The 1,153,433-nt window shown below is 47.0% G+C and overlaps 3 protein-coding genes, 1 non-coding gene and 1 pseudogene across 10 annotated transcripts in view; 2 read left to right on the top strand and 3 right to left on the bottom strand.

Moving 5' to 3' along the window:
- LOC139279636 (C-Jun-amino-terminal kinase-interacting protein 1-like) overlaps nt 1–12,404 on the bottom strand; it is a 260,229-nt gene extending 247,825 nt beyond the window's left edge. The window contains exon 1 of the mRNA XM_070898745.1: nt 11,643–12,404. Coding sequence (XP_070754846.1) covers nt 11,643–11,767 — 125 coding nt within the window. The 5' untranslated portion in view covers nt 11,768–12,404. The remainder of the gene's footprint in view (nt 1–11,642) is intronic.
- Nucleotides 12,405–37,191: 24,787 nt separating this feature from the next.
- Nucleotides 37,192–37,393, bottom strand: LOC139280336 (U2 spliceosomal RNA; annotated as a pseudogene).
- A 246,789-nt stretch (nt 37,394–284,182) lies between these two features.
- On the top strand, nt 284,183–569,530 carry hipk3a (homeodomain interacting protein kinase 3a). 7 transcript variants are annotated; one of them, XM_070899497.1, is made up of 17 exons: nt 284,183–284,568; nt 297,230–297,325; nt 361,656–362,754; nt 506,457–506,580; nt 522,180–522,299; nt 523,726–523,812; nt 525,805–525,989; nt 529,222–529,381; nt 532,613–532,736; nt 535,362–535,486; nt 538,269–538,393; nt 543,143–543,310; nt 546,987–547,292; nt 556,348–556,494; nt 560,749–561,008; nt 565,288–565,415; nt 568,933–569,530. In XM_070899497.1, exons 2-17 carry the CDS (start codon nt 297,301–297,303, stop codon nt 569,407–569,409), a joined length of 3,660 nt encoding a protein of 1,219 aa, XP_070755598.1. In that variant the 5' UTR covers nt 284,183–284,568; nt 297,230–297,300; the 3' UTR covers nt 569,410–569,530. The 7 variants fall into 7 exon arrangements, with proteins under 7 accessions (XP_070755598.1, XP_070755601.1, XP_070755599.1 ...); XM_070899498.1 differs by lacking the exon at nt 284,183–284,568 and adding an exon at nt 286,056–286,387; XM_070899500.1 differs by lacking the exon at nt 297,230–297,325.
- On the bottom strand, nt 320,327–320,408 carry trnas-gcu (transfer RNA serine (anticodon GCU)). Its single transcript has one exon. It is a non-coding gene; the product is annotated as a tRNA-Ser (tRNA).
- A 21,381-nt stretch (nt 569,531–590,911) lies between the features above and the next one.
- Nucleotides 590,912–1,133,333, top strand: kiaa1549la (KIAA1549-like a). The gene is made up of 21 exons (XM_070898600.1): nt 590,912–590,947; nt 760,010–760,411; nt 764,930–765,544; nt 770,323–770,438; nt 783,235–783,454; nt 802,148–802,281; nt 811,627–811,795; nt 828,392–828,451; nt 839,272–839,423; nt 848,202–848,373; nt 855,748–855,911; nt 929,269–929,456; nt 962,540–962,661; nt 973,809–973,993; nt 999,126–999,346; nt 1,014,850–1,014,982; nt 1,092,865–1,093,215; nt 1,101,703–1,101,797; nt 1,114,938–1,115,071; nt 1,131,610–1,131,755; nt 1,133,055–1,133,333. Exons 2-21 carry the CDS (start codon nt 760,018–760,020, stop codon nt 1,133,331–1,133,333), a joined length of 4,050 nt encoding a protein of 1,349 aa, XP_070754701.1. The 5' UTR covers nt 590,912–590,947; nt 760,010–760,017.
- The last annotated feature ends 20,100 nt before the right edge of the window (nt 1,133,334–1,153,433 follow it).

Raw genomic sequence — 1,153,433 nt, 5'->3', positions numbered from 1 at the left:
ATAATGAATAGTCAGCATGTATTTCAAGAGGGAAAATCTTGCTTGACCAACATCATTGAATTTTTTGAAGAGCTATCAGAGAGATTAGACAATGGTAATACATGGATTGAGGATTGGTTAACGGACAGAAAACAGAGAGTAGTAATAAACGGTTTATTTTCAGGTTGGCAGGCTGTAACTACTGAGGTACCCAGAGTCACTATGCGGCTTCCATCTACCAAGGGGTACAACGGACATGATCTTTACCGCGCAACAACTGCAAGAGCAATGCAGGGAACAGCACCAACCCTTGTACATGGCCTTCTTTGACCTCACAAAGGCCTTTGACACTGTCAACCGTGAGGGACTATGGAGCATCCTCCTCCGTTTCGGCTTCCCCAGAAGTTTGTCACCGTCCTCCACCTGCTCTACGACAACATGCAAGCGAGATCCTGACCAATGTATCCACAGACCCAATCCACGTCCGGACCGGGGTCAAGCAGGGCTGCGTCATCGCACCAATACATTCCTTGCTGCAATGCTCCATCTCGAACTCAACAATCTCCCCGCTGGAGTGGAACTAAACTATAGAATCAATGGGAACCTGTCCAGGCTAGATCCAAGGTCGTCCCATCCTCTGTCATCAAACTACAGTATGCGGACGACGCTTGCGTCGGCGCACATTCAGAGGCCGAACTCCAAGCTACCATCAACACCTCCACCGAGGTGTACGAAAGCATGGGCCTTATGCTAAACAACCGTAAGACACAAATCCTCCACCAACCTGACCCCGCCACACAGCACTGCCCCTCGGTCATCAAAATCCACGACTTGGCCTTGGATAATGTAGGCCATTTTCCATACATACATAGAAACATAAAAAATAGGTGCAGGAGTAGGCCATTCGGCCCTTCTAGCCTGCACCACCATTCAATGAGTTCATGGCTGAACATGCAACTTCAGTACCCCATTCCTGCTTTCTCGCCATACCCCTTGATCCCCCTAGTAGTAAGGACTTCATCTAACTCCTTTTTGAATATATTTAATGAATTGGTCTCAACAACTTTCTGTGGTAGAGAATTCCACAGGTTCACCACTCTCTGGGTGAAGAAGTTTCTCCTCATCTCCTTATCCTTAGACTGTGACCCCTGGTTCTGGACTTCCCCAACATTGGGAACATTCTTCCTGCATCTAACCTGTCTAAACCCATCAGGATTTTAAACGTTTCTATGAGGTCCCCTCTCATTTTTCTGAACTCCAGTGAATACAAGCCCAGTTGATCCAGTCTTTCTTGATATGTCAGTCCCGCCATCCCGGGAATCAGTCTGGTGAACCTTCGCTGCACTCCCTCAATAGCAAGAATGTCCTTCCTCAGGTTAGGAGACCAAAATTGTACACAATACTCCAGGTGTGGCCTCACCAAGGCCCTGTACAACTGTAGCAACACCTCCCTGCCCCTGTACTCAAATCCCCTTGCTATGAAGGCCAACATGCCATTTGCTTTCTTAACCGCCTGCTGTACCTGCATGCCAACCTTCAATGACTGATGTACCATGACACCCAGGTCTCGTTGCACCTCCCCTTTTCCTAATCTGTCACCATTCAGATAATAGTCTGTCTCTCTGTTTTTACCACCAAAGTGACTGGCCGGTCTATAATTCCCTGTTTTCTCTCTCCCCCCTTTTTTAAAAAGTGGGGTTACATTGGCTACCCTCCACTCGATAGGAACTGATCCAGAGTCAATGGAATGTTGGAAAATGACTGTCAATGCATCCGCTATTTCCAAGGCCACCTCCTTAAGTACTCTGGGATGCAGTCCCATCAGGCAGTGGGGATTTATCGGCCTTCAATCCCATCAATTTCCCCAACACAATTTCCCGACTAATAAGGATTTCCCTCAGTTCCTCCTCCTTGCTAGACCCTCTGACCCCTTTTATATCCAGAAGGTTGTTTGTGTCCTTTTTAGTGAATACCGAACCAAAGTACTTGTTCAATTGGTCTGCCATATCTCGGGAGTCTACTGTCAACAAGGGCAGACATCGACAAAGAGGTCCAACACCGCCTCCAGTTTGCCAGCGCAGCCTTCAGTCACCTGAGGAAGAGAGTGTTTGAAGACCAGGACCTCAAATCTGACACCAAGCTTATGGTCTACAGAGCAGTAGAGATACCCGTCCTCCTAATTGGCTCAAAGGCATGGACTATATACAGCAGACACCTCAAAGCGCTGGAGAAGTACCACCACCGTTGCCTCCGCAAGATCCTGCAAATCCACTGGGAGGACAGACGCACCAACATCTGTGTTCTCGCTCAGGCCAACATCCCCAGCATCGAAGCACTGACCACACTCGACCAGCTCCGTTGGGCGGGCCACATCGTCCGAATGCCCGACACGAGACTCCCTAAGCAAGCGCTCTACTCGGAACTCCTATACGGCAAGCGAGCTCCAGGTGGGCAGAGGAATCACTTCAAGGACACCCTCAAAGCCTCCCTGTAACATCCTCACCGACACCTGGAAATCCCTGGCCCAAGACCGCCCTAAGTGGAGGAAGAGCATCCGGGAGGGCGCTTTATTCCACAAATTGCTGCTAAATTATGACCCATGCAAAAGTTTAGTATTGGCCTGTGAAGCTTCATCACATGGGGTTGGTTGTGTGCTCCAACAATCCAATGAGTCGGGCAACTTACAACCCGTTGCACACGCGTCGAGAAGCATGCCTAAAGCAGAAAGAGCCTACAGCATGGTAGAGAACGAAGCTTTAACCTGCATATATGGGGTTAAAAAATTGCACCAGTATCTGTTTGGGTTTCATTTCGAGCTTGAAACCGATCACAAGCTGCTAATATCTTTGTTTTCAGAGCATAGAGCTATCAATACCAACGCGTCGTCCCGCATCCAGAGATGGGCGCTGACATTATCTGCCTATGATTATGTCATTCGCCATAGACCTGGCATCGAGAATTGTACCGGTGCATTGAGCCGTTTACCGTTGCCCATGCCGGAGGTGGAAACACCACAGCCCGCAGACCTACTGTTGGTCATGGATGCCTTTGAGAGTGAAGGGTCGCCTGTCACTGCTCAACAAGTTAGGACCTGGACCAGCCGGGATCCGATCTTATCGGTTGTAAAACATTGTGTCCTTAGTGGTGATTGGTCGGCCATTTCTGGTTGGGAAGTGTGTGATGAGACCAAACCTTACAACCATCGCAAAGACGAACTATCCATTCAATCTGATTGTTTGCTATGGGGTAATCGTGTTGTTATGCCCAAGAAAGGCAGGGAGAGATTTGTACGGGATTTACACAGTACCCATCCCGGTATTGTGATGATGAAGGCCATTGCCAGGTCTCACGTTTGGTGGCCTGGCATTGACACTGATTTGGAGTCATGTGTGCATCAGTGCAACACTTGCATGCAGTTAAGCAATGCACCAGTGGAATCTCCGCTAAGTCTGTGGCTATGGCCATCCAAACCATGGTCGAGGATCCATATCGACTATGCGGGTCCTTTTCTGGGAAAAATGTTTTTGGTGGTGGTGGATGCGTATTCCAAATGGATAGAATGTGTAATCATGTCATCCAGGACATCCACAGCCACCATTGAGAGCCTTCGTGCCATGTTCGCCACTCATGGTCTGCCCGACATCGTTGTGAACGACAACGGATCGTGCTTCACGAAATTGGAGTTTCAAGAGTTTATGAAACTCAATGGTATCAAGCACGTAAGGTCAGTACCATTCAAACCTGCGTCCAATGGTCAAGCGGAGCAGGCCGTCCAAACCATCAAGCAGAGCCTGAAACGCGTAACTCACGGTTCTTTGCAGACTCGCTTGTCATGCATACTGCTTAGTTACAGGACGAGACCCCAGACGCTTACCGGGGTTCCCCCTGCTGAACTGTTAATCAAGAGAGGTCTCAAGACCAGGCTCTCGCTTGTCCACCCTGCTCTTAATGATCATGTCGAAAACAGACGTCAACATCAGCAGTGATATCATGATTGCACTGCCGTGTCACGCGACATCTATATTAATGATCCTTTATATGTGCTAAATTATGGTCAAGGCCGCAAATGGGTCACTGGCACTGTTACGGCCAAGGAGGGTAAAAGGTGCTTATTGTCAGGCTCACTAATGGGCAAGCATGCAGGAGGCACATTGATCAGACGAAATTGCGGCACACAGACGAACCGGAACTGCTTGAAGAAGACACCATCAACAACCAACCGATTCATATTCAGCCATCAGAACGTCAATTAATCTGGACCTTCAATCCCCGACATGGACACTGCCACTCACATTAGATCGGCTACCCAGCCTCAAGTCACGAATGACTCGGAGAGCTTACCCAAATCTGGAATTGAACTGAGACGATCAACTCGGGAGCGGAAAGCCCCGGACCGTCTCAATTTGTAAATAGGACTGATACCAAGATCTTGGGAGGGAATGATGTAATGTATGTATGCCTGGGTTTACCTGCCACCAGGGGGAGCGACCATTGGAGATCATTGGGCACAGACATACACGTGCAGCCTTTGTATATAAAGAAAGCCTCCATGTTTAACCCTCACTTTGAGAGCTAATAAAGTAGAGTCAGGTCGCACCTGATTGAGTCCACAGCTCCCTGGGATAGAGAATTCCAAAGATTCACGACCCTCTGAGAGAAGAAATTCCTCCTCATTTCTGTCTTAAATGGGCAACCCCTTATTCTGAAACTATGCCCCCTTGTTCTAGATTCCCTCATGAGTGGAAACATCCTCTCTGCATCTACCCTGTCTTGACCCCTCAGAATCTTCTAAGTTTCAATAAGACCACATCTCATTCTTCTAAACTCCAATGAGTACAGACCCAACCTGTTCAATCTTTCTTCATATGATAACCCCTTCATCTCAGGAATCAACCGAGTGAGCCTTCTCTGAACTGCATTCAATGCAAGTATATCCTTCCTTAAATATAGAGACCAAAACTGTATACAGTACGCCAGGTGTGGTCTTACCAATGCCCTGTACAGTTGAAGCAGGACTTCCCTGCTTTTATACTCCATCCCACTTGCAATAAAGGCCAATATTCCATTTGCCTTCTGATTACTTGCTGTACCTGCATGCTAACTTTTTGTGTTTCATGTACAAGAACCCCCAGATCCCTCTGTACTGCAGCATTTTTTAATCTCTCCCCATTTAAATAGTAATTTTTGCCTTATTATACTCCATCTGCCAAATTTTTGCCCACTCACTGAGGCTATATGTATCCCTTTGTAGATTCTTTGTGTCCTCACAATTTGCTTTCCCATCTATCGTTGTATCATCAGCAAACTTGGCTACATTACACTCGGCCACTTCATCCATGTCATTAATATAAATTGTAAATAGTTGAGGGCCCAGCACTGATCCTTGTGGCACCCCACTAGTTAGTTTGCCAACCTGAAAATTACCCAACTCTCTGTTTTCTGTTAGTTAGCCAATCCTCTATCCATGCTAGTATATTACTCCTAATCCCGTGAGCTCTTATCTTGTGCAGTAACCTTTTATGTGGAACCTTATCGAATGCTTTCTAGAAATCCAAATACACCACATTTACTGGTACCCCTTTATCCACCCTGCTTGTTACATCTTCAAAGAACTTCAGCAAATTTATCAGACATGATTTCCCTTTCATATACCATGCTGACTCTGCTTGACTGTATTATGATTTTCTAAATGTCCTGCTACTACTTCCTTAATGATGGATTCCAATGACAGATGTCAGGCTAACTGGTCTATAGTTCCTGCTTGCTGTCTCCCTCCTTTCTTAAATAGGGGCATTAGATTTGCGGTTTTCCACATAATAGACTAATAAATAAGGTCAGAGGATGCGGAGTCAGGGGACAAGCAGCAGAATGGATAGCTAGCTGACTTCAAGACAGAAAGCAGAGAATAGAGATAAAGGGGAGCTATTCAGAGTGGCAGAACCTAGAAAGTGGAGTTCCGCAAGGATCGGTGCTGGGACCACTGTTGTTCACAAGTAATATTGACAATTAGTCAAAAACACTGGTGTTAAGGCGGTGTCACCGCCTGAGTGCTGATTTTACCGCCGGGCCTAAGTTGCAGGCTCCAATGGCCAAATTCAGTTTTTAACGATGTGGGAGCAGTGCTAAAAGAGGCATTGTACACTCATCCTCGGGCAGGAGCTCAAGAGGCCGAATGAATCTCACATTGGGAGGCTGCCACCACGCTAGCTGGGAAACGGGAAGAAAAGGGAAGGAAGGAGAAAAAAACTCAAACTTCTCCGACCCACACACAAACTTCCCCACTGTTACAACTAATGAAAAAATGAAGAAATAAAGAAAGAAAAAAAACTTACCTTGCTCTCTGGCTGATTCCACCCCAGTTCCGCTGTTTAACCACTGTTTTCAGGTTGTACGGTCGCCTGCCTGTACGGCAGCTGTACAAATTAAATAGCGCGATAGAGGCGCCAAGGAGGTGTTGCACGCGTACTGACGTCATGATTTCCATGACCTTAGCCGGTGGGACATAACGTTTTAACACCCTTAAAAAATGACCACCGAATTACGTGTCGGGCGTGAACAGCACCCAGCACCAATCCCAACCGCCCAACTCCCAGTTAACACCTAACACCGGCATTATTGACAGGCATTAGCAACCAAATTTTGACCCCAAAATTTCTAAATTTGCAGATGATGCCAAATTGGCGGAGGTGGGAGGATACTCAATACTGAGGAGGACTGCAATAAATTACAAGAAGACATTAATAAACTTGCAGAATGGACACTTAAGTAACAAATGAAATTCAACACAGATAAATGTGAGCTACTACGTTTTGGCAATCACATGTCACTTGGAAAATACAAACCTATATGTGGTAGAAGAACAAAGGGATCTCAGAGTACAAATAGACAAATCACTGAAAGTAGCAACGCAGGTTAATAAAGCCATAAATAAGCAAACCAAGCACTAGGGTTTATTTCGAGAGAGATTGAATTGAATTCAAAAGTAGAGAAGTTATGCTAAACTTGTATTGAACTTTGGTTAGACCATACTTGTAGTACTGCGTATAGTTTTGGTCACCATATTAAAAAGAGGATAGAAAGGCACTGGAGTGGGTGCAGAGAAGATTTACAAGGATGATACCAGAAGGACATTACATGTCAGCCATGGCTCAGTGGGTACCACCCTCACCTGAGTCAGAATGCTGTGGGTTCAAGTCCCACTCCAGAGACTTGAGCACAAAAATCTCAGCTGAGGGAGGTGTTGCCTTTTGGATGAGACGCTAAACCTAGGCCCTGTCTGCTCTCTCAGGTGGATGTAAAAGATCCAATGGCACTACAGGCAACTCTCGATTATCTGCACACGGATCCAACGGGAAGCCGTTGTAACGGGATTTAAAATTTCGGCCCGGGAAGGCATCGGGTTTTAACTTTATAATGTCAACCGCTCTAACGGAGAAATCGTTTACCCGGCATAGCCCAATCCCCGAGGGACCCGGATAATCGAGGGACCCGGATATTTCAAAGAAGTTTAACAACAACAACTTTTATTTATATAGCGCCTTTAACATAGTAAAACATCCCAAGGCGTTTCACAGCAGTGTTATAAGACAAAACAGATAAAAGTTCAGGGGAGTTCTCCCTGGATACCAGGCCAATATTTATCCCTCAACCAACATCACAAAAAATAAAGAATTATCTGGTCATTATCATATTTCTGTTTGTTGGAGCCAGCAAATTGGCTGCTGCATTTCCTACATTACAACAGTGATTACACTTCAAAAAGTACTTCATTGGCTGTAAAGCGTTTTGTGAAAGGCGCTATAGAAATGTAAATCTTTCGTTTCTTTCTTTCAAAAATGTGAGTGTATACATATCAGGAAAGGGTGAACAGAGAAGGCTGAGGGGTGATCTAACAGAGGTTTTTAAAATTATGAAAGGTTTTGATAGAGTAGATACAGAGAGAATGTTTCCACTTGTGGGGAAGAGCAAAACTAGAGGCCATCAATATAAGATAGTCACCAACAAATCAAATAGGGAATTCAGACGAAACTTCTTTTCTCAGAGAGTGGTGAGAATGTGGAACTCGCTACCACAGGGAGTAGTTGAAGTCAATAGTATAGGTGTGTTTAAGGGGCGGCTAGACAAGCACATGATGGAGTAGGGAATAGAGGGTTACGCTGATGGATTTAGACAAGGAAAGATGGGAGGAGGCTTGAGTGGAGCATAAACGCCAGCATGGCCTGGTCGGGCCAAATGGCCTGTTTCTGTGCTGTATATCCTAGGTAATCCAATGTAAAGGAGATATGAGCGCAGATGTCCAGAAGCTTGGTTAAAGAGGTAGGTTTTAAAGAGTGTCTTAAAGAAGGAGAGAGAGGAAGATAAGGTGGAGAGGTTTAGGGAGGGAATTCCAGAGCTTCGGCCCTTGGCAGCTGAAGGCACGGCCACCAATGGTAGAGCGATGGAAATTGGGGATGCGCAAGAGGCCAGAATTGGAGGACAGCAGATATCTCGGAGGGTTGTGGGGCTGAAGGAGATGACAGAGAAAAAGAGGGGCGAGGCCGTGGAGAGATTTGAGTTGTGACGAAAGGTCATCGGCCTGAAACGTTAACTCTGTTTCTCTCTCCTGATCTGCTGAGTATTTTCAGCATTTTCTGTTTTTATATGAGGGATTTGAAAACAAGGATGAGAATTTTAAAATCGATACTGAAAAAAAACAGATGATCTGGGTCATTATCACATTGCAGTTCGTGGGAGCTTGCACAAGTTGGCTGCCGCGTTTCCTACATTAAAACAGTGACTGCACTTCAAAAAAGTAGCCCATTGGCTGTAAAGCATTTTGGGACTTCCTGAAGTGGTGAAAGGTGCTATAGAAATGCAAGTCCATTCTTATTTATATGCAGTTAAGAAACTGAGATACTTCGGGGTAAATTTAACCTAAGCAGCCCGTTGGGAATCTGTCAGGATTTTTATTCTCCCACAGACTTCAACAGAGAGTAAGATCTGAGTAGTGGCCGACTTTCAACAGGAACGTGTGAAACGGGCTGTCGATTCGGAAATCGCCCGTTTTGCGCTGTCTGAGATCCATCCCGCCCCCAATAAACATGCTTGCCGTCTCTTTGATGGGAGCTCTGCAGCTGGTCGTCAACTGGTTTTACGCTGGGCCGGTGGGATGGAAAAGGCACAGACGGAGTTGCTGGCACGGTAAGAGGTGCTGTGATGTGACCGGGTGAATCAGATCTTACTCTCTGTTGAAGTCTGTGGGAGAATAAAAATGGGCGAGGTATACATCTGGGGAGACAAACCAATCCTGCCGAAGCCTCTAATATGTGCACTCATTGCAAAGTGTTGCATAGAACTTTACAGCACAGAAACAGGCCATTCGGCCCAACTGGTCTATGCCAGTGTTTATGCTCCACACGAGCCTCCTCCCACCCTCCTGACTCTGTCTTCCTGGTTGTCTTCCATTTACTTCCTCTCTCTCTCTTTCTGTATTTGGGCAGGGGAAGCACCATCAGTCGTGGCTGCTGGCTCGGTTGGGAGGGTGCTTGGCAATGTTCCCACTATGTCAGCTGTGGATCAGTGGATAGCCTCTTGCCTCTGAATCAAAAGGTTGTGGGTTCAATTCCCACACCTGAGACTTGAGCACAAAAATCTAGGCTTAAACTCCCAGTGCAGTGTAGAGGGAGTGCTGCACTGTCAGAGGTGCTGCCTTTTGGATGAGACCTTAAACCGAGGCCCCGTCTGCCATCTCAGGTGGACGTAAAAAACCCCATGGCACCACTTCGAAGATGAGCAAGGAAGTTCAACCATGGATGTCCTGGTCAATATTTATCCCTCAATCAATATCACTAAAAGCTTATGACAATGGGCTCAATTTTCCCCAGTAATTTGCGCCGTATTTTTGGAGCAGGCTGCTTTTTTTGGCCTAAGTTAAACATCCACAGTTTCCCCAATCAATTTGCACCAGCGTAACTCAGTTAGTTATGATTTTTTTAGGTAAGTTATTTTTTCAGCCAAAGGGGGCATAACCAGCCACCTTTGCCAATTCTGGCCACTTAGGGAACTTTGGCCAGCTGAGAGTTACTCCAGTTCTGCTAAGGCCAGCGTATGTGGCCTCTCCAGAAAACTCTTGCTGAGAGTTAAAGAAATTAGCGCAGGTAAGGAAATCAGAGGAGGCCATTTGGCCTGGGCTAGGGGTGGGGAGCGGACTGGGAGTGCACTCGGACTGAGCATGCATGTCCATTGGAGCGACGTCAAAAACGTAAGTTTTTTTCCCGCGCATGCGCAGAAGGCCCGGCTTCGTTTTTCGGCGCAGACAACAGGCTCCACCCCCCGAGACAACTGAACACTCTGCGCGGTTCCGAATTCCATTTACAGAATGGGGAAAGTTTGGACAAATATTTATGGTGCATTTCTGGCCTAGAAAACCCGGCGTAACTCTAGCAATACACCAGAAAATGGGCTTGGGCAAAATTGATCCCATTATCTGGTCATTAGCACATTGCTGTTTTTGGGGAGCTTGCTGTGTGCAATTTGGCTGCCTCGTTTCCTGCACTGACTACCCTTCAAAAGCTTTGTGACATCCGGTGGCCATGAAAGGCAACATGTAAATGCAACTCTTTCTTTTACTTCCTCTGACCCTATCAGCATATCCTTCTCCCTCATGTACTTATCCAGATTCCCCTTAAATGCATCTATACTATTCACCTCGACTACTCCTTGTGGTAGCGAGTTCCACATTCTCACCACTCTCTGGGAAAAGAAGTTTCTCCTGAAATCCCGATTGAATTTATTAGAGGCTATCAATATTTATGGCCTCTAGTTCCAGTCCCGCCCACACAGGATGTGTGCTCCCCGCCATCTTGGTGTAGGCACAGATGTAGGCGTCCAGGGCCCATGCCTGCAACAAGCGGTAAGCTCTTTGCATATGCAAATGAGAGGCATGACGCATGTTTGAGGCCCCCATTGTCCTGAGGCAGCGATGCTGGCTGTGTTCAGGACAACATGCGGCTGAGCGATGCCCACATCAAAACAAAGCAATTTTTAAAATACACTTCGCTGGCTGTGGATCCGGAACTCCTCCCGACCCCACGTTCAAAAGGTCAAGGGCCACTGACAGCTAACACGCCTCTCCCCCAACTGTGGCCTGCGCCCCCTGCCCCCCCCACCCCTCGCCCCACCTGCCATTGGATCTCGGATCGCCGCGGCAACCCTCTCCAATCCAAGTCACCCATTCACCCTACTGATTACACTACTCCCAGCCCACACCCTCTCCCTGCTCCCCCCATCCCCCTCCCAGCCCCCCACCCTCTCCTGGGTTTCCGCACCCCCCCACCCCTACTCTCCCGGTTCAACCCCACACCCTCTACCCGCTCGCCACCCCTCCCCCCAATCTCTCCCAGTCCCCCCCACTCACTCACTCCCTGGTTCCCCCCCCCCCGCCACTCTCTCCCGGTTTCCCCCCTCTCCCCCAATTCACTCCCCGGTTCTGCCCCCACTCACTCCCCGGTTCCGCCCCCCACTCACTCCCTGGTCTCCCCCCCCCACTCTCTCCCGATTCTCCCCCCACTCACTCCCGGTTCTCCCCCTCCCACTCTCTCCTGGTTCGCCACCCCTCCCCACCCCCCACAATCACTGCCCCAACCCCTCCCCCCACTCTTCCCCAACCCTCTTTAAGGACCTACCTGAGAGCGACTTTCGCCAATGCCGGCATGCCCGATCTCCAAGGCCTGTTCAAGGTTCGGTGATGATCAGGCCCCAGTTCCACTCTGTGGTGCACCTCGGGCCTATCGCTCAGGCGCCAGACCATTCACAGGCCCTCTGTTTCTGCGCTCAAACAAATTTACCCCCCTTTGACTTTCCACTATACATCTGGAAAATTCTGTTGAGACTGGTGTGTTTCTTCCTTTCGTTCCTCTGTCTCTGTCTTTGTTTCTGTGTTTCTCTCTGTCTCTCTCTCTCTCTCTCTCTGTCTCTCGCTCTCTCTCTGTCTTCGTCTCTCTTTCCCTGTCTCGTCCTCTCTCCCTCTCTCTGCCTCTCTCTTTGCCTCTCTCTCTGTCTCTGTCTCTCTCTCTCTCTGTCTCTCTGTCTCTCTCTCTCTCTGTCTCTCTGTCTCTCTTTCTTTGCCTCTCTCTCCGTCTCTCCGTCTCTCTCTCTCTCTCTGTCTCTCTCCCTGTCTCTCTTTCTCTCTCCCTATCTCTCTCTGTCTCTGTCTCTCTCTTTCTGTCTCTGTCTCCGTCTCTGGATTTCTGTCTCTCTGCCTGTCTCTTTCCGTCTCTCTCCCTGTCTCTCTCTCAATTAGGCATGGGAGTCAGACAGATGTGGTTTAAAAAAGACTCTTCTTTGCCACCATAGTAATTTCATTGGATCAGCCACACTACAAATAGCAAATAAATCATCTGTTAAAAAAAACGGCATATTCTCAGTATAGCAAACATCATTCAAATTAATATGTACGCTGACGACACCCAGCTCTGCCCCACTACCATCTGTCTCGACTCCTCCACTGCCTCTGATTTGTCACTCTGCTTGTTTGACAGCCAGTATTGGATGAGCAGATATTGTATTAAATATTGGGAAGACCGAAGCTATTGTTTGGTCTGGCAACGCCTCGATTTTAAAATTCTCATCCTTGTTTTCAAATCTCTCCATGGCCTTAGCCCCTCCCTATTTCTGTCACCTCCTTTAGCCTCACAACACTCCAAGATCTCTGCGCTCCTCCAATACTGGCTTCTTGTGCATCCCCGATTTTTAATCGCTCCACCATTGACGGCCGTGCCATCACCTAACTTGGCACTAAGCTCTTGAATTCCCTCCCTAAACCTCTCCACCTCTCCAGCTCTCCCTCTCTCTCTCTTCCTTTTAGACGCTCCTTAAAACTTACCTTTTTGACGAAGCTTTTGGTCACCTGACCTAATATCTCCTTATGCGGCTCGGTGTCAAATGTTGTTTGATAATCGCTCCTGTGAAGCACGTTGGGACATTTTGCTATGGTAAAGGCACTATATAGATACAAGTTGGTGTTGTAGTTAGATGAAATGATTACGAATTACAGCACATTTCAGGAGAGAGAAAAATGAATTCAGGATCCTAACCTACAGTTATGGAATGAACAGATTGTTCCAGCTGGTTAGTGGGTGGGTTTTTACAGTGAGTATCAAAATGCCAAAAAGTAGCATAACTGATGAGCTATCTTGCTGTTCTCCATCTTCAGCAAACATCTCTGCAACAGTTTAAAGACTTCCGGCTTGCATACCATGTCTAAATTCAGCACTTGTTGTCCAGCGATTCCTCACTTGCCAGTACGGTCCATCTAGGACAAGTATTCCTCCTTTAAGTTAACCCTTAACTCCAGTACAGTACCGAGAGAGCGCTGCACTGTCGGAGGTGCAGTCTTTCGGATGAGACATTAAACAGAGGCCCCGGTTGCTCTTTTAGGTGGATGTAAAAGATCCCATGGCACTATTTTGAAGAAGAGCAGGGGAGTTATTCCCCCGGTGTCCTGGCAAATATTTATCCCTCAATCAACATAACAAAAACAGATTTTCTGGACATTATCACATTGCTGTCTGTGGGAGCTTGCTGTGCGCAAATTGGCTGCCGGGTTTCCCACATTACAACAGCGACTACACTCCAAAAGTACTTCAGTGGCTGTAAAGTGCTTTGGGTTGTCCTGAGGTGGTGAAAGGCGCTATAGAAATGCAAGTCTTTCCTTCTTTCTCTGCTGCTCCTATTTTCTGCTCTCTGTCTGCTCTTTCTCAGAGATGCGTGACTCAGTGTTTCGACCTCTCCGTGACCTCATAGACGCACATGAGTAAATAAACAAGCAATGGCAAAATTACCCATGCGAAATTTGACTTGTCACAATCACTTGTGTAAAGCACAACCCAGCACCGACCGACACAGTTACCAAGGCAACGTTAACTGAAGGAGTCTTCAGAACAGTGCACTGGAACCCAGTGGACAGGAAAGACATAAAGTACACGATTCGCCAAGGGGGAGATGAACTGGCCTCATCTTTCCCAGGAGCCAGCAGGCCGTCCCGTCATGATGTTAAAAAAGAAAGACTTGCATTTATACAGCACTTTTCACAACTACCGGACATCCCAAAGTGCTTTACAGCCAATGAATTACTTTTGGAGTGCAGTTACTGTTGTAATATAGGAAATGCGGCATCCAATTTGCGCACAGCAAGCTCCCACAAACAGCAATGTGATAATGATCAGATAATCTGTTTTTTTTGTTTATGTTGATTGAGGGATAAATAATGGCCTCGGACACCCCTTGTTTTTCTTCAAAATCACAATTATGTCTGCCTGAAATGGCAGGCAAGTCCTCAGTTTAACATCTCAATTGAAAGACTGCACCTCCAACAGTGTAGCACTCCCTCAGCACTATACTGGGAGTGTCAGCCTAGATTTATGTGCTCAAGTCTCCAGAATGGGATTTGAACCCACAACCATATGATCCAAAAGTGAGAGTGCTACCCACTGAGCCACAGCTGACATTAGCAAGCAAATCTCACCACGGCAGCTGGGGAATTTAAATCCGTTAATGAAATAAATCCGGAATGAAAAGCTAGTATCAATAACAGTGACCATGTAACTTACTGGATTGTCGTAAAAACCCATCTGGTTCACTAATGCCCTTTAGGGAAGGAAACCTGCCGTCCTTTGCCGGTGTGGGCCTATGTGTGACTCCAGACCCACAGCAATGTGGTTGACTCTGAACTGCCCTCTAAAGTGGCCCAGTGAGACACTCGGTTGTATTGGAATGGGCAATAAATGCTGGGCTTGCCAGTGACACCCACATCCTTAAAAGCCCACATAACAAAAAAGTGGCCTATGTTTCTCCTGTCATGCCATCACAGAAGCCCACTCCAGGGACTTGAGCACATAAATCTAGGCTGACACTCCCAGTGTAGTACTGAGGGAGTGCTGCAATGTCGGAGGAGTTGTCTTTCGGATGAGATGTTAAACCAAGGCCCCGTCTGCCCTCTCAGGTGGATGTAAAAGATCCCATATTTTGAAGATGTGCAGGGAAGTTATCCCTGGTGTCCTGACCAATATTTATCCCTCAATCAACATAATAAAAAAAAAGATTATCTGGTCATTATCACGTTGCTGTTTGTGGGAGCTTGCTGTGCAAATTGGCTGCTGCATTTCCTACACTGCAGCAGTGACTACACTCCAAAAGTACTGCAGTGGCTGTAAAGCGCTTTGAGGCATCCGGTGGATGTGAAAGGCACTATATAAATGCAACTCTTCCTTTCTTTTTACAAATGGACTTATCTTACAAGTTATATAGGAACAAGCAATGGTTTTATGCTGTGGAGCAATTAAGGGAAACATTTAAATATAAAAGAGGCAGCATGATATATTGCCATCCAGCGATGTCCCTGTTACAAATGCTTCATCCTCTCCCCCTATACACCTTTTTAAACGCAGATGTTAATCCATTTCTCTTTGAATGATGAATGCCACTGCTCTAAAGCCCATGCAGTTAGGTTCATAGGGAGTGAAATTCATCTTGGACAAAAAGGCAAAATGGGCGACAGTGAATCGGCTGCCCGCTTTACACTCACTGGATGATACAGCACAGAAGGAAGCCATTTGGCCCATCCTGCTTGAGTCACCTCTTTGATCCAATTAGTCCCCCTGCCCACACACCCCACCCCCCCCCCGCCCCACTCTTTCCCCACAAGGTCTGCAAATTTTTATTTTTCATAAGAGCATAAGAAATAGGAGCAGGAGCAGGCCATACTGCTCCGCCATTCAATAAGATCATGGTTGATCTGATCCTTGCCTCAACTCCACTTCCCTGCCCGCTCTCCATAACCCTTTACTCCTTTATCATTCAAATATCTGTCTATTTCCACCTTAAATATATTCCCTGGGGTAGAGAATTCTAAAGATTCACGAACCACTGAGAGAAGAAATTCCTCCTCATTTCCATATTAAATGGGCGACCCCTTATTCTGAAACTATGTCCCCTAGATTCCTCCACGAGGGGAAACATCCTCCCAGCATCTACCCTGTCAAACCCCCTTAGAATCTTATACATTTCAATAAGATTACCGAATCATTCTTCTAAACTCCAATGAGTACAGGCCCAACCTGCTCAACCTTTATTCATACAACAACCCCTACATCTCAGGAACCAATCTCGTGAATCTTCACTGAACTGCCTTCGATGCAAGGTTTTCAACTATTTATCCAATTCCCTTTTGAAAGTTACTATTGAATCTGCTTTCAACCCAGTTCAGGCAGCTCTTTCCAGGTCATAACTCCCTGCATAAAAAGAATTATCTGGATATTCCTCCCTCTTGATTCTTCTGCTGATTACCTTAAATCTGTGTCCTCTGGTTACTGACCCTGTCATGTATTTTACATTATTATATATAACTGTATGCTAACATGCTATACATGGCTGTAATAAGATATGACCTGTAACCACCAGCATACCTTACCACCAGGGGTGCACTTGCAAGAGACAGGTATATTAGGACAGGTCTCAGGCAAATGCAGCATTCCAGAGTTGTGAAATAAAGGTGCAGGTCCAGAGTGACCTTGACTTCACTACATGCCTCGTGTGAATCTGTACTGAGGGGACAGGACTTTACAGTGGCGACGGGTTACGGGATTACAGAATCCACAGAATGGCAAACAACGGATCAGATGAAAAGTACAATGCGGGAGACAATTGGGAGGACTTTATAGAAAGGCTCCAGCAAAGCTTTGTAACCAAACACTGGTTAGGCGATGATAAGGCAGACAAGAGAAGAGCCCATCTCTTGACCAGCTGTGGCTCGAAATCATACGCTTTAATGAAGGATCTGTTGGCACCCGAGAAACCAGCAAGCAAGTCGTTGGAAGAATTGAGCACACTGGTAAGAGACCACCTGAAGCCAGCGAGCAGCCTACACATGGCCAGACACAGGTTATACAATTACAGATGCTGTGTGGGCCAGAGCATACCCGACTTCGTGGCGCAACTTCGGAGGTATGCTAGTTTATGTGAGTTCTCCGATGAACTGAGGAGAGAAATGCTGAGAGATTTTTTCATTGAAGGAATAGGCCATGCAGGCATATTCCGAAAGCTCATAGAGACCAAGAACCTGACCTTAGAGGCAGCTGCACTGGTTGCACAGACATTCTTGGTCGGGGAAGAAGAAACGAGGTTGATTTACAATGCAGATATCACAACTAACGAAATATTGGAACAAGAAGTTCACAGCACGAAACAAGCTGCTACCCCCACACACAGACAAAACCGGGAGAACAGGTTCTCGACAGCAAGCAGAAGCCATCAAGGGCCACAGGAACGGCTGTTCACACCTCATCAACCCACAATGCGAGCAATCAACTACAAACTGAGAGAAGCTCAAGAGAGATCAGCCAGACGCAGCTCATTCTTTGGAAACTCTTTGAACAATGGAACAGGTCTGTGCTGGAGGTGTGGGGGTGGGCACTCAACAAGGGGATGTTGATTTCAGCAGGCTGTTTGCAGAAATTGTGAATATACAGAGCATTTCGCCCGCATGCGCAAAAAAACGGCAGCTCGGCTGGTATACGAATCGGATGGGTCGGAAAGCGGACCAGAAGATGGTGGGGACAGTACCCGGGACACCGGTGTACAGCGGGTCAACACGATCAATGGCCGTTGCTCCTACAACAGGACGCCTCCTATAATGATGAGGGTCCTACTCAACGGGATATCTGTCAACATGGAGCTGGATACGGGAGCGAGTCAATCTCTCATGGGTGCTCAACAATTTCAACAACTGTGGCCGCATAAAAGAGACAGACCAAAACTCACAAGGGTTGACACCAAACTAAGGACCTACACCAAAGAAATTGTACCAGTCCTCGGCAGCGCCATGCTCTCTGTCACACACAAAGGGACAGTGAACCGACTTCCCCTGTGGATTGTCCCCGGAGACCCCCCAGCACTGCTGGGGAGAAGCTGGCTGGAAAACTAAACTGGAAATGGGATGATGTCCATGCCATGTCATTAGAGAAATGGACCTCCTGCTCAACAGTTATAAAGCGATTTGAACATCTCTTTCAGCCAGGTGTGGGCACTTTCAAAGGAGCCAAAGTCAAAATCTACATCACACAGGATGCTAGACCGGTCCATCACAAGGCCAGAGCTGTACCCTATGTGATGAGGGAAAAGATTGAACACGAACTAGACAGGCTTCTGCGGGAAGACATTATAAGAACATAAGAACATAAGAATTAGGAACAGGAGTAGACCATCTAGCCCCTGGAGCCTGCTCCGCCATTCAATAAGTTCATGGCTGATCTGGTCGTGGACTCAGCTCCACTTACCCACCCGCTCCCCGTCACCCTTAATTCCCTTATTGGTTAAAAATCTATCGATCTTTGACTTGAAAACATTCAATGAGCTAGCCTCAACTGCTTCCTTGGGCAGAGAATTCCACAGATTCACAACCCTCTGGGATAAGAAATTCTTTCTCAACTCGGTTTTAAATTGGCTCCTCCGTATTTTGAGACGGTGCCCCCTAGTTCTAGTCTCCTCTACCATTGGAAACAACCTCTCTGCCTCTATCTTGTCTATCCCTTTCATGATTTTAAATGTTTCTATAAGATCACCCCTCATCCTTCTGAACTCCAATGAGTAAAGACCCAGTCTACTCAATCGATCATCATAAGATAACCCCCTCATTTCTGGAATCAGCCTAGTGTACCCCTTCCAAAGCTAGTATATCCTTCCTTAAGTAAGGTGACCAAAACTGCACGCAGTACTCCAGGTGCGGCCTTACCAATACCTTATACAGTTGCAGCAAGACCTCCCTGCTTTTGTACTCCATCCCTCTCGCAATGAAGGCCAACATTCCATTTGCCTTCCTGATTACCTGCTGCACCTGCAAACTAACCTTTTGGGATTCATGTACAAGGACCCCCAGGTCCCTCTGCACCACAGCATGTTGTAATTTCTCCCCATTCAAATAATATTCCCTTTTACTGTTTTTTTTCCCAAGGTGGATGACCTCACACTTTCCGACATTGTATTCCATCTGCCAAACCTTAGCCCATTCGCTTAACCTATCCAAATCTCCTTGCAGCCTCTCTGAGTCCTCTACACAACCCGCTTTCCCACTAATCTTAGTGTCATCTGCAAATTTTGTTGCACTACACTCTGTCCCCTCTTCTAGGTCATCAATGTATATTGTAAACAGTTGTGGTCCCAGCACTGATCCCTGTGGCACACCACTAACCACTGATTTCCAACCGGAAAAGGACCCATTTATCCCAACTCTCTGCTTTCTGTTCGCCAGCCAATTATCTATCCATGCTAATACATTTCCTCTGACTCCGCGTATCTTTATCTTCTGCAGTAACCTTTTGTGTGGCACCTTATCGAATGCCTTTTGGAAATCTAAATACACCACATCCATCGGTACACCTCTATCCACCATGCTCGTTATATCCTCAAAGAATTCCAGTACGTTGGTTAAACATGATTTCCCTTTCATGAATCCATGCTGCGTCTGCTTGATTGCACTATTCCTATCTAGATGTCCGGCTATTTCTTCCTTAATGATAGTTTCAAGCATTTTCCCCACTACAGATGTTAAACTAACCGGCCTATAGTTACCTGCCTTTTGCCTGCCCCCTTTTTTAAACAGAGGCGTTACATTAGCTGCTTTCCAATCCGCTGGTACCTCCCCAGAGTCCAGAGAATTTTGGTAGATTATAACGAATGCATCTGATATAACTTCCGCCATCTCTTTTAATACCCTGGGATGCATTTCATCAGGACCAGGGGACTTGTCTACCTTCAGTCCCATTAGCCTGTCCAGCACTACCCCCCTAGTGATAGTGATTGTCTCAAGGTCCTCCCTTCCCACATTCCTGTGGCCTGCAAATTTTGGCATGGTTTTTGTGTCTTCCACTGTGAAGACGGAAGCAAAATAATTGTTTAAGGTCTCAGCCATTTCCACATTTCCCATTATTAAATCCCCCTTTTCATCTTCTAAGGAACCAACATTTACTTTAGTCACTCTTTTCCGTTTTATATATCTGTAAAAGCTTTTACTATCTGTTTTTATGTTTTGTGCAAGTTTACCTTCGTAATCTATCTTCCCTTTCTTTATTGCTTTTTTAGTCATTCTTTGCTGTTGCTTAAAATTTTCCCAATCCTCTAGTTTCCCACTAACCTTGGCCACCTTATACGCATTGGTCTTTGATTTGATACTTTCCTTTATTTCCTTGGTTATCCACGACTGGTTATCCCTTCTCTTGCCGCCCTTCTTTTTCACTGGAATATATTTTTGTTGCGAACTATGAAAGAGCTCCTTAAAAGTCCTCCACTGTTCCTCAATTGTGCCACCGTTTAGTCCTTGTTTCCAGTCTACTTTAGCCAACTCTGCCCTCATCCCACTGTAGTCCCCTTTGTTTAAGCATAGTACGCTCGTTTCTGACACAACTTCCTCATCCTCAATCTATATTACAAATTCAACCATATTGTGATCACTCTTTCCGAGAGGATCTTTTACGAGGAGATCGTTTATTTTTCCTGTCTCATTACACAGGACCAGATCTAAGATGGCTTGCTCCCTTGTAGGTTCTGTTACATACTGTTCTAAGAAACAATCCCGTATGCATTCTATGAATTCCTCCTCCAGGCTACCCCATGCAATTTGATTTGACCAATCGATATGTAGGTTAAAATCCCCCATGACTACTGCCGTTCCTTTTTCACATGCCTCCATTATTCCCTTGATTATTGCCCACCCCACCGTGAAGTTATTATTTGGGGGCCTATAAACTACGCCGACCAGTGACTTTTTCCCCTTACTATCTCTAATCTCCACCCACAATGATTCAACATTTTGTTCATTGGAGCCAATATCATCCCTCACAACTGCCTTGATATCATCTTTTATTAACAGAGCTACCGCACCTCCTTTCCCTTCTTGCCTATCTTTCTGAATCGTCAGATACCCCTGTATGTTTAATTCCCAGTCTTGGCCACCTTGCAACCATGTTTCTGTAATGGCCACCAAATCATACCCATTTGTAATGATTTGTGCCGTCAACTCATTTACTTTATTTCGAATGCTGCGTGCATTTAGATAGAGTGTTTTCATCCTAGTTTTTAAACCATGATTTTTAATTTTGACCCCTCCTGCAGCCCTTTTATATTCAGTGGTCCTTTTTGTTTCTTGCCTTTGGTTTCTCTGCCCTCCACTTTTACTCATCTCTTTTCTGTCTTTTGTTTTTGTCTCCTTTTTGTTTCCCTCTGTCTCCCTGTATTGGTTCCCATCCCCCTGCCTTGGTTCCCATCCCCCTGCCATATTAGTTTAACTCCTCCCCAACAGCACTAGCAAACATTCCCCCTAGGACATTGGTTCCGGTCCTGCCCAAGTGCAGACCGTCCAGTTTGTACTGGTCCCACCTCCCCCAGAACCTGTTCCAATGCCCCACGAATTTGAATCCCTCCCTGCTGCACCACTGCTCAAGCCACGTATTCATCTGTGCTATCCTGCGATTCCTACTCTGACTAGCACGTGGCACTGATAGCAATCCCGAGATTACTACTTTTGAGGTCCTACTTTTTAATTTAGCTCCTAGCTCCTTAAATTCGTCTCGTAGGACCTCATCCCTTTTTTTACCTATGTCGTTGGTACCAATGTGCACCACGACAACTGGCTGTTCTCCCTCCCTTTTTAGAATGTCCTGCACTCGCTCAGAGACATCCTTGACCCTTGCACCAGGGAGGCAACATACCATCCTGGAGTCTCGATTGCGGCCGCAGATACGCCTATCTATTCCCCTTATGATTGAATCCCCTATCACTATCGCTCTCCCACTCTTTTTCATGCCCTCCTGTACAACAGAGCCAGCCACGGTGCCATGAACTTGGCTGCTGCTGCTCTCCCCTGATGAGTCATCTCCCTCAACAGCACTCAAAGCAGTGTATCTGTTTTGCAGGGGGATGACCAGATGGGACCCCTGCACTACCTTCTTTGTACTACTCTTCCTGCTGGTCTTCCATTCCCTAGCTGGCTGTGGATCCTTCTCATGCGTTAAGACCAACTCACTACACGTGCCACTTATGTCATTCTCAGCATCGTGGATGCTCCAGAGTGAATCCACCCTCAGCTCCAATTCCGCAACGCGGTCCATCAGGAGATGGAGGCGGATACATTTCTCACACACGTATAGGCAGGGACACCGGAAGTGTCCCTGAGTTCCCACATGGTACAGGAGGAGCATATCACGTGACCGAGCTCTCCTGCCATGCCTTAACCCTTAGATACCCTTAAATTGGTAACAACAATGTTACAGTTTATTTACTGATATAAAAAATAAAAAGAAAAGCTACTCACCAATCACCAGCCAATCACTTACCCCCTTGGCTGTGACGTCATCTTTTGATTCCTTTCTACTTCTTTTTTGCTTTCTCTCCCGCTGCAGCTGCACAAGTCCGCCTTTATAGGCCGCTCCGACGCTGCTCCCGCCTCTCACCAACTGCCGCTGATATATCACCTGTGGAATTTAACGACTGGGCAAGTCCCATCGTCCCAGTCATGAAGCCTGATGGATCCGTACGAATCTGTGGGGACTACAAATCTACCATAAACAGAGTCTTCCTACAGAACCAGTAACCGCTGCCCAGAGCGGAGGACGTATTTGCCACCTTGGCTGGAGGTAAACTTTTCTCAAAATTAGACCTCACATCTGCGTATATGACGCAAGAATTGACCGAGGAATCCACCACCACCATCAAACACACATCGATGCCTTTTCATGTACAATCGATGCCCATTCGGCATCAGGTCGGCAGCTGCCATATTCCAGCGCAACATGGAGAGTCTGCTCAAGTCCATCCTGGGGACGGTTGTATTTCAATACCGACTCCCATCTCCGTAATTTGGAGGAAGTACTAAAGCGGTTGGATTGGGTAGGCCTACGAGTCAAGAAATCCAAGTGCCTGTTTCTCGCACCCGAGGTTGAATTTTTGGGCAGAAGGATTGCCGTAGAGTCCAAAACAGAAGCAATTCACCTGGCACCCAGGCCCAGGAATGTCTCAGAACTGCGCGCCTTTCTCGGGCAACTCAATTACTTTGGGAACTTGATGCAGAACTTAAGCACGCTGCTGGAGCCTCTCCACGTGCTACTCAGGAAGGGGTGCGATTGGTTTTGGGGGGACGCCCAGGAACGCGCCTTCAATAAGGCACGCAACCTTCTGTGTTCCAACAGTGTTTTGACTTTCTTTGACCCAGGTAAAAAGCTAGTTCTCACATGCGATGCGTCAGCATATGGGGTCGGGTGCGTTTTGCAACATGCCAATAGTGCGGGCAAATTACAACCCATAGCTTATGCCTCCAGGTCACTTTCACTGGTGGAGCGCGGGTACGGAATGGTAGAGAAGTAGGCGCTCGCGTGCGTGTACGGTGTCAAAAAGATGCACCAATACCTTTTCGGGGCCAAGTTCGCATTAGAAACCGACCACAAGCCTCTCACGTCCCTCCTATCCGAGAGCAATGCAATAAACGCCAACGCCTCGGTGCGAATTCAACAGTGGGCACTCATGCTGCCGTCCTACGACTATACCATAAGGCACAGACCAGGCACAGACAACTGTGCCAACGTGCTCAGCAGGCTACCCCTGGCGACCACGGAAGGGTCTGACGAACAGGACTGTGAGATAGTCATGGCAATCAATGCCTTTGAGTCCACAGGTTCGCCCATGACGGCTCACCAAATCAGTCCCTGGTCGGCCAGCGACCCCACGTTTTCCTTAGTAAAAAGATGTGTCCTAACCGGTGACTGGGCAGAGGCTCGCGATGCCTGCCCCGAGGAAATAAAACCCTTTCACAGGCGCATGCATGAGTGATCACTACAAGCAGACTGCCTGATGTGGGGCAGCCGAGTAGTCATGCCTCTGCGAGGCAGAGAGGCATTTGTCCGGGAGCTCCACCGCGAGCACCCGGGGATCGTTCTCATGAAGGCCATAGCCAGATCCCACGTCTGGTGGCCTGGTATTGACGCGGACTTGGAGCTCTGCGTCCGAAGGTGCACCATTTGTGCCCAACTCAGCAATGCCCCCAGGGAGGCTCCACTGAGCCCCTGGCCCAGTCCTACCAAACCGTGGTCGCGGGTGCACGTAGACTATGTGGGCCCATTCATGGGCAAAATGTTCCTCGTAGTTGTAGATGCATTTTCAAAGTGGATCGAATGCACCATTTTAAACTTGAGCACAACCTCCACCACTGTGGAGAGCCTCGCAACCATGTTTGCAACGCACGGAATCCCTGACATATTGGTCAGTGACAATGGTCCGTGCTTCACCAGTGCAGAATTCTAAGACTTTATAATTGACCACGGCATAAATCACATCAAGACGGCACCGTTCAAGCCGGCCTCCAACTGCCAGGCGAAGAGAGCAGTGCAAATCATTAAACAAGGCATGCTTAAAATCCAAGGTCCCACGCTGCAGGGTCACCTGTCACGACTGCTGCTGGCATACAGATCTCGTCCGCACTCATTGACTGGGATCCCCCCCGCGCAACTGTTGATGAAAAGGACTTTAAAAACAAGGCTCTCATTAATCCTCCCAGACATGCATGAAATCGTTGAGGCAAAGCGGCGTAAGCTGACTGAGTACCAGAACAGAAATTCGAGGGGGAGATGGAATGAGATAGGGGACAAAGTGTTTGTACTAAACTATGGCAGGGGTCCCAAATGGCTTGCAGGGACAGTAACGGGCAAGGAAGGAAACAGGCTACTGGTAGTACAAATGGACAATAGCAAAACATGCCGGAGGCATGTAGACCAAGTCAAAAGCAGATTTACCAACAGCATTGCGGAACCAGAGGCAGACTACAATGTGGAACTCGCACCAAACCTGGTGGACAGACAGAGGGAACAACCTGAGGAAAGGGCAATCCCAACAGACAGCCCAGGCGAGCCAACAACAATCACACCAATCGAAACAGACAGCCCAGGCGAGATACCAGCAACCACACCCAAAGAAAAACAGACACCAAGGCAAACAACTGAACCACAACTCAGACGCTCCATGCGAGAGCATAGACCACCTGAGAGTCTGAACCTATAAAGACAATAAGACCTTGGGGGAGGGTGATGTCATGTATTTTACATTATTATATATAACTGTATCCTAACATGCTATACATGACTGTAATAAGATATGACCTGTAACCACCAGCATACCTTACCACCAGGGGTGCACTTGCAAGAGACAGGTATATAAGGGCAGGTCTCAGGCAAGTGCAGCATTCCAGAGCTGTGAAATAAAGGTGCAGGTCCAGAGTGACCTTGACTTCACTACATGCCTCGTGTGAATCTGTACTGAGGGGACAGGACTTTACAGACCCTACTGCCAGTGGAAACAGTTTCACCCCATCTCCTCTGTCAAAACCCCTCACAATTTTGAACACCTCTATTAAATCTTCCCCTCAACCTTCTCTGCTCTAAGGAGAACAACCCCAGCTTCTCCAGTCTCTCCACATAACTGAAATCCCTCATCCCTGGTATCATTCTGGTAAATCTCCTCTGCACACCCACTCCAAGGCTTTGACATCATCGCTTTTCTTCTAAGTGCACAAGAGGAGGTTAGTATGAGAGCACAAAACAACCGTACAGGAACAGCACTGGTCACAAAATGAATCCTCATGGTTCTAAAGCCCATCGTAAAACTGTTCGAGCTCTGCCTGTATTTAAACTATTAATTCAAGCCTATCAGTAGCTATATTAAGGGGTGCCCACTTACCATTCCAAAAAGTATTCAGCAAACCTGAGTGTACTTCTGAAGGAAAGTGAATTTCATTTTTGTCACGATCACTCCAAATACCTTGGTCTAAATAAATATTAGTTCTGTCAATTCTCCAGGGCAGTACTGAGGAAGTACTGCATTGTCGGATGAGAAGTTAAACCGTCTGCCCTCTCAGGTGAATGTAAAAGATCCCCTGGGACTATTTTGAAGAGGAGCAGAGCAGGGGAGATCTTCCCATTGACCTGGCCATATTTATCCCTCAAACCAGCACCACTAAGACAGATAATTTGACAGTACTATTTGTGGGAGCTTGCTGTGCGCAAATTGGCTGCCGCGTTTCCTACATTAGAACGGTCACAACACTTCTTAAAGTGCTTCATTGGCTGTGAAGCGCTTTGGGGCATTCGGTGGTCGTATTTACATACAGATGAATAAAAGGTTTGCCAGACACATTTTTATGATAACAGCACCCATTTAACACGTGGCTGCGTGGATGCTGAGATTATGAATGGCTGGTGAGCGAACATTGACTCCTGGGAAAAGGAAACCTGGGCGGAAGTACGAACCTTAAATAATTAAACAGTCGCCATTAAAGAGAAAGAAAGGTAAAAATATAATTCTGAAGAAGGCAGTCTGAACGCTGCTTAACCTCTCACTCATTTTCTGCCCTGAATCCTGTCCTCGGGAACATTATCCGTTCATGTTCCTATCTCTCTCCCTCTGTTGCTGAAAGGCTAATCCATGCCTTTATCATTCTGCAGACTGACATCTCGACTGCCTCCACATTGGCTTTAACCTCCTCCATCCTACACAAACTTCAATTAATCCAAAACTTTGCCGACCAAACTTGTTTGCCCTACAGCTCGCGCACGCTCACGCTTGGACAAGCTACACGTGCTCGCTATTGCTCAGTCTATAAATATCTTCACAGGCTTGATCCCTTCTTACCTGCATGAACATAAGAACATAAGGAATAGGAGCAGGAGTAGACCATACTGCCCCTCGAGCCTGCTCCGCCATTCAATTAGATCATGGCTGATCTTCGACTTCAACTCCACTTTCCCGCCCGATCTCCATATCGCTGAGTCCAAAAATCTATCAACCTCTGTCTTGAATATACTCAATGGCTGAGCATCCTCAGCCCTCTGGGGTAGAGAATTCCAAGATTCACCACCCTCTGAGTGAAGAAATTTCTCGTCATCTCAGTCCTAAATGGCTGACCCCTTAATCTGAGACTGTGACTCCTGGTTCGAGACTCCCCAGCCGGGGGCAATATCTTCCCATCATTTGCCCTGAACCACATGTCCCAGAAGACACTCAGCACCTTGATTCTGGCAGACTGCTTGTCCACCACTCCATCCACACCCTCTATCATCTGTCACAATGTCCTGCCCTCTGAAACTCTCGCTCCTTAAATCATTCCACCTCGCCACTTCCCTCGCCTCCTTCAAGGTCCTTTCAAAAAAATTGTTTTGATTGCTTTCCTTTTGGTCCCTTTCTCCCTCTTAAATCAATCATTTCCTCCCCATCAATCTCTCTCAGCCCTGCTCATTGTCCGCTTGCAGCTCACTGTTAAACACTCCGTGACACTCTATGTGGGGAGACAGTAGTAAGTTGTTGCTGATATAAATGGGCCGACTCATTCTGGTAAAATAATGGCGTGTTGATGATGCACATACCATTATTAATGCACAAAATGACCAGCGACTTCGGGCCATTAAAAAATACGGCGCATTCCTATTCTCCAGAAATCACTGGTCAATTTATGCTATTAGCTTCATACAAACAGCATCTCATCCTTAGGGAGGGAAATTGTCCCCTTCTTTAAGGCCTGTTACCACCTTTCCGCCCGCGGGCAGGCATCGGGGCCAACCCATCCGCAATTGTTCCCGCCGCGCCCTGTGTTTCCACCCCACCCGGCGCGCCGACCCCTTATCGCCCCGGGGGGGGGGGGGGAGTTGTCCCGCGGAAGCGAGGCCTCCACCGGTCGGTGCCCGACAGCTTCGCGCGGTGGGAAGCTGCCGGTGGTTGGGCGGTGTGGCTTGCCCTTAAAGGGGAGGGCACAGTGACGCGGCCGCCTATTTATTTTAATTGTTGGCCGACTCCTGAGTTGGCCCGACAATGGCGGCTGCTGGTTTGGCCGGGCCGCCTCTCTCTTGGGTGCCAGACCATTGCCCTGGCTGAAACCCTCCCTTGGTGGCCCAGTGGGCTCCACGTCCCGCAGCGTCCCTCCCCTTTAAGTGAAGGGGAGGGATGTTGTGTAATCTTTGCAAAATCTAATGGGAGTAGGGTGATCTGCAGAAGACAGGAAAAATGCAATTCAGTTTAGAGAAAGGATCCTGTACACAAATGTCCTTATCGAATTAAAGAATAAATAATAATCAAAATATTTTTACCAGGAACTTGCATTCTTTTATTCGTTCAGGAGATATGGGCGTCGCTGGCAAGGCCCAGCATTTATTGCCCATCTTGAACCGCTGCAGTCCATGAGGTGAAGATGCTTGCAAAGTGCTGTTAGTCGGGGAGTTCCAGGATTTTGACCCAGTGACGTTGAAGGAACGGCGATATATTTCCAAGTCAGGATGGTGTGTGACTCGAAGGGAAACTTGCGCAACACATTCGTGGGCAGGACATCTCAAAGTGTTTTGCAGCCAATGAATTATTTCTGAACTGTAGTGTAGACAAATTATCAGTTACTTTACATTCAGTACGACCACTGGACCCTCCATGCAAAGTGTCCTGACTGAAGTATAAGTAACAATGAAGCATTGGAGCACTTTATGATCAGCGGTCCCACAAAGCAATACTTGGTCAGGTTATGGCCAAGGTGAAGTCTCACTGTTTTACATCAATGTTCACTTAAACTGCACAACCGAACTCCTTTGAGCTCCTTACAGCAGTAATTGGGAGTTGGCGGCTGTGCCTTCAGCCAACTGGGCCCCAAGCTCTGGAATTATGATAATACAACGTAGCAATGCTCAGGCAAAAAGAACATGCACCCGAGTGGGCCTAAAGAGGGACGTTGGTGTGTCTGCCGCCTCCCTCAAGGACCACCCTCCCCGCCACCCCATGATGATTACTGTACAATCGATTTCCACAACTTTATTTTATTTTAAGTTTTCTCTCCATTTATTCTGCCCCCTTGTGCATCCCCAACATTGGTGGCCGTGCCTTCAGCTGCCTGGGCCCCAAGCTCTGGAACTCCCTCCCTAAACCTCTCCTCCTTTAAGACCCCCCTTAAAACCTAGCTCTTTTTCACCTCTCCTAATGTCTCCTTATGTGGCTCAGTGTCAAATTCTGTCTGATAACGCTCCTGTGATGCTCCTTGGGACATTTTGCTATGTTAAAGGCGCTATACAAATGCTGTTGCCGGATATATATATTTGAAAAACAATCATTTGCAGGGCTTTGGAGAAAGAGCAGGGACAGTGGGACTAATTGGATCGCTCTTTCAAAGAGCCGGCACAGGCACAATGGGCCGAATGGCCTCCTTCTGTGCTGTAAGATTCTGTGGTTTGCACTAATGCGACATTGGTGCATTCAGTGCCAATGGGTGTGGAATTAGACGCATGTCTGTACTGTTGAAGAGTTCCTGTTATACTTACACCCTTTCCAGCTGTTACAGACAGAGGTAAGCTGCATCTGTCCCACATAATGTAAACCTACCTCCCAGCGTGAGAGGTCAGGCTTACAACAGATGCACACGCACGAACCGATTCTCATCCCACAATGACCCCACCAGATCTATTCAATTACTTGCTGAATTGTGGCCAATTGATTCTGTTACCATTAATTTCACAGCCATTTAATTTCAATGCTGCTTAAAACCATTCCCTGGTAAACAGCATTAACACAAGATTAACACTGCATCGTTGCCCAATTTCATAGCAACACTCTCACATTGCAAATCGCATCTTCATACTTAATGCAAAAAAAATCTATGGATAGACGCGACAACTTGCGGGGTCGTTGCGCAAAAGCTGAATGTTCTTGTACCGTGTGTGTGTGTGTGTGTGTGTGTGTGTCTTTCTCCATTACTTCATTGAAGGTGTGCAACCCTACGAAAGAGACACAGAGGTTCACTGCAGGCCATTCCAGGCCATTCGGCCCATCAAGTCTGTGCTGGCTCTTTGCTGGAGTAATCCAAATCTAATCCGCTCTCTTCCCAACACCCTGCATTTTCCTCTTCGTATTTTTCCTTAAAAGATTTGACCATTCCTTGTGGCGAAGCATTCCACATTCCAACAAACTTCCGTGTGAAAGAATTTCTCCTCCCCTCTCTCTTCATTCTCTTAGCAGTAACAATTTAAAATTAAGGACCCCTCGTCACTGCCCCCCCACACAAACATAGGAAACATTCTTGCCCTATTCACTCTATCCAACCTCTTCATTTATTTAAACAATCTACCAATTTTCCTCTCTGGTGGAACTAGTTGCACTAAATTTGCAGATAACACCAAATTGGGGCGGGGGGTGCGGGTTACAGCCAATACTGAGGAAGACTGAGGGGGATAGAGTATAAAAGCAGAGAAGTCCTGCTACAACTGTACAGGGTATTGGTGAGACCACACCTGGAGTACTGCATATAGTTTTGGTCTCCGTATTTATGAAAGGATATACTTGCATTGGAGGCATTTCAGGGAAGGTTCACTAGGTTGATTCCGGAGATGAGGGGGTTGACTTATGAAGAAAGGTTGAGTAGATTGGGCCTATACTCATTGGCGTTCAGAAGAATAGGAGGTGATCTTATTGAAACATATAAGATTAAAAAGGGGGCTCGACAAGGTGGATGCAGAGAGGATATTTCCACTCATAGGGGAAACTAAAACTAGGGGAAATAGAATAAGGGGCCACCTATTTAAAACTGAGATGAGGAGGAATTTCTTCTCTCAGAGGGTTGTAAATCTGTGGAATTCTCTGCCCCAGAGAGCTGTGGAGGCTGGGTCATTGAATATATTTAAGGCAGAGATAGACAGATTTTTCAGCGATAAAGGAGTAAAGGGTTATGGGGAGCGGGCAGGGAAGTGGAGCTGAGTCCAGGATCAAATCAGCCACGATCTTATTGAATGGCAGAGCAGGCTCGAGGGGCCAAATGGCCTACTCCTGCTCCTAATTCTTATGTTCTTATGTTCTTATGCAACACATTACAGGAGAACATTAATAAACTTGCAGAATGGGCATATAATTGGAAAATTAAGTTCAACACAGATAAATGTGAGGTGTTACATTTTGGTAAGAAAAATAGGGAGGTCACATAATACTTGGAAAATATGAATCTAAATGGGGTAGAAGAGCAAAGGGATCTGGAATACAAATACAGAAATCATTAAAAGTAGCGACACAGGTTAACAAGATCATTTTAAAAAAGCAAATCAAGCACTAGGGTTTATTTCTAGAGGGATAGAATTGTAAAGCAGATAAGAGGGAATGGGGCTAATTGGACAGCTCATTCACAGAGCCAGCACAGGCACGACGGGCCGATGGTCTCATTCTGTGCAGTATGATTCTGTAACCCATTGAAAACACAGCAGCAATTATGTAAATGACACCAGATGGTCACGGTTGAAGGCTGTCTCTTTGAAAAGTAAAAGCTTTCACCACATTGATAGAGCGGCTGCTTAATAAAGGAGACGATTTCTTGTTGAAGGCAGATACTTGTCCCCTTCCCACCTCTGGCTTTTTCCTTGGAACGTGGAATTCTCCTCTTAAATTGTCCTGCTCTTCAGAGTAAATCGCTGTGTCAGCTTTCCCTCCCCCTCCCCCCGGGGCTCCCTTTCCTCAACAACCTTCCCCATTAATCACATTCTCTGTAGGTCTGTTTGTGTTGAGCTGTCCGGTGCCAGCTCAACGCGTCTCCAAAGGACCCCAGAAATAATAATGGTCTTTGTTCCTTGTTGCTGTGCCATCAGTATCTCCGCGAGCAGGCTGTGCTATTTCAGGCTCTCCGCCGGATCTATCCTCTCCTTCGACCGGAGCCGCCGGTCAGTCACGGTGTCGGTCCAGCAATTCATCCTTAATCCCTTCTCCCTCCTGTTTAACGGAGGCACGCACCCGTTTTAAATATAAAACAAATTGACACCTCAGTTAAAATAGTGAAGTGCAGAAGTTGTCGCAAGCGCATTAAGGGTGCGGGGTGGGAAATTGCGCAGCGCTCCGTTTGGGAGCAGTAACAGCCACAAGGCCCATTCCCCTCCCGCGAGATTTGGGGTTACAGCCCCGTACCCCCCTCTCCTCCAAGAGGAAGTGGACCTCCAAATAACACTCTCCACTTTCTCTGTGGGGCGCAAGCACAGGGAGCGGGGCGCAGTGCTCCACGCTGGGACACGAAGCGCTGCTGTGTCGAAGGGGCCCCCTCCCCTTTATTAATGGGGAGGGCCAAGCTACAGACTCTGCGGGTCCCTTCCTGGGCCACCGGGGAGCGGGGTGCTGTGGCATCAGCCCGACATTTGAGCGGGAGTGCTGGGCTGCCAGATCGCAGCACGGACCCCGCGTCCCACGATAAGTCGGACGATTTTTCGCACCGCACACCATCAGCCGCCGCAGCTTTAGGGAGCGCGCCCGGTTTTTTTTTGCTCCGGGGCGAAAATGGGGTCACTGCGCGCGGTGATGACATCGGGGCGCTACCGGTTACCACCACCGCTAAATCCCCGCAGAATATAGCGGGAGATGTTAGCGGCATCACGCCTGGGAGAAAATTCGTTTGCACTCTGTGCGCTCCATTTGCGTCCCCCCTCTCCCAACGGGTGACGCAACCGGTCCCAATTTCTCCGTACGTGTCTGCGCAGTGACAGTAATTTCTCTGCTTCATGCCCTCTGGATGGATAATTTCTGTCGTTCCGGGAAAATTTTAATTGAATTAGATCAAAACAAACACACACGCGGAATTAGCGCGACTAATGCTAATCCGGCAGCAGAACAGGCAGCTCCACTAAATTGTCAGCACGATTTTAACCCTCTGCCTGGCCTTTGGGAATGGGGCTAAAATGGCGGGCATGATGCGGGCGTAGGGTTTAAAATGGCGGGAGGGTGGGCACTATCCACTGTGCTCCCGACGCGTTTCAAACCCGCCGCTATTTTCTTCCCACCAATTTGGGTCGCATGGGAGTTGCCCACCTCATTAATATTCAAACCTCAGTGTGCGATGATGTAATCCGGACTTGATTTTAACACCGCTCCTCCCACCTCCCCCAACAGCCCACCGAAGCATGCGCCTAACCGGAACCTCCGGCCTGAACCACGGTTCCTTCCTGTTGCCAGCCGGTTTTTGCCTGTCGGTCAGGAGCGGGGAGAACGAGAAGGGAAAATCGACGCAGCCAAGAGTGCTGCCCACTGAGCCAAGACTGCACTAGCTGGCCTCTATTGCTCCAATTCAACACCAAAATAGTTATTGGAAATTCAGTAATTGTAGCATTGATACATTGCAGGCTGAATGTTTGATGGGGGTCTACGTATTGAAGGCTACACACGGTATCGGAAGTATTTATTGGTGAGCTGCAGACACAGGGCCTCAGTTTAACGTCTCATCCAAAAGATGGCTTCTCCAACAGTGCGCCACTCCCTCACTGCGGCAGTGGAATGTCAGCTCAAGGCTCTGGAGCAGGACGAACTCACAACCTTCTGACGCAAGGTGCGAGGGCGCCACCCACTGAGCCACGGCCGATGCCTGACTATTTTAACACAGTTGAATCTGCCACTGACAAAGTCCACGACCGATTGCGAGAGTTTTTATTATGATTCGTCAAATCCGACTACAACCCTCCATTTGACTGAAACAGTAAGAACAACTTGATCTAAAATCCAAAACTAAAACTTGCACAATTGACTTATCACACGGCATTGGGCCAAAAATCTCGTTCTCTACGGGTGATGTGTACGGTGTGCACATGCACCCGTAGAGGGCCCGCACGTGCCGGTTCTCGGCCCATGATGCACATGCGGCGAAATCCAGCAGTTGTGAATTTGCTGAATTCCCCAGGAGAAGGGCCTTCGCGGGCGGAGATTTGGGCTATTTGCCCGACTCCTGCCCAGTGAATGTCCTTCAAACACTCACGCCTGGTAAAAGCAAGCATGAGGCCTGCTTTATCCAGTGTAAGAGTATTATAAGATAGAAAAATAAAATGTTATCAATAATTTTTACATTTAAAAACCCTGTCCATTAAGGTAAGTTTTACCCCTATTAAAATATATATTTTTTTAATTCAAAAAAATAAATTTTTATCTAAAACATTCAATTTCAATTCATTTTAAATATGTGAAGTATTTTTCTTATTTATTTTAAATTTTTGTGTGTTTTTGAGGGTATCCCCATTCATAGAAATAGTGATCTCCGTTGTAAGGTGCGAAAATCCACGGCCGCATTTTCTTTTGGAACACCCTAAGGACAAGAAAACTAATATGGGATTGTCCTATACATTTTAAATGAACATTTTTGGCCAAGTAAAATCCTCAGACCAGGCAGGCTGGGAAACGTGTGGGCGGATACAGACATTGTGGAGTCTGGCTCACAAGCGAGACAGAGGCACTGGCCAATGGGGGAAAAGTGCATTCTGGCAGGCCAATCAGGGTCGAGTCGGGCCTGAAGCAGGGAAATCCTCAACCAATGGGGACTACCTGGCCCAGTTCGAAAATATGACTCAACGCTAATCAAATTATGAATGTGGACCATCATCTACCTGATTAATATGGACAGTGGACAATAGTCCTGAGATCACTGCGGTGATGGCCCATCAAAGGGGAGGCCCAAACCGATTGACTCCCAGGACTGTTACAATGGACCAGCAGACTTTGAGGCACCAATGTGCACTGAAACAATACCCCTGTCCTCACACCTACCTGTACCTGTGACATCTTCTGATTAAATATTCAAAGCTGTCTCCCCGCCCAAACTTACACAATGGACCACCAACTGAGTTTGGGCGCGAAAAGGCCAGAACTAAATTGGATACAAATATAGGACCTACGGAATCACCGAGAAGGGAGAAGCAGCTGGAGCAGTAGGGAAGGAGTCGAGGAGCAGTAGCAGTCACAGACAGACAGAAATAAGAGAGAACGGAGACGGACTGTTACCGGTTGGGAAACCTACCATCGAACGGGCCCTGGACTCGACTTGTGTGCAGAATATACAACCCAACTACCGAGAGGCTCATCGTCGTCTCAAGAAGCCGAGCTGCACACCGAACAATGCTCCGAGGCCAACCAGCTGAAGAACCGGAGACCGAAGTAACTGGGTGAGGCAACATTCACTCCAGCTACTCCGTAAACCAACCATCCTAAGGTAAAAAAATGGAATAACTATCAAAAGGGATCGTAAGTATTATCCTGGGGTTTCTTTTCCCAACTGTCAGCCGAGGTCAGTCAGGTAAAAAAGGGGGGTGGGGATGGTGTTGGAAATGTCTTGTAAAGATAAAATTGTGTAAGATTTTCGTTGTGTCCGTTTCTTCCCATAGATTTTCATAGTTTATAAGTGTGTGTCAGATATGTGTTTTGATGAAGTTTGACCTTGTTGAAAACTTACTGTGGTTAATAAATTAGACTTACCCGGTTTTTTTTCGTTCCAAGGACCACTTGTCTCTGAGTGTTTTGTTTTCCCTTGTGGAAGCTCATAATCCACCAAAATTCTGAGGTTAGAACCAGATAGGGGTGCTAGGGCGCTTCGAAACACCCAGTTTAGTGGTCAGCGAGCCAAAGGCTGCTGGACCGTCCCCTAGAAGGGACAGAGAGGCCCAATACACCAACAGCCACCAAAGACCCCCGTAATTGGGCAGAGCAAAAACTCCCTACAAACGGAACTCACCATTAATCTGAACGGCTGCACATATGCTCCTGGAACACGTGGGCCCCTACACTGGGCTGTGAATGGAGGTCTCGGACCGCAAGTGTTCGCTCCTCCGGGACCACCAGGTACATTCGCAAATATTTCTGTGGTCGGAGGCGTCTGCCCACAGGAAGTCCCTGACCACAATTTCTGGGCCACTGTGTTGTGGGGAACAAATAATTCTAATTCCAGCTATTGAATTCAGCAGCTTTTCAAATAGCTAACTACGCTCTTATATATCTGCAATTTCAGGCTGCTTTGAGCAGCAGCGCTGGCATTTAGATATCACCCAGGCAAAAGTCACATGAATACAGGTTGAATCTCCCTTATCCGGCACCACCCCTCATCCAGCACCATTCCCAGCCACCGGGTGGTGCATGTGCAGAACTCCGACCCGCCCCTCCAGGTTTCCCATTCCCTTTTTAGGCACAACGGTGATATCTTTCCTTTATGATTTAATTAAATCATTCACCTAAAGAGAAAATCCACACACTCACTAGAAAGAAAGTGATCAGCAGTAGCAGAAGCCCCCCTCAACCTTGGGGCCTGCTCGGCCTGTCGACACCTCGGGGCCCGTCGACACCTCGGGGCCCAACAGCCCACCAACACCTCGGGGACTGCTAGCTCACCGATACCACACTGACTGACTAACTATCTAACTGACAGTCGTTCCAGCCAATCGGTGTACACACACACACTGAAAACACGTGACCTCCCCTTATGCGGAGATATCCCTCATTTGGAACTGGCCAAGTCCCGAGGGTGTTGGATAAGGGAGGTTCAACCTGTATTAAGTGCGGATTTTATTTGAAGTGTATAAATCCCAACTCAAACAAAAAATTGCAAACAATTTATCAGTCATGGCTCAGTGAGTAACACTCTCGCCTCTGAGTCAGAAGTTTATGGGTTCAAGTCCCACTCCAGGAACTTGAGCACATAAATCTAGGCTGACACTCCAGTGCAGTACTGAGGGAGTGCTGCACTGTCCAAGGTGCCATCTTTCGGATGAGATGTTAAACTGAGGCCCTGTCTGCTCTCTCAGGTGGACGTATAAAAATTCCATGGCACTATTTCGAGGAAGAGCAGGGGAGTTATCCCTGGTGTCCTGGCCAATATTTATTCTTTCAATCAACATCGCTGAAAAACAGATTATCTGGTCATTATCACGTTGCTGTTTGTGGGAGCTTGCTGTGCGCAAATTGGCTGCAGCGTTACAACAGTGAATATACTCCAAAAGTACTTCATCGGCTGTAAAGTGCTTTGGTACGTCTGGTGATCATGAAAGGCGTTATATAAATGAAAGTCTTTCTGATAAATCTCAGGAAATGATAATGAATCTGTACAAATCACCGGTACAGACACATTAGGAACATAGGAACAGGAGGATGCCTTTCAGCCCCACAAGTCTGTTCTGCCATTCAATGAGATCATAGCTTATCTGCAACCTAGCTCCATATACCTGCTTTTGGCCCATATCCTTTAGTACCTTTGGTTAACAGAAATCCATCAATCTCAGATTTATAATGAACAATTTTTTTTTTTTCGTTGCCAATCTTTCCAATTCTTTGTCAAATCACAAACGCCAGAGGTCACCTTGCACACATCAAGGATCACTCTGCGCCAATGCTCTTAGCCAAAAGGCCTAGAGCCACTGCACCGTTCCTGGAAGTACTGCAATACCAGGTTCGTGCCATGGAGGTGGATGAGTCAAACCACCCCACCCACCTCCTATTTCCAAAAAGCATAGGAGAATCACCTTCCTGATCCAGGGAGAACCACGTTGGGGTCATGGTTACTCCCCTGTCAGGTCAGTTACGCATGATCTTAGCCAAAAGGCCGAGACGCAGATTTATAATGAACAATTTTTTATTTTTTTTTTTTGAAATTCGTAGCCAATCGTTCCAATTCCCTGTCAAATCACAAACGCCAGAGGTCACCTTGCACACGCCAAGGATCACTCTGCGCCAATGCTCCCAGCCAAAAGGCCCAGAGCCACTGCACCGCTCCTGGAAGCACCGCAACACCAGGTTCGTGCCATGGAGGTGGATGGGCCAGGTCCCCCACACACCTCCGTGGAGGCGGATGGGCCAAGCCACCCCACCCACCTCCTGCCTCCAAAAAAGCAAGCATACACCCTCCTGATCCAGGGAGAACCACCCGGAGGTCATGGTGGCCACTCCCCTGTCAGGCCAGCCACGCATGATCCTAGCCAAAAGGCCGAGAAGCAGATTTATAATGAACAATTTTTTTTTTCAGATTTATAATGAACAATTTTTTTTTTTTTTTTATAAATTCGTAGCCAATCGTTCCAATTCTTTGTCAAATCACAAACGCCAGAGATCACCTTGCACATGCCAAGGATCACTCTGCGCCAATGCTCTTAGCCAAAAGGCCTAGAGCCACTGCACCGTTCCTGGAAGTACTGCAATACCAGGTTCGTGCCATGGAGGTGGATGGGTCAAGCCACCCCACACACCTCCGTGGAGGTGGATGGGTCAAGCCACCCCACCCTTCAGATTTATAATGAACAATTGGCACAGCATCAATTGCCGTTTGCGGAAGAGAGTTCCAAACTTCTACCACCCCATTGCGTGTAGAAGTGTTTCCTAACTTCACTTCTGGAATACGGTGTACAATTCTGGTTGCCTGTTACAGGCAGAATACCAGGCCAATGATCCAGCACAGGAGAGGGCATCCAAACTGGTACCCAGCCGAAAACATTGAAGCTGCAAGGAGAGGGTGAAAACCTCAAAACTCTTTACGTTGAACAAGAGAAGGCTCAGGGGGGAGATATTATGGCTGTATTCAAAATCCTTAATGGGACAGGATGAATTGAACCCTGGTAATACCTTATGAGATTGCTATAAACTCTAGGTCTGGGGTGTGGGGAGGGCTAACAGGTTCAACCATAGAAAATAAAGGTGTACAGACAGTCTATATTAATTATGATTAATAATAATAACTTTTATTTATATAGCACCTTTAACATAGTAAAACATCCCAAGACGCTTCACAACAGTGTTACAAGACAAAACAGATAAATTTAACACCGAGCCACAAAAGAGAAAATTAAGGTAGATGACTAAAAGCTTGTTTAAAGAGGCGGGTTTTAAGCAGCGTCTTAAAGGAGGAGAGAGAGATAGCGAGGCTGAGAGGTTTAGGGACGGAGTTCCAGAGCTTGGGGCCCAAACAGCTGAAGGCATGGCCACCAATGGTTGAGCAATTATAATGAGGGATCCTCAAGAGGGCAGAATTTGAGGAGCACTGACATCTTGTGGGGTTGTGAGGCTGAAGGAGATTACAGAGATAGGAAGAGGCGAGGCCATGGAGAGATTTTTAATCAAAGATGGGAATTTTGAAATCGAGGCGTTGTTTAACCGGGAGCCATTCTTATCTATTTAATCGTAGCCAGAATATCTACTACTCTGCCCAGAGGCTGGTGAAGCTGCATCCTGTACGACCTGGGGAGAGAGACTGGGATAGAACTTGGACATTGTTGCACCCCTTTTTACAGGTGTGAAATGGGCGCAACGGGGCCCAGGGATGCCTGAAAGACGTCTGGAGGGTAGCCAATGTAACCCCACTTTTTAAAAAAGGAGGAAGAGAGAAAACAGGGAATTACAGACCGGTCAGCCTGACATCGGTAGTGGGTAAAATGATGGAATCAATTATTAAGGATGTCATAGCAGTGCATTTGGAAAGAGGTAATATGATAGGTCCAAGTCAGCATGGATTTGTGAAAGGGAAATCATGCTTGACAAATCTTCTGGAATTTTTTGAGGATGTTTCCAGTAGAGTGGACAAGGGAGAACCAGTTGATGTGGTATATTTGGACTTTCAGAAGGCTTTCGACAAGGTCCCACACAAGAGATTAATGTGCAAAGTTAAAGCACATGGGATTGGGGGTAGTGTGCTGACATGGATTGAGAACTGGTTGTCAGACAGGAAGCAAAGAGTAGGAGTAAATGGGGACTTTTCAGAATGGCAGGCAGTGACTAGTGGGGTACCGCAAGGTTCTGTGCTGGGGCCCCAGCTGTTTACACTGTACATTAATGATTTAGACGAGGGGATTAAATGTAGTATCTCCAAATTTGCGGATGACACTAAGTTGGGTGGCAGTGTGAGCTGCAAGGAGGATTCTATGAGGCTGCAGAGCGACTTGGATAGGTTAGGTGAGTGGGCAAATGCATGGCAGATGAAGTATAATGTGGATAAATGTGAGGTTATCCACTTTGGTGGTAAAAACAGAGAGACAGACTATTATCTGAATGGTGACAGATTAGGAAAAGGGCAGGTGCAAAGAGACCTGGGTGTCATGGTACATCAGTCATTGAAGGTTGGCATGCAGGTACAGCAGGCGGTTAAGAAAGCAAATGGCATGTTGGCCTTCATAGCGAGGGGATTTGAGTACAAGGGCAGGGAGGTGTTGCTACAATTGTACAGGGCCTTGGTGAGGCCACACCTGGAGTATTGTGTACAGTTTTGGTCTCCTAACCTGAGGAAGGACATTCTTGCTATTGAGGGAGTGCAGCGAAGGTTCACCAGACTGATTCCCGGGATGGCGGGACTGACCTATCAAGAAAGACTGGATCAACTGGGCTTGTATTCACTGGAGTTCAGAAGAATGAGAGGGGACCTCATAGAAACGTTTAAAATTCTGACGGGGTTAGACAGGTTAGATGCAGGAAGAATGTTCCAAATGTTGGGGAAGTCCAGAACCAGGGGACACAGTCTAAGGATAAGGGGGAAGCCATTTAGGACTGAGATGAGGAGGAATTTCTTCACCCAGAGAGTGGTGAACCTGTGGAATTCTCTACCACAGAAAGTTGTTGAGGCCAATTCACTAAATATATTCAAAAAGGAGTTAGATGAAGTCCTTACTACTAGGGGAATCAAGGGATATGGTGAGAAAGCAGGAATGGGGTACTGAAGTTGCATGTTCAGCCATGAACTCATTGAATGGCGGTGCAGGCTAGAAGGGCCGAATGGCCTACTCCTGCACCTATTTTCTATGTTTCTATGTTTCTATGTCTGGCCAGAAATTGGACCGGGCCACTTTTTAGGTGTCTGGGGTAACCACCTAAAACCGGCTTTAGGCCCTTGCCATATGCTAATGAGGACCCCTGTGCCGAAGTGAGCTGCCCTGGGGCTTGCTCCATTCGGGAGTTTCAGGATGTGGAGATGGATGTGGCCTAGTCAACGAAAGGGTAAGATTTGCTATTTTTTTTAATTAAATTGATGAGGAGCAGGAGCATTCCTCCCGGCTACACAGCATTCCTGTCAGCTGCTACCAGTTAAAAAAAAAACACCCCATCCCCCCACCCCCTTACCAGGGGGCTTTTGCGGGGAAGACGTACAGGGAAGGAATAGGCGGGGCCCGATGCTTTGCTTCTCTAGCCACCCTTGCCGCCTGCAGACTGGCCCAGACAATATTCATGAGGCCCAAGGCCAAGTTTCTCGCTCCCTGCGCCGTCTTGGTGCTTCAGAAACTGGCCCAAACAAATTTCTAGTGTGGAAAGATCTACGGGAGAATTTAACAGATATTTGAGGGAGTGGGTGAGTGAAAGGTCGCTGTTTTAGTGTTTGGGATTGGCCAAGGGCCCCTCTTCTATCCTAAGTGACTACTGATCTCTTGCACATCCCCGATTTTAATCGCTCCACCGCTGGTGACCGTGCCTTCAGCTGCCTGGACTCTGAGCTCTGGAATTCCCTCTCTAAATCTCTCCGCCTCTCTCTGGCCTCCTTTAAGACATTCCTTAAAAGCTACCTCTTTGACCACATTTATGGTCACGTGCCCTAATTTCTCCTTCTGCGGTTCGGTGTCAGATCCTGTGAAGCGCCTTGGGACGTTAGAGGCGCAATATAAATACAAATTGTTGTTGTTGTACTGAACTTAAAAAAAATGAATTCTGGGGATGTGGGCATCACTGGCTAGGCCAGCACTTACTGCCCATCACTCGTTGCCGTGGAGAAGGTGCGAGCAACGGTTTTGATACAATCATCTGGCTTGCTAAGCCACTTCGGACGGCACGCAAGAGTCAGTCAGGTTGGGGTGGATCTGGAATCACATATATGACCCAGACCAGGCAAGGATGACAGGCTTCCTTCACCATAGGACATTCGTGAAGGAAACTTGCCGTCTATACCCACTCTGGCCTATATGTGACTCCAGTCCCACACCAACCTGGCTGACTCTTAATAAAACAGCCTTATTGCTAATGGTGATCCTGCAGATTGAGTTCTGGTTTTCATAGAAAATGACAAGGAATCACAAAATGCAATTTCCAAAACACTGGCAGAAAACTACAACAACCTGTACTTGTATAGCGCCTTTAACATAGTAAAACGTCTCAAGGTGCTTCACAGGAGCGTTATCAAAGAAAATGTGACACCGCGCCACATAAGAAGATATTAGGATAGGGAACATGGTCAAAGAGTTAGGTTTTAAGGAGCATCTTAAAAGAGGAAAGAGAGGTAGAGAAGCGGAGAGGTTTAGGGAGGGAATTCTTGAGCTTAGGGCCCAGGTAGTTGAAGGCACGGCCGCCACCAATGAGGCCTCTGTGAAAATCGGAGATGCTCAAGAGGCCAGAATTGGAGGAGCGCAGAGATCTCGGAGCATTGCCGGGCTGGAGGAAAAAACATGTAATCTATGTAATAAAAATGTGATTTGACTTAAACCAATTAACCTGTGGTCCCAATTGCAAATGAGCAGAATAGTGAAACACGATTACCTCACCCACCATCAAATAAATTCCACTGCTTTAATAATCCAGGGAAATCCCATTGTTCCCAGATAATAAGGGAACTTGACTGATTTAAGTCTCTATAAACCGCGGACCTAACTCATAAAGGGACGGAAGTTATTCCTCAAAAAAACACCAGGAAAATCCCATATAAGATCAGAACATATCTCAGTTAGACACTGTACAGCAGATAATTTGACAAAGAAAGACTTGCCTTTCACAACCTCAGGACATCCCAAAGCGCTTTACAGCCAATGAAGTACCCTTTGACGTGTAGTCACCGTTGTAATGTGGGAAACATGGCAGCCAATTTGTGCACAGCAAGCTCCCTCAGACAGCAATGTGATTATGGCCCAGATAATCTGTTTTTGTTATGTTGATTGAGAGATAAATATTGGCCCCAGGACACCGGGGATAACTTCCCTGCTCTTTTTTTGAAATAGTGACATGAAATCTTTTATGTCCACTTGAGAGGACATTGTTACATCCAATTGAGACGGGGCATTGGTTTAATGTCTCATCTGAAAGACAGCTCCTCTGACAGTCCAGCACTCCCTCAATACTGCCCCTCCGACAGTCCAGCGCTCTCTCAGTACTGCCCCTCTGACAGTCCAGCGCTCCCTCAGTACTGCCCTTCCGACAGTCCAGCGCTCTCTCAGTACTGCCCCTGACAGCCAGCGCTCTCTCAGTACTGCCCCTCCGACAGTCCAGTGTTCCCTCAGTACTGCCCCTCCAACAGTCCAGCACTCCCTCAATACTGCTCCTCCGACAGCCAGCGCTCCCTCAGTACTGCCCCTCCGAGAGTGCAGCGCTCCCTCAGTACTGTCCCTCCGATAGTGCAGCGCTCCCTCAGTACTGCTCCTCCGACACTGCAGTGCTCCCTCAGTACTGCCCCTCCGATAGTGCAACACTCCCTCAGTACTGCACTGGAGTGTCAGCCGAGATTTTTTGTGCTGAAGTCTCTAGAGTGGGACTTGAACCCTTGACCTTCTGAGTGGGAGGCCAGAGTGTGAGCCACTGAGCCACAAACGCAAGCAGCCTAGTAAATAGATCCCTTTAAATTTCAGAACAACATAATTTGTTTCTGGGCCGTCGCTTTTCAGAATTGAGCATTTCACTCCTCGATATTTAGCATGTTTTAACACACGCACAAATATATATGTATAACTGGCTCACCAGCCCAATACGACCATCACAATTCCAGATCACCTTACTGTGCGAACTTGAAAATGACAGCTTAATTAAAAAAAATAAACGTTATATCAAAGCGTTTGCATTTTTTTAAATGTTGTAATTTCTATACAAATGCAAATGTTTTAATTTTATGAAATCGACATTTAAAAAAAAAATGCCCCTCAGATTCCGCCTCCCGGTTCATTCCACTGGGAGCTGTCCACGCCCTGAAATAATTCCCTGCAAATAGCACGATAATTTGCAAAACACACACAAATTAATGTGCGAATAATGGCATGAAAATCCCACTGGCAGTATTGTGCATGCAAAAGATATTGCGTGCAAGCTCAGCCCTCGGTGTCTGGTACAAGCAATCGTGGATGTTTGAGCATCTCATGCCCCCCATCCCTTTCACTGCTTTAATCTTCCTCCTTTCTGCCTCCCTGACACGTCGCATCTTTTTTGCACTGAGATCAGACATCGCAGGATAAGCAGCGACAGAACACAAAACCGTCTCTCTGCTGCAGTCTGGGGTTACCTGAAATTGGGAGGCGAGGCCATGTGAAGCCCCAAATAGGGAGAGACAGCCGGTGAGTTCAGTGGCTCTGTATCCGCCATTCTCTCTTCATGTCCCGAAGAGATGCTGAGGTTCCTTCACTACGTCAGGCTAGGGCAGCTCTTTAATGCAAAAAGCGAGGAGAAATCAGCCCAGTTTACACATCATTATCATCGCTCACTGCGAGAAGGTTCAGCCGGGTCCATCAGCTGTATTTTTTTCTTCTCTCTCTCCTCCCTGGTACAACAGACCCTCCCCCCCCCCCCCCCAACCCCAACCCCACCCACCTGAACCACCTTCTTCCCTGTAACTGGAGGAGTTTTCAGTCACAGCATCTGGTGGTGTGTTGCACCGTGAACCGACGTGATGGAGTCACAGCAGACAAGTAGTGTTGGAACAGTTCCCCCCATCACCATCCACCCACTCATTCTTACAGCTGCTGGGACCTATTCAAACCCAGGCACCAGTGAGGGGAGGCTCCCAACCAACCAACCCCTCCTGGATTTTCCTGGTCTCTCCAAGAATTTAAGATTCACCAGGAAAAATTGGATAGGCTGGTGTTTTTCTTTGGAACAGAGGAGGCTGAGGAGGAGATTCGATTGAGGTGTATAAAATTATGAGGGGTCCTAGATAGAGTGTATAGGAAGGACCTATTTCCCCCAGCGGCGAGGTCAATAACCAAGCGGCGTAGATTTAAAGTAATTGGTAAAGAAAGATAGAAAGAAAGACTTGGATTTATATAGCGCCTTTCACGACCACCGGACGTCACAAAGTGCTTTACAGTCAATTAAGAACTTTTGAAGTGTAGTCACTGTTGTAATGTAGGAAATGCGGCAGCAAATTTGCACACAGCAAGCTCCCACACACAGCACTGTGATAATGACCAGATATTCTTTTTTTTTTAATGTCGATTGAAGGATAAGTATTGGCAAGGACACCGGGCTAACTCCCCTGCTGTTCTTCGAAATAGTGGCTTGGGATCTTTTATGTCCACTTGAGAGAGCAGACAGGGCCTCAGGTTAACATCTCAGAAGGATTAGTGGGGAGAATTTTCTTCACCCAGAGGGTGGTGGGGGTCTGGAACGCACTGCCTGAAAGGGTGGTAGAGGCAGAAACCCTCATCTCATTTAAAAAGTACTTCGATATGTACTTTTCCAACATTACAACAGTGTAAGTGCCTTGAGGCATCTGGTGGTGGTGGTGGAAGACACTATATAAATGCAAGTCTTTTTTTTCTTTTTTGAAGTGCTGTAACGAAGAGCCGGAAAGTGGGATTAGGCTGGATGGCTCTTTGTCAGCCGGCATGGACACGAGGGGCCGAACGGCCTCCTTCGGTGCTGCAATTTCTATGATTCTATGATTAACCTCCAGGACTCAGGTGTGAGCAAAACCCAGGAGAAAAGTTACAGGGGGACATTTGAAAAAAAATCATTTTCTTCGAGCATTTTAATTCATGAATTATAAAAATATTGGAAATGGGGAAAATGTATGTTTGATTCAGAGTCCCGATTAAACCAATCGGGTAACAAAAGAATCTGATTGTTTTCCAATTGGCTGTGGGAAGGCAGGATGCTCAGAGGATGAGCCAATGGCAGCGAGGTGGGGAGATTGGAGGTCATGTGATGAAACCTCCAGCAATACACCCAATCAGAGTTGCCAACCCTAACAGGCACACAGATACACAAAAAATTAAATCTACCCCAACAGTACACATGGCCTGCCAACAGATTTTAGTGCAAGGGTTCAGATACAGACTTGCAGTCTGCTGACCAATCTGTTAAATCGCCAATCAAGAAAGAAAGAAAGACTTGCATTTATATAGCGCCTTTCCTGACCACCAGACATTTCAAAGCACTTTACAACTAATGAAATACTTTTGGAGTATAGTCACTGTTGTAAAGGGAGAAGATAGTTTAATGTTTGGGGTGTAGAACTGACAGAGTTGGAAGAGATGTGATTCAATGCTCAGTGGGCGGCACCCTCGTTCTCTGAGTCAGAAGGTGCGTGGGTTCAAGTGCTATGGAGCAGTTCATCAATCTGTGGATGATATCAGTTTCCCACAGCGCCAGCCCCTTCTTAAAGGCCCACCACACTATAGATTGTGAGCCACAGGGCAACAGAGATTACCTTTCGGCCAACGCTTTGGCTCACTTTGAAAGCTTGAGCCATGCGGGATAAAGCTGCTTCCATTCAGAGGTCGCAGAAGGGGGCGAATACTCGAGGGCTGAATCACTAAGCTGCACAAACCTCTTGCTCACTGGCCAGCCCACATAACAAGATGTTTATCAACAAGCAACTCAATTAACGCCATCTAATCTCATCAAACATCAAAAACTCCCCACCATTGATGCAATTCTAAGGTTCTGACTTCATTTATGGCAGAACTAGAAGGTCAGTGTCTTTATAGAGAACACTTGGACCGTGTGATCTCCTGGATTGGATTTCCATCGCCTGAGGGGGACATAAGAATCTAAGACATAAGAAATAGGAACAGGAGTCGGCCATTTGGCCCCTCGCCTGCTCCGCCATTCAATAAGATCCTGGCTGATCTGATCATGGCCTCAACTCCACTTTCTTGCCCGCTCCCCATAACCCTTGACTTCTTTATCATTCAAAAATCTGGCTTTCTCCATCTTAACTCTATTCAATGACCCAGCCTCCACAGCTCTCTGGGGCAGAGAATTCCAAAGATTCATGACCCTCTGAGAGAAGAAATTTCTCCTCATCTCCGTTTTAAATGGGCGACCCCTTATTCTGAAACTATGCCCCCTAGTTCTAAGATTCCCACACGAGGGGAAACAACCTCTCTGCATCTGCCCTGTCAAGCCCCCTCAGTATCTCATACGTTTCAATAAGATCACCTCTCATTCTTCTCAACTCCAATGAGTACAGGTCCAACCTGCTCAACCTTTCTTCATAAATCAACTCCCTCATTTCAGGAATCAACCTAGTGAACCTTCTCTGAACTGCCTCCAATGCAAATATATCCTTCCTTAAATAAGGAGACCAAAACTGTATGCAATACTCTAGGTGTGGTCTCACCAATACCCTGTACAGTTGTAGCAGGACTTCCCTGCTTTTATACTCTATCCCCCTTGCAATAAAGGTCAACATTCCATTGGCCTTCCTAATTACTTGCTGCACCCGCATACTAACTTTTTGTGTTTCATTGACGAGGGCCAGAATGGTCTCCGGGACTAATTTTGAAGTTCCTAACCCACCCAGGGCGGGGGGCGGGAGGAGTGCGGCGGGGTAGCGGAGGTGGTGGGAGGGGGAGGGTGGGGGAATGTGGTAGATCACGAGAAACTGGGAAGTCTGGGTTTCCCCGCATGCTCTGGTGTTTTAACTCGATTGACAGGCCGACTTCCAGTCGGGCGGGGAACAACAACAACAACTTGTTTTTATATAGCGCTTTTAATGTAGTGAAACATCCCAAGGCGCTTCACAGGAGTATTATGCGATAAAAATTTGAAACTGAGCTGCATAAGTAGAAATTAGCGCAGGTGACCAAAAGCTTGAAGGAGGAAAGAGAGGTAGAGAGGCAGAGAGGTTTAGGCAGGGAGTTCCAGAGCTTGGGCCGAGGCAACAGAAGGCACGGCCACCAATGGTTGAGCAGTTATAATCAGGGATGCTCAGGAGGGCAGAATTAGAGGCTGGAGAAGAGGCTGCAGCCACCGGAAGGTGCGAGGGAGGGAGGGTGGGTCTGATTTCCGGGTGGGGTCCGATCACCAACCCCTGGTGGGGTGGATGGTGTTTGTATAGAACGGGCCAATGGTGGGTGAGCTTGAGCCACGAGGAAGCACTCCAGCTCCTCCCGGCCCACAAGGAGTGCTCCCGGAGGCTGTCCTTGCCTCACTGCAACTGCCGGGATCCCCAAGGCCTGGTATCCCCGACCGGGAACAGTTATACCTGCACAGCAGCTTAAATCATAAGACCATAAGACCATAAGAAATAGGAGCAGGAGTAGGCCTTCAGCCTCTCGAGCCTGCTCCTCCATTCAATAAGATCATGGCTGATCTGATCATGGACTCAGCTCCACTTCCCTGCCCGCAACCCATAACCCTTGACTCCCTTATCATTCAAAAATCTGTCTATCTCCACCTTAAATATATTCAATGACCCAGCCTCCATCCGCTATCCGCCTCCAACCCACCCGCTTCTTTCAGGTTAAAATTCCCCCTGTGGTGTCACAAAAGCCATGTTTCAGTCTGATCGCTCTGAAAAACCTGCAATTGCATTTGAACTTCCACCGGTACTGACTATGGGGTCATCAGATTTGACAGTTTGGTAAGAACGATCCTAATACTAATGCTACTTTCCTCTGTTTCCAGGGACTTGAGCACATAAATCCAGACTGACGTTCCAGTACAGTGCTGAGGGGATGCTGCATTGTCGGTGTGTCATATTTCGGATGAGACATTAAACCGAGGCCCCATCTGCTCTCTCATAGGGAAGGTAAAAGATCCCATGGCAACATTTCGAAGAAGAGCAGGGGAGTTCTCCCTGGTGTCCTGGGCTAATATTTATCCCTCAATCAACATAACAACAACAGATTATCTGGTCATTATCACATTGCTGTTTGTGGGAGCTTGCTGTGCACAAATTGACTGCCGCGTTTCCTACATTATAACAGTGACTATACTTCAAGAAAGTACTTCATTGGCTATAAAGCGCTTTGAGACGCCCAGTGGTCATGAAAGGTGCTATATAAATGCAAGTCTTTCTCTGTTGATTTAGATTACATTATTCGTCCTTCAATTATACGTTTAGATATCTGTAATAAGCCACTTTAAATATCACTCTGAAAAATTCCTCACTAATATATTCCAGTGCCAAACATACAGTTGTTCAATATTTGTCATGGGTTTTAGATCAGGTGGTATAATTGTGTTTTAATAATGTGATGAATGACAAAAAAAAAATCAATATTTTATAATAAATATAGGTGTTTGCATTCTTACTCTGTAAATCATTAAACATGAGAGTTTATTACGTGTTAGCCATGGCTCAGTGAGTAGCACTTTCACCTCTGTGTCAGAAGGTTGTGGGTTCAAGTCCTACTCGAGAGACTTGAGCTCATCATCGAGGCTGACACTCCAGTGCAGTGCTGAGGGAGAGCTGGGCTGCTGGAGATGGCATGAGCCATTAAACCATGGTCCTGTCTGCCCAGTGTACAAACAAAAAATCTCAGTGCACTATTTCAAAGAAGAGCAGGAGAGTTCTCCCTGGTGTCCTGGGCTAAAATTTACCCCTCAACCAAAGTCATTAAAAAACAAGCTATAAGAACATAAGTGTTATGTCTGTAATGTACCTACGAATGACTCCACGAGGCAATGTGTTGTACTCAAACTGTAGTGACCTTGGTCCTTTATTCGTAACTCCAGAGTGAGGCACAAGCATGGTGGGCAGCCTTTTATACTGGGCCCTGCAGGTGACCCTCAGGTCTCCCACCACAGTGCCCTCTGATGGACAGCCTCCGCCACAGGGGCAGGAAACCCCGGTCTCCACCAGTTGCACCCTCTAGTCATTGTCCCAGCTTCCACAGCTCTCTGAGGCAGCAAATTCCACAAATTTACAACCCTCTGAGAGACAAAATTTCTCCTCATCTCTGTTTTAAATGGGTGGTCCCTTATTCTAAAATCATGCCCTCTAGTTCTAGTCTCCCCATCAGTGGAAACATCCTCTCTGCATCCACCTTGTCAAGCCCCCTCATAATATTATACGTTTCGATAAGATCACCTCTCATTCTTCTGAGTTCCAATGAGTAGAGGCCCAACCTACTCAACCTTTCCTCATAAGTCAACCCCCTCATCCCCAGAATCAACCTAGTGAACCTTCTCTGAACTGCCTCCAAAGCAAGTATATCCTTTCGTAAATATGGAAACCAAAACTGCACACAGTATTCCAGGTATGGCCTCACCAATACCTTATATAGCTGCAGTAAGACTTCCCTGCTTTTATACTCCATCCCCTTTGCAATAAAGGCCGAGATATCATTGGCCTTCCTGATCACTTGCTGTACCTGCATGCTATCCTTTTGTGTTTCATGCACAAGTACCCCCAGGTCCCGCTGTACTGTGGCACTTTGCAATCTTTCTCCATTTAAATAATAACTTACTCTTTGATTTTTTTAATGTCAAAGTGCATGACCTCACACTTTCCAACATTATACTCCACCTACCAAATTTTTGCCCACTTACTTAGCCTATCAATGTCCTTTTGCAGATTTGTTTGTGCCCTCCCCACACATTGCTTTTCCCCCCATCTTTGTATCATTAGCAAACTTGGCTATGTTATCTGGGCATGATCACATTGCTGTTTGTGGGAGCATGCTGTGCGCAAATTGAATAGCTTGTTTGACTGCACTGTATTTAATGGGCTATAAAGCAGTTTGGGATGTCATGAAAGGTGCTACATAAATGCAAATCATTTCTTTTTTTCTTGCTTTATTAATTCAGTAGCACAGAGATGGTTTTACACATTGGTCCCGATCGTGTTTCTAAAATTTAACAAGACTTTCACCTCCGCACTCCATCGTTAATTCCCAATATATTGCTTTCCCAGTGATGCTTTAACAGGAAGACTACCGCAAGACAATCTTACTGTTAACCTTGGCCAATAAGGTAACAGAGTCCATTGATAAGGAGCTATTAACTGCAATTGATTCCTGTCAAGTTAATCACCTCCTTACCATAGAATCTTGTCCATGTAATTGAAATATATTTGTAACGTGGTGAAGTGTTTCAGAAGGTTAGAGATGAGAAAATGTTTCTTTTCCAAAACGGGATAGCGGACGTTTGGAACAATCCCCCAGAGAGGGGGCAATTAGTACCTTTAAAAGCAGAAGTGAGGTTGAAAGTCATTCAATCGTTAATAGCGCTGCTTGATTCATAGAATTATAGACATTTACAGCACGGAAGGGGGACATTTCGGCCCATCGTGTCCGCGAAGGCCGACCAAGAGCTATCCAGCCTAATCCCACTTTCCAGCTCTAGGTCCGTAGCCCTGTAGGTTACGGCACTTCAAGTGCACATCCAAGTATTTTTTAAATGTGGTGAGGGTTTCTGCCTCAACCACCCTTTCAGGCAGTGAGTTCCAAACCCCCACTACCCTCTGGGTGAAGAAATTTCCCCCTCATATCTCATCTAAACTTTCTCCCAATTACTTTAAATCTATGCCCCCTGGTTGTTGACCCCTCTGCCAAGGGAAACAGGTCCTTCCGATCCACTCTATCCAGGCCCCTCATAATTTTATAGACCTCAATCAGGTCTCCCCTCAGCCTCCTCTGTTCCAAAAAAACAGACACAGCATCTCCAATCTCTCCTCATCGTCAAAATTCTCCAGTCCTGGCAACATTCTTGTAAATCTCCTCTGCACCCGTTCCAGTGCAATCGCATTTTTCCTGTAATGTGGTGACCACAACTGCACGCAGTACTCCAGCTGCGGCCTAACCAGTGTTTTATATACTTCAAGCATAACCTCCTTGCTCTTGTATTCTCGATTAATAAAGGCAAATATTCTATATGCCTTCTTAACCACCTTATCTACCTGGCCTGCTACTTTCAGGGATTTGTGGACATGCACTCCAAGGTCCCTTTGTTCCTCTACGCTTATCATTGTCGTACCATTTAATGTGTACTCCCTTGCCTTGTTAGACCTCCCCAAATGCATTACCTCACACTTATCTAAAATGAATTCTTTTTGCCACTGTTCTGCCCACCTGACCAGTACATTGATATCTTCCTGCAATCCACAGCTTTCTTCTTTATTTTCAACCACACAGCCTACTTTAGTGTCATCTGCAAACTTCTTAATCATACCCCCAACATTCAAGTCCAAGTCATTGATATATGCCACAAAAAGTAAGGGACCCAGCACTGAGCCCTGCGGAACCCCACTGGATACAGCCTTCCAGTCACAAAAACATTAATCAACCATTACCCTTTGCTTCCTGCTTCTGAGCCAATTTTGGATCCAACTTGCCACTTTACCCTGGATCCCATGGGCTTTTACTTTTGTGACCAGTCTGCTTTGTGGGACCTTATCAAAAGCTTTGCTAAAATCATTATACACTACATTATATGCACTGCCTTCATCGACCCTCCTGGTTACCTCCTCGAAAAACTCAATCAAGTTAGTCAGGCACGACCTTCTCTTAACAAATTCATGCTGACGGTCCTTGATTAATCCATGTCTTTCCAAGTGAAGATTTATCTTGCCCCTCAGGATTTTTTCCAATAATTCTCACACCAGTGAGGTTATTCTATTCTATTCTTGGAGAGAGTCAAAGAAAGAAATAAAGACTTGCATTTATATAGCGCCTTTCACAACCACCAGCCCTCTCAAAGCGCTTTACAGCCAATGAAGTAGTTTTGGAGTGCAGTCATTGTTGTAATGTGGGAAACACGGTAGCCAACTTGTGCACAGCAAGCTCCCACAAACAGCAGTGTGATAGTGACCAGATAATCTGTTTTTTTAATGTTGAATGGGGATAAATATTGGCCCAGGTCATCGGTGATAACTGCCCTGCTCTTCTTCGAAATAGTGCCATGGGATCTTTTACATCCACCTGAGAGGGCAGACGGGGCCTCAGTTTAACGTCTCATCCAAAAGACGACACCTCCAACAGTGTGGCACTCCCTCAGAACTACACTGGGAGTGTTAGTTTAGATTTATGTACTCAAGTTCCTGGAGTGGGACTTGAGTCCACAACTTTCTGACTCAGAGGTGAGTGTGCTAAACACTGAGCCACAGCTGATGCATAGGCCTTGAAATTCGATGATACCGCGCCCGTTTTTCAGGCGCAATACGGACACCTAAGCATTGAATAACACTGGTGGAGTGCACGTGCTCATTACGTGCTGGAAATGCGAAGATACGAGTTGTCCGTAGGCATCTAGTTCCCTTTCTGAAAGGAATTATTGAATCTGCTCCCAACACCCTTTCAGGCAGTGCGTTCCAAATCACAACAACTCGTTGCAGAATTTTTTTTTCCCCCTCATCTCCCCTCTGGCTCTTTTGCCAATTACCTTAAATCTGTGTCCTCTGGTTACTGACCCTCCTGTCACTTTATTTACCCTATTAAAACTCATCGTGATTTTGAACACATCTTTCAAATGTCCCCTTAACAGTCTCTGCATTAAGGAGAATTACCATTTTCTCTCGTCCACGTAACTGAAGTCCCTCATCACTGTGTACCATTCCAGTAAAACTCCTCTGTGCCCTCTCTCTAAGGCCTTGACATCCTTCCTAAAGTGGGGTGCCCAGAATTGGCTGCAATACTCCAGTTGGGGCCTAACTAGTGCTTCATAAATGCTGAGCATAACTTCCTTGTTTTTGTATTCTATGCCCCTAAGTATAAAGCCAAGGATCCTGTATATCACATCAACCTTCAAAGATTTGTGTACATATACCCCCAGGTCTCTCTGTTCCTGCACCCCTTTAAAATTGTACCATTTAGTTTATATTGCCCCTCTTCATTCTTCCGACCAAAATGCATAACTTCACACCATGCATTAAATTTCATTTGCCATGTGTTTGCCCATTTTACCTGTCTGTCTATGTCCTCCTGGAGTCTGTTACTATCCTTATCATTGTTTCCGAGTTTCGAGTCATCTGCAAACTTATGCCCCCTATACCCAAGTCCAGGTCACAAATGCGTATCAAAAAGAGCAGTGGTGTTAATACTGTCCCCTGGGAAACACTACGGTATACCTCCCTCCAGTCTGTTAAACAATCACTCACCACTCTCCCTCTTTTCGCACTCACCAGCTTTCTGTCTCTTAGTCAATTCTGTGTCCACACTGCCACTGTCCCTTTAATCCCATGGCCTTCAATTTTATTATGTGGTACTTTGTCAAATGCCTTTAGAAAGTCCATATACACACATTCAACTGCACTCCCCTCATCAACACTTTCCGTTACTTCATCAGAGAACTTGATCAAGTTAGCCAAACACAATTTGCCTTTAACAAATCATCGCTGGGTTTCATTTATTAAACCATATTTTTCCAAGTGCTGATTAATTTTATCCCGGATTATTGTTTCTAAAAGTTTCCCTACCACTGACGTTAGGCTGACTGGCCTGTTTATCCCTCTCTTCAGCTAAAGCAATGGCCACGGAACTCACGCCTGCAAAAGACTCGTAAGTGCCTGTAAACTACCTGATAATTGGGTCGCCCGCTGCTGCCAGTCGGGTCGACTCCGCGATGACAGATATGCCTGAGGGAAAGGCGCGTGGGAGCGAGTTGACAGCGGTTCTCAAACCACCGTCAAACATAATAACTTTCCCACCCGACCTGCCACCGATCTCGCCCGCTACCATCCCGCAAATATCAGCCCCGTATCTTTGATCAATACTGCCACCCATTCCCCTTCTTTAATTCCTTCTCTATCTTTCCTGAATACATTGTAGGCAGGATTATGAAGTACCCATTCCTCCCCTTGTTTGAGCCAGGTCTCTGCTAGTGGCATTAGAAACATAGAAACATAGAAACTAGGTGCAGGAGTAGGCCATTTGGCCCTTCTAGCCTGCACCGCCATTCAATGAGTTCATGGCTGAACTTGCAACTTCAGTACCCCATTCCTGCTTTCTCGCCAGACCCCTTGATCCCCCTAGTAGTAAGGACTATATCTAACTCCTTTTTGAATATATTTAGTGAATTGGCCTCAACAACTTTCTGTGGTAGAGAATTCCACAGGTTCACCACTCTCTGGGTGAAAAAGGTTCTCCTCATCTCGGTCCTAAATGGCTTACCCCTTATCCTTAGACTGTGACCCCTGGTTCTGGTTTCCCCAACATTGGGAACATTCTTCCTGCATCTAACCTGTCTAAACCCGTCAGAATTTTAAACGTTTCTATGAGATCCCCTCTCATTCATCTGAACTCCAGTGAATACAAACCCAGTTGATCCAGTCTTTCTTGATATGTCAGTCCCGCCATCCCGGGAATCAGTCTGGTGAACCTTCGCTGCACTCCCTCAATAGCAAGAACGTCTTTCCTCAAGTTAGGAGACCAAAACTGTACACAATACTCCAGGTGTGGCCTCACCAAGGCCCTGTACAACTGTAGTAACACCTCCCAGCCCCTGTACTCAAATCCCCTCGCTATGAAGGCCAACATGCCATTTGCTTTCTTAACCGCCTGCTGTACCTGCATGCCAACCTTCAATGACTGATGTACCATGACACCCAGGTCTCGTTGCACTTCCTCTTTTCCTAATCTGTCACCATTCAGATAACAGTCTGTCTCTCTGTTTTTACCACCAAAGTGGATAACCTCACATTTATCCACATTATACTTCATCTGCTATGCATTTGCCCACTCACCGAACCTATCCAAGTCACTCTGCAGCCTCATAGCATCCTCCTCGCAGCTCACACTGCCACCCAACTTAGTGTCATCTGCAAATTTGGAGATACTACATTTAATCCCCTCGTCTAAATCATTAATGTACAATGTAAACAGCTGGGGCCCCAGCACAGAACCTTGCGGTATCCCACTAGTCACTGCCTGCCATTCTGAAAAGTACCCATTTACTCCTACTCTTTGCTTCCTGTCTGACAACCAGTTCTCAATCCAAGTCAGCACACTACCCCCAATCCCATGTGCTTTGACTTTGCACATTAATCTCTTGTGTGGGACCTTGTCGAAAGCCTTCTGAAAGTTCAAATACACCACATCAACTGGTTCTCCCTTGTCCACTCTACTGGAAACATCCTCAAAAAATTCCAGAAGCTTTGTCAAGCATGATTTCCCTTTCACAAATCCATGCTGACTTGGACCTATCATGTCACCTCTTTCCAAATGTGCTGCTATGACATCCTTAATAATTGATTCCATCATTTTACCCACTACCGATGTCAGGCTGACCGGTCTGTAATTCCCTGTTTTCTCTCTCCCTCCTTTTTTAAAAAGTGGAGTTACATTGGCTACCCTCCACTCCATCGGAACTGATCCAGAGTCTATGGAATGTTGGAAAATGACTGTCAATGTATCCGCTATTTCCAAGGCCACCTCTTTAAGTACTCTGGGATGCAGACCATCAGGCCCTGGGGATTTATCGGCCTTCAAATCCCATATCATAATCCCATACAGCTACTTGTGCCTGCCACTTACCAGTCTTATTTACCCACATTTGCACACATGGGGGCAGATTTTCTGCTTTGCGCTCTGTTTTTTGCCCCGGAGCGGCGGCAATGTCAGCGGTGAGATGTTCTGGCCGGGCGGTCAGCCTCCAGCGTCCCGCAGCGATCCTCGGGTCCGGTTTAGCGGCGGCGCGGATCAGCACCGCCCGAAAGAGCTGCGGGAGTCAAAACTCGCCCCTGGTTGCGACACCGGCACGAGTTTTGACTCCCGCCCAGTGAATGCCGGGGAAATCGGGTGGTCCATCGATACCGACAGCGGAGAGGTAGGTAATGGACTCCTAAGGCAAGTGTGATTGTTTTTTATTTTATTAATTTTTGCGATTTGTGTTGTGGTGGCGTGGGCAATGCATTCTGAATTTTTGTGGGGGGGAGGGGGTTTCCCCCTCTCCCCCACCCCCAGGCATCTCTGGGAGCGCTCCCGGCCTGGCTCTTTAGCTCTGGAGTTTCCCATGCTAATGCCCTGAGAGAGGTGTACAATGCCTCCCTTAGCGCTGTGCCCCCACTCAGGGCCCAGCTGCCCAATTTTGCTGACAAGCGCAAACTGTTCCTTGGCGCAAACTTTACCGCCCCGCCGCCATTACCGCCTCAAAATCATCACCGCCGAAAATCCAGCCCCATGCACTTCAAACCCATCTTAGTCTGCCTCGCCCTAACCTCTACCCCCGCTCCCCCCCGCAACATTATCTGATCCCTCCTATTTCTAAGCTCTTTGTTCGAATGCTGTTTGTCCTCTGCGCACCTCGTACATCCTCTCTAATGCTTCATCCTGATGCCTCTCCCTCTCTTGTGTCTTTAAGGGGAAGATATTCATGCGTAAAGCCCAAGTTTAGAACTGAAATATAAAATCAAAATGGATAGAAAGAAGTGTGCACCACCTTTACAGAACCACGTTAAACCTCCAGTGATTGTCGCTGCCAGTTATCATTGGGATTGGCAAAGAATTAGTTCTGACTATAGCTCTGGGAAACAAGGGCTGAGCGGAACTGGATGCAGATTTGTTGTGATAGCTGAGCTAAGCAGCAGATGCGACGATGTGATAATGGGTGTCTGGCAATAGGTTGCAAGTCACTAATTCAATACACCAGTTTAGGAGACATCATAAACTGTAAGATCAACCTTCAAGACCATCATCAGGATTAAATTATCATCATCAATTCACCAGCTACACTTTATTATTCTTTTTAATCTCTGATTCTAGAATCATTGGCCCCGATATTGGTGGCCTTACCGACTACTGCCGCCGACTTGCCGCCGAGTTTTGCCACTGGTCTCCCCTCTTTGCCAGTTTCCACTTGGGCTGGAGCGGGCATGAGGGGATTATCGGAGGGAACCGCCCGCTGACGGCCGCTGGCCGAGCTACCAGATTGGTGCGGGCGGGAGTTGGCAGCAGCAGGGGGAAGGACCACTGCGTGGAGGCAGGTCTAACCCCGACAGTAAGTATGAAGACCTGCAATAAATGGTTAGTGAACATCTTTTAAAAACATTTATTTCAGCGACTTACCTGGATGGGGTCCCCTGAAGGTGTTCCGGTGGGTTTTATTGCAATGATTTTTATTTTCAGGTCTTCCACCCTCCCTGGGTCCGACTCCATCCTCGGCGACACTTGGGTGGGCCTTGGCCTTCATCAATTTCAGACCCATTGAATGATACAGCACAGAAGGAGGCCATTCGACCATCATGCCTGTGCCGGCTCTTTGACAAAAGCTATCCAAATACTCCCACACGCCTGCTCTTTCCTCATAGCCGTGTAAATTGTTCCTTTTCAAGTATTTATCCAATTCTCTTTTGAAAGTTGCTATTGAATCTGCTTTCACTACCCTTACAGACAGTGCATCCCATACACCTTTTCTTATTTAGAAATACTGTCTGATCTCCCTTGGCACGACTCATGTTAAGTCAAAGTGAATGCTGATTTACAACGACAGGATGTATTATTCTGCTGCTAATGTGGCTCTGTGTCCCTCCAAGGCTGCCAGGTCCAATTGCTACATTGAGTGGTCAATTAGAGACTAAGTTCCACTCAGAATCCGTGAGATAAGTTAGACCAAAGTTTTTTCTTTATCGTTATACTACGGCACTGCTTGTTAATCGCTTGCTTCTACCCAAGTAGGCTGTCTGGCTTTCTATTTCTTTTCTGAAGATTGTTTGGGGCAGAAATTGCCTTCCACCCGAAACGGGGTGCACCTACCAAATTTGAAGTGCTCCGTCTGCCCCAGTGCATGGGGCGGACAATTTGGGGAAATTCAGCCCTTGGGTTTTTTTTCGGAGCGGGGTGGGTGTGGTGTCATCAGCGAGGTGGAAGTGCAGGTGGGTCGGAGCGGCGCAATGTCCCTCCCCTTCAGTTAAAGGGGAGGGCCGCTGCAAACTCTTCAGCCACTTTAATAGTGCCCACTGGGCTACCAGGGAGGGTTTTAGCCAGGCCAGCAGTCCAGTACCGAAGAAGGGGTTGCCGAAATGCCTGTTAGCGGCCTGCCCAAACCCGTATCCGCCATTGTCGGGCCAACCTTGGAGTCGGCCGACAATTAAAATAAAATGGCGACCCTTTAAAGGCGGACGGCCGCCCAGCCACAAGCAGCTTCCCGCCGGGGAAAGCTGTCGGGGCACCGAGTGATGGTTGATCCACTCTCACGGGGCAATTTCCCGCGGGGCAATTTTACACGGGGCACTTTCCTGCGGGGCAATTTCCTGCTGGGCAATTTTACACGGGGCACTTTCCTGCGGGGCAATTTCCCACGCAGGGCGGAAACGGGGTCAACGGGGCAGCAACACGGGCAGAGCGGAAACGTTCTCCGCCGGGGAAATCCACGAGGGCAATTTGTAAAATGGCGGCTCCTCTGCGCCGACTAAGCGGTGAGTGCTTACCGACCCACGACTGCCTCTTTGAGGAGATCACGGCTCTTATAGAAAGGGGCAATTTCGACCCCTTTGTATCTGTAACTTATCACAACACCCTGAAGTGTGATGTCTAGACAAGGTCAAAACTTTCAGATACACAGAGATAATGTACAGCTTCTTTTTGCATCAGCTCATTTTGTTTTTCACTTAACGATGTGTGGCATGGCAGAGCTGTTGAACATGATAGAGATGTAGACAATGCAAGAAATAAAGACTTGCATTTATATAGCGCCTTTCATGACCACTGGATGTCACAAAGTGCTTTCCAGCCAATGAAGTAATTTTTGAAGTGTAGCAATTCCAGTCACTTACAGCCGTGCGGTCTCCAAACGTGATTGACGGGGAATTATCTCCATTGTGAACGGGACTAGTGGTGTCGCTACATGTAGCTAACATTCCTCCTCTCAACCAATGCCACCAAAAAACAGACAGAAAGAAAGAAAGAAAGAGAAAGAAAGAAAGAGAAAGAAAGAAAGAGAGAGAAAGAAAGAAAGAGAGAGAAAGAAAGAAAGAGAGAGAAAGAAAGAAAGAGAGAGAAAGAAAGAAAGAGAGAGAAAGAGAAAGAAAGAAAGAGAAAGAAAGAAAGAGAAAGAAAGAAAGAGAAAGAAAGAGAAAGAAAGAAAGAGAAAGAAAGAAAGAGAAAGAAAGAGAAAGAAAGAGAAAGAAAGAAAGAAAGAAAGAAAGAAAGAAAGAAAGAAAGAAAGAAAGAAAGAAAGAAAGAAAGAAAGAAAAGGAGTCGGCCATCTGGCCCCTTGAGCCTGCTCCGTCATTCAATAAGATCATGGCTGATCTGATCTTGGCTTCATCTCCATTTCCCTGCCCGCTCCCATAACCCTTGATTCCCTTATCGTTCAACAATCTGTCTATCTCCACCTTAAATATATTCAATGACGCAGCCTCCACAGCTCTCAGGGGTAGAGAATTCCAAAGATTCACAATCCCCTGAGAGAAGAAATTCCTCTTCATCTCCATCTTAAATGGGCGACCCCTTATTCTGAAACTATGCCCGCTAGTTCTAGATTCCCCCATGAGGGGAAACATCCTCTCTGCATCTACACTGTCGAGCCCCCTAAGAATCTCATTTGTTTCAATAAGATCACCTCTCATTCTACTAAACTCCACATGAGTATAGGCCCAACCTGCTCAACCTTTCTTCATAAGACAACCCCTTCATCTCAGGAATCAACCTCATGACCCTTCTCTGAACTGCCTCCAATGCAAGTATATCCTTCCTTAAATAAGAAGACCAAAACTGTGTGCAGTATTCCAGATAGAAAGAAAGGAAGGAAGGAAGGAAAGAATTGCATTTATATTCATAAATATGTTTATTGATTTCAATGGCTGTTGCATTTTATTACATGAGAATAGTAATTGCAAAAAGTAATTTGGGATGGCCTGAGTTTGTGATAAAGGCTTTATACAAATGCAAGCTTGCTTCTTATCTTTTTTTATTTGCCCTATTTATCCCAGCTCCAGCATGTAATCCATCGCACAATACCCAATAAACACTTAGCTATAGAACATTAAATGTTGTTTGGTGCAGTTTGTATCTGGAAATAGATTCAAGCAAGCCGAGTCCAGGATGGGAGAAGAAGGATTTAAATTAAATAATTGAGCACTGTTTATGATTCAGACCCTGTATCTTTAAGATTCCAATGTACCAAGCAATTATTTCTATCAGCTTCTCATGGCAACAAAAGACTCCCCCATCTCTTTATTAAAAAAATAAGATTCCAAATGAACTAGTTTGTCTATAATTTTCAGCTCCAGATTATTCCATCTAGATACTCACTGGGATTTAACTTACTATGAGAAATATGTTAATATGCTCTAATTTCTATATCTTCCAAGAATAGTGAATAATGAAGCTGTGTTTCAATTAAAACTGGATTGCTCGATGCTTGAGGGACAAAAATAGCAGATGAGAGGCAATCTCCCTCACAAGGAGGATCAGGACTTGGAAGAAAATCCTCTTCAATTGGAATGCCATTCGCCATTACTGTGATCCAAGGAAGGAAGGAGCTCTGCGTAGAGCACTTGCTTTGGAAGTCTTGTGTCTGGCATGTGAACTATGTGGCCTGCCCAGCGGAGCTGAACGAGTGTATTCAGTGCTTCAATGCAGGGGATGTTAGCCTGGATGAGGACGCCAACATTGGTGCGTCTATCCTCCCAGGAGATTTGTAGGATCTTGCGGAAACATCGTTGGTGATATTTCTCCAGTGACTTGAGGTGTCTACTGTACATGGTCCATGTCTCTGAGCCATACAAGAGGGTTTGGTGGCAGGTTTGAGGGCCTGGTCTTCAAACACTCTTTTCCTCAGGCGGCCGAAGGCTGTACTGGCGTACTGGAGGCGATGTTGGATCTCGTCATCGATGCCTGCTCTTGTTGATAGGAGGCTCCCGAGATATGGGAAGTGGTCCACGGTGTCCAGGGCCTCGCCGTGGATCTTGATGACTGGGGGGCAGTGCTGTGCGGCGAGGACAGGCCGGTGGAGGACCTTTGTCTTACGGATGTTTAGCATAAGGCCATGCTTTCATACGCCTCAGTGAATATGTCGACCAAGTCCCGGGTGTTCAGCCTCTGTATTTGCGCAGACGCAGGCGTCATCCACGTACTGTAGCTCGACGACAGAGGTTGGGGTGGTCTTGGACCTGGCCTGGAGACGGCGCAAGTTGAACAGGGTCCTTGTAAAGTCTGTCCCCTCAGTACAGATTCACACGAGGCATGTAGTGAAGTCAAGGTCACTCTGGACCTGCACCTTTATTTCACAGCTCTGGAATGCTGCACTTGCCTGAGACCTGTCCTTATATACCTGTTTCTTGCAAGTGCACCCCTGGTGGTAAGGTATGCTGGTGGTTTATTGGTCATATCTTATTACAGTCATGTATAGCATGTTAGGATACAGTTATATATAATAATGTAAAATACATGACATCACCCTTCCCCAAGGTCTTATTGTCTTTATAGGTTCAGTCTCTCAGGTGGTCTATGCTCTCGCATGGAGCGTCTGAGTTGTGGTTCAGTTGTTTGCCTTGGTGTCTGTTTTTCTTTGGATGTGGTTACTGGTATCTCGCCTGGGCTGTCTGTTTTCATTGGTGTGATTGTTGTTGACTCACCTGGGCTGTCTGTTGGGATTGCCCTTTCCTCAGGTTGTTCCCTCTGTCTGTCCACCAGGTGTGGTGCGAGTTCCACCTTGTAGTCTGCCTCTGGTTCCGCAGTGATGTTGGTAAATCTGCTTTTGACTTGGTCTACATGCCTCCGGCAGGTTTTGCCATTGTCCATTTGTACTACCAGTAGCCTGTTTCCTTCCTTGCCCGTTACTGTCCCTGCAAGCCATTTGGGACCCCTGCCATAGTTTAGTACAAACACTTTGTCCCCTATCTCATTCCATCTCCCCCTCGAATTTCTGTCATGGTACTCAGTCAGCTTACGGCGCTTTGCCTCAACGATTTCGTGCATGTCTGGGAGGATTAATGAAAGCCTTGTTTTTAAAGTCCTTTTCATCAACAGTTGCGCGGGGGGGGATCTCAGTCAGTGAGTGCGGACGAGATCTGTATGCCAGCAGCAGTCGCGACAGGCGACCCTGCAGCATGGGACCTTGGATTTTAAGCATGCCTTGTTTAATGATTTGCACTGCTCTCTCCGCCTGGCCGTTGGAGGCCAGCTTGAACAGTGCCGTCTTGATGTGATTTATGCTGTGGTCAATTATAAAGTCTTGGGATTCTGCGCTGGTGAAGCACGGACCATTGTCACTGACCAATATGTCAGGGATTCCCTGCGTTGCAAACATGGTTGCGAGGCTCTCCACAGTGGTGGAGGTTGTGCTCGATTTTAAAATGGTGCATTCGATCCACTTTGAAAATGCATCTACAACTACGAGGAACATTTTGCCCATGAATGGGCATGCATAGTCTACGTGCACCCGTGACCACGGTTTGGTAGGCCAGGGCCGGGGGCTCAGTGGAGTCTCCCCGGGGGCATTGCTGAGTTGGGCACAAATGGTGCACCTTCGGACGCAGAGCTCCAATTCCGCGTCAATACCAGGCCACCAGACGTGGGATCTGGCTATGGCCTTCATGAGAACGATCCCCGGGTGCTCGTGGTGGAGCTCCCGGACAAATGCCTCTCTGCCTCGCAGAGGCATGACTACTCGGCTGCCCCACATCAGGCAGTCTGCTTGTAGTGATAGCTCATGCATGCGCCTGTGAAAGTGTTTTAATTCCTCGGGGCAGGCATCGCAAGCCTCTGCCCAGTCACCGGTTAGGACACAACTTTTTACTAAGGATAACGTGGGGTCGCTGGCCGTCCAGGCTCTGATTTGCTGAGCCATCATGGGCGAACCTGTGGACTCAAAGGCATTGATTGCCATGACTATAACATAGTCCTGTTCATCAGACCCTTCCGTGGTCGCCAGGGGTAGCCTGCTGAGCGCGTCGGCACAGTTGTCTGTGCCTGGTCTGTGCCTTATGGTATAGTCGTAGGACGCCAGCATGAGTGCCCACCGTTGAATTCGCGCCGAGACGTTGGCGTTTATTGCCTTGCTCTTGGATAGGAGGGACGTGAGGGGCTTGTGGTCGGTTTCTAACGCGAACTTGGCCCTGAAAAGGTATTGGTGCATCTTTTTGACACCGTACACCCACGTGAGCGCCTCCTTCTCTACCATTCCGTACCCGCACTCCACCCACAAAAGTGACCTGGAGGCATAAGCTATGGGTTGTAATTTGCCCGCACTGTTGACATGTTGCAAAACGCACCCGACCCCATACGCTGACGCATCGCATGTGAGAACTAGCTTTTTACCTGGGTCAAAGAAAGTCAAAACACTGTTGGAACACAGAAGGTTGCGTGCCTTATTGAAGGCGCGTTCCTGGGCGACCTCCCAAAACCAATCGCACCCCTTCCTGAGTAGCACGTGGAGAGGCTCCAGCAGCGTGCTTAAGTTCTGCATCAAGTTCCCAAAGTAATTGAGTAGCCTGAGAAAGGCGCGCAGTTCTGAGACATTTCGGGGCCTGGGTGCCAGGCGAATTACTTCTGTTTCGGACTCTGTTGGGCGGATTCCATCAGCGGCAATCCTTCTGCCCAAAGATTCAACCTCGGGTGCGAGAAACAGGCACTTGGATTTCTTGACTCGTAGGCCTACCCGATCCAACCGCTTTAGTACTTCCTCCAAATTACGGAGATGGGAGTCGGTGTCCCTGCCCATGATAAGTATGTTGTCTTGAAATACAACTGTCCCCGGGATGGACTTGAGCAGACTCTCCATGTTGCGCTGGAATATTGCAGCTGCCGACCTGATGCCGAATGGGCATCAATTGTATATGAAAAGGCCTCGATGTGTGTTGATGGTGGTGAGTAGCTTGGATTCCTTGGTCAATTCTTGTGTCATATACGCAAGAATATATTTTGAGAAAAGTTTACCTCCAGCCAATGTGGCAAATAAGTCCTCCGCTCTGGGCAGCGGGTACTGGTCCTGTTGGGAGACTCTGTTTATGGTAGATTTGTAGTCCCCACAGATTCATACGGATCCATCAGGCTTCATGACTGGGACGATGGGACTTGCCCAGTTGTTAAATTCCACAGGTGATATAATGCCTTCCCGCAGAAGCCTGTCTAGTTCGTCTTCAATCTTTTCCCTCATGACATAGGGTACAGCTCTGGCCTTGTGATGGACCGGTCTAGCATCCTGTGTGATGTAGAATTTGACTTTGGCCCCTTTGAAAGTGCCCACACCTGGCTGAAAGAGATGTTCAAATCACTTTATAACTGTTGAGCAGGAGGTCCATTCTTCTAATGACATGGCATGGACATCATCCCATTTCCAGTTTAGTTTTGCCAGCCAGCTTCTCCCCAGCAGTGCTGGGGGGTCTCTGGGGACAATCCACAGGGGAAGTCGGTTCACTGTCCCTTTGTGTGTGACATAGAGCATGGCGCTGCCGAGGACTGGTACGATTTCTTTGGTATAGGTCCTTAGTGTGTTGTCGACCCTTGTGAGTTTTGGTCTGTCTCTTTTATGCGGCCACAGTTGTTCAAATTGTTGAGCGCCCATGAGAGATTGACTCGCTCCCGTATCCAGCTCCATGTTGACAGATATCCCGTTGAGTAGGACCCTCATCATTATAGGAGGCGTCCTGTTGTAGGAGCAGCGGCCATTGATCGTGTTGACCCGCTGTACATCGGTGTTCCGGGTACTGTCCCCACCATCTTCTGGTCCGTTTTCCGACCCATCCGATTCGTATACCAGCCGAGCTGCCGTTTTTTTGCACATGCGGGCCAAATGCCCTGTATATTCACAATTTCTGTAAACAGCCTGCTGAAATTGACATCCCCTTGACGAGTGCCCACCCCCACACCTCCAGCACAGGCCTGTTCTATTGTTTAAAGTGTTCCCAAAGAATGAGCTGCATCTGGCTGATCTCTCTTGAGCTTCTCTCAGTTTGTAGTTGATTGCTCGCATTGTGGGTTGATGAGGTGTGAACGGCCATTCCTGTGGCCCTTGATGGCTTCTGCCTGCTGTCGAGAGCCTGTTCTCCCGGTTTTGTCTGTGTGTGGGGGTAGCAGCTTGTTTAGTGCTGTGAACTTCTTGTTCCGATATTTCGTCATTTGTCGTACCTGCATTGTAAATCAACCTCGTTTCTTCTTCCCCTACCAAGAATGTCTGTGCAACCAGTGCAGCTGCCTCTAAGGTCAGGTTCTTGGTCTCTATGAGCTTTCGGAATATACCTGCATGGCCTATTCCTTCAATGAAAAAGTCTCTCAGCATTTCTCTCCTCAGTTTATCGGAGAACTCACATAAACTAGCCAACCTCCGAAGTTGCGCCACGAAGTCGGGTATGCTCTGGCCCACACAGCGTCTGTAGTTGTAGAACCTGTGTCTGGCCATGTGTAGGCTGCTCGCTGGCTTCAGGTGGTCTCTTACCAGTGTGCTCAATTCTTCAAACGACTTGCTTGCTGGTTTCTCAGGTGCCAACAGATCCTTCATTAAAGCGTATGTTTTCGAGCCACAGCTGGTCAAGAGATGGGCTCTTCTCTTGTCTGCCTTATCGTCGCCTAACCAGTGTTTGGTTACAAAGCTTTGCTGGAGCCTTTCTATAAAGTCCTCCCAATTGTCTCCCGCATTGTACTTTTCATGATCCTTTGTTCGCCATTCTGTGGATTCTGTAATCCCGTAACTCATCGCCACTGTATAGTCCTGTCTCCTCAGTACAGATTCACACGAGGCATGTAGTGAAGTCAAGATCACTCTGGACCTGCACCTTTATTTCACAGCTCTGGAATGCTGCACTTGCCTGAGACCTGTCCTTATATACCTGTCTCTTGCAAGTGCACCCCTGGTGGTAAGGTATGCTGGTGGTTACAGATCATATCTTATTAGTCATGTATAGCATGTTAGGATACAGTTATATATAATAATGTAAGATACATGACATCCCCACTGATTCTGTAGTTTAGTTCCACTCCAGTAGGGAGCTTGTTTACTGTGAGGTAGAGCATGGCGGCGAGAAAGATTGAGAAGAGGGTTGGGGCGATGATGCAACCCCGTTTGACCCCGGTCCAGACATGGATAGGGTCTGTGATGGAACCGTTGGTAAGGATCACGGCCTGCATGTCGTCGTGGAACAGGCGGAGGATAGTGACGAGCTTTTGGGGGCATCCGAAACGGAGCAGGACGCTCCATAGACCCTCGCGGTTGATAGTGTTAAAGACCTTTGTCAGGTCGAAGAAGGCCATGTATAAGGGCTGGTGCTGTTCCCTGCATTTTTCCTGTTATTGTCGCGTTGCAAAAATAATGTCTGTTGCTCCGTGTAGGGGACGAAATCCGCACTGTGACTCCGGGAGGAGTTCCGCGGCCACAGGAAGAAGATGGTTGAGGAGGACTCTAGTAACGACTTTCCCAGTGGCTGATAGCAGGGAGATTCCTCTGTAGTTGCTACAGTCGGACTTATCCCCTTTTTTAAAGATGGTCATGATCACTGCATCTCTGAGATCTCCTGGCATACTCTCCTCCCTCCAGATGAGAGAGATGAGGTCGTATATTCGCGCCAACAGTGCCTCTCCGCCATACTTCAATGCCTCAGCAAGGATTGTTGTTTTTAAGCTGTCTTATGGCTTTTTCTACCTCATGCAGTGTTGGGATCTTACTGAGGTGGTGGCGGGTAGCATGCTGCCGGATGGAGTGGAGAACACTCGAGTCAAAGGCAGAGTCTCTATTGAGGCGACCTGACTCAGTGATCTTGATGAGTGCTTCCCCGTTCTTGGCCAGCAGTGGGGTGGGGCCTTGGTTGTTTGACCCGCAGGTGGCCTTGACTGCGATGAAGAATCCTCGCACATCATGGCTGTCGGCCAGCTGCTGTAACTTCTGTGCTCTCTCCATCCACCACCTGATCTTTAGGTCCCGGGTGTTTTGTTGGACCTCAGCCTTGAGCCGTCTGTAATGCTGCTTTGATGCTCCCGCGTTGGGTTGTTGTTTAAGGCTCAGAAACGCCCTGCGCTTGTGATCTATTAGCTCTTGGATCTCCTGATCATTCTCATCAAACCAGTCCTGGTGTTTTCTGTTTGAGTGACCGAGCGTCCCTTTGCAGGCACTGGTTATGGAGGCCTGGAGAGCAGACCAAGCGCTGTGGGCATTCTATGTATCGGGGTCATCAAGGTTAGCCAGATTAGCTGTGAGGCACTGGCTATATAGAGCTCTCTTAGCTGGGTCCTTAAGTGCTCCGGCATTGACTTTTTTACAGCACTGCTTCTGCTGTCCCCTCCGCTTTGGGGCTATGTTGATGCCGATGATGGATCGGATTAGGCGGTGGTCCGTACAGCAGTCATCGGCTCCTGTCATGGCACGGGTGATGCACACATCCTTGCGATCCCTGGCTCGGACGATGACATAGTCGAGCAGGTGCCAGTGTTTGAGCGAGGGTGTTGACATGATGCCTTGTATTTGTCCCTCTGGCGGAACAAGGTGTTGATGATAAGTTCGTGCTCTAGACATTTTGTCAGGAGTAGGGTACTGCTGGAGTTGGCTTTCCCTACCCTCTCTCTGCCAATCACACCTCTCCAGAAGGCTGTGTCCTTGTCAACCCTGGCGTTGAAGTCGCCAAGGAGGATCAGTTTGTCGCCCGCGGGGAAGCAGGACAGGGATTTTTTGAGGTTAGAGTTAAAATCCCCCTTTGGCCTCATCATTTGCATCGAGTGTTGGGGCGTACGCACTGATGACTGTGGTGCACTGGTTCCGGGATAGGGTGAGTCAGAGTCATGAGGCGTTCGTTAGCCCTGCAGGGGGAGTCTTTGAGGCACTCAACCAGCTCGTTTTTGATGGCAAAGCCGACTCCATGGAGGCAGCATTCTTCCTCTGGTTTTCCTTTCCAGAAGAAGGTGTAACCTTGTTCCTTGAGCTGGCCTTCCCCTGCCCGCCGGATGTCGATATCAAAGCGTCTAAGTTCCCGGGCAACTATGACGATGCGGCGTTCCGGCTTGTCGCTGTTGGGGTTATCCATGAGGGTCCTGATGTTCCAGATCCAGAACTTCATGTTAACGGAGTGGAAGATGCTTGTGCATGAGTTCTTTTAACGTGGGGTGGTCGTTGCACACCGGCTACAACACGGGCTTAGCTGAGCAAGGTCTTGATCCAGTGGCAAGGGGGTCCAAGACAACTGGAGACCAGGCACTGCTATGTGGGCCTAGTTGCCTACAGCGAGATGTTGGCCGCAGGCTCGGCGCTGGGTAGCACCCTTGGTGGTAGGTGGTCTGAGGCCTGGTTGGGAGCAGGCATTGGGAGGGTCAGTGGCCCACCGGGGTTCAGGGTGGGAGGTCAGGGGGGGTCACAGCCATGGTACTCACCACGTGTTGGAGGAGGAGAAGAAGAGGCCAGGTCACCAGTGGGGAAGGAGAGCTGAGGGAGAAGGGGAGGCCAACCGCCATCGTAAGAGAGGGGGACCCGGTCGTCGTTGAGGAGGAGGTCATCTGTGGCCACGGGAAGTCCAGCCGTCATCGAGGAGGCCCAGACTCCGTCGTGGAGGAGAGGTCCATCTGCTGTCGCTGGAAGTGGTCCGGTGACCTCTCGTATTGGACTGTTCAGCCATCAAAGAACTCACTTCAGGAGTGGAAGCAAGTCTTCCTCGATTCCGAGGGACTGCCTATGATGATGATGATGATCCAAGGAAAGTCTTGGACACCATCATAAACTAAAGCAGCAGTGAAATTATAATCAAATAGTCATAACATCAGGCCTTTTATGGGAGCTACAGGAGAGAAATAGAAACATAGAAATCTACAGCACAGAAGGAGGCCATTTCGGCCCATCGTGTCCACGCCGGCCGACAAAGAGCCACATGGCCTTCGGTCAGCAGCCCTGAAGGTTACATATAAACCTATGAACAATGAACAATGGCGGACAGGTAAAGAGCATCCAGCCCAACCAGTCCGCCCCACACAACTGCGATACCCCTTGCAGTGCAACATTTTACACTCCACCCCAACCGGAGCCATGTGACCACCTGGGAGAGGCAAAAAAACAGATAAAAACCCAGGCCAATTGAGGAAAGAAATCTGGGAAAATTCCTTTCCGACCCATCCAGGCGATTAAAACTACTCCAAGAGATTACTCTGGCCGTATTAAATTCCCTGAAGTACTTGCCATCGTATCTGCGCCAACCAACAAGAGGTCATCTAGTCTAATCCCACTTACCAGCTCTAGGTCCGTAGACCTGCAGGTTACGGCATTCAAGTGCCCATCCAAGCACCTTTTAAATGTGATGAGGGTTTCTGCATCCACCACCCTTCTAGAGTTCTGGACTCCACAACCCTCTGTGTGAAGAAGCTTTCCCTCAAATCACCTCTAAACCTTCCACCAACTATGGCCCCTCATAATTGACCCCGCCACTAAGGGAAATAGGCCCTTGCTATCCTTTATATCCAGGCCCCTCAATGAGGTCTCCTCTCAGCTTCCTCTGTTCCAAGGAGAACAAACCTAGCCTATCTAATCTGTCCTATAGCTAAGATTCACCATTCCAGGTAGCATCCTCGTAAATCTCCTCTGCACCCTCTCCAGTGCAATCACGTTCTTCCTATAATGCTCTGACCAGAACTGCACACAGTACTCCATCTGTGGCCAAACCAGTGTATTATACAATTTAAGCATAACCTCCCTGCTCTTATATTCTATGCCTCGGCCAATAAAGGCAAGCATTCCATATACCTTCTTAACCACCTTATCCACCTGGCCTGCTACTTTCAGGGATCTGTAGACAACACTCCAAGGTCTCTTTGTTCATCTACACTTCTAAGTGGCCTACCATTTAAAGTGTATAGCTTTTCCTTATTAACCCTTCCCAAGTGCATTACCTCACACTTCTCTGAATTAAATTCCATTTGCCACTGTTCTGCCCACCTGACCAATAGATTGATATCCTCCTGCAGTCCATAACATTCCTCTTTATTATCAACCACATAGCCAATTTTAGTGTCATCTGCAAACTTCTTAATCATACACCCTCTATTCAAATCTAGATCATTGATGTATATCACAAAAAGCAAGGGAGCCAGTACTGAGCCCTGTGGAACCCCACTGGAAACATCCTTCCATTCACAAAAACATCCATCAACCATTAAACTTTGCTTCCTATCTCTAAGCCAATTTTGGACCCAACTTGCCACTTTGCCCTGGATCCCATGGGCTTTTATCTTCATGACCAGTCTGCCATGTGGGACCTTATCAAAAGCTTTGCTAGAGTCCATATACACTACATCGTATGCACTACCCTCATCGACCCTCTGGTTACCTCCTCGAAAAATTCAATCAGTTTAGTCAAGCACGATCTTCCCTTAACAAATCTATACTGATTGTCCCTGATTGATCCTTGCCTTTCTAAATGTAGATTTATCCTGTCCTTCAGGATTTTTTCCAATAATTTTCCCACCACTGAGGTTAGGCTGACAGGCCTGCAATTATTTGGTCTATCCCTTTCTCCCTTCTTAAACAAGGGTACCACATTAGCAGTCCTCCAGTCCTCCGGCACCATGCCTGAATCCAAAGAGGACTGGAAAATGATGGTCAAGGCCTCTGCTATTTTCTCTTTTGCTTTGCTCAACAGCCTGGGATGCAATTCATCCGGGCCTGGGGACTTATCCACTTTCAAAGCTGCTAAACCCCTTATTACCTCTTCCCTCACTATGTTTTATTTCATCCAGAATTTCACACTCCTCCTCGATAGCAGTATCTGCATTGCCCCTTTCCTTTGTGAAAACAGACGCAAAGTATTCTTTAAGAACCATACCCACATCTTCCAGCTCCACACACAGATTACCTTCATGGTCTCTAATAGGCCCTACCCCTTCTTTAGTTATCCTCTTGCTCTTAATATATTTATAGAATATCTTTGGGTTTTCCTTGATTTTACTTACCAAACATTTTTCATGCTCTCTCTTAGCATTCCTAATATTCTTTTTAATTTCATCTCTAAACTTTCTATATTCCTCCAGAGATTCTACAGTATTTAGCCATCGGTATATGACATAAGCTTCCCTAATTTTCTTTATCCTCCCCTGGAAGTCCCTAGCCATCCAGGGGCTCTAAAATTTTTATTCACACCCTTTTTCTTTAAGGGCACATGTTTCCCACTATTCCTACACTGATTTATCCACAGGTAACTGTTTCCAGTGCACTGTGGCCAAATCATTTTTCAACTTAGCAAAGTTAGCTTTTCCCCAATTTGGGACTTTTATTCCTAGTCTATCCTTGTCCTTATCCATAATGTTGTGTATGGAGGAAGAGTCAGACTGAACACTGTGAGCTCAAAGTAAAGTGTGACCTTAGTCTTTTATTGCAGGTCTCCAGAGTGCCCCTCCAACCTTCTTAAATACCTGTGCTCCCAAGGGATTATGGGATCCCTTGGGACTCCAGGGAATGAGCCCTCTGGTGGCTGTACAGAGTAAATACAAGTCCACATATATAACATTCCCCCGCAAAGTCAATAGTGTAACTATTTACAATGTGAGTCGATCTGGGGCCCTTCTTGCCCTGGTTGATCGTCTCGGTGTGAAAGCTGGTGTTGTTGAATCATTTGTTGGGCCCTGCAGGGCTGCTGTGGATGATGGGTTCTGCTTTGTGGTCAACCGTGGTGTCAGTTGCCTCTGGTGTGTGTGCTGGGGATCAAAAAAGGTAGGGTCTAAGGTGGGTTGCTCAGGGTAGTCCATGAATCTGAGTTTGTTTTGGTCCAAGTGTTTCCGGTGAATGAGTCCATTTGAAAGTTTGACCCAAAACACCCTGCTCCCCTCTTTGGCCACGACAGTGCCGGGAAGCCACTTGGGACCTTGTCCATAATTTAATACAAATACAGGATCATTGACTTCAATCTCGCATGACACATTTGCACTATCATGGTATGCACTTTGTTGAAGCCGCCTGCTCTCTACCTGTTCATGTAGTTCAGGGTGAACTAACAAGAGCCTTGTCTTAAGTGCACTTTTCATGAGCAGTTCAGCAGGTGGGATCCCAGTGAGTGAGTGTGGTCTCATGCGGTAGCTAAGCAGGATTCAGGATAGGTGAGTCTGCAGTGAGCCTTCAATTACCCTCTTCAAGCCTTGCTTGATGGTTTGCACTGATCTCTCTGCCTGACCATTGGACGCTGGTTTAAACGGGGCAGATGTGACATGTTTGATCCCATTACGGGTCATGAATTCTTTGAACTCAGCACTGGTAAAACATGGCCCGTTGTTGCTCACCAGGATATCAGGTAAGCCGTGTGTGGCAAACATGGCCCGCAGGCTTTCAGTGGCGGCAGCGGACAGGCTAACCGACATTATCTCACATTCAACCCGCTTGGCGTACGCGTCTGCAACCACAAGGAACATTTTATCCAAGAACGGTGCTGCATAGTCGAAGTGTACCCTAGACCATGGTTTGGAGGGCCAAGACCATAAACTTAACGGCGCCTCCATGGGTACATTGCTTAACTGCGAGCATGTATTACATCTGTGAACACAGTACTCTAAGTCCGCAACGATACCAGGCCACCACACGTGGGATCTGGCTATCGCTTTCATCATTACGATGTCTGGGTGGTACTGTGGAGGTCATTGATAAAGGTGTCTCTGCCCTTCTTGGAGACCATTACTCGATTACCCCACAGAAGGCAGTCTGCCTGTATAGACATTTCATCTTTGCGCCGCTGGAATGGCTTTATCTCTTCCTGCATTTCCACTGGGACACTGGACCAGCTCCCGTGAAGCACACAGCTTTTGCCTAGAGATTTTGGGTCCAAGTTTCCACAAGAAAAAAAATGGGCGCCCCTCCGAGCTGGGCACCCGTTTTTCACGCCTAAAAAAATCCTCGGTATTCTCCACCTACTTACAGGTCCTCTGGCCCTCGGCGCAGCCAGCACGAGCTGTGGGGGGGGCGGAGCCAGGTCCCGGCGCTGAAAACAGTGCCGGGACCTCTGCACATGCGCGCTACAGTCGGCGCGCAAGTGCAGTAGCTCCAGGCGCCGAACTGTGTGGGAGGGGCCCGAAGCACGCAGCCCCTAGCCCTGGCCCAATGGCCTCACTGGGGCTGCGTGAATGAGGCTCCTCCCACGGCCAGCTCCTGCTCCCCGCCCGACCCGAGACCCGACACCCGCTCCCCCCGACCCGAGACTCGCTCCCCCCGCCCCGACCCGACACCCGTTCCCCCCTCCGTCCCGACCCGAGACCCGACACCCGCTCCCCCCCCCGCCCCGACCCGACCCCCGCTCCCCCCCCGCCCCGACCCGACCCGAGACCCGAGACCCGCTCCCCCCGACTGACCCGACCCGCGCTCCTGTTCCCCAACCCGACGGCACCCCCCCCACCCCCACACTCTCTCTCTCTCTCTCCCTCCCCCCTCCCCCTCTCTCCCCCTCCCCCTCTCCCTCTCTCTCTCCCTCCCCCTCCCCCCTCCCTCCCTCCTCCCTCCCCCTCTCTCCCTCCCCCTCCCTCTCTCTCCCTCCCTCTCCCTCTCTCTCCCTCCCTCCCTCTCCCTCCCTTCCCTCCCTCCCCTCTCTCTCCCTCCCTCCCCTCTCTCTCTCCCTCCCTCCCCTCTCTCTCTCTCCCTCCCTCCACTCTCTCTCCCTCCCCCCCTCTCTCCCTCCCCCCCTCTCTCTCTCCTCCCCCTCTCTCTCTCTCTCTCCATCCCTCCCTCCCTCCCATCTCTCTCTCTCTCTCTCTCTCTCCCTCCCTCCCTCCCTCTCTCTCTCTCTCTCTCTCCCCCTCCCGCTCAGCGGCACGAACGGCTGCAGAATTCTCCCTGGCTGAAGCACTTTCACACAGGTAGGAAGATGGTTTATTTAATCTTTTCTTAGCTTATAAATGTTTATTCAGGTTGGATTTATTTGTATAATATTTGTAGAAGTATAAATAAGGATTTATTGTCGAATTTAATGAGTTCCCTTCCCCCCCACCTCGTTCTGGACGCCTAATTTGTAACCTGCGCCTGATTTTTTTAATGTGTAGAACAGGTTTTTTCAGTTCGACAAAAATCTTCACTGGCTCCATTCTACTTTAGTTTGGAGTACATTTTCACTGTGGAAACTTTCAAATCAGACGTCAGTGGCCGGACACGCCCCCTTTTGAAGAAAAAATTCTGTTCTAAACTAGAACTGTTCTACCTGACTAGAACTGCAGAAAAAAAAATGTGGAGAATTGCGATTTCTAAAATAGTCCGTTCTCCACCAGTTGCTCCTAAAAATCAGGCGCGAATCATGTGGAAACTTGGGCCCAATAAGAGGTTCTGGCTTGTCCAGGTTTTGATCTGTTGGGCAGTGACGGGTGATTGCTCACTTTCAAATGCTTCCATAACCATGGCTAGATTTGCGGCTGCGACATTTTCACCCCCGTGGTGGGCAATGGCAGCCTACTGAGAGCATCGGCACAGTTTTCTGTGCCTGGCCTGTGGCGGAAGGCGTAGTTGCATGCGGACAACGTGAGCGCCCATCTCTGGATGCGGGCCGATGCGTTGGTATTTATCCCTTTGCTCTTGGAAAAAAGGGATATAAGTGGTCAGTTTCCAATTTGAATTTTAGCCCAAACAGATATTGAATCATTTTCTTTACCCCATAGACACAGGCTAACGCTTCTTTCTCAATCATGCTGTAGGCTCTCTCGGCCTTAGACTGACTCCTGGATGCATAAGCAACTGGTTGTAGTTTCCCGAAATCATTAGCTTGTTACAATACACACCCGATGCCATATGACGACGCATCACATGCTAGTATCAAATGCTTACATGCATCATACAACACAAGCAATTTGTTTGAGCATAACAATTTTCTCGCTTTTACAAAGGCATTTTCTTGACTTTTGCCCCAAACCCATTTGCCCCCTATTCGTAGTAAGACATGTAGTGGTTCTAACAGTGTGCTGAGACCCAGTAAGAAGTTACCAAAGTAGTTCAAGAGTCCCAGAAACGACCGCAGCTTCGTCACATTCTGTGGCCTCGGTGCGTTCTCGATTGCCTCCGTCTTCGCGTTGGTGGGCCTGATGCTGTCCGCCGCAATCCTCCTTCCCATGAACTCCACTTCAGGCACCAGGAAAACGCACTTTGAGCGTTTTAACCTGAGCCCCACGCGGCTGAGTCGACTAAGAACCTCCTCCAGGTTCTGCAGGTGCTCGAATGTGTTCCGACCTGTGGCCAAGATGTCGTCCTGGAACACCACGGTGTGCGGGACCAATTTCGTAAACTTTCCATGTTTCTCTGGAATATCACCGCCACTGATCGGATTCCAAACGGGCATTGGTTACAAACAAAAAGACCATTGTGGGTGTTGATGCAGGTGAGGGCCTTCGATGATTCCTCCAGTCCCTGCGTCATGTAGGCTGAAGTCAGATCCAGCTTCGTGAACATCTTTCCTCCCGCTAGCATTGCAAAGAGGTTGTCGGCCTTTGGTAGTGGGTATTGGTCCTGCAGGGAGAAACGATTGATAGTTACTTTGTAATCGCCACAGATTCTGATGGCGCCGTCTCCCTTGAGGACTGGGACAATAGCACTGGCCCACTCGCTAAACTCGATCGGTGAAATTATGCCCTCTCTTTGCAGCCGGTCTATCTCGATCTCTACCTGCTCTCATCATGTACGGTACTGCTCTCGCCTTGTGATTGATGGGTCGCGCCCCCGGAATTAGGTGGATCTGTACTTTTGCTCCTTGGAATTTCCCGATGCCTGGTTCGAACAATGAAGGAAATTTGTTTAAGACCTGGGCACACGAAGTGTCATCAGCGGGCGATAGCGTTCGGACGTTGTCCCAGTTCCAGCGTATCTTTCCCAGCCAACTCCTGCCGAGCAGCATTGGATCATCACCCGGTACCACCCAGAGTGGTAGCTTGTGCACCGCTCCATCATAGGAGACCTTTATGGTAGCACTGCTGATTACAGGAATTAGTTCTTCAGTGTAAGTTCTTAGTTTTGTGCGAACTGGAGTTAAGACTGGCCTTGAGCCCTTGTTGCACCACAATCTTTCGAAAGTCTTTTTGCCCATGATGGACTGGCTTGCACAAGTGTCCAGCTCCATTGACACCGGGAGTCTATTTAGTTCAACATTCAGCATTATCGGGGGACAATTCGTGGTGAATGTGTGCACCCTATGTACTTCTGCCTCCTCTGTCTGAGGCTCTGGTTCGTCGTGATCCTCCATGGATCTGTCTTCCTCTGCAACATGGTGGTTTACAGGTTTAACAGGCTTTGCAGCTCACCTGCACACTCGTTGGAGGTGTCCCATTGTTCCACAGCCCTTGCAAACGTACTCTTTGAATTGGCATGAATGGAAACGATGATCACCCCCGCAGCGCCAACAAGATGTTAATAGCCTAACATTCATCACTCTTGGTGGTGGACTCTGAGTCATCTGCGGACATGCAGCTACAGGTATGTGTGACCTGCCCTGTACGTTACAATTCGAAAACAACATCACTTTGTTCACAGTACTTGTAGCAGCACTTGTATGCTGAGAGATTTACTTCGTATTGTCACTGGTGGCAATGAACGCCTGGGCTATCGCTATAGCCTTACTCAAGGTTGGGGTCTCTGCAGTCAAAAGTTTATGAAGTATGGTTTCGTGGCCAATGCCATGTATGAAAAAGTCTCTGAGCATATGCTCCAAATGTCCTTCAAATTCGCAATGTCCTGCAAGGCGTCTTAGCTCAGCTGGCGTTCAGACCTTTTGTAGGTGTAGAATCGGTAGCTCGCCATCAGAACGCTTTCCTTCGGGTTCAAATGCTCTCAGACCAGTGTGCATAAATCGTCGTTTGATTTCTCCATGGGTTTCGCTGGAGTGAACAGATTCTTCATGAGGCCATAGTTGGTGATCCACAGACGGTGAGGAGGATCGCTCTTCATTTGGCAGCACTCTCTTCTCCATCTAGCTTGTTGGCCATGAAGTATTGGTCGAGTCACTCCACAAAAGTTTCCCATCCATCTCCCTCTGAAAATTTCTCCAGGATGCCCACTGTTCTCTGCATCTTTGGATTCGCTATCTGTATCTCGTTGTCAGTTGTTGTGTATGGAGAAAGAGTCAGACTGAACACTGTGAGCTCAAAGTAAAGTGTGACCGTAGTCTTTTATTGCGGGTCTCCAGAATGTCTCTCCAATCTGTGAAGCCTTCTTAAATACCTGTGCTCCCAAGGGATTATGGGATCCCTTCGGACTAAAGAGGATGAGCCCTCTGGTGGCTGTACAGAGTAAATACAAGTCCACATATATAACAGCGGTCATCAGCAATCTTCCCTCAGCCTTGATGACCGATTACGAAATGCTTGGAAGAACTGTGACATATGGAATGGATTCCTTATGGAAGACCCCACAGTACAACGTGTGGAATCAAACCTTCTTCACAAACAGTGCACAATCACCAAACTCTTCAGAACCAGTCATGGTCGATGCTGCCACCTTCTCCACAGGTGGAAGATTAAAGCCCCCCAATAATGCGACTGTGGAGATCCTAATCAGACCTTGGAGCACATCGCTGAGCTTTGCCCTCAGAGGCAATTCGCAGGCAGCCTACAAGATATCCATGCTGTTACACCAGAAGCTTTGGCCTGGATGTCTGACTTAGATATTGATGTTTGATTTGCTTTGCTGCGCCCCTACGAAAGAAGAAGAAGAATGTAAACAGTTGTAGTTGTTTAAACTTACCTGCCCTAAACAAGACTTCCTGATGTAACTGTCCTCAAACGCTTTGATGAAAAAGCCTTACCAACTGTTAGTTTTTCAATCTAGGGCTAATCGATTCTCTACCCATATTTTATTAGCTTAGCCCCATAAGTTACATTTTACTACATGAAAGCTAAACCTTAACGACTCATGGGCGACATCGTTATTGTCTTGTATTTACTCGCACAAGCACTTTACATATCAAAAGGCAACCTTAAAAAAGGAGGGAGAGAGAAAACAGGGAATTATAGACCGGTCAGCCTGACCTCAGTAGTGGGTAAAATGATGGAATCAATTATTAAAGATGTCATAGCAGCGCATTTGGAAAATGGTGACATGATAGGTCCAAGTCAGCATGGATTTGTGAAAGGGAGATCATGCTTGACAAATCTTCTGGAATTCTTTGAGGATGTTTCCAGTAAAGTGGACAAAGGAGAACCAGTTGATGTATATTTGGACTTTCAGAAGGCTTTCGACAAGGTCCCACACAAGAGATTAATGTGCAAAGTTAAAGCACATGGGATTGGGGGTAGTGTGCTGACGTGGATTGAGAACTGGTTGTCAGACAGGAAGCAAAGAGTAGGAGTAAATGGGGACTTTTCAGAATGGCAGGCAGTGACGAGTGGGGTACCGCAAGGTTCTGTGCTGGGGCCCCAGCTGTTTACATTGTACATTAATGATTTAGACGAGGGGATTAAATGTAGTATCTCCAAATTTGCGGATGACACTAAGTTGGGTGGCAGTGTGAGCTGCGAGGAGGATGCTATGAGGCTGCAGAGTGACTTGGATAGGTTAGGTGAGTGGGCAAATGAATGGCAGATGAAGTATAATGTGGATAAATGTGAGGTTATCCACTTTGGTGGTAAAAACAGAGAGACAGACTATTATCTGAATGGTGACAGATTAGGAAAAGGGAAGGTGCAATGAAACCTGGGTGTCATGGTACATCAGTCATTGAAGGTTGGCATGCAGGTACAGCAGGCGGTTAAGAAAGCAAATGGCATGTTGGCCTTCATAGCTAGGGGATTTGAGTACAAGGGCAGGGAGGTATTGCTAAAGTTGTACAGGGCCTTGGTGAGGCTACACCTGGAGTATTGTGTACAGTTTTGGTCTCCTAACTTGAGGAAGGACATTCTTGCTATTGAGGGAGTGCAGCGAAGATTCACCAGACTGATTCCCGGGATGGCAGGACTGACATATCAAGAAAGACTGGATCAACTGGGCTTGTATTCACTGGAGTTCAAAAGAATGAGAGGGGACCTCATAGAAACGTTTAAAATTCTGACGGGTTTAGACAGGTTAGATGCAGGAAGAATGTTCCCAATGTTGGGGAAGTCCAGAACCAGGGGTCACAGTCTAAGGATAAGGGGTAAGCCATTTAGGATCGAGATGAGGAGAAACTTCTTCACCCAGAAAGTGGTGAACCTGTGGAATTCTCTACCACAGAAAGTAGTTGAGGCCAATTCACTAAATATATTCAAAAGGGAGTTAGATGAAGTCCTTACTACTCGGGGGATCAAGGGATATGGCGAGAAAGCAGGAAGGGGGTACTGAAGTTTCATGTTCAGCCATGAACTCATTGAATGGCGGTGCAGGCTAGAAGGGCTGAATGGCCTGCTCCTGCCTATTTTCTATGTTTCTATGTTTCTATTCATTCCTTTTACTCACTTCAAAGTCATTCTCTTTATATTGGAAAGCCTGAAAAGCCTGTTAATCCAAGTTGCAAAGAAGTTTGACAGTTTATCCTTAACGCCCCAAGATGTTCAACAAATATCTGTCCAGGATGTCCAACAGCAACCAGTACATAGCTCAGTATATACAGCCTTGCCCTAAGCTCTCAGCTCCTCTAAACCTCTCTCATCCTTTAAGACACTCCTTAAACCTAATTCTTTGCCCAAGTTTTTGGTCACCTGCCCTAATAAGAATGTGGAACTTGCTACCACAGGAATGGTTGAGGTGAACAACATAAATGCATTTAAGGAGAATCTGGATAAATACATGAAAGTGAAAGGATACAAAGTTTTGCAGATGGGGTGAAAGGAAGTAGAGAGGGAGGTGGCACGTGTGGAGCATAAACACCAGCACGGACCATTTGGGCCAAATGGCCTGTTTCTGTAAATTCTGTGTAATATAAATGCAAGTTCTTTCTTCAACTATTGCTGTGTACAAGATCCTCAACACCGTCAGATGCAGCTCCCTCTGCTGCTGGGATGAATTTAAATGCTGAGAGCCTTTGAGAGAAGGTCCAGTGGTGAAATGACTGCTGTCTAGGATTCTGAAGGGACGAGATAATGTAGACCATGACAAGCTTTTTCGCCTTGTCCAGAACAGTAGAACCAGAGGAGTGGAGGTTGGAAGCGGCGTGGAGTGGAGCTCGGAAGCGGGGAAGAGTGGAGGGAAGGACCGACAAGGAGTGGAGGTCAGGATGGGTGAGGTCCGGAGGTCGGGACGGGCAAGATCCGGAGGTCGGGACCAACAAGGATCGGAGGTCGGGACAGGCGACTTCCATAGGTTGGGACCGGCGAGGTCCGGAGGTCGGGACCGACAAGGCTCAGAGGTTGGGTCGGGCGAGGTCCAGATGGCCAACAGGAAGAGCAGTGGAAGGAAGGTAGTACAGGGGTCCCCTGCAGTCAACCCCTGCAAAACAGATACACCGCTTTGGGTACTGTTGAGGGGGATGACTCACCAGGGGAGGGCAGCAGCAGCCCATGGCACCGTGGGTGAATCTGCTGCACAGGAGGGTAGGAAAAAGAGTGGGAGAGGTATAGTGATAGGGGATTCAATTGTAAGGGGAATAGATAGACGTTTCTGCGGCTGCAACTGAGATTCCAGGATGGTATGTTGCCTCCCTGGTGCAAGGGTCAAGGATGTCTCGGGGCGGGTGCAGGGCATTTTTAAAAGGGAGGGTGAACAGCCAGTTGTCGTGGCGCATATAGGTACCAATGATATAGGTAAAAAAAGGGATGAGGTCCTACAAGATGAATTTAGGGAGCTAGGAACTAAATTAAAAAGCAGGGTCTCAAAAGTAATAACCTCAGGATTGCTACAAGTGCCACGTGCTAGTCACAGTAGGAATCACAGGATAGCTCAGATGAATATGTGGCTTGAGGATTGGTGCAGCAGGGAGGGATTCAAATTCCTGGGACATTGGAACCGGTTCTGGGGGAGGTTGGACTGGTAGAAACCGGATGGTCTGCATCTGGGCAGGACCAGAACCAATGTCCTAGGGGGAGTGTTTGCTAGTGCTGTTTGGGAGGAGTTAAATTAATACAGGAGGGGGATGGGAACCTATGCAGGGAGACAGAGGGAAGTAGAATGGGGGCAGAAGCAAAAGATAGAAAGAAGAAAAGTAAAAGTGGAGGGCAAAGAAACCTAAGGAAAAAGCAAAAAGGGCCACATTACAGCAAAATTCTAAAGGGGCAAAGTGTGTTAGAAAGACAAGCCTGAAGGCTCTGTGCCTCAATGTGAGGAGTATTCGGAATAAGGTGGACAAATTAAATGCGCAGATAGCAGTTAATGGGTATGATGTAATTGAGATCACAGAGACATGGCTCCAGAGTGACCAAGGCTGGGAACTCAACACCCAGGGGTATTCAACATTTTGGAAGGATAGACAGAAAGGAAAAGGAGGCGGGGTGGCATTGCTGGTTAAAAAGGAAATTAATGCAATAGTAAGAAAGGACATTAGCTTGGATGATGTGGAATCGGTATGGGTGGAGCTGCGGAATACCAAGGGGCAGAAAACACAAGTGGGAGTTGTGTACAGACCACCAAACAGTAGTAGTGAGGTTGGGGACAGCATCAAACAAGAAATAAGGGATGCATGCAATAAAAGTATAGCATGGGTGACTTTAATCTACATATTGATTGGGCCAACCAAACTGGTAGCAATGCAGTGGAGGAGGATTTCCTGGAGTGTATTAGGGATGGTTTTCCAGACCAATATGTCGAGGAAACAACCAGGGAGCTGGCCATCCTAGACTGGGTGATGTGTAATGAGAAAGGACTAATTAGCAATCTTGTTGTGCGAGACCCCTTGGGGAAGAGTGACCATAACATGGCAGAATTCTTTATTGGGATGGAGAGTGACACAGTTAATTCAGAAACTAGGGTCCTGAACATAAGGATGATTTGAGGCGTGAATTGGCTAGAGTAGATTGGCAAAGGATACTTAAAGGGTTGACGGTGGATAGGCAATGGCAAACATTTAAAGATCACAAGGATGAACTTCAGCAATTGTACATCCCTGTCTGGAGTAAAAATAAAATGGGGACGGTGGCTCAATTGTGGCTAACAAGGGAAATTAAGGATAGTGTTAAATCCAAGGACGAGGCATATAAATTGGCCAGAAGAAGCAACAAACCTGAGGACTGGGAGAAATTTAGAATTCAGCAGAGGAGGACAAAGGATTTAATCAAGAGGGGGAAAACAGAGTACGAGAAGAAGCTTGCCGGGAACATAAAAACTGACTGCAAAAGCTTCTATAGATATGTGAAGAGAAAAAGATTAGGGAAGACAAACGTAGGTCCCTTGCAGTCGGATTCAGTTGAATTTATAATGGGGCACAAAGAAATGGCAGACCAATTGAACAAATACTTTGGTTCTGTCTTCACGAAGGAAGACACAAATAACCTTCTGAAAGTACTAGGGGACCGAGGGTCGAGTGAGGAGGAGGAACTAAAGGATATCCTTATTAGGCAGGAAATTGTGTTAGGGAAATTGATGGGATTGAAGGCCGATAAATCCATGGGGCCTGATAGTCTGCATCCCAGAGTACTTAAGGAAGTGGCCCTAGAAATAGTGGATGCATTGGTGATCATTTTCCAACAGTCTATCGACTTGGGATCTGTTCCTATGGACTGGAGGGTAGCTAATGTAACACCACTTTTTAAAAAGAGAGGGAGAGAGAAAGCGAGTAATTATAGACCGGTTAGCCTGACATCAGTGGTGGGGAAAATGTTGGAATCAATTATTAAAGATGAAATAGCAGATGAAATTGGATGAAGGAATTGAGTGTAATATCTCCAAGTTTGCAGATGACACTAAACTGGGTGGCGGTGTGAGCTGTGAGAGGGACGCTAAGAGGCTTCAGGGTGACTTAGACAGGTTAGGCAAGTGGGCAAATGCATGGCAGATGCAGTATAATGTGGATAAATGTGAGGTTATCCACTTTGGGGGCAAAATCGCGAAGACAGAATATTATCTGAATGGTGGCAGATTAGGAAAAGGGGAGGTGCAATGAGACCTGGGTGTCATGGTTCATCAGTCATTAAAAGTTGGCATGCAGGTGCAGCAGGCGGTAAAGAAGGCAAATTGGATGTTGGCCTTCATAGCTAGGGGATTTGAGTATAGAAGCAGGGAGGTCTTACAGCAGTTGTACAGGGCCTTAGTGAGGTCTCACCTGGAATATTGTGTTCAATTTTCGTCTCCTAATCTGAGGGAGAGCATTCTTGCTATTGAGGGAGAGCAGCGAAGGTTCACTAGACTGATTCCCGGGATGGCCGGACTGACATATAAGGAGAGACTGGATCAACTGGGTCTTTATACATTGGAGTTTAGAAAGATGAGAGGAGATCTCATAGAAACATACAAGATTCTGACGGGATGGGACAGGTTAGATGCGGGTAGATTGTTCTCGATGTTGGGGAAGTCCAGAACCAGAGGGCACAGTCTTAGGATAAGGGGTAGGCTATTTAGGACTGAGATGAGGAGAAACTTCTTCACTCAGAGAGTTGTTAACCTGTGGAATTCCCTACCGCAGAGAGTTGTTGATGCCAGTTCATTGGATATATTCAAGAGGGAGTTAGATATGGCCCTTACGGTTAAAGGGATCAAGAGGTATGGAGAGAAAGCAGGAAAGGGGTACTGAGGGAATGATCAGCCATGATCTTATCGAATGGTGGTGCAGGCTCGAAGGGCCGAATGGCCTACTCCTGCACCTATTTTCTATGTTTCTATGTTTCTATGTCAGGACCGGCAAGGTCTGGAGGTTGAGACCTGCGAAGTATAAGATCGGAAGCGGAGAGGAGAGGACGGACGAGGCACGGAGGAGTGGAGAGGTTGGAGCTCAGAGATGGAGCAGCGTGGACAAGACCAAGGGAAGGCGCAGCACGGGCAAATAGTAAGGCTGTGAGGTCGTGAGGCCCACATTCCGTACTATGAATTCCATGAAGAAAATTATACGGTTAACACACTTTCACAAAAGGCACAGAAAGAGGCCACAAACTAAAAATGGTTCAAAACAAGCTTTTGGGACTGGCTTTATGGAGAAAAAGGCGCCAGCCTGGGGCAGATGGTGATTAAAAACAATCTCTGCGGTCAAGAGCCAGACCTGATTATGCATCAAAATAAAGGCATTGATACAATCTGAACCAGGAGCCCCTGGATTGATTGGCTGGAGGGGGAAAAACAGTTTCCTCTAGAGACTACAGGTCTGCTAGAAAGCAGGACAACAAAGGATCCACAAGGTGTGCATTTTTGGAGAACGGGGCACTATGGATAAGGAGTTATCTTTTGCCCTGTAGACTCCGTGTGCAAATTGTGGAGATCCAGGTCCAGTACCACAGCCAGGCAAACAAATCGCCACAAACAGCGAAACCGATCCAAGCACATTAACGGAAACCTCAGCTCAGCGGGACATTTGTTCATAAAATGATATATATATATATCTATATGCACAAGCTGGAAGCAGCTCAGAATAAATGGATGGGGGCAGACGAACACGGAAGAAATAGAGAGAAGAGAATGACCAGAAGAGGGAACATTGACAAGGAACAACCGGTCACAGAACCAACGACCATGAACCTACAATCTACAGTTACAGCAACTAACTGGACGGGTGATTGTATGTCTTTGCTCAATTCTCTCAGAAGTCTTATTCTGTAATTTTTAGTTGGTTTTTGCATAATAAAACTGACAATTGGGTAAAGCCTAAACTTTGCATCACATGTAGTCCTTTCCTATATTTCCCGAGGTCTACAAATCAAGGTAGAGTGTAAAACGAACACCCTACAAGAGGTCCTGTGGGAAGGAGGCAGGAGGACTGTAGGAGTAGTATTGAGTTTGTGTGTATGTACTGGGCACATGCGGCGGAGCATGGTTTGTAGGCGTCTTGGATCCCCTTGCCACTGGACCAAGACCTTGCTCCGTCAATCCCGTGTGGTGGCTGGTGTGCAACGGCCACCCCACGTTAAAAGAATTCACGCACAGGCATCTTCCACAGTTTAAAATTAGTTCATCAGTCACCTGAGTACTCATTTTTAGTGTGGAAGCAAGTCACCCTCAATCTCGAGGGACTGCCTGTGATGATGAGAAGCAGAGGACACGGCCTGCGTTCAAAGCCGGGTCAATTAAAAAAGTATTTGTCAAAACAATATTTCAGCGAGCAATTCAGATCAGCCATAATCTAACTGTACAGGCTCGAGGGGCTGGATGGCCTACTCCTGTCCCTATGTTGCTATGAGTGGTCAGTCTTTGGAGCAGACTCGCGAGGGAGACAGTGGATGCAGCTACTCTTGATTAATTCAAATTAAATAGATTTCTATCAGAGATAACACTTTGGGACACAGTATATGAGACGTGGCGTGCAGTGAGTGTAGCGAGCTCGGGAGGGACAGGTGACTTTGGACCTGTGGTTCCCAAAGCTCTCCCCCACTAGGGGTTTTCCTCACCTTGTGTCTGGGTCTGTTCTAAACTCATTGATAGAAACTGATTGCTGTGATTGGTCAACAACTCCATTATCATTGGATCGTGTGACTACTGGGATGGTAGAAGGTGAACTAGATAGACCTTGGACTTATTTTACCCGGTAATTGCTCTGTTCCTGTTTGGCAGTGGATTCTGCCTTTCAACATGGGCACTCCATTAGAAGCATTGAAACATAAAAAATAGGTGCAGGAGTAGGCCATTCGGCCCTTCGAGCTTGCACCACCATTCAATATGATCATGGCTGATCATACATTTTAGTACCCCATTCCTGCGTTCTCTCCATACCCCTTGATCCATTTAGCCGCAAGGGCCACATCTAACTCCCTTTTGAATATATCTAACGAACTGGCCCCAACAACTTTCTGTGGTAGAGAATTCCACAGGTTCACAACTCTCTGATGAAGAAGTTTCTCCTCATCTCGGTCCTAAATGGCTTACCCCTAATCCTTAGACTGTGACCCCTGGTTCTGGACTTCCCCAACATCGGGAACATTCTTCCTGCATCTAATCTGTCCAATCCCGTCAGAATTTTATAAGTTTCTATGAGATCACCTCTCATTCTTCTAAATTCCATTGAATTTATAGTTGTCAAGTATCAACCATCAGGTTGATTTCTTTGCCTTACAACACCGTGGGGTGGAAATTTGGTCACGTCTCTGTTGCGGCGTTAACCCGGGCGAGTCGATAAATTTTGCGCCGGGAAATGGTTTGCGTCTCCCGCCGCAAAATTCACCAGCTGGGCCCCAAGGTGTTCCACACCTCTCTTCGGGCAGTAGACCGGCTGAGCAACTGAAAAGTCCGAGGTAAACAGCCGGCCTCGGGCCACCCTAAGAGAGGCTTCCATGAAAAAATATCTGAAAAAGATCAGCAAAAACATTCCCAATACCTTACTGACACCACATCCACATGAAGCGCAAAAATAAAAACATTAAAAACAATGATACTTACCTGAGGTCGACATTCCTTCCCTCACTGCGGCCGTTACAGCTCGGACCACTCGCTTTTTAGGTGGGCCCACTAGGGGGCGCTGTGGGGCGCTACGGATTGGATGAGTTTCAAATTTTGAGCCTATTATGACTGTAATGTACCTATGAATGACTCCACGAGGCAATGTGTTGTACTCAAATTGTAGTGACCTTGGTCCTCCAGCGTGAGGCAGCCGCATGGTGGCCCCACCAGGGCAGGAAACCCCAGTCTCCACCAGTTGCACGCTCTAGTGGTGCCAACATGTATCTACACAGTGTAAACCTTATTCATAGTACATCAGGTAAACAAGTCTCCATCTTATGCAACTATACAGTGACTACACAGAGAGTATATTTATAGTCTGCATATATAACATCACTCTCCCCCAAGTCCTTTGTGTCAATTACCTTTGCACTATGTGCTCTGGCTTAGCTCTCCCCAGGCTTAAGTGCCAATAGCCCTTGCACCTTGGCTGTGTTTTGGCTTGGCTCTCTCCCTGTTAACCCCCAAGTCCTTTTGCCACAACGTTGGGTAGTGGTTACCAGTTTGGATGGTTCGATGATGCAGTGGAGGTTCCAGAAGGTTCTGGGTGTGATCCATGTGAGTGTCCATGGTTACATACATTCATTTCCCCCCTCCGCCCCCCCCCCCGCCCCCACAGCGAGATCATGCAGCTGGCCCGTTATATTAATATACATGATCAGACACATTGCAAGTACAAAGAAAGGAAGAAAAAAATATTTTTTTTTCAGTTTGTATCATGACACCTTGGTTCAGTGACTTACATTCGTTACATTTTGTGGTTGTGCACCAGGATTGAGTAGATTGCATAATTAGTTCAGTCATGGTCAGTACTGAGGTAGCAGTACAGGTTTGCGAGGATGTTCGTTCCAGAGCAACCGGACGGGTTCCTAGTTGTCTGATGGCAGCGCTGTACCCCGTTGCTAGCAGGGTGGGCTTGGTTCGCTCACCTAGCCAGGACTCAGGGCCTTTGCCGTTGCCTAGTGGTGGGCAGAGCCACAGATGTGTGTGGCCCCCCTGTCCTCCTTTGAGGGCTGCAGAATCTTCTGCCTGCTCTCTAACGATGTTGGGAACCTGGCTGTTCCAGGTCCCATTTGGGGAACTCGTTGGTTCTGATCTTTCGCTCCCAGACATGGCCGAGGTAGCGACTGGGTCTGGGGGCAGTGCTGTCTCCAGCCGGGTGGTGGGCAACGGTGGCCGACTGCGCATATTGGCGCCATTTTCATTTCCAGGTCCGTGGCGAATAGTGCCATCGGGTGCCTGCAATGTGGGATAGACCTGGGGAAGGATATCAGGATCAGTGCCTTCACCCTCCTGAGGTTGCTGGCCTATAACTTGTGGCGACACCTGGGGCAGGGCATCAGGATTAGCGCCTTTACCCTCCTGAATTTGCTCGCTTGCTACTTTTGGGGACACTCTATTCCTGACATCTCGCAACAACATTTTGTTCTTTACATTTTTAATTGGTTCTTTACATTGATTGCCACGCATACAATGTCTCTAAGTTCAGTTGGTTGCAGGTCTCCTTTAAAAGAACCCTGCCACGCCACACTGCACCTCGCTGCAGCAGGGACGGCATCTTGCCTCTGTCCTTGAGGTCGACTGCGTTGATCCTTCTCTCCCGCGATTCTGCCACAAAAGCTGGAAGAGTGCCTGTGAATTCGATCTTCTTCCTCAGGAGTCCTGCCACTGGAGCCGGGAAGGTACTTTTAGGTTGTTTCGGTCGGATCATTGCCATGCAGTCATTATGGACGGTCTGTGCCTCAGGTGCTGTGCTGGCCTGTTCTGTGGTGCCTAGCCCAAGTGAAGGTGAGGTTTTGCTCTGCCTCTGAGCACGGGGGACATCGATTGCTGGAGTGAAGAGGTTTTCCCATTTCCACTGGATCTTCCCCATCTGCCTTCTTCCGAATAACGTTGGACCATCACCTGCAACAATCCATAGAGGTAACTTGTGCACCACGCCATTATGGATTACACTTACATCGGCACTACCAAAGACTGGGATCAGCCCCTTGGTTTAGGTGCGCAACTTTTCCTGTACTGGAACCAGCTCGGGTCGTTTTTCGTTCCATAACCTCTCAAAGCATCCTGGTTCATCACTGACTGGCTCGCTCCCGTGTCCACTTCCATGAAGACTGGAACACCGTTTGTCTCGACTTCCTTCTTCACTGGAGGACAATTGGTGGTGCAGGTATACACTCCATACATTTCTTTTTGGGGCTGAGCTGCCTCTCTGGCCAAATCATCATACTCCCCGCTGGATGCAAAGTCATCTACCGACTCCTCTGCTAGACAATGAGTCGTATTTCTTTTACACATACGCTGGAGGTGGCCCTTCGTGTTACAGGCTTTGCATATGTACTCAGCAAACCGGCACTGGTAAGCCCTGTGGTTTCCTCCGCAACTCCAGCATGGTACTACTCAATTAGCCCCCCTCGCTGGACTCTGAGTTCTGGAACCCTGAGGTCTGTGCTCTCTGCCCTGGGCAGAGCCACATTCTACAGTCTTGCCTGTGAAAGGCACCATTCTGTGTACAGTACTTGCCGGGTTTGAGTCCACAGGATGAATAATTTGCTTGGTGCTGCAGGTCGAGGTCATGAACGCCTGACTGATGCTGATGGCCTTCTGCAGGTTGACTTTGGTGTCGGCAGATAATAGCTTGTGAAGGAGGCCCTCGTGGCCAATTCCTATAACGAAGATGTCTCGCAATTCTTCGTTGAGGTGCGTGCCAAAATCACATGGTGCCCCAAGTCTCCTGAGGTTGGCAGCATATTTTGCAAACTCCTAGCCCTCAGGTCTGCGGTTAATGTAGAATCTGTGCCCAGCTGTGAGGATGCTCTCTTTTGGTTTTAGTTGGTCACGAATTAGTTCAGTCAGCTCATGGTATGTCTTATCCTTGGCCTTTGAGGGTGCCAGCAAGTCCCTGATGAGGCGGTAGACCACGGGCCCACAACTGGTCAGCAATATAGCCTTGCGCTTCTCCGCCAATGTGTCCATCTCCCCTGCCAGGTCGTTTGCCACGAAATATAGCTTGAGCCTTTTCGTGAAGGCATCCCAATCATCACCCTCTGCGATCTTTTAGTGTGGCAAAGGTAGCCATAATCGCGTGAAAGTCCGTACTCTCATTGCCCGTTATTATGTCTGTAATGTATCTATGATTGACTCCATGAGGCAATGTGTTGTACTCAAACTGTAATGACCTTGGTCCTTTATTCGTAACTCCAGAGTGAGGCAGCCACATGGTAGCTCCCCTTTTATACAGCCCCTGCCACCAGGGCAGGAAACCCCACCAGTTGCACCCTCTAGTGGTGCCAGCATGTATATACACCGTGTAAACCTTATTCATAGTACATCGGGTAAACATGTCTCCATCTTATGCAACTATACAGTGTTTACACAGAGAGTATATCTATAGTCTGCATATATAGCACAGCCGGTGTTGCAAGCAGGGGCGTTGCACACCTGCTCGCCTCTCCCGTAAATCTGGCACCGAATGTCCTGGCAGGGTGTTGGAAGCTGGCCGCCCGCCCGGAAATGCTCTCCGCCGCCATTACCGCCCCTCCGGGGCGCGAACAGAGGCGACAACGGACCGAAAATCCAGCCCCATGTTTTAGTCAAAGTGAGACAGCCACGTCTCACAAACATCAAGAGTGTTCTTGGCCTTTTTGCTGTTTCTGCAGTTTACAGTCAGAGTGACATCACCCCAAAAACATCGGGGGGGAGGGGATGTTGAAATTCCAATCACCGGTAATGCCACCACCAATCACGACAGCAATTAGCTCCTTGGCACCGTTCATCGATACATGCTTGGGTGCAGCTTACATAGGATTACATCGGATATACGGCTCAGGAACAGGCCATTCGGCCCAACCAGTCCATGCTGGCGTTTATGCTCCACTCCAGCCTCCTCCCTTTTTTGCTCATCTAACTCTATCAGCATAACCCTCTATTCCCTTCTCCCTCATATGCTTATCTAGCCTCCCCTTAAATGCATCTATACTATTCACTGCAACCACTCCCTGTGGTAGCGAGTTCCACATTCTCACCACTTTTTGGGTAAAGAAGTTTCTTCTGAATTCCCTATTTGATTTTTGGGTGATTATCTTATATTGAAGGCCTCTAGTTATGCTTTTCCCCACAAGTAGAAACATTCTCTCTCTATCCACTCTACCAAAACCTTTCATAATTTTAAAGACCTCTATTAGGTCACCTCTCAGCTTTCTCTTTTCCAGATAAAATAGACCCAGCCTGTTCATCCTTTCCTGATATGTATATCCTTTCATTTCTGGTATCATTCTTGTAAATCTTCTCTACAACCTCTCAAATGCCACTATATCCATTTTATAATATGGCGATCAGAACTGTGCACAGTTTAAAGTTGTAAAATCCTACGGCACAGACAAAGGCCATTTTTGAAAGAGCTCTTTGAAAGAGCTATCCAATTAATTGCGCAAAATTATTTTTGCTCCTATTTTAATGGTGAAACATAGGCGTTAAAAATAAATGGGTGAACACCACTGTCTTAGAGGGGTTGCAACAAAGGTTCACCAGATTGAATCCATGAGATGAGAGGGTTGTTTTATGAGGAGAGGTCGAGTAGAATTGGCCTTGAGCTTTGAAGAATGAGAGGTGATCTCATTGAAACATATAAGATTCTGAGGGGATTGACAGGGTAGATGCTAAGAGGTTGTTTCCCCTGGCTGGAGAGTCTAGAACCTGGGTCACAGTCTCAGGATAAGGGGGCGGCTATTTAAGATGAGGAGGAGACATTTCTTCACTCAGAGGGTCATGAATCTTTAGAATTCTCTACCCCAGAGGGCTGTGGATGCTGAGTCGTTGAGTATATTCAAGACAAAGATCGATAGATTTTTGGACTCTAGGGAATCGAGGGATATGGAGATAAGGTGGGAAAGTGGAGTTGAGGTAGAAGATCAGCCATGATCTTATTGAATGGTGGAGCAGGCTCGAGGGGCCGTATGACCTAGTCCTGCTCCGTATTCTTATGTTCTTATGTTAAACTGTATTTTCTTTTGTAAAGATGCTGACAGACCTGCTGTGCATTTCTTGCACCTTGTGTTTTTGGCCTGGGGGTGTATTTGCTGTTGTAACCTCAGAAAAGTGAGAAGAACAGATTTCCTGAATATCCTGCGGAATTGGATTCCAGGCTCCCTGTAAGTAGAGTTTCCGCCCACAGGCAGCCTTTCGGGCAGGAAGCCTGCTTCACAAGGCCGAAGCCTACGAGAGCAGGGAGGTATATTGGGGGAATGAGAGAGATGAGGGGGTGGGGGTGGGAATGGAGGTAGGGGTAGGGGCTGAATTGAATTGAATTGAATGGTGGAACAGGCTTGAGGGGCCGTATGGCCTATTCCTGCTTTTTTTGTTCTTATGTGAAAATCATAAGCGAGGAATTTCAAATTTCGAGGCTAAATGTTGCTTCTTCAAGTCCAACATTTGAATAATTTACACTTGAGAACCGTCAGCTTTGATTCGATGTGAGGAATGTGTTGCTTAGTTGCAGTGGTAGGGAAGTGGTAATGCTGCGTTTACAGGACCCAGGGAGAGGCCAGCTGTCCCTCATGCAGTGCAGTCCAGGTGGGCGCTGTCACTCAACCCTGTCTAATTATGTTATGTAACGTTCAGAGAATTTTTGGCTCATAGATAAGACCAATCAGGCAGAGATTTGTGTGCAGGAGTAAGATTACATTGTGTGATTTTTTAAATCCTTCTGTGGTGTACAGAACCTGCACCAAAGTTAACTGTTCCTCCGTTCCAACAAATTAATAAGAACATAAGAATTAGAATCAGGCATAGGCCATACTGCCCCTTGAGCCTGTTCCACTATTCAATAAGATCATGGCTGATCTTCGACCTCAACTTGACTTCCCTGCCTGTTGACTCCCCTAGAGAGTGGTGAACCTGTGGAATTCTCTACCACAGAAAGTAGTTGAGGCCAATTCACTAAATATATTCAAAAGGGAGTTAGATGAAGCCCTTACTACTCGGGGGATCAAGGGGTATGGCGAGAAAGCAGGAAGGGGGTACTGAAGTTTCATGTTCAGCCATGAACTCATTGAATGGCGGTGCAGGCTCGAAGGGCCGAATGGCCTGCTCCTGCACCTATTTTCTATGTTTCTATGTTTCTATAGTTCAAGAATCTGTCTATCTCCGTCTTGAATATATTCAATGACCCAGCCCCCACAACGCTCTGGGATAGAGAATTCCAAAGATTCACAACCCTCTGAGAGAAGAAATTCCTCATCATCTCCATTTTAAATGGGCGAGGTCTTATTCTGAAACTGTGCCCCCTAGTTCTAGATTCGCCCACGAGAGGAAACATCCTCTCGGCATGTACTCAGCAGAATCTTATATGTTTCAATAAGATCACCTCTCATTCTTCTAAACTCCAATGAATTTCGGCCCCACCTGTTCAACCTGTCTTCATAAGACAACCCCTTCATCACAGGAATCAATCAAGTGAACCTTCTTTGAACTGCCTCTAATTCAAGTATATCCCTCCTTATAAAAATGGAGACCAAAACTGTACACAGTACTCTAGGTGTGGTCTCAACAATGCCCTGTACAGTTGTAGCAGGACTTCTCTGCTTTTACACTCCATCCCCCTTGCAATAAAGGCCAACATTCCATTTGCCTTGCTAATAACTTGCTGTACCTGCAAACTAAGCTTTTGTGGTTCATGTACGAGGACACTCAGATCCTTCTGTCATCATCATAGGCATCCTCGGGATCAAGGAAGACTTGCTTCCATTCTTAGCATGAGTTCTTAGCTGGCTGTACAGTCCAATACGAGAACCACAGTTTCTGTCACAGGTGGGACAGATAGTCGTTGAGGGAAAGGGTGGGCAGGGAGTCTGGTTTGCCGCACGCTCCTTCTGCTGCCTGCGCTTGATTTCTGCATGCTCTCGGCGATGAGGCTCGAGGAGCTCAGCGCCCTCCTGGATGCACTTCCTCCACTTAGGGTGGTCTATAGCTAAGGACTCCCAGGTGTCAGTGGGGATGTCGCACTTTATCAGGGAGGCTTTGAGGGTGTCCTTGTAACGTTTTCTCTGCCCGCTCCTGGCTCGTTTGCCGTGGACGAATTCCAAGTAGAGCGCCTGCTTTGGGAGTCTCGTGTCTGGCATGCAAACTATGGGGCCTGCCCAGTGGAGCTGATCAAGTGTGGTCAGTGCTTCAATGCTGGGGATGTTGGCCTGGTCGAGGACATTAAGGTTTGTGCATCTGTCCTCCTAGGGGATTTGTAGGATCTTGTGGAGACATCATTGGTGGTATTTCTCCAGCAACTTGAGGTGTCTACTGTACATGGTCCACGTCTCTGAGCCATAAGGAGGGCGGGTATTACTACGGCCCTGTAGACCATGAGCTTGGTGTCAGTTTTGAGGGATTGATCTTCAAATACTCTTTTCCTCAGGCAGCCGAAGGCTGCACTGGCTCACTGGAGGCGATGCTAGATCTCATCATCAATGCCTGCTCTTGTTGATAGGAGGCTCCCGAGATAGGGGAAGTGGTCCACGTTGTCCAGGGCCACGCCGTGGATCTTGATGTTTGAGGGGCAGTGCTATGCGGCGAGGACAGGCTGGTGGAGGAACTTTGTCTTACTAATGTTTAGCGTATGGCCCATGCTTTCATACGGCTCGGTAAATACGTCGACTATGTCCTGGAGTTCAGCCTCTGTGTGTGAACAGACGCAGGCGTTGTCCGCGTACTGTAGTTCGATGACAGAGATTGGAGTGGTCTTGGACCTGGCCTGGAGACGGCGAAGGTTGAACAGCTTCGCACTGGTTCTGTAGTTTAGCTTCACTTCAGCGGGGAGCTATCAACTGTGAGGTGGAGCATCGCAGCGAGGAAGATTGAGAAGAGGGTTGGGGCGATGACGCAGCCCTGCTTGACCCCGGTCCGGACATGAATTGGGTCTGTGATGGATCCGTTGGTAAGGATCACGGCCTGCATGTCGTTGTGGAGCAGGCGGAGTGTGGTGACGTACTTTTGGGGGCATCCGAAATGGAGGAGGACGCTCCATAGACCCTCGCGGTTGACAGTGTCAAAGGCCTTTGTAAGGTCAAAGAAGGCCATGTATAAGGGCTGCCGCTGTTCCCTGCATTTTTTCTGCAGCTGTCGCACTGCAAAAATCATGTCCATTGTGCCCCGGAGGGAACGAAATCCACACTGCGACTCTGGGAGGAGCTCCTCGGCCACGGGAAGAAGACAATTGAGGAGGACTCTAGCGACGACTTTCCCAGTGGTTGATAGCAGGGAGATTCCTCTGTAGTTGCTGCAATCGGACTTGTCCCCTTTTTTAAAGATGGTAATGATCACTGCATCTCTAAGATCTCCCGGCATGCTCTCCTCCCTCCAGATGAGAGAGATGAGGTTGTGTATTCGCGGCAGCAGTGCCTCTCCGCCATACTTCAGTGCCTCAGCAGGGATTCCATCCGCTCCCGTAGCCTTGTTGTTTTTTAGCTGTCTGATGGCCTTTTCTACCTCATGTAGTATTGGCATCTCACTGAGGTGGTGGCGGGTAGCATGCTGCGGAATGGAGTCGAGAACACTCGAGTCAAAGGCAGAGTCTCGGTTGAGGAGATCTTCGAAGTGTTCCTTCCAGTGAGCCCTTACTGCATCGGTGTCCTTGATGAGTGTTTCCCTGTTCTTGGCCAGGAGTGGGGTGGGGCCTTGGGTGTTTGGTCCGTATGTGGCTTTGACTGCGGTGAAGAATCCTCGCACATCATTACTTTGTTATCAGATACCGGAGATGGACGTTGGAGTAGCAGCTCTCTCAGGAGCTCCCCTGCCAAGCAGCTTCTCGGCCCTCAACCTCCCCCCTCCCACTGCCTAAACTTCTCCAAGCCCCAGCCCTAGCCCTAATAGACCCCAATAGGAGGTCTTAAAGACTTAAATCCCCACCCTAACCCCAACCCCGCGATTCGCAAAATTCAGGCCTACCTCAGGCCTTCCGCCACGCCGCACATTGGCGTTTCCCAGCTGGACCTCCTGCAGCGATGCTACACGACCTGGACCTCCCAGCTGGACCTCCTGCGGTGACTGGGTGGCTGGACCTCCCGGCTGGACCTCCTGTGGCTACTCTACGCGACCTGGACCTCCCGGCTGGACCTCCTGCGGCGACTCTACACGACCTGGACCTCCCGGCTGGACCTCCTGCGGTGACTGGGTGGCTGGACCTCCCGGCTGGACCTCCTGCGGCGACTCTACACGACCTGGACCTCCCGGCTGGACCTCCTGCGGTGACTGGGTGGCTGGATCTGGCTATCGGACCTCCACCTCCTCCCCCTGGATCTCTCCTTCCCCACTGATGGCCTGGTTCACCCTCCTCCTCCAGCACCTGGTGAGTACAATGGCTGTGACCACCCCCCCGGCCCCCATTCTGAACCCCAGTGCACTGCTGGCCCCCAATCCTTCTGTACCGCAGCATTCTGTAGTCTCTTTCTATTTAAATAATATGTTGCTTTTCTGTTATTCCTACTAAAGTGGATAACCTCACATTTTCTCACATTTTCCCAATTAAGTCAAAGAATGGAAGGCAGTCTAGCAAGGTGACATTGGGCCCACTGTAGGATACGGGGGAATGTTAACTGGGCATTAGCTCTGCTTCTGAAGCATGATTGAAGTTATCATCCCATAACCTGTTTCCTTAGAGTCAGACCTCAAACTCTATCCAATTATCGAGGTCAGTTGGCAGAATTTGTTTTAATTTTTATTCGTTCATGGGATGTGGCAAGGCCGGCATTTATTACCCATCCCTAATTGCCTGTGAAATGATGGTGGTGAACCTCCTTCTTCAACCGCTGCAGTCCCGTGTGGTGAAGGTGCCCCCACGGTACTCATTAGGGAGTGAGTTCCAGGATTTTGACCGAGCGACGATTAAGGAATGGCCGATATAATTACAAGTCAGGATGGTGTGTGACTTGGAGGGGAATTTGGAGGTAATGCTGTCCCCATGCACCTGCTGCCCTTTTATCTCTCAGCGGCAGAGGTCACGGGTTTGGGAGGTGCTACTGACCTGCGAGTAACCTCTGCGACTGCATCTTAATAGATTAAGCCGCAATCCTCGGCAAGTTTCATCTCCTGTGCTTAAGCATAGAAAGCCGCTTCAAACAATATTCCTTGCCGGTAGTTACGATTTGTACAAGCAGATCTTTCAGGCGGGCAGCTGTTTCGTCGTCAACAACAACAACAACAATTTTTATTTATATAGCACCTTTAATGTAGTAAAATGTCCCAAGGTGCTTCACAGCAGTGTTATAAGACAAAACAAATAAATTTGACACTGAGCCACACAAGAAGAAATTAGGGCAGATGACCAAAAAGAGGTAGGTTTTAAGGAGCGTCTTAAAGGAGGAAAGAGAGGTAGAGAGGCGGAGAGGTTTAGGCAGGGAGTTCCAGAGCTTGGGGCCCAGGCAACAGAAGGCACGGTCACCAATAGTTGAGTGATTATAATCAGGGATGCTCATGACAGCAGAATTTGAGGAGCGCAGACATCTCGGGGGGGTTGTGGGGCTGGAGGAGATTACAGAGATAGGGAGGGGGGAAGCCCCGGAGGGGGTTGTAAACAAGGATTAGAATATTGAAATCGAGGTGTTGTTTAACCGGGAGCCAATGTAGGTCAGCGAGCACAGGGGTGATGGGTGATCGGGACTTGGTGCAAGTTAGGACACGGGCTGCTGAGTTTTGGATGACCTCAAGTATGCGTAGGGTAGAATGTGGGAGGCCAGCCAGGAGTGCGATGGTGCAGTCAAGTCTAGAGGTAACAAAGGCATGGATGAGGGTTTCAGCAGCAGATGAACTTGTCAACACAAGCGCCTGTGAGAGAATCACAGGGCTCAACACACTCATCCATTGCTCTACACAAGATGTACTGGTGTAACCGGGATACAATTTGTGTTCTTTCCAAAAAAAAAGGGCACTCGGGCCTCGCCAGCCCACGCTTGCTGAGTAAAAAGGTCACCAGATAAGGTTACTCCCACACAGTATGGTTGCACGCTCCCCCGTAACTCTCCTATATGTGTGGAATTATTCATTTCAAGCGATGCTGTGAGACAGACGGCACAACACTGTCTTTATACAAACAGTTCCCTGAGTTAGTGACAGGCAAAAGAAAGACTTGCATTTCACGACCACCAGACATCTCCAAAGCACTTTACAGCCAGTGAAGTACTTTTGGAGTGCAGTCACTGTTGTAATGTGGGAAACGTGGCAGCCGAATTGCGCACAGCAAGCTCCCACAAACAGCAATGTGATAATGACCAGATAATCTGTTGGTTTGTTGATTGAGGGTTATATATTGTCCAGAACACCGGGGATAACTCGCCTGCTATTCTTTGAAATAGTGCCATGGGATCTTTTACGTCCACCTGAGAGAGTAGATGGGGCCTTGGTTTAACGTCTCATCCGAAAGACGGCACCTCCAACAGCGCAGCTCTCCCTCAGCATTGCACTGGAGTGTCAGCCTGGATATTTTTGTGCTCAAGTCCCTGGGATGGGACTTGAACCCACAACCTCCTTACTCAGAGGCGAGAGTGCCACCCACTGAGTCACGGCTGACACTATAGAGTTTATACAATAGCAAAGCCTATAGAGCTTGCACATTCTTTTATTGGTGAGCGGAAGTGGTGTCTGAAGCCATGTGCGAATGCGCCAAGTCAAGTGCAAAATTGTTGCCAGCCCTGGCTCAGTGGATAGCAGTCTTCAGAGTCTGAAGACCGCACTCCACCAGCAAAATCTAGGTTGACGCTGAGGGAGTGCTGCACTGTTGGAGGTGCCGTCTTTCGGATGAGGCGTAAAAGATCCTATGGCACTATTTCAAACAATATCTGGGGAGTTATGCCATCCCAAATGTTTTTGCATGGGAATAATTGGGATGGCCTTTACAAGTTAGCCTGGGGAAAGGAAGCTAAAAGAACACTTAATTTCTTGCAAATATACATGTATATATTTTTTTATAAAATAGGCTTTCTTATGATTTGAATTGTGGCCAAACTTTGAATCCTCGCCATCCCATCATTGTTGAAGTCTGCGGGTGTTGTTGGGCGCCATATTTGGTCACAGGATGATAAATAACTTGCCGACTGTTCCCGAGCCTGCAGTAGGCCCCATTCCATGGAATTACAGATTGACGCAGCACATGAGGAGGCTGTTCGGCACATCGTGCCTATGCCGGCTCTTTGGTAGAGCGATCCGATCAATCCCTCTCTCCCATTTCTCCCCTTCAAGTATTTATCCAATTCTCTTGCGAAAGTCACCATTGAATCTGCTTCCACCGTCCTTTCCAGCAGCGTTCGAAAAGAAATGTTTCCTCGTGTCGTCATCGGTTCTTTTGCCAGTACTCGGCAGGTAAGCAGCCAGGCTCGCAGTCGGTGTCAGCAGCCTTGCATCTGCATGCTGTGAGACAGTGCCTGTGAAGCTCATTAAAGTGATGAATGAGAGCGTCAGGGAGCGGGCGTTCACTATTTGTTGCCCAGCTCCTGCGCGGCGCACTTTTGCATTTCGTTATAGAGTGGGCGGCGACTCCTGTGTCTGCTCTGCCTGCACGGCAACCTGCACCATGACCAGCTCTGCCGACGCGCCGACACCGCGATTTGTTATCTCGCTGCTCTCTCCTGGCGACACAATGGCTCCGATACAACGTTCCCCCTAAGCCGCGCGGCCGCGCAGCGACCCGAAAGTCCTGCGCATTCTGCACACCAGCTGCAACGCAGGAAACACCACCGTGCAGCTAACTGACAGGGACTGCACACCGAAAATACAAATTAGAGTGAACGTTGTCCCAATTGTATCATTAAATATATCTAAGGTGGAGATAGACAGATTTTTGAATGATAATGGAGTCAAGGGTTTTGGGGAGCTGGCAGGGACGTGGAGTTGAGGCCAGGATCAGATCAACCATGGTCTTATTGAATGGCGGAGGAGGCTCGAGGGGCCAAATGGCCTACTCCTCCGATTTCTTATGTTCTTATATTATAAGGGGGTGGAGCGGAGACAAAGCGGGGAGATTTCCCAGAGAGCCTGCTGAATTTAACGGCAGGACCTGATTTAAATTTTTCCAATTGGTTTGTGTCAGCCAGTGGCTCAGTGGGCAGTACACTTGCCTCAGAACCAGAAGGTTGTGGGTTCAAGACCCTCTCCAAAGACTTGAACACAAAAATCTAAGTTGACACTCCAGTGCAGTGCTGAGGGAGTGCTGCACTGTTGAAGATGCTGCCTCTTGGATGAAACATAGAAAATAGGTGCAGGAGTAGGCCATTCGGCCCTTCGAGCCTGCACCACCATTCAATAAGATCATGGCTGATCATTCACCTCAGTATTCCTTTCCTGCTTTCTCTCCATACCCCTTGATCCCTTCAGCCGTAAGGGCCATATCTAACTCCCTTTTGAATATATCCAATGAACTGGCATCAACAACTCTCTGTGGCAGGGAATTCCGCAGGTTAACAACTCTCTGAGTGAAGAAGTTTCTCCTCATCTCAGTCCTAAATGGCTTACCTCTTATCCTTAGACTATGTCCCCTGGTTCTGGACTTCCCCAACATCAGGAACATTCTTCCTGCATCTAACCTGTCCAGTCCCGTCAGAATTTTATATGTTTCTATGAGATCCCCTCTCATCCTTCTAAACTCCAGTGAATACAGGCCCAGTCGATCCAGTCTGCCTCACATGTCAGTCCTGCCATCCCAGGGCTCAGTCTGGTGAACCTTTGCTGCACTCCCTCAATAGCAAGAATGTCCTTCCTCAGATTAGGAGACCAAACCTGAACACAATATTCCAGGTGAGGCCTCATAAGGCCCTGTACAACTGCAGTAAGACCTCCCTGCTTCTATAATCAAATCCCCTGGTTATGAAGGCCAACATACCATTCGCCTTCTTCACCGCCTGCTGTACCTGCATGCCAACTTTCAATGACTGATGTACCATGACACTCAGGTCTCGTTGCACCTCCCCTTTTCCTATTCTGCCTTCGTGTTTTTGCCACAAAAGTGGATAACCTCACATTTATCCACATTATACTGCATCTGCCATGCGTTTGCCCACTCACCTAACCTGTCCAAGTCACTCTGCAGCCTCTTGGACGTTAAACCTCTCAGGTGGATGTAAAAGATCCCATGGCACTATTTCGAAGAAGAGCAGGAGAGTTATTCCCGGTGTCCTGGCCAATATTTATCCCTCAATCAACATCACAAAAGACATTATATGGTCTTTATCACATTGCTGTTTGTGGGAGCTTGCTTTGCGCAAGATGGCTGCCGCATTTCCTGCATTATAACAACGACTACACTCCAAAAAAAGAACTTCATTGGCTGTAAAGCACTTTAAGACAGACGTGCAAGGGTCAAGGATGTCTCGGAACGGGTGCAGGACATTCTAAAAAGGGAGGGAGAACAGCCAGTTGTCGTGGTGCACGTTGGTACCAATGACATAGGTAAAAAAAGGGATTAGTTCCTACGAAATGAATTTAAGGAGCTAGGAGCTAAATTAAAAAGTAGGACCTCAAAAGTAGTAATCTCGGGATTGCTACCAGTGCCACGTGCTAGTCAGAGTAGGAATCGCAGGATAGCTCAGATGAATACGTGGCTTGAGCAATGGTGCAGCAGGGAGGAATTCATATTCCTGGGGCATTGGAACCGGTTCTGGGGGAGGTGGGACCAGTACAATCCGGACGGTCTGCACCTGGGCAGAATCGGAACCAATGTCCTCGGGGGAGTGTTTGCTAGTGCTGTTGGGGAGGAGTTAAACTAATATGGCAGGGGGATGGGAACCAATACAGGGAGATAGAGGGAAACAAAAAGGAGGCAAAAACAAAAGACCGAAAGGAGATGAGGAAAAGTGGAGGGCAGAGAAACCCAAGGCAAAGAACAAAAAGGGCCATTGTACAGCAAAATTCTAAAAGGACAGAGGGTGTTAAAAAAACAAGCCTAAAGGCTTTGTATCTTAATGCAAGGAGTATCCGCAATAAGGTGGATGAATTAACTGTGCAAATAGATGTTAACAAATATGATGTGATTGGGATTACGGAGACGTGGCTCCAGGATGATCAGGGCTGGGAACTCAACATCCAGGGGTATTCAACATTCAGGAAGGATAGAATAAAAGGAAAAGGAGGTGGGGTAGCATTGCTGGTTAAGGAGGAGATTAAGGCAATAGTTAGGAAGGACATTAGCTTGGATGATGTGGAATCTATATGGGTAGAGCTGCAGAACACCAAAGGGCAAAAAACGTTAGTGGGAGTTGTGTACAGACCTCCAAACAGTAGTAGTGATGTTGGGGAGGGCATCAAACATGAAATTAGGGGTGCGTGCAATAAAGGTGCAGCAGTTATAATGGGTGACTTTAATATGCACATAGATTGGGCTAACCAAACTGGAAACAATACGGTGGAGGAGGATTTTCTGGAGTGCATAAGGGATGGTTTTTTAGACCAATATGTCGAGGAACCAACTAGGGGGGAGGCCATCTTAGACTGGGTGTTATGTAATGAGAGAGGATTAATTAGCAATCTCGTTGTGCGAGGCCCCTTGGGGAAGAGTGACCATAATATGGTGGAATTCTGCATTAGGATGGAGAATGAAACAGTTAATTCAGAGACCATGGTCCAGAACTTAAAGAAGGCTAACTTTGAAGGTATGAGGCGTGAATTGGCTGGGATGGATTGGCGAATGATACTTAAGGGGTTGACTGTGGATGGGCAATGGCAGACATTTAGAGACCGCATGGATGAACTACAACAATTGTACATTCCTGTCTGGCATAAAAATAAAAAAGGGAAGGTGGCTCAACCGTGGCTATCAAGGGAAATCAGGGATAGTATTAAAGCCAAGGAAGTGGCATACAAATTGGCCAGAAATAGCAGCGAACCTGGGGACGGGGAGAAATTTAGAACTCAGCAGAGGAGGACAAAGGGTTTGATTAGGGCAGGGAAAATGGAGTATGAGAAGAAGCTTGCAGGGAACATTAAGACGGATTGCAAAAGTTTCTATAGATATGTAAAGAGAAAAAGGTTAGTAAAGACAAACGTAGGTCCGCTGCAGTCAGAATCAGGGGAAGTCATAACGGGGAACAAAGAAATGGCGGACCAATTGAACAAGTACTTTGGTTCGGTATTCACGAAGGAGGACACGAACAACCTTCCGGTTATAAAAGGGGTCGGGGGGTCTAGTAAGGAGGAGGAACTGAGGGAAATCCTTATTAGCCGGGAAATTGTGTTGGGGAAATTGATGGGATTGAAGGCCGATAAATCCCCAGGGCCTGATGGACTGCATCCCAGAGTACTTAAGGAGGTGGCCTTGGAAAAAGTGGAAGCGTTGACAGTCATTTTCCAACATTCCATTGACTCTGGATCAGTTCCTATGGAGTGGAGGGTAGCCAATGTAACCCCACTTTTTAAAAAAGGAGGGAGAGAGAAAACAGGGAATTATAGACCGGTTAGCCTGACATCGGTAGTGGGTAAAATGATGGAATCAATTATTAAGGATGTCATAGCAGTGCATTTGGAAAGAGGTGACATGATAGGTCCAAGTCAGCATGGATTTGTGAAAGGGAAATCATGCTTGACAAATCTTCTGGAATTTTTTGAGGATGTTTCCAGTAGAGTGGATAAGGGAGAACCAGTTGATGTGGTATATTTGGACTTTCAGAAGGCGTTCGACAAGGTCCCACACAAGAGATTGATGTGCAAAGTTAGAGCACATGGGATTGGGGGTAGTGTACTGACATGGATTGAGAACTGGTTGTCAGACAGGAAGCAAAGAGTAGGAGTAAATGGGTACTTTTCAGAATGGCAGGCAGTGACTAGTGGGGTACCGCAAGGTTCTGTGCTGGGGCCCCAGCTGTTTACACTGTACATTAATGATTTAGATGAGGGGATTAAATGTAGTATCTCCAAATTTGCGGATGACACTAAGTTGGGTGGCAGTGTGAGCTGCGAGGAGGATGCTGTGAGGCTGCAGAGCGACTTGGATAGGTTAGGTGAGTGGGCAAATGCATGGCAGATGAAGTATAATGTGGATAAATGTGAGGTTATCCACTTTGGTGGTAAAAACAGAGAGACAGACTATTATCTGAATGGTGACAGATTAGGAAAAGGGGAGGTGCAAAGAGACCTGGGTGTCATGGTACATCAGTCATTGAAGGTTGGCATGCAGGTGCAGCAGGCGGTTAAGAAAGCAAATGGCATGTTGGCCTTCATAGCAAGGGGATTTGAGTACAGGGGCAGGGAGGTGTTGCTACAGTTGTACAGGGCATTGGTGAGGCCACACCTGGAGTATTGTGTACAGTTTTGGTCTCCTAACCTGAGGAAGGACATTCTTGCTATTGAGGGAGTGCAGCGAAGGTTCACCAGACTGATTCCCGGGATGGCGGGACTGACCTATCAAGAAAGACTGGATCAACTGGGCTTGTATTCACTGGAGTTCAGAAGAATGAGAGGGGACCTCATAGAAACATTTAAAATTCTGACGGGGTTAGACAGGTTAGATGCAGGAAGAATCTTCCCAATGTTGGGGAAGTCCAGAACCAGAGGTCACAGTCTAAGGATAAGGGGGAAGCCATTTAGGACCGAGATGCGGAGGAACTTCTTCACCCAGAGAGTGGTGAACCTGTGGAATTCTCTACCACAGAAAGTTGTTGAGGCCAATTCACTAAATATATTCAAAAAGGAGTTAGATGAGGTCCTTACTACTAGGGGGATCAAGGGGTATGGCGAGAAAGCAGGAATGGGGTACTGAAGTTGAATGTTCAGCCATGAACTCATTGAATGGCGGTGCAGGCTAGAAGGGCCGAATGGCCTACTCCTGCACCTATTTTCTATGTTTCTATGTTTCTATGTCCGGTGGTCGTGAAAGGCACTATATAAATCCAAGTCTTTCTTTATTTTTAGTTTGCACAGGGTAGAATGTGGGAGGCCAGCCAGCAGTGTGTTGGAATAGTCAAGTCTACAGATGGCATGGATGAGGGCTTCAGCAGTGGATGAGCTGAGGCAGGGGCGGAGATGGGCGACGTTAGGGAGGTGGAATGGTTGTGCAGATTTAGTTATCCCCCTTGTTGAAGGTACTTGTTATAAGCTCCGTACAGCACCAGAGGGCAGCCTACAGCTGTCGAATATATTTTGTTCATCTTCCATGTGCGATTCTTTATCCTGTACAAACTTTTCAATTACTTCAATTTATATTTGTTTTGCACAGTTTCTCCCCTTTTGCCTCCCGGCACTAATGTTCCTTTATCAGACAGAGGAGCGATGTTGCAGAGGCCCAGGATAGTGACCCTGTGCTCTGGTGTCTCGGGTTGCCAACTCTGGTTGGACATATTCCTGGAGGATTCATCACGTGACCTCCTGCCGCCCCACCCCTGCACTGCCACCATTGGTCACCCGACCTGTCCATCCCCACGGCGCCCCCCGCCTTCCCACGGCCAATTGGAAAGCGAACAGATTCTTCGTCGCCCGACTGTCAATCAAACAGCCCTTTTCATCCCGTCTCCAATATTTTTATAATTAATAACTGAAAGGATTCCAAGAAAATGAGCAAAAAAAACTCCACACACAATTATTTTTCATGACCCCTGTAATATATTTGCTTCATGGGTTCTTTGCTTAAGAATTCATAGCAACACATTGCTATCAAGAACTAGTTAGTTTATTAGCAAAGCATTAACAATCACACTACACGTTACCAGTTCATCCGCCAGGCTCACAACCACTTACCTGAACCCAACTGGCTGGGGTTTTATTAAGTCTTGTGAACATCATGTGACTGGCTGAGCCACCCGCAACTCAACAGCTCTACAACTCTTTTAGTTGTTAACTAATAGTCAAGTGCCCCCTGATTAAAGTGGGGGGGACACACCAAACTTTTCAAACAAGTGCCCGCTTGTTTTTTTCTTTTTTTTTAGTTTTTTTTTTCTGGGGGCACCGAGAGGCAAATATTACAAGTGCCCCTTGGCTAAAAGGGAGGTGGGGGGGGCACTAAAACCGGCAATTAAACAAATTAAATTTTAAACAAAGGTAATCAAATTAAAATTTGCTTGCCGGGGGTGATGATGCACACCAGTCCATCTGGTGCCCGCGTCTCGCGGAAGGCCTCGAACGTACCGGTGGACACTGCGTCCTCCATCTCCAGGGACACCCTGGCTTGGATTTCACCGCGGAAGAGAGGCAGGCAGTCAGGCTGAACGACTCTCTCGACCGCCCGCTGCCTGGACCGGCTGATGGCCCCCTTGGCTGTGCCCAGGAGCAGTCGTACAAGGGGGCCCTCAGACCTACCCGCTCCCCTCCACACAGGGTGCCCAAAGATCAAGAGTGTGGGACTGAGTGCAACCAGAATTTGAGGAGCAGCCCCTTCAAATAGTGGAATAGGGGCTGCAACCTCGCACATTCCATAAAAACATGGAACACGGACTCCTCCAGACCGCAGAAATTGCAGGCGGCCTGGGAGCCCATGAACCGACTTAAAAATGTACTGCACGGGACTGCTCCGTGCACCACCCTCCAGGCCAAGTCCCTAATAAATAGTGGGAGGACTCCCGCGTAGAGTGCCCTCCATCGGGGACCCCCGCCTCCTCCAGATGGCAAGACGATGCGCCCAGACAGCAGACGAGGATGGCAAGGTTGAGAGTGTGCAGGAGCAGCCCGTACAGGAAACCCCTCTGCGTAGAACTGAAAGGCACGGAGGGGATTTCCCCGAGGCGGCTCAAGTTGTGAGGCGCCGGCTCCCGAGGGAGGTTTCGGGGTTTGGCACCGATGAGGGATTCCGTCCGGACGGGGGGTCAGTTCGGACGGGATCTCCCCACGTGCTTGAGCCTCCTCGACACACCTAATGGAGTCAGGGCCCAGCTCTGTTTTTAGCGACTCGATGGCATTGGCCGCGCGCCAGACGTCGGCCCAGTTTAGGCGCCGTGCCAGCGTGTCTGGCACCATCCAGCCCGCTCCTCCGCCATCGAGCAGGTCCCTAACCCTGGTCACCTCACCAGCCACAGCCCTCTCGTCCGACTACCACCTAAAACCACGGTCGTGGAGGTACGGATTCCTGAGCAGCGGCTCCTGCAGGACAGCCGCCACTCCAGACGGGGGCGAAAAGTCTGAAGCACCTGGTATTCCCAGTCGTTCTCCCTTCCAAGTACGAACCAGGACGAACTCTACTTCACATCCGAAATCAGACGAGATCGGGCTTTTTCAGACTCAACAGCTCTCCAACTCTTTCGAGAACAATAAATAAACATTAAATCAAGTGCCCCCTTATTAAAGTGGTGGACACTCCAAACAGTTTTCAAGTGCCCTTTTTTTCCGTTTTTGTTTTTTTTGTGTTTTTTTTGTGGGTTTTTTTGGCACTAAAGCCACAAATTATACAAGTGCCCCCTATAATAGTGGAGGGGGACACTAAAACCCGGCAATAAAACAAATTAAACTTTAAAACATATAAAATCAAATTAAAATTTGGTTGCCGGGGGTGATGATGCACTCCAGTCCTTCCAGCGCCCACCTCTCGCGGAAGGCCGCGAGCGTACCGGTGGACACCGCGTGCTCCATCTCTAAGGACACCCTGGCCCGGATGTAGGCGCGGAAGAGAGGCAGGCAGTCAGGCTGAACGACCCCCTCGACCGCCCACTGCCTGGACCGGCTGATGGCACCCTTGGATGTGCCCAGGAGCAGTCCTACGAGGAGGCCTTCGGACCTACCCGCTCCCTTCCGCACAGGGTACCCAAAGATCAGGAGTGTGGGACTGAAGTGCAACCAGAAATTGAGGAGCAGCCCCTTTAAATAATGGAACAGGGGCTGCAACCTCGCACACTCCATAAAAACATGGAACACGGACTCTTCCAGACCGCAGAAATTGCAGGCGGCCTGGGAGCCCGTGAACCGACTTAAAAATTTATTGCACGGGACAGCTCCGTGCACAACCCTCCAGGCCAAGTCCCTGATAAATAGTGGGAGGACTCCCGTGTAGAGTGCCCTCCATCGGGGACCCCCGCCTCCTCCGGACGGCAAGATGTTGCGCCATGGCGTGTCCGGATGGCAGACGAGGATGGCAAGGTTGAGAGTGTGCAGGAGCAGCCCGTACAGGAAACCCATCCGCGCAGGACTGAAAGGCACAGATGGGGATTTCCCCGAGGCAGCTCAAGTTGTGAGGCGCCGGCTCCCGAGGGAGGTTCCGTGGTTTGGCGGGTCAGTTCGGACGGGATCCCCCCACGTGCTTGAGCCTCCTTGACACACCTAACGGAGTCAGGGCCCAGAGATGTTTTTAGCGACTCGATGGCATCGGCCGCGCGGCGGACGTCGGCCCAGTTTAGGCGCTGTGCCAGCACGTCTGGCGCATCCAGCCCGCTCCTCCGCCATCGAGCAGGTCCCAGACCCTGGTCACTTCGCCAACCACAGCCCTCTCATCCGCCTGCCACCTAAAACCACGGTCGTGGAGGTACGGATTCCTGAGCAGCAGCTCCTGCAGGACAGTTGCCACTCCAGACTGAGGAGAAAAGTCTGCAGCACCTGGTATTCCCAGTCGTTCTCCCTTCCAGGTAATAGCCAGGCCTTAATCTGTTTCACATCCGAAATCAGACGAGATCAGGCTTTTTCAGACTAGCATGGTCGTAGGTTCAACAGCTCTACAACTCTTTTGGAGTCTGGGGGACACTCCAAACATTTTTCAAGGCCCTTTTTTTTAAGTTTTTGGGTTTTTTTGTAGTTTTTTTTGGGCACTAAAATCATAATTTTTTCCAAGTGCCCCCTGCAATCCGTCAATGCCACATGGTGTTTTCCCCTCTCGGTAGATGTGCATCTGTCAGATGAGACTAGTTCTGCCAGTTTTTCCTCTGATAAGCTATATCTGTGATATGAAACATTCCTGAATATTTAGCCGCGTTAAACCAAATATTTTTGACCGATCGTGCCCTTTCAGTGGAGAGGCTAACGGCTGTAAGGGGCCATCTGTCATGTAGCTCCCCCTTGTGGGCAACTGCTCCAACTGGTGGACAACCGAAATAATGCAACTACTGATATAAATACAATAAAAGGGTCACGTGGAAAGGTCACATGATGACAGCTAAGAGCCATCTTGTAGAGTGTATTCGTTATTGATGTCGTAAGAACACCATCGAATTGTACACAATTAACAGCACCCACCTCCGTCCCATGTCCCCAAGAGCTAATAGCCATCAATGTTAGACCGAGAAAGGCCTGGAAAAGCATAATCATTGCCTAGTTCAAGACTATTCATAAATCCTAAATCTATAATTAATCCAATAAGGAATTCAGGAGAAACCTCTTTACCCAGAGAGTGGTGAGAATGTGGAACTGGCTGCCACAGGGAGTGGTTGAGGCAAATAGCATAGAAGCATTTGAAGGGAAGCTGGATAAGCTCATGAGGGAGAAAGGAATGGAAGGATACGCTGATGGGATGAGGTGAAGAGGGGTGGGAGGGGGCTCGTGTGGAGCATAAAAAGAAACAAAGACTTGCATTTATAGAGCGCCTTTCACGACCACCGGACATCTCAAAGCGCTTTATAGCCAATGAAGTACTTTTGAAGTGAAGTCACTGTTGTAATGTGGGAAACGTGGCAGCCAATATGTGCACAGCAAGCTCCCACAAACAGCAATATGATAATGACCAGATAAACTGTTTTTGTTATGTTCATTGTAGGATTAATGTTGGCCAGGACACCGGGGAGTACTCCCCTGCTCCTCTTCGAAAGCCTCCTGTTCTACCTTAGCGAAATGGACTGTGGGATTCCCTTTGATGTTAAGTTTTCCCAGCCACTCCACTATCGTTTGGAGCTGAGGAGTTGTGAACGGGACCACATAGTCTTTTTGGAGCGGGCCCGCGTCACCAGTGGGTGCCGGCGGACCACACCTCCGCTGCCGCAATGGACACATGGGTCCCGGTTGCTCCCTGCCCACTGGTGGAGCTACTACTTCCGGTACTGCTACCGGCACTTCTGCTGGGGGTCTCTTCCCGGTCTAACTGGGATCCACATGGCGCCATTAAGCACACCATGCCTCTCGCCCCAACCAAAGCCCTTTGTAGCTTCCTGATCTTTTCCTCGCACTGATCGTAATTACAATCCTCAAAACCCTTACTCCTAGCTAGGTGGTCTTGATGTCATTAAACTGGCTTTCCAGCCTTTCCGCTTTCGCTGCTAGTCATGAATTTTCCTCTCGGAGGACATGCTCATTGAACTTAGCCTCGGTAACCTGGCACTGTAAATACCCCCCGGCCACCCGGGAAGACTCTTCTATAGCTCTCCTTTCCTGCTTTTCTCGAGCTAATTCCTCCACCAATTGCCGACACACTATATCCCATGCGTCAGATTCCCTTTCAGATTCCTCCAGCTGCCCCTGAAGCCTATTTACCTGCTTCCTTAACAGCTGAACTTGTTTTTGCAAGCATATGAGCCAAATTGCCTTTTCTTTGGACTTCTTATGCTCCTTTCCCCCTGTCCACTCAGCTGCCCTATCCTGAGGATTGTCTAACATGTCCAGCATCCACGGCTGGGACACGTTAATTTTGGTGAACATGTAGGACACGGTCCTATCTTCCAAACCTTTCCGAACCATTTCAACCTTAGAGTCAGTTGAACTACCCATGCCCTCGAGTCCCACCGCGGTCATCATTTCTGTGGGGTGTTTTGTATGCCCCATGTCTCTATGCCTCTCCCTTGAGTTGTCCTGTGCTTTAAAACTCCCCAGTTCAGGTTGTTTCCCTTTTGGACGGCAGGAGCTTTCACCAATAGTTCCTGCCTAGCCCGTCAATTAGCGGTTAATCCCACACAGAGAGAGACCAAGGTCAGATAGGTCTTCTCCCATGCCCGATGCGCAGTGTCACCAGTGGGATTACTGTGTAACCCGGCCGTGAGCGGATGCCACCCGGTTGGTCTTCCGAATTATACCGCGAACCACAAGCCCCACAACCCCCAAGTTTGCACCCGAGGAGTTACTATGGATAGATTATAATTGACTCAGACAAAACAAAATGGTTCAGATTGGTCAAAGATCAATTCCTTTTTAATGCACTCACAAAACGACAACACCTACTCCTCTTGCTTACGTCTTAAAGAATAGGTGACTGTGGACACTAGCTTAAAACCTTAGACTACTGTCGGTTACGCCGAACCAAGACCCTTCCCAGAATCTAAGCCTAGATAATGGAAACCCTTCGAACTAAAGCCCTCTCCCGGTTTGGTCACAACCCACACTTGGAAGCTTCCTCACACACATACGTGTTAGCCTGCATCTTGGACACTTGCAGTTCCTCAGCAGCCAAACACGCTGGCGGTCTTGGAGATTTCCAGAGATGTATGCTGGATATAATTACCAGCCCTTGTTATTGATTCATGCGGTCTCGGGTCCGTTTGACTCTGAAGACAAAACCGGCCTAACAGAGGCATGCAATGAGGCCTAGAGAGTTACGTTCAGGCGGTACGGCGAGACACTCCTGGAGAGTTGACGGACGTGTAGCCACGCGGGGAACCCCGTTCCAGATGGTGGAGGAAAGTAAGACACCAAATCCCCCAAATTTCAGCATCTTTATACCCCGTATAATACACAAAATTGGCTGGGCGATTCCTGGTTACCATGGTCGCAGAGATGCTAGTTGGTCTTCCTGATGACATCTCTGTCCTGGATTGGTCATCTTGATCTGCAAATAAGCAGTTCTCGAAGTGCTAATTGTTTGTTCTTGACTGCTCCTTCATTGAAAGAGTCCAGAGGTGTTACATTTGGCCTGCATACCTCATTGTCCATCCAGACATACCGGCTCCATGCACAAAGGTTGTTTTTTCACAAATCACACAAAGTTCGAAATGAAAAGGCCCCTGCCTTTCATGACGTCAGCGTTGAGACTGGTCCCATGACAACCCAAAAGACAGACAGCTCCTTCTATACTTCACAGAAACCAAAAATCAGTCCTTTTAAAGTCCAAACTCCATTTTGAAATGCAGCTCATGTGCGTTTCCATTTTAAAAGGGTACAGATCCATTTTAAAAGTCCAAAAATCTTTCCGGCCCATGCACACACTGATGTTGGCACCGGCCAAATCCTACATCGGTTTAACGTCTCATCCAAAAAATGAAGCCTACTTTGATACATATATATATATCATGTGAAAGGCGTATAAATGCAAGTCTTTCTTTTTTTTAAATCTGCTCAGCTCCATCTGTTTGCAATGTGTCTGGTCCTTTTAGTAACCATATCTAAACCTCACTCCAAACAGCTCCCTGATATTAATGGGCCTGCCAGGAATGCAGGTACCGGTCCAATTATAGTTTCCCGGCAGAACACTTAATACCTGGCGATTAAACAGAAGCCACCTAATGGAGTACGACAGTGCAGAGGTTACGTTACTGGATTTGCAAATCCAGAGATTGTGAGAAAATCGGGGATGTGCAAGAGGCCAGAATTGGAGGAGCGCATAAATCTCAGGGGGTTGCAGATAACGTTCGCTTTAAGCTGGGTGGCTTGTGCAGCACCCTTGAGTTCCCATGCAGCCGGCTCTTAAATTGAACAAACCCGCATGTGCGCAGAATCTTGAATGGGCCGTGCAGCCCAAAAAATTAATAACAGGGAACGTTCGTTGTAGGGCTGGAGGAGGTTACAGAGATAGGGAGGGTTGTGGGGCTGGAGGAGGTTACAGAGATAGGGAGAGTTGCGGGGCTGGAAGAGGTTACAGAGATAGGGAGGGTTGTGGGGCTGAGGGAGGTACAGAGATAGGGAGCGGTGTGGGGTTGGAAGAGATTACAGAGATAGGGAGGGGTGTGAGGTCATGAAGGGATTTGAACAGATACACTGTTTTGAGTGCTGTTGAGGGAGATGACTCATTAGGGGAGAGCAACAGCAGCCAAGTTCATGGCACCGTGGCTGGCTCTGTTGTACAGGAGGGCATAAAAAAGAGTGGGAGAGCGATAGTGATAGGGGATTCAATCATAAGGGGAATAGATAGGCGTATCTGCGGCCGCAATTGAGACTCCAGGATGGTATGTTGCCTCCCTGGTGCAAGGGTCAAGGATGTCTCCGAGCGAGTGCAGGACATTCTGAAAAGGGAGAGAGAACAGCCAGTTGTCGTGGTGCACATTGGTACCAACGACATAGGTAAAAAAAGGGATAAGGTCCGACGAGACGAATTTAAGGAGCTAGGAGTTAAATTAAAAAGTAGGACCTCAAAAGTAGTAATCTCGGGATTGCTACCAGTGCCACGTGCTAGTCAGAGTAGGAATCGCAGGATAGCACAGATGAATACGTGGCTTGAGCAGTGGTGCAGCAGGGAGGGATTCAAATTCCTGGGGCATTGGAACAGGTTCTGGGGGAGGTGGGACCAGTACAAACCGGACGGTCTGCACTTGAGCAGGACCGGAACCAATGTCCTAGGGGGAGTGTTTGCTCGTGCTGTTGGTGAGGAGTTAAACTAATATGGCAGGGGGATGGGAACCAATACAGGGAGACAGAGGGAAACAAAAAGGAGACAAAAACAAAAGACAGAAAAGAGATGAGTAAAAGTGGAGGGCAGAGAAACCAAAGGCAAGAAACAAAAAGGGCCACTGAAAATAAAAGGGCTGCAGGAGAGGTAAAAACTAAAAATCATGGTTTAAAAACTAGGATGAAAACACTCTACCTAAATGCATGCAGCATTAGAAATAAAGTAAATGAGTTGACTGCACAAATCATTACAAATGGGTATGATTTGGTGGCCATTACAGAGACAGGTGGCCAGGACTGGGAATTAAACGTACAGGGGTATCTGACGGTTCGGAAAGATAGGCAGGAAGGGAAGGGAGGTGGGGTAGCTCTGTTAATAAGGGATGATATCAGGGCAGTTGTGAGGGATGATATTGGCTCCAATGAACAAAATGTTGAATCATTGTGGGTGGAGAGTAGAGATAGTAAGGGGAAAAAGTCACCGGTCGGCGTAGTTTATAGGCCCCCAAATAATAACTTCATGGTGGGACGGGCAATAATCAAGGGAATAATGGAGGCATGTGAAAAAGGAACGGCAGTAGTTATGGGGGATTTTAACCTACATATTGATTGGTCAAATCAAATCGCAGGGGGTAGCCTGGAGGAGGAATTCATAGAATGCATACGGGATTGTTTCTTAGAACAGTATGTAACAGAGAGCAAGCCATTTTGGATCTGGTCCTGTGTAACGAGACAGGAAAAATAAACGATCTCCTCGTAAAAGATCCTCTCGGAATGAGTGATCACAATATGGTTGAATTTGTAATACAGATTGAGGATAAGGAAGTTGTGTCAGAAACGAGCGTACTATGCTTAAACAAAGGGGACTACAGTGGGATGAGGGCAGAGTTGGCTAAAGTAGACTGGAAACAAGGACTAAACGGTGGCACAATTGAGGAACAGTGGAGGACTTTTAAGGAGCTCTTTCATAATGCGCAACAAAAATATATTCCAGTGAAAAAGAAGGGCAGCAAGAGAAGAGATAACTAGCCGTGGATAACCAAGGAAATAAAGGAAAGTATCAAATCAAAGACCAATGCGTATAAGGTGGCCAAGGTTAGTGGAAAACTAGAGGATTGGGAAGATTTTAAGCAACAGCAAAGAATGACTAAAAAAGCAATAAAGAAAGGGAAGATAGATTACGAAGGTAAACTTGCGCAAAACATAAAAACAGATAGTAAAAGCTTTTACAGATATATAAAACGGAAAAGAGTGACTAAAGTAAATGTTGGTCCCTTAGAAGATGAAAAGGGGGATTTAATAATGGGAAATGTGGAAATGGCTGAAACCTTAAACAATTATTTTGCTTCCGTCTTCACGGTGGAAGACACAAAAACCATGCCAAAAATTGCTGGTCATAGGAATGTGGGAAGGGAGGACCTTGAGATGAACACTATCACTAGGGAGGTAGTGCTGGACAGACTAATGGGACTGAAGGTAGACAAGTCCGTTGGTCCTGATGAAATGCATCCCAGGGTATTAAAAGAGATGGCGGAAGTTATAGCAGATGCATTTGTTATAATCTACCAAAATTCTCTGGACTCTGGGGAGATACCAGCGGATTGGAGAGCAGCTAATGTAACGCCTCTGTTTAAAAAAGGGGGCAGGCAAAAGGCAGGTAACTATAGGCTGGTTAGTTTAACATCTGTAGTGGGGAAAATTCTTGAAACTATCATCAAGGAAGAAATAGCGGGACATCTGGATAGGAATAGTGCAATCAAGCAGACGCAGCATGGATTCATGAAAGGGAAATCATGTTTAACCAACTTACTGGAATTCTTTGAGGATATAACGAGCATGGTGGATAGAGGTGTACCGATGGATGTGGTGTATTTAGATTTCCAAAAGGCATTCGATAAGGTGCCACACAAAAGGTTACTGCAGAAGATAAAGGTATGCGGAGTCAGAGGAAATGTATTAGCATGGATAGAGAATTGGCTGGCGAACAGAAAGCAGAGAGTCGGGATAAATGGGTCCTTTTCCGGTTCGAAATCAGTGGTTAGTGGTGTGCCACAGGGATCAGTACTGGGACCACAACTGTTTACAATATACATAGATGACCTAGAGGAGGGGACAGAGTGTAGTGCAACAAAATTTGCAGATGACACTAAGATTAGTGGGAAAGCGGGTTGTGTAGAGGACACAGAGAGGCTGCAAGGAGAGTTGGATAGGTTAAGCGAATGGGCTAAGGTTTGGCAGATGGAGTACAATGTCGGAAAGTGTGAGGTCATCCACCTTGGGAAAAAAAACAGTAAAAGGGAATATTATTTGAATGGGGAGAAATTACAACTTGCTGAGGTGCAGAGGGACCTGGGGGTCCTTGTGCATGAATCCCAAAAGGTTAGTTTGCAGGTGCAGCAGGTAATCAGGAAGGCAAATAGAATGTTGGCCTTCATTGCGAAAGGGATGGGGTACAAAAGCAGGGAGGTGTTGCTGCAACTGTATAAGGTATTGGTAAGGCCGCACCTGGAGTACTGCATGCAGTTTTGGTCACCTTACTTAAGGAAGGATATACTAGCTTTGGAAGGGGTACAGAGACGATTCACTAGGCTGATTCGAGAAATGAGGGGGTTACCTTATGATGATAGATTGAGTAGACTGGGTCTTTACTCCTTGGAATTCAGAAGGATGAGGGGTGATCTTATAGAAACATTTAAAATCATGAAAGGGATAGACAAGATAGAGGCAGAGAGGTTGTTTCTATTAGTGGGGGAGACTAGAACTAGGGGGCACAGCCTCAAAATACGGAGGAGCCAATTTAAAACCGAGTTGAGAAAGAATTTCTTCTCCCAGAGGGTTGTGAATCTGTGGAATTCTCTGCCCAAGGAAGCAGTTGAGGCTAGCTCATTGAATGTTTTCAAGTCAAAGATAGATAGATTTTTAAGCAATAAGGGAATTAAGGGTTACGGGGAGAGGGCGGGTAAGTGGAGCTGAGTCCACGACCAGATCAGCCATGATCTTATTGAATGGCGGAGCAGGCTCGAGGGGCTAGATGGCCTACTCCTGTTCCTAATTCTTATGTTCTTATGTTCTTTTTAGCTGACCTAAGTTGTGTACCTTGAGAATACTGACCACAGGGGGCGAACTTGTGGGAGACACTCCTAACCTGGACTTTCCAGTATAAAAGGAGAAGCTCCACCCACCGTCTGCCTCTTGAGGTCTTGGTAATAAAGGTAACTGGTCACAGAGTGATCTTTTCTCAAGTATGGGCCTCGTGCGCATTTATGTTGTATAGTAAGGACATATTAGACAAGAATGTCAACTTTAAATCTGAGGCACTGTCGGATTGGGAGCCAATGCAGATCAGTGAGCACAGAGATGGTGGGTGCACAGGACTTGGTGCAAATTCAGCATTTTTTGCCAACATCCCCTAATTGCCCTCGAGAAGGTGGTGATGAGCCGCCTTCTTGAACCGTTGCAGTCCGTGTGGTGAAAGTGCTCCCACAGTGCAGTTAGGGAGAGAAATCCAGAATTTTGACCCAGCGGAACGGTGATATATTTCTAAGTTAGGATGGTGTGTAACTTGGACGGGAACGTGGAGGTGATGGTGTTCCCATACACCTGTTGCACTTGTCCGTCTAGGTGGTAGAGGTCGCGGGTTTGGGAGGTGCTGCCAAAGAAGCCTTGATGAGTTGCTGCAGGGCCTCTTTTGATGGTACACACTGCAGCCACAATGCGCCGGTGGTGGAGGGAGTGGATGTTTAAAGTGGTGGATGAGGTGTCAATCAAGTGGGCTGCTTTGTCCTGGATGGTGTCGAACTTTTTGAGTATTGTTGGAGCTGCACTCATCCAGACAAGTGGAGAGTATTCCATCACACTCCTGACTTGTGCCTTGTAGATGATGGAAAGGCTTTGGGGAGTCAGGAAGTGAGACACTCGCCACAGAATACCCAGCCTCTGACCTGCTCTTGTTGCCACAGTGTTTATGTAACTGGTCCAGTTAAGTTTCTGGTCAATGGTGACCCCCAGGATGTTGATGATGGGGGATTCGGCGATGGTAATGCCATTGAATATTAAGAGGGGGAGGTGGTTAGACTCTCGCTTGTTGAAGAGGCAGCAAAGTTTTGGATGAGCTGAAGTTAATCGAGGACGGAAAGTGGGAGGCTGGCCAGGAGTGTGTTGGATTGTTGGGTCAAAAGGTAACAAAGGCATGGATGAGGGTTTCAGTAGCCGATGAGCTGAGGCAGGGGTGGAGACGGGCGATGTTACGGAGGTGGAAGATGTTACGGAGGTGGAAGTAGGCAGTCTTGGTGATGGAGATAGAGACAAGAAACTTAGACATTCCTGTCCCAACACCCAATTGTTGGCTAATGTCGTTAATTTATCTGCATAGCGAGAAAGGGTATTTCAACTCTGAGCAACAGGGACATTTACAGCTTGCCTCTGGGTCAGAAGGTTGTGGGTTCAAATCCCACTTTAGGAACTTGAGAACATAAAAAAATGGATGTGTTTATTTGTACTGTAAAAATGGTCACCGTGCTCCACCCTTTGTCTATGATTGGTCCCCTTGGAGGATAAGCCACACCTTGAAGTTTCACAGGAATGTGTTACTGGAACCGCCCATCCCAAGGTCTCACTGGCTTTGCAAATTGTAACTCGATCCACTTTGACTTCCTGAAGTGACAGAGGACAGAGCTCCCCAGAAGACAGCAAGGGCCGGCCAAAGTACCTTATCCCAGTCCAAGTGCAACCTGCACCCAGCCCCCTGCGCCCCCCTCCCACCCCACCATAGATGGGGCAGGCATTGTGTACGGATTGTTAAAGGTTTATTGAATATGAAGTGAATAGTGACAGTGTCGTGACTTCTGGATATTATCCACTCCAACGATGTCCCTTGTAGGGGGTTGGAAGAACGTGATCCGTCTTTCCTGAATTCCCTCTCTCCCCTCCGATTCACCCCCACCCCACCCTCCCAGTCTCTTTCTCTCCCAGTCTCTGTCTCTTACTGTCCCCCCAGCCTCTCACTGTCCCTCCCGATTCTCTCTCTCCCTCTCCCCACCTGACTCTCTTCCCTCCCCCGACTCTCCCACTCTCCTCCCGACTCTCCCACTCTCTCTCCCCCCGCGACTCTCTCTCCCTCCCCCGATTCTCTCCTCCCACCCTGACACTCTCCCCCCCGACTCTCTCTCACCCCCGACTCTCTCTCCCCCGCGACTTCTCCCCCTGATTCTCTCCCCTCACTGACTCTCTCCTCCCCGACTCTCTGCTCCTCCCGACTCTCTCTCCCCCCGCGACTCTCTCTCCCCCCGACTCTCTCTCACCCCCGACTCTCTCTCCCCCGCGACTTCTCCCCCTGATTCTCTCCCCTCACTGACTCTCTCCTCCCCGACTCTCTGCCCCCCTCGACTCTCTCCTCCCCGACTCTCTGCTCCTCCCGACTCTCTCTCCCCCCGCGACTCTCTCTCCCCCCGACTCTCTCTCCCCCGCGACTTCTCCCCCCGATTCTCTCCCCTCACTGACTCTCTCCTCCCCGACTCTCTGCCCCCCTCGACTCTCTCCCTCCCCGACTCTCTTTCCCCCAACTCTCTCCCCCCCGATTCTCTCCCCTCACTGACTCTCTCCCCCCCGACTCTCTCTCCCCCGACTCTCTGCCCCCCAACTCTCTCTCCCCCCCGACTCTCTCCCCTCACTGACTCTCTCCCCCCGACTCTCTCTCTCCCCGATTCTCTCCCCCCGATTCTCTCCCCGCCGATTCTCTCCCCTCACTGACTCTCTCCCCCCCGGCTCTCTCTCCCCCGACTCGCTGCCCCCCCGACTCTCTCTCCCCAACTCTCTCTCCCCCCCGACTCTCTCCCCTCACTGACTCTCTCCCCCCGACTCTCTCCCCCCCGATTCTCTCCCCTCACTGACTCTCTCCCCCCCCGACTCTCTCTCCCCAACTCTCTCTCCCCCCGACTCTCTCCCCTCACTGACTCTCTCCCCCCGACTCTCTCCCCCCCCGATTCTCTCCCCGACTCTCTCCCCCCCCGATTCTCTCCCCTCACTGACTTTCTACCCCCCGACTCTCTCCCCCCCCGACTCTCTCTCCCCCGACTCTCTACCCCCCCGACTCTCTCTCCCCCAACACTCTCTCCCCCCCGACTCTCTCTTCCCCAACTCTCTGCCCCCCGACTCTCTCTCTCCCCCCGACTCTCCCCTCGACTCTCTCTCCTCCGACTCTCTCCCCTCGATTCTCTCTCCCCGAACTCTCTCTGTCCCCCGACTCTCTGTCCCCCACTCTCTCTCCCCCCTGACTCTTTCCCCCCCGACTCTCTCCCCCCCAACTATTTCCCCCCCTGACTCTCTCTCCCCCAACTCTCTTTCCCCCCCCAACTCTCTCTCCCCCCGACTCTCTCTCTCCCCACCGACTCTCTCTCTCCCCACCGACTCTCTCTCCCCCCCGGCTCTCTCTCCCCCCCCACCAACACCACACTCTCCTGTCCCAGCCTCTCTCTCGCTATCAGCTTACCCCACCGCCGCCATCGGCCCCTGGACCACCGCTCTCGGGCCCCCCAGCTGGGGGGGGTGGTGGGGAAGAGAGTCGGAGCCTCAGGTCCTGCTTCTCAACACCACACGCATGGAATGATTCGGCCGGGAGAGGGGGGTTGGAGCTCGACAGGATGTGGGGCTTGTCGTCTGTCGGTCAAAGAAGTGCAGTACCAGCATGGGGGTGGTGGGGGGGGGGCTTGACAGACAGCAAGAAAAGTGCAGTATAAATAGTTACATCTTACCAAAAAACAGATTATCTGGTCATCATCACATTGCTGTTTGTGAGAGCTTGCTGTGCGCAAACTAGCTGCCGTGTTTCCTACAATACAACAGTGACTACACTTCAAAAGTACTTCATTGGCTGTAAAGTGCTTCGTGACATACGGTGGTCATGAAAGGCACTATATAAATGCAAGTCTTTCTCTATTCCCTTCTCCCTCATATGCTGGTCTCGCCTCCCGTTAAATGCATCTTTGGTAGAGCTATCCAACTAATCCCACATCCCCTACTCTTTCCCCGTGGCCCTGCACATTTTTCCTTTTCGAGCTTTTATTCAATTGCCTTTGTAAAGTTACTGTTGAATCTCCTCCCTCCCACCCTTTCAGCAATGCTTTATTTTTCTCAGGAAGTGCAGGAGACCAACAGCAACCCATAACGTGACTGAAGCCGTCTCAACAAGCGCTTTCCAGCAGATGCACCATCGCAGGAATGATAATTACGTTGCTTGGATTGAATGGAGGTTAATTACAGACCCAGCCCAGAAAAGAAACAAAGGCTTTGTTTATACCCATGGCAACACTCCATCGCTGCGCGAGCCACGTCTTAATAATAATTGACTACTCACCGTGCCAGTAACTTACTCCAGTATGGACCCAGCCTTGTCTCCCTATCCATCATCACTGGGATAGAGCCACTTGGAAAATTGCTGAGATTCTGTGTCCCTGGATTCTAATTTCTTCATTTTCTTCTTTGCCAGTCCCCCAGAGTCGAGGATGACTTGCTTCCACACTAAAATGGGTTCTAAGGTGACTGAAGAGTCCAATGAGGGATTTACAGTCTCTGTCACAGGTGGGGCAGGTGGTGGTTGGAGGGACGGGTGGGTGAGGTGCTTGATTTGTCGTGCGCTCCTTCCGCTGTTTGTACTTGGCTTCCGCGTGCTCCCGGCGTAGAGACTCGAGGTGTTCGGCGCCTTGTCGGATGCTTCTCCCCCACTTTGAGTGGTCTTGGGCCAGGGATTCCCAAGAGTCGATGATTTAGTCAGGCCGAGAGCAACGCGCCTCCAATATTTTGGGGGGGGCTGTGCGGCCCATTCGAAATTCCATACATTCGCATTTTTTTTCAATTTCTAAGCCATTGAGCCGGCTGTGCGAGAGCCTCAGAGCGTTGCGCGGGAGTCCCAGAGCACTGCGCGGGAGCCCCAGAGGGCTGCGCGGGAGCCCCAGAGCGCTGCGTGGGAGTCCCAGAGCACTGCGCGGGAGCACCTGAGTGCTGCATGGCCAAGCAGCTTAAAGGGAACATTGTCAGACAGTCAACGCTCCTCAGTTGCTGAATAATTATCGCATTTGTTCCTCGAGGCACACGCCTAGAACTTACTGTTGGTGGTCTGTGAATTACCTCCATGGCCTCGCCCTTCCCTATCTCTGTACCCTCCTCCAGTCCCACAACCCCCTGAGATCTCTGCGCTCCTCCAATTCTGGCCTCCTGCTTTTAATCACTCCACCATCGATGGCCGTGCCTTTAGCTGCTTCAGACCAGATCTCTGGAATTCCCTTCCTAAACCTCTCCGGCTCTCTCACTCATTCTCCTCCTTTATAACACTGGTTAAAACTCTACGGGTTAGAAATTCAGTGCCGCCCACTTTGAGGCGGTGACGGTATCTGGGGGCTACCTTCAGCGCCGGGCGATGGTTACTCCCTCTGTTACGTATGTACTTTTGGGATCACTAGCCACTAGATGGTGTCACTGTTGGAGCCCAAGTATAAAAGTACAGCCATTTTGTATATTACTCACTTTGGGCCTTAATAAAGCAGAGCCAAGGTCATACCTCTTGGAGTTAAACAGTACTCAGTCTAACAGTAATTGCATACACAACATTTGGCGACGAGACAACAAGAACCTTTGCATGCAAAAATGAGCACAATTGGATTGTTGGAGCAATTTGTGGAAGGAGAGGATTGAGCAGACTTTGTGAGCCATTTGAGCCAGTTCTTCGTGGCCAACAAAATGGAGGAGGTCGGCAACGCAGATCAGCGCTGGGCGGTGTTCCTCACGGTTTGTGGTCCAAAAATTTATGGTCTGATAAAGAATCTACTCCTGCCTGTGAGTCCAACAGAGAAGACGTATGAAGAATTGTGTACACTGGTACAGGACCACCTTAAGCCAGACGAAGGTATCATCATCTGGAGATACAGATTTTACACAAACGTTTGCTCAGAGGCCAGAATGCGGCGGAATTCATTGCCGACCTGAGACGTCTAGCGGGATGGTGTAAGTTCGGGGCTCTGTTGGCAGACATGCTGTGGGACTTTTTTGTAATCGGCATCAACCACGAGGTGATCCTGCGTAAACTATTGGCAGTGGAGCCATCACGGTCGCTCAGTCATGCATGACGACAGATAGAAAAATCGAAACTCGGCAAGTACTGTAAATATGATTGATTCGGCGTTTGGCAGAGCAGCACATGACAGGGCCTACCTGACTGCGTATGCGAAACCTGTGGCTGCCCAAAGTCCGCTAGCGGGAATGCATCCGATTTCTCCGTGTTGGCGTTGTGGGGGAAATCACCGGCACCAGCAGTGACGATTTAAATAATATAGTTGCAAAGGCTGTCTGAGAGTGAGGCATCTCCAGCGCAAGTGTCCGCAGATGAGCAAGTGTGATTGGTCTGCCATACCCAAGCAAATGTGCGAGGAGACCAAACCTTACATTCGTCGCAAAGACAAACTGTCTATTCAGTCGGATTGCATAATGTGGGGCAATCGTGTTGTTATGCCCAAGAAAGGGAGAGAGAAATTTGTACGTTAGCTACAAAGCACGCATCCCGGCATTGTAATGATGAAAGCCATCGCCAGGTCTCATGTATGGTGGCCAGGGAATTGACTCTGAGCTGGAATCATGTGTGCATCAGTGCAACACTTGCATGCAGCTCAGCAAAGCACCAGCGGAATCGCCACTGAGTCTGTGGTCGTGGCCATCCAAACCATGGTCCAGGATCCACATAGACTTTGCAAGTCCTTTCCTGGGGAAGATGTTTTTAGTTGTAGTTGCATATTCAAAGTGGATAGAGTGTATAATCATGTCATTCAGCACATCCACAGCTACCATAAGAATCTCAGTGTCATGTTTGCGACATATGGTCTGCCTGACATCGTTGCTAGCGACAACGGATCATGCTTCACCAGTCAGGAGTTTCAAGAGTTCAAGAAACTCAATGGTATCAAACATATAAGGACAGCAGCGTTCAAACCTACATCCAATGGGCAAACAGAACGTGCTGTCCAAATCATAAAGCAGAGTATGAAGCGAGTAACCCAAGGGTCACTGCAGACCCGCCTGTCATACAGGACAAGACTACACACGCTTTCCGGGGTCTCGCCTGCTGAACTAATGATGAAGAGAGGTCTTAAGACCAAGCTATCTCTTGTACACCCTGACTTGAATAATTATGTTGAATATAGGAGACAAAGTCAGCAAGAGTATCACCACCGCGCAGCTATGTCACGCGATATTTCTGTAAATGATCCTGTATATGTTCTGAATTATGGTCAGGGTCCCAAGTGGATCGCTGGTATTGTCATGGCCAAGGAGGGCAATAGAGTATTTATTGTCAAGCTTAAAAATGGGCAAACATGCAGGAAACATATGGATCAGACAAAGCTGCGGCACACAGATGAACCAGAACAGTCGGAGGAAGAGACAATCGACGACCAACCAACCTACCCCCAGTCATCAGAGGACTCAGTGCTCATCAGTGAATCGGGACTTTCAATCACTGCCATGTTCAATCCCTGACATGGCCATTGCCACTCCCACCAGGTCAGCCACCCAGCCACCAGTCACAACAGACTCTGAACACTCACCCAAGGCTGGAGTTGAACTGAGACGGTCAACCCGGGACCGTAAAACACCGGTCTCAATTTGTAAGACTGTGTTAATATCTCAGAGGTGGGTATTGTCATGTATGTACTTTTGGGATCACTAGGCACTAGATGGCGTCACTTTGGAGGCCATTGGGCTGCACGCACGTATGTGCAGCCCAAGTATAAAAGGCCAGCCATTTTGTATATTAGTCACTTTGGGCCTTAATAAAGCAGAGCCAAGGTCATACCTCTTGGAGTTAAACAGTACTCAGTCTAACGGTTGTTGCATACACAACACCTTCAAAGTGCAACATTCAGTTGTTTCGCCCCAAAAGGAGAGCGAAGCGCTAAGGGAAGTGTTCCTCAGTCCTCTTTGGGCGCTGATGGAGCGATAGCGCAGCGGGTCGACTCAATGTTTTTCTCAATGCCGGCATCCTGGCGCCTAAAGATGAAAAAACAAATCCTGGTGAAAATTTCAATGATCTGCACCCACACTTTCTCACTGCTGCATCAAATAAATAGAAGTTTATAAATAAATATATTTTGGACGGTATCGCCCCAGGATCCTCGTGGGACTGACTGCTTTCCCCCGCCGGTCTCAGTGCCGCGCACTACGACAGGCGAAACAGTTAATTTAGCAAACGCGGGACTATGGGGGCATCGCACACTCGGTGACATCATAGAATAGGTGGGGCCGCCGCTAAACCTTCCTGGCCGGAGTTGACAGCATGGCGCTCAGGCGGGAGGTGTTCAACTGCCCCTTAACATCCCTCTCTGGCACTAAAGAACCAAATTTCTCCCCCTGCTTCTTTGACCAAGTTTTTGGTCAGCTGTCCGACTATCTCCTTATGTGGTTTGGTGTCAAATTTTGTTTGATTATCGTTCCTGTGAAACGCTGTTTCTCTACGTTAAAGACGCTATATCAATGCAACTTGCTGTTGTTGTCTTAACAGGCATGCACAAAGTTCTTTTATTCTTTGAAACGTTTAAAAGAAATAAGTCAGATCCGCAGGCAGGAGAACGTAGCATGAACACATCACTCATCCTTCCGCCAATATTGCCAACAGTAACTTCTCGGCTCCCTCCACCCCTGGTGCGCATCTTGCACATTAGTCATTAACTGACCTGCTCGGAATATTGCATCAGCTCTTGGGTTCAAAACCTTGCAAAATCAGCATCTTGCAAGAGCGTTGCCTGCAGCCTCAGATAGGGGGATTAAGCCTGTGCTGAATCAGCTGCTGTATCTGTGGAGATTGCAGGGTGGCGAACTGTCGCTGGACACGCTCATAGTTTACTTTTCTGACAGGGACCCAAACGCTGGGACAGTGTCTAGTGGGCTACCCGCACTGCCATCTTTCGCACGAACTTTTAAAACTACGTCCCGTCTGCTCTCACAGGTGGACGTAAAAGGTCCCACGGTGGGGATTGACATGGTCGTCGCCACGTGACCCGACGTCTCGTCCCTTCCCCACGGTGATGACGGAGGCTGAAAGAGATTATAAGTAGGAGTATTTCAATGCATTTCACTGATACCAAAAAAGCTAAAGGATGGAGTTAAACTCTGTCAGCTACAAACCACCATTTCGAAGAAGAGCCAGGGGACTTCTCCCTGGAGTCCTGCGCCAATATTTTTCCCTCAACCCGTACATGAAATTATCTGCTTATCATCACATTGCTGCTTGTGGGGTCGTGCTGTGCGCAGATTGTCTTCTACGTTGCTTGACATTACAGCTGTGTCTATACTTCAAAAAGTATTTCATTGGCTGTAAAGCACTTTGGGGCATCCTGAGGCCATGAAAGGTGCTCCCCCTGCTCATCGGTGGAGGGATATTGCGACAATGCAACTGGTGACCTGACCAGAGTATAAACCTGACGGCCATCACAAGTAGTTGCGTTGCAGCCTATTTCCACCTCCGTTTCATCGCCCGTCTGTGCCCCTGGCGCAGCTCAACTGCTGCTGAAGCACTCATCCATACATTTGTTACCTCTAGACTTGACTATTCCAATGCACTCCTGGCTGACCTCCCACATAATACCCTACATAAACTAGAGGTGACCCAAAATTCGCCTGCCCATGTCCTAACTCGCTCAGCCATCACCCCTGTGCTCGCTGACCTACATTGACTCCCAGTTAAGCAATGCCTTGATTTCAAAATTCTCATCCTTGTTTAAAAATCTCTCCCTATCTCTGTAATCTCCTCCAGCCCCACAACTCCCTGAGATATCTGTGCTCCTCCAATTCTGCCCTCTTGCGTATTCCTGATTATAATCGTTCAACCATCAGTGGCCGTGCCTTCTGTTGCCTAGGCCCCAAGCTCTGAAACTCCCTCCCTAAACCTCTCCGCCTCTCTACCTCTCTTTCCTCGTTCCTTAAAATCTACCTCTTTGACCAAGCTTTTGGTCACCTGCACTAATTTCTCCTTATGTGGCTCGATGTTAGATTCTTTGTCTCATAGTACACCTGTGAAGTGCCTTGGGATGTTTCATTACGTTAAAGGTGCTATACAAATACAAGTTGTTGTTGTTGCAGCACCCAATCACTGACACCAGCGCAGTATGAGCTCACCTGCCCATTAACGCAGCAACAGTTCCAGAAGGTTTCAAAAACAGCAGGCTGTTTCAGGAACTTGGCTTGTCTACGCACTGCCAAGATGCCAACCATTAATTATTGTGTCCCTTGGCATAATTGAGGTTGTGTGGTCACAGTATAGGCATTCTCGCTTGGACACAAGCCCTGGGTCTTTTACGGCAAGCATGCAGATCCAAGGTGCGATGGGAGTGTTGTCAGATCAGGGCCTGGATGATCGCCCAGACTAGTTTTGATCGCCAAAGGGGGTCGGAAAGGAATTATTCAGATTTTCTTGCTCCCAAATTGGTCTGTGTTCTTATCTGGTGTTCCGCCTCTCCCAAGTGATCACATGGCTGGGGTAGGGAGTGTATATATTGTGATATCACAGTTGTGAGGGGCAGGCTGGATGGACCAGGGATTCCTTTTCTCTCCATCATTTATCATAAGTTCATATGCGCACTTCATATCTGTAGTTCAGTGATGGGAGTTTGTGTCATTCTAGTTTTATAAAGTAATACAAAGTATTTACAGCCACAAAAACAGGCCATTCAGCCCATCAGGTCTGTGCTGGTGTTCATGCTGCACAGCAGCCTCCTCCCACCCTCCTTCCTCTAACCTTAGCCTTCTATTCCTTTCTCCCTCATGTTCGTATCTCACCATAGGCGGTCCCTCGAATCGAGGATGACTTGCTTCCACGCCAAAAAGGAATGAGTTCATAGGTGTTTCAATGAAGGACCTAATATTCCAGGTCCCGAACTATATCCTGAAGGGTCGATGATGCCTGTGCGTGGATTTTTGTAAACGTGCTTGACGTGTTTCACAAGGGCTTGACAGAGCTCGGTCTTGGTCCAGTGGCAAGGATTAACCAAGATGACTGGAGATCAGCTCTGCTGCATGGACCTAGTGCTCACACATACCTCAGTGTGGCCTGGCCCATGCTGCCCCTGGGCCCTCGTCTCTTCTGTGCCCCGAACTCTCGTCTCTCCTGAGTCCCGATCACGAGGCTCGTATCTAGCTTTCCCTTAAGTGCATCTATGCTATTCGCCTGAACTATTCCTTGTGAAAAGAAAAAGATATGCATGTCTACAGCGCCTTTCATGACCACCCAAGGTGCTTTGCAGCCAATGAAATACTTTTTTTTTTTAAAGTGCAGTCACTGTTGCAATGTGGGAAACACGGCCACCAATTTGCACACAAGCAAGCTCTCATAAACAGCAATGTGATAATGACCAGATAGTCTTTTTTTTAGTGATGTTGATTGAGGGATAAATATTGGCCCGGGACACCGGGGATAACTCTGCTGCTCTTCTTCGAAGTAGTGCCATGGTATCTTTTATGTCCACCTGAGAGGGTAGTCGGGGCCTCGGTTTAACGTTTCATCTGAAAGACGGCACCTCCGACAGTGCAGCGCTCCCTCAGCATTGCACTGGAGGGTCAGCCTAGATTTTTGTGCACAAGGATCTGGAGTGGGACTTGAATCATAACCTTTTGACTCAGAGGCGAGGGTGCTACCCACTGAGCCACAGATGACACTGATAGCAAGTCCCATATTCTCACCACTCTTCGGGTAAAGAAGTTTCTCCTGAATTCCACATTGGATTTATTCATGACTGTCTTATATTTATGGCCCCTAGTGCTGGTCTGGCCTGCAAGTGGAAACATCTTCTCTACACCTACCCTATCGAACCCTTTCATAATCTTAAAGACCTCTATTGGGTCTGTTGTGTATCTGTAAAGCATGCACTCCCATGTTTCGCCACCAGGGAGTGCATCCCCTGAAGTCCCAAGGAATCCCAGCATCCCATGGGAGCACTGTATTTAAGCCGGCTCCTAAGGCCTTTTCCTCACTCTGGAGTGTCTTAATAAAGACTAAGGTCACTGTTACTTTAACCTCCCTGTGTGCAGTCTCATCTGTGTTAGGAACACAATAACTGGCGACGAGTGTATGAATCCAACGCAAAGATGCAGCAAACTGTGGGCATCCTGGAGAAGTTCTCAGAGGGTGAGGATTGGAAAGCCTATGTCGACGGCTAGACCAGTACTTTGTAGCCAACAAGCTGGACGAAGAAGGAAGCGCTGCAAAAAGAAGAGCGGTCCTCCTCACAGTGTGCAGGGCACCGACCTACAGCCTCATGAAGAATCTTCTGGCTCCAGTGAAACCCACAGATAAGTCGTAGGAGGAGCTGTGTACACTGTTCGGGAGCATCTTAACCCGAAGGAGAGTGTGCTGTTGGCGAGGTATCGGTTCTACACGTGCCAGCGATCTGAAGGTTAGGAAGTGGCAAGCTATGTCGCCGAGCTAAAGCGACTTGCAGGACAATGTGATTTTGATGGCTACCTGGAGCAGATGCTTAGAGACTTTTATGTACTGGGCATTGGCCACGAGACCATCCTACGAAAACTTTTGGCTGTAGAGACACCGACCCTCAGTAAGGCCATTGCGATAGCACAGGTGTTTATGTCCACCAGTGATAACACCAAACAGATCTCTCAGCACACAAGTGCTAGCAATGTTCTTAAATTAACTGCAACTGTGTGTGTGAGCAGAAATGTACAGGGCAGAAACCATGAGTCTGCAACCGCCAGCAGACCTCAGGTGACCCAGATGAATCAGAATCCGTAACAAAGGATGAATGCAAGGCAATTCATACCTTGTTGGCATTGTGGAGGCTTCCATTCAGCCTATTCATGCCGTTTCAAAGGCTATGTTTGCAAGAGCTGTGGAACAATGGGGCACCTCCAACGAGCTTGCAGACGAGGTGAAATGTCCACCTATAATGCTAAATGTAAAATTGAATGGCTTACCCATAGCCATGGAACTGGACACTGGCGCTAGCCAATCCATCATCAGTAAAAAGATGTTTGAGAGACTGTGGTACAACAAGGCACTCAGACAAGCCCTGAGCCCCATCCACATGAAACTGAGAATGTACACCAAAGACCTCATCACTGTCCTGGGCAGCGCCATGGTCAAGGTCACCTACGAGGGCACGGTGCACGAACTGCCACTCTGGATTGTCCTGGGCGATGACCCCACACTGCTTGGAAGGAGCTGGTTGGGAAAAATCCGTTGGAACTGGGATGACATCCGAGCGCTATCACATGTTGATGAGACCTCATGTATCCAGGTTCTTAAGAAATTTCCTTCCCTTTTTGAGCCAGGCATTGGAAATTTTCCAGGGCAAAGGTGCGGATCCACTTGGTCCCAGAGGCACGACCCATTCACCACAAGGCACGAGCGGTACCTCACATGATGAGGGAGAGAGTGCAAATCGAGCTGGACAGGCTGCAACATGAGGGCATCATCGCCCCAGTGGAGTTCAGCGAGTGAGCCAACCCGATTGTTCCAGTACTCAAAAGTGATGGCACAGTCAGGATTTGCGGCGATTATAAAGTAACGATTAATCGTTTCTCGCTGCAGGATCAATACCCGCTACCTAAGACAGACGACCTATTTGCGGCGCTGGCAGGAGGCAAGACGTTCACCAAGCTCGACCTGACTTTGGCATACATGACGCAGGAGCCGGAGAAGTCTTCGAAGGGCCTCACCTGAATCAACACGCACAAGGGACTGTTCATCTACAACAGATGCCCATTTGGAATTCGGTCGGCTGCAGCGACCTTCCAGAGAAACATGGAGAGTCTACTCAAGTTGGTACCACGCACGGTGGTTTTTCAGGACGACATATTGGTCACGGGTCAGGACACCGCCGAGCACCTACAAAACCTGGAGGAGGTCCTCCAGCGACTGGATCGCATAGGGCTGCGGCTGAAGAGGTCGAAATGCGTCTTCATGACAGGAGAAGTGGAGTTTTTGGGGAGAAAGATCGCGGCGGGTGGCATTTGGCCCACAGACGCCAAGACAGAGGCTATCAGGAACGCACCCAGGCCACAGAACGTCACGGAGCTGCGGTCATTCCTGGGACTCCTCAACTATTTTGGTAACTTCCTACCGGAGTTAAGCATCCTCTTACAGCCCTTACATGTGTTATTGCGTAAAGGTGAGAACTGGGTATGGAGAAAAAACCAAGTAATTGCTTTTGAGAAAGCCAGAAACATTTTATGCTCCAACAAGCTGCTTGTATTGTATAACCCGTGTAAAAGACTTGTGCTAGCATGTGATGCGTCGTCGTACGGAGTCGGGTGTGTATTACAACAAGCTAACGTTGCAGGGAAGTTGCAACCTGTCGCCTATGCCTCCAGAAGCTTGTCTAAGGCCGAGAGGGCCTACAGAATAATTGAGAAAGAGGCATTAGCGTGTGTGCTCGGGGTAAAGACAATGCATCAGTACCTGTTTGGCCTCAAATTTGAGCTGGAAACCGATCACAAGCCCCTCACATCCCTGTTCGCTGAAAACAAGGGGATAAATACTAATGCCTCAGCCCGCATACAAAGGTGGGCACTCGCGCTATCAGCATATAACTATACCATCCGCCACAGGCCTGGCATCGAGAACTGTGCGGATGCTCTCAGTCGGCTACCATTGCCCACCACGGGGGTGGAAATGGCGCAGCCTGCAAACTTGTTGATGGTGGCACAGCCCGCAGACTCATTAATGGTCATGGAAGCGTTTGAAAATGATAAATCATCTGTCACGGCCCACCAGATTAGGACTTGGACCAGTCAAGATCCTCTGCTGTCCCTAGTAAAAAAAACTGTGTACTGCGTGGGAGCTGGGCCAGCATCCCCGTTGAAATGCAAGAGCTAATCAAGCTGTTCCAGTGGCGAAAGGACGAGCTGTCCATTCAGGCAGACTGACTGTTGTGGGGTAACCGAGTAGTGCTACCAAAAAAGGGCAGGGAGACATTCATCTCGGATCTCCACAGCACACACCCGGGTATAGTAATGATGAAAGCAATAGCCAGATCCCACGTATGGTGGCCCGGTATCGACTCTGAATTCGAGTCCTGTGTACGGCAATGCAGTGTGTGTGCTCAGTTGAGCAACGCGCCCAGAGAGGCACCACTAAGTTTATGGTGCTGGACCTCCAGACCATGGTCAAGGATCCATGTCGACTATGGGGACCCGTTTCTCGGTAAAATGTTCCTGGTGATGGTGGATGCTGTCTCAAAATGGATTGAATGTGAAATAATGTCGGGAAGCACCGCCACCGCCACCATTGAAAGCCTAAGGGCCATTTTTGCCATCCATGGCCTGCCTGACACACTGTTCAGTGACAATGGACCATGTTTCACCAGTTCTGCCTCCAATGGGCAGGCAGAGCGGGCAGTACAAACAATCAAACAGCCTTAAACATGTCACAGAAGGCTCACTCCAAACCCGCCTCTCCCGAGTGCTGCTCAGCTATCGCACGAGAGCCCACTTGCTCATAGGGGCGCCCCCGGCTGAGCTACTCATGAAAAGGACACTTTAAACCAGACTCTCGCTGGTTCACGATGTCATGTATTCAACCAGCATTGTGACGCATGTATAATCTGACCTAAGTTGTACACTGTGAGAACAATGACCACTAGGCGGTGAACTTGTGGGAGACACTCCAAACCTGGACCGTCAGAGATAAAAGGGGAAGCTCCATCCACTTCCTTAACACAGTACCTCTCGTCTGTTCTGCTCGTGGCCATGCTCGCGTGGTTTAAATCCCAGTTTCTCGTCGCCATTGATATTCCTTACTATACAGTATAAATGCACACGAGGCCCATGCTTGAGAGAAGGTCAGTCTGTGACCTGTCCTTTATTCCATAACACTCAAGTGAAGGAAGGCCAGGAGGCCAAAATTATCGCCGATTGACGCACAGTTACGGACATACACAAAGGAGATCATTCCGGTGCTAGGCAGCGCCACGGTAGTCGTGACCCACAGGTTGACACTCTGGGTTGTCTCGGGGGACGGTCTCGCACTACTGGGGAGGAGTTGGCTTGCTGTCATGAACTGGAAATGGGGCAATGTCAATGCAATTTCCTCTGTGAAGCGAGTATCATGCTCACAGGTCCTGGACAAATTTGACTCATAATTTCAACCCGGCATTGGCACTTTCATGGAGGCCAAGGTCGTGATTCACATAAGCCCGGACGCCAGGCCAGTACACCACAAGGCCAGAGCGGTGCCGTACGTGATGCGGGAAAAGATAGAAGGCGAATTGGACCGCCTGCTGAGGGAAGGCATCATCTCGCCAGTCGAATTCAGTGACTGGGCGAGCCCAATTGTGCTGGTGCTCAAGGCGGATGGGTCGGTCAGGATATGTGGTGATTACAAGGCCACCATCAATCGGGTGTCACTCCAAGACCAGTACCCGCTACCGAGAGCGGAGGACCTCTTTGCGACGCTATCCGGTGGCAAACTTTTTTCAAAATTGGACCTGACCTCAGCTTACATAACCCAGGAGCTGGCGAGTGAGTCGAAGAAGCTGACCACCATCACGACACACAAGGGGTTGTTTGAGTACAACAGATGTCCGTTCGGGATTCACTCAGCTGCCGCGATCTTCCAACGAAATATGGAAAGCCTCCTCAAGTCAATTCCAGGGACGGTGGTTTTTCAGGACAACATCCTCATCACGGGTTACGATACTGAAGAACACCTCCACAACCTGGAGGAGGTGCTACGCAGACTGGACCAGGTAGGGCTGCGACTGAAAAAGGCGAAGTGCGTCTTCCTAGCTCCAGAGGTAGAATTCCTGGAGATGAGGGGAGCAGCAGACGGGATCAGCTCTACTGCGTCCAAGACAGAAGTGATCCAGAGAGCACCCAGACCCCGTAACACGACGGAGCTGCGTTCATTCCAGGGGCTCCTGAACTATTTTGGTAACTTTCTTCCCAAATTGAGCACGCTGCTGGAGCCGCTACACATGCTCCTACGCAAAGGTCCTGAATGAGGACTGGGCAGCCACGTACAGGGCATGCCCTGAGGAATTTAAACCATTTCACAGGCGCAGTGATGAACTCTCGATTCAGGCCGATTGCCTACTGTGGGGAAACCGCGTAGTCATGCCCCAGATAGGCAGAGAGGTGTTCATCAGAGAACTCCGCATTGAGCACCCGGGCATTGTCACGATGAAGGCAATTGCCAGGTCACACGTTTGGTGGCCAGGGATAGATGCAGATCTGGAACTTTGTGTTCGCAGGTGCAACACGTGTGCCCAGCTGGGCAATGCGCCCAGGGAAACCCCCCTTAGCCCCTGGCCATGGCCCGCCAAGCCTTGGTCACGCATCCATGTGGACTAGGCAGGTCCTTTCATGGAAAAATGTTTTTGGTTGTAGTGGACGCCTACTCCAAATGGATCGAGTGTGACATTTTAAATTCAAGCACATCCTCTGCCACGGTAGAAAGTCTACGGGCAATGTTCACCGCCCACGGTCTACCGGACATCTTGGTCAGCGACAATGGCCCGTGCTTCACAAGCACTGAATTCCAGGACTTCATGGCAGGCAATGGAATTAACCATGTCAGAACGGCACCGTTCAAGCCGGCCTCAAACGGCCAGACGGAATGAGCAGTGCAGATAATCAAACAGGGGATGGTCAGAATCCAAGGGGGTTCCCAACAATGCCGTTTATCACGCCTCCTGTTGGCCTATAGATCCTGACCACACTCGCTCACAGGGGTTCCACCCGCAGAGCTACTAATGAAAAGGACGCTTAAAACCCGGCTATCCCTTATACACCCCACCATGAAAGAAATTGTCGAGAGCAGGCGCCAGTCACAATATCACTACCATGACAAGAATGCGAGGGCACGATGTATTGATGAAAATTACCCTGTTTTTGTCCTCAACTACGCTGCAGGGCCCAAATGGCTCGCAGGCACTGTGGTTGCCAAACAGGGAAATAGAGTTCTGGTAGTTAAACTTACCAATGGACAAATCTGCCGCAAACACGTGGATCAAACAAAAAGGAGATTCAGCAACCCCATAGAAGAATCAGAGGAAGAACATGATATAGAGTTCACTCCTCCACAAGTGACCGAACACAGGAACCAAAGGGAGGAGAGCCCAGTCACTGTGGGCAGTCTGGATAGGCATGAGGCACCACAAACAGCAGACACTCAGGCCAGCGCCCAACAACCGGAGCCCCAACTCAGGCGCTCTACAAGAGAGCATAAACCACCAGAGAGACTCAACCTGTGATCCTGTGATCCCAATAAGACTTTGCGGGGGGAGGTGATGTCATGTATTCAACCAGCATTGTAATCCATGTATAATCTGACCTAAGTTGTACACTGTGAGAACAATGACCACTAGGTGGTGAACTTGTGGGAGACACTCCTAACCTGGACCTTCAGAGATAAAAGGGGAAGCTCCACCCAGTTTCTTCACTTGAGTGCTATGGAATAAAGGACAGGTCACAGACTGACCTTCTCTCAAGCATGGGCCTCGTGTGCATTTATACTGTATAGTAAGGACGTATCACACCCCAAACTGCATGATCAGGTAGAGAGCAGGCGGTAGCAACAAAATGTTAACGATGGTCGCGCCACTGTGTCACGGGAAATTGATCTGAATGACCCTGTGTATGTGCTAAACTATGGACATGGTCCCAAGTGGGTCGCGGGCACGGTGATAGCTAAAGAAGGGAGTAGGGTGTTTGTAGTCAAATTAGACAATGGAAAAATTTGCAGAATGCACCTGAACCAAACGAGGCTGCGGTTCACAGACTGCCCTGAACAACCCACAGCAGACACCACCTTTTTCGAGCCCACAACACACACCCAAAGGATCAACGACACCACGCCGGACCAGGAAATCGAACCCATCACGCCTAACAGCCCAGCAAGGCCAGGCTCACCCAGCAGCCCTGCATGGCCAACAATACGCAAGCCCAGCGAGGGCACAGCCAACACACCAAAACAGATATTTGTACTGAGGCGGTCCACCAGGGAAAGAAAGGCTCCCGACTGCCTCACCTTGTAAATTGTTTTCACTTTGACTTTGAGGGGGAGTGATGTTGTCTATCTGTAAAGCACGCACTCCCATGTTCCGCCACCAGGGAGCGCATCCCCTGGAGTCCCAAGGGATCCCAGCATCCCTTGGGAGCACTGTATATAAGCCGGCCCCTAAGGCCTGTTCCTCACTCTGGAGTGTCTTAATAAAGACTGAGGTCACTGTTGCTTTAACCTCCCTGTGTGCAGTCTCACCTGTGTTCGGAACACAACAGGGTTACCTCTCGGTCTTCTCTTTTCTAGAGAAAAGAGCGCTAGCTTGTTCAGTCTTTACTGATGGCCATAACCTCTCAGGTTTCTTTTATGTGCTTATAAAGAGATGTTGTTCAGGTCCAAATGATTTCATGTGAGACGTAGATCCACAGATTAGGAAATTGTATTGGTTCTGGCTGCACAAAGTACCAGATTGCAGATAGAAAGAACGAAGACTTGCATTTATATAGCACCTTTCATGACCACTGGACGTCTCAAAGCACGTTACAGCTAATGAAGTACTTTTGGAGTGTCGTCACCGTTGTAATTGGCAACAGCCAATCTGCGCACAGCAAGCTCCCACAAACAGCAATGAGATAATGATCAGGTAATCTGTTTTTAGTGCTGTTGATTGAAGGGCAAATATTGTCCAGGACACCAGGCATAATTCCCCTGCTCTTCTTCAAAATAGTGTCATGCCTGAGAAAGCAGACGGGGTCATTGGGTAAACGTCTTATTCGAAAGACAACACCTTCGACAGTGCAGCACTCCCTCAGCAGTGCACTGGAGTGACAGCCTAGATATTTGGCTTGGACCCATAACCTTCTGACTCAGAGATGAGCGTGCTACCCACTGAGCCACAGATGTCATATTGATGTCTCACTGCCTCCCTCCCGACTTTTAAAAGTCTTCTTATCCCCCAGCCTTTCACCATGCTTTGGGCCACCTCAGCTCCCTTACAGCTGCTTGAAGTCCGTGAAGCGCTCGGAACACTTTCTAAATTAAGACCGCTCTATGGGCCCAAGTTTCAGCATCTGGTGAAAACGGCACACCTCTGAGACTTACGTGACCTGCCTGGGCTCGAAGGTGCGCCGGAATATTCTGCAGCAATTCTCCAGTCCTCCTGGACCATGGTGTGGAGTGGCGTAGTCTCCCTGGGGAGGAGACTGCCTGCAGGGGGACGGGGCTAGGGATCATGCCTTCTTCTCAGAGCCGGCAGCATTGCGCAGGAGTGCTGGAGCATGTGCGCCTGCGCAATGGTTCAGGAGAGCGTGGATACCAGGAAGGGAGGGGGCGTGGATACTGGGAGGGGGAGGGGGGGCGTGGATACTGGGAGGGGGAGGGGGGACATGGATACCCGGGAAGGGGGGCGTAGATACCGGGAGGGGAGGGGGCGTGACAACCGGGGGGGGAGGGGGGGAGCTTGGCAACCGGGGGCGGGAGGCGGGGAGCATGGCAACAGATGGAGGGGGGAGCGTGGCAACAGGGATGGAGGCAGGTGCGTGGCAAGGGATAGAGAAGCGTGGGTTGGGGGGCACTCAATGATCGAAGGGCCGGAGGAGAGAGCAGAGGTGCCTCCTTCCAGCCTCTCCCCCACACCCCCCACACACACTCACCCCCCCACATCCCCATCCCCACACACCCACCCCCACACAACCCCCCCCACCCCCACACACACACCCCACCCCCACACGCCCCCCCCCCCCACACACACACACACCCTCCCACCCCCACCACACGCACCACCCTCCCATCCCCCTACACACACCCCCCCCACTCCCACACGCCCCCCCACACACACACACACACCCTCCCACTCCACCCCCCCACACACACAACCCCTCCCACCCACCCCCACACCACCCCCACTCCCACACGCCCCCCCCCCCCCACACACACAGACACACACATACACACACCCGCACCCCTCACTGTCAATTACAGAGAGAGAGAGAGACACTACAGAGAGAGACACTGACAGAGACACCTTCCTTTCACATAAAGGTAGGACTTCTATTTTTTATTGATTGATTACTTATTACTTTGGTCTTGGTGCTTTAGGTGCAGGGTTCCTTCTATTTTTTATTGATTGATTACTTATTACTTTGGTCTTGGTGCTTTAGGTGCAGGGTTCCTTCTATTTTTTATTAATTAATTGCTTATTATTTTTTGTGCTTCGTTTAGTGCTTGGTGCTTTAAGTATACTTTGCTTCTTTAATGTTGTTGTGAAGATGTTTATGGAAAATCCTCTAACTTCCCTTACCCCCCGCTGTTGTGATGTTGATGTGTCCTTTGTGTTTAATGCTTCCCACCCGCCATCTCTGGCTGTGCCTGCACTAAACTTAACTCGAGGTAAGGTTTTCCAGAACTTACAAAAGTGGACACTTACTCCATCCTAAGTTAGTTTGTAGTAAGTTTTCACTGCCGAAACTTGCAAAACAGGCCTGAGTGGCTGGACACACCCCCTTTTGAAAAAAAAGTACCTTACCTAAAGCCAACCTAAACTAACTCACTAGAACTGGAGCAAACTAATATCCGAGAATTGCAATTTCTAACATACTCCAAACTAAACTAGTTGCTCCAAAAAACTAAGAGCAACTCCACCCGAAACTTGGGCCCTACAAATGCATGTTGTGCCTGTTATGTGTCCCAGCACAACATGTTGAATGTGACAGTAGATGTGATAAAAGTCTTGCAGTACTGATGTGGGTCAGAAAGGTGCTACAGAAACACTAGAGGGACCTCCAATGTCAAGCCGTACAGGAACGAACACACACCAGTCCTCGATGTGGCTTGTTGTGTAAGTTCTACTTGATTCACAAAAGAATACTGTTATAAAAGAAAGAAATTTGCATTTCTATAGCGCCTTTCAAGACATCCAATAGCACTTTACAGCCAATTAAGTACTTTTGAAGTGTAGTCACTGTTGTATGCAGGAAACGCAGTGTACTGTAATGTAGAGCTGTTGAGTTGGGAGTGGCTTAGCCAGTCATGTAATGTTCACAAGACTCAATAAAACCCCAGCCAATTGGGTTTGGGGGATCCACGATGAGGCAGTGGTTGTGAGCCTGGTGGATGAACTGGTAATGTGTAGTGTCATTGTTAACCCTTTGTTTAATAAACCAACTAGTTCTTAATTGCAATGTGTTGCTATGAATTCTTAAACAAAGAACCCATGAAGCTAATACATTACAAAATGGCGGCAGCCAAGTTGCGCACAGCAAGTCCCCACAAACAACACTGTGATAATGACCAGATAGTGGGCTAAACTTTCCTTTCATTTTCGGCAGGTTGTCGACGATTTTCTTGGCGGTACAGCTATTTTTCCGCCCGGTGAAAGTTTCCCCCTTCGTTTTTTAAAGGTATCGCCCAAATCTCAAAACGCCTGCCAGGACCAAACTGCCGACGTGCACCGCCGAGAAAATCGAGTAAGTTTAGCCTCAACGGAAGCCCGTCCAGATCACTGAGGTAACTTAAAAGTGGACATTTTCGGCAGCGTTACTTGCAAAATGTTAGCATTTTTTCTGGGTGGGCAATCGGGTGTTGAGGGGCTCTCGGGAAAGTCTAGCCCAATCTGTTTTGGTGATGTTGATTGAGGGATAAATATTAGCCTCTACTAATATCTCTATCTCTTCTTTGAAATAGTGTGTTGGGGCCTTATTACTCCCTCAGCACTGCACTGGGAGTGTCAGCCAAGATTTTATGTTCAAGCCCCTGGAGTGGGGATTTGAACCCCCCAACCATCTGGACTCTGAGGTGAGAGTGCTGCCCATTGAGCCACGGCTGACACTGCGACAGATGAATATCTTGTGCAAAGTCCAGCGAAAGCGTTTGCTTGTATTGTGAAAACTGATTCCCCCCACGGCCAGCCTGCCTGCTCTATGTTTGTTCCATCCAATCCCAGTCACGTGCCCCCTCCCCCCAGCCGTCCTGTTTTGCCAGCATCATCCATAATCACAATGCAGTCGATTGCTCGCCCGTTAGGTACAAAAGTGCTGGCGCAGCACTGCTCTGACAATGGACCAGCAGCTTTAGCAGTAGAATTGTGTAGAGCATTGGCAGAATGCAGAGGGTGAGCACAGAGGGGTCAGAGTTCAATCTGCTCGTTCCATTCCCAGCCGATCAATAATTTCATACAGCTCTCTAAGTTTAGCTTGCTTTAATGTTTGACAGCGGCAGAGACAGGAAAGCAGAACTGGGCATGGTTAAAAAGGTTGTGTGGTGAGACAGGGGATGGACAGATTCGATTGAATTCCCATTGATTTTGGGGAAGGGAAAGGAGATTAATGGTGTAATAAACTGTAACCGGCCCAGTCTAGACAGTTGCAGACCTAAGTAATTGAACGCATTCAACAACTGTCAGTTCGAACTATTGTACCTCAGGAAATCTTAACTTCAGCGTCAAAGCTAACAGGTGCAACGCGGTAAAGATTCTGATGCCGGCCTTTAGCTTGGGTTTCAGAGCAAACGTCAGGCCCATGGAGAGTCATAATAGAGTGCAATGCCTGCCCGGCTCCAGCAGATTTTCCAAACGCTCAATCATTGCGCCTCTCGGAGGTGAGGTCTAAACAAACCTGTCAGCCGCTATAACATCAAAAATCAAAACCATTCCGTCTAGCGGTGAATCGTAGAATCATCGAACAGTACAGGACAGAAGGAGGCCAATCGGCCCATCGAGTCTGTGCTGGCTCTTTCGAAGAGCAATCCAGTTAGCCCCACACCCCCTTACTCTTTCTCTATATCCCTGCAATTTATTCTTCAATTTATCCAAATCCCTTCTGAAGGCTACTATTGAATCTGTGTCCACCACCCGATCAGGCAATGTATTCCAAATCCTAATTACTCGTTGCACAAAAAGTTTTCCCTCATTTCAGCTCTGGTTCTTTTGTCAATCACCTTAAATCTGTACCCTCTGGTTCTCGACCCTACAGTCATTGGAAACTATTTCTCTTTTATTTACTGTATCTAAACCCTTCATGATATTAAACACCTTTAAAATTCCTTTAAAGTCATCAGAAATTAAAATTGGGAGAGATGTAAAACGGGTGGCTGAATTGATATCATCCATTTTATGTTTTGTATTATCGCCAAAGGTTAAAATGACTGCCCAGTGTTACTTAAAGCTGGTGTGAGGATGAAGTTCTATGGTAGAATGTAGATAAACAGAAAGACTTGCTTTTTTATAACGCCTTTCAGGTCCTCAGGATTTCCCAAAGTGCTTTATAGTCAATGAAGTACCTTTTTGAAGTGTAGTCGCTGTTGTAATGTGGGAAACGCGGAAGCCAATTTGCACACAGCAAGCTCCCACAAACAGCAATGTGGTAATGATCAGATAATCTGTTTTTAGTGATGTTGATTGAGGGATAAATATTGGCCCAGGACACTGGGTATAACATCCCTGCTCTCCTTCAAAATAGTGCCATGGAATCTTTTACCACCACCCAACAGAGCAGACAGGGCCTCATTTTAACATCTCATTTGAAAGACATCATCTCCAACAGTGCAGCTCTCCTTCAGTACTGCACTGGGAGTGTCAGCCTGGATTTTTGTGCTCAGGTCTCTGTAGTGGCACTTAAAGCCACATCCTTCGGATGTCAGAGGTGAGAGTGCTGCCCACTGAGCCACAGCTGACAATACTTCATCTCTGGCAGGAGCGGGATTGATGGGCTGAATGGGGGTTTCCGTGCTCCTCTGAAGCAACAAAGCTGGTGATAATTTCTAAATTTTCTTCAAATGCACAAAGCTTAAAATAAAAAACCTCTTTATCCTCACTTAGCCTCCAAGCTACAATTAAATCAAATAAATGAGGTATTAAGTCATTTCTCTCTCGCTCTCTCGTGCTGTTTGATTCAAGAACAGAGACATTGCTGATAGAGGGTCGTTTGCACTGAGCTCTTCACAATGAGCCAGGAGTGTCAGATACCAACTTTTGCAGCAGGTATGTGGCACTCCTACTGTTGGTGACTCGTTACCGATAACCTCAAAACACAACCCTCCGAGATCTCTGCGCTGCTCCAACTCCTTCTCTAAACATCTCCGCCTCTCTACCTCTCTCTCCTCCTTTAAGACACTCCTTCTTTCGGATGAGAGTTTAAACCGAGATCCCGTCTGCTCTCTCAGGTGAATGCAAAAGATCCCATGGCACTATTTCGAAGAAGAGCACGGGAGTTCTCCCCGGTGTCCTGGGGCCAATATTTATCCCTCAATCAACATAACAAAAAAACAGATTATCTGGTCATTATCATGTTGTTGTTGTTTGTCGGAGCTTGCTGTGCGCAAATTGGCTGCCCCATTTCCCACATTACTACAGTGACTACACTCCAAAAGTACTCCATTGGCTGAAAAGCACTTTGAGACGTCCAGTGGTCGTGAAAGGCGCTATATAAATCCAAGTCTTTCTTTAAAACCTACCTCATTGACCAAGCTTTTGGTCACCTGTCCTAATATATGGTTCTACCTCTCTCCTCCTTTAAGACACTCCTTAAAACCTACCTCTTTTACCAAGTTCTTGGCCACGTGTCCCAATTATCTCCTTATGTGGTACGGTGTCAAATTTTGTTTGATAATCGCTCCTGTGAAGCGCCTTGGGATGTTTAAAGGTGCTATATAAATACAAATTGTTGTTGTTAGAATAGGATAATTATACAGTGGCCTCTGGGTGGGGGGTGGGGGAGGAGCAACATATGCCACAAAAGACATCTTCCACACTGTATCTGGGGTGTGGGGATTGACATGGTCATCGCCACATGACTAGATGGCTCAGCTCTTCCCCACTGTGATTACTGAGGCTGAAAGAGATTATAAGTAGGAGTATTTCAATGCATTTCACTGCTACCAAAAAGCTACAGAATTAAACTCCGTCAGCTACAGATCACAACAGACAGCTTTTCCAGAAATAAATCTTTTGGGAAGATAGCTTCCAGATTTAGCAAAAGGAAATTTTTTTTGCTTGACACAACAACAACTACTTGCATTTATATAGTGCCTGTAGCATAGTAAAATATCCCAAGGTGCTTCATAGGAGCGTTATCAAACAAAATTTGACACCAAGCCACATCAGGAGATAATTAGGACACGTGGCCAAGAGCTTGGTAAAAGAGGTAGGTTTTAAGGAGCGTCTTAAAGGAGGAGAGAGATAGAAAGGCAGAAGGTTTAGAGGGAGGGAATTCCAGAAATTAGAGCCGAGGCAGCTGAAGGCACGGCCGTCAATGGTGGAGCAATTAAAATCGGGGATGCAAAAGGGGCCAGAGTGGAGGAGTGCAGAGATCTTGGAGGTTTGTGGGAAGGAAGGAGTTTATAGAGATGGGGAGGGGCGAGGCCACGGAGGGATGTGAAAACAAGGATGAGAATTTTAAAATCGAGGTGTTGCTTAACCGGAAGCCAATGTAGGTCAGGAAGCACAGGAGATAATGGGTGAGCGGGACTTGGCGCGAGTTAGGACATGGGGCTGCAGAATTGAGGTTTCCTCCTCAAACAGCATCATTCAAACAAATGATCTGTTCATGATCACATTGCTGTTTCTGTGACTTTGCTGTGCGCAAATTGGCTGCCTCATTTCCTATATTACAATAGTGACTACATTTCCAAATTATTTCATTGGCTGAATGGCACTATATAAATGGCAGGCCGTTCTTCCTTTAGTACTCTTGCCTCTGACTCAACGATCTTAGGTTGAAGCCCACTCATTGGCTTTAGCATGAAATCTAGGCTGACCATTCAATACAGCACCAAGGGAGAGCTGTATTTCAGATAGACAAAGGCCCCCTCTGCTTGTGCGGAGAGATGTAAACTGAATATACTTTGGGTGGGGGATTTCAATGTCCATCATGAAGAGTGTCTCGGTGGCACCACTACTGACTGAGCTGGCCGAGTCTTGAAGGATATAGCTGCCAGACTAAGCCTGCGGCAGATGGTGAGAGAACCAACACGAGGGAAAACATATTTCACCTCATCCTCAACAATCTACCTGTCGCAGATGCATCTGTCCATGACACCATGGTAGCAGTGACCATGGCACAGTCAATGTGGAGACAAAGTCTCCTTTTCACACTGAGGACAACCTCCATTGTGTCGTGTGGCACTACCACCGTGCTAAATGGGATAGATTCAGAACAGATCTCGCAGCTTAAAACTGAGCATCCATGCAGCACTGTGGGCCATCAGTAGCAGCAGAATTGTATTCCACCACAATCTGTAACCTCATGACCCAGCATATTCTCACGCTACCATTACCACCAACCCTGGTTCAATGAGGAGTGCAGAAGAGTGCAAAAGAGCATTCCAGGAGCAGCACCAGGCGTACATACAAATGAGGTACCAACCTGGGGAAGCTGCAATACAGGACTACATGCATGCTAAACAGCAGAAGCCGCATGTTATAGACAGAGCTAAGCAATCCCACAATCAACGGATCAGATCAAAGCTCTGCAGTCCTGCGACATCTAGTTGTGAATGGTGGTGGACAATGAAACAACTAATGTGAGGAGGAAGCTCCATGAATATCCCTATCCTCAATGATGGCGGAGCCCAGCACGTGAGTGGAAAATACAAGGTTGACGTTCTTGCAACCATCTTCAGTCAGAAGTGCTGAGTGGATGATCCATATCGGCCTCCTCCTGAGGTCCCCACCATCACAGAAACCAATCTTCAGCCAATTCGATTCACTCCACGTGATATCAAGAAACGGCTGAGCGCATTGGATACAGCAAAGGCTATGGGCCCCAAAAACATCCCGGCTGTTGGGCTGAAGACTTGTGCTCCAGAACTAGCTGCGCCTCTAGCCAAGCTGTTCCAGTACAGCTACAACATGGTCTTCAGTGCCATCCGCAACTCTTCGATAATGAAGCAGTCCTTGCCCGCAGACAGCAAGACCTGGACAATATTCAGGCTTGGGCTGATCAGTGGTAAATAACATTCACGTCACACAAGTGCCAGGGAATTATTATTTTGAACAAATGAGGGTCTAATAACAACACAAGAACATAAGAAATAGGAGCAGGAGTGGGCCATTTGGCCCCTCGAGCCTGCTCCACCATTCAATAAGATCATGGCTGATCTGATCATGGACTCAGCTCCACTTCCCTGCTCGCTCTCCATAACCCTTCATTCCCTTATCGCTCAAAAATCTGTATCTCCACCTTAAATATATTCAATGACCCAGCCTCCACAGCTGTGGCAGAGAATTCCACAGAGTTACAACCCTCTGAGAGAAGAAATTCCTCCTCATTTCAGATTTAAATGGGCGACTCCTTATTCTGAAACTATGCCCACTAGTTCTAGATTCCTCCACGAGGGTAAACATCCTCTCTGCATCTACCTTGTCGAACCCCCTCAGTATCTTATATGTTTCAATAAGATCACCATCCCATGATATTAAACGGCATTACCATCGCCGAATCCCCCACCATCAACATCCTGGGGGTCACCATTGACCAGAAACTTAACTGGACTAGCCACATAAATACTGGGACAACAAGAGCAGGTCAGAGGCTGAGTATTCTGCGGTGAGTGTCTCATCTCCTGACTCCCCAAAGTCTTTCTACCAGCTACAAGGCACAAGTCAGGAGTGTGATGGAATACTCTCCACTTGCCTGGACGAGTGCAGCTCCAACAACACTCACGAAGCTCAACACCATCCAGGACAGAGCAGCCTGCATGATTGGCATCCCATCCACCACCTTAAGCATTCACTCCCTCCACCACCAACGCACCTTGGTTGCAGTGTGTACCATCTACAAGGTGCACTGCAGCAACTCGCCAAGGCTTCTTTGGCAGTACCTCCCAAACACGCGACCTCTACCACCTAGAAGGACAAGGGCAGCAGGCGCATGGGAATTCCACCAGCTCCACGTGCCCCTCCCAGTCACACACCATCCTGACTTGGAAATATATCGGCCGTTCCTTCATCGTCGCTGGGTCAAAATCCTGGAACTCCCTCCCTAACAACACTGTGGGAGCACCTTCACCACATGGACTGCAGCGGTTCAAGAAGCTCACCACCACCTTCTCAAGGGCAATTAGGGATGGGCAATAAATGCTGGCCTTGCCAGTGACGCCCACATCCCAGGAATGTATAAAAAGTAAAACTTTCCTCCATCAACCAAAACGACCAAAAATTGATTGCTGTTTGTGGGATCTTGCTGTGTGCAACTTAGCCGTTGCGTTTGGCTACATAACAACAGTGGCTACACTTCAAAAATATTGGATTGGCTGTAAACTGCTTTGGGACCTTCAGAGGACATTTTTTCTTTTCTTTATTAACTTTTCCAAGAAAACTTTGTTCAAACTAATTTCTACCCGTGATAGGTTTAAACTGAATCCATTCCTCCAGCTGACTGCTCTTAGATTACTTTGTAAAAGTCCTACCAATGGCAGCTAAATGACTGTTGTAGATATCTCCAGGGTAGCTGAGTAGGACAAGTAAATAAAACAAATACGCTATACTATTTTTCTGCCGTACTCTGTAACAGGCTCATTCTGAAGTTCAATGTCAGATTGGCCCGTAATAATAATCCTTGTAGCAGTAAGGTGTTAGCCTTGGGTCAATGGCAGAACTCTTGGTAAGACCACCAGCCCCACCTTACCTCGCCCCCAATCCCCTGACCACCAGCCCCTGACCTCCAACCCCTGTCCACGGGCTTCGCATGCTTACTCGCCTTCCGATCTCCTGACCTCCGACCCCACAGTTCCTCGCCCCCAGTCCCCACGGTTCCTCGCCCCCGAACCCCTGACCCCCGACCCCACAGTTCCTCGCCCCCAAACCCCTGACCCACAACCCCACGATTCCTCACCCCTCTGATCTATGGATCCCCAGCCCCAATCTTCCTCACCCCCAATTCCCTGACCCTCAACCCTGGCCTTTCTGGGCTTCCTCGTTCCCGATCCCCTGACCTCTGACCCTGAACTTTCTCACCCCTGATCCTCTGATCTCCGACCCTGGATTGCCAGCCCCGCGTTGCCTTGCCCTCTGACCCCGATCTCCGCACCTTTGCCCCTGCGTTGCCTCGCCCTCCAATCTTCAACTCTGCACCCACTTACCTGAGGCCTGTTTTTACTTTGCCGGCAGGCTGGTGGCATTTATTACATCGATATGAACGAATGAAACACTTTGCAGCAAATGAAGCCAGTCAGAATGAACGGGTGCTCAGCTTTGCGGCTCTGGCTGGTCTCTCAGGGAGTAATCGATTGCACATACGTGTCAAACAAGGCACCCTGCAGAACACCCTGGAGTCTTCATCAACCCCAGGGGCTTCCACTCCATCAATGTTCAGCCCATAAACAACCACAAAAAGATCACCGTGCAGGTGTGTGCAAGATTCAAGGCAGTTGCTATGATGCTTCCATGCTGCGCCAGTCCACCGTCCCAGCGCTCTTTGAGCCTCGAAGCAGAGTTAGCGGCTGGCTCCTTGCCGTGGCTGATGACACCCGTTAGGAGCCCGTACAATGAGGCCAAGGAGGGATACAATCAAAGCCGCGTGACCAAGAGACCTGCCATCGAGCAAGCAATTGGAATGCTGAAGATGAGCTTTAGGTGCCTGAGCAGATAGGAATGGGTGCATCTGCAAGGTAGGTACGTATGAGGAGTAATGTGCTGGAGTCGGCTTGGAAAGAGAATCTCCCTGCGGACCTTTACAGAACGCAGCATCAGCTCGAGGGAGGCACCATGAGACCGCCTTGCCACGTTGGGACTCCTTCCTCTGTTCCCCCACCTGAACAATTCTTCAACATTCAACTTCGCAGGGTCCCTTTATATCGTTGCGCTGAAATAGAAAAAAAGAAAAAAAGACTTGCATTTATATAGCGCCTTTCACGACCAAAGCGCTTCACAGCCAATGAAGTACTTTTTGAAGTGTAGCCACTGCTGTAATGTGGAAAATGCAGCAGCCAATTTGTGCATAGCAAGCTCCCACAAACAGTAATGTGATAATGACCAGATAATCTGTTTTTTCGTTATGTTGATTGAGGGATAAATATTGGTCAGGACACTGGGGATAACTCCGCTGCTTTTCATCAAAATAGTGCTAGGGAATCTTTTATATCCACCCGAGAGAGTAGACAGGGCCTTGGTTTAATGTTTTATCTGAAAAACAGCACCGCACTAGAGTGTCAACCAAGATTTATGTGTTTAAGTTCTTGGAGTGGGACTTGAACCCATGACCTTCTGATTCAGAGACAAGAATGCTACCCACTGAGCCACAGCTGACACTTAAACAATCATGTGAATTATAGGGGAGTCATGGGTTATGGGGAGTACGCAGGAAAGTGGAGTTGAGGCCAAGATCAGATCAGCCATCATCATCATAGGCAGTCCCTCGAAATCGAGGAAGACTTGTCTCCACTCCAAAAGTGAGTTCTCAGGTGACTGTACAGTCCAATACGGGAATTACTGTCTCTATCACAGACTCTGGGGTAGAAAGTGTTTGAAGGAAAGGTTGGGTGGGCCGTCTGGGGTTTGCCGTACACTCCTTCCGCTGCCTGTGCTTGTTTTCTGCATGCTCTTGGCGATGAGATTCGAGGTGCTCAACACCCTCCCAGATGCTCTTCCACCACTTAGGGCGGTCTTTGGCCAGGGACTCCCAGGTGTCATTTGCGATGTTGCACTTTATCAAGGATGCTTTGAGGGTGCCCTTGAAATGTTTCCTCTGCCCAACTGGGGATCGCCTGCCACGTAGGAGTTCCGATTAGAACGCTTGCTTCAGGAGTCTTGTGTCGAGCATGCGGACAATGTGGCCCGCCCAATGGAGCTTGTCGAGTGTGGTCAGTACTTGATGTTATTCAATGGCGGAGCAGGCTCGAGGGGCCGTATGACCTACTCCTGCTCCTATTTCTTATGCTGTTATCTATGCCGTCACCACGTCCGCTTGCGCTATTTAGTCGAGAAACCCGGAAGTAGAATGCTAATGCAGTAACTTAGTTAAAAAGCCGCTGACAAAGGTGCTGCCAAAACATCTGGGATCCCCAGGCGTTCCAGGTCTACCCCACTTCCGTCACCTCGGACAGTGAAAATTCCAGCCAAAGAATATTTTTAATTTCCACATACCAAAGCCTTGGCACTCGTCCAGCGTATAAACCTCGCTCAATCTGAACGACCTCCATTTATCTCCAGCTGGAACATTCTGTGCTAACTCTGCGATCACTCCTTTCTTTGGCCACAGATACATTTTATCCTTTCATGTTCCAGTTGTAGAAGGTTGTACAATGGGAAGCACATATTTCCAATCGTAGGTAGCATAGTGGTGATGTTACTGGCTGAGTAATCCAGAGACATGAGTTCAAATCCCACCACAGCAGCTGGGGAATTTAAATTCAGCTAATGAAATCTTGAATAAAAAGCTAGTATTAGTAATGGTGGTCATCATGAAACTCCTGGATTGTCTCCAAAACTCATCTGGTTCACTCATATCCTTTAGGGAAGGAAATCTGCTGTGCTCACCACCACCTTCTCAAAGGCAGTTAGAGATGGGCAACATCCAATGAATAATTTTTAAAATTGGAGCGGGTACGGCAGTGCCCACACTTACACACACACACACACGCACGCGCGCACGCACACACACACACGCGCGCACGCACACACACACACACACACACACACACACGCACTTACACACACACACACTTACACACACATACACGCACACACACACACACACACATACACACACACACACTTACACACACACACACGCACACACACACACACACACTTACACACACATACACGCACACACACACACACACGCACACACACTTACACACACACACACGCACACACACACACGCACACACACATACACACACACACACACACACTTACACGCACACACACTTACACACACACACACACACACGCACGCACGCACACGCACATACAATTCATGACCTTTAAGATTTATTCCCATTGAAGTTTACTTACTGAATCTGTCTGGTTATATTTTTCTCATTATCGTCTGTTTTGTCGATTTGTTATCCACTGTCGATTTGCTTGAACAATCTTCTGGTCCAACATATTAATATGCATCAAGAATAACGAAGGACCAAATAGTACTCTTGCCTATGAGGCAGAAGGCTGTTGGTTTAATCTCCCCTGCAGGACTCGAGCATGAATTCCAAGCTTATATTGCAGTGCAGTGCTGAGGGAGTGCCGCACTGTCGGTGATGTTGTCTTTCTGATGAGCTGCTAAATTAAGGCTCCATCTACCTGCCCAGGTGGATTTAAGCAATCCCATTTATTTTTTCCAAAGACGTTCTCCTAAACCTTGCCAAATATTTTGGGGGCAGGCTATTTGATATATCGTGTGTGGGTTTGTGACCAAGGTTTCCACCTCCATTAAGGTAACCCACCTTGGGGATGGTGCAAAAGAAAGAAAGACTTGCATTTATATAGCGCCTTTCACGACCACCGGACATCTCAAAGCGCTTTACAGCCAATGAATTGCTTTTGGAGTGTAGTCACTGTTGTAATGTGGGAAATGCGGCAGCCAATTTGCGCACAACAAGCTCCCACAAACATCAATGTGATTATGCTGATTGAGGGATAAAACGGCTGCCTAGGGCCTGTGCCACAGCCAAGTGTAGCCAACAGATTCCAGGTGGGACGTGAAATTATTACTTTTATGTTAAAATTCTCCCTGAATGTTCCTAGTGCCCAGTTGTCTGCATTTTACGGTGAATTATCAGTCCAACAAAACTTTTTCAATTGGTTAATGAACGCCCAATCTCTTCTTGTGATCTGTATGTACAGGAACCGGTCCTGAAGTGAATAACATCGGCCTGGATTTTACCGTCAGTGGTGAAGTAGCGGCGCTCTCCATCCATTACGCTTACAGCTGTCCACAGACTTTTCGTGGGCTTTTGAGTGGCAACTTGCAGTTACTGGAGATCCTTTTCAGCGCATCACCCACTACAGTGGATCTGTGCCATGCATGAGCAGGTCACACAACAGTGTGGTTCTTCAATCAAACAGATTGAAGAATCCTCACTGAGACAGGCAGGTCGGAATTTTATTGGCACTGTGAGGGCGGGATCGGTGGCGAGTCAGCTGTGAAATTTGAAATGATTGACAGCTGGTCGGGACCCCACGGTCAACCCACCTCCACACTAGTCTCCCAGGTGTCGGGTCTGTCAGCACTGAACAAACCCGACACCAAGCGGCGGGGGAGGCAACTTAGATTATTAAGAGCTTGTTAACAGGCACTTAAAAACTATTTTAAGCTCACCTTTAGATTTTAAGAGTTTGCCAATGGCTCCCCCATGGCTCGGGGATCACATCAGGTAAGGAGGTCAGGTGTTGTGTCAGCAAGGGATGATTTGTAACTGGACAGCTGCAAATAGTCTATAAAAACTCCCATTCCATAGATGCTCACTTTCCAAGGTTAGAAGCTGTTGCTTACTGCATTTGGAAGACAGATTGAGCTTTATGCAGGTTGCAAGTATTTGGAGCAAACTCTCTATCCAGTGAGACCTCATTGGAACAAGCTTTCTCACCATTGACAGATTGCTTATGACATCTTAACCTCACCTGCCATCTATTACATCAGCGTCGGTGCCCTTGAAAAAATCTCACCTTGGTCCTCAGAATCCCACCACGATCAGGCCCGACACCAGCATCAGCAGGCTCACCAGCAGCACCGGGCACATCAGCAGCACCAACAACAACACCAACCTTCTCCGCAATCAACTGATGTTGCACAGGACACAGAGCATCAGCAACCTAACACATTGCTGCCCGGGAGGTTAGGGATGGCCACAACATGGCCATATTTACTTCACTTGACGTTGTACACCTTGGCTGCCACATGATGTGCCAGGTTGGCACCACCCCAGACCAGCACCATAAAGCATCCCGACAATGCTCAAGCCATTCCTTTCACACTCATCACCATTGCGGGGGTACCGTTATGTCTCACTGTTCACTGAAACTCACTAAGACACATCCAGAGGTGCACACAAATCTGTCCAAGAAGGCAAAGTGTTGAAAATAAAGATTTCAATGTTTGACAATATATCAACAAAACTTTACATGAACATTGGCAAAAATACCTAAGTGCCTACCCTTGTGTGTTGTTAGTTTGTATGATTGGACTTGGATGAGGGTGAGTGTGGGGGTGGTTAGTGAGATTGGGAAGTGATAATATAGATAGAGAGCACGGTATGGGTGGAGGTGCAAGGTAAGTTTGTGTGAGTAAGGTTGTGCAGGATTGGGGTAGGAAAGGAGAGTGATGGGGATGTGATGAGTGGCACAGCAAGATGAGGTTGAGTATGGCTTTGCAGTAACGTTTCATGATCTACTGAGATCACTGAAAGGTTTGCGCCACTGCAGCCTGGTCCTCCTGAACACATCCCTGCTTGTGCCTTCCTGTGCAATGTGCAACCAGGCTGCGGTGGTCTCCTGGGGAGGACTCATCCACCCATTAAAAGGGAAGAGGACCTCCCTGCGTGTGGTGACTCCCTCCATAAGCATATGGAGGGGGTTATGGGAGAGCCTGGGTGCAGCCGCCCACCTCTGTGCAGTGCTTGTCTGTGTTTGAGGCACCTCAATGCTGCAGAACACTGACAGCACAACTGCCAAAGTAAATTTGGACATGGTCCCTAAGAAAACCAGCTGATGACGCATAATCAAATGACATCATCAGACCCACTTCCTTTTAATTGGCCGAGAACCTCACTTAATAATCATAAAATCACTTAAGCAGAGTGGGATGGAGCAGGCAGCAGGCTGGAATTCACTACAGACCCCGGCCACACCAGACCTGCCTTGGTAAGTGGAATCGCGACCACAGAAAGTGTAAATTAGAATATTTAATTCAGTGTGAAATGATGTACAGAAAGTAAAATTAAGGGATGGACAAGTGGCTTTAAGAGAGAGAGAGATAAAAGAGACAGAAAGAAAAAGTTAAAAGAAATGTATTTTAATTTTTAATTAAAAAAAAAAATTCTCCAACAATAATTGAATTCTGATGGAATGAGACACCACATTTGTAAAATTAAATTTTCGGGGTCAGAGAGTTTTTTTGGCAGTAATTTGGATATATCTCCTCCAGGGGTGCTAACGGGTCGCTGCCACTTACCGACCGGGCGCAGTGAGATGATCGACTCTCGCTAATTCCGGCGGGAGATATGACGTTGCGTACAGTTTTGGACTCCGTACTTAAAGACGGGTATACTTGCATTGGAGCTTCAGAGAAGGTTCTTTAGATTGAGGCCTGAGATGAAGGGGTGACTTATGAAGAAAGATTGAGTAGGTTGGACCTATACTCATTGGAGTTTAGAAGAATGAGAGGTGATCTTATTGAGACATATAAAGTACTGAGGGGGGTTGCCAGGGTAGATGCAGAGAGGATGTTTCTTCTCGTGGGGCAATCTAGAACAAGGAAGCATAGTTTCAGAATAAGGCGTCGCCATTTAGAACGGAAATGAAGAGAAATTTCCTCTCTCAGAGATTCATGAATGTTTGGAATTCTCTACCCCAGAAAGCTGTGGAGGCTGGGTCATTGAATATATTTAAGGTGAGATAGACAGATTTTTGAATGATATCATCATAGCTAGTCCCTCGAAATTGAGGAAGACTTGCTTCCACTCTAAAAGTTGTGTTCTCAGGTGATCCATTACGGGAATTACAGTCTCTGTCACAAGTGGGACAGATAGTGGTTGAAGGAAAGGGTGGGTGGAGAGTGTGGTTTGCTGCACGCTCCTTCCGCTGCCTGCGCTTGTTTTCTGTATGCTCTCGGCGGCAAGACTCGAGGTGCTCAATGCCCTCCCAGATGCCCTTCCTCCACTTAGGGCAGTCTTCGGCCAGGGATTCCCAGATGTCGGTGGGGAAGTTGCAGGTGTCCTTGAAATGTTTCTTCTGAAAAGGGAGTGAAGGGTTATGGGGAGCAGGCGGGAACATGGAGCTGAGGCTTAGATCAGATCAGCCATGATCTTATTGAATGGCGGAGCAAGCTCGAGGGATCAAATGGCCTTCTCCTGCTCCTACTTCTTATGTTCTTAAGATCTCCTGCACCTGGAGATGATGATGTCATTGTCGTGCGCGTCCCCCCAGTAGTGCCCCGGACCCGAACTTTGGTTTCGCCCCCCGTGGCATCGCCGGGTGAAAACACCGGCAGCGGCAGAAAGAGTTGATCGGGAGGACAGATGCTTCGAGTTAAAGGGGAAGCTGGCTGAGGTAAATACAATATTTCAAAAATGGTACTTTTCAACATTATTGCTTCCTCTTCGTCCATGATTGATCAGCCCAACACCCTCCCGCTAATTTCTTCAATTTCTCCCCCAATATCTCCCCTTATTATTTTCTTCGCAACACTTTTATTTGTTCAAAATGTTCATTCCACGTCGGGTCGCCAACTCTGGTTTGATGTTTTCCAGGAGATTCCGTCACATGACCTTCAACCTCCCCACCATTGGTTGCCCAACATATCCATCCTCACTCCCTTCCTGCGATAATTGGAAAATGAACAGACCCGGCCCCAATTTTAACTCCGGGTGGTTTCCCTGCTCAGGCCCGAGTTAACATTACAGTTGGCTCTCAATGATGTCATCAGGCAGCAACATTTATGTGTAAAGAAGGACCCTGTTGGCTCCGGGCACCTGTCCTTGCTGCCTGCTCAGGAGAGCAGGTTATAATTACAGGTGTTGCGATCATGGTTGAGCATAAAAATCTAAGCTGACGCTCTCGTGCAGTACTGAGGATGTGCTGCACTGTCGGAGTTGCCATTAAACCGAGGATTCATCTGCTCTCTCACATGGATGTAAAAGATCCCATGGCACTATTTGAAAGAAGAGCAGGGTAGATCTCTCCTGGTGTCCTGGGCCAATATTTATCCCTCAATCAACATCACTAAAGCAGATTATCTGTTTATTAACACGTTGCTGTATGTGGGAGCTTGCTGTGCGCAAATTTGCTGGCGCGTTTCCTACATTACAACAGTGACTACACTCCAAAAGTACTTCATTGGCTGTAAAGCACTTTGAGACGTCCGGTGGTCGTGAAAGGCGCTATATTAATGCAAGCCTTTCTTTATTTCATGGCGGCTTTCAGCCAGGAAAGAGCCGGGGTGATTTTAACTGCCCATCTGCCAGGAACTAAACATTCGGGTGTATTTGATAATCCGGAAGGACAGACAGAGAAGAAAAGGAGGTGGCATAACTCTGTTGATAAAGGATGGAATCACTGTAATAGTGAGAAACGATATTGGCTCAAATGACCAGGATGCTGAAACAGTTTGGGAAGAGATAAGGAACAATAAGGGGAAAAAGTCACTGGTGGGCGTAATCTATAGGCCCCCTAACAGTAGCAACTCTGTTGGTCGGAGTATAAACCAGGAAATAATGGGGGCTTGTAAAAAGGGAACAGCAATAATCATGGGTGATTTTAACCTCCATATTTGTTGGACAAATCAAATTGGCCAGGGTAGCCTTGAGGAAGAGTTCATAGAGTGCATAAGGGACAGGTTCCTTGAGCAGTATGTAACGGAACCAACCAGGGGGAAGGCTATCTTGTATCTGGTCCTGTGTAATGAGACAGGATTAATAAACAATCTTTTAGTAAATGATCCCCTTGGAATGAGTGATCATACATGGTTGAATTTCAAATTCCGATGGAGGGCGAAAAGGTTGGATATCAAACCAGCGTACTAAGCTTATATAAAGAAGACTACAAAGGTTTGAGGGCAGAGTTAGCTAATGTGGACTGGGAAAATAGATTAAAGTGTAGGACGGTTGATGAACAGGGGCGTACATTTAAGGAGATATTTCACGACTCTCAAGAAAAATATATTCCAGTGAGGAGGAAAGGGAGTAAAAGAAAAGATAGCTGTGGCTAACTAAAGAAATAAAGGACGGTATCCAATTAAAAACAGGGGCATACAAAGTGGCCAAAACTAGTGGACTAAAGTTTGGGAAGCTTTTAAAAGCCAGCAAAGAATGACTAAAAAAATGATTAAGAAAGGGAAGATAGATGATGAAAGTAAACTAGCACAAAATATAAAAACAGATAGCAAGAGTTTCGATAGGTATATAAAAAGGAAAAGAGTGGCTAAAGTAAATGTTGGTCCCTTAGAGGGCAAGACCGGGGAATTAGTAATGGGGAACATGGAGATGGCAGAAACTCTGAATAAATATTTTGTATCAGTCTTTCCAGTAGAGGACACTAAAAATATCCCAACAGTGGATAGTCAATGGGCTATAGGGGGAGAGGAACAATCACTAAGGAGGTGGTACTCAGTAAGAAAATGAAACTAAAGGCAGATAAATCCCCTGGACCTGATGGCTTACATCCTAGTGTCTTAAGAGAAGAAGCGGCAAGGATAGTGGATGATTTGGTTGCAATCGACCAAAGTTCCCTGGATTCTGGGGAGGTACCAGCAGATTGGAAAACTGCAAATATAATGCCCCTATTTAAAAAAGGAGGCAGACAAAAAGCAGGAAACAATGGATGAGTTAGCCTAACATCTGTGGTTGGGAAAATGTTGGAGTCCATTATTAAAGAAGCAGTAGAGGGCATTTGGAAAAACATAATTCAGTCAGACAGAGTCAGCATGGATTTATGAGGGGAAGTCATGTTTGCCAAATTTACTGGAATTCTTTGAGGATGCAATGAACAGGGTGGATAAAGGGGAACCAGTGGCTGTGGTGTATTTGGATTTCCAGAAGGCATTTGAAAAGGTGCCACATAAAAGGTTACTGCACAAGATAAAAGTTCACGGGGTTGGGGGTAATATATTAGCATGGAAAGATTGGCTAACTAACAGAAAACAGAGAGTCGGGATAAGTGGTTCATTCTCGGGTTGGCAATCAGTCATCATCACCATCAAAGGCAGTCCCTCGGAATCGAGGAGGACTTGCTTCCACTCCCAAAGTGAGTTCTTTGATGGCTGAACAGTCCAATACGAGAGCCGCAGACCCTGTTACAGGTGGGACAGACTTTCGTCAAGGGAAGGGGTCGGTGGGGCTGGTTTGCTGCGTGCTCCTTCCGCTGCCTGCGCTTGGCCTCTTCATGCTCTTTGCGTTGAGACTCGAAGAGCTTAACGCCCTCCTAGATGGACTTTCTCGAGCTTTCGAGCCTGCACCACCATTCAATGAGATCATGGCTGATCATCGCCTCAGTACCCCTTCCCTGCTTTCTCTCCATACCCCTTGATCCCTTTAGCCGTAAGGGCCATATCTAACTCCCTCTTGAATATATCCAAGAAAATGGCATCAACAACTCTTTGTGGCAGAGAATTCCACAGGTTAACAACTCTCTGAGTGAAGAAGTTTCTCCTCATCTCCTAAATGGCTTACCCCTTATCCTTAGACTGTGTCCCCTGGTTCTGGACTTCCCTAACATCGGGAACATTCTTCCTGCATCTAACCTGTCCAGTCTCGTCAGAATTTTATATGTTTCTATGAGATCCCCTCTCATTCTTCTAAACTCCAGGGAATACAGGCCCAGTCGATCCAGTCTCTCCTCATATGTCAGTCCTGCCATCCTGGGAATCAGTCTGGTGAACCTTCGCTGCACTCTCTCAATAGGAAGAACATCCTTCCTCAGATTAGGAGACCAAAACTGAAAACAATATTCCAGGTGAGGCCTCACCAATGCCCTGTACAACTGCAGTAAGACCTCCCTGCTCCTATACTCAAATCCTCTAGCTAAGAAGGCCAACATGCCATTTGCCTTCTTCACCGCCTGCTGTATCTGCATGCCAACTTTCAATGACTGATGTATCATGACACCCAGGTCTCGTTGCACCTCCCCTTTTCCTAATCTGCCGCCATTCAGATAATATTCTGCCTTCGTGTTTTTGCCCCCAAAGAGGATAACCTCACATTTATCCACATTATACTGCATCTGCCATGCATTTGCCCACTTACCTAACCTGTCCAAGTCATCCTGCAGCCTTTTAGCATCTGCCTCGCACTCACACCACCACCCAGCTGAGTGTCATCTGCGAACTTGGAGATATTACACTCAATTCCTTCATCTAAATCATTGATGTATATTGTAAATAGCTGGGGTACGAGCACTGAGCCCTGCGGCACCCTACTTGTTACTGCCTGCCATTCTGAAAAGGACCCGTTTATCCTGACTCTCTGTTTCCTGTCTGCCAACGAGTTCCCTATCCACGTCAATACATTACCCCCAATCCCATGTGCTTTAACTTTGCACATTAATCTCTAGTGTGGGACCTTGTCAAAAGTCTTTGAAAGTCCAAATACACCACATCCACTGGTTCTCCCCTGTCCATTCTACTAGTTACATCCTCAAAAAATTCCAGAAGCTTTGTCAAGCATGATTTCCCTTTCATAAATCCATACTGACCTGTCACTGCTTTCTAAGTGCGCTACTATTTCATCTTTAATAATTCATTCCAACATTTTCCCCACCACTGATGTCAGGTTAACCGGTCTATAATTCCCCATTTTCTCTCTCCCTCCTTTCTTAAAAAGTAGTGCTACATTAGCTACCCTCCAGTTCACAGGAACTGATCCAGAGTCGATAGACTGTTGGAAAATGATCACCAATGCATTCACTATTTCGAGGGACACTTCCTTAAGTACTCTGGGATGCAGGCTATCAGGCCCTGAGGATTTATCGGCCTTCAATCCCATCAATTTCCCTAACACAATTTCCTGACTGATACAGATTTCTTTCAGTTCCTCCTTCTCCCTGGGCCCTCTGTCCCCTAGTATTTCCGGAAGGTTATTTGTGTCTTCCTTCGTGAAGACAGAACCAAAGTATTTGATCAATTGGTCTGCCATTTCTTTGTTCCCCATTATAAATTTACCTGGTTCTGACTGCAAGGGACCTATGTTTGTCTTCACTAATCTTTTCCTCTTCACATATCTATAGAAGCTTTTGCAGTCAGTTTTTATGTTCCCAGCAAGCTTCCTCCAATACTCTATTTTCCCCCTCCTAATTAAACCCTTCGTCCTCCTCTGCTGAATTCTAAATTTCTCCCAGTCCTCAGGTTAGCTGCTTTTTCTGACCAATTTATATGCCTCTTCCTTGGATTTAACTCTTTCCTTAATTTCCATTGTTAGCCATGGTTGAGCCACCTTCCCCATTTTATTTTTACTCCAGACCGGGATATACAATTGTTGAAGTTATCCAAGTGATCTTTAAATGTTTGCCATTGCCTATCCACCATCAACCCTTTAAGTATCATTCGCTAGTCTATTCAAGCCAATTCACATCTCATACCATAGAAGTTACCTTTCCCTAAGTTCAGGACCCTAGTCTCTGTGTCACTCTCCATCTTAATGAAGAATTCTACCATATTATGGTCACTCTTTCCCAAGGGGCCTCGTACAACACGATTGCTAATTAGTCCTTTCTCATTACACATCACCCAGTCTAGGATGGCCAGCCCTCTAGTTGGTTCCTCAACATATTGGTTTAGGAAACCATCCCTAATACACTCTGGGAAACCCTCCTCCACCGTATTGCTACCAGTTTGGTTAGCCCAATCTATATGTAGATTAAAGTCGTCCATGATAACTGCTGTATCCTTATTGCATGCATCCCTAATCTCTTGTTTGATGCTGTCCCCAACCTCACGACTACTGTTTGGTGGTCTGTGCACAAATCCCACTGGCGTTTTCTGCCCTTTGGTATTCCATAGCTCTACCCATACAGATTCCACATCATCCAAGCTAATGTCCTCCCTTACTAGGCTGGGACCCCAACTATTTACAATCTTTATTAACGACTTGGAAGAAGGGACCAAGTGTAATGTAGCCAAGTTTGCTGATGATAAAAAGATGGGAGGAAAAGCAATGTGTGAGGACACAAAAAACCTGCAAAAGGACATCGACAGGCTAAGTGAGTGGGCAAAAATTTGGCAGGTGGGGTATAATGCTGCAAAGTGTGAGTTATGCACTTTGGCAGGAAAAATCGAAGAGCAAGTTATTATTTAAATGGAGAAAAATTGCAAAGTGCTGCATTACAGTGGGACCTGGGGGTACTTGTGCATGAAACACAAAAGGATAGTATGCAGGTACAGCACATGATCAGGAAGGCCAATGGAATCTTGGCCTTTATTGCCTATAAAAGCAGGGCAGTCTTGCTACAGCTATATAGGGTATTGGTGAGGCCACACCTGGAATACTGCATACAGTTTTAGTTTTCATATTTAAGAAAGGATTTGGAGGCAGTTCAGAGAAGGTTCACTAGGTTGATTCTGGAGATGAGGGGGTTGACTTATGAGGAAAGGTGGAGTAGGTTGGGCCTATACACATTGAAATTCAGAAGAATGAGAGATGATCTTATCGAAACGTATAAGACTATGAGGGGACTTGACAAGGTGGATGCAGAGAGGATGTTTCCACTGATAAGGGAGACTAGAACTAGGGGGCATAATTTTAGAATAAGGGGCCGCCCATTTAAAACTGAGATAAGGGGGAATTTCTTCTCTCGGGGTTGTAGATCTGTGGAATTCGCTGCCTTAGAGAGCTGTGGAAGCTGGGTCATTGAATATATTTAAGTCAGAGATAGACAGTTTCTTAACCGGTAAGGTTATGGGGAGGGGCAGGGAAGTGGACCTGAGTGCATGATCGGATCAGCCATGATCATTTTAAATGGTGGAGCAGGCTCGAGGGGCCGTATGGCCTACTCCTGCTCCTATTTCTTATCTTCTTATGTTCTTATGTTTCTGCTGAGCGAGTAGGGTTAAAATTTGCTCCAAAATATTTATAACTAATAAATAAAAGAATTCAAAGAGAATGGCCCCGGTTTTCATGAGCTGCAAGGCCCGCCCATTTGCTGCCCAAAGGACCGCTGATGGCCGCTGAGAGACCGGGCGGTACTTTGCCAGAAAGATCCTTCTAAAAGAGGTGGCAGTACCGCCCGGCGGCCAAAAACGGCTTATGTCATCAATCTGAGCGACAGCGGACAGGAACTCTCAATCTCGGTGGTAAATGAGCTTGCCGCTCAAGTGCCACCGAGGATGGAGTTCCCGGACCCAGGGAGGGGGAAACGCTGAAAATTAAAAGACATTACCAAAGGAAAAAACCCCACCGAAACACCTTCAGGGGACCCCATCCAGATAAGTCGCTGTAAAAAATGTTTTTTTAAGAAGTTCACTAACCTTTTCCTTAATGTCTTCATTACCTACCGTCGGGGATAGAACAGCGTCCACGCAGTGATCCCTCCACCTGCTGGTGCCGACTCCCGCCGACTCCCGCCCGCACCAATCGGGCATCTCGGCGGGCGAGAGGCCTCTTATGCGAATTGGCCGCCAGAGGACGTCAGCGGGCGGTTCCCAGCAGTGCTCCCCTCCCACCCGCTCCAGCCCAAGTGGAAACTGGGAGTGAGAGGAAAACAGCAGCAAAACTCGGCGGCAGTCTGCGGCAGCAGGTGGTAAGGCCACCAATATCGGGGCCAATGAAACAAAAGCACACCATTTTTTTTTAATGCCCTTGTGGTTTTTCTCCTGGTTTTTGCTTGCAGCAGTATGCTGGAGATTCACCTTCAATTCCTGGAGAGTCCTGAAGGGTTGGCGACCCTAACTCCAAGTCGTACATTTCGGTTTTCCAATAAGAAGATCAAAATGATTGTCAGCAATGTTACTCTGTAATGCATTCACATCAAAATCTCTCTCCACTATTTTAACAAAAGCATTGACCCATTTAAAATTAATGTTATCCAACTCCTTGGGACTGCTTTTCCCTGGATCCACTCCTACCATTTCCTACACAGCCCATGGCTCTTCGTCCACTGCCTCATGGACACCTCCAGACTTCCCTAAGAATCTATCCCTTGGCCCTCCACTCTTCCTCGTCTTCAGCGACAATAACAACAACTTGCATTTATGTTGCACCTTTAACATAGTAAAACGTCCCAAGACTTCACAGGAGCGATTATCAAGCAAAATTTGACACCGAGTTTCTAAAGGAGATATTAGGTAGATGAAAGAAGTAGGTTTTAAGGAGCATCTTAAAAGAGGAGAGAGAGGTGGAAAGATTAAGGGAGGAAGACCAAAGCTTAGGCCTAGGCAGCTGAAGGCACAGCCGCAAATGGTGGAGCGATTAAAATCAGGGATACGTAAAAGGCCAGAATTGGAGGAGCGCAGATATCTCGGCGGGTTGTGGGGCTGGAGGAGGTTACAGAGATAGGGAGGGGTGAGTTCATGGAGGGATTTGAACACAAGGATAATGTCATGTATTCAACTGTCATTGTAACCCATGTATAAGCTGACCTAAGTTGTATACCTTGAGAACACTGACCACAGGGGGTGAACTTGTGGGAGACACTCCAAACCTGGACTTTCCGGTATAAAAGGGGAAGCTCCACCCACTGTTTGCCTCTTGAGGTCTTGGTAATAAAGCTAACTGGTCACAGAGTGATCTTTTCTCAAGTATGGGCCTCGAGTGCATTTATACTGTATAGTAAGGATATATTATTGGCGACGAGAAACTGGAATTTAAACCACGCGAGCATGGCCACTCGCAGCACAAAAGAGAGGTACTGTGTTGATGATGATTGGGACGACTTTACTGAGAGACTACAGCAAAGGTTTGTCACTAAGGAATGGTTGGGACAGGATTCGGCCGACAAACGCAGGGCTCATCTCCTGACGGTTTGCGGATCCAGAATGTACTCCCTGATGAAGGACCTTCTAGCGCCAGAGAAGCTGGCGGACAAGATGTTCGAAGAGCTCAGTAAGTTGATCGGGGAACACCTTAAACCGGCGAGCAGCATGCACATGGCGAGACATCGGTTTTACACGCACCGGCGGCGAGAAGTGCAAAGCGTTCCAGACTTCGTGGCAGATCTCCAGCGACTGGCGAGCCTATGTAAGTTCCCAGATGCATGTAGAGCAGAGATACTGCGAGACCTTTTTATTGAGGGTATCGGGTACGTTGGGATTTTCAGGAAACTGATTGAGACCAAAGACTTGACCTTGGAAGCGGCGGCTCTGATAGCCCAGACATTTATCTCAGGGGAGGAAGAGACCAGAATGATTTATGGCAAAAATCTTGGCTCAAATGCGGCAAACGGCCAGGAAATCAACATTGTTAACGCGGCACACAGTTCTCTAGGCAGGCAGGGGCAATCGGACATGCCCCAGCATGCAGTCGAATCCAAAGGAGGAATTCAACAGAGACAATGGCTAGCTGAACGGCGATTCATGCCATTGCAATGGACAATGCAGCCAGTAATGGGGCCATCAAAACCTGTTAATGGTGCACTTAAGGACAAATACAGAGACAGCCAGAGACGATCGACTGGTAATGGACCTTTTGTTTCCAACAACGGGGCCTCCAGCTCATGCTGGAGGTGTGGAGGCAAACACCCAGCCAGAGCTTGCAGGTATCAGCAATATACCTGCAGAAACTGCAATGTCAGCGGTCACTTGGTGCGTATGTGCAGGAAACCTGCAGCCAGGTTGATGTACGAGGAGGACCGGCCCGATGTAAGCCTTATGAGGCCAAATGGACACTGGGGGAAATCGCTGGAAGCTGAAGTTCAGCGAGTTCATGTGGAGCACATATACAGTTCATATACCAGGACGCCACTGATAATGATGAAAGTGCTCCTCAATGGCATCCCAGTATTAATGGAGCTAGACACGGGGGCCAGCCAGTCCCTGATGAGTATCAAAAAGTTCAAAAGGTTGTGGGTCCAAGGCCAGGAGGCCAAAATTATTGCTGATTGACGCACAGCTACGGACATATACAAAGGAGATCATTCCGGTGCGAGGCAGCGCCACGGTAGTCGTGACCCAAAAAGATTCGGATAACAAGTTGCCACTCTGGATTATCCCGGGGATGGTCCTGCACTACTGGGGAGGAGTTGGCTTGTTGTCATGAACTGGAAATGGGGCAATGTCAATGCAATTTCTTCTGTGGAGTGAGTATCATGCTCACAGGTCCTGGACAAATTTGACTCATTATTTCAACCCGGCATTGGCACTTTCATGGGGACCAAGGTAGTGATTCACATAAACCCGGATGCCAGGCCAGTACACCACAAGGCCAGAGCGGTGCCGTACGTGATGCGGGAAAAGATAGAATGCGAATTGGACCGCCTGCTGAGGGAAGGCATCATCTCGCCAGTCGAATTCAGTGACTGGGCGAGCCCGATCGTGCCGGTGCTCAAGGCGGATGGGTCGGTCAGGATATGTGGCGATTACAAGGCCACCATCAATCGGGTGTCACTCCAAGACCAGTACCCGCTACCGAGAGCGGAGGACCTCTTTGCGATGCTATCCGGTGGCAAACCTTTTTCAAAATTGGACCTGACCTCAGCTTACATGACCCAGGAGATGGCGAGTGAGTCGAAGAAGCTGACCACCATCACGACAGACAAGGGGTTGTTTGTGTATAACAGATGTCCGTTCGGGATTCATTCAGCTGCAGCGATCTTTCAGCGAAATATGGAAAGCCTCCTCAAATCGATTCCAAGGACGGTGGTTTTTCAAGACGACATCCTCATCACGGGTCGCGATACTGAAGAACATCTCCACAACCTGGAGGAGGTGCTACGCAGACTGGACCAGGTAGGGCTGCGACTGAAAAAGACGAAGTGCGTCTTCTTAGCTCCAGAGGTAGAATTCCTGGGGAGGAGGGTAGCAGCAGACGGGATCAGACCTACAGCGTCCAAAATGGAAGCGATCCAGAGAGCACCCAGACCCCGTAACACGACAGAGCTGCGTTCGTTCCTGGGGCTCCTGAACTATTTTGGCAACTTTCTTCCCAAATTGAGCACGCTGTTAGAGCCGCTCGCTACACGTGCTCCTACGCAAAGGTCATGATTGGGTCTGGAGGACAGCCAGGAAAGGGCTTTTGATAGAGCACGCAGTTTGTTATGCTCCAACAAACTGTTAACGTTATATGACCCATGTAAGAAACTAGTTTTAATGTGTGATGCGTCGTCCTATGGGGTCGGGTGTGTGTTGCAGTATGTGAATACCAATGGTCAGTTACAGCCAGTAGCTTATGCCTCCAGAAGTCTGTCCCAGGCAGAAAGGGGCTATGGGATTGTAGAAAAGGAAGCACTAGCATGTGTATATGCAGTAAACAAAATGCACCAGTCCCTGTTTGGCAGGAAATTTGAGCTGGAGACAGATCACAAACCCCTAACGTCCCTTTTGGCCGACAACAAGGCCATAAATGTGAATGCATCGGCCCGGATATAGAGGTGGGCACTTACATTAGCCGCCTATGACTACACAATTCGGCACAGACTGGGCACTGAAAACTGTGCCGATGCACTGAGCAGGCTACCACTAGCCACCACTGGGGGGGCAGCTGAGCATGATGCTGAGATGGTCATGGCTGTTGAAGCTTTCGAAAGCGAAGGCTCACCTCTGATAGCCGCTCAGATTAATGTCTGAACCAATAAAGACCCACTACTGTCTTTAGTTAAGAAATGTGTCCTGAATGGGGACTGGGCAGCTATGTATGGGGCATGCCCTGAGGAGTTTAAACCGTTTCATAGGCGCAAGGATGAACTCTCGATTCAGGCCGATTGCCTACTGTGGGGAAACCGAGTAGTCATGCCCCAGATGGGCAGAGAGTTGTTTATCAGAGAACTTCACAATGAGCACCCGGGCATTGCCATGATGAAGGCAATTGCCAGGTCACACGTTTGGTGGCCAGGGATAGATGCAGACCTCGAACTTTGTGTTCACAGATGCAACACGTGTGCTCAGCTGGGCAACGCACCCAGGGAAGCCCCCCTTAGATCCTGGCCCTGGCCCGCCAAGCCATGGTCACACATCCATGTGGACTATGCAGGTCCTTTCATGGGAAAAATGTTTTTGGTTGTAGTAGACGCCTACTCCAAATGGATTGAGTGTGCCATTTTAAATTCAAGCACATTCTCTGCCACGGTAGGAAGTCTACGGGCAATGTTTGCCGCCCATGGTCTACCGGATGTCTTGGTCAGCAACAATGGCCCATGCTTCACAAGGACTTCATGGCAGGCAATGGAATCAACCATGTCAGAACGGCACTGTTCAAGCCGGCCTCAAACGGCCAGGCGGAACGAGCAGTGCAGATAATCAAACAGGGGATGCTCAGAATCCAAGGGGGTTCCCTACAAAGCCGCTTATCACGCCTCCTGTTGGCCAATAGATCCCGACCACACTCACTCACAGGGGTTCCACCCGCAGAGCTGCTAATGAAAAGGACACTCAAAACCAGGTTATACCTTATACACCCTACTATGAAAGAAATTGTTGAGAGCAGGCGTCAGTCACAATGTGACTACCATGACAGGAATGCGAGGGCGCAATGTATTGATGTCAATGATCCTGTTTTTGTCCTTCATTACGCTGCAGGGCCCAAATGGGTTGCAGGCACTGTGATTGCCAAAGAGGGGAATAGGGTTTTGGTAGTTAAACTTACCAATGGATAAATCTGCCGCAAACACGTGGATCAAACTAAAAGGAGGTTCAGCAACCCCATAGAAGAAGCAGAGGAAGAACACGACGTTGAGTTTACTCCACCACAGGTGACCGAACACCCGAATCAAGCGGAGGAGAGCCCAGTCACTGTGGGCAGTCCGGACAGGCCTGAGGCACCGCCAGCAGCAGACACTCAGGCCAGCGCCCAACAACCAGAGCCCCAACTCAGGCGCTCTACAAGGGAGCGTAAACCACCAGAGAGACTTAACCTGTGATCCCAATAAGACTTTGGCGGGGAGGTGATGTCATGTATTCAACTGTCATTGTAACACATGCAGATGGAATACAATGTCGGAAAATGTGAGGTCATCCACCTTGGGAAAAAAAACAGTAAAAGGGAATATTATTTGAATGGGGAGAAATTTCAACATGCTGCGGTGCAGAGGGGCCTGGGGGTCCTTGTGCATGAATACCAAAAAATTAGTTTGCAGGTGCAGCAGGTAATCAGGAAGGCGAATGGAATGTTGGCCTTCATTGTGAGAGGGATGGAGTATAAAAGCAGGGAGGTCCTGCTGCAACTATATAGGGTATTGGTGAGGCCGCACCTGGAGTACTGCGTGCAGTTTTGGTCACCTTACTTAAGGAAGGATATACTGGCTTTGGAAGGGGTACAGAGACGATTCACTAGGCTGATTCCGGAGATGAGGGGGTTACCTTATGATGATAGATTGAGTAGACTGGGTCTTTACTCGTTGGAGTTCAGAAGGATGAGGGGTGATCTTATAGAAACATTTAAAATAATGAAAGGGATAGACAAGATCGAGGCAGAGAGGTTGTTTCCACTGGTCGGGGAGACTAGAACTAGGGGGCACAGCCTCAAAATACTGGGGAGCCAATTTAAAACCGAGTTGAGAAGGAATTTCTTCTCCCAGAGGGTTGTGAATCCGTGGAATTCTCTGCCCAAGGTAGTAGTTGAGGCTAGCTCATTGAATGTATTCAAATCACAGATAGATAGATTTTTAACCAATAAGGGAATTAAGGGTTATGGGGAGCGGACTGGTAAGTGGAGCTGAGTCCACGGCCAGATCAGCCATGATCTTGTTGAATGGCAGAGCAGGCTCGATGGGCTAGATGGCCTACTCCTGTTCCTAATTCTTATGTTCTTATGTTCTTATAAGCTGACCTAAGTTGTGTACCTTGAGAATACTGACCACAGGGGGCGAACTTGTGGGAGACACTCCTAACCTGGACTTTCCAGTATAAAAGGAGAAGTTCCACCCACCGTCTGCCTCTTGAGGTCTTGGTAATAAAGGTAACTGGTCACAGAGTGATCTTTTCTCAAGTATGGGCCTCGTGTGCATTTATGTTGTATAGTAAGGACATATTAGATAAGAATTTTGAAATCAAGGCATTGCCAGACTGGGACTCAATGTCGGTCAGCGAGCACAGGGGTCGATGGGTGAGCGGGACTTGGTGCGAGTTGGGACACAGGGCAGCAGAGCTTTCCTTCCCTATCATCACCAATAGGCAGCGGATCACCTTCCACCTCTGTGCGGATGATGCTTTATCTTTTCACCACTTCCCTCGCACCGCAACCACCTTCGTGCTGCGAGATCAAAGCTATTAGTTCCCCCCTCCTGACAAAAAAACTTCCACTCCGATGGCTGTGAGCTTAAGCTGAACCAGATTGCAGATCGACCTTCCTGCTGCCAAGCCTTTCGCTCCCCCACTGGACATGGCTGATTCAGCTGCTCGACCCTATCCCCGACAGCGTCTGGTGAGCCTCCAACCAGCTCCAACCACAGGTTTAGACCCTAGCTTCTCTCTCCGCCCTCACGTTCGGGCCTCCATCCCTGTGGTGATGCTTGGGCCTCCACTCCTCCACCGACGTTTTGGGCCTCCATCCCTCCGGTGACGTCCTGGCCTTCCTTCCTTCCTCCGGTGACATTCTGGCCTCCCCCCAGCCGCTGGCCCCACTCAATCGCAGAGACCCCGGCAAGCACGTGGTGCAACAATGGCTGCGGCCTCTCTGACCTCTCCTCCTACCATAAAATGGACCTCTGGCCATCCCAATGCCTACCCTCAGTTAGGAGCTAATAGCTGGGGGAGGGAAGCATTACCTCAAATCTCTCACCCCCACTCTCCACGCCTCGGATCTCTCATCATCTCATCGAAGGGCGCTGCTCAGCGTCGAGCTTACGGCTCGCATCCCACCGTAGGCAACTAGGCCCTACAGTAGAGCCTGGTCTCCAGTTCCTTCTTCACAAAGGCGCTCGCCTCTATCCCAACTTCAATCCTGCCACTTACAAAATAATATCGATACTTTCATCACCTCTATTGCACAGCTTCCTGGTATCCATCTCCATAAAGTGCTCTTTGCCCAGAAATTAGCCGCCCACGGCCCGACCGACACAAAGTTCTACTCGCCCATGACACCAGGCCCCTCAATGAGCTTGCAATGCTTCCCTATTTTACAAGTCCTTCTTTGTATTTGTATTTGATCATAGCAGGAAGCATCTCCGTGAATCTGCGCTGTCCCCTCTCTATTGCCTCAACATACTTCCGACAGCATGGCTGCACACAGCACTCCAACTGCAGTCTTGTAGATTCACCGTTATATTTTGACTTTTGCAGAACCATAGAATAGTACAGCACAGAAGGAGGCTGTTTGGCCCATCGAGTTTGCGCAGGCTCTTTCAAAGAGCAATTAAGTGAGTCCCACTCCCCCGCTCTCTCCCAATATCCCTGCAATTTTTTTCTCCTTCAAGTCTTTATCCAATTCCCTTTTGAAGGCTACTATTAAAGCTAGATCTACCACTCTATCAGGCAGTGCATTCCAATTTTCCTCATGTCGCCTCTGGTTCTTTTACCATAAATCATCCGCTTGTGATATTCTATAAGGGTGAAAATTCCACTCTGTGGTCGGGAAATGTTTGGAACCTTTAATTAAAGATGAAATTACTAAACAAGCAAAGAAAATAATTAGAAGCAGCCAACATGAATGTCATTATCCCTACTCATCTCCTTGGTCCGTCTACAGATGTTGAAGTTCCTTCCCACGATAAACAACTCTCATTAATGTGACCATCTCTTTTTTAATCTTTGAGCTCTCGCCATCTTAACTCCGTCTGAGCCTGTTTTTATGCACATGTTGCTTCTGCAGCATCTATTTCCTCCTTCACCAATATTGCCACTCTGCGGGCCCGAAATTGATGCACTCACCGCCCACTACCACCGACTGTCGCCCACTGCCGCCGACATTCCTCTTCAAGTTCCGCCCAGTGCCACTTTCGGGGTGGCCTGGAGCGGGCGGGAGGGAAGAGCCGCCGGGAACTGCCCGCCGACGTTAAGTGGCATAAGTGGACTCCCGCCCGCCGAGATGCCAGATTGGTGTGGATGGGAGTCGGCGGGAGTCGGCGCCAGAACGGGACCGTTGCAAGGAGGTTGGTCTGTCCCCAACGGTAGGTATGAAGAACTGAAAAAAAGGTGAGTAAACATTTTTTTTTTTCTTTACAGGGGCTTACCTGGATGGGGTCCCCTGAAGGTGTTCCGATGTTTTTTTTAGTGCTTTTTCTTTGCAGGCCTTCGACCCTCCATGGGCCCGACTCCATCCTCGGCGGCACTTGGGCGGCAAGTACGTTTGCTTACCGAGATTGGGAGCTCCCGCCGGCTGCCTCCCAGATTGGCAGAGTAAGTCCCCCATTTGCCGCCCGTTGCCCTTTGAAGGACCTTTTTGATAAAAACCCCGCCCAAAGTACTGTCAGGTACCTCAGCGGCCATCGGCGATCCTTTGGGCGGCACTTGGGCGGGCGGGGGCCTTCATCAAATTCGGGCCTTGTATCTTTCCTTACCTTATGTGACATTTTAATGGGCCAGATTCGCCTCTCCCACCAAACACCCCTACCGCTCCCCCATGTGCAGAACCTAGCACCTGGAAGCAGAATCACATAGTATTTATATCACAGAAACAGACAGTTTGGCCCAACTGGTCAATGCTGGTGTTAATGCTCCAAATGAGCCTCCTCCCACCCCACTTCATCTCACCCTATCGCCATTTCCTTCTTTCTGTTCCTTTCTCCCTCATGTTTTTATCCAGTTTCCCCTTAAATGCATCGATGCTATTCGCCTCAACCACTCTTTGTGGTAGCGAGTTCCACATTCTCACCACTCTGTCAGCTGTGGCTCAGTGGGTTTCACTCTCACTTCTGAGTCAGAAGGTTATGAGTTCCAATCTCCCTCCAGAGACATGAGCACATAGATCTAGGCTGACACTCCCAGTGAAGTGCTGCATTGCCAGAGGAGCCGTCTTTCAGATAAGATGTTAAAACGAGGCCCCGTCTGCCCTCTGAGGTGGATGTAAAAGATCCCATGCCACAATTTTGAAGAAGAGCAGGGCTGTTATCTCCAGTGTCCTGGCCAATATTTATTCCTCAATCAGTATCACTAAAAAACAGATGATCTGGTCATTCCCCATTGCTGTTTGTGGGAGCTTGCTGTGCGCAAATTGGTGGCTGCATTTCTCACATCACAACGGTGACGACACTCCAAAAGTACTTCATTGCCTGTAAAGTGCTTTGGGACATTGTGAAAGGCGCTATGTAAACGCAAGTCTTTTTAAATGAAGTTTGTCTTGAATTCCTTTTTGGATTTATTAGTGATTATCTTATATTGATGGCCCCTAGTTCTGGTCTCCCCTACAAGTGAAAACATCGTCCGTACGTCTACACTATCAAACCCTTTCTTAATGTTAAACCCCTCTATCAGGTCACCCCTCAGCCTTCTCTTTTCCAGAGAAAAGAGCCCCGTCTTGTTTAGCTTTTCCTAAAGCAACAGAGGAAACTCCCAAGCTTGTAGCGCTCTTGTAGTGCTAGCCTCCGAAAGTCTACCGACCCCAACTCCCACTCCTCTATAACCTCCTCAAACTCGTCATTCCCCAGCCAACTCCCTGCCCCATCTTTCCCAAAACTCCCTATTCGAATCGCTTCCTCCCTACTCACAGCACGCAGGGGAAACAATACAATCCCCATAATTCACGCTTGATAATAAAAATAACTTTTATTGATAAAGCGCATTTAACGAAGTAAAATGTCCCAAGGCTTCACAACAGTGTTACAGACAAACAGATAAATTTGACACCAAGCCACAGAAGAAATTAAGGCAGATGATCAAAACCTTGTTGAAAGAGGTAGGTTTTACCGAGCATCTTAAAGGAGGAGAGAAAGGTAGAGAGGCGTAGAGGTTTAGGGAGGGAGTTCCAGAGCTTGGGGCTTAGACAGCTGAAGGCACGTCCACCGATGGTTGAGCAGTTATAATGAGGGATGTTCAAAAGGACAGAATTTGAGGAGCGCAGACATCTTGTGAGATTGTGAGGCTGAAAAAGATTAGAAATAGGGAGGGGCAAGTCCATGGAGTGATTTGTAAACAAGGATGAGAATTTGGAAACCGAGGCATTGTTTAACTGGGAGCCAATGTAGGTCAGAAAGCACAGGGGTGATGGGTGATCATGACTTGGTGCAGGTTAGTACGCGGGCTGCTGAGTTTTGGATAACCAAGTTTACGTAGTGTGGAATTTTGAAGGCTGTTTCATCCCACTGATGACTGCAACTTTCATTTCATGGAGCAAGACTTTAACCATATGTCTGATCCACCAACAACAACATGCATTTATATAGCACCTTTAACAAAATAAAACATCCCAAGGTGTTTCACAGGAGCGATTATCAAACAAAATTTGACACCGAGCTACGAAAGGAAATATTAGGGCAGATGGCCAAAAGCTTGGTCAAAGAGGTAGGTACAATTTTATATTCCGATAATGGAGTAATTTTCTCCAATTGAATATTGGGAATACCGAAGCCATTGTTTTCAATCCCCGCCACCAACTCCATCCCTCTACCTAACATCTGTCTGAGGCTGAACCACATTGTTCGCAACCTTGGTGTCATATTTAATCCTGAAATGAGCTTCCGACCATATATCTACAGCATAACTAAGACCACCTATTTCCACCTCCATAACATCGCCCGTCTCCGCCCTTGCCTCAGCTCATTCACTGCTGAAACCCTCATCCATGCCTTTGTTACCTCTAGACTTGACTATTCCAACACACTCCTGGCTGGCCTCCCACATTCTACCCTACGTAAACTTGAGGTCATCCAAAACTCTGCTGCCCATGTCCTAACTCACACCAAGTCCCAACTGACACCAAGTCCCGTTCACCCCTGTGCTCACTGATCTACATTGACTCCCGGTTAAACAACGTCTCGATTTCAAAATTCTCATCCTTGTTTTCAAATCTCTCCATGGCCTCGCCCCTCCCTATTTCTTCCAGTCCCACAACACCCCGAAATATCTGCGCTCCTCTAATTCTGCCCTCTTGAGCATTCTTCCCTAATCCTCTCCGCCTCTTTACCTCTCTTTCCTCCTTTAAGACGCTCCTTGAAACCTACCTCTTTGTTTAAGCTTTTGGTCAACTGCCTACTCTCCTCTTATGTGGCTGAGTGTCAATTTTTTTGTCTTATAATACTCCTGTGAAGCACCTTGGGACGTTTTACTACTTTACAGATGCTATATAAATAAAACTTGTTGTTTTTGTTGTAATTACCACATAAGCTGTTTTAGTGATGTTGATTGAGGGATAAGTATTGACCCAGAACACCGGAGAGAACACTCTGCTCTTCTTTAAAATAGAGCCATGGGATCTTTTACATCCACCTGAGAGGGCAGACAGGGCTTCAGTTTAATATCTCATCCGAAAGACGGCACCTCCGACAGTCTAGCACTCCCTCAGCACTTCACTGGAGTGTCAGCCGAGATTTTGTGCTCTAGTTTCTGGAGTGGGATTTGAACCCACAACCTTCTGACTCAGAGTCCACTGAGTCAAGGCTGACACATTTGTTGAAGAGAGAAAGGGCCTTATTTAGTGCATTTAAATATAAGCCTCCGATTGATATGTGGAAATGATTCCCTGTGGCCGTTGATAAAGTGAGTCGTATACAGCAAGCAAATGGTCCCGAACATCAGACAAGATTCGAGTGCTGCATGACTTGGGGATGTTTAAAGACAGAGGGATCCATGCTTTCCAACCTTCTCCTAATAACCCATGTGACTTCACTGATTATTCACCTGGTTTCAGCTTGCAAGTTAGTTGTACATATTTGTATAGCGCTAATAAAGATATTATGAGAGTGTTTCTCCATTGCACCATGGGGCGACTATCTCAAAACACAGACTTTGTACAGTGTGACTGAGGTGTTATCAGGCAGTGAAATGAGAGAGATTATAAAGATAGCACCTACTTTATTACAGACACAGAAAAATCCCTCATGAATAGTCCCTTTAATGCCAGTTTGGCTCAGTTGGTAGTACTCTCCTCTTATAAGTCAGCAGGTTGTGGATTCTAAGCCCTACTACAGATGAGCACCTCATGGAGACCGACACTTCTTCGCAGTGTATTCACTCACGGGATGTGGGTGTCACTGACAAGGCCAGCATTTATTGCCCATCCCTAATTACCCTTGGGAAGATGGTGGTGAGCTGCCTTCTTGAACCGCTGCAGTCCGTGTGGTGAAGGTGCTCTCACAGTGCTGTTCGGAGGGAGTTCCAGGATTTTGACCCAGTGACGATGAAGGAACAGCGATATATTTCCAAGTCAGGAGGGTGTGTGACTTGGAGGGAGCTTGGAGGTGATGGTGTTCCTATATGCCTGCTGCCCTTGTCCTCTAGGTGGTAGAGGTCATGGGCAAACACATGGCAGATGCAGTATAACGTGGATAAATGTGAAGTTATCCACTTTGGTAGGAAAAACATAAAGACAAAGTATTATTTAAATGGTGATAGATTGGGAAATGTTGATGTACAAAGAGACCTGGGTGTCCTTGTACACCAATCATTGAAAGCAAACATGCAGGTGCAGCAAGCAGTTAGGAAGGCAAATGGTATGTTGGCCTTCATTGCAAGAGGATTTGAGTACATGAGCAAGGTTGTCTTACTACAGTTATAAAGGGCCTTGGTGAGACCGCACCTGGAGTATTGTGTGCAGTTTTGGTCTCCTTGCCTAAGAAAGGATATACTTGCCATAGAGGGAGTGCAGCGAAGGTTCACCAGACTGATTCTTGGGATGGCAGGACTGTCGTATGAGGAGAGATTGGGTTGACTAGGCCTGTACTCATTAGAGTTTAGAAGAATGAGAGGTGATCTCATTGAAACGTATAAAATTCTGACGGGGTTGAATAGACTGGATGCGGGGAAAATGTTTCCCCTGGCTGGGAAGTCTAGAACAAGGGGGTCACAGTCTCAGGATATGGGGTAGGAAATTTAGGACCAAGACGAGGAGAAATGTTTTCACTCAGAGGGTGGTGAACCTGTGGAATTCTCTACCACAGAAGGCTGTGTTGGCCACGTCACTGAACATATTTAAGAAGGAGATAGATAGATTTCTAGACACAAAAGGCATCAAGGGGTATGGGGAAAATGTGGGAATATGGTGTTGAGATAGAGGATCAGCTATGATCATATTGAATGGCGGTGCAAGCTCGAAGGGCCGAATGGCCTACTACAGCTCCTATTTTCTATGTTTCTATGTTTCTATGTCATGGGTTTGGGAGATGTTGCCAAAGAAGCCTTGGTGAATTGCTGCATTGCATCTTGAAGATGGTACACACTGCAGCCATAGTGCGCCGGTGGCGGAGGGAGTGAATGTTTAAGGTGGTGGATGGGGTGCCAATCAAGCGGGCTGCTTTGTCCTGGATGGTGTCAAGCTTCTTGACTGTTGGTGGAGCTGTACTCATCCAGGCAAGTGGAAAGTATGCCATCACACTCCTGACTTGTGCCTTGTAGATGGTTGAAAGACTCTGGGGAATCAGGAGGTGAGTCACTCACTGCAAAATACCCAGCCTCTGACCTGCTCTTGTAGTCACAGTATTTGTGTGACTGGTCCAGTTAAGTTTCTGGTCAATGGTGACCCCCAGGATGTAGATGGTAGGGGATTCAATGATGGTAATGCCATTGAATATCAAGGCGAAGTGCCTTGGGATGTTTTGCTACAATTAAGGCACTACACAAATGCAAATTATTGCTGTTTGGAGCTTTACATAGGATTACATAGAAGATATGGCACAGAAACAGGCCATTCGGCCCAACCAGTCCATGCCGGTGTTTGTGCTCCACTCGAGCCTACCTCCATCTTTCCTCATCTAACTCTATCAGCATAACCCTCTATTCCCTTCTCCCTCATGTGCTTATCTAGCCTCCCCTTAAATGCATCTATACTATTCACTTCAACCACTCCCTGTGGTAGCGAGTTCCACATCCTCACCACTCTCTGGGTAAAGAAGTTTCTTCTGAATTCCCTATTTGATTTGGTGACTATCTTATATTGATGGCATTTAGTTATGCTCCTGTATCCACTCTATCAAAACCTTTCATAATTTTAAAGACGTATATTATGTCACCCCTCAGCCTTCTTTTTTCAAGCAAGGACTTTCAGAAGGCATTCGACAAGGTCCCACACAAGAGATTGATGTGCAAAGTTAGAGCACATGGGATTGGGGGTAGTGTACTGACATGGATTGAGAACTGGTTGTCAGACAGGAAGCAAAGAGTAGGAGTAAATGGGTACTTTTCAGAATGGCAGGCAGTGACTAGTGGGGTACCGCAAGGTTCTGTGCTGGGGCCCCAGCTGTTTACACTGTACATTAATGATTTAGATGAGGGGATTAAATGTAGTATCTCCAAATTTGCGGATGACACTAAGTTGGGTGGCAGTGTGAGCTGCGAGGAGGATGCTGTGAGGCTGCAGAGCGACTTGGATAGTTTAGGTGAGTGGGCAAATGCATGGCAGATGAAGTATAATGTGGATAAATGTGAGGTTATCCACTTTGGTGGTAAAAACAGAGAGACAGACTATTATCTGAATGGTGACAGATTAGGAAAAGGGGAGGTGCAAAGAGACCTGGGTGTCATGGTACATCAGTCATTGAAGGTTGGCATGCAGGTGCAGCAGGCGGTTAAGAAAGCAAATGGCATGTTGGCCTTCATAGCAAGGGGATTTGAGTACAGGGGCAGGGAGGTGTTGCTACAGTTGTACAGGGCATTGGTGAGGCCACACCTGGAGTATTGTGTACAGTTTTGGTCTCCTAACCTGAGGAAGGACATTCTTGCTATTGAGGGAGTGCAGCGAAGGTTCACCAGACTGATTCCCGGGATGGCGGGACTGACCTATCAAGAAAGACTGGATCATCTGGGCTTGTATTCACTGGAGTTCAGAAGAATGAGAGGGGACCTCATAGAAACATATAAAATTCTGACGGGGTTAGACAGGTTAGATGCAGGAAGAATGTTCCCAATGTTGGGGAAGTCCAGAACCAGGGGTCAGAGTCTAAGGATAAGGGGTAAGCCATTTAGGACCGAGATGCGGAGGAACTTCTTCACCCAGAGAGTGGTGAACCTGTGGAATTCTCTACCACAGAAAGTTGTTGAGGCCAATTCACTAAATATATTCAAAAAGGAGTTAGATGAGGTCCTTACTGCTAGGGGGATCAAGGGGTATGGCGAGAAAGCAGGAATGGGGTACTGAAGTTGAATGTTCAGCCATGAACTCATTGAATGGCGGTGCAGGCTAGAAGGGCCGAATGGCCTACTCCTGCACCTATTTTCTATGTTTCTATGTTTCTAAAAAGAGACCCAGCCTGCTCATCCTTTCTTGAAAGGTATACCCTTGCATTTCTGGTATCATTCTTGTGAATATTCTCTGCATCTATCCCAGTGCCTCTATATCATTTCTATAATATGGTGACCAGAACTGTACGCAGTACTCCAAGTGTGGTCTAACCAAGGTTCGATACAGGTTTGGCATAACTTCCCTACTTTTCAATTCTATCCCTCTAGAAATAAACCATAGTGCTTGGTTTGCTATTGTATGGCCTTGCTAACCTGTGTAGCAACTTTTAGCAATTTGAGTATTTGTACTCCGAGATCCCTTTTCACCTCTACCCCACCTAGACTCGCACCCTCCAAGTAATAAGTGGCCTCCCTATTCTTCCTACCAAAATATAATACCTCACCTTTATCTGTGTTGAATTCCATTTGTCAATTATATGCCCATTTTGCAAGTTTATTAATGTCCTCCTGTAATTTGTTGCAGTCCTCCTCATTATTGACTATTGAATTATTCCTATAGGTTTAAAAAAAAATCTTATCTTGTCTTGTTAGTTTTTTGTGCCAGTCTTTCCATCCACGCTCTTGTTCATGTCAGAAGGCAATCATTTTCAAGATGCAAAGTTGTTTTGACACTCAGGAATGCAAATTTGATTTATTTTAGAAAATTATTTTGGGGTACAGTATGTGAGTAATTTGAGACATGAAATATAGACAAGTGAAATGTAATGCAGAGAAGTGTGAAGTGATGCATGGCAATATTAATTAAATGGTATACTTTTAAAGGTTTGCAGGAACAGAGAGACCTGGGCATTCATGTACACAAATCTTTGATGGTGGCAGGACAAGTTGAGCAAGCAAAGCAGTCGGGATCCTTGGCTTTATAATTAGAGGCATAGAGTGCAAAAGCAAGGAAGCCTCAGCTGAGCACCGCACTTTAGGAAATATGTCAAGGCCATGGAGAGGGTGCAGAGGAGATTTAGTAGAATGTTACCAGGGATAAGGGATGTCAGTTATGTGGAGAAATTAAAGAAACTGGGATTTTTCTCATTGGGGCAAAGAAGGTTAAGGGGAGATGTTCAAAATTTTGAGCGGTTTTGATTGCAAAGCTTTCGATAAGGTTCCACATGGCAGACTGGTCACGAAAGTAAAAGCCTATGGGATCCAGGGCAAAGTGGCAAGTTGGATCCAAAATTGGCTCAGAGGCAGGAAGCAAAGGGTAATGGTTGATGGGTGTTTTTCTGACTGGAAGGATGTTTCCAGTGGGGTTCCGCAGGGCTCAGTGCTAGATCACTTGCTTTTTGTGGTATACATCAATGATCTAAAGAGTGTTCAAAGATCAGACCCTCAAATCTGCCACCAAGTTCATGGTCTACAGGGCTGTTGTGATACCTGCCTTCCTGTATGACTCAGAGATGTGAACCATATACAGGAGACACCTCAAATCACTGGCGAAATACCACCAACAATGTCTCTGCAAGATCCTACAAATCTCCTGGGAGGACAGACGCACCAACGTTAGCGCCCTCGATCAGGCCAACATCCCCAGCATCGAAGCACTGACCATACTCGACCAGCTCTACTGAGTGGGCCACATTGTTAGCATGCCTGACACAAGACTCCCAAAGCAAGCGCTCTACTCGGAATTCCTACACGGCAGGCAAGCCCAAGGTGGGCAGAGGAAATGTTTCAAAGACATCCTCAAAGCCTCCTTGATAAAGTGCAACATCCCCACCGACACCTGGGAGTCCCTGGCCAAAGTCCGCCCTAAGTGGAGGAAGTGCATCTGGGAGGGCGCTGAGCACCTCGAGTCTCATCGCCGAGAGCATGCAGAAACCAGGTACAGACAGCGGAAAGAGCGTGCGGCAAACCTGTCCCACCCACCTTTTCCCTCAACAACTGCCTGTTCCACCTGTGACAGAGACTGTAATTCCCTTATTTGACTGTTCAGTCACCTAAGAACTCATTTTTAAATTGGAAGCAAGTCTCCCTTGATTTCGAGGAACTGCCTATTGTTATGTCTGCAATTACCATCGAATAACTCCACGAGGCCTTGTACTGTAAGTAAGAGCTGTGTGACTTCAGTCCATTTAATACAACTGTAAAGTGAGGGGCAGCATTGTTGACCGCCTTTTATATGCCCCTGCATACCTGGGCAGGAAATCCCTGGGGCCTCCAACAGCAGCGCCCTCAGGTGGTACAACGTACATAGTTATATAGTGAATACAAAGAGTTTGCATACATGACATCATTCCCCCCAAAAGTCTTTGATGCAAGTTGATTACAGGTTAAGGCGAACCGAAGCCCTGCGCTCCCTGGTTGACTGTCTGAGTGTCGCTTCTGGCCTGGGTGAGTTGGTTGGACCACTGCTATCTTGCAGCGGGACTGATTGGGTTGGACTGTTGGGGATGTTGGGATCATCCTCGTGGTTGGCAGCGAGGTCTGTCGTCAGTGGGTCGCTGAAGATGAGGTCCTCTTCTGGTGGTTCCTGGTTATCTGTAAATCGTAATTTGGTTTGGTCCAAATGTTTTCTGCAAACACTCTATTCCTCTCCTTGGCTAATACAGTGCCGGCGACCGATTTGCAGCCCTGACCGTAATTCAGCACAAACACAGGGTCATTTAAAGTGATGTCGCGTGATACAGCCATGCGATCATGGTATGTGTTTTGCTGGTAACGCCTGGTTTCCATCTGATCAATGAGGTCAGGGTGTACTAAGGAGAGCGTGGTTTTGAGTGCTCGTTTCATTAGTAATTCTACAGGGGGAACCCCGGTAAGTGAGGGGGTCGAGTCCTGTAGCTGAGCAGTACCTGGGACAGGCGGGTTTGTAAGGAGCCTTCCATGACACGTTTCAAGCTCTGCTTTATGGTTTGGACTGCCCGCTCCGCTTGGCCGTTGGATGTGGGCTTGAACGGGGCAGATCTGACATGCTTGATGCCATTACGGGTCATGAATTCATTGAATTCCGAGCTGGTCAAACACAGACTATTGTCATTGACAAGAATGCCGGGTAAGCCGTGGGTGGCGAACATGGCCCTGAGGCTTTCAATGGTGGCTGCGGACCATTATTACACATTCAATCCATTTGGAGTCGGCGTTCACAACAGCCAGGAACATCTTTCCCAGAAAGGGGCCCGCATAATACACATGGATCCTGGACCATGGTTTTGAGGGCCAGGACCAGAGACTAAGTGGAGCCTCCCTGGGAGCATTGCTCAGTTGTGAGCATGTGTTACACTGGTGCACGCACGACTCCAGATCCGAGTCAATGCCGGGCCACCAGACTTGGGACCTGGCGGTAGCCTTCATCATGACAATGCCTGGGTGGGTGCTGTGTAGGTCATGTATGAAGGTTTCCCTGCCTTTCTTTGGCAAGATAGTGCAGTTGCCCCATAATAGGCAATCTGAATGGATCAACATTTCGTCTTTACGACAGTGAAACAGATTGACCTCGTCTTGCATGTCTCTAGGGACTGCTGACCAGCTCCCATTGCGCAACTTTTTACAAGAGATAGCAGAGGATTCTGGCTGGTCCAGGTCTTAATTTGGCGGGCCGTTACGGGTGACCCTTCGCTATCAAAGGTATCCATGGCCAGTAGCAGATCTGCAGGCTGTGCCGTTTCCACGTAGGCAATGGTAGTCGGCTGAGAGCATCAGCGCAGTTTTCAGTGCCTGGCCTGTGGCGGATCACATAGTCGTAGGCAGACAGTGTTAGTGCCCATCTTTGGATTCGAGACGAAGAATTAGTGTTTATGCCTTTGCTTTCTGAAAACAGTGAGATTAGGGGCTTGTGGTCCGTCTCTAACTCGAACCTGAGTCCGAACAAATATTGGTGCATCTTTTTTACACCGTAAACCCAGGCTAAAGCCTCCTTTTCGACCATGCTGTAGCCTCTTTCGGCTTTTGATTGGCTTCTGGACGTATATGCAACCGGTTGGAGCTTGCCCACTACATTGGCTTGCTGCAAAACACACCCGACACCGTACGATAACGCATCACATGCTAAAACTAGACGTTTACATGGGTCATATAATACCAGCAATTTATTCGAACACAGCAGGTTTCTGGCCTTCTCAAAGGCCGCCTCTTGATTTTTACCCCAAGCCCAGTCGTCTCCCTTGTGTAACAGCTTGTACAGCGGTTCTAGCAAGGTGCTCAAACCTGGAAGAAAGTTACCGAAATAGTTGAGGAGTCCCAAGAACGAGCGCAGCTCCGTTACATTTCGTGGTGTGGGTGCATTCTTGATGGCCTCTGTCTTTGCGTCCGTGAGTCTGATGCTGTCTGCCACAATCTTCCTCCCCAAGAATTCTACCTCTGGCGCCAGGAAGACACATTTGGATCATTTCAACCAGAGTCCAACTCTGTTTAGTCGACTTAAAACTTCTTCCAGGTTGTGCAGGTGTTCGGAGGTGTCGCGGCCAGTGATGAGGATGTCGTCCTGAAAGACAACGGTGCGTGAAACCGATTTCAACAGGCTCTCCGTGTTTCTTTGGAATATGGCTGCAGCCGAGCGAATCCTGAATGGGCACCTGTGGTACACGAACAGTCCTTTGTGAGTGTTAATGCGTGTTAATTTTTTCGATGACTCAACCAGCTCCTGGGTCATGTAAACGGAGGTTAGATCCAGTTTGGTGAACACCTTTCCCCCTGCTAATATCGCGAAAAGGTAATCGGCTTTGGGTAATGGGTACTGGTCCTGTAACGAGACTCGGTTGATCGTTACTGATACACTTATAATAAATGGTCAGACTGAGTACTGTGTGTAATGAGCAAGTGTGACCTTAGCTCCTTTATTAAGGTTCCAGAGTGCAGGTACCTCGTGGGTGACCTGCTTATATGCTGTGCTCCCAAGGGATGCTGGGATCCCTTGGGACTCCAACAGGTAGGTCCTCTGGCGGTCAGTTGTGATGCAGGTTACAAGGGGTTAAATACATAACAGTTACTTTGTAGTCGCTGCGGATTCTGATCATGCCATCGCTCTTTAGTACCGGAACAATCGGGCTGGCCCACTCGTTGAACTCGACTGGTGATATGATTCCCTTGCGTTGAAGTCTGTCCAATTCGATCTCCACTTTCTCCCTCATCATGTAGGGGACCGCTTGAGCCTTGTGATGAACAGGCTGTGCCTCGAGGGACCAAGTGGATCTGTACTTTGGCGCCTGTGAAGTTGCCGATGCCTGGTTCAAATAAAGATGGGAACTTGCTCAGCACTTGAGCACAGGAAGCATTGTCCACTGACGATAATACTTTGAAGTCTTCCCAGTTCCACCGAATCTTCCCCATCCAGCTTCTGCCAAGCAGTGTTGGCCCATTGCCTGGTACAATCCACAGTGGCAGCTCGTATGCCTCTCCATCATAGGATACTTTTACGTTCGCACTGCCAATAACTGGTATTAGTTCCTTGGTGTAAGTGCGCAGCTGTATTTGAATCGGGCTCAGCTTGGGTCTTTGTGCTTTGTTGTTGACCCACAGCCTTTCAAATGCCTTCTGGCCCCCGTGTCCAGCTCCATGGATACAGGAACGCCATTTAATTTGACTTTTATCCTCATGGGAGGGCTTTTGGTGATAAAGGTGTGCACCCCGCACACTGCGCCCTTGGGCTGAGTTGCCTCTCTAGCTTGTCCTTTGTGATCCACATTGGATCGGGACTCTTCTGCCAACTCCACTGCCACGTGGTGAGTCGCAGTATGTTTGCACATTCGCTGGAGGTGGCGCCTTGTTCTGCAGCTTTTGCACGCATAGTCTTTAAATCGACATTGATGGGCCCCATGATTACCCCCACAATGCCAGCATTGTGTTAATGATTCATTTTCACCCCTTGGCGGCCTAGCAGCAGCAGGCATGTAGGCTCTGCTCTGTACAGTTCAACAGTTGTGCCTGCAATCGGAGCTATTTTACATACACTACTTGCCAGTGAGCTCCGATTCTGGTAGGAAGTCATCTGTATGGTATCGCGACTCAAGGACATGAACGCCTGGCTTATGGTGATGGCCTTCTTCAGGTCACCGGTTTCGGTAGCCAATAGCTTGCGAAGGATATTCTCGTAGCCTATGCCCATCACAAAAGCATCTCGCAATGCATCGTTCAAAAATCCCGCGAATTAACACAGTCCCGCGAGCCATCTTAAGTCGACGACATACTTCGCCACGTCCTGGCCCTCCGGGCGGCGGTGTGTGTAGAAGCGATACCTGGCCATTAAGATGCTCTCCGTTGGTTTGAGATGTTCCCGAATCAGCGTGTGCAGCTCTGCATATGACTTCTCCGTTGGTTTCACTGGTGCAAGCAGATCCCTGATGAGGCTGTAGACCGTGGACCTGCAGCAAGTCAAAAGAATCGTCCTGTGTTTTCCTTCCAGTGCCTCGCTGTCCAGGTCGTTGGCCTCGAAGTGCTGGTCAAGCCGCTCGATAAAGGCTTCCTAATCTTCACCCTCTGCATACTTTTCTAAAACACCATGACTACGTAAAAGTTCGTGATCTGTAACTTGACGCCAGTGATTATAGAAACATAGAAACATAGAAACATAGAAAATAGGTGCAGGAGTAGGCCATTTGGCCCTTCGAGCCATTCAATGTGATCATGGCTGATCTTGCAACTTTAGTACCCCATTCCTGCTTTCTCTCAATACCCCTTGATCCCTTTAGCCGCAAGGGCCACATCTAACTCCCATTTGAATATATCTAACGAACTGGCCTCAACAACTTTCTGAGGTAGAGAATTCCACAGGTTCACAATTCTCTGAGTGAAGAAGTTTCTCCTCATCTCGGTCCTAAATGGCTTACCCCTTATCCTTAGACTGTGACCCCTTGTTCTGGACTTCCCCAACATCAGGAATATTCTTCCTGCATCTAACCTGTCCAATCCTGTCAGAATTTTATATGTTCCAATGAGATCCCCTCTCATTCTTCTAAATTCCAGTGAATATAAGCCGAGTTGATCTAGTCTTTCTTCATACGTCATTCCTGCCATCTCGGGAATCAGTCTGGTGAACCTTCGCTGCACTTCCTCAATAACAAGATTGTCCTTCCTCAGATTAGGAGACCAAAACTGTACACAATATTCAAGGCCTCACCAAGGCCCTGTACAATTTCAGCAAGACCTCCCTGCTCCTATATTCAAATCCTCTCGCTATGAAGGCCAACATGCCATTTGTCTTCACCGTCTGCTGTACCTGCATGCCAACTTTCAATGACTGATGTACCATGACACCCAGGTCTCGTTGCACCTCCCCTTTTCCTAATCTGTCACCATTCAGAAAATATTCCGCCTTTTTGTTTTTGCCACCAAAGTGGATAACCTCACATTTATCTACATTATACTGCATCTGCCATGCATTTGCCCACTCACCTAACCTGCCCAAGTCACCCTGCAGCCTCTTAGCATCCTCCTCACAGTCCACTCTGCCACCCAGCTTAGTGTCATCTGCAAACTTGGAGATATTACATTCAATTCCTTTGACTAAATCATTAATAAATCAGCACTGAACCTTGCGGTACCCCACTAGTCACTGCCTGCCATTCTGAAAAGGACCCGTTTATTCCTACTCTTTGCTTCCTGTCTGCCAACCAGTTCTCTATCCACGTCAATACATTACCTCCAATACCATGTGCTTTAATTTTGCACACTAATCTCTTGTGTGGGACCTTGTCAAAAGCCTTTTGAAAGTCCATATACACCATAGCCACTGGTTCTCCCTTGTCCACTCTACTAGTTACATCTTCAAAAAATTCTAGAAGATTTGTCAAGCATGATTTCCCTTTCATAAATCCATGCTGACTTGGACCAATCCTGTCACTGCTTTCCAAATGCGCTGCTATTGCATCTTTACTAATTGATTCTAACATTTTCCCCACCACCAATGTCAGACTAACCGGTTTATAATTTTCTCCTTTTTTAAAAAGTGGGGTTACATAAGCTACCCTCCAATCCATAGGAACTGATCCAGAATCTATAGAATGTCGCAAAATGACCACCAATGCATCCATTATTTCTAGGGCCACTGCCTTAAGTACTCTGGGATGCAGACTTTCAGGTCCTGGGGATTTATCGGCTTTCAATCCCATCAATTTCCCAAACACAATTTCCTGACTAATAAGGATTTCCTTCAGTTCCTCCTTCTCGCTAGACCCTCGGTCCCCTAGTATTTCCGGAAGGTTATTTGTGTCTTCTTTCGTGAAGACAGAACCAAAGTATTTGTTCAATTGGTCTGTCATTTATTTATTCCCCACTATAAATTCACCTGATTCTGACTGCAAGGGACCTACATTTGTCTTCACTAATCTTTTTCTCTTCACATATCTATAGAAGCTTTTGCAGTCAGTATTTATGTTTCCTGCAAGCTTACTCTCATACTCGATTTTCCCCCTCCGAATTAAACCCTTTGTCCTCCTCTGCTGAATTCTAAATTTCTCCCAGTCCTCAGGTTTGCTGCTTTTTCTGGCCAATTTTCTGCCTCTTCCTTGGATTTAACACAATTCCTAATTTCCCTTGTTAGCCACGGTTGAGCTACCTTCCCCGTTTTATTTTTGCACCAGACAGAGATGTACAATTGTTGAAGTTCATCCATGTGATCTTTAAATCTCTGCCATTGCTTATCCACCGTTAACCCTTTAAGTATCATTCGCCAGTTTATTCTAGCCAATTCACGCCTCATACCTTTGAAGTTACCTTTCTTTAAGTTCAGGACCCTAGTCTCTGAATTAGCTGTGTCACTCTCCATCTTAATGAAGAATTTTACCATATTATGGTCACTCTTCCCCAAGGGGCCTCGCACAACAAGATTGCTAATTAATCCTCTCTCATTACACAACACCCAGTCTAGGATGGCCAGCTCTCGAGTTGGTTCCTCGACTTATTGGTCTAGAAAACCATCCCTTATACAGTCCAGGAAATCCTCCTCCACCGTATTGCTACCAGTTTGGTTAGCCCAATCTATATGTAGATTAAAGTCACCCATGATAACTGCTATAACTTTATTGCACGCATCCCTAATTTCCTGTTTGATGCCATCCCCAACCTCACTACCACTGTTTGGTGGTCTGTACACAACTTCCACTAGCGTTTTCTTCTCTTTGGTGTTCCGCAGCTCTATCCATACAGATTCCACATCATCCAAGCTAATGGCCTTCCTTACTATTGCATTAATCTCCTCTTTAACCAGCAATGCTACCCCATCTCCTTTTCCTTTCTGTCTATCCTTCCTGAATGTTGAATACCCTTGGATGTTGAGTTCCCAGCCTTGGTCACCCTGGAGCCATGTCTCCGTAATCCCAATTACATCATATCCGTTTACAGCTATCTGCGCAGTTAATTCATCCACCCTCATTACGAATGCTCCTCGCATTGAGATACAATCACCACTGAATAACTCCACTGTGAGTAAGAGCTGTGTGACTTCAGTCCATTTAATACGACTGTAAATTGAGGGGCAGCATGGCTGACCACCTTTTATATGCCCCTGCATACCTGGGCAGGTAACCCCTGGGGCCTCCAACAGCAGCACTCTCAGGTAGTACATCGTACATAGTTACATAGTGAATACAAAGAGTTTGCATACATGGCACCCATGATGATGAGACTTGAATATATGGGGTATGATTAAAAAGTTTGCAGATGATACAAAAATAAGCTGTGTGGTTGATAATGAAGAAGAAAGTTGCGGACTGCAGGAAGATATCAATCAACTGGTCAGGTGGGCAGAACAGTGACAAATGAAATTTAATCCAGTGAAGTGTAAGGTAATTGGGGAGGGCCACAAGGAAAGGGAATACACATTAAATGGTAGGACATTGAAAAGTGTAGAGGAACAAAGGGACCTGGGAGTGCATGTCCACAGATCTCTGAAGGTAGCAGGTCAGGTGGATAATGTGGTTAAGAAGGCATATGGAATGCTTATCTTTATTAGCCGAGGCATAGAATACAAGAGCAGGTGGGTTATGCTTGAACTGTATAAAACACTGGTTAGGCCACAGCTGGAGCACTGCATGCAGTTCTGGTCACCGCATTACAGGAAGGATGTGATTGCACCGGAGAGGGTACAGAGGAGATTTACAAGGATGTTGCCAGGAGTGGAGAATCTTAGCTATGAGGACAGATTGGATAGGCTTGGTTTGTTTTCATTGGAACAGAGGAGGCTGAGGGGGAGACCTCATTGAGGTGTATAATATTATGAAGGGCCTAGATATACTGCATAGAGGCAGAGAGGTTTAGGGAGGGAGTTCCAGAGCTTGGGGCCTTGGCGACAGAAGGCACGGTCACCAATGGTTGAACGATTATAATCAGGGATGCTCAAGAGGGCAGAATTAGAGGAGCGCAGACATCTTGGGGGAGGGGGGGTTGTGGGGCTGGAGGAGATTACAGAGATAGGGAGGGGCGAGGCCAAGGCGGGGTTTGAAAATATTGATGAGAATTTTGAAATCGAGGTGTTGCTTAATCGGGAGCCAATGTAGGTCAGCGAGCAGAGGGGTGACTCGATGCGAGTTAGGACACGAGCAGCCGAGTTTTGGAACTCCCCAAGCTCTGGAACTTCCTCCCTAAACCTCTCTGCCTCTCTACCTCTCTTTTCTCCTTTAAGATGCTCCTTAAAACATACCTCTTTGACCAAGCTTTTGGTCACCTGCGCTAATTTCTACTTATGTGGTTCAGTGTCAAATTTTGTATCTCATAACACTCCTGTGAAACGCCTTGGGAAGTTTCACTATATTAAAGGCGCTATATAAAAACAAGTTGTTGTTGTTTTTTACAGCACAGATGGAGGTCATTCAGCCTATCGCATCTTAAAGATCATGTCTATCATCTCAAGATTATGTAGGGTAGAATGTGGGAGCTCAGCCAGGGCTGCATTGGAATAGTCAAGTCGAGAGGTAACAAAGGCAAGGTTGAGAGCTTCAGCAGCGGATGAGCTCAGGCAGGGGCGGAGATGGGCAATGTTATGGAGGTGGAAACAGGCAGTCTTAGTTTTGCAGCTGATATGTGGTCGGAAGCTCATTTCAGGGTCCAATATGACATCAAGGTAGTTTGTAGTTCCAAGAAAATCAAATGGTGAGGCTTTCTCGAAACTTAGCAAAACACTTGAAAATGTTTTCCTTCAAATTATAACAGTGATACCCGATGTGTGAATTCATGATAAACCCGGCAAATATTCCGACTATATAACCACCTCATTTTTTTTTTAAATTCTTTTTTAATTGAGCTAGTTGCTTAAAATAATCCTGACACGGATACTGTTCTTCAGGTCTGCCGCACGGTAGAGTGCGTGAAAAGAGAGGGAGAAGAATTGGCTGGGTTTATTCATCATTAGTCCATGCCTTGTTATTCATTAATGCTTTATTGACTGTTATTTCAGTATAGAATGTTTTGTAATGTTAATAAGTAGAGCATTTGAATGGAAATGAATGTTCGGGTATGGTTACTGGAGCGTGGTAGAGAAGCGGGCTTTGCAAATAGAGATTCTAATTACTGATAATCCAGAATCAAAGATGTTTAATGGTTGTGCAAGCGAATGAGAGTCTGACCGGCTGTGTGACAAGGCATTATGGAGATGGTATCATGTTTGAACGGCCACAGGTGACTGGTCAGGAGAATCTAATGTACCAGCCGCAGGATTAACTCAAGTGTCATGGTTTCAACTGATGCAATAATTCACACCCAGGGAAGAAAAAGCTGGTGGGACTGACTGGAGCAAAGAAAGACTTGCGTTCATATAGCGCCTTTCATGACCTCAGGACGTTCCAAAGTGCTTCACAGCCAGTGAAGTACTTTTTTCAGGTGTAGTTACTGTCGGAAATGCGGCAGCCAAATTGCACACAGCAAGCTCCCACAAACAGCAATGGGATAATGACCAGATAATCTGTTTTAGTGATGTTGGCTGAGAGATAATTACAGGACAGCGACTGGTGCCAACGGAGTTAAATCAGTTGCGCATGCGCAGTCTCTGTTTTTTTGGGGGGTTGTTCGCTTCGGGGCACATGGGCACTGAGGAAACAAATCAGAAACAGCAGGAATAGCAAAACTACAACAATATACTTTCATACAAAAACCAGATTTTTGAGTAGGACCCTTCTGTGCGGCTTCCAGTCGTTGAATGCAGCTTCAGGTTCGTTGGCAGCAGTCACTCCGTAAATATTGGCCAGGACACCAGGGATAACTCCCCTTCTCTTCTTCCAAATCGTGCAGTGGAATCTTTTACGTACATCTGAGAGAGTGGACGGGGCCTCAGTTTAACGACTAATCCAAAAGACAATGCCTTCAACAATGCAGTGCTCCCTCAGCAATTCCCCACTGACAGTGCAGCACTCCCTCAGTACGGCCCTGGAGTGCCAGCCTAGATTTATGTGCTCAATTCTCTGGAGTGGGATTTGAACCCACAACCTTCGTGCTGCCCACTGAGCCACGGCTGACACACAAAGTGCAAAAGGCTTAGTGGACTATATTATATGGACTAGTTAACCCAAAATTCTACCAAGTAGGTGGGAAAATTGAATTCAAGAAATCTGATAATCTGTGGGCTGGCACTAGAAATATGACCATGGAAACTTGTTGTAGAAACACAACTGGTTCACTAATGCCTTTTAGTGTAAAGGAGTGTTTCATCCTCACCCAGTCTGGCCTACCTATGACTCTAGTCCCACACTATGTGGTTGACTATTAACGCCCTTTGGCCAACTATGGATGGGCAATAAATACTGCCTTGCCTGTGTCGCCACATCCCAGGTACAAATTTTTTTTTAAAAGGGTGCCCGTATGTCAGGTCAACAAAACTCATGTTTAAACATCAGAGACACCTTTCTCTTCTTTAAATAGTGCCATGATTTTTTTACGTCCACCTGAGAGGGCAGATGAGGCCTTTGTTTAATGGCTCATCTAAAAGGCAATGGGGGTTAAATTGGGCTGCATACTGCCCATTTTCCAGGTGCTATGTAGCTTCCTAAAGCCCCAAAATGGCAGGCAGGAAGCTTGGGCGCATTTCATGCTGGAGCTGCGCCATTCGCCATATTGGGAAAGGTCAGACAAAAGGTGTCCTCGACCCAAGCCCGAAGCAGGTGTTAATTACTTTGCCTGTTTCAGATCTCTGCCATTGATTTGCCATCGCTGGTTGCTTTGGAGAAAAGCAACCCTAAAAAAATGGCAAATACTCACCACAATCGCTGCCGCTCCTGATCCCGAGACCCCCAACGTCTGACCCCCTGAGGCCGGCAATCTCCTTCACGACCCCCCCCACAAACAGCACTCCCACAGCCCCCAATCTCCACTCCTGACCCCACACTTCACTTGCAAACAGCATTCCCAATCCCCGATTTACTTACCACTAACAGCAACCCTAAGTTGGAGGATTTACTTGATGCTGTCTCCTCCTGCACCACCTGCACGATGATGAGGTACAAGGCCCAATATCCAACATCCTCAGACCTCACCATTTGGGCACGGGTGGTCTGGGGGGAGGGTAGGGTGTGAGGCAGGGTAATGTTGTGTAGGGAGCACCCTGAAGTGAGCACTGCAGAATTTAGCCACCAACATCCCTGTCAATTCAGCACTCTTAGATTTTGGTGCTGCAAGTGGGGTTTGAACCCACAATCTTCTGACATGCTATCCACTGAGCCGTGGTTCACTCCACAGAGCCTTTCTTATATTTCTACAACACCCCTTCACATGTTGGGAATGGTTTCAAAGTCCTACGCTGAACGATCAACAAGAGTGAACAGCGAACAATGGGAAAGAAAAGGGTTGGGTTGGGGGGGTGGGGGGGGAAGGGGGGTCGAAAGTAAAAAGAAAGAAAGATTTGGATTTCTATCTTCTTCTTAGGCAGTCGCCCGGAATCGAGGATGACTTGCTTCCACACTAACACGAGTTCTCAGGTGACTGATGAGACCAATGCGGGATTTACAGTCTCTGTCACAGGTGGTGGTTAGAGAGACGGGTGGGTGGGGTGCTTGGTTTGTCGTGCGTTCCTTCCGCTGTTTGTATTTTTGGTCCCAACGAAGAGACTCGAGATGTTCAGCGCCTTCTCGGATGCTTCTCCTCCTTTTTGAGCGGTCTTGGGCCAGGGATTCCCAAGAGTCGGTGGCAATGTTACATTTTTCCAAGGATGCTTTGAGGGTGTCCTTGAAGCATTTTCTCTGCCCTCCTGGGGCTCACTTGCCGTGACATAGCTCGGAGTAGAGTGCCTGTTTCGGGAGTCTCGTATCGGGCATGTGAACAATGTGGCCCATCCATTGGAGCTGATCGAGCGTGGTCAATGCCTCGATGCTGGGGACGTTGGCCTGAGAAAGAAGGCTGATGTTGGTGCGCCTACCCAGCCAATAAATTTGCAGGATTCTACGGATGCAGCATTAGTGGTGCTTCCCCGGTGCTTTGAGGTGTCGACTTTACATAGTCCATGTCTCTGAAGCATATCGGAGGGCGGATATCACTACTGCTCTGTAGACCATGAGCTTTGGAACCTCCGTCATCTCCAGTCCAGATCCAAGGATTTCTATAGTGCCTTTCACGACCGGATGTCCCAAAACATTGAAGTACGTTTTTTTAAGTGTAGTCACTGTTGTAATGTAGGAAATGCAATGCGGCAGCCAATTTGCGCATAGCAAACTCCCACAAACAGCAATGTGATAATGACCAGATAATCTGTTTTTTTTGTTGTGTTGATTGAGGGATAAATATTGGCCAGGACACAGGGGATAACTCCTCTTTGAAACAGTGCCATGGGATCTTTTGTGCCAACTGAGAGAGCAGACAGGGCCTTGGTTTAACGTTTTATCCGAAAGACGGTACTTCCGACAGTGCAGTGCTCCAGGGACCATTTCCCATACCTCGGGAGCCTTTTATCAACAAAAGCAGACATTGATGACGAGACTCAACACCGCCTCCAGTGCGCCAGCGCAGCCTTTGGCAGCCTGAGGAAGATCAGGCCCTCAAATCTGCCACCAACTCCTGGTCTACAGGGCTGTAGTAATAGTCGCCCTCCTGTATGGCTCAGAGACATGGACCATGTACAGTAGACACCTCAAGTCGCTGGAGAAATACCACCAACGATGCCTCCGCAAGACCCTAAAAATCCCCTAGGAGGACAGACGCACCAACATCAGTGTCCTCGTCCAGGCCAACATCCCCAGCATTGAAGCACTGACCACACTTGATTAGCTCCGCTGGGCAGGCCACATAGTCCACATGCCAGACACGAGACTCCCAAAAGCAAGCGCTCTACTTGGAACTCCTTCATGGCAAACGAGCCAAAGGTGGACAGAGGAAACGTTACAAGGACACCCTCAAAGCCTCGCTATAAAGTGCAACATCCCCACCGACACCTGGGAGTCCCTGGCCAAAGACCACCCGAAGTGGAGGAAGTGCATCCGGGAGGGCGCTGAGTCTCATCGGCGACTACATGCAGAAGACAAGCGCAGGCAGCAGAAAGAATGTGCATCAAATCTGTCCCAACCTCCCTTACCCTCAACAGCTGTCTGTCCCAACTGTGGCAGGGACTGTGGCTCTCGTATTGGACTGTTCAGCCACCTGAGGACTCATTCTAAGAGTGGAAGCAAGTCTTCCTTGATTCCAAGGGACTTCCTATGATGATGATTATTCTCCAGCCTAGATTTATGTACTCAAGTCCCTGGAGTGGGACTTGAACCCACAACCTTCTGACTCAGAGGCAAGGGTGCTACCCACTAAGCCACAGCTGAGTCAACGAGAAGAATCAGCAACTAGGGAACACAAATTTAAGATCATTTGCAAAAGAATCGGAGGGGGAGATGAGGAAATTTGTTTTATATGCAGTGATTTGGAATGCATTGCCCGAAAGTGTGGACTTTCTAAAGCTTATGATAGCAGCAAGTGAGCCGGCAAGCCAAAAGTACTGAAGGAGAAGGTTTCAGCATCAGTCAGTGAGCGAGGAGGCAGGGTGTGAAATCAAGGAAGGAGTAGCACCTGATAGTGAGCGAGAGAGAGAGAGAACAGGAAGGAATAACTGCTTGAAAGAGAAGAGAAAGTACTGATGACATAACATGCAAATGCTGCATTGATGCAAGTGAATGAGATGTTCATCACCACGTTATCTGTCTGCAGATAAACCAAAGACGGTTTGAATCATCGATCCTAGAATCATAGAATAATACAGTGTAGAAGGAGACCATTTCGGCCCATCATGTCCCCGCCGGCTGACAAAGAGCTATCCAGCCGAATCGCACTTTCCAGCTCTGTAGGTTACGGCACTTCAAGTGCACATCCAAGTTCTTTTTAAATGTGGTGAGGATTTCTGCCTCTACCACCCTTTCAGGTAGTGATTTTCAGACCCCACCACCCTCTGGGTGAAGAAATTTCCCCTCAAATCCCCTCTAAACCTCCTACCACTTAGTATGGTCAATCTCTGCCCCTTGTTTGTTGACCCCTCTGCTAAAGGAAATAGGCCCTTGCTATCCACTACATCCAGCCCCTCATAATTTTATACACCTTAAATCAGGTCTCCCCTCAGACCTGCAATTTATTCCCCTTCAACTATTTATCCAATTCCCTTTGGAAGTTACTTTTGAATCTCCTTCCACTGCCCTTTCAGGCAGCGCGTTCCAGATCACAACAACTCACTGCATTAAAAAAATTCTGCTCTCCTCGCTTCTTTATAGAAAAATAAAGGCAGTGGGGCCGAATTTCAGCTCCCCAAAAAGACCACCGACCGCCAGAAAGCGGCGGCCAGGCGGTGGAGTCGAGTGGCCGCCGACTTCTGTTCCAGTGGCCGCCACAATCGAAATTCACCTCGGGGGATTTTTCTGGCGGTCTCCATTTCCGTCCCACTGCTGACGACCGTCCTAAGCGTGTCATCAAAGCGCGCACCGCCGATCTCCCGCACCTCCAGGGCACCCCACGCAAAACTTAGCGAGAAAAATCATAGGTCCGCCGCCAGCTTTTTCTGTCGGTGCACCTTGTATTGTGTGTGTGAGCCACGGCAGCGCAGCGGCCCTTCAAGGGGAGGGTGCACTGCCGTGGCCGCCCTGCTTTTTGTTTTGCCGGCTGACTTCCCGATCGACCGGACAATTATGGCCCCGGGTTCAGTCGGGCCGCCAACAGGCAGTCTGGCACCCCCTCTTGAGAGCCAGGCCGCTGGCCCGGCCGAAACCCTACCTGGTGGCCCAGTGAACCGAAACTTAATAATCACTTGTTCTCTCCCCTTTAACACGCGCACTGCCGTCACCAACGCTCCGCTACTGACTGACAGCGGCGGAGTCTCCGTCTCGCCCCCACTTCCGCTCCCATTATGACTGACTTTCGCTCAAAAAAATTGCCAAAGTGCTGAAAATGGGTCTGCCTCATCTGACACGATGGTAAAAACACTTAGAAAACGGTCGGTGCGCCAGGTGTCTGCCAGAGACCCCAGTTTCTCTTTAACATAAAGACTCTTTGAACACCTTCTCAATAGCTTGAAAGAAATCTGAACTGCCAGCTCTTCGCAGAAGAGGAACAGGTGACAAACAGTTGGAGGTATTCTAGAATGACTCATGGTATTGGTCACAAAAGGTTTTGTCAATGTAAAATGACCCGAAGAAGACTAATGGGAGAACAGAATCTTCGAGAGGAACAACTGCCGTGAAACTGGAAACCTGATTTTGAATAGGACTTTAAGTTTCTACTTAGATATTAGATAGCAACAACAACTTGTATTTATATAGCTCATTTAATGTAGTGCAAAGTCCCAAAGCACTTTACAGGAGCATTGACAAAAAAAATTGACATCGAGCCACATAAGGAGATGTTAGGGAAGATGACTAAACGCTTAGTCAAAGAGGTAGATTTTAAGGAGCGTCTTAAAGGAGGAAAGAGAGGTAGAGAGGCGGAAAGTTTTAGGGAGGGAATTCCAGAGCTTAGGGCTCAGGCAACAGAAGGTTGAGCAATCAAAATCGGGGATGCGCAAGATGCCAGAATTAGAGGAGCGCAGAGATCTCAAAGGGTTGTGGGGCTGGAGGAGATTACAGAGATAGGGAGGGGCGAGGCCATGGAGGGATTTGAAAACAAGGATGAGAATTTTAAACTCGAGCCATGGTGGAGTTTGCTTGGGAGGGCCCCATGTAAATTAGAGAAACTGGGGTTGTTAAATAAGAACATAAGAACATAAGAAATAGGAGCAGGAATAGGCAATTTAGCATTGCCGGTTGTGTAGCAGTCCAGGGTGCTAACCATGGGACATGCCGCTGTCATGGCAACGCCTCTGCAAACACACAAGCAATTTCCTGGGAGATGATAGTGCCCCCCTCCCCCAAGCAAAAACTGTCTTGTGCCCCGTTAGCACCCGCTGAATGCACGAATGTGGCTTTAAAAAGGGGCAATTTCGCCCCCCAAAACTGTACACCATACTCAAGGTGCGGTCTCACCAGGGCCCGATATAATTGCAGTAAGACATCTTTACTCTTATACTCAAATCCTCTTGTAATAAAAGGTCAACATACATTTGCTTTCTTAATTGCTTGCTGTACCTGCATGTTAACTTTCAGTGATTCGTGTACAAGGACACCCAGGTCCCTCTGAACACCAACATTTCCCAGTCTCTCACCATTCAAAAAATACTCTGCTTTTCTATTTTTCCTACCAAAGTGGATAACTTCACATTTCTCCATATATGTTCTTGCCTCATCATCATAGGTGGTCCCTAGTATAGAGGATGACTTGCTTCCATGACAAAAAGGAATGAATTCACAGGTGTTTCAATGACAGACCTAATATTCCCGGTCCAGAACTACATATTGAAGGGTGGAAGATGCCTGTGCGTGGATTTATTTAACGTGTGGTGGCCGTTGCACACCAGCCACCACACGGGTTTGACGGAGCTAGGTCTTGGTCCAGTGGCAAGGATTAACCACGACGACTGGAGACCAGCTCTGTTGCACGGACCGAGTGCACACATATATCACAGTGCTACCCCTGGGCCCTCGCCTCTTCTGCGCCCCGTAACTCACGCCTATCCTGGCCCCGATCGCGTTGCTCTGCAATCTCACGCTCGGCTGCTCCTTCGCTCCCCGACCTCGCCGCTTCTTCTGTACCTGCCCACGCTCCAATCACCAACCTGGGTTATGGTGATGTCCAATCCTCTCACCCTCTTCACAGCCGTCTCCTTCCTGAACCGGCTTACGCAAGGACCATCAGCAGGTCGGAGCCTTCAAAGAAGCGGTGTGTTGTAATGTGGCAACCATTCTGCGTACAGCAAGGTTCCACAAACTTAGCCTGTCTATATCCCCTTGAAGTCTCTTTGCATCCTCCTCACAACTTACATTCCCACCTAGCTTTGTATCATTAGCAAACGTGGATATATTACATTTGGTCCCCTCATCCAAATCATTGACATAGATCGTGAACAGCTGGGGCCCAAGGACTGATTCTTGCGGCACCCCACTAGTTACAGCCTGCCAACCCAAAAATGACACGTTTTCTCCTACTCTCTGTTTTCTGTCCGTTAACAAATCCTCAATGCATGCAATCCCATGAGCCCTAATTTTGATTAATAACCTCTTGTGTGGCACCTTATCAAATGCCTTCTTGTTCTCCTTAGAGCAGAGAAGGTTAAGGGGAGATTTAATGGAGGCGTTCAAAATCATGAAGGACTTTGACAGAGTGCATAGTGAGAAATTGTTTCCAGTGGCGGGAGGGTCATTAACCAGAGGGCACAGATTGAAGGTAACTGGCAAAAGAACCAGAGGGGGGATGAGGAGAATTGTTTTAATGCAGCGAGTTGTTGTGATCTGGAATACGCTGCCTGAAAGTGCGATGGAAGCAGATTCAATTGTAATTTTCAAAAGGGAATTGGATAAGTACTTGAAAAGGAAATTGTCATGGTGTTTGTAGCCACCAGATGGTGTCATTGTTGGAGATCACCGTGCTGCTCTGGTATAAAAGGCCAGCCATTTTGGAGTCAGGCACTTTGGGCCGAAATAAAGCAGAAGCAAGGTTGTACCTTGCTTAGTTAAACAGTACACAGTTTGAACCTTTATTGCATACATCAAATTTGGGGACGAGAATGCAAGAACCTTTGATTGCAAAGTGAGCACGATTGGATTTTTAGAGCGATTCAAAGAGGGAGAAGATTGGGCAGACTTTGTGAGCTGTTTGAACCAGTACTTCATGGCCAATAAAATGATGCAAATCGGCACCGGGCCGTATTCCTCACTGTGTGCGGTTCAAAGATCTATGGTCTGATAAAGAATCTACTCATGCCTAGTGATCCAACAGAGAAAATGTACGAGGAGTTGTGTACATTGGTACAGGAGCACCTCAAGCCAGACGACGGCATCATCATCTCGAGATACAGGTTTTATACACACGTTCGATCGGAGGGACAGAGCACGGCGAAATTCATTGCCGACCTGAGGCATCTAGCGGGACCGTGCAAGTTCAGGACGGTGTTAGCAGGCATGCTGCGGGACTTCTTTGTTATCGGTACAACCAGGAGGTGATCCTGCGCAAATTCTGGCGGTGGAGGAGTTGGATTTAAAAAGGGCCATCCAGATCGCTCAATCATGTATGACGATGGACACGAGTCTAAAGCAAATAGCGGTGAAGAACCGAACCTCAGCAAGTACTGTAAATGCAATTGATTCGGCGTTCATAGAAACATAGAAACATAGAAACATAGAAAATAGGTGCAGGAGTAGGCCATTCGGCCCTTCAAGCCTGCACCGCCATTCAATAAGATCATGGCTGATCATTCCCTCAGTACCCCTTTCCTGCTTTCTCTCCATACCCCTTGATCCCCTTAGCCGTAAGGGCCATATCTAACTCCCTCTTGAATATATCCAATGAACTGGCATCAACAACTCTCTGCGGCAGGGAATTCCATAGGTTAACAACTCTCTGAGTGAAGAAGTTTCTCCTCCTCTCAGTCCTAAATGGCCTACCCCTTATCCTAAGACGATGTCCCCTGGTTTGGACTTCCCCAACATCGGGAACATTCTTCCCGTATCTAACCTGTCCCGTCCCATCAGAATCTTATACGTTTCTATGAGATCCCCTCTCATCCTTCTAAACTCCAGTGAATAAAGGCCCAGTTGATCCAGTCTCTCCTCATATGACAGTCCAGCCATCCCTGGAATCAGTCTGGTGAACCTTCGCTGCACTCCCTCAATAGCAAGAACGTCCTTCCTCAGATTAGGAGACCAAAACTGAACACAATATTCCATGTGAAGCCTCACTAAGTCCCTGTACAATTGCAGTAAGACCTCCCTGCTTCTGTATTAAATCCCCTAGCTATGAAGGCCAACATACCATTTGCCTTCTTCACCGCCTGCTGTATCTGCATGCCCACTTTCAGTGACTGATGAACCATGACCCCCAAGTCTCGTTGCACCTCCCCTTTTAATAATCTGCCGCCATTCAGATAATATTCTGCCTTCGTGTTTTTGCCCCCAAAGTGGATAACCACACATTTATTCACATTATACTGCATCTGCCATGTATTTGCCCACTCTCCTAACCTGTCCAAGTCATCCTGCAGCTTCTTAGCGTCCTCCTCACAGCTCACACCGCCACCCAGTTTAGTGTCATCTGCAAACTTGGAGATATTACACTCAATTCCATCATCTAAATCATTAATATATATTGTAAAGAGCTGGGTCCGAGCACTGAGCCCTGCGGCACTCCACTAGTCACTGCCTGCCATTCTGAAAAGGACCCGTTTATCCCGACTCTATGCTTCCTGTCTGCCAACCAGTTCTCTATCCACGTCAGTACATTACCCCCAATACCATGTGCTTTGATTTTGCACACCAATCTCTTGTGTGGGACCTTTTCAAAAGCCTTTTGAAAGTCCAAATACACCACATCCACTGGTTCTCCCTTGTCCACTCTACTAGTTACATCATCAAAAAATTCCAGAAGATTTGTCAAGCATGATTTCCCTTTCATAAATCCATGCTGACTTGGACCAATCCGATCACTGCTTTCCAAATGCGCTGCTATTTCATCCTTAATGATTAATTCCAACATTTTGCCCACTACTGATGTCAGGCTAACCGGTCTATAATTACCCGTTTTCTCTCTCCCTCATTTCTTAAAAAGTGGTGTTCCATTAGCAACCCTCCAGTCCAAAGGAACTGATCCAGAGTCGATAGATTGCTGGAAAATTATCACCAATGCATCCACTATTTCTAGGGCCACTTCCTTAAGTACTCTGGGATGTAGAATATCAGGCCCTGAGGATTTATCGGCCTTCAATCCCGTCAATTTCCCTAACACAATTCCCCGCCTAATAAGAATATCCTTCAGTTCCTCCTTCTCACGAGACCATCGGTCCCCTAGTACATCAGGAAGATTATTTGTGTCTTCCTTTGTGAAGACAGAACCGAAGTACTTGTGGAATTTTTTGAAGATGAAACTAGTAGAGTGAACAAGGGAGAACCAGTGGATGTGGTGTATTTGGACTTTCAAAAGGCCTTTGACAAGGTACCAAATAAGAGATTGGTGTGCAAAATCAAGGCACATGGTATCGGGGGTAATGTACTGACGTGGATAGAGAATTGGTTGGCAGGCAGGAAGCAGAGAGTCGGGATAAATGGGTCCTTTTCGGAATGGGGGGCAGTAACTAGTGGAGTACCGCAGGGCTCAGTGCTGGGACCCCAGCTCTTCACAATATACATTAACGATTTGGATGAAGGAATTGAGGGTAATATATCCAAATTTGCAGATGACATTAAACTGGGTGGCGGTGTGAGCTGTGAGGAGGATGCTAAGAGGCTGCAGGGTGATTTGGACAGGTTACGAGAGTGGGCAAATGCATAGCAGATGCAGTATAATGTGGATAAATGTGAGGTTATCCACTTTGGTGGCAAAAACACGAAGGCAGAATATTATCTGAATGAGGGCATAATAGGAAAAGGGGAGGTGCAACGAGACCTGGGTGTCATGGTACATTAGTCATTGAAAGTTGGCATGCAGGAACAGCAGGCGGTGAAGAAGGCAAATGGTATGTTGGCCTTCATAGCTAGGGGATTTGAGTATAGGAGCAGGGAGGTCTTACTGAAGTTGTATAGGGCCTTAGTGAGGCTTCACCTGGAATATTGTGTTCAGTTTTGGTCTCCTAATCTGAGGAAGAACGTTCTTGCTATTGAGGGAGTGCAGTGAAGATTCACCAGACTGATTCCAGGGATGGCTGGACTGACATATGAGGAGAGACTGGATCAACTGGGCCTTTATACACTGGAGTTAAGAAGGATGAGAGGGGATCTCATAGAAACGTATAAGATTCTGATGGGACGGGACAGGTTAGATGCGGGAAGAATGTTCCCGATGTTGGGGAAGTCCAAACTCTTAGGATAAGGGGTAGGCCATTTAGGACTGAGATGAGGAGAAACTTCTTCACTCAGAGAATTGTTAACCTGTGGCATTCCCTGCCGCAGAGAGTTGTTGATGCCAGTTCATTGGATATATTGAAGAGGGAGTTAGATGTGGCCCTTACGGCTAAAGGGATCAAGGGGTATGGAGAGAAAGCGGGAAAGGGGTACTGAGGTGAATGATCAGCCTTGATCATATTGAATGGTGATGCAGGCTTGAAGGGCCGAATGGCCTACTCCTGCACCTATTTTCTATGTTTCTATGTTTCGATGTTCAATTGGTCTGCCATTTCTTTGTTCCCCATTATAAATTCACCCGAATCCGACTGCAAGGGACCTACATTTGTTTTCACTAATCTTTTTCTCTTCATATATCTATGGAAGCTTTTGCAGTCAGTTTTTACGTTTCCGGCAAGGTTCCTCTCGTACTCTATTTTCCCCCTCTTAAGTAAACCCTTTGTCATCCTCTGCTGAATTCTAAATTTCTCCCAGTCCTTCGGTTTGCTGCTTTTTCTGGCTAATTTGTATGCCTCTTCCTTGGATTTAACACTATCCTTAATTTGCCTTGTTAGCCATGATTGAGCCACCTTCCCAGTTTTATTTTTACTTCAGACAGGGATGTACAATTGTTGAAGTTCATCCATGTGATCTTTAAAGATTTGCCATTGCCTATCCACCGTCAACCATTTGCCAGTCTAATCCAGCCAATTCGCGCCTCATACCGTCAAAGTTACCTTTCCTTAAGTTCAGGACCCTAGTTTCTGAATTAACTTTGTCACTCTCCATCTTAAAAAAGAATTCTACCATATTATGGTCACTCTTCAACAAGATTGCTAATTAGTCCCTTCTCATTACACATCACCCAGTCTAGGATGGCCAGCTCTCTGGTTGGTTCCTCGACATATTGGTCGAGAAAACCATCGCTAATACACTCCAGGAAACCCTCCTCCACCGTATTGCTACCAGTTAGGTTAGCCCAATCAACATGTAGATTAAAGTCGGCCATGATTACTGCTGTACCTTTATTGTACACATCCCTTATTTCTTGTTTGATGCTGTCCCCAACCTCAATATAGATTGGGCTAACCAAACTGGAAGCAATACGGTGGAGGAGGATTTCCTGGAGTGCATAAGGGATGGTTTTCGAGACCAATATGTCGAGGAACGAACTAGGGGGGAGGTCATCTTAGACTGGGTGCTGTGTAATGAGAGACGATTAATTAGTAATCTCGTTGTGCGAGGCCCCTTGGGGCAGAGTGACCATAATATGGTGGAATTCTACATTAGGATGGAGAATGAAACAGTTAATTCAGAGACCATGGTCCAGAACTTAAAGAAGGGTAACTTTGAAGGTATGAGGTGTGAATTGGCTAGGATAGATTGGCGAATGATACTTAAGGGATTGACAGCGGATGGGCAATGGCAGACATTTAGATATCGCATGGATGAACTACAACAATTGTACATCCCTGTCTGGCGTAAAAATAAAAAAGGGAAGGTGGCTCAACCGTGGCTATCAAGGGAAATCAGGGATAGTATTAAAGCCAAGGAAGTGGCATACAAATTGGCCAGAAATAGCAGTGAACCTGGCGACTGGGAGAAATTTAGAACTCAGCAGAGGAGGACAAAGGGTTTGGTTAGGGCAGGGAAAATAGAGTACGAGAGGAAGCTTGCAGTGAACATTAAGACGGACTGCAAAAGTTTCTGTCGATATGTAAAGAAAAAAAGGTTAGTAAAGACAAACATAGGTCCCCTGCAGTCAGAATCAGGGGAAGTCATAATGGGAAACAAAGAAGTGGCAGACCAATTGAACAAGTACTTTGGAGGACACAAACAACATTCCGGATATAAAAGGGGTCAGAGGGTCTAGTAAGAAGGAGGAACTGAGGGAAATCCTTATTAGTCAGGAAATTGTGTTGGGGAAATTGATGGGTTGAAGGCCGATAAATCCCCAGGGCCTGATGGACTGCATCCCCCCAGAGTACTTAAGGAGGTGGCCTTGGAAATAGCAGATGCATTGACAGTCATTTTCCAACATTCCATAGATTCTGGATCAGTTCCTATCGAGTGGAGGGTAGCCAATGTAACCCCACTTTTTAAAAAAGGAGGGAAGAGAGAAAACAGGAAATTATAGACCGGTCAGCCTGACATCGGTAGTGGGTAAAATGATGGAATCAATTATTAAGGATGTCATCGCAGCGCATTTGGAAAGAGGTGACATGATAGGTCCAAGTCAGCATGGATTTGTGAAAGGAAAATCATGCTTGACAAATCTTCTGGAATTTTTTGAGGATGTTTCCAGTAGAGTGGACAAGGGAGAACCAGTTGATGTGGTATATTTGGACTTTCAGAAGGCTTTCGACAAGGTCCCACACAAGAGATTAATGTGCAAAGTTAAAGCACATGGGATTGGGGGTAGTGTGCTGACATGGATTGAGAACTGGTTGTCAGACAGGAAGCAAAGAGTAGGAGTAAATGGGTACTTTTCAGAATGGCAGGCAGTGACTAGTGGGGTACCGCAAGGTTCTGTGCTGGGGCCCCAGCTGTTTACATTGTACATTAATGATTTAGACGAGGGGATTAAATGTAGTATCTCCAAATTTGCGGATGACACTAAGTTGGGTGGCAGTGTGAGCTGCGAGGAGGATGCTATGAGGCTGCAGAGTGACTTGGATAGGTTAGGTGAGTGGGCAAATGCATGGCAGATGAAGTATAATGTGGATAAATGTGAGGTTATCCACTTTGGTGGTAAAAACAGAGAGACAGACTATTATCTGAATGGTGACAGATTAGGAAAAGGGGAGGTGCAAAGAGACCTGGGTGTCATGGTACATCAGTCATTGAAGGTTGGCATGCAGGTACAGCAGGCGGTTAAGAAAGTTGGCCTTCATAGCGAGGGGATTTGAGTACAGGGGCAGGGAGGTATTGCTAAAGTTGTACAGGGCCTTGGTGAGGCCACACCTGGAGTATTGTGTACAGTTTTGGTCTCCTAACTTGAGGAAGGACATTCTTGCTATTGAGGGAGTGCAGCGAAGGTTCACCAGACTGATTCCCGGGATGGCAGGACTGACATATCAAGAAAGACTGGATCAACTGGGCTTGTATTCACTGGAGTTCAGAAGAATGAGAGGGGATCTCATAGAAACGTTTAAAATTCTGATGGGTTTAGACAGGTTCGATGCAGTAAGAATGTTCCCAATGTTGGGGAAGTCCAGAACCAGGGGTCACAGTCTAAGGATAAGGGGTAAGCCATTTAGGACTGAGATGAGGAAAAACTTTTTCACCCAGAGAGTGGTGAACCTGTGGAATTCTCTACCACAGAAAGTTGTTGAGGCCAATTCACTAAATATATTCAAAAAGGAGTTAGATATAGTCCTTACTACTAGGGGGATCAAGGGGTATGGCGAGAAAGCAGGAATGGGGTACTGAGGTTGCATGTTCAGCCATGAACTCATTGAATGGTGGTGCAGGCTCGAAGGGCCGAATGGCCTACTCCTGCACCTATTTTCTACGTCTATGTTTCTATGTTTCTATTCTATTCGGTGGCCTGTACACAACTCCCACTTGCGTTTTCTACACTTTGGTATTCCACCCATACCGATTCCACATCATCCAAGCTAATGTCCTTCCTTACAATTGCATTAATTTCCTCTTTAACCAGCAACGCCACCCCGTCTCCTTTTCCTTTCTGTCTATCCTTCCTAAATGCTGAATACCCTTGGATGTTGAGTTCCCAGCCTTGGTCACCCTGGAGTCATGTTTCCGTGATGCCAATCACATCATATTCGTTAACTGTTATCTGCGCAGTTAATTCGTCCACTTTATTCCGAATACTCCTCGCATTGAGGCACAGAGCCTTCAGGCTTGTCTTTTTAACACACTTTGACCCTTTAGAAATTTGCTGTAAAGTGGCCCTTTTTGTTTTTTGTCTTGGGTTTCTCTGGCCTCCTTTTACTATTCTCCTTTCTGTCTGCATTTTATTTCCCTCTGTCTCCCTGCATAGGTTCCCATCCCCCTGCCATATTAGTTTAACTCCTCCCAAACAGCACTAGCAAACACTCCCCCTCGGGTATTGGTTCCAGTCCTGCCCAGGTTTGTACTGGTCCCACCTCCCCCAGAACCGGTTTCAATGCCCCAGGAATTTGAATCCCTCCCTGCTGCAGCACTGCTCAAGCCACGTATTCCTCTGAGCTATCCTGCGATTCCTACTCTGCACTGGTAGCAATCCTGAGATTACTACTTTTGAGGTCCTACTTTTTAATTTAACTCCTAGCTCTCTAAATTCGTCTCGTAGGACCTCATCCCGTTTTTTACCTATATCGTTGGTACCTATATGCACCACGACAACTAGCTGTTCACCCTCCCTTTTTAGAACATCCTGCACCCGCTCCGAGACATCCTTGACCCTTGCACGAGGGAGGCAACATACCATCCTGGTGTCTCGGTTGCGGCCGCAGAAACGTCTATCTATTCCCCTTACGATTGAATCTCCTATCACTATCGCTCTCCAACTCTTTTTCCTGCCTTCCTGTGCAGCAGAGCCACCCATGGTGCCATGAACTTGGCTGCTGCTGCCCTCCCCTGTTGAGTCATCCCCCTCAACAGTACCCAAAGTGGTGTATCTGTTTTGCAGGGGGATGACCACAGGGGACCCCTGCACTATCTTCCTTGCACTGTTCTTCCTGTTGATCTTCCTTTCCCTATCTGGCTGTGTACCCTTTACCTGCGGTAAGACCAACTCGCTAAACGTGCTATTCACGTCATTCTCAGCATCGTGGATGCTCCAGAGTGAATCCACCCGCAGCTTCAGTGCCACAATGCGGTCCGTCAGGAGCTGGAGGCGGATACACTTCCCGCACACGTCGTCGTCAGGGATACCGGAAGCGTCCCTGACTTCCCACATAGTACAGAGGGAGTATAACTCATGTCCGAGCTGTCCTGCCATGATTTAACCCTTAGATAGCCTTAATTTGGCAACAATAATACTGAAGGTTACTTTCTGATACAGGAAAAGAAAAGAAAAACTACTCACCAATCACCAGCCAATCACTTACCCCTTTGGCTGTGACGTCTCCTTTCGATTTCTTTCTACTTCTTTTTTGCCTTCTCTCCCTGCTGCAGCTGCACCGGCTGGCCTTTTGTAGGCCAATGCTGCTCCGATCCCGGAACTCCCGCCTCTCCGACGCTGCTCGCACTCTGGGCCTTTTGTAGGCCACTGCCGCTCCGACCCCGGAACTCCCGCCTCTCCTCGACCTTCCGACGCTGCTCGCACTCTGGGCCTTTTGTAGGCCACTGCCGCTCCGACCCCGGAACTCCCGCCTCTCCTCGACCCTCCGACGCTGCTCGCACTCTGGGCCTTTTGTAGGCCGCTGCCGCTCCGACCCCGGAACTCCCGCCTCTCCTCGACCCTCCGACGCTGCTCGCACTCTGGGCCTTTTGTAGGCCACTGCCGCTCCGACCCCGGAACTCCCGCCTCTCCTCGACCCTCCGACGCTGCTCGCACTCTGGGCCTTTTGTAGGCCGCTGCCGCTCCGACCCTGGAACTCCCGCCTCTCCTCGACTCAGAGCGGCACATGGCAGGACCTCTCCGGCTGCGTTCGCGAAACCCGTGGCTGCCCAAAGTCCGCCAGCGGGAACGTATCCGACTTCTCCATGTTGGCATTGTGGGGGAAATAATCGGCGGCACCAGAAGTGCCGATTTAAGTAATATAGTTACAAAGGCTGTCTGAGAGTGGGGCATCTCCAGCGCAAGTGTCCGCAGATGAGCAAGCGAGCTGCGACACACCATGTGGAGGATGAGAATCAGACTATTGCGGATCCGGATACGCAATCCGAGATGCCAGAAGAGGAAGTGTATGGACTGTACTCTTTCATAACCAAGTGTAAACCAATTTTGATTAACGTGAAGTTTAACGGGATACCGGTATCGATGGAACTGGACACAGGGCCGAGTCAATCGATCATGAACGAGCGGGCATTGAATAAGCTGTGGGATACTAAGACTGTGAGGCCCAGGCTGAGCCCTGCAAGCGCCAAGCTATGCACATACATCAAAGAACTGATAAAGGTGATTGGCAGTGCACAAATTAATGTGTTGTGTAGCGGTGCGGTTCACGAGTTACCGCTGTGGATTGTTCCAGGCAATGGGCCAACGCTGCTCAGCAGGAGCTGGTTGGAGAAAATCAGATGCGACTGGAAAGACATAAAGGCGTTGTCGTTGGAGGAAGATACATGTGCCCAAGTATTGAGCAAGTTCCCCTCACTGTTGGAACCGGGTATTGGCAACTTCACTGGAGCCAAGGTGCAGATCCACGTGGACTCAGATGCAAGACCCGTCCATCATAAAGCTCGGGCAGTGTCGTATGCGATGAGGGAGATAGTCGAAATAGAACTGGACAGACTCCAGCGTGAAGGGATCATGATGTTGTGTATCTGTAAAGCATGCACTCCCATGTTCCACCATCAGGGAGTGCATCCCCTGAAGTCGCAAGGGATCCCAGCATCCCTTGGGAGCACTGTATATAAACCGGCTCCTAAGGCCTGTTCCTCACTCTGGAGTGTCTTAATAAAGACTGAGGTCACTGTTACTTTAACCTCTGTGTGCAGTCTCATCTGTGTCAGGAACACAACACATATCACCGGTCGAATTTAATGAATGGACCAGCCCTATTGTTCCTGTGCTGAAAAGTGATGGCACAGTCAGAATCTGTAGAGACTACAAGGCTACTATCAACAGGGTTTCGAAACTACAAGATCAGTACCCATTACTGAAGGCTGATGACTTGTTTGCGACGCTAGCCAGAGGGAAGTCATTCACAAAACTGGACTTGACATCGGCCTATATGACACAGGAGTTGGTCAAGATGTCGAAGAGACTTACGTGCATTAACACGCACAAAGGACTATTTATTTATCACAGGTGCCCATATGGAATTCGCTCGGCTGCAGCAATATTCCAGAGGAATATGGAAAGTCTGCTGAAGTCCGTTCCCAGAACAATCGTGTTCCAAAAGGACATCCTGATCACCGGTCGTGACTCCAAGGAACATCTGAACAACCTGGAAGAGGTTCTACTGCATTTGGACAGAGTGGGACTCAGACTTAAACACTCGAAGTGCGTCTTCATGGCACCAGAGGTCGAATTCCTCGGGAGGAAAATCGCCGCTGATGGCATCTGACCTACTGACATGAAAACCAAAGCCATCAAGAATGCACCCAAGCCACAGAACGTGATAGAGCTGCGTTCGTTCCTGGGTCTACTCAACTACTTTGATAACTTCCTACCTAAATTGAGCACCTTACTTGAACCACAGCACATGCTATTGAGAAAAGGCAACAACTGGGTGTGGGACACATTGCAAGACAGAGCTTTCAAGAAAGCCACCAATCTGCTTTTCTCGAACAAGCTGCTGGTACATTATGACCCATGTAAACGTTTAGTTTTGGCCTGTGACGCATCGTCATATGGAATTGGTTGCGTGTTACAACAAGCCAATGAGTCAGGGAAACTTCAACCTGTCGCGTATGCATCCAAAAGTCTGTCTAAAGCAGAAAGAGCCTACAGTATGGTAGAAAAAGAAACTTTAGCATTTGTGTATGGTGTTAAAAAGATGCATCAATACCTGTTCGGTCTGAGGTTCGAATTAGAGACTGATCACAAGCTGCTCATTTCGTTGTTTTCCGAGAGCAAAGGTATCAATACCAATGCTTCATCCCGCATCCAAAGGTGGGCACTGACATTATCTGCCTATGATTATGTCATTCACCACAGACCTGGTACAGAGAATTGTGCCGATGCTTTGAGATGGTTGCCGTTGCCCAAACCGGAGGTGGAAACGTCACAACCGGCAGATTTAATGTTAATCATGGATGCTTTTGAGAATGAAGGCACCTCTGTCACGGTTCAACAAGTTAAGACCTGGACCAGCCAGGACCCAATATTATCGATGGTAAAGGGTTGCATCCTCAAAGGGGATTGGTCTGCCACACCCAAGCAAATGTGCGAGGAAGCCAAACCGTACATTCGTCTCAAGGATGAACTGTCTATTCAAGGAGATTGCATATTGTGGAGCAATTGAGTTGTAATGCCTAAAAAAGAGAAGTTTGTGCATGAGTTAGACAGCACACATCCTAGTATAGTGATGATGAAGGCCATCGTCAGGTCCCACATATGGTGGCCAGGAATTGATTCTGAGCTGGAAGCATGCGTGAATCAGTGCAACACCTGCATGCAGCTCAGCAAAGCATCAGCAGAATCGCTGCTGAGTCTGTGGTCATGGCTATCCAAACCTTGGTCCAGGATCCACATAGATTTTGCAGGTTCCTTCCTGGGCAAGAGGTTTTTAGTGGTGGTGGATGCTTATTCGAAGTGGATAGAATGCATAATCATGTCATCCAGTACGTCCACGACAACCATAGAAAATCTCAATGTCATCTTCGCGACACATGGTCTGCCTGACATAGTGGTGAGCGACAATGGGTCGTGCTTCACCAGTCAGGAGTTTCAGGAGTTTGTAAAACTTAATGGCATAAAACATGTAAGGTGAGCACCGTTCAAGCCTGCGTCCAATGGGCAAGCAAAGCGTGCAGTACAAATTATCAAGCAAAGCATGAGGAGAGTAACCCAAGGATCACTGCAGACCCGCTTGTCTTGCCTATGCTGAGACTCAGGACAAGACCCCACACACTCACAGGGGTCTCGCCTGTTGAACTCATGATGAAAAGCGGTCTTAAGACCAAGTTATCTCTTGTACACCCGGATTTAAGTGATCATGTTGAATACAGAAGACAGAGTCAACGAGGGTACCACGATCGCGCAACTGTGTCACGCGAGATTTCTGTTAATGATCCTGTATATGTGTTGAATTATGGTCAGGGTCCCAAATGGATCGCTGGTACGGTCATGGCCAAGGAGGGCAACAGAGTATTTGTTATTAAGCTCAAGAATGGGCAAACTTGCTGAGGCACACAGACAAGCCAGAGCAGTCGGACGAACATCAGAACATAAGAAATAGGAACAGGAGTAGGCCATCTAGCCCCTTGAGCCTGCTCCGCCATTCAATAAGATCATGGCTGATTTGACCGTGGACTCAGCTCCATTTACCCGCCCGCTCCCCGTAACCCATAATTCCCTTATTGGTTAAAAATCTATCTATCTGTGACTTGAATACATTCAATGAGCTAGCCTCAACTGCTTCCTTGGGCAGAGAATTCCACAGATTCACAACCCTCTGGGAGAAGAAATTCCTTTTCAACTCGGTTTTAAATTGGCTCCCCCATATTTTGAGGCTGTGCCCCCTAGTTCTAGTCTCCCCTACCAGTGGAAACAACCTCTCTGCCTCTATCTTGTCTATCCCTTTCATTATTTTAAATGTTTCTATAAGATCACCCCTCATCCTTCTGAACTCCAATGAGTAAGGACCCAGTCTACTCAATCTATCATCATAAGGTAACCTCCTCATCTCCGGAATTAGCCTAGTGAATCGTCTCTGTACTCTCTCCAAAGCTAGTATATCATTCCTTAAGTAAGGTGACCAAAACTGCACGCAGTACTCCAGGTGCGGCCTCACCAATACCCTGTACAGTTGCAGCAGCACCTCCCTGCTTTTGTACTCCATCCCTCTCGCAATGAAGGCCAACATTCCATTCGCCTTCCTGATTACCTGCTGCACCTGCAAACTAACCTTTTGGGATTCATGCACAAGGACCCCCAGGTCCCTCTGCACCTCAGCATATTGTAATTTCTCCCCATTCAAATAATATTCCCTTTTACTGTTTTTTTTCCCAAGGTGGATGACCTCACACTTTCCGACATTGTATTCCATCTGCCAAACCTTAGCCCATTCGCTTAACCTATCCAAATCTCTTTGCAGCCTCTCTGTGTCCTCTGTGTTCGCTTTTCCACTAATCTTAGTGTCATCTGCAAATTTTGTTGCACTACACTCTGTCCCCTCCTCTAGGTCATCTATGTATATTGTAAACAGTTGTGGTCCCAGTACTGATCCCTGTGGCACACCACTGATTTCGAACCGGAAAAGGACCCATTTATCCCGACTCTCTGCTTTCTGTTCACCAGCCAATTCTCTATCCATGCTAATACATTTCCTCTGACTTCGCGTACCTCTATCTTCTGCAGTAACCTTTTGTGTGGCACCTTATCGAATGCCTTTTGGAAATCTAAATACACCACATCCATTGGTACACCTCTATCCATCATGCTTGTTATATCCTCAAAGAATTCCAGTAAATTAGTTAAACATGATTTCCCCTTCATGAATCCATGCTGCGTCTGCTTGATTGCACTATTCCTATCTAGATGTCCCGCTATTTCTTCCTTAATGATAGTTTCAAGCATTTTCCCCACTACAGATGTTAAACTAACCGGCCTATAGTTACCTGCCTTTTGTCTGCCCCCTTTTTTAAACAGAGGCGTTACATTAGCTGCTTTCCAATCTGCTGGTACCTCCCCAGAGTTCAGAGAATTTTGGTAGATTATAACAAATGCATCTGCTATAACTTCCGCCATCTCTTTTAATACCCTGGGATGCACGAAGAAACCGTCGACGACCAACCAACCGACCAGCAGCCTTCAGTGGACTCAAGGGTCATCAGTGAACCCGGAATTTCCATCATGGACTTGTTCAATAAAAATGGACTTGCAATTCCTGTCATGGCCACTGCCACCCCCAACAAGTCAGCCATCCAGCCACCAGCCACAACAGACTCCGCACATTCACCCAAGGCCGGAATTGAACTGAGACGGTCAACCCGGGAGCGTAAAGCACTGGACCGTCTCAACCTGTGAAAGACTGTGATAAGATCTCAGCGGGGCTATTATCATGTATGTACATGCTGTTTGGAGGCCACTGAGCAGCATGCACAGGGTGCTGCTCTGGTATAAAAGGCCAGCCATTTTGGAATCAGGCATTTTGGGCTCAAATAAAGCAGAAACAAGGTTGTATCTTGCTTAGTTAAACAGTACTCAGTTTGAACCTGTTAGCGTGAATGTTTTCTCAGAAGAATCACTCAACACTCAGAGTCGGTTCCAACGCCAATGAGGCCTTTATTTTCGCATGCGGGGAGGAAGCCTCAGGACTGGATCCAGGCACTTCTCTCCGACGAACAAAGAAACTCATCGATATTTATATGTTTTACAATAGTTCTTTACAGTTACTCAGCCCACTTCGGCTGGACACAATCCAATCATACCAATTATAGATTACATATAGGTTTCTTTAACCCAATAGAATTCTCCTGATATCTCTGGGGCTGTATGTTTGGATTTTGTCAGCTCGGGCTGATTAATTACCTCGTTATGTGAGGCAGGTTCTCCCCTTATCTCTGTTCCTCGGGGCTCGGCTGTGTGAAGTCACTGATGATACCAGTGTACTATAATGGTTTGTTATAATTATCTTGTATCCAAGGCATTCCTGGTAGTGGGCCTCACTAGGTCATTGCTCGGTCAGCCTCATTCAGTAGTTCATTACTTGACTAACTGAGCTCCCATCATGCTTGGGCAGCCATTTTATATGTGGCCACTTTAAACCTATATGAGTTTAGATATATTCAGCAGGTGCCTAATGCCTAGTGTTTTGATATATTCAGCAGGTGCCTCATGCCTACAACAAACCTTTGTTGCATACATACCAGAAATATTTGCAGGGTTATGGGGAAAGAGCAGGGGGGATGGGACTAATTGAATAGCTCTTTCAGAGAGCCGGTACAGGCACGATGGGTCAAATGGCCTCCTTCAGTGCTGTATCATTCTATGATTCTATGAAGCCTGGAGCAGACTGACTGAGGACCAGAGGCAGAATGTTTCACTGTCAAATGTGAACTTTTAGAAGTACGACTGGCATGAAATTCTAATGGCGGTTTGCTTGAGTGGACCTTAAACTGGTGTTTGGGACCTTGTTAGCATCGGCAAGAGGCCGAACTCCTGTTGCAGGTGTCCGACCGGGCTGCCTGAAAATCGTCTGAGGTCAATCCGTGGTTTGGGTGTCCTTGAGGCACAGGGCATGACCATATGAAATTGGTCATTGGTGCTCGCGTTTTTGTGCCCCAGTAAATGGGCGCATCGAGGACCAGCTTCTACCCCAGAATTCCTTCTGTGCTTTCCTAATGCCTTCTTAAGCAGAACCCTTCTGAGAGATCATTAAGAGAGTGTTACGCTCTGTGGACCATGGTGGAAGGGTCTCCCGTCATTGGTTACCTTCTCCTTTAGTGTAGCTTTACCCGACCTGCCCTTGTCACTCCCTCTGCCACCGAATGTGTAATCACTGTTGTAAAGTAGGTTCCTGTTCTGCCTCCATTAATAAGGACTTGAATTTCTATAGTGCCTTTCACAACCTCAGGACATTCCAAATTGCTTAACATCCAATGAAGTACTTTTTGAAGCATAGTCACTGTACACAAGGGAGAAAGGAATAGAAGGATATGCTGATAGGGTTAAAAAAAAAAGAAAGATTTACATTGCTATATTGCCTTTCACGACCTCAGCACTGTCCCAAAGCGATTTACAGCCAATGAAGCACTTTTGGAGTGTAGTCACTGTCGTAATGTCGGTAACACGGCAGCCAATTTGTGCACAGCAAGATCCCACAAACAGCATTGTAATACTGACCAGCTAATATGCTTTTGAGTGATGTTGGTTGAGGAATAAATGTTGGCCAGGACACGGGGAGAATTCTTCTGCTCTTCTTCGTGAAGATGAGATTGAACAGGATCATAACCTGCTGAAGAACCATGAGTTTATCTGCCTTTCTATGCAGAATGGTTAGAATTTTATTGCACAGAAGGAGGCCATTCAGTCCACCTTACCTGTGCCAGTTCTTTGAACGAGCTGTCCAATTAGTCCCACTCCCACGCTCGGCTCCGCTCTCGCCCCATGGCCCTGCAAATTTTTCCTTTTTAAGTATATCTCCAATTCTTTTTTGAAAGTTACGATTGAATCTGCTTCCAGCACCCTTTCAGGCAGCGCGTTCCAGATCATAAGAACGTACAAACATAAGAATAGGAGCAGGAGTAGGCCATGCGGCCCTTTGAGCCTGCTCCGCCATTCAATAAGATCTTCCACCTCAACTTCACCTTTCCAATCAGAACAACTTGCTGTGTAAAAAAAATTCTACTTATCTCCACCTGGATTTTTTTGCCAATTATTTTAAATCTGTGTCCTCTGGTTACTCAACCTCCTGCCAGTGGAAACAGTTTGTCCTTTTATACTCAATCTTCTCTAGTCTATCAACATAAAGAAAGAAAGACTGGATTTATATTGCGCCTTTCATGACCACCGGACGTCTCAAAGCACTTTACAGCCAATGAAGTACTTTTGGAGTGTAATCAGAGGCAGTCCCTCAAAATCGAGGAAGACTTGCTTCCACTCTAAAAGTGAGTTCTCAGGTGACTATAGAGTCCAATATGGGAATTACAGTCTCTGTCACAGGTGGGACAGACAGTGGTTGTAGGAAAGAGTGGGTGGGGAGTCTGGTTTGCTGCACGCTCCTTCCGCTGTCTGCACTTGATTTCTGCATGCTCTCGGCAAGGAGACTCGAGGTGCTCAACGCCCTCCCGGATGCTCTTCCTCCACTTAGGGCAGTCTTGGGCCAGAGATTCCCAGGTGACGGTGGGGATGTTGCACTTTATCAAGGAAGCTTTGAGGGTGTCATTGAAATGTTTCCTCTGCCCACCTGGGGCTTGCTTGCTGTGTAGGAGTTCCGAGTAGAGCGCTTGCTTTGGAAGTCTCGCGTCGGGCATGCGGACAATGTGGCCTGCCCAATGGAGCTGGTCGAGTGTGGACAGTGCTTCGATGCTGGAGGTGTTGGCCGGATGAAGAGCACTGACGTTGGTGCATCTATCCTCCCAGTGGATTTGCAGGATCTTGTGGAGGCAGCGCTGGTGGTATTTCTCCAGTGCTTTGACGTATCTACTGTATATCATCATCATCATAGGCAATCCCTCGAAGCGAGGATGACTTGCTTCCACGTCAAAAAGGGATGAGTTCACAGGTTTCAATGAAGGACCTAATATTCCAGATCCTAAACTACATCGTGAAGGGTGGAAGATGCCTGTGCTTGAATTTTTTTAACGTGTGGTGGCCGTTGCACACCAGCCACCACACGGGCTTGACAGAGTTAGGTCTTGGTCCAGTGGCAAGGATTACCCAAGACTAACTGGAGACCAGCTCTGCTGCACAGATCGAACGCGCACACACATAGTGTGGGCTGGCCTGTGCTGCCCCGGGCCCTTGCCTCTTCTGGGCCCCAGATTCACGCCTCTCCTGGGCCCTGGTCACTTCCCTCTACAGATTCTTGCCGTTCCTTCACCCCTCCTGCTGTGCCTGCCCGCGCTGCAATCAGCGACCTGGCTTCGTAGCCGTCGCCCTCCTGCAGCAGCACACGCTGTTCCCTGCAGTGGTATGCCGCTGCACGCTGCTCCCTCCAATGGCCCAGGCCTGCTGATGGTCTTACAGGCCAGGACCATGCTGATTTCCAGGCCGGGCCACCACACGCTGCTCCCTCCCAATGGCCCCAGCCTGCTGCTGGTCTTGCAGGCTGGGACCGCGCCGATTTCCGGGCCGGGCCACCGCACATAGCTCCCTCCAATGGCCCCAGCCACCACTTGTATATGGTCCACATCTCTGACTCATAGAGGAGGGTGGGTATCACTACTGCCATGTAGACCATGAGCTTGGTGCTAGATTTGAGGTCCTGGTCTTCAAACACTCTCTTCCTCAGGTGACTGATGGCTGCGCTCGCACACTGGAGGCGGTGTTGGACCTCGTTGTCGATGTGTGCCATTGTTGATTGTTGGCTCCTGAGGCATGGAAAATGGTCCACGTTATCCAAGGCTACGCCATGGATTTTGATGACTGGGGGGCAGTGCTGTATGACGGGGTCAGATTGGTGGAGGACCTTTGTTTTACGGATGTTTAGTGTAAGGTAGAATATTATCTGAATGGTGACAGATTAGGAAAAGGGGAGGTGCAACGAAACCTGGGTGTCATGGTACATCAGTCATTGAAAGTTGGCATGCAGATACAGCAGGCAGTAAAGAAGGCAAATGGCATGTTGGCATTCATAGCGAGAGGATTTGAGTATAGGAGCAGGGAGGTCTTGCTGCAGTTGTACAGGGCCTTGGTGAGGCCACACTTTGAATATTGAGTACAGTTTTGGTCTTTGAATCTGAGGAAGGTCTTTCTTGTTATTGAGGGAGTGCAGCAAAGGTTCACCAGACTGATTCCTGGGATGGCAGGACTGACATATGAGGAAAGACTGGATCGACTAGGCTTATATTCACTGGATTTTAGAAGAATGAGAGGGGATCTCATAGAAACATATAAAATTCTGACGGGACTGGACAGGTTAGATGCAGGAAGAATGTTCCCAATGTTGGGGAAGTCCAGAACCAGGGGTCACAGTCTAATGATAAGGGGTAAGCCATTTAGGACGAGATGAGGAGAAACGTCTTCACTCACAGAATTGTGAACCTGTGGAATTCTCTACCACAGAAAGTTATTGAGGCCAGTTCATTCGATATATTCGAAAGGGAGTTAGATGTGGCCCTTACGGCTAAAGGGATCAAGGGGTATGGAGAGAAAGCAGAAATGGGGGTACTGAAGTTGCATGATCAGCCATGATCTTATTGAATGGTGGTGCAGGCTCGAAGGGCCGAATGGCCTACTCCTGCACCTATTTTTTATGTTTCTATGTTTCTATGTAAGGTCCATGCTTTCGCACGCCTTGGTGAAGATGTTGACAATGGCTTGGAGTTCAGCCTCTGAATGTGTGCGGACGCAAGCGTAATCCGTGTACTGTAGTTCAATGACAAAGGATGGAACGACCTTGGATCTAGCCTGGAGGTGACGGAGTTTGAACAGGTTCCCATTATTTCTATAGTTTAGTTCCACTCCAGCCTGGAGCTTGTGGAGAGTGAGATGGAGCATTGCAGCAAGGAAGATCGAGAAGAGCGTTGGTGCGATGACGCAGCCCTGCTTGACCCCGGTCCAGACGTGGATTGGTTCTGTGGTGGATCCGTTGGTCAGGATCACAGCTTGCATGTCGTCATGGAGCAGGCGGAGGATGGTGACAAACATCTGGGAGCAGCCAAAACGGAGGAGGACGCTCCATAGTTCCTCATGATCGACAGTGCCAAAGGCCTTTGTGAGGTCAAAGAAGGCCATGTAGAAGGGTTGATGCTGTTCCCTGCATTTCTCTTGTAAATGTCTTGCAGTGATGATCATGTCTGTTGTACTGCTTAGTGGACGGAATCTGCATTGTGACTCTGGGAGGAGCTCTTCAGCCACAGGGAGAAGACGGTTGAGGAGGATTCTAGCGATCACTTTCCCAGTGGCCAACAGCAGGGAGATTCCTCTGTAGTTGCTACAGTCGGACTTGTCCCCTTTTTTAAAGATCGTCATGATTACGGCATCTCTGAGATCTCCAGGCATGCACTCCTCCTGCCAGATGAGAGAGATGAGGTTGTGCATTCGCGCCAATAGTGCTTCTCCGTCATACTTCAATTCCTCTGCAGGGATTCCATCCGCTCCCGTTGCCTTGTTGTTCTTGAGCTGACGGATGGCCTTTTCTGCCTCGTGCAGGGCTGTGGTTTTGCTGAGATGGTGGCGGGTAGCATGCTGCAGGATGGAGTCGAGGACACTTGAGTCAAAGGCAGAGTCTCGATTAAGGAGATCTTCGATGTGCTCCTTCCAGTTGTCCTTAATGAGTGTCTCCCTGTTCTTGGCCATCAGTGGGGTGGGGCCTTGGGTGCTTGGGCCATAGATGGACTTAACTGTGGTGAAGAATCCTCGCATGTCAAGGCTGTCAGCTAACTGCTGGATCTCCTGTGCTTTCTCCACCCACCATCTATTCTTTAGGTCGCAGGCTTTTTGTTGGAACCTCGGCCTTCAGCCATCTGTAAAGCTGCTTTGCTGCTCCCGAATTGGATTGCTGCATTAAGTTCAGAAATGCCTTGCGCACTGGACCACCGGATGTCTCAAAGCACTTTACAGCCAATGAAGTACTTTTGGAGTGTAGTCACTGTTGTAATGTAGGAAACGCCGCAGCCAATTTGTGCACAGCAAGCTCCCACAAACAGCAATGTGATAATGACCAGATAATTTGTTTTTTTTGTTATGTTGATTGAGGGATAAATATTGTCCAGGACACTGGGGAGAACTCCCGTGCTCTTCTTCGAAATAGTGCTATGGGATCTTTTGCGTCCACTTGAGAGAGCATACGGGGCCTCAGTTTAATGTCTCATCTGAAAGACAGCACCTCCGATAGTGCAGCGCTCCCTCAGCACCGCACTAGGAGTGTCAGCCAAGATTTTTTTTGTGCTCAAATCACTGGAGTGGGAACTTGAAGCCATGACCTTCTGATTCAGAGGCGAGGGTGCTACCCACTGAGCCACACTGGTACCATTCTGGTCCCTCTCCAAGACCTTGACATCCTTCCTGAGGTGTGGTGCCCTGAATTAGACTCAATACTCCAACTGGGGTCTAACCAGTGTTTTATAAATGTTTACTATCATTTCCTCAAGAATTACATTACATTAATATCACAAACCATCACTGGAAGTCATGAGTGATATTAATACTTCTGTATGCAAATTAGCAAAAATCTTTTCTACTAGCCTGTTATTATAAAACAAAGTTTAGGAAAATAATTTTTCTGTAGGTTTAAGTAGAGAGGTAAATGTACCTCACCAAGTGAGTTGATAAACATGGACTATTAGTTAAGTCAAACTAGTGCCTTTAAGCATCAGCACATTGGTATCACACTGACACTTGATGTAAAGTACTTCGATATCAACTCTGTCACTGAATTTGGAAATCTGTTGTACACGTAAAGTTGCGAGATTATGTACATGAACATTGCCGAACATCATAGGCGGTCCCTCAAACGAGGATGACTTGCTTCCATGAGTTCACAGGTGTTTCGATGAAGGACCCGATGTTCCAGTCCTGAACTCCAATTGAGGGGGTGGAAGATGCCTGTGCGTGAATTTTTTTAACTTGACAGAGCTAGGTCCAGTGGCAAGGATTAACTAAGACGACTGGAGACCTGCTCTGCTGCACGGACTTCGCGCACACACATATTGCAGTGTGGGCTGACCCGTACTGCCCTTGGGCCCTCGGCTCTTCTGGGCTCCGTACCCTCATCTGTCTCACCTCCGCCACAATTTCTCGCCGCTCCTCCGCCATAAACATTCACCGCATCTCGCCACAAACACTCACCGCTCATCTGCCCCGACTTTCCCATTCCTCTGTACCAGAGTCCTGCCGATGTTCCTGCCCATGCTCCAAAACGGGGACCAGGGTTTTGATGACGTCACCCAGTCGCCCATCTCAAAATCGCACACACTTGAAGCAGCTCGCGCTGGAGGTCGAAGTGGTACTTCGCTGCAGCTCTTTTACTTCCCGACCTGCGGAGCTGTTCTCTCACAGGTCAGGGGCCACGATGTTCCAGGGCCTGCCGCTCAAGCTCTTTTATAGCCCGACCTGCCAAACATACATAGTGGGGGATTCTGGGGAAAGAGCATTCAGAGACAGAGTGGGAAGACATCCTGAATTCTTCAGGGTCAGAGCTTGCAATTAACTATCTGTGGAAGAGTAATATCCTTCTCTCGATATATCACATCACAGCTGGGCTTCACAAGTGGACGGTTAAGTCTCCAATGGTCTGTGACAGAGAATGAGAACGGTTGATATTTTCCTCTGCATCATTCTATCATGTTCACTTTTTCACTCAACTTGGGATCGTAATAGGAAATGGAAAATCGTAAACTTGATCCTGAGTTTGAGCTGAGTTTGCTGCCAAATATCGAGCCGGTGTCGCAACCAAGGTCATTGCATACCGGCTCGCCTCTTCCGGGTGATAATGTTCCGCACCCCCTCGAAACCGGCACCAAGTGTCCCGGCGGGGCACTGGAAGCTGGCTGCCGCCCAGAAGTGCTTACCACTGCCATTGCCGCCCCTCTGAAGTGCTAACAGGGGCAGCAGAAGATCGAAAATTCAGCCCATTATCTTTAAGTAAAAAAACATCCGTGGATAAGCTTAATGCAAATGGACACCAAAGCAAGAAGGAAGGGTGAGCAAAAACTTGGGGGAAAAGATTGGTCGTGAAGAGATAGAAAGGTTTGAAGAAAGTGATCCCAAGGTGACTTAATATTGGGCGTCAAAGGCAGGGGAGGAGATGCACAAAAGTGGGGGTCTGAAGAACAAAGACTTCGGCCTTGAAAGCTGTAATTGACACCTAGTATCCACAGCCATTTGGGGGAGAGAGTTCCAGATTTCTGCTGCACTTTACATGTGAAACAGGTTTTTCTTGATTTAACTCCTGAATAGCTCAGCTCTAATTTTAATATTTTCCAAACAATGTTTCAAGGTGAGGCCCCTCTAACTTGACAGGGCATCACAGGGCAAACCTAACCCTCACATGGCCCCCAACACTGAGATCTGACATCTCAACAGGCTTGTGAACTGGGTCAGTTTGAGGCAGGAGACTGCACATCCAGTTTAAGTGAAGGAGAGAGAGCTGCACTGACCGTGACTAAGAGGCTGATCTATCAAGGAGTGAATGCAGTCGGCTGGAACATCTGAACAGCTTTGATTTGTGAAGAGAATGCAAACAAGGTGTTATGTATTAATGCTTGGGGGTCACCAGACACCAGAAGGCGCTGCGGTCGGAGGTCATCGGGCTGTACGTATGTGGCATGTGTGCTCGGTCACCTGTATATAAGCTGGGTGTCTTTGTCACGCTGGCACTCTTGGGCTGGAATAAAGATGGATCAGGTTAAACCTGAGTGAGTTTACAGTAACCAGACTCTTGAGTCATTACACGAGGAGAATATCATCAACCAGCAGATTCGTCAGAAGATTGTGGACATTGAAAGGTTTGTCCCAATGTGTTCATCTCGTATTATCATTTGTGAAAGTCATTATGAGCAATATGCACAGTTTAACAGATACAGTAACATTGGTAACAACACAGTCAGATGGAATAGTTCATTTTGTTGTTACTGTAGATCTTCCATGGCGTTGCTCATTGGTAGTTTGGGACATGGAGCCAGGTTACTGCTGGTTACTGAACCCCACTCTCAGGACCCTCACTGTTGACCCTCACTGACCAAACCCTGAACTCTTCCCTTAGGTGATTGGAGTCTTGGGGCTAGATTTTAGTTTTTTAGTTATCGGGACAAAAACGGAGGCGGGGCGGGAAACTTACCATCCGGGAATAGTCTGCACTTTGGTAAGGAAGTTTCAGCATCTGGGCCCTGTGTCAGGGAGCGCAGCGCTAAGGGAGGCGTTGTACGCCTCTCGTGGCGAAAGGATGGGAAACTCGTGAACCAAAGAGCTGGGCTGTGTGCGCTCCGAGAGAGGTCTGGGGGGAGGGGGGGGGACCTTAAAAAAACACAAAAGCGTTCCCAAAACATTGCCCACGCCACCACAACATAAATCGCTAAAAAAAAATTAAAAGAACAAACACTTGCATTTACCTTCGGAGTATTTACTTTCCTCTGCCACCGGCATGGCAGGACCGCTCGGATTTCCCAGGCAGTCATTGTGGGCGCACTTCCGGACGGTCATGTCGGGGAATGTCAAAACTCGCGCCGGTGTCGCAACCAAAGGCGTCGCACACCGGGCGCAGCTCTTCCCGGCGGCGCTGAGCAGCACCGCCGCAAAACCCGGCCGGAGGATCGCGGCGGGGCGCTGGAGACCTCACCGCCGCTTTCCACACCACTCTGGGGCGAAGCCTGGAGCGCAACAGACTGGAAAATACAACCCCGACTTTTTTTAACTGAGCTCTGTTCGTTCTGCAGTGTTTCTGTGTGGCAGTCCTGTAGCTTTCTTTCAAAGATGTGCCTTTTGTCATTTGAAAAGGAAGCATGTACGAAGAGACGGGGAATGGCAAGGATTTGGTGGCATCAGTTGAAGAGCTTGTGCCGTTGTGTGCTCATTGCGTAATGGAGCAGCACTAGATGGAGAATGAGCTGGAATGTTGGCTCGGCTGCAGTACTCATTTGTTCCAGTGCTTAGATTGAGCGGATTCTACCGTGTGAACAGTTGAACAGGTCCAATAACGATGAGGCACAGCGGGGTCGAGAGATTCACTCGCCTGGTTCCATTCTTATCTATCTAATCGTAGCCAGAGAATCACCTGCAATGGCTTCTCTTTGAGTCCCCGCATCGTTACCTCTGGTGACCCCCAAGGATCTATCCTTGGCCCCTCCTATTTCTCAATGACATGTTGCCCCTTGGCGACATCATTTGAAAACACAACCAGTTTCCACATGTACGCTAATGACACCCAGCTCTACCTCACTGTAATCTATTCACAGAGCACAGCACACACAGCTCCTAACATGGCAGGCAGCTCTCTTGGAAGCCTTTGGAAATCTGCCTGGTTCTGTTTATTATTAACCCTGCACTTGCAGTACACAATACGTCCACATCCATAGTGCTCTGTGAATATATCACATTTGGCGGCGAGATGGGATTTTTCGGATGATTTAAAGCTTAAATTTTGTTGGGGAAGGATTCAGCCAGCCGACAGAGAGACTTTGGAAGTTTCTGTCTTTGGAAAAAGCTACAAAATCCAAGGTAAAATACAGCACATGGTGTGAACAGCTAGAGATTAAAATGGCAGGTGTAATCGGACAATTGGGGGAATATAGACACGACCGGGAACATTTTAAAGCGTATGTGGATCGGCTGGAAAGGTATTTCACTGCAAATAACATAATCGAAGTTCCAGACAATGCAGCCCAGAACCGGGCTGTGTTGGAACGTAAGAAAGTGATCTTCTTATCGGAGGCGGGTCCAGCATTGTACAAAACCCTTGTAAATCTGTTTGTGCCTGACGAGCCAAAGGACACAATGCTTAAAGAGATTTTAACAAAGCTGGAGCAGCACTATAACCCCAAACCGTTAGAAATTGCTGAAAGCTATAGTTTCGGGATTCGGAATCAAAAGGCTGATGTAACTATCAGTGATTACATCGTAGCATTAAAAAAGCTATCGATGCACTGTAATTTTGGAAACTTTCAAAACCGAGCATTACTGGATCGTTTTGTTTGTGGGGTGAAAAATGATGCAATCAGAAGGAAGTTATTGACGACGGATGACTTGACTTTTGAGATTGCTTGTCAGACAGCGAGGTCAATGGGCATGGCCGAACAATATTCCCGAGAATTAAATAATAATTACGGTCGTCAGTCAACCGAGATAAATCACCTGCAGGTTCAAAGTAAAAGATGGTGGGGGCCCAAAGTCTCAGAAATTGGAAATTCTAACAAAGCGTCAAAGTCATGCTACAGGTGCCTGGGACAACACATTGCTCAAAGTTGTCCATACCTGAAGGCAGAGTGTTTCTTCTGCAGAAAGACTGGGCATCTTGCGAAGGCATGCCAACTGAAGGGTAAACCAGCTTCCAAAGCTATGAGTCCAGCGTTCAAAGCTCTGAGTAGAAATCCCAAGATAGCATGGAAGAACAACAACAGGACGACATCAGGAGCACGAGGTTAACGGACAGCGATTCGGGAAGCATCAAAATCCACATAGACATTGCGGGATTCAAGATACCAATGGAAATTGACACGGGTGCATCCGTGAGTGTAGTACCGGAATCACTGTACCGCGATAAATTGCATGATTTTCAACTTGAGAAATCCAAGATAGAGCTGCGAGGCTATTCGGGAGAGAAAAGTCCTGTGATAGGTCGTATTACCGTACCGGTGAAATATAAAGATCAATTTCAGAACTTGCCTCTAAAGGAGACAAGTCTGCCTTACTAGGCAGAAATTGGTTGAGCTCACTGAAGCTGGATTGGAGTAAGATTTTCGATGTGGAAGCGAGATTTTCATCAATGGATGAGGTTATAAAGAAATATCCGAAGGTGCTCTGCGAAACGGGCAGTCCGATCCAAGGCTTCAAGGCGAGTGTCAGAGTACAGAAGGACGCTAGATCGGTTTACTACAAGCCACGTTCTGTACTATATGCACTCAAGGAGAAAGTTGAGCAAGAACTCAAAAGACTAGAGACTGAGAACATTATTTGTAAGATAGATCGATGTAATTGGGCTACACCCATTGTTGTTGTGCCTAAGTCCGATGGAAAGGTAAGATTGTGTGGTGATTATAAAGTAACTGTAAACCAGGTTCGAGAGGGTAATGTTCCCAATACATTGCCGAATATAGAAGATTTGTCACAACACTGACAGGTGGTCAGATCTTCTCAAAACTGAATCTTACGAATGCCTACTTACAGCTTGAACTAGATGAGGAGTCCAAGTCATGTTTGACTATAAATACTCATCTAGGCCTATATCAATTTAATAGGCTACCATTTGGAGTGTCTTCCGCCCCTGCCATATTCCAAGGGGTGATGAACCAGATTTTGCAAGGTATTGAAGGGGTAGTATGTTATTTGGATGACATACTAATTTCAGCACCAAATAGACAAATTCATAATAACATATTGAATGAAGTCCTCAAATGGTTAGAGAAGCACAGAGTACGAGTGTCTGCTCGTAAGTGTGATTATTTAAAAACTCAGTGGAGTACTTAGGGTACAGAGTAGACAAAGATGGTTTACATCCAACCATGGAAAAATTCAGAAAAATTAGAAATGCATCCACTCCCAGGAATGTCACTGAACTTCGTTCATTCTTGGGTCTTTTGAACTATTATGGGAAGTTCCTACCAAAGTTGGCTGCAGTATTACATCCATTGAATGAACTTTTGAAAAAACAGGTCCATTGGAAGTGGTCAAAAGAATGCGATACAGCATTCAAGGAGTGTGAAAGCAAATTGGTAGAGAGCACCATGTTAGTTCACATATCTAAGGAGATTAAGCTAGCATGTGATGCCTCTCTGTATGGAGATGGGGAAGTAATCTCTCATGTATCAAGTAGTGGAGAGGAGAGACCAATTGCTTTTGCTTCACGCACTCTCAGTGCCAGTGAGAGTAATTTTTTTATGTGCAAATTGAAAGGGAAGCTTTGGCATTAATTTTTGGGGTCAAGAAGTTTCACAAATACTTGTATGGTCGTAAGTTTACCATCGTTACGGACCATAAGCCTCTAACAGCAATCCTCCATCCAAAGTCCCCAGTTCCAACATTAGCTGCAGCCCGAATGCAGAGATGGGCTTTGATTTTGTCAGCATATACATATGATATTGAATACAGACGATCAGCTGATCACAGTAATGCTGATGCAATGTCTAGATTGCCTGCCCCATCACAAGTTACACCCGATAGGGGAGAAGTGTTTTATTTTTCATACATTGATGAACTGCCAGTCACAGCTGAAGAGATTGGTAGAGCAACCAAATGTGACCCAGTGATGTCAAAGGTGTATGAGTTTATTGCAAATGGCTGGCCAAACCAGGTAACAGACAAAGATACACATCCATTCTTCATTCGTAGGAATGAATTATCAGTCGATAAAGATTGTATCATGTGGGGTGCAAGAGTGGTTATACCAAATAAATTCAGGTTCAAATTATTAGGAGACCTCCATGACCAGCACCTGGAATGTGTTTGACCAAGAGTTTTGCACGCAGTTATTTATGGTGGCCAGGTCTTGATAAAGATATAGAGTACATCGTGAGTCAGTGTATGACATGTCAATCGGTAAGCAAGCAACCACCACCAGTACCATTATAGCCATGGAAATGGCCTCCCAGAATGTGGCAAAGCCTACATATTGATTTTGCTGAATTAGAAGGACAACAATTGTTCATTGTGATTGATAGCCATTCAAAGTGGGTTGAGGTGTTCCCAATGTGGAAAATAACAACAAGTAAAGCATTGGACATTTTACGAAAATTATTTTCTTCATTCGGCCTCCCTGAAGAAATTGTTTCGGATAATGGACCACAATTTTGTTCAGAAGAATTTGCACAATTCACGAGCAAAAATGGTGTGAAACATACCAAGGTTCCACTATACCATCCTGCTTCGAATGGGGCAGCAAAGGGCACTGCACAAATTGTAAAATGTGCCCTCATAAAACAAATGTTAGATCCAAATCCAAGGAAACGACATTTGTTATTGGATCACAAATTGGATAATTTTTTGATTACATATCGAAATACTCCTCATACAACTACTGGTAGAACACCAGCAGAGTTGTTTCTCAAACAACAGCCACGAACCAGATTCTCGTTGTTAAAGCCAAATTTGGCACAGTCCGTAGAAGAGACACAATTAAGACAGAAAGAGAATCATGATAGAGGTAGAGTAAAAGAGAGAAGTGTGAAATTGAACCAGAAGGTGAGAGTGAAGAACCATCACCATAAATGGTTAACGTGGTTACTAGGAAGAGTGGTGAAGATATGTGGTCCTCGCGCATATTTGGTAAAGATGTTTGATAATGGATAGGTTAGGTTTGTTCATATTGATCATATTTTACGCACAGACATGGAAGGAGTTGAAGGTGGGAATGACTCAATTATTTCTGACTCATCAGATAGTTTTGATACACCAGTAGCAAATCCTAAATCCAATGTACTGGAAACAAATCCAGGAGAGAAACAGAATGAAAGTCTGAGTCCGAGTCAGGAAAACAAAGAGCCTGAAGTTAGAGTGAGTTCAAATGAAAATCAAGAAAATTCTGTGGAGGAAAACGTTCCTCAGGATGAGCCTCGAATGGGTTTAGATTCGACACCATGTTTGGAAGGTTCTGTTCGAGAGCGAAGGTATCCTCTTCAAAACAGAAAACAAGTGGTGAAGTTAAATTTGTAAATATGGAAAAAAAATAAGTTTATATCCTGTGTTATGTATAAACATGAAAGTTATGTATGATGTTTGTTATAATAACTTCTTAAGGAGGGAGAAGTGTAATGTCTGTAAGCTTGTAATGTTTGTCGCTCGACACTGTGGATGTGGATGTATTGTATACTGCAAATGCAGGGTTAATAATAAACAGAACCAGGCAGATTTCCGGAGGCTTCCGAGAGAGCTGCCTGCCATGTTAGGAGCTGTGTGTGCTGTGCTCTGTGAATATATCACACTCACCACCACTTCTCTCAACCCCTCCACAGTCTATAAGTTGTCAGACTGCTTGTCCGACATCCAGTTCTGGATGAGCAGACATTTTCTCCAATTGAATATTGGGAAGACCGAAGCCAGTTTTTGGTCCCCGCCACAAACTCCGTTCACTCGCCACCAACTCCATCCCGCCCCCCAATCCCTGTCTGAACCAGACCGTTCACAGCCTTGGTGTCATATTTGACCCTGAAATGAACTTTTGACCATATATCTGCAGACCGTCTATTTCCACCTCCTGTAACATCGCCCATCTCTGCACCTACCTCAGCTTATCCGCTGCTGAAACCCTCATCCATGCCTTTGTTACCTCTAGACTTGACTATCCCAACACGCTCTTGCCTGGCCTCTGACATTCTACCCTTTTCGGATGGTGTCTTTGTCAACTGTGCTGTACCTGGATAAGGCTCCAACAAGTCTGGGGGTCCTTTGTGTCTTGAGCACCGACCAATCTTCTTGATCTTTCACTGATTACATGACAAAGGCCCCCGCCCAATAACCATCTTCCTGCCATTTCGGCCATTAATTCCTCCCCACCTGATGTGTATTCCTGTAGGACATGTTTGGACCTGTCCCATGTCATGCTGTCTGCCCTTGTGCAGTAATAGCCAGGTTAAAGCAATGTCCAAAAGTTTAAGTCCAAAAGTATATGCTTTTGCTGTCGATGTTTTCGCCGAATTCGTACAATAAATACAAGCTATTGTTGCTTTTGTCACTGCCAGATCTCCTGTGACTTTACCCACAGGTAGGCCGAGGCCTAGAGTGCGGTTACTGATATTTACTGGAGAGCCCATGTGGACACTTGGGGTTTGGACACATCTCCTGGGCAGTTATGCCACTGGAGCTGTATTGACCAAGCTTGGTACCTGCCCACACAGCTCGACATTGGCCCAGGTATTCACTTCAAAAGGGAATTGGATGCATACTTGTAAAGTAAAAATTTGCAGGGCTATGAAAAAGAAAGACTTGTATTTCTATTGCGTCTTTCACGACCACCAGCGTCTCAAAGCGCTTTACAGCCAACTAAGTACTTTTGAAGTGTAGTCACTGTTGTAATGTGGAAACACGGCAGCTAATTTGCACACAGCAACTCCCACAAACATCATCATAGGCAGTTCCTTGAAATCGAGGAAGACTTGTTTCCACTCTAAAAGTGAGTTCTCAGGTATCAAGCAGGGCTACGTCATCGCGCCAACCCTCTTCTCGATCTTCCTCGCTGCAATACTCCATCTCACGCTCAACAAGCTCCTTGCTGGAGTGGAACTAAACTATAGAACCAGTGGGAACCTATTCAACCTTCGTCGCCTCCAGGCTAGATCCAAGACCGTCCCCTTCTCTGTTGTCGAACTACAGGATGCGGACAATGCTTGCGTCTGCGTACATTCAGAGGCTGAACTCCAAACCATCGTCAACATCTTCACCGAGGCGTACAAAAACATGGTCCTTACACTAAACATCCGCAAGACAAAGGTCCTCCACCAACTTGACCCTGCCACACAGCACTGCCCCTGGTCATCAAAATCCACAGCGGGCCTTGAACAACATGGACCACTTTCCATATTCGGGAGCCTACTATCAGCAAGGCAGACATCGATGACGAGATCCAACACTGCCTCCAGTATGCTAGCAGCCTTCTGTCGCCTGAGAAAGAGAGTGTTCGAGGATCAGACCCTCAAATCTGACACCAAGATTCTGGTCTACAGGGCTGTAGTGACACCCGCCCTCCTGTATGGATCAGAGATGTGGACCATATACAGCAAACACCTCCCACAAACAGCAATGTGATAATGACCAGATAATTTGTTTTTGTTATGATGATTGAGGGATAAATATTGGCCATAAAAACAGAAAATGCTGGAAATCTCAGCAGGTCAAGGCAGTATCTGTGGCGAGGAAGCAGAGTTAACGTTTGGGGCCGATGGTTCTGACGAAGGGTCATCAACCCAAAGCGTTAACTCTGCTTCCCCGCCAGAGATGCTGCCTGACCTGCTGACATTTCCAGCATTTTCTGTTTTTATTCCAGATTCCAGCATCCGCAGTATTCTGCTTTTGTATAAATATTGGCCAGGCACCAAGGGTAACGCCCCTGCTCTTCTTCGAAATAGATCCATGTGATTTTTTTACATCCACTTCGGAGAGCAGGTTTCACGTCTCATCCAAAGGACAACACCTCTGACAGTGTGGCGTTCCCTCAGCACTGCACTGGCGTGTCAGCCTAGATTTTTGTACTCAATCACTGAAGTGGGATAAGAACCCACAACCTTCTGACTCAGGGGCGAGGGTGGTACCCACTGAAGCAGGGGACTGGCACTAATTAGATAGCTCTTTCACAGAAACAATCGGCCGAATGGCCTCCTTCTGTGCTGTATGCTTCTATGATAATAGGTGGGATTTCCTAAATCGATTTTTCCTGAGATACAAAACTTAAAATTCATTTTCCTCATTGGGAAAACCGATTTCAGGTGTTTTAAGTAGAATGAACAGAGCCAGCAGAGTGAGGGAAGGTACAAGTCTTGTAGAATGGGAGAAGGCATTGACAGAGGAAGAGTTGGGGATAGGGAGTATCCCATAACATCAACCCAGGAGGAACACTGATAAGGAGAAAGGTTGGAGAGAAAACAACCAGGACTTGTTTGGAATGTTGGCCTATTGGGAAAGTGCTACTGGGTTGTCAGGTTTAGTTGAGGGTTTATCAGTGTTGATAATGGGTGACTTTAATATGCACATAGATTGGGTTAACCAAACTGGAAGCAATACGGTGGAGGAGGATTTTCTGGAGTGCATAAGGGATGTTTTTTTAGACCAATATGTCGAGGAACCAACTAGGGGGGAGGCCATCTTAGACTGGGTGTTATGTAATGAGAAAGGATTAATTAGCAATCTCGTTGTGCGAGGCCCCTTGGGGAAGAGTGACCATAATATGGTGGAATTCTGCATTAGGATGGAGAATGAAACAGTTAATTCAGAGACCATGGTCCAGAACTTAAAGAAGGCTAACTTTGAAGGTATGAGGCGTGAATTGGCTGAGATGGATTGGCGAATGATACTTAAGGGGTTGACTGTGGATGGGCAATGGCAGACATTTAGAGACCGCATGGATGAACTACAACAATTGTACATTCCTGTCTGGCATAGAAATAAAAAAGGGAAGGTGGCTCAACCGTGGCTATCAAGGGAAATCAGGGATAGTATTAAAGCCAAGGAAGTGGCATACAAATTGGCCAGAAATAGCAGCGAACCTGGGGACTGGGAGAAATTTAGAACTCAGCAGAGGAGGACAAAGGGTTTGATTAGGGCAGGGAAAATGGAGTATGAGAAGAAGCTTGCAAGGAACATTAAGACGGATTGCAAAAGTTTCTATAGATATGTAAAGAGAAAAAGGTTAGTAAAGACAAACGTAGGTCCCCTGCAGTCAGAATCAGGGGAAGTCATAACGGGGAACAAAGAAATGGCGGACCAATTGAACAAGTACTTTGGTTCGGTATTCACGAAGGAGGACACGAACAACCTTCCGGTTATAAAAGGGGTCGGGGGGTCTAGTAAGGAGGAGGAACTGAGGGAAATCCTTATTAGCCGGGAAATTGGGTTGGGGAAATTGATGGGATTGAAGGCCGATAAATCCCCAGGGCCTGATGGACTGCATCCCAGAGTACTTAAGGAGGTGGCCTTGGAAATAGTGGATGCGTTGACAGTCATTTTCCAACATTCCATTGACTCTGGATCAGTTCCTATGGAGTGGAGGGTAGCCAATGTAACCCCACTTTTTAAAAAAGGAGGGAGAGAGAAAACAGGGAATTATAGACCGGTCAGCCTGACATCGGTAGTGGGTAAAATGATGGAATCAATTATTAAGGATGTCATAGCAGTGCATTTGGAAAGAGGTGACATGATAGGTCCAAGTCAGCATGGATTTGTGAAAGGAAAATCATGCTTGACAAATCTTCTGGAATTTTTTGAGGATGTTTCCAGTAGAGTGGATAAGGGAGAACCAGTTGATGTGGTATATTTGGACTTTCAGAAGGCGTTCGACAAGGTCCCACACAAGAGATTAATGTGCAAAGTTAGAGCACATGGGATTGGGGGTAGTGTACTGACATGGATTGAGAACTGGTTGTCAGACAGGAAGCAAAGAGTAGGAGTAAATGGGTACTTTTCAGAATGGCAGGCAGTGACTAGTGGGGTACCGCAAGGTTCTGTGCTGGGGCCCCAGCTGTTTACACTGTACATTAATGATTTAGATGAGGGGATTAAATGTAGTATCTCCAAATTTGCGGATGACACTAAGTTGGGTGGCAGTGTGAGCTGCGAGGAGGATGCTGTGAGGCTGCAGAGCGACTTGGATAGGTTAGGTGAGTGGGCAAATGCATGGCAGATGAAGTATAATGTGGATAAATGTGAGGTTATCCACTTTGGTGGTAAAAACAGAGAGACAGACTATTATCTGAATGGTGACAGATTAGGAAAAGGGGAGGTGCAAAGAGACCTGGGTGTCATGGTACATCAGTCATTGAAGGTTGGCATGCAGGTGCAGCAGGCGGTTAAGAAAGCAAATGGCATGTTGGCCTTCATAGCAAGGGGATTTGAGTACAGGGGCAGGGAGGTGTTGCTACAGTTGTACAGGGCATTGGTGAGGCCACACCTGGAGTATTGTGTACAGTTTTGGTCTCCTAACCTGAGGAAGGACATTCTTGCTATTGAGGGAGTGCAGCGAAGGTTCACCAGACTGATTCCCGGGATGGCGGGACTGACCTATCAAGAAAGACTGGATCAACTGGGCTTGTATTCACTGGAGTTCAGAAGAATGAGAGGGGACCTCATAGAAACATATAAAATTCTGACGGGGTTAGACAGGTTAGATGCAGGAAGAATGTTCCCAATGTTGGGGAAGTCCAGAACCAGGGGTCACAGTCTAAGGATAAGGGGTAAGCCATTTAGGACCGAGATGCGGAGGAACTTCTTCACCCAGAGAGTGGTGAACCTGTGGAATTGTCTACCACAGAAAGTTGTTGAGGCCAATTCACTAAATATATTCAAAAAGGAGTTAGATGAGGTCCTTACTGCTAGGGGGATCAAGGGGTATGGCGAGAAAGCAGGAATGGGGTACTGAAGTTGAATGTTCAGCCATGAACTCATTGAATGGCGGTGCAGGCTAGAAGGGCCGAATGGCCTACTCCTGCACCTATTTTGTATGTTTCTATGTTTCTGTGTTTCTATGTTTCTATGTTTCTATGATACAAGTGTGGCCCTGAGCAGTGTACAAAATACTGCTGAAACCTCGTGCCACATTGCAACATTTGAAGCAGTAACTGGATTAGCTCAGTAACTATCGTAGAGCTATTTCCTCACCCCTGTCCTTGCCCAGTTTCGCTGACCACCTGTCCTCCAGAAAATTGACTCCAAGGTCCTGGTCTGAGAATCGAAATCGCTCCACAGTCTCGCTCCACCCTATCTGAATCAACATCTCTGGCCATTTGCTCCCAACCTGCAGTCTCTGCTCTCCCGACTCTGTATTTACTGCTCACTCCCACACACCCCACCCCAAACCCCCATCCTCCAGCTCCAATACCAGAGGTCAATCTTGCAGTTACTAATCCACTGCTGATTGGAATTCACCCCAAAACATGGTGCTTTGTTACCCCCTTCACCCTACCTTCAGAATCATCTCTCTCCATCCCGTGTTCCGCCCGCCCTTTAATCTGTCCCATAGTCACTCGGTGACCTCCTCTCCCCATTGCTAAAGGGTTTACTACATGAGGGGAGCTATAAAATGCCTTTAGATGTCCTTGTTGCAATATAGTCATCTTTGTGTGTAATTTCTTCTTCTGCCACAGGTACATGGTTGGTGTCAGGATGAGCGAGAGGAAATGGGAGGTTTTATCAAACTACCCACAGACTAAAGTTATGAGGAACAAAACCACAAAGAACAAGTCGATTCAACACAAGAGATAGCGCATCCTGGTCGAAATCAAATCAGTGCCAGCAGAGATACCACAAGGGAGGGAGCAGTGCATGTAACATTCTCCTCACACCATCCCTCTGTGTCCCATCCGTTTCTCAGTGCCAAATCTACATCTTTAAACTTGTTTTTCATTTAACGACCAATAACTAACACCCCACAGACCCAATTAAACGTGCAACTAATTGAGATGGTGTTACATGGAACAACATAGAATATAAAGCACAGAACAGGTCATTCAGCCCAACCATGCCAGCCTCCTCCTGTCTTTCCTCATCCAAATCTATCAGCATTACCCTCTATTCCCTTCTCCTTCATAATATTATCTAGCCTCCCCTTAAATGCATCTATACCATTCGCCTCAACCACTCCCTGTGGTAATGAGTTCTACATTCTCACTACTCACGCAAAGAAGTTTCTTCTAAATTCCCTATTGGATTTCTTGGTGACTACTTTATATTGATGGCCTCTAGGTATGCTCTTCCCCACAAGTGGAAACACTTTCTCAGTGGCTGCTCTATGAAAATCTTCCATAATTTTAAAGACTTCGATTTGGTCACCCCCTCAGCCTCTCTTTTCAAGCAAAAAGAGACCCAACCTGTTCATCCTTTCCTGTTAGGTATAACCTCACAGTTCTGGTATCATCCATGCAAATATTTTTTTTGCACCCTTTCAAGTGCCTCTATTACCTTTTTATAATATGGTGACCAGAACTGCACATATTATTCCAAATGTGATGTAACCAAGATCCAATACAGGTTTAGCATAACCTCTTACTTTTCAATTCTATCCCTCTAGAAATAAACCCAGTACTTGGTTTGCTTTGTATGGCCCTATTGACTTATGTCGCATCTTTCAGTAATTTGTGTATTTGTACTCCCAGATCCCTTTGCTGCTCTACTCCATTTCGATTCTTATTTTCCAACTAATGTGACCTCCCTATTTTTCTTACCAAAGTGTAATACCCAACAATTATCTGTGTTGAAATTCATTTGTTAATTTTCTATCCATCCTGCAAGTTTATTAATGTCTTCTTGTCATCTGTTACACTCCTCCTCCGTATTGACTATCCCCTGAATTTTGTGTCATCGGAAAATTTAGAAATTGTACTTTTGATTCCAAAGTCTAAATCGTTAATATAAACAGCGGTCCCAGCACTGATCCTTGTTGGACCCCACTTCCCACCTTCTGCCACTCTGAATAGCTACCCTTTATCCCTACCCTTTATCCCTACTCTCTGTTTTCTATCTTTCAGCCAGTCAGCTATGCATTCTATTACTTGCAGGGCACTGACTCTACATTCTCTGATCTTATTCATTTGTCTATTATGTCTTCATCGAAATCGAGGAGGACTTGCTTCCACTCCAAAAGTGAGTTCTCAGGTGACTGAACAGTCCAATTCGGGAATTACAGTCTCTGTCGCAGGTGGGACAGACAATCGTTGGAGGAAAGGGTGGATGTGGAGTCTAGTTTGCCGCACGCTCCTTCCGCTACCTGCTCTTGTTTTCTGCATGCTCTTGGCTCAGCGCTCTCCCGAATGCTCTTCCTCCACTTAGAGCGGTCTTTGGCCAGGGACTCCCAGGTGGCATGTTGCCCACCTGGGGCTTGCTTGCCGTGTAGGAGTTCTGAGTAGAGTGCTTGCTTTGGGAGTCTTGTGTCCGGCATGCAGACAATGTGGCCCACCCAACGGAGCTGGTCGAGCGTGGTCAGTGCCTCGATGCTGGGGCTGTTGGCCTGATCGAGAACACTGACGTTGGTGTGTCTGTCCTCCCAGGGAATTTGCAGGATCTTGCGGAGGCATCGTTGGTCGTATTTCTCCAGCGATTTGATGTGTTTACTGTATATAGTCCACGTCTCTGAGCCATAAAAGAGGGCGGGTATCACGACAGCCCTATAGACCATAAGCTTAGTGCCAGATTTGAGGGCCTGATCTTCGAACACTCTCTTCCTCAGGCGGCCGAAGGCGGTGTTGAACCTTGTCGTCGATGTCTGCCCTTGCTGATAATAGGCTCCCGAGGTATGGAAAGTGGTCCACGTTGTCCAGGGCCGCGCTGTGGATCTTGATGACTGGGGGGCAGTGCTGTGTGGCGGGGTCAGCTTAGTGGAGGACCTTTGTCTTACGGATGTTTAGTGTAAGGCCCATGTTTTCATATGCCTCAGTGAAGATGCTGACGATGACTTGGAGTTCAGCCTCTGAATGTGTGCAGACGCAAACGTCGTCCGCATACTGTAGTTCGACAACAGAGGATGGAACAGTCTTGGATCTGGCCTGGAGGCGACGAAGGTTGAACAGGTTCCCACTGGTTCTATAGTTTAGTTCCACTCCAGCGGGGATATCTTATCGAAAGTCTTTTGGAAATCTAGATATGTTACCCTTGTCTACTTTCTCTGCTACCTCTTACTCTCTCCCTTCTGCCGCATTACTTTCACATCCCAGACTCACAATTTAAGCCAAATTTAAGGGCTATCCAATCAGTCTCAATCTCCTCTGCTCACTCCCCACAGCCCTACAAATTTTCCCCCCTGCAAGTATATATCCAATTCCTTTTTTGAAAGTTTATTATTGAATCTGCTTCCGCCAATCATAGAATGCTTACAGCACAGAAGGAGGCCATTTGGCCCATCGTATCCATGCCGGCTCTCATCAAGAGCACTTCAGTTAGTCCCACTCCTGTAGTCCTGCAATTTATTTTCCTTCGGGTACTTATCTAATTCCCTTTTGAAAGCCACAATTGAATCTGCCTCCATCACCCTTTCAAAAAGTGCATTCCAGATCCTAACCACTCACTGCGCTATTTTTTCTTCCTCATGTTGCCTTTGGTTCTTTTGCAAATCACCTTAAATCTGGTTCTCGACCCTTCCACCAATGGGAAGTTTCTCGCTATCTACTATGACTAGACCCGTCATGATTTTGAAAAACTCTATCAAATCTCTTCTCAACTTTCTCTGCTCAAAGGAGTACAATCCCAGCTTCTGCAGTGTCTCCAGATAACGGAAGTCCTTTATCCCTGGTACCATTCCAGTAAATCTCACCTGCGCCCCTCTCTAAGGCCTTTCCTAAAGTGTGATGCTCAGAACTGGACTCAATACTCCAGCTGGGGCCTGACCAGTGATTTGCAACATCCTGGGGGTCACCATTGACCAGAAACTTAATTGGACCAGCCACATAAATACTGTGGCAACAAGAGCGGGTCAGAGGCTGGGTATTCTGTGAGGAGGGTCTCACCTTCTGACTCCCCAAAGCCTTTCCACTATCCAATTTCCACTTTCTACAAGGCACAAGTTAGGAGTGTGATGGAATACTCTCCACTTGCCTGGATGAATGCAGCTCCAACAACACTCAAGACGCTCGACACCATTCAGGACAGAGCAGCTCGCTTGATTGGCATCCCATCCAACACCTTCAATATTTACTTCCTCCACCACTGGCACAGCATGGCTGCAGTGTGTACCATCTACAAGATGCACTGCAGTAACTCACCAAGGCTTCTTTGGGAGCACCTCCCAAACCTGCTGTCATGTATTCAGCGATCATTGTAACCCATGTATAAGCTGACCTAAGTTGTATACCTTGAGAACATTGACCACAAGGGGGTGAACTTGTGGGAGACACTCCTAACCTGGACTTTCAGGTATAAAAGGGGAAGTTCCACCCACCCTCATCACTTGAGATCTTGGTATTAAAGGTAACTGGTCACAGAGTGACTTTCTCTCAAGTATGGGCCTCGTGTGCATTCATACTGTATAGTAAGGACATATCATTGGCGACGAGAAACTGGGATTTAAACCATGCGAGCATGGCCACTAGCAGCACAGAAGAGAGGTACTGTGTTGGTGATGATTGGGATGACTTTATTGAGAGACTACAGCAAAGTTTTGTCACGAAGGAATGGTTGGGGCAGGATTCGGCCGACAAATGCAGGGCTCATCTCCTGACAGTTTGTGGATCCAGAACGTATTTCCTGATGAAGGACCTTCGAGCGCCAGAGAAGCCGGCGGACAAGACGTTCGAAGAGCTCAGTAAGTTGATCGGAGAACACCTTAAACTGGTGAGCAGCATGCACATGGCGAGACACCGGTTTTACACACACCGGTGGCGAGAAGGGCAAAGCGTTCCTGACTTTGTGGCAGATCTCCGGCGACTGGCGAGCCTATGTAAGTTCACAGATGCATGCAGAGCGGAGATGCTGCAAGACTTTTTTATTGAGGGCATCGGGCACGCTGGGGTTTTCAGGAAACTGATTGAGACCAAAGACTTGACCTTGGAAGCGGCGGCTCTGATAGCCCAGACATTCATCTCAGGGGAGGAAGAGACCAGAATGATGTATGATAAAAATCTTGGCTCAAATGCGGCAAACGACCAGGGAATCAACATTGTTAACGCGGCCCACAGTTCTCTAGGCAGACAAGGGCAATCGGACATGCCCCAGCATGTAGTCGAACCCAAAGGGGGAATTCAACAGATACAATGGCTAGCTGAACGGCGATTCATGCCATCGCAATGGACAATGCGGCTAGTAATGGAGCCATCAACTCCTATTAATGGTGCGCTTAAGGACAGGTACAGAGACAGTCAGAGACGATCGACTGGTAATGGACCTTTTGTTTCCAACAACGGGGCATCCAGCTCACGCTGGAGGTGTGGAGGCAAACACCCAGCCAGAGCTTGCAGGTATCAGCAATATACCTGCAGAAACTGCAACGTCAGCGGTCACTTGGCGCGTATGTGCAGGAAGCCTGCAGTCAGGTTGATGTACGAGGAGGACGAGCCCGATGTACGCCCTACGAGGCCAAACGAATACTGGGAGAAATCGCTGGAAGCTGAAGTTCAGCAAGTTCATGTGGAGCACATATACAGTTCATATACCAGGACGCCACCGATAATGATGAAAGTGCTCCTCAATGGCATCCCAGTATTAATGGAGCTAGACACAGGGGCCAGCCAGTCCCTGATGAGTATCAAACAGTTCAAAAGGTTGTGGGTGTCCAAGACCAGGAGGCCAAAATTATTGCCGATTAACGCACAGCTACGGACATAGACAAAGGAGATCATTCCGGTGCTAGGCAGCGCCACGGTAGTCGTGACCCACAAAGATTCGGAGAACAGGTTGCCACTCTGGATTGTCCCGGGGGACGGTCCCTCACTACTAGGGAGGAGTTGGCTTGCTGTCATGAACTAGAAATGGGGCGATGTCAATGCAATTTCTTCTGTGGAGCGAGTATCATGCTCACAGGTCCTGGACAAATTTGACTCATTATTTCAACCCGGCATCGGCACTTTCATGGGGGCCAAGGTAGTGATTCACATAAACCCGGACGCCAGGCCAGTACACCACAAGGCCAGAGCGGTGCCGTACATGATGCGGGAAAAGATAGAATGCGAATTGGACCGCCTGCTGAGGGAAGGCATCATCTCGCCAGTCGAATTCAATGACTGGGCGAGCCCGATCGTGCCGGTGCTCAATGCGGATGGGTCGGTCAGGATATGTGGTGATTACAAGGCCACCATCAATCGGGTGTCACTCCAAGACCAGTACCCGCTACCGAGAGCGGAGGACCTCTTTGCGACGCTATCTGGTGGCAAACTTTTTTCAAAATTGGACCTGACCTCAGCTTACATGACCCAGGAGCTGGCGAGTGAGTCGAAGAAGCTGACCACCATCACGACACACAAGGGACTGTTTGAGTATAACAGATGTCCGTTCGGGATTCATTCGGCTGCCGCGATCTTTCAGCGAAATAGGGAAAGCCTCCTCAAGTCGATTCCAAGGGTGGTGGTTTTTCAAGACAACATCCTCATCACTGGTCGCGATACTGAAGAACACCTCCACAACCTGGAGGAGGTGCTACGCAGACTGACCGGGTAGGGCTGCGACTGAAAAAGGCAAAGTGAGTCTTCTTAGCTCCAGAGGTAGAATTCCAGGGGAGCAGAGTAGCAGCAGACGGGATCAGACCCACTGTGTCCAAAATGGAAGCAATCCAGCGAGCACCGAGACCCCGTAACACGATGGAGCTGTGATCGTTCCTGGGGCTCCTGAACTATTTTGATAACTTTCTTCCCGAATTGAGCACGATGTTGGAGCTCCTACTCAAAGGGTCTGGGGGGACAGCCAGGAAAGGGCTATTAATAGAGCACGCAACTAGTTATGCTCCAACAAACTGTTAACGTTATATGACCCGCGTAAGAAACTAGTTTTAACGTGTGATGCGTTGTCCTATAGGGTCGGATGTATGTTGCAGCATGTGAATGCCAATGTTCAGTTACAGCCGGTAGCTTATGCCTCCAGAAGTCTGTCCCAGGCAGAAAGGGGCTATGGGATGATAGAAAAGGAAGCGCTAGCATGTGTATATGCAGTAAAAAAAATGCACCAGTACCTGTTTGGCAGGAAATTTGAGCTGGAGACAGATCACAAACCCCTAACGTCCCTTTTGGCCGACAACAAGGCCATAAATGCGAATGCATTGGCCTGCATACAGAGGTGGGCACTAACGTTAGCCGCCTATGACTACACAATTCGGCACAGACCAGGCACTGAAAACTGCGCCGATGCACTCAGCAAGCTCTCACGAGCCACCACTGAGGGGGCAACTGATCATGATGCTGAGATGGTCATGGCTGTTGAAGCTTTCGAAAGCGAAGGCTCACCTGTGACAGCCCGTCAGATTCACGTCTGGACAAATAAAGACCCGCTACTGTCTTTAGTTAAGAAATGTGTCCTGAATGGGGACTGGGCAGCCATGTACAGGGCATGCCCTGAGGAATTTAAACCGTTTCATAGGTGCAAGGATGAACTCTCGATTCAGGCCGATTGCCTACTGTGGGGAAACCGAGTAGTCATGCCCCAGATGGGCAGGGAGGTGTTTGTCAGAGAACTTCATAATGAGCACTCGGGCATTGTCATGATGAAGGCAATTGCCAAGTCACACGTTTGGTGGCCAGGGATAGATGCAGACCTGGAACTTTGTGATCGCAGGTGCAACACGTGTGCTCAGCTGGGCAACGCACCCAGGGAAGCCCCCCTTAGCTTCTGGTCCTTGCCCGCCAAGCCATGGTCACGCATCCATGTAAACTACGCAGGTCCTTTCATAGGAAAAATGTTTTTGGTTGTAGTAGACGCCTACTCCAAATGGATTGAGTGTGCCATTTTAAATTCAAGCACATCTTCTGCCACGATAGAAAGTCTACGGGCAATGTTCGCCGCCCATGGTCTATCGAATGTCTTGGCCAGTGACAATGGCCCATGCTTCACAAGCACTGAATTCCAGAACTTCGTGGCAGGCAATGGAATTAACCATGTCAGAATGGCACCGTTCAAGCCGGCCTCAAATGGCCAGACGGAATGAGCAGTACAGATAATCAAACAGGGGATGCTCAGAATCCAAGGGGGTTCCCTACAAAGCCGCTTATCACGCTTCCTGTTGGCCAATAGATCCCGACCACACTCACTCACAGGGGTTCCACCCGCAGAGCTGCTAATGAAAAGGATGCTCAAAACCAGGTTATCCCTTATACACCCTACTATGAAAGAAATTGTTGAGAGCAGGCGTCAGTCACAATGTGACTACCATGACAGGGCACGATGTATTGATGTCAATGACCCTGTTTTTGTTCTTAATTACGCTGCAGGGCCCAAATGGCTTACAGGCACTGCGATTGCCAAAGAGGGGAATAGGGTTTTGGTGGTTAAACTTACCAATGGACAAATCTGCCGCAAACACGTGGATCAAACTAAAAGGAGGTTCAGCAATCCCATAGAAGAAGCAGAGGAAGAACACGACGTAGAGTTTACTCCACCACAGGTGACCGAACACCGGAACCAAGCAGAGGAGAGCCCAGTCACTGTGGGCAGTCGACAGGCCTGAGGCACCGCAAACAGCAGACACTCAGGCCAGCGCCCAACAACCAGAGCCCCAACTCAAGCACTCTACAAGGGAGCGTAAACCACCAGAGAGACTTAACCTGTGATCCCAATAAGACTTTGGAGGGGAGGTGATGTCATGTATTCAACTGTCATTGTAACCCATGTATAAGTTGACCTAAGTTGTCCACCTTGAGAATATTGACCATAAGGGGGTGAACTTGTGGGAGACACTCCTAACCTGGACTTTCAGGTATAAAAGGGGAAGATCCACCCACCTTCATCACTTGAGATCTTGGTAATAAAGGTAACTGGTCACAGAGTGATCTTCTCTCAAGTATGGGCCTCGTGTGCATTTATACTCTTTCGTAAGGACATATTACCTGCGACCTCTACCACCTAGAAGGACAAGGGCAGCAAGCATGTGGGAACACCACCTCCAAGTTCCCCTCCAAGTTACATACCATCCTGATTTGGAAGTATATCGGCCGTTCCTTCATCGTCGCTGGGTCAAAATCCTGGAACTCCCTCGCTAACAGCACTGTGGGAGCACCTTCACCACACGGACTGCAGCGGTTCAAGAAGGCAGCTCACCGCCACCTTCTCAAGGGCAATTAGGGATGGGCAATAAATGATAGCTTTGCCAGCGACGCCCACATTCCAGAACAAATTAAAGTTCAAAAAAAGTTTGTCAAACACAATTTGCCTTTAACAACTTCATGCTGGTTTTCATTTGTCAACCCAGATATTTCCGAGTGACAATTAATTTTGTCTCAGTTCATTGTCTCTAAAAGTTACCCCTGCCCCCACAAAATATCGAAAAACCCACTCCACTTTCTCCTGCCTCTACGCACTCTGCGAACTCGGTATGACTGAAACTTAATCTCTTGCTACTGTTTCAAGAGCAGTCCTTCCATCTGCCAATCCAGCAGCGTCTCAGAATTGTGCCGATCAAACACCCCACCCGCCTCCCAGTTGCTGCCTCGACTCATCAAAATTGGTTTAAAAGTTCGGGGAGTGAGCTGGTGCCTTCGCATGCTGCTTTCCTATCACCGCTCACATTAACCACTGCGTACCAAACGCGCTCATTAACATCCGTGTATTTTACATAGTTTAAAACTTCTGGGGAGAGGGTGTTAGTTGGCATGTCGCCATTGAATAACAGCAGTATATGGGCAGAACTTTAAAAAAAGCAACATTGCAGCAAAGAAAGAAAGACTTGCATTTATACAGCGCCTTTCACGACCATCGGACGTCGCAAAGCACTTTACAGCCAATGAAGTACTATTTTGAAGTATAGTCACTGTTGTAATGTCGGAAATGTGGCAGTCAATTTGCGCACAGCAAGCTCCAACAAACAACAATGTGATAACAACCAGAAAATTTGCTTTCGTGATGTTGCTTGAGGGATAATATTGGCCCAGGACTCAGGATCCTGTTCTTCTTTGAAATAGTGCCGTGGGATCTTTTACATCCACCTGAAAGAGCAGATGGGGCCTCGGTTTAAACACTCATCCGAACTTGAACCCAACAACTTTCTGACTCAGAGGTGAGGGCGCTACCCACTGACTGACAAGTGGTTTCAAATTACTTGTGATTGTAGTCCTAGCCAAACTACCTCTTTTATCTGTGACCTTCAACCTCCCATTAACTTCCATGGAAACTATTTATGACAGTGTAGTAACCAAAATAATCAAAAGCAAAAACACAGAGCAGAGAAACAACATAGAGGTTGTAAATGAACAGGATTGACGTGGGTTTTTTTGAATGAAGGAGTGCAAGAGTTAAAGATTTTTGGGAAAGCAGAGCATGACGAGAGCTTATCAGCTCTAATCACAATGAGTGTAACCCGGTTTCAGTTACTATTACAGAACCCTTCTCTTGTATTTGCACAACAACAAGGTTTTTCAAGGGCATCAATTACGGTGATAGAATCCAACCCGAGATTGTGGAACCTTACTTGAAGAATTAAAAGGCTAGAGTTTTAGAATCGCTAACAGTTGCAGGTTCAGAGTGCTCAAAGTACATCAGTCAGCAGTTACATTACATCATTTATGACAACATCAACTTGCAGTTGTTATGTATGCATACTATAGATATACTCTCTGTGTAGTCACTGGATAGTTGCATAAGATGGAGACTTGTTTCCCGGAGTTACCATCAACAAGATTCACACTGTATACACTAAGCTGGCACCACCAGAGGGCGCAACTGGTGGAGGCCCAGGGGTCACCTGTACACCACAGGTACCCAGGTATAAAAGGGAGTCCACCATGTGGTATCCTCACTCTGGAGTTATATTAAATGGACTAAGGTCACTACAGTTCAAGTGCAATACTTTGCCTCGTGAAGTCATTATCAAAGCATCTAAAGACATAACAACTCGCGACAAGATTATGGACTTTCACGCGAAAATGGCTAACTTTGGTATGTTGCAACAGTTCGCCGATGGGGAAGATTGGGATGCCTTTGTGGAGAGGCTCGACCATTTCTTCACAGCAAATGACCTGGCAGGTGATGATCCGGCCACACTGGCTGATAAGCGCAGAGCTATCCTGCTCACCAGTTGTGGGTCCACCGTCTATGGCCTCGTCAGGGACTTGCTGGCACCAGCGAAGACAACAACCAAGACGTACGAGGAGCTTGTAACGCTGATCCAAGCCCAAAGAGAGCACCGTGTGATTTCAGCGAACACCTCACCGAAGCGTTGCAGGATATCTTTTTCATCGGAATCAGCCACGAGGGCCTTCTTCACAGGCTACTATCTGCAGATACCATAGTAACACTGCAGAAGGCCATCACTATGAGCCAGGCATAGAAAACATAGAAACATAGAAAATAGGTGCAGGAGTAGGCCATTCGGCCCTTCTAGCCTGCACCGCCATTCAATGAGTTCATGGCTGAACATTCAACTTCAGTACCCCATTCCTGCTTTCTCGCCATACCCCTTGATCCCCCTAGCAGTAAGGACCTCATCTAACTCCTTTTTGAATATATTTAGTGAATTGGCCTCAACAACTTTCTGTGGTAGAGAATTCCACAGGTTCACCACTCTCTGGGTGAAGAAGTTCCTCCGCATCTCGGTCCTAAATGGCTTACCCCTTATCCTTAGACTGTGACCCCTGGTTCTGGACTTCCCCAACATTGGGAACATTCTTCCTGCATCTAACCTGTCTAACCCCGTCAGAATTTTATATGTTTCTATGAGGTCCCCTCTCATTCTTCTGAACTCCAGTGAATACAAGCCCAGTTGATCCAGTCTTTCTTGATAGGTCAGTCCCGCCATCCCGGGAATCAGTCTGGTGAACCTTCGCTGCACTCCCTCAATAGCAAGAATGTCCTTCCTCAGGTTAGGAGACCAAAACTGTACACAATACTCCAGGTGTGGCCTCACCAATGCCCTGTACAACTGTAGCAACACCTCCCTGCCCCTGTACTCAAATCCCCTTGCTATGAAGGCCAACATGCCATTTGCTTTCTTAACCGCCTGCTGCACCTGCATGCCAACCTTCAATGACTGATGTACCATGACACCCAGGTCTCTTTGCACCTCCCCTTTTCCTAATCTGTCACCATTCAGATAATAGTCTGTCTCTCTGTTTTTACCACCAAAGTGGATAACCTCACATTTATCCACATTATACTTCATCTGCCATGCATTTGCCCACTCACCTAACCTATCCAAGTCGCTCTGCAGCCTCACAGCATCCTCCTCGCAGCTCACACTGCCACCCAACTTAGTGTCATCCGCAAACTTGGAGATACTACACTCAATCCCCTCATCTAAATCATTAATGTACAGTGTAAACAGCTGGGGCCCCAGCACAGAACCCTGCGGTACCCCACTAGTCACTGCCTGCCATTCTGAAAAGTACCCATTTACTCCTACTCTTTGCTTCCTGTCTGACAACCAGTTCTCAATCCATGTCAGTACACTACCCCCAATCCCATGTGCTCTAACTTTGCACATCAATCTCTTGTGTGGGACCTTGTCGAACGCCTTCTGAAAGTCCAAATATACCACATCAACTGGTTCTCCCTTATCCACTCTACTGGAAACATCCTCAAAAAATTCCAGAAGATTTGTCAAGCATGATTTCCCTTTCACAAATCCATGCTGACTTGGACCTATCATGTCACCTCTTTCCAAATGCACTGCTATGACATCCTTAATAATTGATTCCATCATTTTACCCACTACCGATGTCAGGCTGACCGGTCTATAATTCCCTGTTTTCTCTCTCCCTCCTTTTTTAAAAAGTGGGGTTACATTGGCTACCCTCCACTCCATAGGAACTGATCCAGAGTCAATGGAATGTTGGAAAATGACTGTCAACGCATCCACTATTTCCAAGGCCACCTCCTTAAGTACTCTGGGATGCAGTCCATCAGGCCCTGGGGATTTATCGGCCTTCAATCCCATCAATTTCCCCAACACAATTTCCCGGCTAATAAGGATTTCCCTCAGTTCCTCCTCCTTACTAGACCCCCCGACCCCTTTTATAACCGGAAGGTTGTTCGTGTCCTCCTTCGTGAATACCGAACCAAAGTACTTGTTCAATTGGTCCGCCATTTCTTTGTTCCCCGTTATGACTTCCCCTGATTCTGACTGCAGGGGACCTACGTTTGTCTTTACTAACCTTTTTCTCTTTACATATCTATAGAAACTTTTGCAATCCGTCTTAATGTTCCCTGCAAGCTTCTTCTCATACTCCATTTTCCCTGCCCTAATCAAACCCTTTGTCCTCCTCTGCTGAGTTCTAAATTTCTCCCAGTCCCCAGGTTCGCTGCTATTTCTGGCCAATTTGTATGCCACTTCCTTGGCTTTAATACTATCCCTGATTTCCCTTGATAGCCACGGTTGAGCCACCTTCCCTTTTTTATTTCTATGCCAGACAGGAATGTACAATTGTTGTAGTTCATCCATGCGGTCTCTAAATGTCTGCCATTGCCCATCCACAGTCAACCCCTTAAGTATCATTCGCCAATCCATCTCAGCCAATTCACGCCTCATACCTTCAAAGTTAGCCTTCTTTAAGTTCTGGACCATGGTCTCTGAATTAACTGTTTCATTCTCCATCCTAATGCAGAATTCCACCATATTATGGTCACTCTTCCCCAAGGGGCCTCGCACAACGAGATTGCTAATTAATCCTTTCTCATTACATAACACCCAGTCTAAGATGGCCTCCCCCCTAGTTGGTTCCTCGACATATTGGTCTAAAAAACCATCCCTTATGCACTCCAGAAAATCCTCCTCCACCGTATTGCTTCCAGTTTGGTTAGCCCAATCTATGTGCATATTAAAGTCACCCATTATAACTGCTGCACCATTATTGCACGCACCCCTAATTTCCTGTTTGATGCCCTCCCCAACATCACTACTACTGTTTGGAGGTCTGTACACAACTCCCACTAACGTTTTTTGCCCTTTGGTGTTCTGCAGCTCTACCCATATAGATTCCACATCATCCAAGCTAATGTCCTTCCTAACTATTGCCTTAATCTCCTCCTTAACCAGCAATGCTACCCCACCTCCTTTTCCTTTTATTCTATCCTTCCTGAATGTTGAATACCCCTGGATGTTGAGTTCCCAGCCCTGCTCATCCTGGAGCCACGTCTCCGTAATCCCAATCACATCATATTTGTTAACATCTATTTGCACAGTTAATTCATCCACCTTATTGCGGATACTCCTTGCATTAAGACACAAAGCCTTTAGGCTTGTTTTTTTAACACCCTCTGTCCTTTTAGAATTTTGCTGTACACTGGCCCTTTTTGTTCTTTGCCTTGGGTTTCTCTGCCCTCCACTTTTCCTCATCTCCTTTCTGTCTTTTGTTTTTGCCTCCTTTTTGTTTCCCTCTATCTCCCTGCATTGGTTCCCATCCCCCTGCCATATTAGTTTAACTCCTCCCCAACAGCACTAGCAAACACTCCCCCGAGGACATTGGTTCCGATTCTGCCCAAGTGCAGACCGTCCGGATTGTACTGGTCCCACCTCCCCCAGAACCGGTTCCAATGCCCCAGGAATTTGAATCCCTCCCTGCTGCACCATTGCTCAAGCCACGTATTCATCTGAGCTATCCTGCGATTCCTACTCTGACTAGCACGTGGCACTGGTAGCAATCCCGAGATTACTACTTTTGAGGTCCTACTTTTTAATTTAGCTCCTAGCTCCTTAAATTCATTTCGTAGGAACTCATCCCTTTTTTTACCTATGTCATTGGTACCAACGTGCACCACGACAACTGGCTGTTCTCCCTCCCTTTTTAGAATGTCCTCCACCCGCTCCGAGACATCCTTGACCCTTGCACCAGGGAGGCAACATACCATCCTGGAGTCTCGGTTGCGGCCGCAGAAACGCCTATCTATTCCCCTTACAATTGAATCCCCTATCACTATCGCTCTTCCACTCTTTTTCCTGCCCTCCTGTGCAACAGAGCCAGCCACGGTGCCATGAACTTGGCTGCTGCTGCCCTCCCCTGATGAGTCATCCCCCTCAACAGTACTCAAAGCGGTGTATCTGTTTTGCAGGGGGATGACCACAGGGGACCCCTGCACTACCTTCCTTGCACTACTCTTCCTGCTGGTCTTCCATTCCCTCGCTGGCTGTGGACCCTTCTCCTGCAGTAAGACCAACTCGCTACACGTGATACTCACGTCATTCTCAGCATCGTGGATGCTCCAGAGTGAATCCACCTTCAGCTCCAACTCCGCAACGCGGACCGTCAGTAGCCGGAGGTGGACACACTTCCCGCACATGTAGTCGTCAGGGACACTGGTGTTGTCCCCGTGTTCCCACATGGTACAGGAGGAGCATATCACGTGACCGAGCTGTCCTGCCATGACTTAACCCTTAGATACACTTAAATTGCCGACAACAATGTTAAAAGTTACTGACTAATAAAGAAAAAGAAAAACTACTCACCAATCAGCAGCCAATCACTTACCACGTTGGCTGTGACGTCACCTTTTGATTTCCTTCTACTTCTTTTTTGCCTTCTCTCCCAGCTGGAGCTGCACCGCTACGCCTCTCTCGACGCTCCCCGGACTGCTGAGCCTTTTATCGGCCGCTGCCTCTCTGGACTCCCGCCTCTCTCGACGCTCCCCGGACTGCTGAGCCTTTTACAGGCCGCTGCCTCTCTGGACTCCCGCCTCTCTCGACGCTCCCCGGACTGCTGAGCCTTTTATAGGCCGCTGCCTCTCTGGACTCCCGCCTCTCTCGACGCTCCCCGGACTGCTGAGCCTTTTATAGGCCGCTGCCTCTCTGGACTCCCGCCTCTCTCGACGCTCCCCGGACTGCTGAGCCTTTTATCGGCCGCTGCCTCTCTGGACTCCCGCCTCTCTCGACGCTCCCCGGACTGCTGAGCCTTTTATAGGCCGCTGCCTCTCTGGACTCCCGCCTCTCTCGACGCTCCCCGGACTGCTGAGCCTTTTATCGGCCGCTGCCTCTCTGGACTCCCGCCTCTCTCGACTCTCCCCGGACTGCTGAGCCTTTTATAGGCCGCTGCCTCTCTGGACTCCCGCCTCTCTCGACTCTCCCCGGACTGCTGAGCCTTTTATCGGCCGCTGCCTCTCTGGACTCCCGCCTCTGACCTCGACCTGCGGCTCTAGGCGGATGACTCATCCTCAGGACTCAAAACCGGCAAGTACTGTACACAGACTGGCGCCTTTTAGAGGCTGGTCTGTAGAACGTGAATCTCCTCAGGGGAAAGAGAACAGGCCCCCGAGTCCCTTAATTCTGAGTCCGCCGAGGGGGGCTAATCGGTTAGCACCATGCTGGTGTTGCGGAGGAAATCACCGTGCTCACCAGTATCGTTTTAAGGACTATGTGTGCAAAGGGTGCAGCACAAAGGGCCACCTCCAATAAATGTGTCAAAGAAATAGGACTCACCGTGTTGATGAAGAGTCTGCAGAGGGCCATGAATCCAGCGCAGTCTATGACGATGCGGTCAGAGAGGCAACTCAGCCCCACGATGAGGTGTACGGAATGTTTACCTGCACCACAGAATGTTCCCCGTTGAGAACGGAAGTCAAGATAAATGGTCCTCCAGTCTTCATGGAGGTAGACACGGGGGCGAGCCAGTCAGTAATGAATCAAGAAGCCTTTGAGAGGCTATAGGACAATCAAACTGAACGACCCAAGTTGGTCCCGGTTCAAGCAAAGCTGCTCACCTGCATCAATGAACTCATCCCAGTCGTTGGTAGTGCGGATGTAAAGGTACTCCATGATGGCGCAGTGCACAAGTTACCTCTGTGGATTGTTGCAGGTGATGGACCAACGCTACTCGGAAGAAGGTGGATGGAGAAGATCCATTGGAGTTGGGAAGATTTCATCCCTCCAGCGATCGACATCCCCCACGCTCAGAGGCAAAGCAAGCCCACACCTGAGGGTGGACCCAGCACCAGAGAGCAGACCAGCACAGCTCCCGAGGCACAGACCCGCTCAGCACGACTGCGCGGAGATGATCCAGCTGAGACGACCCGAACGCACCTTCCAGGCTCCAGTGGCAGGACTCCGGAGGAAGAAAATCGGATCCAAAGGCAACTTCCCAGCTTCGGTGGCAGAACCCGGGGAGAAGAGGATCACAGCAGCCGACATCGTGGATGGAAGAAAGATGGCGCCCAAACCACGAGGTGAAGCGCTGAAGGAAAAAATGGCAGCGGCCAGACCACGAGGTGCAGCGCTGATGGAGCAACACGTGGTACAAAGTGAAGAAAAGGTTTGGGGTAAAGATAGCAAGGCTCACTTAAAGGGACAGTCCACATTCTCACTCAATGTAATAACAACTGTGAGCTAAATGTAAAGCTTGTAATTGATGATCAGAGTTTTATACATGTAATAAGCAAAGAAAAGTCGGGCGATTGCAATCGGAGCTACAGTTTATCTACAGTAAGCAATGAAACATTGTGCGATGCAGGATTTCAACTGTATTCTGATTATGTAGCGGGCAAACACCCATCGCAAGCACGCAGGTCCAGCGGGCTACCCAATGCTGTAGCCTGCGTCCCTGGGACCAGAGTGATGCCCCACGGAGTGTGGCCACAAGCAGCTAAAATAGACAAGCTGCAGAGCAAGCGATCTCAGGAGAGTAATGGCACTGGTATCGATACCCTGGCCCTGATCAGCTCCACCTCTCAGGCACCCGATGGCACGAGCCTAAAAGAGCAAACTGCGCTAAGTCGCAGCCCCCGACCCCATCGCCGCCAAGACTACGCCCAAGAACGGGGGTCACCCGCGGCGGTTCTCCCAATTGGGACTGGGACCAGCCAAGATCCCAAACCAAATAACGCCCAGGCAAGCGAGTTAGCAGTTCCCTGTGCACTGCTAGACATCTGCTCCTCTGGGAGCAGCAGCGACCCAGGGCACAAGGAGAGTACAGGGAGGTCACAGACATCTGTGAACCTGCCCGACGCTAGGAGCAACAGCAAGGACCCCGAGAGCGGGCAACTCGAACCAACTGGGTTCCCACTGCCAGCATTAGGCAACGCACCACCACCAGGCTGCCTGGGCACCATCCAACAGCTCTGGAACTAGCTTGTCCTCACGCACTGGTGCTGACCCCAAAGATGTACCATCAATGTATCTCACCAGTCAAATGTACTTGCCTCACAAATGTACCACAAATGCAGTGATGTAAATGCAAATTTCCTTTTCTGGACTTGACTGTATCTGAATGTGATGAGCCACCGGCATGATCTACATGTGGGGAGTAAAATGGATGCATGTAGCCATGGACACACACATGCATGGATCACACCCAGAACCCACTGAAGTCCCACTGCATCATTGAACCATCCCAACTGGTAACCACTGCCCAACGTTGTGGCAATAAGGACTTCGGGGTTAACAGCACAGGTACCCAGGTATAAAAGGGAGTCCACCATATGGTATCCTCACTCTGGAGTTATATTAAACGGATTAAGGTCACTGCAGTCCAAGTGCAATAATTTGCCTCGAGTCATTATCAGAGCATCTAAAGACATAACATCAACTTGCAGTTAACATCGTAAAATGCCCAAGGGCGCTTCTTCTTCTTCTTAGGCAGTCCCCCAAAGTCGAGGATGACTTGCTTCCACACTAAAATGAGTTCTAAGGTGACTAGCAAGGCCAATGCAGGACCTACTGTCTCTGTCACAGGTGGGGCAGGTGGTGGTTGGAGGGACGGGTGGGTGGGGTGCTTGGTTTGTCATGCGCTCCTTCCGCTGTTTGTACTTGGCTTCCACGTGCTCCCGGCAAGGAGACTCGAAGTGTTCGGCGTCTTCTCGGATGCTTCTCCTCCACTTTGAGCCAGGGATTCCCAAGAGTTGGTGGAGATGATAAATTTTTTCAAGGAAACTTTGAGGGTGTCCTTGAAGCGTTTTCTCTGCCCTCTTGGGGCTTGCCTGCCATGACATAGCTTGGAGTGGAGCGCTTGTTTTGGGAGTCTAATATCGGGCATGCGGACAATGTGGCCCGTCCATCAGAGCTGATCAAGTGTGGTCAATGCCTCGATGCTGGGGGTGTTGGCCTGAGTGAGAATGCTGTGTTGGTACGCACATCCTGCCAATTAATTTGCAGGATTTTACGGAGGCAGCATTGGTGGTACTTCTCCAGTGTACATAGTCCATGTTTCTGAAGCATATAGGAGGGTGGGTATCACTACTGCTCTCTAGACCATGAGGTTGGTGCTGGGTTTGAGATCCTGGTCTTCGAACACTCGTTTCCTCTGGCACACTGAAGACGGTGTTGGACTTCGTCATCGATGTCCGTCCTTGCTGATAGTTGGTTCCGAAGGTATGGGAAGTGGTCCACGTTGTCCAAGGTCTCGTCATGGATCTTAATAACCGGGGAGCAGTTCTGTGTGACGAGCGCAGGTTGGTAGAGAACCTTTGTCTTACTTCACAGGAGCGTTATCAAACAAAATTTGACACCGAAACACTTGGAGATAGCAAGACAGGTGACCAAAAGCTTGATCAAAGAGGTAGGTTTTAAAGATGGGTCTTAAAGGGAGAAAGAGAGGACATGAGAAAGAGAGGTCAAGAGGCAGAGAGGTTTAGGGAGGAAATTCCAGAGGTTAGGGCCTAGGTAGCTGAAGGCATGGACGCCAGTGGTTGAGCGATTATAATCAGGGATGCTCATGAGGCCAGAATTGGAGGAATGCAGAGATCTCGGAGGTTGTAGGCCTGGCGGAAATTGGGAGAGGTGAAGCTATGGAGCGATTTGAAACCAAGGATAAGAATTCTTAAATTAATGTGTTGCCCAGTCCAGGAGCCAATGTAGGTCAGTGAGCACAGGGGTGATGGGTGAATGGGATTTGGTGCAAGTTAGGATACGGGCAGCCGAGTTTTGGTTGAACTCAAGTTTATTCAGGCTGCAAGGCTGGCCAGGAGAGCGTTGGAATAGTCGAGGAGGGAGGTAACAAAGGCACTAAAAAAAATGTCGACCTTGTTCAGAAGTATCCAAAACCGTGACCATATCAAACTGGTTATTTTCTAAGCAGGTCAAATAAATACATGCCACGGCAACAATTAAGATGTCAGCTGTGGCTCAGTGAGCAGCACTCTCATCTCTGAATGGGTTCAAGCCCCATTCCAAAGACTTGAGCACAAAAGCTAGGTTGTCACTTCAGTGCTAATACTGAGGGAGTGCCGCATTGTCAGAGGTGACGTCTTTTGGATGAAATGTTAAACTAAAGCCCCGTCTGCCCACTCAGGTGGATGCAAATTATCCCACAGCACAATTTTGAAGAAGAGCAGGGAAGTTCTGCCATAGCCCTGCACAATATTTATGCCTCAAGCAACAACACTAAAAAAACAGATTTTCTGGTCATTATCACATTGCTGTTTGTGGGATATTGCTGTGTGCAAATTGCCTGCCACATTTCCTACATTACAACAGTGTAGTACAAGGCCTCCTGGCAACACCCTCGCACTGGCATCTGCTTGACTATGTCATCATCCGAGCGAGAGACCGCAAGGACGTCTGCATCACTCGCGCCATGACAGGAGCTGACGATTAATGGACTGACCACCGCCTAATCCGCTCTGTTATCTCCATCAATGTAGTCTCAAAACGGCGAAGGCAACAGAAATGCTGCCGCAAAAAGATCAAAGCTGAAGCACTCAAAGACCCTGAAAAGAAAGGCCTACTCAGCCAATGCCTCACAGACAACCTGACGACCTCCAGCAGCAGAGTGTCCACAGTGCCTGGTCTGCCCTCAAGCCTACCATAATTAGTACCTACGAAGAGACTCTCGGTTACTCTACCAGAAAACATCAAGACTGTTTTGATGAGAATGACCAGGAGATCCAGGAGCTAATAAACCGCAAACGCAAGGCATTTCTGAATTGGAAACAACACCACAACTTGAGTGAAAGAAAGCAGACCTACAGACAACTGAAGGCTGAGGTCCAACAAAAAACTCGGGACCTAAAGAACAAATGGTGAGTCGTAAAAGTGCAGGAGATCCAGCATCAAGCCAACAATCACAAAACAGTGGATTTTTTAGCGCAGTCAAGTCCACCTACGGCCTAAGCACTCAAGATGCCATTCCACTGAGAGCCAAGAATGGAAAGGTGCTCATTAAGGACAGAGAGGCAGTCAGTGCCCATTGAAAGGAACACTTTGAGGATCTCCTCAACTGAGGCTCTGTCTTTGACGTGAGTATCCTCGACGCCATTCCGCAGCATGCTACCCGTCACCACCTCGGCACAATCTGAGCCCGGCATGAGGTTGAAAAGGCCATCCGACAACTGAAGAACAGCAAGGCCTCAGGAGCAGATAGAATCCCCGCCAAAGTACTCAAGCATGTCGGAGAAGTACTCTTGGCGTGAATTTATGACCTAATCTCTCAGATTTGGAAGGAGGAGAGCATGCCAGGGGATCTCAGATGCCTTAATCATGACCATCTTCAAGAAAGGGGACAAGACCAACTGCAGTAATTATAGAGTTTTCCTGCAGTCTGCCGCAGGGAAAATCATCGTGAGAATCCTCAATCGTCTCCTCCTAGTGGCTGAAGAGCTCCTCCCAGAGTCGCAATGCGAACTCCGCCCACTAATGGGCACAACAGACATGATCTTCACCGTGTGAGAAATCCAAGAAAAATGTAGGGAGCAGCATCAACCTCTGTACACGGCTTTCTTTGACCTCACAAAGACCTTCGACTCTGTCAACCGCGAAGGATTATGGAGTGTCCCTCTCAAATTCGCTGTCCTCAAAAGTTCGTCACCATCCTCCGCCTGCTTCACGATGACATGCAAGCCGTGAACCTTATCAACGGATCCACCACAGACCCAATACAAGTGCAGACCGGGGTCAAGCAAGGCTGTGTTATTGCACCAAAGCTCTTCTCAATCTTCCTCGCTGCAATGATTCATCTCATCTCACCGTTAACAAGCTCCCTGCTGGAGTGTAGCTAATCTACAGGACAAGCGGCAAATTGTTTAACCTCCGACGCCTCCAGTCCAGGTCCAAGGTTGCTCCAACCTCCGTCATTGAATTATAATATGCAGAAGACACTTGCGTTTGTGCACACTCGGAGTCCGAATTCCAAACCATCGTTGACACCTTCACTAAAGCATACGGTAGTCTGGGTTTTACAATAACCATCAGTAAGACAAAGGTCTTCTACCAACCTGCCCCCGCCACACTGTACTGCTCCCCAGTTATCAAGATCCATAACGAGACTTTGAACAATGTGGATCACTTCCCATACCTTGGGAGCCAACTGTCAGCAAGGACAAACATTGAGACGAAGTCCAACATCGTCTTCAGTATGCCAGTGTAGCCTTCGGCCACCTGAGGAAAAGAGTATTCAAAGACCAGGATCTCAAACCTAGCACCAAGCTCATGGTCTACAGAGCAGTAGTGATACCCGCTCTCCTATATGAGACATGGACTATGTACAGTAAGCACCTCAAAGCACTGGAGAAGTACCACCAACGCTGTATCCATAGAATCCTGCAAATTCATTAGCAGGATAGGCGCACCACTGTCAGCGTTCTCTCTCAGACCAACATCCCCTGCATCGAGGCATTGACCACGCTCGACCAGCTCCGATGGGTGGGCCACATTGTCCGCATGCCCAATGCTAGACTCCCAAAACAAGCGCTCTACTCTGAGCTACGTCATGACTGGCAGAAAAAATGCTTCAAGGAAGCCCTCAAATCTTCCTTGAAAAAATGCAATATCCCACCGAATCTTGGGAATCCCTGGCCCAAGACCGCACAAAGTGGAGGAGAAGCATCCGAGAAGGTACCGAAGATTTCGAGTCTCTTCGCCGGGAGCACACGGAAGCCAAGCACAAGCAATGGATGGAGCGCACGACAAATCAAACACCCCAACCACCCGTCCCTCCAACCACCACCTGCCGCACCTGTGACAGAGTCTGTAGATCCAACATTGCTCTCATCAGTCACCTTACAACTCATGTTAGTGTGGAAGCAAGTCATCCTCGACTCCGGGGGACTGCCTAAGAAGAAGATTACAACAGTGGCTACACTTCAAAAAGTGCTCCGTTGACTGTAAAGTGCATTGGGTCGTCCTAAGGTTGTGAAATGCACCATATAAATCATGTCTTTTTTTCTTTTACTGCATGGAGCAGAATTCGGTTTGAAGTCATCGCGATTCTATTGCTACTGTATGAATAATTTTCTGCCTCAACATAGCCTCAGTAGATCAGGCTGCAGACAACATTACTTTATAATTCAATTGCAATTTGAGTCGAGAGACTTGGATTGATCCAGCACCTTATTGAGTCTCTTGGTAACATTGCAAAATGCTTCACACATTGAATTACTTTTGTTGTGTATCTGTAAAGCATGCACTCCCATGTTCCGCCACCAGGGAGTTCATCCCCTGAAGTCCCAAGGGATCCCAGCATCCCTTGGGAGCACTGTGTTTCAGGCCTGTTTTTCACTCTGGAGTGTCTTATTAAAGACTGAGGTCACTGTTACTTTAACCTCCCTGTGTGCAGCCTCATCTGTGTTAGGAACACAATAACGTTGAAGTGCAGTATGTAGGCAACTCCATTTTGAATACAGCAAGATCCCACAAATAGCACTGAGATGCATGACTAGTTAAACTTTCTGGCAACTAAAGCCCCTGAACTGATTTTCAGCCTCAAAACTAATTTTGCATTGAGGATGACAACAGTGACTCTCTTGTGGACAAACAACAACACCAACAACTTGCATTTATATAGCGGAATGATTATCTGCATGAACATTTTTGTTTCCTTCTGCGCATGTGTGCTGGCACCACCAGGGACCGACTACCGATGCGCAGTACCCCACAGTGCAGTGAAGTGAGGGCCCTTGCTTTGTTCAGCTTCATGGAGCAACGTCCCGCAGAAGCTGGATCGAAAGGGGAGAGACCGGGGATTGGAGAGAGAGAAAGAGATGGGGGGGCGGCGGGGGATCAGAGAGAGAGAGAGAGCGAGAGAGAGAGAGATCGGAGGGAGAGAATTAGACAAGGATGAGAGAGAGGGGGAGAGCTAGACAGGGGAGACAGAGAGAGAGGGGGGAGAGAGAGGGACGGGGGAGAGAGGGAGAGGGAGACGGGGAGGTGGGGGGAGAGACTGGGGGGAGAGAGAGAGGGAGATAGAGAGGGGAAGGGAAAGAGTGGGGGAAATCGGAGAGAGGGGGAGAGCGGGGGAATTGGAGGGTGTAGAGCGAGGAGGTCAGGAACACTTGGGGGGGGTCGGTGTAGTGTAAAGAGTAAACAGAGCACAGTGGGGATGGCTGAAGCAAGTGATCCATTTCTACGGGGGGGGTTTCAGAGCGAGAACGTGATCCAGATGGTAAGACTGGCCAAAATCCGGAAGTCACGTCACTGTCACTATTCACTTCAAACTCAATAAATCCATTAACAATCCATGGCCCACACACAATGCCCCATCTTTGCTGGTGAGGGGGGGAGGGAGAAGGTCAGGAACTGGTTAGGGGGGGGGGGGCGGGGAGAAGGTCAGGAACAGTTTGTGGGGGAGGGAGAAGGTCAGGAACTGGTTGGGGGGGAGGGAGAAGGTCAGGAACTGGTTGGGGGGGGGGGGGAGAAGGTCAGGAACAGGTTGGGGGGGGAGAAGGTCAGGAACTGGTTGGGGGGGGAGAAGGTCAGGAACAGGTTGGGGGGGGAGAAGGTCAGGAACTGGTTGAGGGGGGAGGGAGAAGGTCAGGAACTGGTTGGGGGGGGAGGGAGAAGGTCAGGAACTGGTTGGGGGGGGAGGGAGAAGGTCAGGAACTGGTTGGGGGGGAGAAGGTCAGGAACTGGTTGGGGGGGGAGGGAGAAGGTCAGGAACAGGTTGGGGGGGGGGGAGAAGGTCAGGAACTGGTTGTGGGGGGGAGGGAGAAGGTCAGGAACAGGTTGGGGGGGAGGGAGAAGGTCAGGAACAGGTTGGGGGGGGGAGAAGGTCAGGAACAGGTTGGGGGGGGAGGGAGAAGGTCAGGAACAGGTTGGGGGGGGAGAAGGTCAGGAATTGGTTGGGGGGGAGGGAGAAGGTCAGGAACTGGTTGTGAGGAGGGGAGGGAGAAGGTCAGGAACAGGTTGGGGGTCGGGGGGGAGAAGGTCAGGAACAGGTTGGGGGGGGGAGGGAGAAGGTCAGGAACAGGTTGGGGGGGGCAAAGATCATGCATCCATGGGGGAGGAACTTGGGCAGGGGGAGAAGATCAGGAACCCTGGTTGTGGGGGGCTTGGGGGGGGGTGCTGGTGGGAGGTGGGGGAGGAAGGTCAGGAACTTGGGCAGAGGGTGGTAGGGGTGAGCACAGGAAGGTTTTTGTGGGGTGGGAGAAGGTGTTAACCGGTGTTCCAAGTGAGCTCTGTTCTGTCTGAAGTCAACTGTCAGAGTGACTCGAATTACACTTTGCAAAGAGACACTGCTGGGTGTGTCTTACTCTCCAAGGGGACCAATCAGCAATCAGGACTTGTCATCAAGGGGGTCCAATCGGAGCTTTAGGTGTTGCAAACTAACGCGTCCTTTATATAGCTCATTTAATGTAAAATATCTCATCGAGCATTACAGGAGAGTAATCAGACAAGAACATTGACACAGAGCCAAAGAGGGAGATATTAGGTCAGGTGACCAAACAGAGGTAGGTTTGAAGGCAGAGAGAGGTAGAGAGGAGGAGAGGTTGCAGGAGTGAATTCCAGAGCTTGGGGCCTAGTCAGCTGAAGGCACGGCCACCGATGGTGGAGTAAAGGAAGTCGGGGATGCACCAGAGGCCAGAATTGGAGGAGCGCCGAGATCTCGGAGGGTTGTGGGGCTGGAGGAGGGGACACAGATAGGGAGAGGTGAGGACACGGAGGGGATTGGAATACAAGGATGAGAATTTTAATTGAGGCGTTGGTGGACCAGAAGCCAATGTATGTCGGCGAGCACAGAGATGATGGGTGATCAAGTTGGATAAGATCACAGTCCATTACTGACGATCAGACACACAGGCAGATCGAAATATTTTACTTCCTAATCCAGTTAAGCTGTATCTAAGCTACAACTGGCATCACCAATGTAAAGTAGCTTTGCCTCACATCTACCCTAAAGTTGTACTGTGAATCCCCGAGCAACATTAAAGGCAGACTTTGTTTCCTGATCATAACTGATGCAGTGCTCTTCATGCAGCTTATCCCTGACCACATGTCACTGAGTCAAATACAGTTACATGATGATTTTCACATTAGGGAGGGACAGTTAATTTCATTTTCTTTCTCCAACATTCTACCCTAGGTAAACTTGAGGTCATCCGAAACTCGGCAGCCCGTGTTCTAACTCGCACCATGTCCATGACTTACATTGGCTCCCGGTTAACAAATCCCTCCATGGCCTCGTGCCTCCCTATCTCTGTAATCTCCTTGAGCCTCACAATCCCCCCAAGATGTCTGTGCTCCTCTAATTCTGATTTTAATCGCTCAACCATCGGTGGCTGTGCCTTCTGTTGCCTAGGCCCTAAGCTCTGGAATTCCCTCCATAAACCTCTCTGCCTCTCCACCTCTCTTTTCTCCTTTAAGATGCTCCTTAAAACCAACCTCTTTGACCAAGCTTGTCGTCATCTGACCAAATTTCTCCTTACATGGTTCGCTGCCAAATTGTTTTGTCTCATAACACTCCTGTGAAGCGCCTTGGGATGTTTTGCTGTGTTAAAGGCGGTATATAAATACAAGTTGTTGTTGTACTTCCGATGCGAGAGCACTTCAGTTAACTGAATCAGAATTGAAATCCTAAACTATTTTTGAACCTCACTTCCCATCCTTTGGAACCCTCTATCTGAAAAGGTGCTGGGAGCTTTTTTAAAATGAATAAATCATTTTCAAACAGAGTTGGACAGGTATTTCAGGATGAGGAACTTACAGGATTGTGGACAGAAAGTGGGGACATGGGACTGAGCACAACTGCTCTTTCAAAGAGCCGACACAGGCACAACAGGCCAAATGGCCACCTTCTGTCTTGCAGGTTTCTCTGATTCTATGAATCACTTCAGTTGCCCGAATCAAGTGAATGGTTTGTTCCTTTGGAAAACACTTTGCCCCAAATTGCACACAGGTCACCTGTTGCTATCGTCACAATCTGTCAGATTTGACAGGAATTCAATTTGCGGAGCAATGTGAAACATATTGCGCTTCAGCAATCAAATGCTCTGAGCGGCACGACTGCTCCAGCCTAGTCAGGATGACGGGTGTATCACTTGTAACCAGTCAGGGCTGACTAATAACATATATTAAAATATTAGATTGAGAGGAGATTTGATAGAGCTGTTCAAAATCATCAGTAGCCTAGACAGAGTAGATAGAGAGAAACTGTTCCCGTTGGCGGAAGGGTCGAGAACCAGAGGACAAAGATTAAAGGTGATTGGCAGAAGAACCAAAGGCGACATGAGAAAAAACTTTTTTACGCAGCGAATAGTTATGATCCCTGCCACAGAGCACTGCCTTCCAATCATCAAGATTTACGGCGCGGCCCTCGACAATGTGAACCATTTCCCATATCTCGGGAGCCTCTTATCAACAAAGGCAGACAGTGATGCGGAGATTCAACATCGCCTCCAGTGCGTCAGTGCAGCCTTCGGCCGTCTGAGGAAAAGAGTGTTTGAAGACCTGGCCCTCAAATCTACCACCAAGCTCATGGTCTGCAGAGCTGTAGTAATACCCGCCCTCCTGTATGGATCTGAGGCATGGACGATGTTTAGAAAGCACCTCAAGTCGCTGGAGATATATCACCAACAATGTCTCCGCAAAATCCTGTAAATCCCCTGGGAGGACAGGTGCACGAACAGCAGTGTCGTCATCCAGGCTAACATCCCCAGTAGTGAAGCACTGACCACACTCGATCAGCTTCGCTGGGCAGGCCACATAGTTCGCATGCCAGATACGCGACTCCCTAAGCAAATGCTTTATGCGGAGCTTCTTCATGGTAAACGATCAGCCAAAGGTGGGCAGCGGAAGCATTACAATGACACCCTCAAAGCCTCCCTGATAAAGTGCGACATCTCCATTGACACCTGGGAGTCCCTGGCCAAAGACTGCCCCAAGTGGAGAAAGTACATCTGGGAGGGCGCTCAGCACCTCGAGTCTCAACGCCGAGAGCATGCAGAAATCAAGAACAGGCAGCGGAAAGAGCGTGCGGCAAACCAGTCCCACCCACCCTTTCCCTCAATGACTATCTGTCCCAGCTGTGACAGAGTCTGTGGTTCTCATATTGGACTGTTCAGCCACCAAAGAACTCACTTCAGGAGTGGAAGCAATTCCGAGGGACTGCCTATGATGATGATGGGTTATGGTCTGTAATGCGCTGCCTGAAAGGGTGGTGGAGGTAGACTCAAAAGGGAATTGGATAAGTACCTGGAGGAAAAAAATGTGTAGGGCTACGGGGAAAGGGCGGGGGAGTGGGACAAGCTGAAATGCTCTTGCAGGGAGCCGGCATGGGCTCGACAGACTGAACGGCCTCCTCCTGTGCTGTAACCGTTCTATGATTCTATTCTATGATGCTCTGTGCGGAAACCTTCCAATCTGTGCCAAGCTTACTTTTAGCGTAATTACCCAAAGTTTCTTTTTTTCATATTTCATTTTGAAAAACAGATCAAAGTGACCAATCCACATACAGGTACTGAAATCCATAATTAGGCCAGTCAACATTTTATCTGGAACACATCTTGATTCTGCAAGCAGTCATTTTTCATTTCATATTTATAATATATTCCATTAAAAGTAAACCCAGTTAAAGAAATAACTTGCGTTATATGGCGCCTTTCAGGATGTCCCAAAGCACTTCACACTCAATGACTTAATTTTGAAATGAAGTCTCTATTTTGAAGAACATAAGAAATAGGAGCAGGAGTAGGCATTCGTCCCTCGAGCCTCTCCGCCATTCAATAAGATCATGGCTGAACTGATCTTGGCCGCAACTCCACTTCCCTGCCCGCTCCCCATCACCCTTGACTCCCTTATCATTCAAGAAACTGTCTGTCTCCATTTTAAATATATTCAATGATCCAACCTCCATAGTTCTCTGGGGCAGAGAATTCCACAGATTCACGAATCTCTGAGAGAAGGAATTCCTCCTCATCTCAATTTTAAATGGGCAACCCCTTATTCTGAAACTATGCCCCCTAGTTCTAGATTCCCCCACAAGAGGAAACATCCTCCCAGTATCCAACCTGTGAGGATCCTCATAATCTTATATGTTTCAATAGGATCACCTCTCATTCTTCTAAATTCCAATGAAGGCAAACATGGCAGTCAATCTTCTCACAAACAGTGATGAGATAATAACCAGCTAACCAGATTTTTTGATAGCATTAGAACAAGTAATAGGAGCAGGAATAGGCCATTTGGCCCCTCAAGCCTGCTCCGCCATTTAATAAGATCATGGCCAGTGTTAAGTATGGAAGAACTCCACAAGACTGAGTACTGTGAGCTAAAACTGATGTGACCTTAGTCTCTTTATTACAACTCCAGAGTGCCTACGCAGTATGGCAGACAACCTTTTATACTCCCTTGCACGAGGTGTGCAGGTGACCCTTGGGCCTCCAACAGTTGCGCCCTCTGGTCGCAAGTCTTACACAGTTACAATGTTTACATACATAACAGCCAAGACATTGTGAGATCGCTCCTGCTCTTCTTCAAATAGTGCCAGGGGATCTTTTACAACTGCAGGTAGGGCTTCAGTCCAATGTCTCATCTGAAAGACAACACCCAGGAATGCACTAGATTGTCAGTCTAGATGATGTGCTTAAGTTCTCGACTGGGGCTTGAACTCGTTTGTGACTGTCTGACTCAGAGGGAGGAGTCCATTCACTGAGCCACAGCTTCCATTTGCAATTATTTAGTACCGTAGCTCGTCCTCAGGAAGTCCCAAAGTTCTTCACAACCAAGTAATTACCTTTGAGGAGCAGTAACGGGTGTTATGCGGGTAAACGCCAATTTATGCACAACAAGGTCCCACAACTGAGACGAAGGACCAATTAATCTGTTTTTGGCAGTATTGGTTAGCAGGAAGAAAGTTGGACAGGACACAGTTATTTAAACATTGAGCAAATCAATTATTGGGAACAAACTTTACTTAAAATAGATGTAATTGATATGGGCGTATTGAGGGAATGCATCAAAGGTTCACCAGACTGATTCCTGGGATTGTCCTATGAGGAGAGAGTGAGTGGACTCGGCCTATATTCTCTAGAGTTTAGAAGAATGAGAGGTGATCTCATTGAAACATACAAAATTCTTACAGGGCTTGACAGGATAGATGCAGGAAGGATGTTTCCTCTGGCTGGGAAGCCGTTGAAGGAAAGAGTCTGGTTTGCTGCACGCTCCTTCCGCTGTCTGCGCTTGTTTTCGGCGACGAGACGCGGGGTGCTCAGCGCCCCCCCGGATGCTCTTCCTCCACTTAGGGTGGTCTTGGGCCAGGGATTCCCAGGTGCCGGTGGGGATGTTGCACTTTATCAAGGAAGCTTTGAGGGTATCCTTGAAATGTCTCCTCTGCCCACCTGAGGCTCGCCTGCCTTATAGGAGTTCCGAGTAGAGGGTTTACTTTGGTCTCGAGTCGGGCATGCGGATGATGTGGCCCAGCCAACGGAGCTGGTCGAGTGTGGTCAGTGCTTCGATGCTGGTGATGTTGGCCTGATAGAGAACACTGATGTTGGTGCGTCTATCCTCCCAGTGGATTTGCAGGAATCAAGGGATATGGGGATACTGCAGGAAAGTAGAGTTTCAGTAGGTGATCAGCCATGATCTCATTGAATGGTGGAGCAGGCTCGAGGGACCGAATGGCCTACTCCTGCTCCTACTTCTTCTGCAATTGTATACATTTTTGTGCATTTAATATGCACACTATAAAACATACTTGAAGAAGGGTTTAATATCTGCTGAAGTGGCAATTGTACCTCATAGCGCCTGTTTTACAAGGCATAAAACGGAAGCAACAAGGTCCAATTTCTAGGATCCATGACGCCTGAAAAATATTCGACAACGAAATGGGGTCGGGCCTTATTTCAGGCATGTATGGTGCCTGCCTAAAACTGGCATTAGGTCCATTATATATATAAATGTAGAACCTAACACCTATTTTAAGTCCCTCACAAAAATGGAGCGGGGCAGTCGCTATGTCTGCATGGTTTTTTTTCATTTTGCAGATATTTAAAGTGTAGATCTCTTTTCTTCTTGGACGGTCCCTCGTATCGAGGATAACTTGCTTCCACCAAAAAGGGATGAGTTCATCGGTGTTTCAATATTCCAGGTCCTGAACTACATGTTGAAGGGTGGAAGATGCCTGTGCGTGGATTTTTTTAACGTTACACACCAGCCATCACACGGGCTTGACAGAGTTAGGTCTTGGTCCAATGGCAAGGGTTAACCAAGATGATTGGAGACCAGCTCTGCTGCACGGACCTATTGCGCGCACATATCACAGTGTGGGCTGGCCCGTGCTGCCCCTGGGCCCTCGCCTCTCCAAGGCCCCAATCTATAAAGATCTGTATCGATCTATAAAGTACAGGACAGCATCTATAGGGTTACATAAATGCAGTACATGTGTCAGTTGTGGCTCAGTGGGTAGCACATTCACCTCTAGGTCAGAAGGTTGTGGGTTTAAGTCCCACTCCAGATATTTGAGCACAAAAAAATCGAGACAGACACTCCAATGCAATGCTGACGGAGTGCTGCACTGTCGGAGGTATTGTCTTTCGGATGAGACGTTAAACCGAGGTCTCGTCTGCTCTCTCAGTGGATGTAAAAGATCCCATGATACTATTTTGAAGAAGAGCAGAGGAGTTATCACCAGTGACCTGGCCAAAATTTATCCCTCAATCAACATAATAAAAAAAACAGATTTTATCTGGTCATTATCACATTGCTGTTTGTACGAGCTTGCTGTGCACAAATTGGCTGCTGTGTTTTGCACATTACAACAGTTACTACATTCCAAAAGTACTTCATTGGCTGTAAAGTGCTTTGAGACATCCGGCAATCGTGAAAGGTGCTATATAAATGCAAATCTTTCTTTTTTTTCTTTATGTCCTGCGCCCATTGTCTGTAGCTGAGGTTTGAGGAGCAGTGCTGGCTGTACAGTGTCAGCCGTGGCTCAGTGGGTAGCACTCTTGCCCCTGAGGCAGAAGGTTGTGGGGCTTAAATCCACACGTTGGGCCCAATTTTGCCAGGAGTTGCTCCATTTTTTTTTGGAACAACTTGATTTTTCTGGAGTATATTAAAAATCCCCATTCGGCACATTTAATTTGCACCAGTGTAAGTAAGTTAATTAGAATTTTTTAAAGTTTTTTTTCAAAAGGGGGCGTTACCAGCCACCTACGCCTGTTTTGGCCATTTAATCCAGTTTGGACAGCTAATTGTTGCTCCAAACTAACTTAGACCAGCGTATGTGGCCACTTGTGGCCTCACAGAAAACCCTTGCGGAGAGTTAAGAAATCAGCGCAGGTTGCCAGAGATAGGGGGCACAGAGGACCTTGCAAAGCATTAAACACCTTCACGGCAACTAATACAGATCTTGTACTGTAACATTTGCATAATTTACACATTCCACGATATAAAGCTTCATAAAATATGCACTTTTAATATCATTTATATCAGAAGACAAAGGGTTTCATAAAACCATTTATGAATCAATTAGAGACAACTTTTCTAATTCGAGCAGCTTGTTCTTTTTCTAAATCATTTAAAGAAACTCCTCCTCCCCCCCCGATCAAAACTCCCCCCCCGATCAAAACTCTTCACCCCACCCTTCCCCCCCTTCCCTCCTTTCTCCCCTTTCTCCCCTTTCTACCCCCTTCTTCCCCTTTCCCCCGTTCTCCCCCTTTCCCCCCTTTCTCCCCCCCTTTCTCCCCCCCCTTCCCCCCCTTCTCCACCCTCCCCACACCAACCTGTTTCTTGTAGCCCTCAGCGTGGGAATGCAGCGGCCGGCCTGTACGGCAGGCCACTCGGCCAAGGATAGGGGCGGCAAACATTGGGTCGTCCCTTCGGCCAGGGGTAGGGACGGTGAGCTTTGGGTCCCACTCACAGCCTGCAGAACACGCTGGGAGGGCGAGGAGCTACTGCGCATGGGCGCATACTCCACAACGCATGCGGACAGCTGCCGGCACTGTTTTTGGCGCAGTGCTGTAGCTCCGCTGCCGCCCCCCCCCCCCACCCCCCACTCCATGAGAAACACTGCGCCAGGACCCGGGACACACAGCGGAGTGGCCAGAATCCTTAGTACGTTTTTTGGCGCCGTTTTGAGCGCACAAAGTCGGCGCATCTCGGGAGAGTGCGCCGGAAAAAGAGGTTGGGGAAATTTGGGCCATTAGAAACTTGAGCACAGAAATCCAGGCTGACTCTCCCACTGCTAGTACTGAGGGAGTGCCACACTGTCAGAGGTGCCGTCTTTCGGATGAGACGTTGAACTGCTCTCTCAGGTGGACATAAATGATCCCACGGCACTATTTCAGAGAAGAGCAGGGGAGTTCTCCCCCGTGTCCTGGGCCAATAATTATTCCTTAATCAAAATCACTATAAAACAAATTACCTGGTCATTATTACATTGGTTGTGGGAGCTTGCTGTGCGCAAACTGGCTGCTGCATTTCCCATATTACAACAGTAACTACACTCCAAAAAAGGACTTCATTGGCTGTAAAGCACTTTGGGACGTGCGGTGGTTGTGAAAGGCGTTATATAAATGAAAGTCTTTCCTATTCTCTTTTACATTTTCAGGTGAAATATCTGAGCTTGCACATGTGGTGGCATGATACCTTGAGAATTGTACAATAAATGCTTTTTTTAAAAAAACAATAGAGAGGGCCTTCCTGCTCAACTTCCTTCAGCAGTCTTTGCCATCTAAGTCAACTAAACAATGACAACAACAACTTGTATTTATAGAGCGCCTTTAACGTAGTGAAACATCCCAAGGCACTTCACAGAAGTATTATGAGATAAAAAAATTGACACCGAGCCGCATAAGTAGAAATTATTGCAGGTGACCAAAAGCTTGGTCAAAGAGTTAAGGAGCGTCTTGATGGAAGAAAGAGTGGTAGAGAGGCAGAGAGGTTTAGGCAGGGAGTTCCAGAGCTTGGCAACAGAAGGCACGGCCACAATGGTTGAGCGATTATAATTAGGGATGCTCAAGAGGGCAGAATTCGAGGAGCGCAGACATCTCGGGGGGTTGTGGGGCTGGAGGAGATTACAGAGGTAGGGAGGGACGAGGGCCATGGAGGGATTTGAAAATAAGGAGGAGAATTTTGAAATCGAAGCGCTGCTTAACCAGAAGCCAATGTAGGTCAGCGAGCACAGGGGTGATGGGTGAGCAGACTTGGTGCGAGTTAGGATACGGGCAGCTGAGTTTTGGGCCACCTCTAGTTTATGTAAGGGCAGTGTTTTTAATTTAAAAAAAATCTTTAATAAAAGCCTACATGTGGAACCAGAAGGAGTAGGAGACCTCTCCTGATATCCACAGTCCTCCCAATCGTTTCCACATCCTGCCCCCCTGCCCCCTACCATCACTCCTATCCCATTACTTGCTGCAACCCACCCCTCTCGGGGCTAACCTACACATCTCTGTCTCTCTACAACAGCCCCATATCCTGCCAAAAGTTCAAGGATTCAAAGCACCTTCTTTGTGACATTAAAAGGGTGGAAGATAATAATAAAATCCAGATATTAAAACCCAGAGGATGGTGAAGGTCTGGAACTCATTGTCTGAAAGGGTGGTAGAGGCAGAAACCCTCGTCACATTTAAAAAGTACTTGGATGTGCTCTTGAAGTGCCATAACCTACAGAGCTACGGACCAAGAACTGGAAAGTGGGATTAGGCTGGATAGCTCTTTGTTGGCCAACACAAACACGATGAAAGAAAGTCTTGAAAGACTTGCATTTATATAGCGCCTTTCAACACCACCAGTCGTTTCAAAGCGATTTACAGCCAATTAAGTACTTTTGGAGTGTAGTCACTGTTGTAATGTGGGAAATGGGCCAAATGGCTTCCTTCTGTGCCGTAAACGTTTATGATTCTATAGTATAATTTTCTGAAATATCTCTTTCTTTTACATTAGAGGCAAACAATTGTTGATCTCTGGAGATCTCCGATATTGAACTCAGAAACATCTAAGTCTGGTTTTGAACGTTTTGCTGGTGAGTGTGCCTTTAACCAGCCTGGTCAGGATAGAAATACTGGAGGACACGCCAACGTTACATCATTTTATTGTTACCAGAGAGAAAAGCATAACTAACAGGTCTTCACACAAAAGGACGATTCTCAGCACGTCTGTTGAGAGGCAGTGAAGGAAACACCAACTGAGTGAACAATCCCAGATGTAATGTGAGGTGTGATTTAATTTTGGTTTATTAACCTAATCACTCAGCTAGACATCTTTGTTGTTGACTCCTTTAATCCTCAAGAATATTTCAGGAATCTTGCCTCAGGTACAATCATATAGGTGAGGTAATTTCAGTAAATGCTTTTGACTGACAGTAAGGTTAGATATTCGCGAAGGGTATTGATTCACAAGCCCAAACCCAGTCACGTACTTTCCAGGACCTGCAAAAACTGCTGACTTTTCAAAATTTAAAATAAACCTGATTAAAGCAGCCATAAGGGTAGATTTTCCCGCAGAGGGAGAGCAATGGTTATGGCAGGATCATGCCCGATACTGTCCTCCGGTATAAAAATAGAAAATGCTGGAAATACTCAGCAGGTCAAGCAGCATCTGTGGTGAGTGTAAATAAACCCAGGTCAGTGATCTTTCATCAAAACTGGAAAAAGTTAACCTGCAGATACAGCAAACAATTAAAAAGGTGAATGGCATGTTGGCCTTTGTTGCAAGGGGTTGGAGTACAAGAGTACGGAAGTCTTGCTACAATTGTACAGGGCTTGGGTAAGACCATACCTGGAGTACTGTGCACAGTTTTGGTCTCCATACCTAAGGAAGGATATATTTGCTTTAGAGTTGATTCACTTGATTGATTCCTGGGATGAGAGGACTGTCCTATGAAGAGAGATTGAGTAGATTGGGCCTATATGCTCCAGAGTTTAGAAGAATGGACAGAAGAGGAGGACTAAGGAGGTAGTGCAGGAGTCCTCTGAGTCCATCTTGCTCTCCAACTTGTACTCTGAGTACCGGTGGGGGCGATGGTGGCTTTGGGGAGTGCAGCCAGAGCCAAGTCCACGGCACCACGGGTGGCTCAGCTGCATAGGGGGTGGGGGGCGGGCGGAAAGAATGGAATAGTGGTAGGGGATTCCATAGTCAGGGGAGCAGACAGGCATTTCTGCGGCTGCAGACGTGACTCCAGGATGGTATGTTGCCTCCCTGGTGCCAGGGTCAAGGATGTCATTGAGCGGCTGCAGGGCATTCTGGGGGGAGAGGGCGAACAGCCAGAGGTCATGGTCCATGTCGGTACCAAACACATAGGTAGGAAGAGGGATGAGGTCCTGTAGGCAGAGTTTAGGGAGCTAGGAGAGAGATTAAAAAGCAAGACCTCAAAGGTAGTAATCTCCGGATTACTCCCAGTGCCACGAGCTAGTAAGTTATGTTATGTCTTTAATACTCTTATGAATGACTCCACGAGGTCTAGTATTGTACTTGAGCTGTTGTGACCTTAGTCCCATTTATTGTAACTCCAGAGTGAGGCACAAGCATGGTGGGCAGCCTTTTATACTGGGCCCTGCACACCTATGTAGGTGACCCTCAGGTCTCACACCGCAGTGCCCTCTGGTGGCACACCATATGTGACTATACAGTTCGTATACATGACAAGTACAGAAATAGGAAGATAGAGCAGATGAATATGTGGCTGGAGAGATGGTGCAGGCGGGAGGGCTTTAGATTCCCGAGACATTGGGACCGCTTCTGGGGGAGGTGGGACCTGTACAAGTCAGACGGATTACACCTCAATGGAGCAGGGGCCAATATCCTCTCGGGGGTGCGCGGGGGCGTTGCTAGTGCTGTTGGGGAGGGTTTAACTAGCTTGGCAGGGGAATGGGAACCTGAGAGTTGATTCAGTAGGGACGGGAGGAAAGCGGAAATTAGAAAGCAAAAATAAAGAAAGTGAGTTTGAAGGAGAGAGGAAACAAGCAGGAAAAAAGGGTAAAATAACAAATTGAAAGGCACTTTGGCTAAATGCACATAGCATTTGTAACAAAAGAGATGCGTTGACGGCACAAATTGAGACAAATGGTTATGATCTGATAGCCATTACAGAGATGTGGTTGCAAGGTAACCAGGACTAGGAATTAAATATTCAGGGGTATTTGACAATCCGGAAGGTTAGATAGAAAGGAAAAGGAGGTGGGGTAGCTCTATTATAAAGGATGGAATCACTACAATAGTGAGAAATGATATTGGCTCAAAGGATCAGGATGTTGAAACAGTTTGGGTGGAGATAAGGAATAATAAGGGGAAAAAGTCGTGAGGTATATAGGCCCCCTAACAGTAGCAATTTTGTTGGTCAGAGCATAAACCAGGAAATAGTGGGGGTTTGTAAAAAGGGAACAGCAAAAATCATGGCTGATTTTAACCTCCATATTGATTGGACAAATCAAATTGGTCAGGGTAGCCTTGAGGAAGAGTTCATAGAGTGCATAAGAGACGGGTTCCTTGAGTGGTATGTAATGGAACCTAGATCTGGTCCTGTGTAATGGGACAGGATTAATAAATAATCTCTTAATAAAGGATCCCCTTGGATTGAGTTTCAAATTCAGATGGAGGGTGAGAAAGTTGGATCTCTAACCAGCATACTAAGCTTAAATAAAGGAGACTATGAAGGTATGAGGGCAGAGTTGGCTAAAGTGGACTGGGAAAACAGATTGAAGTGTGGGACAGTTGATGAACAATGGTGTACATTTAAAGAGATATTTCACAACTCTCAAGAAAAATATATTCCAGTAAGGAGGAAAGGGTGCGAGAGAAAAGAGGGCCATCCGTGGCTAACTAAAGAAATAAAGGACGGTATCCAATTAAAAACAAGGACATACAAAGTGGCCATAAGTAATGGGATGACAGAAGATTGGGAAACTTTTAAAAGCCAGCAAAGAATGACTAAAACAATGATTAAGAAAAGGAAGATAGAAAGGGAAGATGAAAGTAAACTAGCACAAAATATAAAATCATATAGCAAGAGTTTCTATAGGTATATAAAAAGAAAAAGAATGGCTAAAGTAAATGTTGGTCCCTTAGAGGACGAGACCGGGGAATTAGTAATGGGGAACATGGAGATGGCAGAAACTCTAAACAAGTGTTTTGTATCAGTTTTTACTGTAGAGGACACTAACAACATTCCAACAGTGGATAGTCAAGGGGCTATGGAGGGGGGTGGGGGGGAGGAACTTAACACAATCACAATCACTAAGGAGGCGGCACTCAGTAAGATAATGGGACTAAAGGCAGATAAATCCCCTGGACCTGGTGGCTTGCATCCTAGGGTCTTAAGAGAGGTAACTGCAGGGATAGTGGATGCATTGGTTGTAATTTACCAAAATTCCCTTGATTCTGGGGAGGTCCCAGCAGATTGGAAAACTGCAGATGTAATGCCCCATTCAAAAAAGGAGGCAGACAAAAAGCAGGAAATTATAGACCAGTTTGCCTAACATCTGTGGTTGGAAAAATGTTGGAGTCCATTATTAAAGAAGCAGTAACAGGATATTTGGAAAAGCAAAATTTGGCTAGGCAAAATCAGCATGGATTTATGAAGGGGAAGTCATGTTTGACAAATTTGCTGGAATTCTTTGAGGATGTAATGGACAGGATGTATTTAGACTTCCAGGAGGCATTTGACAAGGTGCCATACAAAAGGTTACTGCACAAGATAAAAGTTCACGGGGTTGGGGGTAGTACATTAGCATGGATAGGAGATTGGCTAACAAACAGAAAACAGAGAGTCAGGATAAATGGTTCATTTTCTGGTTGGCAATCAGTAACAAATGGGGTGCTGCAGGGGTCAGTTCTGGGACCCCAACTATTTACAATCTATATTAATGACTTGGAAGAGGGGACTGAGTATAACGTAGCCAAGTTTGCTGATGATACAAAGATGGGAGGAAAGGTAATGTGTGAGGAGGACATAAAGAAGCTGCAGGAGGTCAGGCTCAGTGAGTGGGCAAGAATTTGTCAGATGGAGTATAATGTGACGTGATAGTCAGAGTAGGAATCGCAGGATAGCGCAGATGAATACGTGGCTTGAGCAGTGGTGCAGCAGGGAGGGATTCAAATTCCTGGGGCATTGGGACCGGTTCTGGGGGAGGTGGGACCAGTACAAACCGGACGGTCTGCACCTGGGCAGGACCGGAACCAATGTCCTAGGGGGAGTGTTTGCTCGTGCTGTTGGGGAGGATTTAAACTAATATGGCAGGGGGATGGGAACCAATGCAGGGAGACAGAGGGAAACAAAAAGGAGGCAAAAGCAAAAGACAGAAAGGAGATGAGGAAAAGTGGAGGGCAGAGAAACCCAAGGCAAAGAACAAAAAGGGCCACTGTACAGCAAAATTATAAAAGGACAAAGGGTGTTAAAAAAACAAGCCTGAAGGCTTTGTGTCTTAATGCAAGGAGTATCCGCAATAAGGTGGATGAATTAACTGTGCAAATAGATGTTAACAAATATGATGTGATTGGGATTACGGAGACGTGGCTCCAGGAAGATCAGGGCTGGGAACTCAACATTCAGGGGTATTCAACATTCAGGAAAGATAGAATAAAAGGAAAAGGAGGTGGGGTAGCATTGCTGGTTGAGGAGCAAATTAAGGCAATAGTTCGGAAGGACATTAGCTTGGATGATGTGGAATCTATCTGGGTAGAGCTGCAGAATACCAAAGGGCAAAAAACGTTAGTGGGAGTTGTGTACAGACCTCCAAACAGTAGTAGTGATGTTGGGGAGGGCATCAAACATGAAATTAGGGGTGCGTGCAATAAAGGTGCAGCAGTTATAATGGCTGACTTTAATATGCACATAGATTGGGTTAACCAAACTGGAAGCAATACGGTGGAGGAGGATTTCCTGGAGTGCATAAGGGATGGTTTTTTAGACCAATATGTCGAGGAACCAACTAGGGGGGAGGCCATCTTAGACTGGGTGTTGTGTAATGAGAGAGGATTAATTAGCAATCTCGTTGTGCGATACCCCTTGGGGAAGAGTGACCATAATATGGTGGAATTCTGCATTAGGATGGAGAATGAAACAGTTAATTCAGAGACCAGGGTCCAGAACTTAAAGAAGGGTAACTTTGAAAGTATGAGGCGTGAATTGGCTAGGATAGATTGGCGAATGATACTGAAGGGGTTGACTGTGGATGGGCAGTGGCAGACATTTAGAGACCGCATGGATGAACTACAAACAATTGTACATTCCTGTCTGGCGTAAAAATAAAAAAGGGAAGGTGGCTCAACCGTGGCTATCAAGGGAAATCAGGGATAGCATTAAAGCCAAGGAAGTGGCATACAAATTGGCCAGAAATAGCAGCGAACCCGGGGACTGGGAGAAATTTAGAACTCAGCAGAGGAGGACAAAGGGTTTGATTAGGGCAGGGAAAATGGAGTACGAGAAGAAGCTTGCAGGGAACATTAAGACGGATTACAAAAGTTTCGATAGATATGTAAAGAGAAAAAGGTTAGTAAAGACAAACGTAGGTCCCCTGCAGTCAGAATCAGGGGAAGTCATAATGGGGAACAAAGAAATGGCGGACCAATTGAACAAGTACTTTGGTTCGGTATTCACTGAGGAGGACACAAACAACCTTCCGGATATAAAAGGGGTCGGAGGGTCTAGTAAGGAGGAGGAACTGAGGGAAATCCTTATTAGTCGGGAAATTGTGTTGGGGAAATTGATGGGATTGAAGGCCGATAAATCCCCAGGGCCTGATGGACTGCATCCCAGAGTACTTAAGGAGGTGGCCTTGGAAATAGTGGATGCATTGACAGTCATTTTCCAACATTCCATTGACTCTGGATCAGTTCCTATGGAGTGGAGAGTAGCCAATGTAACCCCACTTTTTAAAAAAGGAGGGAGAGAGAAAACAGGGAATTATAGACCGGTCAGCCTGACATCGGTAGTGGGTAAAATGATGGAATCAATTATTAAGGATGTCATAGCAGTGCATTTGGAAAGAGGTAATATGATAGGTCCAAGTCAGCATGGATTTGTGAAAGGGAAATCATGCTTGACAAATCTTCTGGAATTTTTTGAGGATGTTTCCAGTAGAGTGGACAAGGGAGAACCAGTTGATGTGGTATATTTGGACTTTCAGAAGGCTTTCGACAAGGTCCCACACAAGAGATTAATGTGCAAAGTTAAAGCACATGGGATTGGGGGTAGTGTGCTGACATGGATTGAGAACTGGTTGTCAGACAGGAAGCAAAGAGTAGGAGTAAATGGGGACTTTTCAGAATGGCAGGCAGTGACTAGTGGGGTACCGCAAGGTTCTGTGCTGGGGCCCCAGCTGTTTACACTGTACATTAATGATTTAGACATAGAAACATAGAAACATAGAAAATAGGTGCAGGAGTAGACCATTCGGCCCTTCTAGCCTGCACCGCCATTCAATGAGTTCATGGCTGAACATTCAACTTCAGTACCCCATTCCTGCTTTCTCGCCATACCCCTTGATCCCCCTAGTAGTAAGGACCTCATCTAACTCCTTTTTGAATATATTTAGTGAATTGGCCTCAACAACTTTCTGTGGTAGAGAATTCCACAGGTTCACCACTCTCTGGGTGAAGATGTTCCTCCGCATCTCGGTCCTAAATGGCTTACCCCTTATCCTTAGACTGTGACCTCTGGTTCTGGACTTCCCCAACATTGGGAACATTCTTCCTGCATCTAACCTGTCTAACCCCGTCAGAATTTTAAACGTTTCTATGAGGTCCCCTCTCATTCTTCTGAACTCCAGTGAATACAAGCCCAGTTGATCCAGTCTTTCTTGATAGGTCAGTCCCGCCATCCCGGGAATCAGTCTGGTGAACCTTCGCTGCACTCCCTCAATAGCAAGAATGTCCTTCCTCAGGTTAGGAGACCAAAACTGTACACAATACTCCAGGTATGGCCTCACCAATGCCCTGTACAACTGTAGCAACACCTCCCTGCCCCTGTACTCAAATCCCCTTGCTATGAAGGCCAACATGCCATTTGCTTTCTTAACCGCCTGCTGCACCTGCATGCCAACCTTCAATGACTGATGTACCATGACACCCAGGTCTCTTTGCACCTCCCCTTTTCCTAATCTGTCACCATTCAGATAATAGTCTGTCTCTCTGTTTTTACCACCAAAGTGGATAACCTCACATTTATCCACATTATACTTCATCTGCCATGCATTTGCCCACTCACCTAACCTATCCAAGTCGCTCTGCAGCCTCACAGCATCCTCCTCGCAGCTCACACTGCCACCCAACTTAGTGTCATCCGCAAATTTGGAGATACTACATTTAATCCCCTCATCTAAATCATTAATGTACAGTGTAAACAGCTGGGGCCCCAGCACAGAACCTTGCGGTACCCCACTCGTCACTGCCTGCCATTCTGAAAAGTACCCATTTACTCCTACTCTTTGCTTCCTGTATGACAACCAGTTCTCAATCCATGTCAGTACACTACCCCCAATCCCATGTGCTCTAACTTTGCACATCAATCTCTTGTGTGGGACCTTGTCGAACGCCTTCTGAAAGTCCAAATATACCACATCAACTGGTTCTCCCTTATCCACTCTACTGGAAACATCCTCAAAAAATTCCAGAAGATTTGTCAAGCATGATTTCCCTTTCACAAATCCATGCTGACTTGGACCTATCATGTCACCTCTTTCCAAATGCACTGCTATGACATCCTTAATAATTGATTCCATCATTTTACCCACTACCGATGTCAGGCTGACCGAGGGGATTAAATGTAGTATCTCCAAATTTGCGGATGACACTAAGTTGGGTGGCAGTGTGAGCTGCGAGGAGGATGCTATGAGGCTGCAGAGCGACTTGGATAGGTTAGGTGAGTGGGCAAATGCATGGCAGATGAAGTATAATGTGGATAAATGTGAGGTTATCCACTTTGGTGGTAAAAACAGAGAGACAGACTATTATCTGAATGGTGACAGATTAGGAAAAGGGGAGGTGCAAAGAGACCTGGGTGTCATGGTACATCAGTCATTGAAGGCTGGCATGCAGGTACAGCAGGCGGTTAAGAAAGCAAATGGCATGTTGGCCTTCATAGCGAGGGGATTTGAGTACAGGGGCAGGGAGGTGTTGCTACAATTGTACAGGGCCTTGGTGAGGCCACACCTGGAGTATTGTGTACAGTTTTGGTCTCCTAACCTGAGGAAGGACATTCTTGCTATTGAGGGAGTGCAGCGAAGGTTCACCAGACTGATTCCCGGGATGGCGGGACTGACCTATCAAGAAAGACTGGATCAACTGGGCTTGTATTCACTGGAGTTCAGAAGAATGAGAGGGGACCTCATAGAAACGTTTAAAATTCTGACGGGGTTAGACAGGTTAGATGCAGGAAGAATGTTCCCAATGTTGGGGAAGTCCAGAACCAGGGGACACAGTCTAAGGATAAGGGGGAAGCCATTTAGGACTGAGATGAGGAGGAATTTCTTCACCCAGAGAGTGGTGAACCTGTGGAATTCTCTACCACAGAAAGTTGTTGAGGCCAATTCACTAAATATATTCAAAAAGGAGTTAGATGAAGTCCTTACTACTAGGGGAATCAAGGGGTATGGTGAGAAAGCAGGAATGGGGTACTGAAGTTGCATGTTCAGCCATGAACTCATTGAATGGCGGTGCAGGCTAGAAGGGCCGAATGACCTACTTCTGCACCTAGTTTCTATGTTTCTATGTTTCTATGTAATGTTGGAAAGTGTGAGGTCATGCACTTTGGCAGAAAAAAAAAATCAAAGAGCAAGTTATTATTTAAATGGAGAAAGATTGCAAAGTGCTGCAGTACAGCGGGACCTGGGGGGTACTTGTGCATGAAACACAAAAGGATAGTATGCAGGTACAGCAAGTGATGAGGAAGGCCAATGGAATCTTGGCCTTTATTGCAAAAGGGATGGAGTATAAAAGTAGGGAAGTCTTGTTACAGCTGTACAGAGTATTGGTGAGGCCACAGCTGGAATACTGCATGCAGCTTTGGTTTCCATATTTACGAAAGGATATACTTGCTTTGGAGGCAGTTCAGAGAAGGTTCACTAGGCTGATTCCGGAGATGAGGGGGTTGACTTATGAGGAAAGGTTGAGTAAGTTGGGCCTCTACTCATTGGAATTCAGAAGAATGAGAAGTGATCTTATAGAAACGTATAAGATTATGAGGGGGGTTGACAAGGTGGATGCAGAGAGGATGTTTCCACTGGTGGGGGAGACTAGAACTAGAGGGCATAATCTTAGAATAAGGGGCCACCCATTTAGAATTGAGATGAGGAAAAATTTCTTCTCTCAGAGGGTTGTGAATTTGTGGAATTCGTTGCCTCAGAGACCTGTGGAAGCTGGTACATTAAATAAATTTAAGACAGAAATCAACAGTTTCTTAAACGATAAGGGGATAAGGTATTATGGGAAGCAGGCAGGGAAGTGGAGCTGAGTTCATGATCAGATCAGTCATGATCCTATTGAATGGCGGAGCAGGCTCGAGGAGTCTTATGGCCTACTCCTGCTCCTATTTCTTATGTTCTTATGTTCTTATTATGAATGAAAGATTTCTGAAAACAGATTTTTGAATGATAAGGGAGTGAAGGGTTATGGGGAGTGAGCAGGGAAGTGGAGTTGAGGCCAGAATCAGATCAGCCGTGATCTTATTAAATGGTGGATCAGGTTCGAGGGGCCAAATTGCCTACTCCTGTTCCTATTTCTTATGAGAGGTGATCTCTTTGAAACATATAAGATTCTGAGAGGGCTTGACAAGGTAGATTCTGAGAGGTTGTTTCCCCCGGCTGAATTGTCTAGAACTGGGAGTATAGTCTTAGGATAAGGGGTGAGCCATTTAGGACTGACATGAGGAGGAAATTTCTTCATTCAGAGGGTTGTGAATCTTTGGAATTCTCTATCCCCGAGGGCTGTGGATGCTCAGTCGTTGAGTATATTCAAGACTGATATCGATACATTTGTGGATTCTAAGGGGATCAAGGGATATGGGGATTGGGCAGGAAACTGGAGTTGAGGTGGAATTCTCTCTCTACTTCTCTTTCCTCCTTTAAGAAGCTCCTTAAAACCTACTTATTTAACCAAGCTTTTGGTCATCCACCCTAATTTCTCCTTATGTGGCTTGGTGTCTTTTTTTTTTGTCTTTATAATACTCCTGTGATGCGCCTTGGGATGTTTTACTATGTTAAAGGCGGTATATAAATACAAGTTGTTGTTGTCATTGAAGATCAGCCATGATCTTATTGAATAGCGGAGCAGGCTCTCGGGGTTGTAGGGCCTACTCCTGCTCCTATTTCTTGTGTTCTTATGTTCTAAGTTAGAGATGTAACAGGTTTTAAGCAAGTACAGAGTTTGAGGGAAAGGGAGGAGGGGAGGAAAGAACAAAGGGGAAGGTCTGTGATAGGGTGGAAGGCAGGAGAGATCAAATGACAAAAGGGATGATGGGGCGAGGCAAAAGGGGATGGTAATTAGAGAAGTACAGAAATAAAGGATGGGTGTAGAGGAGCTGTAAATGGCAACAGCAGAATCATTATCAGCAACTGCTATCTGGAAAATTGGGGACAGGGGTTATGACCTGAAATTATTGAACTCGATGTTGTAATCAAAAGATGAGGCGCTGTTCCTTGAGCTTCCACTGAGCTTCATTAGAACAGTGTAGGAGACCGAGGATGGAGAGGTCAGAGTGGAAGTGGGGCGGAGAATTAAAATGACAAGCGACCGGAAGCTCGGGGTCACGCTTGTGGGCCAAATGGAGTGCTCACTGGTACTACCTTATTTTATCCTTGGCTCTGTGGGTAGCACTCTCTCTCACCTCTGAGTTGGAAGGTTGTGGGTTCAAGAGACTTGAGCACATAATCTAGACTGACACTCCATAGTGTAGTATCAAGGGAGTGCTGCACTGTTGGAGGTGCTGTCTTTCAGATGAGACGTTAATCCGAGGCCTCGTCTCCTCTCTCAGGTGGATGTAAAAGCACTATTGCGAAGAAGAGCAGGGGAGCTCTCCCCGGTGTCCTGGGGCCAATATTTATCCCTCACCCAACATCATTAAACCAGATTATCTGGTCATTATCACATTGTTGTTTGTGGGAGCTGTAAAGTGCTTTGAGACGTCCCGAGGTTGTGAAAGGTGCTATATAAATGCAAGTATTTCTTTTGTGTGTGTGTGGCGGGAGTTGGCACTCTCCCTAACCCAACTCTCTATTTTTTTTTTCAAAATTAAGATTAATTGTACTAGAAGACTGTATTCAGTTAAACATTAAACATGTTTAATACAGAGGGCTAGAGTTTCCAAACAATCTACCAATGCCGGATTGCCGCCTAAAATACCGCTGAGATTCCCAAAATAATCGCCGGCGAAAAATTCACCCCAAAAAAGAAAAAAATCAGCCCAGCGAAAAAAATGATCCGTACACCCCGATTCTCGGCAAAAATAATTGAATCCTTGGCCAATTGGGCGGTTCTTAAAAATAAATAGGCGAAATTACTAAAATTAATACAAATTTACACCGAGGCTGCTAAGGAGAAAAGCACAAAAAATATTTTTTCAAAAAACACAAAATAAAAAATCAGAAAAACATTCTCAGAACCCTTTTCACTTAAATCACTGCAAGAGAATTTTAAAATAATTCGTAAAAACCCATTTACTTACGCTTTTTTTTTGCACAGCTACTCACCTACCGCCCAGCTCCGCTGATTCTCGTGGGCATTTTTTTTTCAAACTTATCTACGGGTCACCGCTGAGCCAAAGATCGCGCCATAGCGATCTGTGGACGGTGCACGCCGGCGGTCTGCTCCCCAGCGGTACTTCGAAAGCGCCGGCGGAACTCAGCTGTGGAAAATTTCGCCGACCCAGTTCTCGACCGAGAAACTGGGCGGTGAAGCAGTGAAAATTCTAGCTCTATAGGGCTCAATTTTGGCCGAGCCTGTTTTCAGCGTACTTAACCGAGTTGCGCCGCTTATGTACGTCCGCCGATGCGCCGGAATTTTTTTTTCCAATTTTGGCTACTGTCTGGCCTCTTCACTGCAGCCGCGCAGCATGGCCAGTTGACTCGGAGGGTGGAGCCTGCGTTCTGCGCTGGAAAATGTGCCGGGACATCTGCACATGCGCAGTGGAGAATGGTGATGTCCGCGCATGCGCAGTAGCACTGAGAATTGGCAATCAGCTATTTTTAAAGCCAGAAGGAGTGCTGTGTTAGGAAAATCACTGCTGAATGCCAGAAGCAGTGCTCTGTTTGGAAAAATCACTGCTGCATGCAAAATCAGTACTGTGTGTCTAAGAGCATTGCAAAAGTGCTATGAGTGTCTCAGAGCAGCTGCAGCAATTCAGCAATGCAGCAACTTGGACCAAGGACAAAGAATTTCTGAGTTACGCTGGTGCAAATTGATGGGGAAACTGGGGATTTTTAAGTTACGCCAGAAAAAGCAGCCTACTCCAAAAAAAAACGGAGCAACTCCTGGTCAAAATTGAGCCCATAGTCTTTTGCAGAACAAACTGGAGTACATTTAATAAAAAATTATGAAAAATATGTTAATCTCCCATCAAAGAAATGGGTAGAAAAAGAAATATGCAAATGAGGGAATATTTTAAAATTAAAATTGACAAATTATTGCTGTGAAACCTAATAAGAATTTGAATCACAGTTTTAGGATCTAAATTTCTAATTCGTATATTTGAATTTTATTTTGTTCAAAACAGTAGCACATTTTTTTTCACTGGTTCATCCTATAATTCTCTAATCTGTCTATGGCACTATTTTGAAGAAGAGCTGGGGAGTTCTCCCCAGTATCCTGGGCCAACATTTATCCCTCAACCATGATATGTATACTCAATTATTTTGAATTTAAATTTTTCCTCTTTATATTTTACAATACGTGTTGTTTGTAGAATTTCCCAGGAACCACCTGTGGACTTTTCTCGTTAAACCTATAGCCTTGGTGAGACATAGCAACAGGAGGAGGCCATTCAGCCTGACGAGCCTGTTCCGCTATACAATGAGGTAATTGCTGATCTGTATCTTACCTCCTTCTACACGCCTTGGTTTCTTAACCCTTGCCTACAACCCAAACATCTAGTGATCTCAATATTGACATTTTCAATTGATTCCCCTCCCCCCAGCCTCAGCAGCTTTTTGGAGGAGAGTGTTCCATATTTCCACTAACCCTGAATGGCCTAGCTCTAATTTTGGGGTTTCCAACATTACAACAGTGACTGCATTCCAAAAGTACTTCATTGGCTGTAAAGCGCTTTAAGATGTCTGATGGTCGTCAAAGGCCCTCTATAAATCCAAGTCTTTCTTTCTTTTATACCCATTTTGGACTGATCCAAATCGATGAGGAACGTTGTACGTCTAGGATATGGGTGACAGAGATGATTCCTCTTTGCACCAGCTGCTCATCCAGAATGAAAACAGAACCAAATAGAAACCACGGCATAGAGATTCACTGGCACAAAACGGATGTCTATGCCTCCAACATGGCACAGGGGGCACTGCCTGCTCATTACACTCCAAATGTTGCCGCCCGTCACATTGGTTAAAAAATAGAGGCGTCCAGGGCCTGCGCCTGAAACAGGAGTTAGGCTATTTGCATATGCAAATAATGGGCCTAATGAGGACCACTTTGCAAAATTGGGCCCAATATTGGGTGTGTCTTGGGCCTATCCATTCCAGTGCAGGGATCGGTCCCTGCCCCCAGTTCACGCCAGCAGACCCGTGCAAACCAAGTTCTAGGCCAATATCTATCAATCTATTCCCACTTCTTCTTATACAGTTCCTCGGAGTCGAGGATGACTTGCTTCCACAAACATTAGTTCTCAGGTGACTGATGAGTCCAATGCAGAATCTACAGTGTCTGTCACAGGTGGAGCAGAGGGTGGTTGCAAGGACGGCTGGGTGAGGTGCTTGGGTTGTCGTGCGCTCCTTCCGCTATTTGTACTTGGCTTCCACTTGCTCCTGGCGAAGAGACTCGAAGTGTTTGGCGCCATCCCGGATGCTTCTCTTCCACTTTGGGCGGTCTTGGGCCAGATGTTGCAGTTTTTCAAGGAGGCTTTGAGGGTGTCTTTGAAGGGTTTCCTCTGCCCACCTGGGGCTCATTTGCCATGTTGGAACTCTGAGTAGAGCACTTGTTTTTGGATTCTAGTATCGGCCATGCAGACAATGTGATCGAGCTTGGTCAACGGTTCGATGCTGGGGATGTTGGCTTGAGTGAGAACACTGACGTTGTTGCACCTATCCTGCCAATGGAGTTGCAGGGTCTTGTGGAGTCAGCATTGGTGGTACTTCCCCAGTGCTTTGAGGTGCTTGATGTATATAGTCCATGTTTCTGAATGATATAGGAGGGCAGATATCTCTACTGTTCTGTAGACCATGAACTTGTATATGGCCTTCTTGACCTCACAAGGGCCTTTGAGAGATTATGGAATGTCCCTCTCAAATTCGGCTGCCTTCAAACAGTGACTACGCTCCAAAAGTACTTCATTGGCTATAAAGCGCTTTGAGACGTCCGGTGGTCATGAAAAGCGCTATATAAGGCCTTGGACACTGTGAACCACTTCCCATATCTTGGGAGCCTCCTATCAACAAGAGCAGGCATCAACGACGAGATCCAACACTGCCTCCAGTGCAGCCTTCAGCCGCCTGAGGAAAAGAGTGTTTGAAGACCAGGCCCTCAAAACTGCCACCAAGCTCATGGTCTACAGGGCTGTAGTAATACCTGCCCTCCTGTATGGCTCAGAAACATGGACCATGTACATACAGCAGACACCTCAAGTTGCAGGCGAAATATCATCAACTATATCTCCGCAACATCCTACAAATCCCCTGGGAGGATAGGCGCACCAACATCAGTGTCCTCATCCAGGCTAACATCCCCAGCATTGAAGCACTGACCACACTCAATCAGCTCTGCTGGGCAGGCCACATAGTTCACATGCCAGACACGAGACTCCCAAAGCAAGTGCTCTACTCGGAGCTCCTTCACAGCAAACGAGCCAAAGGTAGGCAGTGGAAATGCTACAAGGACACTCTCAAAGCCTCCCTGATAAAGTGCAACATCCCCACTGACACCTTGGAGTCCCTGGCCTAAAACGCCCTAAGTGGAGAAAGTGCATCCGAGAGGGCGCTGAGCACCTCGAGTCTCAACGCTGAGAGCATGCAGAAATCAATGCAGGCAGCGGAGTGAGTGTGCAGCAAACCAGTCCCACCCACCCTTTCCCTCAACGACTATCTGTCCCACCTGTGACAGAGTCTGTGGCTCTTGTATTGGATTGTTCAGCCACCAAAGAACTCACTTCAGAAGTGGAAGCAAGTCTTCCTCGATTCCAAGGGACTGCCTATGATGATGATGATGGTCATGAAAGATGCTATATAAATGCAAAGCTTTCTTTCTATTAAGGGATTGTTTCTATCATGCTCTTCTTCTATGTCACGCTTATTTCTCATTGTAACACTTTTTCTGTTACATTTTTGCTGTAAGACTTTGCTGATTGCTGCAGATTGAACTTGAGTAAACGAGAACTAATAGGGACAGGGAATGTATGAATCGAAAGTGCATAAAGCAGTTAGAATGCTGCCAATGAGAAACAATTCACAAAATTATGCAAAGAATGAATTCTGAATGATTAATCAGTCCAACCCACCAAGATCTAAAATATTAATCACTCAAAATGTTTCTGAAAAGAATTTTGGTGTCAATTTGTCTCATCAGTAACTGAAATTTCTAATATCGATGTTTTAAAGAAAATTAAACATTAAAAAATAAATATTGCAGAATGATGCGATTACTATTAACATTGTATTGTATTTTGTATCTTTTATTAGTTATTACTTCAATTCCTCAAATTATATCTAAGGTCCAAACTGTGACAAGATATTTCCCCACTCTGACCTGCTCCCATTAATTATTACATTTAAACAGGCCTTTGTAACCTGAGCTTTTCCCCTGTCCATTCATATGCACACTTTGGCTGCTGCTCCGGACCCTAGCCATTCAAAACTTTTCCCCCCTTTACGTCTTTGACGAAGCTTTTGGTCACCTGCGCTAATTTCTCCTCATGCAGCCCGGTGTCAAATTTTTATCTCATAATACTCCTGTGAAGCGCCTTGGGACATTTCACTACATTAAAGGCACTATGTAAATACAAGTTGTTATTGTTGTTGTTATAGAATAGTTGAAAGAAGTTCGATGCATTTAAGGAGAAGCTAGATAAACACAAGACGGAGAAAGGAATACAACAAGAAAAACAAAGAAAGACTTGCATTTATATAGCATTTATTTCACATCCTCAGGACCTCCCAAAATGCTTTGCAGGTATTTGAAGTCCAGTCGCTGTTGTAACATAGAGAAATGTGTAAGGCAGTTTACGCACAGCACGGTCCCATAAATAGCAATGGGATAGTCTGCTTTTGGTGGTGTTGATTGAGGGATAAATATCGGTCAGGACACGAGGGAGAAGTCCCCTGTCTTCTTCAAAATAGTATCATGGGATCTTTTACGTCCACCTGAGAGGGCAGACAGGGCCTCGGTTTAACGTCTCATCCGAAAGACAGATGTGTTGATTTGGTTAGATGAAGTCGGGTGGGAGGAGACTTGTGTGGAGCATAAACACCGTCAAGGATCAAATGGGTCTAATGGCCTGTACATTCTATGTCATTCTATGCAAGGTCTGTAGACTATGGATTCTGAGCTTCAGCAGTTTTTGCAAATATCCCAATTGGTCTTGCTGAACCAAGGATTTCAGAGTCCCTTTGCTGTTTCCAACCAATTTCAAAACATACTGGAGGTTGAATTCTCAAGAAACTTTATTTCAGGCAAGTTTTACCTTTTGAATTATTAGCAACTCATCAATTTCTATCACAGAAAGACAACAACTGCGATTAACTGCCCGGGTTGTATCTTACTCCGTGAAAAATACAAACACTATTTCAATTTATTTTCCAAAGTGATCTCGCACTTCACAGCTCGCCATCACCTCCTCCTCCGCGACCCATCTCCCTTCCCCTTTCTGCCTCTTCCCCCTCATCTTCCCCACCTCATGCCTCCTCTCTATTCCTCCTGCCTACTCCCCTCCTACCTCCTTCCCTCTCCCCTCCATCCATGCTCCCTCTCCTCTCCCCAACTTCCCAAATCTCTCCATTCATTACCCTTTCTTCCACTCCTTCCTCCTCCCTTACCCTGCCCCTCCATTCCTCTGTTCTCCCTTCCTCTCCGTTTTCCTTCACCCTCCATCTCCATTCTCTCCTCTTCCATTTCCTCTTTCACCTCCCTCCCTCTGTTTCTTTTCTCCTGTCCTTTCCCTCCCTCCCCTCTCCCCTCCCTCCATCGCCCCCTTCCCACCCTACCCTCGCTTGTCGCTTCCTCATTCACCCCTCTCCCTCCTACCATACCATTCGCTCTCCCCTCATCGTTCCTCCCTCCCTTCATTCATTCCCGCTCCTCTCCTTCCCCTTCACTCCTCCCTTCACCACAATCCTTGCCCTTTTCAATCTTGCCCTTTCCTCTCCCTCCCCATACCACCCCTTTCACATCTATGTTCCCAGCCCCTCCTCTTTCCATTCCCCCTCACCACCCCATATCCTCCCATCCCATCTCCTCCTTGTCATTTTCCCTTCTCTCCATTTCCCTCCACTTTCCTCTCTACTTCTCCTCCCATTTACTGATCCCCTTTCCGCATTCTTCTTTCCTCTTTCCCTCCCCTTCACTCTCCTCTTTCCTCCTTTCCCATTTCTCTGCACTGTTCCCCTTTTCCTCTGTCACCTTTCTCCCGATTCTTCTCGTCTTTCCCTTCTCCCTCCGGCCCCGCCCTCCACGCTGGCCCCGCCCCGTCTTGCTGACTCCGCCCACCTGTCTCGGACCACGCCCCCTACCCCAGGCCCCGCCTCCACACTGGCCCCGCCTATCTCTCCCACTGGCTCCAGCTCAGGCCCCGCCCTCCTCTCACTCTCGTGGCCCCGCCCCGCTCCCTCTGGCCCCGCCCTACTCTCACCCCCGGGGCCCCGCCCCGCTCCCTCTGGCCCCGCCCTCCTCTCACCCCCGGGACTCCGCCCCTCTCCCTTTGGCCCCGCCCCTGCCCTTGCTGGCCCCGCCCCTGCCCTTGCTGGCCCCGCCCCCGGGCCGCAGTGCGCCGGCGCGGTGCGCTCCGCTCACACGGGCCGAGGCGGCGGCCGGACATGTTGTTGTTGTTGTGGCGGCGGTGGCGCGGGCCCACGTCCCCCTGAGCGCAGCGCCCAGTCACCCAGCGAGCGTCCCTCACCCGCCCGCCCACTCGGGCATGGCGCCGCCCCGCCGGCAGCGCGGCTGAGGCGCGGGTCCGGGAGCCGGATCCGGGCCTGCCCTCCTCGCCTCTCCTCTCCCCGGCCGGCCGGCCTTTCACTCACACTCCCCTCCCCACACAACCCACCCCGGGCGGCCTCGATGGCGGCGGCGGGCTGAGCCGAGCCATGGTGCGGGCGCGGCTCGGCTCCGGCTCCACGGCGCGAGATCGGGATCGGCTCCGGGATCGGCAGCGCCGCACCGCTCCGCTCCCCGTCAAGGTAAGAGAGAGAGTGCGATGGTGGGCTTCAGCCGGCCGATTCACCCCCTTCCCCACTAAACGCACCAACACCCCCCTCCCGGAAATCCCCCCCCCCCCCGAAACAGTAAAACTTTCTCTACCTATTCGGCAACATGGGTCGTCACACTTCTGTGTCTGACTCTCCTCCGACCCCCTCTAAACTATATCACCCCCTGAGCCCCCCACACCCTAAACCCCCCCACCCCTAAACCCCCCCAAACTATATCATTCCCTGATCCCTCTTCTACTGGCCCCTGCTCTCCTTCACCCCCTCTGAACTATATCATCCCCTGATTCCCTCGCCCCCGACCCTGCTCCCCCTCACCCCTCTAAACTATATCACCCCTGACCCTCTCGTCCCCGACCCTGCTCCCCCCGACACCCTCTAACCTATAGTATCCCCGACCCCTCTTTCCCCCTGATCCCCTCTAAAGTATATTATCTGCTGACCCCCTCCCCGATCCCTTCTAAACTATATCCTCCGCCTGGCCTCCTCCCCTTCCCTGACCCCCTCAAAAGTATATCCTCCTCCTGACCCTCTCCGTCGACCCTCTCTACACTGTTTCCACTCCTCCTCCCCCCCCCCCCCCCCAGTGCTCTCCGTGACCCCCCTGTAAACATCTGCCCTGAGTCCCTCCTGTAAACGTTACCTACCTGTCCACTCTGTAAACAGTACCCGCTTCGTGCCCCCCCACCGCCCTCCCCAAGATCCTCTGTAAACAATATCCTTCCCACGAATGCCAGTAAACAACACTGTCCGAGAGACCAGTCCACCCCCAAAACATCTCCCCAGGCACCCCCTGTAAATATTTGACATCTCTGCAGGACCTCGTTGTAAATATTAATAGCTCTAAACATGCCCTTCCCCTCCAGGACCCTGTTTAAATGTTAGTGCCCTCCCAGGGACCCTCCTCCCCCCCAGCTCTTGACCTAATAAGGTCGGATTCCCAATGGGAGCCAGTGCTCTGGTTGCAGAAAACATCTGTCAGTGTGCAACAACAGAAATAATGTGTACCAACAAATCACAGAAAGATGGCCAGAAATGTGATGATCTATCTGAACATCTCGGGTCGAGGGGGTCCCTGTTTATCAATCTATGCTAACTGCGTTGCTGCTAAGCGTGTTATCCGGACTCCGAACCATGGTTTCGAACGCATTGTGTATAGAAAGTTTTAAAGTTCTTAAAAAAAAAATACTGTTGGTTTAAACAATGCAGGGTGAGCCCCTGTCCCAAACTGTGAGTCACCTCTTTGACGATGCGATTCCTCCTGACCCCTTCCTCCGCCCCTCATTCCTGGAAACTTGTGATCCCCAAAAGAGCTTGGGAGCAGAGCCCGATCCCTGACTCTTATGAATGTGGGACGTGTTGCTGGCTGACTTTGGAAAATGACCTCATGTGAGCCCACAGCGTCGCGCAGCTTCCAATCGCGTCGCAAAACTGGTTGTTTTGTCAGGTCCCAGCTCCTGGGTGAACTTCACAGTGGTGGTGGGACGGCTGTGTGAGGGTCACTGTGGAGACAATGAACCTTTTAAAAATGTTATTTTGCTGCTTGTGGTGGACCGACTCCAGAGACACGAATGGGGGGCTGTTGGCTGAGTAACTGCAAATGAGTCTCTTTTTTTTTTTAACCCGCCTAGAACATTCCAGAAAGAAACACAAGTCTAAAGTTAGATCAGCCAGCAGGTAGATTTACAAACTGGGGATGTGCCAGCCATTGGTGACCACGTCCTTGGATCCTTCCAAAGCCTGGATAACAGCAAACAGGCGGAGAAAGCTTCTCCTGTGGTGTGACACAGAGGTAAATATCCCCAAGGCCCTTTGAAGGGTGCATATTTATTTTTTTGACCGTACAGCTCCTGGATTTCCTTTTGACTCCCCGGGAGGAACCAGGCTGCGGAGTTAGCAACAGACGCAGGAACTAATTCCAGGGAAGCATTCTTTAAAGATCTGGATCGAATGGGAAGGGAGTGAAGCTCGGAAAGAGCTGTGACTAGTTGAGTTCTCTCCGTCTGCTTTGGTTCGAGCTCTGACTCTTTCTCTCCCTCCCCCGACCTTACTGTGCTCCGCTATGACAACAAGTTCAGGTCTCGGGAGGAAGGAAGTCCATGTGTTTCTTCTGTGAGTTGTGAGCCAGCTGCCTGCTGGGGGAAGGTGGGGGGCGCGGGGGGTGCTGTGCGGCCTATGCCGGTGTTGACATGACAGCTGTGCTTGTCGAACGGTGCCGTTCTTGCAATCGTATCCAGAGGGGCCTCCCGGGGGCTGAGCCAGTTTCTGCGTTGTTGGTGTGTGGCTTGGAGGGGGAGAAATGTCGACGACAGGACCGACCTCACCACCCCCCGCCACACTCTCCCCTCTCTTTCCCCGATGTGCAGCTGTGATGGGGACAGAATATTAAACTGTGAGTTGGTGGAGCTCGCTAATCGCTGTGTTAAGATACTCCACGCCGTGTAAATGTTGTCAGAGCTTCTGGCGGTGAATCGTAAGTTGTTGGGTAGACTTCAGCGAGGTCAAAAGACTAAGCAGTGTAGGCAGAAAACGGCAGCCTGTTTCATGTGTCATGTCACACGTATACACAGATAGTGTTATTCTGGGGATTGTAAAGCAGCGCTGTGTAAAGAGCGTTACGGGGACGGTTAATGTGCCTGTGATTTCTCCACATGGCATATTGCTGACATCACCTGTATCGTCAGCAGAGAGGAGGCGAGGCGCTTGCCCACTTGGGTGGGAAAATCGATTTCCCTCTGGGCAGCTGGCTGCAGGCTCCCCTCCCTGTCATGGAACGGCTTGCCAGAACAGGATCTGAGCAGGAGTAGGAAATGAGTGCAGCTCGGGTCATGGCGAGGAGTTGTTGCATTGATTCACTCGGAAAGGTGCAGAATGTTGCTCGATCACGGTCACTGCTCAATAGACTGCGACCCGCTGACAATGTGAGTGACAAAGGGAGCCATTTCCCCTGTCGTCGGGGGTTTGAAGCTCGAGCCCTCAGACAGCACGCCACAAACAACCTCGGCCAGAATGCCTGTCCCATTACAGTATCACAGTATTTCAGCTCACGGGCTGCACAGCATTGCAGCTGCAAAGTGTGTCACGTGCATTCTCAAACCTTAACTCTTCAGGGCCCATCTAGGAAGGTGATCGTATTCTGGCCTGGTGTCTTCAAGGGGAAGCTGGATGAGTATATGAGGGAGAAAGGAATAGAAGGATATGCTGATAGGGTTTAAAAAAAAGACTTGCATTTCTATAGCGCCTTTCACGATCTCAACACACCCAAAAGCGCTCTCCAGTCAGTGAAGTACTTTTTGAAGTGTTGTCACTGTTGTAATGTAGGAAACGCTGCAGCATCCATAAACAGGAATGTGATAATGACCAAATAATCTGTCTTTGTTATGTAGATTGAAGGCTAAATATTGGCCAGGACAGCAGGGATAACTCTTCTTGGAAATAGTGCCATGAGATCTTTTACATCCACCTGGGAGAGCAGTCGGGGCCTCGGTTTAAAGTCTCATCTGAAAGACGGCACCTCCAACAGTGCAGCACTCCCTCAGCACTGCACTGGAGTGTCAGCCTAGATTTTTGTGGTCAAGTCTCTGGAGTGGGAACCTTCTGACTCCGAGGCGAGAGTGCTGCCAACTGAGCCATGGATGACTTGGGGGTTAGATAAAGTAGGGGTGGGAAGAGGCTCGTGTGTAGTATAAACACCGGCACAGACCTGTTGGGCCAAATGGCCTGTCTTTGTGCTGTAAAATTCTATGATGGTTGGGGTTGTTGTATAATTGCAATGTCTTGACAGGAATGAGAATAGCACTGTTTTTACTGCTTGGGGATAGGCTTAAAGAAAAATTGCTTGCTGGCCGTTTAGTCGGTGTAAAATGATTGGTGCTTTTCATTGTGGGGAAGATAATCTCTTGGATGCATGTCCTACACAGCTGATTTTCTGTCACATAACCTGTGCAGAAGAGATGAGCTGGTGCTGGGTATGTTCAAGTCAAGGTGCGACACGAAGGAACTGAAACGGTCGCAATCTTTATTCCGCACCTGTTTTGCTTTACATAAGAATGTAAGAGTTGAGAAAAAAAAGGGCAGTTGAAAAATGTTTGGAGTGTCCCCCAGATTGGGGGGCACTTGACTTAACTGGTTAATTTTGTCTCCTATTAAGAGTTGTAAGAGTTGAGAGCAGCAGGAGGCTGTACGGCCCCTCGAGCCTGCTCCGCCACTCAATACGATCATGGCTGATCTTCAACCTCAACTCCACTTTCCTGCTCGATCTCCATATCCCTTGATTCCCCTGCAGTCCAAAAACCTATCGATCTCAGCCTTGACTACACTCAACAATTCAGCATCCACAGCCCTCTGGGGTAGAGAATTCCAAAGGTTCACAACCTTCTGAGTGAAGAAATTTCTCCTCATCTCAGTCCTAAGTGGCTGACCCCTTATCCTGAGACTGTGTCCCCGAGTTAGAATTAAAGAATGGTTACAGCATTTAAGAAGGCCATTCGGCCCATCGAACCCGTGCCGGCTCTCTACAAGAGCACCTCGGCTTGTCCCATTCCCCTGCCCTTTCCCAGTAGCCCTGCAATTTGTTTTCTTTCAGGTATATATCCAACTCGTCTTTGAAAGCCGTGATTGAGTCTGCCTCCACCACCCTTTCAGGCAGCGCATTCCAGATCCTAACCACTCGCTGCGTAAAATTTTTTTTTCTTATGTTGCCTTTGATCCTTTTGCCAATCATCTTAAATCTATGTCCTCTGGTTCTAGACCCTTCTATCTGTAGTTCTAGACTCTCCAGCCAGGGGAAACAACCTCTCAGCATCTATCCTGTCAATATTGATCCTGGGACTCGGAGGGTTAAAGAAGCGTTGCTGCGGCTGCCTTCTGCGTTAGCTGAGGTTTCGAACTAGGAAGTGTCTGGTTAAATTGTGGGATGTGTTCAAATGGAAACGCGATGGCGGAACTTCTGCAGCTGATTTGCTTCCGGCTTCCCATAAACGCTGAATTAAATTCAAAATGATTAGTTTTACATCACATTATCTCCATGGGGCTCTCCCTACAGCAGGAGGGAGAATATAAACCATACCGTGCTAACATTGTTATTTGCGGGATGTGGGTGATGCTGGCAAAGCTGGCATTTATTGCCTGTACCTAGTTGTCCTGACAACTGAGTGGCTCGTGGGCCACTTCAGAAAGCAGCTAAGTGCCAACCATGTTGATGTGTGACTGGAGTCACATTTAACCCTAGACCGGGTAAGGACAGCAGGTTTCCTTCCCACATTACAACAGTGACTACACTCCAAAAAGTACTTCATTGGCTGTAAAGCACTTGGAAACGTCTGGTGGTCGTGAAAGACGTTATATAAATGCAAGTCCTTTCCTCTCTTTCCTTTCTTCCCTCTCCCTCTCCTCACCATACCTAACCAGAAGCAGCACTTTTCATATTTTTGTATTACACAGTGTATTAGCCTCATATCCTTAACGTCTTCAAAATTCTAAGAAAGCCTCTTGCCATCTTTCCTGTCTTGCTGGTCAAACTCATCCTGTGCGCCAGTCCTGGCCACACAGCGGTATGCAAGTCCCGTGCAGGCCGCTCAATGAGAAAAACCGCCTGTGCCCGGTTATTTGAATTGACCATGTGGCGCCAAAAAGGGTTGTGCACCCAAAATAAATTAGCGGGCACATTGGCACAGTGGATCAGAAGCGACAGCTCGTACTGGCTCCCTGTCCTACTCTTCCAGTCCTGGACACGTCGGACTGGCCTGGCACTGTTCCTCATGCACCATGTTGAGAGCTACCTCTAAGTCCACTGAATTATGAAGACGTTGAGGTTTTTGCGAACTGGTCAGCCAGTTGAAGGAAGGTGGTGACTCCCTCCCCTTCCCCCTGCTCTTTGATTTGTAGGAGGGGGGAGTTGAGGGACGGGGCCCATGAAGCCAGCACACAAACTCGTGTCCTAAATCTTTAATAACCTCACAACGGGAAGAATATTTTTATTAAAAGATTGATTGCCTCAGCTCCTCTTCTCCTGCCTCAATATTGGCAGCCTGTGGGGCTGACTGGCTGCTTCAGAAGGCAGCTGGGCGCCAACCACATTGATATGGGATTGGAGTCACCTTTAGGCCTAGACTGGGTAAGGACGGTAACTTTCGTCTGTCCATGTCTGGCAACAGCAAATTACCCAGAATCGTCATCCATTCCTGCGGTACACAAATGGATTGCGCCTAAAGTAACAGGTCGATAACTGGAGTGTGTGCACGTGTACACGACGGCATAAAGTGCCTTTGGCCGTGAAGTATTTAAAGGCGGGAATAGAATGCAGACATGTTGTCTTTTTGCCAGCTCGTACTTTGGGGTTGAGAAACGTTTGGTTTCCTAATGAGCTAAGCTGAACTATGTCTTTTGCCTAAATAATGGGGTGGGGGGGGGTAAACATAGATACAGGAGATTGTAAACTTCTTCAGACGGAGAGCTGAGAGGCTGCATTAATGGTTCAGGCAGAAGCTATGACAACATTTGAGATTAGGTTGGAGAGGTGGATGAAGGAAAGGGGTTGAAGAAATATGGGAACAGGGCGGGCAAATAAAAGAAAGACTTGGATTTATACAGCGCATTTTGCGACCATTGGACGTCCCAGAGCGTTTTACAGCCAATAAAATACATTGTGAAGTGTAATCACTGTTGTAATGTAGGAAACATGGCAGCCAATTTGCACACAGCAAGTTCCCACAAACAGTGATAATGACCAGATAGATAATCTGTTTTTTTGTGATGTTGATTAAGGGATAAATATTGGCCCCAGGACACCAGGGATAACTCCCCTGCTCTTCTTCGAAATAGTGCCATGAAATCTTTTACGTCCACCTGAGGGGGCAGATGGGGCCTCGATTTAATGTCGCATCCGAAAGACGGCACTTCCAGCAGTGCAGCACTCTCTCAGCACTGCACTAGAGTGTCAGCCTAGATTTTTATGCTCAAGTTCCTGGAGTGGGACTTGGACCCACAACCTTCTGACTCAGAGGCGAGAGTGCTGTCCACTGAGCCATGGATGACTGGCAATTATGTGATTCGAACTGTTTTCGAGCGTGGAGGGTAATCACTGAGTGGTTGAGCCGAGTGGCCTGAACTGAAAATGTGTGTGTGTGCGTGTGTAACTTGGGCTGTATTTGCACAAGGTGCCAGTGATCCTATGCGCTCTGTAATTGACTGACATATAGTGTGGCACATTGTGTGCTGGTACAAGGATAATCGGATTGCTTGCTTTCCTTTGTTATCAGCTCCCAGCACAGTAGTTGTGATCAATGACCTTGTTTACCCACTGTAGTTGCACAGCAACAGTTTTTGCTGTTGACTGGTTTGTTGAGCAGTTTGTGCTGAACTCTGCCATATGATGACAGAGAGCGGTTGTTCACTCATCAAGGTGGAGGACATATGTTAACGAGCTAAAAAAGCCTCAAGTCATTAAACGACATCACCTCACCAACAGAAAAAAGGAGATTGTGTTTACATTGTGTGGATACATATCAGAAACGGGGAGAGATTTGATTATGTGCATGTGTCGGTGCTAGGAGTTAGACAGGGGTAATGTTTTTGATGGGTCCCCTCGCCAGGGTCCCGTTAACCCATCTTGCTAGTATTTTCGGCGTTGACTTCAGATCCCCAGTGCTTCATTTCATCTCCGCGGGCACTCGTCAGTAAAGGATCAGCTGCAAGCAAAGCTCTTCTGAATCTGATTGATGAGGAGAGTGTCATTATTGACTTCAGGTAACTCGGGGGCGTGTGTGTCTGTGTGCGTGCACGCGTAAGTAGGTGTGTGTGTGTGTGCATCACAGCACGTACTTGGCTACCTGCGATAATCCCATTGTTTTTTGTCTTAGCGACTTTGAACACCAAGTACTGCTGTGCATTCGCTCGGGAGTTAGCAGCCCTTTGTTATACCGAGGCTTGTCTTGTACATTGAGTGGGTTCTCATTGCTTGTGCTCTGAATTAAAACATTAATTAGGCCACAGCTGCAGTACTGCGTGCAGTTCTGGCCACCGCATTACAGGAAAGATGTGATTGCAGTGGAGAGGGTACAGAGGCGATCTCCTCAACTCCCCTCTAATCCTTTCAATTACTTTAAATCTATGCCCCCCGCCTAGTTATTGAACTCTCTAAGAGAAATAGGCCCTTCTTATCCACTCTACCTCAGCTCCTCATAATTTTATACACCTCAATTAAATCTCCCCTCAGCCTCCTCTGCTCCAAAGAGTGCTGGTGTGGCAGAGGATCATGAGGTCTGTAGAACCTCTGCTTGTAATCTGTGGGGGTGCCGTTTGAGCGTGGGATAAATCAGCAAGAGTTCAAATTTGTAGCTGTTGTCACTCATTCGGACTTCGAGCCGAGGTGGGCACCTGGACCCCACGGTGTGGATTCTGCCACTTCTCTCTCTGCTGGTGTGCCTGAGTCTGGCAGAATTCCCCCAAACCAGCAGGTTGCTGGGTGGCAGTCGGGGGTTAACGGTCCCTCTGACCCTGCAGTGAATCATATGGTTCCTACTGGGAGCCTCCCTGTGATATAATGGCAGAGAGGTGGAACAGAGACTTGTGGAGACTTGTGTGTGGAAGAAAAAAAGCAAGGCACGGATTTATATAATGTCATTCACAACAACAATAACCACAACGTTTATTTATATAGTGCCGTTAACGCAGTGAAAAGTCCCCAAGGCACCACAGGGGTATTATGAGATAACAATTTTGACACTGAGCTGCACAAGTAGATATTAGCGGAGGTGACCAAAAGCTTGATCAAAGAGGTAGGTTTTCAGGAATGTCTTGCAGGAGGAAAGAGAGGTAGGGAGGTGGAGAGGTTTAGGGAGGGAGTTCCAGAACTTGGGGCCTAGGCAATAGAAGGCACGGCCACCAATGGTTGAGCGATTCTAATCAGGGTTGGCCAAGAGGGCAGAATTAGAGGAGCGCCGACATCTAGGGGGGCGGGGGGAGATGTTTGTGGGGCTGGAGGCGATTACAGAGATAGAGAGGGGGCGAGGCCACGGAGGGATTTAAAACAAGGATGTGAATTGTGAAATCGAGGTGTTGCTTAACCGGGAGCCAGTGTAGGTCAGTGAGCACAGCGGTGATGGGTGAGTGGGACTTGATGTGAGTTAGGGCACGGTCAGCCGAGTTTTGGCTGATCTCAAGTTTACATAGGGTAGAATGTGGGAGGCCAGCCAGGAGTACGTTGGAATAGTCAAGTCGAGAGCATCAACCTCAGAACAACCCACATTGCCTCACAGCAATGCTGATTCTTGGAGTTGTAGGAAAACACAGCAGCTGAGTTGTGCACAGCAAGCTCCCACAAGCAGCACTGAGATATTGACCAGATAATCTGTTTTAGTGATGCTGGCTGAGGGACATGCATTGACCAGGACACCTGGAGAACTCCCCTGCTCTTCTTCGAATCGTGCCATGGGATATTTTACATTCACCTGAGAGAGCAGCTGGGGCCTGTTTTTAACATCTCATTTGAAAGACACTTCCTTCGACAATGCAGCGCTCCCTTAGTACTGCAGTGAAGTGTCAGCCTAGATTACATGTGCAAGTTTCCAGAGTGGGGTTTGAACTCATGAATGTCTTGATTCAGAGGTGAGGTTGCTACCACTGAGCCAAGACTGACAGCTTTCAGACTGGTCTCTGGTGTGTTAGGGTAGAAGGGAGATGGGTCGTTCCTGGGTGGTGTGATAGGGAGATGGGTCGTTCCAGGGTGGTGTGATAGGGAGATAGGTCGTTCCTGGGTGGTGTGATAGGAAGATGGGTCGTTCCTGGGTGGTGTGATGGGGAGATGGGTTGTTCCAGGGTGGTGTGATGGGGAGATGGATCGTTCCTGGGTGGTGTGATAGGGAGATGAGTCGTTCCTGGGTGGTGTGATAGGAAGATGGGTCGTTCCAGGTTGGTGTGATGGGGAGATGGGTCGTTCCTGGGTGGTGTGATAGGGAGATGGGTTGTTCCTGGGTGGTGTGATGGGGGAGATGGGTCGTTCCTGGGTGGTGCGATGGGGAGATGGGTTGTTCCAGGGTGGTGTGATGGGGAGATGGGTCGTTCCTGGATGGTGTGATGGGGAGATGGGTCGTTCCTGGGTGGTGTGATGGGGAGATGGGTCGTTCCTGGGTGGTGTGATGGGGGAGATGGGTCGTTCCTGGGTGGTGTGATGGGGAGATGGGTCGTTCCTGGGTGGTGTGATGGGGAGATGGGTCGTTCCTGGGTGGTGTGATGGGGAGATGGGTCGTTCCTGGGTGGTGTGATGGGGGAGATGAGTCGTTCCTGGGTGGTGTGATGGGGAGATGGGTCATTCCTGGGTGGTGTGATGGGGAGATGGGTGGTCCTTGGGTGGTATGTTCGGGTTGAAGGGGGAAGATTTATCTTGCAGCTAAAAATAGAATCACGGTGTGATAAATTCAGCAGTCCCTTGTGACTTCTCAACAAAAGTCCTATTAGATTGATGCTCCGAAACATTTGTTCAAAAAAAGCATATATTGTTTGCGAATAGCTGTGCTCAATAAGCAATTATAACTGTAATTGATAATTAATTACTGCCAGGGTGGCCATGGTACCATGTTGGATGTGTAAATCTGTCCTGAATTTATCCCACGGCAACTGGATATACCGAGAAATAGATTGAATTGCTGAGCCGTGCATCTGCTTTTGTTTTATCTAAGCTGTGACCGCGCAGATCCCAACCCTAGGAAGCTCACATGAGTGCTGCCAAACTCCCCTTCCCGCAGAATCTCACTTAATTCAAGCGGGTAGGGACTTTCTAACGCCACCCTCCCACCCCCTACCCTACCCTGCTCCACCGTGACCCGACTGCGGTACGCAAAACTTGAGCAAGCGAGTTTGCCGTTGGAATCCCAGGAGCTCGGAGCCACGTGCTCTCGCTGTCGAGTTTCCTTGCTGAATTTTCAGCACCAACAACAACTTGCATTTATATAGCACCTGTAACATAGTAAAATGTCCCAAGGTGCTTCACAGGAGAAATTATCAAACAAAATTTGACAACGAGCCACATAAGAAGATATTGGGACAGGTGACCAAAAGTTTGGTCTAAGAGATAGGTTTTAAGGATGCGTCTTAAAGGAGGAGAGAGGGGGTAGAGAAGCGGAGAGCCTTAGGGAGGGAGTTCCAGAGCTTAGGGCCTTGGAAGCTGAAACACGACCGCCAATGGTGGAGTGATCAAGCTGTGAAGCTTTGACCTAATCTGCTGTATTATTTTAATTGATCCATTTATTGCACTTGCTTTCAAACTTTTATCTGTCTGGGAGCCCCAGCAGATACTCCTGGGGATCTCCTGTCCTTATCCTGGAAGACCGTGTCAAGTAGCAAAAGTGAAGCAGTGCTATCATTGCAGATACATTTGTATAGGCAGCACCGGAAATATTGTGGTCGTATGTCAACTAATGCAGTAAATTATAGATAAAGACAAACAGAAATCTAACGACCCTCCCCTCGCTCGCTCGACCCTAACTCACACCAAGTCCTGCTCACCCAATGCATTCACTATCTCTGCAGCCACTTCTTTTCAGACGCTAGGATGTAAGCCATCAGGTCCAGGGGACTTGTCCACCTTTAGTCCCATTATTTTACCGAGTACTACTATAGTGATAGTGATTGTATCCCTGATTATAATCGCTCAACCATTGGTGGCCATGCCTTCAGCTGCCTAGGCCCCAAGCTCGGGAATTTCCTGCCTAAACTCTCTGCCTCTCTACCTCTCTTTCCTCCTTTAAGTCGCTCCTTACAACCTACCTCTTTGACCTGCTTTTGGTTACCTGCTGTAATTTCTTCTTCTGTGGCTCGGTGTTCAATGTATTTGTTTTGTCTTAAAACACTCCTGTGAAGCGCCTTGGGACGCTTTACTACGTTAAAGGTGCTATATAAATGCTAGTTATTGTTTTATCCCCTTGCGCACCTATTTTAAGAATCTCTGAAAGGTTGCGAGAAAAATAAAGACTTGCATTTCTATAGCGGCGTTTACGACCACCGGATGTCCCAAAGTGCTTTGCAGCCAATGAGGCACTTTTTTGAAGTGTAGTCACTTTTGTAATGTGGGAAACGCGGCAGCCAATTTGCGCACAGCAAGCTCCCACAAACAGCAATGTGATCATGACCAGATCATCGGTTTTAGCGCGGTAGTCCCAATAGTTTAACGAATCAAAATCATCACCGTGTTCCCCACAATCCGTTGTGGCTAAATGCTGCCACCTTTAAGAGCTGCGTCTGTTTTTATGTGTGGCCTGCTGTTTCTGTGCGGTCGAGCCAGCTGATATGTACACGGCGTGCTCGAGGAAGCACAATCGATCCAAATTATGACTAAGCTACCAAAATTAGACTTTTTCCAAGAGTATTTTTTTAAATAAAAAGGGCTTATCAATTCAATGATCGGACTAATGGGAGCTGAAAAACCTCCACTGCTACCCTGTAATTTCAGAGTGTGGATAATGCTGTATTTGATTACCAATATAATCATTTGGCACGAGTTAACAGTGTGATACACTTTGAAACTGTAATAAGAGCATGGACACTCGCTGTTCCAACTCAGTAATGCATGATAGACAATTCCAGATCCTTTGCAGGCCATTTTAGATAATCTTTTCAATATGTTTCTTTTTCTCTTCAGAGCTCTGAGGAACCACTTGTTAATCGTAGCCAAAAGACTTCTAGTGAGACACTGGGAGCGCTAGATAAACCATGTTTATCCGAATGGACCACTTTGGTAGGGGACACTGCAAACTGTGAATGCGCATCGTTGAGTGCTGAGAGTGAAAGTGATTGTGTTCCAAGCACGAAAGCCATTTGTTTTCACGGCGGGTGAATTTGACTGACCAGTAGCGTGCAGCATGTTCTGTCCAGTGCTGCGATGCTTTCAGCTGTATTGATCCATTTTTTTTTCTGACTATTTTCTTCCGACAATGTTTTGCGGTGTGTACCTATGGGTGAGCTACAGTTTTGCGATGCACTGCCCGAGGAACTCCCGTGCCTTCAGGTTATGCATCTGCTTGGCTCCCTGTTGTATGTAGAATGAAGGGTAGTTTGCAGTGTGTCACCAAGCTGGAAGGCGTTGAGCTGCACAAGCAACATCTGAGCAGTTTATTAATGGCCCAAGAGTATGGTTGTCCCTCAGAACAGCTCCCTGCTATTCCTTATTCGCTGGCCTTCAGCCTTTTTCTTGCTGCAGTCACCAGATTTTCGCTTGCTGCCGTGAGCTTTTGCAATCTGGCTTTGTGTCGGGTACAGGGAGTCGACAAGATTATGCTGCTAAGCCTGGGTGCTTCTCTTGGGAGTCCCGCTTAACAAGAGTGTCACTGAAAGACGTAATACGCCGAAAATGCATGAATTCAACATCCCTTCCTCAACCAATCCCACCAGAAACAGAGTAACCGGCCGTTCAGCTTGTTACCATCTGCACGATCTTGCCGTGTGCAAATATGGCTGTCGAGCTTGTCGACTTAACAACCGCGATCAACTATTCAGAGTAACTTGTTGTAAGTGAAGCGATTCGAGACGTTCCTGAGCGATGTAGTGAGGTACATAGAGACAAGTGCTTGAGCGGTTCTTACTGGGTGTGTGGTTGAAAAGAGCATTACACTGTAAAGGACTGTACAAGCAAATTGCATAGTTTCAGAAAAACAAATGGAAGACAAAGCTGTTAACATTGGGAATGTTGAATGAATTTCTTCAATCCCAGCTACTTTGGAATAGCGGCGTTGTTCTGTATATGGACATAATACCACTGGAACAAACTGTACGCCACCGGTCTGTAATAGATTGATTCCTGGGATGAGAGGTTTGTCCTATGTTGAGAGATTGATTAGATAGGGCCAATATTCTCTGGAGTTTAGAAGAATGAGAGGTGATCTCACTGATGCATATACTGCGGATGCTGGAATTTGGAATAAAAACAGAAAATGCTGACTTCTGACGAGGGGTCATCAACCCGAAACGTTAACTCTGCTTTCTCTCCACAGATAAGAACATAAGAACATAAGAAATAGGAACAGGAGTAGGCCATACGGCCCCTCGAGCCTGCTCTGCCATTCAATAAGATCATGGCTGATCTGATCATGGACTCAGCTCCACTTCCCTGCCCGATACCTATAACCCCTTATCCTCTTATCGTTTAAGAAACTGTCTATTTCTGTCTTAAATTTATTCAATGTCCCAGCTTCCACAACTCTCTGAGGCAGCGAATTCCACAGATTTACAACCCTCTGAGAGAAGAAATTCCTCCTCATCTCTGTTTTAAATGGGCGGCTCCTTATTCTAAGATCGTGCCCTTTAATTCTAGTCTCCCCATCAGTGGAAACATCCTTTCTGCATCCACCCTGTCTAGCTCCCTCATAATCTTATACGTTTCGATAAGATCACCTCTCATTCTTCTGAATTCCAATGAGTAGAGGTCCAACCTACTCAACCTTTCCTTATAAGTCAACCCCCTCATCCCCGGAATCAACCTAGTGAACCTTCTCTGAACTGCCTCCAAAGCAAGTATATCCTTTCGTAAATATGGAAACCAAAACTGCACGCAGTATTCCAGGTGTGGCCTCACCAATACCTTGTATAGCTGTAGCAAGACTTATCTGCTTTTATACGCCATCCCCTTTACAATAAAGTCCAAGGTACCATTGGCCTTCCTGATCACTTCCTGTACCTGCATACTAACCTTTTGTGTTTCATGCACAAGTACCTCCAGGTCCCGCTGTACTGCGGCACTTTGCAATCTTTCTCCATTTAAATAATAACTTGCTTTTTGGTTTTTTTTCTACCAAAGTGTATGACCTCACACGTTCCAACATTATACTCCATCTGCCAAATTTTTGCCCACTCACTTAGCCTGTCTATGTCCTTTTGCAGTTTTTTGTGACCCCCTCACACATGGCTTTTCCTCCCATCTTTGCATCGTCAGCAAATTTGGCTACGATACACTCAGTCCTTTCTTCCAAGTCGATAATGTAGATTGTAAATAGTTGGGGTCCCAGCACTGATCCCTGCGGCACCCCACTAGTTACTGGTTGCCAACCAGAGGATGAACCATTTATCCCGACTCTCTGTTCTCTGTTAGTTAGCCAGTCCTCTATCCATGCGAATATATTCCCCCCAACTCCGTGAACTTGTATCTTGTGCAGTAACCTTTTATGTGGCACCATGTCAAATGCCTTCTGGAAGTCCAAATACACCACATCAGCTGGTTCCCCTATATCCACCCTGTTTGTTACATCCTCAAAGAACTCCAGAACATTTGTCAAACATGACACTCCTTCATAAATCCATGCTGACTCTGCCTGACCGAATTTTGCTTATCCAAATGTCCTGCTACTGCTTCTTTAATAATGGACTCCCAACATTTTCCAACCACAGATGTTAGGCTAACTGGTCTATAGTTTCCTGCTTTTTGTCCGCCTCCTTTTTTAAATAGGGTGCTGCCTGGCCTGCTGAGATTTCCAGCATTTTCTGTTTTTATTCAAGATTCTGAAGGGCATTGACAGGGTAGATGCTGAGAGGTTGTTTCCCCTGGCTGGAGAGTCTAGAACTCGGGGGCATTGTCTCAGAATTAGGGGTCGGCCATTTAAGACCGAGAAAGACCAGAGGGTTGTAAAAACTTTGGAATTCTCTACCCCAGAGAGCTGTGGATGCTGAATCATTGAATACATTCAAGCCTGAGATAGATAGATATTTGGAGTCTAGGGGAATCAAGGGGTATGGAGATTGGGCAGGAAAGTGGAGTTGAGGTCGAAAATCAGCTATGGTCTTATTGAATGGTGGAGCAGGCTCGAGTGGTCGCATGGCCTACTCCTGTTCCTAATTGTTATACTCTTAACGTTGTTATGGAAACAGACATTGCTGGAAATACACAGCAGGCCAGTCAAGAGTAAAGACAGGTTAACATTTTGGGTGTGGACCTACATTCAGGTCTCCACCTTCGAAACATTAACTTGCCTGATTGACCTGCTGTGTAATTCCAGCGTTTTACCAATTTTGTTTGATTTCTAGCCCCTTAAATTGCGCCAAAGAGGATGTTATAAATTGAGGAAGGTGATGGGTACACTTTCGGCAGATACAGCTTTTGGAGAGCATGTGGCATTACAGGAAAGATGTGATTGCACTCGAGAAGGTACAGAGGAGATTTACGAGGATGTTGCCTGGACTGGAGAACTTTAGCTATGAGGAAAGATTGGATAGGCTGGGCTTGTTTTCTTTGAAACAGAGGAGGCTGAAGGGAGACTTTATCGAGGTGGATAAAATTATGAGGGGCCTAGATAGAGTGGAGAGGAAGGATCTATTTCCCTTAGCAGAGGGATCAAGAACCAGGGAGCATAGATTTAAAGTAATTGGTAGAAGGGGATTTGAGGGGAAATTTTTTCACCCGGAGGGCGGTGGGGGTCTGGAACTCACTGCCTGAAAGGGTGGTAGAGGCAGAAACCCTCACCACATTTACAAAGTATTTGGATCTGCATTTGAAGTGCCATAACCTACAGGGCTACGGACCAAGAGCTGGAAAGTGGGATTAGGCTGGGTGGCTCTCTGTCGGCCGGCGAGGACATGATGGGCCGAAATGGCCTCCTTCCGTGCTGTAAATTCCTATGAAATGGGATTAGAAGTCTGACATTTGGAACTGGCTCGATGGATTGTACAGGCCATTGTTCCTGAGGATATTGGGACAAATTAGGGGGAGCTTTGTTAGTTATTTCTAGCAATGTGTCAAGGGTAGCCATAATCTCCATGGTTGTATCAGAGAATTGGGGAGGAAATCCCCCGAGAACTTTTCCTGAAATTGGCCTGGGGATTTTTTTCTTGCGTCATGATGGTGCTTTCTGCCTCCCACAGAGTTGGTATTGCTGCCAATTGGGGATAGATGGTGTGCAAAGTTGCATCTATTTGATGGGGTAGGGTGATGTGCTGGTCTTTAACTGGCCCTTCTTATTGCACGTAGCCATGTAAGGAGCCGATTAACACGCTCGAAGTGCCCAGGCTGCTGCGGCCTGTGCGGGTTTGTTGAGTATTGGCATTCATTTGTAACCCTCGCATCAAAATCGGGCTTTTAACTTTGTTTTGTAGTAGCTTGACTTCTAAAATGGGTTCTGCTGCTGAAGCTTGATTCCTTGTCGCCGTTGGTCTGTTTGCACGTGGACACATTTGAGAAATGTTACAGGGGGTGTCAGGTTGCCAAATTGTTTCGCACCTTCTTTCATTTGGGACAGATTGTGGTGTATGTAGCACACAAATCACTGACTCCACACGGTCTGCTGTAAATCTAACTGCTGTGACCTTCGTCCTTTATTGTTCAGCTCCAGAGTGCCCTTCAGGTGTGGTGGTCAGCCTTTTATAGTGCCTGTTGCAGGCACTTCCAGGTTTCCCACCACAGCGCCCTCTGTGGTGTAGCATTGTGCTTACATTACATTTAAGGTACCAGGACAATACGCACATCAATACATAACATCACACTTCCCCCCCCCTACCAGGATGCAGGACGACGGTACACACATCAATACATAACAGCACACTTGTCCAATGGAAGGCAGGTAGGCATAGACAGTGCATTAGTATGGTACATGTTAGCTGGTACATTAACTAGTTATTGACTGGTAACGGATCCCTGATTTCCTTGTTAGCCCTTATCATTAATTGTACTTAATATCCATTATTTTACACAAATTCAGCATTAAAAAATTAATTCTTATTATAAATTCGCCATCTCACATTAACATAGCTCATTTTAGACTCGCTCTGACTTACAGAAGTCCTTTGTGGGGACCACCACATGGTAAGGCCCTTAAAAGACTCCCGGGTGCATTTCCTTTTTAAGGCGCCATCTTTGATGCAGGAGGATTCCACGAGGCTTCTCCTTGGGCGCCGCCATCTTTGATGCTCTGGACCGAGGCCGCCGCCATCTTGCTCTCCGCCGCTCCGGATGCCCTCCGCCGCCGCAGCCTCCGCCCCCCTCCGCCGCCACCTGACTTGCCACCTCTCCTGCGGCCGTCGTCGTCGCTTCTCCGGTGACCACCGTAGCCGTCTCCCCTGCGGGCGTCGTGGCCTCTTCAGCTGCCTCCCCCGCGGCCTCCCCCGCGGCCGCCGTCCGACTCTCCCTCTGCGTGGGCCCCTCTGATCCGCCGGCCATTCTGGATCCCTCGGCCCCCCGCCCCCCGCCTCTGCAGGGTTGCTTGCCTGTGGGGGCTGAGGCTGCAGGATCTCTGTGGCTTGAGGTCTGGGCCTGGGACTTGCCTATGGGTGGATTGAGGCTGCAGCTTCAGCTCGGTAGGCGTTGCTCCCTGGGGACCCGGGGCACGGCAGCACCCCAGGGAGCAGCAGCCTGTGGAGTGGTGAAGTCTTCCCAGCTCCCACGGACCGTCCCCATCCACCTCCAGCCGAGGAGTGTCGGCCCATCGCCTGCAATGACCCACAAAGGTAAACCGTGCGTCTCGTCCCCGTGGGATACCTGCACCATCGCTCTGCCAAGAACAGGTATTAGTTCCCTGGTGTAGGTACGCAGCTTCGCCGTGACTGGGACCAGCATGGGTCGTGCAGCTGGGTTAATCCACAGTTTATCAAAAGTTCTCCGACTCATCAACGATGGACCCAAGCCCGTGTCCACTTCCATACTCACAGGACTCCGTTGATTTTTACTTCCCTTATCACTGGGGGCGAATCATCGGTACACGTGTACAGTCCCAACACCTCATCATCATCTGCCTGCTCCTCGCTGGATGGTGGATCATCCCCCATCTCCTCAGCCACATGGTGAGTCCGATTTCTTCTACACATACGCTGAAGGTGGCCTTTCGTGTGGCAGGTATTACACGTGTACTCCACAAACCTGCACCGGTGAGCCCCATGGCTTCCTCCACAACTCCAGCATGGTGCTGCTTGATTGGCCCCCCTCAGTGGACTCTGAGTTCCAGGACCCCGAGGTCCGTGCTCTCTGCCCCGGGCAGAGCCACGTTCTGCAGTTTTTTCCGTGGTGGGCGCTATCCTGTGGACAGTGCCTGCCGGGTTCGAGACTGTGTGGATTATTTGCTTGGTGCTGCAAGTCGAGATCATATATGCCCAGCTGATGGTGATGGCCTTTGTCAGAGTGACTGTGGGTTCCATGGCTAACAGCTTGTGAAGGAGGCCCTCGTGGCCAATCCCCATAACGAAAACGTCCCGTAACGCCTCGTCAAGGTGTGCGCCAAAATCACACGGCGCCGCGGGTCTCCTGAGGTCCGCAGCATATTTGGTGACATCCTGGCCCTCAGGTCTGCAGTGATGGTAGAATTTGTATCTGGCCGTGAGGATGCTCTCCTTCGGTTTCAACTGGTCACGAATGAGTTCAGTCAGCTCCTCGTATGACTTGTCCCTGGCGCTCCCGGGTGTCAGCAAATCCCTGACGAGACAGTAAACCTCATCTCCACAACTGGAGAGCAATATCGCCGTACGCTTATCTCTCATTGCGTTCGTGTCCTCCGTCAGGTCGTTTGCTGTGAAGTAGTACTCGAGCCTCCCAATTATTGCTCACGGTAAAATCCTTTAGTGAGCCCAGAGTAGCCATGGTTACGTGGAGTTCGTCCGCTTCCTTGTCGCCAATGTGGTGTATGTAGCACACAAATCACGGACTCCACACGGTCTGGTGTAAGTCTAACTGCTGTGACCTTCGTCCTTTATTGTTCAGCTCCAGAGTGCCTCTCAGGTGTGGTGGTCAGCCTTTTATAGTGCCTGTTGCAGGTACTTCCAGGTTTCCCACCACAGCGCCCTCTGTGATGTAGCATTGTGCTTACATTACATTTAAGGTACCATACACACATCAATACATAACATCACACAGATAATGTGTATCTCTGCACTTTGATCAAGTCTGTCTTTTACATTGAATTTCCAGCACATAAACAGGCCGTTCGGCCCAACTGGTCCGTGCCGGTGTTTATGCTCCACACGAGCCTCCTCCCACCCCTGTCAGCATCCCCTTCTGTTCCTTTCTCCCTCACATGCAAATCTAGTTCCCCCTAAAATTACTTCTGATGCGTATGACAATAGGGGCACTGTTAATGTTGGTAGACTGAGCTTGCCTGTCTGTGCTTGGTTCAAAATCTGTATCGTACAGTAGAGCAGTGAAGATGGGAAGCACCAAAATTTACAAAATGAGAAGGAGATTTTGCATGCTTGACTGTGCTGCCTGCCTGTTTCTTTCACGTTGTCACAACATAAGAACATAAGAAATAGGAGCAGCTTTAGGCCATTTGGCCCCTCGAGCCTGCTCCGTCATTCAATAAGATCATGTCTGATCTGATCCTGGCCTCAACTCCACTTCCCCGCCTGCTCCCCATAGCCCTTATCGTTCAAAAATCTGTCTATCTCCACCTTAAATATATTCAATGACTCAGCCTCCACAGCTCTCTGGGGCAGAGAATTCCAAAGATTCACGACCCTCTGAGAGAAGAAATTCCTCCTCATTTCCGCTTTAAATGGCCGGCACCTTATTATGGGCCCATGTTTCGGGCTGCGCATAAAACGGCGCAGCCCGGAACTGGACGCTCGTTTTTCGCGCCAGAAAGTGCGCCTAAAAAAAACTTACCTATTCTCCCCTCTTCTCCCCCTCCTCCTTCTCCCCCTCTCCCCTCTCCCCCTCCCCCCTTCTCCCCTTATCCCCCTTCTCCCCTTCCCCCCCCCCCACCTCCCTTCTCCCCCTCCTCCCCCAACCTCCCTTCTCCCCCTCCCCCCCCACCTCCCTTCTCTCCCTCCCCCTCCCACCGCCCTTCTCCCCCTCCCCCCTTCTCCTCCCCCTCCCTTCTCCCCTCTCCCTTCTCCCCCTACCCCCCTTCTCCCCCTACCCCCCTTCTCCCCCTACCCCCCTTCTCCCCCTACCCCCCTTCTCCCCCTACCCCCCTTCTCCCCCTACCCCCCTTCTCCCCCTACCCCCCTTCTCCCCCTACCCCCCTTCTCCCCCTACCCCCCTTCTCCCCCTACCCCCCTTCTCCCCTACCCCCCTTCTCCCCTACCCCCCTTCTCCCCTACCCCCCTTCTCCCCCTACCCCCCTTCTCCCCCTACCCCCCTTCTCCCCCTACCCCCCTTCTTCCCCTACCCCCCTTCTTCCCCTACCCCCCTTCTTCCCCTACCCCCCTTCTCCCCCTACCCTCCTTCTCCCCCTACCCCCCTTCTCCCCCTACCCCCTTCTCCCCCTACCCCCTTCTCCCCCTACCCCCTTCTCCCCCTACCCCCCTTCTTCCCCTACCCTCCTTCTCCCCCTACCCCCCTTCTCCCCTACCCCCCTTCTCCCCTACCCCCCTTCTCCCCCTACCCCCCTTCTCCCCCTACCCCCCTTCTTCCCCTACCCCCCTTCTTCCCCTACCCCCCTTCTTCCCCTACCCCCCTTCTCCCCCTACCCCCCTTCTCCCCCTACCCCCCTTCTCCCCCTACCCCCCTTCTCCCCCTACCCTCCTTCTCCCCCTACCCTCCTTCTCCCCCTACCCCCCTTCTCCCCCTACCCCCCTTCTCCCCCTACCCCCCTTCTCCCCCTACCCCCCTTCTCCCCTACCCCCTTCTCCCCCTACCCCCCTTCTCCCCCTACCCCCCTTCTCCCCCTACCCCCCTTCTCCCCCTACCCCTCCCCCTCCCCCTCCCCTCGCTGTCAGAAACACAGACACTGACAGACAGAGAGTGAGACACAGACAGACTGACAGAGACACACTGGGGGCGGGGGCGGGGGGGGGGGGGGGGGGCCGTCCCAGCACACTGTTGGAGGAATCCCGGTGTTGCAGTCGGTAAGTAGAAAATGTTTTATTTATTGATTTTTAAATTTTTTAAATTAATTTGTTTTGATTGATTTATTGGTTGATTTATTGATGTATTTATCATTTATTATTGATGATGGCTCTTTATTTGTAAAACTGAAGTGTTTAATGTTTGTAAACTTCCCTTTAAACCCCCTCCGCCCCATTCCCTATGCCTAATTTGTAACCTACGCCTGATTTTCTGAAGTGTAGACAAGGTTTTTTTGAACGTACAAAAATCTTTACTTACTCCATTCTAAGTTAGTTTGGAGTAAGTTTTCACTGCCTAAACTTTGAAAACAGGTGTAAGTGGCCGGACACGCTCCCTTTTGGAAAAAAAAATTATTTCCCAAAGTGAAACTGTTCTAACTGACTCGAACTGGAGCAAACTAAATGTCGAGAATTCAAATTTCTAAGAAACTCCATTCTAAACCAGTTGCTCCAAAAAAACTGGAGCAACTCAGGCTGAAACTTGGCCCCTCTGTTCTAGATTCCCCGACGAGGGGAAACATCCTCTCTGCATCTACCCTGTCAAGCCCCCTCAGTATCTTATACATTTCAATAAGATCACCTCTCATTCTTCTAAAGTCCAATGAGTACAGGCCCAACCGGCTCAACCTTTCTTCATAAGACAACCCCTTCATCTGGGGAATCAACCTAGTGAACCTTCTCTGAACCGATCCTTTTAACATGGTGCCTACAAAAGTGCTGGGATTTGTGAATGAATGGTTTTGGGTATTCTGCGCACGGCACCACGAATGAGTGAGTGGGAAATAGAAAGCTGATTGAGTGTCTTAGTGGTTTGGGCTGTGAGGGGAGTGATTGAATGTGGGTGGCATGGTGAGACTTTTTTTTTAAGGTGCGATGTATCTGGGACAGACATCATTTATTTTGTTGCTCTGTTTGCTTTGACACTTGTTCTGGGGACCAAGGTCAGTTTTACAGACCGGTTCTGTCCTAGTTTCTAGTTACGCACCTTTCTCAAGTGGATAGCAGGAGCATTGTGAGTTCAGTGCACAGACAGGAAATGCCTCCCAGTGTCAGCTGTGGCTCGCCTCTGAGTCAGAAGGTTGTGGGTTCAAGTCCCACTCCAGAGACTTGAGCACATAATCCAGGCTGATGCTCCCAGTACAGTGCTGCTCTCTCGGGTGGACAGAAAAGATCCCATGGTACTATTTTGAAGAAGAGTAGGGGATTTCTCCCCGGTGGCCTGGCCAATATTTATCCCTCAACCAACATCACTAAACCACATTATCTGGTCATTAACACATTGCTGTTTGTGGGAGCTTGAAGTGTGCAAATTGGCTGCCGTGTTTCCTACATTATAACAGTAACTACACTCCAAAAGTACTTTATTGGCTGTAAAGCGCTTTGGGACGTCCTGAGGTCATTTTTCTTTTTTTTAAGGAATTATCAGTTTAAAATTTAGGAATCCAGGAAAAATAATTGAATAGTTACTGAGCTATTCTGTTCTGTGTCACCATGTAACATGGTGTCTCTGGACCCGTTCCGATTCTCAGTTTGATCGCAACTTTATGAGTCTACTTAACATTTGGTTTATCTTTTGAAAGTACTTTGCCACAGTATCAATACATATTTACATATCATCTGAGCATGTGCACAGCCTTCTAATTACCGCGAGTTGCATGGCAACTAGCACAAACAATCCTAATTGGGTCAAATAAAAATGCTCTGGTTCACACAAAGAGGTGACAAATGGTTTAAATGTATGATACAGTGTACAAGCAAATCTCCCCTGACACTGCATACGGATAGCCAAGACCAAATGCAGTCTTCAGGCGAGCCATAGTTGGTGGGTCATGGACCAGGGCACGCAGGTTTAATTTAGTCCCAATTTTAACCACCTGTTTTCTTAAAATAATATAGAATCAAAGTATTATATAAATAGCAAAACTCGCTTCATGGAGGTGTTTTAAAACCAAGAAGGGTTTAGAATAAATAAAGAGGAACTGTTTTCAAAGGCTGAAGGGTTGATGACCAGAGGGCACAGATTTAAGGTGATTGGAAAAGAACCCGGAGTTGACATGAGGAAAAACATTTTTACGCAGCGAGTGGTTAGGATTTGGAATGCGCTGTCTGATTGACACAGATTCAGTAGCAGCCTTCAAAAGGGAATTGGATAAATACTTGAAGAAAAAAAATTGCAGGGATATGGGGAAAGAGTGGGGAGTGGGACCGACTGGATTGCTCTTCAAAAGAGCCGGTGCAGACACAATGAGCCAAATAGCCTCCTTCTGTGCTGTACTGTTCTACAATTTGGGGAAGAGTGAAGTAGCATCAGTTGGAGCAAAGGAATCTTTTTGCAGTGCAGGTTGAGGAACTGAAAGACACCCAAGTGTCACGTTTGCACAGGTACTTCTCGTTCTAAATGTGGTCATAAGGATCTATAATGGGAAAACGTTACGTGACACCACCTTGCCGACAGGAACTAAGGTTTTGTGAACATGAAGCGTGTGCAGATGTATGATCGTGTGTATGGTGCAGCTGGATCTCCATATTATTTGCTAGAGATTTTGCCAAGAAGAAACACGGGCTAGGTTCTGATGTGACCAAGATTTGTGGTTAACCTTCACTGATGGGTTAGCAATTGTGAATACTGCAAGCTTGCCTGTATATTTCTTTCAAAAGAAAAAGCATTATTTGTTTTATATTGGAACAACTGGGCATCAGAGGGTATATTTTCGAACAGGCGCACTTTTGTTTGAACGCTTAATGTACTTGCGCAAAATCCTCTCTGTACAGGCTCTGAGATGGTTAACGGCCGCATTTAAACAGCGTCCAGAGGGAGTGCATTAAGCAATCGTATAGGACCTGTGCCAGTTGGAAAAAAATATATGCCCCCTAGATTTCCTGCTGCCGTCTATTTCATCTCCCTGCCCTTATATATATATATATATATATATATAACAGGGTTAGCTTGAGTGACAGCTGGTTGCTCAGCCTTTGTGCCTGTTTACCGTACCTTGTGTTTCTAGTTAAAGCCGAATGGGGCTGCAGACAGGCGGGAATGCACAGATGTGCCCGGCTGATCCCTGCCTGGCCCAATGTGCCGAAAGAATGGAACTGCTGGCGGGCGGGAGAATCAGGCTTGTTGTCTGCCAGCGACGTCATAGGGCCACTTTGCCACACTCCCTGGAATCTTAGTTACTCGGAGGCATGCTATCGCAGTCCCGAATGTTGAAGTGTTTGCTGATTATCCTCTGCTACTAGAGTTCCTCATTCAGAGATCGGGACGTGACTGTAATAGGTTTTAGCTGGAGCATAAAAAGAAACATTCATTGTCAGTGGAATTCGAGGCTAATCCCTCCCTGTGGGCAATTTAGTTAACCCTCTCGGGTTTATGCTGGTGATTTGAAGGGAGGTTGCTGACCTGCTTTTATCCCGTGTGCATCCTTGATACGGCTACAATGGAAAGGAAACAATGTGAGATGCTGTACAGGTTGCAGCCTTGAGAATCCGAGATCCGAAATGTTCTGGAATCCTGACTGGGATGATCGGTGGTAGGGTCGTCTTGAATCCGTAAAATGTTCCGAAATCCAGATCCAACAATCCTGCCAATCACGGGGTGGGGGGTGGGCAGTGGTGAGGGGGTGGTGGTGCCGTTGCCCGACCTCAGGCCTCCTCGGCAGGCCTCAGATGGCCCGAGCAGCTTCTCAGCAAGAATCTTCCCCCCCCTCCCGTCCCCGTCCCCCTTTCTGACATGCCGAAATCCGGAAATACCCGAACCTGGACTCGGGTGTTTCCGGATTCGTGATGTCGGAAAGCAAATCGAAAGTCCGGAATCCGGAACGGCCTCGATCCTGAGGGTTACGGATTTTAGGCGCTGCACCTGTATTTACAAAGTTAGGGGAAACTGATGAGTCTCAACAAGTTTCACTATTAAAAAAAAATGAAGTTAATCTTTCTGCTAAATCTGTTGTGCTTTTTTCCCTCACTTTACAACAGTTTTGAGACACATCCATCACTCTACAATGTGACACCGTCACTTCTTGCGAAGTATTGTGCCGCACATGTATGAACCAAGTATAAAGGTCACCTAGTGGTTCTGTGACTGGATTGCTAATCCAGAGGTCTAGTCTAATGATCCGGAGATAAGAGTTCAAATCCCACCGCGGCAGCTAATGAGATAAATCTGGAAAAAGAAAGACTTGGATTTATATAGCGCCTTTCACGACCACCGGATGTCCCAAAGTGCTTTACAGCCAATGAAGTACTTTTGTAATGTGGGAAATGCGGTAGCCAATTTGGGCACAGTAAGCTCCCAAAAACATCAACAGATAATCTGTTTTTGTTCTGTTGATTGAGGGATAAATACTATCCAGGACACCGGGGATAACTCCCCTGCTCTTCTTTGAAATAATGCCGTGGGATCTTTTACATCCACTTGAGAGAGCAGACGGAACCTCGGTTCAATATCTCATTCGAAAGACGGCACCTCCGACAGTGCATCGCTCCTTTAGCACTGCACTGGAGTGTCAGCCTAGATTCATGTGCTCAAGTTCCTGGAGTGGGACTTGAACCCACGACCTTCTGACTCCTGAGGCGCGGGTGCTACCCACTGAGTCACAACTGACACTCAGCTGAGTAAAAAGTTAGTGTCAGTAATGGTGACCATGAAACTATTGTCGTAAAAACCCATCTGGTAATGTCCTTTAGGGAAGGAAATCTGCCATCCTTACTCGATCTGGCCAGTATGCGACTCCAGACCCACAGCAATGTGGTTGACTCTTAACTGCCCTCTGAAATGCCGGCTTACCACCATCTTCTCGAGGGCAACTAGGGATGGGCAATAAATGGTGGACTTTCCAGCGACAATCACTTCCTGTGACTGAATAAAACAAAAAGAAAGCCAGTCTGACCCCTGACTAAGTTCAGAATCACCCAAGAACAATTAGCGGGCACCATGTTGTGTAAGACTGGAGTCACATGCAGATTTTCTTCCTTGTAGACCAGCTGGAGTTTTTTTTGTGACAACAATCCGGCAGATTTTATGATTGTTTTTCTCCTGGGGCGTGAGCCCACAAAGGACCAGGTTTGTTAAATTCTACTTCACAACTGGCTCATGGTGGGGATTCACCATTGTTAGGTTGCAAGACCAGTTCCATCACATTGCATTCCCGTACCCTGTAGCCTACATACCAGTGGTGACTGCAGTTTTAAATGTTTTAGGTAGTCCCGTGAAAGTGTTCAGGTGTATATCAATGCAAGCTTTGTTTCTTTCTCCAACATAGTATTTTGCAGAGTTAATTACATAGAATTGACAGCACAGAAACAGGCCATTTGGCCCAACTGTTCTGTGCCATGCCCCCTCTCCCACTCATCTTCATCTCACCCTATCACCATATCCTTCTATTCCTTTCTCCCTTGTGTTTATCTGGGCTTCCCCTTAAATGCACCTCTGCTATTTGTCTCAGCTACTCCTTGTGGTAGCGATTTCACATTCCAATAAGGAATTCAGGAGAAACTTCTTCACCCAGAGAGAATGTGGTGAGAATGTTGAACCCGGTGAAACACCAGTATAGACCACTTGGGCCGAATCGTCTTTTTCTGTGCTGTAAATTCTACGTAATTCTGTGTAAATATGCTCCACTTCTTTCTCTAAACATAGTGGCCCTGAAATCGGAGGCTTCTTTCGGACGAACGCCTCCGACCGGAGAATTTTTCCAAAAGTACAAAGTGGTCCCAGAGGAGAGTGGGATTCTGTTGGGGAGGCCTTCTCTTTCTGTGCTGCGAAGCACGCTCCCGTCCTCCAGGTTTCCTCGCAGACGGTGCAGTCACATGTGACTGCTCAACCAATCGGGTAAAGTATTCTCAATTAATAGCAATGGGAACTCCGTATCTATGAGTTCTCATTGCTAATAATTGAGAAAAAAAATCCCAAACACAATAACACCAAATAAAAAAATGAAAAACACACCTCACATAATTAAAATTAATTGAAATGAAAGTTAATAAATATTTCTGAGTTTTTAAAAAGTTTTTTAATTATGGTTTAAAATAAATTTTAACGTAGTGGGCAGGGTTTTTAAAAATAAAATGTGTTTTTTAAAATATTTTTTATGTTTTAAGTGTGTTTTAAAACTCTCGCGCCTGTAAAAGTAGGCTATGCGCCTGCTTTTATCAGGCACAAGAGTTTTGAGGACGTTTGCTGGGCAAGATATGGATAAATACTGCAATCTTGCCCGAACAAATGTCCTCACTCCCAATATGTGGATGATCTATCAAGCTGGAGCTTGACAGATCGGATAAGCCGGTTTTCAGCGCTTGCGCATTGTGGGCCAGTATCTGGCAGAGTTAAATGTAATTGTAAGACCTTCCTTGGGCAATAGTAGGCCTGCCTGTTTATGTTGAGAACCTGCTGAGTAGGCTGGGAAGTTTTAGAAAGTCCCCATATTTTTTTTTTTGCTATTTTAAAAAATCCACTTTTATTTATTTTTTCCCCTTCGAGCACTGTAATGGGCGTTATTGTGTGAAATGATTGGCAGTGAGGCTGCTATTATCGTAGGGTATGAAGTAGTGTCTGCCCTCTCAGGTGGATGTAAAAGATCCCATGGCACTATCTTCAAAAGTACTTTATTGGCTGAAAAGTGCTTTGAGATGTCCGGTGGTCGTGAAAGTGCTTTACAGTCAATTAAGTACATTTGGAATGTAGTCACTGCTGTAATGTGGGAAATGCGGCAGCCAACTTGCGCACAGCTCCCACAAACAGCAATATGATAATGAACAGATAATCTGTTTTTAGTGATGTTGATTGAGGGATAAATATTGGCCAGGACACCAGGGATAACTCCTTTGCTCTTCTTCAAAATAGTGCCACGGGATCTTTTACGTCCACCTGAGAGGGCAGAAAGGACCTCGATTTAACGTCCCATCCGAAAGACAGATTAGTTCAGGATTGCTCCAGCCTTCTTAAACTACTGCAGTCCGTGTGTTGAAGGGGCACTACCAATGCTGTCGGGGAAGGAGTTCCAGGATGGTTAGGGAACGGCTCCTGGGAGTCTGCCTGCACTTGGCTCCGGAGTCCGATTAGCTCCTGACTCCACATTTGCACAGCAACTAAATGCCACTGCGAAGTGAAACCATTGCAAACTGACGCTGCAGTTGTAGTGTAAATGAAACCTGCGTTAAGACATTTTTAGAAGCAATTGGAATATTTATTGAAACAGTTGTGCGTGTTCGTCTGCACCGATGAACTGAAGCCAATAAACCCGATAGGCCACGATTGTTTGGTTTCGTTTTCCCTCTGGAGCTTGCTTAAAACATTTGAGCGGGTAGATTGCTGAAGGCAGCTGTTTTACTTGCTATATTTTCAGGCTGTATAAGCATCTAAATATTTAAACTTGTATCAGAATATCATTTGGGACTGAGATGAGAAGAAATTTCTTCACTCGGAGAGTTGTGAATCTTTACAATTCTCTGCCCCAGAGGGCTGTGGATGCTGAAGTGCTGAGTATTCAAGGCTATGATTGATAGATTTTTGGGCAATCTAGGGATATGGGAATTGGGCAGGAAAGTGGAGTTGAGGCAAAAGATCAGCTGTGATCTTATTGGATGGCAGAGCAGGCTCGAGGGGCCAGTTGTCCTGCTCCTAATTCTTTTTAGAACCATTTGAAATGCCAGCTGATTTAAAGCTCCTTCTTCTGGAAGATTGGTTAGAAAGTTTCAATTGGGGTCAGTGTCTCCAGCCATTTAGTTAATGGGCTTATGTATAGCAACTGTTGATCATCAGGCCCCAACTGCACTCCAGCAGCAGTAAATCACAGAGTTACTATCTTGGCCCCTATTGGCTTATTACCCAATTAAAGCCATCCTTGAGGGTTCTAATGCCTTGCTCAATCGTGGGACAAGGGTCTGTGACCTGTGTTGCTCTCTTGTCAGCCCTGGCTCAGTGGGTAGCACTCTTGCCTCTGATCAGAGGGGTGTGGGTTCAAGTCCCACTCATAGACTTGAGACCATAATCTAGACTGACAATCCAAGGCAGTACTGAGGGAGCGCTGCACTGTCGGAGGTGCGGTCCTTCGGATGAGACGTTAAACCGAGACCCCATCTACCCTCTCAGATGGACTTAAAAGATCCCACGGCCACGATTTTGAAGAAGAGCAGGGGCGTTCTCCCCGGTGTCCTGGGGTCAATATTTATCCTTCAATCAACAGCACTAAAAACAGATAATTACCATATTGCTGATTGTGGAAGCTTGCTGTGTGCCAATTGGCTGCTGTGTTATAAGAACATAAAAAATAGGAATAGGCCTTTTGGCTCCTCCAGCCTGCTCTGCTATTCAATGAGATCATGGCTGATCTGATCTTGACCTCAACTCCACTTCCCTGCCCGCTCCCCATAACCCTTCACTCCTTTATCTGTTCTCTCTTATCTGTGTTCCCTACATTACAACAGTGACTACACTTCAAAAAGTAATTCATTAGCTGAAAAGTGTTTTGGGACGTCCGGTGGTTGTGAAAGACGCTCTAGAAAGTCTTTGTTTTTCTTTCTCAGTACTGTGGTGTTAGGGAGGTACGGCGGCGACAGGCGAGGTTTCTGAGTTGATGCCAGGTGCTTCCCCAGAAAAATAGCGTTGAAAGAGTAGTGAGCGTCACTCCGGGCTACTGTTGCACACCTGTTCGCAGCCGTGACACTAGTAGCAGCAGAGCACTCGGCAGGAAATGGTTGAATTAGTACAAGTCCAAAAGTGCCTTGTTGCTGGGGGGAAGAAAATCATTGGAGCTTTATTGCAGGCGCAGTTGATTACGATTGGATTGTCAGCTGCTCTCGCTCTTTCGCAGCTGGCCGAAACTGCTGCCGCCGTCTCCGATTCCCACCAGACCGAGCTGCACTTTAGTAACGCAGTGCTGACAGCGGGACCGGAGAATCACAGATAAAGTCCCCATCTCTGAGTCCTGCAGACCAAAAGGCCACGAGATTTGATCCCTCGTATGTGCTGAATTAGCCAGTCTCCTCTCGGGCAGTAATAGGATTGTCTCGCCGGTTAGGGAAGAGAAAAAAAACCCACATCAAAAACAGTGTTATATTTGGTGTAGAGATGAGTTCCAATGCTTTTAGCTCACTAGTAGCGCCTGCAGCTGTTTTTTTTTGTATATTTAGGATGAAGGACCATTTTGCAGGACGCCACCCTATTTGTAATGAGGCGGATTAGAAGTAATGTTCCCGCTAAGCCACGCTGAGGCAGTCTGGAGATCCCGCACAGGCTGTTCACCGACTTTACAATGGAAATAACCGCACGTGTCTGGAAAAATTGAATGGGCTGCGCAGCCAGTTAAAGGGCCCACGCACAAAAACAGAATGACGGAACATTGATTGGAAGGTGAGGTAAATCGAGAGAGAGGGATCTAGCAGCACCAGCTTGGATTATAATAGATGAGGAAGGAAAGAGTTGGAGTAGTAATTGGTGCAATTAGTTTTGATTTCAACACTGAGACACTGCAGAGAGGGGCATCATCATCATAGGCAGTCCCTCGGAATCGAGGAAGACGTGCTTCCGCTCTAAAAGTGAGTTCTTAAGTGGCTGAACAGTCCAATACGAGAGCCACAGACTCTTTCACAGCTGGGACACACAGTCATTGAAGGAAGGGGTGGGTGGGACTGGTTTGCCGCACGCTCTTTCCGCTGCCTGCGCTTGATTTCTGCATGCTCTCGATGATGAGACTTGAGGTGCTCAGCGCCCGGATGCACCTCCTCCACTCAGGGCGGTCTTTGGCCAGGGACTCCCAGGTGTCAGAGGGGATGTCGCACTTTATCAGGGAGGCTTTGAGAGTATCCTTGTAACATTTCCGCTGCCCATCTTTGGCTTGTTTGCCGAGAAGGAATTCCGTCCGAGTAGAGCTTTGGGAGTCTTGTGTCTGGCATGCGAACAATGTGTTCTGCCCAGCGGATCTGACCAAGTGTGGTCAGTTCTTCAATGCTGGGTATGTTGGCCTGGACGAAGACGCTAATGTTGGTGCGCCTGTCCTCCCAGGGAGGGGCATAGTAGTCAGGTGGTTACGGTACTGGATTAGCAACCTAGTTCAAAACTCATTATGATGCATTGTGAAATTTAATTTTGAAAAAGAAAATAAGAAAAACTTGCATTTATATAGCGCCTTTCACTGGGCGTCCAAAGCGCTTTACAGCCAATGAAGTACTTTTTGAATTGTAGTCACTGCTGAAATATAGGAAACGCAGTAGCCAATTTGCGCACAGCAAGCTCCCAACAGCGATGTGATAATGACCAGATAATCTGTTTTTAGTGATGTTGATTGAGGGATAAGTATTGTCCGGGACACCGGCGAGAACTCCCCTGCCCTGCTCTTCTTCGAATACTGGCTGTGTGATATTTTACATTCACCCAAGAGAGCAGATGGGTCCTCGGTTTAATGTCTCATCTAAGAGAGGGTACCTCTGCCAGTGCAGCACTCTCCCAGTAGTGCACTGGAGTGTCAGCCTAGATTTATGTGCTGAAGTCAATAGAATGGGGCTTGAACCCACAACCTTCTGACTCCCGAGGTGAGGGTGCCAACCATTGAGTTGTGGCTGAAACTTAAAAACCCGATCACTTTGTGAGCTGGCACCAGAAACTGTGACCGTGCGAGTTGTCACGAACCTGCTGCTCCTACTCGGTCTGGCCGAGACATGACTACGTGGTTGGAACTTAATGACCTCGGGGCAAGTAGGGATGGGCAATGAATGCTGCTTGGCCAATGTCGTAGTTGCTTACGTTTACAGGAGCAGTGATTGGTAACTTGGTAAAGAAAATGTAATATACCGCCCGTTCTCCTATGGCTGTGCCCACAGTGAGTTAGAGTCCGTCACTGGAGGAGCTGATGATCTTGGGGGAGTGCTGACGCGCTCCTTCCACTTGCATTGTGTCTCCTCTGACGGTATTGCCGTATTATTTGCCTGCGATACAAGCATTAATTGTCCATGCCAGCGATTGAAAACTCCCTTGTGTTTCCAAATGTTGGTGAGTTGAAGAAAGAAGGAATTTGCATTTGTATAGCGCCTTTCATGGCCTCAACGTCCCAAAGCACTTTGCAGCCAATGAAGTACTTTTTGAAGTACAGGCACTGCTGTAATGTCGGAAATGTCAATTTGTGCACGGCAAGCTCCCACAGACAGCAGTGAAATAATGAGCCAGACCACTTGTTTTTTTTAGTAATGCTGGCTGAGTGATAAATATTGGACCCAGGACACCGGGGAGGACTCCTCTGATCTTTAAAATATTGGCGGTGGGATCTTTTTTTAAGTCCACCTGAGAGGGCAGACGGGGCCTCGGTTTAACGTCTCATCCGAAAGCACCTCCGACAGTGCAGCACCCCTTCAGTACTGCACTGTGAGTGTCAGCCTAGATTTTGTTCTCGAGTCTCTGGAGTGGGACTTGAACTCACAACCTTCTGACTCCGGGGCAGTTGAGGGCTGGTTTTGCGAGGCTGTGCTGCAGGTACCTTTGCTTGGCAGGCGTGTGCAGACTGGAGAATGGAGCATGGAGGCCAGTGCAAAATCTATCCCAGTGCAGGGGGAGCATTTTGTTTTAATCCATGCAGTGCTCCTGCTGTGGAATGTTTGGTTATTCAGTAATGGAAGGGTGAATCTCAGGTAAATAATTCCAAAGATTTTAAAAACTGCTTTGATGCACATTCCTGACTTCTGAAGAGGATGAATTTCACTGACCTGGCATCTCCTCCCCAGCCCTCGAAACACAAACCCTGCGGTAATTCCCGTGAATGTTTGCACAGGTGAAGGTGTAGGCCCAATCCTGCCGAAAGGGCGGAGAGGGGAACGAGCGCTGTTCCCTTTTAGCCAGTTGCTCTGCAGCAAGCCACAGTTCAATCCATTCTGACATCCGATCTCTGCAACATGCTCCTCCTGCCTGCCCCTGCACTCGTCCTGAAAGCTTTGCCTGCTGCTTTTTCCTCGGAACCTTACTTTGAAAAGGCTTTTGTCAGTTCAGTAAACCACCGTGGCTGCTTCCGTGTAGAGAAGTCTGCAAGCAGGTTCGATTTCGTCACTGTGGCTTTGCTGTCAGACCCCCACAGTCACCTCTACTGAAATGCTGCTGGCGCTCAGGTAGGAAATCAAGGAACTCAGCTCTTTTAAAAAAAAAATGCATTTCCTCCCAATTCATGAGACCTGAACTCTCAACCAACAGTGCTGGCAGGATATTCTCATTTGGAGCAAGACAATCTCTCAATCTCTCAGTGATGACCTCTATTATGGCCAGTTCTGTTGAACCATTTATGTTCTGGTCAAGTTGGTTAGAAGCAATTTTGAGTTCTTCCACCACTCTCCTCCTCCAGACACTGGTCCTGGCCTGTTGCCCAGGGCCAATCTGTATAATGTATAGAATTCTATGTCTTTGGGGTCAGTCTGTATACCCTTTGGAATTCTGTCTTTTGGGGATAATCTGTACAACATATAGAATTGTGTGTCTTTAGCCTTTGATATGAAATATAGAATGGTTCAGTTTTCCTCTGCTATCTCTGCTAAGGGATGGTAGAGCTTTAACTGTGACATTGGAATGTGCTTGATTTATAGGTTCCAGCATGTTTCCAATGCAAAGTGATTTCACAGCGTGCCGACAGTGCTTTTGCTGCCAACTGTAATGAGGAAGGTGGCTGCGGATCTCGGTGTGTGTCTCCGAGCCTAGTTCTGATTATAGGATTGACTGATCCTTCTAGCTGTGCTGAAAGCATCGGTTGAAGAGCCGTATTTACTTTGGACTTGAGAAACAAAAGTAATTTGTGATCTCACCGAAAGTCCTTGACAAGCGAGAGCCAGCATGTTTGGTCTGCGTGGCCCGTATCTCATGGCTGATTGCACCAGGAACATCCTTGGATCTCCAAGGCGCTCCTTCGCTCATAAAGAAATAAGCTAGTCTTCACTCTAAACACAGAGCTGGCTTCATCTGCTGGCCACTGAGGTTTGGTTCGGAGACGTGAGTCAACGAAACATCAAGTATGTGGACCAGGAGAATTTTGGGGCATTTGAGTTTGTGATGGACTCGCGGGAGAGGGCACCCATGGTGGTTTGTTTTTCTCCACCTGTTCTATTTGCCTGCGTTGCCCTTGTCTTCCTGCAATCTTTAGTGTGGCCTGCTGGTGTTTGAAAGGGCACTTGCTTTAATGTGGTGATGAGGCAGGCATTGCTACAGTTGTACAGGCCCTTTGATGAGAGTACATCTGGAGTACTGTGCAGTTTTGGTCTCCTTATCTAAGCAAGGATATACTTGACTTGGAGGCGGTGCAAAGAAGGCTCACAAGACTGATTCCTGGGATGAGAGGGCTGTCTTATGATGAGATACTGTGAAGAATGGGCCTATACTCTCTGGAGTTTAGAAGAATGAGAGGTGATCTCATTGAAATGTACAAGATTCTGAGGGGGATTGACAGGGAGATGGTGAGAAATTGTTTCCCCTGGCTGGGGAGTTTAGAACCAGCGGGCACAGTCTCAGGATAAGGGGACGGCCATTTAGGACTGAGATGAGGAGGAATTTCTTCACTCAGAGGGTTATGGATCTTTGGAATTCTCTGCCCCAGAGGGCCGTGGATGCTGAGTCTCTAACTATGTTTAAGGCTGAGATAGATAGATTTTTGGCCTCTAGGGGAATGATGCACCTACTGCCCTTTTCCTTATAGCTGGTAGAAGTCGGAGTTTTTGGGAGGTGTTGTCAATGCACTGCTCTCCTGGTTGTAATGTATTTGCTTCATGGGTTCTTTGCTTAAGAATTCATAGCAACACATTGCTATTAAGAACTAGTTGGTTTATCCACCAGGCTCACAACCACCTGCCTCATCATGGATCCCCTGAACCCAACTGGTTGGGGTTTTATTTAGTCTTGTGAACCATCACGTGACTGGCTAAGCCACTCCCAACTCAACACCTCTACAACTATTTTGGTAAAGGTGAATTTGGCCATGACGTGCAAGCTGATTGACAAAACAACCAGAATGTTTTAACACAATAATGACGAAGGTGGGATTCGAAGCCACGCGTGCAGAGCACGATGGATTAGCAGTCCATCGCCTTCATCTCTGGGCCAATTCGTCTCCCTCAAACCTGTGAGCATGCTCACAGGTGCACATATTACACTGGTAAAATTGGGAGATGCACTGCAGGAACGAGAAGCAGTGGCCTGCAGCCATGTATGTAATATGCTAGACGTTGAGATCATTTCTGGGAGACGGGGGGATTTTGTTTGTGACTGCACTGGTCAACAATTATGTTATGATGGGCTATTCCCATCTTGGGCTTCATGGGAATACTGAAGGGGGTGAAGATAGTCTTGCGGGGGAAGGGGCAGTGACGAGATACAATGATAACCTGCATTTATCTAGCGCTTTCAACTTAGGAAAATGTCTCAAGGTGCTACACAGAGGCGTAATCAGACGGAAATAGCTAGTTTGCCTTTATTGGGGTGGCGGGGGGCGGTGCGGGGGAGAGCAACCTGATGGGTTTTAAGAATGGTCTTAGTGGGTAAGCTGTTGCTGCTGGATTATTGGACTAAATATTTTCACATGTACGACATGGAAATCTGTCATTAATACTGAAAAATTCTTGGTTGATAAATGAGGAATAGTGAGCCTGGATTTTCCAGTTAGTCTTATTTTAACTAAAATCTAAATGGGTTACCGCCAGCATTAAAGGAATGCCAATTGGAGACTTCCACAGCTCTCTGAACGTTTATCCCTGATGTCAGCTTTAGTACTCACTTGTATTGTGGAGCACAGTCCGCAAGGGACTGTCAAGCCATTTACGCTTTGATGTCACGTGAACCTTTTGGGTTTGGATTACTGCCTTGCAATCACTTGCAGGTATCCATTACTTTGTATTAGATCATCACTGAATCAATATGCAGAGCTCAGAGACTAGTCAAACCCCAGATATACTCCGATCGTTGCAAAGGTTTGGCCCAGTGCTAGTGCGACGGTCATTCGAAGATTAAATTCTGTTTTTGCTGTATAGTTGTAAGTAATAATGACCGGTGGGTGGGGGGCGGTTAGAATTAGGAACCAGTCAGTTGAGTCTTCCTGAGAAATGTCGGCACGACAGCTTGAGCTCTAGTTAAAGCAGACAGCGACATTAATCCCCTCCCCCACACACCCTAGCCTTTTTCTTCATTATTAATTTAACCGTCTCTGGGTCGTGTGGTGAAGTCTCTGAAGACGGAGAACATATTAGCAGATGGTGGAAGTGAGCACCGGCCATAACAAGTTGCGTTTCCTTGCTGTGAACATCCTGCTTGCTGCGCCCATATGCCACCGCTGGGGACTCGGGACTAAACCAGCGCCAAGTATGCACACATTGGGAACGAAGGGGACGATGCCCGTGGAGAGAATCCTGAAATGGATCTACATTGGGGGATGTGCTCCCTCCTCCCAGGCTGGCAGCATTCCCTTCTCACACGCTGGAGATAGTAGGTGAAATTATTCACCCATCTTAGTTTTCAACCTCCATCTCCTCCTTGCCTTGTGCACTCGCAGTGCAGTGCTGAGGAAGTGCTGCGCTGTTGGAGGCACCGTGTTTCAGACGAGACGTTAAACTGAGGTCCCTGTCTGCCCTCTCGAGGGGATGTAAAAAATGGCACTATTTCGAAGAAGAATCGGGGAGTTCTCTCCGGTGTCCTGGCCAATATCTATCCCTCAATCAACATAACAAAAACAGCTTATCTGGTCATTATCATATTACTGTTGTGAGAGCTTGCTGTGTGCAAATTGGCTGCCGCATTTCCTACATTTCAACAGTGACTACACTCCAAAAGTACTTCATTGGCTGTAAAGCGCTTTGAGATGTCCTGTGCTATATAAATGTAAGTCTTTTAGTGCGCGAACCAGTGTTCCCTGGAATTTCGTTTGGCGCCGCGTGACCCCTTTAAGGGACTGTGTGGGCCATTCAAAATACTGTGCATTGAAAAGCCGGCTGCGCGGGGTCCCTGGAGTGACGTGCGGTCGCGTGACTTGCAGAGAACATTGGCACAGGCTGCATCAAAATGTAATATTTGCTAATCTGCTCCCTCTGCTCATCAATATGAGGGTGAATCGACACGACGGCTGCAGTTACAGCAGTTTCTGATGTGCACTGACTCTCTGCTGTTACAACATAAACGTAGCTTAAATCCTTAGTCTGGGCTTGACCTCCCTAAGGAGACGATCTTCCTCCCCTTCATTCCGGAGTATCTCTCCTGCAGGAAAATGCAACTCATTTATTGCCGAAATGATGAAGATTTTCAAGAGGATAGATGTAGAGAAGATGTTTTCCCTTGCAGAGGAGTCCAACTCGAGGAGTCATAAATATAAGAGAATCACTGATAAATCCAGTAAGGAATTCAAAAGAAATTCCTTTACTCAGAGAATGGTGAGAATGTGGAACTCGCTACCACAGGGAATAATTGAAGTGAATAGTATAGATGCATTTAAGGGGAAGCCGGATAAACACATGAGTGAGAAGGGAATAGAACGAAATGCTGATGGGGTTAGATAAAGAGGGGCGGGAGGAGGCTCGTGAGGAGCATCGACACCGGCATGCACCAATTGGGACGAACAGCCTGTTTCTGTGCTGTAAATTCTATGTAAGTCGGTATAGCTCTTGACTCCCTATTTACACTACGAAAGATGTTGGTTCGAAGCAGCTGCCACTCCACGCCAAGACTAAGTTGGTCGTGTAAATGTACCTTAATCCGCACCATTCTGTGCTTCGCTGGACTCGAACCCGATGTGAAAAATACTTCCGTTTTATTTCTCACCGCAGATACCACTTGCTACCCAAGCTTATGCACTTGCTAAATTACTACACAGTGTGAACCTGGACAGTTATGCAAAAATATCTTAACCTTGTTATGCAAAATCAAAAGTAACCTTTTAGATTAGGAGCGTTGGTGATGCAGGCTTTCCTGCTAATATACCGCCCTGCATACCAGACAAACAAGATGCACATTGTAATAGCATTGATGGCAGGAAAGCAAATGAAGAATCACATCCAATCATGTGAAGCTCGAGAGTTCTGTGAGGCTGAGCAAATGCACTTCGGATCCATGCACGCTGGGGTTTCTCCTCCATAAACCTGGAATGCATTTCTGATGTCGCGTCGACAAATCATCATCCTGCAAAAGATAGCACGTGTCAGCCGTGGCTCAGTGGGTAGCACTCTCGCCTCTGAATCAGAAGGTTGTGGGTTCAAGTCCCAGTCCAGAGACTTGAGCGCAAAATCTCGGCTGACACTCCCAGTGCAATACTGAGGGAACGCTGCACTGTCGGAGGTGCCGTCTTTTGAATGAGACGTTAAACCGTCTGCTCTCTGAGGGACGTAAAAGGAAATATGGTACTATTTTGAAGAAGAGCAGGGGAGTTATCCCCGGTGTCCTGGGCCAATATTTATTCCTCAATGAACATCACCAAAAAAAACAAATTATCTGGTCATTGCTGTTTGTGGGAGCTTGCTGTGCGCAATTTGACTGCCTTGTTTCCTACATTACAACAGTAACTACACTTCAAAAAGTACATCGTAGGCTGTAACATGCTTTGAGACCTCTGGTGGTCGTGAAAGGCGCTATAGAAATGCAAGTCTTTCTTTCAAACTGCGACAGGCTACCGATAAATTGGGCCTATTTGGACTGTTTAGTTGCACGTAATTATGGTTGTCGCATGGATACTGACTCCCTGTAAGCCAGACACACCCATGGTATGAGTAGAGGCTTGTCCTGTTGAAAAGGCAACCATGTGCCAGGTGTAATTATCGAAGGGTAGAACTTTCTGAAGGGACTTGCTTCTTCCAAAGCTGTTGTTGCAGCATGCATCCTCGTCCTGATTTCCAGTCTCTATAAACACCAGCGACTCTGATATATGTACAGGCTGTAGACGTGATAGACGGTCAGATAATGGAAGATTGGGGATGAAGGGAGAAACGCACACGGCTGATACTTACAACCTGGCAAGTCGCCATGCTTTTTCAGTCCGCCAGCACTCTGCAGTATAGTGTAACTCGGGGCCCCGGTAATTTGCTGAGCAGGAGTTGGCATTCCAACATCTGCACTCAACAAAGACTGAAGAAATGAATCCTAAAAAATTGTACTGCACCCCGTTTAAAAGCCAGAAGGTGCATATGAGAGGGGGATGAGAGAGCTGCAACAGATCAGGTCCAGTTGTGGCTGCAGTGAGAGAGTGGAGAGAGCGTGGAGGACTGGAGATGGATGAGTAAGAGAGACTGATGTTATTTTGCAAGCTGGTGAGTTGCTTTGTCTTTCCACGTCGTCGGAGCTGGAGATGAACCTGCCTTGGCCTAGTTAGCAAGTGTTTTCCAGCCCTAATCTGTACCTACAAAGACTTGCATTGCTGTAGCGCCTTTCACAACCACCGGACGTCCCAAAGCGCTTTACGGCCAATGAATATATTTAAGGTGAAGATTTTTGAACGAGGGTTAAGGGAAGCGGGCAGGGAAGTGGAGTTGAGGCCTAGATCAGATCAGCCATGATCTTATTGAATGGTAGAGCAGGCTCGAGGGGCCAAATGGCCTACTCCTGCTCTTATTTCTTATGTTTTTATAAAGGACTTTATGAAGTGTAGTCACTGTTTTAATAACGAAAGAAAGACTTGGATTTATACGTCTTTCACGACCACCGGACGTCCCAAAGCACTTTACTGCGAATTAAGTACTTTTTGAAGTGTAGGCACTGTTGTAATGTGGAAAATGCGGCAACCAATTTGCGCACAGCAAGCTCCCACAAACAGCAATGTGATAATGACCAGATCTTTGTTTTTAGTGATGTTGGTTGAGGGATAAATATTGGTCAGGACACCAGGAAGAACTCCTCTGCTCTTTGAAATAGTGCCACGGGATCTTTTAATACCACTTGAGAAAGCAAACTGGGCCTCCGTTTAACGTCTCACCCGAAAGACAGCACCTCCGACAATGCAGCTCTACCTCAGTACTGCACTGGAGTGTTGGCCTAGATTTTTGTTCATTATATAAATGCAAGTCTTCTTTCTCAACATCAAGGCATCCCAAAGTGCTTCATAACCAATGAAGTACTTTTGAAGTGTAGTCACTGTTGTAATGTAGGAAACGGAGCAGCCTGTTTGCGCACAGCAAGCTCCCATCAAAAGCAGTGAGATAAACAAATAGATAATTGTTTTTTGTGATGTTGGTTGATGGGTAAATATTGACCAGGAAACTGGGTGGCGGAGGAGAGAGAACTCCCCTATTCCTTTTCGAAATAGTACCATGCAATCTTTAACGTCCACCTGAGAGGGCCTCGGTTTAACGCCTCATCTGAAAGACGGCACCTCCGGCAGTGCAGCACTCCCTCAGCACTGAGCTGGGAGTGTCAGCCTTGATTTTGTGCTCAAGTCTCTGGAGTAAGACTTGAACGCTCAATCTTCTGACTCAGGCGACAGTGAGCCACAGCTGACATCTTTGTTCTGAATTGCCTGTATTTTATGGGCTGGATTGATGAAGCTTGGCTCATGGGCTGAAGCTGGATGCTTTGAAGTGTTGCAGACACCAAAAATGAATCATAACTGGTGGAAAGATTAATGCGAAGTTCACTGTGTTTTTAAAAAAAATTATAATCATGGAACAAATTTAAGACTTTGAATTGTGGCTGAAGGAACTTGAAGAGGGAAGGAGTATTCAGTTGAAGCCAGCAACCAAGGACTGTTTTGACTTGAAATGATTTAAAGAAACGCTGACCTCACATTCCTCAAGATAGCACCGAACAGTTGAAGAATCACAGGGTTATTTGTTCTGTAGACGCAGTGATCTTATTTTGGAGACACTTGTAATTTGATGGCAGTTTTTAAATGGGAATCCTTGCACTAAACATACAAAACATAGTACTTCCCACTCTGATGTCTTCAATAGCAGATGGTAAAGTTTTGGGGATAGGTGGGCTGGGGTGGGGGGGAAAGCAAAAGTTCAAGTAGGGCAAAGGGTAAAACCCCAGACATTTTCTTTGACAGAGCTTTTCTCTGTGCTGTGTCCTTTGTGTGTGCGCTGTGTTGGCCAGAGTTTCCATTCAGTGTTGCAGTGTAGCCCATTCTTGTGAGTGCAGAAAGAAAAGACTTGCCTTTATAAAGCGCCTTTCATGACCTTAGGATGTCCAGTACTTTTTGAAATGTAGTCACTGTGACAATCTCGGAAATGCGGCAGCCATTTTTGTGCACAGCAAGCTCCCACAAACAACAATGTGATAATGACAGATAATCTGTTTTAGTGATGTTGATTGAGGGATAAATATTGGCCAGGACACCGGGGATAACTCCCCTGCGCTTCAAATAGTGCCATGGGATCTTTTTACATCCACCTGAAAGAGCAGATGGCACCTCGGTTTAACATCTCATCCGAAAGATGGAACCTCTGACACTGCAGCACTCCCTCAATACTGCACTTAAGTGTTAGCCTAGATTTTTTTATGCTCAAGTCTCTGGAGTGGGACTTGAACCTACAACCTCTGTGACACTAAATACAGATAATCTGGTTGTTTATCTCATTGCTGTTTGTGGGAGCTTGTTGTGTGCAAATTGGCTGTCCTGTTTCTTGCATTACAACACTGACTACACTTCAAAAGTACAGGTTATTGGCAACTATGATTATCATGGATCCTGTAAATGCTATCCTCACACAAAGATTAATGCCTTGGTTTATTAAAAAACATGCAGAAAAACCTAGTGCGAGCTTGTTAAGAGTTTGTGTTGGTACATCACCAATCGGGAAATCTGCCCCTGGATCAAAATGAAGTCAGATAAATTAATATTCAATATTTCATAAACAATGTCCGTGATTTAGTTAATCAATAATCCAGTTTTTCTCAATGCTGTGCATCAATGTACTTCAAAATACTTCATTGGCTGTGAAGTGCTTTGGGACGTCCTGAGGTTGTGAAAGGTGTTACAGAAATGCAAGTCTTTCTTTTTCTTGCCTTTTTGTTTCTGGCACAGCAATGACAAGCTGGCCTGAAAAATCCAGAGGCCTGTTGACTGTTGGTTTATGACAGAAAGTGCAGAAGCCTTAACATGGATACAAAGACAGAGCTGTACAAGGACGAAGACGGACCAATTTCTCAGCATTGGGACTGTGCAATGAGTAATTCTCGGCCTTCCTGCCCCAGGTTGCACTCCGGTTTGTGGTTGCTAATCTGACAAGCTCATCACATCACCCATGGTTACCCAGCAGTCGAGGTAACTGGCGCCAAACATTAAGTTTCATTCAACTCTACTTTCAGACCAATTCTTAAGTCCTAGATTTAAAGTAATTGGTGGGAGGGTTAGAGGGGATTTGAGGGGAAATGTCTTCATCCAGAGGGTGGTGGGGGTCTGGATCTCACTGCCTAAAAGGGTGTTGGAGGCAGAAACCCTCACCACATTTAAAAAGTTCTTGGATGTGCATTTGAAGTGCTGGGACCTGCAGGGCTACGGACCAAGAGCTGAAAAGTGGAATTAGGTTGGATAGCTCTTTGTCGGCCGGCGCGGACACAATGGGCCGAAATGGTCTCCTCCTGTGCTGTAAATTTCTATGATTCCAATCCTGCCAGGTGGGGTCCCCATCATTCCCTGGTCTTTATTTAGGAGCCATGTGCATTGGGGCGCTCCCCACTAAAATCGACTCATGGAATGACTCTCGTTCACTCCACTTCCCAACAAAACATTTGCAGCAGAATACAATTCTCGATCAGGCCACCTGGGAGAGCACTTTGTGAAGTCATAGTGCTCCTCAAGAGGGAAGGAAGGATGGCTGGTGGGCCAGAGATAAAAGGCAGCACCTGGCAAATGGTTGAGACTATGCATTTATAAAGCTCTTTATCACTGTCTCAGGACATTCTTGAGCCCTTGACTATCGATGGATTACTTTTGAAGTGCAGTCACTATTGTGATGTTGCCGAAGATGGTAGCCACTTCCAAAGAACTTACTCGAGTACTGTTGTGTGTTCCGTGTGTGTGTGTGTGTGTGTGGGAGTTGGAGATTTTTATGTGTTTCTTGGTTGCTCTTAAGTTCCTTTTATATTGGGTTTAGTGCTTTTTTAAAAACTTGCGCGCCCATCCCTCATTGCCCTCGAGGAGGTGGTCGTGAGCCGCTGCCCTGAACCGCTGCAGTTTGTGTGGTGAAGGTGCTCCCACAGTGGTAGATTGGTACAACTATTAGGCCATTTCAGAGGGCTGTTAAGAGTCAACTACATTGCTGTGCGTCTGGAGTCACATATAGGCCAGACCGGGTAAGGACGGCAGATTTCTTTCCCTAAAGGATATTAGTGAACCAGATGGGTTTTTATGACAATCCGGTAGTTTCATGGTCACCATTACTGATGCTAGCTTTTTATTCCAGATTTATTTAATTAACTGAATTTAAATTCCCCAGCTGCCGTAGTGGGGTTTGAACTCATGTCTCCGGAGCATCATTAGTTCAGGCCTCTGGATTACTGGTCCAGTGACATAACCAGTAACGTACCCTAGTGTTCTAATGCCTCTGGCATGGTACAGTCAATGACAATCCCAGAGTAAGCACATTTGATTCACTAATGCCAGGTTCTGGGCAGATGATTTTTTTTTAACTAGGCATTCCCGGTGGCCGTCCTAAGCAGATCTGGCTGCTTTACTTTGGGTTTCCTGCTGGCTGTGTGGCACCCGCACATCAGTGATGTATTATCAAGACAAAAGAACAAACTTGAATTTATATAGTGCCTTTCACACCCTCAGGACTTCCTAGAGCACTTTACAGCCGATGAAGTACTTGTAGCCACTGTTATTTTGTGGGCAAATATGGCAGCCAATTTGTGCACTGCAAAGTCATACAAACAGCAGTGATATGATTGATCAGATAATCCGTTTTTGGCAAAGTTGGTTGAAGAATTGTAATGTGCTTGTTTCATGTCTTCTTTGCTTAAGAATTCATAGCAACACATTGCTACTAAGAACTAGTTGGTTTATTAGCACAAGGTTTAACAATCACACTACACATTACCAGTTCATCCACTAGGCTCACAACTACATGCCTCATCATGGATCCCCTGAACCCAACTGGCTGGGGTTTTATTGAGTCTTATGAACATCATGTGACTGGCTAAGCCACTCATAATCCAACAGCTCTACAAACCAGTGAGCATACTCATAGGTGCATCGAGTACAGGAATAAATGGCGGTCAGGATGCTGCACACAGTCCCTGGCTGCTCTTCAGATAACACATTGGAATATGTTATGCGCACCAGAGAGGGTAGACAGGGTTTTGATTGAACATCGCATTTCCCCAAAGCGGTGCTTCTACAGTATTGCACTGAAGTGTTAGCCTGGTAAAAATAATCCTTCTTTGTTTATTTTCCTGGAACATTGAGCATGAGCTTACCTGGAAGTCCTGGTCCATTATCCAATTGGAGAAACATTGCAACGACTGACAGCTGATTAAGAAGAAAGAAAGACTTGGATTTATATAGCGCATTTCACGACCACCGGACGTCTCAAAGCGTTTTACAGCTGATGAAGTAGTTTTGGAGTGTAATCACTGTTGTAATGTGGGAAATGCGGCAGGCAATTTGCACACAGCAAGTTCCCACAAACGCAATGTGATAATGACCAGATCATCTGTTTTTGTTATGTTGATTGAGGGATAAATCCTTCGAAATAATGCCATGGGCTCTTTTACATCCACTTGAGGGGGCAGATGGGGCCTCGGTTTAACGTCTCATCTGAAAGAAGGATCTCTGACAGTGCAGCATTCCCTCAGCATGTACTGGGCGTGTCAGCCCAGATTTATGTGCTCAAGTCCCTGGAGTGGGACTTTAACCCACAATCTTCTGACTCAGAGGCGAGAGTGCTGCCCACTGAGCTACAGCTGACACTGAAACAAGCATCATGTGTCCAAGTCCTTGAACTCAAAATCTTCTGACTCTGAGCTGTGATTGTTACTACTGAGTAAAGGCTGATACTCCTGGGACTAACAGATCCTGAAAACAACAAAAAAAAATTAGATTTTGTGTCGCCCTCACATTATTGGATTGTTGAGCCTCGGACTTGCATCCAGTATTGAATTTGAGTTCCGTGATATCACTTTAAGCCTGCAATGCTTGACTTGGGGAACTTTTAGAGTTGGAATAAGTTACGTGATTTACAAAGATCCTGAGGGCTGTTCGGAAAAAAAATCCACATTTGTGCAGCTACAATTGCTCGTGCGTTATATTCCTCGCTTCCCCCGCTTACAATTCTTTCTGTGAAATTCCACTGTTAAAAGTGATGTTTTGAAACATTTTCCTGGAACATTGAACGTGATACCTGGAAGTCCCGTCTCTGCCTGATTGCAGCAACATTACATACAGTGAATGACATCTGATGAAAATAAAGAGTTACGTGACAAGGAATGAGATTACTGTCATTGGATTTGCACAAAAAGCAGAAGCTAGTGCAGCGCGGGTGAGGGCCAATGCTTTCCAGTCGCTATATTTTCAGATTCAAACTAGTGTGGGGATTTACATAAGAACATAAGAAATTGGAGCAGGACGAGGCCATTTGGCTCCTCGAGCCTGCTCCGCCATTCAATAAGATCATGGCTGATCTGATCATGTGATGAATTTTGAAGGGAAAAAGATCTTGGCAGGCTAATCCAATGCTCTCCCGGCTCCCACCTTCCACCCTACATAAACTGCAGTATTGCAAACTTTGCACTGCCCATATTCTAACTTTTGCCAAGTCCTGTTCACCCATCACCACTTGTGTTCGCTGACCTACATTGGCTCCCGGTCTGGCAATGGCTGATTTTAAATTTCTCATTCTTGTTTTCAAATTTCTCATCCTTGTTTTCAAATCCCTCCATGGCCTCGCTTCTCACTAGACCTGTAATCTCCTTTAGGCTCACAACTCCCCGAGATCACTGCGCTCCTCCAATTCTGCCCTCTTAACACATCCTTGATTTTCATCGCTCCACCATTGGCAGCTTTGCCTTCAGGTGCCTGGGCCTTAAGCTCTAAAATTTTCTCCCAACTCTCTACCTCTCTCTCTCTTTTAAGATGCTTCTTAAAACCTATCTTTTTGCTGAAGCTTTTGGACATCTGTCCTAGTATCTCCTTATGTGGTTCGGTGTCAAATTTTGTTTTAGACGCTCCGGTGAAGCACCGTGGGACGATTTACTACTTTAAAGGTACTATATAAATGCAAGTTGTTGTAATGTGTCCTCCATTATTAATCCGTTTCCTTCTCTTTACCTCTCATATAACAGATAGACATTTTCTCACCCAGGGCTGTTGAGGCGAGTAATTTATTTTTAATGTAGCCTGCAGATTATTTGGATAAGTGAAACTAGGAATTTCCCACTCTACTCCAATTCTCCCTGTTACATTTTTTCCTCTGCCCTTCACATCAGTTCCTCTAGATTATCCTTCTGTCTTCACCCATTTTTGCTTCATTGATATCCAATGTTCCGGTTAATTTTTTATTCGGGTGCGTGGCCCCTTTAAGATGCTGTGCGGCCCATTCAAAATACCGCGTGTGCCCAGTTTTCCCTATTTAAAAGCCGGTGAGCTGGCTGCGCAGAAGCTCCAGAACGCTGCATGGCCATGCAGCTTAACGGGAACATTGTTGACATCATTGAGAGATGATTGCAGGAATTGTGGCTTGTTTGCTTTTGTTGTGCTGCAGGACAGCCAGGCCTATACTGCAGGGTTTGAAGAAGACAGCAACTTCACTGTCATATTGCCATGCCAAGAGGCATTGGATTATCGCTCCTAAACTCTGCACCTGTATTATTTACTTCACTGATGTGCCAACCACTAGACTGACTACGCTGGGTTTTATTTGGTCATCAATAGAGAATATCTTAATATTTTAAGTGCTGAGTCAAACACATTAGTATGAAATGGACCCCCATCAAAGTACATGGGTTTGCACGTCTTCTTTTCAATTCCAGGCTTTGAATCTGAGAGATGTAAACGACATTTGAGCCAAGTTCAAAGCAAGTCGTTTCAATAATTGATTGCGTGATTGGGAATTGCTTGTGACACGTAGCTAATAAACTAATTTGTCTGGAAATATGTGACAAAAATTTGAGCTACAGACAGTAAGGTATTTTACTGTTGGAATCTAGATGATTGTCAAGTTATGTACTCAAATGATTTGGATTTATACTTTAACTTTGTCATGTTAAGTTTTGGAATGCTGGTTATTTTTGTTTTATATCATGGTCTTCTGTTGTTTCTTGTATCTGTGATGCACTTTGAGAGAAACAACATGGAGAGGCACTATAATCAAAATAGTACTATTTTGAAAGGAAGAAAGACTTGCATTCATATAGCACCTTTCACGACCACTGGACGTCTCAAAGCACTTTACAGCCAATGAAGTACTTTTGACATGTAGTCACTGTTATAATGTAGGAAATGCGGCATCCAATCTGTGCACAAGCAAGCTCCGACAAACAGCAATGTGATAATGACCAGATAAACTCTTTTTTTTGTTATGTTGATTGAAGGGGAATATAAGAGCAGAGGGACCTGGGGGCACATTTCCACAAATCTTTGAAGGTGGTTGGGCAAGTTGGTAAGGCGGTTAGACAGTGTATGGGATACTTGGCTTTTGTAAATAGGGGCATTGAATATGAAAATCATTGGGCCGTAAATTGCGGGCTCTCTGGGTGCGCGTGATTTGAGCACGAGTCCGAAGAAACCCTACAATTTCCGGGTTTGGGCACGCGAAGTGCACGTGCCTAAACCCGGCACTTGCGATCTGTCAAAATTTCTTTTGACAAATCGCATGCATTCCCGGGAGAACAGCCTTCGTGGGCGGAGATTTGGGCTATTTGCCCAGGGAATATCCTGCAAACTCTTGCGCCTGGTAAAAGCAGGTGTAAGGTCTGCTTTTACCAGTGCAAGAGTTTTAAAAGATAGAAAAAAATAAATGTTATGGCTAATTTTTACATTAAAAATCCTGTCAATGAAGGTAAGTTTATTTTTAACAATATTAAAACATTTTAAAAAAACAATCAAAAAATACATTTTTCTCAAACATTTAATTCACTTTTGATTAATTTATAATAAGTGTTTTTTTAATTAATGTTTTCTTTGTTTTTAGGGGTATTCCCATTCATAGAAATGGGAGCTCGGAGCACCCATTACCATGAATTAGAGTACTACATTGTGATTGGTGGTCCAGGCTCACGTGATCCCAGCTTACGCTCCTGGGATGCGTGGTCCTCTGCGCTGGGCTGCGAACCGAGGCCTGGGACCCGAAGCCTCCGACCACAATTTCTGGCCCATTCTAAACCTTTAAAAAAAAAATTACTGGCTAGGCTTCAGCTGGAGTATTGTGTCCAATTCCAGGCACCACACTTTGGGAAGGATGTCAAGGCCTTGGAGAGGGTGCAGAGGAGATTTACCAGGATGATACCAGGGATGAGGGACTTAAGTTATGTGGAGAGACTGGAGAAGCTGGAATTGTTCTCAGTGCAGAGAAGGTTAAGGGAGATTTCATACAGACACTCAAAATTATGAGGGGTTTCGATAAAGCAAGTAGGGAGAGCCTGTCTCCTCTGGCATATGAGTTTGTAAGCAGAGGTCATAGATTTAAAATAATCTCAATGAGCAAGCCCGACACGAGACTCCCAAAGCAAGCGCTCTACTCGGAACTCCTACACGGCAAGCGATCTCCAAGTGGGAAGAGGAAACGGTTCAAGGACACCCTCAAAGCTTCCTTGATAAAGTGCAACATCCCCACCGACACCTGGGAGTCCCTGGCCAAAGACCGCCCAAAGAGGAGGAAGAACATCCGGGAGGGCGTTGAGCATCTCGAGTCTCGTCGCCGAGAGCATGCAGAAAATAAGCGGAAGGAGCGTGCGGCAAACCAGACTCCCCACCCACCCTTTCCTTCAACCACTGTCTGTTCCACCTGTGGCAGAGACTGTAATTCTCGTATTGGACTGTTCAGTCACCTGAGAACTCACTTTTGGAGTGGAAGCAAGTCTTCCTTGATTTCGAGCGGCTGCCAATGATGATGATGATGAATAGGATTAATTTGCAAGGTTATGGGGGGGGGGAAAGCCAGGGTGTGGGACTAAATGGACAGCCCTTTCAAAGAGTTGGCACAGGCACGTCAGGCCAAATGGCGGCCTCCTGTGCTGTAAGGTACTATGATTTAAAATGGAACTTTAAATGGATTTGTGAATCCTGAACTGAAAGAAATTTTAAAGGATACATATGCACATGTTTTGCTTCATTTCTTCACTTGGTTCTAAATCAAAACGAGAGGGAAGCTATGGTATAAAAGCTGCCATTGTCTGCATCCTGTTTCAAATTCCATTGTTCGCAAGGGATACGAGAAGACAAAGCTAGGTAGAATATGTCCCAACCAGAAACTCCTGTTTTTAAAATCATTTCTTAGAATTGCTAAAGTCATTGCAAAGTAAGAAATATCTCCCTAATAAAATGTTGTCAATCCATTTAAGGAAAAGAACTTGAATTTATATGGTGTCTTTCTCATCCCCAGAACATCCCACACTGCTTCTCAAGCCCGTGACGTACTTTATCAATACAATCACTGCTCGACAGACAACTGAGAGCAATTCATTTGCTTTTGTTGACATTGATTGAGGAATAGATGTTAGCCAGGACACCAGGAGTATGCCACTGCTCCTCTTTGAATCGTGCCGCTTGAACATGCAGTTGGGGCCTTGGCATGATGTCTGAAAGGGCATCTCTGACGAAGCAGCACTCCCTCGGTACTGCACCAAAGTATCAGCCTAGGTTATGTACTCAATGCTGTAGTAGGGCTTGAACCCATAGCCATCTGACTCCCGAGACCCGAGTGCTCCTCCTGAGCCACGTTGACACAAAATCTTTGATTATTATACTGTTCTAATTTGCCAATTTGTTTATGCTTCAGGTATTAAATAATTGCTAATTAAATGAATTAAAATGTATTAAATTAATAAATAAAATTACTCATCTGTTTAATATTCCACCAGTATGAAGTGTGTGATGCCACAGTGTAAGACCATGCGTAATTCAGTACAGATTACTGCAAAGTAGGGTCATTATTAACTCTCTGGGCTACACCACTTTACTGGACAATTTATTGATTTAAAAAAAAACATCTTGCAGGTTGTAGGAGCAATGTTTTTTTTTAAAAAAAGAAAGACTTGCATTTCTATAGCGCCTTTTGCGGCCTCAGAACGTCTTTTACAGGCAGTGAAGTACTTTTGAAGTGAGTTCACTTTTGTAATGTAGGAAACACAGCAAGTTCCCACAAACAGCAAGGTGATAATGACCAGATCATTTTTTTAAAGTTATATTGATTGGCGGATAAATATTGGCCGGGTCATCGGGAAGAATGACCCTTTTCTTCTCTAAATAGTACCGCGGGCTTCCTCAGTACTGCACTGGGAGTGTCAGCCTAGATTTTGTGCTCAAGTCTCTGGAATGGGGCTTGAACCCATGACCCTCTGATTCGGAGGCGAGAGTGCTACCCACTGAACAACGGCTGACATGTTTGAGGAAACTATTGAAAGAGAAAGCAGCACTTTTAAAACCTTGAAGTTGCAATCAGTGACAATTATGCCCACGTGCCACTTAATTGGCCACATTTTTAATATTCCTTAAATAGGGACACTCCAAACTTTTGCAGACTCCGACTCAGGAATCCAGCTGCCAAAGCCCATTCAACTCAATCCAGCCCTCTAACCCCTGTAGATTGTGGAGATTAAATTTATACTGTCTGGAGTAAGGTAATCTAATTGAAACATACAAGATACTGAGGGGATTGACAGGGTAGATGCTGAGAGGTTGTTTCCCCTGGCTGGAGAGTCTAGAACTAGGGGGTACAGTCTTGAGATAAGGAGTCGGCCATTTCGGACTGAGATGAGGAAGAATTTCTTCAGCCAGAGGGTTGTGAATCTTTGGACTTCTCTACCCCAGAGGGCTGTGGATGCTGGGTCTCTGAGTATATTCAAGGCTGAGATAGATAGATTTTTGAACTCTTAAGATAGTCGAAGGATATGAGGATCTGGCAGCAAAGTGGAGTTGAGGTCAAAAGATCAGCTATTGAATGGCGGAGCGGGCTTGAGGGGCTGAAGGGCTGCTCCTGTTCCTAATTCTTATGTTCTTAATCCCAGGCAACCCAATCGTTGTTTGTTGGCTGGATCCTGTTTGTGGGCCAGTGGGGGTTTGGAACGGGCTGTACTCAGTCTTATTGCCTCATTACCACATCAATCCAAACACCGAGCTCTGTTACTACTTAGCCTCAATGCTTTGCAGTGTGTATTTAAAGTGGCCTTTGAAGGCCAAATGTTTGGGTACGCCTGCTGTGTATGACTAAATATTTGAAAAAATCTAGGCTGACACTCCAGTGCAGTGCTGAGGGAGCGCTGCACTGCCGGAGGGGCCATCTTTCAGATGAGACGTTAAACCGAGGCCCATCTGCGCTCTCAGCTGGACGTAAAAGATCCCATGGCACTATTGGAAGAAAAGCAGGGGAATTGTCCACGGTGTCCTGGCCAATATTTATCCCTCAATCAACATAACAAAAACAGATTATTCTGGTCATTATCACATTGCTGTTTGTGGGAGCTTGCTGTGCGCAAATTGGCTGTCGCGTTTCCAACATTACAACAGTGATTACACTTCAAATGTACTTCATTGGCTGTAAAGTGTTTTGGGACTTCCAGTGACCGTGAAAAGCGCTATATAAATGCAAGTCTTTGTTTTTTTTGGGAGATTGTCTACCAGTGAGCACATGAAGCCAAATATGGACTTCAGCTTTGCACATGAAATAAGGGGCTGAAATTCCTGTGTTTGCTAATTTTAGTAGAACACCACTTAGACAGCCACAGTCGAGCTATTTTGCTTTTGGATAAAATTAGCAAAATGATTTCAGCTCTCTGGTGGCTATAGTTTGAGGGTACAATGCACATGTCTCTGTAAAACTAATTCTACATTGCAGTTGCTCTGTTATTATAAATATAAACTGTCGAGCTTTTGTTTTTATCTTCGGAAGTGCAGCATTACAATATATTATTAACACGGGGCCCCAGACATAAACCCAGTGGCTGAGTTGATTGTCCTGGGTCGGGTATCGTGGTCCAACTTTCTTTATCCTTGTTGTGTGATTTTAAAATTGGAAATGTAAAATTCTCTTCCTTCTTAAAATCCCTCCATGGCCTCGCCCCTCCCTCCCTACCTCTATAATCTCCTCCAGCCCCATAACCCTCCCGAGATCTCTGCGCTCCTCCAATTCTGGCTTCCACCATTGGCGGCTATGCCCTCAGCTGCCTAGGTGTTAAGCTCTAGGATTCCCTCCCTAAACCTCTCCGCTGCTCCTTAAAACCCACCACTTTGACCAAGTTTTTGGTTCATCTGTCCTAATATCTCCTCCTGAGGCTCAGTGTCAAATTTTGATTGATAACGCTCCTCTGAAGCACGAAAGGCACTGATAGAAGCAAGTTGTTGTGTGTGTTGCAATTGAGGTGGTCAACTTGAATGGCCGCCAGCTCCAGTTGATAGTTCCATTTGGCGATGGAATGGGTTTTGACACTAATCTTACCGGATGTTTTTCTCACCTGAATGGTTGAACCTTGTGGGCTTCCCATTCCGGTCAGGAAGAGGCATGCTCGCACTCAATCCTACAAGCGGCTATTTTAATCTTTTGAGCGATTGTTATCCTTTGGATTTGAGCCAGAGAACTTTGTTGCAGTTATTTTAAGTAATAATTTGCTTTAAACCTACCATTACTTGTATCTGGCCAGTAGGGTAAGCTTGGGTATGGTATCATTAGTTGAGTCCACTGTGTGTAATGTGTCACATAATGTTACCCTCTCAATGCCACCCACAGGTAGAATATCAATGGAATGTTAGTCGCTATTTATAACATAACAGTTGGATTAACTCATCCACTAAAATGGCACCAAGTGGAATTGCAGACAAATGCATTGTTTGTGGTGCAGTTTGAGGATCAGGGAGTTTATTTCAACATTGTGACACAGCTGTTTCGGGTTAGGTTAGGTTATGAACTGCCCTCATTGCTCATGATGGACTCGGTGACCCAAGGTCGTAACCGTATACAACTCCCGACACATGTCCCGCCATCCGTCTTCTGACATATGCTTTGTTTTGCACCTCATGCCCCTGTCACTCAGTGCTCCAAGTCTTTGTGTCATATCTTTGCTTTCACCTTTGAATGAAGTTCAATCACAACCGTAGTGAGCCCATTTAGAAAGGCCACAAGCTATATTTTAATAGTTAACCCTCAGGATTATTACCCAGGAAAGATTGATGGTTTGGTGTAGACTGGAAGAAACAGTATGCTGGCTGTCAATTGTTGCCCTGTTTTATAGTATTCTCAGTAATAGTCCTGTAACTTCGCAAAGGATTGAATCATAGAATCAGACATTTACAGTGCAGAAGGAAGCCTTTTGGCCCACCATTTCTGTGCCGGCCCAAAAGAACCATCCAGCCTAATTCCACTTCCGTAGCCCTGAAGGTTACTGCACTTCCAAGTGCATATCCAAGTACTTTTTTAATGTGGTGAGGGTTTCTGCCTCTCCCATCCTTTCCGGTAGTGAGTTCCAGACCCCCACCACCCTCTGAGTGAAAAAAGTTCTCCTCAACTCCCCTCAAAACCTTCGACCAATTACTTTAAATCTATGCCCCCTGGTTATTGACCTCCCTCCAAGGGGAAATCGGTCCTTCCTATCACTCTATCTAGGCCCCTAATAATTTTATACACCTCAATAAGGTCTCCCCTCAGCCTCCTTTGTTCCAAAGAAAGCAACCCCAGCCTATCTGATCTTTCCTCATAGCTAAAATTCTCCAGTTCTGGCCACATCCTCGTAAATCTCCTCTGTACCCTCTCTAGTGCAATTACATCTTTCCTGTAATGTGGTGAGTAAAACTGCACGCAGTACTTGAGATTGCTTGGTGTCGAGTAGCTCAGTGTTGCGTCAGCAGTGGCACCAGTGGCGTTATGGACCGGGGTCTTTCAGTGACTGCTACATTGATGGCTGGACTTTAATTGTAGTGCACCTGTAGTGACACACAGAACACACTCACTTGTAATTATGCACGCTGACGCTCCAGTTGTGGTATAAATGCAGCCAGTGTCCGATAGGGCTCAACCCGCCACTAGCGCGAAGTGAAGTGAGACTCCCTGGAGGATATAATCTTGCTCCACTTTGCTTTAGGAGGCCGTCAGGGCCGTGGCTCCAAAACATTAAGGGGCATTTGTGGCCTGTGATGGTTTTTAAAAAATGTTTTCTGTTGTTATATGATGTAGCATTGTTGTACCTCCTTGGAGTTTCCATTCATTGATTTTTTTTTGTGTGAAATGGGCAGACATCACCGTGTGGACAAATAAAGCCTTCTGGTGGTGAGGGTAGCAGGAGGGAAATACCCTGAGGGAAGTACTGGGCGCACGCAGCATTGTTTCATTCAAAATGCTGTTGCAGCTCTTTATTGTAGAAACTCTTTCGAAAATTGAAATTATTGACAATCCAGAGAGGCAACAATTGCCATTCTGTCAGACTGTTCTACATAGCTGTATTGCTGCCGTTTGAAGTCTGATGTGTTTACTTGGAGCCAGTGATTGAGATCCAGTTGAGCTCCGAGGGGCTGGGATTCTTTTCTGAATGGTTTTTGGCCTTCGAAATTGGAGGTGTCACCTTTTGGAATGCTTGCTCTTCCAGTGGAATTTGTCTCTGTTTGTATTGCTGCAGATTTGGGGAATGCTGGAACGGGCAGCTCTTGAGTAGAAAAACCCAATAGGGCACAGCTGCTTCTGTCTACCTTGAAGTTAATTTTAAGTGTCAGCTGTGGCTCAGTAGGTAGCACTCTCGCCTGAGTCAAAGGTTGTGGGTTCAAGTCCTACTCGAGCACATAATCCGGGCTGACACTCCCAGTGCAGTACCAAGGGAGTCTTTTGAATGAGACACTAAATTGAGACCCCATCTGCTCTCTCTGGTGGATGAAAAAGGTCCCATGGCACTATTTAGAATGGCGGCAGTGGACTCCTGGCCAATATTTAGCCCTCAACCAACATTACTGAAAACCCTTCAGATTATCTGGTCATGTAAATTGAGAAAGACTAGTTCCACTGGTTGCTGAGTCGGTAATTATAGAGCCTAAATTCAAGGTTGTCATCATAAGGACAAAGATAGAGGTTAGCAGATTATTAATCTATGTCGGGAACATAGAACTTAATACATAGAATGCTCGAACAGCAACACTGGTGGGAGTAGAATTCATAATGGCTTTTAAAAGGGAAGTAGATAAATATTCGAAAAAGAAAAAAAAGTATGTAGGGAAAAGGGTACTGCTGTTTCAGAAAGACAGCACAGGCATGATGAGCTGAATGATCTCCCAGTATGCTATAACGCAGCGAGTTGTTGTGATCCGGAATGCACTGCCCAAAAGGATGGTGGAAGCAGATTGAATTGTAACTTTCAAAAGTATATTAGACAAATACTTGAAGGGGGGGAATTTGCAGGGCTATGGGGATCGAGCAGGGGAGTGGGACTAATTGGATAGCTCTGTTAAAGGGCTGGCACAAGCATGATGCGCCGAATGGCAGCCTCCTGTGTTGCATCATTCTATGAGGATATGAAAATTCCACGATTCCGAAATCCACTATGAGGCCGACTGCCTCGGGGCAGCATAATGTTGGGATTTATTTGTATGGGAAAGTGGTTTAATGGCTATTACCAGGACAAGAGAGAAACTTAGCAAAGTGCTTCTCCGACAGCACCTCCCAAACCCACCACCTCTATCCCCTAGATGAACAAGGGCAGCAGCCACATGGGAGCACCACCACCTCCACGTTCCCCTCAAGTCACGCACCATCCTGACTTGGAAATATATCGCCGTTCCTTCATCATCGCTGGGTCAAAATCCTGGAACTCCCTCATTATCAGCACTGTGGGAGCACCTTCACCAAGCGGACTGCAGCGGTTCAAGAAGACGGCTCACCACCACCTTCTCAAAGGCAGTCAGGGATGGGCAATAAATGCTGGTCTTGCCAGCGACGCCCACATCCCCTGAATGAATAAAAAAATATAAGAGCTATCCAGATGCTTGTAAGGTTTTGCCTCTATCAGGTTTGACTGTGCAATAGTTGGTATCAACAGTAAAATACAATTTTTTATGATTGTGCACATTTTTCAGGACCTTTTGTGTACAGTGAACTTTGTGTAACTTGTGGATACACCTCACTCCATTGTGTATCATTTGGACACTTCCATAGAGTGTGTGGAATTATTATCATTTGGACCAGGGGTAGCCTCTTGTACACTGAGTAACTGTTGAAGTCAGGTTGTATCGCTCACATTTGGTGCACAAAGAACGAAAGTCTTGCATTAAGACTTTCACGACCACCGGACGTCCCAAAGTACTTTACAGCCAATTATGTACTTTTGGAGTGTAGTCACTGTGGTAATAAAGAAAGACTTGAATTTATGTATCGCCTTTCACGACCACTGGAAATCTCAAAGTGCTTTACAGCCAATGAAGTACTTTTGGAGTGTAGTCACTGTTGTAATGTAGGAAACGTGGCAGCCTATTTGCACATAGCGAGCTCCCACAAAACAGCAATGTCATAATGAGCAGATAATTTTTTTTTGTAATGTTGATTGAGGGATAAATATTGTCCAGGACACCGGGGATAACTCCCCTGCTCTTCTTCGAAATAGTGCCATGGGATCTTTTACGTCTACTTGAGAGAGCAGACGGAGCCTCGGTTTAACGTCTCATCCGAAAGATGGCACCTCCGACAGTGCAGCGCTCCCTTCAGCACTGCACTGGAGTGCCAGCTTAGATTTTTGTGCTCAAGTCCCTGGAGTGGGACTTGAACCTACAACCTCCTGACTCAGAGGCGAGAGTGCTACCCACTGAGTCACAGCTGACACTTCTCGGAAACACGGCAGCCAATTTGAGCACATCAAGCTCCCACAAACGACAGTGAGATAGTGACCAGTTAATCTGCGGTATTTTAAAAGTATAGCACAATTGTACCACACATTAGTCACTCTGGGCTGTGAAAGTATCGTAAGAACTGTTTACAATATTACAGCCTCTCGAGCAAGCTGTTTCCGCGGCTTTCAACGTCCTTTGCTATTGTTCCTGTTGAGGGACCTAGGTGAAGGGCCAAGGCTCATCTTGTCGAAGAGAAGATGAGAGAATTTAGAAGGAGGTTTAATGCCACCTAGCTTGCATTTTAAAAGCCTTTAGATTGCAACAGGAAGGGAAGACTCAGAAAGCTAAGGAGCTCCACAGTTTTGAGGTCATGGGATAGAACGAGTTGGAGCAGGGAAGTGGACCTGAGCCCATGATCGGATCAGCCATGATTGCGTTGAATGGTGGAGCAGGCTCGAGGGGCCATGTGGCCCACTCCTGCTTCTTACGTTCTTATGTTAAAAGAATATGACCGATTCCACCGCATCGGGAGCCGAGGTTGTTCCAGTAGTTTTTATTCTTGTTGTCGGATCAGACGATAAACCGAGGCCCTGTCTGCTCTCTCAGGTGATTGTAAATGATCCCATGGCACTATTTTGAAGAAAAGCAGGGGTGTTCTCCCCAGTGTACTGGGCCAATATTTATCCCCAACCAACATCACTGCTCATTATCACATTGCTGTTTGTGGGAGTTTGCTGTGCCCAAATTGGCTGCGACGTTTCCTATATCACAACAGGGACTACACTCCAAAAATTACTTAATTGGCTGTAGAGCGCTTTGGGATGTCTTGAGGTCATGAAAGGTGCTGTATAGATGCAAGTTTTTCTTTTTCTCTTTCTGTTGTTGAAGTGCAGCCTTTTTTAAAAAGCACCTGCACGTCTGAAAGTCTCCCTGCATCACAAACAGGTAAAGAAGGCGAGCGACCCTGTCTGATGGTGTGAGACAAGTTGTGAGCGTGTAGAGACAGGGGTACTATCTGTGTGGCAGAATGGCAGGCATAGACTAATGCCTAACCACCCAGTGACATGGCACCATTGGCAGCAATCATCTGCTGTCCGTGCACCCTCTCCTTCCAAGGCCTGTGCTGTTTCATCTCGTTAAAGAAAAAGAAAGATTTGCATTTCTATAATAGTGTCTTTCATGACCTCGGGACGCCCCAAAACATTTTACAGCCAATGAAGTACTTTTGAAGTGTAGTCACTGTTGTGATGTAGGAAATGTGGCAGCCACATTGCACACAGCAAGCTCCCACAAACCATCATCACCGAAACCAAGGAATTTGCTTCCACTCTAAAAGTGAATTCTTAGGTGAGTAAACAGTCCAATATGGGAACCACAGTCTCTATCACAGGTGGGACATAGAAACATAGAAAATAGGTGCAGGAGTAGGCTATTCGGCCCTTCGAGCCTGCACCGCCATTCAACAAGATCATGGCTGATCACCCACCCCAACACCTCCCCTCCACACCCCCAGCCGCAAGGACCACATCCAACTCCCTCCCGAACACATCCAATGAACTGGCATCAACAACTCTCCGCGACAGGGAACCCCACAGGCCAACAACTCGCCGAGTGAAGAAGTCTCTCCCAATCCCAGCCCCAAACAGCCCACCCCCCATTCCAAGAGCGTGCCCCCCCCCACCCGGCTCCGGACCCACCCGACACCGGTAACACTCCCCCCGCACCCAACCCGCCCCGCCCCGTCCCGTCAGAATCCTTCCAAATGCCGAACACCCCCAGATGTCGAGCCCCCAGCCCCGGCCACCCCGGAGGCACGCCCCCGCGACGCCAACCACACCACATCCACCAACCGCCATCTGCGCAGTCAACCCGTTCACCCCACTCCGAACACTCCCCGCACCGAGGCACAGAGCCCCCAGTCCCACCCCTCCAACACACTTCGCCCCCCCCCCAGACCTCCGCTGCAATGTGGCCCCTCCTGTCCCCTGCCCTGGGTTTCTCCGCCCCCCACCTCCACCACTCTCCCCTCCATCCCCCGCCCCCGTCTCCCCTCCACTTACCTCTGTCTCCCCGCACAGGCTCCCATCTTGGGGGCGGTAACCTTCTGGGGCAGGGAATTTTAGCCCCCAGCATGAAAGTCCTGCTCCCGCCGCAGAATTGGCCTTACCACCCCTGAATGGAAGCGGATTGCAATTTCCCACACTCCACTTCCTTTGGGGGCGGTTACCGGGGCATGACAGTTGTTGAAGGAAAGGGTGGGTGGGACTGATTTGCCACATGCTCTTTCCGCTGCCTGCGCTTGATTTCTGCATGCTTTCGGCGATGAGACTCGAGGTGCTCAGTGCCCTCCCGGATGCGCTTCCTCCACTTAGGGCAGTCTTTGTCCAGGGACTCCCAGGTGTCGGAGGGGATGTTGCATTTCATCAAGAAGGCTTTGAGAGTGTCCTTGAAACGTTTCCTCTGCCTACCTTGGGCTCGCTTGTCGTGAAGGAGTTCCGAGTAGACCACTTGCTTTGGGAGTATTGTGTCAGCCATGTGAACAATGTGGCCTGCCCAGGCTGGTCGAGTGTGGTCAGTACTTCGATGCTGGGAATGTTGGCCTGATCGAGGACGCTAACGTTGGCATGTCTGTCCTCCCAGGGGATTTGCAGGACCTTGCAGAGACATCGTTGGTGGTATTTCTCCAGCGATTTGAGGTGTCTACTGTATGTGGTCCACGTCTCTGAGCCATACAGGTGGACGGGTATCACGACAGCCCTGTACACCTTGAGCTTGGTGGCAGATTTGAGGGCCTGATCTTTGAACAGTCTGTTCCTCAGGCAGCTGAAGGCTGCGCTGGCGCACTGGAGGTGGTGTTGAACCTCGTCGTCAATGTCTGCCCTTGCTGATAATAGGCTCCCGAGGTATGGAAAGTGGTCAATGTTGTCCAGGGCCGCATCATAGATCTTGATGACTGGGGAGGCAGTGCTGTGTGGCGGGGTCAGGTTGGTGGAGGGCCTTTGTCTTACGGATGTTTAGTGTAAGGCTCATGCTTTCGTATGCCTCGGTGAAGAGGTTGACTGTGACTTGACCAACGGATCCATTACAGACCCAATCCATGTCCGGACCGGGGTCAAACAGGGCTGCCTCATCGTGCTAACCCTCTTCTCAATCTTCCTCATTGTAATGCTCCAGATCACACTCAACAAGCTCCCCACTGAAATGGAACTAAACTACAGAACCAGTGGGAACTTTGTCGTCTCCAGGCCAGATCCAAGACCGTCCCAACCTCTGTTGTCGGAACTACAGTATGCGGACGACGCCTGCTTCTGCGCACATGCAGAGACTGAACTCCAAGTCCCACAAACCGCAAAGTGATAATGATCAGATCATCTGTTTTAGTGATGTTGATTGAGGAATAAATATTGGCCAGGACATCGAAGATAACTCCCCCACTTATATTCGAAATAGTGCCATAGGATCTTTTACGTCTACCTGAGAGTGCAGACGGGGCTTCAGTTTAACGTCTCATTTGAAAGACGGCACCTCCAACAGTGCAATGTTTCCTCAGTACTTCCCCACCGACAGTGCAACACTCCCTCAGCGCTGCCCCTTTGACAGTGCAGCACTCTCTCAGTAATTCCCCATTGACAGCGCAGTATTCCCTCTGTACTTCCCATCGACAGTGTTGCACTCCCTCAGTACTGCCCCTCCGACAGTGCTGCGCTCCCTCAGTACTGCCCCTCCGACAGTGCGGCGCTCCTTCAGTATTGCTCCTCCGACAGTGCTGCACTCCCTCAGTACTGCCCCTCCGACAGTGCTGCACTCCCTCAGTACTGCCCCTCCGACAGTGCTGCACTCCCTCAGTACTGCCCCTCCGACAGTGCAACGCTCCCTCAGTACTGCACATCCTACAGTGCAGTGCTCCCTCAGTCCTGCACTGAAGTGTCAGCCTAAATTTTTGTACTCAAGTCTCTGCAGTGGGACTTGAACCCACAACCTCTGACTCAGAGGCGAGAGTGCTACCCACTGAGCCGTGGCTGACACTAAAGCCTGTTTGTTATAAAACAGAGGAAGTGAATTAACTTTTTCCCCCCCACCACTCTGCCCATACTTCCGCACTCTGATTATTTGCGTTGGATGATATAATGTCAAAAGCATCTCTTTCCACTGGGGATCCAAGCTACATGGCATGGATTGAGACCACTTTTCCATAAACTTCGTTCTTTAAAGATCCACAGACTTCTGAGGAACATGTTATTTTCTGTTGCTTATTTTTCTGAAGTAGAACAGTCAAGTCACAAGGGAGAAGAAAAAGCCCAAATTACAGACTAAAACAGCAAAATGCCTGACTGGAGATCACAACCAGAGGAATGAATAGATTCATGGGATATCAGGGAATGCTGTTCATATATTCTCAAGTGAGGATCACAAGTGGCGCAGTCTCCGTTGAGGGTTGAAGACATTTTTTACAAGTGGAAAGAGATACATTATTTGGTAGTTTTTGCGCTCCCATTTCTCACCTTCCAAAGGCAAGCAGGTCTCCAGGGCATGACAGAAATTGAGTTAAGAACATAAGAACTAGGAGCAGGAATAAACCATATGGTCCCTCGAGTCTGCTCCACCATTCAATAAGATCATGGCTGATCTCTGACCTCAGCTCTACATTCCCACCCGATGCCCATATCCCTTGCTTCCCCTAGAGTCCCAATAGTCTATCCATCTCAGCCTTACAAAGCTAGGTGGGACAGTAAGCTGTGAGGAGAACACAGAGTCTGCAAAGGGGTATCGATCGACTAAGTGAGTGGGCAATAAGGTGACAGATGGAGTATAATGTAGGGAAATGTGAGGTTAGTCATTTTGGTAGGAAGAATAGAAAAATAGAATATTTTTTAAAGGGTGAGAAACTTTTAAATGTTGGTGTTCAGAGAGATTTGGATGTCCTCGTGCAAGAAACACAGAAAGCTAGCATGCAGGTACAGCAAGCAATAAGGAAGGCATGTCGTCCTTTATTGCAAGGGGGTTGGAGTATAAGAGTAAGGAAGTCTTGCTACAATTGGAGTACTGTGCACAGTTTCGGTCTCCTTATCTAAGGAAGGATATACTTGCCTTGGAGGCAGTGCAATGGAGGTTCACTAGATTGATTCCTGGGATGAGGGCTGTCTTATGATGAGAGATTGTGTAGAATGGGCCTATACTCTCGAGTTTAGAACAATGAGAGGTGATCTCATACCAGATTCTGAAGGGGATTGGCAGGATTAATGCTGAGAGATTGTATCCCCTGGCTGAAGTGTCTAGAACGAATGGCCACAGTCTCAGGATAAGGGGTTTAAGACAGAGATAAAGAGGAATTTCTTCACTCAGAGGGTTGTGAATCTTTGGAATTCTCTGCCCCAGAGAGCTGTGGATGCTGAGTCTCTGAATATATTCAAGGCTGAGATAGATAGATTTTTGGAGTCGAGGGGAATCAAGGGATATGGAGATCGGGCGGGAATGTGGAGTTGAGGTCGATGATCAACTATGATCCTATTGAATGGCGGAGCAGGCTCGAGGGGCCAAATGGTCTACTTCTACTCCTGCTCCTATTATTTTCTTGAATGTACTCAACGATTCAGCATCCATAGCCCTCTGGGGTAGAGAATTCCAAAGATCCACAACCCTCTAAGTGAAGAAATTCCTCCTAATCTCAGTCTTAAATGGCCGACCCCTTAAAAGCTGTAATTGTAGAAGGACTGGATAAGCTTTTGGCCCCCTGTCCTCCTTCTGGCTTGTTGACAAGTTTTTTTTTGTGTGATTGCACTCCTGTGGAGCGCTTTGGGATACTTTACTACATTAAAAGAGTTATATAAAATGTAAGTTGCTGTTGTGATTGAATATGTTAATCCACTGTCCTGTTTAGCTTTGAGGTGATGGAATGGAATTCTCCACTGCCATAGTGAATTATTGGAGAGCCACAGCTAGCGTGGACCTCTGTCTTACCTGCTGCCTTTTGGCACCCTCAGAGAGGCCACATGGGTGTTTGGTAAATGAATTGTAAAAGCCAGCAGACAGTGGTCCTCTTAGGAGATTATAGCGCGGTATTGGGGCAAAGCAGAGTTTGCTTTACTTTGCTGTTGAAACTTGGTGCCTGTATTGGAAGGTGTTCTATTCCCTAACCGTGGAAAAATAATCAAAAATTCATCATAAATAAATCTGCTTTTTCAAAAAAAAAACCCTATAATTTAGTCTTCAGCTCAGTTGATTGTCAAACTTAAAGTGCCTTGGTTTGTGAAATTCTGTGAATCATTTGTGACTGGCAAGGCTGCCTCGCAGTTTTGGACTTTGTACCCTACACTCTGTACCTGACGAACATTCAATCACAATGCACTGTTTTCATGACTCGATGCACCAGTTATTCTTTAAGTGGATGAATGGTGGTGGGAGTTGCCAGCTTTCTCCTGAAAATACATCTTCCAAATATCTTCAAGAAATAATGGAAGCTGAAAAAAAAATGAAGTGGACTTCTCAGGCCGTTTGCTCTGTTATTCCTGGGTTGTAAACAGTACTCATTTCCTTGCACCCGCCACAACCTATAGATATCATTGTCACAAGTCTTGGGCGGAGACTGTATTAGACCCACACAGGTTCTATTACTGCTTTGAATTCAGCCATGTGTAGTCAAATGTTGATTTCTCAGAGATGTACGGGTGCGGGAGGCCATTCAGTGACACCATCCAGTTGACTAATTCCAGAGTTTTGTCTCTATTATCCGACTCAGAAGGCCATTGCAAGTGTTAAACACTATTTGGGCGCAAGTATTTTGTTCAGCAGTCCGACGCACGATCACTTCACAGTGCAGCAGCTTACAGAGTGCCAATGCTTGTGATTTTTTTTCAAACAATTTATTACATTTGTGCTATTTTAGTGGCTCTGTTTACTGGGTTAGAAGGATTTTTGCACTTTCCCCGCTGTTCCCATACAATAGTGAAAGGGCAATAATATTCCTTCATTGTCGCTGGGTCAAAATCCATTGGAACGCCGAATCAATGTTCCCTATAAAGAAAATTTGGGTGCAGCTGTGCAGCCCATTCAAAATACCACGCATGCGCAATTTCTCCTATTTTAAAATCCGGCAAGCCGGCTGCACGACCACTAGCTTAACCCTAACAGCACTGTAGAAGCACCTTCACCTCACCTTCTCGTGCAATTAGAGATGGACAACAAATGGTGATATTGCCAGCAATGCCCATATCATGTGAATTAATAAACAAATAAACTTTCATGAAATTGAATTTTGACAACGCTACTGTTCTTTCAACGCCAAACATCAAGTGATACTCACTGCATTTCTATAGCACCTTGAATGTAAAAAGCGCATTGCAAATGGACATTGGTGGGGAAATTGAATGAAGAAGGGGTGACCGGAAGTTTAGTTGAATTTTGAGAAGTACATAAAAACATAAGAAATAGGAGCAGGAGTCGGCCATTTGGCCCCTCGAGCCTGCTCCGCCATTCAATAAGATCATGGCTGATCTGATCTTGGCCTCAACTCCACTTCCCTGCCCGCTCCCCATAACCCTTGACTATCATTCAAAAACTATCCCCACCTTAAATATATTCAATGACCCAGCCTCCACAGCTCTCTGAGGTAGAGAATTCCAAACATTCACGACCATCAGAGAAGAAATTCCTCCTCATCTCCATTTTAAATGGGTGACCCCTTATTCTGAAACTAGGTTCCCGAGATTCCCCCACGAGGAGAAACATGCTCCCTGCAACGACCCGATCGAGCCCCCTCAGAATCTTGTATGTTTCTTGTATGTATAAGTAAGGAGACAAATGGAGAGACAAAGGCCCTCAGGGAGGGAGTTCCAGAAAGGGGAGCCGAGAGATAGTGCTGGCACCAGTGGTGGGGTGAAGGTACAAACGGCGAGATAGAGAACTGAAGGCCATGGGAGGAGGATTTAAGGCTGAAGGAGGTTGCAGGGATGATGTGGGGTAAGGCTGTTTAGAGGTTTGAATATGATGACAAGGGGTTTACATTTAATATGTTGGCAGACACACAGTCACTGTAGACCAACAACAACTTGTATTTATATAGCGCCTTTAACGTAGTAAAATGTCCAAAGACACTTCATAGGAGTATTATAAGACACAAAATTTGACACCGAGCCACATAAGGAGAAATGAGTGCAGATGATTTAAAGCTTGGTGAAAGAGAAAGGTTTTAAAGAGCGTCTTAAAGATGGAAAGAGAAGTAGAGAGGCGGAGAGGTTTAGGCAGGAAATTCCAGAGCTTGGGGCCTCGGCAACAGAAGGCACGGACGCCAATGGTTGAACGATTATAATCCGGGATGCTCGAGAGCAGAATTAGAGGAACGCAGATATTTCGGGGTGGGGTGGAGGGAGGAGGGGAAACATAGAAACATAGAAAATAGGTGCAGAAGTAGGTCATTCGGCCCTTCTAGCCTGCACCGCCATTCAATGAGTTCATGGCTGAACATGCAACTTCAGTACCCCATTCCTGCTTTCTCACCATACCCCTTGATTCCCCTAGTAGTAAGGACTTCATCTAACTCCTTTTTGAATATATTTAGTGAATTGGCCTCAACAACTTTCTGTGGTAGAGAATTCCACAGGTTCACCACTCTCTGGGTGAAGAAATTCCTCCTCATCTCGGTCCTAAATGGCTTCCCCCTTATCCTTAGACTGTGTCCCCTGGTTCTGGACTTCCCCAACATTGGGAACATTCTTCCTGCATCTAACCTGTCTAACCCCGTCAGAATTTTAAACGTTTCTATGAGGTCCCCTCTCATTCTTCTGAACTCCAGTGAATACAAGCCCAGTTGATCCAGTCTTTCTTGATAGGTCAGTCCCGCCATCCCGGGAATCAGTCTGGTGAACCTTCGCTGCACTCCCTCAATAGCAAGAATGTCCTTCCTCAGGTTAGGAGACCAAAACTGTGCACAATACTCCAGGTGTGGCCTCACCAAGGCCCTGTACAATTGTAGCAACACCTCCCTGCCCCTGTACTCAAATCCCCTTGCTATGAAGGCCAACATGCCATTTGCTTTCTTAACCGCCTGCTGTACCTGCATGCCAACCTTCAATGACTGATGTACCATGACACCCAGGTCTCTTTGCACCTCCCCTTTTCCTAATCTGTCACCATTCAGATAATAGTCTGTCTCTCTGTTTTTACCACCAAAGTGGATAACCTCACATTTATCCACATTATACTTCATCTGCCATGCATTTGCCCACTCACCTAACCTATCCAAGTCGCTCTGCAGCCTCATAGCATCCTCCTCGCAGCTCACACTGCCACCCAACTTAGTGTCATCCGCAAATTTGGAGATACTACATTTAATCCCCTCGTCTAAATCATTAATGTACAGTGTAAACAACTGGGGCCCCAGCACAGAACCTTGCGGTACCCCACTAGTCACTGCCTGCCATTCTGAAAAGTCCCCATTTACTCCTACTCTTTGCTTCCTGTCTGACAACCAGTTCTCAATCCATGTCAGCACACTACCCCCAATCCCATGTGTTTTAACTTTGCACATTAATCTCTTGTGTGGGACCTTGTCGAAAGCCTTCTGAAAATCCAAATATACCATATCAACTGGTTCTCCCTTGTCCACTCTACTGGAAACATCCTCAAAAAATTCCAGAAGATTTGTCAAGCATGATTTCCCTTTCACAAATCCATGCTGACTTGGACCTATCATATTACCTCTTTCCAAATGCACTGCTATGACATCCTTAATAATTGATTCCATCATTTTACCCACTACTGATGTCAGGCTGACCGGTCTATAATTCCCTGTTTTCTCTCTCCCTCCTTTTTTAAAAAGTGGGGTTACATTGGCTACCCTCCACTCCATAGGAACTGATCCAGAGTCAATGGAATGTTGGAAAATGACTGTCAATGCATCCGCTATTTCCAAGGCCACCTCCTTAAGTACTCTGGAATGCAGTCCATCAGGCCCTGGGGATTTATCGGCCTTCAATCCCATCAATTTCCCCAACACAATTTCCCGACTAATAAGGATTTCCCTCAGTTCCTCCTCCTTACTAGACCCTCCGACCCCTTTTATATCCGGAAAGGTTGTTTGTGTCCTCCTCAGTGAATACCGAACCAAAGTACTTGTTCAATTGGTCCGCCATTTCTTTGTTCCCCGTTATGACTTCCCCTGATTCTGACTGCAGGGGACCTACGTTTGTCTTTACTAACCTTTTTCTTTTTACATATCTATAGAAACTTTTGTAATCCGTCTTAATGTTCCCTGCAAGCTTCTTCTCGTATCCATTTTCCCTGCCCTAATCAATCCCTTTGTCCTCCTCTGCTGAGTTCTAAATTTCTCCCAGTCCCCGGGAGGAGTTGTAGGGCTGGATGAAATTAGAGATGGGGAAGGGCGAGGCTACGGAGGAATTTGAAAACAAGGATGAGAATTTTGAAATTGAGGCATTGCTTAACCAGGAGCCAGTGAGACAGGGGTGATGGGTGAATGGGACTTGATGCGAGTTAGGACACGAGCCGAGTTTTGGATCACCTCAAGTTCATGTAGGGTAGAACGTGGGAGGCCAGCCAGAAGTAAGTTGGCATTGTCAAGTCTAGAGGTAACAAAGGCACGGATGAGGATTTCAGCAGTGGATGAGCTGAGACCAGTGAGAACAGGGGTGATGGACAGATCTTAGTATGGGATCGGATATGGGCAGCTGTGGGAGGTGGGGAGGTAGACAGTGGGGTGTGGGGGCATGAATGAATGAAAATAAGGGAATGATCTTCTCTCCTGCCCTTGTCACTTTTGCATTGGCACAAGATCGGGAGCTTGGCATCTCTTGTGTGGAGAATGGTATGAGGCTCAGGGATACCTAACAACACTACAACCCATAGACTAAGCCTAGAATGTGGGACAGGCAACAGAGAGGCCAAGAACACATCCGCTCCCGAGACTGATTATTATGTATTTGTGGGGGCAATTATCAGCTATCATTGTTAACTGTGTCACATGTGCCATTACCCCATTGAAATTATTTCCTCAAAGTAAATGCAAAAATATTAGGTAAAATATTGCACAAAATTACTGAGGCGTTCATCAGCTTAAAAGCTATTGCAGAAGTTGTTCAAATGTAGTTAAGTTCCATTTAAGGAATTGTAAACATTGCGTTGTTCTGATTTTTTTTTTGTTCAACCATTCCTCAGTCCCTGTTTGTCCAAGATGCTTCTTTCACATTTCAGAGCTGCTCACAAGCTTCCAGAACCTGTCGTCTGTATTTTGCAGTCATGGCACTTTCAGTCTGGGGTCCTCAGCGAGATCCCCTCGTGGGGGAATCTAGAACTAGGGGGCATAGTTTCAGAATAAGGGGTCGCACATTTAAAACGGAGATGAGGAATTTCTTCTCTGAGGGTCATGAATCTTTGGAATTCTCTACTCAAAGAGCTGTGGAGGCTGGGTCATTGAATATATTTAAGGTAGAGATAGACAGAATTTTTAATGTTAAGGGAGTCAAGGGTTATGGGGAGCGGGCAGGGAAGTGGAGTTGAAGCCAAGATCAGATCAACCATGATCTTATTGAATGGCGGAGCAGGCTCGAGGGGAAAAATGGCCGACTCCTCCTATTTCTTATATTCTTATCCCTGCACCCAGGTGGGTTTCGCTGTCTGCCCGCATGAGCGCCGACAGCCTATCCATTCCGCAGGATTGCCACCACAGGTAGCTGGGGACAGCCCTGCAGTGTAAAGGAAGATATGGGGAGGGCTAACAAGGCAAAGGAATACACAATAAATGATAAGTGTAGAGGAACAAAGGGACCTTGGAGTGTCGGTCCACAGATCTTTGAAGGTAGCAGGCCAGGTAGATAAGGTGGTTAAGAAGGCATACGGAATATTTGCCTTTATTAACCGAGGCATAGAATACAAGAGCAGGGAGGTTATGCTTGAACTGTATAAAACACTAGTTAGGCCATATTTCTAGTCACCACATTACAGGGAAGATGTGATTGCACGAGAGAGGGTACAGAGGAGATTTACAAGGATGTTGCCTGGACTGGAAAATTTTAGCTATGAGGAAAGATTGGATAGGCTGGGTTTGTTTTCTTTGGAACAGAGGAGGCTGAAGGGAGACATTATTGAGGTGTTTAAAATTATGAGGGCCCTAGATAGAGTGGATAGGACAGATTTATTTCCCTCAGCAGACAGATCAACAATCGTGGCATAGATTTAAAGTAATTGGTAGAAGGTTTAGAGGGGTTTTGAGGAGAAATTTCTTCATCCAAAGGGTGGTGTGGGTCTGGAACTCACTGCCTGAAAGGGTGATAGAGGCAGAAACCCTCACCACATTTAAAAAGTGCTTGGATAGGTACTTGAAGTGCTGTAACCTACAGGGCTGCAGACCAAAAGCTGGAAAGTGGAATTAGGCTGGATAGCTCTTTGTTGGCTGGCACAGACACGATGGGCTGAAATGGCTGCCTCCTGTGCTGTAAATTTCTATGATTCTATGAAGACATTGGTGAAATTTTGTGTGTTCACGGCGCATGGCTGCAGTTGCCACGTGTCATAGAGTTTGGAGCGGTGGCCTGGACTTTTCGGAGGGGTGGTTTTGGGGGGGGGGGGGTCTCTGATGCTCTCCTGAATGACTCATCACAAACAATGAAGCCTGTGTAGTCATTGTTGAACAGGAAGTGTTGTAACAATGCCTGGGCAGCTTCCTCTCATTCCCGTTACCTAGAGCTCAGCATGTTTTGGTTCAAGCTGACTCTGAGCAGCAAATGGCAGGCACACCAGTTAAAAAGAGGGTATGGTTGTTGTATGTGCCTTTGGATTGCCTTTTAGCCCAATCTTTTGTGACTGTTGGGAATTTTGAGTCATATATATATTCTTGGTGAGACTCCATATTGAGGCCTGTGGCATATAATTTCAGAACTTCTGTTTTTCCAGAGCACAGCAGTGACCAAGAGCCGGAGCTTGGTTTTCAGCAAATAACTCTGGCCTTTTTTATTAAAGGGCTTGCACTGTTCTTCCTGTGGTTTTACAAACAAAATGGAAAGTAGGTGGAGTTATTATTGGCTATTCTCACTGGGCGTGTGGAGAATGGTTGAAGGGTGAGTCCCGTGACAGGAACAACAACAACTTGTATTTAACATTGTAAATCGTCTCAAGCTGCTTCATAGGAGTGTTTTAAGACAATACAAATAAATTTGACACCGAGCCACGCAAGAAGAAATTACGGCAGATTGGTCAAAGAGGTAGGTTTTAAGGAGCGTCTTAAAAAAGGAAAGAGAGGCGAAGAGGTTTAGGGAGGGAGTTCCAGAGCCTAGGACCCACACAGCTGAAGGCATGGCCACCAAGGGTTGAGCGATTATAATCAGGGATGCTCAAGAGGGCAGAATTTGAGGAGCGCAGACATCTCGGCGGAGGGTGGAGTGGCGGGGGGGTGTTGTGGGGCTGGAGAAGATTACAGAGATAGGGAGGGGGCGAGGGCATGGAGGCATTTGTAAACAAGGATGAGAATTTTGAAATCGGCATTGCTTAACCGGGAGCCAGTGACAGTCAATGAGCACAGGGGTGATGGGTGAGCAGGACTTGGTTCGAGTTAGGACATGGGCAGCCAAGTTTTGGATCACCTCAAGTTTATATAGATTAGAATATGGGAGGCCATCCAGGGGTGCATTAGAATAGTCAAGTCTAGAGGTAACAAAGGCATAGATGACAGCACTATGGTGCTCTAATAATCTATGCCGTTCCCCGGTTACCCCCGTTTACGCACGTGAAATCTGTTGCAACAAATTTGTTGAATATTTGCGTTTAAGCTGCGAGCGTTTTGGAGATGGTTGGGGTGGCTGGTTATTGAAACTGATTTAACACACACACACACTTGAAGTGGTGTGCTTTGTGAAGCAGCCTGATTTAATGGACCCTCCTTCATTTTTGAACTTCGTGATCAGTTCCCAGCCACTTCCCCCTGCAAAAATGCTTCAGGCACCTTTAGTATGGGCCTATACTCTCTGGAGTTTAGAAGAATGGGAGGTGATCTCATTGAAACGTATAAAATTATTTGGGGGATTGACAGGGTAGATGCTGAGAAGTTGTTGCCCCTGGCTGGAGAGCCTAGAACCAGGGGTCACAGTGTCAGGTTAAACAGGTCGGCCATTTAGGACTTAGCTGAGGAGAAATTTATTTACTCAGAGGGTGGTGAAACTTTGGAATTCCCTACCCCAGCAGGCTGTGCATGCTCAGTCGTTGAGTATATTCAAGGCTGAGATCGATAAGAGTTGTGGACACTGAGGGAATTAAGGGATCTGTTTGTCAGGTGGGAAAGTGGAGTTGAGGTAGAAGATCGACGATGATCTTATTGAATGGTGGAGCAGACTTGAGGGGCCGTGTGGCCTACTCCTGATCCTATTTCTTATGTACTTGCGTACAGTGTATGGGAGACTATCCTTGTTCCAGAGCTGATCTTCCTGAGCTTATCGCTGTTTCCTGACATTGACTTTCTCAGAAGAAAGCTGCAAGCTCATCATGTGATGTGGTCAATAGTACCCGTCGCCGAAACGTCTTCGTTCCTGCCGCTGAAGACTTAAAACAATTTTTTTTTACAAACTTGATGTGACCGCATGCGCTATTCTATTGTAGAACCTTGACAGTTTTTTATTTCATGCCACTTGGTGGTCATTGGAATGCATAACAGTAAAGTGGCTTATCTCAGTGCACTTCCCTCAGGACTAAGTGACCTTTTCCAGTGAGGAGCTGAGCCATGGATATACCAGGAAGATGCCAAGTTCTATGCCCCAGTCTTGCTGATTCAGCTGAATTCAGCCTAGCCGTTGCTAGACTGGGAGCCACTGTAGGTAAGCGAGCCTCCCCAAGCTTGCTGACCTACATTGGCTCCCAATCTGGCAACGCCTCGATTTGAAAATTCTCATTCGTGTTTTCAAATCCCTCCGTGGCCTCGCCCCTCTCCCTATCTCTGTGACCTCCTCCAGCCCTACAATCTTCTGAGATCTCTAGGTTCCTCCAATTCTGCCCTCTTTGGGCATCCCTGATTATAATTGCTCTACCATTGGTGGCCATGCCTTCAACTGTCTAGGCCCTAAGCTCTGGAATTCCCTCCCTAAACCCTCCCCCTCTCTCTCTCCTTTGTGACTCTCCTTAGAACCTACCTCTTTGACCAAGATTTTGGTCACTTGTCCTAATATCTCCTGTTTGACAACACCCTTGTGAAGTGCCTTGTGATGTTTTACTATGTTAAAGCCGCTATATATAAATGCAAGTTGTTCGCGTGGGTAAGATATTAGTGATTTCAAACAAATTGCACACACAAGTAAATAACAACAACACCTTGTATTTATATAGCGCCTTTAACGTAGGGAAACGTTCCAAGGTGCTTCAGAGGAGTATTATGCGATAAACATTTGACATCGAGTTGCATATGTAGAAATTAGCGCAGGTGACCAAAAGCTTGGTCAAAGAGGTAGGTTTTAAGGAGCGTCTTGAAGGAGGAAAGAGAGACAGGTGGAGAGGTTTAGGCAGGGAGTTCCAGAGCTTTAGGGTCTAGGCAACAGAAGGTACGGCCACCAATGGTTGGGTGATTACAGTCGGGGATGCTCAAAAGGGCAGAATTAGCGGAGCACAGATATCTCGAGGGTGCGGCAGGTTGTGGGGCTGGAGGAGATTATAGAGATAGGGAGGGGTGAGGCCATGGAGGGATTTGAAAATAAGGATGTGATGATCAGAGCTTCCCCTTTGTGACAACGCACTGATGCAGTGAGCTCCAGGTACCTGCTGACACTGTAGCTGTTCATTGATATTGGAGGATGCAGAGTGCCGAGCGACACAGAAGAAGTTCCCGTCAGCCACCGAGCCCCATTCCTCTGCCAACATTGACGGCTGCTGGACTTCAGTTGCACAACGGAGCACATGCTGTGCGTATCGGCCCTTGCCTCGACATTAACTTCCATCATCTCATTGCCCAATTCTTTTCATTTACTTGCCCGAACGTAAACTGTGTTAACTCGCTTTCTTCAGAAATTATTTTTCTGTCAGTTTTGGATATTTTAAAGGACATGTATGTGCAGGACATTTCTGCACGTGAATATTGTCATAAAGTTTTGATAGTTTTAAAATTTGGTGTTGCCATTCTCTTGAAGTTCTTGGAGTGTAGAAACGTGCTCGAGAGGCAAGCATGTTTCCTTCCTGGTGAAAGAATGTATTGTCTTTTTTTTAACCTTTCTCAGAATAATTTTTACTTCCCATCAAGAATCTGTCAGTGAAATCTCTCTTTAGTTCACCTATCCTAATCTTGGCTGTTTTTCTGACGGCACTAGGAATTGGTGCGCACCAATTCCTAGTGCCGTCAGAAAAAGGTGTTTGTGGTAGTTGCCTGTGCTCGCTGACCTACATTGGCTTCTGGTTAAGCAACACCTTGATTTCAAAATTCTCATCCTTAGTTTCAAATCCCTCCATGGCCTCGCCCCTCCTTATCTCTGTAATCTCCTCCAGCCCCACAACCTGCCCCACCCTCCCCCGAGATGTCTGCGCTCCTCTAATTCTGCACTCCTGAGCATCCCTGATTGTAATCACTCAATCATTGGTGGCTGTGCCTTCTGTTGCCTGGGCCCCAAGCTCTGGAACTCCCTCCCTTCCTGGCTTCAAATCCCGCTCCAGAGCTTGAGCACGTAACCTGGGCTGGCCATTCACTGCCGTACTGAGGGAGTGCTGCACTCTTGGCGGTTTATCGGATGAGTCTTTAAACAGGTGGATGTAAAACCATTCCATGACACGAAAAGAGCTGGGGAGTTCACCTTGTGTCCTGGTCAAACTCAGCGGTCGACCATGAAAACAGAATGAACTGCCTGGAAGAGTGGTGGATGCAGAAACCCTCACTACATTTAAAAGATGGTTGGATGGGCACTTAAAGTGCTGCAACCTGCAGGGTTATGGACCTAGAGCTGGCAATTGGGATTAGACAGGATAACCTCTTGATGGTAAGTACTGCAGGGAATCGAATACGGCCAAGGTGATCTCCAGGACTAGTTTTGATCGCCTGGATGGGTCAGAGAGGAATTTTCCCAGATTTTTTGCCCAAATTGGCTTGGGTTTTCATCTGGATTTTGCCTCTCCCAGGAGATCACATGGCTCCGGTTGGGATGGAGTGCAGAATGTTTCATTGTCAGGGGCGTCGCAGTTGTGTGGGTGCTCTTTGCCTTTCCGTCATTGTTCACAGATTTATATGTAACCTTTAGGTCTATGTGGATCTTTGTCGGCCAGCGCGGACACGATGGAACCGAAATGGCCTCCTTCTGCGCTGTAAATTTCTAAGTTTATATTTGTTGCGTTGGTGTTTGTGAGAGCTTGCTCGATGCAACTTGTCTTACCTTTAAAAATAAGTTAATTGAAAGAAAGACTTGAATTTGTACAGCACCTTTCACGACCAACGGACGTCTCAAAGCACTTTACAGTCAATGAAATATTTTTGGAGTGTAGTCACTGTTGTAATGTGGGAAACACGGCAGCCAACGTGCGCACAGCAAGCTCCCACAATCAGCAATGTAATAATGACCAGATAATCTGTTTTTGTTATGTTGATTGAGGGACAAATATTGGCCTCAGGACACCGGGAATAACTTCCCTGCTCCTCTTCGAAATAGTGCAATGTCCATCTTTTATGTCCATCTGAGAGAGCAGACAGGGCCTTGGTTTAACGTCTCATCTGAAAGATGGCACCTCCGACAGTGCAGTGCTCCCTCTGGAGTGGGACTTGAACCCACAAACTTCTGACTCAGAGGCGAGTGTGCTACCCACTGAGCCACAGCTGACGCTTAAAGTGCTTTGTGACGTCTCACGTACATGAAAGGTGCTGGTCAAGCACAGCTACTGTGGGGCCCAGAGGCTGTAGAAGAGGAAGGGGGTGATCACATTAGTTTATAATACTGTACTGGCTCACCTTCAGAGAAATTCAAGATAAGTGGGATATGTTGTGTGCTGCATGTAACATCTATTCATATCTCACTGGTTTGTGCAGCTTCAAAACATCTGAATGGCTCACTCACCAATGATTTAACAGTGACCCAAATTGCTGTTATTACTGGTCCATTATGTGTTCCATTTTAAGAATGCGACCATTCAAGGGTGGCAGAAGTTTGGAGCTCTATTCCGCAAATGGCAATTGATGCTGGATCAATTGTTAATTTTAGCTTTTTGTTAACCAAAGGTATTAAGGGATATGGACCAACGTCAACTATATGGAGTTAGATCACAGATCAGCCATGATCTCATTGAATGGCGGAACAGGCTCGAGGGGCTGAATGGCCTCCTTCTGTTCCTGTGTTCCTATCGTGTGTCATCCATCACCCCTGTGCTTGCTGACCTACATTGGCTCCCGGTTAAGCAGTGCCTCGACTTCAAAATTCTCATCCTTGGGTTTACAAATCCCTCCATGGCCTCACCCCTCCCTATCTCTGCAATCTCCTCCAGCCCCACAACCCCCCTGCGCTCTTGCGCATCCCTGATTATAATCGCTCAACCATTGGTGGCTGTGCCTTCTGTTGCCGAGGCCCCAAGCTCTGGAACTCCCTCCCTAAACCTCTCCGCCTCTCTACCTCTCTTTCCTCCTTAAGACACCTCCTTAAAACCGACCTCTTTGACCTAGCTTTTGGTCACCTGTGCTAATTTCTAGTGATGTGGCTCCATGTCAAATTTATTTGTTTTATCTTTTAACACTCCTGTGAAGCATCTTGGGACGTTTTACTATGTTAAAAGGCGATATATAAATACAAGTTGTTGTTGTACTGAATGGTCATGCTGATTTTACTTGCATTTTAAATTTTCTTTGCAAGTTCCCCCGAGTACAGGCGGGCCAGCGCTCGCTGAATAGTCCGAGCAGTTTGATGTGCTCCATGAATCAACTGGGAGCTTCACCTCACACCTAGCTGGAAAGGAACAGTGTTTTGAACCAGTGTTAATAGCCCGAAGCCCATCCCAAGCAAGATTTTTATGGCGTGTACTTCTCTCTACTTTTATTGCTTGAGTTGGTCTCGGCAGTACTTTGGTAACGACATGGATTTGCAAGTGTTTCAATGAATAGTGAAGCTGTGCGTGGACCACCTTACTGAAATATGTGGGTCAGAAATATATTGGTCACAATGCACCTCCAACTGCGGAGGAGGTATCGGCTATTACGGGAAATCCCCCCCTCCCCCGTTGATTCCCATGGCACAGGTGGCCAAGGTGCCAATTTGAACCAGGCCCATCTGACTCCCTCGTCACGCGGTATTTTCTTTACCAATAGCCTGCCGAAGCTTGTCTAGCTCAGGCCGCCCTTGGCAGTGTGTTTGGGATTTGATTGGGGACTGCCACACTCTGCACAGTGGGGCCTCCAGCAGAGGTTGTGTGTGTGAGCACGAGTTTTGGCGTTTGAAAGGGTAGTTTGTGCGCGCTCCGCCCGCTCATTAATCTCTCTCTCTCTCTTTGCCCACGCAGGTATGGCCTCACAAGTTTTGGTCTACCCACCACACATTTATCAAACTCAGACAAGTGCCTTTTGTAGTGTGAAGAAACTGAAAGTCGAGCCAAGCAGTTGCGCGTACCATGAGAGGACTTATCCGCGGACTTACGTGAACGGACGGAACCTCGGAGTCGCCCACCCGTCTCACGTGGTGAACTCTGCCTTTCAGCTGAAGGGCTCCGTCGGGCGGCCCCGCGGACAGAGCCTTCTGGTGGCAGCGAGCGCCGTCGCGTTGAACCCACCGTGTGCCGCAGGGGTCCCGGCAACGCGGGGGCCGCAGCAGCCCCTGGCGGTGGCACCCCAGGGTGAGAGGGCGGGAGGAGGCAGTCTAACCTCGCTGGAGAGTTACCAGCGATGCGGACTGAAGCGGAAGAGTGAAGAGCTGGACAATCGAGGGAGTGCCATGCAGATTGTGGACGAGCTGTCGATAATGCCGGCGATGCTGCAGGCGGGCACGGGCAACCCGGTCGCCGTGGTGACCGCCGCCCCAAAGCAGAACAGCGCGACCGGCGATGGCGACTACCACCTGATGCAGCACGAGGTGCTATGCTCGATGAAGAACACCTATGAGGTCCTCGACTTCCTCGGGCGTGGGACCTTCGGCCAGGTGGTGAAGTGTTGGAAGAGGGGGACGAATGAGATAGTGGCGATAAAAATTTTAAAAAACCACCCCTCGTATGCGCGGCAGGGCCAGATTGAAGTGAGTATCTTGGCACGGCTGAGCAACGAGAACGCGGACGAGTTTAACTTTGTGCGCGCCTACGAGTGCTTTCAGCACCGGAATCATACGTGTTTGGTGTTTGAGATGTTGGAACAGAATTTATATGACTTTCTAAAGCAGAACAAGTTTTGTCCACTGCCCCTGAAGGTGATCAGGCCGATACTGCAGCAAGTGGCCACTGCACTGAATAAACTCAAGAGCCTTGGTTTAATCCACGCGGACCTCAAACCGGAGAATATCATGCTGGTCGATCCCATTCGGCAGCCTTACAGGGTTAAAGTAATCGACTTTGGGTCGGCCAGTCACGTGTCCAAAGCCGTGTGTTCGACGTATTTGCAGTCCAGGTACTACAGGTGAGTGCGTGTGTCCTTCTGAAACCGCAGCTGGATGGGTTTGGGGGGTGGGAGGTGTGTGCGGGTGGTAGAAACCTTTAGTTTCTGGTTATAAATGGAATGCATTAGAAGAGATTGGAAGCTTGCAGATTTGGCAGGGAAGTCTTGCTACAACTGTAGCGCTGTATAACTATTGGTGAGACCACATCTGGAGTACTGTGTACAGTTTTGATCTGCTTATTTAAGGAGGGATATACTTGCATTGGAGGCAGTTCAGAGAAGGTTCACGAGATTGTTTCCTGGGCTGAAGGGGTTGTCTTATGAGGAAATGTGAGCAGGTTGGGCCTATACTCATTGAAGTTTAGAAGAATGAGAGGTGATATTATTGAAACATACAATATTCTGAGGGAGCTTGACAGGGTAGATGCAGAGAGGATGTTTCTCCTCGTGGGGGAATCTAGAACTAAGGGGTATAGTTTCAAAATAAGGGGTCACCCATTTAAAACGGAGATGAGGAAGAATTTCTTCTCTGTGGGTCTTAAATCTGTGGAATTCTCTACCCCAGAAAGCTGTGGGGGCTGGGGTAGAGAATATATTTAAGGTAGGGATAGACAGATTTTTGAACGATAAAGGAGTCAAGGGTTTTGGGGAGCGGGCAGGGAAGTGGAATTGAGGCCAAGATCCGATCAGCTATGATCTTATTGAGTGGCGGAGCAGGCTCAAGGGGCCAAATGACCTACTTCTGCTCCCATTTCTTATGTTCTTATGTTTGATAACCCAGTGCCTGTTATCTGAGAGAAAACAAAATGGATGGCGAATGGCATGCTGCATTGTGTGGGGAATTTTGTGTGCAGTTTGTATTAAGCTTTCAACGTATCTCTCGTTCGATCATAGTTGCGTCCCTTTTTTCTCGCAAACTGCTGCAGCCATCGATTTGGAAGCATTATATTTTTTTCCCCCTGTGTTTAAGCATGCAGAGAAGATTTACAAGGATGATACCAGAAATGCGAGCGTATACATTTCAGGAAAGGATGAATAGGCTTGGGTCTCTTTTCTCTTGGGCGGGGGGGAAAAAAGAAGCTTGAGGGGTGAAATAATAGAGATCTTTAAAATTCTGAAAGGTTTTGATAGAATGGATACAGAGAGAATGTTTCCACTTGTGGGGCATAACTAGAGGCCATCAGTATAAGATCGTCACCAAGAAATCCAACAGGGAATTCAGAAGAAACATATTTACCCAAAGAGTGGTGAGAATGTGGAACTCGTTAGCATAGGGAGTGGTTGAAGCGAATAGTATAGATGCATTTAAGGGGAGACTAGACAAGCAAATGAGAGAGAAGGGAATAGAGGGTTATGCTGATGGATTTAGATGAGGAAAGATGGGAGGAGGCTTGATTGGAGCATAAACGCCGGTATGGACTGGTTGGGCAGGATGGCCTGTTTCTGTGCTGTATATCCTATGCCATCCTATGAATTTGAATTTTGCGACGGCTGGAGAATTCCTGGTCCTTGGATTGTTTTTTTCCTCGTATAGTGAGCAACTATGAAACAGCTGTGGTCCTCTGATATAGTTTAGTCGAGAAAGACTGCGCATTGGCATCACACTGACCAGAAGCACAGGCTTGCTTTAAATGAGCTGATTTTAAGCGGGCAGCAGTTAGGCCAGCCACAGTTGGCCGCCATGTACCTCTGGGTTGGGCAGAGTGTGGTGGGTGGAGGGAGGCGAGGTGAAATTGAACCCACCAACTCGAGTCGGCAGTTCTCATTCCCTTTTTTAAGGCGGTGTGGTGGGGGAGAGGTGGGAGGAGCGGGGCGGGGTTTATGTGCTTGTCTCTTCTGTCTCAAGCTGGCTAGTTCGAATATTGGACTGGAATGACGGGGCTGGGTCAGCTGTTCACCAGAGTCTCTGAGACCCTGCTCACTTTTAAATTGGGATTTACCGAAGAACCTCTGCCTGCTGTTGCCCAGAACAAACCTGGCCACAAACACAAAACTTAGCAGTAAAGCAACAGCACAAAGGGATCCTTTCTATATAGAATCATAGAACTTTACAGCAAGGAAGGAGGCCATTTTGGCCCATCGTGTCCGCGCCGGCCGACAAAGAGCTATCCAGCATAATCCCACTTTCCTGGTCTTGGTCCGTAGCCTTGTAGGTTACGGCACTTCAGGTGCACATTCAAGTACTTTTTAAATGTGCTGAGGGTTTCTGCCTCTACCACCCTTTCAGGCAGTGAGTTCCAGACCCCCACCACTCTCTGGGTGAAGATATTTCCCCTCAAATCCCCTTTAAGCCTCCTACCAATTACTTTAAATTTGTGTCCCCTGATTCTTGACCCCTCTGTTAAGGGAAAGAGGTCCGTCTTATCCATTCTATCTAGGACCCTCATCATTTTATACATCTCAATAAGGTCTCCCCTCAGATTCCTCTGTTCCAAAGAAAACAAACCCAACCTATCCAATCTTTTCCCTCTGTTTCACTGAGGTTAAAACAACGAGGAGGGGGTAATGCAATGTTTTTCATCTATTAACGGGGGGGAGAGGGATGGTTTCACGGTGTGCTGTCAGAGGGATGAAGCAGCAGGTTCTTGTTTTGTGAAGAGATTCCCAGGAGCTGACGATTCCTGTGGTGTTCTTGGCACTGAAGAGGAAGTTTAAAATAAAATAGTTCCTGGAAAACAGTTACGCAACAATGGTTGCCGGTGCCAGCTGACCTCTCAATGTCAAATGGTTATATTTAGGAAACCGAACATTTCGTCCGACCATCGATCTTTTTTTACTTCTCCAATCAATTTGGAAACTCATTCATTTTAGGCATCACATTTGTGCGCTTAACATAAAAAGGTACAAGAGAAAAGGAGGGAACAGCCAGTCATTCCCTGCCACTTTCTTTTGACTTTGGGGGAGAAGCCAGGGATTTACAAGCAGCCGCCAATCCGATGGCTCTTCACTTGAACTCAGGTTTTGCCTTGTTCACCACTATTAAGTTATGTGGCCTTGGAGACAAGCTAGTCTGCACGCAGCTCCACCTCAGCAACCCGCTGTATTAACGTTACATAGTATAATGGTTGTCTGGTCCTTGCGGTGCGAGGCAAAATATACATGGATGCAGGGAATAGGGAAGGTAGAGAGGCTAAAGAGGAAATTCTGACTGGCTCCGAGTGCGCTTGATTTTGCTTTCTCCTCAGTGATCCTCTATGCTACCTGCAGAAGCCAAGGAAAATGGATCACGCATCCCCTTTGGTGTTTGTGGGATCTTGCTGTGCACACACCAGCTCCACATTTGGCCACAGCAGTTGGAAGTCATTTATTGCACCTGAAGCACTTTGAGATGTGCCAGAGACTGTTTTCCTTTTGAGCCTCACGACTGTCGCAGGAAATGGTGAAACTGTAGTCGGGGATTTGACACTGCACGGTGCACTGAGCAAAATGTTCCACAGTGGACAGGAGCTTCCTTGAAATGGCTTTGTCGAGAATTGAAATAGCTTTGCCCTTCTACCGGAACACCGAGAATTCTCCCAGTTTCTGTGGTAAGCTGTTTATAATGTTTGCTGCACTGTCGGAGGTGCTGTCTTTCGGATGAGACGTTAAACCGAGGCCCCATCTACTTCGAAATAGTGGCTGCGGGATCTTTTACATCCACCTGAGAGAGCAGACGGGGCCTCGGTTTAACATCTCATCCGAAAGACGGCACCACCGAAAGTGCGGCGCTCCCATTTGGCTGACGCCTAACAGAGAATCCCATGGTTTTCAGTTCACCTGGAAATATTCTAATTTTCCCCCTGATGTCTGTAGGGCTCAATAAGCAAATGGAGCAGGAAAGGTTGGGTAATTCCTGCCGCGCTATCAGATTAGCTGCTTGTTTACTATCAGTGTTGCTGCAATGTGTGCTGTACAATGCCACATTTTGTTGTGGAGTGGAAAGGCTCACCTAGGACTCACTGAATGCCACACACGCATTTGAATCTCCACTCGATGATTTGGAGGGTTTCGACATTGTATCGGACATGCTGGCCGCACCACATTGATTGCTGGCTACATTAGCCTTCCTTTTGACGATCAGAGAAGAGATTACATAGGTGTCAAGTGACTCGTGCAGTGAAGTTGTTGTGCTCTTGTATCACTGAACAATAACACATCATGCCACTGAAGCCAGTCTGTTCGTGTTGAGAAATAAACACGAGCTCCCGTACAATCGAGCGGTTTGCAGTTGGCAGTTCAGCCAACAGTCCGAGGAGGAGGAAGTGGAAGCAGAATGCTGCCAGCTTGTATTTACGTTTTTATTAAAGCAAATGCTCTTTTAGGAGCTCGTCGAAGTGTCTCCTCTCCTATTTATCAAACCAAGAGTGTCCAAGCTGTTTGTCTTTGTGGGCCACTTATGGTATTATGGGGCGGGGCGGCCACATTTAAGTTTTCATTCATCATTCCCTTCAATTTGTATACTGATCTAGCTGCTTGTGCTGACCGATCATTAGAATTAAGAGCAGGAGCAGGCTGTACGGCATTCCATAAGGTCATGGCTGATCGTCTATCAACTCCACGTTCCCGCCCGATCCCTATAACCTTTGATTCCCCTATAGAGTCCAAAAATCTATCGATTTCTGCCTTGAATATACTCAACGACTGAGCATCCACAGCCCTCTGGGGCAGAGAATTCCAAAGATTCACAACCCTCTGAGTGAAGAAATTTCTCCTCACTTCAGTCCGTAAATGGCCAACCTCTTATCCTGAGACCATTGCCTCCTAGTTCTAGACTCTCAGCCTGTTATTTGTGGATGGTCCCGAAACGAATTAAGAGGAACAAGAGCATAGGCAAGCCAGTCCTTGGGATCGATTCTACTGTAAGCTGGTTGCATTGCCCAATTGTAGAGAGAGGTGCCACAAATCACTGAGCCACATTGCATGCTGCAAATGGAAGATTTAGGCCAGTACAGTCATGTTTCTTCTTCAGCAGAAGGATGTCACTGTGCCCAGTGTTTCAACTTGTAGGCAAGAGCCAACTAAGTGCATGTCTTCAAAACAAAATGCTTTTCTTTTTCTGTCCGTTCTCATCCCTCCTTTCTCGAAAATATAGACTTCTTGCTGGTTACATTCCGCTAAGATTGATCATCCGCCAGTAACTGGTCCCAAGTGGCCGTTAATCCCTCGTGAAATCTGATATTGTCTGCGGGTTGTTGGCTCTTCGAGGGCCATCGCGGCCAATGCCTGAAGCTGCCCTCACTTCTTGGTGGGTTAGCCAGTTAGCGGAAGTGGGGGCCCTGGTTGATTTATCCCCATGGCGACCCCACAACCCCGAGGGACATGGAGCCCGGTTGCCTCTCCCTTACTGTCAGCCTGTCTGAGATCGGCGGTTGAGGGAAGGTTAACCACGTGAGCAGGTGGGCACCGGCTGTTGGTTTTCAAGGGTGAGCGTTGACCCAGCTTTCAGTTTGTGGTCGGCCAGGTGATGACGAGCAGCCATCCGCAGCATTGACACTACCGAAAAGGGAAAGCAGAATTGTTAGAAAGAAAGACTTGTATTTATATAGCGCCTTTCACAACCACTGGACGTCCCAAAGCGCATTGTAGCCAATTTTTGAAGTGCTGTCACTGATGTAATGTAGGAAACGCGGCAGTCAATTTGTGCACCTACAAACAACAGTAACCAGATAATCTGTTGTTTGAGGAATAAATTCTTCATTTACTCCCCTGCTCTTCTTCAAAATAGTGCATGGGATCTTTTACATCCACCAGAGAGGGCAAACGGGACCTCGATTTAACCCCTCATCCGAAAGACGACACCTCTGACAGTGCAGCGCTCCCTCAGCACTGCACTGGGAATGTCAGCCTGGATTTTTGTGCTCGAGTCTCTGGAGTGGGACTTGAACCCACGGCCTTCTGACTTGGAGGCGAGAGAGAGTGCTATCCACTGTGAGCCGACACTACAATACATTACTTGAATCTGCTTTAACCGCCCTTTCAGGCAGTTCATTTTTGATCATAACTCACTACGCTAAAGAAAAATGTCTCATCATCTGCCCTCGAGTCCTTGGATCTCTTCCTGAACGTTTGGGCCTTGCAGTTACCTGTCGGTATTTGTCCCAAAGGCATGGATGCAGCTTGTCTCGTTGGAATGTGGCAGAGTAATAACTCATCGAAAGCTGGCAGAAACCTGACTATGCAATATTTCAGCACTCACGTCAATCACCTCTGCACAATAAGCAGCAATATGGAAAAGTTCTCGGCCGAAATCCCATTAGTTTTTGAGCTGAAAGTGGAGAATTTGCTGAGTTGGGTTTGAACTGACGCCGATGGTACTTTTAAAACGTCTCCAGCACTCCCATCTCGCGCCTGCCATCCACAACGATGTCACTGCGCAGCAAGGCTTCAAACAATATTGTTGGAAATCAGTGAGGGGTTCTGAACTTGGGCCTAATGACTAATCATTTTTTAAGTTGCTTTGATGCAGCTGAAGCTTTTTGGGAAGACCAAAGAAGGATTCGACTGTTCAATCTACCTTGCTTGTTCCTGCCATTTTTTTAAGCCTTGGCAGCTCTATCTTTGGAAGCCCAATTCCCTGCCCCCTCTCGTATTAATGCCGTTCCAAAAGTAACTATCTACCACCAATGTTGCCTTGAAGCTGTGCGGCCGAACAGCCTGGTTTTTAAATAGAAAAACCGAGCATGCGCGGAATTTTGAATGGCCTGCACAGCCCGTTAAAGGGGCTGTGCGGGCCAAAAATAATTAGAGGGAACATAGTCTGCCACCCCTTTAAGCACATGAACGGATTCTTTTTTTGTGTCCTTCTGGGCAGTACAGTTCACCTTCTTGTAATCTTTAGCGTAAAGAAACCTTTTCTGGACTCACTTTTAGTTGGTTTAGTTCCACGAAAACCATGTCCCCCTGCATTCCGTATTCTCCTACTCGCAGGGACAATCATTCCTTATCTCCTGTGTCAATTCCCTATAAACCCCTCAAACAGATCACCTCCAGGAAGTATACTCCACATTTACCTTTTCAATGTATGAAAACTAGCAATTGAATTTTATCCGTGCTGTGGTTGTGGATTAAAGCAATGCTGTGTATTCTACAAAACGTCTGCTAAGCAGGCTGACTCAGCAGAGAGACTGAGATCGCGGATCCAGTGATGCCATCAAGTTTCAATTGAGAAAAGACTTTTAATGGAGGTCACTGCTGGCGCTCGATCTGCAAACCTTTCTGCAGTGCGCGGCAATGTTTCTTCAATCAACCCCAGATTTTCAGAAACCTGTGCAGTACACACATGCCCCCAGACTTAATTTCTGCCTTTGCGGGTGCAACGTACTGGATCATGGATCAGTCCAAGTGAAGACGCAACATGTTGCAATTCCAGTCTGCCTCCCCTGCCCAAGTCAGCCTGGACATTGCTCATAGCCACAAGTGATCCTGTGCTCAATTGGTGTCCACACGTGCACTTTTCCAGAACAGATTGTTGGATCGAGATCAGGAATAGGGACCCACACCCATTTTTTTGCTCCAAAACCTTGGGATACTAAGACCAGTTGTAATTTCCCCCCCCCCCCCCCATACCTGGGTCCTGCTATCTCCCTCAGTGAGAGCGATTGAACCCAAGACCCTCCGATGGTGTTTGGATTGTTGATGCACCTTGATAGATTGAAGGACAAAAAAACAAAGACTTGGATTTCTATAGTGCCTTTTACGACCACCAAACGCTTTACAGCCAATGAAGTACTTTTTAAAGTGTAGTCACTTTGTAATGTAGGAAACGCAGCAGCCAAATTGTGCACAGCAATCTCCCACAAACAGCAATATGATAATGAACAGATCATCTGTTTTAGTGATGTTGATTGAGGAATAAATATTGGCCAGAATACTAGGGAGAACTGCCCCACTCTTTGTCAAAATAGTGCCATGATATCTTTTAGGTCCAACTGAGAAGGGAGACGGGACCTCGATTTAACATCTCATCCAAAAGACAGCACCTCCGACAATGCCGCACTCCCTCAACAGTGCACTGGATTTATGTGCTCAAGCCTCTGGAGTGGGACTTGAACCCACAATCTTCTGACTCAGAGGTGAGGGTGCTACCCACTGAGCCACAGCTGACACGGCTGGCCCATCAGGAGTTTGCTGCAGTGACTATAAATGATGGGGGATGCTGCATTCTGCTTATAGCATTAAAGGTATTGAGCGATGGACAGCCACTTCAGAAGAGAAAACTGAATTTGATTAATGGAGAGACTTTTGACTTTATATGATTCAGTGCAATCACATTAAGCGTTGTGCAAGGCATGTTTGCAGAGAGTTTGCAATGGCCCAGAGGCGATCTAATCAGTTAAAAGCATATTTAGCAACTGGGGGCAGCTTTGCGTTACCTATGAATTGAGAGGATCTTATCCGCAGCTCCTCCTTCAGCCTGCCACTGCCTCCATGGAGGCATGTTGAAACTCCTGTCTAAAAGCACCATGCGTTCATTACAACTGATCTTCAGGGATTCAACCAGTTTTTAGGATACTGCACCAGCTGTGTGCTACTTTAAGTTGTGGGTCCGTTCGAGAATGTAATCAGAAAATCACAGCCAGACTCGCATCACAGCATATCATTTACAGGAATAACTCAATTCAGGCCTACAGCTTTCGTTTAATTGAGAACCTTCCCTGACATTCTTGTAAATCCCAGCAGAGCATTCCTAGCTGACGTACAAGGTTTTACGAGCGGATTGGCTTTTTAGTTACACAAGCCACAGTTCAGAGTGTCGGTCATTATGGCCTCAGAAAATTGTGGGTTCAAGTCCCACTCCAGCGACTTGAGTACAAAAATCTCTGCTGACACTCCCAGTGCAGGACTGAGGGAGTGCTGCACTGTCGGAGGTACTGTCTTTCGGATGAGATGTTAAACCGAGAACCCCATCTGCTCTCTCAGGTGGATGTAAAAGATCCCATGGCATTATTTCGAAGCAGTGCAGGGGAGTTATCCCAATTTATCCATCAATCAACATCACTAAAACAAATTATCTGTATCACATTGCTGTTTGTGGAAGCTTGCTTTGTGCAAATTGGCTACTGCCAATTATAACAATGGCTACAATTCAAAAGTACTTAATTGGTGGTAAAGTGCTTTCGGACATCCGGTGGTCTTGAAACACACTATATAAATGCAAGTCCTTGTTTTTTTCTTTCAAAACTTCCAGCAACACTTCACTACCAAATTAGGCCTAAACAATATGTATTGGAATTTTTCAACACTAGTACTTGGGTCCATGTTCTGGAGCGCTGCAAGGAACAGGTCTCTTCACCTCGGCACCCTTAATTTTATGGGATGGATTATGCTCCCTCACCCACCCCTTCCCCCTTAAATCCTAGAATTATCACCAATGTCTCCCGACCTCAACTCTTAATACTTGATTGTGCGCCTGACTTTTGTCATTTAGTGTGTACCATCTACATGACGCACTGCAGCAACTCGCCAAGGCTTCTTCAGCAGCACCTTCCAAACCAACAACCTCTACCGCGATGAAGGACAAGGGCAGCAGGCACATGGGAACACCATCACCTGCAAGTTCCCCTCCAAGTCATACAGCATCCTGATTTAGAAATATATTGCTGTTCCTTCATCGTCGCTGGGTTCAAATCCTGGCACTCCCTCTCTAACTGCGAGTACCTTCACCACATGGACTTCAGCGGTTCAAGAAGGCAGCTCACCACCACCTTCTCAAGGGCAATTAGGGATGGGCAATAAATGCTGGCCTTGCCAGTGACGCCCACATTCCAGGAATGAATAAACACTAATACGTTTCATGGGTCATATAGGAAAACATTGAGCAATTACACTTGTGTAGAAAAACACTACATTTTTTTACCTTGCATCAGTGAAATCATTTCCAGGAATAACAGAATTCAGGACCATAACCAGCCTCCATTTATTTAAGAAACGTCCCTGGCACTCTTGTAAATCCCACCAGAGCATTCCTTGCTGACGTACAAAGCAAAGGTTTTGCTTAAAGGACTATTAATATTCCTGAGTAAACACCACATGGTAACAGAATGTTTTGCTGCAACCTTCCCTGAAATGTAAACCACTCCAGAGGTTCTCATTCCAAGTCTGTGAGCAATCACATCCCTGCAATGAAATCCAAACCAGCAGCTCGTGCAAAGAACTGCACGGAACAGTCCAATTTGGAAACGTACATCAGCCTTCAGAATCATTCATGGAATAAGTAGAATATATATATTTTTTATTCGTTCATGGGATGTGGGTGTCGCTGGAAAGGCTAGCATTTATTGTCCATCCCTAGTTGCCCTTGAGAAGGTGGTGGTGAGACGGCTTCTTGAACCACTGTAGTCCGTGTGGTGTGTGCTCCTACAGTGATGTTCAGGAAAGAGTTGCAGGATTTTGACCCAGCGACGCTGAAGGAATGGCGATTCCTTCACACTCCTGACTTGTGCCTTATAGATGGTGGAAAGGCTTTGGGGAGTCAGCAGGAGAGACACTCGCCGCAGAATACCCAGCCTCTGACCCGCTCTTGTTGCCACAGTATTTATGTGACTGGTCCAGTTAGATTTCTGGTCAGTTATGACCCCCAGGATGTTGATGGGGGATTCATCGATGGTAATGCCATTGAATCTACTAATAATGGAACAGTAAGAACTGTACAAAAATCTTCCTCACTAATTTGTGTGTCTCCTCATTTTCTACCTCTCCCTCCTGCTTTTTCTCTCCTTTTTTTTCTCCTCTTGCCTTTCCCCTTTCACTTCATCCCTCCCTTCTCTCCACTTCCTTCCCTTTTCCCCTCACTCCCTCTTTCTCTCCCTACATTCTTTCTCTTCCCGGGACTACCATCCTTCCCTTGCCTAACTCTCTTCCTTCTCCCTCCCACCATCCATTCCTCTTTCCTCTCTACCTACTTGCTTTCTCCCCTTTCCCTCTCTTCCCTTTCCTTTATTTCTCCACATCCTTCCCTTCTCCTTCTCTTCCCTTTCTACTGAGGGAGTGCTGCACTGCCTTTTGGATGAGACGTTAAACTGAGGCCCCGTCTATCCATGGCATTATTCAGTAGTGTAGGGGAGTTCTCCTAGTGTTGCGGCCAACATTTAATCCTGAACCAATATCATTAAATAGATATATCATTTATTTCATCGCTGTTTGTGGGACCGTACTGTGTGCAAAATGGTTGCCACATTACAACAGTGACTACACTTCAAAATGTACTTCACTGGCTGTAAAACGCTTTGGGATGCCCTGAAGTCATGAAAGGAGCTGTATAAATTAAAACCCTTTCCTAGACTGCACACCTGTTGGTGGAAATGTTTAGCTCAAGATTGAGTTGTTGCTCGTACAAACCAGAACTCTTAATAAAGGAATACTTTATACTGCTTCCGTATCTGGGGAAGATCTACTACCACCTCCCTTACCCTCCCGCAAGAAAGCTTGTTGACTGCTAACCAGTCCCTCCAGCCTTTCTCCACCGCAACCGTTCTTATATTTTTGCAAATACACCACACCATGTGTTCTTCCTCCTTTTCATAAAAAAAAGAAAGCCTTGCATTTATATAGCGCCTTCCATGGCCACGGGACATCCCAAAGCGCTTTACAGTCAATGAAGTACTTTTTGAAGTGTAGTCACTTTGTAATGTAGGAAACGCAGCAGCCAATTTGCGCACAGCAAGCTCCCATAAACCGCAATGTGATAATGACCACATAATCTGTTTTGGTGACATTGATTGAGGGATAAATATTGGCCCAGAACACCGTGGGGGGTAACTCCCCTAATCTTCCTTAAAATATTAACCACGGAACTTCCATGGCCGGTTCACTAGAATGAGAGGTTATTGTTACGAAGAAAGGCTTAAAAATAATTGGAAAAGAGAAAGGTTTAGGGGGATCCAATGGAGGTTTACAGAATTTTCAAGGTTTTGAGATGGTAAGTGGAGATGGCCTGGTTTGACCGTTTTGCGGACTGGTAACGCAGACGCACAACCTCAGGAATATTACCAGAAGGCTGAGCAGGAGGTTAGAGGATTTACATACAAAGATATACATACAAAGCATTATTGCAACATGAAATGCTTTATCAGAAGTTCTAATTCAGGCTAGATTATAATGTCATTTCAAATGAACTGGATAGGTATTTGAAAAGGAGGAATAGTAAAGGAAATGAGAAACTGCGATTAGAATAGATCACTCCAGTGTCAGCCGTGGCTCAGTTAAGCACAACATTTTAGGCTGACACTCCCAGTGCATTAACAAAATACTGTCAGAGGCACCATCTCTTGCATGCCCCTCTGGTACTAATAATAACTTATTTATATAGTACCTTTAACGTAGTAAAACGTCCCAAGGCACTTCACAATAGTCTTACAACACATTAGATATTGACAAGGGAGGGAAAGAGAGAAAAAGTGGGAGATGGAAGTGCTAGTACTAGGGGACATTGTTTAAGAATAAGGGGTCGCCCATTTAGAACTGAGATGAGGAAGAATTTCTTCTCTCAGGGTCGTAAATCTGTGGAATTCTCTGCCCCAGAGAGCTGCGGAGGCTGGGTCATTGAATATATTTAAGGCGGAGATAGACAGATCTTTGAATGATAAGGGAGTGAAGGGTTATGGGGACCGGGCAGGGACATGGAGCTGAGCCCAAAATCAGAGCAGGCTCGAGGGGTCAAATAGCCTATCCTGCTCCTATTTCTTATGTTTTTATGTTCTTATGAGATATTAAACAGAGGACTCGTCTGCCTTCTTGCGTGGGAGTAAAAGGTCCCATGACACTATTTCGAAGAAGGGCAGAGGAGGTCTCCCGAGTTCCCTGGGCCAATATTTAGCCTTCAATCAACATTGAAAAAGATTATCTGGTCATTATCGCATTGCTGTTTGTGGGAGCTTGCTCTGCACAAATTGGCTGCCACATTTCCCACATTACAACAGTGACTACACTTCAAAAAGTACTTCATGGGCTGTAATTGGGAAGCACAGTGGTTATGTTACTACACGAGTAATCCCGAGGCCGGGACTAATGATCCGGAGACGTGAGTTCAAATCCCACCACGGCAGCTGTGGAATTTAAATTCAGTTAATTAAATAAATCTGAAATAAAAAGCTAGTGTCAGTAATGGTGACCATGACTACAGGATTATTGTAAAAACCTGTCTGGTTCACTAATGTTCTTTAAGAAGGAAATCTGCTGTCCTTATCTGGTCTGGGCCTATATGTGACTCCAGACCCACAGCAATGTGGTTAACTCTTCACTGCCCTCTGAAATGGCTGAGCGAGACATTCTGTTGTACCAAACAGCTACAAAGAACAGCGGTTCAAGAATGTGGCTCACCACCACCACCACCTTAAAGGCAATTAGGGATGGCAGTAAATGCTGACCTTGCCGGCGACGCCCACATCCCGTGAACGAATACATTTTTTTAAAAGTGCTTTGGGACATCCAGTGGTGGTGAAAGGCGCTATATAAATGCCAGTCTTTTCCTTTGTAAATTGCCTCCTCGTTCCCTGCAATTGCTCTGTGTTCCCAATGTTGGAATCATTGCATTGCCTCCAATTATAACTCATTTTTTCTGTGGTGCACCTTACCTTCCCTCCCCTTCCCAGTTTTTCTAATTATTTTAAAATGCAAAGTTTAGTCTAATCACTACTTCCTGATTGACGTTGCCTTCTGTTTCTTTTTAGCCTTGGTGGCGTCGAGCACTTTAGGCTTAGGGCCTTGGCTCTTAATAAGAACATAAGAAATAGGAGCAGGAGTAGGCCAATTGGCCCCTCGAGCCTGCTCCGCCATTCAATAAGATTATGGCTGATCTGATCTTGGCCTCAACTCCACTTCCCTGCCCGCTCCACATAACCCTTGACTCCCTTATTCTTCAAAAATCTGTCGATCTCTACCTTAAATATATTCAATGACCCAATTTAAACATGGTCTCTCAATTATACAAAAAAAAACAGGGTTTGAATTTGCCAATCGAGCGATTGTAATTCTAACAACATGCCGAGCTACACTTGACCTTATTTACATTAGCTGATCAGCCAGGATCTAATTGAATGGCGGAGCAGAACAGAGGTACTAAATGGCTTACTCCTGTTTCGAGTGTTTCTCTATTCCTACTACCACCTACTCCCTTGTCTGCTCGATTGTGATGTTGTTGCTAATTATTTCCAGTCCTGTATAATGTCCATCAGATATTAATATGACTTAAGCTAAAAGGGACGTACGGTTTAAATTGATAAATAATGTACAATTAATTTGTGCCTAGTTTGTTGCAAGGAGTGCTTTTAATTGGATAACGCCTGCCTCACCAACTGGCTCTCTTATTCTTAAAGCCCATCTCTTTCTCCAAGTTATTGGTTGACCCTTCTCATAACAATGTAACATAAGAAATAGGAGCAGGAGTAGGCTGTATGGCCTCCTCGAGCCTGCTCCACCATTCAATATGATCAAGACTGATCATCTACCTCAACACTACTTTCCTGTTCTGTTCCCATATCCCTTGATTCCCAAAGTGTCCAAAAATCTATTGATTACAACGGAGCATCCAAAGCCATCTGGAGTAGAGAAGTCCAAAGATTCACAGCCCTCAGTGATTCCTCATCTCAGTCCAAAATGGCCGACCTCTTAGCCTGAGACTGTGCCCCCTGGTTCTAGTCTCTCCAGTCACGGGAAACAACCTCTCAGCATCTACCCTGTCAAGCCTGCTAAGAATTGTATATCTCCTCCTTTGACACAGTGTCCAATTTTTTAATAATATCCCTGTGAAGCGCTTTGGGCTATTTTTCTACATTAAAGATGCTATACAACAACAACAACTTGTATTTATATAGCGCCTTTAACGTAGTGAAACATCCTAAGGCGCTTCACAGGAGTATTATGAGATAAAAATTTGACATCGAGCTGCATATGTAGAAACTAGCGCAGGTGACCAAGCTTGGTCAAAGAGGTAGGTTTTAAGGAGCGTCTTGAAGGAGAAAATTGAGAGATGGAGAGGTTTAGGCAGGGAGATCCAGAGCTTGGGGCCTAGGCAGCAGAAGGCATGATCACCAATAGTTGAACGATTATAATCAGGGATGCTCAGGAGGGCAGAATGAGAGGAGCGCAGACATCTCGGGGGGAGGGCGGGGCGGGCGGGGGGCCGGGGGGGAGATTAGAGATAGGGAGGGGCGAGGTTGTAGAAGGATTTGAAAATAAGGATGAGAATTTCAAAATTGAGGCGATGCTTAACTGAGCCAATGTAGATCAGTGAGCACAGGGGTGATGGGTGAGCGGGATGTGGCGTGAGTTCGGACACCTCAAGTTGGCTTAGGGTACAATGTGGGATGCCAACCAGGAGTGCATTGGAATAGTCAAGCTGTTTTATTTTGTGGAAGGCTAAGTGTTTATACACTCACATGCAGGGTAGGCAATGTGTTCCTGAGCTTGCTTTTTTTTGCTTGTTCTCGTGCCTAGTTCTCCCTGTGCTTTTGTGTAGAGTGGTGGGAGAATAGGGAGGCTGTAGAGACCAATGGCAGTAATATGTGTCGTTATCTAGCCTCGATGACGGAATGATGGTTAAGTGGGAGGTCACTACCTTCCCACTCATGGTGAGCTTTTTTTTTTAAAAGGAAAACTATTACTTAAACAATGTATTCAATCGGGGCTGGTTTCTCGAGTAAGATTGTGCCTTTAAGACCGATCTGCATTCTATGGACCCTGCAGTGAGTCCCTAGTGCCCTGGATTAAGCACAATGAACTGAGAAAGTACACTTTGTACAAGTGTGAATGTGGCCTTCTCTTCCTTTTCACTAAAACTGTTGCAAAGACAAAAACAACCTCCTCTTAAATCCATGCCTCTGGTTTTACCAAATAAGTACAGCTATTTTTGAAATATTTGAAGAATTTACGGAACAGATTCTTTAGTAGCACTTCTCTGGGGCCCCTGGTGCAATGCTGTAACTTTCCATTATTTTCCCGGTGAAAAACGCAGTGTCCTTTACCTGCTGTCAAAGTGCAGATTTTATGGGATGTAAACAGGAAGAGTAGTTCTATTTCCATCCCCTGGCCGGCTGAGTGATTTTCCAAACTGTTTCGTTTTTTTGTTGCTCGCAGGAGCAGCTCTTTGAGCCTGAGTTTGAATCAGTGGAACACAACAGGCCGGCTTAAAGTAGGAGAAGGGTGGGAGTGCGGGGGCTCACCTGGTTGACTCCTTTCGATGGTGAGAGTGGCTGGCTGAAAATGTGAAAGTAGCCAGAAGTAAATACTGCGTCAGGTCAGTGACATGCTCAAGGTCAGCATGTTCTAAAAAGAGCGTGTGTGTGGTGTGTGTGTGTGTCTCGCAAAAGTGAAATCCAAATCCCGCTTTCTCAGGCAATTTCCAACCTACAAGTTACTGTCCATAATATTAGAGGGTGAGTGTTCAGTGTGTCCCACTGGCACTCCGCTGTCTGCTAATTTAACAGAAAATAAGTGGGTTAATTGATGAGTCCATCAAAGTAGCAGGCTGAGGATCATCTTCGGAACTGGAGTAGGCCATTCAGCCCCTCGAGCCTGTTCCACCGTTCAATTCGATTGTGGCTGACCTGTACCTCAACTCCATTTACACGCCATAGCTCCATATCTCTTGATTGATTGGGATTGTTTTAAACAATTACCGAACTCAAGTCTATCCATTTCAGTCTTGAAAGCTCCAATTAACCCCCAGAATCCACAGCATTTTGGGGAAAGAGTTTCCGATTTCTACTACCCGTTGTGTGCAAAACTGTTTCCTGATTCAAGATTACAAGATTCCCACATTACAACAGTGACTACACTCCAAAAGTACTTCGTTGGTTGTCAAGCGCTTTGAGACATCCGGTGGTCGTGAAAGGGGCTATATAAATGCAAGCCTTTTATCTTTTTTTAGACTCATATTCTTGATTTGTCTGGTTATATTGCCGCTCGTTGCCCTGCTGTTTGCAGCAGAGAGAAACGGCCTGTCTACAAGCAATGTTGTAATGCTTAGACCACTACAATCTTTTAGAGTGGAGGCAAGTCTTCCTCGATTTCGAGGGACTGCCTATGATGATGATGAGATCTAAAGTGAGCATTTGGGTTTATGTGTGAATGTGTCAGAGCAACACAATAATGTGGATTTCAGTAAAGTGTAATGATGGGTCTGTAAGATTTCCTTGCGTGCACTGAACTATGCCAAAACACCTTGCAGTCCAGTCGAGTTGTGTCTGGAGCGAGCATTCTGACTTATTTAACATGAGCTGAAATTCTGCCGGTTACAGATCTCTCACTGGCAGTGAGAGCACTTTGGAATAATGAAGAGCACCAAAAAAGCTGTGTATTGGCACAATGCTAAAGTGTATTGTGCTTTTCATTTCACTGTTCTGCTGGTAGCAATACACTGGATACACCTGGCAAGTACAACAACACCGTGTATTTATATAGTGCCTTTAACATAGTAAAATGTCCCAAAGGGCTTCACAGGAGTGTTAGCAAACAAAGTTTGACATCGAGCCACATGAGATATTGGGGCAGATGGCCAACAAGTATGGTCAAAGAGGTAGGTTTTAAGAAAGGTCTTAATGGAGGGTAGAGAGGTTTGGGGAGGGAATTTCAGAGCTTAGGGCCCAGGCAGCTGAGGGCACGGCCTGCAGTGGTGGAGCGATTAAAATCAGGGATGCTCAAGAGGCCAGAAGTGGAAGTACGCAGATACCTCCGAGGGTTGTAGGGCTGGAGGAGGTTACAGAGATAGGGAGGGGCGAGGATGAGCCATGGAGGGATTTGAAAACAAGGATGAGATTTTTTAATCTCGGCTTTGCTTATCTAGGAGCCAATGTAGGTCAATGAGCACAGGGGTGATGGGTGAGTGGGACTTAGTGTGAGTTAGGACACCAGGCTGTCGAGTTTTGACCTCAAGTTTGCGGAGAATAGAACATGGGGGGCCGGCCAGGAGTGCGTTGGAATAGTCAAGTCTAGAGGTAACAAAGGCATGGATGAGGGTTTCAGTAGCAGATGAGCTGAGAACGTTGCGTTGGGTTATTCTGGAAAGTACTACAGGAGCATTCTGCCCATTTCCTGGTCACTGTATGCCACAGTAAAGGCTAATGGGAGCGATGAGGACGGGTAGGTATTCTGCAGAGAACTCCAGAAGCATTACTCTTCAATTTCTGGGTCATCATCATAGGTGGTCCCTCGAGCGAGGATGACTTGCTTCCACGAGAGTTCACAGATGTTTCAATGAAGGACCTGATGTTCCAGTCCTGAACTCCAGTTGAGGGGTGGAAGATGCTTGTCCGTGAATTTTTTTTAACGTGTGGTGACCGTTGCACATCAGCCACCACACAGGCTTGACAGAGCTACGCCTTTATCCAGTGGCAAGGGTTAACCAGGATGACTGAAGACCTGCTGTGCTGCACGGACCGAGTGCGCAAACTTATCGCTGTGTGGGCTAGTCCGTGCTGACCCTGGGCCCTCGGCTCTTCTGGGCCCCGTCCCCTCATTCGCCGCGCCTCCGTCACGATGCTCCAGGGCCAGGCGCTCTAGCTCTATTTATAGCCCCAACCTGCGGTGGTGTTCTCACCCAGGTCGGGGTATTCCCAAGGTCTCGGCTGAGCTGTAATTGGCAGTGGATAATGATGGTTGAATTGCAAGTAAGCATTTTAGCAGATGGGCCATGGCATGGAGCTGCTGGCAGTCCAGGCAGCTACTTCCATCTCGATCTGCTTTCAGCAATATGTTCATGTGACAGCGTGTGTCTGCCTGGGCTCAGTGATAGCACTCTTGCCTCTCTTGTTTTATTGCTTTCTTACAACAACAACATGCATTTATGCAGCGCCTTTAACGTACTAAAACATCCCAAGGCACTTCACGAGCATTATAAAACAAAATTTGACACCGAGCCACATAAGGAGATATTATGACAGGCTTTAGTCAAAGAGGTCGGTTTTAAGGACCGGGGTTGAGGAGGAGTAAAGAGAAAAGAAGAAAAAAAGGAGAAGAAGAAAGTGGAAATAAAAGTGATGGGCAACCAAAACACGCACGGAAATGGACATGGGGAAACTCAAGTTACAGAGGCCTGGCTATGTAGCAAGATTAGAATGTGTGTGTCCTGGTAGTACAAAGAAAGACTTGTATGTATACAGCGCCTTTCACAACCTCAGGATGCCCCAAAGCACTTTACAGCCAATGAAGTACTTTCTGAAGTATAGTCACTGTTGTAATGTAGGAAACGAGGTGGCCAATTTGTGCACAGCAAGCTCCCACAAATAGCAATGTGATAATAACCAGATAATTTGTTTGTGTGGTGTTGATTAAGGGATAAATATTGGCCAGGACACGCGAATAACTCCCCTGCAGTAACGCCCAGCAAGAACAATGACTCTTTCAAAATAGTACCATAGGATCTTTTACGTCCACCTAAAAGAGCAGACGGGGCCTCGGTTTAACGTCTCATCCAAAAGATGTCACATCTGACAGTGCAGCACTCCCTCAGCACTACACTGCGAGTGTCAGTCTAGAATTTTGTACTCAAGACCCTGGAGTGGGACTTGAACCCAGAACCTTCTGACTCAGAAGTGAGCGTGCTACCCACTGAGCCACGGCTGACATGTAGTAAACAGGGAATGGCCAAGAATAGAGTTGCACAACAGTGGAGCTCCTCAGGAAGCCGCCAGCCTATGAGCTCCAACATTAAAGGCATTAACACCGTCATTATTATTCTGTTGTACCATACATTCATTCCTTTACCAGTTATAAACTCAGATATGAGAGTTCAATTTTTCTCCAATGCCATATATTAATCTATTGAACTTCAAAATCTGATGAAAAAATTGCAATTCTTAAATATTTTTTTGGAATGCTAAATCCATGGCCATATAACACTTTCTTCGTCTATATTTGAAATGCCCCTTTCAGGCTTATTCTTCCCCCTATGAAGCTTAGTTGAACGATGAAGGAATCTGGTCACAAGTCTAATCGCCGCTCCGCCAGTCTCGGGCAGACACTTCTGCAGTCCTCATCTCGAAATAGAGTCCTGTGGGATTTCCATTCTCACTCTTCAGCCTCCACCTAACAAGAGAAACCTCACGCAACTGCTGCACATAATGTTTGAAATCATTTAACCTCCGTCTCTTGAGTCAGAAAGTTGTGGGTTCAAGCGCCACTCCAGAGACTTGAGCACAAAAATCTAGGCCGTCACTCCAGTGCAGTGCTAAAGGAGTGCTGCACTGTCGGAGGTGCTGTCTTTTGGATGAGAAGTTAAATTGAGGCCCCGTCTGATTTTTCAGGTGGACGTAAAAGATCCCGTGGCACTATTTTGAAGAAGAACTCAGGAGTTATCCCTGGTGTTCAGGGGCCAATATTTATCCCTCAATCAACATCACAAAAGCAAATTATCTGATGACATTGCTGTCTGTGGGAGTTTGCTGTGCGCGAATTGACTGCTGCATTTCCGACATTACAGTAGAGATTACTCTTCAAAAGTACTTCGTTGGCTGTAAAGTGGCATGGGAGCGACTATAAATGTAAGTCCTTTCTTTCTGTAAAGGGTAACAGGGTAGGGTGAGTGTCAGCTTGTCTACATTGATGGTATTCTCAGTTGTGGATTCACTCCAGGACCTGAGCATATAATTTAGACTGACGCCATGGTGATAGCGTCGAGAGAGGCGGGAGTCGGCGAGAGGCAGCGGCCTATAAAGGCTCAGCAGTCGGGCAGTCCGGGGAGCGTCGAGAGAGGCGGGAGTCGGCGAGAGGCAGCGGCCTATAAAGGCTCAGCAGTCGGGCAGTCCGGGGAGAGAGGTGGTGCATGTACAGCTCCAGCTGGGAGAGAAGGCAAAAAGAAGTAGAAAGAAATCAAAAGGTGACGTCACAGCCAAGGGGGTAAGTGATTGGCTGGTGATTGGTGAGTAGCTTTTCTTTTTCTTTTTTATATCAGTCAGTAACTTTTAACACTATTGTTGTCAATTTAAGTGTATCTAAGGGTTAAGTCATGGCAGGAGAACTCGGTCACGTGATATGCTCCTCCTGTACCATGTGGGAACTCAGGGACGACACCAGTGTCCCTGACGACTACATCTGCGGGAAGTGTATCCGCCTCCAGCTCCTGACGGACCGCGTTGCGGAGTTGGAGCTGAGGGTGGATTCACTCTGGAGCATCCACGATGCTGAGAATGACATGAGTAGCACGTGTAGCGAGTTGGTCTTATCGCAGGTGAAGGGTCCACAGCCAGATAGGGAATGGAAGACCAGCAGGAAGAGCAGTGCAAGGAAGGTAGTGCAGGGGTCCCCTGCGGTCATCCCCCTGCAAAACAGATACACCGTTTTGAGTACTGTTGAGGGGGATGACTCATCAGGGGAGGGTAGCAGCAGCCAAGTTCATGGCACCGTGGCTGGCTCTGTTGCACAGGAGGGCAGAAAAAGAGTGGGAGAGCGATAGTGATAGGGGATTCAATTGTGAGGGAAATAGATAGGTGTTTCTGCGGCCGCAACCGAGACTCCAGCATGGTATGTTGCCTCTCTGGTGCAAGGGTCAAGGATGTCTCTGAGCGGGTGCAGGACATTCTAAAAAGGGAGGGAGAACAGCCAGTTGTCGTGGTGCACATTGGTACCAATGACATAGGTAAAAAAAAAAGGGATGAGGTCCTACAAAACGAATTTAAGGAGCTAGGAACTAAATTAAAAAGTAGGACCTCAAAAGTAGTAATCTCGGGATTGCTACCAGTGCCATGTGCTAGTCAGAGTAGGAATTGCAGGATAGCGCAGATGAATACGTGGCTTGAGCAGTGGAGGGATTCAAATTCCTGGGGCATTGGAACCGGTTCTGGGGGAGGTGGGACCAGTACAAACCGGAGGGTCTGCACCTGGGCAGGACCGGAACCAATGTCCTGGGGGGAGTGTTTGCTTGTGCTGTTGGGGAGGAGTTAAACTAATATGGCAGGGGGATGGGAACCAATGCAGGGAGACAGAGGGAAACAAAAAGGAGACAAAAGCAAAAGACCGAAAGGAAATGAGGAAAACTGGAGGGCAGAGAAACCCAAGGCAAAGAACAAAAAGGGCCACTGTACAGAAAAATTCTAAAAGGACGAAGGGTGTTAAAAAAACAAGCCTGAAGGTTTTGTGTCTTAATGCAAGGAGTATCCGTAATAAGGTGGATGAATTAACTGTGCAAATAGATGTTAACAAATATGACGTGATTGGGATTACGGAGACGTGGCTCCAGGATGATCAGGGCTGGGAACTCAACATCCAGGGGTATTCAACATTCAGGAGGGATAGAATAAAAGGAAAAGGAGGTGGGGTAGCATTGCTGGTTAAAGAGGAGATTAATGCAATAGTTAGGAAGGACATTAGCTTGGATGATGTGGAATCTATATGGGTAGAGCTGCAGAACACCAAAGGGCAAAAAACGTTAGTTGGAGTTGTGTATAGACCTCCAAACAGTAGTAGTGATGTTGGGGAGGGCATCAAACAGGAAATTAGGGGTGCATGCAATAAAGGTGCAGCAGTTATAATGGGTGACTTTAATATGCACATAGATTGGGCTAGCCAAACTGGAAGCAATACGGTGGAGGAGGATTTCCTGGAGTGCATAAGGGATGGTTTTCTAGACCAATATGTCAAGGAACCAACTAGGGGGGAGGCCATCTTAGACTGGGTGTTGTGTAATGAGAGAGGATTAATTAGCAATCTCGTTGTGCGAGGCCCCTTGGGGAAGAGTGACCATAATATGGTGGAATTCTGCATTGGGATGGAGAATGAAACAGTTAATTCAGAGACCATGGTCCAGAACTTAAAGAAGGGTAACTTTGAAGGTATGAGGCGTGAATTGGCTAGGATAGATTGGTGAATGATCCTTAAGGGGTTGACTGTGGATGGGCAATGGCAGACATTTAGAGACCGCATGGTTGAACTACAACAATTGTACATTCCTGTCTGGCGTAAAAATAAAAAAGGGAAGGTGGCTCAACCGTGGCTATCAAGGGAAATCAGGGATAGTATTAAAGCCAAGGAAGTGGCATACAAATTGGCCAGAAATAGCAGCGAGCCTGGGGACTGGGAAAAATGTAGAACTCAGCAGAGGAGGACAAAGGGTTTGATTAGGGCAGGGAAAATGGAGTACAAGAAGAAGCTTGCAGGGAACATTAAGACGGATTGCAAAAGTTTCTATAGATATGTAAAGAGAAAAAGGTTAGTAAAGACAAACGTAGGTCCCCTGCAGTCAGAATCAGGGGAAGTCATAACTGGGAACAAAGAAATGGCAGACCAATTGAACAAGTACTTTGGTTCGGTATTCACTAAGGAGGACACAAACAACCTTCCGGATATAAAAGGGGTCAGAGGGTCTAGTAAGGAAGAGGAACTGAGGGAAATCCTTATTAGTCGGGAAAATGTGTTGGGGAAATTGATGGGATTGAAGGCCGATAAATCCCCAGGGCGGTACCCCACTACTCACTGCCTGCCATTCTGAAAAGTCCCCATTTACTCCTACTCTTTGCTTCCTGTCTGACAACCAGTTCTCAATCCATGTCAGCACACTACCCCCAATCCCATGTGCTTTAACTTTGCACATTAATCTCTTGTGTGGGACCTTGTCGAAAGCCTTCTGAAAGTCCAAATATACCACATCAACTGGTTCTCCCTTGTCCACTCTACTGGAAACATCCTCAAAAAATTCCAGAAGATTTGTCAAGCATGATTTCCCTTTCATGCTGACTTGGACCTATCATGTCACCTCTTTCCAAATGCGCTGCTATGACATCCTTAATAATTGATTACATCATTTTACCCACTACTGAGGTCAGGCTGACCGGTCTATAATTCCCTGTTTTCTCTCTCCCTCCTTTTTTAAAAAGTGGGGTTCCATTGGCTACCCTCCACTCGATAGGAACTGATCCAGAGTCAATGGAATGTTGGAAAATGACTGTCAATGCATCCGCTATTTCCAAGGCCACCTCCTTAAGTACTCTGGGATGCAGACCATCAGGCCCTGGGGATTTATCGGCCTTCAATCCCATCAATTTCCCCAACACAATTTCCCGACTAATAAGGATTTCCCTCAGTTCCTCCTTCTTACTAGACCCTCCGACCCCTTTTATATCCGGAAGGTTGTTTGTGTCCTCCCTCGTGAATACCGAACCAAAGTACTTGTTCAATTGGTCTGCCATTTCTTTGTTCCCTGTTATGACTTCCCCTGATTCTGACTGCAGGGGACCTACGTTTGTCTTTACTAACCTTTTTCTCTTTACATATCTATAGAAGCTTTTGCAGTCCGTTTTAGTGTTCCCTGCAAGCTTCCTCTCGAGACGTTTCATTCTCAGAGGTGCGATCTTTTGGATGACACATTGAACAAAGGCCCATCTGCTACTTCATGTTGATGTTAAATATCCTGTGACACAACATTATTTCAAGAGGTCTCCCACTGTCTCCCTCAACCAAACAGATTAACTGATTATTGGTGTCTTTGCTGTCTGTGGTGCTTCGTTGTTGACCTAAGTAACAACTGCTCCGCACTGTAACTTGCTATATATGAAGTGGTTTAAGAGGTTTGTGAATGATTTGATAAGGTGCTCTATAAATTAAGTCTTTTTTTAAAGTTTCATGTAATATAAAGTGTGAAATCATATTGTTAATATGTTAATACCAATAAAATTCTCATCGCTATGGGTCTCTTTTGTCTTGAAAAAAGAAGGCTGAGGAGTGACCTAATAGAGGTCTTTCATGTTATGAAAGGTTTTGATAGAGTAGATACCGAGAGAATGTTTCCACTTGTGGGGAAGAGCAAAACTAGAGGCCATTAATATAAGATAGTCACCAAGAAATCCAACAGGGAATTCAGAAGAAAATGCTTTTCCCAAAGAGTGGTGAGAATGTAGAACTCACTACCACAGGGAGTGGTTGAAGCTAATAGTAAAGATGCATTTAAGGGGAGGCTTCACAAGCATACGAGGGAGAAAGGACTAGAGGGTTACGCTGATAGATTTAGATGAGGAAAGACGGGAGGAGGTTCAAGTGGAGCATGGACTGGTTGGGCCGAATGGCCTGTTTCTGTGCCATATATCCGATGTAATCCTATGTAAAATTATAATTGAAGCATCGTTTTATCCACCCAACCCCACAACATTACTAATTGCTATCAGAAATCCATCCCATCACAGTGCTAAATGAAGCTGGCAGACTGCATCGCCCTTGAGCGACCCGCTGTTTCACACTTCGGAGCTATCTGCCGAGCTTAACTCTCTTGCGTGCTGTGTCTTCTATCTGTCACTCTCCAATCGATGCCAGATAACTTTTAAATTCAACCAGGCTGTTGTTGCTGACGCTACCTGACCACCCAGCCTGCGTTCCGTTATGTCCAGCGGCACAAAGAGGAAGTGGACTGTGGGGGAGATTTTCAACTCTTCGAATCACCTGTCACGCCGCCAATTCCATTGAATTCGTGTGGCCTGCTTGTGGGAATCGGACATCCCAGTGAATAAAGAAAGAAAGACTTGGATTTATATAGTGCCTTTCACGACCACTGGACGTCTCAAAGCGCTTTATAGCCAATTAAATACTTTTGGAGTGTCATCACTGTTGTAATGTGGGAAACGCAGCAGCCAATTTGCACACAGCAAGCTCCCACAAACAGCAATGTGATAATGACCAGATCATCTGTTTTTTGTTATAGTGATTGAGGGGTAAATATTGGCCCTGGACACTGGCAATAACTCCCCTGCTCTTTGAAATAGTGCCATGGGATTTTTTACATCCACCTGAGAGAGCAGACGGGGCCTCGGTTTAAAGTCTGATCCAAAAGACAGCACCTCCGACAGTGTGGCGGAGGGCTCCTTTAGCACTGCCCTGGAGTGTCAGCCTAGATTTTTTTTGTGCTCAATTCCCTGGAGTGGGACTTGAACCATCAACCTTCTGACGCAGAGGCGAGAGTGCTACCCACTGAGCCACAGCTGGCACCATAACATTAAACAGTGCAAAGTGTGTATGGACGAGCACACTGGGGCAGGTTCCAAGACAATGAGATATCTCGGGGATTTGGATAACACTGCTTAAATCATTGACTTTTATTCACCATCTCAACCCCCTTTATATGTCACTGATTGGATCACAGTTGCAGGCTGTGTAAACATGCACGGGGTTCACTCTGGAAATGCATATGGGGGCTGTGTGACTACTCCCTTTCAAGAACAACAGCTCGTGCAATTCAAGTCTTGTGGTACCACAGCATTTTCAAGCAGATTATTAAAGCATATTTTAAATGATTGCTTTTTAAGGTAGTTGACTGGTTCATTTGATGCTTGGGTGGGGGGGGGGCAGGGGGAGGGGTAGGAAGGAGAGAAATGCATTTGACCCATCCTGTGATAATCAGCTTACTGACAATGCATATGAATTGTTGGTTGTTCGTGAACCAAACTCCAACTGCCGAACTGACTATCAGTGCAGCTTTATACATGGGACACATTTTGACTTAAAAGTCAAAAATATGAAGTAATCTCTTCAAGTTATACATTTTAAATGCTCGAGCATTAATGAGAAGATAATTATCATAGACTCATGGAAATTTAGAGCACAGATGGAGGCCATTCCGTCCATTGTGTCCGTGCCGGCTGAAAAAGAGTTATCCAGCCTAATCCCACTTTCCAGGTCTTGGTCCGTAGCCCTGTAGGTTACGGCATTTCAGGTGCACATCCAAGTACTTTTTAAATGCAATGAGGGTTTCTGCCTCTACCACCCTTTTATTTATACGGGTTCTTTTTCCCTCAATCTGTTTCAGCGAATACACTGAGGCGAACACCAAAGCAGCTTGTAACAAAGCAGTCTTTATTAATTGTTTCACCGGCCAGGACTTATCAGAACAAAGGAACGCTCTCCCTCAGAGTGCGCCCACTTCCCTCGGACAAGCACCGTTACAATGTAGAGGCGCAACGGTTATACACTTTCAATACGTAATACAATTGAGGGACATTCAGTTCACCCTATTCTTTGTGATCCCTCCTTCCCTTTGTCCACTCATGAGCCGATACCTGGCCTTCCTTGCCCAATTAGATATGGGCAAGTGGTTATAGCAACTTTTTCTCACAAAGAGCTTTCTCACCCATTGCTTGTAAATGTTACAATTTTACTGGCGTGACTAGTAACTAAGACCTTGAGCAAGTCTGTTATTTGTGCTGATGTTGTAATATTTGCAGTCTGACATTCTTTTAGTTATTTTTCCATGATTCCTTTGTTCACTTCACTGTCTCTATTGCTTATACATTTTCTCACATTCACATTCCCCCCTTTTATCATTCCATGATAACCCTGGTGACTGTTCCAGGAGTATCGCATTCAGCCGTTCGCACTCTCTTTCCTGATCCTCCTTGTCGAGTAGGTCTTTAGTTTGCTGGATCATAACCCGGGAGCCCCTGGCCACAAGAGGGTTTGCTAATCTTGCCATCATGACTTTACAACAAAGGTTAAAGCAACCAATAATCAAGCAACAGGTAATTATTACTACGATGAGAATAATCGCTCCATGCATTAGATATGATCCCCAGGATCCACCTAACAGCCAATCAAACCAGCCTACTCCTCCTGCAGGGGTGGATAACTTCTTTACCTCCCTTCTTATGTGATCAGCGAGATTGGTTATGTTTTCTGAATTATTGGGGATGTAAGTGCAACATTCAGATCCTATCAGGGCACATGTTCCCCCTTTCTCAGCTAACAGATAATCGAGGGCCATTCGGTTTTGTAATTCCACGGTCCGTATTGCTATCATTTCGGCCGTGATGCCCTCCAGAGCTTCAGCAGTCTAGTTAGCTATCTGTTCCAATACCCTCTCTAGGTTCTGTACTTCATCCATGGTGCATCCTATCCCGAATGGGAACATCATGACCCCAAAAAACCTTTCGGCGGGGGTGAGGGCTCGCCTGTGTCGGCTGGAAGCATGTGCTTCCGCCAGGGTACATGTTTGCCGCACAAATGGCACCACATATCCCAAATAGCAGGACCCTAGGTAACCAGGGGTATGCCCTATGCCCGCACACAAAATACGTGCCGTTATACGCTGCCTTATTGTGTTGGGGTCCCAAGACTGGGCCCACAGACCTCCACCTGTTTTATTCGGAAGGTGAGAGAGGATAGTGACTCGTGCACCTGTTGTGATGTTGAAGTTGTGTGGGCAATCGCTGTACCCTATGATATGTCCCTTTCTGCTGGTGTCATTTCGGGTTAAACATATGGCCCCGGTTGGCCTCCTGATCCCCGAGGTATTGGTCAGGACTAAGAAGGGGGTTCCTTCTTATGGTCATAGGGTGGTTGGTACCATCCCTGGAATGTTTGACTAATGGGGTACCCAGCACTCTCCCACTCGGTGACGTCCCCGTGGTTGTCCACGCGGTAACGGTATGATGCTTCTCCTGCCCTCCGTGATCCCTCTCTTGACCCGCCTTTCATCTTTCGTATTTGCATTGGCCCCCCTCTGCTCATGCTAGTCTGGCTCAGAAGCTACTTGACAGTTAGGTTCAGTGGAACGGGGCGCAAAGGAATTTCCCCTTTGGAATGTGTAGGGATATGTGAACACACCCAGCAACTAAAAAAGTTCCCGTTTCGCACATAAACATAAGACATATATAGGAATGTGTTTACATGGAGTTCCCTTCGTTGTCTTGCCCCCTGTATGTTATAAGCCACCAACGCCATTATACTAAAAAGAATCCACAACCCCATAGCTATGTGTTAAGTGGATATCATCCAACGTCCTCTGGGCCCGTCAGGTTCCAAGAGTCCCAAGGACCCGGTTTGTCCAACGGGGAATTGGAGGTACACAACCTTCAGCAGCTTGTCTTTGCTCGCCCGAATGTTCCACTTATTCAGCTATGGGATAGAGGAAGTCTGTAACATAAATATAGAGGATAGTTAAGGAGTGATAAGCTTGCAATGATGCAGGTGAACCCAGGCACTTCTCCCTTCAACCTTAGCTGCAGTGGGGGTAGTGAGTAACACCTGAAAAGGCCCCTCCCATCGTGGCTCTAATCCTTTTCGAATCCATTTCTTAATCAGGACATACTTCCCTGGTGCCACAAGGGACAATTCGGGCGAAACTGGGAGGTCAAGGTGAGCATCTCGAACTTGGTTGTGGGCTATTCGCAGAGCCTGAGTCAGGGAAAAAACATAGGTGGTCATTTCCTCAGTCATGTGGTGGAACTGGACAGTGGAGGGGACATTCTGATTCCAGGGAGTCCTAAGGGGTCTACCATAAATGACCTCCGCCAGGGGTCAGTCTAGCCTTGCCGGTGGGAGTAGTGCGGATCTGGAATAGGGCTATGGGAAGGAGTTTAAGCCAATTGAATCCGGTTGATGCTACCAGTTTTGCAAGCTTGGTTTTCAGAGTTTGATTAGCACATTCAACTAATCCCGCAGCTTGGGGTCGGTAGGCACAATGCAGCTGCTGGTTAATGCGCATCTGGGAACAGAATTCTTTGTTAACTTGGCCAATAAAGTGAGGGCCATTATCGGAACTCAGTCGAGCTGAGATACCATATCTAGGAACAATTTCCCTCATTAACACTTTAACAACAGTTTGAGCCTTATTGTCCAGGGTAGGGTAAGCTTCGATCCATTTGCTAAACACATCCACTATTACTAACACATATTTGTAACACTGAACTCTTTGCAACTCAATGTAGTCCAACTGCAAGGTCTCAAAGGGACCTTCTGGTAGGAGCGTCTTACCCTAATCACAGGGGACTCCCTTCCCTGGATTATGCTGTTGGCAAATAAGGCAGCGACTACTGATGTTCTGGGCCAGTGCCTGGAGTCTAGAGTGCCACCAAGTGGCCAAAAGCGTGTCACTTGTTGTCCTTGCTCCACAATGAGTAGCAAAGTGCATACATTCAATAACCCATCGGGCCAACTCGTCAGACATGCAAGTCTGTTCCGCGGGAGTGGTCCAGAGTTTAGAGATATTGTCATAAGTACATCCATAATCTTTCCACAACAGTTTATCTTTTTCAGGAGCGTCCTCCTGTGCTTTAATTACATCTTGGATGGTTGGCATTGGTTTTTCCAAGGCTAACTTATCCTTTGCAGGATTTTTAGTTTGACTCATCATTCTGGGCACCACCATTTGTTGTCCACGAGAGGCCTGTTTGGCCTCTTGGTCAGCACAGTGGTTTCCTATATCAACCGGAGATTTTCCGGTCGTGTGGGTGGTACATTTGATAATGACAATGCGCTTGGGGAGCATGAGGGCTTGCAACAAGTCAGATACTAGCTGCTTATGGGATATCTCATTCCCATTTGAGGTTAGGAATCCCCTATTTTTCCATAATTGTCCGAAATCATGGGCTACCCCAAAGGCATACCCAGAGTCGGTATAGATATTGACCTTGAGGTCTTTAGCCAAGATACAGGCTCGGGTGAGGGCGAATAGTTCAGCTTGTTGGGCGGAATAGGCGGTCTCAAAGGCGGCAGATTCCAGGACCTGATTCTCCTGGTCTACTATGGCGTATCCCGAATTTCGTCCGCCTTCAGGCTCAATGGAAGAGCTTCCGTCAACATACATAATACAGTCAGGGTTCTCCATTGGTACATCAACTAAATCCTCCCTGACCGAGGTAGCTTCTTGAATTAAAGATAAACAGTCATGACTCGGTTCTTCCTCATCTTGGGGTGGCTCGGTAAGAAAACAGGCCGGATTAATAGCAGTACTGTGCCGATAGGTCAGCCTAGGATTATTTAGTAGGTAGATCTCATATCTACTCTGCCTGGCCATGGTAAGATGTTGAGTCTGCAGTTGACCCAAGAGGGCAGCTACGGAGTGAGAGGTATATACAGCAATATCCTGCTGGAGGGTAAGGTTGGCGGCAGATTGAAGGCTATTGTGGATGGCAGTTAATATTTGAGTACATACAGGGTGCCCCAAGGCAACGGGATCTATTTTAGAAGAGTAGTAGGCAACAGGCCGATGCTTATCCCCGTGTTTCTGAGTTAAGACAGCGGTAGCACAATCTTTCAGGATCGTACAATACAGTTGAAAGGGCCGGTCATAGAGGGGCCGGCCCAAAGCCGGAGCTTGCAGCAGGGCTGTCTTTAGTTCCTTAAAGGCTTGGATGTCTGTGGTTTCTATTTCAAAGCTGCCTTCCTTGGTTGTGTACGGTGTGAGGTGCTTGGTCATCAGGGCAGCATTAGGGATCCAGGATCTACAGTAATTGATCATCCCCAACCACTGCCGCATTTGTTTAGCCGTGCTAGGGACTGGAAACTGGCAGATGGGTTCGACTCGGCTAGCCTCCAAGGCTCGGTGGGTGCCTGATAAAATGATCCCAAGAAATTTGACACGAGACTGGCCAATTTTGACCTTTGATGGGGAAACTATGTATCCCAGGGAGGACAAGTAATTCAGTAACTGATTAGTATCCTCCCGATTACTTGGTTCATCTGCGCTGGCTACCAGTAAATCGTTCACATACTGAATTAAAGTGGATCCCTTAGTCAGCGTGAGGGACTGTAACTGTCTCTGCAGGCACCTTGAGGATAAGGTCGGGGAGTGGATGAACCCTTGGGGAAGTCTAGTCCATGTATATTGCTGTCCCTGGTAAGTGAAGGCGAACAGGTACTGACTCGCCTGGGCTAGCGGCAATGCGAAGAAGGCATGTTGGAGGTCTATTATTGCGAAGATCTTGGCATTTGCTGAGATTAACGACAGTATCTGTGCTGGGTTGGGAACCAGAGTGTGTAGGGGCTGGATGATAGCATTGATGGCTCGAAGGTCCTGGACCAAACGGAACTGATTTGTTTTGCCCGACTTCGGGACTGCCAGTATTGGTGTATTACACAGGGACTGACATTGAACCAAAATCCCCTGTTCCACTAGTCCCTTGATCAATCGGTGGATACTTGGTATTGCCTGTGGTTTCAGTGGGTACTGACGGATGGAGGGCCAGTCCACATTGTCCTGTACTAGGATCTCAATCGGATCAATTGGAGTATAGCCCACTTGGGAGGGGTCCTCTGCCCATATGTGAGGATCCACGTAATCGGGTGTATTGGTACCGGTATGGTGGCATAGTACCGTCAGGACCTTCTCGGGATCCCTGTGAAATTGGACCGTCCGGCCATGTCCCACAATCTGCAAATCCGGGCTGGTAGGGTCAGCCTCGTCTATAGCTTGGCGCACCATAATTCCTAAATCTCTGGCATGGTGGGGAGGTAATACTTCGCGAGTGACGTGGGGTACCACCATTGGGGGCTGCCGCCACAACTTTCTATTTATTTCCACGAAATTTGCTTTCCCCTCCGGTCCAGACACTCTGGCTCTTAGGAGGATTTTCCACTCCTCTCCCACGTGATCCTGGTAGAAATTCTGGAGATCCTGATTCTTACCACTAGGATCATAGGCTAGGGTCACATGATAGGGCGCTTGGGGCAAATCCAGGGACCACCATTGAGGGGTCCGGGTAGTGTAGCACTGCCGTTTAAAGGTTCCTTGCTTTACAACGATTCCATCATCCTCGCATTCCAGATGTAACTGAAATTTACAGAGGAGATCCCTAGCCATCAAGTTACAGTCCAAATTGGTGGTAATAACAAACCGATGTTCCACAGATTCTTCCTTGTAATTTACTTTCACTGGTTCTGACACTGGGAATGTTGAGACTTGTCCCAGGAACCCTGACAATCCCTGTGTCTCGGTGGAGGCGGGGAGTTTAAGCTTCGACTGCACAGAGGACATGGAAGCTCCTGTATCTATTAAGAAGGGTTGCCACTCATTTTGAATTTTTAGCGATATCATTGGTTCCTCATCTGAGGAAGGTTCTCGTACAGTCAAGCTGCGTGGTCAGTATTGATATTCGGGTGACAGTTGGGCAAAGGGGTTGTTCTGGGAGAAGTTAGTATAAAATCCCTGTCCTCTTCCCCCCTTGCCCCCCCTCCTTTTCCTCCTCTTCCTTTTTCGTGCCGAGGGGAGGGGCATTCCCTGCTCCAATGTCCTTCCTGTCCACAATTAAAGCATTGTCCGCTCCTTCCCCAGCCCTGGCCGCCTCTCATACCCGATCGAGGGCCATAAGGGGGTCCATAGTTTGCGGGGCCTGGACCGTTGGGGTGTTGGTTATACCCGTATTCTCGGTTATCCACCCATCCCCTTACACAGTACTGTGGTTCCATTTGATATCCCCTTGGGGCAGGTTTCGGTCTTTCCCCTCGAGGAGGCTCTTCCTTTCTAGTCACGTATTCAGTCTTGACCCGGGTTGGGGGCGCACCTCCCCCCTCTCCTTTCTTTTCCTGCCAATAATATTTCACTGCTCTCTCCATCTGGGCCTGACTGTTATCATATTATTGGTCCGGATAGCGTGAGCAATCGAATGGGGTAGGCACTGAAATAGAATAGCGCAGAATTGAGGTGAATTATCCCCCGCCCGGAAAGCATTATCTCCAGATTGACCTCCGTATATTTCAATGAATCTTTCCATGAATTCGTCGGCATTTTCATCTCGCTTGGGTTTAGTTTCTAATACTGCGGCCATACTGATGGGCTTCTGAAGGGTCATGCCAAGGGCGGCGAAAACAGCGTTTAGGTGGTCCTGGGCGTTATTAGGGTGTGCAGCCAACAATGCGTCATGGGTTGCACGTCTGAGGTGAGCTAGAAATCGGGAGTGCTCAGTTGGGCTCAGGGTCTGCTGTACCAGGGCCCACAGGTCCCTTGATTCTGCATTATAAACTGCAATGGTAGTTCGAAGATGATCTATAAACTTGACAGGTTCCCTTTTCCGATCTGGCATGGTGGCCAGAATGGCCATAATTTCGCTCAGTTTCCAAGGCACATAGACATCTATGGTGGGGTGGACTGCAGCTTGTTGTGCGTCAGGGTTTGGCATTGGTCGAACCGAGAGCTGCCGCCGGGGCTTAGGGGTGGGGGTGTCAATCTCGGAAGACGTTTCTGGGTCGGAGGGTGGCTCGGAGCCGTCTGACCGCACAGCACCTCCGTGTCCCGATCGGCGGGAGGGTTTGTTTTGCCTTTCACGACTGGCATTCTGACTAGCGGATTCACGGGATTGCTTGTTCCTTCGAGATATAGATCTGCCCTTCCGGGTGTGAGATCTGGTCCTCTTGGCTACATGACTCGTGAACTGGGGATTTGAGTCGCTATCAGAGGATGAAGGGTCCGTCTGGGCTTGTTGGTTCGTTGGTGTGGGGTTAGGGTTATCCTTACCTCCTACCGCCGAAGTGTAAGGTGGAGGTTGGACAGGGGACTGTGGTAAGGGGTCAGGGGCTGCGGGAGGCGCCGTTGGGCGCCGAGTCAGTGACCATTCATCAATTTCATCATCAGCCTCGGTCAACGCAAAGCCAACCATTTGACTACGTAGTCGGTCAATACCTTTCCAGAAGTCCCAGTGGATCTCTTAGTACGTTTTTCGTGCGTGCATTCTTTTTTTAAGACGTCTACGGTTTTAACATGTCCTCCTTCTGTCAATGAGAGTCCTAATTTAGTGGCGTTTTCCTGCCAACTTGACAGAAGTGAGGCATCTTTTAATTTTTGACAATAATGTCGCCATGTGGCAATTAAATTCTTGTCCCTTTTCCCTCGTCCCCTTTTCCAAATCAATCCCTGTGCCCTTTTTGCTACCTCCACGCTTCATCTCCTAATAATTTGTTCAGGGCTCCAGATAACAGTCTAAATTGTTCAGCTCTTTCAGGGAATTCTTCACATAACTTTTGTAGCGGACTACCCGCATCCGTCTTTTTCCTCTAACTGATTACCCATCCTCGCGTCGCCCCGTGTATTGTCAATGTTCTAATTAGTCCCGATTGTCCCCGCGTCGCCCCGCGGTGGTTTAGGTTACCTTATCCAGAGCCCAGGCGGACCAAGTGATATGCAAGATCGACGCCGTACCTGGCATAAGTACAATTTTAAATTTACACAGTCCCGCGTCGCCCCGCGGCTTAATTTTACGTAATTCCCTAACCTCTGCGTCGCCGCGTGGTTTTTTCCCTCCGCGTCGCCGCGCGATTTAACCTAGCCCTATCCTCCGCGTCACCCCACGATTTAACCTAGCCCTATCTAACCTAGCCCTATCCTTCGCATCGCCCCGCAGTTCGCGTCGCCGCGCGATTTAAATCCAATCAGTGCCTAGACGGGCCAAGTGATATACAAGGTCGACGTCACAACTGACTTGGACACTTATTCCCTATCTTCCGCGTTGCCACGCGATTTTCTATCCCTCCACGTTGCCGCGCGGTTTTCCTGTTCGCGTCGCCGCACGATAAGCCTTAATTTGTTCTAGGTTCCAGATTTCCCTATCCTTCCGCGTCGCCCCGCGGTTTGCGTCGCCGCGCGATTTAAATCCAATCAGTGCCTAGACGGGCCAAGTGATATACATGGTCGACGTCACACCTGACTTGGACACTTATTTCCTAAGTTTAGAAGGTATTCGCCAGATTGACCTGGATCTCGTTCAGACACTACCTGAGAACCAGCGAGTGGCCAAACTTTCCTCAGACTTTTCGAACGGAAGGAAACTGAAGTATTTTAAAGGGTACTCACTCCAGTGGCCACTTTCCTCCCGTCTCGTCCAAGGCTAGTCTGGCTCTTAATTCGCAAGTTTTCGGCAGTCGTCTGTTGAGATCCCACTTCTGACACCAAATGTTAATACGAGTTCTTTTTCCCTCAATCTGTTTCAGCGAATACACTGAGGCGAACAGCAAAGCAGCTTGTAACAAAGCAGTCTTTATTAATTGTTTCACCGGCCGGGACTTATCAGAACAAAGGAACGCTCTCCCTCAGAGTGCGCCCACTTCCCTCGGACAAGCCCCGTTACAACGTAGGGGCGCAACGGTTATACACTTTCAGTACGTAATACAATTGAGGGACATTCAGTTCACCCTATCCTTTGTGATCCCTCCTTCCCTTTGTCCACTCATGAGCCGATACCTGGCCTTCCTTGCCCAATTAGATATGGGCAAGTGGTTATAACAACTTTTTCTCACAAAGAGCTTTCTCACCCATTGTTTGTAAATGTTACAATTTTACTGGCGTGACTAGTAACTAAGACCTTGAGCAAGTCTGTTATTTGTGCTGATGTTGTAATATTTGCAGTCTGACATTCTTTTAGTTATTTTTCCATGATTCCTTTGTTCACTTCACTGTCTCTATTGCTTATACATTTTCTCACATTCACACTTTCAGGCACTGAGTTCCAGACCCCCACCACCCTCTGGGTGAAAAACTTTTTCCTCAACTCCCCTCTAAACCTTCTATCAGTTATTCTAAATCTATGCCCTCTGGTTATTGACCTCTCTGCTAAGGGAAATAGGTCGTTCCTATCCACTCTATCTAGGCCCCTCATAATTTTAGCAGACTGACTACTTGTACCAACGCTTTTCTGTTCCTTCTGAGTCTGTGTCCTCTGGACTCCAAACCTCCCCCGCCACCCCCCCGGCCTGCAACCTGGTGGAGCCCCACAATTGACCACGTTTGTTCCTCCGAGCCGGCGGAGACTGGGGGGTCTGGTGGGGGGGTGGAGAGTGGAGAGAGAGAGGGATACGTGAGGGGGGGGTGGCGCGGGTGGACACGGGGCGGTTGGAGAGAGGGACATGGGGCAGTTGGAGAGAGGGACATGGGGGGGGCGGGGGGGAGGGCGGATGGAGAGAGAGGGACATGGGGGAGGGGGGTGTGGGGTTGGTGGGAAGGAGAGAGAGGGGGCCGGAGAGGGGAAAGTGGAAACTCGGAAGACAGATCGCGTTCTTCCAACCCCCTTTACACCCACACCCGACTTCTCGGAAAGCTCGGTGCGTGTGTTACAAGGGACATCGTTGGAATGGATGAAATCCAGAAGTCACGACACAGTCACTATTCACTTCGTACCCAATAAACCTGTTAATAATCCATGATCCACACACAATGCCCCATCTATGGCGGACAGGGATGGGTGGGGGTGGGGGGGGCGGGGGGCAAGTTCATGCACTTGCTCTGGGGTAGGGGACTTCGGCTGGGGGAAGCCAGCACTTGTGCTGGGGTAGGGGACTTCGGCTGGAACTTGGTTTGCGATCTGTCCTCTCTGGCTTCTGAAGTCAGAATGGCTCGAATTACAATTTGCAAAGTCAGTCAGAACTTGGGCGGTTCCAGTTACACATGCCAGAGAAAATTCAGGGTGTGGCTTATCCTCCAAGAGGACCAATCAGCAATAGGTCATGTGATAATGGAGAGCCAATCCGAGACATGGTGGCCATTTTGTTTGTACAAAGAAAAGCATCCTAATTTTATGCACCTCAACTAAATCTCCACTCAGGCTCCTCTGTTCCAAAGAAAACAACCCCTTACATGATCTCCTTTAACTTTAAAAGTCAATAGGGAAAAAAAACTTTGCTAAACCACGGCTTAAACTAAAAACTACCAAGCAGATTGATTAAAGCAGTGACTGGATAACTGAACAGTAGCAATGACATACTATAGATTTACAGTAATTAACGATTCTGCCTCGAAAAAGCAGAAAATAACATGCAGTCCTGTCTGTTGCCTCGATGTTAAAATTCTCATCCCTGTTTTCACATCCCTCCATAGCCTCATCCCTTCCTATCTCTGTAACCTCCTCTAGCCCCTTAACCCTCCGAGATCTCTGCGCTACTCCAATTCTAGCCTCTTGAGCATCCCCGATTTCCATCACTCCACCATTGGCGGCCGTGCCTTCAGCTGCTTGCACCTTGAGCTCCGGAATCCCCTCCCTTAAGCTTCTCCGCCTCTCTACCTCTCTCTCCCCTTTCAAGACACCCCTTAAAACCTACCTCTTTGACCAAGCTTTTGGTTATCTGCCCTAAAATCTCCTTATGTGGCTTGGTGTCAAATTTTGTCTTGTAATGCTCCTGTGAAGCACCTTGGGGCGTTTCACTACGTTAAAGGCCCTATATAAATGCAAGTTGTTGTTGTTGTTGTGCTATACTTCAAAGCGAGTTATTCTAACACACAGTCCTTGACGCTGTGCTTCGTTGCTGCTGTTTCGTTGCCACTGGTTTCAGACAGAGTACTCGATTCCAGCAAAGCAGTCCTGAGATAGACTTTCAGAATTGGACTGGGACAAAGGAAACTTAAAAATATCGCTTGACCTCAAACAGAGCTGCCAATCAAGCAGATATTAAAAGAAAACCCCACTGGAGTCTATATTTGAATTTAGTGGCTTGTCCCCCCCCTCCCTCGCCAAAACTCGGTTTGGACCTGCCACCTGCTCTGAGGCTTATTGTGTTTCAAAATAAGCTGGGGCTATTTCCTGCGAGAGTACCAGAAAGAAGCCACTGATGAAGCGAAAGACCTGCTACAAAATGCCTCATTTTATGTTGTCACAGTGTGAAGGATCACGGCCGAGCTCTCTGATCGATGACTCGCGACACACTAGCTCATTGCGTCACCGAAACTGGCTGGCTAATGATTCTGTTCAATGCTGCACGCTCATCGGCACCATAGAGTGTTACTCCAGTAATGTCCTTCCCTGAGGATCTGTTCCCAGGTCAGCTCCAGTGAAGTGCATGGAATCGGTGGCTAGATTAACCTAGCTTCGCACTAAAATGAGACTCTTGTGTGTGATGCAGCGGCTCATTAATAATGTGCGCGCGCTGAGCCCTTCGAGCTCTAGTATTGCGCACCAGTTGAAATCCTGCCATCAGACACCACATTCTGCCTGGATTTCCTGCAGGTGTGTGTGGTCCTCGATGTTTTCTGCTTTCAATCGTGTGTGGAGCATGCCATCGATTTGCTAAACATTGAGAAAAGTTAAAGATGAGACAAAGAATTGAAAATGGTTCCAGCTGCAACAAACTGTAGGGTGAGGGCAGAGTTCAGAAGCAAGTTTATACAGACAGCTGTCTTTACTTTTGATTTTGAGGGGTTTTAGTCAGAAAAGTCACTGCGGTACAAGCAATGCAGGCGGACTGTATCCTTGGCGCCACTGTTAGATGTTGGATCTTTATACTACATGTTTTCTTCACACTGAAGATCACTGACCACTCCTGTAAAGAGGCCCAAGCTCCGCAGGACAAGGGATCAATGTTCCCTGTAAGCTGCGCTTTTTTCTGCGCAGTACGTTTCTTTTAATGCACGGCCATTTTAAATTCCTGTGCCCACGAGGTCCCTTTAAATTCCTGTGCCCATGCGGTATTTACAATGTAAAAGCCGGTGAGTGGCCTGCTGGGGATATTTGAGATTACTGCGTGGCTCCGCACCTTTGCAGGAACATTGCATGGAGTGCTCCTTTACTTTTGAGTTTTGCACCAGGCATTCAGATTCAGTGTTGTCAATACTTCAGGTACCTGGAGAGACTCGAGAAGCTGGGATTTGTTCTCTGAGCACTGAAGGTTAAAAGGAGATTGAATAGAGCTGTTCAAAATTAGGAGTAGATAGGGAGAAACAGTTTCCACTGGTGGGAAGGTCGGTAACCAGAGGACACAGATTTAAGGTCATTGGCAAAAGAGCCAGTGGGGGAGATGACGGGACTTTTTTTTAAATTGGCGAGTTGTTATGATCTGGAATGCACTGCCTAAGCAGATTCAATAGTAACTTTCAAAAGGGAATTGCATACATACTCGAAAAGGAAAATACTTGCAGGCTTATGGGGAAAGAGCAGGGGTGGGGGGGGAAGTGGGACTAATTGGACAGCTCTTTCCAAGAGGCGGCACAGGCATGATGGGACAGATGGCCTCCTTCTGTGCTGCAGGATTGTAATGTCTCCAACCACCCTCATAAGCAGACCTCGAGACCCCTATGATCCGGAGGGTGCCTTTACCTGCCTGATATTTAGGTAAACGATAGTGAGGCGCAGGGGTCGAGCAAGAGTCCCTTCCCACGGTACACTGGCTGACTAGATCATGTCGCATGACTCTCATTTGTCAGTAAGCAGAGTCAACATGTACTTGTACAAGATTGAGACTTGGGCTGTAAACCAACAGACAATTTTATTTAACATTGGAACAGTTAAGCAAACAGTGCTCAGTGCAAACAGCAGATGTATGTCAGAGTAATTACATACTCGACTCTATCAAAATATTAAAGTTTTCTCGCCCTAAGTTGCCTCTGGATCTTCAATCCCCGCCCCACCCCCCCAATCAGCAAATTCAGGCTGCAGAGCTGTCAATCAAAGGACGCCACTCCCTCGTTGATCCTGCCCACTCTCTCAGACCCGAGACAGCTATCAATTAAAATCACTCCAGGCTGGCCACATTCTTCGCTGTGTGCAAGGTGACTTGAAACTACATGTTCATGAAAGGTTTTGATTGTGAGAATAGTGAAAAACTACTTCCAGTGGCAGAAGGATCTGTGGCCAGAATAAATAGATTTAAGGCAATTGGCAAAAGAACCACAGGGAGATGAGAATTAATATTTTTACGCAACGATGTGGAATGCACGGCCGGATGGGGCGGTGGAAGCAGATTCAGTAATAACTTTCAAAAGGGAATTGGATAACTATTTGAAGGGGAAAAATTTACAGGGCTAATGGGGAAAGGGGAGTGGAACTAAGTGGACAGTTTTCAGAGAGCCAGCACAGGCACGATGGGCTGACTGGCTTCCTTCTGAGCTGTATGATTCTTAGAACCTGGGAAGACAAGGCAGAGTAAAAGACGGTAGCACAGGATTTCTTGTAACTATTCAGTGCTTTAAAGACACGCACAGGACTCTGGCGCTTGGATTGAGTTGTTGCCGCAATTATCCAGTTGTCATTGATACAGATGACTCCACAATATTAGCATATTAATCTCCCTTTGTTTGACGGAAACCAAAACTCAAGATGCACATTAATCTTCCAGCCAAAAAAGAATGATTTCTGTATTTTGAAGCAACAGCCCACAGAAACAATAATGAACTCTGTATCTACTGTTGCACATAATAAAGGATCCAAATCAGTAATTGAATACCGGGTACAAACTACATTTTTTCCCCACACAGTGTCAGACGTGGCTCAGTGGGTATCACTCTTGCCTCCGAGTCAGAAGGTTGTGGGTTCATTTTCCAGTCCAGAGACTTGAGCGCAAAAATCCACACTGGCACTCCAATGTAGTGCTGAGGGAGCGCTGTACTGTCGGAGGTGCTGTCTTTCGGAGAGACGTTAAACCGAGGCGCCGTAAAAGATCCCATGGCGTTATTTCGAAGAAGAGCAGGAGAGTTATCCCAGTGTCCTAGGCCAATATTTATCACTCAACCAACATTACTAAAAAAACAGGTTATCTGGTCATTATTATATTGCTGTCTGTGGGAGCTTGTTGTGCGCACATTGGCTGCTGTGTTTATTACATTGCAGCAGTGACTACAATTCAAAAAGTACTTTGGGACGTCTGGTGGTCATGAGAGGCGCTATGTAAATGCAAGTCTTCCTTTCACACTTACCCAATATTTGTCACACTTCTGGCTTACTGGATATATCTCATGATCACCTCTTATTTAGGCTACAAATTAGAAGTCAAATTTATTGAACAGTAAACAGCTAAATAAACATTATTAAACACCTAGTAGATTTACAGTAATTACACCTCCTTATTCTCTGAATATCAAAACTAATATAGGCACTTCTCCCACACTAAGCACTTCGCTGACCCTTGAACACGCAGTTCCTACTTCCTTATGTGGCTGTTTCCTATTATGGAGTCTCAGCCTGCCTCATCACTGTCACGTACAAAAGGCTGTGATGGTGCCAGATATACCGTTCAAATTACTTTGAAGATATACCGAAACAAAGAACAGCAAAAATGTTGCTCTCGGTAACTACATTAGTTGATGAGCTGTACACAGGACGTAAAACAGTCTCTTCCTTAGTTGCCCTTGAGAAGGTGGTGATGAGCCGCCTCCTTGTTGAACCGCTGAAGTCTATGTGGTGAAGGAACTCCCAGTGCTGTTAGGGAGGGAGTTTCAGGAATTTGAACCAGCGATGATGAAGGAACGACCAAAATATTTCCAAGTCAGGATGATGTGTGACTTGAAAGGGAACTTGCAGGTGACGGTGTTCAAATGGGCCTGCTTCCCTTCTCTTCTAGATGGTAGAGGTTGCGGGTTTGGGAGGTGCTATCGAAGAAGCCGTGGCGAGCTGCTGTAGTACATAAGAAATAGAAACAGGAGTAGGCCATATGGCCCCTCGGGCCTGCTCCGCCATTCAATAAGATCATGGCTGATCTGATCAAGGACTCAGCTCCACTTCCCCGCCCGCTCCCCATAACCCCTTATCCCCTAATCGGTCAAGAAACTGTCTATTTCTGTATTAAATTTATTCAGTGTCCCAGCTTCCACAGATTTACTACCCTCTGAGAGAAGAAATTTCTCCTCATCTCTGTTTTAAATGGGTGGTCCCTTATTCTAAGATCGTGCCCTCTAGTTCTAGTCTCCCCCAACAGTGGAAGCATCCTCTCTGCATCCACCCTGTCAAGCCCCCTCATAATCTTATACGTTTCGATCAGATCACCTCTCATTCTTCTGAATTCCAATGAGTAAAGGCCCAACCTCCTCAACCTTTCCTCATAAGTCAACCCCCTCATCCCCGGAATCAACCTAGTGAACCTTCTCTGAACTGCCTCCAAAGCAAGTATATCCTTTCGTAAATATGGAAACCAAAACCGCACGCAGTATTCCAGGTGTGGCCTCACCAATACCTTATATAGCTGTAGTAAGATTTCCCTGCTTTTATACTCCATCCCCTTTACAATAAGGCCAAGATATTATTGGCCTTACTGATCACTTGCTGTACCTACATGCTATCCTTTTGTGTTTAATGCACAAGTACCTCCAGGTCCCGCTGTACTGTGGCACTTTGCAATCTTTCTCAATTTAAATAATAACTTGCTCTTTGATTTTTTTTCTGCCAAAGTGCATGACCTCACACTTTCCAACATTATACTCCATCTGCCAAATTTTTGCCCACTCACTTAGCCTGTCTATGGCCTCTTGTAGATGGTACACACTGCAGCCAATGTACACTGGTGGTGGAGGGAGTGAATGTTGAAGGTAGTGGATGGGGTGCCAATCAAGTGGGTTGCTTTGTCCTGGATATGTTGAGCTTCTTGAGTGTTGTTGGAGCTGCACTCATCCAGGCAAGTGCAGAGTATTCCATCACACTCCTGACTTGTGCCTTATCGGTGTTGGAATAGTCTTTGTGGAGTCAGGAGGTGAGTCACTCTCCACAGAATTCCTACCCTCTGACCTGCTTTGTAGCCACAGTATTATTGTGGCTCATCCAGTTAAGTTTCTGGTCAATGGTGACCCCCAGGATGTTGATGAGGGGGATTCGACAATGGTAATATCATTGAATATCTTGGAGAATGTGGTTAGACTCTATCTTGTTGGAGATAGTCATTGCCTGGCACTTGTGTGGCGCAAATGTTACTTGCCACTTATCAGCCTGGATGTTGTCCAGGTCTTGCTGCTTGCGGGCATGGACTGCTTCATTATCTGAGGAGTTGCGAATGGAAGTGATCACTGTGCAATCATCAGCGAACATCCCCACTTCTGATCTTATGATGGAGGGAAGGTCACTGATGAAGCAGCTGAAGTTGGTTGGGCCCTGAGCAACTCCTGCAGTGATATCCTGGGGCTGGGATGATTGGCCTCCCACAACCATAACCATGTGTCTATCTGTTGGTACAAAGGGGTCAAGCTGACCAAATTGAATCGAGCCATACCTAAGCAGATTGGAGTTAAGCAATGCTTCTTGTGGATGATGTCTTTGTAAAGGAAGAGAGTCTTGCGCTTTTCACGACCTCCAGGCATTCCAAAGTGCTGTACAGCCAATTAAGTATTTTTGAGACGTAGTCATTGTTATAATGAAGGGAAAGGCAGCAGCCAATTTACGCACAGCAAGGTCCTACAAACAACAATGAGACAATGAACAGATAATTTTTTTTTTAGTGGGGGTGTTTGAGGGATAAATATTGGCCAGGACACCAGGGAGAACTCTCCTGCTCTTCTTCGAATAGTGTCATGGGATATTTGATATATATCTGCATGGTTCAGGCAGGACTAATGATTAAAACAAGGGCACTAATTGTGTAATGGTGCTATGATACGGGCTGCTCGTTCCTGGTGCTGGATGGTATCCTCTCTTGTCTGCTCGAGATCAGGAGCACGTTGAGAATGACTGTCCCAAGGTTCACCGGCCATTCAGAAGTGCTCTGTTCGTGCTATGGCTTTCAGTTGAAAGATGATTCCGTCCACTCTGTGGCAAGGCTTTGTCTTTGCGAAACTATTACGCCAGCCACTAAAAGAGATTTAACGCATGAATATTAGATAGGTATTCTTGCATTTAGTGTTCTCACACACTGGGCAATCTTTCAGAAGCTGTGCCTCTTCCATTTGACCAATTGATTTCTTGCAAGTTTGATGTTGATCCATCAATCTTAGGCCGGCAGCTATTAGTGGTAATTAAATGGCCATTACTGTGGCGAGTGGTGCCAATGCTCCATTGTATGATCCTGAAGATGGAAGGGCTGCGTCATCTGAAAGGTTGTTCAGTTTATCAGAATGCTACCGTGAGGTATCCTATCTGTACTTAAAGTGCCAGTGCCTCGCTGTGAATCATTTCATTTATATAAAGATTTAAATGATCTGAGGGATTGCAGTTTGTATGATCCAGGAAGTTCCCAGGCGTTTTTTGCAGGTGGTGGATCTCACCTTTCCTCCCCACATGTTAACCCGAGTCATGGCTGTTTGTGTGGTAGAGGAACATTAGTGCAGTCTAATTTTCCCCTTCCCTTCAGACTCTTGCTTGCACTGCGGAGCAGAACCGGAAACTGGTCCAGCTCGTCCAAAGCAGGCAGACAGGTTTGGGAGTCCAGTGGCTGCTGATGGACTTTGCAATCTCCCATGAGACAACAACTCATCAACACTTCAGCCCAAACGTTCTCTCTCCCTTCTTCGCCAGTTCAACAACAATAACTTGTATTTATATAGTGCCTTTAACGTAGTAAAACGTCCCAAGGCACTTCACAGGAACATTTCAAACGACATTTGACACTGCATAAGGAGACATTAGGACATTTGACCAAAGAGGTAGGTTTTAAGGAGTATCTTAAAGGGAGAGAGAGAGGTAGAGAGGCGACGAGGTATAGGGAGGGAATTCCAGAGCTTAGGGCCTATGCAGCTGAAGGCAGCTGAGTGATAAAATTGGGGATGTGAAAGATGCCGAATTGGAGGAGCGCAGATATCTCAGAGGGTTGTAAGGCTGGAGGAGGTTACAGAGATAGGGAGGGACAAGTCCAGGGAAGGATTCGAAAACATGGATGTGAATTTTAAAATCGAGGGGTTGCTTAACTGGGAGCCAATGTAGGTCAGCGAGGAGAGTGGTTACGGGACTTGGTGCGAGTTAGGATACGGGCAACAGAGTTTTGGATGAGCTCAAGTTTATGGAGGGTGGAAGGTAGGATGCTGACTCGGAGAGCATTGGAGTAGTTGAGTCTAGAGGTAGCAAAAGCATGGATGAGGGTTTTAGCCGCAGATAAGTTGAGACGGGCGATGTTACAGAGGAGGATGTAAATGGTCTTGGTGATGGAGAGAATATGGGGTCGGAAGCTGAGCTGCGGGTCAATAACGATGCCAAAGTTGTGAACATTCTGATTCAGCCTCAGGCACTGGCCAGGGAGAGGGATGCAGTCGGTGGCTGGGGAATGGAGTCTGTGGCGGGGACCGAAGGCAATGGCTTTGGTCTTCACAGTATTTAGATTGACTATTCGGAAGAAGTGATAGTGATGTTTGAAACCATTGAGAGACATTGCTCAGATTGAATGAGTGATTCTGTCACTTAGGGTAACCTGTAGGCTTTAATTACATTTTTAGGTTGGTATTCTTGAATTTGTTTTTGAAGATTAAACCTGTGGTTTGTTTGTTTCTTGGAGACTTTGGCCACAGCATCATTCTGTTCATCTAATTACTTTCTGTTGTCATTGCAGTGTGCGCAAGAGATGAAGAAATGTGTTCTTTTTTCTGTTGAGCACAAACAGGATAAGCTAGGCTGTGCTATGTTAGCAGGGGAGGGGGTCAGAGCGCACACTGGCCTTCGTGGTCGTTGATTGCTGGAGCGGAAGGAGGGGATGAGCATATGGCAAACGAGGGAAAGGAAACGACCGACTGGTCCATCCAGCCTTGTGATGTCTGGTGCCTCACAAATAAATGGAATCATAGAAATTTACGGCACAGAAGGAGGCCATTCGGCCCATCGTGACTGTGCCGGCTGACAAAGCTATCCAGCCTAATCCCACTTTCCAGCTCTTGGTCCGTAGCCCTGTAGGTTATGGCACTTCAAGTGCACATCCAAGTACTTCTTAAATGCGATGAGGGTTTCTGCCTTTATCACCCTCTGCATGAAAAAAATTCTCCTCAACTCCCCTCTAATCCATATAACAATTACTTTAAACCTATGACCTCTCTGCTAAGGGAAATAGGTGCTTCCTATCCATTCAATCCAGGCCACATAATTTTATACACCTCAATTAAGTCTCCCCTCAGCCTCCTCTGTTCCTAAGAAAAGAAGCAATCTTACCTCATAACTAAACACGCACTCCCCACCCCAGCCATGTAATCTCAGAAAAAAACATATTTTAAAAACCCAGGCCAGTTAGTGGGGTAAAGACTGGGAAATTCCTCTCCAGCTCCCTCAGGCGATTGAAACTAGTCCAGCAGACCACTGGCCCTGATGACTGCCATACGGTATCACTCTGTCGTGGCAATACAGACCCATGGGTCTCGACTGAAGAGGATCAGTTGATGGTGCTCTCCCTCCCCATCAATGATGGAATAACCTGCAAATGCTCAGTAGCAAGGCTGACGTGAATAAAGACCATTTGGTGAAGTTCTTGTATGGGGGAAATAAAAAGCCAGAGCATTGAAAGGAAAGAGCTGAAATATTCTCCGCCATACCATTTGCAATAACTTTGAAGGTAAACACAGGCAGCATTTTTTTTAGAACCTTTCACGAATTAAAGCGTGATCATATGACTGCCTTGCAGCTCAACCACCCTCTCCTGCCTAAACTGTAAGTTTGCATATGGGCCTCACTGTACCCCAGGGCAGACAGCGCCTGTGGAACTGTAGCCCAGCAATGAGTCAGCACCTTTGTGGGGAGGAGTGAGGGTGGTGGCGGTGAGACGGGGTAATATTAGCAAAAAGGAATTCACCAGGGTAATAGTTTGTGGTATGCAACCTTTAAAACCAGGTATCTCGTAACACTAACAGAAGCACTGCTAGCAGTTTCCGTTACTGTTGGTGTCAGTGTCAGCTGTGGCTCAGTGGGTAGCATGCTCGCCTATGCGTCACAAGGTTATAGGTTCAAGTCCCACTCCAGAGACTTAACCAGGGCAGTACTGAGGGAGTGCTACACTGTCGGAGGTGCTGTATTTCAGATGAGGTGTTGAACTGAGACCCCGTCTGCTCTCCCAGGTGGACCTAAAAACTCCTACGGCACTATTTCTAAGAAGGGCTGGGGAGTTACTCCCGGTGTCGTGGCCAATATTTATCCCTCAATCAAAATCACGATCATCTGGTCATTATCACATTGCTGTTTGTGAGAGCTTGCTGTGCGCAAATTGGCTGCCGCGTTTCTTACATTGCAACAGTGACTGCACTTCAAAAATACTTCATTGGCTGTAAAGTGCTTTGGGAGGTCAGGTGGTCGTGAAAGGCAAGTTTTTTTTTACTGAATCAAAGATTGACGTCTTTCTTTTTTAAATGTGCCAAACTTGGAAGCATTTGCAAAAATGTGCGCAACGTAGGTGAATCTTTTTATTTTGAAAATTGCCATCCTTCTGCAACAGGAGGTAAACAGCCAGCCATGGCCCATGTTTAGAACATGCCCGTAGACTTGACCTTCACACTTATTTTTGGGCATATGTATGTACGTATGCACATGCGTCTGGGGTTTTTCTCCCCCAGTTACTTCAGGATTGCTCTCAGTGTAGTTGATGTTAGCGAGAGTTCCCATGGCACCTGTGACGCAGCTCTTGGAAACCATAACTGTGAATCATTTAGGCCACTGGTTTTGCAACTTTGTGTGTTTGGGGCGCCACCTGCAAATATGGATGCACTCCCGAGACCCCCCACCCCCTTCACTTCTGCTGAAAGAATGTTAGCTGTACGAAGAAAGCTATTGTAGCAAATGCTCCCAGAATCACCCGGGCATTTAATATTGCATTTCGCACCTGTCTCCCCAATGCTTGATGGGAATGGTATGGCAGAGAATTGAAATGAAAGAAAAGAAAGACTTGCATTTGTATCGCACCTTTCACGACCACCAGCCGTCCCAAAGCGCTTTACAGCCAATGAAGTACTTTTTTTTTTGAAGCGTAATCACTGTTTTAATATAGGAAAGGGACTCGAGTATTGTTATTTGCTCGTATTGCTTCCGATTAACTTACTGAGAGGGGCTGATATTTATTGACTGGGCAACCTCCAATCACAAACGGCTTCAGCATTTTCACACCAAGGGAATTTTAGTTGGCTCTTTTTGATGCTTTTGAATTCAGTGTCCCAGTCCAAGCTGATGTGATCTGAATGCAAATTGAAGCTCAAGCCAGTAGATCAGAAGTCCCATTACGCAGAAGATCGTACTGAGCTGGTCACCAATACTAACAAAGAACACATTTCCAACCATTCCGTCCACTGTTGGTTCCATTGGTTGTTTATTCTATAGGCGGAATTGTAATGTATGCACGTTTGAGTTTGCTCACAGGTTTGTATAGCTATTGAATTGGTGGGAGTGGCTTAGCCAGTCATGTGATGTTCACAAGACTCAATAAAACCCCAGCCAGTTGGGTTCGGGGGATCCACAATGAGCCAGGTGGTTGTAAGCCTGGTGGATGAACTGGTAATGTGTAGTGTGATTGTTGAACCGTTTGCTAATAAACCAACTAGTTCTTAATAACAATGTGTTGCTATGAATTCTTAAGCAAAGAACCCATGAAGCAAATACATTACAGATATCTGGCTGCTTGCCTGCCTCTTTCCCAGCACAAATGTTCATTTGGGATCATATCATTATTCTGCAAGTAGAGTAGCATAACTGGGTGTGTTTGCCAACAGAATGTTATTGATCATCAATCTGGTAATCTAATTGCACCGTAGAGAGTGTGACGTTGCAAACGGCGTTTGTTCTGCCAGTGAGATGTGGTGGCAGAATGAGGCCTGCTCAGCGAAGAGCTTGTAGAGGGGCGTTGGTAGAGGTCCTTTTGGAGTCAGCCGTGGCTCAGTGGGCAGCACTCTCGCCTCTGAGTACAAAAGTTGTGGTTTCAAGTCCACGCCAGAGACATGAGCACAAATATCTAGGCTGACACTCCAGTGCAGTACTGAGGGAGTGCTGCACTGTCGAAGGTGCCGTCTTTCAGATGAGACGTTAAACCGAGGCCCCGTCTACCCTCTCGGATGTAAAAGATCCTTTGGCACTATTTCGACGAAGAGCTGGGCAGTTCTCCATGATGTCCTAGCACAATATTTATCCCTCAGTCAACATCACTAAAAAAAGATTATCTGGTCATGATCACATGGCTGTTTATGGGAGCAAATTGGCTGCTGCTTTTTATAAGAATTAGGAGTAAGCCATTCAGCCAGTTCCTACATTACAACACTTCAAAATGTACTTTGGGACATTTGGTGGTTGTGAAAGATGCTATAAAAATGCAAGTCTTTTTTTTCTTAGAGGAGGAAGTGGGTATAAGGAGAGGTCCTATATATTGTAAATAATTATTGAGCCTGGAATCAATAAACCCTCCCAGCAGTGAATACACATTTAAAATCTTGCGCCTCCAATTTTATTGGCTAGATCAGCCTTGAAGGGCCACATTACAACATGATTCTAAAAGGACAAAGAGTGTTAAAAAAACAAGCCTGAAGGCTCTGTGTCTCAATGCGAGGAGTATTCGTAATAAGGTGGATGAATTAACTGCACAGATAGCTGTTAACGGATATGATGTAATTGGAATTACGGAGACATGGCTCCAGGGTGACCAAGGCTGGGAACTCAACATCCAAGGTTATTCAATATTCAGGAAGGATAGACAGAAAGGAAAAGGAGGTGGGGTAGCATTGCTGGTTAAAGAGGGAATTAATGCAATAGTAAGGCAGGACATTAGCTTGGATAATTTGGAACCTGTATGGGTAGAGCTGCGCAACACCAAAGGGCAGAAAACGTTAGTGGGAGTTGTGTACAGACCACCGAACAGTAGTAGTGAGGTTGGGGATGGCATCAAACAGGAAATTACGGATGCGTGCAATAAAGGTACAACAGTTATCGTGGGTGACTTTAATCTACATATAGATTGGGCTAACCAAACTGGTAGCAATACGATGGAGGAGGATTTCCTGAAGTGTATAAGGGATGGTTTTCTAGACCAATATGTCGAGGAGCCAACTAGAGACCTGGCCATCCTAGACTGGGTGTTGTGTAATGAGAGAGGATTAATTATCAATCTTGTTGTGCGAGGCCCCTTGGGGAAGAGTGACCATAATATGGTAGAATTCTTCATTAAGATGTAGAGTGACACAGTTAGCTCAGAGACTAGAGTCCTGAACTGAAAGAAAGGTAACTTCGATGGTATGAGATGTGAATTGGCTAGGATAGACTGGCGAATGATACTTAAAGGGTTGATGGTGGATAGGCAATGGCAGACATTTAAAGATCACATGGATGAATTTCAACAATTGTGCATCTCTGTCTGGCGTAAAAATAAAACGGGGAAGGTGGCTCAACCTTGGCTAACAAGGGAAATTAGGGATAGTGTTAAATCCAAGGAAGAGGCATATAAATTGGCCAGAAAAAGCAGCAAACCTGAGGACTGGGAGAAATTTAGAATTCAACAGAGGAGGACAAAGGGTTTAATTAGGAGGGGGAAATAAAGTCTGAGAGTAAGCTTGCAGGGAACATAAAAACTGACTGCAAAAGCTTCTATAGATATGTGAAGAGAAAAGATTAATGAAGACAAATCTAGGTCTCTTGCAGTCAGAATCAGGTGAATTTATAATGGGGAACAAAGAAATGGCAGACCAATTGAACAAATACTTTGGTTCTGTCTTCACTAAAGAAGACACAAATAACCTTCCGGAAGTACTAGAGAACCGAGGGTCTAGCGAGAAGGAGGAACGGAAGGAAATCCTTATTAGTCAGGAAATTGTGTTCGGGAAATTGATGGGATTGAAGGCCGATAAATCCCCAGGGCCTGATAGTCTGCATCCCAGAGTACTTAAGGAAGTGGCCCTAGAAATAGTGGATGCATTGGTGATCATTTCCCAATATTCTATAGACACTGGATCAGTTCCTATGGATTGGAGGGTAGCTAATGTAACCCCACTTTTTAAAAAAGGAAGGAGAGAAATCAGGGAATTATAGACCGGTTAGCCTGACATCGGTAGTGGGGAAAATGCTGGAATCAATTATTAAAGATGTAATAGCAGGGCTTTTGGAAAGCAGTGACAGGATCGGTCCAAGTCAGCATGGATTTATGAAAGGGAAATCATGCTTGACAAATCTTATAGAATTTTTTGAGGATGTAACTAGTAGAGTGGACAAGGAAGAACCAGTGGATGTGGTGTATTTGGACTTTCAAAAGGCTTTTGACAAGGTCCCACACAAGAGATTAATGTGCAAAATTAAATCACATGGTATTGGGAGTAATGTATTGACGTGGATAGAGAACTGGTTGGCAGACAGGAAGCAAAGAGTAGGAACAAACCGGTCCTTTTCAGAATGGTAGGCAGTGACTAGTGGGGTAGTAAGGTTCAGTGTTGGGACCCCAGCTATTTACAAAATACATTAATGATTTAGACGAAGTAATTGAATGTAATATCTCCAAGTTTGCAGGTGACACTAAGCTGGGTGACAGTGTGAGCTGTGAGGAGGATGCTTGGACAGGTTAGTTGAGTGGGCAAATGCATGGCAGATGCAGTATAATGTAGATAAATGTGATGTTATCCACTTTGGTGGCAAAAACAGGAAGACAGAATATTATCTGAATGGTGACAGATTAGGAAAAGGGGAGGTGCAACGAGACCTGGGTGTCATGGTACATCAGTCATTGAAAGTTGGCATGCAGGTAAAGCAGGCGGTGAGGAAGGCAAATAGCAATGTGGCCTTCATAGCGAGAGGAATTGAATATAAGAGCAAGGAGGTCTTACTGCAGTTGTACAGGGCCTTGGTGAGGCGACACCTTGAATATTGTGTTCAGTTTTGGTCTCCTATTCTGAGGAAGGACATTCTTGCTATTGAGGGAGTGCAGCGAAGGTTCACCAGACTGATTCCCGGGATGGCAGGACTGACAAATGAAAAAAGATTGGATCGACTAGGCTTATATTCACTGGAATTTAGAAGAATGAGAGGAAATCTCATTGAAACATATAAAATTCTGACGGGATTGGACAGGTTAGATGCCGGAAGAATGTTCCCGATGTTGGGGAAGTCCAGAACCAGGAGTCACAATCTAAGGGTAAGGGGTAAGCCATTTAGGACCGAGATGAGGAGAAACTTCTTCACTCAGAGAATTGTGAACCTGTGGAATTCTCTACCACAGAAGGTTGTTGAGGCCAGTTCATTAGATATATTCACAAGGGAGTTAGATGTGGCCCTTATGGCCAAAGGGATCAAGGGGTATGGAGAGAAAGCAGGAATAGGGTACTGAAGTTGCATGATCAGCCATGATCATATGGAATGGTGGTGCAGGCTCGAAGGGCCGAATGGCCTACTCCTGCACCTATTTTCTATGTTTCTATATTTCTTGTTTTATTTGGTTCGATCACACTTGGAGCATTGTGCTCAGTTCTGGTCCCCATATTGCACTGGAGAAAGTGCAAAAAAGTTTTACCAGGATGATACCAGAACTGAGGTTGGGACTTTTTTCTCTGGAAAAGCAAAGACTGAGAAGGACCTGATAGAGGTCTTTAAGATTATGAAAGGAGTTGATAGGGTAGACATAGAGAAGATGGTTCCATTTTTGAGGGAATCCAAAACTAGGGGACATAAATATAGGATCGTCACTAATAAATCCAATAGGGAATTCAGGAGAAACATCTTAGCCAGAGAGTGGTGAGAATGTGGAACTCGCTCCCACAAGGAGTGGTTGAGATGAATAGCATAGATGCATTTAAGGAGAATCTGAATAAATACATGAGTGAGAAAGGAATACAAAATTATGCTGATAGGGTGAGGTGAAGTTGGGTGGGAGGAGGCTGGTGTGGAGCAGCAACATCGGCATGGACCTGTTGGGCCGAATGGCCTGTTTCTGTGCTGTAAATACCATTATATGATCTCCGGGACTAGTTTTGATCGCCTGAGGGATCCAAAGTATGTTTTCCCTATTTGGCCCTGGATTTTTTTCTCTTTTCCTTGATTCTCCCAGGAGATGACATAGGGGGTGGTGGGGACAGAGTGTCTCGTCAGGATGCTCTGGCCATCGTGGTGTGGGGCAGGCTTAATGGACCAGCTGGTCATTTCCTGCCCGTTAGTGTTGTATATTTGTAATGCGATGTATTTTGGACCGCCTTTTCAGCAGTCGGCGTTTGTTCTTGTGAACTCTTCTCCCCGTCCTCACTTGGTCTTTGTCAGATGCACAAAAAAACCCAAATCAAGAGGAGTGGGAGATACACACATTGGTGTCCGTGTTCCCCAGGCGTGCTGAGCCTGTTAGGAAGTAACATGCCACAGTTTGCATGTTTGGGGCGCACTCCATTGCACGAGCGGAGGAAACGAGAGTGCACTTGCAGGTCTCGAGAGGCCCGCAACTGCACAGCTGCTATTAGCGTTCTTGAAGACACGTACTCAAAGAGGACTAGATTTGCAGGGTTATGAGAAAAGGTTAAGGGCCGTTGGGACTAAATTAGATCGCTCTTTCAGACAGCCGGAACAGGCCCAGCCCGCCTGGTTGTAAGATTCTACGATTCTCCCTGCAAAGTCTTCGGCCAACCCACTCCCTCCACCCTCCTACCATGGCAGATGCTCCGGCCCACTAGGGCACTGGCACCTGCACCAGGTTTCTCCAGGCTCCCAACTGCGGGGGTACCCCACACTGGCAGGCGAGACACTACAACAGGTGGGAAGCCACTTCATATACCTTGGCCCTTGGCATAGAATACAAGAGCAGGGAGGTTATGCTTGAACTGTATAAAACACTAGTCAGGCCACAGCTAGAGTACTGCGTGTAGTTCTGGTCACCACATTACAGAAAAGATGTGTTTGCACTAGAGAGGGTACAGAGGAGATTTACGAGAATGTTGCCAGGAATGGAGAATTTTAGCTATGAGGAAAGATTGGATAGGTTGGGGTTATTTTCTTTGGAACAGAGGAGGCTGAGCGGAGACCAGTTTAACGAGTATAACATTATTAGGGGCCTGGATAGACTTGATAGGAAGGACCTATTTCCCTTAGTAAAGGGATCAACAACCAGGGGGCATAGATTTAAAGTAATTGGTAGGAGGTTTAGAGGGGATTTGAGGGGAAATTTCTTCACCCAGAGGATGGTGGGGGTCTGGAACTCACTGCCTGAAAGAGTGGTAGAGGCAGAAACCCTCACCACATTTAAAAAGTACTTGGATGTGCTCTTGAAGTGCCATAACCTGCAGGGCTACGGACTAAGAGCTGGAAAGTGGGATTAGGCTGGATAGCTCTTTGTCGGCCGGCGTGAACACGATAGGCCGAAATGGTCTCCTTCCGTGCAGTAAATTTCTATGATTCTTGGGTGAGCCCCAGGACATTGCAAGGTGAAAAATGGGGTGGAGATTTGACGTGACTGGTCTCTGTCCTTTTTTTTTCTCTGCACTGCACCCAGGGATCTCCGGTTTCTCAGATACAGTAAAAAGGGGAATCCCTCCTATTGTACTTACTGAGGCTTGAAAGCCTCCTGAAGCACCATAAAGCTGTCTGTCTATTTACTTCTCCTGTGTTCGTAAGGGTGCCGTGAAGTTCTGGTATTTATTTTGGTGGGTTTACCAGCATGTGTTTAAAATAAAGAATGAAGGCCTGAATTAGATCGATCTTGTCGGTTGCTATACGCTTGGGTACAGTGCAGCTATTTTCTGGAGAGCCGAGTTGAAATGGATATTTCGTGCTTTTCTTTGGCAGGGGGTGCAGGAGGTGATCACTGATGCACACAAGTTCTGTGTCAAACAGCTGCAATAAAAGAGACTTGCATTCATGTAACGTTTTGTATCTGTCAGAAACATCTCTGAATGCTTGCACAATGAATTTGGGAGTGCAGTCAGTGTGTTATGTCGGAAAGCAAGTGCGCACAACAAGATACCAGAAATAACAATTAGTCGAGTGGCCAGTTAATCCGCACTTGCTGCTGTTGCTTGATGAAGGAACATTGGCCAGGGCAGGGGGACCCTTTCCTGCATTCCTTCAAATAGTGCCAGGGATTCTTGAATGTCCATTTTGTCCCAGATTCTCCCGGCACCAGCCTCTTAGCAAGTGATGAAGATAGTAAGAAAGACTTGGATTTATATAGCGCCTTTTACGATCACCGGACGTCTCAAAGCACTTTACAACCAGTGAAGTACTTTTGTCACTTGTAATGTGGGAAACGTGGCAGAAACCGCCCACACAGACCGAGCCAGAGACCGAGAGTGACACAAGAATCCTGGCCAATCTTTATCCCTCGATCAACATCACTAAAACAGATTATCTGGTCATTACCACATTGCAGTTTGTGGGAGCTTGCTGTGTGCAAATTGGCTGCTACGTTTCCCACATTACAACAGTGACTACACTCCAAAAGTACTTCTTTAGCTGTAAAGCGTTTTGGGATGTGCAGTGGTCATGAAAGGTGGCATAGAAATGCAAGTCTTTCTTTTCTCTTGTCAAGAAGAGGCGTGTGAATGAGAGCACTCACAGGGGCTTCAGAGAGCAGTCTCGCTGTTTGCTGGCACCAATCCGCCATGTTATGGGTTTAAACACTAAATCAGTGTCAGCTGTGGCTCAGTGGGCAGCACTCTCGCCTCTGGGTCTGAAGGTTGTGGGTTTAAATCCAGGAACTTGAGCACATAAATCTAGGCTGACACTCTGGTGCAGTGCTGAGGGAGCACTGCACTGTTGGAGGTGCCATCTTTTGGATGAGACATTAAACCGAGGCCCCGTCTGCCCTCTCAGGTGGATGTAAAAGATTCCATGGCACTATTTTGAAGAAGAGCAGGGAATTTCACCCCCCCGGTGTCCTGGGACCAATATTTATCCCTCAATCAACATAACAAAAACAGATTATCTGGTCATTATCACATTGCTGTTTGGGGGAGCTTGCTGTGTGCAGATTGGCTGCCGTGTTTCCCACATTACAACAGTGACAGAAGTACTTCATTGGCTGTAAAGCGCTTTGAGATGTCGGGTGTCGTGAAAGGCGCTATATAAATCCAAGTCTTTCTATTTTTAAACTGAGAAATACAAAATTGAAAACCAAGTGTCAGAGTCCCCAGTGGACCCTGACTTTCCTACGTGTGCATGTGCGGCAGCATTGATCATTTGAGAAGCATCTCTTCGCCCCTGGCTGCTGCTGTTTTTTATTGAGAGTGAACAGCACGGATCACAATCGATCGTCCTGTCAACTCGACATGCCTGACGGTGATTAAAGCAGTGCCGAGTAATGCGGCCCTGCACAGTTATTGCCAAAAGGGCGCGTACAGAAAAGCAGCTGGTGCTCCTACGCATGACAGAAATTCTTCAGGAACACACGGGTATCAGACTTGCAGCTACTGGTTTGAGGAACCAGCGACGCAGAACCGATGTCTGTGTAATTTATAAACATTGGGCCTTTGTACTGTACGATCTCTCAATCTGATCTGGAAATCTGCGCATCTAGATATTTGATATCGTCCTTTTCTTCCCCTCCACCCCAGTGTCTTGTCTTCCTTGCTGGCTCTTGTTAAGATGTGGCTCCACACATGCTAGCCATCCTCGGCCCAGGTTAGCTCTTCACATGTGAGCCCAGACAGTGGTGTTTAACACAAGCGGTAAATGCCCTCCTGAGCTTGATTCAGTCCTTGATGCTTATACATGTGCATTTTTAATAACAACTACATGTGTTTATATAGCGCCTTTAATGGAGCAAAATGTCCCAAGGCGCTTCACAGGAGCGTTATCAACAAAATTTGACACCGAGCCACACAAGGACATATTACGGCAAATGACCAAAAGTTTGTTCAAAGACGTAGGTTTTAAGGAGAGTTTTAAAGGAGAAAAGAGACGTAAAGAGGTGAAGAGTTTTAGGGAGGGAATTCCAGAACTTAGGGTTTAAACAGCTGAAGATACGGCCAGCAAAGGTGGAGCAATTGTAATCAGGGATGCTCAAGAGGCCAGAATTGGAGGAGCGCAGAGACTTCGGGGGGTTGTAGGGGTGAAGGAGATTACAGAGCTAGGGAGGGGCGAGGCCATGGAGGGATTTGAAAACAAGGATGAGAATTTTAAAATCGAGGCGTTGCTTAACCGGAGGTCAATGGAGGTCAGCGAGCATAGGGGTGATGGGTGATTGGCACTTTGTGCGAGTTAGGACACAGGCAGCAGAGTTTTGGATGACCTGAGGTTTATGTAGGGTAGAACGAGGGAGGCCAGCCAAGAGTGCATTGGAATAGTTCCCACAAAGGATAGCGATCGGGAGCTGGAATCCAGGCAGTTTTCTTCCTCCTTTATTTAGCCCAGCGGCACCAGGGCCAGTTTGCCATAACTTGGAACCTTACTTGGAATGGCTCAGGACTGCACCAGGCGGAACCGTTGCCCACTAAGTCCTGGGCGAAATCACACGGCAGCTTCAACGAGACCCAGCTCTTCTGTGCGATAGACTACAGCATTTTAAGCCATAAAGATGGATAGAGTTGCTTAGCCAGAAATTTAATTGGTCGTGAATTGTTGGAGTTCAAAAATAACTCTTTCAAATAAGGAGATCTGGTTCTGGCTCATTTTGGTTACAAGAAGCACTGAATTGCCATTGATGAAGCCAACAAAGAATCATCACATTGGCATCATGGCATCAGAATCCTACATACCACAGGACAATAAGCACAAATGCACTGCATGCTCACAAATGCACTTTTACATAATTTAACTTAAGACAATAAAGCAAGTGCACTAAAACAAAAACGTGCATTTCTATAGCGCCTTTCACGACCACCGGACGTCCCAAGGCGCTTTACAGCCAATTAAGTACTTTTTTGAAGTGTAGTCACTGTTGCAATGTAGGAAACGTGGCAGCCAATTTGTGCATAGCAAGCTCCCACAAACAGCAATGTGATAATGACTAGATGATCTGTTTTTGTGATGTTGATTGAGAGGTAATTATTGGTCCAGGACACTGGGGGTAACTCCCTTGCTCTTCTTGGAAATAGTGCCATGGGATCTTATCTGTCCATTTGAGACAGCACGCAACTCGACAGTGCAGCACTCCCTCAGTACTGCACTGGCGTGCCAGTCTAGTTTTTTGTGCTCAGTTCTCTGCTGTGGGACATGAACCCCACAACCTTCTGACTCAGAGGCGAATGTACTACCCACTGAGCCACGTCTGACACTAGAGGATACTGAGAGAGCCAGTGTGCTAACAAGTAGAGCTGACTAATGGTAAGGCGCAACATTATGCAGGTATTGGCCATGGAGAAATGGCCAAGACTGCTCGTCAGGTTCACAGGCATGAAGACACGGACATATATTAGAATTATAGCAGTGTGTACCATCTACAAGATGCTCTGCAGCAACTTGCCATGGCTTCTTCGGCAGTGCCTCCCAAACCCGACACCTCTACCACCCAGAAGGACAAGGGCAGCAGGCGCATGGGAGCACCATCAACTTCATGTTCCCCACTAAGTCACACACCATCCTGACTTGGAAATATATCAGCCGTTCCTTCATTGTCACTGGGTCAAAATCCTGGATCTCCCTCCCTAACAGCACTGTGGGCTACCTTTAACACACACACTGTAGCGGTTCAAGAAGGCGGTTCACCACCATCTTCTCAAGGGGATGAGCAATAACTGCCGGCCTTGCCAGTGACGCCGACATCCCGGGAATGATTAGAGACAGGAGAGCGGAGGCAGTCTCTCACCAGTGTGTAGAGACGGGAGAACGGAGACTGTCTCTCACCTGTCTGCCTTTGTGCCTTTGTGCACAGATGGTGGAGGAGAGGGAACCTTTCCCTTGTGTGTACAGACACAGTAAAGTAATGGGGTGCTAATGTTCATGGGTGAGGGTGACTGCACACTCACTGGTGCAAGAGAGGATGGAGGATCGATTCACTTGTGTGCAGAAGGGCTGCAAAGTACGACAGCGGGATGCTCCGAGAATCATGGAATGATACAGTACAGAAGGTAGCCGTTCGGCCCATTGTGCCTGTGCCGGCTCTTTGAAAGAGCGATCCAATTAATCCCACTCCCTGCTCTTTCCCTACAACCCTGCAAATTTTTCTCCTTCATGTATGTATCCAATTCTCTTTCTGAATCTGCTTCCACTGCCCTTTCAGGCCGTGCATTCCACATCATAACAACTTGCTGGGTAAAAATAATTTTCCTTGTGTCGTTTCTGGTTCTTTTGCCACTTAAGCCCCTGTGCATATATTTCAGCAGTAGAAAGCTTCAGGTAAAGGGAAGCCCATCACGGGGCCACAGTGAAAGGAACCTCCGTTTGCTGCACACCTGTCATGCAGTTGATGAAATAACTTGCATTTAGAAAGAATCATAGAATAGTACAGCACAGAAGGAAGCCATTTGGTCCATTGAGTCTGCGCCGGCTCTTTCGAAGAGTAATCCAGTCAGTCCCACTCCTCCGCTCTTCCTCTGTATCCCTGCAATTTTTTCTCCGTCATGTATTTATTCGTTTCACCTTTGAAAGAAAAGCTTGCATTTATATAGTGCCTTTCACAACCACCAGACGTCTCAAAGCGCTTTACAGCCAATGAAATACTTTTCGAGTGTAGTCACTGTTGTAATGTAGCAAATTTGCATACAAGCAAGCTCTCACGAACAGCAATGTGATAATGACCAGCTAGTCTGTTTTTTTGTTACGTTGATTAAGGGACAAATATTGGCCAGGACATCGGGGATAACTCCCCTGCTCTGCTTCAAAATAGTGCAGTGGGATCTTTTACATCCACCTGAGAGGGCAGACAGGACCCTCAGTTTAACGTCTCATCCAAAAGACAGCACCTCTGACAATGCAGCGCTCCCTCAGCACTACACTGGTGTGTCAGCCTAGATTTTTTTGTGTCACAATTTCCTGGAGTGGGATTTGAATCCACAACCTTCTGACTCAGAGGCAAGAGTGCCACCCATTGAGCCACAGCTGACATCCTTTGCATGCTACTATTGAATCTGTATCCACCACCCTATCAGGCAGTGCATTCCAAATCCTAACCACTCTTTGCGTAAAAAAGTATTTCCTCTTTTGTCAATCACCTTAAACCTATGCCCTCTGGTTATCGACCCTTCAGCCATTAGAAACAGTTTCTCTTTATTTACTCTATCTAAACACGTCATGATTTTAAACACCTCCAACAAGTCTCCTCTTAGCCTTCGCTCCAAGGAGAACAACCCCAGCGTTATAAACTTGCAATTATAAAACTCTTTACTATGTCTTCAGGGCGTTTTAAAGCACTTCATAGCCAATGAAGTGCCTTTTGAAAGTACTTTTCTGTTGATGTCCAAAGTATTGTGTGCTTATTATCATTACCGCTGCTTTGTCAGCAGTTATTATTGGGATATTAACCAGATTTTGGCAGGAAGAACTCAGGGAAGGCCTGTAATCACAGAGCTCTGTATTTCATTTCAACACTGAAAACACATTGCACAATTTCTGTCATCCCTCAAATCTGTAAAAAGCATGAGCAGAGCCTGAAGCTCGCCCAGGTGGATTGGCAGTGATGTAGTCTACATCACCCGGGGTTCCTGCTCTGTGATGTTCGGACAGGGACTGTGGAGGTGAGAGGAGATGCGTGGGCTGCAAAGCAAATTGAGGTGATTGCCAGAAATTGTAACGGTTTATCTGTTCAGTTTATTTTTACATAAAAGCTCTGTAGATTGGAGTGGAGGAAAGGCCTTAACCTCTCTGATGTGAAGCAGTGGTTAAGATCATCGAATCATAGAATGATACAGCATAGCAGGAGGCCCTTTGGCCCATCGTGCCTGTGCAGGCTCTTTGAAAGAGCTATCCAACTAGTCCCACCCTCTCCTGCCCTTTTCCCAGAGCCCTGCAAGTTTTTTCTCTTCAAGTACATATCCAATTCCCTTTTGAAAGTTACTATTGCATCTGCTTCAACCAGCCTTTCAGGCAGAGCGTTCCCAACCACAACAACTTGCTGAGTAAAAACATTCTCCTTATCTCCCCTCTGCTTCTTTTGCCAATTACTTTGAATCTGTGTCCTCTGGTTACTGACCCTCCTGTCGGTGAAAACAGTTTCTCCTTATTTGCACTTCATGATTTTGAACTCCTCTATTAAATCTCGCCTTAACCTTCTCTTCTCAAAGAAGAATAACCCCAGCTTCTCTCGTCACCGCACATAACTGACGTCCCTCATCCCTGGTATTATTCTAGTAAATCTCCCACCCTCTTGAATGGCTTCAAATTGGAGTCCTGTGAATCCCTGACCCTCAGATTTCAATTGGGCCGACAATCAGATTTCTTATTTTGACAAATTATGATTGTTATTTCTGTTGCTGTATACCAATAACCAAGCTTCTCTTTGGTAGCGGGCACTGTCTTATGGAGGTTAAGACAGGTGGTCCTTGGGAGCAAGTCAGTATTTGCAGATGGTTCATTGGAGCATGTCAGTATTTGCAAGGGGATCCTGGGAGCCTGTTAGTACCTGCAAGGGGTGCTTGAGAGAGTGTCAGTAGTTGCAGGGTGAGTGGTCCCCGGAAGTGCATCCGGCAAGATCCAAAATCGGGGTCATGAATATAAGATAGTCACTTGTACATCCAATAAGGAATTTAGGAGAAACTGCTTTGCCCAGAGAGCGGTTAGAATGTGGAATTTAGAATCATAGGGCCCAAGTTTCCACATGATTTGCGCCTGATTTTTAGGAGCAACTGGTGGAGAATGGACTATCTTAGAAATCGCAATTCTCCACATTTTTTTTTCTCCAGTTCTAGTCAGGTAGAACAGTTCTACTTTGGAACAGAATTTTTTCTTCAAAAGGGGGCGTGTCCGGCCACTGACGCCTGATTTGAAAGTTTCCACAGTGAAAACGTACTCCAAACTAAAGTAGAATGGAGCAAGTGAAGATTTTTGTAGAACTGAAAAAACCTGTTCTACACATTAAAAAATCAGGCGCAGGTTACAAATTAGGCGCCCAGAACGAGGTGTGGGGGGAAGGGAAGTCATTAAATTCTATAATAAATCCTTATTTATACATATACAAATATTATACAAATAAATCCAACCTGAATAAACATTTATAAGCAAAGAAAACATTAAATAAACCATCTTCCTACCTGTGTGAAAGTGCTTCAGGCAGGGCTTTCGGGACCGAAGGCTGCCGGCCCGCCCAAGCACCAGATTTACAGGTAGGTGGCGTGGGTTGGGTCGGGTCGGGTCGGGGGGCGGGGGGGGGGAAGGGAGAGGGAGGGAGGGAGAGAGAGGGGTGGAGAGAGAGAGAGGGGGGAGAGGGAGGAGAGGGAGAGGGAGAGGGGGGGGAGAGAGAGAGAGAGAGAGAGAGGGGGGGAGGAGGGGAGGTCAGGTCGGATCCAGTCCGGGAGCGTGGGTCGGGTCCAGTGCGGGGGGAGGTCGGGTCGGGGGGCGGGAGGTCGGGTCGGGTCAGTCGGTGGGGGGGGGCGCGGGTGTCGGGTCTGGTCCGGAGGCAGGGGGTGGGCGGGGAGCGGGTGTCGGGTCTGGTCTGGTCCGGAGGGGGGGGGGGAGCGGGTGTCGGGTCTGGTCTGGTCCGGAGGGGGGGGGGGGAGCGGGTGTCGGGTCTGGTCCGGAGGCAGGGGGAGCGGGTGTCGGGTCTGGTCCGGAGGCAGGGGGGGGGGGGAGCGGATGTCGGGTCTGGTCCGGAGGCAGGGGGGGGGAGCAGGTGTCGAGTCTGGTCTGGTCCGGATGCAGGCGGTGGGGGCGGGGAGCGGGTGTCGGGTCTGGTCCGGAGGCGGTGGGGGCAGGGAGCGGGTGTCGGGTCTGGTCCGGAGGCAGGGGTGGGGGGGAGCGGGTGTCCGGTCTGGTCTGGTCCGGATGCAGGCGGTGGGGGCGGGGAGCGGGTGTCGGGTCTGGTCCGGAGGCAGGGGGAGCGGGTGTCGGGTCTGGTCTGGTCCGGATGCAGGGGGTGGGGGCGGGGAGCGGGTGTCGGGTCTGGTCCGGAGGCAGGGGGAGCGGGTGTCGGGTCTGGTCCGGAGGCAGGGGCGGTGGGGAGCGGGTGTCGGGTCTGGTCTGGTCCGGATGCAGGGGGAGCGGGTGTCGGGTCTGGTCCGGATGCAGGGGGTGGGGGCGGGGAGCGGGTGTCGGGTCTGGTCCGGAGGCAGGGGGAGCGGGTGTCGGGTCTGGTCCGGAGGCGGGGAGTGGGTGTCGGGTCTGGTCCGGAGGCAGGGGTGGGCGGGGAGCAGGTGTTGGGTCTGGTCTGGTCCGGAGGCGGGGAGGGGGGGGGGAGCGGATGTCTGGTCTGGTCCGGAGGCGGGGGGGGGGCGGGCGGGGAGCGGGTGTCGGGTCTGGTCCGGAGGCAGGGGGGTGCGGGGAGCAGGTGTCGGGTCTGGTCCGGAGGCAGGGGGGGGGGGCGGGGAGCGGGTGTCGGGTCTGGTCTGGTCCGGAGGCGGGGAGGGGGGGGGGGGAGCGGGTGTCGGGTCTGGTCCGGAGGCAGGGGTGTGCGGGGAGCAGGTGTCGGGTCTGGTCCGGAGGCAGGGGGGCGGGGAGCGGGTGTCGGGTCTGGTCTGGTCCGGAGGCAGGGGGGGGGCGGGGAGCGGGTGTCGGGTCTGGTCCGGAGGCAGGGGGGGGGGCGGGGAGCGGGTGTCGGGTCTGGTCTGGTCCGGAGGCAGGGGCGGGGGGGAGCGGGTGTCGGGTCTGGTCCGGATGCGGGGAGCGGGTGTCGGGTCTGGTCTGGTCCGGAGGCAGGGGGGGGGCGGGGAGCGGGTGTCGGGTCTGGTCCGGAGGCAGGGGGGGGGGCGGGGAGCGGGTGTCGGGTCTGGTCCGGAGGCAGGGGGGGGCGGGGAGCAGGTGTCGGGTCTGGTCCGTGGGCGGGGAGCGGATGTCGGGGTCTGGTCCGGAGGCAGGGCGGGGGCGGGGAGCGAGTGTCGGGTCTGGTCGGGGGGGGAGCAGGAGCTGGCCGTGGGAGGAGCCTTATTCACGCAGCCCCAGTGAGGCCATTCAGCCAGGGCTAGAGGCTGCGTGCTTCGGGCCCCTCCCACACAGTTCGGCGCCTGGAGCTACTGCACTTGCGTGCCCACTGTAGCGCGCATGTGCAGAGGTCCCAGCACTGTTTTCAGCGCAGGGACCTGGCTCCGCCCCCCCACAGCTCGTGCTGGCTGCGCCGAGAGCCAGAGGACCTGCAAGCAGGTGGAGAATACCGAGGATTTTTTTAGGCGCACTTTGTGGCGCGAAAAACGGGCGTCCAGGTCGGGACTGCGCCGTTCTAGGCGCGTGTGGAAACTTGGGCCCATAGAATGGTTACAGTGCAGAAGAAGGCCATTCAGCCCGTTGAGCCCGTGCAAACTCTCAGCTAGTCCCACTCCCCCATCCTTTCCCCGCAGCCCTGCCATTTTTTTCCTTCGGATATTTCACCTTTATGCTAATCTGTTAAAATCAGGGTTCAGAAGCCCAGGATCTGCGAGCTTCAAAGTCTGCCTCCACCATACTTTCAGGTCGTGCATTCCAGATCTTAAGCACTCGTTGCGTAAAAAAGTCTTTCCTTGCGTCGCCTTTGGTTCTTTTGCCAAGCACCTCTGGAGGCCCTTCTGCCAATGGGACCAGTCTCTCTCTATCTACTCTGTCCAGACCCCTCAAGATTTTGAACACCTCTATGAAATCTCCTCTCAATTGTCTTTGCTCCAAGGGGAACAACCTCAGCTTCTCCAGTATATCAACATAACTGAAGTCCTTCATTCCTCGAATCATTCTCGTAAATCTTTTCTGCACCCTCTCTAAGGCCTCCACGTCCTTCCTGAAGTGCAGTGCCCAGAATTGGACACAAGACTCCAGTTGAGGCCAAACCAATCCTTGCTTTTGTACTCTATGCCTCTATTTATGAAGCTCAGGATCCATTCGTGGAGTTTGGTGAGACCGGTGGTGCACTATTAGTGGAGTTTGGTGAGACCGGTGGTGCACTATTAGTGGAGTTTGGTGAGACCGGTGGTGCACTATTAGTGGAGTTTGGTGAGACCGGTGGTGCACTATTAGTGGAGTTTGGTGAGATCGGTGGTGCACTATTAGTGGAGTTTGGTGAGATCGGTGGTGCACCATTAGTGGAGTTTGGTGAGATCGGTGGTGCACTATTAGTGGAGTTTGGTGAGACCGGTGGTGCACTATTAGTGGAGTTTGGTGAGATCGGTGGTGCACCATTAGTGGAGTTTGGTGAGACCGGTGGTGCACCATTAGTGGAGTTTGGTGAGATCGGTGGTGCACCATTAGTGGAGTTTGGTGAGACCGGTGGTGCACTATTAGTGGAGTTTGGTGAGACCGGTGGTGCACCATTAGTGGAGTTTGGTGAGACCGGTGGTGCACCATTAGTGGAGTTTGGTGAGATCGGTGGTGCACTATTAGTGGAGTTTGGTGAGACCGGTGGTGCACTATTAGTGGAGTTTGGTGAGACCGGTGGTGCACTGAAAGGGTACAGCTGACACAACCATTCCTGTATCCATTAGTCTCCCCATGGCGTTGCACTCAGGAAGTCGTGACCTGGGGAGGTAAAATTGGTTTGCGCCAGTAGACCATGGGGCCATAGCAAGTCAAAAGCCTGTTTTATACCCGCGCACAATTCTCTCTTCCATTGAGTTCAGGGCACAGTGTGAAACAGGCTGCAGATTCACTTTGAGACCAATTTCACCCCTCCCCGAGTGCCATCTTGAGATGAAGCAGGTTTAAAGACCAATTAAACAACTAGATTAGGCGCACTGTTGTAATTCAGTCCTCATTCGAAGTTGTACATTCTGTCTTTATTTTTATACCATGTCAGCCGTGGCCTGAGCACTCGTGCCTCTGAGTCAGAAGGTTGTGGGTTCAAACCCCACTCTAGAGACTTCGGCACAAAAAATCTAAGCTGGCACTCCAGTGCTGTACTGAGGGAGTGCTGCACTGTCAGAGGTGCAGATGAGATTTTTCAGACGAGACATTAAGCCGAGGCCCCATCTGCCCTCTCGGGTGGACGTAAATGATCCCATGGCACTATGTTGAAGAAGAGCAGGGGAGTTCTCCTTGATGTCCTGGGCCAATATTTATCCCTCAATCAATATCTCTAAAACAGATTATCTGGTCATTATCACATTGCTGTTTGTGGGAGCTTGCTGTGTGTAAATTGGCTGCCACGTTTCCTACATTACAACAGTGACTACACTTTAAAAAGTACTTAAATGGCTGTAAAGCGCTTTGGGATGTCCAATGGTCCTGAAAGCGCTCTATCAATGCTCTATCGTTCTTTATGACCTTTTTATTTGCATTGTGTAGTCCTGTGCCCACGTCTATAATAGACTGCCTCCGCCAGGTGGGAGGGTGTAATTACAACATGTAATATTTACATCAGCAGTTTATTCTCAATGCGGAGTGATGCAAGACTCTTAAATAGATATGTATAATATGCTTCTCTTGTCTCTAAGTAACAGTGATGTATCTACCCGGAAACCAGAATGGGTTGTTAACCACAAGTACTGTACTGTGCACGCCCAGTCCTCATGGGGAAAAAAAGGCCTTTTCTATCAATAGCCTTTTAAACCTTCAGAACATTTAGTGACAAGGAGCCTGCTCTCAGTGGCAAACTTACAGATGCAGTAGCCCCCTTCAGGCGCCTTTCGATGTGTTACTATGTTAATGGTGCTACATAAATGCAAGTTGCTGTTGTGGCCCCCTTCATATGGATGTTTGATAACCAGCTCCCAGGGCCTGGATCCCCTCTTTCAGCCTCCCATCCCCCCCCCACCACACAGCCTGGTTTCCCCCCCCCCCCCCCCCCCCCCCCCAACAACCTGGGCCCTCTTCAGCCACAGTCCGGGTGTCCCCCTCACAGCCAGGGTCCCCTCCCACAGCCTGAGCCCCCCTTTCAGCCTACCCCCTCGCCCCCAGAGCCTGGGTCCCCTCTCATAGCCTGAGCCCACCCACAGTCTGGGCCCCTCACAGCCTGCCCCCCTCCCCCCCCCCACAGTCTGGGCCCCCTCACAGCCTGCCCCCCCCTCCCCCACAGTCTGGGTCCCTCACAGCCTGCCCCCCCGCCCCCACAGTCTGGGCCCCCTCAAAGCCTGCCCCCGCCCACGGCAGTCTGGGCCCCTCACAGCCTGCACACCCCCCCTCTCCCATAGCCTGCACCCCTCACAGTCTGCCCCCTCCCCCTTACAGCCAGAGTCCCCTCCCACAGCCTGCCCTCTCCCCTTCACAGCCTGGGTCCCCTCTCAGAGACAAGACCCACCTACAGCTTGGGCCCCTCACAGCCTGCCACCCCCCCCCCCCCCCAGTCTGGGCCCCCTCACAGGCTGCCCCCCCCCCCCCCCCCACAGCCTGGGCCCCTCACAGCCTGCCCCCCACAGTCTGGGCCTCTCCCCCCCACCCCCACAGTCTGGGCCCCCTCACAGCCTGCCCCCACCCCCTGCCCCCCACAGCCCCTGTCATGTATGTAACCACAATGTAACACTACTGTATTACTGTATACACTCAACCTGGATGCACATCTTGACCACAAGGGGTGAACTTTTGGGAGACACTCCTTACCTGATGACACAGGTATAAAAAGGGAGGTCCCATACAGGGTCATCGTTTTTGGAGTCCTGTGAATAAAGAGTTAAGGTCACAGAGTGACCTTGTCCCCAGAATGTGCCTCGTGTGGTTTCATGCTGTAGAGTAAGGATATTACAGCCCCCACATCCTGGGCTCACCCACAGCCTGCCCCCATATCCACATCCTGGGCCCACCCACAGCCTGAGCCCCCCTCACAGCCTGCCCCCCCTCCCTGCCCCCACATCCTGGGCCCACCCATAGCCTGGGCCACCCCCACAGTCTGCCCCCACCACCCCCGACTGCCTGACTCCCCCCCACCCACAGCGGAAGCCAGAGCCGCATCCTGTCCCAGCAGCAGCAGCAGCAGTATGAATGTTCCTTCACCTGGGAGACTGGCGATCTCTCAAAGGCCCAGCTCGTAGTATGACAGGGCCTAGTATTACCTGTGCCTGTCTACAGAAGCTGAATTTAGCTTTCAGATCCTTGCTTCTGAACCCTGATTTTAACAGACTAGCATAAAGGTGACAAAACTCCTGTTAAGACCTGGTCCCGTTAAAAAAAAAATGAGGCTCCCTCCTCAGGAAGACTTTGCTGTGTTGTTTGGAGCAATTACTTGCTTTGAAATGCGTGTTCCATGGGAGGACTGATTTGTGAAAGCAGGGCCACTTGTTCAGGCCTCGGGCAATCCTGCGGAGACAGCTGCGGAGCCTGAGTTGCCCTTCAGTTTTACATGTTTATTGCGTAGCTGGCTGGATCATTTGTTGAGATGTTCTCTTCCCCCCACCAACCCCACCTCCAGGTTCCATTCCATCCTAACCCACCTCGTGCACTGTTTAATCATCATCATAGGCAGTCCCTCGAAATCGAGGAAGACTTGCTTTCACTCTAAAAGTGAGTTCTCAGGTGACTGTACAGTCCAATATGGAAATTACAGTCTCTGTCACAGGTGGGACAGACTGGTTGAAGGAAAGGATGGGTGGGGAGTTTGGTTTGCCGCATGCTCCTTCTGCTGCCTGCGCCTGGTTTCTGCATGCTCTCGAGGTGCTCAGCGTCCTCCCGGATGCTCTTCCTCCACTTAGGGCGGTCTTTGGCCAGGGACTCCCAGGTATCGGTGGGGATGTTGCCCTTTATCAAGGAGGCTTTGAGGGTGTCCTTGAAACGTTTCCTCTACCCACCTGGGGCTCGCTCGCCATGCAGGAGTTCCGAGTAGAGTGCTTAATGAAACCTGATTGTTAGCGGCCTGGTTGAGTTAGAAAATGTCAAGACCTATAAATAAAGCTCCCCATCTGCACACTGGCCAGGAATGACAGAAAAATGAAATTCCAGGAGAGGGATCTATCTCTTGGTTGGATTCCACGGGGTCAGTGGACATATTTGGCATTGTTGCGCTTTGCTGCAGTCTATCTAAATATTTTAAGACCACACAAAACTTAAAATCATTCAAAATATTAAATCACAGAGAAAAGAACTACCTTTAGGATCATTTTTAAACCATTTCATTTGAAGGGGACGTGGAATGTGCTCATAGGTGCTTAAAATGCCATGTAGGAGGATTCTTATTACGGGCTTTTTTGGGGAACCACTTTTGGTACGGTTCTGTCTTGATAATTTGAAGTCATATATCGTGCTAAAAAGTAATGAAAAAAAGAAAGAACGACTTGCATTTATACTGCGCCTTTCGCGACCACCGGGCGTCCCAAAGTGCTTGACAGCCAATTAAGTACTTTTTGAGGAATAACTCGGACACCGGGGGAGCATTCCCCTGCTCTTCTTCGAAATAGTGCCATGGGATCATTTACGTTCACCTGAGAGTAGATGGGGCCTGAGATAAACGTCTCATCCGAAAGGCGGCCCCTCCGATAGTGCAGCACTTCCTCAGTACTGCCCCGAGTGCAATGTTCCCTCAGTACTTCCCTTCCGACAGTACAGTGCTCCCTCAGTACTGCCCCTCCGACAGTACAGCGCTCCCTCAGTACTGCATATCTGACAGTGCAACACTCCCATCCTGCATTGGAGTGTCGGTCTAGATTTTTGTGCTCGAGTTTCTGCATCTGACTCCGAAGCGAGTGTGCTGCCCACTGAACCACGGTTGACACTGTGTGAGAGTTATCCAGTACTACGAATTAAGAGCAGCAGACTATATACCAGTAAGCGTTGCATGTTTGTGTATAGTGTTTGTGAGGCTTGCGGTTCAGGTTAAAGACCTGTAGTATTTTCCCCTGACTTGAGAGATCACAAGTCCAGTTGTAGCCAGCAATTAAGTCACAAACCCATGCACTGGTCACTTGGATCGAAGTGATGAATGATCAGAAGGGAGAGAAGAATGCTGACATTTTCTCATTGCACTTCTGGCCACTGGCTCCTGTAGCCCGGGTTTCCTTCAATCGCTGGCCAAATGAATAGAAGACTGCATGACATTTTGTTCTATCTACTGGCAGGAAGCCCCATATCCTTCTATTACTGCTTCCACTGGTCTAGCTGTGTCTGGTAAATTCACTGCACCTGGGTAGCGTGCTCTAGACATCAAGAACAAAGACTTGCATTTATATAGCGTCTTTCATGACCTCAGGATATCCCAAAGCGCTTTACAACCAATGAAGTACTTTTGAAGTGTAGCCACTGTTGTAATGTAAGAAACATGGCAGCCAATTTACGCACAAGCAAACACTCACAAATAGCACTGACTAGATAATCTGTTTAGGTGTTGTTTGAGGGATAAATATTGGCCCAGGACACCGGGGAGAACTCCCCTGTTCGTTGAATAGTGTCGTGCGATCTATAACGTTTACCTGAGGGCAGACCTTCAACCAACGTCACAAAAACAGATTATCTGGTCATTATCACATTGCTATTTGTGGGAGCTTGCTGTGTGCAAACTGGCTACCACGTTTCCTACATGACAAAAATGACTACACTTCAAAAGTACTTCATTGGCTGTAAAGCGCTTGGGGATGTCCTGAGGTTGTGAAAGACGCGATACAAAGGCAAGTCTTTCTTTCTTAAAAAAAACACACACACGCAATCAGTAAGAAATTCATGTTGACAAAAATATTCCGCTGAGGTATGTAAGCCACTACATAAGAAAGAACATAAGAAATAGGAGCAAGAGTAGGCGATACAGCCCCTCGAGTCTGCTCCGCCATTCAATAAAATCATGGCTGATCTTTGACCTCAACTCCACTTTACCGCTCTATTCCCATAATCCCTTGATTCCTATAGAGTTCAAAAATCTGTCGATCTCAGCCTTGAGAATATTATAGCCCTCTCATCCCAGGAATTATATAGCCCTCTCATCCCAGAAATCAATCTAGTGAATTTTTGTTGCATTCATCTAAGACAAGTATATGCTTCCTTAGGACATACTTGCCATTGAAGGTTCACCAGATTGATTTCTGGGATGGGGGGATTGTCCTACGAGGAGAAATTGAGTAAACTAGGCCTATATTCTCTAGAGTTTAGAAGAATGAGAGGTGATCTCATTGAAACATACACATTTCTTACAGGGCTTGACAGGGTAGATGTAGGGAGGGTGTTTCCTCCGGCTGAGAGTCTAGAACAAGGGGTCACATTCTCAGAATAAGGGGTCGACCATTTAGAACTGAAGTGAGGAGAAATTTCTTCACTCAGAGGGTGGTGGATCTTTGGAATTCTCTACCCCAGAGGGCTGTGGAGGCTCAGTCTTTGATTATATTCAAGATAGGGATCGATAGATTTTGGATATTACGGGCATCAAGGGATATGGGGATAGTGCGGGAAAGTGGAGTTGAGGTAGAAGATCAGTCATGATTTCATTGAATGGCGGAGCAGACTCAAGCGGCCGAATGGCTGACTCCTGCTCCTGATTCTTATGTTCTTATGTTCTTTGGGTAAGTTGTTTTCCTTAGGAACACAGTACTCCAGGTATGGTCTCACCTAAGCCCTGTATTACTACATCTCAACCTGGCAGGAGGGCCGGTAACCAAAGGACACAGATTTAAAATAATTGGCCAAAAAGCCAGGGGGGTGGGGATGAGAATTATTTTTACGCAGTGAGTTGCAGTGATTTGGAACGCGCTGCCTGAAAGGGTGCTGGAAGCAGATTCAATAGTAACTTTCAAAAGGGAACTCGATAAATACTGAAATGGGAAACATTTGCAGGGCTATGGGGAAAGGGCCGGGAAGTGGGATTGGTTGTTTCAGAGAGCCGACACAGGCACAATGGGCCGAACGGCCTCCATCTGTGATGTATGATTCTATAATACGCTGGATTTTCAGGAAAATTCTGTGGTTGGAAAATGTAGCAAGCGCTGATTCACAACGCAGTGCACATTTTCCACATGACCTCCTTCAGTCTGCTGTGCTCAGCAGTCAGCTTTATTTGCCGGCTCTGCTAGTGCCAGTGCTGCTCTCCCAGGCATGCTCAAAACCATCGCATGCCCTTGCTGGGTTGCATGCGCAGTGTATTTATAATCTCTGTATTTTTAGCTCACAGTGCAAGTATTCTCTATAGTTTCTGGCTTGAAGGAGTGGCTAGTTCCAATACATCTCTCTGAGAAAACTCTGGAGCGGAGCGGGAAAAAACACTGGGGCCGAAATTGGCCTCTTGTGTGCCTGCCGTTAGCATGGGGTGCAAAATGTTTTTTTCCCGGGCGCGGTGATAACAGTCCCCGCCCCGACATGGAATTGGGCAGGGGTTTCGCAGAGGTAGTACGAGGTGGCGCCTCGCCCCTGCCTGGAAACGCCCCGCTCGGCTGCGCGCAGTGATAATGATGTCATCGCTGTGCGCAGCGCCCCGTTACCACCCCTGAAGTGAAATTCGGCTGCGCACCCTCACTTACCGCTTCAGGTGTCGAGTTGGAGTCAAGGGTCGGCTGGAGCAGCCTATTTGAAGGCGCCATCTTGAAAAAAAAATTTGTCGGCCATTACTCTTTGCAGCATGTTAACATATAGGCAGAGTGGCTGGTAGACAGATCGCAGTGATTTTGAATTCAAAGACTGTTCTGGCTCCTAACTATTCCCCTGTATCATACAGGGCAGATTCCATATCACAACATTTATCTCACTTCGTTGGCACTCGACCTCCTGCTCCGACCTCACCATCGGAGGCTACTTAGTCGAAGACAAATGCAGAGAGAAAGGTATATCTAAAGGCAGAGAGAAAGGCATGGAGAAAGGCACAGGGAGAAAGATGGAGAATTTCGCAGCCACAATTTTTTGAAAACAAATCTGTTTCATGGGGAATTCCAGCTCAAAAGTGTGCTGAAATGTCATTCATTAATCTCGCTATTTATTTTTGATCTAATATTTTTTAACTCTTCATTTGGCTTTGTAACAGAGGGACATCTCCCAGGTTCAGCTTTTCTCAATGGTGGGCATCATTTGACTCGACAAAGTTGTTCCTTAATTAAATTTTTATATAGCGCCTTTCACGACCTCAGCCAATGAAGCACTTTTGAAGTGTAGTCACTGTTATAATGTAGGAAACGCAGCAGCCAATTTGTACACAGCAAACTTCCACAAACAACAATGTTTCAGTCATGTTGATTGAGGGATAAATATTGACTAGGATGCCGGGGATAACTCCCCTGCTCTTTTTCGAAATAGTGTCGTGGGATCTTTTCCGTCCATCTGAGAGAGAAGTTGGTGCCTCGGTTTAACGTCTCATCTGAAAGACAAGAAATAATATTTTTTGCAATGAAAAAATTATCAGTGTGATTATTTGCACTCGTTTTTGATGCACATGCACGCATTTGACTCCACACCCTTTGTACATGGGCGTTCGATTCGGTCGCGCGTGAACAGAGTAACATACCGATGAAGTCGGAAGATAAAGAGAGACTGGGGAGGAGGGGAGGGAGAGAGATAAGCTGGGGAGAAGGAGAGTGACTGTGGGAGAAAGAGAGAGACTGGGAGGAGGGAGAGAGAGACTAGGGAGAGGGTGAGAGAGAGACTGGGAGGAGGGAGAGAGAGAGACTGGGGAGAGGGTGAGAGAGAGAGAGACCGGGGGAAGAGTGAGAGAGACTGGGTGCGGGGAGTGAGAGAGAGAGAGAGACTGGGGAGGGAGAGAGGGGAGGTGGGATCAGAGGAGAGAGAGGGAACTCAGGGAAACATAGAAAATAGGTGCAGGAGTAGGCAATTCGGCCCTTCGAGCCTGCACCGCCATTCAACAAGATCATGGCTGATCACTCCCTCAGCACCCCCCTCCCGCTTTCTCTCCATACCCCTTGATCCCCCCAACCGTAAGAGCCATATCTAACTCCCTCTTGAATATATCCAATGAACTGGCATCAACAACTCTCTACGGCAGGGAATTCCACAGGTTAACAACTCTCTGAGTGAAGAAGTTTCTCCTCATCTCAGTCCTAAATGGCCTACCCCTTATACTAAGACTATGTCCCCTGGTTCTGGACTTCCCCAACATCGGGAACATTCTTCCCGCATCTAACCTGTCCAGTCCTGTCAGAATCTTATATGTTTCTATGAGATCCCCTCTCATCCTTCTAAACGCCAGTGTATAAAGGCCCAGTTGATCCAGTCTCTCCTCATATGACAGCCCAGCCATCCCTGCACTCCCACCTGCCTTTATACCCACACCCAATTTATCGGAAAGCTCGGTGCGTGTGTGACAAGGGACATTGTTGGAGTGGATGAAATCCCGAAGTCACGACACTGTCACTATTCACTTCATGTCCAATAAACCTGTTAACAATCCGTGACCCACACACACTGCCCCATCTATGGTGCGGTGGGGAGGTTGGAAGGTAAGGTCAGGAACTTGGGCTGGGATGGGGCAGGAAATTGGGCTGGGGGGATCAGGAACTTGGGCTGGGATGGGGCATTAACTTGGGCTGTGGGTTTCAGAAACTTGAGCTGGGGGAGGGGTGCATGAACGTGGGCTGGGGGTGTCAGGAACTTGGGTTGGAGGGGTCAGGAATTTGGGTTGGAGGGGTCAGGAATTTGGGCTGGGATGGGGCAGGAAGGGGGGAGCTGTCTCCTGTCTGGAGTCGACAGTCAGATTGGCTCGAATTACACTTTGCAAAATCACTGAGAACTTGGGCTGGACGGTTCTCATTACACATTCCAGAGAAACTGCTCCAAGGGGACCAACCAGGAATCAGATCATGTGATCACGGAGACCCAATCTGAGCATTTTTCTAGTGCAAATAACTACGCCCAAAAATTACATTGGATCGTGTGATGTATTTAAATTATTTTTTGGCGGGGGAGCGGAGAGCATTGTTTTGCTAAGATTCTCATGAAGCATAAAATTGGGTGGGTGACACTTGCATGCTATCTTCACTTGGCCAGTGGAACTGATTACCACAGCTGAATGGATTCTCTTTTCCAGTCAAGGGTTCAGATAGGATTGAGTAGTTTGAGCTGTGTGACATTGGGATGAAGTACTGGTGGTTACAGATCCGACAGACAGTGGGAACAATCTTGCATTTATAGAGCACCTTTAGCATAGTTAAATCTCCCAAGGTGCTTCATAAATTAGACAGTGAGCCACATAAAGAGATCTGGTCAGTTTTAAGACAAAACAAAGCCACATAAGAAGAAATTATGGCAGTTGACGGTCAAAGAGGTAGGTTTTACATAGAAACATAGAAAATAGGTGCAGGAGTAGGCCATTCGGCCCTTTGAGCCTGCACCGCCATTCAATAAGATCATGACTGAACATGCAACTTCAGTACCCCATTCCTGCTTTCTCGCCATACCCCTTGATCCCCCTAGTAGTACGGACTACATCTAACTCCTTTTTGAATATATTTAGTGAATTTGCCTCAACAACTTTCTATGGTAGAGAATTCCACAGATTCACCACTCTCTGGGTGATGAAGTTTCTCCTCATCTCGGTCCTAAATAGCTTACCCCTTATCCTCAGACTGTGACCCCTGGTTTAGGACTTCCCCAACATTGGGAACATTCTTCGTGCATCTAACCTGTCTAAACCCGTCAGAATTTTAAAAGTTTCTATGAGATCCCCTCTCATTCTTCTGAACTCCAGTGAATACAAGCCCAGTTGATCCAGTCTTTCTTGATATGTCAGTCCCGCCATCCCGGGAATCAGTCTGGTGAACCTTCGCTGCACTCCCTCAATAGCAAGAATGTCCTTCCCCAAGTTAGGAGACCAAAACTGTACACAATACTCCAGGTGTGGCCTCACCAAGGCCCTGTACAACTGTAGTAACACCTTCCTGCCCCTGTACTCAAATCCCCTCGCTATGAAGGCCAACATGCCATTTGCTTTCTTAACCGCCTGCTGTACCTGCATGCCAACCTTCAATGACTGATGTATCATGACAGCCAGCTCTCGTTGCACCTCCCCTTTTCCTAATCTGTCACCATTCAGATAATAGTCTGTCTCTCTGTTTGTACCACCAAAGTGGATAACCTCACATTTATCCACATTATACTTCATCTGCCATGCATTTGCCCACTCACCTAACCTATCCAAGTCACTCTGCAGCCTCCTAGCATCCTCCTCGCAGCTCACACTGCCACCCGACTTTGGAGATACTGCATTTAATCCCCTCGTCTAAATCATTAATGTACAATGTAAGCAGCTGGGGCCCCAGCACAGAACCTTGCGGCACCCCACTAGTCACTGCCTGCCATTCTGAAAAGTACCCATTTACTCCTACTCTTTGCTTCCTGTCTGCCAACCAGTTCTCAATCCACATCAGCACACTACCCCCAATCCCATGTGCTTTAACTTTGCACATTAATCTCTTGTGTGGGACCTTGTCGAAAGCCTTCTGAAAGTCCAAATATACCACATCAACTGGTTTTCCCTTGTCCACTCTACTGGAAACATCCTCAAAAAATTCCAGAAGATTTGTCAAGCATGATTTCCCTTTTACAAATCCATGCTGACTTGGACCTATCATGTCACCTCTTTCCAAATGCGCTACTATGACATCCTTAATAATTGATTCCATCATTTTACCCACTACCGATGTCAGGCTGACCGGTCTATAATTCCCTGTTTTCTCTCCCTCCTTTTTTAAAAAGTGGGGTTACATTGGCTACCCTCCACTCCATAGGAACTGATCCAGAGTCTATGGAATGTTGGAACATGACTGTCAATGCATCCGCTATTTCCAAGGCCACCTCCTTAAGTACTCTGGGATGCAGACCATCAGGCCCTGGGGATTTATCAGCCTTCAATCCCATCAATTTCCCCAACACAATTTCCCGACTAATAAGGATTTCCCTCAGTTCCTCCTTCTTACTAGACCCTCCGACCCCTTTTATATCCGGAAGGTTGTTTGTGTCCTCCTTCGTGAATACCTAACCAAAGTACTTGTTCAATTGGTCTGCCATTTCTTTGTTCCCCGTTATGACTTCCCCTGGTTCTGACTGCAGGGGACCTACGTTTGTCTTTACTAACCTTTTTCTCTTTACATATCTATAGAAGCTTTTGCAGTCCGTCTTAATGTTCCCTGCAAGCTTCCTCTTGTACTCTATTTTCTCTGCCCTAATCAAACCCTTTGTCCTCCTCTGCTGAGTTCTAAATTTCTCCCAGTCCCCGGGTTTGCTGCTATTTCTGGCCAATTTGTATGCCACTTCCTTGGCTTTAATACTATCTCTGATTTCCCTTGATAGCCACGGTTGAGCCATCTTCCCTTTTTTATTTTTCCGTCAGACAGTGCGTCTTAAAGGAGAGAGAGAGGTGGAGAGGTTTAGGGAGAGAATTTCGGAGCTTCGGGCCTTGGCAGCTGAAGGCATGGCCGCCAATGGTGAAGCGATTAACATCGCACAACGTATTGGAACAAATTTTTCATTCTTGGTACCAGTGCACTAAATAATCCGAGTGACATTTGTGAATGAATTGTAGTGTTCATTCTCTTGTGTTAAGCACCTTGAGCAGCTGGTCATGATGGAAGCATTTTCTCTGGGCTGTCGAGGTTGACTAGTTTTAAATTAGTGTGTGCCGAGCAGGGGCTGCCGCATCATGAGGAGTATCATGAGTGGCTCAGGCAATGAATTGGCAGTTTCCATTGTCGGGAAGTGGGATTGGAATCTGAATATAACATGCGCTCTCACAGGCAGCATTCATTGCATTTGCATACGCAGTGCTGTTCCCAATCACTCGACACCACTAGCCATAACAGCAGTGCCATATTGGCAGTGTGGCGGCTGAGAGTTGGCACTGCGCCAACTTTATCGTCTCTCCGACTTCCATGTCCAAAAAGGAAATTCCATCTCCTCATTGCTGGGTGCAGTAATTCCACTGGACTCCTGGAGCTCAATTCCAGTCGGCAGGCATGTCAGCTCCATGAATCAGCTGCCTCATGTTGTGTTTCAATGGGATGCACAAGCTCACAACAGCTGCACACCATTCGAGTTTGGAGCCTGGGATGGGGAGGGTGGGGTGTCTTAACTGTATAACAAGAGGAATGATGCCTAGAAATGACCACTGACCCGTCTGTAGTTATTTCCAGGCTGTTGGTCCCTGAGGTTTGGATTTTTACCACCCGCCCTCGCATAGGTGGTCTCACAAGAACAAATTAAAGAAAGTCTTGCATTTCTATAGCACCTTTCACAACCACTGGACATCCTAAATCACGTTACAGCCAATTAAGTACTTTTTTTGAAATGTAGTCACTGTTGTAGCAATGCCTTGATTTTAAAATTCTCATCCTTATTTTCAAATCCCTCCATGGCCTCGCTCCTCCCTATCTCTGTAATCTCCTTCAGCCTCACAACCCCCCCCCCCTCCCCACGCTCCTCTAATTCTGCCATCTTGAGCATCCCTGATTATAATCGCTCAACCATTGGTGGCCATGCCTTCAGCTGCCTAGGCTCCAAGCTCTGGAATTCCCTCCCTAAACCTCTCCGCAGGTGGTTGTAGTGGGGGACAGTATAGTTCGGGGGATAGATAGGGTCCTCTGCAGCCAAGAGCGTGTATCCCAAAGGTTGTGTTGCCTACCCAGTGCCAGGGTAAAGGACATCTCCTCCGGGCTTGGAGTGGGAGGGGGAGGATCAGTTGTCGTGGTACATGTAAGTACCAATGACATAGATAGGACTAAGACTAAGAAAGAGGTTCTGCTGAGAGAGTTTGAACAGCTCGGGACTAAATTGAAAAGCAGAACCACAAAGGTAATAATCTCTGCATTATTACCTGAGCCACGAGCAAATTGGCATAGGGTCAGGGAGATGAATGTGTGGCTCAGAGGTTGGTGTGGGAGAAGTGGGTTTCAATTCGTGGGGCACTGGCACCAATACTCGGGAAAGAGAGAGCTGTTCCGTGGGGGTGGACTACACCAGAACTATGCTGGGACCAGAGTTCTAGCGAATTGAATAACTTGGGAGGTAGATAGGGCTTTAAACTAAATAAAGGGGTGGGGTGGGGGGGAAGGACGCTTGCAGTGGAGAGCAATCTAGAATGCTAAAGAGAAAAGAAAAGGAAGCAATGCAGGAAAGTGATTGTGGTAAGGATAACCAGATTATCCTTGCATGGTTGCAGTGGTTGGCCAAATGGTCTACTCCTGCACCTATTTTCTATGTTTTCTATTTTCTATGTCAGGAAAGGACAGAGCATACAAACAAAAGAGTGCACAAACAAATAGGGTCCAGGTAAGAAAAAATAGCGATAAGACAAATAAGGCTATAGTACAAAATAATGTTAAGATGTCTAATAATGTTAACGAAGCATCTGTGATAAGGTAAACGAATTTGATGTAAATAGATGTAAACGGATACGATATCGTTGCAATTATGGAGTCATGGTTGCAGGGTGACCAGGGTTGGGAACTGAATATCCAAGGATATTCGATATTAGGAAGGACAGGCAAAAAGGAAGAGGGGGTGGTGTGGCGTTGTTAGGAAAGGATGAAATCGGAGCAATAGTGAGAAAGGATATTGGCTCAGAAAATCAAGATGTAGAATCAGTCTGGGTGAAGCTAAGGAGCACCAAGAGGCAGAAATCATTGGTGGGAGTTGTCTATAGGCCTCCAAACAGTAGTGGTAGTGTAGGGGACGGCATCAAACAGGAAATTAGAAATGCATGTAGCAAGGGTACTACAGTAATCGTGGGTGACTTTCATCATCATCACAGGCAGTCCCTTGGAATCGAGGAAGACTTGCTTCCACTACTAAAGTGAGTTCTTTGGTGGCTGAACAGTCCAACATGAGAGCCACAGACCCTGTCACAGATGGGACTGACATTCGTCGGGGGATGGGGGGGGGGCGTTGGGACTGATTTGCCGCACGTTTCTTCCGCTGCCTGCGCCTGACCTCTTGATACTCGCAGAGTTGAGATTCGAAGAGCTCAACGCCCTCCCGGATGCACTTTCTCCACCTAGGGCGGTCTTCGGCCAGGATCTCCCAGGTGTCAGTGGTGATGTCGCACTTCACCAGGGAGGCTTTGAGGGTGTCCTTGTAACGTTTCCGCTGCCTACCTTTGGCTCGTTTGCCATGAAGGAGCACTGTGTAGAGCAATTGCTTAGGGAGTCTTGTGTCTGGCATGCGAACTAAGTGGCCTGCCCAGCGAAGCTGATCGAGTATGGTTAGTGCTTCAATGCTGGGGATGTTAGCCTGGGCGAGGACACTGATGTTGGTGCGTCTGTCCTCCCAGGTAATTTGCAGGATCTTGCGGAGACATCGTTGGTGATATATCTCCAGCGACTTGATGTGTCTTCTGTACATCGTCCATGCCTCTGATCCATACAGGAGGGTGGGTATTATTACAGCCCTGTAGACCATGAGCTTGGTGGTAGGTTTGAGGGCCTGGCCTTTGAACACTCTTTTCCTCAGGCAGCCTGGAGGTGATGTTGAATCTCCGCATCAATGTCTGCCTTTGTTGACAAGAGGCTCCCGAGGTATGGGAAGTGGTTCATGTTTTCGAGGGCCGCGCTGTGAATCTTGATGACTGGGAGGCAGTGCTGTGCGGCGAGGACAGGCTGGTAGAGGACCTTTGTCTTACGGATGTTAAGCGTAAGGCCCATGCTTTCATATGCCTTGGCCTTGGTGAATATATCGACTATATCCTGGAGTTTAATCTACATATAGACTGGCCAAACCAAATTAGTAATAATACTGTGGCAGATGAATTCCTGGAGTGTGTACGAGATGGTTTTTTAGATCAGTATGTTGAGGAGCCTACTAGGGAGCAGGCTGTCCTAGATTGGGTATTGTGTAATGAGAAGGGGTTAATTAACAGTTGTTGTGCGGGGTCATGATTGAATTCTTTATTAAGATGGAAAGTGAAGTAGTCCAATCCGAAACTAGGGTCCTAAATATAAACAAAGGAAACTACAAAGGTATGAGGAATGAATTGACTATGATCGATTGGAAGGTTCATTAAAAGGCTTGACGGTGGATAGACAATGGCTAATATTTAAGGAACGAATGCATGAATTTCAACAGTTATACATTCCTTTCTGGCGTAAAAACACAAAAGGAAAAGTGGCCCAAACATAGCTAACAAAAGAAATTAAGGATAGTATTAGATCCAAAGAGAGGTTATACAAAGTTGCCAGAAAAAGTAGCAAGCCTAAGGAATTCAGCAAAAAAGGACCAAGAGATTGATTAAGAGGGGAAAAATAGAGTATGAGAGTAAACTTGCAAGGAACATAAAAACCGACTGCAAAAGTTTCTACAAGTATGTAAAAAGAAAAAGATTAGTGAAAACAAATGGTAAATCCTTTACAAACGGGAGAATTTGTAATGGGGAACAAGGAAATGGCAGAACAAATGTCACGGAAGAGGACACAAATAATGTCCCAGAAATGCTAAGGAACCAAGGGTCTAGTGAGCAAGAGGAATTAAAGGAAATGATTATTAGTAAGAAAATAGTGCTGGAGAAACTAATGGGACTGAAGGCCGATAAATCTCCAGGGCCTGATGATCTGCATCCCAGAGTACTAAAAGAGGTAGCCATGGAAATAGTAGATGCATTGGTTGTCATCTTTCAAAATTCTATCGATTATGGAACAGTTCCTGCAGATTGGAGGGTGGCAAATGTAATCCCACTATTTAAAAAAGAAGGGAGAGAGAAAACAGGAAAATGCTAGAGTCTATTATAAAGGATGTGATAATGGCACGCTTAGATAATATCAAAGTCGACATGGATTTATGAAAGGAAAATCATGTTTGACAAACCTACTGGAGTTTTTTGAGGATGTAACTCATAGAATAGATAAGGGAGAACTAGTGGATGTAGTGTACTTGGATTTTTAGAAGGCTTTTGATAAAGTCCCACATAAGATGTTAGTGTGCAAAATTAAAGCACATACGATTGGGAGTAATGTATTGGCATGGATTGAAAATTGGTTAACTGACAGTAAACAGAGTAGGAATAAACGGGTCTTTTTCGGGGTGGCGGGCAGTGACTAGTGGGGTACCACAGGGATCAGTGCTTGGGCCCCAGCTATTCACAATATATATAAATGATTTGGATGAGGGAACCAAATGTAATATTTCCAAGTTTGCTGACGACACAAAACTAGGTGGGATTGTGAGTTGTGAGGAGGATGCAAAGACGCTGTAAGGCGATTTAGATAGGTTGAGTGAGTGTGCAAACACATGGCAGATGCAGTATAACGTGGATAAATGTGAAATTATCCACTTTAGTAGGAAAATCATAAGGACAAAGTGTTGATGTACAAAGAGACCTGGGTGTCCTTGTACACCAGTCATTGAAAGCAAACATGCAGGTGCAGCAAGCAGTGAGGAAGGCAAATGGTATGTTGGCTTTCATTGCAAGAGGATTTGAGTACAGGAGCAAGGATGTCTTACTACAGTTGTACAGGGCCTTAGTGAGACCGCACCTGGAGTATTGTGTGCAGTTTTGGTCTCCTTACCTAAAAAAGGATATACTTGCCATTGAGGGAGTGTAATGAAGATTCACCAGACTGATTCCTGGGATGGCAGGACTGTCGTATGAGGAAAGATTAGGTCAACTAGACCTGCATTCATCAGAGTTTAGAAGAATGAGAGGGGATCTCATTGAAATGTATAAAATTCTGACTGGGTTGAATAGACTGGATGCGGGGAGGATGTTTTCCCTGGCTGGGAAGTCGAGAACAAGGGGCTACAGTCTAAAGATACGGAATAGGAAATTTAGGACTGAGATGAGGAGAAATTTTTTCACTCAGAGGGTGGTGAACCTGTGGAATTCTCTACCACAGAAGGCTGTGGAGGCCAAGTCACTGAATATATTTAAGAGGGAGATGGATAGATTTCTAGAAACAAAAGGCATCAAGGGGTATGGGAAAAAAGTGGGAATATGATGTTAAGATAGAGGATCAGCCATGAAGGGCTGAATGGCCTACTACTGCTCCTATTTTCTATGTTTCTATGCCTCTCTACCTCTCTTTCCTCCTTTAAGACGCTCCTTAAAACCCTACCTCTTTGACCAAGCTTTTGGTCATCTGCCATAATTTTTTCTTATGTGGCTTGGTGTCAAATTTATTTGTTTTGTCTTAAAACACTCCTGTGAAGTGTCTTGGGACGTTTTACAACATTATAGGTACTATATAAATACATGTTGTTATTGTAGTAATGTAGAAAACACAGCAGCCAATTTTTGAACAGCAAGCTCTCACAAACTGCAATGTGATAATGACCAGATAATATGTTTTAGTGATGTTGATTGAGGAATAAATATTGGCCATGACACCGGGGATAACTCCCAGCTCTTCTTTAAAATAGTGCCGTGGGATCTTTTAGAGAGAGCAGACGGGGCCTCGATTTAACGTCTCATCCGAAAGACGGCACCTCCGATAGGGCAGCGCTCCCTCAGCACTGCACTGGAGTGTCAGCCCAGATTATAAGTCTCTGGAATGGGACTTGAATCTACAACCTTCTGACTCAAGACATGAGAGTGCTACCCACTGAGCCACGACTGACACATAACTGGAAGAGGGTGGAAATGTTCCTCTAGCCTGCTGAACCCATCTCTATCTCTGAGTTTTGGCTCATCCAGCTCCACACTGAAGCCCTCTAAGCATCTCCCTTCTGTTCGTCATCCATGCTCGCACCTTCTAACTGCAATGTGGTCCAACACAATGAGACGCTAAACCACTGCTGGAAAAGGGGAATGGTAGCCACCAGAGTTGGCCCAGTGAAACGTTATGAGCAGCCACTTCAGAGGGGAGAGCAATTCCAGTTTCTTCACGTGGTTTGTCAGAAATAATTGCAAATAAAGAGCGAAGGGTGTACCTGCGCCGGCGGATGTCTTGTTTTTTTTTGAGCGTGTGTGCACCGGTCCATGAGTGGTTTCCCTAAAATGTCCCTCACCAAACACTGCTCCATGCCCTGCTCCTTCATGTGTCTGCGTCTCAATTCGGAGCCCAGAAGTTGCTGAAGAATCAGCCCTTTAGAAAGAACATGCACCTTGTCACGTCTCATAACATCAGGTAAAATTCTATGTTTTGCAATCTTACTTGTGCTAACGCTCCACTGCTGCTGTTGTCAGACTGCTTGTCCTGGATCCTAACTCCAGGAAGTCTCGTTCACCCAGCACCCCTGTGCTCGTTGAGCTACATTGGGCCCCCGGTCTAGGAAAGCCTCGAATTTAAAATTCTCATACTTGTTTTCAAATCCCTCCATGACCTTGCCCCCTCCCTATCTCTGTAACCTCCTCCAGCTCTACAAACCTCCGAGATCTCTGCGCTCCCACAATCCTGGCCTCTTGTGCATCCTCGATTTTCATCGCTCCAGCAGTGGTGGCCGTGCCTTCGGCTGCCCGGGCTTCAAGCTCTGAAATTCCCTCCCTAAACCTCTCCGCCTCTCTTTCTTCCTTCATGACGCTCCTTAACATAGAAACATAGAAAGTAGGTGCAGGAGTAGGCCGTTCGGCCCTTCGAGCCTGCACCACCATTCAATATGATCATGGCTGATCATGCAACTTCAGTACCCCATTCCTGCTTTCTCTCCATACCCCTTGATCCCTTTAGCCGTAAGGGCCACATCTAAGTCCCTTTTAAATATATCTAATGAACTGACCTCAACAACTTTCTGTGGTAGAGAATTCCACAGGGTCACAATTCTCTGAGTGAAGAAGTTTCTCCTCCTCTCGGTCCTAAATGGCTTACCTCTTATCCTTAGACTGTGACTCCGGTTCTGGACTTACCCAAGATCGGGAACATTCTTTCTGCATCTAACCTGTCCAATCCCATCAGAATGTTATATGTTTCTATGCGATCCCCTCTCATTCTTCTAAATTCCAGTGAATATAAGCCTAGTCGATCCAGTCTTTCTTCACATGTCAGTCCTGCCATCCCAGGACTCAGTCTGGTGAACCTTCGCTGTACTCCCTCAATAGCAAGAATGTCCTTCCTCAGATTAGGAGACCAAAACTGTACACAAGATTCAAGGTGTGGCCTCACCAAGGCCCTGTACAACTGCAGTAAGACCTGCTCCTATACTCAAATCCTCTCGCTATGAAGGTCAACATGCCATTTGCCTTCTTCACCGCCTGGTGTAGCTGCATGGCAACTTTCACTGACTGATGTACCATGACACCTCTCGTTGCACTTCTCCTTTTCCTAATCTGTCACCATTCAGATAATATTCTGCCTTCGTGTTTTTGCCACCAAAGTGGATAACCTCACATTTATCTACATTATACTGCATCTGCCATGCATTTGCCCACTCAACTAACCTGTCCAAGTCATCCTGCAGCCTCCTAGCATCCTCCTCACAGCTCACACTGCCACCCAGCTTATTGTCATCTGCAAACTTAGAGATATTACATTCAATTCCTTCATCTAAATCATTAATGTATATTGTAAATAGCTGGGGCCCCAGCACTGAACCTTGCGGTACTCCACTAGTCACTGCCTACTATTCTGAAAAGGACTGGTTTATCCCGACTCTCTGCTTCCTGTCTGCCAACCAGTTCTCTATCCACGTCAATACATTACCCCCAATACCATGTGCTTTAATTTTGCACATAAATCTCTTGTGTGGGACCTTGTCAAAAGCCTTTTGAAAGTCCAAATACACCACAACCAGTGGTTCTCCCTTGTCCACTCTACTAGTTACATCCTCAAAAAATTCTATAAGATTTGTCAAGCATGATTTCCCTTTCATAAATCCATGCTGACTTGGACCGATCCTGTCACTGCTTTCCAAATGCGATGCTATTACATCTTTAATAATTGATTTCAATATTTTCCCCACTACCGATGTCAGGCTAACCGGTCTATAATTCCCTGCTTTCTCTCTCCTTTTTTAAAAAGTGGGGTTACATTAGCTACCCTCCAATCCATAGGAACTGATCCAGAGTCTATAGAATGTTGGAAAATGACCACCAATGCATCCATTATTTCTAGGGCCATTTCCTTAAGTACTCTGGGATGCAGACCATCAGGCCCTGGGGATTTGTCGGCCTTCAATCCCATCAATTTCCCTAACACAATTTCCTGACTAATAAGGATTTCCTTCAGTTCCTCCTTCTCGCTAGACCCTCGATCCCCTAGTATTTCCGGAAGGTTATTTGTGTCTTCCTTAGTGAAGACAGAACCAAAGTATTTGTTCAATTGGTCTGCCATTTCCTTGTTCCTCATTATAAATTCTGACTGCAAGGGATCTACTTCACTAATCTTTTTCTCTTCACATATCGATAGAAGCTTTTGCAGTCAGTTTTTATGTTCCCTGCAAACTTACTCTCATACTCTATTTTCCCCCTCCTAATTAAACCCTTAGTCCTCCTCTGCTGGATCCTAAATTTCTCCCAGTCCTCAGGTTTGCTGCTTTTTCTGGCCAATTTACATGCCTCTTCCTTGGATTTAACACTATCCCTAATTTCCCTTGTTAGCCATGGTTGAGCCACCTTCCCCGTTTTATTTTTATGCCAGACAGGGAAGTACAATTGTTGTAGTTCATCCATGTGATCTTTAAATGTCTGCCATTGCCTATCCACCGTCAGCCCTTTAAGTATCATTCACCAGTCTATCCCAGCCAATTCATACCATTGACGTTTCCTTTCTTTAAGTTCAGGACCCTAGTCTCTGAATTAACTGTGTCACTCTCCACCTTAATGAAGAATTCTACCATGTTATGGTCACTCTTCCCCAAGGGACCTCGCACGACCAGATTGCTAATTAATCCTTTCTCATTACACAAGACCTAGTCTAGGATGGCCTGCTCTCTAGATGGTTCCTCGACAGCGCTAGCAAACACTCCCCCTAGGACATTGGTTCCGGTCCTGCCCAGGTGCAGACCGTCCGGTTTGTACTGGTCCCACCTCCCCCAGAACCTGTTCCAATGTCCCAGGAATTTGAATCCCACTCCCTTGCACCATTCCTCAAGCCACGTATTCATCTGAACTATCCTGCTATTCCTACTGTGACTGGCACGTGGCATTGGTAGCAAACCTGAGATTACTACCTTTGAGGTCCTACTTTTTAATTTAACTCCTAGCTCCCTAAATTCAGCTTGTAGGACCTCATCCCATTTTTTATCTATATCGTGGTACCTATATGCACCACGACAGCTGGCTGTTCACCCTCCCCCCTCCAGAATGCCCTGCAACAGCTCCGAGTCATCCTTGACCCTTGCACCAGGGAGGCAACATACCATCCTGGAGTCTCGTTTGTAGCCTCAGAAACGTCTATCTATTCCCCTCACAATAGAATCCTCTATCACTATAGCTCTCCCACTCTTTTTCCTGCCCTCCTGTGCAGCAGAGCATGGTGCCATGAATTTGGCTCCTGCTGCCTTTCCCTGATGAGCCATCTCCCCCAACAGTGCCCAGAACGGTATATCTGTTTTGGAGGGAGATGACCGCAGGAGACCCCTGCACTATCTTCCTTCCCCTGCTCTTCCTGCTGGTCACCCATTCCCTATCTGCCTGTGTAACTTTTATCTGCGGTGTGACTAACTTACTAAACGTGCTATTCACGACATCCTCAGCATCGTGGATGCTCCAGACTGAATCCATGCGCAGCTCCAGTGCTGCAATGCGGTCTGTCAGGAGTTGCAGCTGGACACACTTCCTGCACACATAGTAGTCAGGGACACTGGAAGCACAGGAGAAGCATGACACGAGTCTGGGCTCTCCTGCCATGACTTAACCCTTAAATTAACTTAATTTGGCAACAATGCCAGAGGTTACCTACTGATAAGAAAAGAAAAAGAAAAAGGAAAAGATAAAATACTCACCAATCCACCAGCCAATCACTTACCCGCTTGGCTGTGACGTAACACTTCGCTTTCTTTTTACTTCTTTGTTTACTTTCTGCCTCTGCTGCAGCTGCCTCCTCCTGACTGCCGCTGCTCCAAGCTGCCTCTTTGACAAAGTTTTTGATCACCTGTGCTAATATCTCCTTGCGTGGCTTAATTTCAAATTCCGTTTATTTGCGCTCCTGTAAAACACCTTGGGATGTTTTACCAAGTTAAAGGTGCTATATAAATGCAAGTTGCTCTATTTGAGCTGCAATTTCAATTAAATATTGGGAAGACTGAATCCTTCGAGAAGAAAGAACTTTTTAAAACAATTATTTGTTCTTGATATGAGGGCGACGTTGGCAAGGCCATATATATTACTCTTGGAGTGTGGTGATGGCTGGACGGTTGGAGTATCTGTTGTCACTGGAACAGATGGTGGAGTGATGGTGTCATCCGTGACTTCTGACACTTTATATGTTTGACAGACTCGGCGGTGGGCTTGCCAGACGCTGCTGCGACTCAGAGCAACTTTCCGAAAATTAAACAAAAACTTGCTTTGTCAAATTAGAGGAAATCGTGTATAAAAAAATAAATAACCTCAAAAATGATTTGTTTGCATTTAATAAAAATATATAATTCAAGTAGATTTGGTATCCGGCTAAGAAATAATCGTTATAATTTACCTACTAACTGCTTTCCCATAGAATCACTCAAATATCTTGCAGTAACTGTCGATCGCTCCCCAATTGTTTCTTTGTGTTTTCTACCCTTTCTATCTACAACTCTCCTACACTTTTTCATTCTCATCTCGCTCTTGTTTCCGTCTCTTTCTCTGGCCTTTCCTGAATCTGCCCTTCAGCTCCCTCTTATGTATTGTTTCCAGTGGTATCTGCATTTCACACCTGTCATCTCTCAGATAAAAATATAAGAAATAGGAGCAGAAGTAGGGTTAGGGTTAGGGTACCTTGAGCCTGCTCCGCCATTCAATAAGATCATGGCTCATCTTCGACCTGATCCCCATACCCCTTGATTTCCCGAGAGTCCAAAAATGTATCTATCTCAGCCTTGAATATACTCAGATTCAGCATTCACAGCCCTTTGAGGTAGAGAATTCCAAAGATTCACCACCCTTTGAGTGACGAGATTCCTCCTCGTCTCAGTACGAAATGGCCGAGCCCTTATCCTGAGACTGTGCCCCCTAGTTCTAGACTCTCCAGCCCGGGGAAACAACCTCTCACATCTAACCTGTCAATCACCCTCAGAATCTTGTACGTTTTAATGTTTTTTTACATCGACTGATTATTGACACTATTGCGCTGGCCAGTGAGTTGGAGGCAGTGGTGGGGTGGTCATGTGATTTTAATTCAGAGACCCTTGGCTCATGACTGAAACTACGGCAGTCTCCCAACTACAGCAGGATTACTTCTCCAGCAAAAGTCAGTGAGTGGAGGATAGTTACAAAGGGTCCAGGTTTCGGCTGTCCCGCAGAAAGGCGCACCTCTGAGAGGCCCGCTTATTTTGTAGAATTAAAAGCGCGCCTAAAACTTACCTCGCAATTCTCAGTGTTCAGCAGGCCTGTTTAGCAGTCGGCGTTGCTCAGCACAAGCAGCTGGGGGCAGATCTACAGCCCTGCGCCGAAAACAGTGCCGGCAGCTGCATGCATGCGCAGTGGAGTCTGCGCGCGTGTGAAGTAGCTCCTGTCCCTCCCAGTTATCCTGTCTCCGGGTGACCCTATCCCTGGCCGAAGGGACATTGCGATGTTCGCTGCCCCTATCCCGGGCCGAGTGGCCTGCGTGCCTCACCGTCCCTCGCCTCGTCGCCACTGCCCTTACCTCCCCAGTGGCGGGCCCCGCCCGAACTACTCCCCAGTGGCGGGCCCCGCCCGAACTACTCCCCAGTGGCGGGCCCCACCCGAACACCTCCTTGGTGGCAGGCCCCACCCGAACTACTCCCCGGTGGCAGGCCCCACCCGAACTACTCCCCGGTGGCAGGCTCCGCCCAAACACCTCCTCGGCAGTGGGGCTTGCCCGCCCAGCTCTTCGGCAGGCTGTTGGAGGGCTCCCGGTGCTCCCGAACGGATAGGTGCTGCAGTAGGTGAGTAGAAATTTTTAATTTTTTATTTATTGATTAATTTTGTATTTTTTTAAATTTTTAATGTTTTAGTTTTTTGATTGATTGATTTATTGGTTGATTTATTAATTTATTTATCATTTATTATTGATGATGGCTCCTTATTGGTAAAAGTGAAGTGTTTAATGCTTTGGAAAATCCCCTAACTTCCCTCTAACTTCCCTCCCCCCCCCCAGCCCCTCCAATCTCTGGCTACCTGCGCCTAATTTCTAAAGTGTACGCAAGGTTTTTCTGAGCGTACAAAAGTCGACATTTACTCCGTTCTAAGTTAGTTTGGAGTAACTTTTCGCTGCCTAAACTTGTAAAACAGGTGTAAGTGGCTGGTAATGCCCCCTTTTGGAAAAAAAACTGAACTAAAACTAAACTAAACTAATTCACTAAAATAATAGGAGCAACTCCAGCTGAAACTTGGGCCCATGCATAAAATCAATCCCAATCACTTACAACAGTGCTTGTCGGGGGAATCATCTCCATTCTAACTGAGGCTTGTGGTGGTAATCATGCAGCCACCAGACTTTTCTGCATGCTGCTCTCCAGTGCCCATTTGGGCATATGTTGAAAATGCTCCCTGCTGTTTATTTGATAACATATATTTGGTACAGTATATTTGGGATGCGAAAAAGTGGGGCGCTCAGACCAGAAGATAGCACACAGTTAGAGTCTAATCTGGGCAGGGCTTAGACTGGGCAAATGCTAGCGATCCAGAGCCTTGTAGAGCTGGGTAGGTTGGACAAGGCAGACAGGGAGTGGAGCTGGAGTACGATGGACGAGGCAGACAGGGCGTGGAGTGGAGCTGGAGTAGGCTAGGCAAGGCAGACAGAGAATGGAGCTGGAGTACGATGGACGAGGCAGACAGGGAGTGGAGTGGAGCTGGAGTACACCAGCCACCACACGGGCCTGACAGAGCTAGGTCTTGGTCCAGTGGCAAGGATTACCCAAGACAACTGGAGACCAGCTCTGCTGCACGGACCTAGTGCGCACACATATCGCAATGTGGGCTGGCCCATGCTGCCCCTGGCTCCGAACTCATGCCTCCCCTGGGCCCTGATCACGTCCCTCTACAGTCTCTCGCCGCTCCTTCGCCCCGACCTCGCCGCTCTTGCTGTGTCTGCCCACGCTCCAATCACCGACCTGGATTTTGATGACGTCACTCTTCACAGCCATCGCCCTCCTGCACCAGCTTGCGCTGTACCTTGCAGTGGTACGTCTCCACGCTGCTCCCTAGGCCTCTGTACATCGCTCCTTTTATGGCCCCGACCTGCCGCTGATGTTCCCTCGCAGGTCGGGGCCTCCGCGCTGCTCCTGGGCCTCCGCACGCCGCTCCTTTATTACAATATTACCATGACATAGACACACTCCAAATAGATGCTCTTGCTTCTATAATTCTCCTGTAGACTGCCAAGTAATTCTCTTCACTCTCCTGTGCATCCTATGACAGTACGATTCTCGGATGACAGGACATTCCAGTCTGCAGTCATTGTCTTCTGAGTGTCACTGGTGTCTGTCAGTAAAAAAATGTGTCACTATGTAATCTACTTTATGGTCTCTATATTAAAACAGTGAGTGAGAAGGCTGTTATTTAAGCTTGCTTAGACCTGATGTACAAGGTGTTCAGGTTTACTCTTGTGGGTTTACAGCACTTGAACCCTGTGATTAAATTACAGCCTAATTAGTGACTCCCACCCAGTGTTCTCAGCCTTAAATTCTGCAATAAAATACAACAGCGGTCACATGTAGCTATGATTTTCTAAACTAGGGTTTCAGTGAAGCATAACTGTAGACAGTTAAAATTTTTGTGTTGCATCTGCCAAAATAAATCTCTGGAGCAATCGATTTTAGATTACATAGAACATCGAATGTTACAGCACAGAAGGAGGCCATTCGGCCCATCGAGCCTGTGCCGGCTCTCTGCAAGAGCACTTCAGCTAGTCCCACTCCCCTGCCCTTTCCCAGTAGCCTTGCAATTTTTTTTCCTTCGGGTACTTATCCAATTCCCTTTTGAAAGCTACAATTGAATCTGCCTCCACCACCCTTTCAGGCAGGGCATTCCAGATTTTAACTACAAGCTGCGTATAAAGGTTTTTTCTCATGTTGCCTTTGGTTCTTTTGCCAATCACCTTTAAATCTGTGTCCTCTGGTTCTCGATCCTTCAGCCAATGGGAACAGTTTCTCTCGATCTGCCCTGTCTAGAGCCATCATGATTTTGAATACCTCTTATCAAATCTCCTCTCAACCATCGCTGCTCTAAGGAGAACAAACCCATGTTCTCTACTCTATCCACGTAACTGAAGTCCCTCATCCATGGAATCATTCTCATAACTTTTTTCTGCACCCTCTCTAAGGTCCTTTGAGGTGGAAATGTGTTACTGCCCATTTTGAGGCGTTAATCCAGGAGGAGTGGTAAGTATAGCGCCTTGAAAAAGTTTGTGCCTCCCGCTGAGAAATTTGTTGGAATCGGGCCAAGAACTGACAGGGGCGGTAACTCAGCTGTTACACACTTTGAAATCCTGGGAAAAGCCGAGTCTTAAAGGCGCGGCATAGTAATGCATCCATTAAAGTTTTCAAAATCACTTGTTTTCCAGCTGTACTATTATGTCTGTCTATCGCTGCAAACCCGGAGGCTCACGCACCATGCTCTTGCAAATGTTGCACTGACCATGACCTCCGAGGGAAACGCTTCCTCAACCCTTTAAGTAGCCACCAGTTAACGACCGTGGAAAGCTGTACCGACTATTTTTTCAGACGTGATTGGTGACGGTTGCTAAATGAGGCGGCCTGAACGAATTTAACGAGCGGGGCACTAGTGCGGTCGTTGCACCTGACTGACCCCGTGATAGTCAGCAGCCAGGCATGAGCGATTCGCGCCCCAGTTAGCCCTCAACTGAATTTTCCAGCGGGGTGCAAAAAGCTGCGTGCCCGGTCACTCAGTTATTACGCTCGCTTTAACGCCCCTTCTGGCCGCTAACTGCAGCGCGAGACAACCGAATTTCCACCCCATTATGTCTTACACGATATAATGGGTCTCCTCATGGGAAAGCATTTTGTCATTCAGTTAACCGTAGGCATTGCCACTGGAGATCTACTCATTGCTTAATCTTAATGTCACTGACTACAAGACTGCTTTCAGGGCCCTGCAAACTGTTCCCAGCCTCCCATAATTATGCACATGATCTAGTCATTATCACCTTGCTGTTTGTCGGAGCTTAATTGTGCGCAATTTGGCTGCCACGCTTCCCACATTACAACAGTAACCGCACTTCGAGGGTACTTCATTGGCTGTAAACGCTTTGGGGCGTACTGAGGTTGTGAAAGGAGCTATTTAAATGCAAGTCCTTCTCTATGTTCTGGATTTCAGTGAAATGCTTATTTGGAACAGGAAGCAAGTGTTTTTTTCAAAATCTTCTCACATGTTTGAAGATAATTTGGTGTTGACTGGAAATTCAGTTCTGTAACTGAGGAGCAGCGAGAGAGAAGAGCGGTTTACCCAGATTAGCTTTAAGTACATGATGTCTGCAATTTGCAAAAGCACATGATCTATATTTATGGCAAAGGTCACAGCGTGACTTCTAATTTGGAGAACTGTGCACAGTTTTGGTCTCCATATTACAAAAAGGATATCGAGGCACGGGAGGAGGAGCAAAAAAATGATTGGCAAGGCTGATACCAGAACTGAGAAGTTGTAACTATCAGGAAAGACTGAACAGGCTGGGGCTCTTTCCTCAGGAAGATAAGGCTGATGGGTGACCTGATAGAGGTCTTTACAATTATAAAGGTGTAGACGTAGCGAAGATGTTTACACTTGTAGGGGGAGTCCAAAACTAGGGGACATAAATATAAGATAACACTAATAAATTCAATAAGAAATTCAGGAGAAACTTCTTTACCCCGAGAGAGGTGAGAATGTGGAACTCACTACCACAGGGAGTGGTTGAGGCGAATAGTATAGATGCGTTTAAGGAGAAGCTAGATAAATACATGAGGGAGAAAGGTACAACACGAGAACAACTTGTATTTATATAGCGCCTTTAACGTCGTAACACGTCCCAAGGCGCTTCACAGGAGTGTTACAAGACAAAACAAATAAATTTGACACTGAGCCACATAAGAAGAAATTACGGCAGGTGCTTGGTCAAAGTGGAAGGTTTTAAAAAGCGTCTTAAAGGAGGAAAGAGAGGTAGAAAGGCGGAGAGGTTTAGGGAGGGAATTCCAAGGCTTGGGGCCCAAGCAGCTGAAGGCACGGCCACCAATGGTTGAGCGATTATAATCAGAGCTGTCTATGAGGGCAGAATTTGAGGAGCGCAGCCATCTCTGGAGGTTGTGAGGCTGAAGGAGATTACAGAGATAGGGAGGGGCGAGGCCATGGAGGGATTTGTAAACAAGGGTGAGAATTTTGAAGAATACACTGATGGGGTGAGATGAAGAGGGGTGGGAGGAGGCTCGTGTGGAGCAGAAACACCAGCTCAGACCAGTTGGGCCGAATGGCCTGATTCTGTGCTGTGAATTCTACGTAATTCTGTGTAATGTTGGAGGCTCTGAGCCATTTTTTACTCAGTTGAAGAAGCAGCAGTGTAAGAGAGATGTAGTGGCAATGTTTTTGAACTTTTTAACAGCTGTTTTCTTTTATTAAGACAGCCTGTCTGTCATTCTGATGTTCATTGCTCTCCAGCTTCCCTTACAAGTCTTAACAGAATACATTGCCTCCAGTGTGGGGTCCATTTTCAGTAATTCCGTTTTACTGCATGGATCATGGTGTTATTTTTGATCCTGAGTGACAATAACTATTTTTAGAATAACTCGCAACTCTCTGTAGAGAAGTTTCTCCTGCTCTCTGTTCTAACTCCCTTGCATTTAATCTTGTACATATGGTCCCTCGTTCTCGACCTCCCTCAACTACTGGATGAACAGTCTGCTTCTTTTTACCCTGTATCGTCCCTTCTTCATTGTAAACACTTCTATCATAATCAGCACTGTTCTAACGAAAAAAGTCTCAATTTTATAAGTCTGCTGTTGTATTTGTATTTTCCTCATAATGGGCCCCATCCGAGTGAATTCATGTTTTACCCTCTCGAACTCCTTCCTATAGTGTGGAGACCAATAGTGTACATGCTATTCTAACTGAGGTCATAAGAATTAGGGGCAGGAGTAGGCCATACGACCCCTTAAGTCTGCTCCGTCATTGAATAAAACCATGGCTGATCTTTTACCTCAACTCCACTGTCCCATCCTATCCCCATGTCCCTTGATTCCCTTCGGGCCCAAGAATCTATTGACCTCAGCCTTGAATATACTCAATGGCTGAGCACCAACAGCCCTCTGGGATAGAGAATTCCAAAGATTCACCACTCTCTCAGTGAAGAAATTCTTCCTCACCTCAGTCCTAAATGGCCGACCCCTTATCCTGAGACTGTGACCCTGTAGTTCTAGACTCTCCAGCTGGGGGAAACAACTTCTCAGCATCCATTAAGATCGTGCATAGGTTCATAATAGCCTTTTGGCTTTTTTGTTCTGTACTCTTGTGATAAAACCTAGAATCCCATTACCCCTTTTTAATGACCATGTCAATCTGAGATGCTGCCTTCTAACATCCTGTGGACCTATACCTCCAAACAATGTTACCTCTAAAAAAAATAAATTCTGTGCACAGTACCTTTAAATTTGCTGCTTGGCCGCTGCACTTGCAGTGTCTTAGAGGGAACAGCTTGTGAGCGACCTGCGTGGAACCTTCCGGATTGCCGGGGGGCTGCGCACACATGTAGCTTAGAGGGAACATTGCCCCCAAATCCCTCTGCTCTTCCACAGCCCCGAGCCTACTTCCATTCCGAGTATAATCAGCTTGTTTTTGCTCAAATGTATTACCTCACACTTCCTGATTAACAAGATGGTAATTTAATTGAGAAGTACAGTGCTTCGAACAGTGACGGACTGTGAGAACTGCGAGATAGTCACCTGAAGCCCAAGATTAAATTACTGCCTTGTTCAGTCTTGATGGAAATTTTGCTTTTCTAATGCACTGCTGTTCTTGTAGGCTTACACCCGAAGAGACTGTTCTTTTATAGGCTTAAAGGATAAATATCCCTCTCCTCAAAAAACCAACCTTCAATTCCTCCGTCCTTGCAAACTACTGCCCCATCTCCAACCTCCCTTTCCTCTCCAAAGTCCTTGAATGTGTTGTCGCCTCCAAAATTTGTGCCCATCTTTCCTGCAATTTCATGTGTGAATCACTCCAATCCGGTTTCGGCGTTGCCACAGTACCAAAACGGCTCCCATCAAAGTCACAAATGACATCCTTTGTGACTGTGACAAAGTTCATCTGTGCTAATTTCTACTTATGCGGCTCGGTGTCAAATTTTTATCGCATAATACTCCTGTGAAGTGCCTTGGGATGTTTCACTACATTAAAGGCGCTATATAAATACAAGTTGTTGTTCATTGCTGCCAAAAAAAATTTTAAAAAGAAAGATTTGCATTTATATAGCACCTTTCACGACCACCGGACGTCCCAAAGCGCTTTGCAGCCAATGGAGTACATTTTTTTGAAGTGTAGACGCTGTTATAATGTTGGAAATGCGGCAGCCAATTTGCGCACAGCTAGCTCCCGCAAACAGCAATGTGATAATGACCAAATAATCTGTTTTAGTGATGTTGGTTGAGGGATAAATATTGGCCAGGACACCGGGGAGAACTCTTCGAAACAGTGCCATGGGATCTTTTATGTCCACCTGAGACAGCAGACAGGGCCTCGATTTACCATCTCATTCTAAAGATGGCACCCCCAACAGTGCAGCTCTCCCTCAGTACTGCACTGGAGTATCAGACTAGATTTTTGTACTCAAGTCTCTGGAGTGGGACTTGAACCCACAACCTTCTGACTCCGAGGTGAGGGTGCTGCCCACTGAGCAATTGGTCAGCAGAATATTGTTGCTCTGTGCTTTACCGGAAGGAAGTTAAAAAGAACAACCCACAGTGATTAGGGCATGAAGAATATTCTCCGTTAGGCTAGGAGTGAAGACCTTCACATGCATTTGTGCACCCATACGTTAAACTCATTGTCTTTAAATTCAGCTACAGTGCACAGCCGGCAGTATAACTTGGGTCTGCCAGCTTAGCCTCACGCTCACCAGATATGTAACTGCAGCATTAATCTTGGATGGAACACCACGTATGAAAACCACAGAGATAAAGAATGTCGCAACTATGTAATATAAACAAAAAGCATTCATTTAATTAGTACTTATTTTCCAATTACCCACCCACTGCATACAGCAGGATTCAGAATAACCTGCACAAAAATAGAATTGCATCATTTTGAACATTTTTGAACATTTGAACAGAGTAGCAAAGGAAAAAAGACCCAGAATTTCACAAAATTATACCAATAACATATGCACTTAAAAGTTGTCAAGGTTAAATCGAAATACGGTGTCTGCATTTGGGTATGAGACAGTATCATGTAATGTTTCTGCTGTTCAGGTAATCCGTAGTCTGCAACTGGAGGCTTAGGTTTCAGTGGGGTCACATTTGGTGTTTTCACAACATTCTGTCATCAAGCTAGCCTGTACTTGGATCTACAGGATGATGGGCCTTAAAGTATCTCCATGGCCTGAAATAGCCTGCACAAGTGGCTTTATAACTACTAGGATTATAGCGGATGAGGGCAGATTGGTTTTAGTAACAGTAAAGAAGGAAGAAATAAAGACACTTCATTCACTTCATCATGATGTCCCAAAATGTTTTCCAACCAGTGGAACGGTTTCTTTTTTAAAGTTCAGTCGCTGTTATTATGTTGGTAAATGCAGACATGTACCCAAAATAGCAAAGCAATGAAAGGACCAATCAATCTGTTTTTCGGCGGTGTTAATCGAGGGTGGTGTGTTGGCTCTTCTATCACATTGTACCGTGGGATCTTTATACATCAAATTACAAAGTGGTCAACATGGAAACAGGCCATTCGGGCCAACTAGTTCATGTGACTTTTTACTCTCAACGCCAGCAGATAATCCTAATCCCATTTACCCACCCAGTTTCTATAACCCTTTCTCCTCCTTTATTTCACCTTTCCGATACAAACTTGAATGCTGACATAGTTTCTGCCTCAACCACTAACCCTGGAAGTGAATTCCACAGACTCACAACTCTCTGTGTGAAGAAGTTTTTCCTGCTCTCTGTTTAAATCACTGGCCTCTATTTACCAGTATTATCTCTGTCTCCCTTAAAAAAAATGGGTACTGCTTTTACATCCATGTGAGCAGGCAGGTGGAAACTCGGTTTAAAGTCTAATCCCAAAGACAGTATTTGTCACAATATAGCACTCCCTCAGCATTGAACTGAAGTGTCCGCCTGGATTATCTGACTCAAAGTTGAGAGTGCTACTGACTGAGCCACTGACACTATTGCTGTATATATTGTACTGTATATAGGTGTACAGGTTGGACCTCTCTGGTCCGGCACCCTTGAGACCTGACCGGTGCCGGAACAGAGAATTTTCCGAACCACGGGAGGTCACGCCGAGCCTAGGCTTACCGTACCTGTTGACAGCGCCCGGGCTCCTGAACGCCTCCACCACACTCCGGCTCAGGCTGCGAAACTCGGGCCTCACTCTCTCCGTGTAAGCGCTGGAAATCGGGACGCCACCCACGCAAAGCGGCAGTTACGCACTGATCATTGAGAGCCAGGAAACGCGGGAAACCGATGCCGAAGGCTAACCACAGATGTTTCTGGACCAGATAATCCCAGACCAGAGAGGTCCAATCTGTACTGCATATATGTTGTATAGTACTAAACATACAGTTTTGATTTATTAAGATCATAAGTTGTGCAATGTGAATTTGACCTGGGCATCACAAGAACAATGGAACAATAGGAAACGTTGATGGTTGAAACAGATATCCTAATTGCAGACTCCAGGTGCTTTTGGTGAATGAATATTTTAGCCCCCTTTTTCAAAGGAGACCTGCAGATTCACCTAATCCAACATGGCACAACTTATCTTCCAATATACAGCACAGGATTTGTTGTGGTCAAACCGTCGTTTGCACTGATTTTCTGTACGCAATTTATTCCCAACAATCCAATATCATTCTTTGCATGGAAAATACCCAGTGATTTTTAAACTCACCAACATAATTAAAATGGTAGCATTAAATGTGCAAAAAAAATGTAACTCTCCCAACTTTATTCATTGGCAGTGTCATTTATTCTAAATCGTGACAATTTTTTTAATACCTTTTGTGTATTAGCTGTGGCTCTGTGGGTAGCACTCTCGCCTCTGAGTCAGAAGGTTGTGGGTTCAAGTCCCACTGCAGAGACTTGAGCACCAAAATCTAGCCTGACACTTCACTGCAGTACTGAGGGAGTGCTGCACTGTTGGAGGTGCCGTCTTTCGGATGAGATGTTGAACTGAGGAGTTATTATTACTTAAATGGGAAGAAAATAACGTGCTTGGAAAATGAAGGAGATCGGAGGGTCCTGAATGACAATAAATTGAAACTTTCGCAACATTGCTCGGCGGCAGCGAATAAAGCAAATCAGATGTTGGGATGTATTAAAAGATCAATGTTGAGCCAAAATAGTGAAGTAATCCTGCCACGTTATAAATCATTGGTGCGACCGCACTTAGAACACTGTGCATAGTTGCGGTCACTACAGTGCAGAGAGGATATTGCAGTTAAGAGGAGAGAGCAACCAGAACGATTGCAGGGATGGAGCAATTAGGTTATGAAGCGCAATTATGTAAACTGGGCATGTTCTCACTAGGAAAGGGAAGGTTGAGAGGTGATCCGATTGCTGTCTCTATGTTTCTGAAGGGACGAGATAATGTCGACCGTGATGAGCTTGTTCCACCTTGTCCAAAACAGTCGAACCAGAGGGCGTGGCCTTCGCTCGAAGGAGCGTTAATTGAAAACTAATTTGCACCAATGGCAAAAATCTATGGGCAAATGCAGACCATCTCTAGATTATTCAGCTTTGGCTCAGCAGGCATCACGCTCGCATCTGAGTCAAGGTTGTGGGTTCAAGTCCTACTCCAGAGACTTGAGCACGTAATTTAGGCTGACACTCCAGTACAATACTGAGGGAGTGCTGCACTGTCGGAGGTGCCGTCTTTCAGGTGAGATGTTGAACTGAGGAGTCGTTTGCTCTTCCCCCGCCCCCCACCCAGACCCAATTCCATTCCAGTATTGTGTTTCTGCATTATATTTATTACCAGATTTCTGGCTTACACCTGCCTTCATTCTGTCTATTGAGCTGCATTGCTGAAGGCACGGGATATTGTCCCTCAGGAGCAGGTGGGATATTCTCACTTTTCCAGAAGCGATATTAATGCCTGGGATCCAGGATAAACATACCATAAACTATGTGTTGAATTGCACGCAAGGGAGCATTGTAAATACACCAACCAAACCAATGTTTGTTGTGGATTGCATCAAAGGATGGCACATACCCTGGTGTAGAATATGAATTCAGCGTCACTAGAGGAGATACAGTAGACAGCCTTTACGACATGATGAATTTTTTTCAACCGCAATTAATTTTGAAATATAAAGTCAGTTTTTAATTTTAAAAATTTAAGAACATAAGATATATAGGAGTAAGGCCATACGGCCCCTCGAGACTGCTCCGCCATTCAATAAGATCATGGCTGATCTTCCACCACAACTCCATTTTCCCGCCGTTTGCCCATATCCCTTGTGTCCCGAAATCGATCTCAGCCTATAATATACACAACGTCTGAGCATCCTGAGCCCATTGGGGTCGAGATTGCCCAAGATTCACCACCCTCCGAGTGAAGAAATTTCTTTTCATCTCAGTCCTAAATGGCCAAAGTCTGATCCTGAATAATCACATGCATGAGTAATTCCTAGGTAATTTATAATAATTTACCCATTACATGTCGGGATGGAAAAAATTTACTGTTTAACATTTGGGATGCATTTGCACCACAAGGTTGTATTGGTAAGGAAGTGAAACTTGCTGGCACTGACAGAGTTTAAATGCAATCTTCATCCAGCATCAGAACCCAACCTGATGACTGAGTGAGAAAGTGAGTCTCACCACTTCACTCAAAGTGAGTTTAAGCCTTAACGTTGGATTTGTACCACACACGCATGACGTTGATGCAAAGTGGTGCTATACATGTAGCGTAAATGGACCTGTGGGACCCAGTTTAACTTCAGTTGCTGTTCCTTTTCCTGCTCATTGCTAACTGTAACTGTAGAGCTGGTCTTCTTGGCACCTGAACATCATAGAGGAAGTTAGATTTCTGTTTTAGCAAAAGAAGCAGGTGTGTCAGAGGCGTAGTTCAGTATGGTCACTTTTGAACCTTGGGACCAATGTTCACTTTAAGCTGTGAGGCTGCGCAGCGCTCTGCAGTTCCTGCCCAGCCGGCTCACCGGCTTTTAAATACAAAACCCAAGCATGCACGGAATTTTGAATGGGCCGCGCAGCCCATTAAAGAACATAAGAAATAGGAGCAGAAGTAGGCCATTTGACCACTTGAGCCTGCTTCGTCATTCAATAAGATCATGGCTGATCAGATCATGGACTCAGCCCCACTTCCCTGCCCACTCCCCATTACCCTTTATTCCCTTCGCGCTCAAAACTCTTGTTTATCTCCGCCTTAAATATATTCCATGACCCAGCCTCCATAGCTCTCTAGGATAGAGAATTCCACAGATTTACGACCCTCTGAGAGAAGAAATTGCTCCTCATCTCAGTTCGAAATGGGCGACCCCTTATTCTTAAACTATGCCCCTTAGTTCTAGATTCCTCCAGGAGTGGAAATATCCTCTCTGCATCTACCTTTTCAAGCCCTCTTATTATCTTATATGTCTCAATAAGATCAGCTCATTCATCTGAACTCCAATGAGTATAGGCCCAACCTGCTTAACCTTTCTTCATAAGTTAACTCCTTCATCTCAGGAATCAACCGAGTGAACCTTTTCTGAACTGCCTCCAATGCAAGTATATCCCTCCTTAAATTAAGAACCAAAACTGTATGCAGTACTCCAAGTGTGGCCTCACCAATACCCTGTACAGTTGTAGCAGGACTTCTCTGCTTTTATACTCTATCCTCCTTGCAATAAAGGCCAACATTCCATTTGCCTTCCTGATTATTTGCTGTACCTGCATACTAACTTTTTGTGTTTCATGTACAAGGACCCCCAGGTCCCTCTGTACTGTTGAATTTTGTAATTTTTCTCCATTTAAATAATAATTTGTTTTCTTACTTTTTCTGCCAAAGTTTATAACCTCACATTTTCCCATATTATACTCCATCTGCCAAATTTTTGCCCACTCACTTAGCCTGTCTATATCCCTTTGCAGATTTTTTGTCTCCTCACACATTGCTTTCCCACCTATCTTTGTATTATCACCAAACTTGGCTACATTACACTCGGTCCCTTCATGCAAGTCATTAATATAGATTGGAAATAGTTGAGGACCCAGCACCGATCCCTGCGGCACCCCACTAGTCACTGTTTGCCAACTGGAAAATGACCCATTTATCCTGACTCTCTGTTTTTTGTTAGTTAACCAATCCTCTATCCATGCAAATACATTACCCAGAACCCCATAAACTTTTATCTTGTGCAATAACCTCTTACCTGTGCTGTATCATTCCATGATTCTCGGAGCATCCTGCTGCAGTACTTTGCAGCCCTTCTGCACACAAGTGGATCGATCCTCCATCCTCTCTTGCACCCTCGCCCATGAACATTGGCACCCCATTACTTTACTGTGTCTGTACACACTGGGGAAAGATTCCCTCTCCCCACTAGTCACTGTTTGCCAATTGGAAAATGACCCATTTATCCTCCCTCTGTTTTCTGTTAGTTAGCCAATCCTCTATCCATATTACCCCCAAGCCCATCAACTTTTATCTTGTGCAGTAACCTTTTATGTGGCACCTTATCGAATGCCTTCTGGAAATCCAAATAAACCACATCCACTGGTTCCCCCTTATCTACCCTGCTCGTTACATTCTCAAAGAACTCCAGCAAATTTGTCAAACATAATTTTCCTTTCATAAAACCATGCTGACTCTGCTCGACTAACTTTTGCTTTTCCAAATGTCCTGCTACTGCATCCTTAATAATGGACTCCAGCTTTTCCCCAACGACAGATGTTAGGCTAACTGGTCTATAGTTTCCTGCTTTCTGTCTGCCTCCTTTTTTAAATAATTTGCAGTTTTCCAATCCGTTGGGACCTCCCCAGAATCCAGGGAATTTTGGTAGATTACAACCAATGCATCCACTATCTCTGCAGCCACTTCTTTTAAGACCCTAGAATGCAAGCTATCAGGTCCAGGGGACTTGTCCACCTTTAGTCCCATTATTTTACAGAGTACTTCTTTAGTGATAGTGATTGTTTTAAGTTTCTTCCTCCCTATAGCCCCATGATTATTTATTATTCGGATGTTTTAGTGTCTTCTACCGTGAAGACCAGTAACTAGTGAGGTGCCACAGGGATCAGTGCTGGGACCCCAACTATTTACAATCTATAGTAACGACTTGGAAGAAGGGACTGAGTGTAATGTAGCCGAGTTTGCTGACGATACAAAGATGGGAGGAAAAGCAATGTGTGAGGAGGACACAAAAAAATTGCAAAAGGACATAGACAGGTTAAGTGAGTGGGCAAAAATTTGGCAGATGGAGTATAATGTTGGAAAGTGTGAGGTCATGCACTTTGGCAGAAAAAATCAAGAGCAAGTTATTATTTAAATGGAGAAAGATTGCAAAGTGCCGCAGTACAGCGAGACCTGTGGATATTTGTGCATGAAACGCAAAAGGATAGTATGCAGGTACAGCAAGTGATCAGGAAGGCCAATGGAATCTTGGCCTTTATTGCAAAGGGGATGGAGTATAAAAGCAGGAAAGTCTTGCTACAGCTATATAAGATATTGGTGAGGCCACGCCTGGAATATTGCGTGCAGTTTTGATTTCCATATTTACGAAAGGATATACTTGCTTTGGAGGCAGTTCAGAGAAGGTTCACTACGTTGATTCCGGGAATGAGGGGGTTGACTTATGAGGAAAGGTTGAGTAGGTTGGGCCTCTACTCATTGGAATTCAGAAGAATGAGAGATGATCTTATCAAAAGATATAAGATAATGAGGGGGCTTGACAAGATGGATGCAGAGAGGATGTTTCCACTGATGGGGGAGACTAGAACTAGAGGGCACGATCTTAGAATAAGAGGCCGCCCATTAAAAATTGAGATGAGGAGAAACTTCTTCTCTCTGAGGGTTATAAATCTGTGAAATTCGCTGCCTCAGAGAATTGTGAAAGCTGGGACATTGAATAAATTTAAGACAGAAATAGACAGTTTCTTAAACGATAAGGGGATAAGGGGTTATGGGGAGCAGGCGGGGAAGTGGAGCTGAGTCCATGATCAGATCAGCCATGAACTTACTGAATGGCGGAGCAGGCTCGAGGGACCGTATGACCTACTCCTGTTCCTATTTCTTATGTTCTTATAATCTATCTTCCCTCTCTTTATTTTTTTTTAGTCATTCTTTACTGGTTTTTAAAAGTTTCCCAATCCTCTGGTCTCCACTAATCTTGGTCAGTCTTGTATGCAATTGTTTTCAATTTGATACCATCCTTTATTTCCTTATTTAGCCATGGATGATTATCCCTTCTCTTAAAGTCTTTCCTTCTCATTGGGATATATTTTTGTTGAGAATTATGAAATATCTCCTTAAATGTCTGCCACTGCTCATCAACCGAATTACATTTTAATCTATTTTCCCAGTCCACTTTTACCAACTCTGCCTTCATACTTTTGTAGTCTCCTTTATTTAAGCTTCGGACACTGGTTTGAGATCCAACTCTGTCACGCTCCACCTGAATTTGAAATACAACCATGTATGATCACTCTTTTCGAGAGGATCCTTTAGTAGGAGATCATTTATTAATCCTGTCTCATTACACAATACCAAATGTAAGTTAGCTTGCTCCCTAGTTGGTTCCGCAACGTACTGTTCAAGGAAACTATCCCAGATACACTCTATGAACTCTTCCTCAAGGCTACCTTGGCCAATTTGATTTGTCCAATCAATATGAAGAATAAAATCACCCATGATTATTGCCGTTCCTGTTTTACAAGCCTCCATTATTTCTTGATTTATGTTTTGTCCAACAATTTAGCTACTGTTAGGGGGCCTATAGACTATGCCCACCAGTGACTTCTTCCCCTTATTATTCCTTATCGCCACCCAAACTGATTCTACATCTTGATCTTCTGAGCCAATATCACTTCTCACTAAAGGGGCCAAGTGGCCCCAAAAAATACTAGATGGAACATCGCTTGCAACCAGGCAGATGGATATCAGCAGTCTCTCCTGATGCCATTGTTTTCTAATGCCTCATGTGCTTCGATAATATAACTGGTTAATTAAAAATATCTTAAGCAACATTTTAATCCCATAGAATCATTGATATCAGGGATATGGGGAAAGAATGGGGGAGTGGGACTAACTGGATTGCTTTTCCAATGGCCTCCTTATGTGCTGTACTGTTCTATGATTCTATGACCAGTGGTGAGTGGCTCTACAGAAGTACTGTCATCAGCAATATAGTGTAAACCTTGTCCCCTATTTCCACAAGAAACTTCTGTGCAGCTACAGCAAGTAATCAGGAAGGCAAATGGAATGTTTCAAGCAGCCATTGTTGAGAATCTAACTACAAACCATTGGGAACAAAGTGTAGCAGAGGCAGAAGTAAACCCTTTTGGACTACACGTGAAGCAATGGCACAAGAACTTTCTGTAAATATAAATCTACAGTTAGATTGGACGACAAGGTTATAGAGGTCATTAGCTAAAATTGAAAATGAGATTAAATTTACAGGGAATATAAATCACAGTGTGAAAAGCTAATAAAGGTTGTCAGCCTATGCCTAGTGATCCTACTGCTGCCTCTCAGAAGATCATGGGTTCAACCCAGAGGCTTGAGAACGTAATCTAGGCTGACATCTTAGTCCAGTGCTGAGGAAGCGCTGAACTTTCAACGGTGCTGTCTTTCGGATGAGATGTTAAACTGAGGTCCCCGTTTGCCCTCTTGGGTGGACTGAAAGGATCCCATGGCATTATTTGAAGAAGAACAGGGGAGATCTCCCCAGTGTCCTGGCCAAAATTGATCCCTCAACTGGCACCGCTGAAAATAAAAACATTCTGGTCAATTATCTTCTTGCTGTCTGGAGATAGTGCATAGAAGATTTACAAGGATGATACCAGAGCTGCAAGGTTATAATTATCAGGGGAGATTGGGGATCTTAGAAGGCTGAGGGCATGACCTAACAGATTTGTAAAATTATGAAGGGGTTTGTTAGGGTAAACGTAGAGAAGATGTTTCGACTTGTAGGGGAGACCAAAACTAGCGGCCATAAATATAAGACAGTCGCTAATAAATCCAGTAGGGAATTCAGGAAAAACTTCCTTACCCAGAGAGTGGTGAGAATGTGGAACTTGCTGCCACAGGGAGTGATCATCGAGATAAAGCTAGATGAACACATGAGGAATAGAAGAATATGTCAATAGGGTGAGATGAATTAAGGTGGGAGGAGGCTTGTGTGGAGCATAAACACCGGCATGAACCAGTTGGGCTGAATGGCCTTTTTCCGTGCTATAGATTCTGTGTAAATCTCTGTATGCCCAGTTTATGCTTCAGCAATTGTTAGTCACCATAAAGCTGAGAGGACTGCGGCTCAGCTCTTGGTTTTCTGGTTGCTTACTGCGCTGCTGACTTTCTGTTGGCCCTGTCATAGTGTTGGAAGTGTTAAATCACAATTGTCATTCCATGTGATATTTCTAGACTGAGTGTGGGATTGCACAAGAGGTCAAGGGCAGTACAAGTGAGTGGAATAACACTGGACCCGGGGAAAGGGCAGAGGAGGAGAGAGAGCTTATACATATCAATTACCTTCCCACATTTCCTGAGGGCAAATTGCACTGAACTACTGATGCGTCCGTACAATCCGCATATTAAAAGCATAGATTGCAGCTGGCAAAAGTATTGTGGATAATATAGGACATGAAGAATCTGGACAAGTATCTGTTCAGCTTAATGCTAGAAGTACCAGAACAGGACCTCGTTGATTATCATAGAGTGATACAGCACAGAAGGAAGCCATTTGGTCCATCGTGCCTGTGCCGGCTCATTGGTAGAGCTATCAAATTAATCCCACTCCCCTGCTCTTTTCCCAGAGCCTTGTCATTTTTTCCCTTCAAGGATTTATCAAATTCTCTTTTGATAGTTGACTGAATCTGCATGTTACACACTTTCAGGCCGTGCATTCCAGATCACAACTGTTACATGATTGCACTGAAATTTTTTTGATTTAATCGCTACTGTTTTAGATTATATTACAGTTTGTTTTGTGTATCAATGGCATTGTGCGTGCAGAGTGGATGTTTATACTCAGCCTCACAATGGGCCCAAGTTTCCCCAGGAGTTGCTTGGTTATTTTTGGAGCAGCTAGATATTTTTGAAGTAACTTAAAAATCACAATTCTCCCCATTTAATTTGCTCCAGTGTAAGTGAGTTGATTAGGTTTTTTTTTAGTTCGTTTTTTTTCAAAAAGGCGTGTTACCAGCCACTTACGCCTGTTTTGGCCATTTAAGCAAGTTTAGCCAGCTGAAAGTTACTCCAAACTAACTTAGGCCACTTATGTCCGCTTTGAAAAACCTTGCGGTGAATTAAGAAATCAGTGCAGGTAGCCAGTGATTGGTGGGGGGTGGGGCGGGGAGGGGGGCGCGGAAGGGAAATGAGAGGATTTTGCAAAGCACTAAACACCTTCTTAACTACATTAAAGAAGCATAAAAACCATCATCAATAAATCAATTACTAAAAAATAAAAAGTCCTACCTCGCTGACTGCAGCACGCACCGTCAAGCTCTTCGGCCAGGGCTAGGGACGGGAGGCTCGCAACAAGCAGCAGGAGAGATCTCCGAGGCAGTGCAGGTTTCGGGGGGGGTTCCGGCCCGATGCAGATCAGGGACTTGCCGTTACTGCTGCAGCACATCAAGGCTCTCCAACTCTCTGTCAAATAACTCAAGAATGAGAACAACCAACTAAAGGCTGCCCGGGTGACCAAGGAGGGAAAGGCAGAGGACGCGGTGATCGTGGCTCTGAGCAGGAAGACCAGCCAGTTACTGGAGAACCTCCAGCAGATCAGTGCTCGGGTCAGAGTGGTGGACATCTCGCACCAAGCCCCAGGTTCTGCGCCCACAGAGGGACAAGGCAGTCTGGCGGATCAACTCCTGGAACAGACAGCCAGACTCCGGCAGCTCAGCGACAGCGTCGAGCGCATCAAGGACGAAGTGGACCGAGTGTCTGTACAGCGAGCTGGGGCCCGGGTCTATCTCCTGCTCCTGCTTCCCCGGGCTCCTCCAGCTCCTGCTCCTGCTCCCCCGGGCTCCCCGGCAAGCTTCCCTCGGCACACACCGTGCACACACTGAACTGGAGTGAGCGCGGGAAGACCTCGGCTGGCCTGTGTGGCAGGCCACTCGGCCCGGGATAGGGGCGGTGAACATCGGGACACGCTGGGAGGGCGAGGAGCTACTGCGCATGCGCGCAAACTCCACTGTGCATGCACACAGCTGCCGGTGCAGGGTTGTAAGCTCCGCCCCCCATGTGATTGTCACGCCAAGCCCTAGGACGGTCCACGGAGCGGGGACAATAAGGAGCTACATTTTCACGCCGTTTTAGGAGCGGAAAGTTGGCATACCTCGGGTAAGTGCGCCGGAAAAAGGGGTTGAGGAAATTTGGGCCCAATAGATAAGCATCGGGCCTTTTTGCTTTCAAGTGAATTTTGCTTCTTTACTGACACTCTTACACCTTTGTGGAAGTGAGATTGAACTGTATTATTGCACAACAAAGTGTGAATGTCACAGCATAATATCCACCAACAAGCCAAGAGGCCAAGTGACAAGACACTGGAGAATCCAGCTGAGATTTAGTGTGTTGGTTCCAAAGAAAGACTTGAGTTTATAGAGCATCTTTCACGACCACTGGACGTCCCAAAGCGCTTTACAGTATTTTTTTAAGTGTAGTCACTGTTGTAATGTAGGAAACACAGCAGCAAGCTCCCACAAACAGCAATGTGATAATGACCAGCTAATCTGTTATGTTTTGTTATGTTGGTTGAGGGATAAATATTGACTCAGGACAACCGTGATAACTCCCCTGCTCTTTTTTGAAATAGTGCCATAGGATCTTTTACATCTCGGCCAAAAACCGGCACCTCCAACAACACAGCTCTCCCTCGGTACTGCACTGGAGCATCAGCCTAGATTTTTGTGCTGATTCTCCTGGGGTGGGACTTGAGCTCACAACCTTCTGACTCGGAGGTCACGGTGCTACCCACAGAGCCATGGCAAACACAGGTGGCACTGAAGGTGCAAAATGGGAATTGAGTACAACAGAGGATCACAGTTGAGTTTGGATTCTTTGCACCTCCCAAACCCACGATCTCTACCTCCTAGAAGGACAAGGGCAGCAGGTGCATGGGAATAAGACCACCTGCAAGTTCCCCTCCAAGTTACACACTATCCTGACTTGGAAATATATCGCCGTTCCTTCATCGTCGCTGGGTCAGAATCCTGGAACTCCCTCCCTAACAGCACTGTGGGAGCACCTACACCGCACGGGACTGAAGCGGTTCAAGAAGGTGGCTCACCACCACCTTCTTGAGGGCAATTAGGGATGGCCAATAAATGCTGGCCTTGCCAGTGACACCCACATCCTAGGACCAAATTTAAAAAAAAAGTTTACACAGAAGCAAAACAAAAGAGCAATATTTCCAGCATTGCGGATTGCTTGTTAGAACAATAGGTGGTCCAGCTCACATGTGCAGTTCAGTGTTTATCCTTCGACACGACTAATATTGAAGAAATGGCCAACAGCCGGCAGAATATATCCAACAAGGCCTCTGAGCTCTGACCTATCGAAGAATCCAGTTCAAATCCACAGTTGGGCATTGAATGTGGAACAAGTTGACGAGCAGCAGTTCATATCTCACCCAGCCCATGCTCACCTAATCATTGCGATTTTGCAGGCATAATCAGATCAGTCCTGGGGTGACCCCGCCCTCCGCAATTTGACTGATTTGCAAATCAAAGCACCTGGACTGCGCACTGCAGGACAAAGACTATTTCCGTGGCTCTTTCACTGGCGATAATGACATAGGATTGTAAGCTTGTATTCACTGATACTTGACTTGATTGGAATCTACAAATAACTATTGTCCTTCATTGAGTCCAGAATTTGGTTAGCTAAGAGTTGACCGCCGGCCGGCCACTGGGGATTCAAATGAGCTGACTGCGCATGCCAACCTACAGAAACAATAAAAAGAAAGACTTAAATTTATATAGTGCCTTTCACGACCCAAAGCGCTTTACAGCCAATGAAGTACTTTTAAAATGTAGTCACTGTTGTAATGTAGGAAACGCGGCAGCAAGCTCCCACAAACAGCAATGTGATAATGACCTGATAATCTGTTTTCGTTGTGTTGATTGAGTGATAAATATTGGCCAGGACACCAGGGATAACTCCCCTGCTCTTCTTCGAAATCGTGCCTTTTTCGTCCACCTGCGAGGGCACACAAGGTCTCGGTTTAACGTCTCATCCGAAAGATGCCACCTCCGACGGTGCAGCATTGCCACAGTACTGGCACTGGGAGCGTCAGCCTAAATCATTGGCTCAAAGTCTCTGGAGTGGGACTTGAACCCGCAACTTTCTAACTCCGAGGCGAGAGAGAGTGCTACCCACTGAGCCACAGCTGACACCATTTCCTTCTCCCTGGCTGATGTCTATTTAAAATTAGCAGTTCATTGACCCAACTGCAAAAAAAAGAACTGTGAACAAAGTACAACACCCGAATTTTATAGTTTGCATTTCGAGAGAGCTGTACTTTCATTACACCATCCGAGACCTTGCTGCTCTATGGCTGACAGCCAGTAGGTGTGTTTGAGTGGCCTGGGCTGGCCGACTAATTCTCTAGTTCCCTTCTTATGGCACAGTTCCTACTTTCTGTCCAGTACGTTTCCTTTCCTCCCCACTCTTCACCCCCCCCCCCCATCCGCCCCCGCCACTCCTACCTACCCATTCCTCCCCCCGCCCAACCGCCCAACCAGACAAAGGCACAAATGAGATATTGGATTCATGGGCGTGATGCACAAACACAACATAGTGGCACGCTTAACTATATTTAACTGTGTCAATAACATCTCAAGGTGGCACCTTCGCTTTCTGCCTTGTGGTGGATGTTGTAGAATCTTGTGGTGGGCTGATGTTATGCAGGAAGTGGATTCACTTTCTTAAGGAACACTGTAGCTGTGTGTGGTTTGACTTAACGTAGTGGATTTATTTCACAGAAGTCTGACACTCTATTGCTGCTGATACATAGACTGCATTTATAAATATTTTAGCATTTTGATATCTTCTCCTGACCCGTGATGATCTGTCAGCACAAGACCAATAGAGGTCTACATGAACTCTACTCTATAACCTTCTCGCCACCAGTACCGACCAAAAATGCCAGGAAGGGCCCTGATTTGGTCCTTTACCTGTGCTGAGTTGCTAGATTTCATTTCCTGGACTGTGGAAGGAACACCACAACAATCGGCCCCATGTTTAAATGGGCTGGGGGTGTGGGGGGGTGCGGTGCAAAGATTAGCAAGAGTTGCTAATCATGGCCACTGCCCCTGCTTTAAAGCACAAATATTGAAAGAAAGAAAGACTTGGATTTATATAGCACCTTTCACGACCACCGGACATCTCAAAGCGCTTTACAGTCAGTTAAGTACTTTTGGAGTGCAGTCACTGTTGAGGGAGCCCTCCACTGTCGGAGGTGCCGTCTTTCGGATGAGACATTAAACTGAGGCCCCGTCTGCTCTCTCAGGTGGATGTAAAAGATCCCATGGCACTATTTCGAAGAAGAGCAGGGGAGTTATCCCTGGTGTCCTGGCCAATATTTATCCTTCAATCAATATAACAAAAACAAATTATCTGATGTCATTGCTGTTTGTGGGAGTTTGCTGTGCACAAATTGACTGCCTTGTTTCCGACATTACAACAGTGACTACACCCTTTGGGTCATGAAAGGTGCCATATAAATCTTTCTGTTGTATGGACCAGTGGTGTTATTTGTTGAGATACTTGCCATTGTTCTGTTTCAATTGATCGTCTATTGTATGTTAGGTTTCATCGTCAATTCCTGACTTTGGATCTGGAAGTCCTTGTAGTCTCCTATGGAGGATGAGTCTTAAAACCTCAATCTCCAGCTCTCGGCATGAGGAATTCAGCCAGTCGTCATCATCATCGTCATCATCATCATCATCATAGGTGGTCCCTCGAACCAGAGTGACTTGCTTCCACATGGGTTCACAGATGTTTCAATGAAGGACCCGATATTCCAGTCTTGAACTCCAGTTGGAGGGGTGGAAGATGCCTGTGCGTGGATTTTTTTAGTGTGGTGACCGCTGCACATCAGCCACTACATGGGCTTGACAGAGCTAGGCCTTTATCCATTGGCAAGGGTTAACCAGGACGACTGGAGACCTGCTCTGCTGCATGGATCTAGTGCGCACACATATCGCAGTGTGGGCTGGTCCGTGCTGCCCTTGGCTCCTCTGGGCCCCGTACCTCATTTGCCACACCTCCGCCACGATCTCTCGCTGCTCCTCCATAACAAACATTTGCACCTCCGCAACAGACGGGGGCCCGGGAACATGAAACCACTGAATTCATATCAGCAGTAGCTTGGCTTTCAAAAGCAAACAAGTCCTATTTAACCTCTGGTGAAGTTAACAAAAATGGTAACACCCCATAGATATTAATAAACTAGAAAGACTTGCAGCTAAGCAACGCCTCGATTTCAAAATTCTCATCATTATTTTCAAATCCCTCCATGGCCTCTCCCCTCCCTATCTTTGTAATCTCTTCCAGCCCAACAACCCCCCCCCCGCCCCCCCCCCGCGATATTTGCGCTCCTCTAATTCTGCCCTCTTGAGCATCCCATTGGTGGCTGTGCCTTCTGTTGCCTGGGCCCCAAGCTCTGAAATTCCCTCCCCAAACCTCTCCACCTCTCTACCTCTCATTCCTCCTTGAAAGCTCCTTAAAATCTACCTCTTTGTCCTAATATCTCTTTATGTAACTCGGTGTCAAATTTTGTTTTTATAATCATTCCTGTGAGGCGTTTTACAATGTTAAAGGCGCTGTATAAATGCAAGGTGTTGTTGTTTGTTCAGCCAGTGTAGGAAATCGCTTAAGTTCTATCAACTGTGGCCCAGTGGGTAGCACACTCGCCTCTGAGTCAGAAGGTTGTGGATTCAAATCCCACTCCATGAACTTGATCACATAAATCTTGGCTGGCGATCCTGGTGCAATGCTGAGGGAGCTCTGCACTGTCGGAGGTGCCGTCTTTCGGATGAGACATTAAACCGAGGCCCCATCTGCCCTCTCAGGTGGACGTAAAAGATCCCATGATTTCGAAGAAGAGCAGGGGCCAATATTTATTCCTCAATCAGCACAACAAAAACAGATTATCTGGGTCAGTATCACATTGCTGTTTGTGGGAGCTTGCTGTGCGTTTCCCACATTACAACAGTGACTGCACTCCAAAAGCACTTTATTGGCTGTAAAGCGCTTTGAGACGTCTGGTGGTCGTGAAAGACGCGATAGAAATCCAAACCTTTCTTTTTTTTATCAATGAAAAGGCTCATTGTTTGAACAGAGAAACAAATCTCAGAGGCAGTGAGGTGCAGCGCCGTGTGTCGTAGCCTTCATTGTACTTCTGTCTGGGATAGAGGGTCCTATCCTTTATCGTGCGGCAGTACTTTGGAGTTCAATTGACCCTGTGGGAGGTGGGGGGGTGGGGAAGCATAATTTCTGTGCAGATTTCCCTGGCCTGCATGTCGGTCTGTAGAATGAACACGCTCCAGTGTACAGGAGAGCTCTGCTCACATTTAAATGAGTGAAGGGGACTGGAAAGGTTGGCTGAAGGACGAAGGAACGTACCAAGGCAAAGCTGCCGAATCAAATTCCACCCACCATCCCCCCGCCCGAGCACCGAGTCTCCTCGTCTACTCGCTTACGAGCTGAGTCATTGATATTTTTCTGCATTTCACTTCAGAAAATGGTGTTCCTTATTTGAACTGAATTATTTATTGCACAAGCGACACATTATAAACATAAATACAAAAGCAAAATACTGCCGAGGCCTCACTCCCACTCTGACCTCTCCGTCCTCGGCCTCTTACACTTACGAGGTACAGCACCCCATCTTTCGTTTAGGCACTGTACAGCCTTCTGGACTCAACATCGAGTTCAACAATTTCACACAATAACCTTTGCCCCAATTTTTATCCCTTCCTTTTTTTATATGACTTCACCCCTTTTTATTGTCTTCCCTGTGGCAGCTGGTGATGATTCCACCATTCACACCCCATCCAGACTCATCTTTTGTTTCCTAACTTGTGCCATTACCATCTCAATTCTGCCCATTATCCCTTTTGTCTCATAAATCTCTCCTGCCTCCCACCCTGTCACAGACCTTCCCTTTTGTTCTTTCCTCCCCTCCCCCTTTTCAGTGCCCCTGCACTTCCTTAATAATCTGTTACATCTCAAACTTTTGCCAGTTCTGACGAAGGGCCACAGACCTGAAGCATTCGCTATTTCTCTCTCCCAGATGTTGCCTGACCTGCTGAGATTTTCTGTTTTTATTACATTATAAACATAGTTTGGATGCTCCTATTATTGCCCCGTGCAGCCGTGTTAATTCCCAGTGGGTAAGATTGTTACCAGCAATGTTCCCTTTACGCAGCCGCGCAGCGCTCCAGGGAACAAGTCAGCTGGCAAGTCGATTTTTCATTGTAAATACTGCGCATGCGCGGTATTTTGAATGGCCTGCGCAGTCCCTTAAAGGAGCTGTGTAGGGCTAAAAGAATTACAAGGAACATTGGTTACCTATACCTTACTCCTCACACAGCGATTGCAAGGGTTTTAAAAACTGAGCTGAGGTGTTGGGGTGGGGGCGGCTCTCAGCGTATAGTTTAAAGTACATAACTTTGTAGCTCGGGTGAGTGAAAATGAGCAGACCCAATCGCAGATGGTGTGAAATAGAAAATGCTGTCTCTTCCGCTGATAAAACAGTTGTCATGTAAACGCCTCCGATTGTGAATGAATAAGGAAAAACTTTCCTTGGTTTGAGCGTCTCCATGCGCACGGCCCAGTTAATGATTTATTGATTGAATTTGTAGGAGTTGTGTGTGGATGAAAGCTCTGTGTTCTGTTGTGGAAGAGCGTATGAGGGGTTTTATCCATTTGTTTATCTGTTGATGCACGGAGATTTGCCAAATACCTAACGGGGGTGGGGGTGGTGGTGTGTGAGGGGTGGTGAATCACAATTGGGAATTAAGAACGTAGCATTTTGAATCTGGTAGTTGACAATATTTTATACAGGGTATTCTGTTTAAAAGGATCGGCATTTCTGTAGCAAAGAAACAAGTCTTGGAGAGATTAAGTCTGTGCTAAATTGAATTTTGACAGCGATCCTGTTCTGATGGACAGGCAACTGGCAGTTACGATCCTGGCCTCTGTGGTATTAAAGGAAGACATGCATTTATAGCGCCTGTCATGACCACCGTGGTCGTGAAAGGCGCTATATAAGTGCAAGTCTTTATATCTTTCTTAGGATATCCTGAAACGTTATAGAGCCAATTTTCTACTTTTGAAGTGTGGTCACTGTTTTAATGTAGAAAATGTGGCAATTTGCGCACAGCAAGCTCCCACAAACAGCAGTGTGATAATGAGCAGATTATCTGTTTTAATGATGTCAGTCGAGGGATAAATATTGGTCCAAGCCACCGGTTTAACGTCTCATCCGAAAGATGGCACCTCCGACACTGCAGTGCTCCCTCAGCACTGCACTGGGAGTGTCAGCCTAGATTTCTGTGCTCAAGTCCCTGGAGTGGGACTTGAAGCCACAACCTTCTGACTCGGGGGCGAGAATGCTACCCACTGAGCCACAGTTGATACCTGAATACTCAATATTTATGTCGTCTTCATGCTGAGAGCGGTCACAGGTTACAGCTGGTGTTTGGTTTCCAATCCGCCACTGTATCTCTGGCTTGTGAAGATTGGGTCTGGTTGACTCCTTAGATAAACTGTTACATAGGACAGGGGCACATGGGCACGAAGGCCTCAAGTTAGTTTGCCAGGATTAGCTGTCCATTCATCCATTAATACAATACAGTTGTAACCTCGCTGTCTGAACAATATTTCACTGCAGGCAGCTGGCAGGATAAAGGGTTCCGACGTATCTTGTGTAACTACAGCAGTTACACTGACAGCTGGCCTGCAGTCATGTGTTCAATTAATTATATAAACCATGCAGTCGACTCCTGATAATCCAGTTAGTCTTGGCACTAAAAAAAATTAATAATTTGAATTATCCAATCATTTGAATTACGTAATATAAATACACAGCAAAACGTTGAATGGTTTGAATTAAGCGATTTTGAATTAAGAGGAGTCGACTGCGTAGAAAAAGCTGGACTTTTCTCTTTCGGATGAGATGTTAAACCGAGGCCCCGTCTGCCCTCTCAGGCAGACGTAAAAGATCCCATGGCCACTATTTCGAAGAAGAGCAGGCAAGTTATCCCTGGTGTCCTGCGCCAATATTTATCCCTCAACCAACAACACAAAAACAGATTATCGGGTCATTATCCCAAAGCGCTTTGGGAGGTCGGGTGTTCATGAAACATAGAAACATAGAAAATAGGTGTAGGAGTAGGCCATTCGGCCCTTCGAGCCTGCACCACCATTTAATATGATCATGGCTGATCATGCACCTCAGTACCCCATTCCTGCTTTCTCTCCATACCCCCTGATCCCTTTAGCCATAAGGGCCACATCTAACTCCCTTTTGAATATATCTAACGAACTGGCCTCAACAACTTTCTGTGGTAGAGAATTCCACAGGTTCACAATTCTCTGAGTGAAGAAGTTTCTCCTCATCTCGGTCCTAAATGGCTTACCCCTTATCCTTAGATTGTGACTCCTGGTTCTGAAAGGCGCTGTATGAATGCATGTGAACGAGTAAGCGAGTTTGGAAGGCAGAGGAAACAAAGGCTAGAAAGTAGACAGCAAAGCAGTTTGGCAATGATAAATGGTATATACTTTCGTGCAAGGAGTCTAGGAAATAAGGCAGATGAGCTGAGGGCACAGAAAGACACATGGGATTCTGATACTATAGCCGTTACTTAGACATGGCTGAAAGAAGGGCAGGAATGGCAGCTCAACATCCCTGGTTACATAGATTTTTTTTAAATTTCAAAATATACTTTATTCATAAAAAAATCTGTACAGTACATTCAAAGGCATTTCAATACCTTTCGCTGAGGTCAGCAATCCCATACACTATTATTTGGGTGCTGACGGCAGTTCCGTTCGTTACATTTCCTTGTTTTCCAGTTCAAGTGCAATTCGGTCCAATACGGGATACCTTGTAGTACATGCAAACAAATTACATTTCATGTGTCTTACAGTACACGGAATGGGTGACGGTACATTTACATTTTTTTTTTCTTTTCAACATGCATTTCGAAACAGACCTTGCATTGTACATGGCACTACATAGATTTCTGGCGAGATAGAGTCGGGGTTAAAAAAGGAGGGGGGCGGGTCGCAGTGTTGATGAAAGAAACAGTTACAGCTGTGAGGGATGATATGTTAAAAGGATCATCAAATGAGGCTATATGGGTTGAATTAAAGAACAAAAATGGTGCAATCACACTGCTGGGAGTGTACTATAGATCCCAAACAGTCTGAGGGAGATATAAGAGCAAATTTGTATGCACATTTCTGACAAGTGAAAAAACAATAGGTCAGCAATAGTGGGGGATTTCAATGACCCTAATATTAACCTAAAAGGTACAGAGGGCACAGAATTCCTAAATTGCATTCTGGAGAACTTTTTTAGTCAATACGTAGCAAGCCCAATAAGAGTGGGGGCAGTTCTGGATTTAGTGCTGGGGAATGAAGCTGGGCAGGTGGAAAGAGTATCAGTGGGAGAGCATTTTGGGTCCAAAGACCGCCCTAAGTGGAGGAAGTGCATCCGGGAGGGCACTGAGCGCCTTGAGTCTCATCACCGAGAGCATGCAGAAATCAGGCACAGGCAGCGGAAAGAGCATAAGAACATAAGAATTAGGAACAGAGTAGGCCATCTAGCCCCTCGAGCCTGCTCCGCCATTCAACAAGATCGTGGCTGATCTGGCCGTGGACTCAGCTCCACTTAACCGCCCGCTCCCCGTAACCCTTAATTCCCTTATTGGTTAAAAATCTATCTATCTGTGATTTGAATACATTCAATGAGATAGCCTCAACTGCTTCCTTGGGCAGAGAATTCCACAGATTCACAACCCTCTGGGAGAAGAAATTCCTTCTCAACTCGGTTTTAAATTGGCTCCCCCGTATTTTGAGGCTGTGCCCCCTAGTTCTAGTCTCCCCGACCAGTGGAAACAACCTCTCCGTCTCTATATTGTCTATCCCTTTCATTATTTAAAATGTTTCTATAAGATCACCCCTCATCCTTCTGAACTCCAATGAGTAAAGACCCAGTCTACTCAATCTATCATCATAAGATAACCCTCTCATCTCCGGAATCAGCCTAGTGAATCGTCTCTGTACTCGCTCCAAATCCAATATATCCTTCCTTAAGAAAGGTGACCAAAACTGCATGCAGTACTCCAGGTGCAGCCTCACCAATACCCTATACAGTTGCAGAAGGACCTCCCTGCTTTTGTACTCCATCCCTCTCGCAATGAAGGCCAACATTCCATTTGCCTTCCTGATTACCTGCTGCACCTGCAAACTAACTTTTTGGGATTCATGCACAAGAGCCTGATGCTGATATCTCTCAGGTCCCGGGTTCGACCGCAATAAGGGCTATTCAAATGTTATTCATAACTTTTTCCAAAAGAGTTTCATGCATAAGGACCCCCAGGTCCCTCTGCACCGCAGCATATTGTAATTTCTCCCCATTCAAATAATATTCCCTTTTACTGTTTTTTTTCCCAAGGTGGATAACCTCACATTTTCCGACATTACATTCCATTTGCCAAACCTTAGCCCATTCGCTTAACCTATCTAAATCTCTTTGCAGCCTCTCTGTGTCCTCTACACAACCCGCTTTCCCACTAATCTTTGTGTCATCTGCAAATTTTGTGACACTACACTCTGTCCCCTCTTCCAGGTCATCTATGTGTATTGTAAACAGTTGTGGTCCCAGCACCGATCCCTGTGGCACACCACTAACCACCGATTTCCAACCCGAAAAGGACCCATTTATCCCGACTCTCTGCTTTCTGTTAGTTAGCCAATTCTCGATCCATGCTAATACATTTCCTCTGACTCCGCGTAGCTTTATCTTCTGCAGTAACCTTTTGTGTGGCACCTTATCGAATGCCTTTTGGAAATCTAAATACACCACATCCATCGGTACACCTCTATCCACCATGCTCGTTATATCCTCAAAGAATTCCAGTAAATTAGTTAAACATGATTTCCCCTTCATGAATCCATGTTGCGTCTGCTTGATTGCACTATTCCTATCTAGAGGTCCCGCTATTTCTTCCTTAATGATAGCTTCAAGTATTTTCCCCACTACAGATGTTAAACTAACCGGCCTATAGTTACCTGCCTTTTGTCTGCCCCCTTTTTAAACAGAGGCGTTACATTAGCTGCTTTCCAATCCGCTGGTACCTCCCCAGAGTCCAGAGAATTTTGGTAGATTATAACGAATGCATCTGCTATAACTTCCGCCATCTCTTTTAATACCCTGGGATGCATTTCATCAGGACCAGGGGACTTGTCTACCTTGAGTCCCATTAGCCTGTCCAGCACTACCCACCTAGTGATAGTGATTATCTCAAGGTCCTCCCTTCCCACACTCCCGTGACCAGCAATTTTTGGCATGGTTTTTGTGTCTTCCACTGTGAAGACTGAAGCAAAATAATTGTTTAAGGTTTCAGCCATTTCCACATTTCCCATTATTAAATCCCCTTTCTCATCTTCTAAGGGACCAACATTTACTTTAGTCACTCTTTTCCGTTTTATATATCGGTAAAAGCTTTTATTATCTGTTTTTATGTTTTGCGCAAGTTTACTTTCGTAATCTATCTTTCCTTTCTTTATTGCTTTCTTAGTCATTCTTTGCTGTCGTTTAAAATGTTCCCAATCTGCTAGTTTCCCACTATACTTGGCCACCTTATACGCATTGGTTTTTAATTTGATACTCTCCCTTATTAGATGCAGAAAGAATGTTCCCAATGTTGGGGAAGTCCAGAACCAGGGGTCACAGTCTGAGGATAAGGGGTAAGCCATTTAGGACCGAGATGAGGAGAAACTTCTTCACCCAGAGAGTGGTGAACCTGTGGAATTCTCTACCACAGAAAGTAGTTGAGGCCAATTCACTAAATATATTCAAAAGGGAGTTAGATGAAGTCCTTACTACTCGGGGGATCAAGGGTTATGGCGAGAAAGCAGGAAGGGGGTACTGAAGTTTCATGTTCAGCCATGAACTCATTGAATGGCGGTGCAGGCTAGAAGGGCTGAACGGCCTGCTCCTGCACCTATTTTCTATGTTTCTATGTTTCTATTTCCTTGGTTATCCACGGCTGGTTATCCCTTCTCTTACCGCCCTTCTTTTTCACTGGAATATATTTTTGTTGAGCACTATGAAAGAGCTCCTTAAAAGTCCTCCACTGTTCCTCAATTGTGCCACCGTTTAGTCTGTGTTTCCAGTCTACTTTAGCCAACTCTGCCCTCATCCCACTGTAATCCCCTTTGTTTAAGCATAGTACGCTCGTTTGAGACACTACTTCCTCACCCTCAATCTGTATTACAAATTCAACCATACTGTGATCACTCATTCCGAGAGGATCTTTTACTAGGAGATCGTTTATTATTCCTGTCTCATTACACAGGACCAGATCCAAGATAGCTTGCTCCCTTGTAGGTTCTGTAACATACTGTTACTAAGAAACAATCCCGTATGCATTCTATGAATTCATCCTCAAGGCTACCCCGTGCGATTTGATTTGACCAATCGATATGTAGGTTAAAATCCCCCATGATTACTGCCGTTCCTTTTTCACATTCCTCCATTATTCCCTTGATTATTGCCCGCCCCACCGTGAAGTTATTATTTGGGGGCCAATAAACTACGCCCACCAGTGACTTTTTCCCCTTACTATCTCTAATCTCCACCCACAATGATTCAATATTTTTTTCATTAGAGCCAATATCGTCTCTCACAACTGCCCTGATATCATCCTTTATTAACAGAGCTATCCCACCTCCTTTCCCTTCTTGTCTATCTTTCCAAATTGTCAGATATCCCTGTATGTTTAATTCCCAGTCTTGGCCATCCTGCAACCACGTTTCTGTAATGGCCACCAAATCATACCCATTTGTAATGATTTGTGCCGTGTGGCAAACCAGTCCCACTCACCCTTACCCTCAATGACTATCTGTCCCACCTGTGACAGAGACTGTGGTTTTTGTATTGGACTGTTCAGCCACCTAAAAACTCATTTTAAGAGTGGAAGCAAGTCTTCCTCGATTCCAAGGGATTGCCTGTGATGATGATGGATAGTGATCATAACTCAGTTAGTTTTAACATCATTATGGATAAGGTAAAGAAAAATCAGGAGAACAGGTTCTAAATTGGGGGAAGGCCAATTTTACTAGGCTGAGAAGTGATTTAGCAAAAGTGGACTGGAAACAGTTACTTGAAGCTAAATCAGTGCCAGAGCAGTGGGAGGCATTTAAGACGGAGGTACATGGAGTTCAGGGTAAACATGTTCGTTCCCACAAAGAAATAGGGTAGAACCATCATTTTCCAATCCTCCCTGGCTACAGGAGTTGTGCCAGGGTATTGGAGAACTGCGAACGTTGTACCATTGTTTAAAAAGGGAGGAAGAGATAAACCGAGCAATTTAGTTCAGGCCAGTTAGTTTAACCTCGGTGGTGGGAAAATTACTGGAATCAATTCTGAGGGACAGTATAAACCTTCATTTATAAAGACACAGATTAATCAAGGAGAACCAGCATGGATTTGTTCAGGGAAGGTCATGTCTAACTAACTTGATTAAGTTCTTTGAGGAGGTAACCAGGAGGGTTGATAGGGCAGTGCCTTTGATGTATTTTGCATGGATTTTGGCAAGGCTTTTGATAAAGTCCCACATGGCAGGCTGATCAAAAAAGTAAAAACCCAGTGGCAAATTGGATCCAAAATTGGCTCAGTGGCAGGAAGCAGAGGGTAATAGTTGAGGGGAGCTTTTGCGACTGGAAGGCTGTTTCCAGTGGGGTTCCACAGGGCTCAATCCTCGGTCCCTTAATTTTTGTAGTATATATTAATGATTTAGACTTAAATTTAAGAGGCATGATAAAGAAATTTGCAGATGATACAAAAATTGGCGTGTGGTTGACAGTGAGGAGGAAAGCTCCAGACTGCAGGAAGATGTCGATGAACTGGTCAGTTGGGCAGAAAAGTGGCAAATGGAATTCAATCAGGAAAAGTGTGAGGTAATGCATTTGGGGAGGGGCAACAAGGCAAGGGAATACACATTAATGGGAGGATACTGAGAGGTGTGGAGAAACAGAGGGTCCTTGGAGTATATATCCACAGATCCTTAAAGGTAGCAGGACAGGTAGATAAGGTAGTTAAAAAGGCATAAGGAATGCTTACCTATATTAGCTGAGGCATAGAATACAAGAGAAGGGAGGTTATGCTACAACTGTATACACCACTAGTTAGGCCACAGCTAGAGTACTGTGTACAGTTCTAGTCACCACATTACAGGAAGGATGTGATTACACCAGAAAGGGTGCAGAGGAGATTTACGATGATGTTGCCAGGACTGGAAAACTTTAACTATGAGGAAAGATTGGATGGGCTGGGATTGTTTTCCTTGGAACGGAAAGGCAGAAAGGAGATTTAATTGAGGTGTATAAAATTATGAGGGGCCTAGATAAAGTGGATAGGAAGGACCTATTTCCCTTAGCAGAGGGTAAATAACCAGGGGCCGTAGATTCAAAGTAATTGGTGGAAGGATTAGAGGGGAGGTGAGGAAAAATGTCTTCACCCAGAGGGTGGTGGGGGTCTGGAACTCACTGCCTGAAAGGGTGGTAGAGGCAGAAACCCTCACTACATTTAAAAAGTACTTGGATGTGCACTTAAAAAGCATAATCTACAGGGCTACGGAACTGGTGCTGGAAGGTGGGATTAAGCTGGGTAACTCTTTTTTGACCGGCGCGGACACGATGGGCCGAATGGCCTCCTGTGATGTAATTTTTCTAGGAATCTCTGAAGTCTGTCTTTCGCTTTCTCTCTCTTTCTCTTTTTCTTTCCCCTTTTCTCTTTCTCTTTTCATCTTTTTCTATCTCTTTCTTCCTTTTTCTATTTCCTTCCTTTCTTCCATCCCACCCACCATAGAGAATGTTGTGGCTCTTGAGTAGAAATGTTCCAGGCATTTATGCAGCAGTCATTGGGCTGGATTTTGGCCGATTTTGCGACCGGGTTTGTGCCACGAATCCTCGTGCAACGCCAACTTTACCAATGTGCCCGTAAAGGCCGAAAGTTAGGCCGAAAAGCGGCAGCGCAGCGAAAACGTTAATTTTTACGTAAAACTACCATTTTCGCAAACAGTCTAGCCCATTGGGTTCCTGCATCTCTGCCCGTTCGTAGTCTGGTAGCCAGGCTACGCGTGTACGCCTTGCACATAGACTCTTTCAGTATAATAAAAGCAGCCATACATTAACAATGGACACGGGGGAGCAATGGGGGAATCCCTGTTTCATTCCATCAGATACATTACTGGCTGTCCTTTTGCATTCCACCCAAACTCTGATTTTCTTGGGAGGATTCCAGAGTATCTTTGATCTGGGAAAACCACACTCTTTCAAAATGCTCAGCTTTCCAACTCTTAAAACAAAACCAGTTGCAAAATGGGATGCTTTTAACACAAAATGTCTCTTGAATTGATACGCAAGGCAAAGGGAATTTCTTCACAGCATAGCACCTCCCAATAAAACGGAAACGTGGCGACTTGGCGCTTCTTCTCCCCTCGGTCTTGTTCAAGGTTTCAGTGCCGAATCGAGCACGCAGTGGACACATCATCCTGTACTTATCGCTCTCGCTTTGATAGACGGGCTGACATGGAATAGTCCTTCAAGAAACCTCAACTTGGAAACGTGTCATGAGTCAACCATGTTAATCGTGGCAGCAAAATGAGGCCCCACCACATCCAGAAGTAGGAGTGCAGAGATAATCGAGCTGAGGAACATTATGTACAATGCAGCAGCCAACTTGCACACAGCAAGCTCCCACAAACAGCAATGTGATAATGACCAGATAATCTGTTTTGGTGATCTATATAGTCCAGTACACCAAGGGAGAAGTCCCTGCGCTGCTTCCAATTCTGTTGTGGGATTTTTTTACATCCACCTGAGAGGGAAGACGGGGCCTCAGTTTAACATTTCATCTTAAAGCTGCAGCACCCCTCAGCACTGCCTGGAGTGTCAGCCTAGATTATGTGCTGAAATTTCTGGAGTGGGACTTGAACCCACAACCTTCTGACTCAAGAGGCAAGAGTGCTACCCACTGAGCCACAGCTGACACATAAAACTGGCATTCTAAAGAATAAAAGTCTTTATTCTTGAACGTTGCACCTTTCAAAGGTGAGAAGCGGCTTGTGTGGAGCATAAACACCGACATAGACCAGTTGTCCTAATGGCCTGATTCTGTGCTGTAAATTCTATGTAAAAGGGCCAGCCCTGCTCCAGTGCATTCCACTCCGGGGAAAAAATGTTATTGGCTGAAATAATTCCACTTGTCTGTTAAGTTATTGATCAAACGTTCATTTCACATTTAGTCAATTGATCAACAAGTAGGATTAAAGCCCTTAATTTGTTTACCCAAAGCTACTTTTCATGAGCCATGATGTGTCAGAAAACCTATCGCTCTAATAATATTTTTGCATTGTTTATAGCCATAATTTGTCGTCTTCACTCAATCCAGCAAATACTGCAAGAGGTCGCATGTATGTGGCACACAAAAGTTTGCAATTCGGAAGAAATCCCCACCCCACCCCCCCCGCCATTAAACTTACCCATCCGGTTCCAGCTGGAGTATTGTGTCCAATTCTGGCACCATACTTTAGGAAGGATGGGAAGGCTTTGGAGAGGCTATGGAAGAAATTTACTAGAATGGTTCCAGGGATGAGGGAATACAGGTATATGGATAGACTGGAGAAGCTGGGGTTGTTCTCCTTGGAGCAGAGAAGGCTAAGAGGAGATTTGATAGAGGTGTTCAAAAGCAGGGTTTAGATAGAGTAAATAAAGAGAAACTTTTTCTAAACGGCTGAAGGGTCGAGAACCAGAGGGCACAGATTTAAGATAATTAGCAGAAGAACCAAAGGTGACATGAGGAAAAACATTTTTATGCAACGAGTGGTTAGGATTTGGAATGCACTGCCTGATAGGGTGGTGGATACAGATTCAATAGTAGCCTTCAAGAGGAAATTGAATAAATGCTTGAAGGGTAAAAAATTGCAGGAATATGGGAAAGAGTGGGATGAACTGGTTTGCTCTTTGAAAGACTCGATGGGCCGAATCTATGATAAGATGAGTTGTTTGATGTTAGAAATGCTTGCAAGAAGTTTCCCCCAATTTCTGCACTTCTGACTGGAACCTGGGGCTTGAGTTGGAAATTTAGTCTGGGCGTGTGCGTGCGTGTTTCTGTGTGTCTGTGTGAGTGTGTGTGTGTGTGTGCTGCTTGTCAGCGAGATGCATAGTGAGCACTGCAGTTCCGGTTGTCCATGTAGAGTTGCAATATACTGTGAAGGCAGGAAATCTACCATCGGCAATAACAAAAAGAAAAATGTAACTTCTTTAAGAATTTTATACAGTTTAAGCTGTTGAATACATTTCTGAACTATGTTTTAACAAATTGCTCCGCCATTCAATAAGATTATGGCTGATCTTCTACCTCAGCGCCACTTTCCCGCCTATCCCCATATCCCTTGATTCCCCTAGTGTCCAAAATCCATCGATCTCTGCCTTGAATATACTCAATGACTGAGCAGCAATAGCCCTCTGGGGTAGAGAAATCCAAAGATTTACAACCCCGAGTGAAGAAATGTCTCCTCATCTCAGTCCTAAATGGCCAATACCCTTATCCTGAGACTGTGCCCCCTAGTTCGAGACTCAAGGAGTCAAATGGCCGACTCCTGTACTTAATTCTTATGTTCTTATGTTTCCACAACCTCATGATGCCCCAAAACGCTTTATAGCCAATTAAGTACTTTTGAAGTGTAGTCGCCGTTGTAATGTGGGAAATGTGGCAGCTGTAATGTGGGAAACCTGAGAGGGCAGATGGGGCCTCGTTTTAATGTCTCATCCGAAAGACGGCACCTCCGACAGTACAGCTCTGTACTGCACTGGAGTGTCAGCCGAGATATTTGTGCTCAAGTCTGTGGAGTGGAACTTGAACTGACAACCATCTGACTCAAATTGTTGTCCACTGAGCATAGTTCTCCAAAAAAAAAGCGTAAGCTCTCACAAACACAATGTGATAATGACCAGATAATCTGTTTTTAGACGTTGGTTAGGGGATAAATATTGACTAGGACACCAGAGATAACTCCCCTGCTCTTCTTCGAAAAGCCTTGGACAACAGTGACCATTTTCCATACCTCAGGCGCCTATTATCAGCAAGGGCAGACATGGACAATGAGGTCCAACACCGCCTCCAGTGTGCCAGCGCAGCCTTTGGACACCTGAGGAAGAGAGTGTTTGAAGACCAGGACCTCAATTCTGGCACCAAAGCTTATGGTCTACAGGGCAGTTGTGATACCCGCCCTCCTATATGACTCAGAGACGTGGACCATATAGAGTAGACACCTCAAAGCGCTGGAGAAGTACTTTCAATGCTGCCTCCGCAAGATCCTGCAAATCCACTGGGAGGATAGATGCACCAACATCAGTGTTCTCCTCTAGGCCAACATCCCCACCATTGAAGCACTGACCACACTCGACCAGCTCCGTTGGGCGGGCCACATCGTCCGCATGCCCAACACGAGACTACCAAAGCAAGCGCTCTACTCAGAACTCCTACACGGCAAGCAAGCCCCAGGTGGGCAGAGGAAACATTTCAATGACACCCTCAAAGCCTCCTTGATAAAGCGCAACACCTGTGAATCCCTGGACCAAGACCGCCCAAAGTGGAGGAAGAGCATCCAGGAAGGCGCTGAGCACCCCGAGACTCGTTGCCAAGAGCATGGAGAAACCAAACGCAGACAGCAGAAGGAGCGTGCGGCAAACCAGACTCCCCACCCACACTTTCCTTCAACCACTGTCTGTCCCACCTGTGACAGAGACTGTAATTCCCGTATTGGACTGTACAGTCACCTGAGAACTCACTTTTAGAATGGAAATAAGTCTTCCTTGATTTCGAGGGACTGCTTATGATGATGATGATCTTCTTTGAAATAGTGCCATGGGATCTTTTAAGTCCACCTAGGGCCTCAGTTTAATGTCACATCCGAAAGACGGCACCTCCGACAGTGCAGCTGTCCTTCAGTACTGCACTGGAGTGTCAGCCTAGATATTTGTGCTCAAGTCTCTGGAGTGGAATTTGTACTTACAACTTTCTGACTTAAATTGTTGTCCACTGAGCCCAGTTCTCCAAAAAAAAGGCCTTTTCTGTTTAATATATTGAAATTAGTCCTGTGTTGGGTGCTACATTTAGTACTGCTGCAGTAGAACTGGCGAGTTACTGCAGTGCATCTTGTAGATGGTACACACTGCAGCCACGGTGCGCCGGTGATGGAGGGAGTGAATGTATAAGGACAGTGATGATCCAGCCTTCCCTTCAGCTACTGAATGTGGAAACCTAGAACTCTCTTCCCCCAAAAAGTTGTTGAGGCTGGAGTTGTTGAAAATGTCAAAACTGGGATTGCTCGATTTATGTTAGGCAAGGGTTACGGAACTATGGCAGGCAGATGGAGTTAAGATACAGATCGGCTATGATCTAACTGAATGACGGAACAGGCTCGAGGGGTTGAATGGCCTCCTCCTGTTCCTAAGTTCCTATAATCTTTACCTCGGGATTTCTGCCTCCCTGGAAGTGGATAACGCACTACCTTTGAGACCCATTTCGTCGGAGCATGTTTGAACTGCGCAGCTGCAGTGCAGTATTCTGCAGTGAGAAAAAGAAAAAAAGAAAGACTTGGATTTATATAGCAACTTTCACGACCACCAGACGTCTCAAAGCGCTTTACAACCAATTAAGTACTTTTGGAGTGTAGTCACTGTTCTAATGTGGGAAATGCGACAGTCAACTTGCGCACATCAAGCTCCCACAAGCAGCAATGTGATAATGACCAGATAAACTGTTTTTGTTATGTTGATTGAGGGATAAATATTGGCCAGGACACCAGGGATAACCCCCCCACCCCCTTCTTCAAAATAGTGCCCTGGTATATTTTACATCCACTAGAGCGGGCAGACAGGGCCTCGTTTTAACGTCTCATCCAAAAGATGGCACCTCCAACAGTGCAGCGCTCCCTCAGTACTGCACTGGGAGCGTCAGCCTGGATTTATGTACTCAAGTTTCTGGAGTGGCAGACTCAGAGGCATGGGTGCTGCCCACTGAGCCACAGTTGACACTGGTTTGGGGTTCCATATTCCTACTTTCCATTTGTTTTCCTTCGGCGTCTTGTATCTGCCGGTTGCTGTTTAGCCGAACAGCCTGACCCACACCCCCACCTCACCCACCACTCCCATTCTCTGCTTGCTTGAAGCACCCGTGCGGGGAACCTTAGTCGAGCTGCATGCCATTAAACTAGTCAAGCCTCGACCTATTCGACTGAAAGAGCTGCTGGAATGCTTCCCCAACCTCGATTAGAACAGGGGCAACCAGTTTTCTAACATTTAAAAAAAAATCAACGCATTGGTTACTGAGTCACTGTATCGATTGCAGAATTGATACCGGTTACGGTAGCATTGTGGTTATGTTACTGGACTAGTAATCCAGAGGCCTGGACTAATAATCCCGAGACGTGAGTTTAAATACAATTAATTCAATAAATCTGGAATAATAAGCTAATATCAGTAACGGTGATCATGAAGCTACCAGATTATCATAAAAATTCATCTGGTTCACTACTGTCCTTTAGGGAAGGAAATCTGCCATCCTTACCCGGCCTGGCCAAGATGTGACTCCAGACCCACAACAATGTGGTTGACTCTTAACTGCCCTCTGAAATGGCCCAGTGAGACACTCAGTTGTACCTAATCGCTACAAAGAAAGGAGTACTTTCACCACGTGGAGCGGTTCAAGAAGGCGGCTCACCAGCACCATCTTCTCGCGGTTAGGGATGGGCAAGAAATGCTGGCATTGTCAGCGATGCCCATATCCCGTAAACAAATAATAAAAAAAGAATGGAGCCAGATTTGGCATCCTCTCTAACTAACGTGCAGACAGCCCAGCACCAGGCAAAGGATGTGGAAATGCTTCTCGAATCGGAGTTCTTCTGAGTAATTGCAGGCTTGACAGGTTTTATTTTTGGTTGCGGTGGAATGATTACATCCTGTTGTGATGAGGGCACCGCTCCCATCCAGTCAGGGCCCCCTGGACAAGAAGCAGAGTTCACACATTATAATTCTCCCCCGCCACCCCGTGTTGTGTAACCAGTTGCCGAAGAAAAAGCTCTTTGCACCAACACTGGAACACTGCGAGTGGCAGGTTCACTCTGCCGACCTTAGCCCATCCTGTGAATGAACAAACCATCGCCACAGCACATTCCTCCAAGTTGATCATCCATGCTATGGGCTCAATTTTCCCCAGTTACCTGCGCCGTTTTTTTGGCATGTGCCATTTTTTTGGAGTAAATTAAAATCTCCCAAGTTTCCCCAAAGTTTCTGCGCCAGCGTAACTCAGTTAGGTACGATTTTTTTAGGTTATGATTTTTTTTTTAAATCGGCGCAGAAAGACGCCATTGTTTTTAGGCAAAGTTTTGGAGGGAGTCAAGAAGGCAAAGAATATGTATCATGAAGCTTCATTTTTTCAAAGTCAAAAGGGAGAAAATGGAAGTCTAACGCAATTCTTTAATTTTTGACTTTTTTCAAAGTCATGTCACCATCGAACGTCTCCTCACCGGGCTCGAGGGTCAGAGCGTCGGCCGGCAGAATAGCTCCCTGGCCCGGACACAGGGGCTCGGGGCTCGGCTTCAAAAGAAGCCCGTGGGGGGTTGGGTGTGGTGGGGTGGAAGCTGAACTGAACTACAAGCCACATACATAAGGGATGAGAACCCTTAGGCTATACAACAGCTCCAAAAAAGCCCAGGGATGGTGGAAGCCGAGCCCCTGTGTCCGGGCGAGGGAGCGATTTTGCCGGCCGACACTCCGACCTTCGAGCCCGGTGAGGAGACGTCGGTGGTAGGGTGGTACTTTGAAAAATATCAAAAATTAAACAATTGCATTAGACTTTGTTTCTTCATTAAATGCCTAGCTTCCCGTTCTAATCAAGCCTATTTCGCACGCGCAGACCAGGATGTGGTCCATACTAGGGCGTTTAACTTGGGGAGAGAGGGAGGAAAGAAGGTGTGAGTGCTTTGTCCTGATGTTTTGAGCTTCTTGCAAAGCGAAAATTAAATTATGGGGCAATATTGACAATGCCATACCTCGTGCAAGGCTTCTGTATGATTATGCTGCGGAGGAGAAGATTGATTAGGCATCATCGCCTGAGGAACCTCAGAGCACGTAGGGTGATGGGCAGGAGGCCTTACCCACGTCGGGTATATCGAGACAGGCGTTCCTACGTGCACCTGAGTGATGCAGACTGTGTGAGAAGGCTGCGTTTCCGCAAAGAAGTTGTAACCAAGATCTGTGAGTTAATAAAAGCAGAACTGCACCCTAGAAGCGTCAAGAGGACTGCTTTGTCAGTTGAAGTGGAGGTTACAGCTTTCATTTTATGCTTTTGGATTATTCCAGGGATGTGCGAGCCATTTCTCAACATGCAACACATATCTGCATTCGGCAGGTGACTGCTGCACTATATGCCTGGAGGAATGACTACATAAAGTTCCCATGCTTGCCCAGGCAATCCGTGAAAGGGCTGTGGGCTTCTCCAGGATTGCTGGCTTCCCAAAGGTACAGGGCTGCATTGATTGTACCCACATTGCCTTGCGAGCACCTTTGGAGGATTCCGAGATGTACACTCTGTGGCAGTTGATACGAGATATTCAGGGAGTACCCATGATGTATTCATCCTTCGCGAGAGCGCTATATCTGCCACGTTTCAGCAGCAGCCAGAAAGGCAGAGCTGGCTGCTGGGAGACAAAGGGTACTGCCTCGCCACCTGGCTCATGACGCCCCTACACGTAACCCGGATGGAAGCTGAACGGGAATATAACATGTCACACATTGCGATGCGCAGCATAATAGAGAGGACCATCGGCACCTTGAAGCTACTTGCAATACCCCCCTGAGATTGTCGGTCAGTTCATAGTCTGCTGCATGATGCACAACTTAGCCATCATGAGGCAGCAGCAGATGGTAATCAGCTGCATCTTCCTCCTCATCATCAGCCACTCTCACCTGAGGTGTGAGAGGCTGATGATGAGGAGGAAGATGCAGATGACAAGGAGGAGGACGAGGGCAGGTGGTAATTTTGTGGGCCCGGCTTGGGCCTCTTCAGAGGTTGGTTTGGGGATTAGAGTGGGAGTGGCAGTTGATTCCGTCAATGGCCGTGGGGTCTGGGCATGTTCCCTTATTGCAGCAGCACCCTCCGACATTCCCTCCCTCATGTGCCCTGACAGTGTCTCAACTACCTGTGACATTCCCTCCCTCATGTTCATCGACAGTGTATCAGTTACTTGCGACATTCCATCCCTAATGTGCCCAAACAGTGTTCCCATTTCTCGTGAGAAGTCGTTACTTTTCCTGACAGTCCCAATACCTCATCACCCACCTGGATGGTGTCCAGGAGTGATCGCGTCAGGTCACTGCTCTCCCCACTCATTGCCATCATCTGAATCATATCGGTTAAATCCTGCACCTCAGGAAAGCGCCGTGGAGCTCATATTCCCCTCCTCACCCTGGGTGTGGCTTGCTGCACCCCACTGGGACCCGCAGCCTCGGACTGTGTGAAACCATGAAATGTCCCACCAACACTCAAACCAGTCAGGAAAGGGGCTGGCACCTCAATGGGCGGCACCAGCACCTCCTCCAGAGTGAGTACAACAGTGGGGGCTTCATCCTCCCCCTGCCCCTCACCCCCATGCTCTTGGTCTGGAAGGTGGGATTGGAAGATGTTCTCCTCTTCAGGCTCTTCTGCATCTGAATCTTCTTCCTGGCTTCAGTCTCATCAAGGTTGGCCTCAAGTTCTGCAAAATATAACAAAACAGACAAATGGTTAGCAACAGAGGAGGGGACAGGGTGGGTGGCACAGCGCAGGCAGCAGGCTCATTTGAAGGACCGCGATGAATTATAGCACATTGCTTCAACCGAAGCGTAGCTGACGGAGACATCCCCAAGAACCGAAGCATGGCTAGCCCGCACAGTAGTTAACATTTAGCAAAGCCAGACTGTGGAATTTGCAGAACTTACCGTCTCCCTCGAGTGTGGGCCCAGCTTGTGCAGTGGTGGTTGCTTTTCTCCAGGCAGGACCCATCAAAGAGCGACCCTCTCCTCCAAGTGTATCAGTGGGTGAAGCTTTGCCAGGCCTCTTCCTGTTCGAGTTCTCTCTCTTTTGTTGTGTGCCACCTTCCTCTGCAAAGATGAGAATATAACTTTTTAGAGGGTGCCTTTCTGCTGGGTGGGGCATATACAGATGGTCACATTTCAAATTGCAATTCCAGTGAATAATTGAAAATATTACTTACACTAACTACTTGACCAAGGTCCTGCCACTTCTTTTTGCACTGGCCTCCATACCTCGGGGTGGTCACCATCGTACAGAAATCTTCTGCAAGTTGGTTCCAGCGTTTCTTAATTTCTTTTGGTGAAACTTTTATTTGACCTCTGCTGGTGTCCAGCTCGTGCCATTTGGCCTCAATTACAGTAACCAGTGCCTCCACTTCATCCTGTGAGAAATTCTTGGTCCTTGAGCCACATTGCATATTGCAGCTCCGATTCTTTCCACTGAGAATTACATTTCTCACACAACATTCAAAAGTTCTCACACACAACTGGCTCTTTAAAAATGGCTGAATGCAGACTGGGAGGTATATTGGGCATGCACGCCCATAGCAGTCATGTAAAAAAAGTATTTTTTTCGTGTGTGCGCAGTGGGGTTGGGGGTATCGTTTTTTTGGTGGAAACATCCACCCCCTCGAAGCTAAAGGACAGGCTGCGCGGCACCAATTTAAAAAAATAGAACGGAGAAACTTTCACTTTTTTTTGAAGTAGTCGGGGCAAAAAAAAAGGGCGTAACTCTTGAAATACACCAAAAAAACAGCATTGGGGAAAATTGAGCCCTATGTCACTAGACGTGAGCAGCTGATTTCTGTGGTATTGTGGACATATTTTGTGAGTACTTAAATCTAGGCTGATACTCCAGTGCATTGCTGAGGGAGTACTGCACTGTCGGAGGTGCAGTATTTCGAATGCGACGTTAAACCAAGCTCTCTGCTCCTGCCATCTGCCCTCTCAGGTGGACGTAAAAGATCCCATGGCACTATTTCGAAGAAGACCGGGGGGGGGGTTATCCCCGGTATCCTGGCCATTATTTGGTCATTAACACATTGCTGTTTGTGGGAGCTTGCTGTGCACAAATAGGCTGCCGCGTTTTTGACTTACAACAGTGACTGCACTCCAAATATTCTTCATTGGCTGTAAATCACTTTGAGAAGACTAGTGGTCGTGAAAGGAGCTATATAAATGCAAGTCTTTTTATATTTGCAGGATATAATCCCCCTGAAAAACAGAGATGCTATGCTAAACTTGTATTGAATTTTGATTAGACCACACTTGGAATATTGTGCACAGTTCCGGTCTCCATATTACAAAAATAATATAGAGGTACTGGAGAAAGTGCAGTAAAGATTTACAAGGATGATACCAGAACTACCTGTCAGGAAAGATTTAGCAGGTTGGGGCTATTTTCTCTAGAAAAGAGGAGGCTGCGGGGTGGCCTGATAGAGGTCTTTAAAATGATGAAGGGTAAGCATAGAGATGTTTCTACCTGTGGGGGAGTCCAAAACTAGGGGCCATAAATATAAGATAGTTACGAATAAATCCAATAGGAAATTCAGGAGAAACGTCTTTACCCAGAGAATGGTTAGAATGTGGAACCCGCTACCACAGGAAATGGTTGAGGCGAATAGCATAGATGCATTTAAGGGGAAGCTAGATAAACATATGAGGGGGACAGGAATAGAGGGTATGCAGATACGGTGAAATGAAGAGGGATGGGAGGAGCCTCGTGTGGAGTATAAACACCGGCATGGACCAGTTAGGCCGAATGGTCTGTTTCTGTGCTGTAATACTCAGGGAATCAATTTGCGGATCGGGCAGGAAAGTGGAGTTGAGGTCGAAGATCAGCCATGATCTTATTGAATGACGGGGCAGGCTCGAGGGGCCATAATGGCCTATTCCTGCTCCTAGTTCTTACGTTCTCATGTAAAATAAAAAGAGGTGAAAATCCCATAATGCAGAAAAGGCTGAGTTTGACTTACTCAGTCACTATACGCCAGGGGACTAATTATAAAAGAATGGAATTGCAAAATGCGGCCCCCGAAAATGCCAGTAAAAATCCCAGAAAATCCATAAAATAAAATTGAAACTCTGCCTTTTCTGGCACCATGAACCATTGGCACCTCCCGTCCCTCCCACCAAACTCCTCTCTCCCCGGCTGTACATTGCAGCATTTCAGCTGCTGGACTGGGTGCTCGCTACTCAGAAAGTTAAGAGGGGGCTTGGCTCACACGTATGTTGCTGGCGCCTCTGAATTCAAACCTCTGTGAGAGAGCTTGCATCCAATGGCTCTCAGCTCTTTAACTTTGGGTTTTAGGCTGTGTTGTGGGACGCTTGCCACAGCACACTTTGTTACATCAAGTGAAGCCTTTGCTCGCTGAGCAGTTCTTAGCAGTGCTCCCCCTAATTATCCTGCGCCGGCCCTTTAACTTTGCTGCGTTGCTGCGCATGCGCGGATTCTCGTCCAGCGGCAGCGCTGGCGAGCGGGCTGCGTGGAACCTCGTGTTGCAGCCACGCACCTTCGAGGGAGCATTGGTCCTCAGTCCAACTTGTTTCATAAAGCAGCAATTTCCTGACCGTGCAATGCCACAGCACACCTGTGCTCTTAAAGGGGTATGTAGCCGAGAATTTTTTTTATGTGTACAAGAACTTGGATTTATTTAGCACCTTAAACGAAGCGAAAGGTCCCAAGGCACTTCACAAAAGTGTTATAAAACAAAATTTGACACCGAGCCACATAGGAGATATAAGGGCAGGTGTTCAAAGATGTAGGTTCTAAGGACCGATTTAAAGGAGGAGAGAGGCAGAGAGATTTAGGGAGGAAATTCCAGAGCTTAGGACCTTGGCAGCTGAGGGCACGGCCGCCACTGTTAAGCTATAAGTTCCTGACAAAAGTGCTCCTTCAATCCAGAAAAGTAGGGTATGTGATGCTTAAAGTCTGTTGTATGTTCACCAGTAGTATAGAGGACGTGTTAGCGAATGCAGTGATATTTCTTGCAAGCTTCCCTCCAGAATTATTGGAAATACTTTCTGAACTTTATGGTGATTTGTTTGGGAGAGATAAACATTGGCTTGGCAGTGCGATATATTTTATACAGACGGCATGTAGAGGGAACTCTTGATTCATTCACTAATGCCAGTTGCAAGGAAGACCCTTTTTTGCTGGGTCTTCATAGCAATCTGACATCACTGCATCTGTCAAACCTGCTTCAGGGTTACCCCTGGCTCTGCAGGTACCAGCAATATAAAAATACTGAAGTGCATGTGCAATTGTGTGTGTGTTGCATCAGTGTGTGTGTGTTGTGCATGTGTTGTATGTGTGCTGGGTGTTTGTGTGTTCATCTGTGTGTTGTATGTCTGTGTTGTGCACATGTGTTGTATGTTCATGTGTGTGTTGTGTGCATGTTGTATGTGTGCATGATGTGTGCTGTGTGCGCACGCGCGCGCGCGTTGTATGCATGTGTGCATTGTATGTCTGGTGTACATGTGTGTTGTATGTGTCTGCGTGCGCGTGGTATGTGCATTATATGCATGTGTTGTATGCGTCTGCATGTGGTATGTGTGCATTGTATGTGCGTGTTTTTGCACGTATTTGTTATGTGTATACGCATGTCCATGTGCGCACGTGTGCGTGTTGTATGTGCATGTGTGCACAGGTGTTGTATTTGTGTGTGTTGCGTGTGTCTGCTGTATTTTTCTCATAATTTAAAGTGGTTCAGAAATGGCTGCATCCCTTGGAACAAGTTGATACCTGTTCCACAGGGTGACAACATTTCCTGACGCATCCTGTGTGATGTGTTCTGTTTTGTGCTTTGCCTTCCCTTCCAATTCGAAAGTGCCCTTCCTTTATTTCCCATCTGCGCCCCAAAAACACGCCTTTCCAAACATTGCGAATCACTGACTGAGGAAGTTGTGATGGCTGGGTTTAGCTCAGTGTTACTTTTTATTTGAAATGCATTTTAAAAAATAAAATTGATCATCCCTGCTCTTTAATTCTAGTCAGTTGATGCACATAGTTTATGGTGATGCGTGATCCTTACAGAGTGCATGGTTCTGGGTACGATTGTGCTGGTTCACTGTGTCAGTGCTTTGGTACCGTTGCCCAGTTCAGGCGGGAGATGGGGCTTATTTTAGGTCCTTGGGGCTTGTGCAGGACACACTGCTGGACTCCAGCCAGATCGCCGACAAAGCACAGGAAATGTGACAGATATTTGTTTGTCATTACCGGAGGCAAATACACAGCACGAGATTGACTTTACTGAGGGCCTGTCGAAGTGGGCGACATTGATTTATTGTCTAAGCACCGTGACACTTGTGGTTCACTCCCCCCTGTGCCTTTCCACAATGACCAGTGTTGCACAGAGATAGAAACATCATTGAAGAACATTACCGCAACAGTGGATGACATACACTTGACATTTAATGGTTGTGGTATTAAAAATGACAGAATGTCTGGAAATTTGCTGGAGCAGGGACTTTATAATAACTTCTCCCTTCTTTTCTGGAGGAGAGGAGGGTGATAAACAACCTCTTGTCACGTTTCTATCCTTGTTTGCAAGGGGTTGCTAGGAGGTGTCCTGGGTACACCGTTATAATTTTTAATTTCTGGCTGGGAACATTTTCAAACACATTGTTAAAAAACCACACGCACGCGCACACACATGCGCATATACACACGCATATACATATACACACACGCATACATACACGCACATACACACACACCTCTGTGACTACTGACGTGCTCCAACAAGAATCATACAGCACAGAAGGAGGCCATTTGGCCCATCATGCCTGTGCCAGCTCTTTGAAAGAGCGATCAAATTTGTCCCACTTCCCTGCTCGCTCCCCAAAACTCTGCACAATTTTCCTTCTTGTTGTTGTTTTAAGTTTATATCAAATTCCCTTTTGGAAGCCACTATTGAATCTGCTCCCACCGCCCTTTCAGGCAGCGCATTCCAGATCATAACAACTCGCGGCGTAACAACAATAATCTCTTCCATCTCGCCTCTGCTTCTTTTGCCGATTACCTTCAATCTGTGTCCTCTGGTTACTGACCCTCCTGCCGGTGGAAACAGTTTCTCCATATTTACCGTATCAAAACCCTTCATAATTTTGAACACATCTATTACAAAGTGCTGCAAATAACTGCTTTATTCTACACGTACCGCTCTGCAGCCGGTACCATCAGCCGCTTCAGTGTCAGTGCTGACAGCACCTTAGCTCCAAAATGAAACTTGGCTTATTGAAAACCAACTGAATCTAAATTATAAGCACAAAAATAAAGTTGATTTTCTGATATTCCAATAGCACAGCATTTCTTGGCTTCAACTCAATGACAATAACTGAAGAATGTCCAAAGATGCACTTTTACAGTCTACATTTGCAAGGTAACATAATCTTGCAATGGCTGTGTTACCGTGCGCCATAGACCATATGATACATTTCAGTATTAAGTCTATCACATAGTTTAAAGTTGGACAGGCTGGGGCTCTTTGGAAAAGAGAAGACTGAGAGGTGACCAGATAGAGGTCTTTGAGATTATGAAAGGGTTTGATAGGGTAAACGTAGAGATGATTCCACTTGTGGGAGAGACCAAAATACGGGGCATGAATATAAGACAGTCACCAATATAATCCAATAAGGAATTCAGGAGAAACTTCTTTACCCAAGAGAGTGCTGAGAATATGGAACTCGCTACCACAAGGAGTTGAGGTGAATAGCACAGATGCATTTAGGAGAAAGCTAGATAAGTACATGAGGGAGAAAGGAGTGGCAAGATGTGCTGATAGGGTTAGATAGATGGAAGCTCGTGTGGTGCATAAAAAGAAAATAAAGAAAGAATTGCATTTATATAACGCCTTTCACGACCACCGGATGTCTCAAAGCGCTTTACAGCCAATTAAGTACTTTTGGAGTGTATGCACTGTTGTAATGTAGGAAACACAGTAGCCAATTTGCACACAACAAGCTCCCACAAACAGCAACCAGATAATCTGTTTGTTTTGTTGATTGAGGGGTAAATATTGTCCAGGACACCGGGGCCAACTCCCCTGCTCTGCTTCAAAATAGTGCCATGGGATTGTTTACGTCCACCTAAGTCAGAGCAAAAGGGGCCTCGGTTTAACGTCTCATCCGAAAGACGGCACCTCCGACAATGCAGCGCTCCTTCAGCACTGCACTGGAGTGTCAGCCTAGATTTTTTTGTGCTCATGTCCCTGCAGTGGGACTTAAACCCACAACCTTCTGACTCAGAGACAAGTGTGTTACCCACTGAGCCATAGCTGGCACACAGAACTAACAGCATAGACCTGTCGGGCTGGATGGCCTGTTTCTGTGTTGTAAAGTTCCATGTAATTCTGTAAGGCGTACGGCCCCTTTTGTCACGCAGCAGGTTTTAGCTGTATTAAAACTATTCAGTCCTCCTCTGAAGATCTGGTTCCAGCCTTTAGGGTGTTCTTTGACTGGGTGTGTATAGTCGTCTTACCGACAGGTTCAATGGTAGTCCTTTGCTTTCATTAACACCTGACTACTACCTCGCAGGTATTGGATTTGTAACCTTACACTGTCTTTGTTGTAGCTCTGCAAAGCCTTGTGGTAACTTGAGACCTCTTTCAAAACCCGTTCTCCTGTCAGGCGAACAATGTTGGACCTTAAATATCCCACATCACCACAGTTAACATCACTTCGGGCTATCTGACCAATGGTGATTAGGAATTCTACATGGCTAAATAATTGAAATCAAAATATACAGTTCAATCACAAACCTTGCCTGGGAATTGTAACTGTTAAGTTAAGATTTTTCCATATAAAACTCCTCACACTCAAACTTTCAGTTTGTGCAAGTATTAGTGAAATGGCATGACATTATTGATTATTTGCCATTCCATCAATATTTCCACAAATTGATGGGACTTTAACAGACAATGGGGCCGAAATGAGCTGCCGCCCCATTCATGGGTGGTAACGTCACCGGGGCCAGACGGCGATGAAGTCCCGCCCCAGAAGTGAAATGGGGGTTACCGCCCATCACAGGAAGAGGAACACAATGTCGCGCGCGCCACTACCTTTCAGGGCAGGATCTAGGACACTATCCGGGCACATCACGGAGCACTACGCAGCCTCTCCGTGTAGCGCTGACGTGTTTCAACGACCCACCTCTTCCCTTAAAGGGGAGGGACTTGCTGCGAGCTCTGCAGGGCCTTTGATGACCTCTACTCGGCCGTGGGAATTGAACCCACGACGTTCTGACTCTTGAGGCGAACGTGCTATCCACTGAGCTAAGGAGAAGACCTCACTTTTTGTCTCGATGCAAACTCAACACTTTGTCCAGTTCTGTTCACCAAAACACAAAGGAGACACTCAGGTTCTGGAGGCAGTTCAGCAACCAACCATGAGTGTAGAAGGTCTGAATTCTGAGGAAAGACTGGAGAAACTTGGAATGTCGCGGCCATGAAATGAGAATAATGAGGTAGATAAGAGAGTAAACCGTATGGAAATGTCTCCTGAATATTACATTCAAATGAAATTGCCGAGTAGGACGAGGGGGGCGCAGGTTGAACTTCAAACTGATATCAGGAAGTTGCTCTTCACACACGGTGCTCAACACTTTGAATAGACCTCAGGTAGACTCATGGAAACAAGACCCTAGGGGCAGGATTTTCGGGTTTTTGGGCGAAAATGTAAGCAATACGTGAAAATTCCCGTTTTCGCTGCATTACCGATTATAGGCCCAACTTTCGGCCTTCGCAAAGGGCGGCGTTCAACAATTATTCGTGACGTGATCCTCGCCTTTTGTGCGGGGCCGGGAGCACTGCCAGAGAGACCTTGGGAGGCTGAAAAAAAATTCTTAGAAACATTCAAACAACATTACCAAGACCCTTAGCTAACAAATCGTTGCAAAAAAATTAAACAATAAAAACTTTTAACGTAGCATTTTTGCAGGTTTTCCAACTTAACACTGCCGCTGGAGGTCGACCCTCCGGGACGAAAACCCAGTCGCAAAGCCTGGGCGCGACCCACGGCTCCTCGTTTGCAGTGGTGCTTCACGCCGGACATGTAAAAACGCAGATTGCGTTGCCATCTGAGTTTCAGCACTCACTCGACCCGTATGCCGCGCCCTAAACACCTCCAGCGGCTGTCCCCTCATGAGAGCCAGATTGTGCAGCATGCAGCAGACCACGACGATTATGGAGACCCGCTGAGGAGAGTACTGCAAGGTGCCACCAGAGCGATCCAGGCATCGGAATCTCTGCTTAAGGATGCTTATGCACTGCTCGATGATGCAGGTGGTACAATGAGCGTCATTGTAAGCATGCTCTGGCGCTATCCTGGGGTTCCACAGAGGAGTCAGCAGCCAAGTGGACAGGGCAGCCAACCGCAATCCTGACTCAGGCTGGTGAAGATGGCGGGCTCACAGATCTGGCGCAGAATGAACGAATCATGGCTGCTGCCGCCCTTGTCCACTGCCTTCTCGCTGACAGCGACGCCTTCTCCTGCGTGCCGCCCTGCTTCTGACCAGATATACCAGGTGTCGCCCTCCCAACATTCCTCCCATCCTCGGGGTGAACCCTGCCAAGCAGGTCTCTGCAGTCCACAGGACTCCACTAAAGAGTCAGACCTGAAATTTGTACAAAAGTACAGGGGTATGTGCAAACCTCTGAGCAGCACTCAGCAGGTTTAATGGAGCCACAACAATTATTTCAATTATATGAAAAGATAAATACAGCGCATGCTGGAAAATGAAATAAAAACAATAATAATAAAACTATATCAAAAGATAAATACTGCAGATGCATGCTGGAAAATGAAATAAAAAGAATAAGTAATAAAACTATTTACCTACCAAAGGACCCCAGCGGTGTCGCGTTCGAGTACCGCATCGAAAACCTTGCCGGGGCACTGCCGGGAAAAGTCCTCCTTTTACCTCGGTGAATTTCGCTGTGGTAGTCCCTTTCCAGCGGCCCGCATGCTACACAGTTCACCACTGGAAAACCTCCTTTACAGCGGCTTCACCGGGCTGTTTCCGGTGGAAGTGAACACCGCTAAAATCCTCCCCGAGCTGAATGTGGCTCGGGGAGGGAAAAGTACCCGACCGCGGCAGCCGATGGATTTTTTCGATCGACCCCCCCAAACCCCGCAGTAGACGCCCCTTCGGGGACGATGAATTTCGGGCCCGATAACTTAGGAAGGATATATTGGCCTTGGAGATAGTGCAGCGTAGGTTTACCAGAATGATACCCAGACTCCGGGGGAGAGATTACACAAACTAGGGTTGTATTTTCTGGAATTTAGAAGTTCATGGGGTGATTTGATCAACGTTTGCAAGATATTAAGGATAACAGATAGAGAGAAACTATTTGCGCTGGTTGGGGAGTCTAGAACTAGGGGGCACAGTCTAAAAATTAGAGCCAGGAGTGAATTTAGGAAACACTTCTACACACAAAGGGTGGTAGAAGTTTGGAACTCTCTCCTGCAAATGGCAATTGATGCTGGGTCAGTTAATTTTAAATTGGACATTGTTAGATTTTTGTTAACCAGAGGCATTAAGGGATATGGGACAAAGGAGTTAGGCCACAGATCAGCCATGATCTCATTGAATGGCAGAACAGGCTCGAGGGGTTGAGTGGCCTCCTTCTATGTTCCTATGAAAGGTTGATACTTCAAGCTTCCTGCTTCTTGCTGATTGGCAGTGTCTTGGTCTATCAACTTCACTGCATCATTGGTTGGATGTTATGGGGTGACGAGTGAGTGAGCTACTGAAGAGATTGTACTCTGTTGTTGGTCTGGGCTGCTTGCTCAGGGCACAGACGGAGGAAGGGAACTGGTGCAAAACAGAACAACAACAACTTGTATTTATATAGCGCCTTTAACATAGTGAAACGTCCCAAGGCACTTCACAGGAGTACTACGTGATAAAAATTTGATACCGAGCCGCATAAATAGAAATTAGCGCAGGTGACAGGTAGGTTATAAGGAGCGTCTTGAAGAAAGAAATAGAGTTAGAGAGATGGAGAGGTTTGGGCAGGGAGTTCCAGAGCTTAGGGCCCAGTTAACAGAAGGCACGGCCACCAATGGTTGAGCGATTATAATCAGGGATGCGCAGGAGGGCAGAATTAGAGGAGCGGGACTTGGTGCGAGTTAGGACACGGGTAGCCGAGTTTTGGATCACCTCTAGTTTATGTAGGGTAGAATGTGGAAGGCCAGCCAGGAGTGCGTTGAAAGAGTCAAGTCTAGAGGTAACTAGACATGTTTGCATTGTGACAACGTGAAAGGGTGACTCCTCGGCAACAGGGAGCTAGATATCCCATTACTTCATCCTTCAGCTGCCATTGTCACTTACTGCGCTTTTGGCTCCTCTGCTTTTGAGATTGAAGTATTATTTTTTGTTTAAGCACCAGCGCTTGCCACGAATTGAAAGCCAAGGGCAGCCTGATGTTTGCTCCTAAGTATAATAATGCTCTCACTGGGTGGAGCTCTGGAGAACTGCCCAAGGGTCTTGGTTTACGAGTAAAGCCAGAATCAGGAAAAAAGAAATAAAAACAGAAAATGCTGGAAATACTCAGCGGGTCAGGCAGCATCTGTGGAGAGAGAAACAGAGTTAACATTTTAGGTCGATGGCCTTTCGTCAGGACTGGAAAAAGTTAGAGATGTACCAGATTTTTAAGCAAGTGTAGAGACAGGGAAAGGGGGGAGGGGAGGAAAGAACAGTCTGTGATAGGGTGGAAGGCAGGAGAGATTAAATGACAAAAGGGATGATGGTGCGAGGCGAAAGGAGATAGTAATGGGACAAGTAAAGGAACAAAAGATGGGTCGAGAGGTGGGGTACGAGAATGGCAGAATTATCACTTTTTCTAGTTCTGATTCAGCCGAAGTAATTGCCAGTCTAAATGGCCAGTGTAAATTGGCCGATTTCTTGCTTTCTTACAGGGACTGTCCTTTCGATGCCTATACAATCTGTCCACACATAAACTGTGACCTTTCTGTGCTCTGCTGACCTGTCCCTTCTAATGCAACGTTATATTTTCTTCTTCCTCCCTCAGAGCGCCGGAGATTATTTTGGGTTTGCCGTTTTGTGAAGCCATAGACATGTGGTCGCTGGGGTGTGTGATTGCTGAGCTATTTCTTGGATGGCCTTTGTACCCAGGAGCACTGGAATATGACCAGGTGAGGAGCTATTTATAACTGTTACACACAACTGCCTCATAAGGGAAACTACCAGCTCGCTGAGTGTCGGGTGATCATGTTTGACGGGCTTTGCAGTTGAAGGAGTTAGCTGCATTTTTCTGTTTTAAAGTTCATCCTTGGACGGGGAGAATTTTATTCTGTTTTCAAATGTCGCCTTCTGTCCAAAAAAAAGATAAATGTGTCTTGATCCAGGGTCGCTTGAGGTCAGGCTTGATTCAGAAGCAAAGGAAGACAGAAGTGCAATTGTGCCAGGGCACAAGGCTGCTTTTATCAATTAAGCTCAAAGCAGTGGGTAAACTCAACTAGTGGATGAGAAACTGTCTCAAAAAAAAAATTGCATTTATGCAGCGCCTTTCACGACCTCAGGGCGACCCAACGCGCTTTACTGCCAATGAAATACTTTTTGAAGAGAAGTCACTGCTGTAATGCAGGAAACGCGGCAACCAAATGGCGCACTGCAAGATCCCACAAACAACAGTGAGATAAATGACCAGATAATCGTTCTTTCTGGTAATGGTGGTTGGGGGATAAATATTGGCCCAGGACTCTGGGGAGAATTCCCCTGCTCCCTTCCAATAGTGGAAAGGGAGGTGGAGAGGCGAAGGGGCTCAGCGAGAGAATTCCACTGCTTGGGGCGCAGTAGGAATTGAGGCAAATCTAATGGATTTCCTTATCTAATTATCTTGTGAAATGGTGGATCTCGTCCTCGCCTTCTGCTTTAGGATCAGGTCCGTACGGTGGAGTATTTGTTACCATTTAATCAAATAAATTCACGGCACGCAGATCATGAGCTAAATTCCTCATATTGACAAATGAGGTTGCAGTGTGATTGCCAGCATGGGGGAAGTACTGAGGAAGATCTCCCGAAATAACATGGGGAAAGCACTGAGAAAGATCCCTTGAAATAAAAATGATGACTTGCTAAATAATAAAGCTTCTTTGCTGCTTTCCAGGTATTTTCCATGGTAGAAAATATAGTTTCCCAGGAACCAATGTACAGCAGTCAAACAAAATGGCACCAAGAAGCCAGTTGCTGTACCTCTGTGGCACCTGAATCCGCAAAGCCCCAGATTCAGGAAGAACTTTCCTTTATATAGCACCTTGTACGACATCAGGATGCCCCAAAGCACTTTACAATGAAGTACTTTTGAAGTGTAGTCACTGTTGTAATGTAGGAAACGCGGCAGCCAACTTGCGCACAGCAAGGTCCCACAAACAGCAATGTGATAATGACCAGATCATCTGTGTTTCAGTGATTTTGGTTGAGGGATAAATATTGAGCAGGACACTGAGGAGAACTCCCTTGCTCTTTGTCATAATAGTGCCCTGGGATCTTTTACATTCACCTGAGAGAGCAGATAGGGCCTCGGTTTAACGTCTCATCCGAAAGACGGCACTTCCAACAGTGCAGCACTCCCTCAGTCGTACATGGAACTCCATAGAATTCACAGCACAGAAACAGGCCATTCTACCCAACTGGTCTATGCTGGTATTTTTGCTTCACACGAGCCTCTTCCTACCCTACTTCATCTTACCCTATCAGCATAATCTTCTATTCCTTTCTCACTGATGTGCTTATTTAGCTTCTCTTTGAATGCATCTATACTATTCACCTCAATTACTCTCTGTGGTAGCGAGTTCCACATTCTCAGCACTCTGGGTAAAGAAGTTTCTCCTAAATTCCCTATTGAATTTATTAGTAGCTATCTTATATTTATGTCCCCTAGTTTTGATCTCCCCCATATGTTGAAACTTCTTCTCTATGTCTACCCTATCAAACCCCTTCATAATTTTAAAGACCTCTGTCAGACCATCCCTCAACCTTCTCTTTTCTCGAGAAAAAAGCTCCTGCCCCATTCTGTCTTAGCTGATAGTTATAACCTCTCAATTCTGGTATCATCCTTGTAAATCTTTTTTGCATCTTCTCCAGTGTTTCTGTATCCTTAAATACCTTTGATATTTCTTTGAGGGAGGGGGAGAAAGATACCAAGAGGAAATTTCAGAGGTGATTTAGGAACTGGGAGTGTCGGCCTAGATTTTTGCGTTTGACTCTCTGGAGTGGGGCTTGAACCTGCAACCTTCTGACTCAGAGGCAAGAGTGCTACACTGAGCCAAGGCTGACACTTTGATCTTGCCAAGTTAGATGATCTCATTCGGGTGGGGTTGCTGCAGTCGGTTTTAGTATCACTGGATGAGAGAGTGGGCAGGGGGAGGGAGCTGTGGTGGGGGGACGGATAATCAGCCAGGGGTCCCAATCCTAACTTCTATCTGGAGATTTTCTGTTGGAAAGTGGGTCGCAGACACAGGTTGACGATACGATTAGGCTTGGCTGTGATGATCTCTGTAGGCCATCCAGCTGATTAAGGCGCACTGCCCCTCAACAAAATAAAAGTACAGATTAACAGCTTGTTTAACTCTCTCTCATTTCTTTTCTCCTGGCATTTTCAACGAAGACTGAACTCTTTGCTGTGGTTAGTGGTGTGGATTCTGAAAAAACCCTTTCTCCTTTCAGATGAAAAGTGCCTGTGTGCAATTGTTGGCCTCTTTCACTTTTATGACACTTTGATGTTTTTCACACTCTGCCTTCCTCGAGGAATTCATAATATTGTTAAAAAACACGGAATTATAAGCGTTCCTTTGAGACGGTTTCTAGCTCAACACGTTTTTATGCCACGAAAAGTTCTGTCGTTTTAAAAAGAAATGTTTCGGAGGAATTGCTGGGAGATGGACATCATTAAATACAAAAACAAAGAAAGAACTTGCATTTCTACAGCGTGTTTCATGATCTCAGGACATCCCAAGGCACTTTACAGCCAATGAAGCACTTTTTGAAATGTAGTCACTGTTGTAATGTGGGAAATGTGACAGCCACATTGTGCACAGCAAGCTCCCACAAACAGCAATGTGATAATGACCCGATAATCTGTTTTAATTATGTTGCTTGAAGGATAAATATTGGCCAGGACACCGAGGGAGAACTCTCTTGCTCTTCTAAATATTGCTCTCTCAGGTGGACATAAAAGACCTCATGGCACTATTTCGAAGAAGAGCAGGGGAGTTCTCTCCCTGGTGTCCCGGCCAATATTTATCCCTCAATCAACATCACTAAAACAGATTATCTGGTCATTTATCACATTGCTGTTTGTGGGAGCTTGCTGTGCGCAAATTGACTGCCGCGTTTCCGGCATTACAACAGTGACTACACTTCAAAAAGTACTTCATTGGCTGTAAAGCGCTTTGGGACATCTGAGATGTGAAAGACACTATATAAATGCAAGTCTTTCTTTTTCTTTCTCTGAATCACTGCCAGTAAGGGTGGCTGGGCTGTTGATTCAAGCAGCTTTCAGCTTCGACAGTAACGGCAGCAGCCCGTGCAAATACATGCAACCTCAAAACTAAGTACCTGTTTGACTTAACTATTAGCGTTGATGTTGTACATACTCTTTTCCTTTGCCAGGAATCCCTTTCATTTGCAGCCAGCCGACCGCCCCGTTTTTTGTGGAAAATAAGCAAAAAAGCTAGTGCCGGCAGCAATTGGCTAACTTCCGACGGCTAAATCCCTCTTCTGATCAGAAACAGAAATTTTGGAGCATGCTGCTTGTTAAACCAGACATTGCATTTTTGGCACAGTTGGATCCAGACTATATAGTTTTTTAAAAAAAAAGAACACACACATACACACACATTGCTTAGCTTGTATTTATTTCCAGACAGATCCTGTGCTCAGCAGATACAGTAAATGGTTGAGGAGGCCGGAGTGATTGCTCACTTGTGACCTTTAGTAGCTTCTGCTGTGTGAATCCAGGCCTAGCAGCCAGGCCAGTTCTTGCGAGCTCCGGGCAATTCTGACTGAAGGTTCCCCAGCACAAAGAGCGCTGAATTCAAAGCCCTCGGCACGGAACAATGCAAGAGCTGTGGGCTACCGTATGCATCACAGCAGGCTGATCAGTAACAGACTCTGATCTCCTAACAAAATCCTGCTAATCCTGGCAATGCTGCGGCTGGATTATGAAGCCCACTCGGTATTAAATGTAAAATTCGATGGCGCTGGACTAATTATCCATTTTGGGGAGGGGTTGATTTACGATCTCCCGCTGCTTCTATCTGGATAGACTGGAGAATCATAGAATCATAAGCCGCCGACAAAGAGCTATCCAGCCGAATCCCACTTTCCAGCTCTTGGTCCGTAGCCCTGTAAGTTACGGCACTTCAAGTGCACATCCAAGTACTTTTTAAATGTGGTGAGGGTTTCTGCCTCTATCACCCTTTCAGGCAGTGAGTTCCAGACCCCCACCAGCCTCTGGGTGAAAACATTTCCCTTCAAATCCCCTCTAAACCTCCTACCAATTATTTTAAATTTATGCCCCCTGGTTGTTGACCCCTCTGCTAAGGGAAATAGATACATCCTATCCATTCTATTTAGGCCCCTCATCATTTTATACACCTCAATCAGGTCTCTCCTCAGCCTCCTCGGTTCCAAAGAAAACAAGCCCAGCCTATCCAATTTTTCCTCATAGCTAAAATTCTCCAGTCCAGGCAACATCCTTGTGAATCTCCTCTATACCCTTTCCAGTGCAGTCACATCTTTCCTGTAACGTGGTGACCAGAGCTGCATGCAGTACTCTAGCTGTGGCCCAACTAATGTTTTATACAGTTCAAGCATAACCTCTCTGTTCTTGTATTCTATGCCTCGGCTAATAAAGGCAAGTATCCCGTATGCCTTCTTATCCACCTTATCTACCTGGCCTGCTACCTTCAGGGATCTGTGGACCTGCACTCTAAGGTCTGTTTGTTCCTCTACACTTCTCAGTGTCCCACCATTTATTGTGTTTTCCCTTACCTTGCCCTCCCCAAATGCATTACCTCACACTTCCCCAGATTGAATTCCACTTGCCACTTTTCTGTCCACCTGACCAGTTCATTAATATCTTTGACCAGTTCATTGATATCTTACCTTATCAGAAGCTGGGGTTGTTCTCCTTAGAGCAGAAACGGCTAAGAGGAGATTTAATAGAAGTGTTTAAAATCATGAAGGGTTTAGATAGAGTAAATAAAGAGAAGCTCTTTCCAGTGGCTGAAGGGTCAATAACCAGAGGGCCCCAGAATTGACAGAAGAACCAGAGTAGACATGAAGGAAAGCTTTTCCACGCAACAAGTGGTTAGGATTTGGATGCTCTGCTTGATAGGGTGGTGGATACAGATTCAATAGTAGCCTTCAAAAGTGCATTGCATAATATTTCAAGGAGATTAAATTGCAGGGATATGGGGAAAGTGGGGGAGTGGGACCAACTGGATTGCTCTTTGAAAGAGTCGGCGCAGACACGATGGGCCAAATGGCCTTTGTAATGTATTTGCTTGATGGGTTCTTTGCTTAAGAATTCATGGCAACACATTGCTATTAAGAACTAGTTGGTTTATTAGCAAAGGTTTAACAATCACACTACACATTACCAGTTCATCCACCAGGTCCACAACCACCTGCTTCCTCATGGATCCCCCGAACCCAACTGGTTGGGGTTATATTGAGTCTTGTGAACATCAGGTGACTGGCTAAGCCACTCCCAACTCAACACCTTTCAAACCTTTTGAGCATACTATACCCTCACAGGTGCATACATTGCACCCTCCTACTGTGCTGTACAATTCTACCATTCTGCGTCGTCTTGATCATTCTTGAGCCAAGCATCGGGTCACTAGACTTGTGATATATGTCTAATTGCGAGCTCCCTGTCCTATATAATGTGCTTGAATTACACTCACCTGTCATCCACCAACCTCGCGCTCTTCCATGCCAATACCGGCTCTCATTACCTCATAGCAGCAGAAGATATTTTTAAACGAGCCTCTTGAGTTCTCATCTGACGCTCTCCACTTTCACTGGGATGGAGTAAAAACAAAAATGAATTTTCTTAACAAAAAGAGACAACCGTTTGGCAAAATCCCGTATAGGTGAGAAATCTGCAACATGCTCTCTCAGTTTGATGGCATGCACTAGTCAGTGCTGTACAGAAAAGTGAGCATGTTTATGACAAATATCTAAATCTGCAATACACTTCTTTTGAAACTGAATTTGGTGCAGAGATTGATCCCCAGCCTCGATAGCTTTCAACATAACTTAATCAGAACATGCCGCGCTGGTCACTACTGTATACTTGTGGCATTTTTAATAAACATTCATTCAATTAATTATATGGCTTTCTAAACAATAAGTACACTGGACGTTTCCAAAGTCTTTTGGTCCTCCCAGGAACCATGCAAGTCTGGCCATTGAGCTGTACATGAATGCAACACTGACTGAACCCCACTCATCCAATTGTTACCCTATGGGAATGCCTTCTTCAATCCATCAAGCATATCAGATCCATTAAGCATATCAAAATGTCAACTTGCCTCAGTTGATAACTCTCTTGCCTTTGAGTCAGAAGTGTCTAAATGGGGTAGAGGAGCAGAGGGATCTGGGGGTACGGGTACATAAATTACTAAAAGTAGCGATGCAGGTTAATAAGGACATAGGAAAAGCAAACAAAGCACAAAGATTTATTTCTGGAAGGTTAGAATTATAACGAAGTGATTATTTGCACGGCATGTTTTGACTCCCTCTGCGCATGAGCACCTGCTTGGTACTGCGCATGCGCACTCGATCCGTTCGCGTACTCAGTACGATATATGAGAAAGCCGGAAGTGGGGCTGAACTGTGTTGCCAAGCCTGGAGCTGCTGCCATTGCTGGTCGAGCCTGAGTCTGCTACTAGGGCTTTTGGGATATCTTTAGATCATCAATGACTGTGCTAAAGGAGTCGCCAGGACTTTTGCCTAGAGTATCGCTGTTATTATCTACACACACGTCTTTGCAGCCTTCAGAGAGAGTGAGGGAATCGGAGGGGGAGAGAGAGAGAGAGGGGATCAGAGGGGGGAAGAGAGAGGGGATTGGAGTGGGAGAAAGTGAGAGGAGATTGGCAAGGGGAGAGAGAGGGAGAGAGGGGATTGGAGAGGGAATCAGAGGGGGAAGAGAAAGGGGGTTTGGACTGGGAGAGAGTGAGAGGAGATCGACGGGGGGAGAAAGAGAGAGAGGGGAGAGGGGATCGGTGAAGAGAGAGAGGGGATTGGAGAAGGAGAGAAGGTGGAGGCGGAAAGGAAGTGGGGAATGGGAGGTGAGAGAGAGGGAATCGGAGCGGGGAGAGAAAGGGAATAGAAGGGGTGAGAGAGAGGGCATTGGAGGAGCGAGTGAGGGAATGGGAGGAGGTGGAGAGAGAGGGAGGAGGTCAAGAACACGGGGAGAGAAGGTCAGGAACTCAAGGCGGGGGGTCGGTAAATAACACAGAGGGCACAGTGAGGATGGAGGAAGAACGTGATCCAGGTCTAAAGGGCTGGGGGGGGATGAGAACATGATCGAGATGGTAAGTCGGATCACGTTCTTCCAACCCCACCTCTTTTACACCCGCACCACAGTCTCCCTCTCCTCCCCCTACACCTGGCTGATTGTGTTTAAAGCTGTCACTATTCACTTCATACCCAATAAACCTGTTAACAATCCGTGATCCACACACAGTGCCCAATCTATGGGGTGGTAACTTTGGGGCGAGAAGGTCAGGAACCCAAGGGGCGGGGAGGGGGAGGTCAGGAACTTGGGCAGGGGGAGAATGTCAGGAACTTGGGGGGAGTTCAGGAACTTGGGTGGTGGGGGCAGGAACTTCTTTGAACGGTGGGAGAAGGTCTTAACCCAATGAGGACAGGCGAATAGACATGTCCAATTATAAAGCAGAGAAGTTATGTTAAACTTGTACAGAGCCTTGGTTAGACCACACTTGGAATACTGTGCATAGTTCTGGTCTCCATATTATCAAAAGGATATAGAGGTATTGGAGCAGGTACAAAAGATACCAGAACTAAGAAGTTATACCGATCATAAGAACATAAGAAATAGGATCAGGAGTAGGCCATATGGCCCCTCGAGCCTGCTCCGACATTTAATATGATCATGGACTCAGGTCCACTTCCCTGCCGCTCCCCATAACCCCTTATTCCTTTATTCAATGACCCACCTTCCACATCTCTCTGAGGCAGCGAATTCCACAGATTTACAACACTCTGAGAAGAAATTCTTCCTCATCTTAGCTTTAAATGGGTGGCCCCTTATTCTAAGATTATGTCTCCTCGTTCTAGTCTCCCCTATCATTAGAAACATCCTCTCTGCATCTACCTTCTCAAGCCCCCTCATAATCTTATACGTTTCGATAAAATCACCTCTCATTCTTCTGAATTCCAATAAGTAGAGGCCCAACCTACTCAACCTTTCCTCATAAGTCAACCACTCATCTCCGGAATCAACCTAGTGAACCTACTCTGAACTGCCTCCAAACAAGTATATCCTTTCGTAAATATGGAAACCAAAACTGTACGCAATATTCTAGGTGTGGCCTCACCAATACCCTGTATAACTGTAGCAAGACTTCCCTGCTTTTATACTCCATCTCCTTTGCAATAAATTCCATTGGCCTTCCTGATCACTTGCTGTACCTGCATACTAACCGTTTGTGTTTCATGCACCAGGACCCCCAGGTTCCACTTTACTGCAGCACTTTGTGATTTTTCTCCATTTAAATAATAACTTGCTCCTCGATTTTTTTTCTGCCAAAGTGCATCACCTCACACTTTCCAACATTATACTCCATCTGCCTAATTTTTGCCCACTCGCCTAGCCTGTCTTTTGCAAGTTTTTTGTGTCCTCCTCATCCATTGCTTTTCCTCCCATCTTTGTATCGTCAGCAAACTTGGCTACATTACACTCAGTCCCTTCATCCAAGTCATTAATATAGATTGTAAATAGTTGGGGTCCCAGTACTGATCCCTGCGGCACCCCACTAGTTACTGATTGCCACCCCGAGAATGAACCATTTATCCCGACTCTGTTTTCTGTTAGTTAGCCAATCCTCTATCCATGCGAATATATTACCTCAACCCTTTATCTTGTGCAGTAACCTTTTATGTGGCACCTTGTCAAATACCTTCCGGAAGTCCAAATACACCACATCCACTGGTTCCCCTTTATCCACTCTGTTCGTTACATCCTCAAAGAATTCCAGCAAATTTGTCAAACTTGACTTCCCCTTCATAAATCCATGCTGGCTCTGCCTGACTGAATTATGCTTTTCCATATGTCCTGCTACTGCTTCTTCAATAATGGACTCCCAACATTTTCCCAACCACAGATGTTAAGCTAACTGGTCTATAGTTTCCTGCTTTTTGTCTGCCTCCTTTTTTAAATAGGGGCATTACATTTGCAGTTTTCCAATCTTCTGGAACCGCCCCAGAATCAAGGGAATTTTGGTAGATTACAACTAATGCATCCACAATCCCTGCCGCTACTTCTCTTAAGACCCTAGGATTCAAGCCATCAGGTCCAGGAGGTTTATCTGCCTTTACTCCCATTATCTTGCTGAGTACCACCTCCTTAGTGATTGTGATTGTGTTAAGTTCCTCCCCCCCCTATAGCCCCTTGGCTATCCACTGTTAGGATATTTTTAGTGTCCTCTATCGTAAATATTGATTCAAAATATTTGTTCAGAGTTTCTGCCATATCCATGTTCCCCATTACTAATACTCCGGTCTCATCCTCTAAGGGACCAACATTTACTTTAGCCACTCTTTTCCTTTTTATATACCTATAGAAACTCTTGCTATCTGTTTTTATATTTTATGCTAGTTTACTTTCATCGTCTATCTTCCCTTTCTTAATCATTTTTTTAGTCATTCTTTGCTGGCTTTTAAAAGCTTCCCAATCTTCTGTCCTCCCACTAGTTTTGGCCACTTTGTATGCCCTTGTTTTTAATTGGATACCATCCTTTATTTCTTTAGTTAGCCACGGATGGCTGTCTTTTCTTTTACACCCTTTCCTCCTCACTGGAATATATTTTTCTTGAGTTATATACTATCTCCTTAAATGTACGCCACTGTTATATATGAACATAAGAATTAGGAGCAGGAATAGGCCATACGGCCCCTCGAGCCTGCTCCGCCATTTAATACGATCATGGCTGATCCGATCATGGACTCAGGTCCACTTCCCAGCCCGCTCCCGATAACCCCTTAATCCCTTCATCAATCGTCCGACACTTTAATCTATTTTCCCAGTCCACTTTAGCCAACTCTGCCCTCATACCTTTGTAGTCTTCTTTATTTAAGCTTAGTATGCTGGTTTGAGATCCAACTTACTCGCCCTCCATCTGAATTTGAAATTCAACCATGCTATGTTCACGCATTCCAAGGGGATCCTTTACTAGGAGATTGTTTATTAACTCTATCTCATTACATAGGACCAGATCTAAGATAGCCTGCCCCTGGTTGGTTCCATTACATACTGCTCAAAGAACCCGTCCCTTAAGCACTCTATGAACTCTTCCTCAAGGCTACCCTGACCAATTTGATTTGCCAATCAAAATGGAGGTTAAATTCACCAATGATTATTGCTGTTCCCTTTTTACAAGTCCCCACTATTTCCTGGTTTATGCTCTGACCAACAGAGTCAGGAAAGATTGAACAGGGTGGGCTCTTTCTCTAGAAAAGAGAAGACTGAGAGGTGACCTGATGGAGGTCTTTAAGATCATAAAAGGGTAGACCTAGATGCTTCCACTTGCAGGCGGGACCAGAACTCGGGGCCATAAATATAAGATAGTCACTAATAACTCCAATAGGGAATTCAGGAGAAACTTCTTTACCCAGAGAGTGTTGAGAATGTGGAACGCACTGCCATAGTGTGTAGTTGCGGCAAATAGCATCAATGCATTTGAGGGGGATGGGAGACTCGTGCATAGTAATTTACAGCACAGAAACAGACCATCCAGCCCAATACCCCAATCAAAATGGAGGTTAAATTCACCAATGATTATTGCTGCTCCCTTTTTACAAGTCCCCACTATTTCCTAGTTTATGCTCTGACCAACAGAGTCAGGAATACTATGCAATACTTTGTAAGAAGAAGAAGAAGAAGAAATATATCTGGATAAGGTGTAGATAAGGTTTATGTTGCAAAGCACTTCAGCGCTGACCCATGTACGTTGATACATTTCTAAATTTATAATTTCTATGTATAAACATGACAACTCTGCACGTATGTGGAGTGTTAAGTGGGATGACGCAATCTCCTCGGCAGAGCAACTGAATGCCAACTCACTTAACTCAGTGTATTCAAATTGGTCCAGTGGAATGTTGCTAATGAAAGTCCACTCCCTCGGTTTGATGGCAGAGTTGTTAAAGTTAGAGGCGAATAGCATAGATGTCTTCAAGGGGAAGCTGAATAAACACATGAGTGAGAAAGGAATACAAGGATACACCGATAGGATGGGATGAATTCAGGTGGGAGGAGGTTCGTGTAGAGCATAAATTGGGCCGATACTCCCTGGAGTTTAGAAGAACAAGAGGTGATCTCATTGAAACATATAAGATTCTGAGGGGGATTGACAGGGTAGATGCAGAGAGGATGTTTCCCCGGGCTGGAAAGTCCAGAAATAGGGGGCATAGTCTCAAGATAAGGGGTCAGCCATTTAAGACTGAGATGAGGAGGAATTTCTTCACTCAATGGGTTGTGAATCTTTGGAATTCTCTACCCCAAAGAGCTGTGGATACTCAGTTGTTGAGTACATTCAAGGCTGAGATAGATATATTTTTGGACTCTTGGGGAATCAAGGGATATGGGGATCAGGCGGGAAAGTGAAGTTGAAGATTAGCCATGATCTTATTAAATGGTGGAACAGGCCATATAGCCTACTCCTGCTCCTGATTCTTATGTGTTTAAACACCGCCAGGGTAAATCTGTGTAAATCTATCTCCTTTCTCTGAAGTCAGGCTGGTTTGTACTCCCGCCTGTGTAGAGCGCTGCCCTTTCAGTGCTGCTTACAGTTCGAGTTCAAACTGCGAAATGCTATTCTCCGGCATGTACTCTTCATAAAATGTTCTTTCACAGGCCCTACATGCTAAGCCGCTACTCAGTATTCCAGCACAGTAAATGGTAAATGCCACAAGCTCTTTTCTGAGCAGTGTGCAGTTTGAGTCAAATGCTGCAGAGTTGCGTTGGGAATCTCTGCCAGTGGATCACTTGCTTTTGAGTAGAAACAGGCTGATTGTCTCAATTAGGTCAGATACTCAATCAGATAAATGCTGAGAGGTCCTACAGAGGGCATGTGGCCGTTGATTAGGACCTGTACTGCCTCAATTACAGGCTGCACCGTCCCTGCAGGCAGTCCGCGACATTAACCAGGCGCGAACCAAAGGAATCCGATCTGAATTTGGATGATACCACACATAATACGACCCACATCAATGCTATCCCATTGCAGAAGATTGTGATGCAGGTACTGAATTATGGAAATTTATGGCATTGAAGGAGGCCAATCGGCAAGAGCTATCCAGCCTAATCCCACTTTTCAGCTCTTGGTCCGTAGCCCTGTGGGTTACGGCACCTCAAGTGCACATCCAAGTAATTTTCTAAATGCAATGATTTTCTCCCTCTATCACCCTTTCAGGCAGTGAGTTCCAGACCCCCACCACCTTCTGGATGAATAAAGTTCTCCTGAACTCCCCTCTAATCCTTCTACCAATTATTTTAAATCTATGTCCCCTGGTTATTAACCTCTCTGCTGAGGTAAATAGGTCCTTCCAATCCACTCTATCTAGGCCCCTCATATTTTTATACATAAGAACATAAGAAATAGAACCAGGAGTGGGCTATTTGGCCCCTTGAGGCTGCTCCACCATTGAATAAGATCATGGCTGATCTGATCATGGACTCAGCTCCACTTCCCTGTCTGCTCCCCATTTGCCTTTTTTCCCTTATCGCTCAAAAATCTGTCTATCTCCGCCTTAAATATATTCAATGACCCACAGCTCTCTGGGGCAGAAAATTCCACAGATTTCGCATCTCAAATTTAAATAGGTGGCTCCTTATTCTGAGATTATGCCCCCTAGTTTTAGTTTTCCCCATGAGTGGAAATATCCTCTCTGCATCCACCTTGTCGAGCCCCCTCATTATCTTACATGTTTCGATAAGATCACCTCTCATTCTTTTGAACTCCTACTCAATCTATCTTCATAAGCCAACTCCCACATCTCTGGAATTAACCTAGTGAACCTTCTCTGAACAGCCTCCAATGCAAGTATATCCTTCCTTAACTACAGAGACCGAAACTGTATGCAGTACTCCAGGTGTGGCCTCACCAATTCCCTGTACAGTTGTAGCAGGACTTATCTGCTTTTATACTCTATCGCCCTTGCAATAAAGGCCATCAATCCATTTGCCTTCCTGATTACTGCTGTACCTGCACAGTAACTTTTTGTGTGCAGATTTGCACCATCCTGATTTGGAAATATATCGCCGTTCCTTCATCGTCGCTGGGTCAGAATCTAGGAACTCCCTCCTTAACAGCACTGTGGGAGCACCTTCACCACACGGGACTGCAGCGGTTCAAGAAGGCGGTTCACCACCACCTTCTCAAAGGCAATTAGGGATGGGCAATAAATGTCAGCCTTGCCAGTGATGTCCACATTCCATGAATGAAAAAAAATCAGTGACACAGCCGCCAAAACTCAAAAGGCTCCAGTTAGGGACATTCGATATTATTCTTCTCTGCTTAGGCAATCCCCCGGAATCGAGGATGACTATATTATTACTTGTAGTATCACATATTCAGATTCTCCCACTTCATGATTATTTTGTCAGCACCACTATATTTCTCCCCTTTGTCGCTGTAAAATGCAGGGAAAAATAGTTTCAACTATATTTTTTTAAAGCATGTCTTTTTTCCCCCCAAAGAAGTGCCTGGCTGACAAATAGGGTTTTAAAGCCTAGTCACACTTTTAGTCTTCAATGTATAATCAGGGCATTTCTAATAAGCTGCATGTAAACCAGGGACAGAGAAGCCCAGGAGAGATCGAGTGTGGTGCAGCGAAAGGAGATTGTGATCGGGAGCGAGGGGTTTGTATGGTACGGACACATGAGTGGCATCTTAAAAGTTAGGAATAGCGCTTTGAGGTTGTGATCAAAAATAGATCTGCAAAATTGTGACGTCCTGATTGAATCAGGACATTTGACAGATATGGGCAGCACCCTTTGTCAGGGAGAGGTCAGCATCGGTGAGCATTGTTAAATATACATGGTTGGGTCAAGAGGTCAACCAGACTGAAAATGGCTGCCATTTCACTGACCTTTGCTTATATTTTTGGTTGGAGGCACCAGGCAAAACCCCTTTCAGGGGCAGTCTCGGTGCTTCTGAAGATGTAATGTATGCACCTGTGAGTATGCTCACAGGCTTGGCTAAGCCGCTCCCAACTCAACAGCTCTAAAATTACAACTAAAATAGTTGTAGAGCTGTTGAGTTGGGAGTGGCTTAGCCAGTCACGTGATGTTCACAAGACTCAATAAAACCCCAGCCAGTTGGGTTCATGGGATCCACGCTGAGGCAGGTGGTTGTGAGCCTGGTGGATGAACTGGTAATGTGTAGTGTGATTGTTAAACCGCTTGCTAATAAACCAACTAGTTCTTAATTGCAATGTGTTGCTATGAATTCTTAAGCACAGAACCCATGAAGCAAATATATTACAGAAGGCACTGACAGAACATGGTTTACTTAATACAAGGAAACCCTGTAAAATAAAGGATCTATACGCATAACATGAGGAGTGTCGTATTTGGTTTGATATGATAACAATAGCACAGAGTGCGGGGTGGGAGCTGTCTGAAGGTACCCCAAGTCCCGCTCACCCATCACCCCTGTGCTCGCTGACCTACATTGACTCCTGGTTAAGCAACGCCTCGATTTCACAATTCTCATCTTTGAATTCAAATCCCTCCATGGCCTTGCCCCTCCCTATCTCTGTAATCTCCTCCAGCCCACACAGCCCCCCGAGATTTTGCCCTCCTAAGCATCCTTGATTATAATTGCTCAACCATCGGTGGCCGTGCCTTCTGTTGCCCAGGCCCTAAGCTCTGGAACTCCCTCCCTAAACATCTCCGCCTCTCTACCCCTCTCTCCTCCTTTAAGGCACTCCTTAAAACCTACCTCTTTGTCCCAGCTTTTGGTCACCTGCCCTAATTTCTCCTTATGTGGCTTGGTGTCAAAATTTTTTGTCTTATGACACTGCTGTGAAGCGCCTTGGGACGTTTTACAACGCTAAAGGCACTCTATCAATACAAGTTGTTGAATTGCTTAACTTTAAGTTAGTGTGTGTGTTGGTGGCAAAAAGAAGGGAAGTAATATATTAAGCAGTGAGATAGTACCGAGAGAATGGGGTCATTGGGGACAAGTTGCCTCAGGCTGCTGAAGCTCCCCTCCTCGCCGGTTGGGGTGCGGAACTGGAGAAGTGGAAAAGCTGTGTCATTAAATGGCATTTAATACATGGCCCAACAAAAAAAAGTTGTGTTTTACTGGGTCTTGTACTGTTTTGCATTAATGTTGCAAATGCTGAACCAATAACTACTAGACCAGGAGAAGACTGTTTCCATGAAGCACTCCATCCAGTATTTATGCTTTGCATATATTTCACTAAATCTAGCATGTGAAATGATTAATGGATTTCTTTTATTCCACAGATACGTTATATTTCACAAACACAAGGGTTACCAGGAGATCATCTATTAAATGTAGGAACAAAAACAACACGGTTCTTCTCCAGAGAGACCGACATAACATATTCAGGGTGGAAAATGAAGGTAATTTTTAAAACTCGCTGCAATCCATGATCAGAATCAGATGCAAATACTTCCCTCCATCTACAGGTGAAATTTGTGTATTTTAGGCTGTAATCTTTGGGTACTCAAACCAATGTGTTAATTTTACTCACCCAAAGCATTTTACATTAATACTCACCCAATACACTTTATGTTGGTGCTCACACATCCACTTTGGGCTGGATTTTCAGTTGCCTGATGCCTCAGTTAGCGGCCAGAGTTAATGGGAGCGTAAGAGGTTACCGACCGGGAGCACAGCTTTTAGCACCCCGACTGAAAATTCATTAGAGGCTCACCAGGGCGCAAACCATTAGCCCCTGGCTGCTGACGATCGCTCCGATCATGACGTATTCCTGGTGCAATGCGCACATTCAGTGCGTGCGCCACATTGAGTGCCCGCCAATAAAGTCTGGAAAAACAGTCGGTATAGGCTTAACTGGTGGCTACTTAAAGGGATGAGGAAGCGCTTTCCTCGGAGGTCACAATCAGTGCAACGTTTATACACAGCACGGTGCGTGAACCTCTGAGTTTGCAGCGACAGACAGAGATAACAGTACAGGTTGAAAACAAGTGATTTTATGGGTGCATTACTATTCTGTGCCTTTAAGACTCGGCTTTTCCTGGGATCTGATTCGGAGATCCGCACATGAGCAATGGGTCTGCAAAATGTACCGACGGAACTTTCGTCATACCCCCCCCCCCCCAAGTCGGTTTGGTGTGCAACGGCTGATTTAATGCCTCTGTCAGTTTTTCAACTGATTCCAACAAATTTTTGGGTGGAAGGTGCAAACTTTTTCAAGGTGCTAAAAGTACCATTCCGCCTGGATTAATGCCGCAACAGAGGTGCAATCAAATTTCCAGCCCTTTGTATTGATGCCCACACAATATACTTTGTGCTGATGCTCACCCGATGCACTTCGCTGTGACACAAAGCATGAATGGGGCCTTACACAAGGTAGAGTAACCCAAGATTTGACTCGTGGTTAACTGGCCGGGGTGACCCGATCGTGTTTGCTTCCCCTGTCCTCTCATCTGTTTCTGGTTGACAAATCCGCCGTGCAGTTACCTCCCGCAGGTATTTTTTTGATGCGTTTCTCACCATTGCTTGGCTGCAACATTTGCTCCGTGGCGTTAACCAGATGCACCATGCGCTTTCAGAGAGCGTACAGCCTCATTGGCAACTGATAACAGGAGGTTTGGGGGTTATCACTGGGCGGGTGTGGATTAGATCAACATTACTAAGGGGAGATCTGCATTTTGAAACCAATAAACCACCGACAGAAAGACTTCGGTAAAGTGGTCAGTGCTCCGAAACGGAAGTGAGAACTGAGAATCTTGATTGATTTTTCTTTCCGCCTTGCATTTTTTTTGTTCTTAATTTTTTTTTTAATCCTCCATTTTGCTTTAGACTCCGGAAGGGCATGAGGCAGAAACAGGGATGAAGTCAAAAGAAGCCAGAAAATATATTTTTGGTTGTTTGGATGATATAGCGCATGTAAGTATCAGCGGCCAAAAAACGCGTTGCCGTGCTCACAGCACGATGCCCAGCTGGAAACCTACTACAGTAAGGGCAGCAAACCGGACTATTGAGGAGTTTCCTCCTATATCACCCATTTCAACATCGAGTCGAGGGGAGAGACCGCACTATAAGTGCATTGATTTTGAAAGTGTTTCTGAAAGTCTCGGGCTGGCTGAACAACACAGGATTGTTTTGTTTTTAATTCTCAAGGAAGTGCATTCACGTATTTTATAAAGCCATTTTACATCTAGGTGTACGTTCAAATATATTTTATGGAGCACATGCGCATCCCATATTTCCATCGCCTCACTATTAGCGGCCGTGTATTCAGCTGTCCACGCACTAGGCTCTGGAATTCCCTCCCTAAACCTCTCCACCTCTCTCCTCCTTTAGGATGCTCCTTAAAACCTACCTCTTTGACTAAACTGTTGCTCACATGAGGAACATAAGAACTAGGAGCAGGAGTAGGCCGTACACCCCTTCGAGCCTGCTCCACCATTCAGTGATCTTCAACCTCAACTCCACTTTCCCGCCTGATCCCCATATGCCTTGAAATAGCACTTTATATGTCTCGGTGTTATATTTTGCCTGTAATGCTCCTGTGAAGCGCCTTGGGATGTTTTTACTACATTAAAGGCGCTATATAAATGCAAGTTCACTGTACTATTAGGTGTACATTCGCACGCATATTTTATAATCATGGGCATTGAATCCTAGAATGATACAGCACAGAAGGGGGCCATTCGGCCATCATGCCTGTGCTGGCTCTTTGAAAGAACTATCCAATAAGTCCCATCCCCTGTTCTTTATCCCCTTCAAGTATTTATCCTATTCTATATATAAGCATGTACATATATTTCATGACATCACTACATATGTCATTTGCATGGTGCGTGAGGCAGGAGTACATCAAGACTTCCGATACAGGAACTTTATTTGGGATTTGTGTAATGAATACCTGTCCTATTCGGAAGGGTATCTGACAATGTGCTAATCTCTCTCTCTCTTTTTATCAAGCTGTGAGGTTCTCTTTGATCTTTTGTTGAGAGTGGTGTAGGTGAGATGTTTTCAAAGTGACGGCGGGGTTCTTCTTTGTACAGTGTTGAGCGACGGGAGGCTTTTTATCTGTAAGGATTCTTAAGTTCTGCTTCGGCCTGCCTTTGTGTGTGTGTGTGTGTGGGTGGGGGGCAGAATATAGTTGATGTAAGCTCCAGGCAGGCCCATGTGCTTCAGGTCAGAACGGCGAATTCACCAGCCACGTACCTGAAGTCGGCAGACTTAGATGGGATTCGATGAATTAGGGTGGGAGGAGGCTCGTGTGGAGCATCAACGCAGCATGGTGCTGTTGGGCCGAATGGCAGGTTTCTGTGCTGTATTTCTATGTAAGTGTCCAGCTCTGAGTACAACTCAACAGTGGCACCAATGGAGAGCTAGGAGGGAATCGCCTATCCGCTCTCTGCCAAGCACTTTGGCATTGGTGATGAAGGAGAAAAAAAATCCTTTTATACATAGGAGGCTGGGAATTAATTTTAAATGGATTTTGAGTTCCTCACTGGGCATGAGGTGATGACAGTAAGATCGCCCAGTTCTGCCCCACCCCTTTGTAATCTCCTTCAACCTCACAACCCCCCCGAGATATCTGCACTCCTCAAATTCTGCCTTCTTGTGCATCCCTGATTATAATCACTCAACCATCGGTGGCCATGCCTTCAGCTGCCTGGACCCAAAGCTCTGGATTTCCCTGCCTAAATCTCTCTGCCTCTCTAACTCTCTTTCCTCCTTTAAGACACTCCTTAAAACCTACCTCTTTGATCAAGCTTTTGGTTGCCGACCATAATTTCTTCTGATGTGGCTCGGTGTCAGTTGTTTTTTTTTGTTTTATAACACTCCTTGGGACGTTTCACTACGTTAAGGGGGCTATATAAATACAAGTTGTTGCTGTAAATGTAAAATGTGCTCTTGCCTCAGGTGAACATGGTGATGGATTTGGAGGGAAGTGACCTGTTGGCGGAGAAGGCTGACCGCATGGAGTTTGTCAGCCTGCTGAAGAAGATGTTGCTGATTGATGCTGAGAAGAGGATCACTCCGGTGGAGACAATGAGCCACTCCTTTGTAACCATGCAGCACCTGCTGGACTTTCCACACAGTAACCAGTACGTCCTCACCGTAAAAACAAATAAACGAGCCGGGCCCCATTCACTTGTTTGCCGTAACGCTGCAGGCTTCATAGAATCATTGAAATTTACAGCACGGAAGGAGGCCATTTCGGCCCATCGTGTCCGCACCAGCCGACCAAGAGCTATCCTGCCTAATCCCACTTTCCAGCTCTTGGTCCGTATCCCTGTAGGTTATGGCATTTCTAGTGCACATCCAAGTACTTTTTAAATGTAGTGAGGGTTTCTGCCTCTACCACCCTTTCAGGCAGTGAATCCAGACCCCCACCACCCTCTGGGTGAACACATTTCCCCTCAAATCCCCTCTAAATCTCCTACCAATTACTTTAAATCTATGCCCCCTGTTTGTTGACCCCCTGCTCAAGGAAATTGGTCCTTCCTATCCACTCTATCTAAGCCCCTCATAATTTTATACACCTAAATAAGGTCTCCCCTCAGCCTCCTCTGTTCCAAGGAAAACAACCGCAGCCTAACCAATCTTTCCTCATAGCTAAAATTCTCCAGTCCAGGCAACATCCTCGTAAATCTCCTCTGCACCCTCTCTTGTGCAATCACGTCCCCTTCATCTATGCCCTGCAGCTTCACCCACCCACTCCCTCTATGTCCTGCAGAAAAGTCTTAGCATTCAGCCAGTCCTTGGATCATTCATTGTAGATCTGCACCACTTCTGGCATGCCGATGTTAAGTCAATGATTTGCATTAAAATAGCATTTTTATTGTGCCAGAGCATGTCAGTCTCCTTCAAGAAAGGCATTGATTTTGAAGAGTTATGACTGTTGTTGTGCAGGCGAGTTATTTAGCTTGTTCTGGGGATATGGGTGTCGCTGGCAAGGACAGCATTTATTGCCCATCCCCTAATTGCCCGTGAGAAGATGGTGGTGAGCTGCCTTCTTGAACCGTTGCAGTCCCGTGTAGTGAAGGTACTCTCACTGTGCTGTTAGGGAGGGAGTTCCAGGATTTTGACCCAGCGACGATGAAGGAACGACGATATATGTCCAAGTCAGGATGGTGTGTGACTTAGAGGGGAACTTGCAGGTGATGGTGTTCCCATGCGCCTGCTGCCCTTGTCCTCCTAGGTGGTAGAGGTCGCTGGTTTGGTAGGTACTACCGAAGAAGCCTTGGTAAGTTGCTGCAGTGTATCTTGTAGATGGTACACACTGCAGCCACAGTGCACCGGTGGTGGAGGGAGTGAATGTTGAAGGCAGTGGATGAGGTACCGATTGAGTGGGCTGTTTTGTCCTGGATGTTGAAACACATAACACACGGACAGTAACATTCTGTTTGGCCCGGGGAGGTCTGCCAGAACCTGTGTCGCCATTTTAATGTTCGAATCCATCAGATATTTACTCCTCACAGTTCCATGGCTGGCCAGAAGAAGCCACGGCAAGTCTCAGGAATATCCGTCTGCTTGAACTCCTTGTGGGTTAGGAGGAGCAGAAGTGCTGCCCCAGGCCTCCCAAGGGAGTCCTCGAGCCTCCCCAGACTTGATTTTCACCCCTGCCCCCCACCAATCACAAAAGAACCCCCCCCCCTCCCCAGTGACCTCTGGGCGACCTTTCCTGTGGGTCCTCGGCTGCGGACAGATTCCCACTCCCGCCCGCCGGCAATGTAATGAGTCTGTCCAGGAATCCAGGAAGTTTGATTTAAGTGAAGCCCTGGCTTTATGATCAGCCGAGCCTACACATTCCCAACCTGTCCGGGCATGCTGCCCGCTCGCTCCCGGGCTCCCCCGCACCGTTTCTGCCTCTCACACCCCGCCTCCCTGTTAATACCTGCACCGATATTTCACAGCTCTCCTTGACTGATTATTCATTTCATTGCTGTTTGTGAAATCTAACACTGCGCAAAAAAGATGTTGTGTTCGCCCCTATAATACTCACCGCACTCCAGATTACTGCATTGTATGTAAAGCATCTGGAGATGATTCTGATCGATGAGATAAGGTGCCGATAAATTCAAGCAAATTCTTTTCCCTCAGCCCCAGCCCCGCACTACCCTCCTGTCCCTCCCCTCCCCTCCCCTCCCTGTCCCTCTCCTCCTCTCCCCTGTCCCTCTCCTCCCCTCCCTATTCCCCCAATCCTCCCCCTATCCGACCCACCCTCCTCAATTCCCTCCCTCCTTTACCTTTTCCTACCAGACTCCCAGATTTTACAAAGCCAGCCTGTCACCTGACTGAGCGTCCCCTTCCCAAGCGAGAGCTCAGAGAGTCCAGAGAACTTTCAGCTGAGGGAATGGTTGAAGAATCTGGTTGCCACAAAGATTGTAACTGATGTAACACAGAGCTGCTGGCACTTGGTGACAGAAAGGATCCTTAACCCACCCTCTGAGCTGCAGCGTTCAATCTGGGAGGGAGAAATTAAAATCGTCACTGAGAACAAGTAGAGAGAAGATAAGAAAGAAATTACTTTATACCGAGGGATGTTTTGAGCATGGAATGCTTGGGATCGTCTTGGTTAATCCTTGCCACTGGGACAAGACCTAGCTCTGTCAAGCCCATGTGGTGGCTGGTGTGCAACGGCCACCACACGTTAAAAAAATCCACGTACAGGCATCTTCAACCCTTCAACATGTAGTTCGGGATCTGGAATGTCAGGTCCTTCATTGAAACATCTGTGAACACATCCCTTTTTTGGTGTGGAAGCAAGTCATCCTCGATACGAGGGACCGCCTAAGAAGAAGGAATGCTTGGCTACAGGGAATGGTTGAGGTTTTTTACAGGGAAAAGTGGATAAATACTTGAGGAAGAGGATGACAATATGGAGGGGGCAGGCCAATGGGATTGTTCTCGCGAAGAGCCGGGACAGGTGCTGTAATGCATTTGCATCATGGGTTCTTTGCTTAAGATTCATCACAGCACGTTGCTATTAAGAACTAGTTGGTTTATTAGTAAATGGTTTAACAATCACACTACACATTACCAGTTCATCCACCAGGCTCACAACAACCTGCCTCATTGTGGAAATCTGTGAACCCAACTGACCGGGGTTTTATGTAGTCTTGTGAACATCACGTGACTGGCTAAGCCATTCCCAACTCAACAGCTCTACAAACTGTGAGCATCCTCACAGGTGCATACATTACAGGCCCAATGGGCCGAACGGCCTCCTGCGTTGTAAACTCCCCGCACCTGTAATTACAGTCCAAAAGGGGTCGAGAGGTTTATGATTCGTGCAACTAACACCCGGGTTTGTTTGTTTTTTCCCCCACACAGCGTCAAGTCTTGTTTCCACATCATGGATATCTGCAGATGGAGGCCGAATGTATACGATGTGATAAACCGCAATAAGATGCCATTTATGAGGCCGGTTGCCTCGAACAATGCCACAAATCTGACCGTGGCTTTCAATAAAATGGGCTCTGTACACAGCCAGGTAAGGGGAAAGCTTGCTTCTTCCTGGTTAAATGAAAGAATTTCTACAGCGCTTTACAGCCAATGAAGTATTTTTAGACATGTAGTCACTGTTGTAATGTAGGAAACGCAGCAGCCAATTTGCACACAGCAAGCTCCCACAAACAGCAATGTGATAATAACCAGATAATCTGTTTTAGTGATGATGATTGAGGGTTAAATATTGGCCCGAGGACACCAGGGAAAACTCCCCTGCATTTCTACAAAATAGTGCCATGGGATTTTTTACGTCCACCCGAGAGGGCAGATGGGGCCTGGATTCAACATCTAATCGAAAGACGGCACCTCCGACGCTGGAGCACTCCCACAGTGCTGCACTGGGAGTGTCAGCCAGGATTTTTGTGCTCAAGTCTCTGGAGTGGGACTTGAATCCACAACCTTCTGACTCAGAGGCAAGGGTGCAACCCACTGAGCCAAGCTGACGCAGGTTAATGAGCCAGTGATGGAGTGGGGTGGGTGTAGTGAAGGGAGACCATCGACTTAAAATGATCACTAAGAGAGAGTGGGGAGAAAGGGTTCGGAGACATCTTTACACAGCGGGTTATTGGAATGCCTTGGTGTGGTTGTGGCACAGACCACTTCGAAGGGAAAATTGGATAAGTATTTGAAGCAGAGCAAGATTCAGGGCTGGGGGGAGAGCCGAAGAATTTGGAGCAGAAGTAGGTGAGACGGCCCCTCGAGCCTGCTCCGCCATTCAGTAAGATCATGGCTGATCTTTGACCTCAACTCCACCTTCGCGCACTATCCCCATATCCCTTGATTCCCCAAGAGTCCAAAAATCTAGTGATCTCTGCCTTGAATATATTCAATGACTGAGCATTCACAGCCCTCTGTGGTAGAGAATTCCAAAAATTCACAACCCTCTGAGTGAAGAAATTCCTCCTCATCTCAGTCCTAAATGGCCGATCCCTTATCCTGAAACTATGCCCCCTGGTTCTAGACTCTCCAGCCAGGGGAAGCAACCTCTCAGCATCTACCCTGTCAATCTCCCTTAGTATCTTACACGTGTCAATGAGATCATCGCTCATTCTTCTAAACTCCAAAGTGTGTAGGCCCATCTACTCAATCTCTCATCATAGGACAATCCTCTTGTCCCAGGAATCAATCTCGTGAACCTTCTTTGCACCGCTTCCAAGGCAAGTATATCCCTCCTTAGGTAAGGAGCCCAAAACTGAGAGAATTGGACCAAATGGCCTCCTCTTGTGCCGTGAGGTTCTGTGGCTCCAGAATGACTGGATTGGCACAGCCACTTTGTATCACTACCCATCTCCGCTGAGGAACGCTGCACCATGTCGGCATGTGTTTTGATGTTGCAATTAAAGGCAGACATTGACTCCCCCATTTGCACCTCCCGCGGGGCTGTGATCAGCGGGTGCTCTGGAGGCCCCGTTTTAATCCTCTCTCCTTTAAGACGCTCCTTAAAACCTACCTCTTTGACCAAGTATTTGGTTGCCTGTGGCATATTTCCTTATGTGGCTCGGTGTCAAATTTTGTGTGACAATCGCTCCTGTGAAGCGCCTTGGGACCAATGTCCCTGCTAAGCTGCGCGGCCGCGCAAAGCGTTGTGGAGATCCCGCACAGGTCGCTTACCAGCTTTTACATGGAAGAAACACCACATGCGAAAAAATTGGAATGGGGTGAGTAGCCAATTAAAGGGACAGCGCACCAAAACAAAATTAGAGGGAACATTGCTCGGGACGTTTAGTACATTCAAGATACTATATAAATGCAAGTTGCTGTTGCTTGGTCTTGTCGCTGGCCATGCAAGACTCGCACCTCAGGAGCAGTGAACCCAGCAACTGAATATAAAACCAGGTTTGGTGTCTTTAGAGGCTCCTTTGAAACAAACTTTGAAATGTCAACAATTGTCAAGAGATTTCTGTACATTGTTTAATAGCACCGCCTTGTGGTGGCCCGTGGTTTATGCAAACCCCCTGTAACTTTAGTGACAGAACCTCCAGACATCTCTCAAGGCTCCAGTCAGGCATCCTGATGCCTGGTCCTACCTGGTTGGACAGTTCAGTGATGAAATAGCTGACGAGGCTGCCATATTTTGATGCCCGCACGTCCGGTTTAAACAGTGACAGAGAAGCACGTTCGCTTTATACCAGTGGCGAGTGGTATCATAAGAACATAAGAATTTTGGAGCAGGAGTAGGCCATAAGGCCCCTCGAGATCATGACTAATCTTTGACGTCAACTCCACTTTCCCAACCGATCCCCATATCCCTTGATTACCTTCGTGCATAAAAATCTATCTCAGCCTTAAATATACTCTAACGACTAAGCATACACAGGCCTTTGATGTAGAGAATTTCAAAGATTCACAACCCTCTGATGAAGAAATTTCTCCTCATCATAGTCCTAAATGGCCGAACACTTATCCTGAGACTGTGACCCCTAGTTCTAGACTCCCTAGAGAGTATAAAGAAAGAAAGACTTGCATTTATACAGCGCCTTTCACGACCACCGGACTTCTCAAAGTGCTTTACCGCCAATGAAGTACTTTTGGAGAGTAGTCACTGTTGTAATTTGGGAAATGTGGCAGCCAACTTTTGCATAGCAAACTCCCACAAACAGCAATGTGATAATGACCAGATAATCTGTTTTTTGTTATAATGATTGAGGGATAAATATTGGCCAGGACACCGGGGATAACTCCCCTGCTCTTCTTCGAAATAGTGCCATGGGATCTTTTACGGCTGCCTGAGAGAGCAAACGGGGCCTCGGTTTAACATCTCATTCGAAAGATGGCACCTTCGACAGTGCGGCACTCCCTCAGCACTGCACTGGAGTGTCAGCCTAGATTTATGTGCTCAAGTCGCTGGATACCATGCATTCACGATAATTTGATTGGGCATTTCCCTCCCCCCCCCCCAAAAAAAAATCAGCGGGCGCATTACTGGGCTGTGCAAATTAAATAAGGAACAGAATCCTGCCGGGCACACCGTGGGAACGGGTTGGGCACATTGCTGGGATCTGTGCAGTGGAGACCTGACAGCAGATAATTGAGGCTTTTCAGGAACGCTCGTGTTCGGTTTCAGTTAGGAACATCTCCCCAACCATTACCTCTTGCGCGTGAAACCCTGAGTTCTCGGCTGCATCGCCGGCACCTTTCTGAAACGGAGACGCTGTGTGTCGCAGGCGGACTCCCGGGACGCCGACACTGATGCATTTTTTCTGCCTTCGTTTAGCATTTAGCGCCGACTGGACCTTCCCTGATGCACCACGGGATACCACTGCAGCCGGCGACCGCTCAGTTTGGGTGCAACGAATCTTTCCAGCAGACCCTCATCCTGTGCCCCCCCACGCTTCAAGGTACGAAACGGTGGTCGCGCGCCCAACTCCAAACTCTCGAAGTAATCTGAACTGAATGTGATTCCGCTTTGCCTCTGTATGCAGAAGACGCCAGTAATCCTGCCATACGTGGTGGAAGCAAGTTCAATAGTAAAGGGAATTGGATAAATACTTTAACAAGGGAAAAGTGTGCATGACTGTGGGGAAAGAACAAAGGCAGTGGAACTAACTGGATAGTTCTTTTAAAGAGCCAATACAGGCACAATGGGCCAAATGGCCTCCTTCTGTGCAGTGTGGATTCTACATGTATTGATGGGGGGGGACGGCGGGGGGGGGTGGGGGAGTATGGAGCACGGTTATGATAATAGTGATATACTTTCCCATGGCAGTAGGCTGTAGAACGACTCTGCTCGGATTTGGTGACGTGCTGAGAAGGAGATTGCAGGCCAACTGCTCGCTGGCCACTCCCAGCCACTTTGAAAAGGCTCGTCTTGATTGTAGCACGTTAGCCGAGGCACATCGTACCTGAAAGTTTCATCCTGTGTGGCATGTTGTTGATTCTGATAATGCCATTAGCTGTTTGCATTCCCCTCCCCGCGTATCATTCCCACCCGCGTATCATTCCCACTCGTAACATTCCCACTCTCATACCATTCCCACCTGTGTAATATTCCCACTTTCCTGTAACATTCCCAGCTGCGTAACATTCCCAGCCGCTTATCATTCCCACCCACGTATCATTCCCACTCTCCTACAATTCCCACCCGCGTAACATTCCCGCTCCCGTATCATTCCCGCTCTCGTATAATTCCCACTCCCGTATCATTCCCGCTCTCGAATCATTCCCACTCCCATATCATTCCCACCCGTGCAACCTTCCCACCCGCGTACATTCCCACTCGTGTAGCACGCCAGCTCAAGCAGATGAAATTTAATTCAAAGAAGTGTGAAGTGATTTGGGAAGGAAGAGTGAGGAGGGGCAATGTGAACCAAACAGTACAATTTTAAATGGGGTGCAGGAACAGAGAGATCTGGGGGTCCACATGCACACATATGCGAAGGTGGCAGGACAAGTTGAGAAGGCTGTGAAAAAAGCACACTGGATCCTTGGGTTATTAATAGAGGCAAAGACTATAACAGCAAGGAATGTATGCCAAAGCTTTATAAAACACTGGTTGGACCTCAGCTGGAGTATTATGTCCAGTTCTGAGTGCCACACTTTAGGAAGGATGTCAAGGCATTGGAGAGGGTGCAGAGGAGATTTACCAGAATGGTACCAGTGATGAGGGTCCTCAGTAGTGTGGAGAGACTGGAGAAGCCGGGGTTGTTCGCCTTAGAGCAGAGAAGGTTAAGAGGAGATTTGATGGAGGTGTTCAAAATTATGAAAGGTTTTGATAGGGTACAGTAGCATGGTGGTTATATTACTGGACTAATAATCCAGAGGCCTACACTAATGATCCAGAGATGTGAGTTCAAATCCCACCACTGAATTTAAATTCAGTTAATAAAATAAATCTGGAATAAAAAGCTACTATCAGTAATGGTGACGACCATGAATCTATTGGATTGTCAGAAAATCCCATCTGGTTCACTAATGCCCTTTAGGGAAGGAAATCTGCGTCTTTACCCGGTCTGGCCCTGTGAATGGCTAAGCAAGCAACTCAGTTGTATCAAACCGCTACGACACAGTCAGCTCTGTGGGAGTACCTTCACCACAAGGACTGTAGCGGTTCAAGGCGGCGGCTAACCACCAAAGGGCAATTAGGGTGGGGCAAAAAAGTGTTGGCCTTGCCATTGACGCCAACATCCCAGGAACGAATAAATTTTTTTAGAAACTGTTTCCACTGGCAGAAGGGCCGGTATCCAGAGGACACAGATAATTGTCAATAGAACCAGAGGGGAGATGAGAATTTGTTTACGGAGAGAGTTATGATCTGGAATGCGCTGCCTGGAAGTACGGTGAAAGCAAATTCAATCATCACTTTCGAAAGGGAATTGTTTAAATACTTGAAAAGGAAAATTTTGCATGACTATGGGGAAAGAGGAGGTGAGTGGAACTGATCTACCAGAGCCGGCACATGCACAATGGGCTAAGTGGCCTCCTCCTGTGCTGTATAATTAGATAATTCGAGAAAGAAAGACTTGTATTTATACTGCGCCTTTCACGATCACCAGACATCCCAAAGCATTTTACAGCCAATTAAGTACTTTAAAAAAATTGTAGGCACTGTTGTAATGTAAGAAACACGGCAGCCAATTTACGTACAGCAAGCTCCAATAACTGCAATGTGGTAATGACCACATTTTCTGTTTTAGCGATGATCTTGCACATAGTGGCTGTGGGATCCTGTATGTTCACCCAAGAGAGCAAACGGGGTCTCGGTCCAACGTCTCATCCAAAAGACGGCCCCTTTGACATTCTAGGTGTTGGGAAGTGAAGCCAGCTAGGAACACGGAGCAGGAAGAGACAGTTGTGCCCTATCTGGCTGGTTGCAGTGCTGTCCTTTAAGGTGTTGACACCTCTGCATGTTGGCACGCCGTGCCTGGCATCTGTCTAGGTCAAGCGGCAGTGTTTTAGCTTCAAGCGAAATGTCTGGCTCTTGTGTCTTTAGATGGGATCGTCTCACTCATCTGTCTTTGTCCCAGCAGGCATCCCAACTAACCCAGGTAAATGCACAGGATTTTCCATTCGAATGGACAACACAGTGCCTCTCGTTACACAGGCACCCACACTGCAGCCAATCCAGCTGAGGCCTGGAGTTTTGACGCAGGTTTGTACTCCCCGTTAAGGTCACAAGAAAACAAATGGGTCCTGTAGCATAGTGGTTATAAGAACATAAGCATTAGGAGCTGGAGTAGGCCATCAGGCCCCTCGACCCTGCTCCGTCATTCAATGAGATCATGGCTGATCTTCTACCTCAAGTCCACTTTCCTTCCTGTTCCCCATAACCCTTGACTCCCCTATCATTCAAAATCTGTCTATCTCCACCTTACATATATTCAATGACCCAGCCTCCACAAATCTCTGGGGTAGAGATTTCCAAAGATTCACGACCCACAGAGAAGAAATTCCTCCTCATGTCCGTTTTAACCTTATTCTGAAACTATGCCCACTAGTTCTAGATTCCCCCACGAGAGGAAACATCCTCTCTGCATCTACCTTGTCAAGACCCCTCAGAATCTTAGACATTTCAATAAGATCACCTCTCATTCTTCTAAACTCCAACCTGCTCAACCATGTAACTCCCTGATTTTCGTAAAAACCCATCTGGTCCTTTAGGGAAGGAAATCTGCCGTCCTTACCGGTCTGGTTTATATCTGACTCCAGACCCACAGCAACGTGGTTGATTCTTAACTGCCCACTGAAATGGCCTAGCAAGTCACTCCATTGTACCAAAACCACTACAAAGAAGTGTAACAGCACTGTGGGAGTACCTTCATCACAGAGACTGCAGCGGTTTAAGAAGGCTGCTCGCCACCACCTACTCAAGGGGAATTAGGGATGGGCAATAAATACTGGCCTTGCCAGTGAGACCTGTAATGTATTTGTTTTATGGGTTCTTTGTTTAAGAATTCATAGCAACACATTGCTATTAAGAACTAGTTGGTCTATTAACAAAGGTTTAACAATCACACAACACATTACCAGTTCATCCGCCAGGCTCACAACTGCATACCTCATTGTGGATGACCTAGACCCAACAGACTGGGGTTTTACTGAGTCTTGTGAACATCACATGACTGGCTAAGCCACTCACAATGCAACAGCTCTACAACTATTTTAATTAAACTATAAAGCCGAGTGCCCCCTTATTAAAGCGACACTAGAACCGTAAAATTAACAAATAAAACTTTGTGAACCTTCAACGGTCAAATTAAAAGTTGTTTGTCGGGGGTGATGATGCATTCCAGTCCCTCTGATGTCCTCCTCTCACGGAAGGTCATGAGCGTACCGGTGGACACCGAGTGCTACATCTTCAGGGACACCCTGGCACGAACGTAACCGCGGAAGAGAGGCAGGCAGTCGGGCTGAACGACCCCCTCGACCGCTCGCTGCCCGGACCGGTTAATGGCCGCCTTGAACAGGCCCAGGAACAGTCCTACGAGGAGGCCCTCCAACCTGCCTTACTCTCCTCCGCACCAGGTGCCCAATGATCAGGAGTGTGGGACTGAAGTGCAGCCACAAATTGAGGTCAACAGCTCTACAAACCTATGATCATCCTCACAGGTGCACACCCACATCCTGTGAATGAATACAAAAAATTGCCGCTAAAAATAACATCTGCCGTTACAGCCACGTTGCAAAAGTGGCAGTTTGGCACAGAATCAAAAGGCTGAGATCTCAAGCCGCACTCCATAGACATAATTTAGTTCAATATCCTTTGAGGAAGCAAACCTGCCGTCCTTACCCAGTCTGGGCCGACATGTGACTCCAGACCCACACCAACGCGGTTGACTTTTAACTGCCCTGTGAAGTGGCCTCGTAAGCCACTCGGTTGAATTGAAATCGAAGGCGGCCCACCACCACCTCTGGGGCAGCTGGGGACGGCCAGTAAATGCCAGCGATGTCCACATCACCAGAATCGAATGCTAATATTTTAATCATTTGCCTTGGTAGTCATTTTTAAATTCTCCTCTTTGTTTTCAAATCTCTCCATAACCACACCCCTCCCTATCTCTTCAAACTCCGCCTGCCCTATAGCCCCCCGAGATCTCTGCGCTCCTCCAATTCTGGCCTCTTGAGCATCCCTGATTTCCATTGCTCTACCATCGACGGCTGTGCTTTCAGCTGCCGAGGCTCTAAGCTCTGGAATTCCCTCCTTAAACCCCTCCGCCTCCCCATATATCGCTATCCTCCTTTGAGACACTCTTTAAAACCTACCTCTTTGACCAAGCTTCTGGTCACCTGTCCTAATAGCTCCTTAAATAAAAACAGAAAATGCTGGAAATACTCAGCAGGAGTGTCAGGCAGCATCTGTGGAGGGAGAAAAAGAGTTAACGTTTCAGGTCGATGACCTTTCGTCAGAACTGGGAAAAGTTAGGCATGCAACAGGTTTTTAAGCAAGGGCAGAGGCAGGGAAAGGGGGGAGGTGAGGAAAGAACAAAGGGGAAGGTCTGTGATAGGGTGGAAGGCAGGAAGATTAAATGACAAACGGGATGATAGTGTGAGGCAAAAGGAGATGGTAATGGGACAAGTAAAGGGACAAAAGATGGGTCTGGAGGAGGGGTAAATGGGAATAGCAGAATTATCACTTTTTCTAGTTCTGATGAAAGGCCATCGACCTGAAACGTTAATTCTGTTTCTCGCTCCACAGATGCTGCCAGACCTGCTGAGTATTTCCAGATTTTCTGTTTTTATTTCAGATTTCCAGCATCCGCAGTATTTTGCATTTGGACTAATAGCTCCTTATGTGACTCACTGTCAGATTTTGATTAATAATGCTCTTGATAAGTGCCTTGGAATGTTTTGCCCCGTTAAAGGCGGGATGTAAATATGCAAGCTGGTGTTGTTTTGAATGTATGAAAGCTTGTGTGTTTTTGTCGTTGCTGCAGGCATGGTCTAGTCGAAGCCAGCAGATACTGGTTCCTACGTGGCAGCAAGTGACAGCTGTGGCGCCCCCCACGACAGCACTGACATCCGATACTGTGGCTGGACCACAGAGGCTGGGCGACTGGGGGTACGTAAGATGATGAGGGGCAGGGAACGAGGGAGGAGACGTGTGGTGTTGAGAAAGAGATTGTATTTCCATCATGGAGCTCCCTGAAAATCCAGGAAGTTGGGAACAGGAGTCGGTCATTCAGCCCCTCAAGCCTGTTCCCTCATTCAGTTAGATCGTGGCTGATCTGTATCTTAAACCCCATCTACCCACCTTGGTTCTGTAACCCTTAATATCCTTGCCCAACAAAAATCTTATCAATCTTAGATTTGAAATTTTCAGTTGACCACCCCCCTGCCAGGCTCAAAAGCTTTTTGCGGAAGAAAGTTTAAGGTGGAGATAGACACCTTGAACGATAATGGAGTCAAGCATTATGGGGAGTGGGCAGGGACGTGAAGTTGAGGCCAGGATCAGATCAGCCATGATCTTATTGAATGGCGGAGCAGGCTCCTGCTCCTAATTCTTATGTTCTTATGAGTTCCAGATTTCCACTAATACAAAAGTAAAATACTGCGGATGCTGGAAATCTGAAATAAAAACAGAAAATGCTGGGAACACTCAGCATCTGTGAAGAGAGAAACAGAGTTAACGGAAAGGAATGTCACAACAGTGCATTAAATGCTCATCCACTTGTATTGCCAACAGTATATAGAAACATAGAAACATAGAAAATAGGTGCAGGAGTAGGCCATTCGGCCCTTCTAGCCTGCACCGCCATTCAATGAGTTCATGGCTGAACATTCAACTTCAGTACCCCATTCCTGCTTTCTCGCCATACCCCTTGATCCCCCTAGTAGTAAGGACCTCATCTAACTCCTTTTTGAATATATTTAGTGAATTGGCCTCAACAACTTTCTGTGGTAGAGAATTCCACAGGTTCACCACTCTCTGGGTGAAGAAGTACCTCCGCATCTCGGTCCTAAATGGCTTACCCCTTATCCTTAGACTGTGACCTCTGGTTCTGGACTTCCCCAACATTGGGAACATTCTTCCTGCATCTAACCTGTCTAACCCCGTCAGAATTTTAAATGTTTCTATGAGGTCCCCTCTCATTCTTCTGAACTCCAGTGAATACAAGCCCAGTTGATCCAGTCTTTCTTGATAGGTCAGTCCCACCATCCCGGGAATCAGTCTGGTGAACCTTCGCTGCACTCCCTCAATAGCAAGAATGTCCTTCCTCAGGTTAGGAGACCAAAACTGTACACAATACTCCAGGTGTGGCCTCACCAATGCCCTGTACAACTGTAGCAACACCTCCCTGCCCCTGTACTCAAATCCCCTTGCTATGAAGGCCAACATGCCATTTGCTTTCTTAACCGCCTGCTGTACCTGCATGCCAACCTTCAATGACTGATGTACCATGACACCCAGGTCTCTTTGCACCTCCCCTTTTCCTAATCTGTCACCATTCAGATAATAGTCTGTCTCTCTGTTTTTACCACCAAAGTGGATAACCTCACATTTATCCACATTATACTTCATCTGCCATGCATTTGCCCACTCACCTAACCTATCCAAGTCGCTCTGCAGCCTCACAGCATCCTCCTCGCAGCTCACACTGCCACCCAACTTAGTGTCATCCGCAAATTTGGAGATACTACATTTAATCCCCTCATCTAAATCATTAATGTACAGTGTAAACAGCTGGGGCCCCAGCACAGAACCTTGCGGTACCCCACTAGTCACTGCCTGCCATTCTGAAAAGTACCCATTTACTCCTACTCTTTGCTTCCTGTCTGACAACCAGTTCTCAATCCATGTCAGTACACTACCCCCAATCCCATGTGCTCTAACTTTGCACATCAATCTCTTGTGTGGGACCTTGTCGAACGCCTTCTGAAAGTCCAAATATACCACATCAACTGGTTCTCCCTTATCCACTCTACTGGAAACATCCTCAAAAAATTCCAGAAGATTTGTCAAGCATGATTTCCCTTTCACAAATCCATGCTGACTTGGACCTATCATGTCACCTCTTTCCAAATGCACTGCTATGACATCCTTAATAATTGATTCCATCATTTTACCCACTACCGATGTCAGGCTGACCGGTCTATAATTCCCTGTTTTCTCTCTCCCTCCTTTTTTAAAAAGTGGGGTTACATTGGCTACCCTCCACTCCATAGGAACTGATCCAGAGTCAATGGAATGTTGGAAAATGACTGTCAACGCATCCACTATTTCCAAGGCCACCTCCTTAAGTACTCTGGGATGCAGTCCATCAGGCCCTGGGGATTTATCGGCCTTCAATCCCATCAATTTCCCCAACACAATTTCCCGGCTAATAAGGATTTCCCTCAGTTCCCCGACCCCTTTTATAACCGGAAGGTTGTTCGTGTCCTCCTTCGTGAATACCGAACCAAAGTACTTGTTCAATTGGTCCGCCATTTCTTTGTTCCCCGTTATGACTTCCCCTGATTCTGACTGCAGCGGACCTATGCTGGGCTACAATAATTTAAACAGACAGTTTTTATGAATGATGATAAAACTGCAATTGACAGAAAAGTTGAGTGCGATGAGAAGATAATTCCCGGAACATAAACCAATTTGTTTATTCCAAGCGGGAACCTCAAAGTCCCGTGTAGGGGAAGATCGGCAAACCAGTCTGGGGGAAGGTACGAGCTTTCAGCTCTGCTCAGAACCCCAGGGCAAATAGGGCCACGAGAGTTGCTTTAATCTCATCAACCACAGCAGCTCACTACTTCACGCAACGGGAAACACGGACCCCCTGAACGTTGCACGCTCCCTCACACTGAAGTGCTGCGTGGCTCGACACAGGTACGCACCGTCATCACACGAAGGGTCATCGACCTGAAACGTTAACTCTGTTTCTCTCTCCACAGATGCTGCCTGACCCGCTGAGTATTTCCAGCAATTTTCTGTTTCTATTCCAGATTTCCATGAACCCTTTGTGTGAAAAAGTGCTTCCTGACATCACCCCTGTACAGCTTCGCTTTAATTTTAAGGTTAAGCCCTCTTGTTCTGGACTTCCCCATCACCAGAGGGAATAGTTTCTCTCTACCTGCTCTTTGGAATTATTTAACACCTCAATTGGATCACCCATTAATCATCTTCTGGAGCACAGTGCACAGATTTGGTCTCCTTATCTAAGGAAGGATATACTTGCCTTGGAGGTGGAGCAAAGGAGGTTGACTAAATTAATTCCTGGGATGAGAGGGATGTCTTATGATGAGAGATTGTGTAGAATGGGCCTATACTCTCTAGAGTTTAGAAGAATGAGAGGTGATCTCATTGAAACATACAAGATTCTGAAGGGGATTGATAGGGTAGATGCAGGGAGGATGTTTCCCCTGGCTGGAGAGTTTAGAACCAGGAGTCACAGTATCAAGATAAGGGAAAGGCCATTTAAGGCAGAGATGAGGAGGAATTTCTTCACTCAGAGGATTGTGAATCTTTGGAATTCTCTGCCCTAGAGGGCTGTGGATGATGAGTGTCTGAATATATTCAAGGCTGTGATCTTCGGAGTCTAGGGGAAATCAAGAGATATGGAGATCGGGCAGGAAAGTGGAGTTGAGGTCGATGATCAGCCATGATCTTATTGAATGGCAGAACTACTCCTGCTCCTATTTCTTATGTTCTTAAACTCCGGGGAATACAAATTGCTGGGAAACTTGTGCCAAAGCTCACGGTTACGGTGCTGATCATCTCACCAGGGCAGTGAATCTTGAGGGACGATCGACAGCCAAGTAGCTCTATTCTTAGCTGCAGTGTAATATGATCAAACGTTCAGCTGTACCCTGGACTGTGGGTGGGGGTCCGGCGTGGGAAATACCAGGCATTGTCTCACGGTCTGAACGATCGCGAACAGCACAGAGCCTATTGTCCACCCCACTGCGGACTGTTAGAAACGATCCATTGGTACCCCATCTCGCAGTAGTGACGGTACGTAACTGTGTCGTGCCATGCAGCACTTCAGGGGGCCCGTGTCTCCAGTTGATTGAAGTCATGAGCCGCTGTGGTTGATGAGATTAAAGCAACTCTCTATTTGCCCAGGGGTTCTGAGCAGAGCTGAAAGCTCGCACCTCGCCCCAGACTGGTTTGCCGCGGACTTTGAGGTTCCCGCTTGGAATAAACAAATTGGTTTATGTTCCGGGAATTATCTTCCCGTCGCACTCGACTTTTTTGTCAATTGCAGTTTTATCATCATTCATAAAAACCGTCTGTTTAAGTTATTGTAGCCCAGCATATATCATTGGCAATACAAGTGGATGAGCATTTAATACACTGTTGTGACATTCCTTTCTTAAAGTTTCTCTTGTTTTCTTTCTCGCTCTCTATCTCATTCTCTCTCTCTTCCCGCTTCACTTTCTCTTTCTCCTCTCACTTTCTTTCTCGCTAACTCTCTTTCCGTGTGTGTGTGTGTGTGTCTATCACCCTCCCTCATCCCACATCATTTTCACTTTGTCTCCCTCGCTTTCTCTCACTATCATTCTTTCTGTGTGTGTCTCTTTCTCTCTCACACCCTCTCTCCTGCGCTGTGAACTTGTATTTTAGATTGAGGTCCCAGAGACAGAATATCATCCATTCATTGATTTTCTGGCAGTGTAAGCGGATGAGCATTGAACACATTGGCGTGACATTTTTGCCTCTCCTGTTTAAACACAGGCGCTAATCCACTGACATTCCTGGACAGAGGACCGTTGTATAAATGTGCTGAGTGTACAGTCCCTGGGATTTCTCGGCTCATGCGTTTTTATCCCACGTGCCTCCGCTTGACCAGTCTGACTCCTTCTCCCCCTCTCCCCGCAGGAAGGTGTTGGCCCCGGGCAACCATTACAGCTCCATGTTGCCGCAGCATCTCTTAACCAACCAAATGGCACTGTCGGCCACTCATCCCATCGGTGTGGGGATCGCCCAGGTGGTCTGGGCTCAGCCCTCCGCTGCTAACAAGAAGAGAAACAAGCACTGTCAGAAGAGGTCAGTGACGGACGGGGGTGGGGCTTGCAAGTGGCAGAGGAGCTCTGCACCGCTTTAGCGAGAACCCATAAACATAAGATAGTCGCCAATAAATCCAATAGGGAATTCAGGAGCAACTTCTTTACCCACACAGTGGTTGGAATGTGGAACTCACTACCACAGGGAGTGGTTGAGGCAAACGGTATGGTAGCATAGTGGTTATGTTACTGAAATGGTAATCTTGAGGCCAGGAATAATGATCCGAAGATGTGAGTTCAAATCTCACCGCGGTAGCTGGGGAATTTAAATTCAATTAATTAAATAAATCTGAAATAAAAAGCCAGTGTCAGTAATGGTGACCATGTAACTACCGGATTGTCATATAAACCCATCTGGTTCACTAATGTCCTTTGGGGAAGGAAATCTGCCGTCCTTATCCGGGTCTATATGTGACTCCAGACCCACCCCACACGTGTGGTTGACTCTTAACTGCTCTCTGAAATGGCCTAGAGAGCCACTCAGTTGCATTCAAGAAGGCGGCTCACCACCATCTTCTCGCAGGCAATTAGGGATGGGCAATAAATGCTGGCCTTGCCAGCGACGACCACATCCAATGAATAAATTAATAAAAAAGAATAGCATAGATGCATTTAAGGGGAAGCAGGATAAGTACATGATGGGGAGAAAGGAATAGAAGGATGTGCTGATAGGGTGAAATGAAGGGGGGTGGGAGGAGGCTCGTGTGGAACATGAACACCAGATGGGCCGAATGGCCTGTTTCTGTGCTGTGAATTCTATATAAAAAAATACTTCTGTTCTGCCTTGTCGAATGAAAAGACTACCTTCGATATATATATATGTGTTTCTAAAATATAACAAGATTTATTGGAAAACAACTCGTCAAGAGTCTTGTTTTTGTATCAGTTAGAGGGCAGCTAGAAATGTTACAAAGTAACTGCTGGACCTCCCGTGGCATTGCTCGTGATACAAGCGAGGACTCGCTGTTTGGCAATAGGATGGTACCGTGCAATGCCCGATGTTTTGTTCCACTGCTGCCGCAAAGCTGCCCTTTCAGGCCTCCAGATCTAATTGCCACACGAGCACGGCATGCAGTTAACAGGGCCCTGATTGGAGGACATTTTCTGTCACTGCAGCAGTTTACCTGTAGATGGCAGGTGATGGTACGTTCCATGGGCCCAAATTTCCCCAACCCCTTTTTTCGGCGCACTCTCCCAAGATGCGCCGACTTTGTGCGCTGGAAACGGCGCCGAAAAACGTACTCACGATTCTGGCCGCTCCGCTGTGTGTCCCGGGCCCTGGCGCGGTGCTCCTCGTGGAGTGGGGGCGGAGCTACAGCCCCTGTGCCGAAAACAGTGCCGGCAGCTGCGCGCATAGAGCGGTCGTGCATGCGCAGTAGCTCCTTCCCATGATTGTGATGATGATGCCTGCAGAAAGCATCCCGCCCCTATCTCAGACCAAATGGCCTGCCGCACAGGCCGGCCTCTGAGGGCTGCAAGAAACAGGTTGGTGCGACTGAGTTTTGATCGGGGCGAGAGAGAGGGAGAGAGGTTGGTCGTCTTTGGCTGCAGTCTAGTGGTTTGGACCAAGGAATACTTGTCGTATAGCGACGTCGCTTGCCATGCTGGGCTGGCTTTGCGTTCGTTTGGCGGTTTGCCAAAGAGTCTCTGGAGTGCCATGCTGCCCAGCCACTGCTTCTGACCTTTCTGTCTCTCTCTTTCTCACTCCGATGTTGCCTGTCCCTTTGGCGCGCTCTCGCTCTCTCTCTGAAGCGGGACTCCAGAACGGTGTGAGCCGAGTCCGGGCTCCAGCACACTCGTGCACCCACCCCCCTGTCCGTTTGCCTGTACGAGCCTGCCCGGGTTGGTCTTGAGGACAGCGGTGTGCGTGTTGTTGTGCTGGAGATGCCAGCCGGCAGCGACAAAATATTTTTCTGCCTACGACTTACGGCCCCAGGGCTGAACTCGGCCGTGTTGGCCGATCTCCGAACTCCTTTCGGGGCTAAATGGAGTCGCCTGCGGTCCCTCACACGAGGGAGCCGAAGTCCCATGCCACTGCCAGGTTTCTGGCTGCCGTTTTTAAAGCCCGACCAAAAATCCGAAAAATGGGCAAAAAGGGAAAAAATTCCCGCCCGAAAAGGGTTGAAAGTCGGTGGGGCGGCAGCCGTGATCCCCCTCCCCTATCCCAGACCAAAGGGACTCCCGCACGGCCAGCCACTGCCGAGTTTAGTTGAAGGTAGGATTTACTTCAGTTCTTTATTTGTTAATTTAATTATTTACATCGGTTCTTTATTTTTTATTGAATGCTTATTACTTTTTGTGCTTTGTTTGGGACTTGGTGGTGCTTTAAATGTAGATTCGCGCCGATTCCTTAACTCTAGGTAAGGTTTTTCTGTGCGGATAGAACTGGCAACATACACTGTCCTAAGTTAATTTGGGGCAACTATTTGCTGGACAAACACCTAAAACAGGTGTAAGTGGTTTTGAAAAAAAAAACTGAAAATCTAACTAATTCACTTACACTGGCGCAAATTAAATGGCCATATTTGCAACTAAAATGATACACCAGAAAAATCAAATTACATCAAAAAAAACGGTGCAACTCATGGGAAAATTTGGGCCCCATGTTTCTGCCCCAAGGTCAGAAGAAACCGGCAGGAAATAACTGGCTTGCTTTCTTTTCTTTTTTAATCGTAACTGTCTCAATTAATTTTCATAAAACAAGTGTGAGGGATTTTGCTATAAAACTTCTGCATAAATATTATGTGCCTCTCTCTAAAAGCCAGTTTACTGCAGTTCAGTGAATCAACTTGCCTTCATTGATATCCCCTCAGTCGAGTGGTTCATACTTCATTTTGAACTTGGAACAGTGCTGAGCACGGGGGAATCTGTTGCATGGGCTGGAATACTGAGTAACAAATTTATGCATTCAACCGAAATCTGGAGTGTCAGTACCCACTTAAAATCTGTCGCAACTCAATCGTACAGAAAGAAAGAAAGACTTGCATTTATATAGCGCCTTTCACGACCACCGAACATCTCAAAGCGCTTCACAGCCCATGAAGTACTTTTGGAGTGTAGTCACTGTTGTAAAATGGGAAACGCGGCAGCCAATTTGCGCACAGCAAGCTCCCACAATCAGCAATGTGATAATGACCAGATAATCTGTTTTTGTGATGTTGATTGAGGGTTAAATATTGACCAGGACACCGGGGATAACTCCCCTGCTCTTCTTCGAAATAGTGCTGTGAAATCTTTCACGTCCACTTGAGAGGGCAGACGGGACCTCGGTTTAACATCTCATCTGAAATACGGCACCTCCGACAGTGCAGCACTCCCTTAGCACTGCACTGGAGTGTCAACCTAGATTTATGTGCTCAAGTCCCTACAACACAGAAGGAGGCTATTTGGCCCATTGTGCCAGTGTTGGCTCTTTGTAAGAGCGGTCCAATTAATCCCACTCCCCCTGCTCCTAATTCTTATAAGAAATGGGAGCAGGAGTAGGCCATTTGGCCCCTCGAGCATGTTCTACCATTCAAAAAGATCATGGCTGATCTGATCTCGGCCCCAACTGCAGTTCCCTGTCCGCTCCCCATGTTGGTAAGGTAAGAACTTGCCCGCCTGCGCGGACAATGCCCCCTGAATGTCTAACCCACCCTTGCTCTATTGTTTCCCCACAGGAGCAATGCATCGTACCGTAGCAGTCTGCAGGGCTCGACACCGCTGTCTCCAAAGATGAGCAATGGCCCGAAAGCCGGCGAGTCAGGGGGCTGCCCGGCGGCGCAGGACAATGGCCGCGGAAAGGACGGCCCCAGGGGGTTCTGCTGCCCGGGCTCGGTCGGGCAGGACCTGGACGGCAACTTGATCGCCAACCAGCAGCGGCAGACCATCATCATCGCCGACTCCCCAAGCCCCACGGTCAGCGTCATCACCATCAGCAGCGATACGGACGACGACGAGGCTTCGCAGAGCCACTCGCCAGGAGAGTGAGTTATTTTTATTAAAAAAAAGATCTTTGCTGGTTCTTAACTCTGAGGTCGGAACATTAGGAACAGGAGGAGGAGGACATTCAGCCCCTCAAGCCCTTGAATTAGATCATGGCTGATCTGCACCTCGACTCCCATTTAAAAAAAAAAATCGATCTTGGGATATGGGCGTCATTGGAAGCCCGGCATTTATTGCCCATTCCTAATTGCCCTTGAGAAGGTGATGGTGAGCCACCTTCTTGAACCACTGCAGTCAGTGTGGTGAATGTGCTCCCACGGTGCTGTTAGGGAGGGAGTTCCAGGATAGAAACATAGAAATTAGGTGCAGGAGTAGGCCATTCGGCCCTTCGAGCCTGCACCGCCATTAAATAAGATCATGGCTGATCATTCAACCTCAGTACAACTTTCCTGCTTTCTCTCCATAGCCCTTGATCCCTTTGGCCGTAAGGGCCATATCTAACTCCCTTTTGAATATATCTAACGAACTGGCCTCAACAACTTTCTGCGGTAGAGAATTCCACAGGTTAACCACTCTCTGAGTGAAGAAGTTTCTCCTCATCTCGGTCTTAAATGGCTTACCCCTTATTCTTAGACTGTGACCCCTGGTTCTGGAACACCCCAGCAACGGGAACATTCTTCCTGCCTCTAACCTGTCCAATCCCGTCAGAATTTTATATGTTTCTTTGAGATCCCCTCTCATTCTTCTAAACTCCAGTGGATACAAACCTAGTTGATCCAGTCTCTCCTCATCTGTCAGTCCTGCCATCCCAGGAATCAGTCTGACCCAGGATTTTGACCCAGCGACGATGAAGGAACGGCCGATGTATTTCCAAGTCAGGATGGTGTGTGACTTGGAGGGGAACTTGGAGGTCATGGTGTTCCCATACACCTGCTGCCCTTGTCCTTCTAGGTGGTAGAGGTCGTGGGTTTGGGAGGTGCTGCCAAAGAAGCCTTGGTGAGTTACTGCAGTGCATCTTGCAGATGGTACACGGTGCGTTGGTGGTGGAGGGAGTTAATATTTAAGGTGGTGGATGGGGTGCTGATCAAGCGGGCTGCTTTGTCCTGGATGATGTCGAGCTTCTTGAATGTGGTTGGAGCTGCACTCATCCATCCAGTATTCCATCACACGCCTGACTTGTGCCTTGTGGATGGTGGAAAGTCAGGAGATGATATACTCGCCGCAGAATAACCAGCCTCTGACCTGCTCTTGTAGCCACAGTATTTATTGGAAGCGCCGCCTTTTGTCCATACTACTCGATTCCGCCATCTAACAAAAATCTAGTCTTGATCCACAGCATCCGCAGCGATTTGAGGGCGAGTGTTCCACATTTCTGCTGCCCTTTGTGTGAAAAAGTGCTTCCTGACTTTAAAATGATGCCCCTTGTTCTGGATTCCCCTCCAAAGTAAATGGTTTCTTCGTATCTGCCCTATCGAATTCTTTTAACATTTTAAACACTTCGATCAGATCATAGATGGATACAGCACATAAAGAGACCATTCTATCTATCGTTCCTGTGCCCGCTTTGTGAAAGAGATATCCAATTAGTGCCACTCTCCTTACAAATTTGTAAGATTCTGCCTCAGTCCATGTTTCTGCACTATACAAATTTCAGACCATATTCAATCTAGGGTTGTATGTCTGGAATTCAGAAGGTTAAGGGGTGATCTGATCGAAACTTTCTCGATAGTAAGGGAAACAGATAGGGTGGATAAAGAGAAACTATTCCCGCTGGTTGGGGAGTCTAGGACTAGGGGGCATAGTCTAAAGATTAGAGCCAGGCATTTCAGGAATGAAATTAGAAAACACATCTACACACAAAGAGTGGTTGAGGTTTGGAATTCTCTTCCGCAAACGGCAACTAATGCTGGGTCAATTATTAATTTTAAATCTGAGATTGATAGATTTTTGTTAACCATAGGTATTGAGGGATATGGGCTAAAAGCTGGTATATGGAGTTAAGTCGCAGATCAGCCGTGATCTCATTGAATGGCTGAACAGGCTCGAGGAGCTGAATGGCCTCCTCCTGTTCCTATGTTCCACTGTGAATAATATTTAAAGCTGGCGAATTTCCACAATTGGTTATTAACTGATGCATCGCACATGCAATCGAAACTATGATCCCTCGGGTCTATCAAAGCGCAGCCTCACCAGTTCTCCAAAAGTTAAATTTGTTTGGCAGTTGCGACAATGTTGAGACTGGGCGCCACCCTGTGGCTTAAAACTGTAACGACATGACAATGAACCCGTCTCCTTTCCCCAGTACATACAGCATAGTACTCTCTGCAAACAATGAGCGGCTAAACAGAGGCCAGGCCACGAGTCAGTGACCTGCCGAGGCTTTATCACTGCTTTATCCCCTGCCTCAGCTCATCTGCTGCTGAAACCTTCATCCATGTATTTGTTACCTCTAGACTTGACTATTGCAACACACTCCTGGCTGGCCTCCCACATTCTACCCTACGTAAACTTGAGATCACTCAAAACTCGGCTGCCAGTGTCCTAACTCGCACCAAGTCCCACTCACCCACCACCCCTGTGCTCGCTGACCTACCCTTGGCTCCCGGTCTAACAACACCTCAATTTTAAAACTCTCATCCTTGTTTTCAAATCTGTCCATGACCTCGTCTCTCCCTATCTCTGTAATCTCCTCCAGCCCTACAACCTTCTGAGATAACTGCACTCCTCCAATTCTAACCTCTTGAACATCCCCGATTTTAATTACTCCACCATTGGCGCCGTAATTTCTGCTGCCTGGGCTCTAAGCTCTGGAACTCCCTCCCTAAACCTCTCTGCCTCTCTATCTCACTCTCATCCATTAAGACACTCCTTAAAACCTACCTCTTTGACCAAACTTTTTGGCCAATTGTCCTGATATCTCATTATGTGTCAAATTGTGTCTGATAACACTCCTGTGAAAAGCCTTGGGACGTTTAACTACATTAAAGGCGCTATATAAATACAAGTTGTTGTTGGCTGGTGAACATCAGAAATAAGAGCAGTGAGTCGGTCATTTGGCCCCTCGAGCCTGCTCCGCCATTCAATAAGATCGTGGCTGATCTGAATGTTGACTCGATCTAGCCTTTTTCCTCGGTGCTCGTTTACCAAACACCATTTGTACCAGCTGAAACAGTAATTATATATAATATCTTAAAAATGATATCTGTGCGCACCTCAATTATTAATTTCCTTTGTCCACAATTATAATGTAAATCTGCCTATGTAAGCTTGTCACGTTGTATTACATCCTCCAGCCACAGGTAGAGCTCTAGCGCCTCAGTTTCATGTCAGCCAGGGTGTAATTGCAGCACGTCACGTTTACCAAGGCAGTTTATTATAAATATGGAAATAGTAATTTGTAACAGAAATATATAAAATAAGGACAGATTAGGCGACGTTAAAATGGGGACTGAATTATATCCGCCCGCCCTCTCAGCCCGCAGTGCTGTTGGTTGAGGGATAAATATTGGCCAGAACACCGGGGATAACTCCCCTACTGCTCTTCGAAATAGTGCCATGAGGTCTTTTACGTACACCTGAGAGAGCAGACAGGGGCCTCGGTTTAACGTCTCATCCAAAAGACGGCACCTCCGACAGTGCCGCATTCCCTCAGCACTGCACTGGAGTGTCAGCCTAGATTTTTGTGCGCAAGTCTCTGGAGTGGCACTTGAACCCACACCTTCTGAGTCAGAAATGATAAGTCTTTACTGTGCATTGTAAGGAGTACCTTCCAGGAGTCGAATCATTGAATTGTACAGCACAGAAGGAAGCCCATCACTCTTGTACTCGATTTATATATGACTATTGACTAAGTTATTGTACAAGTGTCAGCCATGGCTCAGTGGGTATCATTCTCGCCTCTGAATTTTGTGGGTTCAAGTCCCACTCCAGAGGCCTGAGCACAAAAATCTAGACTGACGCTCCCATGCAGTGCTGAGGGAGTGCTACACTTTTGGAGGTGCCACCTTTTGGATGAGACGTTAAACCGAGGCCCCGTCTACTCTCTCAGATAAACATAAAAGATCCCATGGCACTATTTCGAAGAAGAGCCGGGGAGTTCGCCCGGTATCCTGGCCAATATTTATCCCATAACCAACATGACTAAAAAAGACAGATGATCTGGTCATTTATCTCATTGCTGTTTATGGGACCCGGCTGTCTGCAAATTGGCTGCCGCGTTTCCTCCATTGTAACACTTTAAAAGTGACTTTATTGGCTGTAGAGCGCTTTGGGGCATCCTGAGGTAAGAAAAGGCGCTATATAAATGCAAGTTCTTTCTTGCTTTCAAACGCTTAACACAAGGGGCATGACAATGAGGCCCAATAGTTCCCACCCAGGAGCTAAAATCGAGCCCGCAGTATGCCTGGCTTGGGAGTGCTTGATGCTGACACTGGGTGTTGAATGTGGAAAGAAATAGATTTTCTGCATTGATATCACTTTACCCTGATGAAGGAACTCAGAAAAATAATTCATAAAAATTGGAAAGCATATCCAAAATTTTCACTGGAGATTTTAACAGAAAAAATATGCAATGTAGTAAAATCTTTCCATCGAGACCAGGAAATATCTCGGGACTAATTCTCCATTCTCCTGTACTGTGCATGTGTGCAGCACCAGAAGAGGTGGAACAGCGCAGGCAGATGGAGACTGTCCCTGTGGCAAGGAGACGAGGAGTCCTAAAATAATAAAACTCCTAAGGAATAAAAAAGCATAATACTGCGGTTGCTGGAAATCTGAAACAATAACAGAAAATGCTGGAAGTCTGCGCAGAGGAAAACAGAATTAATGTTTCAACAACATGAACTTACATTTATATAGCGCCTTTACGAGTATGAGAGGAAGCTTGCCGGGAACATAAAAACTGACTGCAAAAGCTTCTATAGATATGTGAAGAGAAAAAGATTAGAGAAGACAAATGTAGGTCCCTTGCAGTCGGATTCAGGTGAAATTATAATGGGGAACAAAGAAATGGCAGACCAATTGAACCAATACTTCGGTTCTGTCTTCACGAAGGAAGATACAAATAACCTTCCGAAGGTACTAAGGGACAGTGGGTCTAGTGAGAAGGAGGAACTGAAGGATATCCTTATTAGGCGGGAAATTATGTTAGGGAAATTGATGAGATTGAAGGCCGATAAATCCCCGGGGCTTGATAGTCTGCATCCCAGAGTGCTCAAGAAAGTGGCCCTAGAAATAGTGGATGCATTGGTGATCATTTTCCAACAGTCTATCGACTCTGAATCAGTTCCCATGGACTGGAGGGTAGCTAATGTAACACCACTTTTTAAGAAAGGAAGGAGAGAGAAAACGGTTAATTATGGACCGGTTAGCCTGACATCAGTAATGGGGAAAATGTTGGAATCGATCAAGAAGGACGAAATAACAGCGCATTTGAAAAGCGGTGATAGGATCGGACCAAGTCAGCGTGGATTTATGAAAGAGAAATCATGCTTGACGAATCTTCTGGAATTTTTTGAGGATGCAACTAGCAGGTTGGACAAGGGAGAACCAGTGGATGTGGTGTATTTGGACTTTCAGAAGGCTTTTGACAAGGTCCCGCACAAGAGATTGTTGTGCAAAATCAAAGCACATGGTATTGGGGGTAATATACTGACGTGGATAGGGAACTGGTTGGCAGACAGGAAGCAGAGAGTCGGGATAAACGGGTCCTTTTCAAAATGGCAGGCAGTGACTAGTGGAATGCTGCAGGGCTCAGTGCTGGGACCCCAGCTCTTTACAATATACATTAACGATTTGGATGAAGGAATAGAGTGTAATATCTCCAAGTTTGCAGATGACACTAAACTGGGTGGCGGTGTGAACTGTGAGGAGGACGCTAAGAGGCAGCAGGGTGACTTGGACAGGTTAGGTGAGTGGGCAAATGCATGGCAGATGCAATATAATGTGGATAAATGTGAGGTTATCCACTTTGGGGGCAAAAACATGAAGGCAGAATATTATCTGAATGGCGGCAGACTAGGAAAAGGGGAGGTGCAACGAGACCTGGGTGTCATGGTTCATCAATCACTGAAAGTGGGCACGCAGGTACAGCAGGCGGTAAAGAAGGCAAATGGTATGTTGGCCTTCATAGCTAGGGGATTTGAATATAGAAGCAGGGAGGTCTGAGTGAGGTCTCACCTGGAATATTGTGTTCAGTTGTGGTCTCCTAGTCTGAGGAAGGACGTTCTTGCTATTGAGGGAGTGCAGCGAAGGTTCACCAGACTGATTCCAGGGATGGCTGGGCTGTCATATGAGAAGAGACTGGATCAACTGGGCCTTTATTCACTGGAGTTTAGAAGGATGAGAGGGGATCTCATAGAAACATATAAGATTCTGACGGGACTGGACAGGTTAGATGCGGGAAGAATGTTCCCGATGTTGGGGAAGTCCAGAACCAGGGGACATAGTCTGAGGATAAGGGGTAATCCATTTAGGACTGAGATGAGGAGAAACTTCTTCACTCAGAGAGTTGTTAACCTGTGGAATTCCCTGCCGCAGAGAGTTGTTGATGCCAGTTCACTGGATATATTCAAGAAGGAGTTAGATATGGCTCTTACGGTTAAGGGGATCAAGGGGTATGGAGAGAAAGCAGGAAAGGGGTACTGAAGGAATGATCAGCCATGATCTTATTGAATGGCGGTACAGGCTCGAAGGGCCGAATGGCCTACTCCTGCACCTATTTTTCTATGTTTCTATGTTTAAAACATCCCACGGTGCTTCACGGGAACAATTATCAAACAAAAATGAACACCAAGCCACATAAGGAGATATTAGGACAAGCGACCAAATGTTTGGTCAGAGAGGTAGGTTTTAAGGAGCGTCTTGAAGGAGAAGTTTCAGGTCGCTGACCTTTCATCAGAACTGGAAGATGCAAACAGTTATTAAGCAAGTGCAGAGCCAGTGAAAAGGTAGGAGGGAGGGGAGAAAAGAATAAAAGGGAAGGTCTGTGATAGGAGCTCGTAACAAGGTAATACAATAACTATGGGGGACTTTAATCTTCATATAGTCTGAGCAAATCAAATTGGCAAAGGTAGTCTGAGGATGAGTTCATGGAATACATTCGAGACAATTTCCTGGAACAATACGTCATGGAACCAACCAGGGAACAGGCTATTTTAGATCTTGTGTTGTGTAATGAGACAGGGTTCATTAGTAATTTCATAGTAAAGGGTCCTTTGAGGAAGAGTGATCATAATATGATAGAATTTTACAATTTTGTAAAAATGAAGCAAGTAGCAAAAGTGTTGATACCTAAGAGGCTGGGACAGGTGCAATTATAATGGGGAATAAGGAAATGACAGAGAATTTGAATAAATATTTGGTATCTGTCTTCACAGTAGAAGACACAAAAAGCATATCAAAAATAGTGGGAATCCAAGGGCTATTATGGGTAAGGAACTTGCAGTAACTAATATCAGTAGAGAAAAAGTACAGTACTTGAGAAACTAAGGGGGCTAAAAGCCGACAAATCCCCACGACCTGATGGCCTATATCTTCGGGTTCTAAAAGAAGTGGCTGCAGAGATAGTGAATGCATTCGTTGTGATCTTCCAAAATTCCCTAGGTTCTAGAATGGTCCCAGCGGATTGGAACCCCGCTATGCAAGAAAGGAGGGGGAGAGAAAACAGGGAACTACAGGCCAGTTAGCCTGACATCAGTCATCGGGAAAATGCTGGAATCCATTATCAAGGAAGTGGTAACAGGGCACTTAGAAAATCATAATATGATTAAGCAGACCCAACTGGTTTTATGAAAGGGAAATTGTGTTTAACAAATTTATTGAATACTGGAATATTGTGCACAGTTTTGGCCTCCTTATCTAACGAAAGATACACTTGCCTTGGAAGTGGTGCAACAAGGTTCATTAGACTGACTCCTGGGATGGGAGGGCTGTCCTATGATGCGAGATTGTGTAGAGTAGGCTTATATTCTTTGGAGCTTAGAAGAATGAGAGGTGATCTCATTGAAACTTACAAGATTCTGAAGGGCATTGACAAGGTAGATGTTGAGAGGTTGTTTCCCCTGGATGGAGTGTCCAGAACTAGGGGGCATAGTCTCATGATAAGGGGTAGGTCATTTAAGACCGAGATGAGGAGGGATTTCTTCAGTCAGAGGGGTGGAATTTTCTGTCCCCGAGGGCTGTGGAAGAGGAATTAAGGGATATGGAGATCGGGCGGGAAAGTGGAGTTGACAGTGATCAACCTTGAATCTTATTGAATGGCGGAGCAGGCTCGAGGGGCTGTATAACTTACTCCTGCTCCTAATTCTTATGTTTTTATATAACTAGCAGGATAGATAAAGGAATACCAGTGGATGTACAATATTTGAATTTCCGAAAGGCATTCGATAAGGTGCCATACATAAGGTTGCTATGCAAGATAAGGGCTCATGGGATTGGGGTAACATATTAGCATGGATTGAGAATTGGTTAATGGACAGAAAACAGAGCGTAGAGATAAATGGGTCATTTTCGGTTTGGCAGGCTGTAACTAGTGGGATGCCGCTAGGATCAATGCTGGGGCCTGATCTATTTACAATCTATATTAATGGCTTTGGTGAAGGGACCGAGTGTAACGTATCCAAGTTTGCTGACAATACAAAGCTAGGTGGGAAAGTAAGATGTGAGGAGGACACAAAGAGCCTGCAAAGGGATTTAGATAGACTAAGTGAGTGGGCAATAAAGTGGCAGATGTAATATAATGTGGAGAAATGTGAGGTTATTCAATTTGTTAGGAAGAATAGAAAATCAGAATTTTTTTAATATAGTGAAAAACTATTAAACATTTGTGTTCAGAGGGGAGGAGTAATTAAGTGACAAAAGGGAGGATGGTGCAAGGCAAATAGTGGGCTGGTAATGGGACAAGTAAAGATGGGTCCAGAGGAGCTGCAAATGGTTACATCAGAATAGCAGAGTGGGGAGGGAAGCGCGAAGAATCTGACCCAAGAGGCAATGGCTCCAATTTGACAGGGTCTTTGCAACAGTCGTTTTGATGTGGACTGCTTATTTTATCTGAAGTGATTTTGTTTATTTATTTCCACCCCTCCCACCCACCGGCAGATGTAAAGGCAGTCCGGACTGCGAAGCATGCCAGAGCACCCTGAACATCGACCGAGTGTGTTCATTAAGCAGCCCCGACAGCACCCTGAGCACCAGTTCATCCAATTCGGTACAATCCAGCCCGTCTCCCTGCAAGAGGCCCAACAGGTACGGACTACAGATGCTGTGCTAACATGGGGGTATGGACTCTTCGAATCCAGGGTGCGGAGGGAGGGAAGGGGTATAATTTCCTCCTGGACCACCTTTACAATGTTAGCATTTTATAAGGTTATTGAGTTTTATTGACATGCATGGTTCAGAAAGTTACATTTTAAGAGCCAAAGGGCTAGAAATTGCGTAGCGCCCAGCTTGGGGCGATAACCTTTATGGGAACGCAAAAGTATCGGCGGGCGCTACAGAAGTAAAGGCGAGGGGAACCTCCGATTTAGCACTCCAGGAAGGAAGTGGAGCACTAATTCAAGCACTACCACTTCCCTTGGAGCGCTAAAACCGGCAGGAGGGCCGGTAGCGATACAGCGCTGCACAATGTCTCATGCAGTGCTGCCGGGATCCGAGACTCCTACCCTCCCTTAAAGGGAAGGGCCATCGCTGCAAGCTCGGCATTGAAATGATTTCCCTACTCACCGACAGCAGCCGTGATCCGCCACGACTAGCCCCAAGCACTCGAACAGGGTGCAGGGCTGATCAATTACGGCACAGAAAAATGGTGATAACATGGACCTGAGGGATCAATACACATTTTTCTCTTTCCTAAGCGGCATTATTGTTAAATACCGCTCCCCAAGCAGCCGGCCTACCTCACCACGCCTCCTGCAGCTGTTGACGCCCGGCAATGCTGCAAGAGGCGGAACCGAAGTTCGCATCCGGGATGATACCGGGGCGCTGCACACCGGATCACATTGCTGGTAGCGCCACCCCCCCCCCCCCCCCCCGTGGCACAAAGGAAGCCAATGTCTTGCCTAAAGTGTTTAAGTCTTTTCCCTTAAAGTTAACATGTGCTGGGTAGCAATCAGTGCCCCCAGTATATTGCTTGCTGTTCCAGTCATGGGATGTGGGCGTCGCTGGCAAGGCCAGCATTTATTGCCCATCCCTAATTACTCTTGAGAAAGTGGTGGTGAGCTGCCACCTTGAACCGCTGCAGCCTGTGCTATTTTGATACAGCTGAGTGGCTTGAGTGGCCATTTCAGAGGGCAGTTAAGAATCAACCGCATTACAAGGACAGCAGATTTCCTTTCCTAAAGGATATTAGTGAACCAGATGGGTTTTTACAACAATCCGCTGGTTACATGGTCACCATTACTGATACTAGCTTTTAATTCCAGATTTATTTATTTAACTGAATTTAAATTCCCCAGTTGCCGTGGTGGGATTTGAACTCAAGTCTCTGGATCATTATTCCTGGCCTCTGGATCACTAGTCCAGTAAGGTTATCACTTTGCTTCAGTTCTATAGTAGGACTTCATACTACAGCTTCTAATACTTCCCTTCTGAGTCCCAAACAATCAATGGGGACGGTGGTGGGGGGGGAGTCGGAGGGGGAGTGAATCCCACAGGACAGGTTGTGGCTTTCAGTAGTCTCACGGTTATTTAGAAGAGAGGGGTTATCACTTTCAGTCGAAGTTCTAGGCCCAGAATGTGTGGTCAGCGGCAAAGCAAAGGCGTTCGCCGCTGGTCCCGCAGAAAGCCTGCCGAGGAGATCTCTGCGACGCAAAGTTTATCTTTTTCAACACATGTGATTTCAGTGTAGAATAGTGGGGGTTCCCTAGCGTGAGCTGCTGTGACATCATCATAGGCAGTCCCTCGGAATCGAGGTAGACTTGCTTCCACTCCTAAAGTGAGTTCTTTGGTGGCTGAACAGTCCAATACGAGAGCCACAGTCTCTGTCACAGGTGGGACAAATAGTTGTTGAGGGAAGGGGTGGGTGGGACTGGTTTGCCACATGCACTTTTCGCTGTCTGCGCTTGATTTCTGCATGCTCTCGGCGTTGAGACTCGAGGTGCTCAGTGCCCTCTCGGATGCACTTCCTCCACTGAGGGCGGTCTTGAGCCAAGGTCTCCCAGGTGTCAGTGGGGATGTCGCACTTTATCATGGAGGCTTTGAGGATGTCCTTGTAGCATTTCCGCTGCCCACCTTTGGCTCGTTTGCCATGAAGGAGATCCGAGTAGAGCACTTGCTTTGGGAGTCTCGTGTCTGGCATGTGGACTATGTGGCCTGCCCGGCGGAGCTGATCGAGTCTGGTTAGTGCTTCAATGCTGGGGATGTTAGCCTGAATGAGGACGCTGATGTTGGTGCGCATGTTCTCCCAGGGGATTTGTAGGATCTTGTGGAGACATTGTTGGTGATATTTCTCCAGTAACTTGAGGTGTCTACTGTACATGGTCCATGTCTCTGAGCCATACAGGAGGGCAGGTATTACTACAGACCATGAGCTTGGCGGCAGTTTTAAGGGCCTGGTCTTCAAACACTCTTTTCCTCAGGCGACCGAAGGCTGCACTGGCGTACTGGAGGCGGTGTTGGATCTCGTTGTCGATGCCTGCTCTTGTTGTTAGGAGGCTCCCGAGATATGGAAAGTGGTCCACGGTGTCCAGGGCCGCGCCGTGGATCTTGATGACTGGGGAGCAGTGCTGTGCGGTGAGGACAGGCTGGTGGAGGACCTTTGTCCACCAGCCTGCTGTGGCATAAATAAGTTGTCTAAGTAGCCAATCACAAAGCAGAATTCTCAGAGACCAACACAAAGAATGGGACTCTCACATGGGGAAATGGTAAACCTGAAATGCAAATGAATAAACTTTTAAAAAATGTAATTTTTTTTAAAGTTCCTTAAAAATTGTAATTTTAATCATTATGGAGAAATTTGAAACTCCACAAAATTAAAATCAGTTTCTCAGGGCCATAACGTTTGTTTAGCAGTCAATACGCTGTTAAATCCCCAGTTGCTAGGTCTTGGTCCAGTAACAAGGAGATCAGCTCTGCAGCACGGACCTACTAGTGCGCACACATATTGCAGTGTGGGCTGGCCCATGCTGCCCCGGGCCCTCGCCTCTGCTGGGCCCCAAACTCACGTCTCTCCTGGGCCATGATCACGGAGCTCAACAATCTCTTGCCGCTCCTGCGCCCCGACCTTGCCGCCGCTCTGCTACTTGTTGCCTCTCCTGTTTAAGCAGTTCGGGACCTGGAATATTAGGTCCTTCATTGAAACACCTGTGAATTTTTTGGCGTGGAAGCAAGTCATCCTCGATTCGAGGGACTGCCTATAATGATATGATGATACACCTAAACCAACAAGGCCTAACATTTAATGGGGTATTTAGCCCAAGTTTTCATCATTTTCGCTGATTTCCCTGATTACACTGTTCATGGGCTATGAGGGGATGGGGCGGGGGGTGGGGGGGTGGCACAGTGCAGCCAGTGTTGGAGCAGTGAATGACTGACCGGAGCACTAGAGTTTATGTGTTACGATCTGCAGGTGCTAAATCCTGAAGTTGCGATTAGTTTCAAAGGGATAAAAACAGCAAACGCTGTTAGTTCGCCGTTATTGCCCACCGCAATTTCCGAGCCATAGAAGAAGCAAGTTATCTAGCGGAAATGTCTTTTGGTATCCCAGTATTGCGAGGAAGTCTCCCTGTTAAGAGTGCCTGATGACACTGCCGATGGGAGAGCCTCCCCATGCATCCAGGAGATGCTCCAGACGGCAGGAGCCTGATCATCATTCTGGCTCGAGAGCTTCTTAGCAGTTCTCCAAATAGCTGTCCACTTCACTCGTGGTAGCGCTCTGAGTCGGGAGGTCGTGGGTTCAAGTCCCACTCCAGGGAGTTGAGCCCACAATCCAGGCCAACAATCCCAGTGCAGTGCCAAGGGATTGTCGCACCTTCGGAGGTGCCGTCTTTCGGATGAAACATTAAACTGAGGCCCCGTCTGCCCTCTCAGGTGGACGCAAAATATCCCATGACACTCGTTCAAAGAAGAGCAGGCAATGTTCCCTCTAAATTGTTTTTTTTTATGCGCGGGCAGGCAGCTGCGCCTGAGCGGTGCCTTAGAGGGAACAGCTTGTGAGCGGCCTGCGCGGCACCTTCGCACAGGTTAAAGGGAACATTGAGAGCAGGGGAGTTCTCCCCGGTGGCCTGGCCAATATTTAGCACACAACCTACATCACTAAAAACAGCTTTTCTGGTTGCTGGTTGTGGGAGCCTGCTGTGCGCAAATTGGCTGCCTCGTTTCCCTACATTGCAACAGTGACTAGTTCCCCAATGGCTGCAACATGCTTTGGGGGCATCCCGAGGTTGTGAAAGGCGCTATGTAAATGCAAGTTATTTTCACGCAGTGACGATGTAGTTGCCAACTTGTGAAAAACTGACGATGACCAATTTCTGAACCGGCACGTTATAATCATTGGCATTCCAGCATGTCGGAAGATGAGCAGGAGAGCGGCTGCGACACCGTGGACGGATCGCCGAGCAGCGAATCTTCAGAGCAGAATGAAAGTCCGTTCCTAGAAGAGCGATTCCTTCAGGACGCCGCCAACCAGAATTCGAGTGGCAGGAACTCCAAGGGAACAGAAAGCACCAAAGCCGCTGTGCGCACCATGGTGGTGCCACCAATGAGGGTGCAGAACAGCAATTCAAACTCCGTAACAGACTTCAGTGAGCAGGTTGCAAACGCAGGTAAGGGTCTTGTTACGCGTGGTCAGAGAAAGTTGGATTTGCAACAATCACATAAAGAAGTGGTGTAAGAATCGATTTAAGATCATATTGAGAAAGGGGTGAACAGTGGGCCAGAGGTTGATTAATATTTGGGACGTTAGAACCCAGTCCTGGAAAATGGCAATATGAGGGGTTTTGATAGAGCGAATAGGGAGAAACTGTTTCCTCTGGCAAGCGGGTCAGTAACCAGAGGTCACACATTTAACATAATTGGCTAAAGAACTAGAGGGCAAATGAGGAGAAATATTTTCACACAACGGGTTGTTATAATGTGAAACTCACTATCTAAAAGGGTGGTGGAATCATATTCCACAGGTACTTTCAAAAGGCAATTGGACATGTATTTGAAGAGGACTAATTGTAGGGTTATGGGGAATAATCTGGAGCATTGGACTAATTGGACAGTTCTTTCAAAGAGCTGGCACAGGCACAGGACCTTGAATGGGCCCCTTCTGTACTGTCAGTTTCTCTGATTCTATAAAGCTCCTATTGTTTGAGCAGCATCCTCCCAGCTTGAATTGAGCAGGAATCCACTGTGCGAAAACTGCCCATAGCCCAACACAGAGGTGGGCAACCTAACGCAAGACAGGTCACAAGGGGGTGGCTGGTGTTAGAGAAAAAACATCACTCTAGAGCAGCAGATGCCACTATGCTAAGATTGAGAGTGGAGGTAAGTTGTTTGGAACAGAAGAAAAAGGAAACATTAGCATGCTACCAGCTCAAGCAAGTCGACACCTGACGGAAACTTCGGGACAGGTTGAGCCTGTCCTATTTTGGTAGCCATGATAGCTCGCTCTTCAATCCCAATTCGCTGACCCCTCTCCATATCTTCAGTAGTCTTGCTTCCCAAGTAAGTAACTGATTCCCTATTAAACACCTTGTGTATGGAGTTGGGTGTTTGCATATCTGAGTCAGAGGTTGTGGGTTCAATTCCCACTCCAGAGACGTGAGCACAAAAATATTGGCTGACGCTCCAGTGCAGTGCTGAGGGAGTGCTGCACTATCGGAGGTGACGTTAAACCGAGGCTCCGTCTGCTCTCTCAGGTGGACGTAAAAGATTCCGTGGCCCTATTTTGAAGAAGATCAGGGGAGTTATCCCTGGTGTCCTGAGCCAATATTTACTCCTCAATTAACATCACGAAAACAGATTATCGGATCATTATCACATTGCTGTTCTGGGATCTTGCTGAACGCGATTTGCTGCCGCGTTTCCTACATTACAACAGTGATAACACTTCAAAAAGTACTTCATTCGCAGTAAAGCACTTTGAGACGTCCGGTGGTCATGAAAGGCATTATAAATGCAAGTCTTTTTTTCTCCACTCCCTATCATCCATTCAAGTGGAATGAGGATCCTGCCATGTCTGTTTACCATGCATAGGGAATAGGGTTGTGCTGCAGGCAGTCAATTGACTGAGAGTTCAGTTCCTTTTGCACACCAGGGGTGATAGTGACTCCACTGGTGGTTAATAGGTTTCCTGTTGTAACTTTCTTTTTATGTATCTACCCAATTATAAATAGTTTTGAGTCTGTTCAACTTCCAACATTGCATTTCAACGCATCAAGAGCATATAAAATTTGTCTTTATATAGTACATTTAATGTAGTAAAACATCCAAAAGGCACTTCACAGGAGAATTTGACAGCGAGCCAAAGCTTGGACAAAGAGGTAGGTTTTAAGGAGCGTCTTAGAGGAGGAGAGTTTCAGGTCGATGACCTTTCATTGGAACTGGAAGATGTTAAAGAGATTTAAGCAAGTACAGAGGCAGGGAAAGAACAAAAGGGGAGGTCTGTGATAGGGAGAAGGAGTGATTAAATGACAAAAAGGGAGGATGGTGTAAGGCAAAAGGGTTTGCTAATAGGACAAGTAAAGATGGGTCCAGAGGAGCTGTAAATGGTTCCAGCAGAATAGCAGAAGGGAAGTGCCGAGAATCTGACAAAGAGGAGAAGGCTCCTGTTTGTCAGAGTTTTCGCTGCTGTTGTTTCATCTGAGGAGATATTAGGACAAAAGCTTGATCAAAGAGGTAGGTTTTAAGGAGCATCTTAAAGGAGGAGAGCAAGTCAGTGAGGTTTATGGAATGGAGTGAATTCCAGAGCCCAGGGCCTGGGCATCTGAAGGCACGGCCGCCAATGGTTGAGCGATGAAAATCGGAGATGCACAAGAGGCCAGCCTCCAACCCCTTTCTCATAATCACATTGATTTTCTACCATTGTACTCTCTTTCCCCCCCCCCCCCTCCGCAGCTCCCTTTTAAATAGCTCTCAGTGGTGCCATTTTCAGTAATAGTTTCAATGTAATATAAAGCAGACAGAAAACTTCTCAAACTGCTTGATGAATTTAATACTGCTAATGGTGTCTATCTGTATCCTTCAGCAACTAACACATATAAACTGCCGCAGAGGCCCACCACAAGTAAATTGAACAAATATTTATTTGTCACCACTCTTGAGGCCCAGCAGAACTCGTATTCTTTTCCTGCACCAAGCTGGCATGTGAACCTCATGTGTAAAGAAAAAAATACTTAGATTTATATAGCGCCTTGCAGCCAATGAGGTACTTTTTGAAATGTTGTCGCTGTTGTAATGTAGGAATCGCGGCGCCAATTTGCACACAAGCAAGCTCCCACAAACAGCAATGTGATAATGACCAGATAATCTGTTTTTTTGTTATTTTGATGGAGGGATAAATATTGGCCAGGACACCAGGGATAACGCCCCTGCTCTCCTAAATAATGCCATGGGATCTTTTTTGTCCACTTGAGAGAGCAGACGGGGCCTCGGTTAAACATCTCATCTGAAAGACGGCACCTCCGACAGTGCAGCGCTCCCTCAGTACAACACTGAGAATGTCAGCCTAGATTTTTCAAGCTCAAGTCTTTGGAGTGGGACTTGGAACGCATAACCATCTGACTCAGAGGCGAGTGTGCTGCCCACTGAGCCACGACTGACACTAAGTTGTACATAAATAAGTGGGCAAGGTTACTGCGAGCTTCAGAACGGAGCTCACACATTCCTAAGGCAGCATGGTCCAATCTGGTAAATGAATAACCTGTCCTGGCACCAAGTTACATCTCCGAGCAGTCGGTGAGATCGTCACCCAGAATTTTCCAGAGCGTGTTTCATGCACAAGGACCCCCAGGTCGCTCTGTACTGCAGCACTTTGCAATTTTTCTCCATTTAAATTATAATTTGCTTTTCTATTTTTCTGACAAAGGGAATCAAAGAATATGGGGATAGTGCGGGGAGGTGGCGTTGAGGTAGAATTCAGCCATGATCTTATTGAATAGCGGAGCAGGTTCAAAGGGCCGTATGGCCTACTCCTGCTCCTATTTCTTATGTTCTTATGCTCTGGAGAAAGAGCAGGAGAGTGGGGCTAATTAGTAGCTCTTTCATAGAGCTGGCACAGGCATATGATGAGCCGAATGACCTTGTTCGACACTTTATGATTCTTTTATTATACCCAATCTACTTCAGCCACCCTTTCATGCAGCGCATTCCAGATCATAACAACTCGCTGCGCAAAAAAACATTCTCCTCATCTCCCTCTGGTTCTTTTGCCAATTATCTTAAATCTGTGTCCTCTGGTTACCGACCCTCCTGCCACTGGAAACACTTTTTCTCAAAATCCTTCATGATTTTGATCACTATTATAAAAAGATTGATTGGCGGTTATTGTCATTAGTGTTTGTTGGACCTTGCTGTGCACAAATTGATAGCTGGGGTGGCCTAAATAACAATAGTAATTGCACTTTAAAAGTAAGATGTGCAAAACACTTGAGACATTTCTCAGAAATATTACAGTCATGTAAATGCGTTTTCTTTAATGGAAAGAAAGAAGAAAGAAAGACTTGCATTTATATAGCACCTTTCACGACCATTGATATCCCAAAGCACATTACAGTCAATTAAGTACTTTTTGAAGTGTAGTCACTGTTGTAATGTAAAAAACACAACAGCCAATTTGTGCACAGCAAGCTCCCACAAACAGCAATGTGATAATGACCAGATAATGTGTTTTAGTGGTGCTAATTGAGGGATAAAAATTGGGGCTAACCAGGGAGTGAAGAACTGAGGTAGCAAAAAGGAATGGCCCATGGAGATTCCACACATATAGGCAAACTATTTGTTGCTGCAAGTTATGGATTGTGAAACGGCTTGACCTCTCAAAGTCTTGAGGCAGCCTGGTGGTACAGTCCAGGAATTACACCTTTTCATGTGTTAAAATGGTTTGCCCCCTTCCAGATACAATGTGTCGGTCGTTGACGAAGGGCCCATCTGTTCCCAGAAGAATAAACCAGCCTTCGGTTCTAGGTATTCGCCAGCAGAAGTCTGTGTCATCATTCCAACAGCAACACATGAATTTTGGTCAGGTACGTGTTTGAGTCAACTGTTAGTCAGCCTCCTTCCATTTATGATTCACAACGACAAAGCACTCGCTGTCAGAGTAAATGGAACAGACTTTATTCATATACAGAATAGGTGATCGATCTACACAGTACAAAGGAGTCATTTCGGGATTCTCTCCCTTTCGAGCTCCGGAAAACCATTATACACCTCAGTTTTCCTTCTTCAGAGCTACATTTCACGTAAGACCTCGGGGCCTAAATTGTCCCTTCCGATAAGGCCTCTGGGCGCCTGAAAACGGAGGGGCCGCCATTTTGGAAATTGCCCTTCCTTAGGTTTAGAGCGGTGCCCAGGACCGCTCCGTCCGTTTTCCTGCCACAGCGTATATGCACCGGCCCCTTACCGATTGGCAGAGACCCCGTCGTAAATTGCCCCTCGAGAACTTGCCCCTTTCCCGGTATTGCTCTGTGGGAGCGGCCCCGCCGCTGATCAGTGCCCCTGACAGCTTTTGCTGTCGGTACACTCTCTGTGGCATGGCGGCTCGGCCACCCTTAACGGGGAGGGCACACTGCCACGGCCGGCGTGTTATTTTTTTTGTCGGCCGACTGTCAGATCGGCCCGACAATTATGGATGCGGGTTCGGCTAGACTGCAACTGGCAGCCTGACATCTCCTTTTGGGTGCCAGGCCACTTCCCGCTGAAACCCTCCCAGGTGGCCCAGTGTTTGCCATTAAAGTGGCTGCAGAGTTCGCAGCAGCCCTCCCCTTTAACTGAAGGGGAAGGACGATGTGACGTGCCAGCGCGATTATGTCATCAGTGCAGCGCTGATGACTGACAGCCTCAGCGACTCCACCCCGCCCCCACTTCCACCCCGCTATTGATGGCGACTCCACACCGCTCCCATTTCCACCCCGCTATTGATGGCGACTCCACACCGCTCCCATTTCCACCCCGCTATTGATGGCCGCCCCGCCCCCACTTCCACCCCGTTATTGATGGCCGCCCCACCCCGCCCCCACTTCCACCCCGCTATTGATGGCCGCCCCACCCCGCCCCCACTTCCACCCCGCTATTGATGGCCATTCCATCCCGCCCCCATTTCCACCCCGCTATTGATGGCCACTCCATCCCACCCCCACTTCCACCCCGCTATTGATGGCCGCCCCACCCCGCCCCCATTTCCACTCCGCTATTGACGGCTACTCCATTCTGCCCCCATGATGAGACCACTTCTGCCTCACTCCAAAAAAATTCTCGAAGTGCTGAATTTCGACGGTTAGGTTGCCCAGTGCATGGGGCGGCCAGAACACTTCGAAACCGGTAGGTGCACTTCGTTTCGAGCGGTGTGCAATTTCTGCCCATGATTTTATCTGTTCTTGGAACTTTTCCAAGAACTTTTCCAAGAACAGTTTATCAACAATTTATTTACCTATCTATCCACTCTCTACCATGGTTAATTGGCTCCTCTGCCTATGTTTATTACACTAGTCACTAAAGTTGTACATTAATCACTCGTGGCCGATACTGTCCCAGTCACTTATTCCCTTGCACAGGCATCCTGCCATTTTCCTGTTTATCTTAGAAAGCTTGTTGCTCTATGACGAGTTACGGTACTGCAGGTTAGTTCGATTATTAACCCTTAACTCTCCAATATGTCCACCACTACATCAGCTATTTATGCTGTCAGTGTGTGCTTTGCCGACAACCAAACAGCGCTTTTTTCACTGTTGAAGACTGAAGCAAATACTCCGATTTTATTCTTAAGCCATGTTCTCGTATTTATTTATCTTTTTATATATTTTTTTATGCCCTCACCTTTGAGTAGAATGAAGGAGGAGCAGGCAGCTTACTCCCCAGGCGTTGTTGATGCTCCTTGGGGTGATGTTGGTGTTGTAAGATTGGAGCGAGGGCAGATGCAGCTGGAGCGGCAAGATCGGGGCGAAGGAGCTGTGAGAGACTGTGGAGGGATGTGATCGGGGCCCAGGGGAGGCATGAGTTTGGGCCCAGGGACAGCACGGGCTAGCCCACACTGTAATATGTGTGCGCCCTAGGTCCGTGCAGCAGAGTAGGTCTCCAGTCTTCTTGGGTAATCCTTGCCACTGGACCAAGACCTAGCTCTATCAAGCCCGTGTGGTGGCTGGGATGCAACGGCCACCACACGTTAAAAAAAATCCACGCACAGGCATCTTCCACCCTTGAGGATGTAATTCGCAACACCTGTGAACTCATCCTTTTTTTGACGTGGAAGCAAGTCATCCTCGTTTCAAGGGACTGCCCATGATGATTACTGCTCTGAGGCCAGTTGCTGCAGTTTGGGTTACAGCCTGGAAGTGCCCCCATTTTACACTGCCTGGGGGAGAAATGTAAATGTGACTGCCCAGGAGACTGCTCCGGCCTGGTTGCTTCCAGGAACTCACAGTGTACTCCTCACAGCAGTTAGATTTGCAATATTTAGACATGGGTAGGTAATAAAAAAAACCCACAACCTAAAACATTGAAGTTAATTGCTGATCAGATTAAAAGCAATTTCACCAGATCCACTTTATTACCCGACCACTTTAATACATCTGCTGTCACACCTTGACTGCAGTATACCAGCCTTGCTGCTGCATCAGCCCTGACTATGACTGCAGTGGGCGCATACCACGACTGACGGATATTCTGATAGAGGTAGATGAAGTATGGTGCAAAGACATTGAAGTGCAGCTGCTTACTGTAAATAAACTGACCAGTTGTCCCTGTGATCTGCGAATTTCTGATAGACTGGTGATTTACTCTTGGTGTTTTATATTGCGTTATTTGGGCATAAACTGGAGGTGATCCAAAACTCGGCAGCCCGTGTCCTAACTCGCACCAAGTCCCACTCACCCATCACCCCTGTGCTCGCTGACCTACATTGGCTTCCAGTTAAGCAATGCCTCGATTTCAAAATTCTCATCCTTATTTTCAAATCCCTCCATGGCCTCGCCCCTCCCTATCTCTGTAATCTCCTCCAGCCCCACAACCCTCCCCCCGGGATGTTCGTTGGATATATTCAAGAGGGAGTTAGATGTGGCCCTGATGGCTAAGGGGATCAGGGGGTATGGCGAGAAGGCGGGAGTGGGGTACTGAAGTTGCATGATCAGCCATGATCATATTGAATGGCCGAATGGCCTGCTCCTGCACCTATTTTCTATGTGTCTACACTCCTAATTCTGCCCGCTTGAGCATCCCTGATTATAATTGCTCAACCCCCATGCTTGCTGACCTACATTGGCTTCCAGTTAAGCAATGCCTTCTGTTGCCTAGGCCCCAAGTTCTGGAACTCCCTGCCTAAACCTCTCCACTTCTCTACCTCTCTTTTTCTCCTTCAAGACACTCCTTAAAACCTACCTCTTTGACCAAGCTTTTGGGCACCTGCACTAAATCTACTTATGCGGCTCGGTGTCACATAATACGCCTGTGAAGTACCTTGGGTGATTTGACTATGTTGAAGGCACTATATAAATACAAGTTATTGTTGTTGAATGCAAAGACTGATTACAACGACTCATATCTCTGCAGGTTCAGCACTACGGATCGATGCCTCAGGAATGGAACGGCAATTATGGACACCGGAGACAGCAGGCCTTCATCGCGCCCACAATTGCCAGCCACCCTTTCTCTCTTGCTCACGGGAGCCCCAACCACACTACAGCTCACGGACCCCTGGCCGGCTCCACGCACCTGGGGGGCCAGCCCCCCATCTTATCCTACCCGCCGTCGGGGCCCCTGGGCCCTGCGGCCCCTGTGGCCCACCTGCTGGCCTCCCCATGCACTTCGAGGCCGGTCCTGCAGCCCACAGCCTACAGTCTCTCTCACCACAACGGCCTGCTCCACCAAGTCCCCCTGGGCCTCAATCCCCGCCTGCTGCCTTCTCCGACCATCCACCAGAACCAGTACAAGCCAATGTTCCACCCTCACTCCTACATCACTGCGTCTCCCGTCTACACTGGATTCCCACTCAGTCCAACAAAGCTCAGCCAGTATCCTTATATTTGAAGATTACACAGAGCAAAAAAAACAGAAAGAAAACTGGCCTAAGGCTCAGTCGTGTAAAGCATCTGGAATTGAAGGAACACATTACCAATTAAAGAATAATTCCAAGCTAAGGCACAAGAAATTCAATTTCTTCTTTGCGTTTTTTGTTAATCATGGTACACAAAAAAGGTGCATAAACAAAACAAAAGCTGAGCTTTAAATCAAACCCAGTTTTAATGTGTCCTTGCACGTTCGACCATATAACTTTTGCAGCCGGTGCGACAGGCCCAAGGATCAGCTCGGAACCCCAAGGAGAACGGGGCGAGAGAGAGAATGCTCTCTCTACTTTTTATACTGCCTTGTTGTATCCAGTGCAAGACACACGTGCGTTACACACACAAATGCGTTGTGAAGCCATGCTATTAACCCTGTGAGGGCAACGACAGGTACACATTGTGTCTGCCGTGTGGTGTACAAGCAAATATATTTGTGGTTCCCCCCCACCCCACGTCCCCTCCTGTGTCTTTGGTGTTTTTTCAGTGTTGAGTCATTAATCTAAAGGGGTCAGGGGCTGTGGATCTCCACACCTGCATGTGTTTTTGCATGGGCGAGAATTGCCTAGAATTGGGGTTGTTTCTCTTTTTGCTCTTCAGTGTCATCATCAACGATGGTTTCCACACACATAGTGCCTTAAATATTTTGAGGTTGTTAATGTTCCTAATATGTTATGGACTGTAGCACTTGAATTCTTATCTAATCCGGTGATCGAATAAATAAATGGGGCGGGGGGGGAGATATCAGCGCTTTTGTTTTTCCGGGTTTGCCGTTTGGTATGCTTATCTTATCCTTCGAGGAGTAGAAGTTGGGAGGGTGTTTTTTGTACTTTGCAGGCTGTGTGGGGGCCGAGTCTGCTTTTCTCCTTTCAGAAATACCATAGGCGTAGAGCAAAGCGTAAGGAATTGAGCGAGAGAATTTGATCACTGGTTTTTACTTAAGGTTAAACTCGTATATAATGAGCAGTGTTTATACTGTCAAAGAATAATAATCTGCAATACAATCCAAAAAGAAGTGTGTGTGTATGTGTGTGTTTTATTTTTTAAAATGACGTTTGCTGTTAATGGAATTTAGTGAAATGATTAGATATTTGGTGGCATGGCTTTGATTAGAAAATTGGAAAAAAAATGCAATTTATAATACTCGATGACTCATGATATGGTTTCACCTTAGCTTGAGCAGACCATGCAGTATTTGATACACGTAGTAATATAATATTTAGGCTTGACGAGGTGCAAGTTTTTTGTGTGCAATTTTATCATTTATGCATGTGACAAATTTACCCTCTTTCTTTATATCATTTTTGGGTTTTGTTTTTTTTTCTTCGTTTTTTGTAATAGCTCATTCAGTGTCGACTTGCTTATTTTATACATTCCGTCAGGGAAAAAAAAATTACCACGCTCTGTGCGTTTCTGCGTCAAAAAAAACTTTTTTTTCTTTGGAAAAAAAAATGAAGTTGCTTTTCGCAGCACCAAAGACGTCTCCTGTCATCCCATTTCCTCAGCAAAGTTAGCTACTTTGCATAGACCTCAAAAAAACACACAAAAAAGAAACGTGCGTAGCAATGAAAGGTTGAATTTAACAAAGAAAACTTTTTTTTAAAAAGAAAAAAAAACATGATTTAAAAAAAATGGTTGAGGCTATGTTTTAGCTCTTGGGGCAAGTAATAAAAATTGTATCATTTATCTTGAATGTATCATAGATAAGCTGCTATATAATGATTGCCACTTCGAATAGCTGTGAAATAGGTGATTATTAACTGTTCTTACTTAGCCTTCTCATTTCTGTAAGTCTGATTACATTACATAGAAGTGGGTTTTTGATTAATTTGGCGTTACTGTTTGGAGTGTCTTTGTAACTACTGTATTGTAAATGATGAAACCTAATGCTTTTGTTTTTATTTTGGGTGTGTGTTTTTGCATCAGTATTTTACCTTAAGTAACTTTTGAGCTCATCACTGCATATAAATGGATGTATTGATGTAACTTAATTTTTATGTTTTCATATTGGCATTGTGTTATAGAATCTGAATCGCTGTAGCTTGCAGAATTGACTTAACTTTGTTTTTAAAATGAATTTTCCCCCGCTAATACACTTTGCCGTTGCAATGCAATCTACAGAACCTTTTAATTACTCACTGGAACCAGCGGCCAGCGCGTAGGAACCTGATCTGCATTTATTTTATTGACATTTTTATGCTTTTTCTGGCATTTAAAAATAAATCAAAAATGATGCATCCAACGCACCACTAAATAACAGCACCAGTTTGACTTTAATAAGCTAATTTTGGGTAAAACCATTTTTTTTCAGGAGAGCGGGGAGGAGGCGGAGATTGGCAGGTCCTTTTTCACAAACAAAACAGTGTTTTATTTAATAACAGCCTTTGGCCATAGCCAAGGAGGACAATGTGCCTAAATGCAAAAGGCTTTTAAAACCACAGAGCAGATGTACAGTTCAGCCACATTTATAAAGTATATTGTACCTCTTGAGGAATTTGGTGCTTTCCTGCATAGTTCTATTTTTATCAACAGACACACATCTATGTTTGTAAAAAAAAACAATTACAAAAGAACTCTAAAACACAGGGTGGGGATAACTGAAGGGAATCAGCTTGACAGCCTAGATAGGCCTTTGCACTGTGGAACCATACAATTCTAAAGCCTGAATACTTCCACAAAGTGTTGCATTGCAGTTCTTCTTGAGTTCCACCTATTGGTTGAGGCCTTAAAGTCATTCCTAAATAAGACACTGAAATGCATGGGGCGGGTGGGGTGGGGTGGGAATAGGTAACACACACCTTATTTTAAATTTGGAATTGATTTTACATGCAAATTGGTTTTTAAATCATTTTTAGCCGTGCTTATAAATCAGATTTGATTTATGCGATTGAAAGTGCGACTGTCTTTTTTTTCAGAAGAAAAAATATGTCTCAACTATTTCAGTTTTAGTCGCTTTGAACCGATCGATTTAGCAAGGATGTGGGGTGGGGGTGCCCGGGGAGCTGGGAATTGGATGGATATTTGAGGGATCGGGTGATGGAGAGGTAATCAATTTTTGTTCTTTCCCTGGTCCCGTGCTCTCCTGTACATCCGCTTACTGCTTGACCTTAACTAGCCCGTAGTTCATCGAAAGTTAAATCAGCACTGCAAGTTATGGAATCCTGTTGTTTAGATTACACAAAAAACGTAGACTTGATTAATAAGTTGGAACTGTTACTGTTAAAGAATTTGTAGATTTTTTTCGTGGCTTTTTGCTTTTGATTTTAATGCTACACTAGTTTGCCATGTAGCAATTGCACTGTGCAATATTTACAACATGAGGACTGGGAAAATTTTTATGGATGTATGTCTCTTACAGTTTGCGATAGTATTTCTCGCTAGTTCTCAGTGATTTAAATGTGACCAAGCCTCCGTATCTTGTCACATAAAGCGGGTTTTCCAGGTGACTATTTTGGTGAGTGTCAAAAATAAGAGTTTATGGTGTATTATTGTCGAGATTCACTTTGAATTAAAATATATATTGCTGCAGCAAATGAGTGGTGGGTGTTTTATGCGAACTGACGACAATGATGGGCAGGAAAAAGACCCGTTGCCCCATCAAGCCTGCCCCACACATCTTATGTTGGTTGGTGCACTGTGACTAAAGACTTCGGGGCCGAAATAGCCCTCAGTGGGAAATTGGGGAGGGCGCTTTGAATTAACCGGAAATTTACCGCCCGACGGAAGTTCGAGGGAAGAACTCGAAATTCGGCTCTTTAACCCTGACACCGCCTCCCAACGCTTTGGGGCGCTGTTTGAGGTGGTGTAGGGACGGGTTTATGTGGGAGAGGGGCAGTGTCCATCATGCTGCGAGGCTGACATGGACCATCAGGGAGGGGTTGTGCTGCATTAGCAGCCCGGGCACCCAAGAGGGGGTGCCGGGCTGCCTGTTGGCGGCGCAGCCAAACCAGCGGCCTCCACTGTCCGCCGAATTAGGAGTCGGCCGACAATTAAAATAAAATGGCGGCTGCGACAGTGCGCCCTCCCCTTTATGAACGGCTGCACCGCCCAGCCACTGGCAGATTTCCGCCGCTCGAAGCTGTTGGGGGCACCGACCGGTGGCAGTTGCGCTCCCACGAGACAACTTCCCCCATGGGGCGGTAAGGGGTCGGCGGGTTGGAAACACGGGGCGCGGTGGAAACCTGTTGCTGTTGCCCCTGGCTCGGGCGAAATTGCGGATGGGTCGGCCCCACCGCCTGTCCCCGGGCGGAAAGGCTTTACTGCCCCAATAGAAGCAGTAACAGGCCTTAAAGAAGGAGGCAATGTCCACTCCACCCCCCACCCCCCCATCTTCTTCCTTCCGCTTACATACCTGACCCGCTCGCGCGCCCCTCTTCGTCACCCGCAGCAATGTAATCTCTTGAGAGCAAAAAAAGAGAAAAACCCCAGGGCTAATAAGGGAAAAAATACTCTGGAAAATTCCTCTCCGACCCCCTGAGGCGATGGAAACCAGTGCGGGAGATCACATGGACCGAGTGTGATCTGTAAAGACACTTGCCTTCTACATGATGTGATCTCTGTTGGTTATGTTTTTAGTTTTGTTTTTAGGCTGGCGCCGTGGAGGAAAGCTGCCCTGTGTGTCTTGTGTCCACAGTCTTTCCATTGCCGCACTGAGGTATGTCATGTCGACTTTGCCCACGTCTGTGAGAGTAAGGGAAGGAAACTTTGCATTGCATTTATATAGCGCCAAATTGCATCTTGGGACATCCCAAAGCGCTTCGCATACAATGAATAACAGCTTGTATTGCATTTATATACAGTCTACTGTTAATTTGATGTCTTTTTTTTTGCTCAAAATGTTCAAGACTGAGATCAATACATTTTTGAGCTCGAGGGGAATCAAGGGATGTGGGGAGAGGAGTAGACAGTACAAGGGAACATCAGGGAAAGGAGTAGGTCATTCAGCCCCTCAAGCCTGTAACGCCTTATTCTATCATAAGAATATAAGAACTGGGAGTAGGCCAATCAATAAGATTGTGGCTGAACTATCTTTTACGAACTCAGGACACCGCAAAGCGCTTTACAGCCAGTACCTTTTGGAGTGTAGTCACTATTGTATTGTAGGAAACATGGCAGCCAACTTGCACACAGCAAGCTCCCACAAATAGCAACGTAATAATGACCAAATAATCTGTTTCAATTATGTTGATTGAAGGATAAATATTGGCCAGGACACCAGGGAGAACTCACCTCTTTTTCGAGATAGTGTCATACGATCTTTTACATCCACCTGAGCGAGCAGGGCCTCGGTTTAACGTCTTATCCGAACGACAGCACCTCCAACAGTGCAGCACTACCTCAGCACCGGCACTGGCAGTATCAGCATGGATAATGTGCTCAAGTCTTTGGAGTGGGACTTGAACCCACACCATTCTGACTCCAGAGGCGAGAGTGCTACCCACTGAGCCACGGCTGACACTACAAGTTAATTAAGTATGTTAAATAACAGCACATGGATATATTAAGTAACTTCAGATGTAAGGTGCACACACATGTCCTAACCTGCCTTTCCCCTTTTTAGATGCTGACTGACCTGGTGTTTACTTGCAGTTTTCCAATATTAGCAGGTTTTCCTTGGGAACATAAGAAATAGGAGCAGGATTAGGCCTTTTGGCCCATCGACCCTGCTCCACCATTCAATAAGATCATGGCTGATCTGATCATAGACTCAGTTCCACTTCCCTCCCCACTCCCCAAAACCCTTTATTCTCTTATTGATCAAAAATCTGTCTATCTCCGCCTTAAATATATTCAAAGACCCAGCCTCCACAGCACTCTGGGGCAGAGAATTCCATAGATTTACATCCTTCTGAGAACAGGAGTAGGTCATTGTTGGAGTGGATTTTCGGACATAGCAAAGCAGGATGGGGTAAGCCACCACTAAATGAACTTTGTACCAAGAAGCCTATCTGCTGTCCCTGATATGAACTCTGCAGCAACAAGTGACTCCTGGCCAGGTGCAGGCCACTCTTTCATAGAAAGCTTTACAACAGAATAACTAACCACAAAAGAAGATACAGAGGAAGGGCCCCCAAACTCGTACCATGCTATCAGGTTTCACTTGGACTAAAAAGTTGTATGTAAATGAATTGCGTTGCCATATGGATTGATTGGTTGTATGTAAATGAATTGTGTTGCCATATGGATTGATTGGTTGTATGTAAATGAATTTAAATGATTGTATTCCGCCCCCTGTAAACTGCTTATAACCCCGCGGCACAAGGCACTCGGGGAGAAGGTGTTCGCAGATCGTGGGATCTCAACTCTTCTCCCATAGCTCTGTTAGCACTAAAGTTGTCTCTCTTACTTTACTAGAGTCTATGTGAATTTATTTTCACTAACAGTCATTAAGCCCCTCAAGCCTGTAACATCATATTCTATCATTCTTTATTGCAAGGGGTGTAGAGTATATCTATACCGAGATATCTCCCTTGATACCTTGAGTACTGCTTTCAGTTTTGGTCTCCGTATTTAAGGAAGGATATACTTGCATGAAGGCTGTTCAGAGATGAGGAGGTTGACTTATGAAGATAGGTTGAGTAGGTTGGGTCTATACTGATTGGAGTTCAGAAGAGTGAGAGGTGATCTTATTGAAACATATAAGATAATGAGGGGACTCAACAAGGTGGATGCAGAGAGGATATTTCCACTCATAGAGCAAACTAAAACTAGGGGACATAGTCTCAGAATAAAGGGCCGCCCATTTAAAACTGAGATGAGGAGAAATTTCTTTTCCGAGGGTTGTAAATCTATGGAATTCTCTGCCCAGACATGTGGAGGCTAGGTCTTTGAATATATTTAAGGCAGAGATCAACGGATTTCTGAATGATAAGGGAATAAAGGGTTATGGGGAGCAGGCAGGGAAGTAGAGCTGAGTCCATGATCAGATCAGCCATGATCTTATTAAATGTTGGGACAGGCTCAAGAGGTCAAATGGCCGACTACTCCTGCTCCTATTATGTTCTTATGGGAGGAGATTTGTGTGGAGCATAAACGCTGGTTTAAAACTGTTGGGACTGAATGGACTGTTTCTGCATTGTAAAATCTATTTACTTCTAAGTTCTTTCTGTGTTGATGAATGTATATAGAGTAACAGATACTGAAAAATGATTGCAGTGCTGTGCTCTTGTGAGTTGAGATTGCAGCCCTAAAGTCGCTCTATTCTATGGGAGCACTGTTGGGTTTGTGTAGGTTGATTTATTTTATTTCAGTGTATTGTATAGTGGTTGTGTATCCTCTGTTTTTGGAAGTTTAATTTGACATCTAAACCCCTTAGCAACATTACTGGCCCGAAAATTGGGTCGGAGGCTTCCTGCGGGCAGACGCCTCCGACCAAAATTGTTTTTCAGCAAGTACCTGGTGATCCCGGAGGAACGTAGACTTGCGGTCTGAGGCCTCCATTCACAGCCCAGCGTACGGGCTCAACATCCCAGGAACATAAGCACAACCTGGGATCACGTGGGCTTGGACCACCTATGAACATGGAGTATTTTCCTAATAACGGTGAGTTCCGTGTGTACGAGCTCCCATTACTATCAATGAGAATACCTCCAAAACACAGGAACACAACACAATAAATAAAAAAAGCCTCACATATTTAAAATTAATTGAAATTGAATTTAATTAAATGTTTTAGAAGAAAAAAATTGATTTAAAAAATTTTTTTTAATAGGGTTAAAAATAAACTTACCTCTATGGACTGGGTTTTTAATGTAACAATTAGTGATAACATTTAATTTTTCTATGTTTTAAACCTCTTACACTGGTAAAAGTAGGCTATACGCCTGCTTTTATCAGGCATAAACGTTCGAAGGACATTCGATGGACAAGAGTTGGGCAAATCGCCCAATCTCTGCCCCGCGAATGTCCTTCTGCCGGGCTAGCGTGTGCTCTGTCTAAAGACATTTTGACAAATCGCTAAAGCCGTTTCTCGGCGCCTGCACATCGTACACACCCAGAGAGGCCGCAATTTTCGGGCCATTGTGTTGCTGGCTGAAGAATTCGATAGGCTAGATAGAGAGAAACTATTTCTTCTAGTGGGGATGTCCAGAACAAAGGGGCATATCCTTAAAATTAGAGCTAGGCCATTCAGGGGTGTTATCATAGAAAGGGTAGTGGAAATCTGGAACTCTCCCTCAAAAAGCTTGAAAATTTCAAAACTGAGATTGATAGAATTTTTGTTAGGTAAGGGTATTAAGGGAAATGGAACCAAGACAGGTAGATGGAGTTAAAACAGCCATGATCTAATTGAATGGCAGAACAGGTTCGAGGGGCTGAATGGCCTCCTGTTCCTTAGGTCTTTGTTGTATCTCTATATAACGTCCATGTGTCTTCAGAGTAGACGCTGTATTAAATTCGCATTACCTCTCTGTGTTTGATACAGTTTATCTGAAATTGCTCAGTTGGGGATGAACCCTTGTGCATTTTGTAAAGATTACTCAGAGAAACACTCGTATATCACAGAATGTTATTGTATCAGTATAGATTGCAGGAGAAATAATAAACAAATTTTTATCTTATAAAAGCTCATAAGCGACCAAGAAAGTGAACTGTACCAGAATCTCTCTACACTGTATAATCACGGTAAGCTGATACTCATTTTACAATTTACACTGTGGGAATTATAATGTTTTTCGCAGCTTAGCTTCACACCAAGTTCCATGCGGATTTTTTAAATAGCAGAATAAGCTGGCCTACATATTGGCCCAGAAATTCCGCTATCTCCTTCCCGTGGGCGTTCGACTAGATTTTAGAGAAAAAATACGCATCTACCTGAAACTGCTGCACCCGCTCGACTTTCCTATGCAGAAATATTGAGCCTGAAATTCCAAAGTCCCCGGGGCCACACAAAGCTTTTACGGACCCGCGAAGCCATCGGAAAAGCCGGTTTTCAGCGCGCAATGCGCATGCGCTGAAAACCGGCTTTTCCGATTTAGCTTGACATGTCGTAGCTAGATCGGGAGGCTCCTCTTGCTGCGCAGCGCATGCACGTTGGGACGTGCGTAGGCCTGGAGCTGGAGTCACATGGCTCTGGGCAGCCAATCAGGTATAGTATATTCTCATTCATAGTAATAGGAGTTTCGTAAGTCCGAAACTCCTATTACTATAGAAACATAGAAACATAGAAAATAGGTGCAGGAGTAGGCCATTCGGCCCTTCTAGCCTGCACCGCCATTCAATGAGTTCATGGCTGAACATGCAACTTCAGTACCCCATTCCTGCTTTCTCACCATACCCCTTGATCCCCCGAGTAGTAAGGACTTCATCTAACTCCCTTTTGAATATATTTAGTGAATTGGCCTCAACTACTTTCTGTGGTAGAGAATTCCACAGGTTCACCACTCTCTGGGTGAAGAAATTCCTCCTCATCTCGGTCCTAAATGGCTTACCCTTTATCCTTAGACTGTGTCCCCTGGTTCTGGACTTCCCCAACATTGGGAACATTCTTCCTGCATCTAACCTGTCTAACCCCGTCAGAATTTTAAACGTTTCTATGAGGTCCCCTCTCATTCTTCTGAACTCCAGTGAATACAAGCCCAGTTGATCCAGTCTTTCTTGATAGGTCAGTCCCGCCATCCCGGGAATCAGTCTGGTGAACCTTCGCTGCACTCCCTCAATAGCAAGAATGTCCTTCCTCAAGTTAAGAGACCAAAACTGTACACAATACTCCAGGTGTGGCCTTGCCAAGGCCCTGTACAACTGTAGCAACACCTCCCTGCCCCTGTACTCAAATCCCCTCGCTATGAAGGCCAACATGCCATTTGCTTTCTTAACCGCCTGCTGTACCTGCATGCCAACCTTCAATGACTGATGTACCATGACACCCAGGTCTCTTTGCACCTCCCCTTTTCCTAATCTGTCACCATTCAGATAATAGTCTGTCTCTCTGTTTTTACCACCAAAGTGGATAACCTCACATTTATCCACATTATACTTCATCTGCCATGCATTTGCCCACTCACCTAACCTATCCAAGTCACTCTGCAGCCTCATAGCATCCTCCTCGCAGCTCACACTGCCACCCAACTTAGTGTCATCCGCAAATTTGGAGATACTACATTTAATCCCCTTGTCTAAATCATTAACGTACAGTGTAAACAGCTGGGGCCCCAGCACAGAACCTTGCGGTACCTCACTAGTCACTGCCTGCCATTCTGAAAAGTACCCATTTACTCCTACTATTTGCTTCCTGTCTGACAACCAGTTCTCAATCCATGTCAGCACACTACCCCCAATCCCATGTGCTTTAACTTTGCACATTAATCTCTTGTGTGGGACCTTGTCGAAAGCCTTCTGAAAGTCCAAATATACCACGTCAACTGGTTCTCCCTTGTCCACTCTACTGGAAACATCCTCAAAAAATTCCAGAAGATTTGTCAAGTATGAATGAGAAACCCCCCAAACACCCAAAACACTAATAAAAAATAGAAAATATACACTACATATTTAAGATTAATTTAAATTATAATTTAAAAAAATATATTTTCACGATTTTTAAAAAAGTTTTTTTAATTATGCCTTAAAATAAACTTACCGTTGTGGGGTATGCCCAGAATTAAGGCACGGTTACAACAGTAACTTGCACTTATTTCAGATGTCCTAAGGGGTTTTACAGGGAAATGGGAGAAATTGGCATGGGAGAGATGGCTGAAGATCAGGTGAGAGGCGGGTTCAGGAGGTGAGCTGCCTACAAGAGGCCCGTCAGTGAGCAGCGGGAGTTCGGGAGGCGAGCTGCCTACAAGAGGCCCATCAGTGAGCAGCGGGAGTTCGTGGTCGGAGGCGGGAAGGCGAGAGGCCTACAAGAGGCCTGTCAGTGAGCAGCGGGAGTTCGTGAGAGGTGGGAGTTCGGGAGGCAAGCAGCCGACAGGAGGACCATCAGTGAGCAGCGGGAGTTTAGGAGGCGAGCGGCCTACAAGAGGCCCGTCGGTGCGCAGCGGGAGTTCGGGAGGCGAGTGGCCTACAAGAGGACCGTCAGTGAGCAGCGGGAGTTCGTGAGAGGCGGGAGTTCGGGAGGCGAGTGGCCTACAAGAGGACCGTCAGTGCGCAGCGGGAGTTTGGGAGGCGAGCGGCCTACAAGAGGACCGTCAGTGAGCAGCGGGAGTTCGTGAGAGGCGGGAGTTCGGGAGGCGAGTGGCCTACAAGAGGCCCATCAGTGAGCAGCGGGAGTTCGTGAGAGGCGGGAGTTCGGGAGGCGAGTGGCCTACAAGAGGCCCATCAGTGAGCAGCGGGAGTTCGTGAGAGGTGGGAGTTCGGGAGGCGAGAGGCCTAAAAGAGGCCCATCAGTGAGCAGCGGGAGTTCGTGAGAGGTGGGAGTTCGGGAGGTGAGAAGCCTAAAAGAGGCCCAGCTTGTGCAGCTGCAGCAGGGAGGCAAAAAAAAAGTAGAAAGAAATTGAAAGGTGACGTCACAGCCAAGGGGGTAAGTGATTGGCTGGTGATTGGTAAGTAGTTTTTCTTTTTCTTTTCTATATAAGTAAGTGACCTTTAGCATTGTTGTTGCCAAATTAAGTTTATCTAAGGATTAAGTCATGGCAGGAGAGCTCGGATGCGTGTTATGCTCCTCCTGTACTATGTGGGAAGTCAGGGATGCTTCCGATGTCACTGATGACTACATCTGCGGGAAGTGTATCCATCCGCCTCCAGCTCCTAACGGACCGCATTGCGGCACTGGAACTGCAGGTGGATGAACTCTGGAGCATGCACGATGCTGAGAATGACGTGAATCGCCGTTTAGCGAGTTGGTCTCACCGCAGGTAAAGGGTACACAGCCAGATAGTAAATGGTTGACCAACAGGAAGAGCAGTGCAAGGAAGGTAGTGCAGGGGTCCCCTGCGGTCATCCCCCTGCAAAACAGATACACCGCTTTGGGTACTGTTGAGGGGGATGACTCATGAGGGGAGGGCAGCAGCAGCCAAGTTCATGGCACCGTGGGTGGCTCTGCTGCACAGGAGGGCAGGAAGAAGAGTGGGAGAGCTATAGTGATAGGGGATTCAATTGTAAGGGGAATAGATCGGCGTTTCTGCAGCTGCAACCGAGACTCCAGGATGGTATGTTGCCTCCCTGGTGCAAGGGTCAAGGATGTCTCGGAGCGGGTGCAGGACATTCTGAAAAGGGAGGGTGAGCAGCCAGTTGTCGTGGTGTACATTGGTACCAACGATATAGGTAAAAAACGGGATGAGGTCCTATGAGACGAATTTAGGGAGCTAGGAACTGAATTAAAAAGTAGGACCTCAAAAGTAGTAATTTCAGGATCGCTCCCAGTGCCACGTGCTAGTCAGAGTAGGAATCGCAGGATAGCCCAGATGAATACGTGGCTTGAGGAGTGGTGCAAAAGGGAGGGATTCAAATTCCTGGGACATTGGAACCGGTTCTGGGGGAGGTGGGACCAGTACAAACCGGACGGTCTGCACCTGGGCAGGACCGGAACCAATGTCCTAGGGAGAGTGTTTGCTAGTGCTGTTGGAAAGGAGTGAAACTAACATGTCAGTAGGATGGGAACCTATGCAGGGAGACAGAGGGAATTAAAATGGAGGCAGAAGCAAAAGATAAAAAGGAGAATAGTAAAAGTGGAGGGCAGAGAAACCCAATGCAAAAAATAAAAAGGGCCACATTACAGCAAAATTCTAAAGGGGCAAAGTGTGTTAAAAAGTCAAGCCTGAAGGCTCTGTGGCTCAATGCAAGGAGTATTCAGAATAAAGTGGACGAATTAACTGCGCAGACAGCAGTTAACAGATATGATGTAATTGGCATCACGGAGACATGGCTCCAGGGTGACCAAGGCTGGGAACTCAACATCCAGGGGTATTCAACATTTAGGAAGGATAGACAGAGAGGAAAAGGAGGCGGGGGGGTGTTGCTGGTTAAAGCGGAAATTAATGCAATAGTAAGGAAGGACATTAGCCTGGATGATGTGGAATCGGTATGGGTGGAGTTGCGGAATATCAAAGGGCAGAAAACGCTAGTGGGAGTTGTGTACAGACCACCAAACAGTAGTAGTGAGGTTGGGGACAGCATCAAACAAGAAATAAGGGATGCGTGCAATAAAGGTACAGCAGTCATCATGGGCGACTTTAATCTACATGTTCATTGGGCTAACCAAACTGGTAGCAATGCGGTGGAGGAGGATTTTTTGGAGTGTATTAGGGATGGTTTTCTAGACCAATATGTCGAGGAACCAACTAGAGAGCTGGCCATCCTAGACTGGGTGATGTGTAATGAGAAGGGACTAATTAGCAATCTTGTTGTGCGAGGCTCCTTGGGGAAGAGTGACCATAATATGGTAGAATTCTTTATTAAGATGGAGAGTGACGCAGTTAATTTAGAAACTAGGGTCCTGAATTTAAGGAAAGGTAACTTCGATGGTATGAGGCGTGAATTGGCTAGAATAGACTGGCAAAGGATACTTAAAGGGTTGACAGTGGATAAGCAATGGCAAACATTTAAAGATCTCATGAATGAACTTCAGCAATTGTACATCCCTGTCTGGAGTAAAAATAAAACGGGGAAGGTGGCTCAACTGTGGCTAACAAGAGAAATTAAGGATAGTATTAAAACTAAGGAAGAGGCATATAAATTGGCTAGAAAAAGTAACAAACCTGAGGACTGGGAGAAATTTAGAATTCAGCAGAGGAGGACGAAGGGTTTAATTAAGAGGGAGAAAATAGAGTATGAGAGGAAGCTTGCCGGGAACATAAAAACTGACTGCAAAAGCTTCTGTAAATATGTGAAGAGAAAAAGATTAGTGAAGACAAATGTAGGTCCCTTGCAGTCGGATTCAGGTGAATTTATAATGAGGAACAAAGAAATGGCAGACCAATTGAACAAATACTTCGGTTCTGTCTTCACGAAGGAAGACACAAATAACCTTCCGAATGTACTAGGGGACAGTGGGTCGAGTGAGAAGGAGGAACTGAAGGATATCCTTATTAGGGGGGAAATTGTGTTAGGGAAATTGATGGGATTGAAGGCTGATAAATCCCCGGGGCCTGATAGTCTGCATCCCAGAGTACTTAAGGAAGTAGTCCTAGAAATAGTGGATGCATTGGTGATCATTTTCCAACAGTCTATCGACTCTGGATCAGTTCCTATGGACTGGAGGGTAGCTAATGTAACACCACTTTTTAAAAAAGGAAGGAGAGAGAAAACGGGTAATTATACACCGGTTAGCCTGACATCAGTAATGGGGAAAATGTTGGAATCAATCATTAAGGATAAAATAGTAGTTCATTTGGAAAGCAGTGACAGGATCGGTCCAAGTCAGCATGGATTTATGAAAGGGAAATCATGCTTGACGAATCTTCTGGAATTTTTTGAGGATGTAACTAGCAGGGTGGACAAGGGAGAGCCACTGGATGTGGTGTATTTGAACTTTCAAAAGGCTTTTGACAAGGTCCCGCACAAGAGATTGGTGTGCAAAATCAAAGGACATGGTATTGGGGGTAATGTACTGACGTGGATAGAGATCTGGTTGGCAGACAAGAAGCAGAGAGTCGGGATAAACGGATCCTTTTCAGAATGGCAGGCAGTGACTCGTGGAGTACCGCAGGGCTCATTGCTGGGACCCCAGCTCTTTACAATGTACATTAACGATTTGGATGAAGGAATTGAGTAATATCTCCAAGTTTGCAGATGACACTAAACTGGGTGGCGGCATGAGCTGTGAGAGGGACGCTAAGAGGCTGCAGGGTGACTTGGACAGGTTAGGTGAGTGGGCAAATGCATGGCAGATGCAGTATAATGTGGATAAATGTGAGGTTATCCATTCTGGGGGCAAAAACACAAAGACAGAATATTATCTGAATGACGGCAGATTAGGAAAAGGGGAGGTGCAACGAGACCTGAGTGTCATGGTTCATCAGTCATCGAAGTTTGGCATGCAGATACAGCAGGCGGTGAAGAAGGCAAATGGTATGTTGGTCTTTGTAGCTAGGGGATTTGAGTATAGGAGCAGGGAGGTCTTACTGCAGTTGTACAGGGCCTTAGTGAGGCCTCACCTGGAATATTGTGTTCAGTTTTGGTCTCCTATTCTGAGGAAGGACATTCTTACTATTGAGGGAGTGCAGCGAAGGTTCACCAGACTAATTCCAGGGATGGCTGGACTGTCATATGAGGAGAGTCTGGATCAACTGGGCCTTTATTCACTGGAGTTTAGAAGGATGAGAGGGGATCTCATAGAAACGTATAAGATTCCGGCGGGACTGGACAGGTTAGATGCAGGAAGAATGTTCCCGATTTTGGTGAAGTCCAGAACCAGGGCACTTAGTCTTAGGATAAGGGGTAGGCCATTTAGGACTGAGATGAGGAGAACCTTCACTCAGAGAGTTGTGGAATTCCCTGCCGCAGAGAGTTGTTGATGCCAGTTCATTGGATATATTCAAGAGGGAGTTAGATATGGCCCTTATGGCTAAGGGGATCAAGGGGTATGGAGAGAAAGCAGGAAAGGGGTACTGAGAGAATGATCAGCCATAATCTTATTGAATGGCGATGCAGGTTCGAAAGGCCGAATGGCCTACTCCTGCACCTATTTTCTATAGTTCTGAATGGTGGGATTTGACCAAGTTTTTAAAGGAGGACAAAGAGATGAGGAGATTTAGGGAGGTGAGTTCAGAGAGAAGAGGTGACTGCAGGCTCTGCCACCTGCGAAGTTATTCTTTCTTGGAATATGGGCCACGCAAGCAGGACTGGGATTTATTGCTTATCCTTAGTTACCCTTGAGAAGGTGGTGGTGAGCTGCCTTGTTGAACCGCTGCAGTCCATCACTGCCTTTTTAACCCAGCAACGATGAAGGAATGGCGATATATTTCCAAATGGTGATGGTGTGAGACTTAAAGGTGATGGTGTTCCCATGCACCTGCTACCTTTGTCCTTCTAGGCGATGGAGGTCCAAGGTTTGGGAGGTACTGTCAAGGAAACCTTGGCCAGTTGCTGCAGTGCATCCTGTACTAGGTACATACTGTAACCACGGTGCACCGGTGGTGGAGGGAATGGATGTTTGAGGTAGTGGATGGGGTGCCGATCAAGTGGGCTGCTTTGTCCTGGATGATGTCGAGCTTCTTGAGTGTTGTTGGAGCTGCACTCATCCAGGCAAGTGCAGAGTATTCCATCACATGCCTGACGTGCCTTATAGCTGGTGGAAAGGCTTTGGAGAGTCAAGAGGTAAGCCATTCGCCACTGAATACCCAGCCTCTAACCTGCTCTAATAGCCATGGCATTTATTTGGTTGGTCCAGTTGAGTTTCTGGTCAATGGTGATTTCCAGGATGATGGACAGGTGGCTGTAGTCAGGGGAATAAAAGGTGCCAAAAAGAATATATGGCTGGAGAAGGTTGCAAAAGTCGAGAGATTTGAGGCTGTGGAGGGATTTGAAGGTGAGGGAAAGGATTTTAAATTGGATGCATTCGGGAGGAAACCAGTGTAGATCATCAAGGACAGGAGTTGATGGCTGTGGGAAATAGTGCAGGACAGGAAGAAGAAGCCAGTTTATAAATTAGTTTCTATCCCCAGAATTCTGCTCACTTTCAAAATGGGGCATGATTGGATTGAGTCCAAAATAGCTGCCAAGTGACTGCACAGCTTTCTCCTACCCAATAAGATTTAGATTACGCTTAGGTAGGAACGGGACACAGATAAAATATCTGATCGTTGTCATCAGTTAAAAATGATTAGTTAACAACAGGGGTTAATGGAACTCAAGCCTGGATTATGTACAATCCTAGAAAGAGAGAGAGAACTTGCATTTCTGAGGCGCCTTTCACAACCACCAGATATCCTAAAATGCTTTTACATCTTTTACATCCATCTGAGAGGCCAGACGGGGCCTAAGTGTAACGTCTCATCTGAAAGACGGCACCTCCGACCCTGCAGCGCTCCCTCAGTCCTGCACTGGAGTGTCAGCCTAGATTATGTACTCGAGTCTCTGGAGTGGCTCAGAGATGCGAGTGCTACCAACTGAGACAAGCCTAACCTAATTTCAACCATGTCTGATGGTCACTGATCTCATCTCCTCTGGAAATCTTCCATCCACGAGTTCCCGTCATAGTCCCCCAACCCCGCACAGCCCGCTTTTGCCTCCTTCCCAAGATCCACAAATAGTGTTAGACCCATCATTTCAGCCTTTTCTTGCCCCCACGGAACTGATTTTTTTCCTTCAATGGAGGCCTAACCAATCCCCATACACCACCACTCTCCTCCGCCTGGCTGAACATGTTCTCACATTGAGCAACTTCTCCTTTGAATCTACTCACTTCTTCCAAATTAAAGTTGTTGCTATGAGAACCCATATGGTTCCTCGCTATGCCTGTCTTTTTGTGGGATAAATGGAACATTCTTTGTTCCAATCCTACTCAGGTCCCCTCCCTCACCTCTTTTTCTGGTACATTGATGACTGCATCGGTGCCGTTTCCTGCTCTCGCACCAAACTGGAAACTCTCATCAACTTTGTTTACAATTTCCACCCTTCCCTCACCTTCACATGGTCCATCTCCGACTCTTCCCTTCCCTTTCTCGACTTCTCTGTCTCCCTTTCAGGGGATAGGCTATCGACCAGTATCCACTATAAGCCCACTGACTCCCACAGCTACCTTGACTACACTTCCTACCACCCCGCTTCCTGTCAGGACTCTATTCCATTCTCTCAGATTCTCAGTCTCCGTCGCATCTGTTCCGACGATGCCACGTTCCACACCGATATGGCTTCCTTTTTCCTCAACCGAGGATTCCCTTGTACTGTGCTTGACAAGGCCCTTGACTGTCTATTCTATTTCCCGCACTTCTGCTCTCACCCCTTCCCCTCCCTCCCATAACCACAACAGGGTTGCCCTTGTCCTCACCTTTCACTTTCAGCCTCCACGTTCAACCGATCATCCTCCGCCATTTCTGCCACCTCCAGCGTGACCCTACCACCAAATGCATCTTCCCCAGCCCTCCACTTTGAACAATCAGAAAGGGACTATTACCTCTGCGTCACCCTGGTTCACGCTACACCCACTCCCTTTCCCATGGCATCTTTCCATGCAAACGCAAGCCCTTTTACCTCCTCCCTTCCCACTGTCCAGGCTCCCAATCAATCCTTCCAGGTGAAACAGCGATTTACTTGTACTTCTTTCAATTTAATATACTGTATTCTCTGCTCACGATGCAGTCTGCTCTACTAAGTCGAGACGAAATGCAGATTGGGTGACCACTTTGTGGAACGCCTCCATTCAGTCCGCAAGGGTGACCTCGAGCTTCCGGTCGCCTGACACTTTAATTCTCCGGACCACTCCCACTCTGATCTCTCCATCCACAGCCTCCTGCACTGTTCCAACAAAGCTCAACAGAAGCTCGAGGAACAGCACCTCATCTTTTAGTTAGGCACTCTACAGCCTTCCGGATTCAACATCGATTTCAACAATTTAAGACCATAACCTCTGCCCCCATTTTTTCAGACGGCAGCTGTTGCCATTTATCCCTCCTCTAGACCCATCTTTTGTTCCTTGTCTCATTACCATCTCCTTTCGCCTCGCACCATCATCCCTCTTGTTATTTAATCACTCCTGCCTTCCAGCCTATCACAGATCTTCCCTTTTCTTCTTTCCTCGCCTCTCCCTGTCCCTGCTTCTGCACTTGCTTAAAAACGTTTGCATCTCTAATTTTTTTCTAGTTCTGATGAGAGGTAATTGACCTGAAACTTTAACTCTGTGGGGAATGTTCACAGGAACAAACGGGTGGGGGCGGGGGGGGGGGCGGGGTGGGGGAGAGCGGGGCGGGGGGGAGCGGGGCTGCGGGAAGTGAAAGTTGGAAAAATCTAAAACCCACCTACAGTCAACCAGGCTGACTTCCGGGCGGTAATCCCGCCCATTACATCACATGCCGATGTGGAGTTAACGCCACAGTGTGGGGTAACCCAATACCCTGGGTTTCCTGCTGTCTAGCGGATCTCCCCGCCCCCGCACCATGCAGGTGGGAAACAGGACAATCACGGCCTCTATTTCTCCTGCCACAGATGTTGCCTGACCTGCTGAGTGTTTCATCCCTGAGGAAGGATATACTTGCATTGGAGGCTGTTCAGAGAAGGTTCACGAGGTTGATTCCTGAGATGAAGGGGTTGCCTTGTGAAGAAAGGTTGAGCAGATTGGGCCTACACTCAACGGAGTTTAGAAGAATGGAAGGTGATCTTATTGAAACATACAAGATACTGAGGGGGCTTGACAAGGTAGATGCAGAGAGGATATTTCCACTCGTGGGGGAATCTAGAACTGGGGTCATAGTTTCAGAATAAGAGGCCACCCATTTAAAAAGATGAGGAGAAATTTCTTCTCTCAGAGGGTCATGCATCTGTGGAATTCTCTGCCCCAGAGAGCTGTGGAGGCTGGGTCATTGAATATATTTAAGGTGGAGATAGACAGATTTTTGAACTATAGGGGAGTGAAGAGTTATGGGGAGCAGGCAGGGAAGTGGAGTTGAGGCCAAGATCAAATCAGCCATAATTTTATTGAATGGCGGAACAGGCTCGAGGGGCCGAATGATCGACTTCCCCTATTTCTTATGTTCCAGCCTTTTCTGTTTTTCAGATTTCCAGCATCTGCAGTATTTTGCTTATTTCTGATTTCACCATGTCCAACTTGCATTTATATTTCAGAAGGAAATCGAACAGTTACTCATCTAGCATACATCTTGGGAGACGAGTCTTCGGATTGCGACGGTCACCTTCCAATACTCAGTTAGGTATTCTTCCCTTCTCATGCAGGTCCCTCTGGATTACATTTGTCAGGCTCAAAACGGCTGAAGTATGGATTCTGGCTCCGATCCTACTCATACTTCTCTTCAATCCAGGTGCTTCCTGACAAATCCAGTTGTGTAATGCTAGCGTCTGGAGGGCACAGGTTCTGGGTGCTTAACTTCCAATTCTGGATGTAGAAAATGCACCCATTATCAGGAGATAACCCCCTGCCCCCCACACTCCAATCATTTTCAGGGCACAACTCTGTCTCGACACTCAGAACACATTCAAATGCAAATGAGATAGATTTCTTTCAAAAAATAACATTTTAGGCCGCTGTATATGAATAATTTGAGACGTGACGTGAGTGTAGCGAGCTCGGGCAGGATAGATTACTGTGAACCTGTAGTTCCCAAAGCTCTCCAGCACTGCGGGTTTTCCTCACCTCATGTCTGGATCTGTTGTAAACTCATTGATAGAGACTGATTGCTGTGATTAGTCAACAACAACAACTTGTATTTATATAGCACCTTTAACGTAGACACATAAATCTAGGCTGACACTCCAGTGCAATGCTGAGGGAGTGCCACACTGTCATAGCTGCCGTCCTTCGGATGAGACCTTAAACCGAGGCCCCATCTGCCCTCTAAGGTGGACGTTAAACATCCCATGGCACTATTTCGAAGATCAGGGGAGTTCTCCCTGGTCTCCTGACCAATATCTATCTCTCAATCAACATAACAAAAACAGATGATCTGGTCGTTATCATGTTGCTGTTTGTGGGAGCTTGCTGTGCGCAAATTGGCTGGCGCATTTCCCACATTACAACAGTGACTATACTCCAAAAGTACTTGGAGTTCATTGGCTGTAAAGTGCTTTGAGACGTCGTGATAGACGCCATAGAAATGCAAGTCTTTCTTTAGTGAAACGTCCCAAGGCGCTTCACAGGAATATTATGATAAAAAAACGACTCCATTATCGTTGTTTCATGCGATGGTCGAAGACGAACTAGATGGACCGAGGTCTTTTCGTCTAGCAATTCCTCTGTTCCTATGAAAGCAGTGCAATGAGGCACTCGTTGGGTGCTGCGCTGTTCATGATAGACGGGGCTGCTGATTCTATACTTCGTTGGTCAAGAACGTTTGTGCATTTCGCACACCTACCTTGTCGTTCGCTTATTAACCTCCCAAGGACCAACACAGCAATTCCCAAACGCAACTGGGTTATAATGGCCCTGAAATTCCGGCCTCCCTGGGTCCGTACGGAGTTCCGACGGACCCGGGAAGGCATCGCAAAAGTTGGTTTCGAGAACGCAACACTTACAAATGTCCTCAAAAATCTTGCATCTGAAAAAGCAGGTGCATAGCCTACTTTTACGGGCACAAGTGTTTTAAAAAAACATATAAAAATAAAGTTATTAAAACATATTTTATCATTAAAAACCCCACAACGGTAAGTTTATTTAAAAAAAACTTTTTTAAAAATCGGGAAATTATTTTTTTTTAGACATTAATAACTTTAATTTAAATAAATGTAGTGTAATTATTTTCTATTTTTTATTTGTGTTTCGGGTGTTTGGGGCTGTGTTTTGGGTCTATCACAATCATAGTAATAGGAGTTTAGGACCCTGCGGAACTCCTATTACTATGATACTTTACCTGATTGGCTGCCCAGAGTCATGTGACTCCAGCTCACATCGACATGCACGCGCTGCGAATTGCAGTCGAAAGAGACCTCAGCATCGGAAAGTCAAACGTGGGCAGCAGCTTAAGGTAAGTATGTATTTTTTCTTTAAAATGCCCAGGGGAAGGCCAAAATGGAATTTCAGGGCCAATGTCGTCTTCTGCTTGTTCTTTTACATTTTTTTCTTACTTTTCCTTACTGTCTCTTTTTCTCTTTTTATTCCTCTTTCTGGCTCTTTTGTTAGTTAAGGACATCAAGGGATAGGGATCTACGGATTTGAGGTACAGATCAGCCATGATCTACTTGAATGGTGGAGCAGACTCGAGGGACCGAATGGCCTCCTCCTGTTCCAATGGAAGTACTGCATGTGGATCTGGTTACCACATTACAAGCAAGATGTGCATTAGATAGGTTAAAGAGAAGATTTATGAGGATATTGCCTGCACTGGAGAGTTTTAACCATGAGGAACGATTGGATAGGCTGGGGTTGTTTTCTTTGGAACAGAGGAGGTTGAGGGGAGATCTTATTGAGATGTTTAAAATTATGAGGGGCCTAGATAGAGTGGAGAGGAAGAACCTGTTTCCCTTAGCAGAGTCAACAACTGGGGGGCATAGATTTAAAGTAATTGGTAGTAGGTTTAGAGAGTGGTGGGGGTCTGGACTTCACTGCCTGAAAGGGTGGTAGAGGCAGAAACCTTCGCCACATTTAAAAACTACCTGGATGTGCATGTGAAGTGGTGGAACCTACAGGGCTACGGACCAAGAGCTGGAAAGTGGGATTAGGCTGGATAGGTTTTTGTCGGCCTGCGCGGACACGATCGGCCGAAATGGCCTCCTTCTGTACTGTAAATTTCTATGATTGATGCCCGGCTCTTGCTTGATACATGCTGGCAGCACATTGACTGATACTGTGCTGTCCATCACAATGCTGGCCTGGAAGTGATTGAGTAGGTTGGGCCTATACTATCTGGAGTTTAGAAGAATGAGAGGTGATCTCATTGAAACATACAAGATTCTGAGGTGGATTGACAGGGTAGATGCTGAGAGGTTGTTTCCCCAGGCTGGAGAGTCTAGAACTAGGGGTCATAGCATCAGGATTAGGGGTCAGCCATTTAAGACAGAGATGAGGAGGAACTTATTCACTCAGTGGGTTATGAATCTTTGGAAATCTCTTCCCCAGAGGCCTGTAGATGCTGAGTCTCTCAATATATTCAAGGCTGAGTGGGATAGATTTTTGGACTCTAGGGGAATCAAAGGATATGGGGATCGGGTGGGAAGGTAGGGTTGAGGTTGAAGGTCAGCCATAATCTTATTGATTATCTGGCCTACTCCTGCTCCTATTTCTTATGTTTGTTAGTGGGAGGAGTGGATGTGACTGTCACATTGACTGGCAGTGCCACCTTTATGGTACGAGTGGACTATTGATGTCTTTGCTGCAGCTGTGTCCCTGCTGTAATGTATTCATTCAGACACTAGAGGGGGAACTTCAAGCTTTCTGTGAAAAGAAAGACTTGGATTTATATAGCGTCTTTCATGATCACCAGTCGTCTCAAAGCGCTTTCCAGCCACTGCAATACTTTTGGAGTGCAGTCACTTTTGTAATGTAGGAAACGCAGCAGCCAATTTGTGCACAGCAAGCTCCCACAAACAGCAATGTGATAATGACCAGATAATCTGTTTTTTTTGCTATGTTGATTGAGGGATAAATATTGGCCCCAGGACACTAGGGGTAACTCCCCTGCTCTTCTTCAAAACTAGTGCCATGGGATCTTTCATGTCTACTTGAGAGAGCAGTCGGAGCTTCGGTTTAATGTCTCATCTGAAAAACGGCAAGGTGCCACATAAAAGTTTACTGCACAAGATAAAAGTTCACGGGGTTGGGGTAATATATTAGCATGGCTAGAGGATTGGCTAACGAACAGAAAACAGAGAGTCAGAATAAATGGTTCATTCTCGGGTTGGCAATCAGTAACCAGTGGGGTGCCGCAGGGATCAGTGCTGGGACCCCAACTATTTACTAACTCTACTAATGACTTGGAGGAAGGGACCGAGTGTAACGTAGCCAAGTTTGCTGACAACACAAAGATGGGAGGAAAAGCAATGAGTGAGGAGAACACAAAAAATCTGCAAAAGGACATAGGCAGGCTAAGTGAGTGGGCAAAAATTTGGCAGATGGAGTATAATGTTGAAAAGTGTGAGGTCATGCACTTTGGCAGAAAAAAAATCGAAGATCAAGTTATTATTTAAATGGAGAAAGATTGCAAAGTGCTTCAGTACAGCGGGACCTGGGGGTACTTGTGCATGAAACACAAAAGGTTAGTATGCAGGTACAGGAAGTGATCAGGAAGGCCAATGGAATCATGGCCTTTATTGCAAAGAGGATGGAGTATAAAAGCAGGAAGTCTTGCTCCAGTTGTACAGGGTATTGGTGAGGCCACACCTGGAATACTGCGTGCAGTTTTGGTTTCCATATTGACGAAAGGATATACTTGCTTTGGAGGCAGTTCAGAGAAGGTTCATAAGGTTGATTCCGGAGATGAGGGGGTTGACTTAGAAGGAAAGATTGAGTAGGTTGAGCCTCTACTTATTGGAATTCAGAAGAATGAGAGGTGATCTTATCGAAACGTATAAGATTATGAGGGGGCTTGACAAGGTGGATGCAGAGAGGATGTTTCCATTGATAGGGGAGACTAGAACTAGAGGGCATAATCTTAGAATAAGAGGCTGCCCATTTAAAACTGAGATGAGGAGAAATTTCATCCCTGAGGGTTGTGGATCTGTGGAATTCGCTGCCTCAGAGAACTGTGGAAGCTGGGACATTGAATAAATTTAAGACAGAAATAGACAGTTTCTTAAACAATAAGGAAATAAGGGGTTATGGGGAACGGGCAGGGAAGTGGACCTGAGTCCATGATCGGACCAGCCATAATCGTATTAAATGGCGGAGCAGGCTCGAGGGGCCTTATGGCCTACTCCTGCTCCTGTTTCTTATGTTCTTTTGCAGTGCTCCCTCAGCACTGCTCTTGGAGTGTCGGCCTAGATTTTTTTTTGTGCTCAAGTCACTGGAGTAGGATTTGAACCCACAACCATCTGACTCAGAGGTGAGAGTGCTGCCCACTGAGCCGCAGCTGGAACTGTGGCAGTAAGGATTGCGTCACTGGCTGCAGCCAATGACCTTCCCTGCGAATCAGTAATCCAATTTTTAGAAAGACAAACTAAACAGCTGCTGGTCAGAAATGCTTCATCCTCCGTGATAAGCATTGCACTGAGTGCGTCAAATCAATGAGAATAGCACAACTAACTCCAATATTTATTCATTTTAAAACGAGCTCCAGGGAATGAAGAGGATTAATTTGAAATTTGTACACAATTTAAACCAACTGTAAAATAGATTATCGCTCTGGGTGTCAATAGAAGAAAGACCTTCCAACGAACTGGACTCAACAACTTTCTGTGGCAGAGAATTCCACAGGTTCACAACTCTGGGTGAAAAAGTTTCTCCTCATCTCAGTCCTATATGGCTTACCCCTTATCCTTAGACTGTGTCCCCTGGTTCTGGACTTCCCCAACATCGGGAACATTCTTCCTGCATCTAACCTGTCCAGCCCCGTCAGAATTTTATACGTTTCTATGAGATCCCCTCTCATTCTTCTAAATTCCAGTGAGTATAAGCCTAGCCGATCCAGTCTTTCCTCATATGTCAGCCTGCCATCCCAGGAATCAGTCTGGTGAACCTTCGCTGCACTCCCTCAATAGCAAGCACGTTCTTCCTCAGATTAGGAAACCAAAACTGCACACAATACTCAAGGTGTGGTCTCACCAAGGCCCTGTACAACTGCAGCAAGACCTCCCTGCTCCTATACTCAAATCCCCTCGCTGTGAAGGCCAGCAAGCCATTTGCTTTCTTTACTGCCTGTTGTGCCTGCATGCGTACCTTCAATGACTGATGCACCATGACACCCAGGTCTCGTTGCGCCTCCCATTTTACTAATCTGCCACCACTCAGATAATAATCTGCCCTCCTGTTTTTGCCACCGTAGTGGATAACCTCACATTTATCCACATTATACTGCATCTGCCATGCATTTGCCCATTCACCTAACCTGTCCAAGTCCCCCTGCAGCCTGTTAGCGTCCTCCTCGCAGCTCGCCACCCAGCTTAGTGTCATCTGCAAACTTGGAGATATTGCATTCAATTCCTTCATCTAAATCATTAATGTATATTGTAAACAGCTGGGGTCCCAGCACTGAACCCTGCAGCACCCCACTAATCACTGCCTGCCATTCTGAAAAGGACCCGTTTATTCCCATTCTTTGCTTCCTATCTGCCAACCATTTCTCTATCCACGTCAATACATTACCCCCAATACCATGTGCCTTAATTTTGCACACTAATTTCTTGTGTGGGACCTTGTCAAAAGCCTTTTGAAAGTCCAAATACACCACATCTACTGGTTCTCCCTTATCCACTCTACTAGTTATATCCTAAAAAAATTCCAGAAGATTTGTCAAGCATGATTTCCCTTTCATAAATTCATGCTGACTTGGACCGATCCTGTCACTGCTTTCTAAATGCGCTGCTATTACATCTTTAATAATTTTCCCCACCACTGATGTCAGGCTAACCGGTCTATCATTCCCTGTTTTCTCTCTACCTCCTTTTTTAAAAAGTGGGGCTACATTAGCTACCCTCCAATCCATAGGAACTGATCCAGAGTTCATGGAATGTTGGAAAATGACCACCAATGCATCTACTATTTCTAGGGCCACTTCCTTAAGTACTCTGGAATGCAGACTATCAGGCCCTGGGGATTTATTGGCCTTCAGTCCCTTCAATTTCACTAAAACCATTTCCTGACTAATAAGAATTTCCCTCAGTTCCCCCTTTTCGCTCGAACCTTGGTCCCCTCGTATTTTCGGGAGGTTATTCGTGTCTTCCTTAGTGAAGACAGAACCAAAGTATTTGTTCAATTGGTCTGCCATTTCCTTGTTCCCCATTATGAATTCCCCTGATTCTGACTGCAAGGACACCCTCAAAGCCTCCCTGATAAAGTGCAATATCCCCATCGACACCTGGGAGTCCCTGGCCAAAGACCGCCCTAAGTGGAGGAAGTGCATCCGGGAGGGCGCTGAGCACCTCGAGTCTCATCGCCGAGAGCATACAGAACTCCAGCGCAGGCAGCGGAAAGAGCGTGCGGCAAACCAGTCCCGCCCACCCGTTCCCTCAACGACTGTCCCACTTGTGACAGGGACTGTGGTTCTCGTATTGGACTGTTCAGTCACCTAAGAACTCATTCTTAAAGTGGAAGCAAGTCTTCCTCTATTTCGAGGGACTGCCTATGATTTTCTACTTCATCATTTTCTCTGTTTCGTCATCCAGGGAGCTCTGACTTTAGTTGCCCTACCTTTCGCCCTAGTGGGAATGTACTTCGACTGTACGCAAACTATTTCCTTTTTAAAGGCAGCCCATTGTTCCATTTCAGCCTGCCAATCTTTGATTCCAGTTTACCCGAGCCAGATCTCTTCTCATCCCACTGAAATTGGCCTTCCCTCAGTTGAATATTTTTACTCTAGATTGCTCACTGTCCTTTTCCATAGCTAATCTAAACCTTATGACACTATGATCACTGTTCCCTAAATGTTCCCCTACTGACACTTGCTCCACTTGACCCACCTCATTCCCCAGAACCAGAGCCAGCAATGCCTCATTGGGCCGGAAATGTACTGATCAAGAAATTTCTCCTGAACACATTTCAGAAATCCTCTCTCCCTACCCTTTACATTATTATGATCCCAGTCTATATTAGGATAGTTGAAGTCCCCCAGTATCACTACTCTATAGTTCTTGCACTTGTCTAGAATTTCTTTGCAAATTTGCTCCTCCATATCTTTCTCACGATTTGGTGGTCTATAGAGTACATCAGCAGTGTAATGGTACCTTGATTATTTCTTAACTCTAACCATATAGAATCTGTCCTTGACCCCTCCAGGACAACCTCCCTCTTCAGCATTGTAACATTATATGTTATCATGTATTATATGGCACCTTGTTCGACCTCAGGATGTCCCTAAGTGCTTTACTTTAAGTGCTAAGTACTTTTTGAAGTGCAGTCACTGTTGTCATGTGGGAAACGAGGCAGCCAACTTGCACATAGCAAGCTCCATCAAACAGCAAGAGATAATGACTGTTTTAGTGATGTTGATTGAGGGATAAATATTGGCCAGGACACCGGGAAGAACTCCCCTGCTCTTCTTAGAAATAGTGCCCACCTGAGAGAACAGACGGGGCTTCAGTTTAACGTCTCATCCAAAAGACAGCTCTGACAGTGGAGCACTCCCTCAGCACTACACTAGAATGTCAGCCGAGATTTGTGTGCTCAAGTCTCTGGAGTTGGACCTGAACCCACAACCTTCTGACTCAATGGGTAGCGAGAGCTACTCATTGAGGCACAGCAAGATCCCGGACACGACCTCAGTTAACTACCAAAATTCCCTGGATTCTGGGAAGGTCCAAGGGGATTGGAAAACCACAAATGTAATGCCCCTATCTAAAAGAAAAGGAGGCAGATAGAAAGCAGGCTAACTGGTCTATAGTTTCCTATCATCTGTTGTTGATTAAATGCTGACGTCCATTATTAAGGAAGCAGTCGCAGGACATTTGGAAAAGCATAATTCAGTCAAGCAGAGTCAACATGGTTTTATGAAAGGGAAATCATGTTTGACAAATTTGCTGGAGTTCTCTGAGGATGGAATGAGCAGGGTAGATAAGGGGGAGCCAGTGGATGTGGTGTATTTGGATTTCCAGAAGGCATTTGATAAGGTGCCAAGTAAAAGGTTACTGCACAAGATAAAAGGGTTGGGAGTAATATAGTAGCATGGATAGAGGATTGGCTAACTAACAGGAAACAGAGAGTCGGGATAAATGGATCATTTTTAAATGGCAAACAGTAACTAGTGAGGTGCCACAGGGATCGGTGCTGGGGCCTCAACTATTTCCAATCTATATTAATGATTTGGATGAAGGGACTGAGTGTAATGTAGCCAAGCTTGTTGATGATAAAAAGATGGATGGGAACACAAATTGTGAAGAGGCCACACAAAATCTGCAAAGGGATATAGACAGGCTAAATGAGTGGGCAAACATTTGGCAGATGGAGTATAATGTGGGAAAGTGTGAGGTTATCCACTCTGGCAGAAAAAATAAAAAAACAAATTATTATCTAAATAGAGAAAAATTACAAAATGCTGCAGTACAGAGGGACCTGGGGGTCTTTGTGCATGAACCACAAAAAGTTAATATGCAGGTACAGCAAGTAATCAGGAAGGCAAATGGAATGTTGGCCTTTATTGCAAGGAGGATGGAGTATACAAGCAGAGAAGTCCTGCTACAACTATACAGGGTATTGGTGAGGCCACACCTGGAGTACTGCATACAGTTTTGGTCTCCATATTTAAGGAAGAATATATTTGCATTGGAGGCAATTCAGGGAAGGTTTACTCGGTTGATTCCGGAGATGAGGGGGTTGACGTATGAAGATAGGTTGAGTACGTTATGCCTGTACTCATTGGAGTTCAGAAGAATAAGAGGTGATCTTATCGAAACATAAAAGATAATGTGGGGTCTCGTCAAGGTGGATGCAGAGAGGATATTTCCACTCATAGGTCTCAGAATAAGGGGCTGCCCTTTTAAAACTGAGATGAGGAGGAATTTCTTCTCTGAGGGTTGTAAATCTGTGGAATTCTCTGCTCCAGAGAGCTGTGGAGGCTGGGTCATTGAATATATTTAAGGCGGAGATAGATTGATTTTTGAGCGATAAGGGAATAAGGGGTTATGGGGAGCGGGCAGGGAAGTGGAGCTGAGTCGACGATCAGATCAGCCATGATATTAAATGGCGGGGTAGGCTCGAGGGGCCAAATGGCCTGCTCCTGCTCCTATTTCTTATGATCTTAACATCACATCCGAAAGATGGCACCTCCTGACGGTGCAGTGGAGGCTCCCTCAGTACTGGTAGTCGCCAACAATCAACGGATGAACAATTCTGGCTTGAATGGCTGCTGGTATTTTGAAAGGGATTGAAATAGATTTTCCAACAATTTAATGCAATTATTTATTTGATGGTTGCAAATTTAAACCCACAGATGATTTTTCTGATTTAATTTAACTCTGGGAGGTATCCACTGGCTGCTCACAACATATTTCATTGAATAAAACTCTTCCTAACCCAATGGATCTATCTACTAAGACTATGTTTGTGGAAATCATTGAAGGAGAAGAATGATTGTGGAGCATTCTTTCCGCATATGTACAGATAGTAAAGTACTTCCCCTATCTATATATCAACCAATTACGAAAAATAATGGATGGGGGAGGAGGATAATTTTCTGACAATCCCAGTTATTAAAATCCCATACTGATGTTCTAGGTAGTTTCAAGTGCAAAGTTTGGGGTTTATCTTCGGAACGGTTTCCTGAAGTCCCTTGGCGTCCGGCTCCTATATCCGGACACCTAGCGCCTATTTCCTATCACCCCCAGCGGCCGATTCCTAGCGTGTCCGACACCCGTTTCCGAGTCCACTAGCACCCCCGGCACCCAATTTCTACTGTGCCAGGCGCCGGTTTTCTAGCACACATGGGATTCGTGTCCTGGGAGCAGCTTCCTCGTGCAAGGATACCTTTTTTAAATTCGTTCATGCGATGTGGGTGTTGCTTACAAGGCCAGCATTTATTGCCCATCCCTAATTGCCCCTTGAGAAGATGGTGATGAGCCGCCGCCTTAAACTGCTGCAGTTGACGGTGAAGGTGCTCTCACAGTTCTTTTAGGGAGGGAGTTACAGGATTTTGACTCGGCGATGATGAAGGAACAGCCGATATATTTCCAAGTCAGGATAGCGTGTGACTTAGAGCGGAATTTGGAGGTGGTGGTAATCCCAAACGCCTGCTGCCTTTGTCCTTCTAGATGATAGAGGTTGCGGGTTTGTGAGGTGCTGCTGAAGAAGCCTTGGCAAGTTGCTGCAGTGCATCTTGTAGATCAGTGGTGGGAAAAATACGGCCCGCGGGCCATATCCAGCCCGCCAAGTCATTCTATTCGGCCCGCTGGATGGGACAGAACCAGAACGTGAGCCTGAGCTGGAGCTGCACATTCGTCTATCCACTTTCACTTTGCATGGGTCAGAGACAGTCCCAAACTGCAGCCAAGGAAAAACCATAGTAATAATTAATAATTCGCAAAAGCGATTCTCCCTGGCCCTATCTTAGGATCTATTCCGTAATTCTGGGCACCAATGACGGATGTCCGTACCCAGAATGCACTGCGTACTCGAATATGGCCAATCCATTTTAGAGTGAAGTCATAGTTGCTCATCTCCACAAATTTTTTACCGAAGAAAGTGACCGGTATCCAGAGTGTGACGGCAGGGGAGTTGTCATCTGGCACCAATTGGGATGGCATTAGTAATCTTCGCAGAGGGACATAAGGATGACTGAGGTGGGAAATTGACACAGGCTCTAAAGAGGGTAGAGTTCTATTTCACAGCACTGATTTACAGAGACCAGAAGATACCACAACTTTTTCAATTTGTATCTTTGATTCATTTCTAAACAGTATCGAATACATGTGTATGTAAGATAACATCGGACTACGATCTGAATTTACGTTGATGCAATGTTTATTTTACGCGCCTGTTCCCTCTATTTTTCGTCACGAGTGGTCCGTTTAAATTTGCTGCGCGTCTGGCCACTCTGCAGTTGCACATGTGCAGTACCTCTTCCAGCAGCAGGTGCTGGGAAGCAGCCTGCGTGGGACCGCGCGATTGGTGGAACATTGGTGGGCAGCCCTCAACAGCTCACCAAAACTTTTTAAGTGACCCTCCAGCCCAAGTAATTGCCCACCCCTGTTGTAGACGTTACACACTGCAGCCACAGGACATCGGTGATGGAGGGACTGAATGTTTAAGGTGCTGGATGGGGTGCCAATAAAGCGGGCTGCTTTGTTCTGGATGGAATTACGAGCTCCTGAGGGTGGTAGAAGATGAATAATGAAGGGCATCTTCCGTAGAGGAAGAGATGCGAAGGCCATTATTTGGCATAGGCCAGGTCCAAGACCACCCCAACCTCCGTCGTCGAGCTACAGTACGCGGATGACGCCTACGTCTGTGTTCATACAGAAGCTGAACTCCAGAACATAGTTGACATATTTACAGAGGCATATGAAAGAATGGGCCTTACGCTAAACATCCGTAAGACAAAGATCCTCCACCAGCCTGTCCTCCCCGCACAGCACTGCCCCCGAGTCATCAAGATCCACGGCGCGGCTCTGGACAACGTGGACCACTTTCCATACCTCGGGTGCCTCTTATCAACAGCAGCAGACATTGGCAATGAGATTCAACACCACCTCCAGTATAGCCTTCGGCCGCCTGAAGAAAAGAAGATCAGGCCCTCAAAACTGCCACCAAGCTCACGGTCTACAGGGCTAGAGTAATACCCGCCCTCCTGTATGGCTCAGCGACATGGACCATGTACAATAGACACTTCAAGTCACTGGAGAAATACCACCAATGATGTCTCCGCAAGATCCTACAAATCCCCTGGGAGGACAGATGCACCAACATTAGCGTCCTCGACCAGGCCAACATCCCCAGCATTGAAGCACTGACCACAATTGATCAGCTCCGCTGGGCAGGCCACATTGTTCACATGCCAGACACGCGACTCCCAAAGCAAGCGCTGTACTCTGAACTCCTTCATGGCAAACCAACCAAAGGTGGGCAGAGGAAACTCTACAGGGACATCCTCAAAGCCTCCCTGAAAAAGTGCAACATCCCCACTGACACCTGGGAGTCCCTGGCCAAAGATCGCCCTAAGTGGAGGAAGTGCATCTAGGAGGGCGCTGAGCATCTCGAGTCTCATCGCCGAGAGCATGCAGAAATCAAGCGCAGGAAGCAGAAAGAGCGTGCGGCAAACCTGTCCCACCCACCCTTTCCCTCAACGACTATCTGTCCCACCTGTGACAGGGACTGTAGTTCTCGTATTGGACTGTTCAGCCAACTAAGAACTCATTTTCAGAGTAGAAGCAAATCTTCCTCGATTCTGAGGGACTGCCAATGATGATGATATTTGGCATATAGATGGGAGAACATTTTATACTGCAAGTCCTCTCCTTATGCTATTCCGTAATAAATACCAACAGCAGGCATCTCGAGAGAAACTCCACTGGTCACAGCTGTTCATTTAGACCTTCGACTGTTAACAGTCACACTCTGAATTCTATTATCATGCCAATTAATAATCCAATTTCAAACACCATCTTGAGTCCCATGAGCGTCCTGAAACGTTATTATACCAGTGACACAGTTGTATTTCTAAAGAGTTTCAATGATTTGTTAGGTTGTAACGTGCTTTTGGTAAACTTGGATTTATTCCCATTATTCGTGACAGATGCTCTTGTGTTGTCCAGTGTAATAAACTTCACATACGTCGAACATTATCAGTGGGAAATGAGCAGGCTTTTTATTTCCAGGATCATCATTCTGGCCTTTTAAATTAGAGTCACGCTAGCGGTTTTCCAATGATGATGCATCACTTCTTTACCTAACTGTACAGCCACCTAAGAACTTATGTTAAGAGTGGAAGCAAGTCTTCCTCGATTCCGAGGGACTGCCTATGATTGACCTACTAATTGTCTTGGAGGATGGGTGTTTTAACATAATTTACTCCTCAAAATAAGAGTTTGAAACATTAAATGTCAGCTGTCACAGATTTTTTACTTAGAATGTACAGCACAGAAACAGGCCATTCGGCTCAACTGGTCTATGCCAGTGTTTATAATCCACACCAGCCTCCTCCCACCCTACTTCATCTCACCCTATCAGCATATCCTTCTGCCCCTCATACTTATGCATGCTTTTCGCCTCAACTACTCCCTGTTGTAGCGAGTTCTGCATTCCAGCATACAGTAATTAAATGTACCTTAAACAGCAGCACTCACTGTTATGTATGCATGCTTGTATTGTTATATGATGTTTGTAACACTGAATGTACCTTACACTGTACACACCTTACCTGTACACCAGAGGGTGCTGCTGCTGGAGACCTAAGGGTTACCTGCACACTGCAGGTAACCCAGTATAAAAGGGAGCTCACAGCTTGGTGTCCTCACTCGAGGAGCCGCAAATAAAGGACTACAGTCTACACACTTTGAGTACTTATACCCCTGCCTTGTGGGGTCATTAACAAGGTACCTACATACATAATAACTGGCGACGAGGTCACGAACTACACGCACAGCATGTCGAATCTCAGCAACTTTCAACAATTCACCGATGGGGAAGATTGGGAAGCTTTTGTAGAAAGAGTGGAATATTTCTTCATAGCCAATGACCTGGACGGGGACACACCGGCTACATGACCGAACAAGCGCAGGGCCATCCTGCTTAGCAGTTGTAGGCCCACCTTCCATTGGCTCGTCAGGGACTTGCTAGCCCCGGAGAAGACAACAACCAAGAGCTATGAGGAACTTGTAACACTAATACAGGAGCAACTACAATCAAAAGAAAGCATCCTCACAGCCAGGTACCGGTTCTACACTTGCTGGCGATCCGAAGGCCAAGAAATTGCTAAGTATGCTGCACATTTAAGAAGATTGGCTGCATCGTGTGGTTTTGATGACCACCTTAACGAAGCACGAATATTTGTCATTGGAATCGGCCATGAGGGCCTCCTACACAAATTCCTCTCTGCCGACATCACAGTCACCCTGCAGTAAGCAATTCAAGTGAGCCAGGCCTACATGATTTCGGCCGGCGAATACTGACCCAGGACTCTAAACCGACGAATGCAGTGCACCGAGTAGCTACTTCTGAAGGCAGAAATGCTGTCCCAAATCCCGCAACCCTGAGTCCGCCAAATGGGACAAACCAGATGGCCTCGTGCTGGCGCTGTGGAGGAAACTACAGGGCCCACCAGTGCTGCTACAAAGACTATACATGCAAAGGCTGCAAAGAGAAAGGGCACCTTAAGAGAATGTGCAGAAAAAGCTTTACTCACTGCATCACCGAAGAGTTGACTGATCACTCCGACACAGATGAAGGTGAAGCTGCTCTACCTCTGGAAGAAGAGTATGGAATTTATACCTTCTCCGTGGAAGATGGAAGTAGACATCGACGGAGTACCAGTTTCAATGGAGATCGACACCGGGATGAGCCAAATGACTTGAAAAAATGTGGATAAATCTCTCCAATCGACCAAAACTGTCTCCTGTCCAAGCGAAGCTGTTCACCTACACCAAAGCTAAAATCCCGGTCTTTGGCAGCGTGGACGTCCAGGTCTCCCAGGGCGGCGTGATGACTAAACTCCCCCTGTGGATCTTTGCTGGCGATGGTTCCACGCTGCTGGGAAGAAATTGGATGAAGCCGGTCGAAGTGGCGACAGCCTCCGGGCTCCAGCAATCGACATCCCACGCAGCCCTGAACTTGGATCCATCGCTGCATCTAGAGACCCCACCGTCCAGCTCAACTGTGCGGCGACGACTCCACAACACCTTGGGGAGATTTCCAGGACCGAAAGTCCAAACTTCACCTTCCGGGCCTGGGCAGGACTCCAAGAGGCAAACATTGTCGAGAAATTGGATTCCCGACATCCATGGCCGAACCTGAGGAAGAAAAGACCACCACAGCCTATCTGGAGGAGAGCCAGAAGATGGCGGCCGCACTACGAGGAGAAGAACCTACAATCAAAATGGTCGCGACCAGACCACGAGGGGCAGCATTGGGGGAGCGACATGTGGCACCGAGCGGCGAATAGGATTGGAAGGTTCCCTTAAAGGAGACCAGTCACCAAAAAAATTTAAAGGGACAGTTTCAACTGAAAGATGACTCGGACTTTAAAGCTAAAAATGCAGTAAACGGGTGCAGGTATGATAATGTAACGAGGAATTGTGATGGTGTAACTGATGTGAAAAATGAATTGAATGCCTATGTAAGTAAGGAACAAGCTTGTAAGGTCTAATGATTATGCTGGTAAATTCAAAATGACTAATGTAACTATGTATGGGGAGACGATGGTACAAGGAAGTGATGTAAATGCTGCAATTAACAATGTAAAGGGGTAGTTAATAATGTAGGCTCGACTATGTATGATCGCAGCCAACGTGTCATGTATACAGGTAGGAGACTGTTAAAGGACACTGGGTTCTACAGGGACAATGTAAATGCTAGAGGAATCCCCCCATGGGAGACCCCCAGGTCCAGCGGGCCACCAGACAATGTAGCCTGGACCTTTGGAACAAATGTGATGCTCCAGGAAGGACTCTCACACACCCAGTGGGAGCAGACCCACTACAGGGACAGTGGTCAATGGGCACCACAGCCACCACCATGGCAACCTGCCCAAGACCAGCCCTACACCCCCTGGTCACCAGGGTCAGCACCCAGGAGCGAGAGGCCAGTACCCTCCAGCTTTCTTGGCAAACCCTGGGATGACCAGACTCTCATCCCAAATGGAGAACAAGGAGGCCACACTATGGCCCTGCCTATCACCACACACTTACCCACACCACCGAGTATGTACCCTACCCACTGCTGCACTGGCTCCACCACTGAGGGATCCCATAAAAGTGACACCCACATGGTCTGTGTATGGGAGGGGGTGGGGGACTGCAAGTTCAGGGATCACACCTGGTACCCTCACCATAGCCCACTACTGATCACCTCCCCAGGTCATGACAATAAGGACTTGAAAAATGCTTAGGGGGGAGTGTAGTTATATATGCATGTTTGTATTGTTATATGATGTATGTAACACTGAATGTACCTTTGCAGTGTGCGCACCTTACCTGTACACCAGAGGGTGCTGCTGCAGGAGACCTAAGGGTTACCTGCACACTGCAGGTAACCCAGTATAAAAGAGAGGTCACAGCTTGGTGTCCTCACTCGAGGAGCTGCAAATAAAGGACTACAGTCTACACACTTTGAGTACCATAGCCCCCGCCTCGTGGAATCATTAACAAGGTGCCTACATACATAATACTCACGACAAAACCTTGTGAGTGTTAGCCGAAGAATCCGAGCGCATTACATTCACGAGCTTGGAGTTTTCGGATTGATCAGACCTTGATCGAATTCTAAAGTATCTGTTCCAACACCCACTTTTTATACTGTTTTTTCACCCCTTCTACATGACAATCCACAAGGTTGCTCATTACCTGATACAACTCCTTACACAGAGAATGATAATGAGCTTGTCCCTTATCGATAGCTTTAGTTCAACGAGTTATTTTGCTGTGGATTGATACAGTATGATTAAGAAGTTTGCAGTGATACAAAAATTGGCTGTATGATTTAGGATGATGAAGAAAGCTGTAGACTGCAGGTAGATGTCAATGGACTGGTCAGTGGCAAATTGAATTCAATCCGGAGAAGTGTGAGGTAATGCATTTGGGAAGGACTAAAAAGGCAAGGGAATACACAATAAATGGTAGGATAATGAAAAGTGTAGAAGAACAGAGTGACCTTGGACTGCATGTCCACAGATTGCTGAAGGTAGCAGAACAGGTAGCTAAGGTGGTTAGGAAGGTATACAGGATACATTCCTTTTATTAGCCGAGGCAAAACTATAAGAGCAGGGAATATGCTTGAACTGTATAAAACTAATTAGGCCACAGCTACAGTACTGCGTGCAGTTCTGGTCACATTACAGGAAAGATGTGATTGTGCCAGAGAGGATACGGAGGAGATTTACAACGTTCTGTTCTGACGCAGGGTCATTGAACCGAAATGTTAACTTTGTTTCTTTCTCCACTGATGTTGCCTGACCCGCTGAGATTTCCAGCAATCTCTGTTTTTATTTCAGATTCCAGCATCTGCAGTATTTTGCTTTTAGATTTACGAGGATGTTGCCTGAACTGGAGAATTTTAGCTATGAGGAAAGATTGGCTAGGCTGCAGTTGTTTTCTTTGGAACAGAGGAGGCTGAGGGGAGATTTAATTGTGGGGTATAAAATTATGAGGGGCCTGGATAGAGTGGATGGGAAGGACCTATTTCCCTTAGCAGAGAGATGAATAACCAGGGGGCATAGATTTAAAATAATTGATAGAAAGATTAGAGGAGAGTTGAGGAGAACTTTTTTCACCCAGGGGATCTGGAACTCACTGCCTGAAAGGGTGGTAGAGGCAAAAACCCTCATCGCATTTAGAAAAGTACTTGGACGTGCACTTGAAGTACCGTACCCGACAGGGCTATGGACCAAGAGCTGGAAAGTGGGATTAGGCTGGACAGCTCTTTTTCAGCCGGCGCAGACACGATGGCCGAATGGCCTTCTGTGCCATAATTTTCAATGATTCTATGATGCACCAGCTTTGTTATCTGTTCTGGCCAGTTCTGACGAAAGGTCGTCGACCTGAAACGTTAACTCTGTTTCTCTCTCCACAGATGCTGCCTGACCTGCTGAGTATTTCCAGCATTTTCTGTTTTTATTTCAGATTCCAGAATCCGCATTTTGCTTTTGTGTTTTGCGAGCTTTGTTATCTTAGTCAGTTCATTGCTCTTGTTGCTATCCTACCAGGAGAAACTTCCAATTATAAATCTGCACCATTCCACACCAATCTCCTACTTATTTTCAAATCCCTCCGTGGCCTCGCCCCTCCCTATATCTGTAATCTCCTCCAGCCCTACAACCCCCTGAGATGTCTGCGCTCCTCTAATTCTACCTCCTTGAGCAACCCTGATTATAATCGCTCAACCATCTGTGGCTGTGCCTTCAGCTGCCTGGGCCCCAAGCTCTGGAACTCCCTGTCTAAACCTCTCCACCTCTCTAACTCTATTTTCTCCTTCAAGACACTCCTTAAAACCGACCTCTCCTGCCCTAATTTCTACTTATGCGGCTCAGTGTCACATTTTTAATCTCATAATTCTCCTGTGAAGCGCCTTGGGATGTCTCACTATGTTAAAGGCGCTATATAAATACAATTTGTTGTTGTTCTGAAAAGGATGATGTAATCCCTTCCGCAGACCTTGCTATCAACAAATCGAAGTTCTCTGCATTAGAATATCTATTAATTAGGTTTGTTGCCTGAACTGACCATTGCTTTAAGGCCAGTCTCAATTCAACAGTTCACTGAATACTGTCTCTAAATTGACTTGTGCTTCTTCACTGAACGTGCAGAAGCCAACGGTTATTATTACTACAATATTATTATTCTTTTTACTACAATATTATTATTATGCAGTCCCCTGGGGTCAAGGATGACTTGCTTCCACACTGAGTTCTAAGGTGACTGATGAGACCAATGTCTCTGTCACAGGTGGGGCAGGTGGTGGTTGGAGGGATGGGTGGGTGGGGTGCTTGAGTTGTCATGCGCTCCTTCCACTGTTCGTGCTTGGCTTCCGCGTGCTCCCGGCGAAGAGACTGGAGGTGTTTGGTGCCTTCTCGAATGCTTCTCCTCCACGTTGAGCGGTATTGGGCCAGGGATTCCCAAGAGTCAGTGGGGTTGTTACATTTTTTCAAGGAGACTTTGAGGGTGCCCTTGATGCGTTTTCTCTGCCCTTCTGGGGCTCGCTTGCTGTGGCGTAGCTCAGAGTAGAGCGCTTGTACTACAATATGAAGTAGAATCAACAGCAGTATAACATTAGCAGACTCAAAGACAGTCTGATTCACCCTTTCCTCACAATTATACCTCTATTCCCCCCCCTCATGGATCGAATGGTGCATTCACACTGCAAGTTGACGTTGACTTGAATCGTTTTTCCAATCGCGCCAACACTAAAGTCGTGGAGTGTAAATCAGATCTGAATGCCTGAACTGGCTCTTTTTCTTCATTCCTGGAATGTGGGCGTCGCTAGCAAGACCAGAATTTATTGCCCATCCCTAATTGCCCTTGAGAAGGTGGTGGTGAGCCGCTTTCTTGAACCGCTGCAGTCCGTGTGGTGAAGGTGCTCCCACAGTGCTGTTAGGGAGGGAGTTCCAGGATTTTGACCCGGCGACAATGAAGGAACAGCCAATATATTTCCAAGTCAGGATGATGTGTGACTTGGTGGTGGTGGTGTTTCCCATGCGCCTGCTGTCCTAGATGGTGGAGGTCGTGGGTTTGCGAGGTGCTCTGGTGAAGAGTAGTGAATCTCCCTCCCCCGGGGAGTCTCACTTCACTTTGTTGTGGTATCAGGTGGGTGCTGACACTGGATTCAGGCTGCATTTGCAAGATGACTTGCATCGGTGTGAAGCTAAATCACCTTGTTTGAACTCTATAGTTGCAGTGTGAGTGATTATTCTCTGGTGCAGATTCCATCTTGATCTGTTTCTATTTAAAGGTAAACAGCCTTTATTGTTTTCTCTAGGTTCTCATCTGGTGTTTTTTGACTACTTGCCAATTATATCCAAGAAGATGGACACCTGTTCTAAGGCCCTACTAATGCCATGCTGAACTGAAGTTGCATGCATGCAGTCAGGTCCTCTGGTTCTCAGTAGGGAGTTTGTCTACCAGTGCCCCACAGAGATACAGCTAAGATTGGGACCTCAATATGGCATGGAGAGAAGAGCCTCTTAAATTGTGGTAAGTGTCGGTTGTGGCTCAGTGCGTTGCACTCTCACACCCAAGTCACAGAGTCGAGGGTTCAAGCCCCACTCCAGAGACTCGAGCACAAAATCTAGGCTGACACTCTCAGTGCAGTACTGAGGGAGTGCTGCGCTGTCGGAGGTGCCGTCTTTCAAATGAGACGTTAATCCGAGGGCCCCGTCTGCTCTCTCAGGTGGACGTAAAAGATCCCATGGCACTATTTCGAAGCAGAGCATGGGAGCTCTCCCTGGTGTCCTGGCCAATGTTTATCCCTCAATCAGCATCACTAAAAACAGATTATTTGGTCATTATCTGATTGCTGTTTGTGGGAGCTTGCTGTGCGCAAATTGTCTGCTGCCTTTCCCTGCAATACAACGGTGACTACACTATACTTCATTGGCTGTAAAGTACTTTAAGACGTCCTGAGGTTGTGAAAAGTGCTATAGAAATCCCAGTTCTCTACTTTGCTTCTGTACATTTTACAATCTAATTAGTTCCCGATTTCCTTAAATCATTGAAACATTTTTTTCCCTTTCCTTGACGACATAAATCTGTTTTTCAATTTACATCATTTGCTTTAGGTTTTGATTTTGCCTTCTAATTTCTGCCGAAGTTTGCAGCTTATCCAGTATCTCCTTAAAAAACTTTACCATTTCACTTAGTGTTTCAACACAGGTTTCTTTACCTATTTGGTTGGGAGACCAAACGCAGATTGAGTGACCGTTTTGCGGAACACCTTCGTCCAGTCTGTAAGGGTGACCCCGAGCTTCAGGCCGCCTGTCACTTTAATTCTCCACTCCACTCCCACTCTGACCTCTCCGTCCTCGGTCTCCTGCACTGTTCCAACGAAGCTCAATGCAAGCTCAAGGGACAGCACCTCATCTTTCATTTAAGTATTTTACAGCCTTCTGGACTCAACATCGAGTTCAACAATTTCAGACCATAACCTCTGCCCATATTTTCTTCCCTTTACTCCCTTTTTTTTTTTACAAATAGCCCCCCTTTTTATTTTTATTTTTTTTCTCTGTTTCCCATAGCCAGTCACATCCTATCTAGACTCATCTTTTGTTTCCTAAATTGTTTCATTACCATCTCAATTTGGCCCATCATTCTTTTTGTGCCACAAATCTCTCCTGCCTTCCATCCTATCACAGACCCCTTTTGTTCTCCCCCTCCTTTTTCAGGGCCCCAGCACTTCTTTAAGAATCTGTTATTTTTCAAACTTTTGCCAGTGCTGAAGGGTCATCGACCTGAAACGTTAACTCTGTTTCTCTCCACAGATGCTGCCTGACCCGCTGAGATTTCCAGCATTTTCTGTTTTTATTTCTTCTCTGATGTATTTTCCTCTAGTCCTTTCTGATTTGTTTAAAGTTATCCATCCTGAAATTTAATGCACTAATTTAATGACACCTTGATCTCGCATGTTCTGAGGGTTAACTCAAATGATGCCGATCCTCGAGATGCATTCTCTCTGTTAAATTTAATAAGAATGGAATCAGATATAGTGGTTAACTTTTAAGTAGCAGCAATTTCCGAATGATGGACTGGCCAGAAAGTCACCGGTACAAAAAATAAATCAGATAGTCAGCCCAAGCCAACAAGATTCCTTTTTGCATTTATTTTTGAAACTCTTCTGATGCTTGTAAAATAGCTGCTGTTATGTTGAAAGCAGTTTATAGTGATATTGAAGCCATGTACTTCTATTGTAAAATCAGGGTAAAAATGGAAGGCAGATATTTCAAGGTTTAGACATTCAATGTTATCAATATCAATAAAGGATTCAGTTTCTTGACATTTACACGAGTCATTTATCAATAAAAATTTAGGTTGAGGTTTTTAATGGTACATAGGTAAGCTGTGACATTTGATTCTTTTTTTTAAAAGGAACCATTGACTTCAAGCTGAGTGAACTAAAAAATATTACCTAAAATTGCACTTGCAGCTGAGGTTCAGCGTGGGTGTGAAATTTCAAAATTCTCATCCCTGTTTACAAATCCCTCCATGGCCTCGCCCCTCCCTATCTCTATAATCTCCTTCAGCCTCACAACCCCACCCCCCGAGATGTCTGCGCTCCTCAAATTCTGCCCTTTTGAGCATTCCTGATTACAATTGCTCAACCATTGGTGGCCGTGCCCTCAGCTGCCTGGGCCCAAGCTCTGGAATTCTATCCCTAAACCTCTCCGCCTCCCTACTTCTCTCTCCTCCTTAACACCTACCTCTTTGACCAAGCTTTTGGTCACCTGCCGTAATTTCTTCTTATGCGGCTCGGTGTCAAATTTATTTGCGTTTGTCTTAAAACAAACCTGCCTTGGGACATTTTACTACGTTAAAGGTGCTATATAAATACAAGTTGTTGTTGTTGAAATAAGTTTCCACTTTGCTAGACCAACAACAAATGTGTGAGAACCGATGTCACATTTGGGAAGCGTGTAGGCTCAACGCAGAGTGGAGACCAAGCGGGCAGGACCACCTGTGCTGACTTCCCATCCACTTCAATCAACAGACAATAAAATCGGGCAGGCGCGCCACCCCCCGTGCCCGATCTGCTGCTGTGCACCGCAGCTGGAGCCTGTTGGACTGCTTTCTTGCTCTTTTTCGTCTCGTCGTTTTAACCGTCAGATCACACATACACACAGTTGTAGTAATAGCAGGATTGGGTCTTTATTTAAACCTTCATACTACACAAAAACCAGTATGAAAGTTATTGTGACATGCTCCCTTGTTTGTGGGAGACACACTCCAATTCTATTGTCTCTGCTCAAACGGTCTTCTCTCACATCTCTCACAAAATCAGGTCTTTGAACTCTACATTCTCATCATCATCGTAGGCAGTCCCTCGGAATCGAGGAAGACTCTAAAAGTGAGTTTGCAGGTGACTGTACAGTCCAATACGGGAATTACAGTCTCTGTTACAGGTGGGACAGACAGTGGTTAAACGAGAGGGTGGGTGGGGAGTCTGGTTTGCCGTACGCTCCTTCCGCTGTCTGCGATTGGTTTCTGCATGCTTTCGGTGACGAGACTCGAGATGCTTAGCGCCCTCCCGGATGCTCTTCCACCATTCTGTACATAATACATCAACAGTACATACAAATAATGAACCAACAGACGATGTAGACAAAACGACCAGCTACCCATTGTCCTGAAATCAGGTCTTCTTGCCGCAATCGACTCTTGCAGTGAATTATTGTAAACACACAGGTGATCAGATTGACACATTTGAATGGCCGAATGGTTCCATATCGTCTAGCATTTTGTTTTTGGGAGACATCCTCTGCATTGAGCATCTCAAGTCTCATCGCTGAGAGCATGCAGACATCAAGTGCAGGCAGTGGAAAGAGCGTGCAGTAAATCTGTCCCACCCACCCTTACCCTCAACAACTATCTGTCCCACCTGTGGCAGGGACTCTGACTCTCGTATTGGACTGTTCAGTACCTAAAGACTCATTTTAAGAGTGGAAGCAAGTCTTCCTCGATTCTGGGACTGTCTATGATGATGATGATCCGAATTTCAATAGACTCCAGGTTCATCAGAAAGTTGCTTTAATGTTTAACCCAGTATGTGTCATCTCAGACAGCATCGAAAGCGAGCATTCCAGAAAGACGGGCTTTCGCTCCCACAGTGCCCAGCCCGATCTCCACTCTACACTACTACGCGACAGCAAATGTCACAACATCGCTCCTCACAAGTTTGCCATTGGTCTAGCAAAGTAGAGGCCATTTCACGCCCACACTGAACTGGCTCATGACTTGTGCAAATCCCAACAAACTGAGCCTTTATTCATCGTGTAACCTTGATTTTTAAATTTTTATTTATTCGTTCCTGGCGTCGCTGGCAAGGCCGGCATTTATTGCACATCCCTAATTGCTCTTGGACAACTGAGTGGCTCGCTATTTCAAAGGGCAGTTAAGAGTCAACCACATTGCTGTGGGCCTGGAGTCACATAGGCCAGACAGGGTAAGGACGGCAGATTTCCTTCCTTAAAGGACATTAGTGAACTAGATGGGTTTTTACAACAATCCGGTAGTTTCATGGTCACCATTACCAATACCAGCTTTTTAATTCCAGATTTATTTAATTAACTGAATTTAAATTCCCCAGCTGCCATGGTGGGATTTGAACTTGTGTTCTCTGGATCATTAGTCCAGGCCTCTGGATTATTAGTCCAGTAACATAACCGCTATGCTACCGTTCCCGATGCCAAAGACAAGGCTGGAAAATGTTGCCCGTAGAATGTAAATCAAGGTCCGGTGTGTGAAGCAAGGCGAGAGACTGCCTGTCCAGAGTCTCTCACTCCACTCCGCTCCACTTTCAGGCCAATCCCTGACTCGGTATTGAGGTTGGCTTTACATTCTAGCTAATGTAGGAAGGAAGCAAAATGTGCTGTGTGTTGATGCTACAGTTCTGGCCTAACTGTAGCGGCTGGTATCTAAAACCCAGCAACTATCTGAAGTTTTTCCTAAATAATCTAGTCACATTTTCAAATGTTGTGTTTAGTGCGGGCACACTGGACTAAACCCAATGGGCCAGATTCTGCTGTAACAGGGTCCCACACAAGAGATTAATGTGCAAAGTTAAAGCACATGGGATTGGGGATAGTGTGCTGACGTGGATTGAGAACTGGTTGTCAGACAGGAAGCAAAGAGTAGGAGTAAATGGGTACTTTTCAGAATGGCAGGCAGTGACTAGTGGGGTACCGCAAAGTTCTGTGCTGGGGCCCCAGCTGTTTACATTGTACATTAATGATTTAGACGAGGGGATTAAATGTAGTATCTCCAAATTTGCGGATGACACTAAGTTGGGTGGCAGTGTGAGCTGCGAGGAGGATGCTATGAGGCTGCAGAGTGACTTGGATAGGTTAGGTGAGTGGGCAAATGCATGGCAGATGAAGTATAATGTGGATAAATGTGAGGTTATCCACTTTGGTGGTAAAAACAGAGAGACAGACTATTATCTGAATGGTGACAGATTAGGAAAAGGGGAGGTGCAACGAGACCTGAGTGTCATGGTACATCAGTCATTGAAGGTTGGCATGCAGGTACAGCAGGCGGTTAAGAAAGCAAATGGCATGTTGGCCTTCATAGCGAGGGGATTTGAGTACAGGGGCAGGGAGGTGTTGCTACAGTTGTACAGGGCCTTGGTGAGGCCACACCTGGAGTATTGTGTACAGTTATGGTCTCCTAACTTGAGGAAGGACATTCTTGCTATTGAGGGAGTGCAGCGAAGGTTCACCAGACTGATTCCTGGGATGGCAGGACTGACATATCAAGAAAGACTGGATCAACTGGGCTTGTATTCACTGGAGTTCAGAAGAATGAGAGGGGATCTCATAGAAACGTTTAAAATTCTGACGGGTTTAGACAGGTTAGATGCAGGAAGAATGTTCCCAATGTTGGGGAAGTCCAGAACTAGGGGTCACAGTCTAAGGATAAGGGGTAAGCCATTTAGGACCGAGATGAGGAGAAACTTCTTCACCCAGAGAGTGGTGAACCTGTGGAATTCTCTACCACAAAATGTTGTTGAGGCCAATTCACTAAATATATTCAAAAAGGAGTTATATGTAGTCCTTACTACTAGGGGGACCAAGGGGTATGGCGAGAAAGCAGGAATGGGGTACTGAAGTTGCATGTTCAGCCATGAACTCATTGAATGGCGGTGCAGGCTCGAAGGGCCGAATGGCCTACTCCTGCACCTATTTTCTATGTTTCTATCTCACAGTGCCCGCTGTTAGTTAGACTTGCCCTTGGCACGTTTAGGTTTTTACATCTTTTGTGTGTGGCAAGTTGCTGAAAGTGCGAGCTGACAAGGGCGGAGCGAGGGGGAAACCGGGCATCTGGGACCCGAGTAAAAAGGACAAGCAACAGGGCATCTCCTTAACCAATTGGATTGAAGGATTGAGAAATAACCAGCGCAAGGACTGAGAAGGAAGTGTAAATCAGAGTGGGTGAATTCAATGTCACATCAGGGACAGAATGAGAGGGAAAGAAAGATTGGATTAAGAGAGCGAGAGAAAAAAAGAGACAGAAAGGAAAAGTACAAAAAAGAATTCTAATTTAAAGTTTTACATTTTTAAAATTCCCAACCACAATTAAAACCTGAAGGAATGAGACTCCACACATTTTAGTGCTAGACTGGTTGTTTGGCAGTAATTAATAACTCACATTATTTACAGGGTACTTAGACTTGAAATTACAAGATTTAACTTTCTGTGGCAAGTTTAGTCCATATCTGCCATGCAAACACAGCAACTTCACAGCATTCAATGTGTTTCAATGGTGAGGTCGGTGGCGAGATTTCATTTTCGCAAAGCTAATGGATGGCAATTTTGGGATCTTCGCGTTTAACCGCACATCCGCCCCTTGCCTGAAATCACTGTACCATTTACACTTAACGCTTAATTTACAATTTACATGGGCAGCCGTGGCTCAGTGGGCAGCACTCTCGCCTCTGAGTCAGAAGGTTGTGGATTCAAAGTCCTACTCCAGAGACTTGAGCACATAAATCTCAGCAGACACTCCAGTGCTGTACTGAGGGAGTGCTGCACTGTTGGAGGTACCTTCTTTCAGGTGAGATGTTAAACTGAGATCCCATCAGGTCTCTCAGGTGGACGTAACAGATCCCATGGCACTATTTCGAAGAAGAGCGGGGGAGTTCTCTCTGGTGTCCTAGCCAATATTTAACCCGCATTCAACATAACAAAAAAATATTATCTGGACATTATCTCATTGTTGTCAGTGTGAGCTTGCTGTGTGCAAATTGGCTGCCGTGTTTCCCACATTACAACAGTGACTACACTCCAAAAGTACTTCATTTACTGTAAAGCGCTTTGAGACGTCCAGTAGTCATGAAAGGCTCTATATAAATGCAAGTCTTTCTTTCTTAAAGAATGCCAAGCGCTAGCCATTAGCCTCACCGTCACTGACAGCAAAATCTGGCCCAATTTTTTTCCCCGAAAGGCCACTCACACAACACAGAGAAGGGGGCCTTTTTAAAGTGTGGCGGATAAGAATTTCTATTTATTGCATTTAATTTTTCCCAGTGACGGAGAGTGATTGGTATTGATTTTTAAATGTGACGAAGTGCCCAGATTGGTGTGTGCGCTTTCCTTTCAGCTCTGTAATCCCCCGAGGAATTTCTCCTTTGTTCCTTGGAGTAGAATTGTTTATAATGTAACAGCCAATAAAAACGTAATGTGCGGCAGCATAATTTGGGGATGATGTTGACTCCCAATTTCCTTTTAATTATTCATGCTGAGATTCCCGATGTGGCACGTGTTTCTCACCCGCTAAACCCTACGGCCCGGTGAGTGCAAGAGGTTTACGAGCTGTGCATTTCATGCAATGATGGAGTAAGTCCCAGGTTCTCACGTGAGTAAAATCAGGTTGTACTTCGGAAACGAATTTCCATCCAAGAGACTTTGGGGGAGAAATTGGACCATTTAGCGCCAGAATGGGGCACCATGAGGCCGCTAAATACCTCCCGGCCGAGCGCCGTGCTCTGACAGCCTGCCGGACTTCACTGATGGTTTAATGGCGACGCTGTCATTTAGCGCTGCGCATTCTAGCGCCGCCCATTTCGTGACGTGTACCACATCAAGAACGTACGACACGTTTCCGAAATTGACTGATTCCGCCTGCTATCACGCCTGACGCCGGGCGCCACTCCCGACTGGGGGAAGCAGATGGTGCACAGAGGATCCCGGGGAGATATCACAGGGAATGAAGAGGTAAATGTGGAGAGTCAAATTGTTAACCTTTTATCTGTGGGTAGCCACCCTTCCATTTTTTTGCAGGTTTCACATGGTCGGCCTCACCTCTTTAGGCGTTGGGATGCCGGTATCCCAGTTCCTCAACATGAGAAGCGCTTCCGCGCTCCCGCCCCGCAATGGGCCTTTAGTGCCCTAAGACGATAGTGCAACACTCCCCTTAGTGCTCCACTCTCCTCTTGGGGTGATACAACTGAATATCGCACTTTGAGGTGGTAGACATCGCCCGGCACTAAAGGTAGCAACCTGGCGGCCTCACAGCCTCAAAGCGGGTGATACCGAACTTCTAGCCCTTTGTCTTGCCGATGCTCCTCTGGTCAGATCTATTTACATACCAACATACGAACAATGACCCTCTGGTCCATTGAGCCTGTCCCACACAATTGCGATATCTTGTGTATCACAACACATAGACTCCCCACCCCAGCCGAAATCATGTGACCTGGAAGAGGCAAAAAAAAATTTTAAAAACCCAGGCCACTTTGGGGGAAAATTATCTGGGAAATTCCTCTCCGACCCATCTAGGCGATCGAAACTAGTCCAGGAGATCACTCTAGTCCTGAATTCCCTACAATACCTACCTTCTGTAAGAGGTGATCGCCGCCGCAGCCAGAAACAGGTCCAGCTCTTGCTTTAAGGAATTCTGCGAGTCTGCATCCACCACACAAGATGGCAGCCTGTTCCACAGGCCCACTATTCTCTGGGGAAAGCCCTACCTCCTGATGTCTAACCTAGATCTGGCCTTATACAAATTAAAAGTGTGACCTCTGGAACAAACTGTCAACTGGAACACAATCTATTCCCTTCATTACCTTATAAACATCAATCAGATCCCCTCGGAGTCCATGCTTCTGTAAAGTACAGAGTCCATTCTGAGATTGCATTAACTCCCCCTCCCCACCTTTGTCAGCTTCGCTATCGTAATAAATGGCTGATTTTAAAAAAATAGTTGGCCCTAATCTCTGCAATTCCCTCCCTGGACCTCTCCGCCTCTCTCTCCTTTAAGACGCTCCTTAAAACCTACCTCTTTGACCAAGCTGTTCAAATATCTCTATGTGGCTCGGTGTCAAACTTTATCTAATAACGCTCTTCTGAAGCTCCTTAGGACGTTTTACTACACAGCATCGGTGGAGAGAGAAACAGAGTTAACGTTTCAGGTTGGTGATATTGTGACACTCGATTAAGATAAATGCAGTAACATTTGCAAACAGTAGGAAAATGTCACATGATCAAATATCGTGATTAAGCATCACGAGTGCTTTCACGTTATTGAATGCCATGTCATGTGATCAAATGTCACATGATCAAACCTCTAGGAACATGCCAAACCAGAGATATCAATCATAGGGGCCATAAATGTCAGATGGTCACTAACAAATCCAATCGGGAGTTCAGGAGAAACTTCATTGCCTAGAGACTGATGAGAATGTGCAACTCGCTACCACAGGGAGTGATAGAGGTGAATGACATGAATGCATTTAAGGGAAAGCTAGATAAACACATGAGGGAGAAAGGAATGGAAGGATATGCTGATAGGGTGAGATGAAGTAGGGTGGGAGGAGGTTGGTGTGGAGCATAAACACTGGCATGGACCAGTGATGCTGAATGGCCTGTTTCTGTGTTGAACTTCATTCCTGTTTCATGTTAGGGATCTAGAACTAGGAGTCACAATCTTAGAATAATGGGTCGGCCATTTAGGACTGAGATGCGGAGAAATGTCTTCACTCAGGGTTGTGAATCGTTGGAATTCTCTACCCCTGAGGGCTGTGGGTACTGAGTCGTTGAGTATATTCAAGGCTGGGATCGATAGATTTTTGGATTCTACGGGAATCAAGGGATATGGGGATTGGGCGGGAAGGTGGAGTTCAGGTAGAAGATCAGTCATGATTTTATTGAATGGCGGAGCTGGCTCGAAGGGCCGTATGACCAACTGCTGCTCCGAATTCTAATGTTCTTATGTTGGGCCTCGACTCCAGATTCAGGCTGAACTTTGTTACAATGCTCGGTTGCAATGTAAATCATGCAAAAATTTAATATTATTTGCAGCAACAATATCATTTGCAGTATTCATGAAGGGCTGTTCAGTCACATTATTTTGATCATGTACATTTATTTATAAATGTAATCAGCGCTGAAGAGAAATGTCAGTGTGACACCACGGCTGGACAGAGAGCCTCACCATTTATACTGCATATTATTAACATAAATGAATTGTTTTACAGTCAGCAATTTGCTCTCAGCGTTTGGAAAAAGAACGGAACGTATTCTAACTGAACCTCACATTGTGTGTTGAGTTTATTTATGCGGCAGTAAACTCATCTGATTATTAAAGTTAAAATATTTAGTGCAAGACACAGATCTGTGAGTTATTCACTGGAGGGGGGAGGGGATTTCCAGTTGAGACTCCAGCAAAGATGAAACATTCCAATTAAAATTTATGTCATAACAATTAAGAGTATCATGAACAAAAGTATTTATTCATCACGCTTGTGCATTTCCTTATATCCTCTCTTTGGTTTAACTGTTCCACAACTCTTCTGCAATGTGTCACATTATTTTGATCTTGTATATTTATAAATGTAATCAGCCTGTGTCTGCAGCATGGCTGGTGGAAGGCTTCTGTGTGTCAGGGCCAGAGACTTCAGATGGCCTTGCAGGATATCTTCGACCAGCTCTGGGCCTGGAAGGCCCGGTTGCAGACTGCATCACCTCAGGCTGGGCGACGGCAGTATGGGCTGGCTGGGTGACAGGCAGCGATAAGTGCAATGGAGGAGTGGCAGTGGTGGGATCAGTGTTATGTATGCAACCCTAGGCAGCCTGTATAATACCGCCACCAGAGGGCATCCCTTGGCAGCACTGTATATAAGCAGGCTTCCCACGCTGTACCAGCACTCTGGAGTTTGAATAAAGGAGCTAAAGTCACACTTACTCATTGTCTACAGTACTCAGTTGCATTACTTTATTTTGAGCTTAACAACTGGCGACGAGATAACGAACAACCACTCGAAAATGCAAAGAACTTTTGGTATCCTGGAGAAATTCTCAGAAAGAGATGATTGGGAGGCCTTTGTGGAGTGACTCGACCAATACTTCGTGGCCAACAAGCTGGAAGGGGATGAGAACGCTTCCAAACGAAGGGCGATCCTCCTTACCGTATGTGGGGCAACAACCTATGGCCTCATGAAGAATCTTCCAGCTCCGGTGAAACCAACAACCAAAACCCTATGAAGAACTATAAATCCGAAGGAAAACGTTCTGATGGCAAGGTGTCGATTCTACACGTGTCAACGATCTGAAGGCCAGGAAGTAGCGAGCTACGTCGCCGAACTAAGATGTCTTGAAGGACATTACGAATTCGATGGATTCCTTGAGCAAATGCTAAGAGACTTTTTTGTGCTTGGCATTGGCCATGAGGTAATCCTTCGCAAACTATTGATTGTTGAAACACTGAATCTGAGCAAAGCCATAAGGATAGCCCAGGCATTTATGTCCACCAGCGATAACACCAAACAAATTTCGCAGCATAAAGAGGTTTCGGCCAGTACTGTACACAAAGTAACGTTGTTTTCAGGCAGGAATGCATATGGCAGAATGTACACGCTGGAGGCTACACGACCTCAGATGATCCAGAGTCCGCCGTTAATGCGAGGCAGTTAACACCTTGTTGGCGCTGCGGAGGTGATCATCGAGCCCATCAATGCCGCTTCAAACAAAGGCTGTGGAACAATGGGACACCTCCAGTGAATGTGCAGATGAGCTGCAAACCCTGCAAACCACCACGTTGCAGAGGAGGATCGATCCATGGTGGATCAAACTGAACTAGAGACTCAAACCGAGGAGGCAGAAGTGTACGGGCCACACAACTTCACCACGAAATGTCTACCGATCATGCTAAAAGTCGAACTGGATGGAATTCCAGTATCCATGGAACTGGACATGGGTGCGAGTCAGTCTATCATGAGCAAAAAGGCCTTCGACAGGCTGTGGTGCAACAAGGCTCACAGGCCCAAGCTTAGCCCCATTCATACCAAGCTAATAAATTACACTGAAGTGCTGATCCCTGTTATTGGCAGCGCAGCAATAAAAGTCTCCTATGATGGAGCAGTGCAAGAACTCCCACTATGGATTGTACCAGGAGATGGCCCCACGCTGTTCAGCAGAAGCTGGCTGGGAAAAATCCGCTGGAACTGGGACTACATCCGAGCGCCTCGTCCGTTGACGATGCCTCATGTGCCCAGGTTCTGAGCAAGTTTCCGTCATTGTTTGAGCCAGGCATCGGAAGTTTCTCGGGGCGAAGGTGCAGATCCACCTGGTTCCCAGTACACAACCCATCCACCACAAGGCACGGGCGGTGCATATATGACGCGAGAGAAAGTGGAAATTGAGCTGGACAGGCTGCAGAGCGCATCATCGCACCAGTGGAGTTCAATGATTGGGCCAGTCCGATTGTTCCAGTCCTCAAAAGCGACAGCACGGTCAGAATTTGTGGGGACTATAAAGTAACGATTAACCGTTTTTCGCTACAGGACCATTACCCACTGTCCAAGGCAGACGACCTATTTGCGACCCTGGCTGAAGGAAAGATATTCACCAAGTTGGACCTGACCTCTGCCTACATGACACAGGAGCTGGTAGAATCTTCGAAAGGCCTCACCTGCATCAACATGCACAAATGTCTGTTCATCTACAATAGATGCCTGTTTGGGATTCGATCGGCCGCGGCAATTTTCCAAAGGAACATGAAGAGCCTGCTAAAGTCGGTTCCGCACGCTTTGCTTTTCCAGGACGACATACTGTTCACAGGTCGGGACACCATCGAACACTTGAAGAACCTGCAAGAGGTTCTAAGTCGGCTAGATCGCATGGGACTCAAGTTGAAACGCTCGAAGTTTGTTTTCCTGGCGCCAGAGGTCGAGTTCTTAGGGAGAAGAATCTCTGCAGATGGCATCAGATCCACCGACGCCAAGACGGAGGCCATCAAGAACGCGCCGAGACCACAGAACATGACGGAGCTGCGGTCGTTCCTGGGACTCCTCAACTATTTCGGTAATTTCCTACCCGGGTTAAGCACCTTGCTAGAACTCCTCATGTGCTGCTATGCAAGGGAGACAACTGGGTATGGGGGAATTCACAAGAGGCTGCTTTTGAGAAAGCCAGAAATCTGTTATGTTCCAACAAACTGCTTGTTCTGTACACCCCTGTAAACGTTTAGTGCGAGCTGGCGATGCGTCTTCATACGGGGTCGGGTGTGTTTTACAATAAGCTAACTAATTGGGAACATTGCAACTGGTCGCCTATGCATCCAGGAGTTTGTCCAAGGCCGAAAGGGCCGACAGCATGATTGAAAAAGAAGCTCTGGCATGCGTTTACGGGGTGAAAAAAATGCACCAGTATCTGTTTGGTCTCAAGTTTGAGTTAGAAACTGACCATAAGCCGCTCATATTGCTATTCTCAGAGAGCAAAGGTATTAACACCAATGCCTCTGCCCACATCCAAAGATGGGCGCTTATGCTGTCTGCATACAACTATGTAATCCACCACAGGCCAGGCACAGAGAACTGCGCTGATGCTCTCAGTCAGCTACCATTGCCCACCACCGGTGTGGAAATGGCACAGCCTACAGACTTGCTCTTGGTGATGGATGCATTCGAAAATGAAAAGTCACCCGTTACGGCCCGCCAGATCAGGACCTGGACCAGCCAGGATCCTTTACTGTCCCTTGTAAAAAAACTGGCCTCCATGGGAGCTGGTCCAGCATCCCAGCGGAGATGCGTGAAGAGATCAAGCCGTTCCAGCGATGCAAAGACAAATGTCCATACAGGCGGACTGTCTTTTGTGGGGTAATCGAGTGGTTTTGCCTAAGAAAGGCAGGGAAATGTTCATACGCGACCTACAAGGTACCCACCCAGGCATAGTAATGATGAAAGCTATAGCCAGATCCCATGTGTGGTGGCCCGGCATCGACTCAGATTTGGAGTCTTGCGTACGCCTATGCAACACTTTCTCTTAACTGAGCAATGCACCCAGAGAGGCACCGCTAAGTTTGTGGTCATGGCCCTCCAAACTGTGGTCTAGGATCCACATTGACTTCGCTGACCCGTTTCCTGCCAAAATATTTGCCACTCACGGCCTGCCTGATGTCCTTGTCAACGACAATGGGCTATGCTTCACCAGTGCTGAATTCAAGGAATTCATGACCCGCAATGGGATCAAGCACGTCAGATCTGCCCCGTTCAAGCCCGCATCCAACGGCCAGGCAGAAAGGCAGTCCAAACCATCAAGCAAAGCTTGAAACGTGTGTCGGAAGGCTCCCTGCAGACCCGTCTGTCCCAAGTCCTGCTCAGCTACCGCACCAGACCCCACTCACTCACCGCGGTTCCCCTAGCCAAGCTGCTCATAAAAAGGGCACTCAAAACAAGGCTCTCTCTTATCCACCCTGATCTTCATGATCACGTCGAGGGCAGGCGGCATCAACAAAGCATGTACCATGATCGCGCAAACTTGTCACGCGATATTGAGGTCAATGGCCCTGTATTTGTACTCAACTATGGACATGGTCCCAAATGGCTTGCTGTTACCATCATAGCCAAAGAAGGGAGTAGTGTGTTTCAGGTCAAACTTGCCAATCGACTAACTTGCAGAAAGCATTTGGACCAAACCAAACTGCGATTCAGAAACCGCCACAAGCAACCCGAAGAGGACACCACCAACTTCGACCCTCCAACACACACACACACAAATGGCAACCGACATCACGGTTGACCACGAAGCTGAACTCACCACCCCCAGCAGCCCAGCAAGGCCAGCTGCCCAGCAGCCCAGCGACAAACCAACCAACTCATCCCCACCTGCATTTGTACCGAGACGATTGACAAGGGAACGAAAAGCCCCAGATCGTCTCACCCTGTAAATAAGTGTACTGTTGACTTTGGGAGGGAGTGATGTTATGTATGCAACCCTAGGCAACCTGTATCATACTGCCACCAGAGGCTTGCCTGTTGGAGTCCCAAGGGATCCCAGCATCCCTTAGGAGCACTGTATATAAGCAGGCCTCCCATGCTGTACGAGTATTCTGGAGTTAGAATAAAGGAGCTAAGGTCACACTTTCTCCTTATCTACAGTACTCAGTTGCATTACTTTATTATGAGCTTAACAATCAGGAATGCTGTCATCCTGATGACAGCAGGTTCCTGCTCCCCTGACCCACTGCCACTCCCAGGGCAGTACCTCAGCATCCCCACCAATCTGTTGAAGCACAGATTGGTGGCCTGCTGCGACACCTTGAGATCCCCGCTCGACTGTGATGGACGCAGCAGTGATGCCAGCAGTGAGAGCATGCGTGGCATCCAGCTGAGGCTGCGTGAAAGCATTCTGAGACTCAATGTCACCAACCATTGACTGCATTACAGGACTGAGACATTGAGTTGCTTCCGCCTGTGCCGCAATGGAAGCTGCCACATTGCCCATGACACACGGCACGAGGTCTGGATCCGCGCGGTCTCTCTGGGAGTCCACCATTGTCTGCAGACTGGAAATGATGGGCTCCATGGTGTGCACAAAGCTGTGTGCAACGTTGGAAGTGGACTCCTCTACACTCCTTACCATAGCGGAGAGGCTCTCGGGCACCCTTGCCATTGCACCTATTATGTCGGAGTGCATGGCCATCACCCTTCTCCATCGAGGTCCTCATCTGAGTTCTGTGCAGCAGAACTCAAACACGAACTCTTCCTTCGGGGAGTTGGCTCCCGAGGTACCTTTGCCCCATGGCCTTGCTGCAGCCCGCTCATCCCTGCCGCATCACCCAGTGCAGATCCCTCTACTAAGCTCACCTCTAAGGACCGCGTAGTGCCAGTCTCTGAGCTAGTGTCTGCAGGTGAGAGATGCAGTGCTTGGGCCTTCTTCCTCTTCTTCTCCCTCCTGAGTGCACTGGGGGAGGGCGGCGGGGGGGGGGGGGGTGGGCGTGGGTTCAGGTACAGGCTGACCATCTGCTTGCTAATTATCTGAAAGCAAAAATGGCACAAGACTCACGTTAATGTGAGGGCAGGAACCAGGAATGGAGCAAGAAAGGCAGAGTATTAGGAGCTGGAAAGTGATAAAGCCTTCTACTGTGACGAGGATGTGGGATGAGAAAGGACTGGGGATAAAGATACTGTTGTTTCTCCCAGCGGGGCTGACATCACCACTGACCATGGTGCCTACCACCTGCGGGCCAATAAGTCGCAGCACTCGCTCCTCCAGGTCGGTGAGCTCCTGCAGTTGAGCTTCAGCCCTGCTTGTCCCCTGCTGCTCCCTCTTATTATGTGCCATCCTGCAAAAGAAAGGAAGTTGTGTGAGTCAGAGTCCAGCTATGTGTGTGAGAGATATGCCTGCTGCGGTTGAATAGCTGTGAATGTAGGCAAGGCGTGAGATGAGGATGTGAGTTTGAGTAGCTGCAGCTGTTTGGTGGGCGAGTGGTGGGGGAGAGATAGTTTGCTCAGTGTGCACAGGTTCACAGGCTGGTATGTAGGCGATGTGGAAGCATGAACTGATGTTGGCCACCCGACTGTGGTTGTTGAACTTCTTGCAGCACTGTGTCAGGGTTCAATCAACAACAGTGCTGGCCGACACCTCCTCGGCCACTTCTCGCCACATGGCCCTGAAGACCTGGGGAGATGGCCTCCTTTCAGATGCAGGGAACAGCGAATCCCTCCTTCTCTCCACTGCCCAACCAATGTCTCCAATACCACATCACGGAATTGCCTGGCCCTCTCCCTTGCAGCAGAATTTCCACTAGCCATCCCACAAAGTTCTCGGTAGCTCAGAGGTCTCACTCAAGTGCAGCAATGCTGAAACTGAGCAGCTGCAGCTTAATTTCAAAATTCTCATTCTTGTTTTCAAATCCCTCCGTGGCCTCACCCCTCCCTATCTCTGTAATCTTCTCCAGCCCCACAACCCCCCGCCCCCCCCCGAGATATCTGCGTTCCTCAAATTCTGCCCTCTTGAGCATCCCTGATTATAATTGCTCAACCATTGGTGGCTGTGCCTTCAGCTGCCTGGGCCCCAAGCTCTGGAACTCCCTGCCTAAACCTCTCTACCTCCCTTTCCTCCTTTTAAGATGCTCCTTAAAACCTACCTCTTTGATCAAGCTTTTGTTCATCTGTCATTTCTTCTTATGTGGTTTGGTGTCAAATTTATTTGTTTTGTCTTATAATACTCCTGTGAAGCGCCTTGGGACGTTTTACTAGGTGCTATATAAATAAAAGTTGTTGATATTACCGCCCCTTTAAGAACTGGAATCAACCAATGTGAAGGATTGAAGGATGATTGCTGAATACAAGTAAGCTGAAGTTGGGTAGGGCTCTGCAATTAGCACTCCTGCAGCTCCCCACTGAGGTCATTAGCACCTCATTTACTGCCCCCCACTCCCCTCTCCTTCCAGGGGTGCTAAAGCCCAAATTAGCTGAAGTTCAGAATTGTTTGCGCCTGGCGCTAACTTTTCAAACTTTTAAACGTTAACGCCTCAAATGGGGCTCGACCGAATTTTGCCCCCAATCTGTTTTAGTTATGTTGATTGAGGGATAAATATTGGCCAGGGGAGAACTCTCCTGCTCTTCCTTGAATAAAGGTTCTGCTGAGAGAGTTTGAGGAGTTGGGGTCCAAATTAAAAAGCAGAGTCTCAAAGGTAATAATCTCTGGATTGTTACCTGAGCCATGTGGCAATTGGCTTGGAATAAGTAGATTAGAAGGTTAAATGCGTGGCTGAATGAGTGGTGTGGGAGGCAGGGGTTTTGTCTCATGAGGCACTGTCATCAGTACTGGGGAAAGAGGGAGCTGTTCCGTTGGGACAGGCTCCACTTAAACTGGGCTAGGACCAGTTTCCTGCAAATCAAATAACTAGCACAGTAGACATGGTTTTAAACTAATAAATGGGGGGCGGGGGCATGGGCTGGCAGTGGTAGGAGGATTCATGAATGGGCACTTGAGGTGCCATTAACTGCAGGGTTATGGACCTAGAGCTGGTAAGTGGGATTAGACCGGATAACCTCTTGTTGGCTGACGCAGATATGATGGTAAGTACTTCAGGAATCTAACACGGCCAGAGTGATCTCCTGGACTAGTTTCGATTGCCTGGATGGGTCGGAGAGGAATTTTCAGATTTTTTTTTACCCCAATTGGCCTGATATTTAACCTGTTTTTTTGCCTCTCCCAGGAGATTGCATGGCTCCGGGTTGGGAGGAGTGTAAAATGTTGCGATACATGGGGTATCGCAGTTATGTGGGGCGGACTGGTTGGACCGGATGCTCTTTACCTGTCCGCCATTGTTCATTGTTCATGTTTATATGTAACCTTCAGGGCTGCTGATCGAGGGCCGTGCGGCACTTTGTTGGCCGGCGTGGACATGATGGGCCGAAATGGCCTCCATCTGCACTGTAAATTTCTATGTTTCTATGCAAGAGTAAATTTTAAAGCAGCAAGAGAAACGTCAAGGCTCTCGAGCACAGCAGAGTTTTGGGTAAAAATAAGCAGAGTGGGTCAGAAAGGGAGAGAGAGAGTAACAAAGGTAACAGGGCATCAGTAACTAAGGTGACATCAGGGAAAAATAGAAAAAAGTCAAAGATAAAGGCGCTATGGACTGGATTTTCAGCAAATTTGCGCCCATTTAGCGCCTGGGCGGAACTTTCGGCCATATTGCCCAATTTACCATCTGCCTGGGAATCCGCCAACAAAAACCAGTCTGACCCCGGGCGCACCAGGCGCTAACGGCGCCATCTTAAAAATGGTGGAGAAGTTTAGTGCATAAAATGATTGGGAGAAGGCGGCTACGCTTTTCATACTGAAATTTATGTGAGTTTATAATTCGTTTTAAAGGACATTTAAGGACATTTTAAAAGATAGGGACTATACTGTGTCAGCCATTATTTCTGGCTGCTATATTTATACAGTGTCGAGCAGTGTCATGTATCCTACATGGTTACTGCTTGTACTATTACAAGGTGTGCCACCAGAGGGCACCGCAGTGGGAGACTTGTAGGTTACCTGTACAGGTATAAAAGGCAGGCCACCATGTGTGATCTTCACTCTGGAGTTACATTAAATGGACTAAGGTCACTACAGTTTAAACACAACACACTGCCTCGTGGAGTAATTATTAAAGCATCTGAAGACATAACAATTGGTGACGAGATTCCAGACCTTCACGCGAAAATGGCTATGTTGCAGCAGTTCGCCGATGGTGATGATTGGGACGCCTTTGTGGAGAAGCTCGACCATTTCTTCACAGCAAACGACCTGGCAGGTGACAATCCGGCCACACTGGCTGATGAGCGCCGAGTTATTCTGCTAACCAGTTGTGGGCCCACCGTCTATGGCTTCGTCGGGGATTTGCTGGCATGAAGCCAAGATGTACGAGGAGCTTGTAACGCTAATCGAAGAACAACTCATGCCCAAAGAGAGCATCCTCATAGCCAGACACCGGTTTTATACACACCGACGGCCCGAAGGCCAGTTGATCGCCAAATATGCTGCAGACCTCAGGAGGCTGACAGCACCATGTGATTTCGGCAACCACCTCATCGAAGCACTGCGGGACATCTTTGTCATTAGAATCGGCCATGAGGGCCTTCTTCATAAACTACTATCAGCGGATACCACAGTCACACTACAGAAGGCCATCTCCGTGAGCCAGGCATTCATGACCTCGACCTGCGGCCCTAGGCGGATGACTCATCCTCAGGACTCAAACCCGGCAAGTACTGTGCACAGAGTGGCGCCTTTTAGAAGCTGGACTGTAGAACATGAATCTTCTCCGAAGAGAGAGAACAGGCCCCCGAGTCCCTTAACTCAGAGTCCGCCGAGGGGAGCTAATCGAGTAGCACTATGCTGGCATTGAGAAGGGAATCACAGGGCTCACCATTGCCGCTTTAAATGCTATGTATGTAAAGGCTGCAGCACCAAGGGCCACCTCCAGCGAATATGTAAAAGAAATATGACTCACTGTGTTGATGAAGAGTCTGCAGATGGCCATGAATCCAGCGCAGATTATGAAGCGATAGAGAGGCAACTCAGCCCCATGATGAGGTATATAACATGTTTACCTGCACCACCAAATGTTCTCCGTTGAGGATGGAAGTCGAGATAAATGGCTTTCCAGTCTTCATGGAAGTGGACACGGGGGTGGCGATGGGGGCGAGCCAGTCAGTGATGAATCAAGAAGCCTTTGAGAGGTTATGGGACAATCAGGCTGAATGACTCAAGTTGGTCCCGGTTCAGGCAAAGCTGCGCACCTACACCAATGAACTTATCCCAGTCGTTGGTAGTTCATTGATGTAAAGGTACTCCATGATGGCGCGGTGCACAAGTTACCCCTATGGATTGTTGCAGGTGATGGACCAATGCTATTTGGAAGAAGGTGGATGGAGAAGATCCATTGGAGCTGGGAAGATTTCATCCCTCCAGTGATCGACGTCCCCCGCGCTCAGAGGCAAAGCAAGCCCCCACCTGAGGTTGGATCCGGCACGAGAGAGCAGATCAGCACAGCACCCGAGACACAGACCGCTCACCATCACTGCGTGGAGATGATCCAGCTGAGACGACCCGAACGCACCTTCCAGGCTCCAGTCGCAGGACTCCGGAGGAAGAGAATCGGACCCAGAGATAACTTCCCAGCTTCGGTGGAGGAACCCAAGGAGAAGAGGATCACAGCAGTTGACATCGTGGATAAAAAAAAAGATGGCGCCCAAACCACGAGGTGAGGCGCTGAAGAAAAAGATGGTGGCGGCCGGACCACAAGGGGCAGCGCTGATGGAGCAACATGTGGCACCAACTGAAGAAGATGATTGGGGTAAACATAGAAACATAGAAACATAGAAAATAGGTGCAGGAGTAGGCCATTCAGCCCTTCTAGCCTGCACCGCCATTCAATGAGTTCATGGCTGAACATGAAACTTCAGTACCCCCTTCCTGCTTTCTCGCCATACCCCTTGATCCCCCGAGTAGTAAGGACTTCATCAACTCCCTTTTGAATATATTTAGTGAATTGGCCTCAACTACTTTCTGTGGTAGAGAATTCCACAGGTTCACCACTCTCTGGGTGAAGAAGTTTCTCCTCATCTCGGTCCTAAATGGCTTACCTCTTATCCTTAGACTGTGACCCCTGATTCTGGACTTCCCCAACATTGGGAACATTCTTCCTGCATCTAACCTGTCTAAACCCGTCAGAATTTTAAACGTTTCTATGAGGTCCCCTCTCATTCTTCTGAACTCCAGTGAATACAAGCCCAGTTGATCCAGTCTTTCTTGATAGTCAGTCCCACCATCCCGGGAATCAGTCTGGTGAATCTTCGCTGCACTCCCTCAATAGCAAGAATGTCCTTCCTCAAGTTAGGAGACCATAACTGTACACAATACTCCAGGTGTGGCCTCACCAAGGCCCTGTACAACTGTAGCAACACCTCCCTGCCCCTGTACTCAAATCCCCTCGCTATGAAGGCCAACATGCCATTTGCTTTCTTAACCGCCTGCTGTACCTGCATGCCAACCTTCAATGACTGATGTACCATGACACCCAGGTCTCGTTGCACCTCCCCTTTTCCTAATCTGTCACCATTCAGATAATAGTCTGTCTCTCTGTTTTTACCACCAAAGTGGATAACCTCACATTTATCCACATTATACTTCATCTGCCATTCATTTGCCCACTCACCTAACCTATCCAAGTCACTCTGCAGCCTAATAGCATCCTCCTCGCAGCTCACACTGCCACCCAACTTAGTGTCATCCGCAAATTTGGAGATACTACATTTAATCCCCTCGTCTAAATCATTAATGTACAATGTAAACTGCTGGAGCCTGAGCACAGAACCTTGCGGTACCCCACTACTCACTGCCTGCCATTCAGAAAAGTACCCATTTACTCCTACTCTTTGCTTCCTGTCTGACAACCAGTTCTCAATCCACGTCAGCACACTACCCCCAATCCCATGTGCTTTAACTTTGCACATTAATCTCTTGTGTGGGACCTTGTCGAAAGCCTTCTGAAAGTCCAAATATACCACATCAACTGGTTCTCCTTTGTCCACTTTACTGGAAACATCCTCAAAAAATTCCAGAAGATTTGTCAAGCATGATTTCCCTTTCACAAATCCATGCTGACTTGGACCTATCATGTCACCTCTTTCCAAATGCACTGCTATGACATCCTTAATAATTGATTCCATCATTTTACCCACTACCGATGTCAGGCTGACCGGTCTATAATTCCCTGTAAACAAAAGAATTCATCAAACATTGTGAAATGTTATAACTTTGTGAACATAATTTGAAAACGTTGAAACTTTAATAAAATAACGTAAATTGTGATCAAACTGTGATTGTATTACAACAACAACAACATGATTACAAACACCCCTGCCCCGCTGTCCTTTAACACTGGCTTTTCCTCCCCTTCCCCCCATCCCTCGCCTGCACCTCGTACCCAAAGTGGCACCACGATAGCGTGTAGCAATGTTGTCAAAGCTGTGTTGGGGGGAGAGACATTGGAGGCGCTTCCTGGGGAGACACTGGACGAGTTTGTGACGTGGAAGGCCCAGCTTGTGATTGGCGAGACTCTTCATCGGCGTCGCCAGTCACAGGCGGTATGTGTGGGGGAGGGGGGGGGGTTGGTGTCTGGGTGTCACACTGGGGAACTCGGAAAAGCTTCTCGCCACACTCTCCGGGACTCCAGTGGACTTGCAGGTTTCGCGGCTCGCATCAACAATCTGTGACCCTACCTCCGTTATGGTTGTTTTCAGACTGTCAATGCTCACGGAAGGATTTCAAGGAGCTGACGGATGAATTAGGTGCTCTCCCTGGACAATCCCACCACGTCCAGTTGTGCATCTGCCTGTCTGTCAGCAGACTGACTTTGCCAACTCACCCTCCGGAGAGATGCCATACGGGATTCGACTCCAGAACTGCATTGCTGCACGCTACCAGTCCCAGGAGCCTCAGAGATTTCAAAGCCTGGGAATGTTTGAACATCCTCGGGTGAGGCATTTGCCTGTGTTAAAAGAGGTGTAGACTGCATCTGCACCCCTCCTCGACCCCCCTCCACCACCCCCCAGGAGTCATTCAATTGGTCTCTGTCAACTTCTCTTCATCAAATTCTTCCTCCTCCTCCACATGTTGGGCTGTCGTGGAGGATTGATCCCAAGGATTTAGCGCCTCTGACTGTTCATCTAGAAGTAGAAAGCAACAGAGGAGTGGTTAACAGCAGGGGAGGGGGCAGGGTGACATGAGAAAGGTCATATAGCACAGGCTCATTTAAAGAACCGCTGCTACTCCTTTATATGGAGTCCACAGACAATTCATCACATTGCCCCAACCCTTGCCCACAAACACTGCATCACATTGCCCCAACCCTCGCCCACAGACACTGCATCACACTGCCCCAACCCTACCCAACAGACACTGCATCACATTGCCCCAACCCTCGCCCACAGACACTGCATCACTTTGCCCAACCCTGATCTACAGACACTGCATCACACTGCCCCAACCCTACCCCACAGAAACTGCATCACATTGCCCCAACCCTAGTCCAGGAAGTGTGCAGGACTTACCCTCAGGACGCAAGCAGGGGTCAGTGCCACCACTGGCAGTTGCCCGACCTGAGATGCTGATGAGGCTTGCCATTTGCTCCTCCAGGTCGGTAAGTGGCAGGGTTTGAGGTAGACCGATGCCTGTCCAGCCAGTTGTGGGACTTTTTTGCCTGCAAAGATGAAAATGGGAATAGTTACTATTGTGTTCCCAACACAGATGAGACTGCACACAGGGAGGTTAAAGTAACAGTGATCTCAGTCTTTATGAAGACACTCCAGAGTGAGGAACAGGCCTTAGGGACCGGCTTATATACAGTGCTCCCAAGGGATGCTGGGTTCCCTTGGGACTTCAGGGGATGAGCTCCCTGGTGGCGGAACATGGGAGTGCATGCTTTACAGATACACAACATCACTCCCCCACCAAAGTCAAAGTGAAAACTATTTACAAGGTGAGCCTTTCTTTCCCTGGTGGACCGCCTCGGTACAAATGTCTGTTCTGGTGTGTTGGCTGTGCCCTCGCTGGGCTGGTGTGTTGTTGGCCCTGCAGGGCTGCTGGGTGAGCCTGGCCTTGCTGGGCTGTTGGGCGTAATGGGTTCAATTTCCTGGTCCGGCGTGGTGTCGTTGATCCTTTGGGTGTGTGTTGTGGGCTCGAAAAAGCTGGTGTCTGCTGTGGGTTGTTCAGGGCAGTCTGTGAATCGCAGCCTCGTTTGGTCCAGGTGCTTTCTGCAAACGTGTCCATTGTCTAGTTTGACTACAAACACCCTATTCACTTCTTTAGCTATCACCGTGCCCGCGATCCACTTGGGACCATGTCCATAGTTTAGCACATACACAGGGTCATTCAGATCAAGTTCCCGTGACACAGTGGCGCGATCATCGTTTACATTTTGTTGCTGCCGCCTGCTCTCTACCTGATCATGCAGGTTGGGGTGAAGCAGCGAGAGTCTGGTTTTAAGTGTCCTTTTCATGAGTAGCTCAGCCGGGGGCACCCCTGTGAGCGAGTGGGGTCTCATGCGGTAGCTAAGCAGTACTCGGGACAGGCGGGTTTGGAGTGAGCCTTCTGTGACTCGGTTAAGGCTCTGTTTCATGGTTTGTTTTGCCGGCTCTGCCCGCCCATTGGAGGCTGGTTTAAATGGGGCCGAGGCGACATGTTTGATCCCATTGCGGGTCATGAATTCTTTAAATTCGGCACTGGTGAAACATGGCCCGTTGTCACTGCCCGTTGTCAGGCAGGCTATGGGTGGCAAACATGGCCCTCAGGCTTTCAATGGTGGCGGTGGCGGTGCTTCCCGACATTACTTCACATTCAATCCATTTTGAAAAAGTATCCACCACCACCAGGAACATTTTACCGAGAAACGGGCCCGCATTGTCGACATGGATCCTCGACCATGGTCTGGAGGGCCAGGACCACAAACTTAGTGGTGCCTCTCTGGGCGCGTTGCTCAACTGAGCACATATGCTGCATCTTGTTGTGTGAGGCCCCTTGGGGAAGAGTGACCATAATATGGTAGAATTCGTTATTAAGATGGAGAGTGACACAGTTAATTCGGAAACTAGGGTCCTGAACTTAAGGAAAGGTATCTTCGATGGTATGAGGCGTGAATTGGCTGGAATAGACTGGCAAAGGATACTTAAAGGGTTGATGGTGGATAAGCAATGGCAAACATTTAAAGATCACATGGATGAACTTCAGCAATTGTACATCCCTGTCTGGAGTAAAAATAAAACGGGGAAGGTGGCTCAACCATGGCTAATAAGGGAAATTAAGGATAGTGTTAAAGCCAAGAAAGAGGTATATAATTTGGCTAGAAAAAGCAATAGACCTAAGGACTGGGAGAAATTTAGAAATCAACAGAGGAAGACTAAGGGTTTAATTAAGAGGGGGAAAATAGAGTACGAGAGGAAGCTTGCAGGGAACATAAAAACTGACTGCAAAAGCTTCTATAAATATGTGAAGAGAAAAAGATTAGTGAAGACAAACGTAGGTCCCTTGCAGGATTCAGGTGAATTTATAATGGGAAACAAAGAAATGGCAGACCAATTGAACAAATACTTCGGTTCTGTCTTCACGAAGGAAGACACAAATAACCTTCCGATTGTACTAGGGGACAGTAGGTCTAGTGAGAAGGAGGAACTGAAGGATATCCTTATTAGGTGGGAAATTGTGTTAGGGAAATTGATGGGATTGAAGGCCGATAAATCCCCGGGGCCTGATAGTCTGCATCCCAGAGTACTTAAGGAAGTGGCCCTAGAAATAGTGGATGCATTGGTGATCATTGTCCAACAGTCTATCGACTCTGGATCAGTTCCTATGGACTGGAGGGTAGCTAATGTAACACCACTTTTTAAAAAAAGGAGGGAAGAGAGAAAACGGGTAATTATAGACCGGTTTGCCTGACATCAGTAGTGGGGAAAATGTTGGAATCAATCATTAAGGATGAAATAGCAGCGCATTTGGAAGGCAGTGTTAGGATCGGACCAAGTCGGCATGGATTTATGAAAGGGAAATCATGCTTGACGAATCTTCTGGAATTTTTTGAGGATGTAACGAGCAGAGTGGACAAGGGAGAACCAGTGGATGTGGTGTATTTGGACTTTCAAAGGGCTTTTGACAAGGTCCCGCACAAGAGATTGGTGTGCAAAATCAAAGCACATGGTATTAGGGATAATGTACTGACGTGGATAGAGAACTGGTTGGCAGACAGGAAGCAGAGATCGGGATAAACGGGTCCTTTTCAGAATGGCAGACAGTGACTAGTGGAGTGCCGCAGGGCTCAGTGCTGGGACCCCAGCTCTTTACAATATACATTAACGATTTAGATGAAGGAATTGAGTGTAATATCTCCAAGTTTGCGGATGACACTAAACTGGGTGGCGGTGTGAGCTGTGAGGATGATGCTAAGAGGCTGCAGGGTGACTTGGACAGGTTAGGTGAGTGGGCAAATGCATGGCAGATGCAGTATAATGTGGATAAATGTGAGGTTATCCATTTTGGGGGCAAAAACACGAAGGCAGAATATTATCTAGATGGTGGCAGATTAGGAAAAAGGGAGGTGCGACAAGACCTGGGTGTCATGGTTGATGAGTCACTGAAAGTGGGCATGCAGGTACAGCAGGCGGTGAAGAAGGCAAATGGTCTGTTGGCTTTCATAGCTAGGGGATTTGAATATAGAAGCAGTGAGGTCTTACTGCAGTTGTACAGGGCCTAAGTGAGGCCTCACCTGGAATATTGTGTACAGTTTTGGTCTCCTAATCTAAGGAAGGACGTTCTTGCTATTGAGGGAGTACAGCGAAGGTTCACCAGACTGATTCCAGGGATGGCTGGACTGTCATATGAGGAGAGACTGGAGCAACTGGGCCTTTATTCACTGGAGTTTAGAAGGATGAGAGGGGATCTCATAGAAACACATAAGATTCTGACGGGACTGGACAGGTTAGATGCGGGAAGAGTGTTCCTGTTGAGGAAGTTCAGAACCAGGGGACATAGTCTTCGGATAAGGGGTAGGCCATTTACGACTGAGGTGAGGAGAAACTTCTTCACTCAGAGAGTTGTTAACCTATGGAATTCCCTGCCGCAGAGAGTTGTTGTTGCCAGTTCATTGGATATATTCAAGAGGGAGTTAGATATGGTCCTTATGGCTAAGGGGATCAAGGGGTATGGAGAGAAAGCAGGAAAGGGGTACTGAGGGAATGATCAGCCATGATCTTATTGAATGGTGGTGCAGGCTCGAAGGGCCGAATGGCCTACTCCTGCACCTATTTTCTATGTTTCTATGTACACAGGACTCTAGGTCAGAGTCGATACCGGGCCACCACATGTGGGATCTGGCTATTGCTTTCATCATTACTATACCTGGGTGTGTGCTGTGAAGATCCGAGATGGACTTCTCCCTGCCCTTTTTTGGTAGCACTACTCGGTTACCCCACAACAGGGAGTCTGCCTGAATGGACAGCTCGTCCTTTTGCCACTGAAACGGCTTGATTGGCTCTTGCATTTCAACGGGGATGCTGGCCCAGCTCCCATGCAATACACAGTTTTTTTACTAGGGACAGCAGAGGTTCTTGGCTGGTCCAAGTCTTAATCTGGCGGGCCGTGACAGATGATTTATCAGTTTCAAACACTTCCATGACCATCAACAAGTCTGCGGGCTGCGCCACCATCAACAAGTTTGCAGGTTGTACCATTTCCACCCCCGTGGTGGGCAATGGTAGCCGACTGAGAGCATCCGCACAGTTCTCGGTGCGTGGCCTGTGGCAGATGGTATAGTTATACGCTGATAGCGCGAGTGCCCACCTTTGTATGCGGGCTGCGGCATTTGTATTTATCCCCTTGTTTTCAGCGAACAGGGATGTGAGGGGCTTGTGATCGGTTTCCAGCTCAAATTTGAGGCCAAACAGATACTAATGCATTTTCTTTACCCTGAACACACACGCTAATGCCTCTTTCTCAATCATGCTGTAGGCCCTCTCAGCGTTGGACAAGCTCCTGGAAGCATAGGCGATAGGTTGCAACTTCACCGCAACATTAGCTTGTTGTAATACACACCCGACTCCATACGACGACGCGTCACATGCTAGCACAAGTCTTTTACACGGGTTATACAATACAAGCAGCTTGTTGGAGCATAAAATGTTTCTGGCTTTCTCAAAAGCAATTACTTGTTTTTTTCCCCCATACCCAGTTCTCACCTTTACGCAATAACAAATGTCGGGGGTCTCAGAGGGTGCTTAACCCCGGTAGGAAGTTACCAAAATAGTTGAGGAGTCCCAGGAACGACCGCAGCTCCGTGACGTTCTGTGGCCTGGGCGCATTTCTGTCTTGGCGTCTGTGGGCCGAATGCCGTCGGCTGTGATCTTTCTCCCCAAAAACTCCACTTCTGTTGTTATGAAGACGCATTTCGACCACTTCAGCTGCAGCCCTACGCGATCCAGTCGCTGGAGGACCTCCTTCAGATTTTGTAGGTGCTCGGCGGTGTCTCGACCCGTGACCAATATGTCATCCTGAAAGACCACTGTGTGTGGTACTGACTTGAGTAGGCTCTCCATGTTTCTCTGGAAGATCGCTGCAGCTGACCGAATTCCAAATGGGCATCTGTTGTAGATGAACAGTCCCTTGTGCGTGTTGATGCAGGGGAGGCCCTTCGAAGACTCCTCCAGCTCCTGCGTCATGTCGGCCGAAGTCAGGTCGAGCTTGGTGAATGTCTTGCCTCCTGCCAGCGTCGCAAATAGGTTATCTGCCTTAGGTAGCGGGTATTGGTCTTGTAGCGAGAAACGATTAATAGTTACTTTATAATCGCCGTAAATCCTGACCGTGCCATCACTTTTGAGTACTGGAACAATCGGGCTGGCCCACTCACCGAATTCCACTGGGGAGATGATGCCCTCGTGTTGCAGCCTGTCCAGCTCGATTTCCACTCTCTCCATCATGTGAGGTACCGCTCACGCCTTGTGCCTCTGGGAACAAGTGGATCCGCACCTTCGATCCGGAAAAGTTTCCAATGCCTGGCTCAAAAAGGGAAGGAAATTTGTTAAGAACCTGGGTACATGAGGCCTCATTGACATGTGATAGCACTCGGATGTCATCCCAGTTCCAGCGGATTTTGCCCAGCCAGCTCCTTCCAAGCAGTGTGGGGCCATCGCCCGGGACAATCCAGAGTGGCAGTTCATGCACCGTGCCCTCGTAAGTGACCTTGACCATGGCGCTGCCCAGGACAGTGATAAGCTCTTTGGTGTACGTTCTCAGTTTCGTGTGGATGGAGCTCAGGGCTGGTCTGAATGCCTTGTTGCACCACAGTCTCTCAAACATCTTTTTACTCATGATGGATTGGCTAGCGCCAGTGTCCAGTTCCATGGCTACGGGTAAGCCATTCAATTTTATGTTTAGCATTATAGGTGGACATTTCGTGTACTTCAGCATCTGCCTCCTCTCTCTCAGGCTCGAAATTGCTTTGATCCACCATGGACCGATCTTCCTCTGCCACGTGGTGTTTAGCAGGTTGTGCAGAGCTTGCAGCTCGTTTGCAAGCTCGTTGGAGGTGCCTCATTATTCCACAGCTCTTGCAAACATACCCTTTGAAGCAGCATGAATAGGCTGAATGGAAGCCTCCATAACGCCAACAAGGTGTGAATTGCCTTGCATCCATCCTTTGTTGGGGATTCTGAGTCATCTGGGTCACCTGAGGCCTGCTGGCAGTTGCAGACTCGTGGGTTCTGCCCTGTACATTTCTGCTCTCAAACACAGTTCCAGTTAATTTATGAACATTGCTAGCACTTGTGTGCTGAGAGATTTGTTTGATGTTATCACTGGTGGACATAAACGCCTGTGCTATCGCAATGTCCTTACTGAGGGTCGGTGTCTATACAGTCAAAAGTTTTCGTAGGATGGTCTCGTGGCCAATGCCCAGTACAAAAAAGTTTCTGAGCATTTGCTCCAGGTAGCCATCAAACTCACATTGTCCTGCAAGTCGCCTTAGCTCCGCGACATAGCTCACCATTTCCTGACCTTCAGATCACTGACACGGATAGAACTGATACCTCGCCATCAGCACGCTCTCCCTCGGGTTAAGATGCTCCCGAACCAGTGTACACAGCTCCTCATACGATTTATCTGTGGGTTTCATCGGAGCCAGAAGATTCTTCATGAGGCTGTCGGTCGGTGCCCCGCAGACTGTGAGGAGGACCGCTCTCCTTTTTGCAGCGCTTCCTTCTCCGTCCAGCTCGTTGGCTACAAAGTACTGGTTTAGTCGTTCGACATAGGCTTCCCAGTCCTCACCCTCCGAGAACTTCCCCAGGATGCCCACAGTTTGCTGCATCTTTGCGTCAGATTCTCGTCGCCAGTTATTGTGTTCCTAACACAGATGAGGCTGCACACAGGGAGGTTAAAGTAACAGTGACATCAGTCCTTAATAAGACACTCCAGAGTGAGGAACAGACCTTACGGGCCGGCTTATATACAGTGCTCCCAAAGGATGCTGGGATCCTTTGGGACTTCAGGGGATGAGCTCCCTGGTGGCGGAACATGGGAGTGCATGCTTTACAGATACACAACAGTGCTCATTTTTCAAACAAAGGTTCTTGTATTCGTGTCACCAAATGTTATGTATGCAATAAAAGTACAAAGGAAGTACTGTTTAACTGAATAAGGTACAGCCTTGTTTCTGCTTTATTACAGCCCAAAGTGCCTGACTCTCAAAATGGCTGGCCTTTTATACCAGAGCAGCACCATATGCGTGCTGCTCTGTTGGCTCCAACAATGACACCATCTGGTGGCTACAAACAGCATGTACATACACGACAATACCCCATGTAGCTTCCCACATTTTCACAGATGTAGTGAACTCATCAGGCATCACATGTGGATCCTGATTAATGACATTCCCCATCATGTCCCCCTTTCTGTTGCTAAATATCACTTTAACAGACAGCACACGGTGATGACAGATCAAAATCAAACTACTGCTCTGTGTATTTAATAAAGAACGGCCAGAATTGATTACAGTATCGTGATGTATTCTTTACAATGTCATGAACAAACACATACACATGATGGCTCTACAGGAATTTGTCATCGGGTGACCTTGTCACATGATCTTTCATTGTATTTACAGCAGTAGTTGCGTTAGGGGGAGCTTGATGTTACAAGTACAGGTTGAACCTCTGTGGTTCGGCACCCTTGGGACCTGACCAGTGCCAAACCGGAGAATTTTCCGAACCACGCTAGGTCAGTATAATGACTGTACCGATAAACCCTACATAAGCATACGCCTAGCCTAGGCTTACTGCTATCTGTAGAGTGCTGCTCACCGCTTTCTTCTTGAACCAATCTTGCAGCTTGGCTTGCTTCATGTATATCGGTTTTTCATGTATTTCGCCACCCACGCAATGCGGCAGTTCCACAAACTAATGCTGAACCACGGATGTTTCTAGACCAGAGAGATTCAACTTGTATAAATCTTATACAAAATTAACTGTCGTGTGTGGTACCTTGTTTTACATTCTTGTGCTCACTCACGTCCTCTCTAAAATTCCTGTTGACAAAACAACAACTTGCATTTATATAGCACCTTTCACCTAGTAAAACATCCCAAGGTGCTTCACAGGAGCAATTATCAGACATCAATATGACACCGAGTCACATAAGGAGATATTGGGACAGATGACCAAAAGCTTCTTCAAGGAGGAAAGGGAGGCAAAGAGATTTAGGGAGAGAGTTTCAGGGTTTAGGGCTTTGGCAGCTGAAGGCACGGCCGCCAATAGTGGAGCAATTAAAATTGGAGATGCTCAAGAGGTCAGAATTGGAAGAACACAGGGCTGTGGGGCTGGAGAAGATTATAGCGATGGGGAGGGGCCAGGCCATGGAGGGATTTGAAAACAAGGATGAGAATTTTAAAATTGAAGTGTTGCTGGACCAGGAACCAATGTAGGTAATTTGTATGACACAACGCATTTGTCAGGCACCCTTACTACCCGCTATATTAATATTCATAACAAACGGGTTAATTCCGCCATTAAAATACCAGAGGACGAGAATGTGAATCAACCCAGCCACTAATATTGCAGTCATTTCTGGGCTGATTTTTCTCTTCCCGCCCTCGGTGCTATTGGATCACGCAGGCGCAGGGAATCGGATGGTGAGAAGCCCTCACCTTGAACTGAGCCCACCCAACCAGTTTTTTAATCTATTGATTTGAATGAACAGAAAATTGGCGTGCTCCATCACAAATGTGCATTCCCATCTCATCCACTCCCTGCCTGATTTTCCTATATACACCGCATGGATCAAAGGCAGGAGATGGAGTTGAGGTACTGAATGGCCCGATGATCTAATTACATAGAATTTACAGCACAAAAACAGGCCATTCGGCCTGTGCTCTGCATGAGCCTCCTCCGATGCCTCTTCATCTAACCCAATCAGCAAATCCTTCTATTCCTTTCCCCCCTCGTACTTATCTAGCTTCCCCTTAAATGCACTGAATTGAATGGCACAACACTGTGGATGCTGAGTCTCTGAATATATTCAAGGCGGAGATAGATAGCTTTTTGGAGTCAAGGAATATGGAGATCAGGTGGGAAAGTGTTGAGGTTGATGATCAGCCATGATCTTATTGAATGGCAGAGTAGGCTCAAGGGGCCGAATGGCCTACTCCTGCTCCTATTTCTTATGTTCTTATGGTCGAGGGGCTGAATGGACTCCTGTTCCTATGCTCCATAAAGGAAAACTAATATCGGGTGCAGCAAAAGGAAGATCTGTGTCTCATTCTCCGTTTCATTGAGACAGCAGACCGTAGTGAGAATGTGACCTGGAATGTATCCCAGGTGAGTGAACCAGCTATTATGGGTGCAGTAGTGTAATGATTAGGATACTAGATTAGGCACCCAGAGAGCCTGGACAAATAATCCAGAGAATGTGAATTCAGAAGCCTTGTTCAGAGCCAGAGTGATCTTCTGGACTAATTTTGATCACCTAGATGGGTCGGAGAGGAATTTCCAAGATTTTTTCCCCCAAATTGCTCTGGGTTTAAACATTTTTTTTGCCCCTCCCAGGAGATCATGTGGTTTCGGGTGGGGTAGGGAGTCTATATATTGCGATGCACAAGGTATCGCAATTGTGGATCAGGCTGGCTGGACGTATGTGTGTAAATTGAGACTTTTAAAAAAAAAAATCTGGCAATATAAAGCTGGTATCAGCATAAATGACCATGAAGCTGCCAGAATGCCATTAAAAACCCACTGGTTCACTAATGTCCTTTAGGGAAGGAAACCTGCCGTCCTTAACCGGACTGGGCCTATACGTTACTCCAGTCCCACACCAACCTGGTTGACTCTTAACTTCCCTCAAAAGTGGCCCAGCAAGAAAAAGAAAGACTTACATTTATATAGCGCCTTTCACAACCACCGGACATCTTAAATGAAGCACTTTTGGAGTGTAGTCACTGTTGTAATGTAGGAAACACAGCAGCCAAATTGCGCACAGCAAGCTCCCACAAACAGCAATGTGATAATGGCCAAATAATCAGTTTTTTTTGATATGTTGATTGAGGGATAAATAATGGCCCAGGATACCAAGGATAACTCACCTGCTCTTCTTCGAAAGAGTACCATGGGATCTTTTACATCCACCTGAGGGGGAAGACAGGGCCGCGGTTTAACGTCTCATCTGAAAGACGACACCTCCGACAGTGCAGTGCTCCCTGGAGTGTCAGCCTAGATTTCTGTGTGCCCAAGTCCCTGGAGTGGGACTTGAACCCCCAACCTTCTGGCTTAGAGGTGAGCCAGAGCTGACAATCAGTTGAGGGTAACTTGAGGAGGGGCAATAAATACCTCAAGACTAGAGAGGAGGTCCCAATAAATGCCAGTCGCGCCCACATCCCCCAGAACGAATAATGAATTTTAAAAAATATATTCTGGAGCCTATTTTCAACATATAGCTGCCAGAGTATAGATACATGTACATAATCACAGAGGGGTCATTAACAGTGTTTGCTTTCAAAGTAATTGAGATTGATTTAATGTCACATGGCATTTAATATTAAAAAAAAGGAATAGGACATTTTGCTTGCCACTGACAGCATAGCATGAATTATTCATGTACACTAAATGCTCACTTCTAGATTGCAGTGTGGAGTGGAACAGCTCCTGAGGCTAGCTGCCTGCTCCACAAGAGGTCGTTGCCTCCCTCCTCCTCTTTCTGCATCGAATCCGTGCAACAGACGTGACTTTTTTTCCAGCACCCCCCTCCTCCCCTTGAAATTAATGCCGACGTCGCTGCAATAGCAATAGCATCTGGGATCAATTGGGAGACGCCATCGGCCGCACCTTTTCGGCAATGAAGAGGAAGAGGAGCGCAACGAGGAGCAGGTCGTTTACGGAGTGCCACCAAGAGTGAGGGAGCTTCGGAAATGCAATAGAAGGGATTGCAAAGCCAAGCCACGCTGACCTGCATTCTCAGGTGCAGAGAGCAGGTCCCAAGGAGCGTTGGGAGCAGGATGCACACCTGAATTCTTTTTGCTTCCCTACCCTAAAAAAAACCCCCTCATTTCATTCATTCGTCCATTCTGGAAATTGTTGGAAGGGATGAACCAAGATTCATGGACAGACTCCAGTGTGAATCCCGGCGGTCGCATGGATGCTAATGGCTGCAGGTATCTGGGAGAGAGGGTTTGCTCCTGGTTTTTGGGTGGCGACGTTCCCGGGGAGTATGGCAGGAGGCAGCAGGTCTCCAGCCCGGAGCTGGCTGGAGGTGACCACGCCGGCTTCTGATCTCTATCTCTGCACTTGGCTCCTGAACGTGGGGATGGTCGCAAAGTGCATCGGAGTGTGCATGGTACTGCTGCTACAGCCCGTCTCAGCATCAAAGGGTAAGGTAACTGGGGGAAGACCAGGGCGAGGGAGGGAGCCAAAGTCAATCAAAGGACAAAGGTGGCCCAGATTTAAAAGTGACGACCTTGTTTCAGAAAGTGTAGTCTACTCTGCGTGAAACTGGATCCCAAATTGACCCCCAGACCCGTGCTTTCAGTTTGAGAGCCTATCCAGGATAAATTCCTCATTTAATTTCTCCGCCTTCCTTGTTATAAATCAGAATTGATTGAGTAAATCGGTATTATTAGTGTCAGTGTGAGTGTTGCTTGAAGGTAATGTTGCAAAGCCCCGAATTTGATGTTTACTTTGTTGAAAATACCCGATTGGTGTCTGGTGTTTTTGCAACAATCATTGTGTATTGCCTGTAGTTTGTGTGTGAGTGAGAGAGAGAGAACTTCCATTTATATAGCACCGTTCACATCCTCATGATGTCTCAATGTGCTTTGCAGCCAATGAAATACTTTTCTGAAGTGCGGTCACTGTTGTTAAGTACATAACAGGAGGAGGCTGTTCAGCTCCTCGAGCATGTCCCGCCATACAATGAGATCATGGCTGATCTGTATATTAACTCAATCTACCTGCCTTGGTTCCGTAACCCCTTAAAATACCCTTGCCCAACAAAAATCTGTCAGCACAAAAAGCAAAATACTGCTGATGCAGGTTTTCTGAAATGAAAACCGAAATTGCTGTAAATACTCAGCAGGTCTAAAATCTTTCAATCTCAGTTTTGACATTTTTAATTGACTCCTAGCCTCAGCAGCTTTTTGGGGGAGAGAGTTCCAGATTTCCCCAACACGTCGTGTGAAGAAGTGCTTCCTGACATCACCCCTGAACGGCCTGGCTCTAATTTTAAAGTTATGCCCCTTTGTTCTGGACTCCCCCCACCAGATGAAATAGTTTCTCTCTATCTAGCCAATCAAATCCTTTAATCATCTTAAACACCTCAATTAGATCTTCTATACTCGAGGTAATACGCCTGGTCTGTGCAACCTGCCCTCATCATTTAACCCTTTTAGCCCAAGTATCATTCTGGTGAATCTGCGCTGCATCCATGTCATCATCCTAGGCAGTCCCTCGGAGTTGAGGATGTACCCATGTAGGCAGACGCAGTGAGATGAATGACCAGTTAATCTCTTTTGGGTGATGTTGGCTGCGTGATAAATATTGGTCAGGATACCAGGGATATCTCCTCAGCTCTTCTGTGACCAGTGCCAGGAGATCTTTCATGCCCATCTGAACAAGCTGAAATGGTTTAAAAAGATATCCGAAAGACTGCACCTCCGACTGTGCAGCACTCCCGTCAGTAATGCACTGGAGTTTCAGCCTGAGATTTTGTGCTCAAGTCCCTGGAGAGAGGTTGAAAGTTCCAGTGCAGAAAAGCAGGGGCGTTCTCACTGGTGTACTTGCTAACGTTTATCCCTCAACAAACACATGATCTGCTCATTATCAAATTGCGTGTTTGTAGGAGCTTGCGGTGCGCAAATTGGCTGCCGCGTTTCCAACACCACAACACACGTCAAAAATATTTCATTGGCCGTAAAGCACTTTGGGAGGTCCTGAGGTCGTGACATGTACGATATAAATACTCGTCCTTATTATTTCAATCTCTTTCTGCTCATAAACTTTAATGAATTGCAGGCATCATGCAATGTCCTCTCCACTGAGGGGTATTGAGGCTTGCGGAATCAAGGCGGGTAAGATGGAGTTAAGATCTAATTGAATGGTGGAACAGGCTCGAGGGGCCGATTGGCCTCCTGTTTCTATGTTCCTAGATCGAGGAAGGAGAGTCTCTCCATTTATAACAACAATTTGTATTTATATAGCGCTTCACGGGAGTATTAGGCGATAAATATTTTACACCGAGCCGCATAAGTAGAAATTAGCGCAGGTGACCAAAAGCTTGGTCAAAGAGGTATATTTTAAGGAGCGTCTTGAAGGAGGAGAGAGAGGCAGGGAGTTCCAGAGCTTGGGGCCCAGGCAACAGAAGGCATGGCCACCAATGGTTGAGCGATTATAATCAGGGATGCTCAGGAGGGCAGAATTAGAGGAGTGCAGACATCTCGGGAGTTTGTGGGACTGGAGGAGATTACAGAGATAGGGAGGGGGAAAGCCATGGAGAGAGTTGAAATTAAAGATGAGAATTTTGAAATCGAGGCATTGCTTAACCGGGAGCCAATATAGGTCAGCGGGCACAGCGGTGATGGATAAGCAGGACTTGATGCGTGTTAGGACATGGGCAGCCAAGTTTTGGATCACCTCAAGTTTACGTAGGGTAGAATGTGGGAGGCCAGCCAGGAGTTGGAATAGTCAAGTCTAAAGGTAACAAAGGCATGGATGAGGTCTTCAGCAGCGGATGAGCTGAGACAGGGGAGGAGACGGGCGATGTTACAGAGGTGGAAAAAGGTATTGACAAGGTGATGCAACAACTTCACCCTGACACTGGACACTCCTCCATGGCCACGAGCATCACGCACTCCTCGTAGATTGTTGCAAAAGCCCACTGAATCTGAGAGCAAGATCGGAAAGCGCTGTGAATCGATTTGAGAAATCTGCGGGAGACTGATATGAAACTCGCGACTCTCGGGCTCAGTGTCATGCTCAGAGGATTGGTGTGAATTGGGTTTTACCTGTGACAGCTTGTGCGTCTGATCGTGTGGGTGAGTGTGAGCTGTATACACGAGGCTGTGCTGTATTGCTGCAAAGCCTGGGGCGGGGGGGTGGTGGTGGGTGGGGGTGAGAATGACCACAGGTTGTAGCTCACATCTTGATCTGTGCTAATATTATTCCGGTGTAACCTCTCAAATGCTAACAGGATTTGCTTAAATTGCTCCTTGTCGTTATGAATCCAGTTTTGATGCAGGAAGTACATTTTGTTCATTTGTACATTTTGGTCTGAGCCCTGCACATTTACTGAACATATGCAGGAAATGTTCTCCTGCACATTTGTCTCGCTGATAAAAAAAAAACCCTGGCCCATTGAAGCGATTCGAGGATATTTGAAATTATGCCCCCTAAACAAATCCTAAATGTGATTTAGTTCAATAGTGAAAAGAAATACTTGGATTTATATAGCTCCTTTCATGACTACTGGACATCTCAAAGCTCTTTACAGCCAATGAAGTACTTTTGGAGTGTAGTCACTGTTATAATGTGGGAAACGTAGCAGCCAATTTGTGCACTGCAAGCTCCCACAAACAGCAATGTGATAATGACCAGATAATCTGTTTTTGATATCTTGATTGAGGGATAAATATTGGCCCCAGGACACCTCACCTGCTCTTCTTCGAAATAGTGCCATGGGATCTTTTACGTCCACTTGAGAGAACAGACGGGATCTGGGTTTAACATCTCACCCAAAAGACAGCATCTCCGACAGTGCAGCACTCCCTCAGCACTGCACTGGAGTGTCCGCCTAGATTTTTTGTGCTCAAGTCCCTGGAGTGGGACTTGAACCCACAATCTTCTGATTCAGAAGCAAGTGTGCTACCCACTGAACCACAGCTGAAGCTATTACCAAGGCACAAAAAAAATTGTTCTTACAATTGGTGTTTTGTGTTCTTTTTTAATCATGTCTATCAGTGCCTCCAGCCTGTCATAATTCAGCCTGTCAGGAGATTATGGGTTCAAGTCCCACTCCAGAGACTGGTGCACAAAAATCTAGGCTGACATTCCAATACAGTGCTAAGGGAGCGCTGCTCTGTCGGAGGTGCCGTCTTTCAAATGAGACGTTAAACCTACTCCCTCAGTCGGACATCAACAATCCCATTACACTATTTCGAAGAACAGCAGGGGAGTTCTCCCTGGTGTCTTGGCCAATATTTATCCCTCAATCAATATCACTATCACTGATTACGTGTGCAATTTTGATCGCCTTAACTAAGGAAAGGTATATTTAACTTAGAGGAGTTGTAACAAAGGTTCACTAGATTGTGATTCCTGGGATGAGGAGAGATTAGATAGAATGGGATTATATTCTCAGGATTTTAGAACAATGGGAGATGATCTCATTGAAAGGTATAAAATTCTTAGAGAGCTTGACAAGGTAGTTGCTGAGAGACTCTTTCCCCCTGGCTAGAGAATATAGAACTAGGGGGCATAGTCTCAGGATAAGGAGTCGAAAATTTAGGACTGAGATGAGAAGAAATTTCTTCACTCAGAGGGTTATGAATCTTTAGAATTCTCTACCCCAGAGGGCTGTGGATGCTCAGTCATTGAGTATATTCAAGGCTGTGATTGACAGATTTTTGGGCACTAAGGGAATCAAGGGATATGGGAATAGGGCGGGAAAGTGGAGTTGAAGTCAAAGATCAGCCATGATCTTATTGAATGGCGAAGTAAACTCGAGGGGCCATAGAGCCTATTCCTGCTCCTATTGCTTGTGTTCTTGTATAATTATATTGCTGTTTGTGGGAGCTTGTTGTGTGCAAAATGATGAAACCTGTTGGATTATCATAAAAGCCCAGTGGCTTCACTCACCCCCTCATGGAACTGAGCCTGCTACTCGTACCTGGTCTGGCCGAAGCACTTGATGCCCTCACCTTTAAGGTGGCCCTGCAAGCCACTCAGTGGTTCGGGCAACTAGGGACAGGCAATAAATGTGGCCTTGCCAGTGTTGTCCCACATTCCAAGAACAAATTCGAAAATTTAAGATGGACACTGTTGTCCCTGACATCACGGAAGAATAGTTGAGGCACAAACCACTGCATCGTTTAAGGGAAGAGTAGATAAACATTCAAAGCGAGAAAGATGCATTGACCAGAAACTTAACTGGACTAGCCACATAAATACTGTGGCTACAAGAGCAGGTCAGAGGCTGGGTATTCTGCGGCGACTGTCTCACCTCCTAATTCCCCAAAGTCTTTTCAACATCTACAAGACACAAGTCAGGAGTGTGATGGAATACTCTCCATTTGCCTGGATGAGTGCAGCTCCAACAACACTCAAGATGCTGGACACCATCCAGGACAAAGCAGCCGGCTTGATTGGCACCTCATTCACCATCTTAAACACTCACTCCCTCCAGCAGCAGTGCACCGTGGCTGCAGTGTGTACCATCTTCTTCGACAGCACCTCCCAAACCCGCGACCTCTACCACCTAGAAGGACCAGGGCAGCAGGCGCAATGGGAACACCACCACCTGCAACTTCCCACTAAGTCACACAGCATCCTGAATTGGAAATATATCGGCCGTTCCTTTATCATTGCTGGGTCAAAGACCTGGAACTCCCTCCCTAACAGCACTGTGGGAGCACCTTCACCACACGGACTGCATCGGTTCAAGAAGGCGGATCATCACCACCTTCTCAAGGGCAATTAGGGATGGGCAATAAATGCTGGCCTTGCCAGCGATGCTCACATCCCAGGAAAGAATTAAAAAAACAATGGGGAGAAAGAGGGGCACTGGAATTAGTTTGGGATTGCACTAGCAAAGAGCCAACATCGACACGATGGGATGAATGGTGTCCTTCTGCACTGAAAGCTTCTGTGGATAAAAAGGTGCAACTTGCAAAAAAAATTGAGACTTTTAAAATTAATCAAGTCCACAGTACAAATTGACCACTATTTGGTAAAAAATTGGCTTTTGGTTTGTTCTCAGTCTGTATAATGTACCACAGCTATTTCTTTAACATTAGAGTCAAAGGATATCACTAATGCCCTCAACAACAGTCAGTATTTATAGCTAGTTTCCTTTGGGAGCAATTTTCAGTCCATAACATGTGCTTTTAGCCATTATATAAGTGATAATGTACGTATGTTGTTAACGTCTGACCGCACACACACACACACACACACACACACACACACACACACACATGAAAGGAAGGAGCAGAAATATCATGACATGATTACTAATATTCCCTAACTAGAAATTCAAATCCGTGGACTACGAATGCACCAGTTCGCTTCAAATCGTGGGATGGATGCTGAATAAACATTTCAGATTCTCGCAGACTTGTAAGAGATTGTTGAGCTAATGTCATGTGCAAGAGGTGATTTCAACTGTTGGTGTGTGAGACACGCAACGTATTTATCGGTAACATGCATGCCGATAAATTTGTGGCTCCCCTGTGGCAGTGCTCATGGTAAGTCAGAGGTTGCGCTGCTTTGTCAGGAGAGGAATCCAACTCCGAATGTATTGTTCTGCTAATGCACGCATGTACTTGCTGTGTATCCTTGAAACCGAAGCGCAGGTCAGTTACAGGTCAGACTGTCTTTTATGTTTTTTCCTGACGTTTAGAGTTTACAGACGAGGTTGTGGGGTGGGGAAGGGGTGTGGGGGTTTGAAGTTCTACGGGAAGTCACTCCCTCACCTGCTGTAATTCTGGCGGAAGAGCTGGTGAAACCCCGGGAAAACGGGGGAAGTTCCACTGACTCTGATTTATGCAGGGGGGCAGATATTAAATGACTGACTTTCTTTCTCTTTGTTTTGTATTTGTTTCAATGGACGATATCTGGAATGTGAGAGACAGAAAGCCTGCTACATATCTATATGTGTGGTGTATATGTGTATTTGTGTATGTATGTATGTGTGTGTGCATATATCTATGTATATATCAATATATGTGTGTGCATATATCTATGTATATGTGTGTGTGTATATATATATATTTATATGTGTGTGCATATATCTATCTGTCTGTATATATGTGGGCATATGTGTGCATATATCTATTTATATATCTGTGTATACGTATGTGTGTGTATATATGTATCTATATATGTGCGTTTTTGTGTGTGCATATATCTTTTTATATATCTAAATGTGTGTGTATATATCTGTATATGTGTATATACGTGTGTGTGTGTGTGTGTGTAGAGATATATATATATACTTATAGCTCATACGGCATTGCTCACAGCGTTGGAGGATATGCTAAAATTTGATGGCTGAATTGTAACGCAGTAAGTGTGATGTTTAAGGAAGTGCATGTTATGCACTGCAGAACATCATTGTGCTTGGTTTTTCTGTCAGTGGTCTGTTCCCGATTCCTAAACCATGTGAGTAGGCGGGACATCCCGTTGTTTCAATTGGCAAGGAAAGTGCCAAAAGTCATCTTGTCTGCTCCCACTGCATCTTCCAGTCAAACTCCGAACAGAGAGAAGGTGGGTTAATGCCTTGGGTAGGAATCCTTTGTTAGTACTCTGCAGTGTCTGAAGTAGCTTTAGACGTGTGCGGGAAGGGAGTGGGTTAGATCAGTGCATCTCATGGTAACTCGTGTGTCACCTGGGGCTTGCTTGATTACATTAAGGAATTGTGGTGGAATTTCCCAAGGTTTTTCCTGAAATTAGTCAGTGATTCTTTTTCTCTCGCATTATCATCACTAGGGGGTGTTGGGGGGAAGAGTGGAGCATGAGGTTAGATCCTTGTAGCAGATGGGTTGAGCGTCGATGAGTCAAATGGTCCTTTCTGAAGGGGATTGACAGGATAGATGTTGAGAGGTTATTTCCCCCTGGTTAGATTGTCTAGAACTAGGGGGCATTGTCTCAGGATAAGGGGAACGTCACTAAAAACTAATTATCTGGTCATCACATTGCTGTTTGTGGGAGCTTGCTGTGTGCAAATTGTGTTTCTTATATTACAACAGTGACTACACTTCAAAAAAAACGTAATTCTTTGGCTCTAAAGAGCTTTGGGACATCCTGAGGTCATGAAAGGCCCTATATAAATGCAGAGGGCTGGAAATTTTGTCGCGCCTCTGTTGTGACGTTAATTTAGATGGAGCGGTACTTTTAACATAGAAACATAGAAAATAGATGCAGGAGTAGGCCATTCGGCCCTTCGAGCCTGCACCACCATTCAATAAGATCATGGCTGATCATGCAACTTCAGTACCCCATTCCTGCTTTCTCTCCATACCCCTTGATCCCTTTAGCCGTAAGGGTCACATCTAACTCCCTTTTGAATATTTCGAATGAACTGGCCTCAACAACTCTCTGTGGTAGGGAATTCCACAGGTTCACTACTCTCTGAGTGAAGAAGTTTCTCCTCATCTTGGTCCTAAATGGCCTACCCCTTATCCTTAGACTGTGACCCCTGGTTCTGGACTTCCCCAACATCGGGAACATTCTTCCTGCAGCTAACCTGTCCAATCCCGTCAGAATTTTATATGTTTCTACGAGATCCACTCTCATTCTTCTAAATTCCAGTGAATATAAGCCTAATCGATCCAGTCTTTCTTCATATGTCAGTCCTGCCATCCCGGGAATCAGTCTGGTGAACCTTTACTGCACTCCCTCAATAGCAAGAACGTCCTTCCTCAGATTAGGAGACCAAAACTGAACACAATATTCAAGGTGTGGCCTCACCAAGGCCCTGTACAACTGCAGTAAGACCTCCCTGCTCCTATACTCAAATCCTCTCGCTATGAAGGCCAACATGCCATTTGCCTTCTTCACCGCCTGCTGTACCTGCATGCCAACTTTCAATGACTGATGTACCATGATACCCATGTAGCATGTAGCATTTTTTATCATGATTTTGTGTAGCCAAGCTCAGTATAATTCTGCGTGATGTGGTGTGTATAATTGTTCTCAGCGAAGTGATTCCTGCCACAGAGAGGGGAGGGGAGAGAGAGATAAAATAGAAGGTCAAAAGGCAGTCGACAATATGACCTATTGTGAGGCTGAAACAGCAGCAGATTTTCACAGCATTTGAAAGGGAGGAAAAGGGTATAAAGTGACAGCTATTCCATTCAGAAGGCAGCGCGAATCAAGCCAACAGGAGATAAGGTCTCTCGCGAGGACGCAATCGGGAACTGGCTGTGACCATCATTCGTTAAGTATTACTTTTTGTAACAGAGTGTAATTTGCTTGATAAATCTCTGTTTTTATTCAATCATCATCATAGGCGTTCCCTCAAAGCGAGGATGACTTGCTTCCACGCCAAAAAGGGACGAGTTCACAAGTGTTCTAATGAAGGACCTAATATTCCACGTCCCGAACTACATCCTGAAGGGTGGAAGATGCCTGTGCGTGGATTGTTTTAACGTGGGGTGACCGTTGCACACCAGCCACCACAAGAGCTTGACCGAGCTAGGTCTTGGTCTAGTGGCAAGGGTTAACCAGGACGACTGGAGACCAGCTCTGCTGCACGGGCTTAGTGCGCGCACACATATCGCACAGTTTGGGCTGGCCCGTGCTGCCCCTGGGCCCTCGCCTCTCCTGGGTCCCGTACCCTCACTCACCGCACCTCCGTCCACGATGTTCCAGGGCCCGGCGCTCCAACTCTATTTATAGCCCCGACCCACGGTGGTGTTCTCACACAGGTCAGGGCGACCCCTGACCTGTATTATACATGTATTAAAAGCATTTGTTGTAATTTGAACAACAAGACTCTCCTAGTTTGAATTAAATATAAATCCTGAGAATAGTTGCATTGCTATAATTAGCAAAGCGGCAAAAGTGCTGCTAAAGAGTTCAAAATTATATCTGGCGACCACGAAGGGACCAAACGAAGAGAGATTGCACAAAATACAATATACTCATTAAAGAAGGTTAATTGGGGAGCTAAGTAGTTGAAAACTACAGGCGGGGGAGTGGGGTGAGCTGAGCTGCTCTTGCAGAGAGCTAGCACGGGCTCGATGGGCCGAATGGCTTCCTTCTGTGCTGTAACCATTCCATGATTGCATCTCCTTTTCATTTCTGCAGCGTCTTTGTAAGTGGTTTCTCTTGGGTGTTTTCGACACACCCCCATGTTACACTAGTTCTAGACCTGGGAGTGATTACTGTACTGAACAGATGAATGAGTCACGGACAAATACCTCGGTCTCAACCAGCAATGCTTTATTAAAGCTAAAACGCACATCTGCACCCAGTAAAACCACACACCCTGGTGTGTAAAACAAACAACAGCAGTCCAATACACAGTGTGGCCTGTCTAACAGGCCCCTAACGCGAAGTACCCCAACGTCTGAAACACCTCCCCTGTAAACCCTTAAGAATTTGGGTGGGAGAGCGCACGATACACCCTCACACCGTGGCTGTGCTCTTAAAAGATGTGTGTGCAGAAATGCTCACTGATTTCACTGGCTTTCTTGCTGCTCCTTCCGATGAAAAGGTGTCTCTTCCAGTTTCTTCCCTCTGTCACAATACGGAGGGTTGGATTCTTGTCGGAGCGAAGCAGCGAGACAAGAGAAAGAGCTGTGACCACATTCCAAGTTCGTTCACCTTGAAAAGGTTTGTGGCTTCCACCCAGAAATTCATCAGAATCAGTCGAAGAGTTGACAGGGACGATAAATCAGCTGTTGCACACCAGAGCTGGGGGGGGAGACGGGGGAGGGGGGAGGACAATGGCGAAATCGAAAGTTTGGTCTGTACATTTTGCGGGCCCATTGCGCATGCGCAGAACTTCGAATCAGATCCCGGAAAAAGCCGAGTCTTAAAGGCGCGGCGTAGTAATACGTCCATTAAAGTTTTCAGAATCACTTGTTTCCAATCTGCACTGTTATGTCTGTCTGTAGCTGCAAACTGTGAGGCTCACGCACTGTGCTGTGTGTAAACGTTGCACTGACTGTGACCTCCGAGGGAAGCGCTTCCTCATCCCTTTAAGTAGCCGCCAGTTAACGACTCTGCAAGCCTATACTGACTGTTTTTCCAGATGTTGTTATTGGCGGGCGCACCTAATTTACCTAGCTAGGTGCAGGAGTGCGCATTGCACCAGGCATTCGTCCTGATCGGAGTGATTGTCAGCAGCCAGGCGCTAGTGGTTTGTGCCCCCGGTGAGCCTCGAATGAATTTTCCGTCGGGGCGGTAAGCTCTAACGCTCCCATTAACGCCCCCCTCTGGCCGCTTACTGAGGCGTTAGACAACTGAAAATCCAGCCCCAAGTCTTTTGTTTTTCTCCCTCATTTCTAGAGAAGTGCTGCAGTCTGTTCAGTCTTTCCGGATGGTCATAACCTGAAAACGTGCGGGATGGGCAATAAACGTCAGCCTTGCCAGAGGTGTCCACACCCAGAGAATTTAAAAGGACAGTGCTGTTAAAGTGCTGCACAGAATAAAATGCATGGTGCACATACCTTTTGATTATCATGAGCTTTCAGACTCCAATTGTAGCCTTATTTACCTACGTTTCCCACTGAAGCTGATCCAGTTATAGTTGCGGGTGTTTAATGCATATTGGCACTTGTTGCTGCCGTTACTGCACATTGTTGAAAACGTAACCGGTCCCGAGGGGAACATTACAGGGCGGTATTTCTATTTGAAGGTGATGGGAGCTAAATGCTGAAAAGGTTTCAAGGATATCCCTGCAACAACGACAGCTTGCATTTATACAGCGTCGTTAACATCGTAAACATCCCAAGGTGCTTCACAGGAGCGCTTTCAGATTAAATTTGACACCTAGCCACATAAGGAGATATTAGGATATGCGACCAAAAGCTTGGTCAAAGAGGCAGGTTTTAAGGGGTGGCTTTGATGAGGAAAGGTTTAGGGAGGAAATTCGAGAGCTCAGGGCCTTGGCTGCACTGCCGCCAATTGTGGAGCAAAGGAAATCGGGCAGGCTAATGGGATTAGCGTATTTTAATTTCATCCTCCAGTACTTTACGCCGTTCAGACCTTTGCTATCAATTGTTTATTGCCTGCCGAGCAGGGATTGTTCTGGTGGCTCTCTGAAGGCGACGCAGCGGCAATTATGTCTTTTTGATATCAGGAGTGGAGAAACGTCCCTACTCTCAATTGACTTTACACTACTTGAAGGTCATTGGTGTTTATAGGAACGTACAGCGCGGAAGAAGGCCTTTCGGCCCATCATGTCTGTGCCGACTCTCTGAACGAGCTATCCAATTGGTCCCACTTCCCCCTGCTCTTTCCTCATCGTGTCAGCTGTGGCTCAGTGGGCAGCACTCTTGCCTCTGAGTCAGAAGGTTGTGGGTTCAAGTCCAGCTCCAGAGACCTGAGCACAAAAATCTAGGCTGACATTCCAGTGAGTGCTGCATTGTCAGAGGTGCTGTCTTTCAGATGAGACATTAAACCGAGGCCCTGTCTGCTCTTTCAGGTGGACGTAAAAGATCCCATGGCCACTATTTTAAAGACCAGCAAAAGAGTTAACCCTGGTGCCCTGGGCAAATATTTATCCCTTAATCAGCATGACAAAAAACAGATTATCTGGTTATTATCACATTGCTGTTTGTGGGAGCTTGCTGTGTGCAAATTGGCTGCCGCATTGCAACAGTGACACCACTCCAAAAGTACATAATTGGCTGTAAAGTGCTTTGAGACGTCCGGTGGTCATGAAAGGCGCTATATAAATGCAAGTCTTTTGTTCTATCCCTGCAAATTTGTTGCCTTTTCAAGGGTTGATCTAATTCCCTTTTGAACATTGAAAGGGAATTTCTGCACACTTTAAAAAAAATTCTCATGTTTTTTTACACCTATTCCCAGGCTATAAAAATAAATCACTCTGCCTCCCAGACCCCTCTTTACTGACGGATTTGTAAAGGGTGCTGGAAACCTGTCCTATCGCCTGAGCAGTGTGTCTGGAGCCCTCTGGTTTGTTTTGATAAATGAAATGTTAAAACATAAACACACGCATACCTTAATCTGGGTTTGAGAGAAGAGATGGTACCAGCGTGCATAGTAGTGTTAATACTGAGGTCTTCACGCAGCGTGATGGTGCTTGTTGGGCGTGACGGCTTTCTGTGCTACCTTCGCAAGATCTGAGTCACCTACACACATGATTAAAGCGTTGAACTACTGTCTGAGGGTGACTCAGACGAAAGTCCCAGGCTTCAAAATAAATTTCTGGCCCCGCGATCTGGAAAGGGCATTCGAAAACTGTTGCCTGATTGGTGGACAAATTGATGTCAAAACAAGGGGTCAGCCATTAAAGACAGAGGTGAGGAGAAATTTCTTCACTTGGAGGGTTGTGAATCTTTGGAATTCTCTGCCCCAGAGGGCTGTGGATGCTCAGTCATTGAATATATTCAAGGCTGAGGTAGATAGATTTGTTTGACTCTCGGGGAATCGAGGTATATAGAGATCGGGCGGGAAACTGGAGTTGAGGTCGGTGATCAGCCGTGATCTTGTTGAATGGTGGAGCAGGTTCAAGGGGGCCGAATGGCTACTCCTGCTCCTATCTCTTATGCTTTTATGTTCTTAACACTTGGGGTCATTTTAATTTTTGGTGATTGTAATGTATTTGCTTCATGGATTCTTTGCTTAAGAATTCATAGCCGCACATTGCTATTAAGAACTAGTTGGTTTATTCGCAAAAGGTTCAATAATCACACTACACATTATCAGTTCATCCACCAGGCTCACTACCACCTGCCTCATCGTGGATCCCCCGAACCCAACTGGCTGGGGTTTTATTGAGTCTTGTACGCATCACGTGACTGGCTAAGCCACTCCCAGCTCAACAAACCTGTGATCATACGCACAGGTGCATACATTACAGTGATAGTGTAAGAAAGAATGAAAGAACTTGCATTTGTAAGATGCCTTTTATGACCTCAGGACTTCCTAAAGTTCTTTACAGCCAATGAAATACTTTTTGAAGTGTAGTCACTGTTGCAATGTAGGAAACGCAGCAGCCAATTTACGCACAGCAAGCTCCCACAAACAGCACTGTGATAATGACCAGATAATCTGTTTGAGTGATGTTGGTTGAGGAATAAATATTGGTCAGGCCACTGGGGAGAACTTTGAAATAGTACCATCTTTTACGTCCACCTGAAGGGCTGAGGGGGCCTCGATATAACATCTCATCCGATAAACAGCACCTCCAACAGTGCAGCACTCGCTCAGTACTGCGCTGAAGTGTCAGCCTAGATTTTTGTGCTCAAGTCCCTGGAATTAGACTTGAACCCACAGCCTTCTGACTCAGAGGCAAGAATGCTGTCCACTGAGCCACAGCTGACACGAGTCCAAAATGAGCGTTATTGGATTTGCTGACCGTTATATCCTGTACTCCACTCCTGATTTAAACTTCATATGGGTCCCCAAGACTTCATGGGAGATCTTTGACAGCACCTCAAACCTGTGACCTCTACTACTTAGAAGAACAAGGGCAGCAGGTGCATGAGAACACCACCACCTCCAGTATGAAACCGGGGTTAAAAAGGGTTAAATTATGAGGACAGGTATTTCCAGAAGCATAGAAGATTAAGGGGTGATCTAATTGAAATGTTTAAGATGATTAAAGGAGTTGATAGGGTAGATAGATAGAAACTATTTCTTCTGAAATAGTTTCCAGAACAAGGGGGTGTAACCTTAAAATTAAGAGCCAGGCCATCTAGGGGTGATGTCAGGAAGCACGTCTTCCCACAAAGAGTAGTGGAAATCTGGAACTCTCTTCCCCCAAAAAGCTGTTGAGGCTGGGGGTCAATTGATCATTTCAAAACTGTGATTGCTAGATTTTTGTTAGGCAAGGGACATGGCACCAAGGCGGTTAAATAAAGATACAGATCATCCATGATCTAATTAAATAGCGGAATCAGCTCGACGGGCTGAATGACCTCCTCCTGTTCCGATGTTCATAGCATTTGTTCCCTCCTTTCCAATGAATCACATCTTTGATACTCAATGGGGCCAAAATTGCCCCTTTTTATAGCCCCGTTCACACCACTGGGGGGTGCTAATGGGGCACAATGGATTTATCACCTGGGCGAAGGACGTATTAGCGCCTCCCGGGAAATTGCCCCGGAGATTTGGCGAGGGACGCTGTCCCGAAAGCGCCACGCTCTGCGATTCCTGCCCCGGGTTGGCATATGCCGCGATGACGTCATTGGCGTGCACACTGACACCTCTCCGTCCCGCGGGAGAAATTGCCCCGCAGGGCAGGAAGCTGGCAGACATCCGTCGCCGGGGTACCCCATAAAGTGGAGGCCTTTAGCATCCCGGGCCGCCATGTTATTTTGTCGGTCGACTCTTGCGGCGGTCCAACAATTGCGGCCCTCACATCGACCGGGCTGCCGCTTTGGGTGCCAGGGTGCTGGCCCAGTCGATCGCCTCCCTGGCGGCCCAGTGGTTGACCACTAAAGGGCCTGCAGAGCGCGCAGCGTCCCTCCTCTTTTAAAGTGCTTTGTAGAACGCTAGTGCTACGTGGATGCTCCACATAGCGCTGGGCTCCTGAGTGCAGGGCTGGAGCTGGTGCCACGCTCCTACCCAGGGAGCGCTTCTCCTAGGTAGCGGAGCGCCGGAGACAACACTCAAAATCCTTTTGAGGGGCGCATGGCGCAATTCCATATCGGGGGCGGGACTTCCAGGCCGGGCGATAACAGTCTTGACCCCGGAAGGTTACCACCCTCAATCGGGGCAAGGGGCAATTTCGCCCCCTGTGTGTCTAATACATATATTTTGAAAGGAAATAACATTTTCTTTTTTCCAATTTCACCTGTTATTGGTCGGACAGGTTTGCTGAAGAAGAGAGTGCGGTATGTGGATGAAAAGCCACGAAACTTTGAGAACACATAATATATGAGGCCAGGCAGAGCAGCACCAGCTGCAGGAGAGAGGAACTGGAGGGCGAAGTGGATGAGGTGGTGACCTTCCTCCCTCCTGTGGGTACAGGACATCCTTCCTCCTCTGGCCCCCCCCCTCCTTTGGCCCTCCTCCAGCAGGGCCTCCAGTGCCACGTCCGAGAGCCTGTGTGCCCTCTCCCTCGGTCCCTGAGCCACTCTGCAAGATGCTGCTGTGTGTTGCCAGGGCATTTTGCACCTGCAGTGGAAGTGGGAGGAGCCCACATATACCGAGTGCTGAACCTGCAGGCTTCAGCTCAGGAACTCCAGGCAAGGCCAAATTAGATTTTTTTCAACACTGCTTGATCAATTAATTATTCAGTATACATAACAGATCTGCAGTGGAGTAAATGTCACTGGTCAACAGTCACTGCATTATTCTTAATTTAATTATGTATTTTGAAGTGGAAGGCTTTGTAAGATCTCCTGGGTGTGTGGAATGCTGATTTATTTGGTGCTTTTTTCCTTACTGTGGAGATTATGCATTCAAAAGTAATTCATGTACAATGCAGCGCTCTAAGTACAGTTGCTTCACACAGAGAAAGAAAGACTGTACATTTATGCAACACCTTTCACGCCACTCCCACAGCGTTTTACAGCCAGTGAAGTACTGTTGTAATGTAGGAAATGCGGCAGTCAAAGGGTGCAAGTCTTTTTTCTTTTAGGAATGGCCTTTACCAGCATGAGTGGACAAATGTAGGCTGTTCTCTGCCCGCTATTGATCAGAGACCTTAACATTTGTATTTCAAATAGTTTGTAGCTGCCTTAAAGAGAAATATAAGAACATAAGACCATAAGAAATATGAGCATTTGGCCCCTTGAGCCTGCTCCGACATTGAATAAGATCATGGCTGATCTGATCATGGACTCAGCTCCACTTCCCTGCCTGCACCCCATATCCCTTTGTTCCCTTATCGCTCAAAAATCTGTCTATCTGTCTTAAATATATTCAATGATCCAGCCTCCACAGCTCTCTGGGGCAGATAATTCCATAGATTTGCAATCCGCTGACAGAAGAAATTTCTCCTCATCTCAGTTTTAAATGGGCGGCCCCTTATTCTAAGACTATGTCCCCTAGTTTTAGATTCCCCTATGAGTGGAAATATCCTCTCGACATCCACCTTGTCGGGCCCCTTCATTAACTTACATGTTTCGATAAGATCACCTCTCATTCTTCTGAACCCCAATGTGTATAGGCCCAACCTGCTCAACCTATCCTCATCAATCAACCCCCTCATCTCCGGAATCAACCTCGTGAACCTTCTCTGAACAGCCTCCAATGTAAGTATATCCTTCCTTAAATAGGGAGACCAAAGCTGTACGCAGTACTCTAGGTGTGCCCTCACCAATACCCTGTACAGTTGTAGTAGGACTTCTCTGCTTTTATACTCTATAGCCCTTGCAATAAAATATCAATGCATTAATCGTGGAAAAATATTAGCAGCAATTTCTTGGCTGTAACAATTTGATTGACCCCAGCACGCACTAGACCGATATGTTGTGGACGGAAAACCCGTGGTTGGGAGTTCAAAAGTAGTTAATTTCCTGTAAAGCTCTTTGGAATATTCTGAGGTTATGAACGGTGCTATATAAATGCATGTTTTTTAATAACCTCTCCTTTGGCCCCACTTGCTCACCAGGCAAGGGCAACTTACTTCCAAGAATGACAGAGGCTTTGTATCAATGAGATCACAGAGGTCCAGGGCATCCAAACTCTTCCTCCTCTTGCGCCATATCGATGTATAGTATGGAGCCTTGGGCACACATTAAAAATGTAAGTCAGGTTTGAAAAGAATGTACGGGACTATTATGGGCCTTCTGATTGGTCCTGGGTAACCGGCATATCTCACCATACCTCTCAAACCCCACTCTCTGGTACTTCTACTCTCGCAACCTCCCACCCCACCCACCACTCTTGGAAGCCTAATCCATACATTTGACACCCTCTGTGTAACATAGTTAAATCTATTGGGGGGTGGGGGCGCGATTTTCGCGGAACACTTTAGGCGCTAAAGAGGTGGCCAATGTGGGGTCTTAAACTGAAACGCTGGTTTGGCCCATGTTTAGCGCAAGACACCAGCTTGGTTGGTAAAGGAGTTGAGGCTGGCGCTAGGAACGGCATACCCAGAGGCTTGTTAGACAGCTGAGTGCCACTTGCAATGCCTGCTGGAACTCATTAAACAGGCTGCACGGGAATTCGTTGGTGACTTGCGCTTCAACTAACAGCCTCCTAACAGCGACCAGCTGCACAAGAGTTGAAATTGTTGTCTATTTCAAGCGCTACTTAAAAGGATGCTCACCATTTCATGGTCATTGCTGCTGGAACTGTGGAGAGGACTTCCGAAACACATCGGCAGCTTTTTCGGGACACTTTATCAAGACTTCACCAACACTCGAGCAGCATTTATTCCGGGAATTCTCTGAGGACCTTACCTAAAAAAGGGTAAGTGTTGTGTTGCACTGCTCCACCTTACTTGGACACCTTATAGGAGTCACCAGGAGAAAGGGAGTGCTTGGTGTAAGAAATCGTGAATTGGAAGAAATGACTTGAGGCCAAAAAGTCTCTTCAGACTGGTGTTAGAATTGAGGATGCAATTGAGGATTCCATGGTACAATAGCTAAAGCAACTTGAACAGCGTAAACATAAATAACTGATCACAGGCAGCTCCAGACACCTGAAGGCCAAGGATAGCCTGCTGACTCCAACCTTAGGAGGATAAATGTGAAGAGGAGGGTTTCACCCAAGAGTTGTGACAAAGAACCTGACATATCACAGGTTAAATGGTTCTGCCAATATCCTACACCAGGCCCACCCCTAAAAAGAAAGACCCAGAAGGTATTTCAGGGTAGACGGTGAAGATAAGAACTGTTCGTGCCACCAGCCGTCTGCCCGATCAAGACTAGTACCCGCTACTTCTCACGGTTGTATGTCTACTATGTCTATCTTGACTGTGTTGTGTTTCTTTATTTGAACTACTGCTCCTTTAATAAAATGCCTTATAACTCCCAAGATCCTTTGGGTATCTGTGTGTGACCTGTGATCCTAATCTTACATTGGTCATCGGCATTTTAATGTGGGTCCCCCTTGGTTTGGACGAGGAATAGAGAAGGACACGAGGCCAGGCAGTGCAGCACCAGCTGCTGCAGGAGAGAGGGACAGGAGGGCGAGGTGGTGTCATAAGAATATAAGAAATAGGAGCAGGAGTAGGCCATTAGCCTTTCGAGCCTGCTCCGCCATTTAATAAGATCCTGGCTGATCTGATCTTGGCCTCAGCTCCACTTTCCTGCCCGCTCCCCATAACCCTTCACTCCCTTATCGTTCAAAAATCTGTCTATCTCCACCTTAAATATATTCAATGACCCAGCCTCCACAGCTCTCTTGGGCAGAGAATTCCACAGATTTACGACCCTCTGAGAGAAGAAATTCCTCCTCATCTCTGTTTTAAATGGGCGACCCCTTCTGAAACTATGCCCCCCTAGTTCTAGATTCCCCCACAAGGGGAAACATCCTCTCTGCATCTACCTTGCCAAGCTCCCTCAGTATCTTATATGTTTCAATAAGATCACCACTCATTCTTCTAAACTCCAATGAGTATAGGCCCAATCTGCTCAACCTTTTCATAAGTCATGTCCTTCCTTTCCCCTGTGGTTACAGGATATCTCTCCTCCCTCTGGACCTTCTTCACCAGGACCTCAAGTGCAGCATCTGAGAGCCTGTGTGCCCTCTCCTTCGGTCTGTGAGGAAATTTAAACCAGGGTAACCTGTCAATGCCGCGGTAGATTTTCAACATTGCACTCCTGTTCTAGAAAGTGCCCCATGCTTTTCACTTACATTGAAATGTTGACCTGCAACACCTGGACTGCAATTAGAAAACCCCATTGATTTGAGTTATCCAGTCTGGCCGGATTTAGGGAACTACAGGTCAGATACCCTGACATAGCTTATAAAGCAGGTAATTTCTGCTGAGGATGAAGATGTAATGTATTTGTTTCATGGGCTCTTTGCTTAAGCATTCATGGCAACACATAGCTATTAAGAACTAGTTGGTTTATTATCAAAGGTTTAATAATCATACGACACATTACCAGTTCATCCACTAGGCTCACAACTACCTGCCTCATCGTGGATCCCCCGAACGGAACTGGCTGGGGTTTTATTGAGTCTTGTGAACATCACGTGACTGGTTTAAACCACTCACAATTCAACAGCTCTACAACTATTTTGGTGTAAAACAATAAATCAAGGGGCACTAGAACCGACAAATTAACCAAGAAAACTTTTTAAACAATAAACGGTCAAATTAAAATTTGGTTGCCGCGGGTGATGATGCACTTCAGTCCCTCCGGCACCCACCTCTCGCTGAAGGCCGCGAACGTACCGGTGGACACCGCGTACTCCATCTCCAAGGACACCCTGGCTCGGATGTAACCATGGAAGAGAGGCAGGCAATCGGGCTGAACAACCCCCTCGACCGCCCGCTGCCTGGACCGTCTTGGTCATGCCCAGGAGCAGTCCTATGAGGAAGCCTTCTGTTCAACAGCTTTGCAACAATTTTTGTAGAAAAACAGAAAATCAAGTGCCCCCTGATTAAAGGGGGGGGGGCACACACCAAACACTTTCAAACAAGTGCCCCCTTGTTTTTTTTTTGAGGGCACTAAAACACAAATTATACAAGTACCCCCTGGCTACAAGGGGTGGGAGGGGGGCACTAAAACCAGCAAATTAAACAAAATTAACATTTAGACATAAAATCAAATTAAAATTTAGTTGCTGGGGGTGAAGATGCACCCCAGTCCCCCCCCGGCGCCCACCTCTCACGGAAAGCCACGAGCGTATCGGTGGACACCACGTGCTCCATCTCCAGGGACACCCTGGCTCGGATGTAACCGCGGAAGAGAGACAGGCAGTCAGGCTGAACGACCCCCTCGACCGCCCGCTGCCTGGACCGGCTGATGGCCCCCTTGGCCATGCCCAGGAGCAGTCCTATGAGGAGGCCTTCTGTTTAACAGCCCTACAACTCTTTTTTTTTTGTTGTGAAACAAATTAAACAGTTTGTTCAAGTGCCCCCTGATTAAAGGAAGGGGACACTCCAAACATTTTTCAAGTGCCCTTTTTTGTTTTTTTGGGGTTTATTTTGGTGTTTTTTTTGGGCACTAAAACCACAAATTATACAAGTGCCCCCTGTAAAAGGGGAGGGGGTCACTAAAATCCGGCAATAAAACAAATTCAACTTTAAAACATATAAAATCAAATTAAAATTTGGTTGCCAGGGGTAATGATGCACTCCAGTCCCTCCGGCGCCCACCTCTCACGGAAGGCCGCGAGCGTACCGGTGGACACCGCGTGCTCCATCTCCAGGGACACCCTGGCCCGGATGTACACGTGGAAGAGAGGCAGACAGTCGGGCTGAACGACCCCCTCGACCGCCCGCTGCCTGGACCGGCTGATGGCCCCCTTGGCCGTGCCCAGGATCAGTCCTACGAGGAGGCCTTCTGTTCAACAGCTCTACAACTCTTTTGATTGGAAGACAAAATAAACAGTTAAATCAAGTGCCCCCCCCCAATCTGGGGGACACTCCAACACTTATCAAGGCCCTTTTTTTTTGTTTGTGTTTTTAGTGTTTTTTTCTGTGTTTTTTTTATGCACTAAAATATACATTATACAAGTGCCCTCTATAAAAGGGGAGGGGGACACTAAAACCGGCAATAAAACAAATGAAACTTTAAAACATATAAAATCAAATTTAAATTTGGTTGCCAGGGGTAATGATGCACTCCAGTCCCTCCGGCGCCCACCTCTCACGGAAGGCCGCGAGCGTACCGGTGGACACCGCGTGCTCCATCTCCAGGGACACCCTGGCCCGGATGTACACGTGGAAGAGAGGCAGGCAGTCGGGCTGAACGACCCCCTCGACCGCCTGCTGCCTGGACCAGCTGATGGCCCCCTTGGCCGTGCCCAGGAGCAGTCCTACGAGGAGGCCTTCCGTTCAACAGCTCTACAACTCTTTTGGGGGGGGGGGAAACAAAATAAACATTAGATCAAGTGCCCCCCCCCCCCCCCGATCTGGGGGACACTCCAGACATTTTTAACTGCCTTTTTTTATATTTTTTGGGTTTTTTGTGTGTTTTCTTTGGTGATTTTTTGGGGCATTAAAATTATATAGTTTACAAGTGCCCTCTATAAAAGGGGAGGGGGACACTACAAACCCAGCAATTAAAACAAATTAAACTTTAAAACATGTAAAATCAAATTAAAATTTGGTTTCAACAGCTCTACAACTCTTGGGGTGGGGGAACAAAATAAACGTTAGATCAAGTGCCCCCCGATCTGGGGGACACTCCAGACACTTAACTGCCCCTTTATTTTTATAAATGTTTTTTGTTTTTTTGTGTTTTTTCTTGTGATTTTTTTTTGGGGCATTAAAACCATATATTTTACAAGTGCCCCCTATAAAAGGGGAGGGGGATACTAAAAATCTGGCAATTAAAACAAATTAAGCTTTAAAACATGTAAAATCAAATTAAAATTTGCTTTCAACAGCTCTACAAACCTGTGAGCATCCTCACAGGTGCAAATATTATAGATGGGTTAACTCAGCCTCTTGTAATAAAAATTTAACTGTCTCTCACTGGGAGCATAATCGGGGCCTTGAAAGGGAAATAACGGACTTAGATGAGAGCAGTTAAACCATATATACCTTTGTGTGAAGATTTATGTATTTTCTGATCTCCAGCTAAGATAGTTAGATTCTCCCACATCTATTGGACCACTGAAATTGTTTCGGCTGTTTAGGTACAGATCTGAACATTCTCTCCAAGATCTGTTTTTGATGCCAATTTGAAAGCCATATTGCAGATCAGAAATTGACCCCAAAAGTACAATGAAAAGGACTGTGATTGAAGGTTGATCCGTGACTGAACATCATGGTGTTTGGGGACTTGCAAGATTAGAAACTTTGATGCTCTTGTTCTGTCCATGAGTTGCCCCAGGCTCGTGATTTACTCCAGTAATATTATTCACAACTCATACATTGATTCAATGTGAAGAAGCACGCATTATTGCAGTTTGTCTGGGGTTTGGAAAAGTGTTTTGAGTTTCACTTTTTTAACCAGTTCTTTGGATCCTGCTATCTGGCATTTTAGTCATAGAATCATAGAATGATACAGCACAGAAGGAGGCCATTCTGCCCATGGTACCTGTGATGGCTCTTTGAAAGAGCGATCCAATCCACTGCCCTGCACTCTTTCCCTCGGGCCCAGTAATTCTTTTTGTGTCGTCTCAAGTATTTGCCTTTTGAAAGTTACCATTGAATCTGCTTCCACCGCCCTTTCAGGCAGCGCGCTCCAGATCATCACAACTTGTGTAAAAACATTTCTCCTTGCGTCCCCTCCCTCTGGTTCCTTTGCCAATTATCTTCGATCTGAACCAACTCTAATAAGATATACCAGAACATGGCAGAAAATGTTTTCTGAGCCGAGGCAGATGTAAGGAAGAGTAAATTGTGACGATATGTCACAAGCTTAATGAGATGATAGAAGAGAACATTTTTTCATCGAATGATGCAAAGATTGGTACACAGCTGGGCATGCTGAGATTGAAATGCCCTTCAATCAGTTTAGCTGTAACATTGTGCTGAGTTATCTTACCCGAGAAACTGCCCTGTGCAAGATGTATTGCACACGAGTCAGTCAGACCTGGTCTACATCATACTGTCATCCAAATCAGATCCTACATTTCAAACTTACCCCGGAAAGAAAGAAAGACTTGCATTTCTATAGTGTCTTTCATGAGCACAGAACATCCCAAAGAGCATTTAAAGCCAATGTAGCACTTTTCGACGTGTAGTCACTGTTGTAATGTAGGAAGCACGGCAGTCAGTTTGTGCACAGCAAGCTCCCATAAACAGCAATGTGATCATGACCAGATCGTCTGTTTTAATGATGTTGATTGAGGGATGAATATTGAGCCTGGCAAAAAGTCTCCACTGTAATATACCTTTCTTTCTGCAGCAGGGACCACAACATAAGGCCTTGATCATCAAGAACGGTGGAAAATCTTTGGGTGGGGTGGGCATAATGAGAACCCTCTTAGCATTCAATGTGCAGCGAGAGGTGGTGAAACAAAGGGGAGGAAGTTGCCCTCCGCCCCATTTGGGGTGGAAATTTGAATTATTTAATTATTACCGCCCGGCGGGAGGTGGAGGTGGTGGTTGGGGGCGGGGCGAGAAGGGCCGGGAAATTGGGCTCTTTAAATCATAAAATGCCTCCCAGCGCTTCCGGGTGTTGTTGGAGGTGGAAGCGGGGCGGGAGTGGGGCGCTGCCGCATTACAATATTCCTCTCCTGCATTTAAAGGGGAGGGACGCTGCGATGCCTTGTGAGGCCACTGTGGCACCCACTGGGTCACCAGGGAAGGGTTTGGCCGAGCCTGGGACTGAACTTCAGCCAAAAACATAGAAATTAGGTGCAGGAGCAGACCATTCGGCCCTTCGAGCCTGCACTACAAACCTGTGAGCATACATTACAGTGCGGCAGATAGTTTCATGGAGAAATGGTAAAGGTGAGGGTTGTGTATATGTAGAAAGCCACTTCACTGATCCATGAATGCATCGTCATGTGTGATCGGGGACCGGAATAGTCTAACAAAGTGCTCCAAACTGGGCCATATTCAGATCGATCTAAAATTGTCCTACTTGGGTCATAACGAGTCCAGAGTTCAGTTCAATGCTTAATCCTTAATATGTCTTACTGTACAGTACAAATGCACACGAGGCCCATACTAGAGAGAAGGTCACTCTGTGACCAGTAACCTTTATTTGCCAGCCTTGAAGTGGAGAAGATGGGTGGAGCTTCCCTTTTTACACCTGAAAGTCCAGGTTAGGAGTGTCTCCCACAAGTTCATCACCTAGTGATCAGTGTTCTCACGGTGTACAACTTAGGTCAGTTTATACAGGGATTACAATGACAGTAGAATACATGACAATCCTAATATTGGAACATTCAACTTCATGTAACATCATGCTTTTGCAGAGTACACGCAGGTCCCTAGCTTTGTTTGATCCATAAGAACCATTTAAATTTACATCATTTTAATTTATTTCAGGGAGGCACACTCATTAAAATAATTGGCTCCAGAAAATAATTCCCGACAAATTGGAGAGGCCATGAGAGGTGATCTTAGCAAAACGTATAAGATTTTGAGGGGGCTGGACAGGGTAGATGCAGAGAGAATGTTTCCCCTCACGGGGTAATCTAGAACTAGGGGGCATAGTTTCAGAATAAGGGGTCATCCACTTAAAACAGAGATGAGAAGGAATTTTTTTCTCTCAGAGGGTCGTGAATGTTTGGAATTCTCTACCCCAGAAAGCTCTGGAGGCTGGGTCTTTGAATATATTTAAGGTGGAGATAGATTTTTGAACGATAAGGGTGTCAAGGGTTATGGGGAGCGGAGCAGGGAAGAAGAGCAGGGGTGTTCTCCCTGGTGTCTTGGTCAATATTTATCCTTCAATCAACATCACTAAAACAGATTATCTGGTCATTATCACATTGCTGTTCGTGGGAGCTTGCTGTGCACAAATTGATTGCCGCGTTTCTCACATTAGATAAGTGACTACACTTCAAAAAGTATTTCATTGGCATATAAATGCAAGTCTTTTCTTTACACGCAGAGATCTGCAAGAAATGATTTAGGATAACCTCCTTTCAGATTTACCTCAATCTTTACAAGAAGCTAATGGGTTAAATCTGACTCCCTGAAATGACGGTAACTCAGTCCAATAGTGTGCTTTACTTTATTGCTGGTGCCTCAATCTGTTAAGCTAACTTTAAGCATCATTCTTGCTGTAACAAGAGCCACAAGTAGTGTGCTAGATGAGATAGGATCATAGGAACAGGAGGAGGCCATTCAGCCCCTCGAGCCTATTCCGCCATTCAATGAGATCATGGCTGACCTGTGACCTAACTCCATGTACCCATATCCCTTAATACATTTAGTTAACAAAAGTCTTATCGATCTCAGATTTAAAATTAACAGCTGCCGTTTGCGGAAGAGAACTCCAAACTTCTACCACCCTTTGCGTAGAAGTGTTTTCTAATTCAACTCCTGAAATGTCTGGCTCTAATTTTTAGACTATGCCCCCTAGTCCTAGCCTCCCCAACCAGCGGAAATAGTTTCTCTCTATCCACCCTATCAGTTGCCCTTAATATCTTGAAAACTTGAATCAGATTACCCCTTAACCTTCTAAATTCCAGAGAATACACCCTTAGTTTGTGTAATCTCTCCTCGTAACTTAACCCTTGAAGTCCGAGTATCATTCTGGTAAACCTACGCTGCACTCCCTCCAAGGCCAATATATCCTTCCTAAGGTGTGGTGCCCAGAACTTCTCACAGTACTCCAGGTGTAGTCGAACTAGAGTTTTGTATAGCTGCAGCATAACTTCTACCCCTTTGTAGTTGTCTAGATATAAAGGCCAGCATCCCATTAGCCATTTTGATTATTTTCTGTACCTGTTCGTGAGATTTTAATGATCTATGTATCTGAGCCCCCAAGTCTCTTTGGACCTGCATTGTTTTTAGCTTTGCACCATTTAGAAACTGTGCTGGACGAGATTGGAGTAGAAGTAGTTACTCGCTGCACCCATTGTTCAGATATAAACCGGTGAAATGCCGTAAAATCGTAGCGGTGGACGGCCTGGGCCCAGTCAGGAAGTGGTGTGTTCGGGCTACTGCTAAATTCATTGGGCTCTTTTAGGTGGCCTCCCAAAATAGGCTTTAGGCCCCTTGCAGACCTCCCCAGCATCGAGGCATTGACCACGCTCGACCAGCTCTGATGGACAGGCCACATTGTCCGCATGCCCGATACTAGACTCCCGAAACAAGCACTCTACTCCAAGCTACGTCACGGCAGGTGAGCCCCAGGAGGGCAGAGAAAACACTTTAAGGACACCCTCAAAGTCTCCTTGAAAAAATGTAAGATTCCCACTGACTCTTGGGAAACCCTGGCCCAAGACTGCTCAAAGTGGAGGAGAAGCATCCAGGAAGGTGTCGGACACCGAGTTTTTTCGCACGGAAGCCAAGCGCAAACAGCGGAAGGAGCGTACGGCAAACCAAACACCCCAGCCACCCGTCCCTCTGACCACCCCTGCCCTACCTGTGACAGAGAATGTAGATCCCACAACGGACTCTAGTGTGGAAGCAAGTCATCCTCGACCCTGGGGGACTGCCGAAGAAGAAGAAGAAGAAGAAGTGGATTGTCCCGGAGTCACCAGGAATTAGAGATTTATTTCCAGGACACTGCTGCGAACAAAATCTTAGGAGAAAAATCATGAGGCCATTTTTTTTTTGTTGAATACTTTTGTTTACCAGTTATTAAAAAAACTGATCATTATCACATCGCTGTTTATGGGAGCTTGCTGTGCGCAAATTGGCTGCCGCATTTCCCACATTACAACAGTGCTTCCCCCAACTCTGCAATCATTGTGATCACACTCCCCCATCCGCAACCCACCCCTCGCCTATCGCCCCTCTGATATATTCTTTACGGCATCACTAACGCACACATACAAGATGGCTCTGCAGGAACTTGTCATCATGTGACCTTGCTACACGATCCTTTATTGTATTTACATCAGCAGTAGCATTACCACAGTAGTCCACTAGGTGGAGCTCTATAATACAGCCCCGTCGCAAAAACCCAACTGGCTCACTGATGTTCTTTGAGGAAGGGAACCTCACCTGGTCTCGGGACATCCCACAGCGCTTTACAGCCAGAGACGGACTTTTTGAAGTGCAGTCGCTCTTGTAATTGTAGGAAGCGCGGCGGCCAATCTGCGCTCAGCAAGCTCCCACCAACAGCTAGGTCCAAAGAGGTAGGTTTTAAGGTGCACCTTAGAATAATAGAAGTTTACAGCATGGCCAACAAGAGGCTATCCAGCCTAATCCCAATTTCCAGCTCCAGGTCCGTAACCCTGCAGGTTACATCACTCAAGTGCACATCCAAGTATTTTTTTAAACATGGTGAGAGTTTCTGCCTCTACCACCATTTCAGGCAGTGATTTCCAGACCCCCACAACCCTCTGCGTGAGGAAATTTCCCCTCAAATCCCCTCTAAACAGTCTACCAATTACTTTAAACTTAAGCCCCCTGGTTATTGACCCCTCTGCTAAGGGAAATAGGCCCTTTCTATCCACTATAATTAGGCCCCTCATAATTTTATACACCTCAATGAGGTCTCCCCTCAGCCTCCTCTTTTCCAAGGAAAACAAACCCAGCCTATCCAATCTGTCCTCATAGCTAAGATTCTCCACTCCCGGCAACATCCTCGTAAATTTCCTCTGTACCCTCTCCAGTGCAGTCACGTTCTTCCTGTAATGTGGTGACCAGAACTGCACGCCGTACTCCAGCTGTGGCCTAACCAGTGTTTTATACAGTTCAAGCATAACCCCCCTGCTCTTATATTCTATGCCTCGGCTAATAAAGGCAAGCATTCCATATGCTTTCTTAACCACCTTATCTACCTGGCCTGCTTCCTTCAAGGATCTGTGAACTTGCACACCCAGGTCCCTTTGTTCCTCTATAGTTCTCCGTGTTCTGCCATTTAATGTATATTTCTTTTCTTTGTTCGCCCTCCCCAAATGCATTACCTCACATTTCTCCGGATTAAATTCCATTTGCCACTGTTCTGCCCACCTGACCTGTTGATTGATATCTTCCTGCAGTCCGCAGCTTTCTTCTTCATTATCAACCACACAGTCTATTTTTGTATCATCTGCAAACTTCTTAATCATATCCCCTATATTCAAGTCTAGATCATTGATGTATACCACAAAAAGCAAGGGACTAGTACTGAGCCCTGCGGAACCCCACTGAAAACATCCTTCCAGTTAAAAAAACGGCCATCAACCAATACCCTTTGCTTCCTGCCTCTGAGCCAATTTTGGATCCAACTTGCCACTTTGCCCTGGATCCCATGGGCTTTTACTTTCGTGACCAGTCTTCCATGTGGGGCCTTATTAAAAGCTTTGCTGAAATCCATATACACTACATCATACGTACTGCCTTCATCGACCCCCTGGTTACCTCCTCGAAAAATTCAATCAAGTTAGTCAGACATGACCTTCTCTTAACAAATCCGTGCTGACTGTCCCTGATTAACCAGTGTCTTTCTAAATATAGATTTATCCTGTCCTTCAGGATTTTTTCCAATAATTTTCCCACTACTGAGTTTAGGCTGACTGGCCTGTAATTACTCGGTCTATCCTTTTCTCCCTTCTTAAACAAAGGTACCTTATTAGCAGTCCTCCAGTCTTCTGGCACCACACCCGAAGCCAGAGAGGATTAGAAAACGATGGTCAAAGCCTCTGCTATTTCCTCTTTTTTGCTTTGCTTAACAGCCTGGGATACGTCTCAATCGAGCTTGGGGATTTATCCACTTTCAAAGCTGCTAAACCCCTTAATAATACCTCTCTCACTATGTTTATTTCCTCCAATATTTCACACTCATTCTCCTCGATAGCTGTATCTGCATTGCTCCTTTCCTTTGTGAAAACAGCAAAGTATTCATTAAAAATCATACCCACATCTTCCGCCTCCACACACGGATTACCTTCATGGTCTCTAATAGGCCCTACCCTTTCTTTAGTTATCTTCTTGTTCTTAATATATTGATAAAACATTTTTGGGTTTTCTTTGATTTTACTTGCTAAGAATTTTTCATGCTCTCTCTTTGCTTTCCTAATATCCCTTTTAATTTCACCCCTGGACTTTCTATACTCCTTAGAGGAGGAGAGAGACGGAGAGGTCTAGGGAGGGAATTCCCGAGCTTCGAGCGCAGACAGCTGAAGGCACGGTGGAGCGAAAGGAGTTGTCCAACATGCCACACCACGGCTAAACTATTCAGAATAGACACTTGTGCAGGGTTTCGGGGGCCTCTTGTACCAGCTGAATCGTATCCTGGCGAGAATCTGTTCCTTCAGTAGGAGAGTGGAGAGGACTGGGAACAGAGGCAGGATTTCAGAGGTCAGCGAGATGGAATGTTGATTTTCCTCTGTGCCTTTAGTTGTCACTATTGAAGTTACCCTAACCATAAACTGTTGAGCATTGCACTTCATGCCATGTTGGCGGCGCTGGCGGTAGAGCACAGTTGAGTACGTGTCTTCAGCCAATGTTTCCGTCTGACGCAGTCCAATTTATTTTTTTGGCCCTGACGACATCTGCTGTCGGCCTTCCAGACAGAATCTTTTTCAGCTCTAAACAGTCAAAACTGACACTCGCTTTTTGACGACGGCTCCAAGTTCAGAGATCGGAGAGACTATCGATAAAAGTAGTCACAGATCGCACAAAGTGTGGACAGATCACTTCAAGCAGAGTGCTATTACCGTGACCTTGATCGTGGTAATTGTAAGAGGAGATTCTTTGAAGGAGAAAATCCCCTCCTTTCCACTAGATGCCCCCGCCTTCCCCACTTACCCGCTTCCCTATCCTCCCTCCCCACCTCTATACCCCCTCCCTTCCCCTATACCCCCTCCCATTCCCCTACCCCCCTTCCCTTCCCCTATTCCCCCTCTCCTCCCCTATACCCCCTCCCTTCCCCTATACCCCCTTCCCTTCCCCTATACCCCCTCCATTCCCCTACCCCCCCTTCCCTTCCCCTATTCCCCCTCTCCTCCCCTATACCCCCTCCCTTCCCCTATACCCCCTTCCCTTCCCCTATCCCCCCTCTCTTCCCCTATCCCCCCCTCTCCTCCCCTGTCCCCCCCTCCTTCCCTATCCCCCTCTCCTCCCCTATTCCCCCCTCCCCTATCCCCCCTCTCCCCCCCATCCCTTTATCCCCCTATCCCCCTTCCCCTATCCTCCATCACCCTCCCTTCACTATCACCCTCCCGTGCCCTAGCCCCACTCCCCATCTGTTCCCACTCTCCCCCTGCCGCCGCCCCCCCACTCTCCCCCTGCCGCCGCCCCCCCACTCTCCTGCCGCCCCCCACTCTCCCCCTGCCGCCGCCCCCCCCACTCTCCCCCTGCCGCCCCCCCCCCACCCTCCCCCTGCCGCCCCCCCCCACTCTCCCTCTGCCGCCTCCCCCTGCCGCCGCACCCCACTCTCCCGCCTCCCCCCACTCTCCCCCTGCCGCCGCCCCCCACTCTTCCCCTGCCACTGCCCCCCACTCTCCCCCTGCCGCTGCCCCCACTCTCCCCCTGCCGCCTCCCCCTGCCATCTCCCCCCGCTCTCCCCCTGCCGCCTCCCCCTGCCATCTCCCCCCACTCTCCCCCTGCCGCCCTCCCTCTCCTCCTCCCGCCCTCCTCCTCCCATTCCTCTCTCTGCCCTCCTCTCCGAATTGCTATCTCCAGTCTGCGTACAACTGTGAGCTTTAATCTCCCCAGTGTACTGCCACTCATCAATATGTTTTCTACAGAGCCATGACCCAGATTGCTTCTGTAGCCAGGTGCAGTAAGTGGCTGTTCATCGGCTGTGCCAATATTAGGACTGATAACAGTTGAGCTATTTTCAGTTGAAGAAATATTAAATAAACCCTGCTTCCCATATCCTAATTGATAAGTTTAAGCTTATCTGAGTTGTCCATTAGAACAGCACTGAAGCCATTGCTCAAATACTCCCAGCAGCTGAAAGTGGCTTTAGAAATAAAACGGTGCTGCTGATGTTGAAGTATATAATGGGCCATCATTTCCTCTCCGAGCGATGGAGAGGCTAATGGTGCTTGCTGTTATTTATTTGTAAATGGTGCAGCAACTTCAGTGAAGGGCAGATACACCATAAACTCCACAACTACAAGCCTTGGGAAAACGCCATCTTGCCGCCGGTCTCACCGTGGAACGCGTGGCGTGATTGAGTGGCGTGATGTTGCTCTGTGAACTAATTTTGCTGCAGAAAGTTATGTCTTGTCATTTCAAGTCTAAGTACCCATTTACCCATGTGATAATTGTTAACTACTGCCAAACAACCTCTCTGGAAAATTAACTATTACGAGTGTGAAGTCTCATCCCTTCAGGTTTTAATTGTTGTTGGAGATTTAAAAAAACGTAAAAAACATTTTTTTTTCTTTGTTTCATTTTTTCTCTCTCTTTTAATCCAATCTTTCTTTCCCTCTCTATTTCTCTTTCTGTACCTGATGTGATGTTGAATTCACCCACTCTAATCCACTCTCCTCAGTCATTGCAGTGTTTATTTCTCAATTGTTCCATTTTGATTGGTTAAGGAGATACCATGTTGCTTGACCTGCTCAGTTCTGTCCCAGATGCCCTGTTTTCCCCCCGAGCTACGCCGATATCGGCTCGCACATTCAGCAACTTGCCACACAAAAAATATCATTGTGATTAAACGTGCAAGGGCAAGTCTAACATAAGAACATAAGAAATAGGAGCAGGAGTTGGCCATTTGGCCCCTCGCGCTTGCTCCGCCATTCAATAAGATCATGGCTGATATGATCTTGGCCTCAACTTCACTTCCCTGCCCCCTCCCTATAACCCTTGACCCTCTTATGGTTCAAAAACCTGTCTATCTCCACCTTAAATATATTCAATGACCCAGCCTCCACAGCTCTCTTGGGCAGAGAATTCCAAAGATTCATGACCCTGTGAGAAGAAATTCCTCCTAATCTCCTTTTTAAATGGGTGACCCCTTATTCTGAAACTATGCCCCCTTCTTCTACTGAATCTTACAATTCCACCTGTCTAGCTAGTTAATCTACTAAACTAACGGCGGGCATGAATCGCTGCTCTGCTACAGTAAATTATGGCCCATTTGAGTCTAATTATGGTAGATATGAATATTATGCAGTTTTTTCCTTTTTGTAACTAATATACTGGTCTGTGGTCCAAACAAACATCCTCTCACTGGGCTATAGTCAGTCCGACGCTGAAGAGCAAAGGTGTTTTGATTATTTAAAGGTCCATCAGGAATAATTTTTGTTTAAATTCAGGTCTAGATGGGTCGGTGGGGAATTCAATCAAAAGAATTTCACAGACTGCGTGGTGACATTTGAATGAGATATTGATGTGAATGGGACTGTTTTTTTAATGCATCGACAGAATTGTGTTCTCCGCATTGTCTCACGTTAGATACAGGTGGCGGAAGAATCATTGTTGTATGTGTTAGACAAGGAGAACTGTATTTTTAAAATTCATTCAAGGGATGAGGGCGTCACTGGCAAGTTCAGCAATTATTACCCATTCCTAATTGCCCTTGAGAAGGTGGTGGTGAGCCGTCTTCTTGAACTGCTGCAGTCCGTGTGGTGAAGGTGCTCCCACAGTGCTGTTCTGGAGGGAGTTCCAGGATTTTGACCCAGCGACGATGAAGGTACGGCCGATATATTTCCAAGTTAGGATGGTGTGTAACTCGGAGGGGAACCTGGAGGAGATGGTGTTCCCATGCACCTGCTGCCCTTGTCCATCTGGGTGGTAGAGGTCGCGATTCGGGAGGTGTTGTCGAAGAAGCCTTGGTGAGTTGCTGCAGTGCATCTTGTAGATGGTACACACTGCAGCCAGGGTGTACCGGTGGTGGAGAGAGTGAATGTTTAAGGTGGTGGATGGGGTGCCAATCAAACAGGCTGCTTTGTCCTGGATGGTGTCGAGCTTTGTCAGTATTGTTGGAGCTGCACTCATCCAGGCAAGTGGAAAGTATTCCATTACACTCCTGAATTGTGCCTTGTAGATGGTGGAAAGGCATTTGTATGATTGAATTGTAGCAATATCTTCGTTAATAACACTTTATTGCATTCATTCTATTGCTCATATTGAACGTGGCAATTCATTTTTCATTGTGCAAGGTCAGATATTGTGTCGCTGAATAAATTGCCCTTGTCGAACTGAAATTGCTAGTTTTTTTCTATTTTGTGGAAAAAGCTGAATTCTCATCTTCCATTGTTTATTCCCAAAGAACCATGATAATATGGCATCACCCTGCGCTCACTGACCTACATTGGCTCCCAGTACGGCAACCTCTTAATTTAAAAAATTCTCACTCTTGTTTTCAAATCTCTCCATGGTCTCACTTCCTCCAGCCGTATTACAACCCTCCGAGATCTCTGCAGTCCTCCAATTCTGGCCTCTTGCGCATCCCCGATTTTAATCGCTCCACCATCAGGGCCATGCCTTCAGCTGCATGGGCCCAAAGCTTTGGAATTACCTCCAGAAACTTTTCCGCCTCCCTCTCTTCCTTTAAGACATTCCTTAAAACCTACCTCATTGACCAAGCTTTTGGTTACCTGTCCTAATATTTCCTTATGTGATTCGGTGTCAAAGTCTGTTTGATAATCACTCCTGTGTAGTGCCTTGGGACATTTTACTATATTAAAGGCGCTGCATAAATGCAAGTTGTTGCTGTTGAGGCTGAAAATTAGAGTCAAGGGTCTGAGTTATGAGGACTCACTGGAGAAAGTTGGTCATTTCAACTTGGAGTGGTTTTAAGGAACGTCTTAAAGGCTTGCCGACTTTTCAGTGGGGCCACGCCATGCCCCCCAAAATGACAGGGAACATTGGTTGTGGGGCTGGAGGTAGTTACAGGGATAGGGAGGGGCGAGGCTACGAAGGTGTTTTGAACACATGGCTGAGAATTTTAAATTTGAGGTGTTGGTGGAAGGGACTCCATTGGGATAGGTTGTCCAGGATTGACGAACATCCCCCAGTTGCGGTGTTGAACAACCACGTGGACTGCCCACTGCTATCCCCTATCTCTTCCACAGGGAAGATCACAGAATCAGACCGATGTGTGCAGGCTAAAACTGGTCAGGTTCATTCGCAGGTTGTACTAATATATACAGGTTGAATTGGTCACCACATTACAGGAAAGATGTGGAAAGGATGCAGAGGGGATTTACAAGACTATTGCCTGGACTGGAGAATTTTGGCTATGAGGAAAGATTGAATAAGTTGGGTTTGTTTTCTTTGGAACAGAAGAGGCTGAGGGGAGACCTCATTGAGCTGTATAAAATTATGAGGGGCCTGGATAGACTGGACAGGAAGGACCTGTTTCCCTTGGCAGAGGGATCAACAACCGAGGGCATAGATTTAATGTAATTGGGGAGAGGTTTAGAGGGGATTTGAGGGGAAATTTCTTCACCCAGAGGATGGTGGGGGTTTGGAACTCACTGCCAGAAAGGGTGGTAGTGGCAGAAACCCTCACCACATTAAAAAAATACTTGGATGTGCACAGGGCTACGGACCAAGAGCTGGAAAGTGGGATTAGGCTGGATAGCACTTGGTTGGCTGGCGTGGACATGATGGGCTGAAATGGCCTCCTTCTGTGCTGTAAATTTCTATGATTCTATATACACAAACAGGCAGGTGCATAAAGATGCTGTAAGGACAATACATTGAAAAAACCCCAAAGAATAATGGGTTAGTTCACAAGGGATTAAAATACCTATTTATGAACATCCATGGAGTTCAGACCTCTAGCTAGGACTAAAGATGTGCAAGAACTCACCCATACGTTTGCAGCAAAATCGCTCAAAGAAAAACTTGGATTTATATAGCGCCTTTCCCGACCACTGGATGTCTCAAAGCGCTTTACAGCCAATAAAGTACTTTTGGAGTGTAGTCACTGTTATAATGTAGGAAACGCGGCAGCCAACTTGCGCACAAGCAAGTTTCCACAACAGCAATGTGATAATGACCAGATTATCTATTTTAATGATGTTGATTGAGGGATAAATACTGCCCCCAGGACACCAGGGATAACTCCCCTACTCTTCTTTGAAATAGTGCCATGGGATCTTTTACTTCACTTCAGAGAGTCGATGGGACCTTGGTTTAACGTCTCATCCAAAAGACGGCACCTCAGTCAGTGCAGCCCTCCCTCAGCACTGCACTGGGAGTGCAGGCCCAGATTTATGTGCTCACGCCCACCTGACTCAGAGGCGAGAGTGCTACCCACTGAGCCACGGCTGATCAAGGAGACATAGCTGTCAATCATCCATGAACAATGTCACAATTTATTTGTTAAATACAAACATGCATGCAGTTTTGCCAAGGGACAGAAGGAATGGTGAAAGAAGGATAATGATGAAATTACATTCGGAACAGGAGGAGGTCACTCAGCCCTTCGAGCCTGTTCCACCATTCAATTAGGACATGCTGATGTGCACCTCAACGCCACTTACCCGCCTTTGCTCCATATCCCTTACCTCACAAAAATCTACCTATTTCAGTATTGAAATCTCCAATTGACCCTCAGCAACCACTGCTTTTTGGGGGAAGAGAATTCCAAATTTCTACCACCCTTTGTGTGAAGAAAGTGTTTCCTGATATCACTCCTGAACGGCCTGGTTCCAATAATGAGATATCCGCTCGATCTTGATTCAGCCACCAGATGAAATAATTTCTCTCTCTCTACCCTATCGAATCCTTTCAACATTTTAAACACTTCAATTAGATCACCCCTCAATCTTCCATACTCGAGTGTTGCCTTGAAACAAACTTCTCTTTGTTCACTTGAGTAGTAACGAGTTCAGGGGTCGAAATTCGCTCCCGCTGTTTTTGAGGCGGTGACACCGGCTGATTTTAACGGCAGGCGGTAGGTGCCGCCTCAAACTGCAAAATTCAGTTTTGCTGGCCAAAGATGAGAGAGCTGCGCTAAAAGTAGCGTTGTACACTCATCCTCAGGCACCAACGGAGCGGCATCTCAGGAGGCCGACCGAATTTCCCCACGCTCAGCTGCTGGCATGTGAGAGGAAAAAAATGGAAAAATAAAGTTTGTGACACTTTCCCAACCCCACACCCACACTTCCCCACTGGTCCCGTTAATACATAAATACTACAAAAATAACCACGTACCTTGATCTCTGGGCTCTCCCACCCCGGGTCCCATCATCTTTCCCAGGTTGTACAGACGCCTGCCGGTAAGGCCATCGTACTCACCAAATTTCGCAGCCGCGGCGACAAGGGGGGCATTGCACGCTCGATGATGTCACCACGTGGGTGGCAGCTGACGCACGGCGGTACGTCTTGGTGCCGCTCCCACCGCCCAACTAAATTTACTGTCAGCCCAGGAACCCGGTCGCTGCCGACGGTAAGGACTGAGCCGCCCGTTAGCCACCCCTCTCCGGCGGCAACAGCTGGCGTTCAAAAATGAATTTCGACCCCTCAGTCTTCCGGTTATCATAATTTTATTCTTTAACTTCAGCATAGAAAGCAATTTACAAGCGGAGTATAGTCACAGATAGAGCACGTGCATCTGGGCATCTCCGTGCTGCTTAAACAAAGCACAAAGCTTACATTTACACACTGATTTCTTCTCAAACTGGAGCAGGCATTGCCTAATATGGTAGTCTCCAACTACTGCATAGTCCAGAGAGACAAGTCTACATCAACTGCGTTAGCAGCCCGTAAAAATATCCTAGCCTTGCTGTGATCAGGATAAACCTTCTAGTCGCTAGACTTTCTTATCCTAACATATTTCTAATCTAAACATTCTATTATGAATATCGAAGGGGTTGTCTTATGTGGAAAGGTTGAGCAGGTGGGCCTGAACTCATTGGAGTTTAGAAGAATGAGAGATAATCTTATTTAAACATATAAGATTCTGAGGGGGCTTGACAGGATCATCACCATAGGCAGTCCCTTGAAATCGAGGAAGTCTTGCTTGCACTCTTAGAATGAGTCCTTTGGTGGCTGAACAGTCCAATACGAGAGCCACAGTCCCTGCCACAGGTGGGACAGACAGTTGTTGAGGGTAAGGGAGGGTGGGACATGTGGCCGCACGTTCTTTCTGCTGCCTGCGTTTGTTTTCTGCATGCACTAGGCGATGGGACTCGCGGATTTTGCACTATCACAGTGCGGATTTCGTCCCCTATGGAGCACAACGGACATAATCTTTGCAGCGCGACAGCTGCAGGAGAAATGCAGGGTGCAGCGCCAGCCCTGATACATGGCCTTCTTTGACCTTACAAAGGCCTTTGACACTGTTAACCACGCGGGTCTATGGAGCGTCGTCTTCCATTTCGGATGCCCCAAAAAGTTTGTCAACATCCTCCGCCTGCTCCACGACGACATGCAGGCCGTAATCCTTACCAACGGATCCATTACAGACCCAATCCACATCCGGACCGGGGTCAAAAAGGGCTGCATCATCCCCCCAACCCTCATCTCAATCTTCCTTGCTGCCATGCTAAACCTCACAGTCAACAAGCTGGAGTGGAAGTAAACCACAGAACCAGTGGGAAGTGATATGTCCTTACTATACAGTATGAATGCACACGAGGCCCATACTTGAGAGAAGGTCACTCTGTGACCAGTTACCTTTATTACCAAGACCTCAAGAGTCAGACGGTGGGTGGAGCTTCCCCTTTTATACCGGAAAGTCCAGGTTAAGAGTGTGTCCCACAAGTTCGCCTCCTGTGGTCAATGTTCTCAAGGTGTACAATTTAGGTCAGCTTATACATGGGTTACAATGACAGTTGAATACATGACAGGAAGCTGTTCAACTTTGACAGGGTAGATGCAGAGAGGATGTTTCCGCTCTTGGGGGAATCTAGAACCAGGGAGCATAGTTTCAGAATAAGAGGGTCGCCCATTTTATATGGAGAGGAGGAGGAATTTCTTCTCTGAGGTTCGTGAATCTTTGGAATTCTCTGCCCCAGAGAGCTGTGGAGGCTGGGTCATTGAATATATTTAAGGCGGAGAGACAGATTTTTGAGCTATAAGCGAGTGAAGGGTTATGGGGAATGGGCAGGGAAGCGGAGTTGAAGCCAAGATCAGATCAGCCATGATCTTATTGAATGACGGAGCAGGCTCGAGGGGCCGTATGGTCGACTCCGACTCCTATTTCTTACGCTCTTATGGTTGGTTGCAAACACCAGCTGTTGCTAACTGAAATCCGTCTGTCTCCCTCACTCTCTCTAATGATATCAACCACATTTTGCCCCTATATTGAATTAACTAAACATGAACACCTTTCAGAAGCTGAATTAACCGAGTTCCATATGCCAACATCGAGGGAATACAAGCCTGGTCGATGCAACCTGTCCTCGTGGTTTAACTCTTTAAGTGCCGGTATCACTCTGGTGAGTACGTGCTGCACCCTTTCTGAGGCATGATGCAATAAAAAACAGGATTTGGAAGCCAAAGATTAGACAAGAGGCAAAAAAGAGTGCAAACAAAAGTCAAATAACTAGGTGACAACATAGTAGATTAATTTAAATATTCTGCTTTATATTTTAAAGTATGTTTTGGAGGACCCATTCCATCAGCTCATTGCCAACTGCTATAACTTGCAAGAATTCCCATTGAGAGTACCATCTCTGCTCAATATGATCAAGTATGGAGAGGGTCAATGGGTAACACTCTCTCCTCTGAGTCAGAGGTTGTGGGTTCAAGTCCCACTCCAGAGACTTGAGCAAAAAAATCTAGGTTGACACTCCAATGCAGTACTGAGGGAGTGCTGCACTGTCGGAGGTGCCGTCTTTCAGATGAGATGATAAACCGAGGCCCCGTCTGCTCTCTCAGGTGAATGCAAACGATCCCACGGCACTATTTCGAAGAAGAGCATAGCAGTTCTCCCCGGTATCCTGGGGCTGATATTTATCCCTCAATCAACATCACTAAGACAGATTATCTAGCCATTTATTACATTGCTGTTAGTGGGTACTTGCAGTGTGCAAATTGGCTGACGGTTCATCACACGCTACAGTGCCCCCTCTTTCCCCTCCCCGCCCCCGCCGTCTCGATTCAGACCCAGAGTTAAAATCGGGGCTAATCAATCTCTCACATTGAGCATGCGGGACCTCGGTTTAACGTCTCATCCAAAAGACGACAACTCTGACAGTGTAGCACTCTCTCAGCACTGCACAGGGAGTATCGACCTAGATTTTTTTGTGCTCAAGTCTCTGGAGCGGGGCTTGAACCCATGACTATCTAACTTGGAGGCGAGAGTGCTGCCTACTGAGCCACGGCTGACACTTTTTAACCATGTGTTAGCCTGTATTTTTTTCACTTATATAAATGGATTTTGTCGGAACATCTTGGGGTAGAAAGTGACATGTGTCGTGTCGATTTTACACCTGAAAACCAGCACAGTGCGGACCAAATTCTACAGCCCGATGCAGTTTTGACCTTGACGTGCAATCTCAAGAACAGTTTCACTTAAATCATAACTGCGGCTGCAATGATGCAGACTGCTTTGAAGTGTTTCACGATTGTGTCCATTTTCGATCAGCTCCTTGCAGCCAATTCCACTTGAGTTTAAAATTTCATGTTGAGTCCTATTTCTGGGAGATAATGATACAGCTACATAGAATGGATACGAAATTGACTATGTGACAGGAAACAGAGAGAAGTGGTGAACATTTTTTCTGAGGAAGGTATACAGTGGTGTTCCCCAGGGGTCAGTTCGAGGACCACTGCTTTTATTGAGATATATTAATGACTTGAACTTGGGTGTACAAGGCACAATTTCAAAATTTGCAGATGACACAAAACTTGGAGGTATAGTGAACAGTGAGGAGGATAGTGATAGACATCAAGAGGACAGAGACAGGCTGGTGGAATGGGCGGACACGTGGCAGATGAAATTTAACGCAGTGTGAAGTGATACATTTTGGTAGGAGGAACAAGGAGAGGCAATATAAACTAAAGGGTATAATTCCAAAGGGGGTGCAGGAACAGAGAGACCAGTGGGTGTATGTGCACAAATCGTTGAGCAGATTCAGAAAGTGGTTTTACAAAAAAGCATTCGGGATCCTGGGCTTCATAAATAGTTATAGAGTACAAAAGCAAGGAAGTTATGATGAACCTGTATAAAACACTGGTTTGGCCCCAACTGGAGTATTGTGCCCAATTCTGGGCACCGTACGTTAGGAAGGATGTGAAGGCATTAGAGAGGGTGCAGAAAAAATTGATGAGAATGGTTCCAGGGATGAGGGACTTCAGTTACGTGGATAGACTGGAGAAGCTGGGGTTGTTCTCCTTAGAGCAGAGAAGGTTGAGAAGAGATTTGATAGAGGTGTTGAAAGGTCTGGATAGGGTAGATCGAGAGAAACTGTTCCCATTGGCAAATGGGTTGAGAACCAGAGCACACAGATTTAAGGTGTTTGGCAGAAGAACCAAAGATGACACAAGGAAAAACTTCTTTACGCAGCGAGTAGTTAGCATCTGGAATGCGCTGCCTGAGAGGTTGGTGGAGGCAGACTCAATCGTGGCTTTCAAAAAGGAAATGGATAAATACCTGAAACATAAAAATTTACATGGCTACGGAGAAAGGGCTGGGCAGTGGGACTAGCTGAAGGGCTCTTGCAGTGAGCCAGCACGGGCTCAGTGAGCTGAATGATCTCCTCCTGTGGTGTAACCATTCTGTGATTCTATGGATTACATTGAGTCTACAGCACAGAAACAGGCCATTCGGACCAACTGGTTCGTGCCGGTGTTTATGCTGCACATGAGCCTCCTCCCACCCTACTTCATCTCACCCTATCAGCATAACCTTCTATTTCCTTCTCCCTCATCTGTTTATCTAGCTTCCCCTTAAAGGGTATTCGCCTCAAGTACTCCTTGTGGTAGCAAGTTTCACATTCTCATCACTCTCTGGGTAAAGAAGATTCCCCTGAATTCCCTATTTGATTTATTGGTGACCATCTTGTATTGACAGCCGTTATTTTTGATCCCCCACAAGTGGTGGACTTCAAGGTTTCAGTAGAAGCACACACTGCACACGAGTGAATACATCAGTCTGTGACGCTTTTTTGAAATTGCAAGTGGACATCCCATGGATTTGTTCATGGTAAATCAGGCAATATATCATTGTATAATCACTCATGTAATGTATCGTGCATTATACTGCTGCTGACTTCGAACTGCGTTTGAGATTGTAATGTATTTGCTTCATGGGTTCTTTGCTTAAGAATTCATAGCAACACATTGCTATTAAGAACTAGTTGGTTTATTAACAAATTTAACTACACATTACCAGTTCATCCAATAGGCTCACAATTGCATATCTCATCGTGGATGACCTGGACTCAACTGACTGGGGTTTTATTGAGTCTTGTGAACATCACGTGACTGCCACTCATAATGCAACAGCTCAACAACTATTTTGTTGTATCTGTAAAACAATAAATCGTTAAATCATGTGCCCCTGATTAAAGGGGTGCGGGGGGGGGGGGGGCACTAAAACCGACAAACTTAAACAAATTGAACTTTAGACATTACATGGTTCAAATTAAAATTTGGTTGGCGGGGGTGATGATGCACTCCAGTCCCTCCGGCGCCCACCTCTTGCGGACGGTCATGAGCGTACTGGTGGACACCGCGTGCTCCATCTCCAGGGACAGCCTTGCTCGGATGTAACTGCGGAAGAGAGGCAGGAAGTCGGGCAGATTGACCTCCTCGACTGCCCACTGCTTGGACCGGCTGATGGCCCCCTTGGCCATGCCCAGGAGCAGTCTAATGATAAGGCCTTCCGACCTGCCTGCTCCCCTCCGCACAAGGTGTCCAAAGATCAGGAGTGTGGGTCTGAAATGCAACCAGAATTTGAGGAGCAGCCCTTTCAAATAATGAAACAGGGGCTATAACCTCGTACATTCAATAAAAACATGGAATACGGACTCTTCCAGACCGCAGAAATTGCAGGCAGCCTGGGAGCCCGTGAACCGACTTTAAAACTTATTGCATGGGACTGCTCCGTGCACCATTCTCCAGGCCAAGTTCCCAATAAATAGAGGGAGGACTTCCACATAGAGAGCACTCCATTGGGGACCCCCGCTCCTCCGGACGGCAAGTTGGTGCAGCATGGCGTGTCCGGACGGCAGATGAGGATGGCAAGGTGGAGAGGCAACAGCTCTACAACTCTTTCAGAGGAGACAAAATAAAGCATTTAAATCAAGTACCCCCCCACCACTCCAAACATTTTCCAATGCCCTTTTTTTTTGTATTTTTGTAGTTTTTTTTAGTTTTTGTTTTGGGCATTAAAATTATATAATTTACAAGTGCCCCCTATAAAAGGGGAGGGGGACACTAAAACCCGGCAATTAAAACAAATTAAACTTTAAAACATATAAATTCAAATTAAAATTTGGTTGCCGGGGGTAATGATGCACTCCAGCCCCTCCAGCGCCCACCTCTCGCGGAAGGCCGCGAGCGTACCGGTGGACACCGCGTGCTCCATCTCTAAGGACACCCTGGCCCGGATGTAGGCGCGGAAGAGAGGCAGGCAGTCAGGCTGAACGACCCCCTCGACCGCCCGCTGCCTGGACCCGCTGATGGCACCCTTGGCCGTGCCCAGGAGCAGTCCTACGAGGAGGCCCTCGGACCTACCCGCTCCCCTCCGCACAGGGTGCCCAAAGGTCAGGAGTGTGGGACTGAAGTGCAACCAGAAATTGAGGAGCAGCCCCTTTAAATAATGAAACAGGGGCTGCAACCTCGCACACTCCATAAAAACATGGAACACGGACTCTTCCAGACCGCAGAAATTGCAGGCGGCCTGGGAGCCCGTGAACCGGCTTAAAAATTTGTTGCACGGGACTGCTCCATGCACCATCCTCCAGGCCAAGTCCCCGATAAATAGTGGGAGGACTCCCGCGTAAAGTGCACTCCATCGGGGACCCCCGCCTCCTCCGGACGGCAAGATGTTGCGCCATGGCGTGTCCGGACGGCAGACGAGGATGGCAAGGTGGAGAGGCAACAGCTCTACAAACCTGTGAGCATACTCACAGGTGCAGTGTCAGCAGTGGCTCAGTTTGTAGCACTATAATGTTTATATTTGCAATCCGATCATCTGACATACAAAATCCATTTCATCGCTCTTGGGTTTAATCTCTTTCTTTCAGTGATGGTGATTGAAGGATAGCTACTGGCCCATGACACCAGGGAGAACTCTTCTTTCTCTCATTCTTCCAACTAGGGCCATGGGATCTTTTATGTCCACCTGAGAGAGCTTACGGGGCCTCAGTTTAACATCTTATCCAAAAGACGACACTTCTGACAGTGCAGCGCTCCCTCAGCACTGTACTGGAGAGTCAGGCTGTATATTTGTGCTCAAGTCTCTGGAGTGGGTCTTGAACCCACCACCTTCTCACTCAGAAGCACGAAGGCTACCTCTGGACCAAGTTGACATGGGAAGAATGTAAAAGGATACGAGGAAAGTGCAGGGAAATAGAATGAGAATAGGTTGTTCCTGTTGAAGAGCTCGAATCTGCACTGGCGTTACTGTGAGAATGGCCACCTTCTGTGATGTAATTGCAATGATTACTAACCTACAGATGGTCTCGGCAAATTATTCATACATTGGAGAATGAAAGAGGCAATAATGCATGTGTAAGAAATGGGACACTCAGCAATTTGGTACACATGTGTCTTAAACTGGCAGAAGCTATAATTGCGAAATGCCGAGAATGATTCCATATGGCATCTTTGAATGCTGAATTCTCGCAACTCACTCAAAGATTAGGAGATGTATTGTGTTCAAGTATTGTCTTTTCTCTAAGATGTATCTGTCTATTAATATAGAAGTTTTGGGAGTATCTGTCACGCTCCTTCTGTCACGCTCCTTCTGTCACACTTTGAAAACGCCAATCACAACTTAACAATCAAAAGGAAAACAGAACACCACAATGACATCGTGATAATCTGGCAAGGTTGTTGAAATGACCTCGAGAGAAGACAAACAGACCCCAACCTAGAGACAGTTTCTACAACAATCTCCCAGTTGACCTTTGTAACTATCAAGGAAGATCCCAAAACAAACAAAATGATTCTTTTTAACTCTCCGCCCCACTCCGACAATGCAGCACTCTCTCAGTACAGTATTGCGCTAGAGTGTCAGCCTAGATTTTTGTGCTCAAGTCTCTGGAGTGGGTTTCGAACTCACAACATTCTGACTCAGAGGCGAGTGCGCTACCCACTTAAAAAAATATATATATTAATATTTATTGAACATTAAGAACATTTACAACATCGTGGTCATTCCATTGTATCATACAAATCCATTCTGCCCCTCTGTACAGCCGTTCCTCCAACACATATTAACACCAAAACCTGAAGTTTGCTTTGTCTCCTGGAACATATAATAATCTATTGTACTTTAAAAATTGATCATAAAATACTATCTTTAAATTCTTTTCTGAATAAAACATCCACAGAGCCTTATAATGATCTATTAGTTTATATTTAAAATACTCTTTTAGGTTTATTCTCTTCCCCTTAAAAAACAGAGCATTCCTTCTTTGCATAATCACAAATCTAGCCAAACTGAACATTAAATTAATTGCCGCTCCGCTAGACTCGGGGAGACTCTCCTGCAATCCCCATCTCAAAATTGAGTCCCACGGGATTCCCATTCTTTGCTCTTCGGTCCTCACCCAGCAAGAAAACCTCACACAACTGTCGAATATAGTACTTAAAATCTTTTAACTGCGGACATAACATCAACAAATGGGACAGAGTCTCATCCCACGTCCTACACACTGGGCAAGTTGCCACCTCTACTCACCCAATCTTACATTAGACTATCATGGTAAAAATCAGGTTATGAGCCAATTTGAAATCCAGTTCAATCCACTCTGGACATTTAAAATTTGCCCACATGCCCTTCCAAATCCTGGGGAAGTCCAGCTGTGGGTATATATTCTGCCAAAACTCCTGACCAGCAGGTGTCTTAAATCTCCATTCTCTAAATACCCCATAGAAAGCTCGAGTATTACAGTTGTCAACTTGGACCAACTCCTCCCCTTTCTCCAGCAGAAAGCTTGGAAAAAGCGAGACGCATTGTACCTCCTTTGGAGTTTTGCGTATTTATTTCTTCCATCCAATCCTGTAGCATTGCCCTCACAATCTTCTCATACATGATCTTAATTACTTTTTCCTCTACCTCCTGATTCTCCTCCCAAACCATATCCCTCACTACCGCTTCCGCCAACCAACCTGGAATTACCTCATATAATACATCTTTCACATATATAATATCAGCTTTTATAAAAGCTTGATTACATAATACCGCCCCTTCAATGTTGATCCACCTGTTCAAAAATAAGGGCTGTTCTAAAAATTCCTCAGCACCTTTGGGCATAAACTGCACACTTTTAAAAAATTGGGCCCAAGTATCTATAACCCCCTTATAAAATCTAGGGAGAGGTTTAATCGATTTCAAAAATATATGTTTGTATTCCATATAAAATATTCCCTGTCCTCCTATCCCACTAATTTAAAAAAAATGCTGGAAACATCTCTTCCAAAAACTTGTATTTGACTTCTGAAAAAATCTCTTCACCCATTTAATTCTAAAGGATTTTTTCTTCAAATCAATATCTGGGAAATTGAGTCCTCCCTGATTTTGTTGTCCAATGATGGTATTGTAAGCAACCAAGGCTGATTTCCCTTCCCATAAAAACTTTACAAAAGCCTCTCGGATGGACTTTTCTGCCCACTCAGGAATATCCCCCACCGTCAATAAGTACCATAGTTTAGATAGCAGGAGAGCTCACACCCCTGTCGCTCTTCCTTAATCTTTCAACCACCTCCTTTCCCATCTTCCCAAAATGTTTTTAATTTTCAGAACCTTTGGTTCCCAATTTAGTCGATGGACTTCATCCCTATCCTTCTTGCACCCTACATGCACCCCCAGAACTTCTAAAACCTCCACCATCTTAAAAGGGCTTTCCACCAATCACTCCCCCCTACTCCTTCCCACAACCAGGCATTGGGACTTACTATCATTTACTCTGGCTCCTGAAGCACTACAATACTCCTCCCCTACTCCCATAGCTTTCCTCACTGACTCCCCATCTCTCATCTGCATATTGATGTATCACAGACTCCTGCCCGGAACTGGGAACCGCAATCCCGACTATGCCTTGTTTGTTTTGCATCATGTAACCTAATGGTTCTGCTACCAATGTGTACAACAATGGGGACAGGGGACAACCCTGTCTCACTGATCTCTGTATTGGTAAATACTTGGATACAAAACCATTACATTTAACACAGCTAAATGTGTTTGAATAAAACATCCTTATCCACAATGAAGTCTTTCCAAAAACCAAATGCTTCCAAAACCATCAATAAAAACTCACAAGAGACTCTATCAAAGGCTTTCTCTTGATCCATCTTTAGCACATAAGCTTCCCTCCCACTCTCTTCCATGAGTTCTATCGCATCTCGGATTGAGACCACAGAGTCTGCAATGTCCCGATCTATGACTCCATAGGACTGAGAAGGTTAAACTATCTGCGGCATCACCTCCTTCATATGATTTGCCATAACCCTCGCCAGGATCTTATAATCCACATTTAATAATGTGATGAGCTTCCAATTCTTCAGATTCCTTCTATCCCCTTTATTGTTATAAGCTAAGCTTATGCTACCTCTCCTCATAGATGGAGCCAGGCTTCCCTCAGTTTTAATCTCCTTAAAAATCTCTAAGACTAATGGACTTAAAATCTCTAAAAATTCTTTATAAAATTCTCTACTTAGTCCATTGGACTCTGGACTTTTGTAGGGGGTGGTCTTTGGGATCAGTTTCCCCTCTGACCTTCAGAGCGGTTCGAATCGCTCCCACTCCCTGGGTTCTAGACCTTGGATTTATTTGGGGGATGTGACAAAGTGCAAGAGACAACTGATTTGGTGCAAAGAACTTCGATTTTATTAAGGACAAGAAAATACAATGCCAAACTTGTAATCATTCAAATAAAGAACACTATATCACACATTCAAAGGGGTTACAGAAATAATACACCCCCCACCTCCCAATGCCTAACTCTGACCAAGTCAAACTCCAGGGCAAACAGGGACTATGCTCACCAATCCTTTATTGTCAGTTGGCGGTGGTTCGCGATTTCGGGGTTCGCTACCTCTGTAGGTTCTGCTTGCCATACTTCAAATGTCGTAGAAGACTTTTCACTGCGTAGTCTTCAGTTAGGTGGTGTCTGCTGATGCGGTAGGGCGCGTATTGGACTTACGGGGTGAGTACCCACTTTCTTTTGTTAGCAATAGGTTTCTGAAGTCTCTTTAGTTAATGCTTCACCTGTTGGTAATCAGGACTAGATTGTAGAGTGGAAACTTTTGAATCTTTGGTTTCTTCTTTGGTATCGGAGTTGGTCGATCGTGGTGTTTTCGACAGTACCATGTTGGCTGTGGTTGGTTGCTGCCGCGATGGCAATGTCCGGAGTTACTGGGGTTGCCTTTTCTGTCGTGGTGATGTTTTCGTCCTTCTCCGACAGCAGGGCAGTGTGGCCCCAGGAGTGTCGTCGAGGCTGGAGAGGCTTGTTAATACTGCTGCGGTGGTTTCTCTCCTTTCTTGATGCTCTATGATGCTATGCTGCCTTGTGCATACCTTCTGCTAAGCATTGCATTGCATAACCAACTTCGTTAAAACAGGGCCCCAGTTATACTGTTCTACTCTTAGCGCCAAATCAGCCCTGATTCTTTGTTTAATTTTGGCGGGCTTGATATCTCTTTGTCATATTTTGGCGGCTCATTAATGTTAACCTGTCTCGGATGTGTCGATCTTTTAAATTTGTTTCTTGATCGGGAAAAATTAGCTTTGGTATTTGCAATGTCTGCCTAGGCCTGAGTTTTCCATGCGGGCTGGATGTGCCATTGTCATGATGTATATGCTGGATGGGTTTTCTGCTCAGAGTGATGGCTGGCTATCTCTTGGTTGATTGTTGCTATGTTAATGTCTCCCGGAGAGAAGGGTTTTCGAGTTTATACAATTCCCCAGACAATTTATTTAGCTTCAATGCCCCAGACAGTTTCAATACTCAATACTGGTTTCCTTGAGGGATAAGTATCCTTTAGCTCTCAGCTCTTTTCACACGGACCCAATCTGCCTTGTAAAAATCCCAAATTCGATTAAAACTCGTAGTTTCTTCCATGTGCACTTTAGGATCTCAAACTTTCTGGTTGATAGTTCCAAATTAAATTTCCTTTCCAATGAATCCAAACACTGGGGGGGTTTTCCCACGAATTTTGCAACCTTACACTTTCCCCGCTTCATTCCACTTATTGCTACTTTTATTCCCGCTAATCCTACTTCTTTGTCACACATGCTTCTCTCATCCTCCTTTAAACCTTCTTCAATAAAAGCGCTTACCTTCTCCATCGCCAATTTGGAAATGTATATAACTTGATAAAAGCTACAAGCCGCCTCCATAATCTCCCCACTTTCATTAATGATCTTTTCCCCAACCTTCAACTCTCCAATTAATGCTAACATTTGTCACAATTTCTCTTGCTCTAGAAAATATCGAGTGCGTCTTTCTCCCTCCAATGCATCTTTAGCCTTTGCGCGAAGAATGGCCCCCTTGCATTTTTCAGCTTGCAATAATTCCCATTCTTCTTTTAAAACCTTCCACTTAGTCTCTGCTCCCTTATCCCCTCTGTCAACTGCTTTACAGATATCTGTAAACCTTCTGTTTATAGTTTCTTCTTGATGCCGGTTAGCTGTTGCTCTTTTTTTCCCATAACATAGCGATAAAACTTTTGCCTCATATTTGAAATTGTCCCACCAAACTCGTTTCTCTTTCAGGAATAAAGGTTCCTTCTGAGCATTCTTTATTATATTTAAAATTCCTTCTTTGAAAGCAATTTCTTTCAGGTATTGATTGTTTAAAATCCACACCTCTGGATCGATCTTAACTCTGCTGTTCCCAATTTTAAGAACCAAAGTCGAGTGTTCACTAAAAAATACCTTTTTATAATAAATCTCCATCACCTCAGAACATAACCCTTCCCACATTATCACAAAATCTATTCAGCTCTGTTTTAAAACATCACTCACACAACCTCTTCTGGAGAACTCCCTTTTTATGAGGTTCCGATCCCTCCATAAGTCTGTCAAATTTAAATTTGCCATCATTTTTACAATCATCTCTCTGAAGTTATCATCCTTAAAGTTCATCTGGGCTGAAATGTCCAGCCGAGATAAAAATACATTAAAATCCTCCACTATACAAGGGTTTTCCGCCTCTGCCACTTCTGTGAATAATCACTGAAAAAAATCATGATGCTTGCAATGGTCATTTGGCACATAGATATTAAATAGATCACAATTCAATTCATCCATTTGTACCTTTAAAAATCTCCCCTCAGTGTCCTTGTCCACCAATGCAACGTTCTCTTTTATGGATTAACTCATTAAAACAGCCACCCCTCTTTGGTTATTATTTGCGCAACTTGCAAACACTTCTCTCTTCCAAACCTTCCAAACTCTTTCTAGGATACCCTCAACAGGTCAGTGCCTTTAAAACACTCCAACAACTGCTGCAATTTCTTCTCCTCCTTCAGTCCATTCATATTAATCGAGACCAATATAATCATTGTTCCTAATAAAAGAAGTGTGCCTGATAATCCCCCCATCATCATTTAATCTCTGGCCCTTCCCTCCTCTCATCCTCCTTCCCAACCTATTGGGCAGCTGTTGCTTTCTCCGGCAGCCTCCAGCTCTTTTTCACGTCCTGTTTGAACTTTCCCTGCAGTTTCAGCCTCTTCCTTACATTAAATTTAGGTCGTGGAACTGCCCCTTCTCCCTCCTTCTGCCCCTCACTAACCTTTCCCTTTCAACATGATGCCCCCCCACCTCGCAATTCTCCATCCTCCTCTGACTCCTCACTTTCAAGCTCTTCTATAATCTCCTGTCCCTGTTCCCCATCAGATACAGAATCTCCCTTAGAGAGTCCTCCTGCTAACATGGTTTCCCCAACAGTGCCACTCCCTTCGGCCTCACCTCCACCGCTGACCCTTGCTCCCCGTTTCTTCTCTCTCTGGGACAATGGCGCATCTCCACCCATCTTGCTCCCTTTTGGCGTCTTTGTCTCCCCGCTCCCATCCTGCTGCCCCTTTAAGGCTCCTGCCTCTTGCCCCCTCTCCTGGTCTTGTCCCCTCCTGCTCCCCAAGATGTACAACTCTCCGTCTCTCTTTGGAGTACTTACCTTACCCCGCTCCCCACACCCGTCTCTGCTCCCCCTACGGACACCTGAAGGTGAGCCATGTTATGACTCGACTCTGTCCCTGACCCGTGATGTCCTCCGCTGACTTTGTCCTTTTCCACCATACTTGGTGAGTTTTCCACCATACCCATCCTGTTTTCTGCTCCGCAATTTTCTGCCTCTTGCGCTTTTTCCTCATTCCATTCGGTGGCTGTGTCCTGCGCCTGCTCCGCTCTTCTGGCCACTCCACTCACACCCCCTGCTCCTTCTCCCATCTCCTCGTCGCTCAAGAAACTTGCTTCTGCCTCACACTCACAGCGGGCTTTTGCAACAAACCGCACAGCTCTCTGCCTTGCAGTTCCAAGCAATGTGTCCAGAGTTGCCACAGTTATAACAGTACAGGTCTGGACAGCTTCTTACAAAATCGTCGTGTCCAAGACAGTAATAGCAAACCTTCACCTGGTTATCATGTAGAACCCGGAAGTACTGCACTCCTTTCATTGTTTAGAATTTCGTGCTGTAGGGTAATGACTCCACCCTCTCTGGGAACCGTACTTTTACATAATGGGTTCCATCGGCTACCTACGTTCCAGGATAGTATCTCCTCTTTATTACTGAGCAAAGTTTAATGTCCCATGACTCCAACTTTTTTATCAGCACATTGTTCTCAACATAAAATGGCAGGTTTAAGAATGGATCAACCATCTCTTTGGACTACAGCAAAGATACATCTAAGTACTTTTCACCAACCTTCAGGCTCAGTAAAAGTCTTTCCACCTCCTCTCGGCCACTGACTGTCACTTCGAATCCAACATTCAGCTTTGGTCGGCAAACAAAGGAACTTCCCTCGCCGCAGTCCTCATGTACTGCCTGGATAATATCCCAAGCTCGCATCTCCTTATCCTGGCAGTGAACCACCACCACATTTTCTTTTCCAAACCTCCTGGGGTCCCAGCCCAAATCTTTGGGTTTTTTATTCTCCCTTCTCAAGACATTCTCTCCCCTGATTAAATTCACACTGGGAACATTGTCCTCAGCTGCCATCTATGATGTTTATGGGCCAAAAAGGTCCTAAATTTTGGAAAAAAACCCACCCAAAAAACCACCACCAACTGTTATATCTGTAATGCACTTATGAATGACTCCACAAGGCAATGTGTTGTGCTCAAACTATAGTGACCTTGGTCCTTTATTCGTAACTCCAGAGTGAGGCACAAGCGTGGTGAGCAGACTTTTGTACTGGACCCTGCACACCTATGCAGGTGACCCTCAAGTCTCCCACCGCCGGTGGACAGCCTCTGCCACAGGGGCAAGAAACCTTGGTCTCCATCAGTTGCACCCTCTAATGATGTCAGCATTGTATATACACAGCGTAAACCTTATTGATAGTACACCAGGTAACAAGTCCCCATCTTATGCAACTATACAGTGTCTACACAGAGAGTATATCTATAGTCTACATATGTAGCATCACTCTCCCCCAAGTCCTTTGTGCCGATTACCTTCACATATGTGCTCTGGCTTAGCTCTCCCCAGGCTTAAGTGCTCTTGCACCTTGGCTGTGCTTTGGCTTGGCTCTCTCCCTGTTAACCCCCATGTCCTTTTGCCACAACGTTGGGTAGTGGTTACCAGTTTGGATGCTTTGATGATGCAGTGGAGTTTCCAGTGGGTTCTGGGTGTGATCCATGTGAGTGTCCATGGCTACATACATCCATTACACCCCCCCACAGTGAGATCATGCAGCTGGCCCGTTACATTAACATACAGGATCAGACACAGTGCAAGTACAAAGAAAGGAAGTTACAGTTTGTATCGTGACACCTTGGTTCAGTGACTTACATTCGTTACGTTTTGCGGTCGTGCGCCAGGATTGGGTAGATTGCATAATTAGTTCAGTCATGGTCAGTACTGAGGTAGCAGTACAGGTTTGCGAGGACGCTAGTTCCAGAACAACCAGACGGGGTCCTAGTCGTCTGATGGCGGCGCTGCGCCCCCTGCTAGCGGGGTGGGCTTGGTTCGCTCACCTTGCCAGGACTCGGGGCCTTTGCCGTTGCCTAGTGGTGGACAGAGCCACAAATGTGTGTGACCTCCCTGTCCTCCTTTGAGGGCTGCAGAATCTACTGCCTGCTCTCTAACGATGTTGGGAACCTGGCTGTTCCAGGTCCTGTTTGGGGAACTCGTTGGTTCTGACCTTTCGCTTCCGGACATAGCCGAGGTAGTGACTGGGTCTGGGGGCTGCACCGTCTCCACCCGGGTGGTGGGCAACGGCGGCCAACTGCAAGTATTGGCGGCGTTTTCGTTTCCAGGTCCGTGGCGAATAGTGCCATCGGGTGCCTGCAGCGTGGGATAGACCTGGGGCAGGGTATCAGGATCAGTGCCTTTACCCTCCTGAATTCGCTCGCTTGCTACTTTTGGGGACACTCTATTCCCGACATCTCGCAACAACATTTTGTTCTTTACTTTAGGAATGGTACCGACATGTTGCAACAACATTTTGTTCACAATCTTAATCGGTTTATTACATTGATTGCCATGCATACAATGTCTCTAAATTCAGTTGGTTGCAGGTCTCCTTTAAGAGAACTCTGCTGGCTTTACCCCAATCAAATCCTTTGTTAGATACCACGTGTTGGTCCCTCAGCGTTGCACCTCGTGGTATGGCCACGTCCATCTTATTTTTTCAGCCACGCTGCACCTTGTTGCAGCAGGGACGCCGTCTTGCCTCTGTCCTCGAGGTCGACTGCCTTGATCCTTCTCTCCCGCAATTCTGCCACAAAAGCTGGAAGAGTGCCTGTGAATTCGATCTTCCTCCTCAGGAGTCCTGCCACTGGAGCGGGGAAGGTACTTTTAGGTCGTTCCGGTCGGATCATTGCCATGCAGTCGTGATGGACGGTCTGTGCCTCAGGTGCTGTGCTGGTCTATTCTCTGGTGCCTGGCCCAAGCGAAGGTGAAGTTTTGCTCTACCTCTGAGCACGGGGGACATCGATTGCTGGAGTGAAGAGGTCTTCTCATTTCCACTGGATCTTCCCCATCCACCTTCTTCTGAGTAGCATTAGACCATCACCTGCAACAATCCACAGAGGTAACTTGTGCACCACGCCATTATGGATACTACACCATGCCTGACAGAAAGACACACACAATTCGGGTGCGCTGTGCGTTGAGCGGAATGTCCGATGGTTTGATCCTCCTCACTGTCCAGGGAAAATGGAATATTACGCATAAAGGTCATTTTCAAAAGAACCAGAGGCGAGGTGAAGAGAATTTTTTTACGCAGCGAATTGTTGCGATCTGGAACGCGCTGCCCGAACGGGCGGTGGAAGCAGATTCAATAGTGTCTTTCAAAAGGGAATTGGATGAATACTTGAGGGGGAAAAAATAGCAGGGCTTGTGGGGAAAGGGCAGGGGGAGTGGAACTAATGGACAGCTCTTTTGAAGAGCCGGTGCAGGCACGATGGGCCGATTGGGCTCCTTCGGTACTGTGTCACTCTAACATACTTTTCATTCACTGTGACTTTTGCCACTCATGAGCTGTACAGCTGCTGTGGTTCCTGGAGGAAGGATTGCACTGCTCCATGTCCAGAATCCTGAAGGAACATTCTGACTTCTGTGCACAATTCGACAATTCTGAACTCTTCCAACCTACTGTTCCTTTGCAATGTTTGGCTAGTACTACTCCCTTCTCCCACGGGCAAGTGACGGATACAGATTCACTACCCTCGGCTTGGTTGACATGTGTGGCAAAGTTATACTTAATTTCTAGTTGCAACGTTCAATTGAACCTGGAACACACGAAAATTCATCTTCACTTCAAAGCTCTTTGGGGTTAAGTGGTTGGTGACTCTTTCACAGTTGGCATCTAATTAAACGGCAGACGCAGCATTTTGGGTAATACAGGTCCGCACATTGTTGTGGTTGGATTCTGGGCATCTCTTAAGTGTCAACTCTTTCCGTCCCACCTGGATCTGATTTGCATAACATCAATTCAACTAATTAGCAAAGGTGATCAGAGCCTGCTGACTAATTAAATGCACTTTATAATTACAGATTTTCTATGGGAAAAAAAAGATGTAAGCATTTTTGATGCTTTCAGTACGCAAAATATTAAGCTCGACTGTTACGTAGAGTACATTTTATCTAGAATGCCCACGGCATATCACATCTGCATGCACATCCCAGGATCATACACAGGAGACATCAGATACAAGCCATTCCTGCCTCTCTGCTGCTCGTGTCCTAACTCGCACCAAGTCCCGATTACCCATCACCCCTGTGCTCGCCGACCTACTTTGGCTCCCGGTCCAGCAACTCCATCGATTTTAAAATTCTCATCCTTGTTTTCAAATGCCTCCAATGCTCTCACTCCCTATCTCTGCAACCTCATCCAGTTCTATCACCCTCCGAGATCACTGCTTCTTGCACACCTGCGATTTTAATCGCTCCACCTTTGGTGGCCATGCCTTCTGTTACCATGGCCCCAAGCTCTGGAACTCCCTCCCTAAATCTCTCCTCCTCTCTACCTCACTCTTCTCCTTTAAGACGATCCTTAAAAACCTATCTCTTTGACCAAAGTTTTGGTCGCCTGTCCTAATATCGCCTTATGTGGCTCGGTGTCAAATTGTATTTGATAATCTCTTCTGTGAAGCGCCTTGGGTTGTTTTACTATGTTAGAGGCGCTATATAAATGCAAGCTGTTGATGTTGTTTCTAGGCTATTTATCAAAAGATATCTGATAATATCAGAAAAAGAACCAATTTTATTTGTCATTCATGGATGCCCAGCACTGATAATGGTGTCAGGTCCTCCTTGGTCATAAGAACATAAGAAATAGGAGCAGGAGGAGGCCATTTGGTCCCTCAAGCCTACTCCGCCATTCAATATGATCATGGCTGATCTGATCTTGGCCTCAACTCCACTTCCCTGCCCTCTCCCATAAGTCTTGACTCTTTCAAAAACCTGTCTATCTCCACCTTAAATATATTCAATGACCCAGCCTCCACAGCTCTCTGGGATGGAGAATTCCACAGATTCACGACCTTCTGAGAGAAGAAATTCCTCCTCATCTCCATTTTAAATGGATGGCCCCTTATTCTGAAACAATGCCCCCTAGTTCTAGACTCCCCCACAAGGGGAAACATCCTCTCTGCATCTACCCTATTGAGCCCCCTAAGAATCTTATATGTTTCAATAAGATCATCTCTCATTCTTCTAAACTCCAGTGAGTATAGGTCCAACCTGCTCAACCTTTCTTCATAAGACAACCCCTTCATCTCAGGAATCAACCTGGTGAACCTTCTCTGAAATGCCTCCAATGAAGTATATCCCTCCTTAAATAAGAGCAAAACTGTACGCAGTACTCCAGGTATGGTCTCACCAATACCCTGTACAGTTGTAGCAGGACTTCCCTACATTCCCATTCCCCTTGCAATAAAGGTCAACATTCCATTTGCCTTCCTAAGGCAATCAAATGAAGCACAAATTGTATTTTGGTGCAGTCTCTAAAACATTTGCTTCAGTTTTAAAAGATCACAGGGCCACAAGAGAGTAACATTTCAATTTCTTGCATCAAACCATCACTTTGGTAACTCTGAGCGAGACTCTTAGTAAAAGATTCCACAGTACGTTTTTCTCAAAGGTGAAGAAATTCTCCCTCATCCCTCAACAAACCACTAAAAACATACGTCACTAATAAATTCAAGAGAAGCTTCTTTACTTAAGAGAGTGCTGAGAATGTGGAACTCGCTGCCACGGGGAGTGGTTGAGGCGAAGAGCATAGATGTATTTAAGGGGAAGCTGAATGTGCACATAAGGGAGAAAGGAATAGAAGTATTTGTTGATGGGGTGAGATGAAGTAGGGTGGGACGAGGCTTGTGGAGCATAAACACCGGCACAGAGCAGTTGGGCCCAATGAAAGAAGAAACAATGGTTCTAGTTTTCTACCAATTGTTTCTTTGGACAATGCTGACAGTTGACTCCCATCATCCTTCTCGGGTAAAAAAAAGTCAAAGAAAGACTTCAGTGTGCAAAAATTGGACTTTGTCTCCTCATTTATTTAAATGGATCCAATCGCCATTTAAATAAAAGATGAAAGAAAAACTTGCATTTATGCCTGTCACAACCACTGGACATCGCAAAGCTCTTTACAGACAATGAAGTACTTTTGAAGTGTAGTCACTGTGGGAAACGCAGTAGCCAACTCGCGCACAGTAAGCTTCCACAAACAGCAATGTGATAATGACCAGATAATCTGTTTCTTAGTGATGTTAATTAAGGGATAAATATTGGCCCCAGGACACCAGGGATAACTCCCCTGCTCTGAATGGCCTATTTCTATGCTGTACATTCTATGTAGCACAATCTGGTCACCCATCTCATTGCTGCTCGTGGGGTCTTCCTGTGCCACTGTGACACGCAGCTCTCTGACAAAACATGCTGGTTGCCGAGCACGTTTTGGGCATACCGTGGACATGGAACACATTGGCCCAGATCTTGCTAGAGCGGGGAATTTTGGGGTGAGCACCATTCGTCAGATTTGTACATGTATATTTAGGCTTTGAGAATTTTTGCCGACAATGTTGCTGGAAGATTTAGCTGATAACAGCGCGGTGAGGGCAGTGGGGCATCTGGGACCTCAGTGAATGACGGGACCAACAGTCTGTCTCCTTACTCACTGAGATTAAAGAATTGAAAAATAAACAGAGGAAGCATGGTGCAATGTATTTGCTTCATGGGTTCTTTGCTTAAGAATTCATAGCAACACATTGCTATTAAGAACTAGTTTGTTTATTAGCAAGCGGTTTAACAATCACACTACACATTACCAGTTCATCCACCAGGCTCACAACCACCTGCCTCATCGTGGATCCCCCGAACTGGCTGGGGTTTTATTGAGTCTTGTGTAACATCACGCGACTGGCTAAGCCACTCCCAACTCAACAGCTGGATAACTATTTTGTTGTCAAACCCGTGAGCATACTCACAGGTGCATACATTACCGATGGAGAAGGAAATAAGGTGAATTTTAGAGTCAGATCCGGTACAGAAAAAGAAATAGAGAGAGGGAACTACTGCTGGTGATTTTGATGCATTTTTGGTTTCCTTTGTTCAAAGTAGTGTGCCTGCCCACACGTGCTCTGTGTAAGGTAGACTATCATTGTTAGGTCCAGCAATTATATTTCAAAGGTAAAATTTTATTCTCAGGATGATTGCAAGTGTTGTCTAGGGTAGGCGTTGCTATAGAAACTGATTGACTCTCAGCTGAGCATCAACCTGCATGTCCTATCTATCATCATGACTGCTTGCTTCAGCGTCTGCTCTTAACTCAACACCCCACCCCCCACCATCGCCGCTGAAACACTTTTCCACTCTTTCATTGCCCCCTGACTTGATTTAACCAATTTTCCCCCCGAGCTCCATCTTATATGAAGCCCTGCTCATCCAAAAACTCTGCCCTTTTCATCCTGTCCCACTCTCCCACCTTCCTGCTTGCCTATCACACCGTGTCTCACCACGATCCATCGGTTGCATCAAATTCAAGGGCCTCATCCTCCCGGGGTCTTGCCCCATTGCTGGCCTCTGGGACCTTGCCCCCATGTCCCAGCTTGTCCCCTTCGATCCCGAGTCCCTCCGCCTCTACACTCCCTCCTGTCGGCTGTGGCTCAGTGGGTAGCACTCTCTCTTGCCTTACACTCAGAAGGTTGTGAGTTCAAGTCTCACTCCAGGGACTTGTGCACAAAAAAAGCTAGGCAGACGCTCCAGTGCAGTGTTGAGGGAGTGCTGCACTGTCAGAGGTGCCGTCTTTCGGATGAGTTTTTAAACCGAGGCCTACTCTCTCAGGTGGAGATAAAAGACCCCATGGTTCCATTTCAAAGAAGAGCAGGGGAGTTATCCCCGATGTCCTGGCCAATATTTATCCCTCAATCAATATAATAAAAACAGATTATTTGGGTAATTATCACATCGCTGTGTGTGGGAGCTTGCTGTGCACAAATTGGCTGCCGCATTTCCCACATTACAACAGTGATTAAACTCCAAAAGTACTTCATTGGCTGTAAAGTGCTTTGAGACATCCGGTGGTCGTGAAAGGCGCTATATAAATGCAAGTCTGTCTGTCTTTCTCTTTTCTCTTTCTCTCTTTCTTTTTCTCTTTCTCTCTTTCTTTCTTTCTCTCCTTCTCTCTCTCCTTCTCTCTCTCTTTCTCTCTTTCTTTCTCCTTTTCTTTTCTTTCTCCTCTCCCTCTACCGCAGAATTGGTAAAGGACCCTTCCGCTGTCCTGGCCCTACTCTCCCGAACTCCTTTCCTCGACCTCTCCATCCTACTACCCCTCTTCCCAGCTTTAAAAGCCTCCCATCTCTTTGACCATTATCCGATGATTTCTCCCAACTTGTCGACTACACCTTAGAATCTGTATCTCCTTTGTAAAGTGCCTTGGAATGTTTAAAGCCTTAAGCACACTATATAAATGCATGTTGTTGGTGGTGTGGAAGCTCCGATCCTCACCCATTAAGACCAGGGCATACTGCCAATGTTCTGGCCAATATTTAGCCCTCAGTCTGCATTGCCAAAATCCCACTAGCTGGCCATTCACCTGATTGCCGTTTGGGATCTTTCTGTGCATAAATTGGCTGCTGCATTTTGCGAACATCATAGGGCCCACATTTCCACAGCAATCCATTGGCTGTGAAGCACTTTGGGATGTCGTGAGGATGTGAAAGGCACTATGAGAATTTAAGAACTTTCTTTCTTACCTTCTGACTCGCTCTGCTGCTCTGCGGTTAGAGCGGAGGATCCAACCTTCGCAGGACTAATCTCGCCCCGTACTATATTGTGGGAAAGAAGAGCCATGAAATGATTAGTGCAAGTAGGCTTTTTTATTCAAGTATCGCCATGCATCCCGAACTGCTTGTTTAGCGAGCGAGCCATTGGATTTCCCGCTCTAGATAGTGCCACAAGTGGGGACATAAGAACATAAGAAATAGGAGCAGGAGTAGGTCATTTGGCCCCTTGTGCTGCTCCGCAATTTAATGAGATCATGGCTGATCAGATCTTGGCCTCAATTCCACTTCCCTGCCCTCTCCCATAATCCTTGACTCCCCTATCCTCAAACATCTGTCGACCTCCACCTTAAATATATTCAATGACCCAGCCTCCACAGCTCTCTGGGGTAGCGAATTCCACAGATTCATGACCTTCTGAGAGAAGAACTTTCTCTTCATCTCCTATTTAAATGGACAACCCTTTATTCTGAAACTATGTCCCCTAGTTCTAGATTCCTCCACGAGGGGGAACATCCTCTCAGCATCTACCCTGTCAAGCCCCCTCAGAATCTTATATGTTTCAATAAGATCACCTCTCATTCTTCTAAACTCCAATGAGTATAGGCCCAACTTGCTCAACCTTTCTTTAGAAGACAGCTCCTTCATCTCAGGAATCAACCGAGTGAACCTTCTCTGAACTGCCTCCAATGCAAGTATATCCCTACTTAAATAAGGAGACCAAAACTGCATGCAAGTGGAGACCACAGCTCCAGTTGACATTCAGCGGGATACTTGCATCCGGTGGGTGTGAGTGACCTCCTCCCTCACCGTATGGGTTAACCTTCCCGCCCTCTAGGACTAACCCTCCCAACCTCTATCCACTGGTCACGGCCATGCAAGGAGCGGTCACGTCACAGCCTGTCCGACAACCAGCCACGGATCCATCCATTACCTCACACCTTTGTCCAAGGGAAGATTGCAAAGATACAAGTACACAAGTGCTTGTCAGTTTTTCATTTTTTAAACGTAGGTTAATTATGTGATGCCCATTGCTTGAGTTTAGGATTGACTGGAATTGTCGCAGCTTCAGTCATTTCCGCAGCCTGATTGGGGAATGTGTTGCTGACGGCACTTTTGTAGTTTCAATAAGAACTGAGGTGTATGAAAGCATGGGCCTAAACATCCGTAAGACAAAGGTGCTCCACCAACCTGACCCCGCCACAGAGCACTGCGCCCCAGTCATCAAGGTCCATGGCGTGGCCCTGGACAACGTGGACCACTTTCCATGCCTTAGAGCCTACTATCAGCAAGGGCAGACATCGACGACGAGGTTCAACACCACCTCCAGTGCACCAGTGCAGTCTTTGACCGCCTGAGAAAGAGAGTATTTGAAGATCAGGCCCTCAAATCTGGCACCAAGCTTATGGTCTACAGGGCTGTAGTGATACCCGTTCTCCTGTACGGCTCAACGACGTGGACCATATACAGAAGATACCTCAAATCACTGGAGAAATACCACCAACGATGTCTCCGCAAGATCCTGCAAATCCCCTGGGAGGATAGACGCACCAACGTTAGTGTCCTCGATCAGGCCAACATCCCCAGCATCGAAGCACTGACCACACTCGACCAGCTCCGTTGGGCGGGCCACATTGTTCGCATGCCTGACAGAAGACTCCCAAATCAAGTGCTCTAATCGAAACTCCTACACGTCAAGCGAGCCCCAGGTGGGCAGAGGAAATATTTCAAGGACACCCTCAAAGCCTCCTTGATAAAATGCAACATCCCCACCGACTACTGGGAATCCTTGGCCAAAGACCGCTCCAAGTAGAGGAAGAGCATCTGGGAGGGCACTGAGCACCTCGAGTCTAGTTGCCAAAAGCATGCAGAAAGCAAGCGCAGGCAGCGAAAGGAGTGTGCGGCAAATCAGTCCCACCCACCCTTTCCTTCAACGACTGTCTGTCTCACCTGTGACAGAGACTGTAATTCCCGTATTGGACTGTTCAGTCACCTGAGAACTCACTTTTAGAGTGGAAGCAAGTCTTCCTCGATTTTGAAGGACTGTCTACGATGAGTCTGCTGCTTTACTTTACAGCACGGAAGGAGGCCATTTTGGCCCATCGTGTTTGCACAGGCCAACAAAAAGCTATCCAGCTTAATCTCACTTTCTAGCTCTTGGTCCGTAGCCCTGTAGGTTATGGCATTTCAAATGCACATCCAAGTATTTTTTAAATGTGGTGAGGGTTTCTGCCTCTACCATTCTTTCAGGCAGTTCCAGACTCCCAGCACCCTCTGTGTGAAGAAATTTAAGACATAAGAAGATAAGAAATAGAAGCAAGAGTAGGCCACCTGGCCCCTCGAACCTGCTCCGTCATTTAATAAGATCATGGTTGATCTGATCATGGACTCAGCTCCACTTCCCTGCCCGCCCCCCATAACCTTTATTCCCTTATCGCTCAAAAATCTGTCTATCTCCATCTGAAATATATTCAATGACTCAGCCTCCACAGCTCTCGGGCAGAGAATTCCATAGATTTACAACCCTCTGAGAGAAGAAATTTCTCCTCATTTCAGTTTTAAAGGGGCGTCCCCTTATTCTGAGTCTTATTCTGAGACTATGTCTCCTAGTTTTAGTTTCCCCTATGTGGAAATATCCTCTCTGCATCCACCTTGTCGAGCCCCCTCATTATCTTATATGGCTCGATAAGATTATCTCTCAGTCTCCTGAACTCCAATGTGTATAGGCCCAACCTACTCAACCTATCTTCATAAGTCAAACCCCTCATCTCCGGAATCAACCTAGTGAACCTTCTCTGAACAGCCTCCAATGCAAATATACATTTCTCCTCGAATCCCCTCAAAACCTCGTACTAATTACTTTAAATCTATGCCCTTGGTTTGGGAAATAGATCCTGCCTATCCACTCTATTTAGGCCCCTCATAATTTTATACTCCTCAATAAGGTCTCCCCTCAGTCTCCTCTGTTCCAAAGAAAACAAACCCATTCTATCCAATCTTTACTTAAAGTTCTTTAATGTTAGCCTGAAACTCAGCATATAACAGCAATGGAATTTATGATGTGAAATGAACTCTGCACTATTTCATCGTAACTTAATCGTTAGGGACCCTTAAGAATGTTTTGGTCAAACTGGTGGATGAATTTAGTGCATGTATTTCACACACTGTTGAAAATGCAAGCTGTGATTTAAAAGGATCCTGCATTGAGGTCCATCACTGGCCTGTCTGCCTATTCAGGTGGACATTAAAGGTTTCAGGACAATATTTGTAGCGGAGGAAATGCAGCAGCAACAACTTGCATTTATATAGCGCCTTATAGCATAATAAAACGTCCCAAGGTGCTTCACAGGAGCGATTATCAAACAAAATTTGACACCGAGCCACGTAAGGAGATATTTGGACAGGGGGTCAAAGAGGTATGTGTTAAGGAGCACCTTAAAGGAGGGCGGAGAGGTTTAGGGAGGCAATTCCACAGCTTTAGGGCCTTGGCAGCTCAAGGCACAGCCGCCAATGTGGAGCGATGAAAATCGAGGATGTTCACGAGGCCAGAAATGGAGGAGTGCAGATATCTCGGAGGCGCCTGGTGTTCTGATCCGCATTTTCTCCAACCAATGCAACAGCACCAAATGAGAGATTAACTGGATTTTCACCCAATTTGCTGTTTGTGGGATCTTGCTGTGTGTGACTGCACTTGACAAGTAATTCATTGGTTATGAAGAGCTGATTAAAGGTTTTGATAGTTTCTATCTAACGGCCCTATTTCCCCTGGTAGGGGAGACCAGAACAAGAGGGCATCACCTTAAAATTAGAGCTAGGTCGTTCAGGGGTGATGTCAGGAAGCACTTCTTCACACAAAGGGCAGTGAAAATCTGGAACTCTCTTCCCCCCCCCCCTGAGGCCGGGGGTTAAATGAACATTTTAAAACTGAGATTGATGGAATTTTGTTCAGCAAATTAAAACACAGGTCAGCCATGATCTAACTGAATGGTGGAACTGACTCGAGGGACTGAATGGCCTCCTCCTCTTCCTCATTCCCATGCTCAGGCTCTGCATAAATGCAAATTTCATAGAATCACAGAATTATTTCATTCATAACACCATCAATCACAAAGGTCAAATAATACTTTTCAAGTAACCTTTATGACTCGCGTTTATTGTGATAAATACTGTCTTCAGCCTTCAAATGATTTGTGCTTATGATTAACTTTCAACAAGTACATTTTCCTCCGCTGCCCGATCCTAACTCGCACCAAGACCCGCTCACTCAACCCCTGTCCTCGCTGACCTACATTGGCTCCTAGACCGGTAACAACTCACTTTTAAAAGTCTCATCCTTGTGTTCAAACCCCTCCATGGCATCGCCCCTCCCTATCTCTGTAACCTGCTGCACCCTCACATCCCTCCAAGATCCATGCGTTCCCCCAATTCTGGCCGCTTGTGCATCCCTGATTTTCATCGTTCCACCCGTGCCTTCAGCTGCTGAGGCTCTAAGCCTTGGGATTCCCTCCCTCTTCTCCGCCTCTCAACCTCTCTCGCATCATTTCGTGTCAGCTGTGGCTCAGTGGGTAGCACACTCGCTTCTGAGTCAAGTCCAACTCCAGGAACTTGAGCACATAAATCTAGGCTGACATGCTAGGACAGTGCTGAGGGAGTGCTGCACTGTCGAAGGTGCCATCTTTCAGATGAGATGTTAAACCGAGGCCCCGTCTGCTCTCTCAGATAGATGTAAACGATCCCATGGCACTATTTCGAAGAAGAGCAGGGGAGTTATCCCCAGTGTCCTGGCCAATATTTATCCCTCAATCAACATAACAAAAACAGATTATCTGGTCATTATCACATTGCTGTTAATGGGAGCTTGCTGTGCGCAAATTGGCTGCCGCGTTTCCCACAATACAACAGTGACTACACTCCAAAAAGTACTTCATTGGCTGTAAAGCGCTTTGAGATGTCCGCTGGTTGTGAAAGGCGCTATATAACTACAAGTCTTCTTTCGTTAAGACACCTCTTAAAACCAACCTCTCTGACCAGGCTTTTGGTCACCTGTCCAAATATCTCCTCATGTGGCTGGGTGTCAAATCTTGACTGATAATCGCTCTTGTGAAGCGCCTTGAGGCGTTTTACTACGTTAAAGGCGCTAGATAAATACAAGTTGCTGTTGCTGTGACCATCCGTGCTGTGCGATAATCAATCCCGATGGGCAACTGCAGGTAGTTGGAGCTCGGCCATCCCATAATTTGAGCCCTCCAGAGGAGCTTGCATTCTGGAATTATCCGTCTCGCTGAGCAAAGCCGATTTGTTGAACCCATCGATGAGCGGGACGGCATGCTGCTGGTGTTTCTGGTGGTTTGGCATCTCGAGTCACCACACCCCCCCTCCCCCGCCCCCCCTCCGAGACTGGCAGATAGTTGGGCAGCTGCCTCTCAGCCACGGTGCCAACTGGCGAGGCTCCAGCACAGCCTTGCCCCCAGATCATCGCCCTTTGTTCAAATATATTTAATATGCCCGTTAAATCCGCCTGCTGCCAGCAACATTGCTCACACCTGTCTGTACGGAGAGACGGTTGCTGCTGGACAGAATCAAAGGATCAGGCCACGTGGGAAGATAAGCTCTGCCCCTGGTACGTTAAGTTTAACTAATTAAAAGAAAGCTGTACTTCTAATTGGCGTAATTGCCTAACTGATAAAGTTCACAAAATATCCGAGACTGCCTACATTAAATGTACCATTTCTCCATCAGTGCCAGTACTGACGGAGCGCTGCATTATCGGAGGTGCCGTTTTTCGGCTGAGACGTTAAACTGAGGCCCCGTCTACCCTCTCGGGTGGACATAAAAGATCCCACAGCACTATTTCGAAGAGCAGCAGGGGAGTTCTCCTCGGCCCATATTTATCCCTCAATCAGCATAAGAACAAGAAATAGGAGCAGGAGTCGGCCATTTGGACCCTTGAACCTGCTCCGCCATTCAATAAGATCATGGCTGATCTCCACTTTCTTGTTCGATCCCCATATTCCTCTAGAGTCCAAAAAAACTACTGATCTCCACCTTAAATATATTCAATGACTCAGCCTCCAAAGCTCTCTGGGGCAGAGAAATCCAAAGATTCACCACCCCCTGAGAGAAGAAATTCCTCCTCATCTCCGTTTTAAATGGCCGACCCCTTACTCTGAAACTATGCCCTCTAGTTCTATATTCTCCCACGAGGGGAAACATCCTCTCAGCGTAAGAACGTAAGAAATAGGAGCAGGAGTAGTTTTTAAATGGGCAGCCAGTATTTTAAGATTATGCCCCCTAGTTCTAGTCTCCCGTATCAGTGGAAACATTCTCTCTGCATCCACCTTGTCAAGCCCCCTCATAATCGTATAAGTTTCAATAAGATCACCTCTCATTCTTCCAATGAGTAGAGGCCCAACCTACTCAACCATCACTTAAAAAAAACACATTATCTGGTCATTATGACACTGCTGTTTGTGGGAGCAAATTTTCTGCAAATTTCCTGTCACGTTGCTGTCACTACAACAGAAATGACATTTCAAAAAAGTACTTCATTGGCTGTAAAGCGCTTTGGGACGTTCTGAGGTTGTTAAAGACGCTATATAAATCCGCATTTTTTTATTCTTGCTTTCTTATTTCTTTCCTGACCTTTGCCTCCTCTGTCGTGGAGCTGGGGAGGGGGGGGGGGTTGTGGTAGGAGGGGGGCGCAAGGCGTAAGTAAATCTTATCTCTGGAGGTGCTGGATACCTTTCAGAACATAAGGGAGTGTGAGATAGCCTCGCTTCGCAACTGTGCTCTTTGAATCTTCATTCTCGCTGCCAGGAGCAGCAGCAGCTGGGAGGCTGTTGCTGTTTTACACTGACAAATGGGCTGATCAAGAGGACACAGGAGGGCAGGAAGTCGGGGGGAAGGGGAACAGCAGGCCCACTGCCCAAACCTTCCAAATGCCCCGTGCGTCTGCCAACACCATCTGGATGCCTGCAACACAAGGGCACCTGATCATGTTGGGCTCTGTTGTTTTGAAACGAAGATCTGTTTTTTTTTGTGTTATCTAATAATTAAGAAGTTTACCTTTCCCGGGCGTTTGGGGAGTTTGCAAGAGGATTGAAGTTAATCTTCGTTGTTGTTCTTGGGCAGTATGCTTGTTCGTATCTGCCTGAGAATCGAAATGTTGCTGAGGAAAGTGTTAGTACTTTGTTCGACCCAAGGACGCTGAAGTGTCTCCAAAGAGACATTGCACTCAATGTTGCCCTGCTATACGAATATAGGAATAAGAGTAGGTCCATTCACATCATTGAGCCTGTTGAGAATATAGGAACATAAGAAACAGGAGCAGGAGTTGGTCATTTAGCCCTTCGAGCCTGCTCCGCCATTTAATACGATCATGGCTGATCTTCTACCTCAATTCCACCTTCCCGCACTATCTCTATACCCTTGATTCCCTTGGTATCCAAAAATTTATCGATCTATGTCTTGAATCTACTTAACGACTGAGCATCCACAGCCCTCTGGGTTAGAGAATTGTAAGATTCACCACCCTCTGAGTGAAGAAATTTCTCCAACAGGGGCCACATCTCAGTCCTAAATGGCCGACCCCTTATTCTGAGACTGAGACCCCTGGTTCTAGACTCCCCAGCCAAGGGAAATATCCTCCCTGCATCTACCCTGTCAAGCCCCGTAAAAATGTTGTACGTTTCAATGAGATCACCTCTCAGTCTTCTAAATCCTAGAGAATATAGGCCTAGTCTACTCGATCTCTCCTTATAGGACAATCCTCCCATCCCAGGAATCAGTCTGGTGAACCTTCGATGCCCTCCCTCTATGGCGAGTATATCCTTCTTTGGGTAAGGAGACCAGAACTGTACACAATACTCCAGGTGTGGTCTCATCAAGGTCCTACATAATTGTAATAATACTTCTTGGGGTAGAAATTCACCTCCGCCGGAAATGGATCGCACCTACCGTTTTTCCTGTGTTTTCACCGCCGCGGTGGATGCGGTGGCCTCTTGCGTGAAATGCATCTTTTTTTTGAGCGGAGCGGAAGTCGGTCATAATGGGGGCGGAAGTTGGGGGTGGGCGCACTGTCCACTGCTCTCAGTCATCAGCATTCCTCCCCTTCACTTAAATGGGAGGGCCACTGCAAGCTCTGCGATTATTTGAGTTCGGTCCACTGGGCCACCAGGGAGGGTTTCAGCCAGGCCAACGGCCTGGTACCCAAGAGGTGGGGGTGACAGGCTGCCTGTTGATGGCCCGGCCGAACCCGGGGGCAAAATTGTCGGACCGACCTGGCAGTTGACTGACAAAAAAAAAATAAGATGGCGGTCGCGGCAGTGCACCCTCCCCTTTAATGGCGGTCGCACCGCCGTTTTGCGCACACTGCAAACACAATAATGGGAAACAGGTAAATGGCGGAGACTTTGAACAAATATTTTGTATCGATCTTCAGGCTGAAGACACTAAAAGCATCCCAATAATGGATAATTGAGGGCGGGGGCTATGGGAGGGCGGGGGAACAGGGAACTTAAAACAATCACGAGCATTAGAGAAAAAGTACTAGGCAAATTAATGGGACTAAAGGTGGACAAGTCCCCTGGACCTGATCACCTACATCCTAGGGTCTTAAAAGAAGTGGCTGCAGAGATAGTGGATGAATTGGTTGTAATCTACCTAAATTCCCTGGAGTCTAGAGAGGTCTCAGCGGACTGGAAAAATGCAAACTTAACTCCCCTATTTAAGAAAGGAGGGAGACAGAAAGCAAGAAACTATAGACCAGTTAGCCTAACATCCATCATTGGGAAAATGCTGGAGTCCATCATTAAGGAAGTAATAGCGGGACATTTAGAAAATCATAATGCAGTCAAGCAGAGTCAGTATGGTTTTATGAAAGGGAAATCATGTTTGACAAATTTGCTGGAGTTCTTTGAGGATGTAACGAGCAGGGTGGATAAGGGGGAACCAGTAGATGTCGTGTATTTGGATTTCCAGAAAGTGCCACATAAAAGGTTACTGCACAAGATAAGAGCTCATGGGGTTGGGGTTATTATCTTAGCATGGATAGAGGATTGGCTAACTAACAGAAAACAGAGAATCGGGACAAATTGGTAATTTTCCGATTGGCAAACAGTAACTAATGGGGTGCCACAGGGATCGATGCTGGGGTTTCAACTATTTACAATCTATATTAATGATTTGGATAAAGGGACTGAGTATCATGTAGCCAGGTTTGCTGATGATACAAAGATGGCTGCATTAGGATGGAGAATGAAACAGTTAATTCAGAGACCATGGTCCAGAACTTAAAGAAGGCTAACTTTGAAGGTATGAGGCGTGAATTGGCTGAGATGGATTGGCGAATGATACTTAAGGGGTTGACTGTGGATGGGCAATGGCAGACATTTAGAGACCGCATGGATGAACTACAACAATTGTACATTCCTGTCTGGCATAGAAATAAAAAAGGGAAGGTGGCTCAACCGTGGCTATCAAGGGAAATCAGGGATAGTATTAAAGCCAAGGAAGTGGCATACAAATTGGCCAGAAATAGCAGCGAACCTGGGGACTGGGAGAAATTTAGAACTCAGCAGAGGAGGACAAAGGGTTTGATTAGGGCAGGGAAAATGGAGTATGAGAAGAAGCTTGCAGGGAACATTAAGACGGATTGCAAAAGTTTCTATAGATATGTAAAGAGAAAAAGGTTAGTAAAGACAAACGTAGGTCCCCTGCAGTCAGAATCAGGGGAAGTCATAACGGGGAACAAAGAAATGGCGGACCAATTGAACAAGTACTTTGGTTCGGTATTCACGAAGGAGGACACGAACAACCTTCCGGTTATAAAAGGGGTCGGGGGGTCTAGTAAGGAGGAGGAACTGAGGGAAATCCTTATTAGCCGGGAAATTGTGTTGGGGAAATTGATGGGATTGAAGGCCGATAAATCCCCAGGGCCTGATGGACTGCATCCCAGAGTACTTAAGGAGGTGGCCTTGGAAATAGTGGATGCGTTGACAGTCATTTTCCAACATTCCATTGACTCTGGATCAGTTACTATGGAGTGGAGGGTAGCCAATGTAACCCCACTTTTTAAAAAAGGAGGGAGAGAGAAAACAGGGAATTATAGACCGGTCAGCCTGACATCGGTAGTGGGTAAAATGATGGAATCAATTATTAAGGATGTCATAGCAGTGCATTTGGAAAGAGGTGACATGATAGGTCCAAGTCAGCATGGATTTGTGAAAGGGAAATCATGCTTGACAAATCTTCTGGAATTTTTTGAGGATGTTTCCAGTAGAGTGGATAAGGGAGAACCAGTTGATGTGGTATATTTGGACTTTCAGAAGGCGTTCGACAAGGTCCCACACAAGAGATTGATGTGCAAAGTTAGAGCACATGGGATTGGGGGTAGTGTACTGACATGGATTGAGAACTGGTTGTCAGACAGGAAGCAAAGAGTAGGAGTAAATGGGTACTTTTCAGAATGGCAGGCAGTGACTAGTGGGGTACCGCAAGGTTCTGTGCTGGGGCCCCAGCTGTTTACACTGTACATTAATGATTTAGATGAGGGGATTAAATGTAGTATCTCCAAATTTGCGGATGACACTAAGTTGGGTGGCAGTGTGAGCTGCGAGGAGGATGCTGTGAGGCTGCAGAGCGACTTGGATAGGTTAGGTGAGTGGGCAAATGCATGGCAGATGAAGTATAATGTGGATAAATGTGAGGTTATCCACTTTGGTGGTAAAAACAGAGAGACAGACTATTATCTGAATGGTGACAGATTAGGAAAAGGGGAGGTGCAAAGAGACCTGGGTGTCATGGTGCATCAGTCATTGAAGGTTGGCATGCAAGTGCAGCAGGCGGTTAAGAAAGCAAATGGCATGTTGGCCTTCATAGCAAGGGGATTTGAGTACAGGGGCAGGGAGGTGTTGCTACAGTTGTACAGGGCATTGGTGAGGCCACACCTGGAGTATTGTGTACAGTTTTGGTCTCCTAACCTGAGGAAGGACATTCTTGCTATTGAGGGAGTGCAGCGAAGGTTCACCAGACTGATTCCCGGGATGGCGGGACTGACCTATCAAGAAAGACTGGATCAACTGGGCTTGTATTCACTGGAGTTCAGAAGAATGAGAGGGGACCTCATAGAAACATATAAAATTCTGACGGGGTTAGACAGGTTAGATGCAGGAAGAATGTTCCCAATGTTGGGGAAGTCCAGAACCAGGGGTCACAGTCTAAGGATAAGGGGTAAGCCATTTAGGACCGAGATGCGGAGGAACTTCTTCACCCAGAGAGTGGTGAACCTGTGGAATTCTCTACCACAGAAAGTTGTTGAGGCCAATTCACTAAATATATTCAAAAAGGAGTTAGATGAAGTCCTTACTGCTAGGGGGATCAAGGGGTATGGTGAGAAAGCAGGAATGGGGTACTGAAGTTGAATGTTCAGCCATGAACTCATTGAATGGCGGTGCAGGCTAGAAGGGCCGAATGGTCTACTCCTGCACCTATTTTCTATGTTTCTATGGGAGAACAAATTGTGAGGAGGACACAAATAATCTGCAAAGGGATATAGACAGGCTAAGTGAGTGGGCAAAAATTTGGCAGATTGTTTATAATGTTGGAAAATGTGAGGTTATCCACTTTGGTAGGAAAAATAAAAAAGAAAGTTATTATTTAAATGGAGAAAAATTGCAAAGTGCTGCAGTACAGAGGGACCTGGGGGTCCTTGTGCATGAAACACAAAAGTTAGTATGCCGGTACAGCAAGTAATCAGGAAGGCAAATGGAATGTTGTCCTTTATTACAAGGGGAATGTATTATAAAAGTAGGGACGTCCTGCTACAACTGTACAGGGCGTTGGTGAGACCACACCTGGAGTACTGCGTACAGTTTTGGTCTCCTTATTTAAGGAGGCATATACTTGCATTGGAGGTAGTTCAGAGAAGGTTCACAAGGTTGATTCCTGAGATGACGGGGTTGTCATATGAAGAAAGGTTGAGCAGGTTGGACCTATACTCACTGGAGTTTAGAAGAATGAGAGATGATCTTATTGAAACATATAAAATTCTTAGGGGGCTCGATAGGGTAGATGCAGAGAGGATGTTTCCCCTTGTGGGGGAGTCTAGAACTAGGGGTCATTGTTTCAGAATAAGGGGCCATCCATTTAAAATGGAGATGAGGAGGAATTTCTTCTCTCAGAAGGTCGTGAATCTGTGGAATTCTCCATCCCAGAGAGCTGTGGAGGCTGGGTCATTGAATATATTTAAGGTGGAAATAGACAGATTTTTGAATGATTGTGGGGAGTGGGTGGGAAAGTGGAGTTGAGGCCAGGATCAAATCAGCCATGATCTTTTTGAATGTCGGAGCAGGCTTGAGAGGCCAAATGGCTGACTCCTGCTCCTATTTCTTATGTCTTACGTAGTGCACCGACAGAAAAACTGTTGGGGGCACCGTGCGATGACCGCAAGATTTTTTACGGTGAATTTTGTTTGCGGGGCGGGAGATCAGCAGTGCGCGCTTTGATGACGTACTTAGGAGGGTTCGGCATCAGTGGGGCGGAAGTGGGGAGCGCCGGAAACACCACCGAGGAGAATTCCGCGAGCGGCTGCAATTCAACAAAAAATCGTCAGCCTCTTTTACTCTTATACTCTCATCCCTTTGTAACAAAATCTAACATACCATTTACTTTCCTTATTGTTTGCTTTAGCTGCATATTAACCTTCTGTGATTCATGTACAAGCACCCCCAGGTCCCTCTGAATACTAACATTTCCCAGTCTCTCACCATTTAAAAAATACTCTGCTTTTGTATTTTTACTACCAATGTTCTGCCATTCAATTAGATCATGGCTGATCTGTATCTTAACTCCATCTACCCGTCTTTGCTCCGTAACCTCTTAATACCCTTACCCAACAAAAACCTCAGTTTTGACGTTTACAATTGACCCCCAGCCTCAACATCTTTTGGGGGAGAGAATTCCAGATTTCCACTACCCTTTGTGTGAAGATGTGCTTCCACCATTTCTGTATGTAGCTAGAATTTTTTTAATTTCTCATGATCACTGAGCATAATGCATTTGTCACATTTACAGCTCATGAACACATCCTAATTAACACTTAGCAGCCTAAACAAATGGTGAGGAATACATCAGCAGAATAAATGCTGTAACAAGCAGTTTTAGAGCAGAGTCTATGAAGCCCCAGTTTATTATCAGACGTGTTTATTTGCAGAGAACTGTGCTCTGATTGGGTGCTCTTGATCACATGACCTGATTGCTGATTGGTCCTCTTGGAGGATAAGCCACACCCAGAAGTTTCTCTGGAATGTGTCATTAGAACCGCCCAGCCCAAGTTCTCAGTGACATTGCAAAGTGTAATTCCAGCCGTTCTGACTGCTGACTCCAGACAGGAGAGAGCTCCCTGCCTCCCTGCCCAAGTTCCTGCCCATGCCCCAGCCCAAGTTCCTGACCCTCCCAGTTTAAGTTCGCAACCCCCTCAACTCAAGTTCCTGACCCCCCCCCCCCACCACCCCAAACTCAAATTCCTGATCCTCCCAGCCCAAGTTCATTGCTTTTCGAAAGCTAACCCAAAAGCCCTAGTAACTGGCAATTGTCACTGACCCAAATGATGCAGGATGAATCAAACACATGACACGGAAATAATGTAAAAAATGTAATGGCATTTATTGACGGGGTCAGACAGCAAAGCAACGCGGTTGGCAGCAGCACAGCTCCTTACGATACAGACCCCGCTGCACGCCGCTTGGTCCCGCTATCTCTTCATTCGAAGAAGAACTCATGGTTGCCACAGACCCTCAATTGAGCCAGTTTTCTGCACCAATTTCTCCTCCATCTCCTCCAGTTCGCTTGTCTCTTGCTCAGCCTCCTCCTCGTTCTCCTCATTGCCCGTGTTAATGAGCACTTCCAGTGCTGACGCTGTTCTTGGTGGCTCCATTGGCGCCTCTGGTGCTGGCCGAATTGCAAATTAGAACAGAAGGATACACGTTAGTCTTTCGCTGCGCTGGCGTACATATGAAATGCAGCACTACTACAATAAATGTGATCGAGAGACCTTGCAGATTAATGCATTATTTGGTAGTATGTATGGTAGCACATCTATGTGAAATTCAGTGACCCATAGAGCTTTGATGGATGGATCAGTCGGGGATAGACAGAATGATAAGGGGCTGTATGGGGAGCAAACAGAGAAGGGGATAACCGACAGATGGCCTACACCTGCTCTTATGTACTTATGTTCTTACGTTGTCAATCTGAGAGTAGCACAGGGGCAGCATGCATAACATGACATCATTTATAATTTATAATTAAATTATGTTACATTACTTTTACATTACTTTAACACTGCTTAAAACACTCACGTGGTGCATGCGTGGGCTCTGCAAGACCACAGGTGTGGCCGAGCGAATGTCGGTTCCCACATGCACCACCGCTCTCTCCTCAATCGACGACAGCTCCTAGAGCTGAGCAGGGCCACCTCCAGTGCGCCTCTGCTCCCTCCTGTTGTTCGATAACTTCCTCTGCAAAAGTGACAAGAGCATGGCATGAGCTAAGATACTAAAATGGATAGTCAACAGTTTCCATAATTATATGCTAATCGGGTTTTTATCCACAATTGATCTTCACTGAACTCTGCGATTACAATGACAGGAGCTAATGTCCCAAAGTCTCCCATGGCAGACAATGAGCAAGGACAGCTCTTCCCCCAGTGTAAGTGAGAGCAGCATGACCGATTTAAAAAGAGCACAGGTTACTTGCCCTGTCTGGATCTTAGCAGGGAATATATGTAATATATGTAGGAAGAACAAGCTTAAACTCAATGCAGCTTAATTTTAAAATCAATTGGCCTCTTTACATTAAAAAATCCTACTTACTCTTGCCGAAGCAACCAGGTTGTTCCATTGATTACGGCAATGGTCGGCGCCCCTCGCCTCATGCGACGCCGAAGAGACGACATTGGCGATCTCGCCCCATATCTTCCGATATGCCTGGGGTTGGGGTTCCCCTTAGCACCCTGGGATAATTGGGCCCACCGGGAGTGCACCTCCGTGACAAGGGCCTTATGTTGTTATGTTGGCCTCATCAGAAAACGGCCTCCACATCATGTAAACTCTGATCAGAGTCAGACATATTACTGTTATTTCTCTCTATTGCTTTGAAAACTGTTTTTTTCTACTGTCAGTCTGCTCTTTCTCTGTCCTCTGCCTTCCTCCTCTCTCTCTATCCTCTCTCTCTCTCTCTCTCTCTCTCTACCCCTCCGTTTGCTTTCTGCGCATGTGTGGATTACCCCTGACCTCCCAAAACGCGCGAAATGCTGTCAACCAGAAAAAAAATTTAAAATCGCATGCGCAGAAGGCCATTGCTACCTTCCACGTCGCTGGCCGTTCGTTGGGCAAGCGTCACATCGTTGACCTTTTGCATCGCCCATTTGACTTTGCTGGCCTATCGCCGATGGAAAATCACCATCTAAAAAATGGGTGATGAGCCAGCGATCGGTAAGGCTGGGACATCGAACATCGCTGGAACATTGCCCATTTTTTGGGCGATAGACAGCAAAGTGGAAAGTCTAGCCCGTTATCTTCAGTCCCCGCCCCAAACTCCGTTCCCTCGACACTGACTCCGTTCCTCTCCCTGGCAACTGTCTGAGGCTGAACCAGACTGTTCGCAACCTTGGTGTCATATTTATGAGACAATAGCGCATATTTCTGCTGACGTACAATTGAAAGAGATTGGTTAAGTACACAGAGTGGTTTTGTGAGTTGCTAGGTATGTATGTCGATATTTGGGTACCTCAGAGTGCTTGACACCATTTGCAGGGTGTCTCACAGGAACAGAAAAATTCAAGGGCCACTGTTGCACAACTTGGCCCCGACTACATCAGAATGTTTTTAAACTTGCATTTTAATCCCTTTCATTTATTTATTTCCCCTTTAAGGCCTTCGGACTCCATAAATGATCGCTCTTCAGGCATTTCCCAATTCACGTAATCCTTCGCGTTACACAGTAACAACGCATTGTCAGTTTTCTCTCCTGTACAAGGTAACGCTGCCTTTCTGTGCAGTTACTTGCTTAATATCCCATCTAAAAAAAAATCCCACCAAAACTCACCATTTGTGCAGTTCATGGATTTAGAAGTTAGGTTGTTGGGCCTTCATCCCATGGCCTGAGGGGTATGAAGCGAATGTTGCAACGACTGCATCAACTTCTCTTAAAGGCTTTGATATAAGCTGTGTTCATGCAGGACAGCCTTATGTAGATGGTGCAGTCAGTTAGTCCCCCTTCACTTCTGGGACGGGGGTTTGAATCAGCAACATTTATACACCACCAGTAAATCATCCCAAGTCATTTCGCTGAAGCGATTACCCAACAAAATTTGACACCGAGATATTAGGACAGGTAACCAAAAGCTTGGTTAAAGAGGTAGGTTTTAAGGAGCATCTTAAAGAAGGAGAGAGACATAGAGAGGGGGAGAGGTTTAAGAAGGGAATTTCAGAACTTAGGGCCTGGGCAGCTGAAGGCACGGCCACCAATGATTGAGCGATTATAATCAGGAATGCTCAAGAGGCCAGAATTGGACGAGCACAGACATCTCGAGGAGGTGGGGGTGGGGTGGAGGAGGGTAGTTGTGTGGCTGAAGGAGATTAGAGATATGGAGGGACAAGGCCATGGCGGGATTTGAAAAGATGAGAATTTGAAAATCGAGGCATTACTTAACCGGGACAATGCAGGTCAGCGAGCACAAGGGTGAGGGGTGAACAGGACTTAGTGCGAGTTAGGACACGGGCAGCAGAGTGTTGGATGACCTCAAGTTTACTGTCGGCCATGAGTGCGTTGGAATAGCCAAGTCTAGAGCTAACAAAGACACGGATGAGGGTTTCAACAGCAGATGAGCTGAGGCAGGGTCGGAGTCGAGCGATGTTTCGGAGATGGAAATAAGCGGTCTTAGTGAAGATGTGGATGTGTGGTCAGCAGCTCACCTCAGGGTCAGATATGGCACCAAGGTTGTGAACAGTCTGGTTCAGGAGCTATTAGGACAGGTGACCAAAAGCTTGGTTAAAGAGGTAGGTTTAAGGAGCTTCTTAAAGCTATTTCTCGCCGTCTGTATTCAATTTGTAGTGGTTTGAGGAATATGAGTTTCTTTTATTTCTGCTTTGTGTTGACGGAATTGGAACTGCAAGAAGCTGTGAATGATTTAAAAACTGCTCTATGATAGTTGTATTATGCAGAGCAGGAGTGTCAGTGAGGTACTGGGGAGTGTGCACCACAAGCTCCGAACATCAACTAACCCTCTGAGCAAATGACAAGGAACTTCCACACCAGTGCAATCGATCCTGCACATGCATGTGAGCTACATGATGTAAGAACAGAAGAACAGAAGAAATAGGAGCAGGAGTAGGCCATTCGGCCCCTCGAGCTTGTTCCACTATTCAATAAGATCATGGCTGAACTTCGAACTCAACTCCACTTTCCTGCCCGATCTCCATCCGGAGTAGCATCTGACAATGAACCGGAAGCTGCTGCCAACTACCAGAGGCTGCGCAGAAGCGCTCTGCGAATAAATCTGTGGTGGTTTAAGGATGAATATAGTCATTTCACATACCTAAATCTGTGGAATCTATGGAGCTAAGGGTTGGTTTAATGATGCACAATAATAGCGCGGGTTGGTTTCAGCATTCATGAATGATATTTTCACGGGGGAGAATTGCGGAAATTTATATTGTATGGCCCGCAAGGTCTGTGTGAAGGGAAAGGAAAAGAAAATTAATAAAAACAAGAAAATTAATAAAAGTGGCCGACTACTGTGTTTTGCCGGTGCAGATTTTCTTTTCCTGATGCGCCTCTGTTCGGTAGTAGCGATCTCTTTTCCCTCTCCCTCTCCTCCTTTATCTCTGCAAGTGATATTTTTGTAATGGCGACGATATTTTCCTTTCAGTTAGCGAACAACCGGAAAAAACCCTGAAACTGCGCACACAAAACTAGTCCAACTTCGCCGGCAACGGTCGCGTGCGTCTCCATATCACTTGATTCCCTTAGTGTCCGAATCCATGCTGTATCTGCCCTGGGAGTGTTTGATGGGGTAGTGTAGAGGAAGCTTTACTCTGTATCTGACCCATGCTGTATCTACTCTGGGAATGTTTGATGGGACAGTGTAGAGGGAGCTTTACCCTGTATCTAACCCATACTGTACCTGCCCTGGGAGTGTTTGATGAGACAATGTAGAGGGAGCTTTACTCCATATCTAACCCATGCTGTACCTGCCCTGGGAGTGTTTACTAGGATGTTGCCTGCAATGGAGAATCTTAGTTATGAGGATAGATTGGATAGATTGGGTTTGTTCTCATTGGAACAGAGGAGTTGGGAGGAGACCTCATTGAGGTGTAAAAAATATTGAGGGGCCTGGACATAGTGGATAGCAAGGCTACTTCCATTGGTGGAGGGGTCTATTATGAGGGGGCATAGTTTTAAGGTGGTTGGCGGAAGGTTTCGAGGGGATTTGAGGGGTGGCTTTTTTATGCAGAGGGTTGTGGGGATCTGGAACTCGTTGCCTGGAAGAGTGGTGGATGCAGAAACCCTTGCCACTTTTAAAAGATGGTTGGATGGGCACTTAAAGTGCAGTAACGTGCAGGGTTACGGACCTAGAGCTGGTAATTGGGATTAGACTGGATGACCTTTTGTTGGATGGAGCAGATATAATGCTAAGTACCGCACGGAATAGAATACGGCCAGCGTGATCTCTTGGACGAGTTTCGATCGGCTGGATGGGTCGGAGAGAAATTTTCCCAGATTTTTCTCCCTACATTGGCCTGGGTTTTTATCTGGTTTTTGCCTCTCCCAGGAGATCACATGGCTCCAGTTGGGGTGGAGTGTAGTATGTTTCAGTATAGGAGGTGTCGCAGTTGTGTGAGGCAGACTGGTTGGGCTGGGTGCTCTTTGCCTTTCCGTCATTGTTCATAGGTTTATAAGTAACCTTTAGGGCTGCTGACCAAGGACCGTGCGGCTCTTTGTCGGCCGGCGCGGACATGATAGACCGAAATGGCCTCTTTCTGCGCTGTTGTTTCTAGTATCTAACCCTGTGCTGTACCTGCCCTGGGAGTGTTTGATTGGACAGGGTAGTGAGAGCTTTATTCTATATCTAACCTAAGCTGTACCTGCCCTGGGAGTGTTTGATGAGACAGTGCATATGGAGCATTACTCTGTAGGTAAATCATGCCATAGCTGCTTTGGGAGTAAGAACGTAAGAATATAAGAAATAGGAGCAGGAGGTAGGCCCCATGGCCCCTCGAGCCTGCTCCACCATTCAATAAGGTTATGGCTGATCATCGACCTCAACTCCACTTTCCTGCACTACCATCATATCCCTTGATTCCCCTAGACACCAAAAATCTATCGATCTCAGCCTGGAATATACTCAGCAACTGAGCATCCACAGCCCTCTGGGGTAGGGAATTCCAATGATTCACCACCCTCTGAGTGAAGAAATTTCTCCTCTTCTCAGTCCTAAATGGCCGACCCCATATCCTGAGACTGTGACTAGTTCTAGACTCTCCAGCCAGAGGCAACATCCTCCCAGCATCTACCCTGTCAATCCCTAGAAGAATTTTATAATAATTTATGGAATAAAACATGAGAAATTGAGTGTTGAGTAAGTACTTGCAGTGGGAACGGAGAATGAATGATGACAGTGTGCTGCCGCATGCACCAGTTATAAGAAACTTTATAAAGAGACATACAGTGGAAGCAAAGTGTTGTGACAGCACAGCAGGTGGATCAGCATATAAAGGGGAAAGGTTAACGATCCAGGTTACCCCTCATCAGAACCTTAAAGCCTGTCTTGATATTTTATTTTGTCCTAAATTATCCATCAATTTAAAAAAAAATCTTAAGTCTAGCACATGGCCATCAAACTGCAGCTAGAAAAAAGAACTTGCATTTATATAGCACCTTTCATGTCTTCAGAACATTCCAAAGCACTTTACAATCAATTACGTACCTGTGAACTGCATGTCATCACTGTAATAAAGGAAACACGGCAGCCAATGTGCGCACAGCAAGCTCCCACAAACGGCAATCTGATCATGATCGGATAATCTGTTTTAGTGGTGTTGATTGAGGGATAAATAATGGCCAGGGCACTGGGGTAACTGCTCTGCTCTTTGAATAGAGGTATCTTTGAGAGAGCAGACACGGCCTCGGTTTAATGTCTCATCCGAAAGGTTGCACCTCCGACAGTGCAGCGCTCCCTCAGTCGATCGTAGGGGTCTCATCGCGACATATCCGCAGCATAACTAAGAGCGCCTATTTCCACCTCCGTAACATTGCCTGTCTCCGCCCTTGCCTCAGTTCATCCGCTGCTGAAGCTCTCAACCATGCCTTTGTTACCTCTAGACTTGGCTATTCCAACGTATTTCTGGCCGGCCTCCCACGTTCTACCCTATGTAAACTTGTGATCCAAAACTCGGCTGCCTGTGTCCTAACTCGCACCAAGTCCCGCTCACTCATCTCGCACCAAGTCCTGCTCGCTGACCTACATTGGCTTCTGGCTAAGCAATGCTTCGATTTCAGAATTCTCATCCTTGTTTACAAATCGCTCCATGGCCCTCACCCCTCCCGATCTGTGTAATCTCCACCAGCCCCACAACCCCCCCGCCCCTCCCCGTAAGATGTCTGCGCTCCTCTAATTCTGCCTTTTTGAGCATCCCTGATTATAATCACTCAAACATTGGTGGCCGTGCCTTCTATTGCCTAGGTCTTAAGATCTGGAATTCCCTGTCTAAACCTCTCCACCTCTCTACCTCTCTTTGCTCCTTCAAGACGCTCCTTAAAACCTACCTCTTTGACCAAGCTTATGGTCACCTGTCCTATTTTTACTTATGCGGCTCGGTATCAAATTTGTTTCTCATAACATTCCTGTGAAGTGCCTTGGGACATTTCATTATGTTAAAGGTGCTATATAAATGCAAGTTGTTGTTGTTGTAAGCTTGTTGGGCCTGGGGAAAATACTCCTGCTGCTCCTGGTTCACAAGCAGTGCTATAACGCCGCTCAGCTGATGGTTCCAGCCTGCAGGTAAAATGGTGGCAGGCAGATTCCTTCAAAGATTGTAGTGACCGGTCCACCTCCGTTAAAACCAGAAGTGGGCGGCTGGGGTTTCCTGTTTTTTATTTTCATCCACCCCCACCCCATCCACCATCTCCCCCACCTGCCTCCTGGAACAGGTGGGGGTTAAAATGACCCCTGTAGACTTACAACAACAACTTGTATTTATAAAACGCCTTTAACATAGCGAAACATCCCAAGACGCTTCACAAGAATATTATGCTATTAAAACTTTGACACTGAGCCACATAAGGAGAAATTAGGGCAGGTGACCAACAGCTTGGTTAAAGGGGTAGGTTTTAGGAGCATCTTGACGCAGGAAAGAGAAGTAGAGAGGTGTAGAGGTTCAGGCAGGGAGTTCCAGAGCTTAAGGCCTAGACAACAGAAGGCATGGCCACCAATGGCTGAGCGATTATAATTAGGGATGCTCAGAAGGGCAGAATTAGAGGAGCGCAGAGATCTTAGAAGAGAAATGTTTAAAAGGATGAACAGGTTGGGTCTCTTTTCTCTTGAAAATAGAGATCTTTAAAATGATGAAAGATTTTGATAGAGTAGATACAGAGAGAATGTTTCCACTTATGGGGACGAGCAAAACTAGAGGCCATGAATATAAGATAGTCACCAACAAATCAAATAGGGAAATCAGAAGAAATTTCTTTACCCAGAGATTGGTGAGAATGTGGAACTCGCTGCCACAGGGAGTGGTTGAATCGAATAGTATAGATGCATTTAAGGGAAGACTAGACAAGCCTATGAGGGAGAAGGGAATAGAGGGTTATGCTGATAGATTTAGTTGAGGAAAGACGGGAGGAGGATCGAGTGGAGAATAAATGCTGGCATGGACTGGTTGGGCCAAATGACCTCTTTCAGTAATAAAAACGGAAAATGCTGGAAATACTCAGCAGGTTGGGCAGCATCTGTGGAGAGAGAAACAGAGTTAACATTTCAGGGCCGTGACCCTTCGTCAGAACTGGAAAAGTTCGAGCTGAGCAGATTCTTAAGGAAGCACTGAAAGGGGGAGGGGAGGAAAGAATAAAAGTGAAGGTCAGTGATAGGGTGGGGGACGATGAGCAAAAATGAGATGGTAATGTCACAAGTTAGGAAACAAAGGATGAGTCTAGATAGAGTGTGAATGGCGGAATCATCAGCAGCTGTGGTGAGAAAGAGAAAAATGGGGGGGGGGATGGTCTTTTTAAAAAAAAAAAGGGAGGAAAGTGAAAAATAACATGGGCAGAGGTTAAGGTCTGAAATTGTTGAACTCGATGTTGAGTCCAGAAGACTGAAAAGTGCCTAATCGAAAGATGAGATGCTATTTCTCGAGCTTACGTTGAACTTCGTTGGAACACGTTGGAGCCGAGGACGGAGAGTTCAGAGTGGGAATGGAGCGCAGCATTAAAGTGACAGGCGAGCGGAAGCTCAGGGTCACTCTTGCGAACTGAACGAAGGTGTTCTGCAAAGCAGTCACCCAATCTATATTTGGTCTGCCCAATGTGGAGGAGATCACATCGTGAGCAGCGAATACAGTATACTAAATTGAAAGAAGTACAAGTAAATCACTGTTTCACCTGGAAGGAATGTTTGAGGCCCTGGACAGTCTGTTTCTGTGTATATGCTATGATTGAGTTATTTAAAACGATCAAGGAACATAGATACCGTCTCGATTAGGTAAGTCATTTCTCCCACAAAGGAATGGAAAAACTAGGTGGTATGAGCACAAAGTATGAAAGCAAAGAGTTAAGTTAGATGCCAGGACATATTACTTTTTACAGAGGCATTGAACACTGAAACAGAGCACCAAAGTGTGTGATCAGTAAGGGTTCACTGCATAGGAACATCGGAGCAGGAGAAGGCTATTCAGCCCCTCGGGCCTGGTCCGAGATTTAAATAGCTCGCGACTATTCTGTACCTCAACCCCAATTAGCCACCTGTATTTAAAGAACTCTCTCTTTAAAAAAAATCGGCAAGAGCTCATGAATCATTCATCTAGTGAGTGTTATATCACAACCAGCAAATATGTGCATTGTTTTCTGATCAGTGTTAAAACGTGCTCACATCTGAGGTGAGGTTCCTCAGCAGCGAGGTTACAAGCCAGGATTTCACCGAGCAACAACCTGAAGGAGAAATAATTCGTGTATATTTGAAATCCATTTTGATAGGCGATAACAATATTTATTTATTGGCTTGTCGATTTTGAGAGATCAATTATGAAGGTGGCCAGCCGGAGATATTGACAAATGTATAAATTGGTTTGACGCCAGCCACGAAATGATTTCTTACAGCAACTTCACTCACAGAAAACTAGATGTGGCAGTGCACTACGTGTTAATGGCTGTCACTGGGTTTGTGGATTGGACAACATCATCATTTTAGGTAGTCCCTCAAAATTGAGGAAGACTTGCTTCCACTCTAAAAGTGAGTTCTCAGGTGACTGAACAGTCCACTATGGGAATTACAGTCTCTGTCACAGGTGGGACAGACAGTGATTGAAGGAAAGGTGATTGGTGGGGAGTCTGGTTTACCGCACGCTCCTTCCGCTGCCTGCGCTTGTTTTCTGTATGCTCTCGGCGACGAGACTCGAGGTGCTCAGCACCCTCCCGGATGCTTTTCCTCCATTTAGGGAGATCTTTGGCCAGGGACCTCCAGGTGTCGGTGGAGATGTTGCATTTTATTAAGGAGGCTTTCAGGGTGTCCTTGAAACGTTTCCTCTGCCCACCTGGGGCTCGCTTGCCGTGTGGGAGTTCCGAGTAGAGCGCTTGCTTTGGGAGTCTTGTATCAGGCATGCGAACAATGTGGCCCGCCCAACGGAGGTCGTCAAGTGTGGTCAGTGCTTCAATGCTGGGGATGTTGGCCAGATAGAGGAGGCTAACGTTGGTGCGTCTGTCCTCCCAGGGGATTTGCAGGATCTGATAAGAACATAAGAACATAAGAATTAGGAACAGGTGTAGGTCATCTAGTCCCTCGAGCCTGCTCCGCCATTCAACAAGATCATGGCTGATCTGGACATGGACTCAGCTCCACTTACCCGCCCGCTCCCCGTAACCCTTAATTCCCTTATTGGTTAAAAATCTATCTATCTGTGATTTGAATACATTCAATGAGCTAGCCTCAACTGCTTCCTTGGGCAGAGAATTCCACAGATTCACAACCCTCTTGGAGAAGAAATTCCTTCTCAACTCGGTTTTAAATTGGCTCCCCCATATTTTTGAGGCTGTGCCCCCTAGTTCTAGTCTCCCCAACCAGTGGAAACAACCTCTCTGCCTCTATCTTGTCTATCCCTTTCATTATTTTAAATGTTTCTATAAGATCACTCCTCATCCTTCTGAACTCCAACGAGTAAAGACCCAGTCTACTCAATCTATCATCATAAGGTAACCCGCTCATCTCCGGAATCAGCTGAGTGAATCGTCTCTGTACCCCCTCCAAAGCTAGTATATCCTTCCTTAAGTAAGGTGACCAAAACTGCACGCAGTACTTCAGGTGCAGCCTCACTAATACCCTATACAGTTGCAGCAGGACCTCCCTGCTTTTGTACTCCATCCCTCTCGCAATGAAGGCCAATATTCCATTTGCCTTCCTGATTACCTGCTGCACCTGCAAACTAACTTTTTGGGATTCATGTACAAGGACAGTCCTACACGGTCCCGGGCCGGACAATCCACGATAACATCCATCTGGTCCGGGACCTCATTCATTGTTCCCAGGAGGCTGGTCTGTCGGTCGCCTTCCTATCCCTCGACCAAGAGAAGGCGTTCGACAGGGTGGATCACGACTATCTGCTCGGAACTCTGCGTGCTTTCGGGTTCGGGACGCATTTCGTCGCCCGGATCCGACTTTTGTACGCCGCCGCGGAGTGTCTGATTAAGGTTAACGGGTCCTTGACGGCGCCCCTTCGCTTTAGGAGAGGGGTGCGCCAGGGATGCCCCATGTCCGGCCAGTTATACACCGTTTGCGTGGAGCCTTTCCTGCGCCTCTTGCGGACGAGGTTGACGGGACTGGCTCTGCAAGGGCCGGGCGTGGAGGTCGTCCTCTCGGCTTACGCCGATGACGTGCTCCTCGCGGTAGAGGATCCCGCTGACCTGCGGAGGATGCGTGAGTGCCAGGAGATTTACTCGGCCGCGTCCTCCGCCAGGATCAACTGGGAGAAATGTTCCGGACTCCTGGTGGGTCAGTGGCGGGTGGACTCCCTGCCGGAGGAGCTCAGGCCTTTTGCCTGGAGCACGACCCATCTCCTCTATCTGGGAGTCTACCTTAGCCCCGACGAGGGAGCCTGGCCGGCGAACTGGCAGAAGCTGGAGGCCAAGGTCGCCGCTCGCCTAGGGCGCTGGACAGGACTGCTCCGAGTGCTGTCCTACAGGGGTCGAGCGCTAGTCATAAACCAGCTGGTGGCCGCAATGCTGTGGTACCGGCTGGTCACTTTGACCCCTCCCCCTGCGTTTGTCGCCAAGATACAGAAGAAGCTGGTGGACTTCTTCTGGAACAACAGGAAGCACTGGGTCTCTGCCGCGGTCTTGAGTCTCCCGCTTGAGGAGGGCGGTCAGTCGTTGGTGTGCGTCAGCGCCCAGCTTGCGACTTTCCGTCTTCAGACCCTGCAGAGATACCTTTACGTCGAGCCCCCTCCTAGGTGGTGTGCTCTGGCGAGGTATTTCTTCCGCCAGCAGCGCGACTTCAATTATGACACGCAGCTCCTGTTTGTGAACTTGGGGGGTGCCAGGACCGCCCTCCGGGAGCTGCCTGTCTTTTACAGGGAACTCATCAGGGTCTGGAACAAAGTCTCCACCAAGCGCAGCTCTCCGCCGGCTGGAGTGGCGGCCGTCCTGCAGGAATCGCTGCTCGGGAATCCGTACCTCCACGGCTGAGGTTTTATGTGGCGGTCGGAAGAGGGGGCTGTGGCTGGTGAGGTGACCAGGGTCAGGGACCTGCTCGATGGCGGAGGAGCGGGCTGGATGGTGCCAGACACGCTGGCGCGGCGCCTAAATTCTGACAACGTCCGCCACGCGGCCGATGCCATCGAGTCGCTAAAAACAGCTCTGGGCCCTGACTCCGTTAGGTGCATCGAGGAGGCTCAAGCACGTGGGGAGATCCCGTCCGAACTGACCCCCGTCCGGACGGAATTCCTCATTGGCGCCAAACCCCGGAACCTCCCTCGGGGGCCGGCGCTTCACAACTTGAGCCGCCTCGGGGAAATCCCCTCCGTGCCTTTCAGTTCCGCGCGGAGGGGTTTCCTGTACGGGCTGCTCCTGCACACCCTCAACTTTGCCATCCTCGCCGGCCGTCCGGACACGCCATGGCGTACCATCTTGCCGTCCGGAGGAGGCGGGGGTCCCCGATGGAGGGCACTCTACGCAGGGGTCCTCCCACTATTCATCGGGGACTTGGCCTGGAGGGTGGTGCACGGAGCAGTGCCGTGCAACAAATTTTTAAGCCGGTTCACGGACTCCCAGGCCGCCTGCAATTTCTGCGGTTTGGAGGAGTCCGTGTTCCATGTTTTTATTGAGTGCACAAGGTTGCAGCCCCTGTTCCATTATTTGAAGGGGCTGCTCCTGAAATTCTGGCTGCACTTCAGTCCCACTCTCCTGATCTTTGGGCACCCTGTGCGGAGGGGAGCGGGTAGGTCCGAGGGCCTCCTCGTAGGACCGCTCCTGGGCACGGCCAAGGGTGCCATCAGCCGGTCCAGGCAGCGGGCGGTCGAGGGGGTCGTTCAACCTGACTGCCTGCCTCTCTTCTGCTCTTACATCCGGTCCAGGGTGTCCTTGGAGATGGAGCACGCGGTGTCCACCGGTATGCTCGCGGCCTTCCGCGAGAGGTGGGCACCGGAGGGACTGGAGTGCATCATCACGCCCGGCAACCAAATTTTAATCTGATTTTACGTTTTTAAGTTTAATTTGTTTTAATTGCCGGTGCTTTTAGTGTCCCCCTTCCCTTTTATAGGGGGCACTGGGGAAAATTGTGATTTTAGTGCCCAAAAAAAAAAACAAAAAAAGAAAAACACAAAAAAAAACAAAAAAAAGGGGGGAAAAAAAAAGGGCCTTGTAAATGTCTGGAGTGTCACCCAGGCCGGGTGGCACCGTTTAATGTTTTATGTTTTGCAGGTGAACTCCAAAAAGAGTTTCATGTCACCCAGGTCGGGTGGCACGGTTTAATGTGTTTTGTTTTGCAGATAAACTCCAAAAAGAGTTTCATGTACAAGGACTCCCAGGTCCCTCTGCACCGCAGCATGTTGTAATTTCTCCTCATTCAAATAATATTCCCTTTTACTGTTTTTTTTTCCAAGGTGGATGACCTCACATTTTCCGACATTGTATTCCATCTCCAAACCTTAGCCCATTCGCTTAACCTATCTAAATCGCTTTGCAGCCTCTCTGTGTCCTCTACACAACGCGTTTTCCCACTAATCTTTGTGTCATCTGCAAATTTTGTTACACTACACTCTGTCCCCTCTTCCAGGTCATCTATGTATATTGTAAACAGTTGTGGTCCCAGCACCAATCCTGCGGCACACCACTAACCACCGATTTCCAACCCGAAAAGGACCCATTTATCCCGACTCTCTGCTTTCTGTTAGCCAGCCAATTCTCTATTCATGCTAATACATTTCCTCTGACTCTGTGTACCTTTATCTTCTGCAGTAACCTTTTGTGTGGCACCTTATCGAATGCCTTTTGGAAATCTAAATACACCACATCCATCGGTACAACTCTATCCACCATGCTCGTTATATCCTCAAAGAATTCCAGTAAATTAGTTAAACATGATTTCCCCTTCATGAATCCATTTTGCGTCTACTTGATTGCACTATTCCTATCTAGATGTCCCGCTATTTCTTCCTTAATGATAGCTTCAAGCATTTTCCCCACTACAAATGTTAAACTAACCGGCCTATAGTTACCTGCCTTTTGTCTGCCCCCTTTTTTAAACAGAGGCATTACATTAGCTGCTTTCCAATCCGCTGGTACCTCCCCAGAGTCCAGAGAATTTTGGTAGATTATAACTTCCGCCATCTCTTTTAATACCCTGAGATGCATTTCATCAGGACCAGGTGACTTGTCTACCTTGAGTCCCATTAGCCTGTCCAGCACTACCCCCCTAGTGATAGTGATTATCTCAAGGTCCTCCCTTCCCACATTCCCGTGACCAGCAATTTTTGGCATGGTTTTTGTGTCTTCCAATGTGAAGACCGAAGCAAAATAATTGTTCAAGGTCTCAGCCATTTCCACATTTCCATTATTAAATCCTCCTTCTCATCTTCTAAGGGACCAACATTTACTTTAGTCACTCTTTTCCGTTTTAAATATCGGTAAAAGCTTTTACTATCTGTTTTTATGTTTTGCGCAAGTTTACTTTCGTAATCTATCTTTCCTTTCTTTATTGCTTTCTTAGTCATTCTTGGCTGTCGTTTAAAATTTTCCCAATCTTCTAGTTTCCCACGAACCTTGGCCACCTTATACGCATTGGTTTTTAATTTGATACTCTCCTTTATTTCCTTGGTTATCCACGGCTGGTTATCCCTTCTCTTACCGCCTTTCTTTTTCACTGAGCACTAAAGCTTATATCAAAGTGGCTTGGTGGATCATATTCACCACAAGGGTCTAACGTACAATAATTTTATTGAGCACTATGAAAGAGCTCCTTAAAAGTCCTCCACTATTCCTCAATTGTGCCACTGTTTAGTCTGTGTTTCCAGTCTACTTTAGCCAACTCTGCCCTCATCCCACTGTGGTCCCCTTTGTTTAAGCATAGTACGCTCATTTGAGACACTACTTCCTCACCCTCAATCTGTATTACAAATTCAACCATACTGTGATCACTCATTCCGAGAGGATCTTTTACTTGGAGATTGTTTATTATTCCTGTCTCATTACACAGGACCAGATCTAAGATAGCTTGCTCCCTTGTAGGTTCTGTAACATACTGTTCAAAGAAACAATCCCGTATGCATTCTATGAATTCCCCCTCAAGGCTACCCCGTGCGATTTGATTTGACCAATCGATATGTAGGTTAAAATCCCCCATGATTACTGCCGTTCCTTTTTCACATGCCTCCATTATTCCCTTGATTATTGCCCGCCCCACCGTGAAGTTATTATTTGGGGGCCTATAAACTACGCCCACCAGTAACCTTTTTCCCCTTACTATCTCTAATCTCCACCTACAGTGATTCAACATTTTATTCATTAGAGCCAATATCGTCTCTCACAACTGCCCTGATATTATCCTTTATTAACAGAGCTACCCCACCTCCTTTCCCTTCTTGTCTATCTTTCCGAATTGTCAGATATCCCTGTATGTATAATTCTCAGTCTTGGCCTCCCTGCAACCACGTTTCTGTAATGGCCACCAAATCATACCCATTTGTAATGATTTGTGCCGTCAACTCATTTACTTTATTTCGAATGCTGCGTGCGTTTAGGTAGAGTGTTTTAATACTAGTTTTTAAACCATGATTTTTAGTTTTGACCCCGCCTGCAGCCCCTTTATATTCATACATATTGTCCCTTCCTATCACCTTGTGGTTTACACTTACCCCAGTGCTACTCTGCTCTGTTGCCCTCCTGCCTTTTGCATTCTTTCTTAGGGTCTTGTTCATCTGAGCTCTCACCCACTTTAACTCGCTCAGAGCCCTCTCCTGGGTTCCGAATATTCCTTGCATTGAGGCACCGAGCTTTCATGCTTGCCTTTTTATAACACTTTGACCATTTAGAATTTTGCTGTACAGTGGCCCTTTTTGTTTTTTGCCTTGGGTTTCTCTGCCCTCCACTTTTACTCATCTCCTTTCTGTCTTTTGATTTTGTCTCCATTTTGTTTCCCTGTGTCTCCCTGCATTGGTTCCCATCCCCCTGTCATATTAGTTTAACTCCTCCCCAACAGCACTAGCAAACACTCCCCCGAGGACATTGATTCCGGTCCTGCCCAGGTGCAGACCGTCCGATTTGTACTGGTCCCACCTGCCCCAGAACCGGTTCCAATGCCCCAGGAATTTGAATCCCTCCCTGCTGCACCACTGCTCAAGCCACGTATTCATCTGAGCTATCCTGCGATTCCTACTCTGACTAGCTCGTGGCACTGGTAGCTATCCTGAGATTACTACTTTTGAGGTCCTACATTTTAATTTAGCTCCTAGCTCCTTAAATTCGTCTCGTAGGACCTCGTCCCTTTTTTTACCTATATCGTTGGTACCAATGTGCACAACGACAACTGGCTGTTCACCCTCCCTTTTCAGAATGTCCTGCACGCGCTCCAAGACATCCTGACCCTTGCACCAGCGGCAACATACCATCCTGGAGTCTCGGTTGCGGCCGCAGAAACGCCTATCTATTCCCCTTACCATTGAATCTCTTATTACTATTGCTCTCCCACTCTTTTTCCTGCCCTCCTGTGCAGCAGAGCCAGCCACGGTGCCATGAACTTGGCTGCTGCTGCCCTCTCCTGATGAGTCATCCCCCTCAACAGTACTCAAAGCGGTGTATCTGTTTTGCAGGGGGATGACCGCAGGGGACCCCTGCACTATCTTCCTTGCACTGCTCTTCCTGCTTGTCTTCCATTCCCTAGGTGGCTGTGGACCCTTCACCTGCGGTAAGACCAACTCGCTACACGTGCTACTCACGTCATTCTCAGCATCGTGGATACTCCAGAGTAAATCCACCCTCAGCTCCAATTCCGCAACGCGGACCGTCAGGAGCTGGAGGCGGATACACTTTCCGCACACGTAGTCGTCAGGGACACCGGAAGTGTCCCTGAGTTCCCACATGGTACAGGAGGAGCATATCACGTGACCGAGCTCTCCTGCCATGACTTAACCCTTAGATACACTTAAATTGGCAACAACAATGCTAAAGTTATCGAAGAGAAAAAAGAGAAACTACTCACCAATCACCAGCCAATCACTTACCCCCTTGGCTGTGACGTCACCTTTCTCTTTCTTTCTACTTCTTTTTTGCCTTCTCCCTTTAGCTGCACAAGCCACGCCTCCTCCTCCTCGATGCTGCCTGAACTCCTGAACTCGCGGCCTTTTTAAAGGCTTCCAACCCCGGACTTACGGAGACATCTTTGGTGGTATTTCTCCAACGATTTGAGGTGTCTAGAGTATATGGTCCACGTCTCTGAGCCATACAGGAGGGCGGATATCACGACAGCCCTGTAGACCATGAGCTTGGTGGCTGATTTGAGGGCCTGATCTTCGAACACTCTCTTCCTCAGGTGGCCGAAGGCTGCACTGGCGCACTGGAGGCGTTATTGAACCTCGTCGTCGATGTCTGCCCTTGCTGATAGACTCCCGAGGTATGGAAAATGGTCCACGTTGGCCAGGGCCTCCACAACAACATCAACCACAGCAACGACTTGCTTTTATATAGCGCCTTTAATGTACCTGTGATGCGCCTCACAGGTGTGGTTATCAGACAAAATATTACATCCGGCCACATCACGAGATATTAGGACAGGGCATGGACAATGAGGTAGATTTTAAGGAGCTTCATCAAAGAGTATTGAGAGAGACAGAGAGGTTTAAGGAGGGAGCTACAGAGTTTCGGTCCCAGGCCGCTGAAGGCACAGCCGCCAATGGTGGGATGCGCAAGAGGCCAGAATTGGAGGAGTGCAGAGATCTCGGAGGATTGTAGGGACTGGAGGAGGTTACAAAGATAGGGAGGAAGCAGGGCAGTGGTGGGGCGTGAAATCAAGGATAAGAATTTTAAAATCGAGGCTTTGCCGGACCGGTTATAGTAGGAGCCTAGCAATGTGCAACGCGAGTGTACTCAACTTTATCGAGTAATTCTGTGAGTGTGAAATTGTCTGCACTGAAGATTGTGTTCGATATAATGGCTGGAGGAACATAGGAACGGGAGGAGGCCATTCAGCCTGTTCTGCCGTTGAACTAGATCATGAACTGATCTCTATCTTAACTCTAGTCACATTAGTTGCCGGAAAGATAATGATAAGAAAGATGTGTCCAGTGATGTGTGGCAAAACGGATCCAATTGTGCCTTAACAATCACTCAAAGGTTCAAGTGACTTTCACCTTTGTGCTGATGCTTTATTAAGCTGTAGTGGTTTTGACATAGATGGGCTCTATTGACAAATTACATTACTGCACAGAATTGGGAACAGATTCACTGGAACCTTTATCGCTCAGTGTGCAGATTGAACCTCCCTTATCCGGAACTCTCGGGACCTGGCCTGTTCTGGATAAGGGATTTTTCCGGACGAGGGATGGTCACGTTAAATTGGATGGTACAGGTACTGAGCAAGGGGATATCGGGGGCTGGTTGGATTGGGACTGGGAGTGCGGCAGAGAAATCATGGGGGGGGCTGTGGGGGTGGGGGGCGGCTGCGGTGGATCGCGGGGTCAGGCCAGCAATTGCGGGAGTTGACAATGAGGAAGGACTTCAATTTGTTCATGTTGGAGTTCTGCGCATGCGCCACCTGGTGGCCCGGGAATGGTTCTGGACCAGGGGTGGTTCCGGATAAGGGAGTTCTGGATAAGGGAGGTTCAACCTGTATTAACAGAGATGTGTGAGTATCACTCGTGTTGTGCCTGGTAGAATTACCTGCAATTTTTATTTATTCGTTCATGGGATGTGGGCGGTGCAGGCAAAGGCGGCATTTATTGCCCATCCCTAATTGCCCTCGAGAAGGTGGTGGTGAGCCGCCGCCTTGAACCGCTGCAGTCCGTGTGGTGAAGGAGCTGACTTTGTCGTAGCGGTTTGGTACAACTGAGTGTCTTGCTCGGCCATTTCCGAGGGCAGTTAAGAGTCAACCACATTGCTGTGGGTCTGGAGTCACATATCGGCCAGACCTGGTAAGGGCGGCAGATTTCCTTTCCTAAAGGGACATTAGTGAACCAGATGTGTTTTTACGACATGGTCGCCATTATTGAGACTAGCCGATGTTTTTTAAATTCCAGATTTATTTAATTAACTGAATTTAAATTGCCTGGCTACCGTGGTAGGATTTGAACTCACATCTCCAGATCCTTAGTCCAGGCCTCCAACATAACCACTATGCTACTGTACTCCAAAGTTTATGTTCGTTGTTCTCAGCTATGAGGAGCCTACTTGGTGCCAGATGGATGCAATTTTGCTGCATTTCAACAGTGACTCGCTGACCAACATTGGGTCCCGGTTAAGGAACACCTCGATTTTAAAATTCTCATCCTTGTGTTCAAATCCCTCCATGGTCTCGGCCCTCCCTATCTCTGAAATCTCCTCCAGCCCCTACAACTCTTCTAGCTATCTGCACTCCTCCAATTCTGGCCAATTGAGCATCCTTGATTTTAATCGCTCCACTATTGGTTGTTGTGCCTAAGCTCTGGAATACCTTGCCTAAACCTCTCCGCCTCTCTACCTCTCTTCCCTCCTTTAAGACGCTCCTTAAAACCTACCTGTTATGCATGCTCACAGGTTTGTAGAGCTGTTGAAGTTTTGCGTGGAGGGGTTTCCTGTACGGGCTGCTCCTGCACACTCTCAACCTTGCCATCCTCGTCTGCTGTCCGGACACGCCATGGCGCACCATCTTGCCGTCCGGAGGAGGCGGGGGTTCCCGATGGAGTGCACTCTACGCGGGAGTCCTCCCACTGTTTATCGGGGACTTGGCCTGGAGGGTGGTGCACAGAGCAGTCCCGTGCAATAAATTTTTAAGCCGGTTGACGGGCTCCCAGGCCGCCTGCAATTTCTACGGTCTGGAGGAGTCCGTGTTCCATGTTTTTATCGAATGCACGAGGTTGCAACCCCTGTTCCATTATTTAAAGGGGCAGCTCCTCAATTTCTGGCTGCACTTCAGTCCCACACTCCTGATCTTTGGGCACCCTGTGCGGAGGGGAGCGGGTAGGTCCGAGGGCCCCCTCGTAGGACTGCTCCTGGGCACGGCCAAGGGTGCCATCAGCCGGTCCAGGCAGCGGGCGGTCGAGGGGGTCGTTCAGCCCGACTACCTGCCTCTCTTCCGTGCTTACATTCGGGCCAGGGTGTCCTTAGAGATGGAGCACGCGGTGTCCACCGGTACGCTCGCGGCCTTCCGCGAGAGGTAGGCGCCGGAGGGACTGGAGTGCCTAGTCACCCCCGGCAACCAAATTTTAATTCGATTTTATGTTTTAAAGTTTAATTTGTTTTAATTGCCGGGTTTTAGTGTCCCCCTCCCCTTTTATAGGGGGTACTTGTAAATTATATGATTTTAATGCCCCCAAAAAATCACAAGAAAACCCCACAAAGAAACAAAACAAACCAAAAAAATAAAAAAGAGGGCAGTTAAAAGTCTCTGGAGTGTCCCCCAGATCGGGGGGGGGGGCACTTGATCTAATGTTTATTTTGTCTCCCCCAAAAAGAGTTGTAGAGCTGTTGAAGTTCTGTGTGGAGGGGTTTCCTGTACGGGCTGTTCCTGCACACTCTCAACCTTGCCATCCTCGTCTGCCGTCCGGACACGCCATGGCGTACCATCTTGCCATCCGGAGGAGGCGGGGGTCTCCGATGGAGTGCACTCCACGCGGGAGTCCTCCCATTATTTATCGGGGACTTGGCCTGGAGGGTGGTGCACGGAGCAGTCCCGTGCAATAAATTTTTAAGCCAGTACACGGGCTACCAGGCCGCCTGCAATTTCTGCGGTCAGGAAGAGTCCATGTTCCATGTTTTTATTGAATGTACGAGGTTGCAGTCCCTGTTCCATTACTTAAAGGGGCTGCTATCAATTTCTGGTTGCACTTCAGTCCCACACTCCTGATCTTTGGGCACCCTGTGCGGAGGGGAGCGGGTAGGTCCGAGGGCCTCCTCGTAGGACTGCTCCTGGGCACGGCCAAGGGTGCCATCAGCCGGTCCAGGCAGCGGGCGGTCGAGGGGATCGTTCAGCCTGACTGCCTGCCTCTCTTGCGTGCGTGCATCCGCGCCAGAGTGTCCCTAGAGATGGAGCACGCGGTGTCCACCGGTACGCTCGCAGCCTTCCGTGAGAGGTGGCCACCGGAGGGACTGGAGTGCATCATCACCCCCGGCAACCAAATTTTAATTTGATTTTATATGTTTTAAAGTTTTAATTTGTTTTAACTGCCGGGTTTTAGTGTCCCCCCTCCCCTTTTATAGGGGGCATTTGTAACATGCATGATTTTAGTGCCCAAAAAAACCCCACAAAAAACAAAAAAAAACCCAAAAAAACAAAAAAAAGGAAAAAAGGGCCTTGAAAAATGCTTGGAGTGTCCCCCAGATTCGGGGGCACTTGACTTAACTGTTTTATTTTATCTAACCAAAAGAGTTGTAGAGCTGTTGAAGTTCTGCGTGGAGGGGTTTCCTGTACGGGCTGCTCCTGCACACTCTCAACCTTGTCATCCTCGTCTGCCGTCCGGACACGCCATGGCCTACCATCTTGCCGTCCGGAGGAGGTGGGGGTCCCCGATGGAGTGCACTCTACACGGGAGTCCTCCCACTGTTTATCAGGGACTTGGCCTGGAGGGTGGTGCACAGAGCAGTCCCGAGCAATAAATTTTTAAGCCGGTTCACGGGCTCCCAGGCCGCCTGCAATTTCTGCGGTCTGGAGGAGTCCGTGTTCCATGTTTTTATTGAATGTGCGAGGTTGCAGCCCCTGTTCCACTATTTAAAGGGGCTGCTTCTGAAATTCTGGCCGCACTTCAGTCACACATCCTAGGGCACCCTGTGCGGAGGGAAGCGGGTAGGTCTGAGGGCCTCCTCGTAGGACTGCTCCTGGGCACGGCCAAGGGTGCCATCAGCCGGTCCAGGCACCGGGCGGTCGAGGGGGTCGTTTAGCTTGACTGCCTGCCTCTCTTCCACAGTTACATCTGAGCCAGGATGTCCTTGGAGATGGAGCACGTGGTGTCCACCTGTACGCTTGTGGCTTTCCGCGATATGTGGGCGTCGGAGAGACTGGAGTGCATCATCACCCCCGGCAGCCAAATTTTAATTTGACCATAGTTTTTCAAAAGTATAATTTATTTATTTATCGGTTTTAGTGCCCCTTTAACAAGGGGTCCGTTTGATTTAAAGTTTACTTCAAAATAGTTGTAGAGCTGTTGAGTTGGTTGTGGCTTAATCAGTCACGTGATGTTCACAAGACTCAATAAAACCCCAGCCAGTTGGGTTCAGGGGATCCACGATGAGGCAGGTGGTTGTGAGCCTGGAGGCTAAATCGGTAATGTGTCATGTGATTGTTAAACTTTTGCTAATAAACCAACTAGTTCTTAATGGCAATGTGTTGCTATGAATTCTTAAGCAAAGAACCCATGAAGCAAATACATATCACTACCTCTTTGACCAAACTCTTGGTCACCTGTCCTAAACCCTCCTTATGTGGCTTGGTGACAAATTTTGTTTCATAATCGCTCCTGTGAAGCTCCTTAGAACGTTTTACTACATTAAGGGCGCTTTATAAATGCAAGTTGTTGTTCGAAAACAATGAATGGTTTGTAGCAGTGAATTCCATACTCCAACCACCCCATCCTGTGAAGGAATGTTTTGCTGAACCTCCCGTTCAATAAACTTTAAATCACTGACCAGTGGCAACCATTCACCGCTAATTGTCGCGTAGCTAAGCTGCACAGTGACTTCACAAAAATGTACAGAAGCGTTGAAATTTAAGAAGAGAAGGATGCCATTTAGGAAGGACGTGAAGGTTTTGGAGAGGGTACAGAAGAGATTCACTAGAATGGTTCAAGGGATGAGGGATTACAGTTACATGGATAGACTGGAGAAGCCGTGGTTGTTCTCTTTAGAGCAGAGAAGGCTAAGAGGAGATTTAAAGTCATGAAGGGTTTAGATAGAGTAAATAAAGAGAAACTCTTTCTGAAGGCTGAAGGGTTGAAAACCAGATGGGCAAAAGAACCAGAGGCGACATGAGGAATAACTTTTTTATGCAGCGAGTGGTTAGGATTTGGAATGCACTGCCTGATAGGGTGGTGGGCACAGATTCAATAGTAGCCTTCAAAAGGGAACTGGAGCAGAGAAAAAATTCCAGGGATCTGGGGAAAGAGCGGGGACTAACCTATTGCTCTTCGAAAGAACCGGCGCAGACTCGATGGGTCGAATGGCCTCCTTCTGTGCTGTACTATTCTATGATTTTGGGAAAGGTATGGACAATACAGTTCCCACCCCTCGCACCATCTGCCTTTATCCCACACAGCCACCTATATCAGGCAAATGGCGCTAATTATTCGCCATCACCACAGGCATCAATTAGATAGGCGCCGTTTATAACGTACAGGTACGATGTCCAGAATCTGGAATTCTGAAATTCGGAATTGTCCAAAAACTGGACATTTTGCGCATCGCAGATAGAGTCGTCCAGAATTATTGTCTGGGAACTGGATATTTTTTAAAAGAGCGCTGCGATCGGTCCGAGCCTTTCAGAATGACCTTCGACCCCGACCCACATGCGACCTGAGGTTGCCGGATTCCGGACGTCGGATTGTCTCTGAGATCCAGAAAAACCCCAAAACCGTCCAAGAGGTTGCTGGATTCGGGACATCAGATTTTCTTCTCCGAAATTCGGAAATACCCGAATCTCGGTCCCGAGGTTGCCGAATTCGGGCCGTTGTACCTGTATTAAGTACACCGGCTATTTTGGGCAATTCAATCAGTTCTTACCCATTTAAAAGGCTCTACTGATTTCAGCCAAAGCCGGGTCTTCGAGCAGTTCCAATCAGCTCGTTCAAGTGCGAGTACCTCACTGATTAGATTCTGGATGCTGCTGCTAACAATGAATGGAAGCGGTTGCTAAGTGAGAGTCCCTATTTTTATTAAATATGTAGGTTACTTACCTTAGCGGTTTCAACATCCACCATGTATAGTGGGTAAAAGGCTTTAACACCAAAGCGCTCCGCTCTAAGCGCTAGGACCTGTGTTGGTTTTCTGACTCTCGCCTCCTGTAGTACGAATAGATGTCAGTGTAAGAAAACAGAAGTGGTGTTCAAATACTTTGTGCAGTACATCCTCTCACTCAGTGTAGTATGATTCACTTGATTTAAAAAAAATACATCTTTCTCCATGTCTTATTAAAAAATTCAACACCACATTAATCTTGATGCGAGTACAAAAAACCTGACCCTAGTAGCAAAGCAAAATGCAGCGGAGGACATAAAAGAAATAACTTGCATTTATATAGCGCCTTTCACGACACAGGACATCCCAAAGTGCTTTACAACCAATGAAGTACTTTTGAAGCATAGTCACTGTTATAATGGAAGAATCGCAGCAGCCAATTTGCACACAGCAAGCTCCCACAAACAGCAATATGATAATGACCAGATCTTTCAAGTGATGTTGGTTGAGGCATTAATTATGGCAAGGACACGAAGGTGAACTCCCGTGCTCTTTGAAATAGTGGCCGTGGGGCAAACGGGGCCTCGGTTTTAACATCTCAACCGAAAGATGACACCTCCAACAGTGCACACTCTCTCAGTACTGCACTGAAGTGTCAGCCTGGATTATGTGCTCAAGTCCCTGGAGTGGGGCTTGAAACCATGACATTGAACCCAGGTCTCTCTGTTCATGCACCCCCTTTAGGATTGTACCCTTTAGTTTATAATGTCTCTCCTCGTTCTTCCTACCAAAATGTATCGCTTCGCACCTTTCTGAGTTAAATTTCATCTACTCCGTGTCCACCCATTCCACCAGCCTGTCTGTGTCCTCTTGAATTCTATCACTATCCTCCTCACTGTTTACTATACTTCCAAGTTTTGTGCCACCTGAAAATTTTGAAATTATTCCCTCTCTACCCACATCTAAGTCATTAATATATATCAAGAAAAGCAGTGGTCCTAGTACCGACCGCTGGGGAACACCACTGCATACATTGCTCCAGTCCGTTAAATAAGCGTTCACCACTACTCTCTGCTTCCTGTCATTGAGCCAATTTTGTATCCGTGCTGTACTGTCCCTTTTATTCCATGGGCTTCAACTTGTTCTGGCAAGGCTACTAAGTAGCACTTTATCAAAGGCCTTTTGGAGACCTATAGAAAAGCGAAGTTTAAAAAAGCTACTGATACGAGTGATGTCTGGTCCCAGACTGTAGCATCTCCTGCCTCATTCCGAGAGGAGGAGAAAGAGCTCGGCAGGGACACCGAGAAGTCCTCAGCAGCTTTTCTGCAGCACTTTCGGGATGCAGCGTTCTTTACAATCCAACCCTTCGGTTGGTGTTCAGCCAGCAGTCGGTTTCCTGCCGAGGAAGCAAGAGGCACCAACAGAGATGCCATCAACTCAAATTTCCGTCACTGGCACGCGTGCCATCTGGTGCCATGCCACACATCACGAAATGAGAAGGGAGCCCAGCGGTTGGTAAAGTCACTTGCTGTGCTCCGTCCTTTATCCAATACACTGCTTCACCCTCCTCTCCCCCCGTTTCAACAAGTGCATACAACAACAACTTGTATTTATATAGTGCCTTTATCGTAGTAAAACGTCCCAAGGCGCTTAGCAGCAGTGTTGTAAGACAAAACAAATAAATTTGACACTGAGCCACAAAAGAAGAAATTGCAGCAGGTGACAAAAAGCTTGGTCACAGAGGTTTTAAGGAGCGTCTTAAAGGAGGAAAGAGAGGCGGAGATGTTTAGAGAGGGAGTTGCAGAGCTTGGGGCCCAGGTAACTGAAGGCACGGCCACTATTGGTTGAGCAATTATAATCAGGGATGCTCAAGAGGGCAGAATTTGAGGAGCGCAGACATCTCGGGGGGTTGTGAGGCTGGAGGAGATTACAGAGATAGGGAGGGGCGAGGCCATGGAGGGATTTGTAAACATACACTGCGAGGAAATCACCTACTTCTACCGTTGCACTTTGGACACTGCCTTGTCCTTTTAAAGCCAAGATCAGCAGATCCCCTCCTTGCATTGCTTATGGTCAGTCAGAACATAGAATTGTACAGCACAGAAGGAGACCATTCAACCCATCGTGTCCTTGCCTGCTCTTTGAAAGAGCGATCCAATTAGCCCCACTCCCTATGCCCCTGCATATCTTTTCCTTTTTAAGTATATATCCAATTCCTCCTCCTGTGCTATGTAGGAAGTGAGGGACGACTACATGTGCGGGAAGTGTATCCGCCTGCAGCACCTGACAGACCGCATTTAGGCACTGGAGCTGCGGGTGGATTTACTCTGGAGCATCCGCAATGCTGAGGATGTCGTGAATAGCACGTTTAGTGAGTTGGCCACACTGCAGGTAAAGGGTACACAGCCAGATAGGGGATGGGTGACCAACAGGAAGAGCAGTGGAAGGAAGGTAGTGCAGGGGTTCCCTGCGGTCATCCCCCTGCAAAACAGATACACCGCTTTGGGCACTGTTGAGGGGGATGACTCATCATGGGAGAGCAGCAGCAGCCAAGTTCATGGCACCGTGGGTGACTCTGCTGCACAGGAGGGCAGGAAAAAGAGTAGGAGAGCTGTAGTGGTAGGGGATTCTATTGTAAGGGGAATAGATAATGGTATGTTGCCTCCCTGGTGCAAGGGTCAAGGATGTCGTGGAGCGGGTGCAGGACATTTTGAAGAGGGAGGGTGAACAGTCAGTTGTGGTGCATATAGGTACCAACGATATAGATAAAAAACGGGATGAGGTCCGACAAGCTGAATTTAGGGAGCGTGGAGTTAAATTAAAAAGTAGAACCTAAAAAGTAGTAATCTCAGGATTGTTGCCAGTGCCACCTGCTCGTCAGAGTAGGAATCGCAGGATAGCTCAGATAAATACGTGGCTTGAGGAGTGGCGCAAAAGGGAGGGATTCAAATTCCTGGGACATTGGAACCGGTTTTGGGGGAGGTGGGACCAGTACAAACCGGACGGTCTGGACCTGGGCAGGACCGGAACCAATGTCCTAGGAGGAGTGCTTGCTAGTGCTATTGGGGAGTGGTTAAACTAATATGGCAACCTTCCAGATATAAAAGGGGTCAGAGGGTCCAGTAAGAAGGAGGAACTAAGGGAAACCCTTATTAGTTGGGAAATTGTGTTGGGGAAATTGATGGGATTTAAGGCCGTTAAATCCCAGGCCCTGATGGTCTGCATCCCAGAGTACTTAAGGAGGTGGCCTTGGAAATAGCGGATGCATTGACAGTCATTTTCCAACATTCCATAGATCCTGGGTCAGTTCCTATGGAGTGTAGGGTAGCCAATGTAATCCCACTTTTTAAAAAAGGAGGGAGAGAGAAAACAGGGAATTATAGACTGGTCAGCCTGACATCGGTAGTGGGGAAAATGTTGGAATCAATCATTAAGGATGAAATAGCAGCACATTTGGAAAGTAGTGACAGGATCGGTCCAAGTCAGCATGGATTTGTGAAAGGGAAATCATGCTTGACAAATCTTCTGGAATTGTTTGAAGATGTTTCCAGTAAAGTGGACAAGGGAAAACCAGTTGATTGGTGTATTTGGACTTTCAGAAGGCTTTCGACAAGGTCCCACACAAGAGATTAATGTGCAAAGTTAAAGCACATGGGATTGGGGGTAGTGTGCTGACGTAGATTGAGAACTGGTTGGCAGACAGGAAGCAAAGAGTAGGAGTAAATGGGTACTTTTCAGAATGGCAGTGACTAGTGGGGTACCGCAAGGTTCTGTGCTGGGGCCCCAGCTGTTTACACTGTACATTAATGATTTAGACGAGGGGGTTAAATGTAGTATCTCCAAATTTGCGGATGACACAAAGTTGAGTGGCAGTGTGAGCTGCGATGAGGATGCTATGAGGCTGCAGAGTGACTTGGATAGGTTAGGTGAGTGGGCAAATGCATGGCAGATGAAGTATAATGTGGATAAATGTGAGGTTATCCACTTTGGTGGTAAAAACAGAGAGACAGACTAATATCTGAATGGTGACAGATTAGGAAAAGGGGAGGTGCAACGAGACCTGGGTGCCATGGTACATCAGTCATTAAAGGTTGGCATGCAGGTACAGCAGGCGGTTAAGAAAGCAAATGGCATGTTGGCCTTCATAGCGAGGGGATTTGAGTACAGGGGCAGGGAGGTGTTACTACAGTTGTACAGGGCCTTGGTGAGGCCACACCTGAAGTATTGTGTACAGTTTTGGTCTCCTAACTTGAGGAAGGACATTCTTGCTATTGAGGGAGTGCAGCGAAGGTTCACCAGACTGATTCCCAGGATGGCGGGACTGCCATATCAAGAAGGACTGGATCAACTGGGCTTATATTCACTGGAGTTCAGAAGAATGAGAGGGGATCTCATAGAAACGTTTAAAATTCTGATGGGTTTAGACAGTTTGATACAGGAAGAATGTTCCCGATGTTGGAGAAGTCCAGAATCAGGGGTCACAGTCTAAGGATAAGGGGTAAGCCATTTAGGACCGAGATGAGGAGAAACTTCTTCACCCAGAGAGTGGTGAACCTGTGAAATTCTCGACCACAGAAAGTTGTTGAGGCCAATTCACTAAATATATTAAAAAAAGAGTTAGATGTAGTCCTTACTACTAGGGGGACCAAGGGGTATGGCAAGAAAGCAGGAATGGGGTACTGAAGTTGCATGTTCAGCCATAAACTCATTGAATGGTGGTGCAGGCTCGAAGGGCTGAATGGCCTACTTCTGCACCTATTTTCTATGTTTCTATGTTTCTATGGCAGGAGGATGGGAACCTATGGAGGGAGACAGAGGGAAGTAAAATAGGGTCAGAAGCAAAAGATAGAAAGAAGAAAAGAAAACGTGGAGGGCAGAGAAACCCAAGGCAAAAATCAAAAAGGGCCACATTGCAGCAAAATTCTAAAAGGGCAAAGTGTGTTCAAAAGACAAGCCTGAAGGCTCTGTGCCTCAATGCGAGGAGTATTCGTAATAAAGTGGACAAATTAATTACACAGGCAGCAATTAATGAATATGATATAATTGGCATCACAGAGACATGGCTCAGGGTGACCAAGGCTGGGAACTCAACATCCAGGAATATACAACATTCAGGAAGGATAGACAGAAAGGAAAAGGAGGTGGGGTAGCATTGCTGGTTAAAGAGGAAATTAAAGCAATAGTAAGGAAGGACATTAGCTTGGATGATGTGACATCTATGGGTGGAGCTGCGGAATACCAAAGGACAGAAAACACTATTGGGAGTTGCGTACCACCAAACAGTACTAATAAATTGGGGACAGCATCAAACAAGAAATTAGGGATGCGTGCAATAAAGGTGCAGCAGTTATCATGGGCGCCTTTAATCTACATATAGATTGGGCTAACCAAACTGGTAGCAATACGATGGAGGAGGATTTCCAGGAGTGTATTAGGGATGGTTTTTTGGACCAATATGTCGAGGAAACAACTAGAGGGCTGGCCATCTTAGACTGGGTGATGTGTAATTAGAAAGGACTAATTAGCAATCTTGTTGTGGGAGGACCCTTGGGGAAGAGTGACCATAATATGGTAGAATTCTTTATTAAGATGCTGAGTGACAAAGTTAATTTAGAGACTAGGGTCCTGAACCTAAGGAAAGGTAACTTCGATGGTATGAGACGTGAATTGACTAGAATAGACTGGCAAATGATACTTAGAGGGTTGACGGTGGATAGGTAATGGCAAACATTTAAAGATCACATGGATGAATTTCAACAATTGTTCATCCCGGTCTGGAGTAAAAATAGAACGGGGAAGATGGCTCAACCATGGCTAACAATGGAAATTAAGGATAGTGTTAAATCCACGGAAGAGGCATATAACTTGGCCAGAAAAAACAGCAAACCTGAGGACTGGGAGAAATTTAGAATTCAGCAGAGAAGGACAAAGGGTTTAATTAGGAGGGGGAAAATAGAGTATGAGAGGAAGCTTGCCGGGAACATAAAAACTGACTGCAAAAGCTTCTATAGATATGTGAAGAGTAAAAGATTAGTGAAGACAAACATAGGTCCCTTGCAGTCAGATTCCGGTGAATTTATAATGGGGAACAAAGAAATGGCAGACCAGTTGAACAAATACTTTGGTTCTGTCTTTACAAAGGAAGACACAAATAACCTTCTGGAAGTACTAGGGAACCGAGTGTCTAGTGAGAAGGTGGAACTGAAGGATATCCTATTAGGGGGGAAATTGTGTTTGGGAAATTGATGGGATTGAAGGACGATAAATCCCGGGGCCTGATATTCTGCATCCCAGAATACTTAAGGAAGTGGTCCTAGAAATAGTGGATACATTGGTGATCAATTTCCAACAGTCTATTGACTCTGGATCAGTTCCTATGGACTGGCGGGTAGCTAATATAACACCACTTTTTTAAAAAAGGAGGGAGAGCGAAAACGGGTAATTATAGACCGGTTAGCCTGACATCAGTAGTGGGGAAAATGTTGGAATCAATCATTAAGGATGAAATAGCAGCACATTTGGAAAGCAGTGACAGGATCGGTCCAAGTCAACATGGATTTATGAAAGGGAAATCATGCTTGACAAATCTTCTGGAATTTTTTGAGGATGTAACTAGTAGAGTGGACAAGGGAGATCCAGTGGATGTGGTGTATTTAGACTTTTAAAAGACTTTTGTCAAGGTCCCACACAAGAGATTGGTGTGAAAAATTAAAGCACATGTTATTGGGGGTAATGTACTGACGTGGATAGTGAACTTGTTGGCAGACAGGAAACAGAGAGTCGGGATAAACAGGTCCTTTTCAGAAGGCAGTGACTAGTGGGGTGCCGCAGGGCTCAGTGATGGGACCCCAGCTATTTACAATATACTTTAATGATTTGGATGAAGGAATTGAGTGTAATATCTCCAAGTTTGCAGATGACACTAAGCTGGGTGGCAGTGTGAGCTGTGAGGATGACGCTAAGAGGCTGCAGGTTGACTTGGACAGGTTAGGTGAATGGGCAAATGCATGGCAGATGCAGTATAATGTGGATAAATGTGAGGTTATCCACTTTGGTGGCAAAAACACGAAGACAAAATATTATCTGAATGGCGGCAGATTAGGCAAAGGGGAGGTGCAACGAGACCTGGGTGTCATGGTACATCAGTCATTGAAAGTTGGCATGCAGGTACAGCAGGCGGTGAAGAAGGCAAATGATATGTGGGCCTTTATAGCTAGGGGATTTGAGTATTGGAGCAGGGAGGTCTTACTGCAGTTGAACAGGGCCTTGGTGAGGCCTCACCTGGAATATTGTGTTCAGTTTTGGTCTTCTAATCTGAGGAAGGATGTTCTTGCTATTGAGGGAATGCAGCGAAGGTTCACCAGACTGATTCCCGGGATGGCTGGGCTGTCATATGAGGAGAGACTGGATCAACTGGGCCTGTATTCACTGGAATTTAGAAGGATGAGAAGGGATCTCACAGCAACATATAAAATTCTGACGGGATTGGATAGGTTAGATGCAGGAAGAATGTTCCCGATGTTGGGGAAGTCCAGAACCATGAGACACATAAGGGGTAAGCCATTTAGCACTGAGACGAGGAGAAAATTCTTCACTCAGAGAGTTGTTAACCTGTGGAATTCCCTACCGCAGAGAGTTGTTGATGCCAGTTCATTGGATATATTCAAGAGGGAGTTGGATACGGCGAAAGGGATCAAGGGGTATGGAGAGAAAGCAGGAAAGGGGTACTGAGGGAATGAGCAGCCATGATCTTATTGAATGGTGTGCAGGCTTGAAGGGCCGAATGACCTACTCCTGCACGCACCTATTTTCTATATTTCTATGTTTCCCTTTTGAAAAGGGACTTGAGTTATGCGGAGGGACTGGAAAAGCTGGGGTTGTTTTCCTTGGAGCAGAGAAGGTTAAGGTGAGACTTGATAAAGGTGTTCAAAATTATGACATAAAAACATAAAATGATGCAAATACTCAGCAGGTCAGGCAACATCGGTGGAGAGAGAGAATCAGGGTTAACGTTTCAGGTCGATAACCTTTCATCAAATCATGTTCAAAATTATGATTGGTTTTGACAGAGTAAATAAGGAGAAACTTCCACTGGAAGAAGTGTCGATAACCAGAGGACACAGATTTAAGGGAATTGGCAAAAGAACCAAAGGGGGAGATGGGAATTGTTTTCACGCAGTGAGTTGTTATGATCTGGAATGCACGGCCTGAAAGGGCAATGGGACTAATTGGATTGCCCTTTCAAAGAGCTGGCACAGGAAAAATGGGCTGAATGACCTCCTTCGGCGCTGTATCACTCTGTGATTCTATTTTTGAGCTTTATGGTGACATTTACCTACGTTACATCCAGCTGGTTGATATTTTAGTTCTTGCTGCTGAACATCACGAGTGTTGCAGATAGAGGGAGAAACTTGTCCAACTGCATACAGCGGGCAAATCGGATTAGCGCCAGTTAGAAGGGATGTACAGGCTGGTATTCATTGCTCTTAAAAAGAGAAGGCTGAGGGGTGATAGAAGAGAGGCCTTTAAAATTCTGAAATGTTTTGATAGAGTAGACAGGGAGTGTTTCCAGTTGTGGGGAAGAGCAAGACGAGAGGCCATCAATATAAGATACGGGTAAGGTAGCATAGTGGTAATATTACTGGACTAGTAATCCAGAGGCTTGGCAGAATGATCCAGAGATGTGAGTTCAAATCTCAGCACGGTAACTGGGGAATTTAAATTCAATAAAATAAACCTGCTTCCACTCTTAAAATGAATCCATTGAGGGAAAGGCAGGGTGGGACAGGTTTGCCGCATGCTCTTTCCGCTGCCTGCGCTTGATTTCTGCATGCTCTCAGCGATGAGACTCTCGGTGCTCAGCGCCCTCCCGGAAGCACTTCCTCCACTTAGGGCGGTCTTTGGCCAGGGACTCCCAGGTGTCAGTGGGGATGTTGCACTTTATCAAGGAGGCTTTGAGGGTGTCCTTGTAACGTTTCCTCTGCCACCTTTAGCTTGTTTGCCGTGAATGAGTTCCGAGTAGAGCGCTTGCTTTGGGAGTCTCGTGTATGGCATGCGAACAATGTGGCCTGCCCAGCGGAGCTGATCAAATGTGGTTGGTGCTTCAATGCTGGGGATGTTGGCCTGGTCGAGGACGCTAATGTTGTTGCATCTGTCCTCCAGATGATTTGTAGGATCTTGTGGAGACATGCAGGTTGTGATCCTTACCAATTGACCTAATCCACGTCCAGACCGGGGTCAAACAAGGCTGTGTGATTGCCCCAACCCTTTTTACTCAATCTTCCTCGCTGCCATGCACCACCTCACAGTCAACAAGCTCCCCGCTGGAGTGGAATAAACTACATAACCAGTGGGAACTTGTTCAACCTTCACCGTCTCCAGGCCAGGTCCAAGTCCACCCCAACCTCTGTCATCGAGCTACAGTACGCGGACGACGGCCTCCATCTGCGCACATACAGAGGCTGAACTTCAGGACATAGTCGACGTATTTACTGAGGCGTACGAAAACATGGGCCTTACGCTAAACATCCGTAAGACAAAGGTCCTCCACCAGCCTGTCCTCGCCTCACAGTACTGCCCTCGCCTCACAGCACTGCCCCCCCCCCAGTCATCATAATCCACGGCGCAGCCCTGGACAACGTGGACCATTTCCCATAACTCGGGAGCCTCTTATCAACAAAAGCAGACATTGACGACGAGATTCAACACCACTTCCAGTGCGCCAGTGCAGTTCGGCCACCTGAGGAAAAGAATGTTTGAAGACCAGGCCCTCAAAACTGCCACCAAGCTCATGGTCTACAGGGCTGTGTTAATACCTGCCCTCCTGTATGGTTCAGAGACATGGACCATGTACAGTAGACACCTCAAGTCGCTGGAGAAATAACACACAAATCACAGCAAGTTAGCATGCAGGTACAGCAAGCAATTAGGAGAGCAAATGGCATGATAGCATTTATTGCAAGGGGGTTGGACTATACGCATAAGGAAATTTTGTCGCAATTATATCGGGATTTGGAAATGACGTTTGACCGCTTGGAGTTGGAGGTGGGAGGGGGTTGCGGGCGCTAATGTCGATCGGCAGTGCTGTGAAGTCGGGGGCAATGCTCCTGCTCCTCCTGGTTCCACAGCAACAATGGTGGATTTCGTTGGCAGTCTCAGGGCTCACTGAAGATTCCTGGGAAGCAGAGCAAGATCGGTGTGCGCTCCGCTGATTGGCAACCGATTTCAGGCGAGTTGAACTGAAAGCAGTCGGCACTTTTGGACAGGCACCTCCTCCCACCAACCCCCCAACCCATGACATTTTCAAAGCCACCTTCGCCAATATTGCAGCGCTGTAACACAGGCGTAGATTGGGCACCGGACTTTACGTTCCTGAAATTGGTCCCTTTAACCCCCGTGTTCCACATGGACATCAAGGACCAATATCCACAACATTTGTTGTTCAGTGTTGGGAAATGGAGCACTGCCTCACCTTTGATGCCAATTTGAACATAACGCAAGAATTATGAGTAGGAGTAGGCCATTTGGCTCCTTGAACCCTGCTCCGCCATTCAATAAAATCATGGCTGTTCTTCTACCTCAACACTTTCCTGTGCTATCCCCATATCCTTTGATTCCCTTAATATTCAAAAATCTATCTATCTCAGCCTTGAATATACTCAACGACTCAGCATCCACAGTCCTCTAGGGTAGAGAATTCCAAAGATTCACCACCCTCTGAGGGAAGAAATTTCTCCTCACCTCGGTCTTCAATGGCCGACCCCTTATCCTGAGACTGTGACCCCTGGTTCTAGATTCCCCAGCCGGGAGCAACAGGTTCTCAGCATTTACCCTGTTAAGCCCTTTTACATTTCAATGAGATCACCTCTCATTCTTCTAAACTCTAGACAATATAGGCCTAGTCTACTCAATCTCTCCTCATAGGACAATCTCCCCATCCCAGGAATCAGTCTGGTGAACGTTTGTTGCACACCCTCTAAGGCAAGTATGTCCTTCCTTGGGTAAGGACACAGTACGCCAGGTGTGGTCTAACCAAAGCCCTGTATAATTGCAGCAAATTGCCACCATCCTGTACAATCATATCGGTTCTAATGAAGAATGGCACAATAAATGCTAATGGGCTTTCTCTGTGTCTCTGATTGTATTTCTGGGAATACACAGACAATTTTGTTTTGATTACGCTCCTGTGAAGCCCCTTGCAATATTTTTACTATGCTAGCAATGCTGTAGAAATGCAAGTTATTTTTATTGTGGACATTTCAAAATAAACTCCAGTTTGATGAGCAGCTTTAAACTGTGTTTGGGAAACTTTAATATTTCATCGGCACAAACAAAAAGCATTTTCGGATCAATCATTCAATGTCACCGGCCAGTCCTGGCCATTTATATTGGAATACACCGCCTGTCTCCGCCCCTGCCTCAGCTCATCCGCTGCTGAAGCCTTCATCCATGCCTTTGTTATCTCGAGACTCGACTACTCCAAATCACTCCTGGCTGGCCTCCCACATTCTACCCTAAGTAAATTAGAGATCATCCAAAACTCGTCTGCCCCGTGTCCTAATTCGGACCAAGTACCGCTCACCTATCATTCCTGTGCTCGCTGACCTATACTGGCTCCAGATTAAGCAATGCGTTGAATTTAATATTCTCATCCTTGTTTTGAAATCCCTCCATGGCCTCACCCTTCTCTATCTCTGTAATCTCGTCCAGCCCCGCAACCCCCCGAGATGTCTGCGTTCCTCCATTTCTGGCCTCTTGAGCATCCCTGATTAAAATTGCTCCACCATTGGTGGCTGTGCCTTCAGCTGCCTGGACCCTAAGCTCTGGAATTCCCTCCCTAAACCTCTGCACTCTCTCCTCCTTTAAGAAGCTCCTTACAAGCTACTTCTTTGACCAATCTGCCCTAGTGTGTCTTGGTGTCAAATTTTGTTTTATAACCCTCCTGTGAAATGCCCTGGGGCTCCTTTCTACGTTAAAGGCGCTATATAAATACAAGTTGTTGTTGTTATATGAAAGTTGATTCTCTTTTTTGTTGACATTATTTATTGAATTAAAAATCATCTGTGTTGCTGCCCAGCAAAATGATCTGAAAACATTTATTTAGCTTTGACAAGGCATCAAATCGAAACAGCAGCCCATGAAATATTGGTTGCTGAGCCATTTGGAAACCGTGAGGTGAATCAGCTGTGAAATCTGCGGCAGATGGAGGTGTGTCAATGGGTTTTGTAACTGAGTGTGTGTCTGTAGCAAACACAGACAGAGGACGAGTTGTGATCGGGCACAGTGATACCAGTGTGTGCCTGGAGGCTAAGCAGGCACCAACCCAAGCTTCTCAAGCTGAAGATACGTTCAACTTTAGTTAACAAAAATTTTCATTTTTTTTTTCTACCATCTGCTATTTTTTGTCCCATTGCTTGATTCCATCTGAATAGATACTCGATCAAGTGATTTGAGTTTTTATAATGATGTAATCTGTGTTTTTTTTTAATTAGTTCATGGGATGTGGGTGTCGCTGGCAAGGCCAGCATTTATTGCCCATCCCTAATTGCCCTTGAGAAGGTGGTGAGCCACCTTTTTGAACCGCTGCAGTCCATGTGGTGAAAGTACTCCCACAGTACTGTTAGGGAGGGCGTTCCAGGATTTTGACCCAGCGACGATGAAGGAACGGCGATATATTTCCAAGTTAGGATGGTGTGTGACTTGGAGGGGAACTTCGAGATGGTGGTGTTCCCATGCGCCTGTTGCCCTTGTCCTTCTAGGTGGTGAGGGTCTCGGGTTTGGGAGGTGCTGCCGAAGATGCCTTGGCGAGTTACTGCAGTGCATCTTGTAGATGGTACACAGTGCAGCCACGGTGTGCCGGTGGCACCACATCCACCACCATGTTTAAACTGGTGGATGTGGTGCCAATCAAGTGAGATGTTGTCAAGCTTCTTGAGTGTTGTTGGAGCTGCACTCATCCAGGCAAGTGTAGAGTATTCCATCACACTCCTGACTTGTGCCTTGTAGATGGTGAAAAGGCTTTGGGGAGTCAGAAGGCGACAGCCAATTGCGCACAGCAAGATCCCACATACCCCAATTATACAAATGACCACTGTTTTGGCGATGTTGGTTGAAAATAAATATTGGCCAAAGCCCCCGTGTTCTTCTTTTGAAAAAGTGCCATGGGATCGTTTATGACCACCTGAGAGAAGTGTCCCATCCGAAAGACAGCACCTCCGACAGTGCAGCAATCCCTCAACACTGCACCGAAGTGTCAGTCTAGATTTTTGTGCTCAAGTCTCAGGAGTGGGGCTTGAACCCACGACCACCTTCTTTCACACAAAAGAAACATTATTTGGAATTTCAGTTATCTATCTCGCCCGCCTGAATTATTTTCAGTGAGACGTGAGTGCTGAGACCGACTGAGTCTCGCTGACACCAGCAGGGGTTGTGGACATGCAGACAGCAGTTTTGACATTTATTGGAACATTTTTATTCTTTTGAAGTGATCTCAAACTGGATCTCAGATAATGGGAAATACAAAAATAGAAAATGCTGGAAACACTCGGCAGGTCGGGCAGCATCTGTGGAGAAAGAAAGAGCGTTAACGTTTCAGGTCGTCGACCCTTCGTCAGAACTGGATAAAAGTAGAAATGTAACAGGTTTTAGCAAATACAGAGGCAGGGAAAGGGGGGTGGGGAACAGTAGAAAGAGCGAAAGGGTAGGTCTATGAAAGAATGGAAGGCAAGAGTGATAAATGACAAAAGGATTGATGGTACGAGGCAAGGGGAGGAGGGGTGGTGGTAATGGGACAAGTAAAGGGTTACATAGGATTACATTAAATATACAGCACAGAAACAGGCCATTCGGCACAACCAGTCCATGCCGACGTTTATGCTCCACTTGAGCCTTCTCCTGTCTTTTCTCAATGACAACAACAACATCTTGGATTTATATAGCACCTTTAACATAAAGTAAAACATCCCAAAGCACTTCACAGGAGTGTTATAAGACAAAACAGTAAAAATAAATCAATTTGACACCGAATTAGGGCAGGTGGCCAAAAGCTTGTTCAAAGAGAGAGGTTTTAAGGAGCCCCTCAAAGGAGGAAAGAAAGATAGAGAGGCGGAGAGGTTTAGGGAGGGTGTTCCAGAGCTTGGGGTCCAGGCAGCTGAAGGCACAGCCACCGATGGTTGTGCATAAATCTATCGGCATACCCCTCTATTCCCTTCTTCCTCATCTGCTTGTCTAGCCTCCCTTTAATTCCATCGATACTGTTTGCTTCAACCACTCCCTGTGGTAGCAAGTTCCACATTCTCTGGGTAAAGAAGTTTCTTATGAAATCCCTATTGGATTTCTTGAACGAGAAACAAAAAATGGATCGAGAGGAGATGGAAATGGGAATATCAGAATCATTACCACCTGCAGCTGTCTGAAAAACTGGGAGCAGTAGTTCTGATCTGAAATTGTTGAACTCGATGTTGGTAGGCTGTAAAGTACCTAATCGAAAGATGAGGTGCTGTTCCTCGAGCTTGTGTTGAGCTTCACTGGAACAGTGTAGGAGGGCAAGGACAGAGAGGTCAAAGTGGGAGTGGAGCGGGGAATTAAAGTGACAGGCGACCGGAAGCTCAGGGTCACCCTTGCGGACTGAACGGAGGTGTTCAGCAAAGCAATTGTCCAATCTGCGTTTGGTCTCCCCAATGTAGAGGAGACCACATCGTGAGCAGTGAGTACAGTATACGAAATTGCACGAAGTACAAGTAAATTGTGAGTTCACCTGCCTACCAGAGTGGATTTTCTGGACAATTTAGTGGGAAAATGTGGCAGGTAGAAAAGGGGGAATCCGATATCTGCTTCTCTTCACTCTCATGGTGGCACTTGCGTGAATTAGCGGCAGAAGGATGGATGCCCTTGAGGCAGGCCTAGTTTACATTATCTCATCATTGGCCAGTCATTCAAATAGGGATCAGATTGGGTGTCGGAACTAATTAGAGAGAGATTTACGAGGATGTTGCCAGGACTGGAGAATTTTAGCTATGAGGAAAGATTGGATAGGCTGGGGTTGTTTTCATTGGAACAGAGGAGGCCGAGGGGGAGACCTTATTGAGGTGTATAAAATTATGAGGGGCCTAGATAGAGTCAATAGAATGGACCTATTCTCTTAGCAGAGGAGTCAATAACCAGGGGGTATAGATTTAAAGTAATTGGTGGAAGGATTAGAGGGGAGTTGAGGAGAACATTTTTCACCCACAGGGCGGTGGGGGTCTGGAACTCACTGCGTGAAAGGAACCCTCACCGCATTTAAAAAGTACTTGGATGTGCACTTGAAGTGCCGTAACCTACAGGGCTACGGACCCAGAGCTGGAAGGTGGGATTAGGCTGGATAGCTCTTTGTCGGCCGGCGCAGATACGATGGGTTGAATGGCCTCCTTCACATTCTATTCTATGATAACCATTCTTTCAGTACCCAACTGTTGTATCAGCCAAACTCCTCCGATATTTAAACCGATTTTTAATACAGCAGCAAACATGAACATAAATCTCTCGTCTGAAGCCTGACTGAATCTGTGACATAGAAAAAAATAATGAATATAGATGTAGCGACTGGCTGAGTTGAAGCTTTCATGCCTGCACAATGTGACAATTGTTTTGAAATCACAGCGACCTCAAATTACCACAACCCGCCTCAGATGGCAATGTATCATTATATAAACAGCCCAACATCTTGTGCTGGTGTTTTACTGTCTCAGTACATTTCATTTTAATTGCCTCTTGGGTATTTGAAGAAAATAATTCTCGCGATGTGGGCATCGCTGGCAAGGCCAGCATTTATTGCCCATCCCTAATTGCCTCTTGAGAAAATGGTGGTGAGCCGCCATCATGAACCGCTGCAGTCCGTGTGGTGAAGGTGCTCCCACAGGGAGGGAGTTTCAGGACTTTGACCCAGCGACGATAAAGGAACGGTGACATATTTCCAAATCAAGATGGTGTGTGACTTGGAAGGCGATAATGTTTCCATATTATCTTGGAGGCATGGAGGGAGCGGAGGCTTTCCCGAATGAGACTGCGGGATACCTTCAGGTTTTTTTTCTGTCGGTTTCCCACCCACAGTCTGCCTGATCGACAGGCTGGCTGCTGGTCGGTGGGAAAGCCTGCAACACTAGGCCACATTTGGGGTGGGCTGACCGGTAGGTCTGGTAGGGTGATGAGAGAGATTGTGCAGCGGGGGTGTGGGGGTTGGGGGGGTTCCGATCTTGGGAGAGGGGAGCAGACAGATCGCAGGTGGAGGGTGGGGAGAGGCAGGGGGAGGAATCAGACAGATCATGGAGGGGAGGGGGTGGTGGTGTGGGTGTACAGGTAAGCACCTGCTTTTCCTGACCCACAAGCAGTGCTGTAAGTAAGAAAGAAATACTTGGATTTATATAGCGCCTTTCATAACCTCAGGACTTCTCAAAACGCTTTACAGCCAATGAAGTAATTTTAGATTGTAGTCACTGTTGTAATTTAGGAAACTATAAAGGTACTTAGCTCATGGATTCAGCCCATCTCGCCTCCTATCACTTGCTGTGTTTTCCAAGGCACCCCCACTTTTATTCTCGATCCTGAAGCCTTCCTGAGAATTCCCCCCCCCCCCCCTTTTCTGGCCTCGTGAGGGAAGCCCAGTAACTCCAGGGCCTTGTTGCTGAAATTCTTTGAGGATGTAACGAACAGGGTGGATAAAGGGGAACCAGTAGATGTGGTGTATTGGATTTCCAGAAGGCATTTGACAAGGTGCCACATAAAAAAGGTAACTTCACAAGATAAAAGTTCACAGGGTTGGGGGTAATATATTAGCATGGATAGAGGATTAGCTAACTAACAGAGAACAGAGCATCGGGAGAAATGGTTCATTTTCGGGTTGGCAACTAGTAACTAGTGGGGTGCCGGAGGGATCAGTGCTGGGACCCCAACTATTTACAATCTATATTAACGACTTGGATGAAGGGACCGAGTGTAACGTAACCGAGTTTGCTGACGATACAAAGATGGGAGGAAATGCAATGAGTGAGGAGGACACAAATAATCTGCAAAAGGATATAGACAGGCTAAGTGAGTGGGCAAAAATTTGGCAGATGTAGTAATAATGTTGGAAAGTGTGAGGTTATGCACTTGGGCAGAAAAAAAAATCGAAGAGCATGTTATTATTTAAATGGAGAAAAATTGCAAAGCCCTGCAGTACAGCGGGACCTGGGGGTCCTGGTGCATGAAACACAAAAGGTTAGTATGCAGGTACAGCAAGTGATCAGGAAGGCCAATGGAATCTTGGCCTTTATTGTAAAGGGGATGGAGTATAAAAGCAGGGAAGTCTTGCTACAGCTATACAAGGTATTAGTGAGGCCACACCTGGAATACTGCGTACAGTTTTGGTTTCCATATTTAAGAAAGGATATACATGCTTCGGAGGCAGATCAGAGAAGGTTCACTAGGTTGATTCCGGAGTTGAGGGTGTTGACTTATGAGGAAAGGTTAAGTAGGTTGGGCTACAGAAGAATGAGAGGTGATCTTATCAAAACGTATACAATTATGAGGGGGCTTAACAAGGTGGATGCAGAGAGGATATTTCCACTGATAGGGGAGACTAGAACTAGAGGGCATAATCATAGAATAAGGGGCCGCCCAGTTAAGACTGAGATGAGGAGGAATTTCTTCTCTTAGAGGGTTATAAATCTGTGGAATTCGCTGCCTCAGAGAGCTGTGGAAGCTGGGACATTGAATAAATTTAAGGCAGTGATAGACAGTTTCTTAACCGATAAGGGAATAGGTGTTATGGTGTGCGGGTAGGGATGTGGATCTGAGTCCATGATCAGATCAGCCATGATCGTATTAAATGGTGGAACAGGCTTGAGGGGCCGTATGGCCTACTCCTGCTCCTATTATGTTCTTATGTTCTTATGTAAAGGAGTCAAGACACATGATGTTACAGGTCTCCGCCTCCTACTCCTAACTTTGGCACCCAGGGAACAAACACTGTGCGGGGCGGGGTCGAAGTTCAGAGATGTTGGCTCTATTAAGTTGAAAGCCATTAATTTGCATGTATTGAACATTGCTGGTACGAACACATTATGGGTGTTCTGATTTGGGACTTATCCACAAATGAGCCACCAACCCCTTACCCAAACCTCCAGTCTCACAGAACTCAAACAGGGCAAATGGGCCAATACGCAACCTAAACACAAATGGGGATGAGTTGCCTGGGCTTCCAGGGCTGCATTATCAGGTTTTGGAGTCTGGGGTAGGGAGGAATGGGCATATGGTACTCGAGAGGTAGGTCGAATGACCCTGTCCTAGACATTCTTGTTACCAATATTAATGGACAAGCAGTCAGTGTACTTGCTTGACGGTCCTCTGGTCACTGTTTCAATGCCGGCATCAACCCAACTGATGAGTGCCTCTGCTAAAATGGTAGAGAAAGAAATCTTACATGCATGTGTAATGAGAACATAAGAAATAGGAGCAGGAGCATGCCATACCCCTCGAGCCTGCTGCGCCATTCACTAAGATCATGGCTGATCTGATCTTGGTCTCAGCTCACTTCCCCGCCCACTCCCCATAACTCTTGACTTCCTTATCGTTCATAAATCTGACTATCTCCACCTTAAATATATTCAATGACCCAGCCTCCACAGCTCTCTGGGGCAGAGAATTTGAAAGATTCACGACCCTCTGAGAGAAGAGACTCCTCCTCATCTCCGTCTTACATGGGCGACTCCTTATTACCCCATATGGCCTACTCCTGTTTCTTATGTTCTTATCATTGTATTGTGCGACTACAAAGATGATAGAAGGCGAACTAGATGGACCTGGGACTTCACAATTGCTCTGCTCCCCAATAAGTCCACTTGCTTCCTTGGGCTGAATGCTCTTCGACCAATTCAGATGCATTTCAGTACCTTGCTGTTTTGGGGGCATTTTTAACCGTATGTTGCTCACAGTGACAACAATAGCAATTGGTGTACATGTTTAATCAAATACTGTTTATTTTGCAGGACCTGGTATGATCTACCAGCTTTTAGATCTTTCTACGTCTCAGCCCGCTCCTGTACAGCGGTCTTTGGGAACATCTCATTTATCTCCAGCGTGGCCTTGGACCTCACGCCCTCTTCGCCAACGAGTCTGGTCCTCTTACCTGCAATCTTCTTCAGCCGCTGAAGCACTGATCACAGAGTCAGTCGACGAAATCGCCACCACCAAAAGCACTCGTCTTACATTCCAGCCAACTCCGGAGGCCAATAGGAACACTGCCACAGGCTCCGCAGCGACACCAAGAGCGACACCTTCTCCCCATCTTTTTCCTGGCACCGAAATTTACAAGACCTGGCACAGCTCTGAGTTTTCCACGCCAGCGGATGGTGGAGTGGTGGTCTTTCATCGGGCGGAGATCTCTTCAGGTTTGTCTCCCAATCCCATCTCTTCCACGCCATCTCGAGCTTCACCAATTCTTCCATCGGGCAGCCAGTGCCACCACGCCTTCAGAAACATCTCCCATCACCATGGTGCTTGCATCGGGGCCAAGCAACCCCGCAGGCTTTCCATGTTCATTCCCTTCATTGAGCACGGGGTCATCCCATAGCCCGGCAGTGGCTTACGAGGGTTCCCATTCCTCCGTACTGCCCACCACTGTGGCCATAGTGCCCATGGCTAAAACCAGAAAGGGTTTTGTTGTCAACAACTTGCCTTCATCATCCACTTCTAGCGTTACCTTAACTTCATCCCAAGGTGGTGCAACACTGATCACAGGGACTGACACTCTACACAGACCTCTGCATCTCCTTCTGCAATACTCCCAGCTCCCGGTATCTCTTTCGCATGTCATCAGGAGAGATGTCAAAGCATGTCCTTACATGCTATTACAAAGTATTTACTACACAAACACCGGCCATCCTGCCCAACTGGTCTATGCTGGTCTTTACGTTCCACACGAGCCTCCTCCCACCCTACTCGATCTCACCCCATTGGCATATCCCTCTATTCCTGTCTCCCTCGTGTGCTTATCTAACTCCTCCTTAAATGTATCTATGCTATTCACCTCAACTGCTCCTTGTGATATCGTGTTCCACATTCTAACTATTCTATAAAGCAATTCCTCCTGAGGTTTCTATTGGATTTATTCGCGACTATCTTATATTTATGGCCCCTAGTTCTAGTCTCCCCCCACAAGTGGAAACATCTTCTCTACGTCTACCCTATCAAACCCTTTCATAATCTTAAAGACCTCTATCAGGTTGCCCCTCAGCCTTCTCTCTTAAGGTTTCCCAGTTCTTTATCTTAATTGGCATCCTTCGAAACAGATTCTTCGTGTTGCCTTTCTGTTTCACAGTCGAAAACGTTCCATCTTTAGTCACACCTTTATTTCTTTATTGTCGAGCCCTACCTCCCCAATAATTCCGACTGAAAAATTGAACTCCATAAAAGCCACTGCCACTGAGTCCTTTTGGTCAGAATCCGATGCTCTGCTGTTCTGTACAGTTAATGTTCAGCTGTTTCCTACATTTATCCAGCACATTTTGCCTATGCTGGCTGTTTTCAATTAGTCCCTCCCCACTCTTTTCCCATCGCCCTGTAATTTTTTTTATCCTTTTCAAGTATCTATCCCGATTTCCATATTCAAGGCACCTATCGCCCGGTTTACAATTGGACAGCTGGCACACATCTGGAGAGGACCGGGCGCGAGAGTTCGGCACCTGAAATTGGTGTCCCCGACCAGAAATGATGTCTGATTTCTCCCCCAAAAACCTCAGCGCGACTGATACCGCAATTCCAGACTCAGTGGAGTCGATTTTCACTCCCCCTGGCGTTAAAGGCCTCAAAATGGGGTAGGTAGCATCCCCGCCCCCGTTGCCACTGGCGATGCGGCAGCCGCCATTTTGTTTCAGACGATGAGTGCCTTTCAATATGGACGTAAATAGAACCCCGGCTGCCAGTTTAGGTCGGAACCGTTTGGCGCCTGTGCCGAGCTCACATTCCAGCAGCACCTCCAATGCCACCACTTCCAGCGCCTAGAAGGACAAGCGCAGCCTCAACGTGTTCTGATTGTATTTTTCCAGCTGCACGTAGCATTTCATTGGTAACTATAGACGCTCAAAGATTATCTGCACTCCTCGAGTCAGCTGTGGCTCAGTGGATAGCTCTCTCGCCACTGAGTCAGAAGGTTGTGGGTGCAAGTCCCACTCTTGAGCCTTGAGCACAAAAATCACAGTGCAATGCTGAGGGAGCGCTGCACTCTCAGACATCGGTAGTGGGTAAAATGATGGAATCAATTATTAAGGATGTCATAGCAGTGCATTTGGAAAGAGGTGACATGATAGGTCCAAGTCAGCATGGATTTGTGAAAGGGAAATCATGCTTGACAAATCTTCTGGAATTTTTTGAGGATGTTTCCAGTAGAGTGGATAAGGGAGAACCAGTTGATGTGGTATATTTGGACTTTCAGAAGGCGTTCGACAAGGTCCCACACAAGAGATTGATGTGCAAAGTTAGAGCACATGGGATTGGGGGTAGTGTACTGACATGGATTGAGAACTGGTTGTCAGACAGGAAGCAAAGAGTAGGAGTAAATGGGTACTTTTCAGAATGGCAGGCAGTGACTAGTGGGGTACCGCAAGGTTCTGTGCTGGGGCCCCAGCTGTTTACACTGTACATTAATGATTTAGATGAGGGGATTAAATGTAGTATCTCCAAATTTGCGGATGACACTAAGTTGGGTGGCAGTGTGAGCTGCGAGGAGGATGCTGTGAGGCTGCAGAGCGACTTGGATAGGTTAGGTGAGTGGGCAAATGCATGGCAGATGAAGTATAATGTGGATAAATGTGAGGTTATCCACTTTGGTGGTAAAAACAGAGAGACAGACTATTATCTGAATGGTGACAGATTAGGAAAAGGGGAGGTGCAAAGAGACCTGGGTGTCATGGTACATCAGTCATTGAAGGTTGGCATGCAGGTGCAGCAGGCGGTTAAGAAAGCAAATGGCATGTTGGCCTTCATAGCAAGGGGATTTGAGTACAGGGGCAGGGAGGTGTTGCTACAGTTGTACAGGGCATTGGTGAGGCCACACCTGGAGTATTGTGTACAGTTTTGGTCTCCTAACCTGAGGAAGGACATTCTTGCTATTGAGGGAGTGCAGCGAAGGTTCACCAGACTGATTCCCGGGATGGCGGGACTGACCTATCAAGAAAGACTGGATCAACTGGGCTTGTATTCACTGGAGTTCAGAAGAATGAGAGGGGACCTCATAGAAACATATAAAATTCTGACGGGGTTAGACAGGTTAGATGCAGGAAGAATGTTCCCAATGTTGGGGAAGTCCAGAACCAGGGGTCACAGTCTAAGGATAAGGGGTAAGCCATTTAGGACCGAGATGCGGAGGAACTTCTTCACCCAGAGAGTGGTGAACCTGTGGAATTCTCTACCACAGAAAGTTGTTGAGGCCAATTCACTAAATATATTCAAAAAGGAGTTAGATGAGGTCCTTACTGCTAGGGGGATCAAGGGGTATGGCGAGAAAGCAGGAATGGGGTACTGAAGTTGAATGTTCAGCCATGAACTCATTGAATGGCGGTGCAGGCTAGAAGGGCCGAATGGCCTACTCCTGCACCTATTTTCTATGTTTCTATGTTTCTATGTAAGTGCCGTCTTTCGGATTAGACATTAAACCGAAGGCCCGTCTGTCCTCTCAGGTGGGCATAAATGATCTCAAGGCACTATTTTGAAGACGAGCAGGGGAGTTCTCCCTTGTGTCCTGTCCAACATTTATCTCTCAGTTAACATCACTAAAATAAATTATCTGGTCATTTATCACATTGCTGTTTGTGGGGGCTGGCAGTCCGCAAATTGGCTGATGTGTTTCCTACAACAGTGACTGCACTTCAATCGGCTGTAAAGCGCGTTGGGATGTCCTGAGGTCATAAAAGGCACTGTTTAAATGTAAATCTTTTTTTTCTTTATCACCTAGTTTAATTGCCACTTCGGCAAGCATGGCTCCCACTCAAATCTACAAATCAGCCAGCACAAACCCCTTCCATTACAGACAAGGAGACAAACCATGTGATGTCTTAAATAACCATCCATTTCAGCCACTATTAACTTTGCAACAGTTACACAGACAACGAAAGGAGTTCAGGTTTCATAGAAACCAATACAAAATCTTCCACAGTATCTGACCACATTTACTCAGCTTGGTCATCAATAACCTCAACTTTAACCTTCCATACTGAGAATAAGAATTGCTCTTTTTCTGATGTTCAGACACATTTAGCCATGATTATGGACACAACTCCCTATTTATTTTTTATTCTTTCACAGGATGTGGGGGTCGCTGGCAAGGCCAGAATTTATGCCCATCGTTAATTGCCCTCGAGAATGAGCCTTCGTCTTGAACCACTGCAGTCCCGTATGGTGAAGGTGCTTCCACAGTGCTGTTCGGGAGGGAGGGCCAGGGTTTTGACCCAGCGACAATGAAGGAACGCTGATAGTCGGGATGATGTGTGACTTGGACGGGAACTTGGAGGTGACGGTGTTCCCATGAACCTGCTGCCCTTGTTCTTCCAAGTGGTGGAGGTCATAGGTTTGGCAGGTTAATTCAAGTGCTATTTGCCAAATTCCAGTTGAATAAATACTAATAAATCATCAAAAACAGCCAAGGGAACGATTAAAGATCCTGTCACTCATCCTGCTGCACCGATTACTAAAGCGTTTACCACAATAGGAGCTTGGGGATCTATCTCGACAGATTCATGGCAGTAAAACACTAAATGTTTCTTCCTTTCATTCTATGGATGTTTTCATATCACTAACCCGCTCCAACCAGCAATGCTTTGTTGTCATTCCTCATTACATCTGTCAATGTTTTATAAACCACAAGCCTGTTCCTTTTTGCCAGTAACGTGTCTTAACAAATTCTGTTGTTACAGTTTCACCCTTGACCACCTCAGAAGTCATAAAGGCGACGGTGCCGACCCCATCATCTCCAGCCACAGCAAGCTCTGCCGCCAGGACCATGGCCGACTCTGAGGCAGCCCACAGCATGGAAACAACTGGCCGCCCATCTTGGCCGAATTCATCAGCATTCGGTATTGGCGGGACAGCCGTCGCCAGGACGACAGCGGCAGACGGTGACTCGCGCCCTCTGGGGGTGACCCCGCGCCTGGGCCCAGTGAGCGGCGCGCCCTCGACCCCTTCCCCTCAGACGCCGGCAGTGTCCAGCGCGGCGGCCAGCGCTACCTCGGTCCCTCGCCTCTTCCGGACGACGGCCGCCACGCGTTCCGTGCCGCCGCTGGCGACAGTCACTGAGGACACGGGCCGCTGGACCGACCCTCGCGCGGAGACGAGCAGAACGGTCTTGATGCCCGCACTGACGCTAACGGCAGCCTTAACTTCCATCACCACAGCAGCCCTGGCCACCGGGGACATGCGGGCTTCGGCTCACGTTACAGCCGCTGCCGAAGGAACAGCTGGAACATCTGTCGTCATGCCAACGCTGCCCAGTCTGACTTGCAGGTTGTCAGACCGACTGTGGGTCAGGACAGGTACCGATAACTCTCTAAAACATCATCATTTGTGGTTATATCATCCTCATCCTTATTTTCAAATCCCTCCATGGCCTCGACCCCTCCCTATCTCTGTAATCTCCTCCAGCCCCCCACCCCCAAGAGATGTCTGCGCTCCTCTAATTCTGCCCTCTTGAGCATCCCTGATTGTAATTGCTCAACCATTGGTGGCTGTGCCTTCTGTTTTCTAGGCCCCAAGCTCTGGAACTTCCGGCCTAAACCTCTCCGCCTCTCCACCTCTCTTTCCTCCTTCAAGACGCTCCTTAAAACCTACCTCTCACCTACGATAATTTCTACTTATGCGGCTCGGTGTCAAAGTTTTATCTCATAATACTCCTGTGAAGCGCCTTGGGAATGTTTCACCACGTTAAAGGCGCTGCATAAATACAAGATGTTATATGAAACTGATTCTCTTTTTTGTTTTGCAAATGGCATGTCCTTCTTGCTCGAGTTCAAGAGGATTTGCTGTCTTGTTTGTTTAATCTCAGGATGAATTGACTTGTCGGCAAACCAAATTCTGGGCCAGCTGCGAGGCACCGCCCGCTGCTATTTTGTGGAGGATTGCAGGTTATAAAATGTCAATTATTAAGGATGGGAATTGCTCCTCTTTCCTGCAGTGTGTTCTGGGAAAGATCGCACTTTTGCCTGTTGACAATCCTTAGCTGTATCGCAATGTTTTCCACAAGGGATTTCCGGCTCAGTTTGCTATTAAAAAATAAAAAATTCTGTTCTGTCTACGAGCCAAAATTCTTTGGAAAGCTTAATTCACAGTTGCAGAGCACAAGTTATTTCTCCATTATATCGTCCTCCCAGGAATTTATTTGAGAGATAAAGCATTCACGTCCCACAAAAACAGTAGAGCACTCCACACTTGGCAGAAGATTTCAACATTGTCAAAACTTCAAATTAAAAAAAAATGGTGTAGAATAACATGCTTGGGCTCTTTTCTCTAGAACAGAGAAGGTAGAGGGGTGACCTGATAACATAAGAATTAGAATTAGGAGCAGGAGTATGCCATTCGGCCCCTCGAGCCTGCTCCACCATTCAATAAGATTATGGCTGATCTTCTACCTCAGCTCCACTTTCCTGCACTATCCCCATATCCCTTGATTCCCTTAATACCCAAAAATCTATCGACTTCTGTCTTGAATATACTCAACGACTGAGCTTCCACAGCCCTCTGGGGTAGAGAATTCCAAAGATTCACCACCCTCTGAGTGAAGAAATTTCTCCTCATTCATAAGAACATAAGAACATAAGAATTAGGAACAGGAGTAGGCCATCTAGCCCCTCGAGCCTGCTCCGCCATTCAATAAGATCATGGCTGATCTGGCTGTGGACTCAGCTCCACTTACCCGCCCGCTCCCCGTAACCCTTAATTCCCTCAGTCCTAAATGGCCAACCCCTTATTCTGAGACTGTGACCCCTGGTTCTAAACTCCCCAGTCAGGGGAAACATCCTCCTTGCACCTACCCTGTCAAGCTCTGTAAGAATTTAAGAATTTTGTATGTTTCAAAACCTTGATAGAGGGTCTTTAAGATTATGAAAGGGTTTGATAGGGTAGACGAAGAGAAGCTGTTTCCACTTGTGAGGGAGTCCAAAATAAGGAGCCATCAATATAAGACAGTCACTAATAAATCCAACAAGGAATTCAGGAGAAACTTCTTTACCCGGAGAGTGCTGAGAATGTGGAACTAGCTACCACATGGGAATAGTTGAGGTGAATAGTATAGATGCATTTAAGAGGAAGCTAGATAAGCACATGAGGGAGAAAGGAATAGAAGGTTATGCTGACCTGGAGTATTGTGCACAGTTTTGGTCTCCTTGTTGAAGGAAGTATGTACTTGCCTTAGAGGGAGTGAATGTAGGTTTACTGGACTGATTGCTCAGATAAGGGGGTTGTCCTATGAGGAGAGATTGAGTAGATTAGGCTTATATTCCCTAGAGTTTAGAAGAATGAGAGGTGACCTCTTTGAAACATATAAAAATATTAAGTGCCTTGACAGGGTAAATGGTGGGAGGATGTTTTCCCTGGCTGTAGAGTCTAGAACCAGGGATCACAGTATCAGGATAAGGGATTGGCCATTTTAGACTCCTTCACTCAGAGGGTGGTGAATCTTTGGAATTCTCTACCCCAAAGGGCTGTGGATGCTCAGTTGTTGAGCATATTCAAAACAGAGATCGATAGATTTTTAGATACTAAGGGAATCAAGGGATATGGGAATTGGGTGGAATGATGGAGTCGAGGTCAAAAATAGCCATGATCTTATTGAATGGCAGAGCAGGCTCGAAGGGCCGTAGGGCCTACTCATGCTCCTATTTCTTATGTTCTTATGTATTTATGAAGTAAGGTGGGAGGAGGCTCATGTGGAGCATAAACACTGGCATAGACCAGTTGGACCGAATGGCCTGTTTCTGTGCTGTAACTGCTACATAGGGGCCAAAATTGCCTCCCTCCTTAAGTTCCATTAGTAATGGAGTGGAGAGGTCTCACCGATCGGGGGCAGACAGATGGGCTGATTCGTCCTAAATCGCCCCCGGGCCGGGAGCGGTGGGAACGGGTTGCCGCCCCGTCAGGCACGCGCCAATCCCACGCCGCCCGGCGGCGACCCCACACTGCCAGTGCCTCCATTTTACTTGTCGGCCGAATGCGAGGTCGGCCCGACAATGGTGGGCCTAACTAAACTTACTGCAGAGCTCGCAGCGGCCCTTCCCTTCAACTAAGCTAGGTGACTCCCTAAACCTCTCCGTCTCTCTATCTCTCTCCTTTTAAGACACTCCTTAAAACCAACCTCTGTAACCAAGCTTTTGGTCACCTATCCTGATATCTCCTTATGTGGCTCGGTGACACATTTTATTTGATAACGCTCTTGTGCTGTTTTACTACATTAAAGGTGCTATATAAATGCAAGCTGTTCTTGATGCATTCAAAGATGGTAGCTCAACATTCGCTGAGTGTACTTCCTGGCATTGACAATGCATTGATATCCAGGCAGAGTACTGACATCGATCTGCACACAATCTAATGGATGAATGTTAATATGTAGTTGGTTGATATCAAAGATTCTGATTAACTGATCAGTAATTATCAAGTTTCTAATATGTCCTTGCTATACAGTACAAATGCACACAAGGCCCATACTTGAGAGAAGGTCACTCTGACCAGTAACCTTTATTTGCCAGCACTGAAGTGGAGAAGATGGATGGAGCTTCCCCTTTTATACCTGAAAGTCCAGGTTAGGAGTGTTTCCCACAAGTTCACCACCTAGTGGTCAGTGTTCTCACAGTGTACAACTTAGGTCAGTTTATACATGGATTACAATGACAGTAGAATATATGGCAGTTCCAATAGGTTTCATTTGGAGAATAAGCATTAAGTTCTTAAACTAATCACGTAAAGACTGGCGAAAAGTAATTATCAATTCAAAATTCTTAAGCAGCATTATGAAGACTAATAAATAGAATAAATATAACTGTCCCAAAGTGAACAATATATCGGCGCCTCAGTGAATGATACTGCAGATTTTGTGCTGGCACATGTGACCCCAATCGTCGTGCCCCTTTCGAGTGTGAAACCTTGCAAGGTGTGTCACGAGACTGGCAATTCTATAGTACCTTTCACGATTGTAATGTAGGAAATGCGGCAGCCAATTTGAGCACAGCAAGCTCCCACAAACAGCAATGTGATAATGACCAGAAGATCCTTTTTTTTTTAGTGATGTTGGTTCAGGGATAAATTATTGACAGGACACCAAGGATAACTTCCCTACTCTTCTTCGAAATAGAGCCATGGGATCTTTTATGTCCACCTCAGAGGGCAGACGGGGCCTTGGTTTAATGTTTCATCTGAAAGACGGCACCTCCAGTCTCTGGAGTCGGAACTTGAGCCCACAACTTTCTGACACCGAGGCGAGAGTGCTACTCACTGCACCAGAGCTGTAATGTAATCTCAACGATTTCCTTTATGCCAAGTATATAATCGTGGTTTTCTCTGCCTTTTTCTCGGGCCTCACTGCAGTTCTCCATCATCTCCTCCACAAGGTGGTGTGCAAGCGGCCTATACATCCAGGCCTCTGCAAGCGGCCTATATATACAGGCCTCTGCAAGCGACCTATACATCCAGGCCTCTGCAAGCGGCCTATACATCCAGGCCTCTGCTTGATACAGGTCTGTGACTAACTATGTGGAGCTGCCCAAGAAACCAAAGCGAATCATCCCTCTGATTCCGTTTCCCTTCATCTCCCGAGGTCACAAACATATCGTCTGAGAAATGGCAAGTTCAAGACTTTTTCTGTCCCTTCTATCCCTTGTTCTGTCCTTTACAGTGCCAGCTGTGGCTCAGTGGGTAGCACTCTTGCCTCTGAGTCAGAAGGTTGTGGGTTCAAGTCCCACTCCAGGGACTTGAGCACATAAATCTAGGCTGACACTCCCAGTGCAATGCTGAGGGAGTGCTGCACCATTGAAGGTGCCGTCTTTCGGATGAGATGTTAAACTGAGGCCTCGTCTGCCCTCTCAGGTAGATGTAAAAGATCCCACGGCACTAATTCGAAGAAAAGAAGGGGAGTTATCCCCTGGTGCTAATATTTATCCCTCAATCAACATAAAAAAAATGATCTGGTTATTAGCTTTGAGACCTCCGGTGGCCGTGAAAGGCGCAATATAAATCCAAGTCTTTCTTTCTTCGTTCTGAAGCCTTCATTTCCGTGAACTGTCTTGTGTTTGCCTTTAAGCTGATCCAGGTTTTCTTCATTCTGCAGTCATGACCTTGTCTTCAAGAAGAACTCGAACAGACACGGTGCTTAAACAGAACATGACAAGAGGACTCACACAAGCATTGACGCGAGCTTTCTTCAATAACGGTGTTTGGGCTCAGGTCAGTGCCCTCCTTCAGTTCCAGTCACAATTTTAAAATAGCGTTTTGTTGGTGGAAACTGACGGCCTTAGTTGAGTAGAACATTCTGTGAGAGGTTGCCATTAAGTTGTGTAGCATTTTAAATAACCGATTTCAGTGTAAAGATACTTTTTTTAACAAACCTAATCACTCACGGAATGTGGGCGTTGTTGGCAAGGCTGGCATTTAATGCCCATCCCTAATTGCCCTTGAGAAAGTGGTGGTGGGCCGCCTTCTTAAACCGCTCCAGTCCGCGTGGTGATTAGACTTTTTTTGTAATGGTTTGATAAACTGAGTGGCTTGCTAGGGCCATTTCAGAGGGCAGTTAAGAGGCAGGCATGTTGCTGAGGGACTGGAGTCCGTATAGGCCAGATGTCGGGTTTCCTTCTCCAAAAGATATCGGTGAGCCAGTTGGGTTTTTACCACAATCCGATAGCTTCATGGTTACTGTTACTAGTTTTTGTTATTACAGATTTAGTTAATTAACTGAATTCAAATTCACAAACTGCCATGGTGGGATTTGCACTCACCTCTCTGGATTAATGGTCCAGGCCTCTGGATTACTATTCTAGTATCTGTCTGATCTAGTATCTCTCTCCCTAGCATCTGCCTGAGGCTGAATCAGATGTTCACAATCTAGTTGTCATATTTGACCCTGAAATAAGCTTCCGGCCTATCCCCGGCATAATTAAAACCGCCTATTTCCACTTCCGTAACATCATCTGTCTCTGCCCTGCCTTAGCTTCTGCTGCTGAAACACTCATCCATGCCTTTGTTACCTCTAGACTTGACTACTCCAACGCACTCCTGGCTGGTCTCCCACATTCTACATAGAGTGTACCTGGGATGGTTTCCTTGAACGTTGTGGAACCAACCAGGAAGCAGGCTACCTTAGATCTGATACTATGTAATGAGACAGGATTAATACATAATCTCATAGTAAAGGATCCTCTAGGAAAGAGTGATAATCGCATGGTTGAATTTCAAATTCAGTTGGAGGGTGAGAAAGATGGGTCTCAAACCAGTGTCCTGATCTCAAATAACGCCGATTACAAAGATAGGAAGGCAGAGGACTAGGAAAATAGATTAAAGTGTAACTTGGTTGATAAGCAGTGGCAGACATTTAAGGTGATATTTCATAACTCTCAACAAAAATATATTCCCGTGAGAAGGAATGACTTTAAGAGAAGGTAGTACCATCCGTGGCTAACAAAGGAAGTTAAGGATGGTATCAAATTGAAAACAAGGGCATACAATGTTGCCAAAATTAGTGGGAGGCCAGAGGATTAGGAATTTTTTTTAAACCAGCAAAGAATGACTAAAAAAATAATAGAGAGAAGATGGATTATGAGAGTAAACAAGCAAGACAAATAAAAACTGATAGTGAGAGCTTCTACAGGTATATAAAAAGGAAGAGAGTAGCAAAAGTAAACGTTGGTCCCCTAGAGGATGAGACTGGGAAATTAATAATGGGGAACAGGGAAATGGCAGAGATTTTGAACAAATATTTTATATCACTTTTCACGGTAGAAGACATTAAAAACATCCCAAAAATAGATAATTAAGGGGCTATAGGGAGGGGGCAACATAAAACAATCACTATCACTAAAGAAAAAGTATTCAATAAAATAATGGGACTAAAGATGGACAAGTCCCCTGGACCTGATGGCTTGCATCCTAGAGTCTTAAAAGAAGTAACTGCAGAGATAGTGGATGCATTGGTTGCAATCTACCAAAATTCCCTGGAGTCTGGAGAGGGCCCAGGGATTGGAAATCCGCAAATGTAACGCCCCAATTTAAAAAAGGAGGGAGACAGAAAGGAGGAAACTATAGACCAGTTAGCCTAAACATCTGTCGTTGATGTGGGAAAGTGTGAGGTTATCCACTTTGGCAGGAAAAATAAAAAAGTGTTATGTTCAGAATAACTCCACAAGACTGTATATTGTAAGCTCAAACTGTTGTGACCTTGGTCTCTTTAATGTAAAACTCCAGATTGAGGAAGCAGCATGGAAAGTTGGGAAAATGCTGGAGTCCATTATTAAGGAAGCAGTAGCAGGATGTTTGGAAAAGCATAATACAGTCAAACAGAGTCAGCATGGTTTTATGAAAGGGAAATTATGTTTGACAAATTTGCTGGAGTTCTTTGACAAGCAGGGTGGATAAGAGGGAACCAATGGATGTGGTGCATTTGGATTTCAAGAAGGCATTCGATAAGGTGCCACGTAAAAGGTTGCTGCACAAGATATAAGCTCACGGGGTTGGGGGTAATATATTAGCATAGATAGAAGATTGGTTAACTAACAGAAAACAGAGAGTCCGTTGGGAAACGGTAACTTGTGGGATGCTGCAGGGATCGGTGCTGGAACCTCAACTATTTACAATCTATATTAATGACTTGGATGAAGGGACCGAGTGTAATGTACCCAAGTTTGCTGATGATACAAAGATAGGTGGAAAAGCAAGTTGTGAGGAGGACACAAAGAAACTGCAAAGGAATATAGACAGGCTAAGTGAGCGGGCAAACATTTGGCAAATGGAGTATAATGTGAGAAAGTGTGAGGTTATCCACTTTGGCAGGAAAAATAAAAAAGTGTTATGTTCAGAATAACTCCACAAGACTGTATATTGTAAGCTCAAAACTATTGTGACCTTGATCTCTTTAATGTAACTCCAGAGTGAGGAAGCAACATGGTAGACTGCCTTTTATACCTGCTTGCCCAGAGGTGCAGATGACCCTTGGGTCTCCCACAGGTGCGCCCCCTGGTGGCAAGTCATACACATTGGTAAAGTTTACATGCATAACATCATTCCCCCCAAAGACTTAGATACAAGTTATTTACAAGTTGAGGCGATCCAGGGCCCTGCGTTCCCGGGTTGATCGCCTGAGTTGAAGTCCTGGCATGGGTGAGTTGGTCGGATCATTGCTGCGCTGCGGTGTGGCTGGTCTGATCGGACTGTCGGGCATAATGGGTTCATCCTCGTGATTGACTGCGAGGTCGATTGCCGGTTGGGTGTGTGTGGGTGGATCATAGATGGTAATGTCCTCTTCAAACTGTTCATGGTTGTCAGTGAATCGCAGTTTGGTCTGATCCAAGTGCTTCCTGCACGTTTGTCCATTCAAAAGATTGACAACAAACACTCTATTCCCCTTCTTGGCTAAAACAGTGCCAGCAACCCATTTGGGACCATGACCGTAATTAAGAACAAACACAGGCTCATTAACCTCAATGTCACGTGATACAGCCGTGCGATCGTGGTACACGTTATGCCGGTGACGCCGGGTTTCCACATGATCATTGAGATCCGGGTGGACTAAGGAGAGACTGGTTTTGAGTGCTCGCTTCATTAGCAATTCTGCCGGGGGAACCCTGGTAAGCGAGTGGGGTCGCGTCCGGTAGCTGAACAGAATCTGAGATAATCGGGTCTGCAGGGAACCATCCGTCTCGTGTTTCAAGCTATGCTTGATGGTTTGGACTGCCCATTCCGCTTGACCATTGTATGCGGGCTTTAACCTGTGCAGACCTGACATGCTTGATGCCATTGCGGGTCACGACAGAGGAGGCAAAGGTCAGGAAAGAAATAAGAAAGCAAGAAAAAAAAAAAATGTGGATTTATATAGCGTCTGTAACGACCTCAGAATGTCCCAAAGCGCTTTACAGCCAATTAAGTACCTTTTTGAAGTGTCATTTCTGTTGTAGTGACAGCAACGTGACAGGAAATTTGCAGAAAATTTGCTCCCACAAACAGCAGTGTCATAATGACCAGATAATGTGTTTTTTTTAAAGTGATGGTTGAGTAGGTTCCTGACATCACCCCTGAACGACCTAGCGCTAATTTTAAGGTGATGCCCTCTTGTTCTGGTCTCCCCTACCAGGGGAAATAATTTCTATCTAACGGCCCTATCAAAACCTTTAATCATCTTGAACACCTCAATTAGCTCTTCGTAACCAATGAATTACTTGTCAAGTGCAGTCACACACAGCAAAGTCCCACAAACAGAAAATTGGGTGAAAATCCAGTTAATCTCTCATTTGGTGCTGTTGCATTGGTTGGAGGAAATGCGGATCAGAACACCAGGCGCCTCCGAGATATCTGCACTCCTCCATTTCTGGATGGATATTTCATCCTTGCGTCGGTGGAACGGCTTAATTTCGTCTTGCACTTCCCCGGGAACCAACAAACAGCTCCCATTGAGGATGCAGCTTTTTACTCGCGATAGCACAGGGTCCTGGCTAGTCCAGATCCAGAGATTTAGATAGGTTAAGCGAATGGGCTAAGGTTTGGCAGATGGAATACAATGTCGGAAAATGTGAGGTCATCCACCTTGGAAAAAAAAACTGTAAAAGGGAATATTATTTGAATGGGGAGAAATTACAATATGCTGCGGTGCAGAGGGACCTGGGGGTCCTTGTGCATGAATCCCAAAAAGTTAGTTTGCAGGTGCAGCAGGTAATCAGGAAGGCGAATGGAATGTTGGCCTTCATTGCGAGAGGGATGGAGTACAAAAGCAGGGAGGTCCTGCTGCAACTTTACAGGGTATTGGTGAGGCCGCACCTGGAGTACTGCGTGCAGTTTTGGTCACCTCACTTAAGGAAGGATATACTAGCTTTGGAGGAGGTACAGAGACGATTCACTAGGCTGATTCCGGAGATGAGCGGGTTACCTTATGATGATAGATTGAGTAGATTGGATCTTTACTCGATGGAGTTCAGAAGGATGAGGGGTGATCTTATAGAAACATTTAAAATAATGAAAGGGATAGACAAGATAGAGGCAGAGAAGTTGTTTCCACTGGTCGGGGAGACTAGAACTAGGGGGCACAGCCTCAAAATACGGGGGAGCCAATTTAAAACCGAGTTGAGAAGGAATTTCTTCTCCCAGAGGGTTGTGAATCTGTGGAATTCTCTTACCAAGGAAGCAGTTGAGGCTAGCTCATTGAATGTATTCAAATCACAGATAGATAGATTTTTAACCAATAAGGGAATTAAGGGTTACGGGGAGCGGGCGGGTAAGTGGAGCTGAGTCCAGGGCCAGATCAGCCATGATCTTGTTGAATGGCGGAGCAGGCTCGAGGGGCTAGATGGCCTACTCCTGTTCCTAATTCTTATGTTTTTATGTTCTTATGCTCTGGCGAGCCGTAACGGGTGACCCCTTGCTCTCAAAAGCATCATTACAAGAAGCAGGTCTGCGGGGCGTGCCATTTCCACCCTGGTGGTGGGCAATGGTAGCCGACTGAGGGCATCAGTAGAGTTCTCTCTGCCAGGTCTGTGGCGGATTACATAGTCATATGCAGATAACGTTAGTGCCCATCTTTGGATGCGGGACGAAGCATTGGTGTTAATACCTTTGATTTTTGAGAACAGCGAAATGAGCAGCTTGTGATCGGTTTCGAGCTCGAACCGGAGTGCAAATAGGTATTGGTACATTTTCTTAACCCCGTATACGCATGCTAATGCTTCTTTTTCAACCATACTGTAGGCTCTTTCAGCCTTAGCTAAACTTCTGGATGCATATGCAACCGGTTTCAGTTTGCCTGACACATTGGCTTGCTGTAACACACAACCGACCCCGTATGAAGATGCATCACAAACTAGTACTAAATGTTTACATGGGTCATACAATACAAGTAACTTGTTAGAACATAGCAGGGTTCTGGCCTTGTTAAAGGCTGTCTCTTGAGCTTTACCCCAAACCCAGTCGTCACCCTTGCGTAGCAATAAATGCGAAGGTTCTAGCAAAGTGCTCAACCCTGGTAGAAAGTTACCAAAATAGTTGAGAAATCCCAGGAACGAACGCAGTTCCGTCACATTCGGTGGTCTGGGTGCATTCTTGATGGCCTCCGTCTTGGAGTCCGTGGGTCTGATGCCGGCCGCTGCAATCTTTCTCCCTAGAAATTCGACCTCTGCCGCTCGGAAAACACACTTGGAGCGTTTCAGCCTGAGTCCCACTCTGTCCAGTCGCTTTAGAACCTCTTCCAGGTTGTGCAAGTGTTCGGTAGTGTTGCGACCAATGATCAGGATGTCATCTTGAAACACCACGGTGCGTGGAACTGATTTCAGCAGACTCTCCATATTCCTCTGGAAGATGGCTGCAGCCGAGCGAATCCCAAAGGGGCATCTGTGGTATAGGAAGAGTCTTTTGTGTGTGTTGATGCACGTCAATTTTTTTAAAGGTTCAGCCAGCTCCTGTGTCATGTAAGCAGAGGTTAGATCCGGCTTGGTGAACAACTTCCCCCCTGCTAGCATTGCAAGCCCGTCATCCGCTTTGGGTAGTGGGTACTGGTCCTGTAACGAGACTCGGTTAATCGTTACCTTGTAGTCCCGCAGATTCTGACTGTCCCATCGCTTTTCAACACCGGAATAATTGGACTGGCCCACTCATTGAACTCGACTGGGGATATGACCCCCTCTCGTTGAAGTCTGTCCAGCTCGATCTCGACTTTCTCTCGCATCATGTATGGAACCTCCTGGGCCTTGTGATGAACGGGTCATGCATCAGGGATTAGATGGATCTGCACGTCGGCGCCTGTGAAGTTGCCGATGCCTGGCTCGAATAACGACGGGAATTTGTTTAGCACTTGGGCGCACGAGGCGTCATCAACTGAAGACAGTGCTTTGAAGTCGTCCCAGTTCCATCAGATCTTTCGTAGCCAGGTTCTGCCGAACAGCATTGGGCCATCGCCTGGTACAATCCATAGTGGTAAATCATGCACAGCTCCATCGTATGATACCTTCACTGCCACACTGCCAATGACTGGTATGAGCTCTTTGGTGTAAGTGCGCAGCTTGGTGTGGATCGGGCTTAGTTTTGGCCTTTGTGCCTTGTTGCCCCACAGTTTCTCGGCCCCGTGTTTAATTGCATGGAAACTGGAATGCCGTTTAATTTGACTTTTCCCATTATCGGAGGGCTTTTGGTGGTGAAGGTGTGTACCCCATTCACTTCCTCTTCAGCCTCGGGTTGTTTTGCCTCTCTTACTCGTTCAGCGTGATCCACGCCGGATCGGTCATCTTCTGCCGACTCTGCCACGTTGTGAGTCACAGCACGTCTGCACATTCGCTGGAGGTGCCCCATTGTTCCACACCCCTTGCACAAGTAGTAATTGAATCAACATTGATGGATTCGATGATTACCCCCGCAGCGCCAACATGGTGCTAATGGATTCGCATTCACGCCCCATGGCGGACTCTGAGTCATCCTAGGTCTGGCCTCTGCAGGCGTGTAGGCCCTGCCACGTACAGTTCTGCCTGCACAGTACTTGCCGGTGAGCTTCGATGCTGCAAAGATATCTGTTTAGTGTTATCATTCCTGGACGTGAAAGCCTGGGCTATCGTGGTGGCCTTGCTCAGATGTAGGGATTTGGCAGACAGCAGTTTGCGAAGAATGACCTCGTGGCCGATTCCAAGCACGGAAAATTCCCGCAACACTTCCCCCAAAAATCCAGCAAATACGCATGGTCCCGCAAGGCGTCTTAGGTCGGCGACATAGCTCGCCACATCCTGGCCCTCGGAGTGATGGTGTGTATAAAAGTGATACCTGGCCATTAAGATGCTCTCCTTCGGCTTGAGGTGTTCCCGAACCAGCGTGCACAACTCTTCATATGTCTTCTCCATTGGTTTTGTCTTTGATGAGGCCATATATCGTGGACCCGCAAACGGTGAGGAGAATCGCCCTGCGCTTGACCGCGGTTTCTTCCGTATCCAGCTCGTTGGCCACGAAGTACTGGTCAAGACGCTCAACAAAGGCTTCCCAATCATCACCCTCAACAAATCTCTCAAGAATACCAACGGCAGTCATAACCGCGTGAAAGTTTGTGATCTGTTACTCGTCGCCAATTGTTATGTTCAGAATAATTCCACAAGACTGTATATTGTAAGCTCAAACTGTTGTGACCTTGGTCTCTTTAATATAACTCCAGAGTGATGAAGCAGCGTGGTAGACTGCCTTTTATACCTGCTTGCCCAGGGTGTGCTGGTAACCCTTGGGTCTCCCACAGGTGCGCCCCCTGGTGGCAAGTCTTACTCATTGGTAAAGTTTATATACATAACAAAAAACATATTATTATTTAAATGGAGAGAGATTACAAAGTGCTTCAGTACAGAGGGATCTGGGGGTTCTTGTGCATGAAACACAAAAAATTAGTATGCAGGCACAGCAAGTAATCAGGAAGGCAAATGGAATGTTGGCCTTTATTGCAAGAGGGATGGAGTATAAAAGCAGGGAAGTCCTGCTACAACTGAGATCACAACAAGAGTACTGGATACAGTTTTGGTCTCCTTCTTTAAGGAGGGATATGCTTGCATTGGAGGCAGTGCAGAGAAAGTTCACTAGCTTGATTCCTGAGGTGAAGGGGTTGACTGATGAAGAAAGGTTGAGCAGGTTGGGCCTATACTCAATTGAAGTTTAGAAGAATGAGAAGTGATCTTATTGAAATGTATAAGATACTGAGGGGGCTTGACAAGGTAGATGTAGAGAGGATGTTTCCACTCGTGGGGGTATCTAGAACTAGGGGGCATAGTTTAAGAATAAGGGGTCACCCATTTAGACCTGAGATGAGGAGGAATTTCTTCTCTCAAAAGGTTGTGAATCTGTGGAATTCTCTGCCCCAGAGAGCTGGGGAGGCTGGTCATTCAATATATTTAAGGTGGAGATAGTCAGATTTTTAAACAATAAGGGAGTGAAGGGTTATGGGGAGCGAGCAGGGAAGTGGAGCTGAGCCCAAGATGAGATGCCGTGATCTTATTAAATGGTGGATAGGCTCGAGGGGCTAAATGACCTACTCCTGCTCCTATTTCTTATGTTCTTATGTTACCCTCCGTAAACTTGAGGTCATCCAAAACTCGGCAGCCCGTGTCCTAACTCGCATCAAGTCCTGTTCACCCATCACCCCTGTGCTCGCCGACCTACATTGGTTCCCGGTTAACAAATCCCTCCATGGTCTCGCCCCTCCCTAGCTCTGTAATCTCCTTTGGCCTCACAACCCCCCGAGATGTCTGCACTCATCAAATTCTGCCCTCTTGAGCATCCCTGATTATAATCGCTCAACAATTGGTGGCCGTGCTTTCTATTGCCGAGGTCCCAAGCTCTGGAACTCCCTCCCTAAACCTGTCCGCCTCTCTACCTCTCTTTCCTCCTTTAAGACGCTCCTTAAAACCTACGTCTTTGACCAAGCCTGCCGTAATTTCTTCTTATGTGGCTCGGTGTCAAATTTATTTGTTTTGTCGTATAACATTTATGTAAAGCGACTTGGGACATTTTACTACGTAAAAGGCGCTATATAAATACAAGTTGTTGTTGTAGTAACCATCACCAAACTACCGTTGCGTTCAGAACAATTCTTGGAAGTGTTTCTGGGAGACATTTTCCTTCGGTTTGCAACAAGACAGAGGAAGGAACGGTGGAGGCTGTAACAACGAGCCCCCTCTCACTGCCCCGGCCCCTCCCCTCCCCCTTCCTCCCACCCCCCAATGTAACCCACCTCTGCATTGCTTCTGACATATCTTGAGGTGCCCTCATGAAGGGGAATGGAATGCTTGTGCATACAGCAGGTGCAAGCATGCTGATCCAATGCAAATGAGGTGGGAAGGACATTTTGGCCTTCTGCCTCACTTGGCACCCAGTGGCTGTCATCCCTTGCTATCAGCACTGAGGACAACTGGACCCTGGGTCCAGCACTATGCCTGCTCAGCTCAGCGGATGTGTGATGGGGTAGGCAGCCGGTGAAGAGGTGAGTATCTGTCCTTTTTATCGGTACTGGACAGCATCTTTGGAACTGGCGGCTAAAGCCACCGTCATAGAACGGTTACAGCACAGAAGGAAGCCATTCGGCCCGTCGAGCCCGTGCCAGCTCCCTGCAAGAGCACCTCAGCTAGTCCCACTCCCCCGCTCTTTCCCTGTAGCCCTGCAAATTTCTTTCCGTCAGGTACTTATCCAATTCCCTTTCGAAAGGCATGATTGAGACTGCCCCCACCACCCTTTCAGGCCGTGCATTCCAGATTCCAGCTGCGTAAAAACGTTTTCCCTCATGTCGCCTTTAGTTCTTCTGCCAATCACCTTAAATCTGTGTCCTCTGGTTCTCACCCCTTCCGCCAATGGGGACAGTTTCTCTCTATATACTCTGTCTAGACCTCATTCAGCAACTATTTTTGTTCTGCCTTCAAAGGAAAGATTTAGGGATAAGTGTTGTGTTTTGAAACAAATTGATTTTGCACAGTGATTAACAGCCTGAATCCACTGGGACCAAAGTTTATTTGTTAATAGGCCAGGCATTGGAGATGTGTATTAAATCCGGACGAGCCAGTTTGTAGAATATTGCAGCTCACAGCCTCTTTCAAAATTACTCACTGAGAGCTCACAGAGTCATGGCAAATCTGCTCGTAGCACACCTAAGTCCCCTGTGTAGACATAACACGTACATCCTCTCGAAACTCTGCCATTACACTTCACAAATCACACTTCCTGTGAGCAATGTGGGGGCTTGACCGGGTAGATGCTGAGATGAGGGGGTTGAGGAAAGGTTGAGTAGCTTGGGCCTCTACTCATTGGAGGTCAGAAGAAGGAGAGGTGGTCTTATCGAAATGTATAAGATTATGAGGGGGCTCGACAAGGTGGATGCAGAGAGGATGTTTTCACTGATAGGGGAAACTAGAACTAGAGGGCATAATCTTAGAATAAGGGGCCGCCTATTTAAAACTGAGATGAGGAGGAATTTCTTCTCTGAGGGTTGTAAATCTGTGGAATTCGCTGCCTCAGAGAGCTGTGGAAGCTGGATCATTGAATAAATTTAAGACAGAGATAGACAGTTTCTTAACCGATAAGGGATTAAGGGTTTATGGGGAGCGGGCAGGAAAGTGGACCTGAGTCCATGATCGGATCAGCCATGATTGTATTAAATGGTGGAGCAGGTTCGAGGGGCCATATGGCCTACTCCTGCCCCTATTTCTTATGTCCTTATGTTTCCCCTTGTGGGGAATCTAGAACTAGGGGGCATAATTTCAGAATAACGGATCGCCCATTTAAAACGGAGATAAAGAGGAATTTCTTCTCTTAGAGGGTCGTGAATGTTTGGAATTTTCTACCACAGAAAGCTGTGGAGTCTGGGTCATGGAATATATTTAAGGTGGAGCTAGACAGATTTTTGAGTGATAAAGGAGTGAAGGGTTATGGGGAGCAGGCAGGGAAGTGGAGCTGAGCCCAAGATCAGATCAGCCGTGATCTTATTGAATGGCGGAGCAGGTTCGAGGGGCCAACTGGCCTACTCCTGCTCCTATTTCTTATGTTCTTGTGCCCGGGGAGAGCTGTATGTTACAAGTATTACATATCGGGTGCACTTCCTCGAAGGGGCACATCTACTTCCTGTGACACTGTTCCAGCACATTTAGTGAATGGCAGCCTATTTATCATAAAATAGCAAATCCTGCAACTCACCATGAGCAAAGTAACCAGATATTTCTATCAGATTGTCAAAGCTGCTTAATTTGAATTATTTGACAATGCAAATTAAAATCTAGCAAAAAAGATTTCTTGTGCTGTGTTTATTAAAATTGCTTAATTTGTATTACTGGGTAATTTGAATGTTTTACAAGCAAAACAACGATTGCATTAATCAGGATAGAATGTGTAATATTTAAAATATGTTCACACACTTCAGATATCAGACATGCAAATTTCTGTGCCACAATTTAATTTATTTTTACAAGGAAGTCAGCTAGTACAGCTAGTACACTGTCGTTGGAGCTCAATTGACCTCAGGGTCTGTTGGGCAAAATTAGCTTCTAACTGACCTCAAAAAGTCAAAGCAAGTCGACCTGGCTGTCTTAATGGTAGACATCAAGTGACCTTACTTCATCGTCGCTGGGTCAAAACCCTGGAGCTCCCTTCCTAACAGCACTTTGGGAGCACCTTCACCACACAGACTGCAGCGGTTCAAGAAGAAAATGGCTCAGTATCTTCTCGAGGGACATCTAGGGATGGGCAATAAATGCTGACCTTGCCAGCAATGCCCACATCTTGAGAATGAATTTTTAAAAACCACCAAGTTGCACACAGCAACATCAAAGAGAAGGGTATTGAGTTTCACAAATGCTGCTCTTCTATCACAGTAAATCCTCTGATTTATCATAATTTGAACAGGAGCAGGTTTTTAAGCCCCTCGAGTCTATTTAGCAACAATATAGCAAATTCTCCAATATGCTTATTTATTAAACTGTTGTGAGATTCCATTCAGTTGAAATTGTTGGAGTTGATATTTTTCTAATTTGTTCATAGGATGTGGGCGTCGCTGGCAAAGCCAACGTTTATTGCCCATCCCTTATTGCCCCTTGAGAAGGGGGTGGTGAGCCGCCTTCTTGAACCGCTGTAGTCCTTGTGGTGAAGGTGCTCCCACAGTGCCATTAGGGAGGGAGTTCCAGGATTTTGACCCAGTGACTATGAAGGAACGGCGATATATTTCCAAGTCAGGATGGTATGTGACTTGGAGGCGAACTTGGAGGCGATGGTGTTCCCATGCACCTGCTGCCCTTGTCCTTCTATGTGGTAGAGGTCGTAGGTTTGGGAGGTGCTGCCAAAGAAGCCTTGGCAAGTTGCTGCAGTGCATCATGTAGATGGTACACACAGCAGTCATGGTCTAATTGAATGACAGAGCAGGCTCGTGGGGCCAAATGGCCTACTCCTTTTCCTATAAGCAGGTTTAATCGGTCTGAGTGAAAATGATTAAAAAATAAATATACAGATAAAATTGAAGTTTACCAACACTTTAAACCAAGTTTATGTCTTGTTCCAGATCGAAAGTCTGGAACGAAGGAATAAAGTGTTCATTGGGTTCTACGCTGTGAGCGGGAGTGAGGTGTACATTCCATCCGCTGTGACTGAAGCGATTACAACGTACGGTGTGGAGAACCTCAGCCGAGACCTGCAACGCCATGTACCCGATCTCCAGTCTGTCCTGATTTCTGCCTCTCCGTGGGCCCCACTGCCCGCCCGATGGTTCCAGCTAAAGACAGGTGAGCATTCAGGAAAAAGAAAAGAAAGAAAGACTAGACCACCGGATGTGTCAAAGCGCTTTACAGCCAATGAAGTACTATTTGGAGCGTAGACACTGTTCTAATGTAGGAAACACAGCAGCCAATTTGCACACAGCAAGCTCCCACAAACAGCAATGTGATAATGACTAGATCATCTGTTTTTTTGTTCTGTTGATTGAGGGATAAATATTGGTCCCAAGACACGAGGATAACTCCCCTGTTCTTTTTCGAAATAGTGCCGTGGGATCTTTTACATCCACCTGAGAGGTTTACTGTCTCATCTGAAAGACGACACTTCCGTCCGTGCAGCACTCCCTCAGCACTGCAATGGAGTGTCAGCCTAGATTTTTGTGCTCAAGTCCCTGGAGTGGGACTTGAAACCACAACCTGCTGACTCAGAGGTGAGAGTGCTACTGAGCCACTGAGCCATGGATGACACGAATGATGGGTGCAAAGAAAAACCTTTGGAGGAGTTTGTTTGGCTTTGCGGCGTATGTTATGAGTTCAGCTCATACGAAAAGGACGGGCAGGAAAGCTCCATCAAGCATTCCCCAACACTCATGATGCCTGGAGCATCACAGCTAGACTCTTCCGAACCCACCCTTGTGTAATGTATTTGCTTCATGGGTTCTTGGCTTAAGAATTCATAGCAACACATTGCTATTAAGAACTTGTTGGTTTATTAGCAAAATGCTTAACAATCACACTACACATTACCAGTTCATCCACCAGGTTCATAACCACCTGCCTCATCGTGGATCCCCTGAACTGGGGTTTTATTGAGTCTTGTGAACATTACATGACTGGCTAAGCCAGTCGCAACTCAGCAGTTCTACAACTATTTTGTAGAAAACAAATAATCAAGTGCCCCCTGATTAAAGAGGGGGGGGGCGTGGGGGGCACACTCCCAAAACTTTTCAAGTGCCCCCCTTTTTTTTTGTTTTGTAAATTTTTTTTGAGGGCATTAAAACACAAATTATACAAGTGTCCCCTGGCTAAAAGGGGGGCGGGGGGAACACTAAAACCGGCACAATAAACAAATTAAACTTTAGACAAACATCAAATTAAAATTTGGTTGCCGGGGGTGATGATGCACTCCAGTCCCTCTGGTGCCCACCTCTCGCGGAAGGCCGCGAGCGTACCGGTGGACACCATGTGCTCCATCTCCAGGGACACCCTGGCTCGGATGTAAGCGCGGAAGAGAGGCAGGCAGTCAGGCTGAACCACCCCCTCGACCGCCCGCTGCCTGGACCGGCTGATGGCACCCTTGGCCGTGCCCAGGAGCAGTTCCACGAGGAGGCCTTCCGACCTGCCCGCTCCCCTCCGCACAGGGTGTCCAAAGATCAGGAGTGTGGGACTGAAGTGCAACCAGAATTTGAGGAGCAGCCCATTCAAATAATGGAATAGGGGCTGCAACCTCGCACATTCCATAAAAACATGGAACACGGACTCCTCCAGACCGCAGAAATTGCAGGCAGCCTGGGAGCCCGTGAACCAACTTAAAACCTTATTGCACGGGACTGCTCCGTGCACCACTCTCCAGGCCAGGTCCACAATAAATAGAGGGAGGAATTCCGCGTAGAGTGCACTCCATTGGGGACCCCTGCCTCCTCAAGACGGCAAGATGGTGCGCCATGATGCGCCCAGACAGCAGATGAGGATGGCAAGGTGGAGAGTGTGCAGGAGCAGCCCGTACAGTAAACCCCTCCGCGCAGAACTGAAAGTCATGGAGGGGATTTCCCCGAGGAGGCTCAAGTTGTGAGGCGCCAGCTCCCGAGGGAGGTTTCGGGGCTTGGCGCCGATGAGTTCTGTCCGGATGGGGGTCAGTTCGGACGGGATCTCCCCACGTGCTTGAGCCTCCTCGACACACCTAATGGAGTCAGGGCCCAATGCTGTTTTTTGCAACTCGATGGCATTGGCCGTGCGCTGGACGTTGGCCCAGTTTAGGCGCCGTGCCAGCATGTCTGGCGCCATCCAGCCCGCTCCTCCACCATCGAACAGGTCCCTGACCCTGGTCGCCTCACCAGCCACAGCCCTCTTGTCCGCCTGCCACCTAAAACCGCGGTCGTGGATTCCTGAGCAGTGGCTCCTACAGGACAGCCGCCACTCCAGACGGGGGAGTCAGCAGCTCTACAACTCTTCAAACCTGTGAGTGTACCCACAGGTGCATACATCACACCTCCCAACAACCCCCACCTCCTTCTCGGCAGCCATGTCATCTCCTGGGAGAGGCAAAACACCAGCGAATAAAAAAAAGGCAGTGCGGATAAGGTAAAATAAGACTCTGGAAATTCCTCTCCGACTCCCTCAGGCGAACAAAATCCAGTCCAGGAGATCACATTCTTGACAGGCACAGCTTTGTTTTACTTACGAAGCCAACGGCACTTTGTCATTTCCCCGGTCAGCAGGTTCAAGAGACTCTTGTGCCTCAGGTAGATAAAGTGGTTGAGAAGGCATACGGGATACTTGCCTTTATTAGCTGAGGCATAGAATATAAGAGCAGGGAGGTTATGCTTGATCTGTATGAAACACTAGTTAGGCCACTGCGTGGAGTTTTGGTCACCACATTACAGGAAAGATGTGATTGCACTGGAGAGGATACAGAGGAGATTTACGAGGATGTTGCCTGGACTGGAGAATTTTAGCTATGAGGAAAGATTGGATAGGCTGGGTTTCTTTTCTTTGGCATAGAGGAGGCTGAGGGGAGATTTAATTGAGGTGTATAAAATTACGAGGGGCCTAAATAGAGTGGAGAGGAAGTATCTATTTCCCTTAGCAGAGGGGATAACATCCAGGGGGCATAGATTTAAAGTAATTGGTAGAGGGTCAGGGGATTTGAGTGGAAATTTCTTCATCCAGAGGGTGGTGAGGGTGTGGAACTCACTGCCTGAAAGGGTGGTAGATGCAGAAACCCTCACCACATTTAAAAAGTACCTGGATGTGGACTTGAAGTTCCGTAACCTACAGGGCTACAGACCAAGAGCTGGCAAGTGGGATTGGATGGATAGCTCTTTGTAGGATGGCGTGGACACGATGGGCCAAAATGGCCTCCTTCCCTGTTGTATATTTCTATGATTATAGACTGGTCTTGTTCCAGTCAGTTGTTGCTGTGGAAGATTAACCTTCCAGTGCAGGACTGAGCCAGCTCAAGGTACTCAGTTGGCAGTTGCATTTGACAACAGCTGACATTGGCTCTTAATCACTTCTGTCAACACAGTATGTTTAAAAAAACAAAGAAAGTTGATCTCTAAAGCAAAATTCTAAGCCTGGTTTGAAAATAAAAATATAAGTTGCATTTATAAAGCTCTTCTCTCAAGAAATACTCCAATGAGTTGGGGCTGCCTTGGAGGGACAGCAATAGTCTTTCCTAGTTGTAATGTATGCACCTGTGAGTATACGCACAGGTTTATAGAGTTGTTGCCCCCGGCAACCAAATTTTAATTTGATTGAAGCTTTAAAGTTTTATTTGAAAATGTGCAGGTTTTAATACTCTTACTAAATGGGGAACTTAATTGAATGTTATTTTAAAATAGTTTGTAGAGCTGTTGCATTGAGTGGCTTAGTCAGTCACGTGATGTTCACAAGACTCAATAAAACCCCAGTCAGTTGGATCTAGGTCATCCACGATGAGGTACGCAGTTGTGAGCCTAGTGGATCAACTGGTATTGTGTAGTGTGATTGTTAAACATTTGTTAATAAACCAACTAGTTCTTATGAATTCTTAAACAAAGAACCCATGAAGCAAATACAGTGCACGAGTTCTGTAATTTGCTATTAATGTGGCAACCATTCTGTGCACACCCATATCCTACAAATAGTAATGGGATGAATCGCTTACTTTTTGGTGATGTAGTTTGAGGAAAGTTATTGGCTGAGAAACTCCTATATATCTTTGAATAGTGTCGTGGGACCATTAATGTTCAGCTGCTCAGGGCAAATGGGGCCATGGTTTGAAGGACAGGACAGTATCTGAAGGACAGTATCTCTGACTGTGTCGGATTCCCTCGGCACTGCACAAAATGTCAGCCTAGATTGCTCGCTGGAGTGGATCTTGAACACACAACCTTTTGATTCAGAGGTGCTGCCACTGAGACATTTATTGTATCTTATTATTTATGTGGAGGCCCCGACCTGCGAGAAACCCATCAGCGGCAGGCCGGGGCCATAAAAGGAGAGGCGTGCGGCATGGCACTACAAGGTACAGAGTGAGCTGGTGCAGGAGGGCAATGTCAGCAAGGTCCAGGTCGGTGATTGGAGCATGGGCAGATACAGCAGGAGCGGCAAGAGGGGCGAAGGAGCTGTGAGAGACTGTGGAGGGATGTGATCGGGGCCCAGGAGAGGCGTGAGTTCGGGGCCAGTTGCCCAGGGCCAGCACGGGTCAGCCCACACTGCGATATGTGTGCGCACTAGGTCCGTGCAGCAGAGCAGGTCTCCAGTTGTCCTGGGTAATCCTTGCCACTGGACCAAGACCGTGCTCTGTCAAGCCCGTGTGGTGGCTGGTGTGCAACGGCCACCACACATTAAAAAAATCCACGCACAGGTATCTTCCACCCTCGAGGATGTAGTTCGGGTTCTTCATTCGAAACACCTGTGAACTCATCCTTTTTTTTTGGCGTGGAAGCAAGTCATCCTCATTTCAAGGGATTGCCTATGATGATGATGATATTATAAAACAACAGCAAAACACAGCGGATGCTGGAAATCTGAAATAAAAAGAGATAATGCTGGAAAACGCTCAGTTGGCCCAGACAGTGTCTGTGGAGAGAGAGGGAAACAGAGTTAACGTTTCAGGTCGATGACCTTTCATCTGAACTGACCTTTTGGCGCTTTGCAGCCAGTGAGGTAGTTGCCGTGGCTCAGTGGGTAGCATTCTCTCTTGCTTGAGTCACAAGGTTGTGGGTTCAAGTCCAACTCCAGGGACTTGAACACAAAATTCTAATCTTCACTGTTGGAGGTGCTGTTTTTCAAATGAGATGTTAACGGAGGCTCCGTCTGATCTCTCGGGTGGATATAAAAGATCCCATGGCACTGTTTGAAGAAGAGCAGATGAGGTGTCCTGTCAAATATTTATTCCTCAAACAGTATTACTAAAAAAACAGATTAGTTGGTCATTAACACTTTGTTCTTTGTGGGAGCTTGCTGTGCACAAATCAGCCACCGCATTTCCTACATTACAACAGTGACTACACTCCAAAAGTACTTCATTGGTTGTAAAGCACTTTGGGATGTCCTGAGGTCATGAAAGATGCTATATAAATGCATGTCTTTCTTGCGAAATGTAGTCACTGATGGAATGTAGGACAGTTGCTGAGTGGAAGAACCTCCATGGAAATTCATCCCCTTCGATGTCTTCCATGAGGGCTGCCCAAGTGGCCAAAGTTGGAGGGGGGGTGGGGGGGGCGGCAGTGCAGGGGGGCTGGAATCCTTACAGTCGAGCCTGATCCGATTCATGCCTGACCCAATCCTATTCGTACCAGATCCTAGCCTCATCAATAATTCCAACAGGGGTCTCCGATAGTGATCCGGGGTGGGAACCCTGGCTATGTTTTTTCCAATCCTTCTCTAATCAGGGCGCTGGGACTAATTGTACCTAATTCAGCACAGACCGAAAATTCCACCTTTTAGCATTCTTGGCCATTGTCATTCAGCCAGGCACTGAGCTACCAACCTTGGACTTAGTTTGTTTTAATTTATTTGTTCTGGGATGTGGGCATCGCCGGCAAGACCAGCATTTATTGCCCATCCCTAATTGCCCTTGAGAAGGTGGTGATGAGCCGCCTTCTTGAACCGCTACAATCCGTGTGGTGAAGGTGCTCCCACAGTGCTGTTAGGGAGGGAGTTCCAGGATTTTGATCTAGCGACGATGAAGGAACAGCGATGTACTTCCAAGTCAAGATGTGTGTGACTTGGAGGGGAACTTGCAGGTGATGGTGTTCCCATGCGCCTGCTGCCCTTGTCCTTCTAGGTGGTAGAGTTCGTGGGATTGGGAGGTGCTGCCGAAGAAATCTTGGCGAGTTGCTGCAGTGCATCTTGTAGATGGTACACACTGCAGTCACGGTGTGGAGGGAGTGAATGTTGAAAGTGGTGGATGGGGTGCCAATCAAGTGGGCTGCTTTGTCCTGGATGGTGTCAAGCTTCTTGAGTGTTGTTGGAGCTGCACTCATCCAGGCAAGTGGAGAGTATTCCATCGCACACCTGGCTTGTGCCTTGAAGATGTTGGAAAGGCCTTGAGGAGTCAGGAAGTGAGACAGTCGCCTTTGACCCGCTCTTGTAGCCACAGTATTTATGTGGCTGATCCAGTTAAGTTTCTGATTAATGGTGAACCCCCCAGGATGTTGATGGTGGGGTACTTGGCGATGGTAATACCGTTGAACATCAAGTGCAGGTGTTTAGAATCTCACTCGTTGGAGATGGTCATTGCCTGGCACTTGTGTGGCGTGAGTATTACCACAAACATCTTTCTTTGTGTTGGGTATGACTCCAGCCAGATAAGAGTTTTCCCCCTGATTCCCATTGACTTCAGTTTTACTAGGGCTCCTTGATGCCACACTCGGTCAAATGTTGCCTTGATATCAAGGGCAGTCACACTCACCTCACCCGTTGGCTGTGGTCAATGGCCAAACATAGAATGAGCAACATTACCAGTCAGCTGCAAGGTCCCACCCAGGCCGCTCACCGGCTTGTACTGTATAGCTGCCGCACACATGTAATCATTTGAATGGGCCACGCATTGGGGGGGGGGGGCGCAGGTGGTTTACAAGGGCAGGGCCGGATTAAGGGCCTGATAGGCCTGGGGGAAATTGATCCAAATGGGCCGATAGTTCTGTTTGTTCATGTTCATTATATTACGTATATGATTCTGATTCTGATTCTGAGTCTGAAAACATAGGCCACTATATCCAACAATGAAAGCATATATTCTGTATCAAATAGGTATATATTCTGGTTTTGTTAACAGTGCAATACTCGATTTCTAAACATATATACAAATTTTTCTCAATAACGTGTAAAATAAAACAAGCTAGTACATATTCTGTTCCCTATAGTGTATATAGGTACTTCTGTATATGGGTACATTAGTGTATATAGGTACTTTTGTATGTAGGTACATTAGTGTATAAAGGTACTTTTGTATGTAGGTACATTAATGTATATAGGTACTTTTGTATATAGGTACATTAGTGTATATAGGTACTTTTGTATGTAGGAACATTAATGTATATAGGTACTTTTGTATGTAGGTACATTAGTGTATATCGGTACTTCTGTATATAGGTATAAACAAGTGAATCTATTTTCCTCGGTCTTGTTTTCCCTCTCTTCTTGTCTATTCTATTCAGCCTATTTGGGAGACCTTACATTTTGTTTTCTATATTTATTTGGTGGGCCTGGGGCTGCAGCCCCATCCACCCCATGGTTAATCCACCCCTGTACGGGGGACATTGAGAGTGAGTCCATTCATTTTATTGAGAAGCCGAGGTGAAGGGTCACAGTGCGGGCCCCCAGCAAGGTTGGCAAGAAGAGAGAAGAGTTCAATGTTTGGGTTAGTAAAGCATGAAGGGTGTAGGTGGAAAGGGCACACCGAGGAAGACAGTTTTGAGATCTGGCAGATAATGAGTTTACACTAGAAGCCAGTGCTAACCACTGCTAATGACATTAGCAATGATAAAAGAGCAAGCATCACGTCTAATTACTGAGCAGGTTGGCTTGTCAAGGAAAACCAATAAATTTATGGAAATGGCACACATGCTAATCAGTAGCCACCTCTAAGTATCAGCCTTCAACTGGGAAAGTGAATGAATCAGTTACTAACTCTTTTACTCGTGCTGTTCCCTTGTTCAGTTGACAAGGAGATGTGTCTGCCCAATAGGATTAGAGTAATGTGCTGTCGCATCTGCCCCCGCCCCCACACCTTTCCTGAGGTGGAGATGCAGGTTCAGTTGTGGTCTCCTAAGTTCTGAGACTTGACATGTACGAGACTTGATTCTTGATCTACCATGAGAACGTGGCATTGTTTGCAGAGAGGGCCTCAATTTTAAAATTCTCATCCTTGCTTTCAATTCCCTCTATGTCTCGTCCCTCACTATCCTCCAACTCCTACAAACCCCCCGAGATCTCTGCGCTCCTCCAATCCTGGCCTCTTGCAATCCCTGATTTTAATCATCCCACCATTGGCGGCCTTACCTTCTGTTGCCTAGGCCACAAGCTCTGGAACTCCCTCCCTAAACCTCTCCGCCTCTCTCTCTCTCTCTCTCCTTCTTTAATACGCTCCTTAAAACCTACCTCTTTGACCAAACTTTTGATCTTCTGCCCCAATATGTGCCTCAGTGTCAACAATGTTTTTATTCATAATGCTTCCGTGAAGTACCTTGGGACGTTTCGCAATGTTAAAGGCGCTATGTAGATGCAAGTTGTTGTTGTCATGCCTCACCCAGCTGATCAACTAAACCCCCATCAGATGAATGTTGCGTTTGTGTGCAGAAATTGCGGCCGGAGGGTTTGAGACACACCTCATGAGGTGATGTCTAAGCTGTACATGCCATCGTGAGCCATTGGCCTACACCACAGTCCTGTCTGAACCTTCGCTGACACAAAGGCATGTGTGCTGCCAGAACCCGGGGTGTATTTCCACTGCACATTGAGAAACTATCAGTTCAAATCTGAAGTTTGGATGAAGAAAGATTTGCATTTCTGTAGCGCCGTTCATGGCGTCAGGATGTCCCAAAGCGCTTTGCAGCCAATAAAGTGCTTTTGAAGTATCGTCACTGTGATAATGTAGGAAACGTGGCAGCCAATTTATGCAGAGCAAGATCCCACAAAAATGTGAGGTAATGGGCTGGCCTTTAAGGAGGACGGGCTCTGAAACGGTCGGGCTCTGCCAACTTTAACGGTCAGGCCTGAATTACAAACGAGGCCTCGGTTTCCCACCCGCAGCCAGCCAGATTGAAAGGCTGGTTGGCTGCGGGCAAGTAGGCCCACGGCACCAGGCCGCACAGTGAAGGGAGGGAGGGAGGGATCGGGGATTGGATCGGGCCAGGCCATTGAAAGAATCGGGAGGGGATCGGTGCACATGATGGAAGGTGGGGAGGAGAGAGGATCGGGGCCGATGATTGGAGTGGGTGGAGGGAAGATTGTGGCCGGCCTCAGCATCATCGGTGGGTGCAGGGGCGGGTGGGATTCCTGCAGGGTGATCGGAGGCTTCGTGAGGGGCTCTCCAATTGTGGATCCAGGAGCCAGCTATAAAGGCACTTAGCTCCTGGATCCAGCAGTCCCCACCTTGCTTTAACTGCTGGATTTTTCGAATTGTGTAAAACCTGTCTGTAATGTATTTGCTTCATGGGTTCTTTGCTTAAGAAATCATAGCAACACATTGCTATTAAGAACTAATTGGTTTATTAGTAAAAGTTTTAACAATCACACTGCACATTACCAGTTTATCCACTAGGCTCACAACTGCATATCTCATCATGGATCCCCCAAACCCAACTGACTGGAGTTTTATTGAGATTTGTGAACATCACGTGACTGGCTAAGCCAATCACAACTCAAAAGCTCTACAACTATTTTTGTAAAAACAATAATCAAGTGCCCCCTGGTTAAAGGGGGGCGTCACACTCCAGAAATTTTCAATCAAGTGCCCCCTTGTTCTGTTTTTTTTGAGGGCACCAAAAACACAAATTATACAAGTACCCCCTAATTAAAGGGGGAGGGCACTAAATCTGACACAATAAACAAATGAACTTTTGACAGTAAACTTAATTCAAATTAAAATTTGGTTGCCGGGGGTGATGATGCACTCTAGTCCCTCCGGCGCCCACCTCTTGCGGAAGGCCGCGAGCGTACCGGTGGACACCGCGTGCTCTATCTCCAGGGACACCCTGGCTCGGATGTAACTGAGGAAGAGAGGCAGTCAGTCGGGCTGAACGAGCCCCTCGACCGCCCGCTGCCTGGACCGGTTGATGGCCCCCTTGGCCATGCCTAGGAGCAGTCCTACGAGGAGGCCTTCTGCTCAACAGCTCTGCAAACCTGTGAGCATTCCCCCCAGGTGCATACATAACACCGTCCACATGCATTTAAATTCAAAATAGTTTAATTGATGTCCCGCCTCCTGGGAACGTGTTGGCTGCCTGACCCCATCCTGCTTCCCAAGTGGTGGGTTGGAGACGGGTTCAGGTCGGGAATCCGATTTTTAACAATTAAACTACCCCCACACTTTTTTTTTAGGTTAAAATTCCCGCCAATGACCAGAAGGTGAATTGTTTCAATATTACTGAAACCCTTTCTACAGGATTTTAATGTCATCCACTGGGGAGAGCTCCCCTGCTCTTCTTCGTAATAGTGTGCTGGGATCTTTTACGCCCACCTGAGAGAGCAGAGGGTGGTGCGGGTCTGGAACTCACTGCCTGAAAGGGTGGTAGAGGCAGAAACTCTCATTGCATTTAAAAAGTACTTGGATGTGTGTTTGAATTGTTGTTACCGACAAGGTCATGGACCAAGAGCTGGAAAGTGGGATTAGGCTGGATAGCTCTTTCACAGCCTGCACGGATAAGATGGGCCGAATGGCCTTCTTTTGTGCTGTAAATTTCTATGATTCTATAAACAGACAGTGCCTCGGTTTAAATTCTCATCCAAAAGCAGGGGCAGCACTTCCCCACTACTGTATTACCAGTTTATCCACCAGGCTCACAACTGCATACCTCATCGTGGATCCCCCGAACCCAACTGGCTGGGGTTTTATTGAGTGTTGTTGCCTGCTTCCAGATCAGGGCTCTGCCTGTCTGAAAGCTCAATTGCAGCTCTTGCTCTCAGACAGTACACACGCCCTTAATGTCACGACTTTGGCTTTGGCATGACTGCAGTTCACAGTGCGTAAAAAAAATAAAAAAATGCACATTTACACAATCGCTTTTCATGACCTTAGGATGTCCCATAGGGCTTTACAGCCAATGAGGTACGTTTTGAAGTGAAGTCAGTGTTGTAATGTGGGAAGCGTGCCAGTCAAACTTGACCTAGTTTGAATGTTCCAGACTGTTCTAAAAACTTTGAAGCATTTTATCCTTCAGGGTAAAATAGGGAGAGAATTAAGTGACATATCAGTAATGGAAATACATCTGGATTTGTCATTCTGCGACTGACGGAATGTGAAGAAAATAAATTCTCATTATTTTGGAATGGCACTGAAATTATTTCGGTTCGGATTGAATTTGGAACAATTGAAGTGTGCTGGTGCCAGTAAGAAACAAAATGAAATAACTTGCATTTATACAGTGCCTTTCATGACCTCAGGATGTCCCAGAGTACTTTCCTGCTCTTGTTTGAAATAGTGCCATAGGAGTTTTTACATCCACCTGAGAGCAGATTTAACATCTCATCTGAAAGACAGCACCTCCAACTGTGCAGTACTCCCTCAGCACTGTACTGGGAGTGTCAGCTTAGATCAAGTGTTTGGACTGGGACTTGAACCCAAAACCTTCGGACTCAGAGACAAGAGTGCTACCCACTGAGCCACAGCTGACACTGGCAAACCAAAAAGATATGCCACTATTCTAATCTTCTATGACTGCAGTGAGACACTCAAATTTCAGCTTTTTACATTTTTTGATAAATATAAACAACCTGAAAAGAAACTCGAATGGTCAAACAAAGCCTTTGGGCAAATTCAGATTTCACTATGATGTCTTTGTGAATAACCGTAGAAAGGTGAGCTCTCAGTAAAAAGCGCTGGATGAAAATGCATTTGGCATATTATTGCATTCCAGACACTCATGCATAGAAATTAGCTGCCGCAGCTCAAATGGACGCCAAAGCATCCAACGTGTACGCAGTCAAAATGTCCAATATGACACTGGAAGCACACCTCTGGCCATATTCTGAGTCAGAAAGTCGTGGGTTCAAGTTTCACTCCAGAGACTAGAGCCTTTAATCTATGCTCCTACACTGACACTCCCAATGCAGTACTGAGGGAGTGCTGCACTTTTGGAGGGGCATATTGAGGGAGTACTGCACTGTCAGAGGGGCAGTACTGAGGGAGTGCTGCACTGTCGGAGGGGCATACTGAGGGAGTGCTGCACTGTCGGATGGGCATACTGAGGGAGTGCTGCACTGTCAGAGGGGCAGTACTGAGGGAGTGCTGCACGGTCAGAGGGGCAGTACTGAGGGAGCGCTGCACTATCGGAGGTGCCGTCTTTTGGAATAAACATTCAACCAAGGTCTCTATCTGCTCCCTCAGGTGAACTTAAAAGATCGTATAGCATTATTTTGAAGAAGAGCAAGGGAGTTCTCCCTGGTGTCCTGGACCAATATTTATCCTCAACCAACATCACTAAAACAGATTATCTGGTCACCATCACATTGCAGTCTGTGGGAGCTTGATGTGTGAAAATTGGCTGCTGCGTTTCATACATTACAACAGTGCCTACACTTCAAAAGTACTTAATTGGCTGTGAAGTGTTTTGGGATGTCCGGTGGTCGTGAAAGGCACTAGAGAAGTGCATTTCACTTGTATTCCACAAGTGTATTCTGTAACCTCATGGCCCAGCATATCCCTCATTCTACCATTACCATCAAGCCAAGGGACCAACCTTGGTTAATGAGGAGTACAGAAGAGCATGCCAGGAGCAGCACAAGGCGTACTTAAAAATTAGGTACCAACCTGGGGAAGCTGCAACACAGGACTACATGCATGCTAAACAGCGGAAGCAGCATGCTATAGACAGAGCTAAGCGATCCCACAATCAAGGAATCAGATCAAAGCTCTGAAGTCCTGTCACATCCAGTTGTGAATGGTGGTGGACAATTAAACAATTAACAGGAGGAGGAGGCTCCATGAATACTCCCATCCTCAATGATGGCGGAGCCAGCATCTGAGTGCAAGTGACAAGGCTGAAGCGTTTGCAACCATCTCCAGCCAGGTGCTTAGTGGATGATCCTGATCGGCTTCCTCCTGAGGTCCCCTCCATCACAGAAGCCAGTCTTCAGCCAATTGGATTCACTCCACGTGATATCAAGAAACGGCTGAGCGTGCTGGACAAAGCAAAGGCTATGGGCCCCGACAACATCCCGGCTGTCGTGCTGAAGACTTGTGTTCCAGAACTAGCTGCGCCTCTAGCCAAGCTGTTCCAGTACAGCTTCTTCTTCTTAGGCGGCCCCTCGAATCGAGGATGACTTGCTTCCACGCCAAAAAGGGATGTGTTCAATGAGTTCACAGGTGTTTCAATGAAGGACCTAATATTCCAGGTCCCGAACTGCATATGGAAGGGTGGAAGATGCCTGTGCGTGGATTTTTTTAACGTGTGGTGGCCGTTGCACACCAGCCATCACATGGGCTGACAGAACTTGGTCTTGGTCCAGTGGCAAGAGTTAACCAAGATAACTGGAGACCAGCTCTTCTGCACGGATCTAGTGCGCACACACATCGCAGTATGGGCTGGCCCGTACTGCCCATGGGCCCACGCCTTTTCTGGGCCCCGAATTCATGCCTTATCTGGGCCCCGATCGCAATCTCACCCTGCTCCTGCGCCCCGACCTTGCTGCTCCTGCTGTACCTGCCAACGCTCCAATCACCAGTACAGCTACAACACTGGTATCTACCCGACAATGTGGAAAACTGTCCAGGTCTGTCCTGACTACAAAAAGCAAGACAAATCCGATCCGGCCAATTACTGCCCATCAGTCTACTCTCAATCATCAGCAAAGTGATAGTACTGTCGACGACACGTTCTATCAAGTGGCATTTACTCACCAATAACCTGCTCACCGATGCTCAGTTTGGGTTCTGTCAGCACCACTCGGTTCCAGACCTCATTACAGCCTTGGTCCAAACATGGACAAAAGAGCTGATTTCCAGAGGTGAAGTGTGAGTGACTGCCCTTGACATCAAGGTAACAGTTGACCGAGTGTAGCATCAAAGAACCCTCGTAAAACTGAAGTCAATGGGAATCAGGGGCAAAACTCTCCGATGGCTGGAGTCATACCTAGCACAAAGGAAGATGGTTGTAGTTGTTGGAGGTCAATCTCAGTCCCAGGACATTGCTACAGGAGTTCCTCAGGGCCGTGTCCTAGGCCCAACCATCTTCAGCTGCTTCATCAATGACCTTCTCTCCATCATAAGTTCAGAAGTGGGGATGTTCGCTGATGATTTCAGTGTTCAGTGCCATTCGTATCTGCTCAGATAATGAAGCAGTCCATGCCCGCATGCAGCAAGACCTGGACGATATTGAGGCTTGGGCTGATAAGTGGCAAGTAACATTCGCGTCACACAAGTGCCAGGCAATGACCATCTCCAACAAGCGAGAGTTTAACCACCTCCTCTTGATATTCTACGGTATTACCATCACCGATTTCCTGACCATCAACATCCAGGGGTCACCATTGACCAGAAACTTAACTGGATCAGCCATATAAATACTGGGGCTATAAGAGCGGATCAGAGGCTGGGTATTCTGTGGTGAGTGTCTCACCTTCTGACTCCCAAAAGCCTTTCCACCATCTACAAGGCACCAGTCAGGAGTGTGATGGAATCCGGAGCCCGAGCAGCGGCCTGGTGCGGAGCCCGTGTGAAAGAGCCTGATCGGTGGCCTGGTCCCAGCCCGAGTGAAGGAGCCCGAGCAGCAGCCTGGTTCCAGCACGAGTGAAACAGGCCGACCGGCGGCCTGGTCCGGAGAAGCGGATCAACTTGCAACAGAGCCGGTGGTGGCCGATCTTACAGCTGGAGCCCGGCCATAAGAATGAGGAGCGTGGCTCGGGCTCAGAAGGTGAGGTGGCTGGGCTTGGCTGAGGAGGGAAGCGGTGAGGTGGGAGACCAGCCACGGGCACAGCGGGAGTAAGAGCACTTGTGGCCACATAACAGCAGGAGGCCATTCAGTCCCTCTTTCCTCCTCCGCCATTCAGTTAGATCATAGCTGATCTGCACCTCAACCCCGCCTTTGCTCCATTGTCCTTGGGAATGTAGGAACAAGTAGAAGAAAGAAAGACTTGTATTTATATAGTGCCTTTCACAACCATCTGATGTCTCAAGGTGCTTTACAGCCAATGAAGTACTTTTGGAGTGTAGTCACTGCTGTAATGTGTGACATGCAGCAGCCAATTTGCGCAAAGCAAGCTCCCACAAACAGCAATGTGATAATGACCAGATAATCTGGTTTCTTTGTTATGTTGATTGAAGGATAACTCATCTCTCCATGGCCTCGCCTGTCCCTATCTCTAATATCCCTTCAGCCCACAACACCACCCCCCTCCCCCCACCCCCAGATGTCTGCACTCCTCTAATTCTGCTATCTTGAGCATCCCAGATTATAATTGCTCAACCATCGGTGGCCATGCCCTCTGTTGCCCAGGCCCCAAGCTCTGGAATGCCATGCCTAAACCTCTCCGCCTTTTATTCATCCTTTAAGATGCTCCTTAAAACCTACCTATTTGACCAAGCTTTTGGTTACCTGCCCTAATTTCTCCTTATGTGGCTCGTGTCAGATATTTTTTGTCTTCTAATACTCCTGTGAAGTGCCTTGGGACATTCTACTACGTCAAAGGCGCTATATATATACAAGCTGTTGTTGGATGAGTATTGGGCAGAACCCTTCAGTTTATATTGCCTCTTCTCGTTCTTCCTACCTTTTCTGCATTAAATTTCACCTGCCACGTGTCTGCCACCCTGTCTGTCTTCCTCAAGTCTATCTTTATCCTTCTCGCTGTTCACTATACTTCCAAGTTTTGTCATCTGCAAATTTTGAAATAGTGCCCTGTACACCCGAATCCAAGTCATTAATATGCATCAAGAAAAGCAGTGGTCCTAGTACCGACCCTTGGGTACCACTGTGTACCTTCCCCCAGTCTGAAACAACCCTTACCACTACTGCTTCCTGTCACTTAGTGTAAGGGGTGGGGAGGTGTTTGTGGTCTCTATGAGGGAGTCAGGTTCCCTTCTGACCAACTTGAGCAGTTTCGAATCGCTCCCCCTCCCATGGGTTCTGTACTCTGGATTTATTTGGGGGTTGTGACAAAAGTGCAGAGGATGCTGGTTTGACGCAAAGAACTTTGTTTTTATTACAGTCAAGGTAATACAGGCTTATTACTCTAGTAAGAAAATACACGGCCAAACTTACAATCACTCTAATAAAGAATAATGCAAGGAAAGGTACAAGGTCAAACTTATAATCACTCTAATAAAGTACCATACACTACACATTCAAAGGGGGTTGCAGTAAAATTATACCTCCCACCTCCCAATAGCTAATTCTAGCTAGGTTAGACTCCAGGGCAGGCAGGGACTATGCTTACCAATCCTTTTGATGGTTAATGGTAGATGGTGATGTTCTTCCTTCCTTCAGGACTTCAAGACTTTGAGGCTGGAGAATCTCTCCCCTCTCTCTCCTCTCTCACTCCTCTCTCTTTCCTCTGTTGAAAACATTGGCCAGTTATACGATTTCAATGTTCTAATCTTGCTGCCCAATCTGTTCACAATCCTTTGTATAATTTTGGCGGGCTTGGTTCTTCTTTGTAATATTTTGTCGGACTCGTTAAAGTTGATATGTCCTGGGTGGGTTGATGTTCGAAAACTGTTTCCTGATGGAAATATTAGTTTGATAATTGCAATGTCCTCTTGTGCTTCGTCTTTCACATACAGGCTGGATTGGGCCTCTTTGTGATGTATATGCTGAAATGGTTTGTCCAGACCCATGTTGATGGGGAGCTATCTCTGGGTGATACTGTGATGGTAATGTCTCTTGTGGAGGAAGATTTCCAAATACTCATTCTACCAGACAGGTTAACTCAGTCCTCACACCCAGACAGTTCCAATAATCAAGTGGGCTTCTTTTGTTCCCTAGGTCCGCCCACAGGCTTGAATTTGTCTTGTAAAAGTTCATAATTCTATTAAAGTTCGTAGTTTCTTTATTAAGCACTTTCGAGTTCCAAACTTTTCGGTAGATAGTCCCAAATTAAATTTCCTTTCGAATGAGCCCAAACACAAGGTCGGGGGTGGGGTGGGGGTTCTGGTGAATTTTGCTCTCTGCATTAGCCAATTTTGTATCCATGCTGCCACTGTCCCTTTTATTCCATGGAGCACATACCAAAACCAGAAAGTCTGTACCTTCTCAATCAACCTTCACATAAACAAGTTAGCAGTCCAAATGGCAATCGACCTTTGCATTAACTCAAATCAGTTAAACATTTTAGCCCTGTAGGGTTTACATGATATAATGATCCTATTCCATTAAACAGCACATCCTCTGGCTTACTGTGTGTAACACCACAGAGATCCACTGGCATAGATAAAAATCTAGTGTACATTTTTGCCTGTCAAACTTCAGCTGTCACACTTGTCACATGTGTAAATTTCTGTGGCACATTTGGACGCAATTGGCTCAAATTCCATATTCATTCAAAGTAACAAATCACAAACGTACAGATAAGGAATGTATCGATCAAGACGCAAACAAAAACTACCAATCAAGCTCTACCAAACATATATATAAACTATCAACAATCACTGGTGAGAAAGCAACGATCAACAGAATAACCAGGTTGGAGGATGTGTGCACAGTGCTGTTAGGGAGGGAGTTCCAGCATTTTGACCCCTTGGTCCGTGCAGCAGAGAAGGTCTCCAGTTGTCCTGGTAAACACTTGCCACTGGATAAAGGCCTAGCTTTGTCAAACTCGTGTGGTGGCTGATGTGCAACGGTCACCACATGTTAAAAAAATTCTCGCACAGGCATCTTCCACCCTTCGATTAGAGTTCAGGCCTGGAACATCGGGTCCTTCATTGAAACACCTGTGAACTCGTCCCTTTTGCTGTGGAAGCAAGTCATCCTCATTCGAGAGACCGCCTATGATGATGAGGGAATACACTCCACTTACCTGGATGAGCGCAGCTCCAACAACACTCAAGAAGCTTGACACCGTCCAGGACAAAGCAGCCCGCTTGATTGGCTCCCCATCCACCACCTTAAACACTCACTCCCTCCACTCCCGGCGCACCGTGGCTGCAGTGTGTACCATCTACAAGATGCACTGCAGCAACTCGCCAAGGCTTCTTCGGCAGCACCTCCCAAACCCGCGACCTCTACCGCCTAGAAGGACAAGGGCAGCAGGTGCATGGGAACACCATCACTTCAACATTCCCCTCCGATTTCACCTTCAAGTCACACACCATTCTGACTTGGAAATATATCGGCCGTTCCGTCATCTTCGCTGGGTCAAAATGCTGGAACTCCCTCCCTAACAGCACTGTGGGTGTACCTTCACCACAAGGACTGCAGTGGTTCAAGAATTAACCCTCACCAACATCTTCCCAAGTGCAATTAGGGATAGGGACTAAATGAACATAAGAATTAGGAGCAGGAGTCGGCCATTTGGCCCCTCGAGCCTGCTCTGCCATTTAATAACATTATGACCGATCTGATCTTGTCCTCAACTCCACTTCCCTGCCCGCTCCCCATAACCCTTGACTCCCTTATCGTTCAAAAATCTATCTAGCTCCACCTTAAAATGGTGGCCTTGCCAGCAACTCCCCTATCCCGGGATGAATAAATTAATTAAAAAAGTCATTATTTTTTACCTTCCACAATACGTGCCGGATGTGCGAGAGACGCAGTTGATACGAAATTCATCAGAGCTTGTCATTGTAAGGAGATTATTGTGTAAGTAAATCTCTCTCTCTTGTTGTTTCTGACCCAGTGCTGCAGTTTGTGAGTACAACAGACATCATCAGGTTTTGCAGCTTTGTACAGACCATGGAGACGAGACTGCAGACAGCATTCGAAGAGGCTGCATCTCGGGCCGCTAACTTAAAAAGTCACTTAAGCGTGCAGGTAAAACCTTTTTTTTGGGGTGGTGGGAGGCGGATTTACTTCCCCTCCTTTGTAAGGGAGCTCACCAAAAAAAATCATTGCTTGTGAGGTGATGTGTCAACTGGTGGCATTTTGTTTAGAAAATGTGGGATGTAATGATTGGTGTTGTATCCTGTGCTGTGTTGAAATAACATTTTTATTCATTCATAGGATGTCGGCGTCACCGGCAAGGCCGGCATTGATTGGCCATCCATAAATGCCCCTAAGAATGTGGTGGTTGTAATGTTCATCTTCTTAGGCAGTCCCCTGGAGTCGAGGATGACTTGCTTCCACACTACATGAGTTCTCAGGTGACTGATGAGTCCAATGCGGGACATACAGTCTCTGTCACAGGTGGGGCAGACGGTGGTTGGAGGGACGGGTGGGTGGGGTGCTTGATTTGTCGTGAGCTCCTTCAGCTGTTTGCGCTTGGCTTCCGCATGCTCTTGACGAAGAGACTCGAAGTGTTTGGCCCCTTCCCGGATGCTTCTCCTCCACTTTGAACGGTCTTGGGCCAGGGATTCCCATATGTCGGTGGGGATGTTGCAATTTTTCAAGGCGATTGTAATGTATACACATGTGAGCATGCTCACAGGCTTGTGGAGCTATTGCTCTGGCTGTACTTCAGTTCCACGCTCCCGGTGCGGAGGGGAGCGGGTAGGTCAGAGGGCCTCCTCGTGGGACTGCTCCTGGGCCTGGCCAAGGGGGCCATCAACCGGTCTAGGGAGCGGGCGGTCGAGGGGATCATTCAGCCCGACTGCCTGCCTCCCGTCCGAGGCTACATTCGTGCCAAGGTGTCCCTGGAGATGGAGTACGCGGTGTCTACCGGTACGCTCGCATCCTTCCTTGGGAGGTGGGCACCGGAGGAGGGTGCATCATCATCCCCGGCAACCAAATTTTAATTTGAGTTATTTGGTTTGCTACTTGTTGTGCCCCTTTAACAAAGGGGGCACTTGGTTAATTGTATGTTTAAAATAGTTGTCGAGCTGTTGCATTGTGAGTGGCTTAGCCAGTCATGTGCTGTTTACAACACTCAATAAAACCCCAGTCAGTTGAATTTAGGTTCTGTACGATGAGGCATGCAGTTGTGAGCCTGGTGGATGAACTGGTCTCTCTCTGTTTCTCTTGGTCTCTGTTTCTCTTCCTTGTTGTTTCTCCTTTTCTCTCTTTATCTCTCTCTGTCTCTCTGTTTATCTCCACCTCCCTCTGTTTGTCTGTCTCTATCTCTCTCTGTTTCTCTCCATTCCTATTTCTCTGCTTATCTCTCTATCTGTCTCTGTTTCTGTTTCTCTATCTCTGCATGTCTCTCTGTTCCCTCTATCTTTCTCTTTGTGTCTCAGTTCTTTCTCTCTCTCTGCCTTTCTCTGTGTGTCTGTCTCTGTTCTCTCTCTGACTCTCTCTGTCTTTCTCTCTGTTCTCTCTGTTCTCTATCTCTGTGTCTCTCTCTCACTTTCTCTCACTTTCTCTAACTCTGTCTGTCTGTCTCTCACTCTCTCTCTATCTCTGCCTCTCTCATTTTCTCTATCTCTGTCTGTCTGTCTCTCACTCTCTCTCTATCTCTGTCTCTCTCACTCTCTGTATTGCATTATTACTTAATGGGTATTACAGATTGGTACACAAGACAAGCAAACACCCCTTAATCATTTGCTGATAGAATCTCATCAAAGTGTCGTAAGTTTCCCGTCTTAGCTCGTCCTCTCTAACTTGACCTACATCCTGGCCACTTTCTCTTTTGCTCTTGTCTCTCCCTCCCCCAGTGCAAGCTGTACTTTGCTGAATCCCAAATTGCAGCATTGTTATTTTGTACCTGGCATTACCTTGAATTGCTACACATCCCCGGAACACGGACTGCGTCAACAAGGGGGAACTTAATCGTTTTAAAAATAGGTATTAAGACAGATTTATTAATACCGCAGATGCATGTGGAATGAATTAGATGCGTGACTGGGAGTTGGTTTAATCACAGCTCTTGTTTTTAAAAAATCTTATATAGATATCACACATCATAAAGACATAGGGGGTGGAATTACTCCTCGCCCCGATTGGGGTGGTAACCTCCCGGGGCTGGGACTTCCTGCGCCCGACCTGGAAGTCCACCCCCGATGCGGAATTGGGCCATGCGCGAGGAACCGCTCTGTGACCGGCACGTCACTTCCTTGGAGGAGAGCTCTCGGGCGGCTGCATGACGCTGAGTCCAGTGCCGATCTCATGAGCCCAACGCTACGCGGAGCATCTGCGTAGCACCAACGTGCTACAATGCCACTCCCCTTCATTTCAAGGGGAGGGCCGCTGCACACTCTGCAGACCCTTTGGTGGCTGCCACTGGGCCAGCAGGGACGCGATCAGCACCCAAAGCGGTGTGCTGGGCTGCACATTGTCGGGCAGACACAAGAGTCGGCCGACAAATAAAAATGATGGCCTGGGCGCAAAAGCCTCCCCTTTAAGGTGGGTGCCTCGGTAGCAGAATTTCTCCCGCGAGGTGCAGAGGAGTTGGCGCGGGCTGGTGTGGGGTCAGTGCGCGCGATGATGACGTCATTGCTAGTTGTGCACCGGCCCGGGGCGCTATCGGTGGGGCGCGGCACTGCCAGGGGCAGTTTCCCTGGAGGCACCCCCCTCCCCCGGGCGAAATGGCATTGCACCCCATTAGCGCATCCCCCCCACTCCCACCGGAGGCGCTAACGGGGCTATAAAAAGGCTCAATTTCGCCCCCATGAAGTTTGCTGAGAGAAATCCACCAGTGAGTCACACTGCAGGATATAATTGGCCCCTTAGTGCTGCCTGACTTGTGTGATTCAAGCAAACTGCTCAGAGGAATAAGTCGTTCCATCTTGCGGATGAAGCGTTAAATCGAGGACCCATCTACCCTCTGAGGTGGATGTAAATAATCCCACGGCACTATTTTGAAGAAGAGCAGAGAAGTTCTCCCCCGGTGTCCTGGGCCAATATTATGATGTTAGATGAGGAACGTTGGGAGGAGGCTCGAGTAGAGCATAGACACTGGCATGGACTGGTTGGGCAGAATGACCTATTTCTGTGCTGTATATCTGGCATAATCCTATCTCAAGTCTCACCTCATAATTACTGATTCCCGTCACTGACATCATCCTGGCACAGCTAGGCTGTATGCTCTTCCATGCCCTCTATTGTGCTGTGTCCTTCTAGATTATCTGCTCCATTCTTTGGAGTATGTTCCAAAAAACAGTAAGTGTGACATTTACACAGCAGAATTAATGTCATCAATTCACAGGCCTGAGCAGACGGTAGGTGCTGTAGGTGTCACCATCGCTCAGCGGGTAGCACTCTCGCCTTTAGGTCTGAAGGTTGCGGGTTCAAAGTCCCACTCCGGGGACTTGAGCACAAATCCTATGGCTGACACCCCAGTGCAGTGCTGAGGGCGTACTGCACTGTCGGAGGTGCCGTCTTTCAGAGGAGGCATTAAACCGAGACCCTTGCTGCCCTCTGGGGAGGATGTAAAAGATCCTACGGCACTATTTTGAAGAGGTGTCCCGGGGCCAATATTTATTCCTCAGCCAAAGTCATTAAACAGATTATCTTGTCATTATCGCATTGTTGTTTGTGGCGGCTTGTTGTATGCAAATTGGCTGCCGTATTTCCTACATTACAACAGTGACTACACTCCAAAAGTAATTCATTAGCTGTAAAGTGCTTTGAGATGTCCGGTGGTCGTGAAAGGCGCTATATAAATGCAAGCCTCTTTTTTTCCCCTAAACTATCTTAAGCAGATTTCTAAATAGGAAATGTTTGGAAAAATGAAAGATGATCTCATTCTAACGTATAAAATTCTTAGAGGGACAGAGTAGATGCTGAGGGGCTGAAGAGTCTAGAACTAGGGGGAATAGCATTAGGAGAAGGGGGTCGGCCATTTAGGATTGAGATGGGGGGAAATTTCTTCACTCAGAGGGTTGTGAATACTGGGAATTCTCTACCCCAAGGCTGAGAGCGATAGATTTTTGGACATTAAGGGACTCAAGGGATATGTGGATTGGGCGGGAAAGAATTGATGTAGAAGATCAGCCATCATCTTATTGAATGGCGGAGGAGGCTCGAGGGGTCTACTCCTGCTCCGAGTTTTAATGTTCTTATGAACACACAGGGGCCGAAATTGCCCTCTCCTTAATCTCCATGGCGGAGAGGCCTTACCAACCGAGGGCAGACGGATGGGCCGACTTGTCCTAAATTTCACCGCGTGCCGGGAGCAGTAGTAACGAGTTTCCGCGCCACCCGTGCTGCCGCCTGTTGGGCACACGCCGACCTCACACCGACCGGGGGTGTCCCCCTTACTGACCCCAGTGGGAAATTGCCCCGCGGGAGTGGATCGGCTGCCGCTCAGTGCCCCCGACAGCTTTCCCCGGCGTGAAGCTGTGTGTGGCTGGGCGCCGCGTCCGCCCTTAAAGGGGAGGGCACACAGCCGCGGACGCTATTTTATTTTAATTGTCGGGACGACTCCTAGGTTGTCCCGACAATGGCAGTCACGGGTTTGGCCGGGCTGCCAATGGGATGGCCCGGCTGAAACCCTCCCTGGCGGCCCAGTGGGCCGAACTAAACTCTGCAGAGTTCACAGTGGCCCTCCCGTTTAACTGAAGGGGAGGGATGTTGTGATATCATCAGCACGGTGCTGACAACTCTGAGCAATGGCTGCTCTGATCCAAGGGCACCTCTTCCCCGACTGGGAAAAAAAAACAAGATCTGAATATCGGTTGACTCTCCGCCCCATGGATTGGGACAGAGACATTTCTTTTTTAAACGGTGAATGCACCACTTTTTGGTCGGGCGGTAATTTCGGCCCCACAGTGTTTGATCGGTGATGAAATCATTAGGGCCACTAATGCAATCGGGGCTGCTTGATGCATCGAAGCTCATTAGGACTTGGATCTTCACGTTATCTGGCGGCGAGGTCTGAGGCCTACTTCGCACCCTGGGCCAATATTTATCCCTCAGCCAGCACTACAAACAGATTGTCCAGTCAGTTCTCGCAGCACTGTGCGTGGGAGCTTGCTGCGCGCAAATTGGCTGCTATATTTCCTACAGCATAGCAGTGACTGCATTTCGGAAGCACTTTGTTGGCAGTAATCCACTTTGGGAAGGCATGAGAAAGAAGAAAGAAAGCAATTCTTCCATTTATAAAGCGCTTTCGCGACCTCAGGACGTTAAGTCAACTTCATCCCACCACAGGCTTTAAATTTGGACCCTCTGTTATTGTCTCCTTCCTATTTACTCCCATGAGATATCTATCCCAACCTTGGCCATGCATCCTGTGCAACCTGAATTCCCTCTGTGTCCGTTTGCATGCACAGCTTGGTCATTGCACTGGACCCGAGCATCATGATTTCCCTTGCCCTTTGATCTTTCTCTTTTCTTTGTTTCCCAAATCGCTACACCAACCCTTCACTGTCCCTCCACATTCCTGCTGCTGTCCCAGGTTGGATTTCCTCTTGGATGGGCGCACAGCTTCTCTCGGCATTCTCCGACGTTTCATTCATCACGTTTTGACGCAATTGAGTGGCACTGCTCGGCCGCTTTGGCAAAGAGTCAAACCCGTTGATGCGAGACTGGAGTCACACATAGGCCAGGCCTGAGTGGGTATGGAAGGCAGGATTCCTTCCCCCCAAAGGAGAGGGCCGCTGCGAGCTCTGCAGCCTCTTTAGTGGCGCTCACTGAGCTACCAGGAGGGTGTCGGCCGGGCCAACGGGCCTGGCGCCCAACAGAGGATGCCAGTCTACATGCTGATGGCCAGGTTGAACCTGCGGGCACCATTGTCGTGCCGACTGAAAAGTCACCTGACAGAAAAAAGATGGCGGCCGCCGCACGACCACCTCCACTTTAAGGGCGCCACAGCCATCGCAGCTTCTCGCTGTCGTCGGCATTGCCCCAGGCCGACCTCGCGTCTCGTGGAGTAATTTCTCCCCCGAAGGGCGCAAAGGGGTCGGCGTTCAATGATAAGGGGTCGCCGATGCGCTAATCGCTGAGCGCGCGTCGTAAACCACATTTCGCCCCGGGGGCAAATCTGATCGCCTCAGTGTGGTTGCCACATCCGTGCGCACTGTTATCACCAGCCAGCAGTGCTAACTGGCCCTGCACAAAGGACCAATTTCAGGCCCCAGGTCTCCTGGATTATTAATCCATGATCATAACCACTGCACCATCGTGCTCAGTCAGGAGGGAAGCTCCATTCTGCAATCTTAACCTCAGAAAATGTGGCCTGTAAATCTCAGCACTTGTGACCTCAGCACTCTCCCTGATTACGATGCCAATCACTAAAGCCAGAAATGCATGGCTCCTTACTGTGGCTGCAGGTTTGATGCTCTGATTCATATTCTGCAATGTAAAGCAGCCTATGGTTACCATAGTAAAGTTTATTGCTCGTGCCTTTCTCCGTTGAGATAATTTTCTGACTAATTGAAATCACCATGATGACAGCCCAGATATGCATTGTAGCCTCCTTTATATGTCTAATAAATTCACCATCAATCCTGTCACTTTCTCTGACAATCAGTAATTTGGCCATTACGAATTTACTACTTTTGCCACCTCAGAACTGCACTATAATTTAATAGCATTTTATATTTTTATCTGTGGATATATTTTATATCACAGTGTCAGCTGTGGCCCAGTCAAGGGCACCCTCAAAGCCTCCTTGATAAAGTGCAACATCCTCACTGACACCTGGGAATCCCTGGCCCAAGACCGCCATAAGTGGAAGAAGAGCATCCAGCAGGGCGCTGAGCACCTCGAGTCTTGTCGCCGAGAACATGCTGAAAACAAGCGCAGGCAGTGGAAGGAGCATGTTGCAAATCAGATTCCTCACCCACTCTTTCCTCCACCACCTGTGACAGAGACTGTAATTCCTGTATTGGACCGTACAGCCACCTGAGAACTCACTTTTAGAGTGGAAGCAAGTCTTCCTCGATTTAAAGGGACTGCCTGTGACTCGCCTCTGAGTTAGAAGGTTATGGATTCAGGTCCCACTCCAGAGACCTGAGCACGTAAAAATCTAGGATGACACTCTAGTGCAGTGCTGAGAGAGTGCTGCACTGTTGGAGATGCCGTCTTTCGGATGAGACGTTAAATCGAGGCCCCGCCTGACCTCTCAGGTGGACGTAAAAGATCCCATGGCACTATTTCGACGAAGAGCAGGGGAGTTATCCCCGGTGTCCTGGGGCCAGTACTTATCCCTCAATCAACATAACAAAAAAAACAGATGATCTTGTCATTATCACATTGCTGTTTGTGGGAGCTTGCTGTGTGCAAATTGGCTGCCTACATTACAACAGTGACTGCACTTCAAAAGTATTTCATTGGCTGTAAAGCGCCTTGAGATGTCCAGTGGTCATGAAAGGCGCTAAATAAATGCAAGTCTTTCTTTCTTTTCATCTACATATCAAGGCTGGCATGTACTAACCTTGCGTTGCTTACATTACCAGGCCAGACCAGGCCTACCACTCTTGGATGTTCTTCTAGTGATATCTTTTGCTGATCCATCCATTCTCATTGAAACGTATAAAATTCTTAAGGGGTTTAACAGGGTAGATGCAGGGAGGATGTTTCCCCCTGGCTGGAGAGTCTAGAACCAGGAGTCATAGTCTCAGGATAAGGGGTCGGCCATTTAGGACTGAGATGAGGAGAAACTTCTTCAGTCACAGAGTTGTGAATATTTGGAATTTTCTACCCCTGAGGGCTGTGGATGCTGAGTCGCTGAATATATTCAAGACTGAGGTCGATACATTGTTGGATATTAAGGGAATTAAGGGATGTGGGGATAGGGAGGGAAAGTGGAGTTGAGGTCGAAGATCAGCCATGATCGTATTGAATGTCGGAGCACGCTCAAGGGGCCGCATGCCCTACTCCTGCTCCTATTTCTTATGTTCTTATGTTCAATTCTGTTTCAGTAAATTCCATTACATTTGGTCCTTCATTGGCTGTCAAGGCCTCTGGTTTTATAACTTTAATTTCCATACCCTGTGTATTTTGGTTGCTCACTGTGTTCCTGGCCTGGTTGGGAAGGTTAAGTGGAGATTTACTAGAGGTCTTCAAAATCATGAGGGGTTTTGTAAGAGTCAATAAGGAGAAACTGTTCTCAGTGAGAAGACTCAGTAACCAGATGACACAGATTTAAGATAATTGGCAAAAGAACCAGAGGGGGAGATGAGGAGAATTGTGTTGTTTTAAATGCAGCAAGTTGTGATCTGGAACACGCTGCCTGACAGGACGGTGGGAGCAGATTCAATAATAATTTTCAAATTGGATAAATTACCGAAGGGGGGAAATTTGCAAGGCTACGGGGAAATGACAGTGGAGTGGGATTCTTTCAAAGAGCTGGCATGGGCACGATGGGCTGAAAGACCTCCTTGTCTCATTCTATGAATGTGATTTTGGTATCAGAATGCTAAAATCAGGGTGCACAAGCCAGAATAACTGTTCTTACTCATGTCTTTTAATTTGAACGTGCAAAGAATATTTAAATCCTATAATTTAAGAACCCTGACTGTGTCCTCCAGTCTGGTAAAGACAGAACTTTTTTGAGTTGTGATTAGCTCCTGTTTTATTTACAGAAATTGGGCCTAATCTCCTAACTCAGCCAGGCATGAGGGTGACCTATTAACCCAGGAGAGACAAACCGTGCATTGCAAAGACCTTTACAGAGGCTGGAAGATTTTTTAATGAGATCCTGCTTGTACTTTAGGCCTAGTTGTTTTGGATTGACGCAGTGTCTGAGGTCCTTCACTTTGCTTGTCACGTTCCTGTTCAATTTAACTGCATTTTAACTGCCTCATTGGTGTGTCAGAGATGTGCATTATTCTGTCAAATGTAAATTACTTAACAGTGACGCAAATCATACTATTTATGTGGATGTTAATCTGTTGTCAAGGGTAAATTTAGTTTAAAGGATACATGTTGTTCATAGAGCACATGCATATCTTTGAAGGGTATGTATTGTTTAAAGAGAATGCATTGTTTAAAGGGGTTGTGTAGTTTAAAGGGGTTTGGGTTATTTAAAGGGGTTTGCGTTTAAAGTGGTTGTGTGGTTAAAGGGGTTTGCGTTGTTTAAAGGGGTTGTGTCTTTTAAAGGGATTGGGTTGTTTAAAGGGATTGTGTGGTTTAAAGGGGTTTGTGTTGTTTAAAGGGGTTTGCGCTGTTTAAAGGGGTTTGCGTTGTTTAAGGGGTTTGCGTTGTTTAAAGGGTGAGAATTGTTTCAAATCTGCACATTGATTAAAGGGTAAATATCACTCGTGTGAGTGCAAGCAAACACTTTGGAGCCTGGAGGTGATGAAGCATCTAAATGCCGTGTTTATATTGCTTTCCCTCTAGATTTTGAACACGTCCGTGACTGATGGCTCCACAGCTGTCACGATGGTGTACATGGTGAGGAATGAGAGCGTGCTTCTCAATGGTACAACATCGAGCAGCCTTTTACATCATCTGACAGCTGCTGAACTGGGATACTACCTGGCCTACCCACCTCTGATACTCGCGGAACGTAAGTGCCCTCAATCATGCTTCATTCTGTTCAGTAATTAACATACAGCATAACAAACAGGTAGACGAGGAGAGGGAGGAGGAGGTGAATGATAGTTCCCGAGGGGGCGGGGGGCGACCCGAGTGACGGCGTAGATTTAGGAGAAGCCAACAATAAAAATGAAAGGGCTTGCATTTATATAGCACCTTTCACGACCTCAGGATGTCCCAAAGTGCTTTACAACCAATTAAGTAATTCTTTTGCTTGTAGCCACTGTTGCAATGTAGGAAACGTGGCAGCCATATTGCGCACAGCAAACTCCCACAAACAGCGTTGTGATAATGCCAAGATAAGGTATTTTTAGAAATTCTGGTTGAGGGATAAATATTGGCCAGAACTCCCCTGCTCTTCGAAATAGTGCCGAGGGATCTTTTACATCCACCTGAGGGGGCCAGACAGAGGCATCAGTTTAACGTCTCATCTGAAAGACGGCACCTCCGACAATGCAGCACTCCCATAGTAGTGCACTGGGAGTGTCAACCTAGATTATGGGTTCAGATCTCTGGAGTTGGACTTGAACTAAAGTGTATAAAATTATGAGGGGCCTGGATAGAGTGGATAGGAAGGAGCGGTTTCCCTTGGCAGAGGGGTCAACAACCAGGGAGCATAGATTTAAAGGAATTTTGGGGGGGTTTACAGGAGATTTGAGGGGAAATTTCTTCACCCAGAGGGTGGTGGGGGTCTGGAACTCACTGCCTGAAAGGGTGGTAGAGGCAGAAACCACATTTAAAAAGTACTTGGATGTGCAATTGAAGTGCCATAACCTGCAGGGCTATGGACCAAGAGCTGGAAAGTGGGATTAGGCCATGGGGCTTTTTGTTGGCCGGCATTGACACGATGGGCCGAAATGGCCTCCGTCTGTGCTGTAAATTTCTATGATTCTGTGAACCCGCAAACCTTCTGACCTCGGTGTTAGTGCTGCCCACTTTGCCAAAGCTGAGACCTACATGGCAGAGCTGTCCTGTCTACGACGGGACAGATAAGAGTGGAACTAAGGATGAGCAATGCAGCAGAGCTGGGCAGTGAAGAGGAGGCTTGGAAGGGAATGGTGTTGTCGACCATATCAAAGGCCGAAGGCAGCATGCGAGTTGGATAATGCACCAGGGGTACAATCACAGAGAATGTTTTTCATGACTGGTTTCAGCTGTTTTAGTGCTATGTGAGGGGTGAAGGTCTGTTCGGAGGGATTCAATTTGCAGGAGAGAAGAGCAGGGATTGGGAGAGAGACAACACCTTCATGGACTTCTGAGTTTCTGAGGGATCATTACATTTCCCGATCTTGCACAAAGCAAGTGGAATGGGGTTTGTTTTTCATAGCATTTTGGGGGCTGGAATACAAAACAGTGGGAGTTATGTTACAGCTGTATAAAGCTCTGGTCAGACCCCATCGGGAGTAACTGTGTTCAGTTCTGGGCCCCGCCCCTCAGGAAGGAGGTATTGGCCTCGGAGGGGGAGCAGCGCAGATTCATCTGAACGATAGCGGGGCTGAAAGGGTTAAATTATGAGGGCAGGCTGCATAGACTAGGCTTGTATTGTCTTGAATATCGAAGATTAAGCGTTGATCAAAGGAGTTCATTTATTCGTTCATGGGATGTGGGCGTCGCTGACAAATCCGGCATTTAATGCCCATCCCGAATTGCCCCTTGAGAAGGTGTTGGTGGTGAGCTGCCTTAAACAACTGAGTGTCTCGCTAGGCCGTTTCAGAGGGGAATTAAGAGTCAACCACATTGCTGTGCGTCTGGAGTCACATATAGACCAGACCGGGTAAGGACGGCAGATTTCCTTCCCTAATTAGTGAACCAGGTGGGTTTTTACAACAATCCAGTCATCATTATTGATACGAGCTTTTTATTCCAAATTTTTATTTAATTAAATTTAAATGTAATTACAGTTGCGGTGATGGGATTTGAACTCATGTCTACTGGATTATTAGTCCAGGAATAAAAACAGAACATGCTGGAGATACACAGCAGGTCAGGCAGCATCCGTGGAGCGAGAAACAGAGTTAACATTTCAGGTTACTGCTCCAGCAACATAACCACTGCACTTCCGTACCGGATAGGTTGATAGGGACAAACTATTTCCTCTCGTGGGGGAGTCCAGAACAAGGGGCATAACCTTAAAATTAGAGCCAGGTCGTTCAGGGATGATGGCAGGAAGCACATCTTTACACAAAGAGTAGTGGAAATCTGGAAATATCTCTGCCAAAAAGCTGTTGAAACAATTGAACATTTCAAAACTGAGATTGATAGGTGCTTGTTAGGTATTAAAGGTTACAGAACCAAGGCAGGTAGATGGAGTTAAGATACAGATCAGCCACGATATAATTGAATGGTGGAACAGCCTCCAGGGGGTGAATGGCCTCCTCCTGTTGCTATGGTATCGTAGTATTATACTGTGGGATCTCGGGCAAGGCAAGAGACACTGTCCTTTGCCTGATTTTGCAACAGGATTCTACAAGAACTCTTGAACTGTCTGAAATGTCACTTGATTGCTTTTTAGTAGAGATATTCAGGTTAGCTTAATGATTGACGATGCGACATGCAAATAGAGACAGAACTGGATTATTGAAGATTGGAGCTGGATAGGATGCGCGGAAGCAAGATGAATCTTGTCTCTGGAGATCCAAAAGCACTCACATAGATATACATAGAAGTTAGAATGCAGGAACAGGCCATTTGGCCCAAGCGGTCCGTGTTGGTATTTACCCACCACACACTCTCTTTTCCATAATCCGTCTATCCAATCTGATCTTGAATGTTGATGTAGTTTCTGCCTCAACCACAAACCTTGGTGTTATGTATCCTACATGACTACTGTTGGTACTATCAAAAGGTGTGCCACCAGAGGGCACAACAGTGGGAGACTCGTAGGTTACCTGTACAGGTGTGCCTGGCCTAGTATAAAAGGCAGGCCCCAAGGTGTGATCCTCACTCTGGAGTTAACTAATAAAGGGCTAAGGTCACTACAGTTCAAGTACAACACATTGCCTCATGGAGTCATTACTAGAGCATCCAAGGACACTACACCTGGAAGTGAATTCCACAGCCTCACAACTCTCTGTGTGAAAAGGTTTCTCCTGACTTCTGTCCTAATTCACTTAGATTTAATCTTGTATCTACAGCCATTCTTTCTACAGCCCCTCAGCTACTGAAAAACATGCAAGCAACGAGCACTGACCTTGTGACGAGGCAGGGCTACAAACCCATGCGGTGCCCAGCGCAATGGATCAATAACCCACAGACTCAACCTTAAGAATTCCCCGCAGGCCAGTCAATCAATCAAACAAATGAGTTTGATATTGAATCAAAGCCTTTCCACCATCTGCAAGGCACAAGCCAGGAGTGTGATGGAATACTTTCCACTTGCCTGGATGAGTGCAGCTCCAACAATACAAGAAGCTTGACACCATCCAGGACAAAGCAGCCCTCTTGATCGGTACCCCATCCACCACCTTCAGCACTCCTTCCACCATCGGTGCACCGTGGCTGCAGTGTGTACCATCTACAAGATGCACTGCAGCAATTCACCAAGGCTTCTTCGGCAGCATCTCCCAAACCCGGGCCCTCTACCACCTAGAAGGACGAGGGCAGCAGGTGCATGGGAACACCACCACCTCTACATTCCCCTCCCAGTCACACACACCATCATGACTTGGAAATATATTGCCATTCCGTCATCGTCGTTGGGTCAAAATCCTGGAACTCCCTCCCTAACAGCACTGTGGGAACACCTTCCCCACACGGACTGCAGCGGTTCAAAATGGTGGCTCACCACCACCTTCTCAAGGGCAATTAGGGATGAGCAATAAATGCTGGCCTTGCCAGCGACACCCACATCCCAGCAATGAATTAAAAAATACAATCTGTCAAGCTCTGGGATGTACTGGTAGGAGGGAAAGGATTTTCTAAGTAACATGTCATATTTATCAGTTGGTTGGCTGAAGCAATAGTGTACTTGAAGTTGGTGGGAATGAAAATTGAGTATAGAAAATTGAGAGATGATCAAATCGAGGTTTTTGAAATATTAAAAGGATTCGATAGGGCAGATACGGCGAGAATATTTCCTCTGGTGGGGGAATCACGAAAAAAGGGGCACAATGTTAAAATTAGAGTCAGGCTGTTTTAGGAGGGAAATCCAGAAACAATCTTCCACACAAAGGGGCAGATTTTGGCTCCTCTGCGCTCCGTTGTTCTCCCAGAAGCGGCAGCAATGGCGGCGGTGAGGTGTTCTGGCCGGGCGGTCAGCCTCCAGTGCCCCGCAGCTGGTTTAGCGGCGGTGCGGCCAGAGAGATGTGCCCAGTGTGCAACGCCCCTGGTTGCGACACCAGCACGAGTTTTGACTCCCGCCCGACCCATACGCCTCGCAGTGACCGCCTGGGAAATCAGGGCGGTCCAACCATCCCGACAGCGGAGAGGTAAGTAATGGATTCCTAAGGTAAGTGTGGTAAATTTGTCTTTTAAATTTTTTTGCGATTTGTGTTGTGGTGGTGTGGGAAAAGTTTTAGTTTTTTTTTTTATGGCTTTTTTAAATCCCCCCCCCCCCCCCCATTCCTCTCCCCCCACCCCCCCACCCGGCCTCTCTCGGAGTGCTCCCGGCCCGGCTCTTTTGCTCGCGAGTTTCCCATCCGAGCGCCAAGAGAGGTGTACATCGCCTCCTTTACCGCTGCGCCCCACACTCGGCCCAGCTGCCCAATGCCCTGAGGCGCAAAGTGTTCCTGGGCGCAAAAGTTACTGCCCCCCCCCGGCTATTACTACCCCCCGAAAACATCAAAGCTGAAAATCCAGCCCAAAGGGTAGTAGAATTCTGGAACTCCCTCCCACAAAAGGCTGTGCATGCTGGGACAACAGTTGGAGCTTTCGAGACTGAGATGCATAGATTCTTGTTGGGTAAGGTTATCAAGGGATATGGAGCTAAGGCGGGTAAATGGAGTTGAGGTATAGATAAGCCATGATCTAATTGAACGGCGAAGGAGGCTCGAGAGGCTGAATGACCTATTGCTGCTCCAAATGTTCCTAAGATTGTTGCTCTGTACCGTTGCAGCAAAATAGAAAGTCACTTCATCAGCAACAAATACACTACAAGTGAATTTAATTTTCCAAACCATTTGCATTCTTACATTTCTTTGAATGTAATTAACTATAAATTAAGGGCAAATTAAAAGTAAGAAAATCTGGTGATGTTGGCGTCTGGGAACCCATGTGGATTGTCAGATACTGACTGTATGAGCTTCATTAGATTACAGTGCTATTTTATCAACCGGGTCATTGAGGCAATGTTCCCAAGCGAGTTTTAAGCTCTGAAGGGGTTCTTTTCATATGCATTCTTGATCAAATATTGTGTACAAGGACTAAAAGTCTTGGAAATACAAAAGCTTAAAGAGACAAAGCCACCTTTTTAAAATTCGTTCAGGGGATGTGGGCGCCGCTGGTAAAGCTGGCATTTATTGCCCATCTCTAATTGCTCCTCTAGAAGGTGATGATGGGCCTTCTTGGAGATAACAAGAGAGAGTCCCCATATAAAGTCCGTGGTGGGATGAAGTTGACCTGCAGATAGGGTGGAGTCAGCTTAGAGCACTGAAAAACTAATGTCCAGGTTCAGAGAGAGGTGTAAATATTTTGGTGGTGTTCTCAGAGTGCATTCCATGACATGCCTGGAAAGACTAAAAGGGCAGGTTTTTTATTTATTCATTCATGGGATGTGGCCATTGCTGGCAAGGCCAGCGTTTATTGCCCATCCCTAATTGCCCCTTGAGAAGGTGGTGGTGAGCCGCCTTCTTGAACCGCTGCAATCCGTCTGGTGAAGGTGTTCCCACAGTGCTGTTAGAACATAAGAACATAAGAACATAAGAATTAGGAACAGGAGTAGGCCATCTAGCCCATCAAGCCTGCTCCGCCATTCAACAAGATCATGGCTTATCTGGCCCTGGACTCAGCTCCACTTACCCGCCCGCTCCCCGTAACCCTTAATTCCCTTGTTGGTTAAAAATCTATCTATCTGTGATTTGAATACATTCAATGAGCTAGCCTCAACTGCTTCCTTGGGCAGAGAATTCCACAGATTCACAACCCTCTGGGAGAAGAAATTCCTTCTCAACTCGGTTTTAAATTGGCTCCCCCGTATTTTGAGGCTGTGCCCCCTAGTTCTAGTCTCCCCGACCAGTGGAAACAACCTCTCTGCCTCCATCTTGTTTATCCCTTTCATTACTTCAAATGTTTCAATAAGATCACCCTTCATCCTTCTGAACTCCAACGAGTAAAGACCCAGTCTACTCAATCTATCATCATAAGGTAACCCCCTCATCTCCGGAATCAGCCTAGTGAATCGTCTCTGTACACCCTCGAAAGCTAGTATATCCTTCCTTAAGAAAGGTGACCAAAACTGCACGCAGTACTCCAGGTGCGGCCTCACCAATACCCTGTACAGTTGCAGCAGGACCTCCCTGCTTTTGTACTCCATCCCTCTCGCAACGAAGGCCAACATTCCATTCGCCTTCCTGATTACCTGCTGCACCTGCAAACTAACTTTTTTGGGATTCATGCACAAGGAGGTCCTTGACGGCGCCCCTTCGCTTTAGGAGAGGGGTGCGCCAGGGATGCCCCATGTCCGGCCAGTTATACGCCGTTTGCGTGGAGCCTTTCCTGCGCCTCTTGCGGACGAGGTTGACGGGACTGGCTCTGCAAGGGCCGGGCGTGGAGGTCGTCCTCTCGGCTTACGCCGATGACGTGCTCCTCGCGGTAGAGGATCCCGCTGACCTGCGGAGGATGCGTGAGTGCCAGGAGATTTACTCGGCCGCGTCCTCCGCCAGGATCAACTGGGAGAAATGTTCCGGACTCCTGGTGGGTCAGTGGCGGGTGGACTCCCTGCCGGAGGAGCTCAGGCCTTTTGCCTGGAGCACGACCCATCTCCTCTATCTGGGAGTCTACCTTAGCCCCGACGAGGAAGCCTGGCCGGCGAACTGGCAGGAGCTGGAGGCCAAGGTCGCCGCTCGCCTAGGGCGCTGGACAGGACTGCTCCGAGTGCTGTCCTACAGGGGTCGAGCGCTAGTCATAAACCAGCTGGTGGCCGCAATGCTGTGGTACCGGCTGGTCACTTTGACCCCTCCCCCTGCGTTTGTCGCCAAGATACAGAAGAAGCTGGTGGACTTCTTCTGGAACAACAGGAAGCACTGGGTCTCTGTCGCGGTCTTGAGTCTCCCGCTTGAGGAGGGCGGTCAGTCGTTGGTGTGCGTCAGCGCCCAGCTCGCGACTTTCCGTCTTCAGACCCTGCAGAGATACCTTTACGTCGAGCCCCCTCCTAGGTGGTGTGCTCTGGCGAGGTATTTCTTCCGCCAGCAGCTCGACCTCAATTATGACACGCAGCTCCTGTTTGTGAACTTGGGGGGTGCCAGGACCGCCCTCCGGGAGCTGCCTGTCTTTTACAGGGAACTCATCAGGGTCTGGAACAAAGTCTCCACCAAGCGCAGCTCTCCGCCGGCTGGAGTGGCGGCCGTCCTGCAGGAACCGCTGCTCGGGAATCCGTACCTCCACGGCCGAGGCTTCATGTGGCGGTCGGAAGAGAGGGCTGTGGCTGGTGAGGTGACCAGGGTCAGGGACCTGCTCAATGGCGGAGGAGCGGGCTGGATGGCGCCAGTCACGCTGGCGCGGCGCCTAAATTCTGCCAACGTCCGCCGCGCGGCCGATGCCATCGAGTCGCTAAAAACAGCTCTGGGCCCTGACTCCGTTAGGTGTATCGAGGAGGCTCAAGCACGTGGGGAGATCCCGTCCGAACTGACCCCCGTCCGGACGGAATTCCTCATCGGCGCCAAACCCCGGAACCTCCCTCGGGGGCCGGCGCCTCACAACTTGAGCCGCCTCGGGGAAATCCCCTCCGTGCCTTTCAGTTCCGCGCGGAGGGGTTTCCTGTACGGGCTGCTCCTACACACCCTCAACTTTGCCATCCTCGCCGGCCGTCCGGACACGCCATGGCGTACCATCTTGCCGTCCGGAGGAGGCGGGGGTCCCCGATGGAGGGCACTCTACGCAGGGGTCCTCCCACTATTCATCGGGGACTTGGCCTGGAGGGTGGTGCACGGAGCAGTGCCGTGCAACAAATTTTTAAGCCGGTTCACGGACTCCCAGGCCGCCTGCAATTTCTGCGGTCTGGAGGAGTCCGTGTTCCATGTTTTTATTGAATGCACAAGGTTGCAGCCCCTGTTCCACTATTTGAAGGGGCTGCTCCTGAAATTCTGGCTGCACTTCAGTCCCACTCTCCTGATCTTTGGGCACCCTGTGCGGAGGGGAGCGGGTAGGTCCGAGGGCCTCCTCGTAGGACTGCTCCTGGGCACGGCCAAGGGTGCCATCAGCCGGTCCAGGCAGCGGGCGGTCGAGGGGGTCGTTCAACCTGACTGCCTGCCTCTCTTCCGCTCTTACATCCGATCCAGGGTGTCCTTGGAGATGGAGCACGCGGTGTCCACCGGTACGCTCGCGGCCTTCCGCGAGAGGTGGGCACCGGAGGGACTGGAGTGCATCATCACGCCCGGCAACCAAATTTTAATTTGATTTTACGTTTTAAAGTTTAATTTGTTTTAATTGCCGGTGCTTTTAGTGTCCCCCTCTCCTTTTATAGGGGGCACTGGAAAAAGGAAAAATTTGATTTTAGTGCCCCAAAAAAAAAAAAACCACAAAAAAAAATAAATAAAAAAGGGGCCTTGTAAATGTCTTGTGTGTGTCATCCAGGTCGGGTGGCACGGATACATGTTTTATGTTTTTGCAGTTTAACTCAAAAGAGTTTCATGCACAAGGACCCCCAGGTCCCTCTGCACCGCAGCATATTGTAATTTCTCCCCATTCAAATAATAATCCCTTTTACTGTTTTTTTTTCCAAGGTGGATGACCTCACATTTTACGACATTGTATTCCATCTGCCAAACCTTAGTCCATTCGCTTAACCTATCTAAATCTCTTTGCAGCCTCTCTGTGTCCTCAACACAACCCGCTTTCCCACGAATCTTTGTGTCATCTGCAAATTTTGTTACACTACACTCTGTCCCCTCTTCCAGGTCATCTATGTATATTGTAAACAGTTGTGGTCCCAGCACCGATCCCTGTGGCACACCACTAACCACCGATTTCCAACCCGAAAAGGACCCATTTATCCTGACTCTCTGCTTTCTGTTAGCTAGCCAATTCTCTATCCTTTCTGTTAGCTAGCCAAGGAAGGAGTTCAAGGATTTCCCAGCGACGATGAAGGACCGAGGATATATTTCCAAGTCAGGATGGTGTGTGGCTTGAAGGAGAACTTGGAGATGATGGTGTTCCCATGCGCCTGCTGCCCTTGTCCTTCTAGGTGGTAGAGCTCATGGATTTGGGTGCTTCTGAAGTTACTCTTCACTTTGGTTAAGGTTTCCATCCCTTGTGAAGGAAGGTTTTCAGCTCCTTGTGAAACTTTTATTTATAGGGCACCTTATCGCATCCCAAAGGGCTTCACATCCAATGAATTATTGTTGTTATCAAGGCCAAATCTACAGCTAATTTTCACAGTCAGGCTGCCCATAACACCAGAGTAGATGAATGGCCAATTAAATCTGTATTTTGGTGGTGTTGGTTTGAGTGAGGACTGTTGGCCAGGATACTGTGACAGCTCCCTGCTCTTCAAATAGTGCTCGATAGGACCTTTGTCCTTTACCTGGCGCACAGCAGATGGGGCCAAGAGATGGAAACTCCCATACTGCAGCACTCCTTCAATGCTGCATCATATGTGTCAGTCTAGATTGTGCGCTTAAGTCCTGGAGTGGAGAATGAAAAAAAGAAAGACTTGCATTTCTATAGCACCTTTCACGCCACAGAACAAAGCGCTTTACTGAGGTACTTTTGTTTTTAAGTGTAATGTGGCAGTCAATTTGCACACAGCAAGCTTCCACAACCAGATAATCTGTCTTGGTGATGTTGATTGAGGGATAAATATTGGCCCCAGGGATAACTCCCCTGCTCTTTTTTAAAATAGCACCATGGGATCTTTTACGTCCACCTGAAAGGGCAGACGGGGCCTCGGTTTAATGTCTCATCCAAAAGATGGAATTGGAACCTCCGACAGTGCTGCACTGGAGTGTCAGCCTGGTTTTTTGTACTCATGAGTGAGACTCAAACCCATGACCTGTGGCTTCCAGACGTGGGAGTGCTATCCACTGAGCCAAACTGGCATTGGTATGGCTCATCTTGTTTCCTCAACCTTTATTTACATGGCGCTTTATCGCATCCTAAGGACATCCCAAAGGGCTTGACATCCATTGAATTACTGTTGTGATCAAGGCCAACACTGCAGCTAATTTTCACATAGTAAGGTCACCCAAACACCAGAGTAGATGAATGACCAATTAATCTCTTTTTAATGATGTGATTTGAGGGAGGACTGTTGGCTGCACACATTGAATTTATCGGGAATGAATACCATTCATTTATCTGGAATGGTAGCATAGTGGTTATGTTAACTGAACTTGTACTCCAGCAGCTGGGACAAATAACTTGAAGATGTGACTTCAAATCCCACCATGGTAGCTGGGGAATTTAAATATGTTTAATTAAATAATTTGAAATAAAAAGCTAATACAGGCAACTTTCAATTATCTGGGTCCCTCTGGGATTGGGCTATTCTGGATAAATGATTTTTCCGTTAGGGTGAGTCGACATTTCAAAGTTAAAACTTTAATGAATAAATACAATCGTTAGGGCGAGTTTACATTTATAAGTTAAACTTTAATGAATCAATACAGTAATAAAAGATGGACATTACTAGCATGCATGGACATTACTAGCATGCATGTACAGGTTCTGTTCCTGGAACCTGGTGCCGGCACTGTCTCCGTTCCCAACGTCAGTGGCGGCTGCGAGAGACAGTTGCTGCAGCAACGCACACACACACACACACCAGAAAAGCAAGGGCAAAGGAGGGTGATTTTTATGGTGAGTGAGAGAGAGAGAGTGTGTGAGAGAGAGAATGTGCGAGTGTGTGGAAGAGAGAGAGTGTGTGAGAGAGAATGAGCAAATACAAATGAGCACAGTGTTTGGAAGGAGATTTTTCCAAATTATTTGGGCTGAATTTTAAATCCCGTTACAACGGTTTTCCGAAGGGTCCGTGTACGGATAATCGAGAGTTGCCTATATCAGTAATGGTGACCATGAAACTACCAGACTGGTGTAAAAATCCATCTGGTTCACTGCTGACCTTTAGGGAAGGAAATCTGCCGTCCTTACCCAGTGTGGGTTTATATGTGACTCTAGACCCACAGCAGTGTGGTTGACTCTTCACTGCCCTCTGAAATGGCCCAGCGAGACACTCAGTTTTATCAAACCATTATGACAAAGTCACTATGGGAGTACTTTCACCACATAGACTGAGGCGGTTCAAGACAGTGGCTCACTTCCACATTCTTAAGGGCAATTAAGGATGGGCAAAGAATGCCGGGCTTGTCAATGATGCCCACATCCCGAGAATGAATAATGCACCTTCCCATCTACCCGTTGGTAAGTGAGATGTCTACCGATGCTCTTTTTCTGTGAATGTCTTCTTTCAGCTAATTGATTTTTTCCGAACTCTAACATGACGGAAGTGCCCATAGCTTCTTGACATGGACCTGTTGTGGGCCTTGTCCCAGGTGTGAAGTGAGATGCTAAATCTAGAACGGTACAAAATGGCTGGGCTAACCTTTCCACTCCCACACAACTTCAGCAGTGACTGGACATTTGAGGTGAATTACCATGGCTCAGCAGGTAGCACTCTCACCTCTGGGTCAGAAGGTTCTGGGTTTAAATCCCACCCCGGAGACTTGAGCACAGAAATCTAGGCTGACATTCCAATGCAGTGCTAAGGGAGTGCCTGTGATGATTGTGCACTGTTGGAGGTGCTGTCTTTCAGATGAGACGTTAAATCGAGGTCCCATCTGCCCCCTCAGGTGGACGTAAAAGATCCCATGGCACTATTTCCAAGAAGAGCTGGGGAGTTATCCCCGGTGTCCTGGCAATATTTATCCCTCAATCAACATCACTAAAAAGCAGATTATCTGGTCATTACCACATTGCTGTTTGTGGAAGCTTGCTGTGCGCAAATTGGCTGCTGCGATTCATACATTACAACAGTGACTACACTTTATAAGCTGTAAAGCACTTTGGGACGTGGTCCTGAAAGGTGCAATAGAAATGAAAGTCTTTCTGTGTCTTTTTTACCTGAGTAGGATGATGGGAGTCAACTGTCAGCATGGACCAAAGAAACAATTGATAGAAAATCAGAACCATTGTTATTTACAGCAGTAATATCTGAATGTAGGCTATAAGCTCTGGAATTCCTTCCCTAAACCTCTCCATCTCTCTCTCGTCCTTTCCCACATTACAACAGTAACTACACTCCAAAAGTAATTCATTGGCTGTAAAGCGCTTTGAGACGTCTGGTGGTCGTGAAAGGCACTATATAAATCCAAATCTTTCTTTTTCTTTAAGACTCTCCTTAAAACCTACCACTTCTGTCCTAATATCACCTTATGGTGTTTTGTAATCGCTCCTGTGAAGCGCCTTGGGACGTTTTGCTATATTAAAGGCATTTTCTGTTTTTATTTCAGATTCCAGCATCCGCAGTATTTTGCTTTTGTATTGGTGCTATATAAATGCAAGTTGTTGTGATGGGAGCAGCCATATTGACCTTCCTACATTCCTGATCTGGAATCAGTGCCATTTATAAAAAATATTTTGCGGTGCGTGTCTCAGGAGAGGGTTGTGGAAAGCTCTTGATTTTCATTTTATGAGCACGCTCGGTTCTTTGGGGCTGTTTGCTAAAGCATGGATTTGTGAAAGGGAAATCGTGCTTGACAAATCTTCTGGAATTTTTTGAGGATGTTTCCAGTAGAGTGGACAAGGGAGAACCAGTTGATGTGGTGTATTTGGACTTTCAGAAGGCTTTCGACAAGGTCCCACACAAGAGATTAATGTGCAAAGTTAAAGCACATGGGATTGGGGGTAGTGTGCTGACGTGAATTGAGAACTGGTTGGCAGACAGGAAGCAAAGAGTAGGAGTAAATGGGTACTTTTCAGAATGGCAGGCAGTGACTAGTGGGTTGCCGCAAGGTTCTGTGCTGGGGCCCCAGCTGTTTACATTGTACATTAATGATTTAGACGAGGGAATTAAATGTAGTATCTCCAAATTTGCGGATGACACTAAGTTGGGTGGCAGTGTGAGCTGCGAGGAGGATGCTATGAGGCTGCAGAGTGACTTGGATAGGTTAGGTGAGTGGGCAAATGCATGGCAGATGAAGTATAATGTGGATAAATGTGAGGTTATCAACCTTGGTGGTAAAAACAGAGAGACAGACTATTATCTGAATGATGACAGATTAGGAAAAGGGGAAGTGCAACGAGACCTGGGTGTCATGATACATCAGTCATTGAAGGTTGGCATGCAGGTACAGCAGGCGGTTAAGAAAGCAAATGGCATGTTGGCCTTCATAGCGAGGGGATTTGAGTACAGGGGCAGGGAGGTGTTACTACAGTTGTACAGGGCCTTGGTGAGGCCACACCTGGAGTATTGTGTACAGTTTTGGTCTCCTAACTTGAGGAAGGACATTCTTGCTATTGAGGGAGTGCAGCGAAGGTTCACCAGACTGATTCCCGGGATGGCGGGACTGACATATCAAGAAAGACTGGATCAACTGGGCTTGTATTCACTGGAGTTCAGAAGAATGAGAGGGAATTTCATGGAAATGTTTAAAATTCTGATGGGTTTAGACAGGTTAGATGCAGGAAGAATGTTCCCAATGTTGGGGAAGTCCAGAACCAGGGGTCACTGTCTAAGGATAAGGGGTAAGCTATTTAGGACCGAGATGAGGAGAAACTTCTTTACCCAGAGAGTGGTGAACCTGTGGAATTCTCTACCACAGAAAGTTGTTGAGGCAAATTCACGAAATATATTCAAGAAGGAGTTAGATGTAGTCCTTACTACTCGGGGGATCAAGGGATATGGCGAGAAAGCAGGAATGGGGTACTGAAGTTGCATGTTCAGCCTTGAACTCATTGAATGGCGGTGCAGGCTCGAAGGGCTGAATGGCCTACTCCTGCACCTATTTTCTATGTTTCTATTTACAGAATGTTGCGCGTGTGCCATTCCGACCCCGTGGACCTGCCCACTGGAGCCATTGCACATCTGGGGGCAACGTGACCACAAGGCTCTGTGGGCCAGGAGAGTCAACACTCATATTTTTTAAATACATCTTTCACCATGCCTTATTTTTTTAGTTCAACACCTCATTAATTTTGATGCGAGCACAAATAAACAGCCTTGTCGCAAAAAAAAATGCAGCGGAGGACATAAAAGGAAGAATTTGCATTTTATCTATTGCCTTTCATAACCTCAGGACGTCCGAAAGCATTTTATAGCTAATTAAAACAGAAAATGTTGAAAATGTCAGCAGGTCAGGCAGTTCTGCGGAGAGGAAGCAGAGTTAAGGTTTCGGGTCGATGACCCTTCGTCAGAACCATCGACCGAAACGTTAATTCTGCTTCCTCTCCACAGATGCTGCCTGACCCGCTGAGATTTCCAGCCTTTTCTGTTTTTATTCCAGAATCCAGCATCCGCAGTATTTTGCTTTTGTTATAACCAATTAATTCATTTTGAGGTGTCATTATTGTTGTATTTGTTGTAAGCGTGTCAGCTGTGGCTCAGTGAGTCGCACTCTCCCTTCTGAGTCAGAAGGTTGTGGGTTCAAGTCCCACTCCAGGGACTTGAGCACAAAAATATAGACTGACAATCCAGTGCAGTGCTGAGGGAGCGCTGCACTGTCGGAGGTGCCATCTTTTGAATGAGACATTAAACCGAGGCCCCATCTCTCAGGTGGACATAAAAGATCCCACGGCACTATTTCAAAGAAGAGCAGGTAATTATTCCCGGTGTCCTGGCCAATATATATCCCTCAATCAACACAACAAAAACAGATTATGCAGTCATTATCATATTGTTATTTGTGGGAGCTTGCTGTGCACAAATTGGCTGCCAAGTTTCCCACACTACAACAGTGACTACACTTCAAAAGCACTTAATTGGCTGTAAAGTGCTTTGAGACATCCGCTGGTCGTGAAAGGAGCCATATAAGTACAAGTCTTTCTTTTTTAATGTAGTAAATGAAGCAGCCAAATTGCGCACAGCAAGCTCCGAAAAACAGCAATGTGACAATGACCGGATAATTTATTTTCGTGGTGTTTGTTGAGGGATAAATATTGGCCCCAGGACATCGGAGGAAGCCCCTTGCTCTTCTTCAAAATAGTGCAGCAGGATCTTTTACTTCCACCTGAGAGAGCAGACAGGGCCTCAGTTTAACATCTCATCCAAAAGACAGCACCACCGACAGTGCAGCTCTCCCTCAGCACTGCACTGGAGTGTCAGCCCAGATTTTGTACTTAATTCTCTGGAGTCAGACTTGAACCCACAGCCTTCTGACTTGTATTTATATATCACCTTTAAGGTAATAAAACATCCCAAGGCTTTTCACAGGAGCATTATCAAACACAATTTGACACCAAGACACATATGGAGATATTAGGCCAGGTGACCAAAAGCTTGGTCAAAGAGGTAGGTCTTAAAGGAGGAAAGAGAGGTAGAGAGGCGGAGAGGTTTAGGGAGGGAGTTCCAGAGCTTGAGGCCTAGGCAGATGAAGGCACGGCCACCAACGGTGGAGCAATGGAAATCGGGAAAGTGCAAGAGGCCCCAATTGGAGGAGTGCAAAGATCTCAGAGGGTTGTGGGACTGAAGGAGATTACAGAGATAGGGAGGGGCAAGACCATGGAGGGACTTGAAAACAAGGCTGAGAGTTTTATAATCGAGGCGTTTACGGACCGGGAGCCAATGTAGGTCAGCGAGCACAGGGGGTGATGGGTAAACGGGACTTGGTGTGAGTTAGGATACGGGCAGCAGAGTTTTGGATGAGCTCAAGTTTAGTAGAAGTGCAAGGTGGGAGGCTGGCCAGGAGAGCGTTGGAATAGTCGTGTCTAGAGAACGGGCTCGCAGCAAATTGTCAGCCGATTTTCTTATCCATCTAAGTTTCTATCAGCAAAGACCAATTTCACCCTGAATCACCTTTTCGAAAGAGCCCGAGCAGCTGTATTCTCTCAGCCTTTTGCTTTCAAATGAATGAGCTTTTTTTTGTTCTAGCCTTACATTAGACATTGAAAGATTTTCTGCGCGTTGGCACTGGGGCGATTTTAACCCTACTCGCTCAGCAGAAACCTGGCTGGTGGGCAGTTAAAATCCCCCCGGCTCTTACCTGTCCGCAAGCCGCCATGATGGCAACACCTGTAATTTTAACTGCTCTCCTGATCAGGCAGTAAGGACAGGCGCCCGGAGTCAACAGGGTCTTTTTTTACACATGCATGCTGCGGCCTGATGGCATCATTAAGAGCCGATTGTAATTTTAACTCAGGCCTGAGCGGGGGAATCCACCAGGAGTTAAAATCGGGGCTAAAAAAGTAATTCTTGGGTAAGGATTTCAAGTGCACAATTTTCAATCTTAAAGCAAATTTAATTTTGTGCTCATTCCTTTTTTAGCTTTGGAATACGAAAATCTTGACACCTCACCGGCGACTGAGAAATACTGGGTTGTTACAGGTTTGTTAATCGCATCACGTGGAAATACTTTTGTCAAAAGTCTGTTAGGATTGTCTAAATTACCGTTGTTACTCCATCACTGATGCCCTAATCTTGACGTAGCGTTAACTGCATTTCCATTGATTCTGTTCTCCCATTAAAGTTATACTCTACCTTGGCAATGAACGTACTGGAGCGGTTCTTATTGCCCCGAGGATCAGTCGTCGCTGCCTTGTGGTCAGGTTCAAATAATCCAGGGCCGAAATTTGGAATCGGCAGCAATTTAACATCAAACGAGATAGCTTTTCTGTGGCATTATCTTAGTTCTTGTTAAGGAAGGGTTTGTCTGCTTGTTCATCACAAGTTAGGAGTTTTTCAGGAAAAAAAAAGAACGAGTTGCATTTATACAGCGCCTTTCACGACCACCGGACATCCCAAAACGCTTTATAGCCAATGAAGTATTTTTTGGAGTGTCATCATCATCATAGGCAGTCCCTCGGAATCAAGGAAGATTTGCTTCCTGTCATGTATCCAACACTACTGTATATAACTGTATCTTACCATGCTATACATGACTGTAACTAGATATGACCTGTAACCACAAGCATACTTTACCACCAGGGGTGCACTTGCAGGAGATACTACATACCTGTTCCACACAGGTATATAAAGGCAGGTCTCAGGCAAGTGTGGCACTCGAGAGCTGTGAAATAAAGGTGCAGGTCCAGAGTGACCTTGACTTCAGCATGTGCCTCGTGTAAGTCTGTACTGCAGGGTCAGGACTTTACAGTGGCGACAAGTTACGGGATCGCAGAATCCACAGAATGGCTACCAACGGCTCAGATGAGAAATACAATGCTGGAGACAATTGGGAGGACTTTATGGAAAGGCTCCAGCAAAGCTTTGTAACCAAAGACTGGTTGGGCAACTATAAGGCAGACGAGAGAAGAGCCCATCTCTTGACCAGCTGTGGCTTGAAAACAATGAAGGACCTGCTGGCACCCGAGAAACCAGCAAGCAAGTCGTTTGAGGAGTTGAGCACACTGGTGAGAGACCACCTGAAGCCAGCGAGCAGCCTACTCATGGCCAGACACAGGTTCTACAACTTCAGACGCCGTGTGGGCCAGAGCATACCTGACTTTGTGGCGGAACTTCGGAGGCTGGCTAGTTTATGTGAGTTCTCTGATGAACTAAGGAGAGAAATACTGAGAGACTTTTTTATTGAAGGAATAGGCCACGCAGGCATATTCCAAAAGCTTATAGAGACCAAGAGCTTGACCCTAGAGGCAGCAGCACTGGTCGCACAGACATTCTTGGCAGGAGAAGAAGAAACGAGGTTGATCTATACTGCGGGTACGACAACTAACGAAACATTGGAACAAGGGGTTCACAGCGTGAAACAAGCCGCTACCCCCGCACACACACAAAGGCAGGAGAGCAGGCCTTCAACAGCAGGCAGTGGCGCCAGAAGCCATCAAGGGCCACATGAACGGCCGTTCACACCTCATCAACCCACAATGCGAGCAATCAACGACAGACTGAGAGAATCTCAAGAGAGATCAGCCAGACGCAGTTCATCCTTTGGAAATAATGGAAGCGCTCTGTGCTGGAGATGTGGGGGAAGACACTCAACAAGGGGGTGTTGATTTCAGAAACTGCAACTATACAGGGCATCTGGCTCGCATGTGCAGAAAAACAGCAACTCGGCTGGTATACGAATCGGAAGGGTCGGAAAGCGGACCAGAAGACGGTGGGGACAGTGCCCGGGACACCGAGGTACAGTGGGTCAACACGATCAATATCCACTGTTCTTACAACAAGACGCCTCCAATAATGATGAGGGTCCTACTCAACGGGATACCCGTCAACATGGAACTGGACACGGGAGCTAGTCAATCTCTCATGAGCGTCCAACAATTTGAACAGCTGTGGCCGCACAAAAGCAACAGACCAAAACTCACAAGGATCGACACCAAACTAAGGACCTATACCAAATAAATCGTCCTAGTCCTTGGCAGTGCCATGCTCTCAGTCACACACAAAGGGTCGGTGAACCGACTTCCCCTGTGGATTGTCCCCGGAGATCTCCCAGCACTGTTGGGGAGGAGCTGGCTGGCAAAATTAAATTGGAAATGGGATGATGTTCACGCCATGTCGTCAGAGGAACAGACCTCCTGCTCAACAGTTCTAAGTCGTTTTGAAAATCTCTTTCAGCCAGGTGTGGGCACCTTCAAAGGGGCTAAAGTTAAAATCTACATCACACAGGATGCCAGACCGGTCCATCACAAGCCTAGAGCTGTGCCTTATGTGATGAGGGAAAAGATAGAACACGAACTGGACCGGCTTCTGCGGGAAGGCATTATCTCACCGTGGAATTTAGCGACTGGGCAAGTCCCATCGTCCACGTCATGAAGCCTGATGGATCCTTACGAATCTGTGGGGATCACAAGCCTACCATAAACAGAGTCTCCCTACAGGACCAATACCCGCTGCCCAGAGCGGAGGACCTATTTGCCACATCGGCTGGAGGAAAACCTTTCTGGAAGCTAGATCTCACATCTGCGTATATGACGCAAGAACTGACCGAAGAGTCTAAGCTACTCACCACCATCAACACACATCGAGGCCTTTTTATGTACAATCGATGCCCATTCGGCATCAGGTCGGCAGTTGCTATATTCCAACGCAACATGGAGAGTCTGCTCAAGTCCATCCCTGGGACGGTTGTGTTTCAAGATGACATACTTATCACGGGCAGGGACACCGACTCCCATCTCCACAATTTGGAGGAAGTACTAAGTCGATTGGATTGGATAGGCCTAAGAGTTAAGAAATCCAAGTGCCTGTTTCTCGCGCCCGAGGTTGAATTTTTGGGCAGAAGAATTGCCGCTGATGGAATCCGCCCAACAGAATCCAAAACCGAAGCAATTCGTCTGGCACCCAGGCCCCGGAATGTCTCCGAACTGCGTGCCTTTCTCGAGCTACTCAATTACTTTGGGAACTTTATGCAGAACTTGAGCACGCTGCTGGAGCCTCTCCATGTGCTACTCAGAAAGGGGTGCGTTTGGTTTTGGGGGGACGCCCAAGAATGTGCCTTCAATAAGGCACGCAACCTTCTATGTTCCAACAGTGTTTTAGCCTTTTTTGACCCAGGTAAAAAGCTAGTTCTTACATGTGATGCGTCAGCGTACATGGTCAAGTGCGTTTTACAGCATGTCAATGATGCGGGTAAATTACAACCCATTGCTTATGCTTCCAGGTCACTTTCGCGGGCGGAGCGCGGGTACGGTATGGTTGAGAAGGAGGCGCTCGCGTGCGTGTACGGTGTCAAAAAGATGCACCAATACCTTTTCGGGGCCAAGTTCGCGTTAGAAACCGACCACAAACCCCTCACATCCCTGCTATCCGAGAGCAAGGCAATAAACGCCAACGCCTCGACGCACATTCAGCGATGGACACTCATGCTGGCGTCTTACGACTACACAATAAGGCACAGACCAGGCACAGACAACTGTGCCGACGTGCTCAGCAGGCTACCCCTAGTGACCACGGAAGGGTCAGATGAACAGGATTGTGAGATGGTCATGGCAATCAATGCCTTTGAATCCACAGGTTCGCCCATGATGGCTCGCCAAATCAGAGCCTACGACCAGCGACCCCACATTATCCTTCGTCAAAAGATGTGTTTTAACTGGTGACTGGGCAGAGGCTCGCGATGCCTGCCCCGAGGAGATCAAACCTTTCCATAGGCGCATGCATGAACTATCACTACAGGCAGACTGCCTGATGTGGGGCAGCCAAGTAGTTATGCCTTTGCGAGGCAGAGAGGCGTTTGTCCGGGAGCTCCACCGCGAGCACCCGGGGATCGTCCTTATGAAGGCCATAGCCAGATCCCATGTCTGGTGGCCTGGCATTGATGCGGACTTGGAGCTCTGCGTCCGGCGGTGCACCATTTGTGCCCAACTCAGTAATGCCCCCAGGGAGGCCCCCCTCAGCCCCTGGCCCTAGCCCACCAAACCGTGGTCGCGGGTGCATATAGACTATGCGGGCCCATTCATGGGCAAAATGTTCCTCGTAGTCGTCGATGCATTTTCAAAGTGGATCGCGTGCAACATTTTAAACTCGAGCACCACCTCCACCACTGTGGAAAGCCTTAGAACCATGTTTGCAATGCACGGAATTCCTGAAATATTGGTCAGTGATAATGGTCCGTGCTTCAGCAGCACAGAATTTCACGATTTTATAGTTGACCACGGCATAAATCACGTTAAGACGGCACTGTTCAAGCTGGCCTCCAATGGCCAGGCGGAGCGAGCAGTGCAAATCGTTAAACAAGGCATGCTTAAAATCCAAGGTCCCACGCTGCAGAGCCGCCTGTCGCGACTGCTGCTGGCATACAAATCTCATCCGCATTCGTTTACTGGGGTTCCCTCCGCGCAACTATTGATGAAACAGACCTTAAAGACTAGGCTCTCGTTAATCCTCCCAGACATGCATGAAATTGTTGAGGCAAAGCGCCGGAAGCTAACAGAGTACCATGACCGAAATTCGAGGGGGAGGTGGAATGAGATAGGGGACAAAGTGTTTGAGTTAAACTATGGCAGGGATCCCAAATGGCTTGCAGGGACAGTAACAGGCAAGAAAGGAAACAGGCTACTGGTTGTACAAATGGACAATGGCCAAACCTGCCGGAGGCATGTAGACCAAGTAAAAAGTAGATTCACCATCAACACTGCAGAACCAGAGGCAGACTACAATGTGGAACTCACACCACACCTGGTGGACAGACAGAGGGAACAACCTGAGTAAAGGGCAGTCTCAACAGACAGCCCAGGTGAGACACCAGCAATCACACCGAAAGAAAAACAGCCACCAAGGCAAACACCTTAACCGCAGCTAAGACGCTCCACGCGAGAGCGTAGACCACCTAAGAGACTGAATCTATAAAGACAATAAGACCTTGGGGGAGGGTGATGTCATGTATCCAACACTACTGTATATAACTGTATCTTACCATGCTATACATGACTGTAACTAGAAATGACCTGCAACCACAAGCATACTTTACCACCAAGGGTGCACTTGCAGGAGACACTGCATACCTGTTCCACACAGGTATATAAAGGCAGGTCTCAGGCAAGTGTGGCATTCCAGAGCTGTAAAATAAAAGTGCAGGTCCAGAGTGACCTTGACTTCAGCATGTGCCTCGTGTAAGTCTGTACTGCAGGGTCAGGACTTTACTCTTCCACTCTTAGAATGAGTCCTTCGGTGGCTGAGCAGTCCAATACGAGAGCCACAGTCCTTGCCACAGGTGGGACAGATAGTTGTTGATGGTAAGGGAGAGTGGGACAGGTTTGCCACACATTCTTTCCGCTGCCTGCGCTTGTTTTCTGCATGCACTCAGCGATGAGACTCGAGGTGATCAGCGCTCTCCCGGATACACTTCCTCCACTTAGGGCGATCTTTGGCCAGGGACTCCCAGGTGTCGGTGGGGATGTTGCACTTTATCATTGAGGCTTTGAGGGTGTCTTTGTAACGTTTCCTCTGTCCACCTTTGGCTTGTTTGCCATGAAGGAGTTCCGAATAGAGCGCTTGCTTTGGGAGTCTCGTGTCTGGCATGCGAACAAAGTGGCCTGCCCAGTGGAGCTGATCAAGTATTGTCAGTGCTTCAATGCTGGGGATGTTGGCCTGGTCGAGGACGCTAATGTTGGTGCGTCTGTCCTCCCAGGGGATTTGTACGATCTTGCGGTGGCATCGTTGGTGGTATTTCTCCAGAGATTTGAGGTGTCTTATGTACATGGTCCATGTCTCTGAGCCATTACTACAGCCTTGTAGACCATGAGCTTGGTGGTAGATTTGAGGGCCTGGTCTTCGAACACTCTTTCCCTCAGGCGGCTGAAGGCTGCGCTGGTGCACTGGAGGCAGTGTTGTATCTCCTCATCAATGTCTGCTTCTTGATAAGAAGTTCCCGAGGTATGGTAAATGGTCCACGTTGTCCAGGGCCACGCCGTGGATTTTGATGACTGGGGGGCAGTGCTGTGCGGTGAGGACAGGCTGATGGAGGACCTTTGTCTTATGGATGTTTAGCGTAAGGCCCATGCTTTCGTACGCCTCAGTAAATACGTCGACTATTTCCTGGAGTTCAGCCTCTAAATGTGCACAGAAGCATACTGTAGCTCGACGACAGAAGTTGGGGTGGCTTCACCCCTAGGTGACTTCAATGCCAGGGTCGGCAAAGACACAGGCCTCTGGCGAGGCATGATTGGAAGAGAGTGGGTTGGGAAAGCCAACTCCAGCAGTATCCTATTCCTGACAAAATGTCTAAAACATGAACTTCTCATCACCAGCACCTTGTTCCGCCAGAGGGACAAATACAAGGCATCGTGGCAACACTCTCACTCCAAACACTGGCACCTGCTCAACTATGTCATTGTCCGAGCCAGGGATCGCAAGGATGTGCGCATCATTGGCGCCATGACAGGAGCTGACGACTGCTGGACGGACCACCGCCTAATCCGATCCATCATTGACATCAACATAGCCCCAAAGCAGAGGGGACAGGAGAAGCAGTGCCGCAAAAAAGTCAATGCCGGGGCACTTAAAGACACAGCTAAGAGAGCTCTATACAGCCAGCGCCTCATAGCTAACCTGGCTAACCTTGATGAACCTGCGACACAGAATGCCCACAGCGCTTGGTCTGCCCTCCAGGCCTCCATAACCAGTGCCTGCAAAGAGACGCTTGGACACTCAACCAGAAAACACCAGGACTGGTTTGATGAGAATGATCAGGAGGTCCAAGGACTAATAGATCGCAAGTGCAGAGCATTTCTGAGCCTTTGGAGTGTAGTCACTGTTGTAATGTAGGAAACACGGTAGCCAATTTGCGCTCAGCAAGATCCCACAAACAGCAATGTGATAATTACCAAATTATCTGCAGGACTGTATCCCTCAGGGACAGCCTGTATGGAAGGATCTATTGAGGGAATCGTCCAATCCAGGACATTCTCCAAAGCTGCTCAAGATCCATAGGGGCCGGAATTCCCCTGTTCTGTGCTTCCTGTTAGTGCCTACGTGGGGGCGGCGGGGGGCGGTGGGGGGAATGTTACCAGTCCCCACGGGATTAGGTGGGAGGGAGCAGAGGTGTGAAATTGGTAGCGTACCCCCCTGCCGGTAGCACCGGCTACTGCGCCTGCAGCAGTGATGTCGTTACCATGCGCGGCGGCCCCTATGCGCCCTGCGGAAATTGGCCAGCGACCCCGTGAGTGCCAGCCTCGTGGATCGCAAACCGGGCCAGTCACCCATCGCGGAGCGAAGCTTAAAGGAGAGGTGCGCTGCGCGCCGCCATCTTTATTTTTCCGCCAATTATCGGTCGGGCTGTTGGCTGCTCCGTTCGCGGGGTCCAGCCCACGATCGGGCAGCCCGGCATTCCATTTTGGTGCTGAGCTGCAGCCATGGTTCCCCTTCGTCTCAGTGGCTCACTAAAGGGCTTCAAAGGGGGTTGTTGGCAAGGCCGGCATTTATTGCCCTTGCCTTGTTGCCCTGAGAAGGTAGCCCTTCTTCATCGTATCAATTGTTTTTATAAATGGCTTGCTGGGTCCTTTTAAAGGGCAATAAAATTCGAGCCCCTAGAGCAGGAATGGAGTTGGGTGTAGGCTGGGTCATGTAGGGATATCAGCTTCCCTTCGCTGAAGGACATTATTGAAGCGATTGTGTGTTTACACTGATCCAAGAGCTTTCCTGGGCCAGCCCATAATGTAACAGATTTATTGAATTCAATCTCAAAACTTGCCATGGACAGGATTTGAACTTGCAACCTCTAGGCTACCCCTCCAGTATCATAACCAGCATATATTTAGCTGGGTACATTTACTGACCAGTGCTGTGTTGGTACAAGTGCCCTCCATAGAAGGGGCTGATTTTGATGAACTTACCGCCCACTGCCGCCGACATTCCTCTGCTCGAATCACCCAGTGCCACTTTCAACGTGGCCTGGAGCGGGCGGGAGGGGAGAGCTGCCAGGAAGCGCCTGCCAATGTCAGTGGACGGCCGATGACTCCCGTCCGCCGAGATGCCAGATTGGTGCGGGTGGGAGTCGGCGGCAGGACGCGGTGAACCACTGCGTGGAGGCTGCTCTGTCCTGAATGGTCAATGTCAAGATCCTGCAAAAAAAGGTAAGTGGCATGTTTTTAAATTATTTCTTTGCAGGTACTAACTTGGATGGGGTCCCCTGAAGGTCCTCAGATGTTTTTTTTAGTTGATGATTTTTATTTTTAGTTCTTCGACCCTCTGTGGGCCCGAATCCATCCTCGGCGGCACTTGGGTGGCAAGTGCCTCTGCCGCTGAGAATGAGACCTCCTGCCCACTGCCACCCAGATTGGCAGCGTACGTCGTTGATCGCCGCCCGACGACCTTCGAGGGACCTCAGCGATGAAAACCCTGCTGAAAGTACCGTCCGGTACCTCGGCAGCAGTTTGGGCAGCACTTGGGCAGGCGGAGGCCTTGACCAAATTCAGCCCCATAGAATCTTACAGCACAGAAGGAAGGCCATTCAGCCCAATGTCCCTCAAATCCCAAGAGCTGTCTAATTTAGTCGCACATCCCAGCTTTTTCCCATAATCCTGCCAATTAGTTCTCTTCAAGTACATGTCCAATTGCCTTTGGGAAGCTCCTGTGGAATCTGCTTCCCCCACCCTTTCAGGTTCTGCGTTCCATATCATAACAACCTCTGTATAAAAGCAGCCCGCTTGATTGTCACCCCATCCACCACCTTCAACATTCACTCCCTCCACCACCAGTCCACCGTGGCTGCGCTGTGTACCATCTACAAAATGCACTGCAGCAACTCGCCAAGGCTTCATCGACAACACCTCACAAACCCGCGACCTCTACCTCCTAGAAGGACAAGGGCAGCAGGCGCATGGGAACAGCATCACTTGCAAGTTCCCCTTGGAAATATATCGCCGTTACTTCATCGACGCTGGGTCAAAATCTTGGAACTCCCTCCCTAACAGCACTGCGGGAGCACCTTCACCACACGGACTGCAGCAGTTCAAGAAGGCGGCTCATCACCACCTTCTCAAGGGAAATTTGGGATGGGCAATAAATGCTGACCTTGTCAGTGATGCCCACATCCTGTGAACGAATACAAAAACATTCTCTTCATTTCCTCGCTAGTTCCTCTGCCAATTATAAGAACATAAGAAATAGGAGCAGGAGTAGGCCATACGGCCCCTCGAACCCGCTCCGCCATTCAATAAGATCATGGCTGATCTGATCAGGGACTTAGCTCCACTTCCCCGCCCGCTCCCCATAACCCCTTATCCCCTTATCATTTAAGAAACTGTCTCTTTCTGTCTTAAATTTATTCAATGTCCCAGCTTTCTCAGCTCTCTGAGGCAGCAAATTCCACAGATTTACAACCCTCTGAGAGAAGAAATTCTTCCTCATCTCTGTTTTCAATGGGCAACCCCTTATTCTAAGATTATGCCCCCTAGTTCTAGTATCCCCTATTAGTGGAAACATCCTCTCTGCATCCACCTTATCAAGCCCCCTCATAATCTTATATGTTTCGATAAGATCACCTCCCATTCTTCTGATTATTTTAAATTTATGGTTATCGACTCACTCGCTAGGGGAAACAGTTTCTCCCTATTTACTCGATCAAAACCGCATGTGATTTTGAACACCTCTGTTAAATCTCCCCTTAACCGTCTCTGCTGTAAGGAGAACATTCCCAGCTTCTGAAATATCTCTGCATTATTGAAGTCCCTCATCCCCGGTACCAGTCATTTCCCGTCATTAGCCCTCTGGAACTGACTGTAACTTTGGGATTTAACACATGCACACCTAAACACGGAAATCCTGAAGCTGTGGTCAGTCAGGCACTGCTGCCACACTGGTGCGCTGTGGATCTCACCTCACTCCCCCTTCAGTGAAATCAGCTGAACTGACGAAAACCTGAGCTTTTCCATGCGAATAATCGTTGTTAAGTATCCCATCAAATGTTACGCCTTGTTGGAATAGGTGTAACTGAGGTTTTTTACAGTGTATTGATTGCTAAACAACCATTCTGAAAATCTAATTTTTATATTTGTGGAATGTCAAATTTCTCCATTCTGATAAAAATTACAATTTAAATTTTTTTTAAAGTTTGTTCTGATATTTCAGCTTCTACCTTAACCCCCAATCTTTATTTTGCTCTCTAACATTTTTAAAAAGTGAGGATAAAAGCTGCTTTTTATTTCCTTGTTTGCTCTCTGAGAGAATTTTCCAATGTAATTGGCTGCTTAAACAGCTTGATGGCATCACTGTCGCTGTGCGCCAGGAATCCCCTATTGAAAGCGCTAAAATCAATTACACGTCGAGAAACCTCTTGCGATCTCTGTTTTGCGAGGTCAGCGACCACAAATTATGGACCAATAGCTTTTAAAAGGGAAGTTGGTAATTACTTAAATGGGTATGGGCAAAGCGCCTGGACACGGGACTAAGTGGGTAGCTCTCTCGGAGTGCCGGCACAGACTCAGTGGGATGAATGAACTCCTCCTCTGCTGTAACATTTATGGTACCAGCTTGCTGAGTGTACAAAACGCCACTGATCTGAACATATTCCCTCGCACACATTACAGTGATTAATACCCCGAATAGGAGGTGGGGACTTTGTATTGTGCTGGCAAAAACTCCCCAAGAAATGGGGAAACCCGGCGTCACCGACTGCGCTGTCCACTCAGAGTTCGTTCGGCCTTTGCCACGTGCTCTCGGAGAAGGAAGAAAATATAGTGACAATTGGATAGTGCTGTCGTATCTACTGCGTCATGACGTGCTCTGCCTCCTGTTTCCAACAGTTATCCTGGGCGTCGACAACACGTCGCTGGGTGAGAAGTATCAACGTTTCGCGAGCCTGATGGAGCAGCGGTTAGCGAACTTGTTCGTGGCAGCTCAGCAACAAGGGCGAAGGTTTAAGCGTGCTTCTACAGTTGGCACCTACACTGTGCAGGTCAGGCGAAATCAATAAGACCGATCCCATTCCTGCAGATCAAATCTTTTCGGTGATGTTTATTGGTGACTGCATAAGATTGATTCTCCAGCATTGATGGATAGAGAAAGGACCTTTCCTGACCTCAATTGCCTCACAGCCAATTAATTACTTTTAAAGTGAAGTCACTGTTGTTATTTGGGAAAATGCAGTAGTTCATTTTCACACAGCAAGGCCACATGAAAAAAAAAGAATTGTATTTCTATAGCGTCTTTCACCACCTCAGGATGTTGGGGTAAAAAGGAGGCTTCTCTCCTTCAAGGTGGACTAACTGATATAGTTAATCGACTCCTTGCCCTTCTTCCCACTGTATAACGACCACAGAAGTGAACAAACGAAACCTCGGGTTTAACTTTTTTTTACAAGCAATGCACGGGAAGGTTCAGTCGTGGAACCTCCAAAATACATGAGGTTTCAAGTACAATTTACACAGGTTTTGGAGAGGAACTATCCTCCTACAAAATCATCGATAGGTCTATTGTTATCAGCCAAGTGACATTGATTTGTCGACTCTTATCAGACGGGCTCTGAGTGGTACATGCAACTGTCCATCTCTCATCATTGTTTCGTTCCATTTTGCCCTCTACCCCAGTCTATCCGACGCCTAGGGTGTTTGTACTGCCTTCCTTATCTCTTCCTCAGGGACTTCTAAACAAAACTGCTGACTTCGGCTGTTTAAGTGTTACTAAGGTTAAGCTATAGTTTAATGTGTATAAGTGTGCTATATCTATATAAGCAAGTGTTACATACATAGGCAATTATACAGACCCTCCTAATGCTGACAAATTCACTACCTTCAGCATAATTCTGACCGTCTATTTGCAACTTTTACAATTTATCCCTTACAATGTCTCAAAGCGCTTTACAGCCAATTAAGTCCTTTTTGAAGTGTGGTTGTTGTAATGTAGGAAACGCGGCAGCCAATTTGTCCACAGCAAGTTCCCACTAAGAGCAATGTGATAATGACCAGATAATCTGTTTTAGTGATGTTGATTGAGGGATAAATATTGGCCAAGACACCGGGGATAACTCCCCTGATCATCTTCGAAATAGTGAAGTGGGATCTTCTGCATCCGAGAGGGTAGTCGGGGCCTCGGTTTAACATCTCATCCAAAAGACGGCACCTCCGACAGTGTGGTGCTCCCTCAGCACTGCACTGGGAGTGTCAGCCTGGACTTAGTGCTCAAGTCTCTGGAGCGGGACTCGAACCCACAACCTTCTGACTCCGAGGTGAGAGAGAGTGCTGCCCACTTAGCCACAGCTGACACCTCGGGGGGAAATTTAACCTAAATAAACGGGTGGGCTGGGGTCGCGTGGCAAGTTAAAGTGTTAAAGATCTGAATCCCGCCCTTAACCTGCCTCTAACCCACCCACTTCCGGCTTTAACAGCGGCGGGATGGTGGGAGGGCAGCTAACCCGCTCCCAGGAGGCAGATCGTCTATTTCAATACTAGAATGAGGCTGAAAGTTGCTGCTTTAGCCTCCATTTTGAGTTTAACTTCAGCTGGTTGGGGTTTTGCAGTTCTCGGGAAACCCGCTATCGAAAGGAAGGTGGAGCCTGCTGGATTCAGGAGGTAGCCTTTGCACCTACCTCCTGGATTCAGCGTCTATTCCTAACCCCCGCCTCCAGTGAGGCCTCCGAACCCTCACGGCCCAGGCCTCCGGTTCCCCTCCCCCGCCCCACCCCCAGGCCTCCAAACCAACTCCCATGAGGATTCCTCCCCCCCTCCCCCCCCGGCTCCTCCGGCCTCCAATCTTCACCCCGCACCACCCCTGATTTCCCGGGTTTCCCGACAGCTTCCCATTTTCCAACCCGCCTTCCTGATTAAAATTCAGCCCCTTCTGTAGGTGTGCAATAGCCAGTTTGCGCACAGCCTGGTCATCTGAACTCATGTTCTTATGGCCCCGATACTAACCTGCTCTGTTGAGTGGGCGAGCAGGATACCCACAGGCTGGCAGTGGGATCCTTCTTTAAATATGGTACACGGGTCCCAATGATCCACACAAGGAAACCTTGCCACCGGGCCCCCCCCACCCACCCTCCCCGCACCTAAAGGAGAACCCTGCTCGCCTGCTCAACTGACCAGTATAACATCGGGACCTACTGGGAAGGCAGTGGGATCACAGCGAGGTAAGTTGCTGCTCATATTATAACTGCCCCCATTCCCCTCCCCCCGCCCCCTCCAACCAAGTGGGCCGAGTTAACATAGAGGCCACAGATTTTATCTCACAAACCCTTGTTTCAGTTTCCCTCGTATCAAATAGTAACTGTGCCACATCATTGTCTCTGTCTGGCTCAGTTGGTGGCAATCTCACCTCTCAATCAGAAGGCCATGGGTTTAAGCCCCACTCCATAAGAACATAACATAAGAAATAGGAGCAGGAGCAGGCCACCTGGCCCCTTGAGCCTGCTCCGCCATTTAATAAGATCATGGCTGATCTGATCCGGGATTCAGCTCCACTTCCCTGCCCACTCCCCATAATCCTTTATTCCCTTTTCGTTCAAAAATCTGTCTATCTCCGCCTTAAATATATTCAAAGACCCAGCCTCCACAGCTCTCTGGAGCAGAGAATTCCACTGATTTACAACCCTCTGAGAGAAGAAATTCCTCCTCATCTCAGTTTTAAATGAGCGACCCCTTATTCTGAGACTATAGGCTAGAACCCCCACTTTTGTGGTTATCGAATCCGGCGTGGGCGGTAAAAAAGGGTTTTCAGATTGCTGGCTTCTCGCCCATTCTCAAAACACCTAGTTTATATTTTTGAAAATGGGCATCACCGTGAGCAATGTCAAATGGTCGGTAGCTTTAAATATTTCTGACCTTCTGCCGTAAAGTGTGGCCGTCCTTAGCAACGGCATGGCAACGCTCGATTCCCGTGATTCTGGAGGTTAAGGGTCACCATGACATGCGCAGAAGAGGAGACAGTGAGAGAGGGAGCTCAGAGGGACTGAAGGCAAGGCTGGGTGTGGTGTGGCTGCTTTGGGAGGAAGGAGGGAGACTTTAGAGCTTCACAGCAAGTAGGCAAACAAAAATTAGCTGTTACCAGACACATGTTTGACCGAATTTGCCCTATAATGGAGAGAGAGGAGGAGGCATCACAGCACGCTGTGGAGACTGACGCTGAAGAGAGCAGTGAGGTGGGAGAGGAGCACATTGGAGGCCGCAAAAGAGCCAGGAGGGTCTCGAATGAGGCAAATGCCTCCCTCCTGCAGGAGATCAAGTCACGCTGGGGTGATTTGACACAGGGAGGGCAAGGGAAGCCCACCCCAAAGGCCTACCAGAGGAAATGGACCGAGATAGCAGAGGTGGTCTCGTCAGCGACCAACGAGGTGCGTGAAGGCAACCAATGCCACAAACGATGGAATGACCTTGTGGGATCCGCAAGAGTAAGTATTACAATGATTTACATGTACTTATGTATTTATATAATTTGATTTATAACAGTCATGAGTGACTATCAGCAGATGTGAGGTCTAGCACTTTTATCGGGAATGTTTTACTCAAAGCCTGCGGTCACGGTGTACATCTTTAGGTAAAGAATAATAATAATCATAATAATCATGATTACATCTGTCGGTTATGTCTTGTATTATGTCTGTGACAGTACCTGCAATGATATCACGCAATGATCTCATGCCATGTCTTCCTGGTGCCTTTTACAGAAGAAGCTATCGATGATGAGGTCTGAGCAGAGGCGAATGGGTGGGGGGGGGCCACAAGTCCCCAGCGACATCACTGAGATGGAGGAGCGAGTACTCGCACTTGTGGGGAAGCACCACCGGTTAGCCACGGACGCATCTGCAGACCCTGAGGTGATGCTTACATCATTGCGTGATCTAAAGTCAATAGATTCCACACCAACTCATATCCGAACAATCATATATGATGGATGATTTCTAAAAGTGTCATAGAAATAATGCTGGCCCAATGAAAATCATTGCAATGCACAATGTGTTGATGGTCATGAAATGTGATGTCTGTGATGATTTTGAGAGCGGTGGTGCTTTTGTCGTGCATATACTATGTGTAGCGCTGGACTCACCTTGTCACCCTAGCACCCCCTTCTCCTCTAATAACCTCATTTGTGTTTTGCAGCTCAGCCAGCAGTGCAGCCCCAGGCAAGGCCACAGAGGCCAGAAGGTGGGGGCGTGGGGCAGGAGTCGGCGAACGATCCTACATCTGGTGCTGAGGAGCTCCGATTGTTGCCCGTCAATCCACTGGGTCTGTTCTCGAATGATGAGAGCGAGGACTTCAAAGAACCTGCATTGCCATTCTCCAGAAGCCATTCCACCACAAGGCCATCTAGTGGTCCTGCGGTCATTCCCGCCTCCACTCTGGAGGTGCTGACCCCAAGCACCTCTCCACAGGGCACCCCATTTGGCCCCAGGATGGCGCCGACCCCACGGAGGCTTCGTGGACGCGGTAGGTCTGTTCCACGAGCGCGACATGACAGCGGAGAGATGGTGCAGTTGTCCAGGAGGACTGTAGACATTGGTGACCAGCTCTTCGAGGCATTGGGGGGACATTTCCCGACCCCTGGCCACCATAACCGAGTACATTCTGCGCATGGTGGAGTCCCTAGATGCGATAGCCAGGAACACTGCTGCCACAGCCCTCCCAGTGGTTCCAGAGCATGGCACTCCACCCTAGGCTCCGCAGCACCACTGCGAACGATAGATGAGAGCAAGGACCAAGATCCTGCTTCTGCATCAGAGAACGTTGCCCCCTCGGCACCCCCCGCTCCCGTACCGTTGCAACCACCGCATCTGCCTTCATCCCCCCCAATGAGGCACTGCCTGAGGAGCTCCTCGACCAGGCGCCGTGGAGCGAGGAGGGGAAGGGGTAGAGGTGGGGAGAAGGAGGAGAAGGGGGAAAGAAAGTGAGGTGCATGTGCGCAGGTGATGGCTGTGTTATATCTCCATCTGGGTGTATGCAATTTGTTGCAATGTATGGGGGCTGGGGACCACGCTTCTGCTTTGCCTTTGTATTCTGCGTTGGTGGATATATTGAACATGTGATTTATGTCAATGGTGGGAAAAGTTGGGTGTGGGCGGGGGTTGGGTGTTATTGGCTGTGACTCTTATGATTTCAGACCAATGTTGCTATTAAACTTTTGTTATTGAACATAACCTTGTTGTGCATTGTCTCAGATAGCTGGACCATTACACACTGGTGATTCCTGTGAAAGGGTTAAATACAACTTAACATCAGTCAGCGTAAACTTTAATTGGCACCAAGGTGATGGGCACCATTGATGTCTGAGCTGTACACACTTAGCAGTGTGTCAGCGTTGTCACTCACATCAGTGCTCTTTCAGGCAAATCTTTCCGATATCAGCTCCTCACGTAAGAGTGGGATTTAACAAATGCCAGCCACAACGCTGGCATCTGTCCTGGTTAGTTCCACTTTTTGACGGCGTTTTTTTGAGCGGGCGATATTCTGGGCGATATGTGTGCGAGGTGGTGAAATTGACGGTGGCCGATCTCCATGGCCGCTAGTTTGGCTAAATATGCTCTTTACGACAAAAAACAGTCGCCGGGCGTTATTATTGAATCTCGGCGTTAAATCCGTGCGGAAAGTAACGCTGGGCGATAATATGGGCGTTGTAATCGCCCATTCTACTGATTCTGCCCCCCAAAAATATTTTTTCTCGCCGATAAGTCCATTGGGAAAATAACACTCGGCAATAAGTCTCCTAAAAAGCCCGGTATTTTCCATTTTGTGCTAAAATGGGCGCTATATAGGCATCATACGTCATTTCAGCGGTAAAATGGGCGTTAAGTGGGTGTTAAGCATGAAAGAAAAGTGGGGGTTCTAGCCCTATGTCCCCTAGTTCTAGTTTCCCCTATGAGTGGAAATATCCTCTCTGCATCCACCTTGTCGAGCCCCCTCATTATCTTATATGTTTCAATAAGATCACCTCTCATTCTTCTGAGCTCCACTGAGTCAAGGCCCAGAGACCTGAGCACACACCCGAGGCTGGCACTCTATCACAGCACTGAGGTATTATCTAGGTGCTATGAAACCGATGTCAGCCCCTCACCACTTACCTGACGGCCGGGGGTACGTTCCCGCGGATCCCAGGCTGCTGCCTCCTGCTGCCCGAATTCCTGCTCCCATCCTCTGGGCCAGGCAGGAGTCTGAGAACGTTTATTGTCATGAAGTCCCTTTCCCCTCTCCGCCCGTTACTATGGGGGAACAATTGCGGCCGGAGGCTTCCTTTGAACAAACGCCTCCGACCCGAATTTTTAATGAAAATACCTGGTGGTCCTGGAGGAAGGTAGGATTCCGGTCGGAGGCCTCCATTCGCTGCGCAGCATGCGGGGAGATGTCCTCCAGGTACATAGTCGAATCCTGGGATCATGTGGGCCTGGACCACCAATGGACATGGCGTATTCTCATTGATAATAATGGAAACTCCGTTTGTACAGGATCCCATTACTATCAATGAGAAAATCCCCCAGAAACACAACATAATAAATTTCTTAAAAACTCACATAGTTAAAATTAATTGAAATTGATCGTAATTAAATGTTTTAGAAAAATAATTCTTCTGTAAATTTTTTTTTTTACTGTGTTTTAATAGGATTAAAAATAAACTTACCTCAATGGACAGGGGAATTTTAGGCGCTTCTGTTTTAGGGGTGAAAACGGAGGCAAGGCGGGAAAGTTACCAGCTGGGAATTGTCTGCGCTTTGGTAAGGAAGTTTGGGTATCTGGACCCTGCGTCAGGGGGCGCAGCGCGAAGGGAGACATTGTACAACTTTCGAGAGGGGAGCGGGCAGGTCAGAAGGCCTCACCGTGGGCCTGCTCCTGGGCATAGCCAAGGTGGCCATTAACCATAACCATAACCATAGCGGGCGGTCAAGGGGGTCATTCAGCCCGACTGCCTGTCTCTCTTCCGTGGTTACATCCGAACCAGGGTGTCCCTGGAGATGGAACACGCGGTGTCCATCGGCACGTTGGCGGCCTTCCGCGTGAGGTGGGCGGCGGAGGGACTGGAGAGCATCATCATCCCCGGCAACCAAATTTTAATTTTAACCACTTACTGTCTAAAGTTTAATTTGTTTATTTGTAAGGGAGCACTTGTATTAATGTTCAACTGAAATAGTTGTACAACTTTCAAAGCGCAGAAATGAGAACCTCGTGAACTAAAGTGCCGGGGTGAAACCCGGAGCGCAAAAGGACCGGAAAATCCAACCCCAAGTCTTTAATATAAAAATGAGTGATTAAATTAGATTTTTCTATGTTTTAAAAGTCTTACGCTGGTAAAGGTAGGCTGTACACCTGCTTTTATGATGCGGAAGAGTTTGAAGGACATTCGCTGGGAAAGAATTGGGCAAATCGCCCAAATCTCCGCCCGCAGAATGTCCTTCTCCCGGGTATGTGTACACTCTGTCAAAAGATATTTTGACCGATCGCAAAAGCCGGTTCTCGACGCATGCGCATCGTGCGCTGAGAACCGGCATGTGTGACACCTCTTCGGGTGCGTGTGCACATTGTTCACACCCGGAGAGGGCGCAATTTTCGGGCCAATGTCTTAATGATCTATCTTTATTGGGGGAAAATTTCTGTTTCTACCTCTACTATTGTGAAGAGGGCGATCAAATTTATGGCTTCTTTCATGACTGGGATTGGTTTTCACACCTTCTGATCTCATTCGTCACGTAATGACTGATCACCAACGTTGAGAGCTTTCGCTGTCCGTTAAAACTATAAATGAACCAATTCTAGTCAGTCCACAGACCTGCTGAGAGAAGCTTAGCCACTCTTGTTTCTTTCCATACAGACGCCAAACCGTGTGATTTCCTTTTGTATCTGTTCTCCGGGCTTTGTCCTCTTCAATTAGATGTCCAGATTCCTTCTGAACATTCCCAAGGAATCTGCCTCCAACATCCTTTCAGGCAATGTGTTCCAGATCTTAACAACCCTCTGTGTGAAAACGTTTCTCCTCATTTCCCCTCTACTTCTTTTGCCAATTATTTTAAATTTATGACCTTTGGTTACTGTCCCGCTTGCCGGAGGGATCAGTTTTTCCCGACTTTTCTGTCAAAACTATTCATGATTTTGAAGACCTCTTGTTAAATCTTCCTGTAACCTTCTCTGCTCTTAAGGAGAACAGCCCCAGTATCTCTAGTCTCTCTACGTAACTGAAGTCCCTCGATCCTGGTGCCATTCCAGTAAACCTCCTCTGTACCCTCTCCAAGACCTTGACATCCTTCCTAAAGTGTGGTGCCCAGAATTGGACACAATACACCAGCCAAGGCCTAATCAGTGATTTATAAAGGTTTAGCCTAACTTCTTTGCCTTTGTTCTGCCACATTCAAAGCTATGCGCATACAGAAATGAATAATTGTTACAATCAGAAATAGCAGACATAATATAGAGCATTAGTAGTTGTTCTGTCATTACATGATCAAAATGACTTAAAAAGTATTTACAGCACAGAAATGAGCCATTCGGCCCAACTGGTCCATACCGCTGTTTATGCTCCACACAAGCCTCCTCCCACCCCTCTTCATTTCACCCCATCAACATATCCCTCTATTCCTTTCTCCCTCGTGTGTTTATCCAGCTTCCCCTTTACATGCATCTGTGCTATTCACCTCAACCACTCTCTGTGGCAGCGAGTTCCACATTCTCACCAATTTCTGGGTAAAGAAGTTTCTCCTGAATTCCCTATTTGATTTATTAGTAACTGTCTTGTATTGATGGTTTGATTTAAATTTTTTCTGCAGCTGGTCAGCATTAAGCGTTTTCCTGGCCCTAAGAATCCAGCCGAGCTGACATACTATGCCCTGGAGAGTGGCGGGGCCTTGCTGGGGACAACCGCAGCCAAGATACTGAATACAGTCGACCCACAGACAATGGCCCTGGAGCTAGGCTATCGTGTGCAGCTCCAAGCAGAACGTAAGTGGGCCTGCTATTTCCTCAGTTTCCGTGAGGGAGTCGGGAGGTGGGGGAAGTGCTGGAGTCTAGGACTAGGGGACATTGCCTAAATGTTTGAGCCAGGCCTTTCAGAAGTGAAGTTTGGAAAAAAAACAGAAAATGCTGGAAGTCTCAGCAGGTCAGGCAGCATCTGTGGAGAGGAACTTCCACACTTCCCTCTGATCCCATCCCTTCTTCCAATCTCACCCCTGCGTGTTTTCACTATCCCCTCTGACCTTCCCCTCTCTGACCCCGAACGATCAGTCCTCAGCAAAGGCCTGAGCTTCATCCCCTTACGCCCCAACCTCAATGAAGTTCAAGCTCGACATATTGCTGAGCTCTTTTTCTATTGCCTTCGCCTCTGTGTCCACTTCTTCGGCCAGGAGTTTTCCCCCGCGCACAGCTGACCCTTTCTCCCATTTTCAGAATTCTCGCTCTACCTCAACCCCTTCCTCTGGCCTCTTACTCTCTCTAGACCTCTTCATTGCAAACTGCCGACGGGACATCGGCCATCTCAATTTCTCTGCTCCCCTCACTCACTCCAACCTACCTCCCTCTGAACTTGCAGCACTCCGCTTGGTCAGATCCAATCCCAACCTGCTGACAAGGGTGGCGCTGTTGTTGTTTGGCAAACCGACCTCGACCTTGCAGAGGCTGATCGCCAACTCTCTGACAGTTCCTCCTACCTCCCCTGGACCGTGACCCCACTACTGAACATCAAGCCATCATTTCCCAGACCGTCACTGACCTCATCTCCTCTGAAGATCTTCCCTCCACAGCCACCGACCTCATAGTTCCCCAACCCCGCACAGCCCACTTCTACCTCCTTCCCAAGATCCACAAACAGGAGTGCCCCGGTAGACCCATCGTTTCAGCCTGTTCTTGCCCCACAGAACTTAGTTCTTCCTATCTCGACTCTTTTTTCTCCCCTTGTCCACTCTCTTCCCATCTACATCCGCAACTCCTCTGGCGCCCTCCATCACTTTAACAGTTTCCGGTTTTCTCGTCCCCAACCATCTCCTTTTCCCCATGGACATCCAATCCCTCTACACTTCCATCCCCCACCAGGATGGCCTGAGGGTGCTCCGCTTCTTCCTCGAGCAGAGGCCCAACCAGTCCCCATCCCCCACCACCCTCGTCCGCCTGGCTGAACTTGTTCTCACATTGAACAACTTCTCCTTTAACTCCACTCACTTCCTCCAAATTAAAGGTGTTGCTATGGGAACCTGCATGGGTCCTAGCTATGCCTACCTTTTTGTGGGATATGTGGAACATTCTTTGTTCCAGTCCTACTTGGGTCCACTCCCTCACCTCGTTTTCCGGTACATTGATGACTGTATCTGTGCCGTTTCCTGCTCGTGCCCTGAACTAGAAAATTTCATTCACTTTGCATCCAATTTCCACCCTTTCCTCACCTTCACATGGACCATCTCCGACTCTTCCCTTCCCCTCTTTGACTTCTCTGTCTCCATCTCTGGGGATAGGCTTTCGACCAGTATCCACCATAAGCTCACTGACTCCCACAGCTACCTGGACTACACTCCCTGCCACCCCGCATCTATTCCACTCTCCCAGTTTCTCTGTCTCCGTCGCATCTGCTCTGATGTCGCCACGTTTCACACTAGTGCCTCTGACATGTCTTCCTTTTTCCTCAACGGAGGATTCCCCTCCGCCGTGGTTAATATGGCCCTCGACCGTGTCTGTTCTATTTCCCACACCTCTGCTCTCACTGCTTCCCTTCTCTCCCAGAACCACGACAAGGTTCTCCTTGTCCTCACCTTTAACCCACTAGCCTCCATGTTCAACGCATCCTCCGCCATTTCCGCCACCTCCAGCGTGATTCCACCACCAATCACATCTTCCCCATCTCTCCCCTCTCAGTATTCCAAAGGGACCGCTCCCTCCGAGACACCCTGGTCCATTCCGCAGTCACCCCCAGCAACTCCTCCCCTTCCACGGCACCTTTCTGTGCAAACGCAGGAGATGCAACACCTGCCCTTTTACCTCCTCCCTTCCCACTATCCAGGGCCCCAAATACTCCTTCCAGGTGAAATAGCGATTTACTTGTACTACTTTCAATTTAGTACACTGTATTCGCGGCTCACGATGCGGTCTCCTCTACACTGGGGAGACCAAGCGCAGATTGGGTGACCGCTTTTTGGAACACCTCTGTTCAGTCCGTAAGTGTGACCCTGAGCTTCCAGTCACCTGTCACTTTAATTCTCCGCTCCACTCCCACTCTGACATCTCCGTCCTCGGTCTCCTACACTGTTCCAACGAAGCTCAACACAAGCTCGAGGAACAACACTTCATCTTTCGTTTAGGCACTTTACACCCTTCTGGACTCAACATTGAGTTCAACAATTTCAGAGCGTAACTGCTGCCAATCTATGACACCCTTTCTACCCCCCCCAACCCCCGTCCCCCTCAGAGCCTGTTTCTTTCTTTTTTTCTCCTTGTCTCTAATGGCAGTTGGTCATAATCCTGCCATTCACACCCTATCTCGATGAATGTTTTTCTCACTCCTGCCATTACCATTTGAATTCGGGCCATCATCCCTTTTGTCTCTCTAATCTCTCCTGTCTTCCAACCTATCACGGACCTTCCCTTTTGTTCTTTCTTCCCCTCCCCCTTTCAATGCTTGTTAAGAATCTGTTCTTTCCGAACACTCTCCAGTTCTGACGAAGGGTCATCGACCCGAAACGTTAACTCTGCTTCCTCTCCATAGATGCTGCCTGACCCGCTGAGATTTCCAGCATATTCTGTTTTTATTACAGATCCCAGCATCTGCAGTATTTTGCTTTTGTGAAGTTAGGAAACACTTCTACACGCAAAGGGTGGCAGAAATTTGGAGTTCTCTTCCACAAACGGCAGTTGATGCTGCGGGTCAATTGTTAATTTTAGATCGGAGATTGATAGATCTCTGTTAACCAAAGGTATGAAGGGATGTGGGGTAAAGGCCCATGGAGTTAGGTCACAGATCAGCCGTGATCTCATTGAATGGTGGAGCAGGCTCGAGGGGCTGAATTGCCTCCTCCTGTTCCTATGTTCTTAAAACCATGAAAAAGAATTAACAGGAGCCACAAGCCCAGTAGACTGAGTGTATTGTTCTTCCTGTTGCCGGTTTGTACAGAGGCTCCCCTGCCGTCGGATGACAGTCAATGGCGATCAGTGAGGATCAGCATTTGTGACAATTCCTGACTTGAACCTTTGGATAGCACGAGCAAGGGCGGAGTAACCGTGGGGCGGAGTGACCGTGGGGCGGATAGGGCTGCAACCCCAGACTCACCAAAGAACATAGGCCCGCCAAATAAATGTAGGAAAATAATATAAGGCCTCCCAAATAGGCTGAATAGAATAGAAAATAAGAGAGGAAAAACAAGACCAAGGAAAATATTGTTTATTGGCCTAACGTGTACATACCTATTTTTGCAGAGACAAGATCTTTACTATTTGTTTATATGTATAGGAATCTAGTACTGCAATGTTACCAGAACCAGAATATATACCTACTTGATACAGGATATACGCTTTCATTGTTGAATACACTGGCCTATGTTTTCATACTCAGAATCAGAATCATACATGTAATGTAATGAACATGAAACAAGATAATTATAAGCCCATTTGGATCAATTTGCCCCAGGCCCATCAGGCCCTTAATCCAGCCCTGAGCACTTGACCATTTGGCGAGTGAATTTCTCCCGTCCAGCAGTGTATCTGGGATTGAAGGGAGATGTCCTTCAAGGGCCAGCAGCGAAATTGAGTTGTCTGAACGTGCTAATGTTACATGACGTGTCCCAGCTCGGCTGAAAGTGGTTGTAGAATTGAGAAAGGTTAGAGTGCATATTGTTGAGATGAAAGAGCATGATGTTATTTTGTTCTGATAAGAATCACTTATTGTTCACTTGTTGTAAATCTTTGTGCAGATTGGTGGTTGTGGCTGACAGATTTAGATCTTGGACGATCAAAGGGATAGAACCATATTAGGTCAATGGAGAAAACTTTCAGTGTGCAAAAATTTGACTGTGTCTCCTCATTTATTTAAATAGATCTCATCGTCATTTAAATAAGAGAAAAAACAAATACTTGGATTTATATAGCGCCTGTCACAACCAGCGGACGTCTCGGAATCTAGAACTAGAATAGTCTCAGAATAAGGAGTCACACATTTAAAACGAGATGAGGAGGAATTTCTTCTCCAAAGGATCGTGAATCTTTGGAATTCTCTACCTCTTGGAGTTGTGGAGGGTGGGTCAATATATTTAAAGTGGAGATAGACAGATTTTTGAACGAAAAGTGAATTAAGGGTTATGGGGAACGGGCAGGGAAGTGGAGTTGAAGCCAGGATCAGATCAGCCATGATCTTATTGAATGGCGGAGCAGGCTTGAGGGGCCTACTCCTGCTGCTATTTCTTATATTCTTATGCCTCAAAGCGTTTCACAGCCAATGAAGTACTCTTGGAGTGTAGTCATTGTTGTAATGTAGGAAACGTGGCAGCCAATTTGCACACAGGTAAGCTCCCACAAACAGCAATGTGATAAAAAAAAACAGGTTATCTGGTTATTGTCATGTTGTTTGAGGGATAAATATTGGCCCAGGACATCGGGGATAACTCCCTGCTCTTCTTTGAAATAGTGCCATGGGATCTTGTTTGTCCACTTGAGAGAGCAGTTTAACGTCGCATCCGAAAGACGGCACTTCTGACAGTGCAGCACTCCCTCAGCACTGCACTGGGAGTGTCAGCCTAGATTTATGTACTCAAGTTCAAACCCATAACCTGCTGACTCTGGGGCGAGAGTGCTACTCACTGAGCCAACGCTGACCATAATGTGATTTAGATAGACCCTATTGTCATTTAAATAGACCATACTCTAATATGGATAGAACCCTTTATCATTTAAATAGCCAATAATGTAATCTATACAGACCATATGGTAATTTAAGCACACCCTATTGCCATCCCAGTGTCTCAGATTCTATCAGCAATTTCTCTGTCTTTTTGTTGTGTGAAATGTGGAACATGGTGCCTCCAGAACAGCCTCATCACGTACAATATACAGATGGAATGATGCCAGGGCAAGACCCATGATCGATCCAGCCTGTCCCACATAGCTCCGATGCCTCATACATCACAATCCATACACTCCCTCCCCACATACCTGGAACCTCGCGAGCTCGTGGCAGAGGCAAAAAATTTAAAGAATTTTTAGGCAGGTCAGACAGAGAAAATAACTGGAAACATCTTGTCCAACCCCCTCAGGCAATTAAAACTAGTCCAGGAAATCAACAGCAACTTGTACTTATATAGAGCTTTAACATAGTAAAACATCCGAAGGGACTTCATAGGAGTATTATAAAACAAAATTTGATGCCGAGCCACATAAGGTGAAATTAGGACAGGTCAAAGATGTAGATTTTAAGGTCTTAAAGGAGGAAAGAGAGACATAAACTTGAGGTGATCCAAAACTCGGCTGCCAGTGTCCTAACTCGCACCAAGTCCCGCTCACTCATCACCCCTGTGCTCGCTGACCTATATTGGCTCTACATTAAGCAACGCCTCCATTTTAAAATTCTCATCCTTGTTTTCAAATCCCTCCATGACCTTGCCCCTCCCGATCTCCGTAAGGGAGAGGTTTAGGCACACCCACCAATGATTGAGCCATTATAATCAGGGATGCTCAAGGGGCCAGAATTAGAGGAGCACAGAGATCTCAGAGTTGCAGGGGTGGAGGAGATTACGGAGATCGGGAGGGGCAAGGTCATGGAGGGATTTGAAAACAAGGATGAGAATTTTAAAATGGAGGCGTTGCTTAATGTAGAGCCAATATAGATCAGCGAGCACAGGGGTGATGGGTGAGCGGGACTTGGTGCGAGTTAGGACACTGGCAGCCGAGTTTTGATCACCTCAAGTTTACGTCAGGTAGAATGTGGGAGGCCAGCCAGGAGTGCATTGGAATAGTCAAGTCTAGAGGTAACAAAGGCTTCAGAGTGACCTGTTTCTGTGCTGTATATTCTACGTACTATATACAAAAGGATATACTTGCTTTGGAGGCAGTTCAGAGAAGGTTCACTAGGTTGATTCCGGGGATGAGGGGGTTGATGTATGAGGAAAGGTTAAGTAGGTTGGGCCTCTACTCATTGGAATTCAGAAGAATGAGAGGTGATCTTATCAAAACGTATAAGATTATGAGAGGACTTGACAAGGTGGATGCAGAAAGGATAGGGGAGACAAGAACTAGAGGGCATAATCTTAGTTTTAAATGGGCGGCCCCTTATGCTGAGATGAGGAGAAATTTCTTCTCTCAGAGGGTTGTAAATCTGTGGAATTCGCTGCATCAGAGAGCTGTGGAAGCTGGGACATTAAATAAATTTAAGACAGAGATAGACAGTTTCTTAACCGATAAGGGATTAAGAGGTTATGGGGAACGGGCAGGGAAGTGGACCTGAGTCCATGATCGAATCAGCCATGATCGTATTAAATGACAGAGCAGGCTCGAGGGGCCGTATGGCCTACTCCTGCTCCTATTTCTTATGTTCTTATGTTTTTATGTAATTACAATATTACAAAAGTACTGCGTTGGCTGTAAAGCGCTTTGGGGACCCCTGACGTACGTGAAATGCGTCATATAGATGCACAATCTATCTTGTTTTCTTGGTCGTGAACCATTCAGTGTGATGGTGCAGTTGAGGGCAATGGAGACACAAAGGAAGCTACTCACCAGGGATGAACAGCACTGCCCAAAGGATGTATTCATTGAGAGATGGGAACGGAAGATTGCGATCCCTATTTAGCACCAAGTCACCACCATGTTTGAAATGTGAGGGATAATCTTAACCTGACCAGCCGGGCCGAGGAACTGATGAGGATCGGATACAACACTGGTTTTACACCCCGCTCCATTTAATTCTCCTGTTAAGTCAACAGAGAATAATATTGGGCAGCTGTAAGACTGTCTTTGCATCCGATTCCCTGGGTTTTCCTGCAGCGCCAGTTTAGTAAAAATTGCACCGTGAGCAGGAGAGTTCTCCCCAGTGTCCTGGGCCAATAATTATCCCTCAATCAACATCGAAAACTGATTATCTGGTCATTATCACATTGCTGTTTGTGGGAGCTTGCTGTGCGCAAATTGGCTGCCACTTTTCCCAACATTACAACAGTGACTACACTTCAAAAAATGTACTTCATTGCCTGTGAAGCGCTTTGGAATGTCCGGTGGTCGTGAAAGGTGCTATATAAATGCAAGTCTGTCTCTTTTCAAAAGGAGCGGGCTCAGGTTGTTGGAAATATCGATGAAGGTTGGTGTCACTGGAGGTGACATCAATCGTCTCTAATCCTTTTGTTCTTCGTGCAGCTGTCGTGAAAAACCCGCCCAACAACTTGTGGATCATCGCGGCGGTGCTGGCTCCTGTTGGCGTGGTAACCGTTATCATCATCATCATTTCTGCCGTGCTGTGCCGGAAAAACAAGAGCGAGTTTAAGTCCGAGACCATGTCGAACCTCCACCAGAGAGCAAAGGTGAGCAGCACTGATGGCCCTTGTCCCTTTGGGATTGCCGCTAACTAACTCGTCCCCTTCACATCTCATTTATCTCATTGAAACACAAGGCTGGATTTTTGGCTTTGATGATTTTGGGGCGGTAATGGCAACGGGGCGGTAAAGTTACTGTCCGGGAACAGTGTGCGCCTCAGTAGGTAAGTTTGGGCAGCTGGGCCCTGCGTCAGGGGGAGCAGCGCTAAGGGAGGCATTGTACACCTCTCTTAGCATGTTAGCATGGGAAACTCCCGAGCTAAAGAGCCGGGCCGGGAGCGCTCCGAGAGATGCCTGTGGCGGGTGGGGGGGCGGGGGGGCGGGGGGTGGAGAAACCTGAACAAAATCCCCACAAAAACATTCCCAAAACATTGCTAAGCACCAGAAAATGTGTCCCATAATATTCTGAGAGGGATTGACAGGGTGGATGCTGAGAGGTTGTTTCCCCCTGGCTGGAGAGTCTAGACCCGGGGGTCATAGTCTCGGGATAAGGAGTCGGCCATTTAAGACAGAGATGAGGAAGAATTTCTTCACTCAGAGGGTTGTGAATCTTTGGAATTCTCTAACACAGAGGGCTGTGGATGCTCAGTCGTTGAGTATATTCAAGGCAGAGATTGATCAATTTTTGGACTCTTGGGGAATCAAGGGATATGGAGATCGGGCAGGAAGGTTGCGTTGAGGTCAAAGATCAGCCATGATCGCATTGAATGGCGGAGCAAGCTCAATGGACTGTGGCCCACTCCTGCTCCTAAGTCTTATGTTCTCATGTTCTTATCTGCAGGAGTGGTGGTAGCTGTTTGGTAATTTGAAAATAAAACCAGGTCAAAAAATGCTGGAAACACTCAACGGGTCAGGCAGCATCTATGGAGCAAGAAACAGAGTTAATGTTTCAGGGAAAGGGGAGGAAAGAACAAAAGGGATGGAGAGCAGGAGAGATTAAATGACAAAAGGGATGGTGCAAGGCAAAAGGGAATGGTAATGGGATAAGTTAGTGTCAGCTGTGGCTCAGTGGGTAGTACACTCGCCTCTGTGTCAGAAGGTTGTGGGTTCAAGTCCCACTCCATGAACTTGAACACATATATCTAGGCTGACACTCCCAGTGGAGTGCTGCACTGTCGGAAGTGCCGTCTTTCGTATGAGACATTAAACTGAGGCCCTGTCTGCTCTCTCAGGTGGTCGTAAAAGATCCCATGGCACTATTTTGAAGAAGAGCAGGGGAGTTCTCCCTGGTGTCCTGGGACCAATATTTATCCCTCAATTAAATGCCAAAAACAGATTATGTGGTCATTTTCACATTGCTGTTTGTGGGAGCTTGCTGTGTGCAAATTAGATGCTGCGTTTTCCATATTACAACAGTACTTCATTGGCTGTAAAGCACCTTGAGACGTCCGGTGGTTGTGAAAGGCGCTATATAAATGCAGGTCTTTCTTTTCTTTCAAGCAAAGAAACAAAAAATGGGTCTGGAGGAGGTGTAAGTGGCCGCAGCAGAATAGCAGAAGGGGAGGGAAGCGCGCAAAGAGAAGGCTCCCGTCACCCGGGAATGTGGTGGAGAAAGGCGGGAGACCCCAGGAGTGTGAACCACCCCGCCGGCGGTATACCGATTGGGGAATCCCCCCATCTCAAGCACCAGCCCGTACCTCCTCCCCTCACAGTGGCTCAGGTGCAGCCATCCTCCATCACCCGCACTGCCTGTCCGAGACATTGGGAGCAGTGGTCAAGGTGTGACGTTGTAAAACTCGACGTTCAGACCGCAAATGCTGTGACGTGACCAGTAGACGATGAGGTGCTATTCCTTGAGATTGCGTTGAGAATCATTGGAATGGTGCAGGAGGCCGAGGACAGGGAGGTCATTCAGTTTGTCTGATTCCACTGCACAGGATAAGCAGATGGTCATTTTGGAATTAAAAGCCCCCAAAGGAGGGACTTAGAACTGCACCGTTTCTTGCTACATCGTTTTATTGAAAAGTTAAGACAACGATTGATGCAACAACAACCTGCATTTATACAGTGCCTATCATGTAGGAAAACGTCCCAAGATGCAACACAGGAGGGTTACCAAACAATAATTGATACCGAGCCAGAGAAGGAGATATCAGGACAGGCGACCAAAAGCTTAGTCAACGAGGTAGGTTTTAAGGTGCGTCTTAAAGGAGGAAAGAGGTAGAGAGGCGGAGAGGTTAAGGGAGGGAGTTCCAGAGCAGGGGGCCTTGGCAGCTGAAGGCACGGGGCTCGTAGGTTGCTCACGGGCGAAAATTAAAGGGGACGAGCGCTGCTGAAAATGTCCGACTTACCAGTCGCAGCCTTCCTCGATGCAGATCGCGGGCTCAGTGCATGCGATCCTGCAGCCTGGCATGTTGCTTGTGTGCCAGGCTGCTGCCACCGAACCCCACTCCCCGGTGCGCTCCTGCAGAGTTGGCAGCCTGGACCTCCCCTTTAATGGAAGCAGATTGCCCTGTCAGCGCGATGCGCCTCTCCGCCCAGCGCTGGACAATCCGCGCTGCTTCGCTCTCCGGTCCCGCCCTTGAGAGGAAACGGAGAGCGAGCTTTTCCATACCGTTTCCTCTCGGGCGCGGTATGCCCAATTTAGCTCGCGGAGCGGGACTTCTGCTGTGACGGCTCCCAACCGGGACGGTACGCAATTTTGCACTGAAAAAATTTGACACCGAGCCACGCAAGAAGAAATGAGGGCAGATGAACAAAAGCTTGGTCAAAGAGGTAGGTTTTAAGGAGTGTCTTAAAAGAGGAAAGTGAGGTACAGAGACGGAGAGGTTCCAGAGCTTGTGGCCCAGGCAGCTGAAGGCATGGCCACTAATGGTTGAGCGATTATAATCAGGGATGCTCAAGAGGGCAGAATTAGAGGAGCTCAGACTTCCCGGGGGGGTTGTGGGGCTGGAGGAGATTACAGAGATAGGGAGGGGCGAGAACAAGGAGGGATTTGAAAACAAGGATGAGAATTTAAAAATCGAGGCGTTGCTAAACTTGGAACCAATATAGGTCAGCGAGCACAGGGGTGATGGGTGATCAGGACTTGTTGAAGTTAGGATAATGGCAGCTGAGTTTTGAATGACCTCCAGTTTACGTAGGGTAGAATGTGGAAGGTCAGCCAAGAGTGTGTTGGAATAGTCAAGTTTGGAGGTAACAAAGGCATGAATGATGTTTCAGCAGCGGATGAGCTGAGGCAGTTGAATTTCTGGAGTAAACATCCTATGGACTATTGAAACGTCTATGGTGTTATTAAAAGGTCTAGGGCACCCATTCAGAGTACTGCTTTTAATAGTGATTTTTATTTTAATTTTACTATTCGGTAATATCTTTCCTAATTTGGGCAGGTGTTATTTTCCAGGTAAGGAATAGCAAAGAAAGATAGGGTTCGAAATTGGCCCTTTCCTTAAGGCCTGTTACCACCACAAATCGGCGGCCACGCTGTGGAGTGGAGAGGCTGCTGACTTTTGGTGGAATGGCTGCTGATAGGTCAATTGCCCTCCTGAGTTTTCCCAGCGGTGCCCCGATCCCCCCCTTACTGCTCCGCTGCTGCCGATCCGTCATAAGCGTGTCATCACCGTGCGCACCGCCGATCTAACCCCCCGAAGGCGACATTCCCATCGGAAAATCTTCGGCCCGTCTGGCGGTGCCAAAACAAGCTTTTCCCGGTGGTCCAGTGAGGCTGTGGCCTGCTGCAGCGGCGGTGCGGATTCTCTTAAAGGGCAGGGTGCACTGCTGCTGCCGCCATGTTCTTTTTTGTCGGCTGACTACTATGTCGGCCCGACAAATATGCCCCCAGCCAACAGGTAGCTTGGACCCCCCCTCCCTTGGATACCAGGCCGCTGGCCTGGCCAATACCCTCCCTGGTGGCCCAGTGGCCCGAAGTTTAAAGTGCGAAGGCTTTCCCCTTTAAGTGAAGGGGAGAGCCATGGTGATGCGGCGTCATGATGACGTCATCGCGGCGTTGACTCCGCACCGCCCCCAACCTCCGGCCCTCAGTTGCTATCACCGCCATGTTTCCGCCCCTCGTGTGATGTCACAGCTCCCATTGTGATCGAGTTCCGGATGCATGGAAAAAAAACAACAAAAAGCCGAATGCCGTGCAAGAGTCGACCTGAACTGCAGCTGCGGTAAAAACCATCGAAACGGGTTGGGAACGCCCCGTTTCGGGCGAGGGGCAATTTCCCAAAGACTTGTATTTCTATCGAAACTTTCACATCCTCAGGACGTCCCAAAGCGCTTTACAGCCAATGAAGCACTTTTTGAAGTGTAGTCACTGTTGTAATGTAGGAAACACGGCAGCCAATTAGCGCACAGCAAGCTCCCATTAACAGCATTGTGATAATGACCAGATAATCTCTTTAGTGATGCTGACTAAGGGATAAATATTGGAACTTAGGACGCTGGGGAGAACTCCTCTGCTCTTCCTCAAAATATTGTCATGGGATATTTTAGTGATGTTGGTTAAGGGACGTGTAGTCACTGCTGTAATGCAGGGAGTGCAGTACCCACACAATCATACACCAATAGGGCTGGAATTTTCTACTGGGAATTCCCCGATCTCCCGACGTGTCTTTGTCACAGCGTAAATGGCTGATTCTGCGGGAATTCTGCCAATGTCACGCGAATTAGGGAACCTCTGAAGAAATTCCAGACCATAATATTAATCATAACAACTATCACAGTTAATTGTACTGTGTATAATTCTGATTGCCATATTATAAATAGGATATCGAAGCACTGGAGAGGATGCCAAAAGATTTACAACGATGATACCAGAAATGCGAGGTTATACCTATCAGGAAAGGATGAACAGGCTGGGTCTCTTTTCTCTTGATAAAGAAAAGGCTGAGGGGTGACCTAATCGAGGTCTTTAAAATTATGAAAGGTTTTGATAGATTGAGAGAGTGACAGAGAGAGTGTTTCCACTTGTGGGAAGAGCATAACTAGAGGCAATCATTATAAAATAGTCACCCAGAAATCCAATAGGGAATTCAGACGAAACTTTTTTACCCAGAGTGGTGAGAATGTGGAACTCGCTGCCACAGGAAGTGGTTGAAGCGAACAGTATCAATTCATTTAAGGGGAGGCTAGAAAAGCACATGAAGGAGAAGGGAGTAGAGGTGTATGTTGATAGAGTCAGATGAGAAAAGATGGGAGGAGGTTCGAGTGGTGCATCAACGCCGGCATGAACTGGTTGGGCTGAATGGCCTGTTTCTGTGCTGTATATTCTATGTAATCCTGTGTACAAGTGTGAAATGGCTGTTGTTCGATTGGACAGTATTTGTATAGCTGAGTGTAAGAATGAGCGACATCCATATATAATTCTTTTCAATGCACTGCAGGTTGAGTCTCTGTGAAAATGGAATTTACATATTTCTAATCTGTGGCAAGTGCCCTCAGGGTCAATTGTTGTGGGGGTTGTGGTCTGTTAATGTTGCTGAGGCAGCTAGAGGTTAGTGGAGGTCTGTGGCTACTCATTTTGATAAATGAAAGTAAAATGTAATCATGGCGGTCTATCCCTGCATGAATCAATGTTCCCTTTTTAAAATTCCCCAACGATAAAAAATCATTCTTAAACAAAGAACATTTGCTGAGTTTGATAACAAAAAATGTCGTTATTTTTAAGTTGTGCACTAGTCTACAATTCCAGAGCTTTGGCCCTAGGCAGTTGAAGGCACGGCCACCAATGGTGGAGTGATTAAAATCAGGGATGCGCAAGAGGCCAGGATTAGAGGAGCACAGGCATCTCGGGGGTCGGGGGACTGAAGGAGGTTACAGAGATAGGAAGGGGCGAGGCCATGTAGGGATTTGAAAACAAGGATGAGAATTTTAAATTTGAGGAGTTGCAGGACCGGGTGCCAATGCGAGTTAGGGAAGATGTCCTGGCCAATAGTTTACGGAGGGTGCAACTTGTTTGATAACACACGTGATAGCACATAAATAAATCACACGGATCTGCTGGTATGAATCCTGACTGGATGAGGATGCAGAACCTGGGCTACTGATTTATAGCTCTATCTCCAACACTCATTGGTGTCTGGTGAAGCTATCATAGAATCATAGAATGGTTACAGCATGGAAGAAGGCCATTCGGCCTGTTGAGCCCGTGCCGGCTCTCTGCAAGAGCACTTCAGCTAGTCCCACTCCCCCTCCCTTTCCCCGTAGCCCTGCAAATTTTTTTTCCTTCAGGTAATTATCCAAATCCCTTTTGAAAGCCAAGATTGAGTCTGCCTCCGCCACTCTTTCAGGCAGCGCATTCCAGATCCTAACCACTCGCTGCGTAGAAAAGTTTTCCCTCATGTCACCTTCGGTACTTTTGCCAATCACCTTCTGTATCCTCTGGTTCTTGACCCTTCTGCCAAAGGGAACAGTTTCTCTCTATCTACTCTGTGCAGACCCTCATGATTTTGAACACCTCTATCAAATCTCCTCTCAATCTTCTCTGCTTCAAGGAGAACAACCCCAGCTTCTCCAGTCTATCCATGTAACTGAAGTCCCTTATCCCTGGAATCATTCTCGTAAATATTTTCTGCCCCCTCTCTGAGGCCTTCACATCCTTCCGAAAGTGCGGTGCCCAGAATTGGACACAATACTCCAGTTGAGGCCAAACTAGTGTTTTATACAGGTTCATCATCATTTCTACCCTTTTGTACTTCATGGGGCTGAAATTCAGCCTCTTGAAAAGGCCACTTAATGCCGGAAAGCAGCGGCCAAGCGACGGAGTCGAGCGGCCGCCGACTTCTGGTCCAATGGCTGCCACCAGCGAAATTGTCCTAGGCGGGGGCGGGGGGGGGGGTGCGGTTTTGCAGCGGTGCTCACTTCTGCCCTGCTCCCCGCACTGCCGCGGTTTGTGGATGTAGCCATAATGAGAGCAGCCACAGTCTCAAAACCACCAGAGATGACAGCAGTGAGACGCTCCATGGCCTGATGCCCAGAATGCATAAGAGCATTCTGAGCTTCCAGGGCCCCAGCCTTCCTCTCCAAAGCAGCACCGAAATGCTCATTCCCTCATGCCTATGCTGTAATGGCGGCTGCCACATCCCCAACAAGCTGCAGTCTCACAGCTGGATCCGCTCAGTCTGTCTGGGCATCCACCATTGCCTGCACACTGGAAAGATGGGTTCCATGGAATGTGCAGAGTTGCCGACAATGCAGGAGGCGCACTCCTCCAGCTCCTCACCAATGCTGACAGCCTCTCCGACACCCTTGCCTCTGCCCCCAACATCTGGGAATTCATGGCCTCCAACCTTCTTTCATAAGCCCCAACATCGATGGGCTTGTCTGAGTCCTCCTCAGCACAACTCGCCCCCCCCCGGAGAGCTCGCACCAGAGCTTCCCCATGCTGCAACCCTCTATGGCCCACTGCAACACCCAGTGCAGACTCCTTTGCTATGTCTAATAGATCCGACCGGGTACTCCCAGTACCTGAGCTGGCGCGTGTGACTGTAGGAAACAGTGACACGGTGCTGACAGCATTGACCTCCTCTTCCTCTGCCTCACCTGAGATGGCGCCAACAGATGGAATGGGCTCCAGGTTCTCATCCAGGCTCCAGCCCCCAATGTCCCCCAGGGTGCCAGGATGGCCATGGCTGTTATTGCCCTCTTGGCTGTCCTCCAGGCCTCGCCTCTCAGTCTCAACATCAGCATATCCCTGGCCTCAGCTGCCACTGCCTTCAAGGCTGTCATCCTGCCTTGCCCCACCCCCCCACTCGCACCAGCACTAGGACCCTTGCCTTGGCTCTCACTCGGCCTCCCATCTGCAAGCATAAATGGCACAAGGGCTGCAGTGAGGGGTAGGTAGGGAATTGACGCATGGAGGCTGCAACTTGAACACTTTCAGAAGGAAAGGAAAGTGTGCGCTAGCGCTTTCAGTGAGAGATAGGATTCAGGGAAAGATAGCATTAAAGGAGGGCCTTCACTTACCCATGCTGCCCACAGGGGGATCGGCAGTACCAGAGGACACACGGAAGGCAGCATATCTTCCCACTAGCGCCTCGACTCTCTCCCCCAAAGGTCAGCCTCGCCACCACCTGTCCTCCTTTGCTCCATCCGGTTGTGCGCAACTTTGGCCTGCAAAACAAAGAATGGTTGCTGAGGCATCAGAAATGGGTGCGCAAGTGCGTCCCTGACATGCAGCTGTAACTGTGACATGAACGGGAGCCTCCATTGTGAGAACACGCACACATATAGAGGTCTCAACAATGAAAAAAAATGCTGCTTCAGTGACTAGTGAAGGTGGGAAATGAAAAGATGAAGGAGAGGTTCGCAGATGCAAGGTCAGCAGTTGGTGGAACAGGTACTCACTTTCATCAGATGAATGATGTCGTTCATCCTTTTTCGGCATTGGGTGACGGTCTGATCATGCATGGAGGCCCCTGAGACATCCACAGCTATCTCTCTCCACGCATTTGTAAAGACATCCCGGGTTGGTCTGCCTGCATCGGGGTATAGGACTCACCTCCTTCTCTCCAAATCCTGCATGAGCGTCTCTAGCTCAGCATCTGAGAAACGGGTTGTCCTCCTTGCTTACAGGTGCAGCAGCCATGGCCTTCACTGAAAGGCCATCCCGCCTCAGGGCCTCGCTGCAAACCCAGACCTTTAAGAAGGCCAAGGAGCAGCTGGCTCATTAAGACAAAATCAGCAGAAGCTGAATTTCCCCGTGGAAACTCCGCTCCGAATTCCCCACCCACACCGCAGCAAACTCCGCTCCCCACTCCCCACCCACACCGCAGCAAACTCCGCTCCCCACTCCCCACCCACACCGCAGCAAACTCCGCTCCCCACTCCCCACCCACACCGCAGCAAACTCCGCTCCCCACTCCCCACCCACACCGCAGCAAACTCCGCTCCCCACTCCCCACCCACACCGCAGCAAACTCCGCTCCCCACTCCCCACCCACACCGCAGCAAACTCCGCTCCCCACCCACACCGCAGCAAACTCCGCTCCCCACTCCCCACCCACACCGCAGCAAACTCCGCTCCCCACTCCCCACCCACACCGCAGCAAACTCCGCTCCCCACTCCCCACCCACACCGCAGCAAACTCCGCTCCCCACCCACACCGCAGCAAACTCCGCTCCCCACCCACACCGCAGCAAACTCCGCTCCCCACCCACACCGCAGCAAACTCCGCTCCCCAACTCCCCACCCACACTGCAGCAAACTCCGCTCCCCAGTCCCCACCCACACCGCAGCAAACTCCGCTCCCAAGTCCCCACCCACACCGCAGCAAACTCCGCTCCCCAGTCCCCACCCACACCGCAGCAAACTCCGCTCCCCACTCCCCACCCACACCGCAGCAAACTCCGCTCCCCAGTCCTCACCCACACCGCAGCAAACTCCGCTCCCCAGTCCCCACCCACACCACTGCAAACTCCGCTCCTCACCCACACCGCAGCAAACTCCGCTCCCCGCTCCCCACCCACACCGCTAAAAACTCCGCTCCCCACCCACACCGCAGCAAACTCCGCTCCCCACCCACACCGCTGCAAACTCCGCTCCCCACCCACACCGCAGCAAACTCCGCTCCCCACTCACACCACTGCAAACTCCGCTCCCCACTCCCCACTCACACCACTGCAAACTCCGCTCCCCACTCCCCACTCACACCGCTGCAAACTCCGCTCCCCACTCCCCACCCACACCGCAGCAAACTCCGCTCCCCACCCACACCGCAGCAAACTCCGCTCCCCACCCACACCGCTGCAAACTCCGCTCCCCACTCCCCACTCACACCGCTGCAAACTCCGCTCCCCACTCCCCACCCACACCGCTGCAAACTCCGCTCCCCACCCACACCGCTGCAAACTCCGCTCCCCACTCCCCACTCACACCGCTGCAAACTCCGCTCCCCACTCCCCACCCACACCGCTGCAAACTCCGCTCCCCACTCACACCACTGCAAACTCCGCTCCCCACTCCCCACTCACACCGCTGCAAACTCCGCTCCCCACTCCCCACCCACACCGCAGCAAACTCCGCTCCCCACCCACACCGCAGCAAACTCCGCTCCCCACCCACACCGCTGCAAACTCCGCTCCCCACTCCCCACTCACACCGCTGCAAACTCCGCTCCCCACTCCCCACCCACACCGCTGCAAACTCCGCTCCCCACCCACACCGCTGCAAACTCCGCTCCCCACTGCCCACCCACACCGCTGCAAAGTGTCGATTCCCGCCGGCCAATACTGCTGGCCGCAATTTTTAAAAATCTCCTAATTTCGATCGATTGGCCGCCACGACCATTGCGGCAGTAATGGCGGCCAAAAAGCGGCAATGCCCACTGTTTTGGGCAGACCTGAATTTCGGCACCTATACCTCTATTCATGAAGCCTAGGATCCCGTATGCTTTTTAAACTCTTTCTTCAATCTGCCCTGTGAACTACAACGATTTGTGCACATATACCTCCAGGTCTCTCTGTTCATGCACCCCCTTTAGAATTGTACCCCTTTAGTTTATATGTTCTCTCCTCATTCTTTCTACCAAAATGTATTACTTTGTATTTTTCTGTATAAATTTCATCTGCCACATATCTGTCCATTCCACCAGCCTGTCTCGTGTCCTCTTGAAATCTGTCAGTATCCTCCTCATTTTCACTATACTTCCAAGTTTTGTGTCATCTGCAGTCTTTGAAATTGTGCCTTGTACACCCACATCCAAGTCATTACTATACATCAAGAAAAGCAGTGGACCCAGTACCGACCCCTGGGGAACACCACTGTGTGCCATCTTTACTAAAAAAAGAACATCTCTATTTAATCACCTCTTAATCTTCTATAATCAAGAGAATGAAAGCCTGGCTTATGCAACCTGAAGGAAAGAACGTGTATACATATAACATCTATCTCAAAGCATTTGTTCCGATTTAGTTCCTTTGAAGTGTAAACACTGATTTTTTTTGTAGACAGAAATCGGCAGCCAATTTGCCCACAAACAATGAGATAAAGGACCAGTTAATCTGTCTTTACTAGGGTTGGTTAATGGAAGAAAATTACCATGCATGCTGGGAAAAAGTTCTTGGGGCTGAAACTGCCCCTTTTTATAGATCTGTTAGCGCCTCTGAGGGGTGCTAATGGGACACAATGGTGTTTTCGCCCAGGGGAGAGGGGCGCTACTACCTCCCGGAAAATTGCCCCAGAGGTTTTGGGGGGGCGCTGTCTTGGCAGCGCCGCGCCCCGCGATTAGCGCCCCGAGCCGGTGCACAACAGGCAATGATGTCATCGGCGTGCGCACCGACCCCTCTCACCCCCTCCCGTACCGTGCTGACCCCTTTGCGCCCTGCAGGGGAACTTGTCCCAATTGGGCCGCGAGGTTGGCATGGACGGATGTTAACGGGAGCGCCAGTCCAAGGAAGCAGAGCGCCGGAGACAGCAGTCCACTTCCTTTGAGGGGCCCAATTCTGCATCGAGGGCGGGACGTCCGGGCCGGGTCCAGGAAGTCCCACCCCAGAAGGTTATTGCCCACAATCGGGCGAAGGGAAATTTCCCGCCCTTGCTCTTCAAATAGTACCATGGAGTGCAGAAACAGCGTGACCTGGGGCTTCACAAACACTAATCTTTGAAGGTGGCCGGAGAAGTTGAGAAGGCTGTTAAAAAAGCATACGGGATTCTAGGCTTTATAAATAGAGGCAGGAAGTTATGCAAAACCTTTATAAATCAGTGGTTAAACCCTCAACTGGAGTATTGTGTTCAATTCTGGGCACCAGACTTTAGGAAGGATGTCAAGACCTTGGAGAGAGGGCAGAGGAGATTTATTCGAATAGTATCAGGGATGAGGGACTTCAGTTACGTGGAGCGACTGGAGAAGCTGGGACTCTTCTGTTTAGAGTAGAGAAGATTAAGGGGAGATTTAATATAGATGCTCAAAATTATGAAGGATTCTAATAGAGTTGATAGCAAGAAACTGTTCCCATTGACAGGAGGATCGGTAACCAGAGGACAAAGATAATGGCCCTGAAATTCCGGCCTCCTGGGTCCGTACGGAGTTTCTACGGACCCGGGAAGGCATCGGAAAAGCCGGTTTTCAGCACACAATTCGCATGCACTGAAAACTGGCTTTTCCGATATGTCAAGGTGGACCTCGACAGGTCCTCTGTATCTCGGGAGCGAGGACATTTACAAGGGCAAGATTGTGGTATTTATCCATAGCCTGCCCAGCAAATATCCTCAAAACTCTTGCATCTGATAAAAGCAGACGCATAGCCTACTTTTACAGGCGTAAAAGTTTTGAAACACACAAAAACATTGTAAAATAAAATTTAAAAAACACATTTTATTGTTAAAAGCCCTCCCCACTACGGTAAGTTTATTTTAAACCATAATTAAAAAACTTTTTTAAAAATTGGAAAAGTATATATTTTTTAAATATATAAATAACTTGAATTTAAATTAATAAAAATATGTTGTGCATTTTTTCTATCCTTTATTATTGGTTACGTATGTTTTGGGGTTGTTTCTCATTCATAATAATGGGAGCTCCAACTTACGGAGTTCCCATTATTATGAATGAGAACATACGTTACCTGATTGGCTGCCCAGAGCCATGTGACTGCAGCTCCAGGCCTGCACACGTCCTGATATGCACGCGCTGTGACGCGCAGTCAGAGGAGGTATCAGGACCGGGATCTCACGTGGGCGCAGGAGCTTCAGGTAAATGCTCACCTTTTTTCGAGAATCCAGTCGAATGCCTGTGAGAAGGAGAAACCTAGATTTCTGGGCCATAGTCTGCCTGTTCAGTGGACAAGAAATATAGGGGGAGAATTACCCTGCGTCCTGATTGGTGGCAGTAACCTGCTCGGGGTGGTACTTCCTGCGCCCGGCACGGAAGTCTTGCCCCTGCTGCTGAATTGGCCTTACGGCCCCTCAGAGGGAGTTGAGCACAATCTCGCACGCTCCACTCCCTCTTGGGGCACTTCCAGCAGCGCTAATGGGGAGCGATCGGTAGCGCTACACAGATGCTCCGCGTAGCGTTGAGACGTCTCAACGTCCCACCCCTTTGCTTAAAGGAGAGGGCTGCTGCGCACTCAGCACAGCCTGCATTAGGCCACCAGGGCAGTGTGGCACTGGGGCTGCAACCTGACACCCAAATGGAGCCGCCCAGCCCGGACCACGCAAGGGGACAAGAATTGGAGCCGACTGGTGAGTCGGTAAAACCGCCAACATGGCGGTGCGGGGCGCTCGCGGCCTCCCCTTTAACTTCCACTCCCCCCCCCCCCAAGCGGATGTCGGCTCGGTTCGCCACCCGTGAGGCTAGCGCTGACACCCGCTCGCGGGGCAATATCCGCCGTGGTGCAGGAAAGGAAGGGGTCGGCGCACGGCGCTAAAGGAATGGCAAGCACAGCGATTAAGAAATTACCCGGGAGCCAGTAGCTCCCCCCACCCCCGTCACCCCTCCACCCGGGCACTGACGGGCATTGCAAAAAGGGGCATCTTCGAACCCCTAGAATCTCTCAGCACGGAAGGAGTCCTTTCGACCCATCGAGCTTGTCCTGGCTCTCTAAAAGAGCAATCCAGTTTGTCCCCCTGGCCTTTCATCATAGCCCTGCCAAATGTTTCCTCTTCAAGCATTTATCCAATTCCCTGTTGAAAGTTACTGTCAAATCTGATTCCAAACCCCCCTTCCAGGCAGCGCATTCCAGATGATAATGACTTGCTGCATAAAAAAAAAATTCTTCTCGTTTTTCCCCTGGTTCTCTTGCCAATGCGTAACATACCAAAACTCCATTTTACACACACACACACACACACACACGCACACACGCACACGCACACACACACGCATACCCATGCACACACACAGTTGCTCACACACGCATACACACACACGCGCACACACATGCACCGTTGCTCACACACACACGCACAGTTGCTCACACACACGCGCGCACACACACAGTTGTTCACGCGCATACACACGCGCGCACACACACACGCACAGTTGCTCACACACACACGCACGCACACACACACACGCACAGTTGCTCTCACACACACACGCACGCACACACACACACGCACAGTTGCTCTCACACACACACGCACGCACACACACATACGCACAGTTGCTCACACACATGCGCGCGCACACACACACACAGTTGCTCACATACACACGCGCGCACATACACACGCACGCACACGTGCGCATACACACACACAGTTGCTCTCGCACACGCACAGTTGCTCTCCCACACGCACACACACACACGCGAGCATGGTTGCTCACATACACACGCACAGTTGCTCTCACACGCACACACGCATACACACGCACACACACACGCACAGTTGCTCACACACACGCAGGCACATACGTGCGCACACACATGCACGCATAGTTGCTCACACACGCAAGCACATATGTGCGTGCACACACATACACATACACGCACAGTTACTCACACACGCACAAACACAGTTCCTCACACACACACACACACACACACACACACACACAGTTGCTCACACACAGAGTCTCCAGGAATTGAAGGATAATCTCCAGGACACTGCTGCGAGCGATACTCGGGAGAAAAATTTAGTTTTTAAAATTTCCTTTCAACACTTGCGTTCATTAAATGTAAAAATACTGGAGATGCGGTTAAAGGCGGTGGGAGGTCATGTAAGGGTACTCTAATTGACAGGCTGTGATGAGTAGTGTCCCGCGGGATCTGTGTTGGGGCCTCAGATATTCACCATTTTTATTAATGCCTAAGATGACAGGATAGAAAGTCACATATCCAGATTTGCCGATGACCCAAAGATAGACTGCATTGTAAGAAGTGTTGATGGAAATATAACATTACAAAGAGATATTAATAGATTCAGAGAATGAGCAAAACTGTGGCAAACAGATTTCAATTGAAGCAATTTAAAAAAAAAAATTGTTCCTGGGATGTGGGCGTCACTGGCAAGGCCAGCATTTATTGCCCATCCCTAATTGCCCTCGAGAAGGTGGTGGTAAGCCTCTTTCTTGAACCGCTGCAGTCCGTGTGGTGAAGGTGCTCCCACAGTGTTGGTAGGGAGGGAGTTCCAGAATTTTGACCCAGTGACGATGAAGGAACGCCGATATTTTTCCAAGTCAGGATGGTGTGTGACTGGGAGGGGAACGTGGAGGTGGTGGTGTTCCCATGTGCCAGCTTCCCTTGTCCTTCTAGGTGGTAGAGGTTGCAGGTTTGGGAGGTGTTGCCGAAGAAGTCTTGGTGAATTGCTGCAGTGCATCATGTAGATGGTACATACTGCAGCCACGGTGGACTGGTGGTGGAGGGAATGAATGTTGAAGATGGTGGATGGGGTGACAATCAAGCGGGCTGCTTTGTCCTGGATGGTGTTGAGCTTCTTGAGTGTTGTTGGAGCTGCACTCATCCAGGCAAGTGGAGAGTATTCTATCACACTCCTGACTGAAATATGAGATCATTCACTTTGGACCTAAAACGGATAGAACAGGGTACTTTCTAAATGGAGGACGTGGAGTGGAGGTCCAAAGAGACTTGGGGGCCCATGTACATAGATCATTAAAATGTCATGAACATGTACAAAAATAATCAAAAAGGCTAATGGAATGCTGGCCTTTATATCTACAGGATTAGAGTGTAAGGCGTTAGAAATCATTCTACAGCTATACAAAACCCTGGTTAGACCAAATTGACCCGCGACCCGATTGGGGGCGTAAACCTTCTGGGGCCGGGACTTTCAGTGCCCGGCGCAGAAGTCCGGCTCCCATTGCTGATTTGGGCCTACCGCCCCTAAAAGAAAAGGGACGCTATCTCTGGTGCTCCACTTCCTTTGGGGGCAGATCCCGGGACGTTACTGGGGTGAAAGGTTCAGCACTGCGCAGATGCTCCGTGTCGCTTGGACACGCTTCAAAACCCCTCCCCTTCGATTAAAGGGGAGGGCCGCTGCGCACTCTGCACGGCCTCAGATGGCCACCGGGGCAGTGTGCGAACGGACCAAGATCGGGGCCCGGACCATGCTAGGGCCACCATGATCCAGCCAAACCCGAGAGTCGGTCGGAAATAAAGATGGCGGCACGGGGCGCTGGCGCATTTACCTTGAAGGAGCGCCCCAAATGCGGATGTCAGCCAGCTTTGCGACCCGCGGGGCAATTTCCCCTGCAGGGTGGCAAAGGGTTGGCGCAGGGCGGTGAGGGATCGTTGCGCACAGCAGTGACTTCATCGCTGGTTGCACAGCGGCCCTGGTCGCTAACCGTGGGACGAGGCTCCGCTGTGCCAACACCTCCGCAATCCCACGGACAATTTTCCAGCAGGCAGTAGCTCCCCCCTTCCCTGGGAGAAAACTGTCTCGCGCCCCGTTAGTGTTCCCCCCCCAGCCCGCTCCCCCGGAGGCACTAACAGGGCTATATAAAGAGGCAATCTCACCCCCCTGGAGTACTGTGATCAGTTTTGGGCACTAAACTGTGGGAATGATATATTGAACTTGGAGGAAGTGCAGCGTAGATTCACTCATGATACCTGAACTCCAAGGGTTAAATGGCAAGGAGAGATTACACATAATAGGGTCGTATTCCCTGGAATTTAGACGATTAATGGGTGATTTGACTGAAGTTTTCAAAATATTAAGGGGAACAGATAGGGTAGATAGAGAGAAACTACTTCCGCTGATTGGGGAGACCTGGACTAGGGCACAGTCTAAAAATTAGAGCCAGATCTTTCAGGAGTGAAATTAGGAAACACTTCTACACAGAAAGGGTGGTTGAAGTTTGGAACTCTGAGTAGACTAGGCCAATCTAGAGATTGGATTAAATGATGATTTAATTGAAACATACAAAATTCTTACAGGGCTTGACCAGGAAGTTGCAGGGAGGATGTTCCCCCGGCTGGGGAGTCTAGAACCAGGGGTCACAGTCTCAGGATAAGGGGTCGGCCATTTAGGACTGAGTTGAGGAGAAACTTCTTCACTCAGAGGGTGGTGAATCTTTGAAATTCTCTACCCCAGAGGGCTGTGGATGTTTCGTCTCTGAATATATTCAAAACAGAGGACGATAGATTTTTGGATATTAAGGGAATCAAGGGATATGGGGATAGGGCAGGAAAGTGGAGTTAGGTCACATCAGCAGTGGCAGAACAGGCTCGAGGGGCTGAATGGCCTCCTCCTGTTCCTATATTCCTAATGAAACCTCCAGCAATACGTCCAGCCATAGTTGGCCATCCCTAAATTACGGGTTGGATTTTCAGTTTTGATGTTTTTGGGGCGGCAATGGCGGCAGGATGGTAAAGTTTGCGCCCAGTAACAGTTTGGGCTTCAGTAGGTAACATTAGGCAGCTGGGCCCTGAGTCAGGTGGTGCAGCGCTAAGGAATGCGTTGTACACCTCTCTTAGGATGTTCCCATGCTAACAAGCCGGGCTGGGAGTGCACCGAGAGACGCCGGTGAGGGGGATCCTAAAAAGCCGCAAAAACATAGCCCACGTCACCACAACATAAATCGCAAAGAAATTAAAAGAAAAAACAATCACACTGATTTCTCTGGTGGTCATTTCGGGCGCACTTCCGGGCGGACGGGTCAGGCAGGAATTCAAACTCGTGCCGGTGCCGCAACCAGGGGCATTGCACACCAAGCGCAGCTCTTCCCGGCGGTACTGCTCCGCGCCGCCACAAAACTTGACCCGAGGATCTCTGCGGGGCAAAACCCAGAGTTCAAATGACTGGAAAATCCAGCCCCAGGCCTTTACTCGTCTGACATATTGTTTTGTGAGAAATAATGTTAATTGACACTAAGTTCAATAGGGACACTGAACACATTTATTGTGAGTGTTGGAAAGCTCCAGTTGAAATGTGAGCCATTCCGACTCAGTTCCAGACACATTCTTCATCTTAAGATTGCAGCACATCTGAAAGATGAGGAATGTGGGGGATGATGGATAAATGGCACCAATCCTGGGAATAGAGGGAAATATCAATGAAGGAGACAGTGAGTGTGAGCAGAAGAGGCAGGAGAGCGGCGCCAGAAATATGAGTAATAATATTTACACAGAAGCAAAGTACTGTGGATGTTGGAAACGTGAAATGAATCAGAAAATGCTGGAAATGCTCACCAGCAGCTTCTGTGGAGGCAGAAACAGAGTTAACTGCTCCCCACCCGGCCCATGATGGATGAGAAAGGATCGGGAGCGTCGACCGTTTCCAGCCATATTTCCGCTCCCCTCCATGCCTTCCCGTAAATATCGAGAGCAAAGTTTTAGAGGTATGCTTGATCTGAGTATTTAGAAGCTTTATTTGGACTTCCAGAAGGCATTTGACAAAGTGCCACATAAAAGGTTACTGCACAAGATAAAAGTTCACAGGGTTGGGGGTAATATATTAGCATGGATAGAAGATTGGCTAACTAACAGAAAACAGAGAGTCGGAATAAATGGTTCATTCTCGGATTGGCAATCAGTAACTAGTGGGGTGCCTCAGGGATCAGTGCTGGGACCCCAACTATTTACAATCTATATTAACGACTTAGAAGAAAGGACCGAGTGTAATATAGCCAAGTTTGCTGACAATACAAAGACGGGAGGAAAAGCAATGCGTGAGGAGGACACAAAAAATCTGCAAAAGGACATAGACAGGCTAAGTGAGTGGGCAAAAATTTGTCAGATGGAGTATAATGTTGGAAAGTGTGAGGTCACGCACTTTGGTAGCAAGTTATTATTTAAATAGAGAAAGATTGCAAAGTGCTGCACTACAGCGGGACCTGGGGGTACTTGTGCATGAAACACAAAAGGTTCGTATGCAGCTACAGCAAGTGATCAGGAAGGCCAATGGAATCTTGGCCTTTATTGCAAAGGGGATGGAGTATAAAAGCAGGAAAGTCTTGCTACATCTATACAGGGTATTGGTGAGACCACACCTGGAATACTGTGTCAGTTTTGGTTTCCATATTTACGAAAGGATATACTTGCTTTGGAGACAGTTCAGAGAAGGTTCACAAGGTTGATTCCGGGGATGAGGGGGTTGATTTATGAGGAAAGTTTGAGTAGGTTGGGCCTCTACTCATTGGAATTCAGACGAATGAGAGGTGATCTTATCGAAACATATAAAATTATGAAGGGGCTTGACAAGGTGGATGCAGAGAGGATGTTTCCACTGATGGGGGAGACTCGAACTAGGGGGCATAATCTTAGAATAAGGGGCCGCCAATTTAAAACTGAGATGAGGAGATATTTCTTTTCTCAGAGGGTTGTAAATCTGTGGAATTCGCTGCCTCAGGGAGCTGTGGAAGCTGGGACATTGAATAAATTTAAGGCAGAGAGAGACAGTTTCTTAACCGATAAGGGAATAAGGGGTTATGGGGTGCGGGCAGGGAAGTGGACCTGAGTCCATGATCAGATCAGCCAAGATCGGATTAAATGGCAGAGCAGGCTCGAGGGGCTGTATGGCCTACTCCTCCTATTTCTTATGTTCTTATGTTCTTATGTGAGCTCAAATCCCACCACGGCAGCTGGGGAACTTAAAAACAGTTAATTAAATAAATCTGGAATAAAAAGCTTGTGTCGCTAATGGTGACCATGAAATTACTGGATTGTTGTAAAAAACCCATCTGGTTCACTAATGTCCTTTAGGGAAGGAAATCTGCTACCTTTACCCGGTCTGGCCTATATGTGACTCCAGACCCACAGCAATGTGGTTGATTCTTAACTGACCCCTGAAATGGCCGAGCGAGACATTCAGTTATTTCAAGAAGGCAGCTCATCACCACCTTCTCGAGGGCAATTAGGGATGCGCAAGAAATGATGAATGAATATAAAATGTCAGTGACCTTTCAACAGTTCTGGATGTTATGTATGCAACCCTATGTAACCAGCATTCTACCGCCACCAGAGGGCGTATCTGTTGGAGTCCCAAGGGATCCCAGCATCCCTCCCATAAGCAGGCCTCCCATGCTATACCAACATTCTGGAGTTAGAATAAAGACGCTAAGGTCACACTTGCATCTACAGTACTCAATCTCATTAACTTATAATGAACATAACACTGACGAAAGGTCATCAACCTAAAATGTTAACTCCCTCTCTCCAGAGATGCTGCCTGACCTGTTGAGTGATTCTAGGAATAATATGTATGTGTTTAAACAGGGAATAGGTCAGTAAATCTACTTTAGATGGTCATCTAGAATGTGTGCTTGATTGTCACTGAAACATGACTGACTTGACTGTCACAAATGAGTAAATGTTGATATTTCCAAGCCCACCTATTAGATGGAGAGCCTCATGTTCGTGTTGCATTAAATATCAATTATAAACAACAACAACAACTTGTGTTTATATAGCACCTTTAACGTAGTAAAATGTCCCGAGGCGCTCCACTGAAGGTAATCAGACACAATTTGACACTGAGTCACACAACGAGATATTAGGAGAGGGCTTGGTCAAAGAGGTAGGTTTTAAGGAGAGTCTTAAAGGAGGAAAGAAAGGTGGAGAGATATAAGAACATAAGAAATAGGAGCAGGAGAAGGCCATTTGGCCTCTTGAGCCTGCCCCATCATTTAATAAGATCATGGCTGATCAGATCATGAAACATAGAAAAAAATAGGTGCAGGAGTAAGCCAGCCTTCCAAACTCCTTGCCCCACTCAAGGCCTTGCCGCAAACCTTGGTCTTTGAAAAGGCCAGGGAGCAGTTGGCTCATTAGAAACCCTTACTTGCATTCTGAATTTCTCAGTGGTAATAATGCTCAAATTAAGACAGCCACACCATTGAAAAAATCCACTTTGGAAGGTTTCATTCGCTCTAGAACCTATTTGTTCAGTTTTGGAGCTGAATATGGAGTGGCTCAGCCATGAAATAATGTCGCTGCTAATAGCCACAAAATAGGTTAGGGGAGCACCAGCTTTCCAGCGGTACTGAATTTCGGGCCCAGTGATTCTTAAGGAATAGAATTAAACATCTCTCTGCTCTTCAATGGCTAAATAACTGACTTCAGAACCTCTATCAACATAATATAGCTTTAAATCCTGTGATACTGCTGAATAATGCATTTTTAATATAGAAATTGGAAAAAGAACACACTCCGTGTAATTGCAAAGGAAAATATTTTTCATGCTCTGGCAGTGATTTGTAGCACCTCTGTTTAATAATTTTCATATTTCATGTTAACCTACTTTTTCTCTTAATTCATTGCGTAGATACTTGCAAACTGCTGTGTGTTATAGTGCTGAGTTAATTAGACTGCACTTGGAATGTAAGTGTGTTTCTACCAAATAATCACTAGCCTTGTAAAGAAAGAAAGAACATACATTTCTATAGCGCCTTTCACGACCTCAGGACACCCCAAAGTGCTTTACAGCCAATGAAGTCCTTTATCTTTGAAGTGTAGGCACTGTTGTAATGTAGGGAAATGTGGCAGCCAATTTATTCAAAGCAAGGTCCCACAAACAGCAATAATCAGATAATTTATTTGTCCAGTGACGTTGCTTGAGGGACAGATATTGGCCAGGACACAGGAGAATTCCCCTGCTTTTCAATGAATACTGCAATGGGATCTTTTATGTCTATCTGAGGGGGCCTAGATTTAACGTCTCATCTGAAAGACTGCTGTTCCTACAGACAGCGCATACCAGCACAGGGATTGTCAGCCTAGAAAGTTAACATGCAGGTCCAGCAAGTAATTTGGAAGGCAAATGTTACATTAGATGTAGTGACAGAGGACTGGTGGATAGCTAACATAATACCTATATTTAAGAAGGGAGATAGAACATGTCCAAGGAATTATAGATCAGTCAGCTTAACATTGGTGGTAGGAAAAATAATGGAATCCCTACTAAAGGAAAAAATAGAAGAGCATCTCGAACTCCTACATCAAATCCACTTTCCCGCCCAATCACCATGTCCCTTGATTCCCTTTGTGCCCAACATCTAACGAATAGGCAGCAAGGATTTTAAAAGGGAAAGTCTTGACCAACCTCATTGAATTATTTGAAGAGGTAACAGAGAGAGTAGACAATGGTAATGCAGTAGATTCAGTAGATGTAATTAGCTAGATTTTCAAAAGGCCTTCGGTGAGGTACCCCATAATAGAATGATGAGCAAGGTCAGAGAATGCGGAGTCAGGGGACAAGTAGCAGAATGGATACAGAAGCAAAATACTGCCAATGCTGAAATCCTGAATAAAAACAGACAAAACTGGAAATCTCAGCGGGTTAGGCAGCATCTGTGGAGAGGAAGCAGAGTTAACATTTCGGGTCGATGACCCTTCGTCATCTAATTTTCTGAGGGGTTGTGAATGGCACTGAACACTCTGCAATCATGAGCAAACGTCCCCACTTCTGATCTTATGTTGAAGGGAAGGTCATTGATGAAACAGCTGAAGATGATTGGGTCCAGGACACTGCCCTGAGGAACTCCTACAGTGATTTCCTGGGGCTGAGATGATTGAGCTCCAACAACCACAACCATCTTCCTTTATGCTAGGTATGACTCCAGCCAGTGGAGAGTTTCCCCCTGATTCCCATTGACTTCAGTTTTACTAGGGCTCCTTGATGTCACATTCGGTCAAATGCTGCCTTGATGTCAAGGTCAGTCACTCTCACCTCACCTCTGGAATTCAGCTCTTTTGTCCATGTTTGGACCAAGACTGTAATGAGATCTGGAGCCGAGTAGTCTTGGCGGAACACCAACTGAGCATCGGTGATCAGGTTATTGGTGAATAAGTGTCACTTGATAGCACTGTGAACGACACTTTCCATCACTTTGCTGATGATTGAGAGTAGACTGATGGGACGGTAATTGGCTATATTGGGTTTGTCCTGCTTTTTGTGGACATACTTGGGCAGTTTTCCACATTGTCAGATAGATGCCAGTGTTTTAGCTGTAGGAACGGTTTGGCTAGAGGCTTTGCTAGTTCTGGAGCACAAGTCTTCAGCACAACTACCAGGATGTTGTTGGCGCCCATAGACTTTGCTGTATGCAGCGTGCTCAACCGTTTCTTGATATCATGTGGAGTTAATCGAATTAGCTGAGGACTGGCTTCTGTGATGGTGGGGACTTCAGGAAGAGGCTGATATGGATCATCGACTCGGCGTTTCTGGCTGAAGATGGTTGCAAACGCTTCAGCCTTGTCTTTTGTACTCCCGTACTAGGCTCCGCCATCATTGAGGATGGGTATATTCATGGAGCCTCCTCCTCCCATTAGTTGTTTAATGGTTCACCACTATTTACAACTGGATGTGGCAGGACTGCAGAGCTTTGATCTGATCCATTGATTGACGGATTGCTTAGCCCTGTCTATAGCATGCTGCTTCCGCTGTTTAGCATGCATGTAGTCCTGTGTTGCAGCTTCCCCAGGTTGGCACCTCGTTTTTAGGTATGCCTGCTGCTGCTCCTGGCATGCTATTTGTTGTGTATCCGATAACTGTTAGACTGAGTACTGTTTAACTCCAAGAGGTGTGACCTTGGCTCTGCTTTATTAAGGCCCAAAGTGACTAATATACAAAATGGCTGGCCTTTTATATTTGGGCTGCACACACGTGCGTGCAGCCCAATGGCCTCCAACAGTGACGCCATCTGGTAGCTAGTGATTCCAAAAGTACATACATGACAATACCCCCTTCTGAGATATTAACAGTCTTTTATAAATTGAGACGGTCCGGTGTTTTACGCCCCTGGGTTGACCGTCTCAGTTCAACTCCAGCCTTGGGTGAGTGTTCAGAGTCTGTTGTGCCTGGTGGCTGGGTAGCTGACCTGGTGGGAGTGGCAATGGCCATGTCAGGGATTGAAAGTCCATTTTCGTTGAACATGTCAGTGATTGAAAGTCCCGATTCACTGATGACCACTGAGTCCTCTGATGACTGGGGGTAGGTTGGTTGGTCGTCGATTGTCTCTTCCTCCGACTGTTCCGGTTTGTCTGTGTGCTGTAGCTTTGTCTGATCCATATATTTCCTGCATGTTTGCCCATTTTTGAGCTTGACAATAAATACTCTGTTGCCCTCCTTGGCCATGACAGTACCAGCGATCCACTTGGGACCCTGACCATAATTCAGAACATATACAGGATCATTTACAGAAATATCGCGACACAGCTGCGCGATCGTGATACCCTTGCTGACTTTGTCTTCTATATTCAACATGATTATTCAAGTCAGGGTGTGCAAGAGATAGCTTGGTCTTAAGACCTCTCTTCATCATTAGTTCAGCAGGCGAGACCCTGGTAAGCGTGTGTGGTCTTGTCCTGTAACTCAGCAGTATGCATGACAGGCGGGTCTGCAGTGACCCTTGGGTTACTTGCTTCATACTCTGCTTTATGATTTGGACAGCACGTTCTGCTTGCCCATTGGATGCAGGTTTGAATGGTGCTGACCTTCCATGTTTGATACCATTGAGTTTCATGAACTCTTGAAACACCTGACTGGTGAAGCATGATCCGTTGTCGCTAACAACGATGTCAGGCAGAGCATGTGTCGCGAACATGACACTGAGATTCTAAATGGTAGCTGGATGACATGATTATACACTCTATCCACTTCGAATATGCATCCACCACAACTAAAAACATCTTTTCCAGGAAGGGACCTGCAAAGTCTATGGTGGATCCTGGACCATGGTTTGGACGGCCATGACCAGAGACTCAGCGGCGATTCCGCTGGTGCTTTGCTGAGCTGCATGCAAATGTTGCAATGATGCACAGTCAATTTCCGGCTACCATACATGAGACCTGGTGATGGCTTTCATCATTACAATGCCGGGATGTATCTCACGTACAAAGTTTTCTTTCCCTTTCTTGGGCATACCAACACGATTGTCCCACAGTATACAATCCGACTGAATAGACAGTTCGTCTTTGTGATGAGTGTAAGGTTTGGTCTCCTTGCACATTTGCTTGGGTATGGCAGACCAATCACCTTTGAGGATGCAACTCTTCACTACCGATAATATCGGGTCCTGGCTGGTCCAGGTCTTAACTTGTTGAGCCGTGACAGGGGTTCCTTCACTCTCAAAAGCATCCATAACTAACAATAGGTCTGTCGGTTGTGGCGTTTCCACCTCCGGTGTGGGCAACAGCAGACGGCTCAAAGCATCGGCACAAATCTCGGTGTCAGGTCGATGGTGAATGACATAATCATAAGCGGAAAATGTCAGCGCCCACCTCTCGATGCGGGATGAAGCATTGGTATTGATGCCTTTGTTTTCAAAGAACAGTGAAATTGAGCGGCTTGTGATCTGTCTCCAGTTCAAACTGAAGACTAAACAGATACTGATGCATCTTTTTAACCCCATACACACAGGCTAGTGCTTCTTTCTCTACCATACTGTAGGCTCTTTCCGCTTTAGACAAACGATTTGAAGCATACGCGACTGGTTGAAGTTTATCCGACTCATTAGCTTGTTGGAGTATGCAACCAATTCCATATGACGAAGCATCACAGAAAGACTGGATCAACTGGGCTTGTATTCACTAGAGTTCAGAAGAATGAGAGGGGATCTCATAGAAACGTTTAAAATTCTGACGGGTTTAGACAGTTAGATGCAGGAAGAATGTTCCCAATGTTGGGGAAGTCCAGAACCAGGGGTCACAGTCTAAGGATAAGGGGTAAGCCATTTAGGACCGAGATGAGGAGAAACGTCTTCACCCAGAGAGTGGTGAACCTGTGGAATTCTCTACCACAGAAAGTTGTTGAGGCCAATTCACTAAATATATTCAAAAAGGAGTTAGATGTAGTCCTTACTACTAGGGGGATCAAGGGGTATGGCGAGAAAGCAGGAATGGGGTACTGAGGTTGCATGTTCAGCCATGAACTTATTGAATGGCGGTGCAGGCTCGAAGGGCCAAATGGCCTACTCCTGCACCTATTTTCTATGTTTCTATGTTTTTAATACTAAACATTTACATGGGTCATAATGTACCAGCAGCTTGTTAGAGCAAAGCAAATTAGTGGTTTTCTCAAAAACTCTGTCTTGAGACGCACCCCACACCCAGTTGTCACCTTTTCTTAGCAGCATGTGCAGTGGTTCTAATAAGGTGCTCAATTTCGGTAGGATGTTACCGAAGTAGTTGAGTAGATCCAGGAACGAACGCAGCTCTGTCACGTTCTGTGGCTTGGGTGCATTCTTGATGGCCTTGGTTTTCGTGTCCGTGGGCTTGATGCCATCAGCAGCAATTTTCCTCCCCAGGAATTTGACCTCTGGTGCCATGAAGACGCACTTCGACCGTTTCAGTTTGAGTCCCACTTTGTCCAGACGATGTAGAATCTCTTCCAGATTGTTCAGATGTTGCTCGGAGTCATGACCTGTGATCAGGATGTCAGCTTGGAACACCTTGGTTCTGGGAACAGACTTCAGTAGACTCTCCATGTTCCTCTGAAATATTGCTGAATCCGAGCGAATTCCGAAAGGGCACCTGTGATAAATATATAGTCCTTTATGCGTGTTAATGCACTTAAGTCTCTTCGATGTCTCAACCAGCTCCTGTGTCATGTAGGCCGACGTCAAGTCCAGTTTGGTGAATGACTTCCCCCCCAGCTAGCGTTGCAAACAAGTCATCCACATTTGGTAATGGGTACTGATCCTGTTTTGAAACCCTGTTGATCGTCGGCTTGTAGTCTCCACAGATTCGGACTGTGCCATCACCTTCAGCACAGGAACAATGGGGCTGGCCCATTCATTACATTCAACCGGTGATATGATCCCTTCATGCTGGAGTCTGTCCAGTTCGATTTCGACCTTCTCCCTCATCATATACGGAAATGCCCGAGTTTTATGATGGACAGGTCTTGCATCCGAGTCCACGTGGATCTACACCTTGGCTCCCGTGAAGTTGCCGATGCCAGGTTCGAACAGCGAGGGGAACTTGCTCAGTACTTGGGCACATGTATCTTCCTCTGACGACAACACCTTGATGTCGTTCCAATCGCATCTGATTTTTTCAAGCCAGTTCCTGCCGATCGGCATTGGGCCATTGCTTGGGACAATCCATAGCGGTAAATCGTGAACTGCACGTCATACGACACTTTAATTGTGGCACTGCCAATCACCGTTCTGTTTTCTTTGGTGTACGTGCGCAACTTGGCATTGACTGGACTCAGCCTGGGCCTCACAGTCTTAGTATCCCACAGCTTGTCGAATGCCCTCTGGCTCATTATTGATTGACTTGCCATCGATACCAGCACCGGCACCCCATTAAATTTCACGTTGATCATTATCGGTTTGCTCTTAGTTAGGAACGAGTACAGTCCGTACACTTCCTCCTCTGGTATCTCGGATTGCGTATCCGGATCCGCGCTAGTATGACATCATCCTCCACGTGGTGTGTCACAGCACGCTTGCTCATCTGCGGACACTTGCGCTGGAGATGCCTCACTCTCAGACAGCCTTTGCAACTATATTGCTTAAATCTTCACTGATGGTGCCGGTGATTTCCCCCACAACGCCAACATGGAGAAATCGTATGCATTCCCGCTGGCGGACTTTGGGCAGCCACAGGTTTCGCGTACGCAGTCGGGTAGGCCTTGCCATGTGCTGCTCTGCCGAATGCCGAATCAATCATATTTACAGTCCTTGCCGAGTTTCGATTTTTCACAAATATCTGCTTTAGACTTCTATCCATCGTCATGCATGACTGAGTGATCGTGATGGCCCTGTTCAAGTCCAACGTCTCCACCGCCAGTTGTTTACACAGGATCACCTTGTGGTTGATGCCGATTACAAAGACGTCCCGCAGCATGTCTGCCAACACAGCCCCGAACTTACACGGTCCCGCGAGACATCTCAATCGGCAACGAATTCCGCTGCATTCTGGCCCTCTGAGCGAATTTGCGTGTAAAATCTGTATCTCGAGATGATGATGCCTTCGTTTGGCTTAAGGTGGTCATGTACCAGTGTACACAATTCTTCATACGTCTTCTCTGTTGGACTCACAGGCAGGAGTAGATTCTTTATCAGACCATAAATTTTTGGACCGCAAACCGTGAGGAACACCGCCCAGCGCCGATCTGCGTCTCCTCCATTTTGTTGGCCACGAAGAACTGGCTCAAACGGCTCACAAAGTCTGCCAATCTTCTCCTTCCATGAATCGCTCCAACAATCCAAATGTGCTCATTTTTGCATGCAAAGGTTCTTGTTTCCTCGTCGCCAAATGTTGTGTATACAATAACTGTTAGACTGAGTACTGTTTAACTCCAAAAGGTATGACCTTGACTCTGCTTTATTAAGGCCCAAAGTGACTAATATACAAAATGGCTGGCCTTTTATGACCTCCAACAGTGACGCCATCTTGTGGCTAGTGATCCCAAAAGTACATACGTGACGCTCTTCTACACTCCTCATTGAACCAGGGTTGGTCTCCTGGCTTGATGGTAATGATAGAGTGAGAGATATTCCGTGCCATGTGGTTACAGATTGTGGTGGAATATAATTCTGCTGCTTGTGTTGACCCACAGCACCTGATGGATGCCTAGTTTTGAGCTGCTAGATCTGTTCTGAATCTATGCCATTTAGCACGGTGGTAGTGCCACACAACACGATGGAGGGAGTCCTCAGTCCGAAGACAGGACTTCGTCATCACAAGGACTGTGCGGTGATCACTGCTACCAAAGCTTTCATGGACAGATGCATCTGCGACAGGTAGATTGGTGAGGATGAGGTCACGTAGGATTTTCCCTCGTGTTGGTTCTCTCACCACCTGCCGCATTCCTAGGCTGGCAGCTGTGTCCTTCAAGACTCGGCCAGTTCGGTCAGTAGTGGTGCTACCGAGCCACTCTTGGTGATAGACATTGAAGTCCCCCACCCAGAGTACATTCTATGCCTTTGCTACTCTCTGTGCTTCTTCCAAGTGGTGTTTAACATGGAGGAGTAATGATTCATCAGCTGAGGGAGGGCGGTAGGTGGTAATCAGCAGGAGGTTTCCTTGCCCATGCTTGACCTGAAGCCATGAGACTTCATGGGGTCCGGAGTCAATGTTGTGGACTCCCAGGGCCACTCCCTCCCCATTGTGCCGCCACCTCGGGTGGGTCTGTCCTGCCGGTGGGACAGGACATACCCAGGTGATGAAGGAGTCTGGGACATTGGCTGAAAGGTACGATTTTGTGAGAATGACTATATCAGGCTGTTGCTTGATTAGAGTGTGTGACAGCTCTCCCAATTTTTGGTACATGTCCCCAGATGATGGTAAGGAGGACTTTGCAGGGTCGACTGGGTTGGGTGTGTGATTGTCGTGTCCGAAGCTTGTGCCGAGGTCGATGTCGAGTAGTCCGGCCTATTTTAATTCTTCTTGATTTACATAGCGGTTTGTTATAACTGAGTGTCTCGCTAGGCCATTTCAGAGAGCAGTTAAAAGTCAACCACATTACTGTGAGTCTGGAGCCACATATAGGCCAATCCAGGTAAGGATGGCAAATTTCCTTCCTTAAAGGACATTAGTGAACCGGATGGGTTTTTATGGCAATATGATATTTTCTTGGTCACCATTAATGATACTGACATTTTACTCCAGATTTATTGAATTAACTGATTTTAAATTCTCCAGCTGTCGTGATGAGTTTTGAACTCACATCTCTATTATTAGTACAGTTACATAACCACTTCGCCACCATTCCCATTGATAGTGGACTGATGGAAGTTGGTAATACTCAAGAGGCCAGAATTGGAGGAGAGCAGAGATCTCAGAGGGTTGTCAGGAAATGTAATAAGTAACAGGAATTTAATTTTGCAGTAATCGGTGATTTCAGGCGAGCACAGCATTAATTGCAGGGGAGAAGTAGAAAATATCTGAGTGCTGTTGTACAGATTTAAGACCATTGCAGTAGCAGTACCACAGGCAAAATGAGTATAACATCAGATGTAACATTACATAAGATGATCATTAAGAAATGTTTCACTAGATACCTACGTGTGGCTTATACTGATGCTCAGTTTGGGTTCCACCATGACCACTCGGCTCCAGACCTCATTACATCCTTGGTCCAAACATGGTCAAAAGAGCTGAATTCCAGAGGTGAGGTGAGAGTGACTGCCCTTGACATCAAGTCAGCATTTGACCAAGTGTGGCATCAAGGAGCCCTAGTAAAATTGAATTCAATGGGAATCAGGGGATATCTCTCCACAGGCTGCAGTCACACCTAGCACAAAGGATTATGGTTGTGGTTGTTGGAGGCCAACCATATCAGGCCCAGGACATCACTGCAGGAGTTCCACAGTGCAGAGTCCCAGGCCCAACCATCTTCTGCCGCTTCGTTAATGAGTTTACCTCCATTATTAATCACCTTCCCTCCATTATAAAATCAGAAATGGGTTGTTCGCTGATGAAGCAGTCCGTACCCGCATGCAGCAAGACCAAGACAACATTCAGGCTTGGGCTGATAAGTGCAAGTAATATTCGCACCACACAAGTGCTAGGCAATGACCATCTCCAACAAGTGAGAGTCTCACCACCTCCCATTGATAGTCAACAGCATTACCATTGCCCAATTCCACACCATCAACATCCTGGAAGTCACCATTACCTTAACTGGCACCCCATCCACCACTTTAAACATTCACTCCCTCCACCACTGGCGCACCGTGGCTGCAGTGTGTACCATTTACAAGATACACTGCAGCAACTCGCCAAGGCTTCTTCGGCAGCATCTCCCAAACCCACGACCTCTACCACCCAGAAGGACTAGGGCAGCAGGTGCATGGGAACACCATCACCTCCAAGTTCCCCTCCAAGTTACACACCATTCTGATGTTCCTTCATCGTCGGTGGATCAAAATCCTGGAACTTCCTCCCTAACAGCACTGTGAGAGCACCTTCACCACACGGGACTGCAGCGGTTCAAGAAGGTGACTCACCACCATCTTCTCAAGGGCACTTAGGAATGGACAATAAATGCTGGCCTTGCCAGCGATCCCACATCCCATGAACAAATAAAAAAATCAGGTGCTGACATATGGCTCATTAACAGACTTTAAAAATCAAATATTGTTTGCTCAGCCTGCATTAATCATTCTAACCTAAATGTGTCGCCTCAGTGCCCTACTTAAGAATGCTGAAACACCAGCAGTAGTGCATTCATGAAACAACCAACGGTTGGCCAGAGGGGCTTCAGTAATTAGCGAGGTGTGACGTTGATCAGAAATGAATAATTTAAGATTCATTGATTCATTCTGCATTTGCCTGATATCGACTCACGTAGTCATCATCATCATAGGCAGTCCCTCGAAATCGAGGAAGTCATGCTTCCACTCTAAAAGTGAGTTCTCAGGTGACTGAACAGTCCAATATGAGAATTACAGTCGCTGTCGCGGTGGGACAGACAGTGGTTGAAGGAAAGGGTGGGTGGGGAGTCTGGTTTGTCGCACGCTTCTTCCGTTGCCTGTGTTTGGTTTCTGCATGCTCTGGATGCTCTTCCTCCACTTAGGGCGATCTTTGGCCAAGGACTCCCAGGTGTCGGTGGGGATGTTGCACTTTATCAAGGAGGTTTTGAGGGTGTCTTTGAAACATTTCCTCTGCCCACCTGGGGCTCGCTTGCCATGTAGGAGTTCCGAGTAGAGCGCTTGCTTTGGGAGCCTCGTGACAGGCATGCGGACAATGTGGCCTGCCCAACGGAGCTGGTCGAGTGTGGTCAGTGCTTCGATGCTGGTAGTGTCACACGATAGTGTCACTGTTAACTAATAGTGTGTCAAAGCTACACTACCCAATTATAGTGGCATATGGAGTAATTGTCGTATATGTAGGCACCTTTAGTAATGACTCCACGAGTCAGGGTATGGTACTTAAACTGTGCAGGCCTGCAGTCCTTTATTAGCAGCTCCTAAGTGCCCACAACAAGCTGTGAATTCCCTTTTATACTGGGTTACCTGCCCTGTGCAGAAAACCCCTGGAACTCCAGCAACAGCACCTTCTGGTGTACCGGTAAGGTGTGTACAGTACAAGGGTACATTCAATGCGGCATAACAGTGTTACAGACATCACACAGTGAACAGGCATGCCTACACAACAGTAATGTTTTGTAACAAATAAAAACACTAGCTTCGACATTGTTGGTGATATTAGAACACAAATGATTCACACGTTCAGCGACATTCGTGACCCCTTCCCTATTCTAGTATTAATGCATTTGAAGTAAGTATGCCAACAGCAGTGTTAAACTGGTGGAGAGCAGATGCCACGTGAACACGTTGCACATTCTTTCACTATATCGATTGAAATGCAAAAGTGAGATGAGTTGTTGTGATCTGGAATGCACTTGTGTAAAGACGGTCACTGCAGTCCTCCGCGTGACACACTCTGAGATTTTTCATCGGGATAAGGTGCCGTATAAATGCAATTGTTGTGCCTCTTCTGTGCTGTTTGATTCTATGTTTGATTCTATCCCACCCCAGAGACTTGAGTACATAAATCTAGGTTGACACTCCAGTGCAGTGCTGAGGGAGCGCTGCACTGTCGGAGGTGCCGTCTTTCGGATGAGACATTAAACCGAGGCTTTGTGTGCTCTCTCAGGTGGATGTAAAAGATCCCGTGGCACTATTTCGAAGAAGAGCAGGGGAGTTATCCCCGAGATCCTGGGGCCATTATTTATCCCTCAATCAACATAACAAAAACAGTTTATCTGGTTATTATCACATTGCTGTTTGCGGGAGCTTGCTGTGCGCAAATTGGCTGCTACGTTGTCCTCATTACAACTGTGACTACACTTCAAAAGTACTTCATTGGCTGTAAAATCTTTGAGATGTACGGTGGTCATGAAAAGTCCTATATAAATATGTCTTTCTTTTATTCTTTCTATGGTCTCTGAACAAAACAATACTAAGTATTCCTGTTGTGCCAAAAAGGATGAACAGACTGAGTCTCTTTTCTCTTGAAAAGAGAAGGCTGAGGGGTGACCTAATAGAGGTCTTTAAAATTCTGAAAGTTTTTGGTAGAGTGGATACAGAGAGAATGTTTCCACTTGTGGGGAGGAGCTTGATGAGAGGCCATCAATATAAGATAGTCACCAAGAAATCCAATAGGGAATTCAGGAGAAACTTCTTTACCCAGAGAGTGGTGAGAATGTGGACTCGCTACCACAGGGAGTGGTTGAGGCGAATAGTATGGATGCATTTAAGGGGAGGCTAGACAAGCACATGAGGAAGAAGAGAATAGAGGGTTACGCTGATGGATTTAGATGAGGAAAGAGGGGGAGGCTCGAGTGGAGCACAAACGCCAGCGTGGACTGATTGGGCCTAATGGCCTGTTTCTGTAATAAAAACAAAAAATGCTGGAAATCTCAGCAGATCAGGCAGCATCTGTGGAGAGAAACAGTTAATGTTTCAGGTCTGTTACCTTTCGTCAGAACTGGAAAAGTTTGAAATGTAACAGTTAGATGAGGAAGGACAGAGGAGGCTCGAATGGAGCATAAACAATGGCATGGACTAGTTGGGCCTAATGGCCAGTTTCTGTGCTGTATATTTATGTAATCCTGTGTAATTCTCTGTTAATAGGAAGGAGGGAGTGAAGTCTGTAGCTGTAGGGACAACTCAATGGCTGGGGGGGTTTATCTGAAATTCTTTCAGATTGAATATCTAATGGCGATTTCAATGATTGTGTCATCAGCAAGATCCAAAATATAAGGAGTGACTTTCTATTGGAAAAAAAAATTGTAACTGTTCCTGTTAGCAGAAGGGTCGGTAAGCAGAGGACACAGATTTAAGGTGATTGGCAAAAGAAACAAAGAATGTAAGAAAAAACTTTTTTACGCAGCGAGTGGTTAGGATCTGGAATGCACTACCTGAGAGGGTGGTGGAGGCAGATTCAATCACAGCTTTCAAAGGCAAGTTGGATCAGTACCCGAAAGAAAAACATTTGCAGGGCTACGGGGACAGGGCAGGGGAGTGGGACAAGCCGAGGTGCTCTTGCAGAGAGTCGGCACGGGCTCGATGGGTCAAATAGCGGCCTCCTGTGCTGTCTCATCCTATGATCTCTGAACAGAAACAATATGAAGGAAATGCAATTTGCTGGTATTATGTTTTTATTGTTTTTGGTGACATTTACACACTCTGCCCATCTTTTCAGGCTTCAAATAAGGATATAATGATGTTATTTGGTTCATAATATTGAGTCAGAAGTGAGAGAATACATGTAGCTAATATTTGCAAGCTTACATGGTCTCTCTTTATTAACTGTTATAAATCAAGGCAGAGGTTTATTATTCAACCTGCAGCCCTTCTGGCTGTAAAGAAATGTGCGTTTTCGAATAAAAAAAAGATCAATTGACAAATAAAATGAGTTCTCTAATGAAATTGGAAGACATTATCGTTTGTTTAATAGCACACTTCGTGAGCTACCTGGCATCTGCAATGTCGGGTATTTTTCTGATTGAGAACGAAAGTGTTATTCTTCAGGGGTGATTCTGTGAGCAGGCTCACCCAAGTAGGGAAGACACGGGGCGACTCCAAGGAAATGGCGGGGGTGCAGTTCGTGATTTCCAATGCATTCATTCTCGTTTGCAACAATCTCCGTTTATAAAGTCCTTCAATGTGGACAAAAATGGCCCGAGGTGCTTCATACATGAAGATAGGTTGTGGAGGTTGGAACTTTACTCGTTGGCGTTCAGAAGAATGAGAGGTGATCTTATTGAAACAAATAAGATAATGAGGAGTCTCGACAAGGTGGATGCAGAGAGGATATTTCCACTCAGGGAAACTAAAACTAGGGGACATATTCTCAGAATAAGGGGCCGCCCATTTAAAACTGAAATGAGGAGGAATTTCTTCTCCGAGGGTTGTAAATCTGTGGAATTCTCTGCCCCTGAGAGCTGTGGAGGCTGGGTCATTGAATATATTTAAGGCGGAGATAGACAGATTTTTGAGCGATAAGGGAGTAAAGGATTATGGGGAGCGGGCAGGGAAGTGGAGCTGAGTCTATGATCAGATCACCCATGATCTTATTGAATTGCAGAGCAGGCTTAAGGGGCCAAATGGCCTACTCCTGCTCCTATTTCTTATGTTCTTATAGAGGCGCTAATCAACTGAAAGAGACAGCGAGACGAAGAGGGAGATTTCGGGCTTAATTTTCCCCAATGCCATTTTTTGCAGTACTGCCAGAGTTACGCCCATTTTTTTTGGCCCCAACTACTCGAAAAAAATAAGTAGCAAGTTTCCTCGTTCTGTTTTTTGAATTTGGCGCCGTGCAGCCTGTCCTGTAGCTTCGCGGGGGGTGGAGCCTAATGTCTAGTTGTGTGTGAGACTTTATTTCTCATTGGAAAAATCGGAGCTGTAATACAAGATGCAATGCAGCTCAAGGGCCAAGAATTTCTTAGCGGATGAAGTGGAGGCACTGGTAACTGTAATTGAAGCCAGATGGCATGAGCTGTACACCAGCAAAGGTCACATAAAAGTTCCACGAAAAGAAATGGAGAAACCCTGCAACCAAGTTGCAGAAGATTACTGTGCGATGGTGACCACCCCGAGGTCTGGAGGCCAGTGTAAAAAGAAATGGCAGGACCTTGGTCAAGTAGCTGGTGTAAGTAATATTTTAATTTATTCACTGGAATTGCAATTGTAAACGTGACCATCTGTATATGTCCCACCCAGCAGAAAGTTCTAAAAAGTTATATGTTCATCTTTGCAGAGGAAGGTGGCACACAACAAAAGAGAGAGAACTCGAACAAGAGGAAGCCCGGCAAATCTGCACCCACTGACACCCTTGGAAGACAGGGTTGCTGCTTTGATGGGTCCTGCCTGGAGAAAAGCAACCACCACTGCACAAACTGGACCCACACTCGAGGCAGAGGGTAAGTCCTGCAAATTCCACATTCTGGCTTTGCTAAAAGTTAAGTACTGCGTGGGCTAGCCATGCTTCGGTTCATGGGGATGTCTCCATCAGCTACGCTTCGGTTGATGCAATGTGCTGTAATTCATCGTGGTCCTTCAAATCAGCCTGCTGCCTGCACTGTGTGAGCCTCCTCATGCCACGCACCCTGCCCCCTCCTCTGCTGCTAACCATTTGTCTGTTCTGTTATATTTTGCAGAACTTGAGGCCAACCCTGATGATGCAGAAGAAGATTCAGACACCGACTAGCCTAAAGAGGGGAACATCTTCCAATCCCACCTTCCAGACCAAGAGCATGAGGGGGAGGGGGAGGTGGAGGTGATGGATGAAACTCCCACTGTTGTACTCATTCTGGAGGAGGTGCAGGTGCCACCCATTGAGGTGCCAGCCCCTTTCCTGACTGGTTTGAGTGTTGGTGGGACATTCCATGGTTCCCCACCCTCCGAGGCTGCGAGTCCCAGTGGGATGCAGTGAGCCACACCCAGGGTGAGGAGGGAAGGAGATCTCGACCACACTCTCCTGAGGTGCAGGATCTATCAGATGTGGTTCAGATGATGGCAATGAGTGGGGAGAGCATTGACATTACACGATCACTCCTGGACACCATCATTGGGATGGGTGTTGAGGTATCGGGACTGTCGTGAGAATTAACAACACTCTCAAGAGAAATGGGAACACTGTCCTGGAACATGAGGGAGGGAATGTCTCAGGCAGCGGATACAATGTCGGTGCACATGAGGGAGGGAATGTTGCAGGAAGCTGAGACACTGTCGGCGAACATGAGGGAGAGAATGTTGCAGGTAGTTGAGACACTGTCAGGGCACATGAGGCAGGGAATGTCGAAGTTAGCTGCTGCAATAAGGGAATACGCCCAGACCACATGCCCATTGACAGAATCAACTGCCACTTACACTCCAATCCCCAGACCAGCCTCTGAAAAGGCCTAAGCCGGGTCCTCCATATTACCGCCTGCTCCACCCCCCTCTCCATCAAGAAGTGCTCATTACTCGAGATGTTCGAAAGAATAAGCTTGGTACCAACCCGAGAAACGCTGCGCCACCGCCTCCCGCAGGCAGGAGTGGAGTCACCAAGACCAAATGCAGCAGGCGCTCTTAGAATAAGGTGGAGGAGAGATGGGTGCAGCCTTTCTTATTATTATTATTATTGTTGTTACTGTTGTAACTGTTCTCAAATTAAAAGTTTTTTGTAAGTTATGTAAATTTATAAGTTTTAAAGTTTGTAAGTGATCTTAAAGTTTTCAAATGATCTTAGAGTTTATAAGTGATCTTAACTGAAAACTTTAAAGTTTGATACAAGAATATTTTTATTAAAGTTAAGTTAAATCAACAAATGTTAAACTTTTGAATAAAATATATTTTAAATTATAACTGAATCATTTCCGTTATTTGTTCCATTATTAACACAATTTTTTGAAATAAACACGAATCATTTCCATTATTTGTTCCATTAACACAACACATCATTACGGAACAGATCCAAACGGTAAACATGGTCCATTTGGAATAGTTGCTGCTGAGCCTTCAGGCAGCAGAGCGTTCACGGATAAGCTGCTGGCACAAGGCTTGAGCAGTTATTAAAGGAGAACGACGGCCCGCCCTTCTCCACTATCGTGCTCCGGGTTCAGGTAGTTGCATGGCTTCCTTGTCCTCGTCCTCCTCCTCCTCTTCATCTGCATCTTCCTCATCATCATCAGCCGCTCTCATCTCAGGTGGGTCTTCTACTACCAGCTGCTGCTGCCTCATGATGGCTAAGTTATGCAGCACACAACAGTGAATTGACCGACAATCTCAGGGTAGTATTGCAAGTAGCCTCCGGAATGGTCCTGGCATCGGAAAAGCTGTTTCAAGATGCCAATGGTCCTCTCTCTTATGCTGCGCGTAGCAATGTGCAACATGTTGTATTCCCGGTCAGCTTCCATCCGGGTTACGTGTAGGGGTGTCATGAGCCAGATGGCAAGGCTGTGTACCCTTTGTCTCCCAGTAGTCAGCTCTGCCCTTCTGGCTACTGCTGAAACATGGCAGGTATAGCACTCCCGCGTAGGATGAATGCATCATGTGTGCTCCCAGGGTATTTTGCATCAACTGACACGATGCGATGCATGTCATCACACATGAGTTGCACATTCACGGAGTGGAAGCCTTTTCTGTTACGGTACATCTCGGAATCCTCCAAAGGTGCTCGTAAAGCGATGTGGGTACAATCAATACAGCCCAAACCTTTGGGAAGCTAGCAATCCTAGAGGAGCCCACAGCCCCTTTCATGCATTGCTTGGGCGGTCATGGGGAACTTTATGTAGTCATTCCTCCAGGCATATAGTGCAGCAGTCACCTGCCGAATGCAGATATGTGTTGCATGTTGAGAAATGGAGCACACATCCCCAGTTGTGACCTGGAACAATCCAGATGCATAGAATGAAAGTGCAGCTGTAACCTTCATTTCAACTGACAAAGCAGTCCTCCTGATGCTTCTAGGTTGCAGGTCTGCTTTTACTAACTCACAGATCTCGGTTACAACTTCTTTGTGGAAACACAGCCTTCAGACACAGTCTGCATCACTCAGGTGCAGGTATGAATGCCTGTCTTACTATACCCGATGTGGGTAAGGCCTCCTGCCCATCATCCTACGTCCTCTAAGGTTCCTCATGCGATGACGTCAAATCAGTTGTCTCCTCCACAGCACCTTCATGTAGAAGGTTTGCATGAGTTATGACATTGTCAGCATTGCTCCCATGATTAAATTGTACCTTTGCAAGAAGCTCAAAACGGCAGGCAGGACAAGCTTCTCTGTTGTCTCTCTCCCCAAGATCGACGCCCGAGTATGGATCACACCCAAGTCTGCGCACGCGCAATAGGCTTGCTTAGATCAGAAAACATCCCCCGGGCCTTATTTGATGCATAGTGGCATAGTGCAAGGGTTCTCATCCCTTCCATTCAGCTTTCAAACCCCCCACCCCACCAGCACCCAGGCTTTTCAAGCCGAGCCCCAACCCCTGTGTCCAGGCAAGGGACCGATTCTGCCGGCCGATGCTCCGACTCTCGAGCCCACTTTGGAAAAGTTCTGTGGTGGCGTGGCACTTTAAAAAAAAAAAATCCAAACTTAAAGGGCTCAATTTTCCCGGGTCATTTGCGCCATTTTTTTGCCGCGTGCTGTTTTTTTCTGGCGTATTTGTTTTTTCCAAGTTTCCCCTGCGATCTGCGCCGACGTAATTGACTTAGTTACGATTTTTCTATGTCAGTTTTTTTTTACTTCATAGGGCGTGTTCTCTCATGTCTGCGCCAGTTTTTTCAATTGTTCGCAGTTTGGCCAACATTTTTTTCTCTTAGGTCGGCGTATCTGGCCGCTCCCGAAAAACCTTCTGGTGAGTTAAGAAAACCAGCGCACATTCACAAATCTGCACTGAAAGACGCCATTGTTTTTAAATCGAAGATTTTGGAGGGAGTCAAGAGCACTGTCAAAATCAATGATATAGTTCAACTTTTTTTTACCTGTCAACGTAGAAATGTAAATTTGTTGAACTTCAGAAGTTTTCAAATTTTTTACTCACTCACATGCCACAAGCGAATGTCTTGAAGCAGGGCTAGAGGGTCGTAGGTTTGGCTGGCAGTATCGGCCTTGCGCCCAGACACAGCGGCTCAGGGTCAGCTACAAAACAAGCCGTGGGTGGGGGAGGGGGGGAGGGGAGAGGGGAGAGAAGGGGAGGAGGAGGAGAGAGAGAGTGAGGTGCCGATCGGAAGGCTTGGAGCCCGGGGAGGGGGAGGGAGAGAGAGAAGTCACAAGACTCAAGGGGGGTGGTGGGGGAGAGAGGAGAAGTCACAAGTCCATCCATACAGACCTGGAGAGATACACTGCAAACCTGTGCTACCTGCTTTCCTCCCGTTTTGAGCTTCTTTCAAAGGTTACATTTTAGTATGGGGGCAATACTGATAATGCCATACCTTGTGCGAGCCTTCTGCATCATGGTGCTACATTGCAGACAATTGATTCAACGTCATCGCGTCAGGAACATCAGAGTCCGTAGGGTGCTGGGCAGGAGGCCTTACTCACCTTGGGTATATCGAGACAGGCGTTCCTACCATTCCAAAGGCTACTTGCTGTACTCCCCTGAGATTGTCGGTCAGTTCACTGTTGTGTGCTGCATGTTGCATAACTTAGCCATCATGAGGCAGCAGCACCTGGTAGTGGAAGACCCTCCTGCGGTGAGAGTGGCTGATGCTCATGATATAGAAAATGCAGGTGACAAGCATGAGGAGGAGGAGGATGAGGAAGCCATGCAAGTGCCTGAGGCCGGAGCACGACGGCGGAGGAGGGCGGGCCATCGTGCTCCTTTAACGATTGCTCGAGCCTTGCGCCAGCAGCTCATCTGTGAAAGCTTTACTGATGCCTGAGGGCTCAGCGACAACTATTCCACATGGACATGTTTACTGTTTGGAGCTGTTCTGTAATGTTGTGTTGTGTTAATGGAACATGATTCAGTTTTAATGTAAAATGTATTTTATTCAAAAGTTTACAATAACTTACAAGAATAATTTTATTAAATTTATCAAGCTTTATTTAAGATCACTCTTTAAGATCACTTAAAACTTTAAGATCACTTATAAACTTGTAAATTTACATAACTTACAACAAACTTTTAATTTGAGAACAGTTACAACAGTAACAATAATAACAACAACAACAACAACAGCAAAGAAAGGTTGCACGCATCTCTCATCCCCTTTATTCTAATACTGCCTGCTGTGCTTGGTCTTAGACACTCCACTACCCCTGCCCACAGTGTTTCTGGGCTTGATACTGTTAAGTGGTTTTGCCCTTAGTGGTTTCGAATCACCCCCGCTTACAACAGTTCTAGACACTGGAATTATAGTAGTGAACAGAAATACACAATTATAGCCAGATCTTTCGGCCTCAACCATGACAATGCTTTTATTCAAGTTAAAGCACGCACCTGCACCTAGTAAAACACACCCTGGTGGTGTAAAACAAACAAACACAGTTCAACACACAACCCTGGCCTGTCTGAACAGGCCCCTAATGCAAAGTACCCATGAATAAAACACCCCTGCTTGGTTCGATAGGGCACCACTGAATCTGTCCAACAGAATGTGCATAAGCCTATGATTCGCGCAGAAACCTCCCCACTAAACCCCTAAGGCTTGGTTGGGACACACGACACCCCTTCACACTATGCGGTGGTCTTAAAGAATGCGTGGGCTGGGATAATGCTCACCAGTTACCCCTCTGGCTTACTCGCTGCTTCGCCCGATGAGCGAGGCTCTCTTTGCTCGTAGATTGTGTTTCTTCTCTCCGTCCCAGGCGGAGTGCTCCGTCTTTGAGTGCGTTGAACGAAGCGAGCAAGTGTAGAAGAGGAAAGAGAGGGAGAGAGATGGCAGCCAAACCTGCCTCTCTTATACCTGCAAAAATGCTTGTTCTCGCGCCAAAAGTTAGTCCTTCGACTGAAGCTGTGCAACTAAAAAGCAAATAAACACCTTTTTCAGCTGGTGTCTTTGTCAACTGGACTGTTCCTTGAGGTAAGGCTCCAACAAGTCTGGGTGGCCGAAAAGCTTCCCTTGTGTCTTGAGCACCAACCAATTTTCTTGATCTCTCACCGATGGATTCCCATTACATGACAAAGGAGCCCCCCCCATCAACCATCTTCCTGCGATTTCAGCCATTGATCCATCCCTGCCCACCTGATGTGTATTCCTGAGGAACATGTTTGGACATGTCCCAAGTCATGCTGTCTGCAGTAACAGCAAAGTAAAAAGCAATGTCCAAAACTTAAAGTCTAAAAGTTTCTTATTCTTTCTAACATCTCGGGTACTACGCACCTCTTGAGGGTGCGGGGGGGCGTCAGTGTCAGGCGGCAAGTTGGAGGGCCCAGGCGGCAAGTTGGAGGGCACGGCTTTGGGCTCTTCAGATACTGGTGTGGGGATTGGAGTGGGAGTGACAGTTGATTCTGTCAATGGGCGCGGGGACTGGGTGTGTTCCCTTATTGCAGCAGCTAACTCCAAACATGTCGTCCCTCATGCGCCCTGACAGTGTCTCAACGACCTGCAACATTCCCTCCCTCATGGTCAGTGACGAGGTTTGCACTACCTCTGACATTCCCTCCATCATGGCCACTATTCCCTCACTGATGGTCCCGGATATCATTCCCATTTCTCGTGAGATGATTGTTACTTCTCCCGACAGTCCCGATACCTCATCACCTACCCCACTGATGGCGTCCAGGAGTGATCGGGTAAGGTCAATGCTCTCCACACTCAATGACATCATCTGAACCGCATCTGTTAGATCCTGCACCTCAGGAGAGCGCGGTCGAGCTCTCCTTCCCCTCCTCCCCATGGGTGTGGCTCGCTGCATCCCAACTTTGGGACCCGCAGCCTGGGACGGTGGGGCCCTGGGTGTGCCTCGCTGCACCCCACTAGTGGGACCCGCAACCTCGGAAGGTGTGAAACCATGGACTGTCCCACCAACACTCAAACCACTAGTCACGGAAGGGGCTGTCACCTCCATGAGTGGCACCTCCTTCAAAGTCAGTACAACAGTGGGAGCTTCATCCAGCTCTATCCCCTCCCCCTCGCCCCCATGTTCTTGGTCTGGAGGGTTGGATTGGAAGATGTTCTCCTCTTCAGGCTTGTCCGCGTCTGAATCTTCTTCTGCATCGTCAGGATTGGCCTCAAGTTCTCAAAAATATAACAGAACAGTCAAATGGTTAGCAGCAGAGGCAGGGGCAAGATGGGTGGCATGAGTAAGCTCACACATCGCAGACCGGGCAGCAGGTTGATTTGAAGGGCCATGATGAATTTTCAGGACTTACCATCTGCCTCGAATGTGGGCCCAGCTTATGCAGTACTGATTGCTTTTTTCCAGGCAGGTCCCATCAAAGCAGCGACCCTCTCTTCCAAGGGTGTCAGTGGGTGCAGATTTGCCAGGCCTCCGCCTGTTCAAGTTCATTCTTTTTTTGATGTGCCACCTTCCTCTGCGAAGATGAAAATGCAACTTTTTAGAGAGGGTGTCTTTCTACTGGGTGGGACATATACAGCTGGTCACATTTACAATTGCATTGAATAAATGAAAATATTACATACTCTTAACTACTTGACAAGGGTCCTACCATTTCTTTTTACACTGGCCTCCAGATCTCATGGTGGTCACCACTGCACAGTAATCTTCTGCAACTTGGTTCCAGCATTTCTTCATTTCTTTTGGTGGATCTTTTATGTGACCTCTGCTAGTGTCCAGCTCCTGCCATCTGTTCTCTACTTCTTCCTGTAAGAAATTCTTGGGTCCTTGCGCTGCGTTGCATCTTGTACTGCTGCAGCTGCGATTTTTCCAATGCTTTCACGCAGCACTTGTAACACACACAACTGGCTCTTTAAAAATGGCCAATTGCCAAATCCGAGCTGTACTGAGCATGCGTGTTCATTGGAACGATGTCAAAAACGAACTTTTTTTCCTGCGCATGCGCAGAAGGTGCGGCATTGTTTTTTGGCGCAGACAGCAGGCTCCACCCTCCCCCCGAGGCGACTGGACATGCTGCGCGGCGCCAAATTCGAATTATACATCGGGGAAACATTGGCAAAATATTTGTGCCACATTTCTGACCTAGAAAAATGGCAATACACCAGAAAACGGGCTTGGGAAAAATTGAGCCCAAAGAATTGCATGCAACTTCCATTTTCTGCATTTTCAGTTGGTAACATTTAAGCTTGATGATGCATATTTATGTGTTCTTGACTCCCTCCAAAACTTCGCCTGAAAACAATGGTGTCTATCTGTACCGATTTTTTGATGTGTGCTAGTTTTTCTTACGTGCTCAGAAGGTTTTTCTGGAGTGGTCACATACGCTGTCCCAGGAGAAATGTAAATTGGCCAAACTTGCATAATTGTGGAAAACTGGCGCAGACATCAGGTGATGCATAAAAAAACTAACCTAAAAAAAATCATAACTTACGCTGGCGCTCAATCTTTGTGGAAATTTGGATTTTTAAAGTTTAGGCCAAAAAAAGCGGCGCGCACCAAAAAAACGCCGCAAATCAGTGGGGAAAACTGAGCCTATTAAGAGGTTGTTTTAAGAAAGAAAGACTTGCATTTATATAGCGCCATTCCCGACCACCAGACATCTCAAAGCGCTTTATAGCCAATGAAGTACTTTTGGAGTGTAGTCACTTGTAATGTGGAAAATGTGGCTGCCAATTTGCACACAACAAGCAACAATGTGATAATGACCAGATAATGTGTTTTTTTCTTCTGTTGATTGAAGGATAAATATTGGCCAGGACACCAGGGATAACTCCTCTGCTCTTCTTCGAAATAGTGCCATGGGATCTTTTATGTCCACTTGAGAGGGCAGACAGTGCCTCGGTTTAACGTCTCATCTGAAAGACGGCACCTCCAACAGTGCAGCACTCCCTCAGCACTGCACTGGAGTGTCAGTTTGGATTTTGTTGTGCTCAAGTGCCTGGAGTGGGACTTGAACCCACAATCTTCTGACAGAGGCGAGAGTGCTACCCACTAAGCCACAGCTGTCACAAGGTGGTTTTAAAGGGATGGACATGGTTTAAGGAGGTAATTTCAGGTGGTGGGCCCTATGTGGCTCGAGGCTTGGCCACCAATGGTGCAGTGAAAGGAGGGAGGGCGGGGAATGCATAATAGCCCAGAGTTGGAGGAGCGGTGAGAAGTGGCATGGCTGTGATCTCGCATGATGCACTCCCGGGGAGCCTCAGATCACAGAATCACTCCGTTACGAGCTTCCTCCCCAATATTACAGCACATGCATTCCCATTCTCATACTCAATTGCACTATGGCTTAAGGGTCACTAACTGAAGCCTGCGTGTATGCGGTCTTATTATTCAGTCGATGCATTTCACTGCTAAGCACATACATATTTACAAGATAAAATCTATACTGGGCTGGATTTTACCGACCTCGGCAGGTCCGTGGCGGGCGACGTTGGCGGCGGGTCCCGGCCTCGCTGCTGGCTCCAGCCCACTGTCCAAAATGATCTCCCTCCTTATTGGGCTTGTTAAGCCCACCCCCCTCTAGCACGTTTCCCAGCCAATTGAAGGAAGCGGGTCTGATGACTTCATTTGATGATGTGTCATCAGCAGGTTTCCTTAAAGGGACCATGCGCAAATTAACTTTAACAGTTGTGCTGTCAGTGTTCTGCAGCATTGAGGTGCTGCAAACACTGACAAGCACTGCACAGAGGTGCACGGCTGCACCCAGACTCTCCCATGATTCCCTTCATAAGCTTATAGAGTGAGTCACAGGATGTAGAGAGGTTCTCTTCCCTTCCAATGGGCAGAAGAGACCTCCCCAGGATACCAAAGCAGCCTGGTTGCACATTGCACAGGGGGGCACAAGCTGTGCCACTCATGATATCCCCATCACTCTGCCTTCCCTACCCTACTCCTGCACATCCTTACACACACCAACTTACCTTGCACCTACACCCACCCCTCTATCTACATCATCACTCCCCCATCTCACCAGCCACCCCCGGCACTCACCCCTCAACCTAGTGCAATCAACTAACAACACACAAGGGTAGGCACTTGGGTGTTTTAGCCAATGTTCATGTAAGGTTTTTGTTAATGTGATGTCAAACATTGGCACCCGCTGTTTTTCCTACCCGACCTGCCATTAATCACGCTCGCTGATCCCTCAGACAATTCTGCCCAATGTATTTCACAGTAAAATCAGCAAGTTGAATGTACTTCAGGATATCATATTTGCCTTTAATTTTAGCAGAGTTATAGTGCTTCCATTGATAGGCTGCATTGTTTGTGCTAGAAGTTGCTCTTATGCAAGGTGGCAACATATTTTTTTTACTAAAAGGGTAGTAAGTAGGTGGAGCAGATTAATGGGTCCGGGTGACGGAACAAGAAAACCAGCTACAGTGAATGGCAGTATATGTCCAATTGTGATAGTGGCATTTGACCTCTCACCTGCTGGATCGAGTACCCTACTGGTTTCAAGAAGGAATGAGACAAAGAGGCTTCAATGTTATTAGAAACACACCAATGGACTACTGTGGATGGGTGGGCAAGATGGGCCGAAGGTCTTCTCAGGGACTTCTCCTGTCTGGAACTGTTACTATGCTGGATTAATAAATTCAAAAACTCATGGAATGCCCAGGAGTAAAATCAGATTGAAAAGGCTGGGCCTCTTTTCTATGGAAAAGAGAAGGCCGAGGGGTGACCTGATTGAGGTGTTTAAGATTAGGGAATGGTTCGACAGGGTAGACGTAGAGAAAATGTTTCTTCTTGCGGTCCAGAACTAGGGGTCATAAATATGGTAGTTACTAATCAATCCAATAGGGAATTCAGAAGAAACTTCTTTACTCAGAGATTAGTGAGAATGTGGAACATGTTACCGCAAAGAGTAGTTGAGGCGAATAGTATCGATGCCTTTAAGGGGAAGCTAGATAAACACACGAGGGAGAAAGGAATAGAAGGATCTGTTAATGGGGTGAGATGAAGAGAGGTGGGAGGAGACTCGTTTGGAGCATAAACACCAGCACAGACCAGTTGGGCCAAATAGCCTGTTTCAGTGCTGTAATTACTATATAGTTAGTTTTTAGTTTGACTTAGCACATTCAAAAATGAAACCCACCTCTGAATAATTGTATTAATTGCTGTTGTAGTTGACCTGTTCAAGCTGTGTTTAATAGTAAATGTTGAGTGGGAATAATTTCTTTTAATATTTGATACTGCTAGCGCTGTATACTGCACTGAATGTCCAGTAACATTAGAATTAGACTTCCATCTCCTTACATCGAGTAACAATTGAAGTGACTTCCTCTCTCTCTATAAGCTTATTCCACGTGCATCTTTCCCATCACGGCTTGTCCTCGTTAGCTGATGTCCTCAGTTCCATCGGATTGCATCCGACTTCCAGTCCAGTATTTATCTTGGAACCCTCAGACGCATCTTCCTCGTGATCTATCCCAGATATTGTCTTACAAAATATGTACAGCACAGAAACAGACCATTCGGCTCAACAGGTATATTCCGGTGTTTATGCTCCACATGAGCCTCCTCCCGCCCTACTTCATAAGAACATAAGAAATAGGAACAGGAGTAGGCCACCTGGTCCTTCAAGCCTGCTCTGCAATTCAATAAGATCATGGCTGATCTGATCATGGCTCAGCTCCACTTCCCTACCCTTTATTCCCTTATCGCTCAAAAATCTGTCTATCTCCGCCTTAAATATATTCAATCACCCAGCCTCCACAGCTCTCTGGGGCAGAGAATTCCACAGATTTACAATCCTCTGAGAGAAGAAGTTCCTCTTCATCTCAGTTCTGAGACTATGTCCCCTAGTTTTAGTTTCCCCTATGAGTGGAAATATTCTCTCTGCCTTGTCGAGCCCCCTCATTATCTTATATGTTTCGATAAGATCACCTCTCATTCTTCTGAACTCCAATGAGTATAGGCCCAACCTACTCAACCTATCTTCATAAGTCATCTCTGGAATCAACCTAGTGAACCTTCTCTGAACAGCCTCCAATGCAAGTGTATCCTTCCTTAAATACGGAGACCAAAACTGTACGCAGTACTCTAGGTGTGGATTCACCAATAACCTGTACACTTGTAGAAGGACTTCTCTGCTTTTATACTCTATCCCCCTTGCAATAAAGGCCAACATTCCATTTTCCTTCCTGATTACTTGCTGTACCTGCATACTAACTTTTTGTGTTTCATGCACAAGGATCCCCAGGTCCATCTGTACTGCAGCAGTTTGCAATTTTTCTCCATTTAAATTATAATTCGCTTTTCTATTTTTTCTGCCAAAGTGGATAATCTCACATTTTCCCACATTATACTCCATCTGCCAAATTTTTGCCCACTCACTTAGCCTGTCTATATCCCTTTGCAGATTTTTTGTGTTCTCACAATTTACTTTTCCACCCATCTTTGTATCATCAGCAAACTTGGCTATATTATACTCGGTCCCATCATCCAAGTCATTAATATAGATTGTAAATAGTTGAGGACCCAGCACCGATCCCTGCGGCACCTCACTAGTTACTGTTTGCCAACCAGAAAATGACCCATTTATCCCGACTCTCTGTTTTCTGTTAGTTAGCCAATCCTTTCTCCATGCAAATATATTACCCCCAACACCGTGAACTTTTATCTTGTGCAGTAACCTTTTATGTGGCACCTTATCGAATGCCTTCTGGAAATCCAAACACACCATATCCACTGGTTCCCCCTTATCCACCCTGCTCGTTACATCCTCAACGAACTCCAGCAAATTTGTCAAACATGATTTCCCTTTCATAATACCACGCTGACTCTGCTTGATTGAATTATGCTTTTCCAATGTCCCGCTACTGCATCCTTAATAATGGACCCCAGCATTTTCCTGAGTTGTAAATCTGAGGAATTCTCTGTCCCAGAGAGTTATGGAGGCTGGGTCATTGATTATATTTAAGGCAGAGATAGACAGATTTTTGAACGATAAGGGAGTAAAGGATTATGGTGAGCGAGCAGGGAAGTGGAGCTGAGTCCATGATCTGATCAGCCATAGTCTTATTGAATGACGGAGCAGACCCGAGGGGCCAAATAACCTACTCCGGCTCTATTTCTTATGTTCATACGTTCTTACAACAACTTGCTGTGTTAAAAAAAAGGCCTCAAAAAATGTCGCATCTGGCCTTTTGTCAATCATTTTGAATGTGTGTCCTCTGGTTACCGACCCTTCTGCCAGTGGAAACAGTTTCTCCTTATTTACTCTATCAAAACCCTTCATGGTTTTGAATACCTCTATCAAATCACCTCTTAACCTTCTCTGCTCTAGAACGAAAAACCCCAGCTTCACATAACTGAAATCCCTCATCGCTGGTACCAGACCAGTAAATCTCCTCTGCACCCTCTTCAAGACCTTGACATCTTTCCTAAAGTGCGGTGCCCAGAATTGGACACAATACTCCAGCTGAGGCCTAACCAGTGTTTTATAAAGGTTGAGTATAACTTCCTTTCTTTTGCATTCTATTACTCTATTCATAAAGCCAAGGATTCCATATGCTTTTTTTAACAGCCTTCTTGACCTGTCCTGCCACCTTCAAAGATTTGTGTACATACACCCCACCGGTCTCTCTGTTCCTGCACCCCCTTTAATATAGTATCATTTAGTTTATATTGCTGCTCCTCATTCTTCCTACCAAAATGTTTCACTTCACACTTCTCTATGTTAATGGGGCTGAAATTGCGGTCGGAGGCTTACTGTGGGCAATTGCCTCCAACCTGAAACATTTCTACGAAAGTACCTGGTGGTCCCGGAGGTGCGTGGGATTCTGGTGGGGAGACCTTCTCTTCCCGTGCTGGAAAGCACGCTCCCGTCCTCAAGGTTCGGATGCAGAAGGTGCAATCACGTGCAGCCAATCAGGTACAATATTCCCAGCTTTCTCATTAATAGCAATGAAAACTCCGTATCTACGAGTTCTCATTGCTATTAATGAGAAAAAAAACAAACGCACTAAACACATATAATTTTAAAAAAACACACCTCACATAATTAAAATTAATTGAAATTAAAGTTAATACTTATCTTGGAGAAAAAATGTTTTTACGAGTTTTTAAAAAGTTTTAAAAATTATGGTTAATAATAAATGTAACGTAGTGGGCAAGGTTTTTAAAAATAATGTGTTTTTTAAATTTTATTTTATTATATTTTTGTATGTTTTAAAACTCATACGCCTGTAAAAGGCACAAGAGTTTTGAGGACAATATGGGTCAATCCTGCAATCTTGCCCATGTGAATGTCCTCGCTCCCGAGATGCGGAGGATCTGTCAAGCCCCAGCTCCAGCTTGACAGATCGGAAAAGTCAGTTTTCAGCGCATGCGCGTTGTGCACTGAAAACCGCTTTTCCGATGCCTTCCCGGGTCCGTAGAAACTCCGTACGGACCCGGGGAGGCCGGGATTTCGGGGCCAATTTAGTCCGCCATGTGTCTGCCCATTTCACCAGCCTATCTATGTCCTCCTGTAGTCTGTTACTATCCTCCTCACTGTTTGCTACATTTACGAGTCTCGTATCATCTGCAGACTTCGAAATTGTGCCCTGTACACCGAAGTAAAGGTCATTAATATATATCAAAAAGACGCAGCCCTCCTTGACTCCGGTTTGGACGTGGATTGGGTCTGTGGTGGATGCGTGGTTGGTCAGGATCACGGCCATCGTGGAGCAGGCAGAGGATGGCGACAAATTTTGGGGTCAGCCGAAATGGAGGAGGATGCTCCATAGTCCCTCACGGTTAACAGTGTCAAAGGCCTTTGTAAGGTCAAAGAAGGCCATAGAAAGTTAGAAAATAGGTGCAGGAGTAGTTCATTCGGCCCTTCGAGCTTGCACCATCATTCAGTATGATCATGGCTGATCATGCAACTTTAGTACCCCATTCCTGCTTTCTCTCCATACCCTTTGATCTCTTTAGCCGTAAGGGCCACATTTAACTCCCCTTTGAATATATCTACCGAATTGGCCTCAACAACTTTCTGTGGTAAAGAATTCCACAGGTTCACAATTCTCTGAGTGAAGAAGTTTCTCCTCATCTCGGTCCTAACTGGCTTACCCCTTATCCTTAGACTGTGACTTCTGGTTCTAGTCGATCCAGTCTTTCTTCATATGTCAGTCCTGCCATCCCGGGAATCAGTCTGGTGAACCTTTGCTGCATTCCCTCAATAGCAAGAATGTCCTTCCTCAGATTAGGAGACCAAAACTGTACACAATATTCAAGGTGTGGCTTCACCAAGGCCCTGTACAACTGCAGTAAGACCTCCCTGCTCCTATACTCAAATCCTCTCGCTATGAAGGCCAACGTGCCATTTGCCTTCTTCACCACCTGCTGTACCTGCATGCCAACTTTCAATGACTGATGTACCATGTCACCCAGATCTCGTTGCACCTCCCCTTTTCCTAATCTGTCACCATTCAGATAATATTCTGCCTTCCTGTTTTTGCCACCAAAGTGAATAACCTCCCAATTATCTACATTTACTGCATTTGCCATGCATTTGCCCATTCACCTAACTTGTCCAAGTCACCCTGCAGCCTCTTAGCATCCTCCTCACAGCTCACACTGCCACCCAGCTTAGTGTCATCTGCAAACTTGGAGATATTACATGTACAAGGGTTGGTGCTCCACCCTGCATTTCTCTTGCACCATAAAGATCATGTCTGTTGTATTCTGTAGTGGACAGAATCCGCACTGTGACTCCAGGAGGAGCTCCTCAGCCACATGGAGTAGACGGTTGAGGAGGATTCTAGCGATTACCTTCCCAGTGGTTGATAACAGGGAGATTCCTCTGTAGTTGCTGCAGTCGGACTTGTCCCCTTTTTTAAAGATGGTCACGATTACTGCATCTCTGAGATCTCCCGGCATGCACTGCTCCTTCCAGATGAGAGAGATGAGGTCATGCATTCGTACCAATAGTGCCTCTCCACCATACTTTAGTGCCTCAGCGGGGTTTCCATCCACTCCAATTGCTTTGTTGTTATTGAGCTGACAGATGACTTTTTCTACCTCGTGCAGGGCTGGGGTTTTGCTGAGATGGTGGTGGGTAGCATGCTGTGGGATGGAATCGAGGACACTCATGTCAAAGGAAGAATCTCGATTAAGGAGATCTTCTAAGTGCTCCATCCAGCAGGTCCTGACTGCCTCGGTATCCTTGATGAGTGTCTCCCCGTTCTTGGCCAGCAGTGAATTGGGGCCTTGGGTGCTTGGGCCATAGGTGAACTTGACTGCGGTGAAGAATCTTCGCATATCATGGCTGTCGGCCAGTTGCTGAATCTCCTGTGCTTTCTCCATCCACCATCTATTCTTTAGGTCCCGGGTTTTTTGTTGGACCTCAGCCTTGAGCCGTCTGTAATACTACTTTGCTGCTCCCGAGTTGGGTTGTTGTTTTAGGTTTGCATTTGCGATTTATTAGCTCTTGGATCTCCTGCTCATTCTCATCAAACCAGTTCTGGTGTTTCCTGGTTGAGTGATCGAGCGTCTCTTCGCAGGCCCTGGTTATGGTGGCCTGGAGGGCAGACCACGCGCTGTGGGCACTCTGCATCTCGGGGTCATCAAGGATCGCCAGGTTAGCAGTGAGGCGCTGTCTGTATAGGGCTGTCTTAGTTGGGTCTTTGAGTGCCCCGGCGTTGATTTTTCTGGAGCACTGCTTCTGTTGCCATCGTCGCTTTGGGGCTATGTTGATGTTGATGACGGATCGGATTAGGCGTGGTCCGTGCAACAGTCGTCGGCTCCTGCCATGGTGTGGGTGATGCGCACATCCTTGCGATCCCTTGCTCGAGCGATGACGTAGTCGAGCAGGTGCCAGTGCTTGGAGCGGGGGTGTTGCCACGATGCCTTGTACTTGCCCCTCTGGCGGAACAAGATGTTGGTGATGACAAGGTCGTGTTCTCGGCATTTTGTCAGGAGCAGGGTACCACTGGAACTGGTTTTCCCTACCCCCTCTCTGCCGATCACGTTTCCCCAGAGATCTGTGTCCTTACCGACTCTGGCGTTGAAGTCGCCGAGGAAGATCAGTTTGTCGTCTGTAGGGACGCGGGACAGGGATTGTTTGAGGCTGGAGTAAAATCTCTCTTTGGCCTCATCTGTTGCGTCGATTGTCGGGGCATACGCTCTGATGACTGTGGCGCACTGGTTCTGGGAGAGGGCGAGTCGGAGAGTCATGAGACGTTCACTAATCCCACACGGGGATGATGTTCCTCGCTGCAATACTCTACCTCACTCTCATCAACCTCCCCGCTGAAGTGGAACTAAACTATAGAACCAGTGGGAACCTGTTCAACCTTTGTCACCTCCAGGCCAGATCCAAGACAGTCTCATCCTCTGTCGTCGAACTACAATACGCAGAAGATGCTTGTGTCTGTGCACATTCAGAGGCTGAACTCCAAGTCATCCTCAACATCTTCACCGAGGCGTACGAAAGCATGGGCCTTACACCAAACATCCGTAAGACAAAGGTCCTCCCCCAACCTGACCCCACCACACAGCACAGCCCCCCCAGCCATCAAGATCCACGGCGCGGCTCTGGACAACGTGGACTACTTTCCATACCTCGGAAGCCTATTATCAGCAAGGGCAGACATCGATGACGAGGTTCAACACCGCCTCCAGTGCGCCAGCGCAGTCTTCGGCTGCCTGAGGAAGAGAATGTTCGAAGATCAGGACCTCAAATCTGGTACCAAGCTTATTGTCTTCACGGCTGTTGTGATACCCGCGTATGGCTCAGAGATGTGGTCCATATACAGTAAATCACTGGAGAAATACCACGAGCGATGCCTCTGCAAGATCCTGCAAATCCCCTGGGAGTACAATTGCACCAACATCAGTGTTCTCGATCAGGCCAACATCCCCAGCATCGAAACACTGGCCACACTCGACCAGCTCCGTTGGGCAGGCCACATTGTCCGTATGCCGGACACAAGACTCCCAAAGCAAGTGCTCTACTCGGAGCTCCTACACAACAAGCAAGCCCAAGGTAGGCAGAGGAAACGTTTCAAGAATATCCTCAAAGCCTCCTTGATAAAGTGCAACATCCTCACCGACACCTGGGAGTCCCTGGCCAAAGACTGATCTAAGTGGAGGAAAAGCATCCGGGAGGGCGTTGAGAGCTTGCAGAAAACAAGCGCAGGTAGTGGAAGGAGCGTGCGGCAAACCAGACTCCCATCCACCCTTTCCTTCAACCACCGTCTGCCCCACCTGTCACAGAGACTGTAATTCCCGTATTGGACTGTTCAGTCATCTGAGAACTCACTTTTGGAGTGGAAGAAAGTCTTCCTTGATTTCGAGGGACTGTCTATGATGATGATGATATCAAAAATGATGTCCTAATACTGTCTCGTGGGGAACAGCACTGTATACATTCCCAGAGTTTGAAAAACAACCATTCATCACTACTCTTTGCTTTCTGTCCCATAGCCAATACTGTATCCGTGCTAACCCTTTAATCCCATGGGCTTCAATTTTACTATGTTATGTGGTGCAGGTACTTCGCATTTTGAAAGTCCATATACAGAACATCACCTCACCACCCTCATCAACCCTCTACGTTATTTCATCACAAACCTGACCAAGTTAGTTAAACACGATTTGCCTTTAACAAATCCATGATGACTTTCATTTATTAGCACATTTTTTTCCAGATGCCAGTTAATTTTATCCCGGATTATTCTCTCTAAAGATTTCCTCACCACCAAAGTTAGGCTAACTGGCCTGCAGTTTCCAAGTTTATCCCTCTTCCCATTTTTAAATAGGGGTGTAACATTTCCATTCCTTCAGTCCTCTGACACCACACCGATATCCAAGGAGGTTTGGAAGATTGTGGTCAGAGTCTCCGCAATTTCCACTCTTACTTCCCTCAGCAACCTAGCATGCATCCCATCTGGACCAGGTGACGTTTCTGCTTTGAGAACGACCAACCTTTATGTATTTTTATCCTTTCCAATATCGCTACTGCCTCCTCCTTTACTGCTACATTGGCAGCATCCTCTCTCTAGTGAAGACAGATGCAAAGTACTCATTTAGTACCGCAGCCACGCGCTCTGCCTCCGCAAGGTCTCTAATCGACCCCACCCTTCCTTTGACTACCCGCTTACTATTTATATGTTTATAAAAGATGTTTTGGTTCCTTTTTATGTTAGCCACTAATCTATTCTCATATACTTTCTTTGCCCCTCTTATTTCCTGTTTAGATCTCCTCAGTACTTTCGATATTCAGCTTGCTTCTCTTGGTATTATGCACCTGACATTTATCATAAGCCACCTTTTTCTGTCTCATTTTAACCTCTTTATCTTTCGTCTTCCAGGGAGCTCCAGCTTTGGATGCTGTTCCTTTCCCCCTCATGGGAATGTTTCTATTCTGTACCTGAACTATCTCCTTTTTGAAAGCCTCCCATTGTTCAATTATTGTTTTGCCAAACAATTATTGATTCCGATCCATCTGGGCCAAATCCTTTTTCAACCCACTGATGTTGTCCCTCTGGTTAAGTATGTTTACTCTTGATTGTTCCTTGTTTGAAAGCAGAGAGTAGTGGGTGAGGGGTTGTTTTTCAGACAGGAGGGAGGTATACTGTGGGGTTCCCCAGAAGTCATGTACTTATCTAGCTTCCCCTCTTCCTCATCTTTCGTATAGTCGTAGCAAAGCAAATCAAACGTCAATATCTCAGTCAGATATCCAGGCCAAAACTTCCAGTGTAACAGTGTGGATATCTTGTAGGCTGCTTGCGAATTCCCGCTGAGGGCAAAGCTCAATGATGTGCTCCAGGATCTGATTAGGAGCTCCACAGTCGCATGATGGGGTTGCTTTAATCTTCCACCTGTGGAGAAGGTGGCAGCATCGACCATGACCATGCACAACCCACACTGCGATATGTGCGCACTTGGTCCGTGCAGCAGAGCTGGTCTCCAGTTATCTTGGTTAATCCTTGCCACTGGACCAAGACCTAGTTCTGTCAAGCCCGTGGGGCGGATGGTGTGCAACAGCCACCACACGTTAAAAAAATCCACACACAGGCATCTTCCACCCTTCAACATGTAGCTCGGAACCTGGAATATTATGTCCTTCATTGAAACACCTGTGAACTCATCCCTTTTTGGCATGGAAACAAGCCATCCTCGACACAAGGGACCGCCTATGATGATGCTGAGGCAGTTGATGGTTGTCCACTGTTTGCGAGGAAGGTTTGATCCTTCAGGTTGTACTGTGGGGTTCTCTATAAGGAATCTATTTTGTAAGTTGCAGTTCTTCCAAGCATTCCACCACTGGTCATCAAGGCTGAGGGGAGATCGCTGAAGGCCTTCAGTGACGGTCCAAAAATGGCCACCTCGATTTAACATGGGTTGGTGGTAGGTTGTTCAAGTCGGCCTGGATCGACGTGTCTTTGCTGGTGCAGTGGTTGTTGTTATGTATTTAACCCTTGGTAACTTGTATCACACCACCACCAGAGGGCCTACTTGTTGGAGTACCAAGGGATCCCAGCATCCCTTGAGAGCACTGTATATAAGCAGACCACCCACGAGGTACCTGCACTCTAGAGTCTTATTAAAGGAGCTAAGCTCACAATACTAAGTTTCATCCTTTATTATGAGCGTATCAATTGGCGACGAGATAACAAACAACCGCGCGAAAAAGCAAAGAACAATTGGTATCCTGGAGAAGTTCTCAGAAGAAGACGGTTGGTAGGCCTTTGTGGAGAGACTTGACCAATAACTCGTGGCCAACGAGCTCGAAGGGGAAGAACGAAGGGTGATCCTCCTTGCCGTCTGTGGGGCAACAACCTATGACCTCATGAAGAATCTTCTAGCTCTGGTAAAACCAACAACTAAATCCTTTGAAGAATTATGTACACTGGTCCGGGAGCACCTAAATCCTAAAGAAAGCGTTTTGATGGCGAGATATCGGTTCTATCCGTTTCACTGGTCGGAGGGCCAGGAAGTGGCAAGCTACGTTGCCGAACTAAGGCACCTCGCAGGACATTGCGAATTTGATGGATTCCTAGAACAAATGTGGAGAGATTTTTTTGTGCTTGGCATTGGCCATGAGGTAATCCTTCGCAAACTTTTGACTGTTGAAACTCCAAACCTGAGCAAAGCCATAATGATAGTCCAGGCATTTATGTCCACCAGTGACAACACCAAACAAATTTTGCAGCATAAAGAGGTTTCGGCCAGTACTGTGTATAAAGTAACGTCGTTTTCGAGCAGGAATATACATGGCAGAATGTACACGCCGGCTGCTGCCCGATCTCAGATGACCCAGAGTTTGTCATCGATCGTAAATGTGAGGTAGTTAACACCTTGTTGGCGTTGTTGAGGTGATCATCGGGCCCATCAATGCCGCTTCAAGCACTATGCGTGCAACGGCTGCAGAACAATGGAACACCTCCAGCGAGTGTGCAGGAGCTGCAAACCCTGCAAACCACCATGTTGCAGAGGAAGATCGATCCACCGTGGATCAGGCTGAATTGGAGACTCGAACCGAGGAGGCAGAAGTGTATGGGGTACACACCTTCACCACGAAATGTCCACCAATAATGTTGAAAGTTGAACTGAACGGAACTTCTGTATCCATGCAACTGGACACGGGTGCGTGCCAGTCCATAAAGAGCTAAAAGGCCTTCGACAGGCTGTGGTGCAACAAGGCACACAGGCCCAAGCTCAGCCCCATTCACACCAAGCTAAGAACTTACACCAAGAAACTGATTCCTGTAATTGGCAGTGCAGAAGTCAAAGTCTCCTATGATGGAGCAGTACACGAACTCCCACTGTGGATTGTGCCAGGGGATGGCCCCACATTGTTTGGCAGAAGCCGGCTGGGTAAAATCCGCTGGAACTGGGATGACATCCGAGTGCTTTCGTCCGTCGACGACGCCTCATGTGCCCAGGTTCTGAGCAGATTTCCATCGTTGTTCGAGCCAGGCATTGGAAGCTTCTCGGGGGCGAAAGTGCAGATCCATTTGGTTCCCGGTACATGACCCATCCACCACAGGGCACGGGCGGTACCGTATATGACGCGTGAGAAAATGTAAATTGAGCTGGACAGGCTGCAGCAAGAAGGCATCATCGCGTCGGTGGAATTCAATGAGTGGGCCAGTTCGATTGTCCCGGTAGTTAAAGGTGACGGCACAGTCAGAATTTGTGGGAACTATAAAGTAACGATTAACCGTTTTTCACTACAGGACCAGTACCCACTACCCAAAGCAGACGACCTATTTGCGACCCTGGCTGGAGGGAAGACGTTCACCAATTTGGACCTGACCTCAGCCTACATGACGCAGGAGCTGGAGGAATCTTCGAAAGGCCTCACCTGCATTAACACGCACAAAGGTCTGTTCATCTATAACAGATGCCCGTTCGGGATTCGGTTGGCCGCGGCAATCTTCCAACGGAACATGGAGAGTCTGCTAAAGTCAGTCCCTTGCTCCATGGTTTTCCAGGACGACATACTGGTTACAGGTCGGGACACCATTGAGCACTTGAAGAATCTGGACGAGGTTCTTAGTTGGGTGGATCGCGTGGTACTCAGGTTGAAACGCTCGAAGTGTGTTTTCCTGGCGCCGGAGGTCGAGTTCTTGGGAAGAAGAATCGCAGCAGACAGCAACAGAACCACCGACGCCAAGTCGGAGGCCATCAAGAATACGCCAAGACCACAGAATGTGACGGAGCCGCGGTCATTCCTGGGACTGCTCAACTATTTCGGTAATTTCCTACCCGGGTTAAGCACCTTGCTAGAACCCCTACATGCGCTACTGCGCAAGGGAGACCACTGGGTAGTGGGAAAACACAAGAGGCTGCCTTTGAGAAGGCCAGAAATCTGTTGTGTTCAAACAAACTGCTTGTCCTGTATAACCCATGTAAACGATTAGTGCTGGCTTGCGATGCGTCGTCATACAGGGTCGGGTGTGTGTTACAACAGGCTAATGAATCGGGGATTTTGCAACCGGTCGCTGATGAGTCCAGGAGTCTGTCCAAGGCCGAAAGGGGCTACAGCATGATTGAAAAAGAGGCTCTGGTGTGCGTTTACGGTGTGAAAAAAATGCACCAATACTTGTTTGGCCTCAAGTTCGAGTTGGAAACTGATCATAAACCGCTCATATCACTATTCTCTGAGAGCGAAGGGCTTAACACCAATGCCTCTGCTCGCATCCAAAGATGGGCACTCACGCTGTTGGCATACAACTATGTAATCCGCCACAGACCAGGCACAGAGAACTGCGCTGATGCTCTTAGTCGGCTACCATTGCCCACCACCAGGGTGGAAATGGCACAGTCTGCGGACTTGCTCATGGTAATGGAAGCATTCGAAAACGAAAAGTCACCCGTTATGGCCCGCCAGATCAGGATCTGGACCAGCCAATATCCTTTATTGTCCTTGGTAAAAAAACTGTGTCCTCCATGGGAGCTGGTCCAGCATCCCAGCGGAGATGCAGGAGGCGATTAAGCCGTTCCACAGGCGCAAAGACGAAATGTCCTTGCAGGCAGATTGTCTGTTGTGGGGTAATCGCATGGACTTGCCCAAGAAGGGCAGGGAAACGTTCATTTGTGACCTACACAGCACCCACCCAGGCATTGTATTGATGAAAGTCATAGCCAGATCCCATGTGTGGTGGCCCGGCATTGACTCAGATTTAGAGTCATGCGTGTGCCAGTGCAACACTTGCTCTCAGCTGAGCAATGAATCCAGAGAGGCACCGCTAAGTTTGTGATCATGGCCCTCCAAACCATGGTCAAGGATCCATGTGGACTATGCGGGCCCATTTCTAGGCAAAATGTTCTTGGTGGTTGTGGATGCTTATTCAAAATGGATTGAATGTGTTATAATGTCTATGGGCATGTCCACGGCCACCATCGAAAGCCTACGAGCCATGTTTGCCACACATGATGTCGTAGTCAGCCACAATGGCCTGTGTTTCACCAGGCTGAATTCAAAGAATTCATGACCCGCAATGGGATCAAGCATGTCACATCTGCTCCGTTCAAGCCCGCATCCAACGGCCAGGCAGAATGGGCAGTTCAGACTATCAAGTGTGTCGGAAAGCTCCCTGCAGACCTGGCTGTCCCAAGTGCTGCTCAGCTACTACACCAGACCTCACTCGCTCACCGAGGTTCCCCCAGCTGAGCTGCTCAAGAAAAGGGCGCTCAAAACAAGGCTCTCGCTTGTGCACCCTGATCTCCATGATCACGTGGAGGGCAGGCGGCATCAACAAAGTATGTACCATGACCGTGCAAATTTGTCACATGATATTGAGGTCAATGATCCTGTGTTTGGACACAATTATAGACATGTTCCCAAATGGCTTACTGGCACGGTCATAGCCAAAGAAGGGAGTAGGGTGTTTCAGGTCAAATTGACCAATGGACTAACGTGCAGAAAACATTTGGACCAAATCAAATTGAGTTTCACCAACAGCTACGAACAACCCGAAGAAGACACCACCAACTTTGACCCTCAACACAAACACAAGTGGCAACCGAAATCATGGTTGACCACGAAGCCAAACTCACCATCCCCAGCAGCCCAGTGAAGAACTAACCAACTCACCCACACCCGCATTTGTACCGAGACGATCGACAAGGGAGCGAAAAGCCCCAGATCGTCTCACCCTGTAAATAAGAGTACTATTAACTTTACGAGGGAGTGATGTTATGTATTTAACCCTTGGTAACCTGTATCACACCACCACCAGAGGGCCTACCTGTTGGAGTCCCAAGGGATCCCAGCATCCCTCTTTAGTTGTATTCTATGGAAACTGCATTTTCGCGACTAGCTTCTCCTTTAATGCATCTATGCTAATCGCCTCAACCACTCCCTGTGGTAGCAAGTTCCACATTCTCACCACTTTGTGAGTAAAGAAGTTTATCCTGAATTCCCTGTTGGATTTACTAGTGACTATCTTATAGTTATGACCCCTTAGTTTTGGATTGGTCACCTATCGTTTTGTGAATTTTGTACCCATCCATTAACAGTGTTACTCAATCTTCTTCATCTTGGTTCCTGACACATGATGCTAGGCTATATGTGTGAAACTAATATGTCTGTTATTTGATGACACCAAAGATTTTCTGTTGTAGCCTCATTGATTTTTATCAGAGTGTTTGTTCTGACTCACGGGAAGATCAGAATATAAATCATTAACTTCAGGCAAGGGAACAGGATGAGATAACAGGATAAGAGGACATGAAGTATTATTTCTATGAGCTGGCAGCTCTCTGGCAACTATACTGAAACAGAGTCAATGTTGAGTTTTTCTAACCAAATTAAAAAGACAGACTTGCATTTATATAGCGCCTTTCACGATCAACGGACGTCTCAAAGCGCTTTACAGCCAATGAAGTACTTTTGAAGTGTAGTCACTGTTGTAATGTAGGAAACGCGGCAGCCAATTTGCGCACAAGCAAGCTCCCACAAACAACAATGTGATAATGACCAGATTATCTGTTTTTGTTACGTTGATTGAGGGATAAATATTGGCCCCAGAACACCAGGGATAACTCCCCTGCTCTTCTTCGAAATAGTGCGATGGGATCTTTTACGTCGATGAGAGCAGACGGAGCCTCGGTTTAACGTCTCACTCCCTCAGCACTGCACTGGAGTGTCAGCCTAGATTTTTGTGCTCAAGTTTCTGGAGTGGGACTTGAACCCACAATCTGCTGACTCAGAGGCAAGGGTGCTAACCACTCATCATCATAGGCAGTCCCTCAAAATCGAGAAAGACTTGCTTCCACTCTAAAAGTGAGTTCTCAGGTGACTGTACAGTCCAATATAGGAATTACAGTCTCTAACAGTGTTATATCTTCAGTAACTCACAAACACACACACAGCCTTAAGATGGCAGAACACTCTGGAACTCAGTCAGGTGACCTGTTCCCTTTATTATAAACAGCACTGGCTGCAGTGCCACAGGAGTCCACAGGTGGTGCTATATATATTACACTTCTCCCTCCTTAATGAAGAAGTAATTATAACAAAATAATAATCATACATAACTTGCATGGTTATACATAAAAGATATGGACTTATTTTGCCATATTTACAAATCAAGCTTAACCACTTGTTTCCTGTTTCAAAGAGGATACCTTCGCTCTCGAGCAGAACCTTCCAAACATGGTGTTGAATTTAAACTTATTCAAGGTTGATCCTGAGGAAAGTTTTCCTCCAGGGATGCCCTTGATTTCCATTTGAACTCTCTCTAACTTCAGACTGTTTGTCTGCCTGATTCGGACTCAGACTTAAATTCTGACTTTCTCTTGGATTTGTTTCAAGTACATTGGATGTAGGGTATGCTACTGGTGTATCAAAACTATCTGATGACTCCGAAATAATTGAATCATTCCCACCTTCAACTACTTTCACGCCTGTAGGTAAAATATGATCAATGTAAACAAACCTAACCTGTCCATGATCAAATATCTTGACCAAATATGTGTGAGGACCACATATCTTCACCACTCTTCCTGGTAACCACTTTAACCATTTCTGGAAATGGTTCTTCACTCTCACCTAATTTAATTTCACACTTCTCTCTTTTACTCTACCTCTATCATGATTCTCTTTCTGTCTTAATTGTGTCTCTTCTACTGACGATGCCAAGTTTGCTTTTAACAACGAGAATCTGGTTCGTGGCTGTCGTTTGAGAAAAAGCTCTTATGATGTTCTACCAGTAGTTGTGCGAGGAATATTATGATACGTAATTAGAAAATTAGCCAATGTATGGTCCAATGACAACTGTTTCTTTGGATTTGGATCCAACATCTGTTTGATGAAGGCACGTTTTACAATTTGTTCTGTGTGCTCTGCTGCACCATTTGAAGCAGGGTGGTACAGTAGAACCTTGGTATGTTTCACACCATTTTTGCTCGTGAACTGTGCAAATTCTTCTGAACGAAATTGTGGTCCATTATCAAAAACAATTTCTTCTGGAAGACCAAATGAAGAAAATAATCTTCGTAAAATGTCTAATGTTTTACTTGTTATTTTCCACATTGGAAACACCTCAACCCACTGAATGGCTATCAATCACAATGAACAATTGTTGTCCTTCTAGCTCAGCAAAATCAATATGTAGCCTTTGCCACACCCTGGGAGGCCATTTCCATGGCTGTAATGGTACTGATGGTGGTTGCTTGCTCACCAATTGACATGTTGTACACTGACTGACGATGTACTCTATATCTTTATCAAGACCTGGCCACCATAAATAACTGCATGCAAAACTCTTGGTCAAGCACATTCCCAGGTGCTGGTCATGGAGGTCTCCTAATAATTTGGACCTGAATTTATTTGGTATAACCACTCATGATACAATCTTTATCGACTGATAATTCATTCCTACAAATGAAGAATGGATGAATATCCTTGTCTGTTACCAGGTTTGGCCATCCATTTGCAATATAATCATACACCTTTGACATAACTGGGTCACATTTGGTTGCTCTACCAATCTCTTCAGCTGTGACTGGCAGTTCATCAATGTATGAAAAATAGAACACTTCTTTCCTATCGGGTGTAACTTTTAACGGGGAAGGCAATCTAGATATTGCATCAGCATTACTGTGATTCTGTATTCAATATCATATGTATATGCTGACAAAATCAAACCCCATCTCTGCATTCGGGCTGCCACTAATGTTGGAACTGGGGACTTTGGATGGAGGATTGCTGTTAGGGGCTTATGGTCTGTAACGATGGTAAATTTATGACCATACAAGTATTTGTGAAACTTCTTGACCCCAAAAATTAATGCCAAAGCTTCCCTTTCGATTTGCGCACAACTATGCTCACTGGCACTGTGAGTGCGTGAAGCAAAAGCAATTGGTCTCTCCTCCCGACTATATAGTACATGAGAGATCACTGCCCCAACTCCGTATGGAGAGGCATCACATGCTAGCTTGATCTCCTTAGATATGTCATAGTGAACCAACATGGTGATCTCTACCAATTTGCTTGTCTCCTGCCACTACTACTCGAGGCAAGCTCTGAAATTCATCCTTGTATTTCACCGGTACGGGAATGTTCTCAGGAATATTCTCTCCTGAGTAGCCTCGCAGCTCTATCTTGGATTTCTCCAATGGGAAATCATGCAATTTGTCGAGGTATAGCGACTCTGGTACTACACTCACGGATGCACCAGTGTCGATTTCCATGGGTATCTTGGTTCCTGCAACATCTATGTGGATTATGATACTTTTCAAATCGCTGTCCGTTAACCTCGTGCTCCTGATGATGTGAAGCTCTAAAACCTCCTCGTCCTGTTGTTTTTCTTCCATGCTATGTAATCTCTGGGGATTTCTACTCATAGCTTTGAAAACTGGTTTACCCTTCAGTCGGTATGCCTTCGCAAGATGCCCAGTTTTCTTGCAGATAAAACACTCTGCCTTCACATATGGACAACTTTGAGCAATGTGTTGTTCCAGGCACTGATAGCAGGACTTCAATGCTCTGTTACAATTTCCAGTTTCTGAGACCTTGGGACCCAACTGCCTTTTACTTTTAACCTGCAGGCGATTCACCTCGGTTGTCTGATGACTGGAAATAATATGAAATTCTCACGAATATTGGTCGGCTATGTTCATTGACATAGCTGTCTGACAAGCTAAATCAAAAGTCAAATTAGTAGTTGTCAATAACTTTCTTCTGATCGCATCATTTTTCATCCCACAAACATAGTGGTCACGCAATGCTGGGTCCTGAAAGTTTCCGAAATTACAGTGAATAGATAGCTTTTTTAATGCTACAATGTATTCACTGATATTTTCTTTGGTTAACTGATCTCGTATTCTGAAACGATTACTTTCAGCAATTTCCAGGGGCTCAGGGCTGTAGTGCTGTTCTAACGTAATCTGCTTAAGAGTTGTGTCCTTTGGCTTGACAGGCACAAGCACATTTTTCAAGGTTTCATACACCTCGGGCCCTGCTTCAATTAAGAAAATCACCAGTTGTCTTTTCAATATCACCCGGCTTTGGTTTTCATCATTGGGGACTCCGATGATATTATTTGCAATGAAAAACATTTCTGGCCGCTCCACATATGCTCTGAAATTTTCACGATCACGTTGAAACTCCCCCAAATGCCCTATTATTCCCATAGGTGCGACCATCTGGATTCTGGCAATTCAAACAAGTGTGCTTGTAATTCACCTTGGATTTGTAGCTGTTAATCAAAACAGAGAAGCTCTCAAAGTCTCTCTGTTGGTTGGCTAAATCTTACAGCACAGATGGAGGCCATTCGGCCCATCGTGCCTGTGCCACTTCTTCGAAAGAACTGTCCAATTTAGTCACACACCCCAGCTTTTTCCCAATAACCCTGCAAATGAGTCCACTTCAAGTACATGTACAATTCTATACTAAATATATTCAAAAAGGAGTTAGATGAAGTCCTTACTACTAGGGGGATCAAGGGGTATGGCGAGAAAACAGGAATGGGGTACTGAAGTTGCATGTTCAGCCATGAACTCATTGAATGGCGGTGCAGACTAGAAGGGCCGAATGGCCTACTCCTGCACCTATTTTCTATGTTTCTATGTTTCTATTACCTTTTGAAACTTACTTTGGAATCTGTTTCCACCACCCTGTCAGGCCGTGGGTTCCAGATCGTAACAACCCTCTGTGAAAAAAAAATCTGCTCATTTCCCTCCTTGTTTTTTTGCCGATTATTTTAAATCTGTGACCTCTGGTTACCGACCTATGTGCCAGAGGAAACAGCTTCTCCCTAACTACTTTATTAAAACACCTCATAATTTTGAACACATCAATACAATCTCCTCTTATCCTTCTCCACTCTAAGGAGAACAATCCCAGTTTCTCCAGTCTCTCATAGAATCATAGAATGGTTACAGCACGGAAGGAAGCCACTTGGCCTGTTGAATCCGTGCTAGCTCTATGCAAGAGCATTTCAGCTAGTCCCACTCCCCCGCCCTTTCCACATAGCCCTGCAAATTTTTTTCCTTCAGGTACTTATCCAGTTCCCTTTTGAAAGCCATGTTTGCATCCGACTCCACCACCCTTTCAGGCAGTGAATTCCAGATACTAACCACTCGCTGCGTAAAAAGGTATTTCCTCATGTAGCCTTTGGTTCTTTTGCCAATCACCTTCAGTGTGTGTCCTCTGGGTTCTTGACCCTTTTGCCAATGGGAACAGTTTCTCATTATCTACTCTCTCCAGACCCCTCATGATTTTGAACACCTCTATCAAATCTCCTCTCAAACTTCTCTGCTCCAAGGAGAACAACCCCAGCTTCTCCAGTCCATCCACGTAACTGAAATCCCTCATCCCTGGAATCATTCCCGTAAATATTTTCTGCACCCTCTCTGAGGCCTTCACATCCTTCCTAAAGTGCGGTGCCCAGAATTGGACACAGTACTCCAGTTGAGGCAGAACCAGTGTTGTATAAAGGTTCATCATAACTTCCTTGCTTTTGTACTCTATGCCTCTATTTATGAAGCCCAGGATCCCGTATGCTTTTTTAAAGCTTTCTGAACCTGCCCTGTCACCTTCAATAATTTGTACACATATACCCCCAGGTCTCTGTTCATGCACCCCCTTTAGGATTGTACCCTTTAGTTTATATTGCCTCTCCTCATTCTTCCTACCGAAATGTATCACTTCGCACTTTTCTGCATTAAATTTCATCTGCTCCGTGTCCATTCCACCAGCCTGTCTGTGTCCTCTTGAAGTCTATCACTATCCTCCTCACTGTTCACTATACTTCCAAGTTTTGTTTCATCTGTAAATTTTGAAATTGTGACCTGCATACCCACATCCAAGTCATTAATATATCTCAAGAAAAGCAGTGGGCCCAGTACTGACCCCTGGGGAACACCATTGTATACCTTCCTCCAGTCCGAAAGACCACCGTGCACCACTACTCTCTGTTTCCTGTCACTTAGTCAATTTTGTATCCATGCTGCCACTGTCCCTTTTATTCCATGGGCTTCAACTTTGCTGGCAAGCCTATTGTGTGTCACATTATCGAATGCCTTTTGGAAATCCATATACACCACTTCAACCGCACTGCCCTCATCAACCCTCTCTGTTACATCATCAAAAAACTTAATCAAGTTAGTTAAACACAATTTGCTTTTAACAAATCCGTGCTGGCTTTCCTTAATTAATCCACACTTGTCCAAGTGACTGTTAACTTTGTCCCTGATTATCGTTTCCAAAAGCTTCCCCATTGCCAGGCACTAATGTTTTCAAACTTAAAAAAAATGTGGCATTTGCTGTCCAGGAAGGAAGTGAAGCGCTAAATCAAATGCTCCACTTCCCTCCTGCAGCGCAAGAGGCAGCAGGCGGGGCGGTACGTGTGCAGCGCTGCCCAATGGGCTGTGCAGTACTGCCTTAAAGGCAAGGGCTATGGCTGCAGGCTCTGTAAAAGAAGAACTTACCTGGACACCAACGGCAGCTGCGATTGGGGCACGATCAGCCGAATGCACTGCAGCAGAGTGCCGGGTCGATCGACCGCGGGGGAGAAGGATTGAAAAAAAAATCAATGACAGCTCTGGCAATTTTTTTTTAACTTGCCTCGCCCCGAAGCGCCCGGCTCCCCGATCAACGCCCCCTGCAGCTGCCGGTGGTTTCACCCGGCGATGCTGCAGGGGACGGAATCCAAGTTCTGGTCCAGGGCAATATGCATGCGATGACATCATGATATCTGGGCGAAGGATATCGGGTTGCAACGCCCTACCGCACCCAGAGGCGATAACAGGTGATGCTAAGGAGGCTAACTTCTAGGCCTAAGTGCTAGAAATTCTGTATCCCCCGAGTTGGGCCGTTAACTTTTGCGAAGTTGGAAGTTTAGCACCAGGCGCTAATCAATCTCACTGCCCGATAAATTCAGTCTCAGCACTCAAAGAAGGCGGGGGTGAGGCTCTAAATAGGCACTAATGGCGCAGGTGAGTGGTGTTAGGCTCCAAGCGATAACAAATGTGAGGTATGTTATCGGGAGTGAGCGTTGGTGAAGGTGCCTTCCAGCCATTAAAGGGCCGGGTCGCTGCGCTCTGCACATCAGCCCCCAATGATTCAGAGAGTGTAGAACGGCGATATGCTGTGGGATGAAATGCAAAGGCCTTTGACAGCCCACAACACTCTGGGGACAAAGCAGCCTGTATTTGGCTGCAGATACATCCTGCACACTCTGCCACTCATAACTGACCTTTGGAACGGACGTTCCTTGATAGCTGGGGCGCATCCCTTTAAGTAGCGCCCCGGCAACCACCAGCAGGCCTCCTGCTCCCTATCGCTGTCAGCGCGAGGCGGTAAGGCGGGATGCGGGGGGTGGGGTGGGGGGGGGGTGCTACTGAAGATTTCAGATCGGGCGCCCAGCGAGTGTTGCATGCTTGCTGACATCACAATGTGCACGGTGAAAGGTGCTGAGGCACTAACTGTTATCGGCAGCGCTACGGGGCCAGCAAATTTGCCGTGCGGGTCGAGATTCGTCCTGCCGCGGTGCTACTGCCTAAGCGCCCCATTAGTGTCCCTGCCAGGCACTAACTGGGGGCACTAACATGCCGAATTTCGCCCCCGTAGAGTCTTAAAAGTCGGGCCTACCTTTATAGTTATATTAATTCGTTTATCTAGTTAAGTTAGAGAGAATAAAATGCTAATACTCACCCACCAATCCCCTACATGCAGTCCTGTGACGTCACTCCTTGCTTTTATTTGGGAATTCGCTGGATTTGTATATGTCTCCTCACTGTTGCTTCTGCTGCTGACTCCTCGCAGGCACGCTGCCTCGGTCTCCCGCACTCTTTCTCCTCTGCTGTCTTCTCTGCATCCCTGGTATCGCCCTGCTAAACATCCTCTGTACCCTCTTCAAAATGTTGACATTCTTCCTAAAGTAAGAGCCCAGAATTGTGCATTCTACATTCTACATGTCTAGACTAAGTCTTGACTGGAATAATTGAGCAGTATATTGTAAGAACATAAGAAATAGGAGCAGGAGTAGACCATATGGCACCATTCAATAAGATCATGGCTGATCTGATCATGGACTCAGCTCCACTTCCCTGCCCGCTCCCCATAACCCCTTATCCCCTTGTCATTTAAGAAACTATCTATTTCTGTCTAAATGTATTCATTTATCCCGCTTCCACAGCTCTCTGAGGCAACAAATTCCACAGATTTACAACCCTCTGAGAGAAGAAATGGGCGGCTCCTTATTCTGAGATCATGCCCTCTAGTTCTAGTCTCCCCCATCAGTGGAAACATCCTCTCTGCATCCACCTTGTCGAATCCTCTCATAATCTTATTCATTTCGATAAGATCACCTCTCATTCTTCTGAATTCCAATGAGTAGAGGCTCAACCTACTCAACCTTTCCTCATAAGTCAACCCCCTCATCTCCGAAATCAACCTAGTGAACCTTCTCTGAACTGCCTCCAAAGCAAGTATATCCTTTCGTAAATATGGAAACCAAAACTGTACGCAGTATTCCAGGTGTGGCCTCATCAATGCCCTGTATAGCTGTAGCAAGACTTTCTTGCTTTTATACTCCATCCCCTTTGCAATAAAGGCCAAGATTCCATTGGCCTTCCTGATCACTTGCTGTACCTGCATACTAAATTTTTGTGTTTCATGCATAAGTATCCCCAGGTCTCATTGTACTGCAGCACTTTGCAATCTTTCTCCATTTAAATAATAACTTGCTCTTTGATTTTTTTTCTGCCAAAGTGCATGACCTCACACTTTCCAACATTATACTCCACCTGACAAATTTTTGCCCACTCACTTAGCCTGTCTATGCCCTTTTGCAGATTTTATGTGTTCTCCATACACATTGCTTTTCCTCCCATCTTTGTATCGTCAGCAAACTTGGCTACTTTACACTCAGTCCCTTCTTCTAAGTTGTTAATATAGATTGTAAATAGTTGGGGTCCCAGCACTGATCCATGAAGCATCCCACTAGTTACTGATTGCCAACCCGAGAATGAACCATTTATCCCGACTCTCTATTTTCTGTTAGTTAGCCAATCCTCTATGCATGCTAATCTATTATCGCCAACCCCGTGAACTTTTGTGCAGCAACCTTTTATGTGGCACCTTGTCAAATGCCTTCTGGAAGTCCAAATACACCACATCCACTGGTTCCCCTTTATCCACCCTGTTCGTTACATCCTCAAAGAATTCCTGCAAACTTGTCAAACATGACTTCCCCTTCATAAATCAATGCTGACTCTGTCTGACTGAAATATACTTTTCCAAATGTCCTGCTACTGCTTCTTTAATAATGGACTCCAACATTTTCCCAACCACAGGTGTTACACTAACTGGTCTATAATTTCCTGCTTTTTGTCTGCCTCCATTTTTAAATAGGAGCGCTACATTTGTAGTTTTCCAATCTTCTGGGACCTTCCCAGAAACCAGGGACTTTTGGTAAATTACATCTTTGGTAAATTATGACTGAAACATCTTAGTACTCGGAAAAAAGGACAGTAAATTGCTTCTGAATCCCCACTTCAGCTAACTTTATCAGCATTTTTACAATTCTCTCCTTTTATCTCTGGGACTCGGGTTCAAATCCACTCCTGCCTCATAGGATGAAAATGTCTTCTCCCCAATGTAAATATGATTTGGCCACTAAATGTTCCACATGTCATCTCTACTCATACGTCAAGCCTACAAGTCCCATTCCAGAAACTGGCGCACAAAAATCTAGGCTGACACTCCAGTACAGTGCTGAGGGAGTGCTGCACTGTCGAAGGCGCTGCCTTTTGGATGAGATGTTAAACAAGGCCCCGACTGCTCTCTCAGGTAGACTTAAAAGATCCCACAGCACTATTTCAAAGAAGATCAGGGGAGTTATCCCTGGTGTCCTGGCCAATATTTATCCCTCAAACAACATCGCTAAAAAACAGATCCTTTGGTCATTATCACATTGCTCTGTGTGGGAGCTTGCTGTGTGCAAATTAGCAGCAGTATTTACATTACAACAGTGACTACACTTCAAAAAGTATTTCATTGGCTGTAAAGCACTTTGAGGTGTTGAAAGGTGCTAAATAAACCTAAGTCTTTCTTTAGGTCATCAAGTTAACTATCATGGTTCGTCACAGAAAGCTCATCTTAGATGTGTATTAAGATATCTTGTTGGGACAGTATCGATGGAGCTTTAAGCTACACTAGTCCTGTTTCCGTGGCTATGCAGGAAGTTCTTGATGCTGCTGACTTTGAATGCAAAATGCGGAAAAAGGTATCAGTCGCCAACAATGACCTCCTTCCTCCGGACCACCACAAAAATAATTGCCCCTCAGAAATATGTATATATTTTTTAAAAGCTGAAAGGTTAGTGCAATCCTGGATGCTATTGTTCTGCCATCCGTTGTGGTTTAGATGTGTGAGGGTTGGGTGGGAGGCTTCAGTCTCCATTTTCAGCCAGAGGCTTTGTCGTGAGGGCAGGAATCATGTTCGAGTTCCTTGGATGTTCGTCTCTCGGAGGCCGAGTCAACCCCTTGTTCAGGAGCTAAAGATTCCTGAAACATGGGCACAGTCTATGATCTGCCAGGAAGAACTTGAAGGCTTGATTGTACTGTCCTTGGAATTGCTAGGTTAGTGTTAGAGGAGGTAAGTTGGATTATTTACCTACTTAGAAATGAAATGTGGGCGGGAACCAAAGTTTTTTTTCTTGTGAAGGTAGGTGAATTTTTGTAAAACTAGTACCTCCAGCCAGCCAAAGCCTATCCCTCACAATGGCAAGAGATAAGACTCCCATATGTATGTAAAAATAACCTGGAGGTGTACAAGATTATTTTCTAGATCAGTATGTTGAGGAACCAACTAAGGAACATGCTAGTTTAGATCTAGTATTATGCAATGAGAAAAGGTTAATTAATAACCTTGTAGTAAAGGGGCCTTTAGGGAAGAGTGACCATAATATGATTGAATTTTATATTGAGTTTGAAAGTGATTTAGTTAAATACGAAACTAGGGTCTTAAATCTAAACAAAGCAAACAACATAGTGTTGAGGGGTGAGTTGGCTAAGGTAAATTGGGAAACTACATGAAAAGGGATGATGGTAGGCAAGCAACGGATAACATTTAAAGTATTAATACATAATTTACAACAATTATATATTCCTTTAAGGCACAAAAATCCCACAGGAAAAGTGATCCATCCGTGGCTAACAAGAGAAGTTAAAGATAGTGTTAGATCAAAGGAAGAGGCTTATAATGTTGTAAACCTGCGGATTGGGAAGATTTTTAGAATTCAGCAAAGGAGAAACAAGAAATTGATAAGGAAAGAGAAAAAAGAACATGAGAGTAAATTAGCAAGAGACATAAAAACAGATTGTAAACATTGCTATAGGTGTGTAAGTAAACGTGGGCCCATGAGAGGCAGAGACAGGAGAAATTATACTGGGCAAAAAGGAAATGGCAGACATTAAACACATACTTTGTATCTGACTTCACGGTAGAAGACAAAAAAAAATTCCGGAAATAATGGGAAACCAAGGGTCTAGAGAGAATGAGCAACTTAAAAAAATCAGGATAAGTAAAGACAAAGGGCTGGAAATTAGATTGACGGTTATTGTTGGGCGGTAGATAAATTTAGCGCCGGGTTTGTGTCGGCAGCCAAAAATTCAGCAGCTGTGCCCTGAGAGTGGAGTGGAAAGCTAAGGGAGACGTTCCACACTTATCTCAGGGCACTAGGCCGGGTGAGCAACTGAATATCTGGAGCTAAAGAGCCGGCTTCGTAGCGCCCTGAGAGAGGCCTCCCTGCAAAAATAAAATTGGGACAAAAAACACAAAACACATTCCCTCTACATTACTCACCCCAAATAAATTTAAATCGCAAAAAGGAAAAAATATCAATCACACTTACCTCATGCAGTCATTCCTTCCCTTGGTGCCCCGGGACTGTTTGGACCGCCCGTTTTCTCTGGCAGGGCCACTATGGGGCGCTGTGGGTTCAGCACAAAACAAATTTTGATTGTGAGTCGATACCGGAGAAGATGCACACCGGCGCGATGCTCCCGGGCGATACTCTTCAGCGCCACTGGTAATGGCACACTGAATTTGCCGAGCGGTGTGAATGCCGGCATTCACAGCTGCAAACCCTTTAGCACTCCTGTTCCGACCCTCGCGAGCAACGGTATCCCAGTGAATTTCCAGCCTGTTGACTTGAGTGGGCAAGAACATGGCAAATGGAATCCAATGTGGGGAATTGTGAAGTTATCCAATTTTGTAGGAAAAACAAAAAAGCAGAGTATTTTTTTGAATGGTGGGAGACTGGGAAATGTTTGGATTCAGAGGGACCTGGGTGTGCTTGCACATGAATCACAGAAAGTTAACATGCAGGTACGGCAAGTAATTAATAAAGCAAATGGTATGTTAGCTTTTGTTACAAAGGGATTAGAGTATAAGAGTAAAGAAGTCTTACTACACACCTGGAGTATTGTGTACAGTCTGGTCTCCTTACCTCAGAAAGGATATACTTGCCTTTGAGGGAGTGCAATGAAGGTTCACTAGACTGGTTCCTGGGATAGGAGATTGCCCTATGAGGAGAGATGAAGTAGACTAGATCTATATTCCCTAGAGTTTAGAAGAATGAGAGATGATCTAATTGAAATATATAATATTTTTAAGGGGATTGACAGGGTTACTGCTGGGAAAATGTTTCCCCAGGCTGGGGAATCTAGAACATGAGGTCACAGTCTCAAGATAAGGGATCGGCCATTTAGGACTGAGATGAGGAGAAATTTCTTCACTCATAGGGTTGTGAATCTTTGGAATTCTCTACCCTAGAGGGCTGTGGATGTTCAGTCGTTGAGTATATTCAAGGCTGAGATCGATAGATTTTGGGGAATTAAGGGATATGGGGACAGTGCAGGAAAGTGAAGTGAGGTAGAAGATCAGCCATGATCCTGTTGAATGGTGAAGCAGGCTCGAAGGGCCCAGTGGCCTACTCCTGCTCCTATTTCTTATGTTCTTATGTTGTTGTGCACTCTCAAGAAAAGCTGAAAAACTCCATTGACAAAAGATACCTGAAGTTCTTCAACAATCTAAGCTTCCCGTACAACAAAAAGCAAACGCTTTTAAAGAAGGTTCTTGTGTTCTGGTTTTAGAAGTAACTGTTTGTTGATGTTGTTTTCCATGGATTTTCTCGTCCAGCCAGTCCAAGGCTTTGATTATGCCAAGCAACACATTGGCCAACATGGCGGAGAGGACGAGGTGACTGTCACTCAGGAGACGGTGGTCCTGCCACTCCCTGGCCGAGACGCCCTCGGACCCCAAGAGAGGGAAATCTCCCAGGATGGAGGTGGCACCAAAACACCGAAAACCATCGACATTCGAAGAAGGTAGGCATGTTAATTAGCACAAGATGGTGCATCACGGCCTGCAGACAGCATGAACACGCGGGCACGCATTATGCCAATATAGGTTTATTGCCGGTACTTGCTTTTGTGATCAGACGAGCATTTACTTCGATTTACTTTGATAGTCAGCAGCTTGGAACACAGTTAATTCCTGGTGTCCTTTTGACACATGTGTCAGCTGTGGCTCAGTGTGTAGCACTCTCATCTTTGAGTCAAAGGGTTGTGGGTTCAAGTCCTACTCCAGAGACTTGAGCATAAAAATCTAGGCTGACACTCCCAGTGCAGTGCAGTCTTTCGGATGAGACGTTAAACCGAGGCCCCGTCTGCTCTCTCCAGTGGATGTAAAAGATCCCATGGCATTATTTCGAAGAACAGCAGGGGTTTTATCCCTGGTGTCCTGGCCAATATTTATCCCGCAACCAACATAACAAAAACAGATTATTGGGTCATTATCACATTGCTGTTTGTGGGAGCTTGCTGTGCGCAAATTGGCTGCGGTGATTCCTACATCCCAACAGTGACTACACTTCAAAAGTGGTGGTCTTGAAAGGCGCTATATAAGTGCACCTCTTTCTTTTCTTTCATGCCGTTACATAGTTAAGATTCAAGGGAAAGTCTTCCAGTTTCGAATGAGCATGTGTGCAAACATATTCAATGTGGCAGTGGAGATTGCAGACACAAAGGCCGGAATTTTTGGGGTAGTTGCGGATGCGATCGGAGGCGGGTTGAGTGGGAAAGTTGATATTTTAGAGGGCGGGTTGGGATCCCGCCTCGCACCTTTTTTTACTCGGGGGCGTTTGCCGGTGCAGCAGCGAACCCAACAGGCAGAGGCGGCCTACCTAATTGAAATCATTATAACCTTATTTACAGACAGTTGGGAGCCTTTTTCCCCCTACGTTTTAAATTTACGCCTGACAACATGAGGTGGGAGTTGAGTGGCCATTGCTCTAGCTGACAGCATCAAATGTAGTATAAAAGCTCCCACCTGACAGATGATCACTTTCCTCAGGCAGAAGCTGTTGCTCAGTGCATTCCCAGCACAACTTCTGCAGGCTGCAAGTCTTTCCAGCAAAGTCTCCATCCAGTGTCACCTCATTGGAAGAGCCTCTCTCACCATTGACAGATCGCTTCTGTCATCTCCGCTTCACCTGCCATCCATTCCATTAACATGGGTGTCATTTATACTGTCTCACCTTGATCCTCCGAATCCAACCACAATCATCCTCAACAGCACCAGGCACACCAGCAGCACCAACCACACCACCAACTTTCTCCGCACAGGGCAGAGGGCATCATCATCGGTGGCACATTGCTGCCGGGAGGGCAGGAACGGTCTCACCATGGCCAGATTTACTTCACTTGACGCCGTACACGCATATAGCTGCGACATGATGTGCCAGGTTGGTACCATCCCACACCAACACCATAAAGCATCCTTGTAATGACCAAGCCATTCTTTTCACACTCACCACCATTGGGTTCCGTTATGTCTCACCAGTCACTGCAACTCACTAAGCCACGTCCAAAGGTGCACACAAATGTGTCCAAGACGGGAAAGTGGTGAAAATAAAGGTGGAGATATTGCCCCTTGCCCCGATTGGGGGCAGTAACCTTCCAGGGCCAGTACGCTTATCGCCTGGCACGGAAGTCGCACCTCCAATATGGAATTGGACTGTCTCCGGCGCTCCGCTTCCTTCTGAGGGGTGCTCCCAGGGCGGTAACGTGGCACTAGGTCCAGCTCTACACGGATGCTCCATGTAGTGCTGAGGTGCTACAATACCCCTCCACTTGGATTAAAGGGGAGGGCCGCTGTGCACTCTGCATGGCCCGTTGGGAAGGGAAGAGAACCTCCCTGCGCGCTCTGACTCCCTCCAAAAGCATACAGAGGGAGCCATCGGAGAACCTGGGTGCAGCCCTGTGCCTCTGTGCAGTCATTGTCAGAGTGTTTGCAGCACTCCAATGCTATAGTGCACTGATAGCACTATGTTATATTAACATTCAAAAGTAGCATGGCTGTGGCCCCTTGAAAAATCCTGGCTGAAAATGTGTCATGAACGATGTCATTAGGCCCGTACCATGGGCTTAATAGGACCTATTAACATAAGGGGCGATAACCAGCGGGCACAGATTTAAGGTGGTTGGCAAAAGGACCAGAGGCAACATGAGGTAAAACCTTTTTATGCAGGGAGTGGTTAGGATTTGGAAGGCGATGCCTGATGGGGTGGTGGAGGCGATTCAATAATAACCTTCAAAAGGTGTGAAAATCCGTATTACACCGTCATTTACGCCGCAGGGTTTTTTTCAGGAAATTCCAAGTCATTATTTTAAAGACTTGGATTAAATCTCCTCAAAGTCTACACTTGGCTAGGGTAGAAAATGCCCCAGCTCTCTAAGCGTCTGTTAGATGGGTTCCTGTTGACTGTAAATGTCTAAAAAGCATTAGTATTTGTGAAAGAAACTTAGGCCAGGATTTCCTGCTTCAGCATCTAGCCTGCGCTTTTAACTGGATGACGAGGGAGGTGGTAGAACCATTATTCATCAGTTTTACTGTCAACATCTTGTTGTAATTTAAAGAAAAAAGGACGGCCAACAACGTCAATTTGCATTTATATAGCACCTTTAATGTAGTAAAATATCTCAATGCGCTTCACTACTAAAGAGCCTTAGGCCTAGAAATTTGTCCATGGCGATAGCACAAAATGAATAGTATTGGATTGGTTGTCCGTTATAAGCAGCGCCTGATATTCAGTTTCATTGAGTGCAACAGAACTGAGACGCAGCGTATAGCGAGTGGCCAATCCGATATCGGCCATTTGGCGCCATCGCTCGAGTTGAATTTTCAGGCCGCAATGTTGATAGGCTAGGAAAGTGGAGTCGAGGTAGAAGATCAGCCATGATCTTAGTGAATGGCGGAGCAGGCTCGAGGGGCCATATGAAAAGAAAGAAAGACTTGGATTTATATTGCCCGTTTCACCACCACCGGACGTCTCAAAGCGCTTTACAGCCAATAAAGTACTTTTGGAGTGTAGTCACTGTTGTAATGTGGGAAACGCGGCAGCCCATTTGCCCGCAGCAAGCTCCGCACACAGCAGTGCGATAATGACCAGATAATCTGCTTTTTTGTTATATTGATTGAAGGATAAATATTGGCCGGGACACCAGGGATAACTCCCCTGCTCTTCTTCAAAATAGTGCCGTGGGATCGTTTACATCCACCTGAGAGGGCAGACGGGGCCTCAGTTTAACGTCTCATCCAAAAGTCGGCTCCAAAAGAGGTGCCACACTACCTCTATGTATGGCCTACTCCTGCTCCGATTCCTTATTATGCTCTTATATCAAGACCTTCTAATAATGTTTGTTAATTTGGCCAGGAAAGCTCAACAGAGTTCCTCTTTCAAAATGGTTGCCAGAGATCTGCCTGCTCATAGAAATGGTACCTCATGTCCTCTTGGCTGATGACCTTACTGTTATGTCTTTAGATGCTCTGATAATGACTCCACGAGGCAATGTGTTGTACTTGAACTGTAGTGACCTTAGTCCTTCATTGATAATTCCAGAGTGAGGATCACACCTGGTGGCCTGTCTTTTATACTAGGCCTGGCACATCTGTACAGGTAACCTACAAGTCTCCCACTGAGATGCCCCCTGGTGACACACCTTGTAATAGTGCAAGCAGTAACCATGTAGAATACATGACATCACTCTCTCCCAAGCCTTTAGTGCAAATCGCCTTCATGCATTGACTGTGCTCTGGGCTTAGCTCTATCTGGTTGACCCTTGGAGGGTCGTTTCCATCTTGGGTGAGTAGGTGGTGTTTCATTGACAGTGGTTTCTGTTTGTGCGTCCATGACCACTCCATTCTCTCCCCCCCAACATATAGATTCATTCATATACATTCAAGTCCAGAAAAAAAAAATGCATTTACATCATTACATTTGTGGTACAGTTGTGAGGCAAGTACATTTGACTGGTTGGGTACATACTTGATATATACTTAGAATCAGTACTGGCATGTAAGGACAAACTAGTACCAGAACTGCTGGGTGGTGTCCAGGTAGTCTGGTGGCGGTGCAGTGCCCAGTGCTGGCAGTGGGAACCCGGTTGGCTCAAGTTGCTTGCTCTCGGGGCCTTTGCTGTTGCTCCTAGCATCGGGCAAGTTCACAGATACCTGAGACCTCCCTGTCCTTTCCTTGCACCCTGCGTCGCTGCTGCTCCTTGAAGAGCAGTCGTCTGGCCGTACACAGGGAACTGCTGACTTGCTTGCCTGGGCGTTACTTGGTTTGGGATCCTGGCTGGTCCTGGTCCCATTTGGGAGAACCGTTGCAGGTGACCCTTCGTTCCCGGGTGTAGCCTTGGTGGCGATAGGGTCTGGGGACTGCGCCTTAGCGTGGTTTGCTCTTTCAGGCTCGTGGCGATTGGTGCCATCGGGTGCCTGAGAGGTCAGGCCGATCAGGGGCAGGGTATTGATACCGGTGCCGTTGCTCTCCTGAGATCGCTTGCTCTGCGGCTTGTATGTATTGACTGCTTGTGGCCACACTCCACGGTGCATAACTCTGGTCCCAGGGACGCATGCTAATACATTGGGTAGCTCGCTGGACCTTTGTGCTCCCGATGGGTGTCTCCCCGCTGCATTGACTGTATGCAGTTGAAATCCTACATCGCACAGCGTTTCATTACTCATTGTAAATAACTTGCAGCTCCGATCACGATCGTGCGACTTTTCTTTGCTTCTAGCATGTACACAACTCTGATCATCAATTGCACATTTTACATCTAACTCACAGTTGCTCTTACATTGATTGAGAGTGTGGAACTGTCCCTTTAAGTGTGGTGGATTGCAGGCCTCCTTTAAGAGAGCCTTGCTATCTTTACCCCATTCATCTTCTTTGCTTGGTACCATGTGTTGCTCCATCAGCGCTGCCCCTCGTGGTCTGGCCGCCGCCATCTTTTCCTTCAGCTCATCACCTCATGGTTTGGGCGCCATCTTTCCTCCATCCACGATGTCGACTGCGGTGATCCTCTTCTTTCCGGGTTCTGACACCGAAGCTGGGAAGTCGCCTTTGGATCCGATTTTCTTCCTCTGGAGTCTTGCCACTGGAGCCTGGAAGGTGTATTTGGGTCGTCCCAGCTGGATCATCTCCACGCAGTCGTGCTGAGCGGTCTGTGCCTCGGGTGCTGTGCTGGTCTGCTCTCTGGTGCTGGGTCCACCCTCAGGTGAGGGCTTGCTCTGTCTCTGAGCGAGGAGGACGTCGATCGCTGGAGGGATGAAATCTTCCCAACTCCAATGGATCTTCTCCATCCATCTGCTTCCGAGTAGCGTTGGTCCATCACCTGCAACAATCCACAGAGGTAACCTGTGCACCGCGCCAGCAGGGAGTACTTTTACATTCGCACTACCAACGCCTGGGATAAGTTCATCGATGTAGGTGCACAGCTTTGCCTGAACCTGGACCAACTTGGGTCGTTCAGCTTGATTGTCCCATAGCCTCTCAGAGGCTTCTTGATTCATTACTGACTGTCTTGCCCCTGTGTCCACTTCCATGAAGACAGGAACGCCGTTTATCTCGACTTCCATCCTCAATGGGGAACGCTCGGTGGTGCAGGTAAACATGCCGTACACCTCTTCGTGGGGCTGAGCTGCTTCTCTGACAATCATTTCATAATCCGCGCTGGATTCATGGCCATCTGCAGACTCTTCATCAACACAGTGAGTCATATTTCTTTTACACATTCGCTGGAGGTGGCCCTTTGTGCTGCAGCCTTTACATAAGCGTCACCGGTGAGCCCTGTGATTCCCTCCGCAACGCCAGCATGGAGCTACTCGGTTAGCCCCCTCGGCGGACTCTGAGTTAAGGGACTCGGGGGCCTGTTCTCTCTTCCCTGAGAAGGTTCACGTTTTAAAGTCCAGCCTCTAAAAGGTGTCACTCTGTGCACAGTACTTGCCGGGTTTGAATCCTGAGGATGAGTCATCTGCCTAGAACCGCAGGTCGAGGTCATAAATGCCTGGCTCACGGAGATTTCCTTCTGCAGTGTGACTGTGATATCCGCAGACAGTAGCTTATGAAGAAGGCCCTCATAGCTGACCCCAATGACAAAGTTATCCCGCAGCGCTTTGGTGAAGTGGTTGCCGAAATCACACGATGCTGCCAGCCTCCTGAGGTCTGCAGCATATTTTGCGATTTCCTGGTCTTCGGGCCGTCGGTGGGTGTAAAACCGGTGTCTGGCTGTGAGGATGCTCTCTTTAGGCTTGAGTTATTCTTGGATCAGCGTTACAAGCTCCTCGTACATCTTGGTCATTGTCTTCGCTGGTGCCAGCAAGCCCCTGATGAGGCCATAGACAGTGGGCCCACAACTGGTTAGTAGGATAGCTCTGCGCTTATCAGCCAGTGTGGCCGGGTCATCTCCTGCTGGGTCGTTTGCTGTGAAGAAATGGTCGAGCCTCTCCACAAAGGCTTCCCAATCATCACCGTTGGCGAACTGCTGCAATGTACCAAGGGTAGCCATTTTCACGTGAGGGTCCATAATCTCGTCGCCAATTGTTATATCTTTAGATGCTCTGATAATGACTCCACGAGGCAATGTGTTGTACTTGAACTGTAGTGACCTTAGACCTTTATTGATAACTCCAGAGTTAGGATCATACCTGGTGGCCTGCCTTTTATACTAGGCCTGGCACACCTGTACAGGTCACCTACAAGTCTCCCACTGAGGTGTCCCCTGGTGGCACACCTTGTAATAGTGCAAGCAGTAACCATGTAGGAAACATGACACTTACCTCGTTGCCTTGCTTGAAGTCAGTGATTTATGTTCTAATCTTCTCACTGATCCATTTCTGTTCTTCCCGCGAGTGAGATTGAATACCCTGCTAACAATCAATGTGGCTGCAACAGGAAATCTTTGGTGTCATCAAAAAACAAGCATATTAGTTCCTCACATGTAGCTTAACATTATCTGTCAGAAACCAAGATGAAGAAGATTTAGAAACATTGCTAATGGATGAATCATAGAATCTTGCAACACAACAGAAGGCCATTCGGCCCATCACGTCTGTGCCGTCTCTTTGAAAGAGCTGCCCAATTTAGTCGCAGACCCCAGCTTTTTCCCCATAACCCTACGCATTAGTCCTGTTCAAGTACATGTCCAATTGCCTTTTGAAAGTTCCGATGAAATCTGCTTCCTCCACACTTTCAGGCAGTGCGTTCCAAATTTTAACAACACCACGTGCACAAAGTTCACAGAAATAAACCTAACTAGTCCAAAACTAGGGAGCCATATATTTAAGATAATCACCAATAAATCCAATAGGGAATTCAAGAGAAACTTCTTTACCCAGAGAGTGGTTAGAATGTGAAACTCGCTCCCACATGGGATTAGTTGAGGCGAATCGTATCGATGCATTTAAGGGGAAGCCAAATAAACAAACGAGGGAGAAAGGAATCGACGGCGATGCTGATGGGGTGAGATGAAGAGGGGTGGGAGGAGGCTCGTGTGAAGCATAAACACCGACACGGACCAGTTGGGCCGAATGGTCTGTTTCTGTGCACTAAATTCAATGTAACAAAAAACTGAGTTGTGACAGTTTTTGGGCTTGTGGATGGGCTATTTTGCCCGCTGAATTAAACATTTATCTCAGCAAGTTGTTGGTTATGCCGATATTTCAAAAAACATCACTAGCTTTCCTGAAGTTATTTTAAAACTGTTTTTTACTTTGCTCAGCTACTTCAGTCTTCGATATATATGTAGTCATATAGGTTAAGGGCTGTTTTAGTAGAGGTGTTCAAAATTAAGAGGTGTTTGGATAGGTCAAATAAGGAGAATATGTTTCCAGTGGCAGGAGGGTCAGTAACGAGAGGGCACAGATTGAAGATGACTGGCAAAAGAACCAGAGAGGGAGATGACAATAACAACAACAACTTGCATTTGCATAGCATCTTGAACATTATAGAACATCCCCAGGTGCTTCACGAGCATTATGAAACAAAATTTGACACCGAGCCACATAAGGAGATATTCGGACAAGTGACCAAAATCTTGGTCAAAAAGGTAGGTTTGAAGGAGAGTGTTAAAGGAGGAGAGTTAGAGAGGAGGAGAGAGAGGTAGAGAGGCGGAGAGAGAGGTAGAGAGGCAGAGATTCTAAGGGAGGGAATTTCAGAGCTTAGGGACTTAGCAGATGAAGGCACAGCCACCAATCGTGTGGCAATGGAAATCGGGGATGCACAAGAGGCCAGAATTGGAGGAACACAGAGATCTCAAAGTGTTGCAGGGTTGGAGGAGCTTACAGAGATAAGGAGGGGCGAGGGCCTTGGAGGAATTTGAAAACAAGGATGAGAATTTTAAAATTGAGGCCTTGCTTAACTGGGAGGCCAATGTAGATCAACGAGCACAGAGGTGATGGGTGAGTGGGTCTTCGTACAAGTTAGGACACGGGCAGCAGACTTTTGGATTGACGGAATTTATGGAGGGTAGAATGTCGGAGGACAGCCAAGAGCGCGTTAGAATAGTCAGAATTTGATGAGTTGAATTTCTTTTACACAGCGAGTTATGATCAAAATTCACTTCCTGAAAGATTCAATAGTAACTTTCAGATGGGAATTGGATTTACACTTAGAATCATAGAATCATTGAAAAATTACGACACAGAAGGCCATTTGGCCCATCGTGCCCATGTTGATTGACAAAGAGCTATCTAGCCTAATCCCACTTTCCAGCTCTTGGTCCGTAGCCCTGTAGGTTATGGCACTTCAGGTGCACATCCAAGTACTTTTTAAATGTAGTGAGGGTTTCTGCCTCTTCCACCCTTTCAGGCAGTGAGTTCCACCACCTTCTGGGTGAAAACAGTTCTCCTCAACTCCCCTCTAATCCTTCTACCAATTACTTAAAATCTATGCCCCCTGGCTATTGACCCCTCTGCTAAGGGAAATAGATCCTTCCTATCTACTCTATCTAGACCCACCATAACTTTATATACCTCAATTAAATCTCCCCTCAGCCTCCTCTGTTCCAACGAAAACAAACCCAGCCAAACCAATCTTTCCTCTTGGCTAAAATTCTCCAGTCCAGGCAACATCCTCGTAAATCTCCTCTGTACCCTCTCTAGTGCAATAATATCTTTCTTGTAATGTGGTGACCAGAACTGCATGCAGTACCCTAGGTGTGGCCTAACTAGTGTTGAAAAGGAAAAGTTTGCAGGGCTATGTAGAAAGAGCAGGGGGAAGTGGGATTAATTCGATAGCTCTTTCAAAGAGCCAGCACAAGCACGATGGACCAAATGGCCTCCTTCTGTGCTGTATGATTATATAGTATCAGGTATATTTTTAATGAATAAATTGTGTGAAAATGTTCTGGTACCTAATCCCCTTTATAGGGTCCCATCGATTTCACTGTTATTTTATAGAAAAAGCCCCAAATGAGTTGGCGTTGGCAAAATCATTGATTTTCAAGTTCTCTGCGAATCTGTAAATTGCTTTACGATAATATCCATAAACAAAAGGTTTATTGTCCGCAGCATGAGCGGTTAGTGGAGCAACTGATTGCAGCCAAATGGAGATCAACGCAAATGGCTGACTCGCTTTGTTTGGCTCCAGCAGCCTGTGACTAACAACTAGCTCAATGGGAATTGCCCTGGTATAGGTTTCCCTTCTGTTTTGGTGATGATGGTTCTCCCCCGTGGAGCTGGCAATAGGTAGGCGGAGCCGGAGGCCCAAGGCTCACGCGATATTGGGCCTCATTAGCTTACCGCCGGAGAGCTGCGGTTGGGAAAATGGCGAGGGAAGGAGTTGAAGGGGGGGGGTCAAAGGAAGGGTGCGATCGGGAAGGAAAGGAGGTGGTGATCGAGAGGGGATGCTTAGGTCGGGGAAAGGGGGTGAATGTGGGGAGGGGATCGAGAAGGAAAGGATGGGTGATAGGAGGAGGTGTGTGATTGGGGCGGCAGGTGGTTGAATGGGAATGTTAATCGGGACTGGGGTGGGGGGTGATTGGGAGGGGGGAGGCGGTTGAATGGGAGGTTTGATCGAGAGGGGGTGATTGGGAGGTTTGATCGGGAGGGGGGTGATTGGGAGGTTTGGACGGGAGGGGGAGTGATTGGGAGGGGGAGGCAGTTGAGTGGGAGGTTTGATCGGTGGGCGGAGGGGGTGGTTGAATGGGAATGTTGATCGGGAGGGGGGGTGGGGGTGATTGGGAGGGGGGAGGCAGTTGAGTGGGAGGGGTGATCGGGAGGGGCGGTGGTGATTGGGAGGGGCCGAGCAGGGTCTGGCAATGGCACTTCTGCTCCTCCCAGCTCCACATTCAGGCCTCGGGCCATATCGGACCAAAAAAAAATGCCCGATCACTTTAGCAGTGGCCCAATCTCCCTTGTCGTTAAGGTGTGGCACTCTGTGTTGCGATGTTGGCTATTATTATACCTATTTTAGGCCCACTTACACTGTTAAGTTTAGACCCCACAATTTTTAAATCAATTTCTGACTTACTGAACACCTCAAAAGAAATGTTGTGGAGGATGGGGTTGGAAAGAAATCTCCCCTTCACGTCCGATGTCAGTTGTGGCTCAGTGGGTAGCACTCTCACCTCTGAGTCAGAAGGTTGTGGGTTTAATTCCCACTCCAGGAACTTGAGCACAAAAATCTAGGCTGATAATCAATACAGTACCGAGGGAGGTGCTGTGTTTAGGATGAGACGTTAAACCAAGGCTCCTGTCTGCTCTCTCAGATGGACTTAAAAGATCTCATTGTACTATTTCAAAGAAGAGTGGGATACCCTCCCATTCACCCATCTTGACCCCCCTCCTCCTTTCACCACATCCTTTCTTTCTCGATACCCCCTCCCATTCTCCCTGTTTTCCTGGAGCCAATATTTATCCGTTAATCAACATCAATAAAAAACAGATTATCTGGGTCATTATCACATTGCTGTTTGTGGGAGCTTGCTATGTGCTAATTGGCTGCCGCGTTTCCCACATTACAACAGTGACTGCACTCCAAAATTACTTAATTGGCTATAGAGTGCTTTGGGATGCCCTAAGGATATGAAAGGCGCAATATAGATGTAATTTCTTTCCACCAGTTGCATTGAGAGACCATTGCTCGTTGATAGCTCCTCTGTGCTGGCCGATAAGACAATGAATCCTCGCGCAAACCCCATCTGCATATTGTTGTGGGCCTGCCCTTCTAAAGCAGACGTTGACACAAAGTGCCAGATTTTCCTGCAGCAGAGCATCTCATGCCATCTGCCGTTAGTTAGACTTGGTCTCCTGCATTCTTCAGCTCACTCATGTTTGGTCCTCTAAGTTGCTGAAAGTGGAGCCAATAATGGTGCAGCGAGGGGGAAACCGGGCATCTGGGAACTCGAGTGAGCAGGACAAAAAATAGGGCATCTCCTCAACCAATCAGGAGTTAAAGGATTCAGAAACTAACTGCGCAAGGACTGAGAAGGAGGGTGAATTAGAGTGGGTGAATTCAATGTCACATCAGGTACTGAAAGAGAAATAAAGAAAGGGAAAGAAAGATTGAAATAAGACAGAGAGAGACATTTTGAAAATCTGGCCGAACAATTCAAAACCTGAAGGAATGAGGCTCCACATTTGTAATAGTTAATTTTCAGATCCAGAGAGTTTGATTGGCAGTTGTTATGTATTCAATAAAGGTTCAAACTAAGTATTGTTTAACAAAGCAAAGTACAATCTTGGCTCTGCTTTATTTAGGCCCAAAGTGCCTGACTCTCAAAATGGCTGGCCTCTTATATCTGAGCAGCACCATGTGCGTGCTGCTCAGTGGCCTCCAACAATGACGCCATCTGGTGGCTACAAACAGAATGTACATACGTGACAGTACCCCCCTCTGAGATCTTATCACAGTCTTTCACAGGTTGAGACGGTCCGGTGCTTTGTCCTCCCGGGTTGACCATCTCAGTTCGATTCCATCCTTGAGTGAGTGTGCGGGGTCTGTTGTGGCAGATGGCTGGATAGAAACATAGAAACATAAAAAATAGGTGCAGGAGTAGGCCATTTGGCCCTTCGAGCCTGCACCGCCATTCAATAAGATCATGGCTGATCATTCCCTCAGTACCCCTTTCTTGCTTTCTCTCCATACCCCTTGATCCCCTTAGCTGTAAGGGCCATATCTAACTCCCTCTTGAATATATCCAATGAACTGGCATCAACAACTCTCTGCGGCAGGGAATTCCACAGGTTAACAACTCTCTGAGTGAAGAAATTTCTCCTCATCTCGGTCCTAAATGGCCTACTCCTTATTCTAAGACTATGTCCCCTGGTTCTGAACTTCCCCAACATCGGGAACATTCTTCCCGCATCTAACCTGTCCAATCCCGTCAGAATCTTATACGTTTCTATGAGATCCCCTCTCATCCTTCTAAACTCCAGAGATCCCCTCTCATCCTTCTAAACTCCAATGAATAAAGGCCCAGTTGATCCAGTTTCTCCTCATATGACAGCCCAGCCATCCCTGGAATCAGTCTGGTGAACCTTCGCTGCACTCCCTCAATAGCAAGAATGTCCTTCCTAGGAGTAGGAGACCAAAACTGAACACAATATTCCAGGTGAGGCCTCACTAAGGCCCTGTACCTGTTGGGGGTGGCAGTGGCCATGTCAGGAATTACAAGTCCATTTTTATTGAACAGGTCCGTGATGGAAATTCCAAGTTCACTGATGACCCTCGAGTCCTCTGAAGGCTGCTGGTAGGTTGGTTGGTCGTCGATGGTTTCTTCGTCCGACTGCTCTGGCTCGTCTGTGTACCTCAGCTTTGTCTGATACATGTGTTTCCTGCAAGTTTGCCCATTCTTGAGCTTAATAACGAATACTCTGTTGCCCTCCTTGGACATGACCGACCAGCAATCCATTTGGGACCCTGACCATAGTTCAACACATATGCAGGATCATTAACAGAAATCTCGCGTGACACAGTTGCGCGACCATGGTACCTTTGTTGACTTTATCTTCTGTATTCAACATGATTATTTAAAACCGGGTGTTCCAGAGATAGCTTGGTCTTAAGACCTCTTTTCATCATGAGTTCAGCAGGCGAAACCCCCGTGAGTGAGTGGGGTCTTGTCCTGTAACTCAGCAGTTATGCAGGACAAGCGGGTCTGCAGTGACCCTTGGGTTACTCTCCTCATGCTTTGCATGATAATTTGTACTGCACATTCAGCTTGCCTGTTGGACGCAGGCTTGAACGGTGCTGACCTTACATGTTTTATGCCATTAAGTTTCACAAACTCCTGAAACTCCTGACCGGTGAAGCATGACCTATTGTCGCTCACCACTATGTCAGGCAGACCATGTGTCGCGAACATGCCATTGAGATTCTCTATGGTAGCCGTGGACGTGCTGGATGACATGATTATGCATTCTATCCACTTCGAATAAACGTCCACCACCATTAAAAACATCTTGCCCAGGAAGGGACCTGCAAAATCTACAAGGATCCTGGACCAAGGTTTGGATGGCCATGACCACAGACTCAGCGGTGATTCCGCTTGTGCTTTGCTGAGCTGCATGCAAGAGTTGCACTGATGCATGCATGCTTCCAACTCAGAATCAATTCCTGGCCACCATACATGGGACCTGGCGATGGCCTTCATCATCTCTATGCCCGGATGTGTGCTGGGTAACTCACGCATGAACTTCTCTCTTCCTTTCTTGGGCATGACAACGCGATTGCCCCACAATATGCAACCTTCTTGAATAGACAGTTCATCCTTGCGACGAATGTATGGTTTGGCCTCCTCGTACATTTGCTTAGGTATGGCAGACCAATCCCCTTTGAGGATGCAACCCTTTACCACCGATAAAATCGGGTCCTGGCTGGTCCAGGTCTTAACTTGTTGAGCCGTGACAGGGATTCCTTCACTCTCAAAAGCATCCATGATTAACTTTAGATCTGCCGGTTATGGCGTTTCCACCTCCGGTGTGGGCAACGGCAACCGGCTCAAAGCATCGGCACAATTCTCTGTGCCAGGTCTGAGGCGAATGACATAATCATAGGCAGATAATGTCAGCGCCCACCTTTGGAAGCGTTGGTATTGATACCTTTGCTCTCGGAAAACAATGAAATGAGCGGCTTGTGATCAGTCTCAAATTCGAACCTTAGACCGAACAGGTATTGATGCATCTTTTTAACACCATATACACACGCAAAAGCTTCTTTTTATACCATGCTGTGTAGGCTCTTTCCGCTTTAGACAAACTTTTGGATGCATACGCTGTTATGTCTTCAGATGCTCTAATAATGACTCCACGAGACATTGTGTTGTGTTTGAACTATAGTGACCTTAGTCCCTTTAATGTAACTCCAGAATGAGGATCACACATGGTGGCCTGCCTTTTCTACTAGGCCTGGCACACCTGTACAGGTGACCTACAAGTCTCCCGCTGCAGCGCCCTCTGGTGGCATACCTTGTAATAGTACAAGCAGTAACAATGTCGGACAACCATGTAGGTCATGTAATACATGACATCCGACTCATTGGCTTGTTGGAGTTCGCAACCAATTCCATATGACGATATGTCACAGTCCAAAACTAAATGTTTGCATGGGTCATAATGTACCAGCAGCTTGCTCGAGCAAAGCAGATTGGTGGCTTTCTCAAAAGCTCTGTCTTGCGATGCGCCCCACACCCAGTTGTCGCCTTTTCTCAATAGCATGTGCAGTGGTTCGAGTAAGGTGCTCAATTTAGGTAGGAAGTTACCAAAGTAGTTAAGCAGAACGCAGCTCCGTTACATTCTGCGGCTTGGGTGCATTCTTGATGGTCTTGGTTTTCATGTCAGTAGATCTGATGCCATCAACGGCAATTTTCCTCCCAAGGAATTCGACCTCCGGTGCCATGAAGAAGCACTTCGAGCGTTTCAGTCTGAGTCCCACTCTATCCAAACGCAGTAGAACCTCTTCCAGGTTGTTCAGATGTTCCTTGGAGTCATGACCGGTGATCAGGATGTCATCTTGGAACACGACGGTTCTGGGAACGGACTTCAGTAGACTTTCCATATTCCTCTAGAATATTGCTGCAGCCGAGCGAATTCCGAAAGGGCACCTGTAGTAAATAAACAGTCCTTTATGAGTGTTAATGCACGTAAGTCTCTTTGACGTCGCGACCAACTCCTGTGTCATATAGGCCGAAGTCAAGTCCAGTTCTGTGAACGACTTCCCTCCAGCTAACGTCACAAACAAGTCATTAGCCTTCGGTAATGGGTACTGATCTTGTTTCGAAACCCTGTTAATTGTAGCCTTGTAGCCTCCACAGATTCTGACTGTGTCATCACTTTTCAGCACAGGAACAATGGGGCTGGCCCATTCATTAAATTCGACCGGTGATATGATCCCTTCATGTTGGAGTCTGTCCAGTTCAATTTCGATCTTCTCCTTCATCATATACGGCACTGCCCGAACTTTACGATGCACGGGTCTTGCATCTGAGTCCACGTGGATCTGCACCTTGGCTCCCGTGAAGTTGCCGATACCCGCTTTGAACAGCGAGGAGAACTTGCTCAATACTTGGGCACATGTATCTTCCAATGACAATGCCTTATGTCGTTCCAGTTACATCTGATTTTCTCCAACAAGCTCCTGCCGAGCAACGTTGGACCATTGCCTGGAACAATCCACAGTGGTAACTCATGAACCACATCATTATATGACACATTAATTTCTGCCCTTCCAATCACCTTTATCAGTTCTTTGGTGTATGTGCGCAGCTTGGCATTGACAGGGCTCAGCCTGGGCCTCACAGTCTTAGTATCCCACAGCTTATTAAATGCCCTCTCCTTCATGATCGATTGACTCGCCCTCTTGTCCAGTTCCATCGATACCGGTATCCCGTTAAACTTCACATTAATCAAAATTGGTTTACTCTTGGTTATGAAGGAGTACAGTCCATACACTTCCTCCTCTGGCATCTCGGATTGTGCATCCGGATCTGCACTAGTCTGACTCTAATCCTTCACGTGGTGTGTTGCAGCTCGCTTGCTCATCTGTGGACACTTGCGAGGGAGATGCCTCACTCTCAGACAGCCTTTGCAACTATATTGCTTAAATCGGCACTGCTGGTGCCGATGATTTCCCCTACAATCCCCTACGGAGAAGTCGGATACATTCCCGCTGGCGGACTTTGGGCAGCCACAGGTTTCGCGAACGCATGTGCCGCTCTGCCGAACGCCGAATCAATCGCATTTACAGTACTTGCCGAGGTTCGGTTCTTCACCGATATTTGCTTTAGACTCCTGTCTGTCGTCATACATGATTGAGCGATCTGGATGGCCCTTTTTAAATCCAACTCCTCCACCGCCAGAAGTTTGTGCAGGATCACCTCGTGGTTGATACCGATAACAAAGAAGTCCCGCAGCATGTCTGCCAACACTGTCCCGAACTTGCACGGTCCCGCTCGATGTCTCAGGTCAGCAACAAATTCCGCCACGTTCTAGCCCTCCGACCGAACATGTGTATAAAACCTGTATCTCAAGATGATGATGCCGTCGTCTGACTTGAGGTGCTCCCGTAGCAATGTACACAACTCGTCGTACGTCTTCTCTGTTGGATCACTAGGCATGAGTAGATTCTTTATTAGACCATAGATCTTTGAACCGCACACAGTGAGGAACACGGTCTGGTGCCGATCTGCATTGTCGACCCCCTTCATTTTGTTGGCCACGAAGTACTCACAAAGTCTGCCCAATCTTCTCCCTCCACGGATGGCTCTAAAAATCCAATCGTGCTCATTTTGCAAACAGAGGTTCTTGTATTCTCGTTGCCAAATGTTATGTATGCAATAAAGGTTCAAACTGAGTACTGTTTAACTAAGCAAGGTACAACCTTGGCTCTGCTTTATTTAGGCCCAAAGTGCCTGGCTCTCAAAATGGCGGCCTCTCAACAATGATGCCATCTGGTGGCTACAAACAGAATGTACATATATGACAGCAGTAATTAGCACTTATTACACTGTTGAAAGGATACTTAGACTTGTAACTACTAGCCCCAAAGCAGGGGAGTTCTCCTGGGTGTCCTGGACAATATTTATCCCTCAATCAACATCACTAAAACAAATTATCTGGTCATTATCACATTGCTGTTTGTGGGAGCTTGCTGTGCACAAGTTGGCTGCTGTGTTTCCTACATCACAACAGTGACTACACTCCAAAAGTACTTAATTGGCTGTAAAGCACTTTGAGACACCTGGTGTTCGTGAAAGGCGCAATATAAATGGACGTCTTTCTTTCTAAATATCTGTGGCGAATTTAGGTCGTACTCACCGCTCAAGTACAGCAACTTCACGCCATTCATTGCGTCTCAGTGGTGAAGCCGGCGGCGAGATGCTGTGTTCATGAAGCTAACGGCAGAGTGGCACAACTTGGCTTCTGGATCTCCATGTTTAACCGGCATCTGCCCCGTGCCTGAAGTCGCTGTACCATTTATGCTGAAAGATCGACAAGCGCCGTTAGCCTCACTGTCACTTTGACAGCAAAATCTGGCCCTATAATCCTGCATCTGGATATCATTACAATAGAGGCTGATGTCTCTTTTGGATTCATTCCCCCCAATGGACGAAAAGCATTTCCTAAATGTATTTCTTGAAACACCAAAAATTTATTGCTGTGAATAAGGGGCAGCTGGAGCTTTCTCCGACCCCAGTCGATTTCCTCCCGTTTCCCACAGTTTCTGCCAAGACCCTTTGAATGGAGGCTGCTGCATAACAGAAGGTCACTAGCATTGCTGGAACAGTTTGAACCCTTTAAGTGATCTGGGAAGTATAGGGACGCAAGTTGTTGAGATCTGGAACGTGCTGCCTAAAAGGGCGAGGGTAGCAGATTCACTAATAACCACTCAACAGGGAATTGGATAAATACTTGAAGGGAAAAAATTTTCAGGGCTATGGGGAAATGGCGGAGGACGTGAGACGAATTGGATCGCTCGTTCAAAGAGCCGGTACAGGCACGATGGGCCGAATGGCCTCCTCCTTTGCTGTGAGATTCTGTGGGGTTGAAATTCGGTCCGCCCCGTTTGAGGACGGTGACAGCCGTGAGGCGGGGCTTCCTGCGTCCAGTGCGGAATTCCCGCCCTGCGAGCAACATTGAGCTTACTGCCCCCGAGAGGAACTCCAGCGCTAAATCTCCCAATCCATTTCCTGTCGGGGGCGGGTCCGGGGCAACTGTTGCTCGCAAAGTCTCCAGCGTCCCACGGTAGGACACGTAGCACTCGCACATCGACAGGACCCTCACCTTCCATTAAAGGGGAGGGCCGAGCTGCTGACTCTGCAGGCAGGAAACTGGGCCATGGCTAGACCACCCGGGAGCAGAGTGCGATTCCACTGCATTCCGCCATCTATAATCAAGACGGCCGTGACCGTTTAAATCAGTCATTTTTCTTTTGTCACACCTCCTCTTTAATTTTCGCCCGCAAGCTGCCTGGCAGCCCGGTACACACTCCGCGGAGCTGTCACAGACATCGTCCGTGGGACGTTCACGGGGCGCTACTGAATTTTCGCTCCGTGGCACTAACAGGAGCTACCAACGACCCGAAATGTTCCTCCTATAATTCTATAAACAGAACTCCAACTGTGCAATTGAAATTGTCTAACATTGCCCACAAACCAAGGAAGGTAGAACCGATGGCTAGCAACCATTTGCAGCTGTCACATAGAATGAATTGGTGAACAGCAACAATTCTTACAGTAACTCTCTCTCTTCCCCTCACAGTCAGGACCCAGTGGTGTTTTTACGCAATTGTGGAAACCATATAACTCCAACTTTGAAGATAGATGTAATATTTATGATCATTTTGGACATAGATCCTTATTCCTCGCCAGCAGGAACCTCTTTCAACTTGAGCGGGCGTTTCTCCTAGATTATTTCCTCTTCCCGCTTTTCCTCTTGAAGAGACACGCACACGCTGGAGTGCGCTCCTTTGTGTTGGTTGAGGGTATCAAGGGACACGGAGCAAAGGCAGTTAAAATGGAGTTGAGCTTCAGATCTACCACGATCTAATCAAATGGCGGAGCAGGCTCGAGAGGCTGAATGGCCGACTCCTGTTCCTATTGCAACAGAGTGGCCATCTCCATGTGAAAGGTTTGGCAAGATATTCAAATATGGGGGCAGGAAACTGAACTCAAATAGCCCCCCCCCCCGCCCCCCACTGTACAATCTCCATCTCTTTCTATTATTTTTTACATAAATGCACATAAACGTATACGCACACAAATGCGCACAAAAGCGCACACACATAAACACACACTCAAACACAAACACACAAACTCACACACACACACAAACTCTCACACACAAACACGCACACACAAACACACACGCACAAACACACACTCACAAACACACACTCACAAACACACACACAAACTCACACACAAACACACACACACAAACACACACACACAAACACACACACAATCTCTCACACAAATTCACACACACACAAACACACACAATCACAAACTCATACACAAACATACACACGCAAACACACTCACAAACACACACACAAACTCATACACACAAACTCACTCACACAAACTCACTCACATAAACTCACTCACACAAGCTCACACACACAAACACACACTCACAAACACACACACAACCTCACACACAAACTCGCACACACAAACTCGCACACAAACATACACACACAAACATACACACACAAGCACACGCTCACAAACACACACACACAAACTCACACAGGCAAACACACATACAAACACACACTCACAAACACACACAAACACTCACACAAACTCACACACAAATTTACACGCACAAACACACATTCACAAACTCACACACAAACATACACACACAAACACACACACACAAACTCACACACAAATTCACACACACACAAACACACACAATCACAAACTCATACACAAACATACATACAGACAAACACACTCACAAACACACACACAAACTCATACACACAAACTCACTCACACAAACTCACTCACATAAATTCACTCACATAAGCTCACACACATAACCTCACACATAAACTCGCACACAAACATACACACACAAACATACACACACAAGCACACGCTCACAAACACACACACACAAACTCACACAGGCAAACACACATACAAACACACACTCTCAAACACACACACAAACACTCACACAAACTCACTCACACAAACTCACACAAATTCACACACAAATTTACACGCACAAACACACATTCACAAACTCACACACAAACATACACACACAAACATACACACACAAGCACACACACACACAAACTCACACAGGCAAACACACACACAAACACACGCTCACAAACACTCACACAAACTCACTCACACAAACTCACACACACAAACACACACAACTTTACACACACAAACATACATTCACAAACACACACTCAAACACACACACACAAACACATACTCACAAACACACACTCACAAATACAAACTCACACAACCACACACACAAACATACACACAAACTCACACAACCACACTCACACACACAAACTCACTCACACCAACACACACACAAACTCACACACATGTATACAAACACACACACTCACAAACACACACTCACAAACTCACACGCCCAAACACAAACTCACACAACCACACACACAAACATACACACAAACTCACACAACCACACTCACACACGCAAACTCACTCACACCAACACACACACAAACTCACACACATGTATACAAACACACACACTCAAACACGCACTCACAAACACACACATACTCACACACACACTCACACATAAACTCACACGCGCAAATTCACTCACACCAACACACACAAACTCACACACATGTACACAAACTCACACACAAACTCACACACAAGCACACTCACAAACACACACACAAACTCACAAACACACACACAAACTCACACACACACACAAACTCACACACAGACACACACACTCACACTCACAAACAAACTCACACACAAACTCACTCACAATCTCACACACAAACGCACACACAAACGCACACACAAACACACACACAAACTCACATACACAAACTCACACACAAACTCACTCACAATCTCATACACAAACACACACACTCACAAACGCATACTCACAAACAGACACACAAACTCACACACACATACACATGCACAAATGCGCGCACACACAGACAAACTCATACACAAACACACACACACAAACTTACACACACAAATGCGCACACGCAAACACAGCTACTCACACCCAGTAAAGATCAACAGCAGTATTCTTGGATGTTTTTATTTTTCCTACCTCCCTAAAACAGGAACACCAAGAACAGTTGTACCCTATCTCTCCGCTCTGCATGCCGGTTGAGATTCACCAACTCAGCACAGAGTGCTCTTGGGATCTCCCCATTCTGCATGCTCATACTGAAAACAAATCGCACCGCCTGTAGACTGTAACTGGACTACACGGGCTAAACCATTGTTTACTCCTGATAAGATTTTTGAATCTCCTGAGCCGAATGGTTTAGAGTGCCCAAAAAAAGACACGTCATAACTATCAGGAAAGATTGAACAGGCCGAGGTTCTCGAAAAGAGAAGGCTGAGAGGTGGCAGGATTATGAAGGAGTTTGAGAGGGTAGACCAAGAGTAGATGCTTCACTTATCGTAGAGTTCAGAAGTAGGGGCCACAGATAGAAGAAAGTCACTAATAAATCCAGCAGGGATTTCAGGAGAAACTTGCATTTATCTGGCGTCTTTCACAACCTCAGGATGTCCCAAAGCGCTTTACAGGCAATGAAGTGCTTTTGAAGTGTAATCACTGTAGAGTGGTGAGAATGTGGAACTCGCTGCCACAGGGAGTGGTTGAGGCGAATAGCATAGATGCATTTAAGGAGAAGCTGGATGAACACATGAGGGAGAAAGGAATCGAAGGATATGCTGATAGAGTGAGATGAAGCGAGGTGGGAGGAGGCTCGTGTGGAGCATAAACACCGGCACCGACCTGTTGAGCAACATGGCCTGTTTCAGTGCTGTGCATTCTCTGTAAATAGCTGACGGGGTTGGCAGTGTGAATTCTCAGGACGGCATATTTCGAAGGAGAATGAGATCAATCCATTATTAAAGTCAGAGCTGTCATTTGGATGCAATTGCAGTGTTTTATGGAAAACAATCTAATGCTATTACAACTGGAAACTAGATGGGAAACCATGGTTGGTTAAACATTTTTAAATGTGTTTCATTACAGTCTGCTCAAGATGCCTTGTCCGTTATTATCAAGGCTATTCAACATGTTGGTTATCAAAGATAAAATATCTAGATTTTACAGCTTGCATTCCTTCCAATTAATCAAAGTAGTAAAAGCTGATGAGGTTCCACAGAGTTTGCTCAAAGTCTTGACAGCTGTTAAAGCCTTCATCGCATCTTATTATTGCCTCTTTCCTACTGTTTGTTGGGAATAATTTTAGCTGCTGCAGCAATATGCGTGCGGTGGAAATTGCTCCTCTATCTCCAGAAAGCTGGATCGATTGGAGGGAATTTTAACCCCCCCAACACCAAAAAAGAGTCTTACATTTATAAAATGACTTTTATGACAACCAAACGTCTCAAAGTGCTTTACAGCCAATGAAGTACTTTTGGAGTGAAGTCATTGTTGTAATGTAGGAAACGCGGCAGCCAATTTGTGCACAGCGAGCTCCCACTAACTACAATGGGATAATGACCAGATAATTTGTCTTTGTGATGTTGATTGAGGGATAAATATTAGCCCCAGGACACTCCCCTGCTCTTCTTTGAAAATAGTGCCGTGGGATCCTTTACATCCATCTGAGGGGGCAGACGGGGCCTCGGTTTAACATCTCATCCGAAAGTCGCCACCTCCGACAGTGCAGTGTTCCCTCAGCACTGCACTGGAGTGTCAACTTAGATTTATGTGCTCAAGTTCCTGGAGTGGGACTTGAACCCACAACCTTCTCCTACAACAGGAGGGTTTAAGTCGGGTAGGTCAGAAGGTAAAAAATCAGAAATCCGACCCCAACCCACCTCCGACCCATCCACCTGGTTCGAATGCAGGTGGGGCGTTGGTCAGGCAGCCAACCAGCTCGCAAGAGGCGGGTAGGTCATTTAAATATTATAATGAGGCTGCGTGCCTCAGAATTAAGCACCATTTTAAATTGAACCCCTGGCCGGCCGTGTTTTCCGAGATTCGGGAAACTGGGCAGCTAAAGGGAGGCGAGGACTGCTGGATCCAGGAGGTACCTATTGATTTATCCATTTTACCTGATTCACCCAGCCACTGTGATCAGGCACCCAGCTCCGACTAACCCGATCTTTCCCCACCCCGGCTCACCCTCTACTCCCCCACCCTCCCCCCGACACTTCCGATCTCCCCACCCCCCGCCCTGGCCCGGCTCGGCCCTGCTCACCCCCCCCCTCCGCCCCCCTCACCCACCTACTACGATTAGGCCCCACCAACCCACCCAATCTCCCCCACCCCCCCCAGGCTTACCCCGCCATCCCTCACCTCCTGACCCTACCGACCTCCCCCCACCCCAGCTCACACCCCCCTTCACCCCCAGACCCTTCCGATCTCTCCCCACCCCAGCTCACCCCCCCTTCACCCCCTGACCCTTCCGATCTCCCCCCACCCCAGCTCACCCCCCCTTCACCCCCTGACCCTTCCGATCTCTCCCCACCCCATCTCACCCCCCCTTCACCCCCTGATCCTTCCGCTCTCCCCCCACCCCAGCTCACCCCCCCTTCACCCCCTGACCCTTCCGATCTTTCCCCACCCCATCTCACCCCCCCTTCACCCCCTGATCCTTCCGCTCTCCCCCCACCCCAGCTCACTCCCCCTTCACCCCCTGACCCTTCCGATCTCTCCCCACCCCAGTTCACCCCCCCTACACCCCCTGACCCTTCCAATCTCCCCCCACCCCAGCTAACCCCCCCCCCGTCACTCCCGCGCCCCCCCCCCCCTCACCCCCTGACCCACCCGATCATCTCCACACCCCGGCCTCCAATCTCCCCTCTGCCTCCGGACTCCGATTTTCTCCCAACTCCGGCCTCCGATCTCCCCTCTGGTCTCCAATCTTCGTCCCCTACCCTCTCTGGCCTTTCTGATCCCTCCCTCCTGTCCGCTCCCCGGCTGTGGCCTGGTACTGAGGGGAAGGCCTACCCACCCGACGGCCAGCCCAGCCTCTCTGTCTTGTTGGCAGCTGCCAGGAAATGGAGACAGAAAATTGGTGAGCGGGTCCTGCCATTAAATTCCGAGGGAAACCCGTTCTTCCGCATAATTGCCCCGCCCCTCGCTCTCCGCCTCGTGATACTATCGGGACCATTGTTTTGGTTCTGGAGCCTGAACCAGACTGTTCGCAACCTCGGCGTCCTATTTGACCCTGAGCTGAGCTTACGCTCCCATAACCCCTCCATCACTAAGCCCGCCTATTTCCATCTCCGTAACATCACTCGTCTCCCATCCTGCCTCAGCTCATCTGCAACTGAAACCCTCATCCATACCTCTGTCTCTTCCAGACTTGACTATTCCAACGCTCTCCTGGCCCACCTCCCACCCTCCATAAACCTGAGCTTATCTAAAACTCGGCTGCCCGTGTCCTAACTCACACCAAGTCCCGTTCACCCATCACCCCTGTGCTCGCTGACCTACACTGGCTCCTGGTCCAGCAACGCCTCAATGTAAAAATTCTGATCCACGTGTTCAAATCCCTCCATGGCCTCGCCCCTCCCTGTCTCTGTAATCTCCTCCAGCCCCACAACCCTCTGAGATCTCTGCGCTCCTCTAATTCTGGCCTCTTGCACATCCCCGATTTTAATCGTTCAACCATCGGTGGCCGTGCCTTCAGCTGCTCTGGAATTTCCTCCTTAAACCTCTCCACCTCTCTACCTCTCTCTATTCCTTTAAGATGCTCCTTAAAAATTACTTCTTTGACCAAGCTTTTGGTCACCTGCACTAATAGCTCAGTGACAAGTTTTATTTAATAATCATTCCTGTGAAGCACCTTGGGATGTTTTAATATGTTAAAGGCACTAAATAAATGCAAGCCTTTGTTGTTGTTGTAATAAAAGATTAAATAAAAGGGAAAAGTTCAGCATCGCCCTGTTTGGAGGCGGTAACATTCGGGAGGCATGAGACTTAGCAGCAGGCGCTGAAGTCCCGCCCATCTCCAGAAATTCGGGTTACCGCCCCTGGAAGGAAATGGAGTGTTAAATCAAGTGCACCACTTCCTTCCTGGGGCGGTGACAGGGCGCATGGTTCAGCATCTCTGCACACTGGGCCTTGCAGCACTGCCACGTCCGAGGGGCTCTTGCCTCTCTGAAAGGGTAAGGGCCCACACTGCCGACTCTGCAAATGATAAAGGTTCTACCTGGACCACCATGGAGCAGGGGATGGAGCGGGGGTACCGGGCGAACAGCCCAACACTCAAGCAGAGTCCCAGGCTGAGCAATCCGCGGGCCGGGCTCCGCGAAGAAACTGGATCGGGAGTGGGAAAGTAAAGGTACGTTATTTTTTATAGTTGACTTGGCCACCTCGCCTTCAATCATCGCCCCGATAGCGGCCGTCCGTCCAATCTGCGCCTCTTGCAGCTGACGGTGTTTTCGCCTGGCGCTACCACGGGGGCGAAAGCCAATTTCGGGGCTAATGGGGCGATGCGCGTGGCAATGACATCACGATCACCGGGCGCAGGAGATCGGGGCGCAAAACCGTAGCGCCGCCGCTAAACTACCGCTAAATATGGCGGGAGACGTTACCAGCGCCGCGCCCAGTTGCAAACTTCATTTGCGCCCCATTAGAAATGAGTTAAATTTCTAGATTTCGCAGCTTGTATTTCTTCTAATTAATCAAATTAGAAATAACAGATGAGGTTCCACAGAGATTGATTAGGAATAGTAACAGTCTTGCCAGCTTGGTAAAGTCTCTGTCACATGTTCTCATTTCCCTCTGCTGCCGTTTACTATGACGATTTGTAGAGATGGCGCAGCGATTCAGGTACGGTGAAAATTGGTCCTGTATCTCCAGGAAGACATTCTTGGTTCTGTCAGGCAATGATGTTTCTCTGAGGAGCCAAGCCACACGCAAAATTAGAAAATAAAAAAAAAAGACTTGCATTTATATCCTAGAATCATAGAATAGTACAGCCCACCGAGTCTGCGCCGGTCCTTTCGAAGAGCAATCCAGATAGTCCCACTCCCCCGCTCTTTCCCAATATCCCTGCAATTTTTTTTCTTAATGTACTTATCCAATTCCCTTTTGAAGGCTTCTACAGGTATTGAATCCACGACCCCATCAGGCAGTGCATTTCAAATACGAAACACCGGTTGTCTAAAATAGTTTTTCCTCATGTCGCCTCTGGTGCTTTTGCCAATCATCTTAAATCTGTGCTCGTAACCATTGGAAACAGTTTCTCTTTATTTACTCTGTCGAAACCCTTCTTGATTTTAAATGCCTCTATCAAATCTCCTCTGAGCCTTCTCTATTCTAAGGAGAACAGCCCTTAGACTTGAATGTTGGGGGTATGATTATGAAGTTTGCAGATGATACAAAAATTGTCTGTGTGGTTGAAAATGAAGAAGAAAGCTGCAGACCGCAGGTAGATACCAATGAACTGGTCAGGTGGGCAGAACAGTGGCAAATTGAATTCAATCCGGAGAAGTGTGAGCGAATGCATTTGGGGCGGTCTAACAAGGCAAAGGAATACACAATAAATGGTAGGACACTGAGAAGTGTAGAGGAATAAAGGGACCTTGGAGTGCACGTCCACAGATCCCTGAAGGTAGTAGACCAGGTAGATAAGGTGGCTAAGAAGGCATACGGAATACTTGCCTTAATTAGCCGAGGCATAGAATACAAGAGCAGGGAGATTCTGCTTGAAATGTATAAAACACTAGTTAGGCTACAGCTAGCAGTTCTGATCACCACATTACAGGAAAGATGTGATTGCACGAAAGAGGGTAGAGGAGATTTACGAGGATGTTGCCTGGACTGGAGAATTTTAGCAATGAGGAAAGATTGAATAGGCTGAGTTCATTTTCTTTGGAACAGAGGAGGCTGAGGGGAGACCTAATTGAGGTGTATAAAATTATGAGGGACCAAGATAGAATGGATAGGAAACATAGAAACATAGAAAATAGGTGCAGGAGTAGGCCATTTGGCCCTTCTAGCCTGCACCGCCATTCAATGAGTTCATGGCTGAACATGCAACTTCAGTACCCCATTCCTGCTTTCTCGCCATACCCCTTGATCCCCCTAGTAGTAAGGACTTCATCTAACTCCTTCTTGAATATATTTAGTGAATTGGCCTCAACAATTTTCTGTGGTAGAGAATTCCACAGGTTCACCACTCTCTGGGTGAAGACGTTTCTCCTCATCTCGGTCCTAAATGGCTTACCCCTTATCCTTAGACTGTGACCCCTGGTTCTGGACTTCCCCAACATTGGGAACATTCTTCCTGCTTCTAATCTGTCTGAACCCATCAGAATTTTAAACATTTCTATGAGATCCCCTCTCATTCTTCTCAACTCCAGTGAATACAAGCCCAGTTGATCCAGTCTTTCTTGATAGGTCAGTCCCGCCATCCCGGGAATCAGTCTGGTGAACCTTCGCTGCACTCCCTCAATAGCAAGAATGTCCTTCCTCAAGTTAGGAGACCAAAACTGTACACATACACCAGGTGTGGCCTCGCCAAGGCCCTGTACAACTGTAGTAACACCTCCCTGCCCCTGTACTCAAATCCCCTCGCTATGAAGGCCAACATGCCATTTGCTTTCTTAACCGCCTGCTGTACCTGCATGCCAACCTTCAATGACTGATGTACCATGACACCCAGGTCTCGTTGCACCTCCCCTTTTCCTAATCTGTCACCATTCAGATAATAGTCTGTCTCTCTGTTTTTACCACCAAAGTGGATAACTTCACATTTATCCACATTATACTTCATCTGCCATGCATTTGCCCACTCACCGAACCTATCCAAGTCACTCTGCAGCCTCATAGCATCCTCCTCGCAGCTCACACTGCCACCCAACTTAGTGTCATCCGCAAATTTGGAGATACTACATTTAATCCCCTCGTCTAAATCATTAATGTACAGTGTAAACAGCTGGGGCCCCAGCACAGAACCTTGCGGTACCCCACTAGTCACTGCCTGCCATTCTGAAAAGTACTCATTTACTCCTACTCTTTGTCAGCCATGGCTCAGTGGGTAGCACACTCGTCTCTGAATCAGAAGGTTGTGGGTTCAAGCTCCGCTATTCCCCTTAGCAGAAGGGTCAACAACCAGGGGGCATAGATTTAAAGTAATTGGTAGGAGGTTTAGAGGAGATATGAGGGAAATTTCTTCATCCAGAGGGTGGTGGGGGTCTGGAACTCACTGCCTGAAAGGGTGGTAGAGGCAGAAACCCTCACCACATTTAAAAAGTACTTGGATGTGCACTTGAAGTGCTGTAACCTGCAGGGGTGTGGACCAAGAGCTGGAGAGTGGGATTAGGCTGGATAGCTCTTTGTCAGCCGACATGGACATGCTGGGCCGAAATGGCCTCCTTCCGTGCTGTAAATTTATATGATTCTATGAACCCGAGTTTCTTCAGTGTATCCGTGTTACTGTAGTCCGTCACCCCTGGAACCATTCTAGTAAATCTCTTCTGTACCCTCTCCAAAGCCTTCATGTCCTTCCTAAAGTGTCTTACTCAAAGTGCTTTACACCCATTGAAGTGTGTTTTGAAGTATAGTCACTGTTGTAATGTGGAAAATGCAGCAGTCAATTTGTGCACAGCAAGCTCCCACAAACATCAATGTGATAACGACCAGATTATCTGTTTTAGTGATGTTGATTGAGGTATAAATATTGACCAGAACTCCAGGGAGAACTCCCCTGCTCTTTTTCAAAATAGTGCTGTAGGCTCTTTGACATCCACCCGAGAGAGTAAACAGGCTTAATATTTAATTCAAAGGTGGCACCTCCGACAGTGCAGCATTCCCTCAATACAGTACTGGGAGTGTGAGCCTGGATTATGTGCTCTGATCTCAGGAGTGGAGCTTGAACCCACAACCTTATGATTCAGAGACGAGTGTGCTACCCACTGAGCCATGGCTGACATCTAGAAAGTATATAAGGGGTTATTTCAATGCCCCCAGCGGAGAGTCATGCTGGAAAGAGACCGTGGGTTGCAGTATCAGATGTTGCAGCACCGCTCCCCCCCCACCATCTCCCACTCGTGCCCCCTTTAAGTGCGGCATCCCTCCTGGGCATGTGTTGGGAGAGCTGAATTTTCCCACGGGAATCCTAGCATTCGGCCCATTGCACCTAGCCCTTAAACTGGAGCTATCCATTTAAAAAAAATCATTTTAAGGGATGTGGGTGTCGCTGATTGCCCATTCCTAATTGCCCTCGAGAAGGTGGTGGTGAGTCGCCTTCTTGAACCGCTGCAGTCCGTGTGGTGAAGGTGCTCCCACAGTGCAGTTAGGGAGGGAGTTCCAGTGACGCTGAAGGAACGGCGATATACTTCCAAGGGCAGAGGAGCAAAGGGATCTGGGAGTTCAAATACACAAATCACTAAAAGCAGTGCCACAGCTTAACAAGGCCATAAAAAATGCAAACCAGGCACTCGGGTTTATTTCTAAGGGGATGGAATTGAAAAGTAGTGAATTTATGCTAAACTTGTATCAAATCTTGGTTAGACCACATTTGGAGTACTGCGTGCAGTTCTGGTTGCCACATTATAAAAAGGATATAGAGGCACTGGAGAGGGCGCAGAGAAGATTTACAAGGATGATACCAGAAATGCGAGGGTATAAATATCAGGAAAGGATGAACAGGCTGGATCTCTTTTGGACCTAATTGGGGTTGTTAAAATTATGAAAGGTTTTGATCGAGTGGATACAGAGAGAATGTTTCCACTTGTGAGGAAGAGTATAACTAGAGGCCATCAATATAAGATAGTCACCAAGAAATCCAATAGGGAATTCAGGAGAAACTTCTTTACCCGGAGAGTAGTAAGAATATGGAACTCGCTACCACTGGGAGTGGTTGAGGCGAATAGTATAGATACATTTAAGGGGAGGCTAGACAAGCATATGAGGGAGAAGAGAATAGGATCTGCTGACAGAGTTAGATGAGGAAAGACGGGAGGATTTTGGATTCTGCCCTTGTTGCCTGTACTGGATTTTTTTTAAACACTTGCGATATTTTTGTAATGTTGACATCAGCACATTTTTCACGATGATGTGCCAGCAGCCCAAAACCGGGTTGGTTGCTATGGTGATTTGAAGTGTTAATTCAATATCTGTTTATCTCTTTGTGACATTTGAGAAACTAGATTTCAATCCATCCCATTCTCACTAATCAACTATGGAAGAAGCTGAGGAATCTCATGATCACACATTAAAGCGGAGTCATTGTAATGGACGGCTTGGTGGGCTGAATCCCCTCCCCCCCCATCGTTAGGAAGTTACATCTTTATTGTTTTATGTCACCAAGAATCATAGAGAATTGATTGTTCTGCATAGTCAGCTGTGGCTCAGTGGGCAGCACTCTCGCCTCTGAGTCAGAAGGTTGTGGGTTCGAGTCCCACTCCAGAGACTTGAGCACATAATCCAGGCTGACACTCCAGCGCAGTACTGAGGGAGTGTTGCACTGTCGGAGGTGCCGTCTTTCAGATGAGACGTTAAACTGAGGCCACATCTGCCCTCTCAGATGGATGTAAAAGATCCCATGGCCACTATTTCGAAGAAGATCAGGGGAGTTACCCTGGTGTCCTGGCCAATATTTATCCCTCAAGCAACATAACTAAAACAGTTTATCTGGTCATTATCAAATTGCTGTTTGTGGGATCTTGCTGTGTGCAAATTGGCTGCCGCATTTCCTACATTACAACACTGACTACACTCCAAAAGTACTTCATTGATTGTAAAGTGCTTTGAGACGAAATAGTGCCATGGGATCTTTTACATCCACCTGAGGGAGCAGACGGGGCCTCGGTTTAACATCCCATTCAAAAGGCGGCACCTCTGACAGTGCAGCTGTCCCTCAGCACTTCATTGGAGTGTCAGCCTAGATGTTTGTGCTCAGGTTCCTGGAGTGGGAATTAAACCCACAAACCTTTGACTCAGAGGCGAGAGTGCTACCAACTGAGCCACAGCTGACACGAGGGAGAGAGAGACTGGGGGGAGAGAGAGAGAGATAGAGACTGGAGGGAGACAGAGAGACTGGAGGGAGAGAGAGAGACTGGCGGGGAGGGGGGAGAGAGAGAGAGAGAGACTGGGGGGAGGGAGAGAGGAGAAGGGATCGTAGGGGAGAGAGAGAGAGACTGGGGGGGGAGAGAGAGAGAAAGACCGGGGGGAGGCAGAGAGAGAGAGAGGGGATGGGGGAGAGGAGGTCAGGAACTCGTGGGGGTGGGTGGGGAAGAGCACAGAGAACACAGTGGGGATGGGGAAAGAAGGTGATCCAGGTCTAAAGGGGCAGGGGGGTTGAGAGCGAGATCGTGATCCAGATGGTAAGACGGATCATGTTCTTCCAACCCCACCTTTACACCCACATCACCTGTTCCCTCTCCGCCCCCTACACCTGGTTAATTTCTCGTAAAGCTCGGTGCCGGTGTGGCAAGTGACGTCATTGGAGTGGATAAAATAAAAATATAAGAACATAAGAATTAGGAGCAGGAGTAGGCCATTCAACACCTCTGACAGCACAGCATTCCCTCAGCACTGCACTGGAATGTCAACCTAGATTTTGTGCTCAAGTCTCTGGAGTGGGACTTGAACTCACAACCTTTTGACTCAGAGGTGACACTTAGGACAGAACACAGGTCGGTTAAAGGAAGAGAGAAAAGTAGAGAGGATGAAGGAGGGAATTCCAGAGCTTGGATTCTAGACAGCAGAAGGCCAATGGTGAAGGAAGTTGGGGATGGGCAAGGGGCCAGAATAGGAGGAGCGTGGAGACCTCGGAGGGTTGCGGGGTTGCAGGAGGTTACAGATATAGGGAGGGGGGGGGCTATCAAGAAGTGCCTTGAAATTCCAGCTCGTGGTACAATGCAGTTATTAGCTCAACCGAGTATCATAATAGAGAAGCAAAACAGAGAAAAGGTTTTGCACTTTGAATGCAGGAGGCCGAGGATATAAAACAGGCTTGACTCTGAAACAGCAAAGTGGTTGAAATATTAAATCTGTCATAATAAGATAAAAAATTAAGCGTAAGTCATGTCCCAAATGGAATTGTGTGGTATTATGAGGGATGGAAGATTCGCAGTCTAAAGTAAAAGCTGCATCCATAATGGTTCCAGTAATCAATTGAAATGCATTATTTAATGTTTCTCTTTGCACGCTGCTGAAGATTAAGGGCTGGATTTTCGGCTTTGCTCATTTTGGGGCGGTAATGGTGGCGGGGCGGTAAAGTTTGCGCCCAGGAACAGTTTGTGCCTCAGTCAGCAAAACTAGTCAGCTGGGCCCTGAGTGTGGGGCGGAGTGCTAAGGGAGGCATTATACACCTCTCTTAGGGCACTAGGCCGGCTGAGCATGGGAAAATCCCGAGCTAAAGAGCTGGCCTTGGAGCGCTCTGAGAGAGGATTGGGGAGAAAAAAACACTTGGAAAAACAACACCATAAACATTCCCAATACACAGCCCACGTCACCACAACATAAATCACAAAAAAAAAACAAGCACACTTACCTGAGGTCGGCATTAGTTACCTCACTGCAGCCGCTACAGCTCGCAGGCATTCACAGGCGGTCCCACCAGGGGGAGCTGCGGGGCGCTACGGATCGGATGGGAGTGCCCCCTGGTGGGACTGCCTGTGAACGCCGGTGTCACAACCAGGGGCATTGCACACCGGCTCACCTCACCGCGCCCCGCCGAAACTGGCCCTGAAAACCTCCGCGAGGCGCTGGAAGCTGACCATCGCCCAGAATAGCTCACCGCTGCCACTGCCGCCGCTCTGGGGCGAAAACAGAGGCGGCAACAAGCGGAAAATCCAAACCTTAAATGTTTTTTTAAACTGTATTTGAGAAATTTACTGAAACCTGCGGGTGTGAGGGCGGGAGAGTGAGAGAGAGATTAAATATGACATTCTTTTGTTGCCATGGTGATTTGCAGCAGATTGCACAGCGAGGAGGATTCAGTCATCAGCGAGCAGTCAGGAAATCCCGACTCGGGCACAGACACTCCACAGAAGGCACAGCAGAAAATCACAAAAGAGGGAACGAGGAAGAAAAATGGTGAGACGGGTTTGGTTTGGTTTGGTTGGCTGCTTTTTCTGTTTTCACTTTCCTGCTCATATGGCAGAAACTTTGTAATAAATCACCAACACACGGAAAATAATAAATCTCGCAGCAGTCGACGTGATTTTGACCCGCACATGAATTCCCGCAGCTAACATACTGATGCGTAATCAGATAAGGCGATGCGATCTATCCTGAGGCTGCTTCGCTGAGATGTAAAACTTTAATATCATTACTTGATAAAAACTCATGTCTTGCAGTCAATTAACCCCCCCCCCCCCCCCACCCCCGCCCTGCCACGTTATAGCGCAGCTCAGAATTGCAATGCAGGCTGGGAACGTGCTGTTGAAGTCAGACTGATCTGGTTTGGATTGGAATTTGGAACCAATCAGGTCCGATATCACTATGTTTTAACTGTCCCCGCCCCCTGCCGGACACATCCTTTCCTGTCCTTTCTCCTGAGCTCTGGCCTCCATACTATAATAAGGATATGAAAGCACTGGAGAAGGTGCAAAAGGGAATTACAAGGATGATACCAGAACTGAAAGGTTAGAACTATCAGGAAAAGCTGAACAGGCCGGGGCTCTTTTCTCTCAAAAGGATAAGACTGAGGGGGTGGCCTGATGGAGGCCTTTAAGATTATGAAAGGGTTTAGTAGGGTAGATATAAAGGCGATGTTTCCATTTGTGGGGCAGATCAAAACTCGGGCCATAAATATCCAATAGTCACCAATGAATCCAATCGGGAATTCAGGAGAAACTTATTTACCCAGAGAGTGGTGAGAATGTGAAACTCACTACCACAGGGGTGGTTGAGGTGAATAGCACAGATACATTTAAGGGGAAGCTAGATAAGCACATGAGGGAGAAAGGAATAGACAGATATGCCAATGGGGTGAGATGAAGTAGGGTGGGAGGAGGCTCATGTGGAGCATAAACACCGGCACAGACCAGAGGAGCTGACTGGCCTGTTTCTGTGTTGTAGACTCGATGTAATTCTATGCAATGTAAAATGGACAACGTAATGGTACAATTATGAAGTCTAGAAACATCAGTAGGAAAACTCCTAAAATATAAAAACAACTTCAAGAAATAAGCAATAAAAGAAAGAAAGACTTGCATTTATATAGCGCCTTTCACGACCTCAGGACATCCTAAGCGCTTTCCAGCCAATGAAATACTTTTGAAGTGTATTGTAGTCACTGGTTACTTGAACACATGATCGAGGCTGACACTCCAGTGCAGTGCTGAGGGAGTGCTACACTGTTAGAGGTGCCGCCTTTCGGATGAGACGTTAAACCAAGGCCCCGTCTGCTCTCTCACGTGGTCCTGATCCGGGTGTGCAGCGGGGCTGTAAAACTCACTGTGGTTCCGGCCTGGAAAATTGACATCAATTTTTGCTATCACAGTTTCATCATCATCATCATCATAGGCAGTCCCTCGAAATCGAGGAAAACTTGCTTCCACTCTAAAAGTGAGTTCTCAGGTGACTGTACAGTCCAATATGGGAATTACAGTCTCTTTCACAGGTGGGACAGATAGTGGTTGAAGGGAGGGGTGGGTGGGGAGTTTGGTTTGCCGCACGCTCCTTCCGCTGTCTGCGCTTGGTTTATACATGCTTTTGCCGACGAGTCTCGAGGTGCTCAGGCACCCTCCCAGATGCACTTCCTCTACTTTGGGTGGTCTTGGGCCAGGAATTCCCAGGTGTCGGTGGGGATGTTGCACTTTATCAGAGAGGCTTTGAGGGTGTCCTTGAAACGTTTCCTCTGCCCACCTGCCGTGTAGGAGTTCTGAGTAGAGCGCTTGCTTTGGAAGTCTCGTGTTGGGCATGCGGACAACGTGGCCCGCCCAACGGAGCTGGTCGAGTGTGGTCAGTGCTTCGATGGTGGGGATGTTGGCCTGATCAAGAACACTGACATTGGTGCATCTATCCTGCATTCGGGGAAGCCGAAACGGAGATGGATGCTCCATAGTCCCTCACGGTTGACTGTATGGGCCTCTACTGTATGAGCCTAGTTGCCTACGGTGGGATGCGAGCCACAAGTTCGGCGCTGAGCAGCCCCCTTCGGTGAGGTGGTGAGAGATCCGAGGCGTGGAAAGTGGGGGATGTGAATTTTTGCTATCACGACATTCGAACCCCCGGGGTGTATTCTGCCTGTAGGACGGCACGCTCGACTGCAATGTGTTACCAGGAGGCAATGCATCTAAAGGGTTGAGGTGATGCCGTGAATATAAGGCTTGAGTGCTTTGTCACCATGAGACACCCATGTCCTTGAAGCACGCACTGTCATTCCACACAAACGTACAAATGCAAACTGGTTCGTTCTTGAAGTGGAACGTGAGTGTATTGTGATATTCTCTACTTCAAATGCGCATTTTTCATATAACAAGCGGAGCAATGTAAATGCATTGTAAAGAATTCAAGGAACCAAGGGGCCTAAATTGCCCCGCGCCCCGATTGGGGGCGGTAATTTTGGGGGCCGGAACATTTATCGCCGGGCTTGGCTGTCCGGCTCCCACCATGGAATTGGGCTTTGCGCCCCGGAACAAGGCAGAGTGCTGTCTCACGCGCTCCGCCTCGTTGGGGCTCCCGGGGCAGCAGTGCGACCCTGAGCACAGCGCTGTGTGGAGCAGGCCAGCACTACGTGGAAGCTCCGTGTAACGTGCTACAACTCCCCTCCCCTTCAATTAAAGGGGAGGGCTGCTGCGCACTCTGCAGGCCCTTTGGTGGCCGTCACTGGGCCACCAGTGAGGCGATCGACTGGGCCAGCAGCCCAGCATCCAAAGCAGAGCACCAGGCTGCACAATGGCAGGCCGACGCAAGAGTCGGCTGACAAAATAAAATGGCGGCCCGGGGTGCACACGGCCTCCTCTTTAATGGGCGCCCCGGCTAGCTTAGAATATCCGCTAGCTTTGCATTGACATCTGACTTTTGAAAGGATCGGCCTTTTGAGACTGAGATGAGGAGGAATTTCTTTGTGAATCTTTGGAATTCTCTACCCCCTGAGAGCTGTGGAGGCTCAGTCGTTGAGTATATTCAGGCTAAGATAGATAGGCTTTTGGACTCTAGTGGAATCGAGGGATATGGGAATTGGGCGGGAAAGTGGAGTTGGGGTCGAAGATCAGCCATGATCTTATTAAATGGTGGAGCAGGCTCGAGGGGCCGAATGGCCTACTCCTGCTCCTATTTCTTATGTCTGTTCTTATGCTATTGTATCAAGTGATGTGAACTGCTGTGATATTTCACTGCATGCTACGGGAGAGGAGCACTCCACCTCTACAATAAAATCGTATCATGCCATCACACACATTCTTTGTAATACACTTATGTTGCTCCACTTATTATTGGAAAGGTGCAATCTTGCTTTCATTCCTGCAGCTTTTGAATGTCAGGTAGAGAATCACGTTCTATTTAAAGAACAAACCAGCTAGTATTTCTATAGTGCCTTTCACGACCACTGCACATCTCAAAGCACTTTACGCCAAAGAAGTACTTTGGAGTGTAGTCACTTTTGTAATGGAGGAAACACAGTGAGTTCTACACTCTCACCACTCTCTGGGTAAAGTCGGAATCTTCTAAAAACTGTGCCTTCTTATAGTGTGACAGGAGGGAGATAATTGCACCAAGAACTGCCCCCCAACTCCTCCTGTCTATTTTTCTGCACTACCATTTTTTTTTAAACACTCAGAAGGTTGTGGGTTCAAGTCCCGCTCCAGAACCTTGAGCACATAAAAAAATCTAGGCTGACACTCCAGTGCAGTGCTGAGGGATCGCTACACTGTTGGAGGTGCTGTCTTTTGGACGAGACTCTAAACCCAGCGTCCATCTACCTCTCAGGTGGATGCAAAAGATCTCATGGCACTATTCTGAAGAAGAGCATGGGAGTTACCCCCAGTGTACTGCCCGATAGTTATTCCTCAACCAACATCACAAAGAACAGATTATCTGGTCGCTAACACATTGTTCCTGTGGGAGCTTGCTGTGTGCAAATTGGCTGCTGGGTTTCCTACATTACAACAGTCACCACACTTCAAAAGTACTTCCAGATCACAACAATGCACTGTGCAAGAAAAAGGTTCATGTCACCCCTGGTTCCTAATCGAATCACCTTAAATTGGAATTTGACAATGAGCCACATAAGGAGATATCAGGAGAGGTAACCGAAAGCTGGTCAAAGAGGTATGTTTTAAGGAGCGTCTAAAAGGAAGAGGGGCAGAGAGGCTGTAGAGGTTTAGGGAGAGAATTCCAGAATTAGGGCCTAGGCAGCTGAAGGCATGGCTGTAGTTTGTTTAAAACTAAAGAATATTAGATTCAAGATGGAAGCCCATCACCACCACCTTATCAAGGGGTCAACGAGGGATGGGTAAAAAGTGCCGGCCTTGCCAGTAACGTCCATATCCTGAGAATCAAAAATGAAGATGCCTGAGCTGCTAATTTAAGTTGGCCAAGGCAAAAAAAAAAGGGTTAATGGAATACATCAAAATGTAAGCTACTGAAATCCATTTTGGTAATCGCAATGACCTATTTCACTATAACCTCCATTCATTTCTTTCCAATTTCCTGTTAACCTAAATTGAAATCTCCTACCCCTTGAGGTTCCACGATCTTTTTCCGGTTTCATGACATATTTTCCTCGACCTAAACGCTTTATGAAGATTTTGTGCTGATCCCTCCATTTGTGCTCCGACCACTGTCAAAGCTTTCGAGGGGCAACGCAGCTCCAACGATGTAACGAAGAGAGTAACGATACCACCGAGTGACAGCAGAATGAGGCAGCCTTCAGAGAATGAAAAAAAAACTCCCCTTTAATCACTGCATAACCAAAATCTATTTGGATGGCTTTTGCTGCGTGTATTTGCTGTCTGTGTCAACTTGGCAGTGAAAACATTGCTCAGTGGGGGACTTAATCCAATATTGATTTTCCAAGTATGATGCTACAATTCCCATTGTTTACAATATTTCTTAATCTTTCGGATGAGACGTTAAACCGAGGCCCCATCTGCTCTCCCAGGTGGATGTAAAAGATCCCATGGCACCATTTCAAAGAAGAGCTGGGGCCAATATTTCTCCCTCAATCAACATCACAAAAAAAACAATTATCTGGTCATTATTACATTGCTGTTTGTGGGAGCTTGCTGTGCGCAAATTGGCTGCCGCGTTTCCCATATCACAACAGTGACTACACTTTAAAATGTACTTCATTGGTTGTAAAGCACTTTGGAACGTCCTGAGGTCGTGAAAGGCACTATATAAATGCAGGATCTTTCTTTTCTTTTAGAGGGTCTAAGGCATTGAGACATTTCAACCTCCACCAAAGTTACATTAACATTGATCCACGTAGCAAAACTAAATTAAGCCTGTTGTAATTTAGGAAACACGGCAGCTAGTTTATACACAGCAAGCTCCCACAAACAGCAATGAGATCATCTGTTTATTAGTGACGTTAGTTGAGGGATAAATGTTGGCCCAGGACACTGGGGATAACTCCCCTGTTCTTCTTCGAAAGGTGCCAGGGGATCTTTGACGTCCACCTGAGAGAGCAGACGGAGGCCTCTGTTTAATGTCTCATCCAAAAGATGACACCTCTGACAGTGCAGCACTGCACTGGGAGTGTTAGCCTGGATTATGTGCTCAAGTCTCTGGAGTGGGGCTTGAACTCAAGACCTACTGGGGTAAAAATTGCCCTTGGCCCGAAACAGGGCGCACCGACCATTTTTTAAAGTTTTTCTCCGCCTCAATCCATGGGGGCGAAGATACCGGATAAATTCAACACTTCGTTTTCTTTCTCTCTGTGGTGCAGTTTTCCATTCGGGTGCGGGTAGAAGTGCCCTCGCAGTGGGTTCGGTGCCCTGATCGGGCATCAACGCTGCGCTGATGCGTCACAATCTCTCTCACCTTCAGTTAAAGGGGAGGGCCGCAGCGAGTTCAACCTATGACCTTCTGACCCAGAGGCAAGAGTGCTACCCACTGAGCCACGGCTGATGCTTGTAAAATGGCAGATAGCAGTAGATGGGATGTGCAGGGCAGGGTGAGGCTTCTGTTCAGTAAGTTGAGAACGTTTCACTGATTGGGTTTAAGATGGCCTGAATGGTCTCTGGGCTTACGTAAACTTGAGCTCATCCAAAACTCAGCTGCCCATGTCCTATCTCACACCGAGTCCCGCTCACCCATCACCCCTGTGCTCGCTGACCTACACTGGCTTCCAATTAAGCAGCGCCTCAATTTAAAATTTTCATCCTTATTTTTAAATCCCTCAATAGCCTTGTCCCTCCCAATCTCTGCAATCTCCCCCAGCCCCACAACCCCCCAAGATATCTGCATTCCTCTAATTCTGCCCTCTTGAGCATCCCTGATTACAATCACTCAACCATTGGTGGCCATGCCTTCTGTTGCCTAGGCCCCAAGCTCTGGAACTCCCTCCCCAAACCTCTCCACTTCTCTACTTCTCCTTAAGACGCTCCTTAAAAATACCTCTTTAACCAAGCTTTTGGTCACTTGCGCTAATTTCTACTTCTGCGGCTCGGTGTCAAATGTTTTATCGCATAATACTCCTGTAAAGCACCTTGGGATGTTTCACTATGTTAAAGGTGCTATATAAATACAAGTTGGTGTTGTTGTTTGTGGCGTTAGGTTACTGATGAGTGTGGGATATGAAGGCAGTACGCATAGAAACATAGAAAATAGGTGCAGGAGTAGGCCATTCGGCCCTTCGAGCCTGCACCACCATTCAATATGATCATGGCTGATCATGCAACTTCAGTACCCCATTCCTGCTTTCTCTCCATACCCCTCGATTCCTTTAGCCGTAAGGGCCACATCTAACTCCCTTTTGAATATATCTAACGAACTGGCCTCAACAACTTTCTGTGGTAGAGAATTCCACAGTTCACAATTCTCTGAGTGAAGAAGTTTCTCCTCATCTCAGTCCTAAATGGCTTACCCCTTATCCTTAGACTGTGACCCCTGGTTCTGGATTTCCCCAACATCGGGAACATTTTTCCTGCATCTAACCTGTCCAATCCCGTCAGAATTTTATATGTTTCTATAAGAGCCCCGCTCATTCTTCTAAATTTCAGTGAATATAAGCCTAGTCGATCCAGTCTTTCTTCATATGTCTTGCCATCCCGGGAATCAGTCTGGTGAACGTTCGCTGCACTCCCTCAATAGCAAGAATGTCCTTCCTCAGATTAGGAGACCAAAATTGTACACAATATTCAAGGTGTGGTCTCACCAAGGCCCTGAACAATTGCAGTAAGACCTCCCTGCTCCTATACTCAAATCCTCTCGCTATGAAGGCCAACATGCCATTTGCCTTCTTCACCGCCTGCTATACCTGCATACCAACTTTCAATGACTGATGTATCATGACATCCAGGTCTCGTTGTATCTCCCCTTTTCCTAATCTGTCACCATTCAGAAAATATTCTGCCTTTCTGTTTTTGCCACCAAAGTGGATAACCTCACATTTTTCTGCATTATATTGCATCTGCTATGCATTTGCCCACTCACCGAACCTGTCCAAGCAATCCTGCAGCCTCTTAGCATCCTCCTCACAGCTCACACTGCCACCCAGCTTAGTGTCATCTGCAAACTTGGAGATATTACATTCAACTCCTTCATCTAAATCATTGATGTATATTGTAAATAGCTGGGGTCCCAGCACTGAACCTTGCGGTACCACACCAGTCACTGCCTGCCATTCTGAAAAGGACCCGTTTATTCCTACTCTTTGCTTCCTGTCTGCCAACCAGTTCTCTATCCACGTCAATACATTACCCCCAATACCACGTGCTTTAATTTTGCACACTAATCTCTTGTGTGGGACCTTCTCAAAAGCCTTTTGAAAGTCCAAATATACCACATCCACTGGTTCTCCCTTGTCCACTCTACTAGTTACATCCTCAAAAAATTCTAGAAGATTTGTCAAGCATGATTTCCCTTTCATAAATCCATGCTGACTTGGACCGATCCTGTCACTGCTTTCCAAATGCGCTGCTATTGCATCTTTAATAATTGATTCCAATATTTTCCCCACTACCGATGTCAAGCTAACCGGTCTATAATTCCCTGTTTTCCCTCTCCCTTTTTTAAAAAGTGCGGTTACATTAGCTACCTCCAATCCATAGGAACTGATCCAGAGTCTATAGAATGTTGGAAAATGACTACCAATGCATCCACTATTTCTAGGGCCACTTCCTTAAGTACTCTGAGATGCAGACTATCAGGCCCTGGGGATTTATCGGCCTTCAGTCCGATCAATTTCCCAAACACAATTTTCTAACTAATAAGGATTTCCTTCAGTTCCTCCTTCTCGCTAGACCCTCTGTCCTCTAGTATTTTCGGAAGATTATTTGTATCTTCCTTAGTGAAGATAGAACCAAAGTATTTGTTCAATTGGCCTGCCATTTCTTTGTTCCCCAATATAAATTCGCCTGATTCTGACTGCAAGGGACCTGCATTTGTCTTCTCAAATCTTTTTCTCTTCACATATCGATAGAAGCTTTTGCAGTCAGTTTTTATGTTTCCTGCAAGCTGACTCTCATACTCTATTTTCCCCCTCCGAATTTAAACCCCTTTTCCTCCTCTGCTGAATTCTAAATTTCTCCCAGTCCTCAGGATTGCTGCTTTTTCTGGCCAATTTATATGCCTCTTCCTTGGATTTTACACTATCCCTAATTTCCCTTGTTAGCCACGGTTGAGCCACCTTCCCTGTTTTATTTTTACGCCAGACAGGGATGTACAATTGTTGAAGTTCATCCATGTGATTTTTAAATGTCTGCCATTGCCAATCCACCGTCACTGCTTTAAGTATCATTCGCCAGTCTATCCTAGCCAATTCACGTCTCATACCATTGAAGTTACTTTCTTTAAGTTCAGGACCCTAGTCTCTGAATTAACTGTGTCACTCTCCATCTTAATGAAGAATTCTACCATATTATGGTCACTCTTCCCCAAGTGGCTTCGCACAACAAGATTGTTAATTAATCCTCTCTCATTACACAACAGCCAGTCTAGGATGGCCAGCTCTCTAGTTGTTTTCTCGACATATTGGTCTAGAAACCTATCCCTTATACACTCCAGGAAATCCTCCCACTGTATTGCTACCAGTTTGGTGAGCCCAATCTATATGTAGATTAAAGTCACCCATGATAACTGCTGTACCTTTATTGCACGCATCCCTAATTTCCTGTTTGATGCCATCCCCAACCTCACTATGACTGTTTGGTGGTCTGTACACAACTCCCAATAGTGTTTTCTGCCCTTTGGTGTTCTGCAGCTCTACCCATACAGATTCCACATCATCCAAGCTAATGTCCTTCCTTACTATTGCGTTAATCTCCTCTTTAACCAGCAATGCCACCCCACCTCCTTTTCCCTTCTGTCTATTTTCCCTGAATATTGAATACCCTGGATGTTGAGTTCCCAGCCTTGGTCACCCTGAAGCCATGTCTCCGTAATCCCAATTACATCATATCCGTTAACAGCGATCTGCGCAGTCAAATCATCCACCTTATTACGAATGCTCCTCGCATTGAAACACAACTTGTTTTTTTAATACTCTTTGCCCTTTAACAATTATGTTGTAATGTGGCCCTTTTTGATTTTTGACTTTGATTTCTTTGCCCTCCACTTTTCCTTATCTCCTTTCTACCTTTTGCTTCTGAACCCAGCTCAAATCAACTTCGCAAATCTCCATTATGGTTAAAAATATTTTCCAACACATTTTCTGCAATATTTGTTCAATTCTTGACTAAATTTGAAGTGCATGGGTTTTTCTATTGAAGTAGAAGAGCTGCGTGCAGTTAAGAAGTTTGATCAAAGGGCAGTGAATGTGAGCGTGACAGACAGTCGATATAGATGTGGGAGTTATTGATTACCTTTTGGATTGCAGGACTGTTGATGAGACCAGTAGATCAGGAACGTGTCAAAAGGCGAGATCCTTACATAAAGCGGCAATTCATGCTGTCAGTCAGCCATCTTACCCTTAACACAGTAATCACCAATCCCATTGTATTCGTCAGTATTTAAGGACACACTCCCTGGCGTTCCATTTGCACACAGATAGTCTCTTGTCCCAGGAAAGCTCCAGGGATAGACGTTAACCTCAGTGATGTTACTGTATGAACAATTAGTGTGGCCGTCACAGATTCCTACCGCCATGAGTAAACTCGTTCAAAACAAAACGTTTGTACAATGACTTCGCTGACATCACTTTCTGCCCTGCAGTGCACCTCTGTCGCATTGGGCCAGTGACAACAGAAATTTGCAGCACGGAAGGAGACCATTTCGGCCCATCGTGTCCGCACCGGCCGACAAAGAGCTGTCTAACCTAATCCCATTTTCCCGCTCCTGGTCCGTAGCCCTGTAAGTTACGGCACTTCAAGTGCACATCTAAGTACTTTTTAAAAGTGGTGAGGGTTTCTGCCTCTACCACCCTTTCAGGCAGTGAGTTCCAGACCCCCACCGTCCTCTGGGTGAAAGCATTTCCCCTCAAATCCCCTCTAAACCTCCTACCAATTACTTTAAATCTATGCCCCCTCGTTGTTGACCCCTCTGCTGATGGGAAGTAGGTCCTTCCTATCCACTATATCTAGGCCCCTTATCATTTTATACACCTCAATCAGGTCTCCCCTTAGTCTCCTCTGTTCCAAAGAAAACAACCCCAGCCTATCTAATCTTTCCTCATAGCTAAAATTCTCCCATCCGGGCAACATCCTTGTAAATCTCCTCTGTACCCTTTCTTCCTGTAATGTGGTGACCAGCACTGCACGCAGTACTTTAGCGGTGGCCTAATTAGTATTTTATAAGCTACATAGTATTTACAGCACAGAAACAGGCCATTCGACGTCACTGCTCCATGCCAGTGTTTATGCTCCACATGAGCCTCCTCCCACCCCTCACCCTATCAGCCTATGATGAATCACCTTCTCCAATGAATGAATGAAGCACAATGTTTCTAATGTTAACACCGAATGCGTTGGATGTCCCTGCCACAAGAACGTTTGGACACGTCTCCTTTGCTTGATCATTTTGAGAAGGGGAGGGGTTGTGGGCGAGTGACTTGTGTCTTGTCCTGGTAACCAGTTGTTTTTGTTGCCCCTTGCTGTGCTGTGATCTGACATGCGTTATGTGTCGTGCTCCAGCACCTGTTAGCGATGAGGAGGAGAGCGCCACGCTGTTCGAGCACGTCTCCAAGACGTCGGATGATCCGTTCGACTCGTCCTCGGGCTCGGTGCAGCTCCTCTCGATCAAGCCTCTGAGCGCGCACCCTGGTTACTGCCAGCCCGCCTCAGAACGGAGTCCAGAGACGGCGGCGGTCAATGGAGAGGTAAGTACCACGGTCTCATTCGATTTGAGGACTTCTCGCCGTGAGAGACATAAGAATATAAGAAATAGGAGCAGGAGTAGACCATCTAGCTCCTTGAGCCTGCTCTGCCATTCTATAAGACCATGGCTGATCTGATCCTGGCCTCAACTCCACTTCCCATAACCCTTGACTCCCTTATTGTTCAAAAATCTGTCTATCTCCACCTTAAATATATTCAATGACCCAGACTCCACAGCTGTCTGGGGCAGAGAATTCCACAGATTTACAACCCCTGAGAGAAGAAATGCCTCCTCATCTCATTTCTAAATGGGCGACCCCTTATTCTGAAACTATGCCCCCTAATTCTAGATTCCCCTATGAGTGGAAACATCCTCTCTGCATCTACCCTGTCGAGCCCCCTCAGTATCTTATATGTTTCAATAAGATCACCTCACATTCTTCTGAACTCCAATGAGTATAGACCCAACCTGCTCAACCTTTCTTCATAAGTCAACCCCTTCATCTCGGGAATCAACCTAGGGAACCTCCTCTGAATTGCCTCCAATGCAAGTATATCCTTCCTTAAATAAGGAGACCAAAACTGTACGCAGTACTCCAAGTGTAGCCTCACTAATACCCTGTACAGTTGTAGCAGGACTTCTCTGCTTTTATACTCTATCCCCCTTGCAATAAAGGCCAACATTCCATTTGCCTTCCTGATTACTTGCTGTACCTGCATACTAACCTTTTGTGTTTCATGTACAAGGACTCCCAGGTCCCTCTGTACTGCAGCATTTTGTAATGTCTCTCCATTCAAATAATTATTTGCTTTTTTAACTGACATTTTCAACTATCTTCTCACCTACAAGGTAACTAAGGAATGAAGTGTCAGTCTAATGGAACAACCCCGAACACGTGGGTGCATTCTTAGAATTTGAGTTACGCCAGTTTAAAGTCAATCCAAAAACTCTGTATGCAAAGGGATTGTGAAAATGTGGAATACCTTATCCCAAAAGGCCCTGGATGCAAGAGATGTTTAAAAAGGAGATAGATGCTTACTTGAGAAGGGTCATCAGGGATATGGGAAAAGGGCGGGAAATTGGAATAAAGAGACAGGGCTACCACAGCTCGCAAAATGGTGGAGCACGCCTTGGTTTAACGTCTCATCCGAAAGACACTCTCTCAGCACTGCACTGGGAGTGTCAGTCTAGATTTTGTGCTCAAATATCTGGAGTGGGACTTGAATTCACAACCATATGACTCAGAGGCTCGAGTGCTTTTTAAAAAAAAATTGTTCCTGGATTTGGGCGTTGCTGGCAAGGCCAGCATTTATTGTCCATCCCTAATTGACCCTTGAGAAGGTAGTGGTGAGCCGCCTTCTTAAACCGCTGCAGTCCGTGTGCTGAAGGTGCTCCCAAAGTACTATTAGGACGGAGTTCCAGGATTTTGACCCGGTGACGATGAAGGAACAGCGATATATTTCCAAGTCAGGATGGTGTGTGACTTGGAAGGGAACTTGCAGGTGTTCCCGTGCGCCTGCTGCCCTTGTCCTTCTAGGTGGTAGAGTTCGTGGGTTTGGGAGGTGTTATCAAAGAAGCCTTGGCACATTGCTGCAGTGCATCTTATACATGGTACACACTGCAGCCACGTTGCGTTGGTGGTGGAGAGAGTAAATGTTGAAGGTGGTGGATGGGGTGCCAATCAAGTGGGCTGCTTTCTCCTGGTTGGTGTTGAACTTCTTGAGTGTTGTTGGAGTTGCACTCATCCAGGCAAGTGGAGAGTATTCCATCACACTCCTGATTTGTGACTTGTAGAGGGTGGAAAGGCTTTGGGGAGTCAGGAGGTGAGACACTCGCCACAGAATACTCAGTCTCTGACCTGCTTTTGTTGCCACAATATTTATGTGGCTGGTCCAGTTAAGTTTCTGGTCAATAGAGTAGGTTGTTGGTGAGTAAGTACAGTTTGATAGCACTGTTAACGACACCTTCCATCACTTTGCTGATGATTGAGAGTAGACTGATGGGGTGGTAATTGGCCCGATTGGATTTGTCCTACTTTTTGTGGACAGGACATACCTGGGCAGTTTTCCACATTGTCGGGTAGATGCTAGTGTTCCTGATATCACATGGAGTGAATTGAATTGGTTGAAGACTGGCTATTGTGATGGCGGGTACCTCAGAAGGAGGCCAATATGGCTCATCCACTCGGCACTTCTGACTGAAGTTGGTTCCAAACGTTTCAATCTGTATTTTGCAATTGCGTGCTGGGCTCCGCCATCATTGAGGATGGGGATATTCATGGAGCCTCCTCCTTCCATTAGTTGCTTCATTGTCCTCCACCATTCACGACTGGATGTGGCAGTACTGCAGAGCTTTGATCGGACCCGTTGATTGTGGGATCACTTATCCCTGTCTATAGCATGCTACTTCTGCTGCTTAGCGCCTCATGGATGCCTAGTTTTGAGATGCTAGATCTGTTCTGAATCTATCCCATTTAGCACGGTGGTAGTGCCACACAACACGATGGATGGTATCCTCAGTGTGAAGATAGGATTTCGTCTCCACAAGGACTGTTCGGTGGTGACTGCTACCAATGCTGTCATGCTACCCACTCAGCCAAGGGTGACATGTGCTCATGTGTTGCATAAGTGCACTTTCTTGTGGACGATGCAAGCATGAACAGCAATATTGGGCTTAAACCTATGACCTTCTGACTCAGAGGCAAGAGCGCTATCCACTGAGACACGGCTGACACTTGGTAGTTGTGAAAGAGGAGAGAGAAAATGGCAGGGAGATCGACAGAGACAGTGAGAGAGAGAGAGGCTGACACACAAATCCAGAAAGAGAGAGACAGCAACAGAGAAAAACTGACAATATCGGACCAACTGCCCGATTTAATTTCCACTGAAGTCAATGAAAAGGAAGATCAGGTGGGTGAGTTAGGTTGGCATGATCCCCAATGAATTACTTTTTAAGTGTTATGTAGGAAAATGTAAGGACTTATTAGTGTGCAGCAAAGTCCCACAAACAGCAACAAGATCCAGAACCAGCTAATCTGTTCACCCACTCCCAGGACTTGAGCGCATAAATCTAGGCTGATACCCGAGTGCAGTGTTGAGGGAGCGCTGCGCTGCTGGAGGGTGCCAGTTTTGGATGAGACATTAAACCGAGGCCCTTTCTGCCCTCTCAGGTGGACGTAAAAGATCCCATGGCACTATTTCGAAGAAGAGCAGGGAAGTTGTCCCTGGTGTCCTGGGCCCAATCCCTCAATCAACATAGTAAAAAAACAGATGATCTGGTCATTATCACATTGCTGTTTGTGGGAGCTTGCTGTGCGCAAATTTGCTGCTGCGTTTCCCACATTACAACACTGACCACATGCCAAAAATGTACTTTATTGGCTGTAAAGCGCTTTGAGACATCCGGTGGTCAGGAAAGGCGCTAGGTAAATACAAGTTTTTAACAAAAATCCTAGAGGATTCTGAGATTGTCTACTGCGGTGAATTGGGACCTTCTATAGAAGTTTTATGACTTCTCTAAAAACATGTACATTTCTTATAGGATGATTTCAATTGAAATCCCAGGAGAAATTTTAGTAAGCATTCCTGTCAATTCATGAATCACCAGGTTTTTTCAAAGATATTTTAACTGTGTGTTGACTTGAGTGATGGGGCCATTCCGACACGCATGAGTCATGATAGCTTTAAGCGCAGTTACAGAGCGAGCTGAATTTCTCTTGCTGTCCACATGTGCTGGCAAACTGCATCAGAGCAATGAGTCACTGGCTTTGTCGATGCTGTGAAATGCTATTTTACAATGCTGGTTAAATATTAAGCAGCACATTCAAATCTCTCTGTCTCTCCTGTATCGGTCTCTCATTTTCTGTCTGTCCATCTGTTCCTTTCTTTCTCTGTCTGTCTCTCCATGTCACTTTCTCCTCTTTCTAAATGTGTGTGTATGTGTGTGTGTCTCAGTTGTCTCTCCATCAGTTTTTCTCATCATAGAATCATAGAAATTTACAGCGTGGAAGGAGGCTATTTCGGCCCATCGTGTCCGCGCCGGCCCACAAAGAGCTATCCAGCCTAATCACACTTTCCTGCTCTTGGTCCTTAGCCCTATAGGTTACGACACTTTTAAAATATGGCGAGGGTTTCTGCCTCCACCATCCTTTCAGGCAGTGAGTTCCAGACCCCCACCACTCCCTGGGTGAAGAAATTTCTCCTCAAATCTCCTCTAAACGTCCTACTTTAAATCTATGCCCCCTGGTTGTTGGCCCTCTGCTAAGGGGAATAGGTTCTTCCTATCCACTCTCTTTAGGCCCCTCATAATTTTATACACCTCAATCAGCTTCCTCTGTTGCAAAGAAAATAACCCCAGCCTATCCAATCTTTCCTCATAGTTAAAAGCAACATGCTTATTAATCTCCTCTGTACCCTCTCTAGTGCAATGACATCTTTCCTGTAATGTGGTGATCAGAACTGCACACAGTACTCCAGCTGTGGCCTAACTAGTGTTTTATACAGTTCCCCATCTCTTGTATTCTTTGCCTCGGCTAATAAAGGCAAGTATTCCGTATGCCTTCTTAACCATCTTACCTACCTGGCCTGCTACCTTCAGGGATCTGTGGACCCTCACTCCAACATCTCTTTGTTCCTCTACACTTCTCAGTGCCCTACCATTAATTGTCTCTTTCTTGGCTTGTGTCTCTCCTCTCTCTCTGCCTCTCTCGCTCTCACTCTCTCTCTCTCTGTCACTTTCTCTCTCTCCTTTTTCTGAAGCTGTGTGCCTGTCTCTCTGACATCTCTCTCTCTCTCCCTCAGTTTCTCTCTGTTTCTGTTTCTCCCCTTCTTTGTTCCTCACTCTCTTCTCTCTCTGTCTGTCTCTCTCTCTCTGCCTGTCTCTCTCTCTCTCTGTCTGTATCATTCCCTCCCTGTCTCTCTCTCTCTGCCTATCTCTCTCTCTCTCTCTGTCTGTCTGTCTGTCTCTCTCTCTCTGTCTCTTTCTCTCTGTCTGTGTGTCTCTCTCTGTCTGTCTCTCTCTCTCTGCCTGTGTCTCTCTCTGTCTGTCTCTCTCTCTCTGCCTGCCATTCTGTCTGCCTTTCTGTCTGTCCATCTCTCAGTTTCTCTCTGTCCCTCACTGTCTGCCTGTTTCTCTGTCTGTCTCTCTCCGTGCCTGTCTCTCTCTCTCTCTCTCTCTCTGTCTGTGCCTATCTCTCTCTCCGTGCCTGCCTGACTCTCTGTCTGTCTGTGTCTCTTTCTCTTCTGTCTGTCTATCTCTCTCTCTCTGTCTCTCTCTCTCTGTCTCTCTCTCTCTCTCTCTCTGTCTGTGCCTATCTCTCTCTCTGTGCCTGCCTGACTCTCTCTCTCTCTGTCTGTGTCGCTTTCTCTTCTGTCTGTCTATCTCTCTCTGTCTGTCTCTCTCTCTCTGTCTGTCTCTCTCTCTCTGTCTGTGTGTCTCTCTCTGTCTGTCTGCCTGTCTCGCTGTCTGTTGTCTGTCTTTCCCACTCTCCCTGGCCAAGGCCCTGTCAGTCTATCTGTCTTTCTGGGAGTGAATTGTTCTGGAATGTCAGATTCCTTTGGCCATCACCCTGGTCTCCCTCTCTTTTTCCTCATGGTTTCAGGATGGGTTTTGCTAAGGAGCACACTCATTTCCTCGCTGTAGTTGCCTCTAAAGTATACATGAGCGAGGACAGACCAGGTGAGTGGAAAGGTCAGGACAGGTTGGTCAAGGCCTCCTGGCCCCAAGCATCCAGCAAGCTCCACATTCTGAGACAGAAAAAACTTGTGTTTATATTGTCTACTCGGGTCGCCCCGAAATACTCTCCTGCTCTTCTTCGAATAGTGCCCTCGAATCTTTTACATCCACCTGAGAGGGCAGACGTGGCCTCAGTCTCATCCAAATCATGGCACCTCCGAAAGTACAGCACTCCCTCAGTACTGCACCGAAGCATACACGTCTTTTGACATTTGCGGGACCTTGCTGTGTGAAAAATGCCTGCTCTACTTGCCAACATAAGCCAGTTGAGCTGAAGTTCAGGGTGGGGGTAAGGACCGTTACAGGCGTTTTGCAGCGGCCATGCGGCGGAATCGAGGACCGCTGCGTTGCAGTCCATTGGCCGCCACGTCCCATATTGAGTGCAGGAGTGTTTGGGGCAGTGTCCACTTCCACCCAAACCCCAGACTTACTCTGCGGTATGGGACTTGCGGCTGCAGTGACGTCATTAAAGTGCGCACCGCTGCCGTGCGGCCATGCCACCTATTTCCACTATAAAGCGGTGCGCCTGTATTCTGACAGTGACCCCGCCAGCTTTTTGGGTTGGTGCACTTTGCCGGGCTGCTCCAGAGCGCCAGAAGAGGAGAAAGGAGGTGTGTTGGGGTCGGGTTTTTTTTGGTGCAATCTTTCTCGGATTTCACTGTAGGGATTTGCTAAGCCTGCAATGGTCTTTTGATAACCTTTTGAGAGTTTAGAACAATATTTCACTCTCAGTAATTAGTGGTGGCCTGTGGGCCTCATTCTCTGCTCCACAGAGGCCTCCTAGTGAGGATCGAGCCCGCAGACGGAATGGGCTCAGCGTTGGCAGGGGAACGAACGCCTTGTACACATTGCGAGAGGCATGGAGGCACGCAGGAGAAGGCGGCGCTGTCAGTAACGGGTCCAGAGGCAGTGGGCAAGGGAGGCAGCAGCCATGGCTGCCTAACATGGAGAAGGGCCTGCAGAAGGCCGCAGACCTCAACGCAAAGAGGCTGGCCAGGAGGGAGATGGCGTGAGGAGGAGGGTCAGGTACACTGAACCTCCGCACCATATACTGGGCCAGGAGCCTTGCCAGGAGCAGCCTGCAGAGGCTGAGGAACATCAGCAGGAAAAGGGAGAAGGCGATCAGCCAGCTGGCATGGGAGGGGCCCAGCACAGACCCGAAGGAGGCCCTACAGTCAAAGGGTCTACCGATGTCAGTTTTCCTTCCTGGAGCTCCGTGATGAGCAATGTGACATCCTGGCCCTCAGGTCTGCAGTGGTGGTAGAATTTGTGCCTGGCCGTGAGGATGCTCTCCTTCGGTTTCAGTTGGTTACGAATGAGTTCAATCAGCTGCTCATATGACTTGTCCTTGGCGCTCGCGGATGCTAGCAAATCCCTGACAAGACGGTAAACCTCATCGCCACAACTGGACAGCAATATCGCCTTATGCTTCTCTATCAGTGCGTTCGTGTTCCCTGTCAGGTCGTTTGCTATAAAATAGTGCTCGAGCCTTTCCGTAAAGGCATCCCAGTCATTACCCTCTGTGAAATCCTTTAGCATGCCCAAAGTAGCCATGGTTGCGTGAAGAGCTCGTCTGTGTCCTAGTCGCTAATTTGTGATGTATGTAGCACTCAAATCACTGACTCCACACAGTCTGGTGTTGTAGTAACTGCTGTGACCTTGGTCCTTTATTGTGTAACTCCAGAGTGCCCTTCAGGTGTGGTGGGCAGCCTTTTATACTCTGTCTCGCAGGGTCTCCCACAGTGCATCTTGTGGCGCACCATTGTAACTATACATTTAATGTACATGGACAATACATAACAGGAAGGCTGCTGTGTTCCCTGTGTGGAAGCTGCAGATATCCTTGTCGGACGCCCTTGAGCAGCTTTGGGCCTAGAAGGACCGGCTGCAGACTGGACAACACCCTCCTGGGAGGATTCAGTCTGGCTTTGCTTGGGCGAGCTCATGCATGGAGGCACTGGCGGAGTGACAGGTCTGGGCCCAGGAATGCTACGAGATGGAGGGAGCGCATCATCCGAGTCCTGGCGCGAGGAACCTGAGTCGCTCACCAGGGGTGGCACAATACCACCACCAGCAATCTGAGGGAGCTCAGGTCGGTGCTGTAGTGTCACACCAGAAGATCTCCTGTGGACCCAGCCATGAAGGCAACACTGAGGTGTCGGGTGGCATTGAGCTTAGACTGCATGGGAGTAGCCGGAGTCTCAAAGCCACCAGATATGACAGCACTTACTTAGACGCTCCGTCAACTCTTGCAGAGCCATGGCCATCCACTCCAAAGCTACACCGATATGCTCGTTCACTTGCGCTTGTGCTGCAATGGCATCACCTACAGATTGCAGCCTCACAGCTGGATCCGCTCGGTCTCTCTGGGAGTCCACCATCGCCTGCACACTGGCAATGATGGGCTCCATGGTGTGCGCAGAGCTGTCGACAATGCGGGAGGCGGATTCCTCCACGCTCCTCTCCACTTCCAACAGCCTCTCCAGCACCCTTGTCAGTGCCCCCAACATCTGGGAATGTATGGCCTCCACCCTTCTCTCATAAGCCCCAACATCGATGGGCTTGTCTGAGTCCTCCTCAGCAAAATTCTGGTGCCGTCTCGCCCCCCAGGGTGTCAGAAGGCTGGAGCCCTCAATGTCCTCGATGCTGTCATGAGGCATTTTGTTACTGCTGTCCTCAAGGGTGTCATCGAGGTCTGGCACTGTTCTGACAGGTGGTGCCTCTCTGTCTGCTGTGCTGCCACTCGGTTCTGGGTTTGACTCCAGGCCTGGCGCTGGTCTGACAGGTGCTGCCTCTCAGTCTCCTGTGCTGCCATTCGGCCTCTCATCTGTAAGCATCAATAGGAAAAGGGCTGCCGTGAGAGGGAGGTGGGGATTGACGCATGGAGGCTGCAACTAGCAGACTTTTAGAAGGAAAGGCGCAGTAGGCGCTGGCGCATTCAGGGAGAGATAGCATTAAAGGAGGGCTTTCAATTACCCACATCGGCATCGCCAGTACCGGTGGCCACAGGGAAGGCAGCATGTCTGCTGACGAGCGCCTCGGACCTCGCGTCCAAGGGTGTGAGGATTTAGACGTCGGGCTCACCACCACCAGTCCTCCTTTGCTCCATCCTGTTGTGTGCAATTTTGTCCTGCAAAACATAGAGTGGTTGGTGAGTATCACTGTGATGACGCATCAGAAACGAGTACACAAGTGTGTCCCTGACATGCAGCTGTACCTGTGAGATGAGAGGGAGTCTTCATTGCGCAAACCCACACATACCGAGGCCTCAACAATGAAATGCTGCTTCAGTGACTATACAGTGAAGGTAGGAAATAAGAGAAGGATGAAGGAGATTCAAGGTCAGCAGTTGATGGAACAGGTACTCACTTTCATCAGACGGATGATGTCGTTCAGCCGTTTTCTGCACTGCGTGGCGTTGCGGTTATGAATGGAGGTCCCAGAGACCTCCGCAGCAATCTCCCTCCAGGAATTGGTAAACACCTCGCGAGTGGGTGTCACCGCGTCTGGGTACAGGACTCGTCTCATTCCCTCCACAGCCTGCATCAGGGTCTTCAGCTCGGCATCGGAAAATCGGCTTGCTCTTCTTGGTCCAGCAGCAGCAGCCATCCTTGAACACAGCTCCTTCCCTCCTCAGGGCCTAGCTGCAAAGCCCGGCCTTTAAGAAGGCCAGGGAGAAGCTGGCTCGTGAGGTTCAAATGACCAGAAGGGTGAATTTCCCCATGGTACATCCGCTCCAATCGACCTGCCCATACCGCTGAAAACTCCCGATCCCCGACGGTTATTACTGCCGGATGCCATTTTTTGAAAACAAAAATATGAACATTGATCGAGTGGCCGCCGCAAGTATAGTGCCAGTAATGACGCAGAATAGACGGAAGGTGCGGCAGGTTTGTGGAGGGCCTGAATTTCGGCTCCAGTGACTTTTTAATTCAGTCATTAATTGTATTTGAGGAGCTTTGCAATGTCTCAAGGAGGAAGAAAGAAAGATTTTGCATTCCTATGCACAATCTCAGGATGTCCCAAAATGCTTCACAGCGAATGAAGTGTAGTCATTGTTGTAATGTGGTAGCCAATTTGTGCACAGCAAGCTCCCACAAACAGCAATGTGATGATAATGACCAGATAAACTGTTTTTGTTATGTTGATTGAGGGATAAATATTGGCCAGGACACCCTGCTCTTCCTCGAAATAGTGGCATGGGAACTTTTACACCCACCTGAGGGGGCAGACAGGGCCTCGGTTTAATATCTGATCCAAAAAATGGCACCTCCAGCAGTGCAGCTCTCCCTCAGCACTGCACTAGGAGTGTCAACCTCAATTTATGTGCTTAAGTCCCTGGATTGGGACTTGAACCCACAACCTTCTGACTCAGAGGTAAGAGTGCTGCCCACTGAGCCACAGCTGCCATACTTGGTAAGGTGCTGTATAAATGCAACTTCTTGCTGATGGTGCAAGCACGACCAGCCGTGCGTTCTTGCAGTAAATCTGCAGGATTCCTTTTTGAAGCAAAAATTAGCCAGCAAGTAACTTAATTAAAAAAGTACGGTGTAACCCTGCTGATGTGACCGGTGCTTACGGCAAAGCGCTTTATAGGTTTTAAAACCTTCTGACACCGGGCAGAATTACAGCAACATTGATTTGAATTATTGACGGCAGCTTTCTTCACCACTTCGGACAGAACTGATCGTAAAATGAAGGAAACAAAATAAATTCAATACCTCTTGAAATCTCAGCAGAATTTTGCACCAAAGCTTTTTTTTGGACTTGTTGTAGAGCGCATTGAATTAATATTTATTATGCGGGCGAGAGGGACAAATCATCAATCGGCTACATCAGTTACGCCAGGAATGTTCAAGCTTAATCATGAGCTTTCTTTTTTCCAATAAGAAGCAGAGCCGTAATCGGGCAGGAGCTTTCATTCACTCCCTCCACCACCGGTGCACCGTGGCTGCAGTGTGCACCATCTACAAGATGCACTGCAGCAACTCACCAAGGATTCTTTGACAGCATCTCCCAAACCCGTGACCTCTGCCACAGAAGGACAAGGGCAGCAGCAACACCACCACCTCCACGTTCCCCTCCAAGCCACACGCCATCCTGACTTGGAAATATATCGGCCATTCCTTCATCGTCGCTGGGTAAAAATCCTGGAACTCCCTCCCTAACAGCACTGTGGGAGCACCTTCACCACATGGACTGCAGCGGTTTAAGAAGGCAGCTCACCACCACCTTCCCAAGGGGCAGTTAGGGGATGGACAATGAATGCTGGCCTGGCCAGTGACGCCCACATCCCGTGAATGATTTAAGTCTTTGCTGGATGCTGGCGGGATACAGATGTTGTTTGGACGAGTCTCGGTTAATTGTCATTGAAGATACTCATGTGAAGCTGGTTGCCAGATGTTCTGCAGCCTTTTAGCATTGTTATTATTAATAAAACCTAGCAGGTTTTGGTTTCACTCTGTGAGCAAGAGGGCAGTTTTCTAACTGCCGTCGTTAATTTCTGTTACACAGTGTGCAGAATTTATAACGGACACATTGCTCCCCCCCGCTCTGTGATAGTTAATCAAACCCAGTGCACTTCACAGTCTGCACTCCTTTTTATTTAGAATCCATTGCTGACTGTCTTTCCATGGCATTGCTCCTCGATAACCTGGTGTCTGTGGCATTGTCGCAGTGTTTGAACTCTTTACCTGGCGGCTCAATGCTTAAATACTCTGCGGCGGATTTTGCGGTCCTCTCTGCTCCGTTATTCGACCCGGAGCGGTGGCAATGCGGCGGTGAGGAGTTTTGTCCGCGCGGTCAGCCTCCAGCGCCCCGCAGCGATCCTCTGGTCCGGTTTTGCGGCAACGCGGAGCAGAACCGTCCGGAAGAGCTGCGGCCGGTGTGCAACACCCTTGGTTGTGACACTGGCGTGAGTTTTGACTTCAGCCCGACCTGTACGCCCCGCAGCATCGCCTCACAGTGAACGCCTGGGAATTCAGGTATGTCCAACCATCCCGACAGCGGAGAGGTAAGTAACGGACTCCTGAGGTAAGTGTGATTGTTTTTTCTTCTAATTTTGTTTGCAATTTATATTGTGGTGCCGTGGGCAATGCTTTGGGATTGTTTTAGTGGCTTTTGTAAAAGTTTTTTCTCTTCCCTCCCCCCCCCCCCCCACCCCCACTGGTGTCTCTCGGAGCGCTCCCGATCCTGCTCTTTAGCTCGGGAGTTTCCCATGCTAATGCCCACGAGAGGTGTACAATGCCTCCCTTAGCGTTGCTCCCCTTGACTCAGGGCTCAGCTGCCCAATGTTACTGACTGAGGTGCAAAGTGTTCGCGGGTGCAAACCCTGCCACCCCACCGCTATTACCGCCCCGAAATCATCAAAGCAGAAAATCCAGATCGAGTTTGAGCGGCGGCTAAAAGAGAGCTGAGAGGAGAAGGCCCAGAACACAGGTGGAGCTGAGCGGGAGCGGAAGCAGCGGGACCGACAGCAGTTAAAGAGAGCTGAACAGCGAGTTCAAAAAGCAGAAAACAAAGAGTGACGTCACAGGACAGCAGGTAGGTGATTGGCTGGTGAGTATTACAGCTTTTTTGTTCGCTCGGTTAGGTAAGTGAATTGGGAACTGGGAGCGTATGAACTGCTATTACTTTATTGAATTAATAACTTAAACTAAATTAACTAATTAAAACTAAAAGTAAAATAATTGTTTGAATAAATACTGCAACGAATTATATAAATAAAGTAAGGTTGATAAGTGGTGTATCGTCACTGCAGCATGTGGGAGATGGTGGAGACCAATGAGATCCCAAGAAACCACATCTGCAGTAAGTGCCTGCAGCTCGAGGAACTTTGACTCAGAATTGTTGAGCTGGAGTCCGAGCTGCAGACATTGCGATGCATCAGGGACGGGGAGAGCTACCTGGCCACTTAGCTCCAGAAGGCAGTCACACCCCTTAGGTTAAGTAGTACTTTAGAGTTAATCAGTGGTCAGGGACAGGATGGTGTGACTGCGAGTCAGGAAGGTATGGGAATCCAGTATGAAATGATGGAGGAGCCTCAGCCCTTGACCCTGTCCAACAGGAAGAGGTACTTGCTCCCTTTATGGATGATGAAAAGGACTGCAGGGAGGAAAGGCAAACTGACCATGGCACCGTGGTACAGGGGGCCATCCAAGTGGGGGGAGAAGGAAGGAATGTGGTAGTGGTAGGCGACAGTATAGTCAGGGGGATAGATACTGTTCTCTGCAGCCGTGATAGGGAGTTCCGGGCCAGAGTTAAGGATATCTCCTCATGGCTGGAGAAGAACTTGGAGTGGGAGGGGGAGGATCCAGTTGTTATGATCCATGTAGGAATTGTCATGTATTTCACCATCTTGCAATGACTATAAGTATGTAACTGTAACTCACGCATACTGTACCTGTACCTTTGTAATGCACACCCTGACCACAGGAAGTGAGCTCCTCACCTGGGCTTCCAGGTATAAAAGGGGAGGTCCCACCCAGGATCAACACTCTTCAGTCCTGGAAATAAAGTGAAGGTCACAGAGTGACCGTGTCTGATATATCCATGCCTCATGTGAGTTTGTAACAAGGTGCAGAGACACTACATCTGGCGACGAGAATCGGGAATCACCGAACCACGAGGATGACTACCGGTGGCACAGAGGAACGTTACTGTGTGGGTGAGGACTGGGACGACTTTGTGGAAAGACTCCAGCAGAGCTTCGTCACAAAGGACTGGCTGGAAGAGGCAGCGGCTGACAAGTGGAGAGCGCATCTACTGACCAGCTGTGGTCCACAGACGTATGCGCTGATGAAAGACCTGCTTGCACCCCAAAAGCCAGCGGACAAGTCCTTCGAAGAGCTCAGCCAGCTGATGAGTGAGCATCTCAAGCCGGCAAGTAACGTACACATGGCCCAGCACTGGTTCTACTCTCACCGGCATCGGGAGGATCAAAACATCTTGGACTTCGTGGCGGAACTGCGGCGGTTGTCCAGTCTCTGTAAGTTCTCTGATGCCTGCAGCGGGGAGATGTTAAGGGACTTTTTCATCGAGGGCATTAATCATGCCAGCATTTTCAGGAAGCTCATAAAGACTAAAGAATTGACTTTAGAAGGGGCGGCGTTGATAGCTCAGACCTTTATGGCGGAGGAAGAGGAGACCAAGCTAATCTACGTATACAGCCCTGGTTTTAAAGTTGCGTTGAACCAGAGAATCAATGTTATAAAAATGACACAGAACTCCACAGGCAGGCAAGGGCAATTTGACACCATCCAGGCAGGCAGGCAAGGGCAATTCGACACCAGCCAGGCAGCAACAAGCTCCTGGCAACAGGGACAATGGAAAGGGGATTGGCAATTCACGCCATCACGAGGAACAAAACATCCTGTGATTAACAATTAACACTCCCCATCAGAAGGCTTAGAAACAGCCAAAAGGGCCATCATGGATGAACTCTCCGTCCAAGCCGACTGCCTGTTATGGGGCAGCTGGGTAGTCATGCCCCAGAAAGGAAGGGAAGCATTCATCAGAGAACGCCACAGCGAGCACTCTGGCATCGTATTAATGAAGGCCATTGCCCAGTCACACGTGTGGTGGCCGGGAAGTGACTCAGACCTGGAACACTGGGTTCGCAGGTGCACGACGTGTGCCCAGCTGGGCAATGTCCCCAGGGAGGCCCCACAGCCTGTGGCCCTGGCCCACGAGGCCATGGTCACATATTCACGTGGACTATGCAGGCCCATTCATGGGAAAAATGTTCCTGATCGTTGTCGATGCATACTCGAAGTGGATCGAGTGCATCATATTGAACTCGAGCACGACATCCATCACTGTGGAGAGTCTGCGTACAGTTTTCGCGACCCACGGCTTGCCGGACATCCTGGTCAGCGATAATGGCCCGTGTTTTACCAGCCATGAATTCCAGGAGTTTATGTCGGGCAATGGGATCAAGCACGTTCAGACAGTGCCGTTCCAGCCGGCCTCCAATGACCAGGCGGAATGGGTGGTCCAAGTCATAAAGCAGGACATGCTATGCATCCAAGGATCCTCCCTTCAGTACCGCCTATCGCGCCTCCAGCTGGTCGACAGGTCCCGGCCGCACTCACTCACGGGAGTCCCGCCAGCGCAACTCCTCATCAAACGCATGCTCAAGACGCAGCTGTCCCTCATTCACCCAGTCCTGGCAGACATTGTTGAGGGCAAGCGCCAGTCCCAAACCGAGCTCCATGATCGAGGCTCAAGGGGGAGGTGTATAGAAATAGATGACCCGGTATTTGTTCTTAACCATGCTTTGGGACCTAAATGGCTTGAGGGCACCGTAATTGGCAAAGAAGGAAACATGGTGGTCAGACTAAACAACGGGCAGATATGCCACAAACACTTGGACCAAGTAAAGACAAGGTTCAGTGCAGGCACGGAGGAACCGGAAGAAGAACATGATGAGATAGCACCCACACCACTGCCAGCGCACGAGCAACAAAGACAGCCCTCAGCATGCACAGTCCCTGAGGCCAGCCTGGACAGGCCGGAATCACCTCAAGTGACAAAGACGCGTGCCGAGGCTCAGCCACCAGAGCCACAACTGCGGTGTTCCACGAGAGAGCGCCGACCACCCGATAGACTTAACCTTTGAAACTAAAAGACCTAAGGGGGAGGTGATGTCATGTATTTCACCATCTTGCAATGACAATAAGTATGTAACTGTAACTCATGCATACTGTACCTGTATCCTTGTAATGCACACCCTGACCACAGGGAGTGAGCTCCTCACCTGGGCTTCCAGGTATAAAATGGGAGGTCCCACCCAGGATCAACACTCTTCAGTCCTGGAAATAAAGTGAAGGTCACAGAGTGACCGTGTCTGATATATCCATGCCTCGTGTGAGTTTGTAACAAGGTGCAGAGACACTACAGGAATCAACGTAGGTAGATCGAGGAATGAGGTTCTGCTGACGGCGCTTGAGGAGATGGAGCCAAATTAAAAATCAGTACCTCAAAGGTAATAATCTCAGGATTGTTACCTGAGCCAAGTGCAAATTGACATAGAGACAAACAAATTAGAGGTTTAAATGCGTGGCTCAGAAAGAGGTGTGGTTGGAAGGGGTTTCAGTTCATGGGGCACTGGCACCAGTACTGGGGAAAGAGGCAGCTGGTCCGTTGGGATGGGCTCCACTTAAACCGGGCTGGGACCAGTGACCTGGCAATTGGAATAATAGGGTAGGTGAAAGTACATTTAAAAGCAGCAAAAGAAATGCCAAGGCTCTAGAGCAGAGTAGAATTTTGGGTAAAAATAAGCAGAGTGGGTCAGGAAGTAACAGAGAGTAACAACGGTAACGGGGCATCAGTGACTAAGGCGATATCAGGAAAAAATAGAAATAAGTCAAAGCTAAGGGCACTATACCTGAATGTGCGAAGCATTCACAACAAAATAGATGAATTAATAGCGCAGATAGAAATTAATAGGTTTGATCGAAGGACCAAGGTTGGGAACTAAATATTCCCAGATACTTAACTTTTAGAAGAGATAGGCAAAATGAAAAAGGAGGAGGGGTAGCCCTGATAACAAGGGATGAGATAAAGACAGTAGCGAGAAAGGATCTTAGCTCGGAAAATCAAGAAGTAGAATCAGTTTCGGTGGAGCTAAGAAACAGCAAGGGGCAGAAAACATTGGTGGGAGTTTATAGGCCCCCAAATACTAGTAGTAATGTAGGGCAGCGTATGAATCAGGAAATTAAAGGTGCATGTAACAAAGATAATACAGTAATCTACATATAGGACCGGATTTTCCCGAGGTTTGTGACCGGGTTTTCGCTGCAATTTGACCCTCCGCAGCAAAGCCCAGGCGGGATCCTCGGCCCTTTGTTTGTGGCGGCGATGGGACGCACCACCAGGGAGAGGAGCGTCGACGTGCAACGCTGCGGATTGCCTTACCGTCGGACTTTTGGCTCTCTCCCGACCCGTACGCCATGCCCAGAATACCGACAGGTCAAACCTGTCGGTGCAGCCCTGCCAACAACGGTAAGTATGAAAACCTGCAAAAAAAGGTAAGTTAAAGTTTTTATTTTAAAATTTTTTTTCAGTGATTCGATAGGTAAGTGTCTTGTAAATGTTTTGGGAAATTTTTTTTCCCCCCTTCCAAGGCCTCTCTCACAGCGCTCCTGGCCCCGGACTAAATTTGGCGAAACTCGTGCTTTTGCTCCGCGAATCCTCGTGCAACATTCCCCCCCCCCACCCCTTACCGACCTTGCACAAATGTAAAACCAGAAAGTTCGGACGGAAAACGGTAGTGCAACGTAAACGTTAAGTTTCACGCATTGCTACCGTGTTCCCCGAAAAATCTGAAAGTCAACATCCGGCAATTCGATTGGGCAAACCAAATTTGCAGGAATAGTGTGGAGGACGAGTTCATGGAATATATACACGATAATTTTCTAGATCAGAATGTTGAGGAACCAACTAGGGAAATGGCTATTTTAGATCTTGTATTGTGGAATGAGAAAGGGTTAATTAATAACCTTGTAGTAAAGGGGCCTTTAGGGAAGAGTGACCATAATAATTATATCAGAAACTAGGGTCTTAAATCTAAACAAAGCAAACTACATAGGTATGAGGAGCAAGTTGGTGAAGGTAGATTGGGAAATTACATTAAAAGGTATGGCGGTCATCATCATAGGCAGCCCCTCGAAATTGAGGATGGCTTGCTTCCACTATAAAAATGAGTTCTTAGGTGACTGAACAGTCAAATACGGGACTTACAGTCTCTGTCACAGGTGGAACAGACAGTCGTTGAAGGAAAGGGTGGGTGGGACTGGTTTGCCGCACTGCCTGCGCTTAGTTTCTGCATGCTCTCGGCGATGGGACTCAAGGTGCTCAGTGACCTCCCAGATGCACTTCCTCCACTTAGGGCGGTCTTTGGCCAGGGATTCCCAGGTGTCGGTGGGGATGCTGCACTTTATCAAGGAGGCTTTGAGGGTGTCCGTGAAACGTTTCCTCTGCCCACCTTGGGCTCACTTGCCGTGTAGGAATTCCGAGTAGAGAGTTTGCTTTGGGAGTCTTGTGTCAGGCATGCAAACAATGTGGCCCACCCAGCGGAGCTGGTCGAGTGTGCTCAGTGCTTCGATGCTGGAGATGTTGGCCTGGTCGAGGACACTAACGTTGGTGCATCTGTCCTCCCAGAGGATTTGCAGGATCTTGCGGAGACATCGTTGGTGGTATTTCTCCAGCGATTTGAGGTGTCTACTGTATATGATCCACGTCTCTGAGTCATACAGGAGGGTGGGTATCACGACAGCCTGTAGACCATGAACTTGGTGGCAGATTTGAGGGCCTGATGTTCGAACACTCTTTTCCTCAGGCAGCTGAAGGTTGCGCTGGTGCACTGGAGGTAGTGTTGAATCTCGTTGTCGATGTCTGTCCTTGTTGATAAGAGGCTCCCGAAGTATGGAAAGTGGTCCACATTGTCCAGGGCCACGCCGTGGATCTTGAGGACTGTGGGGGGTGGGGGGGGGGGTCAAACTGGTGGAGGACTTTTGCCTTACGGATGTTTAGTGTAAGGCCTATGCTTTCGTATGCCTCAGTGAAGATGTTGACTATGATTTGGAGTTCAGTCTCTGAATATGCGCAGACCCATGCATCTTCTGAATACTGTAAGTTGGACGACAGAGGTTGCGACGGTCTTGGATCTGGCCTGGAGATGACGAATGTTGAACAGGTTCCCACTGGTTCTATAGTTTAGTTCCACTCCAGCGGGGAGCTTGTTGAGTGTGAGGTGGAGCATTGCAGCGAGGAAGATCGAGAAGAGGGTTGGCGCAATAACGCAGCCCTGCTTGATCACTGTCCGGATGTGGATTGAGTCTGTAATGGATCCATTTGTCAAGATTACGGCTTGCACGTCGCCATGGAGCAGGCGGAAAATGGTGACAAACTTTTGAGGGCAGTCGAAACAGAGGAGGACGCTCCATAGTCCCTCGTGGTTGACAGTATCAAAGGCCTTTGTAAGGTCAAGGAAGGCCATGTACAAGGGTTGGTGCTGTTCCCAACATTTTTATTGCAGTTGTCGCACTGTAAAAATCTTGTCCGTTGTACCCCATAGAGGACAAAATCCGCACTGTGATTCCGGGTGGAGCTCCTCAGCCACAGGGAAAAAACGGTTGAGGAGGATTCTAGCAACGACTTTCCCAGTGGCTGATAACAGTGAGATTCCTCTGTGGTTGTCGCAATCGGACTTGTCCCCTTTTTTAAAGATGGTCACGATTACTGCATCTCTGAGATCTCCTGGCATGTTCTCCTCCTTCCAGATGAGAGAAAAGGGGTCATGCATTCGTGCCAATAGTGCCTCTCCGCCATACTTTAGTGCCTCAGCGGGGATTCCATCCGCTCCCGTTGCCTTGTTATTCTTGAGCTGATGGATGGCCTTTTCTACCTTGTGCAGGGCTGGGGTTTTGCTGAGATGATGGCAGGTAGCATTCTGCGGGATGGAGTCGAGGACACTTGAGTCAAAGGCAGAGTCTCTGTTAAGGAGATCTTCGAAGTGCTCCTTCCAGTGGGTCCTGACTGCCTCGGTGTCCTTGATGAGTGTTTCCCCGTTCTTGGCCAGCAGTGGGGTGGGGCCTTGGGTGATCGGGCCGTAGATGGCCTTGACTGCGGTGAAGAATCCTCAAACATTATGGCTGTTAGCCAGCTGTTGAATCTCTTGTGCTTTCTCCACCCACCATCTATTCTTTAGGTCGCGGGTTTTTTGTTGGACCTCGCCCTGAAGCCGTCTGTAATGCTGCTTTGCTGCTCCCGAGTTGGGTTGTTGTTTTAGGCTCAGAAATGCCCTGCACTTGTGATTTATTAGCTCTTGGATCACCTGGTCATTCTCATCAAACCAGTCCTGGTGTTTCCTGGTTGAGTGACCGAGTGTCTCTTCGCAGACACTGGTTATGGAGACCTGGAGGGCAGACCAAGCGCTGTGACCATTCTGCGTCTCGGGTTCATCAAGGGATGCCAGGTTAGCAGTGAGGAACTGGCTGTATAGGGCTCTCTTAGCTGGGTCTTTGAGTGCCCTGGCATTGTCATTTTTGCGGCATTGTTTCTGCTGCCATCGCCGCTTTGGGGCTATGTTGATGTTGATGATGGAACGGATTAGGCGGTGGTCCATCCAGCAGTCATCAGCTCCTGTCATGGCGCAGGTGATGCGCACATCCTTGCGATCCCTGGCTCAGACGGTACACAACTAATGGATAGCCTTTAAAGAATTAATGTATAGTTTGCAACAAATATAAATTCCTTTAGGGCACAAAAACCCACAGGAAAAGTGGTCCAACGGTGGCTAACAAGAGAAGTTAAAAGTAGTATTAGATCAAAGGAAGGGGCTATAATGTTGCCAAAAAGCGTAGTAAGTCTGAGGATTGGAAGGATTTTAGAATTCAGCAAAGGAGGACCAAGAAATTGAAAAAGAAAGGGAAAACAGAATATGAGAGTAAACAAGCGAGAGACATAAAAACAGATTGTAAAAGCATCCATAGGTATGTAAAAAGGAAAAAATTAACACAAGTAAATGTGGGTCCCTTACAGGCTCAGACAGGAGAAATTATAATGGGGAATAAGGAAATGACAGAAATTGAACAAATACTTTGTGTCTGTCTTCACGGAAGAAGATGCAATATACTCGCCGGAAATAGTAGAGAAATAGCGAGAATGAGGAACTGAAAGAAATTATTAATAGTAAAAAAATAGTACTGGAGCACTTAATGGGACTGAAAACCGATAAATCCCCTGGACCTGATGGCCTACGTCCTAGAGGTGAATGAGGTGGCTAGAGAGATAGTGGATACAATGGTTGTCATCTTCCAAAATTCCAATGATTCTAGAACGATTCCTGCGGATTGGAAGGTAGCTAATGTAACCCCACTATTTAAGAAAGGAGGGAGAGAGAAAACAGGGAACTATAGACCAGTTAGCTTGACATCAGTAGTAGGGAAAATGCTAGAATCTATTATTAAGGATGTGGTAACAGGGCACTTATAAAATAATAATAGGATTGGGCAGAGTCAACACGGATTTATGAAAGGGAAATCATGTTTGACAAATCTGTTAGAGTTTTTTGAGGATGTAACGAGCATGGTGGATAAGTGGGAACCAGTGGATATAGTGGATTTGGATTTTCAGAAGGCATTCGATAACCAATAAGGGAATTAAGGGTTACGGGGAGAGGGCGGGTAAGTGGAGCTGAGTCCACGGCCAGATCAGCCATGATCTTATTGAATGGCGGAGCAGGCTCGAGGGGCTAGATGGCCTACTCCTGTTCCTAATTCTTATGTTCTTATGTTCTTATGTATGTGCCACCAAGAGGTTATTAAACAAAATTAGAATTCATGGGATTGGGGGCAATATACTAGCATTGATTGAGAATTGGTTAACAGACAGAAGACAGAGAGTAGGAATAAATGGGTCATATTCGGGTTGGCAGGCTGTAACTAGTGGGGTGCCGCAAGGATCGGTGCTTGGGCCTCAGCTATTCCCAATCTATATCAATGATTTGGATGAGGGGAACAAATGTAATATATCCAAGTTTGCTGATGTTACAAAGCCAGGTGGAAATGTAAGTTGTGAGGAGGATGCAGGGAGGCTTCAAGGGGATATAGACATGCTAAATGAATGGGTAAGGTCATGGCAAATGGAATATAATGTGGAGAAATGTGAAGTTATCCACTTCGGTAGGAAAAATAGAAATACAGAGTTTATTTTTAAATGGTGAGAGATTGGGAAATGTTGGTGTTCAGAGGGACCTTGGTGTCCTTGTACATGCAGGTACAGCAACCAATTAAGAAAGCAAATAGTATGTTGGCCTTTATTACAAGAGGATTTGAGTATAAGAGTAAAGATATTGCAATTATATAGGGCCCTGGTGAGATTGGAGTATTGTGTGCAGTTTTGGTCTCCTTACCCAAGGAAGGATATACTTGCCATAGAGGGAGTGCAGTGAAGATTCACCAGACTGATTCCTGGGATGGGGGGATTGTCCTATGAGGAGAGATTGAGAAGACTGGGCCTATATTATCTCGAGTTTCGAAGAATGAGAGGTGATCTCATTGAAACATACAAAATTATTACAGGGCTAGACAGGGTACATGCAGGGAGAATGTTTCCCCTGGCTGTGGGGTCTAGAACCAGGGGTCACAGTCTCAGAATAAGAGGTCAGTCATATAGGACTGAGATGAGGAGACATTTCTTCACAGAGGGTGGTGAATCTTTGGAATTCTCTACCCAGAGGGCTGTGGAGGATCAGTCGTTGAGTATATTCAAGGCAGAGATCGATAGATTTTTAGGCACTAAGGTAATCAAAGGACATGGGGATAGGGCGGGAAAGTGGAGTTATGGTAGAAGATCAGCTATTATTTTATTGAATGATAGGGCAGGCTCGAGCGGCCAAATGGTCTACTCCTGCTCTTAATTCTTATGTTCTTATGTACTTGTGTATGAATCCAAGTCATTTTAAATTCCGGAGGTCAGTCAATTGCTGGAAAATTTCAGGTTCAAAGTCAGAAGAACCCAGATTTTTATGAAGTTGTTTTGCATTGTGTCAGCTGCGGCCCAGTGGGTCCTATGAGGAGAGATTGAGTAGACTGGGCCTATATTAGCTCGAGTTTAGAAGAATGAGAGATGATCTCATAGAAACAAAGTGAGAAGGTTGTGGGTTCAATTCCCACTCCAGGGACTTGAGCACATAAATCTAGGCTGACACTCCCAGTGTAGTGCTGAGCGAGCACTGCGCTGTCGGAGGTGGCGTCTTTCGCATGAGACGTTAGACCGAGGCCCCGTCCGCTCTCTCAGGTGGATGTAAAAGATGCCATGGCACTATTTCGAAGAAGAGCAGGGGGAGTTATCCCTGGTGTCCTGGCCAATATTTATCCCTCAACCAACATAACAAAAATAACAGATTATCTGGGTCATTATCACATTGCTGTTTGTGGGTGCTTGCTGTGCACAAGTTGACTGCCGCGTTTCCCACATTACAGCAGTGACTACACTCCAAAAGTATTTCATTGGCTGTAAAGCGCTTTGTGACATCCCGTGGTTTTGAAGGGCGCTATATAAATCCAAGTCTTTCTTTCTTTATATATATCAATGTTTGACACATCGGTTTGACACATTAGCTGCAAGCAAAGTTCCGCCTAATTTTTTTGTTTGGGTGTGCGGTCGCTTTACCGGGCTGCGCGTCCCATTCAAGATTTCACACATGGGCAAAATCTCCCATAGAAAAGCCAGGATCTCCAGACTAATGCAACGTTGGTTGCAAGCTATTTTAGTTTACATAATCACACACACAAACACTCACACATTACACTGACAGCTTGGCTCAGTTGGTACCACTCTTGGTTCATGCCCAACTCTTAAGGCGTCAGGTCACAGCCTAGGCTGACACTCCCAGTGCAGTACCGAGGGAGTGCTGCAATGTCGGAGGTACCGTCTTTCGGTTGAGACATTAAACCGAGACCATGACTAGCTGTTCTGCTGATACAGGTGAATTCAAAAGATCCTGCAACGATCTCTTGTAGCTAAAAGTTGCGACAGGTTAACAAGGCCATAAAAAAGCAAACCAAGCATCAATGTTTATTTCTCGTGGGATAGATTTGAAAAGTAGGGAAGTTATGTTAAACCTGTATTGAACCTTTGTTAGAGCACACTTGGAGTACTGTGTACAGTTCTGGTTGCAATATTATAGAAAGGATATAGAGGTATTGGAGAGGGTGCAGAGAAGATTTACTAGGATGATTACAGAAATGTGAGGGTATACATATCAAGAAAGGATGAACAGGCTGGGGGTCTCTTTTCTCTGAAAAAAGAAGGCTGAGGGGTGACCTAATAAAGGTCTTTAAAATTATGAACGATTTTGATAGAGTGGCTTTAGAGAGAGTGTTTCCACTTGTGAGGGAGAGCATAACTAGAGGCCATCAATATAAGATTGTCACCAAGAAATCCAATAGGGAATTCAGAAGAAACTTCTTTACCCAGAGAGTGGTGAGAATGTGGAACTCGCTGCCAAAGGGAGTGGTTGAGGTGAATAGTATAGATGCATTTAAGGGGAAACTAGACAAGTATATGAGGGAAAAGGGAATAGAGGGTTATGCGGATAGCTTTAGATGAGGAAAGATGGGAGGAGGCTCGAATGGAGCATTAACGCCGGCATGGACTGGTTGAGCCGAATGGCCTGTTTCTGTGCCGTATATCCTATGTAATGCTATGTATGTGGCGAAGGAGGGCGATGGCTGATTACAGTGTGGGCAGGTACAGCAGGAGTGGCGAAGTCGGGGCGAAGGAGCGGCAAGGGTTCATAGAGGGTTGTGATCGGGGCCCAGGAGAAGCGAAAGTTCTGGGCCCAGAAGAGGCGAGGGCCCAGGGGCAGCACGGGCCAGCCCACACTGTGATATGTGTGCGCACTAGGTCTGTGCAGCAGAGCTGGTCTCCAGTCAACTTGGTTAATCCTTGCCACTGGGCCAAGACCTAGCTCTGTCAAGCCCGTGTGGTGGCTGGTGTGCAACGGCCACCACACGTTAAAAAAATCCACGCGCAGGCATCTTCCACCCTTCAAGATGTAGTTCGGGATCCGGAATATTAGGTTCTTCATTGAAACACCTGTGAACTCATCCCTTCTCAGCGTGGAAGCAAGTCATCCTCGTTTCGAGGGACTGCCTATGATGATGATGTATGTAATTTAAAAAGAAGCCAGGCATTTCTTCCCGGTACCCTGGCCAACAGTTAGTTGAGGGCCAAACAACATGGCCCTCAACTGACACCATCTAAAGCAAATTAACTCGTTTCATTTGTTGTTTGTGGAACCTTGTTGTGACAAAATTGGCTGCTGTAATGTATTTGCTTCATGAATTCTTTGCTTAAGAATTCATAGCAACACATTGCTGTTAAGAACTAGTTGTTTTATTAGCAAAAGGTTTAACAATTACACTACACATTACCAGTTCATCCATTAGGCTCACAACAGCATACCTCATCGTGGATGACCTAGACCCACCTGGCTGGGGTCTTATTGAGTCTTGTGAACATCACCGTGACTGGCTAAGCCACTCACAATGCAACAGTTTCACAAACCTGTGACCATTCTCACAGGTGCATACAGTACAGCTGCCAAATTTTCCCAAATAAGTGACTGCACTTCACAAAGTAACGTAAATCGGCCAGCAAGTTTTGCAAATTGCTCCATATTTCCCGAATCGCTGGCCGATTTGCACATTAATAACGGCTTGCATCATGAACATGCCATTATTTTAGCAGCAGGATTTGTCCCAGAAGGTTTTATACCACACACACAGGTTGCTAAAACTTGTATTTTACTGCAGCGAATTAGCACGGGGAACTTGGGAGAAAGCTGATTACTTTGAACGAGCCCACGTCTCTCTCTCTCTCTCCAACAGGTGAACAAGGCCCTGAAACAGAAATCTGATATTGAGCACTATCGAAACAAACTGCGCCTGAAAGCCAAGAGGAAAGGTTATTACGATTTCCCTGAAGTGGAAAATAATCAGTCAATGACGGAGAAGCCGAGGAAAATGTACGAGAAGGGACAGATGGAAATCAATCGAATTTTGGAAGCTGAATCCCGGGTGTCTTCCACATTCACTGAATCTAGAAACAGGTAAGAGCAATGCAGCACTTGATAAGAATCCGGGAACGTGGAGAATTCAACAAGATGTCGAATTATTCGAAAGATTAACATTAACCCTTTTAAGTCTGAAAGGGTGGTGAAAGCAGATTCAATAATACTTTTCAAAAGGGGATTGGATAAATACCAAGGAAGAGGATGCTGCCATAGACATAGTGAAAGAGGAGGTAGTGGAGACACTCAGGGCTGGATTTTCGGCTTTGATGTTTTCGGGGCGGTAATGGCGGCGAGGCGGTATGGTTTGTGCCTGGGAACAATTTGCTCCTCAGTCAGTAAGTTTGGGCACCTGGTCCCTCAGTCAGTGGGCGCAGTGCGAAGGGAGGCTTTGTACACCTCTCTTAGGCGTTAGCATGGGAAACTCCCGATCTAAAGAGCCGGGCCGGGAGCGCTCCGAGAGATGCCTGGAGAGAAAAAAAAACCTGAAAAAACCCCTACATAAACATTCCCAAAACATTGCCCACGTCACCATAACATAAATCGGAAAAAAATTTAAAAGAAAACACAATCACACTACCGAAGGACGGCATTACCTACCTCTCCTCAGTTGGTATAGGTTGGACTGCCTGATTTCACAGGCGTTCACTGCGGGCTGCGCTGTGGGATGGACGGGTCGGGCTGAAATCAAAACTCGCGCCCATACCGCAACCAGGGGCATTGCACACTGGGCACAGCTCTTCCGGGCGGTGCTGCTCCCCGCTCCCGCAAAACCGGACCCAAGGATTGCTGCGGGGCGCTGGAAGCTGACTGCCCGGCCAGAAGAGCTCACCGCCGCCATTACTGCCGCTCCAGGGCGAAAAATGGAGCGCAAAAGACCGGAAAATCTGCCCCCATGATGGGATACAAATTGATAAAGAAGAGGTATTCGAAAGGCTGGCTATACCTAAAGTAGATGAATCACCAGGAGCGGATGGGTTGCAACCTAGGATGCTGAGGGAATTGAGTGAGGCAATCACAGAGGTACTGGCCATAATATTCAATTCCTCCATGGAGACGGGGGTGATGCCAGAGGACTGGAGAATTGCAAATGTTACACCATTGTTCAAAAAAGGGTGTAAGGATAAACCCAGCAACTACAGGCCAGTCAGTTTAACCTCGGTAGTGGGGAAGCTTTTAGAAACAGTACTCAGGGACAAAATTAACAGTCACTTGGATAGGTTTGGATTAATTCAGGAAAGCCAGCATGGATGCGTTAAAGGCAAATCGTGTTTAACCAACTTGATTGAGTTTTTTGATGAGGTAACAGAGAGGGTTGATGAGGGTAATACAGTTGACATAGTGTACATGGATTTCCAAAAGGCGTTTGACAAAACATGGAATTATAGTGAACTGCGAGGAGGATAGTGAGACTTCAGGAAGACATAGTCAGGCTGGTGAAATGGGTGAACACGTGATTAATGAAGTTTAATGCAGAAAAGCGTGAAGTGATTCATTTTGTTAGAAAGAATGAGGAGAGGACATATAAACTACAGCATACAATCCTAAAGGGGGTCCATGAACAGAGAGACCTGGGGGTATGTGTACATAAATTATTGAAGGTAGCAGGGCAGGTTGAGAAAAGCAATTAAAAAGGCTTACGGGATCCTGGGCTTCATAAATAAAGGTATAGAGTACAAAAGGGTGGAAATTATGATGAACCTTTATAAAACACTGGTTCGGCCCCAGCTGGAATATTGTGTCTAATTCTCGGCACCACACTTTAGGAAGGATGTGAAGGCCTTAGGAAGGAGAAGAAAAGATTTACGAGAATGATTCCAGGAATGAGGGACCTCAGTTACGTGGATAGACTGGAGAGCTGGGGTTGTTCTCCTTAGAGCAGAGAAGATTGAGAGGAGATTTGATAGTGTTCAAAATCATGAGGGATCTGGACAGGGTTGATAAGGGAAACTGTTCCCATTGGCAAAAGGGTCGAGAACCAGAAGACACAGATTTAAGGTGATTGGCAAAAGAACCAAAGGCGATGAAATAAAATAACTTTTTTACGCAGCAAGTGGTTAGGATCTGGAATGCACTGCCTGAACGGGTAGTAGAGGCAGACTCAATTATATCTTTCAAAAGGGAGTTGGATGAGTATCTGAAGGGAAAAAATTTTCAGGGCTACGGGAAATTGCGAGGGAGTGGGGCTAGCTGAGAGTTGGCACGGGCTCGATGGGCCGAATGGCGTTCTTCCGTGCTGTAACCATTTTGTGATTCTATGAAATACTTGTAAGGGGAAAATGTGCAGGGCTATGGGGAAAGAACCGGGGGGAGTGGGACTAATTGGATCGCTCTTTCAAAGAGCCGGCACAGGCACGATGGGCCGAATGGCCTCCCTCTGTGCTATATCATTCTGTGATTCTAAACATTGCTTGATACACTGATAGAAAATTTTAAGGACGATCTCAACCTATTTAAAACAAACATGTTAATGTTCGCATTAAAATAGCAGACAGCAGAATGGTATCTTAGTACAATAAGCATTCGCTGATATCACCAATAGTAATATCTACCCTTCAGCAGAAGAGTTGCATTTAAGAAAGAAAGAACTTGCATTTAAATAGCGCCTTTCAAGAGCTCCGGATGTCCCAAAGCACTTTTGAGCCAACTATTTTTGAAGTGCAGTCACTGTTGTAATGTAGGAAACGTGGCGCACAGCAAGCTCCCACAGCAGCAATGTGATAACAATCAAATAATCTGGTTTTAGTGATGTTGGTTATACGATAAATGTTGGCCAGGAAAATAGGGTGAACTTCCCTGCTCTTCTTCGAAATAGTGCCGTGGGTTCTTTTACGTCCAGATGAGAGGGCAGACAGGGCGTCGGTTTAACGTCTCATCCAAAAGACGGCAGCTCTGACCGTGCAGCACTCCCTCAGTACTGTACTGGGATGGTCAGCCTAGACTTTGTGCTCTGGAGTGCACTTGAACTTTCTGACTCAGATGCGAGAGTACTACCCACTGAGCCATGACTGACACTTGACAAAAGAGGTCCTGGTTGTCCTATTGCTAAAAGACTCCTCTAATTCGTGAATGACAGTTGTTTACAATCAACGTTTTGCAACATGGTGGCTGAGGAGGATGAGTAAATAACTTGCATTACCTAACATATAGACATAATATCAACGTCGTTCCATCTCTGTGAGATAAGATGTTGACAGAAGCATTTCTGCCTCCGACAGCCAAGCAAAAATTCACGACACAAGCCAGATTGATGTCTTTCAAATCTCTTTGGCAGGGCTGAAAAATTAAAAGCTGACGAGCTAAAATAGAACATCTCTAAATCAGTGGACTGGGATGAGTTTTCAGCTGAAATGACACAATGTGAGGATGAGAAGATTGAAATACTTTCAAGACTGTCACCTTGTAGATATTGAAACTGCGTTTAATTCCCTACAATCGGCAGACTTCAATTTCAAAAGTGTTTCAAGTCTCTTTCTCTTTACATGAGCTTCATCCCGGCATCTTGCTGCAATATGTTCTGTGCTGACCTGAGATAGTCCGAGGTATTTCATTCTCTTTTAACTAGAATAGTTCCAGTGATGAGGGATTACAGTTACTGGATAGAAACTGAGCTTGTTCTCCTTAAAGCTAAGAGGAGATTTGCCAGAGGTGTTTAAAATATTAAAGGGTTCAAATAGAGCAAATAAGGAGAAACGCTCACCAATGGCTTTTTGTTTTTATTCGTTCCTGGGATGTGGGCGTCGCTGACAAGGTCGGCATTTATTGCCCATCTCCAATTGCCCCCTGAGAAGGTGGTGGTGAGCCGCTTTCTTGAACTGCTGCAGTCTGTGTGGTGAAGGTGCTGCCACAGTGCTGTTAGGGAGAGAGTTCTAGGATTTTGACCCACCGATGATGAAGGAACGGCCGATATATTTCCAAGTCAGGATGGTGTGTAAATTGGAGGGGAACATGGAGGTGATGGTGTTCCCATGCGCCTGCTGCCCTTGTCCCTCTAGGTGGTAGAGGTCATGGGTTTGGGAGGTGCTGCCGAAGAAGCCTTGGCGAGTTGCTGCAGTGCAGCTTGTAGATGGTACACACTGCAGCCCACGGTGGACTGGTGGTGGAGGGAGTGAATGTTTAAGGTGGTGGATGGGGTGTCAATCAAGCGGGCTGCTTTATCCTGAAGGGTCGATTAACAGAGGGCACAGATTTAAGGTGATTGGCAAAAGAACCAGAGACGACATGGGGAAAACATTTTCACGCAACGAGGATTTGGAATGCACTGCTTCATAGTTTGGTGGAAACAGATTCAACTTTCAAAAGGGAATTACATTACATAGTATTACACAGTATTTACAGCACAAAAACAGGCCATTCGGCACAACAGATCTATGCCACTGTTTATGCTCCACACCAGCCTCCTCCTGCCCTTCTTCATCTCACCCTATCAACAAATCCAACCTCTGTCTTTCTCTTGTAGCTAGTTTAGTGTAGTCTAGTTCAGCTTCTGGTTAATGATGACCCCGCCTTCCCCACCCACCCAAGGAGATAATGGTGGGTGTGATGATGATGCTGTTGACAGTCAGGGACAGGTGGTTGGGGCTTTTGTTGTTGGAGATGATCATTGTCTGGCACTCGCGTTATCTGTCACTTGTTATCCTAAGCCTAAAGTTAGGCTGGCATGGGCTGTTCCATTAGTGGAGGAGTTGTGATTGGAGCTGAACACTGTGGAATTGTCAGCAAGCGGCTACACTTCAGACCTGAAATTGGATAAATACTTGAAGGAGAAAAAAATTGCAGGGCAACGGTGAAAGAATGGGGGAGTGGGACTGACTGGATTGCTCTTTGAAAGAGCGGACGCAGACTCGATGGGCCAAAAGGCCGCCTCCTGTGCTGTACTATTCCATGATTTTCCAGTCTAACTTTAAAAGAGTGCAGGTCGGAGAATTGGTGCTACAATGTTGTAGTCCTGTCTCCAACGGGTATAGTAGCATAGTGGTTATGTTACTGGCCTGAAGATCCAGAGACATGAGTTCAAATCCCACCACGACAACTAGCGAATTTAAACTCAATTAAATAAATTGGAATAAAAAACTAGTATCCATAATGGTGACCGTGAAACTATCGGATGACTGTAAAAATCCATCTGGTTCACTAATGTCCTTTAGGGAAGGAAATCTGCTGCCCTTGTCTGGTCTGGCCTGGCCTACACGTGACTCTAGACCCACAGCAATGCGGTTGGCTCTTAATGGTCCTGCCGAAATGGCCTAGTGAGACACTCAGTTCTCAAGAAGGCAATTAGGGATGGGCAATAATTGCTGGCCTTGCCAGCGACGTCCACATGCTGCGAATAATTGTTTAAAAATACTTGTGCTTCCTTTGAGTGCAGCCCCTTCGAGATGTTCAAGGTGGCTGAATTTACCCTATACCCTATACCATAACATCCCATGGCCAGCCAGACTGCAGCATGGCAGCAAACATGGAAACAACCCCTTGAGCCTGTTCTTGCACTCAGCTCGATCATGGCTGATCTGTATCGTGGCTGTGTGGGCAGCACTCTTGCCTCTGAGTCAGAAGGTTGTGGGTAAAAATCCCGCTGCAGGGACTTGAGCACATGACTGACAGCTCAATGCAACACTGTGCACTGAGGTGCCGTCTTTACATTTAGTTACATCGCGTCTACAGCATAAAATCCGGCCGTTCGGCCCAACTGGTCCCTGCCAGTATTTATGCTCCACACAAATAAATAAGTCTGGGATAAAAAGCTAGCATCAGTAATGGTGTGAAACTATCGGATCATGTAAAAACCCATCTGGTTCACTAATGTCCTCCAACCCTAAATCTAAATCTATCAGCAAATCCTTCTATTCCATTCTCCCTCATGTGCTTAGCTAACTTCCCCTTAAATGTATCTGTGCTGTTCGCCTTAACCACTCCCTGTGTCAGCGAGTTCCACATTCTCACCACTCTCTGGGTAAAGAAGCTTCTTCTGAATTTCCTAATAGATTTATTAGTGATATATTATATTTATGATCTCCAGTTTTGGATTCTCCCACAAGTGGCAACATCTTCTCTACGCCGACCCTCTCAAACCCTTTCATTGTCTTAAAGACCTCTATCAGGTCATCCTTCAGCCTTATTTTTTCCAGAGAAGAGAACCCCAGCCTGTTCAGTGTTTCTTGATAAGTATATCCTCTCAGTTCTGGCAACATTCCAGCATACCTTTTTTGCACCTTCTCCAGTGATTCTATATCTGTCTGTAATATGGAGACTAGAACTGTGCACAGTACTCCCAAGTGTGGTCTAACCAAAGTTCAATACAAGTTTAACATAACTTCTCTACTTTTCAATCCTATTCTTCTAGAAATGAACCCCAGTGCTTGGTTTGCCTTTTTTCTGGCCTTATTAACCTGCATGGCTACATTTAGTGATCTGTGTATCTGTAGCCCCAGATCCCTTTGCTTCTCTGCCTCAATCAGACTCTTATTTTGCAAGGCGTATGTGGCCTCCTTATTTTTCCTACCAACATGCACTGGCTCACATTGTCTATATTCAAATTAATTTGACAATTCAATGCCCATTCAGCAAGTTTATTAATGCCTTCCTAAATGTTGTCGCATTCTTCCCCTTACACCCCCAAATTTGGTGATGTCCTCAAATTTTAAAATTGTACTTCCAATTCTCGAGTCCAAATGATTAATATAAGTTGTGAACCACAGTGGCCCCATCGCCAATCCTTATGGAACACCATTTGCCCGCTGTAATGTATTTGCTTCAAGGGTTCTTTGCTTAAGAATTCATAAGAACATAAGAAATAGGAACAGGAGTAGGCCATACGGCCCCTCGAGCCTGCTCCGCCATTCAATAAGATCCTGGCTGATCTGATCATGGGCTCAGCTCCACTTCCCCGCCCGCTCCCCATAACCCCTTATCCCCTTGTCATTTAAGAAACTGTCTATTTCTGTCTTAAACTTATTCAATGTCCCAGCTTCCACAGCTCTCTGAAGAAGTGAATTCCACAGATTTACAACCCTCTGAGAGAAGAAATTTCTCCTCATCTCTGTTTTAAATGGGCGGCCCCTTATTCTAAGATCGTGCCCTCTAGTTCTAGTCTCCCCCATCAGTGGAAACATCCTCTCTGCATCCACCTTGTCAAGCCCCCTCATAATCTTATACGTTTCGATAAGATCACCTCACATTCTTCTAAATTCCAATGAATAGAGGCCCAACCTACTCAACCTTTCCTCATAGGTCAACCCCCTCATCCCGGAATCAACCTAGTGAACCTTCTCTGAACTGCCTCCAAAGCAAGTATATCCTTTCATAACTATGGAAACCAAAACTGCATGCAGTATTCCAGGTGTGGCCTCACCAATACATTATATAGCTGTAGTAAGATGTCCCTGCTTTTATACTCCATCCCCTTTGCAATAAAGGCCAAGATACCATTGGCCTTCCTGATCACTTGCAGTACCTGCATACTAACCTTTTGTGTTTCATACACAAGTAAACCCAGGTCCCGCTGTACTGCGGCACTTTGCAATCATTCTCCATTTAAATAATAACTTGCTCTTTGATTTTTTTCTGCCAAAGTGCATGACCTCACACTTAATAGCAACACATTGCTATTAAGAACGAGTTGGTTTATTAGTAAAGGTTTAACAATCACACTACACGTTACCAGTTCATCCACTAGGCTCACAACCACTTGGCTTATCGTGGATCCCCCAAACCCAACTGGATAGGGTTTTATTGAGTCATGTGAACATCACATGACTGGCTAAGCCACACCCAACTCAACAGCTGTACAAACTCGTGAGCATACTCACCGGTGCATACAATGCACCCACCTTTTGCCCTTAACCCCGACACTCTGTATTCTGTTTTGTGGCCAGTTTGCTATCTGTTATATATGTAAACCTATATATACCTTGTGTAGCCATCAGAGTACTCATCCCCTGGAATCCCAAGAAATCCCACAATCCCTTGGGAGCACCTGTACTTAAGGAGGCCTCACAGGTTGGAGAGGCACTCTGGAGACCTGCAATAAAACACTGAAGTCACACTTTACTTTGAGCTCACATTATTTAGTCAGACTCCTTATTCATACATTACAACTGGTGACGAGATACAGATGACGAACCCAACGATGCAGAGAACAGTGGGCATCCTGAAGACATTTTTGGAGGGAGATGATTGGGAAACCTTCGTGGAGCGACTCGACCAATACTTCGTAGCCATCGAGCTGGAAGGAGAAGCGAACGCTGCCAAACGAAGGGCGATTCTCCTCACCGTCTGCGGGGCACCAAAATATGGCTTCATGAAAAATCTGCTCACTCCAGCGAAACGCACAGAAAAATTGTACGATGATTTGTCGGGAGCATCTGAACCCGAAGGAAAGCGTTCTGATGGCAAGATAGCGGTTCTACACCTACATAAGGTCTGAAGGCCAGGAAGTGGTGAGCTATGTCGCCGAGCTGAGATGCCTTGCAGGACATTGCGAATTTGAAGGACATTTGGAGCACATGCTCAGGGACTTCTTCGTACTTGGCATTGGCCATGAAGTCATACTTCGGAAACTTTTGACTGTAGAGACCCCAACCTTGAGTAAAGCCATAGCGATAGTTCAGGTGTTCATTGCCACCAGTGACAATACTAAGCAAATCTCTCAGCACACAAGTGCTGCTATAAGTACTGTGAACAAAGTGATGTTGTTTTCAAATCGCAACCAGGGCAGGACTTACACATCTGCAGCTGCACGTCCGCAGATGTCTCAGAGTCCACCATCAAGGGTGATGAATGCAAGGCCATTAACACCTTGCTGGCGCTGCGGGAGTGATAATCGTTTCCATTCATACTGCTTCAAATGGTACGTTTGCAAGGACTGTGGAACAATGGGACATCTCCAACGTATGTGCAGATAAACTCTGCTTATCCTGCAAACCACCATGTTGCAGAGGAGGACAGATCCACGGCGGATCATGACGAACCAGAGCCTCAGACCGAGGAGAATGAGGTATATGGGGTGCACACATTTACCACAAAGTGTCCCCCGATAATGCTAAAGGTTGAATTAAATGGACTCCCGGTGTCAGTGGAGCTGGACATGGGCACGAGCCAGTCCATTATGAGCAAAAAGACTTTCGATAAATTGTGGTGCAGCAAGGCCTCAAGGCCAGTCCTGACTCCTATTCACACTAAACTGAGAACTTACACAAAGGAACTGATTGCCGTAATCTGCAGTGCTACTGTAAAGATCTCCTACGATGGAGCGGTGCACAAGCTACCACTTTGGGTGGTACCGGGCGATGGTACCATGCTGCTCGGCAGGAGCTGGTTGGGAAAGGTACGCTGGAACTGGGATGACATCCGAGCGCTCTCGTCCGTTGACTTCGTGTGCCCAGGTCTTAAACAAGTTCCCTTCGCTGTTTGAACCAGGCATCAGGTAGTTCCAAGGAGCAAAAGTGCAGATCCACGTAATTCCGGGGGTGCGACCCATCCATCACAAGGTGAGAGCAGTACCGTACATGATGAGAGAGAGGGTGGAGATCGAGCTGGACAGGCTGCAACAAGAGGGCATCATTTCGCCGATCGAATTCACCAAGTGAGCCAGTCTTATTGTTCCAGTCATCAAGGGAAACGGCACCGTCAGAATCTGTGGTGATTACAAAGTAACTATCAATCATTTCTCCCTGCAGGATCAATACCCATTACCAAAGGCAGACGACCTTTTTGTGACACTGGCGGGAGGAAAGACATTCACAAAGCTGGACTTGACCTCGGCCTACATGATGCAGGAGCTGGAGGAATCATCGAAGGGCCTCACCTGCATCAACACGTACAAAGGTCTCTTCATTTACAATAAATGCCCGTTTAGGATTTGATCCACCACGGCGATATTCTCGAGAAACATGGAAAGCTTACTGAAGTCGGTCCTGCGCACAGTGGTCTTCCAGGACGACATCTTGGTTACAGGTCGGGACACAGTCGAGCATCTGCAGAACCTGGAGGAGGTTCTTACTCGACTCAACCGCGTGAGGCTCAGGTTAAAACGCTCGAAGTGCGTTTTCATGGCATCTGAAGTGGAGTTACTGGGGAGAAGAATTGCGGCGGACGGCATCAGGCCCACCGATTCGAAGACGGAAGCAATCAAAAACACACCGAGGCCACAGAACGTGACGGAGCTGCGGTCGTTTCTAGGACTCCTGAACTACTTTGGTCACTTCTTACCGGGTCTCAGCACACTGTTAGAACCACTGCACTCTTTACTGCATAAAGGAGACGAATGGGTATGGGGTAACAGCCAAGAAAATGCCTTCGTATAAGCTAGAAAATTGTTATGCTCAAACAAATTGCTTGTGTTGTATGATCCATGTAAGCATTTGGTACTAGCATGTGATGTGTTGTCGTACGGGGTCGGGTGTGTATTGCGACAAGCTAATGAAATTATAACCGGTTGCTTATGCATCCAGAAGTCTATCGAAGGCTGATAGAGCCTACAGCATGATTGAAAACGAAGCGTCAGCGTGTGTTTATGGGGTAAAGAAAATGCATCAATATCTGTTTGGGCTCAAGTTTGAATTGGAAACTGACCAAAACCACTGATATCCCTTTTTTCCGAAAGTAAGGGGATAAATACGAATACATCGGCCCACATCCAGAAATGGGCGCTCACGTCCGCATACAACTACGCCATCCGCCACAGAAAACCGTGCCGATGCTCTCAGTAGGCTGCCATTGCCCACCACAGGGGTGGAAATGGCATAGCCCACAGATTTAGTCATGGTAATGGAAGCATTCGAGATTCACCCGTCACAGCCCGACAGATTAGAACCTGGACGAGCCAGGACCCCTTACTGTCCTTCGTAACAAATTGTGTGCTTCACGGGAGCTGTTTCAGTGTCCCAGTGGAAATGCAGGAAGAGATAAAGCTGTACCAGCGTCGCAAAGATGAAATGTCTATAGAGGCAGACTGCTTTCTGTGGGATAATCGGGTAGTGGTCCCCAAGAAGGGCAGGGACACTTTCATCAGTGATCTCCACAGTACTCACCCAGGCATTGTAATGATGAAGTGATAGCCAGATCCCATGTGGTGGCCCAGTATCGATGCGGACTTAGAGTCCTGCGTGCACAAATGTCACATATGCACGCAGTTAAGCAATGCACCCAGGGAGGCGCCACTAAGTATATGGTCTTGACCCTCCAAACCATGGTCCAGGGTCCATGTCGACTATGCAGGCCCGTTCTTGGGTAAAATGTTCCTAGTGGTTGTAGATGCATACTCCAAATGGATTGAATGTGAGATAATGTCGGCAAGCACGTCCGCTGCCACCACTGAAAGCCTGCGGGCCATGTTTACCACGCACAACCTAACTGATGTCCTTGTGAGCGACAACGGGCCATGTTTCACCAGTGCCGAGTTCAAAAAGTTCATGACCCATAATGGGATCAAACATGTGACATCTGCCCCGTTCAAATCAGCTTCCAATGCTCAGGCAGAGAGAGCAGTGCAAACCATCAAGCAGAGCTTGAAGAGGGTAACTGAAGGCTCACTGCAGACTCGCCTATCCAGAGTTCTGCTTAGCTACCACACGAGACCACACTTGCTCACTGGGATTCCACCCGCTGAACTGCTCATGAAAAGTGCACTTAAGACAAGGCTCTTGTTATTTCACCCTGATCTACATGAACAGGTAGAGAGCAGGCGGTTTCAACAAAGTACATATCATGGTAGTGCAAATGTATCACGTGAAATTGAAGTCAATGATCCTGTATTTGTGTTAAACTATGGACAAGGTCCCAAGTGGCTTCCCGGCACTGTTGTGGCCAAAGAGGGGAGCAGGGTATTTCGGGTCAAACTTTCAAATGGACTTATACACTGGAAACACTTGGACCAAACCAAACTCAGATTCACGGACTATCCTGAGCAACCCACATTGGACCCTACCTTCATTGACCCCCCCAACATACGCACCAGCGGTTGACCACGAAGCAGAACCCATTACCACACCAGGCAGCCCAACAAGGCCAGCTGCACAGCAGCCCAGCGAGGGCCCATCAAACAATTCAGCAAAACCAGCATTTGATTGAGACAATCAACCAGGGAAAGAAATGTCCCAGATCAACTCACCTTGTAAATATTTACACTATTGACTTTGGAGGGGAGTGCTATATATGTAAACCTGTATATACCTTGTGTGGCCACAGAGGGCCCATCCCCTGGAGTCCCAAGGGATCCCACAATCCCTTGGGAGCACCTGTACTTAAGGAGGCCTCACAAGCTGGAGATGCACTCTGGAGACCTGCAATAAAAGACTTCAACAATTGTATATCCCTGTCTAGAGTAAAAATAAAAAGGGGAAGGTAGCTCAACCGTGGCTAACAAGGGAAATTAGGGATCGTGTTAAGTCCAAGGAAGAGGCATATAAATTGGCCAGAAAAAGCAGCAAACCAGAGGACTGGGAGAAATTTAGAATTCAGCAGAGGACAAAGGGTTTAATTAGGAGGGAAAATAAAGTATGAGAGTAAGCTTGCAGGGAACATAAAAACTCACTGCAAAAGCTTCTATAGATATGTGAAGAGAAAAAGATTAGTGAAGACCAACTTTTGCAGTCAGAATCAGGTGAATTTATAATGGGGAACAAAGAAATGGCAGACCAATTGAACAAATACTTTGTATCTGTCTTCACTAAGGAAGACACAAATAACCTTCCGGAAATACTAGGGGTTCGAGGGTCTAGCGAAAAGGAGGAACTGAAGGAAATCCTCATTAGTTAGGAAATTGTGTTAGGGAAATTGATGGCATTGAAGGCCGATAAATCCCCAGGGCATGATAGTCTGTATCCCAGAGTACTTACGGAAGCGGCCCTAGAAATAGTGGATGCATTGGTGATCATTTTCCAACATTCTATTGACTCTGGATCAGTTCCTATGGACTGGAGGGTAGCTAATGTAACACCACTTTTTAAAAAAGGAGGGAGAGAGAAAACAGGTGATTATAGACCAGTTAGCCTGACATCGCTGGTGGGGCAAATGTTGGAATCAATTATTAAAGATGTAATAGCAGCGCATTTGGAAAGCAGTGACAGGATCGGTACAAGTCAGCATGGATTTATGAAAGGGAAATCATGCTTGACAAATCTTCTAGAATTTTTTGAGAATGTAACTAGTAGAGCAGACAAGGGAAAACCAGTGGATGTGGTGTATTTGGACTTTCAAAAGGCTTTTGACAAGGTCCCACACAAGAGATCAGTGTGCAAAATTACAGCACATGGTATTGGGGGTAATGTATTGACGTTGGTAGAGAACTGGTTGGCAGACAGGAAGCAGAGAGTCGGAATAAACGGGTCCTTTTCAGAATGGCAGGCAGCGACCAGTGGGGTGCCGCAGGGCTCAGTGCAGAGACCCCAGCTATTTACAATATGCATCAATGATTTAGATGAAGGACTTGAATGTAATATCTCTAAGTTTGCAGATGACACTGGGTGGCGGTGTGAGCTGTGAGGAGGTTGCTAAGAGGCTGCAGGGTGACTTGGACAGGTTAGGTGAGTGCATGGCAGATGCAGTATAATGAGGATAAATGTGAGGTTATCCACTTTGGTGGAAAAAGCAGGAAGACAGCATATTATCTGAATGGCGACAGATTAGGAAAAGGGGAGGTGCAACGAGACCTAGGTGTCATGGTACATCAGTCATTGAAGTTTGGCATGCAGGTACAGCACGCGGTGAAGAAGGCAAATGGCATGTTGGCCTTCATAGCTAGAGGATTTGAGTATAGGAGCAGGGAGGTTTTACTGCAGTTGTACAGAGCCTTGGTGAAGCCACACCTTGAATATTGTGTTCAGTTTTGGTCTCCTAATCTGAGGAAGGACATTCTTGCTATTGAGGGAGTACAGCAAAGGTTCACCAGACTGATTCCAGGAATGGCTGGACTGACATATGAGGAGAGACTGGATCAACTGGGCTTGTATCCACTGGAGTTTAGAAGAATGAGAGGGGATCTCAAAGAAACATATAAACTTCTGACGGGATTGGACAGGTTAGAGTCAAGAAGAATATTCCCGTTGCTGGAGAGTTCCAGAACCAGGGGTCACAGTCTAAGAATAAAAGGTAAGCCATTTAGGACCGAGATGAGGAGAAACTTCTTCACTCAAAGAGTGGTTAACTTATGGAATTCTCTACCGCAGAAAGTTGTTGAGGCCAGTTCGTTAGATATATTCAAATGGGAGTTAGATATGGCCCTTACAGCCAAAGGGATCAAGGGGTAAGGAGAGAAAGCAGGAAAGGGGTACTGAGGTTGAATGATCAGCCATGATCTTGTTGAATGGCGGTACAGGCTCGAAGAGCCGAATGGCCTGCTCCTGCACCTAATTTCTATGTTTCTATGACTAAGATCACACTTTACTTTTGTGCTCACAGTATCTAGTCAGACTCCTTATTCATACATTACACTATCCATTCAGCTTCCTGTCCTCTGACCCCACATGCTCTGATCTTTGTTATGTTTCTGCTATGTGGTACCCTATCGAAAGCCTTTTGAAAATCCATTTGGCTGAGACGTTAAACCTCTCAGGTGGATGCCAAAGATCCCACGGCACTACTTCGAAGAAGGGCTGAGAGAGTTCTCCCTGGTATCATGGGGCCAATATTTATCTCTCAACCAACATCACTAAAAAGAATATCTGGTCATTATCACGTTGCTGTTCGTGGGAGCTTGCTGTGCACAAATTGGCTGCCGTGCTGTTTACAACAGTGACTACACTTCAAAAAATTATATCAATGGCTGTAAAACGCTTTGGGACATTCTGAGATCAAGAAAGGCACAAGTTTGTTCTTTCTTACTATAATTCCATCTACCTGCCCTGGTTCCGTAACCCTTAATACCCTTACCTCACAAAAATCGATCAATCTCAGTTTTGAAAATTTGAATTGACCCAACCTGCCCACCCCAGCCTCAACAGCTTTTTGGGGGGAGAGAGTTCCAGATTTCTCCAAATTTGGTGTGAAGAAGTGCTTCCTGACATCACCCCTGAACGGCTTGGCTCTAATTTTAAGGTTCTGCTCCCTTGTTCTGGACTCCTCCCACCAGAGGAAATAGTTTCCCTCTCTCTGCTTCTGTCATCATCTTAAACAGTTCAATTGGATCACCCTTAATCTTCTGTACTCGAGGGAGTACAAGCCGAGTCTATGCAACCTGTCCTCTTAATTTAACTCTTTTAGCCCAATGTGTTCAAATTCCCTTAATTTTTATGCTTCACAGGAAAGAGGTTAGGGTAGATTCAGATATTCGGTATCCGAGAAGAAGGTACACAAAAAGGGAGTGCGGGGTGAGGACAGGACAGGGTACAATGTGACGCCAATTCTCTGACTGGCACTTCCTTTGAGCGCAGCTATCCGCCCGTGAACTTACCATCGCGTTAAAATAATTTACTACACGCTTTGCTTGACTTCCTCAATGTAGAAGAAAATTGCAAAACGACTCCCTCTGTTCCAAGTGTCACTGTTCCCCCTTTGAGTTTTTGGCTATGATTCTAACCATTCGAATTTATCTCAAATCCACGCAGGCAGTCCCAGGCGAAGAATGCTGCTTATAGGAGCAGGCAGTCTTTGAACAGCCCGAGTCCGGGAGGGACTGAGATGGACCTACTCGTCACCAGGGAAAGATCACGCCGGGGAATTCGCAACAGTGGCTACGATGTAAGTATTTTGTTGACAGCTTTGTTCTTTAGTTGTGGTACTGCAGTCTCTGCTCATGATTCACATTAGGCTGGATTTTAGGCTTTTATGTTTTCAAGGCGTTAATGGCGGCAGGGCGGGTAAGTTAGCGGCCAGGAATAGATTGCGTCCTAGTTGTTAAATCTGGGCAGCTGGGCCCTGCGTCAGGGGTTGCAGCGCTAAGGGAGGCATTGTACATCTCTCGTGGCGCTAGGCTGGGAAACTCCCGAATTAAAGAGCCAGGCCGGGAGTGCTCCGAGAGAGGCCGAGGGGAGGGGAGGGGGAAACTTTAAAAACCCCCTCACAAAAACATTCCCAAAACATTACCCACGCCACCACAACACAAATCGCACAAAAAATTAAAAGAACAAATACTTATACTTACTTTCGGAGTAATTACCTTCCTCTGTGCCGTCGGCGATGTTGGACTGCTCTGATTTCCCAGGCGGACATTGCGGGTCGGGCAAGACTCAAAACTTACATCACTGTCGCAACCAGGGGCGTTGCACACCTGGCGCAGCTCTTTCCAGCCGTGCTGCTCCGCGCCGCCACAAAACCCAACCGGAGGATCGCGGTGGGGTGCTGGAGAGTGAAACCGGAGCACAAAGGACCGGAAAATCCAGCCCGATGAATTGGTTGTGTCATGTATTCAACTGTCATTGTAACCCATGTATAAACTGACCTAAGTTGTACACTGTGGGAACAATGACACTAGGTGGTGAACTTGTGGGAGACACTCCTAACCTGGACTTTCAGGTATAAAAGGGGAAGCTCCACCCACCTTCATCACTTTACTGCTGGCTAATAAAGGTTACTGGTCACAGAGTGACCTTCTCTCAAGTATGGGCCTAGTGTGCATTTATACTGTATAGTGAGGACATATCATTGGCGACGAGAAACTGGGGATTTAAACCACGCAAGCATGGCCACTAGCAGCACAGACGAGAGGTACTGTGTTGGTGATGATTGGGATGATTTTATTGAGAGACTACAGCAAAGTTTCATCACTAAGGAATGGTTGGGACAGGATTCGGCCGACAAACGCACGGCTCATCTCCTGACCGTCTGTCGATCCAGGACGTACTCCCTGATGAAGGACCTTCTAGCGCCAGAGAAGCCAGCGGACAAGACTTTTGAAGAGCTCAGGGAACACTTTAAACCGGCGAGCAGCATGTACATGGCGAGACACCGGTTTTACACGCACCGGCGGCGAGAAGGGCAAAGCGTTCCTGACTTCGTGGTAGACCTCCGGCGACTGGCGAGCCTATGTAAGTTCCCAGATGCATGCAGAGCGGAGATGCTGCGAGACTTTTTTATTGAGGGCATCGGGCACGCTGGGGCTTTCAGGAAACTGATTGAGACCAAAGACTTGACCCTGGAAAAGGCGGCTTTGATGGCCCAGACATTTATCTCAGGAGAGGAAGAGACCAGAATAATGTTTGACAAAAATCTTGGCTTAAATGCAGCAAATGGATAGGGAGTCAACATTGTTAATGCGGCACACAGTTCTCCAGGCAGACAGGGGCAATCGGACATACTCGAGCATGAAGTCGAACCCAAAGGGGGAATTCAACAGAGACAAAAAGGGCCACACTACATCATAATTCTAAAAGAACAAAGGGTGTTAAAAAAAACAAACCTGAAGGCTTTGTGTCTTAATGCAAGGAGTATCCGTAATAAGGTGGATGAATTAACTGTGCAAATAGATGTTAATGGATATGATGTGATTGGGATTACGGAGACGTGGCTCCAGGATGATCAGGGCTGGGAACTCAACATCCATGGGTATTCAACATTCAGGAAGGATAGAATAAAAGGAAAAGGAGGTGGGGTAGCATTGCTGGTAAAAAGAGGAGATTAATGCAATCGTTAGGAAGGACATTAGCTTGGATGATGTGGAATCTATGGGCCCAAGTTTCCACATGATTCGCGCCTGATTTTTAGGAGCAACTGGTGGAGAACGGACTATTTTAGAAATCGCAATTCTCCACATTTTTTTTTGCAGTTCTAGTCAGGTAGAACAGTTCTAGTTTAGAACAGAATTTTTTCTTCAAAAGGGGGCGTGTCCGGCCACTGACGCCTGATTTGAAAGTTTCCACAGTGAAAATGTACTCCAAACTAAAGTAGAATGGAGCCAGTGAAGATTTTTGTAGAACTGAAAAAACCTGTTCTACACATTAAAAAATCAGGCGCAGGTTACAAATTAGGTGTCCAGAACGAGGTGGGTGGGAGGGGGGGGGAAGGGAACTCATTAAATTCGACAATAAATCCTTATTTATACTTCTACAAATATTATACAAATAAATCCAACCTGAATAAACATTTATAAGCCAAGAAAAGATTAAATAAACCATCTTCCTACCTGTGTGAAAGTGCTTCAGCCAGGGAGAATTCTGCAGCCGTTCGTGCCACTGAGCGGGAGAGGACAGAGAGAGAGAGGGAGGGAGAGAGAGAGAGAGGGGGGGAGAGGGAGAGAGAGGGGGGGAGGGAGGGAGAGAGAGGGGGGGAGAGAGGGGGGGAGGGAGGGGGAGAGAGAGAGGGAGAGAGAGAGATAGAGGGAGGGAGAGAGAGAGAGTGAGAGGGAGGGAGAGAGAGAGAGAGGGAGGGAGGGAGAGAGAGGGAGGGAGGGAGAGAGAGAGCGGGAGGGAGGGAGAGAGAGAGAGAGAGGGGGAGGGAGGGAGAGAGAGAGAGGGGAGAGAGAGAGAGGGGAGGAGGGGAGGGAGAGAGAGAGCGGGGGGGGGGGAGAGAGAGCGGGATGGGGAGGGGGGGGGGGCGGGTCGGGTCGGGGAACAGGAGCGCGGGTCGGGTCGGGGGGGGGAGCGGGTCTCGGGTCGCGGGGGTGGGGGGAGCGGGTGTCGGGTTGGGGCGGGGGTGGGGGGAGCGGGTGTCGGGTCGGGTCTGGTCGGTGGGGGGGGGGAGTGGGTGTCGGGTCGGGTCTGGTCGACGGCGGGGGGGGGGGGCGCGGGTGTCGGGTCGGGTCTGGTCGGCGGGGGGGGGGAGCGAGTGTCGGGTCTGGTCGGGGGGGGGGAGCAGGAGCTGGCCGTGGGAGGAGCCTTATTCACGCAGCCCCAGTGAGGCCGTTCAGCCAGGGCAAGGGGCTGCGTGCTTCGGGCCCCTCCCACACAGTTCGGCGCCTGGAGCTACTGCACTTGCGTGCCGACTGTAGCGCGCATGTGCAGAGGTCCCGGCACTGTTTTCAGCGCCGGGACCTGGCTCCGCCCCCCCACAGCTCGTGCTGGCTGCGCCGAGGGCCAGAGGACCTGTAAGTAGGTGGAGAATACCGAGGATTTTTTTAGGCGCCGTTTTAGGCGCGAAAAACGGGCACCCAGCTCGGAGGGGCGCCCGTTTTTTTTCTTGTGGAAACTTGGGCCCTATATGGGTAGAGCTGCAGAACACCAAAGGGCAAAAAATGTTAGTGGGAGTTGTGTACAGACCTCCAAACAGTAGTAGTGATGTTGGGGAGGGCATCAAACAGGAAATTAGGAGTGCATGCAATAAAGGTGCAGCAGTTATCATGGGTGACTTTAATATGCACAAAGATTGGACTAACCAAACTGGAAGCAATACGGTGGAGGAGGATTTCCTGGAGTGCATAAGGGATGGTTTTCTAGACCAATATGTCGAGGAACCAACTAGGGGGGAGGCCATCTTAGACTGGGTGCTGTGTAATGAGAGAGTATCAATTAGTAATCTCGTTGTGCAAGGCCCCTTGGGGCAGAGTGACCATAATATGGTCGAATTCTACATTAGGATGGAAAATGAAACAGTTAATTCAGAGACCATGGTCCAGAACTTAAAGAAGGGTAACTTTGAAGGTATGAGGCATGAATTGGCTAGGATAGATTGGCGAATGATACTTAAGGGGTTGACAGTGGATGGGCAATGGCAGACATTTAGAGACCGCATGGATGCACTACAACAATTGTACATTCCTGTCTGGCATAAAAATAAAAAAGCGAAGGTGGGTCAACCGTGGCTATCAAGGGAAATCAGAGATAGTATTAAAGCCAAGGAAGTGGCATACAAATTGGCCAAAAGTAGCAGCGAACCCGGAGACTGGGAGAAATTTGGAACTCAGCAGAGGAGGACAAAGGGTTTGATTATGGCAGGGAAAATGGAGTACGAGAAGAAGCTTGCAGGGAACATTAAGACGGATTGCAAAAGTTTCTATAGATATGTAAAGAGAAAAAGGTTAATACAGACAAACGTAGGTCCCCTGCAGTCAGAATCAGGGGAAGTCATAATGGGGAACAAAGAAATGGCGGACCAATTGAACAAGTACTTTGGTTCGGTATTCACTAAGGAGGACACAAACAACCTTCCAGATATAAAAGGGATCAGAGGGTCTAGTAAGGAGGAGGAACTGAGGGAAATCCTTATTAGTCGGGAAATTGTGTTGGGGAAATTGATGGGATTGAAGGCCGATAAATCCCCAGGGCCTGATGGACTGCATCCCAGAGTACTTAAGGAGGTGGCCTTGGAAATAGCGGATGCATTGACAGTCATTTTCCAACATTCCATAGACCCTGGATCAGTTCCTATCGAGTGGAGGGTAGCCAATGTAACCCCACTTTTTAAAAAAGGAGGGAGAGAGAAAACAGGGAATTATAGACCGGTCAGCCTGACATCAGTAATGGGTAAAATGATGGAATCAATTATTAAGGATGTCATAGCAGCACATTTGGAAAGAGGTGACATGATAGGTCCAAGTCAGCATGGATTTGTGAAAGGGAAATCATGCTTGACAAATCTTCTGGAATTTTTTGAGGATGTTCCAGTAGAGTGGACAAGGGAGAACTAGTTGATGTGGTATATTTGGACTTTCAGAAGGCTTTCGACAAGGTCACACACAAGAGATTAATGTGCAAAGTTAAAGCACATGGGATTGGGGGTAATGTGCTGACATGGATTGAGAACTGGTTGTCAGACAGGAAGCAAAGAGTAGGAGTAAATGGGTACTTTTCAGAATGGCAGGCAGTGACTAGTGGGGTACCGCAAGGTTCTGTGCTGGGGCCCCAGCTGTTTACACTGTACATTAATGATTTAGACGAGGGGATTAAATGTAGTATCTCCAAATTTGCGGATGACACTAAGTTGGGTGGCAGTGTGAGCTGCGAGGAGGATGCTATGAGGCTGCAGAGTGACTTGGATAGGTTAGGTGAGTGGGCAAATGCATGGCAGATGAAGTATAATGTGGATAAATGTGAGGTTATCCACTTTGGTGGTAAAAACAGAGAGACAGACTATTATCTGAATGGTGACAGATTAGGAAAAGGGGAGGTGCAACGAGACCTGGGTGTCATGGTACATCAGTCATTGAAGGTTGGCATGCAGGTACAGCAGGCGGTTAAGAAAGCAAATGGCATGTTGGCCTTCATAGCGAGGGGATTTGAGTACAGAGGCAGGGAGGTATTGCTACAGTTGTACAGGGCCTTGGTGAGGCCACACCTGGAGTATTGTGTACAGTTTTGGTCTCCTAACTTGAGGAAGAACATTCTTGCTATTGAGGGAGTGCAGCGAAGGTTCACCAGACTGATTCCCGGGATGGCGGGACTGACATATCAAGAAAGACTTGATCAACTGGGCTTGTATTCACTGGAGTTCAGAAGAATCAGAGGGGATCTCATAGAAACATTTCAAATTCTGATGGGTTTAGACAGGTTAGATGCAGGAAGAATGTTCCCAATGTTGGGGAAGTCCAGAACCAGGGGTCACAGTCTAAGGATAAGGGGTAAGCCATTTAGGACTGAGTTGAGGAGAAACCTCTTCACCCAGAGAGTGGTGAACCTGTGGAATTCTCTACCACAGTAAGTTGTTGAGGCCAATTCACTAAATATATTCAAAAAGGAGTTAGATGTAGTCCTTACTACTAGGGGGATCAAGGGGTATGGCGAGAAAGCAGGAATAAGGTACTGAGGTTGCATGTTCAGCCATTAACTCATTGAATGGTGGTGCAGGCTCGAAGGGCTGAATGGCCTACTCCTGCACCTATTTTCTATGTTTCTATGTTTCTATGAGACAATGGCTAGCTGAATGGCGATTCATGCCATCACAGGGACAATGCAGCCGGTAATGGGGCCATCAACACCTGTCAATGGTGCGCTTAAGGACAGTTAGAGAGAGACGATCGACTGGTAATGGAAGTTTTGTTTCCAACAACGGCTCATGTTGGAGGTATGGAGGCAAATACCCAGCCAGAGCTTGCAGGAATCAGCAATATACCTGCAGAAATTGCAACGTCAGCGGTCACTTGGCGCGTATGTGCAGGAAGCCTGCAGCCAGGTTGATGTACGAGGAGGACGGGTCCGATGTAAGCCCTACGAGGCCAAATGAAAACTGGGGAAATCGCTGGAAGCTGAAGTTCAGCGAGTTCATGTGGAGCACATACACAGTTCATACACCAAGATGCCACCGATAATGATGAAAGTGTTCTCAATGGCATCCCAGTATCAATGGAGCTAGATATGGGGGCCAGCCAGTACCTGATGAGTATCAAACAGTTTGACAAGTTGTGGGCGTCCAAGGCCAGGAGGCCAAAATTATTGCCGATTGACGCACAGCTATGGACATACACAAAGGAGATCATTCCGGTGCTAGGCAGCGCCACGGTAGTTGTGACCCACAAAGATTCGGAGAACAGATTGCCACTCTGGATTGTCCCGGGGGACGGTCCCGCACTACTCGGGAAGAGTTGGCTTGCTGTCATAAACTGGAAATGAAGCGATGTCAATGCAATTTCTTCTGTGGAGCGAATATCATGCTCACAGGTCCTGGGCAAATTTGACTCATTATTTCAAACCGGCATTGGTACTTTCATGGGGACCAAGGTAGTGATTCACATAAACCCAGACGCCAGGCCAGTACACCACAAGGCCAGAGCGGTGCCGTACGTGATGCGGGAAAAGATAGAAGGCGAATTGGACCGCTTGCTGAGGGAAGGCATCATCGCGCCAGTCGAATTCAGTGACTGGGCGAGCCCGATTGTGCCGGTGCTCAAGACGGATGGGTCGGTCAGGATATATGGTGATTACAAGGCCACCATCAATCGGGTGTCACTCCAAGACCAGTACCCGCTACCGAGAGCGGAGGACCTTTTTGCGATGCTATCCGGTGGCAAACCTTTTTCAAAATTGGACCTGACCTCAGCTTACATCACCCAGGAGTTGGCGAGTGAGTCGAAGAAGCTGACCACCATCACGACACACAAGGGATTGTTTGAGTACAACAGATGTCCGTTCGGGATTCGCTCGGCCGCCGCAATCTTTCAATGAAATATGGAAAGCCTCCTCAAGTCAATTCCAAGGACGGTGGTTTTTCAAGACGACATCCTCATCACAGGTTCCGATACTGAAGAACACCTCCACAACCTGGAGGAGGTGTTACGCAGACTGGACCATGTTGGGCTACGACTGAAAAAGGCGAAGTGTGTCTTCCTAGCTCCAGAAGTAGAATTCCTGGGGATGAGGGTATTAACAGATGGGATTCCACCTACTGTGTCCAAAATGGAAGCGATCCAGAGAGCATGACGGAGCTACGTTTATTCCTGGGGCTCCTAAACAATTTTGGTAACTTTCTTCCCAAATTGAGCCGCTACACGTGCTCCGATGCAAAGGTCGCGAATGGGTCTGGGGGGACAGCCAAGAAAGGGCTTTTGATAGAGCACGCAATTTGTTCTGCTCCAATAATCTGTTAACGCTATATGACCCATGTAAGAAACTTGTTTTAACGAGCGATGCGTCGTCCTATGGGGTCAGGTGTGTGTTGCAGCATGTCAATGCCAAGGGTCAGTTACAGCCGGTAGCTTATGCCTCCAGAAGTCTGTCCCAGGCAGAAAGGATCTTCGGGATGGTAGAAAAGGAAGTGCTTGCATGTGTATATGCAGTTAAAAAAAAAATGCACCAGTACCTGTTTGGCAGGAAATTTGAGCTGGAGACAGATCACAAACCCCTAACGTCCCTTTTGGCCAACAACAAGGCCATAAATGCAAATGCATCGGCCTGCATACAGAGGTGGACACTCACGTTAGCCGCCTATGACTATACAATTCGGCACAGACCAGGCACTGAAAACTGCGCCGATGCACTCAGCAGGCTCCCACTAGCCACCACGAAGGGAACAACCGAGCATGCTGCTGAGATGGTCATGGCTGTTGAAGTTTTCGAAAGCGAAGGCTCAACCGTGACAGTCCATCAGATCAAAGTCTGGACAAATAGAGACCCGCTACTGTCTCTAGTCAAGAAATGTGTCCTGAATGGGGACTGAGCAGCCACGTACGGGGCATGCCCTGAGGAATTCAAACCATTTCACAGGCGCAAGGATGAACTTTCGATTCAGGCCGATTGCCTACTGTGGGGAAACCGAGTCGTCATGCCCAGATGGGCAGAGAGATGTTGATCAGAGAACTCCACAATGAGCACCCGGACTTTGCCATGATGAAGGCAATTGCCAGGTCACACGTTTGGTGGCCAGGGATAGATGCAGACCTGGAACTTTGTATTCGCAGGTACAACACGTGTGCTCAGCTAGGCAACGCACCCAGGGAAGCCCCCCTTAGCCCCTGGTCCTGGCCCGCCAAGCCATGGTGACGCATCCATGTGGACTATGCAGGTCCTTTCATGGGAAAAATGTTTTTGGTTGTAGTGGACGCCTACTCCAAATGGATCAAGTGTGACATTCTCAATTCAAGCGCATCCTCTGCCACAGTAGAAAGTCTACGGGCATTGTTCGCCGCCCATGGTCTTGGTCAGCGACAATGGCCCGTGCTTTACAAGCATTGAATTCCAGGACTTCATGGCAGGAAATGGAATCAACCATGTCAGAACGGCACCGTTCAAGCCGGCCTCAAACGGTCAGGCGGAACGAGCAGTGCAGATAATCAAACGGGATGCTCAGAATCCAAGTGGGTTCCCTACAAAGCCGCTTATCACGCCTGCTGTTGGCCAATAGATCCCGACTACACTCGCTCACAGTGGTTCCACCCACAGAGCTGCTAATGAAAAAGAAGCTCAAAAGCAGGTTATCCCTTATACACCCCACCATGAAAGAAATTGTTGAGAGCAGGCGCCAGTCACAATCTGACTACCATGACGGTAATGCGAAGGCGCGGTGTATTGATGTCAATTACACTGTCTTTGTCCTCAACTACGCTGCAGGGCCTAAATGGCTCACAGGCACTGTGATTGCCAAAGAGGGGAATAGGATTCTGGTAGTTAAACTTACCAATGGACAAACCTGCCGCAAACATGTGGATCAAACAAAAAGGAGGTTCAGCAACCCCATAGAAAAAGCAGAGGAAGTAGAGTTCACTCCTCCATAGGTGACCGAACACCGGAATTAAGCAGAGGAGAGTCCAGTTGTTAACCTGTGGAATTCCCTGCCGCAGAGTGTCGTTGATGCCAGTTCATTGGATATATTCAAGAGGGAGTTAGATGTGGCCCTTACGGCTAAAGGGATCAAGGGGTATGGAGAGAAAGCAGGAAAGGGGTACTGAGGTGAATGATCAGCCATGATCATATTGAATGGTGGTGCAGGCTCGAAGGGCCGAATGGATGACTCCTGCACCTATTTTCTATGTTTCTATGTTTCAGTCATTGTGGGCAGTCCGAACAGGCCTGAGGCACCGCAAACAGCAGACACTCAGTCCAGCGCCCAACAACCGGAGCCCCAACTCAGGTGCTCTACAAGGGAGCATAAACCACCAGAGAGACTTAACCTGTGATCCCAATAAGACTTTGCGGGGGAGGTGATGTCATGTATTCAACTGTCATTGTAACCCATGTATAATCTGACCTAAGTTGTACACCTTGAGAATATTGATCACTAGGTGGTGAACTTGTGGGAGACACTCCTAACCTGGACTTTCAGGTATAAAAGGGAAAGCTCCACCCACCTTCATCACTTCAGTGATGGCTAATAAAGGTTATTGGTCACAGAGTGACCTCTCAAGTATGGGCCTCGTGTGCATTTATACTGTATAGTAAGGACATATCAGGTTGAATACATAAATATTGCTGGCTGCAAAGGAGCTGGACCCGAGTTAATCAGAGATGCACTGCATTTACAGAGGGACGGAGGGGCTCTCTCGTATTATGTGCTGCCTCCCTCTATTGCCCACTATTGCTATGTTTGTGCAAAAGGGGTATTGTGCCTATTCGTTTTCCTGTCTCTCTTGTAACCATGGCGGGTCATCAACTATCGAACGTGGTTGAACTTAGGAACATAGGAACAGGAGGAGGCCATTCAGCCCCGCGAGTCTGTTCCGCCATTTAATTAGATCATGGCTGAGCTGAATTTTAACTCCATTTACCCGCCTTGGTTCCGTAACCCTTAACAAAAATCAATCAAATCTCAGTTTTGAAATTTTCAATTGAACTGGCCTTGCAGCGACACAGGTAAGTAAACTATAAAAAGAAAGAAAAATTTGCATTTACATGGCACCTTTCATGACCACCAGATGTCCAAAAGCGCTTTATGGCCAATGAAGTACTTTCGAAATGTAGTCACTGTTGTAATGTGGGAAACGCGGCAGCCAATTTACGCACAGCAACCTTCCACAAAGAGCAATGTGATAATGACCAGATAATCTGTTTTTAGTGATGTTGATTGAGGGATAAATATTGCTCAGGACACCGGGGATAACTCCCTTGCTCTTCTTCAAAATAATGCCATGGGATCTTTAACGTTTGCCTGAGAAAGAAGACGGGGCCTCGATTTAACGTCTCATCCGAAAGACGGCACCTCCGACAGTGCAACACTCCCTCAGCACTGCACTGGAGTGTCAGCCTAGATTTCTGTGCTTACTTGAACCCACAACCTTCTGACTCAGAGGGTAAGAGTGCCACCCACTGAGCCACCGCTGACACAATCTGAACACAATCGATATTTGTTAGGTAAGGATATCAGATGATATGGATCAAAGATGGGGAAGTGGAGTTACGGTGCAGATCATCTATGATCGAATTGAATGGTAGAATAGGATCGAGGGAGTGAATGGCCTCCTTCTGTTCCTCAGAGTACTGTCAATATACTTTTCAAAAAGATTTTCAACAGGAGTCAAATGGGCCAGTTATGCGATTGGGGGTAGGGAAATTCCTTTGCCATGTGGGCACACTATTTGTGATCGTAGCTAAGACCTTTATGGAGTGTTGAAATGGTTAAGTTAGTTAATAAATCTCACTTATAGGTTACTTGTTACAAAGGAAAAACGACTTGCATTTATATAGCGGCTTTCAAACATCAGGACCTGCCGAAGCATTTTACAGCCAATTTTCGTCACTGTTCTAATGTAGGAAACTCAGCAAATTTGTGCACAGCAAGCTCCCACAAACAACAATGTGAAAATGACCAGGCAATCTGTTTTGGTGATGTCGGTTGTGGGATAAATATTGGCCGGGACATTGGGAAAAACACCCATGCTCTTCTTCGAATAGCACTGAAAGATCTTTTACGTCCACCTGAGAAGGGTTAAGCGACTTACCCGAAAGACAGCACCTCTGACAGTGCAGCACTCCCTCAGTATTGCACTGGGAGCGTCAGCCTAGATTATGTGCTCAAGCCTCTGGTGTGGGACTCGAACCTGCTCAAGGAATCAAAGGATATTGGGACCGGGCGGGTAAGTGTAGTTGAGGTCGTAGATCAGCCATGATCTTATTTAATGGCGGAGCAGGCTCGAGGGGCCGTATGGTCTACTCCTGCTCCTATTTTTATGTTCTTATGAACCCACAACCTTCTGACTCGTAGGCAAGAGTACCACCACTGTGCAAGCCTGACACTTCACAGCACTGCCCATCAGGAACCATCCCAGTGTGCATGCAGTTGAATACACTGGCACTTAGTGGCACAACACATAGTCTACCATTGGGTACGGTAACATAGTGGAAATGTTACTGGACGAGTAATCCAGAGGCCTGGACTAATGATCCAACTAAATGTGAGTTCAAATCCTACCATGGCAGCTGAAGCATTAAAATTCAATTAATTACATAAATCTGGAATAAAAAGCTAGTATCAGTAATGGTGACCATGAAACTACCAGAAGGAAATCTGCTGTCCTTACTACGTGACTCCAGACCCACTGCCCTCTGAAATGGCCTAGTAAGCCACTCAGTTGTATTAAATAAAAGAAAAAAGTCTAACAGCACTGTGGGAGTGCCTTCACCACACGGACTACAGCGGTTCAGGAAGGCGTCTCGCCACCATTCATGACCACCGGATGTCACAAAGCGCTTTACAGCCAATGAAGTACTTTTTTTTGGAGTGTAGTCACTGTTATAATGTAGGAAACGTGGCAGCCAATTTACATAATAGAACATAAGAAATAGAAGCAGGAGTAGGCCATTCGGCCCTTCGAGCCTGCTCCGCCATTTTATATGATCTTGGCTGATCCGATCATGGACTCAGGTCCACTTCCCCGCCCGCTCCCCATAACCCCTTATTCCCTTATCGGTTAAGAAACTGTCAATCTCTGTCTTAAATTTATTCAATGTCCCAGCTTCCACAGCTCTCTGAGGCAGCAAATTCTACAGATTCACAACCCTCTGAGAAAATTAATTTCTCCTCATTCCCAGTTTTAAATGGGCAGCCCATTATTCTAAGATCATATCCACTAGTTCTAGTCTCCCCCATCAGTGGAAACATTCTCTCTGCATCCACCTTGTCGAGCCCCCTCATAATCTTATACATTTCGATAAGATCACCTCTCATTCTTCTGAATTCCAATGAGTAGAGGCCCAACCTACTCAACCTTTCCTCATAGGTCAAACCCCTCATCTCCGGACTCAACCTCGTGAACCTTCTCTGAACTGCCTCCAAAGCAAGTATACCCTTTCGTAAATATGGAAACCAAAACTGCATGCAGTATTCCAGGTGTGGCCTCACCAATATCCTGTATAACTTCCCTGCTTTTATACTCCATCCCCTTTGCAATAAAGGCCAAGATTCCATTGGCCTTCCTGATCACTTGCTGTACCTGCATACTAAATTTTTGTGCTTCATGCACAAGTACCCCCAGGGCCCGCTGTACTGCAGCACTTTGCAATTTTTCTCCATTGAAATAATTACTTGCTCTTTGATTTTTTTTTTGCAAAGTGCATGACCTCACACTTTCCAACATTATACTCCATCTGCCAAGTTTTTGTCCACTCACTTAGTTTGTCTGTGTCCTTTTGCAGATTTTTTGTGTCCTCCTCACACATTGCTTTTCTTCCCATCTTTGTATCGTCAGCAAACTTGGCTATATTACACTCGCTCCTTTCTTCCAAGTCGTTAATATAGATTGTAAATAGCTGGGGTCCCAGAACTGATCCCTGCGGCACCCCACTAGTTACTAATTGACAACCCGAGAATGAACCATTTATTCCGACTCTCTGTTCTCTGTTAGTTAGCCAATCCTCTATCCATGCTAATATATTACCCCCAACCCTGTGAACTTTTATCTTGTGCAGTAACCTTTTATGTGGCGCCTTCTGGAAGTCCAAATACACCACATCCACTGGTTCCCCTTTATCCACCCTGTTCGTTACATCCTCAAAGAATTCCAGCAATTTTTTCATACATGACTTCCCCTTCATAAGTCCATGCTGACTCTGCCTGACCGAATTATGCTTTTCCAAATGTTCTGCTACTGCTTCTTTAATAATGGACTCCAACATTTTCCCAACCACAGATGTTAGGCTAACTGGTCGATAGTTTCCTGCTTTTTGTCTGCCTCCTTTTTTAAATAGGGGCGTTACATTTGCAGTTTTCCAATCTGCTGGGACCTCCTCAGAATTTGGGGAATTTTGGTAAATTACAACTAAAGCATCCACAATCCCTGCCGCTACTTCTCTTAAGACCCTAGGATGCAAGCCATCAGGTCCAGGGGATTTATCCGCCTTTAGTCCCATTATCTTGCTGAGTACTACCTCCTTCGTGATTGTAATTGTGTTAAGTTCCTCCCCCCCTATAGCCCATTGACTATCCACTTGGGATATTGTTAGTGTCCTCTGCTGCAAAGACTGATACAAAATATTTGTTCAGAGTTTCTGCCATCTCCATGTTCCCCATTACTAATTCCCCGGTCTCCTCCTCTAAGGGACTAACGTTTCCTTTAGCCACTCTTTTCCTTTTTATATACGTATAGAAACACTTGCTATCTGTTTTTATATTTCATGCTAGTTTACTTTCATAGTCTATCTTCCCTTAATCATTTTTTTAGTCATTCTTTGTTGGCTTTTAAAAGCTTCACAATCTTCTGTCCTCCCACTAGTTTTGGCCACTTTGTATGCCCTTGTTTTTAATTGGATACCGTCCTTTATTTCTTTTGTTAGCCACGAATGGCTATCTTTTCTTTTACACCCTTTCCTCCTCACTGGAATATATTTTTCTTGAAGGTTGTGAAATATCTCCTTTAATGTACACCACTGTTCATCAGCCATCCTACACTTTAATCTATTTTCCCAGTCCACTTTAGCCAACTCTGCCCTCATACCTTCGTAGTCTCCTTTACTTAAAATTAGTATGCTGGTTTGAGATCCAACTTTCTCACCCGCCATCTGAATTTGAATTTCAACCATGCTATTATTATTTATTCCAAGGGGATCCTTTTCTAGGAGATTGTTTACTAATCCTGTTCATTACATCGGACTAGATCTGGTTGGTTCCATTACAAACTGCTCAAGGAACCTGTTATATATTAAATAAGGAGTCTGACCAGATACTGTGAGCTCAAAGTAAGGTGTGACTGTAGTCCTTTATTACAGCTCTCCAGAGTGCTTCTCTAGCCTGTGAGGCCTCCTTATGTACAGGTGCTACCAGGAGATTGTGGGATCCCTTGGGACTCCAGGGGATGAGCCCTCTGGTGGTTAAACAAGGTATTTACAGGTTTACATATGTAACAACACTCGCCCCCAAAGTCAACAGTGCAACTATTTACAATGTGAGTTGATCTGGGGCCTTTCTTTCCCTGGTTTATCATCTCGGTGCAAATGCTGGTTTTGGTGAGTCGTTTGTTGGGCCCTTGCTGCGCTGCTGTGCAGCTGGCCTTGCTGGGCTGCCTGGTGTGGTGAGTCCTGCTGGGCTGCTGCGGTTTGATGGGTTCTGCTTCATGGTCAACCCCTGGATCAGTTGCCACTGGTGTGTGTGTTGGAGGGTCAAAAAAGGCAGAGTCTATTGTGGGTTGCTCTGGATAGTCCGTACATCTGAGTTTGGTTTGGTCCAAGTATTTCCTGTAGGTGAGTCCATTTGAAAGTTTGACCAGAAACATCCTAATCCCCTCTTTGGCCACAACAGTACCGGGAAGCCACTTGGGACCTTGTCCATAGTTCAACACAAATAAAGGATCATTAATCTTGATTTCACGTGACACGATCGCGCGATCAATATATCTATTCTATTGAAGCCGCCTGCTCTCTACTTGTTCGTGTAGATCAGGGTGGACTAACGAGAGTCTTGTATTAAATGTCCTTTTCATGAGCAATTCAGCGGGGGGAACCCCAGTGAGCGAGTGGGGCCTTATGCGGTAACTAAGCAGGACTCGGGATAGGCGAGTCTGCATTGAGCCTTCAGTTACCCTCTTCAAGCTCTGCTTGATTGTTTGCACTGCTCTCTCTGCCTGACCATTGGATGCTGGTTTAAACAGGGCAGATGTGACATGTTTGATCCCATTACGGGTCATGAACTCTTTGAATTCGGCACTGGTGAAGCACGGCCCATTGTCACTCACAAGTACGTCAGGCAGGCCGTGCGTGGCAAACATGGCCCGCAGGCTTTCAATGTTGACAGCGGACGTGCTTGCCGACATTATCTCACATTCAATCCATTTGGATTACGTATCTACAACCACTAGGAACTTTTTTCCCAAGAACGGGCCTGCATAGTCAGCATGAACCCAAGACCACAGTTTGGAGGGCCAAGACCATAAACTTAGTGGCCCCTCCCTGATTGCATTGCTTAACTGTGAACATGTGTTATGTTTGTGCACACAGGAGTTTGCATCGATACCGGGCTACCACACATGGGATCTGGCTATCGCTTTCATCATTACAGTGCCTGGGTGGGTACTGTGGAGATCACTAATGAAAGTGTCCCTGCCCTTTTTTGGTACCACTACCCGATTACCCCACAGGAGGCAGTCTGCCTGTATAGACATTTCATCTTTGCGCTGTTGGTACGGCTTTATTTCTTCCTGCATTTCTAACGAGACACTAGACCAACTCCTGTGGAGTACACAGTTTTTTACTAAGGACAGTAAGGGGTCCTGGCTCATCCAGATTCTAATCTGTCGGGCGGTAACAGGTGGTTGCTCACTCTCGAATACTTCCATTACCATAACTAAATCTACGGGCTGTGCCATCTCCACCCCATGGTGGGCAATGGCAGCCTACTGAGACCATTGCCACAGTTTTCTGTGCCTGGCCTGTGGCGGATGGCGTAGTTGTATGTGGACAACGTGAGCGCCCATCTCTGGATGCGGGCCAATGCATTCGTATTTATCCCCTTACTTTCAGAAAAGAGGGATATCAGTGGCTTATGGTCGGTTTCCAATTCAAATTTGAGCCCAAACAGATATTGATGCATTTTCTTTACCCCATAAACACACGCTAACGCTTCTTTTTCGATCATGCTGTAGGCCCTCTCAACCTTAGACAGACTTCTGGATGCATAAGCAACCAGTTGCAATTTCCCAAATACATTAGCTTGTTGCAATACACACCCGACACCGTATGACAATGCATCACATGCTAGTACCAAACGCTTACATGGATCATACAATACAAGCAATTTGTTTGAGCATAACAGTTTTCTAGCTTTTACAAAAGCATTTTTTTGTTTTTTACCCCATACCCATTCATCTCCTTTATGCAGTAAAGAGTGCCGTGGTTCTAACAGTGTGCTAAGACCCGGTAAGAAGCTACCAAAGTAGTTCAGGAGTCCTAGAAACGACTGCAGCTCCGTCACATTCTGTGGTCTAGGTGCGTTCTTGATTGCCTCCATCTTCGAATCGGTGGGTCTGATGCCGTCCGCCGCGATTCTTCTCCCCAGGAACTCCACTTCAGGCAATGGAAAACGCACTTCGAGCATTTTAATCTGAGCCCCACGCGATTAAGCCGATTAAGAATCTCCTCCAGGTTCTGCAGATGCTCGACAGTGTCCCGTCCTGTAACCAAGATGTCGTCCTGGAAGACCACGGTGCATGGGACTAACTTCAATATGCTTTCCATGTTCCTCTGGAATATCGCTGCGGCTGATCGAATCCCAAACGGTCATCTGTTGTAAATGAAGAGACCTTTGTGCGTGTTTATGCAGGTGAGGCCCTTCGATGATTTCTCCAGCTCCTGCATCATGTAGGCCGAGGTCAAGTTCAGCTTCGTGAACGTTTTTCCTCCCGCCAGCGTCGCAAATAGGTCGTCTGCCTTTGGTAATGGGTATTGATCCTGCAGGGAGAAACGATTGATAGTTACTTTGTAATCACCACGGATTCTGACGGTGCCATCTTCCTTGAGGACTGGAACAATCGGACTGGTCCACTCGTTGAATTCGATCTGCGAAATGGTGCCTTCTCGTTGCAGCCGGTGCAGCTCGATCTCCACCTTCTCATCATGTATGGTACCACTCTCGCCTTGTGATGGATGGGTCTTGCCCCCAGAATCAGGTGGATCTGCACTTTTGCTCCTTGGAACTTCCCAATGCCTGGTTCGAACAGCGAGGGGAACTTGTTTAAGACCTGGGCACATGAAGTGTCGTCGACGGATAGGACGCTCGGACGTCGTCCCAGTTCCAGCGTATCTTCTCCAGCCAACTCCTGCTGAGCAGCATAGGGCGATCGCCCGGTACCACCCAGAGTGGTAACTTGTGCACCACTCCATCGTGGGAGATCTTCACAGTAGCACTGCCTATTATGGGAATCAGTTCCTTTGTGTACGTTCTCAGTTAAGTGTGAATGGGAGTCAGGACTAGCCTTGAGGCCTTGCTGCACCACAATTTATCGAAAGTCTTTTTGCTCATTATGGACTGGCTTGCGCCCGTGTCCAGCTCCATTGACACCGGGAGTCCATTTAATTCAACCTTCAGCATTATCGGGGGACACTTTGTGGTAAATGTGTGCACCCAATATACCTCTGCCTCCTTGGTCTGAGGCTCTGGTTCGTCATGATCCACCGTGGATCTGTCCTCCTCTGCATGGTTTGCAGCATTAGCAGGATTTGCAGCTCGTCTGCACTTACATTGGAGTGTCCCATTGTTCCACAGCCCTTGCAAACGAATCCTTTGAAGCGGCATGAATGGAAACGATGATCACCCCCGCAGCGCCAACAAGGTGTTAATGGCCTTGCATTCACCACCCTTGATGGTGGACTCTGAGACATCTGCGGACGTGCAGCTGCAGGCATGTGGGGCCTGCCCTATACGTTACGATTGGAAACAACATTACTTTGTTCACAGTATTTCTAGCAGCACTCGGGTGCTGAGAGATTTGTTTGGTATTGTCACTGGTGACGATGAACGCCTGGGCTATCACTATGTCTTTATTCAAGGTTGGGGTCTCTACAGTCAAAAGTTTGTGAAGTATTACTTCATGGCCAATGCCAAGTGGGAAGAAGTCCCTGAGCATGTGCTCCAAGTGTCCTTCAAATTCATAATGTCCTGCAAGGCGCCTTAGCTCACTTCCTGGTCTTCAAACCTCTTGTATGTGTCGAACCTGTACCTCGCCATCAGAATGCTTTCCTTCGGGTTTAGTTGCTCCCAGACCAGTGTGCACAAATCATCATATGACTTCTCTATGGGTTTCACTGGAGCAAGCAGATTTTTCATGAAGCCATACGTTGGTGCCCCGCAAACGGTGAGGAGGAGCGCCCTTCGTTTGGCAGTGTTCGCTTCTCCTTCCAGCTCGTTGGCCACGAAGTATTAGTCAAGTCGCTCCACAAAAGTTTCCCAATCACCTCCCTCCAAAAATTTCTCCAGGATGCCCACTGTTCTCTGCATTGTTGCGGTGGGGTTCGTCATCTGTATCTGGTCGCCAGTTGTTATGTGTTGAATAAAGAGTCTGACCAGATACTGTGAGCTCAAAGTAAGGTGTGACCATAGTCCTTTATTACAGGTCTCCAGAGTGCCTCTCCAGTCTGTGAGGTTCCTTTATGTACAGGTGCTCCCAAGGGATTGTGGGATCCCTTGGCATTCCAGCGGATGAGCCCTCTGGTGGTTAAACAAGGTATTTACAGGTTTACATATATAACAGAACCTGTCCTTATGCACTCTATGAACTCTTCCTCAAGGCTACCCAGATCAATTTGATTTGTCCAATCAATATGGAGGTTAAAATCATCCATGATTATTGCTGTTCCCTTTTTACAGGCCCCCCACTATTTCCTGGTTTATACTCCGACCAACAGAGTTGCTACTGTTAGGGGGCCTATAGACTACACCCACCAGTGACTTTTTCAGTTTTCTAATTTGTGCACAGTAAGCTCCCATAAACAGCAATGTGATAATGACCAGGTAATCTGTTTTCTTGTTATGTTGATTGAGGGATAAATATTAGCCCAGGATCCCGGTGATAACTCCCCCATTCTTCTTCAAAATAATGCCATGGGATCTTTTACATCCACCTGAGAGGGCAGACGGGGCCTCGGTTTAACGTCTCATCTGAAAGAAGGCCCCTCCAACAGTGTGGCACGCCCTCAGCACTGCACTGAAGTGTCAGCCTAGATTTATGTGCTCAAGTTCTTGGAGTGGGACGTGAACCCACAACCTTATGACTCAGAGGCGAGACTGCTGCCCACTGAGCCACGGTTGACATTCCAAAGATGAAACTGGAAAAAAAAAATTGCTGCAGGTGTGCAGTGGCATAGTCTCATGAGCAAATCTAGCTTGCAAAATGATTTATATCAATTATGTGACATAACACGGTGATGGATGGCCACTTGAATGTTTTATATCATGTTTAATTACAAACCTTCAGTGGCTGGCCCTGATTTGCAGAATATGATTAATGTTTCCATTGTGTTCTCTGAGGAACAACACAACTGTTTAGCTTATGTATTCCACATGTCCTACATTATGGGTACGGTGGTACGTGTATATGTTACTGGACTAGTAATCCAGAGACTGGGACTAATAAACCGGAGACGTGAGTTCAAATCCCACCATGGTAGCTGGAGAATTTAAATTCAGTTAATTAAATAAATCTGTATTAGTCATGGTCATGTCACTACCGGATTGTTGTCAAAAAACAATCTGATTCACTAATGTCCTTTAGAACATAAAAATTAAGAGCAGGAGTAGGTCATTCAGCCCCTCGAGCCTGCTCCGCCATTCAATGAGATCGTGGCTGATCTTCTACCTCAACTTCACCTTCCCACCCGATCCCCATATCTCTTGATTCCTTTAATATCCAAAAATCGATCGATCTCTTGAATATACTCAAAGACTGAGCTTCCCCAGCCCTCTGGGGTAGAGAATTCCAAAGATTCGCCACCCTCTGAGTGAAGAAGTTTCTCCTCATCTCAGTCCTTACCCAGTCTGGGCCTATATGTGACTCCAGACCAATAGCAATGTGGTTGATTCTTAACTGCCCCTTTGAAATGGCCTAGCCAGCCACTCAGGTGTCAAGTAGGCTGCTCACCACCACCTTCTCGAGGGCAATTATGATGAGCAAAAAATGTTGGCCTTCCCAGTGTCACGTCCACATCGAGTGAAATGAATGGAAAAAAACTGAGGAGTACAGCTTGTGCCAACATATTGGAGACGAGTGCACAATTAACATTCATCGTGCCATAACTAGACTTTGTTTATCGAGACATTGTTCTAAACGCTGGTGAGAGCTGTGCGAAACATTCTGTTGAAAACCATTGCTGTCCTGCATAGAAGCAAGAAAGAATTTGCAATGATTGAGCACCTTATTTTATTCTGAAGTGATTCGCCAACAATTAATTACTTCTGAAGTACAGTTACTCTTGTGTAGGCAAACATGACAGCTAATTTGCGCACATCAGATATCACAGAAAGGCAAACAAGATGGATGGCCAGTTATTCTGTATTTTTATGGTACGTGTTGAAGGAATTGTGCTGACCAGATGGTGCCATGAGTTCCTTTGCATCCAAACGGGTAGGTGGACAAAACCTTGGTTCAATATCTCATCTGAAGGAAAGCAAGCCTATGCAAAATGCAACGGACTGAAGTTCTAATGCGTACAGTCCTGCGCATTTTTTTTTAACCAGGAAGGGGGAAAGATTGGTGAAGTGGGACTGACTGGATTGCACACTCGATGGGCTGAATGGCCTCCTTCTGCGCTGTGCTATTTTATCATTCAGTGGGTTAGATTTTCGGTTTTGATGTTTTTGGGGCAATAAGGGCGGTGGAGCGGGAAAGTTAGAGGCCGGTAATAGTTTGCGCCTCAGTAGGTAAGTTTGGACAGCTGGACCCTGAGTGTGGGGGCGCAGTGCTAAGGGAGGCGTTGTTCACCTCTCTTATGGTGCTCGGATGGGAAACTCCCGAGCTAAAGAATTGGACCGGGAGCGCTCCGAGAGACGCCTGGGGGGGTGGAGAAGGGGGGGGTGGGGGGGGAAACCTGCAGAAAATGCTGCAAAAACATTCCCAAAACATAGCCCACGCCACCACAACACAAATTGAAAAAAAAATTTAAAGAAAAAACAATCACACTTACCTTAGGAGTCCATTGGTTAGGAAAGACTGGCGAATGATATTTAAAGGGTTGATGGTGTATAGGCAATGGTAGACATTTAAAAATCACATGGATGAACTACAACAATTGTACATCCCTGTCTGGCGTAAAAATAAAATGGGGAAGGTGGCTCAACGGGAAATTAGGGATTATGTTAAATTCAAGGAAGAGGCATATAAATTTGCCAGAAAAAGCAGCAAACCTGAGGACTGGGAGAAATTTAGAATTCAGCAGAGGAGGACAAAGGGTTTAATTAGGAGGGGGTAATAGAGTATGGGAGGATGCTTGCTGGGAACATAAAAACTGACTGCAAAAGCTTCTATAGATATGTGAAGAGAAAAAGATTAGTGAAGACTAATGTAGGTCCCTTGTAGTCAGAATCAGGTGAATTCTTAATGGGGAACAAGGAAATGGCAGACCAATTGAAGAAAATACTTTGGTGCTGTCTTCACTAAGGAAGACACAAATAACCTCCCGAAAATATTAGGGAACCGAGGATCTAGTGAGAAGGAGGAACTGAGGGAACTGAGGGAAATCCTTATTAGTCAGGAAATGGTGTTAGGGAAATTGATGGGATTAAAGGCCGATAAATCTCCAGGGCCTGATAGTCTGCATCCCAGAGTACTTAAGGACGTGGCCCTAGAAATAGTAGATACATTGGTGGTCATTTTCCAACATTCTATGGACTCTGGATCAGTTCCTATGGATTGGAGTGTGGCTAAAATAGGAGTGAGAGAGGGAATTATAGACCGGTTAGCCTGACATCGGTAGTTGGGGGAATGCTGAAATCAATTATTAAAGATGTAATAGCAGCGCATTTGGAAAGCAGTGACAGGATCGGTCCAAGTCAGCATGGATTTATTAAAAGGAAATCATGTTTGACAAATCTAGAATTTTTTGAGGATGTAACTAGTCGAGTGGATAAGGGACAACCAGTGGATGTGGTGTATTTGAACTTTCAAAAGGCTTTTGACAAGGTCCTACACAAGAGATTAGTGTGCAAAATTAAGGCACATGGGATTGGGGGTAATTTATTGACGTGGATAGAGAACTTGTTGGCAGACAGGAAGCAAAGAGTGGGAATAAACGGGTCCTTTTCAGAATGACAGGCAGTGACTAGTGGGGTACCGCAAGGTTCAGTGCTGGGACCCCAGCTATTTACAATATACATTAATGACTTAGACTAAGGAATTGAATGTAATATCTCCAAGTTTACAGATGACACTAAGCTGGGTGGCAGTGTGAGCTGTGAGGAGGATGCTAAGAGACTGCAGGATGACTTGGACAGGTTGGGTGAGTGGGCAAATGCATGGCAGATGCAGTATAATGTGGATAAGTGTGAGGTTATCCACTTTGGTGGCAAAAACAGGAAGGCAGAATATTATCTGAATGGTGACAGATTATAAAAGCGGGGGGGTGCAACGAGACCTGAGTGTCATGGTACATCAGTCATTTAAAGTAGGGATGCAGTTACAGCAGGCAGTCAAGAAAGCAAATGGCACGTTGGCCTTCATAGCGAGAGGATTTGAGTATAGGAGCAGGGAGGTCTTGCGGCAGTTGTACAAGGCCTTGGTGAGACCACACCTTGAGTATTGTGTTCAGTTTTGGTCTCCTAACCTGAGAAAGGACATTCTTGCTATTGAGGGGGTGAACTGAAGGCTCACCTGACTGATTCCCGGGATGACAGGACTGACATATGAAGAAAGACTGGTCGACTATGTTTATATTCACTGGAATTTAGAAGAATGAGAGCGGCTCTCATAGAAACATATAAAATTCTGACGGGATTAGACAGGTTAGATGCAGGAAGAATGTTCCTGATGTTGGGAAGTCCAGAGCCAGGGGTCACAGTCTAAGGATAAGGGGTAAGCCATTTAGGACCGAGATGAGGAGAAACTTCTTCACTCAGAGAATTGTGAACCTATGGAATTCTCTACCACAGAAAGTTGTTAAGTCCAGTTTGTTGGATATATTCAAAAGGGAGTTAGATGTGGCCCTTACGGCTAAAGGGATCAGGGGGTATGGAGAGAAGGCAGGAGTGGGGTGCTGAAGTTGCATGATCAGCCATGATCATATTGAATGCTGATGCAGGCTCGAAGGGCCGAATGGCCTGCTTCTGTACCTATTTTTCTACGTTTCTATTACTCACCTCTCAACTGTCAGGATGGTTGGACTGCTTGATTTCCCAGGCGGTCACTGCGGGGTACACTGCGGGGTACACTGCGGGGCGTACAGGTCAGGCAAGAGTCCAAACTCGCAACGGTGTCTCAACCAGGGGCGTTGCACACCGGGCGCAGCTCTTCCGCGTCATGTTGCTCTGCTCCGCCGCAAAACCCCCCCGAGGATTGCTTCGGGACGCTTGAGGCTGACCGCCCGGACAGAACACCTCACCCCCACCATTGCTGCCGCTCCAGGGTGAAAAACGGAGCGGAGAAATCCAGAAAATCCAGCTCTATATCTCTGCCTGATTTTGACCAGTGTTTAAATTGTTGGTCTGTCAGTAACTCTTCTGTCTATCAGAAGTGAGTGTGGGAATGCTGCACACTGCTACATTTAATCCAGTTACAGTGCTATAATTGTGACGATTTACTCACCCCAGCTATAGGCATTCTTCAGGAGCACAAGGCAAATGCCATAGTTTTAAGACACGAAGGGATATTGTCTGCCGACGTAAACTGTAATTCGGCCATTGCATAAATGCCCAAAACTGGAACAAGGATGAATAAATAAAGACTTGCATTTATATAGCATCTTTCACGACCTCAGGACATCCCAAAGCACTTTGTGGCCAATTACGTACTTTTCAAGTGGAGTTACATTTGTAATGTAGGAAACACAGCAGCCAATTTGTCAGCTGTGGCTCAATAGGTAGCACTTTCGCCTCTGAGTCAGAAAGTTGTGGGATCAACTTCCACTCTAGAGACTGGAGCACAAAAATCTCGGCTGAAACTCCTAGTGCAGTGCTGAGGGAGTGCTGCACTGTCGGAGGTGTGTCTTTCAGATGAAATGTTAAGCCGAGGCCCCGTCTGCCCTCTCAGGTGGGCGAAACAAATCCCATGACACTATTTAGAAGAAGAGCAGGAGAGTTATCCCCAGTATCCTGGCCAATATTTATCCCTCAATCAACATCACTAAAGCAGATTATCTGGCCATTATCACATTGCTGTTTGTGGGAGCTTGTTGTGCGCAAATTGTCTGCTGCGTTTCCCACATTACAACAGTGGCTACAAAAGTACTTCGTTGGCTGCAAAGCACTTTGGAACGTTCTGAGATTGAGAAAAGTGCTCTATAAATGCAGGTCTTTCTTTCAATTGGTGCACAGCTAGGTCTCACAAACAGTAATGAGATAATGACCAGATCATCTGATTTTAGTTATGCTGCTTGAGCGATAAACATCATAGAATCATAGAAGTTTTCAGCTTGGAATGAGGCCATTTTGGCCCATTGTGTTCATGTCAGACAACAAGAGGCTATCCAGCCTAATCCCACTTTCCAGCCCTGCAGGTTGCGGCGCTTCAGATGCACATCCAAGTACTTTTTAAATGTGGTGAGGGTTTCTGCCTCTACCACCCTTTCAGGCAGTGAGTTCCAGACCCCCACCACTCTCTGTGTAGAAACATAGAAACATAGAAAATAGGTGCAGGAGCAGGCCATTCAGCCCTTCTAGCCTGCACCACCATTCAATGAGTTCATGGCTGAACATGAAACTTCAGTACCCCCTTCCTGCTTTCACGCCATACCCCTTGATCCCCCGAGTAGTAAGGACTTCATCTAACTCCCTTTTGAATATATTTAGTGAATTGGCCTCAACTACTTTCTGTGGTAGAGAATTCCACAGGTTCACCACTCTCTGGGTGAAGAAGTTTCTCCTTATCTCGGTCCTAAATGGCTTACCCCTTATCCTTAGACTGTGACCCCTGGTTCTGGACTTCCCCAACATTGGGAACATTCTTCCTGCATCCAACCTGTCCAAACCAGTCAGAATTTTAAACGTTTCTATGAGGTCCCCTCTCACTCTTCTGAACTCCAGTGAATACAAGCCCAGTTGATCCAGTCTTTCTTGATAGGTCAGTCCCACCATCCCGGGAATCAGTCTGGTGAATCTTCGCTGCACTCCCTCAATAGCAAGAATGTCCTTCCTCAAGTTAGGAGACCAAAACTGTACACAATATTCCAGGTGTGGCCTCACCAAGGCCCTGTACAACTGTAGCAACACCTCCCTGCCCCTGTACTCAAATCCCCTCGCTATGAAGGCCAACATGCCATTTGCTTTCTTAACCGCCTGCTGTACCTGCATGCCAACCTTCAATGACTGATGTACCATGACACCCAGGTCTCGTTGCACCTTCCCTTTTCCTAATCTGTCACCATTCAGATAATAGTCTGTCTCTCTGTTTTTACCACCAAAGTGGATAACCTCACATTTATCCACATTATACTTCATCTGCCACGCATTTGCCCACTCACCTAACCTATCCAAGTCACTCTGCAGCCTCATAGCATCCTCCTCGCAGCTCACACTGCCACCCAACTTAGTGTCATCCGCAAATTTGGAGATACTACATTTAATCCCCTCGTCTAGATCATTAATGTACAATGTAAACAGCTGGGGCCCCAGCACAGAACCCTGCGGTACCCCACTCGTCACTGCCTGCCATTCTGAAAAGTACCCATTTACTCCTACTCTTTGCTTCCTGTCTGACAACCAGTTCTCAATCCATGTCAGCACATTACCCCCAATCCCATGTGCTTTAACTTTGCACATTAATCTCCTGTGTGGGACCTTGTCGAAAGCCTTCTGAAAGTCCAAATATACCACATCAACTGGTACTCCTTTGTCCACTTTATTGGAAACATCCTCAAAAAATTCTAGAAGATTTGTCAAGCATGATCTCCCTTTCACAAATCCATGCTGACTTGGACCTATCATGTCACCATTTTCCAAATGCGCTGCTATGACATCCTTAATAATTGATTCCATCATTTTACCCACTACTGAGGTCAGGCTGACCGGTCTATAATTCCCTGCTTTCTCTCTCCCTCCTTTTTTAAAAAGTGGGGTTACATTGGCTACCCTCCACTCGATAGGAACTGATCCAGAGTCAATGGAATGTTGGAAAATGACTGTGAATGCATCCGCTATTTCCAAGGCCACCTCCTTAAGTACTCTGGGATGCAGTCCATCAGGCCCTGGGGATTTATCGGCTTCAATCCCATCAATTTCCCCAACACAATTTCCCGACTAATAAAGATTTCCCTCAGTTCCTCCTCCTTACTAGACCCTCTGACCACTTTTATATCCGGAAGGTTGTTTGTGTCCTCCTTAGTGAATACTGAACCAAAGTACTTGTTCAATTGGTCTGCCATTTCTTTGTTCCCCGTTATGACTTCCCCTGATTCTGACTGCAGGGGACCTACGTTTGTCTTTACTAACCTTTTTCTCTTTACATACCTATAGAAACTTTTGCAATCCGCCTTAATGTTCCCTGCAAGCTTCTTCTCGTACTCCATTTTCCCTGCCCTAATCAAATCCTTTGTCCTCCTCTGCTGAGTTCTAAATTTCTCCCAGTCCCCAGGTTCGCTGCTATTTCTAGCCAATTTGTATGCCATTTCCTTGGCTTTAATACTATCCCTGATTTCCCGAGATAGCCACGGTTGAGCCACCTTCCCTTTTTTATTTTTACGCCAGACAGGAATGTACAATTGTTGTAATTCATCCATGCGGTCTCTAAATGTCTGCCATTGCCCATCCACAGTCAACCCCTTAAGTATCATTAGCCAATCTATCTTAGCCAATTCATGCCTCATACCTTCAAAGTTACCCTTCTTTAAGTTCTGGACCATGGTCTCTGAATTAACTGTTTCATTCTCCATCCTAATGCAGAATTCCACCATATTATGGTCACTCTTCCCCAAGGGACCTCGCACAATGAGATTGCTAATTTATCCTCTCTCATTACACAACACCCAGTCTAAGATGGCCTCCCCCCTAGTTGGTTCCTCGACATATTGGTCTAGAAAACCATCCCTTATGCACTCCAGGAAATCCTCCTCCACCGTATTGCTTCCAGTTTGGCTAGCCCAATCTATGTGCATATTAAAGTCACCCATTATAACTGATGCACCTTTATTGCATGCACTCCTAATTTCCTGTTTGATGCCCTCCCCAACATCACTACTACTGTTTGGAAGTCTGTACACAACTCCCACTAACGATTTTTGCCCTTTAGTGTTCTGCAGCTCTACCCATATAGATTCCACATCATCCAAGCTAATGTCTTTCCTAAGTATTGCATTAATCTCCTCTTTAACCAGCAATGCTACCCCACCTCCTTTTCCTTTTATTCTATCCTTCCTGAATGTTGAATACCCCTGGATGTTGAGTTCCCAGCCCTGATCATCCTGGAGCCACGTCTCCGTAATCCCAATCACATCATATTTGTTAACATCTATTTGCACAGTTAATTCATCCACCTTATTGCGGATACTCCTTGCATTAAGACACAAAGCCTTCAGGCTTGCTTTTTTAACACCCTTTGTCCTTCTAGAATTTTGCTGTACAGTGGCCCTTTTTGTTCTTTGCCTTGGGTTTCTCTGCCCTCCACTTTTCCTCATCTCCTTTCTGTCTTTTGCTTTTGCCTCATTTTTGTCTCCCTCTGTCTCCCTGCATAGGTTCCCATCCCCCTGCAATATTAGTTTAACTCCTCCCCAACAGCACTAGCAAACACTCCCCCTAGGACATTGGTTCCGGTCCTGCCCAGGTGCAGACCGTCCAGTTTGTACTGGTCCCACCTCCCCCAGAACCGGTTCCAATGCCCCAAGAATTTGAATCCCTCCCTGCTGCACCACTGCTCAAGCCATGTATTCATCTGCGCTATGAGGAAATTTCCCCTCAAATCCCCTCTAAACCTTCTACCAATTACTTTAAACTTATACTCTCTGGTTGTTGACTCCTCTGCTAAGGGAAATAGGTCATTTCTATCCACTCTATCTCGGCCCCTCATAATTTTATACACCTCAATGAGGTCTCCCCACAGCCTCCTCTTTTCCAATGAAAACAAAAGCTTAGATTCTCTACTCCCGGCAACATATTGGTCAGGATTCCCTTAATCTTCTTTGAAATAGTGCCATGGATTTTGTTAAGCCACCTGAGAGGGCAGACGGGGCCTTGTTTTAACATCTTACCGAAGCACAGCACCCTGATAGTGCAGCACTCCATCAGCACTGCACTGGAGTTTCAGAGTGGAGCGTGAACCAACAACCTTCTGACTCAGAGGCCAGAGTGCTGCCCACTGAGCCAAGGCACACAAAAGTATCGTTTTGAAGTACTGGGACAACAGACACACCAATGTTAGTGACCTCGATTAGGCCAACATCCCCAGCATCGAAGCACTGACTGCACTCGACCAGCTCTGTTGGGCGGACCACGTTGTCCGCATGCCTGACACAAGACTCCCAAAGCAAGCGCTCTACTTGGAACTCCTCCACGGCAAGCGAGCCCCAGGTGAGCAGAGGAAACGCTTCAAGGACACTCTCAAAGCCTCCTTGATAAAATGCAACATCCCCACCGACACCTGGGAATCCCTGGCCATAAACCGCCCGAAGTGGAGGAAGAGCATCTGGGAGGGCGCTGAGCACCTCGAGTCTCGTCACCGAGAGTGTTATGTATGTGAACCTCACCTATGTGTAAGACTTGTCACTAGGGGGCACACCTGTGGGAGACCTATGGGTCACCTGTGTACCCTGAAGCAAGCAGGTATAAAAGTCAGTCCACCATGCTGCTGCCTCACTTTGGGGTTATATTAAAGAGACCAAGGTCACAATGGTTTGAGATTACAACACAATCTTGTGGAGTTATTCTGAATTTAACAACTGGCGACGAGTTACAGATCACGAACTTTCATGCGGAAATGGCTGCTGTTGGTATTCTTGAGAGATTTGTTGAGGGTGATGATTGGGAAGCCTTCGTTGAGCGTCTCGACCAGTACTTCGTGGCCAACGAGCTGGACACGGATGAGACGGCGCAGGACAATTCTCCTCATCATATGTGGGTCTTCGAAATATGGCCTCCTCAAAAATCTGCTGGCACCGGACAAACCAATGGACAAGAATTACACAGAACTGTGTGCGCTGGCTCGGGAACAACTCCAGCCGAAGGAGAGCGTCTTAATGGCCAGGTATCGCTTTTACATGCACCATCGCTCCGAGGGCCAGAACATGGCGAGCTTTGTCGCCAATCTAAGACGCCTCGCAGACAGTGCAAATTTGCAGAATCTTTGGGGGAAATGTTACGGGACTTTTTCGTGCTCAGAATTGGCCACGAGGTCATTCTTCGCAAACTACTGTCTGCTGAATCCTTAGATCTGAGCAAGACCATCACGATAGCCCAGGCCTTCATATCTACGAGCGACAACACAAAACAGATATCTTCACAGCATCTAGCTCACCGGCAAGTACTGTGCAGAAAATAATGCCTTCAGCAGGCAGAACTGTACATGGTAGGGCCCACATGACCGCAGAGGCCAGGCCGAGGGTGACTCAGAGGCCACTGTGGAGTGCTAATGTGAATCCATTAACACCATGCTCGCGCTGCGGGAGAAGTCATAGAGCCCATCAATATCGATTCAAGCACTATGTGTGCAAGTGCTGTGGAACAATGGGGCACCTCCACCAAATGTGCAAGCGACGTGGCAGAGTCAGCAGAGGATGACCAATCAAGCACGGATCACATTGAACGAGCAGGAGGGGCAACTCAACCTGAGAATGAAGAGGCAGTGTATGGGGTACACACCTTCACCACCAAAAGCCCTCCGATAATGTTAAAAGTTAAACTTAATGGCATTTCAGTCTCCATGGAATAGGGCACTGGGGGAGCGAGTCAATCAATTATGAGCCAGAAGGCTTTTGAGAAACTGTGGGGCAACAAGGCACAGAGGCCAAAACTGAGTCCGATTCACACAACGCTGCACACTTACACCAAAGAACTCATACCTGTTACCAGCAGTGTGGCAGTGAAAGTATCGTACGATGGAATGATGCATGATTTATCACTATGGATTGTACCAGGCGATGGCCCAACGCTGTTCGGCAGAAGCTCGCTAGGCAAGATCCGATGGAACTGGGACAACATCAAAGCACTGTCTTCGGTGGATGACGCCCCGTGCGCCCAGGTGCTAAACAAATTTCCGGCGTTATTCGAGCCATCGAGGCATTGGCAACTTCACAGGCTCCAAGGTGCAGATCCATCTTGTTCCTGGGACACGGCCCGTTCATCACAAGGCCCGAGCAGTCCCACATATGATGCGAGAGAAAGTCGAGATCGAGCTGGACAGACTTCAATGAGAGGAAATCATATCGCCAGTTGAGTTCAAACAGTGGGCCAGTCCAATCGTGCCAGTGCTAAAGAGCGATGGGACGGTCAGAATCTGCGGGGACTACAAGGTAACGATCAACCGAGTCTCGTTACGGGACCAGTACCCACTACCCAAAGCGGAGGACTTATTCGTAACGCTAGCAGAGGGAAAGTCATTCACCAAGCTAGACCTAACCTCTGCTTAAGTGACACAGGAGCTGGCTGAACCGTCAAAGAAGTTGACGTGCATCAACACACACAAAGGATTGTTCGTGTACCACTAGATGCCTCTTTGGGATTCGCTCAGCTGCAGTCATCTTCCAGAGGAACATGGAGAGTCTGCTGAAATCGGTTCCATGCACCGTGGTGTTCCAAGATGACATCTTGATCACTGGTCGCAACACCACCGACCACTTGCACAACCTGGAAGAGGTTCTAAAGCGACTGGACAGAGTGGGTCTCAGGCTGAAACACTCCAAGTGTATTTTCCTGGCACCAGAGGTCGAATTTCTGGGGAGAAAGATTGCGGCAGATGGCACCAGACCCACGGACTCCAAGACAGAGGCCATCAAGAATGCACCCAGACCACAGAATGTGATGGAGCTGCGTTCGTTCATGGGACTCCTCAGCTATTTTGGTAACTTTCTACCGGGGTTGAGCACTTTGCTGGAACCCTTGCATTATTGCTACGCAAGAGTGACGACTGTCTTTGGGGCAAATCTCAAGAGACAGCCTTTAATAAGGCCAGAAATTTGCTATGCTCTAATAAGTTACTTGTATTGTATGACACATGTAAACGTTTAGTACTCGCTTGTGATGCGTCGTTGTACGGGGTCGGTTGTGTGTTACAGCAAGCAAATGTGACAGACAAACTGCAACCGGTTGCATATGCATCCAGAAGTTTATCCAAGGCTGAAAGAGCCGACAGTATGGCTGAGAAAGAAGCGTTGGCATGTGTGTATGGGGTGAAGAAAATGCACCAATATCTATTTGGTCTCCGGTTCGAGCTCGAAACCGACTAAAAACCGCTTACTTCACTGCTCTCAGAAAGCAAAGGTATCAATACCAATACTTCGTCCCGCATCCAAACATTGTCTGCATATGACTATGTAATCCGCCAGAGACCAGGCACTGAGGACTACGCTGACGCCCTCAGTCGGCTGCCATTGCCCACCACTGGGGTGGAAATGGCGCAACCCGCAGACTTGTTTCTGATAATCGATGCTTTTGAGAGCGAGGGGTCACCCGTCACAGCTCGCCAGATCAGGACCTGGACCAGCCAATACCCCCTGCTATCACTAGTAAAAAGCTGCATCCTCAATGGGAGCTGGTCGGCGGTTCCCAGGGAACTGCAAGATGAAATTAAGCCGTTCCACTGACGTAAGGACGAATTGTCCACCCAATCGGATTGTCTCCTATGGGGGAATCGCGTGGTTTTGCCAAAAAAAGGCAGGGAAACGTTTATACGTGACCTACACAGTACCCACCCAGGCATAGTCATGATGAAGGCTATCGCCAGGTCACATGTTTGGTGGCCTGGCATTGACTCCGAATTGGAGCCATGCGTACACCAATGCAACACTTGCTCACAGTTGAGCAACGCACCCAGGGAGGCCCCTCTGAGCCTGTGGTCCAGGGTCCAGATTTTGCTGGCCCTTTTCTAGGGAAGATGTTTCTAGTAGCAGTTGACGCTTATTCTAAATGGATTGAATATATAATAATGTCATCATGTACGTCCAGTGCCACAGTTGAAAGCCTCAGGGCCATGTTCGCCACCCATGGTTTGCCCGACGTCCTTGTCAGTGACAATGGACCATGTTTCACCAGCTCAGAATTCAACGAGATCATGACCCGCAGTGGAATTAAGCATGTCAGGCCTGCCACATTTAAGCCCGCATCCAACGGCCAAGCGGAATGGGCAATCCAAACCATCAAGCAGAGCTTGAAACGCGTAACGGATGGTTCCTTGCAGACCCAGTTATCTCGGGTCCTGCTCAGCTACCGGACGCGCCCCCACTCGCTCACCGGGGCTCCCCCCGCAGAATTGTTAATGAAGAGAGAACTCCAAACCAGGCTCTCCTTCGTCCACCCGGATATCAATGATCACATAGAAACCCGGCGGCACAGGCATAACGTGTACCACGATCGCACGGCTGTATCGTGTGACATTGACGTCAATGATCCAGTGTTTGTTCTCAGTTACGGTCATGGTCTCAAGTGGATTGCTGGTGCTGTCTTAGCCAAGGAGGGGAATAGAATGTTTTTTGTGAAATTGTTGAATGGGCAAATGTGCAGATAGCACTTGGATCAGACCAAACTGCGATTCACGGACAACCAAGAACAGTTTGAAGAATACCTTACCATCTATGATCCACCAACACACACCCAACCAGCAATTGACCTTGCTGTCAACCACAAGGATGAACCCACCATGCTCGACAGTCTGATCAGACCAGTCGCGCTGCCTTGCAGCAATGATCCGACCAACTCACCCATGCCAGGACTTCAACTCAGGCGATCGATCCGGGAAAGCAGAGCGCCAGATCGCTTCAACCTGTAAACAACTTGTACATAAGACTTTGGGGGGAAGTGATGTTATGTATATGAACCTCACCTATGTGTAAGACTTGCCACTGTGGGAGACCTATGGGTCACCTGTGTACCCTGGAGCAAGCAGGTATAAAAGGCAGTCAACCATGCTGCTGCCTCACTTTGGAGTTATGTTAAAGAGACCAAGGTCACAATGGTTTGAGCTTACAACACAGTCTTGTGGAGTTATTCTGAACTTAACAGAGAGCATGCAGAAAACAAGCACAGGCAGCGGAAGGAATGTGCGGCAAACCAGACTCCCCACCCACGCTTTCCTTCAACCACGTCTGTCCCATCTGTGACAGAGACTGTGGTTCCCGTATTGGACTGTTCAGTCACCTAAGAACTCACTTTTAGAATGGAAGCAAATCTTCCTCGATTTCGAGGGACTGCCTATGATGATGATGATAACTCAATGGGTTATTGAGGGCAGAGGTGTCTGGGCAACACCGACTGACCGAACATTATGCCAATTTGGACATGTGGGCATCTGGAAGAGCTGGTTCAAGGACTCTTTGTCCAGCAGAATGGAAGTGTCTCCAAGGACAACCACATGGTCACTGGGCTAATTAACAGCTCGATACTGTCAGAGATGCAGTTATAACGTATTCCCGATCCATGCCAGAAGCGTAAAACAGGACAAAAGCATCTGGTGTCAATTTGCCTCTGAGTTCACTGTGATCAATTGAGTAATGGCGTAGAATAAATTAGATGGCAATTACATAGTTCAGTTGGCTTTCAAACTGCAATTGTATTTTTTGTTGATCAACTGATGGCTATAGTATTTTATTTGGGGCCGTACTGTAGCATGCATTGTAAAAAAAGCATTCTGGAAAATCAATATTGCCTCAAGACAAAGGTATACAGCCTGTATTCAGATGCAGCATTGAGCTCAGCCCGTTAGACAGAATAGTTCAATTCTCTTTGAAGGAAGAGATAGATATTGTCTCGACACACATTATTGGCAAATCCCAGATCCCGCGGAGAAGTGGTTAGAGGTAATGACAATCAAACCCATAAAGACTGAACCACGAGGCATAGAAGCAAGCATTCAATCTGTTGGTAATGAGTTGCAGGGTCCGATGGAAGCTCCGTGAAGTGGCAGCAAGTGTAGCATGTAACCGGTTATATTGGCCGGAGCCGTCGGCACTTATCGCAGAAAATGTTGTGAGTGAGAACGGCAGAATAAGGGAAGAAAACCATCATTTAAAACTTGTAGCATTAATGCAACGCCACAAGATGCACATTTCTTTTAACTCATTCACGGGGATTGGGCGTCGCCGGCAAGGCCAGCATTTATTGCCTGTCCCACGTTGCTCTCGAGAACGTGATGGTGAGACACCTCCTTGAACCGCTGCAGTCCGTGTGCTCCCACAGTGACTTTGTCGCAGCAGTTTGGTACAACGGAATGGCTTGCTAGGTCATTTCAGTGGCCAGCTAAGAGCCAACCACATTGCTGTGGATCTGGCATAACTTATAGGCCCAGACCGGGTAAGGACGGCAGATTTGCTTCCCTAAAGGGCATCGGTGAACCAGATGGGTTTTTATGACAATCCGTTAGTTTCATGGTCACCATTACTGATATTCCAGATTTATTTAATGAAGCAAATTTAACTTCCCCAGCTGCTGTGGTGGGATTTGAACTCGTGTCTCCCGGATCATTAGTCCAGGCCTCTGGATTACTGGTCCAGTAACATAGCCACTATGCTACTGTACCTGTAATTCTAAAATGATTGGACAAAGATAGAGTAAAATGTGATTTTTTTTAAATGTTCCCTCAAAGCAGCCTCGGATGGAGAGGAAATGGGGGTCATTATAGGTTTCGGCAAGAGCAAAAAACTGACAGAATCAGCTACCTGCCCAGAGGAAAGGGAAGTCGGACTGCAGGGAGTGGGTGCAACGAGAAAGGGATGTAACGGCAAGGGGGGGCGGGGGGGCATACAACAGGCAGAGGGGTACACTGGGTGGGGCGAGTAACAGACTGGGTGTGCGTCAGGCAAGGGATGCTGCAATCGGGGCTGTACAACAGGTGAGCGGTATCACGGACTGCTGATCCACGAACACCATTTTTTGCGCTCCCGTTGCCGTTGATAATTGCCCCGATCTCTTTTCAGGTTCAAGAACGTGCCGAATGAGACAAAGCTGTTTGACCTCTCCATGCATGTCCCAATCAACCGTCACTCATTTAAGATGGTCGTGTTCCGACCCCCTATGTCAGCTCACTCGCGGCTCACGACAAAAATCAACAGAATTGGAGAATTTTAAGCAGTCGGCCAATCAGATAGCTTGGAATACTGGCCTGCAGCCTATCAGAGTCAATTAATGAAATGATATTTTCTCCCACTGTTGATTGGATACAAATTTCAGGCAGAAAGGTTTTAAGATAAGTTGACAGCTTTTAATTGTCATGGTTACAGGGAGTGTTTATTTACCACACATTTCCAAAGTACATAGTATTGCATAGAATGTACAGCTCAGAAACAGGCCATTGGGCCCAACGAGTCCATACCAGTGTTTGTACTCTACATGAGCATCCACCCATCCCTCTGCATCTCACCCTAACAACATATAAAAGTATAACGCATAATTCTGCGGTTGCTGGAAATCTAAAAATAAAAACAGCAAATGCTGTAAATCCCAGCAGGTTAGGTGTGTCTGTGGAGAGAGAAACAGAGTTAACGTTTTAGGTCGGTGACCTTTCATCGGAACTGGAAAAAGTTAGAGATGTAACAGGTTTTAAGTAAGTGCAGAGGCTGTGAAAGGGGGGAAGGGAGGAAAGAACAAAGGGGAAGGTCTGTGATAGAGTCGGAGGCAGGAGAGATTAAATGACAAAAAGGATAATGGTGCGAGGCAAAAGAAGATGGTAATGGGACAAGTAAAGGAACAAAAGGATGGGTCTAGAAGAGGTGTAAATAGCAACAGCAGAATTGTAACCAGCATCTGTTGTCCAAAAAAATGATAGCAGTGGTTATGGTCTGAAATTGTTAAACTCAATGTTCCGGAAGGCTGTAAAATGCCTAATCGAAAGATGAGGAGCTGTGGAGAGGAAGCAGAGTTAACATTTTGGGACGATGACCCTTCGTCAGAACTGGAGAGTATTGTTATTTGTGGGTGAGTTGCACCATTCAGTTATATTCCGTGCCTTTGTAAGCTGTTTTAAGAACAAAAGAATTAGGAGCAGGAGTCGGCCATTTGGCCCCTCGATCTTGCTCCGACATTCAATAAGAACATAGCTGATCTTCGACCTCAACTCCACCTTCCCGTTCGATCCACATATCCCTCGATTCCCTTCGAGTCCAAAAATCTTTTCCGTTTTGTATGCACTCATCGATGGGCTGGAAATTGCGGTCAGAGGCTTCCAGCGATCGAATGCCTCTGAACAGCAAGTAAACTCTGCATCTACCTGACGCCCCCGTAGCTTCGAAGACTCACGGTCTTGGGCCTGTGGGCATTTACTTGCATAAAGGCCCACGTGTCCCAGGGGTGCAGGTGACTCGTGTGGGCCGGCCCAACCAATCAAAAGGGGAGGAATTCCCATTATGCTTATGAGTATTCCATTTCCATACGGAATCCCTATCAACATAAATAGGAACCTCTAACAAACACACTTTCTCAACACTGAAATAAAAATAAATAATCGCATGGTCCAAATATCAAAATACAATTTAATTAAACATTTAAAACAAAAATGTAATTTTTGGAAAAATAAAGTTAAACATTTTTCAAGGGGGCAGAAATAACGTAAACTAATTTTAAAGGTTTTTATATGGTTAGATCATTTAACAACATTTATTTTAGTATTTATTTAAACCTTAACACTGGTAAAAGAAGGACCTATGCCTGCTTTTAGCACATGTCATGGTTTGGCGGGTATTCCCTGGGCAGTAGTTGGACCAACCCTACTCCAGCGAATGTCCAGTTCCTGCGGATTGATACGATATGTCAAACTGAATCTTGACAGATCACAAGTTCCAGGTTTTCGCGCTTGTGCACAGGAAACCTGGAACTTTTTGGGTGATTACAACCGCGTACACTGTGGATATGCAGTCATCGGCCCCGTTAAAATCCGGAACATTGTGGAAAGCCCTTTGTTGCCATGCAGTAACCATGGAGACAGCCCACACCTTCCTGTGTTCGAGCAGTGAAACATTCATGGGAAATGTCAGGTCTGACAATCAATAAGGGTATAATAGATTGAAACCATCGACTGGAATCTGTCAGCCACCCCCATCTGAGCACTCCAAATTCAGCTCGTTGGGGACATTCCTATAAATTTTGTCCTTCCGTTTTCTTTCACCGACCGCAGTATGTAAAGAATTTCTATTCCAGTAGAAGAAAATTAACCTTTTTCAACAGGATCCAAAATGGAGTGTAGGCGCGAATGTAGGAGCGTAGGAGCGAACCTTCATGCCATTCCTCTCCAACCACTATCTTAATGGAGGGTGCTATGGAAATTAAGCACAGAAACAGGCCACTCGGCCCAACTGGTCCCTGCCGCTGTTTATGGTCCACACGAGCCAGTGTTGACACCTCCTTTGAAATAATGGATGGAAGAACATGGTATCAGCCGTGGCTCAGTGAGCAGCATTCTTGCCTGTGAGTCACAAAGGTTGTGGGTTCAAGTCCCACTCCAGAGATTTCAGCATAAAATTTGAAGCTGACACTCCCAGTGCAGTACTAAGAGAGTGCTGTCGGAGGTGGCGTCTTCTGGACAATATGTTAAACCGAGGCCTTGTCTGCTCTCTCTGTAGATGTAAAAGAGCCCACGGTGCTATTTCGAAAGAGCAGGGGCGCGTTGTTCCTGGGGCCAATATTTATCAATCCACCAACATAACAAAAACAGATGATTTGATCATTATCACATTGTTGTTTGTGGGAGCTTGCTGTGAGCCAATTGGTTGCCGCGTTTCCTGCATTGCAACAGTGACTATACTTCAACAAGTACTTCATTGGCAAAGCACTTTTGGATATCCTGTGGCTATACAGATGCAAGTCTTTCTTTCTTTAATGTTTTCAACATTGACCCACTCTTATTGTCAACATTTTTAACAGTGGAAAAAAATGGAAAATATTTGAAACACACACCAAGTTGATTGGCATTCAAAAGAGGCAACCACAAATTAATGGTTGCGCTCAAACCTTCATTAGGTTTTCGAACCTAATTTGACAATGCAGTAAGAGGTCATTTCGCCCATTGTGTCTGTGCTGGCTCTTTGCTAGATCAATCCAAAACTAATCACACTGCCCCATTTTCTACCCATAGACCTGTATCACCCTCTGCTTCAAATATTTATCTACTCTTCCCGAAAAGGTGCAATTATCTCTGCCTTAACTATTCACTGTATCAAAGCATTTAATTAAAGACATTTGTCCTGACCTCTGATACTGCTGTCTGCATCATCATCATAGGCAGTCCCTCGAAATCGAGGAAGACTAGCTTCCACTCTAAAAGTGAGTTCTAAGGTGACTGAACAGTCCAATATTGGAATTACAGTCTCTATCACAGGTGGGACAGACAGTCGTTGAAGGAAAGGGTGGGTGAGACTGGTTTGCCGCACGTTCCTTCCACTGCCTGAGCTTGTTTTCTGCATGCTCTCAGCGACGAGACTCGAGGTGCTCAGCACCTCTGGTGTTCTCTGCAACCGAGAGCATAAGTCCCGGAGGCTATGTTGCCAGGGTTAAGGACATCTCCTCTGGGCTGGAGAGGAACTTGGAGTGAAAAGTGGAAGATCCAGTTGTCATGGTCTACATCGGTACCAACGACATAAGTAGGTCAAATAAAGAGGTTCTGCTGAGGGATTATGAGCAGCTAGGGACCAAATTAAAAAGCAGAACCACAAAGATAATAATCTCTGGATAACTACCTAAGCCAAGAGCAAATTTGCATAGGGTCAATAAGATCAGAGAGTTAAATACGTGGCTCAAACACTGGTAAGGGAGAAATGGGATTTGGTTCGTGGGACACTGGCACAGTACTAGGGTAAGAGGGAGCTGTTCTGTTGGGATGGGCTCCACTTAGACCGTGCTGATCGAGGGGCCTGGCAAATCGAATAACTAGGGCTGTAGAGAGGGCGTTAAACTAATTAGTGGGGGAGAGGATTCAGGTGAGCGAAAATGTAAAAAGTCGAAGAATAAGGAGAAGGCAATAGAGCAGGGTAGCACTGGTAGCAATGAAAACCAGAGCATGACAGGAAAGGACAGAATGTATAAACAGGAAAGGACAGAATGTATAAACATAAAAGTGTATCAGAAAGTGGAGTCAAAGCAGGAAAAAAATGGTAAAAAGACAAATATAAAAGCTCTTTATCTGAATTCACATAGCATTTGTAACAAAATAGATGAGTTGACGGCACAAATAGATACAAATGTGCATGATCTGATAGCCATTACAGAAATGTGGTTGCAAGGTGACCAAGGCTGGTAACTAAATATTTAGGGGTATTTGACACTTCGGAAGGGCAGACGGAAAGGAAAAGGAGGTGAGGTAGCTCTGTTAATAAAGGATGAGATCAGTGCATTAGTGAGAAATGAAATTGGCTCAGAAGATCAATATGTTGAATCAGTTTGGGTGGAGATAAGGAATAATAAGGGGAAAAAGTCGCTGGTAGGCACAGTCTATAGACCCCCTAACATCAGCTACACTGTTGGACGGAGTATACATCAAGAAATAATGGAGGCTTGTAAAAAATAAATGGCAAAAATCATGGGTGATTTTAACCTTCATATTTATTGGACAAAGCAAATTGGGCAGGCAGCCTTGAGGAAGAGTTCATAGAGTGTATCCGGGATAGTTTCCTTGAACAGTACGTTGCGGAACCAACCAGGGAGCAAGCTAGCTTAGTTCTGATAGTGTGTAATGAAACAGGATTAATAAACAATCTCCTAGTAAAGGATCCTCGAGGAATGAGTGATATGGTTGAATTTCAAATTCAGTTGGAGGGTGAGAAAGTTGGATCTCAAACCAGTGTCCGAAGCTTAAATAAAGGAGACTACAAAGGTATGAAGGCAGAGTTGGCTAAAGTGGACTGGGAAAATAGCTTAAAGTATGGGACGGTTGATGAGCAGTGGCAGATATTTAAGGAGATATTCCATAACCCGTAACAGAAATATATTCCAATGAGAAGGAAAGACTGTAAGAGAAGAGATAACCACCCTTGGCTAATTAAGGAAATAAGGGATGGTATCAAATTGAAAACAAGGGCATACAATGTGGCCAAGACTAGTGGGAGGCCAGAGGATTGGGAAATTTTTAAAAGCCAGCAAAGAACGACCAAAAAAATTATAAAGAGAGGGAAGATACATTATAAAAATAAACTAGCACAAAATATAAAAACAGATAGTAAGAGTTTCTACATAAAAAGGAAAAGAGTGGCTAAAGTAAATGTTGGTCCCCTAGATGATGAGACTGGGGAATTAATAATGGGGAACAGGGAAATGGCAGAGACTTTGAAGAAATATTTTGTATCAGTCTTCACGGTTGAAGATACTAAAAACATCCCAATAGTGGATAATCAGGGGCTTATAGGGAGGGAGGAACTTAATACAATTGCTATCACTAATGAAGTAGTACTCGTAAACTAATGGGACTAAAGGCGGACAAGTCCCCTGGACCTTATGGCTTGCATCCTAGGGTCTTAAAAGAAGTGGCTGCAGAGATAGTGGATGCATTGGTTGCAATCTACCAAAATTCCATGGATTCTGGGAAGGTCCCAGCGGATTGTAAAACCGCAAATGAAATGCTCCTATTTAAAAAAGGAGGCAGACAAAAAGCAGGAAACTATAGACCAGTTAGTCTAACATCTGTCGTTGGGAAAATGCTGGAGTCCATTATTAAGGAAGCAGTCGCAGGACATTGGAAAAGCATAATTCAATCAAGTAGAGTCATAGAAACATAGAAAATAGGTGCAGGAGTAGGCCATTTGGCCCTTCGAGCCTGCACCACCATTCAGTAAGATCATGGCTGATCATTCCCTCAGTACCCCTTTCCTGCTTTCTCTCCATATCCCTTGATCCCCTTAGCCATAAGGGTCATATCTAACTCCCTCTTGAATATATTCAATGAACTGGCATCAACAACTCTCTGTGGCAGGGAATTCCACAAGCTAACAACTTTCTGAGTGAAGAAGTTTCTACTCATCTCAGTCCTAAATGGCCTACCCCTTATCCTAAGAAGTCCCCTGGTTCTGGACTTCTCCAGCATCGGGAACATTCTACCACATCTGACCTGTCCCATCCCATCAGAATCTTATATGTTTCTGTGAGATCCCCTCTCATCCTTCTAAGCTCCAATGTATAAAGGCCCAGTTGATCCAGTCTCTCCTCATATGTCAGTCCTTCCATCTTGGGAATCAGTCTGGTGAACCTTCGCTGCACTCTCTCAATAGCAAGAATGTCCTTCCTCAGATTAGGAGACCAAAATTGAACACAATATTCCAGATGAGGCCTCACCAAGGCCCTGTACAACTGCAGTAAGACCTCCCTGCTCCTATACTCAAATCCGCTAGCTATGAAGGCCAACATACCATTTGCCTTCTTCACCACCTGCTGTACTTGTATGCCAACTTTCAATGACTGATGAACCATGACACCCAGGTCTCATTGCGCCTCCTCTTTTCCTAATCTGCCACCATTCAGATAATATGCTGTCTTCGCGTTTTTGCCCCCAAAAGTGGATAACCTCACATTTATCCACATTATACTGCATCTGCCATGCATTTGCCCACTCACCTAACCTGTCCAAGTCACCCTGCAGCCTCTTAGCGTCTCCCTCACAGCTCACACCGCCACCCAGTTTAGTGTCATCTGCAAACTTGGAGATATTACACTCAATTCCTTCATCCAAATCATTGGTGTATATTGTAAAGAGCTGGGGTCCCAGCACTGAGCCCTGCGGCACTCCACTAGTCACTGCCTGCCATTCTGAAAAGGACCCGTTTATTCCGACTCTCTGCTTCCTGTCTGCCAACCAGTTCTCTATCCACGTCAGTATATTACCCCCAATACCATGTGCTTTGATTTTGCACACCAATCTCTTGTGTGGGACCTTGTCAAAAGCCTTTTGAAAGTCCAAATACACCACATCCACTGGTTCTCCCTTATCCACTCTACTAGTTACATCCTCAGAAAATTCCAGAAGATTTGTCAAGCATTATTTCCCCTTCATAAATCCATGCTGACTTGGATCGATCCTGTCACTGCTTTCCAAATGCGTTGCTATTTTATGAAAGGGAAATTATGTTTGACAAATTTGCTGGAGTTCTTTGAGGATGTAACGAGCAGGGTGGATAAGGGGAAACCAGTGGATGTGGTGTATTTGGATTTCCAGAAGGCATTCGATAAGGTGCCACATAAAAGGTTAACACACAAGATGAAAGTTCACAGGGCTGGGGGAAATATATTAGCATGGATAGAGGATTGGCTAACTAACAGAAAACAGAGAGTCGTGATAAATGGGTCATTTTCCAGTTGGCAAACAATAACTACTGGGGTGCCGCAGGGATCAGTGCTGGGGCCTCAACTATTTACAATCTATATTAATGACTTGGATGAAGGGACCGAGTGTAATGTAGCCAAGTTTGATGATGATACAAAGATGGGTGGGAAAGGAAATGGTGAGGAGGACACAAAAAAATCTGTAAAGTGATGTAGTCAGGCTAAGTGAGTGGGCAAATATTTGGCAGATGGAGTATAATGTGGGAAAATATGATGTTATCCACTTTGGCAGAAAAAATAGAAAAGCAAATTATAATTTAAATGGAGAAAAATTGCAAAGTGCTGTCGTGCAGAGGGTCCTGGTGGTCCTTGTGCATGAAACACAAAAAGTTAGTAAACAGCAAGTAATCAGGAAGGCAAAAGAAATGTTGACCTTTATTTTAAGGGGGATACAGTATAAAAGCAGAGAAGTCCTGCTACAACTATACAGGGTATTGATGAGGCCACACCTAGAGTACTGCGTACAGTTTTTGTCTCCGTATTTAAGGAAGGATATATTTGCATTGGAGGGTGTTCAGTGAAGGTTCACTAGACTGATTCTGGAGATGAGAGACTTGATTTATGAAGTTAGATTGAGTAGGTTGGGTCTATACTCGGAGTTCAGAAGAATGAGAGGTGATCTTATCGAAACATGTAAGATAATGAGGGGTCTCGACAAGGTGAATGCAGAGAGGATATTTCCACTCATAGGGAAAACTAAAACTAGGGGACATTGGGCTAAACTTTGCATTTGTCTCCAGATCGCCCAAAAGTGGGTGATATTTCCAGCGTTAGCGTTTATATTGATTTTTGTGATCGCTGGAATATCGTCCATTTTCAAACTCGCTAGTTTATAATTTGGGCGTTAGCCATAGCGATGTGAAATGGGCGTGAGCGTTTTTTTGCCGTCCATAGCAACAGTCTCATAAAAGGGGCGGCCCATTTAAAATTGAGATGAGGAGACATTTTTTCTCTCAAAGGATTGTAAATCTATGGAATTCTCTGCCCCAGAGAGCTATGGAGGCTGGGTCATTGAATATATTTAAGGCAGAGAGAGAGAGAGACAGATTTTTAGTGGTAAGGGAATAAAGGGTTATTGAGAGCAGGCAGGGAAGTGGAGCTGAGTCCATGATCAGATCAGCCGTGCTCTTATTAAATAGCGGAGCAGGCTCGAGGGTTCAAATGGCCGACTCCTGCTCCTATTTCTTCTGTTCTTATGTCGTCCAAAAATCTATCGATCTCAACCTTGACTGTACGAATGACTCAGCATCCACAGACCTCTGGGTTAGACAATTCCAAAGATTCACAACCCACTGAGTAAAGACATTTCTCCTCATCTCAGTCTTAAATGGCTGACCCCATATCCTGCGGCTATGCCTCCTTGTTCTAGACGTTCCAGCCAGGGGAAACAACCTCCCAGCGTCTGCCCTGTCACTCGTCCTCAGAATCTTATGTTTCAATGAGATCATTTCTCATTCTTCTAAACTCCAGAGAGTACAGGCCCAACCTACTCAGTCTCTCCTCGTAGGACACTTTCTCCTCCCAGGGATCAATCTAATGAACCTTTGTTGCACCGCTTCTAAGGAATGTATTTCCTTTCCCAGATACGGAGACCAAAATTGTGCACAGTACTCCAGGTGTGGTCTTTCAAAGGCCCTGTACAATTCTAACAAGACATCCCTTACTCTTATAATCTATCCGCCTTGCAATAAAGGCCAACATGCCATTTGCCTTCCTAATTGCTTGCTGTACCTGCATGCTAACATTGTGTTTCCTGTACGAGGACACCTAAATATCTGTGAACACTAGCATTTTTCTATTCTTCCTACCAGAGTAAATAACCTCACATTTCTCCATATTATACTCCATCTATCACCTTATTTCCCACTCACTTAACCTGTCTTTGTCTCTTTGCAGGCCCCTCACAGCTTACATTTCCACCTAGCTTTGTGTCGTCAGCAAACTTGGATACATTACACTCGGTCCCTTCATCTAGGTCATTAATATATATTGTAAATAGCTGAGGGTCAAGTACTGATCCTTACGGCTCCCCACTAGTTAAGCCTGCTAACTGAAACATGACCCGTTTAACCCCACTTTCTGTTTTCGGTCCATTAACAAATCCTCTGTCCATGCTTATATATTACCCCCAACCCCATGATCCCTTATCTTGTGTAGTAACCTGTTATGTCTTTAATACTCTTATGAATGACTCCACGAGATCTAGTATTATAGTTGAGCTGTTGTGACCTTAGTCCTATTTATTGTAACTCCAGAGTGAGGCACAAGCATGGTGGGCAGCCTTTTATACTGGGTTCTGCACACCTATGCAGGTGAGCCTCAGGTCTCCCACCACAGTGCCCTCTGGTGGCATACTAAGCAGTTACTATGCAGTTAGTATATATGGTCTACATACATGATATCACTTCCCCCCCAAGTCTTTAATGCAAATTGACTCATACATTGACGGTGACCTGGGCTTTGCTCTTCCTGGTTGACCATTGGAGGGTCGTTTCTAGCTTGGGTGGGTTGATAATGAGATTTGTTGCCAATGGAGGTCCCTGTGGTTTCTGGTTATGAGTCCATGACTACTCCATTCTCCCCCCCACACAGAGATCATGCTAATGGCCCGTTACATACAAGTTGCATTCAAGTTCATCACATGGGTTTTACATTTACATCTTGGTACATTTGTTGGGTGGATTACAGTTGCGTTTCTTTTTGTATGGTACATTTACATGATCAGTACAGGTATATCAGTACAGGTACACAAGGACAGTCTAGTTCCAGCACGGCCGGATGAGATCCGGGTCTTCTGATGGCGGTGCTGCGCCCCATGCTAGTGGGTCTGTGGACGAGGTGAGCTCATTTTGCTCGAGTTGCTGGAGCTCAGGGCTCTTGCCGTTACTCCTAGTGTCGGGCAGGCCCAAAGACAGCTGATGTGTCTGTCCTCCCTGTCCTTTTCGTTTGCACAGTGTCGCTGCTGCTCCCTGGGAAGCGGTCTGAGCGAGTGAGCGACGGTGGGGCTGCCTCGTCTTGTCTAGCAACTCGCAGGGGATTGCTGACTCGTTTTCCTTGAGGGCACCATTGTGAGCACTCTCTAATTTGGGATCCTGGCTGGTCCAGGTCCCGTTCGGAGGAGCAGTTGCGGGTGACCCTTCGCTCTTGGGCATTGCCGTGGTGGCGAGTGGGTTTGTGGGCTGCGCCTTTTCCACCCGGGTGGTGGGCGACGGTAGCCGACTGCGAGCATAGATGTAGTTTACTGTTTCTGGCCTGTGGCAGTTCATGCCATCGGGTGCCTGCAATGTTAAACTGATCTGAGGCAGGGTATCGCTAACGGTGCCTCTGCTCTCCGGGGATCGTTTACTCTGCGGCTTGTCTACTTCTGTTAGCTGTGAGGACACTTTATGATACATTGTTTTGGTCTCGGGGATGCAGGCTACAGCATTGGGTAGCCCGCTGGACCTGTATACGACCGTTTGGTGTTCACCCGCTATATTGGCTGATTGCAGTTTGCACTCGACATCACTCAAAAACATTTTGCTCGTTACAGCTGGACTTTTACATTGGTTACCAATTTCAAGCAGTTCATTCAAAAATGACGGGTTGCTGGCCTCCTTTAAAATGGCCTTACTACTTTTACCCCAATCGTCTTCCTTGCGTGGAACCACGTGTTGTTGCTCCATTAGCGCTGCGCCTCATCGTTTGGACGCCATCTTTTCCCGTCCATTTTGTCGACTGCCGTGATCTTCGTTCCCAGGGATTCTGCCACTGAAGCTGGGAAGGCGCTCTTGGATCCAATGTTCCTCCCCAGGAGTCCTGCCATTGAAACTGGGAAGGTGCATTCGGGTCGTCACGCCCAGATCATCGCCACGCAGTCGTGATGAGCGGTCTGTGCCTCGGGGGCTGCACGGATCTGCTCTCCATTGCCTGGTCCAACTGACGGTGGGGGCTTGTTCTGCCGCTGAGCACGGGGAACGTCGATCGCTGGAGGGATGAAGTCTTCCCAGTTCCAATGAATCTTCCCCATCCATCTTCTTCCAAGTAGCGTTGGTCCATCACCTGAAACAATCCACAATGGTAAATTGTGCACCGCGTCATCATGGGACATACTTACATCCGCACTGATATCAGTTCCTTGGTGTACGTGCGCAGCTTTGCCTGAACCGGGACCAGCTTGGGTTATTCAGCTTGATCATTCCGCAGCTTCTCAAAGGCTCTCTGGCTCATTACTGACTGAGTCGCCCCCGTGTCCACTTCCATGAAGACTGGAATGCCATTTATCTTGACTTCCATTATCACTGGAGGACAATCTGTGGTGCAGGTATATACTCCATACACTTCGTCCTGGTACTGAGCTGCCTCTCTAGCCATCTCCTCGCAATCCACGCTGGATTCACAGCCATCTGCTGACTCCCCTTCTACGTGGTGAGTCACAGCTCTTTTGCACATTCGCTGGAGGTGGCCCTTTGTGCTGCAGCCTTTGCGCACATTGTCTCTGAACCAACACTGGTGAGCCCTGTGATTACTGCCGCAACGCCACCATGGTGCTACTCGACTTGCGTTTGCACCCCTCGGCGGACTCTGAGTTAAAGGACTCGGGGGCCTGTATGCTCTGCCCTGAGCAGATTCACGTTCAACAGTTCTGCCTGTGAAAGGTGCCATTCTATTTAAAGTAATTGCCGGGTTTGAGTCCTGAGAGTGAGTCATCATCTGCTTGGAGCTGCAGCTTGAGGTCATGAACGCCTGGCTGATGCTGATGGCCTTCTGCAGAGTGACAGTGGTTTCGGCAGACAGTAGCCTGTGAAGAAGAGCTTCATGACCGATGCCAATTATGAAGCCATCCCGCAACGCATTGACAAGGGATGCGGCGAATTCACACGGTCCTGCTAGCCTCCTGAAGTCGGCAGCATACTTCGCGATTTCCTGGCCCTCAGGGTGGCGATGTGTATAAAATCGATGTCTGGCCGTGAGGATGCTCTCCTTTGGTTTGAGTTGGTCCTGAATTAGCACTTTCAGCTCCTCGTATGACTTGGTCGTTGTTTTCTCTGATTCAAGCAAGTGCCTGACGAGGCCGTAGACCGCGAGCCCACAACTGGTCAACAGGATAGCTCTGTACTTATCTGCCAGCGTGGCCGGATCATCACCTACCGGATCATCAGGTCATTTGCTACGAAATATTGGTCGAGCGGGTCCGTAAAGGCTTCCCAATCTTCACCCTCTGAGAACTTTTCTAATGCACCAACGTTAGACATTTTTGCGTAAAAGTTCGTAATCTCGTCGCCAGTTGTTATCCCTTTAATACTCTCATGAATGACTCCACAAGGTCTAGTATTGTACTTGAGCTGTTGTGACCTTAGTCCCATTTATTGTAATTCCAGAGTGAGGCACAAGCATGGTGGGCAGCCTTCTATGCAGGTGACCCTCAGGTCTCCCACCACAGTGCCCTCTGGTGGCACACCTTATGTGACTATACAGTTAGTATACATGGTCTACATACATGACATAACCTTTTATGTGGCACCTTATCAAATGCCTTTTGCAAAACTAAATATACTACATTCACTGGTTCCCCTTTATCTACCCTGCTAGTTGCATCCTCACAAAACTCTCTAAATTTGTTAAACATGATTTCCCTTTCTTAAAACTATGTTGCCTCTGTCTAATTATGATTTTCTAAGTGCTCTTCCAAGTTTTCACTTCATTAATAATGTATTCCAGCATTTTCCCGACAACTGATATCAGGCTAACTGGCTTGTAGTTCCATGTTTTCTCTCTCCCTCCTTGCTTGAAAAGCGGCATTACATTTGCTACCTTTCAATCCATTGGGACCGTTCTAGAATCTAGAGAATTTTGGAAGATTGCAACCAATGCATCCACTATCTCTGCAGCCACCTCTTTTAGAACCCTAGGATGTGGGCCATCAGGTCCAGGTATTGGTCGGCTTATAGTCCCATCTAACTCATCCTTATCCTACTTGAGAATAAAAGTTCTCTATTTAGAGCAGTTAAATCATCATTCCCTCAATCCAGGTACCCCCGCCTCTACCAACCCCACCCGCTCCACTCGGTCTCTTGTAGACCTGGGCAGGTTCAGAGGTGACAGTGAGCCAGTTATATCATGTTGATGTAGAATGCACTGTTGCTTGAGGATGTGTATTAGAAAAGGTTACAGTTCATAAATTAACAAGATGTGTGTATGATTACTTTGGCTTCCGGTTTCTCCAATGCTTCAAAATAAAAATTTTCATCCTTGTGTTTAAGTCTCTTCATGGCCTAAGAGCCCCTCCCCCATCTCTGTAACTTCCTCCAGCCATATAACCCCCTCCCCCTGTCCCTTCGAAATCTGTATTCCTCTGACTCTGGCCTCTTGCGGATCCCCCAGTCCCTTTGTCCCACCATTGGCGGCCGTGCCTTCAGTCATCTTGGTCCTATGTTTTGAAATTCCTCCCCGAAACCTCTCTACATTTCTTCTCCTCCCTTAAGATACTCCTTAAAACCTACCTCTTCAACCAAGCTTTTGGTCATCTGTCCTAATATCTCATTCTTGTGCTCGGTGGCAAATTTCTGTCTGCTGATGCACCTGTGAAGTGAATTGGGATGCTTTGCTATGTTAAAGGCGTTATATAAATGCAAGTTGTTGTTAGATTTCCAACGGAAGGCACTGGCCCCTGTGGAGCTGTACTGAGGACTATAGACCAACAACAACAACAACTTGCATTTATATAACACCCTTAACATAGTAAAACGTCCCAAGGCGCTTCACAGGAGTGACACAAGACAAAAAAGATTTGACACCGAGCCACATAAGAAGAAATTACGGCAGATGACTAAAAGCTTGGTCAAAGAGGTAGGTTTTAAGGAGCGTCTTTGAAACAGGAAAGAGAGGTAGAGAAGCGGTCGACGATTATGATCACCGGTCACAGGCAGATACCCAAATGGTCTTGGGAGTTATAAGACATTTTATTTTGTGAGCGGTCATTCAAATATAGTCAAACACAACACAGAATCAGGATAGACAAGTTATTTCTTCCAATTTACGATTTCTTACAGCGGAGAGGTTTAGGGAAGGAGTTTCAGAGCTTGGGGCTTGGGGATATTTAAAATAACTCAACTTTCTGGGTGAAATTAGCTTAAAAGACAGAATTACAGCAGGCTCCAAAAGGCTAGTTAATGCACTAAATGTAATATGTCTCTACTTATCTGTAGAATAACTCCACAAGGCCTAGTGCTGTGCTTGAACTGCTGTGACCTTAGTCTCTTTATTGTAACTGCAGAGTGGCCTCACCGTGTGGTGACCAGCCTTTTTTACAGCTCCTACCTGGGCCTCCCACAGTTGCACCTTCTTGTGGTACCAGCATAGTATATACACAGAGTATACATATATGACAATATTCCCCCCCAAAGTCTTTGATGCGAGTTAGTTACAGGTTGAGACGATCCGGAACTCTGCGTCCCTGGTTGATCGTCTGAGTGTCACTTCTGGCATGGGTGAGTTGATCGGGCCACTGCTCTCTTGCAGCGCTGTTGGTCTGACTGGACTGTTGGAGATGGTGGGATCATCCTCGTGGTTGGCAGCTAGGTCTGTTGCTGATTGGGTGTGCGTAGGTGGATCGCTGAAGGTAAGGTCCTCTCCCGGTAGTTCCTGGTTATCTTTAAATCGCAATTTGATCTGGTCCAAATGCTTTCTGCACGTTTGTCCATTAAGCAGTTTGACAACAAACACTCTATTCCCCTCCTTGGCTAAAACAGTGCCAGCGACCCATTTGGGGCCATGACTGTGATTCAGCACAAACACTGGGTCATTTACAGTGATGTCGCGTGATACAGCCGCGTGATCATGGTACATGTTTTGCCGAGGTCAGGGTGAGGTCAGGGTGGACTAAGAAGAGCCTGGTTTTCAGTGTACATTTCATTTGTAACTCCGCAGGGGAGACCCCGGTAAGCGAGTGGTGTCGTGTCCTGTAATTGATCAGCACTCGGGATAGGCAGGTTTGTAAGGAGCCTTCCGTGACGGGTTTCAAGCTCTGCTTTATGGTTTGGACTGCCCACTCCGCTTAGCCGTTGGATGCAGACTTGAACGGGGCAGACCTGACATGCTTGATGCCATTGCGGGTCATGAATTCATTGAATTCCGAGCTGGTGAAACACAGACCATTGTCGCTGACCAGAATATCGGGCAAGCCATGGGTGGCGAACATGGCCCTCAGGCTTTCAATGATGGCGGTGGACATGCTGGATGCCATTATTACACATTCGATCCACTTAGAGTAGGTGCCCACTACAACAAAGAACATTTTTCCGAGAAAGGGGGCCTGCATAATCTGTATGGATCCTGGACCATGGTTTTGAGGGCCAGGACCACAGACTGAGTGGAGCCTCCCTGGGGGCATTGCTCAATTGTGAGCAAATGTTACACTGGCTCACGCACGACTCCAAGTCCGAGTCAATGCCGAGCCACTAGACATGGGACCTGGCGATAGCCTTCATCATGACTATGCCTGGGTGAGTACTGTGTAGGTCGCGTATGAAAGTTGCCCTGCCTTTTTTTGGCAGGACGACGCGGTTGCCCCATAAGAGGCAATCCGATTGGATAGACATTTCATCTTTACGACGGTGAAATGGCTTTATCTCGTCTTGCATTTATTTGGGACCACTGACCAGCCCCTATTGAGGACGCAACTTTTTACAAGAGATAACACAGGGTCCTGGTTGGTCCAGGTCCTGATCTGGCGGGCTGTTACGGGTGACCCTTCGCTTTCGACGACATCCATGACCAAGCATAGGTCTGCGGGCTGCGCCATTTCCACCCCGGTGGTGGGCAACAGTAGCCAGCTGAGAGCATCGGCGCAGTTCTTAGTGGCTGACCTGTGGCGGTTCGTATAATCGTAGGCTGACAGTGTTAGTGCCATCTTTGGATTCGCGATGAAGCGTTGGTGTTTATGCCTTTGCTTTCCGAAAACATTGAGATTAGGGGCTTGTGGTCGGTTTCTAACTCGAACCTGAGTCCGAACAAATACTGGTGCATTTTTTTTACCCCATAGACACGGGCCAAAGCCTCCTTCTCGACCATACTGTAGGCTCTTTCGGACTTGGATAGACTTCTAGACGCATATGCAACCGGTTGGCGTTTCCCCGCTACATTTGCTTGCTGTAAAACACACCTGACACCATACGACGACGCGTCACATGCTAAAACTAGATATTTACCTGGATCATACAATACAAGCAACTTGTTTGAACACAGCAAGTTTCTGGCCTTTTTGAAGGCAGCCTCTTGATTCTGAGCCCAATCAGTCGTCTCCCTTGCATAGCAACTTGTGCAACGGTTCGAGCGAGGTGCTCAACCCTGGAAGGAAGTTACCGAAATAGTTGAGGAGTCCCAGGAACGAGCGCAGCTCCATTACATTTTGTGGTCTGGGTGCATTCTTGATGGCCTCTGTCTTCGAGTCCGTGGGCCTGATGCCGTCTGCCGCCTGCCGCAATCTTTCTCCCCAGGAATTCTACCTCTGGCGCCAGGAAGACACTCTTGGATCGTTTCAACCGGAGTCTGACTCTGTTTAGTCAACTTAAAACCTCTTGCAGGTTGTGCAGGTGTTCAGTGGTGTCGCGACCAGTGATTAGGATGTCATCTTGAAATACAACGGTATGTGGAACCGATTTCAACAGACTCTCCATGTTCCTTTGGAAGATGGCTGCAGCCGAGCGGATTGCAAACGGGCACCTATGATACAAAAACAGTCCCTTGTGTGTGTTAATGCATGTTAATTTTTTCGACGACTCAGCCAGCTCCTGGGTCATGTAAGCAGAGGTTAGATCCAGCTTGGTGGATGCTTTTCCCCCTGCAAAGAGATCATCGGCTTTGGGTAGCGGGTACTGGTCCTGTAATGAAACTCGGTTGATCGTTATCTTGTAGTCGCCGCAGATTCTGACTGTGCCATCGCTCTTTAGTACCAGAACAATTGGGCTGGCCCACTCGTTGAATTCGATTGGTGATATGATTCCCTCGCGTTGAAATCTGTCCAATTCGATCTCCACTTTCTCCCTCATCATGTAAGGACCGCTCGAGCCTTGTGATGAACAGGCCGTGCCTTGGGAACCAAGTGGATCTGCACTTTGGCGCCTGTGAAGTTGCCGATGCCTGGTTCAAATAAGGATGGGAACTTGCTCAGCACTTGAGCACAGGAAGCATCGTCCACAGAAGATAGTGCTTTGACATCTTCGCAGTTCCACCAAATCTTCCCCATCCAGCTTCTGCCAAGCAGCGTTGGCCCATTGCCTGGTACAACCCACAGTGGCAATTCGCGTATCTCTCCATCATAGAATACTTTTACGTTCGCACTGCCGATAACTGGGACCAGTTCCTTGGTGTAAGTCTGAATCGGGCTCAGCTTGGGTCTTTGTTCTTTGTTGCCCCACAGCCGCTCAAATGTCTTCTAGCTCATAAATGACTGACTTGCCGCCGTGTCCAACTCCATGGAAACAGGAATGCCATTTATCTTGACTTTCATCATCACGGGGACACTTTTGGTAGTGAAGGTGTGCACCCCGTGCACTGCTTCCTCAGGCTGAGTCTCCTCTCTAGCTTGTACTTTCTGATCCTTGCTGGATCGGAAACCTCCTGCCGACTCCTCTGCCACGTTTTGAGTCGCAGTACTTCTGCACATTCGCTGTGGGTGGTCCTTTTGGCTGCAGCCTTTGCACAGACGGGCCCGATGGTTACCCCCGCAACGTGTTAAACGATTCACATCTACACCCCTTGGCGGACTCTGAGTCGGACTAATTCTTTGATCAACAGTTATTTTCTGCACAGTACTTGCCAGTGAGTTTTGATTCTGGAAGAATCTCAACGTTGAGGTCGTGACCGCCTGGCTTAAGGTGATGGTCCGCTTCACATCCTGTCCCGTCGTGACAACATCCCGCAACACATTGTTGAGGAGTTCGCCAAATTCGCACCGTTCCGCGAGCCTTCGTAGGTCTGCGACATATTCCGCTAAATCCTGGCTCTCAGTGCGGCGGTGTGTGTAGAAGCGATACCTGGCCAGCGAAACCCGAGTAAAGACTTCACCCTCTGTAAACTTTTCTAAACTACCAACGGCAGCCATCTCTGCGTGTAAGTCCGTGATCTGGACTCGTCGCCAGTTAATATGTTATCTGTAGAATAACTCCACGAGGCCTAGTGCTGTGCTTGAACTGCTGTGACCTTAGTCTCTTTATTGTAACTGCAGAGTGCCTTCACTACGTGGTGACCAGCCTTTTATACAGCTCCTGCCTGGACCTCCCACAGTTGCACCCTCTAGTGTATCCAGCATAGTATAAACACAGAGTATACATAGATGACAACATGAATTGTCAAAAATCAGAATTATCTGGGGCAAAAAAACAGTGTCGCACACCCACGAGAAAGTAAATTGCATGCCTCTAGCACCCTCAGCCTCCTTCGCTAGTTTTTTAGCCCATCACTGCTGCAAGCTGCACTGTGTATTTTAGGTATTTTTCCACCATGATAAATATAGAAACATAGAAAATAGGTGCAGGAGTAGGCCATTCAGCCCTTCTAGCCTGCACTGCCATTCAATGAGTTCATGGCTGAACATGCAACTTCAGTACCCCCTTCCTGCTTTCTCGCCATACCCCTTGTTCCCCCTAGTAGTAAGGACTTCATCTAACTCCCTTTTGAATATATTTAGTGAATTGGCCTCAACTACTTTCTGTGGTAGAGAATTCCACAGGTTCACCACTCTCTGGGTGAAGAAGTTTCTCCTCATCTCGGTCCTAAATGGCTTACCCCTTATTCTTATACTGTGACCCCTGGTTCTGGAGTTCCCCAACATTGGGAACATTCTTCCTGCATCTAACCTGTTTTAACCCGTCAGAATTTTAAACGTTTCTATGAGGTCCCCTCTCATTCTTCTGAACTCCAGTGAATACAAGCCCAGTTGATCCAGTCTCTCTTGATAGGTCAGTCCTGCCATCCCGGGAATCAGTCTGGTGAATCTTCGCTGCACTCCCTCAATAGCAAGAATGTCCTTCCTCAAGTTAGGAGACCAAAACTGTACACAATACTCCAGGTGTGGCCTCACCAAGGCCCTGTACAACTGTAGCAACACCTCCCTGCCCCTGTACTCAAATCCCCTCGCTATGAAGGCCAACATGCCATTTGCTTTCTTAACCGCCTGCTGTACCTGCATGCCAACCTTCAATGACTGATGTACCATGACACCCAGGTCTCGTTGCACCTCTCTTTTTCCTAATCTGTCACCATTCAGATAACAGTCTGTCTCTCTGTTTTTACCACCAAAGTGGATAACCTCACATTTATCCACATTATACTTCATCTGCCATGCATTTGCTCACTCACCTAACCTATCCAAGTCACTCTGCAGCCTCATAGCATCCTCCTCGCAGCTCACACTGCCACCCAACTTAGTGTCATCCGCAAATTTGGAGATACTGCATTTAATCCCCTCGTCTAAATCATTAATGTACAATGTAAACAGCTGGGGCCCCAGCACAGAACCTTGCGGTACCCCACTAGTCACTGCCTGCCATTCTGAAAAGTACCCATTAACTCCTACTCTTTGCTTCCTGTCTGACAACCAGTTCTCAATCCACATCAGCACACTACCCCCAATCCCATGTGCTTTAACTTTGCACATTAATCTCTTGTGTGGGACCTTGTCGAAAGCCTTCTGGTTCTCCCTTGTCCACTCTACTGGAAACATCCTCAAAAAATTCCAGAAGATTTGTCAAACATTATTTCCCTTTCACAACTCCATGCTGACTTGGACCTATCATGTCACCTCTTTCCAAATGCGCTGCTATGACATCCTTAATAATTGATTCCATCATTTTACCCACTACTGAGGTCAGGCTGACCGGTCTATAATTCCCTGTTTTCTCTCTCCCTCCTTTTTTAAAAAGTGGGGTTACATTGGCTACCCTCCACTCGATAGGAACTGATCCAGAGTCAATGGAATGTTGGAAAATGACTGTCAATGCATCCGCTATTTCCAAGGCCACCTCCTTAAGTACTCTAGGATGCAGTCCATCAGGCCCTGGGGATTTATCGGCCTTTAATCCCATCAATTTCCCAACACAATTTCCCGACGAATAAAGATTTCCCTCAGTTCCTCCTCCTTACTAGACCCTCTGACCCCTTTTATATCCGGAAGGTTGTTTGTGTCCTCCTCAGTGAATACCGAACCAAAGTACTTGTTCAATTGGTCTGCCATTTCTTTGTTCCCCGTTATGACTTCCCCTGATTCTGACTGCAGGGGACCTACGTTTGTCTTTACTAACCTTTTTCTCTTTACATATCTATAGAAACTTTTGCAATCCGCCTTAATGTTCCCTGCAAGCTTCTTCTCGTACTCCATTTTCCCTGACCTAATCAAACCCTTTGTCCTCCTCTGCTGAGTTCTAAATTTCTCCCAGTCCCCGGGTTCGCTGCTATTTCTGGCCAATTTGTATGCCACTTCCTTGGCTTTAATACTATCCCTGATTTCCCTTGATAGCCACGGTTGAGCCACCTGAATGTCAGATGTAACCCCACCTTAAGTTATGACCTGCCCATGTCCCCCTGCACCAGAATGATATCAGAACTGAGAAGTTATACCTACCTGGAAAGATTGAACAGACTGGGGCTCCTTTATCAAGGAAAGAGAAGGCTTCAAGGTTATAAAAGGATCTGACAGGGTAGACGTAGAGAAGATGTTTCCACTTGCGGGTGAGACCAGAACTAGGGGCCACCAATATAAGATAGTCACTAATAAATCCAATAGGCAATTCAGGAGAAACTTCTTTACCCAGAGAGTGGTGAGAATGTGGGAAGCTAGATAAACACATGAAGGAGAAAGGAATAGAAGGATATGTTGATGGGGTGAGATGAAGAGGGGTGGGAGGAGCATGGACCTATTGGACCAAATGGCCTGGTTCTGTGCTGTAAATAATATCCAATACTTTCAGTTTAACCAATTGTTTTCATATGCTATAAGGCATCTATTCAGAGCTGTTCTTGAGCCCATTCAACAACAACGTATACTTACAAAGTGCCTTTAACATAGAGACATGTGCCAAAGCACATTCAGCCCTATGTTCCTGTGTGTGCCCTCTTTTCCTCTAATTCCGGCCTTCATTTCATCCTCCCTTCTCTCCCTCTATTTATGGCAGCTGCATCATCAGCCATTTTGGCCCCACAACCTTCCTAAACCCCTCTGTAAATTTCCTACATTACAACAGTGAATACACTCCAAAAGTATTCCATTGGCTGTAAAGCGCATTGAGACGTCCGGTGGTCGTGAAAGGCGCTATTTAAATCCAAGTCTTTCTTTTTTCTTTCTCTGCTTTGCTACTGCTCTCCCCACCTTCAAAATCATCCTCAAGACCCACGTCTTCAATCTGAGTTTCCTTTACCATCCTTCCTCCTTCTTCTCCCATTTCTCAGTCTCTCATTATTTCCACCACCAAGAAGCGTGTTGGGATGTCCAAGTGTGTTTGTGGAGTTGGTGGTGTTGGGGGCTGCTCCGCAAATTCTGGTTGCACTTCAGTCCTACACTCCTGATCTTTGGGCACCCTGTGTGGAGGGGAGTGGGCAGGTCGGAAGGCCTCCTCGTAGGACAGCTCCTGGGTATGGCCAAGGGTGCCATCAGCCCGTCCAGGCAGTGGGCGGTCGAGGGGTCGTTCAGCCCGACTGCCTGCCTCTCTTCCGTGGTTACATCCGAGCCAGGGTGTCCTTGGAGATGGAGCAGACGGTGTCCACCGGTATGCTCGCGGCCTTCAGCAAGAGGTGGGCGCCGGAGGGACTGGAGTGCATCATCACCCCGGCAACCAAATTCTAATTTGATTTAAGTTACTGGCAAAAATTTAATTTGATTAATGTGTCGGTTTGAGTGCCTCCCCCCCCCCCCTCTTTAATGAGGGGGCACTTGTATTAAAGTTTTCCATCTAATTTACCCCTTTAATAAGAGGGCATTTGATTTACAGGTGCAACTAAAATAGTTGTAAACAGTGTGAAGATGTTCCATTGTCCATTGACACAAACTCATTTTGCTTCGATATCAATCTATGCTGGTCACATTCCTTTCGAGGGTGAGAGGGCACTTTGAACAAAACAAGCAATGCTGAGAGTTCAGGCACATTGGTGGAGACATCAGTTTCTTGTTTAGGGTATCGAATAGGCAACAAATACTGTTACAACCCTGGTGTCATATTTCCCCCGAGTTGAGCTTCTGACTACAAATCCGCGCCATAACTAAGACCCCTACTTCCACCTCTGTTACATTGTCCGACATCGGCCTTGCCTCAGCTCATCCGCTGCTGAAACCCTTATCCATGTCTTTGTTATCTCTAGACTTGACTATTCCAGCACTGTCCTGGCCGGCCTCCCATTTTCCAACCTCCATTAACTTGGCCTGATCCAAAACTCTGCTGCCCCTGTCCTAAGTCGCACCAAGGCCCATTCACCCATTACACCTGTGTTCTCTGACCTACATTGGTTCCCGGTCTGGCAAAGCCTCAATTTTAAAATTTTGATCCTTGTTTTCAAATCCCTCCATGGCCTCGCCCCTCCCTATCTCTGTAATCTCCTCCAGTCCCACAACTGCACCCCCGAGTTCCCTGCGCTCCTCCAATTCTGGCCACTTGCGCATCCCCAATTTTAACGCTCCATCATTGGTGGCCGTGCCTTCAGTTGTCAAGGGCATATGGAACTCCCTCCTTAAACTTCTCCACCTCTCCACCTCTGTTTCCTCCTTAAAATCCACCTCTTTGACCATGCTTTTGGTCAACTGTCTTAATAGCGCCTTATGTGGCTCAGTGTCAGATTTTGTATGATAACACTCCTGTGTAATGCCTTGGGATGTTTTACTATGTTAAAACCGCTATATAAATGCAAGTTGTTGTTTACGGGTGAGTTGCAGGACCCAGTTATATTCTTACCTTTATAAGTTGTTGTTGTGCTGTTTCTCAGACAAAAATATTGGCATGATAGTCTTTTTGTCTCAAAGGGCACAGGAGTGTAGTGGGTTTGTTAATGGACTAGTACTCCAGAGAATGTCAGTTCAAATCCCACACTAGCAGTTTCAGAATTTTCAATCAATTTTAAGAAATCTGGAAATAAAAGGCTGGCTTGAATAAAAGTGACCATGAAGCTGTTAGATTGTCCCAACAGACACTGTTCAATGCAGAACTGCAGCAAAGCCTCGTCACATCTTTCAACAGAGAACATAAGAATTAGGAGCAGGAGCCATGCAGCCCCTCGAGCCTGCTCCGCCATTCATTAAGATCATGGCTGATCTTCAACTCCACTTTCCCACCCGATCCCTGATATGTCCTTTCTATACAGTATAAATGCACACGAGGCCCATACTTGAGAGAAGGTCACTCTGTGACCAGTTACCTTTATTACCAAGACCTCAAGTGATGAAGGTGGGTGGAGCTTCCCCTTTTATACCTGAAAGTCCAGGTTAGGAGTGTCTCCCACAAGTTCACCCCCTTGTGGTCAATGTTCTTAAGGTGTACAACTTAGGTCAGCTTATACATGGGTTACAATGATAGTTGAATACATGACATCACCTCCCCGCCAAAGTCTTATTGGGATCACAGGTTAAGTCTCTCTGGTGGTTTACGCTCCCTTGCAGAGTGCCTGAGTTGGGGCTCTGGTTGTTGGGCGCTGGCCTGAGTGTCTGCTGTTTGCGATGTCTCAGGCCTGTCCGGACTGCCCACAGTGACTGGGCTCTCCTCCACTTGGTTCCGGTGTTCAGTCACCTGTGGTGGAGGAAACTCTACGTCGTGTTCTTCCTGTGCTTCTATGGGGTTGCTGAACCTCCTTTTAGTTTGATCCACGTGTTTGCGGCAGATTTGTCCATTGGTAGGTTTAACTACCAAAACCCTATTCCCCTCTTTGGCAATCACAGTGCCTACAAGCCATTTGGGCCCTGCAGCGTAATTAAGGACAAAAACAGGGTAATTGACATCAATACATTGCGCCCTCGCATTCCTGTCATGGTAGTCATATTGTGACTGACGCATGCCCTCAACAATTTCTCTCATAGTAGAGCGTATAAGGGATAACCTGGTTTTGACCGTCCTTTTCATTAGCAGCTCTGCGGATGGAACCTCTGTGAGCGAGTGTGGTCGGGATCTATTGGCCAACAGGAGGCGTGATAAGCAGCTTTGTAGGGAACTCCCTTGGATTCTGAACATCCCCTGTTTGATTATCTGCACTGCTCGTTCCGCCTGGCCGTTTGAGGCCGGCTTGAACGGTGCCGTTCTGACATGGTTGATTCCATTGCCTGCCATGAAGTCCTGGAATTCAGTGCTGTGAGGCATGGGCCATTGTCGCTGACCAATACATCCGGTAGACCATGGGTGGCGAACATTGCCCGTAGACTTTCTACCGTGGCAGAGGATGTGCTTGAATTTAAAATGGCACATGTCTACTGCAACCAAAAACATCTTTCCCATGAAAGGACCTGCGTAGTCCACATGGATGCGTGACCATGGCTTGGCGTGCCAGGACCAGGGGCTAAGGGGGGCTTCCCTGGGTGCGTTGCCCAGCTGAGCACACGTGTCGCACCTGCGAACACAAAGTTCCAGGTCTGCATCTATCCCTGGTCACCAAACGTGTGACCTGGCAATTGCCTTCATCATGACAATGCCCGGGTGCTCATTGTGAAGTTCTCTGATAAACACCTCTCTGCCCATCTGGGGCATGACTACTCGGTTTCCCCACAGTAGGCAATTGGCCTGAATCGAGAGTTCATTCTTGCGCCTATGAAACGGTTTAAATTCCTCAGAGCATGCCCCGTACGTGGCTGCCCAGCCCCCATTCAGGACACATTTCTTAACTAAAGACAGTAGCGGGTCTTTATTTGTCCACACTTTAATCTGACGGGCTGTCACAGGTGAGCTTTCGCTTTTGAAAACTTCAACAGCCATGACCATCTCAGCATCATGCTCAGCTGCCCCCTCAGTGGTGGCTAGTGGGAGCCTGCTGAGTGCATCGGAGCAATTTTGAGTGCCCGGTCTGTGACGAATTGTGTAGTTTTCGACGGCTAATGTAAGTGCCCACCTCAGTATGTGGGCCGATGCATTTGTATTTATGGCCTTGTTGTTGGCCAAAAGGGACGTTAGGGGTTTGTGATCTGTCTCCAGCTCAAATTTCCTGCCAAACAGGCACTGGTGCATTTTTTTTACCGCATATACACATGCTAGTGCTTCCTTTTCTACTATCCCGTAGCCCCTTTCTGCCTGGGACAGACATCTGGAGGCATAAGCTACCGCCTGTAACTGACCCTTGGCATTCACATGCTGCAACACTCACCCAACCCCATAGGACGACGCATCGCACGTTAGAACAAGTTTCTTGCATGGGTCATATAACGTTAACAGTTTGTTGAAGCACAACAAGTTGTGTGCTCTATCAAAAGCCCTTTCCTGGCTGTCCCCCCAGACCCAATCGCGACCTTTGCAGAGGAGCACGTGTAGCGGCTCTAACAGCGTGCTCAATTTGGGAAGAAAGTTACCAAAATAGTTCAGGCGCCCCAGAAACGAACGCAGCTCCGTCATGTTACGGGGTCTGGGTGCTCTCTGGATCGCTTCCATTTTGGACGCAGTAGGTCTGATTCCGTCTGCTGCTACCTCCTCCCCAGGAATTCTACCTCAGGAGCTAAGAAGACGCACTTCGCCTTTTTCAGTCGCAGCCCTACCCGGTCCAGTCTGCGTAGTACCTCCTCCAGGTTGTGGAGGTGTTCTTCAGTATCGCGACCCGTGATGAGGATGTTGTCTTGAAAAACTACCGTCCTTGGAATCGACTTGAGGATTCCATATTTCGCTGAAAGATCGCGGCACCGAACGAATCCCGAACGGACAAGTGTTATACTCAAACAACCCCTTGTGAGTCGTGATGGTGGTCAGCTTCTTCGACTCACTCGCCAGCTCCTGGGTCATGTAAGCTGAGGTCAGGTCCAATTTTGAAAAAAGTTTGCCACCGGATAGCGTCGCAAAGAAGTCCTCCATTCTTGGTAGCGGGTACTGGTCTTGGAGTGACACACGATTGATGGTGGCCTTGTAATCACCACATATCCTGACCGACCCATCCGCCTTGAGCACCGGCACGATCGGGCTCGCCCAGTCACTGAATTCGACTGGCGAGATGATGCCTTCCCTCAGCAGGTGGTCCAATTCACATTCTATCTTTTCCCGCATCACGTACGGCACTGCTCTGGCCTTGTGGTGTACTGGCCTGGCATCCGGGTTTATGTGAATCACTACCTTGGCCCCCATGAAAGTGCCGATGCCGGGTTGAAATAATTAGTCAAATTTGTCCAGGACTTGTGAGCATGATACTCGCTCCACAGAAGAAATTTCATTGACATCGCCCCATTTCCAGTTCATGACAGCAAGCCAACTCCTCCCCAGTCGTGCGGGACAGTCCCCCGAGACAATCCAGAGTGGCAACCTGTTCGCCGAATCTTTGTGAGTCACGACTACCGTGGCGCTGCCTAGCACCGGAATGATCTCCTTTGTCTATGTCCGTAGCTGTGCGTCAATCGGCAATAATTTTGGCCTCCTGGCCTTGGACACCCACAACCTTTCAAACTGTTTGATACTCATCAGGGACTGGCTGGCCCCCGTGTCTAGCTCCATTAATACTGGGATGCCATTGAGGAGCACTTTCATCATTATCGGTGGCGTCCTGGTATATGAACTGTATATGTGCTCCACATGAACTCGCTGAACTTCAGCTTCCAGCGATTTCCCCCAGTGTTCATTTGGCCTCGTAGGGCTTACATCAGGCCCGTCCTCCTCGTACATCAACCTGACTGCAGGCTTCCTGCACATATGCGCCAAGTGACCGCTGACGTTGCAGTTTCTGCAGGTATATTGCTGATACCTACAAGCTCTGGCTGGGTGTTTGCCTCCACACCCCCAACATGAGCTGGAGGCCCCGTTGTTGGAAACAAAAGGTCCATTACCAGTCGATCGTCTCCGACTGTCTCTGTAACTGTCCTTAAGCGTACCATTAACAGGTGTTGATGGCGCATTGTCCATTGCGATGTCATGAATCGCCGTTCAGCTGGTCATTGTCTCTGTTGAATTCCCCCTTTGAGTTCGACTACATGCTGGGGCATGTCCGATTGCCCTTGTCTGCCTAGAGAACTGTGTGCCGCGTTAACAATGTTGACTCCCTGGTTGTTTGCCACATTTGAGCCAAGGTTTTTGTCATACATCATTCTGGTCTCTTCCTCCCCTGAGATGAATGTCTGGGCTATCAGAGCCGCCGCTTCCATGTCAAGTTTTTGGTCTCAATCAGTTTCCTGAAAACCCCAGCGTGCCCGATGCCCTCAATAAAAAAGTCTCGCAGCATCTCCGCTCTGCATGGATCTGTGAACTTACATAGGCTCGCCAGTCGCCGGAGATCTGCCACGAAGTCAGGAACGCTTTGCCCTTCTCGTCGCCGGTGCATGTAAAACCGGTGTCTCACCATGTGCATGCTGCTCGCCGGTTTAAGGTGTTCCCCGATCAACTTACTGAGCTCTTTGAACGTCTTGTCCGCCGGCTTCTCTGGCGCTCGAAGGTCCTTCATCAGGGAGTACGTTCTGGATCCACAAACCGTCAGGATATGAGCCCTGCGTTTGTTGGCTGAATCCTGTCCCAACCATTCCTTAGTGACAAAACTTTGCTGTAGTCTCTCAGTAAAGTCGTCCCAATCATCATCAACACAGTACCTCTCTTCTGTGGCCATGCTCGCGTGGTTTAAATCCCAGTTTCTCGTCGCCAATGATATGTCCTTACTATACAGTATAAATGCACACGAGGCCCATACTTGAGAGAAAGTCACTCTGTGACCAGTTACCTTTATTACCAAGACCTCAAGTGTTGAAGGTGGGTGGAGCTTCCCCTTTTATACCTGAAAGTCCAGGTTAGGAGTGTCTCCCACAAGTTCAGCCCCTTGTGGTCAATGTTCTCAAGGTGAACAATTTAGGTCAGCTTATATATGGGTTACAATGACAGTTGAATACATGACAATCCCCACATCCCTTGACTCCCCTAAAGCCCAAAAATCTATCGATCTCAGCCTTGAATATACTCAGCGATTCAGCATCCACAGCCCTCTGGTGTAGAAGATTCACAGTCCTTTGTGTAAAGAAATTCCTCTTCATCTCTACCCCAGAGAGCAGTGGAGGCTGGGTCATTGAATATATTTAAGTTGGAGATAGATGATTTTTGAAAGATAAGGAAGGCAAGGTTTATGGGGAGAGGGCAGGGAAGTGGAGTTGAGACCAGGATTGGATCAGCCATGATCTTACTGAATGGTGGAGCAGGCTCACGGGCCAGATGGCCTACTCCTGCTCATATTTCTTATGTTCTTATGTTCTCAATCCTAAAGTATCCTGAGATTGTGACCCCTAGTTCTAGACTTTCCAGCCAGGCGAAACACCCTCTCAGCAGCTACAAGAGCATTCCGCAAGTAACAATTGTAAACACCTCAAACCATTTGAAAATCTATCCACGTTGATTTGGATTCCGTGATGTTGGACTGAATATATTATTCACTGCAAGCCAGTATTTCATGAAGTGTGAAATATAGACTAGCTCTGTTACAAATTATTAAAATGTTATCCAGAATCACTCAGGTTGTGGAGGCAAAGACTATGTGGATAGATTTTCAATTGGTTTAAATGGTTTCAATTGTCACCTGTGGAAAGTACAACAGGAATGCTCTATTGAAAGAAAGACTTACGTCTCTTACACGTGCATGTAATAATTTGTCTACTACGTCCCAAAGCACCTCATGGGCAATGGAATGCTTTGAAGAGCAGTCAACGTTTGCTATGTCAACAAAAGTGACAGCCATTTTGCGCACAGCAAGATCCCACAAGCCGCAATGAGGTGATCTATCAGTTGAGCTATTCATTGGAGGAGACGTGTCAGCCAGGACATTGGGAAAACTCCCAATTTTAAAAAAGGAAGAAAGATTATAAACTTGGATTTATATCGCGCCTTTCACGACCACCAGACATCCGAAAGCGCTTTACAGACAATGAAGTACTTTTGGAGTGTAGTCACTATTGCAATGTGGGAAACACGGCAGTCAACTTGCACACGGCAAGCTTCTACAAACAGCAATGTGATAATTACCCTCTGTTGTTAATGATATGGTAGAATTCTTTATTAAAATGGAGAGAGACACAGATAATTCAGAGACTAGGGTCCTGAAACTTAAGGAAAGGTAACTTCGATGGTATGAGATGTGAATTGGCTAGAATAGACTGGCGTGAAGGATTGACGGTAGATAGGCAATGGCAAACATTTAAAAATTACATGGATGAACTTCAACAATTGTACATCCCTGTCTGGAGTAAAAATAAAAAGGGGAAGGTGGCTCAATCGTGGCTAACAAGGGAAATTAAGGATAGTGTTAAATCCAAGGAAGAGGTATATAAATTGGCCAGAAAAAGAAGCAAACTTGAGGACTGGGAGAAATTTAGAATTCAGCAGAGGAGGACAAAGAGTTTAATTAGGAGGGGAAAAATAGAGTATGAGAGGAAGCTTGCTGGGAACATAAAAACTGACTACAAAAGCTTCTATAGATATGTGAAGAGAAAAAGATTAGTGAAGACAAATGTAGGTTCCTTGCAGTCAGATTCAGGTGAATTTATAATGGGGAACAAAGAAATGGTAGACCAGTTGAACAAATACTTTGGTTCTGTCTTTACGAAGGAAGACACAATTAACCTTCCGGAAATATTAGGGGACCGAGGGTCTAGAGAGAAGGAGGAACTGAAGGAAATCCTTATTCGGCGGGAAATTGTGTTAGGAAAATTGAAGGTCGATAAATCCCCGGGGCCTGACAGTCTGCATCCCAGAGTACTTAACAAAGTGGCCCTAGAAATAGTGGATGCATTGGTGATCATTTTCTAACAGTCTATCAACTCTGGATGAGTTCCGATGGACTGGAGGGTAGCTAATATAACATCACGTTTTAAAAAAGGAGGGAGAGAGAAAACGGGTAATTATAAACCGGTTAGCCTGACATCAGTAGTGGGGAAAATGTTGGAATCAATTATTAAAGATGAAATAGCAGCGCATTTGGAAAGCAGTGACAGAATCGGTCCAAGTCAGCATGGATTTATGAAAGGTAAATCATGCTTGACAAATCTTCTAGAATTTTTTAAGGATGTAACTAGTAGAGTGGACAATGGGGAACCAGTGGATGTGGTGTATTTGGACTTTCAAAAGGCTTTTGACAAGGTCCCACACAAGAGATTGGTGTGCAAAATTAAAGCATATGGCATTGGGGGTAATGTACTGACGTGGATAGAGAACTGGTTGGCAGATAGCAAGCAGAGACTCGGGATAAACGGATCCTTTTCGGAATGGCAGGCAGTGACTCGTGGGGTGCTGCAGGGCTCAGTGCTGGGACCCCAGCTTTTTACAATATACATCAATGATTTAGATGAAGGAATTACATAGAAAATAGGTGCAGGAGTAGGCCATTCGGCCCTACGAGCCTGCACCACCATTCAATAAGATCATGGCTGATCATTCAACCTCAGGACCCCTTTCCTGCTTTCTCTCCATACCCCTTGATGCCTTTAGCATTGGGGGTCATATCTAACTCTCTTTTGAATATATCTAACGAACTGGCCTCAACAACTTTGTGGTAGAGAATTCCACAGGTTCACAATTCTCTGGGTGAAGAAGTTTCTCCTCATCTTGGTCCTAAATGGCTTACCCCTTGTCCTTAGACTGTGACCCCTGGTTCTGGACTTCCCCAACATCGGGAACATTCTTCCTGCATCTAACCTGTCCAGTCCCGTCAGAATTTTATATGCTTCCATGAGATCCCCTCTCATTCTTCTAAATTCCAGTCAATATAAGCCTAGTCGATCCAGTCTTTCTTCATGTCAGTCCAGCCATCCCGGGAATCAGTCTGGTGAACCTTCGCTGCACTCCCTCAATAGCAAGAACATCCTTCCTCAGGTTAGGAGACCAAAATGGAACACAATACTCAAGGTGAGGCCTCACCAAGGCCCTGTACAACTGTAGTAACACCTCCCTGCTCCTGTACTCAAATCCCCTCGCTATGAAGGCCAACATACCATTTGCTTTCTTAACCGCCTGCTGTACCTGCATGCCAACCTTCAATGACTGATGTACCAGGACACCTAGGTCTCATTGCACCTCCCCTTTTCCTAATCTGTCACCATTCAGATAATAATCTGCCTTCGTGTTTTTGCCTAGACAGTGCATCATTGTCCATAACTGGGATTGATTTCACGCACATAATTTGTAGGTAACTATCCTCAACTCAGTGCATTTTGCTGGAGAAATCACCCTGCTGTTACCGGGAGACGTTGCTGTAGTTTCGGTCGTGAACTCTGTTTGCAGCAGTTCGTCGAGACCCTTTTTAAATAGACTCTGTAGACTGTTTGCTGTTTACATGGCTTGCTTTTGTTGAGTACTGGTGCAATTGTCCCGATTCCAGAACTTCCCAGATTCTGAGAATCCGGAAAGTTCCGGAATTGGGACGATCGGTGGCAGGGTTGTCTGGAACCCGGAAAACGTGCCGGAATCCGGAACCCGACGACCCTGCCGATCTCGGGCCTCGCTCCACCCGACGACGACCTCCCCGGCAGGGCCGGACGGCCCAAACAGCTCCTCGGCAGGAATTACCCCAGCCCACCCCCCTTTCGGATGTTCCGAAATCCGGAAATACCCGAACCTGGGCTCGGGTGTTTCCGGATTCGTGACGTCAGAAAAAAAAAATCGAAAGTTCGCAAAAAGGCCCAGAATCCAGAATGGCCTCGGTCGCGAGGATTCTGGGTTTGAGTAGCTGCACCTGTATATAGACTGTTTAGTGTTGGTCCTGCTGCAAGTCCCACCCCACCTTCAACTCACTGGCTGACACCGTGGTGTCACTAGGCTGACGTTTAGAGAGAATGGAAAATGGGAGGCCAGGAGGGCAGTGGCAGAGTCGAGTAGCGAAATGACTAAGATGTGGATCAAGGTTAATAAAATACAAAGAGTAACTGTAAGATGCAGAGACAAACATACAAGGGGCAGGATGAACATACAGGAGTACTAAATGTAAGAATATGGAGTAAGAATGAGGAGACCTCATTGAGGTGTACAAAATATTGAGGGGCCTGGACAGAGTGGATAGCAAGGGTCTATTTCCATTGGTGGAGGGGTCTATTACGAGGGGGCATAGTTTTAAGGTGGTTAGTGGAAGGTTTAGAGGGGATTTGAGTGGGGGGCTTCTTTACGCAGAGGGTTGTGGGGATCTGGAACTCGCTGCCTGGAAGAGTGGTGGATGCAGAAACCCTCACCACTTTTAAAAGATGGTTGGATGGGCACTTAAAGTGCTGTAATCTTCAGGGTTACAGACATAGAGCTGGTAATTGGGATTAGACTGGATGACCTTTTGCTGGACGGTGCAGATATAATGGTGAGTGGTGCAGGGAATCGAATACGACCAGGGTGAGCTCCTGGACTATTTTCAATCACCTGGATGGGTCGGAGAGGAATTTTTGCCAGATTTTTTTTCCCCAATTGGCCTGGGTTTTTATCTGATTTTTGCCTCTCCCAGGAGAACACATGGCTCCGGTTGGGGTGGAGTGCAGAATGTTTCAGTATAAGGGGTGTTGGAGTGGTGTGAGGTGGACTGGTTGGGCCGGGTGCTCTTTGCCTTTCCGTCATTGTCCATAGGTTTAAATTGAATGTAATATCTCCAAGTTTGCAGAAGACACTAAGCTGGGTGGCAGTGTGAGCTGTGAGGAGAATGCTAAGAGGCTGCATGGTGACTTGGACAGGTTAGGTGAGTGGGCAAATGCATGGCAGATGCAGTATAACGTGGATAAATGTGAGGTAAATTGTGGCAAAAACACGAAGACAGAATATTATCTGAATTGCGGCAGATTAGGAAAAGAGGAGGTGCAACGAGACCTGGGTGTCATGGTACATCAGTCATTGAAAGTTGACATGCAGGTACAGCAGGCGGTGAAGAAGGCAAATGATATGTTGGCCTTCATAGCTAGGGGATTTGAGTATATGAGCAGGGAGGTCTCACTGCAGTTGTACAAGGCCTTGGTGAGGCCTCACCTGGAATATTGTGTTCAGTTTTGGTTTCCTAATCTGAGAAAGGATGTTCTTGCTATTGAAGGAGTGCAGCGAAGGTTCACCAGAATGATTCCTGGGATGGCAGGACTGACATATGAGGAGAGACTGGATCGACAGGGCCTGTATTCACTGGAGTTTAGAAGGATGAGAGGGGATCTCATAGAAACATATAAAATTCTGACGGGACTGGACAGGGTAGATGCAGGAAGAATGTTCCCGATGTTGGGGAAGTGCAGAACCTGGGGACACAGTCCAAGGATAAGGGGTAAGCCATTTAGGACTGAGATGAGGAGAAACTTCTTCACTCATTGGGGCCAAGTTTCGGCCTGAGTTGCTCCTGTTTTTTTGGAGCAACTGGTTTAGAATGGAGTATCTTAGAAATTGCAATTCTCGGCATTAAGTTTGCTCCAGTTCTCGTCAGTTATAACAGTTTCAGTTTGGAACAGATTTTTTTTTTAAAGGGGTCGTGTCCGGCCACTTACGCCCGTTTTGAAAGTTTAGGCAGTGAAAACTTACTCCAAACTAACTTAGAATGGAGTAAGTGTAGATTTTTGAACGCTCAGAAAAACCTTGTCTACACTTAGAAAATCAGGCGTAGGTTACAAATCAGGCGTAGGGAATGGGGGGGGGGGGTGTTTAAAGGGAAGTTTACAAACATTAAACACTTCAGTTTTACAAAAAGAGCAATCATCAATAATAAATGATAAATCCATCAATAAATCAACCAATAAATCAATCAAACAAAATTAATAAAAAATAAATGTTTTTAAAAAAAATCAATAAATAAAACATTTTCTACTTACTGACTGCAGCACCGGGAGCCCTCCAACAGCGTGCTGGGACTTCCCCCCCCCCCCCCGCCCCGTGTCTCTTTGTCAGTGTCTCTATTTCTCTGTCTGTCTGTGTGTGTCTCTCTCACTCTCTGTCTGTCAGTGTCTGTGTTTCTGACGGTTGGAGGGGATTGGGAGGAAGGGGGAGAGGAGGAGGGGGAGGGGGAGGGGGGAGAGAGAGGGAGGGGGAGGGAGGAGAGAGGGGGGGAGGTGGGGGGAGGAGGAGGGGGGTAGGAGGAGGAGGGGGAGAGAAGGGAGGGAGGGAAGGGGGGAGAGAAGGGAGGGAGGGGAGGGGGGAAAGTGGGGGGGGGAGAGAAGGGAGGGGGGGGAGAGAAGGGAGGGTGGGGAGGGGAGGGAGGGGGGGTGAGAGAAGGGAGGGTGGGGAGAGGAGGGAGGAGGGTGAGAGAAGGGAGGGTGGGGAGGGGAGGGGGGGAGAGAAGGGAGGGAGGGGAGGGGAGGGGGGGGAGGTCGGGAGCGGAGGTCGGTCGGGGGGATGAGGGAGGGAGTAGAGGTCGGTCGGAGGAGGTGGGGGGAAGGTCGGGAGCGGAGGTCGGTCAAGGGGGGAGGTCGGGAGCAGAGGTCGGTCGGAGGAGGCGGGGGGAGGTTGGGAGCAGAGGTTGGTCGGAGGGAGTGGTTGAGGTCGGGAGCGGAGGTCGCGGGGGGCGGGGAAGGTCGGGAGCGGAGGTCGGGGTCGGGCAGGGGGTGGGGTCTGGTCGGGAGCGGAGGTCAGTCTGGGGGAAGTTCGGGAGCGGAGGTCAGTGGGGGGGGTGGTGAGCGTTGGGAGTGGAGATCGGGAGCGGAGGTCGGGAGCGGAGGAAGCGGAGGTCAGGAGCGAGGGGGCGGGGGGGGGGGGAGCAGTCCGGTGCGGGGGGGTGGGGGGTGAGCAGGAGTCGAGTCGAGTCGGGTCGGGTCCCGGTCCGGAGGAAGCAGGAGCTGGGCGTGGGAGGCAGCCTTATCGACGCAGCCCCAGTGAGGCCATTCGGCCAGGGCTAGGGGCTGTGTGCTTCGGACCCCTCCCACACAGTTTTGGGCACCTGGAGCTACTGCACATGTGCACCCACTGTAGCGCGCCTGTGCAGAGGTCCCGGCACTGTTTTCAGCGCAGGGACCTGGCTCCGCCCCCCCACAGCTTGTGCTGCGCTGCGCCCAGCTCCAGAGGGACTGCAGGGAGCCGGAGAATAGATAAGTTTTTTTTAGGGGCACTTCGTGGCGAGAAAAACGGGCATCCAGGTCGGGGCTGCGCCGTTCTAGGCGCGGCCCGAAACTTGGGCCCAGAGAGTTGTTAACCTGTGGAATTCTCTACCGCAGAAAGTTGTTGATGCCAGCTCATTGGATATATTCAAGATGGCGTTAGATATGGCCCTTACGGCTAAAGGGATCAAGGGGCATGGAGAGAAAGCAGGAAAGGGGTACTGAGGTGAATGATCAGCCATGATCTTATTGAATGGTGGTGTAGGCTTGAAGGGCCGAATGGCCTACTCCTGCACCTATTTTCTATGTTTCTCTGTTTCTATGTTTTTTAGTGGTGTTGGTTGAGGGATGAATCTGTTTTTGTTATGTTGATTGAGGGATGAATATTGGCCCCAGCACACCGGGGATAACTCCCTTGCGCTTCTTCGAAATAGTGTGCAAATTGGCTGCCACATTTCCTACATTACAATATTGGCTACACTTCAAAAACCAATACTTCAGAAACAAGGGGCAATACGATTGACTCCCTTCTTAATTACAAGTGCTTATAGTTAAGGTGGAAATATACAGATTCTTGAACTATAGGGAAGTCAAGTGTTATGGGGAGCGGGCAGGGAAGTGTTGAGGCCAAGATCTGATCTGCCATGATCTTATTGACTGTTGGAGCAGGCTCAAGGGGTCACATGGCCTACTCCTGCTCCTATTTCTTATGTTCTTATGTTTCTCTTGCAACTCCCTGATCCAATGAACAATATAAAACTTTTTGTGCAGACAGTCAAACGAGAACTCATGGAACCTGTGCTGCACATGATTTAGAATGGCAGAACATAAAAACACCAGTAATGAAAATCACGGCAAAATAATAACATGATACAAAATCAGAAGCCCTCAATTGTGTTTGAATCTTTAACTACCTGTGTTATAACTCCCTAGGTAGCAAGAGATGTGTAGTGAGTGTTCTTATTGAACTTCTGGGAGCAGAGGGGAAACTATTAATAGTTAAGGATTATGACTCCCACAACTACCTTGACTACACTTCCTCCCACCCCACTTCCTGTTTCTCCATCTCCGTCGCATCTGTTCTGATGATGCCACCTTTCATACTGGTGCTTCCGATATGTCTATATATTTCAACCGAGGATTCCCCTCTACTGTGGTTGACATGGCCCTCGACCATGTCCATCCCATTTCCCGCACTTCTGCTCTCACTCCTTCCCATTCCTCCCGGGACCACGATAGGATTCTCTTGCCCTCAACTTCCAGCCCATCAACTTCCATCATTTCTGCCATCTGCAACCATAAAACACATCTTCCCCTCCCCTTTCAGCATTCCAAAGGGACTGTTCCCTCTGCAACACCCTCGTCCACTCCTCAATCACCCCCAACACACCCACCCCTTCTCAAGGCACCTTCCCATGCAAACACAGCAGGGGGGGGGGGGCAAAATTCAGCTCCCTAATAAGGCCCGTTACCGCCCGTTTGCTGCGGCAATGCAGCGGAGTTGAGCGGCCGCCGAGTTCTGGTCGAATGGCCGCCGCAAGCTAAATTCAGCAGCGGGGTTTTTCTGGCAGTCCCCACTTCTGCCCTGCCGCTATCGCGCAGCCGTGAGTGCGTCATTAGTGTGCGCACCGCCGGGACCCCCCCACATCCTGCAAAATTTAGCCATAAAAATCTCATTGTCGCCGAGCTGTGCCCCCGACAGCTTTTTCTGTCGGTGCCCCTTTGATTCCCTGTCAGCCTTGACTGCACGGCGGCCAGTAAAAGCAAGGGCCCAAAGCCCCGGCCGCCATTTTATTTCTTTTGCCAGAAGGTGCCTCCTGATTCGGCCGGGCCACCAACAGGCAGCCTGGCACCCCCTCTTGGGTGCCAGACCACTGGCCCAGCTGAAACCCTCCCTGGTGGTCCAGTGTCCGATTACGACTGATGGCCGATTCTCTCCCCTTTAACCGAGGCAAGATACGTGGTGACGCAGATGCACAATGCCGTCACCTCCCGCTCCGCTGCTGAGTGACAGCGGTGGGGAATCTGTCCCACCTGCACTTCCGCCTCTCATCAGCACTTACCGGCGCACTTCTGCCCCCATTATTACCGACTTCCGGTCCGCTTGGAAAAAAGACAAAGAGCTGAATTTCCCGAAAGAGGGGGCCTCTTCTGAAACGGCGGTAAAAACTCAAAAAACAGTAGGTGCGCCAGCTTTTCAGCGGGACTGAATTCGACCCCAGGAGATGCAACACCTGCCCTTTCACCTCCTCCCTTCCCACCGTCCAGGGCCCCAAACACTCCTTCCGGGCGAAACAACGATTTACGTGTACTTCTTGCAATATAGTATACTGTATTCACTGCTCACGATTGAGGTCTCCTCTACATTGGGGGTCCTAGCACTGACCTCGGGGCCGAGCCACAATCACGGTGGGGGTGTTGTTCCAGGGCTGGAGGGGGGCCAGGCAGATCCATGACCCTGGGGAGGCCCAGGCTGATGGTGGCGGACCTTGGGATGTTGGGAGGAAGCAATCATTAGAACATAAGAAATAGGAGCAGGCGTTGGCCATTTGGCCCCTCGAGCCTGCTCCGCCATGCAATATGATCATGGCTGATCTGATCTTGGCCTCAACTCCACTTTCCTGCCTGTTCCCCATAACCCTTGCTCCTCCCGGCCCAAAGGATTGCTCCCCGTAGGCTGAGGATACCTCGTTGCAGCCACTGGGAATCCCAAGCACCAGGATCCCCGGCCAGCTGCAGTAAAACCTGCAAAGCCAGTTAAAGTAGAGCCTTCTGGCCTCATTATAATATGTACATACCTCCTGGCAGTCTGTTGGCAGACCACTCCTCCCTTTCACTCCCCCCCCCCCCCCCAACCCCGCCTCCCCCCACCCCTCTCCACACCTCCAACCCACCCACTCTTACCTCAGAACATTCTGGCCTGGATGTGTGAAATAGGAAACAGTTCTTTCCCCAGCTCTGACATCCTTCACCATGATGAACATAAACATTAATGAAACCTCTGAGGCATAAAGCCACATTGCCTGCTCAATAAGATATTGCCATTGTATTACTTTTGTTCCATCTCTTTCATAAAGTGAAATGTCTGTCAGATTGCATTTTTATTAGCTAGCACTATATTTAGAGTATTTTGCAGCAGTGAGTGTCAATTGTTCGTTCGGTACCAAACTTTGCTCTTCCTTTGTGTTTCTTCCTTTAGAAGAATAATTTAGAATTTCAGTTTGTGACTCGTTTTTCGCTTATCTATTATCGTCCTTTGTCAGTTGTGGCTCAGTGGGTAGTCCTCTCGCCCCGATCAGGTAGTGCATTCCAGATCCTCATGCTGTCTCTGGTTCTTTTGCCAATCAATGTTAACAGCAGATAAACATCAACATAGACTTAAACAAAAAGAGTAAATGCTCGAAATACTCAGCAGGTCAGACAGCATCTGTGGCGAGGGAAACAGAATTAACGTTTCAGGCGATGACCTTTTGTCAGAACAGGAAGAAGTTAGCGATATAACAGTTTTAAGCATGTACAGAGGCAGGGAAAGGGAAGTGATGGAGGGAAAGAACAATGGGGGAAGGTCTCGAATGGAGCATAAATGCCAGCATGGACTGGTTGGGCCGAATGGCCTGTTTCTGTATCCTATGTAATCCTATGTCTGTGATAGGGTGGAAGGCAAGAGTGATTTAAATGACAAAAGGGATGATGGTATGAGACAACAGTAGGTTGGACAAGTAAAGAAACAAATGATAATATCGGAGTGCTGTGAATGGTAATAGAAGAGCATTTACCAGCACCCGCTGCCCAGAAACTTTGGCCCCAAGTTTCGTCCCGCGGCGAAAACGGCGCACCTCCGAGCTTGGCGCCTGTTTTTCGCGCCGAAAACTGCGCCTAAAAAAAAGTCCAATATTCTCGAGCTCCTTGGAGCTCGATGTCTGTTTGGCGCGGCGCGCTCTTTGCAGCAGGGGGCGGAGCCTAACACTCGCGCCGATTTTCTAAGTAGCAGGGGCAGGTATAATTTAAATTAGCCTTCGTGGTGCCGGCAACCCTGCGCGTGCGCGTTGGAGCGTGCGCGCACACGCAGTCTCACACAAACATTGGCACATTTTTTTAAATACTGCAGAAAAAGTGAAGATTTGTTTCTTGGACCCCTGCAAAGGCTTGTAATTTAATTTTTTTTGATACTTCTGTGTGTGAGGGAGTGCTTTTAGCAGCACTGCTGAATAAATCACCTGCTGAAATCAGTGAGTTCAGCTTTTCACTGCTAAACTTGCAGAACCGGTGCTGCATTGGTGCATGCAAATTAAGAACTGTGTTTGGAGAAATGAGTGCCAATTCAACTTTGCAATAATACGTGGTGTTGACAATGCAGCACCCATTCTGCAAATTTAAATATAAAAAACTGTCGATGTGGCTGCCTCTCCCTGTCCAAATGGCCTCAGTCCCCCTCACAGCTCGAAGGCTGCTGCTGTATCTTCGGCTGCCGGCCAGCCACTGACGCCGCCCCTAAAGCGTGGCCGAATGGCCTCAAGAACCTTAATGAGCTGCGTGTGTCCTGCGTTGATTCTTCGGCTGCCGGCCAGCCACTGACGCCGCTGCTATCTCATGGCCGAATGGCCTCGGGTCCGTCCGGTGCTGCTTCTTCGCGGCCAGCCACGAAGAGAATGAAGGCCTGCCTCAAGCACTACAGCTCAGCTCGAAGCTTGCTGCCACTGTCGTCGAGACACTGACACCACACCGCTGCCTGTCTCCAACATGAAAGGCCTGCCTGAAGCACTTTCACACAGGTAGGAAGATGGTTTATTTAATCTTTTCTTTGCTTATAAATTTTTATTCAGGTTGGATTTATTTGTATAATATTTGTATAAGTATAACTAAGGATTGATTGTAGAATTTAATGACTTCCCTTCCCCCCCCTCCCCCCCACCTCGTTCCCTACGCCTAATTTGTAACCTACGCCTGATTTTCTAAAGTGTAGACAAGGTTTTTTCGAGCGTACAAAAATCTTCACTTACTCCATTCTAAGTTAGTTTGGAGTAAGTTTTCACTCACGAAACTTTGAAATCAGGCGTAAGTGGCCGGACACGCCCCCTTTTGAAAAAAAAATTCTGTTCCAAAGTGAAACTGTTCTAACTGACTAGAACTGGAGCAAACTAAATGTCGAGAATTCCGATTTCTAAGATACTCCGTTCTACACCAGTTGCTCCTAAAAATCAGGAGCAAATCATGTGGAAACTTGGGGCCATAGACCTGATGGTTCAAGAGGCTTGTTCCTGCGATTCTATAATTGACCTCAGGAGTTTACAAGCACCATCAGTGACCTGAATTTGCCTATTAATACAACATTGCCAGGTTAGCATTTAACTCTCATCAACGTGCTCCAGACACCAGGCCACAAGAGGGCGAGCTTCTACGGAGATATGCTGCAGACGGATGAAAAGCCTGTCACAACTTATTCACCCATTGATATACCTCCTATGGCCTTCTGTCTTTCTATTCTCAAATTGCCAACAATAACAACTTGAATTTATATAGCACCTTTAAAGTAGTAAAACGTCCCAAGGTGCTTGACAGGAATGTTACCAAACAAAATTTGACACCGAGCCACATAAGGACATATTAGGGCAGATGACCAAAAGCTTGGTCAAAGTTGTAACATCGAACATAGGCCATTTAACCCCTCGAGCCTCCTCCGTCATGGCTGATCTGCGACCTAATCCCATATACCCACCTTTGCCCCATCTCTCTTAATACCTTTGGTCAACAGAAAGCTATCTCAGATTTAAAATTAACAATTGATCCAGCCTCAATTGCTATTTGCAGAAGAGAGTTCCAAACTTCTACCGCCCTTTGTGTGTAGAAGTGTTTCCTAATTTCACTCCTGAAAGGACAGGCTCTAATTTTTAGACTATGCTCCCTGGTCCTAGACTCCCCAACCAGCGGAAATAGTTTCTCTCTACCTACCCTATCTGTTCCCCTTAATATCTTGAAAACTTCGATCAGATCAAGGCTTAACCTTCTAAATTCTAGGGAATACAACCAACCCTAGTTTGTGTAATCTCTCCTCATAACTTAACCCTTGAAGTCCATGTATCATTCTGATAAACCTATTCTGCATTCACTCCAAGGCCAAAATATCCTTCCTAAGGTGTGGTGCCCAGAACTGCTCAGAGTACTCCAGGTGTGGTCTAACCAGGGCTTTGTACAGCTGTAGCATGACTTCTACACCCTTGTATTCTAGTCCTCTAGATATAAATACAGCATTCCATTAGCCTTTTTAATTATTTTCTGTACTTGTTCATGACAGGTAAGTTTTAAGGAGCATCTTGAAGGAGGAAAGAGAGGTAGAGAGGCGGAGAGGTTTAGGGAGAGAAGTCCAGAGCTTGGGGCTTTGGCAGCTGAATGCACGGCCACCGATGGTGGGGAGATTTAAATCGGGGTTGCTCAAGAGGGCAGAATTAGAGGAATGCAGACATCTCAGGGGGAGTTGGGGAGGGGTTGTGGGACTGGAAGAGATTATAGAGATAGGGAGTGGCAAGGCCATGGAGGGATTTGTAAACAAGGATGAGAAACTATCCCTCATTGGAGATAAAGATATTGACAACCTAGCTGACTTTTTCTTTCTTTCTCTCTCTCATTGCCTTTTTTTTAATAAAAAAAGACGGAACCGGAACTGATAGAAGAAACAAACGTGGATCGGATCGCAGAACCTCGGACAGCCGCCCGCCCCAGACAGGCTAAAGGTCACTCGGAGTCCTCGACCCTCAGCTCCCAGCCTTCCATCGACGAGGTCCGACAGCACATGCATCAGCTCCTGGAGGAAGCTTTCAGCCTGGCCTCCGCTGGGCGCGTCACCCACGGCCGGCACCAGGTGCACTACGCCACGGGTCAACCACTGCCCTACACGGAGCTGGTGACCAGCGCCCCAGGGACCATGAGCAGGTCGAGGACTGGACTCCAGTGGGTTCCTGCATACGGGCAGGACATGTGCCAGTATAGTTTGCCCAGGCCGGTGAGTACAACACCTTTTATTTAAATGGGGACAGGTTACAGAATGCTGCGGTACAAAGGGACCTGGGGGTCCTGTACATGAAACACAAAAAGTTAGCATGCAGGAGCAGCAAGTAATTAGGAAGGCAAATGGAATCTTGGCCTTTATTACAAGGGGGATGAAGTATAAAAGCAGAGAAGTCTTGCTACAACTGTACAGGACATTGGTGAGGCCACACCCTGGAGTACTGCATACAGTTTTGGTCTCCGTATTTAAAGCAGGATATACTTGCATTGGAAGCAGTTCAGAGAAGGTTCACGAGGTTGATTCTTCAGATGAAAGGGTTATCTTATGAGGAAAGGTTGAGCAAATTGGGCCTATACTTAGAACAATGAGAGGTGATCTTATTGAAATGTATAAGATTCTTATGGGCCTTGACAGGGTAGATGCAGGGAGGATGTTTCTCCTCGTGGGGGAATCGAGAACTAGGGGGCATAGTTTCAGAATAAAGAGTCGCCCATTTAAAACGGAGATGAAGAAAAAAAATTTCTCTCAGAGGGTCGTGAATCTGTGGAATTTTCTACCCCAGAGAGCTGTGGAGGCTGGGTCATTGAATATATTTAAGGTGGAAATAGACAGATTTTTGAACAATAAATGGGTCAAGGGTCATGGGGAATGGGCAGGGAAGTGGAGTTGAGGCCACGATCAGATCAGCCATGATCCTATTGAATGACAGAGCAGGCTCGAGGGACCAAATGACCTACTTATGTTATGTACACCCTTCCTGCCAATGCACACATTAAGGAACATACGAACAAGAGTAGTCTATTCAGCCCCTTGAGCCTGTTCCATCATTCTGTGAGATCATGGCTGATCTGTATCTTAACTCCATCTACCCACCTTGGCTCCATATCCTCTTATACTTGTAATATATGCATCTGTGAAAATGCTCACAGATTTGTGGAGCTGTTGCATTGTGAGTGGCTTAGCCAGTCACGTGATGGTCACAAAACTCAATAAAACTCCAGTCAGTTCGGTCTCAGTCATCTATGATGAGATATGCAGTTGTTAGCCTGGTGGATGAACTAGTAATGTTTAGTGTGATTGTTAAATCTTTGTTAATACATCAACTAGTTCTTAATAGCAATTTGTTGCTATGAATTCTTAAGCAAAGAACCCATGAAGTGAATACATTACAATACCCTTGTCTATCAAAAATCTATCAATCTCACATTTAAAATCATTAATGGAGCTAAAATCTGCTGCTTTTTATGGGAGAGAGTGCCACACTCCTACCAGCCTCTGCGTGAAGAAGTATTTCCTAATTTCTCTCCTGAATGGCCTGGCTCTGATTTGTCGGTTATGTCCCCCGCTGTCCTAGACTCTTCCCCATTACCCCACCCCCACCACCAACGGATAAATGTTTCTCTCTATTTACCCTATCAAATCCCTAAAAACCTCAATCAAATCATCTCTTAACCTTCTAAGGAAAGAATTAATACCGGGGAAAAATGGGTAGGGCAGATTGCATAGACTAGGCTTGTACTCCCTTGAGTGTCGAAGATTAAGGGGTGATCTAATTGAGGTGTTTAAGCTGATTAAAGGATTTGATACGGTAGACGGAGAGAAACAATTTCCTCTGGTGGGGAAGTCCAGAAAAAGGAGGCTTATGACACTCAACACAAGGTCTGTATATAGAGAAAAGAGTTGTTTATTTAAACCTGATTGATCAAGGGAGACTCGGTCGCATCAGTACTGTTACTGGATGCAATCCACACCGGTCTCTCGGAACAGCCTGGGCTGCTACATTTTATACATTCAAAATACAGTCAAAATCATGAAACTATGCAGGGAAGTGTTCCATTGGTTGTTTGCCACAAGTCCCCGCCCACCTACTACTAATACATTGGCTAATATAGTTACAGTAATTTCATTGGTACATTCAATTTCTAATGATTTCATTGGTACATTCAGTTATAACAAATTTAGCTGGGCGGTCCTTATGAGTTACGTGTTACATTTCTGTGAACTTCTTTCCCAGGCATGGATTCTAATACTGATGTCCTTGATAAGTAAAGCTGGATAATTTCATTTCAAAGAGACCTTGTCTCCTGTTATCTCGTGTACCTCAAGGTGGTCCCTCCAGTTTATTATTTTACGAGCTGTCTTGTATAGCTGTTGGTTTGTTCATAGGCATATGTTCTCAGGAGATGTTATCTCCTCGAGAACTCTCTGACCTCAGTCCTAACCCCTTGTGAGAACCTTTGTTCTTTGTTTCAGATGGAGAAGGCTGTAACCACTAGTTACTAGGCTGCAGAACTCAGCTATTCCATGACCACATTAAGCCTTTCTTTCAGCCTTACTTTGCTTAAGATTTTAACTTTACTAAATTAATTTTTTTCTACTACATGACAAATGCCAGGAGCAAGATTAAGTTAATAACTAGGAAGATCATGGAAAGTACAGGAGGGAATTGAAAAAGTTGATACGGGAGGCAACGAGAACATATATAAGAAATAGGAGCAGGAGTAGATCACTTGGCCTCTCAAGCCTGCTCCGCCATTTAATAAGATCATGGTTGATCTGAGGTTACGAAAGAACGGTTATGAGAAAAGATTATCAGCTAACATTAAACTTGTTAAGTCTTGACTCTAATGTACTGACTTACACGAGACACATGCTGAAGTCAAGGTCACTCAGGACCTGCACCTTTAATTCCAGCTCTCCAGTGCCACACTTGCCTGAGACCTCCCTTTATATACCACAGTGGGACAGGTATGGAGTGTCTCCTGCAAGTGCACCCCTGGTGGTAAGGTATGCTTATTGTTACAGGTCATATCCAGTTACAATCATGTATAGCATGGTAAGATACAGTTATATACAGTAATGTGAGATACATGACAAAACTGAATCCTAAAACCTTTTATAAACAAAGTGTAAGTGATTTGCTTGGGAAAAAGTTGGGCCTTTTAAGGACCCAGAGGGAAATCTTCACGTGGAGGCACAAGATATGACAAAAGTATCAAATGAGTACTTTGCACCTGCCTTCACAAAGGAAGCGGATGATGTGAAGGTGACACTAAAAAAGAAGAGGGAAGCTATGGACAGGATAATAATCGATAGAGAGACGTACTAAACAAGATTAGCATTACTGAAAGTTGGTAAGTCACCTGATCCAAATGGAATGCATCCTCAGTTGCTGAAATAGCAGAGGCATTGGTCACAATCTTTCAATCCTCATTGGTTACAGGAGTAGGAGGGCTGGAGGGTTGCTAATGTTATACCACTATTCAAGAAAGGCATAAACCAGGAAACTACAGGTCAGTCAGCCTAACAGCTGGAGAAGTTATTGGAAATCATTATCAGGGACAAAATAAACTTTCAAGGCGAGCTAGCATGGATTTGTTAAAGGTAAATTGTGTTTGATGAACGTGATTGAAGTTTTTGACGAGGTAACAGGGAAGGATGATCAAGATAATGCAGTAGATCTTGTATATATGGACTTTCGGAAGGCATTCGACAAAGTGCTATACAGGAGGCTTATTAAAAAAATGGAAGCCCATGGAATTAAGGGGGAAATGGTGGTATGGATACAAAATTGGCTCAGTGGCAGGGAGCAAAGGGTGGTGGATGGTTGGTTTTCAGACTGGTAGGTTGTTTGCAGCTGTGTTCCCCAAGGGTCAATTTGCATTTTTTTATAAACAACCTAGACTCGGGTGAAGGGAGCAACATTATAAAGTTTGCAGCTGATACAAAATCTGGCAAAGTAATAAATAGTGATGAGGATAGTTATAGCCTTCAGGTTGAAATAGACAAGATGTTGAAATGGGCAAAAGCGTGGCAAATAGAGTTTAATGCAGAGAAGTGTGAAGTGATGCACTTTGGGAGGACTAATATGGAAAGATGGTATACTATTATTGGCACGATTTTGAAAAGTTTAGATGAGCAGAGAGACCCTGGTGTCCAGACATACAAATCCTTAAAGGTGGCAGAGCAAGTTGATAAGCTGGTCAAATAAGCAAATGGGTTATTCGGTTTTCTAAATAGAGGAATAGAATATAAAAGCAAAGAGCTCATGCTAGAACTTTATAAATCACTGGTTAGGCCTCAGATGGAGTATTGTGGACAATTCTGGGCACCACACTTCAGGAAAGATGTCGAGGCCTTAGAAAGCGTACAGAGGAGGTTTCCCAGGGTGTTACCAGAGATCAGGGACTTCAATTATGAGAGAGGTTGGAAAAGTTAGGATTGTTCTCCTTGGAACAGAGAAGGTTCAGAGGTAACCTAATACAGGTTTTCAAGATGATGAGAGGATTTGATAGAGTAGAGAGAGAAAATCTATTCCCTCTGGTGAGTGGGTCAATAACCAGAGGTCATAGATTCAAAATTATTGGAAAAAGATCTAGCGGGGAGATGAGGAGAAATGTTTTCACTCAGAGTTGTGGGGATCTGGAACACTTTCCCTGAAAAGGTGGGGAAAGCTGATTCCATAAATAATTTTAAAAGGGTGTTGGGCAGGTGCTTGAGGATGAGGAACTGACAGGGTTACGGACAGGAGGCGGGGATGTGGGACTAAACACGATAGCTCTTTCAAAGAGCTGGCACAGGCACGATGGGCTGAATATCCTTCTATGCTGTAGGTTTCTATGAATGTATGAACAAGAGGGCATAACCTTAAAGTTAGAGCTCGGAAGTTCAGGAGTGATGACAGGAAAGACTTCTTCACACAAAGGTCAGTGGAAATCTGGAACTCTCTCCCCCAAAAAGTTGTTGAGGCTGGGGGTCAACTGAAAATTTCAAATGAGAGATTGATAGATTTTTGTTAGGCAAGGGTATTAAGGGTTATGGAACCAAGGGGTTATGCTACAGGTCAGCCATGATCTAATTGAAAAGCAGAAAGCAGAACCAGCTCGAGGGACTGAGTGGCCTCCTCCCGTGCCTATGAAGGGTATTGATTCCAGGAGACTGCAAATCTTGAGTTTGGATTCACAACTGTGCGATGATTGAAGAGCTGAAAAATAATCACTAAACCAGCCCTTAGTTTCATTGATTGCCGCCTGTGTAAATGAGCAAAAAAAATGGTATGGATTTTGCTCCCATTGGAATTGTTAAATAATTAAATGTTATTTTTCTTCAACGATCCTTCGTTAACATAAGGCAAGTTAACAGGTGTTAATGAAACACCTTGGTATTAGGCTTTGAACTGGGGTCCTTGGATCCTAAGCGGGGGGGTCAGTCTGCGAAATTGACAGGTCTCTGTTTGCCGGTCGTGATATTTCGCTCTTTGTTGACTGACTAGCCCTTGCTTTTGGATGGTGTATATTTAAATAATACTTGTTTGGAATAATATTGGCCCGTAACTTGTGGTCAGCAGCGAAGCCAAGGCGTTAGCCCCATGAAGTAAGCTGCCCATAGAGATCTCGCGATCCCTGTGACGAGAGGTTTGACTTCTCCGACGTTCATTTTGAAATCAACGGAGTGCAGTGGGGATCCCCTAGCGCGAGCTGTTGTGATGGTAGCAGGCTGTCTAAGCAGCCAATCAAAATGCAGAATTCTCACAACCACCGAACAAGGAAGTGGGTGAGCTCTTAAAATTCTAACGTAAAAATGGTTAGAGAGAGCAAAACAAAGATCGGGGCTCACACACGGGGAAAGGCAAACCTGAAATAAAGATGGACAAACTTTATTAAAAATAAATTTTTTTTTTTTAGTTTCTTAACATTTTTAATCTTTATTAAAATGGATACATTTGATACTGCACAAAATTAAAGTTCGTTTTTCAATGCCGTAAATTTGGTTGGGCAGTCAATAGACTGTTAAAACCCCAGTTACACCTGATCCAACAAGGTCTAACTTTTAGCGGGGATTTAACCGCTTGCTTACTGCGGAAGAGCCGAAGTTTTCGTTTGTTGCAATGATTTGAGAGATTTCACAGATTGTCGACTTGGGGTGGGGGGGGGGAGGTTCCGGGGGAGGGAGTTGAGCTTGGCGGGGGTGGGGGGAGGAGTTGGGGGGGGGGGTTGAGCTTGGGGAGGGGTGTTGGGGGAGTTTGGGGGGAGGTCACACACCACAGGCAGTGTTGGGATTGTGAATGACGGACCGCAGCTTCAGAAATTCCGCATGTGGCTGCTCGTGAGCCAAATCCCGAGTTTCTGTCAGTTTCAAAGGCAGGATGATGGCAAACGCTACCAGGTGTAAGGCCTGCTTTTACCAGCGTAAGGGGTAGAAATTTGGTGGGATAGTGCCCCTCACTACAGGGGCGCTAAATTGTTGGCAGTTGCGAGCGCTGGCATTGGCGGCGCTCGGCAGATTCAGTGTGCTGGTACCAACGGCGCTGAGGAGTATTGCTCGAGAACGCCGCGCCGGTGTGCAACGCCCCCGGTATCGACACGGACGTAAAATTTGTTTTGCGCTGCACCCGTAACGCCCCCTAGTGACCCCGCCGGAGAAAGCTGGCATGCAGATGTGTCTCGGGGCACTAAGGGAAGGAATGGCTGCGTGAGGTAAGTGTGATTGATATATATTTATTTGCGATTTAACTTTATTTGTGATGAGTAATGTATTGAGAATGTTGTTTATGTTTTTTTGTTCCGATTTTTTTCTATAGGGAAGCCTCTCTCAGGGCGTAATATATAGATATAGAATATAGAAAATAGGTGCAGGAGTAGGCCATTCGGCCCTTCGAGCCTGCACCACCATTCAATATGATCATGGCTGACCATGCAACTTCAGTACCTCACTCCTGCCTTCTCTCCATAACCCTTGATCCCTTTAGCCATAAGGGCCACATCTAACTCCCTTTTGAATATATCTAACGAACGGGCCTCAACAACTTTCTGTGGTAGAGAATTCCACAGGTTCACAATTCTCTGAGTGAAGAAGTTTCTCCTCATCTCGGTCCTAAATGGCTTACCTCTTATCCTTAGACTGTGTCCCCTGGTTTTGGACTTCCCCAACATCGGGAACATTCTTCCTGCATCTAACCTGTCCAATCCTGTCAGAATTTGATATGTTTCTATGAGATCCCCTCTCATTCTTCTAAACTCCAGTGAATATAAGCCCAGTCGATCCAGTCCTTCCTCAGTCCTGCCATTCCGGGAATCAGGCTGGTGAACCTTCGCAACACTCCCTCAACAGCAAGAACGTCCCCCCTCAGACTAGGAGACCAAAGCTGTACAAAGGCGTGACGAAGCCGGCTCTCCAGCTCCAGATATTCAGTTACTCACCCGGCCTAGCGCCCTGAGATAAGTGTGGAACGCCTCCCTTAGCGCTCCGCTCCACTCTTGGGGCGCAGCTGCTGAATTTTTGGCTGCCGACACAAGCCATTTCCCGGTGTTAAATTTAGCAACTGCCCAACATTACCTCCTTAAGAACCCTCCAACCAAATTTGCAGCCCTAAGAGTTTAAAAAACATAAAAATAATTTTTTTCAATCATTTATACATTAAAAACCTGTACAATAAGGTAAGCTTATTTTAAGCCCCTTTAAAGCATTTACATTTCTGTTTCAAAAAATTAAATTTTTGTTTTAAATATTTAATTCAATGGCATTTTAATTAATTTTAAATATGTGATGTTTTAAAAAATTTATTTGAGTTGTAGTTGTATTTTGGGGGGGGGTATGTACGTATGGGAATCCTCATAAGCATGAATGGGAATCACCCTGCTTTCATTGGTTGGGCCGGCCCACGTGATCCCGGGGGCACTTGCAAACCGCCTGCACCCCTGAGATACGTGGGCCTCTACCCGCAGGTACCCGGAGAGGTTTGGGACCGTGAGTCTCCATACATTCTGGACCACCGGGTACGCTGGGCATTTTATTTGCGGATCGGAGGCACATCCCCATGAGAAGCCTCCGACCGCAAATTTAACGCCAGGGTCCTATGCAGAGTGAGGCTTTCGTCTTCAATTATGAGGTCAGCTTGCATGAACTTGGATTGTATTCCTTGACCTTAGATGGTTGAGGGATAATGTAATCGCGGTCTTCAAAATGATAAAAGGATTCGATAGGGTCGACACATAAAACGATTTCTGCTGGTGGGGGAATGCAGAAAAAGGGGGCACGTTATTTAAATTAGAGCTAGGCTATTCAGGAGTAAAACCAGGAAGCGGTTTTTCACACAAGGGGTGGTGGAAATCTGGAAATGTCATCCCCGAAAGGCTGTGAATGCTGGCGGGGTGTGTGGGGAGGGGGGTGGGGTGGGGGGTCAATTGAAATTTTCCAGCCTTAGATCAGAAGATTTTTATGAGGTAAGGGTATCAAGGGATATGGATCAGATGACGTTGAGATGCAGATCAGCCATGATCTCATCAAATGGCGGAACAATCTCGAGGGGCTGAATGGCCTCCTGCTCTGACATTCCAGCCAAAGAGGGTGTGAAGGGACAAGAGGAATTGATGATAAGAATTTTGCAAATGTAAGATAAAGAAAGTACGAAGATGGTTTAGAACTTGTTTGGATATAGTGTAAAAATGGCTAATTGGTGATTTTATTCTAAACTCTTTCTAGGCGTACAGATATTCTCAGCTCCCGGAAATGTCTGTCGGATCCCCACCCCCTGTTCCTCCCAGAAATGCACCAGCAACAGTTGTATCCCTCAGACGGTAAAGTATTGTGCCATTTAATAACACAAAGCAACTTGCATTTATACAGCACCTTTAACAACAACAACGACAACTTCTATTTATATAGCATTTTTAATGCAGTCAAACTCCCAAAGCGCTTCACGGGAGTGTATTCAAACAGAATTTGACATTGAGACATTAGTGCAGGTGTCCAAAAGTTTGGTCAAAGAGGTAGGTTTCAAGGTTCATCTTAAAGGGGGAGAGAGAGGCGGAGAGGTTTAAGGAGGGAATTCCAGAACTTAGGGCCTCGGCAGCTGAAGGCGCTGCCGCCGATGGTGGAACGATAAAAATCGGGAATGCTCAAGGGATCAGAACTGCATGAGCGCAGAGATCTCAGGAGATTGTAGGAATGGAGCAGGTTGCAGAGATAGGGAGGAGCAAGGTTATGCAGGGATTTTCCGGATGAGACATTAAACTGAGGCCCCGTCTGCTCCCTCTGGTGGACGTAAAAGATCCCATGGCACTTTTTTAAAGAAGAGTTATCCCCGGTATCCTGGCCAATATTCATCCCTCAGTCAATATGACAAAAAACAGGTCATTATCATATTGTTGTTTGCGGGAGCTTGCTGTGCACAATTTGGCTGCAACATTTCCTACATTACAACAGTGAATACACTTCAAAAGTACTTCATTGTCTGTAAAGCGCTTTGGGACGTTCGTTGGCCGTGAATGGTGCTATTTAAATGCAAATCTCTCTTTTTATTTGAAAACAAGGAGAAGAATTTTCAATTCGAGGCATTGCCGGACTGGGAGCCAACGTAGGTCAGCGAGCACAGGGAGTGATTGGTGAGCGGGACGTTAGGATACGGGCAGCAGAGCATTGGATGAGCTCAAATTGCTGCAGGGTGCAATGTGGGAGGCCGGCATGGAGAGTGTTGGAATAGTCAAGATATTTAAAGATCGATATAAAACGTAATCTTAAAAAAATAAAACACAACAGACTTCCCCGATATCGCTCAGTTGGCGCGTTCAGCTGCTCAGTCAGAGTAGTTTAGTCTTACCAGACCCGATCATAGAATCATAGAATGGTTACAGCTGAAAAGGACCATTCGGCCTGTCGAGCCCATGCCGGCTCTCTGCAAGAGCACGTCAGGTAGTTCTACTCCCCCGCCCTTTCCTCGTAGTCCTGCAAATTTTTTTCCTTCAGGTACTTATCCAATTCCCTTTTGAAAGCCGTGATTGAGTCTGCCTGCACCTCCCTTTCAGGCCGTGCATTCCAGATCCTAACCACTCGCTGCGTAAAAAAGTTTTTCCTCGTGCCACCTTTGGTTCTTCTGCCAATCACCTTAAATCTGTGTCCTCTGGTTCTCGACGCTTCCACCAATGGGAACAGTTACTCTCTATTTACTCTGTCTGGACCCCTCATGATTTTGAACACCTCTATCAAATCTCCTCTCAATCTTCTCTGCTCCAAGGAGAACAACCCCAGCTTCTCCAGTCTACCCACGTATCTGTAATCCCTCATCCCTGGAACCATTCTTGTAAAGATTTTCTGCGCCCTCTCTAAGGCCTTCACATCCTTCCTAACGTGCAGTGCCCAGAATTGGACCCCAAACTCCAGTTGAGGCTGAACCAGTGTTTTATAAAAGTTCATCATAACTTCCTTGCTTTTGTACTCTATACCTTTATTTCTGAAGCCCAGGATCCCGTAAGCTTTTTTAACCACTTTCTGAACCTGCCCGGCCACCTTCAGCGATTTGTGCACATATACCCCCCCAGGTCTCTCTGTTCATGCAGCCCCTTTAGAATTGCACCCTTTAGTTTATGTTGCCGCTCCTCATTCTTCCGATCGAAATGTATCACTTTGCAATTTTCTCCGTTAAATTCCTTGTGCCACGTGTCCGCCCATTCCACCAGCCTGTCTATGTCCTCTTGAAGTCTATCACTATCCTCCTCACTGTTCACTTTACTTCCAAGTTTCTATCCCTAATTATCGTTTCTAAAAGCCTCCCCATTCCCGAGGTTAAATTGATTGGTCTTTAGTTTATACTTACACCCTTTTTTGTACAAGGGTGTAACATTTGCAATTCTCCAGTCCCCTGTCACCACCCCCATGTCTAAGAAGGTTTGTAAGATTATCTCTGCATTTATCCCCCTTACCTCCCTCAAGCATTCTAGAATGAATCCTATCCGGTCCTGGAGACTTATCTACTTTAAGTGCAACCAGCCTTTCTACTACCTCAATTTTTATCCCATCCAGTATCTCAACTTTCTGCTCTTTCTCTATGACTGTGGTAAAGACAGATGCAAAGTATCATTTAGTATCTCAGCCATGTCCTCTGCCTCCATGCATTGGTCTCCTTTTTGGTCCCTAATCGGCCCTACCCCTCCTCTTACTACCCGTTTATTATTTTATGCCTATACAAGACTTTTACATAGAAACATAGAAAATAAGTGCAGGAGTAGGCCCTTCGAGTCTGCACCACCATTCAATAAAATCATGGCTGATCATTCACCTCAGTACCCCTTTCCTGCTTTCTCTCCATACCCCTTGATCCCTTTAACCGTAATGGCGATATCTAACTCCCTCTTGAATATATTCAACAAATTAGCATCACCAACTCTCTGCAATGTGGAATTCCACAGGATAACAACTCTCTGAGTGAAGAAGTTTCTCCTCATCTCAGTCCTAAATGGCTTATCCCTTATCCTTAGACTATGTCCCCTGGTTCTGGGCTTCCCTAAAATCGGGAACATTATTCCTGCATCTAACCTGTCCAGTCCCGTCAGAATTTTATATGTTTCTATAAGATCCCCTCTCATCCTTCTAAACTCCAGTGAATACAGGCCCAGTCGATCCAGTCTCTCCTCATATGTCAGTCCTGCCATCCCGGGAATCAGTTTGGTGAACCTTCGCTGCACTCCCTCAATAGCAAGAACATCCTTCCTCAGATTAGGAGACCAAAACTGAACACAATATTCCAGGTGAGACCTCACCAAGGCCCTGTACAACTGCAGTAAGACCTTCCTGCTCCTATACTCAAATATCCTAGCTATGAAGGCCAACATACCATTTGCCTTCTTCACCGCCTGCTGTACCTGCATGCCAACTTTCAATGACTGATGTACCATGACACCCAGGTCTCCTTGCATCTCCCCTTTTTCTAATCTGCCACCATTCAGATAATATTCTGTCTTCGTGTTTTTGCCCCCAAAGTGGATAACCTCACATTTATCCACATTATACTGCATCTGCCGTGCGTTTGCCCACTCACCTAACCTGTCCAAATCATCCTGCAGCCTCTTAGCCTCCTCCTCACAGCTCACACCGGCACCCAGTTTAATGTCGTCTGCAAACTTCGAGATATTACACTCAATTCCTTCATCCAAATCATTAATGTATATTGTAAATAGTTGGGGTCCCAGCACTGAGCCCTGCGGTACCCCACTAGTCACTGCCTGCCGTTCTGAAAAGGACCTGTTTAACCCGACTCTCTGTTTCCTGTCTGAAACCAGGTCTCTATCCATGTCAGTACATTACCCCCAATAACATGTGCCTTAATTTTGCACACCAATCTCTTGTGTGAGACCTTGTCAAAAGCCTTTTGATGTCCAAATACACCACATCCACTGGTTCTCCCTTATCCACTCTACTAGTTACATCCTCAAAGAATTCTAGAAGATTTGTCAAGCATGATTTTCCTTTCATAAATCCATGCTGACTTGGATCGATCCTGTCACTGCTTACCAAATGCGCTGCTATTTCATCTTTAATAATTGATTCCAACATTTTCCCACTACTGATGTCAGGCTAACCAATCTATAATTACCCGTTTTCTCTCTCGCTCCTTTCTTAAAAAGTGGTGTTACATTAGCTACCCTCCAGTCCATAGGAACTGATCCAGATTCGATAGACTGTTGGAAAATGATCACCAATGCATCCACTATTTCTAGGGCCACTTCCTTAAATACCCTGGGATGCAGACTATCAGGCCCCAGGGATTTATCAGCCTTCAATCCCATCAATTTCCCTAACACAATTTCCCACCTAATAAGGATTTCCTTCAGTTCCTCCTTCTCACTGGACCCTCGGTCCCCTAGTATTTCGTGAAGACAGAACTAAAGTATTTCTTCAACTGGTCCGCCATTTCTTTGTTCCCCATTATAAATTCATCTGAATCTGACTTCAAGGGACCTACATTTGTCTTCACTAATCTTTTTCTCTTCACATATCTATAGAAGCTTTTGCAGTCGGTTTTTATGTTCCCAGCAAGTTTCCTCTCATACTCTATTTTCCTCCTCCTAATTAAACCCTTTGTCCTCCTCTGCTGAATTATAAAATTCTCCCAGTCCTCAGGTTTGCTGCTTTTTCTGGCCAATTTATATGCCTCTTCCTTGGATTTAACACTATCTTTAATTTCCCTTGTTAGCCACAGTTGAACCACCTTCCCCATTTTATTTTTTACTCCAGACAGGGATGTGCAATTGTTGAAGTTCTTCCATGTGATCTTTAAATGTTTGCCATTGCCTATCCTCCATCAACCCTTTTGGATTCCCTTTTCTCATACTCCGTCTTTTGCCCCTCTTATTTCCTTTTTCACTTCCCCTCTGAACTTTCTATATTCAGCCTGGTTCTCACTTGTATTCTCAACCTGACATCTGTCATATGCCCCCTTTTTCTACTTCACCTTACTCTCTATTTCTTTCGTCATCCAGGGAGCTCTGACTTTAGTTACCCTACCTTTCCCCCTCGTGGGAATGTACCCGAACCATGTACTCTTTAACAGCAGCCCATTGTTTGATTACAGTTTTGCCTGCTAATCTTTGATTCCAATTTACCCGGGCCAGACCCATTCTCAACCCAATGAAATTGGCCTTCCTCCAGTTAAGTATTTTTACTCTAGATTGCTCCCTGTTCTTTTCCATAGCTAATCTAAACCTTGTGATACTATGATTACTGTTCCCTAAATGTTCCCCTACTGACACTTGCTCCCCTTGACCCACCTCATTCCCCAGAACCAGATCCACCAATGCCTCCTTCCTCGGGCAGGAAACATACTGATCAAGAAAGCTCTCCTGAACATACTTCAGAAATTCTTCCCCCTCTCTGCCCTTTACACTATTCCTAACTCAGTCTATATTTGGATAGTTGAACACCCCCATTATCACTACTCTGTAGTTTTTGCAGCTCTCTGTAATTTCCTTGCAACTTTGCTCCTGTATATCCTTCCCGCTAGTTGGTGGCCTATAGAATACACCTAGTAGTGTAATGGCACCTCTATTGTTTTTTAACTCTAACCAAATAGATTCTGACCTTGACCCCTCCAGGACATCCTCTCTCTCCAACACTGTAACATTCTCCTGAACCAATACTGCCACACCACCTCCTTTCTTTCCTTCCCTATCTTTCCTGAACACCTTATATCCAGGAAGATTTAGTACCCATTCCTGCCCTTTTTTGAGCCTGGTCTCCGTTATCGCCACAACATCATATTCCTATGTGGCTATTTGCGCCTGAAGCTCACCAACCATATTTATCACACTTTGTGCATTTACACACATGCACTATAAACCTATCTTAGACTCCTTGTATTCTCTCTAAATCTGACCCCACCTGTTACTTTACTATTTCTTACTCTAGTGCTATCTGTCTCTCCCTATCCTTTGTGCACTTTGATTCTCCTTTCTAATGCTACATCCTGGTGCCCATCCTACTACTAAATTAGCTTAAACGCTCCCCAACAGCACTAGCAACCCCCCGCACCGCCCCGTCGCCCCCCAACCCGGCTCCCCCCTCCCCCGGGGGAGGACATAGGATCCAGCTCTGTTGAGGTGCAACCCGTCTGGCCTGTACAGGTCCCACCTCCCGCAGAAGCGGTCCCAATACCTCAGGAATCTAAAGCCCTCCCGCCTGCACCAACTCCCCAGCCACACATCCATCTGCTCTATCCTCCTATTTCGATACTCACTCGCACGTGGCACCGGGAGTAATCCAGCCATTACTATCTTTGAGGTCGTGCTAATGTCTTCCCTAGCTCCCTAGAATCTACCTGCAGGACCTCATCCCTCTTCCTACTATGTCATTGGTCCCAATATGGAACACGACCTCTGGTCCTAGTTTATACTGAGTTACCTGATTTGAACTGGTGTGGCAGTGTGGGGGTGGGGGGACGTTGGGGAGGGGGGGGGGGGGTGGGGGGACGTTGGGGAGGGGGGGGGTGGAGGGTGGAGGGTAGCAATTTGCCTCACACCCCATGGCTAAGGAGAAAGAAATCAGCCAGGGTTCCTGCTCCTGATCGCGTTCCAATGATTCCACCTGGAAAAACCATCGCTGAGACCAAGGTCTTTACCATCCATCCTTCCGTTGGTTTGGCTTTCCTTACTCCTTCGTGTAGCGTGATCTTTCCTACATAAATACGAGGTTGTTATTATTGTATCATCTTCTCGCCCCAGTGCCCCTCTCAGATACAGGGTACGGTAACATAGTGGTTATATTACTGGACTGGTAATCCAGAGGCCTGGATTAATGACCTGGAGAGATGAGTTTAAATCCCACCACGGCAGCTGGGGAATATAAATTCAATGAATTAAATAAATGCTAGTATCAGTAATGGTGACCGTGGGCCCAAACCTGGCCATGACTTGCATCAGTTTTTTGGAATATGTTGCTTTTTTCTGGCGTAAGTTAAAAAATGCCATTTTCCTCCCAAAATTTGCTCCAGAGTAAGTCCGTTAGGTCCGATTTTTTTTTAGGTCAGTTTTTTTTTCCAAAAGGGGGCGTTCCCAGACACTTACGACAGTTTTGGACATTTATGCCACTTTGGCCAGCAAACACTTACTCCAAATCCACTTAGGTCAGCGTATGTATGTGGCCAGCTCTGAAAAACCTTACGGGCAGTGAAGAAAAAGCAGCGCACAATAGGGCAGGCATAGGGCAGGGAAGGGAACTGGAGAGGTCCTCAACAACCAAGCACCAAACATTAAGGAAAAGCTCAAACCATTAAAATACAATTAAAAAAGAAGTAAATCCTACCTTATCTTTAAAATCTGCCCGGGAAAGGCAGCGGGCCGGCCTGAGCGTGAGGCCATTCGGCCTGGGACAGGGGAGGGAAGACATGCACCGAAGAAGTCACAGCTGCTGTGCCGGGGTGTCTCACGGTGGGGGGGGGGGGGGCGGCGCCGAGCGACCGGAGGAATCACAGCTCCTGGGTGTGGAAGTCTCATCTCTCCCACACACCCCCCCCACCCAAAACGCTCCTCCCACCCCCCCCAAAAAACTCTCCTCCTCCCCTCCCCCCCAAAACTCTTCACCGCCGCCCCCCCCCCCCCCCACCGCCCCCTCAATCAAAAGTTTCAAGCACAGCCACACAAGCACAGCCACTAAATAAAAAATAAAAGCGAAGTCCTTACCTGCCCAGGAACTCAGCGGGCCAGACGGCCAGTGCGGGAGTCCACTCGGCCGGGGATAGGGTGCGGCGAGAGATCGGGCGTACCTTCGACCTGGGATAGGGGCTGTGAGCGAGATGGGATTGAAGGCCGATAAATCCCCGGGGCCTGATAGTCTGCTTCCCATAGTACTTAAGGAAGTGGCCCTAGAAATAGTGGATGCAATGGTGATCATTTTCCAACAGTCTATTGACTCTGGATCAGTTCCCATGGACTGGAGGGTAGCGAATGTAACACCACTTTTTAAAAAAGGAGGAAGCGAGAATATGGGTAATTATAGACCGGTTAGCCTGACATCAGTAGTGGGGAAAATGTTGGAATCAATCATTAAGGATGAAATAGCATCACATTTGGAAAGCAGTGACAGGATCGGACCAAGTCAGCATGGATTTATGAAAGGGAAATCATGCTTGACGAATCTTCTGGAATTTTTTGAGTATGTAACTAGTAGAGTGGACAAGGGAGAACCAGTGGATGTGGTGTATTTGGACTTTCAAAAGGCTTTTGACAAGGTCCCGCACAAGAGATTGGTGTGCAAAATCAAAGCGCATGGTATTGGGGGTAACATGCTGACGTAGATAGAAAACTAGTTGGCAGACAGAAAGCAGAGAGCCGGGATAAACTAGTCCTTTTCAGAATGGCAGGCAGTGACTAGTGGAGTGCTGCAGGGCTCAGTGCTGGGACCCCAGCCATTTACAATATACATTAATGATTTGGATGAAGGAATTGAGTGTAATATCTCCATATTTGCAGATGACACTAAACTGGGTGGTGGTGTGAGCTGTGAGGAGGAGGCTAAGAGGCTGCAGGGTGACTTGGACAGGTTAGGTGAGTGGGCAACTGCATGGCAGATGCAGTATAATGTGGATATATGTGAGGTTATCCATTTTGGGGGCAAAAACACGATGGCAGAATATTATCTGAATGGCGGCAGATTAGGAAAAGGGGAGGTGCAATGAGACCTGGGTGTCATGGTTCATCAGTCATTGAAAGTTGACATGCAGGTACAGCAGGCAGTGAAGAAGGCAAATGGTATATTGGCCTTCTTAGCTAGTGGATTTGAGTATAGGAGCAGGGAGGTCTTACTGCAGTTGTACAGGGCCTTAGTGAGGCCTCACGTGGAAAATTGTGTTCAGTTTTGGTCTCCTAATTTGAGGAAGGACGTTCTTGCTATTGAGGGAGTGCAGCGAAGGTTCACCAAACTGATTCCAAGGATAGCTGGACTGTCATACGAGGAGAGACTGGATCAACTGGACCTTTATTCACTGGAGTTTAGAAGGATGAGAGGGGATCTCATAGATTCTGACGGGACTGGACAGGTTAGATGCAGGAAGAATGTTCCCAATGTTGGGGAAGTTCAGAACCAGGGGACATAGTCTTAGGATAAGAGGTAGGCCATTTAGGACTGAGATGAGGAGAAACTTCTTCACTCAGAGTTATTAACCTGTGGAATTCCCTGCCGCAGAGAGTTGTTGATGCCAGTTCATTAGATATATTCAAGAGGGAGTTAGATATGGCCCTTACGGCTAAGGGGATCAAGGGGTATGGAGAGAAAGCAGGAAAGGGGTACTGAGGGAATAATCAGCCGTGATCTTATTGAATGGCGGTGCAGATTCGAAGGGCCAAATGACCTACTCCTGTACCTATTTTCTATGTTTCAATGTTTCGATGTCCTGCTCACAGCCCACAGAACGCGCTGGGAGGGCAGGAGCATGCGCGCAGCTTTCACTGCTTTGTGCGCTGGCCTATTGCTCTGCCCCCCCACCTTTCAGTTTGCGTGCCACGCCAAAACTCCGGGGACTCCGAAGAGCGGTCAGGATGGGCCCCTTTCTTCTGGCACCCTTTCCAGCGCGCAAAGTCGGCGCGCTTCAGGTCAGTGTGCAGAAAAAAGGGGTTGGGTAATGTTGGGGCCTATGTAACGACAACTGTAAAAATCCATCTGGTTCACTAATATCCTTAAGGGAGGAAAATATGCTGTCCTTAACCGCTCTGGCCTATATGTGACTCCAGACACATAGCAATGTGGTTGGCTCTTAACTGCCCTGGGAAATGGCGAGACACTCAGTTGTCTGCTATGAATTGCAGCGGTTCAAGAAGGCGGCTCACCACCATGTTCACAAGGGCAGTAAGGATGGGCATTAAATGCTGGCCTTGCCAACGACGCCCACATCCTTTAAAAATTTTTATACATTCCTAGGATGTGAACATTGCTGGCAAGGCCAGCATTTATAGCCCATCCCTAATTGCCCTTGAGAAGGTGGTGGTGAGCCACCTTCTTGAACCGCTGCAGTCCCGTGTGGTGAAGGTACCCCCACAGTGCTGTTAGGGAGGGAGTTTCAGGATTTTGACCCAGCGACGATGAAGGAACAGTGATAAATTTCCAAGTCAGGATGGTGTGTAACTTGGAGGGGAACTTGCAGGTGGTGGTGTTCCCATGTGCCAGCTGCTCTTGTCCTTCTAGGTGGTAGAGGTCATGGGTTTGGGAGATGCTGCCAAAGAAGCCTTGGTGAGTTGATGCAGTGCACACTGCAACCACGGTGTGCCGGTGGTGGAGGGAGCAGGGGTTGCATTTTTGGTTCCTCTCCGCTCCATTTTTCTCCCAGGAGTGGCGGCAATGGCGGCGGTGAGATAGTCTGGCCGGGCGGTCAGCCTCCAGCGACCCGCAGCGATCCTGTGTCCGGTTTAGCGGTGGCATGGAGCAGCACCGCCCGGAAGAGCTGCGCCCAGTGTGCAACGCCCCTGGTTGTGACACCGATGTGAGTTTGGACTTCAGCCCGACCTGTCCACCCCGCAGCGCGCCCCGCAGTGAACGCCTAGAAAATCAGGCGGTTCAATGATACCGACAGCGGAGAGGTAAGTTACGGACACCTGAGGTAAGTGTGATTGTTTTTTCTTTTAATTTTTTTTGCGATTTGTGTTGTCGTGACATGGGCAATGTTTTGGGAATTTTTTAGGTTTTTTTCTTCCCAGGCGTCTCTGGGAGCGCTCCCAGCCCGGCTCTTTAGCTTGGGAGTTTCCCATCCTAACATGCTAAGAGACGTATACAACACCTCCCTTAGCGCTGCGCCCCCTGACTCAGGGCCCAGCTGCCCAACGTTACTTACTGAGGCGCAAACTGTTCCCGGGCGCTAACTTTACTGCCCCGCCGCCATTACCGCCCCAAAATCAACAAAGCCAAAAATCCAGTCCTGAATGTTGAAGGTGGTGGATGGGGTGCCGATCATTCAGGCTGCTTTATCCTGGATGGCGTTGAGCTTCTTGAATGTTGTTGGATCTGCACTCATCCAGGCAAGTGGAGAGTATTCCATCACTCTCCTGACTTGTGCCTTCATTCTGTGAATAAATTAAAAGGAAATAACTGCATGCAGATATAAATGAGCAGTCAGCGTGCAGTCAGGTTGGAAAAGTGATGCATAGTCCATGGAACGAGTCCCCAAGGTTTAGTGCCAGTGAGGATAAAATGCCACTCACATTTGCAGCCGTTTCCAGATAATTTAAAACTACCTTCAGTGCATCAGACATTGGACTAGAACCCTGGGAGTTTGGTTTCTTCCATTATCTTATCTGAACTCCCCTCTGTGTTAATTTGGCCTAAAGCGAAATAGGTTCCGCAAGTTATTGCTACATTACAAAAACAAATTATGTAACTGAACTAAATTCACAGCTGTCGATTTATTTATGTTCCTTTCTCTTCAACTTGCATTTTTTTTAATTTATTCTCAGGTGTAATGGATTTGCTTAATGGGTTTTTGCTTAAAAATTCATAGCAACATATTGCTATTAAGTTACAATCACACTATACATTACCAGTTCATCCACTAGGCTCACAGCTGCAGACCTCATCGTGGATGACCTAGACCCAAATGACTGGAGTTTTATTGAGTCTTGTGAACATCACGTGCCTGGCTAAGCCACTCACAATGCAACAGCTCTACAACTCTTTTAATCATAACATTAATCCAAGTGCCCCTTTTTGTAAGGGCACCAAAACCACACAAATTATCAAATAATCATTAAAATGAACCTTGCCAAATCAAATTAAAATTCTGTCCCCTGTTGTAATGATGCCCTCCAGCCCCTCTGGCGCCCACCTCTCGCGGAAGGCCGTGAGCGTACCAGTGGACAGCGCGTGCTCTATCCCCAGGGATACCCTGGCACAAACGTAACCGCGGAAGGGAGGCAGGCAGTCGGGCTGAACGACCCTCTTAACTGCCTGCTGCCTGGAACGGTTAATGGGCACCCAACAGCTCTACAACTATTTTAGTTTGACCCATAAATCAAGTGCCCCCTTATTAAAGGGGCACCAAAACCGACAAATAAACAAATTAAACTTTCGACATTAAGTGGTTCAAATTAAAATTTGGTTGCCGGAGGTGATGATGCACTCCAGTCCCTCTGGCGCCCACCTTATGCGGAAGGCCGCAAGCGTACCAGTGGACACTGTGTGCTCCATCTTCAGGGACACCCTGGCATGGAAGAGAGGCAGGCAGTCGGGCTGAACGATCCTTTCGACTGCCCGCTGCCTGGACCAGTTAATGGCCACCCAACCTGTGAGCATACTCACAGGTGCATACATTACATCTTGAAATAAGAGACAAATAATTATAGAATCCTACAGCACAGAAGAGGGCCATTCGGCCCATTGTGCCTGTGTCGGCTCTCTGAAAGAGCGATCCAATTAGTCCCACTCCCCTCTGATCTTTCACCATAGCCCTGCAAATTTTTCCACTTCAAGTATTTATCCAGTTCCCTTTTGAAAGTTACTATTGAATCTGCTCCCACCGCCCTTTCAGGCAGCGCATTCCAGATCATAACAACTCGCTGCGTAAACACAATTCTCATCTCCCCCTCTGGTTCTTTTGCCAATTACATTAAATCTGTGTCCCTCTGGTTACCGACCCTCCTGCTGGTCAAACGGTTTTTCCCCATTTACTCTATCAAAACCTCTCATAGTCATTGAATCAGAAAAAAGGGAGCTGGGGAAGGAGGGACCAAGACATCAAAAGAAAAGGGGAGAAGGAGGAAATAAAGAGAGAGCGAGTATACATGGAACGATTGTGCAGTGATGTAATAGATCATCTCAGTTAAGTAATTATTAATTCGGGCTAAACAGGGTAGATGCAGGGAGGATGTTTCCCCCGGCTGGGGAGTCGAGAACCAGGAGTCCCAGTCTCAGAATAAGGGGTCGGCCATTTAGGACTGAGATGAGGAGAAACTTCTTCACTCAGAGGGTTGTGAATCTTTGGAATTCTCTACTCCAGAGGGCTGTGGAAGTCAGTCTTTGAGTATATTCAAGGCTGTGATCAATAGATATTTGAATATTAAGGGTATCAAGGAATATGGGGACAGTGCAGGAGAGTGGAGTTGAAGTCGAAGATCAGCGATGATATTGAATGGCGGAGCAGGCTCGAGGGGCCAAATGGCCTATTCCTGCTCTTATTCCGGCTCTTATGTTCTAGTCATTGAATCAGAAAAAAGTGGGATGGGGAAGGAGGGACAAAGGAATCGAAAGTAAGGGGGAGAAGGAGGAAATAAAGACAGAGCAAATATACATGGAACGATTGTTCAGTGATGTAATGGATCATCTCAGTTCAGTAATTATCGCCGATTGTTTACTTTAGAAAGTGCCTCTGTCCCGGTTTGACGAGTAATGTATCGTTTAAAAAAGACAAATGTACTTATTTAAAAAAAAATCTGCACTCCTGTCTGATTCGTTCCCTTTCTGACACACAGTTCGACGTCAGAGAATGGCAATAACACGAGAGCAGCGGACAGTCAGAGCACCGACCAGTCACAACATGATGCTCCATTCGCGCCAGCACCCAGATCCACTGCCCCGGCAGAACAGCCAATCACAAACTACTCAGGTGAGCCGTTTGAAGCGATGTGTTGTTAGCTCTCTTAGGGATGATGTCGGGCTCCTTGAGTCTTTGTTGGAGCAGCACCCACCCAGGCAAGTGCCGATTATTCCATCACACTCCTGACTTGTCGTTAAAGAAAGAAGTTGCATTTATGTAGCACCTTCCACGACCTTCCAAAGAACTTCGCAGCCAATGAACTGTAGTCACTGTTGTAATGTAGGAAACGCGGCAGCCTATTTGCGCATAGCAAGCTTCCTCAAACAGCAATGTGATAATGACCCTCTGTTTTTAATGATCATCTGTTGGAAGCGACTTGGATAGGTTAGGTGAGTGGGCAAATGCATGGCAGATGAAGTATAATGTGGATAAATGTGAGGTTGTCCACTTTGGTGGTAAAAACAAAGAGACAATTATCTGAATGGTGACAGATTAGGAAAGGGGGAGGTGCAACGAGACCTGGGTGTCATGGTACATCAGTCATTGAAGGTTGGCATGCAGGTACAGCAGGCGGTTAAGAAAGCAAATGGCATGTTGGCCTTCATAGCGAGGGGATTTGAGTACAGGGGCAGGGAGGTGTTGCTACAGTTGTACAGGGCCTTGGTGAGGCCACACCTGGAGTATTGTGTACAATTTTGGTCTCCTAACCTGAGGAAGGACATTCTTGTTATTGAGGGAGTGCAGCGAAGGTTCACCAGACTGATTCCCGGGGTGGCGGGACTGACCTATCAAGAAAGACTAAATCAACAGGGCTTGTATTCACTGGAGTTCGGAAGAATGAGAGGGGACCTTATAGAAACGTTTAAAATTCTGATGGGTTTAGACAGGTTAGATGCAGGAAGAATGTTCCCAATGTTGGGGAAGTCCAGAACCAGGGGTCACAGTCTAAGAATAAGGGGTAAGCCATTTAGGACTGAGATGAGGAGAAACTTCTTCACCCAGAGAGTGGTGAACCTGTGGAATTCTCTACCACAGAAAGTTGTTGAGGCCAATTCACTAAATATATTCAAAAAGGAGTTAGATGTAGTCCTTATTACTAGGGGGATCAAGGGGTATGGCAAGAAAGCAGGAATGGGGTACTGAAGTTGCATGTTCGGCCATGAACTCATTGAATGGCGTTGCAGGCTAGAAGGGCCGAATGGTCTACTCCTGCACCTATTTTCTATGTTTCTATGACAGATAGGATAAGATAGCTGTAGATAGATTGATAGAAGCATATAGATAATATAAAATAGATATAAATAGATAGATTCATAGGATAAGATAGATAGTCAGATAGAGATAGGTAAGATAGCTAGATCATTTAAGATAGATAGGATAAGATGTGAATAGTGAGTCAGTGGAGCTGCTGACCTACTGTCTGCTGGGAAGGGAACCTCTCAGTTGAGGGGTTAGACTGTCATGTTCAGGAGCCTAGCCTCCTCACTGAGCCGAGCACTGCAATGTTTAAATATGAAAGATATGACTATTTGTGTGCGTGTGTGGCATTGCATTTTCACCTCGTATCTCCTGCAGATTCCGGAGGCTGCTGCCCTCTAATGTCCAAACTGGGTGTTGTGAAGGCAGACGGTTTTACGCAGAGACCAAGGCTGCCCCTGCATTTAAAGTGTGGGACGGCAGACACTTAGTGCTGGATTTACGTTGGGCTTGCGCCTCTGTTAGCGCCCGGGAGGGGCAGTAATGGGTCTAGAAATGCTTACCGCCCGGGCAGCCAGCTTCCAGCACCCCGCTGGAACATTTGGTGCCAGTTTTGCGGCGGTGCTGAACAGCACCAACCGGGAGCGCCGTGCTGGTGTGCGATGCCCCCGTCATCGTCCCGATCTCGAAATTTGTTTCACGCTCCGCCCCACACTCAGGGCCCAGCTGATAGATTTTGTGACTGCAGACGCAAACCATTTCCCGCCGCAAAATTTACCGTCCCGCCACCATTAGCTCCCGAAAAATCCTCCAACCGAAAATCCAGCCCTGAGTGCCTTCCCCTGGCTGCTGTTTTAAGCGATGGTCTTAGCCCGTCTAAAGCAAACCGGGTTCACTTCTCTGCTCAAGTTCTCCATGGAGTTTTCGAATGGTGTACAAAGGATTCACACAATAGTATTATGAGGGCACGCTAGGCTTGTATTCCCTCGAGTCTCGAACATTAAGTGGTGATCTAATTGAGGTAATTAAAGGAGTTGATAGGATTGATAGAGAGAAACTACTTCCTCTGGTGGATGGGCGGGGGGTGGGGGAGCTCCAGAACAAGAGTGAATAACCTTAAAATTAGAGCTCGGCTGTTCAGGGGTGATGTTAGGAAACACCTCTTCACACAAAGGGTTAGTGGAAATCTGGAACTCTCTCCTCCAAAAAGCCATTGAGGCTAGGGGGTCAACTGAAAATTTTAAAACTGAGAGGGACAGATTTTTGTTAGGCGAGAGTATTAAGGGATATGGAGCCAAGGTGGGTGGATGCAGTTAGGATACAGATCAGCCACGATCTCATTGAATGGCAGAACAGACTCGAGGGGCTGAATGGCCTCCTCCTGTTTCGATGTTCTTATCCCATGCTGCCTTTTCAGGGTACCAGCTTCTGAAGAAGGCTAGGAATTGCAATTGATGTAATCATAACAACATAAGCAACAGGAGCAGGAGTAGGCCATCTCGCTCCTTGAGCCTGCTCCGCATTCAATAAGATCATGACTGATCTGATATTGGCCTCAACTCCACTCCTTGCCCGCTTCCCATAACCCTTCACTGTTCAAAAATCTGTCGATCTCCAGCTTAAATATATTCAATGACCCAGCCTCAACAGCTCTCTGGGGTAGAGAATGCCAAAGATTCGCAACCCTCTGAGAGAAGAAATTCCTCCTCATCTCCCTTTTAAATGGGCAATCCTTTATTCTGAAACTATGCCCCCTAGTTCTAGATTCCCCCACGAGGAGAAACATCCTCCCTGCATCTACCCTGTCAAGCCCCCTCAGAATCTCATACGTTTCAATAAGATCACCTCTCATTCTTCTAAACTCCAATGAGTACGGGCCCAACCTGCTCAACCTTTCCTCATAAGACAACCCCTTCATCTCAGGAATCAACCGAGTGAACCTTCTCTGAATTGCCTCTAATGCAAGTATATCCCTCCTTAAATAAGGAGACCCAATCTGTACACAGCACTCCAGGTGTGGTCTCATCCCCCTCCTCACTGGCCCTTCTCTCTCACCGTAGGGATCTGACTGTAAGAATTCCTCTGGTCCATTTCACTGTGTACATGTGTCAAAGCGTGACAGAGCAAGTGGGAGGAGGCCATGGAATCTGCTGGTACCATAAGGACATAAGGATTAGGAGCAGGAGTAAGCCTTTCGGTCCTTCGAGGCTGCTCCACCATTCAACAAGATCATGGCTGATCTTCTACCTCAACTCCATCTTTCTGCACTATCCCCATATCCTTTAATTACCTTCGTTCCCAAAAATGTAACGACCTTCTGTCTTGAATATAGTTAATGACTGAGCATCTACAGCCCTCTGGAGTAGAGAATTATAAAGATTCACCACCCTCTGAGTGAAGAAATTCCTCCTTATCTCAGTCCTTAATGGCCGACCCCTTATTCTGAGACTCGTCTTCTAGACTACCCAGCCAGGGAAACATTTTCTCAGCATTAGCCCTGTCAAGCCCCTTCAGAATTTTATGCGGTGGATTTTCGAGTCTTCTCTGCTCCGTTTTTCGCCCCTGGTTGGCGGCAATGGCGGCGGTGAGGTGTTCTGGGCAGGCGGTAAGCCTCCAGCGCCCCGCAGCGACACTCGGGTCAGGTTTTGCTGCGGCGCAGAGCAGCATCGCCCGGAAGAGCTGCGCCCAGTGTGCAACGCTCCTGGTTGCGATACTGGCGCGAGTTTGGACTTTAGCCTGACCCGTACGCCCCGCAGCACACCTCACAGTGAACGCCTGGGAGATGGGGCAGTCCAACGATACTGACAGTGGAGAGGTGAGTAATGGACTCCTGAGGTAAGTGTGATTGTTTTTCCTTTTAAATTTTTTTGCGAATTACGTTGTGGTGTGGGCAATGATTTGAGAATGTTCTTGTGATTTATTTTGCAGGTTTCCTCACCTCCCCCGCCCCGCCGTCTCTCGGTGCGCTGCAGGCCCAGGTCTTTAGCTTGTACAACGTCTCCCTTAGCACTGCACCCCACACTCAGGGCCCAGTTGCCCAATTTTTCTGACTGAAGCACAAACTTTACCGCCCCGCCGCCAATACCATCCCGAAATCAGCAAAACTGAAAATCCAGCCCCTAATTAATGTATCATGGAGATCACCGCTCATTCTTATGGAATATAGGCCTCGTCTGTTCTATCTCTCCTCATAGGGCAATCTCCCCATCGCAGGAATCAGTCTGGTGAACCTAGTGAACTTTTGTTGCACTCCCTCTAAGGCAAGTATGTCTTTTCTTAGGTAAGGAGACCAGTGGCCGAGATTGTCCCCGCCAGAAACAGGGCACACTTACCGTGTTTGAGCTGTTTTCACCGACGCGGTGGATGTGGTGGCCTCTTGCGTGAAACTCCGCTAGTTGGCTTTTTTTTTCAGCGGACCGGAAGTCGGTCATAATGGGGGCGGATGTGGAGCGGAAGTTCGCACACGAGGGCGGCGCATGTGGGGGCGGGCGGGGTGTCCGCTGCTGTCACTCATCAGCGTAGCACTGTTGACGTCATCACGGTGCCGCGTCATCACGTCTCTTCCCTTCACTTAAAGGGGAGACCGGTGTGAGCTCTGCGATTATTTAAGTTCGGCCCACTGGGCCACCAGGGAGGGTTTCGGCCGGGCCAGCGGCCTGGTACCCAAGAGGGGGTGTCAGGCTGCCTGTTGGCAGCCCGGCCGAACCCAGGGGCATAATTGTCAGCCCAACATGGCAGTTGGCCGACAAAAAAGAAATAAGATGGTGACCATGGCAGTGCGCCCTCCCCTTTAATCGCGGCCGCACCGCCATTTTACAAACACTGCAAACACAGTGCACTGACAGAGAAAGCTGTTGGTGAGACTGAGCAGCGGCAGCAAGATTTTCTCTGTTGAATTTCGCGTTCGGGGGGGAACATCGACGGTGCGCACTCTGATGATGCACTTAGGACGGATCGGCAACAGCTGGGCGGAAGTGGAGGGAGCGGGTCACCGCCGGAATATCGCAGGAGGGCAATTTTCAAAATGGCGGCCATTCCACTCCGCGTGGCTGCCGATTTCCAGCGGTGTCAGGCCTTAAGGGAAGGGGCACTTTTGGCCCCCAAAACTGCACAGTACTTCCTTTCCTAATTGCTTGCTGTACCTACATGTTGACTTTCTGTGATTCACGTACAAGGATACCCAGCTCCCTCTGAATGCAAACATTTCATAGAATCATAGGGCTAGACTTTCCACTTCACATCGCCCATCTAAGGCCCATCTATGGCCCAAAGCAGACCTCTATCTCCCATTTTGAGCTAAAAGTGGAAACTAGGCCCAAAATATCGCCGGAAAAATAGGCCCCCAAGTTTACACTTTGATTGCTGAGATGATCGTCCAAATGATCGGCCACACAAGGCCCATCCCAAGTTTCAGCACTTAGCATGCACTTTGCTGGGTCGATGCAAGGCCAAAAAGAGTGCTCAAAAATAGTTGCTTTTTCAGGGCCTTAGCGAGGGAAATGGGCACTACGGATGCCATTTTTAGCCTCTGAGGAAGGGTGGAGAATTGTTTTGAGTTATTTAGAGAGTAAAATTGATGCAAATTGTACTCAGAAATTTGGGACAGTGAATATAAATAGGTATTATCACCTTATTTATGCATATATTGGAATTATTTATTAAATAGCTTTTACATAGTGAAGTTATTTAATGATATTCCGTGGGGAAACAGAATAAACAAACAAATCTGCATGAAGAACTGTACGTTGTAAAACTTATGTAAGTAAGAGAGAAGGTTCAAAAGTTGTAGAAATTTTTTTTTTATTAACAAAGAACTAATGAACAACACCCTCCCTCCAACCCCCCGCACCAACCCACCCTTCCTCAAAATCCCCAAAACGTTACAAGAAGAAGAAATGAACATTTTACAGAACAAGTGGCCATTTAAGTGATGACAACAAGTGACCATTTCAGTCATGACAACAAGTGACCATTTCAGTCATGCTAACAAGTGACCATTTCAGAAAGAATCGAAAGGGAACAGTTAAGTAATGATAACAAGTGAACAAACGAACATTTAACTATTGAATACAATTGGCCAATTTAGTAACAATAACAATAACAAGAGTATAATAAATTGGTAATAACAAGTGAACATTTTAAAACAGGTGAACTATAGAGAAGCACTCCCCCCTCCCTACCTGCGGCCACGTTTCCCTCCAGATTCTATCCCATCCCGTGTTCGCACCCCACCCGCCCGTTTGGTCTACGCAGACCGACACCAAGACGACGTGCAGAGTGGGATGTCAAGATTTCCTGCCGTGGTGGAGGTGACGGAAAGGAAGCGGAAGCCTGAGGCTCCACTTCCGAGTCCGGAGGAACTGTGTCCTCCGTACTTGCTTGTGTGCTAGGGGTCTCGCTGCGAGCAGACACGACATCTTGGGGTGCAGCGCCGTGTCCAGCCAGCATGCCGTAGGGCATTGGTTGTGGCTGTCTTCTGCCGAATCGCCTCCAACTTCTCCCGAGCAGTCTGTGACTGCTCAGAAGACCAGTTCAAGAAGTTCTGGCAGAACTCGCTCCAGGATGCTGGAAACTGGCTCCAGTTCGCAGAGAACTGGCTCCAGTTCGCAGAGAATCCCGTGAACCCCTGGATAAGGTCGCAACCAATCGCGACCGTCTCCCTGCACAGGGAAATCAAGCTCTCTGTCTGGCCCTCCAAGGCAGGCGATTGCTCGCCACGCTGACCGGACCTCCGTGGGGTCAGCGTTTGCAATGTGACACGCCTTGGCGTCGCCACCTGCACACCGCTTGGTCCCATGCTTCTTCCATCTCAACTGAGATGGCCGCAGGTTGTTCCCCTCCCCCCACAAAAATCTCTTCTTCTTCCGTCTCATCAATCTCCTCCTCTTCCTGCTGATATACCACACCAGCAGGAGTCCGCAGTGGCTCCCCTTCCTCCTCAGTCTCCTACGATCTCAGCGAAGTTTCAATGATGGTGGTAGTGGGTTCCACCGACTCGACGGCCACTTGACCTTTAATTTGACAAACAACGTTTAACAATTCAAATCATTACATTACAATTTTTCTCCAAATGAAAACATTGCAATGCTTTCCATTACCCCATATGCATAAGTGATCACAAGGTTTAACATGACCTAACATGACCTCATTCGAAGATCTATAGTGCATCACAATTATATATCTGATTATAGTATAATTGCATAACATTACATGCGTAACTACGATATTTTCAATATTTACCAATGATTCACACATTGCACAATGCACATTTCTCATTACTCACATGTCTCAAGGGTGGGTTCGGCCACACCATGGGATGTGACCGAACGGCTGTCTGGCCCCACCAAGGACACCGCGAGCTCCTCGTACTGGTTTAGTGTGTGCATCATGGCAGCACCCCCATCCGTCCTCCGTTGCTCCCGATTATTCATTGAAATCTTCTTCTGTAAATGATAGGATAACATTGCATGGCATAAGCAAATGGATCAGGCAATTTAAGACATTGAAGACATTTAAGACTGACAGATTTAAATGCTCTATTACAAATTAGCATTACGTTGCATATTTCGCACTACAACATTTAACTTTATGCTGGGTTGTGTAAAATTTAGTTATGTTTAAATGTAACCCAATAACATTGCAGATTCTAGTTACTATTTAGATCATTAAATAATACATAAATATAAATTTCAATTTACTCTCGCAGCTGCCAGTAGGCTGTTCCACCATTTGCGGCACTGGTCCAGTGTGCGCGTTTCATTGGAGGCTGATGTGACTACGTCGGCTATTTCGGACCAATTCCTGCGATATGCACGGAGTGGAGGTTTCCCCTGCCCACCCTGTGTCAGATCCTTCCACCTGAAGCTTACTGCATTTACGAGGGCCTCATTTGCCTCTTCGCTGAAGGGTTTGGCCCTTCTCTTTCCTGCATCTCCCTCCATTCTTTAAATTTATCTGTAATTTGGAAAAGACTTTCTGATCTGCTTCCTTTCTCCTCTCTCTCTCTCTCCCAGACCCACCCAGAGCTTCTGAGCATGTGTGAAGACCCTTGACCTCTCAAAATGCGGGAAGAAGCATCAACCTGAAAAAAAAATCAACCTGCACATGTGCAGTAATGCGTTGCTAGGGAAGCTTTTTTTTTCATTCACTTCCGTTTTCTTTGAGCGATCAGGAGATCGCCGAGAAATGACATCGGCCATTTGACATCGCTGGGCTAAGGCCGAGTGGAAAATCGTAAAAAAAAATGGGCCTTGAGCCGGCGATCAGCACGGGCGATAGGTCCCGCATCGCTGGAACAAGGCCCATTTTTTCCGGCCTTAGCCAGAAAGTAGAAAGTCTAGCCCATAGAACCAGTCTTTCACCATTCAACAAATAGTCTTCTTTATTATTTTTCCTACCAATGTGGATAACTTCACACTTCCCCACATTGTATTCCATTTGCCCTGTTCTTCCCCACTCAGTCAACCTGTCTATATCTCTCTGCAGCCTCTTTGCATCCTCCTCGCAGCTTACTTTCCCATCTAACTTTGTATCACCAGCAAACTTGGCTATGTTACACTCAGTCCCTTCATCTAAGTCATTAATATAGATTGTAAATAGCAGAGGACCAACCACTGATCCTTGTGGTACCCCGCTAGTCACAGCCTGCCAACCTGTAAAAAGTCCCATTTATTCCTACTCTCTGTTTTCTGTCCGTTAACCAGTCCTCAGTCCATGCTAATATATTACCCCCAATCCCTTGAGTCCTAATTTTGTGTAATTATCTCTTGTGTGGCACCTTAAAAAAAAGCTTTTTGAAAATCCAAATACACCACATCCACTGGTTCCCCCTTATCCATCCTACCAGTTACATCTTCAAACCAGATTTGTCAAACATGATTTCCCTTTCATAAAACCATGTTGGCTCTGCCGAATCATACGATTTTCTAAATGCGCGTCCCTAATAATACATTCTAGCATTTTGCCGACTACTGATGTCAGGCTAACTGGCCTATAGTTCCTCGTTTTTTTCTCTTCCTCATTTCTTAAATAGCGGAATTATGTTTGCTACCTTCCAATCCTTGGGGAATGTTCTAGAATCTAGGAAATTATGGAAGATTAATACCAGTGTATCCACTATCTCTGCAGCTACTGCTTTTAAAATCCTAGGATGCAAGTCATCCGGTCCAGGGGATTTGTCCAGTGCTATGACTTTACTTATACTGGTTATAAATTTCTTATTCTCTCCAGACCCATGGTTCCCCACTATTTCCGGAATGTTTTTTGTGTTTTCACCCGTGAAGACAGATACAAAGGGGCTGAACTTACCCCGCACCCCGTTTGTAACTTTATGGGCCTGGGACTTTTACCGACCAGCCTGGAAGTCCTGCCCCTGGCGTGCAATTGCCTTTGCGCCCCTCAAGCGAAGCAGAGTGCTGTCTCATGGTGAGGCCACACCTAGAGTACGACGTGCAGTTTTGGTTTCCGTATTTATGGAAGGATATATTTGCATTGGAGGCTGTTCAGAGAAGGTTCACTCGGTTGATTCCGGAGATGAGGAGGTTGATTTATGAAGACAGGTTGAGTAGATTGGGCCTATACACATTGGAGTTCAGAAGAATGAGAGGTCATCTTATTGAAACATATAAGATAATGAGGGGGCTCGACAAGGTGGATGCAGAGAGGATATTCCTACTCATAGGGGAAACTAAAACTAGGGGGCATAGTCTCAGCATAAGGTGCCGCTCATTTAACACTGAGATGAGGAGCAATTTCTTCTCTTAGAGGGTTGTAAATCTGTGGAATTCTCTGCCCCAGAGAGCTGTGGAGGCTGGGTCATTGAATAAATTTAAGGCGGAGATAGACTGATTTTTGAGCGATAAGAGAATAAAGGGTTTTGGGGAGAGGGCAGGGAAATGGAGCTGAGTCCATGATCAGATCAGCCATGATCTTATTAAATGGCAGAGCAGGCTCAAGGGGCCATAAGGCCTACCCTGCTCCTATTTCTCATGTTCTTATTTTCTCCCTAGGCATCAGCGCAACACTGAGTTCAGCGCCCGCCAACGCGTTACAACGCCCCCCCCCTCCTCTTTAGTTAAAGGGAGGGCCGCTGTGCACTCTGCACTGATAGGCCGACCAACGAGTCGATCGACAAAATAATATGGCGGACCGGGCACACAGGGCCTCCCCTTTCAGCGGTGCCCTGGGTGAATGTCAGCGCCCCACGAAGCTGGCGATGACATCGGCCCGAGGGCCGCAAAGGGGTCAGCATGTGGGATATTCACATGGAGAAGCCGATGAGCATGTAGTCACTGTTGTAATGTAGGAAACGCGGCAGCCAATTTGCGCACAGCAAACTCCCATAAACAGCGATGATATAATGACCAGATCATCTGTTTTTAGTGAATAGTTTAATAAACATGGGCATACAATTGGAAAATGAAGTTCAACACAGATAAATGTGAGGTATTATATTTTAATAGGAAGAATAGGGAGGTCACTTATTACTTGGAGGGTGCGTGTCTAGGTGGGGTAGAGGTGAAAAGGGATCTCAGAGTACAAATACTCAAATCGCTAAAAGTTGCGACACAGGTTAGCAAGGCCATAAAAAAGCAAACCAAGCACTAGGGTTTATTTCTAGAGGGATAGAATTGAGAAGTAGGCTAAACCTGTATCAAACATTCGTTAGCTCTGGTCGCCATATTATAAAAAGGATATCGAGGCACTGGAGAGGGTGCAGACAAGATTTACAAGGATGATACCAGAAATGCGAGGGTATACATATCAGGAAACGATGAACAGGTTGGGTCTCATTTCTCTTGAAAAGAGAAGGCTGAGGGGTGACCTAATAGAGCTTTTTAAATTATGAAAGGTTTTGATAGCGTGAATACAGAGAGAATGCTTTCACTCTGGGGAAGAGCATAACTAGAGGCCATCAATATAAGAAATCCAATGGGGAATTCAGAAGACACTTCTTTACCCAGAGAGTGGTGAGAATGTGGAACTCGCTACCACAGCGAGTGGTTGAAGCGAATAGTATAGATGCATTTAAGGGGAGGGTAGACAAGCATATGAGGGAGAAGGGAATAGAGGGTTTTGCTGCTAGATTTAGATGGAGGAAAAACGGGAGGAGGCTCGAGTGGAGCATAAGTGCCGACATAGTCTGGTTGGGCCGAATGGCCTGTTTCTGTGCCGTATATCCTATGTAATCCTATGTAGTGCTGTTGGTTGAGGGATAAATATTAGGCCATTACTATGTCATGTCTGAAATTACTCATGTAATCCCGGTGTAACTGAAGCCGGAATTACAAACTGATTATTTACCAATTCGGTAGGAGATTTCAAAATGTGTCGGTGTTGCTTTAAGATACGGTTGCTGAGGAGAAACGCAAACTGGTGGTGTAGACCGCCACCTATTGTAAGACATGAAGATTGCGACCAGGAATTCAACAAAAATAAATGAATTTTCCGAGTCAACTGGGGTCCGGAGGGATGTAGGTTCCGTGACTGGGGGCGTAGTCTCAGAATAAGAGGTCGCCCATTTTTGAAACGGAAATGAGAAGGAATTTATTTTCTCAGAGGGTCGTGAATCTTTGGAATTCTCTGCCCCAGAGAGCTGTGGAGGCTTGGTCATTGAATATATTTAAGGTGGAGATAGACAGATTTTTGAAAGATAAGGGAGTCAAGGGTTATGGGGAACGGGCAGGGAAGAGGAGCTGAGATCAGGATCAGATCAGCCATGATCTTATTGAATGGCGGAGCAGGCTTGAGGGGCTAAATGGCCGACTCCTGCTCCTATTTCTTATGTTCTTATGTGACTGAGGCAAGCGGGCAAGGATAATTATCTGGGAGAGCCATGTGGTCAAAGCAGAATAATCTGTCTTAGCTGCTGCATAAAGCTTTTGGCTGGGATCGTCGTGGGAATTAGCATGAGTGAAAGATTCAATTCCAACTTCCCGCCTCAGCACAATATCCCTCGATGCCCTTAACTAACAAAAATCTATCGATCTCAATCTTGAAATCTCCAATCGACCCCCAGTATCTATAGCCTTTGGGTGGAAGAGAGTTCCAGATTTCTACTACCCTTTGTGTGGAAAAAGTACTTCCTGATTTCATTCTGGGCTCTGCACCTCAGGAAGGATATATTGGCCTTGGATGGAGTGCAGCCCAGATTGACCAGAACGTTACCCAGACTCCAGGGGTTAAATTACGAGGAGAGATTACCCAAACTAGTGTTGTATTCCTTGGACTTTAGAAGATTAAGGAGTGATTTGATCAAAGTTTTCATGATATTAAGGGGAACTGATAGGGTAGATAGAGAGAAACTATTTCCTCTGGTTGGGGAGTCTAGGACTAGGGGGCATAGTCTAAAAATTAGAGCCAGGCCTTTCAGCAATGAAATTAGGAAACACTTCTACACACAAAGGGTGGTAGAAGTTTGGGAACTCTCTTCCGCCAACGGTAATTGATGCTGGGTCAATTGTTAATTTTAAATCTGAGATTGGTAGATTTCTATTTTTAAGGGATGTTGGGCAAAGGCAGGTAATTGGATTTGAGGTACAGATCAGCCACGATCTCATCGAATGGCGGAACAGGCTCGAGCGTCTGAATGGCCTCCTCCTGTTCCTATAAACAGCTTGGCTCTAATTTTAAGATTATTTCTCCTTGTTCTGAATTCCCCCCCACCCCATCAGAGGAAATGCTTTCTCCGTATCTACTCTATCAGGTCGTTTTAGCATTTTGGACGCCTCCAGCAAGTAACCTCTTCACATTGAAAGGTCTGCATCTTGTGGGGCCTGTAGACTGAACGATTGTTCGCGTCACCTTCGTGTTGACATGCCTTTAGGTGGCGGATAACGACACAAAAACAAAATGGCTTGATGATGTGTATTGTAGCCTGTAATTTAATTTAGTGCTTCTGGAAACTCAGTTGGTAGTTCAGTAGTTATTATGCGGAGCTAACAGCTCATTGGTTATAGGTTTCAATCCCACCATGACAAGTTAGGAAATTGAATTCAGTAAATCTTGTCATTTGTAGGCACCAGATAACAATGTCCAGGAAAAGCTGCCGGAATGTCGTAGCGAACCGCTGTTAGCTGTGACTCAATGAGCAGCACTCTCTCAGCAGGTTGTGAGTTCACGTCGCCACTCCAGGAACTTGAGCATCTAAATCCAGACTGACACTCCCAGTGCAGCGCTGAGGGAGTGCTGCACTGTCGGAGGTTAAACCGAGAACCTGTCTGCCCTCTCAGGTGGAAGTAAAAGATCCCATGGCAGTATTTTGAAGAAGAGCAGGGGAGTTATCCCCGGTATCCTGGCCAATATTTATCCTTCAACCAATATCACTAAAAATAGATTACCGGTCAGTATCACATTGCTGTTTGTGAGAGCATGCTGTGCGCAAATTGGCTGCCGTGTTTCCCACATTGCAACAGTGACTACACTCCAAAATTACTTCATTGGCTGTAAAGCATTTTGGGCATCCAGAGGTGGTGAAAGGCGCTATATAAATACAAGTCTTTCTTTGTTTAATAATTCTTTCAGAGAAGGGATCCAGACGCACCAACTCGGTCTGGCCAACATGTGACTCCAATTCCTCTGCAAACAATTGCTACTACAGCCTGTAGAAGGCTCACCTCACTCAGCCTCCTCAGGTCATCCGCATATATGTAATGATTTTGCTTCATGGGTTCTTTGCTTAAGAATTCATTGCAACACATTGCTATTAAGAACTAGTTGGTTTATTAGCAAATGGTTTAATAATCACATTACACATTACCAGTTCATCCAGCAGGCTGACAACCACCTGCCTCATTGAGGATCCCCCGAACCCAACTGGCTGGGGTTTTATTTAGTTTTGTGAACATAGAAACATAGAAATCTACAGCGCAAAAGGAGGCCATCTCGGCCCATCGTGTCCGCGCCGGCCAACAAAGAGCCACACGACCCTTGGTCAGCAGCCCTGAAGGTTACATATAAACCGATGAACAATGGCGGAAAGGTAAAGCGCATCCGGCCCAACCAATCCACCCCACATAATTGTGACACCCCTTGCACCACAACATTCTACACTGCACCCCAACCGGAGCCATGTGATCTCCTGGGAGAGGCAAAAAACCAGATAAAAACCCAGGCCAATTGGGGAAAAAAAATCTGGGATAATTCTTCTCCAACCCATCCAGGTGATCGAAACTAGTCCAGAAAATCGCCCTGGCCGTATTCGATTCACTGCAGTACTTACCATCGTATCTGCGCCAGCCAAGAAGAGGTTATACAGTACATTCCCATTTACCAACTCTCGGTCCATAACCCTGCAGGTTACAGCAATTCAAGTGCCCATTCAAGCAACTTTTAAATGTGGTGATGGTTTCTGCATCCACCATACTTCCAGGCAGTGAGTTCCAGACCCCCACAACCCTCTGCGTGAAGAAGCTTCCCCTCAAATCTCCTCTAAACCTTCCACCAACCACTTAAAACTAAGCCCCCTTGTAATTGACCCCTCCACCAAGGAAAATAGGCCCTTGCTATCCACTATATCCAGACCCCTCAAAATGCTATACACTTCAATGAGATCTCCTCTCAGCCTCCTCTGTTCCAATGAGAACAAAGCCAGCCATACAATCTGTCCTCATAGCTAAGATTCTCTATTCCAGGCAGCATCCCAGTAAATCTCCTCTGCACCCTCTCTAGTGCAATCACGTCCTTCCTATAATACGGGACCAGAGCTGCACGCAGTATTCCAGCTGTGGCTTAACCAGAGTATTATACAATTTTAGCATAACCTCCCTGCTCTTGTATTCTGTGCCTCGGCCAATAAAGGCAACATTCCGTATGCCTTCTTAACCGCCTTAGCCACCTGGCCTGCTACTTTCAGGGATCTGAGGACACACACTCCAAGGTCCCTTTGTTCATCTACACTTCTAAGTGGTCTACCATTTAATATATATATCCTTTCCTTATTAGCCCTCCCCAAGTGCATTACTTCACAGTTCTCCAAGTTAAATTCCATTTGCCACTGTTCTGCCCACCTGACCAGTAGGTTGATATCCTCCTGCAGTCCATGACTTTCCTCTTCATTATCAACCACACAGCCAATTTTAGTGTCATCTGCAAACTTCTTAATCGTTCCCCCTATATTCAAATTTAGATCATTGATGTATACCACAAAAAGCAAAGGACTCAGTTCTGAGCCCTGCGGAACCCCACTGGAGACATCCTTCCATTCACAAAAACATCCATCAACCATTACCCTTTGCTTCCTACCTCTAAGCCAATTTTGGATCCAACTTTCCACTTTGCCCTGGATCCCATGGGCTTTAACCTTCATGACCAGTCTACCGTGTGGGACCTTATCAAAAGCTTTGCTAAAGTCCATATACACTACATCGTACGCACTACCCTCATCGATCCTCCTGGTTACCTACTCAAAAAATTCAATCAGGTTAGTCAACACAATTTTCCCTTAACAAATCCGTGCTGACTGTCCCTAATTAATCCGTGCCCTTCTAAATGTAGATTTATCCTGTCTTTCAGGATTTTTTCCAATAATTTTCCCACCACTGAGGTTAGACTGACAGGACTGTAATTACTCGGCCTAACCCTTTCTCCCTTCTTAAATAAGGGTACCACATTAGCAGTCCTTCAGTCCTCTAACACCATGCCCAAATCCAAAGTGGACTGGAAAATGATGGTCAAGGCCTCTGCTATTTCCTCTTTTACTTCGCTCAACAACCTGGGATGTATTTCATCCGAACCTGGGTACGTATCTACTTTCAAAGCTGCTAAATCCCTTAATACCTCCTCTCTCACTATGTTTATTTCATCCAGAATTTCACATTCCTCCCCGATAGCAGCATCTGCATTGCCCCTTTCCTTTGTGAAAACAGACACAAAGTATTCATTAAGAACCATACCAACATCTTCCGCCTCCACACAAAGATTACCCTCATGGTCTCTAATAGGCCCTAACCTTTCTTTAGTATCCTCTTGCTCTTAATATATTTGTAGAATATCTTTGGGTTTTCTTTACTTTTACTTGCCAAGAATTTTTCATGCTCTCTCTTAGCATTCCTAATATCCTTTTTAATTTCACCTCTGAACTTTCTATATTCCTCCAGAGATTCTACAGTATTTAGCTGTCGGTATATGCTTCCCTTTTTTTCTTTATCTTCCCCTGTAAGTCCTGAAACATCCAGTGACTGGCTAAGCCACTCCCAACTCAACAGCTCTACAAACTTGTGAGCATACTCACAGGTGCATACATTACACCCGCTTTGCCAACGGTGCCAACAGCCCCGAGGAGAAGTACAAGAGCAAGTCGTGGATCAAAATCTTCAAGGTGCCTAACCCTGTGCCCATGGGCAGACTGTGTGGATTTTCACCTTTATGCTGCAGGGCATATCTGAAATGTGTTATTCCGATTGTGTTTGCAGGTGGCTCAGTGCCAGCAGTATATGCCATACCAGCCAACAGACCTGGATTCCCAAACTATTTCATCCCTGCTCCTGCTCCCTACCGCAACCATGCCTGGACCCCGTATGTGGGAGACGGAGAAACACATGCCCAGTGGGCAGAGAACGTATGTATAAACCGACCTATGCTACATCTTTATAAAACTTAAATGGCCGACCCCTTATCTTGAGACTGTGCCCCCTAGTTCTACACTCTCCGTCTAGGGGAAACATCCTCCCTGTATCTACAATGTCAATCCCCTTCAGAATCTTGATCTCCATATCCCTTGACTCCTATAGACTCCAAAAATCTATCGATCTCAGCCTTGAATATACTCAGCAACTGAGCCCCCACAGCTCTCTGGGGTAGAGAATTCCAAACATTCACCACACTCTGAGTGAAGGAATTTCTCCTCAGTCCTAAATGGCCGACCCCTTATCCTGAGACTGTGACCCTGTGTTCTAGACTCTCCAGCCAGGGGAAACAGCCTCTCAGCATCTACCCTGTCAAACGCTTTAAGAATTTTATACCTTTCAATGAGATCATCTCTCATTGTTCTAGACTCCTTAAAGTATGGGCCCATTCTACTCAATCTTTCCTCATAGGACAGCCCTCTTATCCCAGTAATCAATCTTCATTGCACCCCCTCAAAGGCAAGATGGTTACAGGATTACTGCTGACTAACCACTCAGAACATAAGAAATAGGAGCAGGAGTAGGCCATTCGGCACCTCGAGCTTGCTCCGCCATTCAATAAGATCATGGCTGATCCGATCATGGACTCAGGTCCACTTCCCTGCCCGCTCCCCATAATCCCTTGTTTCCTTATTGGTTAAGAAACTGTCTATTTCTGTCTTAATTTATTCAATCAACCAGCTTGTACAGCTCTCTGAGGCAGCGAATTCCACAGATGTACAACCTTCTCAGAGAAGAAATTTCTCCTCATCTCAATTTTAAATGGCCGGCCCCTTATTCTAAAATTATGCCTCCTAGTTCTAGTCTCCCCTATCAGTGGAAACATCCTCTCGGCATCCACCTTGTCAAGCCCCCTCATAATCTTATACGTTTCGATAAGATTCTTATGAACTCCAATGAGTAGAGGCCTAACCTACTCCACCTTTCCTCATAAGTCAACCTCCTCATCTCATTCTCATTCTTCTAAACTCTAGAGATTGTCGGCCTGGTCTACTCAATCTCTCCTCAAAGGATAATCCCCCCATCCCAGGAATAAGTCTGTTAAACCGTTGTTGCACTCCCTCTATGGCAAGCATATCCTTCCTTAGGTAAGGAGACCAGAACTGGACACAATACTCCAGGTGCGATCTCACCAGGGCCCTATATAGTTGCAGTAAGATGACTTTACTCTGATACTCTGAAATTAAATTGTGCCGCCCTCGGTTTGAATAACCGCCTGCTTCACTTCTCAGGTGACTCTCCCGGGTTACGTAGAGGCCTTTTCGCACGCTCGGTACCCACAGAGCTCCCCCCCTCGGCAGTACAGTCAGACCCAGCCGTCGAACCCGCCTCGGTCGATCGAGCAGGCCCAGACTCCGTCCAGCGCGGCCTCGCAGCAGAGCCTGACCGAGAACGAGTCGTCCGAAGCGTCCTACACCAACATCTCCACCGCCGCCCTGGTCAAGGCCATCAGGGAGGAGGTGGCAAAGCTGGCCAAAAAACAGACAGGCATGTTCGAATTCCAGGTTTAGCAGGCCCCCCGCATCCCCCCCCCCACCTCCTCCTCCCGCCAGCGTTCTCCCACGCGGAGCATGTTTACAACGATTCTTCCCGCAGGGGGCCAAAGCGGTGTTGCGAATAAACGTACTTTTGGACTTCAGATTGAATTCCGAACCTGGCCTGCGCATAGGTCGTCGACGTCGGGACAGAAACAGAACAGTAATTCCTGTCGAGGATTCAGGACCATTGTTTCAACCCCACCGTCAAAAGCCCAACGCATCGATTATTTGGCGGCTCCAGCAATGGAATTCACCCAAAAACGCACTGCTGTACAGTGCGTGTCTCATCCCAGTTACATTATTTAGTATAAAGTCTAGCGTAAGACCACTGCATTCATGGAGGCTGGAGAACTTTGACTAACTCCTGGACACCGTCTACAAGGTGGCCAGTACACACACACACACATATATATAGAAAACAGACGTGCAAAAAAAAAATGACAAGTTAACTTGACCAAGAGAAAAACGACAATAAATGAGGAAACTCAGCTGTATATCCCCACCTCCCGCCCCACTCCACCTCCCCCCTTAAAGAGATTCAGACGTCAGATGAAAAGAAAAGCTGAACCAACGAGGGTATTGCGGGATCTTGACGACTTACTGCGACCAGTGAATTTTTTGCACCGTCTCCTATTCTATTCACTTGAAGACCTGACGGTTCGTGGTTCCGATCTCGGATCAGAATGGGCTCTGTCTGACTCAGCGCCGGGCAAAGGGAGACCATCACTCCCTTTAAGCCAAGCCAGCAAATGCCCTGACGGTCCACAGACTCTTGGCCGAAGCTCCGATCATCGCTCCGTGACATTCGGTCCGCTCGCCAACTTTGACGCCGAAGGTTCAAAGGCCAAGTGTCAAACCATCCCCTGTCGACAGATGGATCTGTGGGATGGCCTGATTTGAAGATATAACTCTGAGAGGTCCATTTATGAATTGATGGGCGATACTGATTGCGGGATGCACGCCATACGTGCAGCTTTTGTGATCGCCTTTAATAACGGACTCGTCGCTTGTCGGATCTTTCAAATCCCGGGCATTTCACTTCAGCAAAATGATTAAACAGCAAACATACAGGCCCCAAAATTGCACCGAAGTTTAGCCCTTTCCATTACAGCAAGAGCGGAATTGTGTTCTGTCTTGAGTGTCCCTTACGTTGTTTGAGGGCCATGGGGAATATTGAATGCTTGGGATGTACTTTGAACTTAATCCTCTTTAGTTGAGGGATATGGAACCAAGGTGAGGAAATGGAGTTCAAACACTGATCCAACATAGTCAAATTGAATGGCAGAACAGGCTTGAGGGGCTGAGTGGCCTCCTCCGATTCCTAAAGGTCTCTGATGAAATGAACTACAAGAGTGAACTTCGAGTGTTTTACACAAAGAGAACGCAAAGATTGAATCGCCAGCATTTGAATTCTCGTGCTGATCTGTTGTACTGAATGTGTTTTATAAGGAAAGACTCGGACGGGCGAATTCCACCATCCTCAGCTCCCGGTGAGGAGCCACCTCTGCAGTCAGCGTGGGGCCGAGGGTATCTCCGACCTTTGCTTTCTATGAGGGCGGGTCCTTGCTGAAAGTCATGGTGGGGCAGGCGGGATCCCTTCTGAGTAACTCTTAGCACCAAGAGATATTTAATCCACACACCATTCCTCTGCAGATTCAAAAACAATAACAGCAAAATGAACTTGCATTTATACAGAGCCTTTACCGTAGTAAAATATCTTAAGGTGCTGAACAGGAGAGATTATAAAACAAAATTAGACACCGAGCTACATAAGGAGATATTAGGACAGATGACCAAAATCTCAGTCAAAGAGGTAGGTTTTAAGAAGCATCTAAAAGGAGGAAAGAGAGGCAGAGAGGTTTCGGGAGGGAATGCCAGAGCTCAGGATCTTGGCAGCTGAAGGCAAGACCACCAATGGCGGAGCGATTAAAATCAGAGTTGTGCAAGAGGCCAGAATTGGAGGAGCGCAGAGATCTTGGAGGGCTGGAGGAGATTATTAAGCTATTTTTCACTTCTCGGGTTTGAGTAATCTTCTCAGAGGCAAATAAACAGCACTGGGTTTGAGAGCAGTTGGTCTGAATTGCCTTCAATGTATCCCCTCAGAAGGGGAAATGTTAGAGACCACTGAGAGTACGACACTCGAATAGTGATTAATACTTAGTGTGAACAGCTGTTAAAAGCAACGAAAACCTTCTATCCAAAATCAAACTCTTATCTTAGTACAGTTGTTTATAATTTGGTTGTAGCGATCAGTACAGTTTGGGTGGGAGGTTCAGTACAGTTTGGGTGGGGGATCAGTACAGTTTGGGTGGGGGGGATCAGTACAGTTTGGGTGGGGGATCAGTACAGTTTGGGTGTGAGGTTCAGTACAGTTTGAGTGGGGGATCAGTACAGTTTGGGTGGGGGATCAGTACAGTTTGGGTGGGGAAATCAGTACAGTTTGGGTGGGGGATCAGTACAGTTTGGGTGGGGGTTCAGTACAGTTTGGGTGGGGGATCAGTACAGTTTGGGTGGGGGGGCAATCAGTACAGTTTAGTGGGGGATCATTACAGTTTGGGTGGGGGTTCAGTAAAGTTTAGGTGGGGGGGGATCAGTACAGTTTGGGTGGGGGTTCAGTACAGTTTGGGTGGGAGATCAGTACAGTTTGGGTGGGGGAGGATCAGTACAGTTTGGTGGGGGATCAGTACAGTTTGGGTGGGGGTTCAGTACAGTTTGGGTGGGGGTTCAGTACAGTTTGGGTGGGGGATTAGTACAGTTTGGGTGGCGGGGATCAGTACAGTTTGGGTGGGCGTTCAGTACAGTTTGGGTGGGGGATCAGTACAGTTTGGGTGGGGGTTCAGTACAGTTTGGGTGGGGGTTCAGTACAGTTTGGGTGGGGGATCAGTACAGTTTGGGTGGGGGATCAGTACAGTTTGGGTGGGGGTTCAGTACAGTTTGGGTGGGGGATCAGTACAGTTTGGGTTGGGGGGATCAGTACAGTTTGGGTGGGGGGGATCAGTACAGTTTGGGTGGGGGTTCAGTACAGTTTGGGTGGGGGATCAGTACAGTTTGGGGGGGGATCAGTACAGTTTGGGTGGGGGATCAGTACAGTTTGGGGGGGGGATCAGTACAGTTTGGGTGGGTGTTCAGTACAGTTTGGGTGGGGGATCAGTACAGTTTGGGGGGGATCAGTACAGTTTGGGTGGGGGATCAGTACAGTTTGGGGGGGGATCAGTACAGTTTGGGTGGGGGATCAGTACAGTTTGGGTGGGGGTTCAGTACAGTTTGGGTGGGGGATCAGTACAGTTTGGGTTGGGGGGATCAGTACAGTTTGGGTGGGGGGGATCAGTACAGTTTGGGTGGGGGTTCAGTGCAGTTTGGGTGGGGGATCAGTACAGTTTGGGGGGGGATCAGTACAGTTTGGGTGGGGGATCAGTACAGTTTGGGGGGGGGATCAGTATAGTTTGGGTGGGGGATCAGTACAATTTGGATGGGGGATCAGTACAGTTTGGGTGGGGGTTCAGTACAGTTTGGGTGGGGGTACAGTACAGTTTGGGTGGGGGATCAGTACAGTTTGGGGGGGGGGATCAGTACAGTTTGGGTGGGGGTTCAGTACAGTTTGGGTGGGGGATCAATACAGTTTGGGGGGGCGATCAGTACAGTTTGGGTAGGGGATCAGTACAGTTTGGGGGGGGGATCAGTACAGTTTGGGTGGGGGATCAGTACAGTTTGGGTGGGGGGGGGATCAGTACAGTTTGGGTTGGGGGGATCAGTACAGTTTAGGTGGGGGGGATCAGTACAGTTTGGGTGGGGGATCAGTACAGTTTGGGTGGGGGTTCAGTACAGTTTGGGTGGGGGGGGGGATCAGTACAGTTTGGGTGGGGGATCAGTACAGTTTGGGTGAGGGTTCAGTACAGTTTGGGTGGGGGATCAGTACAGTTTGGGTGGGGGGGATCAGCACAGTTTGGGTGGGGGGGATCAGTACAGTTTGGGTGGGGGATCAGTACTGTTTGGGTGAGGGTTCAGTACAGTTTGGGTGGGGGGGATCAGTACAGTTTGGGTGGGGGATCAGTACAGTTTGGGTGGGGGGGATCAGTACAGTTTGGGTGGGGGATCAGTACAGTTTGGGTGGGGGTTCAGTACAGTTTGGGTGGGGGCGATCAGTACAGTTTGGGTGGGGGATCAGTACAGTTTGGGTGGGGGAATCAGTACAGTTTGAGTGGGGGGGATCAGTACAGTTTGGGTGGGGGGGTATCAGTACAGTTTGGGTTGGGGGGATCAGTACAGTTTGGGTGGGGGAGGATCAGTACAGTTTGGGTTGGGGGGATCAGTACAGTTTGGGTGGGGGGGATCAGTACAGTTTGGGTGGGGGGGATCAGTACAGTTTGGGTGGGGGGGATCAGTACAGTTTGGGTTGGGGGGGATCAGTACAGTTTGGGTGGGGGGGATCAGTACAGTTTGGGTGGGGGGGATCAGTACAGTTTGGGGGGGGATCAGTACAGTTTGGGTGGGGGATCAGTACAGTTTGGGTGGGGGGGGATCAGTACAGTCTGGGTGGGGGGGATCAGTACAGTTTGGGTTGGTGGGATCAGTACAGTTTGGGTGGGGGATCACTACAGTTTGGGTGGGGGGGATCAGTACAGTTTGGGTGGGGGGGATCAGTACAGTTTGAGTGGGGGGGATCAGAACAGTTTGGGTGGGGAAGATCAGTACAGTTTGGGTGGGGGTTCAGTACAGTTTGGGTGGGGGGAATCAGTACAGTTTGGGTGGGGGATCAGTACAGTTTGAGTGGGGGGATCAGTACAGTTTGGGTGGGGGGGATCACTACAGTTTGGGTGGGGGGGATCAGTACAGTTTGGGTTGGGGGGATCAGTACAGTTTGGGTGGGGGCTCAGTACAGTTTGGGTGGGGGATCAGTACAGTTTGGGTGGGGGTTCAGTACAGTTTGAATGGGGGGGATCAGTACAGTTTGGTTGGGGAATCAGTACAGTTTGAATGGGGGGGAATCAGTACAGTTTGGGTGGGGATCAGTACAGTTTGAATGGGGGGGATCAGTACAGTTTGAATGGGGGGGAATCAGTACAGTTTGGGTGGGGGTTCAGTTCAGTTTGAATGGGGGGGATCAGTACAGTTTGGGTGGGGGATCAGTACAGTTTGAATGGGGGGGAATCAGTACAGTTTGGGTGGGGTGAATCAGTACAGTTTGGATGGAGGGATCAGTACAATTTGGGTTGGAGGATGCTGAGAGGATGTTTCCCCTCATGGGGGAATCTAGAACTCGGGGGCACAGTTTCAGAAAATGGGTTGCCTATTTAAAAATGAGATGAGGTAGAATTTCTTCTCTCAAAGAGTTGTGAATCTTTGGAATTCTCTACCCTAGAGGGCTGTGGATGCTCTTAGAATATTCAAGACTGAGAGATATAGATTTTTGGAGTCTAGGGGCGTGAAGGGATATGGAAATCGGGCGGGAAAGTGGAGTTGAAGTTGATAATCTTATTGAATGGTGGAGGAGGCTTGAGGAGCTGCAGGGCCTACTTCTGCTGCTATTTCTTATGTTCTTATGTAACAATCAGTACAGTTTGCTTATCGCATTTAGTTTATTCACAATTCACCCTTTTTGAAAGACAATCCTCTCTGTTGCAATATCTTCAATCCGCACCATTTGGCCTGTTATTATGGAACAGCATTACAGACTGGGCTGCTAAATGTCTGTAATTGTTGAACTGGAATGTTTTCTGAGGATGATTAAGTGACCGCATTGTTGAGCAGGCTCAGATTGGCTCTTGTCAATAGTTTAAAGAGCCGAAATCACCGTACGCTGTCTGTCATCCCATGCAATAACCAGCACTGCCTCCCATCCTGCACAGTCGCAGCGATTGCAGATACACCCAGTGCTCCACATAGAATGCATCACCCATAACGGGAGTGAATCCCTTCTACAGTCCTGACATTCGGAACAGCACATTGGGGTCGAAGAGGCTGAGCAATGTATTAATCATCTCTTCAAAGTGCCAGTGAGTCTTGAACAGCACATGCTCCGGAGTTTAGTACAGAGTGGTGATTGCAGTCTTCACTGGGATCAGCCGGTTATACTGATCCTGTGGGACGCTGCCAAATCAATCACAACAGGACCATTCAGGGGATGCTGGAAATCTGAAATCAAAACAGAAAATGCTTCAATACTGTGGAGAGACAAACAGTTAACCTTTCGGGTTGATCAGAATTATAATCTTGCTGCTGTTTGAAGGTGTAATGTATTTGCTTCATGGGTTCTTTGCTTAAGAATTCATAGCAAAGCATTGCTATTAAGAACTAGTTAATTTATTAGCTAAGGTTTAACAATCACACCACACATTACCAGTTCATCCACCAGGCTCACAACCACCTGCCTCATCGTGGAACCCAACTGGCTGGGGTTTTATTGAGTCACGTGAACATCACGAGATTGGCTAAGCCACTCCCAACTCAACAGCTCTACAACTATTTTAAAGTTGAAACATTAGTGCCCACTTATTAAAGGGGGGCACTAAAACCGATACAATAAACAAATTAAACTTGGGACAGTAAACTAATTCAAATTCAAATTTGGTTGCCGGCGCCCACCTCTCGCAGAAGTCCGCGAGGGTACCAGTGGATGCTGTGTGCTCCATCTCCAGGAACACCTTGGCTCGGATGTAAATGCGGAAGAGAGGTAGGCAGTCAGGCTGAACGACCCCCTCGACACCCTCTGCCTGGACCGGTTGATGGCCATCCTGGCCAGGAGCAGTCCTACGAGGAAGCCTTCCAACCTGCCCATTCCCTCCGCACAGGGTGCCCAAAGATCAGGAGCATGGGACTGAAGTGCAATCAGAATTTGAGGAGCAGCCCCTTCAAATAATGGAATAGGGGCTGCAATCTCACACATTGAACATAGACGTGGAACACAGACTCCTCTAGACCGCAGAAATGACAGGCTGCCTGGGAGTCCTTGAACCGATTGCACGGGACTGCTCTGTGCTACACCCTCCAGGCCAAGTCCCCAATAAATAAAGGGAGGACTCCCACATAGAGAACACTCCATGAGGACCCCCGCCTCCTCCGGATAGCAATATGGTGCACCATGGCAGACGAGAATGGCAAAATGGAGAGTGTAAAGAGCAGCCCGTACAGGCATCCCCTCCGTGCAACAAAAATATGGGTGTAAGCTGTCCATGAGACACAGAGCCCTGTACATCTGGAAACCTTTATTTTTACTCGGTTGGTTTTCACATGGCTTTCCTGTGGGACCTCTCGCATTTCAATTGTGAAAATCCCAAAGCGAGAATCATACCACTAGACCCACGAGTCACCGACATCAACGGCTCTATAACTATTTTAGTTGTAACCTAATAATCAAGTGCCCCCTGATTAAAGGGGGAGGGGGGCACACTCCAAAAACTTTTCAAGTGCCCCTTTTTTTTGTTTTTTTTAGGGCAGTAAAAACGCAAATTATACAAGTGCCCCCTGGCTAAAAGGAGGGGGGGGGGAGGGGGGACACTAAAACCGGCACAATAAACAAATGAACCTTTAGACAAATATCAATTAAAATTTGGTTGCCGGGGGTGATGATGCACTCCAGTCCCTCAGGTGACCACCTCTCGTGGAAGGCCGCGAGCGCACCGGTGAACACTGGGTGCTCCATCTCCAGGGACACCCTGGCTCAGATGTAACTGCGGAAGAGAGGCAGGCAGTCGGGCTGAACGACCCCCTCGACCGCCCGCTTCCTGGACCATCTGATAGCCCCCTTGCCCATGCCCAGGAGCAGTCCTACGAGGAGGCCTTCCGACCTGCTCGCTCCCCTCTGCACAGGGTGCCCAAAGATGAGGAATGTGGGACTGAAGTGCAACCAGAATTTGAGGAGCAGCCCATTCAAATAATGGAATAGGGGCAGCAACCTCGCACATTCCATAAAAACATGGAACACGGACTCGTCCAGACTGCAGAAATTGCAGGCAGCTTGGGAGCCCGTGAACCGACTTAAAAACTTATTGCATGGGACTGCTCCGTGCACCACCCTCCAGGCCAAGTCCCCAATAAATAGAGGGAGGACTCCCGCATAAAGTGCACTCTATTGGGGACCCGTGCCTCCTCCGGACGGCAAGGTAGTGCGCCATGGCGTGTCCGGACGGCAGACGAGGATGGCAAAGTGGAGAGTGTGAAGAGCAGCCCGTACAAGTGTCCACTCCGTGCAGCAAAAAGGTGTTCATGAGACACAGAGCCCTGTACATCTGAAAACCTTTATTTTTACTCGGTTGGTTTTCACAGGGAGGGAGTTAGATAAAGGGATCAAGAGGTATGGAGAGAAAGCAGGAAAGGGGTACTGAGGTGAATGATCCGCCATGATCTTATTGCATGGTGGTGCTGGCTTGAAGGGCCGAATGGCCTACTCCTGCACCTATTTTCTATGTTTCACGTTGCTTCCTGTGGGACCTCTCACAGTTCAACTGTGAAAATCCCAAAGTGAGAATCACACCACTAAACCAACGAGCCACTGACATCAACAGCTCTACAAACCTGTGAGCATAATCACAGGTGCATACATTACAGAAGCCTTGATGGAATGCTCGGAAAATCACTGGGATGAAGATTACTGAAAGATTTCAACTCAAATAAAGGTTGCTGTCTTGAGGAGAGCTCTGGGGTTAAATATCAAACACTGATAGGAATTTGCCACAGACACATCTTTGGCTTTAAGTAAACCTTGAACAATCTAACGTGAGGCAGGTAGTTACAGGGATCTTTATGTAATGTGGGGCCCCCAGGAGAATGGGGCATAAACAGAGACCTCCTCATGCTGTTCATTCTCATTTGCCTTGTGAAGAGCTTTGGGACATCTGGTGGTTGTGAAAGGCGGTATATAAATGCAAGTTTTTCTTTTTAAAGTGACACATTCAGTACAACTGATCAACAATTATCTTTCCCTGTGCTCTTGTACAGAACTTTGCGCAGTGTCAGCGTCATCTGAGGACACAATAATCGAAGGTGTTCATTCTCGGCTCATGTTCTCTCACCCAGGCAAATTCTGGGTCCTCAAGATAATCGTTTGACTTATACAAGTCCTTTTTATCAAAGCTCAATACCGACCGAGGGTTCATTATGTGCCATTGGATTTGTATTGTCTGCTTGGTTTTAAATAATGTGAGTTGTGCAAAAAGAGCCAAGTGCACCAGCAATAAACGTGTCAACGTGCCAGGTTAATCCAGTCAAAATCCAGGGATAACCGGGTCTTTTTCAGGTTGCCAGGCTGTAACTAGTGGGGCGCCGCAAGGATCAGTGCTGGGGCCTCAGCTATTTGCTACCTATATTAATGACTTGCCTCTGCCCCACAGTGCTGTAGATGCTGAGTCTCTGAATATAATCAAGGCTGAGATCGATAGATTTTGGGGTCTAGGGGATCAAGGGATATGGAGATCAGGTGGGAAAGTGGAGTTGAGGTAGAAGATCAGCCATGATCTTAATGAATGGCGGAGCAGGTGCGAGGGGCCCAATGGCCTACTGCTCCTATTATGTTCTTATACAAAGCGGTTAAATAGTTACCCAACTTAGGGCACACCATTGCCCCTCTCTACCCGCCCTGTAACTCTTGTCATTCTGTGATTACTCTGGAGACTTTCTATGTTTCGAGCGGGGCGTTTTCTCCATCAGGAACTGTGTGAGTAACTGGCTGTGCAAAATTCGAGAAAGCGACACGTTCAGTTCCGGTAACTGCCTCAGCTTGGGCATTCTGGACAGCGATTCGACGAGTAATTGAAAAGAGAAAAGCTTTCCCTCAGCATGGTTCCGGTATTAAATTGACCGAAAATGTTTAACGCGCATCTCAGACAAAGAATGGGGATGCTGAAACTGCGTCCTGCTGACAGACTCGACTGAAAGTTTTTAAAAAAAAAATTGCAATTAAAAAGAATTATCAGTGCAGAGATTTTTCAATCACATCACGAGAGGCAGCAGTTTGTTTATAGGCCCGTGCATTCTAATTCTCCCAATCATTCAAATAATAGAAGATTCATAGTTAGCAGTCAATATTTTTATTATTGACGGCTATTGGCTGTCAGCCCTGGCTCAGTGGGTAGCACTCTCTCTCGCCTGAATCAGAAGGTTGTGGGTTCAAGTCCTGCTCCAGAGACTTGAGCCCATTAATGCAGGCTGATACTCCCAGTGGAGTACTGAGGGACTGCTACACTGTTGGAGGTGATGTCTTTCGGATTACCAAGGATTGCCCTCTCAGGTGGACTTAAAGATCCCACGACACTATTTCAAAGAAGAGCAGGGGAGTTATTCCCGGTATCCTGGGGCCAATATTTATCCCTCAACCAACATCACTAAACAACAGATTATCTGGTCATTATCACATTGCTGTTTGTGGGAGCTCGCTGTTTGCAGATTGGTTGCCACATTTCCCACATTACAACAGTAACTACACTCCAAAAGTACTTTATTTGCTGTAATGTGCTTTGGTACATCCTTTTATATAGCACTTTTCATGACTCCAGGACATAACAACATAAGAACATAAGAATTAGGAGCAGGGGTAGGCCATATGGCCCCTTGAGCCTGCTCCACCATTCAAAAAGATCATGACTGATCTTTGACCTCAATTCCACTTTCCCGCCCGATCTCCATATCCCTTGACTCCCATCGACTCCAAAAATCTATCTCTCTCAGCCTTGAAGCAAAAGATAGAAAGGAGAAAAGTAAAAGTGGAGGGCAGAGAAACCCAAGGCAAAAATCAAAAAGGGCCACATTACAGCAAAATTCTAAAGGGGCAAAGTGTGTTAAAAAGACAAGCCTGAAGGCTCTGTGCCTCAATGCAAGGAGTATTCGTAATAAGGTGGACAAATTAACTGGCAGGCAGCTATTAATGAATATGATATAATTGCATTACAGAGACATGGCTCCAGGGTGACCAAGGCTGGGAACTCAACATCCCGGGGTATTCAACATTTAGGAAGGATAGACAGAAAGGAAAAGGAAGTGGGGTAGTGTTGCTGGTTAAAAAGGAAATTAACGCAATAGTAAGGAAGGACATTAGCTTGGATGATGTGGAATCTGTATGGGTGGAGCTGCGGAATACCAAAGGACAGAAAACGCTCGTGGGAGTTGTGTACAGACCACCAAACAGTAGTAGTGAGGTTGAGGACAGCATCAAACAAAAAATTAGGTATGCATAAAATAAGGGTACAGTAGTTATCATGGGCGACTTTAATCTACATATAGATTGGTCTAACCAAACTGGTAGAAATACAATGGAGGAGGATTTCCCGGTGTGTATTAGGGATGGTTTTCTAGACCAATATGTTGAGGAACCAATTAGAGAGCTGGCCATCCTAGAATGGATGAAATATAATGAGAAAGGGTTAATTAGCAATCTTGTTGTGCGAGGACCCTTGGGGAAGAGTGACCATAATATGGTAGAATTCTTTATTAAGACAGAGAGTGACACAGTTAATTCAGAGACTAGGGTCCTGAACTTAGGGAAAGGTACCTTCGACGGTATGAGACATGAATTGACTAGGATAGACTGGCGACGATACTTAAAGGGTTGATGGTGGATAGGCAATGGCAAATATTTAAAGATCACATGGATAACTTCAACAATTGTACATCCCGGTCTGGAGTAAAAATAAAACGGAGAAGGTGGCTCAACCGTGGCTAACAAGGGAAATTAAGGATAGTGTTAAATCCAAGGAAGAGGCATGTAAATTGGCCAGAATAAGCAGCAAACCTGAGGACTGGGAGAAATTTAGAATTCAGCAGAGGATGACAAAGGGTTTAATTAGGAGGAGGAAAATAGAGTATGAAAGGAAGCTTGCTGGGAACATAAAAACTGACTGCAAAAGATATGTGAAGAGAAAATGATTAGTGAAGACAAATGTAGGTCCCTTGCAGTCAGAATCAGGTAAATTTGTAATGGGGAACAAAGAAATGGCAGACCAATTGAACAAATACTTTGGTTCTGTCTTCACGAAGGAAAACACAAATAACCTTCTGGAAATAATAGGGGACCGAGGGTCTAGTGAGAAGGAGGAACTGAAGGAAATCCTTATTAGGAAATTGTGTTAGGGAAATTGATGGGATTGAAGGCCGATAAATCCCCAGGGCCTGATAGACTGCATCCCAGAGTACTTAAGGAAGTGGCCCTAGAATTAGTGGATGAATTGGTGATCATTTTCTAGCAGTCTATCGACTCTGGGTCAGTTCCTATGGACTGGAGGGTAGCTAATGTAACACCACTTTTTAAGAAAGGAGGGAGAAAGAAAATGGGGAATTATAGACCGGTTAGCCTGACATCAGTAGTGGGGAAAATGTTGGAATCAATTATTAAAGATGAAATAGCAGCGCATTTGGAAAGCAGTGACAGGATCGGTCCAAGTCAGCGTGAATTTATGAAAGGGAAATCATGCTTGACAAATCTTCTAGAATTTTTTGAGGATGTAACTAGTAGAGTGGACAGGGGAGAACCAGTGGATGTGGTGTATTTGGACTTTCAAAAGGCCTTTGACAAGGTCCCACACAAGAGATTAGTGTGCAAAATTAAAGCACATGGTATTGGGGGTAATGTATTGACGTGGATAGAGAACTGGTTGGCAGACAGGAAGTAGAGAGTCGGGATAAACGGGTCCTTTTCAGAATGGCAGGCAGTGACTAGTGGGGTGCTGCAGGGCTCAGTGCTGGGACCCCAGCTATTTACAATATACATCAATGATTTAGATGAAGGAATTGAGTGTAATATCTCCAAGTTTGCAGATGACACTAAGCTGGGTGGCGGTGTGAGCTGTGAGGAGGATGCTAAGAGGCTGCAGGGTGACTTGGACAGGTTAGGTGAGTGGGCAAATGCATGGCAGATGCAGTATAATGTGGATAAATGTGAGGTTATCCACTTTGGTGGCAAAAATACGATGGCAGAATATTATCTGAATGGCGGCAGATTAGGAAAAGGGGAAGTGCAACGAGACCTGGGTGTCATGGTACATCAGTCATTGAAAGTTGGCATGTAGATACAGCAGACGGTGAAGAAGGCAAATGGCATGTTGGCCTTCATAGCTAGGGGATTTGAGTATAGGAGCAGGGAGGTCTTACTGCAGTTGTACACGCCCTTGGTGAGGCCTCACCTGGAATATTGTGTTCAGTTTGTTGGATATAGTCAAGAGGGAGTTAGATATGGCCCTTACAATCAAGGGGTATGGAGAGAAAGCAGGAAAGCTTTCTGCGGTGATGATCAGTCATGATCTTATTGAATGGTGATGCAGGCTCGAAGGACCAAATAGCGTACTCCTGCACCTATTTTCTATGTTTGAATATACTCACTGACTCAGCATCCACAGTCCCTTGGGGTAAAGAATTCCAAACATTGACAACACTCTGAATGACGAAATTTCTTCTCATCTCAGTCTTAAATGGCCGACCCCTTATCCTGAGACAGTAACCCCTGGTTCTAGACTCCCCAGCCAGGGGAAACAACCTCTCAGAAACTACACTGTCAGAATCTTATATGTTTCAATAAGTTAATCTCTAATTCTTCTAAACTCCAGAGAGTATAGCCCCAATTTACTCAATCGCTTCTCATAAGACAACCCTCTCATCCCAGGAATCAATCTAGTGAACCTTTGTTGCACCACTTCAACGGAAGTATATCCTTCCTTAGATAAGGAGACTAAAACTGTGCACAATACTCCAGTTGTGGTCTCACCATGGCCCTGTACAACTGTAGCCAGACTTCCTTACTCTTGTATTCCAACCTCCTTGCAATAAAGGCTTTGCAATAAAGGCCAACATGCCATTTGCCTTCCTAATTGCTTGCTGTACCTGCATGCTAACTCTTTATGCGTCTTGTAAGAGGACACCTAAATCTAACTGAACACCAACATTTCATAGTTTCTCACCATTTAAAAAAGATTCTGTTTTTTTATTCTTCCCACCAAAGTGAATAACCTCACATTTCCCTACAGTATACTCCACCTGCCACCTCACTGCCCACTCACCTAATCTATCTATATCCCTTTGCAGACTCTTTGTGTTCTCCTCACAGCTTACTTTCCCACCTAGCTTTGTATCATCAGCAAACTTGGATATATTGCACTCGGTCCCTTCATCTAAGTCATTAATATAAATTGTGAATAGCTGAGGCCCCAGCACTGATCCTTGTGGCACCCCATGAGTTACAACCTGCCAACCGGAAAATGACCTGTTTGTCCCGACTTTCTGTTTTCTGTCCTTTAACCAATCCTCAATCCATTAACCCCAATCCCATGAGCCCTTATCTTGTGTTGCAACCTTTTATGTGGCACCTTATCAATTGCCTTTTAGAAATCCAAATATACTACATCCACTGGTTCCCCTTTATCTATCCTGCTAGTTACATCCTCAAAAACTCTAATAAATTTGTTAAACACGATTTCCATTTCATAAAATGATGTTGACTCTGCCTAATCATATTATGATTTTGTAAGTGCCCTGTTACCACTTCCTTAATAGCGGACTCCAGGATTTTCCTGATTACATGATAACATAGCAATGCCTGATTGTAATATTAGCAGCCAAACAACTAACAGATTCATATGGCATTTTGCTGTCTGATAATTTAAAGCAGACACTCGCTCATCTACTTAAAATGTTTCAAAGCACTCTGGTACAGAGCACTGGAATATCAATGCATTACGCAGTCATTCACCACTTTTGTACAAGGTAACGTCCATGCCTATATGCGGACAGCAGTTCATCAGAAGCTAGGGAAGATAATCCCACTTTAAACTTATTATTTCCCCTTCTGTAAACCTTTTAGCGCATTTTGCAGAATTGTAGCGAAATCCATCAGCAGATTTGCAACACAGAAGGCAATCTAATTGCCCTGATCTTGTGAAGTTGATAAAAACGTAAAATGGATATTGGAACTTCTGGAAGAGAATTTGATTTTAATGCCAAAAGACACGCGCGTTTGCAGTGACTTAGGAGATTGCTCACTCTGATCCTCGCCCCCTTTCACGATCCTGGAGTTCATTACATTGGGCCGGTTCTTGCTGGTGTGGGTCATTAGTTAGATGTTTTCCGCACACTTCAGCGCGAAAATATTTTTCCTGGAAGTGCGAGCTGATAACGGCGCGGCGAGGGCAACAGGACATCTGGGCCATCAGTGAGCGACGGGACCCACAATCTGTCTCCTTCACCAATAGGATTTAAGGATTGAGAAAGAAAGTGAGGAATTGTGGAGAAGGAAGTGGGGTGAATTAGAGTCAAATCGGGCACAAAAAGAGAAATGAAGAGAGGGAAAGAAAGATTGGCTTAAGAGAGATAGAAAAAAGAGACATAAGAACATAAGAATTAGGAACAGGAGTAGGCCATCTAGCCCCTTGAGCCTGCTCCGCCATTCAACAAGATCATGGCTGATCTGGCCGTGGACTCAGCTCCACTTACCCGCCTGCTCCCTGTAACCCTTAATTCCCTTGGTTAAAAATCTATCTATCTGTGATTTGAATACATTCAATGAGCTAGCCTCAACTGCTTCCTTGGGCAGAGAATTCCACAGATTCACAACCCTCTGGGAGAAGAAATTCCTTCTCAACTCGGTTTTAAATTGGCTCCCCCATATTTTGAGGCTGTGCCCCCTAGTTCTAGTTTCCCCGACCAGTGGAAACAACCTCTCTGCCTCCATCTTGTCTATCCCTTTCATTATTTCAAATGTTTCTATAAGATCACCCCTCATCCTTCTGAACTCCAATGAGTAAAGACCCAGTCTACTCAATCTATCATTATAAGGTAACTCTCTCTGCTCTGGATTCAGCCTAGTGAATCGTCTCTGTACCCTCCAAAGCTAGTATATCCTTCCTTAAGTAAGGTGACCAAAACTGCACGCAGTACTCCAGGTGCGGCCTCACCAATACCCTGTACAGTTGCAGCAGGACCTCCCTGCTTTTGTACTCCAAATCTCTCGCAATAAAGGTCAACATTCCATTCGTCTTCCTGATTATCTGCTGCACCTGCAAACTAACTTTTTGGGATTCATGCACAAGGACCCCCAGATCCCTCTGCACCGCAGCATGTTGTAATTTCTTCCCATTCAAATAATATTCCCTTTTACTGCTTTTTTTCCCAAGGTGGATGACCTCACATTTTCTGACATTGTATTCCATCTGCCAAACCTTAGCCCATTCGCTTAACCTATCTGAATCTCTTTGCAGCCTCTCTGTGTCCTCTACACAACCCGTTTTCCCACTAATCTTTGTGTCATCTGCAAATTTTGTTACACAACACTCTGTCCCATCTATGTATATTGTAAACAGTTGTGGTCCCAGCACCGATCCCTGTGGCACACCACTAACCACTGATTTCCAACCCGAAAAGGACCCATTTATCCCGACTCTCTGCTTTCTGTTAGCCAGCCAATTCTCGATCCATGCTAACACATTTCGTCTGACTCCGCGTACCTTTATCTTCTGTGGTAACCTTTTGTGTGGCACTTTATCGAATGCCTTTTGGAAATCTAAATACACCACATCCATCGGTACACCTCTATCCACCATGCTCATTATATCCTCAAAGAATTCCAGTAAATTAGTTAAACATGATTTCCCCTTCATGAATCCATGTTGCGTCTGCTTGATTGCACTATTCCTATCTCGATGTCCCACTATTTCTTCCTTAATGATAGCTTCAAGCATTTTCCCCACTACAGATGTTAAACTAACCGGCCTATAGTTACCTGCCTTTTGTCTGCCCCCCTTTTTAAACAGAGGCGTTACATTAGCTGCTTTCCAATCTGCTGGTACCTCCCCAGAGTCCAGAGAATTTTGGTAGATTATAACGAATGCATCTGCTATAACTTCCACTGTCTCTTTTAATACCCTGGGATGCATTTCATCCGGACCAGGGGACTTATCTACCTTGAGTCCCATTAGCCTATCCAGCACTACCCCTCTAGTGATAGTGATTATCTCAAGGTCCTCCCTTCCCACATTCCCGTGACCAGCAATTTTTGGCATGGTTTTTGTGTCTTCCACTGTGAAGACCGAAGCAAAATAATTGTTTAAGGTCTCAGCTATTTCCACATTTCCCATTATTAACTCCCCCTTCTCATCTAAGGGACCAACATTTACTTTAGTCACTCTTTTCCGTTTTATATATCGGCAAAAGCTTTTACTATCTGTTTTTATGTTTTGCGCAAGTTTATTTTCGTAATCTATCTTTCCTTTCTTTATTGCTTTCTTAGTCATTCTTGGCTGTCATTTAAAATTTTCCCAATCTTCTAGTTTCCCACTAACCTTGGCCACCTTATACACATTGGTTTTTAATTTGATACTCCCCTTTATTTCCTTTGTTATCCACGGCTGGTTATCCCTTCTCTTACCGCCCTTCTTTTTCACTGGAATATATTTTTGTTGAGCACTATGAAAGAGCTCCTTAAAAGTCCTCCACTGTTCCTCAATTGTGCCACCGTTTAGTCTGTGTTTCCAGTCTACTTTAGCCAACTCTGCCCTCATCCCACTGTAGTCCCCTTTGTTTAAGCATAGTACGCTCGTTTGAGACACTACTTCCTCACCCTCAATCTGTATTACAAATTCAACCATACTGTGATCACTCATTCCAAGAGGATCTTTTACTTGGAGATTGTTTATTATTCCTGTTTCATTAAACAGGACCAGATCTAAGATAGCTTGCTCCCTTGTAGGTTCTGTAACATACTGTTCTAAGAAACAATCCCGTATGCATTTTATGAATTCCTCTTCAAGGCTACCCTGTGCGATTTGATTTGACCAATCGATATGTAGGTTAAAATCCCCCATGATTACTGCCGTTCCTTTTTCACATGCCTCCATTATTCCCTTGATTATTGCCCACCCCACCGTGAAGTTATTATTTGGGGGCCTATAAACTATGCCCACCAGTGACTTTTTCCCCTTACTATCTCTAATCTCCACCCACAATGATTCAACATTTTGTTCATTAGAGCCAATATCGTCTCTCACAACTGCTCTAATATCATCCTTTATTAACAGAGCTACCCCACCTCCTTTCCCTTCTTGTCTATCTTTCCAAATTGTCAGATAAATTCCCAGTCTTGGCCCCCCTGCAACCACATTTCTGTAATGGCCACCAAATCATACCCATTTGTAATGATTTGTGCCGTCAACTCATTTACTTTATTTCGAATGCTGCGTGCGTTTAGGTAGAGTGTTTTAATACTAGTTTTTAAACCATGATTTTTAGTTTTGACCCCTCCTGCAGCCCCTTTATATTCATACATATTGTCCCTTCCTATCACCTTGTGGTTTACACTTACCCCAGTGCTACTCTGCTCTGTTGCCTCCTACCTTTTGCAATCTTTCTTGGGGTCCTGTTCATCTGAGCTCTCACCCATCTAACTAGCTCAGAGCCTTCTCCTGGGTTCCGAATACTCCTTGCATTGAGGCACCAAGCTTTCATGCTTGCCTTTTTATTACACTTTGACCATTTAGAATTTTGCTGTACAGTGGCCCTTTTTGTTTTTTGCCTTGGGTTTCTCTGCCCTCCACTTTTACTCATCTCCTTTCTGTCTTTTGCTTTTGTCTCCATTTTATTTCCTTCTGTCTCCCTGCATTGGTTCCCATCCTCCTGCCATATTAGTTTAACTCCTCCCCAACAGCACTTGCAAACACTCCCCCTTGGACATTGGTTCCGGTCCTGCCCAGGTGCAGACCGTCCGGTTTGTACTGGTCCCACCTCCACCAGAACCAGTTCCAATGCCCCAGGAATTTGAATCCCTCCCTTGCTGCACCACTGCTCAAGCCACGTATTCATCTGAGCTATCCTGCGATTCCTTCTCTGACTAGCTCGTGGCACTTGTAGCAATCCTGAGATTACTACTTTTGAGGTCCTACATTTTAATTTAGCTCCTAGCTCCTTACGGAGACAGAACGGAAAGTAAGAAAAAAAAATTAAAATGTAAAATTTGACATTTTTCAAATCTCTGACAACAATTTACTACCTGCAGGAATGAGATTGAACAGGTTAAATTGTTCTCTTTCAGGGACAGAGGTTGATTGGCATCGCATTAACAATGATCACGTCATTGAAAGAGTACTTACACTCTTAAATTCTAGATCTGACTTTCTGTGGCGAGTTTAATGGGCAAATCCAGCAAGTTCCTAAAATTACGGCGGCGGGGTGATGTTGAGCACAGGGCGAGCTGCCATTTGTGTGAAGCTAATGGGGGAGCAGGGTAATTTGCCCAGCATGTTCTGGAGATTCGCAACTCACCGTATTTCTTAATCCCTGAACCGATTTGTACATTAATAACGCCGTGCATTGTTATCATAATGTTACTTTTCCAGCAAGAACTGGCCAATGGTATTTTCTAAGTGATTTCTCCAACAAATAAAAAAAAGACTTGCATTTATATAGCGCCTTTCACAACCACCAGATGCGCCAAAGTCCTTTAAGGCCAATGAAGTACTTTTTGAAGTGTAGTCACTGGTGTCATGTAGGAAACGCGGCAGACAATTTGCGCACGGCATGCTCCCACAAACAGCAATGTGATAATGAACTGGATAATCTCTTTTTGTGATGTCGGTTGAGGTTATAAATATTGGCCCAAGACACCAGGAAGAACTTCCCCTGCTCTTCTTTGAAGTTGTGCCACGGGATCTTTTACATCCACCTGAGAGGATAGACGAAGACTTGATTTGACGTCTCACCTGGAAGGCAGCACTTCCGACAGCGCAGCACTCTCTCAGCACTGCGTTGGAGTGTCGGCCTAGATTTTTTTTGTGCTCAAGTCTCTGGAGTGGGACTTGAACCCACGACCTTCCGACTTAGAGCCACGGCTGACACCTTTGGACAGGATCTTGCTCTGCCGTATGCCAGCAATTATGTCATTCGTGTCCCTGTGCCTCATCGCTCAAAAGTGGCATTTATTTGGCTATATCTTAGCTGGCATTTGAGGTGTATCTTGATTGAAATCAATATATCACTATGATGTGCATTTTCCTGTCAACATTGAAATATATATAAAGAACTCACCCTCCCTCCGCATCTCCCATCCCAATTGCAGAAACAAAATTGCACAAATGCCATTTGAGATCTTGCCAGTCTCTTGTAGGGCTGGAA

Source organism: Pristiophorus japonicus, chromosome 14, assembly GCF_044704955.1.
Source record: "Pristiophorus japonicus isolate sPriJap1 chromosome 14, sPriJap1.hap1, whole genome shotgun sequence".
NCBI lineage: Eukaryota > Metazoa > Chordata > Chondrichthyes > Pristiophoridae > Pristiophorus > Pristiophorus japonicus.
The sequence above is the reverse complement of the archived record's forward strand: the minus strand, read 5'-3'. Positions and strand labels throughout refer to the sequence as shown.

Excerpts from the sequence above, each read along its gene's own strand:
- hipk3a (XM_070899495.1), top strand. The coding sequence starts at position 286,954 with ATGTGCAGCTGTGATGGGGACAGAATATTAAACT. Across the intron at positions 522,300-523,725 it reads ATTCAGGGTGGAAAATGAAG|ACTCCGGAAGGGCATGAGGC; the intron begins GTAATTTTTAAA and ends ATTTTGCTTTAG. Across the intron at positions 532,737-535,361 it reads GTGCCCCCCCACGCTTCAAG|CAGGCATCCCAACTAACCCA; the intron begins GTACGAAACGGT and ends TCTTTGTCCCAG.
- kiaa1549la (XM_070898600.1), top strand. The coding sequence starts at position 760,018 with ATGATCTACCAGCTTTTAGATCTTTCTACGTCTCAGCCCGCTCCTGTA. Across the intron at positions 802,282-811,626 it reads AAAGTCACTTAAGCGTGCAG|ATTTTGAACACGTCCGTGAC; the intron begins GTAAAACCTTTT and ends CTTTCCCTCTAG. Across the intron at positions 929,457-962,539 it reads ACCATCGACATTCGAAGAAG|CAGATTGCACAGCGAGGAGG; the intron begins GTAGGCATGTTA and ends GGTGATTTGCAG.